Source organism: Dendrobates tinctorius, unplaced genomic scaffold (assembly GCF_039654945.1).
Source record: "Dendrobates tinctorius isolate UK_male_01 unplaced genomic scaffold, ASM3965494v1 ptg000089l, whole genome shotgun sequence".
NCBI lineage: Eukaryota > Metazoa > Chordata > Amphibia > Anura > Dendrobatidae > Dendrobates > Dendrobates tinctorius.
The window spans coordinates 17,418,668-18,457,509 of NW_027361757.1; the positions used below are offsets into that span (position 1 = coordinate 17,418,668).

At 44.2% G+C, this 1,038,842-nt stretch overlaps 3 protein-coding genes across 6 annotated transcripts; 2 read left to right on the forward strand and 1 right to left on the reverse strand.

The window, feature by feature from the left end:
• Nucleotides 1-61,113: 61,113 nt before the first annotated feature.
• Nucleotides 61,114-590,632, forward strand: LOC141098245 (sorbin and SH3 domain-containing protein 1-like). Its single transcript, XM_073585871.1, has 37 exons — nt 61,114-61,269; nt 81,959-82,047; nt 225,053-225,114; nt 274,821-274,891; nt 397,207-397,283; nt 441,038-441,093; nt 441,441-441,509; nt 450,234-450,329; nt 454,643-454,756; nt 464,174-464,200; nt 464,287-464,399; nt 468,476-469,243; nt 469,711-470,055; nt 470,689-470,827; nt 475,209-475,238; nt 486,101-486,276; nt 488,770-488,833; nt 504,701-504,754; nt 506,429-506,558; nt 508,915-509,029; nt 520,354-520,437; nt 524,528-524,593; nt 535,580-535,672; nt 542,822-542,859; nt 555,277-555,446; nt 556,344-557,792; nt 558,716-558,801; nt 567,687-567,854; nt 569,564-569,610; nt 571,786-571,900; nt 571,981-572,106; nt 572,998-573,192; nt 578,703-578,795; nt 582,035-582,094; nt 582,666-582,724; nt 586,754-586,866; nt 588,145-590,632. The coding sequence occupies exons 6-37, from the start codon at nt 441,084-441,086 to the stop codon at nt 588,210-588,212; spliced, it is 5,280 nt and encodes a 1,759-aa protein (XP_073441972.1). The 5' UTR covers nt 61,114-61,269; nt 81,959-82,047; nt 225,053-225,114; nt 274,821-274,891; nt 397,207-397,283; nt 441,038-441,083; the 3' UTR covers nt 588,213-590,632.
• A 100,116-nt stretch (nt 590,633-690,748) lies between these two features.
• PDLIM1 (PDZ and LIM domain 1) lies at nt 690,749-789,209 on the forward strand. Of its 4 annotated transcripts, none has more exons than XM_073585873.1 (8): nt 690,749-690,846; nt 728,988-729,139; nt 751,970-752,054; nt 769,557-769,747; nt 777,864-778,015; nt 783,118-783,177; nt 787,770-787,881; nt 788,814-789,209. In XM_073585873.1, exons 1-8 carry the CDS (start codon nt 690,781-690,783, stop codon nt 788,998-789,000), a joined length of 1,005 nt encoding a protein of 334 aa, XP_073441974.1. In that variant the 5' UTR covers nt 690,749-690,780; the 3' UTR covers nt 789,001-789,209. The 4 variants fall into 4 exon arrangements, with proteins under 4 accessions (XP_073441974.1, XP_073441973.1, XP_073441975.1 ...); XM_073585872.1 differs by lacking the exon at nt 690,749-690,846 and adding an exon at nt 690,922-691,285; XM_073585874.1 differs by lacking the exons at nt 690,749-690,846; nt 783,118-783,177 and adding an exon at nt 690,926-691,285.
• Nucleotides 789,210-798,178: 8,969 nt separating this feature from the next.
• On the reverse strand, nt 798,179-823,761 carry LOC141098284 (lymphoid-specific helicase-like). Its single transcript, XM_073585945.1, has 7 exons — nt 823,613-823,761; nt 805,203-805,286; nt 804,938-805,059; nt 804,224-804,338; nt 803,044-803,203; nt 799,828-799,924; nt 798,179-798,185 (listed from the first exon to the last, which is right to left on the reverse strand). The coding sequence occupies exons 1-7, from the start codon at nt 823,730-823,732 to the stop codon at nt 798,179-798,181; spliced, it is 705 nt and encodes a 234-aa protein (XP_073442046.1). The 5' UTR covers nt 823,733-823,761.
• Nucleotides 823,762-1,038,842: the final 215,081 nt, after the last annotated feature.

Consider the following 1,038,842-nt stretch of genomic DNA (forward strand, 5'->3'; position numbering starts at 1 on the left):
GCATACGTAGTTTGAATATAAATGTCAGATTGGCTTTGTAATCCCATTATTAAAAACAGTTAAATAATTGATTATGAGTCGAAGTGTAATCAGTCTCCACTTACCAAACCTGACTGACAGCTGCAGCTTGTTGTGAGTAGGCTGAGATCTCAGCAGCAGAGGAGTGACACTGAGAAGCTGTCAAGCTGGGCGGACATTGAGTAGTAGCTTTCCAAAAAATTAAATAGTCATGCCGATAGCCATGTTAAAAGCAAGTACACCAGCCTCATAAGGTCAATTGATCTTATTAGTAATGTATGCAGTTTGTATTGTGATATTTTATGACAGATCCATTTTAAAACACCAGGTGAGTCCGTGATATTTTATTTCTGAAGCAAGCAGAATTGTAACTGCAACTCTGAACTATATTACAAAGATAGGTAAAAGCAATTTACTTATAAAGTTACTCATCTTTCATAAATTATTTTATATGTAAATTGTAAAATGGCGGATATTCACTGTAATATTTGTTGTTACTGACTTTTCTTTGCAGAGGTTAAAGAAGAATGCAGATCCTGTTCCCTATGAAAATATTTTCAGTATGGAAACTGTCTTGATATTGGGGTATCAAAGCCCCTTTCTGCAGCCAAAATAAATTTTTATCTGGATTTTGATCTGGCATGTACCTTCAATTGCCTGAATAATGAGAGAGAGAGAGAGAGAGAAAGAGAGAATGTTTTAAGGCATTTTATTCCTTACTGCAAAGTCAGAAGTTTACATATATTTCATCAGTGTTTGGTACCATTTCTGCCCAAGCTTTAACTTCCTGGCAGATGTGTTGAGTTGTTGCTTCAGTATTGCCACATACTGTAATCTTCTTTTCTCATGATGCTATCTATTTTGTGCACCAGTCCCTCCTGCAGCAAAACAAACCCACAACATGATGCTGCCACCCCCATGTTTCACAGTTGGGATGGTGTTCTTAGGCTTTCAAGCTTCTCCCTTTTTCCTCCAAATGGTCGATGGTCATTACGCAAAAAAAAAAATTCAATTTTGGTTTCATCGGACCACAGGACAGGTCTCCAAAAATTAAGGTTTTTGTTCCTTTGTGCATTTGCAAACATTAGTCTGGCTTTTTTACGTTTCTTTTGGAGTAATGGCTTCTTTCTGACAGAGTGGACTTTCAGCCCATGTTGATACGGTACTCATTTCACTGTGGATATTGACACAATCTTACCAGGTCCCCCATCATCTTCACAAGGTCTTTTGCTTTTGTCCTTGGTTTGATATGCACATGTTGGACCAAACCACGTTCATCTCTGGGACAAAGAACCCGTCTGCTTCCTGAGTGGTATGATGGCTGGACATTCCTATCTTGTTTGTATTTGCGTATAATTGTTTGCACAGATGAACGAGGCACCTTCAGGTATCTTGAAATTGTATCAAAGGATGAGCCAGACTTGTGCAAGTCCACAATTCTCTTTCTGATATATTGACTGATTTCTTGAGACTTTTCCATGATGTTACACAAAGAAACAGTGTATTTCAGATGTGTCTTAAAATACATCCACAGGTGTGCCTCTAATTAACTCAGATGTTGTCAAAAAACCTATTACAAGCTTCCAAACACATAACATCATCATAAGGACAGTCCAGAATTGTTTAAAGGCATAGTAATCTTAGTTTCTGTAAACTTTTGACTTTGAAGTACCATAAGTAATAAAAATGCCTTAAAACATTCCCTCTCTCTCATTATTCTGGCATTTGGCAAAATATTAATAATTAGGTAATCCTAATTGACCTAAATCGGGAAAGGTTTATTCAGATTTCATCTCAGATAATGAGAAAAACATGCATATAGTGTCTTTTCATATAGTTCATGTAAACTTCTGGTTTTAACTGTATATGGATAGATAGATGACTCTGGTAAATGTGAGATAAACTTTTTGCCTTTTCATAAATTCATAAAAGCACTATTTTATTATGATTTGTCAAACTGTCACTTTGTATAAGTGAATGCTTGTATGGGATGCTTTTTTGCTCTGATTGAAGGAATTTCTGTTAATAAAACTTCTTTATTTTGTATGTATTTATTGAAATGCAATTACTTAATGATAAACAATGTGGGCTGTGGCCTTTTGTCGTATGACGTCCAGAAATAGAGCAAGCAATGTGGTCATGATGACTAATAGGTCTGTACGATTGTAGATATTTGTACCTTTCTAAAGAGTTTTGCTTGCTGCGGGCTCCTAGGTATACAGTCATATGTAGAAGTTTGGGCACCCCTATTAATGTTAACCTTTTTTCTTTATAACAAATTTGGTTTTTGCAACAGCTATTTCAGTTTCATATATCTAATAACTGATGGACTCAGTTATATTTCTGGATTCAAATGAGGTTTATTGTACTAACAGAAAATGTGCAATCTGCATTTAAACAAAATTTGACCGGTGCAAAATTATGGGCACCCTTATCATTTTCTTGATTTGAACACTCCTAACTACTTTTTACTGACTTCCTGAAGCACTAAATTGGTTTTGTAACCTCATTGAGCTTTGAACTTCATAGCCAGGTGTATCAAATCATGAGAAAAGGTATTTAAGGTGGCCACTTGCAAGTAGTTCTCCTATTTGATTCTCCTATGAAGAGTGGCATCATGGGCTCCTCAAAACAACTCTCAAATGATCTGAAAACAAAGATTATTCAAAATAGCTTTTCAGGGGAAGGATACAAAAAGTTGTCTCAGAGATTTAACCTGTCAGTTTCCACTGTGAGGAACATAGTAAGGAAATGGAAGAACACAGGTACAGTTCTTGTTAAGCCCAGAAGTGGCAGGCCAAGAAAAATATCAGAAAGGCAGAGAAGAATGGTGAGAACAGTCAAGGACAATCCACAGACCACCTCCAAAGACCTGCAGCATCATCTTGCTGCAGATGGTGTCACTGTGCATCGGTCAACAATACAGCACACTTTGCACAAGGAGAAGCTGTATGGGAGAGTGATGCGAAGAAGCCGTTTCTGCAAGCACGCCACAAACAGAGTCACCTGAGGTATGCAAAAGCACATTTGGACAAGCCAGTTACATTTTGGAAGAAGGTCCTGTGGACTGATGACACAAAGATTGAGTTGTTTGGTCATACAAAAAGGCGTTATGCATGGAGGCTAAAAAACACAGCATTCCAAGAAAAACACTTGCTACCCACAGTAAAATTTGGTGGAGGTTCCATCATGCTTTGGGGCTGTGTGGCCAATGCCGGCACCGGGAACCTTGTTAAAGTTGAGGGTCGCATGGATTCAACTCAGTATCAGCAGATTCTTGACAATAATGTGCAAGAGTCAGAGACGAAGTTGAAGTTACGCAGGGGATGGATATTTCAGCAAGACAATGATCCCAAACACCGCTCCAAATCTACTCAGGCATTCATGCAGGGGAACAATTACAATGTTCTGGAATGGCCATCCCAGTCCCCAGACCTGAATATCATTGAACATCTGTGGGATGATTTGAAGCGGGCTGTCCATGCTCGGCGACCATCAAACTTAACTGAACTGGAATTGTTTTGTAAACAGGAATGGTCACAAATACCTTCATCCAGGATCCAGGAACTCATTAATAGCTACAGGAAGCGACTAGAGGCTGTTATTTTTGCAAAAGGAGAATCTACGAAATATTAATGTCACTTTTATGTTGAGGTGCCCATACTTTTGCACTGGTCAAATTTTGTTTAAATGCAGGTTGCACATTTTCTGTTAGTACAATAAACCTCATTTGAATCCAGAAATATAACTGAGTCCATCAGTTATTAGATATATGAAACTGAAATAGCTGTTACAAAAAACAAAATTGTTATAAAGAAAAAAGGTTAACATTAATAGGGGTGCCCAAACTTTTACATATGACTGTATGATACATTTCCAATATTATACATAACAAGGGCAGTAGCTCCCCATTACAAACTGCCCTGTAATTCTCAAAATGTCCTAGTCTTTTGTCAGTCTTTTTGAAGTTCCAGTTCTAAACTGAGTGACTGCTTTATAATGCATAGCCAGCAATCTGAGGAGAAGGAGAAGTCTTTTCTTTGTACTTAACCTGTCTTTCAGATCAACTTCAGGCTTTGGCTCAGAAAACACCACAAAAAATGAATGTGTGATTCGAGCCTTATGTAACTGTGTTTCACATGCTTCTTCTGGCTATATGGAGTCTTCTGGTCTTAGCTCTTCTGAGAAGAAAGAATCTGCCGAATGGGATTCTGTATTAGTTCTATGGGATGGGATCATAGCTTCAGAATTAATGACTTTGCCTATTTTAAAGTATTGATGATTCTCCTACTTGGATTAGGGACTGATCCTGAGACATCACTTATAGAACGTATATAGTTGAAACCAGTTTATAACCCTAAATTTGCCCTTCTGTGACAAGGAATTAATGAAAAACAGACTTTTAAACTATTATTATGGTTTATTTATAAAATAAAACCCAAATGCATGTCTCTACTAGCAGCTGCTCAGCTCTCCTTACTGATGAACAAATGGCTTAGAGGCACTTTCCAGTGAACACAAGTCATCACCTATGCAAAGGATAGGTGATAACTTACTGGCCCGACCACTGGAACACACACCAATCAGGGAACTTGTATTCCAGATGGAGCACTTTTATTCCCAGAACAAAATAGTCAGGTCAGATGCCTGACCGCCGCTCCATTTATTCTCTTTGGATCTACCAGAAAAAGACAACTGCAGCGCTACATAGCACAATACTAAATGAATGAAACAGAGGTTGCTGATCTATTCTAAAGGATAAATCTGCCCCATTCTGCCAATCAGTGAAGATCTCAGTGGTCAAACCCAACCCACCACCAAGTCATCACCTATCCCTGGGATAGGCTATACTTGTTTTCACTGGACAATCCTTTTAAACATGCATTTAAGTTTCAATAAACCTTGCATAAATTAATAGTACAAGCAAATAGAAGAAGCCTTGTAATATAATTTATAAGAGAAAATATATATATTTTTTCAAAATCCACCTATGAGCCACCTCTTAAACCCCACCCCTTGTATTCTCAGCTCTTTTATTACAATGAAAAAGAACTATAATCCATCTGCCAGATTACTAAGGGATAAGATTACAGTTGCCTAATAAAATATATTTACATGGGAGGGTGAGGAGGAGCAGAGATATAGAACAGGAGGGAAACACACGGACCATACTGAATCCTGAGTGTTTATCTCACTCCAGGGCTGGATTCACGACTATATAGCGCAGCACAGCTGTATTTTGTCCTTCATGCTGTTGCTGCTGTCTGTACATTAAGGAGAGAAAGGAAAGTAGGAATCTTTCATATCTCTGTGAGCAGTGTATGGGAAATATCATAGCAACTAGTTTCCACCCACCAGCTCAGAGACAACTGAAAATTAGTTACAGGGCCTGCTGAGGCAATAATCGGTGAAAAAATATCATACAGAAGTCATCTATTGAACAGAAATAGTGTTATTTCTTATGTACACGCAACAGTTTTTTCTGAAAAGTCATTTGAAATGACAAGTATTCCTTAAAGGTAATCTGTCACCCTTTTTTTGCCCTATGAGCTGCCAGCATTGACATCAGGGGCTTATCTACAGCATTCTGTAATGCTGCAGATAAGCCCCCGATGTAACCTGAAAGATAAGAAAAACATGTTAGATTATACTCACCTGGGCGCCGGTCCAGTCCGATGGGTGTCGCGGTCAGGTCCGGCGCCTCCCATCTTCATTCGATGCCGTCCTCTTCTTCCCTTCCTGTAGTAGCTCCGGCGCAGGTGCACTGCTCTGCCCTGTTGAGAGATCTGATCAGTGCCGGCAGCTAATAGGGCAAAAAAAGGGTGACAGATTCCCTTTAAGACCTGTGTTACCTCCAAGACAGAACTCAAGAACTTTGAACATTTCTCAAACAATATGCCAGATCGAGATTTTTTTTTTTACAATACCAAGTGGATCATAGATTCTACTAAGAATTGAAAAGGGTTAAACTTGTTTAGATGAATAGCAGAATAGTTCAGTCATCTGAAAATTGGTAAACTTCCGTTGTTTAATTCAATTTTGCCTTGGCCTTGAGCCAATTAGAAAAAGGCTTCATCTAATCAGTATTCAGTATCAACAGAGGAATGAGAGGATTTATAAATCTGCAGCAGCACAGCATGGAAATAGTGAATGTATGTAATAGTGAATCCTTGGGGTTGTCACATCAAGACAATCCCTATCTCTATGCATTATTAAGGCACATAGACATCATACAGAGGGCACTTTACTTGAGCCCACTTTATATGAGCCAGAATGGCAGCCATGAAATGGTGCATGAGCAACTGGCCGCATCTTCCTCCAAATATAATCAATTGATTGGGAGCTGGACCAAGGACTATCAGCTGATTATGGCAATATGGATTTCAAAATTATCTGTAGTGTGTCATGCTCACCATGTCTGTTATGTCCGCCATGTCTGTTTTGCCTCATGACCCCTGGAGCGGTGTGCATGCGCATCTCATGTCTGCTATCCTGCATGTTCCCTAGAGCAGTGTGCACACTCACTTCATGTCTGTTGGGCTGCAAGATGCCTGCGTTTCTGCTCTGCCTTCTGTGATCATCTCTGCATGTCTGAAACCCCTGATCATGTGACCTTTCCTGGGTTCCAGCATTGTCTGGTTCTGCAATCATCTCTGCATGTCTGAAACTCCAGATCATGTGACCCTTCCTAGGTTCCAGAATTGTCTGGTTCTGCAATCATCTCTGCATGTCTGAAACTCCTGATCATGTGACCGCTCTCTGTGATCCTGGAGGATCTGAACTGGAAATTCTCCCCTGGTCCTGACCCGGAAGTGGAGGTGCTAATGCCCTATATCAGCCCGCCCCTCCCTATGCTCAGGGCCTGAGTATTGTGTTGCTTCCCTGCATGGCTGATTGGTCTGCTTGGTCGCTCCCTCTATTCTGTGCCCCTGCACTTTGCTCTGTCGTGCGTCTCTGCACAAGCTCCGTGCTTGTACTCCGTCTCTTGTCCCGTGCCTTGTCTAGTGTTTGTCCTACGTGCCATGTTTTATCTCTGCTCTGCTTTGCCTTGTGGTCCTTCATTGCTCTGATTCCATTCTGTGCTTCAGGCTAGCTTCAGTTCCTTGTTCTGTACCTTGCCTTGCTCTGCCTGGTTCCTCCCTATGGTCTCTGTCTTTGCTTGCTCTTCCGCGCTCTCTCCTATGGTGCTCTGTAGTGCTCCCTGGCACACGCACTATTCCTCCTCGCTTACCTTTTGTGCTCTTTTCCATGTCTAGTCCCAAGGCTCTGCCTTGGCCCGGCTCTGGGCTTCGGCCTACGCTCCGCTGCTAGACTCTGTCCTATTGTGCTCTCTTGCACGTTTCTAGGCTAGTCCCTAGGCTCTGCCTTGGCCCGGTTATGGGCTTTGGCCTATGCTCCGCTGCTAGCTCTGTTCTTGCTCTGACCTGATTCCGTGTTTCTGCTATGCTTCCGTTCCTGGTTCCGTACTCTGCCTAAGCGCTGTCTTGTTTCTCGTCTCGCCTTGCCTTGCTGCTTTGTGTGCTCTTTGCATGCGCCTGGCCTTCCTAGCCTCCTGCTTATGCCTCAGCCGTGCTCGTCGGTCAGTGACAGCTGTGTCGCCTGCCATGCCTCAGCCGAGTTCGCTGGAGTCTTGCCCGTCTGTCAGTGCCGCAGCCCGATCAGCTAGCCAGTGCCCCAGCCGTGCTCTCTGTGCTCCCTTGCACCTCACGCTGTTTCTGGACTGCGCTCTACGTGCTCTCTAAAGCACGCGCAGGCCCTCGCCTGCCCCTTGGCATACCTCCCCGTGCTTCTGTAAAAGTACGCGCAGGTCTTGCCATGTACCCTGTCGTGCCTTCTTGCACGCACAGTTCCTAACCCTGTCCTTGAACCCTGACCCTGGCGTGCCTCTCTGCACGCGCAGGTCTCTACCTCGCCTGACCCTGGCATGCCTCTCTGCACACACAGGACTCTGCCTCGCCTGACCCTGGCGTGCCTCTCTGCACGCGCAGGACTCTGCCTCGCCTGACCCTGGCGTGCCTCTCTGCACGTGCAGGACTTTGCCTCGCCTGACCCTGGCGTGCCTCTCTGCACGCGCAGGACCCTGCCTCGCCTGACCCTGGCGTGCCTCTCTGCACGAGCAGGCCTCCGTCCTTGAGTCTGACCCAGGCATGTTCCTTAACATGCATCGTGTTGCTAACTTGTCTTGTCTCCTTGCATGGAACCCTGGTTTGCCTGCCCGGAACCTGCAGATCGCTGCCAGAGATCGTAAGCCTGATGACTGCGGCCTGATGTCCGCAGCCTGATGCCCTGATCATGTCGATCGTTGCCAGATGTCCAGAGTCCGATGCCAGCGTGCCTTTGCCTACCATCTTGCATGTACCATGTCTTGGACCTTGGCGTGTCTCCTTGCACGCACTCCGCCTTGGACTCTGGCGTGTTTTCTAGCATGCACATTGTCTTGGACTCTAGCGTGTCCTAGCACGCATCCTTCCTAGGAACTCTGGTGTGTATCCTAACTCGTACCCTGCCCTGGACCCTGGTATGTTTTCTGAACGAGTTCTGTCTGGAACATTTGGCGTGCCCTTGCACGCACCTTGCCGTGTTTCACCGCTTGCGCCCTGCACCTGATTCCCTGTTTATGCACCTGAATAAAGTGTGTATCCACGTTTGCTGAAGAAACCGTGTGACTTCGCTTTGTGTTTCGTATCCTGTCCGTCCTGTTGCCAGACACTCAATAGTGTCTCCCTGAGTCGGCCGTCTGGTCCAGCTGCTGTGGTGGCTCACCCCCTTGGTCTTGCCCCTGACACTCCCTGTATAGGGGGTGGGTTCTCACTAGGTCAGCTCGCCCTGGGTGGGTGGGTGCCATGGCCCAGAGGGTCCACTCTAAAAAGGAAAACGACTCAGCGTAAGCTGACGCTCATCACATAGTGAAAGATGACCTTAATACTTAGTTTAAATATTGAAGACACCCACTTATCGACATGTTGGTATTCCCTGTCAAACAGGCAATCCCCACTTGTGTAGAGGCTGTCTAACAGCTGCAAATCATGCAGCCGCAGGGACTCGAACATAATATACAAGCACTCCTAGATGCTCGGATAACACCAGGGCGTGGTTGGACAAGACGTTATCTGAGAACGTTCGCTCACAGTACTTGAGATGTGTTTAATGCACTATATGACTTTGCGAGTCCTGCAAATGAATTCTCTCATCTTTAGTCCTATTTCAACACACTTGACATGGCAATTATTCAATCACTGGCAATGGAAGGCATTTTTGGTGTGTTGAGAAGGAGCTACTGTAGTAAGAAGAGGCCAGAGGGGACGGGGTAGGTGTCGGAATAGTCACTGCAGGGGAAGAGAATGGCTATTTCTTCTTAAGTTTTTTTTATAGAATTCTGACTCCTTTTATCTGCTTGAAAACACCATCACGGTACTTGTGCAGGACAGACAAATACAGTCATATGTAAAAGTTTGGGCACCCCTATTAATGTTAACCTTTTTTCTTTATAACAATTTTGTTTTTTGTAACAGCTATTTCAGTTTCATATATCTAATAACTGATGGACTCAGTTATATTTCTGGATTCAAATGAGGTTTATTGTACTAACAGAAAATGTGCAACCTGCATTTAAACAAAATTTGACCAGTGCAAAAGTATGGGCACCTCAACATAAAAGTGACATTAATATTTCGTAGATTCTCCTTTTGCAAAAATAACAGCCTCTAGTCGCTTCCTGTAGCTATTAATGAGTTCCTGGATCCTGGATGAAGGTATTTGTGACCATTCCTGTTTACAAAACAATTCCAGTTCAGTTAAGTTTGATGGTCGCCGAGCATGGACAGCCCGCTTCAAATCATCCCACAGATGTTCAATGATATTCAGGTCTGGGGACTGGGATGGCCATTCCAGAACATTGTAATTGTTCCCCTGCATGAATGCCTGAGTAGATTTGGAGCGGTGTTTGGGATCATTGTCTTGCTGAAATATCCATCCCCTGCGTAACTTCAACTTCGTCTCTGATTCTTGCACATTATTGTCAGGAATCTGCTGATACTGAGTTGAATCCATGCGACCCTCAACTTTAACAAGATTCCCGGTGCCGGCATTGGCCACACAGCCCCAAAGCATGATGGAACCTCCACCAAATTTTACTGTGGGTAGCAAGTGTTTTTCTTGGAATGCTGTGTTTTTTAGCCTCCATGCATAACGCCTTTTTGTATGACCAAACAACTCAATCTTTGTGTCATCAGTCCACAGGACCTTCTTCCAAAATGTAACTGGCTTGTCCAAATGTGCTTTTGCATACCTCAGGTGACTCTGTTTGTGGCGTGCTTGCAGAAACGGCTTCTTCGCATCACTCTCCCATACAGCTTCTCCTTGTGCAAAGTGTGCTGTATTGTTGACCGATGCACAGTGACACCATCTGCAGCAAGATGATGCTGCAGGTCTTTGGAGGTGGTCTGTGGATTGTCCTTGACTGTTCTCACCATTCTTCTCTGCCTTTCTGATATTTTTCTTGGCCTGCCACTTCTGGGCTTAACAAGAACTGTACCTGTGTTCTTCCATTTCCTTACTATGTTCCTCACAGTGGAAACTGACAGGTTAAATCTCTGAGACAACTTTTTGTATCCTTCCCCTGAAAAGCTATTTTGAATAATCTTTGTTTTCAGATCATTTGAGAGTTGTTTTGAGGAGCCCATGATGCCACTCTTCATAGGAGAATCAAATAGGAGAACTACTTGCAAGTGGCCACCTTAAATACCTTTTCTCATGATTTGATACACCTGGCTATGAAGTTCAAAGCTCAATGAGGTTACAAAACCAATTTAGTGCTTCAGGAAGTCAGTAAAAAGTAGTTAGGAGTGTTCAAATCAAGAAAATGATAAGGGTGCCCATACTTTTGCACCGGTCAAGTTTTGTTTAAATGCAGATTGCACATTTTCTGTTAGTACAATAAACCTCATTTGAATCCAGAAATATAACTGAGTCCATCAGTTATTAGATATATGAAACTGAAATAGCTGTTGCAAAAACCAAATTTGTTATAAAGAAAAAAGGTTAACATTAATAGGGGTGCCCAAACTTCTACATATGACTGTAAGATTATGGCATGGAGGCAAATAGAGTGCATAATATAGCTTTTGTGCCTAGAGAAAAATTATGTGTATAATTTGCCAGTACAATAAAAATAATTGCCACGTATGACTTCAAACATAATACCTGACAAGCCTGCAGAAACAAAGATAAAGTGTAAACTACAATCAAATTATTTTTGAAAGACGACCAGATGCAATCAAAGGACTGACATAGACTTGATGGACAGTCTCTTATAACTGAGATTAATGTTGCATTTTTTTACCATCCGGAAGCATCAAAATTCTTGCTATATGCTGATGCTTGTAGTTGGGTGACATTCAGCTGTTACACTGGACATCTAATCACTGGATTGTAATACAACAAATAGGGAAAGATGTGGACAATCCCAACATTCAATGTAAAGACTTATTCACCTTACAGAAGTCACAATCAGGTCATAGTAAATGAAGGGCACCAGACACCCTTCTCCCACATAAGAGTTTCTAGTAATGCTTTTGACTGTTGATACCTTCAAAATCCTTAACTGAGAAGCTGTTTGTACATGATAGTGCAGGGTCTCTCAACACCAGTGATTAGAAATCTATGCAATATATTTTACAATCATTTATTACAGTCACCCACAATGGTTACTGTGGAGACATGGGGGGTCAGTGGGTGCTCTAGTCCACTAGACAAAACCCCATGGACCAGGGCTCATCTCACTGAACGCCTGCTCTCCTTTAACCGTGAGCATAATACTACTCAGACAACACAGGGTAAGGGTAAAACAGTATAGCTATACTTTATTGAACCACAAAACAGGCAAATAACAAATAGAATGGTCTCAGCAAAATACCCAAGATGATGCAAAATTGGAGTCTCACCCTTCCTTTGACTCGCCAGTATAAGAGCAGTTGTGACTTCAGAGCTCGACTACCCCCACCTACGGCACACACACACAGAGGAGGTAACACCAAGCTTAGGAAGCTGGCTGTCAGGATTCGAACCCAGCAGCACTCGTGCACCAGGCAGCAGCTCTTCCATCTGAGCTGTTTAGCTCGCTGGACAGTTCCTTTCTAAATCAGATACTAGTGCCTGTGTTATTCATGATGATCTCCACCATGAGTTCCTGATTGGCTCAACCCTGTGATCTCCTGATTGAACTCCCTACTTAAACCTGGCACTGCACTTCCCTCCCTGCAAAATTATTGAACTCCCAGCCTTTAGTCTAGCTTCTTTTCACCTGCTGCTTAACCTCAAGATTCTGCTGCTGCTCTGTGCACTGACCTCTGGCTCTCTCGTGACTATAATTCCTGCTTATCCACCCAACTACATTGCTGCTCCATATACTGAACACTGGCTATCTCCTGACTGCTATTCCTGCTTATTTTCCAAACTACATTGCTGCTCTGTGTGCCGTCCTCTGGTGATTCCCTGACTACGCTACCTGCTGGTGCTACCCCTAATGGTTGAAATATCACTACTCCAACTCAGGTCAATCCATAACCCTGATAGTTCATTGAGGTACAAGGCCAGGTGACCTGAGGGTCACAACCTGGCTTCTCTGAACATCTACATGCAGCCAGGTGACCGGTGGGTCCAAATCCTGACTACCCCAAACATATCCATGGGTTTAGTGATGACCATTGGAGCAGATCTTTCAGCCGGGGCAGTGGACCCCTAAGTTGGCATCCTGTAGAATGTGAAATCTGTGTCACTCGTGATGCAGCCATGATCTGACAGCTATCCTGTACAGTGTTCCTGGCTATGGTCTCTGGTTCTTTGGTTCTTAAATCTCTGGATGTCTTGATACAGAGGCATATCCCTTTTATATAGTTCACAATTGTTGTCCTTCAAGCCATAATTCACAGGACAAGGGGAAGGGGAGAAGAGGATAACCCACATTGTTTAATTATTTATAGTTTATCCTTCAATGTTTGCAGTTCAACAAACTGCATGGCCTGTTATAATGTGTTATCAACATATCAGGAAACATCATTGTTAAGTGACCCTGCATCCCTGTTTTGCAAAGATAAAAGTACAATAAGCTGTAGGAGCTGATATAAGAAGTAAATAAGAACCATTCATAAAGTTACAAATATAAATTAAACCTACAAGAAGAGTCAACATAAAGATCAGTCTCAGCCTCTTGGCTTACTGAAAAAAGACATCTGGATAATTAAGATTAAAGGGAATCTGTCACCCCATTTTAGCCCTATCAGCTGCCGGCACCACCATCAGGGGCTTATCTACAACATTCTGTAATGCTGTAGATAAGCCCCTGATGTAACCAGAAAGATAAGAAAAAGCGTTAGATTAAACTCACCCCGGCGTTCGGTCCGGTCCGATGGGTGTCACAGTCCAGTCCGGCGCCTTCCATCTTCATACGATGATGTTCTCCTCCTTGCTTCTCCCTCGGCTCCAGTGAAGGCATACTTTATCTGCCCTGTTGAGGGCAGAGCAGAGTACTGCAGTGCACAGGCGCCGGACGTCTCGGACCTTTCCCAGCGCCTGCGCACTGCAGTACTTTACTCTGCCCTCAACAGGGCAGATATAGTACGCCTGCGCAGGAGCCAAGGGAGAAGCAAGGAGGAGGACATCATTGTATGAAGATGGGAGGAGCCAGATCAGACTGGGACACCCACCACACCAGACTCCGCCCCCAGTGAGTATAATCTAACGTGTTTTTCTTATCTTTCAGGTTTCATCGAGGGCTTATCTACAGCATTATAGAATGCTGTAGATAAGCTCCTGATGGCGGTGGCCGCATCTTATAGGGCTAAAATGGGGTGACAGAGTTCCTTTAAATGCTGTGTCGTCACAGTTACTATTTGAATGGGCAATGCTTGTGGTGGTAGGTGCAAGCAGCTTCATCTTTGCTGCTTTGCTAAGAAGTTGGAGATCTGTGTTTTTAAAGAGAACCTGTCAGCAGGATTTTGCTATGTAAACTACAGACAGTGCCATATTAGTGCTGGAATACTGATTAACCTTCCTCTAGTGTTAGCTTTCTGTTACTCTTTCTTATGTTAATGGGTCGGTTTTGACCCGTGTCTTAAATCACCCCTAGGATACCCTAAAAACAGTTATTTAAAGTTTTGGCCAAAAGTATTGACACCCCTGCAATTCTGTCAGATAATACTCAGTTTTTTCCTGAAAATGATTGCAAACACAAATTCTTTTGTATTATTATCTTCATTTAATTTGTCTTAAATGAAAAAACACAAAAGAGAATGAAGCAAAAAGCAAAACATTGATCATTTCACACAAAACTCCAAAAATGGGCCAGACAAAAGTATTGGCATCCTCAGTCTAATACTTGCTTGCACAACCTTTAGCCAAAATAACTGCGACCAACCACTTCCACTAACCATCAATGAGTTTCTTACAATGCTCTGCTGGAATTTTAGACCAATCTTCTTTGGCAAACTGCTCCAGGTCCCTGATATTTGAAGGGTGCCTTCTCCAAACCGTCATTTTTAGATCTCTCCACAGGTGTTCTATGGGATTCAGGTCTGGACTCATTGCTGGCCACCTTAGAAGTCTCCAGTGCTTTCTCTCAAACCATTTTCTAGTGCTTTTTGAAGTGTGTTTTGGGTCATTGTCCTGCTGGAAGACCCATGACCTCTGAGGGAGACCCAGCTTTCTCTCACTGGGCCCTACATTATGCTGCAAAATTTGTTGGTAGTCTTCAGACTTCATAATGCCTTGCACTCGGTCAAGCAGTCCAGTGCCAGAGGCAGCAAAGCAACCCCAAAACATCAGGGAACCTCCGCCATGTTTGACTGTAGGGACCGTGTTCTTTTCTTTGAATGCCTCTTTTTTTCTCCTGTAAACTCTATGTTGATACCTTTGCCCAAAAAGCTCTACTTTTGCCTCATCTGACCACAGAACATTCTTCCAAAACGTTTTAGGCTTTTTCAGGTAAGTTTTGGCAAACTCCAGCCTGGCTTTTTTATGTCTCGGGTAAGAAGTGGGGTCTTCCTGGGTCTCCTACCATACAGTCCCTTTTCATTCAGACGCCGACGGATAGTACGGGTTGACACTGCTGTACCCTTGGACTGCAGGGCAGCTTGAACTTGTTTGGATGTTAGTCGAGGTTCTTTATCCAACATCCGCACAATCTTGCGTTGAAATCTCTTGTCAACTTTTCTTTTCCGTACACATCTAGGGAGATTAGCCACAGTGCCATGGGCTTTAAACTTCTTGATGACACTGCGCACGGTAGACACAGGAACATTCAGGTCTTTGGAGATGGACTTGTAGCCTTGAGATTGCTCATGCTTCCTCACAATTTGGTTTCTCAAGTCCTAAGACAGTTCTTTGGTCTTCTTTCTTTTCTCCATGCTCAATGTGGTATACACAAGGACACAGGACAGAGGTTGAATCAACTTTAATCCATGTCAACTGGCTGCAAGTGTGATTTAGTTATTGCCAACACCTGTTAGGTGCCACAGGTAAGTTACAGGTGCTGTTAATTACACAAATTAGAGAAGCATCACATGATTTTTCGAACAGTGCCAATACTTTTGTCCACCCTCTTTTTTATGTTTGGTGTGGAATTATATCCAATTTGGCTTTAGGACAATTCTTTTTGTGTTTTTTCATTTAAGACAAATTAAATGAAGATAATAATACCAAAGAATTTGTGTTTGCAATCATTTTCAGGAAGAAACTGAGTATTATCTGACTTAATTGCGGGGGTGTCAATACTTTTGGCCACAACTGTATGATCCAATTTGTTTCTTACCTCTTAGTTACCTTGTTAGGGTTTCTCATCCATGGAAGGATTGATTTTAATATTTTTGTTGTGGCCCCCTGGGCCTTTCATTTGAGAGCATACCCTTCATTTTCAATATAAGAATATTGTCAAATGAACCTCAAGAGAATAATATAAACTTAAAAAAGTTTGTTATATTACCTGACTATTACTGAAGGGTTTTAGAACACATTTCTTAAATGTAAAAAAAATATACATATATATATTTTATATTATTAACTCTAGTAACATCTATAGTGTTACAGGTCAATTTTGACCCATATCTAACTACTTTATGAAAAAGGCAAATAACAGATTTTTTTTTATAGAACTTTAATACAAATAAAAGATGAAAATTATATTAACATTAATAGCAATAATAATAAAAAGTAGCTTTTCTAGGTCAAACAAACAAACCACAATCAATCAAGCAAATCAAATCAACAGAAATCAAGTACTAGTTTTTAGATGCATTAGTATTTAGATGCATGTGTGGCAAAAAGTGACACTTTTTGTGTGTTCTTTGCAGAGGTATTTTTTGCAGGCGAAGCACGATGTGTTTGTCTTTCTGTCCTTATTGCTATGGCAGACCTGACACCTCTTTCTTTTAGAATCAGGTGGTCTCACTGGGGTTGTGGCTGTTGTGGTTGATGTTGAGGCAGGCCTGGTTGAGGAAGATGCTGGTGATGATGCTCTTTGTGTTGCTGTGGGTGTGGACGAAGCACTTGTTGACCTCTGGAGTTGTCAGACCAAGGCTGCAGCGGCTGGGTCTCAGGGCACTCGTTCCCTTTGGTCAATGTGCGCCTTGACAAGGGATCTTCCTAGTTCCTCAAGAAACATCCTCCGCTTGTTTTTTTTCTTTGAATTCCATCCTTGGTGAATGTGGGTCCACAACACAAATGAATTACATGCTGACACATCAAGGATGTTGTAAAATACAACCATTGGCCATCTCCTAGTCATTCGCTGGCAAGTGTAGGTGGCAGTCAGCTTGTCCAGGTTGTCCACTCCTCCTTTGTTTTTGTTATAGTCCAGGATGATTATGGGCTTTTTGTCACTTCCTGATGACACAGCAGCATCTTTGTGAAGTGTGGACATCCGTACCACATTCCGTCGTTTTTTGGGGCAGTATGAAACAGCAGTGGTGGTGTCTGTAAAAACAAACTTTGAGGAAAGTGGAGCCCTGTCCTTCATCTGCAACAATTCAGCGGGCAGCTCAGGTTTGCCTTTTTTCACTGTGCCCACCATGGTGAATTTCCTCCTGAGAAGTTCTTGTCCAAGGTCATAGCTGGTAAAAAAATTGTCACAAGTAATGTTGTGACCCTGCAGTCCAGTAGTCATATTGAGGACTACACGTTTTCCTTGGTTTTTTTAAGGGATGCCGCTTGCAGACTTGCCTGTGTAAATCTGTAGATTCCATGCATAGCTAGTTTTTGCATCACAGGCTGCCCAGATTTTTATGCCATATTTGCCTGGCTTACTTGGCATGTATTGCCGGAAGGGGCATTTTCCGCAGAAAGGGAGAAAACATTCGTCTACTGTCACCTCTGGCCCTGGGTCGAACATCAGTGGAAGGAGCTGCACCCATTTCTCCCAAACATCCCTGATGGGAGCAAGTTTGTCAGATTTTGTTCTGGTGTCTCTGTTGTCAAATCTGAGGACTCTTGATATCATTTGAAACTTTTGAAGTGACATTGTTGCCCGGAAAATATTCCTGCCTGTCGATGCGTCCCAGAGACTATCAGTGGCCTCATTGCAAGATTTGTACACTCCAGCAAGGAGAAGAACACCAATGTAGGCATCCAGGACATCATCATGAAGGTCATTCCACATGTTGTCGTGGAATTTTTTACCTTCAAGGTTTGTCATAGCAATAATGACTTTTTTTATTGACAATGGCATAAACAGATAAAAACATGTCTTGATGTCACTTACTCTTGTCACAGCAAACCTTGTGATCCCAGGGGTCATTTTTATGACATTTGCAGCATCTGCCCTGCCATGTACATCTGGAGGTACTGAGCTCCAACTGATCTTGCCACTTTTGGACTTGAATCTTTCAGCGGGAGCAGCTTCAGCACCAGCGACCTCCTCATCAGACTGATCAGACCTGTCTGTGTCTTCCGGTTGATACTCCACATCATCTTCCTCCTCAGAAACCTGTTCATCTGTATCAGTTTGCTGCTGTGTGTCCTCTGATTCATTATCATCTAAGATATAATCCAGAATTTGGCTTACATCAAATCTTCTCCTCATTGTTGCATGTGTAAACTGGAGATGTATACTCTGCAAAGTACCAACTCTAAGCTGATTTGGCCATACATGCCTGGACATCTCCCTAACTCAAGTTGTTGGAGGTAGAGCTGGCTGTGAGCTGTTGGTTTATATTGTGTTTATGAGTTCAGTTTTGGGACTTATTATTGTTTTCTTACTCATTTATTAAACCTGGGTCGAAATTGACCCCAACAACACAAATGTTATAATTTTAATAAGAGCATTTTACAATTTAGTAAAATAGTTTTATTTTATTGTATTTTGTTTAAAAATAAGTTCCCGAAAAAGTCAAAAAGTCTTGATGCAATAAACAAATGTATGTAGAATTTGTATGCATTTAAAACCTAAAATGGGTCGGTCACGACCCTAACACTAGAGGAAGGTTACAATTATACCTGCGCTGATGAAATACGTATAGTGGTTCCTGCGTAGTGAGTGTTTAAAGTTTTGCTGTGATGATGTCCTTGTGCATTGTGGCGGGACTATAGGAAGCCAAACATGTGTAGGTTCTCTTTTATCTAAGGGGTGAAAAAAATTCCAAAATTTGCTAAAAAATAAAATGCGCAATTTTCCGAGACCCGTAGCATCCCTATTTTTCGTGATCTGAGGTCGGGTGAGGGCTTATTTTTTGCATGCCAGGCTGACGTTTTTAATGATACCACTTTTGTGCAAATACATTCTTTTGATCACCTATTATTGCATTTTAATGCAATGTCGCGGCGACCAAAAAACGTAAGTCTGGCATTTTAAATTTTTTTCTCGCTACGCCGTTTAGCAATCAGGTAATCCTTTCTTTTTATTGATAGACCGGGTGATTCTGAACGCGGCGATACCAAATATGTGTATGTGTGATTTTTTTATTTTATTATTATTGTTTTATTTTGATTGGGGCGAAAGGGGGGTGATTTGAACTTTTAGGTTTTTTTATTTTTAAACACTTTTTACTTTTGGCATGCTTCAATAGCCTCTATAGGTGGCTAGAAGCATGCCATACTTGATCGGCTCTGCTACATATAGGCAGATCGCCCATATGTAGCAGATTTGCTGCATTGCTATGAGCGTCGACCACCGGGTGACGCTCATAGCAATGTGCCTGCAACAACCATAGAGTTCTCTATGAGACCTCTGGTTGTCAAGGCAACGCATCTCCGACCCCTGATCACGTGACTTGGGTCGGCGATGAGCTCACTTCCAGCTGGAAGTGATAGTTAAATGCCCGCTGTTGGCGTTTGACAGCGGGATTTAACTAGTTAATAGGCGCGAGCGGATCAGGATTCCGCTCACGCCTATTGCGGGCACATGTCAGCTGTTTATAACAGCTGACATGTCGCGGCTTTGAGGTGGGCTCACCGCCGGAGCCCACCTCAAAGCAGGGGAGTCTGACCGCTGACGTACTATCCCGTCAGCGGTCGGAAATATTGCAGCACTAATATGGCCTTATCCTTAGCTTAGGGCCCTGTCCTTAGCCTACATAGCAAAATCCTGTTGACGGGTTCTCTTTAAGAAGAGGTTCTCTTTACTCATTTAAGCTAACTGTTCTCCTCCTGGAGTCTCTCACTAATAAGTCCTTAAAAGTAATCTGTCACCAGGTTGTTGCTGTCCTATCTGGGAGCAGCATGGTGTAGGGGGAGAGACCCTGATTCCCGCAATATATCAGTTGCTTGGCTACTTACTGCAGTTTTGATAAAATTGCTGTTTTCTCTGACAAAGATCTACCAGTTCTGTGAACGATGAGCTCTGTATAACCCCGCCCACCCCACTGTGACCGGCAGTTGTTTGTGTACACTGTGCATAGGCAGAAAGCTGCCAATCAGTGAGGGGGCATAGTGGCACAGAGCTCATTAACCCCTTCATGACCGGAGCTTTTTCGATTTTGTTTTTTGCTCCCCTCCTTCTCAGAGCCATAACTTTTTTATTTTTCCATTTTTCCGTCAATATGGCCATGTGAGGAATTATTTTTTGCGGGACGAGTTTTACTTTTGAACAACACCATTGGTTTTACCATGTCATGTACTCGAAAATGTGAAAAAAATTCCAAGTGCAGTGTAATTGCAAAAAAGTGCAATCTCACACTTGTTTTTTGATTGGCTTTTTTGCTAAGTTCACTAAATGCAAAATCTGACCTACCATTATGATTCTCCAGGTCATTATGAGTTCATTGACACCAAACATGTCTAGGTTATATTTTATCTAAGTGGTGAAAAAATATTCCAAGTTTGCTTAAAAAAAATAAATGCTCAATTTTCCGAGACCCGTAGCGTCTTTATTTTTCGTCATCCCGGTTCAGGTGAGCGCTTATTTTTTGTGGGCCGAGCTGACGTTTTCAATGATACCACTTTTGTGCAGATATCTTCTTTTGATCGCCCGTTATTGCATGTTATTGTAATGCAATGTGACGCCGACCAAAGAAAACCTAATTCTGGCGTTTTTAATTTTTTTCTCATTACGCCGTTTAGCGATTGGGTTAATGCTTTTTTTTATTGATAGATCGGGCGATTCTGAATGCGGCGATACCTAATATGTGTATGTGGGATTTTTCTTTTAATTGTTTTATTTTGATTGGGTCGAAAGGGGAGGTGAATTGAACTTTTATTTTTTTTTAAATTTTTAAACATTTTATTTAACTTTTGGAATGCTTCAATAGCCTCCCTAGGAGGCTAGAAGCATGCACAACTCAATTGACTCTGCTACATATGGGCGATGAGCAGATCGCCCATATGTAGCAGACTTACTGCATTGCTTTGAGCGCCGGCCACCAGGGACCACCAAAAGTCTTCCTAGACCTGACCGTCCAGCAAAACTGCGCAATCGTGGGAGAAGAGCCTTGGTGAGAGAGGTGAAGATAGAAGAACCCCAAGATCACTGTGGCTGAGCTCCACAGATGCAGTAGGGAGATGGGAGAAAGTTCCACAAAGTCAACTATCACTGCAGCCATCCACCAGTTGTGCCTTTATGGCAGAGTGGTCCGACTGATGTCTCTCCTAAGTGCAACACATATGAAAGCCTGCACAGAGTTTGCTAAAAAGAACATGAAGGACTCCCAAACTATGAGAAATAAGATTTTCTGGTCTGATGAGACGAAGATAGACCTTTTTGTGATAATTCTAAGCGGTACGTGTGGAGAAAACCAGGCACTGCTCATCACCTTTATCACCATTATCATCATCACCATTATTATTATCACCTGCCCAATACAATCCCAACAGTGAAACGTGATGGTGGCAGCATCATGCTATGGGGGTGTTTTCAGCTGCAGGCACAGGATGATTGGTTGCAATTGAAGGAAACATGAATGGGGCCAAGTACAGAGATATCCTGGATGAAAACCTCTTCAAGAGTGCTCTGGACCTCAGACTTGGCTGAAGGTTCACCTACCAACAAGACAATGACCCTAAGCACACAGCTAAAATAACAAAGGAGTGGCTTCAGAAAAACTCTGTGACCATTCTTGACTGGCCCAGCCAAAGCCCTGACCTAAACCCAATTGAGCATCTCTGGAGAGACCTGAAAATGGCTGGCCACCAATGTTCATCATTCAACCTGATGGAACTTGAGAAGATCTGCAAGGAAGAATGGCAGAGAATCCCCAAATCCAGGTGTGAAAAACTTGTTGCATCATTCCCAAGAAGACTCATGGCTGTGCTAGCTCAAAAGGGTGCTTCTACTCAATACTGAGCAAAGGGTCTGAATACTTATGACCATGTGTTATTTTAGTTTTTCTTTTTTAATAAATTTGCAAAAATTTCTACATTTCTGTTTTGTTTTTTTCAGTCAAGATGGGGTGCAGAGTGTACATTAATGAGAAAAAATGAACTTTTCTGAAATTACCAAACGGCTGCAATGAAACAAAGAGTGAAAAATTTAAAGGGGTCTGAATACTTTCTGTACTCAATGTATATATCTACACTTTGTTAGGAACGCCGGAACGCACTAAATAAAAATAATAATAAAGTGCGTTCGCCGCTCGGGGTCCACTGTGCAGTAGGTGCTACAACCGCTGCTGAGTAATGGCAGGCGAGCAATATGGCGATATAATGCGCACGAGTTCAACTTCACCCGAAGTGCGCAGAGCGGGCTCTGTTCACACACAGAGGCGCTGCAACAAAAATATACAAAAAGTCTGAGCCTGTTAGAGTCACAGGCCTCAGGTAAATGCACACATGGTATAAGGTCACAGGAGCAGGAACTAAGACAGAGGGGCTGCGTCCGTCTAGACCTACCGTGTGTGCGGTGTCGCTACTGCGAACACCAAGAAGGGCTGCAGCGCGGCGCAGGACACTGCCGCTGGACGACACAGCTAAAAAGCAGCCGCTATGTCGGACGCTAGCGCAGAGGTGCGGTGTGCACAGTGGCCTAAGGCTTGCCACAGACTGGCGTAGACTACTGAACTAATTCCCTAACCACATGCGTAATATCAGAGGGAAGGGGTTTAATAATAAGTCAGTCACCAGAATCATACATCCGTCACCATTCACATACTGTATAGTAGTATAGTCTATACTAGCGCATGGCGGAACGGCCATGCGTGCTTTTTATAGCAGCCGGGACCTTCCGGAAGCTTCCAGATCTCCAAGATGGACCAATGAGATCTAGAGCAGGACCTGAGCACATGACTCCCGATCTCCAATGGGAAACCGTCTCAGGAGCATGCTCAGTAGGAGGACAGAGGGACTTAGCCCCTGGAGAGATTTGCTGCAAGGCAATCTCCTCTGCAGTAGATAAAGAGCAAAAGACCGCAGAATGTAAGGGTCTGGATTCCTGCAGAGCAGACGCAGGAACCTGACTCCTAACATTACCCCCCCTCCTAGGGCCCCCTCCTCTCTGAGCCTTGCAATCCACCACCCTGTGCCCATCAGAGGCATAGGCCTCAGACTCATCCGGAGGCAAGTCTAATGTCCCGGTAGGTGACACGGAAAACCGGGACACGTGGAAGTTATCAGAGGCGGCAAGATCGCCTGGTTTAAGAAGGGACACGTGGGAGACAACGGGAGCAGCAAAACCGCCCGGAGCATAAGTTGAAGTGGGACGTCGCGGTGTGTAGGCGAACATCTCCACTCTCTGTTTAAGGAAGCTTACCCGAGCACACAAGGCGCATGACTGAATATATTTCTTAATGTCCTGAGCCCTGTGCGGCCACCAATACGACCCTGCCAGGAGTTTTGTGGTCTGCATGTAGCCACAGTGACCACCCGCCCTGGACGCGTGTGCCCACGCGAGTACCTTCAGCCGAAGGCGAGGGGGGACAAAGGTCTTGCCCGGCGGCACAGAGTTTGGCCATTGCGGGACCCCGTTACCCTTGTGAACAGAGTGCTGACAGTGGCAGCCACAAGTGGATCTTAGTGTCGGACGCGCCTCGAGACTGGCACGAGACACCTCCATGGGCTCTGGGAGTGAACACTCTGGCTCGGGTGATTCCAGAGGTTCAAAGAGGTTGGGAGCCGGAGTAACCTTCCGTCTGGATTGAGCACGCTCCAGCCCGCGCTCCAAAAAACGGAGATCAATACGGGTGGCAATGGCAATCAGCTCCTCCAGACTTGCAGGAACCTCTCTGATAGAAAGAGCATCCTTAACATGCTCACCTAAACCTCTCCAAAACACAGGGATCAGGGCTTTGTCAGACCACTCCAGCTCGGAAGCCAGTATCCGAAAACAAACAGCATACTGACTAACGGAGAGGGATCCCTGAGTCAAAGCCAGTAGCTGTAGAGAGGTGTCGTGCGTGACCCGTGGTCCCAGGAAGACCTGCTTAATAGCTGTTAAAAACTGAGCAGCAGTCTGAACCTCTGGGTCACCACGCTCCCATAGTGGCGTAGCCCACTCCAACGCCTTGCCCGACAGAAGGGAAACAATAAACCCCACCTTGGCCCGCTCCATAGGGAATCGCGCAGCCAGTAACTCCAGCTGGAAAGAGCACTGGCTGACGAAACCCCTACAGGTGACGCCATTGCCAGAAAATTTATCGGGCAATGGGAGGCGGGTAACTGTCGGCGCGTGGGAGGACGTGGACATACGAGAACCCGCCTCTGTGATCGCCTGTACAGCAGCCTCCAAAGACTTTGCCGCTGCAATAACACTCTCAAGAGTAGCCAACCAGCCCTCTAGCTGGCGAATGCATTGAAGGAGTTGCTGCTGATCTGCCATCATTAGCCAGACCCTGGCGCTAGTATAATATTAGGAACGGCGGAACGCACTAAATAAAAATAATAATAAAGTGCGTTCGCCGCTCGGGGTCCACCATGCAGTAGGTGTTACAACCACTGCTGAGTAATGGCAGACGAGCAATATGGCGATATAATGCGCACGGGTTCAACTTCACTCGAAGTGCGCAGAGCGGGCTCTGTTCACACACAGAGGCCCCGCAACAAAAACATACAAAAAGGCTGAGCCTGTTAGAGTCACAGGCCTCAGGTAAATGCACACATGGTATAAGGTCACAGAAGCAGGAACTAAGACAGAGGGGCTGCGTCCGTCTAGACCTCTAGTGTGTGCGGCGTCGCTACTGCGAACGCCAAGAAGGGCTGTAACTGCAGCCCGGCGCAGGACACTGCTGCTGGACGACACAGCTACAAAGCAGGCGCTATGTCGGACGCTAGGGCAGAGGTGCGGTGTGCACAGTGGCCTAAGGCTTGCCACAGACTGGCACAGACTACTGAACTAATTACCTAACCACTTGCGTAATATCAGAGGGAAGGGATTTCATAATAAGTCAGTCACCAGAATCATACATCCGTCACCATTCACACATAGCAGTATAGTCTATACTAGCGCATGGCAGAACGGCCATGCGTGCTTTTTATAGCAGCCGGGTCCTTCCGGAAGCTTCCAGATCTCCGAGATGGACCAATGAGATCTGGAGCAGGACCTGAGCACATGACTCCCGATCTCAATGGGAAACCGTCTCAGGAGCATGCTCAGAAGGAGGACAGAGGGACTTAGCCCCTGGAGAGATTTGCTGCAAGGCAATCTCCTCTGTGGTAGATAAAGAGCAAGAGACCGCAGAATGTAAAGGTACTGTCACACTTAGCGATGTACCAGCGATCCCGACCAGCGATATGACGCGGTCAGGATCGCTGGTACATCGCTAAGTGGTCGCTAGTGAGCTGCCACATAGGCAGATCTCACTAGCGACATCGCTGGGGACGGGGATCGCTACTTACCTGTCACACCAGGCGATCCTGCGTCCTCCCGCCCGGCTCCACGCGTCGCTCGTCGTCACAGCAGGAAGCGCCACAGGAAGCTGACGACGAGAAACAGTCCAGCATGTTCTTGCGCGATCAGCGATAACCAGCGGGGGAGCCGGTCGCTGGTAAGTATCAGACACAGAGATATCGCTAGCAATATCGCTATAACGTCACTAGTTATAGCGATATTGCTAGCGATATCTCTTAGTGTGACATGCCCTTTAGAGTCTGGATTCCTGCAGAGCAGTCGCAGGAACCTGACTCCTAACACACTCTATAGCTTATACATTTTGTATCCCTTGCACCAGACCTTAATCTTTGTTTGCAATGTGAATGGCTTTTATTTTACAAAGGGGCAGGGTATTCCACTATTATATTTGGGAGTCTCCTCCAGTTTACACATTCATTGGGTAGCCACACTATCAGTATTTAGTCAGTATTTCACGTCAGTATTTGTAAGCCAAAACCCGGAGTGGGTCAAACATGCAGAATTGGTGCACTTGTTTCTATTATACCTTGTCCTCTGATTGTTCCTCACCTGGTTTTGGTTTACAAATGCTTTGGCCGTAGCCTTATGAGCTGTGACAGGCATAAAGGTGGATTTACAGGCTTCCCCTACTCAAACCACCCATTGCTTGTCTGAATCACAGTCTTCTCCGGCACGAAGCAACATTGTTATTTAGTCACAGCTCTTGTGACAGATGAATTATTAGTATTATGTAACTTCAGATGTTGGGCTTAGTACTTGATATGCACCAAATATACAAAAAAATTGCAGCAATGTGAATAGTTCTAGTTTTTTAGTAATCCAGACTGACATCACTTGTAATGGGCTACTCCAGCATAGAAAATATTGCATGCGTTTTAACTTATGTTAGCAGCACCAAAATAGCTAAAAACACCTACGGTAATTAAAATTATAGCCCATCCGGGAAATATGAGAAAATGTAATGTGTTACTTGGGAACCTTGGCAGGAGCTCTGAATAATAACATGTTCTCTGGGTTGATATTTGCTGATAGAAATCAGTGTCAGGATATGAAATGACATGTGAGCAGCTATCACATTATTTCCTGGCACCATGTAAAGATGCTGAAATGAGGAAATTGTGTTGTTTTTTTTTTTTTTTTATTATTTGAACATGTTGTCAAGCTCTCTGGTCAAGCCATTTGATGTGTCCCGATGGGGTCCACTTATACAACAAAGGATGGGACATTTTCATATAGGGTCTGCAGGACTGCATCGGGCAAGCATTATTTTTATTAGATGGGGATTCAAGTCTGGTATAGGTTTAGATGCCCTCCTCATGGTGGTGGTCTGTTAAATGGGGGATTGTTGGGTTTTTAAAGTTGGGCCGAAGTCACACACAATGATAAAAAAATCGGTCCAATTTTTAAGGACCAACATCGGACAAATGTTTCTTGAACAGTGATCCGTCTGTCATCCAAATTTCCTGTGATGATCCGATTTTATTCGCTTGTAAGCATCCGTTTGACATCCGTCTGGCGATGTTTTCTCGGAGGCTTGCAAAATGGACAAATAACGTTTTTTAGGCCTGAAATTAATTTAAATCATCATCCAGCCCTATACTTATGGGCTCTACAACAGGTGGGAGCCTGCTACCTTTGCCATAGAGTCTGTGCTTGGATTTGGTTGTCTCTGCTTTGTGCTAAACATGACAGACAGGCTGACTTTTAACACCACTGAGCGTGTTCTTTTCTATTGGGTTTCCCGACGCTTTGGTGAGCTATACCCTGTGGTTGTCGATCCGAGGAGGCGTAGACAAATGTGGGTCCATCCGCTTTTGTTGCGCAGGATATCTAAAGGCCATTTCCACCGTCTCTATACATCTCTGCGTAGCCATCCGGTGAAGTTCTTTCAATATTGTCAGATGAGCCTTGCTACATTTGATATTTTGCTGGAGATTGTGCGCCCTGGGATCATGTTTCAGAACACGAGGATGTGCAAAGCAATTTCTGCAGAGGAGCGACTTCTCCTCACCTGGTATGTCTTAAAGCAAAATGTTGATGATGTGTGAAGCAGCATATTTCATTTCCAGACCTTGATTCTTATAGCTTTTTGTCCTTTAATATTATATATTTACAAGCACATTTCCCAAGACACATTATATGCTTGTGTATTACTGAACCAAGCCATGGCATGTAATTTAATGTTGACCATGCATACTTAAGAATTGATAAAGCTTTAATCAAAATTATAGTGTATCTGTTGTTTGTTGGGCTGTGTACTCATGGTTTTTTTCTTTGCTTTTTAGCTTCCTTTCAACTGACCTTTCATATGCTGGTCTGCATTTAGAATTTTTAATCAGGAAATCCACAATATCTGGCATTGTCCGGTCTACCTGCTCAGAAATCTGGTCCAGACTCCATCATGTGGTAATGCCGGAGCCCAAAATGCCTGACTGGTTGCGTATCTCCCGTGGATTTGAGGCCACGTGCCAGTTTCCACAATGTATTGGAGCCCTGGATGGGAAGCACATCCGTGTACGTAAGCCGCCGAACTAAGGGTCCCAATTCTATAATTATAAACAATATTTTTCTGTAGTATTGTTGGCCCTGGTCGACACTCACTACAGGTTTATAATTGTAGATATTGGGGCCTATGGAAGAACTGGAGACTCCAGAATCTTCAATTCTTCCATTATGGGTCGGCAGCTGCGTAATAATCAGCTGGACCTACCACCACCACGTCAGCTTCCAGACTCAAATCTGGAACCGGTGCCTTATGTTCTTGTAGCAGATGAGGCGTTTCAATTGAGCCGACATGTCATGAGGCCATATCCATGACGAAACCTTGACCACCGGCGTCGAATATTTAACTTGCGCCTATCACGTGCTCGGCGACTGGTGAAGTGCACCTTTGGTATTCTTTTGGCCAAATGGAGGGTCCTACAGTCCGCCATTCAGCTGAGTGAAGCTAATGTAAATGAAGTTATTAACCCCTTCGCACCCGATCCTGTTTTTGCCTTCATGACCGGGCCAATTTTTTCAATTCTGACCAGTGTCACTTTATGAGGTCATAACTCTAGAACGCTTCAGCGGATCCTACTGATTCTGACACTGTTTTCTCATGACATATTGTACTTCATGATCGTGGTAAAATTTTTTAGATATGATCTGCGCTTATTTGTTAAAAAAATCAAAATTTGGCGAAAATTTAGAAAATTTTGCAATTTTCAAACTTTTAATTTTTATGCCCTTAAATCAGAGAGTGATATCACACAAAATAGTTAAGAAATAACATTTCCCACATGTCTACTTTACATCTGCACAATTTTGGAAACATAATTTTTTTTTTTAGGAAGTTATAAGGGTTAAAAGTTGACCAGCGATTTCTCATTTTTACAACAAAATTTGCAACACCATTTTTTTAGGGACCACCTCACATTTGAAGTGAGTTTGGGGGGTCAATATGACAGAAAATACCCAAAAGTGACACCATTCTAAAAACTGCACCTCTCAATGTACTCAAAACCACATTCAAGAAGTTTATTAACCCTTCAGGTGCTTCATATGAATGAATGGAATATGGAAGAAAAAAATAAACATTTAACTTTTTTTCACAAACATTTTACTTCAAAACCATTTTTTTTTATTTTCACAAGTGTAAAAAGAGAAAATGAACCACAAAATTTTTTGTGCAATTTCTCCCGAATACGCCAATACCCCATATGTGGGGCTAAACCACTGTTTGAGCACACGGCAGAGCTCAGAACGGAAGGAGTGCCGTTTGACTTTTTCATTGCAGAATTGGCTGGAATTGAGATCGGATGCCATGTCGCATTTGGAGAGCCCCTGATGTACCTAAACAGTGGAAACCCCCCACAAGTGACCCCATTTTGGAAACTAGACCCCCCAAGGAACTTATCTAGATGTGTGGTGAGCACTTTGAACCCCAAAGTGTTTCAGTAAAGTTTATAATGTAGAGGCGTGAAAATAAAAAAATCTTTTTTTTTCCACAAAAATGATCTTTTAGCCCTCAATTTTTATTTTCACAAGGGTAACAGGAGAAATTGGGCCCTAAGAGTTGTTGTCCAATTTGTCCTGAGTACGCTGGTACCCCATATGTGGGAGAAAACTACTGTTTGGGCACACGGTGGGGCTCGGAAGGGAAGTAGTGACGTTCTGAAATGCAGACTTTGATGGAATGGTCTGCGGGCGTCATATTGCATTTACAGAGCCCCTGATGTACCTAAACAGTGGAAACCCCCAATTCTAATTCCAACCCTAACCCCAACACACCCCTAACCCTAATCTCAGCCCTAACCATAACCCTAACCACAAACCTAACACCAACACACCCATAACCTTAATCCCAGCCCTAGCCCTAACCCTAGCCCTAACCCTAACCCTAGCCCTAACCCTAACCCTAGCCCTAACCCTAACCCTAACCTGTGTACCTGCTTTTTTTCTTTACTTTTTTTTATTTTTGTGACAAGATCGCTGCCCTGCGATCTGACTCATAGTAACGCCACTTCTCCTCTGATCTCACACTGACAGATCATCAGAGGTGAAGCAGCGTTACTATGTGACAAGATCGCTGCCTGGCACATAATAACGCGACTTCTCCTCTGATCTCACAATGACAGATGATCAGAGGTGAAGCAGCGTTACTGTGTGACAAGATCGCTGCCTGGCACAGCTGTGCCAGGCAGCGATCAGCTGTGCAGGCAGCGATCTAGTCACACAGTAACGGTGCTTCACCTCTGATCATCTGTCAGTGTTAGATCAGAGGAGAAGCCGCGTTACAATGAGTGAGATCGCCGGGAAACAAGCAGCTTTCCCAGCGATCGCTCCCATTGGCTGCTGTGACGCTGACGTCATCAGGACCTGAACCAATCAGGTCTCGATGACGTCGGGGGTCCCAGCATGCATTGTGCACCGGGATCCCCGCGTTGTAAGGTATGTGGGGGTCCCGGGGGGCACAAAACCGCCGACAGTAGATAAACGTCGGCGCTGCACAAAGCCCAGCAAGTGCCAACGTTTATCTACTGTGGGCGGTCGGGAAGAGGTTAAAGCCTGTGTGGTCCTATATAACTTCACACAAATTCATGATTGACCCTCACATGATGATGCTGAAGTTGAGTCTGGCAATGTGTGTAGGCCTAGGCCACTTGTGAACCCACCCCATTGTCCAATATCGGGACTCATAGTGCGTGATGTGTTCACTACTTATTTTCTTACACCTCAGGGTGCTACTCCCTGGCAAGATGATGCCTTATCTATGTAGTGGTTTGGTTGTGTTGTGTTCTCATAAAGATTTTTGGCTTGACCTTTTGTGTATTTTTTGTGACTACTTTAGTGTTTAAGATGTATCTAACACATTACAGAACATGTCCGAACACGAACAAGCACACATTGTGAATTATAACAAGTTTATTACTTGTTTTTCTTTTTTTTTAATGCCAAAAGAAAATAACCATATTAGTAAAATATGGCATAATGTTAGCAGCACATTATTATGTCCAAATCTGACCCCAAAAATATTCATACTGTATAAAACGGAAAAAAAAAACAGTAACAAAGCCAAACCTACAAGTTAAGGTAGGTTGGGGGTGGTGAAGTTGGGTGTCCTGCTTGGACATTTGGCCTTGGTTGCTGGGCCAAATCACTGTCCCCCTGTGCGCTGCCAGTTGGCTCTGGCATCTGTTGCATCCTGGAAGGATCAATTTGTGGGTTTGAGTAGGGGTAATTAGGAAATTGTTGGGGGTAGTGCTGATGGTAGGGCTTCCAAAATTGCCCATTTCCCCCAATATGGCCATGTCTAGCATACCTATGTTGGGGCCACCCTCCAACATTTGGTAAGTTAAAGTGGCCGTATTGTGCATGTGCGCCCTGGCCCATATATTGGACCTGTGGAGCCACATTCTGTATGTGTGCCAGCTGAGGCGGAGGTGTTGGCACCCGTGGTGGAGGAGGAGGAAGAGATTCCAAGGATGTTTGGGTTGACACTTCACGTCCAACCAGCCTGTGTATTTGATTTTCCGCCAACAGCTGCCACTTTTCCAAAAATGGAAAGACAGTGCTGGAATTATTGGGTGGTGTGCTTGCATCAAGAATTATTTGCAGAGCCCCTCTGGTACGCAGCCTGTACCCACGGGGAATTGCCCTAAAGTACTGTGCCAGACTGCGCCCATAAGCCTCCTCCCCATCATCATGAGCAGCTGTAGACAAGTAGCCCAAGACACCTCGGTCCACCTGCCTCCTTGTTCCCGAAGCTGTCCCTTCTCTCCTGCGCCGGCCTCATTGTGGTAGGGCAGAAGGTTGTGACGAGGTATCCAGTGGCATGGTGGGGCTGCTACTGTTGCCCTGGTCCTCATGTTTTGCTAGCTGGCTAGCAGATTCTGGTGGTGGTGGTGGTGATGGTGGTGGTGATCTTGGTGGTGGGTGTGTGGCTCTTGAAAGTTCTGCAGATGGGCCAGACTCTCCAGCAACATCAGACACTCGATCTATCACCACCTCAGAGTCGGAACCCGTCTCCCTCTCTGTAAGGTTTGACTCGGTACTACAATGTAAACAAAAAAAATATACTTAATATTTTTGCTTTTACAAAAAAAAAAATTAAACCCTGCACTTATGGTCTCAGATCCATCACAGGAGCTCTACACCAATACTACAAAATGGAGTAACGGTTTCAGGCCTACTACAAAGGACCTTCTAACCAACATACTTAATGATGAATGGATGCGAACATCTATTATTAAAAAAAAAAAAATACTGTCTAGCATAGGGACCAAAAAACAAGGAGAAGAGCACTGCATTTGTTGTGAGAACAATTAGCCAAGGATGGCAATATTTGTCCGAAAATATTAATGGGGCCACCAGTCAGGGATGGGTAATTTATATTGGGAGAATATGCAGACATTAATGGCGTAGTATTTTCATAAAGATAATTGGCCAAGGAGGCCACATATTGGAACTTACATAGACCATATCACATTTGTCTTTTTAATTATAGGTCCACATTTTTACAGTGCAATGTAAATTTTTGGAGAAGATTGAACTTACTAATTTGCTCCTGCTCCTCCCGAGGTCTGCCCGCATAACCAGTGAACATCTGGGAACAGATTTTTCTCCATGCTGCCTCCTTGCGTGCCCGGTCAGCATAGTGGGGATCTCTCTGGTCCCATAGATCTGGCCTCTCCTGGACCAGAGCTATGAGCATTTCAACATTTACATGCGTGGACATGCTGGAGGAATCCGTGGAGGCGTTCTTCCTGTTTTTTTTATGGTGCCAGTGAAATTTGCATGCCAAAGCTTCCTGCCAATGCCTGATGCTATTTCCTGTTGACCTGGAGAAGTCTTGCGATTTTATCGCAAGTCACACTTGTGGTCCGTTTGTAATCCGATTTTTTTATCGCACCCATAGACTTGCATTGGCGAGTCCGATCCGAAAAATGCTGCGATTGTCTCGGTCCGAGGAAAAGATCCGAAAAAAAGTCGGATGATGGGAGCGACACCATAAAATAACATTGGGACGATTGCAATGCGATTTTTTTTTTTTCATCGCATTGCATTTGTCCGATTTTTTTGCCAGTTTGACTTCGGCCTCAACCGGTGCCCGTGTAATCAATTTAAAAAGTTCATACTGGCCCATGACGGGGTCATGGTTGTGTGGGGCAGGGCCAGGACGAGCGGTAGGCACCAGACTAGGAATCTATCTCTTGCCTCCCTAAAGGGGTTGCACTTTGGGGGCAAAAAAAAAGATAACATAAGATGCTGTGGCTGTAGGGGAGGGAGTGGCAGAGGAGCAGGTCACAAGAGGCAGGAACAGGCGCTGGAGTTAACACGTGTGGTCGCTATTAAAGCAGATGAATATTAACTGCTCTGTAGGTGGACGGGACTATGGGCATGTGGAGCAGTGAATATTTATTCTTTTTAATAGCGAGTACACGTGTTAGCCGCAGCCAGCAGCTCCTGCAGTAGCTGGGCAATCACGTGTGTCCGCTATTAAGGAAAATTAATATTTTCTGCTCCTCACTCCCATAGTCTGACCTTGGAGAGTGTGGCGTATGGTAGTAACAACATGTGCTTCTTACATGTAGAACAGGACACCACGCTGTGCGGGAACAGAGGGAAGAAAAGCAGAATCTTTTTTTAAAGTGTGCGGCATGATGAGGGCCATATATAGCAGGATGGGGGGCCATGTATACCAGGATATGGGCATATATTCCAGCCAGGATCGGGGATCATATATGCCAGGATAGGGGGCCATATATACCAGGATCGGAGGGCCATATATACCAGAATGGTGGGCCATATATACCATGATGGAGGGGTCATATACAAGGGGGAAGAAAAGTATTCAGCCACTAATTGTGCAAGTTCTCCCACTCTGGCTCTCACAGACCTGTATCTTCTTCTTTAAGAGGCTCCTCTGTCCTCCACTGATTACCTGTAGTAATGGCACCTGTTTGAACTTGTTATCAGTATAAAAGACACCTGTCCACAACCTCAAAACAGTCACACTCCAAACTCCACTATGGTTAAGAACAAAGAGCTGTCCAAGGACACCAGAAACAAAATTGTAGCCCTGCATCAGGCTGGGAAGACTGAGTCTGCAATAAGCAAACAGCTTGGTGTGATGAAATCAATTGTGGGAGCAATACTAAGAAACTGGAAGACATACACGTCCACTGATAATCTCCTTCGATCTGGGGCTCCACGCACGATCTCACCCCATGGGGGTAAAAGGATCACAAGAACAGTGAGGAAAAATCCCAGAACCACATGGGGGACCTAATGAATGACCTGCATAGAGCTGGGACCATCCTAACAAAGGCTACCATCAGTAACACACTACGCTACCAGTGACTCAGATCCTGCAGTGCCAGAAGTGTCCACCTGCTTAAGCCAGTACATGTCCGGGCCCGTCTGAAGTTCGCTAGAGAGCATTTGGATTATGCAGAAGAGTATTGGGAGAATGTCATATGGTCTGATGAAACCAAAGTAGAACTATTTGGTAGAAACATAACTTGTCGTGTTTGGAGGAGACAGAAAGCTGAGTTGCATCCAAAGAACACCATACCTACTGTGAAGCATGGGGGTGGCAACATCATGCTTTGGGGCTGTTTCTCTGCAAAGGGTCCAGGACAACCGATCCATGTACATGAAAGAATGAATGAGGCCATTTATTGTGAGATTTTGAGTGCAAACCTCCTTCCATCAGCAAGGGCATTGAAGATGAAACGTGGATGGGTCTTTCAGCATGATAATGATCCCAAGCACACCACCAGGGCAATGAAGGAGTGGCTTCGTAGGAAGCATACAGTGGGGAAAAAAAAGTATTTAGTCAGTCAGCAATAGTGCAAGTTCCACCACTTAAAAAGATGAGAGGCGTCTGTAATTTACATCATAGGTAGACCTCAACTATGGGAGACAAACTGAGAAAAAAAAATCCAGAAAATCACATTGTCTGTTTTTTTTTCATTTTATTTGCATATTATGGTGGAAAATAAGTATTTGGTCAGAAACAAAATTTCATCTCAATACTTTGTGATATATCCTTTGTTGGCAATGACAGAGGTCAAACGTTTTCTGTAAGTCTTCACAAGGTTGCCACACACTGTTGTTGGTATGTTGGCCCATTCCTCCATGCAGATCTCCTCTAGAGCAGTGATGTTTTTGGCTTTTCGCTTGGCAACACGGACTTTCAACTCCCTCCAAAGGTTTTCTATAGGGTTGAGATCTGGAGACTGGCTAGGCCACTCCAGGACCTTGAAATGCTTCTTACGAAGCCACTCCTTCGTTGCCCTGGCGGTGTGCTTTGGATCATTGTCATGTTGAAAGACCCAGCCACGTTTCATCTTCAATGTCCTTGCTGATGGAAGGAGGTTTGCACTCAAAATCTCACGATACATGGCCCCATTCATTCTTTCATGTACCCGGATCAGTCGTCCTGGCCCCTTTGCAGAGAAACAGCCCCAAAGCATGATGTTTCCACCACCATGCTTTACAGTAGGTATGGTGTTTGATGGATGCAACTCAGTATTCTTTTTCCTACAAACACGACAAGTTGTGTTTCTACCAAACAGTTCCAGTTTGCTTTCATCAGACCATAGGACATTCTCCCAAAACTCCTCTGGATCATCCAAATGCTCTCTAGCAAACTTCAGACGGGCCCGGACATGTACAGGCTTAAGCAGTGGGACACGTCTGGCACTGCAGGATCTGAGTCCATGGTGGCGTAGTGTGTTACTTATGGTAGGCCTTGTTACATTGGTCCCAGCTCTATGCAGTTCATTCACTAGGTCCCCCCACGTGGTTCTGGGATTTTTGCTCACCGTTCTTGTGATCATTCTGACCCCACGGGGTGGGATTTTGCGTGGAGCACCAGATCGAGGAAGATTATCAGTGGTCTTGTATGTCTTCCATTTTCTAATTATTGCTCCCACAGTTGATTTCTTCACTCCAAGCTGGTTGGCTATTGCAGATTCAGTCTTCCCAGCCTGGTGCAGGGCTACAATTTTGTTTCTGGTGTCCTTTGACAGCTCTTTGGTCTTCACTATAGTGGAGTTTGGAGTCAGACTGTTTGAGGGTGTGCACAGGTGTCTTTTTATACTGATAACAAGTTTAAACAGGTGCCATTACTACAGGTAATGAGTGGAGGAAAGAGGAGACTCTTAAAGCAGAAGTTACAGGTCTGTGAGAGCCAGAAATCTTGATTGCTTGTTTCTGACCAAATACTTATTTTCCACCATAATATGCAAATAAAATGAAAAAAAAACAGACAATGTGATTTTCTGGATTTTTTTTTCTCAGTTTGTCTCCCATAGTTGAGGTCTACCTATGATGTAAATTACAGACGCCTCTCATCTTTTTAAGTGGTGGAACTTGCACTATTGCTGACTGACTAAATACTTTTTTTCCCCACTGTATGAAGGTCCTTGAATGGCCTAGCCAGTCTCCAGATCTCAACCCCATAGAAAATCTTTGGAGGGATTTGAAAGTCAGTGTTGCACAGCGACAGGCCCAAAACATCACTGCTCTAGAGGAGATCTGCATGGAGAAATGGGCCAACATACCACCAACAGTGTGTGCCAACCTTGTGAAAACTGGCAGAAAATGTTTGACCTCTGTCATTGCCAACAAAGGATATATAACAAAATATTGAGATTAACTTTTGTTAATGACCAAATACATATTTTCCACCATAATTTGCAAAATACAAAAATATATCTTGCCAAATCAGACAAGGTGATTTTCTGGATTTGTTTTCTTATTTTGACTCTCATAGTTGTGGTCTACCTATGATGTCAATTACAGGCCTCTCTCATCTTAAGTGGGAGAACTTGCACAATTGGTGGCTGACTAAATACTTTTTTTCCTCACTGTATACCAGGATGGGGGGGATATAAACCAGGATGGAGGGACATATATACCAGGATGGGAGGCCATGTATAACAGGATAGGGGGCATATATACCAGCCAGGATATGGAGTCATATATACCATACTGGGGGCCATATAATGCATACCAGAATGTAGGGGCCATATTAACGAGGATGGAAGGGCCATATATACCAGAAGGGGGAGTCATATATCAGAATGGGGGGTCATATATACCAGGATGGGGGGGGCATATATACCAGAATGGATGGCTATATATACCAGGATGGGAGGACAATACATACCATGATGGGGGGCCATATATACCAGGATGGGGGGGAATATATACCAGGATGGGAGGCCATGTATAGCAGGATAGGGGCCATATACACCAGCCAGGTAAATGTCCCCAACAGGCAGGTAAGTGTCCCCAATAGGCAGGTACGTGTCCCCAATAGGCAGGTAAATGTCCCTAATAGGCAGCACAGGTCCCCAACAGGCAGGTAAATGTTTCAACATGCAGGTAAATGTCCCCAACAGGCAGGTAAATGTCCCCAATAGGCAGTATAGGTCCCCAATAGGCAGGTAAATGTCCCCAATAGGCAGCATAGGTCCCCAATAGGCAGGTAAATGTCCCCAATAGGCAACATAGTCCCCAATAGGCAGGTAAATGTCCCCAATAGGCAGCATAGGTCCCCAATAGGCAGGTAAATGTCCCCAATAGGCAGCAAAGCAACTAATAGGCAGGTAAATGTCCCCAATAGGCAGCATAGTCCCCAACAGGCAGGTAAATGTCCCCAATAGGCAGCATAGATCCCAAATAGGCAGGTAAATGTCCCCAATAGGCAGCATAGTCCCCAACAGGCAGGTAAATGTCCCCAATAGGCAGCATAGTCCCCAACAGGCAGGTAAATGTCCCCAATAGGCAGCATAGTCCCCAACAGGCAGGTAAATGTCCCCAATAGGCAGCATAGTCCCCAACAGGCTGGTAAATGTCACCAATAGGCAGCATAGTCCCCAATAGGCAGGTAAATGTCCCCAATAGGCAGGTAAATGTCCCCAATAGGCAGTATAGGTCCCAAATATGCAGGTAAATGTCCCCAATAGGAAGAACAGGTCCCCAATAGGCAGGTAAATGTCCCCAATAGGCAGTATAGGTCCCAAATATGCAGGTAAATGTCCCCAATAGGCAGTATAGGTCCCCAATAGGCAGCATAGAACCCCAATAGGCAGGTAAATGTCCCCAATAGGCAGCATAGGTCCCCAATAGGCAGGTAAATGTCCCTAATAGGCAGCATAGTCCCCAATAGGCAGGTAAATGTTGCCAATAGGCAGGTAAATGTCCCCAATAGGCAGTCTGGTCCCCAATAGGCAGATAAATGTCCCCAATAGGCAGCACAGGTCCCCAACAGGCATGTAAATGTCCCCAATAGGCAGCATAGGTCCCCAATAGGCAGGTAAATGTCCCCAATAGGCAGCATAGGTCCCCATTAGGCAGCATAGGTCCTCAATAGGCAGGTAAATGTCCCCAATAGGCAGCATATGTCCCCATTAGGCAGCATAGGTCCCCAATAGGCAGGTAAATATCCCCATTAGGCAGCATAGTCCCCAATAGGCAGCATAGGTCCCCAATAGGCAGGTAAATGTCCCCAATAGGCAGCATAGGTCCCCAATAGGCAGCATAGGTCCCCATTAGGCAGCATAGGTCCCCAATAGGCAGGTAAATGTCCCCAATAGGCAGCATAGTCCCCAATAGGCAGCATAGGTCCCCAATAGGCAGGTAAATGTCTCCAATAGGCAGGTAAATGTCCCCAATAGGCAGCATAGGTCCCCATTAGGCAGCATAGGTCCCCAATAGGCAGGTAAATGTCCCCAATAGGCTGCATAGTCCCCAATAGGCAGCATAGGTCCCCAATAGGCAGGTAAATGTCGCCAATAGGCAGGTAAATGTCCCCAATAGGCAGTATAGGTCCCCAATAGGTAGTCTGGTCCCCAATATGCAGGTAAATGTCCCCAATAGGCAGCACAGGTCCCCAACAGGCATGTAAATGTCCCCAACAGGCATATAAATGTCCCCAATAGGCAGTATAGGTCCCCAATAGGCAGGTAAATGTCCCCAATAGGCAGCATAGGTGCCCAATAGGCAGCATAGGTCCCCAATAGGCAGCATAATCCTTAATAGGCAGGTAAATGTCCCCAATAGGCAGGTAAATGTCCCCAATAGGCAGCATAGTCCCCAATAGGCAGCATAGTCCCCAATAGGCAGGTAAATGTCCCCAATAGGCAGTATAGGTCCCCAATAGGCAGCATAGGTCCCCAATAGGCAGCATAGGTCCCCATTAGGCAGGTGAATGTCCCCAATAGGCAGCATAGTCCCCAATAGGCAGCATAGGTCCCCAATAGGCAGGTAAATGTCCCCAATAGACAGTATAGGTCCCCAATAGACAGTATAGGTCCCCAATAGGCAGCACAGGTCCCCAACAGGCAGGTAAATGTCCCCAATAAGCAGTATAGGTCCACAATAGGCAGGTAAATGTCCCCAATAGGCAGGTAAATGTCGCCAATAGGCAGCATATGTCCCCATTAGGCAGCATAGGTCCCCAATAGGCAGGTAAATGTCCCCAATAGGCAGCATAGGTGCCCAATAGGCAGCATAATCCTTAATAGGCAGGTAAATGTCCCCAATAGGCAGGTAAATGTCCCCAATAGGCAGCATAGTCCCCAATAGGCAGTCTAGGTCCCCAATAGGCAGGTAAATGTCCCCAATAGGCAGCATAATCCTTAATAGGCAGGTAAATGTCCCCAATAGGCAGGTAAATGTCCCAAATAGGCAGCATAGGTCCCCAATAGGCAGTATAGGTCCCCAATATGCAGGTGCATGTCCTCAATAGGCAGCACAGGTCCCCAACAGGCAGGTAAATGTCCCCAACAGGCAGGTAAATGTCCCCAACAGGCAGCATAGTCCCCAATAGGCAGTCTAGGTCCCCAATAGGCAGGTAAATGTCCCCAATAGGCAAGTAAATGTCCCAAATAGGCAGCATAGGTCCCCAATAGGCAGGTAAATGTCCACAATAGGCAGTATAGGTCCCCAATATGCAGGTGCATGTCCCCAATAGGCAGCACAGGTCCCCAACAGGCAGGTAAATGTCCCCAACAGGCAGGTAAATGTCCCCAATAGGCAGGTAAATGTCCCCAATAGGCAGCATAGGTCCCCAATAGGCAGCATAGGTCCCCAATAGGCAGGTAAATGTCCCCAATTGGCAGCATAGGTGCCCAATAGGCAGCATAGGTGCTCAATTGGCAGCATAGTCCCCAATAGGCAGCATAATCCTTAATAGGCAGGTAAATGCCCCCAATAGGCATGATAGACTGGAGCCGGTGTAAAAAAAAATATATCCAAGTAGAAACGAGGTCGCACTCAACGAGCTGGTGAAGATATTGCTTGATTTATTGGCACATGTTACACATGTCGGGCCGGGGAGTGACATCAGGCGTGCAGAGGGTCAGCTCCCTCTGCACTCCTGATGTCACTCCCCTGGCCCGACATGTGTAACATGTGCCAATAAATCAAGCAATATCTTCACTAGCTCGTTTAGTGCGACCTCATTTCTACTTGGATATACAGAGCATTGTGAATTCTCAGGTCTAGCACCCGAAGCTGCCAGTTATCAGCGCTCCGAGTGCCGCACACCAGCTGGGGATATACGGTAATAGCAGTGCCGGCCGCGTTTTTTCTTTCATTTTATACAAAAATATATATACCAGTACTCACCTATGTCCCGTGCTGCTCTGAAGAAGCGCCCACTCGACTCTATCTTCTTCTGGCACAGGCGGCATGATGTCATCAGGCCACGCAGGTGACGTGATGACAATCACGTGGTCTGTGCTGCAAACGGAGGGCCACGCATCACCTTTCCTCGCCGCCTCGTTGTTCCGCCTGCAATTACAAGGCCCACCGGCACTGAACTGTATTGAAGTTCAATGTCGGCTGAGCCCAAGGGCTGGATAAATGTCCTCAGTGGGCCGCATATGGCCCACGGGCCGTAGTTTGAGGACCCCTGGTATAGACTATGGTTCATAAGTGCGGATGATGTAGCGGTTATAGCTGATAATGATACTATAGGAGACTTATTTTAGGTCATATAATGGACAAATATTTTTTATTCAGGAGCCTTTTAATATCTGTTATTTTTCAACGGCGCTGAGTGGGAATTTTCTGCAGAAGACTGGAGAAGGAATCTTGAAAGACGAGGTATGGATGTGAAAAGTCATCATGGCATCTGTCAAGATTTAGACGAAAAGAAAGAAAAGACTCAATCAGAGAAGAGATCACCCGTAAGGTAACTGGATGTAAATGTTAACTGTTGACACGGACTGCGTCTCATTAGTACTATGATTACTGTATGGTTCACAGTCTGATAAAGTCTGATAACAACAACTCCCAGCATCTCCTTACCATTGTTATGATCATACTGGGAGTTGTAAGTTCATGAGATACAAATATATATGGGACTGACTTATAAGGATTCAGCTCGTCAGTTACTAATCATGTGATGTCATAGACCTAATGGAAAAGGGAAGAATTAGCTGGGTAGAAAGGAAAAATGAGCAATTGTAAGTGCACAGCACTATACACTATCATGATTGCAGTATATTAAAGGGTATATCCAGGACTTTATGAAAAACAAAAAATGTGCTTCAGCACTAATAAGCATGTAATTGCCTATTAATAGAGCGGAGAAGGAAAGAATCTGTATCCCTTTATCTATAATGGGGCCTGCTTAGTTTCCATTAGGTCGTCTGCCAAATGATGGGCACTTTATTGGAAACCAAACAGCCCTCATTATAGTTGTCATATTAGTTTCCATGACTGTCCTTGGGTCTGACATATAAAATATAGGACGTCAGGGATGGATATTGCTATTTATCCCTGGTATTGTATGTAAATAATCCACAAACAATGACTGATTCCACATGTAACTTTGAAAAAGCACTCTCTGAGCCTCACTCCTAAAGTACATCAGGTTTTTTTTTAACTTTTGTTAGTATTTTTTGGTGAAAAAGGGGGGCTACTTTAGGGGACTTTTTACGTTAGTCTCTGACTCATTCCTTTACTTGGGTGCTGAGGGTTCATTGGAGTGAGGGTGGGGGGCGCCGTCAGATTCATCTTCCTAGGGCACCAAAATACCTTGTCTCGGCCCTGGTGTGAGGTGTACGTAGTGTGGGTGCTGCGCTCTGATGCGTTGCACTCAGCCACATCCGCTGCACATAGGGAAATACCCAGTCATTCTCTGGCACAGCGCTCCTTGCCAGGATCAATCTTTCCTTGGTTACAAGTGTGTACAGATCTCAGCTTACACTGGCATGAAAATGGCTGGAGAGTTGCTGAGATAGTGGAACCAATGGAAGACGTCACCATATCCAAAAGGAAGGACGTTTCACTGTGAGATGCAGGAAAAGATCAAGAATGAGCACATTATTGTCACCAAATATTAGGATTCTATGTGTGATCTGCACAACCGCAGCACATGTGAGATAAGCAGCCTTGGATTTCTGCCATGGAAGTACAGATTGGATTCTAATTCCGACATGTGAACACATTTCTAATAGCTTCTTTTTCCAGCACGGTAAAGCTAAGTTCTCATGGTGCGAAAATACAGCGGATTTTCCACATTATATTCAAATCTTCTGTGTTTTTAAAGTGGATTATAAGTTGGTAAAACGTAATAATACATGTAAATAGCATAGGGTACTTAGGAAACACTGATTACTAAGACCCCTATGTTATTTTTATGTACTATTATGTTTTGCTTACTTACACCGGGGTCTTTGCTAATTTTGTTTCTATTTTAGGTTCTGTGTGTTTAATGGCAAGTATACCAGCTTATACTCCAGCTAATTTTTCTAATGTTTTTACTAAATACAAACAAGGGGGTGGCCTCCCTTTCTTTGAACTGGGCATTACATTTTTATAGCTTCCCATTGCGGAGTGTGCACAGTTGGGCTTCGGTCTTGCTTGTCCCTTATTCACACTGATGTTTTTGACACATGGTAAGGTTTTAATATTAGATACAGTACAGGACTGCCCCGATTTGGGTAAACCTCAACGTGGTTTACTACGTATCCTATAATATTTATATGTACTAGTACATTTTACCTACTTACAGCAGAGCATCATTTGCATTTTAAAGTGCTAGCAAAACGCATGAAATTCTAAGAAATGTCATGCAAATGCAGCAAAATTTATCTGCAGCGTAAACTAACAAGAGCTGCGGGTTTGAGATTTGCAACATGTTAAAGGGTATACCCAGGACTTTACAAAAAACAGAAAAATGTACCCAAGCACTAACAGGCAGGTAATGGCAACTTACCTGCCTGTTGTGCACAGCGCCGTTCTTCCCCAATATAGAGCAGTCACATGCCGCTCCTGCCGGGGATTCGGCTTCCTCTGCTGATGTGATGGGACGTGATTTTCGGCGTCATTCTGACTAACAGTTGAGTCCTCCAGTTAGGCAGCGGGAATCCGGCTGTCAATGAGAATGACTCGCCCCGTTGACAGAGCAGAGCGGAAAAGAAGCTTCTGCTCTGTAGAAGTGAAGTCAGCAGAGTCTCCTGAATCCGCGGCAGGAGCGGTCAGTGACAAGGGAAGAACGGCACCGGGCACAACAGGCATGTAGGTAGCAACTACTTGCCTGTTAGTTCTTCGATACATTTTTATATATACCCTTTAATATATGCTGTGGTATAGGTATTAGCTTTAATGCAATGGGTGGAATGTGTGGCTTTCCCAAACCCTTTTCACAATAATCAAAGCAATATCACTATGGGACCTCCACTGCCAAAAGGTTTCTGTAAATACATTCCATAAGAATATAATCTAAAACTGCAATTTTTTAAAATCCCATTTATTTATATGCAATGTACTGGAAAAGATAGTATTAACCTCCCAGAGGTCTGGGCAAAGGCTACTACAGGGCTACAACATTATCTGCAGCGCTCCATGCAAAACAAGTTACTAGTGTTGACGCGATACAGTGGGTACGGAAAGTATTCAGACCCCTTTAAATTTTTCACTTTGTTTCATTTCAGCTCTTTGGTAAATTCAAAAAAGTTCATTTTTTTTCTGATTAATGTACACTGTACACCCCACCTTAACTGAAAAAAAAACAGAAATGTAGAAATTTATTAAAAAAGAAAAACTAAAATATCGCATGGTCATAAGTATTTAGACCCTTTCCTCAGTATTGAGTAGAAGCACCCTTTTGAGCTAGTACAGCCATGAGTCTTCTCGGGAATGATGCAACAAGTTTTTCACACCTGGATTTGGGGATCCTCTGCAATTCTTCCTTGTAGATCCTCTCCAGTTCCGTCAGGTTGGATGATGAACGTTGGTGGGCAGCCATTTTCAGGTCTCTCCAGAGATGCTCAATTGGTTTAGATCAGGGCTCTGGCTAGGCCAGTCAAGAATAGTCACAGAGTTGTTCTGAAGCCACTCCTTTGTTATTTTAACTGTGTGCTTAGGGTCATTGTCTTGCTGGAAGGTGAACCTTCGGCCAAGTCTGAGGTCCAGAGCACTCTGGAAGAGGTTTTCATCGAGGATATCTCTGTACTTGGCCGCATTCATGTTTCCTTCAATGGCAACCAGTCGTCCTGTCCCTGCAGCTGAAAAACACCCCCATAGCATGATGCTGCCACCATCATGTTTCACTGTTGGGATTGTATGGGGCAGGTTGCCTGGTTTTTTCCACACATACCGCTTAGAATTCTCACCAGAAAGTTCTATCTTCATCTCATCAGAGTCACCAGAGAATATTATGTGTCATAGTCTGGGAGTTCTTCATGTGTTTTTTAGCAAACTCTATGCGGGCCTTCACATGTCTTGCACCGAGGAATGGCTTCCGTCGGGCCACTCTGCCATAAAGGCCCGACTGGTGGAGGGCTGCAGCGATAGCTGACTTTGTGGAATTTTCTCCCACCTACTGCATCTGTGGAGCTCAGCCACAGCGATCTTGTGGTTCTTCTATCTTCACCTCTCTCACCAAGGCTCTTCTCCCACGATTGCTCAGTTTGGCTGGACGGCCAGGTCTAGGAAGACTTCTGGTGGTCCCAAACTTCTTCCATTTAAGGATTATGGAGGCCACTGTGCTCTTAGGAACCTTGAGTACTGCAGAAATTTTTTTGTAACCTTGGCCAGATCTGTGCCTTGTCACAATTCTGTCTCTGAGCTCCTTGGCCACTTCCTTTGACCTCATGATTCTCTTTTGGTCTGACATGCACTGTGACCTCTCCAGACGCCTGCGCACTGCAGGACTCTGCTCTGCCCTCAACAGGGCAGAGCAGTGCGCTTGCGCAGGAGTCATTTCAGGACGGGAGAAGAGGACGTCATCGCATGAAGGGAGGCGCTGGACGGGACGGTGACACCCATCGGATCGGACCGCCCACCTTGGTGAGTATAATATAACGTGTTTTTCTTCTGTTTCAGGTTACATCGGGGGCTTATCTACAGCATTACAGAATGCTGTAGATAAGCCCCCGATGTCTATGCCGGCAGCTAATAGGGCAAAAAAAGAGTGACAGATTCCCTTTAATTTCAGCATGCCTGGATAGAGCAAAAAAAAAACGTGCCCATGATCCCTACCTGTTAACACCCGATCATCACCTATTTAACCACTTCGCCACTGTGGATTCACATGACCAACAACTTGACAAGCTGTCATAACGACAATGAATATATTTGTATTTCTTATATAAATATAATCAGCATACATAAATAGCAATGTCAGAAACACAAAAGAGCAGGCAAACTCTTATACAACAGACGAAGGGCAGGAGGGAGGGAAATCTCCTCCACTGACTTCTGGGATGGAAAGGGAATCCCATTAGCAGGCCCTGCTTTATAAACCCCTATACCACCTGACCACGGGACAGCCCCTTTTATATAAACTATGCTGCTGCTGCTTTAACCCCAGCATGCCTGGACTGGACAAACAATACTAGACCAGTCTTCTCACTGTTGACCACACTGGCACACACATACAGAAGAGGGGTCCCTGTGCAGGCCAGAAGCTCATCATAGGGCACAAATCCATCTGCTTTGGAGGCAGTAGTAGCCCCTCCACTTCTTGGGCCCCTGTTGAACCAATGCTATTTAACCCCATATTTCCCTCTCCTCATCCCTGCGCTGGCAGCGTGGATCTTTTCAGGAGGCTTCCAGATCCCGTGTAATAAAGGGGGGAGGAGGCTGGTGTGATTGGTCGGAGGACACTGATGGCTTCAGTGAAGTCAGAGCTGGGCATGTCGTGTGCTGGCGGCAGGGACCCTGCTTTCTGGGCACAAGGTAAGTTTCGCTGCTGAGAACTTGCCCTTTGTGGTGCCTGATGATGTGCAGGCTCGGATCAGCCTTGTCACAATGCAGCAATAGCCAGCTCCAGATCCTACAGTGTTCTTATCAATGAGCATTGAAGCGATCACATCTGACAGATGTATTATCGCCCAATCTGTGCCTAATGACCACAGAGGAGACCACATTGTGAAGAAATGTGACCCAATAACCATTATGGCAATTGTTCCAATAACCAGAAGAATTGATGGAGATTTCTATTGATCCTCTCGGCCTCTTTAGTCCGGGGAAGCGATGATAACAATAGCATTTATGACATCGAAGTGCCTCCTTATACCGCTATAGTGTCAATATTTGCCTTATGCTGAGAAGTCTTTGCATGGCTGATGTCTGATCACTGCTGTATTGCTTGCAGGCATGCGGAGTTCTGCTTCCTGAGACTGCAGATAAACAGTTCCTAAGTCAGCAATGCATGGACTGCAATGGGCAGCAGAGGTCCAGCCCCGGGGGCTGTAGCTGATGTCCGGGGTCTCTTGTGTCCTGTGATATTCCGCTGCCCTCTTTGTATCCTGCACCTGATCAGCAAATAGAATTGTCTGATTAACTGCTTAGAAAAATGGATGTGACATTGATGGCGAGTAATGAGGCATTGGCCATGTGTGATGATGCTGAGGACTGTATTCAGACTCCATCACATCTGCGTTCTGTCCTCAAGGCCTATTAGGATATTGGGTATGCAGTTAATATGACGGTGCAGGTCAGCGCAATAATTGGTACAATTGTGCTGGACATGGTGCGTGCTTCCTGGAATTGCCACCATTTATTATGAGAAATGTGTTTTCCATTGCACCGCAGAGCCTACATCGCCGTCATTTGCTTGCCGTACCGCAATCGTTTCCAATGCTGGCTGCTCGAATGCTCAAAATAGAATTTAAATAAAACACGAGCTGCGTCTGTCTAATGATTACATGCTGTAACTTCAGCGCAGTGGGGACTCCGCACCGGGCCACCTGGCACTTTAAGCTCAGCCCTGTTTATATCATGTTGTTAGTTTTGAGGTGTTACATCGATCTAATACTATAAAATGAATAATATTTACATTAATACAAGTTATATGATCCATTAGATTACCAGGATCAGGCCTATACATGACTGCCTCTTTCAGATGTACAGTGGTTGGCCTGCACAGAAACAATGTTACCCTCATTACAGTGTGTCCTGTGCAGGTACATCTGTATCTCCATAGAGTGTCACAGCTCCTTATTTCCTATATATTCCTGTTAGTAGGAATGGCAGAGGACTCCTGAACAGATTCACACACTAAGTGACTTTCTAAAATGCCTTTGAGGTTCCTGGAAAATAACTTGTACTTCCCTCTTTAAGCCATTTATTAAAGCCAAGAGGGATTACATAGTACACACCGTACAGTACTTACTGTGATATGGAAGTCACAACATCTAACACTGATGGCATGTATGGCTACTTTCACACATCAGGTTTTCGGCGTCAGGCGCGATCCGGCGTCCTGCCGGAATGCCGGATCCGGCAAATGTTTTGTAAAACCTGATGTGCCGGATCCGGTTTTCTGCCGGATCCGTCTTGTTCTTGACAGACAAAATCGGATCCGTCTCATCCGGTTCATCCGTTTTTTCGACGGATTACGCCGGATCCGGTTTTTAAAATTGACCCTTGTGGCCCCTCAAGGCAGAGTACACTGGCAGGATGACAGAGTGTGAAAGATTTGTGCCCTAACCAAACTTGTGTACCTTCTGGACCAACAGTATATACCTTTGCCAAACAAAGTTGGCTATCTTGTCATGGTCTTACTATTTTTAGCTTTAGGCCACAGGTGTGTACCTGGTTGTGTTTTATGCAAAGTATTTCACCTTTTAACAAAAGTTGTGTACATTGTTAGGAAATCACCAACAATAAACACAACTTTTTAGGTGAAATACTTTGCTTCAAACACAACCAGGAACACAACTGTGGCAAAAAGCTAAAATTTACCCACAGTTATATACCTGGTTTTGAATACCTTTTTACCTTTGAAATACCCTGTATTTAACCTTTTTTTTAAACATAGTTCGCCGCAGAAAGAAAAGACAGACAACCATTGTGAAACGATAATTTAACTTTTATTTAAAATTTTTTTTTTTTTTTTTTTTAATTTTTTAAAGTGCAAAAAACTTTTTTAATAAAGGTTTTAAACCCAATGGGCATTTTTATTAAAAAACACACATTACAATTCTGTGTATTGTGGGGTGGAAATACTGCTGGAGGGGCTGCGGGACACTTCGACACTGGGTGTGTGGAGAGAGGACTGGGATCGTGGTGGGGAAGGAACAGTTAGAGGTGAAGGTGTGGAAAAAACTACAGAATGGGTGGACATGTGGGAAGCAGAAGAGGTGGTGGGTGGTGGAGTGGAGGGTTGGGCAGGGACTGTAGGAGCAGATGATGTTGATGGAAAGTTGTATGGGGAAGGAGTTTGGTACGGGGAAGGAGTTTGGTACGGGGAAGGAGTTTGGTACGGGGAAGGAGTTTGGTACGGGGAAGGAGTTTGGTACGGGGCAGGTTGCTGGAAGTGGGGAGATGACTGGTACTGGGGAGGTTGCTGGTACTGGGCAGGTTGCTGGTATGTAGTAGGAGGGGGAGGATGAAAAGTGGCTGGAGGGGGTGCAGATGTAATAGGAGGGGGAGGATGGAAAGTGGCTGGAGGGGGTGCAGGTGGAGGAACTACAGTGGTGGGAGGTGGAGGTTGGGAGGTAACCTGCTGTAGAGCACCGTGGCACGAATGCATTACATGCATCTGCTGGGCAGGAGAGAGCGTTTCCATGCGCTCCACAACAGACCTGAAAAAGGTGTGGTTTGGCGAAGATCTTGCTTCTGAATGCATGGTTTGCAGAAGTGTCTTCACCTCCAGAATGCTGGAGTTGATCTGCTGAAAGCCTGCGGAGATTTGCTCTGACAAGACTTTGAGACAGTTCTGGAAAGATGCATTCAGATGCAATAACTCTTGCGCATAACTCTTTTCCTGACCCCTCTGCCGCTGCCGCCCAGTACCCGCAGGTGTACTAGAGGCGGCAGGGGCAGAAGGGTGGGGTAAAGGGAAAGCGATCTCCTCACCAGCAGCTTCATGTAATGTAGGCGGCCACGATGCTCCTGTGCTGGTGGATGGGACAGATGGGTCGAATGTGTGGGAAGGCAGGGAAGGTGCAGATGTACCGGGGCGGTCGAAGTGTCCCTCGGTGCCGGTCTCCTCAGGGATCGCCTCAGAAGGGTCCAATCGTGCAGGCTCCCGAGTGCTGCTCACCGTGCTGTGGAATAAAGAGAAAAAAAAACAATTAAAATACTGACATGGTATGGCCCTGGCTGAAAAAAAAAAAAGTTACATCTTTTTCACATGTGGTGTGTAATATTTACCTTCTGGTGAGCATTGTTTCCCGGAGGAACGACAGGGCTTGTGCGTACTTGTACTTGCTCCTGCGTCCTCCAGATCCACTCGGGGCCCTCATCTCTTTATTGAACTCCTTCTTGAAACGATCCCTCACAGACCGCCACCGATTCACAATTCTGTTCCCTGAAACGAGAAAGGAGTGGTTAGTATACAACATCAGTGTTTCACAAACTCCAGTCCTCATGGTCCCCAGGGGTCATGTTTTCAGGATTTCAATAGTAAATAGAAATCCTGAACACATGATCCGTGGGGACCACGAGGACTGGAGTTCGGGAAACACTGGTTTACATCAAGCAACCGTTACTGTATATACTTACGCTCTTTAATCTGGGCCCGAACATCGAGGTCCTCCCAGCGGCCCACAAGGAGCGAACAGATTTCCTCCCAGAGTCGTCGGGTAACGATCAGGTCAGCGTGGCGGCGGTCAGCCATATTCCAGAGCGGCTCCCTTTCTCTGACGAGATCGATGAGGCGGTCCACATCAATCCCTCCATCCTCACCGTCAGAGTCGGGAGCACGCTGTGAAGGCTGTTAAAGAAAAAGACAAAAATAACATAATTAGCCTCCACAAAAGAAATGAAATAAAAAGTGCAAAAAAACAAAGCAAAAATATTTATACTTACACGCTGGTGACCGCCGCGTTGCTGTCGCCGACGACCCTGGGAGGCACTGCGAGGACCTCTTGGCCGAGCACCAGATTGGGAAGACTAGAGAAGAAAACAAAAAATGTTATGTCTTTGGATGTAGGCATTTGTTTGCTGTGTGTGGTCTGCAGAACATTGTTTTCTATGTGTTGTGTGTAGTGTGATGTTGTGTTTCTGCGTTTGATGCAAAAAACTTACGAATTGTGAGCCCACTCCAAGCGTCTGTCCACCCCTTCCTTCTTCTTCTGGGAGCTCCTCTTCATCTTGTGATTCCTGTTTTGAAATAAAAGGCAATGAATAGACATATATTACAGAGATGATGGATTTTGGAAATAAAAACTTACCGTCAAACGCTGACGATGCGAGGGAGGGCTCCCAGAAGAAGATGTGCTGTCCTGTTGATGGCCAGACTCCATGGCTGTGGGTATTGCTGCTGCCAGTGATGCCATTTCTGCTGCTGCTGCTGCTGCTGCTGCATCTCTTTGGCGGCTGTTGAATAAAGAGAAACAAAGGGCCAATGAATATCTTGATATTCCATGGCCCTAGTTTGGAGGAATGGGGGATTTGATAATTACCGTCTCTCATCTGCTTCTGGACTCCCCTCCCATTCAGCATGCTGCTCCATTTGGGGTGGTGCTGATGGTGCTGCTGCTGCATCTCTTTGGCGGCTGTTGAATAAAGAGAAACAAAGGGCCAATGAATATCTTGATATTCCATGGCCCTAGTTTGGAGGAATGGGGGATTTGATAATTACCGTCTCTCATCTGCTTCTGGACTCCCCTCCCGTTCAGCATGCTGCTCCATTTGGGGTGTTGCTGATGGTGCTGCTGCTGCAGATGTCTGCTGCCTTCTCCTGCGCCTGGTTGCTGTCTTGGGTGGCATGTTGGGTGTGGCTGAGGGTCCCATTGTCTTGCTTTTATATATCTCCTGTGGGCAGAGCTACTGAGCATGCTCAGACCAAAAAAAACGGATCCGGCCACCGGATCCGGCTTTCGCCGGATCCGGCGCATTGCGGCGCTCATAGGCTTTCATTGTGTGAAAAAGCCGGACGCGCCGGATCCGGCGTGTCCGGCTTTTTCGCCGGAGACAAAAAAACGTTACAGTAGACGTTTTTTCCAGACGCCGGATCGCGACACATTGCGACACATTGCCGGATCCGGCGAAAACCGGATGAAACGCATGGCCATCCGGCGCGATCCGGCGCAAATGCAAGTCAATGGGGGGGAAACCGGATCCGGCATTGCATTTCGCCGGATCCGGTTTCTGTCAAAAGCGCCAGATCGCGCCTGACGGCAAAAACCTGATGTGTGAAAGAGGCCATGCCAGCGTAATATGCCAGGGCAGCCATTAGGCATTTCTGGGCCCTATACAGTCAACTCATGTGGGACCAACCCTGCCCCTTCATGTCAAGTGCATACAGTACACATTTCTCACATTTTAAACATCACAAAGACTGTCCTCATGTTGATGCATACAGCACACATATTAGACGCATATTACACACATACTATTCACAGATTAGATCTATACAGCGCACACTGCTCACATTAGATCCATACAGCACACACTGCTCACATTAGATCCATACAGCACACACTGCTCACATTAGATCCATACAGCACACACTGCTCACATTAGATCCATACAGCGCACACTGCTCACATTAGATCCATACAGCACACACTGCTCACATTAGATCCATACAGCACACACTGCTCACATTAGATCCATACAGCACACACTGCTCACATTAGATCCATTCAGCACACACTGCTCACATTAGATCCATACAGCACACACTGCTCACATTAGATCCATACAGCACACACTGCTCACATTAGATCCATACAGCGCACACTGCTCACATTAGATCCATACAGCACACACTGCTCACATTAGATCCATACAGCACACACTGCTCACATTCGATCCATACAGCGCACACTGCTCACATTCGATCCATACAGCACACACTGCTCACATTAGATCCATACAGCGCACACTGCTCACATTAGATCCATACAGCACACACTGCTCACATTAGATCCATACAGCACACACGGCTCACATTAGATACACACAGCACACACTGCTCACATTAGATCCATACAGCGCACACTGCTCACATTAGATCCACACAGCACACACTGCTCACATTAGATACTGTGAGGTAGCGCTGTCATTCCAGCAGGGGATCACTCGCTTGGCAGCGAATAAAACACATCAGGCACCGGGTTTTCATAAAGCCATCACATAGTCCATGCGGTTTATTCCTCCATCATAAACCCACAGCAGCAATAAACAACAGCTTAGCGTCCATTACAGAGCTTTACTCTGGTTATCCTGTACTCACACAGGTTAAGCACATGTCCATGGCGCTGGCTCTTCAGCCTCAGCGTTATCTCTCCCGTCAGGGTTCCTCATGCGTCTTCACCATCGCACACGTTCGTTCCCTCCAGGGAACTCTCAGGCACACATCGCCATTGCTCACAGCCACCTCTCATGCTGTGAGCCAGGAGACAACTTTCCTTGCGGGACCTTCCGCTCTGGAACAACCAGGTCCCTGCATTCACCTCATGTGACCTACCCTGGCCACCATATATGGTCCGTAGCCACGCCCACCGGGTCACGTGGCTATGACCTCATCACAGGTCTTTCACACACTCACAGTCTTTTACTATAGTGTACTAAACACACCCCCTTGGTGGGTTTGTAGGTAACTAGGCTCGCCCGTCTCCCCAGTTACCTGGAGACTTCTCCCTGACACAATGACACAGCACCGCAGCAGTATCACTGCTGCTCAACACACGCATCAGTCTCCATCTCAAGGCCACCCACCTTGAGATACATAATGGTCCTTCCATATTCTACCACTCATCCTCTCTCTTGGGACATCCACACAGCACCCCCTAGCGGACACAGTGGTCATTACACCACAATACATACAGCACACACTGCTCACATTAGAACCATACAGCACACACTGCTCACATTAGATCCATACAGCGCACACTGCTCACATTAGATCCATACAGCACACACTGCTCACATTAGATCCATACAGCACACACTGCTCACATTAGATCCATACAGCACACACGGCTCACAATAGATCCACACAGCGCACACTGCTCACATTAGATACACACAGCACACACTGCTCACATTAGATCCATACAGCGCACACTGCTCACATTAGATCCATACAGCACACACTGCTCACATTAGATCCATACAGCACACACGGCTCACAATAGATCCACACAGCGCACACTGCTCACAATAGATACACACAGCACACACTGCTCACATTAGATCCATACAGCGCACACTGCTCACATTAGAACCATACAGCACACACTGCTCACATTAGATCCATACAGCGCACACTGCTCACATTAGATCCATACAGCACACACTGCTCACATTAGATCCATACAGCACACACTGCTCACATTAGATCCATACAGCACACACGGCTCACAATAGATACACACAGCACACACTGCTCACATTAGATCCATACAGCGCACACTGCTCACATTAGATCCACACAGCACACACTGCTCACATTAGATCCATACAGCGCACACTGCTCACATTAGATCCATACAGCACACACTGCTCACATTAGATCCATACAGCACACACGGCTCACAATAGATCCACACAGCGCACACTGCTCACAATAGATACACACAGCACACACTGCTCACATTAGATCCATACAGCGCACACTGCTCACATTAGAACCATACAGCACACACTGCTCACATTAGATCCATACAGCGCACACTGCTCACATTAGATCCATACAGCACACACTGCTCACATTAGATCCATACAGCACACACTGCTCACATTAGATCCATACAGCACACACGGCTCACAATAGATCCACACAGCGCACACTGCTCACATTAGATACATACAGCACACACTGCTCACATTAGATACACACAGCACACACTGCTCACATTAGATCCATACAGCGCACACTGCTCACATTAGATCCACACAGCACACACTGCTCACATTAGATACTGTGAGGTAGCGCTGTCACTCCAGCAGGGGATCACTCGCTTGGCAGCGAATAAAACACATCAGGCACCGGGTTTTCATAAAGCCATCACATAGTCCATGCGGTTTATTCCTCCATCATAAACCCACAGCAGCAATAAACAACAGCTTAGCGTCCATTACAGAGCTTTACTCTGGTTATCCTGTACTCACACAGGTTAAGCACATGTCCATGGCGCTGGCTCTTCAGCCTCAGCGTTATCTCTCCCGTCAGGGTTCCTCATGCGTCTTCACCATCGCACACGTTCGTTCCCTCCAGGGAACTCTCAGGCACACATCGCCATTGCTCACAGCCACCTCTCATGCTGTGAGCCAGGAGACAACTTTCCTTGCGGGACCTTCCGCTCTGGAACAACCAGGTCCCTGCATTCACCTCATGTGACCTACCCTGGCCACCATATATGGTCCGTAGCCACGCCCACCGGGTCACGTGGCTATGACCTCATCACAGGTCTTTCACACACTCACAGTCTTTTACTATAGTGTACTAAACACACCCCCTTGGTGGGTTTGTAGGTAACTAGGCTCGCCCGTCTCCCCAGTTACCTGGAGACTTCTCCCTGACACAATGACACAGCACCGCAGCAGTATCACTGCTGCTCAACACACGCATCAGTCTCCATCTCAAGGCCACCCACCTTGAGATACATAATGGTCCTTCCATATTCTACCACTCATCCTCTCTCTTGGGACATCCACACAGCACCCCCTAGCGGACACAGTGGTCATTACACCACAATACATACAGCACACACTGCTCACATTAGAACCATACAGCACACACTGCTCACATTAGATCCATACAGCGCACACGGCTCACATTAGATACATACAGCACACACGGCTCACATTAGATCCATACAGCACACACGGCTCACATTAGATCCATACAGCACACACGGCTCACATTTGAAGCATACACTGTACATACAGTACACATACCACTCACATATTATATGCACTACACATAAGACACATGCAGTACACATCCTGCTCACATATTGGACTCATACAGCACACACTGTTCATATAATAAATGCATACAATGCTCACACTACTCATGTATTAGACACATATATAACACACCGCTCACATATTAGATGTATACAGCACAAACAAAAATAGATGCATACCTCACACATCACTCGTATTTTAGACAAATTCAGTACACATACCGCTCACATATAAGACCTACACACAAACACCACTCAGATATTAGATGTATACAGTATGCACAATGTTTACACACGTGATACTACACTACGCACAGGACGCATTTATATAGACGCATAGTGCAGACACACCGGTCACATATTGGACATATTAATCACACTCCACTCACATATTAGATACAAACAGCACACACAGCGCCCATATATTAGACACATACAGTATACAAAATGCTCATGTTTTAGATGCATAAAGCAAACCTACTGCTTATATATTAGACACATACAGTACACATGACATTTACACATTAGACACATGAAGTTTTCACACCACTCATATTCTGCATGTGTACAGTTCCCACACTCACATTTCAGGCCCATGCAGCACATTGCTTGGGCTGTGTTCATGCTTCCATTTCGGAGTTCCTAAAATTGAAGAGACAAATGGAAATAATGCAAAACAAACAAAAATAAAAACAGATCAATTGCATAACTGATGTAGGCTGAAGCAGAAGGTCGCACTGATTATTATGGGGTCGGGCTGGAGCATACAGAAATCTTTCTTCTATTCTAAAAATCAAAGACTTCTTGAAGCCTATACGAACCAACAATGCTTCCATCCGAATTAGTTATGCAACCGTTCCATTTTAGGAACAGTCAAATGGAAGTACTAAATGGAGACTTTTGTTGACTTATCCTTACACATTAAACACATACAGCACACACGCCACTCACATATCAGACATGTAAAGATCATAAAAATCACTGAATTACATTGTAACAATTACCTGCATAGATCATCACTTCCGAGGTAGCAGGCACAGCGCTCTTAAGCCTAACCCACTTGCCAATTTAGCCCAACTCCCAACTGAATTGCTAAGCTTCGCCTTCAATCTAATGCCTGCCGAGCCCGTGACTGCAGTACCATCCAGATAGCGGCTTTGAGATATGCCATCAATTTTTGATCAATGGGAGTCCCACAGATCTGAAGCCTAGAAAGAGTGGTATACAACCCTTTCAACTCTTCTACTACACAGAACCATTTGTGGCACGGTGATTTATTGGCTCTTTAATGCCACCCTGTTCCCTTACTGAAAGACTGGGTGTGTTACAATATCAGGTGCAGGCCCCAATTCATTAAGTTTGTCACTTCATGTTGCAGTCTTAATAAGGGACGTGCGGCAATAAGATGTTCCAAATTCATTAAGCGGCGCACACCACTTATTGAATTCAGAGCATTTTATCAGTGGTGTGCGCCTCAGCAAAAACGTTACCCCAGTCAGGGACGGCTGTAAAATTTCTGGCTTAAGAAACTCTGCCACTATTGATGAATTTGACAAGCAGGAAAAGCCACGGCTTGTCCCACCGTATCTCCTCCCCGCACTGCTAATTTAGGCGGAGCTGCCCAAAACTGGTGTAAATACGCCAAAAATAAAAAAATATATTTGCACAACTCCATGTTGAGCAAATATGTTGTCACCTTTCAAAGGGTTTTATTCTCGTTTTCTAGCAAAAAGCACTTTCAAGACATGGGACTATAGTGTCTACTCGCGAAAGAAAAACCTATTGTATGTTCCTTAGGAGTCCTAGCAGTCTAGGACCCACTGATCAGACACTCAGGGCATTTCTTATTTTTTTTAGCATTGTTTAGTCAAATGAAATATCCCTACCATATGCAGGGCAATGTCTATTCTGAAGTGAAGGACAGTGTTCTTTATTGGCCCCTGGTCCACCCAACAAAAACTGCTTTCCAAGGTAGTCGGCCATGATTGCTTTCTGTTTAGGGAAACCGACAGTTGATTCATGCTGTCCTATCCTCGGGAAACATGTATGAGGCTTTGTGATTTTACCCATATATGTTTAATTCTGAAAAACTGCTACGTTTCAGAGAAAAAAATAGTTTAGTTGCTATCTGGCCAAAACCACATGGGAAGCTAGTCATACAGGCATGACCTCGGCAGCTTTTAACCACCCACTTTCATGGAGTGCTAATTCTCTCCCTCTATACACATGCAGGGAAAGACCTGGCACTCCAGGGCAGCAGGTGGGGAGAAGGCGCTTAGGACCTGCTTGTCTGATTAGTCTTTTTTTGTGGGTCAGTCCTCGAAGGCTTTTAAACTACATCCTTCTCCAAAACACCGAAACGTTTCAGTCAAACTTACCTGGCTGAAATCATGCAGCCAATGTATGATACATGATGCCTGTGGATCGGGAGTCTTGCATCAGCTGTCAGGCGCCCCTTAAATTTACCATTATCCCCCATAGCCATGCCCCCTCCATGGGAGAAACCTTCCAGAAGAACTGGTTTCAGGGAGGATTTCTGGAGTTAAAGGGTTACCCCATGAGATTTGCCAAATTCTCTGGAACCCATGAGGATCTCTGGAGTCATTGAGACTCCTGGACAGTGTGGGAGGGTTGGCAAATCTGTCTACATGTTTTTGGTAAAATAATACTACTTTTGTTCTCAGGTAATATTTTCAATGTTATTGTGTGTACAAACTAATGGAGAACTCTAGAAAAAATGCAACTTCATATGGTCATTACATGGGCTAAACCTTTAAAAAAAATGTTTTAGTGCATAATACTTTGTGCAAAGTGGACGGGTTCCAGTTCAGCATATATTAGGAGCCCCTCTTTAAGTTATAACCTTACCTACCTGAGATTTGACATTAACAGTCTGAGGAATCTTAATAAAAATGTTTTGTATTGTTAAAGCAATGGTTGACCTGCAAATACTTTTTTGTTTCCATGGTAACTTCTAATATATTCATCTTGTTCCAAATTTTCATGTAATATTTGCAGGATTGAGTGACATGTGAAATAAAGACTTCCGTGGCCTATCCTGGATGTACTGCACTCTTACCGACCAAACATGTTGGGATTTGTCTGTACATTTTGGATTTATCATTGGAACGATAGATGTAGAATCCACGTTGACTTAACTTGTCAGCAGTTTTTTAGTGTCGGAACAAATCACCACCATTATCAGCGCCTGCGCTGCATTCCACAAACTTGTATATTATCTCCTGACTCCCCTGGTATAGCCCAAAAATACCTTTTTAATTGCTCTCACACTGAATGTAAATCCAGATGGTCCGGTCCAATGGGCATCATTCCTGCAGTTTCTGTCGTTCCTGTCCACTGCTAGATGTCGTCCTCCAGCTTTGATTGATGTGGATGACCATCCTGCATCATCTACATAGCCCAACAAAATCTCTCATCTGGATAGGAGCATTGCCGGCTTGCGCAGGCACACTTTGCTCTGCCTACTTTGGACCGAAGATAAAGCATAATTGCGCATACCCGCAGTAGAGCAGAGCGAAGTGCGCCTGCGCAAGTCCGTGATGCTCCTGTCTTGTGAGAGATTTTGTTGGGCTATGTAGATGACGTAGAATGGTCATCCACATCAATCAAGGCCGGAGGACTGTGATTAGTAGCAGAGAGGAGGGACAGGCGCTACAGCAATGGCGCTCATGGCACCAGACCATCCGGATTTACCTACAGCACGTGAGCAATTTAAAAAGGTGTTTTGGGGTTACGGTATATAGAGGGAGTCAGGGGCTAATAAACAATACACTGATAAAGGTGGTGGTATTTGTTCAGACACTAAAAATCTGATGTCAGGCTCCCTTTTGAAGAGGGAAAAGTTAACTGAGAATATACAAATTGATGTCTTAAAAAAAAGAAGAAAAATATATTCTCATTTAGAATGCCTATTTGGCAGGGTTTACACATGGCAATATTGTTGTGGTTAAGAAAAGTACCGCCAATGTTAAATTGAGGATACTTGAAATTTTCAAAGAACTTTCCCTATGAAACTTTAATTGTAGGACACATAAAAGAGTCATTAGGCAATGATGCAGCTGCACATGTCCTATTTTCCCTACATTTCCCTGCATATTCTCTCCATTTTTCCTTAGGAAGCAATAGACAAGACATAAAAGTTTCTTAGGCTGGTTTCACACTTGCGTTTTTTTGCGCTGAGTTTTTGTGCACACATGCTTAACATGGGTGTGCATAGTCATGTGTTTGTACGCGTTTGTATGCGCATGCATTTGTTTTGTAGTGTGCGCCCGGGCGCACAAAATGCATGCTGTTGCATTTTTTGTGCGTCCGACCTGTCTCAAAAAAACGCATGCGCACGCAATGCCCACAAAATTCACCCAAAACCCATTAAAGTCTATGGGAGTGCTGACGTGCGCATGGTCATGCGCACCTCAGTGCAAAAAAACGCATGCGGTTTTTTGCAATAACCATGCGCAAAAAAACAGTAAAATAACAGAGACCAGTTAAATAAAGAATGAATAGATCTAGACATATATATATATATTTTATACATGTCATAGAGACACATTAATATATATATATTACAAATTCGTACAGTTCATCATAGCAGCAGCATGCTCCGATTGTCTCGGTCCGAGGATCGGATCCGATCAAAAATCGCATGATGGGAGCTGCCCCATAGAATAACATTGGGACGAATGCAATGTGATTTTTTATCGCATTGCATTCATCCGATTTAATCGCCAGTGTGACCCTGGCCTAATGCTGAAAGATGGTCCGTAGCACAGTTTTGGATCACACCTTTGATACTAATAATCAGTTAGTTCTCCTAGCAGCCACTTTACCATATCCTCGACATTGGGCAGGGTAATGGAAATCCCAGCTACGGAGCGTCGAGCTGCAATGGATTGTCGTGCGACTGTTTTTTTGGAAGTTGCTTAGCAACAAAATGATTAGACTTTTTTGAGACTACTGCTTTCGTGTAAAGTATAATTAACACCACCTCATACACCTGAGTACTGCAAATAAGTTTTATCATGTATATGAATTTGTCCCTAAATGTGCAGAGCCTTAAACGTTAGTCACACGAAATCTATGAGAGAAAACTTGACTGCAATAAAAAGGTTTATAATGAGAATATAATCCTGCGCAGAAGCCCTGTACTGCAGCCTATGGGGGCTTATGGCGCATATGGAGGGGCTTATAAATGCCATTGTACAAGTTCTGCACTCTTTGCCCCATGCCTGATACCTTAGATCATGCTGCGCTCTAGGCCTTTACTTTCATACTAAAGGCCCCATTACACACAACGATATTGTGAATCATTGCCTAATGATCTGGGCCATAAATCTATCATTGGTCTCCCACTGGGCAGCACACATCGCTACGTGTGACAGCGAAAGACCAACAATCAGCGAGCTCCCAGCGCCATACAGCAAACACTGGGAGCTGGTATCCAGGGTAAACAGCGGGTAACTAAGCGAGGCGCTTAGTTACCTGCTGTTTACCCTGGATACCAGCGTGCACTTGGGTATCCAGGGTAAACAGCGGGTAACTAAGTGCGGCGCGGCTCTTAGTTACCCGCTGTTTACCCTGGATACCAGCATGCTTGCTGGTCCTGATCGCTGGTGAGTCTGCCTATGTGACAGTTCACCAGCGATCAGCTAACTATGTCCCAGCGATCCCATCCATGTTGGATCGTTGGTGGGATCGCTGGGACATTGACGCGTGTAACGGGGCCCTTAGACTTATAGATTTTCTTTCTATCTTGATTCTAAACATATTTTTAAAAATATAGCATGTCAACAGATTCCATATCATACATGGAGCTTTTCTACCTTAGAAGGAGTGAAGGAGACGTTTACCTGCAGTAGATGTAGTTCGTGATCGGGAAATATTCAGACCCCTTTAAATTCAGGGACAAATTCATTTACATAACTTATTAGCAGTACTCAGGTGTATGAGGTGGTGTTAATTATACTTTACACAAAAGCAGTAGTCTCAAAAAAGTCTAGTCATTTTGTTGCTAAGCAATTTCCAAAAAAATAGTCGCGTCACAATCTATTGCAGCTCGACGCGCGGTAGCTGGGTTTTCCATTACCCTGCCCAATATTGAGGATATGGTAAAGTGGCTGCTAGGAGAACTGATTGTTAGTATCAAAGGTATGATCCAAAACTTTGCTGCATACTTTCCATAACCACTGTATAGTTGACTTAAGTTTTTAATTCAATGTGCTTTTCAAAAGGTCAAGTCCACTTACCGTATACACTTCTTATTTGATCTGAAAGGTAATATTTTTCATCATCTTCTTCAGTGCAAAATACAACTTATTAAAAAATCCAAAGTCTAATAACATCAGCCCTCAGCCACCCCAGAAATGGAGCATACGATTGCATACGCAAGTCATACGGATGCTAAGTGATGAAAAAAACGCACACTCACATAGCACTTGCCTGTCAGACAAATGCCAGGTGAGAAGAAAAACGCATGACTCTTGCCTGACACTCTCCAACTTTTCTGGCTGAGAGTCTCATCCACTTTATATATGCAGATGTGAGTGCACCCTAAGGGTAAGTGCACATGTTGCGGATTGCACTGCAGATTTTTCAGTGCGGATTTGGCAAAATCCGCAGGTAAATCCGCAGGTCAAAAGACCTGCATTTTATCTGCGGATTAGGAAAAAGAGAAAAAAGAAGTACATCCAAAACATGGGAACACTAAAAGATAATGCTACAAATATTGAAAAAATATATACAATTTTTATTAATGGCATGTACACAAAACAGTTAAAAAGACTTAAAAGCAGTTAAAAATACACAATAGAAATCATGTTGCAATCATTAGATACTGATATAGTGACTATATGCAAGGAGACAAACCAATGTCTAACATGTCCAAGAATAAAGTGCTGAGTGAAGGCCAAGGAGTGATAGCAGTGGCCTGCGGGGTGCAGGAGTCGAGGGAGCAAACCCCACGCGTATCGCCACAGACTATGTCGCTTTTTCAAGGGAGAACTCAGCACTTTATTCTTGGACATGTTAGACATTGGTTTGTCTCCTTGCATATAGTCACTATATCAGTATCTAATGATTGTGACATGATTTCTATTGTGTATTTTTAACTGTTTTTAAGTCTTTTTTGCTGTTTTGTGTACATGCCATTAATAAAAATTGTATATATTTTTTCAATATTTGTAACATTATCTTTTGGTGTTCCCATGTTTTGCATGTACTTCTTTTTTCTCTTTTTCCCATATATTGTTCATGAGTATATCCTTGGTGAACCCTTAGGCTGTGCCCTCCGCCTGTCTCAAATAGCTTCCCTGTTTTATCTGCGGATTAGCCTGCGGTTTGACACCTGGACAATGGAGCAGGTGCCAAACCGCTCCGGATTCCGCACAAAGAAGTGACATGCTGCGGATTTGAAACTGCAGCAAATCCGCGCGGAAAAATCCGCAACGTGGCCACTGCGGTTTTCATTGTCCATAGAAAATAAAGGTACTGTACAACGCAGTAGAAACTGTTGCGGATCCGCAGGGACAAATCTGCCTCGGATCCGCAGCAGAATCCGCAGCGTGTGCACACACCCTTAAAAAAATGCAGAAGATGGGGATGGTTAAAAATAATAAATGAATGTATACTTACCTGCTCTGTCCCCCATGGCTCCAGCACAGGCAGCGCCTAAAAACGAGGGGTTTTGCTTCCAGTCCTCTTAGGCTATGTGCACACGCTGCGGATTCTGCTGCGGATCCGCAGCGTTTCTGGCCCTGCGGGTACGCAGCAGTTTCTGCTGCGGTGTACAGTACCATTGCTTTCAATGGTAATACCAAAAACGCTGTGCACATGCTGCAGATTTTTCCGCGCGGATTTGCTACGGGTTACAATCCGCAGCATGTCATCCCTTTGTGCGGATTCCGCTGCGGTTTCACACCTTCACCATTGTGATGTGTGAAACCGCAGACTAATCCGCAGGTAAAGTCCAGGTATTTTGACCTGCGGATTTTTCAAAATCCGCGCAGAAAAATCCGCAGCAGAATCCGCACCGTGTGCACATAGCCTTAGAGATGGCTGGAGCCGCCTGTACTGCAGCCCAGGGGATAGAGCAGGTGAGTACACATTCTTTTATTAGTTTGAACCATCCTTTCCCTCTGTATTATTTTTTTTAATTGGACAACCTCTTTAAAGTGAATATCCACCCTTTAACACTATGTCAGCTTTAGGTCTAAAAATCTTTGCTGATTAATTTCTTGAATTGGAGATCCATTTTTCTGGTACAGAGCCTCAAATCACCTGTATCATTGAGCTAACTAAGCATGCAAATGAGCTGCCGAAATTCACACATTTTGCTCTAGGACTTTGTAATTGCTGATCATTGCTTCTATGTATATGAAGAGAAGTCATTTTGGCAGTCTTTACATATATTATGAGATGTATTGCATATAGTACAGTACTGACATGCATCTGCAAAAAGTGCATGGCCAATACTAACATAGTGAACACGGTCTATTCTTTCTAGCCTCGTCTTACCGCTGTCTCCATTGTATTGCATTCTCATATTACCGATTGATATGATACTTCGCCATTTAATGGAAAAATCCATTCCTCCTTGAATGTTTTTTGATTTGTTACAAAACAAATGGTCTGACTGCGTGAGCCCAACTACTTTAGTCTAGGAGAACACAAGCAGATCTTATTTTATCTCCAATTTGTTCTGCTGCTTAAGAGGAGATGTGCAGGTACAGACAGTAGACACAAGTGTATGTGTAATATGATGTGTGTGTAACATACATTGTGTGTTTGTACCATGCAATGAGTGTGTAATATGGTGTGTGAATGTAATATGCAGAGTGAGAGTGTGTGTGTGTGTAACATTGGTGTGTGTGCTTGCTATATGTAGTGTGTGTGTGTAACATGTAGTGTGTGTAACATGGTGTGTGAATGTAACATGTAGTGTGTGTGTTTGCAATATGTAGTGTGTATGTGTGCGTTTGTGTGTGTAACATGTAGTGTGTGTATGCTTGCAGTATGCAGTGTGTATATCGTGTGTAATGTGTAGTGTATGTTTGCAATATGCAGTGTGTATGTGTGCGTTTGTGTGTGTAACATGTAGTGTGTGTATGTTTGCAGTATGCAGTGTGTATATCGTGTGTAATGTGTAGTGTATGTTTGCAATATGCAGTGTGTATGTGTGCGTTTGTGTGTGTAACATGTAGTGTGTGTATGTTTGCAATATGCAGTGTGTATATCGTGTGTAATATGTAGTGTGTGTTTGCAGTATGCAGTGTGTATATCGTGTGTAATGTGTAGTGTATGTTTGCAATATGTAGTGTGTATGTGTGCGTTTGTGTGTGTAACATGTAGTGTGTGTATGTTTGCAATATGTAGTGTGTATGTGTGCGTTTGTGTGTGTAACATGTAGTGTGTGTATGTTTGCAGTATGCAGTGTGTATATCGTGTGTAATATGTAGTGTGTGTTTGCAGTATGCAGTGTGTATATCGTGTGTAATATGTAGTGTGTGTTTGCAGTATACAACGTGTGTGTAACATGTTGTGTGTATGTTTGCAATATGCAGTGTGTGTGTTTGTGTGTAATGAAGTGTGTGCATGTAGCATCCACATTTTTAACTACCGGCTTTGCAGAAGAGAGTTCAGAGGTGTAAACATGCTGATAATCACACAACAACTGGGTAGACTGATGCTCATTCATCGGGTGATTTGATTGTTTATGCCAGGACAAAAATCATTGTTATGGGCAGCACCCCACCTGATATAAACTCCTTGTGCTGCCTATAACATGATGTGCATTGAATATAGTTGATCGGATCTGGCTTACTAGTCTATACTGAGCTTGTGTAAATGCATCGTATGTTTCCGTGTGATGGTGCAATATGTCAGCATTTGGGGTCCCACTTTTATTTTTTGCCTAGGGCCATGCCTTGTCTAAAACCAGCCGTGCACGCATGTTACGATATTTAAGACTAAGTTCACATGGAGCACCCACAATAAAAATAATCCTTGGCTGGATGTTATCAATGTAGCTACAGGAAAGGTCATCCTTGTGAGAGCCGTGATCCTATCCTTGACATTGGAATCTTGCCTGGCAGATACATGCCTCGAAGGTGCGCTTATAGATTGATGCATCGATGTGATTATGTCACAGGACTACACGGACATGGCATTCCAACGGCCACTTTTACCATGGGTAGTATTGCTTACATACAGCAGTGGGTTATGTGTAGCAGTGACTGGGGTCATTTATTAGTAATTATTCTATAGTAGCTTCTGTTCTATTTATCAGCTTATTTCTGTAAAATGGAACTCCCTAAAAGTATAAGCAGATACTGTCATCTACGTCCATTCTGGATACTTGGACGTTAGTAAAGTTATCAGGAACATCTGCTTCTCCAAATGAAGTGATCAATACTGTTCAAACTTTGCCCAGTCGCTCCAGGCGTCATTAATAATGGAAGGGAGCTGGTAAATATTTTACACTTTACCTTCCTATCAGGTTACCTGGTAGACAGGAACTACTTAGGCTCCCTTTTGATGCTTATCTTGGCGTGTAGGATGGACAGTACCATACATTTCATGAGGATGATAAGGTAGAAACGTGTAAAATTGTACAAAAGTGTAAACTTTTATTCAGTATTTATAAGTTAAACCAGTTAAACAATTGTTTCATCAGAATTTTACAAAATTGCAATTTTTGTTGAAGATCTGTTACTAGGAAAATTGTGGCCAGTTTGTGCTTTTATTTTATTACTGTTGCTCCTGAGTATCCAGATTTTTTTTTTTTTATCCCCCATAAGGTTCCCCGTTGAGAATCATGTGAGTAATGCCTAATTGGTAAAGAACATAAAAATTGAAACTACATAAAATGGCTGGTATCTCTGAATCCGTATGGTGGATTTTAAAAAATAAAGCGGAATAGTCAACGGAAAATCAAAAATTAAATTGGTGACAGATCCTCTTTAAAAGAAGACTTCTTTGCCTTCCAAAATTTGTCCTTTCTGCTCAGTGAAAATACACTGCATCCAAAACACTAATATTCCCGATCATGGGCACATAGCCTTATAGGTCAAAATTACTGACTTACTCCTTTTAAAGGGGTGGTCTAACATTTTTAAATAACAAGAGTATAATCTAAAATAACAAACGGAGTAGTACCCCATCTATCGTCTGCTGCTATCTGCCAATCTTTCCTTACCAAGCTCCAGCAAGGACATGACTAGAAGAGCTTTGACACAGAAGTGACAAGGGAAAATTTTTAGGAGGTTGTATAACACCTGTAACCTCTAAAGAAAGCCTTTCTAGATCAAGCCTTCCAATTGATCCAAAAAAAGTTTCAAGATCTACTGTAGTTGATCTCGAGAGCACGGCGCTTACGAGCCGATGTTAGGTGATAATGCCTGGATCACAGTCAGTGTTCCCAGTCAACTCAGTGTTTTTGGAACTTATTTTTATGGACATTGCTCTGTGTAAATAAGAATTAAAGCTTTGCTCATATATCTTCAACTGAAAAAAAATGAACTACAAGTATAAGTTGGTATGCATGTAAAATAGAAGTATGTTCACACTGACCATTTCATGGTATAGGACATGGTTAATGTCCTGTTCTCGCAGGGTTAACTTTTGCTGGCCTCCCTTTGGATCTGGGAGGGGTATTTATACCCACTCCAGACTAGGATTCCCTGTCAGCTATACTGTTGCTCTGGCTGTGTGTCTGACCCCCCTGGTGTGCGTGTATACTGCATTGCTTGTCTGCTTCCCGTGTATGACCCGGTCTGTCCCCTCATTCTGTTCTCTGCCTCACGTTTTGGTACTATTGTCTTCTATCGTTCTGACCTCCTGGCTTGGCTATCGTTAATCCGTTACTGTTTGCCCCTATTGTACCGTCTATTGCCCGTTCTGGTTTACTGATCTATTGCTTCGTCCTGACTATCCGTTCTGTCTAGCCCTTTGGTACTGTCGCTCTATCTCTTGCTTTGACCCTGGCCTGATCTGGTTTACATCTCTGTCTATGCCCCTTGGTAACATTGTCCCGCAGTTACCCTTTTAGGAGTTTTCCTCAGCTCCTAGCTCTCTGGAGTTTAGACCACGCCCTCAGCAGTCACGTGCTTCAGGTCCTGTTAGTCTGGAGTACGCATCGTCACAACTGCTGCCCTTTTCCACAGGTTTCTTTGTGCACAGTTTTTGTACTCAGGACACTCGCACTGGCTCAGTGAGCAAGTGCAGTGCGGTGTTCCTGACAAAGGGAATCTGTCTCCCCATTTTAGCCCTATAAGCTGTGGCCACCGCTATCAGGGGCTTATCTATAGCATTCTGTAACATATACTCTGCTGTAAGTAAATAAGTAAAAGCAATAATGCATATAAATAATGTAGGGTACTCTGTAAACAGCATTTTTTTTATTTAAAAAAAAAAGAGCGTAATAGCCATCCCATCATTGTCAAGGTTTGCTTCTGTTTTGTTTTTTGTTTGCTCACATATCCGTTTGGGAGTTCTATTACTTTGTTTCAGAAACAGAGAAATTGAATTATTTCCTAAAATGGACTGGTTTGCTATCTGATGCTAACAGAAGTACAGGGACCCCATTGATTATTATGGTTTGTGTTTGGTGTCAGTTTTTAGAATGGAAGAAAAAGCTCTAAACAACTAACACCAGATGGAAGCCAGGCGGACTCCGTAATAATCAAAGTAACCCTTCTGCTTCCATTTCCATTAGTTAGCAAATTAGTTTGGTTTGGATGTGAATTCTCTTTGTACTTAAAACAGAACAGACAAATGGAACTCTGAAATGGACTTATGGAAATAGCTTAAAGGGGTTTTTCCACTAACAAAGTTAATTTTAATCAACATTTTGTCAGATCATGCAGGAACATAGTCTGATCATACCACATCTCCTTGGCAGGAGAGGAACAAAAGAGAGTGAGTGTATGTCACTCTCAAAAGATAGTGTTATGTCAGCAGTGCAGGGGTTAATTTGTTCAGCTTGGAGTCTCTGATGCTTTCTTCTTGGAGGATATCAGCCACTCCCCTCTACTATATATTCTTGCCTCTGGCAATCTGGATTGCCAGTTTTAAGTCTTGTACTGCCTGGTGAGGAGTGGAGGTGTTGGTTTTGGTAGAGGCGTTTTGGTGAATAGTTCTGTGACTGTTGCTTGATGTTTCGGCTGTGTGCATAGTCCCTATCCTCTCCTATTTTGCTTAATCGTAATCCTAATTTCTCTGGTGTTTCCCTTTGTTGTCTGTGAGTGCATATTTTGTATGATTGATATTTTCATTTATTATTGTACATCTTTCCTTGTTTATTTGGTTTGTCTATTTACATACACTATTCCTCTCCACTTCCCTGGGTGGGGGAAGGGGACAGATATAAGGCTGATTCAGGAGCTCAGCAAGGTACATTGCCCCGGCGTCTTCATTATCAGAAGTATCCTGGGAAGCAGAGATAGCTAGGGAGCCCCATAGAGTTAGGGAGAGGGAAGGAGCCCCTGGCCCTGGCTTATCAGACAACAGAATCGTAACAGTATGCAAACAGTACAGCATGAGGTGACAGGTGATACTTTCTGTGAAGTAAAACATTTCCTAAAAAAGACAATGAAATGTTTTGGCTCACAAAAAGAATCCACTGTGATCCCATGCTGTAATGTCTGTATACTCTCTTTTTCATCCTCCCCTGCCCAGGAGCTGTGGTATGATCAGACCATGTTCCTGCACGGTCAGACACAGCCATTACACAGTACACAGCAGGGGCACATTTATAAGATTATCTCAGCACAGGAACATTTTATTTAACACATCCAATTGTGGAAATTATTATTATTATTCCAAGATCTATTAATTAAAATGTACTTTGTTTGTAGGAAAACCCCTCTAAACCTTCTACGCGCTTTTAGCTCAAAGTTGGTGCTGCATCTTGGAGCTCGGTAATTTTACTTAATAAAAACTATGGAGCACTGAACAAAAACCATGCCATCATTTCAGTTGCCACTGTACATTCAAGTAGGAAGCCCTCTCCTGGCGTATGTCAAGCACACATCTCAGCATCAGACACTGATCATTTTGAAGAGGAATTTTCAGAATTTCAAAGATGAATGGCAGTGAGATTAACCCCACTTATCTCATGCTGGGTATTGCAGAAGTTTTTTTCTGCCTCCAGAAGCAGGGAAACCAAATAATAACAAATGTTACTGTGTTGACTTTGCTTCTAGAGGGTATTTATTATGAACTAAATAGTAAAAGCTGCTACCAAGCACTGACGATTTTACATGCATCATCACTCCAGCTGTCCAATTCCGCTACTTCACAGCTGAGCCCTGGCTGCTTTCAGATGTTTTTGTTTCTTTTTAAGCAAAAAATCAAATAAAACAAACACATACAATTCAATTGGCAGAATTTTGATGAAGTGACTTATTGGAAAGATAGCATCAAATAACAGAGATCTAATGAACTCTTCAGTATGACCAATCCTATTGATAACTTGTCCCAAATATATTCATGTTTTTGGATTCTTCACATTCACTGTTGTGCCTTTTATAAAATAGAGGGATCACAGGGCTTTTGGGAACTCATGTCTACCGTCAGTGCCAAATAGAGAATCCAGCAGAGTTTGGACTCTCCTTTACTGAAGTATGAAATAGGAACACTACTTTCCACAGAAAAACATGTTTTCTAGTGCCAATATTGGAAGGAAGCTTTTACCGAACACTTCTGTAAAGTGTTCCTGTAACCCAAGAAGTCCCAGTTCAGCATAGTATCAGTGAACCAGATTATTATACATTTTGCTAACACTTGTATTGCTTTATTTACTTTTTTCTATGACTACGGTATTTCAATACCAGTTTGTCATGTACACACTCGTATCAGCACATGATAAAGACTGCAACTGTAAAGGTCCTGTTACATTTAGCGATGCAGCAGCGATCCCGACAACGATACGACCCGGTCAGGTGCATCGCTAAATGGTCGCTAGTGAGCTGCCAAACAGGCAGATCTCACCAGCGATGCTCGGCGGTCGTTACATGCCTGTCACACGCAGCAATGATGACGACTTTCGCCCGCGTCCATGCGTCGCTCGTTGGCGCCAGCAGGAAGCCGACGATGAGAAGATGGACCAGGACGTTCTCGCGCGATCAGCGATATCCATCGGGAGGGGGGCGGTCGGAGGTAAGTGTCACATGTAGCGAGATCGCTAGCGATATCGCTATGGGTAAAAGGCCCTTAAGAGTTAACCTATCTCCTTTCACTCAACTTCTTTCATAAGCTGCAAAGTGACCATTAGGTCAAGTTCACACATTCAGTATTTGGCCGTTATTTCACATCAGCATTTGTAACCAGGAGTGGGGGATAAATGCAGAAGTGGTGACGTGTTTCTATTATACTTTTCCTCTGATTATTCCTCTCCTGATTTTTGCTTACACATACTGATATAATAAAACACTGACCAAATACTGAATATATGACCGTGGCCTAAATCACACGCCGACACAGTCCACACAACCCGGCAACACAACACGCTGCCATCACTCATCAAACACATGGGCTGATGAGTCCCCGAAATATGCGACTGTCTGCGTATCAAAAGGGTCACACCCTTCCGTAAAGCTATGGATTCTTTAGAGCATACAAGGACTAAATTTATTAAAGTTTTAAGCTTAAATATACAAAATACAATGCTTACAAGAAAAGGTATAAAAAGTGTGAAATAAAGCGGCAAACAAATATGCAAAACAGTTATAAACAAAAGGAGAAACAAAAGAAATACTTAAATGTTAGGCTATGTACCCACGTATGCAGAAAATTCCTGACTAAAAACCGGACTCCTTCCCAGGAAAAATGCATTTTTTGGCGTGTTTTTTTCTGCGTTTTTTTTCGGAGCATCCACATTCTCATAGAATATAGTTGGAAATGCGTTTTTTTCCCCCAAAATTAATGAACATGCTGCGTTTTTTACCGCGATGCGTTTTTTTTGCGGAAAAAAACGCATCATGTGCAAAAAAATTGCAGAATGCATTATAAGAATGGGATGCTTAATGTATGCGTTTTTTAAGCATTTTTGCATGGAAAAAAACGCTTAAAAATGTGAAAAAAACGCTTATGTGGGCACACAGCCTTACTGTCTAAAGTTATTCTTCTGTTTTCTTGAGGGACGGAGAAATGGCTTATGGATCAGCCAGCAGAAGCTGGACCCCACATTCAAACACCTTTCCATTGTGTAGCCCATCTTTTATATGTCTAATCCTGAGCTCAATTTTCCAGGCCAACCTAGATAATATTATTATTGTATTATTATAGTAATTTTAAAATTGAAGGTCTGTTACTGGATCGAGGACTTAGGGGTAAACACCTTGTATATTAAATACTTTGTTTCTTTCAACCACTCACTCCTTATTGGTAAACAGGACTGTCCATCCTGGCCACAAAGGACTATCTGCCCAAGCTTTAACCTCTGACTCACCAGGCCGAAGTGTAATGAATGACATCCTCTGTAGTCTCACTGAAACCCACCTTGGTTCTGAGTTCCTGTAAGAGTACATAGAGGTTATGCCCTGTGTGTAGTGTCTATGTTGTGAATGGCAGACTTAAATCAAAGTTATGTGACTGATGTTATGATTTCCTTTACACCATTCATATAGGAATACTTGTCTATAGGTTACATTGCTTTTACCAGGCCTAATATTATGTCATGTGCTATTTAGCAATTAGATTTTCACAGTTAGGCCGGAGTCACACTAAAGAGAAACACGGACGAGTGCTATGTGAGAAAAAATAGGGATACTATTGAAGAGAAAAAGCGCAATAGTGCATTATCCAGTGTAGGTATATCAATTTAAAAATAATACGCTCACCAGATGGAGCTTGTAATAAGCACGGAGGATTCACTGCTGCAGAAACCACAGATCCACGAGGGACCGACGTAATTGATGCAAGATAGGAAAAAAGTGGTCAGACAATCTGCGCTGCGAATCACTATGAACAATTATTATTACAGTATTCTTTATTCGACGCGTTTCGAAGTTTCACAGAACTCCTTCCTTAGGAAAAATCCACCTGGTTTTTTCCTGAGGAAAGAGTTCTGTGAAACTTCAAAACACGTTGAATAATGACCACTGTAATAATAATTGTTCATAGTGATTCGCAGCGCGGCTTGTCTGACCACTTTTTTCCTATCCTTCATGTGAGAAAAAAATCGCATAGCACTTGGACCAGTGTTAATCTATGGGGCAGCTCCACTGTATTATGCCCGAGACTCGCCAATGCAAGTCTATGGGTGCGAGAAAAAAACGGATTACACTCGGACCATGCGTGTGACTTGCGAGAAATACGCACTGGTGTCCTTTAGAAAAGCCGGCAATTTAGTGCGCTATACTTTAAAATCACACTGACATGTTAAAATAGGATAGATAGAATTCATGTATACACAGAGTATAGGTATGTAAACCACGGAGGAATGACTGAGAAACTGCCTGCGCAGCCTCCTCGCCTAACCGGAGATGAACTGATTAGGGTGGGAAAGTTTCTGAACACTTTCTCACGCTGTCAGATCAACGCGGGTCAGGCGAGGAGTCTGCGCAGCCTCAGTGACTACCGCTGACTTCACTGAGGCTGTGCTGACTCCCCGCCTGACCCGCGGTGAACTGGCAGCTTTTCCTTAATTCCTCCGTGGATTACAACCGGGCCGGTCGCATTAGCACAGGTCCCGGTTGTAAACTATTTAACCCCTTCATATGGATTGCAGCGTGGGATTTGACTGTACGGCGGACAGGTATGGTATATTGTTGCTATTTTTTCTTGGATTTTTTACAGGAGAACAAAGGCTTCGCTTGGATTGGAAGTTAAATGATGGAAGGTGGATGGATGGAGTAGCAAGGTGACATTAACCCCTTATTACCCCATATGCCACCCGCTACAGGGCAATGGGAAGAGACCAGGTAAGTGCCGGAAATGGCGCATCTTACAGATTCTCCTTTTCTGGGGTGACTGGGGGCAGGGGGGAGCCCAAAAACAATGGTCCCTCTCTAGGCTATTAATTTTTGGCCTCAGTCACTGGCTTGCCCTCTCTGGCGGACAAAATTGCGCGTGAGCCCACGCCAGTTTTTTTCTGTGAATTAATGCTTTAACACCTACAGCTCCAAAATTTTACACACATACACTACTAACATTATTAGTGAGGGACATATAAAAATATAACAGATATGCAATGGTTTACTGTATGTAAGCCATGTCTCATATCCTGTCGGGTTCTGTAATGATTCTACAGAAGCCGACAATTGAATTATCTGCTATTCTCCTATCTACCTCTATATATGTTTTTACGAATATTTAAGGCTATGGACCCATTATATGTCCATTTTGCAAGCCGGCGAGAAAATCTCACCGTACGGATGTCACACGGATGCTTAGATGCGAGAAAATCGCATCCTCGCATTGCACAGGAATGACATACGGATCACTGTTCAGAGAACATTTCTGCGATTCTTGTCCGTTTAAAACGGACCGTATTTTTATACGTTGTGTTAGACTCCAGCCTAAGGCCATGTTCACACCTTGAGTATTTGGTAAGTGAGTGGTGATGTGTTTCTATTACATGTTTACTCTGATTGTTCCATTCCTGATTTTGGCTTAAAAATACTGACTAAATACTGAACGTGTGAATGTGGCCTCAATGTGATTTTGAAATGTTTTCTATTTACCACAAACTATGGATTTCATTACTTAAGTCAGGGTTCCCCAACTCCAGTCCTCAAGGCCCACCAACAGATCATGTTTTCAGGATTTCCTTAGTATTGCTCAGGTGATAATTGCTTCACCTGTGCAATACAAAGGAAATCCTGAGAACATGCTCTGTTGGGGGCCTTGAGGACTGGAGTTGGGGAACCCTGACTTAAGGCTATGTGCACCCATTTAGTATTAGAAAACTCCGCTGCAAAATCAGAGTATTAGCAGGAAAAACACTACGTAAAATAGGTGTGTTTTTTATGTGTTTTTATTTTTACATGTGGCTTTTTTCACCATTCATTTGAATGGATGAAAACCACTGAAAATCTTGAGATGCTGTAGATTTGGGGAAAAAAAAACCACTTTGCAAGTTCAAATCTGCAAGGAAAAAATAAGCAGCACGAGCATTAGATTTCCAAAATTGTATTCACTTTTCTTGTGTAAAACAGTGCATTTTTTCCTGCGGCAAAACCGCATGTCAAAATTGCAGTAAAAATGCAACTTGTGAGCAAGCCATAAGTGGTGTTTTGCATAACGTTGCCATCACCACAGTCAAATTGACATATAATCATAGCAAAAAAATTGCATTGTTTTACATTTACCCTTAATTCAAGTCCTTGTTTGATTATTATTATTATTATTATTATTATTATTATTATTATTTATATAGCGCCATTAATTCCATGGTGCTGTACAGTCATGGCCAAAAGTTTTGAGAATGACACAAATATTATATTTTCACATGATCTGCTGGCCTCTGGTTTTTATGTGTGTTTGTCAGATGTTTTTATCACATACAGAAATATAATTGCAATCATATTATGAGTAACAAAAGGTTATACTGACAGTTAGAATGAGTTAATGCAGCAAGTCAATATTTGCAGTGTTGACCCTAATTCTTCAGGACCTCAGCAATTCTCCATGGCATGCTCTCAATCAACTTCTGGATCAAATCCTGACTGATAGCAGTCCATTCTTGCAAAATCAATGCTTTTATTTTGTCTGAATTTGAAGGTTTTTGTTTGTCCACCCGTCTCTTGATGATTGACCACAAGTTCTCAATGGGATTAAGATCTGGGGAGTTTCCAGGCCATGGTCCAAAAATCTCTGTTTTGTTCCCTGAGCCATTTAGTTATCACCTTTGCTTTATGGCAAGGTGCTCCATCATGTTGAAAAAGGCATTGTTGATCTCCAAACTGCTCTTGGACGGTTGAGAGAAGTTGCTCTCGGAGGACATTCTGGTACCATTCTTTATTCATGGCTGTGTTTTTAGGCAAGACTGAGAGAGAGCCCATTCCCTTGGCTGAGAAGCAACCCCACACATGAATGGTTTCAGGAGGCTTGACAGTTGGCATGAGACAAGACTGGTGGTAGCGCTCACCTGGTCTTCTCCGAATAAGCCGTTTTCCAGATGTCCCAAACAATTGAAAAGGGGATTCATCAGAGAAAATGACTTTACCCCAGTCCTCAGCAGTCCACTCCCTGTACCTCTTGCAGAATATCAGTCTGTCCATGATGTTTTTCCTGGAGAGAAGTGGCTTCTTTGCTGCCCTCCTTGAGACCAGGCTTTGCTCCAAGAGTCTCCACCTCACAGTGCGTGTAGATGCACTCACCCCTGCCTGCTGCCATTCCTGAGCAAGCTCTGCACTGCTGGTAGCCCGATCCCGCAGCTGAAACACTTTTAAGAGACGGTCCTGGCGCTTGCTGGTCTTTCTTGGGTGCCCTGGAGCCTTTTTCGCAACAAGGGAACCACACTCCTTGAAGTTCTTGATGATGCAATAGATTGTTGACTGAGGTGCAATCTTTCTAGCTGCGATACTCTTCCCTGTTAGGCCATTTTTGTGCAGTGCAATGATGACTGCACGTGTTTCTTTAGAGATAACCATGGTTAACAGAAGAGAAACAATGATGCCAAGCACCAGCCTCCTTTTAAAGTGTCCAGTGGTGTCATTTTTACTTAATCATGACAGATTGATCTCCAGCCCTGTCCTCATCAACACCCACACCTGTGTTAATGGAGCAATCACTGAAACGATGTTAGCTGGTCCTTTTAAGGCAGGGCTGCAATGATGTTGAAATGTGTTTTGGGGGATAAAGTTAATTTTCTAGGCAAATATTGACTTTGCAAGTAATTGCTGTTAAGCTGATCACTCTTTATAACATTCTGGAGTATATGCAAATTGCCATTAGAAAAAATGAAGCAGTAGACTTTGTAAAAATTAATATTTGTGTCATTCTCAAAACTTTTGGCCATGACTGTACATGAGAAGGGGGTTACATACAAAGTTATAGATATCGATAACAGTAAACAAGTTTCCACAACAAATTTACAATGACAGACTGGTGCAGAGGAGAGAGGACCCTGTCCTTGCGGACTTACATTCTACGGGATAGCGGGGAAAAGACAGAAGGTCGGGGGTGCAGCAGCTCTGGTGGTGATGAGGCGGCAGCTCAGGCGGTGGTGAAGCGGCAGAATGGTTATTGCAGTCTGTAAGCTTTCCTGAAAAGATGAGTTTTCAGGTTCCGTTTGAAGGATCCCAGGGTGGTGGATAATCGGATGTGTTGAGGCATGGCGTTCCAGAGGATAGGGGATATTCGGGAGAAATCTTGGAGGCGGTTGTGTGAGGAACAAATAAGTGTGGAGGAGAGTAGGAGGTCTTGGGAAGATCGAAGAGTACGTGAGGGAAGTTATTGGGAGATTAGTTCAGAGATATAGGGAGGGGAAAGGTTGTGGATGGCTTTGTAGGTCAGTGTTAGTAGTTTGAACTGGATTCGTTAGGGAATTGGGAGCCAATGGAGGGATTTGCAGAGGGGAGAGACAGGGGAGTAGCGAGGAGAGAGGTGGATTAATTGGGCAGCAGAATTGAGGGCATCCTGGAGTGGTGCAAGAGAGTTAGCAGGGAGGCCACAGAGGAGGGTGTTGCAGTAGTCAAGGCGGGAGATGATGAGGGCATGTACAAGAGTTTTAATAGATTGAGGACTGAGGAAGGGACAGATTCTGGAAATATTTTTGAGTTGGAGGCGACAGGAGGTGGCAAGAGATCGGACGTGCGGTTTGAAGGACAGGACAGAGTCGAGAGTTACTCCAAGGCAGCGGATTTCGGGTGCGGGAGAGAGCATGATGCCATTTACCATAACAGATCGGGTAGAGAAGATACGTGAGACTGATACGTCTGAATTTATTGCACATGAGATCTCTACATTGCATGTAGCTAGTGTATAAAGCCTTTGGAGCTGTGGATATTTTTGATCATCAGAAGAGTTTTTTTTATCTTGCATGTAATGAATTTCTGACATACAGAACTCAGATCTGACGTAGGAGGGACAGTTAAAAGGTGTAAGCCTGCAGAGAAAAAAGAATTGCAAAGGGTTTAGTTAAAGGAGTCGGCAAAGGATGTACAGTATATGTGTACATACAGTGTCGGACTGCGGTGCCAAGGGCCCATCAGTAACATTGACCTTGGGGGGCCCACTTTTCACCTGCATACAAATATTACACTACCCTCGTTCAGAAATTTACCTATATCTCTATGTAATAATAAACTAGATAGTTTGGTTAATGAATGATGAGATGCTGTTTTTTTTCTGTACAGAGTAAATCATGTGAATTATGCCAAGTGCTGCCCATATAGTGGGGTTTGGGGCCCGTGTCTGTGTAAGGAGAGGCAAGCCAGGCTTGTCTCATCCATAACGGGCTCAGAACCGTCGGGTCTGTCACCTCAGTTGCAGGGGGGAGTGCTTAGAGTAAAAGGATGTTCCCTGTGCTCGAGAAAAGGGGGCATGGCTAAGCAGACAGAAATGGCGTGCACAGAAATTCAAACTCTGGAGGCGGGAACGCTAATGCTGGCATGAGTGGTGTGGGGTAATTTCTCCTGCTGACCGATGGGGTCCCGCAGACAGGCCGCATGTACCGCTGTCCCCACTAACAACGCTGTCCCCGCCTACATCAAGGTCCTTGCCAAGACTGCGAACTCGGCTGACAACGCTGACACAACTGCCTTGGCCGACGGTACTGACTGGTGAAGGCAAGGTCTGTGTGAGGGATACAGGTGCTCAACGGTACAACTCAGCAGACCAAACAGACCACTGTGAACTGTTTCGGGACCGTCTCCGAGGCCCCGCTAGTACAAGAATTCTCTCCGCTAAGGGAAGAATCTGCTCCTCCTTCTGCCCTGCATCCGTTGGGGCCAGTGCCCATGCTAGAACTCCGGGTAATCACCGCCAACAACAGGATTGAAAAGAAGACACCATCAGGACCACAAGAGGACATTCTCAATGCCAGAAAAGCTTCCCCCATTTTCCACAAGACTGTAACAGATGCCGGTTGTGACCAATTCCAAGTGGCCCCAGTCAAAGTGAGGGGTACATCTGTGACTGGAGCGCAAAGTGATAAGTGCATAGTTTACATTTTCTTCCCCTATTAGTTAAAACCCCCTAGAAGTGTTCTTTGTATTAGGAAAGAACTCTCCCCCTCATTTACCATATTTTTCGCTTTATAAGACGCTCCGCATTATAAGACGCACCCCAAAGTTTGAGGAGAAAAATAGGAAAAAACTTTTTTTTTTAATAAAATTGTAGTGCTTCTTATAATCCATGCATCTTATTGCTTACCGGGGTTGGTGGCTGCGGTGAAGTGGGGTCCCAGGGTTGCTGCTGGAAGAGGCAGGAGTGGAACGTTGCTGCTGGGATGAGGGGGTGTTTTGATGTGTGGAGCGCCGCTGCGGGTGTCCGATGCTGCCGTTGTGCTATGTCCCCAGTGTTGCCGGGTGTTGCTGTCACCGCGCTCTCTACCGTGTGCTGCCGCCCGCTCTGTCCCCCAGTGCTTGCCGTCACCACGCTGTGTCCCCTGGTGCTGCCGGGTGCTGCCGCCGCGCTTTGTCCCGTGCTGCGTGGGGGGCTCTGTCGTTCCATCCATGCTTGCTTGTGCGGTGGATTCCTTCCAGGAAAATGGCCGCCGCACATGCGCAGATGGAGATCTCGGCACTGAAATCTCGGGAGATGAGATTTCAGCGCTGACAGAGCGTGGCGGCGGCAAGCAGCGGGGGACAGAGCTTGGCGGCAAGCACCGGACATCCACAGCGGCAGCACAGATAAGGTATATCCGCATTGTAAGATGCACCCCTATTTCCCCCCCAAATTTTGGGGGAAAAAAGTGCGTCTTACAAAGCGAAAAATACGGTAAATATCTCCCTGCGAGGAGTAGCCTCCTGTGAATTAAACCCTTTGTTAACCCTTGGTCTTCCTCTTGTCCGTTACTGCATCTGCACATGGGCCCACTGGGAGATTCCCTTATTCCTCTATGGGCCAGTCCGAGCCTGGATACAGATATTACCGTAATCTGAATTGCTTTGTGTATGCCAGATACCTAATGATCAGCAGCTGCATCTATTGCCCTTGGCCGTCTGAGCATGAAAATAGATCAGTTGTCTTTTTACTTGAAAGAGTGAATCATCTGATTTGAACAGTTAGTTTACCACATGGAAAATCACAATTTATTATGTGATAAGTAAAGGCTCTTTTATATGGGCCATTGATTGGCAGAATGAATGTTCATAGGATATCATTGCTAGCGAATACACAGCCAGCGATCAGCTGAAAACTAATGTCAGCAAATCGCATCTTTAATGCAAGAATGAAAACTATAAGTTGTCGTTAGCACGTTCCCCTGTGTGAGGCTAAGTGCACACGTAGCGGAACACCCGCGGAAGTTACGGCGAGAATTCCGGAATTCCATTCAACTGGAAAACCGCATTTTAAATTCCCGCGATTTTCCCGCAGAAAAACTAGCGATTTGCAAGCGTAATTAGCTTGCAGAATGCGAGCATTTGCCAAGCGATCTGTAGCAATGCTTGGAGAACTGATTGACATATTGGTCACACTCGTCAAACATAGTGTTTGACTACTGTGACCAACTTTTTAATATTGATGCTGCCTATGCAGCATCAGTAGTAAAAAGATCTAATTTTAAAAATAATAAAAAAAATAAAAAAATCGGGTTATATTCACCTACTGACGTCCCCAGGCCTCCACAATGCTCCGTCAGGTCCCGTTCCCAGTAATGCATTGCGTCAATGAACTTTGACGTTGCGGTCTCGCAAGACCACTACAGTATTGTGAGACGCGACGTCAGCAAAGGTCATTATCGCAATGTATTACTGGGAACGGGAGCTGCCGCGTGTATCGCTGAAGCCTGGGGACGCTGTGCCGGACATCGGAAGGTGAATATAACCCGATTTTTTTTTTTTTTATTTTAATTCTATTTTTTACAGGGATATGGTACCCAGAGCCCGGAGGACAGTCTCCTCTCCTCCAGACCGTGGGTACCATCTGCAAATGTTCTGCTTACTTTTCGTATGGTGGGCACAGCCACATGCGGAAAGTAAGCAGAACAATGCATTCCTATGTGGTCGGAATCGTCGCGATTCCGTAAAATAATGAGCATGCTGCGCATTTTTCTGCGATGCGATTCCGCCGCGGGAAAATCTGCAGCATTAGCATAGCATTGCGGAATCCCATAGGATTGCATGGGATGCTGTTTTTTTGTGTTTTCGTGGCAAAATCGGCGATGTGTGAACGCAGCCTAAACATTGATGTGCTGCTCAGTGACATAACTAGAGTGGATGGGCCCCGATACGAAATTTGGCCCCGGTCTCTACCTGCGTGTTGGTCAGATGTAGGGGCCCTTGCAGCGTTCTAAATCCTATAAAGACATAGATGTTCGCGCCCCCCTTTCATTATGTAGTAATGTCCCTTCATCCTGGGCTTCTTCCAGGCAAATGTGTCAGTCCATCTTGGACTCCTTCCAGTTATATAAGTCAGTTCATCTTGGGCTCCTTCCAGGTATATATGTCAGTTCTTCCTGGGTCCCTTCCAAGTATTTATGCCTCCTAACCTGGACCCCTTCCTGGTATTTATGTCCCCCTTCCTGGTATATACATTGGCAATTTTGGTCTTCTTGCTAGAATATATGCGCTCAATCAAGGTTCCCTTCCCGGTATATACTGTATGTCCCCCATCTTCGTATATATATCCCCCTTCCTGATATACTGTATACGTCTCCTATCCTAGGCACATCCTGGAATATGTGTCCCCCATCCTGGTATATATGCCCCCCATCTTGTGCCCCTTCCATGTACATATGTGCTCAGTCATGGGACCCTTCCTGGTATAAATGTTCGCAATATTGGGCCCCCTTGCTGGTAGATTGTTCTATACAAAAAAGACATTCTTCTCTCCTTCCCTGGATGTGCAGCATCCTCTCCACCATCCTTTTCTGGGCCCAAACGGGAGGGGGGGCCCGCTGACCCCAGCATCTACGTCACCTGGATGTGTGCCCAAGAATTCCACATTCAGCTGAAGTGTTTTGCGGCAGAGGACGTTAACGTGCCTGCTATGGTGACACACGATGTCACTGCCATGTGACGCCAATACCTGGCACGCCAAAGTCAGCTGCCGGATTCTGACTGACTTGCGGAGTGTATTGCAGCACAGGGAGATAGAGGATCCCTGCACTGCAATACACATCAGAAGAAGGCGCTGGGGTCGGCAGGCTCATCTCCTGCACTGGATTGGTCCCACCCTCTGCGACTGTGACTGCTTTGGCCTCTGGTGCTGCTGACAATAATGCAGATGATATGACCACTAAACGGTTAACACAGTGCCAATTCTTACTACAGGAAAATAAAGCTAAATTAGTGCCAAGTGACTAGGTAGGGCAAAAAAAAATCTGCACATGTAAAAGCTGGCCCTAGAAATTAGGTCGGTATAAGCTAAACCTGCTGATTTCAACAGGATCAGAAGATCTATCAGCTGTATATGGGAGCCAACTGACTGTCCCCATCAGCAGTCATTGGGGTGTAAGGAATGGGTAGTTAGGCAATGTTCCCACGATGAGTTTTTGGTGAGTTATTGACTCTGCAGAATTTCTGCACCATTTCTGCACCTATAATTTTAATTAGGTTACATGTGGTTTTTCATTGCATTTTTTTAAGTATGTTTTTTAATCTTGCTTTTTTTCTCATTTTTATGCTGTCTTTTGTTTCTTTTTGGTGTATCATTCCTTAAATAAAGCTGCTCTGATTTTGATACTTTCTGGAATTTGGCTCTGATAAAACTTTATTGATATACCTAGGTGAGAATTAGGACTAATACCCATTTACAAGAAACAAAACTGTCCGATTTCTGGACCGAAAAAACGGACGAGTGCTATGCGAGTGTCATGTGAGTACAATGTGACTTTTAAAAGCAACATCCGTATGACATCTGTATGACAAATGCGTATGCAATGCGATTTTAACATGAGCTTTTACATACAGCAGTTCTCTGTCATTTACACCTGGTTTTAAAATTAAATCTTCTTCAAAACTATGTATATAGATAATATATACTGTGTGTGTGTGTGTGTATATATATATATATATATATATATATATATATATGGACACCGATGCATAAGAATCGGACAGCACTCCTATAGTGTGAGTGCTGTGCGATTTTTTATTTTTTTTTCTCACACTCATTGACTTGCATTGGCGAGTCTCGTCCGAGATACGCAGCGATACGCAGCATGCTGCAATATTTTTCTCAATCTGATTTCAGCTGAGAAAAGAATCTCCAATGAGTTGTTACTCATTGAATAACATTGGTCCGAGTGCAATCCGATTTTTTTTTATCGGATTGCACTCGGTCGTACTTCTCACAAGTGAGTGTGAGCCCTTACATGCGTTCCCTCCATGGAAATGCAGTAAAACGCTAGTGTGTTTTGAACTTGTGGATTTTCCGCATCTAATGCAAGTCTATAAGCATAATCTGCACAGAAAACTCAGCATACCGACAAGAGAAATTGATATGCTGCGGATCTGAAACATGCACCACAGGTCAGTTTACGCTAAGTAAAAAAAAAAAAAGTGCAGCGGGCAGGAGATTTCTATAAATCCCATCCACTTTGCAGAAACTGTAAGATGCTGTGTTTTTGACAAAACAAAAATATGCAGCGTTAAAAACGCATCAAATGCTCATCGTGGAAACGTAGCCTTAGATTTCGACTGCCTGATGTGCTCTCAGGTGAAATAAGCCACCACCAGACTGCATGCTGCATTCACAACACCTGCACACTTGGCTGAAGCGAGAGTGCATGTGTATGGGAGGTTAGGTGCAGTCACACCTGAAGAAGCATTTGTGAAACGCGCTGTGGGTGTGTTTGGTGCTTAGCCATCATATCTTGATAATTTAGCATGTACTACATTCTACTTCTTCTAAAGGGAATTCTTTTTCCGGCACTCAATTGTATTCTGCTTGTCATATGTACTAAATTTTGATCTATTACGTGTTATTTGTTTGTCTCTCTGAACATTATGGGCTTATGTTGTGGCCAGTCATTTGTTCATGTGGGTTTCCCTGTTGGTTCACCCACCAATGCATGTATTTCTGTCCCTTGTGTTGGAGATATATATATATATACACATTTCTTTTTTATATAAAGTTTTAATAAAAACTATATTTTATTTATCTTTATTACCATTTTAGTCCCGCACTTTATATATTATTGCTTCTCTGTTTCATATACAATAGAAGTGTCACTTAGCATTGAGTGACATTGTGTTCTTCTTGTCTCATCCAGAGACCTATAAGTGCTGTGGATTTGTAGAATATGATTATGTAAATGCTGGTAATGGATGAAAGGATAGATGTGATGTCTGCATTCATTCTGGATAACACACCTAGTTAACAGCGACGTTTGTCTTGTAGTTATTGTTATCTTGTGTCTTTTTAATGAGATCCTGAAGGTAAAAAATAACAACAATCTGACAATTCGCAGCTTGATATCTGTTTTGTGCTATTTGTTCTGTTCCATGTTGCGAAGAAAATGAAAGATAGGGAAAAAACATCCTTTTCTTTTTTATCCGTACCTGGGTATTAGTGACGAGCGTGTATACTCGTTGCTCAGGTTTTCCCGAGCATGCTTGGGTGATCTCCGAGTATTTTGGAGTGCTCGGAGGATTTAGTATTTGTCGACACAGCTGCATGATTTGCGACTTGTAGACAGCCTGAATACATGTGGGGAATTCCTAACAAACAGGCATTCCACACATGTATTCAGCCTGTCTAGCAGCCATAAATCATACAGCTGAGACAACGAAAACTAAATCTGTGAGCACACCAAAATACTCGGAGATCACTCAAGCAACGAGTATACTCGCTCATCGCTACTGGGTATCTATTGTGACTAACTCCATCATATGCTATTACAGGAGGTTTGAGAAGAAGCAGCAGCTCTGAACACAGATTGTCATCCTACATACCAGATTCCAGACCCCGATAGGACCACAATCTAATTGTCCATATCTCAGACATACTCATTAGGGCTAATTTCATAGGAGACCAATTAGCCTACCCAGTGTCGGACTATTGTGCCAAGGGCCCACTAGTAACATTGACTTTGGGAGGGCCCAATTTTCACCTTCATATAAATATTACACCACCCTTGTTCACAAATTTACCTGTATATCTATATAATAATAAACTGGATAGTTGGGTTAATGAATAAGGAGATGCTGCTTTTTTTTCTGTACAGAGTGAATCAAGTGAATTATGCCAAGTACTGCCCGTACTGTGGAGTTGGGGGTCCAGATCTGCACAGGGGCCCACCAGGGGATTCCCCTGTTACCCTATGTGCCAGTCCGAGCCTGAACCTACCTGGATTTTAATCGAGTGCTAGAGTGAACCCTTACACACATGGGGAGAACATATAACCCCTGTGCATCTATTGTTTTTACATTTGCCATCTTTAAAGGAGTTTTCCTGGCTTGAACTATTGAAAATCTATCCATCTCCAGAGCTGAAAACAGACGATATGTAGCGGTTCTGAGTGTTTAACTCCCACCGATATGATATTGATGACCTACCCTAAGAATAAGTCATCAATAAAATAAGTCTGAAAAACCCCTTTAACCCTTTCTTAACTTGGACTCAGCTTAGCTGCTGCCCAACAGTATGAATAAGGTGTAGGGAAAGTTAATTGTCATATGTCTGGCAAATTTCCTGACTTCAGAAAATTCGGTATTCGACAAATCTCTATATAGAAAAGTGAATGTATGTATGTATGTATTTGTGTGTGTTTCACCAACCAATCACGAAGCATCAGAGTGGGACACCAACCGATCACGAAGCATCAGAGCAGTGGCGGATTATAATGAGGTCAATCTGGGTGGTAGCCCAGGGTCCAGTGATGTGGGGGGGCCCACCAGCCCAGGGTAAATTGCCCCATTATAATCGGCCACTGTCTGAGCAGCTGTGAGGCCCGTGACACACACTGGGGCACCTGCAGCAGGCTATACACACAGCTCTGCTGCATCTCACATGTGCACGCTGCTGCACCATGCAGAGCTCCGTAATTAACTACTGCAGAACGCCTATACCCAAAGCCTGGCTCCTCCCAGTCATGTGACTGATCACATGCTGCTGACATCACGGAAGGTCCTGTTCCCTTGTATTTCATGCTATGTTGTTCTGCCAAGCTGATGGCTGCAGTGATCTATCAATCATCAGGGGGTCAGTGTACGATGTATGATGTATCGGGGGTCCCCTTTCCTCACACCAGCAATATGGGTCCATGAGGAGATGGTGACCAGCTGCAGAAGCCGCCGTACTACACCACCAATCCACGTGTACCACTCATTCAGTCATCAGAACACCAAAGAGAGCTTATATCCCCATAAAACTAAATATAGTACCATGGTAAAAAATTCACTAATCTCAATTATGCAAAAAAGTGCAAATAACTTTATTGTATAAACAGGGCAAGAAAAGTGCATATAGTAATCACCATGTAAACATTACTGAGTTAAGAAAAAACAGTGGACAATGATGCAACATATATGTGGCTTACACAAACATCATTAATCACCCCCTCCCTGCCCATATACCCATATATTACGGGTAGTAGTCCAGTGGCTGACGGGATGATGTGGGATATTAGTGGTAGTAGTCCCGTGGCTCTGGCTGACGGGATGATGTGGGATATTAGGGGTAGTAGTCTGGTGGCTCTGGCTGACGGGAGGATGTGGGATATTAGTGGTAGTAGTCCCGTGGCTCTGGCTGACGGGATGATGTGGGATATTAGGGGTGGGCTGTGGAGGGAGAGCGTGGGGCTGTGGAGGGAGAGCGTGGGGCTGTGGAGGGAGAGCGTGGGGCTGTGGAGGGAGAGAGTGGGGCTGTGGAGGGAGAGAGCGGGGCTGTGGAGGGAGAGCGTGGGGCTGTGGAGGGAGAGCGTGGGGCTGTGGAGGGAGAGAGTGGGGCTGTGGAGGGAGAGAGCGGGGCTGTGGAGGTGGAGGTAGGGTAACCGACAAGGGGGGGGTGACCCGCTTCTTGCCGCAGATAGACACGAGACTCAGACAGACTTTGTGTTCATCATGTCCGCTTTTATTGGCCGTCTTCCTGACGACCACAGCAATACACCACAGCAGCTACGCACTTCTTCGAACACAGGCCCGGGTACCTTCACTCTCTTTTCCTGTAGTCGTGACGTCCCCTGTGGTTCTTTTTGCCGTGACTGCCTTAGGCCTATCTACCACAGCGCTTCACCAATCCGAGTACGTCGTTCGCTTGGTACCCCCAGGCCGTCTCCATCTGTGCCTTCCGTCGTTTGGGCCACCCCCCGTGACCGTCTCAACTGTCAGTCCCCTACGGAACCTCTTCTCCATCCTCTCTCCTCAGCAGAGCCTCCTATCTCTTGCGCTCCCCTCACTGACTGACCTTTCCAGAACATTCCCTCAGCCTTTTATCCGTCCCTTTCTGGTAACCCCGCCCACCATGACTTGACAGTTACTACAACCAATGGCAGTTATTCAGTCCCATTCCTACACTCTCCACTGCCCTCTAATGGTCAAACTACAATACTACACTCTTTCTCTTTATCTCCAGCTGTTTCCCATCTTTCACTCCAACAGTCCACCCACAATACACTACACCTCTGCCTCTCCACTGCAAACAGGTCCGCCCGTCAATCCACCTTCCCTACACTCTCCCTTCCTTTATCCATTGTCATCCCCGACAATCTTGCCTCCCTCTTTTCCATTCTGAAACTTCCCCACCTTCATTTCTCAGGCGGTTGCTGAGCCAGACTCGCGATATGCGGGGGGCTGAACCAAACCGGGAGCACTAGCACTCCGAGTAGCTTACGGCTCACTCGCAGCGCGTACGCCACCATGACAATTTTTAGGTTGGGTTAGATCCATCCGGACTACTCTACGGATGCATTCCTCCCACTTTTCTCCCTTTCTGTCACTTTCTTTCATTCGGACCGCCATGACCGAGGCCCTAACCTACCAGGTCATCGTCAGCGTCTTCCTGTCTTTTGTGGGGGTGTATGTCTGGTACTCATGGTCTGACCTAGAGACTGTTGTCTGCTCTACTCCCATCAGTCTCTTCTGTCCCGTCAATTTTAGTCATGGTTGGCGTTTTCCTCTTTACTCTCAGTACCCGGGACCTGTTGAACATCTTCATTTCATTTTTTTTCTTATATAACATTTCAACAATTATCTATAGTTTTTTTTTTACTATACCATGTGTAATACTCCTATAATTAACCTTTTTTTTTTAAGTAAAACATAACAACTTCTTTTTCAAGTAAGACATAAACATGGGTGCTCCCCCTTCCTTTATAGAGAGCACCTTCCCCATGCATCCCAGCCACAACTGGATCAGGCATATTCTACCCGTTTCGAGGACTTAGAACTAGAGTTGAGCGACTTTTGGTTTTTTAGGGTTGCGTTTCGTTTCGTGAAACCCGACTTTTCCAAAAGTCGGGTCGAGCAAGATCGTCCGATTATAGGGAAAAGTCGGGGTCGTCCCGAAACACGAAACCCAATGTAAGTCAATGGGGAATAAAAGTCGGCAGTGAGAGGAGGACAGGAAACACACCTACAGTGCCCATTTGAATGCCAAAAGCATCAATTCTTCTTACTTAAGCTTGTCAACCTTAATTAACTTCATAATACAAGTTACGCACTGAAAAATGGGGGTTATTTGGCTACAGTTGTGGGGGGGAGGGCTGGCTCCAGGTTTTCATGTGCCCTGGGCGAAAGAGCGCCCCTTTAACACATACCACAACTCATCATGCTCCGATACGGCAGATAAATAGCGGTATAGTACAATGAAAAATACTTCACTTTTTACATCTCATGACGAGGCCCATCTATTTCTCCATACAGAATCATTGGTCCCATATAATGTTTGAAACAGTATATGATGAGCTCCACATAATGCTACAGTATATGTTGGTCCCCATGGATGAAGCTCCACTGTCTTATGGGCCCAAATAATGCTCCAAACATAATGGGCCCCATTTCTAATGCTCTAGTGTATAATGGGCCCTGTAAATGCTGCTCCAGTGTCTGATGTCCACCTTTGGAATGTTCCAGTGTATGGTGGGCCCCATCTATCATTCTCCAGAGTATAGTGCTCCCCAAAAATTGCTGTCCCAACATTGAAAACAATCAAATAAGTCTCCTCGCTAGGGAATCCCTGTACTTGTCTGGACTCCTCGTCGTCCCCATCTTCCATCTCACTGCACAGTATTTCAACTTTGCAAGTGCTGTGATCCTGAGCAAGCAGGGGGGGCCCACTCGTTGGTGACGGCACTGGCACAGGGCCCCTGATAGTACGGTGGTGTGTCTGATGGCGGGTGGGCCGAACCTGCACTTTCATCTGCAGCTTCCTCTTTGTCACCGTGTAAGATGGAACTGTATATGGGAAGGGTAACCTGAGTTTCATCAGGGTCAGATTCAGGCCGTGTAGCGTGCGAGGGGAATGTAGTGGTCTGGGTCAATGTACCAGCAGATTCATCGAGCAGTGGCTGGGCATCAGTGCACTTGTGTCGCCCCCAGGAGTACGGTCGCCACAGTGGCATTACCTTCCTCCTAGGGAGTGTGATGTCATGCTTGGGAGCAACGAACGATCTCTCTAGCAGGTTAACTGATTGGGCGGCGTTATTCCCACGAGTCATGACCCTCCAAACAGCGTTCATGAAGGCAAAGTGTTTGCCCTTACATGTCCGTGGCTGCATGTGCGCTACACTGAAAAGGCCAGCGTTTGTCGCTTACAGGTGCAGATAACCCGCTGAACAACGTTAGTGATGGGGATCACTGATTACAATTATTACCCGCGAACAATGATTTCCCAGTAAGTGCAGGTCAACCGCAGTTCCGGAATTAGGCCTAACCGTCATTCCTGAAAAAAATGAAAAACTTACGTGTGCAAACCACAGGTGCTGTAGCTTGCTTAACAGCTCGCCAGCCGTTCTCACGCCCAGTATGGATTACGCGTGATTGCACAAAGGTGAGAAAGGGTACCGTATCCCCAGATAACATGTATGGATAGCGTACACATTCAAAATATATGTCTATACATCAGGAGGCAGGCTCAAACGGTGTCAGGCCCAGTATGGATTGCACGTGATTGCACAAAGGTTAGAAAGGGTACCGTATCCCCGGATAACATGTATGGATAGCGTACACATTCAAAATATATGTCTATACATCAGGAGGCAGGCTCAGACGGTGTTAGGCCCAGTATGGATTGCACGTGACTGCACAAAGGTTAGAAAGGGTACCGTATCCCCGGATAACATGTATGGATAGCGTACACATTCAAAATATATGTCTATACATCAGGAGGCAGGCTCAGACGGTGTTAGGCCCAGTATGGATTGCACGTGATTGCACAAAGGTTAGAAAGGGTACCGTATCCCCGGATAACATGTATGGATAGCGTACACATTCAAAATATATGTCTATACATCAGGAGGCAGGCTCAGACGGTGTTAGGCCCAGTATGGATTGCACATGATTGCACAAAGGTTAGAAAGGGTACCGTATCCCCAGATAACATGTATGGATAGCGTACACATTCAAAATATATGTCTATACATCAGGAGGCAGGCTCAGACGGTGTTAGGCCCAGTATGGATTGCACGTGATTGCACAAAGGTTAGAAAGGGTACCGTATCCCCGGATAACATGTATGGATAGCGTACACATTCAAAATATATGTCTATACATCAGGAGGCAGGTTCAAACGGTGTCAGGCACAGTACGGATTTAACGGCCCAGACTACACAGCGGAGGAGCAGGGAGAGGTAAAGATTGCAAATGCTGGGGCCCTGCCCAAGCAAGGGGGGCCCACTCGTGGGCGTCGGTACTGGCACTGGGCCCCTCATAGTACGGCGGTGTGTCTGACGGCGGGTGTGCACCACCACCGTCAGAGACACTTGATTGCACTATGAGGGACCCTGTGCCAGTGCCCGCGCCCAAGAGTCAGCCTACCCACCTGTCCAGGGCAACGGCACTCGCACGGTGTCGTGCGCTAGGTGGTGATCCCGGCCATGGGGGGGGGAAGGCAGCACGGTTAGGGAGTTTTAGAAAGTGGCATATGTTGATGTTGGACATTCAGCTGATGCAAAAGGTGAAATAGGTCAAGTCCCAGGAAGAGGTGGACCAAAGCAAGCCATTTTTCTGTCACCCTATGTGTCATCAGGGGAAGGTGGGACAAAATCCTTGGAAACCCATGCGTGGTTCATTTTAATGAAGGTTAGATCATCCACATTTTGGGTTGACAGACGGGTCCTTTTTTCTGTCAGGATTGATCCAGCTGCACTGAAGACTCTTTCCGATAGCACACTTGCAGCTGGGCAAGCGAGCTCCTGTAAGGCATATTGTGCCAATTCAGGCCAGGTGTCCAGTTTAGCGGCCCAATAGTGAAAGGGGAATGACCTGTGTGGGAGAACATCGATATGGGAGGAAAAGTAGTTTGTAACCATAGTTGACAACTGCTGTCTCCTGTCACTTTCCATCGATGCAGTATTACCAGTTGTGTGAGCGGTACTTGAAAAATCAGTCCACAACATTGTCATGAAACCCCTGTCTCCAACGCCACTTCTGCTGTGTGCACCACGAACACCTCTGGCAAGCTGCCCCCGGCCCGTACGGCTCATGTGAGAACCATCACCGCTGCTGTTTGCTGGGAATGCCTCAAGCAACCGATTTACCAGAGTTGCTTGTTTATTAGCCAATATTAGGTCAAGGTTCTCCTGTGGCATGATGTTTTGTAATTTGCCTTTATAGCGTGGATCCAGGATGCTGGCCAACCAGTAGTCGTCATCGTTCATCATTTTGGCAATGCGGGGGTCCCTTTTTAGGATCCGCAAGGCATAATCTGACATGTGGGCCAATGTTCCCGGTGTCAATGATGCACTGCGAGTGCTGGTTGGAGGAGCACTTTCTGGCAAATCCACATCCCTCCAGTCACGCACAAACCCTGTACCAGACCTTGCCACGCCAACATTTTCACTTGCCCCACGAGATGCATCCTCCTCCCCTAAGTAATCATCCCCATCATCCTCCTCCTCCTCCTCTTCTTCCTCCACCTCGTCCAGGAGAGGTCCCTGAGCAGACAATGGCTGAATTTCATCAAGGATTCCCTCCTCCTCTTCCTCCTCATCAACATTGGCTGCAGAAGCCTGCTCCTTAAGGTGCGTCAAAGTTTGCATGAGCAGACGCATAAGTGGGATGCTCATGCTTAGGATGGCGTCGTCTGCGCTTACCAGCCGTGTGCATTCCTTAAAACACTGAAGGACTTTACAGAGGTCTTTCAGCTTCGACCACTGCACACCTGTCAACTCCATGTCTGCTCTCAAAGTGCCTGGCCGTGTATCCTCCCACAAATGCATTATGGCCTGCCTCTGCTCGCACAGCCGCTCCACCATGTGCAGGGTGGAGTTCCACCTTGTTGCAATGTCGATAATGAGGCGGTGGTTGGGAAGGTGGAGCAATCGCTGCAGCTTCTGCATACGAACGGAGTGTACAGGCGAACGGCGGATGTGCGCGCACAGTCTTTGCACCTTCTGGAGCAGGGCTGTTAACTCCGGATAATTTTTGAGGAAGCACTGCACCACCAGGTTCAAGGTGTGAGCCAAGCAAGGTATGTGGCTGAGTTTTGAAAGGGCTATGGCTGCCACAAAATTACGGCCGTTATCACTAACTACCTTGCCTGCCTCAAGATGTACACTGCCCAGCCATGACTCAGTTTGTCGCTTCAAGTACTCGGCCAGCACCTCGGCGGTGTGTCTGTCGCCCAAACACATCATCTGCAACACAACCTGCTGACGCTTTCCACTAGCTGCTCGATAGGGGGACACCTCGTGTGCAACAGTGGCAGCTGCAGATGGAGTGCTCGTACGACTGCGCTCTGTGGACAAGCTTTCACTTCTGGAGGAGGAGGAGGAGGGTCGAACGCCTACAGCCAACTGTTTCCTATACCGTGTGGACCCTGTGGACCCTGCATCCACCACATTAACCCAGTGCGCAGTGATGGACACGTAACGGCCCTGGCCATGCCGACTGGACCATGCATCAGTTGTGAGGTGCACCTTTCCGCTCACTGACTGCTTGAGTGCATGGACAATGCGGTCTTTCACATGATGGTGGAGGGCTGGGATGGCTTTGCGAGAGAAGAAGTGGCGACTGGGTAGGTCATAGCGTGGTACTGCATAGGCCATGAGTTCGTGGAAAGCTGCGCTTTCCACCAACCGAAAGGGCATCATCTCAAACGAGATTAGTTTGGCAATGTGGGCGTTCAAACCCAGTGTACGCGGATGAGAGACTGAGTACTTTCTTGACCTACTCATAGTGTCTGGGAGGGTGAGCTGGACTTGAGAGCTGCATATGGTGGAAGTAGCGGTGGACAGGGCGGACTGAGAGAGGGTTGATGATGGTGATGGAGTTGGTGTTCTTTCTGATGGCCTAGAATCAGTCTTTCGTTGATATAACAGTGGGATTCCCTGACTGCTGTGGCCTTGCAACGACACCTCAACATTTGCTGCTGTGCTAACCGGTGGGCTTACAGTGGGGGAAACAATGTAGCGTTGCTGACTACCTTCGTTGTGGTCAGTTGCACATGTGGCACTTGAGGTTTGGTGTTGTGTCCACGCTTGCAAGTGCATGCTGGTTAAATGTCTAAGCATGCAACTGGTATTCAAATTTTTCAGATTATTCCCTCGGCTAAAGGTCTTTGCGCACTTCTTACAGATAACCTTGGCCTGATCATGAGGATTTTGTTCAAAAAAGTGCCACACTGCACTCTTCCTACTTTGGCAGACATTTTGCAGCCTAGCACGCTGTGATGTTTTGACCCTCTGGACAAGCTGTCCAGCAACTCTTTTGATTTTTGGAACCTGTCTTTGGAGTGCTCCGGGCCTGCCAGATAACAGCTGTTGCGATGTCGATGTCTGCTGTGGATGCTCCTCATCTGAGCTATTGTAAGCAGCACCCTCTTCCCCCAATGGATGCCAATCTGGGTCAACAACTGGGTCATCCATCACCTCCTCTTCAATGTCATGTGCACCTTCCTCTGTGTCACCGTGTATGGTGGTATAGTGTGCGGGAAGGGGCACCTGAGTCTCATCAGGGTCAGAATCTGGCTCTGTACACTGCGAGGACAATGTAGTGCTCTGAGTGAATGTACCAGCAGAATCATCCATCAGCGGCTGTGCATCAGTGCACTCCATGTCAGATTCATCTTGGCCTGGGTAATTCACCATTTGACTTGATAATCCAGGCATGGTATGTGAAAACAGCTCCATGGAGTAATCAGAAGTATGGCCTGCGTCATCCTTCAATCTTGGTTGGGGTGAAGGACACAAGGAAAGGTTTGGTTCATGAACATGAGCCTCCAATGACGACTCAGTGCTTTTACTTTTTACAACTGAAGAAGAGGAGGCGATAGAGCTGGAGGCTGAGTCAGCAATGTAAGACAAAACTTTTTCCTGATGCTCTGGCTTTAAAAGCGGTTTGCCAACTCCTAGAAAACTAAGCCTTCGAAGCCTTATGGAGCCAGACGATGACGCAGGCTCAACACCTCCTGCATTCGGTCCTATTTTGCTCTTGCCACTACCATCAGATCCACCACCAACACCATCATTACCAGCTGCCAACCCCCGCCCAATTCCACGGCCTCTTCCACCAGCCTTCCTCATTTTTGGTAGAAATGTAGATAAAATCCAACAAACTATATAGCAATGTAAAACAAGGTACAAGGTGGACAGGGGAGATTTTGAATTTCTGCTCACACTAGTGGACACTGGACACTTTTGGATTGTGTGAGGCCCACTGAATATCTGAGCGCTATGTCACAGGCTCGATGGCACAGCTGTGACCAAAGTGACTAGAGGATAAGGGAGATTTTGAATTTCTGCAGACACTGGACACTTTTGGATTGTGTGAGGCCCACTGAATATCTGAGCGCTATGTCACAGGCTCGATGGCACAGCTGTGACCAAAGTGACTAGAGGATAAGTGAGATTTTGAATTTCTGCAGACACTGGACACTTTTGGATTGTGTGAGGCCCACTGAATATCTGAGCGCTATGTCACAGGCTCGATGGCACAGCTGTGACCAAAGTGACTAGAGGATAAGTGAGATTTTGAAATTCTGCAGACACTGGACACTTTTGGATTGTGTGAGGCCCACTGAATATCTGAGCGCTATGTCACAGGCTCGATGGCACAGCTGTGACCAAAGTGACTAGAGGATAAGTGAGATTTTGAATTTCTGCAGACACTGGACACTTTTGGATTGTGTGAGGCCCACTGAATATCTGAGCGCTATGTCACAGGCTCGATGGCACAGCTGTGACCAAAGTGACTAGAGGATAAGTGAGATTTTGAATTTCTGCAGACACTGGACACTTTTGGATTGTGTGAGGCCCACTGAATATCTGAGCGCTATGTCACAGGCTCGATGGCACAGCTGTGACCAAAGTGACTAGAGGATAAGGGAGATTTTGAATTTCTGCAGATACTTGTGGACACTGGACACTTTTGGATTGTGTGAGGCCCACTGAATATCTGAGCGCTATGTCACAGGCTCGATGGCACAGCTGTGACCAAAGTGACTAGAGGATAAGTGAGATTTTGAATTTCTGCAGACACTGGACACTTTTGGATTGTGTGAGGCCCACTGAATATCTGAGCGCTATGTCACAGGCTCGATGGCACAGCTGTGACCAAAGTGACTAGAGGATAAGTGAGATTTTGAATTTCTGCAGACACTGGACACTTTTGGATTGTGTGAGGCCCACTGAATATCTGAGCGCTATGTCACAGGCTCGATGGCACAGCTGTGACCAAAGTGACTAGAGGATAAGTGAGATTTTGAATTTCTGCAGAAACTGGACACTTTTGGATTGTGTGAGGCCCACTGAATATCTGAGCGCTATGTCACAGGCTCGATGGCACAGCTGTGACCAAAGTGACTAGAGGATAAGGGAGATTTTGAATTTCTGCAGACACTTGTGGACACTGGACACTTTTGGATTGTGTGAGGCCCACTAAATATCTGAGCGCTATGTCACAGGCTCGATGGCACAGCTGTGACCAAAGTGATTAGAGGATAAGTGAGATTTTGAATTTCTGCAGACACTGGACACTTTTGGATTGTGTGAGGCCCACTGAATATCTGAGCGCTATGTCACAGGCTCGATGGCACAGCTGTGACCAAAGTGACTAGAGGATAAGGGAGATTTTGAATTTCTGCAGACACTGGACACTTTTGGATTGTGTGAGGCCCACTGAATATCTGAGCGCTATGTCACAGGCTCGATGGCACAGCTGTGACCAAAGTGACTAGAGGATAAGTGAGATTTTGAATTTCTGCAGACACTGGACACTTTTGGATTGTGTGAGGCCCACTGAATATCTGAGCGCTATGTCACAGGCTCGATGGCACAGCTGTGACCAAAGTGACTAGAGGATAAGTGAGATTTTGAATTTCTGCAGACACTGGACACTTTTGGATTGTGTGAGGCCCACTGAATATCTGAGCGCTATGTCACAGGCTCGATGGCACAGCTGTGACCAAAGTGACTAGAGGATAAGTGAGATTTTGAATTTCTGCAGACACTGGACACTTTTGGATTGTGTGAGGCCCACTGAATATCTGAGCGCTATGTCACAGGCTCGATGGCACAGCTGTGACCAAAGTGACTAGAGGATAAGTGAGATTTTGAATTTCTGCAGAAACTGGACACTTTTGGATTGTGTGAGGCCCACTGAATATCTGAGCGCTATGTCACAGGCTCGATGGCACAGCTGTGACCAAAGTGACTAGAGGATAAGGGAGATTTTGAATTTCTGCAGACACTTGTGGACACTGGACACTTTTGGATTGTGTGAGGCCCACTAAATATCTGAGCGCTATGTCACAGGCTCGATGGCACAGCTGTGACCAAAGTGATTAGAGGATAAGTGAGATTTTGAATTTCTGCAGACACTGGACACTTTTGGATTGTGTGAGGCCCACTGAATATCTGAGCGCTATGTCACAGGCTCGATGGCACAGCTGTGACCAAAGTGACTAGAGGATAAGGGAGATTTTGAATTTCTGCAGACACTGGACACTTTTGGATTGTGTGAGGCCCACTGAATATCTGAGCGCTATGTCACAGGCTCGATGGCACAGCTGTGACCAAAGTGACTAGAGGATAAGTGAGATTTTGAATTTCTGCAGACACTGGACACTTTTGGATTGTGTGAGGCCCACTGAATATCTGAGCGCTATGTCACAGGCTCGATGGCACAGCTGTGACCAAAGTGACTAGAGGATAAGTGAGATTTTGAATTTCTGCAGACACTGGACACTTTTGGATTGTGTGAGGCCCACTGAATATCTGAGCGCTATGTCACAGGCTCGATGGCACAGCTGTGACCAAAGTGACTAGAGGATAAGTGAGATTTTGAATTTCTGCAGACACTGGACACTTTTGGATTGTGTGAGGCCCACTGAATATCTGAGCGCTATGTCACAGGCTCGATGGCACAGCTGTCACCAAAGTGACTAGAGGATAAGGGAGATTTTGAATTTCTGCAGACACTTGTGGACACTGGACACTTTTGGATTGTGTGAGGCCCACTGAATATCACAGCGCTATGTCACAGGCAGAAATTGGCTAGTGTATCACAAACTACAAGGTGTATGTAGAATTGGGCAGAGTAGGAATCTCCCTAGAGTGCAGGTCTGTAAGAACGGAACATGTCCTCGACTTATTCTCACAGAGTGACACAGATAGCTTCACTGTGGCTGTGATAACAGCCGTTACACGGTGCTGTATGGTGTGAAAAAATGCACGCTCAGTACCTCAGCAGGACAAAAAAAAAAAATTGGGATTGCTTTTAAAAAAGCAGTTTGCAGAGCAGTGGGTAAACAGCAATGCAGCTGTCAGGAAGCCTTAGAAGGCAGCCCAACAACCAACACCACTGATACACCACAATATAGCCTCCCCTTGCACTGCACACACAGTGACTGGTGTGTTGTACAGGCACAATCACTAGCAGCAGAAGCAGTTTTTTTTTCTTCTTCCCTGCCTAACGCTCTCCCTACAGAATCAGCAGCAACCTCTCCCTATGCTAAGATCGGCAGAAGTAAGATGGCGGTCGGCGTGCACGCCCTTTTATACCCCCTGTGACGCCCACCAAAGCAAGCCAATCACTTGCATGCCCTTCTGAAAGATGATGGTGACCCGTGCCTATGTCATCACGTTGCCCACAGTGTCCGTGGATCCTGATTGGCTGAAAAAGAGCGCAAAACAAACTTTTAAAACGCGACTTTGGCGCGTAAGTCGCCGACCTCGTGGCCGACCTCATCCTAGGGTCGGGTCTCGTTTCATGAAACCCGACTTTGCCAAAAGTCGGCGACTTTTGAAATTTTTCGACGCGTTTCGCTCAACTCTACTTAGAACTGTCCCCAGGTTGTGCAACAGCGCACAACAGTCCCAACAGTCCTTTGAAAAAGATACTCCGGGCCACCTCCTGGCGGCCGATGTTTCGCCAACAACAAGGGACTCCACAGCCGTGGAAACTCTGGGATGCTTGCAGTGTCCCTGGGCCTCGAGTGTCCCCAATGCCCAAGACCCAGGAGTCCTTGTCTCTTTATGGGGGCTCATACCCCTCAGGGTAGGTAATGACTGCTGTTATGAGTTCATTTTCTCCTTCACCTCTGATGTCTGATGAACTCCGTCTGCTGGTGAAAGGAGGTAGTGAAATTGATCTGAATGGGAAGAACCTGTCATCTGAACAGGTGGAATGTGATTGGACATCCGGAATTTCTGAGTGGATATAAGGCAGCCGACGCACTGCAGGATTTGCTGGTGATCCTTTCTGCTCTGAGCTCTGGCATCCAGTTTAGTTCCTGTCTACTAAAAGCTAAGTTTTTGCTCTGCTATTTCTCCATGAGATTTTGTCTGTTTACTTAGTGTTTGTGTTCAGCCTGCCCTGGTTTGGACGGGCTGAACTCCATTTTTGTCTCTGAACAGTTGATCGCTTTGCTCTGTCTTCAGGATATACCTGAGTGCTGATATAGTGATTTTGAAGTCTAGTGACTTCAGGGCCTTTTCTATCAGACGTGTTGGACATTATTTTTGACAGGGTTTTTTGCATGATTGCAGCCAGCATCTTTTCTGTCTTTTCCTATCTAGTTAGTTGGGCCCCATCATTTGCTCAGCCTGTCTTTCTGTCTGTGTTTGTGTTTTCATCTGATTTTCACCGACAATACATGATGGGGGCTGTCTATTGCTTTGGGGTCTGCTCTGGGGCAGTTTAGATTTCCCCTTTCTTTCTTTAGGCTTATTTAGCTCTCCGGCTGTGACGAGGGGTCTAGGGCACCGTAGGAACCCTCCACGGCTACTGTTAGTTGTGGTGAATAGGATCAGGGGTCTGCAATCCGCTAGCTACCAACCTCTCCGGTTTTCTGGACTTAGCTTGTGTTTTTGTTTTTTACTCCTCCGGTGACTCATTCATAACAGACTGCTACCGCATAGTAGCCATGGGGGCAATACTCCTTGTAGTAAGAGACTAGGTCTCCCTCCCGCAGATCCCGGCCATGCTTGACAGATGTTACATTTAAATATATTTTGTAGCCGGTGGCAAGGTCCCGAATGAAGCCATAGCCCTTGGCGGTATTCATATACACCAGCCGCCCGTACGACCGAGGGGTAGACATGGCGGCCTCCGCCTTCTCATGAAGCAGCGCCCACACCTCCCACTCCTTGGCCTTGCTCTATAATCTCCGCAACCCAAGCGGAGGGTCCAGTATAGGCCGCAGAGTCCAGTGGGCGGGACGCGATCGAGAGTGGAGCAGAGGCGGCCGCAGACATTGGGGAGCAGGCCGCAACCGGAGTAGCAGACGGGACAGAGGTGGCCACAGGCATTGTCGGATAGACTGTGGAGTCGGCCGCAGCCGGGATCAGTGACGGCAGGCCCCGATGGGTAGGCCGTGGCCGGAAGATGGAGAGGCGGCACGGGCGGCTGCAGGTTGGTTCCGCGCCGGCGGGCGGGGCAGCTCGGGGTGGTTGTCAGGAGCCATAAAGTCATCCAGGGCTGTAGTCGCTGGAGAGCGGGAGGTCGGCCGGGGAGGTCGAGGGCTGGTGTCAGGGCCCGGGGGCCTGTCTTGTGCACTGGGTGTGGGGGCGGTATCTGCCTGCGATGCCGCCGGCTGGGCCGGGGGAACGCTCACCTTCTCCGGAGTCACGGCTCCCAGCAGGCTTTCCCGCAGCTCCTTCAATAGCCGTTGGTCTTCACCCTGCCATCCGACAGGGCCGGCCTCCTGGCCCGATGGCTCCACGGGGAGAACTCGTGCAGATTCTTCAAGCGGCTGTTCCAACAAGGTCCGAGGTACCGAGAATGGCTCCCAGGGGCAGGTCTCCCGACAGGATTCGATCTCCTGACGCCATTTCCATTCCAGGCGTCCGAGGCCACGGCAGCTGCAGCGTCGCATCTCGTCCGAGTTCCCGAAGCTCAATGGCACCAAGCAGCTGCACCCAGTCTCTCCACCTGGGCCACTCCCGTTCTTGGGTGGGTCATTGATCGGCCTCTCCACCCACCTTCCAGGGTCCAGCATGGGAGGGCAGCTGTCTCCTGATGTAGGCTGCTCCCCCCAGAGGCGGGTGCGACATAGTCCCAGGTTGTCCAACATGACTGCAAACTTCTGTGTATCTTTTTTGGTGCTGAAAGGCCACAGCCATTTTGACAAAACACTTTTCTGCTCCGGATCCACCAGCAATCCTAAGCACAGTCCCAATTTGTAATCCACAGGGAAAAATAAAATCTTCACCCCGTACAGCTTGGGGTCCTTGGGTACTTTGAGGCAGGCTTGCCGCTGAAGGTGTTGTGTTTGCGGCAATTATCCTGCCGACTACGCCAAATGTAGGTAGGAAAACCGACAAGGGGGGGTGACCCGCTTCTTGCCGCAGACAGACACGAGACGGAGACATACTTTGTGTTCAACAGGTCCGCTTTTATTGGCCGTCTTACTGACGACCACAGCAATACACCACAGCAGCTTCACACTTCTTCGAACACAGGCCCGGGTACATTCACTCTCTTTTCCTGTAGTCGTGACGTCCCCCGTGGTTCTTTTCGCCGTGGCTGCCCTAGGCCTATCTACCACAGCGCTTCACCAATCTGAGTACGTTGTCCGTTTGGTACCCCCAGGCCATCTCCGTCTGTCGCTTCCGTCGTTTGGGCCACCCCCCGTGACCGTCTCAACCGTCAGTCCCCTTCGGAGCCTCTTCTCCGTCCTCTCTCCTCAGCAGAGCCTCCTATCTCTTGCGCTCCCCTCACTGACTGACCTTTCCAGAACCTTCCCTCAGCCTTTTATCTGTCCCGTTATGGTATCCCCGCCCACCATGACTTGACAGTTACTTCAATCAATGGCAGTTATTCAGTCCCATTCCTACACTCTCCACTGCCCTCTAATGGTCAAACTACAATACTACACTCTTTCTCTTTATCTCCAGCTGTTTCCCATCTTTCACTCTAACAGTCCACCCACAATACACTACATCTCTGCCTCTCCACTGCAAACAGGTCTGCCCGTCAATCCACCTTCCCTACAGAGGGACAGTGGGACACGGATGTACAGCGCAGCTGCGGAGAGATAGAATGGGACGACGGGTGGAGAACGAGGCTGTGGAAGGAGAGAGCGTGATGGCAGGTGGACAGTGGGGCTGCGGAAGGAGAGAGCGTGATGGCGGGTGGACAGCTAGGCTGCGGAAGGAGAGAGCGTGGGCTGGTGGAGAGCGGGGCTGTTAAGGGAGAGAGCGGGACCCACAGTTAGGTACTATGCCCGGGCAACGCCTGGCTCTTCAGCTAGTCATGTATATGTGGCGCCCCTGAAGCTCAGTCGCCACAGAGGTACTGCACCTTCTCCTAAGGTGTAGTGCCCCACCAACTAGGTAAGTTGGGAACTCCTTTCCACACTCCAACACCTCCATCCCACACACAGGATAGTTCAGTAAGTCCGCCTAGCAGCTTCAGGCTGGGGGTAGCAGACCACCCTTCGTGGATCCCTGCTTCGTAACACGAGATGTGCTGGGAGGTGGGTGGAGTTAGTATAAAAGAGAGGGAAAGTTGAGGATAGTAGGTCAGTCTGACAGAAGGTCAGTCTGGGGGGAGTCCCAGAGAAGTTCAGTTCTGAAGTTCAGTTTTGAATTCAGTTTGAGTTCAGTTTAGAAAGAAAGTGCTGCAGCTGCCTCAGTGATCTGAGCCAGCTCGCACGGGAAAGAGAAGAGAAAGAGAAGGACGTAGACCTGCAACCTAAGCTTCCATAAGAGAGAGAAGGAACAGCGCGGAACGAAGGAGTCGGAGAACAGAGAGGAGTTGTGGGTTGAGAGAGTACCCTGCCTATAGGTTCTCAGCGCAAGGCCGGGGCCCGGTCCCCGAGGTTGTATGGACACTTATGGTTCTGCAGCAGACACCGGTGGAGTAGTTGGCTGTAAATGCACTACTCCCATCCAAGACTTGGGACACAACAGCATCCGATTTGCGAGCCAGGACTCTGAGAGGAGTCCCCGATAGAGGCTACAGCTGTCTGTCATACAAGTAAGGTTCTAGTAACATCTGACAGGAAGAATTCCAGAGAACTACGGTAATGGTACTCCCATCCAAGACTTGGGACACAACAGCAACCGATTTGCGAGCCAGGGCTCTGAGAGGAGTCCCCGATAGAGGCTACAGCTGTCTGTCATACAAGTAAGGTTCTAGGAACATCTGGGTACCAGCATCTATACCATTCTGCGCCTCTCCTCACCCATTGCACCTACACTGTCCTGGGACTACAGCTCCACCTGTGGGGAGCTATACCATCTTTGCTGCACCACACTATCAGTCCCAGCGGATCTGCATGCAGCGTGGGCTTACCATCTACCTTGCCAAACACCACGGGTGGCGTCACGAACCATTCAATTAAACCTTAACACCATTAACATCACCGCCATTGATATTGAGCGCCCGTATAAAATATACTTAACTATGGAGGAAGCTTTGATGAAGAGGAGCAGCAGGAAAAAATATCTATGACTGCAGCACATATAAAATGTATTTTGTTTTTAGTTCTTTTTATTTCTCTCAATTTCACATTTGACTTTCGGTTAAAGAGGGATTTATCTGTAAACAGTATTTATCAATTTATAAACCACGAGATAAATGCTTTTTAGTATCCATGACAAAACTATTTATTAGCGTCTTTTCTCCATGGCAGCACTAACCAACACAAGCACGTGTTTGGAACATCTTCTTTTATTCTCTGATGGAAGCAGATATTAACGATTTCATATTTGGCAGTGGGTGCGGGCGAATGATGCAAGAGAAACATATAGCCAGATGCGGCTGCCTCCAGCATGAACAGCAGGGGGTTAATGAGTCACATCTGCCATGATCATCTGATTGATGCATCGACTTTCATTAAAGAGGACCTGTCAAAAGTGGCCAGTTTTTGTTTTATAAGTATGACTTTCTTTTTTTTCTATAGTAGGGAGGAACAATGGCTCTTCTCAAAATTGTAAGTGCGCGGATAGGGTCCCGCTCCTTCCAAACATAAAAACTCTTTTTACTGATATTTATTGATTCACAGCATAGTGTATTAAAGAAAAGTTTCGCTCATCCGACCTTCATCAGTTAATACACTATAGAAAAAACACATATGCAAAAAAAAGCTAACAAAATAGAATATGACTGGTATACATACCGAGCTGAACAATACAAACCAGTTCTTGCTATAGTGCCATTCATTTCTCTACATACAGGGGTGTTGTAGGTATTAGTTACAGTTATCTATGCCGGATTTTGATTGTTACTCATATCCCTAACAGGCTAACATATTAAATACAAGCAGCCGGATTTTCCAATTCTTTAATTCTGAATGTTTATGAATTTATGTGAATTACCTAGGTAAGTATCTGCAAAATGGCTACATTTATGTATTTTTCAGCTCTATATGTGTCCTTATGTCATATTCTGTTTTGTTAGCTTTTTTTATGTTTTTTCTATAGTGTATTAACTGATGAAGGTCTGATGAGCGAAACGTTTTTCTATACACTACTCTGTGATTCAATAAATTTCTGTTAAAAGAGTGCTGGTTTCTTCAATTTTCTTTTTATTCTAGTTCACTATATGATATCAGACATAGGCTTTTTATTTAGTGCTAACATTTATGGTCTTTACCGTAAAGGGGGTGTAGCTTACAGGATTCCCATGGGGTTTGTATTGAGGTTGCTTTGGCTGCACACTAAATAAGGTCCATACCCCTGGAGCCGTATGGCGGATTATAAAAAAAAATAAAACAAATAGAATAGTCGAGAGTAGCAGGAATAAAATAAGGACAAAAACTGACCATGATTAACCCTGTGACAGGACCGCTCTATGCATAAGGATGTTCTTACTTTACAACGGATTTCCAATACTATTCTAATTTATTTATTTATTTAAGGATCAGGGTACATTACATATACCAATAAAGAAAACACATTTTTTATTATTTTAACCGTGTCTGAAGATCTAGATTCTGCTGTGTTGTCTGGTTCGAACATATGGTTAGTTTTGGTCTGAGGCCGCTACCGCTATACATTTCCCACATGACACAGCTTTGGGATCTCACCTAGTTCATCATTATCAATATTAGCGTTTTGCCCCCATAAAGCGACAAAGTTGTCGGCAGCCCATCGCTATTTACATGGGTGATGAGCAGGCAACAACAATTAATGTTTTTCCTAGCATAAGTGATCTGTTTTTTGGCGGCATGTTCATACGGTATGAGCCAATAGTTGGCAATACTTGTTTGCCAATTAATGGCCAATCTAAATAGTTCTCTAGTAGTGTTAAGGCTTGTAACCAAGAGCAGCACAGTCACCGATAAAGGGGTTGTCCACTACTAGGACAACCCCTTTTGATCAAAATGTTTAGCCTTCATAAAATAATAAAGCCTGTACTTGCCTCCCATGCTGATGGTGTTCCCATGGTGTCGGTACTCGCAGTCTCGGGGCTCTGGTGCAGCTGTTGTGATGCCGACGTCCAATCAGCGCAGGTGTCACTGCCCCTGCTTTTGGACTTATCGTACATGTAGAGGAAGTCCGAGCTGCAGCTTGCCTCACACTTCCTCTTCAGGCTCAATTCGACAGTAGGTGGGGACGGTGACGCCAGCACAGATTGGGCACAGACATCATTTGTCACAACAACTACACAGGAGCCCCGGGAATGGAGTGCTGACACCGCAGGAACAGCGCCAGCAAGGGAGGTGAGTATAAGCGTTTTTATTCTATGGGGGTCAAGTGAGGGGTATGAGAAGAAGTTGTCCAAGTAGAGGACAACTTCTTTAAGCTGACCAAATGTGAAGCATACGGGGCAGATTTATTATGACTGGCGTACATTTTAAAAATTGCAAATTATGGTATGCACAATATGGCGTCAGTATTTGAATACCCGAACAAGAAAAAATGTTAGACTTCTTGAAGGGAATCTGCTCCGAGGTTTTGGCAACCTTATCTAATAGGAACCTGATGTAGAGAGATGGAACCTTGTTTCTGGAATGTGTCACTATTTAATTAGGTAGAGATTATATCTTTGGAACTAGTATTCCTGCTGATTTGTAGTCCTTCATGTTCATGAGCTCTGTATAACCCCTCCCACCACTGATTGGCAGTTTCCTGCCTATGCACAGTGCACACAGAAAGCTGCCTATCAGTGATGTTATTGTGGAGTTATACATAGCTCAGCATTCAGAAAGAACTTGTAGACTTGCAGCAAAGAAAACAAGGATTGTCAAAACTGCAACAAAGAGTTCATTAATTAATACATAGCTTGAGTCAGGGTCTCAAATTCCCTTTGAAATTGCATGTATGAAAAAAAGTTGGTCATGAATGGAGGATAATGGCCCAGTCTTGAGCTGGTGAACTAAAAGAAAAAAAAATCCAAGTTCCACAGTTCTGTTCTTGTTCTGTATAGCACAGCATCTTGCCTCCATAAATTTTTGGATTACAGAGTCAAAGTTCTGATAGAGTTTCACTATTTTATACATAGAAAACGTCATCACATATTTCTGTATGAAAATTATTATAAACAAGACCAATCTTTATTATGGATACTGTGTATACACTAGATCTGTATGCTATACATTTTGCAAAATACCAGTCACGGAATTAAGGTTTGATAAATTTGTTTGTCTTCCTTATAAAAGCAATGGAAATAAACATTTTTACAATATTACTTGACTATTTGCATACCACGAGGAGCATCGCTCTAGAAATCTGTAGTGATTGTACAAGTTGTAGCTTTCAGCTGAACAGAGGTTGGTGAGTAGCTCGTTTGTAAATGATATACCATTGTATTTGGTCTGGATTTTAAAAATTAAAAAGCATACAACTACTATAGCAAGTGTAAATAAAAACCTTGATCATTTTGATTAAGACTATATTCCCTTGTGTAAAAATGTTGCTTTTTACTTGCAGGAGTTCGTATAAAAATATACAATAGCAGTGTGCTCTGATTATTGCATTTTTGCTACAATTACTTTTGCCATGTTTTCCTTCTTATTTGATAAGTGTTTGGTGCAGATTTGAAGTACTTTTTTTATTCAATTTTGAGCGTGAAGAAAAGCTGGGAGTCTACACTTACAATCACAACTGTGTCTTTTTTGCATTGTTTTTTTTTCAGTCTCTCCATTGAAACCCATAGAGGAAAAAAACATCAAAAAGCATACTTTAACAGCATCTTTAAATGCAGAGTAGGCATGAGTTTTCATGAAATCACATCCACATTGCTTGAAAGGTTAACTGCAAATTATCTACAAGCAAAATGCAACGGAAAAAAAACACGAATCTTAAGCTACATGGAAACATGGTCTAAAATTGATTGTATCCGCACTTTTATGTGTTCAATATCAAGTCATACTCCCATACTTTTTTTTAAAATCAGATATTTTTTATTCAACAAGTAAAGCAAGTACAGCTTATACCCAATAACATACAATTAGGCATTTAGACATAACCCCAAACCGCTTGACAATAGCTACCACCTGGCTCAATGACTCGAGGGGATCCTCCAAAAACAGAAGAACATCATCTGCATACAGTGCAGTCTTTTCCTACAGCGGGCCATATTTAAAGCCTTTAACTCCAACTGCTCTCCGAATATGTGCAGCAAGTGGCTCAATCGCGAGGGCGAACAGTAAGGGCTCGTGTGAGTGTTTCGCGTGAAAACCTGGCACTGCCGACGGCACTTAGACTGGAGCATATGGCTGCATAGAAATACATGTAGCCGCACGCTCCGGTGAGAGTGCCGGTGGCAGTGCCGGGTGTTCATGCGAGAGACTCGCACGAGAATCATGCGAGTCTCTCGCAAGTGAGTATGAGCGCTAATAGAGAGAGAGAACATCCCTGCCGAGTCCCTCTGGTAAGATCAAATTTATCCGATCTTTCTCCATTCATCCTTAGGGCAGAGACACACTGGCTTATTTCTCCTGTGATAATCGCATCGCACTGAGCGGACTGGCCGGCACCTCTCCTGACCTGAGCATGACAGCGTGATGGATTACTATGCAGCTGTCAAGCTCAGGTCAGGAGAGATGACAGCCAGTGTGAGTTTTACAATGCGATTCTCGGACGAAAAATACGGCAGTGTGTCTCTGCCCTTATTCTAGCCATCGGGGAGGAATAGAGCAGCCTTACCCAAGAAATGAAAATCGGCCCAAAACCCCATACTCCCAAACTTGTGTCAATAACGTTGTATGAAAAAATATAGAAAAATTGACAATTGGGGCTAATAAGGATGCATGAAATTAACAACTTTTAAGGGGCTTGCCTTATTAGGCCACATGCAGACATTGAGTATTTGATCAGTATTCTACATCAATATTTATAAGCCAAAACCAGGACTGGAACAATCAGAGGAAAAGTATAATAGAAACACGTTACTCATTCTTGGTTTTGGCTTACATCTACTGCTGTACAGTGGGTATGGAAAGCAGACTCTTAAATTTTTCACTCTTTGTTTCATTGCAGTCATTTGGTAATTTCAAAAAAGTTCATTTTTTTCTCATTAACCCCTTCACCCCCAAGGGTGGTTTGCACGTTCATGACCGGGCCAATTTTTACAATTCTGACCACTGTACCTTTATGAGGTCATAACTCTGGAACGCTTCCATGGATCCCGGTGATTCTGACATTGTTTTCTCGTGACATATTGTACTTCATGCTAGTGGTAAAATTTCATTCAAATAACTTGCGTTTATTTGTGAGAAAAACGGAAATTTGGTGAAAATTTTGAAAATTTTGCAATTTTCCAACTTTGAATTTTTATGCCCTTAAATCACAGAGATACAGCACACAAAAAACTTGATAAATAACATTTCCCACATGTTTACTTTACATCAGCACAATTTTGGAACCAAAATTTTTTTTTGTTAGGAAGTTATAAGGGTTAAAAGTTGACCAGCGATTTCTCATTTTTACAACACCATTTTATTTTTACGGACCACATCACATTTGAAGCCACTTTGAGGGGTCTATATGATAGAAAATACCCAAAAGTGACACCATTCTAAAAACTGCACCCCTTAAGGTGCTCAAAACCACATTCAAGAAGTTTATTAACCCTTTAGGTGCGTCACAGGAATTTTTTTGAATATTTAAAAAAAAAATGAACATCTAACTTTTTTTCACAAAAAAAATACTTTAGGTTCAATTTTTTTTTATTTTACCAAGGGTAACAGGAGAAATTGGACTGCAAAAGTTATTGTGCAATTGGTCCTGAGTACGCTGATACCTGATATGTGGGGGGAATGACTGTTTCGGCGCATGGCAGAGCTCAGAATGGATGGAGCGCCGTTTGACATTTTCAATGCAAAATTGGCTGGAATTCAGATCGGACGCCATGTCACGTTTGGAGAGTCCCTGATGTACCTAAACAGTGGAAACCCCCTACAAGTGACCCCATTTTGGAAACTAGACCCCCCAAGGAACTTATCTAGATATGTGGTGAGAACTTTGAACCCACAAGAGCTTTACAGAAGTTTATAACGTACAGCGGTACAATTAAAAAATCATATTTTTTCCACAAAAATGATCTTTTCACCCCAATTTTTATTTTCCCAAGGGTAACAGGACCCTAAAAGTTATTGTGCAATTTGTCCTGAGTACGCTGATACCCCACATGTGGGGGTAAACCACTATTTGGGCGCATGGCAGAGCTCGGAAGGGAAGCAGCGCCATTTGACGTTTTTGGCTGGAATTGAGATCGGACATCATGTCGCGATTGGAAAACCCCTGATGTACCAAGACAGTGGAAACCCCCCACAAATTATACCATTTTGGAAACTAGACCCCCTAAGGAACTTATCTAGATGTGTGGTGAGCACTTTGAACCCCCCAGTGCTTCACAGAAATTTATAACGCCCGGGCGTGAAAATAAAAAAATTCGTATTTTTTCCACAAACATGATCTTTTAGTCACCATTTTTTTATTTTCCCAAGGGTACCAGGAGAAATTGGACCCCAAAAGTTGTTGTCCAATTTGTCCTGAGTATGCTGATACCCCATATGTGGGAGAAAACTACTGTATGGGCACACGTCGGGGCTCGGAAGGGAAGTAGTGACGTTTTGGAATGCAGACTTTGATGGAATGGTCTGCGGGTGTCATGTGCGTTTGGAGAGCCCCTGATGTACCTAAACTATTGAAACTCACCACAAGTTACCCCATTTTGGACACTAGACCCCCCACGGAACTTATCTAGATGTGTGGTGAGCACTTTGAACCCCCAAGTGCTTCACAGAAGTTTATAACGCTCGGGCGTGAAAATAAAAAAATCATTTTTTTCCACAAAAATGATATTTTTGCCCCCAATTTTTTATTTTCCTCAGGGTAACAGGAAAATTGGACCCCAAAAATTGTTTTGCAATTTTTCCTGAGTAGGCTGATACCCTACATGTGGGGGTAAAACACTGTTTGGGCGCATGGCAGAGCTTGGAAGGGAAGGAGCACCATTTGACTTTTTCAACTCAGAATTGGCTGGAATTGAGATCAGACGCCATGTTGCATTTGGAGAGCACCTGATGTGCCCAAACAGTGGAAACCCCAATTCTAACTCCAACCCGGACCCCAACACACCCCTAACCCTAATCTCAGCCCTAACCCTAGCCCTAACCCTAGCCCTAGCGGAAAAATGGAAATAAATACATTTTTTTTATTTTATTATTTTCCCCTAACTAAGGGGGTGATAACGGGGGGTTTGATTTACTATTTATGGCGATTTTTATGTTTGGCAGCTGTCGCACGCTAAAAGACGCTTTTTATTGTAAAAATAGTTTTTGCATCACCACATATTGAGAGCTATAATTTTTCCGTATTTTTGACTCGCCGAGTCATGTGAGGTCTTATTTTTTGCGGAACGAGTTGACGTTTTTATTGGTACCATTTTCGGGCACGTGACATTTTTTGATCGCTTTTTATTCCGATTTTTGGGACGCAAAATGAACAAAAACCAGCGTTTCATTAATTTCTTTTGGGGGGGTGCGTTTACACCGTTCCGCGTGCGGTAAAATTGAAAGAGCGGTTTTATTCTTCGGGTCAGTACGGTTACAGCGATAACTCATTTAGGTCGTTTTTTTATGTTTTGTCGGTTTTTGCAATGAAAACTATTTTATATAAAAAATAATTATTTTTGCATCGCTTTATTCTGCGAGCTATAACTTTTTTATTTTTTCGCTGATGATGCTGTATGGCGGTTCGTTTTTTGCGGGACAAGATGACGTTTTCAGCAGTACCAAGGATATTTATATGCGTCTTTTTGATCGCGCGTTATTGCACTTTATGTTCGGCAGTATGATAATAAATCATTATTTTTTGCTTCGTTTTTTATTTTTATTTTTTAAGGGGTTCGCTAAAGGGGTTAACTAATGGGGCAGTTTTATAGGGCGGGTTGTTATGGACGCGGCGATACCTAATATGTGTACTTTTATTATTTTTTTTTTTTATTTCCATAAAATGGATTTATTGGGGGAATATTTTTTTTATCTAATTTAATTGGCGATTTTTTAAAATTATTTTAACACTTTTTTATTTTTTTTTTAACCTTATTACATAGTCCCAGGTGGGACATCGCTGATCTGTCACATCACAGATCACTGTGACAGATCAGCGATCTGTCACAGGCAGTGCAGAAGGCTTCCTCATGACTGCGCTTTGCAGGCACTGAGGAAGCCAGCTTCCTGAAGGCCCCCATCGCCATCTTGGATTCGGGGGCCTGCAGGAAAGGAGCCCCCCGCAGCAGCGCTGCACATTGCGCTGCCGTGGGGGGCTCAGGGAAGCACGAAGGGAGCCCCCTCCCTGCCGATGCTTCCCTTTAACCCCCGATACACCGCGATCATGTTTGATTGCGGTGTGCAAGGGGTTAACGTGTCGGGGGCGGTCCGTGACCGCCCCTGACACATTGTGCTGGGTGTCAGCTGTGATAATCAGCTGACACCCGGCCGCGATCAGCGGCGCTCACCACGTGGGCGCCGCTGATCGTGGTAGACGTACTATCCCGTCCATGGGCATAGGGGCCCGGGTCCCATGGACGGGATACTATGTCGGATGTCAGGAAGGGGTTAATGTACGCTCTGCACCCCATCTTGACTGAAAAAAAAAACAGAACTGTAGAAATTTTTGCTAATTTATTACAAAAGAAAACTGAAATATCACATGGTCATAAGTATTCAGACCCTTTCCTCAGTATTGAGTAGAAGCACCCTTTAGAGCTAGTACAGCCATGAGTCTTCTTGGGAATGATGCAACAAGCTTTTCACACCTGGATTTGGGGGATCCTCTGCCATTCTTCCTTGCAGATCCACTCCAGTTCCGTCAGGTTGGATGGTGAAAGTTGGTGGACAGCCATTTCAGGTCTCTCCAGAGATGCTCAATTGGTTTTAGGTCAGAGCTCTGGCTGGGCCAGTCAAGAATGGTCACAGAGTTGTTCTGAAGCCACTCCCTTGTTATTTTAGCTGTGTGCTAATTTCTACATTTCTGGTTTTTTTCAGTCAAGATGCAGTTTACATTAATAAGAAAAAATGAACTTTTTTGAATTTACCAAATGGCTGCAATGAAAGAGTAAAAAATTTAAAGGGGTCAGAATACTTTCCGTACCCACTGTAAAATAATGAACGTGTGAACGTAGTCTTAAAGACGGCCCTCATTGTAAATAGAATTTAGCATGGCAAAGTACCTTTGATCATCTTTTATATCCAATGTAAAGCAATGTCTTACTTGACACACTCCATCTGTCCTCTTGGTCATTTTTTTTCTACCAGCAGCCAGCACGTGACTGCTACAGCCAATCATTGCCATTTTCAGCGGTTTTACTTATTTTAGATGTTAGATAACCCAATTTAATTATACCCTAAAGTCAAAAAGAATCAGTCAGCAGAATTCCACACCTCAAACTAGTTGTTACCACGGCTGGTCAGGAGACAAATCTCCAGGAGTGGACCCTCTGGACCGTGGCACCGAGGGGCCCCGAGCGAGCTGCCAGGTGGAGCCGACCCCTATACAGGGATCGTTAGGAGCAGGCCCAGGGATTCGGGTACCACGATAGCCGGTACCAAGAGGGGCAGCTCAGGACGGACTGGATTAGGAGTGCGGGACTGAAGCGTAGACAACAGAGCGGGATCACTGGAGACTGGACCGGAGTAGGACTGCAGGACTGGAGCATAGACAACAGGACGGAGCAGGAACACGGGAGGCAGGACTGGAGTAGGACTGGAGTGTGGATAGCAGGATGGAGCAGGAACACCGGAGGCAGAGGACTGGAGTGTGGATAGCAGGATGGAGCTGTCATGGTTTGGACATGGTTAATGTCCTGTTCTCACAGGGTTAACTTTTGCCGGCCTCTCTTTGGATCTGGGAGGGGTATTTATACTCACTCCAAACTAGCATTCTCTGTCAGTTATACTGCTGTTCTGGTGTGTCTGACCCCTGGTGTGCGTGTACTCTGCATTGTTTGTTTGCTTCCCGTGTATGACCCGGCTTGTTCCTTCACTCTGTACTCCGTCTCTCGTTTTGGTACCATTGTCTTTTCTGGTTCTGACCTCCTGGCTTGGCTATCGTTACTCCGTTACAGTTTATCCCTATTGTACCGTCTAATGCCCGTTCTGGTTTTCTGATCTATTGCTACGTCCTGACTATCCATTCAGTCTAATCCTTTGGCACTGTATTGCTATCTCGTGCTTTGATCTCGGCTTGATTTGGTTTCTGTCTCTGTCTATGCCCCTTGTTAACACTGTCCTGTAGTTACCTTTCTAGGAGTTTCCCTGCAGCTCCTAGCTCCGTGGAGCTTAGGCCACGCCCCCAGCAGTCATGTGATTCAGGTCCTGGAGCATGCATTGTCACCACTGCTGCCCACTCTGCAGGTATCTTTGTGCACAGTCTTTATACTCAGGACACGCGCTCTGGCTCAGTGAGCAAGTGCAGTGCGGTGTTACTAACGAGCAGGAACACCGGAGGCAGGACTGGAGTAGGACTTAAGGACTGGAGTGTGGATAGCAGGATGGAGCAGGAACACCGGAGGCAGGACTAGAGTAGGACTGAAGGACTGGAGCGTGGATAGCAGGACGGAGCAGGAACACAGGAGGCAGGACTGGAGTATAGATAGCTGGACCCACGGAGCACCGGACTATGGAGCTACTGCAGGGACCACAGAAGGCAGGACTGTGAGGCTACTGCAGGAATCACTGAAGACAGGACTGCGAGACTGCAGAGGGCACACAAGGAAGCAGGGCCCAGTGTGCTAGCAAACACAACGATCAGGAGCCTCCCTCAGGGGGGAACGGACTGATATGGCCCTGTCGGGTCTGCCATTGGTTCGTAGGTGCTTCCGGGTCAGGGCATTGCCAGAGCACAAGTAACAGGAGGGAGGCGCGGCCTATGGCGCATTGCATGCAGAGACCCTGTCGGCCATGAGCCTGTCAGAAGGGACCGCCGTGGCTGTCGGGCGGCGGGGGGCTGCGGCGTGGGAGCGGAGGCCAGGTGAGTATGCGGAGGCAGCGTGACACTAGTTATATGTGCATTTAGCTCATTCAAAGACAAGTCCAGCAATACCTTTACATGGCCAGTCCATTCCTCCATTACTGAGAAGCCAGCATTTGAATTGATATGCCAACGCGGCTGAAGGACTATGGTAGATCTGTAGCCACTGTTATTCCAGCTCTATTTCCCTTCTGCTTGACTGACAGCTTCTGTGCTGTGTGGCTTCAAGCATAGGAGCCATCAGTCAAGCTGGAGGAGGCGGCACTTGGCGAGGAATAGAGCTGGAGTGACAGAGGCTTCAGATCTACAGTCTAATTAACATATCAGTTCAAACACTGATTACTCAGTAGTGGAGGAGCTGACTGGCCATGTTGCGCTATTGCTGGACTTCTACTAAAAAAAGCTACACATACATATAATAGTTTGGGGGTGAAATCTATTAGCACTGCATGGGAGCACTGTGAAATCGCATTTCGCTTTCTCCACCACATTCCCCATTATTGGGATACAGTTGCCATTTACAGCAGCTGCAGTAATGTGTTTTTTTTTTGGACTGCCTCTAAGAAACAGTGTCACCTCAAAACAAATATTTGAGAAATGTTCCCAATAGTGTCATTAACTGTGCCAAGCATGCTTCCGCTGACTGCGGGTTTTCTTGGTCGTACACTTCTTGTGACAGTGTGACTTTCTCTGCTGTGTTACACAGTTCAGCTTTGTTCCCTAGGAATGTAAAATAGGTTATAAAAGTTTGATGCAAAGAAGATAAATCTGTAGGTTATGTTACATTGAATACATTTCCTTTTATGCAGAGGCAGTCAGAGCCCAGTGATTCACACAGTAATTGTCCCCCCTTCCTAATTTCTTGTAGTTGTATAAAAAATGAGCCGCTCCATTGTACATTTGCTTCTGACTGTTTATATAAAAAGAATGTCATTCCAGTGCTCAACTTGGCTCCGAGCTGCGATAAACTTCTCTCAATCCATGTATGGTCCGATTTTGCCACAAGCATTTCAACATGCAACACTTGCTGCTTTTGTGTCTATTGATGATACCACCAGTTGCTTTTAATTTTTTTTTTAACTATTTATTTCAGATGCTTTCTTCGGAAGACAGGCACACTACTTCTGTCGTAAAAAATTAAGCATCAGATAAAATAAAAAAACACAAAAAGATATATACATTTTTAGTCAAAAATCTAAACCCCCCCCCCATATAAGTTAGATGGCCATTGGCCGACCGATGGTGCAGCCAATGGTTCAACCAGCAGCTGTTTCTCCCATACATAGGAGCTCACTAGGCTAAACGCTCCTCTGGTTCTCTTTGAGTGCAGTTACCAAACATGTCTGATGGCAGATTATCTTAGGTAGAACAAAAGCGGCCTAGGCTTGATTAAACCCCAGGTATATTATGGCCTAGGCCGCTTTATACTCCGGGGTGTAAATTGGCCTAGGCCATTTCATACCCCCTCATGCCAGATTATATCCTGCTTGATATCAGCATGGTTGAGTAATGTACACAAGAATTACATAGTTTTTGAACATGTTATTGGGGTTCAGGTTTGTCATGTAAGTTCTAAACACACAGACTTTTATTACTTGAACCAGAAAAACTTCAATCAGTAAAAATATTAGACTTCCACAAAGATATAAAGAGGTAAAGAATCTACCGCACTTCTCAGTAGTTATACATTACAAGCTTCTTTGTGTCTGAGCATGATAGAAAGAGATGGACACACGTTTCAACTAAACAGAGACAGGATGAGAGAAGCAGTGAAGTGATAAAATCAAGTTACAATTGCATGCTAAGGTGAAAGCACATCTTACTGGACAACAGTGTAATCTCAGATGTAATAACTGTTGTCCGTTACCAGTCAATCTTCATCTTGTGATTAACACAAACACCTTCCCACTACGGGTAAGTCAGTTTTAAGTTAATTAAAAATGGCATGTGAAATCTTTATATTGTAGCCTGAAGGGGTATAGTTTGGCCTAGGCTATTTTATACCCCGGGTATAGTTTGGCCTTGGACAGTTTATCCTCCGGGGTATACTCTGGCCTGGGCCAAACTATACCCATGTTTAATCTGGGTAGGGGTTAGGGAAGGTGTAACCTTATATCTTTATTATATCACATTAATTCAACTAAACAACTGCTGTGAAAATCTCGGGATGGCCTGAAATGTTCAGTTGGATCAGTGTGATGCAATAAAGATATAAGGTTACACCTTGCGAGGTAGTGACAGGTATTGTAGCGCCCGCATCTCTGCCTGCAGTCTCTCTCTCCCTGCAGATACATCAGGGTACTCACCGCCAAGACTGTTTCTTCTGTGTCTGCAGCTGCCCGGGGTGCACGCACTCCTAGCAGGTCTCCAGGCTCTGTGCTTAGAGTGTGCGCACCCTTCCTCTTTCTTAAAGGGGCCGCGTGCGTTCCTCTAAAGTGTCCCCAGCCAATTGCTGGCGGTCTCTTTCTATTTAAACTGCCTCATCCAGCATGGATGTGCCTATGCAATGTTGTGAGTTTGTTCCTAACACGCTTGTCAGTTCTCAGGTCCCTTTACTTGTATCCGAGTTTGCTGCACCCGCCAGTGCTCACCTCAACGGCAGGAGAGCCAGCTGCACCCATACCAGTGCTCACCTCAATGGCAGCAGAGCCAGCTGTACCCATGCCAGTGCTCACCTCAACGGCAGTAGAACCTGCTGCACCCACCAGTGTGCACCTCAACAGCAGCAGAGCCAGCTGCACACGCCAGTGCTCACTTCAACGGCAGCAGAGCCAGCTGCACACGCCAGTGCTCATCTCTCCGTTATACTGTCCTGTCTGCAGTTCCAGTCATCTCTGCATCTGTTGGACATTCTACCGGGCCATTCCAGCTATCCACTCCTAGGGGTCAGCCACCATCTACCCAACGTCAGTCCTGGAGTAGCACCTGGATCACCTCTCATGTCTCTTCACGGACTGCGGTGTCGTTTGCTGCTGCATGTCCATGGTCGGATTGGGTGACGCTCCTAGTCATTCCCCTCCAGGTCTTCCTTGGGCTTTGACACAGTAGTTCCACCACCCAGCCTGTTACAGGTATTATATGCGAGGGTCACTATGTATCTCCCAGGATGTGGACAGAGTCCTATTAGACCCGCTGGAGTGCCTTGGGTCCACAGCAGGTCGTCTGTTATGAATGAGTCACCGGAGAGGAGAAAACAAAAATGCAAGCTAAGTCCAGAAAACCGGAGAAGTTGGTAGCTATCGGATTGCAGCCCCCTGATCCTATTCACCACAACTAACAGTAGCCGTGGGGGGTTCCTACGGTGCCCTAGACCCCTCGTCACAGCCGGAGAACTACATAAGCCTAAAGAAAGAAAGGGGAAATCTAAACTGCCCCAGAGCAGACCCCAAAGCAATAGACAGCCCCCAACAAGTATTGTCGGTGAAAAACAGATGAAAACACAAACACAGACAGAAAGACAGGCTGAGCAAACAATGGGGCCCAACTAACTAGATAGGACAGGACAGAAAAGATGCTGGCTGCAATCCGCAAAAACCCTACAAAAATGTCCCAACCGTCTGATAGGAAAAAAGGCCCTGAAGTCGCTAGACTTCAAAATCACTATATCAGCACTCAGGTATATTCTGAAAACAGAGCAAAGAGATCAACTGATCAGAGACAAAAATGGAATTCAGCCAGTCCCAACCAGAACTGGCTGAATACAAACACTAAGGAAACCAGACAAAATCTCATGGAATAATAGCAGGGCAAAAACTTAGCTTTTAGTAGACAGGAACTAAAACTGGATGCCAGAGCTCAGAGCAGAAAGGATCACCAGCAAACCCTGCAGGGCGTCGGCTGCCTTATATCCACTCAGAAATTCCAGATGTCCAATTACACTCCGCCTGTTCAGATGACAGGTTCTTCCCATCCCAATCAATTTCACTACCTCTCTTCACCAGCAGAGGGAGTTCATCAGACATCAAAGGTGAAGGGGAAAATAAACTCACAACAGTCGTCTGTGAGTCACAAGGCAAAATAAAAGTAAGTGTAAACCTGGTCAAGCTATTTGGCCAAGGTAATGTTCAGGAAAACCCATTAAGGGCTTTTATTTTTGGAGTGAACTACAGGATGGTAGTGGGGCAGTTTCCTCCCTCCAAGCCGGGTCTTACAAATGGCCCATTGCCACAGAGTCCAGTTAAAAAACCCTGCAGTAAAGGGTTCGGGTGCGTCAGTGGATGTTTTGCAAGTGGCAAAGCAGGTAGCTCTGCAACAGCCGGCTTTTTGAGGCAACACAGAGCCAAGAGAAGCGAACGCCTGGCACTCCTCAGCGTGACCCGGTGGTGCAGTCACCCTCGGCAACTGGTCTCAGTTACGGACTGTTTTGACACCCCGGCTGCGATCTAGAGGATATTGTGTGTTCTTCATTTTCTGTGATTAAACTTGTTTGCTTTGAAGTTTCCTGGGTTACAGCCTCATTACTGCATGGTGTGGACACCGCTGCACCACAACTCCTGTGAGTGCTCAGACTTCACTCATTTTTCACCATTTAGGCTGAGTTCACACGTGGCGTTTTTTTCGCGTTTCCGCGGCGGTTTTAACCGCGCGATTTTGCCGCGAAAATGCGAAAAATAAGCATCCCATGCATTCCTATGGGATTCCGCAATGCTGTGCTAATGCTGCGGTTTTTACCACGGCGGAATCGCTTTGCGGTAAAAACCGCAGCATGCTCATTGATTTTGCGGAATCGCGGTGATCCCGCACCCATGGGAATGCATTGTTCCGCTTACTTCCCGCATGTGGCTGTGCACACCATGCGGAAAGTAAGCAGAACATTTGCGGATGGTACCCACGGTCCGGAGGAGAGGAGACTGTCCTCCGGGCTTTGGGTACCATATCCCTGTAAAAAATAGAATTTAAAATAAAAAATATTGTTATTCTCACCTTCCGGCGTCCCGCGCAGCCTTCCCGCTTCTCCACGCTCTCATTCCCAGTAATCCTTTGCGAAAATGCCCGCGATGACGTCCGTTCTCGCGGCGTCATCGCGAATTACCGCGAGACATCGCGATCCCGCGAGATCGGACGTCATCGCGGGCATTTTCGCAAAGGATTACTGGGAACGGCTGCGCGGGATGTCGGAAGGTAAGAATAACACCATTTTTTATTTTTTTTTTACATTTTATCTTTTACTACTGATGCTGCATAGGCGGCCTCAGTAGTAAAAAGTTCGTCACACTTGTCAAACACTATGTTTGACGAGTGTGACCAACCTGTCAATCAGTTCTCCAGGCGATGCTACAGATCGCTTGGAAAACGCTAGCATTTTGCAAGCTAAATACGCTTGCAAAATGCTATTTTTTCCTCGGGAAAATCGCGGGAATTTAAAATGCGATTTTCCCGTGGAATGGAATTCTGGAATTCTCGCCGTAATTTCCGCGAGAGTTCCGGTACGTGTGCACATAGCCTTACTCTACTTGTGCAAGCCCGCTATAGTAGAGTGACGATCATTTTGAAATCCTATACACAATAGACCATTTGCTCAAATGGTTGTTCTTGGCAGGTTCAACCCACATTGTTCTAATGCAGAGGTACACAACCTGCAATGCCATCCTGTGGGCCCTCCAACCTTATAGATAGACAAATGCTTGTGTAACAGTTTAACTATATGTTGGCAGCCACCCACAGAAGAGTAGTGGCAAACAAATGAGAAGTAGGGACTGGCAAGTACTAATGATGTCCTGTATAGACATAGAAAAGAGTATGAATTAGACAAGTGGTCTCCGTGTCTGTACTCGCTCCACCATAGTTTATGGGAGTTGCAAAAAAAAGGGGGGGTAATCAAGAAAACCACAATTTATTGGCCCGATTCATCTCTATGGCCTCATACTCACTGGCGATAAAATCGGACGATTGCAATCCGATTTTTAATCGGATTGCACTCTGACCCATGTTAGTGAATGGGTGACATCTCACTTGCGATTTTTTTCTCAATCAAAATCGGACTAAGAAAAAAATCGCAGCATGCTGCGATTTTCGCCAATAGAAGTCAATGGATGCGATTAAAAAAACGGACCATCCGTTTTCCATCCATTTTTAATGGATACATCACCATTCTGTGGTATAGAACACTGTAAATGGTCCTGTAAGTGACTGTAGAAAAAGAGTGGCTGGGAAAAAAAACGGATGGAAAAATAAAAAATCGCATAGAAATCGCATGACACTGGCATATCACTCCACCCTTTTTTCCAGTCCAGAAATCGGACCATTTTTTTTTAATAGCCAGTGAGTATGAGGCCTATGACAAATGCCAGGAGAGAGGCCTCCATAGACAAGAGGGCCTTCTGGTCAACAGGGAAGCTGCAAAACTCCAAGTTGTTCTCTCCACTAGGCATAGAGGTCCTACTGGATATTGTGTATCTCTTAATATATCAACCAGGTGCTTCCTTGCCACCACATTTAAATTGGCCCAATGCATCCAACATGAAAAATAAAGCCACTTTGCAAAGACCTATTTAAAAATGATCCATGATTTTCTTTCTACAGCTCCTATGTCTGTTCGCTATCTCTTTGGTAATAGACAGCAGTCTTTGTGGTCAGATCCTGCAATCATACTCTTCAACCTGTCCTCTTTTCATTTTTGCTTAGCTATTGTACGTGTGGAAATTTAGACAGCATGTAGCGTAGATGATTGAAGAGGACCTAATACACATTGGAATACAATTGTCCGAAACCAATGATTTTGGTAGGATCAGCTCACCAACCAATGTGTATGGGGGCCGACCAAATCTCATCTAAATAGATGATATCGTGGAGAAAAGAAAACTGTTGTAAAATAAATGCCAGATCCTTTTCTTTCAAAGGAAGATAAGTCAATGCCAGAAATGTCCAGCATTAGCTTCCCCTCCTCTCCCCATACAGAAGACATGCCCGCTCGGTCAGCTTAGGACTGTCGGATCAGACAACACAGTTATATGACTGAATGTACAATGAAATTAATAAAAAAAACTGGAGTCTGAACTAACTCAGTTCAGACTCCAATTTTTTTTTATTCATTTCATTGTGCATTCAGTGCATATATGGGTGTAACTGCCCTCTTTCTGAGCTGGGAAAGCCATCCAGTCTGGCCTATACTTTTACTAGTGGGTCAGTCCCTCGATCCTTGTTCACATTCACGCCACTTGGCAAGTGAAAAGGTTTTAAATACTAGAGTAGGACTGTCCCACAAGGGTTGCCGTGACGTGGCGGGATGGCTTGTACATTATTTTGATCAAAATTATGCTTACTAAATACCCTTATTATTATTATTATTATTACCTTTATGCATTATTTGCAGTTTATTTTTTACTTTTTATTTCAGGATATTTGTGTTTTTTGCTTTTTGTTTTCTCTGGTTAATGGTCATGTGTTAATATGCACTTACATTGTGCATACACATTAATTTACTTACACAGTTATTTCAGACTATACAGTTCCATTGTCTGGAGTCTATATTAAAAACTTGGAGACGGAAAGATGTAGAAAATGAGCTAGAAAAGAAACTTTGCAAAAAAAAAAAACTGAAATGTGTCAAAAGGTAGCTTTACAGTAGAGATTAATAAAAAAATAAGCCAGAAAACCACTTGGACATATTTTTACCTACTACTGGGCTGACATCCAGGTAGGGAAAAAAAAAATTGTTTTAAATTATTTTAACATTGTGTACTTCCTGGGAAACATTAGTTTTATTTATTTTTCTCTTTAATTTATAAATGTATATACGGTATACTTTCACATGAGTTGCTTGTGTGACTCACTTAGCAATTAGAGAACATCTGTATTTTATTAGCTTTAATCCAGAAAAAAACATTGAAGCTCTTAAAGAAGCACTCCAACTTTTTTTTTGCCAGTATAGTGCAGCCTAGGCTAATATTAAAGAGTAATGTAGAGACTCTTATGTTTGTCTTGTGTGTACCTGTTTTAGTTGGTTGATTCTTTCTTCTCCTTTGAGATGGATCTCCTAATGCAGACTACATTCCCCATGATTCTAGAGTTTCATCACAATGCTCTGGCATTTAATGGTTGAAGGTGCATCCTATTTGATGGTTGCAAAAGTCTTTAGTGTATCCTATGTGATGTATATACAGCAGTCTCAGTGTATCCTATGTGATGTATAGAGGGCTGGCTCCAGGTTTACGTGGGCCCCTTTAACACATACCACGATTCATGATGTACATATTGAAATATGAGTATAGTACACTGCCTAAGATTTCACTTACTACTTACATTACATGAGTGATATCTTTTGTAAATTCTACAATAGCTTAGAATCCGGCAAATCTTCGCAGCACCCAGCACACAGAGTAACTGCAGACTTATCATTTTAGACTGGACAGTATAGTCCTCCAAACAGTATTATGGGCACCACATTGTCCTTCATACAGTATTATGAGCCCCATAGATTGCTCCATACAGTAGAATTTGCACCACATAGTCCTCCATACGGTATGATGGGCCCTATATATTGCACCATACAGTGTAATGCGCCCCTATAATGCTCCATGCAGTATAATGGACTCCATATATTACTCCATACAGTATAATGGGCCCATATATGCTCCAAACAGTATAATGGGCCCCATATATTACTCCATACACTATAATGGCCCCACATAGTGCTCCATATAGTATAATGGCCCCACACAGTGCTCCATACAAAATAATGGCCCCATATATTGCTCAGTATAGAATAATGGCCCTACATAGTTCTCTATACAGCATAATGGGCCCTATATATTGCTCCATACAGTATAATGGGCCCAATATTTTGCTCCATACAATATAATGGCCCCATACATTACTCCATACAGTATAATGTACCTCATATATTGCTCAATATAATATAATGGCCGCATATAGTGCTCCATATATAATGTGCCCCATATATTACTACATACAGTATAATACCCTTATATATTTCTCCATACAGTATATAATGGCCCCATATATTGATTCATACATTATACAATGGACCCTTTTAATGCTCCATACAGTATATAACTGCCCCATATATTGCTCCATACGGTATAATGAGCCCCTATAATGCTCCATGCAGTATAATGGACCCCATATAATGCTCCACACAGTATAATGGGCCCCATATATTGCTCCATACACTATAATGGCCCCACATAGTGCTCCATACAGTATAATGGGCCTCATATACTGCTTCATACAGTATAATGCTCCACACAGTATAATGAATCCCATATATTACTCCATGCAGTATAATGGCCCCACACAGTGCTCCATATAATACAGTGGCCCCATATATTACTCAGTACAGAATAATGGCCCTACATAGTTTTCCATACAGTATAATGGACCCCATATATTGCTCCATACAGTAAAATATTGCTCCATACTGTATAATGGCCTCATATATTGCTCCATACAGTATATAATGGCCCCATATATTGATTCATACATTATACAATGGACCCTTTTAATGCTCCATACAGTATATAACTGCCCCATATATTGCTCCATACGGTATAATGAGCCTCTATAATGCTCCATGCAGTATAATGGACCCCATAAATTGCTCCATACAGTATAATGGGCCCATATAATGCTCCACACAGTATAATGGGCCCCATATATTGCTGCATACACTATAATGGCTCCACATAGTGCTACATACAGTATAATGGGCCTCATATACTGCTTCATACAGTATAATGGGCCCCATAAAATGCTCCACACAGTATAATGAATCCCATATATTACTCCATGCAGTATAATGGCCCCACACAGTGCTCCATATAAAACAGTGGCCCCATATATTACGCAATGCAGAATAATGGCCCCACATAGTTTTCCATACAGTATAATGGACCCCATATATTGCTCCATACAGTAAAATGGGCTTAAAATATTGCTCCATACTGTATAATGGCCCCATATATTGCTCCATACAGTATATAATGGCTGCATATATTGCTCCATACAGTATATAATGCCCCCATATATATCTCCATACAGTATATAATGGACGCATATATTGCCCCATACAGTGTATAATGCTCCATATAGTATATAATGGCTAATATACAGTATTACTCCATGCAGTATAATGGCCCCATATACTGCTCCATACAGTATAATGGGCCTCATATACTGCTCCATACAGTATAATGGCCCCATGTATTGCTCCATACAATATTATGGGCCCCATATAATGCTCCACACAGTATAATGGGCCCCATATATTACTCCATGCAGTATAATGGACCCCATATATTGTTCTGTACAGTATATAATGGCCCCATATATTGCTCCATACAGTATGAGTCCCATATAATGTTCCATATAGTATAATGAGCCCCATAAAATGCTCTGTACATAACGAAAAAAAAAAAATCAAATCCTCACCTCTCCCGTTCCCTGCAGCTCTGGTCTCCTCAGCATATTCTGACTCTTTGCAGTGCTCAGCACAGAGGGTGCGCTGCATTGACTTCATTGCACCCTCCGCCTTAAGAAGTCACAGAGTCACAAGATGCTGAAGACAGTGGATCTGTGAGGAGAAAGGAGAGGTGAATATTTGAGGGGGTGGAGGTAGGTGCCGACTCATGGGCCCCAAAGTGTACCGGTGTCACCGACAGCGAGTGGGACCATCATTCATCCAGGACCCCTGCATTTGCTCCGTTGCGTCGGGTGGTGACAGTCTCAATTTGACCTATGTGATGTATATGCAGCTGTCTTAGTGTATTCCATGTGATGTATACAGATGTCTTAATAACATGTGATGTACAGTATACATCAGTCTCAGTGTACCATATGTTATGTACATACAGCAGAGTCTCAGTGTATCCTGTGTAATGTACATACAGCACAGTCTCAGAGTACTTTATGTGATGTATATACAGTGGGGAAAATAAGTATTTGATACACTGCCGATCTTGCAAGTTTTCACACCTACAAAGAATGGAGAGCTCTGTAATTTTTATCATAGGTACACTTCAACTGTGAGAGACAGACTCCAAATCCATAAAATCACATTGTATGATTTTTACATAATTAATTTGCATTTTATTGCATGAAATAAGTATTTTTGATTCAATAGAGAAACAGAACTTAATATTTGGTACAGAAATCTTTGTTTGCAATCACAAAGGTCAGACATTTCCTGTAGTTCGTGACCAAGTTTGCACACACTGCAGCAGGGATTTTGGCCCACTCCTCCATAGAGATCTTCTGTAGATCTTTCAGGTTTCAGGGCTGCCGCTGGGCAACATTGAGTTTCAGCTCCCTCCAAAGATTTTCTATTGGGTTCAAGTCTGCAGCCTAGCTAAGCCACTCCAGGACCTTGAAATTCTTCTTACTAAGCCACTCATTAGTTTACCTTGTTGTGTGTTTGGGGTCATTGTCATGCTGGAAAACCCAGCCACGACTCATCTTCAATGCTCTTTCTAAGTGCTATCACTGGCTTCCAGCATTTAAAGGGAATCTGTCAGTAGGATCAACCCTCCTAAGCTGTCTACATGGACATGCAGGTCATAGTAAGCTGAATAAAATGATACCTACATATCTGTGATCTGATGTTGTATTCCAGAGAAAGCCACGTTTTCCAAATTATCTATCTATGGGCACTGATCTCCCTTAGAATCTGCCGCCGGAGCTTATTTCAAATAAAAAGAGGCATTAGCTGTTTGAGAAAGGTAGATCCGGAGAGCAGACTGTCAGTCATTACAGATCACACTGGTAACTCCCCAGTCCCTTACAGTAACTTCTGGAGACAGATTTTCAGGGAGATTTGTGACCATAGATCTTAACAGCTCACTTGCATATTAAAGAAGCCCTCCTCCAATTAATGTTTTTAATCTCTCTCTTATATTGCAGTCATCATATTATTTACCACTGTGCACTTACAATTGCTCATTTTGCTTTTGTACACAGACTGCAAGGAGTGCATAAAACATAACAATCCCTTCATGTAATGATTTGAGCTACAGTTAGGGGTTGTGAGTTCATTTTCCCCTTCACCATTGAGGTCTGATGAACTCCCTCTTCTGGTGAAGGAAGGTAGTGAGGCTGATTACCAAGCACCTGTGTTGTGAGTTCATTTTCCCCTTCGTTACTGAGGTCTGGTGAACTCCCTATTCTGGTAAAGGAAGGTAATGAGCCTGATTATCAGGCACCTGAGCCTAATGAGGATGACTGGCTGAGTGGAGTCACGGACTGGATATAAGGCTGCCGACGCCCTTCTGCCCTGCGGGTGATTTCTCTGTGGACTTCTAGGACACCAGTCTGATTCCTGCTCCTCTAAAGCTAAGTTTTCTGCTTTTCCTGTTAGCATTTGTGTTTTGTTTTTGTTTTCCTTGCTTTTCTGGATTCTGCCATTCCCTGCTGGGGTGAGCTGAATCTCCTTTTGCCGGTTGCTCTGTCTTCAGAATATTCCTGAGTACTGACATAGCTTTTTTGAAGCCTAGCGTCTTCAGGGCCTTTTTCACTGTCCGTCTGTTGGCTCTTATTTTCATAGAGTTTTTCACGGATTGCAGACAGCAGCCTTCCTGTCCTTTCCTATCTAGTTAGCTTGGGCCCCATCTTTTCTCAGTCTATCTTTCTGTCTGTGTTAGTGTTTTCATCTTGCTTCACCGTCATTATATGTTGGGGGCTGCCTATTGCTTTGGGGTCTGCTCTGGGGCAGTTTAGATTTCCCCTTTCTTTCTTTAGGCCTATTTAATTCTCCGGCTGTGATCGAGGGGTCTAGGGCATCGTAGGAACCCCCCACGGCTACTGTTAGTTGTTGTGGATAGGATCAGGGGTCTGCAATCCGATAGCTGCCAACCTCTCTGGTTTTCTGGACTTAGCTAGCATTTCTGTTTTTGCCTCCTACGGTGACTCAATCATAACACACCTGGGTATGATGATGATGACTGGGTGACGGGAATTGCTGACTGGATATAAGGCAGCCGACGCCCTTCTGCCTTGCTGGTGATCTCTCTGAGGGATTCTAGGAGACCAGTCTGATTCCTGCTCCTCAAAAGCTAAGTTTTCTGCACTGCTTTTTGCATTTGTGTTTTGTTTTGTTTTGCCTTGTTTTTCTGAATTTCTGCCATTCCCTGCTGGGGTGAGTTGAATTCCTTTTTGCTCTGTCTTCAGAAAATACCTGAGTGCTGATATAGTCTTTTTGAAGCCTAGCGTCTTCAGGGCCTTTTTCCCTATCAGCCTGTTGGCCCTTGTTTTGATAGGATTTTTGGCGGATTGCAGACAGCAGCTTTCCTATCCTGTCCTATTTAGTTAGCTTGGGCCCCATCATTTTCTCAGCCTATCTTTCTATCTGTGTGAGTGTTTTTTCATCTTGCTTCACCGTCATTATATGTTGGGGGCTGCCTATTGCTTTGGGGTCTGCTCTGGGGCAGTTTAGATTTCCCTTTCTGTCTTTAGGCTATGTAGTTCTCTGGCTGTGATCGAGGGGTCTAGGGCACCGTAGGAACCCCCCACGGCTACTGCTAGTTGTTTTTGATAGGTTCAGGGGTCTGCAATCCGATAGTTGCCAACTTCTCTGGTTTTCTGGACTTAGCTAGTATTTCTGTTTTTGCCTCCCACGGTGACTCATTCATAACAGAATCACCAGCCATACCGCAGATCCTAGGGTACTCAATAGCAGGAAAGAATTGTAAAAAAAAAGAAAAAAAAAAAAGTGTGCATATTCTTTCCTCTATCTCTGAGGCCGTAGGGGGAATTTTTTTTTCTCTCAATGGAGATAAAGCAATTGTCTGATCGTGTGGAGCAGCTCGCTGCGGAAGTGCAGGGAATTTCCGCCTACCTTGCTCATTCACATGCTGCTGAACCAAAGATCCCTGCTCCTGATGTGTTTTTTGGGGATCGGTCTAAATTTTTGAATTTCAAAAATAATTGTAAATTATTTTTTGCCTTGAAGCCTAACTCGTCAGGGAGCTCCGCGCAGCAGGTTAAAATTGTCATCTCTTTGCTGCGTGGCGATCCCCAGGATAGGGCGTTTTCTTTGAAACCAGATGATCCTATTCTGACTAATGTGAATGCATTTTTTCAAGCCTTGGGGTTGTTGTATGATGAACCTAATGCTATTGATCAGGCTGAAAAGACCCTGTTGGCATTGAGCCAGGGTCGAGATTCTGCAGAATTGTACTGTCAAAAATTCAGAAAGTGGGCGGTCCTTACTACCTGGAATGATAATGCCTTGGCAGCTCTCTTTCGGAAGGGTTTGTCAGAAGCCATAAAAGATACTATGGTGGTATTTCCTGTTCCCTCTGGTCTTGACGATTCTATGTCATTAGCCATTCAGGTTGATTGACGTTTACGTGAACGCAGGACTGCACGAGAGGTGTTGCCACCTGTTGAACAAGTGCCTGAACTTATGCAATGTGATAGAGTTTTGTTCAGGGAGCAACGTCAGGAGTTCAGAAGGCGTAATAAGCTGTGTTTTTTTTGTGGAGATGCCTCGCATATTATTTCTGTCTGTCCTCAACGAGAGAAACGTTTTGCACACACGTTTTCTGTGGTCTGTGGGTGGTGTTCAACCTAAGTTTCTTCTGGCAATTACTCTGATCTGCTCCCTGTCCACATTTTCCCCCAAGGCTTTTGTGGATTCGGGAGCAGCCCTGAACCTAATGGACTTTGATTTTGCTAAACGTTGTGGATTTCCGATGACACCTCTGCGGACGCCTATCCCTTTGAGAGGGATTGATGCCACTCCTTTGGTGAAAAATAAACCTCAGTTTTGGACCCAGGTGGTAATGTGGATCGCCCCAGACCATCAAGGAAATTGCAAATTTTTGGTGTTGCATAATTTGCATGATACCATTGTTCTGGGGTTTCCCCGGTTGCAAATTCATAATCCAGTTTTAGATTGGAAATCTGTGTCTGTGGTAAGTTGGGGTTGTCGGTGTGCCCTTAGTGAGGCTCCGTTTTTTTCCACCTCTCCTCAGTCGCATGATGTTCCTGACTATTTGGTAGACTTTTATGATGTATTTAGTGAGAATGAGTCTGCGTCTTTGCCTCCTCATAGGAGTTATGACTGTGCAATTGAACTGAGCCCGGGGTGTAAATTTCCCAAGGGTCGGCTCTTCAACTTATCTGTACCCGAGCACGAGGCTATGCGATCCTGTATTAAGGAGGCGTTGGAGAAGAGTCTTATTAGACCATCCTCTTCACCCTTTGGTGCTGTTTTTTTTTTCGTGGCCAAAAAGGATGGTTCATTAAGGCCTTGTATTGATTATCGTGCCCTCAACAAAATTACTATTAAATATCAGTATCCGTTACCCCTGATTTCGGATCTATTCTCCAGAGTTAAAGGTGCTTGCTGGTTTACCAAGCTTGACCTCGGGGGGCATATAATCTTATCCGCATTAAGCATGGGGATGAATGGAAGATGGCGTTTAATACTCCGGAGGGACATTTTGAGTACCTGGTGATGCCTTTTAGGCTCACTAATGCCCCTTCTGTCTTCCAGTGCTTCATGAACAACATTTTCCGAGACTTTGTGGATACATTTTTGATTATCTATCTGGATGATATTTTGATCTTCTCCAAGGATTGGGATTCTCATGTGGAACATGTTCGGACTGTGTTCCTGATCTTGAGGGAGAATTCCCTGTATGTCAAAGGATCGAAATGCCTTTTTGGGGTACAGAGGATTTCTTTTTTGGGATTTATTTTGTCTCCGTCAACTAATGAAATGGACCCGGCCAAGGTACAGGCCATTTATGATTGGGTTCAGCCCACTTCTTTGAAAGCCCTCCAGAAGTTTTTGGGTTTTGCTAATTTTTATCAGAAATTTATAGCAAAATTTTCTAGTATTGCCAAGCCATTGACTGATCTGACTAAGAAGGGTGCTGATGTGTTGAATTGGTCTCCAGAGGCTGTTTCTTCCTTTCAGGAGCTGAAGCGAAGATTCACTTCTTCCCTGGTTTTGCGGCAACCTGATGTCTCACTCCCGTTCCAGGTACAGGTGGACGCTTCTGAGATTGGTGCAGGAGCTGTTTTGTCCCAAAAGGATCCTGTAACATCTAAAATGAATCCCTGTGCTTTCTTTTCCCGAAAGTTCTCTCCATCTGAACGTAACTATGATGTGGGGAATCGGGAACTGTTAGCCATGAAATGGGCATTTGAGGAGTGGAGACATTGGTTGGAGGGAGCTAAACATCAAGTCGTGGTCCTCACTGACCACAAGAATTTGATTTACCTGGAGTCAGCCAAATGCTTGAACCCTAGACAGGCTAGGTGGGCTTTGTTTTTTTCACGTTTTGATTTTGTGGTCTCTTTTCTTCCTGGCACTAAGAATGTCAAGGCTTACGCTCTCTCTAGGAGCTTCCTTGCTGATTCTCCTGTGGTGACCAAGCCTGCTACCATCTTAGGCGAAGGGGTAGTTCTTTCTGCCATCTCGCCCGATTTGAGACGTGCTCTGGAAGAGTTCCAGGAGGACAAACCTGAGCGTTGTCCCAGTGGAAAGTTGTATGTTCCTGACCAGTGGAAGAAGAGGGTGATGTCTGAAGTTCATTGCTCTGCATTGGCTGGTCATCCAGGTATTTTTGGTACTAGAGATCTGGTGAGTCGGTCTTTTTGGTGGCCCGCCTTGTCTCGTGATGTCAGGAATTTTGTGCAGTCCTGTGGGACTTGCTCCCGGTCTAAACCTTGTTCTCGCTCTAGTGGGTTGTTGATGCCTTTGCCCGTGCCCAGGAGGCCATGGACCCATATTTCAATGGATTTCATCTCTGCTATGCCTGTCTCTCAGAGAATGACTTTTATTTGGGTGATTTGTGATAGGTTCTCTAAGATGGTTCATCTTGTACCACTCCCCAAGTTGCCATCTTCCTCTGAGTTGGTGCCCTTGTTTTTGCAACAGGTGGCTCGCTTGCACGGGATTCCTGAGAACATTGTATCTGACAGAGGAGTTCAGTTTGTGTCTAGATTTTGGAGGACGTTCTGTTCCAAGCTGGGAATTCAGTTGTCCTTCTCCTCTGCTTTTCAGCCTCAGACCAATGGGCAGACGGAGAGAACAAACCAGACCTTGGAGTCGTATTTGAGATGTTTTATTTCCGCTGATCAGGATGATTGGGTTTCATTTTTGCCCTTGGCCGAATTTGCTTTAAATAATAGAGCTAGTTCTGCCACTTTGATGTCACCTTTTTTTTGTAACTTTGGGTTTCATCCTCGATTTTCTTCAGGGCAGGTGGAGCCTTCTGCCTGCCCAGGTGTTGACACTGTAGTGGAGAGAATGCACCAGATCGGGGACCAGGTGGTGGATAAGTTATCTCTCTCCCAGGAAAAGGCCCAGCGGTTTTCCAACCGACATAGGACCATTGGTCCCCAGTTTAAGGTTGGTGATATGGTTTGGTTATCATCAAAAAATATCGCTATGAAGGTGACTTCTCCTAAGTTTAAGCCTAGATTTATTGGACCTCACAAGATTTTGGAGATTATTAATCCGGTCTCTTTTCGTTTGGCTCTTCCTGTCACATTTAAAATCCATAATGTGTTTCAGAAGTTCTTGTTGAAGAGGTTTATTGAACCAGTAGTTCCTGGGGTGGCACCTCTGGACCTTGTGTTGGTTGAAGGTAACATGGAATATGAGGTAGAGAAGATACTGGATTCCCGTCTGGCTAGACGGAGACTCCAGTATTTGGTTAAGTGGAAGGGTTATGATCAGGAGGATAATTCCTGGGTCTCTGCCTCTGATATTCATGCCAAAAGATTGGTGCGTGCCTTTCATCTGGCTCACCCTGATCGCCCTGGTGGCGTGGATGAGGGTTCGGTTACCCCTCCTCAAGGGGGAGGTACTGTTGTGAGTTCATTTTCCCCTTCACCATTGAGGTCTGATGAACTCCCTCTTCTGGTTAAGGAAGGTAGTGAGGCTGATTACCAAGCACCTGGGTATGATGATGATGACTGGGTGACGGGAATTGCTGACTGGATATAAGGCAGCCGACGCCCTTCTGCCTTGCTGGTGATCTCTCTGAGGGATTCTAGGAGACCAGTCTGATTCCTGCTCCTCAAAAGCTAAGTTTTCTGCACTGCTTTTTGCATTTGTGTTTTGTTTTGTTTTGCCTTGTTTTTCTGAATTTCTGCCATTCCCTGCTGGGGTGAGTTGAATTCCTTTTTGCTCTGTCTTCAGAAAATACCTGAGTGCTGATATAGTCTTTTTGAAGCCTAGCGTCTTCAGGGCCTTTTTCCCTATCAGCCTGTTGGCCCTTGTTTTGATAGGGTTTTTGGCAGATTGCAGACAGCAGCTTTCCTATCCTGTCCTATTTAGTTAGCTTGGGCCCCATCATTTTCTCAGCCTATCTTTCTATCTGTGTGAGTGTTTTTTCATCTTGCTTCACCGTCATTATATATTGGGGGCTGCCTATTGCTTTGGGGTCTGCTCTGGGGCAGTTTAGATTTCCCTTTCTGTCTTTAGGCTATGTAGTTCTCCGGCTGTGATCGAGGGGTCTAGGGCACCGTAGGAACCCCCCCACGGCTACTGCTAGTTGTTTTTGATAGGTTCAGGGGTCTGCAATCCGATAGCTGCCAACTTCTCTGGTTTTCTGGACTTAGCTAGTATTTCTGTTTTTGCCTCCCACGGTGACTCATTCATAACAGTTAGGTCCATATATATTTGGACAGAGACAACATTTTTCTAATTTTGTTTCTAGACATTACCACAATGAATTTTAAACAAAACAATTCAGATGCAGTTGAAGTTCAGACTTTCAGCTTTCATTTGAGGGTATCCACATTCAAATTGGATGAAGGGTTTAGGAGTTTCAGCTCCTTAACATGTGCCACCCTGTTTTTAAAGGGACCAAAAGTAACTGGACAATTGACTCCAAGGCTATTTCATGGACAGGTGTGGGCAATCCATTCGTTATGTCATTCTCAATTAAGCAGATAAAAGGCCTGGAGTTGATTTGAAGTGTGGTGCTTGCATTTGGAAGGTTTTGCTGTGAAGGAAACATGCGGTCAAAGGAGCTCTCCATGCAGGTCAAACAAGCCATCCTTAAGCTGCAAAAACAGAAAAAACCCTTCCGAGAAATTGCTACAACATTAGGAGTGGCAAAATCTACAGTTTGGTACATCCTGAGAAAGAAAGCACTGGTGAACTCATCAATACAAAAAGACCTGGGCGCCCACGGAAGACAAAAGTGGTGGATGATCGCAGAATAATCTCCATGTGAAGAGAAACCCCTTCACAACAGCCAACCAAGTGAACAACACTCTCCAGGAGGTAGGCATATCAATATCCAAATCTACCATAAAGAGAAGACTGCATGAAAGTAAATACAGAGGGTTCACTGCACGGTGCAAGCCACTCATAAGCATCAAGAATCAAAAGGCTAGACTGGACTCTGCTAAAAAACATCTAAAAAAGCCAGCACAGTTCTGGAAGAACATTCTTTGGACAGATGAAACCAAGATCAACCTCTACCAGAATGATAGAAAGAGAAAAGTAGGGCGAAGGCGTGGTACAGCTCATGATCCAAAGCATACCACATCATCTGTAAAACACGGCGGATGCAGTGTGATGGCGTGGGCATGCATGGCTGCCAGTGGCACTGCGTCACTAGTGTTTATTGATGATGTGACACAGGACAGAAGCAGCCGAATGAATTCTGAGGTATTCAGAGCCATACTGTGTTCTCAGATCCAGCCAAATGCAGCCAAACTGATTGGTCGTCGTTTCATATTACAGTTGGACAATGACCCAAAACATAAAGCCAAAGCAACCGGAGTTTATTAAAGCAAAGAAGTGGAATATTCTTGAATGGCCAAGTCAGTCACCCGATCTCAACCCAATTGAGCATGCATTTCACTTGTTAAAGACTAAACTTCACACAGGCCCACAAACAGCAACTGAAAACCACCGCAGTGAAGGCCTGGCAGAGCGTCAAAAAGGAGGAAACACAGCGTCTGGTGATGTCAATGAGTTCAAGACTACAGGCAGTCATTGCCAACAAAGGGTTTTCAACCAAGTACTAGAAATTAACATTTTATTTACAATTATTTAATCTGACAATTACTTTTGGTCCCTTTAAAAACAGGGTGGCACATGTTAAGGAGCTGAAACTCCTAAAACCTTCATCCAATTTTAATGTGGATACCCTCAAGTGAAAGCTGAAAGTCTGAACTTCAACTGCATCTGAATTGTTTTGTTTAAAATTCATTGTGGTAATGTCTAGAACCAAAATTAGAAAAATGTTGTCTCTGTCCAAATATATATGGACCTAACTGTACATTGACCAGGAACCCACAACTTATAACTTTGAATAAATGACACCAAAACAAAATATGGGTTAAGTGGGTTGGCCACAGCTTTTATTTAACAAAAAAGACATAATAAATACATTGCCAAAACAACTTTTACCGTCCATGCCCATTTTTTATTATTTATACCATTCCTTTAGACCAGCGAATTCCAAAGGCCAACTGCCACTGTGCAATGGGCCCTGCAAATAAACCTTATCGGATATGGACGAAAATCACCATGCTGTGACAACTAACAATACCATTCCTTAGAAAACAACAATCAAAGTATGTATGCGTATGTATGTGTGTGTATATTTATATATGTATATATATACTGTATATACACTCACTGGCCACTTTATTAGGTACACCTGTCCAACTGTGTGTTAAGACTTAATTTCTAATCAGCCAATCACATGGCGGCAACTCAGTGCATTTAGGCATGTAGACATGGTCAAGACAATCTCCTGCAGTTCAAACCGAGCATCAGTATGGGGAAGAAAGGTGATTTGAGTGCCTTTGAACGTGGCATGATTGTTGGTGCCAGAAGGGCTGGTCTGAGAATTTCAGAAACTGCTGATCTACTGGGATTTTCACGCACAACCATCTCTAGGGTTTACAGAGAATGGTCCGAAAAAGAAAAAAAATCCAGTGAGCGGCAGTTCTGTGGCCGGAAATGCCTTGTTGATGCCAGAGGTCAGAGGAGAATGGGCAGACTGGTTCGAGCTGATAGAAAGGCAACAGTGACTCAAATTGCCACCCGTTACAACCAAGGTAGGCAGAAGAGCATCTCTGAACGCACAGTGCGTCGAACTTTGAGGCAGATGGGCTACAGCAGCAGAAGACCACACTGGGTACCACTCCTCTCAGCTAAGAACAGGAAACTGAGGCTACAATTTGCACAAGCTCATCGAAATTGGACAGTAGAAGATTGGAAAAACGTTGCCTGGTCTGATGAGTCTCGATTTCTGCTGCGACATTCGGATGGTAGGGTCAGAATTTGGCGTAAACAACATGAAAGCATGGATCCATCCTGCCTTGTATCAACGGTTCAGGCTGGTGGTGGTGGTGTCATGGTGTTGGGAATTTTTTCTGGGCACTCTTTGGGCCCCTTGGTACCAATTGAGCATCGTTGCAACGCCACAGCCTACCTGAGTATTGTTGCTGACCATGTCCATCCCTTTATGACCACAATGTACCCAACATCTGATGGCTACTTTCAGCAGGATAATGCGCCATGTCATAAAGCTCGAATCATCTCAGATTGGTTTCTTGAACATGACAATGAGTTTACTGTACTCAAATGGCCTCCTCAGTCACCAGATCTCAATCCAATAGAGCATCTTTGGGATGTGGTGGAACGGGAGATTCGCATCAGGGATGTGCAGCCGACAAATCTGCGCCAACTGTGTGATGCCATCATGTCAATATGGTCCAAAATCTCTGAGGAATGCTTCCAGCACCTTGTTGAATCTCTGCCACGAAGAATTGAGGCAGTTCTGAAGGCAAAAGGGGGTCCAACCCGTTACTAGCATGGTGTACCTAATAAAGTGGCCAGTGAGTGTGTATATATATATATATATATATATATATATATATATATACAGGGTGGTCCAAAAGTAGGTGGACAGTATGTGTAATAGGGTTATGAAGGCGGAAATTTATCAAACATTGTGTAAAGTGAAACTGACTTAGTTGCCCTTAGCAACCAATCAGATTCCACTTTTCATTCTTCACAGACTCTTTGGAAAATGAAAGGTGGGACCTGATTGGTTGCTAAGGGCAACTGAGTCAGTTTCACAGATCCAGTTTTCATAGATAAAGCTCCCCCAAATCTGTTTTCTTTTGAGATAATTCAGATAACCCATAATGGCAAATAATTTAAATACAGATCAAAGAAAATGGATTTTAAAAAAGAGTATTGTAAATCTCAAAATGCTGAAACAGTTAGAGCAAATTGGGTTGAAACATTTGGTACTCAAGCCCCAAAGAGACAAACCATTTACATAATTCATGACAAATTCGATGCCACTGGCTCAATCCTTAATGCTCCAAAAACTGGTCGACCCAAAACAGCCTGTACAGAAAATAATAAACAACTTGTTGCTGAAACATTTGTTCAGAGTCCAGAAAAGTCCGCCAGAAGAGTCTCTTTAGAATTGGGAATTTCACAAGCTTCCATCATGCGAATCCTGAAATCTATTGGGTGGAAAGCTTATCGTCCAGACAGGCTGCTGCAATTTAGTGAGATTATGCTTAACAAAATTGAAGAAAATCCAGTAATTTTAGATATCATCATGTGGAGTGATGAAACTTCTTTCAAATTATCTGGCCATATTAACAGACATAATTGTATTTACTGTTATAATGAGAACATGAAATTAACATTAGAGCAACAACTAAATGAGCTTGGTGTCAATGTTTGGGGTGGTATTTCAAGTTTTGGTGTTTTTGGACCATTTTTTTTTTTTTATGGAACAGTCACAGGAGATAAGTATCTCGAAATTCTAATTAATCAAGTTGTTCCCCAGTTACAGCAACATCCTAATTCAAATGACCTTTATTTCCAACAAGATGGGGCCCCTCCACATTATTTAAGAGTAGCCCGCGAGTATCTTGATGAAACATTTCCTAATAAATGGATTGGCCAAAGAGGCCCACTTGATTGGCCAGCACGTTCACCAGACTTGATCCCAATGGATTTTTTCTTTTGGGGAGTACTCAAGGACAGAGTTTATAGTCGAAAACCAAAAAGTGTCAGTGATTTGAAAAATTACATAAGAGATGCATTTCAAGAAATTAATACCCAAAGAGACTTGTGCAAAAATGTATGTTGAAGTGTAAGAGGCAGACTTCAAAGCTGTGCAAATTGTGATGGAAAGCAGTTTGAGCACCTGCGTTGATAAAATTTAAGGGCTTTTGTATTATTGTTCAGAATAAAATTTAATTGTCAACGTTATGCTTGTGTTAGTAAATATAATTTTATATATAAATCAAAATAAATGTTATTTTTTTCTGTCCACCTACTTTTGGACCACCCTGTATATAATAATTTTATTTCTATAGTGCCAACATATTACGCAGCACTTTACATTATAGAGGGGACTTGGACAGACAATAGACATTACAGCATAACATTAAACACAGACCGGTATGGACTGGGGTTGAAATTCAGCCCTGGCATTTGAAATCACACAGGCCCATGTGGTCCCCGTCCCCAAGCATGAGATGGGATATATTACTAATTTTACCCTGGAAGGAGGAAAGCAAGATTTACTACAAGTCCAGTATTTGTAATGATTCACTTGGCCTGCTGGGGTAAGTGACGGAGTCTGCGACTTGGTGTTCCGTCACAACTCTTAACAGTATGGGTGTCTTGAGAACACCGATTCTGCTAACAACAGATGGACAGTCCGGCCCTGAACACAGATCAAAACAGGTACCAAGAGGAATGATGACCCTGCTCGCAATGTTATAATCTATAAGGAAAAAGGGGGGACACGAAAGGTAGATGGTAACAATATATATTATAAATATCTCTCACAGGCAACTGGCCCAATGGCCATTGGCGCCTGTGCCACTCTTATTAATCCCATTAACACTCCTCCCTATCAGCATAGGGCAGCCTATTTTCTAGCACATTTTATTAACCGCAATGGGCCCACCAACTCCTTCACAATCCCAGAGCCTCTCCTTATACAGTTCAGGGCCCTCTAGCTAAATCTTATCTTTTCTCTTCTCTATGCAGAAGCAGGAAGTATCTTTTCCCTGCATTTATCATTCCCCTCTTCATTGCCTGACCCAGCTGCTCCCCCGTCCCCTTACCAGGGACTTTTGCAGTGAGCAACTGATGACCCATACAGGGAAAAGAGACCTCCTGTTTCTACATTGAACTTAGAAAGATTCAGCTAGTCTGTTTTTAGTCACATGAAGTCATAGACCTAATGGAAAGAGAGTAGAATTAACTGGGTAAAAGGGGAAAATGAGCAATAGTAAGTACACAGTGCCATATAATATGATGACAGCAATATATTAAGGTGATAAAAATTTTGATGGGAGTACTTCTTTATGAAAAATGTGGATTTCTCTGGAATTAGACTTCCCATGACCTGCTGCATGCACATATAGACAGCTTATGATCTTTGATCATACTAATAGATTCCCTTTAACACCTTAAAATCCAATGACGTGCAGTGTCCGTCATTGGGTGCTTCCCCCTGTTTGATGCAGGTTCCGGCGCTGAGCCCGCACCTTTTCTGGCACATGACAGCTGATCTGGTCAGCTGACATGTGGCCCTAACAGCCGTGGAAGGTATCGTGATCCACCCGCGGCTGTTAACATATTAAATGCTGCTGTCAATCTCTGACAGCGTCATTTAACATGCACGTGCCGGAAGCGCATCACAAATCACGCCTGTTGGTGACCGTGTCACATGACTACGGGTCACCGATAGGTTGGCATGACAACTTGGGGTCTGCAAGAGTGTCTGTCATTGCCGAATAGCTATAAGTGCCGCCCAGAGGCCGGCACTCAAAGCAAGAGAGCATTTCTGCTATGCAAAGCAGCTTTGTGTAGCACAAGCAATCAGATGATCTCAGCTTCTAGTATCCCATGGAGACTATTCAAGCAAGTAAAAAGTGAAAAAAAAAAATTTTGAAAAATATTAAAAAAATGTAAAAGTTTAAATCACCTCCCATTCACCCCATTCAAAATAAAACAATAAAAAATACACATATTTGGTATAGCCGCGTTCATAATCGCCCGATCTATCAATATAAAAAAATAATTAATCCAATCTGTAAACGGCGTAATGAGAAAAAAAATCAAAACACCAAAATTCTTGCAAATTAAAATGCAATAACAGACGATCAAAAGATTATATCTATCCCAAAATGGTGTCAATAGAAACGTCAGCTCATTGCCCAAAAACTAAGCCCTCACCCAGCCACAGATCAAGAAAAATGGAAATGCTATGGCTCTCGGAAAATGGCAACTTTTTTTTTTATTTACAAACTTTGGAATTTTTTTTCACCTCTTAAATAAAAAAATAACCTAGACATGTTTGGTATCTACAAACTTGTAATGACCTGGATTATTCATAATGGCAGGTCAGTTTAGTGAACATCGTAAAAAAAATAACAATTATAGAATTGCACTTTTTTGCAGTTTCACCGCACTTTGAATTTTTTTCCTGTTTTCCAGTACACTATTTGGTAAAAAAAAATCATGTTGTTCAAAAGAACAACTCGTCCCGCAAGAAAACAATGACTCACATGGTTATTGACAGAAAAATAAAAATGATATGGATCTGGGGGGCAAAGAACGGAGACACAAAAGCAGAAATACCCCTGGTCCTTAAGGGGTAGGCCAGGTTCAGATTGCGTTAACCCAGCCCGTTCAATGCATAGCTGTGTTAACTGTATAGCATAACGGACCAAGTCCGAGGCTCCGTCACTGAATGACAGCACATCGCAAATACATGCCGCTTTACAGCATGCGTCGCGATGTGTCCGACAATGGGGGTCAATGGCAGCGTTAACGGACTGCGTTACACCGCGTTATGCCGCGGTATAACGCAATCCATCTAACGGACTGCCATATCGCAATGTGACCCCGGCCTAAGGAATAAATGAACGCTGTAACACTGATGTACACTGGGTCGCAGCAAAACCTAGACATGAATAAATTAACACTAGTACAGAAAGGTACTACAAGTTCCGACATAGCATAGAAGCGAATCAATGCACACGCTAACATTAAAGTATTATACATCACAAATTAATAAATACACATGTCAAATCAAAGAATGGGGCACACTCCTGAGGCTACTATGAAGGCAGGATAGAAGGAGGTAGATGAGACTCTGTGTAGGCTGGATGATGCAGTAGATGCTGCAGAGGAGTGCTAGTGATGCAAATCGGGGGTCACTGGCTGAACGTAAAGGCAGCACTGCTGGCAACTAGAGCATGTGTTCAGGAACATCAGAGGATTGAAGAATTGAGAACTATTTTTTTTACTGTTTTGTGCTTGTTTGCTTTTTATTTCAGACAACCCTTTGAAACATAAGAAAATAGCGAGCAAGAGATGTATGAATATTTTTAATATTTTTTTTTTTCAAACGTTTACATTTTTTTCAACTTTTACACAACCCCTTGAACATTCCTGGCATTTTTCTAGAATTTCAAGCCGATCTCTGGGACATCACTTGGTTGCCCCTACAACCACAGAAAGAGGAGTTAAATTGCTTTAGCTTTTTCATCTGTATATGGAGTCTGTGTCTTTTGTGTTCATTTTCTGGCTTTAAAAAGGGCATTCTGACTTCAAGCAACATTAAAGTATTGGCTTTTGCCTGTTCTTCCTTTCCTGCTTGGTTTCCAATACTTGTGGTTTGTAAATGATCACTAGAGTTTTTCAGCGAATTCTCTAATACCTTTAACAAATCTAGAAATGCTGAACGCATAGTGAGTGCCAAAGCTAAAAAGGTTTTCGGCACAGGAAATGTGTCTGTTGTTGCAGCTGTATCGATCTGCTTCCACTGTACCGTGTGAATAATATATATTTATTACAGCACACGGCGTATATACACACAGACGTAAAGTGGATCAAAAAGCAGAAAAATAGCACAATAATATAAATCTAAGCAAAGGTTGGCACATGAAATATGCGGATCATGTAAAGCAGATGGTGGCATGATGGTTTGATGATTGATTAAGGATTTTTTCACATCAGTAATGACATATTGTTGGGATATGCCATCACTTACTGATCAGATGTGGTAGAATTACAGCCATTACGAGGGTAGTGGTACTCTCCTCTTTGGGGACACAGCTCAGACGTGAAGGTGCTCTATTTGGGAAGGTGCGCCATTTGCCGAGCTCCTGAGGTATCAGTATAGAGGAAACTCCCCAGGAGTGACCTCAGTTTAGAGACTAAATCTCCACGGAATAATATTCGGGTGTAATGAACATTTTAACCCTACAGAAATTCCTTAAAGTGGTTGTCTGGTCAAAACACTCTGTGTGACTGCAGACTTATGAATACCTCCAGTGCGCATACTGTGCGCTGCGGGGATTCGCCGGTTTCAAACCTGGGAACGGAGGGTATGTATGAGTTATACATACACACAGCCCCCCCCCCCCCCGAAGAAGCCCGCTGTGCGAAATGCGTTGGGCGTTGGCAGGACACACTAAGTTCCCACATGGTTAAGGATTATGGCAACTAGTTTAGTACTATTGACGGCACTTTATGTGGTAGCTGGATGGACCAGGGTCTGGGGGTAGCTATTTAATAATGAAAGTATCTCATTTTCTTCCAGTGACTTTCCCTTGGACCTTGGGCCATGTATAATTTACTTATAGCACTATTGTTGGCACTTTAGTTGACATACATTTTCTTGCTACTTTGCCAGGGTCTGGGGGTACCCTTGTACTTACATACATATTGAATACTATATGCTTTGCCCCCTTTTGGTTCTTAGGCCTTTCAAAGCTTGCATAAACGTTAGTCCATCACCACTCTTTCAGTGCTATTTGTGTGATTTTTTTATATAGTTGGTGCTCCTGTCTCAGTTCGCCACTATATATATATATATATATATATATATATATATATATATATATACTCATTTGGATCTACAGTTTATCTTTATACATGATGTTGTTTGTAAATAATTTTTTTGCACTTTTTGTGTGATTAGTGATATCTTGTGTAACGATTGGAATTTTTGGGCATTTTACTCTATTGTTCGTTGTAGACCCCCATACACTTGTATGGAACGAGGCCACACCCTCTCGTTGGATACGCCCACTGGCCGTCCATGTCACTGTTCAGGGCGTGGACTCGGTTCTGTACAAGTGTATGGAGAGCGAGGCTGGCGCCCACTGGCCAGGAGTATGTACAGTTAGGAGCTGAAACTCCTAAACCCTTCATCCAATTTTAATGTGGATACCCTCAAATGAAAGCTGAATGTCTGAACTTCAACTGCATCTGAATTGTTTTGTTTAAAATTCATTGTGGTAATGTCTAGAACCAAAATTAGAAAAATGTTGTCTCTGTCCAAATATATATGGACCTAACTGTATAACTCATACATACCCGCCGTTCCCCGGTCTGAAAGCAACAAATCCCTACAGTGCATGTGCTGGGGGGATTCATAAATCTGCAGTCACACAGAGTGACTCCAGACTTATCGTTTTTTTACCGAACAATCCCTTTAAAAACAGGGTGGCACATGTTAAGGAGCTGAAACTCCTAAAACCTTCATCCAATTTTAATGTGGATACCCTCAAGTGAAAGCTGAAAGTCTGAACTTCAACTGCATCTGAATTGTTTTGTTTAAAATTCATTGTGGTAATGTCTAGAACCAAAATTAGAAAAATGTTGTCTCTGTCCAAATATATATGGACCTAACTGTATAACTCATACATACCCGCCGTTCCCCGGTCTGAAAGCAACAAATCCCTACAGTGCATGTGCTGGGGGGATTCATAAATCTGCAGTCACACAGAGTGACTCCAGACTTATCGTTTTTTTACCGAACAATCCCTTTAACTTTTGACCTGTGAAAACTAAAAAAAAATCCTTTTAATATATTATGAAGATTTAGCTCAATTTTTTTCATTACTGCAAGAGGTAATAAGAAAAAAAATTATCCCCCACTTTATTACTCTGTTTCTCCGGAGTATGGCAATACCCCATAAAAGGGGTTACACTACTGTATTGGTGCACAACATGGCTCAGATGGGAAGGAGCACCAACTGGAACGCAAATTTAATTGAAATGGCATTGGCAAAGCCTCTGAAGTATTAGTGCATAGGAAACCCCACCATGATTGATCCCATTTTGGAAACTTTACCTGTTAAGGCATTTATCAAACGGTGTCAATGCCATTTTAACCCCCAAAGTATCCTCAATAAATTAATGTGCTGCAGATCGCAAAAAGTACAAATGTAATTTTTTTTTCAACATCGTGTGGCATAAGTGACATGTTAAATTTATTCTGAAGGTCAGTATAATTAACAAAATACCATTTTTTATAGTTATGTTTTACTATGTTTGCAAAATAAAATACTTAATAAGTACGGCATTAATATTTAATAAAAAACAAAAATATTTCTGTGTCACCAGATTCTGGGAGACATAACCTTATTATTTATCAGTTGATGGAAGGAGTTGTCATTTTTATTGTTACTATTTTGGGGTATAGGTCACTTTTTGATTGACTCACAAAATGTGTAATAAAAAAAACCAATGTGACCTTAAAACAGTTGGTATACTTTTTGGCCTTGTGACTTTTTCTGATCACTTTGTCTAAAAAAAATTTAAGACCAAGTCACCAAAAAAATAAAAATGTTTGCATTTCTTTATACGATTAATGGTCAAGCTAAGCGAGAAGTTAATTTTATAGTTCAGGCCATTATAGATGTGACGATGCCAAATATGTGGGGAGTTTTTTTCAATAATAAAGGAGTTAGGCTGGGATCACACTTGCGAAAAACACAGCCGTGTCTCGCATGTTAATACCCGGCACTGCCGCCGGTACTCGGGGGCCTAGTGTGCTGTTGCATGTATTGCTATGCGGCGGTACGCTTCGATCCGAGTGCCGGCGGCAGTGCCGAATATTAACCTGCCAGACTCGGCCGTGTTTCTCGCATGTGTGATCCAAGCCTTAGAAGTAAAATAGACTATTTCTATGTTTTAACCTAATTTTATTTATTTATTCTTTCTAAACATGTTTTTTTTATTTTGGTGTGATACATAGCTAATATTACACAAGGAAAGGAGGATATCACTCATCTCCCTCTTGAGACATCTGTCTCAAGAGGGAGATAATGCCCATAAAAGGATAAAACAGCTTATTCTTGTAGGTAATGAATGCATATACGGTATATAAAGCATTCTGGAGCGTTATAGTATGGATCATCCTTTTATAGAGACCAACATAAGATTTTTTTCAGTTGTTATAGAAAGTTGCTATGCATTAATCATACAGTATATTTTACTTTTTTCTAGGTTGGGTGACAGACTGGATTAATGGGGTTATCTTCTTCCAAACAATATGTTTCACTGTGTTGTTAACAAACCTTTATTTTCAGGGCTGCATTGATACTCAGCTATCAACGCTAGACCCAGATCCTGGCAGTTCCGCTTACAGGAGATTGTTTTGCTTATGTGGCGTCCCTGAGGGTTCAGTCGCCACAGAGGTACTGCACCTCCTCCTGAGGTGTGGTATCCCACCATTCAGGTAAGGTGGAGACACCTGACCACACTCCAACACCTGCATCCCACACAACATAGTAGTGTAGCAAAGCACCTTTGGTGGCTCCCTGCTTGGAACACGAAGAGTGCTGGGAGGCGGGTGGAGCTTAGTCTGCACCAAAAGAGCGGGATTACATTAGGAAGTCAGGCAGTCAGTCTGACGAGGAGTCAGAGAGAGGTTCCCCTGAGTGGGATGGATGAAGGAAGTGCTGCAGCAGTCTTCAGTGACCTGAGACTGCTGGCACAAGAAAGAGATATTCAGAAAGCCTAATTCTCCATAAGAAAGATTGATTTGTGCGGAACGTAAGGAGAAGAAGAGAACTTAGGATTAGGGTTAGAGCAGAGCCCTTCCTCAAGTTCTAAGTGCATGGCCGGGGTCCGGTCCCCGAGGTTGTATGGATACTAATGGTCCTGCGACAGACGCCGGAGGAATAGAAGTTGTCACCACTTTATTCCCACACAAGACTTGGGGGCACAACAGCAACGTGAGTGAGCCGGGACTTGGTAGCAGAGAGTCCCCGAAGCAGGCTACAGCTGTCTTCCGTACAAGTAGAGTTCTAAGAACATCTGAAAGGAGGAACTCCAGTGTTACTCAGTACTGTGAGTACTTCACTACGAGCGCTAAGGAGGAAGACATTCAGAAAAGGCACATATGTTGGCGGAGTGGTGGAACGGAGTACTTCATCTTGCCTGGAGGTTGGCTGAGCCCCTGACCTGGAGGACATGGCTCTGAGGCAGGCATCTGTATGCACAACAGACTGTGAGTAAAGCTTTGGAACTACATGCCCTGGTGTCCTCCACTTATTCCTGCGCCAACACACTCAGCACTGCTACACCACTGTGCCTGACCCGCACCATCTACATCTCCTCCCTATCTCTTCATTTACACTGCCCTGGGACTACAGCCCTACCTGTGAAGGGCCACAACATCATTGCTGCACCACACCATCTGTCCCAGAGGATCTGTCTGCAGCGTCGGCTTAACATCTTCATTGCCGAACACCACAGGTGGCGTCACAAATCATTCAGTAATAAACTTTAATCATTCGCACACTCAACATTCCCCTTTTACAATGGATGCCCAGGGCCACGGACCGGGTCACAGCTACCGTGACATCTCCCATTGAAATCCACCGGGCTCGGCTCCGAGTACCCTGCCGACCTGGCAACCCTGGTGGGCGATCCACTTACATAACCAGTGATGTATGTGAAGAGTGCTGGCAGACTGGCTCACTTCAGTAGCCAAGCCAGGCCCCTTTTCTATCTGTACATCAGCCATGACACGGAAGAGCCTGGCTCCCCTATTGTAATGAGGCAGTCAGCCATCCCCCTTCACTTACAGAGCTGAAGTGCCAACACATAAAACTCTTGTGTCAAGAAGAAACCAAAAGTGGAGCTATCAGGACATGGGGGCCAGTGCTGATATATGTGTATTTAGACAGCCCCTTTAAACTAAAAGTTCTATCTGTTTAACTTTAAAAGAAACAGAATCGAAAATATGCTATCGCAATTGGGCAAGCATTTGTTTTAACTGCCCCACACTCTAAATCAAAAGTAGTTAATTGCAGATTGATCGGTATATATTTCATGAGAAAGTGACTACTAGTGTATTGGAAAGTGCAATAAACTCCAATGTCACTCGATACTAAATACAAATGTTATTTAATCCTCCATGGCATAATAAATTATGTATATTATTGTTATTACTCCCTTGAAAGTGGTTGCAGTTCTGTATAGGTAGCCATGAAACAGGAAAAGCAAATTGATACTACTAATCTAAGGCCTTTTTCACACACTTACTTTGTTTTGAGTTTTAAAAGGCATGTCAATCTTGGCAGTTTAACTGTGATTTTTACATCAATTATTATATCTAAATATGCTCCTTTTTCATAAAACATCACAAATGCCAAAAATGTCACACAAAAAAAAAACGCTTTGTATGTACTCTAAACTATTTTGATTTAGATTTTATCTGGCCCCAGTGTTTGTATGAAAAGTCAGAAAAAAATGTCAAAATGTTTCACTTGAAAACTACCTTCAGAACCCCCCAGTTGCTTAAAGAGGTTTTCACATCATCATAAATAGGTAAAATTGCAAAGTGCTTGTATAAACAAACAACTTTGCAAATTATCCCTTCTTAGAAATGTTTTTCTTTCTTAAGACTGGTGGGATTTGTGCTATGTCAACTATATTTTAACCGATACAACTTAAGGGGTCATGTGACCTTGGGGTAGAGGTCTCTGTATGGGACTTCAGACTTTTGAATCCTCAAAGTGCACATAGTGCGCACTGTCAAGGGGGGGCTTGTGATCGCAAGTTTACGTTTGCATACCTGCAATCACATTCTGACTAGAGGTGTGTAACCTTGCTCAATACACGTGAATTTAGCAAGGCCAGACACGGCTAGTCGGAATGTGGCCAGAAGTATGCAAATCGCATACTTGATGTCTTATGACCGCCCATTCCCGCTGCTGGCAACGAATAATCCTCACAGTGCACATAATAAGAGGATTCACAAGTTTACTGCAGACTTTTACGCAAACGCCGGACAACCCCTTTAACTTTACACTTGCTGTTCACTTTTGAAGCAAGTTCTCTATTCAGGTTGAGACATCAATATGAAACAAGCCAAAAAGCTTCTGGTGGCCAGTTTATCAGTCCATTACCCTGCCAGGTCCAGAGATTGGTGTAGTCACGCTTGTAAATGATGACACACATATCAACTTGTACAGTCAGACCATCAGTGACACAGGGGAAAGTAAATCATACTGACTGATAATTTATAGGTTATTTTACATAGAGATTAGAAAATGTGTCTACATCTCACGCTAGCTGATGTTTCCTTGGATTGTGTCCTAGTTTTAGAAGGACTTTTCTGACAGCAGATTTGCTCAAGCATAGGCGATCGTACCGCAATTATTCACAGAAATAAGTTATGTATGTCCACTTTAAATACTGCAAACTAGACTAACTTTTCCATTATATGATCAAGGACAATAGTTTTGTGTTGACCTGGCTGGCCTCACATATATTACTAACATGTTAGATATCAAAATAGTTTGCACTGTCCATTAGATATAAAGCAACTCTTCACCATAATAATCCAATACAAACATTTGCCACCGACATTTTACCCTTCCAAAATGTTCCCACCATGTTATTTGTCTTGCAAATAAATATCGTCCCAAAATATGATAAATGCCCTGTTGCCCCGCATACGTTAGAAAAAGTTGTCTTAAAGTATTGTCTCAACTGTAAAATTGGTTCCTAAGTGTCCTTCCAATAATTGTTATTGCTTTAACATACAAATAAACTGGAATGTATCCTATGGTAACCAGATAGTGAGGAAAAGGGAAGGAGAAATGGTGACTAGAGAGAGGGGGAGAGGAAATCTTTATTAGGGAGGTTAAGGGGGGGAATGAAAGGAAGGAGTAAAGAGAAATACTCATATAATTAGAAAGTCATATAGTAACACAGTAACATAGTATTTAGGCTATGTGCCCACGTATGCAGAAATTTCCTGAGCAAAACCTGATTCCTTCCCAAGAAATCTGCATTTTTATTTTATGCTTTTTTGCTGCATTTCTTTGCGCGTTTATTGCCCGTTTTTTTCCATAGCATCTACATTCTCATTGAATATAGTTGGAAATGCGTTTTTTTCTGCAAAATTAATGAACATGCTGCGTTTTTTACCACGATGTGTTTTTTTGCGGAAAAAACGCATCATGTGCAGAAAAATTGCAGACTGCATTGTAAGAATGGGATGCTTAATGTATGCGTTTTTTAAAGCATTTTTGCATGGAAAAAACGCTTAAAAAACGCGAAAAAAATACTTACGTGGGCACACAGCCTCAAGGTTGAAAGGAGACTTTAATTCCATCTAGTTCAACCCATAGCCTAACATGTTGATCCTGAGGAAGGCAAAAAAAAACCCACTAAGCTCCACATTGGGGAAAAAATTTCCCGACTCCACATACGGCAATCAGACTAGTTCCCTGGTTCAACGCAATATCAAGGAAACTAGTGTATATACCCTGTAATATTATACTTTTCAAGAAAGGCATCCAGACCCTTCTTAAATTTTAGTAGGGAATCACTCATTACAACATCATACGGCAGAGAGTTCCATAGTTTCACTGCTCTTACAGTAAAGAATCCGCGTCTGTGAGTATGCTTAAACCTTCTTTCCTCTAGACCAGTGGTCCCCAACCTTTTTTGCACCAGGGACCGGTTTCAAGCAAGACCATTCTTCCATGGCCCGGCAGGGTGGGGATGGAGGTGTGGCAGGGGCGGGGCTTTGGTCATAAGGGGGTGGGGCTATGGACGCAGTTGTAGTTTAGCAGTGCATACTTATAATTAAATAACATTTATAATGTGACTCAACTCACCATAGGTTTTGAATGAGTGCTCCATCACCCCCATCCTTGCCTGCTCCATCACCCCATCATTGCCTTCACCCCATCACTCCCTTCTCCCCATCATTGCCTTCACCCCATCACCCCATCACTGCCGTCTCTCCATCACTCCCATCATTGCCTTCACCCCATCACCCCATCACTGCCGTCTCCCCATCACTGCCGTCTCTCCATCACTCCCATCATTGCCTTCACCCCATCACTGCCGTCTCTCCATCACCCCATCACTGCCATCTCTCCATCACCCCATCATTGCCTTCTCCCCATCACTCCCATCAATGCCTTCTCCCATTACCCCCATCATGGCCTTCTCCCATTACCCCCATCATGGCCTTCTCTCCCCATCACTGTCTTCTCCTCATGTCCCCATCTCCTCCAGGGCCAGGCTAACCTACACACACAGACACAAACACAGACACACACACACACACACACACACACACATACATACACACACACACACACACACACACACACACACACACACAGACATACACACACACACACATATACACACACATACATACACATACATAACATACACACAGACATACACACACATACATACACACACACACACACAGACATACACACATTACACATACACACAGACAACGCCTCTCTCCTCTCACCTGTCCGCAGCACCGCCGGCGCTTCCTCGCTCTGACACAGCAGCGGCGCGCTCCTCTCTGTGTCAGTCAGAGACAGGAAGCGCAGGCGGCGGGCAGGAAGTTGGACGGGTCCTTGCAGCTCCGCTCCTGCTATTCCCTCTTGCAGGCAGCGGAGCTGCTTTGATCGCTCCCTGGCCGCCGCTACACTTGAGAGCAGTCTAAGAACTGCTGCGCGCCGCCCCAGCCCCCGCTACGCCACTGACCGCCCCTGGCTCCCCTTGTGTCCGCGGACCGGCAAGGGCACTGCAGCGGCCCGGTGCTGGGCCGCGGACCGGAGGTTGGGGACCCCTGCTCTAGACGTAGAGGATGCCCCCTTGTCCCCGTCACAGGTCTAAGAGTAAAAAGATCATTAGAAAGGTCTTTGTATTGTCCCCGCATATATTTATACATTGTAGTAAGATCACCCCTAAGCCTTCAATTTTCCAAACTAAATAACCCCAAGTGTAATAACCTGTCTTGGTATTGCAGACCCCCCAGTTCTCTAATAACCTTGGTCGCTCTTCTCTGCACCCGCTCCAGTTCAGCTATGTCTTTCTTATACACCAGAGATCAGAACTGTGCACAGTATTCTAAGTGTGGTCGCACTAGTGACTTATATAGAGATAAAATTATGTTCTCCTCATGAGCACCTATGCCTCTTTTAATGCATCCCATTATTTTATTTGCCTTTGCAGCAGCTGCCTGAAACTGGCCACTAAATGTGAGTTTGCCGTCCACCCATACACCCAGGTCTTTTTCAGTGACAGTTTTGCCCAGTGTTTTACAATTAAGCACATAATTATAATTAATCTTGTTTGTTCTACCCAAGTGCACGACCTTACATTTATCCCTATTAAAGCTCATTTGCCATTTATCAGCTCAAACTTCTAGTTTACATAAATTTTCCTGTAATATTAAATTGTCCTACTCTGTATTGATTACCCTGCAGAGTTTAGTATCATCTGCAAATATTGAAATTCTATTCTGTATGCTACCTACAAGGTCATTAATAAATATGTTAAAAAGAAGCAGGCCGAATACTGACCCCTGCGGTACCCCACTGCTAACCGTGATGCAGTCCTAGTGTGCTCCATTAATAACCACCCTTTGTTTCCTATCCCTGAGCCAGCTCTTAACCCACTTACACATATTTTCTCCTATCCCCATTGTTCTCATGTTATGTCTCAACCTTTTGTGTGGCACCGTATCAAAAGCTTTTGAAAAGTCCATATACACCACGTCCACTGCGTTCCCTTGGTCCATTCCGGAACTTACCTCTTCATAGAAACTCATCAGATTAGTCTGACAGGAACGGTCCCTTGTAATCCCATGTTGATATTAGGTCATGAGGTTATTCTTCTTCAGATACTCCAGTATAGTGTTTCTTAGAAAACCCTCCATGATTTTACCCACAGTAGAAGTTAAGCTTACTGGCCTATAATTTCCAAGTTCAGTTTTTGTCCCCTTTTTGAATATTGGCACCACATTTGCTATACGCCAGTCCTGTGGTCAGGGCTGCCACTAGGAATTTCAGGGCCCCATACTGGCAAAATTTTCAAGGCCCCCTTGAGATTCAGCCCTGGCTCCACCTCAGCCCTGCCTCCACCCCTCGAATGGTCCACAGTCCCTCCGCTCTCTCTTGGAAAAACTCCACTTCTCACCAATCACACATTAACAGTTCCCATCACCAGATCACACATATAGCCGGTAGCTTTTGTTTTGGCCAAAAGATTTTTTTAAGCCGCCACCATAACACGGTAGACACTTTTGGCCGAGCCCTACTCTACTATAACCTATTAAACATTTGTTAAAATATGCAATACAATTTAGGTATATTTTTATTTTTCAATTTTTAAAATGACCAATAATATGACATACAAGGAACAAATACTGCCACACCATGTGCAGACCACATATTACCACCACAAAGTGACCAAATAATAGCACATACAAAGGACAAATACCACAACACCATGTCCAAACCACATGTTACCACCACATAGTGACTGAATACTACAATACTGATCACTAATAAAAAAACATAATACTGTACTGTCCTCATAAGTGCCATTATACACAGGCGATCTGTACTTAGTATGCAGTGTCTGTGTACAGGTAATACAGTGATCAATGACATTATACACAGGAGCTCTGTATATAATGTATAGGTAATACAGTGATCACCGGTGACATTATACACAGGATCTCTTTTTATATTGTCAGTGTACAGGTAATACAGTGATCACTGGTGACATTATACACAGGACCTCTGTATATAGTATACAGTGTATAGTGTCAGTGTATAGGTAACACACTGACTCACCAGTGACGTCTCTAGGTGAAGTCCTTCATCTTTGCTTTTCATCTTTCATCCAGCACAGACTGCCATCACTTTTTCCAGCCAGGTCTCGTCTCTGCAGGAAATAACACAGTTATCTAGAGCTCCGCTTGCATGAATAACAAAAGGCAACATAGTATCACTCTACACAGTAACAGGACCGACCCCCATTTAAAACATTATACTCAAAAAATAAAATAAATATATCACTGCAGTAATAATATCCCTTAATTAGTCCCTATGGTAATAATATTCCCCATTCTGACCCCCGTGTGTCTCATTCCTGGCTTCAGCCATATGTTCTCCCATCCCGCCCTCATGAGTATCTATTCTGCCTCATATGATCTCCCCATCCTGCCCCATCTGTCTCCATCGTATCCATCCTGCCGCATGAATCTACATGATCTGTCTCCAACCCTGCCCCATCTGTCTCCAATCCTGCCCCATCTGTCTCCACCCCTGCCCCCAGTGTCTCTAATCATGCCCCCAGTGTCTCCAATCATGCCCCCATGTCTGCAATCATGCCCCCAGTGTCTCCAATAATGCCCCCAGTGTCTTTCATCCTGCCCCCATGTATTTCATCCTGCCCGTGTCTCCAATCATGCCCCCTGTGTCTCCAATCATGTCCCCTACGTCTCCATTCTGCCCTCTGTGTCTCCAATGCTGCCCCCAGTGTCTCCAATCCTGCCTCCAGTGTCTCCTTTCCTGCCCCAGTGTCTCCAATCCTGAACCCTGTGCCTCCAATGTGCCCCGAGTGCCTCCAATCCTGCCCCAGTGTCTCCAGTCCTACCCCCTGTACCTCCAATCCTGACCCCTGCGCCTCCAATCCTGCCCCCTGTGCCTCCAGTCATGCCCCCTGTATCTCCAATCCTGCTCCCGTGACTCAAATTCTGCCCGTCTCCATCCTGCTCCATGTCTCCAATCCTGCCCCGTCTCCATCCTGCCCCCAGTGTCTCCAATCCTCCCCCATCTCCATCCTGCCCCCAATCCTGCCCCATCTCTATCCTGCCCCCAATCCTGCCCCATCTCTATCCTGCCCCGTCTCCAGCCTGCCCCGTCTCCATCCTGCCCCCAATCCTGCCCTGTCTCCATCCTGCCCCCAATCCTGCCCTATCTCCATCCTGCCACCCCCGGCTTGCCGCTTTCAATGCTAACTAAAAAAAGAAAACAAAACCTTTCCTCTTACTTTGCCACGCTCCAGCGGCGAGCGATCTGTACCCCAACGAGAAAGCGCGCACTCACCAGCGACTGACAATGATGTCAGATGCCGGCGACGTGCGTGCTATTGGCTGGCAGCTTTAACCATTGCCGTGCGGGCCTGCACGGCAATAGAGTAAATGAACCTGCGTCCTGGATGACAGGGGACAGGGCAGTGGGGCCTGATGGGTACAGGTGATGGGGCCTGATGCGGGCCCCCTCTGCTGATCAGGCCCCATACGCCAGTCAGGGCAATAATGCCCAGATGGCGGCCCTGCCTGTGGTACAGACCCTGTTATTATGAAATCTTTAAAGATTAAAAATAATGGTCTATCAATGACTGTACTAATTCCTGCAGTACTCGGGGGTGTATCCCATCAGGGACTGCGATTTATCAACTTTTGTGATTTCTGGACGCCGCCGTACTTCCTGCTGGGTTAAGCAGGTGACATTTAATGGAGAATTTTTTTTTATCACTGATCATGTTATCCGTCATGGGATTTTCTTTTGTAAATACAGTTGAAAAAAGTCATTAAGCATATTGACTTTTTCCTCATCCTCATCCACCATTTCACCCAGACTATTTTTAGGGGGGCCAATACTATCTTTTTTTAGTTTCTTATTATTGATGTAGTTAAAGAATATTTTGGGATTATTTTTACTTTCTCTGACAATAAGTCTCTCTGTCTCAATCTTTGCTGCCTTGATTTGCTTTTTACAGGATTTATTTAATTTTCTGTATTTATTTAATGCCTCATCACTACCTACTTGCTTTAATTCTTTAAATGCTTTCTTTTTGTCACTTATTGCACCCCTTACAGCTCTATTTAGCCATAGTGGTTTCCTCTTATTTCTAGCATATTTATTCCCATATGGTATATATTGTGCACAGGTTCTATTTAGGATGATGATAAACGTCTTCCATTTTCCTTGTGCACTTTTATGTCTCAGGATATCATCCCAGTTTATTGCACTAAGATCATCTCTCATCCGTTGGAAATTTGCCTTCCTGAAGTTTAGTGTCCTTGTAACCCCTCTAATACACATCTTATTAAAGGATACATGAAAACTTGTGATCACTATTACCCAAGTGACCCCCAACCCTTATATTCGATATGCAGTCTGGCCTGTTGGATAATATTAGGTCTAGCAGTGCCCCCCTCTTGTTGGGTCCTGAACCAGTTGTGAAAGGTAATTGTCTCTCTTAGTTGTCAAAAACCTATTACCTTTGCTGGAACTGCAGGTTTCGGTTCCCCAATGTATTTCAGGGTAGTTGAAGTCCCCCATAATAATGACTTCTCCTTGAGTCGCTGCTTCATCTATTTGCTTGATGAGGATATTCTCCGTTGCTTCCGTTATTTTTGGAGACTTATAACAAACCCCTATCAGTAATTTATTATTTTTCCCCCCTCCCCTTATCTCTACCCACAGGGACTCCACATTTTCATTAGATTCATATATATTATCACGCAGGATGGGTTTTAAGGATGATTTTACATATAAACACACGCCTCCCCCTCGTTTATTTGTTAGGTCATTTCTGAACAGACTATAGCCCTGTAAATTAATCACCCAGTCATGGCTCTTGTCCAGCCATGTCTCAGATATCCCCACCATGTCATAATTATGCTCCAACAAAATTAATTCTAATTCCTCCATTTCATTGGTGAGGTTTCTGGCATTTAGTATACAGTGGGGCAAAAAAGTATTTAGTCAGTCAGCAATAGTGTAAGTTCCACCACTTAAAAAGATGAGAGGCGTCTGTAATTTACATCATAGGTAGACCTCAACTATGGGAGACAAACTGAGAAAAAAAAATCCAGAAAGTCACATTGTCTGTTTTTTTTTTATTTTATTTGCATATTATGGTGGAAAATAAGTATTTAGTCAGAAACAAGCAATCAAGATTTCTGGCTCTCACAGACCTGTAACTTCTTCTTTAAGAGTCTCCTCTTTCCTCCACTCATTACCTGTAGTAATGGCACCTGTTTAAACTTGTTATCAGTATAAAAAGACACCTGTGCACACCCTCAAACAGTCTGACTCCAAACTCCACTATGGTGAAGACCAAAGAGCTGTCAAAGGACACCAGAAACAAAATTGTAGCCCTGCACCAGGCTGGGAAGACTGAATCTGCAATAGCCAACCAGCTTGGAGTGAAGAAATCAACTGTGGGAGCAATAATTAGAAAATGGAAGACATACAAGACCACTGATAATCTCCCTCGATCTGGTGCTCCACGCAAAATCCCACCCCGTGGGGTCAGAATGATCACAAGAACGGTGAGCAAAAATCCCAGAACCACGCGGGGGGACCTAGTGAATGAACTGCAGAGAGCTGGGACCAATGTAACAAGGCCTACCATAAGTAACACACTACGCCACCATTGACTCAGATCCTGCAGTGCCAGACGTGTCCCAATGCTTAAGCCTGTACATGTCCGGGCCCGTCTGAAGTTTGCTAGAGAGCATTTGGATGATCCAGAGGAGTTTTGGGAGAATGTCCTATGGTCTGATGAAACCAAACTGGAACTGTTTGGTAGAAACACAACTTGTCGTGTTTGGAGGAAAAAGAATACTGAGTTGCATCCATCAAACACCATACCTACTGTAAAGCATGGTGGTGGAAACATCATGCTTTGGGGCTGTTTCTCTGCAAAGGGGCCAGGACGACCGATCCGGGTACATGAAAGAATGAATGGGGCCATGTATCGTGAGATTTTGAGTGAAAACCTCCTTCCATCAGCAAGGGCATTGAAGATGAAACGTGGCTGGGTCTTTCAACATGACAATGATCCAAAGCACACCGCCAGGGCAACGAAGGAGTGGCTTCGTAAGAAGCATTTCAAGGTCCTGGAGTGGCCTAGCCAGTCTCCAGATCTCAACCCTATAGAAAACCTTTGGAGGGAGTTGAAAGTCCGTGTTGCCAAGCGAAAAGCCAAAAACATCACTGCTCTAGAGGAGATCTGCATGGAGGAATGGGCCAACATACCAACAACAGTGTGTGGCAACCTTGTGAAGACTTACAAAAAATGTTTGACCTCTGTCATTGCCAGCAAAGGATATATCACAAAGTATTGAGATGAAATTTTGTTTCTGACCAAATACTTATTTTCCACCATAATATGCAAATAAAATGAAAAAAAAAAACAGACAATGTGATTTTCTGGATTTTTATTTCTCAGTTTGTCTCCCATAGTTGAGGTCTACCTATGATGTAAATTACAGACGCCTCTCATCTTTTTAAGTGGTGGAACTTGCACTATTGCTGACTGACTAAATACTTTTTTGCCCCACTGTACATGCACTTTATGTATCTCTCTGTACCTCTATTCTTTCTTAAAATCTTAACTGTTCTAACTCCACCCCCCCATGCCATCCCCAATTTCTTTATTTGTGCCCAGGTCACTATCTGCACTATCCTCCCCTCCTATAAAATGATTACCCTCCCCCCAATCCCTAGTTTAAACATTCCTCCAACCTTCTAGCCATTTTCTCCCCCAGCACAGCTGCACCCTCCCCATTGAGGTGCAGCCCGTACTTAGTGTAGAACCTGTAGCCAACTGAGATGTTGGCCCAGTTCTCCAGGAACCCAAACCTCTCCTTCCTACACCAATTCCTGAGCCACTTATTTATCTCCCTAATCTCCCGTTGTCTCTCTGGTGTGGCGCATTTTGTAAAGACATTTTGTAAAGATTTGGTACTCAAGATGATATTTCATTTTACAAATGAAAAGGTAAGAGCATGTTCATGATGCTTCCTTCTTCATCTACATACTATGATATACAGCCGAGAGCCTGCACAGGGCCCGATTCATTAACGTGGTTGTCCACTACATGGGCAATCCCTTCTTAATCACTATATTTCTCCCATGTAAAATAATGGCAGCTATACTCACCTCCGATGAAAGCCTGGGGCCCTGAGGCCAATCAGTGACCGCTCTACTTTCACTTCCTTCAGACGAAACTGATATCTGGAAGACGTAGGAGGGTGCTTCTGTTCTCTGTCTTCCTCTGGATGTGGAGGAATAAGCCGCTGATTGTTATTATTTTATATGGGGGAAATATAGTGACGAAGAAGAGGTTGTCTGAGTTTCGTACGTCATTTATAATGAAGGAGCCATTGAAGTGGTGTATCTTTTGAAGAGTTTGTCAGGAGTGGTTTGCCAAGACCCTTACCACCCATGCTATGCCCACTTTGCGGATATGGCTGAAATGGGTGTGAAAACACCAAGAGTTACAACATCAACTACAAGTTACGCAAAAGTTTTGTGATTTTTTAAAGTGTTTTCTTTTTCGGTTCTGGACAGATAAGCCTTGTCTTGTGCATGTGTCGGTGACAATGTACCTTAGCATCTTTATTTCCTTTTCAACAATGTGTTCGATTTGGTAAAGTTGTGGTAATTGACTATAGAAGCTGATGACCCAGAAGTTGCTTCAACGTAAGAACTGTGGATGATGTAGGGAGTGTAATCTTTTGTCAGTTAATGGAAGGGGAGCTGTATTAGTGCTGGTCGACCAGGACACTCGCATGGTCTAGATACACATTACAGACACTTGAGAACTACTTTGCATACTGCAGAGATTTTTCTAAAGTTTGCAGCGCTACTTGGCATTATTTTAAGTTCTTCCATTGGAATGGTGTTCATGAGACTGCAGTACAGAGAAAACAGTTTGGGCTGATTTTCCATATATTTGGGCCATCCTTCCGGATGAGTTCTTAGAGCCCTAACTAATGTCAATTGATGTTAAAACAGCATTAGTTGTCATCCATTTGTTTAATCAGTTTGTACGACATTCTAGTGAGCCGAATAAAAAAAAATGAAAACCTAGATGGGGCCTGATTCCTCATTGTATTTGCCGCCTGTTTTTTTGTTGATTTTTTTTGTTGTTTCATGCCAAATTCTTTTTTCCATTTGTACCTTTATTGATATACAGTTTATTTGTGTTCGCATAATTCTTTTTTCTTTTCTTCTTTTTTTACTTTGCCACAGTGGGCAAGGTTTAGGTTTTCCAGCAGTTTTCTCCTGATACGTCATTTATGACTTTTCAAGAACTTGCCAAATTTGTCGTAAATGTGCTCTAATCTATCTCTGGAGTAATTTTATGTACCAAAAATGTTTTTCGCAGTTTTTAATCTCATTTTCTCAAAAAGTGCAACTGCTTAGCTCTAAAAAATAGAAAAATGGTTAAAGACAGAAAAAAGACCATTTGTTACTTTGCAGAAAATTCATGAATCGCACACACCATTTTAATGACACAAAAACCGTCACTAACAGATAAAAATGCTTATAAATGACCAAAGACTCCCATCCATCTCTACCAAATACTGAACACGTGAATGTGACCGTAAGGTGGGAATAAACCTTTAAAGGTGTTGGGAAATAAGGCAATAGCTAAAAATATTATTGCAAAATATATTTTCTGTCATTTTCAGAGCCCTAACTCATAAATATTGAAATCGTAAAGTTCCAAAACTACAATTGCCATAACATGCATGCTATAGGACCTTTTCTCCTTTGCACCCAAGTTTTCTTCCAAGGCTCCTGTCCTCCAGCCAAGTTACTTACAAGTAGGCAGAGCACTCAGAAAACTCCTGGAAGCTTTTACTCTTTATGTAAGACATGAGTGCCTCGTTGTGTTGAGCGTCTGATGAAAAAGCTGAAAAGTTCTGTATTCCCACTTATACAGAGGTCTGCTTTATTTCTACAGAAATGCAGAATGTTTTCAGAAGCCTTGTGTCCCCATTAACTTTTTACAAGTGTTTTTTTTCCATTTCCGGTCTGGAATAGTCCCCATTAATTGTGTGGGCCACTGAAATATATAAGATGTGTGGGCCATAAGTATCCTTCACTAAAGCCATGACTCATGCATTAAAAAGTGTAGAGCACTTCAGCATCTAACCGAACAATGAATCATTTCTCTTCTATCAAGGCCTGAAAATCCAGAAAAGTTGACTGTAGAACATGAAAGTTAGGCAGAGCCATAATGATTTATGTATTAATTTCGTGTCAAAATCACATTTCTCAACATGTCGAACATCTGTCGCAGAGCTGAATTTCCTATTGGAAAACGCGTGGTGTCATCACTGCTCTGTGTTCTGCTGCTTTTGCCCTTTATATAAAGGTTCACATACTAGCAGGAATAATGGCGGTATGAGCAAATATGAGCGGAGACGGATGTTCCTGGTGATATGTATCCACACAATTTGCCAATGACAATTTTTATACAAAACGCATATCAAGATGATATATTGTTTACATTTTTTTTTTTTTTAAGTAATATTTTTATCACGGTCTAAATTGACGAAGAGCTGAATTCTTGCAATTTTCACACTGGCAATAGGTTTGATACTAGACTCATACTCCCTTTTCTTTCCAAAAGGCTTTTCAGCAATCTCATTATCATCACAGACAGGATTACAGTAAAAGGAAAACACCTTTATATGTAAAGTTAACACAGGATCCACCATTCACAATAGGTGATGTCAGAGCTCACTTCCTCCCTCTTCCTTCACAATGACCTTTGCCCAAATTAGAGCATGTTCAGATTAGAAACTCCCAAGGCTTCTATAAAAAAACAGGTTCTGAGTCAGTCTATTTCTGCTAATGTTCATGTGCCCCAAAGGAAATAGGAGTCTTAAATTAGACATAGTGGCCAAGGTGAGAATTGCATGATTTTTTTCAATACATATAGTGATATGAAAAGTAATAATAATTATAATAGTAACAATAATAACATATTATATATTATTGTTACTATTATGATTACTTTACATATCACAATCTGTATTGAAACAAAATCCTGCAATTCTCACCCTGGCCACTATGTCAAATTTAAAACTCCTACTTCCTTTGGGCACATGAACAGTAGTAGCAAATAGCAATTAATATATATATATATATTATATAAAAAATAAATTTTAAAATAAAAACATAATTTAAACATTAGGTAATTTTCTGATGATGCATTCCCTTTAAAAGGGTTTTCCAAGAAAGCTTTACTTATTTATAGGGTTGCAGATATATAACATAACAAACTCGGTTATAGTCACCAATGACAGTTCCAGCTCTGCCTAATGCCACTGCCCCTATTTTTGGTCGAGTGGTTGCAGTGGTGACATCACGACTGCAGTGCATGAACCGCTGCATGATCCATTACTAAGCTGAGCAGTGATGCCTGGGTCGTCATCATGTGTGTTGTAGCTGGGATGGCGTCGGACCTACAGCTGGTGATTATTGCCGAGTTTGTTATTTTACACGTCTGTAAGTCTATGGAATAAAAAAAATAATCTCTTTAACCACTAATGCAGTAAATGCCTTTATCACCAGTCAGTTAAAATGTGGGATATTTTTTGGAACCTAGCTCTTTGCTTTTTTTTTAAGCGTCTTTGATTTATGGTCTCAAATAGTAGTACATAGCATTGGTGCAACTGTACACTTGCTCAGGGGCCCCAAAGATAAGGGGGCCACTACCACCTACAAAGCAGGTGGAATTTTGAATCATAATATTGTTCTTGCACAGAGCAGGGTTGCCAACCATCCAGAAATTCCTGGACAGTCTGTAAAAATAGGGCACTTTTTTCTTTTTTTTTTCCCTGCCTGTAAAATTTTTTTTTTACGTGTCCGTGAAATTTTTTTTTAAGCTGAAGAAACTGTTATTATCATCATTTTACAGTTCACAGTGAATGCGACTAATGTCTTGATACAGGATTTATGGTCTGTAGACGTGGATCACTATTAATCTTAGTGATATATTATGGCCATCTAATGTGTCCGTAAAAAAAAGTTCGCTGTCAGTAATTTTTTAAGAAACCTTCCAGAATGTTGGAATATGTTTGGTGCAACAACTCCATTCCTGTCTATCAGTGTTTAGTTGCTAGATTTGTATGCTGTTTATAAAGTTAGAACAAAAAAAAACTCCCAGAGGCTCACACAGGGAGAGCATGTGACTGCATTTCCTGTTTTCCTGTGTCTGTGTATGAGAGAAGCAGCCTGCTGTAGATGATGCACAGATAGAGACACACAAATGATTTATTCCTGATCTATTAAGCTTATTATGTATTGTTCCTGATTGTTCCTGAATAAAGAAGCTCTTTGTCACACGCTTGGAGAGTATCCTGAGTAATCCGTTACCAACACAGAAGAACTAGAAAGTAAAGCTGGCCACCCTGGCTCGGAGGTCTTCTTCTGCCTGTGTCCACCTCTGGTCCCAAGTCAAATCTGACTTCACCATGATAGACAACAATGTGAGTCACATGGAAGCACTCATTTTTGTGGTCTTTCTTTAATAACTTAGTGATCACCCAATGTAAACTCCCTAGGAAATTACTGAATCGATAACAGGTAAGTTCAGGACTGGACCAAGGGAATGCATTGGACGTGGTGTACGTGGACTTTTCAAAAGCTTTTGATATGGTGGCACACAAAAGGTTGATACATAAAATGAGAACAATGGGGATAGGGGAAAATATGTGTGGGTGGGTTAAGAGCTGGCTCAGGGATAGGAAACAAAGGGTGGTTATTAATGGAGCACACTCGGACTGAGTCACGGTTAGCAGTGGGGTACCACAGGGGTCAGTATTGGACCCGCTTCTTTTTAACATATTTATTAATGACCTCGTAGGGGGCATAGAGAGTAGAATTTCAATATTTGCAGATGACACTAAACTCTGCAGGGTAATCAGTACAGAGGAGGACAATTTTATATTACAAGAGGATTTATGTAAACTAGAAGCTTGGGCTGATAAATGGCAAATGAGCTTTAATGGGGATAAATGTAAGGTTATGCACTTGGGTAGAACGAACAAGATGTATAATTATATGCTTAATTGTAAAACACTGGGCAAAACTGTCACTGAAAAAGACCTGGGTTTATGGGTGGATGACAAACTCACATTTAGTGGCCAGTGTCAGGCAGCTGCTGCAAAGGCAAATAAAATAATGGGATGCATTAAAAGAGGCATAGATGCTCATGAGGAGAACATAATTTTACCTCTATATAAGTCACTAGTGCGACCACACTTAGAATACTGTGTACAGTTCTGGTCTCCGGTGTATAAGAAAGACATAGCTGAACTGGAGCGGGTGCAGAGAAGAGCGACAAAGGTTATTAGGGAACTAGGGGGTCTGTAATACCAAGACAGGTTATTACACTTGGGGTTATTTAGTTTGGAGAATCGAAGGCTTAGGGGTGATCTTATTACAATGTATAAATATATGCGGGGACAATACCAAGACCTTTCTAATGATCTTTTTACTCTTAGACCTGTGACGGGGACAAGGGGGCATCCTCTACGTCTGGAGGAAAGAAGGTTTAAGCATACTCACAGACGCGGATTCTTTACTGTAAGAGCAGTGAGACTATGGAACTCTCTGCTATATGATGTTGTAATGAGTGATTCCCTAATAAAATTTAAGAAGGGACTGGATGCTTTTCTTGAAAAGTTAAATATTACAGGGTATATACACTAGTTTCCTTGATATTGCGTTGATCCAGGGAGCTAGTCTGATTGCCGTATGTGGAGTCGGGAAGGAATTTTTTTCCCCAATGTGAAGCTTACTGTTTGCCACATGGGTTTTTTTTGCCTTCCTCTGGATCAACATGTTGGGGCAAGTTAGGATAGGATATGGGTTGAACTAGATGAACTTAAAGTCTTTCTTCAACCTTAATAACTATGTTACTATGTTACATTTAGGTTCAGCCAGAAGATAAAACCTGGTGGAGATGAGTGGTTTAATTTCACAATTAGAAGCTACTATGCTTCATTAAAGAAAGCCTAATAATGATGTTTGCTACATTTCCCTAATTAGCCTGTCATCAGGCATTGTGTGCCCGTGGTTACTATTTTCGGCGTTGTGAATAATTCTAGTAACTGGAATGAGGGTAATTATAATTTGTGATCAATTTTAAGATATCCTCACAACATTTTCTACATTCCTTTGTGCTTGCCCAACTAATTAAAGCATCATTTCCATTTCTATGCTATTGAATAATTTGCAATTTTAATGATATTTCAGCTTTTGCTTTAACATTTAGCATACGTTTAGTTTCTTTTAGGCTGTGCTGACTCGGATTATTAATGGACTTTATTCTCTGCATTCTTCAAGTCATTTCATATATAAGTTAAATCATATTTCCAGTTCGTGGACCAAATTAGCGATTACTGTATATGAAGAATTAGTGATTAAGGAAAGGGTATACATACATTCTTAACCCCCTTATGACGCAGCCAATTTCTGTTTTTGCGTTTCTTCTTTTTTTCCTCCTCTTCTTCCCAAAGCCTAAGGCCTCTTTCACACATCAGGTTTTCTGCTTCAGGCGCGATCCGGCGCTTTTGACTAAAACCGGATCCGTCGAAATGCAATGCCGGATCCGGTTTCCCCCCCATTGACTTGCATTAGAGCCGGATCGAGCCGGATGGCCATGCGTTTCATCCGATTTTCGCCGGATCCGGCAATGTGACGCAATCCGGCGTCTGGAAAAAACGGTGACTGTAACGTTTTTTGTGTCCGTCGAAAAAGCCGGACACGCCGGATCCTGCCCACAGGACATATATAAAAGCAAGACAATGGGACCCTCAGCCACACCCAACATGCCACCCAAGCCAAGAACCAGGAGCAGGAGAAGGCAGCAGACATCTGCAGCAGCAGCACCATCAGCACCACCCCAAATGGAGCAGCATGCTGAACAACGGGAGGGGAGTCCAGCAGCAGATGAGAGACGGTAATTATCAAATCCCCCATTCCTCCAAACTAGGGCTATGGAATATCAAGATATTCATTGGCCCTTTGTTTCTCTTTATTCAACAGCCGCCCAATAGATGCAGCAGCAGCAGCAATGGCAGCAGCAGAAACACCACCCACAGCCATGGAGTCTGGCCATGAGGAAGACAGCACATCTTCTGGGAGCCCTCCCTCGCATCGTCAGCGTTTGACGGTAAGTTTTTATTTCCAAAATCCATCATCTCTGTAATATATGTGTATTCATTGCCTTTTATTTCAAAACAGGAATCACAAGATGAAGAGGAGCTCCCAGAAGAAGAAGGAAGGGGTGGACAGACACTTGGAGTGGGCTCACAATTGGTAAGTTTTTTGCATCAAACGCAGAAACACATCACACTACACACAACACATAGAAAACAATGTTCTGCAGACCACACACAGCAAACAAATGCCTACATCCAAAGACATAACATTTTTTGTTTTCTTCTCTAGTCTTCCCAATCTGGTGCTCGGCCAAGAGGTCCTCGCAGTGCCTCCCAGGGTCGTCGGCGACAGCAACGCGGCGGTCACCAGCGTGTAAGTATAAATATTTTTGCTTTGTTTTTTTTGCACTTTTTATTTCATTTCTTTTGTGGAGGCTAATTATGTTATTTTTGTCTTTTTCTTTAACAGCCTTCACAGCGTGCTCCCGACTCTGACGGTGAGGATGGAGGGATTGACGTGGACCGCCTCATCGATCTCGTCAGAGAAAGGGAGCCGCTCTGGAATATGGCTGACCGACGCCACGCTGACCTGATCGTTACCCGACGACTCTGGGAGGAAATCTGTTCGCTCCTTGTGGACCGCTGGGAGGACCTCGAAGCTCGGGCCCAGATTAAAGAGCGTAAGTATATACAGTACCGGTTGCTTGATTTAAACCAGTGTTTCCCGAACTCCAGTCCTCGTGGTCCCCACGGATCATGTGTTCAGGATTTCTATTTACTTTGGAAATCCTGAAAACATGACCCCTGGGGACCATGAGGACTGGAGTTTGGGAAACACTGATGTTGTATACTAACCACTTTGTCCTTTCTCGTTTCAGGGGAGAGAATTGTGAAGCGGTGGCGGTCTGTGAGGGATCGTTTCAAGAAGGAGTTCAATAAAGAGATGCGGGCCCCGAGTGGATCTGGAGGACGCAGGAGCAAGTACAAGTACGCACGAGCCCTGTCGTTCCTCCGGGAGACAATGCTCACCAGAAGGTAAATATTACACACCACATGTGACAAAAAAAGTTTAGATGTAACTTTTTTTTTTCAGCCAGGGCCATACCATGTCACTATTTTAATTGTTTTTTTTTCTCTTTATTCCACAGCACGGTGAGCAGCACTCGGGAGCCTGCACGATTGGACCCTTCTGAGGCGATCCCTGAGGAGACCGGCACCGAGGGACACTTCGACCGCCCCGGTACATCTGCACCTTCCCAGCCTTCCCACACATTCGACCCATCTGTCCCATCCACCAGCACAGGAGCATCGTGGCCGCCTACATTACATGAAGCTGCTGGTGAGGAGATCGCTTTCCCTTTACCCCACCCTTCTGCCCCTGCCACCTCTAGTACACCTGCGGGTACTGGGCGGCAGCGGCAGAGGGGTCAGGAAAAGACTTATGCGCCAGAGTTCTTGCATCTGAATGCATCTTTCCAGAACTGTCTAAAAGTCTTGTCAGAGCAAATCTCCGCAGGCTATCAGCAGATCAACTCCAGCATTCTGGAGGTGAAGACACTTCTGCAAACCATGCATTCAGAAGCAAGATCTTCGCCAAACCACACCTTTTTCCGGTCTGTTGTGGAGCGCATGGAAACGCTCTCTCCTGCCCAGCAGATGCATGTAATGCATTCATGCCACGCTGCTCTCCAGCAAGTTACCTCCCAACCTCCTCCTCCCACCACAGTAGTTCCTCCACCTGCACCCCCTCCAGCCACTTTCCATCCTCCCCCTCCTATTACATCTACACCCCCTCCAGCCACTTTCCATCCTCCCCCTCCTATTACATCTACACCCCCTCCAGCCACTTTCCATCCTCCCCCTCCTATTACATACCATCCACCTCCCCAGCACCATCCACCTCCCCAGCACCATCCACCTCCCCAGCACCAGCAACCTCCCCAGCACCAGCAACCTCCCCAGTACCAGCAACCTCCCCAGTACCAGCAACCTCCCCAGTACCAGCAACCTCCCCAGTACCTGCAAACTCCCCAGTACCAGCAACCTCCCCAGTACCAGACATCTCCCCACTTCCAGCAACCTGCCCCGTACCAGACATCTCCCCACTTCCAGCAACCTGCCCCGTACCAGACATCTCCCCACTTCCAGCAACCTGCCCCGTACCAGACATCTCCCCACTTCCAGCAACCTGCCCCGTACCAAACTCCTTCCCCATACAACTTGCCATCAACATCATCTGCTCCTACAGTCCCTGCCCAACTCTCCACTCCACCACCCACCACCTCTTCTGCTTCCCACATGTCCACCCATTCTGTAGTTTTTTCCACACCTTCACCTCTAACTGTTCCTTCCCCACCACGATCCCAGTCCTCTCTCCACATTCCTAGTGTCGAAGTGTCCCGCAGCCCCTCCAGCAGTATTTCCACCACACACTACACAGATTTATAATGTGTGTATTTAAATAAAAATGACCAGTTTTATGGTTTCAAAGCTTTATTAAACAAGTTTATTAAAATTTTAAAAAAGTTTACTAAAATTTTACACTGGTTGTCTGTCATTTCTTTCTGCGGCGAAAAAGGTTAAATACAGGGTATTTAAAAGGTGAAATGGTATTCAAAACTAGGTATATAACTGTGGGTAAATTTTAGCTTTTTGCCACAGTTGTGTTCCTGGTTGTGTTTGAAGCAAAGTATTTCACCTAAAAAGTTGTGTTTATTGTTGGTGATTTCATAACAATGTACACAACTTTTGTTAAAAGGTGAAATACTTTGCATAAAACACAACCAGGTACACACCTGTGGCCTAAAGCTAAAAATAGTAAGACCATGACAAGATAGCCAACTTTGGTTGGCAAAGGTATATACTGTTGGTACAGAAGGTACACAAGTTTGGTTGGGCACAAATCTTTCACACTCTGTCATCCTGCCAGTGTACTCTGCCTTGAGGTGACATAAAGTATAGTGCAAAATTGTCCCTCATTACTGAAACCGTCACAGAACTTCTAGTGGTAATGTCATGGTAATCTTGCAAGGTGGTTTCTTCAGAGGTGTCCTCAATGGAAATGGGTTCCTTGCAGATAACAAAATTGTGGAGTACCACGCACGCTTTGATCACCTCGTCCACAGTTTCTGTCTTGAGGTTGATCGCAGTCAATGGGACCCGCCATTTGGCTGTCAGAATACCAAAGGTACATTCAACCATTCTTCTTGCTCTTGTGAGGCGGTAATTAAAAATGCGTTTTGTTCTTGTCAATCCTCTGCTAGAGTACGGTTTCAAAAGGTGATCTGACAGCTGGAAGGCTTCATCCCCTACACAGACAAATGGCATAGGTGGACCAGATGTTTGCGGCAGCGGTCTAGGTGGTGGGAACTGGAAGGTGTTTCCATACAGTTTACGCCCCATGGCAGACAGTTTGAAAACTTGAGAGTCATTGGAGCGGCCATAGGCCCCAATATCAACAGCAATAAATTTGTATTCCGCGTCAGCGATGGCCATGAGGACAATTGAAAAATATTTCTTGTAATTGAAATATTCCGATCCCAATCCAGCTGGCTTTACAATGCGGATATGTTTCCCGTCCACAGCGCCCAAGCAGTTGGGAAACTGACATATCTGTTGAAACTTGTCAGCAATTTCAATCCACCTCTCTGTTGTGGGCTCTGGTAAAAACTCTTCAGCTAAGGAGTCCCACAGTGCACGGCATGTGTACTTCACTATTCCAGATATGGTGGAAATCCCGAGTCTGTACTGGAAATGCAGTGACGAAAGGGATTCTCCAGTTGCAAGAAATCTGTGGGGAATTAAAAAACAATAAATTAGTTTTAAATCACAGCATTACATACCAAAACTGAGCTATAACACTTGGAGATACAAACTACCACCAACAAGATTGCAGTGAAAGTGTGCTCTGATGCGATCACATCCAATAAATGTGGCTTACCTTAAAGTCACCATCAGACGCTCTGCGGGTGAAACAGAGAAGCGGCAATAGGTGTCCGCTTTTCTTATGAGGTGTGCAATGCGCTCCACCAAGTAATCAAAATTCTCCATTTTCATCCTAACATATCCAAAAAATTTATCCGGGTTTCGTCGAAGGTCCATGCAGAGTGTAGAATAGACCCCACGCGTCATTCTCTTGGCTGTGATGGGGTGGATCCACAAACGTCGTCTACGATGCCTGATGCGCTGCTGTCTCACTCTCTCCTTCTCCAGAACAATCACCCTCAAACGATTCGCCTCCGCTATAAAATCCGCCAAATTCTTCAAAATATTTCCAATGACAACATCCATCTTCGCCAGTAACTTGCTCTTCTCTCCAACCTGCACTTTCTCCTCTACAACCTGTCAAAGAAGGGCTGTAGGAACATGCTATATATAGTTTTCCAGTAGCCAATCCCGTTCGGAAGGCCACAAGGGTCAATTTTAAAAACCGGATCCGGCGTAATCCATCGAAAAACGGATAGAAAAACGGATGAACCGGATGAGACGGATCCGGTTTTGTCTGTCAAGAAAAAGACGGATCCGGCAGAAAACCGGATCCGTCACATCCGGTTTTAAGAAACATTTGCCGGATCCGGCGTTCCGGCACGACGCCGGATCGCGCCTGACGCCGAAAACCTGAAGTGTGAAAGTAGCCTTAACGCTATTTTTCTTTCCTTGTAGATATATGAGGGCTTGTTTTTTTGCAAGACAAGTTGTACTTTTGAATGGCACCATTCATTTTATTACTTAGTGTACTGGGAAACGGGAAAAAATTTCCAAGTGGGGAGAAATTGTGGAAAAAAAATACAATTCTGGCAATGTGTTTTGGGAATTGTTTTTACGTTGTACATTTTGTCGTAGAAATCACCTTGTAATATGATTATGCTCTTCAGTATGATTAAGTCCAGTTTTTTTTTTTTTACTATTTTACTGGTTAAAGAAGTCAGAAATTTTCAAAAAAAATTGGGAGGTTGTGTCGCCATATTTTGAGACTCGTAATGCTCTAATTTTTCGGTCAGTGGAGTGGTCTGATGGCTTATTTCTTGAGGAGTGAGGCCGGTTTCACATTTGCGCTTTATGGCGCTGTAATGGCCTGCGCACGGCCGCCGCTAAGCCCCACCCCCTGCCAGCTCCCTGCCCGCCCCATCCGGTCATCGCCGCCTACTAGCGCACATGGACGCTTGCGATCTGCGCACCCTATCTTTAGCATAGGGTGCGCAGATCGTGCGCTGGCCATGCGCTAGCAGGGTTTTGCCGTGCGCTGCGCACTTTTGAGGGTGCGCCGTGCGCGCCGAAATGCAACATGCTGCGTTCGGCGCACACGGACGCACCTTCAAAAGTGCGCAGCACACGATCTGCGCACCCTATGCTAAAGATAGGGTGCGCAGATCGCAAGCGTCCATGTGCGCTAGTAGGCGGCGATGACCGGATGGGGCGGGCAGGGAGCCGGCAGGGGGCGGGGCTTAGCGGCAGCCGTGCGCAGGCCGTCGCAGCGCCATAAAGCGCAAATGTGAAACCGGCCTGAGGTGACATTTTTACTGATATTATTTTGAGACAGATGTGATGTTTTAATCCCTTGATACAGAAGTTTTTGAGCTATTGCAGAGGCTAAAAAAATGTAATTTTGGTGTTCTTGAACTTTTGTTTGTTTACGGTGTTTACCGATCTGGTTAAACCTTGAAGCAGTTAAAAGAAGCGATGTGCTCATTCTTTGGGTGGCTTCCTTTAGAAAGCAGCCCGCTCTATACTTAACAGTATAGATTAATATTGGCAAAGCCACCGCAGGAAAACGACCACCCCCATCTTTCTGAAATGGCTTCACCTGGGAAAACTCGGCGGATGCACCAGTATCTCAAAGTTGACGTGTGCACATAGCTTTTAAGGGGAATTCGTCCCCAGGTTTTAGTTTCCTCATCTGAAAACAGCTTAATGTAGGGACAGAGTCCCCAATTCCAGTGATGTGTCACTTACTGGGCTGCTTGCGCTCATACCCATTTGTGAGAAAAACGGACGAGTGCAATCCAATAAAAAATCGGATTGCACTCTGACCAATGTTATTCAATAGGTGACATCTCATCTGCGATTTTTTTCTCAGCTGAAATCGAACTGAGAAAATAAATCTCAAAAAAAATATGCAGCGATTTGCTGCGTATCTCGGACAAGACTCGCCAATGCAAGTCAATGGATGTGAGAAAAAACGCACAGCACTCGCACCATGCATATGCCGCCTGTTTTTTACAAATATCTTACCATAGATCACTGTAAATGGTCCTGTAAATGATTGTAGAAAAATAGCTGCAGAGAAAATAAACGCATTGCATACGCATGTCATATGGATGCTATGTGAGAAAAATCGAATTGTACTCGCATGACACTCGTCCGTTTTTTTCGATTGTGATATCGGAGCGTTTTTTTTCTTGCATATGGGTACATACCCTTAATGAAATCACGGTTTTATTTGCTGTAGATCTACCAGTGCTTTAAATGCTGAATGTGTATACACTCTGCATAGGCAGAAACCTGGTGACAGATTCCCATCAAGCAATTTTATAACTACTCTGGAAGTATGCCTGGGGTCATTGCTGACCTATTAGCGAACAAGCTTTAACTTTTAAGCTGATGATGTGAGATGTTTCCTTCTTCATAAAGCTATTGATTTTAAGAATTGCACCAGTTCATAGAATCATAGAATCATAGAATTGTAGAGTTGGAAGGGACCTCCTGGGCCATCTGGTCCAACCCCCTGCTCAAAGCAGGATTCGCTAAATCATCCCAGTCAGATGTCTGTCCAGTCTCTGTTTGAAGACTTCTATTGAAGGAGAACTCACCACCTCTCGTGGCAGCCTGTTCCACTCATTGATCACCCTATCAAAAAGTTTTTTCTAATATCTAATCTGTGTCTCCTCCCATTCAGTTTCATCCCATTGCTTCTAGTCTTTCCTTGTGCAAATGAGAATAAAGTTATAGAATCATTTAACAGCATTGCACGAAAACAACATAATACTGCCACTCTGTGCTTCACTATTAGGCCATGTTCACCAACTGAGTATTTAGTGAGTTTCTTACCTCAGTATTTGTAAGCCAAAACCAGGAGTGGAACAATCAGAGGGAAAGTACAGGGTGGGTCATTTATATGGATACACCTAAATAAAATGGGAATGGTTGGTGATATCAACTTCCTGTTTGTGGCATATTAGTATATGGGAGGGGGAAAACTTTTCAAGATGGGTGGTGACCATGGCGGCCATTTTGAAGTTGGCCATTTTGGATCCAACTTTATTTTTTTCAATGGGAAGGTGGTCATGTGACACATCAAACTTATTGAGAATTTCACAAGAAAAACAATGGTGTGCTTGGTTTTAACGTAACTTTATTCTTTCATGAGTTATTTACAAGTTTATCTTTGTTTACAGCCATTGACATGTCGCAGAGGTTAACACGTGAGTAGCAGATAGAAATTGTGTTGATGTCTGGTGAACGCAGTACCCGGGTCATTGCAGCAGATTTCAATGCAAGACACCCTACGCAAGAAAACTGTCACCATTCCCATTTTATTTAGGTGTATCCATAAATATGGCCCACCCAAAAAGCTTTGCCTCATCACTGAACATAATGTTCTGTGTAACCTGAGGGGCCGGTTCCAATTTTTGTTTTGCCCATTCCACAAATTAAGCGCCGATCTGGGTCACCAACCATTCCCATTTTATTTACATGTATCCATGTAAATGGCCCACTCTGTAAAATAGAAATATGTCACCACTTCTGGATTTATCACCCACTAATGGTTTTGGCTGACAGATACTGAGGTAAAAGAAACTCATTAAATACTGAACGTGTGAACATGGTTTCAGGATGATGTTGTTTGGCGTGCAAGCCTCCCCGTTTCCTTCATACTTAATGATGATCCTTATGGCAAACAATTACATTTTAGTTTAAGAAGACCAGGGGACATTTTCTCCAATAAGTAAGAGCTTTATTCCTTTGTGATAGTTGCAAACTGTAACCTGGATTTTTTAGTTTTTACTTTTGGAGCAGTGGCTGTTCTTTGCTGAGCATCCTTTTATTCCATATCTACATATGGCACGTTTTATTATCGGTATATCAATCCTTTTGTACCTCCAGCATCTTCACATAGTCTTTTGCTGGTGTTTTTAGGTTGACTTAATGCTTTTTGCACCAAAATACGACCATCTCTGCAGAATGCGTCTCCTTCCTGAATGGTGTGATATTTAGTGTGTAAACTTGCAGATTATTTGACCAGCTGAATGTTGGACCTTTAGGCACTTGGAAAATAATCCCAAGTATGTACCACACTTGTGGAAGGCCATATTTTTTTGGTGTGTTGGCTGTTTTAGGCTAGGTTCACACTATCGTATGCCCAAGGCGCGGAGGGCTGCGGGCTTCCTCCGTGAAGCTCCCTTCAGCTCCGCCTCTGTCGGCATGCAGCCTGCGTACCCTATCTTTAGCATTAGGTACGCAGGCCATGCCGATGAATGCAGATGCCTCCGCATGCGTCTTTTTGACGGTGTGGCGACCTGCGCCAAACGCAGCATGTTGCATTTTGGTGCGCTCGCCGCACCATCAAAAAGACGCATGCGGAGGCATTTGCATTCATCGGCACGGCCTGCGTACCTATTGCTAAAGATAGGGTACGCAGGCTGCATACCGACAGAGGCGGAGCTGACCGGAGGAGGTGCGGCCGGGGGTGGAGCTTCACGAAGGAAGCCCGCAGACCTCAGCACCTCGGCCATACACTAGTGTGAAACTAGCCTTATTTAGATTTTCCCACGATGTCAAGCAAAGAGGCAACTAGGTTTTGAAGGTAGGCCTTAAAATACTGACACTTGTTCTCCTCTAATCACCAAGATCCACTTCTGGCAGCTCCCCTGTGCAATTGCCAACCAATGACATCCCAGATGTGCGTGATGGGGCATAAGTCTGGAGACCCTGAAAGCCGTGGTAGCACATTTGGGCCATGCAGGCTGTTCACAGTAACCCGAGCAACATGTGGCCTTGCGCTTATATTCGATACTGAAATCAGTATATTTAATCAAGATGTTTAGAAATGTTTTTCTCCATTGTTTCATCATTAGCATATCATTAATATGTCTACCATCTATTTAATTTCACAATGTTTCCTTCTTGCTGTTGCAATGAAGAGGAGTATATATATAGATATTAAATATGTATATTTTCAGGGAATTTTTATTAGGATGTTTTGTTAATTCCCAACCTCTATGTAATAAAAAAATGAAGGCACTGAAACATATATACAATAAAAAAATGAAGGCACTGAAACATATATACAGTAAAAGCTCTATAAATACAATGTTAACAACTGAGACTTTGATCACACCTTATATTGGTCACCTGGTAGCGTCCAGGGCTTTCTGGGCACCCGAGCTTTGTACTAATATAAATAGAGATGAGTGAACGTGCTCGGATAACGTGCTTTCCAAGTATTCTTGGGCCTTATCCGAGTATTTTGGGCTTGCTCGAATAATATCAATAATATTATATTCCCCTTGGCTGCATAATTTATGCCTCTTGCACAGTCGTAACCTATTAAAACTTTGTTAAAATATCCAATACTTTTTAGGTATATTTTTATTTATTTTTCTTTAAAGGAATATGTCACATACATTTTTTACAGTTACCAATAATACCACATACAAGGGATAAATACCGTCACACAATGGCTGGACCACATATTACTACCACATTGTGACCAAATAATACCATATACAAGGGGAAAATACTGCCACACCATGACCAGATTACATTTTACCACCACATAGTGACCTAATAATTACACATACAAGGGACAAATACCGACACACAATGATCAGATCATATTTTACCACCACATAGTGACTGAATACTACAATCGAAATCATTAATTAAAAAACTACAATACTAATATTACCATAAGTGCCATTATACATAGGAGCTCTGTACATAGTATACAGTGTGTAGTGTAAGTGAACAGGTAATACAGGCACTCACCAGTGACATTATACACAGGAGCTCTCGATATAGTGTACAGGTAATACATTGATCACCAGTGATGTTATACACAGGAGCTATGAACATAGTATACCGTGTCCTTGTATAGGCAATACAGGGACTCCCCAGCAGTGGCATAACTACAAAGTTATGGGCCCCGGTGTGAACATTCAAATGGGCCCCCTCCCATGCCAAAATTCATGCACATCTTCGCTCCTTACACCTCGTAAACGCGCAGTTCCGCTCCGCACACCTCGTACATGCACATCTCCACTCCGCACACCTCGCACACGCGCGTCTCCGCTCCGTACACCTCGTACACATGCAGCTCCGCTACGCACACCTCGTACACATACATCTCTGCTCTGTACACCTTGTACACGCACACCTCTGCTCTGTACACCTCGTACATGAGCGGCTCTACTCCGTACATCTTGTATATGCGCGGCTCCGCTCCGTACACCTCGTGCACACGGCTCCACTCCGTACACCTCGTACACACGCAGCTCCGCTCCGTACACCTCGTACACGCGCAGCTCTGCTCCGTACACGCGCAGCTCTGCTCTGTACACCTTGTACACGCGCAGCTCCGCTTCGTTCTGTACACCTCGTACACATGCAGCTCCACTCCGTACATCTCGTACACATGCGGCTCCGCTCCGTACACACATGGCTCCTCTCCATCCATCTCATACACATGCGGCTCCAGTCCGTACAGTGCGTACACACACGGCTTTGCTCCGTACAATTCGTACACACATGACTCCGCTTCGTACAAACACGGCTCCGCTCCGCACACCGTGTACACACAGCTGCGCTCCATACACTTCATACACACAGGGCTCTTCTCCATCCACCTCATACACATGCAGCTCCGCTCCATACACTTCGTACACACACGGCTCCTCTCCGTGCACACACACGGCTCCTCTCCATACACGCTGCTCCTCTCCGTACACCTCGTACACAAACGGCTCTGCTCCGTACACCTTGTACACACATGGCCCTGCTCTGTACATCTTGTACACACACGGCTCTGCTACATGCACCCTGTAAATCCCTCCTGACCCCACACATAAACTTCCCCTCATCCAGCACCATGACAACCAGCACAGCAGAGTCCTGCATACACTGAGGCTCCTGATCATGTGGCCCCTGACCTCATCACAGGTCCTGTGCACACAGAACAGTCAGCGTGCGTTCCTGAATGCACGCCTTCCACCTTCTAGTCTGCCTGGCAGCCAATCAAAGCACGGAGCTGCACAGCCAATGAGCAGCTGGAGCTCCCAGAGGCTTACTCCCCTGACACGCCCACTACACAGCTCACCTTGGAAGTGCAAACTTGCGAGTGGGCCCCTAAGCACATCGAGCTCTGTCACAGCTGTGACCGCTATGACCGTGGTAGTTACGCTCCTGCTCCCCAGTGACATTATACACAGGAGCTTTGTATATAGTGTCAACGTACAGATAATACAAGGATCCCCGGTGACATTATACACAGGACCTATGTATATAGCATACAGGTAATACAGTGATCACCAGTGACATTATACACAAGAGCTCTGTATATAGTATACAGTGTATAGTGCAAGTGTACAGGTAACATACTGATTCACCAGTGACGTCTCTAGTTGAAGATATTCATCTTCGCTTTTCTTCTTCATCTGGCACAGACCGCCATCACTTCTTCCAGCCAGGACTCGTCTCTGCAGAAAATAACACACAGATATCTAGAGTACATACCAACATTTTTCCCCAACTTCTGCACTGAGCCAGATGAAGAAAAAAGCAACATAGTGTCGCTCTGCACAGTAACAGGACCCCTCCACACACACTGAAAACAGTATCCTCCAAAATAAAATGCATCACAGCAGTAATACGGTAGTATTCCTTAATTAGCCTTACAGTAATAATGTCCCACATCCTGGCCTGTTGTGAGCTCATTTTCGGGTTTGCCTCTGGCTTCTGGTGAGGGTTATGGAGCTGGCTGTGCTGACAGAGGAGTAGTGAGTTCTCTATCTGGACTCCCTCTGTTGGTGAAGGGAGGTAATGAAGCTGATCTAAATGGCAGAGACCAACCACCTGAGGAAGAGGACTGTGATTGGACATTAGGAATTTCTGATTGGATTTAAGGCAGCCGACTCCCTAGTTTCTTGCTGGTGATTTCTCCTGACTGTGGCTTCTGGTTTCCAGTTTGGTTCCTGCCTTCTTAAAGCTAAGTTTTCTCTGCTATTGTTCATGAGTTTTCGTCTGGTTTACTTAGTTTTTGTGTTCAGCCAGCCCTGGCTGGGACTGGGCTGAATCCCCATTTTGTCTCTGATAAGTTGATCTCTTTTGCTCTGTCTTCAGAATATACCTGAGTGCTGATATAGGGAATTGAAGTCTAGCGACTTCAGGGCCTTTTTCTATCAGACGTGTTGGACATTTTTTTGGCAGGGTTTTTGCTTGATTGTAGACAGCAGCTTTTCTTTCCTGTCCTTTCTAGTTAGTGAGGGCCCCATCGTTTGCTCAGCCTATCTTTCTATCTGTGTTTGTGTTTTCATCTTTTTTCACCGACAATACATGTTGGGGGCTGTCTATTGCTTTGGGGTCTGCTCTGGGGCAGTTTAGATTTTCCCTTTCTTTCTTTAGGCTTATTTAGTTCTCCGGCCGTGACGAGGCGTCTAGGACCACCGTAGGCACGCTCCACGGCTACTGCTAGTTGTGTGTATAGGATCAGGGGTCTGCAATCCGCTAGTTACCAACCTCTCCGGTTTTCTGGGCTTAGCTTGCTTTTTGTTTTTTCCTCCTCGGTGACTCATTCATAACACTGGCCCCTGCCTGTAATAACATCCCCCATCCTGGTCCCATGTTTGTAGTTCCTGGCGCCATGTGTTTACATCCTGAGCCCACGTGTCTTCCCATCCTTGCCCAAGGTGTCTCCATCCTGCCCCAGGTATCTCCATTCGGCCCCATATGATCTCCCATCCTGCCCCATATGATCTCCCATCCTACTCCATGTGTCTCCATCCTGCCCCACATGATTTCTCATTCTGCCCCATATGATCTCCCATTCTGCTCCATATTATCTCCCATTTTGCCCCATATGAGCTCTCATCCTGCCCCATGTGTCTCCATCCTGCCTCATGTGAATGTGGTAGGGGCCGGGATTGGGGGGTGGACCGCTGCTTACCCTGTCCAGATGACACAGACACCAGGCGATGCAAGGACGAGACGGAGACAGATTTCAGTTGTAACAGTTCCGGATTTATTCGTCGTCCTCCTGATGACCACAGCCACGCACCGCAGCCACTTTACAGTTCTCTGTCTCCAGGCCCGGGTACCTGCACCTTTGCTCCAGTCAAAGTAGCGTCCCTCGCGGATCTTTTGCTGAGGCTGTCCTAGACCAAACTACCGCCAGCGCTTCACCTGCCCGAGGTCGTCGTCCAGTCGGTACCCACGGGGCCTTGCCTGTCCTGCGGTCCGTCGGGTCAGGGCCACCCCCCCGTCTTCTCTGTTGTCTGTCCCCTGGTCAAGCTCTTCTCTCTCCTCCGTGTTCTACCGAGCTCCTCCCGGGACTAACCTCTGGAACCCCAACCAGTCCTATCTATCCCCTCTCTCACTGGGAATTTCCCTCCTGGGTTCCTATCTCCCCACCCCCATGACTAAGCAGTTTCTATAGCTGTAAGCTGATGTAAAGTCCTGAACTACACTACTCCTCCCTGCCATCTTGTGGTCAAATCTCGGTACTGCACTCCCTTTTCTGTCTTTCCCTGCTGTTACCTTTCTGTCACTCCCAATCCCTGTCTACCGTGCACACATCGTCCCCTCCTACCACCAGTCACGTCTGTCCGTCAAGTCACCCTCCCCACATGTGCTCATCCTGTCCCATATGATCTCCCATCTTACCCCATGTGTCTCCATCCTGCCCCATATAATCTCTTATTTTGCCCCATATGATCTCCCATGCTGCCTCATGTGTCTGCATCCTGCCCCATGTGTCCTCATACTGCCCCATATGATCTCCCATTCTGCCCTATAAGATCTCCCATTCTTCCCCATGCGTCTCCATCCTGTCCCAGGTGTCTCCATCTTCTTCCTCATTCATTTGAGATGCGGATGTGCCGGCGCATGGCTATGACGTCATACGCAGGTGACGTCAGCTGCTGGTCTCTGGTTGGCTGGCTGCTGTTAATTATTGTAGATTTACAATAGATTTGCGTCAGTGGACGCACATTCCGTTACTGAAATGGACGAATCCTGCCTCTGGGGCCTGGTGAGCAGAAGCGGGGTCTCGTACCCCAGTAAGGGCAGTAATGCGCCCTGATGGCAGCCCGGCTGCTATTCTCAATCAACAGAGCGGTGACTGAAGCCATGCTGGCAGCACCCTTATGACTGGAAGCCAAACACTGCTGGTTGGTAATAAAGTCCATTTCCTGCCAGTAGTGGGGCTCTCAGTGTCAGCGCAGCACGGTGTCAGAACACTATTAACCTGCAGATTAATCGCATATCTGCAGATTAATAGCATTTTCCAAGGTGATGGGTTCCCTTTAAATCATGCTGAAAATCATATAAATCTGGAGAATCACTTCATATTTAGCCCACACACTGCGTATATATAATTGGACTTCGAGTGACCAAATTGGCCAAGAAGCCAGCTTTAATCCGAGTACCACACCTGAGTCTGGGATTGATTCTGCAGACTTTTCAGGCAGACTGTTTAAAGCTAAAGTTGGACACATTTCATAATGCAAACTGAGAACAGTTACCAACTGTTTAATGTTTCCCAGATGAGCAGGAAAACCGTTCTTCCACAATCAGTCTGCATCTTGAGCTGTAAGCTCAGACCATCTGGGATGTGTAGGCACTTGCATGCAAAAATCAGTGAATTCCTTTCAACTGTACCACTAGTATGCTTCAAGACAAGCCAAATGCAAGCTTAATTAGCCTGTTTGCGTGTGCCACATTCTCCAGGTTGTACAAGATAAGATCTGAAACAAAATTGTTTACCAGTGCAGAAACTTTTTGCAACTTAACGCTGGGTTCACATCACATTTTAGCCAGACATCAGTGGCTGTGTCGGTGCTTCTAACGGAAGCCATGAAAAACGGGATTCAGGGGTATCCGCTGATGGACCATTGACTCTAATGAAGCATATGTCGTTACTTTGTGTGCTATCTGAACTCATTTTCCCACTTTTTGAGGTGGGCACAAAAGCGCAGTCATCGACACTTTGATGCCTACTTCAAAAGAGGCCTTCACAAGGGAATGTGATACTCATGGGATTATGGCGTGGGGTGGCATAATGTACGTTAACAAGACCCCTGAATTTAGGTGCATTAAGGGTATGTTTCCATGGTCAGTAAACGCTGCGGGTTGGACGCTGCGTACAGCCACAGCGTCCAACCCGCAGCGGCCAGATGTTACAGCATAGTGGATGGGATTTCATGAAATCCCATCTCCACTATGCGTGCAGGGACGCCTCAAGCTTCCCTACTGAACCGGACATGTGGCGCATCTTTCCAGACCACAGCATGTCTTTATCTTGCGGAGATGCTTCTTTTTCGCAAGATAAAGTTATTAATACAATGTATAGGATGCAGTGATCCCCCATGGTTCTCTAATAGCTCTGCATTGCATTGATATGGTTGTGGAACCAGTGGTAGGGCCATTTAAGTGTCCGATCATCATGACTCGTGTTGCTTGTACTACTGTGAGCAACTGAAATGGCCTAAGCGGGCTGTCATGGCTTTCGCATCATAGTAGTTTAGTGCAGACGGAAATAAATTTTATAATTTAATGGGGTACTCCCATCTCCAAGATCCTATCCCAATATGTAATAGGTGTAATAATAATATTATTATCGAATACCTCCAATTAGAAATGTAGTATAGTTTTTCTGATTCGCTATCTCTCTCTTTCCTCATGTGCAGGCATTACGGGACCTTAGGTATGCATGGTTACGACCACTAGCATCTAGCTAGCTAACTGTCACTATATCAGTGGTCATCACCATGAATACTTAAGGTCCTGCAAATGAGAAAATACATAGCAAATCAGAGAAACAATACTACATTTCTAATTGGAGGTATTTGCTAATATTATTATTATTATTATTATTACTACACTTACTATATATTGAGATAGCATCTTGGAAATGGGAATATCCCTTTAATTAAAGTAGCTATTTTGATACATTTATTTTCACAAGTGTTGTATTGTCACAGCAAAGTTGCAGACTATTGCTACAAAACAAGGCAAAAACACAATCAAACTACTATTTTTTTCTTACAGGGGGACTTTTAGGGTATGTGCACATGCTGCAGATTGGGGTGCGGATTTGGCCACGCAGATTTTGTAAAATCCGCAGGTAAATCTGCAGGTCAAAAGACATGCGGATTAGCCTGTGGTTTTGCTCTGGGGTTTTTAATCTCCACAATGGAGGAGATGGCAAACCGCAGCGGAATCCGCAGAAAGAATTGACATGTCAATTCTTTCTGCGGTTTAGAAACCGTGCAGAAAAATCTGCACCGTCTGCACTGCGGTTTTTATTATCCATAGGATATTATGGTACTGTACACCGCAGCAAAAACTGCTGTGGATCTGCAGCGGCCAAATCCGCTGCAGAACCACTGCAGAATCTGCAGCGTGTGCAGTGTGCACATACCCTTATATTGAAGGCCTAGCCTCAGGATAGGTTGTCAATATCTGATCAGTGGAAAAAAAAACACCCAGCAGCCCTCATTGATAAGCTGCTTCTTGTGCCGATGCACTCAGATGTGCGTAGCGTATACTGCCGGGTACTGCACATCCGCCTCGTGTTCATTTGAATAGGGGGTGAATCTACAGTACCCAGTCGCGGCCTCTATTCCGTTGACATAGGCTAGTTTAACATTTGCGCCTTTTTGTGCAGCGTTTCTTGCGCACTTGAAACACATTAAAAAATGCGAGCGCATGTAAAAGCAGCGATTTTTTGACGCATTAGCGCGCTCATGACGACAAAAAAATGCAGCGTTTGTATGCGTTTACATGCATTTTTTGCATGCGTTTGCGTTCTTTAGGAGCATGCGTTCTCTAGGTGTCCCATTTCACAGGAGAAAAATCCTTGAAAAATTCTTGAAACAGACTCCACCAGTGGGACACCAGTGGGCATGTGTCATGGGAATTCTTTATATAGACCCTATTACAGCTGAATTCTTCAGATTTGGTTGCTTTTTCCTTTGCGAACATGGATCTGCGTTGGAAGACTTTTCACTTTAACTTGGATTTGGACATCGCGCTGGCTCAGTCTTTTGCATTTGCTTGCCATGAACAAAGGGAGAGAGAGAGACCGCGAAGAAGGCAGCGGGGGCGTTTGTGGATACATCCCATTATTGAACTCCGGGAGAGCCGTGGAGCGTACCACACCCTCTGCAGCGAGCTCCAGGGAATAGTCGGGATAGTTGCCAACACCTGCCGGGCTTTGTGGGATGTTCTCTGTCCAGAATTTATGCCCCTGCCCACCGCGGAAAAGTGGATGCAAAACGCTGAAAAATTCTGGACAGTCTGCAATTTCCCCAACTGTTTGGAGCGGTGGATGGGAAACACATCCAGATAATAAAAACCGCAAGAAGTGGATCGGAGTACTATAATTACAAAAAGTACTTTTCTACAGTACTCATGGCCATTGCGGATGCAGACTGTGTGTTTGTTGCAGTGGACATTGGGGCAGCATTTGGCCGTGGGAATGACTCCCAGGCTTTTAAGAACTCTGACATGGGATGGAGATTGTATGGCAACCATTTCAATTTTCCCATGCCATGGCCTCTTCCCCACACCGAAGGTCCGCCACAGCCATTTGTAATGGTTGGGGATGAGGCATTTCAAATGTGCCAAAACCTGATGGAACCCTACTCCAGCCGGGACTTGAACCACACCAAAAAAATATTTAATTACAGACTGACCAGGGCAAGAAGAACTGTTGAGTGTACTTTGTGTATTCTTGTATCCAGATGGCACATTCTCGGCACAGCCATTAATCTTAAAATGGAAACAGTGGATGAGGCGGTGAAGGCGTGTGTGCTTCTTCATAATTTTGTGATGGCTAAAGAGCACCCGAACTTCGAACTCGATGAACCACCTGCAAACCCATTGCTTGAATTTACTCAGCACCCTCTCAGGTCATCAGTTGAAGTTGGCCAAATGAGGGACCAATTTGCGGCCTACTTTATCTCTGATGTAGGTTGTGTGGAATGGCAAGCTCAAATGGTGTGAAATTGTTTTCTTGTGTGTATGTTAATAAAAAAATTATTTTGATACCCGTACCGAGTACACTCTGTTTATATACACTCCAATACAATAATCACCTGCCCAGGTGTACCAGTGAATTCATGATGCTGTTTTGTTCATCATGAATGTACTAGTACTCATGGCCATGTGACTACATACACACAAGTTGTATGTTCAATGTGCAGCGACGGTGGAGATAATATTTGTATCACATGGCCTGATGTTACAAATAGTGATTTTGGGATGCAATTTTACTTTATGCTTCACTTTATAAATATTAGTTGTAGGATTTCCACTGTGGCTACAGACTGGAGAGATGATAAAGTTTATACAACTTCAACAATCCCCAGGCCAGGTGTCATGGTGGCATTATCACACCTGTGTAGGTGAATACACATATGAGTTAAACTACAGCATCGCTACAGTCTGCGTACAATAGAAAATGCAGACTGAAGCGACGCTGCAGGTTAACTCATATGTGTATTCACCTGCCCAGGTGTGATAAATAGTTATGATACGAGGCCAGGGTATTGTACATATGACATGTATTTTCTCCATCATCTCTTCAGTTTATTCACCACACACTGAATAGAGGATGTGTTTAATTACAAGGTATATCTAGAATCCCCTGTCCTGGTGTCACAAAGAGTGAAATGATGATGGTAAAAACACAATATCCTAAATTCACTCTCTTTGATACCTGGCAAGGTAACAATAGATATGCCTTGCACTCAACACCATTCTCTATTCAGTCTGTGCAATATTAGAAGGCTGAATAGACTGGTGGTGAAAATACAAGTCATATAGTGGTGTTTTTGACTACACATATCTCCAGAAATGACACAAGAAACATGTGTCAGGTAATGGAGGTATGTGTGGGCAAAAACACAGTGTACGGCGCAGTGTGTGTACGGCGCAGTGTGTGTAGCCGGCGAAAGACACATTAATCAAACATTATTATGGTAAACCATAAATTACCATTTATTTAAAAAAACAAACATATTTTATTGGGACCGACATTTTGGGGAAGAAGGAGGCAATTTGGTGGTGTGGAGAGATGAGGAATGGCTTAAAGGGGGGGAAGGGGTTCTAGGGGAAGGGGCGATGAAAGTAGTGGGGGAAGGGAGCTCAGGGTTGGAACTGGAGGCAGGTTGAGACACAGTGTGAGGTGATGGGGAGGGAGGGTAAGAGTCCTTCTCTTTTTGTGTCTCCTGTGGCCTGGTGGGTCCTGCCTTGAGCGCCTGCTACTTGTGGACCTCCTTGGTGGGCCTGGACCTGGTTTCGGAAAAGATGGAATGCGGGTCACCCCTCTGCTGCTGATGCTCGGTGGTGGCAGTGACAGTGCTGGTCCAGGCAGGAGGAGCGGTGGTGGTGGTGCTCAAAGCAGGAGTATCGGTGGCGGTGGTGGTGGTGCTCATAGCAGGAGGAGCGGTGGTGGTGCTCCTATCAGGAGGAGCGGTGACGGTTCTCCTAGGAGGAGGAGCGGTGGCAGATCTCCTAGCAGGAGGAGTGGTGGCAGTGCTCCTAGCAGGAGGAGTGGTGGCGGTGCTCCTAGCAGGAGGAGCGGTGTCAGTGCTCCTAGAAGGAGGAGCAGTGGCAGTACTCCTAGCAGGAGGAGTGGTGGCGGTGCTCCTAGCAGCAAGAGTGGTGGCAGTGCTCCTAGCAGGAGGAGTGGTTGAGGTGCTCCTAGCAGGAGGAGTGTTGTCGGTGGTGCTCCAAGCAGGAGGAGTTGTTTCGGCAGAGGTGCTCCAATCAGGAGGAGTGTTTTCTGCGGCGGTGCTTCAAGCAGAAGGATTCTTTTCGGCGGTGGTGTGCCAAGCTGGAGGAGTTGTGGCGGTGGTGGTGCTCCAAGCCAGCGTGGTGGTGGCGGTGGAGGTCCAGACAGGAGCAGCGCTTGGCATGGTCATGGCGGTGGAGTGTCCAGCAGCACTCGGCCTTGGGGTGGTGTAGTGGAGTCTGGCTTGGCTTGGAATGCAGGTGGCCGTGCAGTGGTATGCAGCAGAAGTCGGTAGTGAGGTGAAGCGAGTCAGTTGTGGCACAGGTGGAAATGCCACCACTGACTGCTGCACTTACTGACTCTGCTGCATAGCCTGCAAGAAAGCATTGTTGCAGGCCTGCATCACAGTCAGCTGGAGATCTGGACTAAGGTGTTCCGCCATGGCCTGTTCAATTTTGCTGCAAAAATGGTGTGCTGGTCTGATGAGGTCGGATTCCAGACAGTCAAGGAGACTGTCGACAGACTGGAAGCGGTGGTCCATGTGGTTAAAACCGCTGTCCACTCGGTTAAAAACACTTTCCACTCTGTCTGCCAGCGCCTTGAGGCCATTCTGAAAGGCGAGGTCAAGTGAAGGAACTCAGGCGTGACATTCCTGTCTGAGGCCGTCTGCCACTGGCGGGAAGTGCCTGCAAAATCAGTGGCAGAGACCTGGGACAGGGGAAGACCTGACATACCAGCTTCCTGGTCTCCAGGTATCTATGTTGACGACCTGCAAGCTGCTTCCTGGCTGTCGGATGGCTGGAACGAGTCCAAGGTCGTTTGATGAAGGACCTCTCCAGGGACAGGTTGCAGGGTGCTGCTCCAGGTGCTGTGAAAAGAAAAGAAAATCATTAGTATCATGCATTTACAAGTGCCAACTGCTGTGGAATAGAAAAGCACAGATTAAAAAACAATACAATACACCAAAATATTTACGCTCTGGTGGCAAGGACCGGTCTTAGGAACTCCAACGCCCGGTGGTATCTATATTTTGTTCTGGTCCTTGCTGCAGCACCACTGCGACCCTGGCCCTCCTGACGTACATCCCTGTTGAATCGGTCCTTCATCGAGCGCCAACGGGTTCTGACTTTGTTCACTGTGGAAAAAAGAAATAAAAAAAATTACACAATGCACTGATGGGCAAATCCCAAGCATCACACACACCTGTGTTCACAGCCAAGAGTCATTGCGGCATGGCATCACACAGCAATACAATAGACAATGCACTGTTGGCCATGAAAACACAGATGTGTATGATGCTAGAAGATCTCTAGCATCACACGCACCTGTGTGTTCACAGCCAAGAGTCACGGCGGCATCACAGAGCATTGAAATACTTACAAAAATCCTTGCGGACCCTTAGAGAGGCGCTGTCCCAGCCATCCATCAGTGCTGCGGCCACCTCATTCCAGAGCCGCCGGGTCATCACCTTGTCCGAGTGCTGCGGATCACGGCTGTCCCACAACGAGACTCGATCCTGGACCAAGTTGATCAGGGTGTCGTTGTCCAGGGCGATTTTTTTCATCCCGTTGTGGATCCTAGAAAAAAAGAAAAACATTATAATCTAGGAAAGATTGGGAAATTAAAAAGATAGAAAAAGATACAGAAAAGAAGCAAGATAGAAGATGGAAAACAGGACAGGAAAAAAGGCAGAGGGAAGAAAAAAATAAAAAAAATAAAAAAAGGACATTCACAGTCAGTCTATACTTACAGGCCGTCTCCCCGCCCTCACTTGGCTTGGCTGCTGCTCCTGCTGTTCTTCCTCCGAAACCGTGCCCGATGTGGTCTGAAAAAAAAAATATACATATATTTTGCCACATGTGTATATGCAGCTGCGAGTACTTACCCAAACTGTAGGGCAGGAAGATACTCACTTCACGCTCTACTTGGGCCAGTTCACCCCAGGCCGGTGTGTACTCTTCTCCAGAAGACATGCTGCAATAAACAAAAAAAAAAACATTAGTACATAAATTTAAAAAAGGACAAGCAGACATTAGGTTGAATACTCACATTCTTGAAGTTCCTGCTTGTCTCAAAATGCCTGGATCCTCTTGTGTCGCTTGTATGCAGTGTGTAGAATAGTGTTCTGCCAGTGCAAACACCTTTTATCTACACTACCCCCCAAACAATGTTGCTTTGTGTTGGAGGTGGTTTAAACCAGTGTCTAGACATTGTTTACTCAAAAATCGCATGCGCTTAAAAGCGCTGGAGTGCGCATGTCCAAGTGCACGCCTGCGACTCCATAGACTGTAATGTGTTATTTTGGCGCATTCCGTGCGCACGCGATTGCATGCGCTTTTTTAACGAGGTTGGTCAGAACGAACAATGCAACATGTTGCGTCTAGCGCGTCTAGGCGCACACCTGGAAAAGGCGCATGCGCATGAAAACGCTGATGAACGCGTGCAAGCACTAGACCATGCGCCCCCCATGTTAAACATAGGGGCGCATGGCGCATGCGACCGATAGCGCACGCTAATGTGAAACCAGCCTAAGCTGTGCAGCCCCACAAGTCAGCACATCTGGCCGCCGTCGACATCGGGAATAGCTAATCGTCAGGGGGTGCCGGGTGTCACATTCTCACTGATCAGATATTGCTGACCTATCCTAAGGCTAGGCCATGAAAATTAAAGTCCCGGGCAACCCCTTTAAGAAAAAGTTTATTGTGACTGGTACGGACTGAAATAAAATGGGAGCATGACATTTTAATAAGTGCATATCAGCACACTTTAATAGCAAGAAATGTGTTCACCATGTGTCCAGAACTTGATTGACGTGAAAAAAGTTTGCTAACGTGACGTTTTGAGAACATACTGGTGACATATGTGATCTTCCCTGAAAACTTTTTTATGTAAGAGAGACTGTAAATCTCTATTTAAAGTGATAGTTCAACTTTGTCATGTTTAGTAACTACTGCTCCCCACAGTAAAGATCTTTTACTATTTATATACACCTTTTTTAATATATGCAATGCTGCATCAGATAACGCTTAAAGCCTCCATGCACATTCAACAAATGGTGTGCAGACCTGCCGATATTGTCAGATTCAGCCGAAGGTCTAATGTGCATGAGCGAGCCGGCCGACTGATTGGCAAGGAAGAAGTCACTTGAGAACGTTCGATTTTGGCCTGCCGATCTCATGGTTCTCCTGGAGATAAGCCACCTTCCCCCCGACATGTGAGCGGAACACATGAGAGCGAGCCAGTGTATGGGAGAGTAAGTCGAGATCGCTGTCATCTGTGCGATCGTCCGAAGCATTGTTTGGCTGACCCCATCTAATATGTATGGCCGGCTTTAGAAGAATATAAGGGAAAGGATAATTACAATGTTACAATAATAATAATCTTTGTTTATATAGCGCCAACATATTCCGCAGCGCTTTACAGTTTAAGAGTTTCAAAACACAAGTCATAAGTAACAACGTTAACAATACAATAATTAAAGTAAAATAAGATGACCCTGCTCGTGAGAATTTACAATCTACAATGAGGTAGGGGAGATACAAAGTACAGGTGTGTATTTACAATGATGTATTTACAATGATGGTCCAGCCATCTTGAGAAGGTGGGGGATGGAGATAGTGAAGGGGCTACACACGCACACTTACGAGTACACATAAAATGACTTTGATTAGTGAATGTGATAGGCTGCTCTGAACAGATGTCTTTTGAGGGAGCGTCTAAAACTGTGCAAATTGTGGATAGTCCTAATTTCTTGGGGTAGAGCATTCCAGAGGATTGGCGCAGCGTGGGAGAGGTCTTGGAGTCGGGAGAGGGAAGTGCGGATTAGTGCAGAGGTTAGTAGAAGGTCTTTTGCAGAGCACAGCGGTCGGCTAGGCCGATAGACAGAAATGAGGGAGGAGATGTAAAAGGGGTTATTCACTCAAATAACCAATTATTAAATAATATATACCCCTTTGTAAAATAAGAAAATACCCGATACTTTTGCAGGCGCCAGGTCACTCGAGGCTCTGGTGACATTATTATGCCATGTGAGCCCTGCAGGTAATCGACCGCCACTAATGAGTTGTAGTGATCACACATCTCCCAGACGTCCTACTGTAGGTTCATCTGAAGGAAGTGAGAGCTTGCATCTGAATAGCTTCTGCTAATTGGCTGCAGAGCTCACGTGGCATCCTGTAACATTTCACATGCGAGCCTTGGGTGCCCCATTACTGGCACGTGATGCGTGTATGGGGTATTTTTATTTAACAAGGGGGATTTAGTATTTGAGAAGGGGTTGCTCTACTAGTGGAAAAACCCTTTAAGATAAAGGGAATAATAACACTCAGGTGTCAATTAGGAAGAATAACAAAAGAACAGCACTGTGCAATTCTGTGAAAAGATGTCCCAAAACTGTTATTTCATGAAGAACTTACTGAAGCAAACTTATACTCTTTAATTTTAACCAAATTGATTGTGTTTTGCTTAATTGTTAATTTCTGAATGTTATACACAACGTGACATACAATTGTGTAAATGTATCTTATAGATTACACATTTCATAAAATGTCAGTGAATAACATCCAAGAATGAAATTACAAATGGAGTGGCTTTCCTTGTGTATACAGCAGGGTCATGCAGGCTAGGACTGGCCCACAGGAGAACAGGATAATCCTCTGGTGGGCCCTGTGTAAGAGTCCCTTATATGAGCAGTACTTGGCTCTATATACTTCGGTCAGAGCTGAAAACACAAGTACGCCTGCGCCTGCAGTAGATCAAAGCATTGTGGATAATGCAACTAAGATGGCGAGCAGCAGCCAGTGGGACGGATGGAGAGGCCCGAAACCATGGCCATCAGACAGGACTGACGGAATTACCATACAGATCAGGAGAACTTAAAGGTTTTTTTGGGTAATACAGGGTGAGTCAGGGGGTTATATAAACGTTTATGGAATGCAGCACAGGTGCTTTTTAAGGTGATGGTTTTAGCTGATATATGACAAAACTGGTGACAGGTTCCCTTTACGCAAAGAGCTATATTCAGCTCTGACAGATGGTGACGAGCCACATTCAGAGCCCTCCGAGTAGAAACATCCAGTGCCAAACCAGAGTAAAAGCATGTCCCCCAGAAATTACACCAAGATCTTGTGCCATCCTATCTTTTAGGCAGCATACTTACATCCAAGGGTTCCCACTGTTCTGTCCAGCCATATAATTGCTGTCTAGAAATTCATTTTTGTGTGTATTGATCCTTCATGTGTTTTATGCTGTGGGGTGGCAGCACCACCTGCCGGCCATTTGGTGCATGGATTCTAGTTTGGTTTGCAATGTATTGTGGGATTGTTCCTGTTGCATCGTGATCTTGTTTGTGACACTGTGAGGGGAACAGCAGCCTATGTTCCTCCATGTGTCTTGGGAGAATCTGCACTATTCGTGTTCTTCATGCTTCTTAAACAGCCTGCTCTAAGCGTAGTTGGTAAGCATTATCTAGGTGTTATAATCCTGTGTTTATAATGTTGTTGTATTAAATAGGTAATCATCAGCTATGTATTACCTCATGTTACCTATGTATTACCTCATGGTACCTATGTATTACCTCACGGTACCTATTGTGGTGTAGTTATCACTATGTCAGCTAGGGGGCGCTGTGTGGGTGTCCCAGGACGGGTGTACAGGCACATTCAGTGTGGTAACAGGAGCAGGGTCCTAAATGACCATTATGGGTCTCAAGGTGGGTGGCCTTGGGATGCAGGCTCCAGGGTGTATTGATCAGCAGAGGTACTGCTGATCTTTCTGTTACACTGTGTCAGGGAAGCCTGTGTGTGTCTATACAACCTTTAGTGATGTCATAGCCATGTGATCACCTGTGGGTGTGGTTACAGGGCTATGTAATTGAGGTGTTTGGCACATGTGAGAGAGTGTGAGTCTGTCAGAGTGTGGACAGACTTCCATGTGTCCAGGTGGGACACTACAGAGAGTGGCCTGTGTGCTAAGGAAGGAGAAGCCTTCCTGGGTCTGCGGCTGCAGATAGAGCGCTGCTCGGGACATTGCCCTGGCCTATGTATATTAGTTGTATATGGGAAGGACTACACCTCCCAGCATGTGCTGAGACTCTCGGTCCGAGTCTGAAGCCACGGACGTTTATGTTCTTTTGGCCTAAGCTAGAGGCTATATTGGTGATATGCAGATATATGGTTTATGAAGTGAATAAACCTCATGAACTTTGGGAAGAACCTGCCTCATGATTGTCTCCCGCTGCACCTGAGCGAGTCACATCCCTACAATTGGCGGAGAACGCGGTCAGCGATTCCCAGAAGCACGTGTGGCAGCGCTGGCGATTCTGAGCCAGGAGAGCAGACGGTCTGACAACCGTGAGTAATACTGACCGAGGTCAGAGAAAGTGACTGTATTAATATTTGTGGGATACCTCTGAGGAGAAGAGGCGTCCAGGAACCTGTGTGGCCGACACAGGTAACAGACAGGAGTCTGTGTTGCACTGACCTGGGTCAGTGAGAGACTGTGTTCCTGGAGGGTTCAGTGAGCAAGGTCCTGGAGGGTCAGTGTTGGGAGGTTCTGGGAGAGGAATCAGATCCCTGGAACACGTGATATGACCTTGGACCTGGTGAGGCGTGTGTTGGGCAGTCTCAGGCGGAGACGGATGTCCTGAAGAGCACCCGCTGAGCCCCTGGACCTGGTGAGGCTGGTGTGTTGGGAGACCCTGGGAGGAGGGTCGGCTCCCTGAATAGCACCCGGTGTGCCCTGTGTGTTGGACGGTCTCAGGTGGAGACGGTACGTCCTGAGTGGCACACGAACAGGACATGTGAGAGACTGTGCATGTGTTTTTTTTTTTCGTTTTTTTTCTTTTCCTCTGCAAAACCTGAAGGTGCTTGCTGTGGCTCAGTGGGGTCACGAAGGTCTCGCAGCACAGGGACCTGGTGTTTTCTTTAAGGGATCTGCCCTGGGAGCATTGGTAGCAGACGCTGTCTGTCTACGCCATCCTGCTGCAGCTTTATGGCATGTGACTAAGCGGATACAGTAGTTGTGGCTTTACACAACTATTGAGGGTGAGTACCCTGTATTATTGCTGCATAACCCATTATACCTGCACTGGTAAGGCCCTATGGGCGCACTTTTGTGGCTTTTTTATCTTTGAGGGTGACAAGCGGCTTCCAGTAACCCGGCGGGGTTACGAAGGTGACAAGCGGCTTCCGGTGGATCGGCGGGTCCACGAAGACGGCGCAGCAGGAGCTGCAGTGACACCAGCCGCTGTGTATGTGTGTGTGTGAACAGCAGCCGGAGGTGCCGGTGATCAGTGACAGCAGGAGCTGTGGTGGTGCCAGCAAAGACTTGTGTGGTATCGTTAAAAGACAAACTGTACTGTGTGAACTGTGGCCTAAGAGGTTCTGCAGGACGGACATGTAGAAATCCCAAAAGGGGGCGGTGACCCAAAAGGGGCGGTGACCCAAAAGGGGGCGGAGTCCCAAAAGGGGGGGTGACCCAAATTGGAGTGGTAACCCAAAAAGGGGTGGAGTCCCAAAAGGGGGCGGTGACCAAAATTGGAGTGGTAACCCAAAGTGGGGTGGTGGTCCAGAAAGGGGCCAAGTGTGAAGAAGTGACAACACTGGGTGACTCAGTAGATATGTCTGGAGTACCGCAGTGTATGTGCAGGTCTTTTTCAGAATGTGGAATATCCTTTCCGGGTAGTGATGACGGGCCACAGATGTGTACAGTGATGCTGCATCGGGAAGGAACCTTTGGTCAGCTGGACTCAGAGAGTCAGGTGACTCTGACAGGAACGCCTCTCGTTTTCTCTCTGACCGAGAAAAACGTCAGGGTTCACTGTAAACACGGGGTCACGGTGAACTACGCAGTAGATACAGTAGTGTTTGAGGGGACCAAAGGTGGTGAGTGCCAAGGTAGAGGAATACCACGGGACTTAGTCTATGCCTGGGAGAGGGGCCGGGACTTTCTTTTGTTTGATGACGTTTGGTCTGACGATGGAGATGCTTCGACTGTGGGGCAAGCGGACACTGAGACAGTGACGGCTCCTGACATGGACAGGTCAGAGGTAGAACTGACCAGAGAAAGAAGTACATCTGCCCAACTGACGGACCTGACGTCTCGTGATAAGACAGATGGTGGGCTGGGAGATGAGACTACTGGACTAGACACATTGGTGCTGGACGGTAACTGGAGGGTTCACTCGACTGGGGTGACTGACCCAGTGGTACCCTTTAACGATATAATTAAAGAGGTAGTGGTGAGACACGTGATGGACAAAAGAGAGCAGGATCGTGAGATACAGCTGATAAAGGAGACTGTAACAGAACATGTCAAACGGGAAAGAGTCCTAAGGCAAGCTGCTGAGCACAGAGTGGATGAGCTGGAGAAGGAAGTCTCTGAGCTCAGAGGTCACCTGTCAGCGTGTAAAACCATGAACAAGACCCTGTTGGAAGATATGGATGTGCTCAGAGAGGCCCAAGAGAAGCATCAACAGTAGATTCTCAGGAGAGAGGATCAGCATCGCTACCTGGCAGAGGAGCGAGATAAAGTTCTGCAAGAACTCAGTGGAGTAGTAAAAGGTCTTCTGCAGAAGAAGTGGATGGGCGAAAATGTACAGCGGCCGTGCCCGACTGATAGCAAGGCAGAACTGCCAAAGGCCATCTTGGAAAATGGTCCTGAGGACTGTAAATCTCAGGAAGATGGTGAGCCAAGAGCTGCACAAGACAGTCTCCCGGTCTTGGCAGATACCTTGAGGGAAGTGTCCGTGGGGAACCCAGAACCATCTGTCCAGGATGAGAGCAAGTCCATGACCTTCAAGTGCGTGATGGAGGTACCCGAAGACGTGCGAGAAGCGTGTGCCAGCGAAGGTATGCATGAGACTTTTAAAAAGGCAGTAAAAGCCTATAGTGTGAGCTGGGCACCAGAAACAGACCAGTTGGTGATACTGGGAGAAACGGAAGACACAGAGAGAAGGGTGGCTGTCCTGAAGGAGATGCACCTACAATGTCTCCGCACGAAACAGATGCTCGTGGAGCGTAATAGGAAAGCCGCTCGACGTCTGGAGCTTGCCAGGGAAGCTCAAAGTCGGCTGGGCTTTGTGGAAGACATAATTCCGGTACCCAGAAATCTTGTGGGGAAAGTCATTGGCAGACTTGGAAAGGTGATGCAGGAGATGGTGAATCGATCCAGTGTGAAGAGAGTGAGGATCCCACCTGCTGGTGAAATCCAAGTCGTTGTTGAAGATGACATGGTTCCTGTCATTGTGGTTGGTTCGGTGGAAAGCATTGGGAAGCTTCGCATGCTCCTGGAATATCGGGTAGCGTACCTGAAGGATATTGAGCAGCTAAGACAGGATCGGCTGCAGATGAATAAGCAGATACAGAACGTCAGGTGGCATCCACCTCCAACCCAAGTTGTAAAGACCCGAAGGGATCCTCCAAGGAATGAAAGGACAAGTAGTCGAAGGCAAGAACGTCGAGAGTCCGCAAGTGGCCGTTCTAATCTTAGTAACATAGGCACGAGACTCGGTGGTGGACATAGCGACAGAGGGTCAGACTCAGACCAGCCAGTTGGCCCAGCTGGACGTGGGACTCATGACCGTGCGAACTGGGAGAGCCAGCCAGTGAGAGAAAGGTCGCGTGATGGAGCACACTGCAGACAGGTGGAGACTAAAGAGTGTCTGGTCACACTGACGGATGTTGACGGGAAGGCCAAAGCCCAAGGCCAAGATACTGACCGCTGGGGCAGGGGAGGCCTAACGTAAATATGCAGTATGACTACCGAAACAGACGGAGATGGTCCTCCCGACTGGTAGGGCAAGGTGACATGGGTGCCAGGTCTCAAGATCCCTGGGTGATGTCATGTGTTCAACCCCACAAGTTTGAACAGAGGGGGGAGGTATGTGGTGTAGTTACCACTATGTCAGCTAGGGGGCGCTGTGTGGGTGTCCCAGGATGGGTGTACAGGCACATTCAGTGTGGTAACAGGAGCAGGGTCCTAAATGACCATTATGGGTCTCAAGGTGGGTGGCCTTGGGATGCAGGCTCCAGGGTGTATTGATCAGCAGAGGTACTGCTGATCTTTCTGTTACACTGTGTCAGGGAAGCCTGTGTGTGTCTATACAACCTTTAGTGATATCATAGCCATGTGATCACCTGTGGGTGTGGTTACAGGGCTATGTAATTGAGGTGTTTGGCACATGTGAGAGAGTGTGAGAGTGAGTCTGTCAGAGTGTGGACAGACTTCCATGTGTCCAGGTGGGACACTACAGAGAGTGGCCTGTGTGCTAAGGAAGGAGAAGCCTTCCTGGGTCTGCGGCTGCAGATAGAGCGCTGCTCGGGACATTGCCCTGGCCTATGTATATTAGTTGTATATGGGAAGGACTACACCTCCCAGCATGTGCTGAGACTCTCGGTCCGAGTCTGAAGCCACGGACGTTTATGTTCTTTTGGCCTAAGCTAAAGGCTATATTGGTGATATGCAGATATATGGTTTATGAAGTGAATAAACCTCATGAACTTTGGGAAGAACCTGCCTCATGATTGTCTCCCGCTGCACCTGAGCGAGTCACATCCCTACACTATGTATTACCTCACGGTACCTATGTATTACCTCACGGTACCTGTGTGTTGCCTCATGGTGCCTATGTGTTGCCTCATGGTGCCTATGCATTGCCTCATGTTGCAGACTCTGTATTTTTATGCTCTGTGCAGTTATATATTCTGAAATGCTCCTGTTATTGCATCCTATAGTTTCACCCTTTCCTGTCACAGCTGCAATCAATAAAAGAAGGTTACAATTTTACAGCCTCTTTTTCTTAAAGAAGACAGGGGGTTTAGCTACATGTCTCATTGCACACCCTGCTAACATGTATGAGGACAGTATACCCACCTTACCACTATTTGGTATTCTCATATCTAGCACTCCCACCACACAATCGCATCCAGCTTCAAGTACTCCTCTATATATGGCGGTATCATCCTATCTCCAGTTTACCAAATATGCACATCCATATCTGCTCTGCCATGCGGAGCTACTCACAAGTCACCATTTGGAGACCTGCTCTTCATAGTCATTTTCTAGACCTGCTGCTAGCGCATCAAGCAGGTAGACAGCTACAAGCCACACATCACGGACCCATGAGCCACAGGCTGGTGACCACCTGCTCTAAAGCAAGAAAAATAACGAGGTTCACAGTGGTTAATCTGGGTGGTTACTAAGCACCACCTCAGTCAGACTTTTGTGGACTGACTCTAATGAGCTGAAACTGAACTTTTGTATATAGTTAGCCACATTTTTTACCACTTCAGAAAATCTAAATTCCCCAAAAGTGTATGTACCCTGCCACTCAGATCAATGTCTGTGGGAATGATAGATAGCCAAGCACATAATTGCCTTTCCAAAAGACCTGTACAATTTTTTTTCTTCTATCTTTATTACTTATTTCTAGACTTAGTGTTCCCTTTAAACTCTGAATTACAATATGTAAAGTTGATGTTTCCTTTAAGATTTTAGTCAAATTTGTGATGTCGTGGATTGTACCAAAAAAGTACTTAATTAAAAAGTTTTAAGACCCCCCCACCACTGCCTTCCATGGTCCCTCATCCACAGCCGGCAGTAGGGCTTTTACTCCATATGCAGAAGTACTGATTAGAAGGGTTACATTGAAGCCTGACAAAAGAATGTGGAGTCGTAAACCTCTTACCATACAGATATGTGATACCTGCATGCATATGACAGGTTAGGGTGCTGAGAGATCATTTATATTACGGTGCTTTCCCAGATGGTCTGTCTGTGCCCTAGAGAAGAATACAAGGCCGGTCTCTCATTCCCAGAAATGGGATTACATTACCTCATACACCAAATGTTTCTGCACTGGTGCAATGAGGCTTTGTCATGTTTTCTCATACCTGTTCTATACTTTATAACTTTTTTCATTTGCACAAAAGATTAGAACAATGAACTCTCCATTGATACATTAAGGAATATTCAACATAAGGAATATTCTGATGCTTCAGTATTCCCTGCTGCCTTCTGCAGAGAACGTGGAGAACAGATTGCAATTCTTCCTGTTTTTTTACTTCGAACAAGTATATTATGTATTAAATATGTTTCCTGCGAAGAGTGTTCAATAACGTCAAGAAAGATATAGCCTGATGCGCTAATACCAGCTGATGCAAGCTGAACGAGGTTTCCAGGATCACAATACTGATTGTCCACCCTTAAGATGGGCTATCATTATTAGATAGGTGGCCCATACTAAGGGTATGTCTTTTAGAACCCAACTGATCAGCCGTTTAAAGGTGGTCTATTCAATGTTCTACTCCTGTGTGTCTGCAGGGTGTCTACCAAGTAGTGGTTGTGCTGGGTATCGCAGTGCAGCTTTGTCCCATTCATTGAGCAAGAACTATATGGCCCCTTTACAACCCAGTAGCACAATTCCACTTGCTTGGGAGGTAGAAGTGGCCCCTTACCTCCTGGGCCCCTGTGCAGGAGCACCAATGGTATGTCCACCCCTGATCGGAAAGGGGTACTAAGAATTGGGCCCCTACTGTTCTGATATTGATGGCCTTTTCTAATGGAAATCCATCAGTATTGTGATACTGGAAAACCCCTCTACCCTTTATGAGGCAGTGAGGGGGATAGGCAGGGAACTTTCCTGTGGTCCCTGCCTATCTGTCACACTGCACCAACCCCGCTGCACTACACCTTCTAATTCATTGTGTGACAGTTAATAGATTTTAGAAATGTGGCTTTAGCTTTTGAAAATCTATCCCTCTTAAACTCTTTTGCTTCTTCAAAGTTTACTTTGTATTTTATATGATAAATTATTTCATTCTGAAGTGTTCAGAGCCAAGTTGTGGACTACAGATGTATTTTAGCATCCATGAGTCATGGCCAGGTATGTGTCACCCTTTGGCCACAGAGCCACAGTAGGACACCTACTCCTATTCCTCTTCAGATATTGCTGCAAACCTGCTATATTTCCGCAGTAAAATACGTGTGTGTTACATATGGACTTTGCTTTAAATTGTGCTACAACATAATAAGCATATTAATGGATAGTTGAGTGGAAGGAAAAAGTATGGTAGAAAAAGGTGCACAAGCAACCGGGATAACCGCAGCCTTTGAAGGATTGTTAAGAAAAGGCCATTCAAAAATTTGTGGGAGATTCACAAGGTGTGTGTCACGGACGTGGTTTGTGGAACCACTGTGCCAAGGACCGCGGACAACCTGGAGGGGCGTGACTAAGCGATCACCTGACAGTTCACTAGTGCCTCTGATGGTGAGGTTGGACTTGGCTCCTGATGAACTCCAGGTACCACTCCAGGACAGACCAACAGTCGCGCAGCAGCTGGAGCCAGAAGGACAGACTGGATGGAGCAGCAGGAAGAGCTTGCATCAGAGTACAGCTGACCAAGTTCGTATCCGAGTGCAGAAGACAGACTTTGTGTCAGAGTGAAGCAAACAGGGTCTGCATCAGAGTGCAGCAAGCAGGACTTGCACCGGTATGCAACCTTACATAACATAGACTGTAAACAGGAAGGTTGCTTAGCAATATATACATAATGTCCCACAGCCATTGGCTGGTAGGAAATAACAAGTGCACGTGCTGACGATTTATGAGGGCAGGAGCACACGCGTGCGTGCCCTAAAGACATGGCTAGAGGTCTGGCTGGAAGCATGCAGAGCATGGGAAAGGGAAAAACTGTCTGCAGCATGGGTGAGTGAAGAGACACGCTGGAGACCCTGCCTGTCAGAGCATGGTGCTAATAGAGTGCACTGCTACTGAAGTCATTGCTTCAAGAGCTACAACACACAGATGTTTCCAAAACATGGGCTACATTTCTTGTGTGAAGCCACTCATGACCAATAGATAGCGCCAGAAGTGTCTTACCTGGGCCAAAGAGAAAAATAACTGGACTGTTGCTCAGTGGTCCAAGGTGTTGGTTTCAGATGAAAGTAAGTTTTGTATTTCATTTGGAAATCAAGGTCCCAGAGTCTGGAGGAAGAGTGGAGAGGCCACAATCCAAGCTGCTTGAAGTTTCCACAATCAGTGATGGTTGGGGAGCCATGTCATCTGCTGGTGTAGGTCCACTGTGTTTTATCAAGACCAAAGTCAGCGCAGCCGTCTACCAGGAAATTTTAGAGCATTTCATGCTTCCCTCTGTCAACAATCTTTTTTGGAGATGAAAATTTCATTCTCCAGCAGGACTTAGCACCTGTCCACACTGCCCAAAGTACCAATACCTGGTTTACTAACAACAGTATCACTGTGCTTGATTGGCCAGAAAACTCGCCTGACTTTAACCCCACAGAGAATCTATGGGGTATTGTCAAGAGGAAGATGAGAGACACCAGACCCAACAATGCAGACGAGCTGAAGGCTGTTATCAAAGCAACCTGGGCTTCCATAACACCTCAATAGTGCCACAGGCTGATCGCCTCCATGCCATGCCGCATTGATGCAGTAATTGATGCAGAAGGAGCCCCGACCAAGTATTGAGTGCATTTACTGAACATATATTTCAGTAGTTAAGCAAGTTTAAGATGAAGTGATCTCTGAAAGGCCTAAAGTTAAAGATGACACATTTTCTTTGTATTTTATTAAAATAAAACAAATTATATATATTTTCATCTTTTACATTTTAAAAAATACAGAAATGAAAATGGGCCAATGCAAAAGTTTGCCCACCATGCTTGGTTAGTACCTAGCAGCCTCCGTTTTGAAAGTATCACAGCTTGTAAACACTTTTTGTAGCCAGCCAAAAGTCTTTCAATTGTTGTTTGAGGGATTTTTATCCATTCTTCCTTGGAAAATTCTTCCAATTCTGTGAGATTCCTGGGTTGTTTTGCATGCTCTGCTATTTTGAGGTCTAGCCACAGATTTTCAATGATGCTCAGATCAGGGGACTGTGAGGGCCATTGTAAAACCTCCAGCTTGCGCATTTTGAAGTAGTCTATTTTGGATTTTGACGTGTGTTTAGGATTATCCATTTGTAGAAGCCATCCTCTTTTCAACTTCAGTTTTTTTACAGATAGTGTTATGTTTGCATCAAGAATTTGTTGAAAATTCATTGAATCTATTCTTCCTTCTACCCGTGCCATTGGCTGCAACACAACCCAAAATCATGATTGATCCACCACCACGCTTAATGGTTGGCGAGATGTTCTTTTCCTGAAATTCTGAGCCCTTTATTCGTCGCACATATCTTTGATCGTTATGGCCAAAGAGTTCTACTTTAACCTCATCTGTCCACAGAACTTGTTTCCAAAAATCATCAGGCTTTTCTAGATATTCTTTTGCATTCTTCTGACTCTGACTTTATAGTGCCCTTAGTTTAAGGTAAAACTAGAGAACTAGAGGGTCTAAACTCTCCACCCTGAACCTATGCAATTTGGTATGTTTGGAGTAGCAACATTTGGTGCCTAAATAGACTGAATTATAGCATAGAGCTGGAAATCAAAGAGCGAGAAATGTCAACACCACTCTTCCACCATCCTCATATTTTAGTAAATGTACACAACATATGATTAGATCAATATCTTCAGTGATGCTCAGCAGTACATAAATACTCCATATAGAAAAATTCTATTGCTGCTCTCCCCAGGTAAAAATATATACATCTTCTTTAATTAAAAGCACATAATATAAACGAGTACTACAAGACCATGTGCTGTATATTTGTACTCCTTGTTTGATTTATATATTTCTATAAGGTGAGTACTCCAATGGAATGTTTCTATATGGAGGACTATTAGGCAAGCAGTTTATAGATTGAGGCTGTTTAATTGTAAACCGAGAGCTAGCAGATGTTAGGAACAGCAGAAGACAAGAAGATGAGGTCAGGAAAAGTAGCTGGGTCATATCATATGGAAATGGAGCAGGAACTATAGTAGACGTAAACCCAATAAACCTCGTTGCTCAAACCCAGACTGCTGTAGGAAATACTATTAAAAAGTCTAATGAAGATGACCATTGGATGAAGTCAGGAGCATTTAGCATATATTAGTCCTTAAAGAGGCACATGGGCACTAAGCAGCTTAGCCTCAAAAAGAAACAAAGAGATGGCCAGGATCCAGGCATGACCTTGGTGTATTTGCAGAGTGTAACACAAAATATAGGATTTTTACTCAAAAAGATATTCCATATAGGGACAGGGATATTTAGCTAAGATACGCCATCTAAGATCTGATCTGTAGGGATGTGAACTGTCTTACCCTGTTCCTGCACCTGAAGGCAACAACTGCACTGTGTATATAATGTCATCCGGTTCTATATGTAATAGTGATGTGCTTTTGATGTAATGTACACTATATAAGTCATGTATAGCATTAATGTATAATGTGAGTAGTGTAGAGTATAGAATAAGGACAATAGGTTTATTCTATAGGATAATATAGGAAATGGTTAATGATAGAACGTGGCTTTCCTCCGGGTTCTCTGGTTTCCTCCCACACTCCAAAGACATACTGATAGGGAATCTAGATTATGAGCCCCATTGGGAACAGTGATGATGATGTCTGTAAAGCACTGTGGAATTAATGGCGCTATACAAGTGAATAAAATAAATAAACTAGCCAAGTTGATGGGGAATTATTGGTGAGGTGAGAGGACACATCCTGGTAGTGAGAGAATTAGGAGGAGTTACAGAAGTGCATAGTGTAGGTTTAGATCAGGTGCGGTGGATTGCTAGGGGCAAGATGTGTCGCTTGTGCGAGGCATTACTGGGATCTCAAGCGGTCACTCCAGTTATGTCTAGAACCCAAAGTCTGGCATAGGGGCTGTAGTATCCTCTGGCGTGTAGTGGAAGATGGACAGGGACCCCGTATAGGCAGAAAGTGATGGTTGGTCCCGGATGCACTGCTGAGGTTTACAGGTAATCCCTAAGGCTGACAGAGTCAGTCGGCTTGGGGATAGTTCAGGATGAACTAGTGACAGGACTGTAGTGGAGTTGTACTAAGGAGGAGGAAAACGTGAATTGTTGTGCCCTATCCCACATGTAACTACCTGATTAACTTGAACTGACCAGTACACATTTTGAGTTGTATGCTGTGGCTCTTGAAGACTGAAGCCTGGAGGTAAGTGAGTGTGATTCACCCCACACCATCCAGCCCTCTGGGACTGCGACATCGTTTGTCTGTAAAGTACCAGAGCGAAACCGGACAGACGCTCAGTCATGACTACCCCTCTGCAGTACTTTACAGACCTATGAACCCCGCAATCAGTTGCGAATAAAAGGTTGTTGATTCAGAGCTACCATGCTTTTCCCAGCACAGAAGTACCCCAGCCTCCTACTATGCAGGAAAACTGCAGCACATCTCAATTCAGATGTATGGGGCTGGCTGTAATTTCCTGCACAGCTAGATGGCTAGGAGCAACTCTATTCTGGGAAAACCCATAATTGAACTGTAGTGATAATTTTTCACCCTTCATTCCTAGGATCCATGTGGGTCCAGACGTCAGACACCACAGGTCAATAGGTGATGGCATATCTTACTGATTTTCTGTAAGTTATGACATTGTAATACTACTTTAATATTAAAAAAGTGGCTTAACTAAGTTTCCCCATGTATTATAGTAAAATAACTAGTGCCAGAATTTTTCATAAAATAAAAAAGATTTCTCTAGTTAAAATTCTGGTTAAAACAAACCCCTACACCAAACCACAATAATCCCAAACAACAGTATTAACTGTCTAATAAAACACAATTGTTAAACAATAAAACAAGCTATAAACTTTATGACATTTAGCGCACAAAGAGAAGGGAAATCCGATCAGCAAAGCCTCTTGTAGATGCTAGATTTCATCACGTCACACAAGGGAGGATGAAAGATGGCTCAGCGGGTGGAGAAAGCTTGTGACAGGGAAGTTGCTCTACTCAAGAGTCAGTGTCATTTAGGAGATTTTACATCAGCGTAGATGAATGCGAAAAATGACAAAGCTTCTATTTAGTGTTTTATGCTCTAGTATTATAATAGGGAATTCCAAAGAAACTCGACTCCGACCTATGGTCACAATCTCAAATCTCAGGTATGTTCAATTTTCTTGGGTTGAAGATCAAAGCATTTTTCGTAGTGCAGCAATTGTGTCAAAAGACACTTGGACATTGTCTCATGTACGTATGGATCTGTGCCTATAGGGATATTGTGTTTTAGTGTTATCTGATTGACCCCAACCCAGCACTACCACATCCTCCAATTGGCATCATTAGAGTTTCAGGATTTTTCCAGGTCAACTCTCAAATCGTAATGATGATTTTCACAATGTTATGGTGTATTAAGATTGCTGTTCTTTTGACTTCAGGTTAGTGGGGTTTTATGTTCTACAGAAATTGGATAAGAGGTGTTAACAAACTCAAGAGTAGCTAATGTGTGTTTTCCATTTCCGAGCTTATTGTCGCTTTCTTCATTTTCTGAATCTTCCATTTCATAGACTAAACATAAGAGATGATTGTGACTATTCCTGGAAAATCTAAATTGATTTATTGTAGTTTTTGTTGAAATTGATGTTCCCCATTTTATATGTCATCTATTACTGGTTATTTGTTTCAGTTACGGTTTTCCTATATGGGCGACTGTAGATATTGGATCATTCACTGGACCTAGAAATCAGTGGTAAAAGCAAGCAAAAGACAAACTACGGCCTTTGTCAGTCTACAGGATTTTCTGAATGTTCCTATAACAAAGTCATGTAAAGTTTTTGCAGAGGATGCAGTGTGAATAGTTAAAGGGTAATTTCACCTATGCCTCCATTATATAAATTGCTCAATTGCATCTGTAATAATGAATAATAGTGAACTAACCTAAAATATCCTGATCTCTAATGCAAACCTGTATGCTTCCATTGTATAAGACTACAGATAAATTGTGTAATCTGTTCCTGCAGTCATATTGCCATCTACCTGTCTGCTACTTTTTCTTCTAACCTACCAAAAATATAGTAGTAAGATGCATGTGACAGGTGGAAGAAACTCTATGATCAGACTGCGCAGTTTGTTGTCTTTTACTATGAGAAAAAAAAAAAAAGGGTCTACAGAGGCAATCTAAATACAAGCGCCACGATTCATCATTTAGGGGTTTTTTTTTAAAGTCTGTTTCCTTTTTTTTGTTTGCTGGTATTGGTTGCTTTTTCTGCACCAAATTCTTCAAAATGGCACATGCCATTCAAGAATGTGGCGTTAATTTAAAAATGGATCTTTTCTGTGTTGAATGGTGTTTGCAATTTCTTAGCACAAAAAGTCGGATGTTTCGCAAAATGTCACAAAAATTGCACCAAAATACTGGTGTACAGAAAAGTACACTGAGGAGGGTGTGGGTCGGGGATTGGAAGGATTGAAGTGACTTTGAGTCAGATTTTGTGACTTTTTTTTTTTTTTTTAAAAAGGCGCAATTTATAAATCTGGTGGAAATATCTGCAGTCGATAAACTCTGCCAAAAAGAGGAAAGCCTGAAACAGGCAAATGCATACTGTGTAGAATAGACATAAAAAGACCTTGATAGAATAATGAATTGTGTGCAAACATCAAAATGGCGCAAAACATAAAAAATAGACAAAAAAGGCGCAAAGACAATGATGGATAAGGGCCAAAATGATAGAAGAAATTTCCTTTGCGTAAGACATATTTCAAACTTGCCTCATTGTTCATTTTAGAGGCACTCACACTATAAATACAATGCTGCAATAATAGACCTTCTGGTTAAATTTATGAGTCATGAGATTTTTCCCATTAATCATGATAGCGGCATGCCATGAATACGACTACGTTCCTTAATTAGCATTATTGGCAAGCAACAATATATAGTATAGCCAAAGCCCAGTATTTTGCTAACTTATAGAGCTAGATTGACTCATGCCTAAACAAAGGTACTTGATCCTTTCCTTCTACGCTTTTGGTTTCTGCAGAATTTGTGGAATTCCCATAGTCTCTGTTGATGCTTCTTGCTGAATATTAACAGAATGTACTGAATATTGCTGATGGTTGTTTGCCCATCTCCTATTATTGCAAGCGGTTAGGTTGCATTGTATTTTTTTTCTTTGGCTCCTTGGCATGCAGAACAAATCTCAAAACATGAATCTGCAGGTCTGGAGGCTGATTGAAGTTAAGGAGTTTGAACTAAGATAGTAATCTATTACATATAACCTATAGGCTAGGTGTTGACTTACTGATCGTTGGATGTCCCACCCAAGAGCCTGAGGATGCACCCTCTGAATGTAGGAGAGGTCAACCATAGCCACCATTATGGACGATGCTGAAGATAGCTGAGAGCTGTACAATAAATTCAGATGCGGTACAACAAGAGCCCCACTCGCAAGATCGCTGTGGGTCCTAGCAGTGGGATTTCTAGAGATTAGCATGGATGGGTAACCGACAGCTTGCTCCCGTGATACAAAACCTGAAAAGGGGTTTTTAAAGGTTTTTTATAAAGGTCTCCTGTCTTTCTATGGAAGTGTGACACCCCAGAGTCCGGTTGTCACAGTGACATCGCTTCCCTCTAAGAGGTGAAGTCATGCTTGGAGGCAGAAATGGGACCCCATGCATAGATTAAATCACAAACTCCTGCTGCAGGTCAGAAAAGGGACATGCCTTATAAATTCTGGCCAGCAGAGGGGTTTGTGAGTCAGCTAGAAGTCAGCTGAGGGGGTTGTCATGGAAACGAGAGGAGCTGTTAGCTGTGAGGAGAAATGACAAGGCAGTTAAAAAAACGTGAGGTAAAAAGATCTTTCTGGAAGATCCTGTCAGTTGAAGACAGGGAGCTGATCTGAGAGGAGTTCAAGACAGGCAGCTGATCTGTGAAGAGGGAAAGGACACGAGCAGAGACAGAGAGACTCTGGGAAGCTAAAACTGCAGATAGCGGACGCCAGAGCGAAGCGCTAATAGGGAGAAAAGGGACGTCAGAGTCTTTGGTGGTCAGGAGCTGTATGTTCTGATCGCCGGATCTGAAAGTATAGGAATTGTAAATTGAGGGCACGGCAGCGGATAAGGAGCCCGGAGCCGACGGTGAAAAGGACGGTACCCGTGGAATAGGCTCATGCTGACAGCCGCACAGGTTAGTGAAACCATCACGCAATTGAGGGTCGCAGCATAGTTATAAACAGCGGAGACCCACACACAAAGTGCAGAAGGAAGGTCCTAAATCCCCACCTGGCAAGGTGGATCCCCTGAATGCCTCCAGGCAAGCCGGACTCATTCCATCACCTGTATGTGGTACTCTGGATTACAACCACTTTCAAGTAAAAGGTAAAGAAACTGCACCTCTCTGTGTCTTTCTCTCATTTCTCTGCACCCCAACGTTCACAGCCATTTTTACTATTAATTTAACATCTTTGCCCTGGGACTATTGCTCTACCTGTGGAGAGCTATTTTCACCTCAGCTGCGACACACCAACAGTCTCAGGGGAACAACATCGCAGCGCTGGTCACCTTTGACCAGAATACCACAGGTGGCGTCAAGTATTTAACCATCTATAAACTTTATTTTCATTTTTACCACATAAATATCACACAACTTTCCCCTATTTTATTACTGGACGCCTCTGGGCCACGGACCGGATCACGCCGCCGTGACGCCGTTCCCCATTGAAGTCGATGGGCCCGGTACCGAGTACCCCCAGGCCCCGCGGGGCGCTCCATAAGGATGTGAGGATTCTCAAGTATGCTATATGCACACTTCCAACCACATTCCAACTCAATACAAGTGAATTGAGTGAGTTCTATTCCCAGGAGGCGAGATCTCAATCTGCGCATTCGCCGTCTCTTGGGGCCATTTTCCTGAAACCCACCACCGGAAAATCAATGGGAAGTGTGAGAATTCCGTTCACTACCGACATTTTCTGAAAGCCGAGGGCCCGCAGCCTCGCACTGCCAGGCCACCCCTGCCTCGCCCCAGTTTTGCCGCCTCCTGCAGCAGTAACCCTGCCTCTTGTGACACCGCTCCACCGCAACCGCCCCCCGTAATCTACATCCGTATTATAAGAAGCACCCCCATATTCCTCCCACATTTGAGGGAGAGAGTGCAGCTTATAATCCAAAAAATATCATTTGTTAATTATGCAGAATACTGAATCTTTTTATTGCATTTTATGTGCTTCTGTGAAAAATACTTTAAGTTCAAAACAAGTCCAAAAACCAGTCCATAATGAATGCTTTAAGGAGGGTCCTTCATCCCACCAGGCACAAAGTGTATTCAAAGGCTTGGCCGACATCTGATATTTATACTATAAACAGAAATTATTTTTATAGAGCTCCAGTGTATCATGGAATACATTCCTGGCCACGGTTTAGTTTTGCTAATGTCGCTTTTAAACAAGCATAAACAGATTATGGCTCTAGAAAGGGAAACTTTGATCATGTTTGTGTATAAAACTTTTATGGATGAAAGCTAGGATACAGTAAACTACAATTGTATATCATTTTGCTGTAAATGTGAACTTGATAAATGAGGCATATGAGGTTCAAGGTGCTCCCCAAACACTTAAAATTCTTCCATGTCCCATGATTCGATTCAGGGAATCTACAGCAGAGGCGGCCATACTTATTCAAGGTAGAACTAGAGTTACAGGTCAGAGAGCAGCATACTTACTATTTATTACAGTGCTCTGCAAACCCCACAGGTTGAAAAATAAGTATGGCTTCTCCATATAGTCGTTTATAGGCACAGTGCCTGCATCTAGAATAAGAAAACATCTACTGTCAGCCTCTCAGGATTTTCTGTAATTTATAATAAAACAGCATTGCAGAAATCTGGTAGTAAAAAAAGCAAAAAATATTGTCAACCTCACTGTTTGCCATTTGGCAACATTTCTTGTAAGAGTTAGTCTTGTATGATTTCGGCAAATAATGCAAGGGTTAATCTTCTGATCAAGTCTAACCATGGCTCATGAATGGCTGAAGCCTCACTAGACTTCTGCTGCAGCCAGTTACCTTACAATCACACATAGGACAGGTTAAACAAAAAGAGAAGATTAAGGGGGGAAAGGTAGGAATTTTTTTTCTTTCTTTGTTTTCTTTCTGCATTTTCTGTATTTAGCTGTCCTTTAACCCATTAATAAGAGTGGTCTCAGGAGCCTTGAACAATTGTGACAGCAACCTCTAAGTGCCACTATCACATGCAACTCTAAGCCCTCAGCTTTGGTGGTTTGGCTCATGGAAAGATGGGGACGAAAAACACTAAAGTGAATAATGGTCACGGCAGGCAGGGGTTAAGGCAAGGGCTATACCATTACTTTTAATTTTGCCACAAAAAATCTATGATTTAATTGTGAAAGTGATTTCCATCTATAGATATAAAAATGAGTGTGTGTGTGTATCAAGCCACGCCCACCCCACATAGCCACACTCACTCCACACGCAAAACCCATATAATAAATTTCATATATATAGTATAAGTAATAAATACCTAATCTAATATATATATTAAAGTAAATATCTAATATATTTATTTCACAGGCACATGTTCTTGACCGCAACAGGTTACACTGCCTGCATTGCCCATAGCAACCAATCACTAAGCATCTTTCACTTCACCAGGGCTGTTTAAAAGATGAAAACTGAGCTGTGATTGGTTGCTATGAGTTGTGGTAACTGAGGCCTATTATTCTTTTAATTTCTATGGTGCTATCGTCCTTCTGTAAAGCTGGAAATAACACAATGTATTACCGTGACGACACAGACCACCCTCTGACACAGACTGCAGGGAAAACCCAGAATCAGGAACTTCTCTTTGTCTGGCATGAAGCATCCTCATTAACCTAATTCAAACACAGATTAAAAAAAGAAATACAAGATGGATTTCTCCAACCCAGGTACCATTTTAATCAGTGTAACCGTGCCAACCTGACAATGTTGGCTGTGACAGGATGATGTGGGATATTAGGGGTAGTAGTCCGGTGGCTCTGATGGGATGAAGTGGGATATTAGGGGTAATTGTCCAGTGCCTCTGGCTGATGGGATGATGTGGGATATTAGTGGTATGTTATGATTGGGTCACCGAGGAAGAAAGCAAGACCAAGCTAAGCCACGGAAAATCAGAGAGGTTGATATCTAAGCGGATTGCAGACCCCTGATCCTATCCACACAACTAGCAGTAGCCGTGGAGCGTACCTACGATGATTCTAGATGCCTCGACACAGCCGGAAAACTAAATAAGCCTAAAGCAAGAAAGGGGAAATCTAAAATGCCCCAGAGCAGACCCCAAAGGAATAGACAGCCCCCAAACATATATTGTCGGTGAGACAAGATGAAAACACAAACGCAGGTAGGAAAATAGGCTGAGCAAATGATGGGGCCCTCACTAACTAGACAGGAAAGAAAAGACACTGTCTGCAATCACGCAAAAATCCCTGCAAAAAATGTCCAACACGTCTGATAGAAAAATACTGAAGTCACTTGACTTCGCCCACTATATCAGCACTCTGTCATATTCTGAGAACAGAGCAAAAAGAGGCCAATCTAATATGGGACAAAAACAAACTGGCACAAGCAGAAACATAAGGATGGAAATTCAGCACAGCCCCAGCCGGGACTGGCTGACCACCCAAAACTGAATAGACAAAGCCAAATCAAATGTGAACAATAGCAAAAGAATACTTAGCTTGAGCATGCAGGGACTGAGCTGGAAACTAAGACCTCAGGAGGCAGGAAAAAATCACCAGCAGGGATAGAGGGAGTTGGCTGTCTTAAAGCCAGTCAAAAACTCCAGCTGTCCAATCATCCTCCTCATTATCAGGTGGCAGGCCTCTGTTAATTAGATCAGCTCCATTACCTCCTGTGACCACCAGAGGGAGCCCGGAAAGAGAACTCACGACCCCTCTGTCAATATAACCAGCTCCACTACCTTCACTAGTAACCAGAGGTAGGCCAGAAAGTGAATTCGCAACAGTAGTAGTCCGGTGGCTCTGACGGGATGATGTGGAATATTAGGGGTAGTAGTCCGGTGGCTCTGACGGGATGATGTGGGATGTTAGGGATAGTAGTCCTTTGGCTGCGATGGGATGATGTGGGATATTAGTGGTAGTAGTCCGGTGGCTCTGGCTGACGAAGTGATGTGGGATATTAGGGGTAATAGTCCTTTGGCTCTGGCTGATGGGATGATGTGGGATATTAGTGGTAGCAGTCTGGTGGCTCTGGCTGATGGGATGATGTGGGATATTAGGGGGATTAGTCCGGTGGCTCTGGCTGCCGGGATGATGTGGGATATTAGGGATAGTAGTCCAGTGGCTCTGACGGGATGATGTGGAATATTAGTGGCAATTGTCCGGTGGCTCTGGCTGTTAGGAGTCAGATTTCTGCCTCTCCTTTGCTGAAATCTAGATCCTCACATTCTGCAGTCTCATGCACTTTTCCTGCTGCAGAGGAGATTGCAGAGGAGATTGCCCTGCGGCAACTCTCTGCAGAGGCTAGGAGATTGCAGAGGAGATTGCCCTGCAGCAGCTTTCTCCAGAGGCTAAGTCCTTTGTTCCCTCATCTGAGCATGCTCATGGGACGAACTCCCATTGGAGTTCGGGAGTCAGGTGCTCAGATCCTGTGTCAAATCCCATTGGCTCTTCCTGGAGCCTTGGAGATTTCCAGAAGGTCCCGTTCGGTATAAAAAGCGCGCATGGGTATTCCGCCATGCGCTAATATTTTCTTACTTGCTGCTGTATGTTTGCTGATGGATTCTTGGACTGGTGACTGATTTATTAAGAAACCCCTTCCCTCTGATAATACAATTGTGTGAGTGTTTAGGTTCAGCCAGTAGCAGCGCTAGCGCCAGCGCGCCTATGCTCCATCTACCTCAGCAGCTAGCATCCTGCATCGCGCTTGCGATATAGCGGTGCCATCTCTGCGCTTGCAGTCCTGCCCGGCGATCGCAGTTGCGACGCCACGCACACGTCCAGTTACGGTAGGTCCTTTCGGATGTAGTGACGTTATTTTTATAACTACTCCAGTGACCGAATACCGCATGTGTGCCGCTGAGTAGCTGTGCTGTTAACAGGCTCAGCTGTTTCAGTTCCATTGCCTGCCATTGCAGCTCTGTCCATAACAGAGACTGCTAATTTGCACCTGGGTGATATCCAAACCTGTGCACATTACCGCCATAGTGCTCTGCATCTTCTAGCTGCGGTTTTTCCTTCCACCGCACGGTGGACCCCGAGTGGTGAAGGCACTTTATTTATATTTTTTATTTAGTGTCTTCCGCCACTCCTAACATAATACTAGCGCCAGGGTCTGGCTAGAGATGGCAGACCAGCAGCAACTTTTGCAGTGTGTGTGACAGCTCGAGGCTCGCTTGGCTACCCTTGAGAGAGCTCTCGTAGCTGCGCAGGCCACGGATGCTGCTGTTCAGGCACTCACAGATGTGGTAGGGCGTATGTCCATGTCCGCCCTTGCGCCGACAGTTACCCGCCTCCCGTAGGTTACCCTGACCCAAATGAATAGCAAATAGTAACTTGGCACTCAACTTGAATGATCCTTTTTGAAAGAAAATTTTATTTCAAAAAGGATCATTCAAGTTGAGTGCCAAGTTACTATTTGCTTTCGGATGTAGTGACGTTATTTTTATAACTACTCCGGTGACCGATTACCGCATGTGTGCCGCTGAATACCTGTGCTGTTAACAGGCTCAGCGGTTTCAGTTCCATTGTCTGCCAATGCAGCTCTGTGTCCATAACAGAGACTGCTAATTTGCACCTGGGTGATATCCAACCCTGTGCACATTACCGCCATAGTGCTCTGCATCTTCTAGCTGCGATTTTTCCATCCACCGCACGGTGGACCCCGAGTGGCGAAGGCACTTTATTCATATTTTTAATTTAGTGTCTTCCGCCACTCCTAACTGGCTGACGGGATGATTTGGGATATTAGGGATAGTAGTCCAGTGGCTCTGACGGGATGATGTGGGATATTAGAGGTAGTAGTCCGGTGACTCTGGCTGACAGGATGATGTGGGATATTAGAGGTAGTAGTCCGGTGGCTGTGACGGGATGATGTTAAATATTAGTGGTAGTAGTCTGGTGGCTCTGGCTGATGGGATGATGTGGAATATTAGGGGTAGTAGTCCAGTGGCTCTGGCTGACGGGATGATTTGGGATATTAGGGATAGTAGTCCAGTGGCTCTGACGGAATGATGTGGGATATTAGAGGTAGTAGTCCGGTGACTCTGGCTGACAGGATGATGTGGGATATTAGAGGTAGTAGTCCAGTGGCTGTGACAGGATGATGTTAAATATTAGTGGTAGTAGTCCGGTGGCTCTGGCTGATGGGATGATGTGGGATATTAGGGGTAGTAGTCCAGTGGCTCTGGCTGACGGGATGATGTGGGATATTAGGGGTAGTAGTCCGGTGGCTTTGATGGGATGATGTGGAATATTAGTAGTCCGGTGGCTCTGGCTGATGGGATGATGTGGGATATTAGGGGTAGCAGTCCAGCGGCTGTGACAGGATGATGTGGGATATTAGGGGTAGTAGTCCAGTGGCTGTGACGGGATGATGTGGGATATTAGTGGTAGTAGTCCGGTGGCTCTGGCTGACAGAATGATGTGGAATATTAGGGATAGTAGTCCAGTATCTCTGGCTGACGGGATGATTTGGGATATTAGGGGTAGTAGTCCGGTAGCTCTGGCTGACGGGATGATGTGGGATATTAGGGGTAGTAGTCCGGTAGCTCTGGCTGACGGGATGATGTGGCATATTAGGGGTAGTAGTCTGGTAGCTCTGGCAGGATGATGTGGGATATTAGTGGTAGTAGTCCGGTGGCTCTGGCTTACAGAATGATTTGGGATATTAGGGATAGTAGTCCAGTGGCTCTGGCTGACGGGATGATGTAGGATATTATAGTGAATGTGGCTATGCGGAGTGGGTGGGGTGCTACACTCAGCTTTATATATATAAATATATATACCGGGTGAGTCATAAAGGACGGACGTTTTTAAACTAATCATAAAATCGTTAAATATAAAGGACGGATGTATTTGAAGTGGCTATAACTCACCACCAGGTGGAGGTAGAGATGTGCGGGAGGCGGGGTTATGTTTGTGAGGTGAAAGCATTGTTTTTATTTTAGTTTCAGTTTAAGCTATGGTGCCGTGGACGATAGAACATCGCGTTTTTGCGTACGACAGTTTTGTCAAGAATAATGAGTGTATCACAGCCGTTCAGCGTGAGTTTCGGCGTCATTTCAATATTCACAGAAATCAAGCTGTTCCCGCTCGTAACACTATCCTACGTTGGGTTGAAGCACTCCGTACACGAGGTACACTAATGAACAAACGACCACCGGGGGCTCCACGAACGGCACGTACCCCTGAAAATGTGGAACGCGTCAGGCAAGCCATGCTGCGTAGTCCGAGTCGATCTGCTCGGAAACATTCTTTAGAACTTGCCCTCAGTAATCGTACAGTAAGGCGTATTTTGCATTTAGACCTGCATTTCCACCCCTATAAATTGGCCATTGTGCAACAGTTGGAGCGCGGGGATTACGCAGCGCGACTGAAGTTCGTACATGAGATGGAAGCAATTATTGAGCAAAACGACAACCTTATTTTATTCATGAGTGATGAAGCTCATTTCCATGTCAATGGCATGGTTAATCAGCAGAACTGCCGTTATTGGGCCTATGAAAATCCGAAAGAATTACATGAACGACCGCTGCACAGCCCTAAGGTAACGGTGTGGTGCGCTATGGGCAAATATGGCGTGATCGGTCCGTACTTTTTCGAAGGCGATAATGGCAATACTGTTACCGTGAACTCACAACGTTATATCGCCATGATAAATAACTTCTTTGTTCCTGAGTTACGACGGCAACATATCCCCATCTCTAGTGTGTGGTTTCAACAAGATGGGGCAACGGCCCACACAGCCGGAGCAACAATGAACGTTCTTCGCCCTCTCTTCCCTGGTCGCATCATTTCCAGGTTTGGCGATATTAATTGGCCTCCTAGGTCCCCAGACCTGTCCATGTGCGATTATTACTTATGGGGTCACCTCAAATCACGTGTATACAAGCTTAAGCCTCGATCATTACAAGAACTGAAGGAAGCTATTCGAGTGGAAGTTGCCCAAATCGACAGAGTTGTGTTGGAACGTGTTGATGCCAACTTCCAAGAACGCCTTTGGAAATGCATCACTGATAATGGCCACCACATGGCAGATGTTGTTTTCCACACTTGAATTTGTCAAATGCTATTAGTATACGTAACCAAATCTGTGAATACATTTATATTTAATAAATATTTAACGATTTTATGATTAGTTTAAAAACGTCCGTCCTTTATGACTCACCCGGTATATATATATATACACTCACTGGCCACTTTATTAGGTACACCATGCTAGTAAGGGGTTGGACCCCCTTTTGCCTTCAGAACTGCCTCAATTCTTCGTGGCAGAGATTCAACAAGGTGCTGGAAGCATTCCTCAGAGATTTTGGACCATATTGACATGATGGCATCACACAGTTGGCGCAGATTTGTCGGCTGCACATCCCTGATGCGAATCTCCCGTTCCACCACATCCCAAAGATGCTCTATTGGATTGAGATCTGGTGACTGAGGAGGCCATTTGAGGACAGTGAACTCATTGTCATGTTCAAGAAACCAATCTGAGATGATTCGAGCTTTATGACATGGCGCATTATCCTGCTGAAAGTAGCCATCAGATGTTGGGTACATTGTGGTCATAAAGGGATGGACATGGTCAGCAACAATACTCAGGTAGGCTGTGGCGTTGCAACGATGCTCAATTGGTACCAAGGGGCCCAAAGAGTGCCAAGAAAAAATTCCCCACACCATGACACCACCACCACCAGCCTGAACCGTTGATACAAGGCAGGATGGATCCATGCTTTCATGTTGTTTACGCCAAATTCTGACCCTACCATCCGAATGTCGCAGCAGAAATCGAGACTCATCAGACCAGGCAACGTTTTTCCAATCTTCTACTGTCCAATTTCGATGAGCTTGTGCAAATTGTAGCCTCAGTTTCCTGTTCTTAGCTGAGAGGAGTGGTACCCAGTGTGGTCTTCTGCTGCTGTAGCCCATCTGCCTCAAAGTTCGACGCACTGTGCGTTCAGAGATGCTCTTCTGCCTACCTTGGTTGTAACGGGTGGCAATTTGAGTCACTGTTGCCTTTCTATCAGCTCGAACCAGTCTGCCCATTCTCCTCTGACCTCTGGCATCAACAAGGCATTTCCGGCCACAGAACTGCCGCTCACTGGATTTTTTTTCTTTTTCGGACCATTCTCTGTAAACCCTAGAGATGGTTGTGCGTGAAAATCCCAGTAGATCAGCAGTTTCTGAAATACTCAGACCAGCCCTTCTGGCACCAACAATCATGCCACGTTCAAAGGCACTCAAATCACCTTTCTTCCCCATACTGATGCTCGGTTTGAACTGCAGGAGATTGTCTTGACCATGTCTACATGCCTAAATGCACTGAGTTGCCGCCATGTGATTGGCTGATTAGAAATTAAGTCTTAACACACAGTTGGACAGGTGTACCTAATAAAGTGGCCAGTGAGTGTATATATATATATATATTTATATATATATATATGATAGAATCATTATAATTTGTTATAACTAACCACAGATAGTTACTATGCCCGCGCAACATCGGGCTCTGTTTACAAATTTCATCAAAATTGCCCTGTCCAGTCACATGATTTCTAAGCACGTTTTATTTTAAATCACTACATCCTGGAATTTCGAGTCATTTTAAGACATTGTTTGCAGTCCCTTCACTAAAGGATCTTTTGAAACTGTTGGGATCCGAGTTAAGATATTTGATAGCTTTTCCAACTTTCTCTGCATGCAGCATCACTAGTATCATTTGTCAGTCCACGATGGATGGCATTGGGAATTGTGGCTGTCGGTGCGGAAAAGTAGTTTGGGGGAAGAATGACTTGTTGGTTGTTAGTGGGAAGGGGCCAATTTTAATTGTCTTTAGGAAAATTTGGTAGGTGGCACGGTGGCTTTGTAGCCTTGCAGCGCTGGGGTCCTGGGTTCAAATCCTACCAAGGATAACATCTGCAAAGAGTTTGTATGTTCTCCCCGTGTTGGCGTGGGTTTCCTCTGGTTACTCTGGTTTCCTCCCACATTCCAAAGACATACTGGTAGGGAACTTAGCTTGTGAGATCCATTGGGGACAGTGCCAATAATGTATGTAAAGCACTGTGGAATTAATGGCGCTATATAAATGAGTAAAATAAAGGTATTTTTTGGCAAATTAGGTAGGTATTTTGTATTGCATTGTGGTATTTGTTTAGTGCTGCTGGGTAGGTATGTTGTGCTGTTGGTATTTGTTATATAAGGACAAGTCAAAAAGGTCTAACGGTGTAAAGTTGGCTGTTCTGTATCTAACCGACAAAAATCTCAGCTTGGATGGCACAATTAGACCAAAATGTCTAATCAGCACTTAACAGGAAATTGTCATTAGAGTATATGTTAATTTCATGACTCTCATGTACTCCCAAGACACATCATCCAGATATAGCGATATATCAGTTGCTGTTTTTGTAGAGAATGCAACATATTAAAGCACTTTGTCTCCAGCTAGACAGATTAGTGTATGGAGTATGCCAAAAGGACTGCAAATGGTGCCAACAACCATGAGTAATACAGTTAGATAAACCCTCTATGTACAGTTTCAGCATTTTAGCAGTGTAATTCCTCAGCTATAAAAAATGCAGATATAATAAAATGTATACTTGATTATTTTTATGTACTGGAGCCCAGATGCCATAAAAAAGATATATGGTACTGCTGTATTTCAAAATGATGAATTTTACATAAGAACGTATTTCTAGAACTTATTATTTAGTTTTTCCTTTCAAATTTTCTGTTATCTCTTATTGCTAGTAAATGTGTTTTAAAAGCTTGTTATCTTTAATAGAAATCATCTCTCCATGCACTGACTCCTTGGCTGGACTCTGATAGACTTGTGCTATATACAGCTGATAAACAGAGAAGGCAGGACTGTATGCCAATAATGAGACAGAAGGTGTGCCTTGCATGAAATAGGGGCTCCTTCCCATGTTACAGTTTTTTTTACATACACAATTATACAGATTTCATCAGTTCTTCTCAAGTGAAAAACAAACTGATGGAGATTTCTCAACCTCAGAATCAAAGAATCATAGTATGTTAGAATTGAAAGGGATCTCTAGGGACATCGTGTCCAACTCCCTCAGACAGATGTCTTGCAAGCGGCTGTTTGTTTGAAGACTTCCATTGAAAGAGAACTCACCACCACTCGTGGCAACTTGTTCTCCTCATTGATCACCTTCACTGGTAAAAAGTTTTTCTAATATCTAATCTGTATCTTCTCCATTTCAGTTTCATTCCATTGCTTCTCATGTTTCCAAGTGCAAATGAGAATAAGGATGATCCCTCTATAGTGTGACATCCCTTTAAGTATTTGTAGATAGCTATTAAATTTCCTGTTAGTCTTTTTTTGCAAGCTAAACATTCCCAGATCCTTTAATCGTTCCTCATAGGACATAGTTTACAGGCCGATCACCATCTTGGTATCTAGTAGCTCTTCTCTATACTTGCTCCAGTTTTTCAATGTATTTTTTTAAAATGTGGTGCCAGAACTGGTCACCGTATTCTAGAAGAGGTCTGACCAATGAAGAGTAGAGGGGGATAATTACTTCAAGTGATCTACACTCTATTCTTCTCTTACTACATCCCAGAACTGTGTTTATCTTTTTTGCTGCTGCATTACACTGTTGACTCATGTGCAGTCTGTGATCTATTAATATATCTTTTTCACACATGCTGTTGCTTAGTTCTTTTCCTCCCATTCTTTAGATGTGATTTAAGTTTTTATTGCCCAGATGTAGAATCTTGCATTTCTCCCTGTTAAATACCATGCTATTAGTAGCTGCCCATTGTTCAAACTTATCTAGATCTTTCTGAATCCTTTCTCTGTCTTCGCTAGTGTTAGCTATCTCTCCTAGCTATACATCATCTGCACATTTGATTAGTTTACCTTCAGTTCCCTTATCTAGATCATTTATAAAAATGTTGAACACTGGGACCAGGACAGAGCCTTATAGTACCCTACTTAAAACACTCTTCCAATTGGATGTACAACAATTTATTATTACTCTTTGAATACGATCACTGAGCCAGTTATGAATCCACCTAACCGAAGCCTTGTTAATCCCATACTTGGTCATTTTTTCAATAAATATAGTATGAGATGCTTTATAAAATGCTTTGCTGAAATCGAGATATACAATATCTACCACATTTCCTTGATCCAGTCAGTGATTCCATCATAGAAGAGAATTGGATTAGTCTGGCATGACTTGTTTGCTACAAACCGAATCTGGCTCTGGTTAATTACTATATTCTTATCGAAGTACTTACATGCATGCTGTTTAATAATTATTTCAAAGATCTTTCCTGGTATAGAAGTAAGGCTCACTGGCCTGTAATTTCCTGTCTCCATCTTCTTTCCTTTTTTTGAAGATAGGGACAACATTTGCCTTTCTCCAATCTTCTGGGAATTCTCCTGTTCTCCAGGAATTTTCAAAAATTCTGGCTAGTGTTTCTGCAATTTCCTCTGCTATCTCTTTCAGTACCCTAGAATGTAATTCATCTGGACCTGGAGATTTAAATTCATTTAAATTAGCTAAGTTGTTCCCCCCAACCATCACTCTGTTTATAAATAGTGTGGATTACTTTATTCCTTAGATAGCACAGTGAAGATCAGTTGAAGTTACATTTGCCTTCTGAGATAACACAGATACAAAATAGGAATTTTAAAAGTTCGGTCTTCAACATCAGTTTTGGCCACTTCACTCTTTTCATGTAAAAATCCTATAGCAAGTCAGAATTCCTGTTGTCCTTCTGCAGTTTGACCACAAGTGGCTCCTATTGTTCACCTTGATAATTGTGCTGCATTTCCACTCCTTAACAGTGGAGGCTGCTGTTGTGTTCTGCAATTGCCCTTTATTAAGATTCTAAACCTGTGAAATCCATCTTGTTTCCTGTTTGGGCCTTCTTGATCCCTCACTCATTGCTGAGTATTGTGTCTAGGTGTTAGTCTAGTCTTCAGCTCCTTAACATTCTTATCCAGACTGTTTTAATTTATCTACGGATTGTTTCCTACAACTCCTTTGCTATCTCCAAGCACTTCTATTACCGCTTGTTTTTCCTTGCTCGTGCTCCTCTGACCACTGGATTCCAGCAGTGCTACACCAGTATCATAACAATCTTTGACTTTTCCTTTGCTTTTGAAATATACCCCAAATCCTTTTTTATTACTCCTGGTCTCCTTTGTTAGCTTCACTTCATTACTGGCTTTAGCTCTTCTACACTTGCCCTTCATTCCCTACAGACAAAATTATATTCTTCTTTAGATATTTCCCCCCTTTTTCCATTTCATATACATTTATTTTTTTTCCTTTTTAGCAAGTGATTAAGTTCTTTGTTCATCTACCCTGGTCTCTTTAAATGCTTCCAATTCTTCCTTCTTTTATGGATTGTTACTGACTGTGCCGTGAGAATTTCATTTTGGAAAAAGCTCCCCATCCTTCTTGTACATTTCTGTCCTTTAGAACATCCAGCCATTGGACCTTTCCTACCCTTTTTCTGAGTCCGTTAAAATCTGCCTTTCAGAAGTCCAACCTTAAAGTCTGAGTCCTCGCAGGTCTTCCTCCTCTCGAAATCCAAAATTTGAGGATAGCATGATCGCTGCCTCACAAATTCCCAGCCACCTTTACTTCCTCAACCATTTCCTCCCGGCTGGTACGAATTATGTTGTTGACGGCAGATCCTCTTGTTATCTCTTCTTCTGAAAGATAAAATTGTCAGTGAAAGAATATAAGAATTTTCTGGACCCATTACTATTGCTTGAGAGAGGTTCCCAACAAATATTTTGTATTGTTAAAATCTCCCATAATCACTATGTCGTACTTTTTTTTTAGAAAAAAGACATCTGATGTAAAAAGAGTTCATAAATATCTTCAGGTGCCCTATAGTAAACGCCTACAATAGTGTCCTTTCTGTTCTTCTCTTCTTGTATTCTAACCCAAAGTTTCTGCAAAGCCACCTTTCTCTGAAGCTTACATCTCTGTGGAGATATACGATTTCAATGCATCACCATATCCCCTATTGCTAATCCTGTTTCTAATAAATAAGTTGCAGCCGTCAATGTTTGTATTCCAATTGTGTATCATTCCACCAAGTTTCTGTGATGCCTAAGACATCTTTCTTCCTGTGTTAGCAGCTCCAAGTCTTGTTTTTTTCCCATGATCTGTGAATTAGTAAAGACACATTATAGTTTGTAGTCTGTTTCTTTTGCTCCTCTATTTTCATTCAGAATTTGTTGTATATGTTCTTTATTTCCACTTCTAAATAGCAGGGTTCTCAAAAGAGTTCATTAGCTGCATACTGTCAGGACTCGAATGTCAGGACCCTGTCGGCGTCGGCAAACTGCCACGCCGAGCAGGATGACTTACCCACACTATGGGAAAGCACTGGGTCCAACACTGTAGTGATGGTTCAAGCAGACAGGACCTGTGGCACAGAAAATAGTAAGGAGTCCCAGGACCTAGATCATGTGACTGCAGGGGGTGGGGCTTAGCGTCTTACTGCTGCAGATGATATAATGTACCTACTGCAGGGAATCTGTAGAAGAGGAGAGGAAAACGCAGGTCAGACAAGCGAGGGTTCGTACACAGAGAGGGCTGTGTTGTAGAGAGAGGGACGAGCAGAGAATAGTCAAGTCACAGGCAGAGGGTCATACACAGAGAGGTAACGCAGTACAAGAGGGACAGGCAGAACTCGTAACAAGGACAAAACTGGATCAAAACCAAACAAGCAAGCAAGATATCAGGCACAAGGCACACGTACGCATGAGGTCAACTATCTCAGCCAAGGGCAGGAGTATAACTGACACCGGACCTAGGTCAAGTGAGCATTAAATAGCCGCCCTCTGCCAGAGAGAGGCAGAAACAATTAACCCCTGTGTGACCAGGACGGGCCAAAGACAAAGCCCATCCTGGATCATGACACATACTTTTTCCTGGCCATATATTTGCCATCTCATATTGCTCTAGTTGAAGGCTCTCCTGATGAGTGTTGCAAGGCGTCCACCAAACATGTGTTTTCCTGTTTTTGGCAGATGCAACCCATCTCTGGCAAGAAGTCCATCATACAGGTAATTCACTCCATGGTCAAGAAACCCAAAATGTTGCTGACACCACCATCGACTTAGAAAGTTGTTCACCTGTATAATGTCCTTGTTCCATGTCAATCCACTGGGAGGATGGATGAGAAGACATGTGCTCCCAGTTTCTTCACTTTCCAGCTTAGACCTTCAAAGTCTCTGCATATATATTCTAGGTCCTTTTTTGCTGTGTCAGTTGTTTCTAAATTTATTAAAGGGAATCTGTCACCTCATTTTTGGCTTATAAGCTGCAGCCACAGCCATCAGGGGCTTATCTACAGCATTCTGTAATGCTGTAGATTAACCCCCGATGTAACCTGAAAGATAAGAAAAAAGAGTTAGATTATACTCACCCCAGTGTTCAGTTCGGTCCGGTCCAATGGGTGTCACCGTCCGGTCCGGCGCCTCCCATTTTCATACGATGCCGTCCTCCTCCTTGCTTCTCCCTCGGCTCCTGCGCAGGCGTACTTTATCTGCCCTGGTAAGGGCAGAGTAAAGTACTGCAGTGCGCAGGCGCGTGACCTCTCTGACCTCAACAAGGCAGATAAAGTATGCCTGCGCAGGAGCCAAGGGAGAAGCAAGGAGGAGGACATCATCGCATGAAGATGGGAGGCGCTGGACCAGACTGCGACACCCACAGCACATGCCCTTGCCCCCCGGTGAGTATAATCTAACGTGTTTTTCTTTAAAGTTTAATCGGGGGCTTATCTACAGCATTACAGAATGCTGTATATAAGCCCCTGATGGCGGTGGCTGCAGCTTATAGGGCTAAGATGGGGTGACAGAATCCCTTTAATAAACATTGGCAGTTGTCTGTAGCACTGAAGAGTCTTGATACACTGTCCGACACATCTTTGTTTTGGACTCCTGGAAGACAGCACAACAGTAAATTCGATCACAGTTAGGAGATAAACTCTAAACTCACTGTTTTGTTGGTACTATATCCCCTGAATAACTATTATTCTCATAACTCACTCATACACGGGTAAAAACAATAATAAAGCCTACAACACAGAGAAGCCACACCCACATCCTACTGGTCCCTGTACAGATTAGACAATCCCTAGTCACTCAGCTGAAAAAAGCCCACCTTGGACCTGGCTCCCTAAAAGGACATTGAGGGGTTTCTCTTACCTCCTTAGAAACCTGAGAGGAGACAAAGTGTGCAGAGGAATAGGAGGACCCATGGTGAGGAAACTTAAAGCACATATACGAAGGGGAAATAAGAAGAACTAAGGAGAATAATAAATGAAACAAGAATAATCTCCCACCAACCTGAGGTGAAAGAAAAGGTGCTGGGAAGACAAATACACATAACAGAAACACAGTGTTTGCCTACTAGAGAAAAATGTTAGCTGAAGAGCTGGAACTCCTTAGCACTAATCAATAGCTCAGTAGACAGGAGAACTGACCATGGAGCAAGATGCCAGATTGAATCCCCAAACCATGGAATAACACTAACATTCCAAACTGCTGCACTGTCACCCAGCAATGCCCTTACAAAGGCACAGTTGGACCCAATGAAAGAAACCGAGGGAAACAGCTTAGAAGTTGATGCAACACCAATTAGTAGTAGGTTTTCATAGTGCTGTAGTATGTGTTTGGCTATCATAGTGCCACAACATGGTAAATAAAGTGTTTTATATTGAAATTCATAGAATATCAAAATTGTGCATATTATACCCGATACCTGCTTTGAATAGAAAAGCCTCCTCTGTTAACTGAGTGTTCCCCATAACAATGTTTGAAAATCAGAACCTTAAAGGGAACACGACAGTAGACCCATGTTGCCTGAACCACAGACAGCATGAATTGAACATTGGCTTCTTTACTGCAGTCAACAATCATACACAGCTACAGTAATAGAGCCAGTATACCGCTCATGCTGCTCTGGCTCAAGCAGCATTAATCTGTCAGGTTTCCTTTCATTTCTTTTTTAAAACTAAACCACCTGGTTAAGTGACCAGTTCCCTGGATGTCTATAGCAAACATTGGGGCACTAGATAAAATGCTGTGCTGGGTAATGTTAAATACGAATCCTCTAACATCACTTATTATTAATAACGCGTCATTTATTCCATGGCGCTTTACATGTGAAAAGGGGTATGCATAATAAAAAACAATTACAATAATTTTGGACAAAACGAGTCACCGACTTGTACAAGAGAAGAGAGGACCCTGCCTGCAAGGGCTCACTGTCTACAAGGAATGGGTGAGGATACAATATGTCAGGGTAGAGCTGGTCATGCAGTGGTATGGTGGAACGATGGTTACTGCAGGTTGTCCACTTGTCAGAAGTAGGTCTTCAGATTCCATTTGAAGATTTCCACGATACCCAAGAATTTGATATGTTGGGGTAGAGTTCCAGAGTAGGGGGGATGCACGCAAGAAATCTTTTGTGGGAAGAGGAGATAAGAGGGGAGCAGAGAACGAGATCTTTGAGGATCGGAGGTTGCGTGCAGGTTAGTACCAGGTGACTAGGTCACAGATGTATGGAGGAGACAGGTTGTGGATGGCTTTGTATTCCATCTTTAGGGTTTTGACCTGGAGGTTGCAGTAATCGAGGCGGTAGATGATGAGGGCATGCACTAGTGTTTTTGCAGATTCTTGGTTAAGGAATGTGCCTATACGGGAAATATTCTTTCCGGGAAATATTTTTGAGTTGGCGTCTGCAGGACGTGGAAATGCTTAGATATGTGGTTTGTAGGAGAGAGCAGGGTCAAAGGTTACCCTGAGGCAGTGAGCTTGCGGGACTGGGGAGAGTGAGCAGCCATTGACTTTAATGGATAGGTCTGTTGGGGGGTTGAGTGAGATGGGGTGAGATGGAGTTAGATGGGGGAAAGATTAATTCTGTTTTATCCCTGTTAAATTTTAAAAATCTAGCAGAAAAGAAAGATGAAAGAGGGGGAAAGACACTTTGGGATTCTGATTAGTAAAGAGGTGATATATACTGAAAGTCATGAGATTCTATGAGCTGTCCGAGGCAGAAAGTGTAGATGGAAAAAAGCAGGGTTCATAGAACTAAACCTTGGGGGACACCGACAGATGGGGGGGCGAGATGAGGAGGTGGTGTGTGAGTGGAAGATGCTGAATGTGCAGTCTGTTACATATGAGGAGATCCAAAATAGGGCCATGTCTGTGATGTCAAGAGATGAGAGAATCTGTAGTAAGAGGGAATGGTCCACTGTGTCGAACGCAGATGACAGGTCTAGCAGGTTGAGGACAGAATAGAGTTGCTTGGATTTGGCGGTTAGTAGGTCATTGATGACTTTAGTAAAGGCAGTTTCAGTGAACTGAGTCGGTCAGAAGCGGGAGGAGAGGTGGGATGACAGTTCAAAATGGACGTGTTATTCGAGTAGCTTTGAGGCAAAGGGAAAGTGATATGGGGTGATAGCTAGGTGAAGATAGGTCAAAGGAGAGCTTTTTGAGGATTTATGTGATTGAGGCATGTTTAAGCATGAGGGAAAGGCACCAGTTGTTAGTGACAGGTTGAAAACAAGGGTTAGGGTTCGGATGATGACTGTAGTGAGGTTTGGGATGAGGTTGGACGGGATCGGGTCGAGTGCGAAGGTGTTGAAATGTTATCTTGAGAGTAGAGCTCAAGTTGATCCTCTGTAATGACAAATTATGACAAATTCACTTTATGAAGAAGCTATACACTTTGCAAAGTATTGAGATTTAAATGCTTTTGATATAATTGTCAGTTTTGATTCCATTCCTCAACATTTATAAGCACTATACTTAAAAGGATCATCCAGGAAAAAAATTTAACGGGATCCTGTCATCAGGTTTTCCCAATATAAAGTATGGCTGCCAGGTATGGATTGGGGCTGGAATTCAACCCTGGCATTTGAAATCACACAGGCCCATGTTGTCCCTGTCCCAAGAACCAGGTAGGATATATTGCTAATATTACCCTGGATAGAGTAAAGGAAGATTTACTACAAGACCAATATTTGTAATGATACCCATGGCCTGGTGGGGTAAGTGACAGAGTCAGCGACTTCGTGCTCCATCACAACTCTTAACAGTATGGGTGTCTTGAGAACACCAATTCTGTTAACAATGTAGCAGGCAAGGCAGCCCATGACCAGACAGGCCCTTCTGGCATTTGCCAGATGGCCAGTCCGGCCCTGATGGCCACCACCATTAGGGCCTCTTTTACAGCATGCTAATACGCTGTATGTAAGTCCCCAATCCCTTTCTGCAGACCCCAGAAAATACCTTTTATTATACTCACAGGCAACGTGGTCTGGTCCGATGCGCGCCTCTGGTCTTGATCCGACGCCACCTCTCTTCTTATGATCGCTGTCCTCCTTCCCTGTTTCATATGGATGACACATCCTATGTCATCTACACAGTGTCCGCTGGGCAAGCGCACTTCTCTCTTTCCTGCCAAGGGTATAGCAAACCACTGTAGTGCGCATGCGGTGGGAAAGGCCAAAGAGCCCAGATGACTCAGATTAAAGTCGAGACATGCATACCACAGAAGAGGCCTTAAAGGTGGTGGCCATACTTTGTACCTAAATTACTGCCTTTACAGAAAATGTTAGCATTACAATGATTTAAGAAACTTTTTTGTATTGTAAATCATTTTCTGCCTATAAATATTTTTATATAATGGTCAACCCCTTTAAGTGTAAGAGGTCCAGAATTTCCAGTCTTTTGCTGCGGAGAATAAACCTGAATGTCAATAGTTCTATTGCCATATTATAAACTAACAAGGTGATATGGAATAATTCTAAGGCTATGTGCACACGGTGCGTATTCTGTGCATGCATTTTCTGTGCAGAATTCACGAAATCCGGAGGTCAAATGACCTGCATTTTTCCTGCGGATTTCTTCCTGTTTTTTTGCGGTTTTTGTGAGGTTTTCCACTGCGGTTTTCCACCTGCGGATTCCTTTAGTGGAGCAGGTGGAAAACTGCAGGAAAACCGCACAAAAGAAGTCATATGCTGCTTTTTTTTCCGCACGAAAACCGCGCAGAAAAATCCGCAGGATGTGCACAGCGTTTTTTTTTTTTAAAATAGTGTTTATTGGTACTGTACATCACCTGCAGTTCTGCTGCAGATCCGCAGCGGCAAAACCGCTGCGGATCCGCGGCAGAATCCGCACCGTGTGCACAGGGCCTTAAGCGCCATTTTAGGAATGTAACTGGCAATGCAAATGACTTTCCTCATATTCTGTCTTTCTTACCTTTTAAAGGCAAGGCAGAATGCTGCAGCTGTTAATGTGTGTATGATTATCACTGGCTACTGAAATGTGGACTACATAAATAATATTTCCAGTTCTACGCTGAGTCACCATGCTACAACTGTAATGTGAGAGTGATACTTACTGGCCAAGAGAAAACACCACGCTAATGAAGTGAAGAGTAGGGTGGATCTCCTGTCTATTACAGCCTATATACAGCAGGAACCTGCATTGTTAAACACAGTCAGGTTGTTATAGAGCAGCAGGAGCTGATCACATTGACATTCATTTTTATGTGAAAAGTTTCTATAAAGCTTGCGTTTTATTCATTGTGTTTGTATGCATTTGAGTCCAGTGAGAGATCCTATTCAGTGAATGTCAATCTTCTCTGTATGACTGTGTATGCAGAGATATCTGTCAATCACTGGTAGGACCGCCCACTTGACTCATGCACACAAACACCAGGAATTTCAATGAATAAATTAGAAGTTATAGTTTTTTCCCGCCAGACTCCTAATTCTGCTCAGCTTCTTCTCTGTTCCATGTTGTCCACAGATCGAACTGCATATACAACGTTCAAAACTGATGCTGAAAAGAAAATGAGCAAATACCCAGCAGTAAATAAATAGCAGTAGTGCATGAAAATAACATAGGGTACTTAGTTATCATAAGTTTGATTAAACAAAAGTAAAACTCATCCCACCACATCAATGTGACCTATTTGGGACGGTCCTAACCTCTAGTATTAAAACCTTATCACATGTCTAATGATGTAAATGTGAATAAGGGCTGAGAAGGACTGAGTTCATTTATATTCACTTATATTCCAGTTCATTTCTTTAGGTTTTTTATATAACGTGATAGGTTGCCTTTAAATATTAGCTATTCAACCAGTGTTCCTATGGCACTACATGCTGCCCCTGTACCTAATATTGCTGGTCGTACATTTTATACAGTAAAATCTCTATTTTCAACAGTGTACAAAGCTAGATTTTTTTCTTTTTATTCTTGTTAAATAAGTGAGTGAGCATTTAGCAACCCTTACCTCTACTAATAAATGAAAAAAAGGTGTACAAACCTCCAGAATACGCCCTCTATTGCAGCACTGCCACGCCAACAGAAGAGATGATGCCACTGACTAAATGCAGGGTGACTGGTGGTCAAAACATCATCTCTTCCTGTTGGAGATGCAGTGTTAGTGTAGACCAGGGCCATATTTGCCACTAGGCACTTGAGGGCACGTGCCTAGGGCGGGGGGGCGGCACCTGAGCAAGGTTGTTTTTTTTTTCTATATAGTCCAGGGCCCGCCCACCCAAACCCACCCACCTACGTCTTCCGGCTGCTGTGGGGCTCTCAGATCCCTACGCTGTCACGTGTACTGCACAGGGAGCTAGAAGAGGAAACACATCTCACTGCAGGCCCCGCCCCCTCGCTGTGGCACCAAGTTCAGTTCCTGCCTGAGTGCAGGAGCAGCTGTGGGGGAGGATGGTGCAGATTATTGTGTCCAGATCAGTTGCAGGGCTCCCAACCGTCTCGGATCCAGTGGGACAGTCCCAATTTTGACACTCTGTCCCGCTGTCCCAGCCGGGATTTTAATTTTCCCGCACTGCGAATCAGCCGCCACGCCCATCTGTCATTTCAGAAGGGGCTGTGTACCGATCGCCATACAATTCCCTCTATGCACAGCACACTCCAGAACAGAAGCACTCCCTGGCTCACGTGACCGGTCACATGACCATGACATCATCACAGATCCTGAAGCTGAAGTTGCTCCTCTCCTGCATCTGCTCGGGTTGCTCATATATGGCTGTTCTGTACGCACAGGACCTGTGATGAGGTCACAGGAGGGGAGGAATCAAGGCTCACATGATCAGGGGCCTCAATCTCTGCAGGCCTCTGCTGTGCTGGTTGTCATGGTGCTGGATGAGAGGAAGTTTGTGTGGGGTCAGGAGCGGTTTACAGGGTGGATGTAGCAGAGCCGTGTGTAGACGAGGTGTACAGAGTGGAGCCATGTGTGTACAAGGTGTGCGGAACAGAGTCGTATGTGTACAAGGTGTATGGAGCGGAGCTGTGTGTGTACTTGGTGTACAGAGCGGAACCATGTACTTGGTGTACAGAGTGGAGCTGTGTGTGTACGGGGTGTACAAAATGGAGCCCTGTGTGTACGAAGTGTACTGAGCTGAGACGCGTGTGTACAGGGTGTACGAAAAGGAGCCCTGTGTGTACGAAGTGTATGGAGATGTGCCGTGTGTGTACAGAGCAAAGCCGTGTGTGTAGGAGCGGAGCCGCATAAGTACGAGGTGTACGGAGCTGAGCCGCATGAGTACGAGGTTTATGGAGCAAAGCTGCATGTGTACAAGGTTTACAGAGTGGAGCCATGTGTGCACGAGGTGTACGGAGCGTGGCAGCGTGTGTACAAGGTGTACGTAGCAGAGCCGCATGTGTACAAGGTTTACAGAGCCATGTGTGTACTGAGTGGAGCCATGTGTGTGCGAGGTGTACGGAGAGGAGCCGTGTGTGTACGAGGCATTCAGAGTGGAACAGTCTGTGTATGGTTTGTACGGAGCCGTGCGTGTACGAGGTCGGTGTATGGTGGGAAACATTCATACCTCCCAACCATTCCGGATCCAGCTGGACAGTCCCGATTTTGAGTCTGCCCCGCTATCCGGGAGCTTACTTTTCCTGCAGACACAGGAGTAAACGGCGGAGCCCCGAGGAGCACTTTAAAACTCGCACATGACATTCCAACAGAAGTGACGTGCTGGAAGCTGACTGGAAATGAGGTAATTTCGGGAGGAGATTGTGACGGAACCATGGAGGCACTTCAGGGAATGCTTCAGATCCATCACCGTTTCCTCCTCCGACAACGCGATCGCCTTGGAATCCGGGATGCCGGCCATGTGAGCGGATCATGATTTGTCCTGCATCGGGAGGCTCAAGTGGGCATTACAATGGGAGCCGGGCTACTATAGTATCTTTCTTTCTCTCTCTGTTCTTTTTTTCCCTCTCTAATCTCTTTCTCTCTCTGTTTCTTTCTCTCTCTGTTCTTTCTTTCGTTCCCATCTTTCTTTCTCTCTGTTCTTTCTCTCTCTGTTCTTTCTTTCTCTCTCTCTTTCTTTCCCCCTTTTTTTCTCTCTCTCTCTGTTCTTTCTTTCGCTCTGTTCTTTTTCTTTCCTCTCTTTCTCTCTGTACTTCCTTCCTCTCTCTCTCTCTGTATTTTCTTTCTCTCTCCGTTCTCTTTCTTTCTTTCCCCTCTTTCTTTCTCTGTTTCTTTCTATCTGTTCTTTCTTTCCCCCTCTAATCTTTCTTTCTTTCTCTCTTCTCTTTCTTTCTTTCCCCTCTTTCTTTCTCTGTTTCTTTCTCTCTCTGTTCTTTCTTTCCCCTTTCTTTCTTTTTCTCTCTGTTCTTTCTTTCCCCTCTTTCTTTCTCTCTCTTTTTCTTTCTTTCTTTCTTTCCCCTTTTGTTCTTTTTTTTGGCTGTCTGTTCTTTTTCTTCTCTTTCTTTCTCTCTCTGTTCTTTCTTTCTCTTTCTTTCTCTCTCTGTTTCTTTCTCTCTCTGTTCTTTCTTTCCCTCTTTCTTTCTCTCTCTGTTCTTTCTTTACCCTCTTTCTCTCTCTCTGTTCCTTCTTTCCCCTCTTTCTTTCTCTCTCTGTTCTTTCTTTCCCCTTTTTCTTTCTTTCTCTCTTTTCTTTCCCCTCTTTCTTTCTCTCTCTCTGTTCTTTCTTTCGCTCTCTGTTCTTTTTCTTTCCCCTCTTTCTTTCTCTGTTCTTCCTTTCTCTCTCTGTTCTTTCTTTGTCTCTCTTCTTTCTTCCTTTTTCTCTCTGTTCTTTCTTTTTTCCTCTTTCTCTCTCTGTTCTTTTTTTCTTTCCCCTCTTTCTTTCTCTGTATTCTTTCTTCCCCCTCTTTCTTTCTCTCTCTGTTCTTTCTTTCTCTCTCTGTTTTATTTCTTTCCCCTCTTTCTTTCTCTCTGTTCTTTTTTCCCCTCTTTCTTTCTCTCTGTTCTTTCTTTCGCTCTGTTCTTTCTTTCCTTCTGTTCTTTCTTTCCTCTTTCTTTCTCTCTGTTCTTTCTTTTTCTCTCTGTTCTTTTTTTGCTTTCTCCTTCCTTTCTTTCTCTCTCTCTGTTCTTTCTTTCCTTAGTACCAGTCAGTGTGCCCATAGTACCAGCCACTGTGCCCTCAGTACCAATCAGTGTGATCAAATGGGTGCAATTGGGAAGTGGATATGGCTGTGACCAGTTGTGAAATGGGTGTGATCAAGTTGTGAAATGGGTGTGATCAAGGCCGTGGCCTATGCTCTTTCATGTGTAATCTGTATTGTTATGATTGAGTCACCGTAGGAGGCAAAAATAGAGATGCTAGCTAAGTCCAGAAAACCAGAAAAGTTGGCAGCTATCGGATTGCAGATCCCTGAACCTATCAACACAACTAGCAGTAGCCTTGGGGGGCTCCTACGATGCCCTAGGCCCCTCGATCACAGCCGGAGGACTACATAGCCTAAAGACAGAAAGGGAAATCTAAACTGCCCCAGAGCAGACCCCAAAGCAAAAGGCAGCCCCCCACATATAATGACGGTGAAGCAAGAAGAAAGAACAAAACACAGACAGAAAGATAGACTGAGCAAAGATGGGGCCCACGCTAGCTTAGATAGGAAAGGACAGGAAGGCTGCTGTCTGCAATCCATGAAAAACCCTATGAAAATAAGAGCCAACAAACTGACAGTAAAAAAGGCCCTGAAGACGCTAGGCTTCAAAAAAGCTATGTCAGTACTCAGGAATATTCTGAAGACAGAGCAACAGGCAAAAGGAGATTCAGCTCACCCCAGCAGGGAATGGCAGAATCCAGAAAAGCAAGGAAAACAAAACACTAATGCAAAAAGGCAAAGCAGAAATCTTAGCTTTAGATGAGCAGGAATCAGACTGGTTTCCTAGAAGTCCACAGAGAAATCAACCGCAGGCCAGAAGGGCGTCGGCAGCCTTATATCCAGTCATTAACTCCACTCAGCCAGTCATCATCATCAGCCCCAGGTGTTTGACAATCAGGCTCACTTCCTTTCTTCACCAGAAGAGGGAGTTCCTCGGGCCTCAGTAGTGAAGGGGAAAATGAACTCACAACAGTACCTCCCCCTTGAGGAGGGGTCACCGGACCCTCAACCACGCCACCAGGGCGATCAGGGTGAGCCCGATGAAAGGCACGCACCAATCTTTTGGCATGAATATCAGAGGCAGAGACCCAGGAATTATCCTCCTGACCATAACCCTTCCACTTAACCAAATACTGGAGTCTCCGTCTAGCCAGACGGGAATCCAGTACTTTCTCTACCTCATATTCCATGTTACCTTCAACCAATACAGGGTCTGGAGGTGCAACCCCCGGAACAACAGGTTCAACAAACCTCTTCAACAAAGATTTATGGAACACATTATGGATTTTAAATGTGACAGGAAGAGCCAAACGAAAAGAGACCGGATTAATAATCTCCAAAATCTTGTAAGGTCCAATAAATCTAGGCTTAAACTTAGGAGAAGCCACCTTCATAGCAATATTTTTTGATGATAACCACACCATATCACCAACCTTAAATTGGGGACCAATAGTCCTATGTCGGTTGGAAAACCGCTGGGCCTTTTCCTGGGAGAGAGATAACTTATCCACCACTTGGTCCCAGATCTGGTGCATTCTCTCCACCACAGTGTCAACCCCTGGGCAGGCAGAGGGCTCCACCTGCCTTGAAGAAAATCGAGGATGAAACCCAAAGTTACAAAAAAAAGGAGACATCAAAGTGGCAGAACTAGCTCTATTATTTAAAGCAAATTCGGCCAAGGGCAAAAATGAAACCCAATCATCCTGATCAGCAGAAATAAAACATCTCAAATATGACTCCAAGGTCTGGTTTGTTCTCTCTGTCTGCCCATTGGTCTGAGGGTGAAAAGCAGAGGAGAAGGACAACTGAATTCCCAGCTTGGAACAGAAAGTTCTCCAAAATCTAGACACAAACTGGACTCCTCTGTCAGATACAATGTTCTCAGGAATCCCGTGCAAGCGAACCACCTGTTGTAAAAACAGGGGCACCAATTCAGAGGAAGACGGCAACTTAGGGAGTGGTACAAGATGAACCATCTTAGAGAACCTATCACAAATCACCCAAATAACAGTCATCCTTTGAGAGACAGGCATATCAGAGATGAAATCCATTGAAATATGGGTCCATGGCCTCTTGGGGACAGGCAAAGGCATCAACAACCCACTAGAGCGAGAACACGATTTAGACCGGGAGCACGTCCCACAGGACTGCACAAAATTCCTGACATCACGAGACAAGGAGGGCCACCAAAAAGACCGACTCACCAGATCTCTAGTACCAAAAATACCTGGATGACCAGCCAAAGCAGAGCAATGAACTTCAGACATCACTCTCTTCTTCCACTGGTCAGGAACATACAACTTTCCACTGGGACAACGCTCAGGTTTGTCCTCCTGGAACTCTTCCAGAGCACGTCTCAAATCGGGCGAGATGGCAGAAAGAACTACCCCTTCGCCTAAGATGGTAGCAGGCTTGGTCACCACAGGAGAATCAGCAAAGAAGCTCCTAGAGAGGGCGTCAGCCTTGACATTCTTAGTTCCAGGAAGAAAAGAAACCACAAAATCAAAACGTGTAAAAAACAAGGCCCACCTAGCCTGTCTAGGGTTCAAGCGCTTAGCCGACTCTAGGTAAATCAAATTCTTGTGGTCAGTGAGGACCACGACTTGATGCTTAGCTCCCTTCAACCAATGTCTCTACTCCTCAAATGCCCATTTCATGGCTAACAGTTCCCGATTCCCCACATCATAGTTACGTTCAGATGGAGAGAACTTTCGGGAAAAGAAAGCACAGGGATTCATTTTAGATGTTACAGGATCCTTTTGGGACAAAACAGCTCCTGCACCAATCTCAGAAGCATCCACCTCTACCTGGAACGGAAGTGAGACATCAGGTTGCCGCAAAACCGGGGAGGAGGTGAATCTTCGCTTCAGCTCCTGAAAGGAAGAAACAGCCTCCGGAGACCAATTTAACACATCAGCACCTAGTCAAATCAGTCAATGGCTTGGCAATACTAGAAAATTTTGCTATAAATTTCCGATAAAAATTAGCAAAACCCAAAAACTTCTGGAGGGCCTTCAAAGAAGTGGGCTGAACCCAATCGTAAATGGCCTGTACCTTGGCCGGGTCCATTTCAATAGTTGACGGGGACAAAATAAATCCCAAAAAAGAAATCCTCTGTACTCCAAAAAGGCATTTAGATCCTTTGACATACAGGGAATTCTCCCTCAAGATCCGGAACACAGTCCGAATATGTTCCACATGAAAATCCCAATCCTTGGAGAAGATCAAAATATCATCCAGATAGATAATCAAAAATTTATCGACAAAATCTCGGAAAATATCGTTCATGAAGCACTGGAAGACAGAAGGGGCATTAGTGAGCCCAAAAGGCATCACCAGGTACTCAAAATGTCCCTCCGGAGTATTAAACGCCGTCTTCCATTCATCCCCATGCTTAATGCGAATAAGATTATACGCCCCCCTGAGGTCAAGCTTGGTAAACCAGCAAGCACCTTTAACTCTGGAGAATAGATCCGAAATCAGGGGTAACGGATACTGATATTTAACAGTAATTTTGTTGAGAGCACGATAATCAATACAAGGTCTTAATGATCCATCCTTTTTGGCTACAAAAAAAACCCGGCACCTAAGGGTGACGAGGATGGTCTAATATGACCCTTCTCCAACGCCTCCTTAATATAGGATCGCATAGCCTCGTGCTCGGGTACAGATAAATTGAAGAGCCGACCCTTGGGAAATTTACACCCCGGGCTCAGTTCAATAGCACAGTCATAACTCCTATGAGGAGGCAGAGACGCAGACTCATTCTCACTAAATACATCATAAAAGTCCGCCAAATAATCCGGAACATCATGCGACTGAGGAGAGGTGGAAAACACTGGAGCCTCACTAAAGGCACACCGACAACCCCAACTCACCACAGACACAGATTTCCAATCCAAAACTGGATTATGAATTTGTAACCAGGGAAACCCCAGAACAATAGTATCATGCAGATTATGTAACACCAAAAACCTGCAATTTTCTTGATGGTCTGGGGCGACCCGCATTACCACCTGGGTCCAAAACTGAGGTTTATTTTTAGCCAAAGGAGTAGCATCAATCCCCCTCAAAGGGATAGGCGTCTGCAGAGGTGTCATCGGAAATCCACAACGTTTAGCAAAATCCAAGTCCATTAGGTTTAGAGCTGCTCCCGAATCCACAAAAGCCTTGGCGGAAAATGTGGACAGGGAGCAGATCAGAGTAATAGCCAGAAGAAACTTAGGTTGAACACCACCAACAGAAAACATGTGTGCAAAGCGTTTCTCGCATTTAGGACAGACAGAAATAATATGCGAGGCATCTCCACAGAAAAAACACAACTTATTACGCCTTCTGAACTCCTGACGCTGCTCTCTGGAAAAAACTATCACATTGCATAGGTTCAGACGTCTGTTCAACAGGTGGCAACACCTCTCGTGCAGCTCTGCGTTCGCGTAAACGCCGATCAACCTGAATGGCTAAAGACATAGAATCGTCAAGACCAGAGGGAACAGGAAATCCCACCATAGTATCTTTTATGGCTTCTGACAACCCCTTCCGAAAGAGAGCAGCCAAGGCATTATCATTCCAGGTAGTAAGTACTGCCCACTTTCGGAATTTTTGACAGTACAATTCTGCAGAATCACGACCCTGGTTCAATGCCAGCAGGGTCTTTTCAGCCTGATCAATGGCATTAGGTTCGTCATACAACAACCCCAAGGCCTGAAAAAATGCGTTCACATTAGTCAGAATAGGATCATCTGGTTTCAAAGAAAACGCCCAATCCTCGGGATCGCCACGCAGCAAAGAGATGACAATTTTAACCTGCTGCGCGGAGCTCCCTGACGAGTTAGGCTTCAAGGCAAAAAATAATTTACAATTATTTTTGAAATTCAAAAATTTTGACAGATCCCCAAAAAATACATCAGGTGTAGGAATCTTTGGTTCAGCAGCATGTGAATGAGCAAGGTAGGTGGAAATTCCCCGCACTTCCGCAGCGAGCTGCTCCACACGATCAGACAATTGCTTTATCTCCTGTAAGGTGCCAAGGGGAGAGGTACTAGAAAACAGGTATGTTTCTCCCCGTTTCATTTCATATGTCTCCCTGTACTGATGATGAAGCCAGTTTATTTCACTGTAATCCAGTCCTGGTTTCCTTAGTGATCAGCATGGAAAGGACTGGTAGTTCCCCCTCCACTAATTCAATCCAGGTTTTGGTTTCCTGACTGGTCCAGCTGATATAATCAGGAGGAGCTGGAATCTCTCAGTCTATCGTCTGCTGAGCTGGGAGCTGACACAGTAAGATAACATGGACTTGTTTGCTATTATATAGGTTTATTTTGTAGTTGGCCTGCTATTGTTAGTTAGTGGCCAGACGGCCTTACACGTTTTATTTCATGTTTGGCATGTGTAACATTGGATAACAAGTGTGCACAATAAATATGCCGTGTCCATATTGCTAGTCTGCTGAAGTGACTTCATAGCCACACTCTTGTGCCAAAGCAAAGATCCCCAGCTGAGCTATCTATTCCCCACAAATGGTGGAGAATGCGGGCACTTGTGGCTGCTGGACTGTGACTGCAGAGAAAACGCTATGTATGTCCTGGCTGAAAGCTTCTGTGCTTTTGAAGAGCCAAGAGTCCAGTAATATGGAGGAACTAGTGAAGCAGTTATTGCAAGCAAATGTGCAGCAACAGCAGACTAATGCTTGCTTCCAGAAGGCTCTGGAGCAGCAACACCAGATGCAGCAAGAGCAGTTGGAGGCAATAAAACAGGCCTTGGTTCGGCAACCCCGAGATGAGGGAGACCGTGCACAAAGCGCTGCTAGTGCGCAGAAAGCCGTACAGAAGACTTTGCTTAAAATGACCGCAGACGATGATGTGGAAGCATACCTCACCGTGTTTGAACGTATTGCAGAACGTGAGCACTTACCACTGGACAGATGGGCTGAGGTAGTGGCTCCATTTCTGAGCGGAGATCCACAAAAAGCCTATTACGATCTGAGTGGAGCGGATGCTATGGACTATATCAAACTCAAAGGCGAAATCTTGGCAAGGCTGGGAGTAAACACGTATGTACGTGCACAGAGGGTGCATTTATGGAATTTTGTGGAGCATCAGCCAGCCCGCTCACAAATGCATGATCTCATAGAATCATAGAATCATAGAATTCTATGATTCTATGAGATCATGCATTTGTGAGCATGATCTCATAGAATCATAGAATTCTATGATTCTATGATTTTATGAGATCATGCATTTGTGAGCGGGCTGGCTGATGCTCCACAAAATTCCATAAATGCACCCTCTGTGCACGTACATACGTGTTTACTCCCAGCCTTGCCAAGATTTCGCCTTTGAGTTTGATATAGTCCATAGCATCCGCTCCACTCAGATCGTAATAGGCTTTCTCATCCATCTCATCCATCTAGTAAAAAAATGGCTGCAACCGGAGGCTTTAACGTCCGCACAGATGGTGGAGCGTGTTGTTCTAGACAAGCACCTGCGGTCCTTACCCGCTAAGATCCAGAGGTGGGTTGGACAGGGTGACCCAACTAACGCTGACCAGTTGGTGAATATGGTCGAACGCTACAATGCTTCTGAAAGCCTACTCCAAGGGACGTTAGCACCCCACTGGCCCCCCAAGAAATCGCTGGAGAGTCCTGCGAAACCTACTCCATCTTCAAAAGAAGAGAACGTCACGATGAAGGGTAGCAGACCTACAAAGGACTATGGAGGTGGTACGGGCTCACATCAAGCCAGCAGACCTCGTCTGCGATCTCCATCGAGGAGACAAGGGCCTATACAATGTTGGCGATGTCGCGGGCTTGGCCATGTAGCAGCTAACTGCCCAATGACTACAGAGCCAATGGACTGTAATGCTATGAGGCATCTTTCATTATATGTGCAGTCAGTCTGTGTGGCGGAGACCCTCACGGGAAATGAACAACACATGTGCCATGTCGAGGTTGACGGTTATAGTGTGAATGCCGTCTTGGATTCCGGCAGTCAAGTAACTTTGGTACATGCCAGTTTGGTGGACTCTAGCGCCCTAACGAACTTAACCGTGGGCATTAGTTGCATCCATGGGGATACTAAGAACTACCCCACTGCCTGGGTTACTCTTGCCACGCCAGTAGGGACGAAAAGACATCAGGCGGCAGTCATAAAGTCTATGGGACACAGTGTAATCCTGGGGAGAGACTTTCCCTTATTTTGGGACTTGTGGAACTTCAAAAGTGGCATGAACCCTCTAGTTGAAGACGGTGCTCCGGAGCTAGCCCCTGAACCATTGCAGCAAGACGACGGAGAACTCATCTCAGAGGAAGTACTAGAATCTGTGGACTCTCCTCTGGCTGTGTATGCAGGCGAGGCAGACCAGCTAGAGGATGTTTTAGAAATGCCTGACCTTGAGGTGGCCCGTGGTAAGTTCGGGACCGCTCAGCACCAGGATCCTACTCTAGCAAGGGCGTGGGAAAACATAAAGGTCTCCGAGGGAAGACCATTGTACCCAGGGGCCCAAAACGAGTTCCCACACGTGGCGGTGCAGCAGGATATGTTGTATCACATAGACAAGGTGCGAGGGGTGGTGGTAGAACAACTAGTGGTACCTAAGTCCTTTCGCCAGGTAGTTTTGGAGTTGGCACATAAACATCCCTTGGGAGGACACCTGGCGGTAGAAAAGACAAAACACAGTATTCTGCAACGTTTCTTTTGGCCGGGTCTAGTGGGAGACGTGACCCAGTACTGTCGGTCATGTCCTACGTGTCAATTGACCGCACCTATGTCACATTTTAGAAGCCCCTTAGTGCCCTTACCAATAATAGAGGTGCCCTTCGAGAGGATAGCAATGGATATAGTCGGTCCATTAGTTAAATCTGCCAGGGGTCATCAGTACATTTTGGTAGTATTGGATTACGCCACGCGTTATCCCGAAGCAGTGCCCTTGCGGAATGCCAATGCGAAATCAATTTCAAAGGAGCTGGTTAATATGTTTTCCCGCACCGGCATTCCGAAAGAGATACTTACGGATCAAGGGACCCCCTTTATGTCTCGTATACTTAAGGATTTATGTAAACTGCTAAAAATCTCCCATTTGCGTACCTCAGTATATCACCCTCAGACTGATGGTTTGGTGGAGCGCTTTAACAAAACCCTAAAGGGAATGTTGAAAAGGGTGGTGGATAAGGACGGGAGAGATTGGGATGCCCTACTACCATACCTCCTGTTCGCTATACGTGAGGTACCCCAATCCTACACAGGCTTTTCACCTTTTGAGTTGGTTTATGGGCGGTGTCCTAGAGGCCTGTTAGATATTGCCAAGGAGACTTGGGAACAAGAGGTGACTCCTTATCGCAGTGTAATTGAACACATAACACTTATGCAGGACCGAATTGCAGCAGTTATGCCAATAGTTAAAGAGTGTTTAGAGCGCGCACAACATGCCCAAAGCACGGTATACAACCGAGCGGCAAAAACACGAGTCTTTCAACCCGGAGACAGGGTGTTGGTATTGGTGCCTACCATAGAGAATAAATTTCTTGCGAAATGGCAGGGACCATACGAAGTGCTGGAACGAGTAGGTGAAGTAAATTATAAGATACACCAACCAGACAAGAGAAAGCCCGAACAAATATACCACATAAACTTGCTTAAGGCCTGGCGGGACAGGGAGAGTCTGGTGGCAGGAGCTGCCCTTGAGGATGGGCCTCGAGGGGCACCACCTTCTAAGGTAAAGGACCCCCAGGTAGCTCCGCCAGAAGTGGGTATTGCAGACACGCTATCCGAAAGGCAAAAACGAGAGACCAGGGAGTTCATACAGAGGAACGCAGATATTTTCTCGGAACTTCCTGGCCGGACTCACCTAATTAAACATGACATTACTACTGATCCACAGGCGTGGGTACGGCTTAAACCATATCGAATTCCCGAGGCTCGGAGACAAGCCATTGCCCAGGAAGTGAAGAAGATGTTAGAGCTCGGGGTCATTGAGGAGTCCCGGAGTGATTGGGCTAGCCCTATCGTACTGATGTCCAAACCCGATGGGACTATCCGATTTTGTAACGATTTTCGGAAAGTAAACGAAGTATCGAAATTCGATGCCTACCCGATGCCAAGAGTCGATGAACTGATAGAGAGACTGGGTTCGGCTAGGTACATATCCACTATTGACTTAACAAAAGGTTATTGGCAGATTTCCCTCACGGAATCAGCCAAAGAGAAAACTGCCTTTGTTACGCCCCAGGGATTATTCCAGTACCGAGATATGCCATTTGGGTTGCATGGTGCCGCAGCCACCTTCCAACGTCTAATGGATATTGTCCTAAAACCCCATGGCCAGTATGCATCTGCGTACTTGGACGACATTGTTATCTTTAGCAATGACTGGGACACACATTTGTCAAAAGTACAAGCCGTCTTAGACTCCTTAAAAACAGCTGGGTTGACTGCCAATCCCAAGAAATGTACGTTGGGATTGGAAGAGGCTCGCTATCTGGGATATAGCATAGGGAGAGGCGTCGTGAAGCCTCAAGCCAATAAAGTGGATGCTATTCAAAATTGGCCACGACCGGTAACCAAAAAACAGGTTGGAGCTTTTTTAGGGATCGTTGGTTATTATAGGCGGTTCATCAAACATTTTGCGACCATCGCAGCTCCTCTCACAGATCTTACTAAGGGGTCGAAATCTGTCACAATAAAGTGGAACGCAGAAGCAGAGGAGGCCTTTCAGCGATTGAAAACAGTCCTCTGTGACCAACCAGTGTTGGTTGCACCAGACTTTAAACGGGAGTTTATTGTCCAAACAGACGCCTCTGGGGTGGGCCTCGGCGCGGTTTTGTCTCAAGAAGTAAATGGCGAGGAACACCCAGTGGCCTATCTAAGCAGAAAGCTTACGAGAGCAGAAAAGAACTACAGTGTAGTTGAGCGGGAAGCCCTGGCTGTGAAATGGGCCCTGTGCACCTTGCGCTATTATTTACTAGGTCGCCAGTTTAGGCTAGTGACGGACCATTCGCCCCTAACATGGATGTCCCGGGCAAAAGAAGGCAATGCACGGGTGACACGCTGGTTCTTAGCATTACAAGGGTTTAAATTTTCTGTTGAGCACAGGGCGGGCACAGCGCACAGAAATGCAGATGCGTTGTCTAGAACGCACTGCTTGGTGACTCGTTGTGTCCGACCCCACGGGCTCGAACAGAGGAGGGGGGGGTGTGAGGTGCCAAGGGGAGAGGTACTAGAAAACAGGTATGTTTCTCCCCGTTTCATTTCATATGTCTCCCTGTACTGATGATGAAGCCAGTTTATTTCACTGTAATCCAGTCCTGGTTTCCTTAGTGATCAGCATGGAGAGGACTGGTAGTTCCCCCTCCACTAATTCAATCCAGGTTTTGGTTTCCTGACTGGTCCAGCTGATATAATCAGGAGGAGCTGGAATCTCTCAGTCTATCGTCTGCTGAGCTGGGAGCTGACACAGTAAGATAACATGGACTTGTTTGCTGTTATATAGGTTTATTTTGTAGTTAGCCTGCTATTGTTAGTTAGTGGCCAGACGGCCTTAGACGTTTTATTTCATGTTTGGCACGTGTAACATTGGATAACAAGTGTGCACAATAAATATGCCGTGTCCATATTGCTAGTTCTGCTGAAGTGACTTCATAGCCACACTCTTGTGCCAAAGCAAAGATCCCCACACTCCATTGAGAGAAAAAAAAAATTCCCCCTACGGCCTCAGAGATATAGAGGAAAAAATATACACACTTTTTTTTTTTTTTATACAATTCTTTCCTGCTATTGAGTACCCTAGAATCTGCGGTATGGCGGGTGATTCGGTTATGATTGAGTCACCGTAGGAGGCAAAAATAGAAATGCTAGCTAAGTCCAGAAAACCAGAGAAGTTGGCAGCTATCGGATTGCAGACCCCTGAACCTATCAACACAACTAGCAGTAGCCGTGGGGGGCTTCTACGATGCCCTAGGCCCCTCGATCACAGCCGGAGGACTACATAGCCTAAAGACAGAAAGGAAAATCTAAACTGCCCCAGAGCAGAACCCAAAGCAAAAGGCAGCCCCCCACATATAATGACGGTAAAGCAAGAAGAAAGAACAAAACACAGACAGAAAGATAGACTGAGCAAAGATGGGGCTCACGCTAGCTTAGATAGGAAAGGACAGGAAGGCTGCTGTCTGCAATCCGTGAAAAACCCTATGAAAATAAGAGCCAACAAACTGACAGTAAAAAAGGCCCTGAAGACGCTAGGCTTCAAAAAAGCTATGTCAGTACTCAGGAATATTCTGAAGACAGAGCAACAGGCAAAAGGAGATTCAGCTCACCCCAGCAGGGAATGGCAGAATCCAGAAAAGCAAGGAAAACAAAACACTAATGCAAAAAGGCAAAGCAGAAATCTTAGCTTTAGATGAGCAGGAATCAGACTGGTTTCCTAGAAGTCCACAGAGAAATCACCCGCAGGCCAGAAGGGCGTCGGCAGCCTTATATCCAGTCATTAACTCCACTCAGCCAGTCATTATCATCAGCCCCAGGTGTTTGACAATCAGGCTCACTACCTTTCTTCACCAGAAGAGGGAGTTCCTCGGGCCTCAGTAGTGAAGGGGAAAATGAACTCACAACACTGTATGCAATGTGATGATGCGATTTTCTCGCATCTAGTATCCGAATGACATCCGTATGCAATACAATTTTAACATGAGCTTTTACATACATGCAGATCTCTCTATGTAAAAACTCATTTAAAATCGCATCGTAAGACACATAGTTTTAAAACCAAATATTCTTCAAAACATATATATATATATAATCAGTGACACACACATATAAATGTGTTTATATTGCACAGAAAGATAGAAGAAAATTGTAGAATAGATGGATTACATACAGTACATACAGAATAGGTAGATATATAGATGTGTGTGACAAATACAATTATTATATTGTGTTTGCAGCTTACTGTTAATGTATTGATTTAATAAAGCATTATTTTTTGGAAAAAATGGCTTGGTCTCCCGTGCCATTTTCCAAACCAGACAGGGAAATTGTCATGGTTTGCGCAGCTTGTGGGATTAGGTAGGTCAGAGGGTAATCTGGACGGCCTCAGCTGTCTGCATAGCCTTTTCTGGTTATTAATTATAGGGGGGACCCAATGTCGTTTTTTGGGGGATCCCCCTATTTTAATAGCCAGTAAAGGCTAAATATACAGCTGTGAGCTGATATTCATAGCCTGGGAAGATCCATTGGTATTAACCCCTTCCCAGGCCCTAAACATCGGGCCACAGTCGCTGGCTTTCCATGTCTGGTTTGCAAAATGGCGCAGGAGCCTACATCATTTATATATATATATAGCTGAAGAGCCGGCGTTGCCTGGGCATAGTAACCAACTGTGGTTAGTTATAACAAATTATAATGATTATATTGCACATAAAAACCGTGTATCTAATTCTATCCTGTGTGATACTGTCTGCTGAGCCGTGTATCTAATACTATTCTGTGTGATACTGTCTGCTGAGCTCCGTATCTAATCCTATCCTGTGTGATACTGTCTGCTGTGCCGTGTATCTATTCCTATCATGTGTGACACTGACTGCTGAGCTGTGTATCTAATCCTATCCTGTGTGATACTGACTGCGGAGCTGTGTATCTAATCCTCTCCTGTGTGATGACTGCTGAGCTGTGTATCTAATCCTATCCTGTGTGGTACTGACTACTGAGCCGTGTATCTAATCCTATCCTGTGTGATACTGGGCTCCCCCTGCAGTCTGTGTCAGAGGGTGGTCTGTGTTGGTAAGGTAATAAATTGTGTTATTTCCAGCTTTACAGAAAGATGATAACACCATAGAAATGATAAGAATAATAGGCCTCAGTTACCACAACTGTCTACAAAGAAATATGTTGCTGATAGCAACCAATCACAGCTCATTTTTCATCTTTTAAACAGCTCTGGGACAGCGTGGCGAGTTTTGAGTGGCGGCTTTTGTGTTTCGACTTTTATGTGGCATGAAATGTGTGCTGAGGGTGGTATATGGGTTGAAGCACGTGGTAGTGTGTGGCGCATTTTGTGTGTGTGTTCATATATCCGTGTGTGGTGAGTATCCCATGTCAGGGCCCCACCTTATCAAATGTACGGTATATACTCTTTGTCGCCATTGCTCTCATTCTTTAAGTCCCCCTTGTTCACATCGGGCAGCTGTCAATTTGCCACTAACACTTTTCCTTTAACTTTTTCCCCATTATGTAGATAGGGGCAAAATTGTTTGGTGAATTGGAATGTGCGGGGTTAAAATTTCACCTCATAACATAGCCTATGACACTCTCGGAGTCCAAATGTGTGACTGTGCAAAATTTTGTGGCTGTAGCTGCGACGGTGCGGATGCCAATCCCGGACTGACATACACACATACATACATACACACCCACATTGAGCTTTATATATTAGATATACATATATAGTATATGTATTCTATGTGTATATATCTATTCTATCTTTTTTATTCTAAACTGTCAGTGTGATTTTACTGTACACCTGACATGAATTGCTGGCTTTTCAAAGGACACCGATGCACAGTGTGAGTGCTGTGCAATTTTTTTTTCTCACACCCATTGACTTGCATTGTCGAGTCTCGACAGATATACGGGTGAAATAACTTGCACTTATAATACGTCCGAGAAAAAAAATGATGATGGGAGCTGCACCATAGATTAATACTGGTCTGAGTGTTATGTGATTTTTTTTCTCGCATAGCACTCGTCCATATTCCTTGCTAGTGTGACTCCAGCATTAGTCATACCAATGGGGGAGGCAGCACTAAAAGTGCCTAGTGCTGCATAAACTCTAAATATGGCCCTGGTGTAGACAGCATATTCTGGGGGTATGCTTTACTTCTTTTTTACTGTATAAACTTCCTTTCCTTCTTTTTTTTCTGTATAAACATCCTCTTTTCCTGACTAACGTAGACCAGAAAAATCCTTACAGTTGCTTAGGATTTGCAAACGTAAGATTGTCCCTAAAGTTGAAGCTTTGTTTTATTTTACCAGAGTTTTGTCATAAAGATAACTCTCTTTTTAAATTAAAGAAGGGCTGGTAATTATCTAATTACTGCAGGTCAACCATTGGAATCCCCCCACCCGGTAAATCGCTTAATAATGTAGATTGTGAAAGTGGCATACTTTTCTCATGAGTAAGAATCGTTCACAGATAGTGGTTTGAAATTCATTGGTTATCATTTATTTTTAATTGTGTGGAAAAATGTTTTTAATAAGACAAAGAATTATTTTTTTTAATAAGGATTGTGATGAACCCGCACTTCGCCACCATGCTTGACGTCACTGTTGTATCAGACGGAGTGCATAATATGGTCTGCCCACTTTACCAATGTGATGTTCCGCACCTCCTGGAGACACATAAAGTCAGCTTGGTACAGTTTTAAGCAGACCCCCCCCCTGTCCACAGGGGCCCAGGGAGGCACAGGGAGTGAGAGGATGTGGACCACGCAGTCACTGACGTGGCATCACACTCACTCACAACCCTGACAGGCTGAGAAGCCCCTTTCACTAGCACCAGTGAAACAGAGCGCTGCCAGCCCGGTAGGATTGCCATCAGTTCCTCGTTAGATATAAGCCCAGTCTGTAAAAGGGATTATATCAGGCCAGAAACAAGCCCTGGTAGCATGGAAATTTCACCCAAGAAACGGAAGTGTTGATTCGTGGATCAAGATAAACGAGCAGCCCAAGGTTAAAGTATATATTTAATCGTCTTAAGGGCACACTAGACAATATACTATGTACATGATAGTTACACATATACAATGGCTAGAAATGCAAATACAGATAGTGCTAGGACAAAAGAAATAATCAGAATACATACATCAATTACCAGTAGATCAAAGGCCTGGCTTTCAAAGGAGGAGCTGCCACATGGGAGACTTGTGGCTCACTCTGTTCCTTGACCTCTCCCAAAATATATTGTCGTGACCTACCCAGAGAAAAAGCAATAGGCCATGCTTTACATGAGCATTTAACTCCTTTATTTCACTCCCTTCTGCCCTCCTCTGAACTTTCTGCTGAACTTAAATCCTCTCCCCTTGCCTCTAGCAGCTTAAGACTCTACATCCTAAGACATGTCATAATTCCTTAATGGACAGTCCTAGGGAGGCGGTTTTGGCACCATGGGATCCGGCTGAGCCCCTGCTACGCATTAAGACCAAACAAAGTTTTGCTATCTAGTTAATTCTAGCTGTTCTACATAACTCCATAGCCCTGGGTACTAGAATGTGTTGAGACCCAGGCGGGTGTTCTCCATGTTTTGGAGATCCCGTAAATATATACAATGTGTGGCTAGGACGTATAGTATCTCTATAACTCCTTATGTAATTATGTTTCTGGAATGTTCTAGAAGGTGTTTGCAGCTTCAGCAGGACTCTATATGGCAAGCAGGCCTTTGTCCTGCTCTGAGCTGGTCAAGTTGTGAGATTTGTCAATCACAGCCTTTGAGGTGGGGCCCCCTTACTGAGCTTGGTGCCAGCTTTCGCCTTGAGGCTTTGAGAATGTGGGCTTCCTGCTGAGCCTGGTTTCCTGACAGTGCTGTACAAAAAAAATGGGTTTTATAATCCCAGGCCAAATAAGATACAAATGATTGGCATGAAATTATATTGTCAATATTCTTCAAAAAGATAAAGTATTACTGTAAAAGAACAATTTTTTTGGAGATAGAGTGCCGGACTCCCTAAAGCAAACATGTCATGCATGACTAGATTCACCAGAACTAGACGCACATTTGGTGCCATGTGTTTTCTGTGTAAGTACGAATCCTAATCAATATATATATATATATATATATTTACAAACAAAATGCAGAGCTCCAGGTTGTCAGGGTATCCTGAAAGCGCCTAAGCTGCAATTCATTTTACATTTTAATGATTAACATTAAACCCTGTGTTACATTTTATTCCAGATAGAAAGGAAATGTGTTTGACCTGAGAAAGCTGATCTGGTGGCAGCGCGCGGATGCCAGATTCAAAGTGTCAGTAACTGTTTTGCAATGGTTGGCAGGGCTTGCCTAGTGGACTGGAAAACTTGAGACTGCTCTGGATCACTGCTTGCTCCACCTGGAATTAGAAACTTGTCCAAGTTCCAGCTATTGTGCCTGTAGAAATACACTTGTCATTACATTTGAAAACAGCTATTGATTTTCAAGGCTGGTGATGAGCTTTACAGAAAGGAATACTACTAAAATATTCATATTAATCTAAATGTTTCTATTAAATATTCAGTTATTGATCACATAAAGCGTGAGAAAATTGCACCATCTTCCACATCTGGATCTTGTTCTTTTTATTGTTGTTCATCCTAATTCATGCTTTTTTAATGTAGGTATTGGGGTAGCATGATAAAGATGATACATTCCTATCATCATTGGGTATAATACCATTGAACTAGGCATATATAGGGTTCAGACCCTAGTAAAGGATATTTAGAGGTGGGAATATGCTACTCCAGAACCCATGTGAGATGGAGCAGAAAGACACGGTGAGAATGGATCCAACTTTAGCAGACTTAAGGAATGAGCATCCAAGTGGCAACCATGTAATACTTTCCTACAAGGGACATATTTGGCAAATCGTGACCTCTCTGTGCTAAGTCAGCCATTGTCTGGGGTTGCTGGTAAGTAATATGAAAAGAGTTACCGCAAATGTGATGAGAGAACCCCTATAAAATAGTTCCACAAATTGCATTTTCACAGGGTATTTTCATTTGGTAAATTGTGCTGCAGCCAGATGTTACAATAGGGCCTATATCAGGGGTCTCAAACTCGGCTGAGTATATGGGCCACACGTTGAAAAAAAATGGAATTTGAAAGGCCACATTCTTTGCAGGATGAGATGACATTTTTAGTGATACCATTTTTTTTCTATACATAGTAACATAGTTTTGAAGGCTGAGGGAAGACCTTATGTCCATCTAGTTCAGCCTATTTTTAGTGCAGCTGTTCTGCATTGTTGATCCTGAGGAAGGCAAAAAACCCACAGAGCAGAAGCCAATTTTCTCCATAGGGAAAAAAAAATTCCTTCCCCTAAGCTGGGTCAACCATCTACCTATAATATTATGTTATTCGTAACCTTCTATACTGTTACTCACAAGAAAAGCATCCATTCCTTTCTTAAACTAATTCAGTGAGTTGGCCATCACCACTTCCTCAGAAAGAGAATTCCAGAGCCTCACTGCTCTTACCGTGAAGAACCCTCTTCTATGCTGGTGCAGAAATTGTCTTTCCTCCAAACGAAGATAATGCCCCCTTGTTCTTGTCACAGTCCTTGGTACAAACAGTTCATTGGAAAGATCTCTGTATTGCCCTCTGATATACTTGTACATATATATTAGGTCTCCCCTAAGTCTTCTCTTTTCTAGAGTAAATAGACCTAATTTTGATAACCTTGCTGGGTATTGTAGTGAACCAACTCCATTTAACATTTTAGTAGCCCGCCTTTGAACCCTTTCAAGTTCAGTAATGTCTTTCTTGAGCACCGGCGTCCAAAATTGCACACAATACTCCAAGTGTGGTTTGACGAGTGATTTGTACAGAGGGAGAATTATGTTTTCATCTCATGTCCCCAGACCTCTTCTAATGCATCCCATGACCCTATTTGCTTTGGTGGCAGCTGCCTGACACTGGGCACTCCAATTTAACTTCTTATTGACTAAGATGCCTAAGTCTTTTTCCATGTCTGATTTCCCCAGCAGGTTCCCATTTAGTAAGTAATTATAGCATCTGTTTCTCCTTCCCATGTGCATAACCTTACACTTATCTGTGTTAAACCTCATTTGCCATTTTTCAGCCCAATTCTCCAATTTACTCAAATCTGTCTGTAGTTGCAAACTGTCCTACTTTGGGTTAACTACCTTACATAGTTTTGTATCATCTGCAAATACTGATATTTTACTGTGTAAGCCATCCACTAGATCAATAATAAATATATTAAATAGTAGGGGGCCCAATACAGAACCCTGTGGTTCCCCACTAGTAACCCTGGCCCAATCTGAGTATGCATCATTAATAACCACTCTTTGTTTTCTATCACTAAGCCAGCCACCTACCCATCTACACACATTTTCCCCTAGCCCAAGCTTTCTCATCTTACTTACCAATCTTTTATGTGGGACAGTGTCAAATGCTTTAGAGAAGTCGAGATAAATGACATCCAATGATTCTCCTTGGTCCATTTGAGAGCTTACATCCTCATAGAAGCTGATCAGGATAGTTTGACAGGAGCGATCCTTCATAAATCCATGTTGATATGGAGGTAAACATTTATTAACATTGAGATATTCCATAATGGTATCCCTTAGAAACCCTTCAAAAATTTTACCCACAACAGATGTTAAGCTTACCGGCCTATAGTTTCCACGTTCCCTTTTACACACCTTTTGATATTTTTAGGGCCTACCGTATATCAGGGGTCTCAAACTCAGCTGAGTATATGGGCCACACGTTGAAAAAAAGTGGAATTTGAAAGGCCTTTTGCAGGATGAGATGACATTTTTAGTGATGCCATTTTTTTTCTATTTTTTTATTTTATTTTTTTTTTAAACTTTTGGCATGTTTAATTTATTCTTTTAAATGACATTCATCATATGGGTTAAGGTACAGTTTTATAGCTTGGGTCATTTCGGATGTGGCGATAGCAAATGTGCACTTTTTTTGTTTTCTTTAGTTTATACATAAAACAGCATTTTAGTGCCAAAATATTAATTCACACTTTATTTAGATTTTTTTTTACTATTTTTTTTCTTTTATTTTGTCCCCCAATTGGCCCCATACAGAAATATTGGTTTACAATTAGTATCATATAGTAATTCTGACCAACGTCTTATACGCAATGTTCCCATCGTAGTCCTCAACTTGTAGTACTGTCCTCATCTTATAGTAATGTCCCCCATCCTGGTCCCCCACCTTTCAGGAATGACCCTATCCTGGTCCCCATGTCAGTGATCACATACACACATATATACTTCTCACACATAAGATCCTACTCATTTGACCTTGCTCTCTTAGAGAACAGCATCTTCTCCTCCACAGCTGGGGCAGTGACGTCATACGCTGCCCACACCAGGACAATGACGTCAGTTGCCAACCTCTGATTGGCCAGTGGCTGGTACTGGTGTTGCGGTACAGAGAACCGGTTTCTGTGTCACAATACATTTCAATTGAATGTTTGTTCAAGAACGCAGATTAATGCAAATTAATTATGTAAAAATCTTACAATGTGATTTTTTTGGATTTTCTTAGATTCTGTCTCACAGTTGAAGTGTACCTATGATAAAAATTACAGAGCTCTCCATTTTTTGTAGGTGGGAAAACATGCAAAATTGTTAGTGTATCAAATACACAGTATCCATATACAGTATCCCCACTGTATGTCCCTCATGATCCTGGTATATATGTCCCCATTCCTGGGCCCATCCTGGTATATACAGTAAGGTCCATATATATTTGGACAGAGACAACATTTTTCTAATTTTGGTTCTACTGTAGACATTACCACAATGAATTTTAAGCAAAACAATTCAGATACAGTTGAAGTTCAGACATTCAGCTTTCATTTGAGGGTATCCACATTAAAATTGGATGAAGGGTTTAGGAGTTTCAGCTCCTTAACATGTGCCACCTTGTTTTTAAAGGGACCAAAAGTAATTGGACAGATTAAATAATTGTAAATAAAATGTTCATTTCTAGTACTTGGTTGAAAACCCTTTGTTGGCAATGACTGCCTGAAGTCTTGAACTCATGGACATCACCAGACGCTGTGTTCCTCCTTTTTGATGCTCTGCCAGGCCTTCACTGCGGTGGTTTTCAGTTGCTGTTTGTGTGTGGGCCTGTCTGAAGTTTAGTCTTTAACAAGTGAAATGCATGCTCAATTGGGGTGAGATCAGGTGGCTGACTTGGCCATTCAAGAATATTCCACTTCTTTGCTTTAATAAACTCCTGGGTTGCTTTGGCTTTATGTTTTGGGTCATTGTCCATCTGTAGTATGAAACGACGACCAATCAGTTTGGCGGCATTTGGCTGGATCTGAGCACACAGTATGGCTCTGAATACCTCAGAATTCATTCGGCTGCTTCTGTCCTGGGTCACATCATCAATAAATACTAGTGACCCAGTGCTACTGGCAGCCATGCATGCCCAAGCCATCACACTGCCTCCGCCGTGTTTTACAGATGATGTGGTATGCTTTGGATCATGAGCTGTACCACGCCTTCGCCATACTTTTATCTTTCCATCATTCTCGTAGAGGTTGATCTTGGTTTCATCTGTCCAAAGAATGTTCTTCCAGAACTGTGCTGGCTTTTTTTAGATGTTTTTTAGCAAAGTCCAGTCTAGCCTTTTTATTCTTGATACTTATGAGTGGCTTGCACCGTGCAGTGAAACCTCTGTATTTACGTTCATGCAGTCTTCTCTTTATGGTAGATTTGGATATTGATACGCCTACCTCCTGGAGAGTGTTGTTCACTTGGTTGACTGTTGTGAAGGGGTTTCTCTTCACCATGGAGACTATTGTGCGATCATCCACCACTGTTGTCTTCTGTGGGTGCCCAGGTCTTTTTGCATTGATGAGTTCACCAGTGCTTTCTTTCTTTCTCAGGATGTACCAAACTGTAGATTTTGCCACTCCTAATGTTGTAGCAATTTCTCGGATGGGTTTTTTCTGCTTTTGCAGCTTAAGGATGGCTTGTTTCGCCTGCATGGAGAGCTCCTTTGACCGCATGTTTCCTTCACAACAAAACCTTCCAAATGCAAGCACCACACCTCAAATCAACTCCAGGCCTCTTATCTGCTTACTTGAGAATGAAATAACGAAGGGATTGCACACACCTGTCCATGAAATAGCCTTGGAGTCAATTGTCCAATTACTTTAGGTCCCTTTAAAAACAGGGTGGCACATGTTAAGGAGCTGAAACTCCTAAACCCTTCATCCAATTTTAATGTGGATACCCTCAAATGAAAGCTGAAAGTCTGAACTTCAATTGCATCTGAATTGTTTTGTTTAAAATTCATTGTGGTAATGACTAGAACCAAAATTAGAAAAATGTTGTCTCTGTCCAAATATATATGGACCTAACTGTATGTCAACCATCCAGGGCCCATACTGGTATTATGCTTCTCATCCTGGTATATATGTCCCCCATCCAAGTTTATATGTCCCTCATTTTGGGCCCATCTTGGTATATATGTCCCCTATCCTGGTATACATGTCCCCCATGAACCTGATATATATGTTCCCCATCCTAGGCATGACATCACAGACGTCAGCTGCTGGTCTCTGATTGACCAGTAGCTTGTATTATAGTGCACAAACCTGGCGGTTCCCTGTGCCACAATGCATTTCAGTTGAATATCGTGCTCACATCAGCAGCCCCCCCCAAGGCCCCTATAGCGGTGGTACCCTCTACGACCGCGATTGTTATGTGACTGATGGTATGCTAAGACCATGTTCCTGCACGGTCAGATGCAGCCATTACACAGTACATAGCAGAGACACATGTATAAGATTATTTCAGCACAGGAATGTGTTTTTAAACATATCTAACTGTGTAAGTTATTATTCTCTATTGAGTAAAATGTACTTTGTTTGTGGGAAAACCCCTTTAAAGCTTAATTAATGCCGGTGCTTAACTAGGGTTAGGAGAAAAATGTTATTTTAGGACGGAAATACTCCATGTATATCTACCTTACAGACTGTAGAGGTCTCCCTATTACCTTTCAATGACATCTACCAAAACCTTACACATCTGGACTGACTTTCCTTAATCCATTCTGTTGGTTTTACACTACATCTCAGTTTCAGTTTTTTTCTGTGATGTTTCATCATTCTAGCCTTTGTTGTATTTACATCGTATTGATAGATAGGTAGGTGTTTTTGCATATTTTTCGGGATTTCATAATGGCAATCAATATGGCAGCCAGACAGTGTCTGTGTAGTTTGTGTGATGCTAGTCACTACTCATGGACATGCTGTGAGGTGGGGAAGTCAAGAAGTCTGAGGTCAAAAGCCAGGAGGGTATGTCATGATCATAGGGGTAAGACAAAGTTGTAGTCAGATCACAGTCCGTGGTAAGTATTCCAAAAAGGTAGTGGATCAAGACAAAGGGGTTATTATTATTATTTATTTATATAGCACTATTGATTCCATGGTGCTGTACATGAGAAGGGGTTACATACAAATTACAGATATCACTTACAGTAAACAAACTAACAATGACAGACTGATACTGAGGGATAGGACCCTGCCCTTGCGGGCTTTCATTCTACAGGATGGTGGGGAAGGAGACAGTAGGTTGGTGGATTGCAGCAGTTCTGGTGTTGGTTGAGGTGATATCTCCGGTAGTAGTGAGAGAGAAGGAGGTAGCGGGGTCATTGCAGGTTGTAGGCTTTCTTGAAGAGGTGTGTTGTCAGGTTCCGTCTGAAGGATCCAAATGTGGTTGATAGTCGGACTTGTTGGGGCGAAGAATTCCAGAGGACGGGCAATTCGGGAGAAGTCTTGGAGGCGGTTGGATGAGGAGCGAATAAGTGTGGAGGAGAGAAGGAGGTCTTGGGAGGACCAAAGATTACGTGAGGGAAGGTATCGGGAGATTAGTACAGAGACAGATGGGGGAGACAGGTTATAGATGGCCTTGTAGGTCAGAATTAGTAATTTGAACTAGATACGCTGAGGGAATGGGAGCCAGAGAAGAGATTTGCAGAGGGGAGAAGTGGAGGAGTAGCGAGGAGAGAGATGAATTAATCGGGCAGCAGAGTTAAGGCTGGACTGGAGAGGTGCAAGGGTGTTAGCAGGGAGACCACAGAAAAGGATGTTGCAGTAGTCGAGGCGGGAGATGATGAGGGCATGCACAAGCATTTTAGTAGATTGAGGGTTGAGGAAAGGATGGATTCTGGAAATATTTTTGAGCTGTAGGCAACAGGAGGTAGAAAGAGCTTGGATGTGCGGTTTGAAGGACAGGTCAGAGTCAAAGGTTACTCCGAGGCAGCAGACTTCCGGTACTGGGGAAAGCGTGATGTTATTAATTGTTATAGCTAGGTCGGGTAAGGAAGATCTGTGAGATGGAGGAAAGATGAGTTCAGATTTGTCCACATTGAGCTTGAGGAGGCGAGAGGAGAAGAAGGATGATATTGTCATGATCTCAGTGCAGGTTTGACTCGCACATGTGGGGTTAATGTCTGGAACCAGTGCTGATGACTGGCATTTCTGAGGTTAAAGGTTGTGATCCCGGTGCAGGCTTACCTGCACACCTGGGGCTATGATTGTGGCCTCTCCCTGGTTCTGGGAGAGGCTCCTTATAGCCTCAGGATGCTCCCATCCCTGTCAGTTATACTCTTGCCCTTGGCATAGTGTGGTGACCCCTGAGTGTGTTTTTGCTGTGTTCTGGTTGCTTGATAATCTGTGTATGACTCGGTCTGTTCTCTGGATATTGCTTTGGATTCTGCTTGGTACCTTCTATGTCTGTTTGGTTTTGACTGCTGCTTGGCCCTGACTATCCGCTCTGTCTCATCCTTGGTACGTTACGGCTATCTCTGTGCATGAACCCCGTTTTGCCTGACTCTGAGTAATTTTGTATAGTGTCTTTCCATCTCACTAAGCAGGACGCTAAGCCTTGCCCCCTTGCAGTCACATGACCGTAGGTCCCGTGCCTGCTTGCTAAACTTCAGCATCCACAGGTCCTGTGCATCGGTACTTTCTGGCTGTACCTGACCCCGGTACCCCTACAGTGCGGGTGAGTCCCTGCTCAGCGGAGGCTGCACGCCGGCACTGACAGGATCCTGACACTCAGGACACATGCACTGGCTCAGTGAGCAAGCACAGTGCGGTGTTCTTCACAGATATGGTTGATAGACACTCTGGGATTCTGGACTGCAGAGAGGTGACGTCTGGGCCAGAGAGGTAGATTTGATTGTCATCAGCATAAAGGTAGTACTGGAATCCGTGGGACTTTATGAGTTGCCCCAGACCAAGTGTATAGATTGAGAAGAGTAGGGGTCCTAAAGCAGAGTCTTGGGGGACTCCAACAGAGAGAGGGAGGGATGAGGAGGTGGTGTGGGAGTGGGAGACGCTGAATGTGTGGTTGTAAAGGTATGAGGAGATCCATGATAGGGCGAGGTCTTTGATGTCGAAGGAGGAGAGGATCTGTAGTAGGAGGCAGTGGTCAACTGTGTCGAATGCAGAGGACAGGTCTAGAAGCAGGAGTATAGAGTATTGTCCATTTGATTTGACTGTAAGTAGGTCATTAGTAATTTTGGTAAGGGTTAGGCAAACAGTTGATCAAAGGCAAATCCAAGCTCGGACAACAAAGATCAAAATACTAGAACTCAATGCACAAAGCAAACACACACCAAACTTATCAGAGCTACAACTGGCAAATAGTGATGAGCGAGTGTGCTCGTTATTCGAGCTTTCCGAGCATGCTCGGGTGTCCTCCCGAGTATCTTGGGCATGCTCGTAGATTATGTTTGTGTCTCCGCAGCTGCATGATTTGCGGCTGTTAGACAACCAGAACACATGCAGGGATTCAGCTCATATCAGAGGGGTAACATAATCTACGAGCACGCCCAAGATACTCGGGAGGACACCCGAGCATGCTCGGAAAACTCAAGTAACGAGCACACTTGCTCATCACTACTGGCAAAGCTAAGAGGCAAACAGCCAGCTAAATAGCCTGGGAAACATTCTGAGCAGGAGACACCTGTAGAAAACCCAGCACGCCTCAGATTTGACGGCTGAGCTGCCATGCACGACACTGATAGGAGGAATCATGACAATTTGTGTTCATACTGATTTTGATTAAATAAACAATTTAGATCACACCATAGCAGTTTCTTAATTTGGGCATCAGGGTAAAAAAATATTATCCAATGTATTCTGTATTAATAAAAATACTTTATAATTATTTGCTATAATAATAATGTAGCTTTACATAGCACAGCCCCTTTCCAATCTCTAGCATTAGGAACCCAGGACAAAATTGGAATGATAAATATACTGCGGAGCCGCCCAGCTAGAATGGTTTATGAGAATCAACACATTTTACTACAGTAAATCTTTTTTGCCAATAAAGATTCGGAATGTCCTTTTGCACTCGGTCATTGTGTCACATTGTAGCTTAGTGAAACAGCGGATACTCCTATAGCCTCATCACATGGATTATTGTGTATTATATATTCATGTTTGGAGTCACAGAAAATCATGCCCTCATTCTGCGCACAGAGAATTCTCAGCATTGCTGAATTGTTGACTTTGCTAGGGGTCACAACGTGGCCGAGCAAATCCTGAATTCTAGGAAGTTTTGGTCCGGATAAGAATGATGAAACCTTTCCTTTCTAGATCTTTATTTTGTTCAGTAAACGGAGATGAACTCTATTTAGGGCTGAATAGAAAGAGCTCTTATTATTGTGCTTTCACTCTTCACCGCTGGTTATAGTATTTATTGTCCTGCTTGCTCCGCACTCTTTAGATTACCATGAAGATATTGGGGATTTATGAAACAATGAAGGGGGTTCCAGCATAAATTATGCTTTTTTTCAGTGTCACACAAGAGTAGTTTTCAAATACCTCTCTAAAATTAGATAAAAAAAAAGAAGAACTGAATAAGAACGACGATTATAATATGAAATTAAAGGGTTTTTCCTATGTAACACTGCAGATAACAACTAATAACTGAGTACAGATAATGTAGTAGATGTCACCTGCAGCTCTATGTAACACCACAGATAACACAGTGATAACTCTGAGTAAAAACAATGAAGTAGATGTCACCTGCAGTCCTATGTAACACCAAAGATAATACAGTGATAACTCTCTGAGTACAGGCAAAGCAGTCACCTGCAGTCATATGTAATACAGTGATAACTCGTTTAGTACAGGCAATGTACCGTACTGTATATGAATCCTGCAGCCTATGTAACAACACACTTAACACCGTGATTATACACAGCAACAGAACCAAACCAAAGTGCAAACATAAGCGCAACAAGTTGGAAAAAAGTTGCTTGGAAGTTGGTAGAACGAAAACAAAAATGTCAGTGTGTGAGAATTGTTCTGAAGTGATGCAGACAATAAAACCTTTCATATGCTTGTAATAAAATAATGGGAAAATGTTTATTATAATGATATTATATTCAATTAACTGAAAATAGTAAAACCATGTAAAAAAAATGTAAAACAATATGTTCATTTTATGCCAAGTACCCAGAGTATGTGCCACCTTTCCTGAGGAAACACATTACACATTCTTTTATTGCAATGAATGTGTTTTTGTCTCAGCAATGCATCCCAGCTGCAAACCTATTAATGTATCTATTTGTTCCTTTTGTGTACCTTACTGTGCAAGCCCAATCAAGATCTTTTCTTTAGAAACACTCTGCCCTGCCAGGATAAATACAGAATTTGTTTTGTGCGGTACTGTGGTACATTAGGCTCTCCAGCATCTACATTCTGCAGGTTTGGGTTGCGAAAATGGGACTACATCACCCAGACGACTTGAGTCCTAAGTAAGTGTCCTGCCATTTTAACCATAAAACAAGGAGAATACTTCTCTGATCACATTGCTTGGATATTTCATGAGCAGATGTTACAGTTATTCTGCTCTAAGCTACAAATACAGATTTGCACTTTGGTTGATAACATTACAAGTTTCAGTATGTTAGGTATGCACTTAAATGTCATGTGCTTATTACAAAAAATGCACACTGAGTACAAAGAGGTATATATGATCATTGAATATGTGAAATGTTAACTATAGGGCTGCTATATTGACTATGACTCATATATAAAAGTATACAGTATGTAAGAGCGCAGTCAGATGGCTGTTTCAATCGGAACATGATCGCAACGTAGTACACGGACTGGCTGGCGGCTCTCTTGATCTGTCGTGACAGGTTCATGTATTTCTATGCAGCTGTCACGCTCAGCTCAGGAGAGCCGCCAGCCAATCCGTGCACTGCGTTCAAATATAAGTCCAATCTATACAGCCGTCTGACTATACCCTTAAGGGCCTGTTACAATAAGCGATATCGCTAGCAATATCGCTATAACGTCACTGGTTTTTGTGACGTAGCAGTGATATTGCTAGCGATATCGCTATAACATCACTGTTTTTTGTGACATAGCAGCGATATCGCTATGTCTGATACTTACCTCCGACCACTCCCCCGCTGGTTATCGCTGATCGCGCGAGAACGTCCTGGACCGTTTCTCGTCGTCAGCTTCCTGCTGGGCTTCCTGTGGCGCCGATGAGCGACGCGTGGACGCGGGCTGGAGGACGTCAGGATCGCCTCGTCTGACAGGTAAGTAACGACCCCCGACCGCGCGATGTCGCTGGTGAGATCTGCCTGTGTGGCAGCTCACTAGCGACCACTTAGCGATGCACCAGCGATCCTGACCGCGTCATATCGCTGGTCGGGATCGCTGTTGCATCACTAAGTGTGACAGTACCTTTAGACTGAGTACTCCTCCATTCTGTCTAAGGGTGCATTCACACTTCTATGATTCACCGTCCGATTATCGACTTCGGTGTAAGGATTGGCAGCAATTTTCCTAACCTGAACTTGACAACCTCAAATATGCTTAGGAGGCTGTTGTGTTCAAGTCAGGAGACACGTGGTCAGTTTTAGGTGAACACAAGAGACAGATTAGTGGAAATCGGTTTAGGGTTGTTTTTAGTTAGTGTTGTATCATACATGCCCTTTAAAATTGTAAGCCTTGGACCATGAGCGTTACATTTGATAGTGTAGGTTCCTATTAGTAATGAGAAAGTGTGCTCGGATACAGCTTTAGCCGAGCATGCTCGGGTGTTATCCAACTATCGCGGGGGGCTCGAGTATTATGTTCAAGTCCCCGTGGCTGCATGATTCGCGGCTGTTAGACACATCAAAATGTAAATATTCAATGTTCATATATATTTTAGTTCACTTAGTGTGCAGCTGCATTTGTTTGTAATATATCCACAACTACAGTACTGTGCAATAGTTTTATGCAAGTGAGCCAAATATGCTGCAAAGTAACAATGATTTAAAAAACTGCTAATAGTTTATTGTTATCAGTTAACAATATGCAAAGTGAAAAATGTAAATCAAATCAATATTTAGTGTGATCGCTCTTTCCGTTCAAAACAGCATTAAACCATCGGTTCTTCTATTTACACTTCCACACAGTTTTGGAAGGCACTCGGCAGGGAGGTTGTTCCAAACAAGTTCGAGAACTAACCACAAATCTTCTATGGATGTAGGCTTCTGCAAATTCTTCTGTCTCATCATGTAATCCCTGACAGACATGATGATGTTGATATCATGGCTCATTGGGGGCCAGATCATCACTAACAAATCTCCATATTTTTCATGCTGAAGATTGTTCTTAATGGCATTGGCTGCATATTTGGGGTCATTGTCCTGCTGTTAAATTCATTTGGTGCCAATCAGATGCTTCCATGATAATATTGCATGATGGATAAGTATCTGCTTGTATTTCCCAGCATCAAGGACACCATTAATCCTGAACAAACTCCATTCTCTGAAATGTAATCCAAAACTTGCAAGAAACCTCCACCATGCTTCACTGTTGCCTGCACACATAATCCAATCCTTCAGGGAAGAAATTGCCTTTTGTTACAGTTAAATATTTCACATTGTGTTTCCTCAGTCCAGAGTACCTGCTGCTCTTTTTCAGCACTCTAGTTCATATGGTTTCATGCATAATTGAGTCACTTAGTCTTGTTTCCAAGATGAAGTTATGGGTTTTGGTGGCAATTTTACCATGAAGACCACTTCTTGACAAACTTTATTGAAGAGGAGGTGAGCATAGCTGGGATACACAGGTTGCTGCCAGTTATGAGCTGATTGCACTGCTGAACATCATCTTCTTTCAAAAGGAAGTAAGCATGAAGTGTCTTTCATTGGCTGCACAACCGACCAGTGCATCTATGGTCCTTAACCTTGCCAATTTTTGGTGTCCTCAATGCTGACAAATACAGGCAGATGCTTATCCATCATGAAATAAAATCAGGGTGGCATCTGATTGGCTCCAAATTTATTCTGCAGCAGGACAATGACCCCAAGGATACAGGCAATATTATTAAGTACAATCTTCAGTGTAAGAAGAAGAAGGAGTTCTGGAAGTGATGATATGGCCTCCACAGATAGGGCCCCCACTATTCTCAACATTATTGAGTGTGTAGAATTGAATTAGCAGGCAGAATTGCTGCAAGCTTACATTCACAGTAGATCTGTAGTTAGTTGTCCAAGATGTTTGTAATATGTCCATGCTGACTTTCCCCAAGCACTGTGTGCAAGTGTATCTAAAAGAATTGATGCTTTGCTGCAGTTTTGAATGGAAAACGAACACCAATTATTAATTTTCTTTAAATTTCTCTTTTGTTCATTCGCTTTAAATGTTTATAAATTAATACAAATAAACTACTAGCACTTCTATTTTTAAAACAATATTACTTTGTAGCAATTTTTCCACACCTGCCTAAAGCATTTGCGGAGCACTGTATATCTGCATATATAATATGTGTGTGGCTGCATATGTTTGCTTGGAAACACACTGCGACTTGCCCTTGTTCACATTTGACTCATTTTGTTAGGAGGTGCTGCTGATCCATTTAGTTTTTTGTTATGTACATATTAAGCATGCAGTTATATTTCATATACCTGGTAGGTATAGTTATATGTCGCAGCTATATTAGGTATGAGGTTATGTCGTGTACGTGGTATATTCCATATTACAGTGTCAAGGAGAACACTGGAGAGATCACGTAGATCCCACCGCTGCCTGCCACCAATTTGTCACAGGACACATCTCGGCTGCCATCAATCATCAGGATAATCCCGCAATTGACTGATGAGTTACCGTATACACTCGTGTATAAGCCGACCCGAATATAAGCCGACCCCCCCTAATTTTGCCACAAAAAAACTGGGAAAACATATTGACTCGCGTATAAGCCTAGGGTGGAAAATGCAGCAGCTACTGATAAATTTCAAAAATAAAAACAGATACCAATAAAAGTAAAATTAATTGAGACATCAGTAGGTTAAATGTTTTTGAATATCCATATTGAATCAGGAGCCCATTATAATGCTCCATACAGTTCATGATGGCCCCATAAGATGCTCCATACAAAATACACCCCATATAATGCTGCATAAAGGTTAATAATGGCCCCATAAGATGCTCCTTAGAATAATATGCCACATATGCTGCTCCATAAAGGTTATGTTCCATAGATTATGCCCCATATGCTGCACCATAAATTGCTCCATAGAATATGACCCATAAGATGCCCCATAGATTATGCCCCCATAAGATGCTCCATAGATTATGCCCCATAAAATGCTCCATAGATTATGCCCCCATAAGCTGCCCCATAGATTATGCCCCCATAAGATGCCCCATAAAATTCTCCATAGATTATGCCCCATTTGCCGCTGCTGCTGCAAATAAAAAAAAATTACATCCCTGTCATCGCTGGGGGCCAGGTGTCGGGTCCTGAGCAGGCACGGACACCGGCGTGCTATGGGGGCCAGGTGCTGGTGTTGCTGCTGGCTCAGGACCCGGTACCTGAGATATTCACCTGTCCCCGGTCCATCGCTGCTCACCGCTGACTGCCGCGTCCTCTGTCAGTGACTTCAGGTAACAGAGGGCGCTGCACGCACTAACTACATCATCATGCCCTCTGCTACCTGAACATCACTGACACAGGACGCGGCAGACAGCGGCGAGCAGCGATGGACCGGGGACAGGTGAATATTGGATATACTTAAACCCTTCCTGGCGCCATCTCTGCAGCCCCGCTGCTCCCACGGTCTCCCTTCCTTCCTTCAGCGGTCACATGGTACCGCTCATTAAAGTCATGAATATGCACATATTCATGGCTTTAATGAGCGGTACCACGTGTCTGCTGAAGGAAGGAAGAGAGACCGTGGGAGAAGCGGGGGGGCTGTAGAGACGTGCCAGGGGAGGTAAGTATGATCTGACACCCCCGCTCCCCTCCCCCGCCGACCCCCGGCGTATGACTCACGTATAAGCCGAGAGGGGGACTTTCAGCCCCAAAAAATGGGCTGAAAATCTCGGCTTATACGTGAGTATATACAGTAAATTAATAAATTTGAGTAAGTAGTGCAATTCATATGTTAAAGTGCACTTTAAAATTGCACTCTGTTCCTTATTAGGTCTACTTATGTTTAAATGTATCCCAAGTGGTCAAATTGCTACACTAGTTGAATTATTAAATTGTCATGTACATGTGGATAGATCTACCTATTTGTCACTACCTGCACAGCTCCAATAGCCTTAAATTGTATAACTAGCATAAAGCAAAAGGATTGCCGTCCATTATCTAGCCATCAGGGATTGTATCTTATTTTCTTATGACTAATGACTTGAGTAAAAAAGCGCTATTAAAATAGAGAAAGAGCCTCCCCAACATGTTTCACTCTTACAAGCTTCATCAGGGTAATGAAACAAATGCGTACACAAAAAGTCAAAAACTTAAACTTAAAAACTTAATAATAATCATAAAAAAAAATCGATGGGGTCGCCGTGCACTAATGCAACAGTATAATTGTTACTTCTGCACCTTCTACATTTACACCCATTTTGGTTTGTTTTAGGCATAGTTTACCATTAAATCATCTTATTGCCTTGAAATACCTACTGAATGGAGCACAGAGAGTAATTTAAGGTTTACTTTTTAAAATCCCATAACAACCTGCATTTTGTTCCAGGCAGATGTGACTTTACAAAGATCTACAAGACAGCAGATGATGATTATCATGTGTTTCCTACAATGTTAGTGAAAGATTATTACTAAAACACACACAAGGCTTATTCATTGCAGTGATGGAAATAACAGACTGTCTTAGATTCTCTTGTTTGCAGTGATTGAGTTTTGTTACCAAATTTGCCCTTGTGAATTTTATCGGAAGTATTTACTGTTCATACTGATGATACGGTTTCTTTCTCAACACTGTTTTTTACACTTAAATCTTTTCAATAAAAACATCTGTAACATGGTCCTTATGTGGACCGTGATGTAAAAACTGTGTCACGGGTTAACCTCGACAGAGAGGAGCCAGAAGACCACAGTGTCTGGTTCCTCCTACTCCTGCACTGATAAGAAGCACCTTCATAGTAAACGGTGCAGGTTTCTTTAGCAGTGCAGGGGTTAATTTCAGTTGAGAGCTCCTGGAAGCTTTCCTGCATTTAGGTTCTCACATGTGCACTGTTAGCCACTCTCCTCTCTTAGATAAACTGGGTCCTGGCTAGCACTCATTGTCAGAGTTAGCATTTGCGCGTGGCCTGAGGTTGTTGGTGGTTGTTATTGAAGAAGACGTTTGGTGGATTTATCTGTGACTGTTACTAGGCTTTGAGTATGTGATAAATCATTTTATTCTCCTGCTTTGGTTTAACCCCATCCTCCACTCCCCGGTGCATTCTTCTCTTACATGTGTGACTATATTTGTATGATTGTTATTTTTTGTTATCCCTGTTCATATTACCTTGTTAGTCTGCTTGGTGTATAACGGTACACTACTACTCTCCTCTTCACTGGGTGGGGGAAGGGTACAGACTGAGGGAAAATTCAAGAACTAAGGCAAGGTACGTGGCCTTGGCATCTTTACCAGAAGTAATCCAAGGAACAGGGCAAGCTAGGACGCCCCTAGCTTTAGGGACAGAGAAGTATCCGGACACCCGACAAGAGTCGTGACAATCTGGTTACAGGTCTATTAAGCTGAACTCAGCAGCCTCATGTATGCCTATGAGACTGTTGAGTCTGTACATCAAGGTCTGCTTCCGAACCGTATTTCACGGATGTCTGAATTCAGACTAAAATCTTGTTTTAGGCATTATAAATTACCTTAATAGCTAGATATGGAATACCTGCTTTCCTGGAATGCTGCCTTCTGAAGTCAGAATTTCACCAGAAATGTTGCAAACAGGTTCCTGTGTAACAATTATACGGAACCAAAAATTATTTTGTCTTAACAATGCAGATTTTCACTCCTCAACACAAATAAAGGAAATGTCATGGAATTCTGGACATCACAGGATTCACGGACTCATTGATGGTATGGAAATTATGAAAAAAAAATGGAAGCAACATTTTTAAAACAACTCAATTTATTCAATATCATAGTATCAAATTAGAGAACCACATGCAGAAATACAAGCACTTATGGTACATGCTTTGACTGCTATCAGGTTATTAATGGTTGTCTAACAAATGTTCTGCCACGGTAAATGCACGTTGAATGCACTTGCAAATCATCAAGATCTGCTGCTAACGGCTCCCTTTGCAATCGCCGACCAATGACAAACCAGATGTGCGCAAGGAGAGACAAGTCCAGAGATGCTGCAGGCCATGGACACATATTTTGACGATTCAGGCTTCTCAAAGTAGTACAAATAACGTGTGGTCTGGTGTTGTTATGTTGAAGAATGTCTCCTGGGACACTTCGAAGAATTGGCCTACCGCTGGTTTATCGACCAAGAAACTGTAAAGCCAAGCTGCTAGTGTACCTGGATAGAAGACTAGGGTTCAGCTACCATGTGTTATGCTACCCCATACCATATTCACAGGAGTAGGACTTTCCCTTGTGAAGGCCTCTTCATGGTGTTGCTCATATGGTCTCCAAACAAATATATAGTAACTAGAAGGAGGCCCGATGCTATCGCATCGGGAGGGCAGTAATGTCACGATGGGAGCAGGCTTTGCAGCGTTGAGAATCTCTCCCCCATATGGTCACCCATCTATCCACTCTTTCCCCATGTGCTGACTTCTCCCGTCTGTGATCTCTTCATTGATCTGTCTACCCCATGTGCTATCCCCCTTGTATGCTGTCTCTCTCCTTCCTGTGCTGTGTTCTCCCCTCATGTGCTGTCCTGTTTGAGCTGTCCTCCCCCCTGTGCTCTGTTTCTCTCACCCCTGTGCGCTTTCTCTCTCCCCCATCTGCTGTCTTCTCCTCTCATGTCATCTCTTCTTTGACCTGGCATATACAGTGTGTGTGTGTGGAAGGGGGGGGGCAATGTGTTCCGCTGGTGGTACCACCAGCAGTTTCCATATTGAGACACTCATCACTTGGGTGTCCCAATATGGTGATCAGTGAACTTCTGCCGCTTGGAATTCTGGGATCCAGACACATCTGGACAGAACAGGATGTGAAAACATTACCAGATAAGTATATATTAGATTAGTGATGAGTGAACATGCTCAGATAAGGTGTTATTTGAACATGCTCGGGTGGTAATCGAGTGACATGCAGGCGCAGGGACTTGAACATATTATTCAAGCACGCCAAAGACACTTGGTTAGCACCCGAGCACGTTCGCTCATCACTAATGGTAATCTTTGTGTGATAAAATCGTGATTCATCGCTAAAGAGGATAGTCCTGCATTGCCAACCTGCTACGCACCATGATAGCCTTTGAGAGCTGTGGCGTGAGAATAATTGAACCCATGAAGCTGGATGTTCGGCCTTAACCTAATGTACAGAAACCGTCAGAAGACGTTTGCAAGACACAATGTTGAAAGTGTCTACATGAGGCTTGGTATGTGACATCTGATTTCAATTGCAATGTAGGATGGATCACTGTGCACCATTCTTCTAATCTATTCCATCCGTCAGGGGTTCGCAACACTGAACAATGCAGATCTATCGGCCCTCGTGCATTGCAGTCTCCTGGAGTGAAAAACAAGGATCTCGCATTTCAAATATTTTGTCCAACCAGTGGTGATAACTAGCACATCGATAAACACGAGGTATTGCACAATCTTAAAACAAGATTTGAACTGATTTTTGAGGTTTCATGTGGCTCAAAAAAAAATGGTTTTCAGATTGGTATTATGCTGCTCCCACATTTCACGGATTGGGGCTAGGTGCTTGAAAATGTAACCATTTTCAGATTTTAGCGGCACCTGCTACTTCCTCGATTTAAGGAGAGAGAGATCTCATATTAAATCCACTCTTGCAGTAATTCACTGGATTCATCCCACTTGTTGCAGACACGAGAACGTCTGAAGTGCTGCTCACTCCCTCATGCTGATTATGTCATCAGTCTCACATGGCTTCTACAGTACACTCTGGCAAAGCATAAAACACAATTCCCAGGCAGCATTTGGATCAGAATTTTCCTAGTATGCAACTGATTAACATTTGCTACTTGAAGGGAAAAAATGCCCCTCAAAGCCAACATTGCATTATATACAGGCTCATCTAGAAATTTACTACAGCTGCATGATTATTTGTAGGTACAAGGCAATGAAAGCGGTGGTTATCTAGGATAAGCCTTTTAACATGTCAAAATATTTTTTCAAGAAGACATATTTTCCCCTGATAGCACTTCCAATGCACTTCTCTGTAAAAAATGTTTGCCTAGGAGCAGTGCAGGGAAAAGGTGGCCAACTTTCTCAAGGAGCTATTGCGACCTGAAAGTGCTGCTGATGGGGACACAACATTGACAAAAGTATTGGTACACAGGTCTTAATCATTGAATTCAGGTTTTCATTCAGTACGAGTGCAGGTGTTTAACATCTAGTCCCTGGCCATGCAGTCTATCTGTACAAACACTAGTGAATGACTGGGTCTTCGAAAAGAACTCACTGAATTCAAACGTGGTTCTGTAAGAGGACGTCACCGGTGTAACAAGTCAGTTTGTGAAACTTCTTCTCTTATTCCACAATTAAGTGTGCTTTAGGAACCACAGAAACTTAGCCACAAAGTGGAGACCATGTAAAAATACAGAGCATGGTCGTGACTGCTGGGGAGCATAGTACATAAAAATCGCCAAAGCCCTGCTGACTTAGTAACTGCAAAGCTACAAAGCTTCTATGACATTAACAAGATATCTAAAACTGTGGTCTGGAAGCTGCATGATATACAGTAGGTTTTCATGGCCAAGCAGCTGCATATACAAGCCTTACATCAAGTACAAAGCCAAGCGTCTGATGGAGTAATGTTAACCACTTCGCCACTGGATTATGGACCAGTGGAAACAAGTTCTATAGAATCACACTCCTTTATCTGGTAATCTGATAGATGAGACTACGTTTGGCAGATGCCAGGAGAGCGTTACCTGGCTAACTATATTGTGCCAACTTGTATGTTTAGTGGAAGATGGATGCTTTTTTTCCAGGAATTGGCCTAAATCCCTTAGCTCCAGTGAGGGTAAATTTTAAAGCTTCAGCATACCAAACATTTGGACAATTACATGATTCCACTTTTGTGAGGACTGTTAGGAGAAGGCCCTTTTCTGTGCCTGCATGTCAATACCCCACTGCGAAAGGCAATGTCCAATTATGCATGATTGGGTGAGTTTGCTGTTGAAGAACTTAAATGAAAGGCATTGAGCTCAGACCTCAATACCATTGATCGCCTTTGGGATAAAATAGAACATAGGTTGTGAGCCAGGCGACATAAATGACTGACCTTACTAATGCTCTTCTGAATGAATGGGCAAAAATTCCCACAGATATTATAAAATCTCGTAGAAAGGCTTCCAGAAGAGTGGAAACTGCTATAGCTCCAAATGAGGGACCAACTCCATATTTATGACTGTAGATTTTCAGTGGGGTGTCATAAAAGCTCCTGTAGGTGTAATATGTAGATGACTTTATTTTTTTTGTCCCTATGGCATATGAATAGCTGTGGTGCTGCTACATGTGGCTGCCAGTGACAACATGATCAGCTAATTGGCAGAGGTCCCTAAAGTCACGGACAACCCTTTAATTACTGTGGCTAAATTAGAGTATCACTTAAACAGTTTTCCCTGTTATTGAAAAGTCCCAGGGATATATGCTATGGTAACTTAATATTTTCTGTCAAGGTGTAAAAAAGGTGTCCTGAGACCGAAATAGCATTCTATTACCTAAACAGTAAAGGGAATGTTTTACAGTATCTTGGATATGTTGTACCGTTGTACTATTCCCATTGCAAAATAGGTTTAAGTGGCCAAATTTATAAACTTTCTGCTGTTTGCAACAAACCAATGAAACAAAAACAATTTGAAAATCTCATTACAACTAATATAACAGGTGTTTTTTCCATATTCAAAGAAAATACCGCTTTTAATTAGTAGTCAGTGTCAGAATTATTCATCCTCTACATGAGAAGTGTTTCAGCAGAGCTCCATTGTGTAGTGTCCGTCCGCGGATCTGGGCTGCAGTAGGGACAGCACCCCGAGAAACCCCAAGACCCTTAACCCCTATACAGGGATCTGGAATTGTAGCAAGGCCCAGGGGGTGGCTGTCTAGAAGCAGTGCGCCAGAGCAGTACGGACGCCATTAGGGAAGAAGGCAGGGAACCAAAAACGTAGTCAGAAACCGGGCGAGCAGCGGAGGTACAGAAACGGCAGGCAGTGGCAGAGTCGAGAATCCAGGCCAAGGTCACAAAACGGGAGGGCGGTAAAGGTACAAAAACGGCAGGCAGTAGCAGAGTCGAATATCCAGGCCAAGGTCACAAACCGGGAGAGTGGCAGAGGTACAAAATCGTCAGGCAGTAGAGGGGTCAGAAATCCAGGCTGAGGTCAGAGTCAAACAATAGCAAATCACACAGTAGCACATAGGGGAACCAAGAATATATTCGGCGGCTTGCAAGACCAGTCCCAAGGTATTTGAGAGATCTGGTCATCCCTCACAGGCTTCCGGACTGATGATGTCATCAGGACCGCCCCCAAGGACCAGGCTAGATGGCGATGCACCAACCCCTCCGTGACCGACAGAGGAGCGGAGCCTGCGTCCATCAGATGCCTGCGCAGGAGCCCCTTCTCTGTCGCCGCCATCACTTGGGGCGAACCACGGCGCCTCCCAGTGGCCGAGGCAGGAACAGCAGACCCCAAGTCTGACGGCGATGTGACAGTCCAGCGCCTCCTAGTGGCCGAGGCCGGGACATCAGGCCCCGAGTCTGACGGCAACGTGACAGTCTGGCGCCTCCTAGTGGCCGAGGCCGGGACAGCAGGCCTCGAGTCTGACGGCGACGTGACACATTGGCTGTTATGACTTGTTGGAAACGTGATTCATAGCCAGACACCAGTTGCTGGTAGCAATTCTGAAGAATATTCACCAATTACTCATGGGCAATGGGCTCCAGTTCACTAATATTTCGAGATTGTGTGTTGCAACCACCTTCTTCAAATCCCACCAAATACTTTCTATGGGTTCAAGTCAGGTGATTGTAACGTCCCTGAAGCATATAGTGATTCTCTATAAAATCTAGAATCCCTTCATACAACGAATATATAACCTACAGAGTTTAAACAGAAACGATGGGATACAAAATATACCAAAATATTATCAAAGCTTATTTACACAGAAATTCATAAACCTCATAAAAAATTGATAACCTAACGTAGGTAACCACAGAATTGTATAAAAATTGTAATGGATAAAAACAGAAGCACGAGAATAATTGTGCACCCAAATATACATGTTCAGTGTAATCAGTACATATGAAAGGCTACATAGAATAAGTATGAATGGCATACACATAAGTGTAAAGGGATATAAATCTCCCAATAAATGGGTAAATACCCTATCAAAATCAACTGTGTATGTCAAAATAATAAATTATACAAATATATCTGGTGGGAAAATGTTAGTGACTTTAATAGCCTCCAAAATCTATGTACCTGCACCATTTGACCATGAGTATCATTCCCAGGACATATATACGGAATATATCATGTTGACAAGTCAAAGATAGCAATTACCTGAGGTCATAGTGAAATGAGAAACATTTGTTGCACACCTCGACGCGCGATTCACCACCCATCCGCAGTTTCGTCAGGAGGTAATATGGCACATAGTGTGCAGCGTTATATAGAGTGGTTAATTAGAAATAATTGCCTGCCAAATGTAGCGGCGCGTCACTGCCATGTTGCTATGTCATCCAGGGGCCAGCACTTAGTATGCACTTCACTTGAGCACATGATTAGGTCACCTGGCCCAGCCGGTTACCCCAGCAATGCATGACACTAGGACAACACCACACCACAAAAGCAAGGGCGGATGGCAAAATGAAGATGCATAGAAGCTAATGGGTTTATGTCCAGATTAACATAGTAAAATAATAGTTATACATCAACTCAAATACTGTAACGTCCCCCTCCCTAATCTTCCAGGACTTCTGAAACCAAGCCTTGATGGTCTTTGAAATATGCTTGGGATCCTTACCGTCGTGCAGTGTCCAATGATGCCAAAGTATCAGCTCCCTCACAAAATGCATGATATTTTCTCCTTGGATATGCCGATACTTGCTTGAGTCGATCTTACCCTCCACAGGCTAGGATTGGCTACTGGGCTTCATTTTATAATTAAAGGGCTCGTCCAGGTTTGAGATGAAAGTCTGCAGTCACTATAGGTGGCTGCAGGCTTCTGCATTTTCACAGTGCATGTACTGCATACTTTTAGGATTCTCTCTTGCACAAGTATGTCGTTTGTATACTTCTGGCCACATTTCGACTAGATGTGTCCGGCTTCACTCACTTCATTTTCATTGAGTGAGGCCATACATGTCTAGTTGGCATGTGACCACATGTATGCAAATCACCGGCTTGAGAGAATCCTGACAGTGTGCAGTGCGCCCTGTAAGAATTCAGAAGTCTGCAGTCATATAAAATTACTGAAAACTCATCAAAAATATTCAGGATTGAGAGTCCTCAGTAGTTGATACCTTTTAATGGCTAACTGAAAAGATGGTAACACATTGCAAGCTTTCGAGACTACTCAGGTCTCTTCATCAGGCTAGACTAATACAAAATCTGAAGTCACTTATTTATGCACAATACAGCCTAGAAAAAATGCAATAGATAAGACAAGTGACGTGAATCAGAACTATCAATATGGGAGAGGGAGAAACATAAATATAAACATTGGACCAGTTCATAGATAAGGACTCTCAATCCTGAATATTTTTCTATCTACTGGCTAACACGGTACAAAGATATACATCTTTCCTGTATCAAAATGAAAACTCATCATAAACTTGGACAACTCCTTTAATGCTCTTAGCATAAATAAAAATCTAAGAACTGATCAGTATCACAAAAACATTTGTCTCTGGAGTCGGTCTCTTTATTTCCATCTTCATCTTGGCAAGACGCCATGATCAGTTTTCTCATCCACAGCTCATCTCTGCAAACTTTCATCTTCTCCGGTTTTCTACACATCCCCACATGATACCTTTAACCCCTTTACTACCAAGTGTGGTTTGCACGTTAACTCCCGGGCCAATTTTTACAATTCTGACCACTGTCCCTTTATGAGGTAATAACTCTGGAATGCTTATATGGATCCAGGTGATTCTGACATTGTTTTCTCGTGACATATTGTACTTCATGTTAGTTGTAAAATTTAATTCATATAACTTGCATTTATTTGTGAAAAAAATGGAAATTTGGCGAAAATTTTGAAAATTTCGCAATTTTTCAACTTTGAATTTTTATGCTCTTAAATCACAGAGATATGGCACTCAAAAAACTTGATAACTAACATTTCCCACATGTTTCCTTTACATCAGCACAATTTGGGAGCCAACATTTTTTTTTGTTAGGAAGTTATAAGGGTTAAAAGTTGACCAGCGATTTCTCATTTTTACAACGCCATTTTATTGTTACGGACCACATCATGTTTGAAGTCACTTTGAGGGGTCTATATGATAGAAAATACCCAAAATTGACACCATTCTAAAAACTGCACCCCTCAAGGTGCTCAAAACCACATTCAAGAAGTTTATTAACCCTTCAGGTGCTTCAGAGGAATTTTTTGAAAGTTTAAAAAAAAATGAACATTTAACTTTTTTCACAAAAAAATTTACTTCAGGTTCAATTTTTTTATTTTACCAAGGGTATCAGGAGAAATTGGACTGGAAAAGTTATTGTGCAATTTGTCCTGAGTGCCCCGATACCTGATATGTGGGGGGAACCACTGTTTGGGCGCATGGCAGAGCTCGGAAGGGAAGGTGCGCCATTTGACTTTTTCACTGCAAAATTGGCTGGAATTCAGATTGGACGCCATGCCACGTTTGGAGAGCCCCTGTGTGCCTAAACAGTGGAAACCCCCAACAAGTGACCCCATTTTGGAAACTAGATCCCCCAAGGAACATATCTAGATGTGTGGTGAGCACTTTGAACCCCCAAGGGCTTCAGAGAAGTTTATAACGTACAGCCGTACAATTAAAAAAATAATTTTTTCAACAAAAATGATCTTTTCACCCCCAATTTTTATTTTCCCAAGAGTAACAGGACCCCAAAAGTTATTGTGCAATTTGTCCTGAGTACGCTGATACCCCATATATGGGGGTAAACCACTATTTGGGCGCATGGCAGAGCTCGGAAGGGAAGCAGCGCCATTTAACTTTTTTGGCTGGAATTGAGATCGGACGCCATGTCGCGTTTGGAACGCCCCTGATGTGCCAAAACAGTGGAAACCCCCCAATTCTAACTCCAACCCTAGCCCTAACCCTAGCTCTGACTCTAGCCCTAACCCTAACCCTAGCCCTAATGGGAAAATGAAATAATTTTTTTAGTTTTATTATTTTTCCCTAACTAAGGGGGTGATAACGGGGGGTTTGATTTACTATATATGGCGGGATTTTATTTTTTGCAGCTGTCGCACGCTAAAAGACGCTTTTTATTGTAAGAATAATTTATTCATCACCACATTTTGAGAGCTATAATTTTTCCATATTTTGACCCACCGAGTCATGTGAGATCTTATTTTTTGCGGGACGAGTTGACGTTTTTATTGGTACTATTTTCGGGCACGTGACATTTTTTGATCGCTTTTTATTCCGATTTTTGGGACACAGAATGAACAAAAACCAGCGTTTCATGAATTTCTTTTGGGGGTGCGTTTACACCGTTCCGTGTGCGGTAAAATTGATAAAGCGGTTTTATTCTTCGGGTCAGTATGGTTACAGCGATACCTCATTCATGTCATTTTTTTATGTTTTGGCGGTTTTATGCAATGAAAACAATTTTATATAAAAAATAATTATTTTTGCATCGCTTTATTCTGCGAGCTATCACTTTTTTATTTTTTTGCTGATGACGCTGTGTGGTGGCTCATTTTTTGCGGGACAAGATGACATTTTCAGCGGTACCATGGATATTTATATGCGTCTTTTTGATCGCGCGTTATTGCACTTTTTGTTCGGCGGTATGATAATAAATCATTATTTTTTGCTTCGTTTTTTATTTTTATTTTTTAAGGGGTTCGCTAAAGGGGTTAACTAATGGGACAGTTTTATAGGGTGAGTCATTACGGACGCGGCGATACCAAATATGTGTACTTTTATTTTTTTTTATTTTTTTATTTTTAAAAAATGAATTTATTAGAGAATATTTTTTTTTCTAATTTATTTAGCGATTTTTTAAAATTATTTTTACACTTTTTTTTTCTTTTCACTTTATTATAATGTCCCATGGGGGACATCACTGTCCTGTGACAGATTGCTGATCTGTCACATCACAGATCAGCGATCTGTCACAGGCACTGCTGCATGCTTCCGCATGCCTGCGCTCTGCGGACAGTGAGGATGCCAGCTCCCTGCAGGGATTGGGAAGGCGACCCCCCGCAGTGGCACTGCACATCGCGCTGCTGTGGGGGTCGCAGGGAAGCACGGAGGGAGCCCCCTCCCTGCCGATGCTTCCTTTAACCACCGGTACACCGCGATCATGTTTGATCGCGGTGTGCCAGGGGTTAACGTGTCGGGGGTGGTCCGTGATAATCAGCTGACACCTGGCCTCGATCAGCTGCGCTCCCCCGGTGAGCACAGCTGATCGCATTAGACGTACTATTCCGTCCTTGGGACTTAGGTCTCAGGTCACATGGACGAAATATTACGTCCATTGTCGGAAAGGGGTTAAAGGTAGCAGTGTCACTATAATGCTCCTGAATAATAAAAATATCTGCCCTTTGCTGAGCCCCTGAAAAAATAATTACCCCTCACTATACAGTCATACGTTAAAGTTTGGGCACCCCTATTAATGTTAACCTTTTTTCTTTATAACAATTTTGGTTTTTGCAACAGCTATTTCAGTTTCATATATCTAATAACTGATGGACTCAGTTATATTTCTGGATTCAAATGAGGTTTATTGTACTAACAGAAAATGTGCAATCTGCATTTAAACAAAATTTGACCGGTGCAAAAGTATGGGCACCTCAACATAAAAGTGACATTAATATTTCGTAGATCCTCCTTTTGCAAAAATAACAGCCTCTAGTCGCTTCCTGTAGCTATTAATGAGTTCCTGGATGAAGGTATTTGTGACCATTCCTGTTTACAAAACAATTCCAGTTCAGTTAAGTTTGATGGTCGCTGAGCATGGACAGCCCGCTTCAAATCATCCCACAGATGTTCAATGATATTCAGGTCTGGGGACTGGGATGGCCATCCCAGAACATTGAAGAGAGCTGGGACCACAGTCTCAAACATTACCGTTAGTAAAACATTCAGTTAGAGCATTGAAAATGGATTCGTGGATGGGTCTCCCAGCATGACAATGACCCTAAACACACAGCCAGGGCAACTAAGGAGAGGCTACGTAAGAAGCATTTCTAGGTCCTGGAGTGGCCTAGCCAGTCTCCAGACTTGAACCCAATAGAAAATCTCCCTTAAACTCAATGTTGCCCAGCGACAGCCCCGAAACCTGAAAGATCTGGAGAAGATTAGTATGAAGAATGGGCTAAAATCTCTGCTGCAATGTGTGCAAACTTTGTCAAGAACTACAAGAAATGTCTGACCTTTGTGTAATGCTGCTGCTGGCGCTCCTGAATGGTGTGTCCCCCCCATGCAGGGATGCCTGCTTACTCACCACCCCTACCCTGCAGCGTGGTCACTGGTATTCTACTGCTTCCCTGTCCTTCCTGGTCTGTGTGTGTGCCGCAGCGGCACTCATAGTACGTGGATATAGCTGAGAGGCATTTAGCATAATGGCCATCTTGTACAAATGACTCTTTCTCCCCTAGTGATTCGCCAAGCAACATAGTGAATCATTAGAAAGATGTACTGCTAGTTAGTTATGAGGTCCCCAGGTCACGGTGTGGCCAGATCCAGAACGATATCCCCTGATTCCGGTTTGGCCAGCCCTATGTCAGTAATCCCCTGGTCCTGGTGTGGCCATTCCTGTATCCTCGTCCCCTGGTCCTGGAGTGGCCAGCAACTGAACCTCGTCGTCTGGTCCCAGAGCAGCCATTGCCTGAATCTTGTCACCTGGTCCCAGTGTGGTCAGTCCTGTATGCTTACCCCTTGGTTCCGGAGCAGCCAGTGCCTGAACCTCATCCCCTGATCCCAGAGTGGCCAGTGCCTGAACCTTGTCCTCTGGTCCTGGAACGGCCAGTGCCTGAACTTCATCCCCTGGTCCTGGAGCAGCCAGTGCCTGAACCTTGTCCTCTGATACTGGAGCTCCCAGTTGCTGAACCTCGTCTCCTGGTCCCGAAGCAGCCACCATGAACCTTGTCCACTAGTCCTGGAGTGGCCATCACCTGAACCTCGTCCCCTGGTCCCAGAGCAGCCATAGTCTGAACCTTGTCCCCTGGTCCCAGTGTGGTCAGTCCTGTATCCTCATCCCCTGATTCTGGAGCGGCCAGTTCCTGAATCTTGTCCAGTGGTCTTGGAGCTGCCAGTGTCTGAGCCTTGTCCCCTGGTCCTAGTGTGGTCAGTCCTGTATCCTCATCCCCTGGTTCCGGAGAGGCCAGTGTTTGAACCTCGTCCCCTGGTCCTAGTGCGGCCAGTGCCTGAATACTGTTCCCTAACCCCGGAGCAGCCAGTCTTGTTCTCGAAGTTCCCTGGTCCGTTTCCCAGTGCATAAACATGGTCCCGTGGTCCATTTCCATGTTCCAGTATCCAATACTGGCGTGTCTGAATTAAGGCCTAAATTAGTGTCAGCGTACCTGACTCTCTGGAGTCAGCAGCTGCAGTACTGACCAGGAGTGGTACCTGCACTACCCTGACTTCACCACTAGAGGCTCCAATGAACACCAGGGTAGCCACTTCATTCCTGCGAGCACCTTGGTTGGACATCACAGTTTGCTTGTCCCAGTCATGACCGCAACACTCTGTAATTGCAAGCAAAAGTTTGTTAACCAAATATTAAGCTCTGTTTCTCCATTGCATCAAATACTTATTTCATGCGATAAAATGCAAATTAATTATGTAATAATCATACAATGTGATTTTCTGGATTTTTTTTAAAGATTACGTCTCTAGTGTACATATGATAAAAATTACCGACTTCTCCATTCTTTGTAGGTGGGAAAACTTGCCAAATTGGCAGTGTATCAAATCCTTATTTTCCCCACTGTACGTGCAAGGCAATAATCTTTTCACTTACATTTTTGGACCACAATTTTGACAACACAAAAATACTAGTGAACTGGAATCTATTGCCCATGAAGAATGGGCTAAGATTGGCTAGAAAGCTGTCAGAAGCCGGTGTCTGGCAATTCATTATTTTTGCAGCAGGTTATAACAGCCAAAGATATTCTACTAAGTAATAAAGATGCTGGTCATGAAGGGGTTTAATAATCGTGAGACTGTAGTCATCTAAATAGTGACATCTTATGATGAATTTGGGGCAATCACTTGTTATATAAATTGTGTTTCAGCTATTTAAGTTGTTCTTTGGTATAATGCAAACTGATGAAAGGTTGTAAATTTTGCTAACAAACCTAATTTGCAACAGGAAGGTTGAATAAATTTGATAGCAACTGTACAATATATCTAAAGTGCATTAAAACATTCCCTTTTATGTACATTTGCTGTATAGGTAACATAACAGTGTCTCTAGCACAGGACCTTTATTTTTACATTGGGATAGAAAATATATTCGAGCATATTTTTCAAGCACGCCGAAGACACTCAGTTAGCACCTGAGCATGCTCAGATAATACTTTATGCGAGCACAGTCGCTCATCACTAGTCATTGTCAATGTTATTACTGTGTCACAATGGTATCTTTTAATGTACAGAAGATACAGTACATGATTATTTTGCATGTGGTTTTATTTCTATGCTGTATATGATCCGTCCTGTTAAATATCAGCATCTGTGCTCTATACTTTGTTCTCTGTCTAGTGTCGTCCTCAGTTAGTTTGCTTCATTACCACTGACTGCACAATACAATAGTGTAATCCATTTTCCATCTTATTTTGTAGTTTCTTTGGTAACCCACTGGCAACATCGAGACACCTGTTTCCTGACATACTTCTATGGCAGCACAAGTAAGGTGAGATGTTTCTAATTAATTATTTATGACAATAATGTAGCCGGCTGCTGCCTCCCTGGATGTTCATTTCTACATCAACCGCTCATAATAATATCACAAGCATTGCTAAACTAAAGGAATAGATAGGAAGCACCGCTATGCTGGCTCAACTAAACGAATAGATAGGAAGCACCGCCATCCTGGCTAAACTAAAGGAATAGATAGGAAGCACAGCTATGCTGGATCAACTAAAGGAATAGATAGGAAGCACAGCTATGCTGGCTAAACTAAAGGAATAGATAGTAAGCACCGCCATGCTGGCTAAACTAAAGGAATAGATAGTAAGCACCGCCATGCTGGCTAAACTAAAGGAATAGATAGTAAGCACCGCCATGCTGGCTAAACTAAAGGAATAGATAGGAAGCACCAAAATGCTGGCTAAACTAAAGGAATAGATAGGAAGCACCACCATGCTGGCTCAACTAAAGGAATAGATAGGAAGCACCACTATGCTGGCTCAACTAAAGGAATAGATAGGAAGCACCGCCATCCTGGCGAAACTAAAGGAATAGATAGGAAGCACCACCATGCTGGCTAAACTAAAGGAATAGATAGGAAGCACCAAAATGCTGGCTAAACTAAAGGAATAGATAGTAAGCACCGCCATCCTGGCTAAACTAAAGGAATAGATAGGAAGCACCACCTTGCTGGCTAAACTAAAGGAATAGATAGGAAGCACCACCATGCTGGCTAAACTAAAGGAATAGATAGGAAGCACCAAAATGCTTGCTAAACTAAGGGAATAGATAGGAAGCACTGCCATCCTGGCTAAACTAAAGGAATAGATAGGAAGCACCACCTTGCTGGCTAAACTAAAGGAATAGATAGGAAGCACCGCCATGCTGGCTAAACTAAAGGAATAGATAGGAAGCACCAAAATGCTGGCTAAACTAAAGGAATAGATAGGAAGCACAGCTATGCTGGCTAAACTAAAGGAATAGATAGGAAGCACCACCATGCTGGCTCAACTAAAGGAATAGATAGGAAGCACCGCCATGCTGGCTAAACTAAAGGAATAGATAGGAAGCACCGCCATGCTGGCTAAACTAAAGGAATAGATAGGAAGCACCGCCATGCTGGCTAAACTAAAGGAATAGATAGTAAGCACCGCCATCCTGGCTAAACTAAAGGAATAGATAGGAAGCACCACCTTGCTGGCTAAACTACAGGAATAGATAGGAAGCACCACCATGCTGGCTAAACTAAAGGAATAGATAGGAAGCACCAAAATGCTGGCTAAACTAAGGGAATAGATAGGAAGCACTGCCATCCTGGCTAAACTAAAGGAATAGATAGGAAGCACCACCTTGCTGGCTAAACTAAAGGAATAGATAGGAAGCACCGCCATGCTGGCTAAACTAAAGGAATAGATAGGAAGCACCAAAATGCTGGCTAAACTAAAGGAATAGATTTGAAGCACAGCTATGCTGGCTAAACTAAAGGAATAGATAGGAAGCACCACCATGCTGGCTCAACTAAAGGAATAGATAGGAAGCACCGCCATGCTGGCTAAACTAAAGGAATAGATAGGAAGCACCACCATGCTGGCTAAACTAAAGGAATAGATAGGAAGCACCGCCATGCTGGCTAAAATAAAGGAATAGATAGGAAGCACCGCTATGCTGGCTCAACTAAAGGAATAGATAGGAAGCACCGCCATGCTGGCTAAACTAAAGGAATAAATAGAAATGCTTATAGCTTTTAAAATTATTATGCATTACTCTACTAACAAAAGTAATCAATCTGCTGTTGGTGAAAACTAAACTTTTAGAAACTTTGCGATGATTTTTTTCCTGCTGGAACATTGAGCTAATAAGCCTTTTGGTAGTTGGTTCATACGATGCAGATAATTAGGCAATCTTAGATTTTTATAAAGTAAAACTTTAGTGTTTTGCTTTACATGTCATTTCACATTACAATTTTTTTTAAATAAAGACAGCTATTAAACACATTGGCTTTGAGTAGATTACATGATCTTTGAAACTGCTTTCATGCCCAAACAAGACAAAAGTATTCTACATAAGGGTACAATTATTCTACAGAAGTTACAGAACAATGAATAAATATTTCTCTGCCAATGTACAGTACAATATACATTTAAATCTCAGAAGCCTACTCATTTCCATGATGTTCTGCATATAACTTATTAGACTTCCTTCTGTACAAGGGTAGACATTAGCTGTCTCACCTATATGATGGTGATTGATGTAAGACTTGGGGGTACCTGTCTTCTTGGCAGGGAAGGCCATGTTTGGCTTAACTGGAAAATAATCGGTCTTTGGTCCAGCAAGCTGCAATTAGATGGGGACGAAGAGGGTACATAAATGGGTGCTCAGTATGACTGGTGCTACCTTTTCAGTTTATTGGGGCTCTAATTCCTGTTTACAGCTCCTTGATGAGCGTCTCTACCTCTGCTGCTTCCTCGACAGCACTGTTCTACTACTGTCCTGCTGCTCTCATATCTACTCTTTCGCTCAATTCTTCATATCTTACTTGTGTACTTCATCCCATGTGGACCTACAGTGGACAACATATACAGTAGATAGATTTTTATTATTATTATTTCTATAGAGCCTACATATTCCGCAGAACTTTACATTTTAGAGGGGACTTGTACAGACAATGCAGTCATTACAGAATTACACATACAGTAGCCCAGATACCACAAGGAGTGAGGGCCCTGCTCACAAAACAAATGTGGTGAACATGACAATTCTGACAATATATATATATATATATATATATATATATATATATATATAAGCAGTTTATACAAAATAGAATACAATTTTTATATTAAATACAACCTTATGAGAGGAAGGGGGGATAAGTGACCTAAATGAGAGCAATATGGAGGTAAGTAATGTAGGTATATATACTGCGGAAGTTGGGGTAGAGTAGAGAAGTATGAATACCTGGAATATCAATAAAATTGACCCAAGGCTGCTAAGTTTTCAGGAAGAGCTCCATTGAGTCTGTATGGATGGCACTTACTTTTTCAGAAGCCATTACACGGGTTACTCTTGATTTAAAGAGAATCTGTCAGCATACTTTTGCTATGTAATTTGAAGATGGCATGAGGTAGGGGCTGAGACACAGATTTCAGGGATGTGTCACTTATTAGGCTGTGTACTGCAGTTTCACTACAATGAGTGTTTCATCTGCAGGAGATATTCACGCCCACATTAATCCCGGTCCAATTCCGCCCCCACCACTGATCAGCAGCTCACTGTCAATATACAATGTACACAGTGCTGTGGTGAGTGCAGGGTTACCATCTAAAATTCTGACTGCTTAATAACGCTGCACATAGTAAACTAAGCGATACATCACTGGAATCAGGGTCTTTTTCCATACATTATGCTGCTCTCAGATGAGGTAGCAAAAACCTGCTGACAGATTCCCTATAACCACATAGATGATGAGGCGCAAAGATTTCCGCTCTGAGTTGACATGAATGTGTTCCGCCATGGAGATAAATTGTGATAGTTTATGAGCTCGATTAGACAAACATGAAATATTGGGCTGTAAAAGAACTGTTGTGGATTTTGTGAATGGGGTTGATAAAATCTGAGATATTATTGTAGATGAGGTAAAACGATGTATCTGCAGCCATATTTATATGTCTATGGCTATGTGATTATTGTTATGCTGTAATGTCTATTGTCTGTACAAGTCCCCTCTGAAATGTAAAGTGCTGCGGAATATGTCGGTGCTATAGAAATAAAATGTATTATTATTATATTTCATAAAGCTGATTTATCCCTGGTTTCAGCTTCTTCCTTTACCTAAATTTAGCTCAATTTACACATAGAAACTATCCACTGCGTGTGGATGAGATGTTCAATGCCCAGTAACATTGGAGGTGATGTTTTAGAGCTCATTCAGACATGTTTTTTCACATATTTCTTATATCTGACTTTCACCTATCCATGAAAGTCTACAGTTTTATTTACAAGTTTGTGGTTTTTTTTGTGGACCTTTGTCATTGACACATGTCTGTTTTTGATTGGAGGCACGAAATGAAATGACCAATACGAGTCTATAGGTCACAGCAAATCACGGACAGCACATGCATGGCATAAGTGTGCAACCCGAGTGTGGTCAGTGATTAACAATGTGAACTTTTTCAGTGATTTATGTGAAAATCACCGATGAAACTCATGGTAAAAACTGACACACTGACCAAGCACTGGTCAAACACTGATTCAAAACACGGAGGACCTTTATGCAATTTTTTTGCTTTTGTGAAAAATCATTGACATTTGAATAAGGTCTTACTTTGTGAACTTTCCAAATGCAAATGTGCATGAAAAATCAGCACTTACCCTTAAGGGTATGCTCACACTGGTGAGTAGCCAGTGTATAAGTCGGATAAGTGCTATCCGAAGTTTCATCGGATAGCCCTCGTTCCAATTTATTATACTATGGAGCAGTGTCGAGTCGGCATGAGAAAAAAAAACGCTGCATGCTGTGATTTGCAATGTATATCGGACAGCATGCACGCATACAAGTCTATTGGACTGCACTCGAATGTCATCTAATAGACTCATAGAATAGTGGCGATGGAGAAATTAAGTTCTGCAACTTCTCCGTACCTGTTTTCTGATTCTCGCATGTGAGAATCTGATCACAGTGAAATGGGTTATTTTCATATACCATTCTATTCTCTCACATGAGAGAATCATCGGATGCTACTCACCAGTGTGAGCGAGCCATAAAGGGAACCTGTCACCTCCAGAAACACTGTTTACCTGCAGATATAGTGGTAATATGCAGATAGAGTTTAAATTATGCTTGACTGCCTTTCTGGAGCAGCAGCTACAGGAAGAAAATAAAGTTATATTCTCCCTGCAGCTGCTTGTAAGTGAGTTGTTACAGTCACATTGAGCGTGGCTGCAATCACGCCCAACACTTGACAGCCGGCTCTGCACACACATGCTACTCAGGAGGTTTTCAATGAAGGTGCATGGGAGTGAAGAAAGCAGCTGCATGGAGAATACACCTTTCTTTTCTCACTGTAGCTGCTGCTCCAGTAACGCAGCCAGCAAGTAACAGTTTCCCTTTAAAGGGAATCTGTCACCCCTTTGTTGAGATATCATATAATGATATCATTCAATTGTGTGTCACATAAGGATTCTCTTAGTACTTTTGCTTCCCCCTGACAACGTACCTTTCATGCATAAATACCTTTTTTATATCGGTTCAGATGTATGTAAACTGCCACGGTCCGGTCCGCTGGGCGGGGCTTATTCACCTGCCCCCCCTCCCTGTCTTGATCTACGCATTTCTTCTTGTGTAGAGCAAGACAGGGAGGGGGGGAGCAGTTGAATAAGCCCCGCCCATCGGACCGGACAGCAACAGTTTACATACATCTGGACCGATATAAAAAAGGTATTTATGCATGAAAGGTGCGCGGTCAGGGGGAAGCAAAAGTACTAAGAGAATCCTTATGTGACACACAATTGAATGATATCATTATATGATATCTCAACAAAGGGGTGACAGATTCCCTTTAAGTGGTGATCTTTTGTATGTTTCCAAGGAAATTCAGCAGAGTCTTTTAAGCCATTGTTTATTGAAACCATTGAAAATTTTGCAAAACTGACAACAGACAAAAAAAAAATTAAATGACTAAACTTAGATTTTAGGATTTATTAGAAATTTTGACGGGTATCCTCTGCGGTGCTGGTATAAATCCGATCAATGAGTCAGATAAGACGTGTAGTAACAGTGGCAATTTTAATCTCTATGCGTTTCAAAGTAATCCAAGTTCTTTTGTAGGAATGTGAGCAGGTTGCGGGATGCAGTGACAGACAGGAGACAGAGCAAGGGTTAACGTAATTTACTTTAACAGATGTGTACTCCACGCAGGGAAATAAAGAGTTAAACATGGATAATGTAGGTAGTAAGTGATAAAGGGTATGCAATTTGGAAAAATGGAAGGGAAAATGACGGTAGCAGTTCTTAAGGTATTACTTATCCAATCTGACGACTTCCAGACTGTAGAGTTCACGAGACAAGCGTTGGCGCCAACAACGGTCAGCGCGTGGTTAATCTGATGTAGTCCTGAAGACAACGATGAGCTGTGTCCTCCCGGCAGCGGTGAGTCTCTGATGTCTCCTGTGGGAACCTCAGTCCAGCGGGTGCTGTGGAGGGTAAGGCACAGGCCATAGCAATGTAGGAGCCTAGCGTGGCCTGACAAATATGCACCGGGGGGTCAGGATTCAGTTCACGGTCACACACCTGGTACTTCGTAGGCAGCACGCGTGCGGTACTCATGAGCCCGGAGCATTTGGCACCTTGCTTTGCGGGGGCCAATGGGCACACGCTATATCTTTGTTCACAGTCTCTGCGGCCGGTAGCGGGGATGCTGGAGCGTGGGCCTGCGCTGCTACAGTGCTCAAGGGACGGAGCACTCACCTCCCCCCTGCGCGTGCTGTCAGTTCCCGCCAAATCAGCCTATTTCCACGCTCGCCTTTTAGCCTCAGACATGCCCCCAGCTGCCAAGTGCAAAGGTTCTTTAAGCTTTCCCCCGGACAACAGAGGAGACCGCCCTGAAAGTTCTGGACCCGGTGCAAGAAAGGTACCCCTAGTCCGGTCCTTCTGCTTACAGGAGAACCACAGAGAACTTCTGGGGAAGAAGAGGAAGAAGTTGGATTAATTCAAAACACGTAGAAACTAAAACCGCACTGTTACTACACATGTCTTATCTGACTCATTGATCAGATTTAGACCAGCAATGCAGGGTACCCGTCAAAATCTCTAATAATACCTATTATCATGTTGGATGATCCAACCTGGGGGATGGCAGCAGCTGGGATTTGGTTTTACGCCTTTTCAATGTTGTGTCTAATACAGGTAAATGAGGTGAGCGTAAAAGCCTTTGTAATAACAATTTTACCCGAATAACACCCTATTGCGCTCATCTTGTTCCCTCAGCCAATTCTCTAAACCTAGATTTGAACTAAGGCCGGGGTCAGACACGAGAGAAACTCACACGAGTCTCGCATGTCAATACCCGGCACTCAGACAGGAGCGTGCGGCTGCATGTATGTCTATGCTGCCGCACGCTCCGGTCCAGAGGGCCAGCGGCAGTGCCGGGTATTGACATGCGAGACTTGTGCGAGTTTCTCGCACGTCTGACCCCGGCCTAAGTCATATTGTTGAAATCAGCATTATACTTTATTAATCCCCAGACTAATAAAGCTTGTTAAAAAATATGAAATGACTGGTATTACCGAATAATCTGAGATCTAGCCACAGGCAAGCGCTGAAATCTAGAGAGTCGCAATCTGCCAGTAGCTCCTTCATTTCTCCTGACTAGTGCATCACTTTTGAGCGGATAATAGGATATAATGATTATGGGGTTAAGCACATAGAACTAACTGAATTACCTTTTTTCTTTTTCTGCATAATTTTCAGTTAGTTGTAGGCAGTTCTGGTATAAATGATCAGGAGGGCACAGAAAGGCCTCAGCTGGAATGCTCTTCCTGAATGTATGGAATCAATTTGCTGGTTTCCGTACCACGCACATCATGTCTGTAAATGGGACAGGAACCTTAATGTTCTCAGAAGAAACCCTCATGTGACGGGAAATATATTTGACTCTTTTTTACGGTGTACAAGCAGGAGATTATATTTCACTTCTGAAGGTCTGTCTTTCTCGCACATTCTTCTCACCTCTGCTTATCATGGATGGAGCTAAGCTCCCTGCTGTGTGAATGTATAACTCAGTGGCTTTGTGCTTACAAATTTACTAGGAAGGCGAATACATACCTAATGAAAAAGAAAGAAGTAATGTATGTAACATGTACTGTAGCAAAAGGTTCTCATCAGTAACCCTTAAGGGTTAAAAAGTGGCAACCACTATGGCACCAATTTATAACTTGGTTCCATCTTTCCTCCCATGCCAGATAGAATAGTAAAAGACAAAAGCTCTCCATTGTGAAGTACTGTATTGCCATATTAAAATATAAAGCTGTTTCCACATTGTCACTTTATCCACATGTCCATTAAAGAGAAATCTGTAATCAAGTTTTTGCTACCCCATCTGAAAGTTGTATAATGTAGGGGCAGCAACGTGTCACTTACTGGGCTGCTTTCTGTCATTTTGATACAATCACAGTTTTCTTTCCTGCAGATCTATCAGTTCTCTGAATGTTGAGCGCTATATAACCCCGCCCCCACTGCTGATTGGCAGCTTTCTGCCAATCAGTGGTGGGGGTGGGATTATACTGATCTCATGGATATCCTTGACTACCTGGCGGCAGGATTACTAGACTGCTAGTGATAATCTCCTGCTGATAAATTTGATTTTGTCAAAACTACAGCAAGAAGCCCAGTAAGTGATACATTGCTGAAATCAGAGTCTCTTTTTTTTCTACATTATGCTGCTGTCAAATTAGATGGTAAAACCTGGTGACAGATTTCCTTTAATAACAGTCTTTCTCCACTGTCTATGTATAGAAGACAATGGCCCTGATTCATCAAAGCTTTTACAAGGAGATTGTCAGCAGGTTTTTGCTATCTCATCTGAGAGCAGCCTTTTGGTGTTTTCATGCTATTTTCACCCAGCTCTGATAAAGTAGGTGGATCTGGGGCAGTATGTGGGGGCGTGATGGGGATGAGGTGAGTCCTGCTGATCAAATTCATGGTGAACGGTGGAGTACCTTACTCCATAAATCTCTCTCGTCCCGAACTCAAGTAAGATTGTGGCAAGGCGTACACCAATTTGTGCCTCGTCTGTTTGTGCGCCTCTAATGAATCAGGATTCTAGCAGTCCTCTGCTACACCAGATTCATGAGACATAGATGTAAAATGGAAGCAAATCAGAAGCCTTCTGATTTACATCCTTATTTCATGGATGCCCATGGACTTCCAGAATTTATTTTTGTGAAAAAGGGGGATAGTGATACCATGAGGTCACAATGAAAATCTTGTGTACTGTATGATATCATGGATTAAATATATGTGTTTTATCTTAACATATCAGTCCATTATAAAGGGCAGACTGCCTGTGACCATAGAGAAAAAAATGAGAAAATAGCTCTGATCTTGTGTATTAGGCTGGGGTCACACTTGGGAGAAACTGGCACAAGTTTCGCATCTCAATACCCGGCACTGCCGCCGGCATTCGGGACCAGAGCGCTCAGCTGTATAGAAATACATGCAGCCGCACACTCCGATCCCGAGTGCCGGCGGCAGTGCCGGGGATTGAGATGCGAGACTTGTGCCAGTTTCTCCCAAGTGTGACCCCGGCCTTATTCTGTACTCCGGTAATATTAGGAATCAGATGCCACCTGTGGGATGAGTAATGATATCAGAATTGTCCCCCAAAGATAAACTTTCTGACTCAGTTCTCTCATACATGTGGTCAAGTTATTTTCATGAACAAATATACCAGTAGTGCTATCCCTGGCAGTGCTTCTCTCTAGAAAACAAAAGAATCAAAAGAGTTGAAATCCAACCCATCTTGGTAGAAGTGAGCATCAATATGTCCAACATGGACCAATATCATGTGTCTATGGACACTTTACCCCTTCAACACCTTGGGATTTTCCATTTCTGTTTTTCGTTTTATGCTTAATTTCTACCCAGAGCCATAACTTTTTTATTTTTCAGTCAATATGGCCGTGTTAGGACTTGTTTTTTGCGGGACGAGTTTTACTTCTGACCGACACCATTAATTTTACCATATTGTGTACTGGAAAATAGGAAAACAATTCCAAGTGCTGTGAAATTGCAAACAAAGTGCAATTCCACAATACTGTTTTGCCTTTTTTTATATTCACTAAATGCAAAACCTGAACTCCAATTATGATTCTCCAGGTCATTGTGAATTTATAGATGCAAAACATGTATAGGTTCTTTTTTTCATTTATGTGGTGAAAAATCAAATCCAAAGTTTGTAAAAAAAAAATTAAAAATTAAACAAAATAATGCCATTCTTCAAGACCCGTAGCTTCTCCATTTTTTGGGATCTGTTTTGAGTGTCTGTTATTGCATTTTATTGCAAAGTGTGTGTCGTTTAACGGTCGGATTAATTATTTTTATTTTTTGATAGATCGGGCATTTCTGAACACAGCAATACCGAATATGTGGGGGGGGGGGTTATTTTGAATGTGGCAAAAGGGGGGTGATTTTATTTTTTATATTTTTTAAATTTTTTAAAAATATTTTTAATAACATTTTTGTACACTTTTTACTTGCTTTAGTAGTTTTCTTCGGAGACTTGAATCTGTGATCTTCTGATCACCTGTGCTACATGTAGCAGGGCTTCAGCCCTGCTCTGTGTAGCAAAAATCATCATCAGATCAGCAATGACAAGCAGACCTCAATTGTTATGCCAGCCTATCAGTGCACCACGATCATGTGACAGGGGCACTAATGGGCGGGGTTTGTTACTCACTTCCGCTGCAAACACAATAAAGGTGTCTTTCAGAGATTGACACTGGATTTAACATGTTAACAACCACGGGTGGATCGTGCTTCCATCCGTGGCTGTAAGGCCGGTTTCACATTTGCGCTTTATAGCGCAGCCACGGCCTGCGCACGGCCGCCGCTAAGCCCTGCCCCCTCCCGGCTCCCTGCCCGCCCCATCCGGTCATCGCCGCCTACTAGCGCACATGGACGCTTGCGATCTGTGCACCCTATCTTTAGCATAGGGTGCGCAGATCGTGCGCTAACAGGATTTTGCCGTGCGCTGCGCACTTTTGAAGGTGCGCCCGTGTGCGCCGAACGCAGCATGTTGCATTTCGGTGTGCACGGCGCACCTTCAAGAGTGCGCAGCGCACGGCAAAATCCTGCTAGCGCACGGCCAGCGCACGATCTGCGCACCCTATGCTAAAGATAGGGTGCGCAGATCGCAAGCGTCCATGTGCGCTAGTAGGCGGCGATGACCGGATGGGGCGGGCAGGGAGTCGGGGGGCGGGGCTTATCGGCGGCCGTGCGCAGGCCGTCGCTGCGCTATAAAGCGCAAATGTGAAACCGGCCTAAGTGGGACATGTCAGCTGTCATGTGTCGGAAGAGATGCTGGCTCAGCACCAGAGCCAGCATCACAGGGGGATACAGGACCTATAACTTACCTATACGTCATAGGTTGTGAAGGGGTTTAAAGAGCTGGGCCACCATGACAACTTATCTCCTATACACAGACTAGGTGATAAGTGTCTGATAGCTGAGTGGCGCACCCACCAGTAACAAGTATGGTGTACTGGAGTACTGTGTGTAAATGACGTGGTTGATCGGCATGCATGCCACTATTTCATTCATATCGCCTCATTTATCAAGACTATCAAAAATAAAAAAAGGTCTGTGATGCCCATAGCAACCAATCAGAATTTGGCTTTCACATTTGAACTAGCGTTGAGAAAATAAAAGCTGAGTTCTGATTGGGCAACAAATACAGTTATAATAAATAGTCCCCACTGTCAGAACCAACAGAATTAGCCCAGTCCAGTGCTCAGCTACCACCATTAGTCCCACTGACAAGGAATGCACTTTTGGTGCTTTGTATACATACATGACCACTGTTCAATTAAAATGTGCTGAAACTCCAAAGTTTTTAAATTACAATGTTATAGCTCAGTTTTTGCAAAATTTATGTGATATATTGTTTTTCCTAATGATAATTTATAATTTTAATTTAAAGGGGTTGTTCATTACTCTGACAACCTCGTCTCATTCAGCATGTTTGCACCAAGAAAATATACTCACTTCTGGTGCCGGCACTAGCTCTCTCGGGGCTCGCAGCTCTGACTTCCTCTTGATGCCTGATACATCTGAAGAAGGGGAGAGTGGAGGCAGCACTGATTGGCTGCAGAGCTCACGAGACATAACGATGTGGCAAAAGATTGTTGAGTTTGTCCAAGTTGTGGATAACCCCTTAAATCATTTACAGCAAGAGCCTGTAGCTTTAAGAAAAGCCGTCGCTTCATAAATTAAACCTTTTGCGTGTCTTGCTGTAATAAAAGTTGCTGCTGGTATGGAGTTCAGTCACTTGTCAGCTCTTCCTTTGTTTTCTACTCTTTCTGATCAAGTTTTTGCTAACAGCACAGTAGTTGTGTGCGATGGAACAATGATACTATTGATCATATTGGCAGTAAGCTCTGAGATAGCACTGTTACACTTCAGCTCTGTCGCTGACACTATATGCACCAAATGAAGAAAAACTTAAAGAATATACAGAAAATACATGCAACATTCCGTTTTGTATGAATACTGTTAGTATCCGGACTTTTAGCTTCCATTATTACATTATCAATTTATTTTTGCCTTTTTTTAATGTAGCATTTTATTCCACAATTATCTGCTATGCGGCACATTTGTTATAGGGATTGTTCAGAAGTTATTATTTCGTTTCTAACAGCAGGAAATACTATACAATTAAAGCAAAAAAAAAAAAAAGCAAAGCTCACCTGTTAATTCCCACCATACCTCAGTATTGCTGCACCGAAAGGTTGCAGTGTTCACGTCAATGTATCACTGGCCGCAGGGGTTTTGTCAATATAAACACCATGAGATTGCTAGGACCAGTGATTGACTGTCACATGGATGTATGGCACAGATACCACAGTAAAGTAGACAGAAGAGGTAAGTGTGGACCAAGAGAGCAACAGCGTTGCAGCTCAAGAAAAATAAAAGCGGTTGTCCACTACTGGGACAACACCTTCTCAATCACTGTGTTTCGCCCTTGGCAGTTGGCTTAGCGCAAAGTGGATCCAGTGAGTAGAAAGTCATAATCCTGTCTCTTGAGCTGTGCGCTTCTAAAAGGCCTTTCGAGCAATCAGCGGGGATCTCAAGTCCCACCCGATGATGCCCCTTCTCCATACTGAGCTAGCTTCAGACTCACACCAATATGTTGAGAATTAATAAACCTAAACCTGAACCTAAAACATATAAGATATCTTCCAAAAAGTTAAGTTACTCTCTAAATGTTTAATAAAGCTCCTGCCTAGAACTAAGCAGTACTATGGTTCCTGTATGGTGGGCAGTCTGATGATGGCTGGTAACAAAAACTTTAAGCATCTGCTTACCATTGTTAAGGACATCCTGGGAGTTGTAGGTTAATGCAATACAATGTATATGGGGCTGACCTGGCACTACAGTTGATTGCTGTACTAAGCTTGGCAATGTATTCATGTACTGATGGAGATTCTAGTGATTTTTTTTACTGCACTGACAGGGGTTCTTGTATTGTTTTACTGTACTGATGGTAGTTCTGGTGATTTATTACTGTAATGACGGTGGTTCTGGTGATGTAGTCATGTAGATGTTGTAATCTTTAATATATCAGACTTGATACTAAAATATTATAGGGTCAATGTACTGGACTGACTGAATGTCTGTCAGCTGATCAAGAAATTGACGAAAGTCTCCATAAATTATAGAAAGCTGTCTGATCGTTCGGCCAGCAGCTATCTCACCCGGCTCGATAAACAGGATCGCTTTCTCTGCCGAATGTTCTTGTGTTCTCTATGAGATGGGCTATTAGACTGGCAGCAGCTTATTGCTTAAACAAAAGAATCTACAGTCCAAAATCTGACACGCTGGATTCTTATCTCCCCTGATAATCATCAGTCAGAGCCACGCATACACAGTGGACTGTTAGTGGATACTGTTGGCATTGGTGGATTTGGACAAATTTAGTCTAATGTATATGGGAGTCTTAACTAAGGGTATGTGCACTGTCAGAGTATGTGCACACGACTTTAGACTTCTGCAAATCCCTGACGTTTTTCAGACGGATGACGTTTCAGAAAAGTCGTTATTTTGTCCCGAAACAACTTTTTTTTGCCTCTTTTTGGTCGTCTTTTCCGACATCTTTTAGCTCTCAGTTTTGTTTATTTATTTTCTTTTAAATAAAACAGTAATTTGCTTACAAATTGAAGTTGACCATATTATGGACTGGTCACTTCTTCTTTTAGCAGCTTTATGTCTTAGGAAACCTGAAGAGGTTAAAAAAAATTCAAAAGTCTGAACATGTGAGTCATGGTTACAATGCAGTGTATGAGTTCATTGTTTTTAGCATATCTTTAGGACTTTTTCAGGTGGGTTACAGAGCAGATCTGAAAAAGACCCTGTGTGCACATATTGACTGACTGATCAGTAGGGGGGCGTGACCACTTAACCCCTTCATGACCAAGCCTATTTTAACCTTAATGACCAGGCCATTTTTTGCAATTCTGACCAGTGTCCCTTTATGAGGTAATAACTCTGGAACGCTTCAACGCATCCTAGCGATTTTGAGAATGTTTTTTCATGACATATTGGGCTTCATGTTAGTGGTAAATTTAGGTCAATAATTTTTGCATTTATTTCTGAAAAAATCAGAAATTTGGCGAAAATTTAGAACATTTCGCAATTTTCAAATTTTGAATTTTTATTCTGTTAAACCAGAGAGTTATGTGACACAAAATAGTTACTAAATTTCCCACATGTCTACTTTACATCAGCACAATTTTGGAAACAATTTTTTTTTGTTAGGAAGTTATAAGGGTTAAAAGTTGACCAGTGATTTCTCATTTTTACAGCAAAATTTACAAAACCATTTTTTTTTAGGGACCACCTCACATTTGAAGCCACTTTGAGGGGTTTATATGGCAGAAAATACCCAAAAGTGACACCATTCTAAAACCTGCACCCCTCAAGCTACTCAAAACTACATTCAAGAAGATTATTAACCCTTCAGGAGCTTCACAGTAACTAAAGCAACGTGGAAAGAAAAAATGGACATTTTAATTTTTCCAACAAAAATTTTCTTTTAGCATCATTTTTTTTCATTTTCACATGGGCAACAGGATAAAATGGATCCTAAAATTTGTTGGGCAATTTCTCCTGAGTACACCGATACCTCATATGTGGTCATAAATCACTGTTTGGGTGCATGGCAGGGCTCAGAAGGGAAGGAGTGCCATTTGACTTTTTGAATGGAAAATATGCTGGAATATTTAGCGGTTACCATGTCGCGTTTGGAGAGCCCCTGTATGTCTAAACATTTGAGCTCCCCCTCAAGTGACCCCAATTTGGAAACTAGATCCCCCAAGGAACTTATCTAGATGCATAGTGATCACTTTGAACCTCCAGGTGCTTCACAAATTGATCCGTAAAAAAATGGACATTTTAATTTTTCCAACAAAAGTTTTCTTTTCGCATCATTTTTTTTCATTTTCACATGGGCAACAGGATAAAATGGATCCTAAAAATTTGTTGGGAAATTTCTTCTGAGTACACCGATACCTCATATGTGGTCATAAACCACTGTTTGGGCGGCAGGGTCCGGAAGGGAAGGAGCGCTATTTTTTGACTTTTTGAATGGAAAATTAACTCCAATCGTTATCGGACACCATGTCGCGTTTGGAAAGCCCCTGTGTGCCTAAACAGTGAAAACACCCCACAAGTGACATCATTTTGGAAACTAGACCCCTTATGGAACTTATCTAGATGTGTAGTGAGCACTTTGAACCCCCAAGTGCTTCACAAAAGTATATAACGCAGAGCAGTTAAAAAAATGATTTTTTAGCACTCTATTTTTTATTTTCACATGGCTAACAGGAGAAATTAGACCACAAAAGTTGTAGTCCAGTTTGTTCTGAGTACGCTGGTACCCCATATGTTGGGGGGGGGACCACTGTTTGGGTGCATGGCAGGGCTCAGAAGGGAAGGAGCGCCATTTGACTTTTTGAAATGAAAATTAGCTCTAATCGTTAGCGGACACAATGTCGTGTTTGGAGAGCCCCTGTGTGCCTAAACTTTGGAGCTCCCCCACAAAGGACCCCATTTTGGAAACTAGGCCTAGACCCTCTAAGGAACTTATCTAGATGCATAGTGAGCACTGAATCCCCAGGTTCTTCACAGAAGTTTATAACGCAGAGCTGTGAAAATAAAAAAAAAAAATTTTCCTCAAAAAATTATTTTTAGTGCGCAATTTTTTATTTTCACAAGGGTAACAGGAGAAATTGGACCCCAAAAGTTGTTGTCCAGTTTATCCTGAGTACGCTGGTACCCCATATGTGGGAGGGGAGCACTGTTTCGGCACACGTCGGTGCTCGGAAGGGAAGTAGTGACATTTTGAAATGCTGACTTTGATGGAATGGTCTGCGGGCGTCATGTTACATTTGCAGAGCCCCTGATGTACCTAAAGAGTAGAAACCCCCCACAAGTGACCCCATTTTGTAAACTAGACCCCCCAAGGAACTTATCTAGATGTGTGGTAAGCACCTTGAACCCCCAAGTGCTTCACAGAAGTTTATATCGCAGAGACGTGAAAATAAAAAATCATTTTTTTCCTAAAAAAATGATTTTTAGCCCGCAATTTTTTTTTCACAAGGGTAACAGGATAAATTGGACCCCAAAAGTTGTTGTCCAGTTTGTCCTGAGTACGCTGGTACCCCATATGTGGGAGGGGAGCACTGTTTCGGCACACGTCTGGGCTCGGAAGGGAAGTAGTGACATTTTGAAATGCTGACTTTGATGGAATGGTCTGCGGTCGTCGTTACATTTGCATTGCCCCTGATGTGCCTAAAGAGTAGAAACCCCCCACAAGTGACCCCATTTTGGAAACTAGACCTTCCAAGGAACTTATCTAGATGTGTGGTGAGCACTAGAGTTGAGCGACTTTGGTCGGATCGGGTTTCGTGAAACCTGACTGAAACTAAATTTGAGTTGAATGAAACTGGTCTGACTAAGGCAAAAAAAGTCGGAGTTTCGTCCGAAACCTGACCCCAAAACAAGTCAATGGGGATCCGACCAAACCCGATCCGACCAAAGTCGCTCAACTCTAGTGAGCACTTTAAACCCCCAAGTGCTTCACAGAAGTTTATAACGCAGAGATGTGAAAATAAAAAAATCATTTTTTTCCACAAAAATAATTTTTTAGCCCCCAATTTTTTATTTTCCCAAGTTGTTGTGCAATTTTTCCTGAGTACGCTGATACCCCATATGTTGGGGTAGACCACTGTTTGGGCACACGTCGGGGCTTGGAAGGGAGGGAGCATTGTTTGACTTTTTGAACGCAAAATAGGCTGGAATCAATGGTGGCACCATGTCATGTTTGGAGACCCCCTGATGTGCCTAAACAGTGGAAACCCCTCAATTCTAACTCCAACCCTAACCCCAACACACCCATAACCACAACCCTAACCCCAACACATCCATAACCCTAATCCCACCCCTAACCATAACCCTAACCACAAGCATAATCCTAATGTCAACCCTAACCCCAACACATCCCTAACCCTAATCTTAACACTAATTCCAACCCTAACCCTAACATCAACCCTAACCCTAATTCCATTCTAAGCCTAACCCTAATTCCAATCCTAACCCTAATTCCACCCTAACCCTAATTCCACCCTAACCCTAATTTCAACCCTAACCCTAATTCCAACCCTAACCCTAATGGAAAACTAAAAATAAAAATATTTTCTTTATTTTATAAGTTGTGCCTACCTATGGCGGTGATAAACTGGGGGTTTATTTACTTTTTATTTTATTTTGATCACTGTGAGAGTGATCAAAATGAATGAATGAATCTGCAGCCGGCGGCCATTTACCAAGATGGCGGCGCCCATGAAGCAGGACGGCGGGACACCGGGAGCCGGAGCAGGACATCGGAGGTACCGGGTGTCATGATCTCAGTGCGGGTTTGACTCGCACACGTGGGGTTAATGTTTGGAACCAGTGCTGATGACTGGCATTTCTGGGGTTAAAGGGTGTGATCCCAATGCAGGCTTACCTGCACACCTGGGGCTATGATTGTGGCCTCTCCCTGGTTCTGGGGGAGGCTTCTTATAGCCTCAGGACGCTCCCATCCCTGTCAGTTATACTCTTGCCCTTGGCATTTGTGTGGTGACCCCTGAGTGTGTTTGTGCTGTGTTCTGGTTACTTGATTCTCTGTGTATGACTCGGTCTGTTCTCTGGATATCGCTTTGGATTCTGCCTGGTACCTCCTATGTCTGTTTGGTTTTGATCTCTGCTTGGCCCTGATTATCCGCTCTGTCTCATCCCTGGTACTGTACTGTGATACTGTGTATGACCTTTGGCTTTGTCTGACCTCCCGCCGGTTTATTCCTCCTGTACCTCGTTTAGCACTGCTTCTGTACTCAGGACACGCGCACTGGCTCTATGAGCAAGTGTAGTGCGGTGTCTCTGACATTATAACTGACCCTTTCAGTTTTTTTTTTTTGTTTATTTTTCTGAAGAAAAAAAAAAAAAAAAGTCTGTGTTATCCTCATGGATCCCATACAAGCCTTGGCTGATCAGGTCAAGCACCTGACCCAAATGTTCCATAAGCTCAATGTGGAACAACGCACGATGGCCCATACCCAGCAACAGTTGGTGGTTACTGTGCAGGGGGCTGTCGATGCAGGGGCTTCTGGTTCTGGGGGTAGGGATGTGTCATTAGCGTCCCCCGAATCTCCGGTCAAATTACCAGACCTTTTCTCAGGGGATAAAAAGGAGTTCAGGTCTTTCAGAGAAGGATGCAAGCTTTTTTTTTTCTCTAAGGCCCCGCTCCTCCGGGGATGATTTCCAGAGGGTGGGGGTCATTATTTCCCTACTTCGGGGGGCTCCGCAAGCATGGGCTTTCTCTCTGTCTTCCTCTGCCCCTGAACGTATGTCAGTGAACGCATTCTTTGAGGCCCTCGGGCACATTTATGATGAACCTGACCGAGTGCGATTGGCAGAGGACATGGTGATGAGTGTCTGTCAGGGGAAACACACAGCTGAGTGGTTTTGTTCTGAGTTCCGCTGCTGGGCGGCAGAGGTCTCTTGGAGCAACGCCGCACTCCGAGGACTCTTTCGCAGAGGCTTGTCCGAGCGGCTGCAGGATGCCTTGGCGTTACATCCCCCACCTAACTCTCTCGAGGACGCCATGACCCAGGCCGTCCGGATGGACCGCAGGCTGCGGGCCAGAGGGGTGATGCAGGTGGATACTCCATTATTCCCCAGTGGAAAAGAGACTGCCCCTGAGCCCATGGATGTAGGCGCCCTCTCCCTGAAGGATACGGAGAGGAAACGCCGGAAGGACAAGCAGTTATGCTTTTACTGCAGTAAAACGGGACATTGGAAAAGGGAGTGCCCGAATTGCCCGTCTTCAAACCCGGTCGGCGGGAAACGACTAGGTCTGGGTAGTCAACGGGGAGGCTGCTCAGACCCTCAGGTACCATTTTCCTCGTTTTCTAAAGTAGTACTGCCTGTGGAACTGTTTGTGGATGGTAGTTCTTTTTCCTCTACAGCCTTTGTGGACTGCGGATCATCTATTAATCTTATTGACTCCCAATTGGTCACACACTGCAAGATAGGGACAGTTAGGCTCAAGGTTCCGATCAAGGTGATGGCCATTGACTCATCTCCCCTCACTAAGGAGGGAATTCGCTTTATGTCTGATGTGTTTTCGCTCAGAGTGGGAGCTACTCATGTGGAAAACAAAAGTTGTTTTGTGCTGGACAATCTACCTGCAGGGTTGGTGTTGGGCATGCCCTGGTTACAACACCATAACCCAGTTATTAACTGGAAAACGGGGGAGATTGTACAATGGGGGTTTAATGATTTTGAGTTATATGATAAATCCGCACTGCTGGTTGAACCTGTTAAATCTGTGTCTGTATCATCTGTCGAGCTGGAAGGTATTCCGGAATGCCTGAAGGACTTCGAAGATGTATTCTCCGAAAGCGAGGCCGAGACGTTACCGCCACATAGACCCTTTGACTGCACTATTGAGCTGGTCCCGGGGGCTAAATTACCCAAAGCCCGTCTGTTTAATTTGTCCGGTCCTGAGCGCTTGGCTATGAAGGAGTACATTACTGAAAGTCTGCGCAAAGGACACATACGTCCTTCAGTCTCACCTGTGGCGGCAGGTTTCTTTTTTGTAAAGAAAAAAGATGGCGGGTTACGTCCCTGTCTCGAATTCCGGGAGCTTAATCAAATTACTGTACGGAATACGTACCCCCTTCCGTTGATTCCCGATTTATGTAACCAACTATCAGGGGCAAAGTGGTTTTCTAAACTGGACCTTCGGGGGGCATATAATTTGATAAGGGCCCGAGAGGGGGATGAATGGAAAACCGCGTTCCTCACGACCGAGGGACTATTTGAAAATTTAGTCATGCCGTTTGGTCTTACCAACGCCCCTGCCATATTTCAGAATTTCATCAACGTGGTATTCTCGGATCTCATTGGTCGTTTTGTCGTTATCTACTTAGATGATATTTTGATATATTCCTCCGACAAGTATTCTCATTTGGAACATGTACGAACTGTGCAACAAAGGCTGAGAGAAAATCATTTGTATGCCAAATTGGAAAAATGTGTATTCTGTGTACAAGAGTTGTCCTTTTTGGGGTTAATTGTATCCGGTGAGGGTTTTCGCATGGACCCCAAGAAGGTGCAGGCCATTGCGGATTGGGTGCAACCCCGAGATCTTAAGGGTCTTCAGCGCTTCTTGGGGTTCGCCAATTATTACCGCAAATTTATCCGGGGGTTTTCGCAAGTGGTCAAACCTCTCACGGATCTAACATGCAAAGGTGCGGATGTGAGAAATTGGTCCTCGCTCGCAAAAGCGGCCTTTGCGACGCTGAAAAAATGTTTTATGTCTGCTCCTGTGTTAGTGCAGCCAGATCCGTCCAAACCATTTGTCGTGGAAGTGGATGCCTCTGAGGTGGGGGAGGGGGCGGTGTTGTCCCAAGGGCCTGCCACTCTAACCAACCTCAGGCCATGTGTTTTCTTTTCCAAGAAGTTCTCTGCTGCGGAAAGAAATTACGACGTAGGCAATAGAGAGCTTCTTGCGGTCAAATTGGCGTTTGAAGAATGGAGGCACTTTTTGGAGGGGGCCAGTCACCCGGTTACGGTGATCACGGATCACAAAAATTTGTCGTACATTGAGTCTGCTAAAAGACTAACGCCCAGACAAGCCCGTTGGTCACTTTTTTTTTCCCGTTTTCAGTTTACAATTACATTTCGTCCAGGGTCTAAGAATGTCAAGGCTGACGCCTTATCACGCAGTTTTCAGCCGGTGTCACCCCCTGAGCCACCGTCCTCCATTCTTCACCCTGGGGTTGTGATAGCAGAGGTCTCATCTGAATTGGAACGGGAGATTCAGGGGGCCCAGTCGCAGGCCTCGGCGGCCAAGCCGGAGGGGAAGTTGTTTGTCCCAGAGCAACTTCGCCTGAAACTCTTTTAGGAGTTCCATGAATCCAAGCTGAGTGCTCACCCTGGTATTTCAGCCACACGTCTGGCGGTGGCTAGGATCTTTTGGTGGCCTACCCTTGGTTCGGACATAAAAAAATTCATTGCTGGTTGTGGGGTCTGCGCTCGTTCTAAAAGCTCTCATAGCCGGCCGGCAGGGGAGCTGATACCCTTGGCAGTGCCCGAAAGGCCATGGACTCACTTATCCATGGATTTTGTTACCAATCTCCCTCCATCTAAGGGTAATACAGTGGTATGGGTAGTGGTGGACAGGTTTTCTAAGCAGGCTCATTTCGTACCCCTGTCCGCACTACCGTCAGCTGAGACGTTGTCCAGGTTGTTTGTGCAGCATGTGATCCGGTTGCATGGGGTACCCCTGAATGTGGTGTCTGATCGTGGTGTGCAGTTTGTGGCTAAGTTTTGGCGTGCTTTCTGCAAAAAATTAGGTATGTCTCTGTCCTTTTCGTCTGCATACCATCCTGAGAGCAATGGGCAGACGGAGCGCACTAACCAGTCCCTGGAACAGATCCTCAGGTGTCTAACCTCTGCTAGACAGAGTGACTGGTGCGATGCACTGCCGTTAGCTGAATTTGCCTTCAATAGTCGGGTGAGTCAATCCACTGGTAGGTCCCCTTTCTTGATTAACTATGGGTTCAGTCCTCATTTCGGTGAGTTTTCTCGTCTGGATTCGGGGTGCCCCGGGGCTGAGGACTCTGTTCAGCGGTTAAAAAATACATGGCCAGAAGTCCAGCGGCGTATATCCAGGTCTCAAGGCAGGTATAAGTATTTCGCGGACAGGAAACGAACACCTGGTCCCATGTTTCGGGTGGGAGAGAAAGTTTGGCCCTCCACGCGAAACATTAAGTTAAAGATTCCGTCAGCCAAGTTAGGACCCAAATTCATTGGCCCGTACAAGATTGTGGAAAAAATCAATCCAGTGGTGTATAGGCTGTGCCTTCCACCCTCTTTCAAGATCCCTAACGTCTTCCACAAATCTCTACTGAAACCTTTTGAAGCAGTCCGGGGAGACTCCGAGTCTGCTGCTTCTCCTGTTTTGGTCGAGGGGCAGGTGGAGTACGAGGTTGGTCATATCGTAGATTCCAGGTTGGTACGGCGGTCGGTACAGTACCTGGTTCATTGGAAGGGGTATGGACCGGAGGACAGGTCCTGGGTGCCGGCCCGGTTGATGCATGCTGATCGCCTGGTACGGGCTTTCCATGCTAAGTACCCGGGCAAGCCTGGGGGTCCAGAGGCCCCCCCGTTGAGAGGGGGTACTGTCATGATCTCAGTGCGGGTTTGACTCGCACACGTGGGGTTAATGTTTGGAACCAGTGCTGATGACTGGCATTTCTGGGGTTAAAGGTTGTGATCCCGATGCAGGCTTACCTGCACACCTGGGGCTATGATTGTGGCCTCTCCCTGGTTCTGGGGGAGGCTTCTTATAGCCTCAGGACGCTCCCATCCCTGTCAGTTATACTCTTGCCCTTGGCATTTGTGTGGTGACCCCTGAGTTTGTTTGTGCTGTGTTCTGGTTACTTGATTCTCTGTGTATGACTCGGTCTGTTCTCTGGATATCGCTTTGGATTCTGCCTGGTACCTCCTATGTCTGTTTGGTTTTGATCTCTGCTTGGCCCTGATTATCCGCTCTGTCTCATCCCTGGTACTGTACTGTGATCCTGTGTATGACCTTTGGCTTTGTCTGACCTCCCGTCTGTTTATTCCTCCTGTACATCGTTTAGCACTGCTTCTGTACTCAGGACACGCGCACTGGCTCTATGAGCAAGTGTAGTGCGGTGTCTCTGACACCGGGGGGGTGAGGGGGGTGTCGGAAGTTGGGGGGAGCGGAAAGAAGGGGGAGGGGAGCAGATGATGTCGGCGGATTGTTTTTTCATTGATGAAATATTAATATCGCTCTGATTGGCTGTTTCACTTAACAGCCAATCAGAGCGATTGCAGCCACGTGGGGGCGAAGCCATGCCCCCTGTGGTGAAGTACAAAACCCCCTGTATCTGCAGGTTGGGTGACTTTTCATTGACCCCGGTCACCCAACCCACAGGGGGGCTTTGAAGTCATGACACAGGGTATGCGTCATTGGTCGGAATACCACCGACTTTCATGACGCGTACGCTGTGTCACTGGTCGTGAAGGGGTTAAAGTGCCTAGGGCAGCATGAATGCCAAATACGGCCCTGCCTCTGTGTCCGGTGCCTGCATTTTCCTCAAATCTTGGTTCCTCCTGCTCCCTCCCAGCATCATTGTTTAGGTGTGCCTCATCTTCAGACTGGGTGGTCCTGCTGTTGATCTCAGATACTCATAGAAGTTGCCATTTTGAGGACAGTTCATGGGCGGGTTGCGTTGTAGTCAGAAAAGAAGGCATTATATGTTTAGTGGTGTTGCATATTCAGGGTGTTGTGAAAGCTAAGTGGGGACAAGTGACCAGAATACTAAATCTGGGAGTGTATAGTTCCTGAGGAGTAACTTGTCCTTCCAGAGCTGTGAAACAGGACCTCTACATAGCAGACAACATAGTAAGTACATTAGATAGGTGGCATATGTCCACCTGCCAGTCTCATGGTTCTCACTTTCAAACAATGGTGTTGAGTGGCTGCTGCAGTCAATCAGTGGTGATTGTTAGGCTGCAGCAGTCACCTGACTCCCCTGTCTGGAAGAAGCCAGGGGGTTTAGTTTGTTGTTTTTTTTTGTTTGTTTTTTTTTAAGCTCCACCATGGGCAATGTTTATTAGTATGAGACAACCCCGTTACAGCAGATCTATCAGCAGATTACACAATGTAAACTGCATATATTATTAGATTAATTGGACCTGTTGAGACTGGTGTGTTTACTTTAAAAAATTATACTGTCATTCAGATGTATATTTTCTAAGTTTGCCGACTCATAAAATCTCAGTATAACATCCGTATTAGGCCGGGGTCACACTTGCAAGAAACTCGCATGAGTCTCTTGCATCAATACCCAGACTCGGATCGGAGCGCTCAACTGCATAGAAATACATGCAGCCGCAGACTCCGGTCCCGAGTACTGGCAGCAATGCCAAGTATTGAGACGCAAGACTTGTGCGAGTTTCTCGCAAATGTGACACCGGCTTGCACAGCGATTCTGACCTGGCTTTATAGTAAATACATCAGGCTCATCAGGTCTAATAGATCTATTTAATGCTGCTTGCATTCTATATTGTGAAATATAGTAACAGGTCCGCTTCAAACTAGGTTGATAGGATCCTAGATTATCAGTATTGAATAAGCAACATAAGATATGTGTCACGCCACGCTCACCTGGGGGGGACCTCGCATACTTCTCAACTTTTGAAGAAGGGAAAGGGGGACAAAGGCTGCGGCGCGCGCAGCAGCAAATTTTAGGCCACGCCCCAACCACACCCATTTGATAACTAGTCACACCCATGTCCATGCCCCAAACACACCCATTTAGCACTGCTGATCACACTGACTGGTACTGAGGGTACAGTGGCTGGTACTGTGGGCATACTGACTGGTACTGAGGAAACGAAAGAACAGATAGAGAAAAAAGAAAACAGAGAGAGAGAGAGAAAGGGAGAGCGAGAGAGGGGAAAGAACTAAAGAACAGAGAGAAAGAAAGAAAGATGAAAGAACAGAGAGAAAGAAAAAAAGAGGAAAGAACAGAGGGGAAATAAAGAACAGAGAGAGAGAGATGGAAACGAAAGAAAGATGGTACAGAAAGAGCAGAGAAAGAAAGGGGAAAGAAAGAACATAGCAAAAGAAAGAACAGAGAGAGAAAGTTAGAGGGGAAAGAAAAAAAGAACAGAGTGAAAGAAAGAAGAGATAAAGAGAGGAAAGAAAGAAAGCGAGAACAGGGAGAAAGAAAGATTAGAAAGAGAAAGAAAGAGGGGAAAGAAAGAACAGAGAGAGAGAAAGGAAGAGAGGAAAGAAAGAAAGAAAGAACAGAGAGAGAGAAAGAAATAAACAGAGAGAGAAAGAAAGATTCTATAAAGATACTATAGCAGCCCGGCTCACATTGTAGTGCCCACCTCAGCCTCCCGATGCAGGACATATCATGATCCACTCACATGGCCGACATCCCCAAGTCCAAGGCAATCCCACTGTCCGCGCTGGAGCAGGAGGACACAGTGATGAATCTGAAGCATTCCCTGAAGTGCCTCCATGGTTCTGTCACAATCTCCTCCCGAAATTACCTAATTTCCGGTCAGCTTCTAGCACGTCACTTCTGGTGGAACGTCACGTGTGAATTTTAAAGTGCTCTTTGGGGCTTCGCCATGTACTCCTGTGTCCGCAGGAAAAGTAAGCTCCCGGCCGAGGCAGGCTATCAAAATCGGGACTGTCCCGCTGGATCCGGGACACCTCATACACACACGGTTCCGCTTTGTATGCCTCGTACACACACGGTTTCGCTGCGTACACTTAGCACACATGCGGCTCTGCTCCGTACACCTAGTACACATGCGGCCACACTCTGTAAACCTTGTACAGACATGGCTTCGCTCCGTAAACCTTGTACACATGCGGCTTTGCTCCATACACTTCGTACACACACGGCTCTGCTCCGTAAACACACGGCTCAGCTCCGTACATTTTGTACACACAGGACTCCGTTCCGTACACCTCGTACAAGTACGGCTCCGCTCCGTACACCTCCTACACACACGGCTCCGCTCCGTACACCTCAAATACACGCGGCTCTGCTTCGCACACCTCGTACACGTGCGGCTCTGCTCCGTACACCTCGTACACGCACAGCTCTGTTCCATACACCTCGTACACACGTGGCTCTGCTCCGTACACCTCGTAAACACGGCTCCACTGTGCACACCTCGTACACGTGCAACTCTGCTCTGTACACCTCGTACACACGTGGCTCTGCTCCGTACACCTCGTACACACGTGGCTCTGCTCCATACACCTCGTACACGTGTGGCTCTGCTCCGTACACCTCGTACACGTGCGGCTCTGCTCCGTACACCTCGTACACGTTCGGCTCTGCTCCGTACACCTCGTACACGTGCGGCTCTGCTCCGTACACCTCGTACACGTGCGGCTCTGCTCCGTACACCTCGTACACGTGCGGCTCCGCTCCGTACATCTCATACATGTGCGGCTCCGCGCTGTACACCTCGTACATGTGCGGCTCCGCTCCATACACTTCGCACACACGTGGCTCTGCTCCGCACACCTCGTACATGTGCGACTCCGCTCCGTACACCTCATACACGTTGTGATGGTCAACGTGTGACTCGACACACCGCCTCCAGCAGGGCGAATTTCTATGGCACACGTGACCCTGGATACACCGCCTCCAGCAGGGCGAATTTAAATAATATAACGTGCAGCCAGATACACCGCCTCCAGCAGGCGAATTTCAGAATTACACGTATAACTGGATACACCGCCTCCAGCAGGGCGAATTTAAATCATAAAGGGAAACACCAGGGAAACTGATACAATGGAGGGCCCTGCGATAGGGAACAGGGACGTGGAGACCTCCTGCACTCCCCTGAGCCAGTCTCTACACTCCTAACAGTCCCTATACAGGCTCTGCACCTGTCGCTGAGCTGGAACCTAAGTACCCTAGCTCGCCCTGCACCTAGCCCTTTCTAATGAAATGGACGGTGCAGAAACTAATCCCACCACTGCACTGAAACACACATAAGGAAAGTGACAAACAGGGAAACACCACTCAGCTTTGCTCTGTTGCTCTTGCTCCCAGCAACAGAGTCCACCACCAGAATGCAACTTTCCTCCTGAATAGCTGCCACCAAGCTCTGTCAGAGCTGAAAGGAAATCCCCTCTGTGACTCCTTCCACACCAGGACTCTGACTGTGCTGCAAGGAACTCTCTCTAGCTCCTTCCTCCACCAAGGATGGTTGGAAATGACCACTATCACCAACAGTGATTGCAACCACCTGACACTTTTATAGGTAAGAGCCAGCAATCACACCTGCTTCATCATCACGTGCACTATACTAAAGTAACCAGAGTGCAATGACCCTAATGGCCACCGGGGGCAAAACTAGAACTGAAATAACTACAGTGCAATAACCCTGATGGCCACTGGGGGCAAAACTACCTTAAAGCCAAAGGCTTGAATGAAAAAAAAGTTTACTAGTGCATTTATCTGTCATAATCCAACCTGGAGCATGACACACGTGCGGCTCTGCACGGTACACCTTGTACACAAACAGCTCTGCTACATCCACACTGAAAACCCCTCCCGACCCCACACATAAACTTCACCTCATCCAGCACCATCCATGACAACCAGCACAGCAGAGTCCTGCAGACACAAAGGGTCGGGATGTGCGCACAGGACCTGTGTCTGGGAGGGCGTGCGGCTCAGTGAAATGCAGGAAAAATAAACTACCACCCGGGACAGCGGGACATGCAATCAAAAACGGGGACTGTTCCCGACGTCACCTCTTCCGGAGCCGCAGCTGCTCCGGGGGTCCTGTCGGGTGCGCAGGCGCACCTCTCGTGCTTAGGTTCATGTTTGTGGGTCGCCCTCCCAGGGCCGTGGGGGGTTACTCGGTACCAGGCCGGTGTCAGCGGGATGTGTCACAGCAGCAGTGACCCGGTCCATGGCCCTGGGCGCCCAAGTATTAGGGGAGATTGAATGATGGAATGTAGTTAATGGAATAGTTCGTGACGCCACCTGTGGTGTTCGGCAAGTGAGATGTTGAGCCGACGCTGCGTGCAGATCCTCTGGGGCTGGTGGTGTGTTGCAGCCAAGATGGTGAAGCTCTCCACAAGTGGAGCTGTAGCCCCAGGGCAGTGTAGTTGTAGGGGTAGAGGAGAGGCACAAGCGGTGTAGAAGCTGGTACCCAGATGTAGCGGTACTGGGTGCGTTGGCGCAAGAATCAGTGGAGGACACCAGGCTTGTTGTTCCAAAGCTTTACTCACAGTCTGTAGTACACACGGGTGCCTGCCTCCGTGCTGTGTCCTCCGGGTCAGGGACTCAATCAACCTCCAGGCCAGATGGAATGCTCCCTTCCAACACTCCGCCAACCTGTGCCTTTCTGAGCGTCTCCTCTTATACCACCTTTGGTGTGAAGTACTCCTAGTACTGAGTTACACTGGAGTGCCTCCTGACAGATTTTCCCAAGAACTCTACTTGTACGGCAGACAGCTGTAGCCTGCTTCAGGGACTCCTTACTCCTGAGTCCCGGCTCACTATCAATGTCGCTGTTGTGCCCCCAAGTCTTAGATGGGAGTAGTGCATTTACAGCCCACTACTCCACCGGTGTCTGCTGTAGGACCATTAGTATCCATACAACCTCGGGGATCGGGCCCCGGCCTTGCACTTAGAACTTCTAGGCAGGGTTCTTCCTCTAACCCACGTCCTCTGTTCCACTCCTACGTTCCCTACTAGTCTTTCCTTCTTATGGAAGATCAGGTTTCAGTTCAATGTCTTTCTCCTTCTTTCCTTTCCCGTGCCAGCAGACCCAGGTCACTGAGATCTGCTGCAACACCTCCTTCCTCCATCCCTCTCCCAGGGATCTTCTTTCCTCACTCCTCTCCACTGACCGACTGACCTCAATTCCCAAACCTCCCCGCTCTTTTATGTCTTCTAACTCCACCCGCCTCCCAGCACGTTTCGTGTTCCAAGCAGGGAGCCACTAAAGGTGCTCTGCTACACTCCAAGCAGGGAGCCGCAATGTTGCTTTGCTGAACTACCGTGTTGTGTGGAGTGCAGGTGTTGGAGCGTGGTCAGGAGCCTCCAACTTACCTGGATGGTGGGGCACCACACCTCAGGAGGAGGTGCAGTACCTCTGTGGCGACTGAGCCTCAGGGGCGCCACATTTGCACTATGTTCTGTGTACGCACGCGCGCTCTTCTCAGCTCTGTCTCCAGGCCTTTCCTCTCTATGGTATTGGAGGACTTGACCCGGAAGTCCTAGTGATCATGTGCTATATCAGGCTACCTCTTCCTATGGGAGGTGCCTGATTATTGTTGTGCTTCCTGGCTTGGTCTGCCTTGTCCTTGCCTGGCTGTGCGCTTTATTCGGTTCCTCTGCCTTATGCTCAGTTGTGCCTCCTGGCACACGTTTTGATCCTGTGCTCATTAGGCATGTCAAATTGCTCTTTGTAGTGCGATTTTTTTTTTTTCTCCATTTGTCACATGCTCAACATTTTGTGCTATTTCTTTGTCTACTAATACCTGCTGTAACAATTATCTAGCCACTGGTTGCATTTGTTACTGCTCATATTGGGGAGCTTTTAGGGCTTTATTACAAGCCATTTTGGGTTGTTTGTGTGTACTGTCATTTTTCATGACTTAAATGTTTTTAGGCTGAGTTCACACGTGGCGTTTTTTCGCGTTTCCGCGGCGGTTTTAACCGCGCGATTTTGCCGCGAAAAATAAGCATCCCATGCATTCCTATGGGATTCCGCAATGCTGTGCTAATGCTGCGGTTTTTACCGCGGTGGTATCGCTTCGCGGTAAAAAACGCAGCATGCTCATTAATTTTGCGGAATCGCGGCGATCCCGCACCCATAGGAATGCATTGTTCTGCTTACTTTCCGCATGTGGCTGTGCCCACCATGCGAAAAGTAAGCAGAACAATTGTGGATGGTACCCACGGTCCGGAGGAGAGGAGACTGTCCTCTGGGCTTTGGGTACCATATCCCAGTAAAAAATAGAATTTAAAATAAAAAATATTGTTATTCTCACCTTCCGACGTTCCGCGCAGCCTTCCCGCCTCTCTCCATGCTCACGTTCCCAGTAATCCTTTGCGAAAATGCCCGCGATGACGTCTGTTCTCGCGGGATCGCAAAGTCTCGCGGTCATTTGCACGACGACATCGCGAATTACCGCAAGACGTCACGATCCCGCGAGAACGTATGTCATCGCGGGCATTTTCGCAAAGGATTACTGGGAACGGGAGCGTGGAGAGAGGCGGGAAGGCTGCGCGGGACGTCGGAAGGTAAGAATAACACCATTTTTTTTTTTTTTTTTATTATTTTTTACATTTTATCTTTTACTACTGATGCTGCAGCGGCCTCAGTAGTAAAAAGTTGGTCACACTGGTCAAACACTATGTTTGACCAGTGTAACCAACCTGTCAATCAGTTCTCCAAGCGATGCTACAGATCGCTTGGAAAACGCTAGCATTTTGCAAGCTAATTACGCTTGCAAAATGCTAGTTTTTCCGCGGGAAAATCGAGGGAATTTAAAATGCGATTTTCCCGCGGAATGGAATTTCGGAACTCTTGCAGTAATTTCCGCGAGAGTTCCGCTACGTGTGAACCCAGCCTTATGGTTGTGTCTGTGTATACCTAATAAAATATTTTGTGTATTGAGGCGATCCCTGCTTGTTTGCTCAGTAGCTTTTTCTCTCTATTATACTTGTGTTTTTTTTACTGATCGCAGGAGTATCCCTGTCTTTATCTTGTGGTGCCCTCCTGGATTTTTTCATCAGTTGTGCCTCCTGGAACACCCTCTGATCCTGTACTCTGTTGCACCTCCTGGCACACCTGCTGCCTAAGGCCTCTTTCACACATCAGTTTTTTGCCTTCAGGCGCGATCCGGCTTTTTTTGGAAAAAACGGATCCGGCAAAATGCAATGCCGGATCCGGTTTTTCCCCATTGACTTGCATTAGCGCCGGATCGTGCCAGATGGCATTGCGTTTCATCCGTTTTTTGCCGGATCCGGCAACTTGTCTCATTCCGGCGTCTTGAAAAAACGTCTACTGTAACGTTTTTTGTCTCCGGCGAAAAAGCCGGAAGCGCCGGATCCGGCGCTTCCAGCTTTTTGCTACAATGAAAGTCTATGGGCGCCGGAATGCGCCGGATACAGAAAAAGACGGATCCAGCCACCGGATCCGGTTTTTTTTAAGTCTGCGCATGCTCAGATCCAATTGGCCAGCCTCCAGGAACAGAGACGGATCCAGCAAAAAAACGGATCCGTTTCTACAGTTCTCCAAAATTTATGCCGGATCCGTTTTTTCTAAAAAAAGCCGGCTCATGCCTGACGGCAAAAAACTGATGTGTGAAAGTAGCCTAACTCAGTACTCTGACGTGCTCCTTTGCACGCGTCCTGCTTTGCTCACACCCGGACGTACTAGTCGCTGCACGCCATACGTGCTCTCGTGTACCCGTCTTGCACTATCCTGTATCTAGTGCACTCCCGCGTACACGCCTTGTGTTCCCCAGTACTCTCCGTGCCTCCGTACACTCACCCTGTACTGTCCTGTACCCTGCGTGTCCCTGTGTCCACGCTTTACATGTTCCTGCAGACACACTCACTCGTGTCTCCTGTGAGCCGGCCACTTGGTGCCAGTAGTCGTGGTACCTTACCCCTTTGGTTTGCCCCTGACACTCCCTGTATAGGTGGTCCTCACTTGGTCAGCTTGCCCTGTGAGGGTTGGTGCTATGACCCAGAGGGTCCACTCCAGGAGTCATCACAATATGTAGTCCTCAAGCCGGAGGTTTCTGCGAGATGGAAATCAGTTACATCACCAAGACTCAGCAGAAGCCTGTGATGGGTAAGGCCTCTTTCACACTTCAGTTTTTTGCATCAGTTATAATCCGCCAAAAAGGCGGACAAGCGGATCCGTTCTAAACTGATGTGAACGGATGGCACAGGATCCGTTTTCAGACGGATCCTGAAAATGAAGAAATTTAAAAATCGCTTGCCGGGAAGAGCGAGAGAGCGAGAGAGAGAGAGAGAGAGAGCGAGAGAGCGAGAGAGCGAGAGAGCGAGAGAGAGAGAGAGAATTTTTTTTTTTTTGTCCGGCACCCAGAAAGAAATTCGGGTTAAATCAGTGTTTGCAGGATCCGCCAGAGAAAAAAAACGTTACAAGCTCCGTTTTGAAATTTTTGAGGATGGTGACGGACAGCAACTTTTGGCGGATCCTCACAAAAAACGGATGCAACGGACAGCAATCCGTCACAATCCGCCATTAATGCAAGTCAATGGGAAAAAAACGGATCCTCAAAAAAAAATTGAGGATCCGTTTTTTTTTCAAAACCTGGCGGATTGTGACTGATTGTAAAAAACGGAAGTGTGAAAGAGGCCTAAGAAACCCAATCAGCATAATTGAAATTTGTATACAAGGGAGAAAAAAACACATAAGAAACGTAATTTATCAAATACTAATGATTTTCTGGGGCTTAGTGTATAAGATATGTATAGGAAGATCCTCAGGATTAATAGACTTTATATATTTAAGGAATTCTTAAGCAGTTCTTAAAATTTAACAAAACACTTGCAAGAGTTAAGGCCCCATCTCACATAGCGAGATTGTTAGCGAGATCGCTGAAACATCACAGATTTACATGTGACACATAGTGGCGACCGGCCCCCCACTGCGATCCCGCTGATCGTGCTCGAATGTCCTAGGCCATTTTTTGATCGCTGGTGTCCCGCTGGCCAGCCTGCATTTTTGTGTTTGACGCCGACGTTAGACCTCGTTGGTGACACAGAACACAGGGACGCAGGCGGGAATCATCAGAATAGCCTCTGTGTGACAAGGTACCAACGACCGCTGAGGTTGTTATGCGGATCGCTGGATCGTTGCTGCGTCGCTGAGTAGATCTGCCTGTTTGGCAGCTTACTAGCGACCATGTAGCGATGTACCAGCGATCCTTACCAGGTCGTATCGTTGTCGGGATCGCTGGTGCGTCACGTAGTGTAACAGTACCCTAAGTGAGTGTATTCACACAAAGCAAACACAATAGAAAGCGCTCAGCCAAATTCTCATCTGATTGACAGCTATGTCTCCCCTTTACCCTCTTCTCAGGAACACTCAGCTCAGTTGACCACTCCTATGATCTTGGAAGGGCAGGTTCACAGGAGCATATAAAAAAATCAGACGATTAAAAAAAACTCAAACGATATTTTTCTCCCTTGTTATCCAAATTCAATCCGTTTTTTCAGCAGCAGCTATTAATAATTTACAAGACCATTTACAGTCTCCTATCTTACAGAATTGCAATGTATCCGTAAAAATCGGATGTTTTACTGTGGCTCCATATCGCATCTGATTTTTTTTTGGCACCCTCATTGATTTACCAAAGAAACTCGTGCTTGCTGTGATTTTTTATTTTACACACCGATTCGGTCAGTAATAAAAAAATAAAATGCTCATCTGCCTGCCCCATTGAATAACATTGGTCGGAATGCTATCCATTTTTTTTCATGGACAGTGCTCTGACCGAAAATATGGTTGTGTGAACGAGGCATGAGGAGTGAGCGGCTGACAGTTTCCTTTGGCAGAGGTTTATCTCCCGAAGAACAAAAGAATTGGCCGTCGGAAATCCGACATGCCAGATCTTCCCTCCACCCACATCATTTGTCGGAGGAGCATCCACAAGGCTAATCCCATTGGGCAATCCCATTGGTATCTGTGGCTTCGGCTGATGATAATCGAATGTGCATGAAGGCCTTTAATAAATTTATTTGCATCGATTTATGTCTGTTCCAGGAATGAACCTGAAATGCCAGCCCAGTTTCTGACACAAATGATAAATCTGTCATTCCTCAAAAGATCTGTCCTTCCAGCTAAACTCATTTTGCTATCCATTTTTGAAAAGTTGCAAACATGAAGTGTGCCATAATTTGCCACGTTTCTACACCACTTTATAGTGAAGCTGACCATAAACCTTCATAGGTTTATTATGAAAGTGCCTAATGTTTCCCTGTGATTTTCAACTGTGTGGCAACAACCAAAGCCTAACCACTATATCTAAATTAAGCCTGACCACTGATAAAGTATCACTCCGGCGTTTGTCTTTAATTCCTTTGTGACGGGTCACGTATGTGAGAGTAATGGATGTAGTCTCATTCTCACCAGTAGCCACCTTCTTCACCCGTTTTCAGCACCACTTGACTGCAGTTGTGATCCGCCAAATCACATAGTGCTTGCTGTGTGAGTCAGAGGTCACATTATAAAATCTTCTCAATGCAAGTCTATGGGAATTTAGAACGAGGATCTGCAATCTTATTCTGCATCTTCTAGACTTGTACTGAGAAAAGTGACTTCCGGAACACTCAGTGATCCAGCGGCTTACAAAAGCCGTTACGTGGTGAAGACGCTGAACGGTGAGTATGTAACCGCAAACATTATACTTACCTAACAAAAGGATAGGGGAAATAAGACTGGAGTGGTGCTTTAAAAATTGGCAGTGGTGTAACTTCTATAAAGTGGGTGTAGACACACCTGAGCCCTTGAGCCTTGGGGTCCCATAGGTCTCTTTTTCCCTTATGAGAGGTCTAATAGTATTAAAGACCTGTGATAACTGTTCAAGATTTTGCATTGGGAAACACAATCTAATTAAAGGGGTGTCCGGTCCAAATTGATAAGTCTGCAGTCACTCTGTGTGACTGCAGACTTATGAATCTCCCCATCACCAGTTTCTGGGCCAGGACCGGAGGGTATGTATGAGTTATACATACTCCTGTCCTGCGGGCGTGGCCTCACTCTCCATACACTTGTATTGAACTAGGCAATGCCCCATCTAGTGATGAGACCGTTCAGTGGGAGTGGCCGACTATAGATGGTTGTGGTGGCGCCCACTAGACAGGCTCTGGCCGGGGATTATGTATAAGGCCGGGGTCACACTAACCGACGCAAAATACGGTCAGTATTTTACATGCGTAATACGGATGAATGGCCCCTAAACAGTGCTCCGTATGTCATCCGTAATCAAGGTGTGGTTGCGTATTTTGCGCATGTCTGCATCCGTATGTAATCCGTATGGCATCCGTATGGCGAGATTTTCTCGTCACCTTGCAAAATGGACATATAATGGAGCCCTATGACAGGTTTTATAACAGAAAGCAAAGAATAGATATAGACTCATAGAATGCATATACAGTGGGGCAAAAAAGTATTTAGTCAGTCAGCAATAGTGCAAGTTCCACCACTTAAAAAGATGAGAGGCGTCTGTAATTAACATCATAGGTAGACCTCAACTATGGGAGACAAACTGGGAAAAAAAAATCCAGAAAATCACATTGTCTGTTTTTTTTTCATTTTATTTGCATATTATGGTGGAAAATAAGTATTTGGTCAGAAACAAAATTTCATCTCAATACTTTGTGATATATCCTTTGTTGGCAATGACAGAGGTCAAACGTTTTCTGTAAATCTTCACAAGGTTGCCACACACTGTTGTTGGTATGTTGGCCCATTCCTCCATGCAGATCTCCTCTAGAGCAGTGATGTTTTTGGCTTTTCGCTTGGCAACACGGACTTTCAACTCCCTCCAAAGGTTTTCTATAGGGTTGAGATCTGGAGACTGGCTAGGCCACTCCAGGACCTTGAAATGCTTCTTACGAAGCCACTCCTTCGTTGCCCTGGCGGTGTGCTTTGGATCATTGTCATGTTGAAAGACCCAGCCACGTTTCATCTTCAATGCCCTTGCTGATGGAAGGAGGTTTGCACTCAAAATCTCACGATACATGGCCCCATTCATTCTTTCATGTACCCGGATCAGTCGTCCTGGCCCCTTTGCAGAGAAACAGCCCCAAAGCATGATGTTTCCACCACCATGCTTTACAGTAGGTATGGTGTTTGATGGATGCAACTCAGTATTCTTTTTCCTCCAAACACGACAAGTTGTGTTTCTACCAAACAGTTCCAGTTTGGTTTCATCAGACCATAGGACATTCTCCCAAAACTCCTCTGGATCATCCAAATGCTCTCTAGCAAACTTCAGACGGGCCCGGACATGTACAGGCTTAAGCAGTGGGACACGTCTGGCACTGCAGGATCTGAGTCCATGGTGGCGTAGTGTGTTACTTATGGTAGGCCTTGTTACATTGGTCCCAGCTCTCTGCAGTTCATTCACTAGGTCCCCCTGCGTGGTTCTGGGATTTTTGCTCACCGTTCTTGTGATCATTCTGACCCCACGGGGTGGGATTTTGCGTGGAGCACCAGATCGAGGGAGATTATCAGTGGTCTTGTATGTCTTCCATTTTCTAATTATTGCTCCCACAGTTGATTTCTTCACTCCAAGCTGGTTGGCTATTGCAGATTCAGTCTTCCCAGCCTGGTGCAGGGCTACAATTTTGTTTCTGGTGTCCTTTGACAGCTCTTTGGTCTTCACCATAGTGGAGTTTGGAGTCAGACTGTTTGAGGGTGTGCACAGGTGTCTTTTTATACTGATAACAAGCTTAAACAGGTGCCATTACTACAGGTAATGAGTGGAAGAAAGAGGAGACTCTTAAAGAAGAAGTTACAGGTCTGTGAGAGCCAGAAATCTTGATTGCTTGTTTCTGACCAAATACTTATTTTCCACCATAATATGCAAATAAAATGAAAAAAAAAACAGACAATGTGATTTTCTGGATTTTTTTTTCTCAGTTTGTCTCCCATAGTTGAGGTCTACCTATGATGTAAATTACAGACGCCTCTCATCTTTTTAAGTGGTGGAACTTGCACTATTGCTGACTGACTAAATACTTTTTTGCCCCACTGTATATATATATATGTATGTATTCTATGTGTCTATATCTATTCTTTCTTTCTTTATTAAACCTGTCAGTGTGAGTTTACTGTATAGCGCACTGAATTGCCGGCTTTGCTAAAAGACACCTGGTGCGTATTTCTCGCAAGTCACATGTGTGGTCCGTGTGTAATCCGTATTTTTTGCGCACCCATAGACTTGCATTGGCGTACTACGGGCGTAGTACGCGGACAATCGCAGCATGCTGCGATTGGCACAGAGCCTAGAATACGGATGAGAAATATACGGCTGGTGCGAGGGACCCCATAGAGAATCATTTGTCCGTGTCTAATGCGTGCTTTTAGCGCCTCTCACTCGCCAGTGTGACTCCGGCCTAAATCTTACATACCCTCCATTCCTCAGTCAGAAGCTGGTGAATCCTTGCAGCACACACTGCTTGCACTGGGGGAATTTACAAGTCTGCAGTCACAAAGAGTGACTGCAGACTTATCAATTTGGACTGGACAACTCCTTTAATCCACTGGCATTTGGTTTGAAAAACACCTCATAATGTATGCCTACTTTGGGGCATGTTTAATCATGTCATAACTCATAAATTGTTACAATTTTGCATTGTAATTTTTAACCACATAGAATTTACAGCAAAATATGTTAAAGGAAACCTGTCATGTCAAAACATTATATTAACCTATTGATATGGGGGTAATCTGCAATTTAATAACATTCAAAAGGCGTGCGGCAGCCGCGCTGGAAGCACAGGTATCGGGATCATATGAACTTGAACTTTAATATTCCCTGACTTTCAGTCACAGGTGCCCAGTTGGTATGGCTTCCGTCACCTCTCAGTACATAGAGAGTGGCAGCTGTAATGATGCCCCGGCACTGACTGACAGCCGTCTCAGCAGTGCATCAATACAGAGGCAGCTGTCAGTTAGTACTGGGACGTGGTAGTTGATGCTCACTATGTACTGAGTGGTGATAGAAGCTGCACCTCTATGACTGACAGCAGAAGGCTACATGTCATGTCAAAAAACCCTATTAATCTGTAGATATGACGTTAGTCTTCAGGTTAATAGCATTCAGAAGGTGTGCTTTATTAACTTTATTCCTCCCTGTAGCCTCCGGCTTTCAGTCACAGAGGCATGGCTGGCACGGCTTCAGTCGCCGCATAGTACATAATGAGCGATGGTCGTAACGACATATCGGCACTGACTGAGAACCGACTCGGCAGTGCACCAGTGCAGAGCCGGCTGTCAGTGCCTGGGCGCAGTTATAGCTGCAGCTCATTGTGTACTGAGCGGTGACTGAAGCCGCTCCGTCAGTGCCTCTACGAGTGAAAGCCCGAGGCTATAGGGAGGAATAAAGGTTATTTTCATCTGGGATCCAGGCTGTCACTGTGGCATCACCTGGCTTTAGAATGCTATTAACCTGCAGATTATCCTCATATCTTCGGGTTAATTGCGTTTTTTGACATGACAGGTTCCCCTTCTATTGAATTTGTTTCACCTGTAGAAACTTGAGGCCAAAAACTTTAACATTTGCGATAAAACAGTGTATGATGCGGTTTTGACTGCACGGTCAAAAACACCTTGTGGAAACATACCCGTGGGCTATTTATACAAGGTATGGCTTTCTTGACATGGATTCATGTATGACTGTATCACTTCTGTGTGTTTGTGTTTTCTTATATAGTAACTCATTTCTTAACTGCATTAACCCCATTGACTCGTTTCCCTGGACGTCCCATCAATGCCAGTATAGTAGTCAGAATAGCATTGTGTTCTCCTCGCAGGACACACAATCACAGACAGTATCCAGACGGTAATCCGTGATAGAAATATGTGTGAAGAAATTAGAGCCAGGAAGAAAATCAATGACAATTCATCAGATCAGAGGCTCCATCATTGATGGCTCACATTTATAGACCTTCACTGACAGCCATTGGAAAAACATTAGAAGAGCGGCACAAAGAGTCCTGGCAAACATCACAGAGTGGACATGTGAGGGACACAATCCAGAACCCAAATGTTGAGACCAGATAACAGACACCATAAATACTTGTATGGCAAACAAAGGGCTAATTCCCAGTGAAAACCATGAAGGACAACTGCAGGGCAGGCATTGTCCAATGACCCTGACTGAAGGTAATAAGGGGGATTTTTATCATGGTTTTATCATTCCAGTGCTCTTCCACATAGTAACCTACATTATGTGACGTCCCCGGCATTGTGCTAATGGGAATTCCCAAGAAAATCTGAAGTTTTTAATGTGAAATATCACAATTTGTATTTTTTTTATTCATAATTAATAACATTTGTTTTTAAAATAATATAAAATATTCTGTATTAGAATATATTTTTTAAAATGTTTTCCTCAGCCACTGGGTACGCACTGTGAATAAGGCAGCCCCATGCCATAGGAGAGCGCGGTTGTACACCCCATTGAGCACGCCGTGCACAGTTTACAGATGTAGCGGAAGCCAGGCACCATTTTATTGTAGCCCAGCGCTATTCACTGAGCTACAGTATCCCCCTGTCACCGCTAATTACAGCAGTGAACGGTGACAGTAGTTCTGGGCGCCAGCGAAGGCAACAGACGTGAGAGCATGACGGGCAGCCTGACATTGTACTGCTAATGCCAGGCTACCAACCTGTTCTCACTGCTGGCAATAGTCACATCCACAGCAATGCTCTCTCCACCACTGTATCGGAGCAGGGCTGCAGCAGTGGAGTTCTTCCAGGGTAAGAACAGGTCGGTAGCATGGCAATAGTAGTGCACTGTCAGGCTGCCAATATGTTCTCACTGCCACAGCGCTCTGAACAACGACCTCATGATGCACAGATGTTTGAATGAGGCTTTACTGCTGCATGTGCAAAGCGCATCAGACAAGATGACTTTGTCACTATGCTCTGCACATGTTCAACTTCAATGTACAGGTCAATGCGACCAGTGATAAAGTCATCTTGTCTGTGGCACAGACAGCAGTAAAGTCTCATTCAGACTTTTGTGCATCAAGGACATCTGAATGAGGTTGTACACAACTGAGCAGAGTCAGAGTGCAGCAGCAGTGAAGATTTGACTGCTGCACTCTGCATAGCAAAAAAAAAACCAAAAAAAGTTTATGTGTAAAAAATAAAGGTTGAACCACCACCGTCCTACCCCATTCAAATTAAGAAATTAAAGAAATAAAATAAACATATCTAGTATCGCCACATCTGTAGTCTACAAAATATAAAATTAATGCATCCCTTAAATAAATGCCATAACCAAAATTGTGGTTTTTGGTCGCCGCACCTCCCTAAATAAAATGCAATAAAACGCAATCACAATATCATATGCCCCCAACATGGTATAAATAAAAATAATAGCGCTCCACAGAAAAGATCATGCCTCAATACATCCCCGTCAACGGTAAAATAAAAACGTTATGGGACTTGGAATATGGTGACACAATACATTTTTTTTTTTCTAACCTCTGATTTTTTTTCTTAACATTACAGAAAAAAAAAATCAATGCAAGTTTAGCATCTCTGTAATATTAATGGCCCGGAGAATCAGGTTCCCAAGTCATTTCTTCTAAGCAATGAATGTCAAAAACAGACTCCCCCACCACAAAAAAAAAAACAATGTAGTAATTGCATTTATTCACTAATTAGTGCAGAGTCGGGCGCCATTTCAATTTTCCCCTCAGTTAGATAGAACAGCCCTGTCAATGCCACATTGTAGTTACCGAAAAAGAAAGCTTTGCACTCTAATCCCACACTTTATCCTTGCCCCTCCTTTTACAGACACCCAGAACGGGTGGAGAGGAGTGGCATGAGTAACGTGTAAGCGATCCTGCCCACATTTACAGCAGTCGTAAGGCGAGCCAGAATTACACTGGGTTTCAAGTCAGCAGCTGCTCCCCCTAGTGTTTAAAAGTTGAAAATAGCAAAACGTTTTTTAATAAATGTTCATATTATATCCCATTTAAAAATATATATTCTTTACATTTTTTTTAATTGTTTTACTTTTTTGAGGATGATGATGCTTGATGATTAGTTTGTAGTAAGCTGGCAAAACTGATAAAAAAAAAATTTGATCTGAAACCAGATATTTGAAAGGGGACAGTGTGGATCAAACCTTTCCATACAACTTTCGAGTTTCTGAATGTGCAGTTAAATTTCCTGACATTTCTATAACCTGATGTCATTTAGCACTGGGAGTATAACAATCAGATGGAAGAGCAGCCAGGGGAATTCCTTACTTCCCTGTTAGAAGAATACAGCTATTTTGGGATGGTGTCTGTCTATTTTGTGTCCTGTTCATGGCTGCTGTTGGATTGTGACTTGGTGGGTTACATTCGTTGGTCTACAAGTAGAAACAAAATGTTTTCAGGGATTCAATACTAGGGAGCGCCAGTGTGTTCCACTCTGTTTTTACTGTTTTCAGGGATTGTTTCAAATGTAAGCGACTAAACGCATTGCTTAGATTGATTGTCTCTAGAGTTGGGGACATTTTTTTTAATTGGGCAGGGGAGCAGTTGGATATATGCTGATGAGGCAGTTCGCTCATGTCAGGAGACCCAGCGGTCAGGTCCGGTATTGCAATACAAGCACGGCCTTACGGTATCTGCACACTGATCTTCTGTTGTGAATCTTACAGTAGCAAAATCTACCCAAAATCAGAGAAATGCAAAAAGTGAAGTCCACAACTGTTATCTATAATATAAATCGACATGCTGCCAATTTCCAACTCGAATTGTTGATCAAATTTACCTTCCTTGTTTTCTCACCATGATTTAAAAAAAAAAAAAACTCATTGAAAATTTTTCAACTGTAATATAAAGCAAATATGCTATACATTTTCTCCCACAGATCTATAGGTGGAAACTCATAAAGCCAGCATATTATAATAGCAGTGTTAGATATGAGATTTTAACAAAATTTCAATCATGTGGCGTGGGAATGTCTGCAAAGTGAATTGACCTGCAGTGCGGAATTTCAATTTCCTCAATTAAATCTGTAACAAAATCCACAGTGGATCGGTTTCATCAAAATACACATTTAAGCCTCATCCACATATTCGTTCTTTCACAGATTTTCGATACTGATAGAACATAAACCCATTCTCGTCGGTAGTCATGCTGACACCCATTTAAAGGGGTTGTCCAGAGTTGTGATGAAAGGTTTTCAGGATACTCCAGTACCGGCAGTGAGAATGGGCAGTTACACGACTTCAAGTAAGCGATTTGCATACATGCAGTCAAGTGCCTACTAGTCGTGTTTGGCCTCCCACAATTCACTTGTATTGAGCTAGGAGTAGCACGTTTAATCAGAATGTGGCTGGAACTATGCAAATCGTGTGACCGCCCGCTATCGCCACTGGGGAATCCTAACAGCATGCAGTGTGCACTCATGCAAAACTCTGCAGTCACATAGAATGACAGCAAATTTTTATCACAAGCATGGAGGACCTTTCTAAGTCAATGGGCCTGGGCAAAAAATGGACAGCGTGCAGATTTGCATACTAATATCTGTGAGTCAGCTGAGTGTTTTCCTTTTTTACATTAAATGGTTAGGAGAAGCTTGGATTTTTTTTTTTTTCAAATGTGAAAAATGGATGAATCACTAATGGTAAAAATCATTGTTGCCAACTGTCCTGAGACTCCTAGGATGATTATGTAAATTCTCCCAAAATGTAGGTACTCCTGGTAACGTCAGGGATAGTTTTGGGAGGGGATAAGGACTCCTAGGAGTGTTGTGATTGATGATGGGACTTTTGCACACCCATCTATGCAAAATGGACACAAAAAATGGTAATATAAATTAATCCATTTTTCTAGTAAACAAAAAAAACTAATCTGTAATTGAGACCTTAGGGTGTTTTACACATTTCGGGTTTTGTCCAAGCCTTAAAGATGCCACATGCACATGGGGGTAGCATGGTGGCTCAGTGGTTACCACTGCAGCCTTGCAGCGCTGGGATCCTGGGTTCAAATCCCACCAACGACAACATCTGCAAGGAGTCTGTATGTTCTCCCCATGTTTGCGTGGGTTTCCTCCAGGTTCTCCAGTTTCCTCCCACTCTCCAAAGACATACTGATAGGGAATCTAGATTGGGAGCCCCAATGGGAACAGTGCCAATAATGTCTGTAAAGCGCTGTGGAATTAATGGCGCTATATAAATGAGTTAAATAAATACCCTAATTCCATTGATGGACCCAATGTTTCCTAAACAAAAAATGATCTTGTTTCAAACATTTATCCCGGTGTCCTGACAAGTGTCTCTAGAATGAAAAACTGTTTCTATATTTATTAAATAATATAAATAAAATAGCACATTGTAGGACTTTGCACTCCCATGGCTTCTACCTTTAGGTCCAAAGTGCTAGAGCTCTGGAGGTTACGCTGAGCAGTCTACAGTCGAGAAAACTTTTTTTTTCTTTTTCTGCATCCATCAGGAATCCCAGTAAGTTTTTTTTTTTCCAGCCTGTATTCTAATGAAGGGGCTGTGTCTGGTGATCTGGGAGGGCTGGAATCTCAGTGTGGTGTGTCAGCCTGTTTGTCTGCATTTAAATGAACAAATGCCTGGCTGTGCCATAGTAAGGGACTACACCGAGCTGGTATCCTGCTAGGGATCTTATTACAACCTCTGGATTTGTAAATGCACTCCTGAAAAGGCTAAAGTAAGTGCCCTGGATGGCAGCTATGTCTCCCATTAGCTTGGACTGAGTTTGTTTCATGTTTGCCCTGGTTGGTCCCTGTATATCGCTGCTTGTACAAAGTGTTCATTTCTTTACAAAGTTCAGGATCTAGTTTCTCAGCCTGCCAATTGCTGCTTTACATATGTTGGAAAAACATGTGGTATCCATTGTGGATTTCTGACTTTTGGGATCATTCATTGCTGCACTAAAACTTGCATGTGGTTGTCGTACTGTGAACTGGGCTTGTTCTGGACGGTATACATTTACAGGTTGTTTTATACATGCCTGCATTTTAGAGTGCGCTATGTATTTTTATTGGAAATGTGCGGGTTTGCGGTCCGTCTGGTTAGAGTTGTTGTTTTCTTTTTTTACATGATGTAGTATGCTAAAAGGAAAACCAGTGCAAGGGTTAGTGTCCCCCCCCCCCCCCCCCCCCAAAAAAAAAAAGACCCTGGTGAAGCTAAAATTTAGATCTCTAAGTGGTGGGGAATATAAAATATATGTATATATTTGTGGCTGTGTGTTATGGGGTGAATAAAAAAATTTTTGCATGCATAATGTTGTTGTTGTTTTGTTTTTTGCTTGAGGGATTGAGCAATAAGAAATGTGTTGTGTGTTTTTTTTTTTTTTGTTTTTTTTTTTGTTTTGGTTTTTTTTTGCATATACAATGGCTGAGGTCAATGCTCTCACTGACTTTTACGGCTGAACCATGCGACATTTGCTAAACTCAGCAAATAGCCCAAATCCCAATAGATCCTTTTGGAAAGTTGCCTAAAAAAATCTATGGAGCTACCATTTGCCGTTTGTTTTCTCCTCTAGTGTAGGGAAAGCAAGTCAGCTTTACCACAAAAAAAATTATAGCCGATAAACACGAGCCCTCTGGCCATATGTACACCTCATTGAGGCGATGGAGGTTAATAATTAGCTGTCAAGTATTAATGTAGTGTTAGCAATGGGGGAAAAAAAAGAGCACATTCAAAACAATGTACCTTTTGTTTAAACAACGAGGTTTAACGCCCCAAAGGACAATTATGGAAATTGTATTTATTGGACCGCGGACAGATCTCTTCTGTAGTTTGGAATATACTTGGAATGAAATAGCAGAGCTGTGTTCTCTCAGAGCATTAGAGCGGGTCTAAACTACTGGAGCTGAGGGACTTGCCCTTCTTTTTTTTTTTTATTTGGAAAAATAGTCCAAGTTTAGAAACTTTTCCATAAAAAGTACTGCAGATCTCAGAACCTTATTAGGCAGAGAGCCGGGATGCCATGCTGTAACTCAAGAACATGTGTAGATGAATGACGCATGGAGGATTACATCTTCATTACATATGATCAGACATTACGTTATAGTGTGTCATGCTGTTTTAGAATGAAGATTAATGGAAAACTCTGTGTTTTGGGCTCTTTAAATTTCCCTAAAACTAATTTAGCTTTTCAGTGCTACATGGTAGTTCATTTCCTAGCAGCAGAGGATGTGGCCCATGATGAGTGTCAACACCAGTTCTGCTAAATGCACAACATCTCTCACCAACCGGTGATGTCCTTCTTATGACCCACCACCACTTCTATGACCCTCTGTGAGGGAGAAGACACAACATCACTTACTAGTTGTGGATGGGACACCAAGCAATTGCAGGTTAGAGGACTTGTTCATTTTTGTCTAACTTCAGGATGGAAAAATCTACCAGATTCTGAGCCACACAGTGCTAGAATGATCAATGCAACTTTGGACTAGCCATCTATAATTTTGCTATTCTATGACATTGTAGGCACTGTGGATCTGTAAGGTACTTAATAATAGCGATCCAAGTCTACATTACCAGAGAAGAAAAACAGATGAAACTTTATTTGTACGTAAGACAAGGAAAGCCAGCTAAGCATTCACAAATGTTATACCCATGTGTTCACAATGCGTCAGCTGAATAGAGTTTCTAAGTCTAGGTACAGAAATGGGGTGTGTGTGTGTGTGTGTGTATGTGTATATATATATATATATATATATATATATATATATATATATATACACACACAATAAAGTACTTTATTACAATTATTATAACATTCCCTCATCTTGTAATAAAATCATTTATCTGTACACATTGGGGACAGATTTCTTTTTGACAGATTTCACAGAAGATCTTCTTATAATCTAGAGGGAGAGTAATATGTATATTTATCATTAAGTCCCAACATTTCCATTCTTTTGTTGGATTCCAAAGTCTCCATTCCTTGATACATAGTTTTTGTTATGGCAGAGTCAATCAGTCTATGAACAAGTCCTCTAATGGAATACCACAGCATCCACAAACGATCAGCACACTGCCCGTAATGGTAAGAGATATCAATACAGAAGTGAATAATCCGGACCATTTCCCAAACCATCCTTCAGTCCAGGAAGTGAATATGTCGTCATATCCAGAGTTTCCAGCTAATTCATTAGACAGGGCAGTCAGTCCATCAAGAGCTTTGGAGATACTTACATCAGGATCTGTATTAGGGATAAAGGTGCAACAAAATCCTCCAAACATTTTATATACACCTCCCTTTTCTGCTAAGAACTTGTCTAATGCCATCCTATTCTACCAAGCCATAAGAGAAGTTGGTCCTAATTACTCAGCTATCCATTTAACTGCATCTCGGGTATAATTAACAATTCTTTGCTGGTTATATTATATAGTTTATCCAGTCAACATTCTTTTTTATAGTCGGCCATCAAATTATGGATTCCCACCCGGCTGCTACCTGGTTCCTAGCCTTGTACTCGTTGGGCACTCCTGTTATGATTGGGTAACCGAAGAGGATAACAGGCCCAGGCTAAGCCACAGAAAACCAGAGAGGTTGGTAACTAAGCGGATTGCAGACCCCTGATCCTATCCACACAACTAGCAGTAGCCGTGCAGCGTGCCTACGATGATCCTAGATGCCTCGGCACAGCCTGAGAGCTAACTAAGCCTAAAGCAAGAAAGGGGAGATCTAAACAACCCCAGAGCAGACCCCAAAGGAATAGATAGCCCCCAAACATATATTGTCGGTGAGACAAGAAGAAAACACAAACGCAGGCAGAAAAATAGACTGAGCAAATGATGGGGCCCACACTGACTAGACAGGACAGGAAAGGAAAGACACTGTCTGCAATCACGCAAAAAACCCTGCAAAAAAGTCCAACACGTCTGATGCAAAAAATACTGAAGTCGCACGACTTCGCCCACTATATCAGCACTCTGGTATATTCTGAAAGCAGAGCAAAAAGAGGCCAATCTAATAAGGGACCAAAACAAACTGGCACAAGCAGTAATATATGGACGGTGATTCAGCACAGCCCCAGCCGGAGCTGGCTGACCACACAAAACAGAGATAGACAAATCCAGATCAAATGTAAACAGAATAGCAAATGGACACTTAGCTGAACATGCAGGGACTGAGCTGGAAACTAAGACCTCAGGAGGCAGGAAGAAAATCACCAGCAGGGATAGAGGGAGTCGGCTGTCCTAAGTCCCAGTCTGAAACCCCAGATCTCCAATCGTCGTCCTCATCATCAGGTGGCAAGCCACTGTTAATCAGATCAGTTCCATTACCTCCAGTAACCACCAGAGGGAGCCCAGAAAGCGAACTTACAACCCCTCTGTCAATTTGACCAGCTCCACTACCTTCAGTAATAACAAGAGGGAGGCCAGAAAGTGAATTCACAACACACTCCCCTGGGAACTCCAATGTCATTCATGTAGAGACTAGAATTGAAGGATCCTTGCAGAGTTTCACGCTTCTGTCTCTTCCCACTACATACTTTTGGCCATATCCCTGTTGACAAGTGGAATGGCATGATTAGCTGGACCACCGCACAATCCCCTCTGGAACCATGTGGTAGTCTGGCTCTTATCCTTTTATCACCACATAACCACCATACATCCACTCTCAGGGTAGTCTGGTTTGACCATATGGCTGAGTACTTGGCCCTGTGGGAGACTATGATCTGTTCTCTACAAGAGTTGCCTTGGAGCTCTCCAAAGTCGTGCCCATGCTCTGGACGACTAAAACAAGTATAGTTACCAGGATTAGCAATCACCTGTGGTGGGATATCCGGTTTCTCAAGAGATGGAAATAAAAGTGATAACATTTTACATTTTCCTTCCCTTTCTGAGGAGACATAAGTTTTACCATATAACTTACGGTATTGTTCGCTTTGTAAGATGCACTTTTTTTTCCCCAAAATTTGAGGGGAAAATGGGGGTGCGTCTTACAAAGCGGATATACCTTTCTGTTCTGCTGCTGAGGGTGTCCAGTTCTTGCCGCCACCACCACGCTCTGTCCCGTGCTGCGTAGGGAGGCTCTGCCATTCCATGCATGCTTTCCTGTGGATTTCTTCCGTGAAAATGGCCGCTGTGCATGCACAGATGAAGATCTCGGCACAGAGCGCGGCGGTGATGGCAAGCACTGAGGGACAGAGCGCGGCGGCAGTATCAGACACCTGCAGCAGTGCGCTGAACATCAAAACACCCCCTCATCCCAGCAGCAATGTTCCACTCCTTGCCTCCTCCATCAGCAACCCTTGGACCCCGGTAAGCAATAAGACGCATGGATTATAAGATGCACCACCGTTTTATTAAAAAAAAAAATTTTTTTTTTTTTCCTATTTTTCTCCTCAAAATTTGGGGTGCGTCTTTTTAAGCTTTTTGCAGTATATTTAAGCCATTCTAACCATTCATTCTTCTCCTCACAGCCTTTCTCTAGAGCTAGTTTATCTTCTTAAGTTAGGTTGGAAAATCTAACTATGAGCCCTATGGACTCTATTATGGTTCTTTCTGGCATACCTTCCTTGGGTCTATGTTTGCTATTATTCTGAACTTCTATGTAGAAATGTCTTATTGGGTCTGTTCCTGATATATTAGCTTTTATAACCTTTGGTCCCTCATCTTAGGGTTTCTTAAAGTTATCAGTAGCTCATTACAATTTTACTTATTTGTGTAAGGGGAGGTCTGCCCTCTCCTACTGAAGAGTCTGGCTTTTAAATCTGTGTAGCCATAAGGCTTAGGGTATGTGCACACGCTGCGTTTCCGCAGCGTTTTTGGCCGCTGCGGACCCGCAGCAGTTTTAGCTGCGGTGTACAGTACCATTCAAATGAATGATAAAAAAAAAACCGCTGTGTAGACGTTGCGGAAAAATCCGCGCGGATTTGCTGCGGTTTTGAAACCGCAGAAAGAAGTGACATGTCAATTCTTTCTGCGGAATCCGCAGCGGGTTCCTATCTCCACCATTGTGGAGATGGTGAATCCGCAGGACCAAACCGCAGTCAAAACCGCAGATAATCCGCAGGTCTTTTGACCTGCGGTTTATCTGCGGTTTTTGCAAAATCCGTGCGGATTAATCCGCAGCGGATTCCTCAGCGTCTGCACACACCCTTATACCTATAGTCTCGGGCTGCATTTGTCCATGCTGCTTTTCTCCAGTCACACACATCCATCCCCTCTGCTATTAGAGCTTATAACACAACATTCTTAATCGGACTCTGCTAGTTTGATAGCTTGTTCCCTGTCTCTGCATCCTTAAGGCTGTGTGCACACGCTGCGGAAAAGGTGCGGATTCATCCGCGCGGATTTTGTACAATCCGCAGGTGAAACCGCAGGTCAAAAGACCTGCGGTTTTACCTGCGGATTGCTCTGCGGTTTTGCCCTGCGGTTTTTCATCTCCTCAATGGAGGAGATGGCAAACCGCAGGAGAATCCGCAGAAAGAATTGACATGTCAATTCTTTCTGCGGTTTGAAAACCGCAGATAATCCGCGCGGAAAATTCCGCACCGTCTGCACTGCGGTTTTTGATTCCCATAGGGAATCATTGTACTGTACACCGCAGCAGAAACTGCTGCGGGTCCGCAGCGGCCAAAACCGCTGCGGAACCGCAGCAAAATCCGCAGCGTGTGCACACAGCCTTATGCAACAGACAGAAATCCACTAACATGGCAGCCTCCTGCCCGATTTCAAAAGTAAGATTCAAGTTCTTAAATCTGAAACCATTCTACCACCCTGAACTTTCCTCTCCTGCTGGGTCTATTACTGTCCAATCTCCCATCACTATGGTCACAAAGAATATATATGTGACTAACCCTGATGTACACACCCTAGATCTGACCGTACTGCTAGGTAGGGGGATGAAAGGGATTCTTCACCAGTTTGAGACAAACTTTCCCTTGTGGGAAACCTCCCTTTGTAGCTGGACTTTGACAATCAAGTCAGATCCTACTCTGTCCCTACCTGTCTGAGAAGTATATAGTGTGAGAGATGGATCCAGGAATCTTGAGTGCAGTAGGAGTAGTCAACAGGACTTGGGATGGTGCTGGTGTCTCTTCTTTAAGGCTGTTCACGTTGCAGAAATGCTGCGGAAATGTCCAAGCATTTCCGCAACTCCCGCCACGGGTAAAACGCATGCGGAATTTGCATGCGTTCTCCCACAAAACACAAGCGTTTTGCAAGCGTTTTTAGCTTGCAGAATGCTTGCGATTTGAAGCATCGCTTGGAAAAGAGATTGACAGGTTGGTCACACTTGTCAAGCATAATGCTTGACAAGTGTGACCAACTTTTTACTATTGATGCTGCCTATGCAGCATCAGTAGTAAATGATAGGATGTTAAGATATTTTAAAAAATCTGGATATACTCATCTTCTGTCAGCCCCCGGAGCGCTCCCGCCTCTCAGCCACGCTGCCGGCATCTTCCGTACCCAGGGATGCCTTGCGACAATGACCTCTGATGACGTTGCATCTCGCGATACTGCTACGTCATCAGAGGTCATTCGTGCAATGCATCCCTGGGAACGGAAGATGCTGGCAGAGTGGCTGGGAGGCGGGAGCGCTCCGGGGTCATCAGAAGGTGAGTATATCCCGATTATTATTATTATTATTATTATTACTATTATTATTTATTTTTTTTACAGGAATATGGTTCCCAGGGCATGGAGGAGAGTCTCCTTTCCTCCAGAGCCTGGGTACCATCCGCACATGAAGCGCTCACTTTACGCATGGTGGGCATAGCCACATGCGTAAAGTGAGCGTTTCAATGCAATCCTATGGCGGCAGAATTGCCGCAATTCTGCAGTAAGAATGGACATGCTGTGGATTTTACCGCTATGCGATTCCGCAGCGGTAAAATCTGCAGCATGGGCACAGCAACTGCAGAATCCCCTAGGATTGCATGGGGATGCGTTTTTGAAGCGATTTTAAGCGTTTCTCTGGCCGCAGAAACACGTAAAAAAAACACAACGTGCGCACACAGACTAACACTTTCACAAGGACCCAGTCTGCAGGTTACATGATCTCAGATTTTGTTAGTGGTTTTTCTGGAACAAAACTAGGAGTAGAAACTTCTTTGTGAGTTAATATCTTAGCCATATATTCTGCTAATGTACAGTCAACGTCCTCATCTATCCATTTAAAGGGTTTTAGCTGAGGTAACAGAAAAGGTCTCCCATATATGATTTCAAAGGCTGTCAGTCCTACAGATGTCCGTGTGACATACATGTTTAGTACAACCAATGGGAGACAGTACAACCAGTTTTTCCTTATTTCCTGAAGGGTTTTTCTCAACTTATTTTTCAAGATCCCATTGTGTCTTTCAATCAGTCCGGCGGACTGAGGATGATGGGCACAGTGTTTTATTTATTTTTTTTTTTAATTCAGTTGACAATATTTTTGCTAATAATGATATTACTTAGTTTACAAAGTGTGGACCATTGTCACTATATATTTTCTGGAACCCCAAATCTGGGTATGATTTCCTTTAGAAGGGCCTTTGCTACCATTAATGCATCAGGGTGGGCAGCCGGAAAAACTTCATTTCACCTGCTGAAAGCATCTATAATAACAAGGCAGTACTTTTTCCCCTCTCACATGTTCAGTTCAATAAAATCCATACAAATGTGTTGAAATAAGTATTCAGGGTGAGGAAATTGTCCTCTCTTTGGTCTCAGGTTCCCTTAGGAATTATTTTTTGGACATGTAATGCAGATTATACAAAAAATTTTAATAGTTAGTAAAGCCATACATCCAAAATACCTAAGATATGATGTCTACCATCCCTCCTGTTGAGACATAGCTTATGCCATGGCTCAATACTGTGACATATCTTTTAATGGGCAGTTTATACATATAGGTCATCTTTAAAGATAACCCCTTTTGTTACCTGTTTACTTATTTTTTACTTTAACTTTAAATGCCAATAGCATGTCATCCACATATAAGAGCATCTGGCTACCTTCTGGTGACTCACATTCAGCTAGGTTAGCCAATACGAAATCAGTCACTTCCCCTCAATCCGGGATAACTGATAATGCCTCTGTTGATGCCCAGTGTTAAGACGGAGGACTTACTTAAGGAGTTTCAGACTACCCCGTTCAGTCCTCACCGGTGAGGGAAATATGTTGGATTTCCCGGCCAACGCACCAAATGTCAGTGGAGTTTTAGTTTTCCAATTAGAAATCATCCAGACCTGAATAAGTAAGATGATTTGTTCTTTATTGATCATGCCGGCATGGAGAGAGAATGACAGCCGCACCAGATGTGAGCAGTCACCTGTCTGCCCCAATACAGATTCTTAAGGCCCCGTCACACACAGCGATCTAGCTAGCGAGAGCGCTGATTTTTTGATGCAACAGTGATCTCGCCAGCGAGATCGCTGTGTGTGACGGGGATCAGCGACCGCCCCCCCCCACCCCCGCCGGGTATCGCTGATCGTGCTCGATCGGCCTAGGCCATTTTTTGATCGCTGGTCTCCCGCTGGCCAGCGCGCATCACTGCGTGTGGCAGCGAGAGATCAGCGACGCTGGTTTCTAATGTAAACATCGGGTATCCAGGAGCCGCAGTTCTTGGATACCCGCTCTTTACCTTGGAAACTGGCGTACACACTGGTTTCCAAGGTAAACAGCGGGTATCCAAGAGCCATGCAGTTTAAACAACTGTGTTCTTTAAACACACCCCCTGGGTGGGTTTGTAGGTAACTGGCCCACCCATCTCCCTAGTTACCTGGAGACTTCTCCCTGACACATTAAAGCAGCACCTCAGCAGTATCACTGCTGATCAACACATAAGTCTCCATCTCAAAGCCACCCACTTTGAGATACATAACGGCTATTCAGTATTCTGCCATTCACCCTTTGTCCTGGGACATCCACACAGCGCCCCCTAGCGGACACAGTGGTTACTACACCACAATGGTATATAGTAACAATTAGAACAAAACAGATGCCTGATAGCTTAGTAGACAAAACTGGCGGAAATATTTTAGAGTAAACCGCCATATTAATACAAATTCCACTCCACATACATAATGAACAATAGGAGAACAGAACGGAGTAGCGGATCCAATATAGTAAAAATATAACAATTTTATTTAATCACAATACAATATACACATAATAATTTAAAATTGTAGCAGCAAACAGGACAGAGACAAAGATGGAGGAATAAAAATGCCATACATGGCATCTCATATCTATATAATCAGCCATAATGTGAGTCCCATGATGTGACTGGCTGTATAGAAAATATTGGCAGATGAGACATAATTCCTCAAAAATAGGCCCAAGTGGGTAAATGATCCTAAAAACTGACAGGAGTCTTACCAATAGGGATGTGCACGGGTAAACTCCTCTGCCTTGGTTTACCCTCTGCCTTAGTGTGCTTGCACATCCCTATTGGTAAGACTCCTGTCAGTTTTTAGGATTATTTACCCACTTGGGCCTATTTTTGAGGAATTGTAACAATGCAACCGGTGGACCGATGTGGCACTCTTTTTGGAAGAAAGCTGCCATATATTTTCAGTTCAAGAAACGCATTTAGGATATGTGCACAATTTTCCACCTGGAATCCGCTTGAAGAAGCGCTGCATGACAGCTGCAAAAAGTAAGCATAATGCACAGCAACATGCAAACCACAATGCTGTGCAAATGCTCTCATGTCACCGTGAAGTTGGTAAAAGAAATGGCATGATCACTGTTTGCCACTATAATAGAGAGTACAGAGAAAAGACGATGCCGGCTGGCAGAACAACAGCAAGACCAGCGACAAAGCAGTCCGCAAAGCTAGTTCAGGAAAATGACCCTCAGCTCCTGCTCTGCTGCGAGTGTGACTCGAGTGTCAGTGCTCTGTGTTCCGATTCTCTCGCATCACAAAATCACAGCACAGGTGTGGAGGAGACGGAGAAAGTGCTTTCTCCATCTCATCCATTGCCTGTCTCGGCATATATTGCACTGCACTGGGATGACATCAGAGTGCAGTCCGATGTTTTGCATGCACCATAATTTGTATGAGTACGAGTCATCTGACAATCGCAGCATACAGTGATTTTTTTTTTTTTTTTTTTTTTTTTTTTCTCATTCTGACTGTGCATGAGAAAATAAACTGGGTGGCACTGCTCCATAGTATAACGCTGGAGCGATTGCTATCCGCTGAAACCTCGTATAGCATTCATCCGAGTGCTGTGGGGTACTCGGTACCGGGCCAGTATCAGTGGGATGTGTCACAGTGGCGGTGACCCGGACCATGGCCCTGGGCGCCCAAGTAATAGGAAGATGTAAATGGTGTAATGTAGTTAATGGAATAGTTTGTGACGCCACCTGTGGTGTTCGGCAAGGGAGGTGTTAAGCCGACGCTGCATGCAGATCATCCGGGACAGATGGTGTGGTGCAGCAATGATGGTATAGCCCTCCACAGGCAGGGCTGTTGTCCCAGGGCAGTGTAGATGTGGAGACACTTAGGTGATGTAGTGTCTGGCGCAGGGGATGTAACAGTGCTAGGCAGACGGACGCAGGAAGGAATGGAGGACACAAGGGCATGTAGTTCCAAAGCTTTACTCAGTCTGTCGTTCCCGCTTCTGTACCTTTACTTGATAAATGCAGTCCAGGGTCCTGATTACAGATGGTATTGGAGCAGGCTAGCCTGGAAGCAATTCAGGGATTCTCTCTGAGCAGATGGGCTGTGCAGTCTCCTTCCTAGCGCTTATTTGCGGGATCTCCAGTACCGAGTTACACTGAAGTTCCTCCTGTCAGATGTTCCCAAGAACCTCACTTGCACAGCAGACAGCTGTAGCCTATCTCGGGGACTCCTCTCTCCTGAGTCCCGGCTCACTATCCAAGCTGCTGTTGTGCCCTCAAGTCTTAGATGGGAGTATTGCATTTACAGCCTCGTACTCCTCTGGTGTCTGCTGTAGGACCATCAGTGTCCATACAGCCATGGAGACCAGGCTCCAGTTCATGCGCTCTCTCCAGAGATAAGCTCTTTCTCTCAGCTCTATCTCAGCGCTCCTTCCACACGTCTGCACACTTCACCCTCCGCAGACTAACTCCTCACTCCTTCCTCTTGGCCCTCAGAGAGCACCCCTCCCCTTAATCCTGGTTCAGAGTTCCCCTCTGCTGGCCTGGAGTGGAACTGTGTTGCATGCATAGATTGACTGTGAGAGAGACCCGTCATTGCCTCCAAGCCTGGCATTACCCTCCCCTGGAGGAAGGCAAAGCCACTGTGGCGACCATACTCCGGGGGGCGCCACATATGCGCTCGCTATACACCAGTCTGAGAGAGCCTATATGCTGAGGTAAAATGCTGATAAAAAATCGCATTGCATTCGTCCCAATGTTATTCTATGGTGCTGCTCCCATCATCCGTTTTTTTATCAGATCCATTCTTCGGATCGAGACAATCTCAGCATCCAACCATGCCCTCCGGGTGAGTATAATCTAACTCGTTTTTCTTATCTTTCAGGTTACATCCGGGGCTTATCTACAGCATTACAGAATGCTGTAGATAAACCCCTGATGGTGGTGCCAGCAGCTGATAGGGCTAAAATGGGGTGACAGATTCCCTTTAACAATATTTATATGGTATGAATAGCAGATCAGCATGTATCGCAGCAAGGTCATCTAGTGATTTCACTTCTTGTCTTGGGAATTTATTAAATATGTGTTTCCATGTTGGATTCTCCTTTCCATCACAAGATTGTCATATGTCTGGGATAATTCACAGAAAACAGTACTTCATTTACTCTTCACATTTTATGCATGACAGCCGTTTGCAATTGCAATAGTGTCCTTAGTATTAACAGCAAGCGGTCAACACATTTTCATCAAAAATATGGACAATATTTCATTTCCATGACTGGAGGTTGCCAAGGTCAAAATATCGATGACCTATCCAGTAGAATATCTGATGAGTGGTGGTTCAACTTTTGACACCCATGCCGATCCACAGAGCCCAGAAATCACTGCTGCCTCTTTTCTCTGTTTACATGCAGACCTTCTACAGAGTAGCAGCTATTCTGGGTTTTGCAGCGTTGTTTCGCTGAAGTATAACCAACACAGCCTCTATTAGGTAATCAGCATGCGGATACAGAGAGCAAGATGATGATTCAGTGCTTGTAAGGGGGTGAAGAGAAGAAGGAACTTAAATGGGGTTACCTCTCCTGCTCCGTGTCTGGAACCACCTGGCCAGGCAGCAGTGTTTCCTGGGGGAAGGTTATCGGACTTGGACCAAACTTTCCATGTGACAGCAGGGGGCGGTGACCTGTTAAAAAGGGGCTGCACGCAGAAAGCAGAGCAGAGTCAGGGCGGGAAAGTACAGCGCGCAGGAGAGAGAGCTGTCAGCTGTGCCACATTCCCTAAGCGTGAGGGCCCTCCGGCTGAGGACTGAGACAGACAGGCAGTACGCTGTGAGAGCCCTTTGTGTGAATGTGGATCCGCCAGCCTCCTTGCCTGGAGGAGACTCCCCTGACATGTCAGAGACACGCTAGTGTGTGCAGGCCCGGCGTATGCCTTGACAGGCCTGAGCCCATGAGAAAAGTAACTGGACTGACCGAGGAGCGCAGCATCGTTCCTGCGGTGACAAATTCGGAGTGTAAACTTGTGACTAAGAGTGGTGAGAGCAGACCCGCTATCACCGGCCAGCACCCTGTTTTCCCCGGAGGCCATTTCTCCATCGAGGACAGAGACTTGAGATTCTGCACGTGCCACTGTTGACGGTGCCAACGTTGGAGAATTAGACCCTTCAATCAAGCCTTCTACAGACTGATAAGTTTCTTCCTGCCTTCGTTTATTTCCTTAAATACCGTTTACTTATTGCAATTACTCCCCTTGTTGCTCCTCCTTGCGTGGAGTGAAAATCCTTGTAAATAAACCTTTTAACTCTTGGTCTGCCTCATATCCGTGGCGACATCCTCCGTACCTGCAGGTTATTACATGCTCACCAAGTGACATGGCACCATTTAGGCATCTGATGGGCAGAGAGCCTATACGTATGATATTCTGAACCTGGAAAGTCCCTATAAGGTCTTGTTCAGATGTAAGGGCTTATACTCACATGCGAGAAACTCGGGACGAGTCTCGCACGTCAATACCCGGCTCAGATCGAAGTGTTCAGCTGCATGTATTTCTTTTGGGGTATTTACTAGATTTGCTCTATTGACACAAGCAGGGTGAGTTAAATATGTAGTAAAAAATGCAATACTTCAGCTCTGCGGCTAAATTTTGAGTGAAAGATATAAAATTAAAAAAGGAAAAAAAAAATACTCCTTTCCGCTTCTAGAAAGACTTCAATGCAGATCTTGATTGCCTCCCAAGTAACCACTCTAGCAAATCAGAGGTTGTAGTGGCCACACGTCTAGAGAAATTGGAAAAAGATCAGTGCAATCAGGACTCTCAGAAATCAAATAACTTGTAGGTTGGAACGTAGTAGCAAGTGTTCAGTTCTCCTGCAGCACCAACATAGGACAAATTCTCGGAACTAATATGTTGTCCATGTAAAGAACAGATGTGCTAGGTGCTTCAGAGAAAAAGATGTTGGACTTACTATCCTAAGGGCCACCAAACAGTGACGTTCATAATTTATTAAAGAAGCAATTCAATCAAAGTTTTTATCTTCTTAAAGGGAACCTGTCACCTGTTTTGGCCAATGTAAGATGCGGCCACCGCCTTTCAGGGCTCATCTACAGCATTCTATAATGCTGTAGATAAGCCCCCGGTCCAACCTGAAAAAGAAGTTTTATTATACTCACCCGGGGGGGGGTCCGAGGGATGCCGCAGGTCTGGGTCTGGCGCCTCACATCTTCTAGCGCCGCCACCCTCCTGCTTGCTTCATCACTCCCCAATCATCATATCACACTGTGTACTTACAATTGCTCATTTTGACTTTCTACCCAGCTAATTCTTCTCTTTTCTCTGCTCTATGTAGAAACAGAAAGTTTCTTCACCGTGGATTTACCACCCCCCCCCCTTTTCAGCTCCTGTCCCATCTGCTCCCCCCTTCCAGGGACTTTTGCAGTGACTTGTGACTCGTGCAGGGAAAATTGATCTCCTGTTTCTACACTGAGCTTAGATGGATTCAGCTAGTCAGTTTTTAATAGCATGATGTCATTGACCTAGTGCAAAACAGAAGAATTAGACAAAACGAGCAATTGTAAGTACACAGTGCTATATAATATGATGATTGCACCAGAGTGTGGAGGCAGTGTCCATTTTGGTGGAGTCAGAGCTGGAGTCGGTATAAAATGGACTGACTATGACTTAGTAGTACACTGCAGGGTGTGCTGGAAATGTTTTAATAAGAATTTGGGAAAGTTATGAAATGTCCTCTAAATGTCCGTTCTGTTACTGATCTAAGGATCTCGGCTTTTAGTTGCGATGAATCTATGCTGAACTGACATGCTCATTGGTGAGGCAGTGCTGTCGGGTCGAAGTTGGAAGTCAGGGAAATTGAGGAGTCAGTCTGAGTTGGTGGTTCCGCTTACCGACTCAACAGCCCTGGATTGCAATATATTAACAGGACAAAAATATTGATGGAAGGAGTGCTTCTTTAAAGAGAGAGTCCTGCTTCACACACTTCCGCATCGAGAGGAGAGAGGGGCAGTTGGGACTTATCACGTCTACTGATACTTGCCAGGATGCGTATCCATTTAATTCTATGACTTGGACACGTGTGCGATAGATATATCACTCGCCTCTCAATGCAGAAGTGAGCAAAGCAAGATTAACCCTTTCATTTTAACATTAGTAGTGTCTTTTTTTTATTATTATAAAATACAACTTTACACTATAGGTTTTGTCCTCATTTAATAAGGTACAATAGCAATCAATGAAATAACAGGGTTGGCAGTTTTGAAATCAGTCTTAATATTTTATAAGGGTTGTGACGAACAGCCCACCGCCGTTCGTCCACTTACGGGCGACACTAACGGGAGTCCCGCTGCCACCAAAACGCGACGGACAGCGGACCCTGTGTCACCACTATGTCACAGTCCCACCACTGACACGGGTGTATCAGCGGACGGAGGGGCGTGACACAATGCCGGCACACGGCTATCACAGGCGCAGTGGGGCTTATCTTAGTTATCCCAACACTGGCACCATGTGACCAAAAATATCCAGCAAGCTAATCTCGCTCTACAATTTGCCGCAGGGGGAGTTTAATTTGGATGCCCCACCACTGCTATCAATCTTCCAAGTACTGCGGGGATTTATGTATATCCCACTTTCTCAGTTCCACTTTGGAACTCACAGCTCTCCGGCGCCCCCCTTACCCTCAGGTCAGTCAGGGAACTGCACCTAGGATAATTGGTCGCCGGACGGGCTGCCTGTTGTGAACCGGCAATTAGGCTTCTGCAGTAAGGGAATTATCAATGCTGTGGCTGCAGACCCTTATTCAGCAATATAAGACCCTTCTGTACTGCCAGCAAGCCGTAATAGCCGTGCACAACGCGCTGCCACCAGTCACGGTTACTTAATTCACAGTGTTAAATTAAGAGGGTCCGTGGCAAACCCTTTGAATTAGTAGCGATTATCTATCAAAGGCGTATAGTTCGATTCTTAGAGCATAGAGACAGATCTAAATAATTTCATTTATTTTCCGAAAGAGGACAGTGATTACAGATAAAAGTTGCTATAAAATTGAGACATAAAATATGTACAGTACAGGTATAAAATAAAAGTGGAGAAAACAAAGAGATTACACTCACAGTTCCATATTGTTCCTTAGGCAGACCATGCGGCTTTAAGGTGGGTGGAGGCGGAGCTGCACTTCTCCGCTCATCTGGATCTTTCTAGCACGACGACTTGAGCTGTTCTGAGCTGGTTCTGCCAGGGAATGCCTTATAGACTTTCCTATGTGACATCACAGAGAGGTGCATTCTGGGTTGATCCCACCTCTCTTATCCAAGTTATGTTTTGGCTACAAAACTTAGATTAGCTATAACTTTATGGGAGAAGCTGGTATGGACTCATCAGTGGTATCATGTTTCCCAGCGTAGTGAGCCCATCAAGAAAACATCAAACATCTATGCGATATGACCGTCCATTTGGGCGCAAATCATATCTCAGGTTCTGGACATCCGAGAGTTTTGCAACAGGCACCACAGCGAAGCTGGGTCTGCTCGGATCGCAGAAATATGATTTTTATATTTCTGCTGGGTATGGTTTTCGCGGGACAATCCCTTATTGTTTTATTCAAACTCCTGGTTTCAAACAAAGAGTTTAGTTCCCGCACTTTTTTTTTCTCTTTCAGCTGAGAGAAGCCAAATGGTGTGAGGAAGATGGTCTAGCTAATTAACATTCCTGCTCTTCCAGAGGAAGTGGCAGGGTTGATAAAACCTGGGGGGGGGAAGGAATTCCTACTACTGAGAGTTTACAATGTCCTAGGATGGAGGATTTGTTAGCACATTGCAACAGAAAACATATCTTCGGGCATTGTACATCACACCTCCCCCCTTAAGAGGGCGCTAAGGAGGCATTACCTCTCGGTAATCTGCCATGCGCACCTCAGCGGGTTCGCCCCGGCGGGACAACCCATCGGCATTGCCGTTTTCACTGCCCTTCCTGTGTTTTACAGTAAAATCGTACTGTTGAAGGGCAAGGCTCCAGCGGAGCAATCTTCCATTGGTTCCGGACACTGTGTGCAACCAGCTCAGAGGGTTGTGGTCGGTTACCACCGTGAAGGCGCGCCCATACAGGTAGGGCTGCAAACTCTGCAGTGCCCACACCATGGCCAGACACTCCTTCTCGATGGTCGAGTATGCCACTTCCCTCGGCAAAAGTTTCCGGCTCAGGTACAACACGGGGTGCTCTTGGTCCCCCGAGTCGACCGGGCTAAGCACAGCACCGAGGCCAAACTCGCTGGCGTCGGTCTGTACCAGAAACGGGCGACTGCTGTCGACTGCTCTCAACACTGGAGAGTTGCACAGGGCTGCTTTCAAAGCTTGGAAAGCCGCCTCACAGTCATCTGTCCAGTTGACTGTTTGGGGTAGCCTCTGCTTGGTGAGGTCAGTCAAGGGTTTGGCAAGGGCGCTATAGTCCTGTACGAACCGCCTATAGTACCCTGCAGTGCCCAAGAAGGACTTCACCTGTTTCTTGGTCCTGGGGGTGGGCCAGGACACGATTGCGTCCACTTTTTCTGGCTCCGGACTCATGGAACCCCCGCCTACCCGGTGCCCCAGGTAGTGGACCTTGTGCATGCCTATCTGGCACTTCCCCGGCTTGATGGTCAGGCCTGCCTGGTGAAGACGCTTGAGCACCTCCTGGAGGTGCTGAAGGTGTTCCTCCCAGGTGGAACTGAAGACGGCAATATCGTCTAAGTATGCCACGGCGTACTCCTCCAGTCCCCGAAGCAGGTGGTTGACCATCCGCTGGAAAGTGGCAGGGGCATTCTTCATGCCGAAGGGCATGACCGTGGACTCGTACAGTCCAAAGGGGGTGATAAAGGCGGATTTCTCCTGCGCCTCAGGGCTCAGGGGAATCTGCCAGTATCCCCGACTCAAATCCATGATGGATATGTAGTTGGCGTTTGTCAACCGCTCGAGCAGATCCTCGATGCGCGGCATCGGGTGGGCATCAGAGGTTGTGATGGCGTTGAGCCCCCTGTAGTCCACGCAGAACCGGGTGGTTCGATCCTTTTTAGGCACGAGGACTACAGGTGAAGCCCACGCACCCTTTGACCGTCGAATCACTCCCAGCCTTAACATCTCATCGACCTCTTGGCGCATGACTTGTTGCACCGTTTCAGAGATCCGATAAGGTGTTCGCCGTAATGGGGCATGATTCCCGGTGTCCACCTCATGAACCGCTAACTCCGTCCTCCCAGGACGGTTGGTGAACACGGGCCGGAAGAGTTCCAGGGTGGCCATCAACTGCAACCGCTGGGACACGGTGAGCGAACCACTTATCTCCATGTCCTCAATGGACCCATTGGCCTTGGCCTGGGCCAGCATGTCCAGGAGGGAATCTTCCTCCCCATCCTCTGGCAGATTGCAGACCGGTAGGACGCAAGCTTCACGTTCGTAGTGCGCCTTCAGCATGTTGACGTGAAAGGCCTTGCGCCTACCCCGAGCATGGTCAAGCGTGACCACGTAGGTGACCGGGTTGAGCTGTTGGTGGACGACGTATGGGCCTTCCCAGGCTGCCTGAAGCTTATCCGTTGGTACAGGGACCAGCGCCCACACCTTTTGACCCACCTGGTAGGTCCGCTCCCGGGCGTTCTGGTCGTACCAGTGCTTCTGGTCAGCCTGAGCCTGCGTCATGTTGTCATGCACCAACTGCGTCAAGGTCTGCATCTTGTCACGGAAGCGCATGACATAATCCACGATGGACACTTCTGTGGGGTTTGGCTCATCTTCCCAGGATTCTCTTATCAACCCAAGGGGTCCCCGGACTCGCCTGCCATACAGGAGCTCGAAGGGGGAGAACCCGGTCGAGGCCTGCGGAACTTCTCTGTAAGCGAACAGCAGGTGTGGGAGGTACCGCTCCCAGTCGCGCCCTTGGGTCTCAACCAGTATGCGGAGCATCTGTTTGAGGGTACCGTTGAAGCGTTCACACAAACCATTAGTCTGTGGGTGATACGGACTCGATACCAGGTGCGTCACCTGCATTTTCTCACAGAGAGCCTCCATTAGGCGAGACATGAATTGGGGCCCTTGATCGGTAAGCATCTCCCTGGGAAATCCTACTCTTGAAAAGATGGTCACCAGTGCGTCAGCCACCTTATCTGCCCTGGTTGAAGACAGAGCTACTGCCTCTGGGTACCGGGTAGCGTAGTCTACCACGGTGAGAATGTATCGCTTTCCGGAGCTGCTGGGGACGGACAGCGGTCCTACAATGTCCACCGCGATTCTCTGGAAAGGCTCCTCTATCACCGGCAAAGGAATAAGGGGAGCCTTAAGAGCAGGCCCCGCCTTACCCACTTTTTTACAGGTGGCACAGGAGCGGCAGTAGTGTGTTACATCTGTCCCCATCTTGGGCCAATAGAAGTGTTGAGACAGCCGTGCCTTTGTTTTGCTGATCCCCAAGTGTCCAGCGAGTGGAATCTCATGGGCAATCCGCAACAACTCAGTTCTGAACTGATAGGGGACGACCAGCTGTCTTTCCCTCAACCACTCCTTTTTAGGATCTCCGGGTACTGTCTCCCGGTACAACCTTCCTCGTTCCCAGAACACCCTCTCCTTATCAGACTTGGAGGTGGGCGTCTCGGCGAGACCTCTCAATTTCTCCAGGCTGGCATCTGAGTGCAGAGCAGCCTGGAACTCCATGCTGGAGGCTGCCAGAAGTGACGTCAGGGTCCCCTCTTTACTGGGACCCTCTGGAACCGGCTCTGGGTTCACCTCTGGTTCAGTCTCTCCTGTAGCAGCAGAGGGTCCAGAAGACAGTGCGTTACCTGCGATCTGGGCACTCTGACTGCGTGTGACAGCTGCTATGTATGCTGTCTCCCTGGGGATTTCTTCAGACCCACCAGCTGGTGCTGCCCTGGGCTCTACCTCCCCATCCACCCCCAACACTTCAGGAGCAGTGCTACTTATGGGCCAGTTACCTTCCTCGGTGGCACTGGTCAGCTGCATGGCATTACCTTCCTCATGGTCCCCATGCACCTCCCCATTCTCTTGAGCACCGTTGCTTGCTCCTGCCAGGGGTTCCTCAGCCGTCTCACTCCGCAGAGTGACGGGGCTGAGCACCTCGGTACCTGTGGACACATCTACCGTTTCAAAGAAAGGGTTAACGGGTTCAGTCGGCACAGATACATCAACATCATCATTCCTAGGAAAAGAATGGTTATCAGTTTGCTTTGGTACATTCACATCAGCATCAGCATCATACCTTGGGAAAGAATGGTTGTTAGTTGCATCATTACTCATCAAGGCATTAGCAGGTAACACATTCAGTTTCCCATCATCAACATCATCAGGGTTAACGTTACCCTTATTATCAGTTTGGGGAAGGGTGTCAGGGACATAGTATGCAACCATCCTCCCCAAGTCAGTCCCCAATAAAACATCAGTGGGCAAATTTTCAGACACTCCCACCTCCCTCAACCCGCTCCCGGCACCCCAATCAAGAAAAACTCGTGCCACTGGCAAGGGACAACGGGTGCCTCCAATCCCGGTGACAGTCAAGGTTTTCCCCTCAACAAACTCTTCAGGGGCCGCCAGTCCAGGACGGATGAGGGTTCGTTCAGCCCCGGTGTCCTTGAGGCCTGTAGCAAGACGGGCCCCCACCTGAACAGGTTGAACGTTGTCGTCAGCCCTCCCAACCACACCTCCCACCAAAAGAACAGAGGCGTTGGGCCCGGGGGCCTTGGCTGGGGGGTTCTTCGGCCTATTCGGACAGGTGTAAAAGAAGTGACCAGGCCGCCGGCAGTGGTGACACAGGCGACTGTCAGTAGCCGGCCTGCTGTTGGCAACAGGGACTGGGCCTCCGGAGGGACGGCTAGCTGGGGCATTGGGGTTGGTTGCTGGCTTACCCCCTTTCCAGCTGGTGGCGACTGGCCTCCGCGTCTCGGGCTTCCGGTTGGCCTCGTGGTTGTCGGCGATCTGCGCCGCTTTGTCCGCGTTCGTTGGTTCGCGGTCCAGGATGAACTGTCGGACCTCAGCTGGGCAGAGATGCAGGAACTGGTCTTTGATCATCAGGTCCCGTAGCTGCTCAAAGGTTTCAACGGACAGTCCATGGATCCACTGGTCAAAGTGGGTCCTGAGTCCTTGCACCACATCACTGTAGCTATCGTGTGGGCCACGTTGGAGGTGTCGGAACTTCTTTCGGTATACCTCAGGTGTCAGCCGGTATTTGGCGATCAGCGCCTGCTTTATGGCGTCATAGTCATCATCGGCTTCTGGCGGAAGAGAAGCAAATGCCTCCAGGGCTTTGCCTTTTAGCCCTGGGGTCAAGTACCTTGCCCATTGGTCTCTAGGCAGCTGGTACTGTCTGCAGGCTTTCTCAAAGGCTCGCAGAAATGTGTCCAAGTCCCCGTCCTTTTCCATCACGGGAAAATGCTCTGGCCGGGGTTTAGGAGTCTGGACGCTGCTGGGCTCACGGCTTCGGGCTGTGAGGGCATTCCCACCCCGCTGGAGTACCTCCAGTTCATGGGCCCTCTGCGCCTGGCGCTCGGCTCTCTCAGCCTCAGCTTGGCGCTCAGCTCTCTCCGCCTGGCGCTCGGCTCGCTGCTCTGCGCTCTCTCTCGAGCTTGCTGGATCAGCCTCACCCGCCCATCACTGTCTTCGGCGGGGAGTTCGTCCAAGGCCATTTGCAGATAGGGGTCCACCCCGTTCTGGTTGAATGTGGGGCCAGCGCTCAGGAGTGGAGCCTCTGCTGCAGCCCCATTGCAACTTGGGCCAACTTCTGCGCTCGCTGGATTCTGGTCGTTGTCCAGCTGCACTAGAGCCGCGATCATTTGAGCTCTGTTTTTGTTCGTGGCGTCAAGGCCTTGGTACGTGCATAACCCAGCAAGAACTTCCTTTGTCTGCCGGGTGTACCAAGGTTCTCCTTTTGCCGCCATGGTTGCCAAATAAAAGATAGAAAAAGAAAAACGAAGAAACGGGAGGGGGATACTTGCAAGTACACACTAATGTCTCAGGACTAGTAACCACTGAGTCTGTTCTCCAAAACCTATGATGCAGGATTCCCGCAGGAACCGTGCAGGTTTTTAGTGAGAGGAATGATTGCTCAAACCAAATCACTAATGCTCTAGGATTATCCCACCGCTCTGCCACCAATATGTGACGAACAGCCCACCGCCGTTCGTCCACTTACGGGCGACACTAACGGGAGTCCCGCTGCCACCAAAACGCGACGGACAGCGGACCCTGTGTCACCACTATGTCACAGTCCCACCACTGACACGGGTGTATCAGCGGACGGAGGGGCGTGACACAATGCCGGCACACGGCTATCACAGGCGCAGTGGGGCTTATCTTAGTTATCCCAACACTGGCACCATGTGACCAAAAATATCCAGCAAGCTAATCTCGCTCTACAATTTGCCGCAGGGGGAGTTTAATTTGGATGCCCCACCACTGCTATCAATCTTCCAAGTACTGCGGGGATTTATGTATATCCCACTTTCTCAGTTCCACTTTGGAACTCACAGCTCTCCGGCGCCCCCCTTACCCTCAGGTCAGTCAGGGAACTGCACCTAGGATAATTGGTCGCCGGACGGGCTGCCTGTTGTGAACCGGCAATTAGGCTTCTGCAGTAAGGGAATTATCAATGCTGTGGCTGCAGACCCTTATTCAGCAATATAAGACCCTTCTGTACTGCCAGCAAGCCGTAATAGCCGTGCACAACGCGCTGCCACCAGTCACGGTTACTTAATTCACAGTGTTAAATTAAGAGGGTCCGTGGCAAACCCTTTGAATTAGTAGCGATTATCTATCAAAGGCGTATAGTTCGATTCTTAGAGCATAGAGACAGATCTAAATAATTTCATTTATTTTCCGAAAGAGGACAGTGATTACAGATAAAAGTTGCTATAAAATTGAGACATAAAATATGTACAGTACAGGTATAAAATAAAAGTGGAGAAAACAAAGAGATTACACTCACAGTTCCATATTGTTCCTTAGGCAGACCATGCGGCTTTAAGGTGGGTGGAGGCGGAGCTGCACTTCTCCGCTCATCTGGATCTTTCTAGCACGACGACTTGAGCTGTTCTGAGCTGGTTCTGCCAGGGAATGCCTTATAGACTTTCCTATGTGACATCACAGAGAGGTGCATTCTGGGTTGATCCCACCTCTCTTATCCAAGTTATGTTTTGGCTACAAAACTTAGATTAGCTATAACTTTATGGGAGAAGCTGGTATGGACTCATCAGTGGTATCATGTTTCCCAGCGTAATGAGCCCATCAAGAAAACATCAAACATCTATGCGATATGACCGTCCATTTGGGCGCAAATCATATCTCAGGTTCTGGACATCCGAGAGTTTTGCAACAGGCACCACAGCGAAGCTGGGTCTGCTCGGATCGCAGAAATATGATTTTTATATTTCTGCTGGGTATGGTTTTCGCGGGACAATCCCTTATTGTTTTATTCAAACTCCTGGTTTCAAACAAAGAGTTTAGTTCCCGCACTTTTTTTTTCTCTTTCAGCTGAGAGAAGCCAAATGGTGTGAGGAAGATGGTCTAGCTAATTAACATTCCTGCTCTTCCAGAGGAAGTGGCAGGGTTGATAAAACCTGGGGGGGGGAAGGAATTCCTACTACTGAGAGTTTACAATGTCCTAGGATGGAGGATTTGTTAGCACATTGCAACAGAAAACATATCTTCGGGCATTGTACATCACAGGTAGTATAACCTTTCCAAACTCAAGAGCTGCGAGCCTTGGTTACATATGCTGTCATGGTAAGAGATGGAGGAGACGGACTACTTTCATCAAATTATCCTTATTGTTTTTTTTTGTAGGGATGGGAATACAATACACATGAAAAGGGATATACAAGTGCTTCTCACTAAATTAGAATATTGTCAAAAAGTTAATTTATTTCAGCTCTTCAATAGAAAAAGTGAAACTCCTATATTATATAGTCATTACAAACAGAGTGATCTATTTCAGGTGTTTATTTCTGTTAATGTTGATGATGATTATGGCTTACAGCCAATGAAAACCCAATAGTCATTATCTGAGTAAATTTGAATAATTTATAACACCAGTTTGAAAAATGATTTTAAAATCCGAAATGCTGGCCTACTGAAATATGTTCAGTAAATGCACTCGATACTTGGTCGGGGCTCGTTTTGCATCAATTACTGCATCAGTGCAGTGTGGCATGGAGGCGATCAGCCTGTGGCACTGCTGAGGTGTTATGGAAGCCCAGGTTGCTTTGATAGCAGCCTTCAGCTCATCTGCATTGTTGGGTCTGGTGTCTCTCATCTTCCTCTTAACAATACCCCGTAGATTCTATATGGCAGTGTTCCCCAACTCCGGTCCTCAAGAGCCACCAACGGTTCAGGTTTTCAGAATTTCCTTAGTATGGCCCAGGTGATAATTCCATCACCTGGGCAATACTAATGAAATCCTGAAAACATGTCCTGTTGGTGGCTCTTGATGACTGGAGTTGGGGAACACTGCTCTATGGGGTTAAGGTCAGGTGAGTTTGCTGGCCAATCAAGCACAGTGATACTGTTGTTTTCGGTACTTTTGGCAGTGTGGACAGATGCCTTGTCCTGCTGGAGAATAAAATTTCCATCTCCAAAAAGCTTGTCAGCAGAGTGAAGCATGAAGTGCTCTAAAATTTCCTTGTAGACGTCTGCGCTGACTTTGGTCTTGATAAAACCCAGTGTATCTACACTAGCAGATGACATGGCTCCCCAAACCATCACTGATTGTGGAAACTTCACACTAGACCTCAAGCGGCTTGGATTGTGGCCTCTCCACTCTTCCTCCAGACTCTGGGACCTTGATTTCCAAATAAAATGCAAAATTTACTTTCATCTGAAAGCAACACCTTGTACCACTGAGCAACAGTCCAGTTCTTTTTCTCCTTGGGCCAGATGAGACGCTTCTGGCGTTGTCTATTGGTCATGAGTGACTTGACATAAGGAATGCGACACTTGTAGCCCATGTCCTGGATACGTCTGTGTGTGGTGGCTCTTGAAGCAATGACTCCGCAGCAATCCACTCCTTGTCAGTCTTACCAGAAATTTTTGAATAGCCTTTCCTTAACATTCCTTTCAAGGCTGCGGTTATTCCGGTGGCTTGTGCACCTTTTCTGCCACACTTTTTCCTTCCACTCAACTTTCCATTAATATGCTTGGATACAGCACTCTGTGAAAAGCCAGCTTCTTTAGCAATGACCTTTTGTGGCTTGCCCTCCTTGTGGAGTGTGTCAATGACTGCCTTCTGGACATCTGTAAAGTCAGCAGTCTTCCCCCATGATTGTGGAGCCTACTGAAACAAACTAAGGGACCTTCTATAAACGCTTAGGAAGCCTTTGCAGGTGTTTTTTTTTAATCTAATTTACTGAGATAATGACTTTTGGGTTTTCATTGGCTGTAAGCCATAATCATCAACATTAACAGAAATAAACACTTGAAATAGATCACTCTGTTAGTAATGCATATATATAATGAGTTTCACTTTTTGTATTGAAGAACTGTAATAAAGTTTTTGATGATATTCTGATTTAGTGAGAAGCACTTGTATTTTACCAAAAGAGAACAAGAACAAACAGGTTATTGGTGTAGGGAAGGGTGGGTGACCAACTACTTCCCAGGGGAAAGTCAGTCTTGTGCCTAATGGTTGCCAAGTGGATCCAGTGTATGGATATACATGTAGGAGGTACACAGACGTTTGATATAAGACAACCTACTAGGTGTTTGCTTTTTACATGCAAAATGGAGGCATGTGGTGGACGCTGACATATTTAATCTATTACATCTCTGCAAACGCTGATGAATGCAAGCCACGAGACAGGAGATACATGCATCAGACTGTGGTGCATCTATAAAGTATCTTCACTGTTCTTCTTTTGTTGTTTCTTTTTTTTAGTGATTAGGGAGATCTTACCTATGTACATAAATAAGTGTAATATATAGAGGCATACTACTATGCAGAAGGAGGCCGGAATTTAGCACTTACTTGACCTGAGTTCCGATAACACGTGCACTAGTGCAAACCTAAATAAGCCACTCCTAAAGAATGTGTGTGCATATCAAACAGGCCAAGTGCCCATGAGGAAAGATTAGATTACATTTGTGGTTCTCACATACCATCATTACAGGGTATTGGACAAGCCAAAACTTCCAAATATGGGTTCAGACATTAATGTGGCCATTGAAAGAGCCATGTCACTCGCTCAATTCTTTCTACACTAGTTTAGGCAAAACCTAGAAAAAGAATGACGCAATAGTATATGGCTGCTGGCTGAGAGGAATAATTACAACAGACCATAAAGTAATGATGGAAGAGCTAAAGCGTTGCTTGTGTCTCCCATTAGTGGCTTCAGTGCTGTTCTCCTTATGGCTGGTCTGGTCTCTTTACGGATTTCATTTCTAACAAAACCACTACCACAGATGTAAACGTGAGTCACAAGGGGTTATCCCTCAAAGAATGTGATGTCCTATCAATCGGACTCACACTGGCCTTGATATTAATAAAGGGTCCCAAGCAGTGGTTTAGGCCTGTAACTCCGTATCAGTATTTCCCTGCACAGTGATGCTCCCAGTCACTATCCCATGTATCTCTGGGAGGAGGAAATCCTCTTTAAATTAATGTTTGTACTCTTTTTGCAATGTATGGGAACTTTGTTTTTATTTGGGAATAAAATGTATGGGAACATTGTTTTAAACAGTAGTTACTTGTGTCTTGTGCCCTACCAAAAACTGCTGCACAGAGCAGCTCCGCAATTGAGCATTTCTGGTCACCGCCACTGAGAGTGGCTAATCGGCGGAGGTGCCGAGTATTGGACCCGACCAATCACATATTGATGACCTATTCTAAGGATAGGTTATCAATGTTAAAGTAGTGGACTAGTGGACAGCATCTATAACTTAATAAGGTCCTCATGTACAAGGGCTGTTGACTGAATGATCAACTCCCCAATGTACAGTAGCTGAAAGCTTCTATGGTCTTATCCTAAGCCACTGCTAGTGGAGTCACCATGTGCCACCCACGTTTCTGCCCACTGTCTAGTGCATACGCTCAGGAAGTACTATATGTGTCCCACAGTGACCACAATTAGGATGGAGGCCTAAAACGCCGACCATAGGGACCGAACCACCATAGGAACTCCTTTTAATAGAAAAAAAAAGTATGTTGCATGGTGTAGGTTTATTCCTTGATCATGGATAGTATAAAGAGGTTAATTGTTACTAATTAAGTTGTGTGCGTATAATAGGGGCTGTGCCTTCATTAGGTTACAGTGTGCACCCTACCTAATGTTTGCCTGCAATAACTACAGTTATCAGATTTTCCATCAATGACTAACTTGTGTACAAATTAACTCTAATTTAAGTCAATTTTCATGTTTGATTTATTCTATAATGTAAAGTCATTAAGTCTATAATTAGGGTCAGTAGAGCTTTCTGTCTGTGTGACCGCAATGAAAGCTACTAGAAAGCTCATTTTTACTTCTGAAAATAATTACTACCCCACCAAATGAAATCTGCTGTGCGCAGATCATCATCTCGCCACTACAGATTCTCCTGGATCTGAATGACTTTGTGCCAACAGAAGCATAAAGGATCATGAGACAATCAACCGTTGCATTTTCTCAATGAACCACAATAGAGATGATATTTGACTAATCCATAATCTTGTTCAACTTGTTCTTAGCTGCAGATTTCTGTATAATTCATGATGCTTGTCCGGAAGTTGCATAAATTAGTTAAAGCACCTCCTTGTTCTAGGGTTTAAGCTATGAAAGTTCTTATCAGCGTTGACATATTTGCAGAATTTACTCCGTTGTCAGCCCGTTATGAGCTCTAGCACCTGGATCCAGTAAGTGGCTGACCATATAGATAATAAATGATCACCTATCCACTGAGTACGCATATGGTGAAGGGTATGATCACAATCATCAGAATGAAGATCCAATGTTCCTTATTTCTTCTTCTGGCCAGAAGACTCCAAGTCCATACCATAAATTTTGATAGAGATGTAGGCTGTATGTTTGACCTGTGCTCTAGTCATCTACTTCGGGCCAAGGTGTTGCAGTTTTTCTGGGGATCAGTAGGGGCTCTGGTGGTAGGACACGCTCAGATTTAACAATTATCACCTAGCCGGTTGAAAGGCTATATTATGTCATAAGCGTAATGCTTTGTTCAGGATTTCTGATGGCAATTTTCTGAATAACTTGAAATCGTCATTCAGAATTTTTTTTCTTTAAATTAGTCTTTTCACCTTTCTAAGGCCAAGTTCCCACAATGAATATTTGGTGCATTATTTATCCTGCAACATTTCGTCCACAGTTAGCTAATTAGGTAACTTGTGTTGATGTATAGCAATTTTTGTTACACTTTTTTAAAATGTATGTAAAAATGTGTGATTACCATATTTTTGGCATCTCGTATAAGTCTATTGGGAAAATCAGTAAATCTAGCACATACATTTGTGCTCAAAAGTTTACATACCCCGGCAGAATTTTTGCTTTCTTGGCGTTTTTCAGAGAATATGAATGATAACACCAAAACTTTTTCTCCACTCATGGTTAGTGGTTGGGTGAAGCCATTTATAGTCAAACTACTGTGTTTTCTCTTTTTAAATCATAATGACAATCCAAGACATCCAAATGACCCTGATCAAAAGTTCACATACCCCATTTCTTAATACCGTGCATTTCCCCCTCTATACACGGTATTAACTTTTGAGCACAACAGTATTTACCGCGAGTGAAATTGATATGCTGATGTCAGAATCGCATCGCAGGTCAGTTCCTGTAGACTAAAAATTTGGCACAATAGACATCAGCTTTACATAAATCTCACCCTGTTTGCAAGAACTATAACACCTTTTTTTTTTTTTTTTTTTTAAATTTTTGCTCCTGAAAATATACAGCAGAAAAAATGTCCCTAATGCTTCATTCAGTTGTCTTGATTTTTCCACGTTAGAAAAAAAACGGACCTACTATTTTTTTTTTTTTTTTTTCCTTCTTTTTAGGATTAGACTTTGATCAGATTGAGGTCCTAAAGTCATCAGATTTCCTCTTGCATGGACAAAAAGAAAAAAAAATAGTTCCTCCACTTTTTTCTGGTCGTTCGTGAAAATCGGACCACCTTTGGATGGCATCAGAGTTTGGCCAAATTTTTTTCATGGACCCATTGCATACTATCGCAGGTATGAATGCTATTTGTGAAAATCATATGTCTGAATGAGGCCTTATACTAATTGTGGGATCATCAGCTTAAGCTGCAGTGGTGCTATGATTTTATCTCAGACTGTCTCAAACTTCATAGAAATTCACTTTACCTTATCCCTCCTCTGCTTTAGGCAATTTCTGATCTAGAAATGAAGAGCTAAAAACTTATAACCACGTGAGTGTTGCAGCAGTAGGATTATGATGGTCCCCAATTGGCATCGGAGCCATGAGGACCCCAGTAACGGGGCCAATGTTGCTGCAGTTACAGTGTGTAGGTTGTGCGCTGTGAGTAGCATCTTGTTTTTCTGTATATGAACTATGACATTTATGTAATGGCTCTTGCTGTAATTTGCATTGTAGTATTTTCCTGGAAAACCTTTTCTCTACATAGACCCAATGATCTAGAGCAGGAAATGAATTGGTTTAGTCCCACTCCCGCCGTGCATGTACTGGGGACAGTGATGTCATGTCTTTTTTTGTTCTCTTTCCCACATGTTTCTAACATCCTGAAGATTTCTTTTAAGTTTTTGTGTTTAGAGGAAAAGGGTGATATTGTTATCATCTCACACTGAGTTTGTGTTAGTGCATGGTTCCTACTGAACACAATAGCATGAGGCCCCTCGGCCTCGCCAGCATGAGACCCTCAAGCAATTTTAGACACTGCTCAAGGAAAACAGATGGGTAATTAATTAGGGGAAATCCTTTCCCAGATAAAAGCCTGTATCTGTTTGTGGCAAGTTCACTGGGCAGTAATGAGGACACTTTGATGTGTACATTGGAAAAAAGAGTTTGACTGGTGCGTGATGGGCTGCTTGCTTGATCCAGGAATCTCAGGATCTTTGCACTGGTTGGTTTACAAAAAAATTGTCCGATGTCCCATTACACGATGTTGGGGTGTGTCATGGTGAAAGCCAGCAGTATTCTATAAGGTGCTGTATGTAGGGTATCTGGAGATTCATAGCTTTTGGAGAACCACATATAGGCCGCGATTCATCAATGTGTGCTGGAGTAAGATGCGCCAAATTCATTAAAATGTGTGTGCCTCTTAATGAATTTTAGGCATCATTTAGGTACCTTGCCCAATCATAAGAATGGTATGTCAGTTGGAGACTTGTGTACATTGGTCGCAATTTCTGCCCCGTTTGTGGCTTAATTTATAATGAATTTGTTGGGTGCACTCTCTTACACAATCTCCCTTGCCTAGGATTGGTGTGAAAATACGAAAAGCCGCAAAATTTTTGATCAACTACGAGTTGTGCAAAAAAGATGTTACGACATTTCAAGAAGTGAACTGGTATAAACTGCTTATGGAATGAGCCCCATAGACTTTAGGTGTAGGAAGGAATGTTGTGTTCTTGTGGAGGTCACCAGTGAACATAGAGTTTTATAGACCAGGCAATGCTCCATAGGTATGCAAATTAACTGTCTCTTTAAAGCCACATTCACACGTTCAGTATTTGGTGAGGGTTTTTACCTCAGTATTTCTAATTAAAAAGCAGGAGAGATTGATAAATACAGAACTGGTGACGCCTTTCTATTATATTTTTCCTCTGATTGTTCCACTCCTGGTTTTGGCTTACAAATACTTAGGTAAAATAATGACCAAATATTGAATGTGGACTAATTCCACCTGTTGGAGTCAGCTTCCTTTTTTAAAAGATAATATCTGATCGTTTAAAGGGGTTGTCTGGCAGTAGTCTACAAGTTTGCAGTCACTCTATGTGACTGTATACTTCTGAATCCTCACAGCACACACCCTGTGCCCTGTGAAGATTCTCCGCCATCTGGAGCTGCAGGTGCATCATTGCAAGTGTAAGGAGACCAGGGTGGTAGTTGTGGTGAGGTGCTGTTGCATTCCCACACCCTAGCACCCCACAAACTAAGCATAAAGTAGGACACTCACTTAAGCTTCTGCTTCAGCCATCCTGGATTCAGATTCCCAGTTCTCAAAAACTACTTCAAAGTCCATGTCCATGCTTAAGGGTGAGTGCACACAGTGCGGATTCACCTGCAGATTTTTCCGCTCGGATTTGCAGGTAAAACCGCAGGTAAAGTGACCTGCGGATTTGGCAGCGGTTTTCCCCTGTGGTTTGACACCTGGACAATGGAACAGGTGTCAAACCGCTGCGGAATCCGCAGAAAGAATTGTCATGCTGCGGATTTAAAACCGCAGGAAATCCGCACGGAAAAATCCACACCTTGGGCACTGCGGTTTTGAAATTCCATTGCACTGTACATTACTTGCGGATCCGCTGCAGGGCCAAATCCGCTGCGTGTGCAATACCCTTTTAGTTCAACTTTACTTAATAACAGGTTTCTTGATACAGATACAGCACAGTTCTCATGCAATGACTTTCCTGGAGCTTTCCCTGTTATTCCTGCAGTCTCTGCCTCGTCCTGGCATTCCTTGCCTCGCTGGACAATCTTTGTCCCATCCTTTCAATCTCTCCCTCGCTGGGCAATCCCTGTCCCTTCTGCGGCATCCGTGCCTTTAGGTCCACCAGCTTCCTCCCATTCCCCTTGTGCGGTTTCAATAGGAAAAGGTAAAAGGCTCGCCATCTCAGCTCCGCCTAATCCCGGCCATAGGCCCCGAATCCTCCTTGGAATGGATACCATTTAAGATGATGACCACTTGCATGCTGCTCAGCCTAGGGTCCTTTCTTGCCTCAGCATCTTCACCCCCATGATTATGTGACTGCTTTCACTGCTGCATCACTACTTCTTGCCCTGAGCATGGCTGCCCAGGCTCTGCTCACTAACCAGGAAGTCCCATCAATATATCCCACTGTCCTGTACTACACCCATCTGTAACTCCTCCTAGCCTGGAAAACCCTAATGCTAACTATGTTTCTAACAATCTAATTCCCTATCTATATGGTGCCCCACTGTTCTAGTCCCGCTATTGTCTTATTCTATCCCTATTCCTAGACACAACACATTACAAGTACATACGCATTGCAGCAACATTACATGAATACATTAACAGTCATAAACACTATGGAACTGCACATATTTAATGTGAATACTGTCCAAAGAGGGGGAGGCATATGACGGCCTCTGTCACCTCCTTACACAAGTATGCGATTTGCCTATATGCACTGATGTGTCAACTAGATGGGTGCAATCTCATTCAATGCAAGTGTATTGAGCAAAGCCGGATAAGTTTAGTTGAAATGAGGCTGGAAGTATGCAAATCGCATAATTGTGGTCACATGACCACCTGCTCCTGGCACTGGAGAATGTTCAAAGTGATCAGTACCCTAAGGTCGGACAACCTCTTTAATAAACTTTGCAAAATGAGTTTAGCAAACATAACTGAAACCATAAACTTTTCTAAAAATAAAATGGGATACCATTTTATGGGTCTGCAGATAGTTTTTGGGATTCTTGCCTCTCATTAGTGTGAAAATAGAGTTTAGCAGAAAGATGTGCAGGATCTTGGTCCAGAAGTCACATTTGTAGTCCATGGCTGACCAACCAAAATCCTGTGAACCACCTCCTATCTGCTGGCATCTCCAGCACCTCTTCTGATTAATGGGCCTGGCACTACATTGTGCTTGCATTGTGCTGCAACACAATTGATGTTGCGCCTGCTAATCAGAAGAGTCAAAAACGACTGCAAGAATAAGGACGTTTTGTAGGGCTCTAGTCTGGCAGATACAGGTTATGGACATGGTTCCTGAGAATCTTGTTGTTCAACTCTACAGATTTTTTGTTTGGACAAGAGAACTTTTATGTGGTTTTAGTGGGGGGTAACATTTCTCCTTGTGGAGACTACTAGGGGAAAAAAAGTGCAACCTAGCTCTCTTATGGAGAAAGTTGTTTCTTATGTGTCAGATGACGCCACCCTATAAATCAGTTTTTGACCTTTAATAAGCCAATCGGCATTCTGCGCTACACTTACTTGGTCAAAACCCCCAAAATGATGGTCTAAAGAGAGGTGTCTCTGATTTTTGGAAGATACTTTGGTCCAGCTTACACGTGGAGTTATGTTGCATGGCTAATGGGACAACAACTGGAACCCAGATAATTTTTGTAGTGTGGGTTGTGTTATAAAAAAGCAATATAGTGGCTTCTCTAAATGAAACAACATGAATGGCTTTCTAATGCTTTCTGCACACAGAACCTTGTCTGGTACACTGTTTTATAGAAAGCAAGATCGCCCACTGAAAAGGGAAGACACATCAAAGTCTAAAAGTGTTACATAGAACAAGGACAGCTTGATGATTAATTTTCTATTTGTCAAGTTAATAATTCTCCAGGGGATGTCCCTGCAGTCTTGTCCCACAGTTTTCCAAATTATTCTTAACCACATATGGGAATCTTCAATGAACAGTTAGAAGCGTCAGGCATTTCTGGAATAAATTTCCTATTATAGCTGACGTGAGGGTGGGTGAGTAAACTTTCTATATACGCCGTATTCATTAATACATTCGACTGTCTTAGTATGCAGAAAATTCCATTTAGTAATTGTTATACTGTCACATTGTGTGACGAGCAGACCTTTCTGGTGCAAGCTTTGCATAGTGGACAATGAGCCTCTCAGTAATTACTAGTGACAATTTGGTTGTTTCTTTTCATTAAAAGTGGTTCTGTCCTTCTCTGTGACCAATATTATTTATACCCACATTATTATCATCTTATAAAGTTTGCTGAACCATAAAGGTCCATCAAAAGGTTAACAAATTAAAAAAAAAAAATCACTTTACGGCCGGGGTCACACTTGCGAGTGCAATGTGAGAAACTCGTGCAAGTATCTCGCCTCAATACCCGGCTGCCAACGGTTCGGACCGGAGCGCTCAGCTGCATAGAAAGACAAGCAGCCACACACTCTGGTCCCGAGTGTCGGGTATTGAGGCGAGTTTCTCGCATTGCACTCGCAGGTGTGATCCCGGCCTACTAATGATTTTTCCATCCCCTTCAGTCTTCACCGTCCTCCATCTGGTCCTCAGTGCATCTTCTAATCACTGCCACCAAGTGTTGAATCCAGGAGCCTCTTCACGCTAGACCAGGAATTCCACCGCTGATGAGGCCTGGGATGTTTCTGCGCATGTGCGCACAAGGTCATGTTGCAAGTCGTGACAATGCGAGTTTCCGTGCAGAGATGCAACTAATTTTTCTTATTTTCTACAGCTTATCTATATTATTGCTGTGGGGTCTGAAGAGACATTTAATTCTTGAAGAACAATTTCTCTGCAAATTGAATTTCCTTGGAAAATCCGTGTGAACAAGCGAATCCATTCATCCCTAGTGAAACGATTTGCTGTTCACATGTCCCATTACTTCATTTAATGGGACTCTGTCAGCACAGAATGACAGTTCAAACCAAGTACAGGCACTTGGTGCTTCATGGAGGGGCCAATCATTTATACACACCTCCAGTCCCTTGAACCACTTCAAGCTTTGAAAGTTGACAAGTGGCTAAAAAAGTGACCTGACCATTCTTCTGGTGGCTTCCAATTGGAAGCCAATATATTCTATGCAGAATTTAAAAAAATAAAAAAAATCTGTTCCAAAAACCAAAAAAATGGTCTACAAAGACATATTAGGAAAACCCAAATGACGTTTTTCCTTTTAAAGGGGTATTCCCATCTCCAAGATTCTATCCCAATATGTAGTAGGTATTATTATTATTATTATTATTATAGCAAATACCTCCAATTAGAAATGCAGTATAGTTTTTCTGATTTGCTATATCTCTCTCCTCATGTGCAGTCATTGCAGAACTTTAGGCAGCTAGTGGACGTAATGATGGATACCTAACTGTAACTACCGTATATACTCGCGTATAAGCTGTATAGGCTATTGGAGCTGTGCAGGTAGTGACAAATAGGTAGATCTATCCACATGTATATGACAATTTAATAATTCAACTAGTGTAGCAATTTGACCACTTGGGATACATTTAAATATAAGTAGACCCAATAAGGAACAGAGTGCAATTTTAAAGTGCAACTTTAACATATGAATTGCACTAGTTACTCTTATTTATTAATTTACCGCATATACTCGCGTATAAGCCGAGATTTTCAGCCCATTCTTTTGGTCTGAAAGTCCCCCTCTCGGCTTATACACGAGTCATATACGCCAGGGGGTCGGCGGGGGTGTCAGATCATACTTGCATATCCATGACTTTAATGAGTGGTACCACGTGACCGCTGAAGGAAGGGAGACCGTGCGAGAAGCAGGGGGGCTGCAGAGACCGCGCCAGGAGGGGGGAAGTATATGCAGTATTCACCTGTCCCCTGTCCATCGCTGCTCGCCGCTGTCTGCCACGTCCTGGGCCAGTGATGTTCAGGCAGCAGAGGGTGTGGTGACGTGGTTAGTGCACGCCGTGCCCTCTGCTGCCTGACAAGTCACTGACAGAGGACGCGGCAGACAGCGGCGAGCAGCGATGGATCGGGGACAGGTGAATATCGGGTGTCGGGCCCTGGGCCAGCGGTGACACCGGCACCTGGCCCCCAGCGACGGAGAGGTAAGTATGCCATTTTTTTTTTTTTTTATTTGCAACAGCCACAGCATATGGGGCATAATCTAAGGGGCATTTTATGGGGGCATAATCTATGGAGCATCTTATGGGGGCATAACCTTTATGAAGCAGTATATGGGGCATATTATTCTATGGAGCATCTTACACACATGTCATTGAGACACATATATATTTACATTTCATAGAGTTCTACATAGCCTAATAGCCGCTAATTCAATTGCCGGCTTCTGTAAAAATCATTCCCCAACCCGACATGAAATGACACATGGTTTACATACAGTAAACCATTCATTTCATTTAGTTTTTATTTGTCTTTGACTAATAATTAGATTATGGTATGTGTGTAAAATTTTGGACATGTAGGTGTTAAATTAATGGGTAAATTCTTTGACTCAAATTGCGTGGGCTCCCATGGTAATTTCTCTGCCAGAGAGGGAAAGCCAGTGAGTGAGCGCAGATATTAATAGTCTGTTTTTGGCTCCCCCCTGGCTAGAAAAATCTGCCCCCACCTCTCCATTATTATCCCGGCTTAATGTCACCTTTCAATGGCAAGGTGACATTAACCCATGAGACACTGCTAAAGGCCATGGGAATAGAGAGGTTAAGTGCCAGAAAAGGCGCATCTTATAGATGCACCTTTTCTGGGGTGGATGGGGGCAGATTTTTTTTTAGCCTGGGGGGGGCAAAACCAATGGTCCCTCTCTAAGTCGTTTTGTTCTCACACCCATAGACTTGCATTGGCAAGTCTCAGCTGAGAATCGCTGACAATCGCAGCATGCTGCAATTTTCTCAGCCCGTTTATAACGGGCGAGAAAAAATTGGATGATGGAAGCTGCCCCATAGATTAACATTGGGACGAGTGCAATGCAAAAACAATTTTTTTTTTTTCTTTATCGCATAGCACTCGTCCGTTTTTCTCGCTAGTGTGATGCTGGCCTAAGGCACAGAACAGCGGTTGGGTGATGAGCGTGAAATATAGGCAAATCTTGTGTTGGGCTAATAGTACGGATAGTCTTCAAATGCCTATCCTAGAATGCACACATCACATTGCATCTGTAACTTCTGGGCATCTAGAAAAGCTGTTATAATTGTGCTTATTCACACTGTATAGGGTGGATTTCTGCAGAAATAATGTATATTTGAAATCTGGAGCTCTGGGGAATTTTTGTAGAGGTTATTCCCTGTAGCACGAAAGGGAATTTTTTTTATTAAAGAAAACCCACTATGTTGGCTGTGTAACATGCACAGATTTTTCATCTGGGAAAAAGTTTTTCTTCTTAAATACTTGGAATGGGGGGAGGGGAGAGAAGTCTATTCACTATTGGATCTTTTTCTTGTCTAGTTTTTTATCTTTTTCACTTGTTTTCAATTTTCGCCCATTTTAATTTGCTTGTTTTTTAAAGTCTCTTTTCACTTTTCTTGAGATTTCCAGATATTTTAGGGTGATAAATCAATTAAAAAGGCACAGATGTACTCCAGTTCCTCCACCCTCCCCCATGAAGTGCTTTTTATATATGCCAAATATTTTTGTTGCAAATTTTACATCTTTTGCTCTAAAATGTTGCAAAACAGGTCAACGAAAAAAAAGCAGTTTTTAATTTTGAGCAAAAATAAGGAAGCACGTGATCCATTTTTTTAATAATTTAGTGCAAAAATTATCAATGAATAAAACAAGATGGGAAAAGAAAAGTGACTTAACACCCCTCCTCCTCCTCAAAAAAATACATTAATGTATTATGTCCATGGCCTCTCAACTTGACCCCAGAGCCAAACTCTTGCATGGTCTTAGATGGCTCATCTTGGAGGTCTCAATGCATTTTTAGAAAGATTCATCATGTTGTCTCCTCTTACAGTTCACAGCATTTCTTTACTCTTGCAGGATCCGTTTTAATCAGTTACTTATGTATGGATGCAGTTACAGTGTAATTATATTCTGAAATGTGCAAGTTAATATTAATATTTTCCAATTGACTCCATCACACACAAAGCTCCTAGACATTTACCATACTACAAATCCATTATCTAGAGAACACAAACAAGTCACAGTTCTCTGATTATTTCCAATACTCATCAAATTAAAAAAGGTAAACAGGTGTTATGCCAAGATAATTTACTCCGGGGAAGAAATCTGAATATGCTTTTTGTATAATCCCGAAAGCTGGTTCAGTAGTTGCTAAACATTCATTGTACTGTGAACATTAGGTATATCTCAGGAATCTGTAAGGATGGAATGATCTGGGAGACGTGAAGCTATGCAGACTGTATATGAACTATGCACCCCGTATATATGAAATGCCTTCCACTATGATGCACGCATACATTTCCTATTTCAGTTGACATGTTTAGTTTACTTGATGCATGTATCCTTTACTCTTCCATTTGACATAGTAAGGATTATGGATTTGTGTTAAATTAACACGCACGCAACAGTCCTTCAGTGACCATATAAATTTATGGTGCTATATTACCTATACTTTAGACTCTCAAGATGCTTTTTTTAATTTGATCCAAGGCAACAGTTATCACTAAGGCTGGAGTCCCACTACTGTTCACAGCGTCGGACTGGAGCACCTTGGGCGCACCAGAGAAAATCATTCTTGGGGCCCACTATGTAGCTACAAAGAAATAAATAAAAGATCACCAATTGTGTGGTAAAACGCGCTAATATCAGTGTAATATAAGGTAGTACACATCTTAATGATATAGCAGGGGTTGGGGTAGCCCCCCTCATAGATTATAATGTAGCCCCCCCTCATAGGGTATAATGCAGCCACACATAGAATATAATGTAGCCCCCTCATAGGGTATAATGTAGCCCCCTCAGGACATAATGCAGCCCACCATAGAATATAATGCAGCCCCATCATACAGTATAATGCAGCCCACCCATAGAATATAATATAGCCCCCTCAGGGTATAATGTGGTCCCCCCCATAGAATATATTGAAGCCCCTCATAGGGTATGATGTAGCCCCCCCTCATATAGCATTCAGCGTAGACCCTCAGAGTATAATGCAGCTCCTCCTCCATAGAATATAATGTAGCCCCCTCCACAGTATTATGGCCATCAGTACTCACTCACTGATATATATATATATATATATATATATATATATATATATATATATATATATATATATATATATATATATATATATATATATATATATATATATATATACAAAAAAAAACAATACTCATCTCTCCTCATTCCCCCTCTGATCCCTGCTCTGATCCAGGCTCAGCAGCTTGACTGGGGTCTGTCAGGCACACATAGCATGGTGCACGATGAAGTGACGTCATCGCACACTGGTTGTGTCAGAGGCAGAGGGGAATGATGGGGGAGGAAATGTCTTCTGACACCCTTTCCTCCATTGTTGCTTTCAACTGTATCAGCAACTATGATGCCGATACAGTTGAATGTGGCGCGCACTGGGGGGCAGTAGTGGTGGAGCAGCGGGTGACAGGAGGCAGGAGCCGACTGCTGCAGCTAAAACCTGTGCCCACTGCTAACAAGAAATTAATATTCACTGCTCCCCAAGCCCATGGGCGTGTAGAAGAGTGAATATTCATTCTCTTTAGTAAAGAAAATGAATATTCACCCCTCTCCACGCCCATGGGTTTGGGGAGCAGTGAATATTAATTTCTGTTTAGCAGCGGGCACGGGCTTTAGCTGCAGCAGTCGGCTCCTGCCTCCTGTCACCCACTTCTCCACCATTGCTGCTCCGCTGGCGCCAGGCGGGCCCCCCTGACTCATTGGACCCATAGCAGCTGCGTAGTGTGCCGCTATTAGCATTGCATAGAACTTGGCTCAATGTTAATCTGAGGGGTATTCCAGATCAGTGTATTTTTTTTTTTTTTTCTCTGACGCATTCGGCGTGCGTGTAAAATCGCACCAGGCTGCGATTGTCCACGTATATCGGCCGAGACTCGCCTGTGAGTGCAAGTAAAACTCGGATGCCACACGGACCATCTGTATAATGTGCAACAAATACGCACACATTTTCCTGAATCTAGGAAATTGCATCAGCCAAGAACAGGAAGTTTGGCATGCAGATTGTCCTGCCAACCTATAAAAAAGCCAGGAACACTCCTCCACGCATCAATAATCAGTGGGTAAGGCTCCTCAAAACGTTGAGACAAGACCCAATGTAAAAGAACCCGCTCAGTTGTGTTTAAGGTTAGCCTGTCACATAAGTTTTCACAAGCCAGGAAAAACAAGACACCAGCAAGGCTTCTATTGCAAAGATTTGAGGACTAAAATGGCCTTCTTGATTAGGTTTTTCTTCATTTCAGACAACTGAGACAGTTAATTTAATGGGACGGGGTGTTTGACCCTGGCCGACACAGACATTGATGTAAAAGTAGTGGACAACCTCGTTTTTAAGAAGTGAAGTATCTACATCTGCCTTTAATATTTTGCTTCCAGGCAAAGTACCAAAATTATGAATTTTGTATACAAAGTATAACAGTATCTAAAGGTAATCGGGTGTTTCTGAACCCTGGAGAACCTCAAGGTCTTATTTGGTGGACAGACAGATTACGCTGTTATCCTTTATATTTCTGTGGTAATTTATAACTTTTTAATATTATCGAATCATTATTTTTTCACTAAAGGAAATGGATAAAGATTTGCAGCTGGTCTCTAATAGTGCAGTTATTTTAGGAAAACAGAATATTTTGAAAAATATTTTGAGGGATATATATAACATATGTATGTGTGTGTATATATATATATATATATATATATATATATATATATATATATATATATATATATATATATATATATACACTTCTTTTTCTGTGTGCATGTCTTTTGTTCCTGGTAAAATTAATATGTTCCAAGAGCTTTGCAGATTATCTAGAGGTAAATATGTTTTGGATGGCTTTTCCATTTCCTCCTGCACAAAGGTTAAGATTTCGAGATACTTGATTGCAATGTACTACAAAAATATTAAAGGCCTTTGAATGATCTAAGCGGACAACAATGCTACTCTGCTGACATGGGTTTGATAATTGGTGGGGAGATCTATAGAGCCAGAATTCCCCCCCCCCCCCCATTACAGTGCCATTAAATACTTCACTCCATAGCCTATTAACTTGTTGCTTACCGTATATCCAGATGCTCTTCCAAAAACTGCAGAAAGCAGACAATTCTTCCCAGTGCGCTGTATTATTAGCCATTGCTAGCAATGCATTTTTTCCAGCGCTTTCTTTGATATCATCTTAAATACAAGGTTATCAGCTGCTTTATGTGATTTCTCACTTTTTGCATAGAAACTAGAAAACTAATCCTTGTAGTGAAGGTCTACAGATGTGCCTATCATTATGGTATGTTCTTCTGCTTATAAAGTCGTTGACCTTTTTATATTAGTAGATATAAAGCCTCATTCACACATCCGTGTTGCATATGCATGTGCTATTTGTTTTTTTTTTTTTACATGGATAGGACCCATACCCATTATAATTTATGGGGCTAGTCACGGGTCCCTGTTTTTTCATTGACCTTGTGTCCTTGCAAAGCTCACGAGACATGTTTGATCCAATACAAGTCTATGGGTCTGTGAAAAACATGTAAGCATCTGTGTGCCATCCACATTTGAGATTGCAAAAGCTTGTCATTGTATTTATCCATCAGAGAAAAATTCTCATGGCCCAGTTGGTAAAAATGGCCATATGGACCAAACACTAGTGACACAATGATCCAGAACACTGATGACCTTGGTACCGTTTTTTCATAAAAGTGTGTAATCACGGACGTATGAATGAGGCCTAATGCAGATAGTCATTGCTCAGTAGTAAACGGAACTGGGTGACCTCCATAGTAGATCTAAGCAAAATGACCCATTTGGTTCACAAACTGATTCAAAAGCCTGCCAGACTTTAGAATACAATGCTTGCATTGATTTCCCATGTTCTCCTTTTGATGAGCTGAGACTTAAACTTAGTGGATGGATTTTCCGATATTAGACTAATTGCTGGTAAACTGGTCAAATCAATCCACTTATGTCCTTTCATGTGCCTTAATCAGAAAACAGAGCTCCTGACTTAATGCATTTATTATGTAGGTGAATTTCACTCTGATCCCCTGGCCACTAGTGTGCAGTAAATTCTGGCGTGTAATCATTGTCTTTGTGCATGGCTGACGTGATGTGGTCTGTTTCTGTCAGACAGCTGACTTGCATACACTGGGCTTATATGCTCCTCATTTACTGCCTTTTATTTGTTGTGTTTTATTTGGTCGTAGTGGTTACACTGCCTGACAGGAAAGTTCTTTTATTAAGACATATACTGTTCCTTAGAGGGCTGACGTGAGGAAGTATATGGTATCACGCTATTACAAATGTCAAGAAATGGCCACATGGATTCAGGGTTGGAGAAGAGTATGAAGAATATGCCACTATTACATGAATATTCATGATCTTAGGTGGCGTTAATTGAAATGCGTTGTACAGGGTTAAAATAATGTCTGTTTTCTCACACAACCAACCCTATTCCCTTTAAAGCGAACCTGTCACTAGATTCATGCCGCCCGTGGCAATAGGAGCCAGATATCTTTTTTTTTTTTTTTTTCCTCTGAAATGCTGTGACGTTTCAAACAAAACATAAGTTAAAAAAAGTCAGCGAGGGCCCAACAGGAGAGACCTGACTACACCGGCTTCTCGCTGCACCATTCCAGGTGGTTGGCAGGTTTCTTCCTTGTGTATAGGGGAGTAATACATACCTGCCTGCAATCACAAAGCCAGCCTCTGATTCTTACTGTCCATGCTTCAGGCAGCATAAATCTAGTGACACGTTGCCTTTAAAGTAGCTGAGCTGCAAAATGAGACTCAACCTATACAGTATATATTTCTAAAAATTAGCAAATTTCAAACTTTGAATGATTATCCCTTTAATCCAAACAGTCTTACTACATAAAATAGTAATTAAATAACATTTCCCTCATGTCTGCTTTACATCAACATCATTTTCACAATATCCTTTTATTTTGTTGGGCTGTTAAGGTTTAAAATTGTAGCAGCAATTTTTCATTTTTTTTTTCAAGGAAATTTACATACCGTATATACTCGAATATAAGCCGATCCGAGTATAAGCCGAGGACCTTAATTTTGCCTCAAAAACCTGGGAAAACTTATTGACTCGAAGTATAAGCCGAGTGAGAGTGGCAGCAGCTACTGGTAAATTTCAAAAATAAAAATGGATACCAATAAAAGTAAAATTAATTGAGACATCAGTAGGCTAAATGTTTTTGAATATCCATATTGAATCAGGAGCCCCATATAATGCTCCATACAGTTCATGATGGGCCCTATAAGATGCTCCATACAAAATACACCCCATATAATGCTCCATAAAGTTCATAATGGGCCCCATAAGATGCTACATACAAAATTATGCCCCATATAATGCTGCAGAAAGGTTAATGGTGGCCCCATAAGATGCTCCATATTAATATATGCCCCATATAATGATGCAAAAAGGTTAATGGTGGCCCCATAACATGCTCCATATTAATATATGCCCCATATAATGATGCAAAAAGGTTAATAGTGGCCCCATAACATGCTCCATATTAATATATGCCCCATATAATGCTGCACAAAGGTTAATGGTGGCCCCATAACATGCTCCATATTAATATATGCCCCATATAATGCTGCACAAAGGTTAATGGTAGCCCCATATAATGCTGCACAAAGGTTAATGGTGGCCCCATAACATGCTCCATATTAATATATGCCCCATATAATAATGCTGCTGCAATTTAAAAAAAAATGACATACCTCTCGTCTCTGCCCACTGCTCCTCAGCATCACCGGCTCTCTGCAGTGACTGTTCAGGCAGAGGGCGCGCACTAAACACATCATCACGCCCTCCGACCTGATTGTCAAAGCCAGAGGACCCGGCAGACAGCGCGGCGGTGGAACGGGGACAGGTGAATATGGCATGGCTCACCCTCCCCCAGTGCTACTCACCCTCCTGGTGACATGACCACATAGGAAGAAGACAGGAAGAGAGAAGCAGATGCCGGGACTGAGATGTAGCAGAGCCTGATATGCAGACGCCAGGAGGGTGAGTATGATGTCTTCTGCTCCCCCTCCCCTTCTGGCTTTCTGGCGTATGACTCGTGTATAAGCTGAGAGGGGCGTATTCAGCACAAAAAATGTGCTGAAAATCTTGGCTTATACACGAGCATATATGGTACTTAGTTTTTTAGCGACATACTCAGTTTTGAAATGACTTTAGCAGACCCATATGTCATAAAATCCCCAAAAGTGAGACCATTTTAAAATCGGCACCCCTCAACGTGTTCAAAACTGCTGTCAGGTAGTTTATTAACCTTTCTGGTGCTTTTTAGGAATAAATACAATATGGCATGACGGTAAAGAAAAATTTTAATTTTACCACCTAAATGTTTCTAACAATCCACAATCAGTGATGGTTTGGGGAGCCATGTCATCTGCTGGTGTAGGTCCACTGTGTTTTATCAAGACCAAAGTCAGCGCAGCCATCTACCAGGAAATTTTAGAGCACTTCATGCTTCCCTCTGACGACAAACTTATTGGACATGGACACCAAACAGATCAAGGAAGCACATTGCCATAAAATACATATTGCTTTATTGAAATACATATAAAAGACACAGACATTATAAAAAGAGATGGATATACCAATAGAAATCACAGATACATATGTGTTAATAAGATGTAAAAAAGTATATACCAGAGGTAATATATCAGGAAAGTCATAGTAAAATACACCCAGTGTGGAACATAAGGGGCACACAGGAGGCAAAAATCATGAGCAAAAAGAATGTAACCCACTGCAATAACAGTGATGCCTGAGAGAGATGCTCCAAGAGCATACAAGATTGTGAAGTAATATGTTTAGTACAACCAAGGTAATGAATCCAGAAATGAAAAGAAAGCTCTCTATAATCTATGTAGACATATCGCCAAATTCAGTGCATATCACTAGCAAGCTTTCAAGCAGAAGACATATGCTGAAAAAGTGCTAACAGTTAGTGTTAATATGCTACAATAATAATTACACTGGGCAATGGTATTCCAATGGCTTCCAAAATTACATTAACTATGGCCAAAGCAGTAAACATAGAGAAAAAGTATTAGTTAAAAGACTCATTATAATCTATGTAAGCATGTCGCCAGACTCAGTGCTTACCACTGTCTTACCACTGTCTTAATTATGGACAAAAAGTATATGATATAATGCACTAGCAACAGATGCTAAGTCATAATAATCCAATGGCATAAAGCATATCTCACACTGTTATTTCCCCTTAAGAAAAAGAAATGAACATATGACCTGTAATAACGCGATCCCCGACGCGCGTTTCACCTTAGCTTCGTCCTGGGAGGTAAGTGAGCCATAATCATCAACATTAACAGAAATAAACACGTGAAATGGATCACTCTGTAATGACTCTATATAATATGAGTTTCACTGTTTGTATTGAAGAACTGAAATAAACTAACTTTTTGGTGATATTCTAATTTTGTGAGATGCACCTGTAATATATGTACCTACCTGTTTCACTTGATCTTTTATGACATGGTTGCTCAGAGATCACTCTGCCTTGTTCTATGCCCTTTTATTAAATATTTACTTTCACTATTATTTCTTCATAAGAATTTTGATTTTATTTGATTTATACTGTTAAAATATTTTCGTTTTATTTTGGGTTGTGCACTTTTCTTCTTGTGGGTATAGAACTTCTTTACAGGCTGCTATAGCTAATAGACTCTGTGCTCGTTATTTTGCCGTGAATTGCCATGGCAAACATCAGTCCCACACAATCATTCTCAGGGTGCCGATGGGCTTAAAGAGGGAGCTTCCCCACACACTCTGTTAACCATTTAGATGCTGTAGTCACTATTGACAGCAGCATCTAACGGGTTAAACAGCCAGGGTTGGTGCCACGACCAATCAAGGCTGATACAGCAAGGTGTCAGCTATAGTGCTGCTTTTTCACCAGTCGGGGGATGCTATTGTCTGATATATGAGGTCAGTAAAAAGACGTATTGGTGGTCAGGAGGTATGACTGGAGGGACAGACTACACTGTGTTTGTTTGTGGTCTGTTACTATGGAGATGCATAAATCTGTGAAGGGAGCTGTATACACTATTTGTAGACTTTAATCTTCCTTCTCTAGAAGTGCTGTGAACAACACTTTACCTAAACCAACTTGTCCATTAAGTTTGCTATTAATTCGCTACTCTGTTGAACTTTTTACATTTTTACTTGCAGGTGTAGGAATTTAAAGAGGGGAGTGGGGAGCTTGAAGAATGTCCTGTTCTTTTGGACCACTCCAGAGTTTGTAATCACAATACATACCATCCACTTTTTTAGGCAGAAATCCTTTCTATATCATTCTAAACATAAATCAACATCTGCTTTACGTCCCACTTCAGCCTTCCTGCCAACAGTCTGTCCTAGGTAGTCCTGTAAGCTGTATATGTACATTTGTAGTACGTAGCTGGGAGGATTATCCTCTTAGATGAGCTGCAGACTTCCTATGCTGATAACTATATGGTCAGGCAGCTTTTTAGCTCCTAAAACGACATCTTAAAATTAGTTAAGTGCACCCCATGCTCCAAATCTAAACCCCTGGAGGGTCACCTTAGATATGTAATAACCTTGTTACAGAAATAGTTTCCTGTTTTTAAGACTTGTGTCTTGATGTTAAAATGTCATTCCATTCAAATGTCACAGCATTTGGGGCTTGGAACAAGTTTTATTTCAGGAAATTTCTTCTCTCCTAAATGCTATTCCACCAACTGTGAGGGGTCTTGTTGAAAAGTGGAAGGGCTTTATTCATCGTTTTGCTATTCATTAAAGTCACTTTCCTTTTTTTATCTTACGTCATTCACTGAAGTTTTCTTTGGCTAAATTCTGCACATTGTTCATGACTTTGACTCAAAATAAAAAAAAAAATCTCTTAAGTTTTGTCTTTAACCAATTTTAAGAATAAGACAAAAATACTAAAGTTGCTAACATTGAGCAAATTTCCCCAGAAAAGTGGAGAAACGGCAATGATGAATCAGGACTGAAGCTACAGGGCAGGGACACGGAATATTGAGGTGCATAGTGCAAATCTCCAAAACCACCTCGCATAAACATCTGCACAAAAGCGGAGCTTCATGACCAGGGTTTCCATAGCTGAGCATCTGCATGCAAGTTTTACATCAGCAAGCACAAAGCCAAGCATTAGAGTGGTGTAAAGCCACTCGCCACTGGTCTCTGCCGAAGGGGAATCATGTTCTGGGCTGTGACAATTCACTACTTTATCTGGCAGTCAGATGGACGAGTCGGGGATTGGGATGAATTACAAGGCAGATTGTGAGGCAAGACCTATTGGACAACATCATTGTCTGACCTCACAAATGGTCTAATGGATGAATGGAGAAAAATCCCAGAGGCATCCTCCAAGATCTTGTATGACGTCTTCTCAAAAGAGGGGAAGCTGCTATAGCTGTAAAGGGGAGACAAACTCCATATTAATGAATGAAAGTGTGAATTTGGGTGGGGTTTTTATACTATGTCCACATTGGGTCTTTTTCAGACGGATTCCCCATAAAATGAACATGTGCACAGCAATATCAAAACAACATTTGTGTCCACATGTTCCATCTTATGTCCCTTCCTTTAACCGCATCAGAATTCGAAAGCCTTGAAGCGGTTGAAAGAAGTAACATCTTTATTCTTCGTGCAGCTTCCAATAAAAAGCACCTAAGTTGCAATAAAATCCACCAGTTTGTGAAATATACAATTATCCATTTTCTCCCAACATTTTTTGAGAATGTATCAAGTAGTGGGGGCACCATTGGTTTGCAGCACTGGGGTCCTAGATTCATATCCCATCAAGGACTGCATCTGCAAGGAGTTGTATGTTCTCCCCGTGTTTCTGTGAGCCTCTTAGTTAAACTCCAATTTCCCCCTCTCCCACAAAAAAACCACATGTTTAATAAGGAATTTTGTTGGTTTGCTCTATTAGGGTCAGTGGAATATGTTGGTGCTGTATAAGCAAGCACACTTAAGGGTGTGTGCACACGTTGCGGGTTCTGGTGCGGATCCGCAGTGGATTTGGCCCTGTGGATCCGCAGCAGATTCTCCCGCGGTGTACAGTACCATTATATTCAATGGAAAATGAAAAATGCTGTGCACATGCTCCAGAAAAATCTGTGCTTGAATCCGCAGCATGTCAATTCTTTGTGCGGATTCCGCAGCGTTTTTACACTTGCACCATTGTAGGAATCCGCAGGTGTAAAAACGCAGGTGAAATCCACACAAAAACTGCAGAAAATCCACATTAAATCTGCATTAAATGCACAGGTAAAACGCAGGTCATTTTACCTGCGGATTTAGCAGAATCCACAACGTGTGCACATACCCTTAAGAATGCACATCTTGTAGTGTTACTGGATACTTGTTTTCTCACTTGCCCCTCTAAATGCTTAAGTGTTGATTTTAGTTCTTTCAAACCTTTTGACTTGTTTTATTTTTTTTCTATTTTACTCCCTTTTATATAGCGCCATTAATTACACAATGCTCTACAGACATGAGCATCGCCCGGTTGGGGCTCACAATCTAAATTCTCTATTAGTATGTCTTTGAAGTGTGGGAGGGAACCCACGCAAACAAGGGGAGAGCATACAAACTCCTTGCAGATGTTGTCTTTGGTGGGATTTGAACGCAGAACCCCAGTACTGTAAGACAATAATGCTAACCACTGAGCCACCATGATACCATATTAGCCTTCTACGTTATGAGTCTTTCTAGATGATCTAACTCCATACCAGAGTGTATATCAGAAACTGCAGCGTTACTTGACTTATGGATATGGGACGGACCCCCCCTCCATCTTAAAACCACCATAACTACAGTAAACCTAGGCACTAGAATAAATTCACAAAACACATAATGTTTCCTCCAGTTCATCCAGTGAGAGAAAGAGGGAGAGAGAGCCATTGTTACCTCTTGTATATGAACCCCATCCTCCTCACAGTAACACACCAGGCACAGACATACTGAGCTCCTTCCTCTTAAAGCAACATCACTCTTGCCTCAAATCTACACCGCTATACAAACAAAGCTGCAGGAGGTAAAGGTCCACCCCTCCCAAAGTCATGTCCTCCTCCGCTTAGTGCTTCGGTGGTATATTTCCTTTGAATGTCTGTTGATGTCCAAATAGATAAATAGCCAATAACTTAGGTTTTACCAATAGTATATTGAGTGTTGCTAGTGTGCATGTTTATAGGGGCAATCTGGCGAGATAGTGGCTTCAGCTACATGGCCACTATTAGCCCATGGCCTTTTTAAAAGTACGTAAGCAGATTTGAGAGTCTGATCAAAACTTCTTTCTGCTGCTCATTTTATAGCAGATGAAATTGCAATTGTTTGTGAAACAAGTTACGGTGTATGTATTGGCTTTTTGCTGATCACTTCTGCAAAGGTAGAATCCAGTATACTTTTTAGAGAAATGCTGGTAAACCAGTGTGCAGCTCAAAGTGAACGTCTGTATTTTGCATTCCGTATATTAAAGTTCCTAGCCAGAAATGAGCTCTTGGATTCTTAGGACTAGCTATAGAGTGGGAAACAAATGTCTGAGGATTCTTTCCTTTGTCTGTGATAACTATAAGGGTCTGTGTACACGCTGTGGATTCTGCTGCGGATTCCGCTGCTTTACCTGCGGTTTTACCTGCAGATCCGCACGGAAAAATCCGCAGGTGAATCCGCAGCGTGTGCACATACCCTAAGTGCTTATGGTGCATGCCCACGATTAGAAATTGCTGCGGCTGTATATTTATGCAGTGTCAAACCCGCAGCGGCCAGATGTGACAGCAAAGTTGATCAGACTTCAAGAAATCAAATGTCCACTATGCGTTCACAGACGCCCACGACTCACTCGCGGAGACGGACATGTGTTGCGTCTTTCCAGACATTAGTCTTCACAAGAGAAATTTCACCAATGGAATGTATTGGATGTGGTGAGTCCACACGGTTCAGTAAAAACATGCAGATTCACCTGCGTTCAATAGCCGGCAGCTCTTTGGATGCAGCGAATATGCCCTGCGTCCAAAGCGCTACTAGTTTCAGATCGTGGGCACCCAGCCTTGTATATGGAAGCATATTTAGGATGACTGGTTCACAATATATTGTGCTGAATATGCGCTTGAATTGAAATGTGGAGTATATATCACTGTATACTGTAAGGCTTATTATAACTTATGGTTTTGTTTGTCACTTTTATTTGTTTTGGAGTTTTTGTTTTGTTTGTCACTTTTATTTTATTTGTTTTGAAGTAAAACTCTGAATCTTTAAAAAAAAAAAAAAAACAGCGTAGACTTGACTCAATAGGGGAAAGTGAATGTTTAGCCAGAATTCTTGAGGCTTCCCATTTCTCCTCATGTGTTTGTGTTACAGACAGGCTCACATTGTTTTCCTTATAGAGACTGGTGTCAGCATCTTCCTTGAATTACGGCTGTTACATAATGTGGGAATTGTTATTGGCAATCTTAACATTGTTGATGTTACTTCACTGAAGAACTTGACTTTTCTGCTAAGGCTTATTTAAACCTGATCTATTTTATGTCCTAGAATTATTTTAATACGTTTACACATTATGTGATGATGCTTTCTGCAGCAGTGCATACTTGTTTTTTTTGTTACACTACTCCCACTGCTTCAGCAACCTTCCTTCTTGTCACTCCGAAGTGGCAACCAGATGCAAATCAGTTTTGACATTTTATTTGAACCGCAAGTGTCTCCAGAAAGAATCTGGCCATCTGTACGGAGTGTGTTCCTCTTCCAGTCTTTGTCTATAGTCTGCTCAAGGCTTCATTAGCCATCCTGCATTTTGACCCAACTCTCATGGATTTTGCCATGTGTCTTGCCCAACTGTTCTGACCTTCACACTGCCTTCCCATTCTTCCGTATCTCCTAGTTGAGCTTCTCATTCTGAGTAGTGACTCCATATAACTTCTTTCCAGTTTCTCCAATTAGTGGCTATTCTGTGGACCATGGCCTGGGGATCTCGCTTGTTAAGTTCAGATTTCCTTGTAAGGCACCCTGATAAAGAAGGTGAGACTTGTTTAGACATTTTGTCTCTCTTTAGTCAATGCCAGACCGATTGCAGCCCTGAAGTTGCACTTTCAAAGTAGACCTTCTTGACTTCATCCCTCTTAGTTTTGTTTTTGGCTCAAGAGTTTTGCTCTGCCAATATTTGCCAGTGCACTAGAGTTCTCAATGAACATAAAGAAAGAATTAAGAAGAATGTAGTGACAAGAGTCTGCGTACTTGTCTGGCTTGGATAGGGCACTTCCAATCTGATTTGATATGATAAATGTTCGCTTTAAAAGAAATTCTCAGACAATGAACGGCCACAAATGTATGTTTAATATGTGTTTGTCCTCTCCCCAGTGCTGTTATTGGATTATTACGCGAAAAGCATCTGATAGACTCCCTTTTAATACACTACTATGATCAGCCTTCTCTTTGGAACTCCGCTCATGGCTGCCTTCTGAACCTAATAAGATATCATCACATTGAGTTCTGTATTTCACTTTTACATTTTTGCACTTAAGTCTTCATCCTCGTGAAGCCCCCGGATTGCTCATTTTGCATTTTTTTTTTTTTTTTTTATGGTTGTAAACATTAGTACAGTTTAACTATAGGTATGCCTAAGCTGCTGTAATTCTCTACATCCTACTCTTTAAGAACCTCTTAGCGCTGATTACCTCACTTTGTACCTCCCCAAACTTATCTTATTAAAATTAGGACTCATTTATTTTCTTTTTTTTGCATCAGAAAACGTTAACCGATTTTCATCAGTGTCTTTTGTATGTCCATTCTTACCATGTATGTGTCATCTGTTCAACTTTTCCTAGTTAGTCCTTGAAAACAGACAGGGATGTAACTCAGGTGGCCTCTTTTGTGTTGTTGTGTTTTTTTGTTTTTTTTTTGGTAGAAATATTGAATGGATGGGTTGCACTTCTCCATTTTTGGGGGATCTTTTCCATACTGAACATCTTTGTGAAACTTGGACATGCAATTTATGATTGTACTAAGTCACTGACAGTCCTAAATAATCCTATCCATTAATGCCCACAATGATGAAATTTCTATCAAAGCTATACTGGCATGCTTATTATTCACTGTGAGCCAGCCGAGAATAGAGACTTAATAGATTTGTATAGATCACGGACTGAGGCCACCTTTTATTTCTCCTTGGCTCATTAGATCTGTGTGGGTAGGTGCCAAAATCTGTCATAGTAGCATTTTGAATGCGTCTCAGCCGTGCTGCGTCCAAAATGCTGCATTTTAGGTTACAAGCACAGTGGATGGGATTTATAGACATCCCATGCCCTTTCTGCTTTTAATTGACGCTGCGTATACTCGCCTGCGGTGCGGGTTTACAAGCTGCAGCATCTCAGTTATTTGCAGTTTTCACTATATAGTCTCACACATAGCCATTCATTAGATGCGGTAAATTCACATGGTTAAATGAACACATGCAGATTTACCTGCGTAATTAGAATGCAGTGTTTCGTATGCAGCGAAAATACGCTGTGTCCAAAACGCTGCTATACCCTGATCATGGGGACATAGCTGTCTCTTCTGCCTGTTTTAAGACTTCCAAATACTGTCCCTCAATACAATAACTAGACGCTGTTCAATTTCTGCACTCCGATCATTGATTTTAGTCTCTTACTTTGCTGCTGGGCTCGGATGTGACTTTTGTTTAACCTGCCTTGGAACTGAAAACGTGACTCTTATAGATTTGCAATAAATCCTAATGTGAAAATATTTCTTGCCGTAATTATATTTGGCGTCTTGTAAATGCATGGCTCTGTCTGTGAAGAAAGAAGGTCAAGACATGGATGATACGTTCGTACTGATGGTTGTGGAAAACTTGTGACTACCAACACATGAGCACGATGTAAACTATTTTGAGGTTTGTGTGTTTTTGGTTAAGGGGAGTGTCACATTTTTCCTTGGCTTTGCTGCTACATTTTTTTCTTTCATTCCCAGGAATCCTTGTTTGGCAGATAGTTCACAAAAACATATTGCTACATTAAAGCTTCTGACAGTACGGTAATGAGGCAGTTTATTATATTTTTGCCTCTTTTTAGTTGTGGGACTCTACGGATTACATATATATATACACACTGTATATATAATATATATCACACACACACACAATATATATAGTGTGTGTATAAATTCTTTGATATGGAGCACATCAACTTCAAATATCTCAAAAACATCTGAACCCAAACCATTAAAGAATCCTATGGGTATTGATTGATAAGAGGATTTTAAGGAAAAAAGTACTTTTTTTGCCCTTACATGTGATGTTTTTTTTCCTGTATAAATATAAGAATGGTGGAAAATAAATGCTTCAGAAGAAACTTTAATGGATGACTGTCCACCCAAGATCTGTCAAGTTAAAGATCTGTTCCCGATAGCTAGTCATTTGTGTTGGTGGGAATATGACTGCTAGGACTCCTCTCATTCTAAACCAGCACTCGCTGGCAGTCACAAAGAGAGTGAATGCAGCGCTGGCACACATGCGACAATCCATCACACCATCCTGACGGTGAATTTCAGCGCCAAGCTCTAGCTATAAAATGATCCTTTTAAGATCAGGATTATTTGGCCATTTTGACATGTCTCAACAGATCTTTTGAATAATATATGCAGTTTGGTTTGGTAAAGCACCAATCCAGCATTTTACTTATTGCACGGCTGGAGTGGTGCTTTAAATGTAAGTCTCCTACGTCCTGTCTCATACTCCCCTCCCGCCACCTTCATAGTTTTCTAGCGTCGCTCCTGTCTGTCTCCTACGAAAAGTAACCCGTTGACAGCTCCAGTGTTTCATGGGGCTGTGTGGAGGTCACTTTTCAATACAAGTCTGTGAGCCTTGTTCTGGCCCCGTTCTACGTTTCATAGAATTGCATTGAGAGCTTGTAAGGTAGATTTCTGACTTCCGGACTGTCAGAAGCTGCTGTCACAAGATGGAGTCGCGGGACTGGAGCGGTGCCGAAAAACGGTGAAGACAGCAGTGAGTGAGTATATGACCCGGGGGAAGGGGGCTTACATTTAAAGCACCTCTCCAGCTCTGAAAAAAACAAAAACTGAAATGGTGCTTTAAATATGATGACAAACTCACTTTAAGCATTTTCAACTAACGACCCTACTAAAAATCTATAAAAGTCAAGTGTCAATACTTTTAACCATTGGTCTATATAACTTGGTGACAGTGTGACAACTGTCAGGCCAATAGCGTGGTAGTGGCAAAAGTTAATTTGACCCCTTTTCTACAAGCGTTTCTCTCTTCAGGGAAAGGATATTATTTTTCCAGTTAGAGACTGGGGGTCTCACTGTTCTCTATAAGAATGGGAAGGGATATTGAAGCACCTTACCTTGTGCCCAAGAGGGTTACAATTGTGGCACATTTTATACAAATACAATAATGTTGGTTACTAAGGGTATGTTTCCACGGTCAGTATTGACAGCACTTTGGACGTAGCTCCGTCCAAAGCGCTGCCGGCTTTTGTACACGTGATTCCGCATGTGTTCATTGAACCGTGCGGATTCACCACATCCTATACATAGGACTGTGATATATAGCTTGCAGAGACTGAGCATCTCCGCAAGATAAAAACATGCTGCGGTCTATAACGACGCGCCACATGTCCGGTTACGCAGGGAATCCAGAGGCGTCCCTGCACGCATAGTGGAGATGGGATTTCATAAAATCTCCACTATGATGTAACATCTGGGCACTGCAGATTGAATGCTGCGACTGTATGCAGCATCCAACCCCCGCAGCGTTTACTGACTGTGGAAACATAACCTAACAGTCACTCTTCTGTAGCTATTTTATGATTATGTAAGAAAGAAAATCTGCTGTTGAATTTCTCTCTTTGGCCATTTCCAGTATAAGGCCAAATTCTTACGACAGTATAGAAAATCGTCAGCTTTATCCAGAAAGCAGACGACTTTCTTTCTAGTAATCCATTTGCAATTTGTCTTTCTACAGCAGCAGCAGCTATTAATAATATACGAGACCATTTACAGTTTCCTATGTTACAAAATTGCAATATATATGCAAAAATTGGGTGCTATACGTATGGAATCCGTTTTTATGTTTTTTTTGTTGTGTTTTTTGCACACCCATAGGCTTAAAGGAACTAGTGCATGCTGCAATTTTTTTTTATTTCTTTTTTAAACAGATTGTGTCCATGAAAAAATTGCCCTGCCCCATTGCATAACATTGTCCTGGGTGCAGTCTTAAATATCAAAAAAAAATTAAAAAAACGGTCTTGTGAACAAGCCCTAATGTTGTGCGTGCCACTTTCTACTCTTTAAATAGGTTTACTTAATTTTTTATTTCTAAATGACTTTTCAAAAATTTACTAAGACAGCTGCATCATCTATGTGTCATCATAGCTGTGTAGCGATGCCATGGCACATTCGTTGTACCACTGTAAGGAGGTTGCGGAGAACCTTACTTGCCTCCTCTCCCTTGGAAACTGTTCGGACAATCACGGGTGGCACCCTGGTGTTTATTACTGGTTTATGTGTCATGTTTTATATGTACTGTTTATGTGTAATGTGTTGTATATGACATATACCTGCATGTGTCAGTTAGTTCAGGGATAGCAGGGGTTAAAAAGGGGGCCGATCCAACAGGCTGACAGGGCAGGAATTTCCTGTTCCTGCAGCAGAGCCCGGGCAGGCTTGCCCGAGGCAGGACGCTCTTCACTGCCAGGAGCAGAAAGTATCCTAGTATGGGGGACCCAAGCTGCCAAGGACTATCGGGCAGTGGGGACAGGTCCTGGTGTTTTGTCCCCGCATGAGGCGAATGAAGGTGTGGCTGGTGAATAGGGGATGGGAGAGATTCCTACCTTCGTATCCTTAATGCAGGGCAGACAGGACCATGTTGCTGTTCAGCGTCCGGAGAGATGATACACACCAGGGATTGTGAAGTCCAGACTTGTTTATTTGGAAATCTGGACATGCAGCATATGATTGGTAATGCAGTACTTCTCCAGACATGCAGTGTTAACAACAAGATGTGAGCAGTGAAGTGTGGTCGAAAAACTGATGCCTTTCACAGCTCGGTACAAGCATGACTCTCCCAGAGAAAGTGAAACTAACAAAAGGCTGGAAAGAGGAAGAGAAGGCGTAACCTCTGAACCGGAAGTGAAAAGCATGTACAAGAATTAATTAGCTACAGGCTGCCATACAGAACAAAGACAGCAGGTGGCAGCAGAGCAAATGCAAGACAATTATACAAACCATATAAGCATAACTTAGACGGAACAGCACACTCCCCGTCTGAAATTCCGTAAGGGATTTCACTATATTTAATGTTTTTTTGTTTTGTTTTTAAATGAAGGTCAATAACCTAGAAAACAAACACAAATATGCATGCAATGCAATAATAACGTCAAAACGAGGTATATGACAGACAGTTCCTGAGACAATCCAAAGATACCCATCTTCGGATCGGAGGAGCCGCACTAGGCCAAACTGTCTCCGACCCAACGGTAATCCAATGGAAGAAGTACTAGGGCAGTGTTCTGTTCATGGTTCATCCTACCGGAATGTCCTCAATTGGTAGAGATTTATGGCAGACGTGCCAACCATGACAGTCTTTGTCTCCATGAGGGTTGTGATAAGATCTCACAATGTGGACTAACCTTGCTATAGACTTGACGAGTTTCATCCAATTGTAGAAGCGTTCGAAGCGCTGGCAACCGAGGTTGGTTTAGTGTTCGTGGCCAAAGCACTGACCTCGGCGCGGACTTCTGGATCGCCATCCGGATCCTGGATGCTGAAGACTTCCTGGACACATTCACTTCCCATCTGTTCCAACAGAAACGTAGGACCTGAAAACCAAGAAGAGTTAGCAAAAGAACTTATAGACATAGGTCTAGTGGCATGGTCAGCTGGATTAAGTTCAGATGGGATATAGTGCCATTGTTCAAGCTTGGAAGACATCCTTATTCTCTAGATGCGGTTACTGATGTACACATAGAAGCGCCTTGTTTGGTTGTGGATGTAACCTAAGACAACCTTACTGTCAGTGTAGTATTGTAAATCGTCTATGTTGGTGCCCAGCTCATGCTGTATAAAGTCTGCGAGTTCTACTGCAAGCACGGTCGCACAGAGTTCAAGCCTGGGAATAGTGTGGTCAGGTTTGGGAGCCAACTTAGCCTTGCTGAAAACGAACCCAACATGATCTTGATTGTCGGGTCCCGTCACCTTCAAGTAGGCGACCACTGCAATGGCTTCTGTGGATGCGTCTGAGAACACATGGAGTTCCGTCCTAGTGCTAGCAGCAAGTGAGATTCTGGCGTAGCATCTTGGTATATGGATTTCATCCAAAGCACACAAAGACAGCTTCCAGGTTTCCCATTTTGGTTCCTTATCAGGAGGGAGTGGGGCATCCCAGTCCTTGATTGTTTCGGAAAGCTGTCTCAGAAGGGATTTACCTTGTATGGTAATTGGTGCTACGAATCCCAGTGGGTCGTATAAGCTATTCACCACTCACAGGACACCACATTTAGTGAATGGTTTGTCTGCACAGTTGATTTGGAAATTGAAGGTGTCGACTGACAGGTTCCACTTCAAGCCTAGGCTTCTCTGCACAGGCGGACAGTCTGGTCCCAGGTCTATGTCCTGGTGCGTGGTCACTTGACTCAAAGGCTCTTATGACAGCCAGGCTGTTTGAAGCAATTTTGTGCAATCTAAGCTTAGCTTAGTACAGCATACCCTGGGTCCTCTTGAGTAGGTCGATCGCCGCTTCTTCTGTGGGTAGCGATTTTAGTCCATCATCTACTTAGAAGTCTTTCTCTACAAAGTCTCTGGTGTCTGTTCCATATTCGGACTCTCCTTCTTGAGTGGTTCTCCGCAGGCCATAGGTTGCCACTGCGGGGGAAGGGCTGTTCCCGAATACGTGCAACCTCATGCGATACTCCACCATCTCTTTGCTGGGGTCATTGTACTTGTACCACAGAACCTGAGGAAATTCCTGTGGTCCTCTCTGACTATGAAACAGTGGAACATCTGTTCAATGTCGGCGGTGATGGCAATGGACTCTTTCCGGAACCTCATCAACACGCCTACTAGGTTGTTTGTAAGATTAGGACTCGTGAGGAGGACATCGTTGAGAGATACGCCTTGATGTTTGGCGCTTCAATCAAAGACAACTCTAATTTGCTTACGTTTCTATGGGTGATATACTCCGAATGAGGGTATGTACCAGCACTCCTCGTTTTCCTTTAAGGGAGGCGCTGGCTCTGCATGGCTATTATGGAATATCTTGTTCATAATGGTGACAATGTGTTCTTTCATCTCCGGTTTGTTGCTAAGTGTGCGCTGGAGAGAGTTGAATCTGGACAAGGCTTGTTCACGATTGTTTGGGAGTCTTACCCTGGTAGCTCGGAAGGGTAAGGGAAAAACCCAGTGATTAGTCTCGTCCTTAAGGAACTCATTGTCCATTATCCTGACAAATTCCTTGTCTTCCATTGTCGGGGCTATTTTGTTGTCATCCTTGGTTGTATGAAAAACCAATCTTCCCAAGTCGTCTGTATAGGGAGAGGGAATGGCATCAGGCAGCTGTACGGGATCTTGAGGCTTCTCTTTTATCTCATAGTGATGAGGGCATGGTTTGCAGAAAGTAGTTAGTCCGTCTCGGCATACGTACAGTAGGTCTTAAAGGAATCGACTCTTGTTTGGTCCAAGCACACATTTCCTATGATTACCCACCCCAAGTCGAGTCTGTGTGTAGGGAGCATAGTCAGGACCATTGCACTGTTGATGGACCTTATGTATCCTTAACTGTCTCTGCTGAGCAGAAGTAGGGTTTCAGCATCTGTGTCCATAGGTGGGATAACACTGACTAGGTGCTTTAGGTGTGGTTGGTGGAACGCAGCTTCTGGAGTAGGAATCTCATCCCTTTGACTGGGTATTTGATCGCATTCGATTAGTGTTGGTAGGGGTATTTCTATGCATCCGTTGACAAGAGAAGCAATGAAACTTTGTGCCCTCCTGCCGCTAGTCTCTATGCGATCTGAGCAAGTATTTAGAGTATAGGGCGTTGCTGGTCCCTTGATTCCAAAGGTTTCAAAGAACTTAGGTCCAGCTAGGGATCGATTGCTCAATGATGGCATACATTTTTACTGCCTTCTCTGGCTGCCCTTCTGGATAAACTCTGATTAGGCATACCCTGGCACAGCATTTATCACTTTGGCTCTCCCCACATACTTCTAAGCATGGGCAGGGGCAGCCATGGTAGACTTGGCAATATTCTGTGGCTCCCCGCCATGGCTTGTAGCCGTACTAGAGGTAACTGCGACTGCTGGATCGCTGGTGGCTGAAGTTGGATGCAAAGCTGATGGGTGTTTGTCACTATGACACTCTTCACACTTAATGGCAGAATTGCAGTTCTTGGCCTTGTGTTCTAATGAGGTGCAGCACTTGAAACATACCCCAAGTTCGCTGAGGATTTTCTTGTGCTCCTGCATGGTTTTGGACCTGAAGCCTCTACATTTGTTCGAGTGTGGTTTTTTGTGAATGGGACACTCACGATTGAAAGACTTATCCCTCGATGGAAGAGTGTACTGTTTATCGGCGGGTAACGCAGGTGGTGGCAGGTTAGTCTTTCTGACACTTACACTGCTTCTCAAGTCCTTGCGTCTATGTGTGACTCTTTCATACCTTGATTACGGTGTTGCTGGAGCTGTAGTGTAAGACTCCAGGAAGTCTAGGCTAGAGTCGTTCCTCATTTGGGCCTGTTCGTCGACAAACTTGCAGAACTGATTGAACGGAGGAAAGGTGACATCATGTGATCTTTTGTACCTGGAAACACATACTGCACACTTCTCTTGCAGACTATGTGGCAGCTTTGAGACGATTGGGTTCACCCCATGGGCGGTGTCCAGGTAGCACAATCCAGACAGACTAGGGTCTCTTTTTGTGAGTTCCAGCTCCATAAGCAGATCGCTTAAGTCCAGAAGCTTGTGGGCTTCCTTAAAGTTGATCCTTGGAACGTTCTGCAGTCTCTTGAATAGACTCTTTTCTATGGCTTCAGCGCTGCCATAGGTTCTTTCTAGTCTCAGCCAGGCAGCAGCGAGACCTGCTTCAGCTTGCCCCACGTAGACGGTCAGAAGACTCTTTATACGCTTTGTGGAGCCAGGACCCAACAATTTTACCATCAGGTTGAGCTCCTGTTCTGCGGATAGGTTGAAGTCAGCAATGGTGGCCTTGAAGGTTGCTTTCCAGGCTCTGTAGTTCTCTGCACAATCGTCAAACTTTGAGAGGCTGGTGCTGATTAGATCTTTGCTCACCATAAACATGGCAAACTCTGACATGTCTGATCCTTCACTCCTTGTTACCGTGTTAGCTTGTGCTGCCCCTCGGGCGTATAAGCTGTGTGGCGTGGAAGGGTGAATTGTTCCCGGGTAGAATGATGTTGCTGCAGGGTTGAGCTGTGGTTTAACCTCTGGAGATTTCAATGACTGCGGCTTGAACTGTGGAGATGGACTGGAGTGTGTCTTGTGGTCGTTTTGTGGTGATTGCTGCCCCTGGGGGGCCACATTATGGTGTTGGCCTCGGGTCTCTGCAGATGCTGTGGGTAACACTGGTACCGTAAGCTGGACTGACTTGGACGTTTCCACATTGTTGGGTTGAACATCGCTGGAGAAGGTGTGTTCTGCAGATACCTGTTTCTGCACGTAATCACTGGTACGGACGGCTGGGTTCTCTTCTTCCAGTGGTGGTAGGCAAATCGGGTCGAGGTTTTGCTTCAATGCTTGCTCGAGTATTTTTACTTCAGCTAATGCGATTTTTTTTTTTTTTTTTTTTTTTTTTCCCCCCTCCATTTCTATTTGAAGAATCTTTGCCCAAGCCTCTGCTTCTGTTTGAACGCTCTTTGCATGGGCCTCTGCTTCTTCTTTCGCTTTCTTGGCTTCTGCCTCTGCTTTCTTGGCTTCTGCTTCTGCTTTCTTGCTTTCTTTTCTGTGTAGGAGCGCCTTAGTTTGGATCGCTCTGTGTTTAAACGGGCCTCTAGGATCAAGTCCTTGTGCAGGAAGATTTGTATGACTGAGAAGAGTGTCTGGATGAGCCTGACCTGTGGGATCTTGATTCTTGCAGATGAGCAATACGGAGCTCCGCTTTATCTTTGGCTTCTTGCACGGCGACGTCCCTTTCTCTTTCTGTGGAATCTACTTTGCTTTATTCTGATGAGGATTCATCAATATTAGAGTCTTTTAGGAAGGAGGCGTACCTTGCGGACAGTCTCTTGTATCTTCTGCGGCCATTTCTAGCCGTTTTATAGTGTCCTGTAGACTCGCTGCATCATTTTTGTTGCGTTGGATGCCTGACATGAGGGAGGTGACTCGTTCCCATAGGTCGTCCAGGTTGTCATTGAACTCATCCTTCGTGGAACGGTAGCTCTCGAGGACCTTTAACGTTGGCTTAATGGAGTGTACTGGTCGCGAGTCTTGGCCTGTTTCTGAAGCTGGCTCTGTTTCCCGCTCTTCATAATGGACAGTATTGGGTTGTATTTGCTCTGTTTCAGCAGCGGGAGACAATGCAGAGTCTTTTCCGGCCATTTTGATTTAAGGTGTGCTGTCTCTTTAAGAAACAACTTTTGAATTGGGGGCTGGAAATCGCAGTGCAGCTTAGTTAAGATGTCCTGACGAGATTCCCAAGCTGTTTTTGAACAATTGTGGGGTTTTGCAGTCCGACAATCTGCAGCAATGTGGTATAATATACAGAGAGTCTCTATGCACAATGCGGTCTGGGGTGACGCTGCAGTTTCTTAGCAGTGCAGGACTGCAGTATGTGAGCAGGCAGATGGTTGGGATATAAGGGTGATTTTGGCCAGGCTAAAAGGTAGATTTTCGACTGTTCTGTCCCTGCATGAGGCGAATGAAGGTGTGGCTGGTGAATAGGGGATGAGAGAGATTCCTACCTTCGTTTCCTTAATGCAGGGCAGTCAGGACCATGGTTGCTCAGCGTCCGGAGAGATGATACACACCAGGGATTGTGACGTCCAGACTTGTTTATTTGGAAATCTGGACATACAGCATATGATTGGTAATGCAGTACTTCTCCAGACATGCAGCGTGTTAACAACAAGATGTGAGTAACGAAGTGTGGTCGAAAAACTGATGCCTTTCACAGCTTGGTACAAGCCTGTCTCTCCCAGAGAAAGTGAAACTAACAAAAGGCTGGAAAGAGGAAGAGAAGGCGTAACCTCTGAACCGGAAGTGAAAGGCATGTATTAATTAGCTACAGGCTGCAAGACAGCAGGTGGCAGCAGAGCAAATGCAAGACAATTTATACAAACCATATAAGCATAACTTAGACACCTGGTGTTGAGGCCCGACCCCCAGAAGGACTTTTACGGTTCCTGGCCTGGATGGGAGCAGTGGAGACCGTGCCGTGTTACTAAGTTGTAGGGACAGAGTAGGAAGCATCGTATTGTTCTAGTAAAGTTTCTCTGTTGAAACAGAACTGAGGACTATGGTGTTTTCCTGCAAGCTTATCCCCAGCGGCTGGAGTACACGTATGATGGAGGTAACTGACCATACCACAGGACTGGGACTTCATTTGTCTGTTTGTGTGCAAGGTAGTGATGTGTCGTTTGCGAACAAACCAAAACAAAGAGCCGGCTCCCTGCTGTGAACGATGGGAGCCTGCGCCCCAGTGAGAGCCACTAAAATCCCTGAATGGCTCTCACTGGGCATAAAATCCCGGTGTTCAACAGACGTAACCCCGCCCACCTGAGAAACTGCACCCACTCAACAATTTAATTGGCTACTAGCAAGTGGGTGGAGTTTCTGCCATATGTGGGCGGGGCTTCGGACACCTTATGTCAACATACATATGTGTTCACACCAAAACGCTGCAATATATTAAGGTATATTATGCCAGAATGTTGGCGTAAACACCTTAATCAATCCGCCCCTTGGTTTTACTAGAGCTTCCTGTTCATTGTCCCGATGTAACAGGCTAGATTAACCCACCGCCAGAATATACCCGGGGATAAAGTGGCCTAGGCCAGATTATACCCCAGGTATATTCTGGCCTAGGCCAAACTATACCCCGGGGTATAAATTGGCCTAGGCCAGATTATACCCCTCCAGGTTAGAATATACCCCAGCTGCTGTAGCATACGGGGGGAAGAGACAGCGGTGTCTCTGCCCCCCCTGTGCGCTGTCTCTGCCCCCCTGTGCGCTGTTTGGGATCCCCTGTGCGATGTCTTGGGCCCTATTCTTGAGTATATCACTTAATCCTGTGCGATGTCTAGAGCCCCTATGCGAGGTGCGATGTCTGAGGCCCCTGTGTGATGTCTGGGGCTCTGTTCTTGAGTATATCACTTAATCCTGTGCGATGTCTAGAGCCCCTATGCGATGTGCAATGTCTGAGGCCCCTGTGTGATGTCTGGGACTTCTGTGCGCTGCCTGGGGCCCCCGTGTGCTGCCTGGGGCCCCCGTGTGCTGCCTGGGGCCTCCGTGTGCTGCCTGAGGCCCCGTGTGCTGTCGGGCCCTGTGCACTGCCTGGTGCCCCGTGTGCTGCCTGGGGCCCTGTTCGCTGTCTCTGCCCCTGCGTGGTGCCTGGGGCCATGTGCACTGCCTGGGGCCTCCGTGTTCTGCCTGGGACCTCGTTCGCTGTCTCTGCCCCCCATGTGCTGCTTGTGAAATAAATAAAAATAAAAGCGTGACATATCTGGGGTATATTCTGACCCGGAGGGGTATAATCTGGCCTAGGCCACTTTAACCCCGGATATATTCTGGGCAGGGGGTTAATCTGGCCTGTTACACCGGTCCTTGTTGTTTAAGTTTTCTCTGACAATGTATTGCAATGCTGGGTTTAACAGGCTTGCACAAGGGCTGAACTTTGTGAGATGAAAGCTCAACAGATGGTCAAAAGATCAGACGCCGAGGAAGTTGGATTATGTTTGACAGCAAGAGGATATGCATGAGAGCACAGAGACAATGGTGGAACCGCTCCCAGGGCTGCTCCTGTATGGCTGGAGGTGACATATCTAGTTTAACTTCTAACTTTAGGTTTTCTTTGCAGCATAATTAGACGATGCAGCTTAAAGGGGACGACCACTTTCTCTTGTTAGTGCAGCTTTCCTCACACACTGAGCAGCACTTCTGTCCATACAATGGCCGCTGGTAGAGGAGCATGTGACCAGACTTTGCCAATCAGCCTCCTCCAATTGAAAAAGACCCTCATATAGGAAAGATGCTTCTCTATTGGAGGAGGCTATGGACAGGTCTGGTCACATGCTCCTCCATTAACCAGCACAGAAGTGCTGATCACAGTGTGAGGAAAGCTGCGAATCTGCAGCCTGGTGGCATATATTGCTCCTTAATGCCATTCTGTGTGGCCATTGTCATGTCTTAGATCCTATATTTGAGGCCTGCATAACTCTCTAAAATTGACCTAATTTATGTTCAACCACTTTCTTGTTTGTGGAGAGGTGAATAGGATAGCAGGTGAACTCCATTCTGCAGTACTGAAAGTGTCGACCTCACGAATTGGGCATTTATGGTATATAATGTTGCTGTGCCGTAATATCTCAGGTGGGAATGCTGTTTTATGTTTAAGGCTATGTGTCCATGATCAAGAAATGGCAGCTTCTTGGATGCAGCGTACTCTTGCTGTGTCCAAAATGCTGCGCTCTAGCCACACAGTTAAATCCGCATGTGTTCGGTGGACAGTGTGGATTTACCGCATCTATGATTGGCTATGGTTGAGACAACGCAGCAGAGACTAGCGTCTACACTGCATATAATGGACATGCTGCGGCTCGTAAACGTGCTCCTCAAATGAGTTTTCACGCAGAGTTGAATAGAAGCACAGTGGGCATGAGAGTCATATAAATCCCATCCACTGTGCTTCTAATGTAGACTGCAGCATTTTGGATGCACTGGAAATGAGCTACGTCCAAAACGCTGCTCTTCCTGATCGTGGGCACATACCCTTAGGCCTCAGTCACACAATCAGCATTTGGTCAGTTTTCTATCTAAACCAGGAGAGGAACAATCAGAGGAAAAGTCTAATAGAAAGACGTCACCACTTCTGTATTTATCACCCACTCCTGGTTTTGGCTTACAAATACTGATGTAATCCTGAACAAATACTGAACGTGTGAACGTGGCCTTATTAAATTGGACCACTTCATAATAACTAAAATGGTTATGCATCAATGGCTATGATATCGCAAGATAAAGGGAAGTAAGGCTACGTGCACACGTTGCGGAATGGGGTACGGATTTGGCCGCGCGGATTTTGTAAAATCCGCAGGTCAAAAGACCTGTGGTTTTACCTGCGGCTTGCTCTGCGGTTTTGCCCTGCTGTTTTTCATCTCCACAATGGAGGAGATGGCAAACCGCAGCGGAATCCACAGAAAGAATTGACATGTCAATTCTTTCTGCGGTTTCAAAACCGCGCGGAAAAATCTGCACCGTCTGCACTGCGTTTTTTTATTCCCATAGGGAATAATGGTACTGTACACCGCAGCAAAAACTGCTGCGGACCCGCAGCGGCCAAATCCGCTGCGGAACCGCAGCAGAATCCGCAGCGTGTGCACCCTTAGTCTATTTGTACGTGTGTGTGTATATATGTATATATTATATACAGTAAATATCAGATTGAGACAGTTGACATTTTTATGTAGATATTATTAAATTTATTCTATTTAATTTCGCTGAGTGATTTGGTTACATACACTCTTTTGTGATAAAAGGCTTTTTCATCACCTGGTTCTGTGAGTGTTCCTTAGGGGTCCTGCTCCTGCTGTCACATTGTTCCCAGACTTCTCTTTTGCACAAGTCAGATCTGCAGCATGAAGCCCTTAGACATCTATGGGCACATGCTGGTTTCTTATAGGGTTTTTCCTCATAGATTCCATATGAATCCTGCAGACATGCTGCATTATAGATGGATTCTACTATAGAACCACTGATTGAGAAAAGCATAACGTGCATCAGGAGTCATCGAATGGTAGTACTTATAAGTGTTAAAAAAAAATGGCAACTTTTGGCATTTCTCTGCCAGTTTGGGCGGGTATTCTGACACCGCTCTGTAATATATTTTTTTTAAATCCTGAGACTGGCGCCACCCTCTGTGACCTGCCACCCTAGGGACCAGACCTCCAGTGCCTATTGGCAAATACGGGTCTGGATGTGGCAGTACTCGTCCACTTGGAAAAGGCGCCGGATTCATTATGTGGCGTGAATTCAGCGCATTCTATTCCAGTAAGCCTGGCGTAGTGTGAGTGTGCACTTACGCCAATGTGATAAATTGGCCCCATAGTGCTTACAGCTCCAAATGTGAACCAATAGTCACTCAGTTTTCGCGGTAAAGCTTAATGACCTGATTCTCGTTATGCAAATATTTTGCGACTTTTCGAAGCTGGAGGAAACATTTTTTTAAAGCGTGATCTATATGGACATGTCATGTGCATTTAGCGCTCCCCTTACTGGATTGTTCTTACTTGCCTTTAAATCAGCTTTTATACACAGACATCATCACAAATGGTTTTGGAGTTTTTTGTTGTGTTGCTTTTTCCTGGAATGTGCTGCTGTATAGTAACAAAAAAAAAAGGAAAAAAAAATCCAAATCTTGTGAATTTCTCAGACTCTTATGACATGTGACTCTGACTCATCTGCTGTCCCACTGAATATCTTTACCATGACTTCATGTATTTGCCAAAATAAATCCCTTCTCGAGCACAAAACACATTTTCAACAGCGATTTCCTATTTATGGTTTCTGCAGTGTAAAATGTTATGTCACCACATGCAGCATGAGAACTTACTGCTGGTTCTCACGTTGCAAGTGGTGACTGCAGTAAGGGTACTGCAGTTCATTGGCTGTGAACTGCGGTAACCTTACTGACATCACAGCAGCCGGATTCACATGCTACTTTGCGTTTTCCGGCAGGTGCAGTGAATGGTAACGTTACTGTAGCAGAGTCGGGGATCATCGTGGGACATGGCGGACCCATAAGAATGATTTTATTTTTGGCAATAAATGGGTAAAATAGGGTAATTGTCAGGTAGGGCTGTGGGGTCGGTGTCATGGAAATTGAGGAGTCGGAGGTCTGGCATACTGACTCCACAGCCCTGTTGTCAGGGAATGCTTTTTACAAATAAACAACATTTTTGTGTGTGTTTTTCTTTTGACTATGGGGTTTGTAATGGGGGGATCTTAGACACCTCTCCAAAACTAACTCCTGGACTTGATGCCAGTGGACATTACACAGCATACATCAACCTCAAAACCATTACCCTTATTGCCAATTCACATTGGAAATTGGGAATAGCCAAGGCTAAGTGCCTTAATTGGCACATCTAATAGATATGGCTTTTCTGGGGTGGCGGAGGGCTGGTCTTACTAGGCTGGGAAGAGGCCAATAACCATGGACCTCCCCACACTATTATCAGCCTGCATCTGTCTGTTTAACTTTTGCTGGTTTTTAAAAATAGGGGGGACCCCATGTCATTTTTATTGGGTCCCCTTTTTATAACCAGTAAAAACTAAGCAGACAGCTGTGAGATTATATTAATAGGCTGGGAAGCTCCATGTTTATTGGCTTCCTCCCAGACAATAAGACCAGCTCACAGCTGTCTACTTTTCCTTAGCTGGTTATTAAAAATAAGGGGGGCCCTACGCCATTGTTTTCATTTATTTATGAACTAATAACAAGTGCAGAAAACTACACACGCAAGCACTGATTAAATATATTACTGATGTCTATCTATTCTATTCTGACGGTTCTGGCTGTGAATTTACTGTACTTCGCTGATGCAATTTTTAATTACCCTTGAGATGTGTGCATAAAAACTGGATGGCACACATATGGTCCGTGTGCCTTGCGATTTTTTTTTTTTTTTTTTTTTTTTTTTTTCTCTCGCACCCTTTGATTTGCACTGGCCAGTCTTGTCCGATATAGGCAGCCACTTGAAGCATGCTGTAATTTTTTTCTCACCCAGATTCCATCGGAGTAAAAAAACTCAGAAGAACCCTGTCTCATTGAATAACATTTGGGCAAGTGCAATCTGATTTTTTTTTTTTTTTTTTTTTTTAACGCAGATGAGAACTAGCCCTTACCATAATGAATTTGTCTGCCCAAACTAAGAATGATTATTCTCAGACTGTGCCCTCCACCAAACTAGAGTTGGTACTATTCATTTGGGCAGGAAACCTTTCCATAGCAGTTTTTCAAACTATTTATTATGCTTTCTTATAGGGCACCAACATATTCCGCAGCACTTTAGACATTGTCATCACTGTCTCTTTTGGGGTTCCCTATCTAAATTCCCTTACAAGTACGGTATATTTTGAGTGTGGGAGTAAACTGGAGTACACCAAGAAATCCTACGTAAACACAGAGAGAAAATACAGATTCCTTGCACATGTTGTCTTTGGAAAGATTTCAACCCAGGACCCCAGTGCTATAAAGCCACAGTGCTGTCCCTAAACCCTTATTTATGCTCAAACATGTTTAATTTGCTTTGGAAAATCCTTGTCATAGCTCCATGAGTGGTGTACCGTACATCCCTCCAGCTCATGCGTAACCATATAAATCCAGTCATTGAATGTCTAAGTCATGGTGCTGCTGTTGTACCTATTCGGGAGTTGCTCAGCTGAGGTCAGATGATTTTTACAAGTTTCAATTCTGTCTTTACGACTGAGAAGATGCAGAAAGGTTCCATCTTGTGAAAGTTATTAAACCTAATTTAAAATCCAAACCACAGCCCAAGTTCCACTGTGGATTTATTCTGCAGTGCGTGAAACAAATTTGATAAAATTTTCCCAACTTTGCGGCTACAGTAATACGCTGCTCATTTTTCGCCCATAAATCCAGGTGGAAATATCAGTAGTGCCTCCTCCACCTATTAAGAGTGTCAGTGCAAGAACATTGAGAACTATTCTAATAATATTTCTATAGTTCCAACATATTTTTCTTCTTCTGTATGTTTAAAATTTTGGAAATTCCGCATCTGTCCTAAGGATGGTTGGAATGGTTATTGCATTACATTGTCAGGCCTATATGGCTATACATGGTAATCGTATGCTCTCTGTCTTTCTGTATGTAGATATGGAAGGCATTCCTCTGTTTGTTTCTCCACCCAAAATACATGGCATATCTTTTAATTGCCTTCAATTGCAGAATATGATTATCTATAATGTTAGATAACTGGCTGAATATGTCTAAATAATTCTTCTTTTACTCCTGGCGAACATGCTGGAATTGCAATACTATCAGTGGTTTTGTTTCTTTTATGTATAGTCAAACACAGAAAAACCATATTATCACTGCCAGAAGGCCAGCAGAGAATTTCCAGTTAATCTTTAACTATTAGTATGTATTTTAAACCTTCTGCAATGGTGTCAGTATAATTTGGAAGATAAAATCTATTGCAAGCTAATGGTAGAATATACCAGTCTACTCGTTCATAAACTTGTGTTTTTGGAGCTTTTTTCCCCTGTCCAGTGGGCCATAAATAGGTATTTGTGCTGTATAACCATAAAAATATTTTGTGGATCTACCTTGGTGGATCTGTTCTACCGCCTTAAAGGGAAACTGTCAGATGGATGGACCCTCCTAAACCATCTATATGAATATGTGGGTCGTAGAGAGTTGAATAAAATGATACCTTGCCATCTGTGATCCAATGTCTTTTTCCAGAGAAATCCATGTTTTCTTAGTACGTAAATGAGCTGTTAAGGCTAGTTTCACACTAGCGTTTTTTTGCGCTGCGTTTTTGCGCAGTGGAAACGCATACAAAAAAACGCATCATGCGTTTTGTATGCGTTTGCTTTTTTGCGCATGTGTTTTAACCATTTTTTTTAGCCATTTTTACTCTTAAAACGCATGTGTTTTTAAACGCAGGAGTGCGCATATCCATGTGCACATCTGCGTTCCCATAGACTGTAATGTGTTTTTTTGCGCATTCCGTGCACATGCGTTTTTTTGAGACAGGTCGGACGGACCAGAAATGCAACAGGTTGCGTCCGGCATGCTTGGGCGCACACTACAAAAAAACGCATGCACACGTAAAACACGTACGAACGCGTGCAAACGCTAGACCATGCGCACCCATGTTAAAGATAGGGGAAAAGGACGCATGCACATGTATGCGCAAAGACGCAGCGCAAAAAAACGCTAGTGTGAAACCAGCCTTAGATCTATGGGTCGGACACAGAGCTCCCTGAGAATCTGCCTCCAGAGCTTATTTTAAATGAAAGGAGGCGTTACCAATGTGAGACATGTAGATCAGGAGGCCAGACTGTAAATGCTCCGTCACACACAGTGATATCGCCAGCGAGATCGCTGATTTTGTGACGCCACAGCGATCTCTCCAGTGATATCGCTGTGTGTGACATGGATCAGCGACCGGCCCCCGCGCCGGGTATCGCTGATCGTGTAGGATCGTTCTGGGCCATTTTATAATCACTGGTCTCCCGCTGGCCAGCATTCATCGCTGCGTGTGGCAGCAAGAGACCAGCGATCAGCGACGCTGCACACTGGTATCTAAGGTAAACAGCGGGTAACTAAGAGCTGCGCGGCTCTTGGATGCCCGCTGTTTACCTTAGATACCAGCTTGCTCGCTGGTCCTGATCGCTGGAGGGTCTGTCTAACGATGTCCCAGCGATCCCATCCATGTCGGATCGTTGGTAGGATCGCTGGGACATCGTTAAGTGTAATGGGGCCTTAAGTCATTACATGTCTCACACTGATAACTCACCCTTTCATTTAAAATGAGCTCTGGAGGCAGATTCTCAGGGAGACCTGTGTTCAGCCCATAGGTCTTAACAGTTCATTTACATATTAAAGAAAAATGTTGCTTTTTCTGGAATAAGACATCAGACTGCAGATCTCAAACTATCACTTTATTCAATTTCTTATGTCCTATATATGCCCATATAGATGGCTTAGGAGGGTTGATCCTAATGCCAGATTCCCTTTAAACTAGTAATACATTACTGCCTGTTAAAAGCTGCGCACGGGATATCCTTCAGGAAAGTCTGCAGATAAATAAGGTTTCAAAGTTTGTTGCGGAAATGGTGCGACTAAGCTGCATATTTCTCACTTTGCATCGTGAAGAGTCAAATCCATGGCGACTTGCACTGCATAAATTGACTTGCTGCGGATTACAAATCTGCAGTGCTGGTCAATTTACTCTGCAGATATTCTCTGTAGTTTTATATTCTCAAAATCTCATACACCGTTTTGCTACTCTAATGCACAGCAGATTTGAAAATTCTGCTGTGTATATTCACAGTATGCACATACCCTTGTAGCTCAGAGCTGTATTCACAATTCTACTGGAATCAGTCATTGTAGGTCAATTGCCTTCCCCATTAGTGGAGTTTTTACAAACTTTATTCTGTAAACAATGAGCAGTGGTAAGACGATGTTTTAATGATGGATCCACCAATTTAGCAAACCTAATGTGTGATTGGTTTGAAGAACTTTCTGGAAGCGCTGGTTCCCAGGAGTTTAGGCAGCACCCGGAAGATTTTCCAATTCTTCAATTCTTTTCATGGGAGCATCCCAAACATTTTGAGAGAGTTAGGGTGTAAGAGATCTCTATAGATAAATATGCTCAATCTAGCTATTGTCTTGGGGCAAAAGAACAATTAGTATGTGACATTTATGTCAATCATTATCTCCCAGTAGAATAATGGATTGGTTATGTTTTAAATAGAATATAGATTGGCTACTCTTGATATATAATGGGTTGTTAACCAATGTTGATCTGATGTATATGATCAAGTCTAGTCTGCAGGTGGATTCTTTCTGCACTGGAGGCATGAATCTGAAGATAATACCTACATAGAGTTTGCTTATCCAGAAATGGCTACTCCATACCAATGCATGCTCGGACTGGGCAAGGGTGCATGTATTAGAACAGGCGATGAATTGTCCCTCTTGAGAACAGAAGTAACGGAAATCCCATTATCACCCACTCCCCCAGCATTTTCCATTAGGGGAGAGATGGGATCCCACCATAGACATTATGTGGTTGGCCAATTCTGTTTAAACCATCAATCTGAATGGCCACCTGATACCATGCTGGAGTGAATTGGCCCTCTATTATAGTCCCACTGTGGATGAGGACTTGCACTGTGAAATACGCGCGCTACATACCCCGCAGAGTCTGAGGATTAGTGTTTATCCGAATTGATTTCAGATATAAATTAATAGTCATCTGTTCATTATGGCCCTTGACCCAGCTTCTCTCCAGGTTTTGCATGGACCATCTGCGGGAACATAAATCCGTGTATTCTTGTCGTTTGTCTTCCATAGTGAACATTTATCAGGACCTTTGGTAGATAGCAGCCGTGCCTTCCTGTGTCCTTCCAGCGTTCTCAGTGTGCTACTACTCTCCATTTGCATTCTTCTGCCATATTAGGTCATCTTGTTAAACCTTTCAGTAAATTACTTGATGAAGTGAATCGGTTGAAAGCACAATGTTAATGTCAAAGGGTTTATAAACTCTGCTGATGGTCAAACAATTCACAGAACAAGTGCACTGAAGTGACAGCTCTGTTCAAAACAAGCCTTGTTTGCTTCCTTTTGTGTTAAATCTGATCCCAGCTGCCAGAGTTGCGCTGGCATTGTATAGTGAATGGCAAGTACATTTATTGTTGTACAAAAGGAAAAGACGACGACCTGGTACATTACAGTTTACGGGTTGAGTGCCTTTCTGTTGGTTGGGGTTTTATGAGTATGTGAATGGAGCAGAAACAGACTATTCCATAACAAACTACTTTTAAAACCAGTAATTTTCTCTGGCATGGATAGCTAAGCTATTTATTTTGCTCTTACAGTGTTCTCATCATTCAAAGCTTGGTTTGCCTAGATCATTAAGAAAAATGTTAACCCTACTTGTCTGGCTGTGTGCTGCTCATTTTAATGGACTAAGTAACTGTAGTCACACAATAGGTGGTGAGGACATGTATAATATTGTAGTATCACCAAACATAATCAACCTTTAGTGGCCATCTCTTTTTTTTTTTTACAAAGTTCCAAGATACAAACTTTGACATTCACTATTTCCTATGTCCCACCATAGCACGTTTTATTTTTTTAAATTACATTCAGATGCATTGTTGCTTATTAGCAAATTGGTGGCATTGCGGACAGTTATGGAAATTATGGTGTTCATACTTTTTAAGTTAGGCGTACTGCACCGCCAGTTTTGGTGGTACCAGCCAACAATCTGATGTGTACGAGAACCCCTCAATTCTCCCCACACTGATGATGTTGGAGGAAAAAAAAAAGATTGGGCAGTTCAATTTCAATACCCAATCCTTTTCCTCCAAGGAGGAGACAAACCAACGCTAGAAGAGGTTGTATTCCATGTGCAATCACATGATTGTCCATTCATGTGTATGTTTGGTCAGGAGAGATTGCTAACAACGATGTGATGTATGTTTCTAGTATTAGATTATGTAGTTGACAGATGATTTTAGCAAGAAGGAACATCATTGGGTGAAATTTAACAACAAACTACCATTTTAGGCAACGGGTGATATACAGAAATGTTTGAAAAAATAATTCTTTGAAAGATCTCTTATTTATAGATCAGTTTTTACTCCCACCATCTAATTTTGGCATAGATGGAAAACTTGAGCAACCATAAAGGCCCTCTTCCATACCACATAAAAGTCAGATGAATCTGTCCATGTCAAGGTGAATGAGTTGATCATCTAACTCTAATTTGGATGGGAGCCTCCCAACTGTCCCTCAACCAATTATGTTGAGGGACTTAAGGAAAGTCCAGTTGGAATTCAATTACTATTTTCTTTTGTTTGTCAGGTAGATAATTCTCTAGCACACATGAATGCTCGGTCTAAAGGGGGTTTTACACTAAGCGATATCGCTAGCAATATCGCTAAAACGTCACTGGTTTTGTGACGTTATAGCGATATTGCTAGCGATATCGCTATGTGTGATACTTACCAGCGACCGGCTCCCCCGCTGTCCATCGCTGATCGCGCGAGAATGTCCGGCTCCATTTCTCGTCGGGCACTTCCTGCTGGGGCTTCCTGCTGTGACGACGAGCGACGCTGGACGCGGGCGGGAGGACGCCAGGATCGCTGTGTGTGAAAGGTGAGTATCGTCCGCTGCGTCGCTGCCGCATCGCTGTGAGGTCTCTCTGTATGAAAGCTCACTAGCGATCATTTAGCAATGCACCAGCGATCCTGACCGGGTCGGATCGCTGGTCGGATCGCTGGTGCATCGCTAAATGTAAAAGGGCCTTTAGGCCAGGGTCACACTTGCAAGTGCAATGCGAGAAAGTCGCGCAAGTCTCTTGCCTCAATACCCGACACTACCGCCGGCACTTGGTACCGGATTATGCGGCTGTATGTATTTCTATGCAGCTGAATGCTCCGATCCGAGTGCCGGCGGCATTGCCCGGTATTGATGTGAGAGACTTGTGCGAGTTTCTTGCATTGCACTCGCAAGTGTGACCCCAGCCTAACTATAGGACCCAGAGTATGGGGGTGTTGGGAGAAAGACATGTCGAATGATATTTCGGCCAATGGCTATCTCAAGTGTATAGCCAGTTTAATGGTCAACATCAACTAGTATGTGAAAGGCTGTGTCAGCAAAACAATTGTTGAAGTGATGAATATTCGTTCAATAGTTGTTCAAATCAATTTGTCTATTATTTATAGACATTTTTTACAGTAATAATCCCCCAACCTGTGACTTTCCAGCTATTGTAGAACTTCGTATCTTTTAATGCCCTGAAATCTATTGTACATTTATCAATAAAATAACTGTAGTCAGTATTACTTTTTTTTTATATGAAAATATTAGTAGCTTATTGATGCAAGCAGGCATCTCAACCATTTACATATTTGGATTCCTGACTAGTAGCACAGCATAACACTTTTATGGAAAAATCATATTTCTTGATGGTTGGCTTTCTTGTGACATGTGAGATTAAATAAATTAGTTGGATTATAAAATGTAAAACTATATAGTTAAATACAGTGGATATAAAAAGTCTACACATCCCCTAGTAAAATTCCAGGTTTTTGTCCTGTTAAAAATGCATACCAGGAAAAATAATTTCAGAACGTTTTCCACCTTAATGTTATCCATAGTCTATAAGATGCAAATGAAAAATAAACGCAAATCTTTTTGAGCAGAAAAGGAAAAATTAAACTAAAATATTGTGTTTGCATAATTATAACACTCTTAAACTAATATATTGTGAAAGTACCTTTTGAATTTATGACAGCATGCAGACTTTTTTGGTAGGACTCCAGAAGCATGGTACATCTAGAATTGACAATCTTTGCCCACTCTTCCTTGCAGTAGCTCTCCATTGTGAGGGCATCTCCTGTGTACAGCCTTCTTCAAGACCAACTCACAGATTTTCTATTGGATTCAGGTCAGGGCTCTGGATGGGCCATTCCAAAATTGGCTTCTTGCAAAGCCGTTCTTGCATTGATTTGGAGGCACGATTAAGGTTAATGTCCTGCTAAAAAGAGAAATTCCTCTTCATCTTTTTAGCAGAGGCCTGAAACTTTAGTGCAAAATTGACTGACTGATTTGGAACTGTTCATAATTTCTTCCATCACTAAAACCCTACTTCCAGCTGCCATAAAACAGCCTCAAAGCATAAAGATGCCTCCACCATGCTTCACTGTGGTTATGGTGTTCTTTTGGTGATGCTGTTATGAATGGGTCACCGAGGAGGAAAAAACAAAACAAGCTAAGTCCCAGAAAAACCAGAGGTTGGTAACTATGCAGATTGCAGATCCCTGATCCTAACCACACAACTAGCAGCAGCCGTGGAACGTTCCTACGATGATCCTAGACACCTCATCACCGCCGGAGAACTAAATAAGCCTAAAGCAAGAAAGGGGAAAACTAACTGCCCCAGAGCAGACCCCAAAGGAAAGACAGCCCCCACACATGTATTGATGGTGAAACAAGATGAAAACACAAACACAGGCAGGAAAATAGGCTGAGCAAACGATGGGGCCCAAACTAACTAGAAAGGACAGGAAAGGAAAGACACTGTCTGCAATCTGTCAAAAACCCTACAAAAATAATGTCCAACACATCTGATAACAAAATAAACCCTGAAGTCACTAGACTTCTCCCACTATATCAGCACTGTGAAATATTCTGAGGCAGAGCAAAAAGAGGCCAATCTAATAGGGGGCAAAAAGCAAATTGGCAAATACAGATAAATAAGATTAGAAATTCAGCACAGCCTAAGCCGGGGCTGGCTGACCACACAAAAAACTGAATGGATCAACAAAATCAAGTGTGAACATTAGCAGAAAAACTTAGCTTGAAATGACTGGAACAGAGCTGGACACCAAGAGCTGAAAAGCCAGAAGGAATCACCAGCACCAGAATAGGGCGTCGGCTGACTTAAATCCAGTCTGAAATTCCTGAGGTCCAATCGTCCTCCTCATTATTAGGTGGCAGATCTCTACTGATTAAATCAGCCTCACTACCTCCTGTTACCACCAGAGGTATCCTGGAAGGAGAACTCACAACTGGTAGACCAGAAAATGAACTCACAACAGATGCGCAGTGTTGGGTTTGCACCAAACATACCTTTTGGAATTATAGCCAAAATGCTCAGCCTCAGTCTTATCAGACCATAACACTTTTTCCAACACGCTTTTGGCAAACTTGACGTAGGTTTTGGCAAAGCATAGCCAGGCTTGGATGATTTTCTTAGTAAGAAAAGGCTTCTGTCTTGTCACTCTTCCCCACAAGTCAGACATATAAAGAATCCAGGATTGTTGTCACATGCAGTACACAACCAGAACTTGCCAGTTATTCCTGCAGATCCTTTAATGTTGCTGAAGGCCTCTTGTTAATTTTCTGGACCAATTTTCTTGTCTTTTCATCAATTTTTGAGGGATGCCTAGTTCCATTCTAGGTACTGTCACTGTTGTGCTAAATTTCATCCAATTTTAATGACAATCTTTGCAGTGTTCCATGGAATAACTAATATCTATAATGTATTTATTTTTTGGACCGATATCTTTGAACAATGAGATCCTTTTTCTTATTTTTTTTTTTTTGTTAATTTTGTTTTTATTTTATTCCTGAAAATTATTTTAGTTTGTATCTCAATTGATATGTACAGATTATGGGAGACCTTAAATATGGAAAAGGTTCTGATATATTCTTCTTGGCATGATTTTTTTTTTACATGACAAAAGCATGACATTTTAATAGGGGCGTGTAGGCTGTTTATAACCATTGTAATTAAGGGTAGATGTCATTCATTTGTGGAATATCAGGCCACATCCTGATTCCCTACTGTTCTGCAGGGATCTAAGTGGAGAAGGTTTGAGTCTTGGGAGATTCTTCAATGTGTGGGGAATATCATGTTATCCAATAAAGTGTATACTTTTTATAGTTCATAGATAGAAAGCATATTGGGATCCACTAGAAACTCACTATTATAAGAGCTCCAGTATCTACGATATTCTGTTCTGTATTCAATACCATTCATGTAAATGTCTGAAGGTCTAGAGTTGTTTTGAAGATTACTACTAATCTAATATATTGCTGAGGGTTGGAGTGCAGAGGACAATCTTTCTATTTGTTGTAGTACAAAAACTTGGCACTCAAAAGAAAAAATGATTTGACAGTTCCTCCTGACAAGAATTTTAAGACTCTCGAATGTGTGACAGTAATTTACCGTAGAGCTATGCAATAAAATCGTCAGCTAAATCCAACTTGTGTATAAGGGAAAGCCTTATAATTACAATACATGCCTGGGCAAACAATCTAAGTACTAACCTCTATTTTATGATTAAAAGTGTCTATCTGCATTTTGTTATCTGATTTTCAGAATGGATTATAGTAAGATTCTAAGTGGTTTGTGTCCTGGGACCGCTATCATTTGCAGACCTGCAAAGCCTCCAACCTCTTTCACCAAAATAGAGCCGTATTGAGCTACTAGGGGGCGAAAAGCGAGTTATTAAACAGGACTCTGGTCCAGCAGCCAGATCAGTATTCCATGGTGGCTGGATAGGAGCCCTGCAAACTGCCTCCTTCCTGAAGGCGTTTGCGGCTGCTTTTTTGATCAGCCAGCCTTCCCATCTAATCAAAAGAGGTGCTGTGGATGAGAGACGTTTCTTGGGGCTCCCGTTCATCAGCCACAGAATATTGACCTGATTCCTGGACCAGGATCTTGTGAATTTATTCACTCATCACTACTACTGGGCATCCTTTTTCCGTACAGACCTTAAATGGGATGATTCGAGTGCCTGTGTGGAGCGGCAGACAGCCCATTCCCACTGCCTCTTAGGTAAACTATGGGCAGAATGGTGGCTCACTGTTGCTTTGCAACACTGGGGTCCTGTGTTCAAATCCCACAAAAGACAACCTCTGCAAGGAGTTTGTATGTTCTCTCCTTGTTTATGTAGGTTTCCTTCAGTTACTCGGTTTCCTCACACGATCCGAAGATATGCTGATAGGGAATTTAGATTGGGGCTCACAATCGGGACAATGGGCACTGTAAAATATGATGGCCAATATAAGCAATTAATAATAATAAAAAAGCTGGGTCCATTACTGGCTGGTTGGTGGTCTTATGAAGTCCAGAAAAGTCGAGAAGGTGCTTTAGCATTTGTGTGGCTTTCTCTTTTGGATAGTAGTTGCTTACTCCATAATTCCTGCAGACATTGATGGAAAGGACCACACTTATGTGTGGCCATCACTGTTATATGTAGCTGCCTGGAAAGGTCTGGGTCCCAGAGTCTGCTCAGCCAATCACTCATTGAAGCAAACCCTTTCCTCAGCCAGTGATTCACAAAGCGTCATTTCCTCCTTTTTCCAATGTACCATGTCAGGACCAAGAAGTAGACAACAGCAGGGACTGGGTAGGGGATGCATCGAAAGCTGCAGGAGATCGGTGAGAGTGAGTATGGCTTGAGTAATATTCCATAATGGCCATTATTTATATCCACTACTCTAGACAACCCTTTTACGCTACCTCTAATAACAGTGTGCAGACCAGGGTCTCAAACTCAGTTGGCTAAATTGTCCGCACCCGTACATAGGTATGAACAGCAGTTGACGGTCTGCATTCTATGCTGGATATGATTAAATATTCGGTTGTCTTGTTTTTTCTAGATGACTTTTTTATCACTTTTTTTGTTTATTTTTTATGTCGTTAGAGTGAAAAAGTTTTCAATTTTTTTTTTTATGGTGTTGTTCATCCTATATCCTTTCCTCCTTCGTTGGTAAGATTAAAAAGCGCGATCCATTACAAGAACAACTTTCCTTTCTGAATTCTCTTGTTTTTATAATCACATGGTGATTCTAATAATATATTTTTCTCCATTTTGTTCTAGGGTTCTTTGATGTAATGATTGTGTTTTGGGAAAGAAGACTAGAAAGGTGTATGTTGTGTTAAGACTGAAGAAGCACAGTAAGTACAAGGATTGCTAAGTCAAATAAGTTATTTGTAACCTATCCTGTGGATATACAAAAGCGAGAAGCCCTTAGTCATTTCTTTGCTTATTTCATACCCCTAAAACATCCAGATGTCCACCCCACGTGTTGTGAACTGTAACACTCTACGCGTTTCCGATTACTCCTACACCATGAAGCAGACTGTGTTACAGTTCACATGGCATGTGGGGTGGATATCTGGATGTTTTAATAGAATAAAAAAATATATATATTTTAATGTTTTCCTGTGCCTGGATACCGGTTTTCTAATGAGTGCTACTATTGCTGGATCCCTCTGAATCCTCTGTGCACGGATCCTTAAAGGGCTTTTCCCAGGAAAAAGTACATTTTAATTAATAGAACTTTTCCACAATTGGATGTGTTTAAAAAAAAAAAAAAAAAATGTTCCTGTGCTGAGATAATCCTATAAATGTGCCCCTGCTGTGTACTGTGTAATGACCGTGTCTGATCGTACAGGGACATGGTCTGGTCATACCACAGCTCCTGGGCAGGGAAGGAACCAAAATATTATAGAGACAGGACAGCATGAAGATCACAGCTGATTCCTTTTGTAAGATAAAGCATTTCACTGCCTGTTTTAAATCAATGTTTTACCTCAAATAAAATAATCAGCTGTGATCCCATGCTGTCCTGGAGCTCTATTGCTTCCCCCCCTGCCCAGGAGCTGTGGTATGATCAGTCCCTGTTCCTGTACGGTCAGACACAGTCATTACACAGTACACAGCAGGGGCACATTTATAAGATTATCTCAGCACAGGAACATTTTATTAAGGCTACTTTCACACATCAGGTTTTCGGCGTCAGGCGCGATCCGGCGTCGTGCCGGAACGCCGGATCCGGCAAATGTTTTGTAAAACCGGATGTGACGGATCCGGTTTTCTGCCGGATCCGTCTTGTTCTTGACAGACAAAACCGGATCCGTCTCATCCGGTTCATCCGTTTTTCTATCCGTTTTTCGACGGATTACGCCGGATCTGGTTTTTAAAAACACCCCTTGTGGCCTTCCGAACGGGATTGGCTACTGGAAAACTATATATAGCGTGTTCCTACAGCCCTTCTTTGACAGGTTGTAGAGGAGAAAGTGCAGGTTGGAGAGAAGAGCAAGTTACTGGCGAAGATGGATGTTGTCATTGGAAATATTTTGAAGAATTAGGCGGATTTTACAGCGGAGGCGAATCGTTTGAGGGTGATTGTTCTGGAGAAGGAGAGAGCGAGACAGCAGCGCATCAGGCATCGTAGACGACGTTTGTGGATCCACCCCATCACAGCCAAGAGAATGACGCGTGGGGTCTATTCTACACTCTGCATGGACCTTCGACGAAACCCGGATAAATTTTTTGGATATGTTCGGATGAAAATGGAGAATTTTGATTACTTGGTGGAGCGCATTGCACACCTCATAAGAAAAGCGGACACCTATTGCCGCTTCTCTGTTTCACCCGCAGAGCGTCTGATGGTGACTTTAAGGTAAGCCACATTTATTGGATCTGCTCGCTTCAGAGCACACTTTCACTGCAATCTTGTTGGTGGTAGTTTGTATCTCCAAGTGTTATAGCTGAGTTTTGGTATGTAATGCTGTGATTTTAAACTAATTGATTGTTTTTTAATTCCCCACAGATTTCTTGCAACTGGAGAATCCCTTTCGTCACTGCATTTCCAGTACAGACTCGGGATTTCCACCATATCTGGAATAGTGAAGTACACATGCCGTGCACTGTGGGACTCCTTAGCTGAAGAGTTTTTACCAGAGCCCACAACAGAGAGGTGGATTGAAATTTCAGAAAAGTTTCAACAGATATGTCAGTTTCCCAACTGCTTGGGCGCTGTGGACGGGAAACATATCCGCATTGTAAAGCCAGCCGGATTGGGATCGGAATATTTCAATTACAAGAAATATTTTTCAATTGTCCTCATGGCCATCGCTGACGCGGAATACAAATTTATTGCTGTTGATATTGGGGCCTATGGCCGCTCCAATGACTCTCAAGTTTTCAAACAGTCTGCCATGGGGCGTAAACTGTATGGAAACACCTTCCAGTTCCCACCCCCTAGACCGCTGCCGCAAACATCTGGTCCACCTATGCCATTTGTCTGTGTAGGGGATGAAGCCTTCCAGCTGTCAGAACACCTTTTGAAACCGTACTCTAGCAGAGGATTGACAAGAACAAAACGCATTTTTAATTACCGCCTCACAAGAGCAAGAAGAATGGTTGAATGTACCTTTGGTATTCTGACAGCCAAATGGCGGGTCCTATTGACTGCGATCAACCTCAAGACAGAAACTGTGGACGAGGTGATCAAAGCGTGCGTGGTACTCCACAATTTTGTTATCTGCAAGGAACCCATTTCCATTGAGGACACCTCTGAAGAAACCACCTTGCAAGATTACCATGACATTACCACTAGAAGTTCTGTGACGGTTTCAGTAATGAGGGACAATTTTGCACTATACTTTGTCACCTCAAGGCAGAGTACACTGGCAGGATGACAGAGTGTGAAAGATTTGTGCCCTTAACCAAACTTGTGTACCTTCTGTACCAACAGTATATACCTTTGCCAACCAAAGTTGGCTATCTTGTCATGGTCTCTATTTTTAGCTTTAGGCCACAGGTGTGTACCTGGTTGTGTTTTATGCAAAGTATTTCACCTTTTAACAAAAGTTGTGTACATTGTTAGGAAATCACCAACAATAAACACAACTTTTTAGGTGAAATACTTTGCTTCAAACACAACCAGGAACACAACTGTGGCAAAAAGCTAAAATTTACCCACAGTTATATACCTGGTTTTGAATACATTTTTACCTTTTAAATACCCTGTATTTAACCTTTTTTTTAAACATATTTCGCCGCAGAAAGAAATGACAGACAACCAGTGTAAACAATAATTTAACTTTTATTTAAAATATTTTTTTTTTGTAAACGGTTTTTAAAGTTAAAAAAACTTTTTTAATAAAGGTTTGAAACCAACTGGGCATTTTTATTACAAAACACATCATAAATCTGTGTAGTGTGGGGTGGAAATACTGCTGGAGGGGCTGCGGGACACTTCGACACTGGGAGTGTGGAGAGAGGACTGGGATCGTGGTGGGGAAGGAACAGTTAGAGGTGAAGGTGTGGAAAAAGCTACAGAATGGGTGGACATGTGGGAGGCAGAAGAGGTGGTGGGCGGTGGAGTGGAGGGTTGGGCAGGGACTGTAGGAGCAGATGATGTTGATGGCAAGTTGTATGGGGAAGGAGTTTGGTACGGGGAAGGAGTTTGGTACGGGGCAGGTTGCTGGAAGTGGGGAGATGTCTGGTACTGGGGAGGTTGCTGGTACTGGGGAGGTTGCTGGTACTGGGGAGGTGGATGGTATGTAATAGGAGGGGGAGGATGGAAAGTGGCTGGAGGGGGTGCAGATGTAATAGGAGGGGGAGGATGGAAAGTGGCTGGAGGGGGTGCAGGTGGAGGAACTACTGTGGTGGGAGGAGGAGGTTGGGAGGTAACGTGCTGGAGAGCACCGTGGCATGAATGCATTACATGCATCTGCTGGGTAGGAGATAGCGTTTCCATGCGCTCCACAACAGACCTGAAAAAGGTGTGGTTTGGCGAAGATCTTGCTTCTGAATGCATGGTTTGCAGAAGTGTCTTCACCTCCAGAATGCTGGAGTTGATCTGCTGAAAGCCTGCGGAGATTTGCTCTGACAAGACTTTTAGACAGTTCTGGAAAGATGCATTCAGATGCAAGAACTCTGGCGCATAAGTCTTTTCCTGACCCCTCTGCCGCTGCCGCCCAGTACCTGCAGGTGTACTAGAGGTGGCAGGGGCAGAAGGGTGGGGTAAAGGGAAATCGATCTCCTCACCAGCAGCTTCATGTAATGTAGGCGGCCACGATGCTCCTGTGCTGGTGGATGGGACAGATGGGTCGAATGTGTGGGAAGGCTGGGAAGGTGCAGATGTACCGGGGCGGTCGAAGTGTCCCTCGGTGCCGGTCTCCTCAGGGATCGCCTCAGAAGGGTCCAATCATGCAGGCTCCCGAGTGCTGCTCACCGTGCTGTGGAATAAAGAGAAAAAAAAAACAATTAAAATAGTGACATGGTATGGCCCTGGCTGAAAAAAAAAAGTTACATCTAACATTTTTTTTCCACATGTGGTGTGTAATATTTACCTTCTAGTGACCATTGTTTCCCGGAGGAATGACAGGGCTTGTGCGTACTTGTACTTGCTCCTGCGTCCTCCAGATCCACTCGGGGCCCGCATCTCTTTATTGAACTCCTTCTTGAAACGATCCCTCACAGACCGCCACCGCTTCACAATTCTGTCCCCTGAAACGAGAAAGGAGTGGTTAGTATACAACATCAGTGTTTCACAAACTCCAGTCCTCATGGTCCCCAGGGGTCATGTTTTCAGGATTTCCATAGTAAATAGAAATCCTGAACACATGATCCGTGGGGACCACGAGGACTGTTGTTCGGGAAACACTGGTTTACATCAAGCAACCGGTACTGTATATACTTACGCTCTTTAATCTGGGCCCGAGCATCGAGGTCCTCCCAGCGGTCCACAAGGAGCGAACAGATTTCCTCCCAGAGTCGCCGGGTAACAATCAGGTCAGCGTGGCGGCGGTCAGCCATATTCCAGAGCGGCTCCCTTTCTCTGACGAGATCGATGAGGTGGTCCACATCGATTCCTCCATCCTCACCGTCAGAGTCGGGAGCACGCTGTGAAGGCTGTTAAAGAAAAAGACAAAAATAACATAATTAGCCTCCACAAAAGAAATGAAATAAAAAGTGCAAAAAAACAAAGCAAAAATATTTATACTTACACGCTGGTGACCGCCGCGTTGCTGTCGCCGACGACCCTGGGAGGCACTGCGAGGACCTCTTGGCCGAGCACCAGATTGGGAAGACTAGAGAAGAAAACAAAAAATGTTATGTCTTTGGATGTAGGCATTTGTTTGCTGTGTGTGGTCTGCAGAACATTGTTTTCTATGTGTTGTGTGTAGTGTGATGTTGTGTTTCTGCGTTTGATGCCAAAAACACCAATTGTGAGCCCACTCCAGGTGTCTGTCCACCCCTTCCTTCTTCTTCTGGGAGCTCCTCTTCATCTTGTGATTCCTGTTTTGAAATAAAAGGCAATGAATAGACATATATTACAGAGATGATGGTTTTTGGAAATAAAAACTTACCGTCAAACGCTGACGATGCGAGGGAGGGCTCCCAGAAGATGTGCTGTCTTCCTGCTGGCCAGACTCCATGCCTGTGGGTGGTGGTACTGTTGCTGCCAGTGCTTCCAGTGCTGCTGCTGCTGCTGCATCTCTTGGGCGGCTGTTGAATAAAGAGAAACAAAGGGGCAATGAATATCTTGATATTCCATGGCCCTAGTTTGGAGGAATGGGGGATTTGATAATTACCGTCTCTCATCTGCTGCTGGACTCCCCTCCCTTTGTTCAGCATGCTGCTCCATTTGGGGTGGTGGTGGTGCTGATGGTGCTGCTGCAGATGTCTCCTGCCTTGTCCTGCGCCTGGTTGCTGTCTTGGGTGCCATGTTGGGTGTGGCTGAGGGTCCCACTGTCTTGCTTTTATATATGTGTCTTGTGGGCAGAGCTACCGAGCATGCTCAGACCAAAAATACCGGATCCGGCGCATTGCGGCGCTCATAGGCTTTCATTGTGTGAAAAAGCCGGACGCGCCGGATCCGGCGTGTTCGGCTTTTTCGCCGGAGACAAAAAACGTTACAGTAGCCGTTTTTTCCAGACGCCGGATTGAGACACAATGCCGGATCCGGCGAAAACCGGATGAAACGCATGGCCATCCGGCGCAAATGCAAGTCAATGGGGGGGAAACCGGATCCGGCATTGCATTTCGCCGGATCCGGTTTTTGTCAAAAGCGCCGGATCGCGCCTGACGGCGAAAACCTGATGTGTGAAAGAGGCCTTAAACACATCTAATTGTAGAATTTATTATTATTCAAAGATCTGGTGATTATAATGTTGATTAACTTTGTGCATGGGAAAACCCTTTTAAGCAGCGACAAGCAACATAAGAGTGAGCTAACTACTTGCATCTTCTATTCTGTAGATAGGTTATAACTCGGTAAGATGGGAACAGTCTATTCTGTAGCTAAACTGGATTGCCTTTTAGCTATTAGACCAAATCTCTGGATATCTACTTCTGTTGATCAGGACAGCACTAGTGATGAGCGAACGTGCTCGGATAAGGTGTTATCAGAGCATGCTCGTGTGCTAACGGAGGGTCTTCAGCGTGCTCGAAAAATATGTTCAAGCCCCGTGGCTGCAAGTCTTGTGACTGTTCGCAGCCACAACTAACTAACAGGGCAATCCTTGTCGAACAGCTCTGAGACATACAGGTGCAGACATTCGAACATATTTTTTTCGATCACGCTCAAGACACTAGGCTAGCACCCGAGCATGCTCTGATAACACCTTATCCGAGCATGTTCGCTCATCACTAGAGCCCACTCGTGACTGATGTTAATTGGCCATGTTTATAAATGTAAAGTGGTTACTCAATATTCCTGAAGACCTCTCCCTGTGTGGTCTGTGAGAGAAGTGATATGTGGTATTTTTATACAGTAGTCTAGATCTTCGTTTCATCAGATACTTCCACTAGAGGCTATAATAGTCATGTCAACAGAGACATTAAACTATTTAGGAGACGATTTGAAGTCTCCAAGATCATATGGCTGGCTCCTTCACTACCGCTTGTCTGCAAGTCACCTGCCAAACATGACAACTTGACGCTATGACATAAATAATGAGTTTTTCATTTCACCAGCTCAGGATAGCAAGTGAGGTCATTTAATAGTGGAACAAGTATGTAGACTGGAAGATCGCTTTCCACATATCATGCTTTAAATTAGTTCCATGCTCTGTTAGTAAATAACCAGATTAGATCTTACCCTTCATAGTCAAATCACAATAATGCAATCGATAACAAGCCTTAAACTTTAATAACTAAAGTTCAGCCAAAAATTTTATTCAGCTGTCCTGAATTGTTAGAAATGTATTCATTACACATTTGATTATCGGCAGTATTTCCATAAGTTGGCCCTAACCAATCCTAATGTTCTAGCATATCCTAGTGACGTGCCATTATATGACGGGAGTTCCCCCTTTTAATTATGATGAAACTTTTTGCCCTTTTTTGTATTTTTTTTTTTTTTTTTTTTTAAGACTCCTCAATGAATTCCTTTCTCCTGGAATGCTGCTCTTCGTATTGCGGGCCACCACTCTTGGGGTCTTGTTGGCATGTTGACATGTAACGTTGTTGACATGTAACGTTCCTGAAATACAGCGCGTTAACTTATCATCCCAAACATAAAAAACAGGGTTGACTGTCTAAGGCCATGTGCACACGATGCAGATTTGCAGCGTTTCCGCAGCGTATTTTACCGCGCAGAAACGTTGCATATCCGCATTGTGATGTACAGTACCTTTAAAATGAATGACAAAAAAAAACCGCTGTGCAGACGCTGCGGATTTTTCCGCGCGGTTTTCCTGCGGTACAAAATCCGCAGCATGTTGCTTCTTTTGTGCGGTTTTCTATCTCCCCTGTTACCAAATCCGCAGGGGGAAGACCGCAATGGAAAACCGCACAAAAACCGCATGAAAACCGCGTGAAAAATGGAAGAAATCCGCAGGAAAAATGCAGGTCATTTGACCTGCGGTTTTCTTCCATTCTGCATGGAAAAATCGGCAGGGCTCAAAACTCCGTCTGCACTCAGCCTAAAAGGAATAAACATGCCAAGCCTAGGAAGATAAACACAGATTACCCATGGGAAGGTAAACACCCGCACATGCAAACAAGCCATAAACACGCACACATGCTAACCACTGGAAGGAAAGAAACCCACGAAAGGTACAGCACAGAAATGTAGCCTCAGGAATAGGTAGCTTCACAATCAAGATACATAGGCAGTGATACAGTGAGGCTTGAGAGTTTGTGAACACTTCTGAAGTTTCCATATTGTGGGCTTTGGGTCCTTGTTTTGTTGTATCACCCATGTTCTCTTTAGATTCAGGTCATGGAAAGTTGTCCGGACATTTTTCTTTCGAATTTTATGGTATAACTAAGAATTAATTGTTTTATCAATTATGACAAGCCATCCTGGCGCAGATGCAGCAAAATAAGCACAAAACATGATACTACCACCATTGCCAATTTTGGTCTCATTGTTCCAAGAGACTTTTTTGCTTGTCCAGTTCATCTTTTGCAAACTGCAGATGGGCAGCAATGTTCTTTTTCAAGAGCAAAGGCTTCTCTCCTTGTAATCCTGCTGGGGCACCATTGTTGTCCAGTGTCCTCTTGATAGTGGACCCATAAACATTAATATCAGCTAGTGTGAGAGAGGCCTTTAGTTGCTTAAAGGGTTGCCTTGGGTTCCTTTATGGCATTGTGTTCTATTATACGATTTGCTCTTGGATTGATTTCTGTTGGTCGATCACTATTGAGGAGGGCAATAATGATCTTGAATTTGCTCTATTTGTATAAATTCTGTTTTACTGTGATTTGGTGGAGTCTCTTTAGAGATGATTTTATAACCTTTTCCAGCCCGAGGAGCATCAACATTTCTTCTGAGGTCACCAGAAATCTCCTCTCCTCATAATACAAATCCAGAAACTTTTTTGTAGAGAACAGACTTTGATGGATCCTTGTTATAAATAAAAGAACTTCTTCTACTAACACCTGATTGTCATCCCATTGACCGAAAACTCCAGACTCTATCACCTTTAAATTAGCTGGTAATCTTAAGGCCTCATTCACACACGAGTTTTTCTTGTACAAGTGTTTTTCGTGTTTTTCTTGGATAGCACTCGTTCACATGATTGTCAATTGAGCTTGTCATATGTTCATTATTTTTATTTTTATTTTTTTTTTTTCCCCCTTGGACTGAAGGGTGCAGCAGTGAAAGTCTATGCGTTTGTGAGAGAGTCATGCAGCACTCATATGACATCAGAGTGCTGCCCGATTTGCACGGACTGTCAGAAGAAACTGGTGGACAAACATTTTTCTCTTCACCTATGAGAGAAACTGCGTTAATTAACAAGCCCTCCTATGGCTAGTTTGGCAGAAAAATAAGAGTTATGACTCTTGGAAGAAGGGGAGGAAAAAAAATGAAAGCACAAAAAAAAAAAAAATAGCCTGCTTGCTACATGCACGGACACCTCAGTTTTGCTGTGGTACTAGGCTTTCATCATTTAATCTGTTCATTTTTACAACTTTGGTTTTCAGATGATACTATTTGAAGGACCTTTGACTTTACTTCAGCTATAGCTATTTTACTTTTCTTTTATTTGTACTAGAATTAATCATTGAATGTTCTCCGCTGTGGGCAATTGTAACTTGTTTATTTTATTAAACCCTGTTCCCAACTACTGACCTCTGCCAAACCAAATTCCAAGAATGTCCGCCTCCCTAGAAAATAAATTCCTACTTCAATGGTAACCTCAAGACCTATGTAGCAATTTTCCTTAAATCCCTCCAGCCACAGAATTGTTTGTAGACCTCCTATGGTCTCTGGCATATTTTGAAAGGAGATATACTCCATCTCGCACAATTCTATTTTATCCGATGGAGCCCTTTATGTCTCCAGCAGGACATAGGAACATTTTTATGTTCTTAATAGTAAACAGGAAAGCAAAAAAATCTTAATATATAGGTCCTTGAAAAGTTTTCTTAGGGGTTACTATTGAGCACAGGAGCACCCACAGTCAGTGACACAATGTTTCCTTAGCCCCTTGTATTAACCTTGGACAGGAGTGTTGGTGTAACGGAAGCCGTACGCGGCAGGGCACCTTTCATGGGTCGCACATCCATGCTAGCAGTCCTATGTACAGTTACCCCCAAGCCTCCTGTCAGCCAGTGTTGGCGCCTTCATATCTGATATCCTGCCTTCCAATAATAAAGTTGGCTCCAATGTATGTTTATTCCCACAAGATGCGCATTCAGCGTGTTAACCCAATTGTATAGGTGCCTTGAAGAACATGACATTAGGCTAGTTTATTGTGAAAATCTGATATAGCTAGAATATAAAAGTTATTAAAGAAGACGTTTTGTGCTAGCCAGGAGAATCAGAATGTGGCCGGGGCTAGACGTGTGACAGCGAGGAGATGAGCGAAATAAATCTGCGCAATGTGACTGTCTGCAACTCACTGTGCTAGAGCTCTGTAAATAAAAAGGCCAAGTTGTAGATAAGTTTCATGTTGTGTGGGACGTGTATTGAAATCTATGGCAAATGTGTCGTATGTGACTCGCGACCAGCAACAGAAAATCCATTTGGAAAAACTTGCAACTTTGTATCGCAAGCGCAGGTCGCAACATAGGAAATAATTTCATCCAGCTGTGCAATTTGTTTCGGCAATTTCAGTGTCACATGTTGCCTTCTCATCCTAACCTACCTGTAATCAATAAGGTACATAGCCAAACAGGTGCCACCCAATATAGTGTTGGGTTTTGCCCCAAAGGCCAGATGGATTCCCCCTCTCTCCTCTTCCATGACTATTAGGCCAGTTGCACACCATGTTTGCCTAAAATGCTGTCTGGTTAGAAAAGGGAGTTGTGTTCCTAATCATTGAGTAACAAAGGGATGGGTTAAACTAGAACCGGGCTTCTTCTGTGCAGGAACCCTAAAGCGGCTGCATGGGGAGCCTCTAAGGTATGTAATGGAGAAACTCACAAGAGACTGAGGGGGGAATTAATCAAGATTGCCATTTTGTACTCCAGTTGTCATCCAGTAAGATGTACCAAATTTATTAAATTCTTGCGCCTCTTAATGTATTTGGTGCACCTTTCGGCTGCCCATTCAGCTGACAAGTGCCCGGAAAGGTGCAGACTCAACACCGGAGTCCGCACCAAACAGGGGGATTCCGACATCGGCATACTATTACGCCTGATGTCGGAAAAGGGTTAAAGTAGAACTATTTTTTTTATTTCATAAATCAATCATACACATAAAATATATTACAAAGTTGCTTATTTTCATGAGAGAAAAGTTCTTTTTCCTTCTGGACTGACCGATTAATCTCAATTCAGGGGTAAAATCTGTAAAATCGTTTTCAGTACATACAGACTTTCCAATTATGGAGAAATGAGATGACAGTTGCTGCTCATAAAATTCTATGAAGGGAGGAGGAGCTAGAGGCAGACACAGACTTTCTGCTGCAACTTCTCCTGACATAGAATCATAGAATCGTAGAGTTGGAAGGGACTTCCTGGGCCATCTGGTCCAACCCCCTGCTCAAAGCAGGATTCGCTTTAATCATCCCAGACAGATGTCTGTCCAGCCTCTGTTTGAAGACTTCCATTGAAGGAGAACTCACCACTTCTCATGGCAGCCTGTTCCACTCATTGATCACTCTAACTGTCAAAAAGTTTTTTATAATATCTAATCTGTGTCTCCTCCCATTCAGTTTCATCCCATTGCTTCTAGTCTTTCCTTGTGCAAATGAGAATAAAGTTGATCCTTCTACAATGTGACAGCCCTTTAGATATTTGTAGACAGCTATTAAGTCTCCTCTCAGTCTTCTCTTTTGCAAACTAAACATCCCCAAATCCTGCAACCTTTCCTCATAAGACAGGGTTTGCAGACCGATCACCATTCTGGTTGCTCTTTTCTGAACTTGCTCCAGTTTGATGTTTTTTTTAAAATGTGGTGCCCAAAGCTGGACACAATATTCCAGATGAGGTCTGACCAAAGAGGAGTAGAGGGAAATAATGACTTCACGTGATCTAGACTGTATGCTTCTGTTAATACATCCTAGAATTGCATTTGCCTTTTTTTCTGCTGCATCACACTGTTGACTCATATTCAGTCTGTGATCTATTAGTATACCCAAGTCTTTTTCACATGTGCTGTCACTTAGCCCTATTCCTCCCATTCTGTATATGCTTTTTTCATTTTTATTGCCCAGATGTAGTACTTTGCATTTCTCCCTGTTAAAAACCATTCTGTTAGTTGCTGCCCACTTCTCCAGTTTATTTATATCTTTTTGAATCCTCTCTCTCTCTTCTCTAGTATTAGCTATCCCTCCTAGCTTTGTGTCATCAGCAAATTTAATCAGTTTACCCTCAATTCCTTCATCTAAATCATTGATAATGATGTTGAACAATACAGGGCCCAGGACAGAGCCCTGTGGTACCCCACTTGAGACATTCTTCCAACTGGATGTGCAGCCATTTACGACCACTCTTTGGGTCCGATCACTAAGCCAGTTATGAATCCACCTAACAGTTGCCTTGTCCATTCCATACTTAGTCATTTTTTCAATAAGGATTGTATGAGATACTTTGTCAAATGCTTTGCTGAAGTCAAGATATACTATATCTACAGCATTTCCTTGATCCACCCAATCAGTGATTCCATAAAAGAAGGAAATTAAGTTAGTCTGACATGACTTATTAGTTACAAACCCATGCTGACTCTGTTTAATCACTTCATTCTTATCCAGGTACTGACATACATGTTGTTTAATAATTTGTTCAAAGATCTTTCCTGGTATAGAAGTCAGACTCACCGGCCTATAGTTGCCTGGGTCCACCTTCTTCCCCTTTTTGAAGATAGGAACAACATTTGCTCTTCTCCAGTCTTCTGGCACTTCTCCTGTTCTCCAAGAATTTTCAAAGATTATGGAGAGGGGTTCAAAAATTTCTTCTGCTATCTCCTTCAGTACTGTGGGGTGTATTTCATCTGGACCTGGAGACTTGAATTCATTTAGGTTAGCTAAGTGTTTCCTCACTATCTTTCTGTTTATAGATATCCTGGGATTCTTCTATTCCCTTAATAGGACAGTGAAGAGCAGTTGATGTTACATTTCCTTTCTGAGAGAAAACAGATGCAAAATAGGAATTTAAAAGTTCAGCCTTCTCAACATCCTGTCTTACCATTTCATCATTTTCATCCTGTAAAAATCCTATAGCATCTTTGACTTTTCTTTTACTTTTGACATATCCCCAAAATCCTTTATTATTGCTTTTGACATCTCTTGCAAGCCTCAATTCATTTTCAGCTTTAGAAAATCTGATTTGTGACCTGCAGGTTCTGCAGACAGCATTATATTCTTCTTTAGATATGCCTCCTCTTTCCATTTTATAAACATTTTTTTCTTTTTAGCATGTGCTTAAGTTCTGTGTTCATCCATCCTGGTTTCCTTAAATGCTTCCTATTCTTCCCTCTTTTCGGAATTGTTAACAACTGTGCTTTGAGAATTTCATTTTTCAAGATTTCCCATCCTTCCTGGACATTTTTGTCTTTAAGGATATCCAGCCATTGGATCCCTCCAATTCTCTTTCTGAATCCCTTAAAATCTGCCTTTCTGAAATCTAACCTTGACATCTGAGTCTTCACAGGTCTTCTGCCTCTAGTTATCCAAAATTCTAAAATAGCATGGTCGCTACCTCCTAGGGTCCCAGCCACTTTTACCTCCTCAACCATTTCCTCCCTGTTTATAAGGATTAGATCTAAGGTAGCAGTTCCCCTTGTTTTCTCCCCTACCTTTTGGAAGATAAAGTTGTCAGCAAGAGAGGATAAGAATTTCCTTGACCTGTTAGTTTTACCTGAGAGAGATTCCCAACAAATGTCTGGATAGTTGAAATCTCCCATGACAACTATGTCATATTTTTTGGAGAAGTTTGCCATTTGATGCATAAAGAGATCATCCATATCCTCACCTTGCACAGGCGGCCTGTAGTAAATGCCTACAATGGTGTCCTTTCCATTGTTCTGTCCTTGTATTCTTACCCAAACAGTTTCCACAGAACTCCCGGTCTCTGAAGCTTCAATCTCTGTTCAGATATACGCATTTCTAACATACAATGCGACACCCCCTCCTCGTTTATCAAGTCTGTTTCTTGCAAATAAGTTGTATCCTTCTAGTCTTGTATTCCAATCATTTGTATTGTCCCACCAAGTTTCAGTGATTCCAATGACATCATATTTCTTTTCCTGTGTTAGTAGTTCCAATTCTCCTTGTTTGTTGCCCATGCTTTGTGCATTAGTATAGAAACATTTTAGTTTGTGATTGGTTTCTCTTTCTCCAATATTTTTATTACTTAGATTCTTTTGTCTTTGTTCTTCCTTTCCACTTCTAATAGCAGAGTTCTCAATAGCATTTGTCAGGTGTATGGCTTTTTCTGGTCTTTTGCTTCCCTTCCCATGTTGTTCTAGTTTAAAGCTCTCCTTACAAGTGTAGCAAGGCGACTTCCAAATACATGCTTTCCAGTCTTCGTAAGGTGCACCCCATCTCTAGCAAGTAGTCCATCGTATAAGTAATTCACTCCGTGATCCAGAAATCCAAATCGTTGCTGACGGCACCATCGACGTAGCCAGTTGTTCACCTGCAGAATCTTATTCCACCTCCTTGTTCCATGGCCATCCACTGGGAGGATGGAAGAGAAGACCACCTGCGCTCCCAGTTCTTTCACTTTCTTGCCTAAGTTTTCAAAGTCTCTGCAGATGGTTTCCAGGTCGTTTCTTGCAGTGTCATTTGTCCCCACATGTAGTAGCAGGAATGGGTAGTCATCACATTTCTCTTGAAGTTATATCCGGTCTGCAGATAGCGGCCTCAGTTCCTCTCAACAGGGAATCCCCCATGACCACCACTCTCCGTTTCTTCTTCACAACATTTTTCTTTCTCCATCCAGGAGGACTCTGAGGGCGTACAAGGTTGCTGTTTGTTGGCAAAGTCTTATCCTGATGTATTTCGTCATCGTTTTCCTGCGTGAGAGCCTGGTAGTGGTTCCAGTGCAGTATGGGTGCTGACTGCCTCCTGATCCTCCTGCTTCTCTGGGTCACATGTCTCCATTCCTCTGTTTCTTCAGGTGCACTTCGAATTTCTTCTTTTTCTGTAACATGAAGAGATAATTCTGCTCTGTCCAAGAACTCTTCACCTTCCTTAATGATCTTCAACGTAGCTAACCTCTCTTCGAGACTTTGCAACTTTTCCTCCAACAGGGACACAAGCTTGCATTTGTGGCATGTGAAGTTTGGCTTTTCCACTGGTAAGTCTGTGAACATGTAGCAAGAAATGCAGCTCACCAAATGGCACTTGGCCTCTTCCATATTGAGATTTCTTAAAAACGATGAAAGATGAGCCAAAAGTTTTCCGATTTCCTCTTTTCAGCTGCAACGGCCAAAACCCAGTGATCGTTGAGCTCGCGGAGACAATTGCACTCAATTCAGGATAACTTGCAGCAGAATGTCAGTGTCTGAAAAAGCGTTGCAAAACCAATGCAAAAAGTGAACATAAAGCACAGCAATTTAAAAGTGACATTGCTTCTGTGCACATGTTTATTTTTTTCTTTTCAGAAGGACCACTGAGCAAACTCTTGCATTTTTCATGGTTTTTCTCCATTTGCTATAATTTGAAATCTGAAAAATGTCAACAGACGCTGTGGTTTTGTGTTCACGTGCGGCTTAGACAGAGACTATCTTTATTAGAAAGTTGTGTTAATGTCTTAGCTTGGTATGAGCAGAATTTCCATTCCAGCCTCTCATCTCTGTTCACCTTTGGTATAATCAGTCGGTTATGCGCTCGCTCTGTTTTTCTTGCGTTTTCGCCTCATTAGGACATCAGAGAAATTGCAGCTGTGCAAACATGTAGTTTCCTGGCTGTAAATGTAAAGTATCTATCATTTCTAGAAATAGCTTATAATTACCTTTTTATGTAAGGACAGCATGCAATGGAAGGACTATTTGGGGCGCTCGGTATAGTTTTTAGTTATGATTTCTGCAGATCCTATTTAGATGAAGGGGAGTCACAGAAATTTTGTCAATAAATCTACTGCATGTGAATAGGTCCTAAGTAATTCACTGTTGAGCCATGACACCCAAATAGCCGGCATCGTGGACCTGATCTGTAACCCCTTGTGAGAGACTAATTCATGTGGCAGGATGGCCTTCCCCAGGATGATGACTGATACGCGGAGTACTCCTGTACACGGCGGAATCCCTTCACGGTAAAAAACGCAGCATGCTCATTAATTTAGCAGAATCGCAGCAATCCCGCACCCATAGGAATGCATTATTCTGCTTACTTTGGGCATGTGGCTGTGCACACCATGCGAAAAGTAAGCAGAACATTTGCGGATGGTACCCACGGTCCGGAGGAGAGGGGACTGTCCTCCGGGCTTTGGGTACCATATCCCTGTAAAAAATAGAATTTAAAATAAAAAATATTGTTATTATCACCTTCCGGCGTCAGGCGCAGCCTTCCCGCCTCTCTCCACGCTCCCGGTCCCAGTAAGCCTTTGCGAGCGATGATGTCCGTTCCCGCGGGATCGCGAAGTCTTGCGGTCATTCGCGCGACGTCATCGCGAATGACTGCGAGACGTCGCGTTCCCGCGAGAACGGACGTCATGGCGGTAATTCTCGCAAAGGATTACTGGGACCGGGAGCGTGGAGAGAGGCGGGAAGGCTGCGTGGGACGCCGGAAGGTAAGAATAACAATATATATATATATATTTTTTTATTATTATTTTTTACATCCTATCTTTTACTATTGATGCCGCATAGGCAGCCTCAATAGTAAATAGTTGGTCACACTCGTCCAACACTATGTTTGATGAGTGTGACCAACCTATCAATCAGTTCTAATTACGCTTGCAAAATGCTAGTTTTTCCATGGGTAAATCGCGGGAATTTAAAATGCGATTTTCCTGCGGAATGGAATTCGGAATTCTCGCGGTAATTTCCGCGAGAGTTTCGCTACGTGTGAACCCAGCCTTATAGCTCCTATGATAGGTATGTGTGGTTATCATTTTGGGTGATTATGGAGATTTTCTCTGTCCACTTAGACCCTCTCTAGCCCCTAATGGTCTGGCTGTTCTGGACCTTGATGTTCCCTATGCCTGATCTTGGGCTGGGGTACCTCTACGCATATTTGAGGTCTATTTAGTGTGCATTTCTATCTTTTTTGTACACCTCATAGTGATCAGCATCTTCTTGGGTTTATATTATCCCTTGTACTGTTTTTAATTATTGGGTTGGAATCATTTTTTCATTGTATTTGTATATTATTGGTGTTTCTGACTCATATGCTCTATATTACCTATGTGTGGGCTCACTAATTCTCCTATTGAGAATCCTGACTTAGGGATATAGGCATCATTCTCAGTGAGGGTGATAGTTGGTAGCAGGTGGGTTGCTCTATTATGAGCATTGTATTATTTGTGTATGTGTCACATTTGTTACCATTTTTAATGTTTTTAAGAATTTTTGCTGTTTGCTGTGTTTAATAAAATTTGTATTATATATGCTATGTCCTATTCAGGGTGATCCCCCGCTCATGGCCTATTTCTTTCTCTCCTTTTTGTCAAACATATGTACTATTTAGGTCTAGGTTGGATCCCCTTAATTATCCTTTCGGTGGTGCCCCCATTTCTTTGTTTCTCACTCCTATGATAGGTGCACACGGCATCTTTTACGTGAAGGCATTGTCCGTAACCCGTCTGTAAAAACCCTAGATACGTAACCTTTAAAAAGAGTGAACATATGCACTGCAGTGTAAAACCAACTTGCTATCACTATGCTCCGTCTTTGTGATTTGTGGTTTAGCAGTATCACATCTATAAAGATGCGAACTGAAGCAGTTATAAGAAATGACCGTTCTGTCCCACCAAGGACAACATCTGCAAGGAGTTTGTATGTTTCCCCCCCCCCCGTGTTTGCGTGGGTTTCCTCCGAGTACTCAGGTTTCCTCCCACACTTCACAGACATACTGATAGGGAATCTAGATTGTGAGCCCCAATGGGGACAGCCATGATGATGCGTGTAAAGCACTGTGGAATATGATGGCCCTATAAAAGAAAAGCTTAATAAATAAATATTCATTATTCAGGCGGATTCTGCTCAAAAGACACTCACTAGTTGATACAAACCAACCTAAAAAAATAAATGAGGCAGGCAGTGAAAAAAAGGTCCATTAAGGCTAGTTTCACACTAGCGTTACAGGGCACAGGGCCGCAGCTAAGCTCTGCCCCCGGCCGCGCCCCCTCCGGTCAGCTCTTCCTCTGATCGCATGACGCTGCATGCGATCAGCGTACCCTATATTTAGCGTTGGGTACGCTGGTCATGCGCTGGTAGACTTTTGCCGGCGCATCTGCCCTTTTGGCGCTGTGCCGAGCGCACAAAATTGCAACACAGTGCGTTTGGCGCACGTCAGCGCAGCGCCAAAAGGGCAGATGTGCCGGCAAAAGTGTACCAGCGCGCGACCAGCGTCATGCGATCAGAGGAGGAGCTGACCGGAGGGGGCGCATCCCGGGGGCGGAGCTTAGTGGCAGCCGAGCGCTGTGCCCGGTAACGCTAGTGTGAAACTAGCCTAAGACACCAAAAAAGACACTTGGGGAAAATCACAACTGATGTATTACTGAAACATCTTGTGGCAAAACTTGGCTGGTACCTCAGCATCTAAAAGACGACGTGCACATACCCCTCTATCTTTATTTGACCTGCTGAATTATGGCCACATCAAAGAAGAGCTGATCTTTGTTGTCATACATAGCTGTGCGAAGAACAGGTAAGGGTTATAAACTCTAGGAATGAGCTCACTAATGGACTCTCAGTTGACTCATTCTCCAGCAAGAAGTAAAATACAAACACTGTTGAATTTTTAATAAAATCATTTTGCTATTGTTTTCTATCTAAAAGCACATTTCATTTAAGTAAAGACCCCTGTGGTTTCCATACTCTACAAGCATTTAGAAAGGCTGAATATTTCTCAAAATAGAGCTGGTTGACTTCCCTTTCCTTGTAATGATCTAATGGTAGCCATATAAAAATAACTTCTCGGCAGTAATATAAGGAGCTGTTGACAAGGGTTTTGTTCCCATTTTTCGTAAAACGTATACCAGCAATTGTTGTGTATCCATAAATTCAAACTATTTCAATAACAACTTGTTCCCAAATCCCACTTGATCTGTTTTAATGGGACACTAATCTCATTACACGTGGTGCTAAAGTTATTTATACTTTCGGCATGGCATATGGCTCCATGACATCTAAATGGGCTCACTTTTATCACTTGGAGACAGGCTAGTCTCATAAGCTTATTTACACACCAAGGACACAATGTTCGAATGGGCGAAAGGGAAACCAATACAGCCCCCCGCAGCTTTTATTTCACAGGGATCAATTCCCAAATAGTGTTCATTATAAAATAATATCTGTAATCAAGTCAAGGAATCTTCATTCTGCACATAGTTTAACGCATGTCAGGTGGTGAGTTTTGTTTTTTTTTTCCCGAAACCAACACCTGATGCAAAACACAGGTGCACCATTATTACAGCCCGGTATGGATACATTTCCACCAGTAGAAGTAAACATGGTCCATAATATGTATGAATAATAACAATTATACTTTACTGAATGTAAGTCCATATAACAATACAATTAAAGGCAATCTGTCAGCAGGTTTTTGCTATCTAAATTGAGAACAGAATGATGTAGAGGAAAAAATGCTGATCACAGGGATGTGCCACTTATTAGGCTTTGTTTTGATGTTTCAATATGAAATCAGTGTTTTATCAGCAGGAGATTATCAGTAGAGGACTAGGTGTCGGGTGCCTCTTGGTCCAACCCCGACCCCAGCACTGATTAGTGGCTTGCTGTTTATATATATATATATATATATATATATATATATATATATATATATATATATATATATATATATATATATATATATATATATATATTGTACACATAAAGCTGCCAGTTAGTGATGTGAGCAGGGTCATGGGTGAGATTCAAATTTTTAACAGGTTCCCTGCTTGTTTTAAGAAACCACACACATTTTTAATGCCACATCCATTTTGTTAAAGGGAATCTGTCACCTCATTTTTGGCCTACGAGCTGCGGCCACCGCCATCAGGGACTTATCTACAGCATTCTGTAATGCTGTAGATAAGCCCCCGATGTAACCTGAAACATAAGAAAAAAGGGATTATACTCACCCTGCGGTCCGGTCCAGTCCGATGGGTGTCGCGGTCCAGTCCAATGCCTCCCATCTTCTAGCGATGATGTCGTCCTCCTTACTTCTGCCGCGGCTCCTGCGCAGGCGTACTATATATCTGCCCTGTTGAGGGCAGAGCTGAGAACTGCAGTGCGCAAGCGCCCAGAAAGGTCAGAGAGGTCCGACGCCTGCGCACTGCAGTACTTTACTCTGCCCTCAACACAGTGGCGTATCTAGGGAGGGGCAGCCGGGGCAGTTGCCCCGGGCGTAGCCAGCAGGGGGCGCAGTCGGCCGCCTAATGCAGCGGTCCGCAGTGTCCTCCCTGGCGGCTGCGTTCTGCCGCCCCCCCGCCTGAGAGTCGGCGGTTCTCTGTGTCAGCTGTCAAGCTGACAGCCGGCGCAAAGAAGGAGGCCGTGCCGGCTCCGAGGGAGCAATTGTACTGGCGTCTATACAGACGCCTGTACAATTGAAGCTCTGACCGCCGGGCCAGAGCGACGTTAGCAGCGTGATCAGGTCATGTGATCACGCTGCTGACGTCACTCCCCGGCGCCCAAAGCAAACGCTGGTGGTAAGTGTGCTCCACTGTGGAGCTGAAGAACCACCGAAGATGGGAGATGAGGGGGAGTTAATGAGTGGAGATGGGGGGGATTTGTAGAGGGGATGGCGGTTAATGTGTGGGGGTATTTAGAGTGGGGATGGGGGTTAATGAGTGGGGATGCCATGGGGTTAATGTGTGGGGGTATTTAGAGTGGGGATGGGGGTTAATGAGTGGGGATGCCATGGGGTTAATGTGTGGGGGGATTTGGAGTGGAGATGGGGGTTATTTAATGTGATGGGGGTTAATGAGTGGGGATTGGGTTAATGTGTGTGGGGGTTAATGAGTGGGGATTGGGTTAATGTGTGTGGGGGTTAATGAATGGGGATGGGGGTTAATGTGTGGGGGTATTTGGAGTGCAGATGGTTATTTAATGTGTGGGGGGATTTGGAGTGGTGATGGGGTTAATGAGTGGGGATTGGGTTAATGTGTGCGGGGGTTAATGAATGGGGATGGGGGTTAATGTATGGGGGCGTTAATGAGTGGGGTTGGGGTTAATGTGTGGGGGTATTTGGAGTGCTGATGGGGGTTAATGAGTGGGGATTGGGTTAATGTGTGGGGGGATTGGGGGTGGGGGGATTTAATGTGTGGGGAGATTTGAGGACACAAAATAAAGAGTATGTATGAGGAAACAGTATGGGGGATTGGTGCAGACAGTATGGGGAGCGAATGGGTTAATGTATGTGGATGGACACAGTATGGGGAGTCGGGGATATGTGTGAGCAGACAGTATAGAGAGTGAGGGGGTAAATATATGAGGAGACAGTATGGTGAACAGGTGGGATGCTAGAGGGGAATAGTGTGAGGCGACAGTATATTGCAGACATTTTTATTTAGGAGCATTATAATGACACTTCTATCTTTAAGGGCGTCGTGTGGAGATTTGCTGCAGAAGACCGGAGAAGATGGAAGTCTACAGAGACGGCTGTGGATGAGAAAACTCATCATGGGGTCTAGAAGAAAAGGAGACTGACTGCAGAGACGACATCATCTATAAGGTACTTGGATGTAAATGTTATTTGTGATACTGACTAATTCTCATGTTTTTATTTGTTAGGAACATTATAGGGGTTGTCCAGGTTTGTACGGAGTCTGCAGTCATTCTATGTGACTGCAGACTTCTGAATTCTCACCGTGCTCACTGAACGCTGTTAGGATTCTCTCATGCCGGTAATTTACATACATGCGGTCACATGCTGACTAGACATGTGTGGCCTCACTCAATGAAAGTGAACGGAGCGAGGCCGGGCACGTCTAGTCGGAATGTGGCCAGAAGTATATAAATCACATACTTGTGCTGACATGACTGTACATCGGCAAGGGAGAATCCTAAATGTGTGCAGTGCATTCGTTGTGAGAATTCAGAAGCCTGCAATGTCAGGATTCAGCTCTGCAGGTTCCAGTAGTCATCACATGGACACTTCACTCATGTGCGATTTTCATACTTGACAACGAGCTTCTCTTCCTGCTTCTCTCAGTTTTTTACTGAACATTGAGAGCATTAGGAGGAGCAGCTCGCAGGTACATGGCTAAGTGTGCAAGTCGCATATGTACTTGGGGGGGGGGGGGGGGGGGCGCCGAACCGAATTCTTGCCCCGGGTGCCAGAGAGCCTAGATACGCCTCTGCCTCAACAGGCAGAGAAATTACGCCTGTGCAGGAGCAGTGGCAGAAGTAAGGAGGACGACGTCATCAGTAGAAGATGGTAGGCGCCGGAACAGACCACGACACCCATCGGACCGGACCGGATCCCCAGGTGAGTATAATCTAACTCATTTTTCTTATCTTTCAGGTTACATCGGTGGCTTATCTACAGCGTTACAGAATGCTGTAGATAAGCCCCCGATGGCGGTATCTGCATCTCATATGCCAAAAAAGAGGTGACAGATTCCCTTTAACCACACCCATATCTCTCACACTTTCCTCATCCACAAAATACAAGTAGGCGCTAAAAGTAAAAGTGCATTCCGCTTCTTGCCTCATCTCTATCTCCATAGTTAGTTTCATTTTAGCCTGTCATGTGTACGTTGTTCCAGTCACTTCTTACTATAATGAATAGTATTAAAGGATTTTCTACATTTCTGCAAGTTTTTAAAATTAATACTAAAGGAACAATGCTGAGATGGCAAAGGATGACTTCCTGTCCATCTGTCACCTCAACTGTCTGCTGCACCTAATCTCTGGCCTCATCAGTCACAAGCCAAATGTGTGTGAAATACTGCCACACCAAGACCAAACTACATATTACCACCACATAGTGACCGATTACTACAGTACTGATCATTAATAAAAAACCACAATACTAATACTAGTACAGGTAATTACCAGTGACATCTGTAGTTGAAGTTATTCGTCTTCACTTTTCCTCTTCATCCGGTGCAGACTGCTATCATGTCTTTCAGCCAGGACTCAAATCTGCAGAAAGTAACAGTCATCTTTAATTGATCACTTCTAGAGCACATTCCCCACTTTTTTCTCCAACTTTTGCACTACGCCAGATGAAAAAACGAAGCCTCAGTGCCACCCTGCACAGGCTCCCCCAACAAAAAAAATGTATCATCAAAAGTACAGTAGATTACGGTATATTACAGCAGTAATTATTTCCCCTAACTGCCACCATAAATAAATAATCTATGTTCCTCATTCTTGCCCCATACAGTAATTACATCACCCATCTTGGCTCCTTCCTGTAATAATTTCCTCAGTCCTGACCACATTCTGTAATAATGTCCCTCATCCTGGCTCCTTTATTTAATGTACCCATCTTGGGCCCCTTCCTGTAATAATGTCCTCCATCTTGACCTCTTTATTTAATAATGTCCCCCATCCTGGATACCATGTCTCTCATACTGTGTCATGGTTTGAACAGGGTTCCTGCCCTGCACTCACAGGGTTAAGTGTTCGTGGCCTCTTTCTGGATCTGGGAGGGATATTTATACTCACTCTTTACCGGGTTCTCTGTCAGTTATACTGTTGCTCTGGTGTGTCTGATCCCTGGTGTGCGTGTATTCTGCGTTGTTTGTTTGCTTCCCGTGTATGACCCGGTCCGTTCCCTCACTCTGTACTCCGTCTCGCGTTTTGGTACTATTGTCTTTTCTGGTTCTGACCTCCTGGCTTGGCTATCGTTACTCCGTTACAGTTTGTCCCTATTGTACTGTCTATTGCCCGTTCTGGTTTTCTGATCTATTGCTACATCCTGACTATCCATTCTGTCTACTCCTTTGGTACTGTATTGCTATCTCGTGCTTTGACCCGGCTTGATCTGGTTTCTGTCTCTGTCTATGGTAACATTGTCCTGTAGTTACCTTTCTAGGAGTTTCCCTGCAGCTCCTAGCTCTGTGGAGCTTAGGCCACGCCCCCAGCAGTCACGTGCTTCAGGTCCTGATAGTCTGAAGCACGCATCATCACCGCTACTGCCCTGCTCCACAGGTATCTTTGAGCACTGTTTTTGTACTCAGGACACGCGCACTGGCTCGGTGAGCAAGTGCAGTGCGGTGTTCCTGACATTCTGGACCCCATGTGTCCTCCATCTTGGTCCCCACGTGTCCTCCTTCCTCTTCCCTATGTGTCCTCCATCCTGGTCATCCTATAGTCCTCATCCTGGTCCCTCATCCAAGTCCCCACATGTCCTTCATCCATCTCCCCATATTCAGGTCCCAATATGTCCCCCAAATTGCGCTCTAATCTAAGAATATAAAATAAATAAATATTATTCTTACCTGTCTGTGGTCTAGTAGCGTCCTCTTCCTGCTTCATTGGTGGCGCAGAGGGGTCGGCACTTTGCAGTGACATCGTATACAAACGACGTGCGTGCTGACGTCAGCTGCCAGCCTCTGATAGGCCAGCTGCTATTTTAGTTATTAGGGTGCAGGAGTATAACCTATTTCAATTGAATGTGCGTCTGAGGACACACATTCAGTTGAAACAGGCGGGCTCACAAAAGCGGATTGGAAAACTGCTTCCTGCCGATTCTGGCTGCAATTTAAACAGTTGGTTCCCTCGAATCAGTGGGAACCGGCTGAATCCCACCCCTGGGCAGGGTTATGCATAGAATGTAAGCTTGTGAGCAGGGCCCCCCTGGTATATTATGTGTTACTCTGTTATGTCTTTATCTGTACATGTTCCCTCTGAATTGTATAGGGCTGTGGAATATGTTTTTGCTATAGAAATAAAAATTATCATTGCTTTCGTTATTGTTTTATTGCAGTTGAGCTAAGCTTTCATAGATCTAAAGCAAAGAAAACTGTTGTTCTAACACAACTGCTGCACCCAGTAAACTAAGTGACATATTGCTAGAATCAGAATCTCTGTCCCTACATCGTGCTGCTTTTGCATTACATACTGTAGCAAAAGCCTGGGGGCAGATTCCCTTTAATATTTAGATAAATAGGTGACACTGGCTGCATTTAGACATCTGTGTGAGTTTTACTACATTCCAAGCGAAACAGACTGACTTTTTTATCCACTGACTCTTAAAAAAAAACAGATCCCAGTTTCATCCATTTTTAACTGATACATTGTTACAACTGATGTATGTATATCCCCGCTTTGACTGGCCCATAGGAGAACAGGAGAATCCTCCGGTAGGCCCCTGTGAAGGAATGCTAATGAATAGTGTGATTACATTTTATTAATAATTTACAGAAAAAGCTACAATCTAATCATTCATTAAACAAGCTAGCCAAGTTTATATTACATAGAAGCAAAAGTAAATTTGTGTACTAGGGTCAGGTTATTTTTGCATGTAGCTGAACATAGGGCCCCAAGAATCAATATTACTGGTGGGCTTTTGCCAACCCAGTCCAACACTGTGTACAATGACATACTATGGCTCAATGTACTATACGAGTTCAACTACCTTTTCCCGTAGATCCGTTGACAATTCGTTTGCTTTCCCCATGACTCACAATCCAGAAATGTCAATGGCTGGATGAAAGATGCAAGAGTCTGTCTGGATCCCAGAAACTCACTCTTTTATGCACACACGCTGATTACAAGCAAACCGGTCACAGGTGAGGATGTTACCTTTAGTAGCCATTCAAACCCATTTGAGTCAACTTCTGTGCATGATAACAAGCCAAAATCACAGGGTGATTGAACTTTTGATCAGGGTCATTTCGATGTTTTGGGTTGTCATTATGATTTAAAAAGAGAAAACACAGTAGTTTGACAATAAATGGATTCACCCAACCACTAACCATGAGTGGAGAAAAAGTTTTGATGTTATCATTCATATTCTCTGAAAAAAGGCCAAGAAAGCAAAAATTCTGCCGGGGTATGTAAACTTTTGAGCACAACTGTATATGCACTACAAAGCTGTGAATATGGACTATGTTCAGCAGCATCAGGAGTCCCTACAGTTCTATAATATGAAGCTGTGGAAACTCTGTGGGCCACCAGAAGGTGTCTGTCTGAAATTTTGCCTGCCTTGCTAATACAGTGTAAGTTGGACCATGTAACATATGAAATTAGTGGCATGTAAGGATATGATATGTGCTATATTACAGATATGTATAGAATAGTTGCCTTATAACAGCGCTGTGCCTAGGCCCTAATGGAAACCCTGTGATTTGTCAATCTGTGCATGGGCCACTTGCCAAAATGTTAACTTATTTTACTCACTTATATAGTGCCATTAACTCTACAACACTTTACACACATTGATTGATTTCCCTGTAGAATGTGAGTCCTTGTGGGCAGGGTCCTCTCTCCTTCTGTACTTGTATGTACCTTGTTTTGCTCATGTTTATTGTACTTGTCGATATTTGCCCCTTTTCACATGTAAAGTGCCATGGAATAAATGGTGCTATAAAAATGTAATAATAATTAAATAAATTTGCCCCCAATGGGGATCACAATTTTCTTTACCTATTTTAAATACATAAACTAGGATTGAACACATTTCCTAGGAAGCCATTTAAACTTAGTGTGCGTAAAACATACTGTAGAGTATTGTGAGTTCATTTTCCCCTTCACCATTGAGGTCTGATGAACTCCCTCTTCTGGTGAAGGAAGGTAGTGAGGCTGATTACCAAGCACCTGAGCAGAATTATGATGACTGGGTGACTGGAATTGCTGACTGGATATAAGGCAGCCGACGCCCTTCTGCCTTGTGGGTGATTTCTCTGAGGGATTCTAGGAGACCAGTCTGATTCCTGCTCCTCAAAAGCTAAGTTTTCTGCTCTGCTTTTTGCATTTGTGTTTTGGTTTTGTTTTGCCTTGTTTTTCTGGATTTCTGCCATTCCCTGCTGGGGTGAGCTGAATTCCTTTTTGCTCTGTCTTCAGAAAATATCTGAGTACTGATATAGTCTTTTTGAAGCCTAGCATCTTCAGGGCTTTTTTCCCTATCAGTCTGTTGGCTCTTGTTTCGATAGGGTTTTGGCGGATTGCAGACAGCAGCTTTTCTATCCTGTCCTATTTAGTTAGCTTGGGCCCCATCATTTGCTCAGCCTATCTTTCTATCTGTGTGAGTGTTTTTTCATCTTGCTTCACCGTCATTATATGTTGGGGGCTGCCTATTGCTTTGGGGTCTGCTCTGGGGCAGTTTAGATTTCCCTTTCTGTCTTTAGGCTATTTAGTTCTTCGGCTGTGATCGAGGGGTCTAGGGCACCGTAGGAACCCCCCACGGCTACTGCTAGTTGTTGTTGATAGGTTCAGGGGTCTGCAATCCGATAGCTGCCAACTTCTCTGGTTTTCTAGACTTAGCTAGTATTTCTGTTTTTGCCTCCTACGGTGACTCATTCATAACAGTAGAGTTCCTAAATGTCACAAAGGCAAAACCATTGTTCACATACCTTTACTGACAATTTCCCTATATGGAGCAAAAGGTGATTTGGATTGAGCAGTGGAATTCCAAATATTTACTGCAAAATTTTTATATTTTGATTCAATAGAACAGAATTTTCCATACTTTAGGAATCTCTCCAATGCTGGCTAGAACATACGAAGAACAAAAGCTTCCAACTTCTACACTGTAGGAACCATGTTGTTACTTTTGGAAGAAGGCAGGAGGTACCGCATGTTCTTGGAAGGAAGTTGTGTGTCACCAAGGTGGCTGGCATCTGTGATACAAATCTCGGGAGAAAGTGCACCAGTAGCAGTGGGTTACTCGGATGATTTTTATTTTAACTGGATTATAAATCTAGGAATTTTGAGTGACCTAAAGAGCCTGGGTGGGAAAGGTCGCTTCCATAATCCAGTCGAGGTCTTGCACGCCTAATAACAGGCAGCTGGGTTCACTCAACAGTGTGTGTTGTGCTGGGCAACAGCAATTTGGTGAGGCCGTTTGATTTGTTTTGCCATACCCAAATGAAAGGACTGTTTTAGTTATTCATTTGTGCTGAAGAAAGCGGTTTTCCTTTTGGAGCTATAAAGTTTCAGGAACAATAAACCTTACTTTGTTTTGACCTTAAACCCTGTGCTTGTTTGTGTCCAAGTGGCTACCAGAGAGTTGTAACCTCTATACCGTGAATTAAACATTATTTTACGCCATTTAATTTATTTTCTCCTATGACTGTGTCTAATTTGTAGTCAAGATAATTCACATACTGGTAGTTTGTTCCTAGGAGCTCATCTTGATTTATAGACTTGGTATTTCCCAAAAGACAGCAGTTTATCCAGTGAAAGCCACTGGTTTGCTCTTACACTGCTGGAAGGCTTACTAGTGTCAGTGTCTGGATTACTTGCCAACTATTTTGGAATCTGTCCATTGAAATTCGAGCATTGTCTGTTGATCTACTTTTTGCTAATGAAAATATTCCTTGGACACAATCGATAGGGCCTTTCTTCAGTTTGCGTTGTTCTAGCCGTATCTTTCTTACTGACAGGTTTCATATTCTAGATGCGGCGTAATCTCCTACTGTTGAACAAAGTATTCTACATATGTTGTTTTTGTCTGGTCGATGTCAAAGGCAAAACAATGTCAGGCCGATAAAAGCAGTGGTTGATTATGAAGGAGCCAGTGACCGGATGACATCACTAAGAAAGGCTAGTTTCACATTAGCGTTTTTTTGCGCAGCGCATCGTGCGCATAAAAAACGCAAAGAAAAACGCAAAACAAATGTGCGTTTTTTTTTCTTCATGCGCACGCTGATGCGTCAAAATAACGCAGTGTTACTTGCGTTTTACATGCGTTTTTGCATGCGGTTGCGTTTTTTATGCGCATGCGTTTTTAGGTGTGACATTTCACAATAGAAAAATCCTTGACCACCAATGGGTCACCAGTGGGCGTGTGTCATTGGAATGTTTTATAGACCCTGTACTGCTGAATTCATCAGATTTTGCTGCTGTTTCCGGTGTCAAGATGGACCTGCGTCTGGATAATTTCCGCTTCAAGCTGGATCTTGACATTGCGCTGTCTCAGGCGTATGTCTTTTGTTGCCAGCAAGAAAGGGAGAGGGAGAGACAGCAGAGACGGCAGCGTCGTCGGTTTTGGAGGCATCCAATCATCGAACTCCGGGCAAGCCGTGGAGCATATCACACGCTGTACAGCGAGCTACAGGAAAACCCGGAGAAATTTGCTGACTATACACGGATGTCCCAGGAAAGCTTCCTTGACTTGCTGGGTATGGTTGAAGGAAACATCCGGAGAAGGGACACTCAGCTCCGGCGTGCCATTCCTCCCGAAGAAAGGCTCCTTGTCACCTTACGGTATGTATGTTGTTATGTTTTCATAAATTTTTTTTGGCTTTTTGCTTTTTTTTTTTTTTTGGTCCAAAAAATTAGGTTTTTTTTGGCTATTGAATTTTAACATTATTTTTGGGAAATTGCTTTTTTGCATAATGGTTTTTCTTCTGGCATGTACTAATCCCAAGCCTTTATAAAATGTTTTTTTGCTATGTTGTATTAAAAAAACATGCAAAATAGTTAGGCCATGTACTTTTTTATTTTCAGTGTTTTTAGTAATACCCAAGACAGAAATACAATTATTTTTTCTTTTTATGTTTGGCAGGTTCCTGGCAACTGGAGAGAGTCTTTCATCCCTGCATTTCCAGTACCGGCTGGGAATCTCTACTTTATCCGGGATTGTTGCCGACACCTGCAGGGCTCTGTGGGATGTTCTGTGTCCGGAGTTTCTGCCATTGCCCACTGCCGAAAAGTGGCTTCAAATATCGGAGAAATTCTGGGCAGTCTGCAATTTCCCGAACTGCCTAGGAGCGGTGGACGGGAAGCACATCCGCATCACAAAACCCGCAAGAAGTGGCTCCGAGTACTACAACTACAAGAAGTACTTTTCCACAGTCCTAATGGCCATTGCGGATGCAGACTGCCGGTTTGTGGCGGTGGACATAGGGGCATTCGGACGGGGCAACGATTCACAGACTTTTAAGAACTCTGATATGGGCTGGAGGTTGTACGGCAACCATTTCAATTTTCCACTGGCACGGCCTCTTCCCCAAACCCAAACTCCACCACTGCCATTTGTAGTGGTTGGGGATGAGGCATTTCAGATGTGCCCAAACCTGCTGAAGCCGTACTCCAGCCGTGACTTGGACCACCGCAAGAAAATTTTCAACTACAGGCTTACGAGGGCTCGCAGGACTGTAGAGTGCACCTTTGGCATTCTAGTGGCCAGATGGCGAATTCTCAGCACCGCCATCAATCTCAAAATGGAAACAGTAGATGAGGTGGTGAAGGCATGCGTGGTTCTCCACAATTTTGTTATGGCAAAGGAGCGGCCGAACTTTGACATGGATGAGCCTGCTGCCAACCCTTTGCCAGATTTTACTCAGCACCCTCTTCGGTCCTCAGTCGAAGTTGCCCAAATGAGGGACCAATTTGCGGACTACTTTTTATCCGATGTTGGTCGTGTAGCATGGCAGGATCAAATGGTTTAATAGTTTTGTTGTTTGTTAAAAATAAAATACATGGTTTTTTATACCTGTACCCAGTGTACTGTGTCTTAATAAACTCCACTACTCATCTGCCCAGGTTAAATTGAAGAAAGGGAAACCACCATAAAAAAATTAATATATATAAATATATATATAAATATATATAAATATATATTTATTTATATATATTTATTTATATATATATATATATATATATATATATATATATATATATATATATATATATATATATATATATATTTATTTTTATATATATATATATATATATATAATAATTTATTTATTTTTTTTGGTGGTTTCCCTTTCTTTACTTTATACCGGATGGTCAGCCATTTTTTTTTTATTTATATATATATATATATATATATATATATATATATATATATATATATATATATATAAAAAAAAATGAAATATAGTATCCCTTTCAGAGTTGGATGGCTGACCATCCGGTATAAAGTAAAGAAAAACAAACCATAGTGTAGGGCGCAGTGTGTGCAGGCGGCGAAAGACACAATAACCAAACATTATTTTGAAAAAAAAATATAACATTTATTTAACTTATTTTTTAGTTGCTGGAAACTGGGGGGTGTGGAGGGATGAGGAACGGCTTTGGGTGGAGTAAGGGGTTCTAGGGGAAGGAGGAACCAAAGAAGTGGGGGAAGGGAGCCGAGGCAAGGAAAGTTGTGAAGTGGGAGGTGAGGGAGGGTAAGAGTCCTCCTCTTTGTTTTTTTATGACGGTGGCCCGTCGTCTTCCTGCTGTCCTCGCTTGAGCCTGAGGACTGGCTAGACCCCGGGGACCGCCTTGAGCCTCTGGACCGCCTTGAGCCTCTGGAACGCCTGGAGGCTGTGGACTGGCTGGAGCTGGGGGACCGCCTGGCGCTTGTGGACCGCCTGCCAGGATCTTGTACCTGCTGTGGCATGCTGGTGGTGGTGGATGTCCTGGCAGGGGCCGTAAATATTGAATGCGGGTCCCCCAGCTGATGCTGCTCCGAGGTGGTGGTGGTGGTGGTGGTGGCGGTCCATGCAGGCGTGGTGGCTGTGGCGGTCCATACCGGGGTGGTCCTCCCGCTGGTGGTGGTGGTGGCGGCGCTACAGGCAGGGGTGGTGACGACGGGCCATCCAGTGGTGGTGGCGGCAGCAGTGGTGGGCCAGGCAAGAGCAGCGCTTGGCATGGTGTTGGCGGGTAAGTGTCCAGCTGCACTCGGACTTGGAGCGGTATATTGGTGTCCGGCGAGGCTTGGAAGTGTGGTGGCTGTGCAGTGATATGCAGCAGAAGTAGGTAATGCTGTAAAACGAGTCAGTGGTGGCACCGGTGGAAATGCCACCGCTGACTGCTGCATAATCCTACTCTGCTGCATAGCCTGCATAAAAGCATTGTTGCAGGCCTGCATGACAGTCAACTGGAGGTCAGGGGTAAGGTGTTCCGCCGTGTCCCGAGCTATTTGGGTATAAAAATGATGCGCTGGTCTGGCGAGGTCGACTTCCAGGCGCTCAAGGCGACCCTCGATAGACTTGTAGCGTTGGTCCAAAAGGAGGAAACCACTCTCAAGTCTATCGGAGAGTGCCTTGAGGCTACTCTGAAAGACCGAGCTCAATTCAACGAACTCGGGCATGAGAGGCCTGTCCAAGGTCCTCTGCCGCTGCTGGCGGGAAGTGCCCGCAAAACCAGTGGCAGAGACCTGGGACAGGGGAACACCTGAGCGACCAGCTTCCTGGTCTCCAGATGACTGTGGTGCAGACCTGCAAGGTGCTTCCTCGCTGATGGATGGCTGGGAGGGGTCCGGGGCAGCTTGATGAAGGACCGCTTCGGGCCCAGGTTGCAGGGTGCTGCTCCAGGTGCTGTGAAAAGAAAAGAAAGAAATTACTACCATAAATTAACAATCGCCAACTCCTGTGGAATAGAAAAGCACAGAATAAAACACAATACAACTAGAAAATACTTACGTTCGGGAGGCAAGGACCGGTCTTAAAAATGCCAAGGCACGATGGTATCGGTACTTCGTGCCGGTCCTTGCCGCAGCACCACTGCGAACCTTATTCTCCTGACGGATATCCCTGTTGAAGCGGTCCTTCATCGAGCGCCAACGGGTTCTGACTTTGTTCACTGTGGTGGAAATAAAAAAAAAGAAAAAAAGTAAGACTATGCACTGGAGGCTGTGATCATCCAACTGTGTGTGATGATAGAAACTCCATGGAGTTAATAGCATCACACACAGTTGGGTGATCCCGGCCAAGATCACTGCTGCATCACACTGCATTTAAATACTTACGAAAATCCTTGCGGACCCGGGGAGAGGCGTTGTCCCAGCCATCCATCAGCGATGCGGCCACCTCGTTCCAGAGCCGCCGGATCACCACGTTGTCCGAGTGCAGTTGGTGACGGGTGTCCCACAACGGGACTCGCTCCTGGACTAGACGGATGAGCTCGTCGTTGTCCAGGGCGAGGTCCTCCTCCCGCTGTGGAGCCTAGAAAAGAAAGACAAACATTAATCTTTGAAAGATTTTAAAATGAAAAATCTAGAAAAATAGCTGAAGAGCCCGGTGCTGCCCGGGCATAGTAGAACTGTGGTTAGTTATAGAAAATTATAATTATCCTCCATCCCATAGTCCCGTGCCCATATACCATCATACATATCCTCCATCCAATAGTCCCGTGCCCATATACCATCATACATATCCGCCTTCCCATAGTCCCGTGCCCATATACCCAAACATACAAACAAACATACACACACACACACACATACACACTTTGAGCTTTAAGATATTGATACACAAGCCATGAAAAATGTTTTTGTTTTAAATGAAAATAAATGCAAAAAAGCAACAAACACGGAAAAAAACAACCATGAAAATTAAAAAAAAATCTTTAAAAAATGATTACCAAAAAAAAAGAAAATAAACCAGCCTAGAAATTAAGTTTAAAAAAAATCTGTAACCAAAAAAGCAACAAAAAAAACTAGGAAAATTAATAAAAAAAACTAATAAAAATTTACCAAAAACATAAAAAAAATACAATACAATACAGTTCCAAAAAAAAAAGAAAATAAACCAGCCTAGAAATTAAGTTTAAAAAAAATCTGTAACCAAAAAAGCAGCCAAAAAAACTAGGAAAATTACCAAAAAATACTAATAAAAATTTACCAAAAACATAAAAAAAAACAATACAATACAGTTCCAAAAAAAAAGGAAATAAACCAGCATAGAAATTAAGTAAAAAAAAAAAACAGTCCGTCTGTACTTACATCACGTCTTCCCGCCCGCACTTGGCCTTGCTGCTCCTGCCGTTCCTCCGGTGGTGGTGGCGTGATGGAGGATGAGGTCTGAAAATTAAACCAAAAAAATTAATCACATGTGTTTATTTTTTCAAATCCATACGGAAGCATAGTACTCACTTCTTCTGCCTCTTGCCCTGTCCCGGGGACATATTCCTCACCAGATGAAGACATGCTGCAATAAAAAAAAAAAGAGACATAAGTACATAGAAATGTATTGAAATTTCAGCCAGACATTAGGTTTTTCATACTTACATTGGTGCAGCTTGTGCTGTGTGTCCACTCGTGAGCAATCCTTAAAGTATTGTGGAATCCCAGTGCCCACACCATTTTATCACCTTGGTTTAATTTTTTTTTTTACTGTCTAGACCAAATTTCAGTCATGTTTATTTAAAAAACGCATGCGCATAAAAACGCAAGCGTGCGCAAGACCATGCGCAAGTATTGCGCTCCCATAGGCTCCAATGTGGTGTTTTTGCGCATTCCGTGCGCATTCCGTGCGCATGCGTTGTTTTAACGAGACAGGGCGGAACCAAAAATGCAACATGTTGCGTCTGACGCACCTGGCGCGAAAGACAAAAAAACGCATGCGCACGAAAGCGCAAATATGCGCAAGACCATGCGCACATCATGTTAAATATAGGTGCGCAGTGCGCATGCGCACTGGTGCGCCCGATGCGCTGCGCACAAAAGCGCTAATGTGAAACCAGCCAAACAAGTCTAATTTAAGCAAGAAAGAGGATGGTCGGGGAGGAGGCATTTAAATGTACAGTAGGCAGGAGCTTTTCGTAACCACTGGTCAATTGTGAGCCGCAAGCGATTTCTTGCACCGTTGGTTAATTATTGGAATTATGCAGGAAAAGCAAATAACAGCCAAAGAAAATAATAGAGGTAAGAAGAGAACATGTTGTATTTGTATAACTTTTTGGTCCAGCTACTGTCATTCCGCAAACAACTTGTGGATTAGTCTTGGTCTTGAGAGCTGTCACTGAAACTCATTATTGAAGAATGCTCATGCTTTATGGTTGCATGATTGATTTTTTTTTAACCCTACACTGCCCCTAGAAAGATTTATGCCAAAAAAAATCCATGGAAGTGAACCAGGATTGTCCAAGATATTTATACGTTTCACAATAGGGCCGCCGTGGCGCCATCCGCCACACTGCGCTGATCGCTGGTGTTAGAAGAATGCTGCGAATGGTCTCTTTAGTGAAGAATAAGAGATCTCACAATAATTTTTTTAGCTTTTATTTTATGTGCAATTCTTAGTATACTGGCTATCTGCTCTAGAAAAGCAAGTTTGAAATTCTGCATGTCATTTTTTTTCCTTTGTTCCCTACTAGCAATGAGCGAGTATACTCGTTACTTTAGATTTCCCTAGCACGCTCGGGTGTCCTCCGGGTATTTGGATGTGCCTGGAGATTTAGTTTCTGTCTGATTTGCGACTGCTAGCCAGCCTGAATACATGTGAGGCATGCCTGTTAGGGAATCCCCACATGTATTCAGGCTGTCTAGCAGTCACATGCAGCTACGGTGACAAAAACTAAATCTCCAAGCACATCCAAATACTCGGAGACGACCCAGGCATGCTTGGGAAATCTCGAGTAACGAGTATACTTGCTCATCACTATTCCTTACAGCTGTAAATTAACAATGGCAAAAAATTCAATTATTATATGTTTTGGAAAGTTTTTTTTTGGCTAGTTTATAATCTGTAGAACATTTTATGTAGGGATTATAGTGCAGGTGCTGCTGATATCAGACTAATGTGAGCAATATTGGACTGGGAAGCAAGGGCCCACCAGTAACTTAATTCTGGGGGCCTACGCTGCAGCTACATGCAAATAATACTGGGATGGAGGACACTACACAGGTTACAGTTGCTCTTTAATGTAATTTCTATGCTTCAATATAATAATAAAATGAGCAGTTTTTAAATAAAAGGGATACTATATGCTGCCTGTCTGACTCATGTAAAGAGGCCCTTCGGGGATTCACCTGTTCCCCCGTGGACCAGTCCGATCCTCTATATGAGGAATAAGAAGGTGAACAGAACTTTCAGCAGCCAACAGTGCTTAAGATGAGAATATCTGTTTGACAGTTATGATAAATTCAATGGTGGTCCCGTAATTTTATAGATTTAGTATTTTAATGTTAGTTTGGAAAACTTTTTTAAAAAGGATTTTACATTTATATCTTCTGGTTTCCTTCCATCATTTCATGAGTCCACCTGTACTTGCAAATCTGGAGGGATAATAGCAATAGACTTTATTATTGGTAAGAAAACTCTTTGCACTTTTTATCCCTCATATTTATTGACTTTTTTAATGTAGCCTTAATTATACATTGCTGCTATGAATATGTGCTGCGATTTATACCGACAGGGTCCATTAATGCACAGTATTGATCGCACTTAGGCGACTGCTGTATGTTCTAAAAATTGAGTTTTCTCCCTTAATCCCATGTGTTTAGTGCACTTACGGAAAAGCTTCTTTACATCCGTGGGAGAAGTTGAACTCCATGGGAATTTTTATCCTTATAATTCTGTTTCTTTCATTGGGAGAACAGTGTTTATTATAGTAATAATAATCATATAATAATTTTATTTCTATAGCGCCGGCATATTCCGCAGCACTTTACATTTCAGAGGGGACTTGTACAGACAATAGACATTACAGCATAACAATAATCACATAGATCATAACAGATACCAAGAGGAATGAGGGCCCTGCTCGCAAGCTTACAGTCTATGAGGAAAAAAAAGGGGAGACACGAAAGGTGGGTGGTAACAATTGCCTTATAGTAACTTATTTGTGCTGTGATCAGATGGACTCTGAGATTACATCTGATTGAGAGTTAACTAGATACTAGATTTAAAACCATTTTAAACTAAGGGTACCGTTACACTTAGCGACGCATCAGCGATCTCGACAACTATACGACCTGGTAGGGATCGCTGGTGCGTCACTAAATGGTCGCTAGTAAGCTGCCAAACAGAACGATGCTCCAACGATCCGTATAACGACCTCGGCGGTCATTGGTACCTTGTCACACAGCAGCTATTCTGACGACTTCCGCTTGCGTCCATGATTTCTGAGTCGCTAACGAGGTCGCTCGTTGGTGTCAAAAACACAGCGATGAGCGCTGGCCAGCGGGACACCAGCGATCAAAAAATGGCCCAGGACATTTTAGCACGATCAGCGACATCACAGCGGGGGGGGGACGGACGCTGCTAAGTGTCTGTTAGGCGTTGGGTTCCTGCAACTGCACAGCAGGGATCCAGAGCCTTGCATTCAGCAGTCTCCCATTCTCCATCGACCGCAGAGGAGCCTGCACAGCAGTCCCGTCGTTCCCGACGTTCTGCTCAAAGCAGCTCAGTGGGTCTGGCTATTGCTGCCACCTCTGGGCCAGCAATAGCAATGCAGGCTGCTCAGCAGCAAGCCACTCCAGAGGCTAAGTCCTTCCGTCGCTCCAATGAGCATGCTCACGAGACGATCTCCCATTGGAGATCGGGAGTCACGTGCACAGGTCCTGCTCCAGATCTTATTGGTCCATCTCAGGGATCTGGAAGCTTCCGGAAGGTCCCGGCTATAAAAGGTTCACATGGCCACTCGGCCATGCACTAGTATAGACTCTAGTTGCTACCTGTGTGAATGATGATGGATGCATGGACTTGCAAATGACTCATTAAGATTCCCCTCCCTCTGATATTACGTGTGTGGATAGGGAACTAGTGATAGTCAGCGCCAGTCAGTGGCAAGCTACAGGCCACAGTGCATATCATCCACGGTACTAGCGTCCGACAGTGTGCCTGCTACCGGGCATTGTTGTCCTGTGGCAGTGTCTGTTGCCGCGTTGCAGTCAGCAGTACTTATTGGCATCCGCGGTTGCAACGCCGCACGCACGGTAGGTCTAGAGGGACGCTGACCCTGTGTCTTGGGCCCGAGTCCTGTGACCATATACCGTGCGTGCATTCCGCTGAGACCTGTGAGTTCAACAGGCTCAGCATTTGTGTTTAACGCCTCGGCGTCTCTGTGAATTGACAGAGTCCGCCCAGCGCACACCGGGTGACGTTCAACCCACGTGTGCAATACTGCCATATCGCGCATCTGCCATTACATAGCAGCAGTGTAACACCTCTGCACGGTGGACCCTGGGCGGCGAGCGCACTTTCTATTATTATTTAGTGCGTTCCGCTGTCCCTAACAGTGTCACACGTATCGAGATCGCTGGCGAGGTCGCTGTTGCGTCACAAAATTGGTGACGCTACAGCGATCTCGCTATATGAGATGGGGCCTTAAGTTAACTTTTCTTTCAGAGTTGGCTTAATTTCAATTCTTGTCATCTATACTGTTTATCTTTTCACAAGGACAAACCCAGCACTAAATTATGACTTTCATCTGATAATTGCGTTCAGCCCTAAATAAAATAAAAACAATAATCTTTTGGTATAAGTCCATGAGTTGCTTCTTTTTCTAACATTTCTGTTTTAATACTCTTGTCAGTCATTTCTGTGTTACCTTGGAAACAAATGTATGAAGAACATAGCATCTAATAACTGCCATTATAGTGTTCCTAAAGATGGCTGCCTCACTATTTTGACAACTTTTTAGGTATGAAGTCAGTGAGCTGATCATTTTTAAGTCTGGTTTATGATTCTTCTGACTTTTAGCTATAAGCCCTTTACCCTCCTGATAAAGCGAAGACTAGCAGCGAAACAATAGAGATCTGAGCTGTTAGGTTTGAACAATTATGTTGGCTGTCCTTTGTCCACTTAATTGGTGTGTACTGCGTACAAACCTCCAACACAAGTCAAAACTGCACTCTCAATTAGTAATATTTTGATTTATATACATTAGGAATTTAGTCTACCAATTGTGTTTTATCAATTGTGTCAGTGTTGACTGTAAAACATTTTTTTCTTTTAAGTTTTAATATTGCTAGTTGATATGATGGAAAAGGATAACTTTCTTTGTTGACTTGGACAATTGCACATTCTATAAATCCCATCAACATTTTAAGGTCTGTATCCTGTTATTGCCGAGGGAAAAAGCTTGTTGCCCTACTTTTTCACAAAATCTGTCATTAAAATGCAAAGTTAAATCATCCTTGCCAGCCTTCATGGATCACTGAGTGTGGGATTATGAACATTGGTATGTTCCTCCGTTTTAGAGCTTGTTCCCTTTATACCCAGTTTCCTGCCCATTATGTGTTTACCTGTTGGGGCTCGATCTAATGAGGGAGCATTCTGACACCCCACACAAAAAACACTTTCTGAAACTTCATATCTTACTGAAGTCTGCGTGGTCCACCTGGAGCAGCTCTGATGTTTAGAGAAAGTACCGTAATGTTAAAGTTTCATGAATGGTATTCACTGACTGCCCTCCTGATTTAGTACCTATACTAATTCAACTACTACTTTCTTCTTTAAGCCTGGAATATCTAGAAAACAGTGATTTATTATTTTGGGGAAACTTGAAAGCACATTCCATTTAAATCTCAATATATATAAAATCCTGGATAACCAGTCTCCATAGTTGTAGCCATATTTATTTCAAGACTAATGGCCTATCCCTAAGATAGGTCATCAATATATGGTTGGTGGGAGACACACCCAAAACCCCCACCAATTGGATGTTAGCAGGTCCTGCAGCTCACAGAAGTAATCTTGTATAGACATACACTGTGTAGGGGCCATTAGAACAACATGGAAAGGGAAGCAAAAGACCAGAAAAAGCCATACACCTGACAAATGCTATTGAGAACTATGTTATTAGAAGTGGAAAGGAAAAACAAAGACAAAAGAATCTAATTAATAAAAATATTGGAGAAAGAGAAACCAATCACAAACTAAAATGTTTCTATACTAATGCACAAAGCATGGGCAACAAACAAGGAGAATTGGAACTACTAACACAGGAAAAGAAATATGATGTCTTTGGAATCACTGAAACTTGGTGGGACGATACACATGATTGGAATACAAGACTAGAAGGATACAACTTATTTGCAAGAAACAGACTTGATAAACGAGGAGGAGGTGTCGCATTGTATGTTAGAAACGCGTATATCTGCACAGAGATTGAAGCTTCAGAGACTGGGAGTTCTGTGGAAACTGTTTGGGTAATAATACAAGGACAGAACAATGGAAAGGACACCATTGTAGGCATTTACTACAGGCCGCCTGTGCAAGCTGAAGATATGGATGAACTCTTTATACATCAAATGGCCAAGTTCTCCAAAAAATATGACATAGTTGTCATGGGAAATTTCAACTATCCAGACATTTGTTGGGAATCTCTCTCAGGCAAAACTAATAGGTCAAGGAAATTCTTATCCTCTCTTGCTGACAACTTTATCTTCCAAAAGGTAGGGGAGAAAACAAGGGGAACTGCTACCTTGGATCTAATCCTTATAAACAGGGAGGAAATGGTTGAGGAGGTAAAAGTGGCTGGGACCCTAGGAGGTAGCGACCATGATATTTTAGAATTTTGGATAACTAGAGAAGGAAGACCTGTGAAGACTCAGACGTCAAGGTTAGATTTCAGAAAGGCAGATTTTAAGGGATTCAGAAAGAGAATTGGGGGGATCCAATGGCTGGATATCCTTAAAGACAAAAATGTCCAGGAGGGATGGGAAATCTTGAAAAATGAAATTCTCAAAGCACAATTGTTAACAATTCCGAAAAGAGGGAAGAATAGGAAGCATTTAAGGAAGCCAGGATGGATGAACACAGAACTTAAGCACATGCTAAAAAGGAAGAAAAAAATGTTTATAAAATGGAAAGAGGGAGGCATATCTAAAGAAGAATATAATGCTGTCTGCAGAACCTGCAGGGCACAAATCAGATTAGCTAAAGCTGACAATGAATTGAGGTTTGCAAGAGATGTCAAAAGCAATAATAAAGGATTTTGGGGATATGTCAAAAGTAAAAGAAAAGTCAAAGCTGCTATAGGATTTTCATAGGATGAAAATGATGAAATGGTAAGACAGGATGTTGAGAAGGCCGAACTTTTAAATGCATCTGTTTTCTCTCAGAAAGGAAATGTAACATCAACTGTTCTTCACTGTCCTATTAAGGGAATACAAGAATCCAGGATATCTATAAACAGAGAGATTGTGAGGAAACACTTAGCTAGCCTAAATGAATTCAAATCTCCAGGTCCAGATGAATTACACCCCAGAGTACTGAAGGAGATAGCAGATGAAATTTTTGAACCCCTCTCCATAATCTTTGAAAATTCTTGGAGAACAGGAGAAGTCCCAGAAGACTGGAGAAGAGCAAATGTTGTTCCTATCTTCAAAAAGGGGAAGAAGGTGGACCCAGGCAACTATAGGCCGGTGAGTCTGACTTCTATACCAGGAAAGATCTTTGAACAAATTATTAAACAACATGTATGTCAGTACCTGGATAAGAATGAAGTGATTAAACAGAGTCAGCATGGGTTTGTAACTAATAAGTCATGTCAGACTAACTTAATTTCCTTCTTTTATGGAATCACTGATTGGGTGGATCAAGGAAATGCTGTAGATATAGTATATCTTGACTTCAGCAAAGCATTTGACAAAGTATCTCATACAATCCTTATTGAAAAAATGACTAAGTATGGAATGGACAAGGCAACTGTTAGGTGGATTCATAACTGGCTTAATGATCGGACCCAAAGAGTGGTCTTAAATGGCTGCACATCCAGTTGGAAGAATGTCTCAAGTGGGATACCACAGGGCTCTGTCCTGGGCCCTGTATTGTTCAACATCTTTATCAACGATTTAGATGAAGGAATTGAGGGTGAACTGATTAAATTTGCTGATGACACAAAGCTAGAAGGGATAGCTAATACTAGAGAAGAGAGAGAGAGGATTCAAAAAGATTTAAATAAACTGGAGAAGTGGGCAGCAACTAACAGAATGGTTTTTAACAGGGAGAAATGCAAAGTACTACATCTGGGCAATAAAAATGAAAAAAGCATATACAGAATGGGAGGAATAGGCCTAAGCAACAGCACATGTGAAAAAGATTTGGGTATACTAATAGATCACAGTGTGATGCAGCAGCAAAAAAGGCAAATGCAATTCTAGGATGTATTAACAGAAGCATACAGTCTAGATCACGTGAAGTCATTATTTCCCTCTACTCCTCTTTGGTCAGACCTCATCTGGAATATTGTGTCCAGTTTTGGGCACCACATTTTAAAAAAGACACCAACAAACTGGAGCAAGTTAAGAAAAGAGCAACCAGAATGGTGACCGGTCTGCAAACCCTGTCTTATGAGGAAAGGTTGCAGGATTTGGGATTGTTTAGTTTGCAAAAGAGAAGACTGAGAGGAGACTTAATAGCTGTCAACAAATATCTAAAGGGCTGTCACATTGTAGAAGGATCAACTTTATTCTCATTTGCACAAGGAAAGACTAGAAGCAATGAGATGAAGCTGAATGGGAGGAGACACAGATTAGATATTAGAAAAAACTTTTTGACAGAGTGATCAATGAGTGGAACAAGCTGCCACGAGAAGTGGTGAGTTCTCCTTCAATGGAAGTCTTCAAACAGAGGCTGGACAGACATCTGACTGAGATGATTTAGCGAATCCTGCTTTGAGCAGGGGGTTGGACCAGATGGCCCAGGAGGTCCCTTCCAACTCTACGATTCTATGATTCATTAGGGGCTGCGTGGCCAATACACAGCTGTGGTGTTCTGGCTCAGTAAACTGCTTCGTTTCGCCACCTTGGGACCTGCTAACATCTGATCATAGGGGTGCCAGGTGTTGAAACTTCAGTGATCTTATACTGATGGGGAGGCGTATCCTAAAGATTGGTCATCAATATCCTTGACAACTCGATTTATTAAATTTCACTCCTAAAAATTATTAGATTGGGTCTACGTACTTTGCGTCTACGGACTCAGGACATTGTCTACATGTATATATGAATATCAGTCCTAAAAAAGATATGAAAGCGCTTACAAGAAGTGTGATCTTCATGGAGGAAACTCCTTCTCTAACACTTGTTTTTTTCTTTCTGAAATAAGTATACAAATAATGTAGTCCAACAGTATGCCAATCATTCTCATAAATGGAAAGGGCTTTTACTGTGTGGCCTCCCTGATGGATAGAAAAAAATATGCTGTACATTTCACAGAACTTGAATGAGTAACTTTTAGGAGTATAAACTGTGTTGTAGCCCTAAACATAAGTGAAGGAAGGTACTTTAAATTATTTTTTGAAAACCTGAATTTTATATAAATACTGACTGAGTAGTAGTTTAAGGTGATGAATTTTATAGTATGTTTCATCCTTATCACAGAGATAATGTCTGACTGCAGGTGGTCACAAGTATCAGGTGCTTCTTCTTTCATTGTCTATAGGTTTGTCTGAGACAGTTGTATGTTTGGGGCGACCGCTGTAAGCATTCCTGTCACTATACTGTGTCATGTAACTACCTAAACACAGTAACATGGAGTTTCTGGTGAAGTCCATGGTCAGTGTCCGTGCCCGAACAGTAGGAGTTCAGTACAGACCCCTAACTTTACTGTTCAGGTTTGCCCATCTCTAATAGAAACACCAATTCTGCATTTTTCACCCACTCCTGATTTTGCCTTTCAAATACTGATGTATAATACTGTCCAAATACTAAACGTGAAACCGTGGCCTAAGAGAAAGACTTAAAAGTAAAGAGGCTTCAGAATTGTTATTTCAGTAAGAATATAAATATATTGTAAAACAGACAGTCAAGTTGTGGTGACCGATCCTCTAAGAGTGCGATAACTATACATGTAGTGTAATGTGTATCCTTGTCTAGCATGTGAAGGAGCAGACTATCAGTTTCATGACTTCATCTTCCTTGGTATTGAATAGGCAGGATGGGATTTTATGAGATGGGAAGACGTGGACACCATACATGGTCATATGTGCTGAATAAGGCCCAGGAAGTTCTGCTGGCAGATTTTCTACATACCTTCTAACTTATGACAGAAAGTGATGTTGACTAAGGCTGAGCATAGCCCAGCATGATATAAACATTGTCATTTTCCTCTTTTCTTAAAGCAGAAAGAAGCAAACCCTGAGTGAGAAGACTTGGACACGTCGCAGCATGAATTTGGGTGAGCGTCTTAATGTGTGTTCTGATTATGGTTTGGCTCACTTGTATTTCAATTCACTTGCAATTGGTGCTGTGTAAAGAAGGTGGTTTTATTTTATTCAGCTAAAAGTACTTCAATAGTTCTGTTTGCTAAATGTGAATACTCTATTTAATTCCAAAGTTTGTATATGTGAAGGAGAAATGCTAAAGTGGTTTTGTCATAATACAATTTTGATGTGCATGTGGTCACGAGATGGCCAAGTATTGACTCACTGACAATCAAATTACTTATTCCCATAATAGCATATGAGTGTAAAATGTTTGTGTATGATGGCTAAAATTCTACTGACTGAATGCCGTGTAACGCAGATAATGAAGTTAGCATATTCCACGACGTGGTCAACGGGATAACATCCAATTTCAACATACAAGACAAAGGTGAGCTATTGTAATGAAGCACAAATGCTCATTTCTGCTTTATAAATGTTTTGTACAATATTCATTTTATTTTGATAAAAGTGAATTACGCTGATGTAACCTATCTTGCCTCTGTACTGCCTCTTCCTGTCTTAAAGGGAACCTGTCCCCATGAAAATGCAATGCAATCTGCTGGCACCATGTTGTAGAGCAGGGGGAGCTGAGTAGGTTGATATATAGATTTGTGAGAAAATATTGACAATAACTTGAGATTTACTCATTTAATCCTTCATCCTTTTTGGGGATTTTCAGTCCAGTGGGCCGTCCTATCAGTGACTGACAGCTTTCTTTGTAAGAGTGCGTATAGAGGTAGCTGTCAGTCACTGATAGGACCGCCCACTAGACTAGAGTCCCAAAAAGCAGAGGATTAAATGAGTAAATCTCAGGTTATTGTGAACATTCTCTCACAAAACTATATATCAATCTACTCCGCTCCCTCTGCTCTACAACATGGTGCCTGTGGATTGTACTGCATTTTCATAGTGACTGGTTCCCTTTAAAGTCAAACAGGATGTTAAAGGGTCTGATTCTTGGATATTAACACAATATGCACACCGCTTTATCTTTAAATATAGGCACATTGCAGTATAAGCAGGTAAATGCTTACGACATATGCCGTAGACCAGGTGTGTAGACGCAGTGTTCACTGTAGTTACCTAACCAGAGAGTGACTATATTCTTATCCCCGTTCCTGGACATTTCCATGACATCACTGTGTGTAATATTCCTACGCTGTGACATCATTGTGTGCAATCGCCTTTTCCTGTCACTTGAGTGTGACATCAGTGTGTTAGTTTCACTAAAATGCAAAAATATTAAGTGCAAGTAATGGCTATAAGTTCCCCAACTTGATCACCATATTAACTAATTAGCAAGATTAAAACCTCACTTTTAATTCAAATACCTAAAACAACTGATAAAAAAATGCATAAAGATAGGTACAAATATATACGGCCAACAGATTACTGCATTGTCTGGTAGGGAGTATACAAAATACTGGTGTCTCCCTACTTGTAGCGGAGGTTGGCACCCTATACCTGCGCGGATAGTGCCTACACTCACCGTCGACTCTCCCTGTATAGCCCTGCAAGGCCCTAAGAGGGAGAGATAGAAGAAATCCAAATTAACAGAAAGCAGACTAAAGTGCAATAGCGGGGTTTGGAGTATACGTCAGAAGTTCACAAATGCAAATAAAGACTTCACAGATATAACTATGAAGAGCTGGTATATTGTTATTCTACTAAATTCAGGATGTGTCCATACACTACCAGACTACAAATGGGTACATATGGGGATTGTCACAAATCGATGATCTATACATAGTTAGAACAATTTGCACATATTCCCCATAATATAAGGCGATAATGACACTCAATCCCAACAATCTGTAAAGAATCCAAGGTTTACATCCAGCCCTGTGGGGCTAAAATCATCCACATATGCATATCTTCATTAATTCTTAGTCTGTTAGGCTCAAAGGGAGTATGTACTACTAGGACAACCCCTTCTAATTCCTCATGTTTGGTTCAGTTAAAATAAAAACACATACTCTCCTCCCGTGTCAGCGCCGTTCTACCGGTGTTGGCACTCATGTTCCCGGGGCTCACGTTAGGTTGTTACATCATATGAGCCTTGCGGCCAATCAGCACTGGCGTCATTGTCCCCGCCTTTGGATGTATAGAAAATCAACAGGAAGTCTGGGCTGCGTCTCCTCTCTGACTTCCTCTTTTGATGCTTGATTTGTCAGAAGGCGGGGACACTGACGCCAGCGCTGATTGGCCGCAGGGCTTGTGTCATAACCACCTCACGTGAGCCCTGGGAAGCGAGGGCCGACACCGCTGGCACGGGAGGTGAGTATAAGTGTTTTTCATTTTAACGGAGCCAAACATGAGGAAAGTGAAGTGGTTGTCGTTGTCCTAGCAGTGGAGATCCCCTTTAACACCAATCCAAAAAAAGTGTCCAGAACTATTGCAAAAAGGTTACAGTCGGAGGAGAAGGCATTGTCATTTGAGGTTGACTTCATAAGGTGAAATTAGTTTTCTATGTTACCTATTGAAATGTTATATAAAATGCTTCATGATCAATGACCTAAGATGGTAGAAAATGGTTTGAGACTTTATGGAAAGAGAGATAAAGGACAGAGCTAATAATGTCCCTGAAGCGCTGTGGAATTAATGGTGCAATATAAGTGAGCAAAATCTATAGAATAAGTAAGAGGGAAGGAAGCCGTCTATACCTCCAGTGCTCCGGTTGTCCAAGCTTAGGGTATAATACAAGTGGCTGAAGAAATAAAGCAGATGGTGGTTTTGGTGCTTTTGATTCTTTCTTATTCTGCAAGATCCTTTTTGCAGTTACCATCCTGATAATTTTAGACAATAATTTTATGTCAGTAAATAATTTTAGTTTAATTTTGGGAAATGTCATTCTTCATCCTCCTAGTCCAATAATACGTCCTTGTGAAGCTTCAGGTGGACTCTGTATAAATAGCTGTCACTGTGTCTGCACTGTCCACTCATTATGGCTATTTAGCTAATTACCGTAGTTTGATTCACAGCTCAGTCACATCCATTATGTGACTCATTTCAAGTCATTTATTGGCTTATTTGCGAATTATAGAAAAACCCATGTTTTTTTTTCTGTTCCTAAATGTAAACCTCATGTAGCTACGCTATGTATTGCCAGGCCTTGGTGGCAGTAAGTCCCTGTACACACGGGAAAGCAGGCTCTGATGGGTGCCATGTGTACAGAGTAATTTTTTTTTCTAGTCATATTACCTCTATACATGTTTTGTATCATGAAGAAAATTATACTCGACTGTATGAAGAAAAAAACAGTTAAAGGGGTTGTCCACTACCTCGACTACCTTTTTATGACCATAAACTCGCCTTCTGCGCTGATGCTGCTCCAGCGACGTTGGCTCCGCGTCTCCTGTGTCTCGCATACATTGTTATGCCACGTGAGCCCTGCAACCAATCAGCAGCCGATTTGGGGGTTCGGCGCTCTAATTTCTTCCATTTCTCTGTGGTTCATGCCTTTGGAGGAACCTCACACAAGCAGAAGTAGTAGGAGCACAGCAGGCTAATAGTGGACGCTGATTAGCTGCAGCGCTCACGTGGCATGCGAGCCCCGAAGCTGACATGGCTGGAACAGCGCCAGTGCAGACGGTGAGTATATGGTGTTTTTATTTTACAAGGGGGACTACTTAATTTAAAAAAGGGTTGTCTAAGTATTGGAAAACCCCTTTAACTGCATAGCATACATTCTGTAGAATGCATGTTACTTGCTTTATTGCATAAAAATTGTGTTTGGGAATACCCTTTTTACCCCAAGCATTTGATAAAGAAAGTTCTAAATTTCTAAAGGCCTCCATACACATTAGACTAACGTTGACAGAACCACCTGATGCCATCGGTCTTGGTCAACCATCTCGTGTATATGAGGACTTACCGACATACAAATGATGTCATGGAAATAGGGATCCAGCATGCCTGATTTTGGTCTCTGTGAGATAAGCTGTTAACAGCGATGTCTATTGGCGGCTCACTCATAGGGCGCTGTCAGACGGCAGCATAAACAGTACCAAGATCGTAACTCATTGCATGGACTCGCCGGCGGCTCTCCCTACCCAAGTAAAAGAAGGGGAAGAGGATTAGAGAATAAAATATAACTTTTATTAATTATATTAAATATTTATAAAATAGAGTAAATCCACATACACCCAGATGAGGATGTATATGGAGTCACTGCTTAGTTATATTATTGTGTACCTAATAAAGTTGTGACTCATTTAATTCCTGATTGGATTGCTAGGTTGTAAAGTGTTTTTTATTTTTAATAAGTGGATCTCTGACCATTTGTCCCTTATTAATTAAAGGCCAGTTTTAAATAGTATCCGTAGTTCATATATTGGGTCATATCACATCAAGAAACATGAAATAGAATAAATATCTGTTTACGTCAGATCTGACTATATACAGTTGTGGCCAAAAGTATTGACACCCCTGCAATTCTGTCAGATAATACTCAGTTTCTTCCTGAAAAAGATTGCAAACACAAATTCTTTGGTATTATTATCTTCATTTAATTTGTCTTAAATGAAAAAACACAAAAAGAATTGTCCTAAAGCCAAATTGGATATAATTCCACACCAAACATAAAAAAGAGGGTGGACAAAAGTATTGGCACTGTTCGAAAAATCATGTGATGCTTCTCTAATTTGTGTAAATAACAGCACCTGTAACTTACCTGTGGCACCTAACAGGTGTTGGCAATAACTAAATCACACTTGCAGCCAGTTGACATGGATTAAAGTTGACTCAACCTCTGTCCTGTGTCCTTGTGTGTACCACATTGAACATGGAGAAAAGAAAGAAGACCAAAGAACTGTCTGAGGATTTGAGAAACCAAATTGTGAGGAAGCATGAGCAATCTCAAGGCTACAAGTCCATCTCCAAAGACCTGAATGCTCCTGTGTCTACCGTGCCCAGTGTCATCAAGAAGTTTAAAGCCCATGGCACTGTGGCTAACCTCCCTAGATGTGGACGGAAAAGAAAAATTGACAAGAGATTTCAACGCAAGATTGTGCGGATGTTGGATAAAGAACCTTGACTAACATCCAAACAAGTTCAAGCTGCCCTGCAGTCCGAGGGTACAACAGTGTCAACCCGTACTATCCGTCGGCGTCTGAATGAAAAGTGACTGTATGGTAGGAGACCCAGGAAGACCCCACTTCTTACCCTGAGACATAAAAAAGCCAGGCTGGAGTTTGCCAAAACTTACCTGAAAAAGCCTAAAATGTTTTGGAAGAATGTTCTCTGGTCAGATGAGACAAAAGTAGAGCTTTTGGGCAAAGGCATCAACATAGAGTTTACAGGAGAAAAAAAGAGGGATTCAAAGAAAAGAACACGGTCCCTACAGTCAAACATGGCGGAGGTTCCCTGATGTTTTGGGGTTGCTTTGTTGCCGTTGGCACTGGACTGCTTGACCGTGTGCATGGCATTATGAAGTCAGAAGACTACCAACAAATTTTGCAGCATAATGTAGGGCCCAGTGTGAGAAAGATGGGTCTCCCTCAGAGGTCATGGGCCTTCCAGCAGGACAATGACCCAAAACACACTTCAAAAAGCACTAGAAAATGGTTTGAGAGAAAGCACTGGAGACTTCTAAGGTGGCCAGCAATGAGTGCAGACCTGAATCCCATAGAACACCTGTGGAGAGATCTAAAAATGGCAGTTTGGAGAAGGCACCCTTCAAATATCAGGGACCTGGAGCAGTTTGCCAAAGAAGAATGGTCTAAAATTCCAGCAGAGCATTGTAAGAAACTCATTGATTGTTACCGGAAGCGGATGGTCGCAGTTATTTTGGCTAAAGGTTGTGCAACCAAGTATTAGGCTGAGGGTGCCAATACTTTTGTCTAGCCCATTTTTGGGGTTTTGTGTGAAATGATCAATGTTTTGCTTTTTGCTTCATTCTCTTTTGTGTTTTTTCATTTAAGACAAATTAAATGAAGATAATAATACCAAAGAATTTGTGATTGCAATCATTTTCAGGAAGAAACTGAGTATTATCTGACAGAATTGCAGGGGTGTCAATACTTTGGGCCACAACTGTAGTGATCACCACTTGATTCCCATTAAGAAGGTAAAATTTTCCAGTGACGCTGTTGCATGTCACCAGACGGGTTATTAGTATGATATCATAGAAATTACATATCTTGAATAGGCTGTATCAAGTCTGTATGCGACTGGTCTAAAGTACGTCCGGTTGTGAGGCAATGTAACTCCGCTGTAACATGGACACAATTGATATCCAGCTCCACGCACGCCGCCAGATGATCGGACACACAAACCTCACCTGTCTGTATGCAGCTAGCCGTATCAGGTGTATATGCAGCTAATATAAAGAACATTGCAGCTATGAGACACCGTATCTCTGCTGTAATACAAATAAAATGGATATCTAGCTCCAAACACGCCGTCAAATGATCTGACACACAAGCCAAACCTTATCTGTTTGCGGCTAGCGTGAGGGACCTCATGTAGATATATCACCTGTTATGCGTAGTATCCCCTTGTCGGAGACCGCGCAGACGCTTGAAAGTAATCAGCGCACAGATATATGTAGCTGTAAGATCAAGGGCAGCTTGTCAAGCCATGCTATTGGTAGAGCACATGTTTGTGTCTATGATTCCCTTATCTAGATCACTTTATTTTGTCTCGGACACGGATTACTGCCTAGTATCCAACCGGAACATGTGTCCCTGACGCGCGTTTCACCGGGATACTGGCTTTTTCTATGTGTATGCAGCTGTTACACGCAGCTTGGGAGAGCTGACGGCCAGTCCGTGCAGTGCAATCTAATCTTGGTCCTATTTATGCGCCCGTCTTGACTGCGCCTAAAGACGAACATGGGATACAAAAGCTACAAAAGAAAGAGGGGGTGGTTCTCCAGCAAAGACAAATTCAATTAAAAGTGGAAAAAACTTATTTATTAAAGTAGTAAAAAATGAAAAAACGCACTGGTCACCACAAAGACCGCACAGGAACAATGGGTAGAACGAGCTATTTTTCTGTGTACGACGGAGTCTGAAGAAGTAGCTGCCAGCCAAATGATTGGACAAACCATTCTTCGGATGAAAGCTCCCGAGACTGGCTGGGATGTGCCTGGATTTCCATGAAATGCATGAGCACGACCACTTTTGTTGAGGAAGGCTGACAAAGGCATATAAAACAAGCAACACTTTGAGATAAAAGATTTTTTTATAATGTTGTTTAAACAAATTCCTACATTGCTACTGAACAGGAAGACTTTATAGGGTTATCACAGAAATGGATAGCTTGTCCCTCTTCTTTTCTGGTATTGCAGTCTTTTATAAACCAGGCTCGCTAACTCTACATTCACTTTACATTTGTGATGTGTGTTTAGCATGTAACCTGTGAAAGGTCCCAACATACGGTACATGCCAAATATATATGTACAAGTTATAGGGAGTCCATAAAAGTGATGTAAATAAAGCCGAATTATCCCTTTTCACTCCACAAATTCTCATGAACATGGCAGCGCCACGTGCAGGAGGCAGGGACTCTGTGTACTGCTGCACTGGATCCCATAAGTTAGAAGATGGGAAGTTCTGCAGTACGGCTTGGATTCATACAATAAGGATATGTTCAGACCTTTTTTTACATACATCCACTTCAATATCCACCTGAAAAAGTGTTTTGAATACTCTGTGAATAGATTTAATGTGGATTTTAAGTGGATCCGTTTCAGAATCCAGTTCCAAAAAACAGTGTGAACATACCATTAGTGAAAAAGTCACATGGACAAGGTCTTCATGTTTCTAAAGTTTAAACTGAAGCAAAACTTTTTAAAGAAGTAAATAGGAGCATTTCACACATGAAAGTGAATGTCGTCAGGTTTTGGCTATGTAATCTGACCATAATGTAGGAGCAGAGACCCTGATTACAGTGCTGTGTCACTTACTGGGCTGTATTTTTGTTTCAATACAATCAGTGTTTTATCAGCAGGAAATTATCACTACAGGACAACTGGCCTTGTGTGTCATAGTCCAACCCCACCTCCAGCACTGATTCGTTCATTATCACCATGCAATGTACACAGAAAGCTGTGGTGTGGGCAGGTTATACACGGCTCAACAACTTAGATCTGCAGCAGAGAAAACTATGATTCTATCACAACTGTTCCACCCAGCAAACTGACACATCACTGGAATCAGGGTCTCTGTCCCTACATCATGCTGCTTTCAGTTCACACAGCAAACCCTGCTGATGGATTCCCTTTAGTATAGATTAACACAATTTTCTACAACTTTAACAAATCGCTAATGTTCTAAAGGGCTTATAAAGTTTAAACCTGCAATTATTTATCTCTTTTAGAGAATTTGCAGATAATATAGAATGTCTCCTGTTCATAACTCTTATCTATTAGCCAAGAGTAAAGGGCTAAATACATAAAGCATCTCTCGCTTATTGAAGATCTCAGACTTTCACGCTGTATTGATACCATCGTAGAGTTCACAAGTTGTCGATTCTCTGGGCCGCAGGAAGACCACACTCCCTATCTGGTGATCATTGGCAGGGTTGGACTGGCCCACCAGAGAACCGAAGAATCCTCCGGAGGGCCCTGGCTTCTTCTTTGGGATAGTTCATAGTGCAAGCCTTGCAGCTGCTATGGGGCTCTTGAGTGGGGGAGAAAGGTGGGCACTCAGAATCAAATCCTCTGGTGGGTCCAATGTTCTTCAGTCTGACACTGATCATTGGGATACCCACCATAGTCTAACCATTATCTATGCAGTGAGTAGGCGATCACTTGATTAGACGGGAACATTTCTGTAAGACTGAATTTACAAACCGGATAAAAGCTTGTACAAATCTGTAGATATCTAATATTCTGCCCACACAATGTCCGCAATGTTTTCGTCAATGTGTCAAAGGCCTCTCTGTAATCCCACGATAATTACCAATTGGGTCAAGAAGATTTATGGACTCCAGAGATCATGCAAACATTTAATTTTAGTATTTTTCTTGGCAACAAGGAAACGGAAGATATCCAGTAATTATAAAAATATGCTTCTAGGTCAGCAAAGAAAATGAAACCTTGTTAGCAAACATCCCATTGGAAAGTGTGTGATGTATATTGAGCGTTGTGTTACTTTTGTGTCCGCAGCCGATGACTCTCCCCTAATTACACGTTCATGCTCTGCTATTACTATCATTCCTGTGAAGGCAGTACAAAGCTTTCCTGATCTTGTACCAACTCCAGGTATATGCTTGGAACGGGAATGGAGTCGTGTTTGTTCTGCATTTCGCGCTCCGTTTGCTTTGCTGCTCGATAGCATTACAGTCATATACCTGCTTGGCGTTTTTGCTTGATAACTGCTTTTATTTTACTTTACATTTCACTAGTTGGGCATGTTTGGAATATTACCACTCACTTTATAGTAAACCGAGATGATGCGGCATGACTGTTATATCTGCTTGGCGTTTAGTTTTCATTATGTAGAAAATGACCATATGCTGAATGGATTGGTCTAATGTAATCTATGCACAGAGCCATCCATTAATGCTAATACTGAAGGGCAACTGAAGGGCAAAAGCATCAGTTATCAAGGATAAATTCAGAAAGTTTTACAATATAGCTGTATATACCTGACTGCATCCGCATTTATTATGTTACCTGGTTATGAAAGGCACAAGATGCCATTTTTTTTTACTACTTTTTTTTTTTTTTGCTTTTTTTTTTTGGTCCTTGTTGAACAAAAATATCACATTTTTAGGCGATTCATTAAGTTTCTGGATAGAAAAAGAAAGAAAAAATGTCAGACAGGGGGCACATAAAATATAATAAATCTTTATTGAAAAAACATCAAAAAACATAGAATAAAAAAGATCCACACAGAGAAAATATAAGAAAAAAGGTGGCTATGGAGGCAATTAATGGCTACAATAATGTAGGTCTAAAGATATACGTGCAATAATAGATCAAGGGACATGGCCAAAAAGATTACAAATAAAGTGCAAGTGCGACATGAGCAGGATTAATGCTTAAAGGGGTTGGATAAAAGGGTAAGTCTGCAGTCACTCTGTGTCACTGCAGACTTAAGAATCCTCCCAGCACGTACACTTGTATTGGGCGAGGCCGCGCCCCGTGTAATGACGCTGCCATCCAATGGGCATGGCTGACTAGAGTCCGTGGCCTCGCTCCATACAAGTGTATGAAAGCAAGGCTGCGCCCAATGTCTGGGAATATGTATAACGCATACATACACTTCGGTCCTGGGTCAGAAACCGGCGAATCCCCGCAGCGCAGAGTGTGTGCTCTGGGGAGATTCATAAGTCTGCAATAACGCAGAGTGCAGACTTATCGATTAGGACCGGACAATCCTGTTAAAGCCCTATGGACTGGAGTAAATAAATTGTATAAAGATAGTAACAGTCAGCCAGCTGAAACATATGCAAAAGTCCAATTTTATATCTATAAGAAAGGGCAAAATAGACAATTTAGATATATACACACATGGTCAAAATTGTTGGTACCCCTCGTTTAATGACAGAAAACCCACAATGGTCACAGAAATAACTTGAATCTGACAAAAGTAATAATAAATCAAAAATCTATGAAAATGAACCAATGAAAGTCAGGCATTGCTTTTCAACCATGCTTCCACAGAATTTAAAAAAAAATAAAACTCATCAAATAGGCCTGGACAGAAATGATCACTGCAATCAAATGATTCCTGTAACTATCAATGAGACCGCTCGACAGGTATTTTGGTATTTTTGCACCTCTCGACAGGTATCTTGGGTCTTTTTAGCTGTGTGTTTTGGGTTATTCTCCTGTTGCAAGACCCATGACATGCGATTGAGACCTAGCTTTCTGACACTGGGCAGCACATTTCTCTCTAGAATCCCTTGATAGTCTTGAGATTTCATTGTACCCTGCTCATATTCTAGACACCCTGTGCCAGATGCAGCAAAACAGCCCCAGAACATAACAGAGCCTCCTCCATGTTTCACAGTAGGGACAGTGTTCTTTTTTTGATATGCTTCATTTTTCCATCTGTGCACATACAGCTGATGTGCCTTGCCAGAAAATTCCATTTTTGTCTCATCTGTCCATAGACTGGGTAGTTAGCGTGCACTCTGGTCAAAATTTAGACGAGGTGCAGGTGCAACGGACCAACAAGTCCTAATCACAAGTTAGTTTAATTCACCGCACACTCAAACAAACTTAATGCAAATAGGTGTTCATTTTATTACATGTGGGAGCCAAACAAGAATATAGCACACAGTGGAAGCGATATAAATAAAAGACGTTTCGGCTCAGCCCGAGCCTTTATCATATTATCGCTTATTCCAATATTGGAGGTTTGTATAGGGTGCAGAAGGAGTGCTGAAAGAAGGAAGCGCTCCCGCGCCTGTCAGTGGTGACGCCACCACTGACAGGCGTGGGAGCGCTTCCTTCTTTCAGCACACATCAGCCATTTATCTTGGTTTTTCTTCTTGAGAGATTCTCCTCTCCTTCTGCACCCTATAAAGCCGAAACGTCTTTTATTTATATCGCTTCCACTGTCTGCTATATTCTTGTTTGGCTCCCACATGTAATAAAATGAACACCTATTTGCATAAAGTTTGTTTGAGTGTGCGGTGAATTAAACTAACTCATCTGTCCATAGGACATTCTCCCAGAAGCTTTGTGGCTTGTCAACATGTAGTTTGGCAAATTCCAGTCTGGCTTTTTTATGATTTGTTTTTTTCAACAATGGTGTCCTCCTTGGTCGTCTCCCATGAAGTCCACTTTGGCTCATACAGTGACGGATGGTGCGATCTGACACTTGAGCTTGAAGTTTACCTTTAATCTGTTTAGAAGCTTTTCTGGGCTCCTTTGTTACCATTCGTATTATCCATCTCTTTGATTTGTCATCAATTTTCCTCCTGCGGCCACGTCCAGGGAGGTTGGCTACAGTCCCATGGAGCTTAAATTTCTGAATAATATGTGCAATTGTAGTCACAGGAACATCAAGCTGCTTGGAGATGGTCTTATAACTTTTACCTATAACATATTTGTCTATAGTTTTCTTTCTAATCTCCTGAGACAACAGTTTCCTTTGCTTCCTCTGGTCCATGTTGAGTGTGATGCACACCATGTCACCAAACAGCACAGTGAGTATCTGTAGCCCTCTATACAGGTCACTCACTGAGTCCAAGATTGTAGACACCTGTGATGCTAATTAGTGGACACACCTTGATTTAACATGTCTCTTTTGTCACATTATTTTCAGGGATACCATCATTTCTGTCCAGGCCTATTTCATGAGTTTAATTTTTTTTTAAATTCTGTGAAAGCAAGGTTGGAAAGCAATGTCTGACTTTCATTTGTTCATTGTCATAGATTTTTGATTTATTATTAATTTTGTCAGATTCAAGTTAATTCTGTGACCATTGGGTTTTTCTGTCATTAAACGAGGGGTACCAACAATTTTGACCACGTATGTATGTGAAAAAATTATATCAATTTTTAGCTAACTGAAGGAAATAAGAGCACAACAGTTGAAATTAATAGAATTTGAAATGCAAGATGGTGACTACATAGGTGGTAGAAAACAGACATGGAAAATTACCCAAATGGATAAATGTAACTCATAGACATCATAGCTGCCAAAAATAAGCAGATAAGGGCATAAAGCCATATTGCATGAATAGAACATACCCAACTACAGGAGCACACCTGATGTACGTTTCGCCTGAGCTTCGTCCGGGGCGTGAGATTTCTGGATAGGTAGCACTGAGTTACAAGTTGTTTTTAGTGTAGTCTGTGGAAGAAAATCACTAAATGAAACAAAAGCAAATGCTAAAAGTGCGATGATACAAAAAAATTGCAACCAATGCAATTTATTTAAAATTTAAAAAAAAAACCTTTGCGCTGAAAAGTCAACACACCTTTAGGCTTTATTCAGATGCCAGTGATTTTTGACGTACGTAAAACAGTCCAGGTGTCATCAGTGTTTGGTCAGTTTTTACCGTCATCAGTAATTTTCATGTATGGAAAATAAATTAATACATTACAAAGCTTCTAAGCTTCTTGAATTCAGAGATTTCAGATTCTGTAAGTGACGCCTGTATTTTGCTGATAGACTGAAAACACAGCAACTGGGGGGATTGTTTATTCTTCACTGTTGTAGTATTAGTCAATGCGGAAACACTTGTATGAAAGTATATATTTTTAAGTTTGATGCTTTACTTGGTGACTTGCATGGAATACAATGCAGATTTACTTAGTCTCTGATTTGTTGGGGATCGGGTATGCATTTGAGCCTAGTATACATTATTAGGGTTTGCCAAGATAACAATTCTGATTTATTCTTTTATTTTTATTTCTTTAATAGTTTTCCATTTCACTTTGCTTTACTGTTGAAGTATTGTGCTTTCCTGAATGAAAGCCTAGATGGATTTGATAAAAGCATGGCGGTATCGAATATAAACCTAACTATCATATGTCAATCATTTATCGGCCTTGAGAAAAGTACACACTGTATATTTTATATTCTGATAATGGACACTTTGTGTTTCTTTTAGAAGTGGATCCTACTAAAGTATGCACTGGAAAAGGAGCCGTGACCCTCCGAGCATCCACACCACAAGGGGAGATCCAGAAAAGTAGATCCACATTGGACATTGAGCTCTCACCGAGTAAGTCAGCCATTGGATGTGTGATCTGTTCTCAATAGCTTGGGGCGCTACATAAAGTCTAACACTGTACTGAGCATGTGAAACCCCCCAGCGTAGCCTGACCTGGTGAATACTTTAGGGGGCATTTACTTAGTACTAGTGGTCATACAGCTGTCTCAATCAGAACGGCTCTGGAGTAAGATGCAGCAAATGTATTAAAATGAATGTGCCTCCTAATAAATTTGGTGCATCTTGGGTTGTCCATGCACCATGAACCAAAATCTGTGGAGGCTGTGCGCTGGCATAGATTTCTACTATAATTTAATATTTCTGGTGTACCTTATAGTAAATTTGTTAGGCAATGGTCCGGCCTGCTCCATCTTTCCAAGTTACACCCGCCTTTTAGAAAAGTGTTAGGAGTGATGTTAAAGGGGTTAAAAATTATCAAATCTTTGCATGCGTATTGCCCATATAAAATTCCACCTTTTGACTTTCACATCCTTTTTACATTGTTTAAAGGGAATCTGTCAGCAAGTTTTTGCTGTGTAATCTGAGGACAGCATGAGGTAGGAGTTAAAACACAGATTTCAAAGGTGTCATGTCTATGTGCTGTTGTTTACTTACAATGAAGGTTTTATCACCTGGTGATTTTCATTGTCCAAACTACAGAAGCACATGCATACTAATCTGACTCCACCCCCTTCCTGTGATAAGCAGCTCACTGTCTATATTCATATAAAGAGCCTGGTGTGGGTGAGGTTAGCTTTCTCAGCTCTGCTTCATGCTAAATCTAAAAACTCTGTGTCAGAACTGCTGTGCCCAGAAAAGTAAGTGATACATCGTTGGAGACAGGGTCTCTTTGCCTACATCATTCTGCTTTCAGATGAGGTAGCAAAAACCTGCTGACAGATTCCCTTTAAATAGTTTATAGATTACACTCAGATTAGGAATCACACAGGAGAAGTCTGCCAGTGCATGCAAAGGTGAAGAACCCCTAGATTCTATAAGACACCTCCACATTACGGGCTGGTTGGAATGATCTTTCCAATTTTGTCCATGTACTGTGTCTAGTATTACAGCTCAGTGACATTCCAGTGAACAATAAGTCCAAAAGAGTATTTTCCACCCCCCTCTCTTTTCCACAAATTTGTAGACCATTCTCAAACATTTATACTTGCATAGGCAACAAGGTGGCTCAGTGGTTAACATTGTTGCTTTGTAGCGCTGGGGTTCTGGGCTCAAATCCCACCAAGGATAACATCTGCAAGGAGTTTGTATGTTCTCCCCATGTTCGTGTGGCTTTCCTCCGGGTACTCCGGTTTCCTTCAACACTCTAAAGACATACTGATAAGGATTTCAGATTACTGAGATTATGATATCTGTACAGCGCTGTGGAAATTAGTAACATGAAAATAAAAATTTGCCATTGACAAAAATGCCTGAACCACGTTGCTGTATGGATCATTAACACCCATCTGTAATGACAGCTGTGCTAAGCCTTTGGCATCATCTTGTAATGTGTGGAATTGGCACTTGATATATATTGACTTAAAGGGATTACAATCCCGAGCGGTGGCTCACATGTAATCTTTATGTATGCTTGAAGCATGTCAGGATTCATAGCTATTATTGACTGAATCATGTGGTCAATATTACATGTAGATTTATTGTATTTAGTCCTAAAAAGTACATTATTACAAAATGATACTATTTTATTGATGTCTAAACATGCAAGTGACTGTCTAATTTATGGCAGCTGTATGATGTCCAATCAAGGCCAGATTGTTGTGAGCAATTGGAAACTGGAATTGCCATGTAAAGTCCTAATTATTGTAAGTCAAAGCTGTGCAATATGTCAAATCAGTCCGTTAAAGGGAACCTGTCAGCAGCATTGTGCGGAGTAAACTACAAACACTGTCATGTTAGGGCAAGTTAGGATAGGATATGGGTTGAACTAGATGGACTCAAAAAGTCTTCCTTCAATCTTAATAACTATGTTACTATGTTAGGTTTGAGCAGTTATACTGATTAAAATTATACCTAGGTTGATGAAATCTGTCTTGTGGTTGTTTAATCTCTATTTTCAGATAATAAGATTCTCAAGCTTTGAGGCGGGCCGTGGCGTCATCTTTAGTGTTCTGATAGATGCTACTGCGCAGGCTCTGCCGCCAGCGCCATTTTGGCAGAGAAAAAATATGAGGCTTCATCAAGATGGCGGCGCCTGCTCAGTAGCATTCAACGGAACCGGATAGATGCTACTGTGTCGGCGCCATTTTGTCAGAGAAAAAAAAATTAGGTTCCATCAAGATGGCGCCTCCGCAGTAGCAATGTTCTGATTGGTTACTCAGCACAATGCTGCTGATAGATTCAATGTAAGGTCTACATAATGGTCAAGGGTTTAATGAATAGTGAGGTAAACCCCATAGTGACCAGGCCAATTTTTTAAAATCTGACGTGTCACTTTATGTAGTAATAACTCTGGAATTCTTGAATATATCCCATTGATTTTGAGATTGTTTTTCGTGGCACATTATACGTTATGATAATGGTAAATATGCTGTCCCCATAAGATGCGCCATTGAATATGCCCACATAAGATGCTCCATTGAATATACCCCCATATGCTGCCCCCATATATTGCTGCTGCTGCAGGTATTTAAAGAAAAAAGAAAGAAGACATACTCACCTCTTGTCCCAGGGGGCCAGGTGCAGGTGTGCTGAGCAGGTGGACACCGGCGCGCTATGGGGGACAGGTGTCGCAGCTCGCTCAGGACCCGGCACTTGAGATATTCACCTGTCCCGGTTCCAACACTGCTCGCCGCTGTCTTCCCACCGGGTCCCTCTGTCTGTGACTGTTCAGGCAGAGGGCGCGCATTGACTACGTCATCGCGCCCTCTGCTGCCTGTACATCACTGACAGAGGGACCCGGCAGACAGACAGCGGCGAGCAGCGTTGGAACAGGGACAGGTGAATATAGCATATACTTACCTACCCCTGGCATGTTTCTGCATCCCCGTTCTCCCAAGGTTTCCCTTCCTTCAGCGGTCATGAGGTACCGCTCATTAAAGTCATAAATATGCGCATATTCATGACTTTAAAGAGCAGTACCATGTGACTGCTGTAGGAAGGAAAGGAGACTGTGGGACAAGCAAGAGGGCTGCAGAGATGCACCAGGGGGGATCAGTATGATGTGACACCCCCGCTCCCCTTTCCCCATCTACCCCCTGGCTATATGACTCGCGTATAAGCCGAGAGGGGGACTTTTAGCATCAAAAAATGGGCTGAAAATCTCGGCTTATACGCAAGTATATACAGTAATACTTTGTTGCGCCACCGTTTGCTGCGATTACAGCTGCAAGTCGCTTGGGGTATGTCTCTATTAGTTTTGTACATCGAGAGACTGAAATTCTTACCCATTCTTCCTTGGCAAACAGCTCTAGCTCAGTGAGGTTTGATGGAGATCGTTTGTGAACAGCAGTTTTCAGCTGTTTCCACAGATTCTCGATTGGATTCAGGTCTGGACTTTGACTTGGCCATTCTAACACCTGGATACATTTATTTGTGAACCATTCCATTGTAGATTTTGCTTTTTGTTTGAGATCATTGTCTTGTTGGAAGACAAATCTCTGTGCCAGTCTCAGGTCTTTTGCAGACTCCAACAGGTTTTCTTTAAGAATGGTCCTGTATTTGGCTCCATCCATCTTCCCATCAATTTTAACCATCTTCCCTGTCCCTGCTGAAGAAAAGCAGACCCAAACCATGATGCTTCCACCACCATGTTTGACAGTGGGGATGGTGTGTTCAGGGTGAAGAGCTGTGTTGCCTTTACGCCAAACATATCGTTTGGCATTCTTGCCAAAAAGTTCAATTTTGGTTTCATCTAACCAGAGCACCTTCCTCCACATGTTTGGTGTGTCTCCCAGGTGGCTTGTTGCAAACTTTAAACGACACTTTTTATGGATATCTTTGAGAAATGGCTTTCTTCTTGCCACTCTTCCATAAAGGCCAGATTTGTGCAGTGTACGACTGATTGTTGTCCTGTGGACAGACTGTCCCACCTCAGCTGTAGATCTCTGCAGTTCGTCCAGAGTGATGATGGGCCTCTTGGCTGCATCTCTGATCAGTCTTCTCCTTGTTTGAGATGAAAGTTTAGAGGGACGGCTGGGTCTTGGTATATTTTCAGTGGTATTATATTCCTTCTATTTCAATATGATCGCTTGCACAGTGCTCCTTGGGATGTTTAAAGTTTTGGAAATAATTTTGTATCCAAATTCAGCTTTAAACTTCTCCACAACAGTATCACGGACCTGCCTGTTGTGTTCCTTCGTCTTCATGATGCTCTCTGTGCTTCAAACAGAACCCTGAGACTATCACAGAGCAGGTGCATTTATACAGAGACTTGATTACACACAGGTGGATTATATTTATCATCATTAGTCATTTGGGACAACATTGGATCATTCAGAGATCCACAATGAACTTCTAGAGTGAGTTTGCTGCACTGAAAGTAAAGGGGCCAAATGATATTGCAAGCCCCACTTTTCAGTTTTTGAATTTCCACAAAAATGTAAAATAACCAATAAATTTCGTTCAACTTCACAATTGTGTCCCAATTGTTGTTGCACAAGGAAAGAATAGAAGCAATGGGATGAAACTGAATGGGAGGAGACACAGATTAGATATTAGAAAAAACTTTTTGCCAGTTAGAGTGATCAATGAGTGGAACAGGCTGCCACAAGAGGTGGTGAGTTCTCCTTCAATAGAAGTCTTCAAACAGAGGCTGGTCAGACATCTGTCTGGGATGATTTAGCGAATCCTGCTTTGAGCAGGGGGCTGGACCAGATGGCCCAGGAGGTCCCTTCCAACTCTACGATTCTATGATTCTTCACCAAAAATTTACATTTGGCATCTTTGAAGCATGATATGTGGGAAAAGGTTGAAAAGTTCCAGGGAGCCGATTACTTTCGCAAGGCACTGTACATGTGACTTGCGGGCCCAACATGCATGGTTCATGGCGATCTGTATGTTTCATACATTATTCTATCATGTAACTATGAAACGATCTCCAGATAGTGACTTTTATGAGTATCACGACACAGAAGAGAAGATCTGGCTGTGCATATGCAGGGGTAGAAGGAAAAAAATAAATGTCGTAAGCTAGAAATAGGATCATAATGTTAGTAAGAGTTGAGCTTGAAGCTAGACCAGAATACCAAATGAGGGTAAAGTTGGTACCTTGAATCTAATTATTTAGCAAATATGGATAAAAGGTCTCAGTGTAATTACTGTGGGAAAGTTTTGGCTGCCATTGTACCAGTCGTGGTGGGCTCTGAGTGTCACTACTGTAGGGGTGCGGTCCCGGCTATGGCTTGTGACCATCTCTCAGAGTTGAATGTGGCTCTCGGGGCAAGAAAGGTTAGAGACCACTGGTTTAGACCATCAAGGTCCTTCTAGGTGGTGAAGTGAGTGAGAACCTGGAACACATGCATTGGTTAATGAATGAAGATAGTTATTGCACTTTGTTGGTCCTATAGGTAAGAAAACCCAGTCGTTTGTCATACCTCAATCTTAAGTCTTGAAGAGCTTTTTAGCTTCAGTAGTAGATCCACTAGTAAAGCGAACCTGTCTTGCTAAACATGTCTGAGCTTCAGGCAACATGTTATAGAGCAGAATGAGATGACTAGAATGATATATAGTTTTACGGGAAAAGATTCAGTAGGAACTACCATCATACTCATTGTAATTCCTGCTCATTCTGGCCTGAGGAGTCGAGAGGGTGGGACTTGTCCTATCAGAAATCAGTTATTGGGAAAGAATGCCCACTGGTCTTATTCTATACTCAGAATGAGCAGAAATTTAAATGAAGAAATGAAAAATTTCTAATGAATCTTCCCTCATACGTATCAATCTGCTCTTTAAATCCTTATGGCAAATGCAAATTATTCAAACTCATTGCAAATTTATAAACTTTCCGCTGTTTGTAATAAACCAATAAAAGGAGCAATTTAAAGAGTTCAGCACAACTAATTTAAGAAGTGATTTCTCCAAATTAAGCACAAAATGCCACTTTCAATGTCTACTGTAGCCTCAGAATTATTTAACCCCTTCATGACGAGCATTTTTAGTACTTAATAGAGCACCTTTGGCTGTTATGATCTGCTGCATACGTGATACATATACCCAAAGAAAAGGGAAGTGCACAACCCAAAGTAAAATAGAAATATAATCACCTACTCAGAAAAATATGAATAAACCAAAAAAGTCTAGTTGGATAAAGACTTTAAAATATTTTTATTTAATTACACAATAAAAGGGAAACCAAACAAATGTACATAGTACAATACCATAATCTATCATAATAAGGGGATAATTACCTAGTAAACACATGGGCCATAAGTAAATACTGTGATCATAAAAAATCCATGAACAATATAAAGTGCATATAGTGGACAGGGAGCTGGATACACATTGAGCCACTTACCACGGGTATTTATGATCCTATTACATTTTCTATGCACTTTATTTGGGTATACAGATTTTAGGTCTGTCCACTATATGCACTTTATATTGTTCATGGATTTTTTATGATCACAGTATTTACTTATGGCCCATGTGTTTACTATGTAATTATCTCCTTATTATGATAGATTGTGGTATTGTACTATGTACATTTGTTTGGTTTCCCTTTTATTGTGTAATTAAATAAAAATATTTTAAAGTCTTTATCCAACTGGACTTTTTTGGTTTATTCATATTTTTCTGAGTAGGTGATTATTGTCTTCCATGAATATCCTCATATGTTATTTGTATGATAAGTGAGTGATCCTCACTAGGTTGTTGGTCTAAAATAGAAATATTTTATTAGTACATTAAATAAAAACAGAAAACTTAAAAAAGGATAATAGTACAAGTACGTATTTGGGGGGGAAAAAAGGGCATGGAACAAGGCAGAGTGACCTCCAAGCAACCAAAACCATAGAAGACCAGGTAAAACAGGTAAGTACACGTTGAATGAAAGAGGTAATGATAGCCACATACAGTGTATTTAATAGCAGTATAAACCCTTTGGGTATGATGATTTTAAAACTGCTGTGGCAATGAAGTAAGGACGTTAGTATGAGTACACTAGCAAAGTACTAGAATGGCAGATGAAGGTGTCAAGGGATCAAAATAGCGTGTTGCATATAAAGGGTCAGAAGGGAGTAATCCACATATAATGAAAGCGCAGTGTGCTAAAGTGCAAGTGCATAAAAAGTGGGGACATCCAAATACATAATGACTATTGCAACAATGGGATCCAAAGACACGACTGAGAAAATAAACAGTGAATGTGCTGCCAGTACCAGTATAGATAAGGTTGCTAAGGAGGGAAAACCCCTCCTGAGCAACCTTAACGGGGTTTTCCTTCCTGAGCAACCTTATCCACACAGGAACTGGCCCTTCACACACTGCCATTTTCCAGTGCCAGAGGAAATAAAGCATCCACAGAGCATCCCCAAGAGACCACCATGCTTCACAGTAGGCAAGGTTCTCTTTTCAGTGTGTGTTTTATTCTTCCTCCTCCAGACACAGTGCTGAATACATACAGCCGAATATTTCCAGTTTTATTAAATTGCTCCCCAAAACAGAATCCCAAAACATCTGTATAGCAGGGCATAACCAACCCGTACAACTACTAGGTGTTAAAGACTCTTGTCATAAAGGGGTTGAAACATTGTGAGGCTGCAGTAATAAGTAAAAGTGTCATTTTATGCTGAATTTGGAAAAACTTAATAAGCTGGGCTGTGTCATGATACCAGTGCTGAGTGAACGGCACTTCTGGGGTTAATGTTTTGATCTCAGTTCAGACTCTTACCTGCACACCTGGGACCTATTATGGTGGCCTCTCATTGGTTCTGGGAAAGCTTCTTATAGCCTCAGGAAGCTCCCATCCCCTGTCAGTTATACTTTCGCCCTTGGCATTGTGTGGTGACCCCTGAGTGTGTTTGTGCTGTGTTCTGGTTGCTTGATTCTCTGTGTACGACTCGGTCTGTTCTCTGGATATTGCTTTGGATTCTGCTTGGTACCTTCTATGTCTGTTTGGTTTTGACTTCTGCTTGGCCCTGACTATCCGTTCTGTCTCATCCCTAGTACTTTACTGATATCTCTGTATATGACCTACGTTTTGCCTGACTCTGAGTATTTCTGTATAGTGTCCTGCCATCTCTGAAAGCAGGACACTAAGCCCCGCCCCCTTGCTGTCACATGACCATAGATCCTGTGGCTGCTTGCTAAACTTCAGCGTCCACAGGTCCTACGTATCTGTACTTTCTGTCTGTACCTGACCCTGGGCCCCCCTACAGTGCGGGTGAGTCCCTGCTCAGCGGAGGCTGCACGCCGGCGCTGACAGGATCCGGACAGGCTGGCTCCAGGTTTTCGTGGGCCCCGGGTGAAAGTGTCTCTGTGGGCACCTTTAACACATACCACAATTCATGATGCACAGATATCGTAGAGAAATATAGGTATAGTACAATGCCAAATATTTCACTTATGCAGTGGAGGGGTAAGTATCGCAAGTGCCAGGACACTGATCAAGTGGGGGGGGGCACTTGTGGGCACCGGCTCTGGCACAGGCACCGGGCCCCCATAGCGCCTCAGTGTCCCAATGGCGAGTGGACCCCTCTGCCTACTCAGGGTCACGGCACTTGCCCAGGTGCATCGGGTGCTGACGCCGGCCCTGTTAATTATCAGGAGGTTGGAGAGGGAACATATCAACTCTAAAAGTCTATTTTGTTCATATCATTATATACAAAGTAAACTTTCATATTTTCTCTTTCAATCCTCCTGATAATGATTAGGTCAAATAGCCTATTATAAAGTGTGTAAAAAATAAGTAAAGAAATAATATATATGTATATTTAGTTTCCAATCGGGAAGATTGAGCGAATGTAGCAACACCATGCCAAAAAACGGTTGTTCTGCAAGTCAGTTAGTGCTGTCATGTCACAGTCATCTGTCAGAACATCTCCCCTGGAGCTACATATATTAATGCAAATCACAATCTGTAATTAGTGTCACGTCAAACACTTGAAACTCAATGCTTATTATTATTATGGGTTTTAAACACTGTAACGTGCAGTTCCATACGTCTTAAGTTCACAGAGACTGATTCACATCATGTTGGCAGCTTTCAGCCACTTGATTGTGTTTTTTTCCCTTTTCAAACTGACAGTCAATGGACAATTCTGCCTTTATTGCTATGAAAGAATTCTTTGTGTCCAGAAAGGTCAGAAACAGTGAGGACATGATATGTAATGCCAGTTACTATGGCACTTGCATTTGCAATTCCATTTGGGGCTGGTGGCTGCGGCTGTCTTGTAGCTTAGGACACGCAGAGTTTTTTCAATATACATTTTTAGGCTCTAACTTTTTCTTTTCTGCCTGTAAAAAAAAAAACAGGTGAATTTCCGACAGAAAGAGAGCCAGGTAAGAAGAATTGAATTCAATGTCTATTTTGGTTGCAAGCAATGAAAGCTGGAAACGTCACCCTTGAAAACTCTTCACTTGCGCAGATGACCGGCCGCCTTCAGTAGCTGAATCTAATGGGGATTCTCAGTCATCCTCACTGGCTGCCAAAGGATTTCGGAGTGTGCGCCCTAATCTCCCATCTGAGTACAAGCCCCAGGTACTACAAGCCTTTCCTTGCCTAGTCTCTGCTACTACACTAAGTTCCGTTGGTATCTTCAGTATGGATTGTCTTCTCACTCGTGGCTCCAGTTTTCAATGTGCTTCGTTCCAAAGAAAAGTATTCAATGTTATATAGATTAGATGAGCCATGAAACCCATTTATTAATTTGGTTAATATTCCTTATCCTCTCTACTATTGATATTCCTTATCTTCTCTCTGTTTGTAGTGCTTAGTTTTGCTAGTTCTTCATAACACTTTTTGCTTGTTCCTCTTTGGTGATAATTCTTTTGATGGCTTTCAGACTGCTCATATACAGAGTACTATGACTATGTAAAGTCATTTTACCTATCTATTATTTATTAAACTACTGTTTATATGTATATGTAAAACCCTAAGACTAGATTCAATTAAGAAATGCTGAAGATATTCATATCTTTCAGGCATTGCTTTGTGTGATCTGCTGAAGTGGCCACTTTAGGTTTGTGTTAGGTGGCCACATTTAACAATATGGAATACACTCCCCACACGCACTACAATTCTACGTAGCTAAACATGGATCACCATAGGATCCGAGCGTTATTTGTCTATTACCAAAGCTTCATGCACCTCTGATATACAGTGGGGAAAATAAGTATTTGATACACTGCCGATTTTGCAAGTTTTCACAGCTACAAAGAATGGAGAGGTCTGTAATTTTTTTCGTAGGTACACTTCAACTGTGATAGACAGACAGAATCTAAAAATAAAAACCAGAAACACACATTGTATGATGTTTAAATAATTAAAATGCATTTTATTGCATGAAATATGTATTTGATCACCTTCCAACCAGCAAGAATTCTGGCTCTTACAGTCCTGTTAGTTTTTCTTTAAGAAGCCCTCCTACTCTGGACTCATTATCTGTATTAAGTGCACCTGTTTGAACTCCTTGCCTGTATAAAAGACACCTGCCCACGCACTCAATCACAGTCCAACCTCTCCACCATGGCCCAGACCAAAGAGCTGTCTAAGGACAACGGGGACAAAACTGTAGACCTGCACAAGGCTGGGATGGGCTATAGGACAATAGGCAAGCCACTTGATGAGAAGTCAACAACTGTTGGCACAATTATTAGAAAATGGAAGAAACACAAGATGACTGTCAATCTTTCTCGGTCTGGGGCTCCATGCAACACCTCATGGGGAAAGTGTGATTCTGCGAAAAGTCAGGAATTGGCTCAAAACTATACGGAGGACCTGGTCAATGACCTGAAGAGAGCTGGTACCACAGTCTCAAACATTACTGTTAGTAACACACTATGCCGTAATGGATTAAAAAACCTGCAGGGCATGCATGGTCCCCCTGTTCATGCCAGCACATGTCCAGGCCCATTTGAAGTTCGCAAATGACAATCTGGATGATCCAGAGGACACATGGGAGAAAGTTATGTGGTCAGATGAGACCAAAATAGAAATTTTTGGTTTCAACTCCACTCACCGTGTTTAGAGGAAGAAGGTGGATGAGTTCAACCCCAAGAACATGGTCCCAGCCGTGAAGCATGGTGGGGGAAACATTATACTTTGGGGGTACTTTTCTGCAAAGGGAACAAGACGACTGCACCGTACAGAAGGGAGGATGGATAGGGTCATGTATCGCGAGATTTTGGCCAATAACCTCCTTCCCTCAGTAAAAGCATTGAAGATGGGTCATGGATGGATGTTCCAGTATGGCAGTGACCCAAAACACACAGCCAGGGCAACAAAGTAGTGGCTTGTAAGAAGCATTTCAAGGTTCTGCAGTGGCCTAGCCAATCTCCAGACCTGAACCCAATAGAAAATCTTTGAAAGTCAATGTTGCCCAGTGACAGCCCCAAAACCTGAAAGATCTGGAGAAGATCTATATGGAGGAGTGGGCCAAAATTCCTGCTGCAGTGTGTGCAAACTTTATCAAGAACTACAGTAAACATCTGACCTCTGTAATTGCAAATTAAGGTTTCTGTTCCAAATATTAAGTTCTGTTATTATATCAAATTCTTATTGCATGCAATAAAATGCAATTTAATTATGTAATAATCATACAATGTGATTTTCTGTTTTTAATTTTTAGATTCTGTCTCACAGTTGAATTGTACCTACAATAAAACTTGCAGACCTCTCCATTATTTGTAGGTGGGAAAACTTGCAAAATCGTCAGTGTATGAAATACTTATTTTCCCTACTGTATGGGCTAAGTGTGTTTTATAGTGGTCCTGTAATCATATGGAGGCAAATTGGGTCCTTTTGTCTTCTGTCTAACTGAAAGACAGACTAAATATGGAATAATGGTGCTGTAGTAATTTAATGTGGCCTATGAAAATAGCATAAATCATGTTGTGCCACCCATCACCCATAGATCATAAGGGCATCGGTTTAACGATTATTTAAAAGTCATTGAAAAGTTATAATCTATGGTTGTAAGAATAAAGAGTTCACAGCATACTAGGAATAGTAGAAAACTGGGGTGTTTATTAAAGGATTTGCCTGGTCTTAGGCTACAAGTCTGCAGTCACTCTGGGTGACAGCAGCCTTGTGAAGCCTCACATAGCACTCAGGATTCCGAAGTATGCAATTTGAATACATGCGGTCATGTGCCCACTAGACATACCCAGCCTGGCTCAATATGTGTACTGACTGAGGCTGGACACAGTCTAGTTGGAATGTGGTCGGAAAGTAATGCAAATCATATACTTGCGTTCCCTGCATCGGCACCGGAGAATTCTCAGGGCGTGCTCCGTGCAGACGATGTGAGGGTTAACAAATCTGCAGACTTGTAGCCTGAGACCAGGCAACCCCTTTATCCAAAATACAAACTATATATCTTAGGGTATGTGCACACACTGCAGATTCACCTGCGGGTTTTTTCCTGCGGAACCGCAGGTAAAATCGCAGGTAAAGTGACCTGCGGTTTTGCTGCGGTTTGGCCTGCGGTTTTGCCCTGCGGTTTGACACCTGGAAAATGGAATAGGTGGCAAACCGCAGCAGAATCCGCAGAAACAATTGACATGCTGCGGAAAAAAACCCGCAGCTTTTCCGCAGGTAAAAAACCGCAGCGTGAGCACTGCGGTTTTGAAAACCCATAGGCTAACATGGTAATGTACCATGTCTGCGGAACTGCTGCAGTTCTGCAGGGCCAAAACCGCAGCAAAACCGCAGCAACCCTAAATCATTGATGGTCTTTGTCTCGCTCTTTGAAGTTACTATTCTGTATATGTTAATTCTGTATATGTTAATTCAAGATATCCTGCTCAATAAGCAGACTGGGAACCCTAGCGCTTTACTGGCAGAAAAACCGCACCAAAGTATACAGTTGTACACGCCTAATGTATGTTTGGAGGCATGCTTCAAATATGTCCACCAAATGGGCTTATGTCAGATACATAAGATAGATGTCCCAAAGAAATTATATCATGACATTAGGTTCACAGAGGTTTTTCAGATGATGTCCCAGTGGAAAAGGTTTTTAACCCCTGACTTAGATGATACTTCATTGCTGAAATTGCGAAGGATCACATCTGTATGATTATCGAAAGGCAAGTCTTGTATAGCCCTGGGAAACCTTTCGTGTCCTTAAGAAAAAAAAACCTAAGATAATATTTATCAGGATGGCTTCAGAGGTTCATTTGACAAATAGTCACTTACATCTGTAGCTTTGTGTGCTCATCCGCATTGTTGATGGCTGCAGGAGTTGCCTCCATTTCCATGCACCTAAAACAGATCAGACTAGTACATGCTGTCATCTTTGGGTTTTTTTTTCTAAAGAATCATCAGTCTGTCTGAAAAATCACCGGAGTAACATATTTCAAAGATTTACTTTGTAGAATTCATACAAATTCTATCTTTTGTATAATGCCTGTATTATGTTGGCACATGGACCTTCTAACATGACCCCATCCTATGCTATCCGCAAGAACCTTCCTTTTGAGTCACATAAATTCAGTTTCCTAATTTATGCCTTAAAAACGTCATGTTTCCATACGTCTTTGTAATACTTATTATTTTCTGATCATTTTTTCCTTTTCTTTTATTTTCTTTTCAAACTACATATGACCATGTAGAAGTCTATCCCTCCTCCAATCCCTTCTCCTCCCAAAGAGGAGAGTTTTGCATGGCGTCCACACACTAACACTAAATTTTCTTACCTAAAACCTGTGCCTATTTTGGATGGGCTTTACCTAAGTGCCCCCAAGCCATATACACCGCATGTTACTGGTGCATCTTACTGTTCTACAACTGGTGTTTCTGCATTTAACCAAGAAGTCTCTCTTGACCACCCGGACAACCCTGCCTCTCACTCTGGAGTGGAGCATGTTGCTAGTACTTCCCTGCTGCCAAACACGTCACCGCCTCACCAGCCTAGTGAGTCAAGCGGTGCAGTCAGAAGTGTTGCTGGAATGAATTTGAGTCATGAGCCCAAAGCCGATAAAAAGGTCAGCAGTCTATATGTAGCTTGTTTATCTAACAGCACTGACCCAGCTGCATCTGAAAATCCCACCAGCGTTGCACATGATAAAACAGAGGGTGCTGAATTGGGAGCTGATGTAACTAAATCACCAGCCACGAACATTGTTTCTTCAATAATAGACACCGGAAAATCCCCACCTCCCGTCCCTCCCAGGCCATTCTTTGACCCTGTCCCAAGTAAAGATTCTTTTAGCGATGGTGAAATAGATACTTTCTGGAGTCAATGTCCTCTACATCGAGAAATGGGACGCACAGAGCCAGATACACAGCATCCTGCTGGCCGTGTCAACATGACTGCAAAGGAACCCTACTATACATCAAAGCCTAAACCATCCCCTGGGGCGCAGAGATTCCGTGGCATGGTACTTCTTTTACGTGTTTATGCACCTTGAGTTTGACATTATTTCTTGATCATCACTAACCATGTCCTGTTTTGTCTGCGTATGTCTATCTTAATAGTTTTTGTCACATTTCCAGTAAATTGATACTGTCTCTTGACACAATCTTTTAATTGTTTAGTCTGCATTTTAGCACTTTTTTTGCACTTCATTTTCACAGTATTCATTTCTTCCAGAAGGTTGAGACTTTTGTATTTAAGAAAGATGAAAACATTTGATGTGATTTTGTATTTGCTATATAAGAACTGTTTTTGCTCTTCTTTTTTTTTTTGTCTATTGTTGTTTAGTGCTGTGTGTCACAATGGTGCACTCTGTCTCCAAGCCATCCTCAGCATGGTTTTATTGGACATGTAAACGCATGTCTTCTCACAGCTGCACACTTTTAAGTATATCAGTTTCCGCCGTGCGTAACGACACCTTATTTCCCACAGGATGGCACTGCAGTCACAGCCCAGCCTGAGGTTATAGTAGTCCCACTCATCCAGGTTAAAGTTGAAAGAGAGCAAGAATCCACTTCGAGCACTCCACCACCACCTCTTGTACCCGCTGGCAAATTCTCAGCATCCCCAGAACCTGCCACCTCTAACTTGGTTTTTCCGACACTTGATGATTTTATACCCCCTCATCTGCAAAAGGGATCAAATCCTAGCTCTCCCAATATTTCTATATCAAACGATCTGCTGTCTTTCTCCCCGCCTCCTTCACCGGTTCCACCGGTAACGGAGGACTCGCACAAAGTCTCGGAACTTGATAACAGTGGAGCCATCTTACACACAGTAAGCTGCTGATACCTTCACTATGTACTCACAACATAAGATTTCTTTACTGGCTTACTAAGTACCAACTGGTCAATTCCTGCCTCTTGCCAAAAAGCATGACTAACCGTATCTCCCTTTGTTTTGTGATGCATGGACTCCTAACTGTGTTTTTGTCCGTTTTAACAGTGGCTTCAATGATGTCTGTTGTTTTTTGGAAATAGTAGTTGTCTTACTATGAATCATAATGAAAATCATATAATGGTACACGAGACTGAACCGTTATATGGAACTGAGTATAAACAAATTGTGCAATGAGTGTCATGCTGTCCTGAATGTCTTCCACTCTACACCTGTTTTGCATAGTTGAAGTGACTCTACAGGCGTCTAGTTGTCTCTATCCGCCGTGACGATGCAAAGCTTATTTTTCTACTTGTCCCAATGAAGCCAAGTGAAACGATCTAGTTTCATTAGATACTGCATGTGTTTGCATGTCTGGCTAGTTACTGTTAAAAAGGATCCTGTCACTCTTTCCACAAACTAGGTAGATAATCTAACCGAGTGTGCTATGTCCAAATGCAATTGGATGTCCGTAGAACTTCTTTGAGAGGTGATTTTATGACTCTAATTAAATGACTTATGCTTTGTTTGTAGGAGCCTGTTACAGAAGACATTCGTGTTTCCAGCTTGAGCAATGATAAACCTTCTTCTTTTGCACCTATAAGCAGACCTTCTGTGTACCCATCTACTACCACTGTAAATCCCACCATAGTGCTTTTGCAGCATAATAGAGGTAAGGCTACTGATGAGCATGAACGTAGCCATAAGATGGGATCTGTATATAATGATTTTATTCATCTTACAATATTCAAGTATTTTTTCTATAAGGGTTTTCTTTACCAATTTTGTAAAAATTTCTGTAAAAATACTAACTCTACTGCATCCCCTTCCGTATTCAGATGTAGCAGCTGCCAGCTAATTTGACGCCGTGGCATGCTATGGCAGTAGCATTGTGTGCCTACTCTATTGGCTTAGTGTGCTGCATATTCAGATGAGCTGAGCCGCACAAATAGTGTTGTGGTGGCTGTTACATATATAGGTAGTTGGTCCACGCTCAACTAAAGAGCTGCCTTAGCTCCTGTGTACACTTTCCACATGAGCACCTCAAGCTGCTCTTTAATACTAGAAACCCATCAGCCCTACCTAAATCTCAGCTCATTGAACCCCTGTGATTGTGACATAGATGGACAGTGAGTTTAAGTTCAGTAACCAATGAACCCACAGATTTGGACCCCAATATGTCTGATATTTTAAATGTCAGTCTTCATGGAGGCAGTGCTGACCTGAGATGCCCCAAGTCATCTGGTATTTTGTGTGGTCAGTCTTCATGGAGGCTGACGTGAGGTGCCCTAAATTCATTAAGAGGTGTGCGCCCCTTAAAGGGGTTTTCTCAAGTTGTTTCTTGAAACCACTCTAGGAGAGAAAAGCGCAAATAGGGTCTAATCCGATGATAGTTTCAAAATAAATATCAGTTTGCACTTACCTAGTCTTCCATATTATAAAAGCCCATAGGACTCATCAAAGCCAGCAGCTGCCGCAGATCGAGAGGTCAAACCATTTGACCAATTCACAATAGCAGATAGAAGGAAACGTGGATATTGACCGCGCTGCTGTAGAAATCACAATCCCAGTATATGGATAAAAAAAATTGGTATTTTATTACACTATTCACTATTGACTTATGCATCTCCTGAGGAAGAAGTTATGTGAACTTCGAAACGCATTGAGAGAATAGTGAATAAAATAAAAAATTTTTTATACATATACTGGGATTGTGATTTCTACAGCAGCACAGTCAATATCCACGTTCCCTTCTATCTGCAAGTTGTTTCTTGAGCAGTTCAGAGCAATGCTTTCTCCTTATTTTCCTGTTTTAACAACCGCAGAAGAGCCCCGAGCACGTAGGGAATGGGACTGGCGCGGAAGGTGAGTATCGGTATTTTTGCTTTATTGGCAGCAAGCATTGAGATCGAGAAGGGTTTGTCCTAGTAGTAGTGGACAACTGTTTTAATAGTTAACCCCTTAGATGGAATGTAACTACTGTGCGCTCTTCGCACTCTCTTCCAGGCCAATCTCCCTCAGCCAGGGTCTGGAGGCCAAGCTCCATGAAAATGAGCTGTACACTATGAAAAAAATAAAAGCTGTAGTTGCAGGAGAATACCACAAGTAGTAAAAACAAGTTCATTTCAAACTTCCTTATTTTCATGCTGTATAACGAAAGCAATTTAAGAACTTTGAGAATAATGAATTTTGTGTATCTCTCAGCTACTGTGTGCAGAGATACAAATATACTCCAGTTAGGCATAAATTATGATAACTTTGTCAAAAAGTTGTTAGAGATGGCTGAAGCTGTTGTAAAAATGCCAAAAGTTGCAAATTTGCACAAGTACAAGTTTCTCAAACTGCTTTCAACGTTTCAAACTGATTTACACCAGAATTCTGTAGCTAGCTGTGCTTTACACTTCAATTATGTTCCACCAACTTCATGTTTGTAAACTTTGTAGCATTCCCTCAATTTAGCAGTTCATTGTGAAGAAGATGTTGCAATAAAGGCTGACAATTATATGTAAATGTCAAATATATGGTAAATATTTCTGCCTACAAAGCAGTTTTTGCTGTGATTCTTAGGATTAGAAGTAAGCAGCAATTACGGTACTCTGCCATAGACATAAGATTGCTAGTTGACCTTCCACTGCCTATTTTCCACACATCTGCCTGCGGAATGTCACAGTATCTTTATACCGAGTTGTTTCATCAGCGTATTAACTATAACATACTTTCTATGTCTTGTAGAACCAAGTTGAGTCTTCCCTTTGCCAGCACAGAGTAAAGCGTACTTGATTTTACTTCTACTGCTGGGAATTTATCTTATCATTGATTAGATTGGGTTTATACTAGTTGTTGTCCTTATGTTTGCTGTACTGAAAGATCATTGAGTGATCAATAGACATAAATGTTGTATGGCTGAAGTGACTTTCAGTTTGTTTTTATGTCTTATTATTCTCTTTAGGCTTTAAAGAGAGCCCACCATTAGGATTTTATACCTCAAGCTAATTGCATGTATATACAGGCACTTTCATGCTGATTAAATCCTTGGCTTACTTGTAGAAATCAGTTTTGCAGTTTCTGAGAAATCCAGTGTTTTAATCGTATGCAAATGAGCTGCAAGTGCTTCATGATCAGACATTGCACTTGCAGCTCTTCTGCCCCCAGTATTCCCTGCTCACTGCTTGCCTCCTGTGTCTGACTGACAGGTCACTCTTTTTCAGTGATCTGCTTTCCATGACCTGTCAGATACAGGAAGCATAAAAGGGGTGGGGAATAGAGAGGGGAGGGCAGAAGAGCTGACGCTGACGGCCTTGCTGCTTATTTGCATACAATTTAAATGCTAGATTTCTCAAACTGCTAAATGGATTTCTACAACGAAAGTATGGAATTAACCAGCATGACAGAGCCTGTACATACAGTACATGCTATTCGTTTATGGTATAAAATCCATGTGACAAGTTTCCTGTAAAGGTGTTGTCCTGCAGAGAAAAAAAAACTTTTGGGTTTGTTAGAATAAAAATTTTTTTTTAATGTATTAATGTTCTTAAAAAGGTATCCCAATCTAGAGATATCAGCACCAGCACTGGTTTTCAGCAGCTCCGTTTCCAGCTAGGGTTTGGGTTATAAGAAAGGTCATCAGAGCATCACCAGAACTATGTTAAATTGGGGAGGGCTGCCTGGTTAATTTCAATAGCTAAGCCAGTCCTCTTCTCTGTCAATACTGATTCAGCTTGGCTATAGAAATTACACAACGAGCCCCCCTTTATACACCGTTCCAGGCACATGCCGACAAAGAAAGTTGTTTCAAGGGTCAAATAATACCAGAGGTGGGACTAACATTATGTTAAAATTGGGACTCCTTACTTAATTTAAATATATTATTATACTATATGTGCTTTCATTTTGAAAATATCCAAAATGTTTGCTTTCAAGCTAAACAACAATTTTAATTGAAGTTGACAGACATATTTGCATCCAGATTGTGATTCTGTACAGTCATGTGTTTATATATGGTTCAGCAATCGGTCCCTGTATAGGTGCTTTGTTAAAAGTCAGAAATTTAGCCATGTCTGTCAGTAGGGAAGAGAATAACCAATAAGGTTAACTGATTGTGCAAAATGTGGGATGACTCAAAAGCTATATTGTCATCCCAACCAGTTGAAGTAGTAGTCAGAAACTAACATTGAGTTTTATACCTAAATATCTGTCTATTTAATTAAATAATCCAATAGCTTTTCTCTAATATACTTTAATTAAAAAGTCCCTATCATTGCCTCTCTAACTACTTTTTTTCATACCTACATCTACTTTGATGACATTTCGTTTGAGAATCCCTAGTGCATGCTGGGATACTTGAAGGAGGCGTCATCAGGGGGGAAAGACTGTGGTTGCTGCTGCAGCCTCTGTCCCCAGCCTTAAATGAAGTTTCGTCAGTGACATCTGTTTCAGGGACTGGGCTAGTTGCTGCTCTACTGAGCATGCGTCGGCTGTCAATTCCAACATATGCTCGGTAGGCTCTCCCTTGTCACTGTGTGATATTACTTTCAATGCACAGTAACTGTGCGCTCCCTTGCCGGTACTTATAAGAAGTGTCATGGACCGACAAGAGAGCGCACTGTCAGTGCACATTGTGAGGAGAAATGCAGCAAGGACCAACCCTGCCCCTCAAAAGTGACATGTTTCCTCCCACGAAATAACCAAAGGATCCTCGTTTGTGAATTGTATCATTTATACATTTATATTAAGGTATTATTCTATGGTAACATGTAAATGATTCCTTCTATAGGATGGTAGTAAATTCTTGTCATCATTGTAATTTCAGATATCCGCTGTCACCAATTGCTTGCTTAGAAAAATTGCTGCATGTAAATGGACCTTTGTATCATACAGTATATAGTCCACCTGATTTCTAGACACGTTCTCATGATGTGTATGCTCACCCTTTTCCTCTGTTTGTCACTTTCCATTATGATCAGTCATTCACAGTCTATTGCGTATAGCTCGTATGTGGCATGCATGATAATCTACCTGTCTTACACTTATTTCTCTGCTTTTTTTTATCACAGAGCAGCAAAAACGGCTTAGTAGTCTGCCAGGTATGACACTGATGCCATTCACGCTTGTTATTTGCTTTTGCATCTGTTTGGTAAAATTATTAGATTTCTTTCATATCTGACCCTTTCTGGCTATGTGGCTTCCCCATTGAAGCAATAGTTGTCTTCTGTAAAAAACAAAGGACGGTAAAGTTGGAAAACTAGATTTACTTGCAACATAGATGCCCCCCCTACTTTTGATAACCAGCAAAGGTAAATCAGACAACTGTGAGCTGATTTTATCAGGCTGGGAAGGTCCATGGTTCTTGAGCCCTTTCAAGCCTAAAAATATCGGCTCACAGCTGTCTCAGAACTGGCGCATTACATGAGATGTGCCAATACTGGCTCATTGGCCTGCTTTTCCCGATTGCACTAGCGCGTTGGAAATCAAGGTAATGGTAGTTAAAGTTGATGACAGCTGTGATTTGACAAAAATCACAGATGACATCAACCCCTGGGGTTATCAATGGAGAGGTGTCTATAACACCCCCCCATTACTAACCCAGTAATCAAAAAGAAAATCACTCACAGAAAAAAACCCACTTTATTTGAATAAAGACTTCCCCACACTTTCCCTGGTTTACCAATTTATTAAAAAGATAACAAAAAATTCCATGCATATCCTCTGTAATGTTCCGAATCCGAAGTAGTCCAGAAAAGGATACCTTAAAAGCATAAAAAGACAGAAATAAAAATAAGAAACACTTCCTCGTTCACCAATTTATTACCTAAAATGTTCCTTCGAAAGTCTGCCGTAGTCCATGTCCCCGAATCTGGCTCTGATGACTGTGAATAGGTCACTTTACTGCTATTCACAGTCACCGTGATTTTTGCTATACAGTCATGGCCAAATGTATTGACACTCCTGCAATTCTGTCAGATAATACTCAGTTTCTTCCTGAAAATGATTGCAAACACAAATTCTTTGGTATTATTATCTTCATTTAATTTGTCTTAAATGAAAAAACACAAAAAGAATTGTCCTAAAGCCAAATTGGATATAATTCCACACCAAACATAACAAAGAGGGTGGATAAAAGTATTGGCACTGTTCGAAAAATCATGTGATGCTTCTCTAATTTGTGTAATTAACAGCACCTGTAACTTACCTGTGGCACCTAACAGGTGTTGGCAATAACTAAATCACACTTGCAGCCAGTTGACATGGATTAAAGTTGACTCAACCTCTGTCCTGTGTCCTTGTGCGTACCACATTGAGCATGGAGAAAAGAAAGAAGACCAAAGAACTGTCTGAGGACTTGAGAAACCAAATTGTGAGGAAGCATGAGCAATCTCAAGGCTACAAGTCCATCTCCAAAGACCAGAATGCTCCTGTGTCTACCGTGCGCAGTGTCATCAAGAAGTTTAAAGCCCATGGCACTGTGGCTAACCTCCCTAGATGTGGACGGAAAAGAAAAATTGATAAGAGATTTCAAACAAGTTCAAGCTGCCCTGCAGTCCGAGAGTACAACAGTGTCAACCCGTACTATCCGTCGGCATCTGAATGAAAAGGGACTGTATGGTAGGAGACCCAGGAAGACTTCACTTCTTACCCCGAGACATAAAAAAGCCAGGCTGGAGTTTGCCAAAACTTACCTGAAAAAGCCTAAAACATTTTGGAAGAATGTTCTCTGGTCAGATGAGACAAAAGTAGAGCTTTTAAGGGCATGTCACACTAAGAGATATCGCTAGCAATATCGCTATAACTAGTGACGTTATAGCGATATTGCTAGCGATATCTCTGTGTCTGATACTTACCTCCGACCGGCTCCCCCGCTGGTTATCGCTGATCGCGCGAGAACGTCCTGGACTGTTTCTCGTCGTCAGCTTCCTGCGGCGCTTCCTGCTGTGAGGACGAGCGACGTGTGGAGCCGGGCGGGAGGACGCAGGATCGCCTAGTGTGACAGGTAAGTAGCGATCCCCGTCCCCAGCGATGTCGCTAGTGAGATCTGCCTATGTGGCTGCTCACTAGCGACCACTTAGCGATGTACCGGCGATCCTGACCGCGTCATATCGCTGGTCGGGATCGCTGGTACATCGCTAAGTGTGACAGTACCTTTAGGGCAAAAGCATCAACATAGAGTTTACAGGAGAAAAAAGAGGCATTCAAAGAAAAGTACACGGTCCCTACAGTCAAACATGGCGGAGGTTCCCTGATGTTTTGGGGTTGCTTTGCTGCCTCTGGCACTGGACTGCTTGACCGTGTGCATGGCATTATGAAGTCAGAAGACTACCAACAAATTTTGCAGCATAATTTAGGGCCCAGTGTGAGAAAGCTGGGTCTACCTCAGAGGTCATGGGTCTTCCAGCAGGACAATAACCCAAAACACACTTCAAAAAGCACTAGAAAATGGTTTGAGAGAAAGCACTGGAGACTTCTAAGGTGGCCAGCAATGAGTCCAGACCTGAATCCCATAGAACACCTGTGGAGAGATCTAAAAATGGCAGTTTGGAGAAGGCACCCTTCAAATATCAGGGACCTGGAGTAGTTTGCCAAAGAAGAATGGTCTAAAATTCCAGCAGAGCATTGTAAGAAACTCATTGATGGTTACCGGAAGCGGTTGGTCGCAGTTATTTTGGCTAAAGGTTGTGCAACCAAGTATTAGGCTGAGGGTGCCAATACTTTTGTCCGGCCCATTTTTGGAGTTCTGTGTGAAATGATCAATGTTTTGCTTTTTGCTTCATTCTCTGTTGTGTTTTTTCATTTAAGACAAATTAATTGAAGATAATAATACCAAAGAATTTGTGTTTGCAATCATTTTCAGGAAGAAACTGAATATTATCTGACAGAATTGCAGGGGTGTCAATACTTTTGGCCATGACTGTACATAGCAGTGCTCAACCACTGATATGTGTAGCACAAGCCATCAGACAATCACAGCTTCAAGTCTCCTAAGGGGACTATTAAATACAGTAAATATAAAAAAGTTAAAACATTTAAAAAAAATTAAAAAAAAAAACACCTACCGTATTTTCCGGCGTATAAGACGACCTTTTAACCCCTGAAAATCTTCTTAAAAGTCGGGGGTCGTCTTATACGCCGGGTGTCGCCTTATATGCCGAGTGCATATGGCGGGGGAGTGGTCCTGCTGAAGAAGGGAGGGTGTAAGTGGTGTTATCATTCCCCTTTTACCTCATTGGGGGCAGCGGTGTGGCGGCTCCTCCTTCAGCAGTGTGGCGGCTAAGTGCTGGGGGTCAGTAGGGGAGCTGTGCTGGGGGGCGGCTGCGGTGGCTCTTTATCCAGCGTCGGAGCTCCTCCGGCATTTCCCCAAAGCCCGGAGGCCCAGGCAGCTCCATTGCTGCGATGCGGTGGCCTCCGTGAAAATGGCCGCCGGAGCCCACATATGCTCAGATTCCGATCTCGTCCCGACGCTGGACAAAGAGCGGCCGCCCCCCAACACAGAGCCCCCACGCTGCACAAAGAGAAGCCGCCCTGACCCCCAGCACAGTGCCGCCACACTGCTGAAGGAGGAGCCGCCGACCCCCAGCACAGAGACCCGCAGATAGCACCGCTGCCACCAATGAGGTAAAAGGGGATGATAACTCCATTACACCCTCCCTTCGTCATCGGGACCACTCCCCCCGCCATATGCAAATTGCTCCGCACCCGGCATATAAGATGACACACGGCATATAAGAAGACCCCGGACTTTTAAGAAGATTTTCTATTTTAACTAGAAAAGTTGGGGGGTCGTCTTATACGCCGGAAAATACGGTAGTTCAAATCGCCCATTTTTTGTCCAATTAAAAATAAAACACAAGTTTTTAAAAACCTACACATTTAGTGTTGATGCGTTCAGAATTGTATGATCTATCAAATTTTAGAATAAATAAAATTAATCCAATCAGTAGAGGCATAATGAGAAAAAATGAAAACTCCAGAACACTGTAATAAAATGCAATAACGGACGATCAAAACATCGTATCTACCCTAAAGTTGTATTTTTTTTCAACACTTAAATAAAAAAACAAACAAATTATACATCTTTGTATCTGTATAATCGTACTGACCTGGCGAGTCATATTGCCAGGTCAGTTTTACCATATAATGAAGATGGTAAATGAAAAACAAAACAAAAAAACATTGCACTTTTTTTTACAATTTTACAGCAGAAGGAAATCTTTTCTCCATTTTCCAGTACACTATGCAGAGTAATAAATGGTATCATTCAAAAGTACTTGTCCCTCAAAAAACAAGCTCTCATATAGCTATAAGGCTGGAAAAATAAAAAAGTTGTGCCTCTTGGAAGAATGGGAGAAAAAAATGAAAAACTGAAAATCACCCAGAGGTTATAGGGGGTTAAAGTGTAACCATCATTTTAGTTTCACTAGGACATTTGTACAATGAAAAAAGTGAGAGCAAAGCCCAAAAATAATTTCAGGATTTTTTTTTTTTTTTTGCATAATTTCACTGCACTTGGAATTATTTTCCATTTCCCAGTACATTGAATAATGTTGTTCAAAAATACAACTCGTCCTAAAGAAGAGAAAAAAAAAAAGTTACATATAAAAACATTTAAATAAATTTAATCTTTTAATTATTTTTTATCTGGTTGGAAGGAGTTAAATATCGGCTCAGGAGTGCAGTGAACTTAGTGATTGACAGCTATGTCTGTAGTCACAGCCAGACCACCCACCGACTTCAGAGCCTGGAATGGGCAGGGAATATATTATAAATTGTCCTGAACATTCTTGCATAAGGGTATGTGCACACGTTGCGGATTACCCTGTGGATTTCCCCTGCGTTTTGACACCTGCGGCTTCCTATAATGGTGCAGGTGTCAAAACGCTGCGGATCGCACAAATGAATTGACATGCTGCGGATTTAAATCCGCAGCTGATCCACGCAGAAAAATCCGCAGCATGTGCACAGCGTTTTTAATTTTTCATCGATTATAATGGTACTGTACACCGCAGGAGAATCTGCAGCGGATCCGCAGCAGAATCCGCAACGTGTGCACAGACCATAAAAGTATAATATACAGTAAATTTGCTCAATTCCATCCTCTGGTAGTTTGTACAGGATTTCCTTAGTGACTAGTTCCCTTAAAATTCTTATATTATATTTTTGGCCAGTTTTCAGAATCCAGTATAAATTTTTTGGGGAATAAAAGATATTTGAAGAGTTTTGAGATTTGGAGGAAAAATATTTGGAATTGATAATCCTCAGTGGTTGATACCTTTGGAGGTTTGAAGGAGGAATTGGAGAGATTCTGCTCCAAAATACCCTGAAAAACTGTGTGCACATAGCCTTAAAGCTCCCACATGATTTGCCACCATTCTCTGCCAAGCTAGGCCACATTCACACGGTCAGTATTTTAGATCAGTATTTGTAAGTCAAAACCAGAAGAGGAACAAACAGAGGAAAAGTATAATGGAAACATGTCACCACTTTGTATTTGTCACCCACTCCTGGTTATGGCTTACAAATGTTGATGTAAAATACTGAACATGTGAACGTGGCCCAAGGCAACAATGCCATTCAGAAAGTGACAACCCCTAATGGAGCTGTTAAAGGGAATCTGTCACCTGATTTTTCGAGTATCAGCTGCCTGCACCGCCATCAGGGGCTTATATACAGCATTCTGTAATTCTGTAGGTAAGCCCCTGATGTAACCTGAAAGATATAAAAAAAAAAAAAAGAGTTATATTATACTCACCCAGGGGTGTTCCGGGTCCGGTTTTGGTCCAATGGGTGTCGCGGTCCGGTCCGGCGCCTCCCATCTTCTAACGGTGATGTCCTCTTTGCTGCCTGTCGTGGCTCCTGCGCAGAGCAGAATACTGCAGTGCGCAGGCGCCGGACCTCTCCCGGCGCCTGCGTACTCTGCTCTGCCCTCAATAGGGCAGAGCAGTGCGCCTGCGCAGGAGCCATGACAGTCAGCAAAGAGGACATCACCGTTAGAAGATGGGAGGTGCCGGACTGGACCGCGACACCCTCCGGACCCAAACCGGACCGCCCCTGGGTGAGTATAATATAACTCATTTTTCTTCTCTTTCAGGTTACATCGGGGGCTTATCTACAGCATTACAGAATGCCATTACAGAATGCTGTAGATAAGCCCCTGATGGCGGTGCCGGCAGCTGATACTCGAAAAATCGGGTGACAGATTCCCTTTAAGGGCAGTATTTTGAATGTCCCCTGCATTAGCAGGATTGGATAGAATTAAAGACTGGCTAAATATAATATTAACCTTCTGACTGAAGAGGATGGCTTATGTATAGAGGGCCTTTTTTGAATTTGGGGTGTGACCCCCTAATAATAGAAGTTTTGCATTTAGCAAGTTATTTTGCCACTTCACAATGTAAGGACACTTATAAGCTGCCCTCTCCTGGTCGATGTTGAAAATAGCTGACCATAATGAAAAAGACGTGTTACATAATCTCTGCTCAGAGGTAAAAACACATAAATTAAAGGTAAGGTCACTTTCTGGTTAGAGAATCTCTACGTTAACAGAGATGACTCTTCAGCCTGGAATTTCCGATGTGTGCGGAGATGATTCCTACTAAATGTGTAGATGTCTGGAATAAATCTGAGATCTAATTACCGCTGTCACTAGAACAAGATTACCTTTCATCATAAAGAGGGCTGCAGCTCTCTACCAGCAGCTCCGCTGACATCCTGCCTGATTGTGGTATTCACCTGCCTCTTCCTTTCTTGATTAGTAAATGTAATAAAATGCTGCTTAGTGAAATGCTTCTCTGTATCCAGCTGATCAGACTAAGACTCTGGTGGGCATCATATACGGTATATATTGGCTGCTAAATATATATCTCTGCATGGTGCAAGATGAGGTCACAGATTTAAAGTTATTTATTAGAGCTGAATTACCGTCGTTCATGGAGCTGATATACATAAAAAAGTCTATTTAAAAATCCACCCATAATAATACACTACATTACATCGGGGCAGAGACTTTAGCATGTGGCAGGGCCCAGCTGATCATTCCGCTTTACTAGGCGGCAATACGCTGTAATGTAAAGTATTAAGCTTGCTAATAATAGTGTATGATTCGCTGGTCTGGCATGTCCATCATCTGTGCGGCACACCGGTGACGTCTCGCCAGCTTGGCTAATCATATGACAAGTCTGAGATAACGAATGGTAAGGAAATACTCGAATGTCCTTTTCACGGCCACAAAGTGCTGACATGGACCAGGGTGGTGTGAAGCGATCCTCCGCTCATCATTACCTAGCCCATGAAAAAGGTAAGAGAGTTTGATTGTATTTGAAGGGAGCCTCTCAACAATCTAACCCTTTAGCCCTCAAACCATTTTTATGACTGTGTAGCCCTTTAAAAGATAAGCCATGCGATCCCTTCATAACCCCAAAGTGCTACTCTAGCAGCAAGAAAAATTGTGTTTTGAAGTTGTTTGGAAGCACATTGATGAGTGATGATGCACTTACAGCTCCCCAGCCTCCACTGTATTTTCAGACTAGCAGCACCCTCCGCTGGCTGATTGGTAAGGTACTTGCTCTGGTATACTGGCCCTGTCCTATCAGTCAGCCAGGGGAGGGCGCTGCTAGATTGGGAATACAGTGTGAGGCTAAGGAGCTGTAAGTGCATCGTCATGACCCAATGCACTTCCAAATACGGCTTCAAAACATGATTGTGCTGCTGGAACAACATTTTGGGGTTATAAATTGATTAACTGGCTTATCTTTTAAAGTATTACTCAGTCACAGAAATATATTTGTAAGGTAATGGTTACTGACAGGTTCCCTTTAAGTGTATTTAAACAACTAAAGGTTATAGATCTTTATGACATTTTCACCAGACCTATGAGATATGCCGTACATCTCTATTGGGTGCGGGTCCCACACCTTTCCGTAGAACCTCTCTGTAGAATGAGGACTCCCCAACTAGAATGTTTATAGTGGTAATAACTCTTTAAAGGTTTTATCCAGGACTAAACAATTTTTTTTTTTTTTTTTTTTTTAGTATGGTTCTAAGAACGAACAGGCAGGTAGTTGCTACCTGTTCGGCCCACCGCAGATCTCTGCCGGCACAGAGAGGTCACTGACGGCTCGTGCTGACGATTCTGCAGCTTTCACTGACTTCACTTCAGCAGAACGGTGGCTTCTCTTCCACTCTGCTCTGTTGATGGGGTGGAACTGCTGATGAAAATATGATTGACCGCCGGCTCCCCGCTGCTTAACTGTGGGAATCCAGCTGTCAATCAGCATGATGTCCGCTGTCACGTCTGTCGATTGAGCAGCCCGTTGAAGAAGAACAGCTGCTTTGTTGACATGGAGCAACTGAATCCCCGGCAGGAGTGGTCTGTGATCGCTCTGAGTCGGCGCTGGATAGAACAGGCACATAGTTAGCAACTACCTTCCTGTTATTTTGTTTTTACTTTGAGCCAAAAAACGTAATCTAGTCCTGAATAAGCCCTTTAATGGTTGGAATATTCATACTACGATTTCTTACCCAGTCTCTGCTCTTTGTACAGTGTCAAATCTGCCAAAGCGCACCAACCACATTGCCAGTCCTGATTGTTCAGATGAAAGGTAGTGTTAATATATACACTCCTGAATATGGAGAATATACAGTCATGGCCAAAAGTTTTGAGAATGACACAAATATTATATTTTCACATGATCTGCTGGCCTCTGGTCTTTATGTGTGTTTGTCAGATGTTTTTATCACATACAGAAATATAATTGCAATCATATTATGAGTAGCAAAAGGTTATATTGACAGTTAGAATGAGTTAATGCAGCAAGTCAATATTTGCAGTGTTGACCCTTCTTCTTCAGGACCTCAGCAATTCTCCCTGGCATGCTCTCAATCAACTTCTGGATAAAATCCTGACTGATAGCAGTCCATTCTTGCAAAATCAATGCTTTTATTTTGTCTGAATTTGAAGGTTTTTGTTTGTCCACCCTTGTCCACCCGTCTCTTGATGATTGACCACAAGTTCTCAATGGGATTAAGATCTGGGGAGTTTCCAGGCCATGGTCCCAAAATCTCTGTTTTGTTCCCTGAGCCATTTAGTTATCACCTTTGCTTTATGGCAAGGTGCTCCATCATGTTGAAAATGGCATTGTTGATCGCCAAACTGCTCTTGGACGGTTGGGAGAAGTTGCTCTTGGAGGACATTCTGGTACCATTCTTTATTCATGGCTGTGTTTTTAGGCAAGACTGAGAGAGAGAGCCCATTCCCTTGGCTGAGAAGCAACCCCACACATGAATGGTTTCAGGATGCTTGACAGTTGGCATGAGACAAGACTGGTGGTAGAGCTCACCTGGTCTTCTCCGAATAAGCTGTTTTCCAGATGTCCCAAACAATCGAAAAGGGGATTCATCAGAGAAAATGACTTTACCCCAGTCCTCAGCAGTCCACTCCCTGTACCTCTTGCAGAATATCAGTCTGTCCATGATGTTTTTCCTGGAGAGAAGTGGCTTCTTTGCTGCCTTCCTTGAGACCAGGCCTTGTTCCAAGAGTCTCTGCCTCACAGTGCGTGCAGATGCACTCACACCTGCCTGCTGCCATTCCTGAGCAAGCTCTGCACTGTTGGTAGCCCGATCCTGCAGCTGAAACACTTTTAAGAGACGGTCCTGGCGCTTGCTGGTCTTTCTTGGGTGCCCTGGAGCCTTTTTGGCAACAAGGGAACCTCTCTCCTTGAAGTTCTTGATGATGTGATAGATTGTTGACTGAGGTGCAATCTTTCTAGCTGCGATACTCTTCCCTGTTAGGCCATTTTTGTGCAGTGCAATGATGACTGCACATGTTTCTTTAGAGATAGCCATGGTTAACAGAAGAGAAACAATGATGCCAAGCACCAGCCTCCTTTTAAAGTGTCCAGTGGTGTCATTCTTACTTAATCATGACAGATTGCTCTCCAGCCCTGTCCTTATCAACACCCACACCTGTGTTAATGGAGCAATCACTGAAGCGATGTTAGCTGGTCCTTTTAAGGCAGGGCTGCAATGATGTTGAAATGTGTTTTGGGGGATAAAGTTAATTTTCTACTCAAATATTGACTTTGCAAGTAATTGCTGTTAAGCTGATCACTCTTTATAACATTCTGGAGTATATGCAAATTGCCATAAGAAAAAATGAAGCAGTAGACTTTGTAAAAATTAATATTTGTGTGATTCTCAAAACTTTTGGCCATGACTGTACTCCTATTTGCTGCTGGGCAGTGTTAATATACTCTGTGGCCTTGTCATTTGCATGTACAGCCTGATATGCCATAATTGATTATCCTACCACATCACAGCATGCCTGTTTTAAGACCATTGACACGATCTTGCTTTATGTACTATCTAGGATTTTTATACTACATAGTCCCCACTCTGGTACTTAGAGCAAGGTTGGTGAAATCTTGGGTATTGATGAAGGTACATCTATAGAGTATGTAATATATATGTATGACACCCATTTTAGGGAAGATCAAAAAGATTTGCGGCACCCAATTCCAATCTCTGGACCAGTCCTCTATTGCAGCTGGACTTTGCTCATGTGAAGGGCTTCCTTGGCATGGTATCGTCTGGACACCGCTGTCACGTGCTAGGCTCGGAGACGTCATGGGAGGTTTAGTGACTAGGCCCCTCTTGTGACGTCATGATGTTTCGTGGCATAGGAAGCGAGCGAGGCTCCCAGGAGATGCCAGCCATAGACTTGAAGTCCGACTGCAACAGAGGATCAGACTGGAGGTCAGAACTAAGTATTGTGAATCTTTCTGCTCATCTCTAGTCCATTTTGTACCACATGAAACTGGTGACGTGCTAGATTCGTCACATGCTTTTAGTTAGATTTCTAGAACGTATGTTCCAGTAGGTTGTCTATTTCTAGTCCTGCTATTCTGTCCTTTTTAAGACCATACTAGACAGTGTCATGATATTTTTTTTATTATTCCAGATCCTGTGCTAGATGGATCTCCATATGAAAAAGCAGAGCCAGTGACCCTCCAAGAGTGGAAACGTCCAGATAATACCCCAGTGCCGAAAAAGTCAGTAGACAATACAAGAAGAGAGGTCCGCTCGCCTCATTACACAGTAGATATGTCAGCAGATGACATAGGCATACCACTCCGGGTAAGGCTTCTCCCATGCCAGTGTCTGTATGGTTTCTAACCGTAAGAGGTTGTCTGTGAAAGAAATTTTTTCCTTAGAGGGGTTTTTCTACTAAATGCATAAAAAATGTATGATCAGCACGTATTTGTCTGCTGGGTCCCCCGTTAATCATGGGAACGAGACCAAAATCACTTGGTGTGAATGGAGCTGTGATGCTCATGTGTAAGCATTGATCCATTTCCTTCCTTGTGACTGACTAACAGATAATCAAGCCCTATCATTCTCAGTCCTATGAAAGTTAATGCAGTGGTGGAAATTTAATTCATCATGAAGATATGAGCAGCATACATCCAGGAGAAAATAATTGTTTGCATCTGTTAGATGTATCCAACATGTTCTGCATTTATATATGTGGATCGCCCGCAGGGCTGTGGGGTTACTCGGTACCGGGCTGGTGTCTCAGAGGGATGTGTCATGGTGGCGGTGACCCGGTCCGTAGCCCTGGGCGTCCATTCAAAAGGGGTAAAATGTAGCCGAATAAAGTTTATAGGTAGATGATACGTGACGCCACCTGTGGTGCTCGGCAATGAAGGGGATAAGCCGACACTGCAGTGCATATCCTCTGGGACAGATGGTATAAGGCAGCAAAGATGTGATAGCTCCCCACAGGTAGAGCTGTAGTCCCAAGGCAGTAGTAATAGGTGTTGAGGAAGGGGTTGCAGGAAGAAGGCAATGACACAACAGGGTGCAGTTTCCTTTACCTTTACTTTGCTTGGTAAGTGCAGTCCAGGATCCAGATTACAGGTGGAACAAGAGTTAATCAGCCTGGAAGCAACTTAGGAATCTCTTTATGCAGATGGCTTGTGTAGTCTCCTCTCTAGCGCTTATCTGAGGCACTTGCAGTTCTGAGTTACACTGAAGTTCCTCTTGCTCTCTTTTAGAACTCCCCTCGTATGGCAGACAGCCGTAGCCTCCTCTTTCTCTGGCTCACACACGTTGCTGCTGTGACTCCGAGTCTTAGTTGGGAACAGAGCATTTACAGCCTCTTGTTCCTCCAGTTTTTTGCTGCAGGATCATCAGCATCCATACAACCTCGGATACCGGACTCCGGACGATGCGCTTCAGCTAGGAGTGAGCCCGACTTCGGCTCAATCCTCCCAGCTCACCTCTTCGCCCTCTCCACATGAACTCCACTAACTTCCCTTTCCCGACCACAGAGAGCAGCTCCTCAGCAGTTTTGGTTCAGAGCTCCCTCTGCTGGCCTGGAGTGGGAACTGTGCTGTGTGCTGGATTTACCTGACAGAGAGATCCTTCATTGCTTCCAAGCATGACATCACCCTCCCTAGGAGGAAGGTAATGCCACTGTGGCGCCCATACTCCTGGGGGCGCCACTTATGCGGTACTTAGAGTTTAGCTGATATCCTTAGAAATGATGGTGAAAAGTTTGACTGTTGTGTGCCAGTGTGTCTATGGTTCTGTCCTTTCCAATTTAGTACAAGTAGACGTGTGAGCTTGTCTGAATATAACTATCCATTGAATGTGAATAACTCTGCACCCACTGCTCTCCCAGTAGTAGTAAGGGAAATATTCAGCTGAGGAGCCTCCGTGTGTATTACAGCAGTGAGTGGACAGGAAAAAGGGCATTTTAGGTATGTCACTTATTTATGCTTTACTATAGCACTATCATATTCCGCAGCGCTTTACATTATCATCGCTGTACCCAATGGGGCTCACAATCTAAATTCCCTATCAGTCTTTGGAATGTGGGGGGAAACTGGAGAACCCGGAGGAAACCCACGCAAACACGGGGAGAACATACAATCTCCTTGCAGATGTTGTCCTTGGTGGGTCAACATCTTGTGTTATGTAGAAGGGGTGTTTTATGGAGCAAAATCGTTCATTTTCTAATTTTAGAAAAGATCATTCTTGTTTGCTGAAGATGGTTCAGCCTCAGGGCTTCCACCATTCGGCAAAAGAATTGGCTGCAGTGCTCACCGGGACTAGAGCTATCATCCCCACTTACCAAACCTTGAATAATGATCCATCTATGTTATATCCCAGGAACCGCACCCCAATGTGCTCATCGGGCTGAGATGCATCGTATGTATGCAAACCATGACCATGAGGCAGATCTTTTTTTTTTCCATGTTTTGCATGGTACTTTATGAAAGGGGTCTTCATGGTGTTCTCTGTCTTAATACTTATTTCATAGCTAAGAACTTTATAATTCTGAACTTTATATTTATCTTTAATATTAGTGAGGTGTTCTGACAATTGGGTGTTACTATTTGGGATATGTTCCTAAAAGACTGATGCGTAACACCCAGTTGTCAAATTATTAATGTATTTCTTTGAAGATTATCAGAGGTATGGCTGAGATCTAAGACGAGATGATCCAGAATTGTTATTTTATAGGGAATACTAGTCTTTATTAAAATTGACACCAGGAGTGGTGACAGGTTCTCCTCACCAACAGAATATTTTAATTTACCAAAATGTTTTTCTCTTTCATAGAACACAGAAAGATCAAAGGACTGGTACAAGACCATGTTCAAGCAGATCCACAGACTTAACAGAGGTAATGTCTTCAGTTTTCTCAGAAATTGCTCAAACGGAAATACTTTGGTAGAATTATGCTATGGAATGAGGTGGAAAAATTGCTTCCAGCACCTGTAACTTCATGGAGAATAATTACACGCTTCTGATAACTTCTTTGAACCCCAAACTGATCACATGTGTGTGTAGGCTATAAGAATCCAAGTGAATCCATATCTTTAGTAAGTAAAAATGCTACTCTGGTGCAGCATGGGTGTACCCAGTGTCAAAACGGGGGGGGGGGGGGGGGAATGACCATGAAAGCCATGGTCATTCAGGTTGTTAAAAAGTAAGGTGAGATGTATAATTAAATAAAAAAACAAAGTGCTGGGGAAACCCTATACCAATATACAAAGAGTGGGGAAAAGTGAATACAAACTGACTAAATCCAACACCCTTTTGGAATCTGTTGGATAGAATAGACTTTGGCTTGTTGGGATGGAATAGTATGTGCTCAATGTGCACACAAACGGCAATGACTATACTCAGAAAATATGCTTCCAGTGGCTTTAAAGAAAAACTCCTAAACCAGGAGTATATACTGTATATGCCCGTATGTTAGGGGTCAAATGTCTCTTGTCATCACACATTTATCATAAAACAATATTGCCAGCTGTGTAGAAATATCAATTAACATGCATGAGATCACATTTGTTATTCTCCAAAAAAGTTCCAAAAGAACACCTATTAATGAAGAAGCTCTTCATATATCACATGTGACTGCTTTGCTGCTCATGAGTCAGGGGAGCCCTGTAACCGGCAACCCTTCTATCTTCTGGCGTCAGACTTTCAACTGTATCTGTATATACGTACATCACCAGCCCAGCACCTGTATATACGTCACCAGCCCAGCCCCCAGTCCAGCACCTTTTTCCGTCACCAGCACCAGCCCAGCACCTGAATCAGTCACCAGCCCCCAGCCCAGCACCTGTATCAGTCACCAGCCCCAGTCTCCAGCCCAGAACCTGTATCCGTCACCACCCCCAGCCTCCAGCCCAGCACCTGTATCCGTCATCTGCCCCAGCCCCCAGCTCAGCACCTGTATCCGTCACCAGCCCCCAGCTCAGCACCTGTATCCGTCATCTGCCCCAGCCCCCAGCTCAGCACCTGTATCCATCACCAGCCCCCAGCTCAGCACCTGTATCCGTCATCTGCCCCAGCCCCCAGCTCAGCACCTGTTTTCCCTTCACCCATGACAGCACCACATGAGAGAGGGATCCGCCCCGCCAGGACAGGAACCTACTGAAACATAAGGGGCGGCACCTCTCCCCCGCTTCAGTTGGGTTCCTGTCCTGGAAAGGAATCCCTCTGACAGCGGCGGCGCCTGTCAGGATGAAAGACCCAGGGCCGTCCCGGCGTTTAAATTGCAGGGCTTACTTACCTGCGACGCCGGCCGTCGGCAGCTGGTAGCGCAGTCCCCGGGGTGTTGCCTGATCCAGGCCCCGGGTTCGTGCGGGCACGTCCTGATGTCCTCCCTTCGGAGGTTCCTCCACGTGCTGCCCTCCCCCTGCGCGCGCGCCCGTCCTTCGTCTGCTTGCAGGGGAAGCCGGGGGCGGAGATCGGCGTCCGACGTCAGCGGCGCAGAGGATTCTGGGAGCGCGACCGCTGACGTCATCGGGACGCGACGATCATGGCCCAGGGCGCGACGCCGGCCAGGAGAAGAGGCTGGCGGTCGCGGGGGGCAGGGGTAATGAGGGGCACTCACTTTAAAGAAGGAGCAGAAGCAGCTGCAGGGGTGACAATGGCGTCTCAGGAGGATCGCTCACCGTCCCCATTGTCTCTGCCCCCTTCACAAGCTTCGGGTCGCAAGAGCTGCTCGAGCGGCAAAAGCAGCAGCCGTCCAAGTCACCGATCGAGGGATTCCTCGAGGTCAAAAGATCGCAGAACGCACGCTCCTTCGCAGCCCCAGAGCCCGGTATCGGTCTTTCCTGGGTGGTGAGTGATCTCCGTGAAAGTAGACAATGTTGTAATAGGGCTTCCTATGTCTTTTCCTTTTTTAGGGAGGCAAAAAAGCTACATGCAAAAAGAAAAATAAAGTATGTGCCATATGCCACAGCCCTTTAGCAAAGGACTACCAAAAGGACTTATGTGTCAGCTGTATCTAGCGGACTATGGCTGAAGAGGCACCGAGCCTGGCAACAAACCTCAGATCAATAATTAAGTCGGAGGTACAGGGCTCACTTAAAAAATTATTAAAAAAGAAAAGTAAGAGTAGGAAAGCCTCCCCGAGTTCCTCGTCAGGCTCCTCCTCTTCGGAGTACCAAGTTGAGCGCGGGTCATCTTCATCCTCAGACAGTGATACGGGGGGCAGACCTTGCTTTCCCGTGGAAGATACGGACGCCCTCCTTAAAGCCATCAGGTCCACTATGGGCCTACAGGAGGAGAAAGTAGAGAGATCACTGGAGGATGTGATGTTTGGCGGCCTACAAGAAAGGAAAAAGCGTACCTTCCCGGTCAGTGACAAAATTCAGGCCCTAATCGAGAGAGAGTGGAAGAAACCGGAGAAGTCAGGTAGCCTTCCCTCCTCTTCAAAGCGAAGATACCCCTTTGAGGCTAAGGACACGGACATCTGGGACAAAGTCCCAAAGATTGACGCCGCAGTGTCTAGGTCTTCCAAGAAGTCGGCCCTGCCCCTGGAGGATTCAGGGGTTTTGAGAGATCCCTTGGATAAAAAAGCGGACTCATACCTAAGGCACACTTGGGAGGCAGCGGCAGGGGGTCTGAAACCAGCAATAGCCGGCACCTGCACAGCCCGGTCATTAATGGTCTGGTTGCAACAACTGGAAGAAAAATTGGTCTCCAAAATGCCAAGGGAGAAAATTTTAGGTGAAATGTACCTACTACACGGAGCTGCCGCCTTCTTGGCGGACACCTCCGCCGACTCGATGAGGTTAACAGCAAGAGCAGCGGGGATGTCGAACGCCGCAAGACGGGCGTTATGGCTCAAAGGCTGCCCTGGGGACATTCAATCTAAGGCAAAATTATGCTCATTACCATGTGATGGGCAGTTCTTGTTTGGAAAAGACCTGGATGACATCCTAGAAAAAGCCGGTGACAAAAAGAAGGGCTTCCCCAGGTTCATGGGTGATCAAAGGAGACCGCCCTTTCGGAGGGGAAGGTTCAATCGAGGCCGTCCCCCGGGAGAACGGAAAAGGTGGGACGACAAGAGGAAGAAAGAACCAGGGTTTATGTTTGGGGGAAATACCTCAACCGCCAAAAAATCCCCGCAATGACACCAGCCCTCCTGTGGGGGGAAGATTGAGGCTCTTTTCCCAAGAATGGGAGAAAATATCGGCCAACAATTGGATCCTAAAAATTATAAAGAATGGCCTAAAAATCCCCTTCTTCCAGTATCCAAGAGCTTCATTTGTGGTGACCCCCGTCAGGAAGGAACCAGGAGAGCAATCAGCCTTAGAAACAGAAATCTTAGGGCTATTGGAGAAACAAGTTCTGGTAGAGGTCCCGGAAGATCAAGAAAGAAGGGGGTTCTATTCTCCCCTCTTCCTAATAAAAAAACCCGACCTTTCCTTCAGAACGATAATAAATCTCAGGCGCCTCAATCAATGGATCAAGAACCAAACATTCAAAATGGAATCAGTGACTTCGGCCATGAAGCTGTTACACCACAACTGCTTCATGGCCGTAATCGATTTGAAGGATGCCTATTACCATATCCCGATACACCAAGAATACCAAAAATACCTGAGGGTAGCCCTATACATCCAGGGCGACCTCAGGCATTTTCAATTCACAGCTCTTCCGTTTGGCATCTCCATAGCGCCAAGGATTTTTACAAAAGTAATAGCGGAAATGACAGCTTTCCTTCGAATCCACAATGTGATTATGGTGCCTTACTTGGACGATTTTCTGGTCATTGGCAATTCAGAACATCACTGCGCACATCAGGTAGAGAAGATAACAGAGACCCTGCAAAGACTGGGTTGGATGGTAAACTTAAAAAAATCAAAACTTCAACCCCTAAGGAAACAAACGTTTCTAGGTTTCGTCTTGGACTCCGACCGTCAAGTTTGTCTCTTGCCAGAGAAAAAACTAGAGAAGGTGAGAGAAATGACCCTTACGGCAATACAGCATCCTCACATGACCCTAAGAAGGGCAATGTCCCTGTTGGGCACGCTAACAGCCTGTATCCCAGCGGTCAACTGGGCACAGTATCATACCCGACAACTGCAGGCGGAAATCTTGTCAGCCCAGAGACGATTGAAAGGGCGTTTAGAAGGGAAGCTGGAACTTTCCGAAAGGGTGAAAGACTCTCTCACTTGGTGGCTAGACGACACAAATTTAACGGGGGGAATTTTGTGGCACAGGCCCGTGTCCGATGTAATATTGACGGACGCAAGCTCCTCGGGATGGGGGGCACACCTGAGAGAACATATGGCCCAAGGGTCCTGGGGTCACATAGAGCAGAAAGCTTCCTCGAACTTAAGAGAGTTGAGAGCGATAAACAGGGCCCTAGAGGCATTCATTCCCAGGTTACAGGGTCAAAACGTCCGAATTATGTCAGACAACAGGGTGGCGGAGGCGTATGTCAACCACCAGGGAGGGACAAGGTCAAACTCCCTAATGGACGAAGCCAAAAGAATCTTCCTCAAAGCAGAACAACACCTAGCCTCCCTGACAGCCCTGCATATCAAAGGGACAGAAAATGTTCAAGCCGACTTTTTAAGCCGCAACAAGTTAAAACAGGGAGAGTGGGCCTTGAATCGTGTAATATTCCAGAAGATCGTACAGTTATGGGGACAGCCAGTAATCGACCTCTTTGCCACCAAAAGCAACCGGCAAGTGAGAAGGTTCTGCTCATTAAACCCAGGGGAAAACCCGTGGGCAGTGGACGCTCTACAAATCCCGTGGCTGTTCAAGCTGAGCTATGCCTTTCCCCCAGTAGCGTTAATCCCGGCAGTAGTAAAAAAGATAAGAGACGAGCAAGCCAGAGTAATCCTCATAGCCCCGTTCTGGCCGAAAAGACCGTGGTTTTCTCTACTACAAATGATGTCTCTCTCGGACCCGTGGGTACTGCCAGAGATTCCAGATTTGTTAGCTCAGGGGCCGATATTCCACAAACAAGTCAAGGGGCTCCATCTGACGGCGTGGAATTTGAGAGGTCACTTTTGAGAGATAAAGGGTTTTCCCCGGGGTTGGTAACTACTCTAATGAAAAGTAGGAAACCAATAACAACCAACATATATGGCAGAACGTGGAAAAAATTCCTACAATTCCTGGGAAAACCGTTAGGTCAAGAACCCCCAATCGAGTCCATCTTGGAGTTCTTGCAGGCAGGCCTACAGCTAGGCCTGGCGGTTAATACCCTCAAAGTGCAGGTTTCAGCGCTGGGTGCATTATACAATTGCAATATAGCGGCAAACAGATGGGTAGCCAGGTTTATAAAATCTTGCCACAGATCTAGGCCAGTTTCCTTACCAAAAATAGCTCCATGGGATCTAAATCTGGTGCTGGAAGCCCTCACGAAAGAGCCGTTTGAACCCATACAGCAGATTTCAACTAGAAATCTCACTCTAAAAACCATCATTTTGGTAGCTCTAACGTCGGCACGTAGAGTTAGTGACTTACAGGCCCTTTCAGTCAACCCACCATATACCCAGATATACCAGGATAGGGTGGTTATGAGAACAGACCCTGCTTACTTGCCGAAAGTAGTAACTAACTTTCACCGAAACCAAGAGATTGTCCTCCCTTCCTTTTGCGAGAATCCGAAAAACCCAGGGGAGGAAAAGTTTCATAGCCTAGATGTTAAAAGAACCCTAGTAGAGTATATGTCTATAACCAGCCAGTGGAGGAGGTCCCAGTCCCTATTTGTAGCCTTCCAGGGTGCTAAGAAAGGTTATGGAGTGTCAAAGGGGACTATTGCCCGATGGATTAGGCAGGCCATTAGTGTAGCCTATTCAGCTAGTGGCGTCCCGGTTCCTGACGGCATCAAGGCTCATTCCACCAGAGCCGTGGCGACCTCCTGGGCTGAGAAAGCAGAGGTATCAATAGAGCAAATTTGTAAGGCCGCTACCTGGGCCTCACCCTCAACTTTCTTTAGACACTATAGACTAAATCTGTCCTCCTCTGCTGACTTGACCTTTGGTAGAAGGGTGCTGCAAGCGGTGGTCCCTCCCTAAGGTGTTCGAAGTCTCCAGAATCTCTCATGTGGTGCTGTCATGGGTGAAGGGAAAACCACCATGGTTACTTACCGGTAGCCGGTTTTTCCGGAACCCATGACAGCACCCGTACATTCCCCCCCTTTTTCACCGTTTGGGTGTGCACAATAGTCGGGTGTATTTGTGTGATGTGGTGTTGGATAAAAATGTAACTAACCGGGGAGTCCTCTAAAATGCTCTGTAATCCAACTGAAGCGGGGGAGAGGTGCCGCCCCTTATGTTTCAGTAGGTTCCTGTCCTGGCGGGGCGGATCCCTCTCTCATGTGGTGCTGTCATGGGTTCCGGAAAAACCGGCTACCGGTAAGTAACCATGGTGGTATCCGTCACCAGCCCCCAGCTCAGCACCTGTATCCGTCATCTGCCCCAGCCCCCAGCTCAGCACCTGTATCCGTCACCAGCCCCCAGCTCAGCACCTGTATCCGTCACTAGCCCCAGCCCCCAGCTCAGCACCTGTATCCGTCACCAGCCCCCAGCTCAGCACCTGTATCCGTCACTAGCCCCAGCCCAGCACCTGTATCCGTCACTAGCCCCAGCCCAGCACCTGTATCCGTCACTAGCCCCAGCCCCCAGCTCAGCACCTGTATCCGTCACCAGCCCCCAGCTCAGCACCTGTATCTGTCACTAGCCCCAGCCCAGCACCTGTATCCGTCACTAGCCCCAGCCCAGCACCTGTATCCGTCACCAGCCTCCAGTCCAGCACCTGTATATACATCCGCCCCACTGTATTACAGGTGATGGCCTTATGTATTTTACTTTAAACATCTTTCTTGATCAATTATTGTTATTATACACTCAGTCTGGGTGACTCACTCACCCAGACCCAGAGAGACCAACGTCACTGATGTGATGATACCCGTCACCCAACCTAACGCCACATGATTGCAGCAGGTAGGCCGCAGGCGCCAGGCATGCGTGGGTAGGGAGGCTGCAGCGCTCACAACCAACTGCTGCAGGGGCGAGAGAGCAGAACGCAGAACACGCTCTCTCCGCCCACAAAGAACGTCCTGATGTATAACGTCAGGACATTCTTAACCTCTATGTGTGTCACAAGCACCTTTAAAGGGCCGGCAGAGGAAAAACAGGCCGGGTGGCTTCATCATGATACGTGCGTGGTGCACCCCTGCTTCTAGGGGAGAAGCAGCTACCCCCCCCCCGCCCCACGGTGGGTACGCCCACGTGGTGCAGAATAATTCATTTTTGAAGTGTTATGCAAATGTGGCTGGAAGTGCTTTGGACGGGATAGAGCACTTCCACGACTTCTCCACTTCATTATCAGCATAATTCTGCTATTCCCTAGATGATTGACAGGACTGGTTTAGCATATCAGTCACCTAGTGGAGGTAGAAGTTAGGTTGGTTTTATGCATTTATACGCGGTGCACAGACTGACTGCGGACCCAAACTGTGCAGCTTCATAGACATATATAACGCTGATGAGTTTATGTCAGGAGATGTGTAAAACTGGCCTTAGGGTAGGGTCACACAACTGTTTTCTTGTCATCCAAGAAAAATGGTCCATTAATCTGATCAGACTTTGATCAGAGTGACATCAGTTCTTCTCTGACATGGAGAGGGGGGGAAAAAGTTTCTCCACTGTCTCTATTCTATCAGTCTGTGAAAATCAGACCTCACTCGGACGTCTTCAGAGTGTGGTCCAAATTTTTTTTTCTCGCAAACCCATAGACTTGCATTTGACCATTTTGATCCGATGCTCAGATCAAAATCGAACGTTTCCTTTTTTTTCTGCAGACAATTTGGTACGAGGAGAGAATCTGGCATGTGCACAGTCCCATAGAATATCACAATATCATAGGTACAAGTGCTGTCCATGAAAACCATGGATAACTCATCCAAGAAAATCAGTCGTGTTCTCGAGCCTTTAGGCTGAGAATTGAGCTTGGTGCCAAATCTGTCAAAGTGCTCTGTACCGAGCAGAGCACTTCCAGACCAATTTGCATATAATTTTTAAACTATCAATTTAAATAAACCAAAACCATGGGTGACATAAGTCAGCATATTCCACAAGTGAAGGGCAGCTCCCTACGTCATCAAAACATATACCAAAAAATGGAGAGTCTAGCCCAGAAATACTAGACAACCATAAGGATTGTTAAAACCAACAGTACAAGACAATAAGGCTATGTACCCACGTATGCAGAAAAAACTGACTTTTTTTGCGCGTTTTTTTATGTGTTTTTTAAAGGAGCAGCCTCCTGTTCATAGAATATAATTAGAAATGCGGGTTTTTCCGCGAAATTAATGAGCATGCTGCGGAAAAAAACGCATCAATGTGCACAAAAAGTGCGGAATTCATTAAAAAGAATGGGATGCTTCTTGTAAGCGTTTTTTAAGCGTTTTTGCTGGTAAAAACGCTTAAACGCGAAAAAAACGCTTACGTGGGTACACAGCCGAACAGTAATTGTAGATGAGTGCAAGAAATGAAGGCGACAAACACACTTGGTGCATACTAAAAAATGCACATATATTCAGCACATAGAAAAGTCCTTTGAGGGGATATATATAGAACCAATTGGTTAGATTATGGGAGGAAAAAATAATAAACGCCATACTAAATTCCAAAAAGGAGCGATGATAGTAGTGGCAAGAGACTAAACGTTAGTATCCACCATAATGGTCCCTCTTATAAAGTGCCCAAGAAAGTGCAGGCTAAAGTGCCATAGGTGCTTACCCATTTGGGCCGGTATGCAAAACTAGGAGCATGCCCCAACGCGCGTTTCGCCTGTCAGGCTTCCTCGGGGGCAGTCGCTTCTTTTTGGAATTTAGTAAGGAGTTTATTATTTTTTCACCCATAATCTAACCAATTGGTTCTATATATATCCCCTCAAATTGGTATTTTTCTAATACTTATGGTTGTCTAGTATTTCTGGGCTAGATGCTCCATTATTGGTATATGTTTTAATTTCTAAACTAGATTCTTCTGCAAAAGAGCAGCGTTTTTGTTTTATAAAAATTTGGATTTGTGTTCCTATAACCTACACACATTAATTGGTTTATAGCGGGATGGGAGTTGGTGGACTGCCTGTACTGGGGACAGTTTGGGGTACTTGATATACGCCTCCAGTACTTCTGCTTATGGTGCTTTGATTTTAGGATTCTTATTACATTTTGATTCTCTGCTAATAGTATTGCGGCAGAACGTACTGTAGTTGGGAGAGATTTCCCCAAACTAATGCAAAGGGAATGTCTTCTAATAGGGTGAGACAAATAACTCTAGTTTCGCTTTGTGTGATTATTGGCAGCCTCAAAGATGAGCACAGTCCTTTATCTTTATACCCTTTGTCTTTTACGAACTGTCCGGCTGCTCTGTCTTGAGTGATTTTCATAGTAATTATTTCCGTCATTTGAAATCTAATTGTCTTTTAATGCCGCCTGATTGCTGATACACAGTCTACAGTTTGCAGGCACCAAGCCATTAAACTAGAGAATGTCCCCTTATTCTTAATAAATCACAGTTGTTTTTCCGCTGCAGGAAAGTCTGACATAACTAATTAATTTGAAGTCTTTATCTGTGCGCAATTAAGTATCGCTCAGTGATAAATGTGCACACAGATGTCACGGACTGCCACGGTCTGTGTAATTTAATGGTCCAAACCCGCGGGTGAAGCATTTCAGCTCGTCAGTGCCGTCACACTTAAAATATAGTATCCTAAACTTTGGATCATTGTCTACTTTTTTTTTGCTCCTTTGCCTCTAGAGTTGAGCGACTTTGGTCGGATCGGGTTTCATGAAACAAAATCCGAAACTGGTCCGACTAGGGCAAAAAAAGTCGGAGTTTCGTCCGAAACCCGACCCCAATGCAAGTCAATGGGGAATAAAAGTCGGCATTGAGTGGATGAATGTCATCCACTCAATGCCGACTTTTATTTCCCATTGACTTGCATTGGGGTCGGGTTTCGGACGAAACTCCGACTTTTTTTGTGCCCTAGTCGGACCAGTTTCATCTGAAACAAATTTTGTTTCATGAAACCCGATCCGACCAAAGTCGCTCAACTCTATCTGTCACCTTTTTATCATTTACATCTGCATGACTTTTCTTGTAAAAAGTAAAGTCGTTTATATGTTTATTTTCAGCACATAATGCAGCTATTCCAATTAATCCTATTAAATATGGTCTCCTACCGGAGTGTGCACAAGTGCTGGATGTCTTTTGTGTGGATGAAGGAAAACTTCTGAATGTGAAGTCTCCAGACTATGTCAATATATAAGGTGTAAGGCTTCATTCACAGGGGTGTAACTATAGTGGCGGAAATTAGCCTGATGGACACCAAAAGAGGATGGCAAAAATCAACATACTGCAAAACATAAAGAGTGAGATTGTGTAGGAGACTATAGTATTCATTAGGCAGGATCCCGTAAGTAAGGCAATCGCTACACCGCTAACATAACAGTCTACATTGCGATTGTACGACTTTATATCCTCTGTGGATATAGTCACAGGCGGGCATTCAGATGATCCATCCTGCTGCTTCTATATTACAGTAGAAATCAGAGGCGTACTTAGAAGTAATTGAGAACCATAGCAAAGTTCCTAGGCCCTCCCCTACCTTCCCCAAAAGGGACATGTACTCCAGCGTGAACACCTATATATTGCACTTCTGAAGACTTGTAGTGTTCTACCCCTTTCAATGTCCCCTCAACGTATGAATCCCCCGATAATGCACCCAACACACATTATGCAGCTACCACAAAGCCCACAACACTGTACGAGGCCACTACAGTGTCCCCAAAAACAATGATGTCTGCACAGTCCCTCGCACATTGAGGCCCCACAGTATGATGTCCACTCAGTGCCCCACACATTATGATGTGCCCACGATCATCCTCCACATATATCTGGCTCTCTACATTGTCTGCCTCTAGTCGCTGCCAGATATCATAAAGTCAATCCGTCAGAGATGTGGATTACAGAGCTACGTTGCTTTGGGGGTTCTTCTCTCATTTCTGCACTTCTCTCTCTTTTTTTTTTTTTTTTTCTTGAATTTACTGTATATTAGATTCTCCTCAAGAAAACCCTTATACCCCTACTTATGTATTTCCTGAACTTCCTGAAGCCAAGCCTCAAGTAGAAGGTATCAGAGGGTGGGCTTGAGAAGTGAATGTGTGTCCGCATATGTAGTCCTTAGGTCACACTGCTCCTTTGTGCGTGCTTACACAAGATGGGGGATAAAGCTTTCCGTTTGCTAACATATTAATGGTGTTTCTTAAGTGTAATCGTCCTAACCCGATTAAGAAGGCATCATATTCTTGGAACATCTTTTAGCAAGATGCCACGGGGCTCTGTAGCTACGACACCACATCTCATGCACAAAGTATACCGTATACTACGCATGGTCGGCATTCTGTAATCTGCCGGAGTTATCAGGGATTAGTGACGTGTTGGTGATATTACCACTGGTACATGTGGATATATGTGCTGCTTTTCTCTGCTGCAGAGATCAATCCTTATACTCCCACCTACCAGTTTCCTGTATCCACTCCTAGCCCTAGCTCTGAAGGTAATTGGAAAGACTAAAGCTCGCCATACACTAGAAATATCAGACTGGGCCTTTTGGTGACACGATAAAGTGAGACAGCGACTGATGGAAGATATTTTTGGCAGAGGTGATCTGCCATCATAATCGGGCTCAGGTTACAAAGCAAGCAGAGCTCCATCTGACGATTGTCGTTCATGCCTTGCTTCAAAGTATGGTAAACGACCACCTGCACAGAACAACCCTGATTAGCAGATTGCTCAGATAGCGGCCATCTGAAATCTCCAGTGTATGGCCAGCTAAAGTGCATCCTGTCTGTACTAATTTTCTTGCAGCTTTGTTAGGCTTGATTTGTGTATTGTGTTTGCTCATATTTGGATATTTTGCGGTGATGTTGTGTGCTGTTGTGTATAACAATGGAAGCTCAGCTCCCTTTAGCATTAAAAGATCAAATGCCATGAAGGCCAATGTATCCAAACCAACATCTAGCACTAAGTTCCAGTATTTACTTTAACACTGACTTATGATACGCTAACGGTACTGCTGTATTATAAGACTAGGTAGCGGAGCCGTTGAAAGAATCCCTGCACCCGTCCTGTAACCCTCTACTTCTCGGAAGCAACTTTCCACCCAGTCACTGAACTCAAGAACAGAAAATGGACTTCCAAAGCTATGGATATTTCCAGATGTTACTTTATTGCATCATCATTGAAAAGTTAAAAAAAAAACAAAAAAACTGGATGGTGACGTTTGAATACAAACAGACCTTTTTAAGCCAAAGTTAAAAGAAAAATACAATTCTATTAAGTGCTTGAGCAGTGCAAGAGCTCTGTCAGTGGCTCTCTGCCTGGTATAGCAGTGGGAGAGCTCTGTCAGTGGCTTTCTGCCTGGTATAGCAGTGGGAGAGCTCTGTCATTGGCTCTCTGCCTGGTATAGCAGTGGGAGAGCTCTATCAGTGGCTCTCTGCCTGGTATAGCAGTGGGAGAGCTCTGTCAGTGGCTCTCTGCCTGGTATAGCAGTGGGAGAGCTCTATCAGTGGCTCTCTGCCTGGTATAGCAGTGGGAGAGCTCTGTCAGTGGCTCCCTGCCTGGTATAGCAGTGGGAGAGCTCTGTCAGTGGCTTTCTGCCTGGTATAGCAGTGGGAGAGCTCTGTCAGTGGCTCTCTGCCTGGTATAGCAGTGGGAGAGCTCTATCAGTGGCTCTCTGCCTGGTATAGCAGTGGGAGAGCTCTGTCAGTGGCTCCCTGCCTGGTATAGCAGTGGGAGAGCTCTGTCAGTAGCTCTCTGACTGGTATAGCAGTGGGAGACCTCTGTCAGTGGCTCTCTGCCTGGTATAGCAGTGGGAGAGCTCGGTCAGTGGCTTTCTGCCTGGTATAGCAGTGGGAGAGTTCAGTCAGTGGCTCTCTGACTGGTATAGCAGTGGGAGAGCTCTGTCAGTGGCTCTCTGCCTGGTATAGCAGTGGGAGAACTCTGTCAGTGGCTTTCTGCCTGGTATAGCAGTGGGAGAGCTCTGTCAGTGGCTCTCTGCCTGGTATAGCAGTGGGAGACCTCTGGCAGTGGCTTTCTGCCTGGTATAGCAGTGGGAGAGTTCAGTCAGTGGCTTTCTGCCTGGTATAGCAGTGGGAGAGCTCTATCAGCGGCTCACTGCTTTGTATAGCAGTAGGAGATTTTTGTCAGTGGCTTACTGCCAACCTGCGCTGTATACTATTCACTGGTTAGTGTTCTGTAAGTGGTGTATCACTAAAGGCTGGTTTCACATTAGCGCTTTTTAAGCGCACGCACAGCCGGGGGTAGCTCCGCCCCCGAGCCGGCTCTCTGCCCGGCGTGCCCGCCCCTTGCTTGTAGCGCCGCCTCCTAGCGCACAGCGGCGCCTGCGATCGGCGCACCCTATCTTTAGCATAGGGTGCGCAGATCGTGCGCAGGCCGTGCGCTAGTTGCGCTTTGACCTGCGCACTTTTGACGGTGCGCCGTGCGCGCCAAAATCAAACTTTTCGGATTTTGGCGCGCACGGCGCACCGTCAAAAGTGCGCAGGTCAAAGCGCAACTAGCGCACGGCCTGCGCACGATCTGCGCACCCTATGCTAAAGATAGGGTGCGCCGATCGCAGGCGCCGCTGTGCGCTAGGAGGCGGCGCTACAAGCAAGGGGCGGGCACGCCGGGCAGAGAGCCGGCTCGGGGGCGGAGCTACCCCCGGCCGTGCGTGCGCTTAAAAAGCGCTAATGTGAAACCAGCCTTAGGATACGTTCCCACGATCAGGAAGTATCAGCACTTTGGACACAGCGTATTTTTGTTGCATCCAAAACACTGTGTTCTAATCACGCAGGTAAATCCGCATGTGTTCACTGAATCATGTGGATTTACCACATCCAAATACATTTCTATCATTGAAATTTCTGTTATGGTGACTGGTGTGCGGCTTGTAAACCTGCGCCGTGTGTTAGTTTCTGGGGGGTGATCCGCAGGTGAACATAGTCGCATAGTGAACATGGGATTTCTAGAAATCCCATCCACTATGCTGTAACATCTGGCCATTGTGGTTGTGACGCAGCATAAATACGCAGCGTCAAAACCACAGCAATTCCTCATCATGGGCATGTACCCTTATTGTTATTGCTGTTTTATTTTTTTGTTGCGTAGTTTGTTTTTGTGCTTTACATACCTTCCTGTATTCATGCTTTATATTAAAAGCTTAATGACGAAAGAGGATAAAAACATGGGTACAGAGTTATTTGCATGATGATAAATGGTTGAAATTGTAAAGTAATCATTAACAACCAACCTTGCAATTTACTTGTTATGAAATATCCTCCTCGTTTTCAAGAATGAAGCGATTTTGATTGTATTGGTTATTGCATTTTGTCTGGGTTAGCCTTGGTGCTCTCCTGGGTACGACTTGCTGGACAGCTTCAAAAGGTTGTCCACTACTCGGACAACCCCTTCTGAATCTGAGTGTTTACCCCTATTAAAATAAAAAAACGCCCATAGTTCTCCTCCCATGCCGGCACCGTTCCAGCGATATCTGCATTCACTCTCCCGGGATTCACGTTAGCCCTGCACCCAATCCACTCAGGCTTCACTGTCCCCATCTTCAGATATATCGAACATAAGCCGGATGTTGATGAGCAGCTACAGCCCTCACTTCTTGTTGATGTTTGATACAAGGCAGGAACAGTGAAGCCAGAGCTGATTGGTCACCGAGCTCGCTGACATCATCATACGTGAGTCCCAGGAGACCCCGCTGGAATGGCATCGGCACCAGAGGTGAGTATGGGTGTTTTTATTTTAACAAAGGCAAACACTCAGATTGAGAAGGGGTTGTCCAAGTAGTAGACCATCCCTTTTCAGTGCCCCTTTGCTCCTCTGATTCTACAGTTCTGTTCAGGCCATCGTCACAGCCATGCTGATCAATGGTGGACACTGGAGAGGTCCTCTGTTCAATAACACGATATGGGACCATTGATGTAAAATAGCTCATCATAATTCACAATTCAACCTGCTTTGGGGGTGGAGTTTGGGCCCCCTTACACCTTGGGCCCCTGTGTGACTGCACAGGTTGCACCAATGACATGTCCAGCCCATGCTGATAGTCTGAAATGTCAATGCTACCGTCAATCAGGTTGTTGAGGAGCGACACTCTGCACCCCCTGCTGATCAGCTCCTCTTGGTTGCAAAGTAGAACAACATATCTCCATCAACTGTATAGTTACAGTGGCCAGGTGCTGCACATCTTGCCTATTTTAGTGAATAACTGTGAGCCCCAATTGGGGACAGGGACTGACCTGAATGATGACCGTTTCTGTGCAGCACTACAGATTGTGTCTCCCCTCCGCTAATCTCTAAGGCATCTGCCCATGTTGATTTATGAATAATGGAGCTGTGCAATTATGACCCTGGAGGCCGCTTACATCGGCATGAGAACACATGATATTATATTGGTGCAGAAAAATATGTTCTACATTCCAGAGCTCAATAATCCGGTCACTGAAGAAGATCCGTGTTTTGTAACCACTATGTAGAATTACTATTCCAACATAGAAACATCCTTTTTATATATTTAATATGTAGCATTTGTGTGGATCTGCACAGGCTTCTTGCTGTGATCTTTTTTTTCTAATTTTAGAATGGGTAATATGACAAATTTTCAGATTATTTTTATGTACTTTCTTTTTTGTTTTTTTTAGATGATGAATCAGAATCGTATGCAAGTTATGGACGGCATTCATATATAGAAGATGGTAAGATTTAGACTTTTTACATTATGCTATGGTTGTCAGTAATAAATGGCTATACTACAGACTGCCACAAGGTGGCAACGTTGTATGCCGGATCAAATCATGGTAAATGGCTTTGTGTCTTGTAGCCAGTTGTGTTTTACTAATGGCCACGTGGTCTTATATCTAGACGTGAGACGATCTCCTGGAATTATTTTCAGCAGATTCCCTTGATTAGATCTAAATACAATACTGGTACGAGACAATAGTGCTGTGAAAAGATCTGAGGTCTATTCAGCCCCCAAAGCATAATAAACATAGGAGGAGAGAAGGGTCTATCGGCACTGAGGTCCATGTCGCCATGTGGAGGAAGGCGGCGCACACAATTGACATCCATGAAATGCCACACTTCCTACACTGGGCCTCAGCACCGAATGAAAAGTCAGGGGAATATAATGGATTTGTTTTTGTCTGTTTGTTTTTATTAGTTGTTTTAACTTCTTCTTAGCCCTGAAAAAAGTTCAGAAAAATAGTAGTCAGTGGCCATCATTTTCATGATATTTTTGCGAAAATCATGATTTTGATGAGTTACAGACTGATTCTCTCTTCTCAATGTATGCAGCCAGAAATCTGTAGAGAATTCACAGCTGTATGATTTATGTATTTAGTATAATGTGTTTATCTGCATACATGTATCTTTTTATCTTTTTTTTAAAGGGAATCTGTTAGTAGGATCAACCCTTCTAAGCCTTCTATGTGGGCAAGCAGGTCATAAAAAATTTAAGAAAATTATACTTTGGTATCTGCGATCCCACGTCTTATTCCAGAGAAATCCATGATTTTCTTAATATGTAAATAAGCTGTTAAGATCTATGGGCCGGACATAGAGCTCTGAGAATCTGCCTTCACGGCTATTATAAATGAAAGGAGGCTTTACTAGTGTGAGACATGTAGTGACTGACAGTCTGCTCTCCTGATCTACATGATTCACCTTGGTAACAACCCCTCTCTTTTAAAGAGAATCTGTCAGCAGGTTTTTGCTATTTAATCTGAGAGCAACATAATGTAGGAGCAGAGGGCCTGATTCCAGGGTTATGTCACGTATTAGGTTGTGTGCTTTAGTTTCAATGCAATCAGTGTTTTTTCTGCGGGAGATTATCACTTCAGGACTAGGCCTCACATGCAGGCCAGACCAGCTAATCTGTGTAACCCCACCTCCACTCGTGATTGGCAGCTTTCTACATTTGCAAAGTGTACAAAAGAAGCTGCCAGTCGGTGGTGTGGGCAGGGTTATGCAAGGCTCCGCATTTTGATCACTGCTACATCTACAACAGAGAAAAAAAGGGATTCTATCAAACCTACACCAAGCAGTCCAGTAAGTGACACGTCCCAGAAATCTGGCCTTCTACCCCTCCATCATGCTGCTCTCATATTCCATAGAAAAAACCCACTGACAGATTCCCTTTAACCCCTTCACAACATATGATGTACATGTATGTCATATCCCTACCTTTTGATGCCTTTAATCAGCCATCCTGTACCTTTTAAAAGCTGCGGGTTGAGGGATCTGTTAACCTATTAAATCCCACGCATCGAGAGGGAGCGCATCATTCCTCGTGCCCATCGGCGCACCCGTGACTTGACAAATTCTTAGTATTTTACGAACAATGACTTCTTATTATGACTTGTTATTTATAGGAAAATCTCAAGCTTCAGTGCCTCGTTCAAAGAGTGAGATGGACAACATTGAGATGGACAAAAATGTCCGCAGATCCATTACATTACCTGTACCAACGCGCTCCTCTTCACTTAAGCCGGGTCATGAAAGGTAAAACCTAAGATGAAGTTGTCCTCCTCTGTTTGCGGTATATGTCATATTTTATAAGATAGTTGTAGAAATTAAGAAGGTTTTCAGAATTTAAACTTGATGTCCCATCAATTATGTGAAAAGTGGGGATCTCCAAAAAGAATGGGGAGCAGAGTTTCATGGAGCCACACTAGAATGCAGTGCCCAATGCAGTGCCAGTCTTGTTCATATGGTTGTGTCAGATGCCACAGATTATCCCCTTGATCACATGTAGTTGACCAGAGGCCATGTTCAGGGACTATTATAAGGACCTGTGCACATGTTGCAGATTTTTCGCGGTTAAGTTGGTTTTTCTGCACAGAATTGTCACAAAACCTGAAGGGTTTCCTGATGTCAGCAAAGTGAATGAGAATCCTGAAGTGTCATACACAGGTTTCTTATTTCTGACTTGCAGATTTGGTGCAGATTGAAATCTGCAGTATGTCAATTCTATCAGCGTTTCTGCTGAAGATTTCGCTCATAATGTGTGGGGAAAATCTGCATCAAAAACGCGTGTTAAAAGAACGTGACAAAAATGCGGAAAAATGCGCCTATTTTACCAAGAGGTGCAGACATTTCTGCACCAAATATTTATTGTGTGCACATACCCAAGTGTTTTTAATAATATTTATTGCTCTAGCACCATGGCACTTTCCATGTGAAAAGGGGTATACATAATGCAAAAAAAAGTACAATAATCTTGCACAAAACAAGTCACCCACTGGTACAGTGGGAGAGAGGACCCTGCCCGCAAGGGCTCAGTCTAAATACCACAATATTAGACACTGATAGTGTGCAGTAAGTTGGTGTGTGTTTTGGTCCCTTGATTGAAAAGAGAAGTTACTAAGTTTCTTGCTATCTGTTCCTTTCACACCATCCACCCTTTTGGTGCTCTCACACTGCGTTCCGTCACCTGTTCAGTGGCTGCTGTCGAGGCTTACATCCGTACCCCCCACAAAACGGGATTCGGACTTATGTGCTGACGGAGCCATAGGCTATAATGATGCAGTCTACCACGTCTGGGTGTCTGCCCCCAGTAGGTGTATATGTCCGAAAATGATGCACAGAAGAGCGCAGATCCGGTCTGCCAGCACCATTAGAGTCTGTGTGGCCCTGTTGGTGAATATGTCCAAATCCTTTTTTGCCGGGAGATCGGACATAAGCCCTGACGGGACCAACGAACGGGTGCCTGAACGCAATATGAAAACACACTTGGCTATTAAATCATATTATTAACTCTCTAGCTATCATACATTTCCCATTGAGTTGTTCTTATTGTGTTTCCTGCCAGAGGACTTGAGATTTCATCTTCCCCCATAAGTGGACACGTCGCCAGGTCAGAAGGGGCCAGATCTTTTTTTCTCTTATTTGATTCTCACAGCTACACTCAGTAATTCCATGTTTAGTTGTTTTTAATTTAATGTTCATTTTTATGATCTTTACCAAGGGGGCGGTGCTCACAGCATTCTCTGGTGTCTTAAGGCTGCTCTGCATTATTATCCTGTGAGCCACGTCCCTTTGGTAAAGATGATAAATAAGAGCTCTGATTAAAAAGGCCCATATCTCTGGATTTTAAAAGTGAAAAAAGCAGAATACTCCTTGGAGCAATGGGATTAAAAACTAAAGCTAAAACTGGCCATTTTTCAGGTGGTGACAGGCCACCTTTGACAGAGAGAACCCATCCAGCAGTCCATATTGATGTGGTCATCATCCAGATGTATCTCTGATGGAGCAGTATTGTGTTGTGTCATCTGGCCATTGTAACTCGGGACACATCATTGCTCACATGGCGCTGTTCTTCAGGCACAATTTTCCATGTAGGATTAGTCAGTTTCTTGCTGCTAGGAATGATCTTGAAATTTCACACTAGCAACATCGTGAGTTGTGACCTCCTTCTCTGAAGTTTAGGCTGCCCCGGAGACCATATAAGATGCAGTCAGTCTGCACAGTGTGACATAGACGTACAGGCTTGTCTGAAGGGGTTAAGAGGGCCTCTCCCAGTCCTCATGGCCTGGCCCTTCACCAAGGAGAAGTATCCAGGGAACAGAATATGAAACATCTGCGTATCTGACTGCAGCATGTATTAGTGGTGGGTTGGAAATTGTTGAGCTTCTCCTCTCGGAAGCAGACGGTTAGAGTCTCTATCTATCCCATTATGTTCAGAGACTCAGTTGCAGAAAAACAAGATACATAAGAACAGGCAACCACAAGCAGATTTCCTGCCTGAAGATGAAAATCCCTGGACAGAGGATTAGCTGCCCTGGAGTATTTCCATCCAAAACACATGTTTCCCTGGTAACAGGGAGGTTTCACGGTTAATTGCTTTCCTTGTCCTCAGGAATGATTGGGATCCCCCGGACAAGAAGGTCGACACCAGAAAGTACAGAGCGGAGCCAAGAAGCATTCATGAGTACCAGCCTGGGAAATCTTCTGCCCTCGTCAACGAGAAGATGGTAATGTAATTCACGTGCTGGTCTGAGTCTTATTGTGTGTGTGCACAGGGTCATGGTGGGCGTTGTTTCAATACTAACTGCAACTTTAAGCCAAGACCAGTGAACCCAAACCTCACACGGCAATGCTATGGCTACAATGTGAGCATGGCCCTTCATACCAGGACCATAGAGCGAGTAGATCCATCATCCGGTCTCTAGGATGGGAAATAGGAGGAGGTCAGGGTTCCATAACGAGCGAACATCCCTGTGATTTCTGTGTAGACGCTGCCTGTCTCAGAAGTATCGCTTACGTCGCTAACTGTCTAGTAATATCGTTTGCTCTAACATAATGGAGATTATGTGATTGAAACTGTAAGTAGTTTATTATTAACTCTGAGGGCGGAAATGGGGATGAAGCTGTATAATGCAATGTACGTCATTTGTCCTGTGCACTAAATATTAACTCTTGTTTCCCAATAGCTACATAAATTATTCATACATTGTATCTGCCAGTGATTGCCACATATCACATATGATGCCCAGTGTTAGTCTAGCCTAATTTACTTGTTTCAGTCCAACAAATCTAATCATCTTTATTGCACAGTTTGGTCTGTAGGTTATTGATTTTCAACTTGTATGAACAAAACTATAAAGGTTTTGGTATGCATCTCCTTTGCAGTTTATTTCTTTAGGGTCATTTCTAGTATTGGGACAAAATTGCTTGTCATTGATAAATATCCAAGCAAGTATTCCCATTATATAATGTTACGGCTTGTCCATAGAATTTGATCACTATCATTGGTGGGAATCTAAGGGTCCCGTCACACATAGCGACGCACCAGCGATCCCGACAACGATGTTACCTTGTCAGGATCGCTGGTGTGTCGCTACATGATCGCTGGTCATTTGGACCGCTGGGCGGGTCGTCTCCCGGGTTCTCTCTGGCACAATTGCGCAGTTTTGATATGCTGATACATATGTTATTAACTATTTAAGAATCCTTTCACATGTCATTGATTCATTTATGTTCAGTGTCCATTGGACTTGCACATTGACCCCTCTGGATGTTTTTTTTTTTTTTTTTTTTTGGCGCTCTAGACATGTACAACTATGTACAATACACATTTAATTGAGTATGCCATATTTGACTATCTTTTACCATTAGACATATGTCTGTTATGTGCAATGCCCATGGGCTGACTGAACGTTGTGCCATATAGATTTCGAGCACTGGTATCATTTTATTTACCCTGTCCTTGTCTGTCCTGATTGTTGTATCATTGGGGCTTATCCCCCCTATTTTAGTCAACTTGTATACTTGTCAGCACTTGATGTGAGTACTAATAAAATTTATACTTTTGCATATATTTTGGATCCGTTACTCCATTTTCTCCTTTTTAAGATGATCGCTGGTGAGCTGTCAAACAGGCAGCTTCACCAGCAATCAGCACCATCGACACGCGGGTAACAAGCGACGCACGTCGCTTAGTTACCCACTGTATACCTTAGTTACCAGCGTGCTGGTGCAGGGAGCTGGTAACCAAGGTACACATCGGGTTTCTAAGCGGCACGCGGCACTTAGAAACCCGATGTGTACCTTGGTTACCAGCTCGCTGATCGCTGGTCTCCCGCCTGCCACATGCAGCGATGCGTGCAGGCCAGCGGGAGACCAGCAATCAAAAAAATGTCCTGGCCTTTCCAGGACGATCAGTGATACCCGGCAGGGGGGCCGGTCGCTGGTAAGTGTCACACACAGCGATCTCGCTGGTGAGATCGCTGTTGCGGCACAAAACTTGTGACTCAGCAGCAATCTCTCTAGTGAGATCGCTATGTGTGACAGGGGCTTAACTTTTGGGATGCCTAACTATCCAAAGAATAAAGGGACAGAAGTTTATTATTGGTTTGTCAATGCGTCATAGTGCAGGGAAAATAGCTGAAGGAGTTGCCATTTATGATTAATATAACCTATTTAATCTGGGGATGATGAAGACCCAGAGATGGACAGAAATCAGGAAATTTTGACATTTTCTATATGAACAAATCAGATTCCACTTCTCAATTTTCAGCGATTCTTGGAAAGTAAAAGCAGTGATCTGATTGATTGCCTTGTGCCCACCACTCCTCGTTTTCTTTACACCAATTTTCATACATCTTTCCCATTAATTTTACTGTTATCTTCGCATTATTATATTATAATGTTAAAAATGTAATGATTTTTCATTTTTATAGCGACAAAATATTCCGCAGCACTTAACAATTCTAGAGGCCTTTTACCAAGAAGATACCGGTAATACATTAGAGTAACTCCTAGTTCAACCCATACCAAGAGGAGTGAGGGCACTGCTCGCAATCTTACAATCCATGAGGAAATAAGGGTAACATAGAAGGTAAAAATAAAGTGCTTGTTGTGTAAGGTCCAGCCATCAGTATAAGTGGGGGTATGCAAAAAACTTTGCATGAACCAGTGACCAGCTAGTATGTGTACAGTACAGATACAAAGTGCTACTGACTGCATGTAAGAGAGAACATGGGATAGTTAGATTAGTGAAGTTATAGGCCAGTCTAAAGAAGTATGTTTTAGGGCACTCTTCAAACTATGGATACTGGTAATTAACTAGATTGCGTGAGGTAGTGCATCCCAGAAAACTAGTGCAGCAGAAAATAAATCCTGTAGATTCTGATTATAGAGGATGTTATTCTTGGGTCATTGAAGGAATGGAGGGCCCATGTAGGATGGTAGACAGAGATGAGGGAGGAGATGTAGGGTGGTGCTGAACTGTGGAAAGCCTTGTGTGTAAGACTGATAAGTTTTTGGATTCCTGTAGCAAAGATTGGCACATGGTCGCATGAGTGCAGTGGTTGGACATGTATGTGATCCTAGCTGCTGCATTCATGATATATTGGAGAGAGGAGAGTTTAGTAAGAGGAAGACTGATTAGTAGAGCGCTCCAGGAGTCCAGGTGACAATGAATAAGAGCAACACTAAGAGTTTTTCAAAGAGTATTTGTAATGGTTGGAATGCTATTCCATGAGTTTAGAAGTGGTTTAGGTTGCACCACAGAGCTTCTCAACCCTTCTGGTAACCTGTGTTTGGAGGCTTCTGTATGCTCCATTTTCCTGGCCAAATGTCAATCCTGTACCCAGTTAAGCTTTGAATCCTTTAAAGAAGTTGTGCACTACTTTTACATTCATGGCCTATCCTTAGGGTAGGTCGTCAAAGTCTGATCAACCAGGGTGTCACGGTTTGACTGGTGAGTGACCTGGGACCAGTTGGTACCTTTCCTGGCCCTAACACTAGGGGGCACCCTAGCGCGCCCTGTTTCCCAGGATACTTCAGATGGCGAAAATGCCGGGGCCTCCGCCCTTGTCTTATCTTCTACAACAGCCTTGCGTCTGTCCCCTTCCCCCACCTGGGGAAGAGAGGCGCCACTGTGTACCGCAGTACACCAACCCGACAGGAGGACAAAGACAAGGGTACAAAAAAAAACTCCACACACACAAAATATACACTCGCATATAACAGAGGTATTCTTCAGGGTGTGTAGGGAGGGGGAAGAAAGTAAGACTGGAAACAAGGAGGAATTTTCAAGAGTACAAACCAAGCAACAGTCACAAATAAACTCCTCCAGCTCTCCAAACACCAGCATCTCCCACTCCAGATCTATGTAGCAAGTGCTATCTCAGACAAGGACCTGGTAAACAGGCCTATCTTTTATAGGGGAGAGGAATGGCTAACCGAGCACAGCCGAATGCAGGAATTTCCCACATGGCCGATTAACCCCTGTTCTGCTGAAAGAAGCAAACACGTTTAATATACTGTAGAAGTGCTTCTTCTCAGTGGCGGAGCAGGAGCCAACAGACGCTGCGGTCTTCTGGCTCCGCTCTATTGCAGTAACACTGTGACACAGTGTCTCATCAACCAGGGTTCGGCACCCCCGCCGATCAGCTGATATTGTTGGTGGGAGCCAGCTGGAAGTACTTACTTTCAGAGCTGGCCATCTACTTGTAATGGCTGCCTCAGGGTACTGCACATCCACCTCCTATTGATCTGAATAAGATTCTTTTGTGCAGTACTAAGTCCCGGCCACTACAAGTAGTTGGACAGCTCCGCAAATAAGTACTGCCGGACAGCTGATCGGTGGGGGTGCCAGTCCCCAGCCGATCAGACGTAAGGATAGGCCATCAATGTAAAAGTAGTGGACAACCCCTTTAACTATTCTGTAGCCTCAATAATCACACTACACTTGCAGTTTTCTGTGTAATTTGCACATAACATGTTTTCTTCTTGTTCTTTTTTTCACTATCTGAGATGCTCTTACATTTTGGGAGGACACAATTGAAGTATGAGAGCATTTGAATTTGAGCTATTCTAGAAACCGTACAATCCCTTTACCGAAAATCGGTTCATCTCTCTATAGAATACAAGGCAATATGCAAGAAATTCGATCTGTTCGCTGCAAGCACAGACCTGTAACTCTAGGTGGAACCAGTGATGTAAATATTATTTTAATGAAAATAGGAATTCATAAATAACTAAATATGTGGAAATTGTATAATGGTAATCTGGTAAATGGATAACCTTTCATTTATGTAGTTATCATATAAAATATTTCCAACCATTAGGTGAGTTTTTTTTGTTTTGATATAAGTTCCAAATTTCCTGCATAGGAATAAAAATAAAACCTACAGTAATGGTTACATCCAATAGAGGAAGCTTGGGGGTATGTGTATGGTTATACGTAGAATACTGTGAACTCTCTTTAGCAGATATACAGGTGCATCTCAAAAAATTAGAATATAATCAAAAAGTTAATTTATTTCAGTTCTTCAATACAAAAAGTGAAACTCACATATTTTATAGACCACAAGCAGCTTGGATTGTCTGTCTTTCCAATCTTCCTCCAGACTCTGGGACCTTGATTTCAAAAGTCTAGTGTGAAGTTTCCACAATCAGTGATGGTTTGGGGAGCCATGTCATCTGCTGGTGTAGGTCCACTGTGTTTTATCAAGATCAATCTCTGCGCAGCCGTCTACCAGGAAATTTTAGAGCACTTCATGCTTCCCTCTTCCGACAAGCTTTTTGGAGATGGAAATTTCATTCTCCAGCAGGACTTGGCACCTGTCCACACTGCCAAAAGTACCAATACCTGGTTTAAAAAGAACAGTATCACTGTGCTTGATTGGCCAGGAAACCCGCCTGACCTTAACCCCAGAGAGAATCTATGGAGCACTGTCAAGAGGAAGATGAGAGACACCAGACCCAACAATGCAGACGAGCTGAAGGCTGCTATCAAAGCAACCTGGGCTTCCATAACACCTCAGCAGTGCCACAGGCTGATCACCTCCATGCCATGTCACATTGATGCAGTAAATGATGCAAAAGGAGCCCGACCAAGTATGGAGTGCATTTACTGAACATACATTTCAGTAGGCCAACATTTCAGATTTTAAAATCATTTTTTCAATCTGGCGTTATAAAGTATTCTAATTTACTGAGATAATGACTTTTGGGTTTTCATTGGCTGTAAGCCATAATCATCAACATCAGCATTAACAGAAATAAACACGTGAAATAGATCACTCTGTAATGACTCTGAGTTTCACTTTTTGTATTGAAGAACTGAAATTAACTTTTTGATGATATTCTAATTTGTTGAGATGCACCTGTAGCTTAGTAGCAGAAAGGAGAGAGCTCCATGCCGAATTCTGCAGCTAAAAACAACATTATTCTAAGAGGGAATATCTTTCTTTTAGCATAAACAGATGATATTATAATGTAGACATTGCTATAATGAGGCTGTAATACCGATTACATTGATACCTTTGGTGAAGAAATACACTTTGTTGTTGTTCTTTAATCACCATTTGAAGTTTTCTGCTAATTTGATTTTGGTGCACAGGGGCCGGACTGCACATGGGGTCTTCTCCCTGTCTGTGATTCCCCAGCCTGCCTCTGTTGTATAAAGAGGGGGTTACAGAGGATGCATGTCACTGAAAAACTGAAAAAGCATTGACTTATTATTCACAGACTTGAGGCAGTCGGAGGGGCCGAGGAGTCAGACAGGGAGGAGAAGACCCCGTGTACAGTCCGACCCCTGTGCACTGAAATCTAATTAGCAGAAAACTTCCAATGGTGATTAAAGAACAACAAAGCTGATTTCTTCACCAAAGTTATCACTGTACTCGGTATTACTCTGTATTACAGCCTTGTCTATACTGAACGTTACAAACTCCAACAGACAAGCAGCTCAACAGAACATAAAACTAATATTTATAGTAACAACTGTGGTGGTTAAAGCGAACCTGTCACCAGGTTTGGGCCAATATAAGATTTGGCCACTGCCTTTCGGGGCTTATCTACAGCATTCTATAATGGTGTAGATAAACCCCCGATCCAACCTGAAAGATAAAAAAATAAGTTTTATTATACTCACCTGCAGGGCTGTACCAGACCCGGACTGGCGACACCCATTGAACCGCCCCCCTGGTGAGTGTTATAAAACATATTTTTCTTATCTTTCAGGTTGGATCGGGGGCTTATCTACATCATTGTAGAATGCTGTAGCTAAGCCCTGAAAGGCGGTGGTCGTATCTTAGATCGGCCAAACCTGGAGACAGGTTCCCTTTAAACATCCTGAAGAATGTTACAATCGGGGAAGATGCAAGAATGCAAAATGATACATTTTGAAATAAACAATAATTTTACAATGTTGCCAACTATGCATATCCTGTTTGTGATATCTGATGGTGTACAGATGGAAGCAAAGCGAAGTGTGAGATCCACAAATAGAACGGATTGCCGTCTTTCTCTGGAGCTTTCTATTTGTGGCTGTAACTTGAATTCTTCTGTACATTCGGCTCTTGTACAGTTCATACGAGGTGTATGCAACTTCACTTATGCTACATGGTTATAATCCTTTTTTGATTTGGAGTTGAACAAATTTAGTGGAATTTGCTAATATTAGAATGCCCCACGTTTGGATATATTAGGGAATTGTGTGTATATATAGCTATGGGAGTGTCCCAATAACACAGTACATAGGTACAATTAACTCCACAGTCAGCCAAACTAAATATACAGAACACATGGCCAAGCTTATGGAGCTTGAAATTTCCTGCAGATCATAAGGTCATTGTTGAAACACTTCCCTGGCAGAGGAAGTACCGTAATTATAGTAATAACATTGTATTATGCAAAAGCTACTAAGCAAGGCTAATTGTACAATTCTAACTACTTACCTGGCATCAGTTTTCCACAATTACTGCCTTTTAGCTCTATTCTAGAAATGAGTGAATCGATTTGCCGGACCCTAGCCTAGTGGTCATGTCGGTATTCTGTGGCCTGTTGGGTAAGAGCACTGCAAGTCACCTCCTGCCTGCCGGCATGCCCAGCTCGACGTCATATGTGCTTCATACCGTAACAACATAATCAAAACGGGGTTAAAAATCAGAAAAGGCACAGAGGATTTAGTCAGGTAGGAGCCGATCTGCAGCTCTGACGTCCGGCAGCTATGAAATATCGACATGACCGCTGGACCAGTGTTTTTGCATATTGACTCTCTCATCGGTATATCTGCTCCGTTAGGGCTAAGTCCGTCAGTTTAACAACAGTACACTAACTATTCAGTTCTATTCTCCTGTGTCATTTCTAATCTTGGCTCCTGCTATCGCTTTTTTTTCCTTCTTTCTACTTATCCAATTTTTTTTTGATTGGTAACGTTGTATTAGCACCAGCCCTCAAGTGTCTGGTTCTTGGCTTGTTATGCTTGGTTCTGTAATGGGAGGACTTGACTGACCATCTACTATATAATAGTCTAATTCTGTCTGTCTGTTTGTATCAGAATTCCCATGTCGCTGATTGGTCGCAGCTGGCCGGCCGGGTGCAACCAATCAGCGACAGGCGCAGTCCGGCCGCGAATTGGCGCAGAATTCGAACAACGCACGCCACCCCTACCGTCGAAAGATCTGCGGCGCTAGCCGCTGATCTCCCGACGGTTGCCGCGGGTCATCTCCTGCCGCATGGAGGTCAGCAGCAACGCCACTGCGAGATGACCGGCGCTAGCCGGCCGCGACCAATCAGCAACAGGTGCAGTCCGCCCGCAAATTGCTGCGGGATTTGAACCACGCTTTTCTGATTGGTTGTGCCCTGCGATATTGGCGTGGAATTTAACTCTCACTCACAGCGCGACGTAGTTCACTCATCTTTACTGAAGAAGTTCTGTCTTAAATCTTCATAAATAACCTACATACATATTCTAGAGTACCCGATGCGTTAGAATCGGGCCACCATCTAGTATATTATAAGCATCAGGATTGGAATTTAATTTCTTATTTACCATGTAGAATATTGTTCAAAATTAAAATAAAATAAGAAACCTACTTATTGGCACTGCTGAATAGGATTACCACCTGGCCCGCCAGCTTCACATACGTCACTATTCTGAGATTTAATATTGGACCCAGTCTGGTCTCTGAGGATGGCTTCCACATATTCCTTCAGGCTGTACTTTAACATAAATAGTCGGAATTGAACTTGCCTATTCCCCCACTAACATCCGAGGTTTACGTTAAATAGTAATTGTCATACAGTGAATTGCTTTATGATGGAGTTATTTTTAAGGTGTCCATACACATTAGAGCAAAGTTGGATGAAACCACTGATTAGGGCCAGACTGGCTCACTATCCTGATGTGTGTTTGAAGATGGGGGATTCCAGGGTGTGCTGTCTGTAGTTAAAGAAGGATCAGGCATGTTGAATTTCTATGCTGATCCTTTTGTTCTTTAAGTGAATCTGTCACCAGGTTCTTGCTAACTTATGTGAGAGCAGCATACTAAAGGAATGGAGACCCTCATTTTAAAGATGTATCACTTAGTTAACTGGGTGCAGCTGTTGAGACACACTGAGAGTTTTTAGATGTAGCATGAAGCAGAGCTGAGAAAGCTAACCCCGCCCACACCAGGCTCTCTGTGTACATTGTCTATGGACAGTAAGCTGCTAATCAGAAGCGTGGGCATAGTCTGTCTAACAGTCATGTGAGCTGTAGTCTCCTGATGATTAAAACCTTTAATTGTAAATAAACAACAGCACACAGACTAATAAGTGACACATCTCTGAAATCCATGTTTCAGCCCCTATCTCCTACTGTCTTCATATAACGTAGCAAAAATGTGCTGACAAATTCCCTGTAAGGGAGTTACATCGCCAGAAGTGTCTGATAGTTACGAATTCATTTCTCCCCATTGAGAACTCATAAGAGCATGCTGAACTGAGCATGCATGTGTATAAGGAGGTTGATAGGACTAGCTGTCAGTCAAATGAGCTTTGAAAGGTTCATGGGCACCATGAATCGGGGCTAGTTTTAACAAATTGGGACACTGGGCAAAAGTTTAAAGTGGGGCCCCAAATGCTATCATATTGCACCATCACAGAGAAACTATTTGGTTGTATTTACATGTTCTGAGTTCAGGCCATTAAACAAGCATGATCAACAATATTAGTGTTGTTTGACGCTTGTTTCCTTGCCTCCTTACACCGGCTGAAGAATAATGATGGGCACAGAATGATCAATAGTAGATCAATCTGTCCCCATACAGTATCATGTTATCATGCTGCTGAGAGCAATGATTTATGTTCCGGCACAAAAAAATCCAATCACTTGATGAATATGCAGTATTTTGCTTGTTTAGTTTAATGCACCCAATGGTCCTCCATATAGTATAATGCCCACCCCATAGTCATCCATATAGTGTAATGCCCACCCCATAGTCATCCATATAGTGTAATGCCCACCCCATAGTCATCCATATAGTATAATACCCACCCCATAGTTCTCCATATAGTATAATGTGCCCCATAGTCCTCCACATAGTATAATGTGCTCCTTAGTCATCCATATAGCATAGTAAACTCCCCATAGACCTCTACATAGTATAATACTCCCCATAGCCCTCCATATAGTATAATATGCTTCTCGCAGTCCTCAATTTAGTATAATGCGTCCCATTGTCCTCCATATTGTATACTGCACCCAATAGTCTTACATATAGTATAATGCACCCCGTAGTCCTCCATATAGTATAATGCACTCACCATAGCCATCCATATGGTATAATACACCCCAATTGTCCTCAATATAGTATAATGTATCCCATAGTCCTCCATATTGTATAATGCCCCCCTTTAGTCCTCCATATAGTACAATGCACTCCCGAGAGTATAATGCACTCCATAGTCCTTCATATAGTATAATGCATTCTCCATAGGGCCTCTATACAGTATAATGCATTCCCCATTGTCCTCCGTACAGGAAATGCAGCACCCATATAGTACACATAGTATAGCTCAGCCCCCATGGAGTATAGCACAGCCTCATATAGTATAATGCACACCCTATATTCTTCCCATATTATGGTCACCACGTACTCACAGATTTAAAAATAAATAAATAAATACAATACTCACCTCTCCCCATTCCCTCATGGTTCAGGTCTATGAGGTGAGTTTTCTCAGCATCTCCACTGCTCGGCACAGCGTAGCACGCAAAGAAGAGACATTATCGCGCCCACTGCGTCAGAAACAGAGGAGGGAATGATGCGAGAGAGAGCATAACCTGACACTTTCTCCTCAATCATTGATTTCAATTGTTTTGTCCCGTATGCTGGTGCCGGGCCTCCCTGACTCACAGGCCCCATACTAGCCACATGGTGTGCCGCTATTAGTGGCATGCCACTGGCTCGGGGAGTGGAGGCCTTAGGCAAATGCCTAGTTTACCTTCTCCTAACACTATCACTGCGTTGAATTTAGCTCCAAAAAGTGACTTCTCTTTCCGCACTGCACTGGGCTATATTAAGTCTAATACTGCTACATTTATGTAAGTGAAGGCCTAGTTATACAAGGAACATATTTGCACCTATGGGAAAGGTAGATGTGTGGCATATTTAAGGGTTAAGAATAGAATGAAACAATCCATATAACTTTAACTCTCTGTTCAGTGTTGTCTGCTTTGCTCCTTTTGTGTGATTTTTCTGTTTTGTTCAAACTGTCACTATATTCATTGTATTTTGGTGTCTTACTGAAATGTCTCTTGTATTTTCTGTCTTTTTATTTCATCCGACTGCCTGTGTTGGGCGTTCTGGTTCTTGCATATCCATGTTCTGTTAAAGATGCAGGATGTAATATGCCGTTCTGTCCGCTGTAACAGATAATAAATCTTCTCTTCGTTTCCAGTCCTGGCAGTGGAAAGGCGTGCTGGGACATTCTGCATCTCTAACAGTCCCTTTTCCTTCTTCTTTTTCATAATCTTCTTCTCCTTCTTCCTTCCATTCCCCTGTCATGACCTCTGTAGACTCGGGATAAAAGTCCAGACGAGATAGATTTAAAGAATGAACCTTGGTATAAATTCTTTTCGGAATTGGAGTTTGGGAAACCGGTAAGTAGGATAGATCTCTTATCAGTAACAATGTGCTTTGTTATAGCTGCAAATAAAATAACAAGCCAAGCTGTGTGGTTTTTTTTTTGTTTTAGTTTTTTTTTCTTTTGCTGTGGGTGGAACAAATGTCCTTTTCTTGTTCATGGCACGGCGTATTTTGAAGCAAATCTTAGGTTTTCGATATAATTTTCTAAAAGATAATCGTTCATTAAAACCACCGTGAGTTCTACATGTTGTACTAACAGTGTTCTGCCACCCAGAAAGTGTACAAAAGATGTATAATTGGTGGAGTAAGGTTGAACGTGATGGACCGAATTCTTTTTTTCAACCTATGTAACCCTGTTTGTTGTCATTCCATTCTCCAGCCCCCACTGTTCCTGGTGTCCATTTATTGTGATTTCCTTTTTCCAGCTGCCTCTATAATTATGATTTCAAATTACATTATTGTCCAGCAGTTATCTGATTTATGGTCCCAACCAGTGATTGTATACCGATTCCACTGGAGCCTAGAGATCACATGTCGATATTTACAGAGAAGTCAGGAAACAATGTCTGGCTAGATTCCACTTACAGGTTTTACTAAGTCTCTATTACTGAAGGTAAATTTACAGCTACTGGTCTCCTATATAAGTGAGGGAGAGAAGGATCGGACAGTTTGACTTCAAAGCCTCATCCTTTTGTTCCCCTGGGAGATGTTGTGTGGCCCAAGGTGTCTGGTATCTACTTTCTTCTCTCCACACATGAAAAACACATGAACAGAGCCAAACTGAGCGATTATGTACGGTATATCGGGGAGTCGGGAAAGATTGCTATATGCTGTGTATGAGCAATGTTCATTCTTATGAGGAGAACTAAACATTGAGATCTATTTATCTAGACCACATGTGTGCAAATTTGATGACGGTGTCAACACCTCTCTGCTATACCAGGACTATTAGATATTCTACTTTACTTTTTTCTCCACCTCATGGCTGATTTTTCCATGGGAAAAAAGTCTTGACTGCACTTATTATAGATGAAATCTGCAGATGCTGGTTGGAGCAAGGAAATGCTGTGAAATTTTGACATCAGAAATACTCAGGTGTGATGTCTTGGTTTAGCTGAAGCTTGTTTACTTGACGCCTTCATTTACTTGTATGGGATATCTTTATTTTTGTGCTAAAGCTGTCATAAGTCTTGTTATATACACCAACCTCTATTAGAACAATTGTATACACCATACTCCACTAGAACACAGTCATATACACCTTGTCCTACTAGAATAATCATATACATTTTGCTCCCCTGGAACAATCGTATATATCCTGCTGCCCTGGGACAGTAATATATCATACTCCTATAGATCAGTAATATGCATCATGCTCTCCTAGATCAGTAATAGATCATACTCCTACAGTGTACATCGTGCTCCACCAAAAGAGTAGTATATGCCACGTTAGCTCAGAACAGTCATATACATCATACCCCTAGAGAAGATTCATATACAATATATTCCACTTGAACAGTCACCTTTACTACACTACACTAGAGCAGTCCTATACATGATGCAACAATACAACAGTTATATATCACGAAAGACCATGACAAGGCCCTACCTTTATCTCCTGAGACGTTGCACATCCACTTCTTGTCCTAACCTTTACTGTCCTCATTATGCATGGAGAGCATCACCAAAACGCTTCAGTTATTTTTTCACATTGGCAAAAATGTGACTGTTTTTCATCCATTTTTGCCTCCTGTGACCGTGTAACCAGTCAGTGAAAAACAGAAAGCAAATATTATCAGTTCACTGTCTGGTTTGTTTGGTGACACATTCCGCAAAACAGAGCAGAGGAGGATGTGTCCAATTTTCTTCCTGTGGACCACTAGAAATAAAAACTGCCATGCGACTAGTTGTGTAGAATATTATGTCTGTGTTCTTTTAGTGAAATAAGGTGACATCACACAGACAACTTATCCTAACGTGTGAATACAGCCTTCCTTTTATGAATTTGCCTATAAGAAATGGTCTAACGGTGCATGATCAGCTCCTAATGACGTTGTTAAATCATTTAGTAATTTCCTAGTTGGGCTGTACACAACTGTTGGCTGTGGGAAATGTAATTTAAACTGTTGAGACACATTTTCTTGGGAACACTTCAAAAACGTGCAAAAATGTTTGGGCATCTTTGTAGTTGTGCAAATGATACAACATTATGGAACAATAACAGGTAAATAATGTACATGGTAGCATAGTAACATAGGCAGGAGAGTCGGAAAGAACATAGAGTTAAACCAATATTGGAGCAAATGGCAAAAGAAAAACACACCATCTTGTGTGAAAAGACTAAATTACATTGTATGAGCTCAAATTATCCCCCACATCCCCCATAGTACTCCAAATGATTGTGCTTTGTGTAGTTATTTGAAGGCTTTACCAGTATTCATGAGTAGAATATATCAACCTTTAAGGGGTTGCCCAGTCATATAATATATAACATTGCAGACTTATCTTCAGGATAGGTCATCAGCATCAGATCAGTTAAGGTCCAAGACCCGGACAGATCAGCTCCTATTATACCTAGAGGTGGCCAGACATAAACATTGAATGGAGCTGAACAGCACAGCTCCTTTCTACGTGTAGTGGCTGCTGCCCAGTTTATCGACAGCGGTGACTTCGGACGTAGTCATCATACCTCCACTCATCTGATATGGATGACCTAGGCAGTGGATAGGACATCATTATTATATGGCTAAACATACTGTATCTCGGGGCACCAGGAACATGAGCTATGGAAGTTTGATTGTGATCAGTTGATTTTCTTTGACTGGAAAACAATTATTGTTTTTTCTTTAAATCAGTGGAGCTACATTTTTGTAGGCCATGAAGAAAGTATATAGTGTAAATTCGCTCTCCTCCAAAAGTACAAAAACTGAAACTTGCAGATAGCTAACTATAAATAGAAGAGACACAAAGTCTTACCTCATTAAAAAGTCTTTATTTTTCTCATTTATATAGCGCCATTAAGTCCACAGCGCTTTGCAGACCTCATCATAATCATCACAGTCCCCATTCGTGCTCACAATCTAAATTCCCTACCGTTATGTTTTTGGAGTGAAGGAAGAGACCGGATAACACCCACACAAACACAAGAACATACAAACTCCTCGCAAATGTTGTTCTTGATGGGATTGGACCCCAGTCCAAGACGGTGCAAAGCAACAGTGTTAACCACTGAGCCACTGCACTGCCTATAACTTTAAAACATGACTAAGGTAATTGTCAAGCAATTCCTACACTTCAGTTTTTCGGATCTCTGCAAGTTTTATAGGGTCATTTTAGATATATGGGTAAACTGCATTTATACCTGAGTTGCCAATTTTCGAGTCGGGTATTGCTCTGTTATAACAATGTGGATGGAACAGTAGTAATGATGCGGCCCAATAGTCATTGAATTATTAGGTTTACAGGTTATTAATTTTCTGTAAGGACTGGTCACAGACACAAGTGTTACTAAGACAGGCAGCTGATGCTCTGCATGATCTTTCTTGCTGAACGGTAACTTTGTACCGACTACACATTTCGTAAACTTTGTGGCTGAACTTGTCTCATTGTCCTACATTGCCATCATGGAATTTCAGCCATTTGTAAATGTGGTAGGTACCTGAGGCCTTCAAACACCTAATCTGTTAGTAATTTCCGTCCTTTCCTCTGGATGCTAAGCTCCTGCCCTATATTGACCCAAAGGAGTTAAATTCTTCGTGGTCACAAGGTGACCAAACTTGAGTTCTCCTTCTTGACTGCAGGTGAAAATCCACAGAGCGTGTGTTCACCTGTGCTCACACAGGGTCTTGCCCTAGCATGTTAGGGCTCTTCCTCAATGACTGAACTGCAAGCCTCTCCAACTAACCTAATCTCTTCTGACTTTCTGCATGGCTGCTTAGACCCCGTGGTATGGTATGGGACATGCTTTCGCTTGTTTCCTTCTCTGTATTCTCCTCTTCATGCAGATGCCTCAACCTGTGTGTTACTTTTTAAAGCCATACTTCTTTTGATATCTTGTCTTTCTTTTTTTTCCATTCCCTTATTTCCTCCTCTGCTTTCCATCAGCCTCCAAAAAAGATTTGGGATTATACTCCGGGAGATTGCTCTATCCTTAAAATAGAGGATAGGAAGGTAAAGACGCTTTCTTCATTTTGTCTGACAAAATCTGGTGCAAGTTTCTGACAGTTTGCTTTTGTTGAATGTGTGATTAGCTTTTTTTTTTTTTACAGCTTGCTCTGCTACTTTTATTGTGCTATTCTATTTGTATTGGCATGATGTCATCATGTGCTTTTCTACTCAAACTTGCATAACCATTTTTTAGTCTTAACTTTTCGCGAAGACTAATATTATGCTAGAGCAAAATGGACAGACAGTCGTAGATTCTCAACAAGACCCATATACATGAGCTTTTCTTTCTGTCCTATATTCCCTTGTGAAGTTTTTAGACTTTGTGCCCATGATGAGTTTTTGGTGAGCGTTTGATGCTGCATATTCTTGTGTCAAAAATGCATTGTGGATGGGATTTATAGAAATCTCATGCCCACTGGAGTTTATTACTTTATCGTAATCTGACCTGTGGTGCTTGTTTAAATTCCGCAACATGTCACTTTCTCTTACAGTTAGGTTGATTTTTTGTTCAGTTTTTCCCTGTAGAATTGTTTTAGATGTGGTAATTCTGCATGTAAAAAAATTATTTGCATTTTCAGTGGATTTCAAGTGTGGAAATTCATTAATAACGTATGTAATCAGCACATGACTGTATCAATAAAGTTTTGTGAAAGCCAATACCAGTAAGTGTCAAAAACTAAGCAGCTTAATTTTAAAAAAATGACATGCCAAAAAACACAGCGTAAAAACACTATAAAAACGCATGTAAAATACGCACTCCAACTCAATGAAAAAAGCACATGTAACTAAATTTACCTAAAAGGTGCAGAAATGCTGCAGGAAATATATAACATCAAATTCTCAGTGAAATCTCATTGTGGGAACGTAGCCCTGGTACGACTACTATATTGTGCTCAATTATGGTCACAGATAAGCAATATGAATCGCAAGTGAGACTTAACAGAAGTTCACATAAAACTGTTCTAAAGCAATCCATTTTTTTGGATGGTACCTTTTGTTTTAAAGGGAATCTGTCTCCTCAATTTGGTGGGCTATTTAAATGCCTTTTGTCCGGTCCGATGGGCGGTGTTTCGTCTCCTTTCCTCCACCCCATCCTTGGCAGCCGTCAGCAATATTTTCGGGAATTTGAGTAGTTGTCCTCCATAGTCGGCGCATGTGCAATGCAGTCTTGCCTCATGCACGTGCAGTATACTTTGCCCAGCTGCGGGCAAAGCCGAAAAGCATTACTGCGCATGCGCCGGTGAACTATGTCCCGGAAGTATTTCGCTTTGTTCCGGGACATAGTTCACCAGCGCATGCGCAGTAATGCTTTTCGGCTTTGCCCGCAGCTGGGCAAAGCATACTGCGCAAGTGCGAGGCAAGATTGCATTGCGCACGCACCGACTATGGAGGACAGCTACTCAAATTCCCAAAAATATTGCGGACGGCGGCCAAGGATGGGGTGGAGGAAAGGAGACGAAACACCGCCCATCTGACCGGACACAAGGCATTTAAATAGCCCGCCAAATTGAGGTGACAGATTCCCTTTAAAGGGAATCTGTCAGTAGGATCATCCCTCTTAAATGTGTTTTGCCACGAACAAAGTTCATTTTAATGACTAGATCTTGTTATAATAATTTCCATAATTGGATGTTTTTTGTTTTTTAATATATTGTGCTGAGACAATCTTATAAATGTGCCCCTGCTATGTAGTGGCTGTGTCTGACCGTGCAGGGACATGGTCTGATCATACCACATCTCCTGCGCAGGGGAGGAAGCAAAAGTGAGTATACAGACAGGACAGCAGGGGATCGTCAATAATTGTTTGATGTAAAACATTTTTTAAAAACAGGCAGGGAAATTCTATACCTCACAAAAGATCAAGCTGTCATTCCCTGCTGTAATGTCTGAATGCTCTTTTGCTTCCCCCCTGCCCAGGAGCTGAGGTATGTCCCTGTACAGTCAGACACAGCCATTACACAGTACACAACAGGGGTCATTTATCTCAGCACAGGAACATTTTTTGAACACATCCAGTTGTGGAACTTATTATTTCTCCAAGATGTAGTGATTCAAATCAACTTTAAAATGAACTTTGTTCATGGGACAACCCCCTTTAAGTAGTATATATGGGCATGTAGGGCATAGGAAGCTGATTAAAGTAATACCATTATATCTGCGATCCAGTGTCTTATTCCAGAGAAATTCATGATTTTCTTTTATGTAAATGAGCTGCTCAGGACTATGGGCCGGATCCTGATCTGCATGAGACTCTGCTTCCAGAGGCCTAAGCTGCAGTTACTAGTATGAGACATGTGACTAACATCTGTGCCAAACTGAATTTTGTCATTTTACAACATACACTTGCTGCAGCTCTCACAGCTCTGTTGTTTTACAACACTATTGCAGCCCTGTCTGCCTATGAGATGGAAGCTGAAGCCGAGAGGAACCTGCAGATGTGTCAGGTATGATCACACACAGCTCTGCAGTGAGATCAGGAGAGCAGAGAGCGGCCATCACACTGGTAACTCCACCTTCATGTAAAATAATCCATGGAGGAAGATTCTCATGCAGATCAGTGTCCGGCCAATAGGCCTGAACAGCTCATTTACATATGTGAAAATTGTGGATTTTTCTTAAGTAAGACATTAGATCACAGATATCTAGGTATTATTTTATTCAACTTCCTGTGACCTACATACCCATATAGACGGCTTAAGAGGGTTTGCTCTACTGACAGATTCTCTTTAAGTTTCCCGACAGGACACACACAAATCAGAGCAGCATCAGGTAGTTGGGTATCAACAAACCCAATACTTTTGTTCTCACTGAAAATAGGCCACCATCAGAGGCATCATATGGGGCCACAAAAAGTGAATACACGTACGGAAGTGCAGGGACTGACTCCATACAATTTCCATGTTTATGGTCAATTGCAAATTATAATAGTTTTTTATTCTTTTCTGTTTGTAATTTGTGCTTGCAATTATAGGAGATGTTGCACAATTCAGATTTATCCCCTATTCTCAGAGTGGGTGATAAATGTCTAATCACTGAAGCCCCCACCAATCATTACATTGGGGAGTTTTAAAGGGAACCTGTCACCCCCCCCCCCCCCCAGGGCCTATTAAAGTAAAAGAGCCACCTTCAGCAGCACTAAGGCTGCATTCTGTGAAGGTGGCTCTTATGTTTATTATCCCTAGGAACGCTGAAATAAAGACTTTTATAAATTGCCTGCCGTACCTCTGTTGCGCAATGGAAGTATGTTTTCTCCCCCTGTCTCAACCGCCTCGCATCCATCAATCTTGCCTCCCCTCCATCAATCTTGCCTTCCCTTTCCGACGTATTACGGTGGAAGAAAAAGGCGGAGGGAGATGGGGACAGGCGCAGAGATCCTCACTGCGCAGGTGCCAGATTCCCAGCCCCGCAGTGTGAATACATCATAACACACTGCGGGGCGGGATTTGGGGCCTCCGCTACACGCAGGCGCGATATCCTTACATCATCACCTGATGTAAGTTCCCGGGCAGCGTGCACGGCGCATGCCCGAGAAATGTTTGCAGAGTGCAGACGCTGGTCACGTAACAAGGAAGAGAGGAGGCAGCGCACAGAGGCAAGAGGGGCATGATGGACAGCTGCGAGGCGGTTGAGACAGGGGGAGAAAACATACCTCCATGACGCAATAGAGGTATGGCGGGTAATTTATAAAAGTCTTTATTTCAGCGTTCCTAGGGATAATAATAATAAGAGCCACCTTCACAGAATGCAGCCTTAGTGCTGCTGAAGGTGGCTCTTTTACTTTAATAGGCCCTGAGGGGGTGACCGGTTCCCTTTTAAGCCCCATTTCTCATCACTGCACGACAATACTGATAAATTTTGGAATTGAAAGGGGTAGTCGAGAGCACAGGTTGATGATCCATTAAATGTCTATGGGCCTAACAAGTAGCTAAGCGCTGTACTCTGCTGTCTTTTTCAGTGCAATAGACAACAAGAGCTGCAGGGCACATGATCACCAGCTACTTCATTCAAGTGTTCCTTAATGTAGTAACACATCCTTGAGAAATGGGGCTTTGGCCCTCATTCTAGTAAACTGTTGGAGTGATAGTGGTGGAGAACACAGGGAGCAGAAGTGTATTGCCTATCCTGGTAAATTCGTGATATATGTTGTAAGGTGACAGCTTGACAGGTCCTGGATGGGAGGTATGCATCACAGAGGTGCCCAGCCTCGGTGATGTAGGACCTTTAAAAGAAGGCCCCAGCACATATAGTACAGATACGTGTTGTGTAGTGGGCCCGGATTTTGGGTCCTGGTTCTAGGAAAGGCCAAAAAGCTGAGTGGGATTGGTTCTTCCCTTCTCTCCAGTTTCAGGACGTGGAACAAGCTATTTAAGCAGTTCAGCTGCCTCATTCAGTGTTTTGGAGTAGAGGTGGTAGTCTGACAGAAATTGATCATTTGTGTATGCTGAGCGAGCCATTTGGTTTTCTTTTTGTTGCTCATGTCCTTTTATGCTGGAAGGAAGAGTCTGTTCTCTGTTTTTCCATTTGTTTCTCTGAAGATATAAATTATGGACTTTAGTAAATCAACCTGTTTTTCACTAAGAACTTTGCTACCTGTGAATATCTCAACTGCTGCCAAAGAGTGGAATAAAATTCCTACAATGTCTTTTGTGGGGAAACCCATGACTCAGTGTGTTGTTTTTGTTTTTGGTGAAAAAGCTAAACAAAATGGTATGAAAAGAGGGAACACAAAAGTAATGCATCAGTGTGACTTTTAGCTGGATTTTAATTATTACCAATCTTCATAATGTCACATTAGATGGCAACATTTGAAATCCTGGTGGCCATCTTACCTTTATTTAGCGAAATCTGCGGATTGGGAAGAAAATGACAAAGTGTGAAGAGCATTGAAAATTTCAGCAATTTGCTGAGTGCAAACAGATTCCGACTGTTGTTACCGTAAATATAGAACGTAAGTAATACGTGGTTCGTTAGTTGTGTAGTTCATGTCGGGTGAATAATAGTTGATGCTGGACATTAAACATTGGAGTACACCACAGATGTTGCAGTACTGTAGAATTTCGTTATTCTTAATACAGTAGTTTAGTTTGGGCCTTAACAATGTGAAGGCAATAAAACTGGAATCATTCACAGCAGACCGCATTGACAAGTTGACCGTAAACCACCAAGCCTGTTCTGGCATGCCACTGCCGGTCTATAGTTTCTTGTGCCTACTATGGCATTGCCTTTCATTGACACCAACATTCCCTTGGTTATGACCCTGCAGTGTGATTCAAGCATGATATTTGCAGAATATGAGAACAGTCACAGGGCAAAGGAGGCAATAATGGTTTACAAGTAGATGTTCACCGAGATTATCCCTACTGTGTTTTTAAGGAATGTGCAGGCCACACTCAGGCTATGTTCACACCATTGGTGCAGATTTGTGGTGTGGGTTCTGCACCATAAATCTTCAAAGCTTTACTGTAATAAGCAGATAAATGGGGTTTTTGAAACCCCATTCACATTGCGGAAAAGTCTACATGAAAATAATAATATTTTCACATTTGCAGCATGTTGATTTTTGTTTGGACTTTTGCCACAGATTTTACCCTACGTAATGCTCCTTTAGGGTACCTGCGCACCAAGTTTTCCAAGAAGAACACTCTTCAGGACGGGTTAGTGTTTTTCATCCTGACGTGTCCTTTTATTATTTTTTTATACATCTTTTTGGTCATTTCCTGAGTGCTTTGCCATTTTTGACAATTCTTTGGTCATTATTTTTTCTCCATTCAACAATTAAATTCTATTGGTGTCTGAAATGAAAATGCTGGGAGAGTGCTCAAATAAAGATGTTCTGGCACCTTTTAAGCATTTCCATTGATCTGTATGGTAAAGCACAGAGGACATTTTTTTGAAGCCTGAGACTAAGATGCTCCAAAGCCTGAAGAAATACAGAGCAAGTTGGTTTTACAGAAAAATGCATAGTTCAGTCTTTCGAGCGTTACGGGAGTCCTTTTTCAGGAAAAATCTGCCTGAAAAATGCGTTGTGTGCACATGCCCTTATTGAGTAGGGTCAAATCTGCACCTGGATTTTTTTACAGATTTGTGACCAAACCACAGCAGAAATTTACCATTATGCATGTGCAAGACCCTCACCTGAGTCACGTGTCCATGTTTGATAGCATTTGTAAGACCAAATCAATGGTTAAAACCTACAATGAGTAAAAGTGTAGAGGAAAGAAATGCACCCCATCTCAGACTTAAGCTTTTTCCACACAGCAATCTATTTCCATCAGTATTTTGTATCAGTATTTGTAAGCTAAAACCAGGACTGAAAAATCCTGCGGAAACTATACAGCCTCATTCAGACACTCGTTTTCACATACATGTGCCTTTTGTTTTTGATGTACAGAACACGTATCTTACCTATTATAACCTGCAGAGTCACAGAACACAATTACCCATAAAAGTCTACCGGTACATGAAAAATCACTGACTCTTAGGCCGGGGTCACACTAACCGACGCAAAATACGGTCAGTATTTTACATGCGTAATACGGATGAATGACCCCTAAACAGTGCTCCGTATGTCATCCGTAAGCAAGGTGTGGTCGCGTATTTTGCGCATCTAAGCATCCGTATGTAATCCGTGTGGTGAGATTTTCTCGCAGGCTTGCAAAATGGACATATAATGGAGCCCTATGACAGGGTTTCTAAACAGAAACCAAAGAATAGATATAGACACATAGAATACATACATATATATATATATATATATATATATATGTGTGTATTCTATGTGTATATATCTATTCTTTCATTTCTTTATTAAACCTGTCAGTGTGAGTTTACTGTATAGCGCACCGAATTGCCGGCTTTGCTAAAAGACACCGGGTGCGTATTTCTCGCAAGTCACATGTGTGGTCCGTGTGTAATCCGTATTTTTTGCGCACCCATAGACTTGCATTGGCGTATTACGGCCGTAGTACGCTGACGATCGCAGCATGCTGCGATTGGCATGGAGCCTAGAATACGGATGAGAAATATACGGCTGGTGCGAGGGACCCCATAGAGAATCATTGGTCCGTGTCTAATGCGTGCTTTTAGCGCCTCTCACTCGGCCGTATTCCTCGCCAGTCTGACCCCGGCCTTACACATTGCCATCCACGGGCAATGTGTATGCTGTCCGTTTTAACATTGTAATGGTTAGGAGAAGTTATTCAATTTTTATTTCATGAGAAAACCCTGATGGTAAAAACTGACACACAGACCAAATACTGATGAAGCTCAGAGGCCTAATGGTAGGATTTCCAACTCCTCTGTATAAAGGCCTAAGGCTGGGGTCACACTTGCGAGTGTGATGTGAGAAACTCGCACGAATCTCTCGCATTAAAACCGGGCACTGCCGCCAGCACTCGGACCGGAGTGTGCAGCTGCATGTATTTCTGTGCATGTATTTCTATGCAGCTGCACACTCCGGTCCCGAGTGCCGGCGGCAGTGCCGGGTATATTGATGCGCGAGTTTCTCACATTATACTCACAAGTCTGACCCCGGCCTAACACTCCTGCTCTTAAATAAAAAGACTGATGCAGAACTCTGACGTGTGAATTTGGCCTTTAAATTGTAAAACATTTTGTGTGTGTTATCAGTAATTGTCCGCTGCTCAGATTACAAATAACTTTGCTTGCATATACGGCTGGTTACAGACACTTAGGACAAGTATCTGGATAATGTCCCCATACATCATCTTTCCACACACTCTGGGGGTCTCCACAGGAGGATACCTATCTGTCTGAAGTATACACTGTTCCAATAACACAGTCCAGAATCCTCCAGTATAGAAGTGTCTTACTGGTCTCTGGTGCATCTCGAGCAGGATAGTAGGGTCTTGATAATACCACCACGCTGGTAGAAGACCTTCCTGACTGTAGATATAGTCTGATCCGCACTTTCTTGGCACAGTCTACTTATGTTACCTCTTCCTGGACTAATCTTAGTCCTGCCCTTGATGCCACCAAGCTGTCCCTGCTTAAGTGTGAGGCTCTGCATGGGACAATACATTCTCTGGGCTCCTCCTCCTTTGTGAAAGACAACCAGGCATAGAGAAAGTGTTCAGTAAGTTCAGTATCATTCATGGTCCTTTGTCTATAAATAAAGCATCATCATGTTGGCTCTAAAAAGGCTGACTATTTCTACATTCCAGTTTGAGCTGCGTCATAACTGTACCATGTGGCCATCTTTTATTTAGGTGAACCATGAAAAACATGCTGGCCTTAAAGGGAATCTTTCAACAGGTTTATGTTATATAATCTGAGTATAGCATGAGGTAGGGTCTGCGACACAGATTTCTGGATGTGCCACTTATTAGGCTGTGTGCTGTTGTTCCTTTACAATAAATGTTTTATCACCAGGATATTATCACTACCAGACTAGCTCCCTTGTGCCGAGTGCTCCAACCACACCCCCTCCTCTGATCAGCCCCTCACTGTTACTAGACAATGTACACAGAAAGCTGTGGTGTGTGCAGGGTTATCTTTCTGTGTTCTGCTACATCTATAAACTCTGATGGTGTCACAAATACTGCACCCAGTAAACTAAGTGGTACATTGTTGAAATCATGATATTTTTTTCCTACATTATGCTGCTCTCAGATTAGGTAAAAACAACCTAGTGACAGATTCCCTTTAATTGGCCAGCTCCGCATGATCTAGAGCTTTGGTGGTCTTTACAGAAAGAATAGTATTGTCTTAATACTAATTTAAACGTCCTAATTTTCAAATCATGACATCTCATGTCTTGTCTTAATACACCTGAACAGCAATTATTATTATTATTATTATTATTATTATTATTATTATTTATTGTTATAGCGCCATTTATTCCATGGCGCTTTACATGTGAGGGGGGTATACATAAAAACAAGTACAATAATCTTAAACAATACAAGTCATAACTGGTACAGGAGGAGAGAGGACCCTGCCCGCGAGGGCTCACAATCTTCAAATACCTCCATGTTTATATCTTGCAAATATATACTGTGCATACACTATCATAGACCCAATTTCTGCCAACCCAATAATGTGCTGTATGTTACACCTAAAGCTTCAACTGATTGTGATTTGTTTTTCATTTTTAATTGCTACTATTAAAAAACATTGTATGGTAATTAGTGATGAGCGAATGTGTCGGATAAGAAGTTATCCGAGCATGCTCACTTGCTAACCGAATGTCTTTGGCGTGCTCAAATAATATGTTTGAGTCCCCTTGGCTGCATGACTTGTGGCTGCAAGACAGTCGCAACACATGCAGGGATTGCCTAACAAACTGGTAAACTGGTAATCCTGCATGTGTTGCGGCAGTCGAACATCCACGAGACATGCAGCCGCGGGAACTCTTACATATTTTTTGAGGACACCAAAGACACTCTGTAGGCATACATGCATGCCCGGATAACTCCTTATCCAACACGTTCGCTCATCACTAATGGTAATTTAACAAAAAATAATAATAATTCTCCTATACTTAATTTTAATATGGAAAAGAAAACAATTTGACACAGAGTGGTATACCGGATGTAACTTCACTAATGATTTCTCATGCGCATCAATATTGTAAAACCATTAGTATGGCTACATGGTAACTGCTGGCTGCTGCGTCTTAATTTTCAGCTTTCCAAATACGTGATCCATATGTGAGCCAGCATGTGTATAGATGTAACTAGTTGGCACATTCACAACCAATTTAAACAATGGGGTCCCAATTCATGAGACATTTTCTCCAGTTTTCTCTCATAAAACACCTTCAAATTACACAAAATTTTTTCGCAACATTGAGCAAAAATCTTTTTGTGAATTTTGGTGTTCTCACTCCAGTTTTGGTCTTCTCCACTAATGTGGGCAGAGCTGAGGTTGGGAAAGTGACAAATCCCACCTAGTAAATTAATGAAAAGTTATGGAGTAACTTGCACCAGAAATGTTACTCTGGTTCCCAATAGTACATGTGCCTCTTAATAAATTTCTGACAATTGTTAATTTTTGCAAAAAAAAATAAAAATGAATTGCTTTAATTTTGCATATGATATAAATGGAGACTGTACCATGGGAACTACATCAAATTCTGTATATTTTTGAGGATTAATAGGGTGGTAGAAAATTGGCTTGTTACATATGAATCTCTCATTTGTAGTCACTCTGAGGTAACGCTATACTTCTTTTCAGCCGTGATTAAATTAGGAAGAAGTGATATTGATTTATTTTGGCATCCCGATTGGCCTTTATAAGGGGCACTTATTGGGATCAATTGCACTCCTAACTTTACCTATAATAAGGCATTGTAAAGGGAATATCTCCTAGGTAAAGATTCCTTTTAAAATTGTTATGGCATGCTCCTGCTAAATGGTGCATTTAAACCTGTACAGATGCGTATTATAGGGCAGGAGGAACTGAGGAACTGAGCATATTAGTGTGTAACTTTTAGTAATAGGCTATGACATGAGTTATATTCAGTATAATTCTCTCAGTTGGAGCTCATTGAGTGGACATTTTCAGTGATTGATGGAAAGCTGTCAATCATTGGGTGCAACTGACATAAAAGAAAAAACAGGAATTTATACCAATAAGCTACAATTTATACTTACTCTTTTCACAGAAAACAAAATATCATCTGCTCAGTCCCTCTTTGCCTATAACATGCTGCTGACAGATTAAATAGCAGTTTCATGGTGACAGGTTACTTTTAAAGCAAGAAGTGACACATTTTGACATTGCTGTTAACTAAAGCAGAAAATGAAGCTTTTTTGTGATCTTTAATTATTCAGAACTGTGAAATGTAAAACATGAACGTCTTCAGTTTTTCTGCATTTATTGTAGTTATATAACATTTTACGGAACAAATGAGCAAACGTATGTATCCTGTTGTGTCTTCTCATCCTTGAAAGTGTGTCCTACAGTGACATGCAGAGACCAATTTCTATGTGTAATGTCTGTTATTTTCTATTCTTCTTTGACTAGACTGATCTAGAGAAAGACCTCTATCAGTACGAGTCTGAGTTAGATGCAGATTTAAAGAGAATGGATAAGTGTTATACAGCTTCCACAAACATGGTATGAAAGTTCTTTCTACTGTTAATTTACCTGTAGAGCAAACTTTTCTGCAAGATATGGAATGAAGAAAGGCTTATGTCATAACAGCACTAATCCCATCTGCAGCCTGGCCTATGGAATGTGTGACAATATGGCATTTCTGCAGCTTACTATGTACAGTATTCTCCTACCCCTGCTGTAAACATACAATTACATAGTAATATATCTGTGCATGTGTCAACCTGGAGAAATGCATCATGTGGCTGGCATGTGCTTGTGAACCTTGCTCTTCATATGTGTGTGGTGCATTCTCATGTAGAACCAGACAATCCATTTTAGTACAGTGTCATATCTACAATATTACTTAGAAAATGTGTGCTCACCAGGAGTGTACAGGATAAAAAAACATGGCTGGACCATGAACCTGTCAACTTCATTGACTGACAATCAAATACTGTCATGCCGAGTGCCTCTTCTTTACCAGGCCCCAGCTGCGTACATCATGAATTCTCGTGAGGCCTAATGTGACTATAATGCAACAGGGACCTAGTAATCAGAAGGGGTGCCCAGAATGACAGCATTTATGTGCCAGGCAAGGAAGTTTGTGAGACTGAGTACTAATGGGGACGCCAGACAAGGGTCCTAAGAATCTTTTTGTTCATCTTCAGTGATTGATTGATTTCTGAACCATACCTGTCTATGGGTTGTGCCTGGTATTGCAAGTCAGCTCCACTGAAGTAAATGGCACTGCAATACATTTCCTAACGCATGAACAGGTGTGTTAGGCGTCGGGTTCCTGCCTCTGCACAGCAGGAATCCCGAGCCTTGCCTTCTGCGGTCTCCCATTCTTCTCCAGCCGCAGAGGAGCCTGCTCAGCAAAGACGTCGTTCCCAGTGTCTTGCTCAGTCTACTTCTGTTGGCTTGGTTACTGCTGCCAAACAGGGTTCAGCTATGGTAACCTGCAATAGCCAGCAGCGAGCAGCTCTTGGGACTAAGTCCTTCTTTCGGCCCACTGAGCATGCCCATGGGAAGTCCTCTCATTGGAGGTCTGAGGTCACGTGCTCAGGTCCTATTGCTGCTCCCATTGGACCACTAGGAAGGTACCGGAAGGACGCTGCCATAAAAGGTTTGCATGGCCGCTCGGCCATGCGCTAGTATAGACTCTTAATACTCATGGTGTGTATGATGATGGATGCATGTATCTGGTGACTGACCCCTACCCTTGGTTGTGTCTGTTGATATAGGGATTCAGGGTTAGAGTAAACACCAAGGGGTGGCTGTGCTCACGCCACTGTGCTCACGCCACTGTGCTCCTGGTACTCTGCACACACTAGCGTCCGATGGTGTTGCCCACTGCAGGGCACTATCGTACCATGGCAAGTTACACAGTCACCGCCTGTGCGGCGCCGTGTGCAAGTTAAGCGCTTTCCTTCCTAGTCCGGGTAGTTAGTGGCGTCCGCCAGATCGGTGCTGTGCGCACGTAGTGCACTTTATCTATTTAGTTGTTTCCTCCTGGCACTGCAGTTCCGGTGCTGAGCACTAGTGTGTCTAGAGGGGCTCTGACCCAGTGTCTCAGGGGTAGAGTCCTGTGACTATACCCTAGTGTTTACACTGCCGTGCTCTGTGAGCTTAAACAAGCCACGGCATTTATGTTTGGCGGCCTGCTTGGCGGCCATGCGACTCTGTGAGGTAAGAGTCCTCCTTGGTACACACAGGGTGAAGTTAACCCCGTGAGTTCCTTTATTATACCGCCATATCACGTCCTCCGTTACGAAGCAGCAGTTTTTCACCTCTGCACGGTGGACCCCAGGTTGCGATCGCACTTCCTTATATTTTACATTTAGTGCGATCCGCAACCCTAACAAGGTGTGGTACTATCTTTTTAATGAAAAAAAACATGTTATTTCTAATTCAGGACAACCTAGTTTTAATATGTACATTGCTGATATTTAGAGGGTTCCTCAGCATACATTGTAGCAGATGTAGGCTGACACTGCATTACCCTGTATTATAGTGTTTGAAAACTCATCAACTCCTAGTCCTACCAAGATCTTTCCCAAGATGCTATAAAGGAACCTTCATACCATTCACCACATCAGGCCATACCAAACATGATGATTTCCGAAAATTGGAAAAGGGAAAATTGGCACATCCAGCCAACGTTATTCAAAATGGATTCCACGTTTTTAATGAAACTCTAATAAAGCTTGCCATTTTATATATCGTCAGCTGGATGTGCCGATTTTCCCTTTTTCCAATTATCTACGGCTGAACTTCACAAGCATAACCGGCACCCGCAACAAAGTCTTCAACCAGAATCATCAGACAGCACAGCATGCTGAGCTCATATCCCCCAATATCCTTCCAATGATGACTTCTAGTAATGAGATACCCTGCCTGGATGTGAGAAGCTACCAAAAACTTTGAGCCTGTTTCATCAAAGATTTTACGCAAGAATTCTAATGTAAAAGCTTTGTGAATGGGAATTTGTGAATTTCACTCAACAAATTCATGACACCACAAATTTTACTCATGCATGCAAGGCACACGCCACTCTTCAGATGCTTCTGATTCTTAAGAGGTGTGCGCTTCTCAATGAATCAGGAGCCTTCCCCTCATCATGATCGGCATGAAGATCACCGGCCTTGATGAGTTGGGTTCTAATTCTCTTTGGAGACCAGTTTTAATTTGTGAATTAAATAATTCTATTGGATGGTTGTGAATGAAACCTAAATTGCAGCATTGGAACCTTAGACTTGTGGATACAAGCAATAGTGATGGATCTGATGAGTAAGGCCTGTTTCACACATCAGTTTTTCACCATCAGTCAAAATCCGCCGTTTTGCAAAAAAAAATGGATCCGCCATTTTGGTTGGCGGATCCGTTTTTTTTCCCATTGAGTTGCATTACCGGCGGATCTTGACGGATGGCCATTCGTTGGATCCGTTTTTTTGCGGATCCGCCAAAATTTTGGTGTCCGCTAACATGCCTGGACGGACCATGCAACGTTTTTTCGGCCGTCTGGATCCGCATTTTACATTGCGCATGAACGGAGGATTTGCCTCGGCCGCAAATTTAACCATAAACCCTGTTCTGGCGGCAGAAAAAAACTCTCTCTCTCAGCGGTTCCTTTAAAATTCTTCCTTCAACGGATCCGTTAAAACAACGGTCCGGTGCCAAACGTTGTGGTCAGTACATGAACGGATCCGTTGTTCTCCATTTTAGCGGATTTTAACTGACACAAAAAACTGATGTGTGAAACAGGCCTAAGCACAGGGCTCCACAGAACTGCAGATCAGCATCAGAAAACTTTGCGGCTGCCAAGTCAGGATATTTGCTATAATAGCATGCATTATTTTAGCAAATCAAAATTCATAAATCTGTTCTGTAAATTGCCTCCAACAGGCACATATTTTCCTAAATCAGTTGGGCCTTGTAGCAGAATCTCATTAAAAGCCAGTCTTCTGATTCAGTGAAATCAATTAACGCTATGGAAATTCTTTCCCAGAGCACGTTTTGATTTCACAATTTTAATTAATTCTGTTCCCCGTTTCTTCTTCTAAATCTAGCCTGTGTAAGAGCATTTCTTTAGGTCTTGCATTCATATAATATGTTGGTTGACTTGATTCTAGCCCTCTTTACTTAAATTTAATTAAAGTGGTTTTCTTTAATATTGATGACCTATCTTTATAGGCAACAATCATATTAGTGTGGCCCGACTCTCACCCCCCTCATTGTATAATGAAGGGTCCACAGTGCTTCAGCAAGCACAATGGTCTCTTGAGTGTTTCCCTGGCGCAGCTCTTTATATTTGTTAGTTGCTATGCCTGGTAATACAGCTTGCTCCAATTTACTTGTATGGGGCTGGGTTGCAAAGAGCTATAGTACGAAGCACGGTTTGGCACTAATTGAACAGAGCCGTTTGCTGCAAAACCCTTCAATATACTGATTGGTGGCGGTCAGAGTCATGTCCATTTTGATATTGATGACCTAACCTATCACCAATATTAAAATCAGTCCTGAAAACCACTTTAACCTCGCCCAATCCAAATGGACCGTATACCTAGCAAACTGTTGCCCACCCAAGTGCTCGCCACATGGATGTGCATCCCTGTTGTTGGTTCTACTACATGCACTGCTGTTGTATATTGTGATGCTGTTCATATATGTTTTGTCTTGCCATGTTGCTGTTTGCTTGTCTGTGCTTTGCAATACCTTTGGCTGATTAGTAAAATTGCTTCCATAATTGTGTACTATGCAATAATGTGGCTATCACAGTAATGATATTGACAAATCCTTCCAATATGCACTTTGCCAGTTGTTGCTATCCCATATCGAATGTGCAGTATTATGGGTATATAGGAAGATCTTCCATCGGGCTAAGTTCTTTCAACAAATTAGCAGAAAAATCCAGTCTGTTACTAGATGGTCTGTATGAAAGAAAGAGCTACCTAAAATATAGACCTGTTTCTTTGGAAACACATAATTCTGCATCTCATTCCTGGACGCTGGTATCGTACCATACCTCTATTTTGAACACAACTAAAAACTAGTACATACATAAAGGTGACATTTTTCATGTTTTTGCTCACACTATGGGCCCTTTCCCACCCTGATAGAGGTAAATTATCTGCAAGTTTTAATCTTTGCCCACATTTCTGTGTGCTACCCTACCAGGCTTGGCACAACCATGCGGCACAGAAGCTCAAAGAATATTTTTGACTATGAAATTTAGATTTTATTTCTAGTATTGGCTACTTGGACCTACCGTAATCTATATAGTAAGGTATTCACTTTGATGCTTAGTAAATGGTTTAAAAAGTAAATCTCTTTAAATCCCAGAGTTGGGAAACTTAAGCGTCTAAGGAGGATGAGGAGCTTCATCCCAGATACTTTGCTTAACAATTTATTAAAGGGGTTGTCTGGTCAAAACACTCTGTGTGACTGCAGACTTATGAATCACCCAGCACACGCACTGTTCTCTGTGGGGATTCGTCGGTTTAAGACCTGGGACTGAAGGGTAAGTATGAGTTATACATACCCCGGCCAGTGGGCGCATCCTCACTCTTCATACACTTGTGTGAAGCGAGGCCGCGCTCTCTAGTTGGCCACGTCCACTGGCCGGCCACATCACCAGACGGGGCGCACTCTTGGCTCAAGTGCCCACTGGACAGGAGTACCGTATGTATAACACATACGTACCCTCCGGTCCCAGGCCTTAAACCGGCGAATCCCCGCAGCGCAAAGTGTGTGCATTGGGGACATTCATCACAGAGTGACTGCAGACTTATCGGTTTTGACCGGACAGCCCCTTAAACATTTTGTAAGGATTATTAGTTATTGATCTTTAGGTGCTTTTAAGAGTTCCTATGCAAATCATATATTAGAAAGGAATTTGTTTTCTCACTATACATGAAAGTTTTAAATGCTAATTGTAGAAATATAAAAACAACAGATTGCTTCTAAATATGGACAATACAACTGAAACGCAAATCTTCCATTTCCACATGAGGAATAAATATAGAACAATAAGATTAATTTTACTATAGGACTTGGAACCACACTTATGTGGAAATGCATTTGAGTGTACTTAATATGTGCAAAATCAATAGTATACAGTTGTTGATCCTTTTAAACTGTTTTTCCCTTTTTTTCTTAAAGGGAATTTTTCACCAGGTTTTTGCTACCTCATCTGAGTGCAGCATGATATAGAGTAAGAGACTCTGATTCCAGTGATTCATCACTTACTTTACTGGGTGCAGAAGTTGTGATACTATCAGTTTTTAGATGCAGAATGTAGCAGAGCTGAGCAAGCTAATCCCGCCCACATCACAGCTTTTGTGTACATTGTCTACTGACATAAAGCTGATAATTGGTGCTGGGGGCGTGGTTAGACCACATGGCAGGAGGGATCTAGTCTCCTAGTGATAATCTCCTGCTGTTAAAATATTCATTATATTGAAACAAGAGCGCACAAGTTAAAAAGTGGCACATCTCTAAAATCAGTATCTCAGCCCCTAACTCATGCTTGTAACCTGCTGACATATTCCCTTTAACAAGGGCTCCTGGATTTCCTTTTAATATATTTTAATAGGAAAATAAAATAAGGGCTCCTGTGATTTTGAAATGAATGGGTAGACTATTGGTGTCACAGGAGTTTCCCAGGCAAATAAAACTATACTATCACTAGTAACTTATATAATTTACTAATTTGGTTCCAATAGGCCAGGTGCCCCCATCGTCAGCTAGCCTCTTCATTCTGGGCATCACCTGCTTTGCTTCACACAGACCATCATCTCCAGAGCAATGTATGAAAGGGACTGATGACTGCTCATTTCTGTAAAGCAGCCGCTCTTCTGTCACCACAATAGAGACAAGGGGCTGATGTAGCTATGGAAATATGCAGTCAGTTAGCCCCCTTAACACAGCCAGGTGAAATTCTGCTGCCAGTACCCAGGAAAGTGCAGCATCCAGATAATGGGACACTTGGGTCAATAGAACTAGATTAGCAAGTTCTAGAACTTCATGTTTTATACTTGAAATTTTGTATTTTTTTATTTTTTTACCTGGAAAATGCCATTAACAATAATGAATGTTAAGTAAAATGTCAATCCAAAATGACGATAGAATTAGATTTTAATTCATAGAACATCTTCATTTTATCGAGGGTTTACACACATCGCCATGCAAATTTATTTTCCATCATTTTATTTATTCCAGTATTTGGATTACACATAAAATCCTGGAAGCAACAGACTTTTGGTTAGAAAATAAAAGGTCTGATTGACGTTGCTCCATAATTTCCATTGCTGAGGGGGTTTTTTTTTTGTTTTTTTTTTTACACTTGACGAGTTTTACTCTGATGTGGGATTGCACCTCTCAAGGAAAAACTGTGTGAAAACCATTCCAGGCTTGCTATTCTTATAGCAGCTGCTTATCTGCCTGTCCTGGCTCTGTAGGCAGTGACTCATTTACAGACACAAAAGCAACTAGTCATTGTGAAGCTTTCTGACTGCCCTGAATGCTGGCTGTCTGTAGACATGAGCGCACACTGCGGTGGCTAAAGTTTTCATACATTCATGGAGGTACAATGGCAAAATGCACAGAACACTAAAGGATATTGTCTGCGATTTCCCCATCTGAACGAACACTTTTCTTGGACTCTTGCAGAATGCAGCTGTGAGCCGCCCGGACGACCTTCCATCCTAGTAAGTCGCAGTCATTTCTCCCATGAATGTATGTTTCCTGTTCTTGCACTAGTCATTTACAGCCAAAATATGCCAAACTTTTACCCCAAATGAACGCCTTTTAGACTAACGTTTCCATCAGTTAAATAGGTCATGTGTGTTTGGTGCGTAGCCTCCATTTTTGTTAATGAAGTCCCCTTCGTCCTCTTAGTTAGTTTCTGTAGCAGGCAATGGATTTATTAGATAGAATTTCTAATTTGATGCTATTACGATTATTTATGGTAATGTCTCCATGATTTATGCCATCACCCATCCCAACAAGTTAGCAAGTACTAACAAGTTATGTAAAGATTCCCTCCTCTTTATATGTGTATATAGTGTAATGTGCGCGTTAAAGGACATCTATAAGTAGGAAGAACCCTCCTAAGCCGTCTATATGGGTACGCAGGCCATAGGAAGCTGAATAAAATGATACCTTGATATCTGCGATCCGATGTCTTATTCCAGAGAAAGACGCGTTTTTTTAATATGTAAATGAGCTGTTAAGATCTATGGGCCGGACACACATTTAGAAAAATGTGGATTTCTCTACAATAATATATCGGATCGCAGTATCATGGTATTACTTTATTCAGCTTCCTATGACCTACATGCCCACATAGACTGCAATGAAGGGTGTATCCTACTGATAGATCCCCTTTAATATAAACCCCTCCCCCTTTCCTCCTGTTTCCAGCACCACTCCACTCCTCTGCAACTGCTCTCAGACCCTCTGGGTCACGCTGCTCTCTGCATGACTCGGAAGCCTGTAGAGTGTCAGAAAGAGGTGCCATATACTCACACTGTAAAATAAACTTCTGGCTCACTCATAGTGTGACAGAGAGTCTGAAGAGAGATGATGTCACTCAGAGGAGGAGAGAAACGGCGCTGGATCCCGGTGAAGGCAGCAGTAGATGAGTATATTAACACAATCCCCCAACATACACAAATACAGAGATTTAGAAGGGAAAAAAACTTCATGGGTGGGGGTAAGGAAAGGTGGGCAACATTCCCTAATATCAAATTGTGCGACCCCTGTTTTTACCCATAGAGCAGATCACATCTGAGCCCCCTTAGGTTTACTGTAGTCCTTCTGGAACCAAAGTTGATAAATAAAGATATCACATGGAGTTGTGCTTATATAGTAATACGGAGCTATATCGGGATAGCAGGGGAAATTACTAAATTATTTTAACTCCAATAAATAATGAAGCCTCCTTATTCGGGTGACGAATTCCTCTCTTACATACAGTGGGGAAAATAAGTATATGATGCACCGACGATTTTGTAGGATTTCCCACCTACAAAGAATGGAGAGGGCTGTAATTTTTATCGAACGCACACTTCAACTGTGAGAGACAGAATCTTAAAAAAAAAAAATCCAGAAAATCACATTGATTTTCCCCACTGTATGTTTGTATCAAAGGCTTTGAGGAGATGCTTCTGTGACTAGTGGCCTGAAAAGTCTTCTTGCAGGATATGTTGGCGCGCCTCAGATGATCTCACTACACAGTATATAAAATCCCCAAAAGACCTTGGTGAGATTTTAGTCACCGCGATTGGGTGGGGGATGTACGGAATGATCTGTAAATTATTCTGTTAACAACTTAAGTTATGCAGAAAATATCTAGGATTTGCATATAGCACTTCAGGGTAGATTTCTGATCTTATTAACGCTTCCTTTTCAGGATTGTAGGGCTTACAGAAAATATTGTGCCGTATTTATGGAAGTGACATTCCTGTGGTGAACCTACACTCGTATACTATGAGATTGCATATGCAACAATTCCTTTATATAGTTCTAAGTATAGTTCTTTTTTGTCCATTTTGATACAACATCAATTTATACTACAACATTGTACACAAACTAAAGCCGTCCACACACACATACAAAGGCTGCTGGTTTTACAAGCTGACAGCAGTATCTCCCAACCTTCCCATACGCATACATGCTTTGCTTGATCAACCATAGATGTGTTTTCAGCGAGGAACCTGAAAATAAAGTATTGGGCACAATATGGTCAACTTTGGCCCATCATCCATGCAAGTGTTTCTTTTGGTTACATTTAATCTGCAGAGCAATGCTACAGTGCTGTGCAAACTAATTGGGACAAAGCATTTTTTAAGTAAAATCGTAAGTTGGATACCAGTAACTGATTCAAACCAGTTTCTACTGCTTTGGACAGGTGTGAGTGCCTCTTCAAAGCAGTTAAAACTGGTTTTAATCACTGACTGGTAACCAACTTAGGCTATGTGCACATGCTGTGGATTCTGCTGCGGATCAGCAGCGGTTTTGGCTCTGCGGGTCCGCAGTAGATTCTGCTGCATTGTACAGTACCTTAATTTCCTATGAAAAAAAAACGCTGTCCACGTGCTGCGGATTTTTCCGCACGGTTTTGCTGCGGTTTACAATCCGCAGCATGTCAATTCTTTGTGCGGTTTCCGCTGCGGTTTCACACCTTATCATTATGAGGTGTGAAACCGCCCGGCAAAACTGCAGGCTAATCCGCTAAACCTGCGGATTTTCCAACAAAATTCGCACAACCAAAAAACTACGTGTGCACTTACCCTAACGATTTTACTTAAAAAATGCTTTGTCCCAATTAATTTGCACAGCACTGTAAATCTTTTAACAATAGATGTAATATAAAACCTGATTTAAACCATAGATCATTTCTCGTTACACATCACTCCCTTTAAGGACAAAGAACATCAAGATGTTTTTTTGGAGTGTAATCCACATTGTGTCTATTATTCTGACATCTCTGGTATAGAAAAGACGTTTCTGTGAGTTAGCTGCATTCCATTTGTTTCATTAAATGTGTCCTGACATTTTATACCCCCCATGAAGACTGTTTGGAAATTTTCAAGGGTGACTGCATTACAGGAATGTAGCACAGAAATGTCCATAAACAGAGGAGGTGTGTGTGTGTATTCCTCACATTGCTGTGTGTTTGTTGCTAGCTATAATATAGTGTGTGTGTGTATTGCTTATGTTGTGTGTGTGTTGTATATGTGTGTATTCCTTCTGTTGCTGTGTCTTGACACATATATGTGTGTATTCCTTGTGTGTGTTGTTGTATATATATATATATATATATATGTGTGTGTGTGTGTGTGTTCCTTATGTTGCCATGTGTGTTGACTCGTGTGTGTATTCTTAATGTTGCCGTGTGTGTGTTGTGTGTGTATTGCTTATGTTGTTGTGTGTGTTGTAATGTGTGCAAACTGTAAAGCGCTGCGGAATATGTTAGCGCTATATAAAAATAAAGATTATTATTTTATTATTATATGTGTGTATTTCTTCTGTTGCTGTGTCTTGACACATATGTGTGTGTATTCCTTGTGTGTTGTCATATATATATATATATATATGTGTGTGTGTGTGTGTGTGTGTGTGTGTTCCTTATGTTGCCATGTGTGTTGACTCGTGTGTGTATTCTTAATGTTGCCGTGTGTGTGTGTGTGTGTGTATTGCTTATGTTGTATGTGTGTGTATTCCTTATGTTGCTGTGCTTGTGTGCTGCACAGAGTGGTGTCTGGTAACCCATGGGTGGGGTAATTTCAGGTGACATTTGTTGTGCTGCTGTGTAATGTGTATGCACATTTTAAGAGCTACAGTGTTCAGAATGTTACTAATTGGTGGTGATATATCTGCCAGCTCTGGAATGTGTGTGGGTTTGGCAGCACTAAATCATTTGGACAAAATGAAGAAAACTTGTAAACTATTACTACAGCTCAGTTCCCTCGTTTCTAGTGCAGCCACAACCATGCCAGTAGCAGCTCCCTCGTTTCTAGTGCAGCCACAACCATGCCAGTAGCAGCTCCCTCGTTTCTAGTGCAGCCACAACCATGCCAGTAGCAGCTCCTCCATTATCAGTACCAGGGGGAGCTCCCATATTAGGACCCATATTGGAGCTGGTGTATTATTTGTGCCAGGCGCAGTCCTCCCATTGTTATCAGTATCAGCCAGTCCACCCTGTGGCAGACTAATGTCCCTGCATTCTCCACCATTAATAGTGACAACCGCATCTTCCCTATGCATGATATCCATCACAACTCCAGCATTAAAGGGAACATTTCCTCAGATAATTACTTATTCATAAGCCAGGTTATTGTGTTCCATGTATTTAAAAGAAAATGAAAAGATATTTATTTATAATATTCACAATCTTTATTAAAAAAACTTTAGTTTCAGCGATCTTGAAATGTTAACACTAGCCACTTGGGCTATTTTAGACTCCTGCTTCCTGTCCTTTCAGGAAACGTTTACAGCAGTTTCCTTATCAGAGGCAGGATTACAATGACATGGGGCTCCTCTGTATACGACTGAGAACACAGGATCCACCAATCACAATGAGTGATATCACTCTCTCCCTTCTTGTCACAAATGCCTTTCCACACGCTCATTAGATGCAACAATACAAAATATAGGGTCAGTGTATTCATAGTGGCTAATGTACATGTGAATTTTTTAAAACAGAAAATTTAGAGTGTAATAAAGCTCCAATATGTAAATTGCCAGAGTTATAATTTTTATTTCTAATAAAGAATGTGAGTTGGGGGAAATAAAAGACAAGAAATGAATAAAAAAAGATTTAAACAATTTACCGGTAAGCAATTTTCTGTTGACAAATTCCCTATAACTGTGCAACATAGTGCAGCTCTATTAACATTGTCAGAGTTAGCACATTAATTGTGCCATTTAACAGAGGTATCCTAAGTGTTAATTGCATGAGCCAATATGTTTACATTGAAAAAAATAAATAAAAAAAACCTCCCCTCCCTCCAAAGTCTATTTTTTTTTCCAAACTTCCAAGTTACAGCCCTGCAAGCACAGCTGAGCATCAGGGAATAGATGCATATTAGCTGATGGTTCTCCGGACTGATTTATGCATCTGGGGCACTATTTCGTTATAGTAAAGGACATGTTCAATCATAATTAGATTTTTCGAAAATAATACCACTTTGGAATTAAACCTCATTAAAGTATCCAATTGCAATACAGTAACATGCATGACCTATTTAAAATGTGAAATACATTGAAGAAAACCCAGACTGATTTTCTGAATTAGGCCAATAATTGTCTTTGGAATTTTAGCTCCTCTGATAAATAACTGTAAATAATTGTAAAACTACATTGAAAAATTAAAGGGAACCTGTCAGCATTAGAAAGCTGACTGACAAATTCTCGGTTAAGTTATTCTGCAGCCAGCACTAGACAATGCAATAAAAAGGCTGTACAATGCAAATTATGAAAATGTTTTCATGAAATCCAAATGGCAGAAATGATTTTTAACCCTACATATATGCATTTAAATTAAAAAAAAAAAGACAAAGGTTGGAACAACCCCTTTATGGTATGACTTTTCCTTGACACACTTTAAAACATGACCGTGTATTCAATGCAGATATAGTTATACTTTTTCTTCCCTCCTGCAGCTGACATCAACTCCACAAATATTACCCCATTTGCCAATGCACCAGGAAAAGTGGGAAGAGCCAGGCAAAACACCAGAATTGACGCATCTAATACATGCACCTTTTCTGGGATGGCTGCAGACTGCTATTTTAGGCTGATGGGACCAATAATCATGGCCTCTTACCATTCTGAGATTACCAGCTATCTGCTTTTGTTTGTCTGCTTGTGAAATTAAACAATTAAAAAAAAAACGGACTGGGACCCCTCCAGTTTTGATAACTAGCTGATATAAAGCTGACTGCTGAAGGTTGCAGCCTGCAGCTGTTGGTTTTGCCTGCGCTGGTTATCAGCCTACGGCATTATATTTATTTATTTACTTTTTTATAGCACAAGTGCCTGCTGATAAATACTCCCATCAGCGGCGCCTGCTCTCGCTGTTATCAGTGACAGCAGGCATACGCTGATGAGTACTACTGGGAACCACATCACTCTCACTGGCTGTAACAATCTTACCACCAATCAGAGCCTGTGTTTGCTTAGCTGTCATGCAGATGACAGCGTGGCAAACAACGAATGTTCGGGCCCCCCATTCATCTGAATGGGGTCTGGGTTCGAGTTTGGGTACCGTTTTGGTCCCCGAACCAAACTTCTTTTAAATGTTCGGCCAGACCCGAACATCCACGGGTTCGCCCATCACTAGTCATTACATGTCTCATGCTGGAAATTACCATTTTCATTTATAATAATCTCTGGAGTCAGAATCCCAGGAAGATCAATGTCAGCCCATAGTCCTGAATAGTTCATTCACTTATAAAAGAAAAAATGTGGATTTCTCTGGAATAAGACATCAGATCACACCATACAATTTATACACCATGCATTTACACATTACATACATACATGTGGTAAATATTGTTGGTACCCCTCGTTTAATGACAGAAAAACCCACAATGGTCACAGATATAACTTGAATCTGACAAAAGTAATAATAAATAAAAAAAAATCTATGAAAATGAAAGTCAGACACTGCTTTCCAACCATGCATCCACAGAATTTTTAAAAAAAATAAAACTCCTGAAATAGGCCTGGACAGAAATGATGGCACCCTTAACTTAAATTTTTGTTGTATAACCTTTTGAGGCAATGACTGCAATCAAACTATTCCTGTAACTGTCAATGAGACTTCTGCACCTCTCGACAGGTATTTTGGCCCACTTCCCAAGAGCAAACTGCTCCAGTTGTCTCGTGTTTGAAGGTTGCCTTTTCCAGACGGCATGTTTCAGCTCTTTCCAAAGATGCTCAATAGGATTTGGGTCAGGGCTCACAGAAGGTCACTTCAGAATAGTCCAATGTTTTCCACTTAGCCATTCTTGGGTGTTTTTAACTGTGTGTTTTGGGTCATTATTAGTGATGAGCGAGTATACTCGTTACTTCGAGATTTCCCGAGCATGCTTAGGTGATCTCCGAGTATTTGGATGTGCTCGGAGATTTAGTTTCTGTCGCCGTAGCTGCATGATTTGCGGCTGCTAGCCAACCTGAATACATGTGGGGATTGCCTGTTTGTTAGGAATTCCCCACATGTATTCAACCTGTCTATCAGCCGCAAATCATGCAGCTACGGCAACAGAAACTAAATCACGCCTAAATACTCGGAGATCACCTGAGCATGCTCAGGAAATCTTGAGTAATGAGTATACTTGCTCATCACTAGTCATTATCCTGTTGTAAGACTCATGACCTGCAACTAAGACCAAGCTTTCTGACACTGGGCAGCACATTTCTCTCTAGAATCCCTTGATAGTCTTGAGATTTTATTGTACTCTGCACAGATTCTGTGCCAGATGCAGCAAAGCAGTCCCAGAACATAACAGAGCCTCCTCCGTGTTTCACAGTAGGGACAGTGTTCTTTTCTTGATATGCTTAATTTTTCCGTCTGTGAACATAGAGCTGATTTTTCCTTGCCAAAAAGTTCCATTTTTGTCTCATCTGTCCATAAGACATTCTCCCAGATGCTTTGTGGCTTGTCAACACGTAGTATGGCAAATTCCATTCTGGCTTTTATATGTTTTTTTTTTTCAACAATGGTGTCCTCTTTGGTCATTTCCCAAGAAGTCCACTTTGGCTCAAACAACGACGGATGGTGCGATATGACATTGAGGTTCCTTGAGCTTGAAATTCTCCTTTAATCTGTTTAGAAGTGTTTCTGGGCTCTTTTGTTACCATTCGCATTATCCGTCTCTTTGATTTGTCATAAATTTTCCTCCTGCGGCCACGTCCAGGGAGGTTGGCTACAGTCCCATGGAGCTTAAATTTCTGAATAATATGTGCAACTGTAGTCACCAGAACATCAAGCTGCTTGGAGATGGTCTTATAACTTTTACCTTTAAAGGGAATCTGTCACCCCTTTTTTGAGATATCATATAATGATATCATTCAATTGTGTGTCACATAAGGATTCTCTTAGTACTTTTGCTTCCCCCTGACCCCGCACCTTTCATGCATAAATACCTTTTTTATATCAGTTCAGATGTCTGTAAACTTCCGCTGTCCGGTCCCCTGGGCGGAGCTTATTCACCTGCTCCCCCCTCCCTGTCTTGCTCTATGCATTTCTTCTTGTGTAGAGCAAGACAGGGAGGGGGGGAGCAGATGAATAAGCCCCGCCCAGCGGACCGGACAGCGGCAGTTTAAATACATCTGAACTGATATAAAAAAGGTATTTATGCATGAAAGGTGCGGGGTCAGGGGGAAGCAAAAGTACTAAGAGAATCCTTATGTGACACACAATTGAATGATATCATTATATGATATCTCAAAAAAGTGGTGACAGATTCCCTTTAACATGTTTGTCTATGATTTTCTTTCTAACCTGCTGAGACAACTCTTTCCTTTGCTTCCTCTGGTTCATGTTGAGTGTGATACACACCATGTCACCAAACAGCACAGTGAGTATCTGTAGCCCTCTATACAGGTCACTCACTGAGTCCAAGATTGTAGACACCTGTGATGCTAATTAGTGGACACACCTTGATTTAACATGTCCCTTTTGTCACATTATTTTCAGGGGTACTATCATTTCTGTCCAGGCCTATTTTATGCGTTTTATTTATTTCTTTTTTTTAAATTCTGTGGTAGCATGGTTGGAAAGCAATGTCTGACTTTCATTAGCTCATTTTTATTTATTTTTGATTTATTATTACTTTTGTCGGATTCAAGTTATGTGACCATTGTGGGTTTTTCTGTCATTAAACGAAGGGTACCAACAATTTTGACCACGTGTGTACATGCATATTATGTATACATACAGATACTCACATATAGTCAAAATTTGCATTACACCCATGCATTACAGCCACCATATACACATACTTACAGTAGATATACAGTTGTATGAAAAAATGTTTGCCCCTTCCTGATTAACTATTCTTTTGCATGTTTGTCACACACAAACGTTTCAGATCACCAAACAAATGTAACTATTAGACAAAGATTACAAAAGTAAACACAAAATGCAGTTTTTAAATGAAGATCTTTATTATTAAGGAAAAAATAAATCCAAAGCTACAGGGCTGTGTGTGAAAAAGTGATTGCTCCCCCCCTTAACCCCTTTCCGACATCGGGCGTACATTTACCCTTATGTCGGACTCCCTCTCTTTGATGTGGGCTACGGGGCTGAGCCCACATCTTTCTCGGCACATGTCATCTGTTTTGAACAGCTGAAAAGCGTCCGGAACAGCTGTGGGTGGAATCCCAATCTACCCGTGGCTATTAACCCGTTAAATACCGCTGACATGCGCTTCTGGCAATCGCTCCGGAAATCCGCCCACCGGTGAACTCACATGATCTCGGGTCACCGGTGTGTTGGCATGACAACCAGAGGTCTCCTGGAGACCTCTATGGTTGTTACTGCCGGCTTGCTATGAGCGCCGCTCAGTGGTCAGCGCTAATAGCAAGCGAGTAATTCTACTGCAATAATGGGTGATCAAAAGATTGTATCTGCACCAAATGGTATAATTAAAAATGTCAGCTCAGCACACAAAAAATAAGCCCTCACCCGACCCGAGATCATGAAAAATTGAGACGCTGCAGGTATTGGAAAATGGTGCATTTTTTTTTTTTTTTAACAAAGTTTGGAATTTTTTTTCACCACTTTGATAAAGAAGAACCTAGCCATGTTTGGTGTCTATGAACTCGTAATGACCTGAAGAATCATAATGGCAGGTCAGTTTTAGCATTTAGTGAACCTATCAAAAAAGCCAAACAAAAAACAAGTGTGGGATTGCACTTTTATTTGCAATTTCACCGCACTTGGAATTTTTTCCTGTTTTCTAGTACACAACATGGTAAAACCAATGGTGTCGTTCAAAAGTACAACTTGTCCCGCAAAAAACAAGCCCTCACATGGCCATTTTGATAAAATAAAAAAGTTATGGCTCTGGGAAGAAGGGGAGCAAAAAACTAAAACGCAAATAAGGGGTTAAAACATAAATTAACTTTGGTTTATCACATCTTTGGGAAGCTGAGTTCAAATTCCCTAGCCACACACAGGCCTGATTACTGACACACCTGTTCTTATATCAAGAAATCACTTAAAAAAGACCTGCCTGACAAAATGAAGTATGTAATATTGTCTAATATTTACATTTGTTTGGTGATCTGAAACATTTAAGTGTGACAAACATGCAAAAGAATAGGAAATCGGGAAGGGGCAAACACTTTTCTACACAATTATGTATATACAATACATACAGATACCTAAACTTTACAAACTGTCATAGTCACCACATACCGTATATGGTTACATTACAGTGTGGGACTGGGGTGCCAAGGGCCCACCAGTAACCAACTCCAGAGCCCCACTTTTCAGCTACATGCAAATGTGACATTATCCTCAAACACAAATTTATATAACCGTGAACTGGGCAGATTGTTAAATGAATAATATGCTGCCTTTATATTTATATAGTGATTCAAGTATATTGTGCCAAGTACTGCTCATAGAAGAGGGGGAGTGTCCCACTATTGCACAGGGACCCAACGGAGGATTCTCCTGTTCTCCTGTAGGCCAGTCCAAGCCTGGTCATACATACAGTATATACACTTAGAATTGCACATAAGCTGTCACACCTCAGCAGTGGGGAGGGAGTTGTAGTAAGTAAAGAAAAGTGACTTTACCCTCCATCCTTTCTTGATTCCCCTAACAGTGCTGCTGCCTAGATAAAGGTACAACAGCTGGTGAGATGCTCCAGCTCGCTGTTGTAACTTTCCACTGAACATGCAAGGGACGGTGGGGAGAGACAGAGCATCCAAATACCTTCTTTCCCATGTTGTGGCTGCACACCCCTGTACAATACACCAATCCCTAATTTGTCCACTCATAACAACGCAGTAATGGCATACTGAGAACATTTAGACTGGAGCTTGCACATGAGGTCACAAGGAAAGTAGCACATGGCACATCCTGATGATAGAGAGATTTCCAGAGAGATGCGAACTGTAGATTGACATCTGTGGGCTGGGAAATTGGGTGAGTGCTGTTTACATTTCATAACTGCAATTGGCTATGATACTGCCCTCAGAAAAAATCAATGTACCTGATGCTATGCCTATAGTTGTGCTGGGGCAGAACTCTCATAACAGGGGGCAGAAGCTGTGATGGGATTAGGTGGGACTTCAGCAGCATTGGCAATGACTAATAAGTACATTCTGAGCCTGCACTTGTAGATGCACCACTGAGGAAGCTCCTCTGAATGTGAAGCAGCAGGCGCTTCTGTCCGCTAGAAACAATTAGTGGCAGCACTTACTTCTTGCAGACGGAAGGCCCACGTCATTAAAATGTGACTCGCCAGCCTCCACCTCTACGCATCGTAATGTCTTAATAGCAAGTCTGGTAGGAAACAGGAGGAAGTTGAAAAAGAAAAATGTGTAACTACTATCAGCAATGGTCGCCGCCCCATGCAAAGGACCAACCTAGGTACTGGATCTCCAGTTCCTGGTAGCATATATGGTTCTGCCCACTAAACTTCCGTGGTGTCACTTACCTGGTGGAAAATAGAAGGAATAAATGTGTTCAAAACCTAAAAAATTATCATCTTGTGCCATGTACGGACTGTGGCTGGAAATCAGCCCTGGCATTTGAAATCACACAGGCCCATGCTGTCCCCGTCCCCATGAACCAGATGGGATATATTACTAATATTACCCTGGATAAAGGAAAGGAAGATTTTCTACAAGACCAATATTTCTAATGATACCCGTGGCCTGCTGGGGTAAGTGACGGAGTCATCGACTTTGTGCTCCGTAACAACTCTTAACAGTATGGGTGTCTTGGGAACACCGATTCTGTTAACAACGTAGTAGACAAGGCAGACCTTGACCAGACAGGCTCTTTTTGGCATTTGCCAGAATTGCCAGATGGCCAGTCCAGCCCTGTCCTGTGCCAATCTACCAGTGCAGTTGTAAGACCTGGACAGAAAGGAACATAATATATCTGTTTTATTTAGTCTTATAAATGAAAGGAACCCATAACATCTTCTGATGTCCCTGGCCTACATGATCCTTATCAATGCCTTTCCACACCTGATCTGAATGCTTCTAATCTTGGCGGTATAAATTTTAATTTTAGAAGTATGTTACGGAATTGCTTTTGATACTTTTCTATGCGTATGATTGTAGGTTCATCAAAGGTAAAAATTGTACTTTAGATCTTCTAAAATGTTAAGAACATAAAAATATAGGCTTGAAATTTCTAATTTTTCAAGAACTGAACCACTTAACAGAATTGTGCTTTTGATTCAATAGACCTGCAGAGAACCTGCAACAATATTTTCACTGCTCGCAAACATTTGCATTCCTTCAAGATTATGAAACCGATTATACAAACACTAATGAACTGGAAAATAGGATTTGCCAAAGTCTCTTTACTGTTGAAATAGTCGATATACAAGTCTGTCTTACGGTCTTTGCTTGTTTTTGTGTAGTTCATATACACCTAGCTACAACTTCAGCCTGGCCAAAGAGACTTCTCCGGAGCCTCCACTCTCTGAGAATGAAAGGCAGATCTACAAAAATGTTTTAGAAGGAGGAGATATTCCATTCCAGGGACTGAGCGGATTGAACAGACGCCCCTCTAGCTCTGCCTCCATTAAAGGTATGTGAATCAGAAAGACTTGTGTGACCCTATCTGGTTTGCTTTTGGGTGTAGATTAATGCTGTTACTTATATATGAATGTGACTTACACTATAATGGGAGGTGATTTCATAGTCATTATGACTAGAGTTTCTCTGGAAGACGCTCATGGTAATAATACCTTTAATCACCTTTAAAAACAAATAGACACTGGTACACATGCAGTACACTAATAATATCTCCAAGGCAAGCTTAGTAATCATGCATATGTCAAATAGGTGCAACTTACAATCCACTCCCCTATTGAAAGGCAAAATTCGCAAGTGTCTTAGTAGTTATTAGCTGTCACTTATATTGAAAGGCAAAATTCGCAAGTGTCTTAGTAGTTATTAGCTGTCACTTATGAATAGTGACATAATATGCATGCAAGTCAGCCACAAATGGTCCAAATTGGCACCAAATTCTCCATAGCTCACAAGGAATGATAAATATTGCACCAAAAATGTCTGTGTATTGCCTTGCTCTACCCATATACACCATATTTTGCACAAAATGTTGTGTCCATCTTAAATTTGACGTATTTTACAAGTCTTCCTATCTATGCCATTTTTTTCTCAGCTCACCACTAAGCTTTTGAAATATAGACCAAAATGTCTAGAAGACTTAATGTAATATATGCCATGGATTTTGGCTCTTCATATTTACCCAGATTAGCAGTTTTTTTTTTTTTGTTTTTTTTTAGCCTAACAGGAGCTAGGATCCACCAAAGTTTGCCCAGTGCTGACATTATTCCTGCATGTAGCCAATTTTCTTGATGCTTTAATAATTGTATATCCATGTTTAAGTCACCTATAATTATTGCAAGTTTTAACACAGTTCCTTTATTCTGTTCTTCATGCTTGCATATGGACCCTGCAGGTGGGAATGCTCAGGTTTTATCTCATTCCTCATTAAATAAGGGAACATTTAATGGTAGTAATTCATTAGGCAGCTTGTATAAGCAGAAGTCCTCATTGTCGGCTGCAAAAGCTTGCATTGGTGAAATTCTACCTTCCAGATTCAAACCTATAGCTGCAGTCCAGGACTCCCAACGGCACAAGCAGAGTACGTCTCTGTCCCAGCACAAAGCACAGAGCTGTGAGAACTTGCGTGATCCTTTGACATCATTTCAAAACAAACAAACCGACAGAATAAAAGTCGAAGGAAATGTGGATAATAATCTGGGGAAATCCTACAAAGACTATAAGGTAAAGTCAGGCAGTGCCATGAGCCTGCAGGAGTACACCATGAACGCTGCAAAATGTTCATTTATATCCAATCTCCGGTCCGTTGGCACAGAGTTCAACATGATGTACAAAGATATGCACTATATTAACCGTTCTTCACTACAGAGTGCAATGTCTTGCTCCAACGTCAGAGACATTACTAACCACTTTGAAAAGGAAGGAATGCATGGAGCCTTTCTAAAATATGGAATTGAGGGATCTGAACATGTCCCCAAGCACACAGTATCTTCACGTGTAACTGCCTTTGAGCAACTAATACAAAGGTCCCGGTCAATGCCTTCCTTAGATATATCCAATGGACCAAGTGACTCCCCCATTCCTTCACAATCCAGAACAGGCATAACGGCTGCTTGCTCTACTGAGTCCCTTCTGGAGAGTCCAGTGACAAAAAATGAAGATGTAAATATGCAGTTGCCTCTACACAAAACCTCCACCCCTAGTAGTAATGTGGAAGAGATGAGTTCTGACCTCAGTGACATTGCTTTAGTTGATACTCTTTCCATGTGCACAGATGAAACTGACCATCTTTCTAACACTTCCAATGACAGTTCGAACAGTACCATTAAACCATCCCCAAAATACAAATTGAACACTTGCAAGAGTTCCTGCCCTGCTTCTTACACAAGGTTTACTACTATTCGGAGGCATGAACAAAAAATGGCCAAGAACGCAAAAGTCACAGCACAGTCTGACCGGCAAATCATTCAGAGAAACATATATTTAATAAGCCCACTTCCTTTCAAATTAAAAAAGCCACTACAGGACAGTCCGAAAAAGTCTTCAAATACCTCGGAAAAGAACTGTAATATCATTGAGCCATCAAAGGAAAGCCACACAGATCGCTTACTTAAGCCTTCAGAAGGAGCGGAAGATAAGCCTGGTCTTCCAACAAGGCAGTCTTCGTTTGACATCGTGGAGAGACTGAACTGCCTAAACGTTAACAATATTGATCACGATAATGCTAATCTAGAACATGATTGTGTTGACTCTCTAAATAATGGAGATATTGTCTCATTTCCTTTATGTTACGATTTGGATTCAAACAACAATCAGCCGAGTGATGGTGGAGCAGTCACTGGAGGTGGAGTTTTTCTGCATCTTGGCAATATGTGGCGCCTCATCTGTGTGACCGACCATCTCTACCTATCATCCACCTTCATTTCCTCTTGAATCCACATCTGTGCTTCCAGTCTGTGTTCCTTCTGAGCTGACATGTACATGGATTTGTTCCTAAGTGCAATGCATAAAGAAACATAACCACCTTTGTGTATTCAGCCTCGGATACATTTCAGATCACTACAAAGCCTGATATCTTATTTGGCTATAGACCTAGTAGTCACCTCTAGATTGAAGTATGACTTAAGCATCACCAAAACTTTTTATTGCTGTCTCAGTTAGGACTGCACTGAAGTGTAGGCACACCAATCTTCCTAGCAGTTTACAGATGTTTTGTATAGAGGTCCTTGTTAAAGTTTATATTTTACTGGTGGAACAAAATTTCACAAATACTCCAGCCTTTCATTAAAAGTAGCCATATTGAAATGCCATTTTTAGATAGGTCCTATCTAAAATTTTACTTTAAAGTAGTTTTGGACCCCTGGTAAAATACATTTTGACCATCTGGGCAGCCTTTATATTGATTTTGACCCCTCCCCCCTATTTTTCTACTAAATAAATGATTTGATAACGCCTAGATTATTAAAATTTGCCGAAACCAATTTTATCCATTTGACATCTCATTGCTAGATTCAGTTTTGTCCTGTTTGAGTCCGCTTCATGATTGTACTGTCCAATTATTGTCTAGTAGTATTTAACACTTCTCATACTGTTTTTGTTTTCTTAAATTCAATGTCAGCGGGATCACAAACAAGCATTCTAAAGAGTTTGGTTGCAGTGATATAGTAATGTAGAAATGGCTTTAGACTGTCCTGTGTGCTGTCTCTGTGTGCCACAATTTTACATTTTATTAAGCTAATTACAATTTTTTTTTTTTTCTCTAAGTAGATTCAGACTCTCCAAGACATTTTACACCTCTTGAATACATGGATCACCCTGAAGAATTGGTGCGCCACCGTTATGACAGCAAAGAGGTATTGTTAGTTTTGTTAAAAAAATAAAAGTTTTGACATTGTAGCTATATCAAATGCATGAGGCTGAAATGATACTTTTTATAGCATGACGTTACTTTATGTTTAGGTCAAACTAAAATGTTAAAGTTAATTTATATTATTACTGTGCAATTTGTAAGCCTGATAAAGTTTGTAGTATTAGAAACCTGTTGACCATGAACTTTAGCGCAAAGTCATCTAATTCGACCATTTTTGGCTGGACCGTCCCACTATTATATGTTTGTGGGGGCTTCCAACTCTTCAGTGACAGATTATGATTGCAAAAAGAAGAGTCAGACATATAGAATTTGCTATGCCTGATCATTTTGTTACAAGAGAAGAGGTACCACTTTCCCCTCTCCAATGAGAACGCATGCAAGCTTGGCTAACCTTAGCTTGTATGTTAATGGGGGGGGGGTATGAAAAAAGTTCATTCATCTGGAGGATATTGAAAATATAGTAGTACATTTAGATCTTCTGTATCTGTTTGGAAAGTTTTAACTTCTTGATCTATTCCTGCCCTGTACATATTAGAAGCATCTTATTGCACATTTTAATGATTAACCCAAACCAAGTGGTTCTTCATATGTCTTCCTGAAATGTCAACAGCGTGCTCCTTTCATCACGTCTACACTATTGACATAGAAACAGGTTGACATAGCATTGTTATCCAGGACACTTTGGCCCACATGTTATTCACACAAGGACAATATTTTTACAAGAACAGTATCTGCATGACTATTATTATTATACAGTACAAAATCAATATAAAGTTTTTGTTTCCTTATAGATGTTTTTTTTTTTAGTTTTTTTTTATCCTTCTGCCCCTCTGTGAATCCAGCATCACGATGCAAATTGGGCAGTCCCATTCTTATCTGCTAAAACATTTCCCAGCAGCACACTGCTTCTTTTCAGTGCTGCACACCCCTCCCTCTACTCTCCTGTGCTTCCTGATAGAGATTAATCTGAATATGAGCAATTTTTATTTTTATGGATTAGGTGACCATTTTTAGTTTCGACTGAAATGACTGTGAACTACTGTTTTGCCAATATTCATTACTATTTATAAACTCCACATTTCTTTGGTCTTCAGAGTATGAATACTCTCTCGCCTGCATGCATAGCAGAACGGAGGATAGAATAGCTGTGTGTCAGGGCTGTTAGGGTCATGAGTGTGTTTTATTAGACCGGTCATAGGTGCATCTGTTTTTAATGAATTAGGCAGGGTCATTAGGTGTAAATGCAGCTGATATCAGCAAAATGTTTAGTATAGCATCACGGTAATGTGCTAAAACCCAACTGTCAGGTATTTTATTAGTTTTATTGGACAGGATTATTAGGTATTGGGTGCACCTGAGTTCGCTTAACTAACAGCAATAGAAAGATGGATCCAGTGACAACAAGGGGATCATCAATAGGGATGGGGGGTGATAACAGCAAATCAGTGCAGATTTAAAAATGGGTTGTATTGGCGCACATGATTAATTTTGTAACAGAAGACAACACTATGATTTTGAGAATAACCATTTAATACCAATGTTCATTTTTTTAGTCTCTTACTCGGCAATGTAACATAGTAATTAAGATTGAAGGAAGACTTAAAGTCCATCTAGTTCAACCCATCTCCTATCCTAACTTGCCCTAACATGTTGATCCAGAGGAAGGTAAAAAAAAACCATGTGGCAAACAGTAAGCTTCACATTGGGGAAAAAAAATTCCTTCCCAACTCCACATACGGCAATCAGACTAGCTCCCTGGATCAGCGCAATATTAAGGAAACTAGTGTATATACCCTGTAATATTATACTTTTCAAGAAAGGCATCCAGTCCCTTCTTAAATTTTAGTAGGGAATCACTCATTACAACATCATATGGCAGAGAGTTTCATAGTCTCACTGCTCTTACAGTAAAGAATCTGCGTCTGTGATCATGCTTAAACCTTCTTTCCTCCAGATGTACAGGATGCCCCCTTGTCCCCGTCACAGGTCTAAGAGTAAAAAGATCATTAGAAAGGTCTTTGTATTGTCCCCGCATATGTAGCTGATGACTATGGAAAGGCCGTCACTTGACACTGCTGGAAAGCATGCAAGTATTGCAGCTACCGAACCTACTGGCTAAGGAGCTCTGACACAAACCATTTTATACTTCTATTTTCTCCATTATTCAAAATATTGCAAACACCAGGTCTCTATTTGAAGTGAATGCCCACCTCTAAAGTTCCTTTTATTAGAGGATCCAAGGAACCAACATGTAATAATTTAAAATGTTTTTATGCTTTCAGAAATCTTTTTATATCATAGAGACATGTCAGAAGTTTTAATCGTTGGTAGGCAAGGTGCTGACACCCCCACTGATCTCTATTCTTGAAGGAGAGCAGTGCCCTGCCCCTTCATTTTATAGACGGACTCCATAGAAAATCTGTAAGTTCATCTAGAGTCTTTGCTTAGGGCTCCAGCTCCTTTGTTTTACCGATTGGTAGTGATCCCCTTAGACGCCCACCATTCAAAAGTTCTGACATGGCAAAGTTTTCTGACAGTGCAGTTACACTTAAACTGTATGTCTATATGAGGGAGTAAAATCTGTATCAGAAAAATTTATCTCCGACTAGGATTAAGAAATCAACAAAAAAATCCCCATAATTCCTGTACGTATAGGTGAGATTTGTGTTTACTCTATGATGTGAAAAATCAAATAAAAACAAAACTTGTCTCTTGAAAAAACGCTATTAACATTCAGATATGAGGTTAATATACAGGTTAATAGTGTTTTGAAGCTGCCCAGTGCCGCCACTTAGACCCCCGCTACTGTGAGGGAATGAACTTTATTCCTCCTGGTAGTGTTTGGGTTCCAGTCACGATGCAGCACCAGAGAGGATTCAGTCACCACTCTGTGTTTAGAGAGTGGCAGCTGTAGATGTTTCCCCGGCACTGACTGACAGCAGCTCCGCATTAGAGTCAGCTGTCAGTCAGTGCTGGTGTGTGGTGTTGTGACTGAACCCGCTCCGGCACAAAACCCCTGACTGCATGCCAAACGCTGCTGGGGGGAATAAAGTTCATTTCCTCCCGGCAGCGGGGGTCTAAGTGCCGGCACCAGACAGGTTCAGAACGCTATTAACCTGCAGATTAACCCCATATCTGCAGTTTAATAGCGTTTTTTCACGTGACCGGTTCCCTTTAACTTTTGCTTCCGATCATTGTCCAATGTAAAGAAGTCCAACAATTCAGTGACCAATATCATTTTGCTTGTTTGTCATTGATTTCCTAATTTATGACGGCATTGACATAATGTCAGCAGCACATTCTCTCATGTATGCAGCCAATGTGCTGCTGACAATGTTCTGTAACCCTTGGATTGGGGAGATGAACCAAATGATTATTCAGATTAAAAAAAACAGTTTTATTGGTTTGTTGCTGGGCCTGTGTCGTCCTTGTTTTTTGCAATCCTGCATCAGGGACATTTGACATCCTGACCCCTAGCAAAGTGCATGACAACGAAAGTGACGTTCTTTCCACTCCATTAGGAGTTTGTCGATCGCCAGTCAATTGGAGAGAGAGCCTATAGCTGGACAGCTTCCCGAATTTATTTGGCCACTGCTTAGGAAGCATTGCACTTGCCAAAAATATTACTTATTATTTAAAATACTAAATTCTTGTAGTGTCAAATACAAAATAAATTATATGCAGTATTTGTTATAGTTTTTAGAATTCTGCTTCTCTCCATAATTTTACAGGTGTTGCCCGGCCTCAGGCTACAAGTCTGCAGTCACTCTGTGTGACTGCAGGCTTGTGAGTCCTCTCAGTGCGATTGACACGGCAGGCGTGTGACAAGTATGTGATTTGCATACATGCAGTCATGCGCCAACTAGACGTGTGCGGCATTGCTCGTTGTAGGTGTATTGAGTGAGGCCGGACACGTCTAGTTGGAATGTGGCTGGAAGTATGCCCACTCCTCACAGCAATGCAAGTATTCCCAAATCTGCAGTCACATAAGGCTGGATAACCGCTTTAAGGAGCTGGTGAAAAGGTGATTTATATTGTGAAAGTATTTTTCCACTAAGCTCATGTACTTGGCCATGTTATGGTGAATGTTTTGTGCAGAGTCTATCTCTATATGCTTCCGATTTTCACATATTGGTATACTGTATGTAGGATTTTTCTGTTGGAAAAAAAAATTCTTCTCTAGATGTATTAGTTTTAGTGGAGAATATTTCCTTGCGCGGAGCAACCAGCCAAGCCTGTGTGAAAACATGTGGAGGCGTGCACGAGGCTCAGATATGCCCATGGGCCTAGAAAATCTCATAACATGAGAGCATGTAATTTCCACATCTTCTTAGCCATTCGTTATTAGTTTAGAGACCTTAATCTTATAATTTCAGTATGTTCACTATACCTCACTAAGCTGTGTGCTGAAAGTAAGCCGAGAAAAGTTTATCCAGGTAGTCAAATAACTTAAGTAGGCGTTGGCCAAAGCGGACGGAGTTATTTTTGGAACTGACTCATACAGTTGTAAAAGGAATTGCATTTGTTAAAGGTATTATGTACCTAAATATATATTTATTTTTATAAAAGCCCAGTTACTAAAGCCGTAATAAAGAAGGATAACTGTGTCATCTGTAAAGCCTCCTTGTTCCGTAGATATTTCAGTTTAGGGTGAAACGCCAAATAGTTTGCTGCGATGATTGAGCTGCTCCACTTCATCAGATTTTCTTTTTTTAAATAAATGTAGGTGGAAAATCTTTTTTTTCTCCTTTTTTTTAAGGTTTTATATAAAATGCAATGATAGTCTTATATTCTGGGTTAATTTTCCTTATGGTTTTTATCAATCTATTCCTGTTAGTCCGGTTTATATACTTAAAGAACTCCGGATTCTCAAAAATATTTTTTAATATAAAAATTGATTCTCATTTTTACATATATTTCACAATATTAAAAATGCTTATTTTTACATATATCTCACTATAATAAAAATCGTTCAGGATTATATATGCATTTAGATATATTCCCTTTTTCAATGTTTTTTATCGCATACAAATTTCCCCCACCCCCCCCCCTTTTTTTTACTGTCTATTAATTGTGGTCCCCCACTAATATTCAGGTTCTTTTCTTCATTTCCACATCAATACAATGGGTTAAACATGTTTTTAATAATCCACACCTGCACGCTTCCAATATTTCGGATTGTATTGCGCCTTTTGAATTATATATTTTTTACATCTATTTTTAAATAAATTTTCATGTATATGTTATTAAACACAATGGGTTAATTTTATCCATATATTCTTCGTATTACTAATATTATTTTTCGTTTCTGATAATTTTTTCCTGGTTAACTGATTAATTTTTCTAAAATTTTGTATCTTCATTTTTTCTTGGGAATTAAATAACTAATGCGTTTTTTCGTTTTTCTATGCACAGAGACCTATTTCTTTTCACTCTTCTTCCTTTTTTACCCATGGGTTAACTTGATTCCTTGTTATTTCTTTTTCATAATCCTCCATGCTCTTAATGTCTCCCTATTTTTAACAAATTAAATATATATTTTATTTTTAATATTAATATTAAGTCTACATTATTATATTATCTTCCGCCCTTACTGGTGATCGATCCCGTGATTTTTTGTGGGATCTCTTTTGAGTGCATCCTCACTCATCGAGTTGCGCCACTGATTTCCTTTGGAACTCATAGGAAATTAACTTGAACACTCCAATTACTTAATCATTTATTCAACATCTCATACACTTTTTATTCATATAAAACTTTTTTAATAACACATCACTTCCATATACATATTAATATACACTTTATTCATTCATTTCGGAGATACATTTCTTTCTTCTTTTTGGTTCTTTTTTTTCTGCTTCTAATCCGAGCACTTTCCCTGGTGCAGAGGCGTGTTTGTCGCACTACGATTCCCGTTTTTCTTTCTCATATTCACATTTTTTCCTTTTTCCTCTCTCCCCATTCTTTTTCATCTGTAAAATATAATAAATATATAACTGATTTTATGTTTTATAGAACAGTTAACTTTGATATACTACTGTGATCTTTGACCTTTGCGGCGCACCTCGTGTCTTTCATGGCGCCAAATTTGAATTCAGGATGTATAAATGCTATGACAGCTCTTTGTATTCATGTGTCAACCCCTGAAGAAGAAGTGTTATGCTTCGAAACGCGTAGGGATTAAAGGGTTAACTTTTGTAACCTTGTGTGATCATGAAATTTGTCTGGGTGCGCACTCAAAGTCCATGAATTTATTCCTAAGTAACTTTGTTGCGGTTCCGCTGTGGGCCGTTGGACGTGCAGCAGGCTGACATATTATACAGGCTTTACTTTTTTTCTTAAAAGGTGAGTATAATTACTACTATTATTTATACATTTTACCCGGATAAGACCCTATTGCGCTCTTGTCTCAACCATCTAGTGTATACTATTACAGTCTTATATTCTTGAAAGACATTTAGTGTTTTAAAGTTTTGAAAGCAACCTAGGAATCATTTTTAGAAAATAAAACACTTGTGACTTCAAAAGCACTGAGCAATGAACATTGTAATAAATGTGCGGCATGGAATACCTTAGTCTGCACAGCTTCTTGTCTTAGGAGGAAAATTGCTGTATTGAGACTCTGTATGAGACTCTTATAAAGTAAATTGTGCTAATGTAATTGTAAATCTGATGATCTGAATTATATGTTTCTTTTTTTTTTAATTTAGATGTGTTTTCCTTTACATTCTAGTGTATTTTATAGTCCAAAAGTGTGGTAATTTGTAAGCTATAGAAGACTGTAGTGATTACTATATAAGACTATAGCTATTACTATTGTATTGTATTACATTCTTATATACAGGTGCTTCTCACAAAATTAGATTATCATCAAAAAGTTAATTTGTTTCACTTCAATACAAAAAGTGAAACTTGTATATTATATAGAATCAGTACAAACAGAGTGATCTATTTCACGTGTTTATTTCTGTTAATGTTGATGATTATGGCTTACAGCCAATGAAAACCCAAAAGTCAATATAGCCGTATATTAGAATACTTTATAACATCAGCATGAAAAAATGATATTAAAAGCCGAAATGCATTTTCAGTAAATGCACTCAATACTTGGTCGGGCTCCTTTTACTTACATCAATTACTGCATCGTTGCGGTGTGGCATGAAGGCGATCAGCCTGTGGCACTGCTGAGGTGTTATGGAAGCCCAGGTTGCTTCAGCTCATCTGCATTGTTGGGTTTGGTGTCTCATCTTCCTCTTGACAATACCCCATAGATTCTCTATGGGGTTAAGGTCAGGAGAGTTTGCTGCCAATCAAGCACAGTGATACTGTTGTTTTTAAACCAGGTATTGGTACCTTTGGCAGTGCGGACTGGTGCCAAGTCCTGCTGGAGAATGACATTTCCATCTCCAAAAAGCTTGTCGGCAGAGGGAAGCATGAAATGCTCTAAAATGTCCTGGTAGATGGCTGCGCTGACTTTGGTCTTGATAAAACACAGTGGACCTACACCAGCAGATAACATGGCTCCCCAAACCATCACTGATTGTGGATACTTCACAGTAGACCTCAAGCAGATTGGGTTGTGGCCTCTCCACTCTTCCTCCAGACTCTGGGACCTTGATTTCCAAATGAAATGGAAAATTTACTTTCATCTGAAAACAACACCCTGGACCACTGAGCAACAGTTCAGTTCTTTTTCTCCTTGGCCCAGGTAAGACGCTTTTGGTGTTGTCTATTGGTCATGAGAGGCTTGACACAAGAAATGCAACACTTGTAGCCCATGTCCTGGACTTGTGACTTGCCCTCCTTGTGGAGTGTGTCAATGACTGCCTTCTGGACATCTGTCAAGTCAGCAGTCTTCCCCATGATTGTGGAGCTACTGAAACAGACTAAGGGACCATTTTAAACGCTTAGGAAGTCTTTGCAGGTGTTTTTGTTAATTATTCAAATTTGTTGAGATAATGACTTTTGGGTTTTCATTGGCTATAAACCATAATCATCAACATTAACAGAAATAAACACATGAAATAGATCACTCTGTAATGACTCTATATTATATATGAGATTCATTTTTGTATTGAAGAAGTAAAATAAATTAACTTTTTGTTGATATTTTAATTTTGTGAGAAGCATCTGTACATATGTAATCACAGAGTGACAATTATTTTTTGCTAAAGGGATGCTGTCACTAAGGGGCCCAATATACAATAGATAGCTGTCAGCTAAACAATTGTTTGGCCAATTGTTTGGCTAGCAGTAATTTTCTCCTGATTCCTCCATATACAGGAACGCAAAGCAAGCACTTTTATGTTTATGAAAGGGCCACTGCCGTTCCTCTGGTGGCGGTTTACCTTGCAGAAAATAAAAGGATCAGTGGCCCAAAATCTGATATGACTGATCCTTATCTCAAACAATATAATTTGCTGAGGTAGAGTCGGGAGTCCCTGATACACATTAGGTTGTCGTCAGAACCAATTGATGTCAGCAATTGTTCGGCCAACGTTAGTCTAATGTGTATGCTTCTCCTCTCCTGAAGGTAGGAGGTGCACCACTAGTCATCCAGTTGTGAGGCCAAGACTTTAGAGCTTTGCAGACACAGTTTTGCATATTCTCTGGTTGATGAAGGAATGGGAGCTTTGCTGGGGCAAAGTAGAATGCCGTATGGTTGGTAAAGCAATGGACCCATATCATTTGTTACTGCATCTCCTGTCGCCAATTGCTAATTTTGGCAGGAAATGCAGCAATGAGTTAGTGACAGTGTCACTTTAAAGAGCCAATTTAACATTGTCTTCATTGTTTGAACTTCTGTTGCCCATATTTGTGCTGACAGTCAGGTTACTCACAAGCCCAATAATGGCATTTTTATCTTAGAAACTTTTAGAGGATCAGCGAAGACTTAAACGTGAGCAAGAAGAAGCTGATATTGCTGCTAGGAGGCACACTGGGATTGTCCCATCTCATCACCAGTTTATCACTAATGAACGATTTGGAGACCTCCTTAATGTAGACGATTCATCAAAGAGGAGATCTCGGTCTGAGGTCTGTTCTTGATAACTGCTGCTTGGCCCATAGCAATATGTTTCATTCACTTCCATTCAATATAGCCAATCATTAGTAGCCTAGCAATTACCATTCATCAGCTTTCCTTTATTTATTTGCTTTGCACCAGCTTCGGGTGGTAGAAGTGCAATAATAATTCTGACGTAGCAGCATGTTGGCTTGGGAGATGGTGCCCACTGCATGAATTCATTAGATCATTTTTTTTTTTTATTCTTCTGTTTTATTTCTCAAGATGCAAAATCATTCTTTTTCCTTTACCAATAATTTTTATTATTTCATATAACCTACTAACATGTCTCTAAAGTGTAAAAATCTGTTATATATTTATCTATCTATCTATCTATCTATATATATATATATATATATATTTTATGTACAGTGTATATATATTGTGTGTGTAATGTATTTTATTACTCGATTCCATGTGTTTTAATATTTTGTGTGGAAATTTTTCTTTTTTAAATTCGTGTTTTTTTTTTAATTTTTTTAACAAGTTTTTTAATAATTTCCCCACACACTGAGCAGGAAGCCATTGTGAGCCCTTGGAACTTTAACTTCTATCACAGCCCTGATATGTTATAATTTTAGTATATTCTCAAATACAGCTTTCAAAATGGCTTTCTGTACTGCGTAAAAAGTGTCAAATGTACTGTAGAGGATGAAAATTGTCTTCATCTCTTTTACTTATCCATTGGAAATTATTCCCAATGTAGACTTTCAGTGCATGCAACTGTACATGCAAGGGAGGCCATTGGTGCAACCTGTGCAGCTGCATCGGTTCCCAATAGGTAAGGACGTCCACTGCCATCTCCTAAAGCAGTGGGGTTGTGCATGATGATGAGATATTGGACTGTAAAGGGTCCTTATGTTGTTAGTGCACAGGGACCCTCTTCTGTATGTGTCCGCCCTTGTGTACATGTATACCATACTACTGGACACATTGCCTTTTTTAGCACTCATTGGGCCCAAAAGGAATCTATGGGTAAATTCACCCAACATATGCGGTATGAAAAGAAAAGATGATCTAAACACAAAATATGAAAACATATTGCCACTGATCTTTTTTTCTAATGAGAGGAAATTACCGCTGAGACATATGCTGCTCAAGTATCATGAATAGAATATATGCAGGAACGTAGGAGTTTAATTCCCACTGTATGGTCTTAGTTCTCATGCTGTCTACACTAAAATCTAGGACCAATAATGAACCCTTTTATGATCTCATATTAATTACTTATGACAGGACACACAATTATTTTAGTATTTTTGCTTTAATTCAACTATATCCGATCCTGCCATAAATTTCCAGGGCCCTATTGAGAATTGTCGTTTTATGAAATGTATTTAGGGACTGTAGCTACTCATTAATATGTAGATTCTACTGATGAAAGCTTTGTCCTGCTCAAGTTCTTCCATTAATTATCTCCTGAAAGGATTAACATAACAGCACCCCTATCTAAAATATCCAATTTAGGCCATCTTTTCATAAAAAAATGTTAATTACTCATCAATATGTTATGAGCTGTGTCTCAAGAAGAGCTAATTTTCTCAGAACATTATTATTTCTGTCTCTAAGAATTCCAAGTAAATCAACTCTAAATATCTGAATTGTCCTCATCTGCGGGTTTCCATCGTTTGGTACACTATGATAACATTTACTATATCCTTCCATTTTATCCTTTTGATAGATGACACAAGCAAGAGCAAAGTTTGACTTCAAAGCACAGTCTCTGAAGTAAGTATGAAAAGGAAAGGTCTGGTCTTCTCAACTCATGTGCAAAGACTAAGCTAAGCCGAGGCCACCACAGAAACTTTTTTAGGGGGTAACGTTAGAAAAATTATGAACATAAGGGCAGATTGTGTAACCTGACGTCTACTGATAACACACCTCATCTTAGTGACTTTATAAAATAATGAATAAAAAAATAGTTTTCAAAATGTATTTTTGGACACTGGCGAATGCACAAGGCTAGGAGGCCAAGAATGAAATGGGTCTAGGAATTCAATGGGGTTCTGTTACACTGAAATCTTTTTGTAAACCCTCAAGGATGACAAAAATAATAGAAAGTAGAGCATATATTACTTTTAACAATACTACTGTATCATATGGTATTGTTACAGTCTATTCAAGTCAATATAATATAACTTATTAGCATTTATCTACAAAAAATGTGTCGTAGATGAGAGATGTGCCCATAAAATAGAATTCTAAAAATCTATTGTTAGATATAGCAATTACTGTGTGCTACAATACTGCCTTCTAGGGCTTAGTATTATCACCATTCTTTGTGAGACGGTACCAATATTTTTAATGTCCATTTGATTTAACTTGCTTACATGTTAGTTATGTTTTTATGCATCTTTGTTATGTTTAGTTATTTTGCTATGAATGCATCTTTGTTTTTCTCATTTTATTTTTCTAATAAAAAGCAAAATGGTGGTAATTATTTTTCATTTCTTTTTATTATTTTAAAAATGTGTCAATTTTTTATTCTATTTGTAGATGATTATGAGGCCATCCATCTTGCTTTAGCTACTGTTAACAAAACTCAATTACTTTTCCAAAGCTACATGGACCATAGCAAACATTAGGGCATGCTCTGTGAGCTGTGCAGAGGTCATTGTGCGGGGAAGAGTGAGGAGAGGAACTGGGACCACCCAGTGGCGTAACTACAAAGTTATGAGCCCCAGTGTGAACTTCCAAATGGGGCCCCCATGCCAAAATACACGCACATCTCCGCACCGTACATGTGCGGCTCCATCCACCTTTTACACACGTGGCTCCGCTCCGTACACCTCGTACACACGCAGCTCTGCTCCGTACACCTCTTACACACGTGGCTGTGCTCTGTACACCTCGTCCACACGCGGCTCCGCTCCGTACACCTCGTACACACACACAGCTCCGCTCCATACACCTCGTACACACACGGCTCCGCTCCGTACACCTCGTACACATTGCTCCTCTCCGTCCAAAATTGTACACACAGGTCCGCTCCGTCCAAAATTGTACACACACAGCTCTGCTACATCCACCCTATAAACCACCACACACAAACTTACCATCATCCAGCATCATGACGACCAGCACAGCAGAGTCCCGCACACATCGAGGCCCCGATCATGTGACCCCTGACTCCTCACCTCCTGTGACCTCATCACAGGTCCTGTGTGTACAGCAGATAACAGCCTAGCGACGACATTATTGCAGGCTGTGGGGGGCTGCGGTGGGTCTCTGTGGGAGGGTGAGGATGGGGGGCATGGCGGCTCAGTGCAGTGCGGGGAAAAATAGACTCCCGGGCGGAAGCGGGTGGGGGGGGTCAAAAACGGGACTGTCCCGCGAGAATCGGGACGTTGGGAGATACCTGCCAAGCCCCTGACTCCCCCCGGACCCGGTCACAGTGGCGACTGCTGCGACCATGGTAGTTACACCCCTGGGACCACCTATTGTAAATGGTGTGATCCTGTGTTGTGTATATTTAGGTGTTGCCTTTAACTCTAATCCTGACTGTGATAATGAGGTGTCCACTGAAAATTGATTATTACAGATAAGGAAGTGTAATTTCTTAGAAGGGCGGGGTCACACATGCGAGAAACTCACACATAAAAATACATGCACCAGAACACTCCGGTCCCGAGTGCCGGATATTAAGATGAGAGACTCGTGCGAGTTTCTCGCATGTGTGACCCCGGCCTTAGACTCAGTGTCCAGAGTTAAATCTGCAAGATTTCATGACTATTTTTATATGTATGGTGACCTAGATCAGAACAACAATTTAAAAAAGAAATGTTTATCATAAAAACACATTCCCTTTCGATGTACACGAGGGTATTGTAAAAAAACAAAATGTAATTTAAGTGCCATTATATTATGCTCACAAACTGAAATCATTTTTATTTCCATTCATAGGGAGTTGCCGATCCAGAAGGGTGATATCGTTTATATTTACAAGCAGATAGATCAGAACTGGTTTGAAGGAGAGCACCACGGCCGGACAGGAATCTTCCCTATTTCCTATATTGAGGTATATCTATTTCATTAATCTTATAATTGAGAAGCCATTATTGTTTTTCTGTATCTCAAGCCAAAACTGTTTCATTTTAGATACTGCCACAAGCGGAGAAAGCACAGCCGCAGAAGCCACCTCAGGTGCAAGTTCTGGAATATGGAGACGCTGTGGCCAAGTTCAACTTTACTGGAGATACAGCAGTAGAAATGTCATTTAAAAAGGTACCAGAAGAAACTTGATCATAAACTTAGCAAGTTTGATATATAGGATGGCTGGATGGAGGTATGGAAGGGCGGAGCCATGGAGCATGTATAAGTACTAATACTAACGAATACATAGGACTGATTTATAATTTTCCATGTTTAGCATACTTTTCAGCTAGTGATTTCATTGCAGATATCACTAAACTTGTCCTTCCCATCCTTCATTCTTGAAAAGTTGTTCTTTGTCTCTGTACCTCTTTTTACAGTGACCAATCTGTTATGTCCCTATGCTATTGATCTGCTGTGCTTTTTCTTATCTGTTTGGATACTAATTATTTTGGGTCTGCAAACTTGTGAATCCTCACTTTGCGCTCACTGCTTGCTGTCAGGATTCTCTGGTGCTGGGATTTGCATACAAGAGGTCACATGCCAACAAGACACGTCTAGTCGTAATCTGACCGGAATTATGCAAATTGTATACTTGCAATCACATGTCTGCCTTTACCGGAGGATTTTCAAAGCAAGAAGTGCATGTGATATTTATTTACTTCACTCACTTATATAGTGCTTTTAATTCCATAGCGCTCTACAAACATCATCATCACTGTTCCATTTAAGGGCTCACAATCTAATTTCCCTGTCAGTATGTCTTTGGAGTGTGGGTGGAAACCGGGGAACCTGGAGGAAACCCACACGAACACGGGGAGAACATACAAACTCCTTATGAGGATTCTCAAGTCTGCAATCACATTGTGACAGTAGACTTGTAGCTTTTAAAAACAACAACTCCTGTAAGCGATCAGATAATGATTTTATGACTTCTGTGCATCAGGATGACATCTCTTATTTTATTAAGAGAAACAAATCCTTGTTCTTAAAAGGATATTATATTTAATCTTCATTTTCAAGGGAGAAAGGATAACATTGATCCGCAGAGTAGATGAAAATTGGTATGAAGGAAAGATATCTGGTACCAGCCGTCAAGGTATATTTCCAGTAACCTACGTAGATGTCCTCAAGAGGCCACGTGTAAAAAATTCACCTGATTATATGGATCTGCCATTTTCATATTCCCCAAATAGAAGCACAAGTGCTTCCCCCCAGGTATGTATTTCACCATCTTCATGATCTACAGTGTGAATATTACACTTTTTTGTGTATTTAACACAAGAATTAAGTTGTTGATTTTTGTTATATTTTCAACAAATAATTACAAGTAGACATGTATACAACAGATCTTGAAAAGGGGGTGTAGGCATGAAGCGTAGATCTAGGTTGGTTTTCTCAAGGTCTAAAATAGGTCCATGTACATGCCTTGTCTGGAAGAATAACAAATAATTCTATAAATGGATACAGTGCAGATGCTAACCCGGTAATATAGGGCTTATGTCATTTATTTCCCATGTTTATTAGATATTTCTCAGTCTTGTATTACTAGAGTAGGGCCTTGAACCCACTGCCACCTTGGCTATCATGTACAATGCAATAAAGAATCAAGTCTACTGTTCCACCTTGTGGATTTAAGTGGTATTGCAGCATTTTCTTAGTATATCTATTGGTGTATACAAATTGCCTCTTCAGAGAAAAAGAGGACTAGAACTCTATAGCGACACCTGTTGGTAGTAGCGATCCTACAAGTCACAATCAACCCTTTAACAAGTCTTGTAATATTACTTACCCCTTAGACTATTGGTGATTCTAGACTATTAAAACATCCATCAAACAAGCAAGTGAAATAGATACTGTAATTTGTGATTTTAATTTGTTATTTTTCCATCACATTCTTCCTCCTTTTATGTTTTCTTCTTTTTTTTCTGTTTTATTCCATTAAGTCTCCTAGCTATGCCAGACCACGAACTACCACTCCACCTCACATCTCTCGTAGAGCTTTCTCTCCAGAAGTGCAGGCTATCACATCTGAATGGATTTCCCTCACAATGGGTGTTTCCCGTAATAGCGGATATACCTCAACTCCCCCCCTACCACCTTTACCTGACGCCACGCTTTGTACTATAGACTACATAACTCCATCAGCAGCTGCCAGCCCGACATTGTCTCTAACACCATCTGTCAGTCTCCATTATTGTAATGTGTCTGGTAGATCCACCCCAAATTCTGGCCTGTCCTCAGTGCCAACCTACCCATCCAGACCACAGTCTTCTACTAGGATCAGCTACGTCGTTTCTCCACACAGTGATGAGAAGTTTGCCGGCTCAGCTTCCAGTTTTGGAGGCTCTCCAGTGCAGATGGCTGCACCTCATGATATTTTGATTTCGGAGCTCACCGATGTCTTACGTAGTCAGCACCCCTCCAAGAGTAATGTTTGTTCCATAGTAAATGGTGAGCATGACAATTGGAAGGCATCACATGATACGATTAGAGACACCCAGGGAATGCCATGTGCAACCAGATGTGCACCACTCAAGGCTTTAACAAATGCCCCTTCCTCTAACGAGAGCCAGTTATGTAAGCAATGTCTTAGCGTTGTCAGTGATGTCCAAGAGGATTGCGAAAGACCTCAGGGCAGTCCCATTAAGGTACATGGTGCATGTGTGTGCTCTCGGCTCATGTGCATCAGAGTGAGGTTTTAGGGCCTGCAAATTACTCTCTATGGATGACTTGCAATGTAGAACTCATTATATCTTCTATTAACCCTTGTTTGTCACTTCATCTTCTGTATGTTGCAAATTTATTACATTAAAAACCAATGCGTGTGTGTCTTGCCAACTAATGTTAGTGTTCGTACTGTGTTACAGCCCATTCACATTGATGACTTCAGAAAATTTTATACCAAAGAAGTTCAATGAGTTTACTTGTGAATTAATTGATTAAAGAAAATATCATAGATTAACCAATGAGAAAGCCTACCACACTGAGCAGGGGATTGGACCAGATGGCCCAGGAGGTCCTTTCCAACTCTACGATTCTATGATTCTATTCTGTATGTCTCCAGGCAGTCACTGTGCGATAGAGGCTTTGCTTACACCTGAAGAAGCTCCACATTGTATTCTGTAAAGCTTTTCTGTGGAGCCCAAATTATACCATAAGGTTCTGCTGTAAATGTGACCTAGAAACTACACAAAAAATCTAACCCAAAATGCGTCTTAAATTGTTTTGCTGCAGATTTTCTTCTACAGAGTTTAAAAAACACAGTATACGCTATAGTCTCATCGTACCTGCAAGTATATTCGCAGCCTATTAGACTGGGTTCACATAGCGTTAATGGTGTGCGTTTAACGCTTCCGTTACATAGTGGCATTAACGCTATGTAACGGATGCGTTAACGCACCCATACACTGCAATCGACGAGCGCATCGCTAACCCATGCCATAATCGGCATGCGTGAGCAATGTGCCGTCATTCTGTGACGGACCCTCGGACGCGGGCTGCAGCGTCCGTGGGTCCGTCACTGCTAGCGCAGATGAAGCATCTGCGATAGCGGGATGACATAACGCGATCGCGTTATGGAAGTAGTGTTAATGCAGATCGTCAACGCTATGCGTTGAACGGACTGCATTAATGCTATGTGAACCTGGCCTTAGATGGGTAAATCTGTTTACCACCGATAGGTAAAAGAATAATTAGTGAGAATTTTTTTTCCTAAGGTCACTTTATGAATGAGGCATAACACCGTAATAATAGAAGGTCACCTCTCGTCTTATCTCAATGGACACCATGAAGTGGCCAATATTCCTGAACACAAGGTATATTAGGTTTTATCCATGAAATGGTGGTCTCCATTGGGTATAGACATTGGGTGCATCTTATTATGCTTGTTGTGTATATTATTAACCTGTAATGATTATCCACACTGTAATCTATCTGACGAGCTTTCTCTCCTTTAAAGACCACAGACACAATGCCATTCTCTTCATCTGTCTATCCTTCTGCACTGTCTTCCTGTCCTGTCACAAATCAACCACCTCCCAGACTTAGAGGCAGGGTCAGTGTGTCACAGGTAATGAGCTGCTGGATTTGTGGAGCTTAAACATAAAAAGACACTTGCTCTCAAGCTGCATGCACTGCCGCTATCTGACTGTTCATCCTGATCGGGCATGTACAACCCTGCAAGAGCGCCATGATTCATCTGAGCATACAGTCGCTTGCAAACCGACATACTAATATCTCAATGACTTCTCTAAATTGTATTTTGAGTTATTTTTAACGTGTTCTGGAAAGGACTTTGCCTAATAATGTAGTTCTCCCAAAGGGTATTTCAGAAAATATATCCTTGCGATTCTGGAGAACATGCCAACAATCATATATGTATCTGTCTGACATCCTTCACCTGATAGCTGGTCGTAGGTGGAAACTATAAATGGCGCGGTGGTCAATATTCATTGAATGCATTCGTTTACTAATACAGATTGACGGGTTTTGTATTTTCCACCTGGAGCAGCATTCATTCCTTGCAGGCACTAATGTATTTAAATATCTTTTGTTAATTTTTTTTGTTTTCCTGGGGATGGATGGTACCGGAGGTGTTGGTCAATCTCTCACCTCTACCTCTGCATTTTACTGCCTGTTCACACCACTGTGTTTTCGGTCCCAGTGCTCTTGGGAAGTGAGATGAGCGGTTTTTGTTTTTTTTACTGACCAAATGTGCGTGTGAAAAATTCTCAGGATGCACTAGTTTCTTCCATAAATCGGAGAAGACTCGTCTAAGTCTAAGGGTGCGCAAAATAATCCGACACCATATGGAGCCACAGTACAGCATCTGATTTTTACAGATACATTACAATTCTGTAATATAGGAAACTGTAAATTGTCTTGTAAGCAATAACTGCTACTGTAAGAAAACAGACTGCACACGGACTGCTTATGGATGACAAGTGAGAAAAAATCCTTAATGTTTTCAGGATGAAAATCTGAATGATTTTTTATACGCTCATGTGAACCTACTCTCAGTGAATGTGAATAGTTATCGGGTATTCGGGGTGGTTTGGACTGCAGGTTACATTTATGATTTCTTAGGGTCTACTCATAAAGTGTTTGTTGTGTGAATGATAGTCTTATGGCCTCATCAGGTGAAGCTTTCCCTATCCCATTGTATGCCAAATGACCTGCTGGTCTCTGCTCCCTGGTTCCATCCTCAACAAACTGGAAATGGGTGTTCAGTAGTGATGAGTGAACGTGCTCGGATAGCGCCTCATGCGAGCATGCTCAGGTATTATTCGAATATCTGGGCGTGCTCGTAGATTATGTTCGAGGCCCTGTGGCTGCATGATTTGCGGTTGTTAGACAGCCTCAACACATGCGGGGATTTTGATTAAATTTAATGTGCTCATTGCATAAATAAGTGCTTCAGGTACTGAGAAAGAAACAAGTCATTATTAATTTCTGTGTACATATCTCACGGCAGTCAGTGTGTACTGAATGTATGAGTTGACAGCACTGTGAGATGAGATCTGGTAGTGTTTGTATTGACACATAACTCCTCTCTGCTATATTGCCTCACATTAGCTGCAGAGTTCAGTGAGGAGAGGAGGGCATGTTCTTTTTTCCACTGTATATTGCTGCCTGCTTATGATTGGTCAATCTCATGCAGTGGAAGAGGAACATGCCCCTAGAGACATATCTCTTGTATTACCCCGTTAAACTTTACATAATTTATAACCTAAACTTTGCAAGATAATATCTCCGCAACAGATAGGAAAAATTAAAAAATGAAAACTACATTTTACTCACCTTTGCAGCCACTATTCCAGAAGGTAGCCAGTTTAACAAGCTGAAACTGATGAAAGGTCCTCTTTAGAGCTAAACTGGAAGCTATTATCAGATTTTTGCATTACATGTATTTTTATTTCTGCAGACTACATTTTTGTTCTTGTCTAAAAAAAAATGGACATGTTCAGAGTTAAAGCAAAAACTGTATTCATTGCAACTCTGTTCATGTCATTGTTTTCTATGGCTCATCGGTGGTTCATCTAAATTAATTTTTTAAGGTGATACAGTCAGAGCCCCTGGATGTACTGCAGAACCACAGTGTGAACGGGGCCTAATGCATACATTTAGGTCTTCTAGTTGTACTTAATTTCCCTTTACACAGAGTAACACTACACTTATTTAAGTGACTATTACATCACTATTGATGACCAGTCATCATGCATTATTCCAAAAAAGCAGGGGTAGGTTCTGTTCACATCTGCATTAGCACTGTTACAGCAATGTAACCCACATCTTTGTGTTTTAAAATGTGACATTATTGCATTCTGAGTCCTACAAAGTTGTACACATTATTTTTGAAATAGTGATCTTTATTGTTATTTTGGGTGGACCGTACGCTTCTATTGTGACTATTGTCAATGTGTTTTATCCTGGGTACATGAGAAAATCCCATCAATCAAAGAAAATTTAGATTTGACTTATTTTACATATTTTCTATATTGTACCATACAGTCCTTGTTTAGCAATCTCCTATATGTGTTCTGTATTGTTAGTCCTCCTGCTGTACATAGCGATCTTGCATGCAGATATACAGTGGTTTCTGTGTGAGTGTGTATACACAGCATGGCTTCTGGCAATCGCTGTGCAATTACGTGATCTCTCTATTGTGTATTCACTTGTCATCCCATTCTCATTGCATACTTTGTCCTTTTACATCATCTCATTAGCCCTGCAGATCTGACGGTGAACAAACAGCACCTAAAAGTCCCGTAAAGTTTACAGACTCCCCGGTTAATACCTTGAACTCAAATTCTGTTGTGGTAAGGCCAAGAAAATTACATTTTTATCGCCATCTTTATACCAGTCGTGGAGACTATACTGTTACTTGTTAATACCATTTTTTTTCTCCCTTTCAAGTTATTGGTTATTACGGACATATTTTAGTTTTGGAGTAAAACTAGAACTCAATATATACTTTTATAGTTCATACATTTTATTTGTCAAATTCCCATATAGTCCGTATTGCTTTGTAAAGTGTAACATATTTATACTGTTTAAAGATGTTACTTTCCTGTCCCTGACTATATTATTCAACTTATAAATTCATCCTTATTTTATTTAAGACCATATGGTCTATCCAGATAGGTGTATAGATTTATACTTCAGCCAATGTTCTCCATCCGAATCTGCTCATTAGTGTGTCTGAAATAATAAGTCATAGGGAAACTGTCATGACTCATGTTAAAAAAAGGTTTTCGAAGATCATTCAACATTTTGACAAAGGCAGGCAAAAGGATAAAATAACACAGGAACATATACGCACCTTTTATGTTGTGGCGTACAACATTGAGGCTAATGATTTGCTGCAGTAGTCAGGTGTGTACGTCATTGTTACAGTCAAGTGAACAAAGACCAGATGACATCTGAAGCGCTGGAGTGACGGAGTGAGAATAGGTTCTTTTGTGTTTTTTATCGCATTGACTGCCTTAGGCCAAATATTTATGACACTGGAAATCCACATTGAACATGCATTACTATCTGTGGGCATTAGGTGATAGAACAGGAGGCTCTGGGCAGATTGACAAATAATTTTATGGGAAATATTCCATTCAACTTATTGTATTTATTGAAATGTCTGCTCTCTGTGGTCTTCTGAGTCCAGAGACTGGAGTTCCTCATGTTTGACAGGCTTGTCTGCCGAATCCGCTGATATCGACAGGTTTGGCTGACATTCCGAGGTGTATGGGGGCGCCAGTCAACTGATTGCTGGGAGAGGTGTCAATCGGGCATGTCTGATTTTAGACTGCTGATCTCTTTGTTTTCCTGGAGATAAGCCACCAGCAGAGACGTCTGTCAGCGGCTATCCAATAAAGAAGATGGGAGCGCTCAGCCAAATGTGCACTCCTGTCTATGGGAGAGAAAGTTGAGATGGCCGTCAGCCAAATTATTGGCCAAACCATTGTTGGGCGCAGACCACTATCTAATGTGTATGGGGGCCTTAAATATGCAGAGGTAACATTCAACCATCCTCTATTTCCATGACACTGACTCCACCAAAATGGGCTCCGACTCCACGACTCCGACTCCACAGCCCTGCCAGGGCTGTGGAGTTGGTAAGCCAAACCTCCGACTCCTCAATATCCATGACTCCGACTCCAACTCCACCAAAATGGGCTCCAACTTCACTGCCCTGATTATTACTCACGCGAGCAGCGTATTGTATCGCATCACATCGCATTCCTAGGACTGGCCACCGGCTCTCCTGTTCTGATTGTGACAGCAGCATAGAAATACATGCTGTCACGCTCAGATCCTTAGAGCCGACGGCCAGTCCAAGGATTGCGATTTTCGTATGATAGTCTGACTGCGCTCTAATACTGAATTTTTTCTCGTAAAAGTACATATCAGTCTGCTCAGCTCCTCCTCCTCTGTAACATACTACCTGTAGATTGGACAGCAAGTTCAATGTGACAAATTACCTTTTAATTTTATTCTCTGTTTGCCTTGAAACAGAGTCTACATAATTCCATTGCATCATCATAAAAGTCGAACATTTGTCCATATGTCTACCTCATAATTCAGTGGCTTCACTTATTGTCGTTATAGAAGTTATTCTGCAGTTTTTCCCTTTAAGGAACAGAATATGTACAGTCGGGATCCATGTTCTTCCACCATCATAGCAATTCAATAGAAAAGCAAAACTTGCCATGTAGAGTCTACAATTTATTATATGATCTGCTTCTTCAATACCAAGCACCAATCATCTGGACTAGCAGCTGGGAGTTAGAAAAAACTGTCACAGTGCCACTCTTATCTGTAGACTGTGCCTGCTATTTGCAGCATATCCCCATTGACTTAAAGGGGTTGTGACACGAATAAAAGTATATTTTATTCAATGGATTGTGGAATAAAAATAAACTCAACAATTAAATAATTTTTAAAAAATGGTGTGGCGTCCCCTCTTTTTATGACAACCAGCCAAGCTAAAGCAGACACCTGGTGGCTGGTATTCTCAGACTGGGAAGTGGCCCATAGGTGGTGGCCCTCTAATTAAATGTGCCAATTCTGGCGCTTTGCCTCTCCCCTACTAACCTGTGAGCTTAATGTCAGCTGACCTTACAAAGCTGCCATCAACCCCACAAATATAACCCAACTTGCCACTGAACCAGGGCAAGTGGGAAGAGCTGGGCAAAGCGCCAGAATTTTTCTGTTCAGGTTCACCCATCCCTTATCCTCATTAATACAAGACATTGCAGACATACACATGTTCTTAATTTTGATTATCTGCAATATTTTTACACTTCATCAAAATAAGCATTTTATTCTGAATTCATCATTGTAGTGGTATGTTTGTGATCTTATTTTTTATGAATGCTCATGTGATCATAAGCTTCTGTTTTGTAAAAGATTTTATGCAGTTGGATAACCCTTCACAAACTGATAAAACCAAACACCAGTTGGCATGGCCAAACATTTCAGTGAGCTGTCCCACCTACGGTACTTGACTTTTCATCCTTCTTGACCTTTATTGACAGTTCTACTAGGAAAATAAGTAGGAGGGAAGGTGCACTGAACTGCCCATTTGCACAAATGGTGCACCGAACACCTGTGCCTGGTTTGAACTGTCATTCTGATCTGTCAAAGACCCTTTAAATCTGCACAGCAATTGATATTACCTGTATGGATCTCTGCAACAGATGGTGCTTGTTCCATTAGTGCTGAAGTATCTACAGCTCTGGTCCTGCTGGTACATCAGTCATTCTTGCACATTTTTAATAAATGTGAAAAAAGGAAAAATGTTACCAAACTAAATACTAGTAGACTGATGGCTAAATATGTCAGTAACAAAAAAAGCATACCCTTTAGACAGTAGCCTATTTCAGTATGTGCCACGTTAGCATTGAAAATTTAATTTTTTTTCCTCCAGTAGGTACCGGATTGGAAATTGGCAAGCAGAAATGTCTTAGATTTAAAGTATTAAGTAGTGTGTTTTTATGTCTCCCTATAACAAAATAACCCATGCTAAATGTGTCCCTTATAATTTGCTTAATGACCACAGCAACCTCATCATACACTGACCACAGGACCAGACCTCACAGAGTCTGAAAAGAGCTATGTGGTAAGAGGACCTTGATGCGCCGGACACAGACCGGCCACTGGTGCATTTGATTTGACTCCTGTCTCTGTAACATGTGTGTTTCTGTTTCTCAATTCAAATAATCTACTTTCTCTGCCTACGCCTGCACTTTCAATCCTAACCGCCATAATGCATGACTGAGCCAAGCTCACCAACATTTCTTTGCTAGATTAAGAGCATTTTCTAACAGCAACATGCTAATTGCATCAGGCTTTCTCCTCTGTGTCTTTTGTATATCTGTACTAAAATCTCCCTTCTTCTGTATCTTGCCTGTTTCTCCATGCTTACCCTTGGAATACTCCTGCACTCCACTTCATGGACTTAACGGGATCTCCACTTCTGTTATATGCTGGACTTGTCTGATGCACTCTGGAATGTCTCCATCTTTTCCTGTCTCTTTCCTCCTGTTGACTGTCTGCAGGAAGCTGTCTGTAATGAGATAATAAGCATTGCAGAGAAATCAGTCCGTTACTGCAGTACTATCTCTCACCCCTTTGACTATCGACACAAAGTGTCTTCATATGACAATAAACAATGTTTAATCATTTCCCAGCAACCTCAGGCACAGCAAAGAGGGGAAAGCTTAGAGACGAGTCAGACGCCTCAAGATGCGTAAGTTTCCATCTCATTGTTCTTCTTATCTTCTGTGACCTGTACCCGTTATTACTGTAGGGTTACATACAGTCCTATGTAAAGCTTTAGATAACACTGGAAGCCAATGTATCAACGATTTGCACATCTGTAAAAATCCATCTCTGCAACATCTGTACGTCTTCAGGCTAAAATAATATCGATTTGCATCCTGGATTTGGGTTTTTTGACCACCATTTTGACCTGATTCTCACACAAAGGCAAATTAAAGCGATTGTCCACTGCGTTCCAGCAGTGTCGGCACTCACGTTCCTGGAGCTAAAGTGAGGTTGTTCTGTCACCTGAGAACCTGCTCCCAATCAGCTGTGGCGTCACTCAGAAGTATAAGTAATCAAGAGGAAGTGAGCGGGCAGCCGCAGTTCACTTCCTCCTGAATATGTATATGTCCGAAAGTGGGGAGAGTGACACCAACACTGATTGGCCCCAGGGCTCACGTGTCATATATCCTCACTCGAGCCCCGGGATAGCATGTGCCAACATTGCTTGAAGGGTTTTGGCATGAGAGTTGAGTATAATTGTTTTTATTTTAACGGGAGGCAAGCATTCAGAGTGAGAAAGGGTTGTCCGAGAGTGGATACCCCTTTACACAGAATCAACTAGTAATTGAATCTTTTACTATTGGCAATATCGTACATGGAAAATAAGTACACGCCCCCAGTGAAAACAATCTGATAATACCCACTAAGACTTAATGAAAATTAACCCATTAGGGACCAAACACTTGAATTACTAATATCTTTAATACGAGGAGGCAAAATAAAAAAAGTGTTTTATTCCACTCTGCAGACACGGTTACATCCGGTGTGCAGTTAAATCCGTTTAAATTTAATTTTTGATCTTCGTCAGCCAACTGCTGGCAACCAAGTAACTTCACCAGGGGCCTGCAAGCAATCATTATTATTTAGACCAGTTGACAAACATGAAACAAATATGTTTAGCTGGATTTCTAAAAGGTTTAGCACTTACTAGTTAAATTTACCATAATTACCCCAGATAAATGGGCACCTAGAATCTGGATATGAGAAGAGAAGGTTACCATATTTTGGTTAGGATTCAGGAACTGTATCATCAAGGTAGTCATCTATGGAGGACCAGAGTTATCCATTTAATTAAATGGATTCTTCCAAAGGCCTCTTTCAGACATTAGTTTTTCACAAAGTGCCATCCATTGTTTTTCATGATAGCACTCATGCCTATGACAGTCTATGGGGCTGTTCACATGTCAGTTATTTCATAGGGTCCTCTGATCAGGATTCTGGTCCCTTAAGAATGGTGAACACTTAAAAAGAGCAACTGGAGGTTTGTAGGACCTGTCCTGCCCTGAATTACACGGGCAATGCATTGATTGGAATGGGCTGTATATAATGTATAATTTCCATTTTGGTGGCTCTACAGGGAAACTGAATACTTATAGCCAGGTTTCCCCTCATAACACAGCTGATAACTGGCGGGAACAACAAGGGGGACACTTTAGGATCTACTTATGACTTTTTCATGTAGTCATCTTAAAAGTCATTGTCCAAAGCAGAAGACCCATTTCAGTGGGTTTCCCAATTTTTAACTGCATCGTTTGTATGCTAGAATTCTTCATTCGACCTTCTTATGACAGCTAATTGTGACAGAAGCAGCAGGATCTCAATGAGTGACTGCACCCAGGGAGAGCTAGAAGATATTAAAAAAATAAAACTAGATCACATCTTAAAGGGCAGCAGAAAGATGACCTTATAATAATCCCTAAATGCCCTTCTCTGCCATTGTACTTTGTGTTTGCTTCAAATTACTCGGGTGTTACATTGCATTTTAAGTCTGGCCACATACCTTGAAGGTTCCCATAAAATTATCTAGTAGTATTTCAGCTCAGGTTTTTTAATCTTGAGTATCGGAAATATAATATTTCCACAACAGCAAAAAAAGACATGATGTCATCCTTACATAGATTGACCTTTGACCATTTTGTGGATAGTAAATACCGCTGGGAACCAGTCGCTGGGGCATGCCTTTTCTTAACCTCCAGCACTACCTCATTCTTTCCATTACCTACATGAGCACAGAAGGAATGTGTCTCAACTGAGCCGCAAAGATTAATGGAGAGGCAGCCTGGAAATGTGAGATATTCACTCAGCTGCCCGGGGGAATGCAAGATTGGGAGCCTGTCAAATCATTATTCTTTACTGGACAGTATGACATGCAATGCCTCAGCTATTTGTGGCAGCCCAGCATTGTGTTCCATGTGGATTGGCTATCCAGGTCATAAAATGTTCAGCTTTGCTTATGTACTGACACTTGGGTGACATCAATCTTTACCAACTGGTCACCTCACATCCTCTCCAATGCTTCATATGCGTGCTAGATCAATTTTAAGATTTTTGGCTACTCTGACTTCAATGCAGCTAATCCCAGGACAGAATATAAATGTCAAAGTGCTTAAAACCACTGAACCAGCAAACCGTAAAATGGTCACTTTAAGCCTTTCATAGTCACATTAGAGGGTTGTTTACATCTTCATAAATGTGTATTGCAATTTACAGCTTATTAAAATTCTTTTTGCTCTCTTTACAACTTGTTGCCTAGGTGTCTGACCACCACGGCTAGACAGGAGAACATACACAGTGCTTACAAGCTCTTTTTATTGAGCTTATAAGCACTGTTTTGAAGCTGGCTATGATCGCACTTTTGCCTCCTAATCCAGGTGCTTACGAGCTAGACTGCAGCGGTGGTCGGTCTCCAAGGCAACGAGCTGTAAACAAAAGAAAAGTGTCAATATCTCAAGAACAGTTGCAAATTGTAATAAGTATAAGGCTATGTGCACACGTTGCCGAATTGCCGCGGAAATTCCGCAACTCCCTGCTGCGGGAAATACGCTACAATTCCGCATGTGTAATTCCCGCGTATTTCCCGTGATAAACTAACGTTTTGCAAGCATAATTAGATCTGTAGCATTGCTTGGAAAACTGATTGACAGGTTGGTCACACTCGTCAAACATAGTGTTTAACTAGTGTGACCAACTTTTTATTATTAAGGCTGCCTATGCAGCATCAGTAGTAAAAAGATATAAAGTTAAAAAAAATAAAAAAATAAAAAATGATGTTATTCTCACCTTCCAGCGTCCCCCGCAGCGTTCCCGCCTGTCAGCCACGCTCCCGGCAAGTCCCGTTCCCAGCGATGCCTTGCGACAATGACCTTTGATGACGTAGCGGTCTCGCGAGATGCTGCGTCATCTCGGGTCATTGTCGCAAGGCATCGCTGGGAACAGAAGATGCCGGGAGCATCGCGAGGATCGGGGACGCTGCGTGGGACGCCGGAAGGTGAGAATAACACCATTTTTTATTTGAATTATTTTTTTACAGGGATATGGTACCCAGAGCCTGACCCTTGGTACCATCCGCACATTTTCCGCTTACTTTGCACATGGTGGGTTTAGCCACATGCGGAAAGTAAGCGGAACAATGCATTGCTATGTGTGCGGAATTCCCGCGATTCCGCACAAAGAATGAGCCTGCTGCGTATTTTTCTGCGATGTGATTTTGACTCAGAAAAATACGCAGCATTAGCACAGCATGTGCGGAATGCCATTGAATTCAATGGATTGCTTATTTTATGCGTTTTTGCAGTGTTTTTGCCGCGTTTTCACAGCGAAAAAACGCGGCAAAAACACATAAAATCCGCAGAAATTCCAGACATGTGCACATAGCCATAAATTGCAAAAGTGTTTGTATTTACAAGCACTATCTGATAGAAGCCATCTATGAAGATGGGAAATAAACCTTTAGGTGGACATCCAAGTATAAATAGGACTAATGTACAGTGGTTATTTTAGACCCTGTCCATGGTCCATACATCTCATCCCGATAGAACCTTTGCACTCATATTTATAAACAATCATTATTACAATTCTAGTTTTCACTGCAATTAATAATGTGAATTTCTTCCTCTGTGCCTTGTTTGACTGTTCTCACATGGTACATGTTTGTCTTTGCGTCACATCCCAGGTTTACCTATCAGGCATTGTACGGTTACATACCACAAAATGAAGATGAGCTGGAGCTCCGAGAGGGAGACATTGTTGATGTCATGGAGAAGTGTGACGATGGTTGGTTTGTAGGTAAGCTTTACCACCTCAAATGACATTAAGAACATTCCCAATGTGACCTGCCTTTTATTAGGCTCATGTATAATGAAGGACTCCATAACAGAAACATCAGAGACACATAATAGTCAGGCACCATTGGTGCTCATCATGTGTTAGAGCCAATTTTAATTCCTCTTCTTTTATGACAGAATTCTGAACACAGCTGTGAATAAATCCTTGGCTAGTCAGTAACTTCAATCGTGCAAGGGTTTTTTTTCACCTAAAGTTGCCCCAATTGGACAGAACTTCAATTTCACATTGTGACCCATTATGACCACACTGTACCAGCCCACAAGATTTTCAGTATCAGGAAACTGCACACATAACAAATCATGCAACTTACGCCAGGTATTGTAAAGCAGGTGTGGATTAGTTCTCGTGTCTATAATCCTGCAAGAACCTATGTATACAGCCTTTTCTCCTCTTTTAGAAAACTTAATGCCATATGGTGTGATAGTTCTAAAGTAACCAAACTGAATACTTCTTACCCTCCGTGGGTCGAGCGCCGCTGCCCAAGTCTTTCTTATTTGATTGCATAGATGACGTCACATCAACACTGCAGCCAATCTCTGAGCTCAACTACACATACAAAGATGCTGAGCTAAGTGATTGGCTGGAGCCCTGTGAACGTGAGATCACCACTGCAGACAAACCACAGAGACAAAGATAGCAGCGGAGAGTCAGCGCTGGACCTGCGGACCATAAGTAGTATTCAGGGTTGTTTTTGTTTTGTTTTTTTTTAGAACTATCGAAGCATATCACACACAGTTTTCTAGAAGAGGGGTACCCTTAAAAGTTTGCACTAGCAGTGGAAATGATGACATAGGCTCACGTTACTGCACACAGAATATAGGCATGTTCCCTGCAGTTGGATTGGACATAGTTTTGCTGTCAACTTTTATAAGGGTTGTCAGTCGCTTGATCTTCTGAGTCCAATCATCATTGGAGGATTTTCTGGAAGACAAGTCTGACTTTGTGTAAATATGTTCTCAAAACTAGAACATCATGAGATCACGGGGCAGTTATGTTTCTTGACTTAGTAGAAGTTGTCCTAAAGGCCCAAAAATACATTTCTGGGTAGTAAGCCAGTGATCAGTATGTTTGGTGAGCGTCAGACTCCCATCCTATGTAAACCGACAGCCTATCCTAAATGTTTGAAAGAACTGAGTAGAACTTTTAATAATCTACATATGAGAATTGTAGTATCATGCCGACATTCTTGTATTCATTTGCACTTTCATCCTTCTACAGGTACATCAAGAAGAACAAAGCTGTTCGGCACGTTCCCTGGCAACTATGTCAAATCAGTGTTTTACTAAGAATCCGGAACACGGCTACATAATTGTGAAGCTTCTCGGTATTATGCTACATGAAGGCCTTCGCTGAATGTATTAGCTATGTGGTTCTACACAAAGAGGTTTACATGTGTCAGTACTGTGTGAAAGCACGACTCTCTAAGTTTCTAACAAAAGGCCGTGTTAATCAGTCATCGATTAGTATGTTGCCTTACTCATGCCCGTACTGAAAGTGTACCTGTCGCCTACGTGTAGCACAGACAGCCGTTTTCTAGAAGAAAATATTTATATTTTTAATATCCCGAATCCTGTAAATCAATGAATAGAAGCTGCGGTGTTTGCACAAAGTGACTTTTTTTCTATTTTCTTAAACAAGGCGCAATTGCAATTACTTCTATTAAAGTTTTATTTTATTCAATATCTACACGTATAACGAGTTATCCCGTATCGCTGTGCAGCGGACGTCACAAGCTGTGACCATCGGATGACCCGCGGTTTACGGCTGATCGGGCACTACTCACATATCCCCCTGCCGATATACAGCCTCGGTTCTCCAGGATTTGGACAGAACGCTCACACATCTCACCTCGGATTTGGTAGCTCCGCACAAAGCAGGTGTAGGAACCATTGTAAGAGAATGTTCAATATTTCCACTTCTGCACCAATTCACATGAATCGGAAGGATTTTCAATGGACACGTCAGTTCTGTTCAGGTTTTGCAATGGTCTTAATTAATGGTCATGTACTTGGCTAAAGTCTATGTATTGTTAAGTGAAACTGAAAAATCCTATTGCCTCAAGGATATGAAGTGGCCGGCATGTCTCTGTATGTTACTGGACAGAATGTGACTACATAATAAACAAAGAAAAAAATTGGGATCAAAAAACTCCAAAAAAGTCCGTACATATGCAAAAATTGAAATTTATTAAATATACAGGTACAAGGAAGGGATGGGTTCCACCAAACAGCACGTTAGTAAAAAATGGGACGCTCACAGGAGCAACAGAGTGTGAGTTTATACGTCCATCATTAGGATATATGGGTATGCAGATCAAAAAAGCTCCAGGACTGTTCCTGCCTATTCATTAGGTAATGTTATATTCATTTATGTGGGTAGTGCAGGTCTTTTTGATATAGAGATAGAGAGATATATATGTATATATATATATATATATATATATATATATATATATATATATATATATATATATATATATATATATATATCTCTATACTGATTGTATGGGTATTGTGCAATATGTTAGATGTTATGGATCATCTTTGTTGATATATTTTTTTGATATGTATCCCCATATATGCTAATGATGGACGTATATACTCACACTCTGTTGCTCCTGTGAGCGTCCCATTTTTTACTAACGTGCTGTTTTTTGATCGCAATTTTTTTCTTTGTTTATTATGGTTGTTTTGTGCGATTTTTTTTTTTTTTTTCCTATATTAAATTGTCCTGATGTAGTATCACACCCTATATGGATGTAGTAACTGTTGGTGTGATGAATTTCATGAGGAGTTTATACAATAAAGAATGTGACTACAGTAAGGATGGCTCATATATACCGTATACGTTCCTCATAGTGCATACTATACAGATCTAGGCAGTGACCCTAACGTGCTGAAGTGAAGGATGGCTTTTCTCAGCCATTAGTGTACATTAGTATGTCTGATCTTTTGTTACTTTACACATGGTCTTGCATTACCTGCTAAATGTCTTGTAAATATGTTCTACCTATGACCCCTTTGTGCAACTGCGCAATGGCATGTGGTTTGGGGGGCCCACGATACACCAGTTAGAAGATCCCTATGTCCTGCATTGCTCCTCACGCTTTGCTTTATAGATAATACAGTGGCCTTTTTTTGGCCAGAGTTTTCCTTTAAAGGGAATAGGTCACCAGGTTTTTCCTACCTCAACTGAGAGCATCATGATGTAGTGACAGAGACCCTGATTTCACTGGGCTAGTTTCTGCAGTTTTGAGAAAAATCACAGTTTTCTCTGCTGCAGATTTTTCAGTTCTCTGAATGCTGAGCTCTGTATAACCCCGCCCACGCCACTGATTGATAGCTGTCTGTGTATACTACATAGACAGAAAGCTGCCAATCACTGGTGGGAGCGGGGTTATATAAAGCTTATGAATATGGTGGACCACATGGCAGCAGATTTACTGGTCTTCTAGTGATAATCTCCTGTTGATAAAACCGTTATTTTATCAAAACTACAGCAAGCAGCCCAGTAAGTGACATATTGCTGGAATCAAGATCTCTGTCCCTACATTATGATGCTCTCAGTTTAAGTGGAAAAAAACGTGGTGAGCTATTCCCTTTAATATAGAAACATGGACACAAAGAGCCACAAGAAGGCTGCAGCATGTAAGATGCACTCTGTTATCCAGTCTAATTTTTAACAAGGAACTGTCTGGTCTGAAAAAGCAAGTGGGGAAGGGGCTATAGACTTTTTTTCTACTTATAGTCTCTATTTGTGTTGATAGGTGCTAATATCATACATGGGGACATGTGAGATTAGATCATGTACACTGTGGACCACCCAGTAATTATTCGGATGAGTCCATCTCTATTCCTACTTATTGTTGATTTTCAGCACGGTGGTTTTTAAAATGTCAAATACATTTGCCTCTAAATTTTTGTAAACCGGTTGTACTGTCTCGCTGTGGGCTGACGATACTGACAAACATCTACTTTCTCCAGGTCTAGAGGTTCATTTAACCCCCCCCAGTTAGATAGACGTGTGCAGGAGAGGACACTGTGCCCAAGGTTGGTCGTTGTGTTCTGTAGAATGAATACATTGATCACCAAACTCATATTTCCCACAAATCGGGAACACAACATTATACCTGAATTCTTCCTACAGGAGCTGTCATTTACGATGGACTGTGGTTAGTCAAAAATATTAGGACTGATAATCACCCAACCGGTGAGGCCAACTATGGCTGTCCGTCACTCATACCATAGATGACCGGTTTGTGGCACGCGTATACTGATGAAGATGCAGCATGTTAGTAACAACATTGAGGCATGATGAGTAGTTTATCATTGATAGCGCCGGCTGCTCCTAGCACGTGTAGATCACAGGTACACTTTCAGACCGAATGCCCTTTGTGCTGGGCCGAGCTGCAGAATGTGACCTTTATCATATCTTGTTATTTTCCCAGACTCCCATGTAGGGTGGCATTTCCCTGACCGCTTATTATTATCCAAGAAATGTTTTTTTTTATAGATAATGCAAAAAACTTGTTGAATCAAGCATGAGTATTAATAACATTACAAGTATTTCTCCTAAGATGAGAGATTCTTAGGAGGCAGGATGAACAGTCCTCAAAAAATATGTTCGCCTTCACTATCAGTTTACGTTTATAATTAAGCTACATACATTTCATACATTGTAACATCAATCTTTCAGCCTGTATTCTAACCCAGAGCTGCATTCATAATTCTGCAGGAAACTCTCTCCCCCTTATATCCGGGTTCAATAATATCCACAGAAAGGTTATTTTTCTCTTATTTCTGTTTTACACCAGGATTTATACAGAAATCCGATGTAGAAAGACTAAATCCTAATCATAGCTCATCTGAAGTGTTATGACCGAACTGAGAGTGCAGCTCTGGACTGTGAGGGTTGGTGCCCACTTTGCGATTTATGTCGTATTTTTATTGCCCACGTTCGTCGCAAAGCCTGCAGGATTTCCTAGTACCAGCAATATGAATGAGATTCCTGAAGTCTCATGCACTCGTTGCATATTGTCACCGTGCAGATTTGCAGATTACATCTGCAGCATGTCAATTCTTTCAGCGTTTTTGCTGCAGATTTCACCTATAATAATGAGTGGGGGAAAAAATTTGCAACAAATATTGAATGTATTTTTCTGCTGCAAAACTGAACTTGTGCACTTACCCCAACTCAGGCTGAAACTCAAGGCCAATGGAAGCTGAGCAGCACTCTGATCACGTGTCCATTTATCTTTCCCATTTGTCTGTTCCGCTTAGCACATAAATGGAATTGGCATTCTCTGCAGAAGGGTCCCATTGGTTTATATCAGGTCCGCCTGGTTTTTGATGTATATTTTTGCAATGAAAGAAATAGTTCTGCATGCAGGACTTTATTTTTTCCATTCTAAAAATACACAATACACAGTAATCAGACAGAGCCCATATAAGTCAACGGGGTCCCTCTGCTTCCAACGCACAGGATGCTGTTTCTAATTTCTATTCTGTATGCGGCATATAAACATAATCTAATTCAATATATTTATGAGGTTGCTTAACAGTTTTTGGGTTCTAGATAATCCCTTAAAGCCTATGTTTGGTCCTCACAAATGAGCGAACGTCCTCAATAAGGTGTTATCTGAGCATGCTCGGGTGCTAACCGAGTAACTACGACATGCTCAAAACATATGTCCGAGTCCCCGCGGCAGCATGTCTCGCGGCTGATCGACAGCCACAACACGTGTGAGGATTGCCTGTTTGTTAGGCAATCCCTGCATGTGTTACAGCTGTCGAACAGCCACGAGACATGCAGCCGCGGGGACTCGGACATATGTTTTGAGCATGTCGTAGTTACTCGGTTAGCACCCGAGCATGCTTAGAAAACACCTAATCCCAGCACATTCGCTCATCACTACTCCCAACTGATTTGTAGAGGAACCATGCATGAAAAAATGTATTCTTCTTGACAAGTGGAGTATTACAGAAAGTTTGTGCTCTCTCCATATTCTATCATGCAGGGTGCAATAGAGCGACATGACAATTTTAATACAGAAAGTCGCGAAAAGTCAAATTGCTCTGCCAAGCAATCTGTCCTGACCCAATCAAATATTGTATACAAATAGCAAAAGTGACTCTACGCTGTAAGTTTGCACCTTGCAGTGAAAACCAGATCTAGAATGTTCTTTTGTCATAATAAGGTATATTTAATAATGTAAGATGACTATTTTTTGCTGGCGCTTTTCTACTGATTTATTAACAAAGCTATGTTGGCATGACTAGCAATATGTTTTGATAAATATACATAAATATATATATATGTGTGTGTGTGTATGTATATATATATACACATGTATACTATGTGTTCCAAGTACTAAAGATTGTGTTTTTTTTGCCACGTTACGTACACATTGAAATGGTTTCTAAGAGTTTAGCGACTGTAAATATGTATATTTGACTTTGTAAAGAACATGTATGTTATCTTGTATAGAGACAAAATTTAATTTAAGTGAATGGACTGAAGAGGAAAAATTCAGCAGTTGGGACATATGGAGACGCTACTTTTTTAAAGTTTAATTTAAATGAAGGAGGTTTGTTATACTGTCACAGAATGGGCCTGATGTAGAACACTAGTGCAGGGGAAAAGTCGAGTTTTCGCCTATAATAACCCATCGGATGAACTGCTGTCATTTTCCAACCTGCCTTACGAAAATGAGAGCGCCGCTCCCGGCTTGTTCCTACAGGACTTGCCTCCACTTTCCTCCGCCTTAGTTTTATGCATCAGGTCCTGTGTGTTTAGCACAAAATATCTATAACACAATTAAGACAATTTAAGAGAAAGTATCCATTGTTTTATTAATAATATTTTAATCTTGCAGGTGCATTTAAGCCACAGTATTTAGAACTATGTTAAAAATTGGGAACCACACAGTAACCATGTGCTAGTCATTACTAATGGGACTCTGTAGTCGAGAACACATACATCATTTTTGAATGACCACTTTGCTCCTCACTCTAACATAGTTATGTTGTGTTGTTTTCTTATTGCAGTGCATTATATTTTAATAAATTAATTAATAAAAGAAAGCATTCAGTAAGTCTGCGTCTCTTGATATTCTTTACAATGTAATGGGTGACCAAACAACATTGGTGTCTGATTATCAAATATTACAGATCGGGCAAACAAGGGCTTATTCACACATCAGTAATTTTTCTCATATGCAAAAAAAATGGTCCGAGTATCATCAGAGCTTTGTCTTTCTGTCAGTTTTTACCACTGGAGTTTGATCAGCGTTTAATCAGCTTTTCTTGTATAAAAAACCTGATGAAGGATTTTCAAGCTTTATCACAGACCATGAAAATGGATGGCATATGAATGCAGTAGCATAGCTCCCGGGGGTGGGGCAGAGTGGGCTCCTGACTCACAGGGGGACCATTTGGAGTGATCACTGCCTTTAACAGTTAAGGGGGCCATCATGCCATGTGGGGGCTACTAAGAGATCCATCGTACATGGTGGGAACTACAAAGGGTTCTTCATACAGCATGGGGGCTACTGAGGGAGGCCATCATATAGCATGGGGGCTACTAAGGGGGCCATCATACAGCATGGTGGCTACTGTGGAGGCCATCGTGCAGTGAGGGCTACTATTAGGCCATTGTACAGCGTGGGTTCTACTAAAGAGGCCATTATACAGCATGGGGGTTACTAGGGGGGACATCATACAGTATGGGGACTATTGTGGGGGAATCACATAGTTTGGGAGGTATGTTACTGTGTATAGGGGAGCTGTGGGGGCATTATACTGTGTAGAGGGGAGCTGTGGGCCATCGTACTGTGTAGAGGGGAGCTGTGGGCCCATCGTACTGTGTAGAGGGGAGCTGTGGGCCCATCGCACTGTGTAGAGGGGAGCTGTGGGCCCATCGCACTGTGTAGAGGGGAGTGTTGTGAATCGCTTTCTGGTTACTGCTGAAGGTGGTGGAGCTGGTCAGGTTGATGGAGGGATTGCAAATTCTCTTTCTGGGCTCCCTCTGGTGGTTACTGGAGGTAATGGAGCTGATCTGATTAACAGAGGCTTGCCACCTGATAATGAGGATGACGACTGGAGATCTAGGGTTTCAGACTGGATTTGACAGCCGACTCCCTCTATCCCTGCTGGTGATTTTTTCCTGCCTCCTGAGGTCTTAAGCTAAGTGTTCTTTTGCTATTCTGTTCACATTTGATCTGGTTGTGTCTATTTCAGTTTTGTGTGGGTCAGTCAGCTCCGGCTGGGGCTGTGCTGAATCACCATCCATATGTTACTGCTTGTGCCAGTTTGTTTTGTTCCCTTATTAGATTGGCCTCTTTTTGCTCTGCTTTCAGAATATACCAGAGTGCTGATATAGTAGGCGAAGTCGTGCAACTTCAGTATTTTTGCATCAGATGTGTTGGACCTTTTTTGCAGGGTTTTTTGCGTGATTGCAGACAGTGTCTTTCCTTTCCTGTCTAGTCAGTGTGGGCCCCATCGTTTGCTCAGTCTATTTTCCTACCGGTGTTTGTGTTTTCATCTTGTCTCACCGACAATATATGTTTGGGGGCTATCCATACCTTTGGGGTCTTCTTTGGAGCAGTTTAGATTTCCCCTTTCATGCTTTAGGCTTAGTTAGCTCTTCAGCTGTGCCGAGGTGTCTAGGATCATCGTAGGCACGCTCCACGGCTACTGTTAGTTGTGTGGATAGGATCAGGGGTCTGCAATCCGCTTAGTTACCAACCTCTCTGGTTTTCTGTGGCTTAGCTTGGGATTGCTCTCCTCGGTGACCCAATCCTAACATGGGAGCTGTCGGCCCATCGTACTGTGTAGATGGGAGCTGTGGGCCCGTCGTACTGTGTAGAGGGGTGCTATGGGCCCATCGTACTGTGTAGAGGGGAGCTGTGGGCCCATTGTACTGTGTAGAGGGGAGCTGTGGGCCCGTTGTACTGTGTAGAGGGGAGCTGTGGGCCCATCGTACTGTGTAGAGAGACTGTGACAATGTCCGCTTACGCTGAGTCGTTTTTCTTTAGAGTGGACCCTCTGGGTCGTGGCACCCACCCACCTAGGGCGAGCTGACCTTATGAGGAACAACCCCCTATACAGGGACTGTCAGGGGCAAGACCAAGGGGGTGAGCCACCACGACTGCTGGCACCAGACGGCCGGCTCAAGTAGACACTAGATATGAGTGTCTGACGACAAGGACGAGCAGGAAGCAAGACAAGATGTAAGTTCAAGGTATCTTCATTAAGACAACTTCAGGATATCATGCAGTGCAAAAACGTGAGAACAAGCAAACACGGCAAGGTGCGTGCGTGGGCACGCCAAGGTCCATAGCATGGTACGTGCCAGGTGGCATGCCAGGGTACAGGCAAAGGCACAATGGCATCAGACTCCGGACAGCTGGCGATGATCAACATGATCAGGGCATCAGGCTGTGGACATCAGGCCGCAGTCATCAGGCTTACGATCTCTGGCAGCGATCGGCAGGTTCCGGGCATCTGGCAGGCAAACCAGGGTTCAGGCAAGGAGGCACGACAGATCTCCAGGCATGGTGCGTGTGAGGGAATGCGCCGAGGTCCAAGGCAGGATTCCAGGCAGGGTGCGGGCTAGGGGGTCACACCAGGGTCCAGGGCAAGGTGCAAGGCAGGGTGTGTGTGTAGGGGACACGCCAGGGTACAAAGCAAGGTGCAAGGCAAGGTGTGTGTGTGTAGGGGACACGCCAGGGTAGAAGTTCAACAAACAAGACAGGGTGCGTGTGTAGAGACACGACAAGGTACAAGGCAGAGTCCTGCGCGTGCAGAGGGGCTCGCCAGGGTCAGGGTTCAAGGCAGAGTTGTTATGAATGAGTCACCGGAGAAGGAAAAAACAAAAATGCAAGCTAAGTCCAGAAAACCGGAGAGGTTGGTAGCTAGCGGATTGCAGACCCCTGAACCTATTCACAACAACTAACAGTAGCCATGGAGCATTCCTACGGTGTTCCTAGATGCCTCGTCACAGCCGGAGAACTACATAAGCCTAAAGAAAGAAAGAGGGGAAATCTAAACTGCCCCAGAGCAGACCCCAAAGCAATAGACAGCCCCCAACATGTATTGTCGGCGAAAACAGATGAAAACACAAACAGAAAGACAGGCAGAGCAAGCGATGGGGCCCAACTAACTAGATAGGACAGGACAGAAAAGATGCTGGCTGCAATCCGCAAAAACCCTACCAAAAATGTTCCAACACGTCTGACAGGAAAAACGGCCCTAAAGTCACTAGACTTCAAAATCCCTATATCAGCACTCCGATATATTCTGAAGACAGAGCAAAAGAGATTAAACCGATCAGGGACAAAAATGGAAATTCAGCAAAGCCCCAGCCGGGGCAGCTGAACACAAAACTAAGCAAATCAGACAAAATCTCATGGAACAATAACAGAGCAAAGCTTAGCTTTAGAAGACAGGAACTGAACTGGAGACCAGAGCTTAGAGCAGAGAAATCACCAGCAACCCTACAGGGCGTCGGCTGCCTTATATCCACTCCAGAGATTCCTGATGTCCAATCGCAATCCACCTGTTCAGGTGACAGGTCTCTCCCATCCAAATCAGTTTCATCACCTCCTTTCACCAGCAGAGGGAGTTCATTGGACATCAAAGGTGAACGAGAAAATGAGCTCACAACACAGTCCTGCGGGTGCAGAGAGACACGGCAGGGTCAGGGGTAAAAGCAGAGTCCTGCGCATGCAGAGGACACGCCAGAGACAGAATACAGGCTAGGACCTGTGCGTGCGAGAGGGCACGACAGGGGACATGGCAAGACCTGCGCGTACTTTTACAGAAGCATGGGGAGGTATGCCACGGGGCAGGAGAGGGCCTGCACGTGCTAAGAGAAGCACGGAAAGCACAGTGCAGAGACAGTATGAGTGCAAGGAAGCACAGAGAGCACGGCTGGGGCACTGGCTAGCTGGACGGGCTGCAGCACAAACAGGCGGGCAAGACTCCAGCGAACCCGACAGGAGCATAGCAGTCAACACAGCTGTCACTGACCGACGAGCACGGCTGAGGCACAAGCAGGCGGGCACGGCTAGGGCGGGCACGCCTGAGGCACAAGCAGGAGGCTAGGAAGGCCAGGTGCATGCAAAGGGCACATGAAGAAACAAATCAAGGCTAGGCGAGAAACAAGGCAAGACTAGGTACGGAACACGGAGCGGAACGTAGACAGAAACAGAGCCAGGTCAGAGAGAGAACAGAGCTAGCAGCGGAGCGTAGGCCGAAGCCCAGAGCCGGGCCAAGGCTGAGCCTTGAGACTAGCCAGGAAACGAGAAATACAGTTGTGGCCAAAAGTATTGACACCCCTGCAATTCTGTCAGATAATACTCAGTTTCTTCCTGAAAATGATTGCAAACACAAATTCTTTGGTATTATTATCTTCATTTAATTTGTCTTAAATGAAAAAACACAAAAAGAATTGTCCTAAAGCCAAATTGGATATAATTCCACACCAAACATAAAAAAGAGGGTGGACAAAAGTATTGGCACTGTTCGAAAAATCATGTGATGCTTCTCTAATTTGTGTAATTAACAGCACCTGTAACTTACCTGTGGCACCTAACAGGTGTTGGCAATAACTAAATCACACTTGCAGCCAGTTGACATGGATTAAAGTTGACTCAACCTCTGTCCTGTGTCCTTGTGTGTACCACATTGAGCATGGAGAAAAGAAAGAAGACCAAAGAACTGTCTGAGGACTTGAGAAACCAAATTGTGAGGAAGCATGAGCAATCTCAAGGCTACAAGTCCATCTCCAAAGACCAGAATGTTCCTGTGTCTACCGTGCGCAGTGTCATCAAGAAGTTTAAAGCCCATGGCACTGTGGCTAACCTCCCTAGATGTGGACGGAAAAGAAAAATTGACAAGAGATTTCAACGCAAGATTGTGCGGATGTTGGATAAAGAACCTTGACTAACATCTAAACAAGTTCAAGCTGCCCTGCAGTCCGAGGGTACAACAGTGTCAACCCGTACTATCCGTCGGCGTCTGAATGAAAAGCGACTGTATGGTAGGAGACCCAGGAAGACCCCACTTCTTACCCCGAGACATAAAAAAGCCAGGCTGGAGTTTGCCAAAACTTACCTGAAAAAGCCTAAAATGTTTTGGAAGAATGTTCTCTGGTCAGATAAGACAAAAGTAGAGCTTTTTGGGCAAAGGCATCAGCATAGAGTTTACAGGAGAAAAAAAGAGGCATTCAAAGAAAAGAACACGGTCCCTACAGTCTAACATGGCGGAGGTTCCTTGATGTTTTGGGGTTGCTTTGCTGCCTCTGGCAGTGGACTGCTTGACCGTGTGCATGGCATTATGAAGTCTGAAGACTACCAACAAATTTTGCAGCATAATGTAGGGCCCAGTGTGAGAAAGCTGGGTCTCCCTCAGAGGTCATGGGTCTTCCAGCAGGACAATGACCCAAAACACACTTCAAAAAGCACTAGAAAATGGTTTGAGAGAAAGCACTGGAGACTTCTAAGGTGGCCAGCAATGAGTCCAGATCTGAATCCCATAGAACACCTGTGGAGAGATCTAAAAATAGCAGTTTGGAGAAGGAACCCTTCAAATATCAGGGACCTGGAGCAGTTTGCCAAAGAAAAATGGTCTAAAATTCCAGCAGAGCATTGTAAGAAACTCATTGATGGTTACTGGAAGCGGTTGGTCGCAGTCATTTTGGCTAAAGGTTGTGCAACCAAGTATTAGGCTGAGGGTGCAAATACTTTTGTCTGGCCCATTTTTGGAGTTTTGTGTGAAATGATCAATGTTTTGCTTCATTCTCTTTTGTGTTTTTTAATTTAAGACAAATTAAATGATGATAATAGTACCAAAGAATGTGTTTGCAATCATTTTCAGGAAGAAACTGAGTATTATCTGACAGAATTGCAGGGGTGTCAATACTTTTGGCCACAACTGTAGAACTAGCAGCGGAGCATAGGCCGAAGCCCAGAGTCGGGCCAAGGCAGAGCCTTGGGACTAGACATAGAAATGTGCAAGAGAGCACAAAAGGTAAGAGAGGAGGAATGGTGCGTGTGCCAGGAGGCACTACAGAGCACCATAGGAAGAGAGCGAGGCAGAACAAGCAAAGACCGAGAACATAGGAAGGGAACACAAGGCAGAGTATAGTGAAGGCAAGACATGGCAGAAACGGGCAAGGCAGAGAACAACGGAAGGACAACAAGTCCAAGCAGGACAAGGATGAAACATGGCACAACGGACAAACATAAGACAAGGCACGGGACAAGAGACGGAGTGCAAGCACAGAGCGTGTGCAGAGACGCACAACAGGGCAGAGTGCAGGGGCACAGAATAGAGGGAGCGACCCAGCAGACCAAGCAGCCATGCAGGAAAGCAACACAATACTCAGGCCCTACCATAGGGAGGGGCAGTCTGATATAGCACCATAGCACCAGTACTTCCGGGTCAAGACCAGGGAGGGACTTTGGGTTCAGATCCTCCAGAATCATAGAGAGCATCGCTAGAACAGCCTGGGTAGAACCATAGAGAATGTCACATGATCAGGGGTTCCAGGAATACAGCGGATTGCAGAACAAGAGCAGGGCTGGAACATAGGAAAGGTCACATGATCAGGGGTTTCCAGGAATGCAGCGAATTGCAGAGTCAGACAGAGACGGATGGTTACCCAGCAGCAGCGTGCAGCCATGAGATAAGGCGCGCGTGCACACTGCTCCAGGCAACTTGCGGCATAACAGACATGGCGGACATGACAGGGACGCTATGGGCCCATCATACTGTGTAGGGGGGAGCTGTGGGTCCATCGTACTGTGTAGAGGGGAGTTGTGGGCCCATCGTACTGTGTAGAGGGGAGTTATTGGCTGATCGTACTGTATAGAGGGGAGCTGTGGGCCCAGCGTACTGTGTAGAGGGAAGCTGTGGGCCCAGCGTACTGTGTAGAGGGAAGCTGTGGGCCCATCGTACTGTGTAGAGGGAAGCTGTGGGCCCATCGTACTGTGTAGAGGGGAGCTGTGGGCCCATCATACTGTGAAAAGGGGAGCTGTGGGCCCATCATACTGTGTAGAGGGGGAACTGTGGGCCCATCATACTGTGTAAAGGGACGCTATGGGCCCGTCGTACTGTGTAGAGGGGAGCTGTGGGCCCATCGTACTGTGTAGAGGGGAGCTGTGGGCCCATCGTACTGTATAGAGGGACGCTGTGGACCCATCGTACTGTATAGAGGGGCGCTGTGGGCCCATCGTACTGTGTAGAGGGGCGCTGTGGGCCCATTGTACTGTGTAGAGGGAAGCTGTGGGCCCATCGTACTGTGTAGAGGGAAGCTGTGGGCCCATCGTACTGTGTAGAGGGAAGCTGTGTGCCCATTGTACTGTGTAGAGGGGAGCGGTGTGCCCATTGTACTGTGTAGAGGGGAGCTGTACAGGAGAGGGAAGTTGGGGGATATTATTAAATGTTAAGTGGGCACTTAAGAAGCATTATTGTTATAAGGGCATTCACAGTATTGTGACGGTCAACATGGGACATTGTTACTTTTTAAGAGTAATGTGGGTACCGTTTCCTAGGGCACTTTCACAGGGCATTAATATTTTTTAGTGGCCAGTTTTACCAACCAGAGGGAACAAAAAAGGCATTTTACTTTATAAAAAGGCACAGTGGTGGGCATTATTATGTGGGGCAGTAAGAGGAGCACAGTTTGTGTCACAGCAGGTGTAGTTATAATGACAGACACTTCAGCAGCAGCAGTTCAGTACTGGTGTATCAGTAGAATGAGGAGTTTGTGCAGGCTGGGAATAGATGGGGACAGTGCAGGAAACGTGAGAAGTTAAATGTGTCTTTGTTGCCAACAGGAGATGAGTCGGGGCTGGAAGAAGATGTTAGTTTGGGCAAAATGGAAAAAACTGGAAAAGTGAACTACTCCCATCAGTACTGTAATCTCTTACGTGTTCTGCAGTACTGGTATTTACCAGTATGGGTCACCATATGGCGGTAATATCAGTGTTGGTCTTTGCCTCTACATGCATGGCATCTCAGTGTTGTCAGATTTTTTTTTTCCCCTTTTTTTTTTTTCTTTCATATAGCCATAGACTTGCACTAGCACGTTTGATTCAACACACAGATCAATATCGGACAAGTCTCTGCTTTATTTTGTGCAGACCACATGAAAAAAATTGGACATGTGAACTATCCCATAGACTATCGTAGGCCCGAGTGCTATGTGTGAAATACAAAGATAGAATTTGTACAACAAAAACTGACATCTGAATGAGTCCTACAGCTAATACCACAAAAAATGGGTATACATTAACAGTAGGAACAATATTTTAAGACTGCAATTAATCAGTCTGATTAAATTGAACTTTTCATCGATGATGTCTGCCTTCAGCCACTTCTTTAGTGTTATACATAATAAGTAATAACTTTATGAAAATGTTTCTCTCTGAAATGAGCATTACAGCAAAAAAAAAGGAAAACATTTATAATCTGGCTAGCTACCCTTAAAGCGCGAAGGTGTCGGCCTGATTTCCTCTAGAGCCATCCATTATAACACAACTCCAATGGTATCCAGCATATGTGAAGTGTGCAGATGAGGCTGTTCCATGTATGGCTTGCTTCATTGTCCATGTTCCAGATGTCCCAGGGCCTGTCATTTAATGGCAGGGCTACATGGTTCTTAAAGAGAAGTGATCATCAAGAACTGACTTTTATTTTTTAGTTCAGATTTTTGTGTTAAATTCATTTTTTCCCAAGACTTTTAGGCATTTTTTCCCATATTGTATTCTGTAACAAAACAGCACTGCAGCGATTTTTTTTTCACAACTCATTGTAAGTCTGAGAGTCAGAACGAGGCTCTCATATTGCATTGAGAGTTTGTGACCTTTACCTCTGACCTCCGATCATTCAGAAGTTGCGTCACAAGATGGCGCCACGGGACTAGAGCGGCGCCAGGAACCGATGAAGACAGCGCTGGTAAGTGTAATACTAGGGTCTGGAAACTTCCTTTAGTGGCACTGTTGCAGCATTGCACTAATAAAAAAACTGACCTTGTTTTCACCTTCATGACCAGGCCAAATTTAACAATTTTGATCAGTGTCAATTTATGAGGTAATAACTCTGGGACCTTTCAACGGATCCCGGTGATTCTGAGAATGTGCTCTCGTGACACATTGTATATCATGATGGTGGAAAAATTTGTTCTATATGACTTGTGCTTATTTGTGTAAATATCAGAAATTTGGCAAAAATTTTGTAATTTTCTAAGTTTTAATTTTTATTTCCTTAAACCAGACAGTGGTGCCACACAAAATAATTAATAAATGACATTTACCGCATGCCTACTTTACATCAGCATCATTTTTGAAACCCAATTTAATTTTATTACGAAGTTTGAAGTGTTAAAAGTTTTTTTTTTAGCAACTTTTAATTTTTTCAACAAAATTTACAAAAACATTTTTAGGGAGGGACCTGTTGTGAATTCGCTTTCTGGCCTCCCTCTGGTTATTACTGAAGGTAGTGGAGCTGGTCAGATTGACAGAGGGGTTGCAAGTTCTCTTTCTTGGCTCCCTCTGGTGGTTACTGGAGGTAACAGAGCTGATCTGATTGACAGAGGCTTGCCACCTGATAATGAGGATGACGATTGGAGAGTTGGGGTTTCAGATTGGGATTTAAGACAGCAGACTCCCTCTATCCCTGCTGGTGATTTTCTTTCTGTGCCTCCTGAGGTCTGATGTCTCCAGCTCTGTCCCTGCATGTTCAGCTAAGTGGTTCATTTGCTATTCTGTTTGCATTTGATCTGGTTCTGTCTATCTCTGCTTTGTGCGGGTCAGCCAGCTCCGGCTGGGGCTGTGCTGAATCACCGCCCATATGTTACTGCTTTTGCCAGTTTGTTTTGCCCCCTGTTAGTTTGGTCTCTTTTTGCTCTGCTTTCAGAATTTACCAGAGTGCTGATAGAGTGGGGGCGAAGTTGTGCGACTTCAGTGTTTTTGTGCATCAGACATGTTGGACTTTTTGCAGGGCTTTTTGCATGATTGCAGACAGTGTCTTTCCTTTCCTGTCCTGTCTAGTTAGTTTGGGCCCCATTATTTGCTCAGTCTATTTTCTTGCCTGCGTTTGTGTTTTCATCTTGTCTCACCGACAATAAAGTATATGTTTGGGGGCTATCTATACCTTTGGGGTCTGCTCTGGGGCAGTTTAGATTTCATCTTTCATGCTTTAGGCTTAGTTAGCTCTCCGGCAGTGCCGAGGCGTCTAGGATCATCGTAGGTACGCTCCACGGCTACTGCTAGTTGTGTGGATAGGATCAGGGGTCTGCAATTCGCTTAGTTACCAACTTCTCTGGTTTTCTGTGGCTAAGCCTGGGCCTGCTCTCCTCCTCGGTCACCCATTCATAACAGGGACCACATCACATTTGAAGTGACTTTGAGGGGTCTATATGAGAGACAATACCCAAAAGTGATACCATTCTAAAAACTGCACCCATCAAACTTCAAACTGCTGAAAACCACATCCAAGAAGTTTTTAACCCTTCAGGTGCTTCACACGAATTAATGATGAAGGAAAAAATTAACATTTTACTTTTTTTTCACAAAAATTTAAATTTAGCCCTATTTTTTTATTTTCACAAGGGAAAAAGGAGAAAATGGACTCTAAAATTTGTTGTGCAATTTCTCCAAAGTACACAGATATCCCATATGTGGGGGAAAACTACTGTTTGGGTGCATGACAGTGCTTGAAAGGGAAGGAGTGCCATTTGACTTCTTGAACACAAAAATGGCTGGAATCAAGAGCGCCATGACACGTTTGGAAAGCCCCTGATGTGCCTAAACAGTGGAAATCCCCCACAACTGACTCGATTTTGGAAACTACACCCGTCAAGGAATTTAACTAAAAGTGTGGTGATCACCTTGAACCCCCAGGTGCTTCACAGAAGATTATAACGCAGAGCCGCAAAAATAACAAATCCCATTTTTTCCACACAAATGTTTTTAGTCCAAAATTATTTTATATTCACAAGTGTAACAGGAGAAAATGGACCCCAAAATTTGTTCTGCCATTTCTCCTGAGCACGCCAATACTGCATATGTGGGGGGGGACTTCTGTTTGGGTACATTGCAGTATTCGGGAATGAAACAGTGACGGTTTGTAACGCTTATTTTTATGGAATAGTCTGCGGGTGTCATGTCACATTAAGATAGCCGCTGATCTGCCTAAACAGTGGTAACCATCCACAAATCACCATATTTGGAAACTAGGCCCCTCGAGTAATTAATCTAGAAGTGTGGTGAGCACCTTGAATCCACAGGTGCTTCACATAATTTTACAATGTTAACTGTGAAAATGAAAAAAAATATATTTTTCCCACAAAATATTTAACACCAAATTGTTTTCATTTTCATAATATAATGGGAGAGACAATTTTTTTTTTTGTTTAGTAAATGGCAGCTTCTGCGCAGTAGCATCTGTCGGATCGCCAATAGAAGCTACTGCGCAGGCGCTGAGAGCGCCATCTTGAAAAAACACCGAATAAGAGAAACTCGAATTTACAGGTCTAAGAAAAAGGTCAATAAATGTAAAATATATATTTAAAAATATAAATAAAAAATACAAAATGGAGTATAAAATAATCGAAGGATCGCTGTATCCGAAACGCGCGTCGGGGCTGTGCTGTTCTTGGACCGGCGGACCTTAAAGGTACAGACTCCCTTGCCAATCCCTGCCCATTGCACTTTGCACTTTTTTTCTATAGCGCTCTGGCTTTTTATTTGTTTAAAAAAATATATTGCCATCCTCTATTTTACTGCACACTGCACTTTAGTATATATTGAGAGCGCCCTACATATATGTTAGATATATATAACCGCCATTTTTGTATTTCACCTTGTTTTATCACTTCTGTGCAAAAAATTTAATACACAATTTGTGAGAATTCATTCAATAATTTTTATATATATATTTTTTTTCAAAATTTTTTTTTTTTATGTAATTTTTTTATTATACACATTATGCATATTGAACTTTGGCATTTTAGGATTGACGTAGTGGTTTCTATACATATTTGATTCTCATTACACATGTTTTGAATATAGACTATTTACTATATAATTTTATTTTACATGTGGAAATTATCCATATATCATGTAAATGTTTGGTCCGCCGTGTTATATATATTCACTATTATCCATTCTGATTAACTATACAAATCCAAGTACCGGCACGTTCTGTTTTTTAGTAGTATTGTATAATTATTGTATACCAATTATGTCTAATAAAGGTCGATTATTTTATACTCCATATTGTACTTTTTATTTATATTTTTAAATATATTTTTACATTTATTGACCTTTTTCTTAGACCTGTAAATTCGAGTTTCTCTTTTCCGGTGTTTCTTCAATATCTCGACTGGTCTACCATTCTTTCCAATAGTCACCATATATCACGTATTTGGTATTTATTAGTGTGTGTGTGTGTATATATATATATATATATATATATATATATAGTACGATACACGGTATTGACTTTTTTTAGGTTTTATTGGTGTTTTCAGCGCCATGTTGGTAGAGACCCTTTTTTTTCTCCTCTAGCAAAATATTCAGTATATTCAGTATGTAAAATAGGGGTCGGGTCAGTGAGGGATCAGTGACCTGTCATAAGTAGTGTTGAGCGATACCGTTCGATACCCCAAAATATCGTATCGGATGGTATCGCCCGATGCGAAAAAAATATCGGGTATCGCCGATTCCGATACCGAAAGTCCCATTCAAGTCAATGGGACTTCCGGTATCGGAATTAAAAAAAGCCCTTTATTTCCTTGTTGGCTAATTCTACATAATTGAAAACAAATAAGAATCATGTAGAATGTATTGTGGGAGGTGGAGGAGACATTGAAGGCATAGTGGTTTATTCAAATCACATGACATAGCATTAATTCCAATTTTTTTTTTCAAGACGTTCGGAGTTAAAAAGATATTGACTATGTTAACTTTTTTATATTTTGTCAGATATGTATGTTTCACAACTTCCATGCTCTTCACCTTCTTTTGTACTTCTCCCACACTTTCTCCTTCATGATCCGCAGCAGTAGCATTTTTTTTATAAACTTTTTCTTCACCTTATTCATCTTCTTCTTCACCTTCTTCCCATTATTTTTTTTTTCCATTCTTCATATTCTTCTTATTCAGCTATTATTAATTTTCATATGCTATTTCTTCATCTTCTTCCTATTCTTCTTTTTCTTCATTTTCTTATGGTGACAGGTATTCCTGTAGTACTTATCTATAAAAGTTATAAGATTACACCTTACGTTCTGCCTGTCACAAAAGATTTACAACAGGATTTCTCTGCATTCAGTTTGGCCTGCAGCAGCAGGCATTTTCCAGGGGCACCACGAGGAGGAACGGACTCACCCCCATTTACTGCTTAGTCTTCTTCTGCTTATAATTTTGATTTCTTCTATGCTGATTTTTAGTCTTATGCTTAATGTTCTTCTGCTTTCTGTTCTTCTGCTTTTGCTTCTTCTGCTTCTTGTTCTTCTGTCTTTTGTTCTGTATCTTGGTGGTTGTCTTCATGTTCTTTGTCCTCTTGGTCATATTATTTAGGGTCATATTTCTGGTCTTCTTTGGTGTGGTCTTCAGGGTCGTCGTCATCAGGGTCGTCGTCATGGAGATCAATAAGGATTACCAAAGACAATTTCAAAAAGCTTGATCTTGGAAATGTAGCAGAAGGTACAAGACGGCTGAGAAACTAGCGAGAACCAGCTGACAGTACTGGAACCCGTAGTGGCAGCAGAAGGAACAAGAGCCAATGGCACTACCGAGGACCAACTGACGGTGCTGGACCACGTTTACTAAGCAGAAGGTACCTGTGCTAAAAAGCACTACCAAGGACCAGCTGACGGTGCTAGACCTCGGATACCGAGATGGAGGCACCTAGGCCAAAGGCTGTGGCGAGAACCAGCAGACAGTGCTGGCACCCGGATGGGTAGCAGAAGGTACCCTGTTATGATTGAGTCACCGTAGGAGGCAAAAACAGAAATGCTAGCTAAGTCCAGAAAACCAGAGAAGTTGGCAGCTATCGGATTGCAGACCCCTGAACCTATCAACACAACTAGCAGTAGCCGTGGGGGGCTCCTACGATGCCCTAGGCCCCTCGATCACAGCCGGAGGACTACATAGCCTAAAGACAGAAAGGGAAATCTAAACTGCCCCAGAGCAGACCCCAAAGCAAAAGGCAGCCCCCCACATATAATGACGGTGAAGCAAGAAGAAAGAACAAAACACAGACAGAAAGATAGACTGAGCAAAGATGGGGCCCACGCTAGCTTAGATAGGAAAGGACAGGAAGGCTGCTGTCTGCAATCCGTGAAAAACCCTATGAAAATAAGAGCCAACAAACTGACAGTGAAAAAGGCCCTGAAGACGCTAGGCTTCAAAAAAGCTATGTCAGTACTCAGGAATATTCTGAAGACAGAGCAACAGGCAAAAGGAGATTCAGCTCACCCCAGCAGGGAATGGCAGAATCCAGAAAAGCAAGGAAAACAAAACACTAATGCAAAAAGGCAAAGCAGAAATCTTAGCTTTAGATGAGCAGGAATCAGACTGGTTTCCTAGAAGTCCACAGAGAAATCACCCGCAGGCCAGAAGGGCGTCGGCAGCCTTATATCCAGTCATTAACTCCACTCAGCCAGTCATCATCATCAGCCCCAGGTGTTTGACAATCAGGCTCACTACCTTTCTTCACCAGAAGAGGGAGTTCCTCGGGCCTCAGTAGTGAAGGGGAAAATGAACTCACAACAGTACCCATTCAAAGCAAAGTAGCCAGGCTGCAAGCCGGCCGCAGTTACCGAAACCCACAGTCCTACAGGGGGTCCATGTCCCATTGGCACTACGGATCCAGCCTTCAGTGCCAGTTCCTGCAGCCCACATAGGAGTCACCTAAACTGCAGGCACCGTAGAGTCGGCTAACCCGGCCGCAAGATGACAGGACAACGGATTGGTGGCATAGTGACCTTGACACTACCCGGAAACAGCAGGCGTGCTGAAAACAGGCTGGGCAACAGGGAGTACCCGTGCCAAAGACACTGCCGAGAACCAGCTGACGGTGCTGGAACCCAGATGGGTAGCAAAAGCTACAAGAGCCAATGGCACTACCGAGGAACAGCTGACGGTGCTGGACCACGGTTACTAGGTACCTGTGCTAGAAAGCACTACCAAGGAACAGCTGACGGTGCTGGACCTCGGATACCAAGATGGAGGCACCTAGGCCAAAGGCTGTGGCGAGAACCAGCAGACAGTGCTGGCACCCGGATGGGTAGCAGAAGGAACAAGAGCCAATGGCACTACCGAGGACCAACTGACGGTGCTGGACCACGTTTACTAAGCAGAAGGTACCTGTGCTAAAAAGCACTACCAAGGACCAGCTGACGGTTCTGGACCTCGGATACCGTGATGGAGGCACCTAGGCCAAAGGCTGTGGCGAGAAACAGCAGACAGTGCTGGCACCCGGATGGGTAGCAGAAGGTACCCATTCAAATCAAAGTAGCCAGGCCGCAAGCCGGCCGCAGTTACCGAAACCCACAGTCCTACAGGGGGTCCATGTCCCATTGGCACTACGGATCCAGCCTTCAGTGCCAGTTCCCGCAGCCCACATAGGAGTCACCTAAACTGCAGGCACCGTAGTCGGCTAACCCGGCCGCAAGACGACAGGACAACGGATTGGTGGCATAGTGACCTTGACACTACCCGGAAACAGCAGGCATGCTGAAAACAGGCTGGGCAACAGGGAGTACCCGTGCCAAAGACACTGCCGAGCACCAACTGGCGTTGTTGGAGCCCAGGGACAATCATGGTGCAGGCCGAGGCCTACTTGGTGGCATTTTTTGATTGTTTGTAGGCTACAACAGACTGTCAACGTGCTCCAATTAGGCATCTGTCTCCACGATTTCACGTGACCACCAACACCGCCAGTTTATGCGTACAGCAGCCGTCTGCCCAATCCACACGTGTTCCTGTGGTTCTGTAATGTCAGCAGAGCCCCTGATGTGTGTCTGCCACTGTCTCCTGCTCTGTCCACATTCCCGCCGCTTGCAGTGGGAAGGTGGACAGCGCAGGAGACAGTGGCGGACACATATTGGGGGATCTGCTGACGTTACAGAACCCCAGTAACACGTGTGGAATGCGCGGACGGCAACTGTGAGCAGGAACTGGCGGTGTTGGAGGTCAGGGGAAATACTAGAGATAGAGTGGAGACAGAGGCCAAATCAGAGAATGTTTAAATCTGAAGTAGTTACAATTTGGAGGCAGCAGCACTTTGCCCTCCACACAGCAGGGGATCAGCTGACGTTACTGACCCCCACTTTCACATGAACAAGTGTGTTTTTCTGTGTGGACAGCACTTCCGAGCACCAACTAGCGTTGTTGGAACCCAGGGACGGACAATCAGGGTGCAGGCCGAGGCCTACTAGGAGCCCGGTGTAAAGCTGAGGTATTTTGACTTTGGAGAGAGCAGGACACTTTGCCCTCCACACAGCAGGGGATCAGCCAACGTTACCGACCCCCACTTTCACATGAACAATTGTTTTTTCTGTGTGGACAGCACTTCCGAGCAACAACTGACGATGTTGGAGCCCAGGGATAGTCATTTTGTAGGCTGAGGCCTACTTGGAGGCAGTTTATGATAAGACGTTGTTTGAATTTGGAGGCAACAGCAGTTTGCCCTCCACACAGCAGGGGATCAGCTGATGTTACCGAACCCCACTTTCACATGAACGAATGTGTTTTTCTGTGTGGACAGCACTTCCGAGCACCAACTAGCGTTGTTGGAGCCCAGGGACAATCAGGGTGCAGGCCGAGGCCTGCTAGGAGCTAGGTGTAAAGCTGAGGTATTGTTAGGCGTCGGGTTCCTGACTCTGCACAACAGGAATCCAGAGCCAGACATCCGGCGGTCTCCCATTTTCCTCCGACCGCTCCGGGTGTTGCTCAGCAATCACGGCGAGCCAGGTCTGCTGCTCACTCTCGTTCTGACAGCCTGAATGTTGCTGCCACCTCTGGTGCAGCTATGGTGGTGCAACCTGCTTTGCAGGGAACCACTCTAGAGGCTAAGTCCTCATGCCGTGCTACTGGGCATGCCCGCAAGGTGACCTCTCACTGGAGAGCAGGGGTCACATGTTCAGGTCCTGTGTCGGATCTGATTGGTTCTTTCCAGGGCACCGGAAGTGCATGGCTATAAAAAGCCCGCATGGCGGCTCGGCCATGCGCTAGTGTAGCATATTATGCTGTGTGTGTATGGTGATGGATGCATGGACTGGTGACTGACTCATTTGAAACCCCTTCCCTCGGTTAATACGAATGGTGACAGATTGTTGGGTAGTCAGCTCCAGATTGTGGCAAGCTACACGCCACTGTGCCTCCTGCACTGCACACGAGTGTCCGACGGTGCTCGGTCATTCCGGCGCCGTCGTTCAGCGGCCATAGTTATTGCCGCGCTGCGGTAGCAGCCTCCTTGGAGTCTGCGGTTGCAACGCCACTCGCTGGGTATCCTGTGAAGTGAACAGGGCCAGCGTCCTCATACGTCTCTGTTGTTTAAGCGACTCTGTGTGGGAACAGAGCCGCTCTTAGCGCTCGGGTGACGTTAACCCGAGCGCAGTACTTCACCTTTTGGTGCATCCGCCATTACTCAGCAGCGGTCTTGTCACCTACCGCACGGTGGATCCCGGGCGGCGAACGCACCTCCTATTATTTATATCTGGTGCGTTCCGTCGATCCTAACATTACACTAGCGCCAGGGTGTGGCTAGTAATGGCGGATGAACAGCGACTGCTGCAGTACATCCGGCAGCGGCAGGGCAGGTTGGCGGCTCTCGAGCGTTCAGCCTCAGCTGCGGATGTTACTGCAGTCGCTGTTCAGGCAGCCACAGAGGCTGTCTCCCGTGTGACCACAGCCATCCCTGCCCCGACTTTGTCCCACCTCCCGCTGCCCGAAAAGTTCTCGGGTGATAGTGCTGCTTGTAGGGGTTTCGTAAGCCAGTGCTCTATACAGCTGGAGCTGCTGGCCGCCCGATTCCCCTCTGAGCGGGCTAAAGTGGGATTTATTATTTCCCTTCTGTCGGGTAGGGCTTTGGAGTGGGCCACACCGCTGTGGGAGCGTGGTGATCATGTGGTGCAGTGTGTCTCGCGGTTCTTAGACACTCTGAAACAGGTCTTCCTGGGACCACGAGTTACCCATGACACCGCGCTCCGGCTGCTGGCATTGTCACAGGGCTCTTCCATGGTCAGTCACTTCGCCATCCAGTTCCGGACGCTGGCCTCAGAATTAGAGTGGCCAGATAAGGTCCTCATTCCGGCATTCTGGAGAGGTTTGGCTGGCCATGTGAAGGACGCTCTGGCCACCAGGGAGATTCCCGCTACACTGGAGGAGCTTATCACTGTCTCCACCCGAATAGATCTTCGCTTCACCGAGCGAAGGTTGGAGCGGGACCAATGTAGGCAGAGGTTTAGGTTGGCACCTTGTTTTTCTAAAAAAAAGAAAAGAGAAGCCAGCGTTGCCAAGGTCAGAACGCATAACATAAAGTGCATTTGCACATAACATCTAACTGTATTCAAAATGAGATATTTAGCAAAAAAATTGATCAATTCAATTGAGCCACCCCGCCGCGCCAAGACAATCTCATGTGGGGGGTCCTACTCTACGTTTTTAATAAACACTGTGCCATTACGGCCTCCTAGATACATTAAAAGCAAAACCACTTTAAATGCAATCCGTACCTGAGCATTTCTGGATCGCTCCCATGATGCCAGAAAAGGCAAGTGCGGATGAAGGCCAACCAGGTCTGTATACAGACGTGTCAGGTTTTAGCCTCCACACACTGCCCGACCAGCAAGCATAGATGAAGGGCAATGCAGGTTCAGATACAGGTGCACAATTAAATAAAGCTTGGGGCAGGGTGGGGCTGCTGTGTATGTGTGCACAGCAGCCTAGATCCATCACAGTGAACACAGAAAAAATGGCGAACACAACCCAGCGCGCACGGCAACAGTGGTGGTCAGCCACATACCAATGTACAAAAAAAGAAAAGAGAAGCCAGCGTTGCCAAGGTCAGAACTCATAACAAAGTGCATTTGCACATAACATCTAACTGTATTCAAAATGAGATATTTAGCAAAAAAATTGATCAATTCAATTGAGCCACCCCGCAGCTCCAAGGCAATCTCATGTGGGGGGTCCTACTCTACGTTTTTAATAAACACTGTGCCATTACGGCCTCCTAGATACATTAAAAGCAAGACCACTTTAAATGCAATCCGTACCTGAGCATTTCTGGATCGCTCCCATGATGCCAGAAAAGGCAAGTGCGGATGAAGGCCAACCAGGTCTGTATACAGACGTGTCAGGTTTTAGCCTCCACACACTGCCCGACCAGCAAGCATAGATGAAGGGCAATGCAGGTTCAGATACAGGTGCAGAATTAAATAAAGCTTGGGGCAGGGTGGGGCTGCTGTGTATGTGTGCACAGCAGCCTAGATCCATCACAGTGAACACAGAAAAAATGGCGAACACAACCCAGCGCGCACGGCAACAGTGGTGGTCAGCCACATACCAATGTACAAAAAAAGAAAAGAGAAGCCAGCGTTGCCAAGGTCAGAACGCATAACATAAAGTGCATTTGCACATAACATCTAACTGTATTCAAAATGAGATATTTAGCAAAAAAATTGATCAATTCAATTGAGCCACCCCGCAGCGCCAAGGCAATCTCATGTGGGGGGTCCTACTCTACGTTTTTAATAAACACTGTGCCATTACGGCCTCCTAGATACATTAAAAGCAAGACCACTTTAAATGCAATCCGTACCTGAGCATTTCTGGATCGCTCCCATGATGCCAGAAAAGGCAAGTGCGGATGAAGGCCAACCAGGTCTGTATACAGACGTGTCAGGTTTTAGCCTCCACACACTGCCCGACCAGCAAGCATAGATGAAGGGCAATGCAGGTTCAGATACAGGTGCACAATTAAATAAAGCTTGGGGCAGGGTGGGGCTGCTGTGTATGTGTATGTGGATCTAGGCTGCTGTGCACACATACACAGCAGCCCCACCCTGCCCCAAGCTTTATTTAATTGTGCACCTGTATCTGAACCTGCATTGCCCTTCATCTATGCTTGCTGGTCAGGCAATGTGTGGAGGCTAAAACCTGACACGTCTGTATTCAGACCTGGTTGGCCTTCATCCGCACTTGCCTTTTCTGGCATCATGGGAGCGATCCAGAGATGCTCAGGTACGGATTGCATTTAAAGTGGTCTTGCTTTTAATGTATCTAGGAGGCCGTAATGGCACAGTGTTTATTAAAAACGTAGAGTAGGACCCCCCACATGAGATTGCCTTGGCACGGCGGGGTGGCTCAATTGAATTGATCAATTTTTTTGCTAAATATCTCATTTTGAATACAGTTAGATGTTATGTGCAAATGCACTTTATGTTATGCGTTCTGACCTTGGCAACGCTGGCTTCTCTTTTCTTTTTTTGTACATTGGTATGTGGCTGACCACCACTGTTGCCGTGCGCGCTGGGTTGTGTTCGCCATTTTTTCTGTGTTCACTGTGATGGATCTAGGCTGCTGTGCACACATACACAGCAGCCCCACCCTGCCCCAAGCTTTATTTAATTGTGCACCTGTATCTGAACCTGCATTGCCCTTCATCTATGCTTGCTGGTCAGGCAATGTGTGGAGGCTAAAACCTGACACGTCTGTATTCAGACCTGGTTGGCCTTCATCCGCACTTGCCTTTTCTGGCATCATGGGAGCGATCCAGAGATGCTCAGGTACGGATTGCATTTAAAGTGGTCTTGCTTCTAATGTATCTAGGAGGCCGTAATGGCACAGTGTTTATTAAAAACGTAGAGTAGGACTCCCCACATGAGATTGCCTTGGCGCGGCGGGGTGGCTCAATTGAATTGATCAATTTTTTTGCTAAATATCTCATTTTGAATACAGTTAGATGTTATGTGCAAATGCACTTTATGTTATGCGTTCTGACCTTGGCAACGCTGGCTTCTCTTTTCTGTTTTTGTACATTGGTATGTGGCTGACCACCACTGTTGCCGTGCGCGCTGGGTTGTGTTCGCCATTTTTTCTGTGTTCACTGTGATGGATCTAGGCTGCTGTGCACACATACACAGCAGCCCCACCCTGCCCCAAGCTTTATTTAATTGTGCACCTGTATCTGAACCTGCATTGCCCTTCATCTATGCTTGCTGGTCAGGCAATGTGTGGAGGCTAAAACCTGACACGTCTGTATTCAGACCTGGTTGGCCTTCATCCGCACTTGCCTTTTCTGGCATCATGGGAGCGATCCAGAGATGCTCAGGTACGGATTGCATTTAAAGTGGTCTTGCTTTTAATGTATCTAGGAGGCCGTAATGGCACAGTGTTTCTTAAAAACGTAGAGTAGGACCCCCCACATGAGATTGCCTTGGCGCGGCGGGGTGGCTCAATTGAATTGATCAATTTTTTTGCTAAATATCTCATTTTGAATACAGTTAGATGTTATGTGCAAATGCACTTTATGTTATGCGTTCTGACCTTGGCAACGCTGGCTTCTCTTTTCTTTTTTTGTTTTTCTAAACCTCTGGAATCTTCCGATCGGGCGTCCGAGCGTCAGGGGGCTTCCCGTGAGGGATCCAGGCTCCGGTCCGCTCGAGCTCCTGTGAGCTGTCATATTTGTCGGCAGTCCGGTCACCTTGCCAACCGGTGCCCACAGCAGCAGGGAGAACGCTCGCGCCTAGTGGCCGTAGGAGGCGGCGCACTAGAGTCAGCGACGTTTTCCTCCAAGCTGTCCTTTAAAGGGACTCTTGGGTTTGATTCTTCCACTCTGGCGGTGGAGGTTTGCGTGGATTCCGGGGCGGAGGGCAATTTTATGTCGTCAGCCTTCGTCCAACGGCACGCTATACCCCTGGTTATGATGTCTACACCAGTCACCGTCAGAGTGGTGAACGGCGCCACTCTACCCTCACAAATAACTCACCAGACCGTCCCCTTGGTACTCTCAGTGGCTCCGTCTCATCAGGAGATGATATCCCTCCTCGTCATGCCCGAGGGTATTGACCAGGTACTTCTAGGGGTTCCCTGGCTGCGGTATCACTCCCCCCATGTAGAGTGGTCCTCAGGGAGGATTATTGGGTGGAGTAAATCATGTGAGGGTAGATGTCTGAGGGAGTGCGTTCAGGTTGCCTCCACCGAGGTTCCCGCTGATCTCTCCTCGCTCCCCAAACACTATCGACAGTATGCAGACGTGTTCTCCAAAAAGGCGGCGGAGACCCTTCCACCGCATCGCCCCTATGACTGTCCTATTGACCTCTTGCCTGGTGCTGAGCCCCCCCGGGGTCGAGTCTATCCCCTATCTCTCCCGGAGACTGAGGCCATGTCTCAATACATCAGGGAGAATCTGGCAAGAGGATTCATTAGGAAGTCAGTGTCACCAGCGGGGGCGGGATTCTTCTTCATCCAGAAGAAGAGTGGGGAACTACGTCCTTGCATTGATTACAGGGGTCTTAACGCCATGACCGTTAAGAATAAGTATCCTCTGCCCCTGATATCAGAACTGTTTGATAGGCTACGAGGAGCGAGGGTATTTTCCAAACTTTATCTGCGGGGGGCTTACAACCTGATTCGCATCCGTGATGGGGATGAATGGAAGACGGCATTTAACACCAGAGACGGGCACTATGAATACCTGGTGATACCCTTCGGCCTCTGAAATGCCCCGGCCGTCTTCCAAGACTTTGTGAACGATATCTTCCGGGATATGCTTACCACCTCGGTTGTAGTCTATCTGGATGATATTCTCATCTACTCTCCAGATATTGACTCCCACCGGAGAGAGGTTTGCAAAGTTTTCGATCGCCTGCGGGCGAACTCCCTCTATGCCAAGTTGGAGAAGTGTGTGTTTGAGCAGGAGTTCTTGCCTTTCCTGGGTTATATCATCTCCGCCCAGGGATTGGCCATGGATCCTGCCAAGCTACAGGCAGTGATGGATTGGCAGGAACCTCATTCTCTCAAAGCGGTGCAGCGCTTTATGGGGTTCATAAATTATTATCGCCAATTCATTCCCCACTTCTCGACTTTGGTAGCACCCTTGGTAGCCCTCACCAAGAAGGGTGCAAATCCCAAGTTGTGGTCGGAACCAGTTTCCAAGGCCTTCTCCACCATTAAGTCCCATTTCGCTAGCGCTCCCATTCTACATCGCCCCGATGTAGACAAGCCCTTCATTCTGGAAGTGGATGCCTCTTCCGTCGGTGCTGGAGCGGTCCTGTTCCAGAAGGACACGCAAGGTCGGAAGCATCCATGCTTCTTTTTCTCCAAGACCTTCACACCGGCGGAGAGGAATTATGCCATCGGGGACAGGGAGTTGCTAGCGATGAAGTTGGCCTTCTCGGAGTGGAGACACCTCCTGGAGGGGGCTCGCCACCCTTTCCAGGTGTTCACCGACCACAAAAACTTGGTGTATTTACAAACAGCCCAGCGGCTAAACTCTCGCCAGGCCAGATGGTCTTTGTTCTTTTCCCGGTTCCATTTCACCCTCCACTTTCTCTCCGGGGAGAAGAACGTCCGGGCCGATGCTCTCTCCCGCTCCGTGGTGTCATCGGAGGAAGAGGAGGAGGAGCCTCGGCTGATCGTCCCATCCGAGAGCCTGAGGACTGTGGCTCCGGTTGCTCTTGAGTCAGTACCGCCGGGCAAGACATTTGTCCCTGCCCGTCTGCGACCGAAGGTCCTCTCTTGGGCTCACTCGTCCAGAGTGGGCGGACATTTTGGGACTAAACGGACCTCTGAGCTTTTGGCGAGGACGTACTGGTGGCCACATATGGCCCGTGACGTCAAGGACTATATTGAGACGTGCGTCTCTTGCGCCCGGAATAGGTCCTCTCGGCAGCGGCCCGCTGGGCTTCTTTTTCCTCTGCCGATAGCAGACAGGCCCTGGGAGATGGTCGGTATGGACTTTGTGGTTGGGCTACCCAAGTCCAACGGCAGCACGGTCATTTGGGTTGTCACCGACCATTTCTCTAAGATGGTGCACTTGGTACCTCTCTCCCGGTTACCTTCAGCGCGGGGCCTGGCAGTTTTGTTCATCAAGCACGTTTTCCGCCTGCACGGCATGCCGGACAAGATTGTCAGTGACCGAGGCCCTCAGTTTGCGTCCCGGTTTTAGAGAGAGCTCTGTTCTCTACTCAGCATTGAGCTGAATCTCTCCTCGGCCTATCATCCCGAGACGAATGGGTTGGTAGAGAGAGCCAACCAGACCTTGATAACATATCTTCGACATTTTGTCTCGGCCAGGCAGGACGACTGGGCATACTTGCTGCCGTGGGCAGAGTTCGCTTTGAACAATGCTGTGGCCGACTCCACCGGTCAAACCCCATTCCTCCTAAATTACGGCCAGCATCCGCGCGTCCCTGTGCCCATGCCCGTGTCTTCCACCGACTCCAGGGTGGCAGACTGGGCGGTGGAGGCACGTGACATTTGGGATCGCACCCAGGATGCTATCCGAGCTTCCAAGGAGAGAATGAGGATCTCCGCTGATGCACACCGGCGTCCTGCTCCTAGCTTCTCCCCTGGCGACATGGTATGGCTCTCCACCCGAAAAATTAAACTGCGGGTCGAGTCTCCCAAGCTCGCGCCGCGATACATTGGACCATTCAAGGTCCTTGAGCGACTTAGCTCGGTGATCTACCGCCTGGCTCTTCCTCCACATTTGGCCATCTCGGACGTGTTCCATGTGTCCCTCCTCAAACCAGTTCACATGGCCCGGTTTTCCGAGCCATCTGCCGGGTCATCAGACTTATCCTCTGACGAGTTTGAGGTTAACGCCATCGTGGGGCGCAGGTTTGTCCATGGCAAAAAATTTTATTTGGTGGACTGGAAGGGTCATGGTCCCGAGGCTCGGACCTGGGAGCCGGTGGAAAACATTCACGCACCGCTCCTGATCGCGGCTTTTGAGCGCAGTGAAGTGCAGAGGGGGCCAATGTTAGGCGTCCGGTTCCTGACTCTGCACAACAGGAATCCAGAGCCAGACATCCGGCGGTCTCCCATTTTCCTCCGACCGCTCCGGGTGTTGCTCAGCAATCACGGCGAGCCAGGTCTGCTGCTCACTCTCGTTCTGACATCCTGAATGTTGCTGCCACCTCTGGTGCAGCTATGGTGGTGCAACCTGCTTTGCAGGGAACCACTCTAGAGGCTAAGTCCTCATGCCGTGCTACTGGGCATGCCCGCAAGGTGACCTCTCACTGGAGAGCAGGGGTCACATGTTCAGGTCCTGTGTCGGATCTGATTGGTTCTTTCCAGGGCACTGGAAGGTCCCGGAAGCGCATGGCTATAAAAAGCCCGCATGGCGGCTCGGCCATGCGCTAGTGTAGCATATTATGCTGTGTGTGTATGGTGATGGATGCATGGACTGGTGACTGACTCATTTGAAACCCCTTCCTTCGGTTAATACGAATGGTGACAGATTGTTGGGTAGTCAGCTCCAGATTGTGGCAAGCTACACGCCACTGTGCCTCCTGCACTGCACACGAGTGTCCGACGGTGCTCGGTCATTCCGGCGCCGTCGTTCAGCGGCCATAGTTATTGCCGCGCTGCGGTAGCAGCCTCCTTGGCATCTGCGGTTGCAACGCCACTCGCTGGGTATCCTGTGAAGTGAACAGGGCCAGCGTCCTCATACGTCTCTGTTGTTTAAGCGACTCTGTGTGGGAACAGAGCCGCTCTTAGCGCTCGGGTGACGTTAACCCGAGCGCAGTACTTCACCTTTTGGTGCATCCGCCATTACTCAGCAGCGGTCTTGTCACCTACCGCACGGTGGACCCCGGGCGACGAAAGCACCTCCTATTATTTATATCTGGTGCGTTCCGTCGATCCTAACAGGTATTTTGACTTTGGAGGGAGCAGGACACTTTGCCCTCCACACAGCAGGGGATCAGCTGACGTTACTGACCCCCACTTTCACATGAACAAGTGTGTTTTTCTGAGTGGACAGCACTTCCGAGCAACAACTAACGTTGTTGGAGCCCAGGGACAATCAGGGTGCAGGCCGAGGCCTACTAGGAGCCAGGTGTAAAGCTGAGGTATTTTGACTTTGGAGGGAGCAGGACACTTTGCCCTCCACACAGCAGGGGATCAGCTGACGTTACTGACCCCCACTTTCACATGAACAAGTGTGTTTTTCTGTGTGGACAGCACTTGCGAGCACCAACTAGCGTTGTTGGAGCCCAGGGACAATCAGGGTGCAGGCCGAGGCCTACTTGGTGGCAGTTTTTGATTGTTTGTAGGCTACAACAGACTGTCAACGTGCTCCAATTAGGCATCTGTCTCCACTCTGTTTCCAGGATTTCACGTGACCACCAAGACCGCCAGTTTATGCGTACAGCAGCCGTCTGCCCAATCCCCACGTGTTCCTGGGTTACTGGGGTTCTGTAATGTCAGCAGAGCCCCTGATGTGTGTCTGCCACTGTCTCCTGCTCTGTCCACATTCCCACCGCTTGCAGTGGGAAGGTGGACAGCGCAGGAGACAGTGGTGGACACACATTGGGGGATCTGCTGACGTTACAGAACCCCAGTAACACAGGAACACGTGTGGAATGCGCGGACGGCAACTGTGAGCAGGAACTGGCGGTGCTGGAGGTCAGGGGAAATACTAGAGACAGAGTGGAGACAGAGGCCAAATCAGAGAATGTTTAAATCTGAAGTAGTTACAATTTGGAGGCAGCAGCACTTTGCCCTCCACACAGCAGGGGATCAGCTGACGTTACTGACCCCCACTTTCACATGAACAAGTGTGTTTTTCTGTGTGGACAGCACTTCGGAGCACCAACTAGCGTTGTTGGAAGCCAGGGAAAATCAGGTAGTAGGCCGAGGCCTACTTGGAGCCAGGTGTAAATCTGAGGTTGTTTGACTGTGGAGGGAGCAGGACACTTTGCCATACACACAGCAGGGGATCAGCTGACGTTACCGAACCCCACTTACACATGAGCGAGTGTTTTGTCTGTGCGGACAGCACTTCTGAGCACCAACTGGCGGTGTTGGAGCCCAGGGAACATCAGGTAGTAGGCCGAGGCCTACTTGGTGGCAGTTTGCGATTGTTTCTAGACTACTACTAACTGTCAACGTACTCCAATTATGCCTCTGTCTTCACTCTGTTTCGAGTATTTACTCTGGCTTCCAACCACGCCAGTTACTGCTCTGAAATGCCGTCTGCACAACCCACACTTGTTCCTGTGTTACTGGGGTTCTGTAACAGCAGCTTCTCCCTAGAGGTGAGTCAGGCAATGTCTCCTGCTCTGTCCACATTTCCACTACAAGTAGTGGGAATGTAGACAAAGCAGGAGACATTGCCGTGCTCACCTCTGGAGATGAGCAGATGTTACAGGACCCAGGTAACACAGGAACAAGTGTGGATAGTGCAGACGGCACTTGAGAGCAGAAACAAGCGGTGTTGTAGGCCGGAGGAAATACTCAAAACAGAGTGGAGACAGAGGGCAAATCAGAGAACATATTAAATCAGAGGTAGTCAGAAGTTGTAGGCAGCAGGAGAGTTTGCCGTACACACAGCAGGGGATCAGTTGACGTTACCGAACCCCACTTACACATGAGCGAGTGTTTTGTCTGTGTGGACAGCACTTCTGAGCAACAACGGGCGTTGCTGTAGCCCAGGAAATAAAGTTCAGGTCATAGAAACATGAACACAACAGGAGACCTGGATCCTGTTGCCAGCCAATTATTAATTCTGGAAGAGGACTGGCAAATTCAGGTGAGATCCAGGCCTTGTTCATTTCCAGAAAAGTAAGCCGGTCAACATTATCGGCGGATAGTCGTGTGCGACGGTCTGTTACCACACCACCTGCAGCACTAAAGACACGTTCCGATAATACACTGGCAGCAGGGCAAGCCAGCACCTCCAATGCATACTGGCTAAGCTCTGGCCATGTATCCAACTTAGAGACCCAATACTTGAACGGGGAAGAGCCTTCTGGGAGAACACTAACAGGGCACGACAAGTAGTCTGTCACCATCTGACGGAAACGTTGCCTCCTGCTGACTGGAGCCGTCTGTGATGGTGTAGCCGTTTGTGGCGGTCCCACAAAACTTTTCCACATTTGAGCCATACTGGCCTTGCCTTGTCCTGCGGCACTGCCTCTGCTACCTCTTTGTGCAGAGCGTCCTCCACTGCCTCTACCCACATGGCTGCTTTGAAAAGCACTACCAGCAACACTTGCGGGGGGAATGGAGAACATGATGGCCTGCACAAGTGTTTCTTGGTACGCCCGCATTTTTCGCTCCCGGTTCAACTGTGGTATGAGGCTTTGTAAATTGTCCCGGTAGCGAGGATCTAGGAGGGTGTACACCCAATAATCAGCCGTGTGGAGAATGTTAGTGATGCGGCGGTCATTTAACAAGCACTGCAGCATGAAATCAACCATGTGCTGCAGACTGCCAACTGGACCGGAAACGCTGTCCCCAGCTTGAGGCAGCATCTCTGCCTGCTCAGCATCACCCCACCCTCGCTGTACACACTGACTACTAGAGCCTTGTGTACCTCCCTCCTCTGGAGAGATGTGTTCCTCCTCCTCCATTGACTCCTCGTCATCCTCCTCACTAAGTGTCCCCTGCATGGGCCTTTGTGTGGAAGCACGTTGCGCAGACTTGCCAGAAACAGATGGCATTTCTGACTGCTCATCCTCGACCTCTTCAAAAACCTCCTCACTTAGTGCTTGTAAGGTTTTTTGAAGCAGACAGATGAGGGGGACAGTCATGCTGATTAGTGCATCATCTGCACTGGCCATCCGCGTGGAGTCATCGAAGGCACACAAAACTTGGCAGATGTCCCTCATAGTGGCCCACTCAGTGGTGGTGAAGTGTGTCCGGCGCACAGTGCGACTTGTTTGCGCCTGATGCAGCTGGTACTCCATTACTGCTGCCTGCTGCTCACACAACCGCTCCAACATATGTAACGTTGAATTCCACCTGGTGGGGAGGTCACATATGATGCGATGTTCTGGCAGGCGGAATCGGCGTTGCAGAGATGCAATGCGCGATCTTGCCATGCTGGAACGCCGCAAGTGAGCACACTCTAGGCGAACCTTGTGCAGCAGTGCATCAAGATCCGGATAGTCCCTCAGAAAGCTCTGCACGACCAAATTGAGCACGTGTGCCAGACATGGTATGTGAGTGAGGTTGCCTAGGCCCAGAGCTGCCACTAGATTTCGGCCATTGTCACTCACTACCAAACCTGGCTGGAGATTCGCTGGCACAAACCACACATCGCTCTCCTGCTTGATGGCATTCCAGAGCTCCTGTGCTGTGTGGCTCCGATTCCCCAAAGAAATTAATTTAAGGACGGCCTGTTGATGTTTGGCCACACCTGTGCTCATATCTGGCCTAACAGGCTCACGCAGTGCTGATTCCGAGGAACTAGAGTAGGAGGAGGACTCAATATGTACAGACTGCATTCCTGCAATCCTTGGAGTTGGCAGAATACGTACAGAGCCACTCTCCAGATCTGTACCCGGCTCCACAACATTGACCCAATGGGCAGTGAGGGAAAGGTATCGTCCCTGTCCATGGCTACTGGGCCACGCATCGGTGGTCAGGTGGACCTTGCTACTGACGGCATTTAGTAGCGCATTTTTAATTTTTCCCTCCACATGCTTTTGCAGGGCAGGGACGGCTTGCCTGCTGAAATAAAAGCGGCTGGGCACATTGTATTGTGGAACTGCCAATGACATAAAGTTCCGGAAGGTGTCAGTCTCCACCAGCCTGAATGACAGCATCTCAAGGGCCAGTAGTTTGGCAATGCTGACATTCAGAGCCAGTGCTCGGGGATGGTTTGTCGAGTATGGTCGCTTTTTCTCCCATGCCTGTGCTACCGATTGCTGGTGAGTGGCCTGGGAGTGTGCTGATGACTGCGAACGTGATTCAGTGGGTGGAATTTCACTGGGTCTCTGGACAACAGTGGCAGTGGTTCTTCCATGGCGTTCCAGTGAGGAAGCCGAACCAGCTGTGTGTGAGCTGGAGGAAGAGGCCCCAACACGAGCTGAAGAGGTGGTAGGTGCTGCTGAAGGTTGGCCTACATCTTCAGTGTGTCTGTGTAACTCCACCTCGTGCTTGGTACGCACATGTTTCCACATATTTGTGGTATTGAGGTTGCTCACATTTTTCCCTCGTTTCACTTTCTGATGACACAGCTTGCATTTGACAAAGCAAATGTCATCCGCAACTGTGTCAAAAAAAGACCACGCACTGCAAGTCCTGGGAGCGCCCGTTTTGTGTTTTGGAAGAGGATTGCTCCTCACGGGTGCCAAAGTGGAGGCTACAGGCAACCAAGTCTGCCCCCGCCCTCTCCCTCCTCTTTTGGCCGTTCGGGGAATCTCTTCCTCAGAGCTGCTCCCACCATCTTCCTGTGGCTGACGCCATGATGGGTCAAGGACCTCATCATCTCCACTCCCCTCTTCAAGCACCGGCTGGTCCTGGGTTGTCTCGCCAGCACCGTACGCACCAGAAATTGGCAACTGAGTCTCATCATCATCAGATGAGCACTGAGGTGTACTGACAATAGGCACTGGCCCACCTGCCTCTTCAGATTCAGAGGGACAAAGCAGTTGCGCATCACTGCATACTCCCTCTTCTTCACGCTCTAGAATGCTGCTTGGCTGGCCACCTCTTTCCAAGGCAACAGATTCTGAGAACAGAAGTAAAGATTGAGATGGCTCCTGTCCAGGGCTCTCAGACTGCCTGGGCAATTTGGCAGGTGGTGAAGAGACAGATGGTTGCTCTTCAGTGCTCTGGCCTTGGGAGGATGCGGAAGTCATTGAAGTGGATGCGTTAGCTGCCATCCATCCGACAACGGCTTCAATTTGTTCGTCACGCAGCAGTGGGGTACAGCGAGGTCCTACAAAGCTGCGCATGAAGGACTGTTGCCTGGTAAAAGTGGGGGATGCCGGGCAGGGACAGACTGGGACTAAAATTCAGCCCTGGCATTTGAAGTTACACAGGCCCACTAGTAACATGGTGACTATATAATATCTTTGTACACTTGTAGTTTACAAGAAGTGAGAGGAGATTAACACAACTATATAACATGTAGTCACAGCTGTGTCCAGTATTTCAGCTCAGTCCTATTTATTGCTTTTCGGTACAGTACTCCTCCCAAATCTCTGTCCCCTTTTGTATGCATGATTACAGAATTCCTGGCAGAACTGCTCTCTATTGGGCAACCAGACCCCCTGGTCATAGCCGCCCCTATCATACCTCCCAACTTTTGAAGAAGGGAAAGATGGACAAAGACTGCGTCGCGCGCAAATTTTGGCCACGCCCAGCCACACCCATTTCACAACTAGTCACACCCATGTCCACACCTAATCGCACCCATTTAGCACTGCTGATCACACTGACTGGCACTAAGGAAGAGAGAAAACAGAGAGAGAGAAAAAAGAAAACAGAGAGAGCGAGAAAGAAAGGGGAAAGAAAGATAGAACAGTGAGAGACACATATGGCTCCACTCCATACACACACGGCTCCACTCCGTCCACCTCGTACACGCGTGGCTCCTCTCCGTACACCTCGTACACACGTGGCTCCTCTCCGTACACCTCGTACACGCGCGGCTCCACTCCGTCCACCTCGTACACATGGCTCCTCTCCGTACACCTCATACACACACGGCTCCTCTCCGTACACCTCGTACACGCGCGGCTCCGCTCCGTACACCTCGTACACACGTGGCTCCGCTCCGTACACCTCGTACACACGGCTCCGCTCCGTACACCTCGTACACAGGGCTCCGCTCCGTACACCTCATACACGCGCGGCTCCACCTCGTACACACACACGGCTCCGCTCCGTACATCTCGTACACACGGCTCCTCTCCGTACACCTCGTACACACGGCTCCTCTCCGTACACCTCGTACACACACGGCTCCTCTCCGTACACCTCGTACACACACGGCTCCTCTCCGTACACCGCGTACACGCGCGGCTCCGCTCCGTCCACCTCGTACACATGGCTCCTCTCCGTACACCTCATACACACACGGCTCCGTACACCTCGTACACACGGCTCGGCTCCGTACACCTCGTACACCCGCGGCTCCGCTCCGTACACCTCGTACACCCGCGGCTCCGCTCCGTACACCTCGTACACACACGGCTCCGCTCCGTACACCTCGTACACACACGGCTCCGCTCCGTACACCTCGTACACACACGGCTCTGCTCCGTACACCTCGTACACACACGGCTCTGCTCCGTACACCTCGTACACACACGGCTCCGCTCCGTACACCTCGTACACACACGGCTCCGCTCCGTACACCTCGTACACACACGGCTCCGCTCTGTACACCTCGTACACATGGCTCCTCTCCGTACACCTCATACACACACGGCTCCGTACACCTCGTACACACGGCTCCGCTCCGTACACCTCGTACACACGGCTCGGCTCCGTACACCTCGTACACCCGCGGCTCCACTCCGTACACCCGCGGCTCCGCTGCGTACACCTCGTACACCCGCGGCTCCGCTCCGTACACCTCGTACACACACGGCTCCGCTCCGTACACCTCGTACACCCGCGGCTCCGCTCCGTACACCTCGTACACCCGCGGCTCCGCTCCGTACACCTCGTACACACACGGCTCCGCTCCGTACACCTCGTACACACACGGCTCCGCTCCGTACACCTCGTACACACACGGCTCCGCTCCGTACACCTCGTACACACACGGCTCCGCTCCGTACACCTCGTACACACACGGCTCCGCTCCGTACACCTCGTACACACGGCTCCGCTCCGTACACCTCGTACACACACGGCTCCGCTCTGTACACCTCGTACACACGGCTCCGCTCCGTACACCTCGTACACACACGGCTCCGCTCCGTACACCTCGTACACACACGGCTCCGCTCCGTACACCTCGTACACACACGGCTCCGCTCCGTACACCTCGTACACACACGGCTCCGCTCCGTACACCTCGTACACACGGCTCCGCTCCGTACACCTCGTACACACACGGCTCCGCTCTGTACACCTCGTACACACGGCTCCGCTCCGTACACCTCGTACACACACGGCTCCGCTCCGTACACCTCGTACACACACGGCTCCGCTCCGTACACCTCGTACACACACGGCTCCGCTCCGTACACCTCGTACACACACGGCTCCGCTCCGTACACCTCGTACACACACGGCTCCGCTCCGTACACCTCGTACACACACGGCTCCGCTCCGTACACCTCGTACACACGGCTCCGCTCCGTACACCTCGTACACACGGCTCCGCTCCGTACACCTCGTACACACACGGCTCCGCTCTGTACACCTCGTACACACGGCTCCGCTCCGTACACCTCGTACACACACGGCTCCGCTCTGTACACCTCGTACACACGGCTCCGCTCTGTACACCTCGTACACACACAGCTCTGCTACATCCACACTGTAAATCCTGACCCCACACATACTTACCTCAACCAGCACCATGACAACAGCAAAGCAGAGTCTTGCAGATGGTAGAGGCAAGGCTGAGCGCACAGGACCTGTGATGAGGTCACAGGAGGGGCGGAGTCAGGGGTGACATGATCGGGGGTCTGGACAAAGGCTCCTGATCATGTGACCCCCTGACTCCTCCCCTCCTGTGACCTCATCACAGGTCCTGCGAACAGAGCAAGCAGGCAAGCGAGTGCGACGCTGTGAGTGGCTGGGGGGAGGGGGTCTCATGCTAAGGCGAGGATGGGGTGCGAGGGGGCTTATCTCCCTGCAGTGCGGGAGGAACTTGAAACTATCACCGCCATGCCCGCAGAGGGCCGGCGGCAGGAGCCACAGTGGCCGCAGCAGCTGGCAAGCGGCCAGATAATCGGGCGCTGCCGCCCGCGGCCCACATGACAGCGGCCCAGCGGGAAAATGCCCGGTTGGTTATATTGCCAATCCGGGCCTGATGCCGGGTCACTGGTGGCCGCAGCAGACACCGAATCCCCACGTCCTCTCCCTGCTGAATCCCCCCGTCCTCTCCCTGCTGAAACTCCACGGCCACGACCACGTGCCTTACTCCCTGCCTTCTTCATCTTGGTAGACTGATAAAGATAGGCAGAAAAGTAAAAAAGGTGTGGCTTAGTGTTCTTATTCCTGAACACCTGCTAACCAGTATAAGAAACACTAATTTGGCTAAGAGTGTGTGTACTACACTTTAATATGATCTAATGTGGCATAGACAACTGTAAAGTGGAGTGTTTGGTGAACTTTATTTCCTTTTTTTTTTGGGGGGGGGAGAAAAAGATGTGACCAAAGTTTGAAAGCTATAGTATCACAAACTTTTTGGAGCGATTACAATGCAGGAAGCTAACCTACAATGCAATTGATGAGGCTCCAAAAAATAGGGTGATACTAGTCTGGCTGGCCCTGAAGGGCACAAGCCAGCAAAAAGGCTCCTCTATCTAATCCTATATAGTGTTTGCAACCAACCAATGACAATGGATGCGGTTGGAAGCACACTAATATAGGAGCAAAAATCTGGCTAAATTAGCTGCAAAAAAAGGACTATGTATGAGGCAGTGACGCACGCTGAGCGGACTACAGCTAGCGGTGGCTGTAGAACACACTGCAACGTGAGCTGCACTCACACACAGAGAGACCTATCAGACAGCCAAAAACAGTGCAGAGAAATGGGCTATAGCACTGAAAGGCTGCTGAAAGGCTCCGCTGTCCACTCCTTTAGTGTTTGCAACCAACGTATATGGATACGTATGGAAGCACACTATACAGGAGAAAAAAAAAGCAGCAATAAAAGAAAAATGTGTATGAGGCAGAGACACACGCTGGGCGGCCTACAAGCAGACGTGCCTGCAGGACACACTACACAGCGTGGGTCTGCACTCACACAGCCCTTGCAGACAGCTATTAAAACAGCGCTGCTGGGCTACAAAAATGCTACAGTGGTGGATTATGTAGCCTGGGTAGAGCAATAGATATTTTGGATGATCGCTATTTCTAACTGTCCCTCACAGTCTTCAACAGCAGCCTGTCCCTAACTGAATTCACAGCAGAGTGACCAGAAATGGCGGCTGCAGCGGTTTTTATAGTGCATCATGATATCATTTCAGCAGCCAATCACAGCCATGCCAGTAGTTAACATGCCTACATGCCTAACAGGATGTGCCCACACTTCTGAGGATCCCCATTGGCTGAATCAAATCGAGCGGGCTCCTAGCATTATGGGAACTTCCGATTCCGGTATTCGATATGAAAAAAGTATCGGAACTAAGTATCGGAATTCCGATACAGCTAATATCGGCCGATACCCGATACTTGCGGTATCGGAATGCTCAACACTAGTCATAAGCCATCAGTATGAATACATAAGCAAAGCACCACATGAAGACCCCACACAGGCCGCCTCGAAGCAAGAGAATCTCATTAACTGAAAACTACAAATAAAGATTACACAACAACCACAAGACGGATTTCCTAAACCAAAGTGTCATTGTAATCAGTATAACGGCGCTGACCTGACACTGTCTGTAGGATACTGAGCACAATCCTGCTGACTGGTTCCCTTTAAACAAGTAACACACAAGAACCTTATTTAACACCTTCACGCTGCAGTCCATTTTTGTATTTTTGTTTCAGTTTTTTACTACCCTTCTTCCCAGAGTGATTTACGAATTATTTATTAACGAAAATGTATACATATATTCTTAACCCCTTCATGACGCAGCCAATTTCTGTTTTTGCGCTTTCTTTTTTTCCTCCCCTTCTTCCCAGAGTCATAACGCTATTTTTCTGTCCACATAGACATATGAGGGCTTTTTTTTTTTTGCGGCATGAGTTGTTAAATGACACCATAGATTTTACCACACACTGTACTCGAAAAAAGTGCAGTGAAATTATGAAAAAAAACATAATTCTGACTTTGTTTTGGGAATTATTTTTTACGGTGTACATTTTGTAGTAAAAATGACCTTACAGTAGGATTCTTCTCATCAATGTGATTATGGCAATACCAAACGTGTTTTTTTTTTTTTTAAATTATTTTAGTGGTGAAAAAGAAAGTTGGAGTTGGGTCACCACTTTCCAAGACCTGTAACATTTTTAATTTTCGTTTGATGGAGCTGTATTATGCCTTATTTTTTAAGGGGCGAAACAACATTTTTATTAGTACCATGTTGGGATAGATGTGACTTTTTGATCGCTTGTTTCAGCATTTTTGTGGAATTCTAGCAACCAAAAAAATGTAATTTTGGCGTTCTTTATTTTTTTTCCATTTACGGGTTAATTGTTTTAATATTTTGATAGATTGGATTTTTTGTGAACGTGACAATACCAAATATGTGTTTGTTTTTTTATATCTTTATTTTCACGGGGGTGAAAGGGTGTAATTTGAACTTTTATTTGGTTTATTTTTTAAAACTTTTTTTTTTACTGATTTTGCTAACCACCGGGGATTGAATATGCGATCGTCCAATCACTTGTGCTATATGCAGCGACGCCTCAGCAGAAATAAAGCTATGTGCACACGCTGTGGATTCACCAGCGGATTTTTCTGTGCGGATCTGCAGGTAAAACCGCAGGTAAATTGCCCTGCGGTTTTACCTGCGGATTGGCCAGCGGTTTTCCCCTGTGGTTTGACACCTGGACAATGGAATAGGTGGCAAACCGCAGCGGAATCCGCAGAAAGAATTGACATGACAATTCTTTCTGTGGATTTAAAACCGCAGCTTTTCCGCTTTGAAAAAACCGCAGCATGTGCACTGCGGATTGTAAATCCCATAGACTTACATTGTACTGTACACTGTCTGCGGAACTGCTGCGCATCCGCAGAGGCCAAATCCGCTGCAGATCCGCAGCAGAATTTGCAGCGTGTGCACATACCCTAACAGTCTCCTTTGAAGGCCGGCCAGAGGCAGAGTTTGAAAGGAATTCCATAATGATAGTCACGGGGGTCATCAGCTGACCCCTGGCTGTCATGAAAACCCATTGATAACCCGTGATGGGTGTGCGTATAGACGGAAGTAAGTACACGCGTACTCGTTGGCGCAAGTTAAATGCCACTGTCAGATATTGACAGCGGCATTTAACAGGTTAACAATCGTGCGTTGGAGCTCCGATCCATCTGTGATTATTAGCGGCAGGTCCTGGCTGTAATTCACAGTCATTGTCTCCCGAATATGGGGTGGGCTTGCTGCGTGAACCTGCTCCATGCACCGACTTGCGCTGTATATCTATAATATAACTGGCTAAGCGTCACTCTGTCCGAAGCCTTTATAGACTGCGCAAGCACGACTCGCCTGCGCAGTCTGGCTCCAGACAGAATAAGGCAGCGCGGTGAGGAGTGTGTATGGCGTTGTAGATGGCGGTACACATACACAGTGCATACCGCTATGTCCGGCGCCATACTTACCTGACCGTGACGAGCGCCGCCGCGGCGCTTCTCTTCGGCCGGAGACCGGGGCAGGAGTGCGGCCGGAATCGCGCATGTGCATAGCGCGATCCGGCGCCATTTTACTGAAGACACATTTGCAGTGTGTCTTCAGCAATATGGGGCCAGACAGCGCTATGGGCACACGCATACTCCAGCGCCAGACTCCTCCCCCGGCCTCCAGCAGAACGTGACAGGCAGCGCTGGAGCACAGGGAAAGATGGGTGAGTATAAATGTTTTTTTTGTATATGTGTAGTTTAATAGGGGTGAGGGGGACCATGCATACCAGGAAAGGGGGGGGTGAGAGGACCACGCATACCAGTTTTGGGGTGAGGGGACCACGCGTACCACCAAATGGGGGTGAGGGGACCACGCGTACCACCAAATGGGGGTGAGGGGACCATGCGTACCAGGATAGGGAGGGTGAGGGGACCATGCATACCAGGATGAGGAATAGGGTGCCATGCTTACCAGGATTGGGGGGGTGAGGGTACCATACATACCAAGATAGGGATCAGGGGTACCATGCATACCAGGATAGGGATGAGTGGTGCCATGCACACCAGGATAGGAGGGGGCAGCACATATCAGGATGGGAGACCATATACCAATAAAAATGCTCGCCACCCGGGCGTAGAACGGGTTCATAGCTAGTATAATATAAGGCTCTTGTTGTGAAGTGGTTAAACAATAGCTTATTTTCTGATGATGGATTCCCTTTAAAGGTGTTGTCCACTACTTGGACAGCCCACTCCCAATACATATGTTTGCCCCCCATTAAAATAATAAAATCAGGACATGTGGGAAACAGAGTGCTCAATAGGGTGATACCCTGTGGAGGGAGGGTGGGTAAGTGATTGGTTAGCTTTCACCTGGTGGAGGTGTGACAGGCATGAAGAATAACAGTTGCTGCCCCTGTGGAGGGTGGATAAATCCTCCAGGAAATATTGGCTACAGATAGATAAAACACGTTAGGTGGGTGCGCTGCTGGAGCAAACGGTTTCTTCAACAATGATGATAATAAGGTTTTTAAGGGTTTTTTTATTCACATCTCGTTTCAACGCACTGGTGTCTTTATGAAGTGATAATGAAAAAAATTTTTTTTTTTTTACTATGCAGTAGCTGGTTAGCCCTTTTTAATAACCTTTCTTTTTTTTTTAAATCCTCAATGTAAAGCTCTTTTCTAGCAGGTGTACAGCAGAGGCCTGATGAGTCCAGCTCATATTACTGAGAAAAAAGATAGTAAGGATTACAACACCTGGTGTATGAAAGCTGAACAATGAAATATAAGAAAACTAGGGTTGGATTTGATTAAGGTCAGAACATAGATTACATTCCTCTTCTATATGCCAAAGGTTAGAATAGCTCTGTGTCTCACAAATAATATCCAAAGTAGCTTGGCCCGTGCAAAATTTTTGCACATTGGTCGTCGGGGGCGCAGGCAATTTCCAAAAAAGCAAGCTGGTCAAATGTAAATGTATTTCATGAGCTGATGAACACAGACAGGTATTTATATACATTGCTCAAAAAAATAAAGGGAACACTTAACCCCTTCACTACCAAGGGTGGTTTGCACCGGGCCAATTTTTACAATTCTGACCACTGTCCCTTTATGAGGTAATAACTCTGAAACGCTTCCATGGATCCCGGTGATTCTGACATTGTTTTCTCGTGACATATTGTACTTCATGTTAGTGGTAAAATTTCATTCAAATAACTTGCGTTTATTTGTGAAAAAATGGAAATTTGGCAAAAATTTTTAAAATTTCACAATTTTCCAACTTTGAATTTTTATGCCCTTAAATCACAGAGATACGGCACCCAAAAAACTTAATAAATAACATTTCCCACATATTTACTTTACATCAGCACAATTTTGGAACCAAAATTATTTTTTGTTAGGAAGTTATAAGGGTTAAAAGTTGACCAGCGATTTCTCATTTTTGCAACACCATTTTATTTTTACGGACCACATCACATTTGAAGCCACTTTGAGGGGTCTATATGATAGAAAATACCCAAAAGTGACACCATTCTAAAAACTGCACCCCTTAAGGTGCTCAAAACCACATTCAAGAAGTTTATTAACCCTTCAGGTGCGTCACAGGAATTTTTTTGAATATTTAAAAAAATTAACATTTAACTTTTTTTCACAAAAAAAATACTTCAGGTTCAATTTTTTTTATTTTAACAAGGGTAACAGGAGAAATTGGACTGCAAAAGTTATTGTGCAGTTTGTCCTGAGTACGCTGTTATCTGATATGTGGGGGGAACCACTGTTTCGGCGCATGGCAGAGCTTAGAAGGGAAGGAGCGCCGTTTGACTTTTTCAATGCAAAATTGGCTGGAATTCAGATCGGACGCCATGTCACGTTTGGAGAGCCCCTGATGTACCTAAACAGTGGAAACCCCCCACAAGTGACCCCATTTTGGAAACTAGACCCCCAAGGAACTTATCTAAATGTGAACTTTGAACCCACAAGGGCTTAACAGCAGTTTATAACGTACAGTGGTACAATTAAAAAAAATCATTTTTTCCACAAAAATGATCTTTTCACCCACAATTTTTATTTTCCCAAGGGTAACAGGACCCTAAAAGTTATTGTACAATTTGTCCTGAGTACGCTGATACCCCATATGTGGGTGTAAACGACTATTTGGGCGCATGGCAGAGCTCAGAAGGGAAGCAGCGCCATTTGACTTTTTTGGCTGGAATTGAGATCAGACACCATGTCGCGATTGGAAAACCCCTGATGTACCAAAACAGTGGAAACCCCACACAAATGACACCATTTTGGAAACTAGACCCCCCAAGGAACTTATCTAGATGTGTGGTGAGAACTTTGAACCCCCAAGGGCGTCACAGAAGTTTATAACGTACAGCTGTACAATTAAAAAATCATATTTTTTCCACAAAAATTATCTTTTCACCCTCAATTCTTATTCTTCCAAGGGTAACTGGACCCTAAAAGTTATTGTGCAATTTGTCCTGAGTACGCTGATACCCCACATGTGGGGGTAAACCACTATTTGGGCGCATGGCAGAGCTCGAAAGGGAAGCAGCGTCTGATGTTTTTGGCTGGAATTGATTGAGCACTTTGAACCCCCCAGTTCTTCACAGAAGTTTATAACGCCCGGGCGTGAAAATAAAAAAATCGTATTTTTTCCACAAACATGATCTTTTTGTCACCAATTTTTTATGTTCCCAAGGGTACCAGGAGAAATTGGACCCCAAAAGTTGTTGTCCAATTTGTCCTGAGTACGCTGATACCCCATATGTGGGAGAAAACTACCGTATGGGCACACGTCAGGGCTCGGAAGTATAATGTTCCCCACTACCGTCACCCCCCCACACAGTATAATGTTCCCCCAGTACCGCCATCCCCCCCATACACAGTATAATGTTCCCCCAGTACCCAGTATCAGCCCTTGGTTTATGCAGGACTCTGCTGTCTGTGCTGGTTCTCATCGTCCTGGATGAGGTGAAGTTTATGTGTGGGGTCAGGGAGGGTTTACAGTGTGGATGTAGCAGAGCCGTGTGTGCGAGGTGTAGAGAGCAGAGCCGTGTGTGTGTACGAGGTGTACGGAGCAGAGTCGTACGAGGTGTACGGAACAGAGTCGCACATGTGTGTATGGAGCGGCGCCGCGTGTGTGTGAGGTGTATGGAGCGGAACCGCATGTGTACAAGGTTTACGGAGTGGAGCCATTTGTGTACAAGGTTTACAGAGCCTGGCCACGTGCCTATAAGGTGTACGGAGCAGAGTCGCATGTGTACGAGGTTTACGGAGTGGAGCCATGTGTGTACTGAGTGGAGCCATGTGTGTGAGGTGTACAGAACGGAGCTGTGTGTACGTGACATAAAAAGCAGAACCGTGTGTGTATGACGTATGCGGAGCCATACGTGTACAAGGTGTATGGTGGGGAGCATTCATACCTCCCAGCGGGACAGTCCCGATTTTGAGAGAGATACTGCCCCGGCTGGGAGCTTACTTTTCCAGCGGACACAGGAGTACACGGCGGAGCCCCGAGGAGCACTTTAAAAATCGCACGTGACGTTCCACCGGAAGTGACGTGTTAGTAGCTGAGCGGAAATGAGGTAATTTCGGGAGGAGATTGTGACGGAACCATGGAGGCACTTCAGGGAATGCTTCAGATCCATCACTGTTATGAAAGAGTCACCGAAGGAGGAAAAAACAAAAATACAAGCTAAGTCCAGAAAACCGGAGAGGTTGGTAGCTATCGGATTGCAGACCCCTGATCCTATCCACAACAACTAACAGTAGCCGTGGGGGGTTCCTATGATGCCCTAGACCCCTCGATGACAGCCGGAGAACTAAATAGGCCTAAAGAAAGAAAGGGGAAATCTAAACTGCCCCAGAGCAGACCCTAAAGCAATAGGCAGCCCCCAACATATACGTTGAAGCAAGATGAAAACACTAGCACAGATAGAAAGATAGGTTGAGCAAACGATGGGGCCCAAGCTAACTAAAAAGGACAGGACAGAAAAGCTGCTGTCTGCAATCCGTAAAAAAAGTACCAAAAAATGTCCCAACCGTCTGATAGGAAAAAGAGGCCCTGAAATCGCTAGGACTTCAAAAAGACTATATCAGCACTCAGGTAAATTCTGAAGACAGAGCAAAGAGACAAACTGATCAGAGACAAAAATGGAACTCAGCACACCCCCGACCGGAGATGGCTGAACTCCAAAAAACAAGGTAAACAAAACAAAACTAATGCGTTCAATAGCAGAGCAAAAACTTATCTTTGGGAAGCAGGAATCAGACTGGTCTCCAAGAATCCAGCAGAGAAATCACCAGCGACTCAGAAGGGCGTCGGCTGCCTTATATCCAGTCAGAAGTTCCTGTTACCCAGTCATCATCTACCAGATCAGGTGTTTGGTAATCAGCCTCACTACCTTCCATCACCAGAAGAGGGAGTTCATCAGACATCGACGGTGAAGGGGAAAATGAACTCACAACACATCACCGTGACCTCCTCCAACAGCGCGGATAGCAGGATCGCCTTGAACTCGGGGATGCCAGCCATGTGAGTGTATCATGATATGTCCTGCATTGGGAGGCTCAGATGGGCACTACAGTGGCAGCCGGGCTGCTATAGTATCTTTATAGAGTCTTTCTCTCTGTTTCTTTATCTCTCTAATCTTTCTTTTTTTCTTTCTCTCTCTCTCTGTTATTTCTTTCTTTCTGTTCTTTCTTCTTTCTTTTCTTCTTTTCTCTGTTCTTTCTTTCTCTCTCTCTCTGTTCTTTCTTTCTTTCTCTGTTTTCTTTTTTCTCTCTGTTCTTTGTTTCTTTTCCTCAGTACCAGTCAGCGTGCCCACAGTACCAGTAGAATAAGGGGGGTAGGAAACTAGGTGGCACTGGTCACTTTGAGCCTCTCATACTTTTTATTGGTGTATAATCATATGCCCTGAGCACCCCTGAAAGAGGGCCATCCCCAGACAACAGGGTACAAACAAATCACTATTACTATCAGTCCAAGTGGACAATTATATACGTAAAGGTAATGATGTCCCTGTGCCAAGCAGTGCCGAGGATCAGAATACAATGAGGAGACCAGAGCAGCGGGGTTTGGGGAGAATAGAAGAATTATATGGGGCCCATTATACTCTCTGGAGCATTATATGGGGCCCATTACACTGTATGAAGTAATATATCGTGCCCATTATGCTGTATGAAGTAGTATATGGTGCCCATTATACTGTATGCAGTAATATATAGGGCCCATAATACTGTATGGAGCATTATGTGGGGATAAGGGATGACTTTCTGTTTGTTGTGGATCTGACCACTGGGACACCCATGATCCTAGGAAATGTAGCTTTGAAGAGCACCATGTAAATGGAGCTGTGGTCAATCATACGCACTGTGGTGCCATTCACATGTGGCTCTTCAAATAACTCCTTAAAGAAAGTGATATGGGGACGACAAAGTATAGCAAAAATTCACTGATCAGGGTGAGGAGTGCTATAGTTTGTGGACTGGTGGGATTTGTGTGGCAGGGCTGCATTTTTGTCCCAGTCTGGCCCTGTGGCAGGCCTACCATTGCCATTAATGGCTCTTGTTCTGGATACTTCTGTGTTCTTGTATGTGCGTGTGATGGCGCTGACAACCTTGTGTTTGGACACCTTTTTTTTCTATTTATCTAAATCAAAATGTCCACTATTGAACTCAGTTTTACAGGATATGAAAATTTACTTTGTGTGGGAGGGGGGGCGTCATTTTGCTGTTCGCCTCAGGCAGCAGAGAGGCTAGGTTCACCCCTGGCTGGGACTTCCATGATCCTGAAAATCGGAGCTCTGTAGAGCACCATGTAAATGCAGCTGTGGTCGATCATACGCACTGTGGCACCATTCACATGTGGCTCTTCAAATATCTCCTTTTAGGAGAGTGAGGGGCATGACAAAGTATAGCAAAATTCACTGATCGGGCTGAGGAGTGTTATAGTTTGTGGGCTGGTGGGGTTTGTGTGGCAGGGCTGCTTTTTTGTCCCAGTCCGGCCCTGTGTTGAACAATACAGGGCCCAGGACAGATCCCTGTGGTACCCCACTTGAGACATTCTTCCAACTGGATGTGCAACCATTTACGACCACTCTTTGGGTCCGATCACTAAGCCAGTTATGAATCCACCTAACAGTTGCCTTTTCCATTCCATACTTAGTCATTTTTTCAATAAGGATTGTGTGAGATACTTTGTCAAATGCTTTGCTGAAGTCAAGATATACTATATCTACAGCATTTCCCTGATCCACCCAATCAGTGATTCTGTTATAGAAGGAAATCAAGTTAGTCTGACATGACTTATTAGTTACAAACCCATGCTGACTCTGTTTAATCACTTCATTCTTATACAGGTACTGACATACATGTTGTTTGATAATTTGTTCAAAGATCTTTCCTGGTATAGAAGTCAGACTCACTGGCCTATAGTTGCCTGGGTCCACCTTCTTCCCCTTTTTGAAGATAGGAACAACATTTGCTCTTCTCCAGTCTTCTGGGACTTCTCCTGTTCTCCACGAATTTTCAAAGATTATGGAAAGGAGTGCTATCTCCTTCAGTACTCTGGGGTGTAATTCATCTGGACCTGGAGACTTGAATTCATTTAGGTTAGCTAAGTGTTTCCTCACTATATTTCTGTTTATAGATATCATGAATTCTTCTATTCCCTTAATTCGACAGTGAAGAATAGTTGATGTTACATTTCCTTTCTGAGAAAAAACAGATGAAAAATAGGAATTTAAAAGTTCTGCCTTCTCAACATCCTGTCTTACCATTTCATCATTTTCATCCTGTAAAAATCCTATAGCATCTTTGACTTTTCTTTTGCTTTTGACATATCCCCAAAATCCTTTATTATTGCCTCAATTCATTGTCAACTTTAATAATCTGATTCGTGCCCTGCAGGTTCTGCAGACAGCATTATATTCTTCTTTAGATATGCCTCCCTCTTTCCATTTTATAAACATTTCTTTCTTCCTTTTTAGCATGTGCTTAAGTTCTGTGTTCATCCATCCTGGTTTCCTTAAACGCTTCCTATTCTTCCCTCTTTTCAGAATTGTTAACAATTGTGCTTTGAGAATTTTATTTTTCAAGATTTCCCTTCCTTCCTGGACATTTTTCTCCTTAAGGATATTCAGCCATAGGATCCCTCCAATTCTCTTTCTGAATCCCTTAAAATCTGCCTTTCTGAAATCTAACCTTGACGTCTGAGTCTTCACAGGTCTTCCTCCTCTAGTTATCCCGAAACAATCACTGATCTCAGGGAGACCAGTCAAAGAAAACACTGCGGCAGCCGGCAAAGGCGCTCAATCCGTGAAATCCTAGGTGCATTGCTCCCTGGGAAATACGAATATGCAAATAAAGTCCGTGGAGCCTCATTTAAGTTATCCAAAATACTAAAATAGCATGGTCGCTACCTCCTAGGGTCCCAGCCACTTTTACCTCCTCAACCATTTCCTCCCTGTTTATAAGGATTAGATCCAAGGTAGCAGTTCCCCTTGTTTTCTCCACTACCTTTTGGAAGATAAAGTTGTCAGCAAGAGAGGATAAGCATTTCCTTGACCTGTTAGTTTTGCCTGAGAGAGATTCCCAACAAATGTCTGGATAGTTGAAATCTCACATTACAACTGTGTCATATTTTTTGGAGAACTTGGCCATTTGATGCATAAAGAGTTCATCCATATCTTCAGCTTGCACAGGCGGCCTGTAGTAAATGCCTACAATGGTGTCCTTTCCATTGTTCTGTCTTTGTATTCTTACCCAAAGAGTTTCCACAGAACTCCCAGTCTCTGAAGCTTCAATCTCTGTGCAGATATACGTGTTTCTAACATACAATGCGACACCTCCTCCTCATTTAGTCTGTTTCTTGCAAATAAGTTGTATCCTTCTAGCCTTGTATTCCAATCATATGTATCATCCCACCAAGTTTCAGTGATTCCAATGACATCATATTTCTTTTCCTGTGTTAGTAGTTCCAATTCTCCTTGTTTGTTGCCCATGCTTTGTGCATTCGTATAGAAACATTTTAGTTTGTGATTGGTTTCTCTTTCTCCAATATTTTTATTATTTAGATTCTTTTGTCCTTGTTCTTCCTTTCCACTTCTAATAGCAGAGTTCTCAATAGCATTTGTCAGGTGTATGGCTTTTTCTGGCCTTTTGCTTCCCTTCCCACATTGTTCTAGTTTAAAGCTCTCCTTAAAAATGTAGCAAGGCGACTTCCAAATACATATTTTCCAGTCTTCGTAAGGTGCACCCCATCTCTAGCAAGTAGTCCATCGTATAAATAATTCACTTCGTGATTCAGAAATCCAAATCCTTGCTGATGGCACCATCGACTTAGCCAGTTGTTCACCTGCAGAATCTTATTCCACCTCCTTGTTCCATGGCCATCCACTGGGAGGATGGAAGAGAAGACCACCTGCGCTCCCAGTTCTTTCGCTTTCTTACCTAAGAAACCACTGCAGATGGTTTCCAGGTCGCTTCTTGCTGTGTCATTTGTCCCCACAAGTATTAGCAGGAATGGGTAGTCATCTGTAGGTCTGAAGAGTCCTGATATCCTGTCAGACACAGCTTTAATTTTTGCACCTGGAAGACAGGACATGACTTATGGATATGGGACGGACCCCCACTCCATCTTAAAACCACCATAACTACAGTAAACCTAGGCACTAGAATAAATACACAACACATTATTTTGGTTGTCAAAATGGCCACAGCTTTATTTAAATCACAGGATTAAAACAATCACAGTAGGAGTCAGGTGAAGTGCTAGTACATTGGGATTCACAAGTACTGTGATATCCCCAGCTGTCTGACATACAGAACCAGGACAGACAGCCATAAAGGGGCGGCACGCACTGGCTTGCCATTCAAGCAGAGCCAGTAAACTTTCAGGGCACCAATGACCCTATTATCCTCACTCCTGTGCTTAACCACTGTGCCTGCCCCTGATTGACGTTACCATTACAACGTCCTTGAGGCTGGCCACCAAAGCCGAGCCTGTTCACCACCATGAGGTTTTACATCCTCTATTAGTTAAAATGAGTCCACCTTAACTTGCCTGCAACTTCCACCTGACTCCTAAACCGCCACCAGAGAGGCCATTTGACACCTTAAATGGACTCGACCCCCATCAACCATGCCTAACAAAGCCATCAACCATTTCTACATGCTATGGAAAGTCTGTGCACACAAGTAATAAAATTAAAATTCCAGAGCTCCGACAGATTAATTTTATCAATGCCATGCTACCAAGGTATGATCTATAATACGGTAACTACAGCAAAATAGCAGTTGCTAAACATCCTGCAATGAGGATCCCATAATGGGGAATGTGGAAAGTAAACCATAATTAAGGTCGTAGCCACAATCTGAATACCTGTATAATGACATCTGTCATGCCTCAAAAAACTATTATACCGCACGTATTGTAGCCAGCTCTAATAATTCACCAAATCACAGATTTTAGTTCTAGAAACCACCATTATTTACAGTAGCTGTGCAGTAAAATTTCTTAAACCCACTTACTATCACGACCCGAAAAGTGATGAACATATCAATAGAAAGATATAAATAGGGAGAAATAGGGAGTAATTAAAAACTATACACAATATAACAACATTATAACCGACCATAAAATAACGTTCAGAATATCTGGAAGTAGTAATTTAAATAAACCTAAAGCAGAAAAAGTTTACAAAGGCATTATTAATAAAACTGCCACGCCATTGTTAATTGTTTTTCATGCGCTTGATAACATTTACTGTTGACCTCTCCAACTGGGTCAAAGGCATTGGGAATAGGCATATTGCCCTTTGTGTTAATGCACTTGATTAATTTACCCTTAGCCGCTCCCATTGGCTCGAGGGCACCGGGAGTAGGCATACTGTCCTTTGTGTTAATGCACTTGATTATACCCTTTATCCGCTCCCACCAGCTCAAGGGCATCGGGAATAGGCATATTGCCCTTCATGTTAATGCACTTGATTACTTTACCCTTAGTCACTCCCACTGACTCAAGGGCACACAGATGAGGTACATTGCTCTTCAGTTTCATGCACTAGATAACTGCATTGTCCAGACGACAACCTTGTTCTCTTCTCCCCTCCAGCCGCTGTTCCTGGCTCAGAGGAGCCAATTTCTTCTGTAGGCATGCAAAATATGATTGCCATGACCCCAGGGACTTTACCCTAACAGGGTCCTATAAAATATAAATGCTTCTGGAGACCAGGGGGCCATACCATGATGGTCACCCCTCCATACCAGGGGGCCATACCCGAGATGGTTACCCCCTCCACACCAGGGGGCCATACACGAGATGGTTACCCCCTCCACACCAGGGGGCCATACCTGAGATGATTACCCCTCAAAACCAGGGTGCCATACCTGAAATGGTTACCCTTCCAAACCCAGGGGGGGTCAGTGGCCAGTTTATTAACAAATAGCATAAACATTTTCAATAAGTATTAAATACACAATCTTATACGACATGAGGGGAGGGTTCTTGGAGCCCCAAAAATTCTGGCTAAATATTTGGCAAAAACACAGGAACTTAAAAATCCACGTTACCCTCAGCCGTAAACCACCAGCTCGAGGGCACCAAACATCCCGTTCTGGGAAGTCCAACCACCAAAAGCTCCCGGGTAACACCCCGTCCAGAGTTACCCGTCCAGAGCCGTAACCAGAAACCAGATCCAGAATTTTAACTTCCAATTCCTTTTCGCTGATTCAGCGTCAACTCCAAGAACCCCACCCCAGAGGTCCATACTTATTATGGTTACCCCTACTGACCAATTTATAAATAACTTCCAAGGACCCTCTAAAAGGAAAACAAATAACTTTTTTTTTTTTTAAATTTTAAATTCATGTTCTTATTAAAATAAACATAAAATAAACATGAAAGCATAAATAACATTAACACGCTGGGGGGAGTCCTTGAAGCTCCCAAATCTGGTGATTACCAAACATAAAATGTACCAACAATTACTCCCAGCCGTTACCCCACTAGCTCGGGAGCACAATAGCCACAAGGGTTCCAATGCTCACTTGAATTTCCTGGGGATCCGACAAACTCTTGCCGAAACTCCCCTCCACCTTTCACCAGGTCCAGAACCATATTAACTTCCAAAAAGAGGAATCCATATCCCAATGGATCCCCCAGACCAATTTCTAACCAACTTCAAGGACCCCCCCAATCACCAGGCTCCAGGTAATCCACTCAGGCCTGTGCTATCCGCCATCTTAAGTAACATAAAATAAGCACTTGGAGGGTATACACCGATCCCTTTTTTTTTTTTTTAAATAATTATTATTCACACCTTTATTAAAACAAACATACAATAAAACATCAAAGCATAAATAATATTAACACGCTGGTAGGAGTCCTTGAAGCTCCCAAAAATCTGGGGATTACCAAACATAAAGTGAACATGAAATGTACCAACAATTACTCCCAGCCGTTACCCCACTAGCTCGGGAGCACCATAACCACAAGGGTTCCGATGTTCACTTGAATTTCCTGGGGATCCGACAAACCCTAGCTGAAACTCCCCTCCACCTTTCACCAGATCCAGAACCATATTAAATTCCAAAAGGAGGAAACCATATCCCAATGGATTCCCCAGACCATATTTAACCAACTTCAAGGACCCCTCCAAGCACACAAGATGTGGGATAAGTGAGGGTGAAAACCATGCAGGTTTACAACCAAGGTATACAACAGGTTAATAATGGAAAATATCCCATCGTAAGGTCCAGAAATAGACAGAGATAGGCAACGCTGTGTTATATGCTGTAACCATAAATGAGAAGCCGCCTGCTCCTCTACAGCAGTTACAGACAGACTCTAATCACCAGCTGCACATAAATGGTAAGAAATATGTAGGTCTAATATAAGCTGCCTGCAGCCATAGGTGTGTGAGCAGAAAACTGCAAGTTCTGTATCCCAGTCACCCTACTACATACAATAGACGAGAGACAGGGCTGAAAACTGGGCCCATGATGTGTCGTCCAGAGCAATGTGCAGCCTCATACTAGGAGTGCCTCCTCACCGCCCGCCATGTGCTGAGTTATTAGTGCCCACTGAAATGTGCCGAGTTACTCCACGATTATTTATTTTACACATGATAAAACATAATCCATTCAGGCCTGTGCTATCCACCATCTTAGGTAATATAAAATAAGCTCTTGGTGGGTATACTCTGATCATGCAACATATGAGGGGGAGGACTAAAGGCAGCAATAGCTACAGAAATCAAGCAGCTGGAAGTCATGTCCAGGTTATATGTGCAGCCAGGAAAATAACCTGGAGACACAGGATCTCTATACCCAGCATGATCTGTATCTAGCAGAGTGAGGAGTGATATCATGTATACAGACCTGTGGTACAGGTTAAGTATACAGCACAGGGACTGGAGCCTTTACACATATACCACATATAGTGAGTAACCTGTGTCGGGATCCCTCAGATTACTCTTTCATCTGAAGGACCGATGTTCTTAGGTGTGAAGCACCATATGTCTCTAATCAATTGCTCCGTCGAGAAGGATAACACAGACACGGCTGTATAATACCACTCGGGATGCCTCTCAAGACGCCTCTGGCTTATCAGTTAGGCTTCCGTCTTTTATAGTAAAGAATTTAGACATTTACAGACATGCGCAGTACAAATGATTTTACAACTTGTTTTCGACAAAGAAAGTCATTTAGGCGAAAAAGCAGAGGTATTTGACCTTGGTTCACAAGGGAGATGTCTGAGACATCTCGAAGAACAGATAAGGTTTTAAACAAGAGAATGCAACATAGACAGAACTCAATTTAACTCCTTCAGTTCCTATCATTCCCCCCTTTGACATCTTCATTTTCCACAATCTGGAACACTGGATCCTGCAACAACAGCGGATAGTGGCTCGTTCACCAGGTACTATCCCAGGCCGACGGGTTGCCCAAGGGAGACAGGTCTTCTACCTTCTCCATCCCCCAGATACTGAAGCCATGTCCATCATTGCAAGAGTACGCTCCTTCATGCCAGAAATGAGATGTCAATCTAGGACTCAAAGGAATAATAGTTAAATTCTTGTTGTTTACAGTCAAACTTCCTTATCTATTTCTACATCTTTTCTTGCATACAGAGATACACCAAAAAACAAGTTTCAATAGCACATATATTACGAAGATACAAACAACAATACGTAATAGACTTAGTATAATCCCAGTTATCCAGCCTCCAATACCCTTAAACCAATTAGCTGGATTAAGAAAGGAGAATGTATCTGACCACCAACTATCCTTAGTACGATCATTGTCTTTATTGTACTGATCTCTAAGTCTTTGAACATCCTCTATTTTTGATCTTAACTTTAAACTACTGTTGGGATCTATATAATGACAGCAAGCTGGTCCGATGACTTGACACATACCTCCTTGCGCTGCAGTTAAATAATCTAATACTATGGTATGCTGATTAGTGACTATAATAAGCTGATTTTGGACAGCAACGGTGGTGTTCAATATATCCAATATATCCCATATTTGGTCATCTAAGTAATCTGTAGCCCTGACTAATTTATCCCACATTTGAGTAATCATAGGATAAATAAAAATAGAGCTGACAATTTTATTGGCCACACTCATCTGCACTATATGTGGTCTCCCAGAGGGACGAGGTGTATTGTCAGCAGCTCTTTTGTACAACGTGTGTTTAGGTATGCTCTGAGTATTCAACTGGTCATTCGGAATAACAAAGGTAGCTGGAGTCAAACGACCCAGAGTACAAGCACCTTTTACCCCTACTGGCAACCATTTATATGCATTGTCTCCACATACCCAGTACATGTCACTAGGTAGGTCCCATAGGGCTGAATGTTGTAATACCAGTCTATGAACTAAATCTATGAACGCAGATACATTCTGAAGCATACACCAATTTGGAAGTTGTCCTAAAGGGCTACAATACCCTACATCGGGATTTCCACAGGTGGGAGTTCCTTTCTCATATCCAGATGACTCGTTGCAAGGTATATTACCTGAAATATTAAAACAAGTTTCATTATTGCCCTGGGGAAATAAATTGGAATACTCCCAGGACGTGTTATGCAACCTTCTTTCTAGCAGTATTGGTTTGAAGGCATCAGTAGAGTGGGAAGTTACATTAAAACTAACTTGTAGGCCATACATTGGAATTTGCCCCAGGTAGGTTAATCGAGTTCTATTCCTGGGTACCCAAGCCCCCCCTTTATATGCCAGATATTGAAGGTATGTATTACTTCCTGAAAGATTACCCTGCCACCAAGGGTATCCTACCCATCCCACAATAGGTATACCAACAGTTGTGTTCCATAACTTCACATTATTTGTGGCATTATTAGCAAGTGTATCAGAACAACTGGTCCAGGCAAATAATTCCTCGGGTGGCACAGGAATAACAAGGAACGGAATACTAGTGGCTGATACTGGTGAATGTGTGCAGATCCAGCAAATGATTTGACCAATCATTCAGTAATTTTTCATGATGTTGTATAAACTTATTATTCAAGGACATTGGAGAATTTAGACTGTCCCACGCAGCTACCATTATTTCAGATAATGCAACAAAACCAAACCAAAACATTATGCACTCTTATGCTTTGTTAACTCCTGTGGCTAGTTTGCAATGCGATGCGTGGATCCAGGTTGGTCGTCCTTCCAACTTAACAGCAGTAGGCGTTGTCAGGAGTACTTGGTAAGGTCCTTGATATCGGGGTTCAAGGGTCTTTCTGGAGTGTTTCTTGACATATACGTAATCACCAGGTTGTAGACAGTGATTCCTTCCACACTATCTGGATCTGGAGTGGAAGAGAAAACTAGAGAATGCATTTGAGTTAAATGCTTTTGCAACTGGATTACATAACTTGTCAAATTATCCACATTGAGTGTTAAGACCTGTGGGTAGTACAACCCTGTGTTCGGTGGTCTTCCAAACAGTATCTCGAAGGGTGACAGTTTAGCTTTCCCCGTGGGTGTGTACCTTACTGAGAATAATGCTAATGGGAGACACTCTGGCCATGGTCTATGGGTCTGCTCCATGGTTTTCTGTATTTTCAATTTCAGTGTCCCGTTCATTCTTTCTACCTTCCCTGAACTCTGTGGGTGGTAGGGTGTATGAAATGCCTGTTCTACACCTATCATTTGCATGACATTTTGCATTACCTCAGCAGTAAAGTGTGTACCTCTGTCTGATTCAATTGTTTCAGGGACACCGAATCGTGGTACTAGTTCCATCACCAGTTTCTTTGCAGTGGCTCGAGCTGTAGCCGTTTTCACCGGGTAGGCCTCTGGCCATCCAGAGAAGAGATCTACACATACTAGGATATTTGCATACACTCCTACCTTGGTAGCTGTATGTCGTCAATCTGCCGTCTCTGAAACGGGTAGAGAGGCCTAGGTGTCGCTTTCCTAGGGACTTTTACTGTTTTACCTGGGTTGTGCTGTGCACAGATGAGGCATGATTGTACAAGTTTCGCGGCTGCGCAACTGAAGCCAGGAGCGATCCAGAAGGCATCTACCATGGCACACATGTGACTTTTTGAGGTGTGATTGGGGCCATGTGCTGCTTGCGCCATGATTGGGAACAGGGACTTTGGTGGGCACATTTTATCCTTATTCTCCCATACTCCATTTGAGTTCAGCTCAGCTCCCAGTCTCCCCCGGTGTACCTTCTCTGTTTGGGCAGCCTTTTGCTGGAGGGATTTCAGGACATCTAGACCCAATGTGGCTGGAATACGCTGACTCCCCGCCACCGTCCACTGCTCTCTCTAGGCCGCCTTGTGCTATTTTAGCAGCCTCGTTCGCCCTTCTATTGCCCTCTACCTCCACGGAGTCACCTTTGTGTGTGCTTTTACCTTGACAATGCCAACCTGGACTGGTAACATCAATGCCTCCATCAATTGTTTCACCAGCTCTGCATTTTTAATGGGCTTCGAATCTGTGAAAATATTAGCGACTTTACCTGCAGCGGCTCTACACGCCTCAGTGAGTGCCTTCAACTCTGCCTCATGCGCCGACATGTGAGGAGAGAGTGGTTCCGCTCGGATTACCTCATGTGAGGATACTACTGCATATCCAGTGTAGAATCGTCCATCCTGGTGGTATCTGGGGCCATCTACAAAAAAGAAACTCAAAGTCTGCATTAGGAACAGGTTTTTCATGAATGTGTGCAAACCCAACTGTCTCCTGACTCATCAATTCTATGCAGACATGTTCATGCGTCATGTCAAAGTATCCTTCCTCACTTGCCAATACGGTCACCAATTCCCCCCTTTCTGAATCCACAGGCAGGAGGGTGGCTGGATTCAGAACGTTACATCTTTTGAGGAGTGACATACTCAGGAATTAGTAGAGCACACTCAAGTCGGAGCTGTCTGGCCATAGACAGATGTTTTGGTTGAACTTGTAGGAGTATGGCATGGATGTCATGTGGGGAATAGATTGTCAAAAGAAACGTCAGTGTCATCTCACATGCCTTCCCTATTACGTCTCCACTTTTTTCCTTGTGCTCCAGCATACATGACAGGTCGTTTTATTGTCCTTGTTTGCTCAATTTCTTTAGCTACCTTAAGGAGGTCTTTCGGATCTACATGTCTCCATTCAGGTCTGGCTGTCTGTACTGCGTCTCGTAAGTCTTTGTTCATACCGTCAATGAATGCATTCACCAGTATTCTAACATCAAGTGGGTTTATGCAAATGTACCCCATGTCTGCCCATTTCAGCTGTAACCGTCCAAGGTATATCTCTACTCTCTCTCCTCTTTGCTGTGTCACATTAGTCAGGAGTACAGACTGCTCTGATTGTTCCACTGCAGCCCATTGTCTTAGTGACTCACAGTACGTCTCCCCAGATCGTGCAGATTTATCATCCATGCCCCAAGCCTGATTCTTTGTCACATCTGTGTGTGTCTTAATTATATGATCTAGTGCGTCACCTGCCTTTAAACTCATCAACCTCTCTAGGTCTGCCCAGGTACACTTATATGTCTGCTGTACTTCCTTTATGTGTCTGTAAAACGGGAATGGTTGGTCTTCAGGGTCAGGCAGCTGCTTCAGAAAAGCTAGCTGGTCAGAGGGGCTCCAAGGATAATACACCTGTATCTTTCTTATTCTAGTCACACTTCTAGGTCCTGCTGGGGTTGGCCGTCTGATGTCTACTGTCAGCTTACTCCTCAAGGGCCAATGTCCCCACTACCCACTATCCACACTATTATGTCAGCTTCTTATGATCTTGTCTGGATAGGATTTAGTGCAATTCTCTTAGGTCAGTAGCACAGGTCACACAAGTAGCTATTCAGTCTGGGTTTGACTGAGTCTGACCACAGTGTTTACAAGTCCATCTGTTTTGTCTGGGTCTCTGGTTACACTTTGTCAATCAAACATTCATAATACACCTTCCACACTGCTGCACATTCTCAAGCATCATTTATTCACTTGCTATTTTCTTCCCTTGTCTGTGCCTTTTTGTACATCCAAACATTCACACTCTGGTATTTTTGCCTTTTTCAATATTTGTCCCACTTGTTTTACTGCTTCCTTCCTTCTCTGTCTTTTGTAATTTGACACAATTTGCTATACAAATCAATCACACAACTAGAAGCAGGTTCAAACACATTAATGACCAAGCAATCACTTACAATTCCCTTCTAAATTAGGCACCATATCTTACTTTTAACTTCCAATCTTCAATGAAGTACTGTTGCTTTAAAATGCACAAATCTTTCAGCGTGTACCTTACGGATAGAATTACAGAGAATTTTGAGCACAGCTCACACTCAGCAGAGATAAGAGCGAAGGGAGAAGAAAAACTACGCAGCGCCATCCTTCACCCCTCCCGTCAGAATGCAGCGTCCTTCACAGAATTCTGTAGTTCTTTAGACTTATCAAAATCAATTTCTACAAAGAAACTCAAAATCACGGGATTTCACTGTAAGGGCAGATAACTGTATAATGAGATTAACCATGTCTTGCCCTTTTTCTGGCCAAATGCATTCAGGAAACTTTACAATGTAATGCCACATATAACACGAACTATATCATTACTCAATTCATTCAGTCTCAGATGTAGATTTGAAATATCTATAACGCATCTGTCCGGGATTCCACCACAACTAGAAAGGTCACAAATCTCTTGACACAAAAATGATGTGTGATGATTCATTCATACGTGCTCATTCACTGATTTTTTTTTTTTTTTATACTCAATTACTCATCTCTCATCTTATTCAGAGGTTCTCATAGACATATATACAAGGATTCACACAGCCTGCCTATCTTGCACTTTGGATTTGATTAATACTTTTTCCAGGTTCTTTGCTGCACTACTTCCATATCTATCCTCAATTATATCACATAACCGATTTCCTTCGTCAGGTATCTTTCCCTGACTGTTCCCCATCTTATCTTTTATTCTTATCCTGTCTCTCTTGTTGTCTTCCTGTTAGTCCCCTGCCTTAGGTGGTGTATTGGGTAAGCTCAAGACTAGGCTCTACTATACCTCGTTACCTTCTTCCTAAGGTGCTAACAGGCTAAATGGAGTGTCTGTTCCTCGGTGTACTACGTGTTTCGTGTACTTATATGCTATGTAGCATCCGAACAGAAATACTCCCACAACACACAGGATTGTAAATAAAGTGTCCATCTACTGGGGTTCTTCAGTCATATCCTGTCACAGGCTCATTTCACGGTCCTGTGCTCATTCGGTCACACTCTTATCTGTCACAAGGTTTATTCGTAAAGGGTGTTGATTTAAGCTTAGGCGGTGACCTCCCCGAAAGGACGCTGTCACATGACCCAGTTAGGCAATATCACCACTCTTTGAACGAATACCTACTGTGCAGCTTATTTTTCTACTTTCCACAACCTTTCAAATCAAAGTAGCCATTCAACAACCTCCTCTATTCCTAGTGCGGAACCGTCTATTGTGAAAAACTTGTCCGTCCGGGCTGCGCAGTATGAACTGTTCACCCAGCCTTATATTCCGTAATGTCAGACCTCTCCCATTTTGATTTGCATCAGCTCTTTTTCTAAAAATAGCTGTGCACACACAGAACCTACAGTAACCTCTCATTCGAGCAGAAATTACATATGCGTGTCACACCCGATTTCCTCAGAGTTCTTATATGGACCTGATTTTACGGCCCCCTCCTCTACTAGATTCCCCTTTATACGGACCTTAGTTATAATGATAGATTATGAAGAGCAGAGAAGAGAAAAATTGATCTCTTACCTGGCCAGGTGTTTAGGTCTGCTGTTCACAATTTCATCAGTAACTGGAGTGGTCTGTAGATCGGGTAGTCTTGGAGAGGTGCCTATATCAGGTCCCTGTTTCGGGCGCCAGGAAACTGTCGGGATCCCTCAGATTACTCTTTCATCTGAAGGACCGATGTTCTTAGGTGTGAAGCACCATATGTCTCTAATCAATTGCTCCGTCGAGAAGGATAACACAGACACGGCTGTATAATACCACTCGGGATGCCTCTCAAGACGCCTCTGGCTTATCAGTTAGGCTTCCGTCTTTTATAGTAAAGAATTTAGACATTTACAGACATGCGCAGTACAAATGATTTTACAACTTGTTTTCGACAAAGAAAGTCATTTAGGCGAAAAAGCAGAGGTATTTGACCTTGGTTCACAAGGGAGATGTCTGAGACATCTCGAAGAACAGATAAGGTTTTAAACAAGAGAATGCAACATAGACAGAACTCAATTTAACTCCTTCAGTTCCTATCACCTGGTTACACTGGATCTGTACACCCAGCCTCACAGTATGTAACAGAGATGAGGTCACATACAGATCATCAGACTCCATAACTGGGAAGGGGGGATAATCAGCACACAGCAGGGTCAGTATACAGTGCACTGACATGAAATGCAGCCTTTCATCATCATACATATACCATCCCCCGACTGCTCCTCTCTCACCAGTCTCTAATACATGTGACTGCCCAGCTCCACCATAGTAATGGCAGACACTGTATGTGTCCCTGCTCTGTCCTATCATACATAAACCCAGAACTCATGAAGACTCTGTATAATACAGCAGTAATGTGGTATATCAGAAATGTCTGCAGGGAGGACACACAAAAGCTGCCTCTGCAATAAGTGAGGGAACATGGCAGCTAAATGAATTCCTGAGGTAATCTTGATCCCAGATATGATGTAGGAGCTGATACTACCCTAGTACACACTACACAATGTCTGAGGTGAATGCAGAGTAGTATATCAAACATGTCTGCAGGGAGGTCACACAGAAGCTCACAGTCTGTGAGGAAAATGTAGCATGCACATGAGGGTCATGGCAGCTACATGAATCGCTGAGGTAATATTAATCCCATACATAATGTAGGAGCTGATACTACACCAGTACATGATGTCTGAGGTGAATGTGCTCCTATCATCTGTAATGTGAGGTGATAACCCCAGTATTATATGCCCTGAAACTGCAGATATGCTTCCTCCTGTTCATCCTGTGCAAGAAAGAGGGAGAGAGACAGATTTCCTGCTCTATATAATCCCACCCTCCTCACAGTAACCCCCCAGGCACAGACATACTGTGCTTTTCTCCTCTTAAAGCAACATCCCTCGTGCTTAAAAATCTACACCACTATACCAAAGAAGCTGCAGGAGTAAAGGTCCACCCATCCCCAAGTCATGTCCTCCTCCGCCTATGGCTCCAGTGGTTTCTTTTCTCTTGAGGTTATATCCGGTCTGCAGATAGCGGCCTCTGTTCCTCGCAACAGGGAATCCCCCATGACCACCACTCTCCGTTTCTTCTTCACAACATTTTTCTTTCTCCATCCAGGAGGACTCTGAAGGCGTACAAGGTTGCTGTTTGTGGGCAAAGTCTTATCCTGCTGTATTTCTTCATCGTTCTCCTGTGTAAGAGCCTGGTACTGGTTCCTGAGAAATATGGGAGCTGACTGCCTCCCGATCCTCCTGCTTCTCTGGGTCACATGTTTCCATTCCTCTGTTTCTTCAGGTGCACTTCAAATTTCTTCTCTTTCTGTAACATGAAGAGATAATTCTGCTCTGTCTAAGAACTCTTCACCTTCCTTAATGATCTTCATCGTAGCTAACCTCTCTTCGAGATTTTGCAACTTTTCCTCCAACAGGGACACAAGCTTGCATTTGTGGCATGTGAAGTTTGGCTTTTCCACTGGTAAGTCTGTGAACATGTAGCAAGAAATGCAGCTCACCAAATGTTCCATATTGTTATTATTAAAGAGATTTCAAAGCAATGAAAAATGAGCCAAAATTTGCCGATTTCCTCTTTTCAGCTGCAAAGGCTAAAATCCAGTGATCGTTGAGCTCTCGGAGACTCTTCACTTATCCCAGAAGGCACTGGGAATATGCAAATTCTCTCCTCAGGACTCTTCCCCTGGATATCATCTATTGTCCTCATTTGACTTTATTTGTGCCTTACTATGTCCTGTTCTCTTTTGATGACTTTTTGTATGTAATAAAATTGTTAATTTTTTCATGTAGCTTTTGACTCTTTTTCATCCTTTTTCCAAAGTCGGTCCTACTATTGCAAATTTGGGTGCTAATTGTGTATTTCCACATTATGAGATCTATCAAATATGTTTTATTATAGATTTTGTTTGATGTAAAATCACTAGTTACTTTTATGGTTGTTAGCCACATTATATATAGTCATAGACTCCTTTTATATCTATATGAACAACATGAGCGCTTTCCCTATCAGTTTCCTTACAGAGCAGCTGTATCGGGAATCTGAGTCTATATATAAAAGCTGAAGTTCTAATAACAGCTTTCTCTATGCCCTCACATAAAATTTGTCAGTGCAGAGAAGGTCTTATTCTATGAAACTTATCATTCTCCTTAATAAAGTGGACTGGAAGGAATCAACAGCCTGGAAATAATTTTCACGTTGGCAATTTAATTATTATGGATGTAAAAAAAATAGTCCTTGAAGCATATTACAACTATGGACTCCTAACACAATATAGCATTGTGTTTTGTTAAAAAAAAATTTCTTCTTAACTTCATACAAGTGGCACATGCATCTGAAATCTTATCAAAATTCAATGCTAAATACACTAAGATCAGAGACTGGTCCTGGATGGATGTGCTCTTGAAACTACCCAGGCCTATCCCGGGGTTGCTCTCCAGAATATACAAAAATATTGTTTCCTCTTCTAGTCCATTGAAACCAGTTTCATGGGAGAAAGAATTAGGAATTACATTATCAGACTCACAAGTTCATAGGGTTCTGGCCAACTCAAAAGGGTTCTCCAGATGCACCTTATCAGGGCAGTTTCTAGGGAATTTTGCCAACAGGGCGAACATCGAAAAAGCGCCCCCCCCCGAACATTAACATGCTGAATACTTTAGATAAACTTAGATAAACGTGTCTTACCTTTGCATCAATCCAATCCTCGAAGGCATCACCCCCCCCGATATTACACACAAAGTCAGCAGGCTAAGCACCACAGTATCCTCAAAAAAAATAAAATAAATACATCACTGCAGTAATAATATCCCTTAATTAGCCCCTATGGTAATAATATCCCCCATCGTGACCCCTGTGTGTCTCATTCCTGACTTCAGCCATATTTTCTCTCATCCTGCCCTCATGAGTATCCATTCTGCCCCCATATGATCTCCCGATCCTGCCCCGTCTACATCGTATCCATCCTGTCCCATGATCCTGCACCATGTGTCTCCCATCCTGCCCCCTGTCTCACATTCTGCCCCCTACTGTGTCTCACTGTCACATTCTGCCCCTCCTGTGTCTCACTGTCACATTCTGCCCTCTCCTGTGTCCTACTTTCACATTCTGCCCCCTCCTGTGTCTAAGGCCGGGATCACACTTGCGATTTAAACGGCCGAGTCTCGCATGGTAATACACGGCGCTGCCGCCTGGACTCAGGAGCGGGGCGTGCAGCTCCATGTATTGCTATGCGGACGCACGCCCCGCTCCTGAGTCCCGGCGGCAGCGCTGTGTATTACCATGCGAGACTCGGCCGTTTAAATCGCAAGTGTGATCCCGGCCTTACTGTCACATTCTGCCCCCATGCCTCACATTCTGCCCCTCCTGCGTTTCACTGTCACATTCTGCCCCTTCCTGTGTCTTACTGTCATATTCTGCCCCCGTACCTCACATTCTGCCCCCTCCTGTGTCTCACTGTCGCATTCTGCCCCCCTCCTGTGTCTTACTGTCACATTCTGCCCCCATGCCTCACATTCTGCCCCTCCTGCGTTTCACTGTCACATTCTACCCCTTCCTGTGTCTTACTGTCACATTCTGCCCCCATGCCTCGCATTCTGCCCCCTCCTGCATTTCACTGTCACATTCTGCCCCATGCCTCACATTCTGCCCCTCCTGCGTTTCACTGTCACATTCTGCCCCTTCCAGTGTCTTACTGTCACATTTTGACCCCGTGCCTCACATTCTGCCCCTTTCTGTGTCTTACTGTCACATTCTGCCCCCATGCCTCACATTCTGCTCCCTCCTGCGTTTCACTGTCACATTCTGCCCCCCATGCCTCACATTCTGCCCCTCCTGCATTTCACTGTCACATTCTGCCCCCCTCCTTTGTCTTACTGTCACATTCTGCCCCCATGCCTCACATTCTGCCCCCTCCTGCGTTTCACTGTCACATTCTGCCCCCCTCCTTTGTCTTACTGTCACATTCTGCCCCCATGCCTCACATTCTGCTCCCTCCTGCGTTTCACTGTCACATTCTGCCCCCCATGCCTCACATTCTGCCCCTCCTGCATTTCACTGTCACATTCTGCCCCCCTCCTTTGTCTTACTGTCACATTCTGCCCCCATGCCTCACATTCTGCCCCCTCCTGCATCTCAATGTCACATTCTGTCCCTTCCTGTGTCTTACTGTCACATTCTGACCCCGTGCCTCACATTCTGCCCCTTCCTGTGTCTTACTGTCACATTCTGCCCCCATGCCTCACATTCTGCCCCCTCCTGCGTTTCACTGTCACATTCTGCCCCCGTGCCTCACATTCTGCCCCCTCCTGCGTTTCACTGCCACATTCTACCCACCATGCCTCACATTCTGCCCCTCCTGCATTTCATTGTCACATTCTGCCCCTTCCTGTGTCTTCCTGTCACATTCTGCCCCCGTGCCTCACATTCTGCCCCCTCCTGCGTCTCACTGTTGCATTCTGCCCCCTTCCTGTGTCTTACTGTCACATTCTGCCCCCTCTTGTGTCTCACTGTCACATTCTGCCCCCATGTCTCACATTCTGCCCCCTCCTGTGTCTCACTGTCACATTCTGCCCACATGTCTCACATTCTGCCCCTCCTGTGTCTCACTGTCACATTCTGCCCCCATGTCTCACATTCTGCCCCCTGCTGTGTGTGACGTTTCAGGAGCAGACAACGTCTAAGAGTGGACCCTCTGGGTCGCGGATCTGGAGCCCCTGGGCCGAGCACGCCAGGTGATGACCGACCCTTATACAGGGATCGTTAGTGGCAGGACCGCAGAGGTCAGAACCGCGACAGCCGGTACCAAGAGGGGCGGCTCACAGGAGGCACGGATGGGTGTGTGGGAACTGGGTACCAGGAGCAAAAGGAGTGTGCAAACTACAGATAGTGCGAGACAGGTAGCCGTGAGCTTGTATGGCGTATAGCGAGTAATATGTCCGGAGGTAAACAAAGTAGGACGCGTGCCAGGAGCACGACAGAGTACTGAATGGAGCAGCAGTCGTGCCAGGAGGTGTTACAGCGCACAGGGACAGAGAGTACCAGGAGGTACGACAGAGCAAGGGACAGAGACAGGATACTAGAGTGTGCCAAGAGGCACTACTGAGCATGAAGCAACGTAAAAGTTCAGAGCAAGTGCTAGGAGCACAATAGAATACCAGACAGAGCAGAGGACCTGAGAACAGCGCATGGCCTGACTGGGACTAAGCAGACCCAGCCTGGAACCACAACAATAATCAGGCACCTCCCATAGGGGAGGATGGCCTGATATAGCACATGACCAAGACAGGTTCCGGGTCAGATCCTAGCCAGAAAGCACATGACCACTACAGCTTCCGGGTCAGGTCCTCCATTACCATAGAGGAGACTGACCCGGAGACAGCACTGACAGGAGCGCGCAAACGTGACATGGAGGAGGAGCCCCTAGGACGAGAGCTGCGTGTGTGCACCCAACGGCGGCCCCGGAGGGACCGCCGTACCGGAGGGAGTGACGTCGGAATTGAAGCCCCGCCTCCTGGTGAGCGCGGCACGACAGTACCCCCTCCTTTATGCCCCCGCTCTCTAGAACTGGAAAATAGCACCTTGACACTAGGAGCGGGATCCAGACACTTCCTAACTGCATGAGGACTAATCAGATCCAGAGTCTCACAACGAGAAAATTTGGTCTCCTGCCATACCCTGGAGGACTCCATGGACGGAGAGTCGGAGGCAGATGCACCCAAGACAGAACGAACCGGCAGAGGCACACTGACATGCTTGGATGCCGAAACGGTGGTGCGATTACTGGAAGTTAATTCGGCCTTAAGAGGCGAGCTGTCGGAGGATGGTTGCTTGGGAACTTCCTTCTTGGCACAGAGCGGACAAGCAGCCACAAAGTATTTAACATCCTGAGCAATAGACGGCCACCAGTAGTAGTGGGATAAACGAGTGTCTTGTTGATACCAACATGGCCGGCAACCGGAGAAGAATGTCCCCAGGGTAACACACCTTTACGGTTACCTTAAGACACAAAGGTCTCCACCGGGCGCTGGGATGTCAACTTGACGAAAGCCACGGTAATTACCTTGGACCGGTTACTTGACAGATGTGGAGACTGATTCTTAGCCCCCTTCTCGACAATGTCACACGTCACAGACCGGTTGCTTGACAGATGTGGAGACTGACTCTCAGCCACCTTCTCGACAATGTCACACGTCACAGACCGGTTGCTTGACAGATGTGGAGACTGACTCTCAGCCCCCTTCTCGACAATGTCACACGTCACAGACCGGTTGCTTGACAGATGTGGAGACTGACTCTCAGCCCCCTCCTCGACAATGTCACACGTCACAGACCGGTTGCTTGACAGATGTGGAGACTGACTCTCAGCCCCCTTCTCGACAATGTCACACGTCACAGACCGGTTGCTTGACAGATGTGGACACTGACTCTCAGCGGCCCTCTCGACAATGTCACACGTCACAGACCGGTTAACGGATGGCGGACCTGTAACCGCCAAAGACGAGCAAGAAGGGTTCTTCGGAGGAACGGACAGCAGGCAACTCTTTTGACAGAACGGACCCCAACGGAGTATATCTCTGGATTGCCAGTCCAGGGTCGGCCCGTGAGTTCGTAACCAAGGAAGGCCAAGAAGAAGGGTATGAGCCGAAGTCGGCAATACGTGGAAGGAGATTCGCTCCCGATGACATGTGCCAATCTGCAACTCTACTTCCTCAGTGACCTGGTTAACGGTGACCTGCAAGGGCTTACCATCGACCGGAACTACTGACCTAGGAGTCTCCAGGGATCTGACAGGAATCCGAAACTTCTTAACTGCCTCGAGACTAATAAAGTTACCCACTGCACCAGAGTCCACAATAGCCTTCACAGTGCAACTCTCGGAACCAAACTTCAGGGACACAGGCACGGTAAGGGGTAAAGAGGAATCACATACACTAGAGGAGAGCTCACTTACCAGTCCCAGGCAGAGAAACTTCCCCGGCCTCTTGGGATATGAGCGTAGGAAGTGGGAGGCATCCCCACAATAGAAACAGAGCCCTTGTGCCTGCCTTTTCACACGACGACATTGAGCTATCTGGAGACGATCCACCTGCATAGGCTCAGGTACCGGATCTACTGCGGATAACTCGGGTAACGGATGGAAAGAACTGCGTGTGGAAGAGAAGAGGCGGGAGACCCCTCTCTCTCTGGCTGACTCGCGGGTGCGCTCCTGGCAGCGCAAATCAATGCGTGTTGCGAGAGAGATGAGGTCCTCTAAAATGGTAGGAGTATCTCGGCCCGCCAGTTCGTCTTTGATCCGGCTGGACAGACCATGCCAAACGGCCCCTACGAGGGCATCATTATTCCAACCAAGTTCGGAAGACAAGGTGCGAAAACATATTGCGTATTGTCCCACTGTTAGAGTACCTTGACGGAGATTAAAGAGTGACTCGGTGGTGGAAGCGAGGCGACCCGGCTCGTCGAACACCTTACGGAAGGTGTCCAAAAAGACGGAAAGCTGAGAGACGAGTGCGTCGTCCCGCTCCCGAAGGGGATTAACCCATGCAAGGGCCTTCCCCTCTAAGTGAGAAACTATAAATGCTATTTTAGCACGATCAGTGGGGTAATGCTGCGGCAAAAACTCAAAATGCAAACGACACTGATTCAAAAACCCGCGACACAAGACAGGGCCACCACCATACCGAGGTGGCTTACATAAGCGCGGTAGCAAGAGAGGAACCATGGCCTGGGCAGAAACGGATTGTATAGATAGGAGCCGATTATCTACCGACGACATATAGATGAGGATCTGGGCCTGGGAGTCGCGTTGCTGCGCGAGTTCCTGCTGGAGACTGGACAACTGGGCAGCATTCCCAGGCTCAGAGGACTGTAAGGCAGACAAACAAGACTCCATGGACTTAAGAAACAACATAATTCTAGTTTGGTTTTCCCGGAGAAACGCCAGCTCCTTTTGGACGGAAGCCGTAGTACCAGCGGGGTCCATGGTCTGATTATACTGTGACGTTTCAGGAGTAGACAACGTCTAAGAGTGGACCCTCTGGGTCGCGGATCTGGAGCCCCTGGGCCGAGCACGCCAGGTGATGACGACCCCTATACAGGGATTGTTAGGGGCAGGACCGCAGAGGTCAGAACCGCGACAGCCGGTACCAAGAGGGGCGGCTCACAGGAGGCACGCATGGGTGTATGGGAACTGGGTACCAGGAACACAAGGAGTGTACACGGAAGTGCGCAAACTACAAATAGTGCGAGACAGGTAGCCGTGAGCACGTATGGCGTATAGTGAGTAATACGTCCGGAGGTAAACAAAGCAGGACGCGTGCCAGGAGCACGACAGAGTACTGAATGGAGCAGCAGTCGTGCCAGGAGGTGTTACAGAGCACAGGGACAGAGAGTACCAGGAGGTACGACAGAGCAAGGGACAGAGACAGGATACTAGAGTGTGCCAAGAGGCACTACTGAGCATGAAGCAACGTAAAAGTTCAGAGCAAGTGCTAGGAGCACAATAAAATACCAGACAGAGCAGAGGACCTGAGAACAGCGCATGGCCTGACTGGGACTAAGCAGACCCAGCCAGGAAGCACAACAATAATCAGGCACCTCCCATAGGGGAGGATGGCCTGATATAGCACATGACCAAGACAGGTTCCGGGTCAGATCCTAGCCAGAAAGCACATGACCACTACAGCTTCCGGGTCAGGTCCTCCATTACCATAGAGGAAACTGACCCGGAGACAGCACTGACAGGAGCGCGCAAGCGCAAACGTGACATGGAGGAGGAGCCCCTAGGACGAGAACTGCGCATGTGCACCCGACGGAGGCCCCGGAGGGACCGCCGTACCGGAGGGAGTGACGTCGGAACCGAAGCCCCGCCTCCTGGTGAGCGCGGCATGACACTGTGTCTTACTGTCACATTCTGCCCCATGTCTCACTTTCTGCCCCCTCCTGTGTCTCACTGTCACATTCTGCCCCATCCTGTCTTGCTGGCACATTATGCCCCATGTCTGCATTCTGCCCCCATATCTTGCATTCTGCCCCATGTCTTGCATTCTGCCCCCATCATGTCTGCATTCTGCCCCCATGTCTTGCATTCTGTCCCCATCATATCTGCATTCTGCCCCATCATGTCTTGCAATCTGCCCCCATCATGTCTTGCATTCTGCCCCATCATGTCCAGCATTCTGCCCCCATCACGTCCAGCAATCTGCCCCATCATGTCTTGCATTCTGCCCCATCATGTCTTGCATTCTGCCCCATCATGTCTTGCATTCTGCCCCCATCATGTCTTGCATTTTGCCCCCATCAAGTCTTGCATTCTGCCCCCATCATGTCTTGCATTCTACCCCCATCATGTCTTGCATTCTGCCCCCATCATGTCTTGCAATCTGCCCCATCATGTCTTGCAATCTGCCCCCATCATGTCTTGCAATCTGCCCCATCATGTCCAGCATTCTGCCCCATAATGTCTTGCATTCTGCCCCCATCATGTCTTGCATTCTGCCCCCATCATGTCTTGCCTTCTGCCCCCATCATGTCTTGCATTCTGCCCCCATCATGTCTTGCATTCTGCCCCATCATGTCTTGCATTCTGCCCCCATCATGTCTTGCAATCTGCCCCCAACATGTCCCGCATTCTGCCCCCATCACGTTCAGCATTCTGCCTCCATCATGTCTAGCATTCTGCCCCCATCATGTCTTGCATTCTGCCCCATCATGTCTTGCATTCTGCCCCATGTCTTGAATTCTGCCCCATCATGTCTGCATTCTGCCCCCATCATGTCTTGCATTCTGCCCCCATCATGTCTTGCACTCTGCCCCCATCATGTCTTGCACTCTGCTCCCATCATGTCTTGCACTCTGCCCCATCATGTCTTGCATTCTGCCCCCCATCAGGTCTTACATTATGCCCCCATTTCTCCATATTTGCCCCTGTGTGTCTCCAGTCCTGCCCCCGACTCTCCATTTTGCCAGGGAAGCATATTGCCCCTTTCAATAATAAAATAAAATAAAAACTTTATTCGGTCGTCCATGACAGCACCACCTGAGAGAGGGGATCCGCCCTTCAGGAACAGGAAACCTACCGATACAAAAGGGCGGCACCTCTCCCATGCATCAGTTTGGTTTCCTGTTCCTAGAGGACGGGACTTCCTTCAGATCGTCCATCATGGAGTCGTCGAGGGATTCCCAGGCCGGCTGACCGACCCAGGTAGCGGGGGGGTCTCCTACCTCGGTCAAGCTCGGGGTCCCTGGAAGCGCCACAGTGGGGCCGGGTAGGTCGCCATGGCAGTGGTTGGAGCAGGTGGAGCAGAGGGTCCGGTGGACAGCCGCCTCCATAGTGCCGGCACCAGGAGGTATGTATGCCCCGGGCCCCTCCTGGTGCGCTCCCCCCGGCGTCTGGTCTCCCTTTCTGTCCGGGCCGGCGGTTGCGCCCGGTCGGCGGGCGCAGGTCGGCGCACGTGGGGGCTGCGGGCATGCCTGAGCCGGGGGCGCCATGCCGGCTCCTTTCCGCACGCTCCCGCAGGTCTCAGACTAGCGGCGGAAGTGACGCGGCGGAAGGGGCGGAGCCGGGGCGCCGAAACCGGTAGTCGGGTGCTGGCGGCTTTCCAGTGTGCGCCGCATGTGCGCGGCGGTCCGGGGTGGCGCGCAGTGCCCGGGGCGGGGGAGGGGTGGCCGGAGCATGCAGGGGGAGGTCGCGGGGGGGTCGCGGGTGGGAGGTGCCACTCCAGAACCCAGCTGACCCGGATAAGGAGGCCTTAAAAGGCAGGAGGTGACACTGCGGGGGTGCTTCTGAAGGCCCAGCAATGGATACGACAGAAGTCCCCATAGAGCAGCAGGACGAGGTGCAGGAGCGCCCACAGAAACAGGCCACAGTAAAGCCTCATGCGGGTAGCCAGCAGAAGAATCAGAAACGAACGAGCGAGCAGAGCCACAGAAGTTCCTCCAGACTAAAGGACCCTACTGCCTCACTCCGTGATCCGGTACCTGCCTCATCAGCATGGGTAAGAGATCTCCGTCAATGTACCCTGATGCAGTGTTCCCTTATGCTTTATTTTCGCAGGGGAGGAAAGCTACAGGAAAACAGAAGCACAGGGAATGTGCCCTCTGTAGTTGCCCCTTGCCAGACGGCCACCCTAAAAAGTTGTGTCAGCCATGCGTGAGACAAACGGTAGGGGTTGAAAGGGGACAGTGGACAGTGGCCCAGGGCTGGATTGACAGACCCTTACGCTCTCCCCCGTCCATACAGGTAGCGGAAGAAGCGCCGGACTTCACCACAAGCCTGAGGGAGATAATCAGGACAGAGATGAAGGCCCTATCTAAAAGGGATTCTTCTAGGGGAAGAGAATTTAGTTTCTCAGGTTCAGACTCCTCGGCCGCCCCTAGGAACGATGACTCCTCAGATTCCCCGGCCTCCACTTCGTCTTCTTCGGAAGAAGACTCGAGACGATTCTGCTTCCCCTTAGACCAAATGGATAAGCTAGTTAAAGCAATAAGGTCCACCATGGGGGAAGCAGACGCAAAGCCAGAACTTTCAGCACAGGACGTGATGTTCGGGGGTCTAGATCCCAGAAAGCGCAGGGCCTTTCCATTAAATGATAAGGTCCAGAGCCTGATAGATATGGAATGGAGGAGACCTGAAAAAAGCGGCTCCTTACCACCTGCCTTCAAGCGGAGGTACCGTTTGACGACCCAGTGGTAGACAGATGGGATAAGGCCCCTAAGCTGGACGCGGCAGTAGCCAAAGCCTCCAAAAAATCCTCCATACCTTTCGACGACATGGCCTCCTTAAAAGACCCGCTGGATAAAAAAGCGGATTCTTTTCTGAAGGGAACATGGGAGATGTCAGCAGGCGCTCTAAGACCAGTGATAGCTGCCACATGTACGGCCAGATCCATGATGGTCTGGCTAGATCAACTGGATTCCCAACTGAAGGACGGAGCCTCAAGAGCATCCATTCGGAAAACTCTACCAATCATCCAAAGTGCGGCGGCTTTTTTGGCTGATGCTTCAGCAGACTCTGCGAGGATGGCGGCTAGGACCGCGGGTTTATCTAACGCAGCTCGAAGAGCCCTCTGGTTAAAATGCTGGCCAGGAGATATCCAGGCCAGGTCACGACTCTGCTCCATTCCGTGTGAGGGGGAATATCTGTTTGGCCCCGTCTTGGATGAACTTTTAGAGAAAGTCGGGGATGATAAAAAGAAGTTCCCCAGTCTGCCGAATCCTTCTTATAGACGTCCCTTTACCAGGAAAGGATATTTCCGTAGAAGGCCGTCCAGAGATCAGGGCAGATGGGATGATAAAAGAAGGAGAGGTACAGGATTCATGTTCGGAGGAGGGGGGCGCCAGGAAGGTCCAGCACGGGACACTAAAAAGCCGCCCCAATGACTTGTTGCTCCGGTAAGGGAGAGACTAGCTGCCTTCTACCCAGCCTGGTCCATGATTTCTAGTAGTAACTGGATACTGGGGGTGATAGCGGCGGGTCTACGCCTAGAATTCGCCCGGGTTCCCCAAGATCGATTTAAGGTCACCTCACTTAGGTCTTCCACATCAGAACAAGCTGCCCTGGAGGCTGAGGTGCATGATCTTTGCCGCAAAAGGGTCCTAACTATGTTTCCAGAGGGAGAAAGGGGGAAAGGTTTCTACTCCCCTCTGTTCCTGGTCCGCAAGCCAGACAGCTCCTTTAGGACTATAATAAATCTTAAGTCCCTTAACGAATTCCTGGTCATAGACCCGTTTAAGATGGAGACAATTAATTCAACAATAAAATTACTGTTTCAAAATTGCTTTATGGTGGTGTTAGATTTAAAAGATGCCTACTACCATATGCCCATTCATGCAGCTCATCAGCGTTTCCTCAGAGTGGCGGTTCAGTTAGATGGGTCAGTTCAACATTTCCAATATGCGGAAGTTATGGTCCATCTACGTGAATCAGACATTCTAGTAGTCCCCTACTTAGATGACTTCCTGATTGTAGGGAAAACGGCGAAACATTGTTTGGAACAGCTACAAAGGGCAATGTCTGCCCTAGAGCGGTTAGGATGGCTGCTTAACATTAAAAAGTCTTGGTTACAGCCGGTGAGAGTCCAACAATTCTTGGGCCTGATCCTAGATTCTGAGAAACAGGAATGCCGTCTGCCTCCGGAGAAGCTTGTTCGCCTCCACTATCAGGTCCTGAACGCTTCCAATAACCCTACCATGTCCCTCAGGAAAGCCATGTTCTTTCTGGGTTCTCTTTTGTCCTGTATCCCAGCGGTCCAGTGGGCCCAGTTTCATTCAAGAACACTACAGGGCGAGGTCTTAAGGCATCAAAGAATCCTTGGGGGTTACTTAGAGGGCCAGCTAACCTTGTCCCGAAACACAAGGGAGTCCCTAGAGTGGTGGCTAGACATGGATAATTTATCCAGAGGGGTTCCCTGGGAGTATGACATATCCCGCATAGTCACCACAGATGCTAGCCCTTCTGGTTGGGGGGCTCATATGGGGGAGATTCTGGTTCAGGGCCTATGGGAGCGTCATCAGATAGAAATGTCATCTAACCTGAAAGAATTGTCAGCAGTAGAACAGGCAGCTAAGAAGCTACTTGTGTATCTACAGGGCCATCATGTGCGAGTGTTCTCCGACAATCAGGTCACCGTGGCTTATATCAACCACCAAGGCGGGACTCGTTCCAAACCCCTGATGAACGTGGCAGAACGGTTGTTCCGGCTAGCAGAGCAACATTTTCTATCTTTAACAGCTCTACACATAAAAGGGAAAGAAAATATCACGGCAGATTTCTTAAGCCGCAATCTGCTAAAGCAAGGAGAATGGTCCCTAAAAACCTCCATCTTCGACCTGATTGTACTAAAATAGGGACAACCAGAGGTAGATCTCTTCGCCACCATGGAAAACAGAAAATTAAGTCAACTCTGCTCCCTAAATCCCAGAGAGAACCCCCTGGCGGTAGATGCCTTTCTGATAAAGTGGGACTTCAGGTTAGCATACGCCTTCCCTCCCCTATCACTACTACCCCTGGTGATGAGAAAAATCAGGAGAGACAGAGCAAGGGTTATAGTTATCGCTCCATTCTGGCCCAGGAGGGCGTGGTTCTCATGCCTCAGGACCATGTCGGTGTCCGATCCTTGGGTCCTTCCGGACATCCCGGATCTCCTATCTCAGGGCCCAGTCTTTCATCCTCAGGTGGCTGGCCTACATCTGACAGCGTAGAGTTTGAACGGACACTGGTAAAAGAGAAAGGCTTCTCCCCAGACCTGATTAACACCCTACTTAAAAGTAGAAAAATCATTACTACCAAAATCTATGTCAGAATTTGGAAGAAATTCCTTCAGAACTCTGGGATACTCGCTGGGGGTGCTGTACCTATAAATCAAATCTTAGAGTTTCTTCAGAAAGGTCTGGATATGGGGCTGTCCACTAGTACCCTTAAAGTACAAGTATCAGCCTTGGGGGCCCTCTTTAGCTGCAACATCGCAGGTAATTACTGGATCAGTAGATTCATTAAGGCAGCAGGCAGATCCAGGCCAATAGTGAAGGATAGATTCATGCCGTGGGACTTAAACCTAGTCCTCACGGCTATGACAGAAGCGCCATTCGAACCCATTTCATCAGCTTCCATAAAAAAACCTGTCCCTCAAAGTAGCCTTCCTGGTAGCTCTAACCTCAGCTCGTAGAATAAGCGACATCCAGGCATTATCTAGGCGTCCTCCTTATATACAGTTCAAGGACGATAGGGTAATACTCAGACCTGATCCGGCATACTCTCCTAAGGTAGTTTCTAGCTTTCACAGGACACAGGAAATAGTCCTTCCATCCTTCCTCCCTAATCCAGCTAATGAGAAGGAAGAGAAACTACACACCCTGGACGTTAGGAAATGCCTCATAGAATATCTGGCAATTACCGATCCCTGGAAAAAAGATAATGCCCTGTTTGTCTCCCATCAAGGCCCTAGGAAAGGTTGTAGAGTATCAAAAAATACACTAGCCAGGTGGATTAGAGAGGCGATTTCAATAGCATACACCTCAAAAGGCAGGTCGCCACCCGGGAAGCTGAGGGCGCATTCCACCAGAGCCATGGCGACCTCGTGGGCCGAGAGATCAGAAGTCTCCATTGACCAGATATGTAAGGCGGCTACTTGGTCCTCTCCGAGCACCTTTTATAGTCATTATAGGCTAGACTTGGGTGCTTCCGCAGACCTCTCTTTTGGTATAAGGGTGCTGCAGGCTGTAGTCCCTCCCTAAATAGTTATTACTCTCTGTAATTCTCTCAGGTGGTGCTGTCATGGATGACCGAATAAAGTCTTAGTTACTCACCGGTTAACGGTATTTTTCGGAGTCCATGATAGCACCCGTATATTCCCTCCCTTTAGTTTAAATTTGGGTGTGCACTTCTTCCTCTTATATGTACACTGGTAATGAATAGTTGTGTAAAGTATTGTATATAAATTATGCTATTAACCATTGTGGTCCTCTTGTGCTCTGTAATCCAACTGATGCGTGGGAGAGGTGCCGCCCTTTTGTATCTGTAGGTTTCCTGTTCCTGAAGGGCGGATCCCCTCTCTCAGGTGGTGCTGTCATGGACTCCGAAAAATACCGTTAACCGGTGAGTAACTAAGACTTTTTTCTTACCTGACCTCGCTCCAGCGTTGAAGTTGGAGCTGCAGCTGTGTGAGCTGAAAAGACCTGTGGTGACGTCATCATCATGTGAATAGGGGGCGGGCTGATCAATGGTGAAGGACTATGGTAATGATGACGTCACCACAGGTCCTTCAGCTCTTCTGTAGCTTTGGATGTCGGCCGCTGTGGCGGCTCTGCTGATGTGTGCACTGCAGGCCCGGCCGTATCACACACTTGGGGCCCGCCTGGTGCCCCATGACATGCAGCACTTGGGGCCCGATGACTGTAAGCACAGGAGCGGGGCCCCTGATCTGCGGGGCCCCCTTCTGTACTGTTGTTCATCGGGCCCCATACAGCAGTAAGGGCTGTCATGCCCTGATGGCAGCCCTGGGCAGGCGCCCCCTGGCTTGGGTGGCGCCCCGGGCGATCGCACCCCCCGTCCCCCCCTAAAAACGGCCCTGCACCTTATTACAGGAAAACTCCTACAAAATCCTCACGAGATGGTATAGGACACCTGAATTCCTGCATCATCTGGGATTAATTGAGTCTAAATTGTGTTGGAGGTGCGGCTCGGGATTGGGTAACATGTCACATATCTTCTGGACCTGCCCCCTTCTAAAAGATTTTTGGTCAGGGGTCAACAATACACTCATGGACCTAAAGTTGATATCTAGAAACCTCTCTCCAAAGGAAGTACTACTTTCTTGCCCCACTCCAGATTGTAGGCTAGCAAAACATGGCCCCCTGGCCCTAATGCTGAGCGCAGATAAACACTTAATCTCATCACACTGGAAGAGTACAGCTCCACCCCCCTTCTTCGAATGGTTTGAAAAAATCAAATTAATTTACAGAATGGAGGAACGCTCTAGTTGGGAAACCCACTCACACCCCCTCTTCTTAAAAGCTTGGACCTCCTGGAAGCAAAAATTTACACCTACTTAGTCTTTCAGAGTCCCAGGTCCCTCCGGCCTCCTCTCCTCATAAGCGACATCTCTACAACAGGTCTTTACCCCTCTGTTTGTGGATATTATCTACCTTCACACTAACTTACTAACATTCTTTTATCTCTGCATCTCTCTACCCCAATGCATGGTATTTAACATTGCTAATTTCGTTGTATTTTTGTTATAAAGGTACTGTCACACTTAGCGATGCAACAGCGATCCCGACCAGCGATATGACGCGGTCAGGATCGCTGGTACATCGCTAAGTGGTCACTAGTGAGCTGCCAAACAGGCAGATCTCACCAGCGACATCGCTGTGGACGGGGGTCGCTACTTACCTGTCACACTAGTCGATCCTGATGTCCTCCCGCCCGGCTCCACGCTCGTCTCTCCACAGAAAGCGCCACAGGAAGCTGACCATGAGAAACAGTCCAGGACGTTCTCGCGCGATCAGCGGTAACTAGCGGGGGAGCCGGTCGTAGGTAAGTATCAGACACAGCAGGAACCAGACCCCCAACTTCTTCAGGACGACACCGGAGACATCACGTGCCACTTGCGTGGGCACCTCCATTAGAACCTACAGCTCTGCAGCCAGGAAGCCGGCGGACTGATAAGTTAACCCTTTCATGAACAGTTGCTTTACCTTTATACCTCACCTTGCACCGATACCGTGCTAATACTACCTCCCTTACCCCCTTGCTTAACCCATTATCTCCCTCATGTAAGGTGAGATAATACACTTGATCTTTGATCTAATATTTGCATACTCTAAAATGCGAGTTATTGTTGCGCAAAGTTGTTGAGTACTAACATCTGGATGAAAAGGGTCAAAACTAAAGGTCACAGCGTGTATGGAAGATTGCCAGATTTAGTCACCGCTATGTCCCCAACAGCTATCTGACCACGGGACTCAACAATGATTCAACTGTCAGCTTGAATAGTCACCCCTCCTGCTTCCACTACAGCTCTAGCCACACCTCCAATGTGCTCTAACCAAGAATTGGCAGCATTAACAATAGCATCAGTTTCCATTGTTGTTATGTCACCTTTCCCACCACTAACAAGGGTCCCTCAGGAAGTTCTTTTTCATAAAATAGGTTGCCAACATTACCTCCCATTTGTGCTTCCTGTGATGTTGGTATCCCCCTCCCAGATTGAGTCTCCCCTTGATACAGTTGCCACTGTCCCGTACAGGTGTGCGCTTGGCTGCAAGAGAGCCTGTGAAGTACTGGGTATGGAAGTGACAGTAGAAAAGGTCGGTGCTGGGGTTGATCCAGGTGGATGGATTGTTGGGTTCACCACAGGAGTGATAGGGGAAAAGTTCGGTGGCCCACTGGACCCCATTGTAACAGGGAACATGGGTAAAGCCTGTTCACTTCTCGAAGGAATATAGTATTGGCTGTTAGTGGTCATTACTGGGTAACAAGGATTTGGTGGTGTGGTGTGTTGCCTTAATCTAAGATGTTGATCACTGGAAGGTGTGTGTGTCTTCATGAATTGTGTTCTTGCTACGTGGTCCCTGTCTGATTTCCTTGTTCCGTAGTTTACAAAAATTACCTTGTATTAATCAAATTATTTATCAAATTACCAAGCCCTCCAGTGCCATTACTCTAGGTCACGTGGAAAACCTACAATTTATTAGCTACGTGCTGAGTCCATCACTCTAAGTCACGCGGCAAAACTCAATTTCAAAATACACCTCGTATTACATAAGTTATTAATCAAATTACTAGGCCCTCCAGGGCCGAGTCCATCACTCTAAGTCACGCGGCAAAACTCAATTTATTAGGCTACGCACTGAGTCCATCACTCTAAGCTACGCATCAAACCTCAATTTATTGGGCTACGTACTGAGTCCATCACTCTAAGTTACGCGCCCCTATAGGTCGAGTCCATCACCCTAGACCTACTTTCTATCCAGAACTGAAGATAGTATCACAGGCAACAACCATGTACTGTTGTATGATCTGGGGCAACGTTTCAAGATGGCCACCAGAAGACACACACTTGCCTTTGCCAAAATGGCTGCCATGAGCAGAAGCACATTTGCCTTACCCAAAATGGCTGCCATCAGAATAAACACATTTGCCTTTCCCAAAACGGCTGTCATCAGAAGAAACACATTTGCCATTCCCAAAATGGCTGCCATCAGAAGAAACACATTTGACATTCCCAAAACGGCTGTCATCAGAAGAAACAAATTTGCCATTCCCAAAATGTATGCCATCAGAAGAAACACATTTGCCATTTCCAATATGGCTGCCAGAAGAAACACATTTGCCATTACCAAAATGGCTACCATCAGAAGAAACACATGGCTCTTTGCCACATATATATGGCGGTGGCCGCTCACAGGATACATTTTTGTGATACACATAACTCAAAACTCTGTCCTTTTTATTCCTTTCCTCTTCTACCCAATTTTCTCTATACAGAATTTCAGACACTCTTTCGCATGCACTGGCAGTAGACAGCAATCCATTATCTTCTAGGATACCTTTCCTTTCTTTCAAGACAATCTTCCACTCCAGGGGCTGTAACCTCCCCATTCTGGCATTCCACACAACTTCATAAGCTTTTTACATTGTTTTGCATAACTTTTTCTTCACTAATAGTGACTAATGTACACGGGTCTAATTTTCCATCTTTATTTGGCTTAGTGCCAATATGGCAGAACTGCATTAATTTCTCCATGTTTCAATATCTCAAGATAACAATGACCAAACATACAATAAAATGGGGGAGATGACTCAATCCTGAGATTCTAAAGATAACGGAGTATGCAGCACACACTTATCTTATTTTTATTTTTTTTACACTGCTGAAAAACCCACTTGTTCTCTTATCTAGCAGTCATCTCCCCTCAACACAACAGGCAGCAGGCAACTAATACACGTGACAGTTCTTGCAATTAAATGGCCAGCAGCGGAGAGACCCTTCTGCCGTCTTACAGATACTGCGAAATCCGGTCACAGTCAGGCAATCTGCACAGGATACCCCGAAGGACACAGGCAAAGACTAGAGATTATAAAAATCAGCAGACTTACCGTGTTCTGATTCGGGGCATTCAGCGCGTCCTGCCATTCCATTCGCTGGTTTAGGGCTTCATCCTCTGCTGGCCCCACGTTGGGCAGCCAAAAATGTTAGGTTGAACAATAAGAAATGTTCACTAGTTGCCTGCTCCTGGCCCAATGGGTATTGATCAGTGCGCACTAAAAGAATCACACCAGAATCTCAGTCAGATGTAACCTCTCTTTGATCAATCTATGGCACAGCTCCGAGAGTGAGAGCTTTATTGATCCAAACATAGGTTCATATATCCCCTGTAAGGGGGCTCGGTTAACTCTAAAATGGGAGTGTTTGGATTTATTCCATTAGTTAGTGGGTTGGGCAGTGAGCGGATCCATGAGGTCATCTGGCTGGGTTGGTCCATGAGGTCATCAGAGTGGGCGTCGTCGTGGGGGGATTCATGGAGCACATGGTGTGTGGTGAAACAGGAAATTCCAGATCCATGAGCACATAGTGTGTGGTGAAAACAGGAAATGGCAGCCATCTTTAGTGTCACACTTTGATCTGAAAAAGCTCATGTAAGGTGAGATAATACACTTTTTGGGTAGTTCCTCTCAATCTCTTATGTCTTGATGTTAATTAAGTATTTGATCTTAAGGCTCTCCTCAACACCCATAAAAGAACGATACCGACAAATTCCACCGCAAATGTACCAAGAGGTGAAAGGAATGCTGACCCAGATGCTACAGAGTGGTGTCATCCGAGAGAGTCAGAGTTTATGGGCTGCTTCCATTGTGCTGGTGCAAAAGAAAGATGGTACTTTGCGCTTTTGTGTGGACTATCGCAAATTTAATGCCTGCACTGTGCTAGATTCCTATTCGTTACCAAGGATTGAAGAATCTTTGTCTGCCCTAGGAAGTGCAAAATATTTCTCATAGCTAGATCTAGCCAGCAGCTATTGGCAAGTGCTGATGTCCAAGCAGGACCGAGTAAAGACTACCTTTATACTCCCCATGGGTCTATACGAATTCAACCGGATGCCGTTCGGCCTGGCTAATGCTCCTGGTATTTTCCAACGATTGATGGAGAGGTGTTTAAGCAACTTGTACTTTGAAGCCACTCTCATCTATTTAGATGATATCATCATATGTGCTGCCTCATTCGAGGAACATCTCCAAAGACTGGAACAGGTGTTGAGCCGCCTTCAAAGACACGGTTTGAAAGTGAAGCCTAAGAGGTGTGACCTGTTTTGCACCCAAATTGAGTACTTGGGATTTGTCGTCTCTGCTGAAGGGGTGAGACCGTCCCATGAGAATATTGCTGCTGTATAGGATTGGCCTATCCCGAAGACCGTGAAGAATGTATGGGCTTTTATAGGGCTTACCGGGTATTATCGGCGATTCGTGAGGAACTTTGCTCGCATAGTGAACCCACTGTTAGAATTTTTGAAGGGGATGCTATCTAGTGCGAAGAACAGAAGTATTCTGTGGGGAGAACGCCAGGAGGAAGAGTTTTATGCTTTGAAGGTTTCTTTGACTGAAGCTCCAGTGTTAACCTATGCCGATTTCTCATAACCGTTTATTCTCCACACTGATGGAAGCCTGCATGGAATCGGAGCTGTACTGTCCCAGATTCAAGAAGGAAAAGAACGATTAATCACCTACGCGAGTCAGTCTCTCCATGACTCCGAAAGGAATTCAGACAATTACAGTTCATTCAAACTAGGGCTGTTGGCATTAGTGTGGGCCATGATGAAGAAGTTTGCAGAATACTTGTGTGGCTCAGAAGTTCTGGTACGCACTTACAATAACCTGTTAGCACATCTGGAAAATGCGAAACTAGGGGCCCTGAAGCAGCGCTGGGTGGCTTGGATGGCAAAGTTTCTATATAAAATCACCTACAAGAGAGGAGCTGAGAATACTCATGCTGACGCCTTATCCCGAGTGACATATGAGAAACCTGGGCCCAATTGAGATGAAGAACTGGAAGCTGAAGAGGTCCCTGAGTTCCGGGATTCTGCCAGGACGGTGGCAGCTACGCTGGAGCAGGTGCGGGTAGTGTCTCGAAAATGCATACTGGGACGGTCCCTTGATGAGTGGGTCAGGTTACAGAAGGAAGATGGGGAATTCGCTCAAATGAGACAATGGGTGATGTTAAAACAACTTACCAGTCAAAGAGAGAGAGACGCCCTGTCCCCAGGGACTCTGCAGATCCTTTGGCAGTGGGAAAGGCTCCAACTGAGAAATGGGTTACTGTATCGGAAGATCCAACTTCAGCGGGAGCTGGGTGTCACCTGGCAGGTGTTGATCCCTGAGGTGTTCCTATCCAAAGTGGCCACAGAAGTGCATGAAAGAGGAGCTCACTTTGGTCAGCAGAAGACCTTTCAGTGGCTGCAAAGATTAGTTTATCATCCTCGGCTGAAGGCCGTGGTGGAAGAGACCTGTCGGCTAAGTAGAAGCTGTGAATTAGCAAAACCTCCAGAGCAGAGAGCCCCCACACAGACCATCGTGACCTCTGTTCCTCTTGAAGTACTGATGATAGACTATCTGACAATTGGCCCAGCTCATCAAGGATATGAAGATTGTCTGGTGATGACCGACCACTTCACGAAGTTTGCCTTTGTGACCCCAACACGTGATCAAACTGCTGAATCCGCTTCACATGCCATTTGCAAGAATTTAATTTAGGTGTATGGCTGCCCGAAGCGAATCCACTCTGATCAAGGCGCCTGATTTCTTGGAAAAGTGTTGGAAGAATTGCACCGTCTGTACCAGATCGAGAAATCTCGGACAACGCCTTACCACCCTCAGGAAAATGGGGCCTGTGAACGGTTCAACCGCACTCTGTTTCAGATGTTAAGGACGCTGGAGGAAGACCTAAAGTCCCGGTGGCCTGAGTTCGTAGCTGAGTTAGTGTGGATGTACAGTACAACAACCGAATAATCGCACTACTGGTTACACTCCTTATACCCTGCTGTTCGGCCGTCCAGGAAGAGAGAGGTGGATCCAGAGGAGGATTACCCATGGATGGGGGTGTCCACCTGGGTCCGAGAACATCGTCACCGTCTGCAGACTCTACATTATCTGGTGCAGACCAGATTTCAGGAACTAGAGCATCCAGAAACAACTCCTCTGCAAGGGACAGCTCTCCAAGCTGGGGACCGGGTGTTGGTTCGAGATAAATGTCCTTGAGATAAAGTGGAGTACCAGTGGGAGAGAACCCGTATCGGGTGAAGTGGAGAATCAACTCCAAAGGGCGCGTCTACAAAATTCAACCAGAAGGGGAAGAAAACTCTTACACTCAAATAGTTCACCGGAATATGCTATGACCCTGTTTGTCAAGAGATCCTGGCCAAATAGAGGAAGTGCAAAATGCTCCTGAAATACCCCCACCAGTCGTTGCTGATTGTGAAGAAGAAGAAGGTCCTGAACAACCGCCTGTAAATCTAAGAGAGGGACAAGAGCTTGAAATCCCTGAAGAGGCTGTCCCATTGGAAACAGGCGAGTCCCTGACCTCACCTGTACAACCCGACTCGACTACCCAACTAGACTCAGTTACTCTTTCTGACTTACGGCGCTCCGATCGGACAACAGCCGGGATACCCCCCCAACCAATACAATCAATACCAACTTATTTGGCAAAAAATCGTTCAAGGAATAGGAGAATGTCAAAGCGTATTACAAGAGCTCTTGCCCGTGGAATGGCAATCAAAAGGAGAGGGGGAGTGTAAGAAGATGGACCAGAGCGGGGGTACCTCTCGGATCCGGAACTGTCGGGGCTGTCACCATTGTTGCCCGGGGGAAGCTTTCCAGCCCGGACCGACCTTTGCACTCAACAGTAGGGGGCGTGTCTTTGATAAAATGCGCTGTGCGCGGGAAAGGGAAGAAAGACTTGGCGGGAAGACAGAGCGCACAGCAGGGGAAGGTTGGTGCTCCGTCCTTCGAGCATCTTGTTAGCGCAGGCCCACGCTGTAGATTCCCTGCGTCCGAGGACACTGACTGTGGATAGCAATTTGCTATGTGCCGTTGTCTCCCGTGACCAAAAGTTGCAAACGCTCCGAGCCGGCGGTTGCTGCGTGCGTACCGCCTAAGACAGACCAGTTGACTCATTTTCAACTGTGCAATTCCTCACCCTCATACTACGGCAGAGCTGAGTCACGCTCCGGCGGTAATACAGACTGCTTCGCATCCTGTATGACGAACCATGGATCAAGGACCCCGCTTAGGACAGCGAGGACTCATTGCCATCACCGGGAACCGGACCCCAACTTCTTCAGGACGACATCGGAGACATCATGCACCACTTGCGTGGGTGCCACCTTGGGAACCTACAGCTCTGCAGCCAGGATGCCAGCGTACTGATAAGTTACCCCATTCATGAACAGTTGCTTTACCTTTATACCTCACCTTGCACCCATACCGTGCTAATACTACCTCCCTTACCCCCTAGCTTAACCCATTATCTCCCTGCGTGGAGTATACCTCTGTTAATAAATCTGTTAACCCTTGCTCTGCCTCCTGTCTGTCACTGCATGCTGCAACCTGCTCACAAGTATAAACTCACGTAGAGACAAAAAGGAAAAGAATGTGAGTATGGGACATATTGTACAGGTATAAGAGGTGATTACATAGTATGCGCACTGCGTGACAAAATGACCAAAGACAACTCATCACAGCCTCCATCATGTTTAGTTGGTTGCAACTTCCTTCCCGAGAGCATAAAACATTGATAGCAAAATAAAATAAAAGTACAGATGCAGGTCTCCCCCAGAAAACAATTCTACAGAATGAACTGCAAGAATGGACTAAGACAGCAGGAACACTGAAGGTGTGTTTTAGGGTTGAAGGTTTTCTCAAAGAAGATTGCTCCTATGCATATTAGATGGGGAAACTGAAAATCTGTCACAGGAGATCAGGTCTGGAAGAAGGGTGGTCTTTGGGAGAGATTTAATTGCACTATGCCTCCTCCCCCCCCCCTTCCCCCAGCAGACTTTTTTTTTGCTAAAAATTGCCTATATCTGACAGTAAAAAAAAAATCCTGATTTGCTTCATCAGACTCCACAATCTAAGAGGGAATAACATCATAATATGGTGCCATGTGTTCTTGTATAAATCACTGCCTTTAATCTAGGAAAAAAAATCTTGATATAGGACACACAGTGTTGACTCAGAGAAATCTATGGGCAATGAATTACAGAACCATCAGGGTATGCATGAGACATCGAAATGAGTCATTATATTTTCACATTTCAAAGGCAAACAGTGAAAGCATGCAAACCACTGTTCAAACTGTTCAGACATGCAAATCCATACACCTGGTCTAGTCAACGAAAAGCAACATGTCGTCAACAAGAGAGCCTTTAAAGGGAAAGTGTCATAAAAAAATATTTACAACTGAAAAAAATATAAAGCATTAATGTTTTTATTTTTTTAATAAAAACATTTGTTTTTAGTGAAGTAAAATATGAGGGCGGCACGGTGGCTCAGTGGTTAGCGCTGCAGCCTTGCAGCGCTGGGGTCCTGGGTTCGAATCCCACCAAGGACAACATCTGCAAGGAGTTTGTATGTTCTCCCCGTGTTTGCGTGGGTTTCCTCCGGGTACTCCGGTTTCCTCCCACATTCTAAAGACATACTGATAGGGAATTTAGATTGTGAGCCCCATCAGGGACAGTGATGATAATATGTGCAAATTGTAAAGCGCTGTGGAATATGTTAGCGCTATATAAAAATAAAGATTATTATTATATGATAAATAATTTTAAAAGGTTTGGGATTTCCTCTTTTAAACACTAGGGGGAGCAGCTGCTGAAATTTGCCTTGAAAACCTAGTGCACAACTAGCTCACATTACAGCTGCAGTAAATGTGGGCGGGGTCTGGTCACATGTTTGACGTCTCCTCTCCTCCCCTTCTGGGTGTTTGCAAAAGGATACAGGAGGATGAAGTTTAGGATCAAAGTGAGGAGCCATTTTATTGGTGACTGTCAGTGATTCTAACAAGTAGACCGTGTCACTGAGGACAGACGGCAACACCGGTTCTGTTAGTTTTGCTTGCTGCATCATAAGCTGGGGTTAGATACGTGAAGTGTATCACATGCGTGATTAGATACGCTTAGAGTAACACACTCTGGGATTAGATACAGGGCTAAGTGTAGTTTATCAAATGATGGGATTAGATGATATTGTGCTTAGTGGAGTGTATCTCACAGAATGGGATAAGATATGCAATATCTAATGTATATAAGATGTGACCCCATTCCGTCCACTTCTATGGAAGCAGTGACATAATGCGTGACCTCTCTCCATCCACTTCTATGGGAGGAGTGGCTTAACGTGTGACCCCGCTCCCATAGAAGCAGACGGAGTAGATTCACACAGTGTTTTGCAGTCTTTTAACTATGTTTTTTCACAGTGTTTTTTTTAGCTCAAAGGGAATCCGTCAGTAGGATCAACACTCAACCCTCCTAATTTGTCTACATGGGCATTCAGGTTATAGGAAGCTGAATAAAGTGATACCTTAGCCCCTTTACTCCCAAGGGTGGTTTGCACGTTAATGACCGGGGCAATTTTTACAATTCTGACCACTGTCCCTTTATGAGGTCATAACTCTGGAACGCTTCCATGGATCCTGGTGATTCTGACGTTGTTTTCTCGTGACATATTGTACTTCATGTTACTGGTAAAATTTCTTTGATATGACTTGCGTTTATATGTGAAAAAAATGGAAATGTGGCAAAAATTTTGAAAATTTTGCAATTTTCCAACTTTGAATTTTTATGCCCTTAAATCACAGAGATATGGCACACAAAATACTTAAGTAACATTTCTCACATGTTTACTTTACATCAGCACAATTTTGGAACCAAAATTTTATTTTTGTTAGGAAGTTATAAGGGTTAAAAGTTGACCAGCGATTTCTCATTTTTACAACACTATTTTTTTTTAGAGACCACATCACATTTGAAGTCACTTTGAGGGGTCTATATGACAGAAAATACCCAAAAGTGACACCATTCTAAAAACTGCACCCCTCAAGGTGCTCAAAACCACATTCAAGAAGTTTATAAACCCTTCAGGTGCTTCACAGGAATTTTTGGAATGTGTAAAAAAAAATTAACATTTTTCACAAAAAATTTACTTCAGATCCAATTTGTTTTATTTTACCAAGGGTAACAGGAGAAATTGGACCCCAAAAGTTTTTGTACAATTTGTCCTGAGTATGCTGATACCCCATATGTGGGGGTAAACCACTGTTTGGGCGCATGGCAGAGCTCGGAAGGGAAGGCGCGCCATTTCACTTTTAAATGCAAAATTGGCTGGAATTGAGATAGGACGCCATTTGGAGAGGCCCTGATGTGCCTAAACAGTGGAAACCCCCCTAAAGTGACCCCATTTTGGAAACTAAACCCCCTAAGGAACTTGTCTAGATGTGTGGTGAGCACTTTGAACCCCCAAGTGCTTCATAGAAGTTTATAACGGCTCCACTGTACCAGCAGTGGAGCCGATGTGACCGGAGCAGAGACTTGAGCAGCACACGGAAGAGGGGTGAGTATTGTGTGAGTGCGTGTGCAGGGGTTGCACTATACTGTGTGTGTGTGTGTGTGTGTGTGTCTGCACTATACTGTGTGTTGGGAGAGCTGAACTATACTGTGTGGGGGGGACCTGCACTATATTGTGTGTGGGAGAGCTGCACTATACTGTGTGTGTGGGGGGAGCTGCAAGTTATTTAAATGTTTGAATAAATATACTTAATGTTTACGTTAATAATTTTATGAGGCCTCCAAATGCTATTATAAAATTCCAAATGGTCCTTGGCAGAAAAAAGGTTCTTAATTGTAAAGTGCTGCGGAATATGTTGGCGCTATATAAATAAAAATTATTATTATTATTATTATTCCCCACCATCCCTGCTATACAGGAATCACCAGGGCATGTGAACGAGGCCTTAGTGCAAGTATCAAGTTGGGATTACACTGTGACGTTGGCTGTGCACAGATCAGGCAGCTGAAGATTGCTGTATGCCATGGCAAGTGAATATTATATCGCGACTGTGACAAGTGAGTCGCGAAAAGTCAGAACCAGTTGGACTTTTTGCAGCTTGTTCGTCACGGTACTTTGCGTGTTGAAATGCAACCTTATAGCTAGGGGGCGTGGCCTAGCTCACTAGCATGTGAGACTTAGGAATAGGGAGCTCCTGAGAAAAACCTCCCAACCCGACTCTCAACTCGACTATTTCATGCCATTCTGCCTGGATACCTTTTAGGAAGGACCCCTGACCCTATTAGGAACATTTTGAGACCAAAACCGACATTTTTGGACCTCCTGGAGCATAGAAATCTTCTGAGACCTTCCACGCCACTGGGCCACAAAGCCTTGGACTAAATTACCACTGTGCAGCCATCCGGACTTCCAGGGCTGCAACCTCCCTGCTTCCAGAGCCTCAATCAACACTCCACAACCCCTCTGGACCTGCTCCTAGCTCAGCCACACTAGCGACGCTAGTCAGGACCCTCAACCTGCAAGTGGGAATCAGCATTTTATTGTAAGGCCTACCCAGCCTTCCCCTCTGGTTGCGTGATCTGGGATGCAGCTGCGTTTCCCTTGAGACCCTGGTCCAGATGCTGCGGCCTGCAAAAAAGAAGCTCACCACGGGAGATCGTAGGGGCTGTGAGTATTACACGACAGATCACCCTTGACCTCCTCCCCTTAGCTTATATAGACTTTCTGTAGAGCCATAAATCAGCCTAGAATCGGCGCTCTTTATCAGCAGAGACGCGAGATCGCAGCTGCGTTCTCAGTTGATCAATCCTCTCAAACTGATAAACGGTGAAGCTGCAAAGTCTCTGAACGCACCATCACACCTGCGACCTCTCCTGAGCGTCTTCCATTGGAGTCGCAGCTGTGATCCCAGCAGAATGCATCCTGAGATAAATAATAACATCGCCCACTGCGACCCCACTGCGCACCCTCGTTTGGAGTCACAACAGAGATCTCGGCCAACTTTATAATCCTTCTGAAATCGCTGGTGAAGTTTTTGCGGTTCAGCATCTAAGTGGATCCTCCTACAGCATCATGAGCAGCGTTAAAACCAGGGGGAAAAATTTAACCTTGCCCTTAAATAAAGCTCAAAACCCTCTGAAATCTGACAAATCATTTAACAACCGACATCATTCAAGGGACCAAGTCAATGCTCGGAGCCCCATTAGATCTAGATCTCCTCCGAGAGACCTCTATGACCAAGCGGATCGAGGTAGAAAAGTTACATTTGTACCAGAAGTCCATTTACAAGAAAGCATGGACTCCTCCATAAACGCCAAACGGAGAATGCCGGGAACCTATGGTGAAAAATACTCATATACGGCAGGGATATCTGAGTCTGAGGAAGAATCTAGTGACTACTCCCCAAACACAACTCCGGCCAAAAGCAGGTCCAAGATGGAAACACTTGGGTCTAATTTGGATCTCGACATTCCTCCTCCGAAATCACAAACCTCTGATAACATGGAGGTCCTATTCAATAAGTTAAGTACCCTACTTGACAAAAAGCTTGACATTCAAAGTCAAAGACTTGACCTGCAGTTTCAAGAATTTCGCAAGACGGTGGAGAAAAAATTAGTAAACCAGGAGGAGAGGATACATAAGCTCGAGCAGAGATTGTCAGAATACTCAGTGGACCTGGAATACCTATCTTCGGAAATACATAAGTTCAGCACCAAGATAGCGGATCTCAAAGATAGAAGCCGCAGAAATAATCTAAAAATCCCGGAGAACATTTCCCAAGATAAACTTTTGGGCCATATTCAGGAAATCTTTAAGCAGGCCATCCCTGATCTAACACCATCTGACCTTATCATCGACAGAGCCCATAGGCTACCCCGTCCTCCTAAGCTCCCTATAGAGGCCCCTAGAGATACTGTACCATTCTCAGGATGCACTTTTATCAAACTAAAGAGAAGATTTTGAACTATCTGAAATCCAACAAAACTTTCCTGGATCCATACAAGGATCTTAAAGTGTTTCCTGACCTCTCCAAGGAGACTCTTGACCTACGCCGATCATTCAAAAGCAAAACATCTGCACTAAAGGAGAAAGGCATCCTTTAAAAATGGGGATTCCCTGTGAAGCTGCTGGTTTTCTACAGAGGGAGGACAATACCTCTGATCTCACCGGAAGAAGGAGCAGACTTCCTCAGGTCTATTAAAGAAGCTCTACCTAACCACGGCAAATGACTTGAACAGCCCAAGAAAGAGGCATATCCTCTGGAAGGAACTCATAGATTCTCGTGTAGATATTGCCTGCATCCAGGAATCAAAATTCTTACACGAGAATCACCCATACTTTAATCATCATAAATATCCGCATATCTTCAAGTCCTGTAATTCCAAAAAGAAAGCTGGAGTACTGACAGTGATTGGGAATTCTATCCCCTTCGAAGCCTTGGAGGAACACAAGGACGAGGGGGGTAGATTCCATATCTTCGTGTGCAAACTGAATGATCAGGTCTGTATACAATACATATGCTCCTAACCGAGATCAAGTGTCATTCCTCAACAAAGTCATGAAAAGGTGTCTATTGTGAAAAGAGGCGATTTATTCCTTTTAGGTGACTTCAATATCACTCCCAACAATATTATGGACTCTTGTCCAAGCTCAAGACCTAATTCCGATAACCTCAATGCATGGTTAGATAAAAATGAGTTACTGGATGCTTTCAGGTGTTTTAATTCTACATCAAGGAAATATTCACATTTCTCTGAGGTACATCAATCTGCATCCAGAATTGATTTGATCGTTACAAATGTATTTTCTCTCACTAGTTTTAAGGAAATCTCAATTGGAAACAATTGCTGACCGTGCTCCGGTTTTTGGCAAACTTTTATTGGGTCCTCCCTTGAAGAATGCCAAACTCTGGAAGTGTAGTGCAAACATTTTCCATAATCCAATCCATAAGACCGTCATCCAGGAAGCTTTAGACTACTTCTTTAGAGAGAATAGAGCTGAAGTGACAAACCCATTCACTAATTGGTGTGCTCACAAGGCAGTTGTGAGAGGCGTCATTATTAGTATTACGTCTAAATTAAAGAAAGAGAATAGGGAAAAAATTAACGCCACTCTCCTATCAATTCAAAAACTTGAAAGTATCATTGTGAACCTTGCCTCACCATCTCCCACCCTAAAAGTAAAACTTACTAAACTAAGACAAGAACTCAGGACTCAGCTGAACTCCCCCTATGAAGCAATAGTAAAATCTTCTAAGTATAACTATTACACGTCACTCAATAAACCCACGAGGTACATGTCCAACCGAATCAAAAACAAAAGAATTCATAATAAAATTAATAGAATTAACTCGATTAATGGTAGCTCTAAACTTTCGCATCCCCAGGAAATAGCAAACGAATTAGTGAACTTCTACGCCAAGCTGTATAACTTGAACCCTGACCCTAAACCACTTTCCCAAAACCTAGAAAAAATTGATAACTATCTATCAACAATAAATTTGCCTTCTTTATCTTCCGATGATTTAGTGTTCTTGTCAGCCCCGTTTACTTCTATTGAAATTGACGACACCATCAAGAAACTTAATCTCCACAAATCCTCAGGTCCCAATGGGCTAACCAACGCCTATTACAAAGCCTTCAACAATTCTCTCGCTCCTCACCTTACCGAGGTGTTCAATTATGCCACAGGAAAGGGAGCGTTTCCATCCGAAATGCTGATGGCTTCGATCTCTGTCATCCCCAAAATGAAAGGGGATCCTGAAGCCATAGAGAACTTCTGCCCTATTTTGTTAATTAACACAGACATCAAGCTGTATTCTAAGATCATAGCGAATAGGCTAAGTCTGATAATTCCTAAACTGATCAGCAATGATCAGATGGGCTTTACAAAAGGGAGACAACCAGCGGATGCAACAAGGCGAATCATCAATACCATAAAATGGGCTAACTCTTCGAAAACACCCATGGCTCTGTTGTCACTCAACGCCGAGAAGGCATTCGACAGACTTAGTTGGTGTTTTCTCAAACAGACACTCAAAACATTCGGGTTCGATGACAATCTGATAACCTTCATCATAGCCCTACATTCAGACCCAAGAGCCAGTGTAATTTGCAACAACCATGTCTCAGAGCCATTTGCCATAGCGAATGGCACTAGACAAGGCTGCCCCCTCTCCCCCATTCTATTTAATTTAGCTATGGAACCTCTGGCCGAACAAATCAGGAAAAACGCCAAAATAGTAGGATTAAACACCTTAAATCAACATCATAAGATCAGTCTTTTTGCTGATGATGTAATCCTAACTTTAACCAAACCCTAGATCTCCATCCCTGAAGCGCTCTCAGAAATTAACAAATTCTCATTATTGTCTAATTTTAAAATCAATGAACCCAAGTCTAATATTCTCCCATTAAACATCAGCAAGGACCAAACCAGATGTATTAAAGCTGCAACCTCCCTTAACTGGTGTGACAAGGAATTTGTATATTTGGGAATTACGGTGAACAGTAACCTCACTGGGTTAGTTAAATCCAACCTTAAAAAACTATCTGAATTAATAAATAAGGATTGCGTGATTTTCAGGGATAGATCTCTATCATGGTGGGGAAGGATCCTTACAGCAAAGCTCTTTACTTTGCCAAAAATATTATACATTTTAAGGTGTATACCACTCCCTATCCCTTCCATCCATCTTTCTAACTTACAGGCACAGATTAAGTCTTTCATTTGGGGCTATAAGAAGTCCAGAACGGCCACTCAAACCTTATTTAAGAAAAGATTGAATGCAGGTATAAGCATCCCTAACATCACAGCCCACTATTATTCTTTGTTACTTAAACAAAGTGCCCATTGGTTATTAGATTCAGATCCCCCGGCTTGGCTTGACTTAGAGTTTATACTTAATAATAATAAGCACCCTAGATCCATAATCTATAATGCTATAGCTAACATCCTCCCAAACTCTGTAGACCATCCGATCTTTCAAGCTGTTGTACTCGCCTGGTTTAAGCCAAAGAGAGGATTCCATAAAACAACCATCCTTAAAAAACTCCCCCTAACACTCATTTACTCTATGACTAACCATTCATTATCCCCCATCTGGGCTGATTTAAAAATATCAAACTTAGAAGACATTTTTAACAGGATGGAATTTTTATCCTTTCAAACACTAAAAACGAAATATAATATCTCCTCGTCCCTGTTTCTTGAATACTTTACTCTTAAGGATAATATAAAAATATTTCTCGACAAGAAACTAAACTTCACTGAGTCATCTATAAAAATACTAAATAATTGTGGTCATCGTATTTTCTGGAGTCATGGGTTTGTTTATGATAACTACAACCAAGATACGGCCTTGACAAAAAGCCCTTGCTGAGTTGGGAGAAAGACTTAAACTCATCCTTCACTGTAGAAGACTGGGAGGACTCTCTCTCTTTATCATATCACTCCGTACTTTCCATGTCATTGCAGGAGACCCATTTTAAGGTTGTATCTCGTTGGTACTATACCCCCAATAGACTTGACCATATTGGGACTACGAACTCGCCTCTATGCTGGAGGGACTGCGGCCAGAAGGGAGACATGCTACATGTTTTCTGGAGTTGTCCAATGGTTAATTCCTTGTGGTCACAGATCTTCTCCCGCATTATTAGCAAACTTACAGGCAAAACCACAACCCTCACACCTCACTCGTCCCTACTTTCCCTTAATCTAGAGGAATTGGACCCTGTCTTAAAAGATATAGTCATCCATGTTTGTCTTGTGGTAAAAAATTCCATTGCATTCCATTGGAAGAACCGTTTCCTTCCCAAAGTTGATGATATCTTACAGTTGATCACTCAACACAGATCTCACAAGTTGCATTTCGCATTGGCTAACGACCAATTCAGTAACTTCTACAAGAAATGGTCTAAATGGGACCAAACTTCCCTACTCCTATTACTTGAATGAATCCTTTAACACTTAATAATCTCGATAAAAACTGTTTTAGTTTTGCCTCTGACATAACTGATCTTGTATCTACTATTTGACATTATGCTCATTTGTGTGTTTTTATATTCTTTATTAATAGTATCATTCTATTGTATAATCTTGTATTCTACGTGTTTAGGCGATGGCAAGATACGTTTGTAAAATGACATCATTAATGCATGTTTTGCATTTTCTTTACATGTTGTCAACTTTTAATTTCCCTACTTCCCCTTATCTTTCCTTCTCATCCCCATCCCATCCCCCCTTTTTTTTCTTTCCCCTGCCTTCCCCTCTCCCCATTGTTTAAAAGAATAAAATCTTTGGAAAAGAAATGCCACCTTATTCACTTGCAGTGTGCTGTGATGCATCTTTGGCTGTACACTGCTACTTACTGAGGTAAAATACTGAGCAACTACTGACCATGGCCTTATAGGTGACATCCTGGTCTTACAGAGGCAAATTTGATAATGCTATCTTTAATATTTTCTATATTTTCAATTCAACATCAGAAATTATTGATTTCAAACCAGAGCTTCAGCGGATCATTCGGCCTCCATTTTTACTCTTAGGCCAGGGTCAGAATTGTGAGTGTCATGTGAAAAACTTGCATCTATACCCGGCACTCAGGACCGAAGTGTGCGGCTGCATGTATTTCTATGCAGCCGCACACTCCCGTCCGAGAGCCGGCGGCAGTGCCAGGTACTGATGCGAGAGACTCGTGCAAGTTTCTCGCATCACCCTCGCAAGTGTGACCTCGGCCTTAGGCTATGTGCACACGTTGCAGATTTGTCTCTGGAAATTTTTGCACAGATTCTGCATTCCTTGGCAGAAAACGCAGTGGAAATTCTGCACGTTTTTTGTGCGGATTTCATGCGGATTTGGATGTGGCTTTGTCTGCGGATTTGTTAGCTCATTAAAGATGTACTACTGTAAAAAAAAAAAAAAATTCCTTTTTCAAGTCCTACCTCCGTTGTTGATGTGTTACAAGCAAGACTGTCTCTATTTTTGATTGTCCGCCCACACACTCTTCCTCCTTCTGATTTATTTGCATTTTAAAAATCCGAAGCGATTTTTCAGCCAAATCTGCATGAAATCCGCAAACATTTTTACACCTGCGGATTTGTTGTGCCTCAATGGAAGTCAAAGGAGGAAAAACGCTGCAGATCCACGCAAAGAACTGACATGCTGCGGAAAATAAATCATTGTGAATCATGATGGAATATTCCGCAGCATGTGCCCAATTCTGGATTCCCATTGACAGGGCCTGTTTTAGGCAAAATGGGGCCCTAGGCCAAGTTTAAAATGGGGCCCCAAATGCTAACATATTGCACATCCCACAGAATCATTTCGATTGTATTTACATGCGCTGAGTTCAGGTCGCTAAAGAGTGTGATCGACTATATTGACGTTGTTCAAAACTTGCTTCCCGGCCTCTTTACACCATCTGAGAAAGAATGATGGGGACAGAACAATCACTAATGGGGATCACTAACAGATCACCATAGAGTATCATGTTATCAGCAGCACATCTACAGTTTACTCCCCATAGTCCTCCATATTGTATAATCCACTCCCTATAGTCCTCCATATTGTATAATACACTCCCTATAGTCCTCCATATAATATAATGTGCCCCATAGTCCTCTATATAGTATAATACACTCCTCAATCCTCCATATAGTATAATGCACTCCCCATAGTCCTCCATATAGTATAATACACTCCTCATAGCCCTCCATTAAAATACACTGCTCAGTCCTCCATATAGTATATTACACTCCTCATAGTGTTCCATATAGTATAATGCACCGCCATAGTCATCCATGTAGTACAATTCACTTCCCATAGTATAATGCACCCCATAGTTCATATAATGTATTCCTCATAGTCCTCGATACAGTATAATGCAGCCCACATATAGTATAATGCAGCCACCCCATAGAGAAGTGGTCCCCAACCTTTCTGACATTGAGAGCCACATTCAGCTTAGAGAGAGGATCGCGAGCCACATTCAGCACTGAGAGAGGGTCACGAGCCACATCCAGCCCCCACACCCCCTTCAAAGTAGTGTCAACCAAAGTCCCCATTACAGGTATAATGATAATCAAAGCTTTTCCACAGAAATCACTGCAAAGCAGTACACTGAGATCCAGGGGTTCCCACCATACCCCCATTCAGTATTCTCCCATCAAGGACTCCAAACACACTGTCGTATCCAGCTTTGAGCACCTCCTCTAACAGGTAGTACCATCCTCCAGCGTACCATACCTAAAACATCTCTAAACCCCTAAGACCAGTAAATGTGCATCCAGATCTACACTTCTGTGCAGGGCTACTCACAAAATTCACCATGTTGAGATGTGCTCTTCATACCTGTTTGCTAGACCTGGACCTAATGCACCAAGCTGGCAGACAGTCTCGAGCCACAATTCATGGGACCGCGAGCTACGTGTGGCTCCGGAGCTACAGGTTGGGGACCCCTGCCATAGAGCATAATGCAGCCATCCCACAGAATATAATGCAGCCCCGCCATACAATATAATGTAACCCCCATAGAATATAATGCAGCCCCCCTCTTATAGTATAACGCAGCCACTCCACAGAATATAATGTAACCCCCGCTGTTATGATTAGGTAACCGAGGAGGATAACGGGGAATAGATCAGGCAGCCAGATAACCAGAGAGGTTGGTAGCTAGCGGATTGCAGACCCCTAAATTGACAACACAACTAGAATTAGCCGTGGGACGTACCTACGATGCCCTAGACGCCTTGGCACAGCCAAAGAATTAACTAAGCCTAAAGAGAGAAATGGGAAAGCTAAACTGCCCCGAAGTAGAACACCAAAGGAATAGATAGCCCCTGAACATATATTGTCGGTGAGATAAGATGAAGCATAAAACACAGGCAAAGAATAGAGTAAATAAATGATGGGGCCCAAACTGTCTAGCTAGAACAAGACAGGAAAGGATACGGTCTGCAATCACGCAAAAAACCCTAAGAAAAATCCAACACGTCTGATATGCAAAAATACTGAGGCCACACGACCTCTCCCTCACTAGATCAGAACTCGAGTGTGAACTGGTTACTAAAAAGACTAACATACGCTGTGGCATATGGGAAAGGGTCCAGCGCAGGTCCCATCAGGGAACCAGGCTGAACTAACACCAGCCAAGCAAAAATCAGAGACAAGCAAAAACAGATCCAATGCAAAAAAAAGATTCAAGAAGACAAATTATCTGAAAGATGCAGGACGGAGCAGGAGACAAGCAGACTTCAAAATATGCTCAGGAAGCAAACCAAATCACCGGCAAGAGCTGAGGGAAGGTTGTTCACTTAAATCTTCCCAGTCTGTAACACCTGACCTCTAATCATCCAGCTCAGGTGATTGACTTCTGTCAGCTAGACCAGCTCCATTACCAGGAACAACCACCAGAGAGAGCCCAAACTCAGAAGCCAGGTCAAAAGTGTTCACAACACCCCCCATAGAATATAATGCAGCCCCTCCATAGAATATATGGCAACCCCCTAATAGAGTATAATGCAGGCCCTTATATAGTATAATGTAGCCCCTCCATAGAATACAATGTAGCCCTCCTCAGCCCCCATACAATATAATCTATCCCCCCATAGAATATAATGCAGCCCCCCATAGAATACAATGTAGCCTCCTCATATAGTATAATGTAGCCCCCTCATAGAGTATGATGCAATCACCCCCACAGAATATAATACAGCCCCCCATAGAATATAATGTAGCCCCAAAATAGAATAAAATACAGCCCACCTCCCCATAGAATATAATGTAACCCCCCCATATTATATAACACAGCCTCCCTCATAGAATATAATGTAAACTGTACCCCCTTGGTATATAACACAGCCGCATAGTATATAGCCCAGCACCACATGGTATATAGCACAATCCCACATGGTATATACCCCAGCACCACATGGTATATAGCCCAGCCCCACACAGTATATAGCAGAGCACCACATGGTATATAACACAGCACAACTGTTAGGCGTCGGATTCCTGCAGCTACACAACAGGAATCCAGAGCCTCACATGCTGCTCTGCAGCAAGCCATTCCTGAGGCTAAGTTCCTCTGCCGCTCCACTGAGCATGCTCACGAGACGATCTCCCATTGGAGGTCGGGAGTCACGTGCTCAGGTCCTGCTCCAGATCTGATTGGTCCATCTCAGAGATCTGGAAGGTCCCGCACGACTATAAAAGGTCCGCATGGCCGCTCGGCCATGCGCTAGTATAGGCTATTCTTGCTAGATGTGTGAATGGTGATGGATGTATGATTCTGGTGACTGACTCATTAAGATTCCCCTCCCTCTGATATTACGCATTTGGATAGGGAACTAGAGTAGCAGTCAGCGGCAAGCCTTAGGCCACTGTGCACACCGCACCTCTACACTAGCGTCCGATTGTGCTACGCCTCACGGCACTATCGACTAGCGGCAGTGTCCTATGCCACGCTGCAGTTGCAGCTCACTTTGGCGTCCGCAGTGGTGACGCCGCACGCACGGTAGGTCTAGACGGACGCAGTTCCTCTGTCTTGGGTCCTGCTCCTGTGACCTGATACCGTGTGTGCATTTACCTGAGACCTGTGATGCTAACAGGCTCAGCCTTTTGTGTTTACCTCTGCTGGCATCTCTATAATTAAACAGTGATTGCTCTGCGCACCTGGGTGACGTTTAACCCGCGTGCGCATTTCCGCCATATTGCTCGTCTGTCACTACTTAGCAGCAGTGTAAACACCTACTGCACGGTGGACCCCGAGCGGCGAACGCACTTTATTATTTAATTTAGTGCGTTTTGCCGTTCCTAACAACCACACAGTATATAGCACAGCCCCATATAGTAAATAGCACAGTACCACATGGTATATAGCCCAGCATGGTACCTAGTCCAGCACATGGTATGTAGCCCAGCAGGGTATATAGCCCAGCATAGTATATAGCCACCCCACAGTCCAGTACTCACACTGATATATTTAAAAAAAAAAAAACACTCCTCACCTCTCCTCGTGCCCGTGCTGCTCCTGTCTCCTACTCTGCTTGGTACACAGTGAGTGCGTGATGATGTCATCGCGCACCTGCTGTGTCAGAGGCAGAGTGGGGAATGATGGGAGAGGGAGCATCAGTAGACGCTCTCTCTTCCATCATTGCTGTGAACTGTACCGGCAGTCTCCAGTATAGTTCAATGCGGCAGCGGGGGGAAGTCAGCGCTGGGGGCAGGCAGGCCCCCCCTGCCTCACGGGCCCCATAGGGCTGCGTGATGTGCCACTAGTTGGGGGCAGCGGGGGCCCTAGGCAGCTGCCTGGTCTGCCTGCCCCTAACGTCGGCCCTGCCCATTGATTAACCTTGCATGTGCAATCATTTGCGGATTTGGTGCAATTCCGCGCAACAAATCCGCAATGAGTGTATTTGGTCAGTATTTTACCTCAGTATTTATAAGCAAAAACCAGGAGTGGGTGATAAATCCAGAAGTGGTGACGTGTTTCTATTCTACTTTTCCTCTGATTGTTCCACTCCTGGTTTTGTCTGACAAATACTGAGGTAAAATACTGACCAAATACTGACCGTGTGCCCGTGACCCAACCATAGCTGCTTCTAGAGTAAGCGGAATGTATTTCCCAGGTCCGGATGCGGTCCCCCTGCGGAGCTCTGGCTGCGGTGGTCTCTTACTGAAGGTGCAGCGCTGGCTCCTGACTAATCCCATATGGGAGGGGGCAGGAATGCAGAGTTGTGTAAACTTTCCCCCGGTTTTGGGATCCCTGCTCTTCCATACAAGGAAAACAGTGCAGTGTCAGAGAGGGGAGGGGATGGTAAGGGGCCATCCCAAAAAGAGAGTCCCATCCATCCAGTCTCTCTGTAGAGTGTGAGCCTTTGTATGGGTGTTCCTGGCTGTCAGACACCACACCCCTGTGTGCTAGAGGCTCAGTAATCAGGAAAAGCTCCTGCTGCACAGGAACAGCTACAGCTTGTGCCTGGAAGGAACTGAGCGAGGGAAACCTTCCCCATATATTCCCTATAATGGCATCCAAGCACATTACTATTGCAGGGCCAGCACCTTGGGGATTCAGGCTGGTGGGAGGAAAGGACTTTGATCAGCCTCTCACTATTTCTAGGGTAAGTGTCTGCCTTGCCCTGTGCTAACAGCTGTGTCTCTGTCTGGTGGTCCTGAGGTCTAATCCATGTCTCCATACTACTAGTTGTGATCCTATAGTGTAGATTAATATGGTGGCTGTGCAATATTGCGTCGTTATACAGAATATCACGCCCGCTGTAATCTACAGGAAACATCCACTGGAAGCTTCTGTTATGCTGGAAACACCTGGCTGCCTACACAATGACAGGGCGCGGACACACCGGTATAACTGGGGTATTAGCACCACACTTTCCTGGATAGATTATTGCAATTATTATTCCAAATCCCTGAAAAATATTCAGGATTGAGAGTCCTCAGTGGTTGATACCTTTTAATGGCTAACTGAAAGGATGGTAACACATTGCAAGCTTTCCAGACTACTCAGGTCTCTTCATCAGGCGTTGATCCAAATCCCCGATAAATCATTAGCGGCTGTGACTCAATTTCCAAAATGAGTTATGGTGACAACTCGTGGTGGCGAGCAAAACTGCACATAGTTGTCAGGATTGGGGCTTGTCATAAAGTGCTGGTTTATTCTAGTTCTGAGCTCCAGGCTGCTTTAGGGTAAGTTCACACTCAGATTTTTTTTCTGCAGTCCTATTCTACAGAATCAGGTTTTGATACAAAAACGCAGCAAAACCTGATACCTGCAGTTTTTGTAGCGTTTTTTTTGGCACCACCCATTCATGTCATGTGAAGAATGCTGAAAAAAACATGAAACAAGTGACATGCTCTATTGTGCCAAAAAAAACCCCAAAAACCATACAAAGCACAAAATACTGATGACAAAAAGTGCGTGCATCCGATTTCTGAAATATCATAGACATGGGTATTATTGTAAAACGGAGCTGAAAATTTGCATAAAGACGCATAGTGTGAGCTTACCATGAATGTATTGTGATTATTATCGCATTGTGGAAGAGTTGTGATACAATAACTCACCGGGGAGCCCTGACCTGATGCACTTGTTCCATTAGTGTATACACTGGCACACCACGCTTGGTTAAACTGTTTATTAAAAAAACAAAAACCTTATTTCTAACCCTGGACAGCCTCTTTCGTTGCATTTAGTCTGTTGTATTTTTGGGAAATATGGTTATTTTACTCATTTATATAGCCCCATTAATTCCACAGCGCTTTACAGACATTATGTGGATAAGATGTGACTATGACTATACCGGTGTATTGAGCTGAGAGGCAAAGATATTTCAATACAAGTAAAGTGTATCTTGCAGCGTTATGATAACAATCATTGCATCAGAACGTGTATGGGACAAGAGTCTTCAGTTGACTCTTGTGAAATATTGCAGCGATCACTCTGCTAAAACTCGGTCTATAACAAGCTGCTCTTGTGACTACACCTAGAGTCAAACTAGAAGCTTTGGCCATAATATGAGGTCTAAGGGGCATCTTCTTGTGGGGAATGACATACCGGCTTTGGCATGCCAGTATAAGGAGGCTTATTTGTCATGCAAATGCTCCTCTGGGAAATTTAATATGCAAATTGCCTCTCCAGAGAGGAAGACAACTTGAACTCTATAGAGCCAATTTCTTCTTCCAACAGGTGGCGCTATAGAGTTCATTTTCTTATGGCCCCTTTACACTTAGCGATGCACCAGCGATCCCGACCACCATACGACCCGGTCAGGATCGCTGGTGCATCGCTAAATGGTCGCTAGTGAGCTGCCAAACAGGCAGATCTCACCAGCGATGTAGCGACGCAGCAGCGGTCATTACCTTACCTTTCAGATGCGGCGATCCTGACGTCCTCCGCCCGCGTCCACCCGCCTCTCGTCGGCGCCAGCAAGAAGCGCCTGACCAGGGCCGGCCCGAGAGATTACGGCACCCTAGGCGAAACTATTTTGTTGCGCCCCTACTATTCTTGGCAGTAGATGAAAACTTGGGATATAAATTTAGGAGCAAAATAAACCACAACAACAATGATTAATTAACTCTCTCCTAACTCTCTAATCTTCTGAGAAGTTGTATAGGACAAATATATACAAAGTAATCAATAACACAAAACAAAAACGACCATAGGTAATTAAAATTTGTTTCCTTGCCTTTTTTTTTTTTTTTAAAAGGATGACACTAAGTCACCGAGATTAATTTGTTTAGCAACTTCAGATTCTATCGAAATTGTTGCCAACCCAACCAACCTCTCGCGTCATATTTGCCCTTAAATATGTACACTTTTCTTTCCATCCCTAAAACTTTTTGCCTTTTGAAAAGATTTTTTTTATAATTTTTTTTCTATTTTTTTCTCTGGCGCCCCCTTTGGGTCGGCGCCCTTGGCGGCCGCCTAGTTCGCCTATATGTTCGGGCCGGCCCTGCGCCTGACGAGAAATGGAGCTGCGCGATCAGCGACAGACAGCGGGGGAGCCGGTCGGAGGTAAGTATCACACATAGCGATATCGCTGCTGCGTCACAAAATCGGCGATGCTTTAGCGATATCGCTATGTGTAAAGGCCTCTTTACTCTCTAAAGAGGCAATTTGCATATGGCCATAATATGGACACATGGGTGAAATTGGTATTATATAGGATCTATATTTTCTCCTGGAAACACGACCTCAGAGTAGCTAAAGGAAACTGTATGGACTTGCATTGCTCCTACGCCCATAATCTGGCATCATCACCAGTTCAACATTTTACCATTTTATGCTGCGCAGCGGAATCTACCTGCTTCAGTGATTACTACTGTTTATTGGTAACCTGTCACATGAAATAAAATCACTTAACTTGCAGATAAAGGGTTAATCGCAGGATAATAGCATCCTGAACCTGCCCCGCTGCCAGGAGGAAATGAAATTTATTCCCCCCCGGCTGACTTGCTCTTTCAGTCATCGGGGTGGTGTCGGTGACATTTCAGTCACTGCTCTTTGTATAGAGAGTGACGGCAGCTCTCTCTCAACACTGACTTCCAGCCGGCCCTAATGATGAGCGAGCTGTCAGTCAGTGCAGGGGGCGCGGTCACAGCTGCTCCTCTCTATACACAGAGCTGTGACTGAACCCGCACCCGCGCCTCCCCTACAACTGAAGGCCGAATGCTGCTGGGAAGAACAAAGTTAATTTCCTCCTGACAATGGGCCTGTCAGTGCCGGCACCGGTCAGGATCCGGAAAGTATGGACTTGCAGGTTAACCCCATATATGCAAGTTAATAGGGCTTTTTCATGTGACTGGTTCCCTTTAACGGATCCCCATAGACTTTCATGGATGAGAATAGGACATTCTTGGTCACGTGGGTCACACACACATCCGTCTTTTACAAACAGTTATTAGTATGGATCAATAAACCTCTATAGGTTTGTGTGCTGTCTGCTTTAAAACAGATAGGAGACATACTGTATCTGTACAATACATGTGTGAACGTAGCCTTAGAAGTAGCTAGAAATTGAAACGTGTCTGTATTCTACATTTCATGAGTATTTGGTGCATTTTTGATGCTGAAGTTTTTCTGCACCCGTAAACTAAATTTAGATTACGGTGCTTGAGGTTTTTCACTGTGGTTTTTTTTTTTTTTGTGCTTATTTTGTTTTCAGCTGCATATTATTTTTTATTTTTTTTTTTTTTGGCATGTCCTGTTTTAACTAAGGCCACGTTCACACTGTCACTATTTGGTCAGTATTTTACCTCAGTATTTGTAAGGAATAATCAGAGGAAAAGTGTAATAAAAAAACATCACCACTTCTGCATTTATCACCCGCTCCTGGTTTTGGCTTATAAATACTGAGGTAAAATACTGACGGTGTGAACGTGGCCTTAAACTGCTTTGTTTTGGATACTTTCTGTTAGTTAGCTTTGTTAAAACTTTTACTTTTGCTTGGGTTACATGTGGGGTGTTTTTTTTTCCGGTTCCGACTGGAAATGCACTAAAACTTTGCATTGCTGTTTTGCATTTATAAACTGCATATTTATCACGAGAAAAGGACGTACTGTGGATTCCAACATTGCACTGTGGTTAGTTTACATAGTATAAAACCGCACCGTGGGCATGAGATTTATATAAACTTTAATGAAATTGTAATAAGCTGCATTTTTTGTAGAATACAAAATAAGCAGCGGAAAAAAACCGCACCAAATATTCATCATGGGAACTGAAGCTAATACTTTAGAAATGCCTGTACTCCTGAAAGATCCAAGCAGATGAGCAAGTAGTGGTGTCAGGGGAATTATGGTATAAGTAAGTGAATTCATTTCTGGTTCTCTTATAGATCTGTAGATCTTATAGAAAATCTATTATGAATTTGGCATAGGTTCTGAAGACAAATCTCTAATCAGTTTGATAAATGTCTTCACTGCAATCTTGAGTTTAGGACTATAGCTTGGCAGGGATCCAAGTGAGCTCATCGTTTTTGCAAGGGCAGAAGTGTAAGCCTGAATATTAGACAGGCCAGGACTTATCACGTGCAAGTAAAGTATATTGTCATCCAGAAAAACTGCAAAAATGTGGGTATTAAATGTCCGCTATCACCTCTGGTTATTAGAAACGGTTCTTATAGTGGTCACATTCCAATTTAAATGCATAGTATTTATTCTACCCAACTGTAGGTTCAGAGTAGTTCTAAGCTGAGCGCCTTCATAGGTTTTTATTTTGCTCATTTTATAGCACCATCCATTTCTGCAGCAATTTACCGTCATAAGCATCACTGTCCCCATTGGGGCTCCCAATCTAAATTCCCTATCGCTATGTATGTGGAGTTTGGGAGGAAACAAACCTGGAGGAAACCCACACAAACACGGGGAGAACATACAAACTCCTTGCAGATGTTGTCCTTGGTGAGACTTGAACCAAAGCTGCAGTGCTAACCACTGAGCCACCGTGCTTGCCCATAGTTGTTTATTGGACAGCAATAAGGGTATGATTTCAAGGGTAGAAACCGACAGTGCTTTGGACGCAGCAGCACATGTCCACTCAGTACAAAGTGCTGCCGGCTTTTCAACGTTGGTGATTCTGCATGTGTTGATTGAACTGTGCGGATTCACCGCATCCATTGTATGGGTGAAATTTATCATGCGGAGACGGAGCGTTTCCGCAAAATAGAACTACCGCGGTCTGGAAAGGCACGCCACATGTCCGGACCGTTTACGCAGGGCAACCGGAGCCATCCCTGCACGCAGAGTGGAGATGGGATTTCATGAAATCCCATCCAATATGCTGTAACATCTGGCCGCTGCTGCTGTACGCAGCATCCAACCCGCAGCATTAACTGACAACATACCCTTGTGGATGTGCTTGAGTATCGCCTTCTGTGGTGCTCTTATCTTTTAGATACCCTGTACAATATAATTCCAGTCTTTTAGACTTTGGAGCAACCTGTGAAGATAATGGGGGGGGGGGGTAATCATATTAACTGTGTTAAGCATAAAGTGAAGGAGTTGCACATGAAGACCTAGAATCTGATGGCGGACTCATATTCTTTTGTTAGGCGTCGGATTCCTGTCGCTGCACAGCAGGAATCCCGAGCCTTGCATTCAGTCTCCCATTCCTCTTCCACCACACAGGAGGCTGCTCAGCAGACTCGTCGATCCCGGCGCTCTGCTCAGACCAGCTCTGTGGGTTTGGTTGCTGCTGCCACCTCTGGCCAGCTATAGCAACGCATGCTGGTCAGCAGCGAGCTACTGCAGGGACTGCAAGTCCTCCTTTCGGTCCACTGAGCATGCCCGTGGGACGATCTCTAATTGGAGATCGGAAGTCACATGCTCTGGTCCGTCTCCAGCTCGCATTGGACCATCAGGAAGGTCCTAGAAGGACGCGGCTATAAAAGGTTCGCATGGCCGCTCGGCCGTGCGCTAGTGTAGACTGCATCATCAGACTATGAGGAGAGAGTGTTGTATGCATGTATGAATGTCTCTGGTGAATGACTCATTAAGAACCCCCTACCCTTGGTACGCATGTGTTGTGCAGCCTAGCTTGTTAAGCGCCCAGGTTTAGGTGTAGGTAGAGGCAGAGTCTGAGACTGGCATCAGTGTCCACCGCTGACTCTGCACGCCACGGTGCACGTGCTCGACACTCCACCATAGTCAGCGTTTATAGTGGCGTCCGCAGGTGCGACGCCGCGCGCTCGGAAGGTCTAGAGGGACTCTGACCCCGTGTCCTTGAGGCAGAGTTCTGTGGCCGCACACTGTGCGCTCCGTTGCCGAGCTCTGTGAGCTGAACAGGCTCCGCCATTTATGTTCTGCGGTAGTGCGGCTCTGTGAGGTAACAGAGTTCGCCCTGTTCACACTGGGTGACGTTAACCCACGTGTGACCTTTTGTATACCGCTTTATACTTCCGCCATTACTAAGCAGCAGTTTATCACCCCTGCACGGTGGACCCCGGGCTGCGAACGCACCTTACTATTTTATTATTTGGTGCGTTCCGCCAGCCCTAACACTCTTCTCTTGCACCATTTTAATATTTTTACACCTTTGCAGTCTGAACAATAATTGTATAAATGACTTATACAATCTCTTTTTTTTTTGTTTAGCCCCTTGAATGGCCACGTTCACTTGACACTGACCAATGGAAGTCAGTGGCCCCACTTTACACCCTTACGTAGGAAAGGGTGAGAATGCTTCATACGAACATCATATGAATCCATGTGTAAAGAGCAGCCTTTATTATGTACTAGATTATGGCTAATACTGGCCTCTGAATGCATTTTCGGAGAGCCCTGTTATTCGGGACACTGATATAACCGCCAGTGTGGTTTTTTACAGGTGGTAACACTCTTTAAATGCGTCATACAATTATTTGTGAAAATACCAGAATTTTCTTCTTGTTGAATGCACATCACTTTCTCTGCTGGTTTTGTGTGGTTTGTTTCTATTTCTATTGCACAATGTTCCTCAATACATCCATACTTCTCCCTGAGAAATCACATCTGCTTGTCAGATCCTCGCAGTAACACATGTATCATTACCAGAAGCCAGTCACTAAGGCTAGTTTCACACTAGCGTTTGGAGGTGCAGCGAACTCTCGCCGTGAAGCTCTGCCTTCTCCGGTCAGCTCCGCACATGGACGCATGACACTGCATGCTTCCAGCGTACCCTATCTTTAGCATTGGGTACGCTGGCCGTGCGCAGGTATGCTTTAGCCGCCGCATGCGTCCTTTTGACGGTGCGGCGACCTGTGCCAAATGCAGTGTAGGTGGAGCTGACCGGAGGAGGCACGGCAGGGGGCGGAGCTTCACGGCGAGCATCCGCTGCACCTCCAAACGCTAATGTGAAACTAGCCTTATATTGGCTTATTGCATCTCCTTTTCCTTTAGTGATGTCCCTATTTAATTGAACATGTCATGTACTGCCCCCCCCATTACTATATACAGTCCCATATACTCTTGACCGTGTGCTTTGAAAGACATGGGGGGAGAAGTACAATGCATTGTGTTTAAATACTTGCACTATTAGTCGCTCGCATCTCGCTGTGGCACGTGTAGCCGACGACGCGTCTCGGAATGCATTGAGCAGGGAAGGGCGACAAGCTAGGAAGCTACTACCGAAACAGATGGTTATTTACCTTCCACACTGACTTACAGACTTGGGCTACATAGTCTTAAAATGCCCCAGATATATCATCGTGTTTCGGTCTGTTTAGTAAATGTGGTGCATCTTTATTACTTTAAGTTTATACCGTCTACTAGTTGACCTACTTTGATCAGCTTAGTTATGCCAAAGATTCTCTTCTCCGTCCCCATTTTGTTGGCCACACCCCTTGTCAAGCAAGTCCAAAAAGTTGCTAAAACGCAAATTGTGCTGTTATTACTCACATTCCAGCACCACCCCTTCCTTGCTGATCCAATTTTTTTTTTTTGACAACTGCAATTGTGAAGTAATATAAGCACAGCACATGTGACCGCTGCAGCTAATCAGTTGTTGATTCAGCAGCTCATGCTGTCTACATCAGCATCACTGCTGGGCCGTTGATTTGCTGCAGCGGTCACAGGTGCTCTAGTTGTAACTGCAGCCTTTAGAGAAAAGGAGTAGAGTTGGAGAGCCCATCATTGTTAAAGAAAATCAACAACTGTCTGGAAAAACCCTTTAATAAAGAGTAAATAGTGCTTTTATCGTGTGTTTTTATATTGGTTATTTTGGTGCATCTTTAATTTGAAAACAGTTTTTGGAAACATTCAGCTGGACTTTGGGCTCATAAAAAGGCACAGCTGTCCTTTTGGAATCCTACAAATTACTGTTTTCTACAGGTGTTGTTAAAAATACTTATGTACACTGCTCAAAAAAATAAAGGGATCACTTAAACAACAGAATATAACTCCAAGTAAATCAAACCTCTGTGAAATCAAACTGTCCACTTAAGGGGGTTTTACACTAAGCAATATCGCTAGCAATATCGCTAAAACGTCACTGGTTTTGTGACGTTATAGCGATATTACTAGCGATATCGCTATGTGTGATACTTACCAGCGACCGGCTCCCCCGCTGTCCATCGCTGATCGCGCGAGAATGTCCGGCTCCATTTCTCGTCGGGCGCTTCCTGCTGAGACTTCCTGCTGTGACGTCCAGCGACGCGTGGAGGCGGGCGGGAGGACGTCAGGATCGCTGTGTGTGAATGGTAAGTATCGTGCGCTGCGTCGCTGCTGCATCGCTGTGAGATCTTTCTGTATGAAAGCTCACTAGCGATCATTTAGCGATGCACCAGCGATCCTCACCGGGTCGGATCGCTGGTTGGATCGCTGGTGCATCGCTAAATGTAAAAGGGCCTTTAGGAAGCAACACTAATTGACAATCAACTTCACATGCTTTTGTGCAAATGGAATAGACAACAGATGGAAATTATTGGCAATTATCAAGACACCCTCAATAAAGGAGTGGTTCTGCAGATGGGGACCACAGACCACATCTCAGTACCAATGCTTTCTGGCTGTTGTTTTGGCCCCTTTGAATGTTGGTTGTGTTTCTCACTCGTGGTAGCATGAGACGGACTCTACAACCCACACAAGTGGCTTAGGTGGTGCAGCTCATCCAGGATGGCACATCAATGCGAGCTATGGCAAGCAGGTTTGCTGTGTCTGTCAGCGTAGTGTCCAGAGGCTGGAGGCGCTACCCAGAGACAGGCCAGTATACCAGGAGACATGGAGGGGGCCATAGGAGGGCAAAAACCCAGCAGCAGGACCGCTACCTCCACCTTTGTGCAAAGGGGGGGGGGAGGACAAAATACAACTAATGGTCATAATAAAATTGTTTTATTTAAGTGGTCAGGCAAGGTACAAAAGAGCATGCTACCTGCCTTTTGTTATTGTGACCAGGTAACTTATGATTCATTTGAATATATACCTTTGATTGCTGCCTGGACCTACTATGTCTTTCCTATTGAGTGCAATACATTCTCATTAGATACATACTAGTATTGTAATGTGCAGCAGTGGTAACTTGAGTCTGTGTGTCCCTATTTGCTGTTTATGTTTTTATATTTTTATGGCACTTTAGCATGCTGTTTTGTACCTTGCCTGTCCACTTAAATAAAGCAATTTTATTATGACCATTAGATGTATTTTGGATTTTGTCCCCCCCCCCCCTTTTGCTATTATATAGTACAACTGGACAATTATAGTTCGCAGGTATACATGTTGGTGGCATACTGTTTGATACTATTATATAGATATATATTTTTTGATTAGAATCGACTGCCCCACATGTCATATATACCAGATTTCACTGCCCTTGCTATTTCCACCTTTGTGCATAGAGGAGCACTGCCAAAGCCATGCAAAATGACCTCCAGCAGGCTACAAATGTGCATGTGTCTTCCCAAATGGTTAGAAACTGACTCCATGAGGATGGTCTGAGTGCCCAGCGTCCACAGATGGGGGTAGTGCTCACAGTCCAACACTGTGCGGCCCTCCAAAGAAATGCCACCCCACACCATTACTGACCCACTGCCAAATCGGTCATGCTGAAGGATGTTGCAGGCAGCAGATCACTCTCCACGGCATCTCCAGACCTTGTCACGTCTGTCACATGTGCTCAGTGTGAACCTGCTTTCATCTGTGAAGAGCACAGGGCGCCAATGGCGAATTTGCCAATCATGGTGTTTTGTGGCAAATGCTGTGAGTACAACCCCCATCTGTGAATGTCGGGCACTCAGACCATCCTCATGGAGTTGGTTTCTAACCGTTTGGGAAGACACATGCACATTTGTGGCCTGCTGGAGGTCATTTTGCAGGGCTCTGGCAGTGCTCCCCTCCTGTTCCTCCTTGCACAAAGGCGGAGGTAGCAGTCCTGCTGCTGGGTTGTTGCCCTCCTACGGCCCCCTCCACATCTCCTGGTGTACTGGCCTGTCTCCTGGTAGCACCTCTGGACACTGCACTGACAGACACAGCAAAACTTCTTGCCACAGCTCGCATTGATGTGCCATCCTGGATGAGCTGCACTACCTGAGGCCACTTGTGTGAGTTGTAGAGTCCGTCTCATGCTACCAAGAGTGTGAAAGCACAACCAACATTCAAAAGTGACCAAAACATCAGCCAGAAAGCATTGGTACTGAGATGTGGTCCCCACCTGCCGAACCATTGCTTTGAGTGTGTCTTGGTAATAGCCAATAATTTCCATCTGTTGTTTATTCCATTTGCACAACAGCATGTGAAATTGATTGTCAATCAGTGTTGCTTCCTAAGTGGATAGTTTGATTTCACAGAAGTTTGATTTACTTGGAGTTATATTCTGTTGTTTAAGTTTTCCCTTAATTTTTTTTAAGCAGTGTATTTTTATTTTTTTAGCATTACTTTGAAGGTCTAGCCCTCATCTACACTAATCCTGAACTATCACAATAATTTTTTTTACCTTACGGTAAGTTTTCCAGGCATAGTGAACAAGGATAAGTTATTTTCCTGCTTGTGAACACTTTTATTAAATATTTAAATATTCAGTTTTGTACTGATCTTTATAATACATAACCTCTTTCTTTGTAGTTAAAAATAACTAGCAAAGTGTATGGGGGGAAAAAAGACTGGTGCCCAATAACTTCTATAAGGGTCCGTTTAAACTGCTCTTTTTAGAAAGTTAAACACGTGTTGTCCGGCGATACGTTTGCCGATCTGTGGTCATTTAATAGCCTGTGTGTACAGGCCGGCACATACTGAGTGATCTGTAGTAGATGGTGCGCAGCCCAGGCTGCCATTGTTCTCAGCCGTGCAGGTCCTCTTTGCATCAAACCATGATACATGATATTTTTTTTTTTTAAGCAAAGCAAAAGATTGTTTCAACCGATTATTCATAGGAACACTGGTACCCGGTGCAGTGTAATGGACCGGACATCATGCAGGTTTCTACCAGGCCATTATCAGTTCTGTGTTGCCCTGAGTCACTGTGTAAATAGTAAAGTTTCAGTGTTCAGAACATGGAGACAAACAGGAAAGGAAACAATAGCTGCTAAGTTATTGTCCTAACAATGTGAAACCAGTTTGCTAACCCACAGCCTTTCATGAATAAGGTCTTTATATTCCTTGCTTGTGTAAATTGCTGTCCTTTATTTATTTACATAGACATTGTATTGCTGTTAGATGGTAGAAGTGGCTAATTACAGGACATGAGTATTGCACCTTCTCCCCTGAGCCCTGACTATGGATTCATGTTCTTTCTTGTTTAAAGAGAACCTGTCAGCGCAATATTATAATGTAAAGACATGTCTGTAATGGTGCTAAATACAGCTTAAATTGATACTTTTTGAAGAAATCTGCTTTGTTCTTTTATCACCATTTTAATTTTTTTGCTAACTTAGATTTTGGTGCACAGGGGCCAGACTGTACATGGGGTCTTCGCCTCCCTGTCAGTGATTTCCCCGGCCACTTCATCTTCATACTATCCTTGCACGCTCAGGCAGAAGGCCTCCTTCACTACAGTGCTAATCAGTATAGTTAAAGCCAGATCACTTAATATGGAAATGATCAATTTCATCATGACACACTCTAATTCCTAACATTCCATGGCTTCATTTACACTTGAATGAGGCAAGTTTTGGATTCCGGTGAACCAATCTTTGTGCTCAGAAAGGAATAGTCTTCCATGGTATTGTGTCCAGCTAAAGGTGGATACCAAAAGGAGGTCAAAAATATTAATGTTTTTTTGGTTGGCACCTCCTCATGGAATAGTTATTACTGCAAGCAGTTAAATACATGCATCCTCTGCATTTTTGCGGATCCCCTCCTGTAGTATGTTGTACATGAGAACTAGGTTCCCTATCATTTTGTGACCTTAGCAGTAAATATAAGGAAGGACTTTGAAGATGGTTTTCCCAGATTGTAATAACTTCCAAGCTGTCAAAGCATTTCTTAGAAGTTTGGGTTTGTTCCTGTATACCGAAAATATTCTCTGATTAGCTAGAAGAATGTTCTCCTGGAAAAGTTATTTGTGTCTCTGATAAGATCAGCCTGGTCTGCAAAGCTCTTCATTCTTGCATAGAAATGTTTTGCTGTGTGTTTCCGTAGCTTAGTCGAATGTCTTTCCACAGAGTCCATGTAAATATCAGTGGGAGAGGATGCCAAACTTCTGTAAAGGCCCCGTTACACATAACGATGTCCCAGCGATCCCACCAACGATCCGACATGGATGGGATTGCTGGGACATCGTTGGGCTGATCTCTGGTGAGCTGTCACATAGACAGCCCCTCCAGCTATCAGGACCAGCTCTTAGATACCCGATGTTTATATTGGAAACCAGCGTAGCTGATCGCTGGTCTCTCGCTGCCACACGCAGCGATGCGCGCTGGCCAGCGGGAGACCAGCGATCAAAAAATGGCCCAGGAAGATCAAGCACGATCAGCGATACCCAGCAGGGGGGCTGGTCGCTGATCCCCGTCACACACCGCAATCTTGCTGGCGAGATCGCTGTGGCGTCACAAAATCAGCGATCTCGCTAGCGAGATCGCTGTGTGTGACGGGGCCTTTAAGTGTGGACATCTCTTTGCCATCAAGACGGCCTGCAGAAACAAATGATAGTTATCTGTGCAAATCCAGCATTGTCACCTGGTGTGAAAAGGACAGACCATGAAATGTCCTCATACATGCAGGGCACCAGCCAGTGGTGTAACTCAAAGCTTCTGTGCCCAATGAAAAGTCTGCAACTTGATCCTCAAACTCTAGGGTATATTTTAAGACTATTTAAGATTAGTCTTTATTAGTCTCCTCAAATGGGTCAAGAAGACAGCAATCCGTGGATAAGGACATCATGAATGGGAGGAGACACAGATTAGATATTAGAAAAAACTTTTTGACAGTTAGAGTGATCAATGAGTGGAACAGGCTGCCACGAGAAGTGGTGAGTTCTCCTTCAATGGAAGTCTTCAAACAGAGGCTGGACAGACATCTGACTGGGATGATTTAGCGAATCCTGCTTTGAGCAGGGGGTTGGACCAGATGGCCCAGGAGGTCCCTTCCAACTCTACGATTCTATGATTCTATGGTCGGAAAAACAGAAGGAACAAGGTCAGCGTTGGACTGGAGCATCTTGGGCCCACCAGAAAAAATCGTTCTTGGGGCCCACTATGTAGCTACATAGAAATAAATACAAGACCACCAATTGTGTGGTAAAACACGCTAATATCAGGGTATAATATAAGGTAGTACACATAATTATGTAGCAGGGGTAGCCCCTCTCATGGAATATAATGCAGCCCCCTCATGAATATAATGCAGCCCCAAAATACAAGACCACCAATTGTGTGGTAAAACACGCTAATATCAGGGTATAATATAAGGTAGTACACGTCATAATTATGTAGCAGGGGTTAGGGTAGCCCCCTCATGGAATATAATGCAGCCCCCCTCATGGAATATAATGCAGCCCCCCTCATGGAATATAATGCAGCCCCCCTCATGGGATATTATGCAGCCCCTCTCATGGGATATAATGCAGCCCCTCTCATGGGATATAATGCAGCCCCTCTCATGGGATATAATGCAGCCCCTCTCATGGGATATAATGCAGCCCCTCTCATGGAATATAATGCAGCCCCTCTCATGGAATATAATGCAGCCCCAAAATACAAGACCACCAATTGTGTGGTAAAACACGCTAATATCAGGGTATAATATAAGGTAGTACACGTCATAATTATGTAGCAGGGGTTAGGGTAGCCCCCTCATGGGATATAATGCAGCCCCTCTCATGGGATATAATGCAGCCCCTCTCATGGGATATAATGCAGCCCCTCTCATGGGATATAATGCAGCACCCCACAAAATATAATGCAACCCCCTCATAGAATATAATGTATCACCCTAATATAGTGTAATGCAGTCCCTCCACAGAATATATCGTAGCCCCTCAGAGTATAATGCAACCCCCTCATAAGGTATAATGCAGCCCCCCTCCACCCCCATAACTGTCCTCATCACCACCTCCATCATTGCCTTATCACCCGCCACCCCTATTATTGCCTCCTCCCCCACCACCAGTGTCCTATCCACAACACCTCCATCATTGCCTCCCTCCCACCACCATGATTGCCTCCCTCCCACCACCATCACTGACATTTCCACCACAGCCATCATTGCCTCCTCCCCCACCACCCCCATCACTGCTCTCTCCATCACTCACATCATTGCCAATCTCTAGTGCTTACACACACAGCACCACACACACAGCACTGGAACACTCTCACGCACGCAGACAGACACGCACAGCACCACTCACCTCTCTGCATGCTCCCCGCAGCCACAGCTTTCTCTCTGAAACAGCCTCACTGAATGATGTCATCCAGCTGCGCTGTGTCAGACAGGAAGCAGGATGGTATCTGATCCCTGAAGGTCTGCTACTGCAGCTCCGCTCTGCTGCCAGACTGCAGGGATTGCTCCCTGCCCACCGATTGCCCTCAGGATTAGCCGCCCTGCAAGGGCCCCGATGCAGCCGCACCGGCTTTATGTGCGGGCAGTGTTGGCATCAGCCTGTGGCTAACACTGCCCGCTAATAAAGTGAAATGGTATTCACTTTTTCTATGCACATGGGGGTGTGGGGAAGCGTGAACATTCATTTCTCTTTAGCAGCGGGGACAGGCTCCTGTCTCCAGCTGCTGCTCCGCTGGCACCGGGCCGACCCCCCCCCCCCCCGACTTGGGGGCCCCATAGCAGCTGGGTGTGCCACTTTTAGAGACACGCTGCTGGTTGGGGCCTCTGGAGCAGTGGGGGCCCTAGGCAGCTGCTGGCCAGCAGGTGTCAGTGCCTGTGCCCACCGGAGAATCCTCTGATTCTCCCGTGGGCCAGTCCGACCTTGAACAAGGTGAAGAGGAAGACCAGCAATCCCATGGCTTGATAAAATCCAAGATAACAGGTCCACAAGGAAACAAATGTATTCCCGTCGTCGGCCCCCAAGCCCCCTACATAAATATTGCTTGGCCCTTAACCTGGATGCATGATATACAAATAGTCTCTGGTAAAACTGCATGCTGCTGCAGTTCTTGGTTATTTTGTTGCCAGTATTTGGGTACTTCTGTCAGCATGGTTTTGTTATGTAATCTGCAGACAGCAGAAGGTGGAGGTTGAAACACAGAATTCAATGATCTCACTTGTCAGTTATTTACGAACTGTGAAGGATTTATCACAGCTTAACATTGTTGAACTACATTAGTCTGGTTGCACCTGCTCATGCCCTATTGTGCCCTATGTGATGAGCAGCTTACTGTCTATGGACTTTGTACACAGAGAGCCTGGTGGGTTAGCGTTCTCAGCCTTGCTTTATTCTAAGGTCGGGTGTACACGATCTGGAAGTGGCAGCGCTTTGGATGCAACGCATATTCGCTGCCTCTATTGCGCTGCCGTCTATTGAACACAGGTAAATCCGCATGTGATCACTGAAAAGTGTGGATATACTGTGTCCAATACATTGTATGGGTGAAACTTCAACTGCCAACTGCAGTATGGTAATATGGCGTAATGATGAAAGGTGCTATATCCACTAGTAAAAGTTGAATGCTAGAAAAAGGAAAGCACTACTGTATGATAGGCATGCTTAAAAAATTAATAGTGTAAGAAACTTTATTGGAATATAATTTAAAAAAAATTAAAACATAAAACATTAAAACGTGTGGGTCCAACCACTCAAGCCCTGTATTTCATGTGGACATAGAATATCAGCACATATACATACACAGTGCCTTGCGAAAGTATTCGGCCCCCTGGAACTTTTCAACCTTTTCCCACATATCATGCTTCAAACATAAAGATCCCAAATGATAATTTTTGGTGAAGAATCAACAACAAGTGGGACACAATTGTGAAGTTGAACAAAATTTATTGGTTAGTTAAAATTTTTGTGGAAATTCAAAAACTGAAAAGTGGGCATGCAATATTATTCGGCCCCTTTAACTTAATACTTTGTTGAACCACATTTTGCTGCGATTACAGCTGCAAGTCGCTTGGGGTATGTCTCTATCAGTTTTGTACATCGAGAAACTGAAATTCTTGCCCATTCTTCCTTGGCAAACAGCTCGAGCTCAGTGAGGTTTGATGGAGATCGTTTGTGAACAGCAGTTTTCAGCTCTTTCCACAGATTCTCGATTGGATTCAGGTCTGGACTTTGACTTGGCCATTCTAACACCTGGATACGTTTATTTGTGAACCATTCCATTGCAGATTTTGCTTTGTTTGGGATCACAGGGTTCAGTTACTCTATCGACGTGCGGGCCCGCATGGCAATGGATAAAGCCACCAGCCAATAGTGCTACATGTGGCAACATGATGTCACAGGAGTGCAGGGAGACTCGAAATTGTGCGGGAGGTAAATATAAGGTTTTTTCTTTATTATTTTTGTTTCAATTTTACATTTGGGACTACAACATTTAAAAATAAGTTTTCCAAGTAATGGACAACCCCTTTAAATATATTTCCGGTAAATTTTGTTGAACGTCTGTAATCCATTCACGTGTTAGGCCCAGTAATTCTCAGTGATTCTGGTTGGTCAGAGTGTTGCTTCTTAGTTCTGTCTCCTTGCAGACACGCATCCTCTAACACGGGAAATAATAAGACCATTTATTGAAATAATAAGAGTAAAATCAGAATGCAGAGTTATTAGTAAATTTTCATATTTGCTGTTTCATGGAGAATACGTGTATTAACTAAAACAAACTTGTGACTGTCCCCTTTAACGTGGTATTTCTATGATGTAGTATATTGTTAGTATAGAACTTCCATATTGTGAATAGTAGGAATGTAAAGGCCACATCTCACATAGCGAGATCGCTGAAGTGTCACCGATTTTTGTGACGCAACAGCGATCTCACTACATGTGACACGCCGCGGCGACCGGCCCCCCGCTGGATATCGCTGATCGTGCTCGAATGTCCTGGGCCATTTTTTCATCGTCGGCATCCCGCTGGTCAGTTAGTTGTTGGCGAAGCAGAACTCAGGGACGCAGGCAGGAATCTTCAGAAAAGCTGCTGTGTGACAAGGTACCAACGACCGCCGAGGTCTTTATACGGATCGCCGGATCGTTGCTGCGTCGTTGAAGAGATCTGTCTGTTTGGCAGGTTACGAGCGACCATGTAGCGACACACCAGCGATCCTTACCAGGTCGTATCGTTGTCAGGATTGCTGGTGCGTCGCTATGTGAAACGGGACCCTAACTTATATGATTGCTGCTAATCCAAAAATTCAAATGGAGCAAATTACCTTTTGACTTTTTCCATGCATAGTGCTGTTTCTGTTCACCTGCTGTCGGGAATTGCATCATTGCTCCATTGAAGTTTGTCATTAAACATATCCCATTGTGTGTAGATTATCTCCTTTCCTTCCCTTTGTTTTCTATTTTCTTTTATTCTCTACTGATTACAGCAGACCAAAATCTGCAAATAGTAATGTCATGGCCAAATGTTTTGAGACTGACGTGATTTTTGGTTATCACAATTTGTGGCTTCAGTGTTTTTAGATCCTTTTTAGATCTATTTAGTGTTTGCCCTTATTTTTCAAAATCTCTACAATTCTTGTCTGATCAGTGCTTGAGGTTTATCACAATCTGTGTTTTTTGTTTGTCCAATCACTGAGGATTGACCATAGGTTCTGAATGTAAAGCCCCCGTTACACACTGCGATATCGCTAGCAATATCGCTGTAAAGTCACCGATTTTGTGACATTGCAGCGATATTGCTAGCGATATCGCTGCATGTGATACTTACTTCCAACCGGCTCCCCCGCTGGTTATCGCTGATCGTGCGAGAAGCTGCTGGATCATTCCTCGTCGGTCACTTCCTGCTGTGACGACGAGCGACGCGTGGATGCGGGCGGGAGGACGCAGGATCGCCGCGTCTGACAGGTAAGTAGCGATCCCCGTCCCCAGCGATGTCGCTAGTGAGATCTGCCTGAGTGGCAGCTCACTAGCAACCACCTAGCGATGCACCAGCGATCCTGACCGCGTCATATCGCTGGTCGGGATCGCTGGTGAGTCGCTAGGTGTAACGGTACCCTAATGGAGATCTGGTTAGTGTCCTGGCCGTGGCCCAAAAATGTTAGTTCACCAAGCCATTTAGTTTTGCCTTGTGACATGGGCTCCAACATGCTGGATAAGGCATTGTTGGATCACCACATTGCCCCTGGAAGTTGCTCTTGGGTGATGTTTAGATCCTATACTTTATTCATGGCAGTGTTCTTAGGCAAAATTGGATGACATGCCACCCCACACATGAATGGTCTCAGGATGTTTTACTATTGACAGGATGCATGGCAGTATTCTCCTTTTATTCTCCATGCTTTCATTTTTGCAAAAGTCCCAAGCAGTCTGAAGGCAGCTTCATTAGAGAATATAACTTTACCACATAGATTGCGCTGCAGAAGACTATGTACTTCCTGCAAAATGTTAGCCTGTCCTCAATGTCTTGGAGAGAAGTGGCTTCTTTGTTGCCCTTCTTGACAACAGGATAGCCTACAAAAGCCTTTGCCTCACTGTATGTGCAGATGCACAGACCCCTGCCTGCTGTCATTCCAGAGCAAACTCTGCACTGTTGTTGAACCAATTCTGCAGCTGATTCCTCGTTAGATGATAGTCTTGGCATTTGCTCGATTTTCTTGGGCGCCCTGAAGCCTTCACAGAAACGTAACCTCTCTCGTTGAATGGGGTTTTCGTAATTAAGATATTTTCATGGCATGGAATAACTTTGCCATTCAGGTGGTCGCTTTTCATAACCATCAGAGTTAATGAAAATTTGTGTCACTCAAAACTTTTGGGTAAAACTGTTCTCCTTCATCAGTCAATGATTCTTAAAGCGTAACTGGAGTTTTTAGAATAAGCTGTCATGTGTGTTTTCTGAAGAAATGGCATTATTTTGGTCATTATTTGACATTTTTGCAGTTTCTCTTTTGCTGACTATACTTTAATTTCCAGCTGACTCTGAGCTAGTGAAGGAAGACTATCTGCTGTGATGTCTCCCATACACAGTGCACACATACACATTTGACACACAGATTTTCTCCTTCGCCTCATTGGGGGACACAGATACTGTGGGTGTATGCTTCTGCAACTAGGAGGCTGACACTAAGTGAAAAGAAGAGGTTAGCTCCTCCTCCGTCGTATACACCCTTGCCCTATTGCGGGCGGAACTCAGTTTTTTGCTTAGTGTCCATGGAGGCACACACGTCTGGTTTTGCTCCAGACTTTTTTTTTTTTTCCTTTTCCCGTGAAGATGAGACAGGGGCGTCGAACCCTATTGAAGAGGTCCGATCTCCTCAAACCATCAATGGGCGAGCACGTGCGAGTGTCCCTCCACGTATCCTCTCCAGCACCGTGGGACATATCTGGGCCGTTTTCCCCCCAGACCTTTTTTTATTTTATTTTTACCGTCTATGAAGATGAGACAGGGACAACGGATCCTAGTGAAAGGGTTCGATTTCCCCAAACCATCAACGGGCGAGCACGTGCGAGTGTCCCTCCACGTATCCTCTCCCGCGACATGGGACACAATGCCGGACTTAGCCCTGACCACCCCTAGGTATTGAAACCATGGGCTGTACAGAGGCACAAGACTAGTCCATGCGGCCCCCACTGCTCCACCAATGCTTAGACTGCGGTGCTGCAAGGCGGCGGACGGTCCCATCTCCTCACCCCCTGAAGGGGTTAGATGGAGCTAGGGTGCCTGCATCGTCCTATTTTTTATCAAGGCCCCCTCACATACCTGAGCTGGGAAGCTGAAGAGGATCGTCAGTGAGGAGAGGGCTCCTGCGGCGAAGATCCGGGGCTGGAGCCCTTAGCTGTCAGATGCCACCGGCCAGTGGCTGCAGAGCGGTGCGGAGAAGCCCGCACCAGTAAGTAGCGACATTTTTTTTGTGGCGCCATGGAGTTCCATCACTTCCGGCTGCCCGCCCACCAGGCCTGGGCGGCGAGGGATAAATTTAGTGCCCGGCTTCGGAGCGCGGCTAGGCCACAGACCCAGAAGTAGCGGTGGCGTGCGATTTTTTTTTTTTTATTTTTTTTTTTTTTTTTTATTTATGCGGAGGCGTCCAGGAACGGGGGGGGGGGGGGGGGACAGGACTGGGGTAAGTGCTGCCCGGGAGACCACAGGGAAAACGAGGTGCTACATCCTTCCCCCTATCCCCAGCACCGGACAGATACAGCATGTCCGAAGAAGCAGCATGCATCTCTTGTCGGGATGCGTTTCCGCGGGCGCAGAGCAAGCGATTATGCAAAGCCGGCGACTCCAAACGCACCCAGAAGTCCTCCCCTGCGACCAAACCCACAATGCTGGTGTGGGCAGACCGCAGAGGACAAGGCTCGGGATTACCGCTGCGCAGCGCCCGGAACCCGACGCCTAACAGGACCTCCGTGTCCGTCCTCCCCTGTGACCGCGACCAATGTGCCAAGCCCCCCAGAGTGGGCCCTATCACTGTCACAGTTCATGCAATTGAGTCCCTTCAGGCCTCAGATGGGGGCAGGGACAGTGGCTCGCCGGCCTTAGAGGGGACCTCCACCTCACGAGCCTCGCGCCTGCAGGGGCCGCTCTCACTCCAGGCAGACCCGAGAGAAACGAATCCACACTGTGTCGCCCAGTCCATCTGGTGCCTTTGGCATCCGTAAGTTCTGCTTCTCGCTCCCCGTCACCAGTAGTTGATAGTGAGCAGACCTCAGAATTCGACTCAGAAGAACCCCTTGACCTGGACACTCCAGCGTCACGTGAAACAGTGGACAGCCTCATAGAAGCCGTCAATCAGGCCTTGGGGATTGAGGATGATCCCACAGCGGCTACGGGGCATGAAGTGGCATGTAAGCAAGTGAAGCGCCCACACAGAATTTTTTCCTCTCACCCGGTGTTTGAGGACATAGTGCAGCAGCACAGAGAACGTCCAGACAGGCTTTTCTCGGGTCAAAAGGCACTCGAAACAAGGTATCCGTTTGCTCTGGACCTCCGTAAAAGTGGATGGAATCCACGATGGTGGATCCTCCGGTTTCGCGCCTAGCCACTAAGACCCTGCTATCCGCCCCTAGTCTTTCCTCAATTAAGGATCCCACGGATCATCTTATACAGAGCTTAGCTCGCTCAGTATATGAGGGGTCAGCGCTCGCTCCCTGATTCGCAGCAACTTGGGTAGCCAAGGCTATGATATCATGGTCAGAAACATTTAAACAAGGTCACGCAGGAGCAGGATCTACCTGCAGAGATTTCGGAGGTCACAGGTCAGATGGCGATGGCCGGAGACTATGTTCCTCCCTATCCATACATTGTATGTCCATATTTGAGAGATATATTTATATCAGTTTTAATAACATTCAATAAAATATTACATTTTATGGATTTTTGACTGCTTTGTTCTTGGGTGTCAAAGATCGTCGGCCAAATGACTCGAGGCCTTTACCAGACGACACCGGCAAGGTGGGCGGCCACCTACTCTGGTTTCACCATGTCTGGGTCAATGTCGCTCACGACGCATGGGGAAAGGAATTGGTGGCCTCGGGTTACAAAATAGAATTTGTCAGATATCCTCCAAGACGGTTTTTTCTTTCCCGGCTTCCCAGGGTGGATACCCAGGCAAGGGCTCTATTGGGAGCCATCAAATTGCTCCAGCACAACGGAGTCATTGTTCCAGTGCCGGAACACGAAAGAGCTCAGGGGTTCTATTCCAACCTTTTTGCGGTTCCTAAAAAGGACTGGTCTATCAGGCCTGTTTTGGACCTGAAGCTTCTGAACAAATTCATCAAGATCAGACATTTCCGGATGGAGTCTCTCCATTCAGTTATATCGGCCATGGAGCAGTGAGAATACTTGGCCTCAATAGACATCCAGGACGCATATCTGCATATTCCCATTTTTTCCTCATCAGAGGTTTCTACACTTCACCATCGGCGATCAACATTTTCAGTTCGTAGCGCTACCCTTCGGACTAGCCATGGCTCCCAGAGTGTTCACACAGGTTATGGCAGTTGTCATGGCCACACTGCATTCTCGAAGCATAGTCGTCTTGCCTTATCTGGACGACCTTGGTCAAGGGCCCGTCAATACGGGCATGCGAGGAAAAGGTCAACATCACGCTAGATACTCTTGCCCGCTTAGGATGGTTGGCAATGCAAAGGAGTCATCCCTTGTGCCAGCTCAGAGGATCTCCTTCCTAGGAATGATCTTCGACACTTGCCGAGGGTTGGTAATTCTCCCTCAGGAAAGGACGCTAGCTCTCCGGCAGGGTGTCCGGACACTTCGCCAACCAGTCCCTCATACCATCCGATCCAGGATGAGGATTCTAGGGAAAATGGTGGCAGCAATGGAAGCGATACCTGTCGCCCAGTTCCACCTTCACCCCCTGCAGCACGCCCTCTTGTCAGCCTGGGACAAGAATCCTTTCACGCTCGATTGGCGGGGCCGAATGTCCTCTAAAGTCAGACAGTCGCTCGGATGGTGATAACAAGTTCCTCTCTGGCCCAGGGGAAGCCGTTTCTCCCCCCCCCCCCCAGATCATTGGCTGGAAATGACAACCGACGCCAGTCTCCTCGGTGGGGGAGCGGTGTTTCTCCACCACACAACCCTGGAACGGTGGTCGCCACAGGAGGCACGTCTCCCGATCAACTTATTGGAGATACGAGCAATTCGGCTGGCTCTGCAGAAGTTTCATAACTTTTCTAGCAGGCCGCCCCGTCCGGATTCAATCGGACAACGCCACGGCGGTGGCTTACATAAATCATCAAGGGGGCACCCGCAGCAGAGCAACCATGCGCGAGGTGGGGCTCATTCTTCAGTGGGCCGAAGCAAACCACTCGGTGATTTCGGCAGTCCACATTCCGGGGAGTGGAAAATTGGGCGGCAGACTTTCTCAGCCGGCAGGGTCTTTCATCCGGAGAGTGGTCTCTACATCCCGACGTTTTTCAGCAGATTTGTCAACTGTGGGGAGCTCTGGATTTGGACCTGATGGCTTCCAGAGTGAATACCAAGGTGCCCACATATGTCGCTCAAGCTAGGGATCCGCAGGCATTCGCGGTGGACGCGTTGGTTCTGCCATGGAACCAGTTTCGCCTCCCATATCTATTTTCCTCACTGCCACTACTTCCGAGAGTCATCAAAAAGATCAAGACGGAAGGGGTGCCGGCGATTCTGCAGGCCCCAGACTGGCCCCGTCGAGTGTGGGACGCAGATCTAATGCAGCTGCTTGCCGACGTTCCTTGGCGCCTGCCAGAGCGTCCAGATCTACTGTCTCAAGGGCCGATTTGCCACCCGAACTCAGGGACCCTTTGTTTGACGGCATGGTCGTTGAATCTTGGATTCTAACCCAGGCAGGGTTCGGGAGCGAGGTGGTCGCCACAATGATTAGCGCCCGGAAGCCTGCTTCAGCACGAATTTACCACCACACCTGGAAGGTGTTCTTTGCTTGGTGTCGAAGCCGCAGTGTTTCTCCGCTGAGATTCTCGATCCCCAACATCTTGGCTTTTCTCCAGTCGGGCTTAGAGATCCCGGATAGCTCAGTCGGTAGAGCATTAGACTCGGGCTTTGTCCCAAGTTCCCTCAGGAGACAAATATCGGCCTTATCCGTCCTGTTCCAGCGCAGAATTGCTACCAATTTGCAGGTGAAGACTTTTCATACAGGGAGTCTCGCACTTGGTACCTCCCTATAAGGCGCCTATGGACGCCTGGGACCTTAACATGGTCCTAGGTGTTCTGCAGGAAGCTCCATTTGTACCGCTTCAGTATATCTCTTTGAGGTACCTTTTCCTGGAAAGTGGTGTTCCTAGTGGCCATGACTTCCATCAGGCGGGCTTCAGAGCTGGCGGCCCTATCCTGCCGAGCTCTGTTCCTCACTTTCCATAAGGTTAAGGTGGTCCTCAGACCAGCCCCTCCTTTTCTGCTGAAAGTCGGGTCCTCTTTTCACATTAATGAAGATGTTGTTTTGCCTTCATTTTGTCCAGCATCGGTGCACTGTGTGGAAAAGGCTCTTCACACGTTAGACCTGGTAAGAGCCCTCCGGAAGTACGTGTCACGGACGGCACCCTTTCGTCAGACGGACACGCTGTTCGTGCTCCCCGAAGGGCGCAGGAAGGGACTCGCTGCCTCAAAATCGACCATAGCCAGATGGATTCGTTTGACTACTCAGGAGTCCTACCGCATTATAGGCACGCCGATTTCAGCAGGGATCAGAGTGCACTCTACCCGGGCAGTGGGCGCCTCTTGGGCGCTTCGGCACCAGGCTTCAACGGAACACGTTTGCAAGGCAGCAACCTGGTCCAGCCTGCACACATTTGCCAAACATTATAATAGCCATGCTCAGGCATCGGCGGATGCGAGCCTGGGTAGAAGGATTCTCCAAGCAGCGGTGGCGCACCTTTTAAACAAGAGGTGCATGTAGCTTGGATCGGTGAGTCAATCTCCCACCCAGGGACTGCTTTAGGACGTCCCACAGTATCTGTGTCCCTCAATGAGGCGAAGGAGAAACATGGATTTTTGTGATAATGGGTTTCCCTCCCAGGGCCGTGGGGTACTCGGTACCGGGCAGGTGTCGGGGGGGAAATGTGTCACAGCAGCGGTGGCCCGGTCCGTGGCCCTGGGCGCCCAAGTAATGGGGGAATGTGATGTAGTTTAAGTGGAATGGAATAGTTCGTGACGCCACCTGTGGTGTTTGGCAAGTAAGATTTTAAGCCAACGCTGCTTGCAGATCCACTGGGACTGATGAGATGGTGCAGCAAAAATGGTGTAGCTCCCCACAGGTGAAGCTGTAGTCCCAGGGCAGTGTGGATGTAAGATTAGAGGAGAGGCACAAGCGGTGAGGGGATTGGTACCCAGGTGTAGCGGTGCTGAAGATGTTAGTACAAAAATGAATGGAGGACACCAGGGCCTGCAGTTTCAACGCTTTACTCACAGTTCGTGGTACACACTGGTGCCCGCTTCCATGCCATGTCCTCCGGGGCAGAGACTCAGCCAACCTCCCGGGCAAGTCAGGGCTCTCCTCGCCAACACTCCGCCAACATGTACCCTTCCCGAACGACTCCGCCAATGCGCCTTTTAGTGTGAAGCTCTCCAGTACCGTGGTACTCTGGAGTTCCTCCTGTCAGATGTTCCCAGCAACTCCACTCGCATGGCAGACAGCTGTAGCCTCTGTCGGGGACCCCTTTCTCCGTAGTCCTGGCTCTCTATTCAGTTGCTGTTGTGCCCTGAGTCTAAGTTGGGAGTAGAGCATTTACAGCCAACTACTCCACCGGTGTCTGCTGCAGAACCATAAGCGTCCATACAACCTCGGGGACCGGGCCCCGGCCTTGCGCTGAGAACCTATAGGCAGGGTTCCTCTTCCAACCCACAACTCCTCTCTGTTCTCTCTACTCCTTCGTTCCGTACTTGTCTCTTTCCTATGGAAGCTTAGGTTGCAGTTCTACGTCTTTCTCTCTCTTGTTCCTTTCCCATGCCAGCTGGCTCAGATCACTGAGGCAGCTGCAGCACTCCTTCTTCTCTCCCTCTTCTAGGGATCTCCTTCCTCTCGGACCCGTCCTCAGACTCCCCTCAGACTGACTTTAGGCTGACCTGTAATTCTAAACCTTCCCAACCTTTTATATGGATCTCAACTCCACCCACCTCCCAGCACATCCAGTGTTCCATGCAGGGAACCACCAGAGGTGCTCTGCTACTCTCAAAGCACTGAACCGCAATGTGGTTGTGCAGAACTACCCTGTTGTGTGGGATGCGAGTGTTGGAGTGTGGAAAGGAGCTCCCAACTTACCTAGGTGGTGGGTCACTACACCTGAGGAAAAGGTGCAGTACCTCTGTGGCAACTGAGCCTCAGGGGTGCCACAATAACTCACCGTAAAATCCTTTTCTCCGAGACGCTCATTGGGGGACACAGCACCCACCCTATTAGTCAGTTGGCTCTGTTTTTGTTTAGTTAATACGCATTTATTTATGTGATATAAGGGTGGTCCTTTTCTGGACATGTTGTACCTGTATTAAGGCTGATTTTGTTGTCCTCCTACTGATTTGGCACCAAACTGAGTTCCGCCCGCAATAGAAGCGACTGTGTATACGACGGAGGAGGAGCTAACCTCTTTTTTTCACTTAGTGTCAGCCTCCTAGCGGCAAAAGCATACACCCACAGTATCTGTGTCCCCCAATGAGCGTCTCGGAGAAAAGGATTTTATGGTGAGTTATCACAAAAATCCATGTTTTTTCGGTATGTCTGAGTTGCTCATAAATAGAGAAATATGTGTGCTTCTATTGTAAGATATATATATATATATATATATATATATATATATATATATATAACAAAATCCTGCATTGTTGACTTCATATAGAGTTTGCTGAATCAGTAGTGACCATTTCATTTTCCATAGTCCAATAAATAGTGCATGGCAGATCATCCATCCTCAGAGAGAAATCTATTTCTATATCCCGAGAATGGAACTGATTTAAAGTATTATTCATATCTTAGATATTTATGGCATATCCCATATCCATATCCACGGGATGTGGCAAATGTGTGATAGCTGAGGGTCCAATCTTTCAGACTTTTTTTGGCAAGTCTTCTTGAAATATACAGTACACTAAACTATAGATTGGAAGTGCGTGAGAGGCGGAGATGATGTGATTTGTTCAGTATTTCTTTTTTTTTTTTTTTAACCACAGAATCCTTTGTATTCTAATTCCAGCTTCCCTTATTAAAAAAAAAAGTGCTGTGTTTCTAAACTTGTTAAATTTAGTCCACAATTCATTATGGAATCTGTTTTTATGTCTTAAATCTAACCTGCTGTCTCTTATTGTCATTTATATTTGATATTAGAGTATTTGGTGCCTTGTACTTTTATGACCTTTATTTCATGTCCTAGTGAATTATGGCTTAGTACTATCCAGTGAGATAACAACAACCATGGCGCAATGCGTACCAGGCGTTATGTAACAGCAAATAAAGGCTCAATATTTATATTTATTGAGCCTTTATTTGCTGTTACATAATGCCTGGTGCGCATTACGCCATGGTTGTTGTTATCTCACTGGATAGTACTCGCTGCTTTGGCTCATTAGGTTCACAACAATTATGTGTCATGCTTTTCACTTACCTATAAGGCAACGTGGCACCTAGGGTTAGTTTTCCTTTTCTGCTTTTTCACTGGGATTTGTGCATTGTTATTAAAACATATATTATGACTATTTGTAAAATAAAAATTTGACTTTTATCTATAAGACACCTTTGGCTCTTTTCTTTCTCATGTGGTATTGGTTAACTTTGAGCTGGTGCATTTTTTCTTTCTTGGACTGGCAATGAGATCTAAGCTGTCCAGAATATGTTTTGGGAATTTGGTGTGCATGTGTTGTGAGTGTGACTCATACGCCTTGCCTGCTGACAGCAGGCTGCTGTGACTGTCTAGCCATAATCATACTCGCCTCCTCCTGCTGCAGCTCCGATGGTCCAGCGCCGACATATTCTTCCTGTATGAGCGTGTGGTCACACGTCACGTGGTACCGCTCATTAAGCTCATGAATATGGGCGCCACGCCTATGAGAGTGGAGTGACGTCCATATTCATGACCTACGTGTGACTGGGATTTCAACATGTGAGACTCGGCCGTGTTTCTCGCATGTGATCCCGGCCGAGGTGAGGGCCGCAAACTATTGTCCCGAGGGCCGCGAGTTTGAGACCCCTGGTATAGAGCATAAATGACCTGTATGGGGAAAAGCCTTGTTGAAGGGTAAGGGGATGTAAGTGTTTTGGCTTGTGTTTAATTCAAGTGAAATCAAGTTTAACAGAAGAGGTGATAACTTGTGGATCGGTTGAATTCCGATTGCTGGGACCAACACTGATCAACAGAACGAGAACTTTTATATCCTTTATAATTAAGCAGCCGTGCCCATGCGTGACCATTGCTCCATTCATTTCCTATGGGGTTTCACTCAGCTGTTTCTGGCAGCTCCATAGAGACTGAACGGAGCAGCGGTCACTTGTTCCGTTGTAGGCTATGATCATATGTCCCGTAATCATCACTTAGAACGGATCCAGCAGCAATCCGTTAACAAAAAAGTTGTGCGGACACAACTTTTTTGTCCAGCTAAAAAAACTGATTTTCAGCTAGATCTGTGTTTTCATATTTTTTTTGGAAAAGGATCTTTTTTTGGGTTACTGGATCAATTTCAATTGGAACAAAACTAGAGGCTGTTTAACTTATCAGTTTTCAGTGTTTCAATTTTTTTCAAGTTGAAAAATTAAAAAAAAAAAAAAAAAAAAAATCGTTTTTGTTTTCTCTTTAGCTTTACAAAAATGTTGTCTGCGCAACTTTTTTTGTTAATGTATTGCTGCTGGATCCGATCTGATTACTGGGCATGTGAACATAGCCATATAACTGGGATAAAAACTCCCCGCTCCGCAGTTCCCAGCTGTTGGACCACCACTCATCAGTAGGTGATAACTTGTTTTCACTGGACAATCCCTGTAAACACAAACCAAACACCCCACCCCCTCCAAACAAGGACTTTGAAAGACCATTAGGAACCACTTGAATTACAGATCTAGCGCTCTAAAGCGTAGGTTCATGAATAATGGTTAGAATGAATGATACGGATTCAGTGGTAATGAAATAACTGACTCAATAAATTAAGCAAAACTTATTTGGCAGCAATTCAAGTTTTCCAGCAGCAGGTGGGTCTTAATAAACTTATTCAGGCATGTATATAGAAAAACAAAACAAAACAGGGTTTCTAGTTCATGATTTTTTAGCATCGTTATTGTTGTCCCTGAATGAACCTGGCAAATAGACACCCTGCTGTGTGTACAAGGCAGACTATACTTGGTGCAGCTGCTTGGTTGGCGTGAACATTGTTTGTGCCGTTGTGCTCCATATTTAGACATACGGCACAGGTTAAGACAAAGCCATAGAAAGCAACAAGCATCCCGCAACGTCCACGTCTAATTGGAAGATCCAATCCATCACAGTTGTGAAAGCGGAGCGGGACCACTGTACACTGGCTAGGAGCGATTGGGGCACAAAATAATATAAAAGCTTTAATATTGAAAAAAAAAAATGCATGTTAGTATTTCACTTTCTGTTTGTTTTAAAGACATTTATAGTTATTTTATTTTTTATTGTTATTGAGTTTAATACAGATTTTTAGTATGTTCCAATCAGTTATTCATAACTTTCTTTCTATTCATGTACAATGTAATGGGGCAATAATGATCATGGCAAGAGCCATAATATGTTCGTTGGTGCTCATTTTGTTTTTATTGTAGGTTTTGTCTGTGTGTGTGTGTGTGTGTGTGTGTGTGTGTGTATATATGTATGTGTATGTATGTATATATCTGCATCTGCTAGTAAACCAAATTAGTGAGGTCCTTTGAATAAATATTAGGCATAGATGGTGGGTAGGGCATCTGACAAACGGCAGATGACATCTGACCATATCGTGGTCCTGATATACGAGATTGTAGGTATAAATGCACACAGATTTTTGCACTTAAACCCTGCATGTTACACACAGATTTATTACTGATTTCACCCTATCCATTGCAAAGTGTAAAATCTGCGGTGAAAGTGCAGTAAATTTCAAAGTCCAGGTTAATCAATGCACGTAAAATGTTTGAATCCTGTTTATGGGATATTAAACATCTCATTTACTTAGCTGGCATTGTATGATGGTGCAGGATTTCTGCACCAAATAAATTCACCCTTAAAGCGTAACTGTCGTTTTTATTCCCTAAATCACCACTACATGTGAAAATAAGAAATTTTGTTAGATGTTCTCAGATAAATTTGCTTCCGCCTCTTCCCAGACTGATTCCAAATTGTACTGCGTGAAGACAGATTTTTATGCTACTGAGAGAGAAGATGGCAGTTGTCACTTTGACAATTCTCTGTAGGAGAGAGAATCCAGAGGCCGGCAGACAATCTGCTGCCAGTTTTCCTGGAGTGACAGTTGCATTTCTCCATAAAATGTTATGAGCACTAACTGTCATCTCCTATCTCAGTGTTGGGGAAAGTCTGTATTCTCTGAAGACCCATTTTACCCATGAATTGAGAATAATGATCAGTCAAGGAGGGAAAAAGAAGCAGATTTCTCTAAGACGTAATACAAGGTTTCTCGTTTTCAAGTGTACTATTTATTTAAATTGTTTCCCATAAGTGGTTACTCTTTAAGGTTCATTATCTTAGGCAGATTTCTGCCAACAGCAACAAGTTGAATGTTGGTCGTTAAAACCTTTCACAGGCCACCACACACTGTATGAGGACAGAATCATCTTAAGGCTCTGTGCACACGGTGCGGATTCTGCTGCGGATCCGCAGCGGATTTGGCCCTGTGGATCCGCAGCGGATTTGGCCCTGTGGATCCGCAGCAGAGCTGCAGGTGATGTACAGTACCATTATTGGCTATGTAAAAAAAAAACCACTGTGCACATGCTGCCGATTTTTCCGCGCGGATTTCGTGCGGAATAAAAAAAGCAGCATGTCACTTCTTTTGTGTGTTTTTTCTGCAGTTTTCCACCTGCTCCATTCTACAAATCCGCAGGTGGAAAACCACACAAAAACTGCAGTAAATCTGTACAAAAAATGCACTAAATCCGCAGGAAAAATGCAGGTCATTTGACCTGCGGATTTAGTAAAATCCACGCGGGAGAATCCGCACCGTGTGCACATAGCCTTAATCTGCAGGTAAAATGACCTGCGTTTTACCTGCAGATTTAGTGCAGATTTAGGCTATGTGCACACGCTGCGGATTGGTCTGTGGATTCTTACCTGCGGATTGGGCTGCGGTTTTCCCTGCGGTTTGCCACCTGGACAATGGAATAGGTGGCAAACCGCAGCAGAATCCGCATAAACAATTGACATGTCATTTCTTTCTGCGGATTCAAAACCGCAGCTTTTCCGCAGTTAAAAATCCGCAGCATGTGCACAGCAGATTGTAATTCCCATAGGATAACCTGCTACTGTACACTGTCTGCAGAACTGCTGCAGTTCTGTTGCGGCAAAAACCGCAGCGTGTGCACATAGTCTTAGTGTGAATTTCCCCTGCAGTTTTCACCTGCAGATTTCTTTAATGGAGCAGATGAAAACTGCAGCAGAACTGCACAAAAGAAGTGACATGCTGCAGTTTTAAGGCTAAGTGCACACGCTGCAGATTTGTATCTGCGGAACCGCAGATAAAACCGCAGGTAAAATGACCTGCGGATTGGCCTGTGGTTTTCCCTGCGGTTTATCACCTCTACAATGGAGGAGATAGTAAACCGCAGCAGAATCCGCAGAAAAGAAGTGACATGTCATTTCTTTCTGCGTATTCAAAACCGCAGCTTTTCCACAGTTAAAAATCCGCAGCATGTGCACAGCAGATTGTAAATCCCATAGATTTACATGCTACTGTACACTGTCTGCAGAACTGCTGCAGATCCGCAGCGGCCAAAACCGCAGCAAAAACCGCAACGTGTGCACATAGCCTAAATCTGCGCAGAAAAATCTGCAGCATGTGCACAGTGTTATTTTTGTTTTACATAGCCTTAAATGGTACTGTGCATCACATGCAGTTCTGCTGCAGAACTGCACCAGAATCTGCATCGTGTGCACCAGGGCTGTGGAGTCGGTAAGCCAAACCTGCGACTCCGACTCCTCAATTTCCCTTTCACTGACTCCGACTCCACGACTCCGACTCCAACATATATTGCTTATATTTAGGTGAAAAATTTATTGTAGTACAATGTGAACATCAGACATTTAATCATTTTTGTGATACAATAATCAAGATATTTAGATAGAACATAATATCTATTTATTGGAATACAACTTTAGAACACAAAAAACTGTAATAAATTGTAAGTATGTAATATCGATTACATATATACAGTACAGACCAAAAGTTTGGACACACCTTCTCAATCAAAGAGTTTTCTTTATTTTCATGACTATGAAAATTGTAGATTCACTCTGAAGGTATCAAAACAATGAATTAACACATGTGGAATTATATAATTAACAAAAAAGTGTGAAACAACTGAAAATGTGTCTTATATTCTAGGTTCTTCAAAGTAGCCACCTTTTGCTTTGATTACTGATTTGCACACTCTTGGCATTCTCTTGATGAGCTTCAAGAGGTAGTCACCGGAAATGGTCTTCCAATAGTCTTGATGGAGTTCCCAGAGATGCTTAGTACTTGTTGGCCCTTTTGCCTTCACTCTGCGGTCCAGCTCACCCCAAACCATCTCGATTGGGTTCAGGTCTGGTGACTGTGGAGGCCAGGTCATCTGGCATAGCACCCCATCACTCTCTTTCTTGGTCAAATAGCCCTTACACAGCCTGGAGGTGTGTTTGGGGTCATTGTCCTGTTGAAAAATAAATGATGGTCCAACTAAATGCAAACCGGATGGAATAGCATGCTGCTGCAAGATGCTGTGGTAGCCATGCTGGTTCAGTATGCCTTCAATTTTGAATAAATCCCCAACAGTGTCACCAGCAAAGCACCCCCACACCATCACACCTCCTCCTCCATGCTTCACGGTGGAAACCAGGCATGTAGAGTCCATCCGTTCACCTTTTCTGCGTTGCACAAAGACACAGTGGTTGGAACCAAAGATCTCAAATTTGGACTCATCAGACCAAAGCACAGATTTCCACAGGTCTAATGTCCATTCCTTGTGTTCTTTAGCCCAAGCATGTCTCTTCTGCTTGTTGCCTGTCCTTAGCAGTGGTTTCCTTGCAGCTATTTTACCATGAAGGCCTGCTGCACAAAGTCTCCTCTTAACAATTGTTGTAGAGATGTGTCTGCTGCTAGAACTCTGTGTGGCATTGACACGGTCTCTAATCTGAGCTGCTGTTAACCTGCGATTTCTGAGGCTGGTGACTAGGATGAACTTATCCTCCGCAGCAGAGGTGACTGTTGGTCTTCCTTTCCTGGGGCGGTCCTCATGTGAGCCAGTTTCTTTGTAGCACTTGATGGTTTTTGCCACTGTACTTGGGGACACTTTCAAAGCTTTCCCAAATTTTCAGACTGACAGACCTTCATTTCTTAAAGTAATGATGGCCACTCATTTTTCTTTACTTTGCTGCTTTTTTATTGCCATAATACAAATTCTAACAGTCTATTCAGTAGGACTATCAGCTGTGTATCCACCAGACTTCTGCACTACACAACTGATGGTCCCAACCCCATTTATAAGGCAAGAAATCCCACTTATTAAACCTGACAGGGCACACCTGTGAAATGAAAACCATTTCTGGTGACTACCTCTTGAAGCTCATCAAGAGAATGTCAAGAGTGTGCAAAGCAGTAATCAAAGCAAAAGGTGGCTACTTTGAAGAACCTAGAATATAAGACATACAGTATTTTCAGTTGTTTCACACTTTTTTGTTAATTATATAATTCCACTTGTGTTAATTCATAGTTTTGATGCCTCCACAGTGAATCTACAATTTTCATAGTCATGAAAATAAAGAAAACTCTTTGAATGAGGTGTGCCCACACTTTTGGTCTGTACTGTGTGTGTGTGTGTGTGTGTGTGTGTGTGTGTGTGTGTGTATGTGTATATAATATATATATATCTATATCTCACTATGACTTATCTCTGCTAAGACAAAGCCTAGATCCTCAGGCTACAATCACACCATGGGCGAAGCCAGGATCAAACCTGGGGGGGGCAGAACCTCATACTGCACACCTCAGCTGCTGCAGAACCTCATACTGCACACCCCTACATTTGAAAATAAAGCCTGCACCTTAAGAAGATGTGGTGATGAATGCAGTCTATTTAGTCCAACTATCAATTGATGTTGATGTGTTACTGAAGACGAGCAATGCCGGTCCTGGGTGTCCTTTTGGGCAGCTATGAGGTGTACCTGACTGGTGCTAAAAAAAGGCTGTGTGCTACCCGGCTTTCATTCTTTTTGGTACAGATAAGATATGGATAGACAGATATAGATAAATGGATAGAGAAGATTTATAATCTGCTTTTGCTATTGAAAACATTATCTATGAGCTCAAAAACCTTTCAAGTGATGCGGTTTTTTAAAAACCTGGTCTGCTTTTGCAGCTGAAAACCACATCCTCAAAAAACGCAGCAAAAACGCTGTGAGTGAATGTAGCCTTAGATCAGGAATAGTACAGCTATTTATAGGACATTTCATAACTTTCCCAAATTCCTATGAAAAAATATTCAGCACATTCTGCATTGAACTACTGTACCCAATTTATTATATATTTTAGGAGTCGGTCCATTTTATACCGACTCCAACTCCACCAAAATGAGCTCCGACTCAGACTACACGACTCCAACTCCACAGCCCTGGTGTGCACATACTCTAACTGTGATTGTTTTGTCTCAATAGAAAATGCATACTATAAGAGTAGATGTGATGCCAGCAAAGATGATTTTTATGCTGACATGAATTATCCAGTCAATCAATGAATTAACTATTTGCTTGTTCATCTGCTGATTTGCAGCGTTTTTACCACTCCCATTGAAATATCCAGTCTGGCTTCCATCTTTGGTCAAGCTATTTTTTTTTTAAATCAGATTTACAAATCTAACTATGATGACTTCAACCTGGTATAATCTCCCTGATCTTTGGTATATTAGTCCCTTTTTCTGTCACTGTTTCTAATGTGATGACTATATAACTTTATGGTGCATGACTTGGTATCTTCTAGCTGATTTATGACTATTGGGGGTTCTGGGCAATGATTCTGTTATACCGCTATGTTTGTGAATCTTACCAGCCAGATAGGGAGCGCTCATCTCTGAAATTAATCACTTCCTTCAGTTTATATTGTCTCCAGCTGGAAAATATTTTTCACCCTTGCACTTGTTCTGTTGTACATCCTAGATAGTTGGGGCTGCCACCAGAAATTTTAGGGCTCCACATTGGCAAAATTATCAGGTCCCCTAGACACTCTCCTCCCACCCCTCAGGCTCCACCTCCACCCCTCGAACCTTCCATAGTCCCACTTCCCACTCTTGGGAAAAAAACATCAGTTTTGCACCACGTCCTCACCAATCATATATTAACCGTTCCCGCCAAAAAATTTTTTAAGCTACCACCACCACGACAATATAGACGTTTTTGGGCCAGGTCCTACTCTACTATAACGTATTAAACATTTCTTAAAATATACAAAACTCTTTTTAGGTATATTTTGTTTTTAAGAGAATGTGTCACATACATTTTTAAAAATGACCAATGATACCACATAACAAGGAACAAATACTAATAACAGAACCAGGTAGAATATCAATAATAGAAGCTAAAGCACTAAATAGTGCAAAACAAATCAAAAACTGAAAAAAGCATAAACTCCATACAGAATATGAAACAAGGAGAAAACGGAGTATATATACATAAAATGCAAATATTAATTAGTGTCATATCAAAACGATCATAATAATGAGGTACAACTACACATGGTAAAAGATACAAAAGGATGGACTAATGAAGAAAACCCAAGGCGTCCGACCAGCAAAACAGTAAGATGTTTAGGCAGAGAGCTGCTCCTATGTGATTTCAAAGCCACCCATAGCGGTCTTGAATCACCATATTAATATGTAGGCAGAGTGAGGCAGCGCTTACCAGTAAAGGGAGCGGGCACAGCACACCAGGTTTTAGGAGCCAAAAGAGACCCCCCCCAACACGCGTCTGTACATAGTATGCAGTATATAGTGCAAGTGTACAGGTATGGTGATCACCAGTGACATTATACACACGAGCTCTGTATATAGTGCATAGTTTAAAGGGAATCTGTCACCCTTTTTTTGGCCTTTCACCTGCCGGCATAGACATCGGGAGCTTATCTACAGCATTCTGTAATGCTGTAGATAAGCCTCCGATGTAACCTGAAAGAGAAGAAAAACACGTTATATTATACTCACGGAGGTGGGCGGTCCGGTCCAATGGGTGTCGCCGTCCCTTTCGGCGCCTCCCTTCTTCATGCGATGACGTCCTCTTCTCCCGTCCTGTAATGGCTCCGAAGCAGGCGCACTGCTCTGTCCTGTTGAGGGCTGAGCAGAGTCCTGCAGTGCGCAGGCGTCGGGAGAGATCTGGCGCCTGCGCACTGCAGAATTCTACTCTGCCCTCAACAGGGCAGAGCAATGCGCCTGTGCCGGAGCCATTTCAGGACGGGAGAAGAGGACGTCATCGCATGAAGAAGGGAGGCACCAGACCGGAACGCAACACCCATCGGACCGGATCACCCACCTCCGTGAGTATAATATAACGTGTTTTTCTTCTCTTTCAGGTTACATCGGAGGCTTATCTACAGCATTACAGAATTCTGTAGATAAGCTCCCGATGTCTATGCCGGCAGGTGAAAGGCCAAAAAAAGGGTGACAGATTCCCTTTAAGTTTATAGGTAACACACTGACTCATTGGGGATGTCTCTAGTTGAAGTAATTCATCTTTTATTCTGGTCTTCGTCCAGCGCAGACTGCCATCACTTCTTCCAGCCAAGACTTGTAGCTACATAAAATAACACAAAGTAATCTAGAGCACCACTTCCAGAGCACATTCCCCAACATCTACACTACGCAGCTGAATACAAACGTGCACTCACCATTAATATATAATTGGTTATTTTGCAACACAACATTCCAAATATAAATTCTAATACACCACTGTGCCCCCCACTAACTATAAATAGCCACTTTGCCCACCCAATAAATATATAAATTAACACGTGTACTATTTCTCCAATTCATTACCAGTCACACTCTTGCAATCCAATGCCTCCCACTCTGTACTTCCCTCTCCACCGATTCATATTTACATGACCTCTTCTTCCCCTATCCATTGTCATGTCCTCTCTTCCATCCTCACCCTCAATTCATCATCCTTTGCTCCCCCACCATCAATTCATCATTTGCTCCCCCCATTTACGCTCCCTACCTCAGTACATCATCGTTCACTCTCCTCCACCCTGAATTCTTCATCATTTGCTCCCTTCCCCAAGCCCATTTAATTCATAAAAAAAAAAATAAATAAAAAGCATACATCTCTGCCTTAATGAGTGGTTGTTCACACTTCTACATGAGAACTGCATTAGTAAACAAGTGAGTGAAACTACCCTAAAGGTCAAAGAATAGGTGAAAAATCCGGCTTCTGGTTGACAAAACCCAACAGCATATAACGGCGCTTCTCTCTTGTGCCCTCTAGGTTCACTGCTGCTTACCTGAGACACACACAGCTAGGGCCCAATTTATGTCAATATTTATTAACCATGTTTGAATTTTATAAACCATTTGTGCATATTTATTTACAGATACATGAGTTGTTTCGTTTCTAAAAAAAATAAAAATACACTTCTGCATCTGATTGGTACTTCTGTGACCGACTATCTCTTGTCTTTGCAGGTAAGTCCAGGGAGCAAAGCTGCACAGGCTGATCTATGCATCGGTGATGTCGTGGTATCCATCGATGGAGAAAACACAGATGGGATGACTCATTTACAAGCACAAAATAAAATCAAAGGCTGTGAAGATGAACTTTGCCTGACGATAAACAGGTATCGGTCAATATCTTTACCCATATAGGAAGGACATAATTGCTGCTTTCATGCCTTGTAGTCCAAGAGTTTCAGCATCCGCTCATGTAAGAACAGGACACCCTGTACATTCCTGCGTCTCCACCATGACACGTGGGAGCATGATTTGTCAGGAGAACATTGAGGCTTGATGCACAGAGCTGTAAAATCCCTGAACTTTACTTTAGAAAAAGGGGTGAAATAATTGTAATTGTCCTGTATTTTAGTAATGTAGTCCTGTTCTGTAAATCTGGAACAATGAAGAATTAACTTAATTTCCGTATGGCCTTCAAAGAGGTTGAACACAGAGATGACCGAATCAATTTGCAGGCTCCTGGTTCAGTGTTGACTTCAGTAGTCCATGGCTACCGGATAGGAGTCCCGGCCCCTTTTTTTCCTTCTATTAGGCCCAGTGTGATGTAACGTGTGCGTCACACTGCAGCAATGACCTCACCCCAGGCGTACAAATCGGAGAAGACTCTGGGGATGTTTCCAAGAGTTCCCCATGTACGTCCACGGAATACTGATGTGACACTTGGGCCTGATCTTGCCAGTCAATTCACTCCTCTCTAGTTAAAGTGGTTTATTTTATTAAGACCATACAAATGATGCTTTTCTCTATGGTAAAAACAAGATTGGGCAGGAGAAACACTACGTGTTCAATCCATGTACAGTGTCTCCACATGGCAAATGTCAAGGAAGCTTGTCAACCCCCATAAGTAGGAAATGATCAGTGACAAAATTTTTGGACAGATTAAAAATTATCCATCACCATTCCTGATGTGCCTGTATTAGCAAATACTTGCATTCCCCATGAAATAACCATTTTGGAGCACCCTTTCTTACAATATTGGGCCTGTGTACTGACACATTGCTCAAGGGGAAAAATAAAACCTAATTTATTCATAAATTTGTAAGAGGTACAACAGAGGAACTGTAAGGCCAGGTGCACACGATCCGGCAGTAGCAGCGCTTTGGATGCAGAGCATGTTCGGTGTGTCCAAAGCTCTACCGTCTGTTGAACGCAGGTGAATCCGCATGTGATCACTGAATCGTGCTGATTTACTGCATTCAATACATTCTATTGATGTAATTTCTGTTGGGGAGATCAGTGTCTCTGCAAGAGAAACTGACATGCTGCAGTCTGGAAAGAAGCGCTGCATGTCCATCTCTGCAGGTGAGCTTCGGGCATGTGTGGACGCATAGTGGATATGGGATTCCTTGAAATCTCATCCACTATGCTGTAACATCTGGATGCTGGAGGTTTGACGTTGCAAAAGTACGCAGCGTCAAATGTGCAGCAACTCCGAATCATGTGCACATACCCAAAAATGCTGAATTTTTCGAAAATCATTTACAGAACTGCTATTTCTTGGGAAATTACATGTATTTACTAAAATGGACATGTCAAGTGCGATCACATTTACAGGTGCTTCTCACTAAGGCTGCTTTTACGCTTACCGTGTTTTTGTGGGCCGATTTTGCCGCCCTAATAGATTTCTATGGGTCTGCAAAATCGGCCCGCAAAAATTCTATTTAGATAGTATTGGAAAAATGAAAAACGGCGATCCGCAAGCTTTTTTGCGTTTCGTTATTGCAGCAGACCGTATAAAATGCGGCGATACGGCCTGCAATAACGGACAGCAAAAAAAGCGGTAAGTGTAAAAGTAGCCTTAATTATAGTAGCTTGAAAAAGTTAATTTATTTCAGTTCTTCAATACAAAAAGTTAAACTCGTATATTAGTCATTACAAACAGAGTGATCTTTAGGCTGTGTTCACACACAGCGTTTTTTTCACGTTTTTCTCGCGGATTTACCAAAAAATCAGTTAAAAAAAACGCTTAAAAGAAGCTTCCCATTCATTTTAATGCATTTTGCACTTTTTGTGCATATTGATGCTTTTTTTTTCCACGAAAAAAACGCTTCATGGTAAAAAAATGCAGAATGCTCATTAATTTCACGGAAAATTCCACATTTCTAGCTATTTTCTATGTGTCTGGGGACGGGCGGTAAAAAATGTGCAAAAATCGCAGCAAAAACGCACGTTTTCTGGGAAGGAGTCCGGTTTTTATGCAGAAATTTTCTGCATACGTGTGCACATAGCCTAAAAGTGTTTATTTCTGTTAATGTTGATGATTATGGCTTACAGCCAATGAAAGCCCAAAAGTCATTCTCTCAGTAAATTAGAATAATTAACAAAAAACACCTGCAAAGACTTCCTAAGTGTTTTTAAAAAGGCCCCTTAGTCTGTTTCAGTAGCTCCACAATCATGGGGAAGACTGCTGACTTGATAGATGTCCAGAAGGCAGTCACTGACACACTCCACAAGGAGAGTGAGTCACAAAAGGTCATTGCTAAATAAGCTGGCTGTTCACAGAGCGCTGCATCCAAGTATATTAATGGAAAATTGAGTGGAAGGAAAAATTGTGGTAGGAAAAGGTGCACAAGCATCCAGGATAACCACAGCCTTGAAAAGATTAAGGAAAGGTCATTCAAGTATTTGGGGGAGATTCACAAGGAGTGGACTGCTGCTGGAGTCATTGCTTCAAGAGCCACCACACACAGGCGTATCCAGGACATGGGCTACAAGTGTCACATTCCTTGTGTCAAACCACTCATGACCAATAGACAACGCCAGAAGCGTCTTACCTTGGTCAAGGAGAAAAAGAACTGAACTGTTGCTCAGTGGTCCAAGGTGTTTTTAGATAAAAGTAAATTTTGCATTTCATTTGCAAATCAAAGTCCCAGAGTCTGGAGGAAGAGTGGAGAGGCCACAATCCAAGCTGCTTGAGGTCTAGTGTGAAGTTTCCACAATCAGCAATGGTTTGGGGAGCCATGTCATCTGCTGGTGTAGGTCCATTGTGTTTTATCAAGACCAATATCAGAGCAGCCGTCTACCAGGAAATTTTAGAGCACTTCATGCTTCCCTCTGCCAGCAAGCTTATTGGAGATGGAAATGTCATTCTCCAGCAGAACTTGGCACCTGTCCACACTGCCAAAAGTACTAATACCTGGTTTACAAACAACAGTATCACTGTGCTTGATTGGCCAGCAAACTCGCTTGACCTTAACCCCATAGATTCGGTATTGTCAAGAGGAAGATGAGAGACACCAGACCCAACAATGCAGATGAGCTGAAGGCTGCTATCAAAGCAACCTGGGCTTCCATAACACCTCAGCAGTGTCCCAGGCTGATCGCCTCCATGCCATGCCACATTGATGCAGTAATTGATGACAAAGGAGCCCCGACCAAGTGTTGAGTGCATTTACTGAATATACTTTTCAGTAGGCCAACATTTTGGATTTTAAAATCATTTTTTCAAGCTGATGTTATAAAGTATTCTAATTTACTGAGATAATGACTTTTGGGTTTTCATTGGCTGTAAGCCATAATCATTAACAGAAATAAACACCTGAAATAGATCACTCTGTCTGTAATGACTCTATATAATATGAGTTTCACTTTTTGTATTGAAGAGCTGAAATAAATTAACTTTTTGATGATATTCTAATTTTGTGAGAAGGACCTGTATCTTTCTAGCCGCATCATGAAAAGTGAGGATTTGCTAAATATTTCGATAAGTAGTACAGGAAAAGGATACGAGTAGAACCAGAATGTAAAGTGAAATAAATGAGCAAGTCATGAGCGTCATCATTATTTGCATAAATCATTAACTAAGGTCATCAATTGCTGCAGCAATTCATCCTTTCCTCAACTAATATGATGGGCGTTGTATTAGTAGCTCACCATGATCTGTTACTTATTACTCACTTACGCCCTAGAGACAAAGGCGGCAGAGTCCATGACCTGACGAAACAAAAATCAGCAAGTCAGCGCTATGAAGACAATTTTTCTAAAGATTTTCAGCCATGTAACCTATTACACTGCATGTAATAATCCAGACAGTGATTCAGGCAGACAAAGCACTACATGACGGCACAATCCCAGAAATAATGTAGATGTGCCTTGTATCTTAAAGGGATTCTCACGGATTTATTAAAAACAAGCTAGGGACAGCAAATGTGTTAAAATAACAAACTATACAACCATTACATGCAATCAGGTGAATAAGTAATCCAGGGACTGTTTGCTTTATGATTACATTGGTCTTCCTACCGTGCTCCAGTCTGCTTAACAGTTAATAATAATAATAATAATAATCTTTATTTTTATATAGAGCTAACATATTCCGCAGCGCTTTACAGTTAGCACACATTATCATCACTGTCCCCGATGGGGCTCACAATCTAAATTCCCTATTAGTATGTCTTTGGCGTGTGGTAGGAAACCCAGGCGAACACAGGGAGAACATACAAACTCCTTGCAGATGTTGTCCTTGGTGGGATTCGCACTCAGGACTCCAGCGCTGCAAGGCTGCAGTGCTAACCACTGAGCCACCGTGCTGCCATGTTTATTAGCTGAAAAGGAACTTGTCCTAGTGTACATATAGAATAGTGGAGTATACAACAGCTGCAGGCTTATGCTTGGAGGGATTATGATAAAGGGAACCTGTCAGCTAATTCATCTTGCTCAAACCACAGGCCCATAAGTCAAAGTCTGGCCGCACATTTGCAGCCAGGTTTATTACTTTCTCTTAAATACTCGAGCGTTTCAGAGAAGATGGCGTTAGAGAATCCGGAAGGGTACGGTAGTCACAGTAGTCCTGGATGACTTTTTTCCCATTGCTACTAGAGGTGATTAAACATATTTCTCCCATAGCAAGAGACCTATCGGTCACCAAGAGAGGTGCGGGGAGACGCCGGCTGAGGACAGCACTGGACTAGTCTAGTCTAACCACATTTTCACTGAAAAACTCCAGATCAATCACACAGCCGTGATTTGGGAAGCAGGAATCAGATGACAGGTTCCCTTTAAGAAGACCGTGCATGCGGATCCTCTCTGTGCTGTATTGTAAGACTTCTCTGGTTTGTGGTCGGTTCTCTTCCATGTTGTGAGGGTGTAGATAATGGTTGCTGTATGTCCCAAGTAAAACAGTTCATTCTCCCATTATCTGAGTGCTGATGTTTCTGCTCAGAGCTGAAATTCTGTAGCATTGTATTAGCCCAGACATAGAGCACAGCTTGGTGAACAGACTGATGCAAAGAATCTTCCAGAGGTTCTCGTAACCTGTATACAAGTGAGAAACTCTGTAAACGCCTATACGTATACAGTGACTGATGTGCCAAGGGCCCACCGTTCAGCTACATGCCAATGTTACATTAAACTCATTCACTGATGTGCCTATACTTCCAGCTTCAATCTAGGGTGTCTGAGGCCCCCAGGTGGAATTGACCCTAGGGGCCCACGCTACAGCTATATGCAAATACCTGCTATCCCTGGCGGCTCTTGCTCATCTACTGTGCACACACAATAACTGGGATGTACAATTACAGTAGCTTACATGATGGGTTTCTTTGGTTAAAACGCACCGATCCATGGACTCCACAGGATAAGTGATAACTTATTGATCGTTTGGGTCCGACCATTGGCAACTGCACCGATCGGAAGAATTGGGAAGTTTTACAGGTTGACAGGACACATTTATCCCCATTTTAAAATGGAGCGGCAGGCGGGATGTCTGACAGCAGCTACATTAATCGTCTTTGGGGATTTCAGAAAGCGCAGTTCTCGCAGCCACAGTGTAAATGACTGGATCAGTGGTTGCACATACTGCTCCAGACTAATGGGGATAAAAGCTCCACGTTCTGCTGATCAGTGAGGGTCCCAGCAGTCAGACCCCCTGTAATCAATTAGTTATCACTTATTCTGTGTTGAGGTAATTACTTGTTTCATCTGAGAAGCCCTGTAAGTGCATCTTGTTACAAGTACCGTATTTACTCACTAAGGCCGGGATCACACATGCGAGAAACTCGGACGAGTCTCGCATGTTAATACCCAGCACTGCCGCCAGCACTCGGATCAGAGCATGCGGCCACATAGCAATACATGCAGCCACACGCTCCACTCCTGAGTGCTGGTGGCAGTGCTGGGTATTAACATGCTAGACTCGGCCGAGTTTCTCGCATGTGTGATCCTGGCCTAATGGAAATAATCTTCTCCTAATTAATACCAGCAAGAACAATTGACTGTCATACACAACACGGTCCACTATTGCAAGATCAATAATACCAAATACAAGGGAGAAATGGCATCACACCATGACTGGACTACATATTGCCAGCATAAAGCGACCAATTAATTCCACATACAAGGGACAAATACCTCCACACCGTGACCAGACCACATATTACCATCACATAGTGATCAAATAACACCATATACTGTACAACGGAGAAATACCATCAAATTGGGACCAGACCACATAGTGACCAAATAATACCACATATAGGAATAAATACCGCCACACCATGACCGGACAATATATTACGACATGGTGGCCGAATATTACATTGCTGATCATTAATAAAAACCACTATACCAACACTGCTGTTACCATTGGTTACATTATACACAGGAGCTCTGTATATAGCATACAATGTATAGTGTAATACAGTGACTCACCAATGGGAATATACACAGTAGTTCTTTATATAGGGTTCAGGTAATACAGGGATCACCAGTAACATTATACACAGGAGCTCAGTATATAGTGTGCGTGTGCACGGAATACACTGATTTATCAGTGACGTCTGTATTTGAAGTCCTTCATCTATGCTTTCTTCTTCATCTGGCACAGATCGCCATTACTTCTTCCAGCCAGGTCTTGTTTCTGCAGAAAATAAGTTACCAAGAGCTGATCGCTGCTAAAGCTCATTTCCCCACTTATTCCCCTACTTATACACTATGCCAGATGACAAAAAAAGGCGATATAGTGCCGCCTTGCACAGTACCGGGACCTCCCTTTTGTTCTCCCCATGGAAAACCGTATTCTAAAAAGCACACTACATAATGACAATAATTTTCCCTAATTGACCTCTACATTAATTATGTCCGTCCACTTGCCACTATAAACTAATTATGTAGGCTCTAGTGATGAGCGAACTTGCTTCCCTAACAAACAGGTAATTCCCATATGTGTTCAGGCTGTCTAACACCTGCAAATCATGTAACCTCAGGGACTTGAACACAATATATGAGCACTCCCAGATGCTCAGATAACACCTGAGCATGCTTGGATAAAACGTTATCCGAGCACGTTCGCTCATCACTAGTAGGTTCCTTTTTTGGACTCCATATAGTAAATAAGTCCCTCAACCTGGCCCCTCTAATTAATAATGTCTACCATCTTGGGCACCTACGTCCTTGGTCCTCCATCCTTGCCCTACATCATGCCACATGCACATAAGAAGGAACAAAAAATCATCTTGCCTGCCTGTGCTCCAGGCGATGCGCAGCGTCCTCTCCCTTCAGGTCGTGCTAAAATGGCCGCCGACCTATCAGAGGCCGGCGGTTGAAGTCCGTGCGCCTATCGAGGTCACTTTCATGTGTTGTTCTTACACAACATCAAATGCAACAGGGTGAAAATCAAAAGCTTACTAAAAAAAAACCCCTATTAAAATATAACTTTTATTAAGTTCAGTAAAAGTAGGATAATAGATGACCCCGACATAGACATGCCTAAATACATGAAAAATATGTACCAAAGGGCTACACAAATGTTTCTAGGGGTAAAGGATATTGCACCGACTAGCCTACTAATATTGCCAGTAAAAAAAACATCTGGCTAAATACCACCTCTGCTTCAAAAATTATACAAACGCAGAGAGTAGCCCTTGAGACTCAAGACCTCAAAAAAATGAAGGAAAAAAAAAAAACCTTAGCATCAAAAATGTCCCTAATCCCTGAATCGGTGATATTCGTGTGCTCAACAAGAACATTATTCTCACCCGGCCGGTGTGCATAAATGAGTGATCTGACTCTAGATACACACCTATCTGAATGCCTACCTAGATGCAGAGGTTGGCACCCTAAGATGACGAGAATGGCGCCCCCGCTCGTCTGACAGTTGTCCCTCCTCTCCTATCTCACTTTCAGATGTTGCCTGCGTGGGCGCACTGACATTCAGTGGAAACCAGCAGGCCTCCTCCACATCCTGCTTGGGAGCCCGCCGGGGAATTGTCCGATGTCCCGGTGCTCTAGTCCGACCCTGTATACTTCTATATAATAATAAAGTGAAGTGATTTATTTAAATGAATGATGAGATGCTGCCTTTATCTCTACATGGTGAATCAAGTATATTGTGCCAATTACTGCTCGTATAGGAGGTATGTGGGCCCTCCGGGTATCTCGCCTGTTCCCCTGTGATCCACTCCAGTCTTGTACATACTGTACTGTATATGCAATTTCCAGATTAGTCGCAGGGCTCCTGTCTCGAATTTGGCAGCCTCATACAATTATGAAGCTGTTGAATTTGGGTCAGGAGACCTGAAGCCGGTACAGAAATTGTGGTCTATACATGGACCATGAAACTCTGATGTGTGTAGCCAGTCTAAGGCTGCATTTATAAATAAGGTTGACATTCCAATATGCTGTCCATTTTTTTTTTTTTTTTTTTCTCAGATATCACATGGTCCCATGGAATTTCACTGACTATACACAAAAATCCGTTTTAAAAAATGGATGTGTCTCCGCACCGTGATGGGTTCGGCCGATGGTCTAATTTGTTTGGGGGTGCTAGCTGACTGATGGACGGGAGAGATGTCAATTGATAGCTTTCTCATAAAGAACATAGGAATGCCCGGCTGAGCGAGCGCTTGTGTTTGTGGGAGAGATGGCTGTGTGCCAACCAGAAGCATGATTCGGCCAACAACCCTCTGATGTGTATGGTCAGCACTGGACTTCTTGGCTATATGAGATGTACTGTAAGCAGTCTGGTTTGCATGTTGCATTCCATTCTACATCTGTAAAAAATCTTTTCCTGTTGTTGCTATGGTTTTATGCACGTAATAACACAGTGTAATAGTTTCTAGTATTGTCTAGATGTCTGCCAAGTGGTGTTTGTTCAGGGATTGTCACCGTTTCGGTGAAGCAAAAGATTTTTATTTGAGTGTAATAAAGGTGTAACCTGCAAGAGGCAGAGAAAGCCACACCGTAATAGAATGGAAAGAAGCCAGGAGAGCGCTGCACAGACCGTGAGTTGGGTCCGATTACTGACTCAATAACTCATCGTAATCGAAGACACTAATCAAACGACTTGCTTAATCCTTGCTTTAATATCGGTTTAATCTGATGAAATAATTTACTTCTACAAATCGACTTTATACACCAATCAATATGAACATTATTACATTATACTGCTATCGGACAGAATAGTATGTCCGATGGCAGCATCCCCGCTTTGATGTGGGATTCGGCGCTGAGCCTGCATCAAAGCCGGGACATGTCAGCTGTATTGAACAGCTGACATGTGCCTGCAAAAGACGCGGGTGGAATCGCGATCCACCCGCACCTATTAACTAATTAAATGCCGCTGTCAAACCCTGACAGCGGCATTTAACAAGCGCTCCCGGCCATCGGGCCTAAAATGCGCTCACCGCTGACCTCAGTCATCGGTTCATCGGCATAACAACCAGACGCCTCCTGGAGACCTCTATGGTTGTTGATGCCGGATTGCTATGAGCGCCACCCGGTGGTCGGTGCTCATAGCAATGCTGTAATTCTGCTACATAGAGGCGATCTGAGCATCGCCTCTATGTAGCAGATCCGGATCAAGTTGTGGCAGCTTCTAGCCTCCCACGGAGGCTCTTGAAGCATGCCAAAACTTCAATAAAAAAAGGTTGAACCTGATAGCTAAACGGCGTAGCGAGAAAAAATTAGAAACGCCATAATTACGTTTTTTAGTCGCCGTGACATTGCATTAAAATGCAATAACGGTCTATCAAAAGAATGTATCTGCACAAAAGTGGTATTGTTAAAAATGGCAGCTCGGCGTGCAAAAAATAAGCCCTCACCCAACCCGAGATCATGAAAAATGGGGACGCTACGGGTCTCGGAAAATGGCGCAATTTTTTTTTTTTTCTTAGCAAACGGAATTTTTTTTCAACACTTAGATAAAAAAGAACCTAGACATGTTTGGTGTCTGTGAACTCGTAATGACCTGGTGAATCATAATGGCAGGTCAGTGTTAGCATTTAGTGAACCTAGCAAAAAAGCCAAACAAAAAACAAGTGTGGGATTGCACTTTTATTTGCAATTTCACCGCTCTTTGAATTTTTTCCTGTTTTCTGTTACACGACATGGTAAAACCAATAGTGTCGTTCAAAAGTACAACTTGTCCCACGAAAAATAAGCCCTCACGTAGCCATATTGACGGAAAAATAAAAAAGTTATGGCTCTGGGAAGAGGGGGAGCGAAAAACGAATACGCCAAACCGAAAAAAAGCTCCGTTATTAAGGGGTTAAATAAATTACTGTAGATCGTTTCAAACAATTTTGTTTGGAACTAGCAAAAGAAAAAAAAAGTCTAAGCCACTAGTTATCCGACTTCTGGTGCTTGCACCTTGTTGTATCGAAGGGGTTAATTTCCAATTATCAGACCCTCAGTGATCATTATAGTTGGGGAACACTGTTCTTTCTGACCTGGAAAATTAAGTTGGTAGAAGAAGCATTTTTTTCGGATCCTACTCTGCCTTTGCGGAATTGCTGAAAATGTATGAAAAATGGAAGACCTGCTTTGTACTTCAGAGTTTTATCCGATCCTTTGCGATGAGTTAGGGTATGTGCACACGCTGCGGATTTGGCCACGCAGATTTTGTAAAATCCGCAGGTAAATCTGCAGGTCAAAAGACCTGCGGTTTTACCTGCGGATTGCTCTGCGGTTTTGCCCTGCGGTTTTTCATCTCCACAATAGAGGAGATGGCAAACCTCTGAAAGGTTAATATAAAGTTCCACTGCCCATAGGGCAAAATACACACATAAGATGAACAACTGTGTTACTATTATTTAGGCCAAGAAGTGCCCAGAAGTATATTAATAGGTAAATTTATGTACACAGAGTGAAGTGGTCAGCGTGCTCCATACTGGCATTAGTGCCTAAATTCATAGTCCATAGGACCAATATAGCATGCTGCTACCACTACCCCTGCATACAATCCACCCCAGATAAAAGTGTAAATAAAACATACGACCTTCTGGTGTCCCGGTACCCGACGCACGTTTCGCGTTAGCTTCGACTTGGGGGATAAGTGAATGTGGCTGCATATCTGCTCTGACCTTATGTACATGTCCGTTATCATAAAATTACTTTTCACATGTGCAGATGCGATCCCGCAACTCCCGGCGTGTGACATCCTCTCCGGGACGCGCCCTCCAGTGTAGCATTACTGTCATCATACGGACCTGGAGAACCCTCTTACTATTTTTTTTTTCCTTTTTTTTTAACAAGTGATGAACACTGTTAAAAAAAAAGGGAAAAAAATTGTTGGAATTGCGGGGTTAGTTTTCACTGTTTCACCTCACTTGAATGAATAAATGAATGGTATAATTCAAAACTACAGGTGGTGCCACAAAGAAAGCAAGACCTCATATAGCGGAGTTGGAAACATTTTTAAATATATAAGCTTTTGGCACATAGAGCAGACAAAAACTAAAGTGCAAAAATGAAAAATGTCCATATCTGAAATGACAGGAGAGCTGAGGGGTCCTTTTAAAGGGGTTGTACGGGACATTAATATTGATGACTGAGCCTTAGGATAAGTCACCAATTGTCTCATAGGAACTCGCGTCGATCAGCAGTTCCCGGAGTTGGCGGCAGGATCTACTCAGTTGCGAAGCTGCACAGCACAGCTCCATCGACCGAATAGTGGCCACGGCTGGGTACTACACTCTTATTATTTTTAATAGGGATGGATATGCAGTGCCTAGCTACGGCCAGTATACAGTCGCCAGAACTGAGTTGTGAAGTTCCGGCCGCCGGCAACATCAGGAATAGCTGTTCCATGGGGGTTTCGGGTGTAGCACCCCCGACCAATTAGACAGGATAGGCCAACAAAGTTAAAGTCCCTGGAAACCCCTTTAAAAGTGGCCCTGTCAAATGGAAGGTCCATGCTAATGACTGTCAAATAATTACAAGGACATCATACCCACTGCACCATGTGGCATGACCTATGTTTATTTGTAGGAAACTATTAAGAAAGGCAACCAGGAGAATGTCTCTACTTTTTTTATTCATTTTATATTTCCTATTTAAAAAATGTAGAGTCCCCATTTAGGACTTTCCAAGCAGTAACTAATGTAATTTTTTCTCATGAAATTTCAGAACATCTGTTTATTTCTTGGCACAAGTCAGATATAATAAATAAGCCGTTATAGTGAGTAATATTTTTTTCCTTTTAGATTCCAAGACATCCTGTCATTTATCACACTGGCTTATGTTTTTGAATGTTAACATCGGTATCTTATCTTTCCCGTTCCCATTACTTGTCATTCTTGGAAGGAACGCTTGTGAAACACAAACTAACACGAACTCAGAAGACAAAAAATACATTAAAACACTAAATATAAGTTGTGCACCTGGAATGCTCAGAAACTCCTCCGTTTCTAAATGTGCTTAAATGAGAGGTCTGCTGCCATTTTCATGTGGGAACCGACAACCCTAACAAACTGTTGATTTTTTTAATGTTACATGGCGACCATTCAGATGACAGATTGTCTCTCGGTTCTAACTCCTGGGGGATCTCACCGAGGACATTCCGCTCTGTGATATTCATAGGGCCTAATAGAGCGTATGGATGCTGGTTATCTTCATGATCTATGGGATTATTGTTATGCTGTAATGTCTATCGTCTGTACAAATCCCCTCTGAAATGTAAAGTGCTGCGGAATATGTCGGCGCTATAGAAATAAAATGTATAATGTGATGGTAACAAAAATATGTTGTATACAAAAAAATACAAATAATAACAAGGTTCTTTTATAAGATAGTAATAAGGAACAAATTAAAAATTAATACACTGGGGAGAACTGGTCTGCATTCATCACGCAGATCACTTAAAGAGTTGGTGTAAACTAGGACATAAAAATGCAACAAAAAGCCTTTTGACTTTTAACCATTTGGAAAGTGACAAGAAAACTGGGCTTGGTCTCTCCAAGGCAATGTTTTATGTCTGCTGTATTAAGGCCTCTTTCACACATCAGGTTTTCGCCGTCAGGCGCGATCCGGCGCTTTTGACAAAAACCGGATCCGGAGAAATGCAATGCCGGATCCGGTTTCCCCCCCATTGACTTGCATTAGAGCCGGATCGAGCCGGATGGCCATGCGTTTCATCCGATTTTCGCCGGATCCGGCAATGTGACGCGATCCGGCGTCTGGAAAAAAACGGCTACTGTAACATTTTTTGTCTCCGGCGTGTCCGGCTTTTTCATACAATGAAAGCCTATGAGCGCCGCAATGCGCCTGATCCGGCGACAGCCGGATCCGGTGGCTGGATCCGGTTTTTTTGGTCTGAGCATGCTCAGTAGCTCTGCCCACAAGACATATATAAAAGCAAGACAGTGGGACCCTCAGCCACACCCAACATGACACCCAAGCCAAGAACCAGGAGCAGGAGAAGGCAGCAGACATCTGCAGCAGCACCATCAGCACCACCCCAAATGGAGCAGCATGCTGAACAACGGGAGGGGAGTCCAGCAGCAGATGAGAGACGGTAATTATCAAATCCCCCATTCCTCCAAACTAGGGCTATGGAATATCAAGATATTCATTGGCTCTTTGTTTCTCTTTATTCAACAGCCGCCCAATAGATGCAGCAGCAGCAGCAGCAATGGCAGCAGCAGGAACACCACCCACAGCCATGGAGTCTGGCCAGCAGGAAGACAGCACATCTTCTTCTGGGAGCCCTCCCTCGCATCGTCAGCGTTTGACGGTAAGTTTTTATTTCCAAAATCCATCATCTCTGTAATATATGTCTATTCATTGCCTTTTATTTCAAAACAGGAATCACAAGATGAAGAGGAGCTCCCAGAAGAAGAAGGAAGGGGTGGACAGACACCTGGAGTGGGCTCACAATTGGTAAGTTTTTTGCATCAAACGCAGAAACACAACATCACACTACACACAACACATAGAAAACAATGTTCTGCAGACCACACACAGCAAACAAATGCCTACATCCAAAGACATAACATTTTTTGTTTTCTTCTCTAGTCTTCCCAATCTGGTGCTCGGCCAAGAGGTCCTCGCAGTGCCTCCCAGGGTCGTCGGCGACAGCAACGCGGCGGTCACCAGCGTGTAAGTATAAATATTTTTGCTTTGTTTTTTTGCACTTTTTATTTCATTTCTTTTGTGGAGGCTAATTATGTTATTTTTGTCTTTTTCTTTAACAGCCTTCACAGCGTGCTCCCGACTCTGACGGTGAGGATGGAGGAATCGATGTGGACCACCTCATCGATCTCGTCAGAGAAAGGGAGCCGCTCTGGAATATGGCTGACCGCCGCCACGCTGACCTTATCGTTACCCGACGACTCTGGGAGGAAATCTGCTCCTTGTGGACCGCTGGGAGGACCTCGAAGCTCGGGCCCAGATTAAAGAGCGTAAGTATATACAGTACCGGTTGCTTGATTTAAACCAGTGTTTCCCGAACTCCAGTCCTCGTGGTCCCCACGGATCATGTGTTCAGGATTTCTATTTACTTTGGAAATCCTGAAAACATGACCCCTGGGGACCATGAGGACTGGAGTTTGGGAAACACTGATGTTGTATACTAACCACTTTGTCCTTTCTCGTTTCAGGGGAGAGAATTGTGAAGCGGTGGCGGTCTGTGAAGGATCGTTTCAAGAAGGAGTTCAATAAAGAGATGCGGGCCCCGAGTGGATCTGGAGGACGCAGGAGCAAGTACAAGTACGCACGAGCCCTGTCGTTCCTCCGGGATACAATGCTCACCAGAAGGTAAATATTACACACCACATGTGACAAAAAAATGTGTAGATGTAACTTTTTTTTTTCAGCCAGGGCCATACCATGTCACGATTTTAATTGTTTTTCTTTCTCTTTATTCCACAGCACGGTGAGCAGCACTCGGGAGCCTGCACGATTGGACCCTTCTGAGGCGATCCCTGAGGAGACTGGCACCGAGGGACACTTCGACCGCCCCGGTACATCTGCACCTTCCCAGCCTTCCCACACATTCGACCCATCTGTCCCATCCACCAGCACAGGATCATCGTGGCCGCCTACATTACATGAAGCTGCTGGTGAGGAGATCGCTTTCCCTTTACCCCACCCTTCTGCCTCTGCCACCTCTAGTACACCTGCGGGTACTGGGTGGCAGCGGCAGAGGGGTCAGGAAAAGAGTTATGCGCCAGAGTTCTTGCATCTGAATGCATCTTTCCAGAACTGTCTCAAAGTCTTGTCAGAGCAAATCTCCGCAGGCTTTCAGCAGATCAACTCCAGCATTCTGGAGGTGAAGACGCTTCTGCAAACCATGCATTCAGAAGCAAGATCTTCGCCAAACCACACCTTTTTCAGGTCTGTTGTGGAGCGCATGGCAACACTATCTCCTACCCAGCAGATGCATGTAATGCATTCGTGCCACGGTGCTCTACAGCAGGTTACCTCCCAACCTCCACCTCCCACCACTGTAGTTCCTCCACCTGCACCCCCTCCAGCCACTTTCCATCCTCCCCCTCCTATTACATCTGCACCCCCTCCAGCCACTTTCCATCCTCCCCCTCCTATTACATCTGCACCCCCTCCAGCCACTTTCCATCCTCCCCCTCCTATTACATACCAGCAACCTCCCCAGTACCAGCAACCTCCCCAGTACCAGACATCTCCCCACTTCCAGCAACCTGCCCCGTACCAAACTCCTTCCCCGTACCAAACTCCTTCCCCGTACCAAACTCCTTCCCCGTACCAAACTCCTTCCCCGTACCAAACTCCTTCCCCGTACCAAACTCCTTCCCCGTACCAAACTCCTTCCCCGTACCACTTTCCATCAACATCATCTGCTCCTACAGTCCCTGCCCAACCCTCCACTCCACCGCCCACCACCTCTTCTGCCTCCCACATGTCCACCCATTCTGTAGCTTTTTCCACACCATCACCTCTAACTGTTCCTTCCCCACCACGATCCCAGTCCTCTCTCCACACTCCCATTGTCGAAGTGTCCCGCAGCCCCTCCAGCAGTATTTCCACCGCACACTACACAGATTTATGATGTGTTTTGTAATAAAAATGCCCAGTTGGTTTCAAACCTTTATTAAAAAAGTTTTTTTAACTTTAAAAACAGTTTACAAAAAAAAAAATATTTTAAATAAAAGTTAAATTATTGTTTACACTGGTTGTCTGTAATTTCTTTCTGCGGCGAAATATGTTTAAAAAAAAGGTTAAATACAGGGTATTTAAAATGTAAAAAGGTATTCAAAACCAGGTATATAACTGTGGGTAAATTTTAGCTTTTTGCCACAGTTGTGTTCCTGGTTGTGTTTGAAGCAAAGTATTTCACCTAAAAAGTTGTGTTTATTGTTGGTGATTTCCTAACAATGTACACAACTTTTGTTAAAAGGTGAAATACTTTGCATAAAACACAACCAGGTACACACCTGTGGCCTAAAGCTAAAAATAGTAAGACCATGACAAGATAGCCAACTTTGGTTGGCAAAGGTGTATACTGTTGGTACAGAAGGTACACAATTTTGGTTAAGGGCACAAATCTTTCACACTCTGTCATCCTGCCAGTGTACTCTGCCTTGAGGTGACATAAAGTATAGTGCAAAATTGTCCCTCATTACTGAAACCGTCACAGAACTTCTAGTGGTAATGTCATGGTAATCTTGCAAGGTGGTTTCTTCAGAGGTGTCCTCAATGGAAATGGGTTCCTTGCAGGTAACAAAATTGTGGAGTACCACGCAAGCTTTGATCACCTCGTCCACAGTTTCTGTCTTGAGGTTGATCGCAGTCAATAGGACCCGCCATTTGGCTGTCAGAATACCAAAGGTACATTCAACCATTCTTCTTGCTCTTGTGAGGCGGTAATTAAAAATGCGTTTTGGTCTTGTCAATCCTCTGCTAGAGTACGGTTTCAAAAGGTGTTCTGACAGCTGGAAGGCTTCATCCCCTAAACAGACAAATGGCATAGGTGGACCAGATGTTTGCGGCAGCGGTCTAGGTGGTGGGAACTGGAAGGTGTTTCCATACAGTTTACGCCCCATGGCAGACAGTTTGAAAACTTGAGAGTCATTGGAGCGGCCATAGGCCCCAATATCAACAGCAATAAATTTGTATTCCGCGTCAGCGATGGCCATGAGGACAATTGAAAAATATTTCTTGTAATTGAAATATTCCGATCCCGCTGGCTTTACAATGCGGATATGTTTCCCGTCCACAGCGCCCAAGCAGTTGGGAAACTGACATATCTGTTGAAACTTGTCAGCAATTTCAATCCACCTCTCTGTTGTGGGCTCTGGTAAAAACTCTTCAGCTAAGGAGTCCCACAGTGCACGGCATGTGTACTTCACTATTCCAGATATGGTGGAAATCCCGAGTCTGTACTGGAAATGCAGTGACGAAAGGGATTCTCCAGTTGCAAGAAATCTGTGGGGAATTAAAAAACAATAAATTAGTTTTAAATCACAGCATTACATACCAAAACTCCGCTATAACACTTGGAGATACAAACTACCACCAACAAGATTGCAGTGAAAGTGTGCTCTGATGCGATCACATCCAATAAATGTGGCTTACCTTAAAGTCACCATCAGACGCTCTGCGGGTGAAACAGAGAAGCGGCAATAGGTGTCCGCTTTTCTTATGAGGTGTGCAATGTGCTCCACCAAGTAATCATAATTCTCCATTTTCATCCGAACATATCCAAAAAATTTATCCGGGTTTCGTCGAAGGTCCATGCAGAGTGTAGAATAGACCCCACGCGTCATTCTCTTGGCTGTGATGGGGTGGATCCACAAACGTCGTCTACGGTGCCTGATGTGCTGCTGTCTCACTCTCTCCTTCTCCAGAACAATCACCCTCAAACGATTCGCCTCCGCTATAAAATCCGCCAAATTCTTCAAAATATTTCCAATCACAACATCCATCTTCGCCAGTAACTTGCTCTTCTCTCCAACCTGCACTTTCTCCTCTACAATCTGTCAAAGAAGGGCTGTAGGAACATGCTATATATAGTTTTCCAGTAGCCAATCCCGTTCGGAAGGCCACAAGGGTCAATTTTAAAAACCGGATCCGGCGTAATCCGTCGAAAAACGGATAGAAAAACGGATGAACCGGATGAGACGGATCCGGTTTTGTCTGTCAAGAACAAGACGGATCCGGCAGAAAACCGGATCCGTCACATCAGGTTTTACAAAACATTTGCCGGATCTGGCGTTCCGGCACAACGCCGGATCGCGCCTGACGCCGAAAACCTGATGTGTGAAAGTAGCCTTAGAGAAATAAAGGAGCAAAATGTTGTTGCAATTCTGCCATAGCAAACGAAGATTTGACTTTATGCTTCTCAGCTTTAACCCCTTTACTCTCAAGGGTGGTTTGCACGTTAATGCCCAGGCCAATTTTTACAATTCTGACCACTGTCCCTTTATGAGGTCATAACTCTGGAACGCTTCCATGGATCCTGGTGATTCTGACAATGTTTTCTCGTGACATATTGTACTTCATGTTAGTGGTAAAATTTCATTGCTATAACTTGCTTTTATTTGTGAAAAAAAGTGGAAATTTGGCGAAAATTTCACAATTTTCCAACTTTGAATTTTTATGCCCTTAAATCACAGATATGGCACGCAAAAAACTTAATAAATAACATTTCCCACATGTTTACTTCACATCACCACAATTTTGGAACCAAATTTTTTTTTTTTGTTAGGAAGTTATAAGGGTTAAAAGTTGACCAGCGATTTCTCATTTTTGCAACACCATTTTATTTTTACGGACCACATCACATTTGAAGTCACTTTGAGGGGTCTATATCAGGGTTTCCCAACTCCAGTCCTCAAGGCACACCAACAGATCATGTTTTCAGGATTTCCTTAGTATTGCTCAGGTGATAATTGCTTCACCTGTGCAATACAAAGGAAATCCTGAAAACATGATCTGTTGGTGTGCCTTGAGGACTGGAGTTGGGAAACCCTGGTCTATATGATAGAAAATACCCAAAAGTGACACCATTCTAGAAACTGCACCCCTCAAGGTGCTCAAAACCACATTCAAGAAATTTATTAACCCTTCAGGTGCTTCACAGGAATTTTTTGAATGTTTAAACAAAATGAACATTTAACTTTTTTTCACAAAAAAAATTACTTCAGGTCCAATGTTTTATTTTTTTATTTTACCAAGGGTAACAGGAGAAATTGTACTGCAAAAGATATTGTGCAATTTGTCCTGAGTACGCTTTTACCTGATATGTGGGGGGGAACCACTGTTTTAACGCATGGCAGAGCTCGGAAGGGAATGAGTGCCGTTTGACTTTTTCAACACAAAATTGGCTGGAATTGAGATCAGGCGCCATGTCACGTTTGGAGAGCCACTGATGTGGAAACCCCCCACAAGTGACCCCATTTTGGAAACTAGACCCCCCAAGGAACTTATCTAGATATGTGGTGAGCACTTTGAACCCCCCAGGGGCTTCACAGAAGTTTATAACGTACAGCCGTAGAATTAAAAAAATCATATTTTTTCCACAAAAATGATCTTTTCACCCCCAATTTTTATTTTCCCAAGGAAACAGGACCCAAAAAGTTATTGTGCAATTTGTCCTGAGTACGCTGATACCCCATATGTGGGGGTAAACCACTATTTGGGCGCATGGCAGAGCTCGGAAGGGTAGCAGCGCCATTTGACTTTTTTGGCTGGAATTGAGATCAAACGCCATGTTGCGTTTGGAGAGCCCCTGATGTACCAAAACAGTGGAAACCCCCCAATTCTAACTCCAACCCTAACCCCAACACACCCCTAACCCTAATCTCAGCCCTAGACCTAACCCTAGCCCTAACCCTTACCCTAATGGGAAAGTGGAAATAAATACTTTTTTTTTAATTTTATTATTTTTCCCTAACTAAGGGGGTGATAACGGGGGGTTTAATTTACTATTTATAGCGGGTTTTTATGTTTGGCAGCTGTCACACGTTAAAAGACGCTTTTTATTGTAAAAATAGTTTTTGCCATCACCACATTTTGAGAGCTATAATTTTTCCATATTTTGACTCACCGAGTCATGTGAGGTCTTACTTTTTGCGAGACGAGTTGACGTTTTTATTGGTGCCATTTTCGGGCTCGTTACATGTTTTGATCGCTTTTTATTCCGATTTTTGGGACGCAGAATGAACAAAAACCAGCGTTTCATAAGATAATCCTTTAATCGTCCCACCATGGGGAAATTCATAAATTTCTTTTGGGGGGTGCGTTTACAACGTTCCGCGTGCGGTAAAATTGATAAGGCGGTTTTATTCTTCGGGTCAGTACGATTACAGCGATACCTCATTTGTCTTTTTTTACGTTTTGTCGCTTTTATGCAATAAAAACAATTTTATATAAAAAATAATTGTTTTTGGATCACTTTATTCTGCGAGCTTTAACTTTTTAATTTTTTCGCTGATGACGCTGTGTGGCAGCTCGTTTTTTGCGGGACAAGATGACGTTTTCAGTGGTAACATGTTTATTCATATCTGTCTTTTTGATCGCGCGTTATTGCACTTTTTGTTCGGCGGTATGATAATAAAGCATTGTTTTCTGCTTTTTTTTTTTTTTTTCTTTTTAAGGGTTCGCTAAGGCCTGTTTCACACTTCCATTTTTGACAATCAGTCAAAATCCGCCGTTTTTTAAAAAAAAAAAAAACGGATTCGCCATTTTTTTTGGCGGATGTTTTTTCCCCATTGAGTTGCATTACCGGCGGATCTTGACGGATGGCCATCCGTTGGATCTGTTTTTTTGCGGATCCGCCAAATTTTTTGCGTCCGCCGACATGCCCGGACGGACCATGCAACGTTTTTTTGGCTGCAGGATCCGCATTTTAGAGTGCGCATGCCCGGAGGAAGGAAGTCAGCCGGAAATTTAACCCTGAAATCATTTCTGGCGGGCGGAAAAAATTCTCTCTCTCTCTTTCTCTCTTTCTTTCTTTCTCTCTTTCTTTCTTTCTCTCTCTCTTTCTCTCTCTCTTTCTCTCTCTCTTTCTCTCTCTCTTTCTCTCTTTCTTTCTCTCTCTCTTTCTCTCTCTCTTTCTCTCTCTCTTTCTCTCTCTCTTTCTCTCTCTCTTTCTCTCTCTCTTTCTCTCTCTCTTTCTCTCTCTCTTTCTCTCTCTCTTTCTCTCTCTCTTTCTCTCTCTTCCCTGGGCTACGGTTCCTTTAAAAATCTTCATTCATCGGATCCGTCAAAAAAACGGTCCGGTGGCATCCGTTCACATCAGTTTAGCAACGGATCCGCTTTCCGCCATTTTGGCGCACCTTAACTGACACAAAAAACTGAAGTGTGAAACAGGCCTAAAGGGGTTAACTAGTGGGATAATTTTATAGGGTGGGTCGATACTAAATATGTGTACTTCTTTTTTTTTTTTTTTTTTTTTTAAGAAAAAACAGAATTTATTAGGGAATATTTTTTAAAAAATTTATTTTGTGATTTTTCTTTTATTTTTACATGTGTTTTTTTTTTTTTTTTACTTATATTGTCCCGAGGGGCACATCACTGTCTTTTGTCAGATCGCCGATCTGACACTTAGAACAGCGCTGTGTCAGATCGGCTCTCAGCAGGCAGTGAGGAAGACTCCTCCCTGCAGGACCCCGAAGGCCCCTGTGGCCATATCAGCTCACACTTGGCCGTGATCAGCAGTGCTCCCCCCGTGAGCGCCGCTGATCGCCTGTGACGTAATATTCCATCCTTGGAACTTAGGTCACATGGAGGGAATATTACGTCCAATGTAGGAAAAGGGTTAAGGGTATGTGTCCACGGTCCGGATATTCAGCGCTTTGGACGCAGCGGAAACCCGGCTCCACCCCAAAGCACTGCCCCCTTTTGTACGCGCAGTGATTCCGCATGTGTTCATTGAACACATGTGGAATCACCGCATGCTATCCATAGACTGGGTTATTTATCTTGTGGAGCCGGAGTGTCTCTGCAAGATAAATAGACATGCTGCGGTTTATAAAGATTCGCTGCATGTCCGGTTACGCCGGTCTTCCACCTGCGTCTTTGTACGCATATTGTAGATGGGATTTCATAGAGGTTAGTTTCTCGCTCCAACTTGGTTGTTAAGCCAAAGATAGCACCCAACTGGACAGCTTATAGTTAGTCTAGAGCAGGGGTGGGGAATGTTTTTTCTGCCAAGGGCCATTTTGATATTTATACCATCCTTCAGGGGCCGTACAAACTCTGCCCACAAATTACATCCTGACTCTGGCACTGGTGTCAGGACGTAATCTTTTATTGCATGCCCTTCAGTGTTCAGTAGTGAACACTGTGTATGTGCTAACAGAGCAAGAAGAAAGTAATGAGATTGTGGCAATCAAAATACAGCTCCCTGCCCAGAATGCGGTCCCTGAGAATCTGCTCGAGGGCCGGATAAAAGGTCCTCAAAGGCCGTAAATGGCCCTGGGGCCTGAGGTTCTCCACCCCTGGTCTAGAGTCTATTTTATTCATCAACATGTGGATATTTTAATTCTGCTGGAATAATTATTCTTGGATGTGCCGTTCCTGCCATTCTCACCATATGGACTCGATAATCTAGTTGACGAGTTAGTGTCTTCCACGGCTATCATGCACTTACAGAAAAATAGCTACTAATAGAAATAATAGATTTGCAGGATGTAGGAAATACCAGAAAATTAGGTTAAAAAAGGAACATGTATACCTTTTATAAAATACCTTTAAGATTACAAAGATGAGACTAAGGTGATTTTTCTTCTGTTTTCTTATAGGGTTGAGTCTAAAATATGGTCGCCCCTTGTAACTGAAGAAGGCAAAACTAACCCGTATAAGATGAACCTGGCAGCAAATCCTCAGGTATATCATATCATGAACACTTTGTTTTACTGTTAAGGCAGCTGTTAATAAAACTTATAGGTAATTTACGGGCAATAATCACGACTTCTGCATGCTGGGATAAATGGCCCCACATTCAATAGGGGCACAAGTTGGTGGCTTGTACTTGAGCAGTAAACTATACCTGCCGCCTTAGGTTAAAGTGACCCTCCAACCAGAAACTGAAAAGTGACCTCACAAATAGTCCCTCAACCGTTCCTCCTGCTTCTAAGGTCGCCACCACAGTGTCATGGAGAGTGCAACAGTAAGTCTAAGGCCATATTCAGTATTTGGGCAGTATTTTGCATGAGTATTTGTTCCACTCCTGATTTTGGCTTACAATCAGAGGAAAAATGTAATAGAAACAAGTCACCACTTCTGTATTTATCACCCACTCCTCCTGATTTTGGCTTACAGACACTGAGGTAAAATACTGACCAAATACTGAACGTGTGAACGTGGCCTTACAGTCTGTTGACACCATGCAGCATTAAGCAGCTGCTGACTAGCGGCATGTTTGCCTGTCAGAGGTAGTTGGAAGCACCACTCCAGCATTTATTTCTTTTTTTTCAGCACTGGAGTGGTGCCAATAAGTTCCCAGACCCTAGTGTTATACTCACCAGTCGCTGTTTTCCTCTGTCATTGTCCTTGGCGGTGCTGGTAATGTTGCAGTGTAAATTGACTCATAGGCCTGATTCACACTTCAGTTTTCTGGCATCAGTCAAAATCCGCCAGAGTGTGAAAAAACGGATCTGTTTCCGTTTTGTCACAAACTGATGCCACCGGATCCGCTTTAGTCGCTAAGTGCATGAATTTAAAGTAACATGACTCTGGAAAAGTAGAGAGAGAGCGATTTGCTGCCAGAACGGGATTTGGGGTTAAATATCATGAAAGGAAATTCTTCCGGGCATGCTCAGTATAAAAAGGCGGATCCGTTTGCGAATTCCATCAATTAACGGTTGACAACGGATCCGACGCCCATAGGCGTCCATTATAACGCATGCTGTTTTAACGCACACAAAAAACGTTTCATTGTCTGTCCACTCAAGACAGCGGACGCCAAAATTATGACGGATTCGTCAAAAAACGGATGACTATCCGTCAAAATCCGCGCAATGCAAGTCAATGGGAAAAAAACGGATCCGCCAAAAGAAATGGCGGATCTTTTTTTTTGCAAAACGGCGGATTTTGACTGACATCAAAAAACTGAAGTGTGGAACAGGCCTTAGGCACACCTTTCATGCCTCTACAATCCAACAGGAAAGGCAGTGGCAGCATGATTCAGCCTTACCACTGTACGTGCCATGCCACTGTACCTGTCTTACAAGCAGGGTGGCGCCCATCTAGGCAGCTGGGGCAAACAGAGGGCACCATAGGAGTAGTGTTGAGAAATGTATAATCACTTTTCATTTTCAGGATGGAATGTCAAATTAATAAGCAATGAAACTCCTTTCCTGCTTGTTTGCTGTAATATCTTCGCACCAGAAGTGTGTGACACACATTGCAAACAGTGTAATTGTTCTTCCTCAGGCGCACTTAGAATATTTCTGCTTGTTAAGAGTGATGGATTCACCCTTTGAGTTGCTGTATATAGAGATCCTTCTAGCCGTGCGTCATGCTGCTTTGCATCTATTCTAGATTTCCATACCTAATGAATGTGTTTATATAAAGCACAGCTGCGCCTTCACACAATGTAAACTATGCTCTCATCTACCAGGAGTAAAAAAAAAACATGTTTTTACTCTTATAGTACAGATCCTGTTGACTAAAACCAAAAGGCTGTATTTTTTTTTTTTTTTTTAACTTTTATAAAGCACCCCCCAGAACACAAACGACTAGCTGCTGACCCCCTATATACAATGACTAGCTGACTGTCCAAGGACTGTTCAGCAGCTGATGGTCCCCCATAGGCAATGGCTAGCTGCCAGCCCACCGTATTTGTGTGCAGTTGTTGACTGCCTCTCCTGACTCCTTCATACACAGGAGAAACCTGCTCAGCCGAGCGCTTCTGTGGTCTCTACCAGAGCCGCTGCCAGACTCCGAAATTGAACATGTTAGATCCTTCTCTCACATCATCTGCAGGGGTAGAGTCTATCACCCCTATACACTTTTGATTGACGGCTGAGCTGCCTGGCGGCCGCGACCGATCAGCGACAGGCGCAGCTGTTTGTAACGGTAAGCGTTACAATCAGCGGCGGGCGCAGCGCTCATTGGGGCGGCAGGCCTTGATCTGTAAAAAAAAAAAGAGAATTAAAATTAAAAAAAATGTTATTCTCACCTTCCGACGGCCTCCGATCTTCTTTCCACGCGCCCGGCCTCGCGGTCCCAGTAATGCATTGCGCGAAACACCACTGATGACGTCGCACTCTCGCGAGAGTGACGTCAATCTCCGGTCTAAGGCGCAAGGCATTACTGGGACCGCGAGGCCGGGCGCGTGGAAAGAAGATCAGAGGCTGTCGGAAGGTGAGAACATTTTTTTACACTTTAATTCTTTTTTTTTTTTTTTTTTACAGATCAAGGCCTGCCGCCCCATTGAGCGCTGCGCCTGCCGCTGATTGGTCGCAGCGGCAGGCGCAGCTTACCGTTACAATCAGCAGCAGGCTCAGCACTCAATGGGGCGGCAGGCCTTGATCTGTAAAAAAAAAAAAAGAGAATTAAAATTAAAAAAAAATGTTATTCTCACCTTCCGACAGCCTCCGATCTTCTTTCCACGCGCCCGGCCTCGCGGTCCCAGTAATGCCTTGCGCCTTAGACCGGAGAGGACGTCACTCTCGCGAGAGTGCGATGTCATCAGCGGTGTTTCACGCAATGCATTACTGGGACCGCGAGGCCGGACGCGTGGAAAGAAGATCGGAGGCCGTCGGAAGGTGAGTATATAACTATTTTTTTTTTTTTTTTTTTTAACCGAGACCACGCATACCAGGAAAGGGGGGGTGAGGGGGACCATGCATACCAGGAAAGGGGGGTGAGGGTGACCATACATACCAGCAATGGGGGGGGGGACCATGCATACCAACAATGGGGGGGGGTGAGGGGGACCATGCATACCAGCAATGGGGGGGGTGAGGGGGACCATGCATACCAGCAATGGGGGGGGAAGGGGACCATGCATGCCAGGAAAGGGGGGTGAGGGGGACCATGCATAACAACAATGGGGGGTGAGGGGGACCATGCATACCAGCAATGGGGGGGGTGATGGGGACCATGCATACCAGCAGTGGGGATGAGGGGACCATGCTTAACAGGAAAGAGGGGTGAGAGGACCATGCATACCAGGATTGGAGGGTGAGAGGACCATGCATTCCAGGATTGGGGGGTGAATGGACCATGCATATCAGGATTGGGGGTGAGAGGACCATGCATATCAGGATTGGGGGGGTGCATTATTATTAAAACTTCATAAATAAACTACATACATAGTCTAGAATACCCGATGCATTAGAATCGGGCCACCATCTAGTAATAATAATAATACATGCAAAGCTGCATTGATCTACCCTGTATGGGAGCATAGCGAAACCCTGTGGGTTTGGGTTATGGTCTTACAGGCACACCATTCACCCCTTTTCTCCTTCGCCTCATTGGGGGACACAGAGACTGTGGGTGTATGCTTCTGCCGCTAGGAGGCTGACACTAAGTGAAAAAAAGAGGTTAGCTCCTCCTCCGCAGTATACACCCTTGCCCCTATTGCGGGCGGAAATCAGTTTTTTTGCTTAGTGTCCATGGAGGCACACACGTCTGGTTTTGCTCCAGACTTTTTCTTTTTTTTTTTTTTTTCTTCCCATGAAGAGGAGACAGGGGCGACGGACCCTATTGAAAGGGTCCGATCTCCCCAAACCATCAACGGGCGAGCACGTGTTGAGTATTGTCTCCACGTATCCTCTCCCGCACCGTGGGACATATCTGGGCCGTTTTCCCCAGACCTTTTTTTATTTTATTTTTACCGTCTATGAAGATGAGACAGGGGCAACGGTTCCTATTAAAAGGGTCCGATTTCCCCAAAACATCAACGGGCGAGCACGTGCGAGTGTCCCTCCACGTATCCTCTCCCGCGACGTGGGACACAATGCCGGACTTAACCCTGACCACCCCGAGGTATTGAAACCATGGGCTATACAGAGGCACAAGACTAGTCCGTGCGGCCCCAACTGCTCCACCAATGCTTAGTCTGCGGTGCTGCAAGGTGACAGACGGTCCCTCTCCTCACCCCCTGAAGGGGTTAGATGGAGCTAGGGTGCCTGCACTGTCCTATTTTTTATCAAGGCCCCCTCACATACCTGCACTCAGGCTGAAGAGGATCATCGGTGAGGAGAGGGTCTAGGAGGGCTCCTGCAAAAATCCGAGGGCTGGAGCCCCAGCCGGCGGAAGCCACCGGCCATGCAAGGCAAGAGTGGCTGGATCCGTCAGGCAGCTCCGCGCCGGTTAGTAGCGCCATGTTTTTTCAGCGCCATGGAACCACGCTCCCCCCTTCCCCCGGTCGGGTAGGGGAAAAATTGAGGCCGGAGCTAGGCCGCGGCCGGAAGTCCTGCCCTTGGAGCCTCGCGTCACTTCCGGTGGCCCGCCCCGCACTGGGCGGCGGCAAAGAAATTTAGGCCCGGGCTTCGGATTGTGGCTAGGCCGCAGATCGAAAGCCCCTCCCCTGGAGCGGTTTTTACATGCTGGCTCACTCCCACAGCTGGTGGCTCGCGATTTGAAGAAGCGGCCAGGACGGGGGGGGCGCAGGACTGAGGTAAGTGCTGCCCGGGAGGCCACGCTACAGGGAAAACGAGCTGCTACCTCCTCCCCACATCCCCAGCAGCGGACAGGTACAGTATGTCCGAAAAGGCAAAGATGCACACGTTCTTTTACGCTGCATGCTTCTCTTGTCGGGCTGCATTTCCGCGGGCGCAGAGCAAGCGATTATGCGAAGCCTGCGAATCCGAACGCGCCCAGGATCCCCTCCCCTGCGATCAATGTGTCAAAATCCCCGTAGTGGGCATGATTACTGTCACAGTCTATGGCATCGCTTACGAGAGCAATAGAGTCCCTTCAAGCCCCAGATAGGGGCAGAGATGATGGCTCGCCGGCCTCAGAGGGAACCTCCACCTCACAAAAGCCTCCGGCCTGCAGGGGCTGCTCTCATTCCAGGCAGACCCGGAGGAAACGAATCCACACGGTGTCGCCCTGTCCATCCGGTGCCTTGGCATCCGTAAGCTCTGCTTCTCGCTTCCCGTTACCAGTGGTTGATGGCTAGCAGACCTCAGATTGCGACCCAGACGAGCACATTGACGTGGACACTCCAGGGTCACGTGAATCGGTGGACGGCCTCACAGAAGCAGTCAATTAGACCCTGGGGATTGTGGATGATCCCACAATTTAAGCGAGTGAAGCGCCCGCACAGAATTTGTTCCTCTCACCTGGAGTTTGAGGACAGATAAAATCAGCGATCTCGCTAGTGAAATCTAGGTGAGGTGGATTTCTCACAGAAAATTATTGCAGTTGCACGTTTATTTTGTTTGTGTGTATTGGAACAACACGAAAAGTAAAGGGAAAAAAAGCAAATTATACATAATTTCACACAAAACTGCCAGCAGGACAATGACCCCAAATATACTTCAAGAAGCACGCAGAAAAGGATGGAAACAAAGCGCCAAAGTGTTCTGAAGTGTCCAGCAATAAGTCCAGATCTAGATCCCATTGAACATTTGTGGAGAGATCTTAAAATTGCTGTTGGAAGAAGGCGCCTTCAAATATGAGACCTGGAGCAGTTGTCCAAGATTGGTCCAAAATTCCAATTAAGAGGTGTAAGAAGCTGATGATTGAAGGTTAGGAAGCGATCGATTTATTCCAAAAGGTGCAACAATTTTGTCCTGCCCATTTTGGGGGTTCTGTGTGAAATTATGTCCAATTTCCTTTTTTTTTTTTTTTTTTTTTTGCTCCAATACCCACAAAGGAAATAAACATATACAGTGCCTTGCGAAAGTATTTGCCCCCCTGGAACTTTTCAACCTTTTCCCACATATCATGCTTCAAACATAAAGATACCAAATGTAATTTTTTGGTGAAGAATAAACAACAAGTGGAACACAATTGTGAAGTTGAACGAAATGTATTGGTTATTTTACATTTTTGTGGAAATTCAAAAACTGAAAAGTGGGGCGTGCAATATTATTCGGCCCCTTTACTTTCAGTGCAGCAAACGCACTCCAGAAGTTCATTCTGGATCTCTGAATGATCCAATGTTGTCCTAAATGACTATTGATGATAAATATAATCCACCTGTGTGTAATCAAGTCTCCGTATAATAATAATAATAATTAATAATAATAATCTTTATATAGCGCCAACATATTCCGCAGCGCTTTACAGTTGAACAGTTTCAAACACAACAGTCATAAGTAACAACGTTAACAATACAATAATTAAAGCGAAATAAGACGACCCTGCTTGTGGAGCTTACAATCTACAATGAGGTGGGGGCGATACAAAGCACAGGTTTGTATTTACAATGACGGTCCAGCCATCTTCAGGGGGTGGGGGTTAGATGGAGATAGTGAATGGGCTACACACACACAAACATGACTTTGATTACTGAATGTGATAGGCCGCTCTGAACAAATGTGTTTTGAGCGAGCGCCTAAAACTATGCAAATTGTGGATGGTCCTAATATCTTGGGGTAGAGCATTCCAGAGGATTGGCGCAGCACGGGAGAAGTCTTGGAGTCGGGAGTGGGAGGTACGGATTAGGGCAGAGGTTAGTCGAAAGCAATTTGCAGAGCGCAGCGGTCGGTTAGGCCGATAGACAGAAATGAGGGAGGAGATGTAAGGGGGTGCCGCACTGTGTAGAGCTTTGTGGGTGAGAACAAGTACTTTGAATTGTACCCTGTAATGAATTGGCAGCCAGTGTAAGGACTGGCGAAGAGCGGACGCGTCTGAGTAACGATTAGCCAGATGGACAACCCTGGCTGCTGCATTAAGGATAGACTGGAGAGGGGAGAGTCGAGTGAGAGGGAGGCCAATTAATAGAGCATTACAGTAGTCCAGGCGGGAGTGGATCAGGGCGACAGTGAGTTTTTGTTGTTTCCATGGTGAGAAAAGGGCGGATTCTAGAGATGTTCTTTAGGTGTAAGCGGCATGAGCGGGCAAGAGATTGTATTTGGGAGGTGAAGGAGAGATCGGAGTCGAACATAACACCCAGACAGCGCGCCTGCTCAGTGATAGTCTCAGGGTTCTGTTTGATGCACAGAGAGTATCATGAAGACCAAGGAACACAACAGACAGGCCCGTGATACTGTTGTGGAAAAGTTTAAAGCCGGATTTGGATACAAAATGATTTCCAAAACCTTAAATATCCCAAGGAGCACTGTGCAAGTGATCATATTGAAATGGAAGGAGTATCATACCACTGCAAGTCTCCCAAGACCCGGCCGTCCCTCTAAATTTTCATCTCAAACAAGGAGAAGACTGATCAGAGATGCGGACAAGAGGCCCATGATCACACTGGATGAACTGCAGAGATCTACAGCTGAGGTGGGACAGTCTGTCCATAGGACAACAATCAGTCGTACACTGCACAAATCTGACCTTTATTAAAGAGTGTCAAGAAGAGAGCCATTTCTCAAAGATATCCATAAAAAGTGTCGTTTAAAGTTTGCAACAAGCCACCTGGGAGACACACCAAACACGTGGAAGAAGGTGCTCTGGTCTGATGAAACCAAAATCGAACTTTTTGGCAACAATGCCAAACGATATGTTTGGCGTAAAGGCAACACAGCTCATCACCCTGAACACACCATCCCCACTGTCAAACATGGTGGTGGCAGCATCATGGTTTGGGCCTGCTTTTCTTCAGCAGGGACAAGGAAGATGGATAAAATTGATGGGAAGAAGGATGGAGCCAAATACAGGACCATTCTTGAAGAAAACCTGTTGGAGTCTGCAAAAGACCTGAGACTGGGACGGAGATTTGTCTTCCAACAAGACAATGATCCCAAACATAAAGCAAAATCTACAATGGAATGGTTCACAAACGTATCCAGGTGTTAGAATGGCCAAGTCAAAGTCCACACCTGAATCAAATCGAGAATCTGTAGAAAGAGCTGAAAACTACTGTTCACAAACGATCTCCATCAAACCTCACTGAGCTCGAGCTGTTTGCCAAGGAAGAATGGGCAAGAATTTCAGTCTCTCGATGTACAAAACTGATAGAGACATACCCCAAGCGACTTGCAGCTGTAATCGCAGCAAAAGGTGGCGCAACAAAGTATTAAGTTAAAGGGGCTGAATAATATTGCACGCCCCACTTTTCAGTTTTTGAATTTCCACAAAATTTTAAAATAACCAATAAATTTCGTTCAACTTCACAATTGTGTCCCACTTATTGTTAATTCTTCACCAAAAATTTACATTTGGTATCTTTGTTTGAAGCATGATATGTGCGAAAAGTTTGAAAAGTTCCAGGGAGCTGAATACTTTCGCAAGACACTGTATATGACATTGCTTCCCAGTAATGTCCTGGCCCTGTCAGGACTAGAGATGAGCGAATATGTTTGGAAATTATTGCCGAATCTGAATTTGCCATATTGGTACCCTATTTGTACCAAATTTATGTTTGATAATCAGTTCCGAACATACCGTATTCGTTCATTTCTACTCCCATTGACTAAAATGACGTTCGGCTGTGTTCGGCGAATATTGCTGATTCAGTATTCGCTGCCAATCTTAATTTGTACAGAATATGGAAAAATTTGCTCTACTCAGGACCCCACACCAATGACTGGTAGCTGCTAATGTATGCCCCCTGATGAAGCTGCAGGTGAAACGCACGTAGGGGCCATTGGACCAGTACAGACTTACAGGCTGGTGCGGCGGTGGTGCTGTGGGGTTCCCTTTGGCTCTGTCAGTATTTTGTGACAGGTTCGGTGGTGGTGCGGCAGGGCTCCGCCGGCATTTTGCGACAGGTGCGGCGGTGATCCTCTGTGGTGCGGTGTGGCTCCGACGGCATTTTGTGAAAGCCCGTAGGCCTTCGCAGATCCATTGCTGCGATGCGGTGGCCTCCGGGAAAATGGACTAAGGGGACGGTGCATGCTCAGATTGAGATCTCGGTGCCGACATCTGAATCTGAACATGTGCCTCCCCCTGCGGCCATTTTCCTTGAGGCCACCGCATAGCAGCCATGGATCTGCGGGGGCCTCCGGAATTTCACAAAATGCCAGCGGATTCCCCCTGCACCACAGAGCACGACCGCGGCACCAGCCTGGGAAGGGAGGCTGCATCACCCTGCAGCGTCGGACCAGGACCGCCACCACCACAGTATTTTATTAGGTATTTTCCGTCTATAAGACGCACCCCCATTTTCCCTCAATTTTTTGGGAAAAAAGCGCATCTTATAGTCCGAAAAATACAGTATATATTAATAAAAGATGTTAAACTTTTATGAGACCTTCTTGCACTCTGTCTCTTGTGTTGGTTTTGTACTGTACAAGCCATCAGTCATTGCTGAGAGGGCAGGAAGAGGAGGCAGAGGACGAGTTCCAGGCTTGTGACTTTTCTGCGCATTTGATGTGTAATAACATGCTGCTTGTAGACTGAACTACAATTTCATTGCCATCAGTAAAATATAAGGTGGGAGCGTCATAAAAACCTTAACAGGTTCATCCTGAGCTATAGCTCAGCTTTCTTTTTCCTGGGGCAAAGCTTACATGCTAACCCATTCCTTTATCTTAATACCAAGTACCAAGGCAAAGTGGCCTGTTGGCGCAGTCGTTGTGTCTCACCACCTGGTCCACCCGCCCCTCAGCTATGCCCCTGGGGTAACATTAGTATGGTTTAGTATATTGAGCCCAGAGCAGGTATGATGACCTCAAATCTTTGTCAAACAAGGAAGTTTCAATTTTTTTGTGGTAATTTTTGTGGTAATTGATAGAGAAGTGCGGTGATTCTTCCAGTGCTGTGTAGGAAGCAGACGTAATGCGGTGAGCGCACAGGAGAAACTCCTCATCACTATTTTACTTTAATTTCATTCCAAATCTGAACATTTGTGAATTCATTGATCATAGAAATGGCGAGGCCAATCCAGGATAACATTATAGTAATGTCACACACGGCCTCAATTACGGTATATTCTGCACAACACATGGAGAAAATTATTTTCACTCAGATCTGGCAGAACTAAAGTTGTCATGTATCTTCACATTATGGACCCGATTAATCAAAAATGCCATATTGCACGCTAGACTTGGAAGAATGAGGCTTTCACAGACTTTCATGGAGAGCTTGTGTCAGTCAGGAAGTAGAAATTCTAAAAATCAATATCATCTCGAGTCTCTAACAAGCCTTGTCACAAGACTTAAAAAACCCAAAATCTCAATTTGCAGACACTGTATTGACGAAGGGCAGCACCCCGAAACACAGTGTCTGCAAATTAAGATTTTGGTTTTTATCCTAAGTCATGTGACAAATCTCGTTGGAGGGTCGATATTTACTTTTAGGATTGCTACTTCCAATAGGTGGCGCTAGTGTTGTACCCTAAACTACTATCCTCCTATGTAAAGGCACTATGATGGCGACTAAATCCATACCTCCATTTAAGCACTCCATGTTTCTGTGTCAGGGAAATCCCATGACTCATATTTATGCTAATGAGCCACAATTGCATTTACACCTCTCTGGCCTCTTTTCCTACCCGCCAAAGGTCTCTTGTCACTGACTAACAGGTCACTCTTCTCTTATTGATCTGCTCCCAGATGAAGATCTCGTGCAAGAGCTGCCATTCTGGGGGCAGTGCCTACGCTGTAAGGTCCTCAGGACATTGTGAAAGCTGGACTATTGATCTGCGCACATGTGGCGCCTCCGGGAATGATGGCGCTTGCACAAAACTTCCAGCGAGGAACAGATCACTGATAGTAACTTGTCAGTCATGTGGGAGGTGGGAAAAGAGGCTCGGGAGCTGTTAATGCAGAGTCAAGTATGCAGCACGTGCAGCTGATTAGCATAAAAATTGGACAAGGGATTTATCTGAAACAGAAACATGGAGTGCCAAAACACTGTGTGTGACTGCAGACTTATGAATGCCCCTAGCGCACACACTGGGATTTGCCTGTTTCAGACCCCGGAATAGAGGGTATGTACGAGTTGGCTACTTTCAGACTTGCGTTAGGAGGCGCAGTGCAGGGCCGCTGCTAAACTCCGCCCCCGGCCGCCCCTCCTCCCGTCAGCTCCTCCTATGGGCACATGACGCTGCATGCGACCAGCGTACCCTATATTTAGCGTTGGGTACGCTGGCCGTGCGCTGGTATGATTTTGCCGGCGCATGTGCCGTTTTGGCGCTGCGCCGAGCGCACAAAAAAGCAACACTGTACCTTTTAGCACACGTCGGCGCAGCACCAAAAGGGTGCACGAGCCGGCAAAATCATATCAGCGCACGGCCAGTGTACCCAGTGCTAAATATAGGGTACGCTGGTCACATGCATCGTCAGGCACCCATAGGAGGAGCTGACCGGAGGAGGCACGGCTGGGGGCGGAGCTTAGTGGCTGCCCTGCGCTGCGCCTCCTAACGCAAGTCTGAAAGTAGCCAGGTACACAAATGTATGGAGAGAGGCTGCGACCACTAGCCAGAGGTATGAATAACACATACATAACCACCATTCCACGGTGTGAAACTGGTGAATCCCGGCAGCGCAGTAATCGGCAGTTAGAGCGGATCAAGCAGCCAACCATTGGCAAAAAAAAAAGTTGTGCTGTCACAACTTTTTTTTGTCCTTCTAAAAAATAACTGGTTTCAACTGGATCCGTTTTTTTTTAATGAAGTCTATGGAAAACGGATCCGTTAAATATCCATCAGCTTTTCATCCATTTCATCCTAAGCCTCAATAAGGCTCTGTTCACACGTCCAGTAATCTGTCTGTTGCTTACTGGAGGTGGAAAAATAAATACCATAACATTTACTACGGCCATGTGAACTTTCAAGTAATCGTCTATTTGAAGCTGATCCAGTAAGCAAAAAAACAGATCCTTTTCAAATTGGAAAACAACGGATGCCTATTTAACAGATCTGTTTTCAATAGACTTCAATGTAAAAAAATGGATCCATCTGAAATCTAGTTTTTGTTTTTTTTCAGACGAAAAAGTTTGTACAACTTTTTTGTTAACGGATTGCTGCTGCAGCCATTCTGACTGATTACTGAATACGTGAACAGAGCCTTATTGAGGCTTAGGGTCCAGTTTCACATAGCGACGCACCAGCGATCCCGACAACGATACGACCTGGTAAGGATCGCTGGTGCGTCGCTAGTAAGCTGCCAAACATGCAGATCTACTCAACGACGCAGCAACGATCCAGCGATCCGTATAACGACCTCGGCGGTCGTTGGTACCTTGTCACACAGCAGCTATTCTGACGACTCACACCTACGTCCCTGAGTTCTGCGTCGCCAACGAGGTCGCTCGTCGGCGTCAAACACAGCGATGCATGGTGGCCAGCGGGACGCACGATCAAAAAATGGCCCAGGACATGCGAGCATGATCAGCGATATCCAGCGGGGGGGGTCAGTTGCTGCTATGTGTCACACGTAGCGAGATCGCTGTTGCGTCACAAAATCTGTGACGTTTCAGCGATCTCGCTACCGATCTCGTTATGTGAGACGGGGGCTTTAGTGTAGATGACATTAGTTTGTGGTGCACAAACTGGCTGACAATTCACTCTCCATAAACTTCATGTAAAATAGCACCCCCTGGTGCCAACATCTGGGTACTGATGTTGCCTTTACGGTGACCTCTGAGAAATGTGCATGGTACTCAGCCAGCTGCCAGCTTTTATCACTAGCCCATAGGACACACAATTATAGTTCATTTACTGAACAGTTGTTTAAAAGTTTATTGCTGTGTAATTTCCTGTGAAATCTCATGTATGGCAATGTCAGTGCACCCGGTGTCCGTGGTGTGCCGTGATTGTGGTTTCATCATTTTGTGCTGTATTTGTCCTTGTTGATCTGTTTCCTGAGCGACGTGATGTAATTACAAGGGTGCGTCAACCAGCGCTAGGTGTGATAAGAATGGAATAACAGGCACAAGATAGAACAGGACTATTGTTTCATGCACTGGAGCCATAATTGCCTCATGGGTGCGGAATGTCGGGGTATGGGTTGTGGGGAGGTGACTTCACCCCGTCATGGCCCGTCATGTAGGGGATCGCCTCACATGGAAAAGTCTCTTGTGTTCTAAGAACAGATTATAGCAACTAATGTTTAATATTTATAAAAATGAAGTTATAAATCTTTCCAATATTCTCTCTATATGTTCGTCAGTTGTGAAAATTTTTGTAACAAAAACTAATACCACAACACAAAGAAAAGTCACTTAACCCCTTTCTGGCATTTGACGTACAGTTAGGTCATATGTCGTGTCCCTGGTGTTTATACGGGCTCGCTAGCCGAGCCTACATCTTTCCCAGCAGATGATGGCGGCATAATTCGGCCATCATCTTCTGCTAACAACTGGTGAGGAGAAGCTGCGCCCAGAAATGTTAACATGTTCAATGCTGCTGTCAATCTCTGACTGTCATTTAACATGCAGCAGGGCGGCGTCATTCCACGCGCAAATCGGCGCGCTCGTGCCAGGAAATGGCAACATAAGGAAAAAAAATTCACTACTCACAGTAAATAAAAACTAAAACTATACATGTTTGGTATCTGCGTACTAGTACTGACCTGGGGAATCGTATTGTCAGGTCAGTTTTACCATATAGTGAATAAAAAAAATCTCAAACTATTATGGAATTGCACTTTTTTTTTTTTTTTTGCAATATCCACGTATTTGAAATTTTCTTCCCGCTTTACAGTGCAGGACATGATAAAATGACTGGTGTCATTGAAAATTATAATTTGTACCACAAAAGACAAGCCCTCATACAGCTATGGGGACGGGACAAAAAAAATCATAGCTATTGGAAGGAGGGGAGGTAAAAATGAAAAATAGCACTGTCATGAAGGGGTAGAAAAAAAAAACCAAACTATGCAAGTAATGAATCCCGCCCTGAATGTTGCTAGTAAGTGCAAGCAGAAATCTTGACAAACCAAAGAACTAAATAGAAACTAAAAAAGAAAGTATATTGGAAGTCTATGCAAATTATACAACTCTATAGTCTTGAGCATGAGGTCTTCAGTCAGTGTTCCCCCTTTACGGCCCAGTTACCACACTACTCCTCCTGTCATCCATGCATGATCTAAAAACGTTCTTTCATTAAATCATTTTGACCATTCTTTCTGCAAATTGTCTCTTCAGAGAGGAAGAGGACTAGAACTTTAGCGCCACCTATTGGAAGTAGAGATCCTAAAAGTCAATATCAACCTATCCCTCTGAAGAGACAATTTGCTTATTTAATTTCCCAAAGGAAATGGCTTTTAAGTCTCCTCACACTGACATACCAGGCTTGACATGTCACTCTCCACAAGGAGAAACGTTACTCCTTAGACTACTCTTTCCAAATTGTTGGCTAGCAAGGAAAACTAAACCTAGAATTTTTTGAAAATAAACATAAATCAAAATTAAACTTGCCCATACTGTGAATAGCTCATTTTTGTTCTATTTTAGAATATATTGATTTGAGTCTTAAGAAAATCAAGTGAATATTTTTCAATACTATTCTTAGAAATAAAAGTAAATTTGGCAATATTGTGCAGCGCCTCACAGGGTCTTAGGTTACTCGGTACAGGGCCGGTCAGTTCTTAATAGGGATGTCACGGCAGCAGTGACCCGGTCCGTGGCCCTGGGCATCCAGTAAAATTAATAAAAGATGATGATGGGGTAGTTTATAGGGGATTTAGTCGTGACGCCACCCGTGGTATTTGGCAAGGGTAGCCAACGCTGCGATGCAGAATCCTCTGGGATGGTGTTAGGGCAGCAAAGATGGTTAAGCTCTCCACGGGTAGAGAAGTGTCACAGAGCAGTTAGGATGTCATAAGTAAAGATGGTGGCTGTGGTGGTGAGTGTGGTGCAGGGCAGGTGAGACATGAATGATAGAGGACACAGCAGGGTACAGTTTCCAATGCTCTACTCACAGTTCGCTTGCGCACAGATGCCCGCTTAGTACCATGTCCTCCAGGTGAGGGGTCCAGCAAACTCCCAGATAGTTTGGGATACACCTTTCCAGGACTCCCTTCTGTGTGCTTCCCTCCTGGCTGTCTCACTGCGCTGGTTTCCGCTCTCCTGCCCGGCACCTTAACAAACAGTGTCCCCAAGCCAGCAGCTGCGGACCTTGTCGGACGAAGTCCTTTGAGTCCCCTTGCTCCTATATGGCTGCCCTTTTGGTGATTGAATGTGGTTGTGGCTGAGGTGCATACAGCTACCCCAGCCTCCGGCTTGCTAGCTGAGTCTTGTAGTCCTCCACTAGTCTTAGGGGCTGGCTCCCCCACTGCGACCTGGTCCCTCCACTTCTGGATACGGGCCCCACGGGAGGCCTCCGCACTCCCAGGAGCTTCCTTCAGGCTCTTCTCACAACTCTCTCTCTAGCTCTTCCTACTGTAGCCCTTCTCCTCACTAACTCTCCTCAGACTCTGTCAGCCCTCACTCCTCTGACTGACTTATGTTCTCTCGCATCAATCTCTGACTGACTGACTGAATCTTTCCAGAACAATCTTCTTACCTCAGCACTAACTCCTCCCACCAACTGTCACTCCCTTAATCTCCTCCCCTTTTTCCTACCTTCCCCACTGACTCCCCAACACCCTTTCCTAGCCAGCCTGGGATAAGGCCATCCTCCATAAGGGTACACCCAGATGTCCTGACTGAACTGGTGTGTGTTGGGTGCAGGTGTTATAGTCCTGGGTGGTGCTCCCTCGTTACCTGAGTGGGAAACCACACCTCTGGGTGAGGTGCAGTATCTCTGTGGCGACTGGACCCTCAGAGGTGCCACAATTGCACTTGATACTAAAGTGATAAATTATCCTGTGAAAGTTGCTTGTATAGAATATTTAATCCAGTGAATGTGATCGAGAAGTCTTTCGTACAATCGTAGGGCAATGAATTTTGCATTCTCATACAAGTCATTTACATATATCTTTGATTTATGGGGGTGGTCTTATCATAAACTTTTAAAGTGCGTGCAGAAATGAGCAACTATGTAATTTACTTTTTATTGAAAATTCAGTTCTCAAGAATGGAGGGTTTTTTAATTTTACGGCTCAAAGCCAAGTTTATCTGACATCACTGCAGTCTCCGAGTTCTCCCAGATTTGGAGCTCAGAGCTTAAAAGCTCATTCTATAGAGCCTGTAAGCGCTACTCTGGAGCTGGCTGGATGGGAGAGCCCACAGTTCAGGCCAGCATCATGCTAATGCCGCTGGCTTGAGCTGTCAAAGAGAAATTGTCACAATTTGTGCCCTATTTTTTTTAGGAGAAAAAGGTTGAAATCAGATTTTTGGGAGAATTGTGATGCCTCCAAACCCTATATTCTAGAATTCAGTAAATAGTTAAGAATGACACTCAAAACTTTAATTTAAAGAGCACCAGATGACCAGACTTTGCTCATATTTTATTCCTGCTGCTCCCCTGAGTATTCCAGTTTCTGTGATAGTAAAATTCACCATCTGGTTCCTGAGACGATGATGATGATGATGATGATGATGATGATGATGATGATGATGATGATGATGATGATGATGTTGTTGTAATTTTTATGGACTTTACAAGGGGGTGTGGCTGAGATTTTTTTTATTTTTTATATAGGGGTGGAGCAAGGGGGTGTGTTTTTAGGGTGCTTTGTATAATTACCGATGAGCCATGCCCCCTTAGTAAAGACCATAAAAATTAATTCTAAATATAAAGGCCCATATCTCTGCAACCATATGACGGATTTAAAACAAGCAAACCAACAGTATACTTAGGGCAGCAGCAGGAATAAAAGAGCAAAAACTGACCACTTTAACCTAGTGGCAAGTTCACTTTAAATTTTAGAATTTACAGTCCCCTGACTTAAGCCTGCGTATGGACGGTGTGGCACATACTGGTGTATGAGAGAGGACTCCTAAGTGTTCAATTTTAATGAAGAGAACTCCTAGGCAAGGACTGCTGTCTCATCAGGACTAAAGGGTCTCCTTGGCCCATATTAAAGACTTATACTATAAAGACCCATAATACTTGGGGTACCTGTTGGAGATTTTGCATTAGGCCCACTAGCTTCACGTTAAGCCCACTGCAAGTCCTAGGTCTCCATCAATAGCATGCATCACATTCCCTGCTTACAGTATATTAGTGTAAACTAAGATAAGAATGGTGGATTCTGAATAATCCTCTTTTCAGCTTTTTGAGTATCACTGCACTTTAGGGATGTTGGAGTTGACATATTCCCATTGTATGTGATGCTTCTGGAGCCTCCCATTCTGCCCGTGGCCGGCACTGGCTGATCCGTGGAGTTGTGTTGCTCGGCATTGCATGACTACTGGCTGTCTTGTCACTCCGCGCGTGCATGTTAGAGACACTTCTGATTTTGCTTTTGATCCCTTTGCATGCAGGAAATAAAACAAATAGGAATTGCACACAACCGGAGTGCTATGCCATTCACTGCCGCCTCCGCTTCCAGCACCCCCAAAGTGATCACTGCTCAGTACAACAACCCGGCCGGCCTCTATTCCTCTGACAATATCCAAACCTTCAATAACACTTTGGAGACCAAATCCTCTAGTGCCCAAGTGCCAAGTGAAGTGTAAGTATCTGTAGATAATGGTCTGTATGTTCTATAGTGCTATCAGGATTATATTGATTTCTTGTCATTTTACCATAGTCACTGATGCGATTTCCTTTTCAGGCGATTATATAGTTTACAAATGTTACTGAGAATTCTGTATAAATGTCTAATACTTCTGACTTTTTCTTTTCACAAGCCATCTACAGATGACTGACAGATGGGAAACTAATCTTATGTTTTTGTGTTTTTTTCCATTTACCAGAGACCTGTCCAATTTCAGCGTGCTTTCAGCATGACTTACCAGCCACTAAAATCACCAACAGGCTCCATCAGGTGCTTTCTCATTAACGGTCTGCTCCTAGTTTATACAAGACTTGTTAGGCTGAGTTCACACGTAGCGTTATTTTCGCGTTTTCGCGCATTTTGCAAGCGTAATTAACTTGCAGAATGCTAGCGTATTCCAAGCGATCTGGAGCATCGCTTGGAGAACTGATTGACAGGTTGGTCACACTCGTCAAACAGTGTTTGACGAGTGTGACCAACTTTTTACTACTGAGGCCGCCTATGCAGCATCAGTAGTAAAAGATAGGATGTAAAAAATAATAAAAAAATAAAAAATATTGTTATTCTTACCTTCCGGCGTCCCGCGCAGCCTTCCCGCCTCTCTCCACGCTCCCGGTCCCAGTAATCCTTTGCGAGAATGACCGCGATGGTGTCCGTTCTCGCGGGATCGCGATGTCTTGCGGTCATTCACGATGACGTCGCGCTCCCGTGAGAACGGACGCCATCGCGGTCATTTTCGCAAAGGATTACTGGGACCGGGAGCATGGAGAGAGGCGGGAAGCCGGAAGGTAAGAATAACAATATTTTTTATTTCTTTTATTATTTTTTACATCCTATCTTTTACTACTGATGCTGCATAGGCGGCCTCAGTAGTAAAAAAGTTGGTCACACTTGTCAAACACTATGTTTGACGAGTGTGACCAACCTGTCAGTCAGTTCTCCAAGCGATGCTCCAGATCGCTTGGAAAACGCTAGCATTCTGCAAGCTACTTACGCTTGCAAAATGCTAGTTTTTCCGCGGGAATTTAAAATGCGATTTTCCCACGGAATGGAATCCTCGCGGTAATTTCTGCGAGAGTTCCACTACGTGTGAACGTAGCCTTAGTGTGATGCAAGATTGAGCTAAATCAATAGACTAGAAAAGTTAGTGCCCCCATAATGCCACTAGGTCCTAAAGAATTGATTGATGAGGAAAATGGCTTCTCCGCCAGTTATTGCTGGTATTCCCATCTCCAAGATTCAATCCCAATATGTAGTAGGTGTAGTAATAATATTAGCAAATACCTCCAGTTAGAAATGTAGTATAGTTCGTCTGATTAGCTAGCTATGTGGCTTACCCCTATGCAGAGCATTGCAGTAGATTAGATATTCATGGTTACGACCACTAACTGCTGTCACTATATATGAGTGGGATAGGATCTTGGAGATGGAGAACAACTTTATAACGATATTTCCATGAGAGACCTACGGCCATTCTAGTTAAAGTACCATGCTAGTGACGGGCACAACGAACGTCATAAGCAGCGTAACTGCCCATACGATATTTGTATTAGTAATTTGTGAAGTATTTTAGTATTTATGCAAGCCCCATACTTCAGTGTCACAGAGGATGATTTTGTATATAGGCTCCTAATGTAGAATTCTCATTGCTGTGTTACAAAATATTAACTTTTACATTTCCTTCCTTTTCTTGCTCACCTGTCATAAACCACTGTCTATCTATTCTCTTTAACCTCATCGTGGCTTCTAGTCCCGTTTCTCCCTCTGCCATGTTTAAGGCTCCCTCGGCTTCTGTCTTTAACCCTCTTCAGTCACGTCTGGCCCCTGCCTCTTTACAAAGAAGGCACAGCACCTCCTCCATCCCAAATCAAGTGCGAGTGGTACCTGAAGAGCTAAAGCAAGCCGCACAGATCTGTCCCAACAGTCCTGTGGAAGTGGAAATTCCTGGACTCAAAGTCACCCACGTCCAGTTTAACTCCCCATTACAACTCTATTCTCAGGAAAACATTCTGGATACATTGCAGGGGCAGATCTCTTGCATTAACCCAACTTACTCCAGGTAACATTGCCCGTGTGCACAAGTACCTGGCACCCTGTATGTGTTGTGGGTTGGCACTGCTTGCTCCACATTTGGCACCTCCTCATAATACCATGTAATCTCCTTCTCTGAACTCCTCCATGTCATCTAGAATGCACCTTTTTGTCTGATTTTCACATGCCCGTATATTGTCGTTCTCCATGTGCTGCCTTGCAATGCCTAGAAATCTGTGCAATGTGTAATATTTGAGCATTTTTATACCAATAATGCAGTTTTGATGAAAAGTCTGGATTTTTTTTTAATGGAAACTCGGGATTCCTTCAATAGCTGAAGAGCATCAGTATCTTATATCACTATTTGTGGTTCTCCTTGGTTAAGTCGTTCACTGGTTTAGGTTGGGATTACATCACATTTAGACCACACATTCGTGACTGTATTGGGGCTTTTGTCTAAAGCCCTGAAAAATGGCATTCAGATATGACCCCCATTGGAACCGCTATGGACTCTGTGTAGCCTCCATTCTGGCAGGGTCCATCTTTTTAAGTACGGTCTACCCATTTTTCAAGGCATCAGACAGAAGCCCCAATGGAGCCACAGGCACGTGGCATAATCCTAATGTGCACATAGCCTTAGGAGGAGCCATTAACTCATTTGCAGGCGTAGGTTGAGTCTATAATGTAAAAATGCTGCTTATCAGCCTCAAAAGGGTTTGATTTTACGACTGAGACAAAGCTAAGCTGGCTTAGATTAGGTAAAGCTTGCCATGTCCAGCTTGTCCTTACTCTTCATTTATGAGTGGAGATCTGGAGTAAAGTGTGTGTGACAACTCTCATTCACATATGACCTAGTGTGTAAATCCCATTCTCATGTTGCATGTATGTTTTGCTTTTTTTAATTATTTTTCATTTTATTTATACAATTTTTTTTATATCTTGCAGTTTTTCACACTGGCCACTGAGGCTATTCTAGAGTCCTCTTTGTTCTTTTAGGACAGGGGTGGGGAACCTCAGGCCTGTGGGCCATTTATGGCCTTCGATGACCTTTTATCCGGCCCCCAGGCAGACTCCTGGGTTACCGTGTAGTAATTTGGACCTCAGCTGTATTTTGACCGCCACCGACCCTTTAATTTTTTCTTGTTCTGTGAGCACACGCACACAGTATTCACACATGGGCAATGAAAGAGTACGTCCTGACACCATTGCCAGCGTCACACCGTACTTTGTGGGTGGAATTAGAAGGCCGGTATGAATATCTAAATGGCCCTCGAAAGAAAATCTGCTCCCCACCCGATTTTAGGAAATCCACACGTATATTAACAGCAATAGACTGTCAGACCCTATCTTTTGTATATAAGCATCTAATGACTGTGTGCAAAGGACATTATGAAGGGAGGGAGAGCAGGATCAGCTGTGACCTCATCAATTATGAATGGTGGCTCCGGTGTTATCAGCTGTGTATAGAGCTGTTAGACCTCATGCACATGGTGAGTTTTTTTTACCACAGTATACAGTGGGGAAAAAAAGTATTTAGTCAGTCAGCAATAGTGCAAGTTCCACCACTTAAAAAGATGAGAGGCGTCTGTAATTTACATCATAGGTAGACCTCAACTATGGGAGACAAACTGAGAAAAAAAAATCCAGAAAATCACATTGTCTGTTTTTTTTTCATTTTATTTGCATATTATGGTGGAAAATAAGTATTTGGTCAGAAACAAAATTTCATCTCAATACTTTGTGATATATCCTTTGTTGGCAATAACAGAGGTCAAACGTTTTCTGTAAGTCTTCACAAGGTTGCCACACACTGTTGTTGGTATGTTGGCTCATTCCCCCATGCAGATCTCCTCTAGAGCACTGATGTTTTTGGCTTTTCGCTTGGCAACACGGACTTTCAACTCCCTCCAAAGGTTTTCTATAGGGTTGAGATCTGGAGACTGGCTAGGCCACTCCAGGACCTTGAAATGCTTCTTACGAAGCCACTCCTTCGTTGCCCTGGCGGTGTGCTTTGGATCATTGTCATGTTGAAAGACCCAGCCACGTTTCATCTTCAATGCCCTTGCTGATGGAAGGAGGTTTGCACTCAAAATCTCACGATACATGGCCCCATTCATTCTTTCATGTACCCGGATCATTCGTCCTGGCCCCTTTGCAGAGAAACAGCCCTAAAGCATGATGTTTCCACCACCATGCTTTACAGTAGGTATGGTGTTTGATGGATGCAACTCAGTATTCTTTTTCCTCCAAACACGACAAGTTGTGTTTCTACCAAACAGTTCCAGTTTGGTTTCATCAGACCATAGGACATTCTCCCAAAACTCCTCTGGATCATCCAAATGCTCTCTAGCAAACTTCAGACGGGCCCGGACATGTACAGGCTTAAGCAGTGGGACACGTCTGGCACTGCAGGATCTGAGTCCATGGTGGCGTAGTGTGTTACTTATGGTAGGCCTTGTTACATTGGTCCCAGCTCTCTGCAGTTCATTCACTAGGTCCCCCCGCGTGGTTCTGGGATTTTTGCTCACCGTTCTTGTGATCATTCTGACCCCACGGGGTGGGATTTTGCGTGGAGCACCAGATCGAGGGAGATTATCAGTGGTCTTGTATGTCTTCCATTTTCTAATTATTGCTCCCACAGTTGATTTCTTCACTCCAAGCTGGTTGGCTATTGCAGATTCAGTCTTCCCAGCCTGGTGCAGGGCTACAATTTTGTTTCTGGTGTCCTTTGACAGCTCTTTGGTCTTCACCATAGTGGAGTTTGGAGTCAGACTGTTTGAGGGTGTGCACAGGTGTCTTTTTATACTGATAACAAGTTTAAACAGGTGCCATTACTACAGGTAATGAGTGGAGGAAAGAGGAGACTCTTAAAGAAGAAGTTACAGGTCTGTGAGAGCCAGAAATCTTGATTGCTTGTTTCTGACCAAATACTTATTTTCCACCATAATATGCAAATAAAATGAAAAAAAAACCGACAATGTGATTTTCTGGATTTTTTTTTCTCAGTTTGTCACCCATAGTTGAGGTCTACCTATGATGTAAATTACAGACGCCTCTCATCTTTTTAAGTGGTGGAACTTACACTATTGCTGACTGACTAAATACTTTTTTTCCCCACTGTATATGTAAGCCAAAACCAGGGGTTGCCCAAAAATCCAGAAGTGGTGACGTGCTTCCATTATACTTGTCCTGTGAATGTTCCACTCCTGGATTTGGCTTACAAATACGGAGTTAAAACTCTCACCCAATATTCAGTGTGCATGTAGCGTTATCACTGTAATCCAGCCTGTGATAAGAGACTTCCTTTTGCAGTGCTTTTTGTCTAGAATGGTCCTAGTGCCCAGTGTGAAAATTGCAAGATTTCTATATATATATATATATATATATATATATATATATATATATATATATATATTTTTTTTTTTTTTACTACAGATTGCCATATGAAAACTAAATAAAAAATAAATGCAATTAAAATAAAAATCTGATTTAAACATTAGTCCATTTTCTGATGACCCCTTCCCCTTCATGCTCTGTTTAATTCAGATTTTTTTAATGGCTACATTCACACGTTGCTTTTCTGCTGCCTTTTTTCTGCAGCCAAAACTTTAATGTCTTGGCAGTTAAAAAAAACAAAAAACAAAAACAAAACTGCAGACTAAAAGCAGGTTTTGCGGTGCTTTTTTTACTGCGTTTTTCAGGATCTCAATGTTCAGCTTTGCTTCCACCATGCAAGCATGAACAATGCAAGGTGTTGGGACACCAAGGCAAGACGTGTGACATCATAAAACATTTTTGGAGAAAAAAAGACACAAATTGATCAAATTATTTGGTAGAAAAATATTTTTACATCTGAAAAACTAGTGACCATTCTGAACAAAAAAATTTTTTTAATACAAGTTCAAGAAAAAATACACAATCGCTAATGTAAAATCAAGAGGGGGGGAGGTGAATTGGTCGGGCATTGATGGTGCATTTTGTAGGTCGGGCACTGTTTACAATTGGTCAGGGCCATTGAGGTGGTCAGGCATTGTTTAGTCTCACACAATGGTTGGGCATGGAGATACTCAGGATTAGTTTACTTTAACACATATTACTAATTTAGCTAAACTATACAGGTAATTAATACTAACATCCATGGTCAGGTGAGGAGACCAAGACATTTTGGTTTAAGCATAGAAAAATCACAAAAATAAATGAGTTTCACATCCTACTATACCTTCTTTTTTTTCCCTCTACAGCATTCTATAAAGCTGTAGATAAGCCCCCGATCCGTCCTGAAAAAGAAGTTTTATTATACTCACCCGGGGGGAGCCGTCCGCGTCCGGTGCCTCCCATCTTCTTGCGATGCCGTCCTCCTGTTGCTTCATCGCTCCCGGCATCGCGCTCCTGCGCAGACGTACTTAATCTGTCCTGTTGAGGGCAGGGCAAAGTACTGCAGTGCGCAGGTGCCGGGAAAGGTCAGAGAGGCCCAGAGCCTGCGCACTGCAGTACCTTGCTCTGAACTCAACAAAGTACGCCTGCGCAGGAGCGCGAAGTCGGGGAACAATGAAGCGACAGGAAGGCGGCATCGCAAGAAGATGTGGGGCGCCGGACCTGCGATACCCATCGGACCAGACCACGCCCCCCGGGTGAGTATAATAAAACTTATTTTTCTTATCTTTCAGGTAGGACCCGGGGGCTTATCTAGAATAAGCCCTGAAAGGCAGTGGTCATATCTTACATCGGCCAAAACTGCTGACAGGTTCCCTTTAATATTTTCCTGCTGGTCCATGGTGACCACCATGATTGTGTTCAGTTCACTACAATGGGAGAAAAATGAATGTGGACCAAAAACTGCTAATGTGCCACAAAATAAATGGTTAACTGGTAAGTAACAACCATCTGAAAAAAAAAAAGATGATTTTCCTCTATTTTTGTGCTTCTATGTGTTTTAATTTCTTTGTTGTACTTGTAGTACTGGTATTGTCAGTGCATGGGTATGTCCAGTGGGTTGGCAGAGATTGGAAAACAGGGTCTGTTTTGTTTTTTTTGTTTTTTTTTCCCTTTTTGAAACAGCGCCACCCTAATCAAGAGGCTGTGCTTTGTATTGCAGCTCAGCTCTAGTGATGTGGATAAATTGTAACACCAGGTGCAAACCTTGGACAGGTTGCACTGCTTTAAAGGGGGTTGTCCGTCCATTCTTGTATTTGTGACACATCCTCAGTATATGCTATGAATGCCTGATACATGCGGGTGTGAAACCCACATCCATCTTGGGAATGGGGCCCCATCACATGCTGCCACGAATAGACAGGTATAGAAGTTCTGAAAACTGCAGTGCAAGCGTGCTTGTCAGTATTCAGAACCGCCGTAAAATAAAAGGAAAAAGCCACGTATACATGGCCACCTCTCTGTACCTAGCTGCGTCTGATCAGGCCTCGCTGTTGAGATAAATGTTGGGCTTGGTGACGGGATCCACATCTATCAGACATTTATGGCATAACCTAAGGGTATACCAAAAATGTGCACGATGGGAATACACAATTAAAGAAGACTTATCGCCAGGTCAGAAGTGGCCAGTTTTTCCTCTTATTTTATTCCAGCTGCTCCCCTAAGTATTATTTTTTTTGTTTTCATATCTGCCATTCGAATCCAGAGAGAGTTTTTTTTTTTTTTTTCCTTTTTTTAATTTAGTGCTAATTCTTATGTTTCTACCAAGGGGCCGTGGCTCACCGGACTCTGTGGGGGCATGTCTTTTAGTTGCTCTGCATTTTTACCCCCGAGCAACCGCCTTGTTACTAAACACCAGAAAAGGTATCAGTAAGTAACGGCTCGTATCTCTGGAACCTTATGGTGGATTTGTACAAAAAACAAACAAACTTGAGTGCAGCGGGAATAAATTAAGAACAGATGCTTTTTACCTGATGACAGGTCCCCTTTAAGGGTATAACAGGCCCTTTCTTACAAAACTTCTGCAACCCGTAAAAAAAAAAAAAAAATGCCATAAAAGCAAGGTGTGCTCAGACTTCTGCTTGTCTTTATTTTCTGTCGCATTCAGTGTTGAGAGCCCTCAGCCGACCAGTGTTCGACCAATTGACAAAGATTCTGAGGTTTACAAGATGCTGCAGGAGAATCAAGAATCCAATGAACCACCCCGGCAATCGGCCTCCTTCTTAGTATTGCAGGAAATTTTAGAGACTGATGAAAAAGGCAAGTAACACTTCTCAAAAGCCAAAAATGAAACCCCAAAAATTGCTCAACAGAAAGGCATTTCTATAAAGTCTATGGAATTTTTATTTTTTAAAGAAAATTATATTTGGTGTGTATGGGATGTATGTCTCCTATTTTACAGTGTAATAAGAGTGGAGAAAAAAAAAAAACACAACAAAAAATACTCTGGTACGTGGACTGTGTGCAGTATTGTCTGATTCGGCTGCAGTACCAGACACCGCCTATGAGAAGCAGTGGTCTTGGAGAGAGTAGACGGATTTTTGGAAGATGAAGGCAGGGAGGTTTATTTGCATTAACGAGCTCTCACAGCAAGAGATTTGGGAATGACCAGTAAACATGGACATAAAAATAAAAGCAGAAGATAATTTGATGGAACAATGTAAACTTTAGTCAAAGATCAATAACTTCAGGAATTATTGGAAGTTGGACATCCTGATGAGTCAGTCATTACTGTATACAGTCCAAGGTCAGGACTCCGTACAGCTTAGGAGTGTTCACTATTCGTAGTGGCCAGGTTAGATGTGTCCATGCAATAGTTTGTGTACACAGGTGTGGGGTTTTTTGTGCTTCTTTAATTCCTTCACTTCTGAAAACCATAACTTTTTAGGCCTCTGTCACACTTCAGTCAAAATCAGTCGTTTTAGGAACAAAACGGTCCAGCGAATTAGCTCGCTGGATCCATTTTTTTTCTCATAGACTTGTTTTAGCGACGGATTGCAACTGATGGGCTGAATTCGTCGGAATTTGTTTATCCGTCTGGCGCATGGAACTCCTGACCAGGAGTTGCATGTGATGCAAGGCTGCCAGCTTGCTCTAGCGCAGGCCACCTCCCAAGCCCCTCCACTTATCCCGGTAGCTCCTCCCACACCTGCCCCCCCCATCCACTGTCCCTCCTCCCAATCCTTCCCCGTCACCAGACTCCTTCGCCGTCACCGCTTCCTGGACAGTATAATTTCCCACCTACACCAACCCAACTCCCCGCCAAACCTGTTCCCCCTACTCAACCTAATGTTTTCTCCACCCTTTCCACTTCTGATCAACCCCAACCCGGTAGCCTTTCCCCCACTATCGACGTGGTTCACCCTGTCAGTCCCTCCGATACTATCTCCACCCAACAGTTTATAAATTTGTAAATAGTTTCGTTAATAAAAAAAATTGGTTTAAAAAATAATTTGCCAATTATATTTAAAATAAGTTACAACACTTTGTATAAGGTACAAAACACACTTTGTATAAGTAAGGCTACTTTCAGATTTGCGTTCGGAGGTGCAGGGCTGCTGCTAAGCTCCGCCCCCGGCCGTGCCCCCTCCGGTCAGCTCCTCCTCTGATCGCATGACGCTGCTTGTGATCAGCGTACTCTATAGTTAGCGTTGGGTACGCTGGTTTGTGCGCTGGTACACTTTTGCCGGCACTTGTGCCCTTTTGACGCTGTGCCGAGCGCACAAAAACATGCCGTGTTGCATTTTTGTGTGCTCGGCGGCGGCCCTGCGCCTCCTGAACGCAAATCTGAAAGTAGCCTTACAAAACATACAAAGTTAAAAAGAATTGTGGGTTTAAAAAAAACATACACAACTTTGGGTAAGGTGCAAAACTTGGGTTAATACAAAAAACATGGTATAATCACAAGTGTGACTTCAGCAATGGGTTTGGTACTCAGTCCTTGAGGTGACATAAAATACTCAGCAAATTTGTCCCTCATTCTGGAAACTGCCACAGCACTCTGAAAAGTTATATTTTGGTAATCACGCAAGGTGGTTTCGGACACATTTTCCTCCATGACAACCTGTTCCTTGGATATTACAAAATTGTGCAGGACCACACAAGCCTTCACCACCTCATCCACAGTCTGTTTTCAGTTTGATAGCGGCGAACAGAACTCGCCATTTTGCGGTTAGAATCCTGAAGGCACGCTCCACCACTCTTCATTGGCATCAATCCACTACTTCTACTTCCATATGGCTTGAGCAGGTGTGGCGAAAGTTGGAAGACTTCATCTCCAACACACAAATGGCATTGGTGGCCCAGAGGTTCCAAGGAGTGGTCTTGGAGGTGGAAAATGAAATGTGTCTCCGTATAAATGCCGCCCCATTGCAGACCTTTTAAAAACCTGCAAATCATTTGAGCGGCCATAGGCACCAATATCCACCGCTATGAACTTGCATTCGGCATCTGCAATGGCCATCAGGACAATTGAAAAGTATTTTTTATAATTTAAAATATTCTGAGCCAGATGCAGCTGGTTTAACAATCCTTATGTGCTTACCATCCACTGCACCCAAGCAATTTGGAAACTGACAAATCTGTAGAAAGTTTTCGGCAATCTCCAGCCACCTCTCCAGTGTTGGATGTGGGAGATACTCATCCTTTAAACAGTCCCACAATGCCCGGCAGGTATGTTTTACTATCCCTGATGTTGTTGAAATCCCAAGCCTAGATTCGCCAGTTGCAAAAGGAATCTGTTCAAAAAGGCAAAGACAATAATTAATACAAACTACCAGCAACAACATGAGTTACAAGTCTGCAGAATGAGAAACCATAACATTTAAATAAAAATTTAAAAAAAGGCTTACCCAAGAGTCACCATCAGACGCTCCGCCGGTGATATGGAGAACCGGCAATAGGTGTCCTTTCTCCTGATTAGTTCTCCCACCCGTTCCACCAAAATATCAAAGTTTTCAGCTCTCATGCGTACATAATTGAAGAACTTATCAGGGTTTTTCCTCAACTCCATATAGAGCGTTGAATAGACACCACGGGTCAGTCGCTGTGCAGTGATCGGATGGATCCAAGGACGCCGCCGTAGACGCAGGATGCGCTGTCTTGCTTGTCACGAACAATCACTGCCAACCGATTGGCCTCAAAAGCAAAATCCGCACGTATGCTCACAATCTTCACCATAGCTCCTATCTCTGCCACTTGCTCTACAACCTTTCAAAGATGTTGTGTTAAAACATTCAATATATATGTTTCCAGTAGTTTCCAGTAGCCAATCACGTTTTGGGAGCCTCCCATTTGGCTTGTGAAAAAACGGATCCGTCGAAAAAACGTAAGAAACGTATAGAAAAAATGGATGCAACAGAACTGTTTTTTCGACTGATCTGCAAGTCGGATCCGTCAAAAATGGGTGTCACATCCGTTTTTCACTATTTTCGACGGTTCCGTTGCAACGACGGATTTTGACTGACGCTAAAACGCTGATGTTTGAAAGAGGCCTTAATTGAGCTGTATGAAGACTTGATTTTGCAGGATGAGCTGTAAATTTGAATGATGCTGTCCACTGTTCATTTTTTTTTTTTACATGAAGTGAAATTGCAAAAAAATAAACACTTGCAAGATTGTTTTTTGGGGGGTTTTGATGTTGACCTTTATTGTGCCGTAAAATTACCTAGCAATGTGATCCTTAATGTCAGTATGATTACAGCAATACTGAACTTGTATAGTGTGCTTTTCTTTTCTTTTTTTTTTTTTTTTTTTTTGTATACCGTATTTATTTTAGTGGCTACAAATTTCAGAACTTTGGCAAGAGAAAAATTTGGTTTCTGTTGCTATTTTCTAAGATTTTTAACCTTTTTCATTTAATGTTCCAGTATGAGGCTTAGTTTTTTTTATGCGGGGAGCTGATGATTTTATTGATACTATTTTGAGTGATTTTTATTGCATTTTTTTATGGAGATGTGAAAAATTCTACTTTTCTGTTTTGTTTTTTCTGGTTTGTGGCGTTTACAGTATTAATTAACTTTACAATTTGATAGATTAGAGTTTTACAAATGCAGCAATACTAAATATGATGTTTTATTTTTACACTGGAAAAATTGGGGTGATTCAAGAGGAGTGTGTATATTTATTTATTTTATTTTTTGCATTAAAACTTAGGGACCTGCACCTCACTGGTAACACCCATTTGTCAATTTATTTATCAACTTCTAGAGGAATAAAATGGAAATGGCAGACCACCAAGAAAGATGCTCCAGAAATGTATATTACGGGAAATAAAAGTAGAGCTGGAGACCTGTTTTGTCACACAGCAATACCCATTTGCTAATCATTTTGCAGCTTTTTTTTTGTCCTATACTCCGGGACTTTGGTCGGCTACAATACATACACCTCTGTGATTTATCCTCTTGTTTAATTGTATTTATTTATTTTACTCATTTATATAGCGCCATTAATTCCACAGCGCTTTACAGACATTATTGGCTCACAATCTAAGTTCCCTATCTTTGGAGTGTGGGAGGAAACTGGAGAATCCGGTGAAAACCCATGCCAACACGGGGAGAACATACAAACTCCTTGCAGATGTTGTCCTTGGTGGGATTTGAACCCGGGAACCCAGCGCTGCAAGGCTGCAGTGCTAACCACTGAGCCACCGTGCCACCCCACTCACTAATGTTACTGTGCAAATGTGTGGGAATCCTGTTTTGATGAATTTCTAACATCAAGTGGATCCATTACCCCTATCCACCTTCACGGTGTCCATACATCTTCAATAACTGCGTTCTCATCTGCTCATGGTTCACTCGGTACCTTTTGCACTTACATTTTGTACAGTAACACATATCTATAGGTGAGGTTAGAAATTCTGTGTTTCTGGTTCTTTATAGGAACATAAAGACCAAATTTATTCAGGTAGTGGAAATGTTACATGATGCACAAACTTCACCGGATGAACCTCATCGATTCTAATAGGGTTAGTTGGGTGTTCATCATTTTACTGGAAAAATTAGCTTTCTCATGGTGGAAATGATTACAGAACTGCTCCCCTGATGGCCCTGTGACTAACATGGTTGCTTTGTATTTTTAGCTTGAATGTGACTGAGGACAACATCTGTATGGGGTTTGTACGCATTCCCATTTGGGTTGATTTCTTCTCTCCTGTTTCCTTCCATACTCAATAAAGAAGGGGTCAGTTGGTTTTCTATTAAATTGACCCCAGTCTCAAATGGTCAAAGTTATTATCGCCATTGGGGCAGGGTCTGATGAAAAAGAGGAATCTCTTTATATAGCGCAAACGTACTTTGTAGCCCTGTACAAACAGGGAATAATTATATTAATAAATGATTTACTGTTCTTTCTTGGTGCAGATTTTGAGGGCACAGAGCTTGCATACACAGGTCCAGGAGGTGAATATTTTATAGACCCAGGTAGAGGACGTTATGCCAAACCATCGCTTTTTCCCACCTGCCCGTGAAGGCTGTCACGTCTGTCACCACGTGCACTATTCCTCTGGCCTTTTGCATGTTGTCTACAGTATGAAGGGAAGGCAGTGCCGTGTACATGATATGGCAGTGACCAGATCGCATCTGCTCTGTTATCTGTTTCACACTATAGCAGCAGCTTTCAGTAGACTTCTTACCTGCTGTAAATCCATCATAGTTTTGAATGTTCTTAGATTTGCAGTAGGAGGAGTACACGGCACATCCATCCGGTAAAAACAAGCTTTGAATGTCCATTGAAACAAGAATCCAATGGGGGAGTTTTAAAACCTGACACATTTCTGGAGCATGGAAGCACCCTTAGGCCTGTTTCACACTTCCGTTTTTGACCATCAGTCAAAATCTGCCAGTTTTTTTAAAAAAACGGATCCGCCATTTTTTTTTGCGGATTCGTTTTTTTCCCCATTGACTTGCATTACTGGCAGATCTTGACTGATGGCCATCCGTTTGATCCGATTTTTTTTGCGGATCCGCCAAATTTTTTGCGTCCGCCGACATGCCTGGACGGACCTTGCAACGTTTTTTTTTGCTGCAGGATCCACATTTTACAGTGTGTATGTCCGGAGGAAGGAATTTAGCTGGAATTTTAACCCTGAAATCCTTTCTGGCGGACGGAAAAAAATTATCTCTCTCTTCCTCTCCCTCTCTCCCTCTCACTCTTTCTCTTTCTCTTTCTCTCTCTCTCTTTCTCTTTCTCTCTCTCTTTCTCTCTCTTTCTCTCTCCTTCTCTCTCCTTCTCTCTCCTCTTTCTTTCTTTCTTTCTTTCTTTCTTTCTCTCTCTCTCTCTCTCTCTCTCTCTCTCTCTCTCTCTCTCTCTTTCTCCCTCTCTCTTTCTCTCTCTCTCTCTCTCTTTCCCGGACTGCGGTTCCTGAACTGTGATTTGAGGTAAGTAGTCTATGAAACACACAACATATAAACGCACAGAGATTTGACATGCTGCAGATTACTTACTGCACCAAGTCTGGTCAAAAACTACTCACCGTCTGCATGACACTTTCGGTTTCTCATTCACTTTTGCTGGCATCAGGATTGCTTCAGGGTTTATCCTGAAAATCTGCAAGGAAAAAATGCGCTAAAACAGCAACGTGTGCACATGGCCTTAATCTATAATGGCGTTTCCATGCTCCAGAAACGCATTAGTGTTTTAAAATTCCCCCTTGGATCCTGGTTTTAATGGACACTCAAAGCTTTTACCGAATGGATGTGCCGTATACTCTTCTAGCACAACACAAGAACACACGGACCATAAGTCCTGAATGTAAAAATATATATACTTTATTATTTTATAAATAAAGGTACTTCAGGTATATTAAAAGTAGAAAGCATCAGTGTTTTATAATATATAAATAAGAGGGCAGTACTTTCCATTTCATAAGGGCATATTATTGCAGTAAATGGTGCTAACAAATATATATATCTCAACAGTGAAAAAAAAAAATTTTTAAAAACCAAAACAATATATATTCATAAGTAAGGTGCATACAAATTAGTAAAAATTGTATATCCATTCCCTATAGGTGTACATCATAATTATACAAATAAGAAAACGTATATAAAGTGCAAAAAATACATAGGTATTAAAGTGCAATATTAGTGCAAAAATAGTGAACACCATATGTGTCACTGCATAGATACACCACATGAATAATGGGAATAACACCCAATAGCACCAATAGGTGTCAGTATATGCATAGTTTATGTCATGGACCAGCAAAATTTTTGAAAACAGCATGAGACAGCAAAGAGTATGGTAAGTATAAGGTATAACTTACAAGCTACACTGCACCATGTCTGGACAGCTGCCCTCCCCAACACGTGTTTCGGCCCTTAGCCTTCGTCAGGGGGTGGCGCCTATAGGAGACAGGTAGGTATATATACCCAAACCCAACCAATCGCACATCGGATATAGCAAAACTGGCCAATCAAAGCGAAGGGTGTGTTTAACAATCACCATGATGAACTTCCCATCCTATTCTACCTCGTATGTCATTTAATCAAAACCATATCATTATAAGCTGTGAATCTCTTCAATATGTGTGAAAACAGGAAGCCAGGGCCTAATGGCGCGTGACAAACAAGAAGTAATCGTCACCGCTCAGATACAAAGCGTCCCTGGTAACATAATGACACGCATACTGCGCATGACAGTTAAAACATGGCCGCCGCTATTCGTAGATGTACAGCGCCCATAGGAACATAACGAATCACACTGCGCGTGACCAGAAGAAAATGGCCGCCGCTACTCATAGATACACAGAGTTCCTAGTAACAACAAGTCGTACTGCACATGACAGGAAAAAGATGGCCGCCGCTACTCATGATTACAAAGCGTCCATGGTAACTTAGAAACTTAAATTGCGCATGACAGGAAAAAATGACCGCCGCTAGTCATAATTGCATAGCGTATGTTACTACTTGTAGATGATACAAAAGCATCCATAATGATATCAATATTCATACTGCCCCTAAGCAGGGGAAAGCAAATGACCGCCGCTGTAAATATACGTATAGCATCCATTAGAAATCACACTGCGCATAACATAAAAATGGTATCCATTATTCTTAAATATCTAGCACAGCAATATATGGAACAAACCACTGTGCACAGGTAGAAAAAACATGGACGCCAACATCCAAGGAGTAACAATATCCATAATAACCAAATGTCATTAGGCATATGTTAATATCAATAATAGCTAAGGTAAGATGAAATAACATTGGCATAGACAAGAACATGGGCGCCACCCCCTGATGAAGGCTAAGGGCCGAAACACGTGTTGGGGAGGGCGGCTGTCCAGACCAGGTGCAGTGTAGCTTCTAAGTTATACCTTATACTTACCATACTCTTTGATGTCTAACGCTGTTTTCAGAAATTTTCCTGGTCCATGACATAAACTATGCATATACTGACACCTATTGGTGCTATTGGGTGTTATTCCCATTATTCATGTGGTATATCTATGCAGTGACACATATGGTGTTCACTATTTTTGCACTAATATTGCACCTATGTATTTTTTTTTTTAACTTTATATACGTTTTCTTATTTGTATAATTATGATGTACACCTATAGGGTATTGATATACAATTTTTACTAATTTGTATGCACCTTACTTATGAATATATATTATTATTTTGGTTTTTAATTTTTTTTTTTTTCATTTTTGAGATATATATATTTGTTAGCACCATTTACTGCAATAATATGCCCTTATGAAATGGAAAGTACTGCCCTCTTATGTATATTTTTATATTATAAAACACTGATGCTTTGCTACTTTTAAAATACCTCAAGTACCTTTATTTATAAAATAATAAAGTATATATATTTTTACATTCAGGACTTATGGTCCGTGTGTTCTTGTGTGTTGTGCTGTGTACAGTGATTTGACTGTCCTGACAATTATAATTATATAGTCTGTGGGGTTATCAGCTGTAGATACCACTGGGTCTGCATATATCACTGTGTGATTGCTGCTGCTGGTTTTCCCATTTTCCTTTATGTGTGGTGTTCTCGTATACTCTTCCGTATACTCCTGCTCTTCGTTGTTCCTCGGCTGTGTTCTGTCAGCCGGATCCTGGCACCCTGTGTGGAATCATTCAGTGCATTTACTCTACGGACATGTTGAGCTCCTACCCGCCCCCTTCTTTATTTAGATGTACAGCAATCATCCCTACAAACCAATGAACATTGTAGATCTAAACATAAAAATGGTAGCAAACATGCCAGATACCAGCGCAGCATAGAAACAATATCCGTAAAGGTACTGTATATTCACGAGTCGAGGATTTGACAAATTTCGGTGTGGATTCTGCACTAACGTTCATGTTAAAATCAACAATACTCCCCATGCCAGGCATATGAAAAGGATTTCTGCTATTCCCTTCACATGCAACAGAAATATCCCATACATTCCCATTTCAAAGCCATAGAATAAGCCCGAATTATCCTCATGGAATAGGATTAGTACTCGCACTGCACAACTAAGGGGAAAAAAAATCCAATATTTGGTGGATTTCCAATATGCAAGTCTGGCAAAGCATCTACGGCAAATCCCCATTGATAGAGCATTACAACTGCATTTGCAGATATACTGTATGTAATTACTCCACAACACATAAAATTTGGAAAAAGTAGATGATCCCTTACAGGACAGTCGGAGCTGGTACATCTGTCCCCTAAGAACTGTGCTGCAGTGCAGGGTCTGTGCACATAGCTACCTGCACAAATGTAAGTATTCAGAAAGTGTTTTAAATAATTGTAAATCTATTTCTATAGCGATAGTATTCACTTCATTATTAATTTTTTTTTTTTTTTTTTTAATAACTGGAAGAAAATTTGGTCACTGCCATCATGACGCATGTACTGTCTGCCTCCTGCAGCTCTTTGAATGCACAGCTCATGAATTCAAAGGCCATGCAGCTTCTAGGTTTTCCATATTGAAATGCAAAATATACAATATTCTTGTATGTCATTTCTTGTGTCTAATTTGTAGGTATTTCTCCATTTTTGGTGCAGGGGAGAAGCCTTCTGGTTTCCGTAGTGTAAGAGCTCCTACTACTAAAGTGGCTGCCTCCATCGGCAGTGGACAGAAACTGCCAACATGTGATCACTGTGGAAATGGGATTGTGTAAGTGGCATCTCTAGAATACTTTGTGCAACATGACATACTCTATATATAATCTCACCATAAATTATTGCCATTACGCCATGTAGGGGAGCGTGGTTGAAAACCCAACTTTACACACAAGCTTTAAAACACTGCTTGAGGGTGCAATGTTTCTAAGGTTAGAACTAGGTTTTCCTTCACCTGTCCTAGCCCTGTACCTCTAGATCTTGGCCAACTAGAATTCCATACACCCTCTCCTCTAACATCCATGGCCTAACAAACACCCGAGCCCTGTACTTTGACCTCTTTTAGTGGCTTCCACTTCTAAGTTTGTGTTATGAATAAAGTCTAAGAGACAACTTGAGATTTCTAAAAGGCGTTTACACCTAATGACAAACATTTGCCCATAGACTCAGGTGCTTGTAATGAAAAACTGACTGAGCTTCACTTTCCCTACCTGGGACCAGTGCGGTCTCTAAGGGCTCATACCCACTTGCGAGAGACTCGCACGATTCTCACGCATGAAAACCTGGCACTGCCGCCGGCACTCGTAGCCGCACGCTTCGGTCCATGGATTTCTATGCAGCCGCACGCTCCTGTCCCAGTGCCGGCGGCAGTGCCAGGTTTTCATGCAAGAGACTCACACAAGAATCGTGCGAGTCTCTCACAAGTGAGTATGAGCCCATATGCTGACGAGTATATCAGCTGAGCTCAGTAATTGGCTGCAGTGCAGTCAATCCCTGAGCTTAGCCAATATATAAAACATTGACCAGAGCAGTGGCGGAGATATATTGTTGAATTCGAGGAGAGTAAGTAAAGCTTAGTTTAGTTTTTATCTTGTAACTGAGCCTACGGGGAAAAGTTAGTGAAAGGGGACTACCCCTTGACTTTGCCTTCTAGGAATGATATTTTTCAGTAACAATCGGTTTGTTATTTTTGTTTTGTTTTTTCAGGGGAATCTTTGTGAAGATCCGAGACAAGCCGCGTCACCCTGAATGCTACGTGTGCACTGACTGTGGAGTCAATCTCAAACAGAAGGGGCACTTTTTTGTCGAGGATAAGATGTACTGTGAAAAGCATGCCCGGGAACGTATGACACCACCGGAAGGCTATGACGTAGTTACCGTTTACCCCAAGTAATCTGTCAGAGCAGAGAAGTGACATTTTGGAGCCTGTTAAATGCTAAGCGAGATTCCAATTCACCTGACATGAATGTTGGCAGTAAAGCTTCTTGAGAATATACTGGGGGACCTGTGGAAATTTTATACATGAGTCATTTCAAACCAACATCTATGATGTTTTTCATCCTTGCTTTTGTTGATATTCAATACAGAAAATCTTTATTACGAGACCTGTGTCTCTTGTGTTTTGTTGTGATCTGTGCCCATCTAAATAAACTCATCCACGTTATTTAACTCAGATTGGCCAAATAAGAAATTGGGTAAATTCCCCCATACACAATAGACTAATGTCGCCCAAAGCCACCGATATCATTGGGTTCGACCTACAGTCTAATTTATATGGGTACCCCAGACAATTGATTCTCGGGAGAGTGAAGGACCTGGCATTTCCGATTTCTGACTCCTGCCGGCAGCTATCTTGGTCATCTTTTCCATGCACAGAACAATTGACAAAACCATTGTACAGCTGACAGCCATCTAATATGTATGGGTTTATCTGTCCCCTGACAAGATGTTGGGAGAGGTAGAGTTCCCAAGGTAAATGCACTGGTGTCAAGTCTAATATATTGGAAGAGAAGCCATTGAGGCTCTGGAGGTAGATTGATGGACCACTTGGTCTTTAGACACAGGAGGACCTTTCCCAGAAATGCACTGATGTGGTCCTGTCTGAAGGTAGTGACTGGCATCTAACGTAATGCACATTACGATTTTGTATGACGTGGGGTTGCAAGGAGATTGAATGAATGAATGAATGAATGAATGGCATGGTGTGTCAACCCAAAGGATTCTCTCCATCTCTGATGTAATATACTGTACAAGATCTCACCTTACTCCAGTATCTCATCTGATCTCTCCCTCTTACCAAAATATCATGTCTGATTAGATATTTAAAAAAATATTAAGTGTGTGATGTAAGGAAGATAAGACGACAACGTAATCTTTCGAGGTTCTGGACCATTTATGTCGTCTAAACTATTTGTGTGCACTTCTTTAGTTATGTCCAATGCTCTGTTTTAACAAAAGGATAGTGGTAGATCTGAGTTTGTCCTTCAGAATTAGCAAACCGCTCTTCTGTATTTATTAATGTTTCTGCATAAAATGGGAGGCTATTATTATTCCTCCATACTTCATCTTTCTATATTTTCACAGAAGTACCATATAGGCAGGCAGGGGGGTTTTCAGCAGACAATCTGCTGCCATAGCATCCCATCAACATTCTGTAATTGCACCTGCTTCGCTTGCGTGCATTAAATGCAGCTTTTGGAGACTGCAGGATTTAAGAGGTCACCAGCGTCAAACAGAGCTCAGATCCACCCACTGCTGTTGGAGCAAATGCTGGCTGAATTATGGCCGGGTTCACATGAACGTATGCAAAATTACCTGTTTTGCGTCCAGTTTTTTTACATCCGTATGTCCAACCATATGGCATCCATTTTTAGATGCACAATTTAATAAATAATAAAGGACAAATACAATTTTTTAATCTTAAATGTAATGGAACAGTGAAAAATGCATGAGACACGAATGGTAAACCTATAAGTGATGTGATATTTTACGAACCCAGTGACATACAGCTCTGGCAAAAATTAAGAGACCACTGCAAAATTTTCAGTTTGTCTGATTTTTTTCTTTATAGGTATGTTTTTGAGTAAAATGTAAACTACTGACAACATATAATCGAATTTCCAAGCACTACATTTTGTATTTATTTTCAGAAGATGAGAAATGGTCAAAATTACAAAAAAAATGCAGTGCTTGCAGACCTCAAATAACAGGGGAGAAAACAAGGGGAACTGCTACCTTGGATCTAATCCTTATAAACAGAGAGGAAATGGTTGAGGAGGTAAAAGTGGCTGGGACCCTAGGAGGTAGCGACCATGCTATTTTAGAATTTTGGATAACTAGAGGAGGAAGACCTGTGAAGACTCGGACGTCAAGGTTAGATTTCAGAAAGGCAGATTTTAAGGGATTCAGAAAGAGAATTGGAGGGATCCAATGGCTGGATATCCTTAAAGACAAAAATGTCCAGGAAGGATGGGAAATCTTGAAAAATGACATTCTCTAAGTGCAATTGTTAACAATTCCAAAAAGAGGGAAGAATAGGAAGCATTTAAGGAAACCATGATGGATGAACACAGAATTTAAGCACATGCTAAAAAGGAAGAAAGAAATGTTTATAAAATGGAAAGAGGGAGGCATACAGTTAGAGCCATATATATTTGGACAGAGACAACATTTTTCTAATTTTGGTTCTAGACATTACCACAATGAGTTTTAAACAAAACAATTCAGATGCAGTTGAAATTCAGACTTTCTGCTTTCATTTGAGGGTATCCACATTAAAATTTGAAGGGTTTAGGAGTTTCAGCTCCTTAATATATACCACTCTGTTTTTAAAGGGACCAAAAGTAATTGGACAATTGACTCCAAGGCTATTTCATGGACAGGTGTGGGCAATCCCTTCGTTATGTCATTCTCAATTAAGCAGATAAAAGGCCTGGAGTTGATTTGAGGTGTGGTGCTTGCATTTGGAAGGTTTTGCAGTGAAGGAAACATGCAGTCAAAGGAGCTCTCCATGCAGGTGAAACAAGCCATCCTTAAGCTGCAAAAACAGAAAAAACCCATCCGAGAAATTGCTACAACATTAGGAGTGGCAAAATCTATAGCTTAGTATATCCTGAGAAAGAAAGAAAGCACTGGTGAACTCATCAATGCAAAAAGACCTGGGCGCCCACGGAAGACAACAGTGGTGGATGATCGCATCTCCATGGTGAAGAGAAACCCCTTCACAACAGCCAACCAAGTGAACAACACTCTCCAGGAGGTAGGCGTATCAATATCCAAATCTACCATAAAGAGAAAACTGCATGAAAGTAAATACAGAGGGTTCACTGCACGGTGCAAGCAACTCATAAGCATCAATAATAAAAAGGCTAGACTGGACTTTGCTAAAAAAAACATCTAAAAAAGCCAGCACAGTTCTGGAAGAACATTTCTTGGACAGATGAAACCAAGATCAACCTCTACCAGAATGATGGAAGGAGAAAAGTATGGTGAAGGCATGGTACAGCTCATGATCCAAAGCATACCACATCATCTGTAAAATATGGCGGAGGCAGTGTGATGGCTTGGGCATGCATGCCAGTGGCACTGGGTCACTAGTGTTTTTTGATGATTTGACACAGGACAGAAGCAGCCGAATGAATTCTGAGGTATTCAGAGCCATACTGTGTGCTCAGATCCAGCCAAGTGCAGCCAAACTGATTGGTCGTCGTTTCATACTACAGATGGACAATGACCCAAAACATAAAGCCAAGGCAACCCAGGAGTTAATTAAAGCAATGAAGTGGAACATTCTTGAATGGCCAAGTCAGTCACCTGATCTCAACCCAATTGAGCATGCATTTCACTTGTTAAAGACTAAACTTCAGACAGGCCCACAAACAGCAACTGAAAACCACCGCAGTGAAGGCCTGGCAGAGCATCAAAAAGGAGGAAACAGCGTCTGGTGATGTTCAAGACTTCAGGCAGTCATTGCCAACAAAGGGTTTTCAACCAAATACTAGAAACGAACATTTTATTTACAATTATTTAATCTGTCCAATTACTTTTGGTCCATTTAAAAACAGGGTGGCACATATTAAGGAGCTGAAACTCCTAAACCCTTCATCCAATTTTAATGTGGATACCCTCAAATGAAAGCAGAAAGTCTGAACTTCAACTGCATCTGAATTGTTTTGTTTAAAATTAATTGTGGTAATGTCTAGAACCAAAATTAGAAAATTGTTGTCTGTCCAAATATATATGGACCTAACTGTATCTAAAGAAGAATATAATGCTATCTGCAGAACTTGCAGCGCACAAATCAGATTACCTAAAGCTGACAATGAATTGAGGCTTACAAGAGACATCAAAAGCAATAATAAAGGATTTTGGGGATATGTCAAAAGTAAAAGAAAATTCAAAGATGCTATAGGATTTTTACAGGATGAAAATGATGAAATGGTAAGACAGGATGTTGAAAAGGCTGAGCTTTTAAATTCCTATTTTGCATCTGTTTTCTCTCAGAAAGGAAATGTAACATCAACTGTTATTCACTGTCCTATTAAGGGATTAGAAGAATCCAGGATATCTATAAACAGAAAGATAGTGAGGAAACACTTAGCTAACCCAAATGAATTCAAGTCTCCAGGTCCAGATGAATTACACCCCAGAGTACTGAAGGAGATAGCAGAAGAAATTTTTGAACCCCCTCTCCATAATCTTTGAAAATTCTTGGAGAACAGGAGTCCCAGGAGACTGGAGAAGAGCAAGTAGTGTTCCTGTCTTCAAAAAGGGGAAGAAGGTGGACCCAGGCAACTATAGGCCGGTGAGTCTGACTTCTATACCAGGAAAGATCTTTGAACAAATTATTAAACAACATGTATGTCAGTACCTGGATAAGAATGAAGTGATTAAACAGAGTCAGCATGGGTTTGTAACTAATAGGTCATTTCAGACCAGCTTAATTTCCTTCTATGACAGAATCACTGATTGGGTGGATCAGGGAAATGCTGTAGATATAGTATATCTTGACTTCAGCAAAGCATTTGACAAAGTATCTCACACAATCCTTATTGAAATAACGGCTGAGTATGGAATGGACAAGGCAACTGTTAGGTGGATTCATAACTGGCTTAGCGATCAGATCCAAAGAGTGGTCGTAAATGGCTGCACATCCAGTTGGAAGAATGTCTCAAGTGGAGTACCACAGGGCTCTGTCCTGGGCCCTGTATTGTTCAACATCTTTATCAACGATTTAGATGAAGGAATTGAGGGTAAACTGATTAAATTTGCTGATGACAAAAGCTAGGATGGATAGCTAATACTAGAGAAGAGAGAGAGGATTCAAAAAGATATAAATAAACTGGAGCAGTGGGCAGCAACTAACAGAATGGTTTTTAACAGGGAAAAATGCAAAGTACTACATCTGGGAAATAAAAATGAAAAAAGCATATACAGAATGGGAGGAATTAGGGCTAAGCAACAGAACATGTGAAAAAGACTTGGGTATACTAATAGATCACAGACTGAATATGAGTCAACAGTGTGATGCAGCAGCAAAAGTCAAATGCAATTCTAGGATGTATTAACAGAAGCATACAGTCTAGATCACGTGAAGTCATTATTTCCCTATACTCCTCTTTGGACCTCAGACCTCATCTGGAATACTGTGTCCAGTTTTGGGCGCCACATTTTAAAATAGACATCAACAAAATGGAGCAAGTTCAGAAAAGAGCGGCCAGAATGGTGACCGGTCTGCAAACCCTGTCTTATGAGGATAGGTTGCAGGATTTGGGAATGTTTAGCTTGCAGAAGAGAAGGCTGAGAGGAGACTTAATAGCTGTCTACAAATATCTCAAGGGCTGTCACATTGTAGAAGGATCATTTATTCTCATTTGCACAAGGAAAGACTAGAAGCAATGGGATGAAACTGAATGGGAGGAGACACAGATTAGATATTAGAAAAAACTTTTTGACAGCGTGATCAGTAAGTAGAACAGGCTGCCACGAGAGGTGGTAAGTTCTCCTTCAATAGAAGTCTCCAAACAGAGGCTGGACAGACATCTGTCTGGGATGATTTAGCGAATCCTGCTTTGAGCAGGGGGTTGGACCAGATGGCCAAGGAGGCCCCTTCCAACCCTACAATTCTATGAAATAATGCTAAGAAAACAAGTTCATAATCATTTAGAAACAACAATACTAATGTTTTAACTCAGGAAGAGTCCAGAAATCAATATTTTGTGGAATAACCATGATTTTTTAATCACAGCTTTCATGAGTCTTGGCATGCTTTCCACCAGTCTTTCACACTTCTTTTGGGTGATCTTATGCCACTCCTGGTAAAAAAAATTTAAGCAGTTCTTTGTTTGATGCCTTGTAACTATCCATCTTCCTCTTGATTACATTACAGAGGTTTTCAATGGGGTTCAGGTCTGGAGATTGGGCTGGCCATGACAGGTTTTTGATGTGGTGATCCTTCATCCACACATTGATTGACCTAGCTGTGTGGCATGGCGCATTGTCCTGCTGGAAACACCAGTACTCAGAGTTGGGTAACATTGCCTGAGCAGAACCTTGTATGCGGCTTGATTCATACGTCCTTCACAAAGATTAACCTGCCCAACTCCAGCCTTGCTGAAGCATCCCCAGATCATTACCGATCCTCCACCAAATTTCACAGTGTGTGCAAGACACTGTGGCTTGTACGCCTTTCCAGGTCTCTGTCTAACCATTAGATGATCAGGTGTTGGGCAAAGCTGAAAATTAGACTCATCAGAGAAGATTACCTTACTCCAGTCCTCTGTAGTCCAATCTTTATAGTCTTTGACAAACTTTATCCTGGCTCTCCTTTGCGTCTCATTGATGAAAGGCTTTTTTCTAGCTTTACATCACTTGAGCCCTGCCACTAGGAGCCTGTTGCCAACTGTTCTTGCCATACACATCACCCCAGCTGCCATTTGCCATTCCTTTTGTAGGTCACTTGATGTCATCCTGTGGTTGCTGAGTGACATTCAACTAAGGTGACGGTCATCCCGGTCAGTGGAGAGTTGTTTTTGCCCTCTGCCGATCTGTAGCTTTGTTGTCCCCAATGTTTGCTGCTTGACCTTGTTGTAATGGACTGTCGTCTTAGAAATTTTAAGGATGGAGACAACATGATGCTCCCTTTGCTAGTAAAGCCAGAATTGAGCCCTTCTTTTCCTTACTCAAGATTTTTCTTTTCAACTCCTTTTGCATGGTTTAAAGCTATTTTTTTCACTCCTATTAATTTTGGGATATTACTAGCACTTGTTTTGCCATCCAGCTTGTCCTATTGCAAGAGGATTGTGAACACCACAGCAGGGTTTTCTAAACTTTCCTTTGTTAAATAAGATTTGGTTCAGGTGATCACCTAATCAGAAGCACATTAAGTAGAATGAGGTGTACTCTGGTTGGAATTCAACTGACACTGGAATGGAATGGCTGTCAGACATGTAGAGAAGCTGATTTTTATAAAACTGTGCAGTGGTCTCTTAATTTTTTGCCAAGCTTGTATAGGGAGAAAGTCTGATCCAGAATATGGATCACAGTAGTGCATACTGATATTTTTTTTCTTAATGCAGACCATTGGCCTGTGTATAGAAACGCTCATGAACTACCACACTTACTTGTATTTGTCAGTGCGTTGTCTGTATGCCAGCAGTTTTTCATATGGACAGCAGACGAGCGTATAATACATTTATTTGAACAAGCTCGAACAGACAGTGCCTCTGCCTGAGCTTGCATCAAAGAGGAGGACCCGGAGTGCAATTTCAAAATTAGATCATTTTTTGAGGACCATTTACACAATACGGGGGAAAAATGGTGATATTCATCCTTGATGTCCTATAGTTTTAATATCAAACCCAAGGACGGTCATGGAAACAAATATAGTTTAACTACAATGGAAGCTGTTTGGTTTCAATTAAAGTGGCTAGCATTTGGCAGATACCCTAATGGAAAAAAACAGACATCCATTGTAGATAAAAGGATGCGTTTCAGAGGTTTTGCGTTCTTCATGGGGCAAATCCAGCTTGCACAAAACTGATGATGGTTCTGGTGGTGTATTCATGTACTGTTACCACAACCATCATTTAGTACATTTAATAACCAAAAAAATGCACAAACATATCCTGAATATAAAGGGCTTTTAAATCGTATAAATCAGCATCCCCATCATGAAAAATGTAAATGGGGGCTTTATAGACTTATAGAAACAGAAGCGGATTACAAGTATCCAATGACACCACTCAAAAAAAAGCAAATAATAAAAGATGTAAAAATTAAATAAATTTTATTAAACAAATTACACATTAAAATTTGAAAAGAAAACATGAATCAAAAATTACCATGATGCATGTATGAGGAATCAGGAAATAGAGGAAATAATGTAAGTCAAAATGAGTAGTGTAGCGGAACAGGATCAGGCTGCAGATCTTTTCATATAATGGTGCAGAAAATATAAAAGGCCTGAGGTATATAAGTTAATAAGCAAGTGCATATAATGATAGCATAATTGTTATCTGCTTTTGCTTACTAGTACATTAATATATCACTTAAAGCACCTTCAGTAAGTGAATAAATCATCAGAAACGCAAGTTTATACAAGAACCAAGCTTAATACAATGATCAATTGTAATGTCAAGTCAGCCCATAAACAATTGTATCGCATTAACCTATAATCGCAAAACTCCCAGTATGTTCTTAATAATGGTAAGATATACTGGGAGTTGTTACCAGCCATCATCAGACTGCAGACCATACAGGAACCACAGTACTGATGAAGTGGAGACAGTATCACAAATAAGCATACTTTTCTAAAAGGCAGTGCTCACACACACACACACACGATGGGAGGGAATACAAGGGTGGTGTCATGGATTCAGAAAAATCTTGTTACCGATAAGTAACACAGGACTTTATTTGATCACACATGACAGTACCACAAAAGAATTACTGAGATCGAAACAAATATAATCTAGGGAGGGCCTACAGCCTGAAGCATCCTTCTTCCAAAAGTGAGATCACCAGAAGTACCCATGTCTAGTCTATAGAATGTAGACAGAGAGGACTAAGTAGCAGCCTTACAGATCTCTATAGCGACATCTGTCTTCTCCGTCCAGGAGGCTGCCACGGCCCGAGTGGAATGAGCCTTTAAACCTTCCGGCACTTCCCTGCCATTTGACGAGTAGGCTAGAGAAATGACCTCCCTAATTCATCTCGCCATAATAGGTTTTGAGGCTCTACATCTCTTTCTAGAGCCCTGAAAGGATACGAAGAAAGACCTATCCTTCCTATACTTTTTGGTGGTTGAAAGGTACCTAACTACACATCTCTTAACGTCTAACGTATGCAACTTCTCCATCTGGTTCTTCGGCTTGTGACAAAAGGAGGGAAAGACAACTTCTTGTAGTCTATGAAAATGACTCGCCACTTTAGGAAGATAGGGTGATTTTTAAACCGGGATTTTTAAACTATCCTCTAGGACATTGTTCCCCAACTCCAGTCCTCCAGAGCCACCAACAGGTCATGTTTTCAGGATTTCATTAGCATTGCTCAGGTGATTGAATTTTGCCTGTTCAGGTACTGAAACACAGAGAAACACAGTATAACAAACGCATAAAAATACTCTGTTGTAAAAAAAAAAAATATCAGTAAACAGCAAGTGCTAGTAAAAAGATAACAAAACAGGGTATTTAGTTGATTCGTTTTTTGCAAAAAATGTATACTAAGCCGCTCTACCACATGTTAAGGTATACACCTCAGAGCAGTCCCTACCCGATGTATTTAAAACCTGATGTGGGCATAGAAGAAGCACTTTGCGAAACAGCGCTGTCGGGGTTGGAGGATTCTCACTGGGAGCTTCAGCACACATGCACTTTAAGGTATATCGCTATGACACAATTGCTGACACTCGAAATTCCAGTTGAGATATGTATGGAGTTTGTTTGTTATAGGAAGTGACTGATTGCAATTTTGTTTATATCAAAGAGTGTGCAACCAGAGATGAGGATGAGGGTGCCAATCATGTCTGGCATATTATATTGGGGCTGTGTGCGAAATTCTATTTAATTTACTTTTAATTCCCTTTGTTTTTTGTGTTGGTCCAATACACAAGGAAAAACAAGTATATAACAGAACAAGTGTAACTGCAATAATTTTCTGGGAGAAATACTTCATTTTCTGGCACAATTTCAAGGGTGTCACTTTCAGCCATGACTCTATACAGCAATCCAATCATATGGCACTGTACTTCTAATTGCTCATTTTGCCTTTCTACCCAGTTAATTCTCTTTTCTCTGCTTCATATAGAAACAGGAAATCTCATGTCACTGCATTCATCATTTCCCCTCAACTCCTGACCCTGCTGCTCAGCTTCTCCCCCTTCCAGGGACATTTCCGGTGACTTTTTGGGAAAACTGACCTATTTACAAAAAAGCTTAGGATTCTTCTAGTCAGTTTTTAATAATGTGACTATTTGGCCAAGTCCCGTAAGTAGTAATTCTCATTACCATTTTACCTTCAGAACTCAATTGAAGGGTTTGGTGGCATTTCTTTCTGTAATACCACTGAGATTGGCACATTACCCATGCCATATCCACAGGAGATTCCTTACACATTACATAAAATGCTGAAATAACATTTGCATACAGCTTTCTTCTGCAACTATTTAACTTGCACCGGGGTCAGTCTCAGAATGTTAAAAAACAAAAACAAAACCCAAAATTGCAATTTCAGAAATTGTTATTGTATAAGGGATAATTTTCTGATTGCTGGCAGCTCTGCTCTATTCAAGACTGCGCTCAACAGATCCGTTATCCCTTATCCTTCCTCTGGACAAGAGAAATCTGTTCTGAGTCCCCAATAGGTTTTAAGATGAATACATAGGTATTACAGATTATCCGCCTTAGTGAAAGGCCTTCTGCCTATTAGAACTGCTATGCAATATAACTGCACTAGTCTCAAAATACCACTTGACAGGCTTTGTATCTATATTGTGAGCAAGAAAGCTGTGAAGAAGGTAGCACTAACAAGTGTACAAATAAAAGTACAAAATCACTTCATAGAGTGGATTGGCAACTTTAAAATATTAAAAAAATATTTTAAAAGAGTGGAGTAGAGAGAATAAGGAAGTGGAGATTATATTCATTGCATCTATTAAACAAATATCTTGAGTCAGATGTTAGAAAGGAAATATTTAGAAAGAATGGAATTGTTTAATACCTACCTATCATGATCCCGGGACTGAAGTAATTCAAGCAATTCCTTAGGATCCAAACTGCTTCTAGACTGATTAATCCCAGTCTGACCTCCATTAAATTTATCTATAAAATAAAACAACCTTAGATTTTAGCAAAATTGTAGGAAGGAAATAAGCACGTTTGTACTTGGGAAACAAAATGATTTTTCCCATTTGCAAGTGTATAAGTGTAGAGTACCTCATTTCTCTATACAGTAAAGTCTACCCCTCACTTGTCACAGTGCAAACATAGCCGCTTTGTGCGATCAACTGATCAGCGAGTCGTAGTTTCCGACTTTCACTCCACCAGGCAGTTTGTTACTAAGTTTGCATGTTTCCCCTCTACTTCCCTTTTAATCAAATATTTTTTATTATAACAGATAACCATATTGTAATACAGTCTGACACAAACTCCAGACAGATACAAAATGTAATGTAAAAAGCAGATTAATACATTTCCCTTTTTTAACATAACTAGCCCCTTAACTCAATAACCCACCCCCCTACCCCCTCCCTTCCCACCAATCCCATCCCAATATCCTTTATACTTCAGATAATACATCACCTCTTAGTAAACTGAAACATAGCTTTTCAGATGCACAACTTTATAAATATGAATTTCTCTCCCAAACAATCAAACTGGACCCAGCCTAGCCTGCAATAACTCCGCAGACGCCACACCTGGATAGTCCATCCATCTGCCCCAAACATTTTCAAACTTTGCATGTTGCCCTCTCAATATATATATTCCTTTCCATGAGAACAATAAAAATTAACTTTATTGATGAATTCTTTTTTGACTGGTCTGAGGTCTAAGGGGTAAGGTTTCTCCTTGTGGAGAGTGACATACCAGCTCTGGCTTGTCAAGGTAAGGAGGCTTATTCACCGTGCAATGCTCCTCTGGGAAATTTAATATGCAAATTGCCTCTTCAAGGAGAAACCTTACCCCTTAGATCTCAGTCCAGAGCCTCTCATCTAGCCAAATCAGATCTCATACTTTGCACTGACGAGGGCCAATAGCCCGAAACACCATGTCTGCAAATTGAGATTCTGATTTGGCTGTTATCCTAAGTCATATTACAAGACTCAAAGGGTTGATTGTGACTTGTAGGGTCGCTACTACCAATAGGTGGCGCTGTAGAGTAATAGTCCTCTCTCTCTCTGAAGAGGCAATTTGCATCTTTGACTGGTGGTCTTTCATCCAACCAATGCATCACGATAATCTTCCTGGCAGCATACAACAATCTTCCAATAGCCAATTTCTCACATTCATCCGCAGCAATATCATCCACACATCCCAAGAGGCAAGTCAGCGGGCTACGCACAATATTTACCCCCATCACTTCTTGAATCAAGTTAAGCACCTTCATACAAAAGGGCTGCAGGCGAGAACACGACCACATCATGTGCATAAGATCCGCTCCTTCCTCAGAACACCTTGGACATTTTGAGTCTCTTCTCAGTCCCGCCTTCATCATCCATAACGGTGTCCTGTATACTCTATGCACCAAATATAACTGCGACACCCTCTTAGCCTCACTCAAAGAGACCTTAGGAATATATTGTAATATGGACTCCCAATGAGATTCCGAAAAGGAACCCAAGTCTGCCATCCATTTTTCCTTCAACATTAACGGGTGTCTCAGTAAAAAAGTGTCCAACAGGCCCCTATACATTAAAGTAATAAATCCTCTTGTACTTCTTTCAGGACCTATAAGATTCAGCAAATAATCTGACTGCAGGACCACCCGCAACACTTCATTCTGCTTATTTAGGGCATGTCTCAACTGCAGATACTGGAAAAACATGTTGTGGCTTAAAGGAAACGCTTTCCTAAGCATTTCAAATGTCTTAAGAATACCACTATCAAACAGCTGAGACGCGAACCAAATGCCGATACGCCTCCACTGACCAAACCCCCGCAATCTGATGAGCTCCGCCATCCTAGGGTCAAACCAAATCAACACATAGCTTGTATATTCCGTAACACCCCTCCACAGTTTAAGCTTCTGCCACACTTTCCCCATCATAACTATGGCTGGAAATCTCCTTGGATTTAATCTGAATCTACCCACTTCCAAGCTAGCTAACAATGGGAACTTTCCCACTATATATTCAGTGATTATCCCCGCTGATGTACTTTGGCTATATTCTCCCCAGCCCACCATATGCTGACATTGGGACGCTATATAATAAATCCAAGGGTTAGGGACCGCCAATCCCCCCTCATCCTTTGATCTCTGCAATTTTTTTAATTTGATGCGTGCCCGACTACCTTTCCAAATCAAATCCATAAATAAGGTATTGATCCCATAAAATTTACTCTGTGCCAACCACACTGGAGCATTGTACAATATGTAGAGTTGAGGCATGAATATCATTTTAATCAAATTGACTCCACCGACGACCGACAGCAGCAGCCTCTTCCAGGCTCCAATCTTCTGTTGAAACCTTCCCAGCAGAGGAGTTAAATTGAGCCACTCATAGTCTTTTATCTTACCCGAGTTCCCCTCTACTTCCTTAAAGTTTATTTGTTTGTCAAGTTGTAATTTTGAATAAATTGTGTTTCAAAATAAAGCTTTAGTTTTTTTGGGGTTTTTTTAAAGCACTTCTGACAGATTCATCGTATGGGTTCATTTTATATTTTGAAAATTTGAACTTTTCCGGATGGGAAAACGGCAATTTGTTTTTTAAATGGGAAAAATATATTTTTCAAAATGGATTCTAATACCATTAGAAGTCACGGTTGGTAGATCACTGAAGGCTAAGGTATTGCTGCATACAGTGTAAATTGTGATGTCCTATGAAGCTCAATCTGTGGCTGGGCTTCACAGGAGTATGAAGATGGCAACCTTACGCAGGTCCCAGCTGCCATGACAGCCCATCAATATGTCACGGAGGGCAAACAGAGGCTGGTACATTCACACTGTCAATGGCTCCATTTAAATGGTGCTGTCAGATTGACACTGGCATTTAACTGGTTGATGGCAGCAATCAGAGCACTGCTCAGGCTGCTGATGTTATGTGGTATCTACTACGAGTGGAAGGAGTTCAGCTCCTGAGCACTCTACCCACACACTGATGAACATGTATGTCATTTTGTGGCAGTTACTCAGAAAGTGATGATTTCTATAAAAAGCAGCTAATCACACCAAATCATGAAGGAAAAAAGTAATGCAATTAAGCAAATCACGCAATACATACTTTTGTGTATCACCAGTTTCTCTAGTTTTCTTTTCGCAGCAGCTTTTTCCACAATTTTTTGAACAATTGTATTAGCAGTCACCAAACGGTAGACAACAACTGGCCTGGTTTGACCGATCCTGTGACATCTGTCCTGAGCCTGCAAGTCTGCTTGTGGATTCTAGAAATATTGGAAAGTGCAGTTAATTCAAAGTGTGAAAATGTAATGTACTTGTATGCGAATATGTTGAAAGGAGGTGCCCAAATTGAGCCAGAATCTGTCGTACATGCTGTGAACCACATACAGTTAGGTCCATATATATTTGGACAGAGACAACATTTTTCTAATTTTGGTTTTAGACATTGCTACAATGAATTTTATGCAAAACAATTCAGATGCAGTTGAAGTTCAGACTTTCAGCTTTCATTTGAGGGTATCCACATTAAAATTGGATGAAAGGTTTAGGAGTTTCAGCTCCTTAACATGTGCCACTCTGTTTTTAAAGGGACCAAAAGTAATTGGACAGATTAAATAATTGTAAATAAAATGTTCATTTCTAGTACTTGGTTGAAAACCCTTTGTTGGCAATGACTGCCTGAAGTCTTGAACTCATGAACATCACCAGACGCTGTGTTTCCTCCTTTTTGATGCTCTGCCAGGCCTTCACTGCGGTGGTTTTCAGTTGCTGTTTGTTTGTGGGCCTTTCTGTCTGAAGTTTAGTCTTTAACAATTGAAAAGCATGCAAAATTGGGTTGAGATCAGGTGACTGACTTGGCCATTCAAGAATATTCCACTTCTTTACCTTAATAAACTCCTGGGTTGCTTTGGCTTTTTGTTTTGGGTCATTGTCCATCTGTAGTATGAAACAACGACCAATCAGTTTGGCTGCATTTGGCTGGATCGGAGCACACAGTATGGCTCCGAATACCTCAGAATTCATTCGGCTGCTTCTGTCCTGTGTCACATCATCAATAAACACTAGTGACCCAGTGCCACAACAGTGGATTTAATACCCTATGCAAATTCTTTTGGACAGATTTTGGTTTTATTACGTTGAAGACACATTTAGAAATCGCACTTTGTTTTCGCCTGCTAGGCAGGTCTATAATTTGGAAATAAAGTAGCATGCAACCACCAGTTTCCATTTGTCGTGGTACAGTAAATTGTGCACAAGGCATCTTTACAGAACCGAGTACTTACCCAATCACTGTCATAAATGATAACTGTATCTGCTGCTGTTAGATTGATTCCCAGGCCTCCCGCACGTGTGCTGACAAGGAAAATGAACACATCAGGGTCTGTGTTAAATTCTCTCATCTGCAAAACAGAAAGTTGTTCAAATGTCAAAGCCGAGAATATTTTGCCAGTGCTTAATGTAATGCAGAAAGCCGTTTTCCCAAATACACAAGGGCAAAGAACACAAGTCTCATCTAAGGTATAACTAAGAGTCATTTTAAGAAAAAGCCCAATTTAAATATCCGTTGTATTAATTTCTCTACATTTTGCAGACAGGCTTGCCATCAGAGAGAGAAGCGAGGAGTAGTAACGGTGACTTTCAGCAGTGATGCAGCCCACTGGTGCTCTGCTCTGAGTAGCAGTAGGGCAAGACTGGATGTGGCCAAGACAAACAGATGAGTGTTTGTAATACAAATAATTGTCAGCATCTTTTTGTTTCATAATAAATCAAATGATTATCTGCATTTTGATTTGAACACAGCAGCAACATCACACAGTCCTTGGTCTCCTGGCCAATTGTTACTCCAAATGTAAACAGGAGCATCATTCACTGACAGCAAGCACATCTTAAAATGTTCTAAAAAGCAAGTTTCAAGTACTGATACAATTTACTATACCTTCATCAAATCAATGGGAAAAAACAAAACACATCATAACAGATTCATTGTGTCAAATCTTATATTCTCATCTCTTTCTGTAAAGGACATGGATCTATCCAATCGGCAAAATTTGAATTTCCTGTAGTAGCAGTAATCCATTAATATATCCAACATTAAGGTCATCTGAGAAAATATCAAGACCTAAAAAGACAAGAGAATGAGAAAGGAGTTCAAGTATAGAAAAGTTCACCATCAAGGTCTTCAAAAGGAAGAGACCTGGAAGCACTTGTGTTCGTGAAAATAGCCAAAGGTAAAACTAAAGTGTGTGGGATTTTTTTTTTTACCTTGTGTCCTCTTTTCTTCATCTCTGGCAGCATACGATCTAGGACTAAAAACTTTCCTGAACTTTTTATCAGATCTTCATCTATCTGGGGTGCAGCAAGAAAAAAAAACACATTACTACAAGATTGTTGATAATCTATCATACTGCTAAAGATAAACATTGCTAATTTTTTGTAAGGAATTAACTTACAATTCCTTAAGATTTCTGTGCGCAACAGAGTTCAGTTAGCTTTAAACCAGGCAGGCAACATCAGTTCATCAAAAAGGTTATAAATGCTTTAAGTTTGTATTTAGAAAGGAAAAATACAGGGCACATCCACTGTGTAAAATCCGTATAAAAAAACACATTAACAGAGAAAAAGGAAGGTGCTCACCTATTGGGGTTGTGAGAAAGTCACAACACCCATAAACGCATGAGAAGCAGCAGCAAGTCTGCACAGGGTCCTAGGACAAATTTGCAAAAACGGCGTGGAAGTGCAATGAGGACTGCGCTTGCTTCTGGTGGAGTACAAAAGTTCTTTATTCAGCCAATAAATAAAGAACTTTTGTACTCCACCAGAAGCAAGCGCAGTCCTCATTGCACTTCCACGCCGTTTTTGCTTAAGTTTGTATTTGACATGTAAAATGCTGCACACAGGCCGCAGCAAAGCTAAAAACTAAATACTACTTATCCTCCACTCCAGCAATTTTCAGGTTGGGCCTCAGTGACGCCAGTGACTCACTGCAGATATCTAGCAGCCAATCACTTGTTTCAACCATCTGTTCCTTACATCCCCCCTAATGTAAGCAGAATACAGGTTGGGGGGGTGATGCGCCGCTGACATGGAGGGCAATTACTACATAGTCTTATCTCCACCACTGCCTAGCCACCATTTTATACCTATCTAACAATCCCTTTAAGGGGGGTGGGTGAGGGGAATGTTGAGTTTTTCCTTTCACGATGCTAGCGGGGATCTCACCAAGGTCACCGAAGTTCAGCCCGGCTGGGAACAGAACATCAGTGACATCACCACTGGTCTTTGAGGCTGCGCTCGCAGCAGCCCGCTCAGTGTTTCTCAGCCTGGACTGTCGCATCTTAGCACCGTCCATTATAAACCAAAAAAGAAAATGGAACCAAGAGCAATTAATAAAATATAAGATTTTATTGTTATACAAAATTAGATAAAATACAATTTTAAGAAAAATCCCGCAGCCCACACTACAGATAGGTTGGTATTTGCGTACAGACTTATTACTCATTTTTTGGCATATATCTACCTCTGGCTCTATCTCTCTGAATAATAACTTTCTCTCACATTGGCTGACAGCCTCTCTATCTGTGGTTAACCAGTAACTCCTATTTTAGGACTGGTGGATATACTTATTTCCCTCTGATATTAGCTGTGATTGATATAGGATTATATTCCTCTTTAAAGTATGTACCTGGCCTAGTCCTAATTTTGGACTACTCTCATGCACTATTGCACTTTATGTGAATATTGAGAAGATATTGTGCTCTTGTACTTAAGGGATATAGAGATAGACAGACATTTTTTGTTACCTCTACATGCCTCTGTTTAGATACTGCAATTTTTACCGTTACCTATACCTGTGTGTGGCAACTGTGTGTCGCTGATTCCCTTATATATCTTTAATTCTGTGACTAATTTTTCTTAAAATTGTATTTTATCTAATTTTGTATAACAATAAAATCTTATATTTTATTAATTGCTCTTGGTTCCATTTTCTTTTTTGGATTATATATTACTTTAAAGGATGAGCTGTAATATTGATAACCTCCCTTTGGTATTTTTGGCACCGTCCAGGTTGAAAACTGTTTATCCCCAGGACATGAATTACGGTGTGGGACAGAAGGATGGCCAGGTATGGTATATTCTTTTTTTATTTTAGCTTTATTACAGGAGATAGAGGGCTTCGGTGGAATTCAGAGAGGTTGTAAGATTATTAAGGAGTTCGTCATTCTTTCAGCTAAAGGACTTTTCTGGGTGTGTGTTTTCTTACAATGTGACTATAGGATTAGTAATGGATAGGTGTCTTATAGATGCCTTTCCATTACTAAGCTGTGGGCTTGATGTCACCTGACAATACAAAGGTGACATCATCACCCCCCGACTATCACCCCACTTGCCACCGCTACAGAGCAAGTGGGAAGAGCCGGGCAAAGCATCAGAATTGGCGCATCTAATGCATGTGCCTTTCCTGGGCAGCTGCAGGCTGATATTTTTTAGGCTGGGGGGCAATATCCATGGCCCCTTAGCAGCCTGAGAATACCAGCCCCCAGCTGTCTGCTTTAGCAAGGCTGGTTGTCCAAAATGGGCGGGACCCCAGTTTTTTAAATTTATTTAACCCCTTTCTGACATCAGACGTACTATCCCGTCCATGGGCCCCGGGCCCCTATGCCCATGGACGGGATAGTACGTCTAGCGCGATCAGCGGCACCCACGTGGTGAGCGCCGCTGATCGCGGCCGGGTGTCAGCTAATTATCACAGCTGACACCTGGCACAATGTGTCAGAGGCGGTCACGGACCGCCCCCGACACGTTAACCCCTTGCACACCGTGATCAAACATGATCGCGGTGTACCGGGGGTTAAAGGGAAGCATCGGCAGGGAGGGGGCTCCCTTCGTGCTTCCCTGAGCCCCCCACAGCAGCGCAATGTGCAGCGCTGCTGCAGGGGTCTCTTTCCCTACAGGCCCCCGAATCCAAGATGGCGACTGGGGCCTTCGGGGGCCTGCAGGGAGCTGGCTTCCTCAGTGCCTGCAAAGCGCAGGCATGAGGAAGTCTGCAGTACTGCCTGTGACAGATCGCTGATCTGTCACAGTGATCTGTGATGTGACAGATCAGCGATCTGTCACAGGACAGTGAAGTCCCACCTGGGACTATGTAATAAAGTTAAAAAATAAATTAAAAAAAGTGTTAAAATAATTTTAAAAAAATCGCCAAATAAATTAGAAAAAAAAAAAAAATATTCCCCCAATAAATCCATTTTTTGGAAATAAAAAAAAAAAAACAATAAAAGTACACATATTAGGTATTGCCGCGTCCGTAACGACCTGCCCTATAAAACTGTCCCATTAGTTATCCCCTTTAGCGAACCCCTTAAAAAATAAAAATAAAAAACGAAGCAAAAAATAATGATTTATTATCATACCGCCAAACAAAAAGTGTAATAACGCGCAATCAAAAAGACGCATATAAATATCCATGGTACCGCTGAAAACGTCATCTTGTCCCGCAAAAAACGAGCCGTCATACAGCATCATCAACGAAAAAATAAAGTTATAGCTCGCAGAATAAAGCGATGCAAAAATAATTATTTATATAAAATAGTTTTCATTGCATAAAACCACCAAAACATAAAAAAATGACCTAAATGAGGTATCGCTGTAACCGTACTGACCCGAAGAATAAAACCGCCTTATCAATTTTACTGCACGCGGAACGGTGTAAACGCACCCCCCCAAAAGAAATTCATGAAACGCTGGTTTTTGTTCATTCTGCGGCCCAAAAATCGGAATAAAAAGCGATCAAAAAATGTCACGTGCCCGAAAATGGTACTAATAAAAACGTCAACTCGTCCCGCAAAAAATAAGACCTCACATGACTCGTGAGTCAAAATATGGAAAAATTATAGCTCTCAATATGTGGTGATGCAAAAACTATTTTTACAATAAAAAGCGTCTTTTAGCGTGCGACAGCTGCCAAACATAAAAATCGCCATAAATAGTAAATCAAACCCCCCGTTATCACCCCCTTAGTTAGGGAAAAATAATAAACTTAAAAGAAAATGTATTTATTATTTTCCCATTAGAGTTAGGGTTAGGGCTGAGATTAGGGTTAGGGGTGTGTTGGCGTTAGGGTTGGAGTTAGAATTGGGGGGTTTCCACTGTTTGGGCACATCAGGGGCTCTCCAAATGCAACATGGCGTCTGATCTCAATTCCAGCCAATTCTGAGTTGAAAAAGTCAAATGGTGCTCCTTCCCTTCCAAGCTCTGCCATGCGCCCAAATAGTGTTTTACCCCCACATGTAGGGTATCAGCCTACTCAGGACAAATTGCAAAACAACTTATCAGCCTACTCAGGACAAATTGCAAAACAACTTTTGGTGTCCAATTTCTCCTGTTACCCTTAGGAAAATAAAAAATTGGGGGCAAAAATATCATTTTTGTGGAAAAAAATGATTTTGTTATTTTCACGTCCGAGCGTTATATACTTCTGTGAAGCACTTGGGGGTTCAACGTGCTCACCACACATCTAGATAAGTTCCGTGGGGGGTCTAGTGTCCAAAATGGGGTCACTTGTGGGGAGTTTCAATAGTTTAGGTACATCAGGGGCTCTCCAAATGCACATGACACCCGCAGACCATTCCATCAAAGTCTGCATTCCAAAACGTCACTACTTCCCTTCCGAGCCCCGACGTGTGCCCATACAATAGTTTTCTCCCACATATCAGTGTACTCAGGACAAATTGGACAACAACTTTTGGGGTCCAATTTCTCCTGTTACCCTTGGGAAAATGAAAAAATTAGGGACTAATTGATCATGTTTGTGGAAAAAATACGATTTTTTTATTTTCATTCCCGGGCATTATAAACTTCTGTGAAGCCCTTGGGGGTTCAAAGTGCTCACCACACTTCTAGATAAGTTCCTTAGGGGGTCTAGTTTCCAAAATGGGGTCATTTGTGGGGGGTTTCTACTGTTTAGGTACATTAGGGGCTCTCCAAAGGCAACATGACACCCGCAGAACATTCCCTCAAAGTCTGCATTCCAAAACGTCACTACTTCCCTTCCGAGCCCCGTGTGTCCATACAGTAGTTTTCTCCCACATATGGGGCATCAGCGTACTCAGGACAAATTGGACAACAACTTTTGGGGTTCAATTTCTCCTGTTACCCTTGGGAAAATAAAAAAATTGGGGACTAATTGATCATGTTTGTGGAAAAAATACGATTTTTTTATTTTCATGCCCGGGCATTATAAACTTCTGTGAAGCCCTTGGGGGTTCAAAGTGCTCACCACACATCTAGATAAGTTCCTTAGGGGGTCTAGTTTCCAAAATGGGGTCATTTGTGGGGGTTTCCACTGTTTAAGTACATTAGGGGCTCTCCAAAGGCAACATGACACCCGCAGAACATTCCCTCAAAGTCTGCATTCCGAAACGTCACTACTTCCCTTCCGAGCCCCGACGTGTGTCCATACAGTAGTTTTCTCCCACATATGGGGCGTCAGCGTACTCAGGACAAATTGGACAACAACTTTTGGGGTTCAATTTCTCCTGTTACCCTTGGGAAAATAAAAAAAATTGGGGACTAATTGATCATGTTTGTGGAAAAAATACGATTTTATTTTCATGCCCGGGCATTATAAACTTCTGTGAAGCCCTTGGGGGTTCAAAGTGCTCACCACACATCTAGATAAGTTCCTTAGGGGGTCTAGTTTCCAAAATGGGGTCATTTGTGGGGGTTTCCACTGCTTAGGTACATTAGGGGCTCTCCAAAGGCAACATGACACCCGCAGACCATTCCATCAAAGTCTGCATTCCAAAACATCACTACTTCCCTTCCGAGCCCCGACGTGTGCCCATACAGTAGTTTTCTCCCACATATGGGGTATCAGCATACTCAGGACACATTGGACAACAACTTTTGGGGTCCAATTTCTCCTGGTACCCTTGGGAAAATAAAAAAAATGGTGACTAAAAGATCATGTTTGTAGAAAAAATACGAATTTTTTATTTTCACGCCCGGGAGTTATAAACTTCTGTGAAGCACTTGGGGGTTCAACGTGCTCACCACACATCTAGATAAGTTCCGTGGGGGGTCTAGTGTCCAAAATGGGGTCACTTGTGGGGAGTTTCAATAGTTTAGGTACATCAGGGGCTCTCCAAATGCACATGACACCCGCAGACCATTCCATCAAAGTCTGCATTCCAAAACGTCACTACTTCCCTTCCGAGCCCCGACGTGTGCCCATACAATAGTTTTCTCCCACATATCAGTGTACTCAGAACAAATTGGACAACAACTTTTGGGGTCCAATTTCTCCTGTTACCCTTGGGAAAATGAAAAAATTAGGGACTAATTGATCATGTTTGTGGAAAAAATACGATTTTTTTATTTTCATTCCCAGGCATTATAAACTTCTGTGAAGCCCTTGGGGGTTCAAAGTGCTCACCACACATCTAGATAAGTTCCTTAGGGGGTCTAGTTTCCAAAATGGGGTCATTTGTGGGGGGTTTCTACTGTTTAGGTACATTAGGGGGTCTCCAAAGGCAACATGACACCCGCAGAACATTCCCTCAAAGTCTGCATTCCGAAACGTCACTACTTCCCTTCCGAGCCCCGACGTGTGTCCATACAGTAGTTTTCTCCCACATATGGGGCGTCAGCGTACTCAGGACAAATTGGACAACAACTTTTGGGGTTCAATTTCTCCTGTTACCCTTGGGAAAATAAAAAAAATTGGGGACTAATTGATCATGTTTGTGGAAAAAATACGATTTTATTTTCATGCCCGTGCATTATAAACTTCTGTGAAGCCCTTGGGGGTTCAAAGTGCTCACCACACATCTAGATAAGTTCCTTAGGGGGTCTAGTTTCCAAAATGGGGTCATTTGTGGGGGTTTCCACTGCTTAGGTACATTAGGGGCTCTCCAAAGGCAACATGACACCCGCAGACCATTCCATCAAAGTCTGCATTCCAAAACATCACTACTTCCCTTCCGAGCCCCGACGTGTGCCCATACAGTAGTTTTCTCCCACATATGGGGTATCAGCATACTCAGGACACATTGGACAACAACTTTTGGGGTCCAATTTCTCCTGGTACCCTTGGGAAAATAAAAAAAATGGTGACTAAAAGATCATGTTTGTAGAAAAAATACAAATTTTTTATTTTCACGCCCGGGCGTTATAAACTTCTGTGAAGCACTGGGGGGTTCAAAGTGCTCACCACACATCTAGATAAGTTCCTTGGGGGGTCTAGTTTACAAAATGGTGTCATTTGTGGGGGGTTTCCACTGTTTTGGTACATCAGGGGTTTTCCAATCGCGACATGGTGTCCAATCTCAATTCCAGCCAAAAACGTCAAATGGAGCTGCTTCCCTTCCGAGCTCTGCCATGTGCCCAAATAGTGGTTTACCCCCACATGTGGGGTATCAGCGTACTCAGGACAAATTGCACAATAACTTTTAGGGTCCTGTTACCCTTGGGAAAATAAAAATTGGGGTGAAAAGATCATTTTTGTGGAAAAAATATGATTTTTTAATTGTACCGCTGTACGTTATAAACTTCTGTGAAGCCCTTGTGGGTTCAAAGTTCTCAACACATATCTAGATAAGTTCCTTGGGGGGTCTAGTTTCCAAAATGGGGTCACTTGTAGGGGGTTTCCACTGTTTAGGTACATCAGGGGCTCTCCAAACGTGACATGGCGTCCGATCTGAATTCCAGCCAATTTTGCATTGAAAAAGTCAAACGGCGCTCCTTCCATTCTGAGCTCTGCCATGTGCCGAAACAGTCGTTCCCCCCACATATCAGGTATCAGCGTACTCAGGACAAATTGCACAATAACTTTTGCAGTCCAATTTCTCCTGTTACCCTTGGTAAAGTAAAAAAAATTGAACCTGAAGTATTTTTTTGTGAAAAAAAGTTAGATGTTCATTTTTTTTTAAATATTCAAAAAAATTCCTGTGACGCACCTAAAGGGTTAATAAACTTCTTGAATGTGGTTTTGAGCACCTTGAGGGCTGTAGTTTTTAGAATGGTGTCACTTTTGGGTATTTTCTATCATATTGTAGAAAAATATATATATATATATCTTCTTGCACGGTTGAGAATCAAAAGTAAAGGCAATGTTGAATTGAGGATAAAATAAATCTTGTTTTTAATTATTCATTTCAAAAAGTGATTACAAAAATGAAGAAAAGTAAGTTCATGACATGCAGTAATTATTTGAAGAGAAAACGAGCATTGTTCTTACATATAGTCTTGAGCAGCTGTCCGGGTGTTCGAGAGTCTCAAGGGATATGAGATCTCCTGAACAAGAGTTAGGCCGGCTTTATATACTGTTCTGACCTATAAATTACAACCACATATGGTGGCTTGCCACTATGTTCAGAAGTTCTTCCATATTAAGTGAACCCTAGTTATTTTAATAATATGCATACAGTTATTTATGCATTACCTTAGTCTGAGATATTTAAGCCTAAAGTCTGAGATCTTTAGAACCATTCATTATCTCTAAATAGTCACATTTTGACAGCTTTGACAAGTGACCTATACATTTGACAAGAGAGACAGCTGTGTGAGCCAAGGAATCCAGAATAGCTCAGTCACACTCTAACCAGAGCCTCTGCTAGCTGGACTAGACTCTGTATGTGAGAATTAATCTATATGAGAGAATTAATCCATATATTTTTTATTATAGAAATACTGATATTTTACAGTCCCCCCTGATTATGATTTGAGACATATCATAATCAATCCTAACTCATTCTCTCACCATTCGTATCACATTCATTCTTTATTCTGAAAACCTTGTATCAACATCTGCCCTGAATGTCATCTGAATTTTCAAACCTATTGTAAAAACAAAAATTAGATCAGAGAGTTATATTTTTTCGTTTTAACATCTCTCTTAAAATATCATCTTCCTTTTTCATTTCTATCTTTATATTCTTATAAATACTCCTAATTTTACACATAATAATTATTTGATATATTATACACAGCAAAACTATGATAAATAGAATAACAATCGGATTAGACAATACATTCCCTGCTGCCATTTTCGCTGAAGACTGTGACCAACTGGTTACAGATTTTCCTAAATTTCTCCACCAAGATGAGCCTGACATACTCGTCCATTCATGTTCAATATCATTTAGATTACCTTGTTCATGTCTAAATACAATTTCAGCTTCTTTTAATTGTTTTGTCAGCAGATTTAATAAACCCTTGTCTTTCTTTATTTCATTTGTCCACAAATCTCAAGGGAATTTATTGACTTGTGACAAATTGAACTGGATCGGAAGGATTTTCAGACGTCTTGAGCTTATTGACGTAATATTAATACTTCCTTCCTTCTTTGTGAGAGTTTTAACATTTCCCTCAATACAATATAAACCCATTGTCAGATTTTCGACATGTACACAAGATGAGAAGAATGCAGAAACTGCTTCTTTTCCTGACATGACTTGGAAACAAGTTTTGTTAGCGCTTACTGGTGTCACCAAGTCATGTATCGTGTGGACATTCTCAACTCTGGCATGACAAGAAGTATGATTATGGAAACATGAATGATAAATGACTTTATCCTGTCCAGGTAGACACATTACCTTGGAAACAAAATTTAAGCATGACGAAATGTCTAATTGTTCAGTGTTGATACCATCAAATGCAAAATCTGTGTACTGTAATTGATAATATAACAATTGTGTAGGACTGACAGGAATTCCCAGAACACCTATAGGAACCAGGGTTTCTTCTCTTCCTGACACTGGAATCAGTGATGTTCCTACACAAATGTTCTGTTCACATCCTAACCACTTATTTACCCACAAATCTGTATGGTTTAACGCAAAGTTATATTCTATGGGCAAATTTCTTATTAGCCCTAAAGGGGTAATTCCACTTTGTAAGGCTTGTGCAATCATTTTCAGATTGGTGGAATATTCAATCTGAATTTCTAGACATGTTTTGGCCACTTGAGATTCCTGTTCACTTTCCATTAAAGCTAAAGTAGCATCCTGAAGATGTGATACAGAAGATCCCAATACAGTAGCAGTGTTCAAAACCATCTTTTCAAGGACTTGATTCAAGCTTTTCTGAATCTTTACCCCTTTTCCTCCAATATACCCAATATTTTCCAGATCTGATTTAAGTGTATGAATGTCCATAGTGTTAATTAAACTTCCTACTGTTCCTAATCCCCCCCAAAATACCTTCAAACACTCCCCTCTTACTTCTAACCTGTGTTGAAGTTCTTTTCCCAAACCATTGTTCTATTCCCATCTCCATGTTAGTGAGATGTGGTTGACACTGGGGATATCTAGAAGAGATTTTCCAGTTAGACATGTTAAAGGTCCATACCATGGTCAGAAACACTCCATCTCGTAACAGAGGTTTAGTTTGGAACTGATTGATCTGAAAAGGAGTAGATGGTTGAAATCTTGTCTGTGTGCATACATTATCTACTGCTGACCATATATTTACCTTTACATCTCTACATTGTTTGTAGTTATATTTCGTTAAAATGCAACATTGGCAAAGTCCAGAATCCTTAGGAGATGGATTATCTACAGAAAAAATAAAATCCTTATTTAACCATCTCACGTTACCGGATTGACCTCTGTGTATAACATTTGTTGGACCATTTGAAAAACTTCCCAAAAATGATTTATCTTTGGTCCATATTAACAAAGATTCTGAAGGTAGCTCTAACCTCGTGCTGCATTTTAGTAATAAAGGAGACATATTTTCTTGACTATATACTGCTTGTGGTGTAACCCTTACTTCTGGAGCTATAGTATTTGAAACTGTAAAAACTACAGATACCTGTACTTGTACTGGTTCTCTGGTTATCTGAAAATTCCATGTTTTTACCCAATCCTCGTCTCCTTCTGTAATAGAAAGAAATGAAGGATCTAAAACTTTCCCAAAAAGTTGTGTCTTTAACAAAGCATCTGTTTTGGATGTTTCAACTTTCCCTTTTGCGATCATATCATTTGTAATGTCGCCTGACCACACAGCTTTCTCTTCACCTCTTATCTCTATATTCCAGAATAACACATCTGTAGGACTACATTCCCATGTGCCTGTCTTATTATTGTGTATATAATCTCCTTGTAACTGTGTGAACTTCGTCTTAGGTCCTGTGGCTGCGTGTAATATTATGTCAGTGTCATGTATGAAGTGTAGCTCAATACAGCATTTTGCACCAAAACCCATGCAAATGTTTCCAGTAATATCTAGTGAATCGTCCGGTATGTCCTCATCTATTAAGCTTTGTAGATTCGTTCCTCTTGGTTTCCTTGGATGTAAAGTTCCTTTGAAAAGTTCCTTCACTTCACTAGTATTTGTTCCATGGTGTGAAATATCTTCAGCGTAGATCACAGTTGAAACAGTACAAAACAGCAGAAATGTGATTCCCATCAGATTGTAGCTTTTCCTGGGAAATGTCTTTTTCTCCTGAAGGATTGGTGTTGAATCCCTTCCATCAAGGACGTGGAGTTTCATATTCCAGTTCTTATTGGAATCCATTTCTTCCTAAAAGAAATGCAGTATCATTATTTTGCAATATACAGTTTGCATTGATCAACATGTACCCACAATTTTTGTTGTCTGCGGGTATTTTTAACCACCTTAGATGCTCGTTGCACAAGTATCATCACTTGTCCCATGGTTTCGATAATTTCAAAGGGACCTTCCCAATTACTTTCCCAAGGTCCATTCTTCCTGAAAGTTTTAATCATCACTAGAGCCCCTTTCTTGAATTTGGATACATATGGTGGCTCCATTCTCTGCATTCTTGATGCAGCATGTGGAAGAATCGTTTTCAAATTTTCCTGCAACAATTGCAACCATTTGGACCTTGCAACAGCATCTTTTTGTGGTGTAGACAAAAATGGTTCATGAGGAAAAATCAATGGCATTTTTCTTCCTGTCATCAGTTCAAAAGGAGTAAACTGAGTTGTGGCAGAGGTTGTTCCTCTTACACTCAACAGTACAAAAGGTACTGCATCAACCCAAGTATTACCTTTGTCCAATAACATCTTGGCAATTCTGGATTTTATTGTTCTATTCATCCTTTCCACAATACCAGCAGACTGTGGATGGTAGGGTACATGAAACTGCTGTCGTACCCCTAGAATAGCACAAACGGCTTGCATGATTTTTCCTGTAAAGTGACTTCCTCGATCAGAGGTGATCATTCTTGGGATCCCCCAAGTACAAAAGACATGATTAACTAATGCTCTAGCTGTAGACAAAGCATCATCTTTCCTGACAGGTAAAATTTCAACCCACTTAGAAAAAACATCTACCACAACCAATGCATACCTGAGACCATTTTTACCTGATGGTAACGGTCCAATGTAGTCGATTTGCAACGTAGACCATGGACCATCTGCAGGTGCGATTCGGAGTAGTGGCGGTTTCTGTCCTTTTGGTCTTGGATTAATTTGGGCACAAATGAGACATGATTGAACAACACTTTGCACTGTCTCTTCCATCTTTTCCCAGTAAAATTTCTCTCTGAGAATGCCTAACAATTTTTGTTGGCCCAAATGACCCAAACTTTCATGATTGTATTTTGTGAACTCAACCTGTAGATGTCTTGGGACAACAGGACGCAACTCCCCATTTAAGTCATGACACAAAACCCCGTTTTCACAAACAAAGGGAGGTTTTGGATCAACCCGGGAAGCAACAAGAGATGAGTCTTTTTCTTGTTCTTCCGCAAAAGAAGGGATATGCGTGTCTGTTCTTTGAACTGCTGAAACCTCGAGAGGTTCAGGTTCAAACACCTCTTCTCCTGTCAGGGCTGCCTCTTTGGCTAGCATATCTGCGGTTGCATTTCCAACAGATAATTCATCATCAGATTTTTTATGGGCCGGAACCTTGACAATAGCAAAACCATTAGGGTTTTTTGATGCTATCCTGAAAATTGTCTTCAGTGTGTCACTGTGTACAAGAGTCTTATTAGATGAATCTACATAACCTCTTTTTTCCCAAACTGACAAGTAATCTGTCAGTGATCTTACAACATAAGAGCTATCACTGTAGATCACAATGGGACACTGATCATCTGCTTCATTCAGCTGTAGTACCATTTTTACTGCTTCTAGCTCTGCTCTTTGAGCTGAAAAATGACTCGGTAATTTGTGCTTCACAACCTGTCCTCTGTTGGGATAAAAAATGGCATATCCTGAATAATAGTGCCCATCTGAATAGAATCTGGAACCATCTACAAAAATTGGTTCGTCTGTTACCTCTGTTTTCCGTCTGAAAAGTGATGGACTTGGATCCTGAAAAGACTGTAAACAATCATGAGTTTGTCCTTCATATTGCATCAGCTGAGGAAGAACATATTTGGCCTTGTAATCTACCTCAATTTGTTTGGGAGACAATGACAATAACCAATGAGCAAATCTCTGATGTGACACACCTGGGATATTATTCTCAAAGAGAAGTTTTAGTGTAGAATGAGGAGTTTGCAAAATGATTTTGTTGAACCCGACAATATGTTCGGTTGCTTTGACTGCAAAGTACACACCTACCAAGTGTCTTGCACAGGTTTCAAAACCTTTTTCAACAGGTGAGAGAAGTTTTGAAAAATAGCCCAAAATTCTCCACTCTTCTCCCTGTAATTGCAGTAATACAGCAGAAACAGAAATCTCCGATGTGTGCACTTGCAAAGCAAATGGAGCCGAAGGATCTACTGTGGACAAAGCAGGTGCATTTTGTAAATTCATTTTCAATTGTTCAAATGAGGTTTGCTGTTCATCACCCCAAGGACCAAAGTAATCACTGTTTTCACCTTTCAAAAGATCATATAAAGATCTGGCCTTATCTGCAAAATTCTCAATGAAATCCCTTGAATAATTCATAAGACCTAAAAAATGTCTCAATGCCTTGTGTGATGTCGGAATTGGTAGGGAAGCAATTGCCTCAATTCTTTCCTGCAGTGGCTGCCTTTTTCCTGGACTCAACAGCACCCCTAAAAATCTGACCTCAGTCTGCATCAATTTGACCTTTTTGGTGTTCAATTTCAACCCTGCATCATGCAGTAACTCAAACAATTCTGTCAGAAGAGAAACATGTGTCTCTTTATCCTCTGTAGACAATAAAATATCATCCACATATTGCAGAATGCAATCAGGCCTCGAAAATCTGGATAATACCTTTGCCAATGCCTGATGAAAAACACTAGGTGACAAATGTGCTCCTTGAGGTAACCTGCAAAACAGATATTGCTCGTCCAAGAAAGTAAATGCAAACTTATACTGACAACTCTTTTCAAGAGGTATACTGAAAAAACCATTGCTAATGTCCAGTACAGAGAAGTATTTGGCCTTTGCATTTAACCTTGCCATCATGTCATGAGTATCTGCCACAATTGGTGCGACATTGGGTGTATGCTTATTGAACATCCGTAAATCCAATATCATTCGATAAGAACCATCAGATTTCAAAACACACCACAAAGGATTGTTACTTACAGAATTAGCCTTTCGGATAACACCTTGATCTAACAATTCCTGTATGATCTTTGACATAGAGTCAATTGATTCTGGAGGCAATTTATACTGACGCTGTGGCGGGGGATCACGCCCCTCCACATTCACGATAACGTCTTTCATTGTTCCAACCTGATTCCTGAACTGAGCCCAAAGAGAAGGAAAAAGCTGTACAATTTCTGTCAATACCTTGTCATCATTAGTGTCAGGCCACAAATGGTCAGATGACACCACATCATTCAAGCAAATACTTCCAACATGGCTATAATCATTAGGATCAATGACTACCGGTTTACAACCATTGGAATCTTTCCAGATCACTTGATTTCCTAGGTCAACTACCCATCCGAATTTCTGCATAAAATCTGTGCCAAGTATATTTTCAGAATCACGACAATACCAGATGTCAATTTCTGTTTTGAAAGAACTAGGTATTTCCAAAATCACATTGGGAACTAAGGTCGCTTTAGTTCCACCTTTTCCACTGAAACCGACAATTGTACAAACTGGTGAATCTGGGTTTAGCTTCAAATCAAGGTTTGTAACACTTAACTGAGCTCCTGTGTCAATAAGAAATACAACATTCTGGCCTGCTAAACTTACTTTGATAAATGGTCTTCCACAGTCATCCAATGTAACTCGAGTCACAAATTCCAATGGATGTGGTACAGGAATAGTCTGTGATTGTCAGAAAGATGAAGGAGATGGGAGAAGACCTGTGTCCTTTTTAAAAGACCTTGGAATTCTATCCCTTGACTCTGTTTCCTTCACTGTCATTTCTCTGATCTGTCTGATTAATGGTGCATATGGTGACTGTGTTTGTCTGTTGGCAGTATGAGCAGGTGCAGATGATTGTAATGCAGGTGCGGAAGGTGTGGTGTATGATTTTGGCATGAGTCCGTTTTCCCTTCCAAGCTTACCTGTTCCTTGTATACCCATCTCTGATTCTGCTCTCAAAAATTTCCTGCACTGCCACTTCAAGTGTCCAGGTATACCACAAAAATAACAATGGATATTGTTCCTTTGTGTAGTATTTTTACCTCTATGCTCAATGTGATCCCTGCTCTTGGAGAATACTGTGGCTCTAGGTTTCAGCTGACTGTCTTCCTTCTCATGAACTACCGCTATTTTAGCCTTGACCTGATTTTGTTTCATGGATCTCCTTATTCTGTCAATAAAAACTGTTGCTTCTTGCAATGATGGCTGAGTGTTAGCCAATTGCACTGAGGCAGGATCTAAGTACTTGAACTTCTTTACAAAAAATTTGATCATGGATGCTGGCTCTTCGTGAGGCCCGAGATCCATTACCATCCTATAGGCCTGTTCAAACTTTACCAAAAAAGAGAATGGGTCTTCAGAAATATTTGTTTGTAAACTCCCTAAAATATCAACTGTAGGCATGTCTTCTCCAGTTGTAAACAATACTAATTGTCTAAGTCTGTCTTCTTTTGTACTATGTGCCATTTCATTCTCATCATTTAATCTGGGTGTGATCTGTAATCTTTTTCCCATATGTGAAGGTAACCAAACTTTGAATATTTTATTCTTTTGCTCATCATTCAGATTGTATTTGTCTGTGTTTGATTCAAAAGTGTCCGCATTATAAAAGGCGTCCATCTGATCGTTGTAATTTGGAATGTCTTTTACAATTTTCATTAGCTGATCGTGTATTTTCAGATTAATGCGTGCTGCTCTGTCATGTAATTTTTTCCGTTGTAATTCTACTGCCTCTAATTCCTCTACTGAAGCATCTGGATTTTGCATATTTGGTACAAATGATGAGGCAACACTGTCCTCCTGTTTACCTGTTGATCTTGTGTTAACAGAAACCCTCTTTATATCTTGTCGTAATTTAGACAATAACTCTGTCCTGGTATCTATTTGATCTTCCAATTGTTCTATATGTTCTGACAAAATCAAACAATTTGGACAATCAAAGTAATCCCCGTCAGACTCTTGTGTGTCACCTGGTGTGTCAGTGTGATTAATGTCTTGTGTGACAATGCATGTTTTATAGGTGTTAGGTTCAGTTTTCTCAAAGACTAGGCTATTATACACATGAACTAGCTGCATAACATTCTGAAGTTTCCTTTGTAATTTTCTAACTGAGAAAAACCTTTTGTCAATTTTAACATTTTCTGCCTCACATTGATTATACAAACTAGACCATAATTGGGCATCCGTATGATTATGAACAAACTTGAAATCTATGTTACTTTTCTTAGCATAATCATGTATAAAATCCATTATATTTTTTTCTCACCTATTGAGAGTCTTTCCCGTCAATGGATGGTCCTCTGTGTCCTTATGCAATCCTCAGATCTCCGTCTGGATGAGACGCATGCAGCTCTTTACGATCCTCACGCGTCGTCTTCAGGTTCAGTGTGATCTTTGTGCCGTGAAATAGTGGAATTCCTGAGGAAGCTTGTACAACAGGTGGTTTTTTGGCAGAGTTCGTGCTCCCCCCTTGTACAATCGAGGAAGGAATGCCAGCCAAAATTAGCACAAAAGATCAGTCTGGCTAAGGCTCGCCAAAATGTAGAAAAATATATATATATATATCTTCTTGCACGGTTGAGAATCAAAAGTAAAGGCAATGTTGAATTGAGGATAAAATAAATCTTGTTTTTAATTATTCATTTCAAAAAGTGATTACAAAAATGAAGAAAAGTAAGTTCATGACATGCAGTAATTATTTGAAGAGAAAACGAGCATTGTTCTTACATATAGTCTTGAGCAGCTGTCCGGGTGTTCGAGAGTCTCAAGGGATATGAGATCTCCTGAACAAGAGTTAGGCCGGCTTTATATACTGTTCTGACCTATAAATTACAACCACATATGGTGGCTTGCCACTATGTTCAGAAGTTCTTCCATATTAAGTGAACCCTAGTTATTTTAATAATATGCATACAGTTATTTATGCATTACCTTAGTCTGAGATATTTAAGCCTAAAGTCTGAGATCTTTAGAACCATTCATTATCTCTAAATAGTCACATTTTGACAGCTTTGACAAGTGACCTATACATTTGACAAGAGAGACAGCTGTGTGAGCCAAGGAATCCAGAATAGCTCAGTCACACTCTAACCAGAGCCTCTGCTAGCTGGACTAGACTCTGTATGTGAGAATTAATCTATATGAGAGAATTAATCCATATATTTTTTATTATAGAAATACTGATATTTTACACATATAGACCCCTGAAAGTGGCTTCAAATGTGATGTGGTCCGTAAAAATAAAATGGTGTTGCAAAAATGAGAAATCGCTGGTCAATTTTTAACCCTTATAACTTCCTAACAAAAAAAAATTTTGGTTCCAAAATTGTGCTGATGCAAAGTAAACATGTGGGAAATGTTAGTTATCAAGTTTTTTGTGTGCCGTATCTCTGTGATTTAAGGGCACAAAAATTCAAAGTTGGAAAATTGCGAAATTTTGGCCAAATTTCCATTTTTTTCACAAATAAACGCAAGTTATTTGAATTAAATTTTACCACTATCATGAAGTACAATATGTCACGAGAAAACAATGTCAGAATCACCGGGATCCATGGAAGCGTTCCAGAGTTATGACCTCATAAAGGGACAGTGGTCAGAATTGTAAAAATTGGCCCGGTCATGAACATGCAAACCACCCTTGGGGGTGAAGGGGTTAAATAACTTTAAAAAAAAAAACAGCGTGGGGACCACTATTCGTGATAACTAGCCTTGCTGAAGCTGACAGCTGAGGGTTGCAGCCCTCAGCTGCGAGTTTTGCAGTTTTTTTAATTATTTACAGCGCAGGAGCTGCTAATACTCCCATCCGCCGCTCCTGTTCTCACTGTAATTAGCAGCAGCAGGTGGTGGATGATGGGATCAGTAGTCCCATCAGCTGACACCAGTGACCGGAGGTAAGCTTTATACCTCCGATCACAGCTGAGTGCTCACGCTGTCTTTTGACAGCGTGGGAACTGCAGCTCTCTGACCGTCGGGGATTTCACTGCCGATCAGAAGCGGTGTTTGCTGGATGTTCGTGCCCCCCATTCAAGTGAATGGGGTCCGGGTACTGTTCTGGTACCCGGACTTTTTGTAACCGTTTGTCCGAACCCGAACATCTAGGTGTCCACTCATCTCTAGTTACTGCCATTATTTAGGAATGAACCCTTCATGCAATGTTAATATTTGAAATTAAAAGCTTACCTTGAACTCCTGAGTGAATGGATCAAGAGGATATTCAATCAAATAAGGATGACTGTAGCACTTTCTCAGCACCATCATAGTATTTCTCATATTGAGGTGTACTTCTGCATCCACTGGCATGGCCTTATCTGTTACATATCTAGATAAAGAGGATTAGTGACCAATGGTGGCAAAACAGACCATCACTTAAGCATCAAGTTTCCGTAGTAGCATACCTTTATTCTTTTACTTCTTGCTCAAGTTGCTGCCGCGTGTGATTAATAAGCTGGTCAATATTATTTCCAGTGTCCCGTTCACGATATCAACTATTTTACTACTCTTCCTCTTCGCTTTTCCATTGGAATTGTAGGCAGAGGTTTCGGCTGGCACCCACCTTCGCCAAACCTCTGGAACCTCCGGTCCAGGCATTCGAGCCACATGAGGCCCTGGAGACATCTCGAGCAGGATCCAAGTCCCGGACCACTCGGGCACGCATGGTCTGTCATGTCTGCCGACAGTCAGGACATCTCGCCTCCAGATCTTCTCAGCAACTGGGAGAGCATCCCCGTTTGGTGACCTTGGGAGCTGGCTCACTAAACGCAGTGGTGTCTTCTCCTAAGTTGACCTTTAAGGGGACAGTTTCTATTGGCCCATCCACCCATGTGGTAGAGCTTTGCGTGGATTCCAGGGCGGAGGGCAACTTCCTGTCCTCTGCCTTCGCCTGACGGCATGCAATTCCACTAGTTATGCTCGCCAAGCCAGTGACCATACGGGTGATAAATGGGTCGACACTATCATCACAGATAACCCATCAGACCATCCCTTTTACATTATCCATGTCTCCTTCCCATCAGGAGATCATCTCCCTGCTAGTCATTCCCGAAGGAATTGACGAGGTCCTCTTAGGGATGCCGTGGCTACGGTAAAATTCCCCTCACATATAGTGGTCCTCAGGGAGAATTCTGGGATGGAGTAAATCTTGTGTTGGTAGATGTCAAAGGGAGTGTGTTCAGGTTGCTACTACTGAAGTACCCGCAGATCTCTCCTACCTCCCCAACCACTATTGGCCCTATGCGGACGTGTTCTCCAAGAAGGCGGTGGAGACCCTTCCGCCTCATCGCCCCTATGACTGTCCTATCGACCTTTCGCCCAGTGCTGAGCCTCCTCGGGGTCGAATTTATCCACTCTTTCTCCTGGAGATGGAGGCAATGTCTCAATATATCAGGGAGAATCTGGCAAGAGGCTTTATTAGGAAGTCAGTGACACCAGCAGGGGCGGGGTTTTCTTTGTGCAGAAGAAGAACGGGGAACTACGTCCATGCATAGATTACAGGGGTCTTAACGCCATCACCGTTAAGAACAAGTACCCTTTGCCCCTAATATCAGAGCGTTTTGATAGGTTGCGGGGAGCTAGGGTCTTTACCAAACTAGACCTGCGGGGTGCTTACAACCTGATTCGCATCCGTGAGGAGGATGAATGGAAGACATCATTTAACACCAGGGATGGGCACTATGAATATCTGGTGATGCCCTTCGGGCTCTGTAATGCCCCGGCTGTCTTCCAAAACTTTATGAATGACATCTTCTGGGATATGTTCACCATCTCGGTTGTAGTCTATCTGGATGATATCCTCACCTACTCTCCAGATACAGACTCCCACCGGAGAGATGTTTGCAAAGTCTTCAACCTCCTACGGGCAAACTCACTTTACGCCAAGCTGGAGAAGTGTGTGTTTGAACAGGAGTCCTTGCCATTCTTGGGCTATATCATCTTTGCCCAGGGATTGGCCAAGGATCCTGCCAAGCTACTGGTGGTTATGGATTGGCAGGAACCTCATTCCCTCAAGGCGGTGCAGCGCTTTATGGGATGTATTAACTATTACCGCCAATTCATTCCTCACTTCTCGACCTTGGTAGCTCCCTTGGTGGCCCTCACCAAGAAGGGAGCAAATCCTAAATTGTGGTCAGAGGGGTCTCCAAGGCCTTCCTCTCTATTAAGTTTCATTTTGCCAGCGCTCCCATTTTACATCGCCCCGATGTAGATAAACCGTTTATTTTAGAGGTGGATGCCTCTTCCGTCGGTGCTGGAGCAGTCCTGTTCCAGGACGCTCAAGGTCGGAAGCACCCTTGCTTCTTCTTTTCTAAGACCTTCTCACCGGCGGAGAGGAACTATTCCATTGGGGACAGGAAGTTGCTGGCCATGAAATTGGCCTTTTCTGAATGGAGACATCTCCTGGAGAGGGCCCGTTACCCCTTCCAAGTCTACACTGACCACAAAAATTTAGTGTATTTACAAACTGCCCAGCAGCTAAATTCACACCAAGCCTGATGGTCTCTCTTTTTCTCCCAGTTCCACTTCACCCTACACTTTCTTTTCGGTGAGAAGAATGTCCGGGCCGAAGCGCTTTCTCGCTCTGTGGTGTCAGCAGAGGAGGAGGCGGAGGAGCCTCAGTTAATTGTACCATCTGAGAGCCTGAGCACAGTGGCTCCGGTCGCCCTTGACTCTATACCCCCGGGCAAGACTTTTGTCCCTGCCCGTTTGCGTCCGGAGGTCCTCTCTTGGGCTCACGCGTCCAAGGTGGGTGGACACTTTAGTACTAAGCAGACAGTTGAGCTTTTAGCGAGGACGTACTGGTGGCCGCATATGGCCCGTGACATCTGGGACTATATTCAGGCGTGCGTCTCCTGCGCCAAGAATAAGTCTTCCCGGCAACGACCCGCTGGGTTACTTTACCCCTTACCCGTGGCGGACAGGCCCTGGGAGATGGCTGGCATGGACTTTGTGGTGGGTCTACCCAAGTCCAGTGGCAGCACAATAATTTGGGTTGTCACATGTTTTCCGGTTACACGGCATGCCAGACAAGATTGTCAGTGACTGGGGTCCCCAATTCGCGTCTCGGTTCAGGAGAGAGCTCCGTCGCTTGCTCAGTATTGAGCTGAATCTCTCCTCACCCTACCATCCCGAGATGAACGGGTTGGTAGAGAGGGCCAACCGGACCCTGGTCACATATCTCCGACATTTTGTCTCGGCCAGGCAGGATGACTGGGCATCCTTGTTGCCATGGGCAGAGTTCGCCTTGAACAACACTGTGGCCGATTCGACCGGCCAAACCCCATTCCTCCTTAACTAGGGCCAACATCCTCGTGTCCCGGTGCCCATGCCCATGTCTTCCACCGACTCTAGGGTGGCAGACAGGGCGGTGGAGGCACGCGATATTTGGGACAGCACCCAGGATGCTATTCGGGCCTCTAAGGAGAGAATGAGGGACTCCGCGGACGCACACCGGCGTCCTGCTCCAACCTTCTCCCCTGGCGACTTAGTGTGGCTCTCCGCCCGTAACATCAGGCTGCGAGTCGAGTCCACTAAGTTCGCTCCTCTCTTCATTGGTCCCTTTAAGGTCCTCGAGCAGATCAGTTCTGTGGTCTATCGGCTGGCCCTTCCTCCACACTTGGCTATTTTTGACACCTTCCACGTGTCCCTTCTTAAGCCGGTCCACATGTCTCGGTTCTCCGAGTCATCTGCTGGAACATCAGGCCTGACCTCAGATGAGTTTGAGGTTAATGCCATCGTGGGATGCAGGGTGGTACGTGGAAAAAAGTTTCATTTGGTGGACTGGAAGGGTCGTGGTCCAGAAGCTCGAACCTGGGAGCCAATGGAGAACATCCGCTCTCCGCTTCTCATTGCGGCATTTGAGCATAGCGAGGCTCAGAGGGGCCCAAGGAGGGGGGATAATGTTTGGCGTCGGGTTCCTGTCACTGTACAGCAGGAATCTCGAGCCTTGCATTCGGCAGTCTCCCATTCCTCTCCGGCCGCAGAGGAGGTTGCTCAGCAGACTTGTCGATCCAGGCGCTCTGCTAAGACCAGCTCTGTAGGTTTGGTTGCTGCTGCCACGTCTGGTCCATCTATAGCAACGCATGCTGGTCAGCAGCGAGCTACTCCAGCGACTAAGTCCTCCTTTCGGTCCACTGAGCATGCCTGTGGGACGATTTCTCATTGGAGATCGGAGGTCACATGCTCAGGTCCTACTCCAGCTCGGATTGGACCTTCAGGAAGGTCAGGAAGGTCCCGGAAGGACGCGGCTATAAAAGGTTCGCATGGCCGCTTGGCCATGCGCTAATATAGAGAAAGATTTAGACCATGTGGAGTGAGAGTTGTATGCATGTATGAATGTCTCTGGTGAATGACTCATTGGAAACCCCTACCCTTGGTATGCATGTGTTGTGCAGCCTAACCTGTTAGTGCCCAGGCTGAGGTGGCAGAGTCAGAGACTGTCATCAACGCCAAGTGGTGGCTTGGTCTGTATGCCACGGTTCACTTGGTTGACACTCCACGGTCGCCAGCATCACTTAGTGGCGTCTGCAGTTGCGATGCCGCATGCTTGGTAGGTCTAGAGGGACTCTGACCCTGTGTCCTTGGGGCTGAGTCCTGTGACCTGATACTGAGCGTTTACCTTGCCGAGCTCTGTGAGCTTTAACAGGCTCCGGCATTTATGTTCAGCGGTAATGCGGCTCTGTGAAGCAACCCACATGTGTTCCTCTATTATACCGCCATATAGCGTCCGCCATTACTGAGCAGCAGTTCACCACCCCTGCACGGTGGACCCCAGACTGCGAACGCACCTTATCACCATCTTTATTATTTGGTGCGTTCCGCCAGCCCTAACACAGTGTTGCCAGAAAGTGAAGAGAGAGTTCTGGATGAACAAGTGGACATGTACTGTGTAGTATCTGCAATTAATCACCTGATGTTAAGTAAAATTGAGTTTTTGAAAAAAGAGTCTGTCGTTAAATTTGTGGTGGGATACGGTTCCAGGATTGCAGGAGCAGAGGAATCTCCAATCCCAAACCTGAGTGTTGTACAATATGCTCAAACCACACGACAGACAGGACATTATCTTTTATTTGTGGTGTACCAGGGAGTGGAAGAACTGCAGCCCCTCACCACAACTACCACCCTGGCCCCCTTACATAAGTACAAATAAACTGGAAAAGGAAAATACAATGTAGGTGTGGTGGAAAAATTGTCCCTGTAGGGTATTTTTTAGATCTTTGTTCTTTGTCAAATGAGAAAGTAATAGTTTTATCTCAAGCTTAATAAAATGTAACTTAATATTTGGGGAACAGAAACAGATGTGCTCTTTTAGTGAAAAAGCAATGGTTGCATAACCAAAAATTGTTCATCTATTTAAGGAACAGGCTAACTTTTTTGAAATTGAAAAACAATGACTTCTCAACAAGCAAGTCTGTAACCCTAAAGAGGGTAAGCATGATTGCTGCGATACAACATAATGGAGAAGCACAGGAGATGTGTCACGAAGTGACCATCCTAGCGTGACACCACCCACCAATCGGTCGGTCACTAAACGGCAGAACAAAAAACACACCAGGAAACACCAGGGACACAATAACAACGGTGGGCCCTGTCGATAGGGAACGGGGAAGGGACACCTCCTGCACTCACCTAAGGATGTGCCCTAATCTCCCTATCATCCCTATACAGGTTTTTTTACCCCATCGCTGACCAGGATACCTAAACCCTCACTTGCCCTGCTCCTATCCCTAGGTAGGGAATTGGCAAGTGAGAGCACTGGTCCCACCGCTGCACTAAGACAACACAAGGTAAGGTAAGAAAGACACTAAAAGGGAATGGGGAACAAAAATACAACAGCTTTCTCTGCTGCAATGCACCGCACAGCAGAGTAAGACATCACATCACAACATTCAGCTAAAACATCACTGCACCAGAAAGCTCCTGTTTCCAGCTCGGTTGGTATCCAAAAGGACCTGTTTCACCAACAGTCAGCTGATGCATCAGGTGACCTTTTAAGGATGGTGTGAGTGGTCACCACCCACATCAGCAAAACTAGCAGCATGGCAATTACACCAGCAGGCTAGTGGGGGAAAAAACTGACATTAACCCTCGATGGCCTCAAATGAAAAACATTTTAATCTGCTACAGATCCAAAAATGGATCGTGACAAGATGTGTGTTAGCATCTAGTGGCAACAACAACAAATACACTGCACAGAATTGGATGGGACAAGCAAAGAGATGTCTGGCAGTGTAGAACCAGCAATGGTAGCTATTCCAACAGCAGTACAACACTATAAAACACAGTGGGTGACCAGAAGGTGTTTGACTTGCATGGCTGTGCAATGGCAGTGTTAGCCAGAAGACACACTGTCTAAAAATATGACAAGACAAGCAAGTAGATGTCTAGCAATGTAGGACCAGCAACAGCAGTCCGGCATCAGCAGAGTATAGCATTATAAAACACAGTCGGCAGCCAGGAGATGTGTGGTTGGCTTAGTTGTGCAATGAAATGGTGGTGGCAGAAGCTGTAGGGAAGAAAAATATGACCGAGTTGGTAAGGACTGGAGATGTCTAGCAGTGTAAGGCCAGCAATAGCAGCCCCAACTGCATGAGTGCAGTATAGCACTATGAAACAAAGTCGTCAGCCAGGAAATATGTGGCTGGCATGATTTTTCAGTTGCAGTGGCAGTAGCAGCATGATACAAGAATATGCAGCAGGCAATGATATGTCTGGCAGTGCAGGGCCAGCAAATGGCAGCCTCAGCAGCAGTTCACTATAGATGACATGGTGGACAGGGCTTGTATGCCAGGCTGGGTGCTGGCCTTCGGCACTGGTGACTCACAGAAAGACATAAATTCAAGAAAAATTACAGAAAAAAACTGCCCAACCAACTCCAGGATAGATTTCCAATGCACTACCAGGATGCAGCAGACCCCCATGATAAAGGCAGGGGCAGCACAGGTGCAAAATACAGATGAAGCAACCACTCATAAACCTACCTATTCATGGAGGGAGTGGTTGCCTAGTATTAAAAAAAATACACAAATGAGGTTTTCATAGGCCACCAGTCACACAGGTATGCACAGTATCTGACTTACAGCCTATTGATGACACCAGGGTCGGACTGGGGTGTCTGGGGCCCACCAAGGTAATGGACTCTAGGGGCCCACCCTACAGCTATATGAAAATATTTGTCAGTCGTTATCCCTTTATAGAGAAGCATCAGCTGTAAAACACAGGCGACTCCTGCACATCTACTGTGCGCCCCCATAACTGGGATGTATAATTATGGTAGTTTACATTAATGGGGTTCTTTGGTTGAAACAAGTTATCACCGATCCATGGGCTCCACAGGATAGGTGATCACTTAGGTCTGATCACCATTAGAAGCTGCACCGATTGGAAGAATGTCGAAGTTTTATCATTGATAGGACACTTATCCCCATTTTAAAATGGAGCGGCAGGTGGGATATCTGACCGCAGCTCCATTCATTCTCTTTGGGGCTTCTAGAAAAAAACAAGTGCAGCCACAGAGGGAATGAATGGATCAGTGGTCAAGTCAGACATGCCACTCCAGTCTAATGTGGATAAAAAGTTCCACATTTTGCTGAATGGGTCCCAGCAGTCAGACCCCCACCAATCAATACGTTATCACTTATCCTGTGGAGAGGTGATTACTTTTTTCCACAGGAAACCCCTGTAAGTGCATCTCTGCAGCTGTGTACAAAGTATTTAACCTCTAATGGAAATAAAGAATCTTCTCCTAATTAATATCAGAGAGAACAAATGACCGCTATACACAACACAATCCCCTATACCAAGACCAATACCACCACATACAGGGGAGAAATACCACCACACCATGACCAGACCACATAGTGACCGAATAATACTACACACCAGGAACAAATACTGCCACACCATGACCAGACCACATAGTGACCGAATAATACTATACACAAGGAACAAATATCAACACACCATGACCAGACCACATAGTGACCGAATAATACTACACACCAGGAACAAATACTGCCACACGATGACCAGACCACATAGTGACCGAATAATACTATACACAAGGGACAAATATCACCACACCATGACCAGACCACATAGTGACTGAATAATACTACTTACAAGGAAAAATACTGCCACACCATCACTAGACCACATATTACCACCACATAGTGACCGAGTAATATGACATATTACAAGCATATAGGGATCAAATAATACCACATATAAGGAGAAATACTGCCACACCGTGACCTGACCACAAATTACCACCACATACTGACCGAATACTACAATACTGATTATGAATACAAACCACACTATTATTACCACCAGTGACATTATACACAGGAGCTCTGTATATAGTGTAAATGCACAGGTAATACAGTGATCACCAGTGACATTATATACAGGATCTCCGTGTATAGTGTCAGTGTACAGATAATACTGGGATCACCAGTGATACACACAGGAGCTCTGTATATAGTGTCAGTATACAGGTAATACAGTGATCACCAGTGACATTATACACAGGAGCTCTGTACACAGTGTATAGTGTGCATGTACATGTAATACACTGACTCACTAGTGACGTCTATAGTTAAAGTCCTTCATCTTTGCTTTTCTTCTTTAACCAGCACAGACCGCCATCACTTCTGCCAGCCAGAACTCGTCTGCAAAAAATAACACAGTCATCAATAGCTGATCGCTTCCAGAGCACGTTCCCCACTTTTTCCCTGACTTCTACACTACGTCAGATGAAGTAGAAAAGCGACATAGTACCGCCCTGCACAGTAACAAGACCTCTCTTTTGTTCCCTACATGGAAAACCGTTTCTTAAAAAGTAAATTATATTACAGTAGTAATAATGTCCCTAATTGGACCCTAAAGAAATTATGTTCCCCACTTGTCACCATCAACTAATATATCATGTTCCTCATTTTGGCCCTCAAACAGTAATTAAGTCCCTCATCCTGGCCCCCTTTATTTAATAATCTCACCCAGCATGGCCCTCTTTATTTTATAATATGCCCCAGCCTGGCCCCCTTTATTTTATAATATGCCCCAGCCTGGCCCCCTTTCTTTTATAATATGCCCCAGCCTGGCCCCCTTTATTTTATAATATGTCCCAGCTTGGCCCCCTATGTCCCTTGTCCTGCCTGGCCCCCAGATATCCATCCTGCTTCCCCAGCTTTACATACTGGCCCACATATGTCCCATATCCTGCCTCACCATTTATCTCTCCTGGACCCCCATATATCATTCTTGTTCCCTTATCCTGACCCCCCCATATATATGAATCCTGCTCCCCCCATATATATGCTTCATGGTCTCTTGTACAGCCCCCCAATATAACCATCCTGGCCCCAAATATATGCAACCTGCCCCCATATATATACATCCTGCCCCCCATATATATGCATCCTGGTTGTACCATATATATATATGCATCCTGGCTCCCCATATATCCATCCTGGTCCCTTGTCCTGCCCCCCTCCCCCTTGGCCCCCCATATATATGCTTCCTGGCTCCGCATATATCCATCCTGGTCCCTTGGCCTGCCCCCCACCCATACATCCATCCTTGTCCCCTATATATATAAGTGGTGATGGCCAACTCACTGAATGAATTTAAGAAAGGAATGGATGCTTTTCTTGTGAGTAACAGTATTGAAAGTTATGAATAACATCATATTATAGGTAGATGGTTGACTCAGCTAAGGGGAAGGAATTTTTTTTCCCTATGGAGAAAATTGGCTTCTACTCTGTGGGTTTTTTGCCTTCCCCAGGATCAACAATGCCGAACAGCTGCACTAAAAATAGGCTGAACTAGATGGACATAATGTCTTCCTTCAGCCTTCAAAACTATGTTATGTTACTAATACTATGTTATGTTATATGCATTCTGGCCCCCTCATATATATCCATCCTGCTCCCCATCCATATATCCATCCTACCCCCCATATATCCATCTTGGCCCCCCATATAAATGCACCCTGGTCCCTTGTCCTGCCCCCCATAAATCCATCCTGCCCCCGTATGTGTATCCATCCTGGCCCCTTGTCCTGCCCCTGGACCCCATGTGTATCCATCCTGGCCACCCCTGTCTGTGTATCCATCCTGGCCCCCTTCCCCCCGTATGTGTATACATCCTGGCCACCCCTGTATATATATCCATCCTGGCCCCCTTCCCCATATATATATATCCATCCTGGGCCCTTGCCCCTACATATATATATCCATCCTGGGCCCCTTCCCCCTGTATATATATCCATTCTGAGCCCCTTCCCCCTGTATATATATCCATCCTGGGCCCCTTCCCCCTGTATATATATCGATCCTGGGCCCCTTCCCCCTGTATCTATATCCATCCTGGGCCCCTTCCCCCTGTATCTATATCCATCCTGGGCCCCTTCTCCCCATATATATATCCATCCTGGGCCCCTTCCCCCCGTATATATATCCATCCTGGGTCCCTTCCCCCCGTATATATATATCCATCCTGGGCCCCTTCCCCCTGTATATATATCCATCCTAGGCCCCTTCCCCCTGTATATATCCATCCTGGGCCCCTTCCCCCGTATATATCCATCCTGGCCCCTTCTCCCTGTATATATATCCCTTCCCTGTATATATATCCATCCTGGCCCCTTCCCCAGATATATCTCCATCCTGGGCACCTTCCCCCTGTATATATATATCCTTCCTGGGCCCCTTCCCCCTGTATATATATCCATCCTGGGCCCCTTCCCCCCATATATATATCCATTCTGGGCCCCTTCCCCCTGTATATATATCCATCCTGGGCCCCTTCCCCATATATATATCCATCCTGGGTCCCTTCCCCCTGTATATATATGAATCCTGGGCCCCTTCCCCCATATATATATCCATCCTGGCCCCTTCCCCCTGTATATATCCATCCTGGGTCCCTTCCCCCCGTATATATATCCATCCTGGACCCGTCCTTCCATATATATATATCCATCCTGGCCTGTTATGAATGGGTCACCGTGGAGAAAAAAGCAAACAAGCTAAGCCACAGAAAACAGAGTGGTTGGTAACTATGCAGATTGCAGATCCCTGATCCTACCACACAACTAGCAGCAGCCGTGGAGCGTGCCTACGATGAACCTAGACGCCTCGTCACGGCCGGAGGACTAAATAAGCCTAAAGCAAGAAAAGGGAAAACTAACTGTCCCAGAGCAGACCCCAAAGGAATAGACAGCCCCCACACATGTTTTGACGGTGAAACAAGATGAAAACACAAACACAGGTAGGAAAATAGGCTGAGCAAACAATGGGGCCCAAACTAACTAGAAAGGAGAGGAAAGGAAAGACACTGTCTGCAATCTGCCCAAAACCCTACAAAATAATGTCCAACACTTCTGATAACAAAATTAACCCTGAAGTCACTAGACTTCTCCCACTATATCAGCACTCTGAAATATTCTGAGACAGAGCAAAAGGAGGCCAATCTAATAAGGGACAAAAAGCAAATTGGCAAATACAGATAAATAAGAGTGGAAATTCAGCACAGCCCAAACCAGGGCTGGCTGACCACACAAAAAAATGAATAGAACAACAAAATCAAGTGTGAACGTTAGCAGAGAAACTTAGCTTGAGCTGACTGGAACAGAGCTGAGAACCAAGACCTGACAAGCAGAAGGAATTGTCATGATCCAGTGTTGGATCTGGCGGTATTAAATGCATTAAGTGAACTTTTTTTCCTTTGGTTCCAAAGTGTGTCGTGATAGCCCCCGGTGGCCATTAGAATTATCACACGTGGTGTCGTTCATTCTAAGTTGCTCGGTGGTGGGGAATGGTATCGCACCTTAGGTTTAGGTTAATGTTCACTTAATTATGGCTCAGGTGTGACACCCTATAAAGGTGTGCTCAGGGTATGCAATCATTGTTGGTGATAGTTGTTCATTTGCAACCAACCTTGGTGGTGGAAGGAGCTGAAGAGAGTGCTCAGCTCAATCTGAGTCCTGGTGTGGAAGGAGTCACAGAAGGGAGTTCTTGGCAGCTATTCAGGAGGAAGGCTGCAGTCGGTCGCTGGACTCTGTGCTGGAGCTTTAGCACAGAGAGAGCTAAGTTTTCTGTTTCCCCTGTTTGTGACTTTCCTTATGTGTGTTCTAGTGCAGTGGGGGGATTAGTCTCCGCACCGACCTATTCCCTAGTGAGAGTATAGGTTTAGGGCGAGCTAGGGTATTGAGGCACGCGTGCGGCGACAGGCGAGGAGCCTGTATAGGGAATGTTAGGAGTGTAGGGACTCTGGCTCAGGGGAGCTTAGGAGGTCTCCACACCCCCCATTCCCTATCGCAGGGCCCACCACTGTAATTGTTCCCTGTGTTTACCCTTATTCTTTAAATTCGCCAGCTGGAGGCGGGGTATCCAGTTTTACGTGTATTTCTTAAATTCGCCAGCTGGAGGCGGTGTATCCGGCTGCACGTCCCATTATTGTTTAAATTCGCCCTGCTGGAGGCGCTGTATCCAGGATCACGTGTGTCATAAATTCGCCCTGCTGGAGGCGCTGTGTCCAGTCACACGTGATCATTACAGGAATCACCAGCACCTGAGTAGGGCGTCGGCTGTCTTAAATCCAATCTGAGATTCCTGAGGTCCAATCGTCATCCTCATTATTAGGTGTCAGATCTCTACTGATTAAATCAGCCTCACTACCTCCTGTTACCACCAGAGGGAGCCTGACTAGTAGACCGGGAAATGAACTCACAACACTGGCCCCTTCCCTCCGTATTAATATCCATCCTGGCCCCTTCCCCCTGTAGATATATCCATCCTGGGCCCCTTCCCCCTGTATATATCCATCCTGGGCCTCTTCCCCCATATACACTCACTGGCCACTTTATTAGGTACACCTGTCCAACTGTGTGTTAAGACTTAATTTCTAATCTGCCAATCACATGGCGGCAACTCAGTGCATTTAGGCATGTAGACATGGTCAAGACAATCTCCTGCAGTTCAAACTGAGCATCAGTATGGGGAAGAAAGGTGATTTGAGTGCCTTTGAACGTGGCATGATTGTTGGTGCCAGAAGGGCTGGTCTGAGTATTTCAGAAACTGCTGATCTACTGGGATTTTCACGCACAACCATCTCTAGGGTTTACAGAGAATGGTCCGAAAAAGAAACAAAATCCAGTGAGCGGCAGTTCTGTGGCCGGAAATGCCTTGTTGATGCCAGAGGTCAGAGGAGAATGGGCAGACTGGTTCGAGCTGATAGAAAGGCAACAGTGACTCAAATTGCCACCCGTTACAACCAAGGTAGGCAGAAGAGCATCTCTGAACGCACAGTGCGTCGAACTTTGAGGCAGATGGGCTACAGCAGCAGAAGACCACACCGGGTACCACTCCTCGCAGCTAAGAACAGGAAACTGAGGCTACAATTTGCACAAGCTCATCGAAATTGGACAGTAGAAGATTGGAAAAACGTTGCCTGGTCTGATGAGTCTCGATTTCTGCTGCGACATTCGGATGGTAGGGTCAGAATTTGGCGTAAACAACATGAAAGCATGGATCCATCCTGCCTTGTATCAACGGTTCAGGCTGGTGGTGGTGGTGTCATGGTGTGGGGAATTTTTTCTTGGCACTCTTTGGGCCCCTTGGTACCAATTGAGCATCGTTGCAACGCCACAGCCTACCTGAGTATTGTTGCTGACCATGTCCATCCCTTTATGACCAAAATGTACCCAACATCTGATGGCTACTTTCAGCAGGATAATGCGCCATGTCATAAAGCTCGAATCATCTCAGATTGGTTTCTTGAACATGACAATGAGTTCACTGTACTCAAATGGCCTCCTCAGTCACCAGATCTCAATCCAATAGAGCATCTTTGGGATGTGGTGGAACGGGAGATTCGCATCAGGGATGTGCAGCCGACAAATCTGCGCCAACTGTGTGATGCCATCATGTCAATATGGTCCAAAATCTCTGAGGAATGCTTCCAGCACCTTGTTGAATCTCTGCCACGAAGAATTGAGGCAGTTCTGAAGGCAAAAGGGGGTCCAACCCGTTACTAGCATGGTGTACCTAATAAAGTGGCCAGTGAGTGTATATCCATCCTGGCCCCTTCCCCCATATATATAACCATTCTGGGCCCCTTCCCCCCGTATATATATCCATCCTGGCCCCTTCCCCCATATATATATCCATCCTGGCCCCTTCCCCTCCGTATGAGAGAGAGAAAGAAGAAAAAAAACCATTGCTCTTACCTTCCTGCGCTCCCGGCGGCTTCCTTCTCCTCCTCCTCTGCATGTCGACGTGCTCCTACTAAAATGGCCGCCTCCATAGCAGAGGCCGGTGAATGTGTGTGCCCGGCGCACGACACTGACGTCATACGCCGGGCGCACACTTGCCAGTATTGATCGGAACGTGCGCCACAGCGGTTCAGGTAATGAATGCTGCGTGCGCGCGTCCCTGCACATAGCGGCCTGCGCTTTTAAAGGGCCCGTGCCCCAACCGCAGACTTTTTTTTTTCTTCTCTCCTTCCCGGACCCCCAGCCAAGGGCCCACCTGGGGAATCCCCAGTACCCCGCCAGACTAGGCCGACCCTGGATGACGCCCATACTAATAGATCAGTCAGGCTGCCCACAGCTTACACCCTGCCACCTTTCCTGGTTCCCGGCTCTTGTTACACACAGGTGCTCTTAACAAAGACTGCTCTTGGACGAAACGTTGGGTCATATCTGTTTTGACTCCTTGCCAGATCAAAATAAATAACGCTGCAGCCAAACCTACAGTCTCATTTTGTTTTGTGCTGCTAAGGATTCTACTTCAATTAAGTCTGGACAACTAGTCCCTTCCTCGAGCACACTATATTGAAATGGACAGTGCTGCTTGTTTACCTCCTTCATCTAATCAGTGTAAGGAGGTGTCGGGAACCCTCACGTGCCTCCTCTCCTCTGGACACTGTTCACCCATTTACATGTGACACCTCATTGGTTATTAATGTGAAATGTAATGTGCACATACTGTAATGTCATTAAGTATTCAGACCCTTTGCTCAGACAATAAAAATGCAATTCCACAACGTATTTTTGGATTTTTTACCATGTTCACCAAATGCTAAAACTGACCTGCCATTATGATTCTCCAGGTCATTACAAGTTCATAGAAACCAAACATGCCTGTCTAGGTTCTTTTTTATTTAAGTGGTGCAAATAAATTCCAAAGTTTTGGTAAAAAAAAAAAAAAAAAAAAAAAATTTGAGCCATTTTCTGAGACCCATTGTGTCTCCATTTTTCGTCATCTCGGGTTGGATGAGGGCTTATTTTTTGCGTGCTGAGCTGAAATTTTTATTGATACCATTTTGGTGCAGATATGCTCTTTTGATCGCACGTTATTGCATTTTAATGCAATGCTGCGGCGGCCAAAGAAAGTAATTCTGGTGTTTTTACTTTTTTCTCACTATGCCGTTTAGCGATCAGGTTAATACTTTTTTTTATTGATAGATTGGGAGTTTTTGAATGCAGCGATACCAAAAATGTGTATGTTTGATTTTTTTTTTCTTTTATTTTGAATGGGGCAAAAGGGGGGAGATTTAGACTTTTATTTTTTGTTTATTTTTTAAATATTCTTCCATGGGAGACTAGAAGCTACCATAACCCGATCGGATCTGCTACACACAGGCGATGATCATATCGCCTCTATGTAGTAGAATTGCTGACTTGCTATGAGCGTTGACCACTGGGCGGTGCTCATAGCAATCCGGCACTGACAATCATAGAAGTCTCCAGGAGACCTCTGGTTGTCATGCTAAACCCACCTGTGACCCGCAATCGCGTGACGGGGTTCACCGGTGGGAGGATTTCTGGCCCAATGACCGGAAGTGCGTGTTAAATACCGCTGTCAGAGTTTGACAGCGGCATTTAACTAGTTAATTCCCACGGGTGGATCACTATTCCACACGTGGCTATTCCGGGCACATGTCTGCTGTTCAAAACAGCTGACATGTGCCGGGAAAGATGTGGGCTTCGGCGGTGAGCCCACATCAAAGGGAGGGAAGAGCACATCAAAGGGGTTAAGTCAGGTTTTCATGCTAAATGTATTTTTTTAACACTGGAAATGATTTTTTGTTATATTATTTTTCATATAACGATCTGTATTGAAAAAAATAGAAATCTTCCAATTTTCACCTTACCCACTGGGACTATTCTAGACTCATATTTCCTGTTCTTTCAAGAAATTCACTTGGATGTCTAATGAGGATTATCAGCTGTGTACAGAGGTGTTACCTGTCATTGTTATCCTGTCTGTGAGGAGTCTAAAATAGCCACAGTTGCCAGTTTTAAAATTGTAAACTTTCTATTTTTTTTTTAATGCAGATTGTGATCTGAAAAATACACATACACACATTGTGTTACAAATGGTAATTTTTTCTGTCATAAGAAACTTGTATTGCATCAAAGTGAAAATCGATGGATGTTCCCTCTATTTCTGACATAATTGATATTTTGTTCTCTCATACCTAGTGTTGAGCGATACCGTTCGATACCCAAAAATATCGTATCGGATGGTATCGCCTGATACGAAAAAAATATCGGGTATTGCCGATTCCGATACCGGAAGTCCCATTCAAGTCAATGGGACTTCCGGTATCGGAATTTAAAAAAGCCCTTTATTTCCTTGTTGGCTAATTCTACATAATTGAAAACAAATAAGAATCATGTAGAATGTATTGTGGGAGGTGGAGGAGACATTAAAGGCATAGTGGTTTATTCAAATCACATGGCATAGCATTAATTCCAATTTTTTTTTTCAAGACGTTCGGAGTTAAAAGGATATTGACTATGTTAACTTTTTATATTTTGTCAGATATGTATGTTTCACAACTTCCATGCTCTTCACCTTCACCAAAGTTATAAGATTACACCTTACGTTCTGCCTGTCACAAAAGATTTACAACAGGATTTGTCCGCGTTCAGTTTGGCCTGCAGCAGGCATTTTCCAGGGGCACCACGAGGAGGAACGGACTCACCCCCATTTACTGCTTAGTCTTCTTCTGCTTATAATTTTGATATCTTCTATGCTGATTTTTAGTCTTATGCTTAATGTTCTTCTGCTTTCTGTTCGTCTGCTTTTGCTTCTTCTGCTTCTTGTTCTTCTGTCTTTTGTTCTGTATCTTGGTGGTTGTCTTCATGTTCTTTGTCCTCTTGGTCATATTATTTAGGGTCATATTTCTGGTCTTCTTTGGTGTGGTCTTCAGGGTCGTCGTCATGGAGATCAATAAGGATTACCAAAGAAAATTTCAAAAAGCTTGATCTTGGAAATGTAGCAGAAGGTACAAGAAGGCTGATAAACTGGCGAGAACCAGCTGACAGTACTGGAACCCGTAGTGGCAGCAGAAGGAACAAGAGCCAATGGCACTACCGAGGACCAACTGACGGTGCTGGACCACGGTTACTAAGCAGAAGGTACCTGTGCTAAAAAGCACTACCAAGGACCAGCAGACGGTGCTGGACCTCGGATACCGAGATGGAGGCACCTAGGCCAAAGGCTCTGGCGAGAACCAGCAGACAGTGCTGGCACCCGGATGGGTAGCAGAAGGAACAAGAGCCAATGGCACTACCGAGGACCAACTGACGGTGCTGGACCACGGTTACTAAGCAGAAGGTACCTGTGCTAAAAAGCACTACCAAGGACCAGCTGACGGTGCTGGACCTCGGATACCGAGATGGAGGCACCTAGGCCAAAGGCTGTGGCGAGAACCAGCAGACAGTGCTGGCACCCGGATGGGTAGCAGAAGGAACAAGAGCCAATGGCACTACCGAGGACCAACTGACGGTGCTGGACCACGGTTACTAAGCAGAAGGTACCTGTGCTAAAAAGCACTACCAAGGACCAGCAGACGGTGCTGGACCTCGGATACCGAGATGGAGGCAATTAGGCCAAAGGCTCTGGCGAGAACCAGCAGACAGTGCTGGAACCCGGGTGGGTAGCAGAAGGTACCCATTCAAAGCAAAGTAGCCAGGCCGCAAGCCGGCCGCAGTTACCGAAACCCACAGTCCTACATGGGGTCCATGTCCCATTGGCACTACGGATCCAGCCTTCAGTGCCAGTTCCCGCAGCCCACATAAGAGTCACCTAAACTGCAGGCACCGTAGAGTCGGCTAACCCGACCGCAAGACGACAGGACAACGGATTGGTGGCATAGTGACCTTGACACTACCCGGAAACAGCTGGCGTGCTGGAACCAGGCTGGGCAACAGGGAGTACCCGTGCCAAAGACACTGCCGAGAACCAGCTGACGGTGCTGGAACCCAGATGGGTAGCAAAAGCTACAAGAGCCAATGGCACTACCGAGGAACATCTGACGGTGCAGGACCACGGTTACTAAGCAGAAGGTACCTGTGCTAAAAAGCACTACCAAGGACCAGCAGACGGTGCTGGACCTCGGATACCGAGATGGAGGCACCTAGGCCAAAGGCTCTGGCGAGAACCAGCAGACAGTGCTGGAACCCGGGTGGGTAGCAGAAGGTACCCATTCAAAGCAAAGTAGCCAGGCTGCAAGCCGGCCGCAGTTACCGAAACCCACAGTCCTACAGGGGGTCCATGTCCCATTGGCACTACGGATCCAGCCTTCAGTGCCAGTTCCCGCAGCCCACATAGGAGTCACCTAAACTGCAGGCACCGTAGAGTCGGCTAACCCGACCGCAAGACGACAGGACAACGTATTGGTGGCATAGTGACCTTGACACTACCCGGAAACAGCTGGCGTGCTGGAACCAGGCTGGGCCACAGGGAGTACCCGTGCCAAAGACACTGCCGAGAACCAGCTGACGGTGCTAGAACCCAGATGGGTAGCAAAAGCTACAAGAGCCAATGGCACTACCGAGGAACAGCTGACGGTGCTGGACCACGGTTACTAGGCAGGAGGTACCTGTGCTAGAAAGCACTACCAAGGACCAGCTGACGGTGCTGGACTTCGGATACCGAGATGGAGGCACCTAGGCCAAAGGCTCTGGCGAGAACCAGCAGACAGTGCTGGAACCCGGGTGGGTAGCAGAAGGTACCCCTTCAAAGAAAAGTAGCCAGGCCGCAAGCCGGCCGCAGTTACCGAAACCCACAGTCCTACAGGGGGTCCATGTCCCATTGGCACTACGGATCCAGCCTTCAGTGCCAGTTCCCGCAGCCCACATAGGAGTCACCTAAACTGCAGGCACCGTAGAGTCGGCTAACCCGGCCGCAAGACGACAGGACAACGGATTGGTGGCATAGTGACCTTGACACTACCCGGAAACAGCAGGCGTGCTGGAACCAGGCTGGGCAACAGGGAGTACCCGTGCCAAAGACACTGCCGAGCACCAACTGGTGTTGTTGGAGCCCAGGGACAATCATGGTGTAGGCCGAGGCCTACTTGGTGGCAGTTTTAGCTTGTTTGTAGGCTACAACAGACTGTCAACGTGCTCCAATTAGGCATCTGTCTCCACTCTGTTTCCAGGATTTCACCTGACCACCAACACCGCCAGTTTATGCGTACAGTAGCCGTCTGCTCAATCCACACGTGTTCCTGTGTTACTGGGGTTCTGTAATGTCAGCAGATCCCCTGATGAGTGTCTGCCACTGTCTCCTGCTCTGTCCACATTCCCACCGCTTGCAGTGGGAAGGTGGACAGCGCAGGAGACAGTGGCGGACACATATTGGGGGATCTGCTGACGTTACAGAACCCCAGTAACACAGGAACACGTGTGGAATGCGTGGACGGCAACTGTGAGCAGGAACTGGCGGTGTTGGAGGTCAGGGGAAATACTAGAGACAGAGTGGAGACAGAGGCCAAATCAGAGAATGTTTAAATCTGAAGTAGTTACAATTTGGAGGCAGCAGCAGTTTGCCCTCCACACAGCAGGGGATCAGCTGACGTTACCGAACCCCACTTTCACATGAACAAGTGTGTTTTTCTGTGTGGACAGCACTTCCGAGCACCAACTAGCGTTGTTGGAAGCCAGGGACAATCAGGGTGCTGGCCGAGGCCTACTAGGAGCCAGGTGTAAATCTGAGGTTGTTTGACTGTGGAGGGAGCAGGACACTTTGCCATACACACAGCAGGGGATCAGCTGACGTTACTGACCCCCACTTTCACATGAACAAGTGTGTTTTTCTGTGTGGACAGCACTTTCGAGCACCAACTAGCGTTGTTGGAAGCCAGGGACAATCAGGGTGCAGGCCGAGGCCTACTAGGAGCCAGGTGTAAATCTGAGGTTGTTTGACTGTGGAGGGAGCAGGACACTTTGCCATACACACAGCAGGGGATCAGCTGACGTTACTGACCCCCACTTTCACATGAACAAGTGTGTTTTTCTGTGTGGACAGCACTTCCGAGCAACAACTAGCGTTGTTGGAAGCCAGGGACAATCAGGGTGCAGGCCGAGGCCTACTAGGAGCCAGGTGTAAATCTGAGGTTGTTTGACTGTGGAGGGAGCAGGACACTTTGCCGTACACACAGCAGGGGATCAGCTGACGTTACTGACCCCCACTTTCACATGAACAAGTGTGTTTTTCTGTGTGGACAGCACTTCCGAGCAACAACTAGCGTTGTTGGAAGCCAGGGACAATCAGGGTGCAGGCCGAGGCCTACTTGGTGGCAGTTTGCGATTGTTTCTAGACTACTACTAACTGTCAACGTCTCCAATTAGGCCTCTGTCTTCACTCTGTTTCAAGTATTTCCTCTGGCTTCCAACCACTCCAGTTGCTGCTCTGAAATGCCGTCTGCACAACCCACACTTGTTCCTGTGTTACCGGGGTTCTGTAACAGCAGCTTCTCTGTACACACAGCAGGGGATCAGCTGACGTTATCGAACCCCACTTACACATGAGCGAGTGTTTTGTCTGTGCGGACAGCACTTCTGAGCACCAACTGGTGGTGTCGGAGTCCAGGGAAAATCAGGTAGTAGGCCGAGGCCTACTTGGTGGCAGTTTGCGATTGTTTCTAGACTACTACTAACTGTCAACGTACTCCAATTAGGCCTCTGTCTTCACTCTGTTTCGAGTATTTCCTCTGGCTTCCAACCACGCCAGTTGCTGCTCTGAAATGCCGTCTGCACAACCCACACTTGTTCCTGTGTTACTGGGGTTCTGTAACAGCAGCTTCTCCCTAGAGGTGAGTCAGGCAATGTCTCCTGCTCTGTCCACATTTCCACTACAAGTAGTGGGAATGTAGACAAAGCAGGAGACATTGCCGTGCTCACCTCTGGAGATGAGCAGATGTTACAGGACCCAGGTAACACAGGAACAAGTGTGGATTGTGCAGACGGCACTTGAGAGCAGAAACAGGCGGTGTTGTAGGCCGGAGGAAATACTCAAAACAGAGTGGAGACAGAGGGCAAATCAGAGAACATATTAAATCAGAGGTAGTCAGAAGTTGTAGGCAGCAGGAGAGTTTGCCGTACACACAGCAGGGGATCAGCTGACGTTACCGAACCCCACTTACACATGAGCGAGTGTTTTGTCTGTGCGGACAGCACTTCTGAGCACCAACTGGCGGTGTTGGAGCCCAGGGAAAATCAGGTAGTAGGCCGAGGCCTACTTGGAGCCAGGTGTAAATCTGAGGTTGTTAGACTGTGGAGGGAGCAAGACACTTTGCCGTACACACAGCAGGGGATCAGCTGACGTTACCGAACCCCACTTACACATGATCGAGTGTTTTGTCTGTGTGGACAGCACTTCTGAGCAACAACGGGCGTTGCTGTAGCCCAGGAAATAAAGTTCAGGTCATAGAAACATGAACACAACAGGAGACCTGGATCCTGTTGCTAGCCAATTATTTATTCTGGAAGAGGACTGGCAAATTCAGGTGAGATCCAGGCCTTGTTCATTTTCAGAAAAGTAAGCCGGTCAACATTATCGGCGGATAGTCGCGTGCGACGGTCTGTTACCACACCACCTGCAGCACTAAAGACACGTTCCGATAATACACTGGCAGCAGGGCAAGCCAGCACCTCCAATGCATACTGGCTAAGCTCTGGCCATGTATCCAGCTTAGAGACCCAATACTTGAACGGGGAAGAGCCGTCTGGGAGAACACTAACAGGGCAAGACAAGTAGTCTGTCACCATCTGACGGAAACGTTGCCTCCTGCTGACTGGAGCCGTCTGTGATGGTGTAGCCGTTTGTGGTGGTCCCACAAAACTTTTCCACATTTGAGCCATACTGGCCTTGCCTTGTACTGCGGCACTGCCTCTGCTACCTCTTTGTGCAGAGCTTCCTCCACTGCCTCTACCCACATGGCTGCTTTGAAAAGCACTACCAGCAACACTTGTGGGGGGAATGGAGAACATGATGGCCTGCACAAGTGTTTCTTGGTACTCCCGCATTTTTCGCTCCCGGTTCAACTGTGGTATGAGGCTTTGTAAGTTGTCCCGGTAGCGAGGATCTAGGAGGGTGTACACCCAATAATCAGCCGTGTGGAGAATGTTGGCGATGCGGCGGTCATTTAACAAGCACTGCAGCATGAAATCAACCATGTGCTGCAGACTGCCAACTGGACCGGAAACGCTGTCCCCAGCTTGAGGCAGCATCTCTGCCTGCTCAGCATCACCCCACCCTCGCTGTACACACTGACTACTAGAGCCTTGTGTACCTCCCTCCTCTGGAGAGATGTGCTCCTCCTCCTCCATTGACTCCTCGTCATCCTCCTCACTAAGTGTCCCCTGCCTGGGCCTTTGTGTGGAAGCACGTTGCGCAGACTTGCCAGAAGCAGATGGCATTTCTGACTGCTCATCCTCGACCTCTTCAAAAACCTCCTCACTTAGTGCTTGTAAGGTTTTTTGAAGCAGACAGATGAGGGGGACAGTCATGCTGATTAGTGCATCATCTGCACTGGCCATATGCGTGGAGTCATCGAAGGCACGCAAAACTTGGCAGATGTCCCTCATAGTGGCCCACTCAGTGGTGGTGAAGTGTGTCCGGCGCACAGTGCGACTTGTTTGCGCCTGATGCAGCTGGTACTCCATTACTGCTGCCTGCTGCTCACACAACCGCTCTAACATATGTAACGTTGAATTCCACCTGGTGGGGAGGTCACATATGATGCGATGTTCTGGCAGGCGGAATCGGCGTTGCAGAGATGCAATGCGCGATCTTGCCATGCTGGAACGCCGCAAGTGAGCACACTCTAGGCGAACCTTGTGCAGCAGTGCATTAAGATCCGGATAGACCCTCAGAAAGCTCTGCACGACCAAATTGAGCACGTGTGCCAGACATGGTATGTGAGTGAGGTTGCCTAAGCCCAGAGCTGCCACTAGATTTCGGCCATTGTCACTGACTACCAAACCTGGCTGGAGATTCGCTGGCACAAACCACACATCGCTCTCCTGCTTGATGGCATTCCAGAGCTCCTGTGCTGTGTGGCTCCGATTCCCCAAAGAAATTAATTTAAGGACGGCCTGTTGAAGTTTGGCCACACCTGTGCTCATATCTGGCCTAACAGGCTCACGCAGTGCTGATTCCGAGGAACTAGAGTAGGAGGAGTACTCAATATGTACAGACTGCATTCCTGCAATCCTTGGAGTTGGCAGAATACGTACAGAGCCACTCTCCAGATCTGTACCCGGCTCCACAACATTGACCCAATGGGCAGTGAGGGAAAGGTATCATCCCTGTCCATGGCTACTGGTCCACGCATCGGTGGTCAGGTGGACCTTGCTACTGACGGCATTTAGTAGCGCATTTTTAATTTTTCCCTCCACATGCTTTTGCAGGGCAGGGACGGCTTGCCTGCTGAAATAAAAGCGGCTGGGCACATTGTATTGTGGAACTGCCAATGACATAAAGTTCCGGAAGGTGTCAGTCTCCACCAGCCTGAATGACAGCATCTCAAGGGCCAGTAGTTTGGCAATGCCGGCATTCAGAGCCAGTGCTCGGGGATGGTTTGCCGAGTATGGCCGCTTTTTCTCCCATGCCTGTGCTACCGATTGCTGGTGAGTGGCCTGGGAGTGTGCTGATGACTGCGAACGTGGTTCAGTGGGTGGAATTTCACTGGGTCTCTGGACAACAGTGGCAGTGGTTCTTCCATGGCGTTCCAGTGAGGAAGCCGAACCAGCTGTGTGTGAGCTGGAGGAAGAGGCCCCAACACGAGCTGAAGAGGTGGTAGGTGCTGCTGAAGGTTGGCCTACATCTTCAGTGTGTCTGTGTAACTCCACCTCGTGCTTGGTACGCACATGTTTCCACATATTTGTGGTATTGAGGTTGCTCACGTTTTTCCCTCGTTTCACTTTCTGATGACACAGCTTGCATTTGACAAAGCAAATGTCATCTGCAACTGTGTCAAAAAAAGACCACGCACTGCAAGTCCTGGGAGCGCTTGTTTTGTGTTTTGGAAGAGGATTGCTCCTCACGGGTGCCAAAGTGGAGGCTACAGGCAACCAAGTCTGCCCCCGCCCTCTCCCTCCTCTTTTGGCCATTCGGGGAATCTCTTCCTCAGAGCTGCTCCCACCACCTTCCTGTGGCTGACGCCATGATGGGTCAAGGACCTCATCTCCACTCCCCTCTTCAAGCACCGGCTGGTCCTGGGTTGTCTCGCCAGCACCGTACGCACCAAAAATTGGCAACTGAGTCTCATCATCATCAGATGAGCACTGAGGTGTGCTGACAACAGGCACTGGCCCACCCACCTCTTCAGATTCAGAGGGACAAAGCAGTTGCGCATCACTGCATACTCCCTCTTCTTCACGCTCTAGAATGCTGCTTGGCTGGCCACCTCTTTCCAAGCCAACAGATTCTGAGAACAGAAGTAAAGATTGAGATGGCTCCTGTCCAGGGCTCTCAGACTGCCTGGGCAATTTGGCAGGTGGTGAAGAGACAGATGGTTGCTCTTCAGTGCTCTGGCCTTGGGAGGATGCGGAAGTCATTGAAGTGGATGCGTTAGCTGCCATCCATCCGACAACGGCTTCAATTTGTTCATCACGCAGCAGTGGGGTACGGCGAGGTCCTACAAAGCTGCGCATGAAGGACTGTTGCCTGTTAAAAGTGGGGGATGCCGGGTCACTGGTGGCCGCAGCAGACACCGAATCCCCACGTCCTCTCCCTGCTGAAACTCCACGGCCATGACCATGTGCCTTACTCCCTGCCTTCTTCATCTTGGTAGACTGATAGATAGGCAGAAAAGTAAAAAAGGGGTGGCTTAGTGTTCTTATTCCTGAACACCTGATAACCAGTATAAGAAACACTAATTTGGCTAAGAGTGTGTGTACTACACTTTAATATGATCTAATGTGGCCTAGACAACTGTAAAGTGGAGTGTTTGGTGAACTTTATTTCCTTTTTTTTGGGGGGGGGGGGAAGAAAAGGATGTGACCAAAGTTTGAAAGCTATAGTATCACAAACTTTTTGGAGCGATTACAATGCAGGAAGCTAACCTACAATGCAATTGATGAGGCTCCAAACAATAGGGTGATACTAGTCTGTCTGGCTGGCCCTGAAGGGCACAAGCCAGCAAAACGGCTCCTCTATCTAATCCTATATAGTGTTTGCAACCAACCAATGACAATGGATGTGGTTGGAAGCACACTAATATAGGAGCAAAAATCTGGCTAAACTAGCAGCAAAAAAAGGACTATGTATGAGGCAGTGACGCACGCTGAGCGGACTACAGCTAGCGGTGGCTGTAGAACACACTGCAACGTGAGCTGCACTCACACACAGAGAGACCTATCAGACAGCCAAAAACAGTGCAGAGAAATGGGCTATAGCACTGAAAGGCTGCTGAAAGGCTCCGCTGTCCACTCCTTTAGTGTTTGCAACCAACGTATATGGATACGTATGGAAGCACACTATACAGGAGAAAAAAAAGCAGCAATAAAAGAAAAATGTGTATGAGGCAGAGACACACGCTGGGCGGCCTACAAGCAGACGTGCCTGCAGGACACACTACACAGCGTGGGTCTGCACTCACACAGCCCTTGCAGACAGCTATTAAAACAGCGCTGCTGGGCTGCAAAAATGCTACAGTGGTGGATTATGTAGCCTGGGTAGAGCAATAGATATTTTGGATGATCGTTATTTCTAACTGTCCCTCACAGTCTTCAACAGCAGCCTGTCCCTAACTGAATTCACAGCAGAGTGACCAGAAATGGCGGCTGCAGCGGTTTTTATAGTGCATCATGATATCATTTCAGCAGCCAATCACAGCCATGCCAGTAGTTAACATGCCTACATGCCTAACAGGATGTGCCCACACTTCTGAGGATCCCCATTGGCTGAATCAAATCGAGCGGGCTCCTAGCATTATGGGAACTTCCGATTCCGGTATTCGATATGAAAAAAGTATCGGAACTAAGTATCGGAATTCCGAAAAAGCTAATATCGTCCGATACCCGATACTTGCGGTATCGGAATGCTCAACACTACTCATACCTCCTTTGAAATGTCCTTAGCTTTAAGGAATAATGCTCTACCTAAATATAATTCCAAATGGTCCTCTTGGAGCGTAATTTTTTCTCCAAGCAAGAAAAGCTTCTTTATTTGATGTCTTACTACTTTGCCAGAATACTTTTAATCTATACTTTATTGTATGTTGTTTCTGCACTTGGTATGTGAATTGTTGTGGTGCAACTATGTTAAAATGATCTTCATTTTCCTTCATTTTCCTTCTATCCTCTTTCTCCCTAACCCCTTTCTTCTTTTCCTTTATTTTGTTGCCTTCCTTTCCCTTCATTGCTTTCCTGACCAATTATCCTCTATACTGTAAAAATCCCCTAATAAAAAGAATTGATCCACAATACAGTTTCAGAGACATGGACCTGTTTATTCGGTGAGCTCTATATGTTATTTTAAGACTCCTTACCAAAGGGGTGTTAATCACAGGATTTTCTTGAGGCTTATATTTGCAGTGCTTTGCATAATCAGTCTGTCACAAAGGGATAACAGTCACCCTTATATTGATTCCTAGATCATTCTTATTATTTATTATGCTTTGCTTATATAGCGCTATCATATTCAACAGCGCTTTACATACATTATTGCTGTCCCCATTGTGGCTCACAATCTATATTAGTATGTCTTTGGTGTGTGGGAGGAAACCAGGGTACCCGGAGGAAACCTACCAAACCTGGGGAGAACATGCAAACTCCTGGCAGATGTTGTCTTTGGTGGGATTTGTATCCAGGACCCCAACGCAAAGCTGCAGTGCTAATCACTGAGCTACCGTGCTGTCATTTATATAATTTTAACAGTAGTAATTATGACCCTGTCATGTTTCTTTTCATTGATCGTACAATGTATTCATCAAACACTGTGCTTATTGTCATGATACCAGTGCAGGTATTGACCTGCACGTCAGGGGTTAATGTCTTGAGGCCAGTGCAGGCTTTGACCTGCACACCTGGGGTTAATTATTGTGGCCTCTCTTTGGTTCAGGGAGAGCTTCTTATTGCCCTGGGAAACTCCAATCCCTGTCAGTTATACTTTTGCCTTTGGCCGAGTGTGGTGACCCCTGTGTGCCTGTGCCTGTTCGTTGTCTTCTAGCTTGCTTATATGGTTCTGACCCAGTTCTGTACCCCGTTGTGAGCTTGCTTGTTGATTCTGTACGTATATTTGTTTCTCTGGTTTCTGACTTCTTGGCTACGTCCTGACTATCCGTTCTGCCTAATCCTGTGGTATTGTCGTGCTATCTCGTGCTTTGACCCTGGCCTGATCTGTTTACGTCCCTGTCTATGCCCCTTGGTAACTTTGTCCTGTAGTTACCTTTCTAGAAGTTTTCCTGCAGCTCCTAGCTCTCTTGAGTTTAGGTCACGCCCCCAGCAGTCACGTGCTTCAGGTCCTGCGGGTCTGAAGCACGCATCTTCTCTGCTGCTGCCCGCTCCACAGGTATCTTAGAGCACAGTTTGTCTTACTCAGGACACGCGCACTGGCTCAGTGAGCAAGCACAGTGCGGTGTTCCTGACACTTATATGTTGTACATGGGAGACTCTAATAAAGATGAGCATCATAATTTGTAGGACCCTGGTCCAGTAGGCAGGTAAGTATTCTGTGGTCGCTGGATGAGATCTCTGGACTGCCTCCTGCTTTCTGGCATTCATGGCTCCTCTTTTGATTAGTTGGCTTTGCGCTATGACATGTGTACATCACACCTCAATGATGATGTCATGCCAGGTTGGCTAATCAAAAACTAAGTGATGCAGGGTGTCTTTGCCTACATCATGCTGCTCTCCTATGAGGTAGTAAAAACCTTCTTACAGATTCCCGGTGGTGTTAATCACAGGATTTTCTTGAGGCTTGGGTTTCCAGTGCTTTGCATAATCAGCCTGTCGCAAAGGGATAACACCCCTATATTGATTCCTAGATCATTCTTATACATATACATGCACATACAAAGTGGTATGTCATTAGACAAGCAAGATACAGTGGCAACAGTTAAGCAAGTTGAAGATTAAATCACCTCTAAAGGCTTAAATTACACATTTCCTTTGTATTTTAGGCAAAAAACAATATATATTTTCATCTTTTACATTTTAAAAATTACAAAAAGGAAAATGGGCCGAGGCAAAAGTTTGGGCGCCCTGCATGGTTAGTCCCTTAGAAGGCACACACTGAACATAGCAGTAGTATATACTGTGTATCACTGTATAATAAGGAAAATAGACAGTAAAGTATATAACCATATACACTTGCTAGTGGACATATAAATGGCAGACCATTCGAATTAGAATAGGTGAGTAGGGAGGAAATGCCGAACAAAAGGTCCAAAAAATGGAGAAAGAATGGTTTGTATCTTGTAGAACCCCCTTGTCATGATCCAGTGTTGGATCTGGCGATATTAAAAGCACAAAGTGAACTTTTTTTACTTTGGTTAAGTTCAAAGGTGTTTTGACTGTCCCCGGTGGTGGTTAGTGGTATTGCACCTTAGGTTAGGTTGCACTTAATTATGGTTCAGGTGTGGGGCTCTATAAATGGGTCTCAGGGTGTTCACTCACTGCTGGTGATATTTCTTGCTGAGTTGTTGGAGAGCCTGGTGGAATGATGGAGCTGGATAGGAGTCCTGCGCAGTCAGCCAGAGAGAACGAGTGCCAGCTAATGGTGTCTGCAGGAAGGACTGGCATGGCCTGGTGGAGTCGCAGTTTATGGTGTCGGCGGGAAGTGCAGGCATGGCTTAGAGGAGTGGCAACTAGGAAGAGAGTTGCACTCAGCATGTTCGACTTGGTTGCTGAGAACTGGACTCGAGCATGCTTGGATTCTTGGCAGAGGCTGGACTCATCTTGGGACTCTGTGTACTGGACTGCTGCAAGTGGTGATGGACTCTGCTCCCAGGCTGCACGATGGTGACGGATCCAGTTATGGTGATGGATCCAGGTGGAGGGGAAGATGCACGCAGGTGGTGGGCTCTGTTGCTAGCAGCGCATGCAACAGAGCAAAGCTAAGTGGTGTTCCCCCTGTATTGTTTCTTTCCTCATGTGTGTTATTAGTGCAGTGGTGGGATTAGTCTCTGCACCAACCCATTCCCTAGTGAGGGTTTAGGGTCAGGGCGAGCAAGGGGTTAAGGTTCGCGTGCGGCGACAGGTGCAGAGCCTGTATAGGGAATGCTAGGAGTGCAGGGACACTGGCTCAGGGGAGCTTAGGAGGTCTCCATGTCCCCATTACCTATCGCAGGGCCCACCATTGTTAAAGTTTCCCAGGTTCCCCCCTTATTATTTAAATTCGCCGTACTGGAGGCGGTGTTTCCAGAAATGTATATGTTAATGTGTAATTCCTAAATTTGCCAGGTGGTGGCGGCGTATCCACCTGCACGTTCTATTTAAATTCCCCCCACTGGAGGCGGTGTATCCAGGGTCACGTGTGTTATGGGTTCGCCTTGCGGCATCATCTGCGACCAGACACACGTGACCATGACATTATCACCAGCCCTTACTTTTTTCTGGTGAGCTTTGGCCATGTGGAGACCTGTGGTAATTGCTGCCGGGCCTCACTGAGGTGCAGTGGGGAGCGGCAAGGTTTGTTTAAGCCGCTGCAGCAGCAGTTATCAGGGTCTGGGGCCTCTGCTCAGATAACCAGAGAAACAAAAATGGCGGCTGCGGTCTGGCAAAAGCCCCTAGAGTCGCTGCTGTGGAGCGGGACTTGCTCTTACAGGGGACGCACCCAGGCAGGTGGGAGGAATGGTGCCCCACGGAGCTGCCTGGTATTCCCCGAGGTGAAGGGGTACGTCCCTGTAGTGAGCAGATTGGTGAATAGTCCGCGGGGCTCATGCCAAATCTTCGATGCCGCCCCTCCTGGTCGTGTGGAGGCGACCAGCGAGTATATATATTTTCCTCCATATTCCTGCGGCTATGGTACTAAAACCCCCTAGAGTCGCTGCTGGGGAGCAAGACTGGTTCATGCAGGCGGGCGCACCCAGGCAGGTGGGAGGAATGGTGCCCCACGGAGCTGCCTGGGGTTCCCCGGGGTGAAGGGGTGCGCCCCTGTGGTGAGCTGACTGGTGTGATAGTCCGCGGGGTTTTACGCCAAATCTTCATACCATCGAAGAAGCCGCCCTCCTGGTCGTGTGGAGGCGACCAGCGAGAGTATATTTCCTCCATTTCCCGGTCCCCTTCTCCTCCTGGTGTGTGCAGCAGGTGTGCTGCGGGGGAGCAGGGACAAATCTCTACCCTCGCCATTAACCAACCCTAGGAGGCACAGTCCTCATGGTGAAAGGGTTGGAGGGTGGTGTCCCTTGGTGAATAGCGGGGGTGTGAGTGTGGTGACACAGGGGGATGCCTCTGTTGTCAAGTCCAGAGTGAGTTCACCAAAAAATGACAAATGTATGTGTGCAATAAACGTTCAGGTCCGGACCTGTGTGTGAACGAGCATGTATGGGTCCCACCAAAAAACATCTTGTGGAAATGTGTTGTGGAGTCTGATCAGCTCTGAGCAAACATACACATACATTAACTCGTTCCCCAGGTCGGCGCTCTTGAGATGTGTGGTGCCTCCAAAAGGAACTTTATTGCCAATATCAGCGGTGTTTGTCATAAACCTGAAGTGTCAGGTAGTGGTAGGGTGAACTCAGGGTCTGGGCGTCCCCGCTGTAGGTGTTTCCCTAATGAGGGGTGGTCTTGAGGGTCCGGAGGCCCCTCATTAAGGAGGGGGTACTGTCATGATCCAGTGTTGGATCTGGCGGTATTAAAAGCACAAAGTGAACTTTTTTTACTTTGGTTAAGTTCAAAGGTGTTTTGACTGTCCCCGGTGGTGGTTAGTGGTATTGCACCTTAGGTTAGGTTGCACTTAATTATGGTTCAGGTGTGGGGCTCTATAAATGGGTCTCAGGGTGTTCACTCACTGCTGGTGATATTTCTTGCTGAGTTGTTGGAGAGCCTGGTGGAATGATGGAGCTGGATAGGAGTCCTGCGCAGTCAGCCAGAGAGAACGAGTGCCAGCTAATGGTGTCTGCAGGAAGGACTGGCATGGCCTGGTGGAGTCGCAGTTTATGGTGTCGGCGGGAAGTGCGGGCATGGCTTAGAGGAGTGGCAACTAGGAAGAGAGTTGCACTCAGCATGTTTGACTTGGTTGCTGAGAACTGGACTCGAGCATGCTTGGATTCTTGGCAGAGGCTGGACTCATCTTGGGACTCTGTGTACTGGACTGCTGCAAGTGGTGATGGACTCTGCTCCCAGGCTGCACGATGGTGACGGATCCAGTTATGGTGATGGATCCAGGTGGAGGGGAAGATGCACGCAGGTGGTGGGCTCTGTTGCTAGCAGCGCACGCAACAGAGCAAAGCTAAGTGGTGTTCCCCCTGTATTGTTTCTTTCCTCATGTGTGTTATTAGTGCAGTGGTGGGATTAGTCTCCGCACCAACCCATTCCCTAGTGAGGGTTTAGGGTCAGGGCGAGCAAGGGGTTAAGGTTCGCGTGCGGCGACAGGTGCAGAGCCTGTATAGGGAATGCTAGGAGTGCAGGGACACTGGCTCAGGGGAGCTTAGGAGGTCTCCATGTCCCCATTACCTATCGCAGGGCCCACCATTGTTAAAGTTTCCCAGGTTCCCCCCTTATTATTTAAATTCGCCGTACTGGAGGCGGTGTTTCCAGAAATGTATATGTTAACGTGTAATTCCTAAATTCGCCAGGTGGTGGCGGCGTATCCACCTGCACGTTCTATTATTTAAATTCGCCCCACTGGAGGCGGTGTATCCAGGGTCACGTGTGTTATGGGTTCGCCTTGCGGCATCATCTGCGACCAGACACACGTGACCATGACACCCCTTTTGAATTTATCACAGCTTGTAAATGCTTTTTGTAGCAAGCCAAGAGTCTTTCAATTCTTGTTGGGGGAATTTTCATCCAATCCTCTATGGAAAATTCTTCCAGTTCTGTGAGAATCCTGGGTCGTCTTGCATGCACTGTTATTTTAATGATTTTTTCCTTGAAGGCCAAATTTGTGCAGGAGTCTCTGAACAATAGAACGATGTACCACAACTCCAGAGTCTGGTGAATCTTTGTGAAGGTCTTTTGCAATCAAGTCTGATTTGTCTTTAGGAGCATCTCTCACTGAAATTCTGGAGACCTTTTCTTGACCTCCACTGTTCCTGTCAACTGTCATTTCTTAATTTCAGTTCAAACTGAGGAAAGGGCACTTTTCTATCTTCTTAGAGCCTTTTCCTGCTTTGTGGGCCTCCACCATTTTCATTTTCAGAGTGCTTGGCAGCTGTTTAGAAGAAGCCATGGCTGCAGTTTTTTGGGCACAAGGTTAGAGGAGGCTGGGTTTTTACAAAGCTGGGAAATTTGCCTTTCCTAACAATGATAGTGAACAATCCATAACCCTAATAGGCAGAGGCGTAGCTAGGGTTTCAGTTTAGGGGGGTGAAAAATCTGAGTGAGTCCCTAACCAGGTAATCCTGACTACAGCTATGTGGTGTACCCTAATTGTGAACATAAGGGAACTGTCATGATCCAGCGTGGATCTGACAGTTTAAATGGATAAGTGAACTTTTTTTCCTTTGGCTAGGTGCCAAAGTGATGTGATTGCCCCCGGTGGCCATTACAATTATTACATGTGGTGTTGTTCATTCTAAGTTGCCCCGGTGGTGGTGAGTGGTAGTGTACTTTAGTTTCTTTGGTTTAGTGCACGTAATTATAATTCAGGTGTGAGGCTCTATAAAAGAGCGCCAGGTATGTTCAATCACCGTTGGTGATATTGTGTGTTCGTCATTTGGGAAGCAAGCCTGGGTGATGAAGGAGCTCAACATGAGTCCTGCGCAGCCCAGCCAGAGGGGAAGAGTGGCAGCTATGTGATCTGCAAGAAGGGCTGGCATGGCATGGTGAATTACAAATCAGGTGTGAGGCTCTATAAAAGAGTTCAGGTGTGTTTGTTCACTGTTGGTGATATTGTGTGTTAGTCATTCACAAGGAAGCCTGGGTGAGGAAGGAGCTGAACATGAGTCCTGCGCAGCCCAGCCAGAGGGGACAAGTGGCAGCTATGTGGTCTGCAAGAAGGGCTGGCATGGCGTGGTGGAGTCACAGTTTATGGTGTCGGCAGGAAGTGCTTGCATGGCTTGGTGGAGTGACGACTATGGAGAGAGTTGTACTCAGCATGCGGGACTTGGTTGCTGAGAGCTGGACTCAAGCATGCTTGACTTTTTGAGCAGGAGCTGAAGTCATCTTTGGGACTCTGTTACTGGAGCTGCAACTGGTGGTGGACTCTGCTCCAAGGCTGCACTATGGTGAAGGATCCAGTTATGGTGATGGATCCGGGTGGAGGAGAAGATGCACGCAGGTGGTGGGCTCTGTTGCTGGGAGCGTACGCAACAGGGCAAAGCTAAGTGGTGTTCCCCCTGTATTGCCATTTTTCCCTTGTGTGTGTTTAGTGCAGTGGTGGGATTAGTTTCCGCACCGACCAATTCCCTAGTGAGGGTTTAGGGTCAGGGCAAGCTAGGGTTTTTAGGTTCCTGTGCATTGCCCGGTGCGGAACCGGCATAGGGAACGTTAGGAGTGCAGGGACACTGGCTCAGGGGAGTTCAGGAGGTCTCCACTTCCCTATTCCCTATTGCAGGGCCCACCATTGTTAATGTTACCCAGGTTCCCCTTTATTATTTAAATTCGCCTTACTGGAGGCAGGGTTTCCAGACTACTTTATATATACGTGTATAATCTAAATTCGCCAGTTGGAGGCTGTGTATCTAGCTGCACGTCCTATTATTTAAATTCGCCCAACTGGAGGCGGTGTATCCAGGGTCACGTGTGTCATATGGGATTGCCTTGGGGTACTCGCTGCGTCCAGACACACGTGACCGTGACAGGAACATCGGCAGATGACAGCGCTGTGATAGAAAATCTATATACAAAAACGAACACTGATATATTACTATATGGAGACCATATAGTGGTAAATACCAGTCCTGCAGACCATATAAGAGATCACAGTACAGTTATAAATAGTGACTTACAGCTGACGTTCTTTCTGATGGAATCGTTCACTTTTCTTATCTTTTCCATCTGGCCCAGACCGACATGCCAACTTCTCCAGCCAGGACTCATCTGCAGAAATTACAACAAAGACACATTTGACTTCTCACATTTCCTGCACTGTCCATATCTATTCCCAACCTGCACAAACTCCTCATTCTGCTGACACCCTGATACTGAGCCGCTGCTGCATGTGTCCTACAGTACCTGCTGTGTGGTACAATAATGGTACCGCCCCACATAGTAATGCCACCACTGTGCCCCTAACATAGTAATAATGACTCCTTTGTGCTCTCTAGATAATAAAATTCACCCCTATAAAACATTAGTGCCCTGGGCTAATTCCCTCCACATTTTGTCCCTAGAAAGTAATAATACCACATATGCAATTTTGATTTTCACAGTACTTTGAGTGTCCCTATAACAATAATGTTTAAGTGCCCGCTTAACATTTCCTAAGTAGCCCCCATGTACAGCTCGACTATACACAGTATGGTGGGCACACAGCTTCCCTATACACAGTATAATGTCCCCACATCTCCCCTATACACATTATGATGATCCCACAGCTCACCTACACAAAGTATGATGTCCCCACGGCTCCCCTATACACAGTATGATGAGCCCACAGCTCCCCTATACACAGTATGATGAGCCCACAGCTCCCCTATACACAGTATGATGAGCCCACAGCTCCCCTATACACAGTATGATGAGCCCACAGCTCCTCTATACACAGTGTTATGCTGACAGAGCTCCACTATAGAAAGCATAATGCCCACCAGAGCTTCCCTATATATAGTAAAATGAGACAACAGCTCTCCTATGCACAGTATAATGCCTTCATAGCTCCCCTAAACACAGTATGATGGGCCCATAGCTCCCATATATATAGTATGATGTCCCCCACAATTCCGCTGTACACAGTATAAAGGGCTAACCGCTCCCTGAGGGCTCATATTCACTGGCACCTGGCACTACCACTGACTCTCGGACCAGAGCATGCAGCTACATGAATTTCTATGCAGCCGCACGCTCCAGTCCCAGTGCCGGCGGCCGTTCCAGGTTTCCATGCGAGAGACTCGCACAAGAATCGTGCGAGTCTCTTGCAAGTGAGTATGAGCCCTTATACACAGTATATTGTCCCCAGAGCTCCCCTATACACAGTATGGTAGGCACACAGCTCCCTTATACACAGCATGATGGGCCCTCAGCTTCCGTACATACAGTATAATGTCCATTAGAGTTCACCCATACATAGAATGATGTCCCCACTGGTCCCCCAAAAGACAGTATAATAGTTAATAGTGTTCTGACACCGTGCGTTACCTGCATTGAGATTAACACTGCCATCCCAGAGATCAACTATTATATGTGATGGAGTGCATGTAATCTTATAACAAAACCGTATAACAATCAGTCCCCCATTGTCGTTGCCTCACTCACCTCAGCCCTCACAATACCCTTGTCTTCTCACATTCACCCCCCAGTGCCCTGTTGACTCTCCCTCACCTCAGCCCCCACAATATCCTCATCCTCTCCCTCCCCCACAACACCCACATCCTTTCACATTCACCCCCCCCAGTACCCTGTCCCCCTCCTCCATCCATAGATTCTGTCAGTTGCTTGATCTGTTTACGATCAAAATTGCGTGCAGCAGCCACCAACAGCCTCCCAGACAATGTTCCGAGAGGTGTACTGTTTTCACTCCCTGTAGAGCTCACATTTTATGAGGGACCACAGGTTCTCTATGGGGTTCAGATCAGGTGAAAAAGGGGGCCATGTCATTATTTTTCTTCTTTTAGACCTTTACTGGCTATCCACGCTGTGGAGTATTTGGATGCATGTGATAGAGCATTGTCCTGCATGAAAATCATGTTTTTCTTGAACGATACCGACTTCTTCCTGTACCACTGCTTGAAGAAGATGTCTTCCAGAAACTCACAGTAGGTCTGGGAGTTGAGCTTCACTCCATCCTCAACCCGAAAAGGTCCCACAAGTTCATCTTTGATGATGCCAGCCCATACCAGTACCCCACAGCCACCTTGCTGGCGTCTGAGTCGGAGTGGAGCTCTCTGACCTTTACTGATCCAGCCTCGGGCCCATCCATCTGGTCCATCAAGAAGGATGATGTGATCAAAATACTTGTCATGGCTCCTGCTCACCTCCATGCGCGCTCTGCCCGGCGCGCTCCAGCTTCTCGGCGCGTCCCCACGCCCGGCCTCCGGCTCCCTTGGCGTCGGGTACGTGTACACAGCACACAGCCTCCTGGGTAGTGTGACGCGCTGGCCCCACCCCCAACATGACAGCGCCCACCACTACATATGCTCGGCGCCTGCTCAGGTAAGACGCCTGGTTATCATATGCGGTGACGCTGTCTGGTGCAGCGTCCACTGTGTTCTCAGGCCCCCTCCTGTCCTTTGTCCGTGCTGTGTTTTGTGCCTCTTGGTTCTCCCTTGTCCTCTGCCTGCTTCGCCTCGGTCAGCCCTCCTGTACTCTGCACTCCCTGTCTCCCTTGTGCCTTCCCTCCTCTGTCCTGCCTCCTGCTCTCCGGTCTCTGTCTTCTTCCCTGTTGTTGCCTTCCTACGCCTAGTTCATCACTGTGCGTCTTTTCCTTTACAGCCTCCAGTTCTGCTCTCCTCCGGCTCTCCGGTCCAGTACCCCACTTGGTCTCTGTGTTGCCTGGTGCCCTGCTTATCGAACACCTCTGTGCCTTCTTACCCTCTATTGCCCCAGTCGTCCCTTTGGTTCCGGCTGTTGCGGCTCCATCCCCTGGAGGTCTGTCCCTAACACTCCCTGTATAAGGGTTGGTCCTCACCTGGGCACTCGCCCCTGGGGACTCTGGAGCCGTGACCCAGAGGGTCCACTTTCGGGTAAATCTTTATTTTCCTCTTTAGCACCTGTGACACAGTAACAATACTCATTTGCCTAATAATTCTGCACACAGTGTACATCACCTCATACATTATGTATATGGGTGTAGACTTCTACTGGGTTTCTCCGACACTGTTCAAAATGGAAAAAAAGGAAACAGCCACGGGCCAAGTGTATGGCTTGCAAACAAAAATTTTCGAGGAGGAAGAGTCATAAATGAGAATCAAAATAAAAATAAAAATGAAAAATAACTAAAAAAGGTACCTATAAAAGAATAACAAAGTTTTATAAATAAAAAGAACAACTGCCAGAAAACTGTTGTAATCCTTTAGCCTCGTACTGTATATTCTTAAATTCAAAAATCTGGCAAACAGATCCAAATAGCAAATTAAAAAATGATTTGTGTAATTGCAAATCTTTCTTGCCATTCTGGTTTTCCATATTATTTTTTACCATTATGCTTCTTCTCTATTAATATTATGCCACCACATGATACAGATATGGTACTTTAAAATCACTTGAAATGATGGCAATATGGCCTCAACATCATTTGTTCTTCAATTACCATCTGTTATCTAACCTATTTTCCGATGTTAACCGTTTGATGCTAATGGCTGAAAGTTAATTAATGTTTAATTATTTTGTGTTACAAGAACAGACATGATAAAATAAATATTTAAAAATTGAATAAACTTTTGTTAACATCTTTATATGTTGCTGCTCCTTCTAAGTCCTCTAAATTGGTTGGGTTGGATGCAGGGCTGAGCAGCCCTAATCGGTAAAACCACTGGGCGAAAGCATTAAATGCACTAGGCAGCATAACTCAGCTCCTGCTTGTGCACCAGCTGAAGATTTTGCCTGAGGGTATAGAGGGCTTTTAACCCCTTCCAAAAGTTTCACATTGGGTACAGGTCTACTGTGTGGGCTTAGGAGGTAAGCCCGCATCATACAGGGCAAGAGCCAGCTGTGTTGTACAGCCAGAATCTGTGTCTAACAACAATAATCGGAACTATCTCTGATTGGTGCTGTTTAACCATTTAAGGAGTTATCCAGAACTATTTAATTTTTTTACTACATGTCTAAGAACTCACTCCAAATTTTTGACTGCGGTACCTGCCACCGACAACTTCTGTCAGCGATTCAGAGACTTCTGCTGATATCCTGTTGACAGAGCAGCACTTCTCTTCCATTCTGCTCTGTTGACGGCGCATGACTGCCAACGTCATGCTGGCTCCCAGTTGCCGCCTTCATGGACCTGTTTAAGACTTCTGATGCAGCTATCTTGGGACACCCTATGAAGTCAAGCAACTGGCTGGGTTTCATAAGAGATTATTATTTTTACTATTTACTAAAATGCTTATCACATAGCCACAGGTTCAAGTCCCCTTTGTATGCTAAAAAATAGAGAACTGAGCATGAATCAGATTCATGTTGTCTAAACTAGTGGCAGCATGACCTGGAGAATATCTGTATGATTGTAGCTTAGTAGGACGTAGGCCTCTTTCACACATCAGTTTTTTGCCATCAGTCGCAATCTGTCATTTTTCGAAAAAAAACGGATCCAGCGACTGATGCCGCTGGATCCGATTTTTTCCTCATAGACTTGTATTAGCAACAGATGGCCTCACGTTTCGTCTGTCGTTCGCTGGATCCGTCGGAAATTTTGTGTCCGTCGGGCAGAGACAACGGACAAAGTAACGTTTTTTTGTCCCCGTTGAAAAGTCGGACAGTGACTGATCCAGCACCGTCCGTTGTTGGCTATAATGCTATAATGGAAGCCTATGGGTGCATGATCCGTCGCTGTCCGTCAAATGACGGACTCCAGCGACGGATTCCGTTTTTTTAAACTGAGCATGCTCCAATTATTATTACCAGGTAGGGCAGTCGGATCCAACGAAAATCAGAACCGTCGCATCAGTTTTTCACAATCTGCGACGGATCCGTTTTTTTCCAAAACTGTCGGATTGCGACTGACACCAAAAAACTGATGTGGGAAAGAGGCGTTATTCTGAAACACTGTTGCATTTCAGAGAAAACTAAACTTGAAAAACTGGCCATGGTGCTATCGAGAGAGATCTGAATAGACAAATGCTTTCCCTAGCTGAATCCACTCCGCTCCAGGATTTCCCTCATGGGGTGACCATGGACCACATCAGTCTAGTAAGTTCTTTAGCTATAGAATTTGTTCAATTCTTTTAAACTAGGTTTTCTCTGAATTACTGTACTGTTTCAGAGTAACATATACCTGGCTGCAATTGCTTTGATTTATGCGGCCTCTGAAATACATGTAGCCACACGCTCCGGTCCCAGTGCCGGTGGCAGTGTCGGGTTTTCATGCGAGAGACTCGCACGAGAATCATGTGAGTCTCTTGCATATGAGTATGAGCCCTAGCATTGAGTCTCTATGCACATATTTCTTATATCTCTTATCTTTATTTATCCCTTTTTAATTTGTTTTTAATTGTAAATCTTATTTTAAATAATTTTTATTCCAATCACCTGTGAAGATCAGATCTTTGCTAGGAGAGCAAATTTCAATATAAATTGCCATTTCCTAAGACCCTGTTGTATTTTTCCATCAATGGTACTGTATGAGGATTTGTTTGTTGAGTGGTAAGTTGTAGTTTTTATTGGTATCACATTGTGGTACATACATTTCAATCACATTTTATATTTTTAAGGGGAATGGGTAGTGAATTAAAAATATTAGTTCTGCGGTTTCATTTTTTTATTTACTGTGTTTACCATATAGGTTCATTCTTTTTATATTTTGATTGATTGGATTTTTCCAGATACAAGGACACCATATTTTTTATTATTCATTTATTTTCTTATTTTAAGATTGGGGAAAAGAAAATGATTCAAACTTTTATGTAAATTTATTTCATATATCATAATGTTTACTTTTTTTAACCGCTTCATGACCACCAACGGTAGATAAATGTCGGCGCTAGCAGGGCTTTGTGCAGTGCCGACGGTTGTCTATGGTTGGCGGTTTTGTGCTGATCGGGACCCCCTCGTACCTTATAATGAGGGGATTCCGGCGCTGATTGGTTCATATCCTGATGACGTCAGCGTCACACCAGCCAATGAGACAAATCACTGGAAAAGTTTGTTGCAGCAACAGACTTTCACAGGTGATCTGCTTCATAATAACGCTTCTGATCTCCTGTCAGTGAGAGATAAGGGGAGAAACAGTGTGACAAGTGCTGCTGGCAATAGCTGTGCCAGTCAGCGATCTTGTTATAAAGTAATAAAAACAAATAAGGCAGGTTAGGGTTAGCGCTATAGTTAGTGTTAGTGATAGGCTATAGTTAGGGTTAGGGTAGGGTCAGACTGCTGTATTTCTCATGCGAGAATCGCATCACACTGCATGGACTGGCCTGGCAACTCTCCTGACCTGAGCAAGACAGCATGATGGATTACTACGCAGCTGATAAGCTCAGGTCAGGAGAGCCGACAGCTAGGATGAGGTTTACCATGCGATTCTTGCAAGAGATATAAGGCAGTCTGTCTCTACCCTTAGGTTAAAGTTAGGGTTAGTGTTAGGCTAAAGTTAGGGTTAGTGTTAGGCTAAAGCTAGGGTTAGGGTTGGGGCTAAAATTAGGGTTAGGATTGTGGCTAAAATTAGGGTTAGGGTTGGTATTAGGGTTAGGGGTGTGTTAGGGTTATTTTTGTGGTTAGGATTATGGTTGTGGTTGGGATTAGGGTTAGGGGTGTGTTGAGGTTAGGGTTGTGGCTATGGTTATGGTTGGGATTAGGGTTGGAGTTAGAATTGGGGAGGTTTCCACTGTTTAGGCACATCAGGAGCTCTCCAAACGTGACATGGCGTCTGATCTCAATTCCAGCCAATGAAGTGTTGAAAAAGTCAAATGGTGCTCCTTCCTTTCCGAGTTCTGCCGTGCGCTTTTGGGGTCCAATTTCTCCTGCTACCCTTGTGAAAATAAAAAATTGGGGGCTAAAAGATCATTTTTGTTGAAAAAAAATATTTTTATTTTCACGGCTCTACATTATAAACTTTAGTGAATCATTTGGGGTTTCAAAGTGCTCACTAAACATCTAGATAAGTTCCTTGGGTGGTCTAGTTTCCAAAATGGGGTCACTTGTGGGGGGTTTCCATTGTTTAGGCACATTAGGAGCTCTGCAAACGCAATATGACGCCCGCAAACCATTCCATCAGAGTCTGCAATCCAAAATGTCACTACTTCCCTTCCGAGCCCTGACGTGTGCCCATACAGTAGTTTTTTCCCACATATGGGATATCAGCATACTCAGGACAAATTGGACAACTTTTGGGGTCCAATTTCTCCTGTTACCCTTGGGAAAATAAAAAAATTGGGGACTAAAATATCATGTTTGAGGAAAAAATATGATTTTTTTATTTTCACGCCTGGGCGTTATAAACTTCTGTGAAGCCCTTGGGGGTTCAAAGTGCTCACCAAACATCTAGACAAGTTCCTTGAGGGGTCTAGTTTCCAAAATGGTGTCAGTTGTGGGGGTTTCCACTGTTTAAGCACATCAGGGGCTTTCCAAACGCGGCATGACTTCTGATCTCAATTCCAGACAAAAAAGTCAAATGGCGCTGCTTCCCTTCCGAGCTCTGCCATGCGCCCAAATAGTAGTTTATGCCCACATATAGTGTATCAGCGTACTCAGGACAAAATGCACAGTAACTTTTGGGGTCCTGTTACCCTTGGGAAAGTAAAAATTGGGGGTGAAAAGATCATTTTTGTGGAAAAAATATGATTTTTTAATTCTACGGCTGTACGTTATAAACTTTTGTGAAGCCCTTGGGGTTCAAAGTTCTCACCACATATCAATATAAGTTCCTTGGGAGGTCTATTTTCCAAAATGGGGTCACTTGTAGGCGGTTTCCACTGTTTAAGCACATCAGGGGCTCTCCAAACGTCATATGGCGTCCGATCTGCATTCCAGCCAATTTTGCATTGAAAAAGTCAAATGGCGCTCCTTCCCTTCTGAGCTCTGCCATGCGCCGAAACAGTGGTTCCCCCGACATATCAGGTATCAGCGTACTCAGGACAAATTGCAAAATAACTTTTGCAGTCTAATTTCTCCTCTTACCCTTGGAAAAATAAGAAAAATTAGACCTGAAGTAATTTTTTTGTGAAAAAAAGTTAAATGTTCATTTTTTTTTAAACACTCAAAAAATTCCTGTGAAGCACCTGAAGGGTTAATAAACTTCTTGAATGTGGTTTTGAGCACCTTGAGGGGTGCAGTTTTTTAGAATGATGTCACTTTTGGGTATTTTCTATCATATAGACCTCTCAAAGTGACTTCAAATGTGATGTAGTCCCTAAAAATAAAATGGTGTTGTAAAAATGAGAAATCGCTGATCAACTTTTAACCCTTATAACTTCCTAACAACAAAAAACATTTGGTTCCCAAATTGTGCTGATGTAAAGTAAACATGTGGGAAATGTTATTTATTAAGTTTTTTGTGTGCCATATCTCTGGGATTTAAGGGCATAAAAATTAAAAGTTGGAAAATTGCAAAATTTTCAAAATTTTCACCAAATTTCCATTTTTTTCACAAATAAACGCAAGTTACAGTATATCAATGAAATGTTACCACTAACATGAAGTACAATATGTCTCACGAGAAAACATTGTCAGAATCACCAGGATCAATGGAATCGTTCCAGAGTTATGACCTCTTAAAGGTACAGTGGTCAGAATTGTAAAAATTGGCCCGGTCATGAATGTGCAAACCACCCTTGGGGGTAAAGGGGTTAAAGCACTGTGGGAGGTGGTGAACTACAAGCTTTGACAAAGATCACTGAGGTGATCGAAATGTTTCACTTGGTCTCTCCTGTTACATACTTTGTCCTGGAGCATCCATATTTTAACCCCTTCCTGACATCAGACGTACTATTCCGTCCATGGGACCCGTGCCCCTATGCCCATGGACGGGATAGTACGTCTACCGCGATCAACGGCGCCCACGTGGTGAGCGCCGCTGATCGCGGCCGGGTGTCAGCTGATTATCACAGCTGACAACCGGCACAATGTGTCAGGGGCAGTCACGGACCGCCCCCGACACGTTAACCCCTTGCACACCGCGATCAAACATGATCGCGGTGTACCGGGGTTAAAGGGAAGCATCGGCAGGGAGGGGGCTCCCTCCGTGCTTCCCTGAGCCCCCCACGGCAGCGCAATGTGCAGCGCTGCTGCGGGGGGCTCCTTTCCTGCAGGCCCCCGAATCCAAGATGGCGACAGGGGCCTTCGGGGGCCTGCAGGAAGCTGGCAAAAGCTGCAAAGCGCAGGCATGAGGAAGCCTTCTGCCCTGCCTGTGACAGATTGCTGATCTGTCACAGTGATCTGTGATGTGACAGATCAGCGATCTGTCACAGGACAGTGATGTCCCACTTGGGACTATTTAATAAAGCTAAAAAAAAGTGTTAAAATAAATTTTAAAAAATCGCCAAATAAATTAGAAAAAAAAAAAATATTCCCCCAAATAAATCCATTTTTTGGAAATAAAAAAAACCAAAACAATAAAAGTACACATATTAGGTATCGCCGCGTCCGTAACGACCCGCCCTATAAAAATGTCCCATTAGTTAACTCCTTTAGCGAACCCCTTAAAAAATAAAAATAAAAAACAAAGCAAAAAATAATGATTTATTATCATACCGCCAAACAAAAAGTGTAATAACGTGCGATCACAAAGATGCATATAAATATCCATGGTACCGCTGAAAACGTCATCTTGTCCCGCAAAAAACGAGCCATGACACAGCATCATCAGCGAAAAAATAAAAAAGTTATAGCTCGCAGAATAAAGCGATGCAAAAATAATTATTTTTTATATAAAATAGTTTTCATTGCATAAAACCGACAAAACATAAAAAAACAACCTAAATTAGGTATCGCTGTAACCGTACTGACCCGATGAATAAAACCGCTTTATCAATTTTATCGCACGCGGAACGGTGTAAATGCACCCCCTCAAAAGAAATTCATGAAATGCTGGTTTTTGTTCATTCTGCGTCCCAAAAATTGGAATAAAAAGCGATCAAAAAATGTCGCGTGCCCGAAAATGGTACCAATAAAAATGTCAACTCGTCCCGCAAAATATAAGACCTCACATGACTCGGTGGGTCAAAATATGGAAAAGTAATAGCTCTCAATATGTGGTTATGCAAAAACTATTTTTACAATAAAAAGCGTCTTTTAGTGTGCGACAGCTGCCAAATATAAAAACCGCCATAAATAGTAAATCAAACCCCCCATTATCACCCCCTTAGTTAGGGAAAAATAATAAAATAAAAAAATGTATTTATTTCCATTTTTCCATTAGGGCTAGGGTTAGGGCTAGGGTTAGGGTTAGGGTTAGGGTTAGGGCTAGGGTTAGGGCTGAGATTAGGGTTAGTGGTGTGTTGGGGTTCGGGTTGGAGTTAGAATTGGGGGTTTCCACTGTTTGGGCACATCAGGGGATCTCCAAATGCAACATGGCGTCTGATCTCAATTCCAGCCTATTCTGAGTTGAAAAAGTCAAATGGTGCTCCTTCCCTTCCAAGCCCTGCCATGCGCCCAAACAGTGTTTTACCCCCACATGTAGGGTATCAGCCTACTCAGGTCAAATTGCAAAACAATTTTTGGGGTCTAATTTCTCCTGTTACCCTTAAGAAAATAAAAATTTGGGGGCAAAAATATCATTTTTGTGGAAAAAATGATTTTTTTATTTTCACGTCCGAGCGTTATAAACTTCTGTGAAGCACTTGGGAGTTCAAAGTGCTCACCACACATCTAGATAAGTTCTGTGGGGGGGTCTAGTGTCCAAAATGGGGTCACTTGTGGGGAGTTTCAATAGTTTAGGTACATCAGGGGCTCTCCAAACGCACATGACACCCGCAGACCATTCCATCAAAGTCTGCATTCCAAAACGTCACTGCTTCCCTTCCGAGCCCCGACGTGTGTCCATACAGTAGTTTTCTCCCACATATGGGGTGTCAGCGTACTCATGACAAATTGGACAACAACTTTTGGGGTCTAATTTCTCCTGTTACCCTTGGGAAAACGAAAAAATTGGGGACTAATTGATCATGTTTGTGGAAAAAATACGATTTTTTTATTTTCATGCCCGGGCATTATAAACTTCTGTGAAGATTTTGGGGGTTCAAAGTGATCACCTCAAATCTAGATAAGTTCCTTAGGGGGTCTAGTTTTCAAAATGGGGTCATTTGTGGGGGGTTTCCACTGTTTAGGTACATTAGGGGCTCTCCAAAGGCAACATGACACCCGCAGACCATTCCCTCAAAGTCTGCATTCCAAAACGTCACTACTTCCCTTCCGAGCCCTGACGTGTGTCCATACAGTAGTTTTCTCCAACATATGGGGTGTCAGCGTACTCAGGACAAATTGGACAACAACTTTTGGGGTTCAATTTCTCCTGTTACCCTTGGGAAAATAAAAAAAATTGGGGACTAATTGATCATGTTTGTGGAAAAAATACGATTTTTTTATTTTCATGCCCTGGCATTATAAACTTCTGTGAAGCACTGGGGGGTTCAAAGTGCTCACCACACATCTAGATAAGTTCCTTGGGGGGTCTAGTTTACAAAATGGTGTCATTTGTGGGGGGTTTCCACTGTTTAGGTACATCAGGGGTTTTCCAATCGCGACATGGTGTCCGATCTCAATTCCAGCCAAAAACGTCAAATGGCGCTGCTTCCCTTCCGAGCTCTGCCATGCGGGTATCAGCATACTCAGGACAAATTGCACAATAACTTTTAGGGTCCTGTTACCCTTGGAAAAATAAGAATTGAGGGTGAAAAGATCATTGTTGTGGAAAAAATATGATTTTTTAATTGCACGGCTTTATATTATAAACTTCTGTGAAGCCCTTGGGGGTTCAAAGTTCTCACCACACATCTAGATAAGTTCCTTAGGGGGTCTAGTTTCCAAAATGGTGTCATTTGTGGGGGGTTTCCACTGTTTTGGTACATCAGGGGTTCTCCAATCACGACATGGTATCCGATCTCAATTCCAGCCAAAAACGTCAAATGGCGCTGCTTCCCTTCCGAGCTCTGCCATGCGCCCAAATAGTGGTTTACCCCCACATGTGGGGTATTAGCGTGCTCAGGACAAATTGCAAAATAACTTTTAGGGTCCTGTTACCCTTGGGGAAAATAAAAATTGGGGTGAAAAGATCATTTTTGTGGAAAAAATATGATTGTTTAATTGTACCGCTGTACGTTATAAACTTCTGTAAAGCCCTTGTGGGTTCAAAGTTCTCACCACATATCTAGATAAGTTCCTTGGGGGGGTCTAGTTTCCAAAATGGGGTCACTTGTAGGGGGCTTCCACTGTTTAGGTACATCAGGGACTCTCCAAACGTGACATGGCGTCCGATCTGAATTCCAGCCAATTTTGCATTGAAAAAGTCAAACGGCGCTCCTTCCATTCTGAGCTCTGCCATGCGCCGAAACAGTCGTTCCCCCCAACATATCAGGTATCAGCGTACTCAGGACAAATTGCACAATAACTTTTGCAGTCCAATTTCTCCTGTTACCCTTGGTAAAATAAAAAAAATTGAACCTGAAGTATTTTTTTTGTGAAAAAAAGTTATATGTTCATTTTTTTTTAAATATTCAAAAAAATTCCTGTGACACACCTAAAGGTTTAATAAACTTCTTGAATGTGGTTTTGAGCACCTTAAGGGGTACAGTTTTTAGAATGGTGTCACTTTTGGGTATTTTCTATCATATAGACCCCTCAAAGTGGCTTCAAATGTGATGTGGTCCTAAAAATAAAATGGTGTTGTAAAAATGAGAAATCGCTGGTCAACTTTTAACCCTTATAACTTCCTAACAAAAAAACATTTTGGTTCCAAAATTGTGCTGATGTAAAGTAAACATGTGGGAAATGTTAGTTATCAAGTTTTTTGTGTGCAGTATCTCTGTGATTTAAGGGCATAAAAATTCAAAGTTGGAATATTGCGAAATTTTCAAAATTTTCGCCAAATTTCCGTTTTTCTCACAAATAAGCGCAAGTTATTTGAATGAAATTTTACCACTAACATGAAGTACAATATGTCATGAGAAAACATTGTCAGAATCACCGGGATCCATGGAAGCGTTCCAGAGTTATGACCTCATAAAGGTACAGTGGTCAGAATTGTAAAAATTGGCCCGGTCATGAACGTGCAAACCACCCTTGGGGGTGAAGGGGTTAAACATTTCCAATAAAGGACTTACAGTGCCTTGCAAAAGCATTCAGCCCCCTGGAACTTTTCAACCTTTTCCCACATATCACGCTTCAAACATAAAGATACCAAATGTAAATTTTTGGTGAAGAATCAACAAGTGGAACACAAATGTGAAGTTGAACAAAATTTATTGGTTATTTTAAATGTTTGTGGAAAGTCAAAAACTGAAAAGTGGGGCATGCAATATTATTCGGCCCCTTTACTTTCAGTGCAGCAAACTCACTCCAGAAGTTCATTGTGGATCTCTGAATGATCCAATGTTGTCCTAAATGACTAATGATGATAAATAGAATCCACCTGTGTGTAATCAAGTCTCCGTATAAATGCACCTGCTCTGTGATAGTCTCAGGGTTCTGTTTGAAGCACAGAGAGCATCATGAAGACCAAGGAACACAACAGGCAGGTCTGTGATACTGTTGTGGAGAAGTTTAAAGCTGGATTTGGATACAAAATGATTTCCAAAAAAAGACCTCTACAACGCGTATGAAAATCATATCCGATGTGTATACACACCGTCACAAACACCAATGACAAAATTAAAACTCTCAGATGCTACCTTATTGATTGGGAAACATTCTGGTTCGTGCTTTTGAATACTAGTGCCATAGTTCGTAAATCGCATGATAATACCGTGTACCATATTTTGCAGACTATAAGACGCACCGGACCATAAAACGCACCCCAAATATTGGAAAATAGGAAAAGAAAGTTTTTAAATAAAATGGTGGTGCCTTTTTTAGTCCATTTTAACGGTAGCTTACCGGGAGGGCGGCGGCAGAGGAACTGGAACGGTCCTGTAACAACATGGCTTACTAAAGGCACAACTATTTCTTTTCACTTGATTCCTGCAGTGCTTCCGTTTTTTGCATCAGATATATAATACATAGTTACATGACTTTTTCTTTTGGTGTTGCTGAAAGCTCGTGGAATTAGGGAAAAATCACAGGATCGATATAAATGTTAAGGATATGCAAATAATGAAAAATTTATTTTCAACACATCTTGATCTATTTAGTATCAAGCATGAGCATCACACACAGGAATACAAACTCACACTTTGGCTGCTATGATGAGGTTATTAGTGGTAGTCTCAGGAATTTTTTGTCTCACTGAATGCACTTGGTCACGGAAATTAGCAAAATCGACTGCTGGCAAACATGTACTCGATGGAAGACAAGTCCAGAGATACTGCAGGCCATGGTAGCACGTTTAGGGCATGTACTGTAGGCTATTCACAGGAACACGAGAAACATGACACCTGGCATTGTCGCCTTGAAAAATCACTCCTTTTGTGAAAATTCTGTTGCCCTTATGGTCTCCTGACTAATCTCGGCAAGTATTACATCTAAGAACAAAAGCGAGACTAGAAGATTAACCTTCATTCCAATGTCCATTGGTATGACTATTAGTCAAAAGCTTTTCTTGTGTTGTCCTGTTTTTCAGCATGACATCACCAGGTCCCATGTTGCGTGTGGCACTCTGAACAGCATGGATGGCCTAAATTTGTTATCATGGCCTGCAGCAACTGCAGAGTCCTCTCCCATCGAGGACATCTGAGTCGTCATTGATCGGCTTTTGGAAAGTTTGCTGCCAGCGGTACGTTGATGACTTGTGTGTGTAGGGAAGGTGACCTGACGGACGGACTTGTCTGTAGGGAGAAGGGACGGTTTGTGCACTGTAGACGGATGTTTGTAATGACAGAAAGAAAAGAGCTGGGAAATATGGAAAAGGAGTACAGTAGCTTAGTTTGACCACAAGATGGCAGGGGGGAGCGTGAGAACAGGACTTTACAGCAGCTTAGGGCTATGAAAACGCTCAGTCATGGGGGGGCAGGGAGATAGGAACCCAGGAGGGAAATTCCCAAGGAGAGAGATAAATAGGACAGGAGAGGGTTCCAGAGGGTTCCAGTCCCGGGAGGAGCTCAGTAGGAGAAGAGACAGTCAGGAGAACGGACAGCGGTGGAGAGCTTGACCAAGGGACTGAGAAGAAGAGACAGTCAGGGGGGGTGGCCCCGACACGAAGAACTGCAGAACAGACAAGGCCCCGGGGGTACCAAACTGACAACGACCTTGGACTGGTGAAGCGCTGGCGGTAGATAGGCCTAGGGCAGCCCCAGCGAAAGAGCTGCGAGGAACATCACTACGACAGAAGAAAGGTGCAGGTACCCGGGCCTGGATACGGAGAGCTGTGTAGGTGCTGCGGTGTATGGCTACGGTCATCAGGAGGACGGCCAATAAACTCGGACCTGTTGTACCCGAAAATCTGCCTCCGTCTCGTCTCTGTGTCATCTGTGCGCGGTAAGCAGTGGACCACCCCCCAATCTGGCCCTTATTACATGTGCATGAGCATTCAGTATGGAAGAACATTCCTCAGACAGCCATTAATAGCATGCCAAGGCATATAAGTAAATTTATTTCCGCATGTAGTGCTGATGTCACGTCGCCGTCAGACTCGGGGCCCGCTGTTCCGCCCTCAGCCACTAGGAGGCGACGGACTGTCACGCCGCCCTCGGGCTCGGGGCCTGCTGTTCCGCCCTCAGCCACTAGGAGGCGACGGACTGTCACGCCGCCCTTGGGCTCGGGGCCTGCTGTCCAGGCCTCGGCCACCAGGAGACGCCGGACTGACATGTCGTCGTCGATCTCGGGGCCTGCTGTTCCGCCCTCAACCACTAGGAGGCGCCATGGCTCGCGCCCGAGTGAGGGCGGCAACAATGAAAGGGCTTCTGCGCAGGCGTCTACTGGACGCAGACTCCGCTCCTCTGTCAGTCATGAAGGGGCTGGTGCATCATCATCAGGTCTGGTCCTGGGGGCGGTCCTGATGACATCACCAGCCCGGGAGCCTGTGAGGGACGACCTGATCCCTCAAATACCTTGGGACTGGGCTTGCAAGCCGCCGGATATATTCTTGGTTCCCCTACGTGTTACTTGTGATTGCCTATCGTTAACTCCGACCTCAGCCTGAACTCTGACTACTCTGTTGCCTGCCGTTTTGTACCTTGCATTTCTCCTGATTACTGACGCTGACCTTGGCCTGGATTCCTGACCCCTCTACTGCCTGACGATTTTGTACCTCCGCTACTCTCCCGGTTTTTGACCTCTGCCTGGACTCTCGACTCTGCCTCTGCCTGCCGTTTCTGTACCTCCGCTACTCTCCCGGTTTTTGACCTCTGCCTGGACTCTCGACTCTGCCTCTGCCTGCTGTTTCTGTACCTCCGCTGCTCGCCTGGTTTCCGACTCCATTTTTGGCTCCCTTCCTGCTGTTCTATTGCGACCGTTCTGCTCTGGCACTCTGCTCCTGTTCAGACAGCTCTTCCTGGGCTCTGCAGTAAATCCAGATCCCTGTATAGGGGTAAAGGGTGTCGGTGCTACTCGGGGCGCTGTCTGTCTGCAGCCCAGACCCGCAGACGGACGCGACAGCTGATACGTGATACTTAATAAATTGAGATGCTTTGAAAATTTGGTTTATTTTGTTTTTCAGATTTGCATATCATCAACATGTCTATCAATTCTTTGATTTCAACAATTCAGGGACATAAGTTGAGGGGGGGGGGTAGGTGGGGCATTTGACTTGGAAATAGTTAGAAGGGAGTCACCCTCAGGCAGCTTCTACCATGAGGCTAGATCCAGATGACATAACCTATAAAATATCTTGATGTAAAGGGGTATTTGTAATAATGACTGCATCTAATCAGTACTCTGGTTCCCATATGGTCCACAGTCTGATGATTGCTGGTAAAAATGACTCTCAGCATCTCCTTACCACAGTTACAGATGTACTGAAAGTTGTAGGTTAATGCAATATAATTGTATATGGGGATGACCTGAAATTGCAATTGATTCTAAGCTTTGTGATGTATTCATCTACTTATGGTTGTTGTGTTCCTGTATCCCTGCACTGATACTAATTCTGGGGCTGTATTCATGTTTTGATGGTGGTTCTGATATTATTTCATGCACTAATGGTGGTTCTGGTGCTGTATTAATGTACTGATGATGAATTTGGTGATGTATTCATGTACTGATAGTAGTTCTGGTGGTGCATTTCTGTACAGATGTTGTGGTTGTAGCTCGTATTCCTGTGTTACAATTGATTCTAATCTTGCATCAGGCACAATTACAGCTCTGGCTGAACGCAACCTATGTGTCCTGACATCCACAGTTGAATAACTATTACAATAACCCATAACTGTGGGGGCAATATATTATCAGGACTGTTGCATCATAACAGCCATTGAAGACAAAAACAACCTAATGAAATGAGTCCATGAAGGGAGCCACATGGGGCCTTTACCTGGATCCTAGCAGCGTGTTGTACATGTGGAGTGCGAGTCATGTCCTTCTGCCCCACAGTTATGGGTTATTGTAATAGTTATTCAACCGTGGATGTCAGGACACATAGGTTGCGTTCAGCCAGAGCTGTAATTGTGCCTGATGCCTCACATGTAACCTTTGTTGGCTATTAGTGGCCACTATTCAGTATTGTGATAATCAGATCACATTTGTGTGTAAGTCATTTATACCTTTTTGCCAATTCCATGACGGTAGCCATGTGTTCCTTTGCCATGCAGCAATATTTACAATGATGGGAGTTTATTGTTCTTCCTTTTTCTTGTACCTCTCTTGTAACATGAATTATTACATTTTAAGATTTGATTAAATAAAAGTGATTTTATTATTGAATGCTCTTTTTCTGTTCTTGGCTATATGGTAGCATTGAGATCTGGTTTTCGATTGTTGGTAAGAGGAGCATAGTAATTTTTTGACTTATTGGCACATTCTGGAGGGATTAATTGCTATATTAGTAAAGTACTGTCCCGGCTGATAAGTTACCAACTGCTACATCTGTATTTATGTAAAGTCTATTAAAGGAAACCTGACAGGCCCCTTGTGCCCCCAGAACCACCAGCAGTTATGTCTCCCTATCTAAATTGCATGCATAATAGCCCCTTTATGACATTGGATTTATAGATAGATATTTAGAAAAAGTATTTCTAAAGTCCCTTTATGATTTGTAAATGAACCCTTTGACTAGTAGATGGGGCGTTAGTTTCCCCAAACTAGTTGGCCTACTTAGCATGTCATTCCACCGTTGTGGGTGTGATAAAATGACTTGCCAGAGACTGCGTGATCACTAGCGCTATACAAACCTCTCACAAGCGCCATCATTGAGCCTCTGAAGCAGGGTGTACATGGCCTGGCTTTAGAGCAGAGCCCTGCGCATGATTAGGAATGCAGAAGTCTGTATGATGAATACACAGAAGTCCTGCTGCATATTGAAACAGAAGATGCTACCACACAATGCCCTTGGTAGGTGTGCAGCTTTCCAACATGACATAGGTTGCATTTATGAAGAGCAGAGTGAATGTTATTCAGTGGTCAAGTATGTCTCCTGATCTGAATCCAACCGAAGCACCTATGGAGAGTTGTGAAGAAGCCAGTTGAGCATCACTCTCCAACAAGCATCCAGGCCCTAATAGAGGTGTTTCTTGGAAAATGAAAATAGATAGTTGTTGCAATATGTCACCAGGTTGTTCATTCTTTGCCTAGAAGACTTGGTGCTGTTCTTAAAAATCAGAGAGTTCATATAGCACAAAGTACTAGATGCAGTAGTTTGTGATGTGGGGTGCGTTCATGTTTTCATCAACTAGTTTGAGTAAAACTGAATATTTAAAAATGTTCTATAACTCAGTTTTGTCAAAATGCCGTGTTCAGTGTGAAATGGATTAAAATCTTACTTCTCAAAGGGGGTGTACTTACTTATGCTGGGCACTGTAAATATATAAAAATATGTAGGCATTCATGCACTCTGTCCAGTTTGGTATAATCTAAATTCTGTCTAACAATATGTAAAATATAATAAATCAAGAATTACCAAAGTATATAGCGTGCATACTGCATACTCTAATATTATTGTCAATGTTTTCAATGTTTGATCTTCATGTGCATATTGTGGTAAAATGGATCCCATTATTTACATATATTTATAAATCCTCCAATACTTTATTATACAGGATTATACTGTCCTCTCATTGACTGCAGGGCCATTCTACAATGCTGTGACCTCACAAGATCGGCGCTATGGGCAACCGCTCTACCGGAACTCCTTTGAGGGCTACAGTAGACGAGGAGAGTGAGTATTCGTGTCTTATGCTCCTGCCCTGCCCTTATTATTTCCCATTTCCTAGCTATATAAGTTTCTGATTTCTTGTGATAAGCTTCCTCCACTTCCCAATACTCATATCCAATACTTATTTAATGAGAAAACCTTATATTTGTTCATTAGTTATGGCAATATTTACCATTGATGAAATCTGTAGTCAAGATTTAGCTATTTACATGGAAACCTCTCTATTTGTCCTACTCAGGATTGTGCAAATATTACTACTAGGAAAATGTGGAGCAAAACTTGGACACCAAATCATGTAAGTCCGAAATAAATAAAGTCATGTAATTCAGAAAAGTGATCATCCGTCTATATAAAAATGAATTTCTATTATGTGATGTCCCTTCTTTATGCATGGACCAATCAGGTCAGTACGATTACGGTGATACCTAACTCGCATTTTTTTCATTTATTTGTGATGTCTGGGACTTTGTACAAAAAAAAAAGTCCCTAAACACTAACTGTTAGGTAGTTGCTCCGTACCTGGCTGTTGTGCCCGGCGCCGTTCTTTGCTGGCATAGATCAGTCACAGACCCTGCCGGCGATTCAGCTGCTTCTGCTGACCTTCACAGATGGGCGGTTTATTTTCTGCCCTGCTCTGCTGACGATGCCATGTTGATTGACAGTTGACAGTTAGGCAGCGGGATCCAGCTGTCACCCATAAGGACGTCGGCAACCCCACTCTGTTAACCGAGCAGGGTGGAAAAGAAGCCGTCGCTCTCTCAACGTGACGGTAGCAGGAGAAGCCGAATCGCTGGCAGGAATGGTCTGTGACCACTCTGTGCTGGCGAAGAACAGCACCAGGTACAACAGGCAGATAGGTAGCAACAACTACCTGTCTGTTAGTGCTTAGGCATGTTTATTCTTTTTACAAAGCCCTGGATAGGCCCTTTAAAGGGAATCTGTCACCCATTTTTAGTGATATCATGTAAAGCCTTTGACTCCCCCCGACCCCGCACCTTTGAGGCATAAATACCTTTTTTTAGCTTGTTGTGGGTGCATGCAAATCGCCGCGGTCCAGTCCGATGGGCATGGCTTAGGAGTCTTCTCTCCCCCCACCTCCTCGGCTTGCTTCACGTAATCTTCGTCGCTAAATATAGGTGACAGATTCCCTTTAAGTGGTGCCAAAATTTCAGAAATTCATTAAAAAAAAAAAAGTTAGCTTGAGTGACCTGACCATTTTTGAATACCCGTAACATGTTTATTTTTTTGTCAATGGAGCTATGCGACAGCATATTTTTTGAGCGGTGATCTGTATTAAAAGTATTTTGGGTTAGTTATGATGCTTTGATTGCTTCTTAATGCATTTTTTGTCGAGTTGTAGCAACCAAAAACCTGTAATTTTGACCGCTTTAACTTATTGAGTCAATTAATTTTATGTTTTCATACAATGGACTTTTCTGTACACGCTGATACCAAATATGTTTTTTTTTCTTTTATGCAATGTTAACTGGAGAAAAAGGGGGTGATTCGAATTTATGTTTTTTTTTTTCATTAAAAAAATTCTTTACTTTTTACTTTACTTATTTATCAAGTATTGTCTGTTTGTAGAGAAGCTGGCAATTCATATCATAATACAAACACAAATTCGGGTTTACATAATCATAACCGAAGAAAAGAACCACAGAAAAAAATAGATTTAATCCCACACAGGGTATCTGTAACCTTTTTACTAAGTGAGCATAGTTACACCTCCACCTCATATATACAGTCATATGTTAAAGTTTGGGCACCCCAATTAATGTTAACCTTTTTTCTTTATGACAATTTTGGTTTTTGCAACAGCTATTTCAGTTTCATATATCTAATAACTGATGGACTCAGTTATATTTCTGGATTCAAATGAGGTTTATTGTACTAACAGAAAATGTGCAATCTGCATTTAAACAAAATTTGACCGGTGCAAAATTATGGGCACCCTTATCATTTTCTTGATTTGAACACTCCCAACTACTTTTTACTGACTTCCTGAAGCACTAAATTGGTTTTGTAACCTCATTGAGCTTTGAACTTCATAGCCAGGTGTATCAAATCATGAGAAAAGGTATTTAAGGTGGCCACTTGCAAGTTGTTCTCCTATTTGATTTTCCTATGAAGAGTGGCATCATGGGCTCCTCAAAACAACTCTCAAATGATCTGAAAACAAAGATTATTCAACATAGCTTTTCAGGGGAAGGATACAAAAAGTTGTCTCAGAGATTTAACCTGTCAGTTTCCACTGTGAGGAACATAGTAAGGAAATGGAAGAACACAGGTACAGTTCTTGTTAAGTCCAGAAGTGGCAGGCCAAGAAAAATATCAGAAAGGCAGAGAAGAAGAATGGTGAGAACAGTCAAGGACAATCCACAGACCACCTCCAAAGACCTGCAGCATCATCTTGCTGCAGATGGTGTCACTGTGCATCGGTCAACAATACAACGCACTTTGCACAAGGAGAAGCTGTATGGGAGAGTGATGCGAAAGAAGCCGTTTCTGCAAGCACACCACAAACAGAGTCGCCTGAGGTATGCAAAAGCACATTTGGACAAGCCAGTTACATTTTGGAAGAAGGTCCTGTGTACTGATGAAACAAAGATTGAGTTGTTTGGTCATGCAAAAAGGCGTTATGCATGGAGGCTAAAAAACACAGCATTCCAAAAAAAACACTTGCTACCCTCAGTAAAATTTGGTGGAGGTTCCATCATGCTTTGGGGCTGTGTGGCCAATGCCAGCACCGGGAATCTTGTTAAAGTTAAGGGTCACATGGATTCAACTCAGTATCAGCAGATTCTTGACAATAATGTGCAAGAATCAGTAACGAAGTTGAAGTTACGCAGGGGATGGATATTTCAGCAAGACAATGATCCAAAACACCGCTCCAAATCTACTCAGGCATTCATGCAGAGGAACAATTACAATGTTCTGGAATGGCCATCCCAGTCCCCAGACCTGAATATCCTTGAACATCTGTGGGATGATTTGAAGCGGGCTGTCCATGCTCGTCGACCATCAAGCTTAACTGAACTGGAATTGTTTTGCAAACAGGAATGGTCACAAATACCTTCATCCAGGATCCAGGAACTCATTAATAGCTACAGGAAGCGACTAGAGGCTGTTATTTTTGCATAAGGAGGATCTACGAAATATTAATGTCACTTTTATGTTGAGGTGCCCATACTTTTGCACCGGTCAAATTTTGTTTAAATGCAGATTGCACATTTTCTGTTAGTACAATAAACCTCATTTGAATCCAGAAATATAACTGAGTCCATCAGTTATTAGATATATGAAACTGAAATAGCTGTTGCAAAAACCAAAATTGTTATAAAGAAAAAAGGTTAACATTAATAGGGGTGCCCAAACTTTAACATATGACTGTATATATTATTGATGGTAAACACTTCCCACTTCTGGCCACTCTGCTTTTTTATAGTTGTTTCCTATGTATGATTTTATTAAAATATGTAATAAAAAATGTATTTTATATTTTTTTCTCTGGTTCTCTTCTTTGGCTATGATTATGTAAGCCCGAATTTGTGTTTGTATTTTTAGGAAAAGGAAGGAGAATTATTCGACACATCAGACTTGTGAAATAAAAATCAAAAAACTTTATTTGGCATGTCACGCCATACTAAAAGGATAAAAAAACCTTTTACGTTTTTAGTTTTTTTTATCCTTTCAATATGGCATGACATGCCGAATAAAGTTTTTTGCTTTTTGTTTCATAAGTCTGATGTGCCGGGTAATTCTCCTTCCTTTTCCTGTTGTGGCTGGGCTTCTCAGCGAGATCGGCACTCATTTGGATGGATTACAACAATGTTTAGCTCCCTGACCGACTCTCGTCTTCCCTGTTTGTATTTTTACTTTATTGGTTAGTCCCCTTAAAGGGAAGATGCTGCGATATTTATTTTTGTATTAAGATTTACTGATTATATGATCTACTATTTGTAATACTAAACTAACTATACAGTTTTTTTTATTATTTATTATTCACCAACTGGAGGCTCACATTTCCATTTGATGGTATGTAACGACACTTACATACTTCAAATACAGCAGCCCCTGTACATAGGAGTGTGTGGTTGCTCACGACCGCATTTCTTACACTGTGGCCGACTCCTGCAGTGACTTGGGTACGTCCCCGGGGCTGTCAAGGTAGCAACTGTGGGAGGAAATCGGCGTCATTCTTATGACACCCACAGCATATGCCATGGACTACATTTTCCACCTGAACATTACACCACTGCTCCCATAGACGTAGACAGAGCGGGGTCACACATTACACCACTGCTCACATTGACAGAGCAGGGTTACACATTACACCACTCCTCCCATAGACGTAGACAGAGCAGAGGTCACACATTACAGCACTGCTCCCATAGACGTAGACAGGGCGGGGGTCACACATTACACCACTGCTCACATAGACAGAGCAGGGGGTCACACAATACACCACTGCTCCCATAGACATAGACAGAGCAGAGGTCACACATTACACCACTGCTCCCATAGATGTAGACAGAGCGTGGTCACACATTACACCACTGCTCACATAGACAGAGCAGGGTTACACATTACACCACTCCTCCCATAGACGTAGACAGAGCAGAGGTCACACATTACACCACTGCTCACATAGACAGAGCGGGGTCACACATTACACTGTTATGAATGAGTCACCATAGGAGGCAAAAGCAGAAATACAAGCTAAGTCCAGAAAACCAGAGAAGTTGGCAACTATCAGATTGCAGACCCCTGAACCTATCAACACAACTAGCAGTAGCCGTGGGGGGTTCCTACGATGCCCTAGACCCCTCGATCACAGCCGGAGAAATACATAGCCTAAAGACAGAAAGGGGAAATCTAAACTGCATCAGAGCAGACCCCAAAGCAATAGGCAGCCCCCAACATATAATGACGGTGAAGCAAGATGAAAATACTAACACAGACAGAAAGATAGACTGAGCAAAGACGGGGCCCCAAAACTACCTAGATAGGAAAGGAAAGGAAGGCTGCTGTCTGCAATCTGCCAAAACCCTATCAAAGACATAAGCCAACCAGCTGATATGAAAAAGGCCCTGAAGCAGCTAGGCTTCAAAAACTGAATCAGCACTCAGGTATTTTCAGAAGACAGAGCTAAATGAATTCAGCACACCCCAGCAGGGAATGGCAGAAATCCAGAAAAACAAAGCAAAAACAAAGTCAAAGCACAAAAGCAAAAGGCCGAGCAGCAAACTTAGCTTTGGAGGAGCAGGAATTCAGACTGGTCTCCAAGGATCCCACAGAGAAATCACCCGCAGGGCAGAAGGGCGTCGGCAGCATTATATCCAGTCCGTAACTCCACTCAGCCAGTCACAATCATCAGCCTCAGGTGTTTGACAATCAGGCTAACTACCTTTCTTTACCAGAAGAGGGAGTTCCTCGGGCCTAAGTAATGAAGGGGAAAATGAACTCACAACAGTACCTCCCCCTTGAGGAGGGGTCACCGAACCCTCAACTATGCCACCAGGGTGATCAGGGTGAGCCCGATGAAAGGCACGCACCAATCGTTTGGCATGAATATCAGAGGCGGAGACCCAGGAATTATCCTCCTGACCATAACCCTTCCACTTAACCAAATACTGGAGTCTCCGTCTAGCCAGACGGGAATCCAGTACTTTCTCTACCTCATACTCCATGTTACCTTCAACCAATACAGGGTCTGGAGGTGCCACCCCCGGAACAACAGGTTCAACAAACCTCTTCAACAAAGATTTATGGAACACATTATGGATTTTAAATGTGACAGGAAGAGCCAAACGAAAAGAGACCGGATTAATAATCTCCACAACCTTGTAAGGTCCAATAAATCTAGGCTTAAACTTAGGAGAAGCCACCTTCATAGCAATATTTTTTGATGATAAGCACACCATATCACCAACCTTAAACTGGGGACCAATGGTCCTATGTCGGTTGGAAAACCGCTGGGCCTTCTCCTGGGAGAGAGATAACTTATCTACCACTTGGTCCCAGATCTGGTGCATTCTCTCCACCACAGTGTCAACACCTGGGCAGGCAGAGGGCTCCACCTGCCCTGAAGAAAATCGAGGATGAAACCCAAAGTTACAAAAAAAAGGTGACATCAAAGTGGCAGAACTAGCTCTATTATTCAAAGCAAATTCGGCCAAGGGCAAAAATGAAACCCAATCATCCTGATCAGCAGAAATAAAACATCTCAAATATGACTCCAAGGTCTGGTTTGTTCTCTCTGCCTGCCCATTGGTCTGAGGGTGAAAAGCAGAGGAGAAGGACAACTGAATTCCCAGCCTGGAACAGAAAGTTCTCCAAAATCTAGACACAAACTGCACTCCTCTGTCAGATACAATGTTCTCAGGAATTCCCTGCAAACGAACCACCTGTTGTAAAAACAGGGGCACCAACTCAGAGGAAGACGGCAACTTAGGGAGTGGTACAAGATGAACCATCTTAGAGAACCTATCACAAATCACCCAAATAACAGTCATCCTCTGAGAGACAGGCATATCAGAGATGAAATCCATTGAAATATGGGTCCATGGCCTCTTGGGGACAGGCAAAGGCATCAACAACCCACTAGAGCGAGAACACGATTTAGACCGGGAGCACGTCCCACAGGACTGCACAAAATTCCTGACATCACGAGACAAGGAGGGCCACCAAAAAAAATCGACTCACCAGATCTCTAGTACCAAAAATACCTGGATGACCAGCCAAAGCAGAGCAATGAACTTCAGACATCACTCTCTTCTTCCACTGGTCAGGAACATACAACTTTCCACTGGGACAACGCTCAGGTTTGTCCTCCTGGAACTCTTCCAGAGCACGTCTCAAATCGGGCGAGATGGCAGAAAGAACTACCCCTTCGCCTAAGATGGTAGCAGGCTTGGTCACCACAGGAGAATCAGCAGGGAAGCTTCTAGAGAGGGCGTCTGCCTTGACATTCTTTGTTCCAGGAAGAAAAGAAACCACAAAATCAAAACGTGTAAAAAACAAGGCCCACCTAGCCTGTCTAGGGTTCAAGCGCTTAGCCGACTCTAGGTAAATCAAATTCTTGTGGTCAGTGAGGACCACGACTTGATGCTTAGCTCCCTCCAACCAATGTCTCCACTCCTCAAATGCCCATTTCATGGCCAACAGTTCCCTATTCCCCACATCATAGTTAGGTTCAGATGGAGAGAACTTTCGGGAAAAGAAAGCACAGGGATTCATTTTAGATGTTCCAGGATCCTTTTGGGACAAAACAGCTCCTGCACCAATCTCAGAATCATCCACCTCTACCTGGAATGGAAGTGAGACATCAGGTTGCCGCAAAACCGGGGCGGAGGTGAATCTTCGCTTCAACTCCTGAAAGGAAGAAACAGCCTCCGGAGACCAATTTAACACATCAGCACCCTTTTTAGTCAAATCAGTCAATGGCTTGGCAATACTAGAAAATTTTGCTATAAATTTCCGATAAAAATTAGCAAAACCCAAAAACTTCTGGAGGGCCTTCAAAGAAGTGGGCTGAACCCAATCGTGAATGGCCTTTACCTTGGCCGGATCCATTTCAATAGTTGACGGGGACAAAATAAATCCCAAAAAAGAAATCCTCTGTACTCCAAAAAGGCATTTAGATCCCTTGACATACAGGGAATTCTCCCTCAAGATCCGGAACACAGTCCGAATATGTTCCACATGAGAATCCCAATCCTTGGAGAAGATCAAAATATCATCCAGATAGATAATCAAAAATGTATCGACAAAATCTCGGAAAATATCGTTCATGAAGCACTGGAAGACAGAAGGGGCATTAGTGAGCCCAAAAGGCATCACCAGGTACTCAAAATGTCCCTCCGGAGTATTAAACGCCGTCTTCCATTCATCCCCATGCTTAATGCGAATAAGATTATACGCCCCCCTGAGGTCAAGCTTGGTAAACCAGCAAGCACCTTTAACTCTGGAGAATAGATCAGAAATCAGGGGTAACGGATACTGATATTTAACAGTAATTTTGTTGAGGGCACGATAATCAATACAAGGTCTTAATGATCCATCCTTTTTGGCTACAAAAAAAAACCGGCACCCAAGGGTGACGAGGATGGTCTAATATGACCCTTCTCCAACGCCTCCTTAATATAGGATCGCATAGCCTCGTGCTCGGGTACAGATAAATTGAAGAGCCGACCCTTGGGAAATTTACACCCCGGGCTCAGTTCAATTGCACAGTCATAACTCCTATGAGGAGGCAGAGACGCAGACTCATTCTCACTAAATACATCATAAAAGTCCGCCAAATAATCAGGAACATCATGCGACTGAGGAGAGGTGGAAAACACTGGAGCCTCACTAAAGGCACACCGACAACCCCAACTCACCACAGACACAGATTTCCAATCCAAAACTGGATTATGAATCTGTAACCAGGGAAACCCCAGAACAACAGTATCATGCAGATTATGCAACACCAGAAATCTTGCAATTTTCTTGATGGTCTGGGACGACCAGCATTACCACCTGGGTCCAAAACTGGGGTTTATTTTTAGCCAAAGGAGTAGCATCAATTCCCCTCAAAGGGATAGGCGTCTGCAGAGGTGTCATCGGAAATCCACAACGTTTAGCAAAATCCAAGTCCATTAGGTTTAGGGCTGCTCCCGAATCCACAAACGCCTTGGCGGAAAATGTGGACAGGGAGCAGATCAGAGTAATAGCCAGAAGAAACTTAGGTTGAACACCCCCAACAGAAAACGTGTGTGCAAAGCGTTTCTCTCGTTTGGGACAGACAGAAATAATATGCGAGGCATCTCCACAGAAAAAACACAACTTATTACGCCTTCTGAACTCCTGACGCTGCTCTCTGGAAAAAACTCTATCACATTGCATAGGTTCAGACATTTGTTCAACAGGTGGCAACACCTCTCGTGCAGCTTTGCGTTCGCGCAAACGCCGATCAACCTGAATGGCTAATGACATAGAATCGTCAAGACCAGAGGGAACAGGAAATCCCACCATAGTATCTTTTACGGCTTCTGACAACCCCTTCCGAAAGAGAGCAGCCAAGGCATTATCATTCCAGGTAGTAAGTACTGCCCACTTTCGGAATTTTTGACAGCACAATTCTGCAGAATCACGACCCTGGCTCAATGCCAGCAGGGTCTTTTCAGCCTGATCAATGGCATTAGGTTTGTCATACAACAACCCCAAAGCTTGAAAGAATGCGTTCACATTAGTCAGAATAGGATCATCTGGTTTCAAAGAAAACGCCCAATCCTGGGGATCGCCACGCAGCAAAGAGATGACAATTTTAACCTGCTGCGCGGAGCTCCCTGACAAGTTAGGCTTCAAGGCAAAAAATAATTTACAATTATTTTTGAAATTCAAAAATTTAGACCGATCCCCAAAAAATACATCAGGTGTAGGAATCTTTGGTTCAGCAGCATGTGAATGAGCAAGGTAGGCGGAAATTCCCCGCACTTCCGCAGCGAGCTGCTCCACACGATCAGACAATTGCTTTATCTCCATTGAGAGAAAAAAAAAAATTCCCCCCTACGGCCTCAGAGATATAGAGGAAAAAATATACACTTTTTTTTTTTTTACAATTCTTTCCTACTATTGAGTACCCTAGAATCTGCGGTATGGCGGGTGATTCTGTTATGAATGAGTCACCGTAGGAGGCAAAAGCAGAAATACAAGCTAAGTCCAGAAAACCAGAGAAGTTGGCAACTATCAGATTGCAGACCCCTGAACCTATCAACACAACTAGCAGTAGCCGTGGGGGTTCCTACGATGCCCTAGACCCCTCGATCACAGCCGGAGAATTACATAGCCTAAAGACAGAAAGGGGAAATCTAAACTGCACCAGAGCAGACCCCAAAGCAATAGGCAGCCCCCAACATATAATGACGGTGAAGCAAGATGAAAATACTAACACAGACAGAAAGATAGACTGAGCAAAGACGGGGCCCCAAAACTACCTAGATAGGAAAGGAAGGCTGCTGTCTGCAATCTGCCAAAACCCTATCAAAGACATAAGCCAACCAGCTGATATGAAAAAGGCCCTGAAGCAGCTAGGCTTCAAAAACTGAATCAGCACTCAGGTATTTTCAGAAGACAGAGCTAAATGAATTCAGCACACCCCAGCAGGGAATGGCAGAAATCCAGAAAAACAAAGCAAAAACAAAGTCAAAGCACAAAAGCAAAAGGCCGAGCAGCAAACTTAGCTTTGGAGGAGCAGGAATTCAGACTGGTCTCCAAGGATCCCACAGAGAAATCACCCGCAGGGCAGAAGGGCGTCGGCAGCATTATATCCAGTCCGTAACTCCACTCAGCCAGTCACAATCATCAGCCTCAGGTGTTTGACAATCAGGCTCACTACCTTTCTTTACCAGAAGAGGGAGTTCCTCGGGCCTCAGTAATGAAGGGGAAAATGAACTCACAACATTACACCACTGCTCCCATAGACATAGACAGAGCAGGGTCACACATTACACCATTGCTCCCATAGACGTAGACAGAGCGGGGTCACACATTACACCATTGCTCCCATAGAGATAGACAGAGCGGGGTCACACATTACACCACTGCTCCCATAGACATAGACAGAGCAGGGTCACACATTACACCACTGCTCCCATAGACATAGACAGAGCAGGGTTACACATTACACCATTGCTCCCATAGACCTAGACAGAGCAGGGGTCACACAATACACCACTGCTCCCATAGACAGACAGAGCAGGGTCACACATTACACCACTGCTCCCATAGACATAGACAGAGCAGGGTCACACATTACATCACTGCTCCCATAGACATAGACAGAGCAGGGTTACACATTACACCATTGCTCCCATAGACCTAGACAGAGCGGGGTCACACAATACACCACTGCTCCCATAGACAGACAGAGCAGGGTTACACATTACACCACTACTCCCATAGACATAGACAGAGCAGGGTCACACATTACACCACTACTCCCATAGACGTAGACAGAGCGGGGTCACACATTACATCATTTCTCCCATAGATGTAGACAGAGCGGGGTCACACAGTACACCACTACTCCCATAGACGTAGACAGAGCGGGGTCACACAATACACCACTACTCCCATAGACGTACACAGAGCAGGGTCACAGATTACACCACTGCTCCCATAGACGTAGACAGAGCAAGGTTACACATTACACCCCTGCTCCCATAGACGTAGATAGAGCGGGGTCACACATTACACCATTGCTCCCATAGATGTAGACAGAGCAGGGGTCACACATTACACCATTGCTCCCATGGATGTAGACAGAGCAGGGTCACACATTACACCACTGCTCCCATAGATGTAGACAGAGCAGGGTCACACATTACACCACTGCTCCCATAGACGCAGACAGAGCAAGGTTACACATTACACCCCTGCTCCCATAGACGTAGACAGAGCGGGGTCACACATTACACCACTGCTCCCATAGACGTAGACAGAGCGGGGTCACACATTACACTACTGCTCCCATAGACATAGACAGAGCAGGGGTCACACAATACACCACTGCTCCCATAGACATAGACAGAGCGGCGTCACACATGACACCACTACTCCCATAGACGTAGACAGAGCAGGGGTCACACATTACACCACTGCTCACATAGACAGAGCGGGGTCACACATTACACCACTACTCCCATAGACGTAGACAGAGCGGGGTCACACATTATATACTGTACATTAGATATTACGTATCTAATCCCATTCTGTGTGATACACTTCTCTGAGTCTTATATCTAATCCCATCATTTGATACACTACACTGAGCCCGGTATCTAATCCCAGCATATGTTACTCTAAGCGCATCTAATCGCAGCACATAATACACTCTTTGTATCTTACCCCAGCTTATGATACAGTGAGGAGCACCAACTAACAGAGTCGATGACATTGTCTACTTGTCAGCAGGGCTGCCACTAGGAATTTCGGGGCCCCATACTGGCAAAATTTATGGGGCCCCCTTAAGACTCCGCCCAGGCTCCACCCCCAGTTCCGCCTCCACCCTAGCTCCTCCTTCACCATGCGAACCTTCCAAAATCCCTCCGCGCTTTCATCGAAAAACTTCACCATGCCCTCAATCAGACCAAATATATCGGGGATCCAACCGCTGTATGTCAAAAAGTAGATCCAAATAGAAAAAAAGAAAGCATAGTAGACATACACACATGCAGGGATCACCCTTATAAAGTTAATTTTTAGTACATATAGATGTGCAGAAAAACACCACAAATGATAAAAACATTTAAAATATATGCAGGTGTCACAAAACGTGACCTGTATATAAGGGAGCGGATAGACGGTCCTGGGCAATATATAAATGTACAACAATATTCAATAAAAGTTCCGTATTCTATGTAGCATGCCAGAGCTACAAGTACATAATAAACACATACAGTATATTCAGTGTATTAGTTGTGGCCAATGAAATCCTCCGAATTTCAAATAACTCTACAATCATAAAAGTCTTATGCTTAAACAAGAAATATTGATGATATTACAACAAGCCACCTTATAAATAACAAACAGCCATGTTAGCAATAGGATTGGCACCTAATAAAAACCAGATACAAGCGGATAGTATGTTAATCAAAAGCCCAAGACAATAGAAAAGGCCACTTTGTAATACCCTTTTCTTATGATAAGCCACCCTTGCTACTAGCAGAACAAAGACATGCTCACTGAACATGACGAGCCATAATGAATGCCCTGGTCCCAGGAACGGGATGCCACTCTTGTTACTCGACGCGTTTCGTCACTAACGTGACTTCATCAGGAGTGGAAGAAGTCACTTTTCATAAGAAAAGGGTATTTTCATTGACCCTAGTATTTCTAGTAACCCCTTTTTTTCTACTCTAACTTTAACCCTGTTTACAAAGCGGCCTTTTCTATTGTCTTGGGCTTTTGATTAACATACTAACCGCTTGTATTTGGTTTTTATTAGGCGCCAATCTAAAATCTAATTTTATTTTCACAAAAATGATCTTTTCACACCCAATGTTTGTTTTTCCCCAAGTGTAACATGAGAAATTGGACCCTAACAGTAGTTGTGCAATTTGTCCTGAGTAGGCTGATACCCCATATAGGACCACAGGCTGAGCTGCAGATGGAGACAGTCAACATGCTGGTACTGGTCAGCACAGTCTATGCTGACTAAAAGGATAGGACTACAGGCTGAGCTGCAGGTGGAGACAGTCAACATGCTGGTACTGTGCATGTGCAGCACAGTCTGTGCTGACGGAAAGGATAGGACTACGGGCTGAGCTGCAGGTGGAGACAGTCAACATGCTGGTACTGGTCAGCACAGTCTATGCTGACTAAAAGGATAGGACTACAGGCTGAGCTGCAGGTGGAGACAGTCAACATGCTGGTACTGTGCATGTGCAGCACAGTCTGTGCTGACGGAAAGGATAGGACTATGGGCTGAGCTGCAGGAGGAGACAGTCAACATGCTGGTACTGGTCAGCACAGTCTGTGATAACTAAAAGGATAGGACTACGGGCTGAGCTGCAGGTGGAGACAATGTGCCTACTAATCTTGGCACTGGAGATCTGTCCCCCTGGGCCCTGGCTCACCCCATCAGCCGGGCCTCCTGGGCCCCCCCATCAGCTGGGCCACTCAGACCCCCTCATCAGCCGGGCCCCTCAGACCCCCCGTGAACAGCCAGGCCCCCCCATCATCAGCTGGGCCCCTGGCTCCCCCAGACCCCCCCACGGACAGCTGTGCGGGCCCCTGGGTGACCCCCCACGGACAGCCGGGCGGGCCCCTGGGTGACCCACCACGGACAGCCGGGCGGGCCCCTGGGTGACCCCCCACGGACAGCTGGGTGGGCCCCTGGGTGACCCCCCACGGACAGCCGGGCGGGCCCCTGGGTGACCCCCCACGAACAGCTGGGCGGGCCCCTGGGTCCCCCACATCATCAGCTGGGCCCCTGGGTCCCCCAGGCCCCCCCATGGACAGCCAGGTGGGCCCCTGGGTGATCCCACACGAACAGCCGGGCGGGCCCCTGGGTGACCACCCATGGACAGCCGGGCCCCTGGGTCCCCCCATCATCAGTTGGGCCCCTGGGTCCCCCAGGCCCCCCAATGTCCCCATGATAAGACACAACCAGCCCCCCCGGGCCCCCAGACTCCCCCCCTGTGATCAGACAACCAGCCTACGGCGCCGGGGCCCCCAGACTTCCCCTCCCATGTTCAGACAGCAACCAGCCCCAGGCGCCGGGGCCCCCAGAGACTCACCCCCATGATCAGACTGAGACAACAGGCCCTCGGCCCAATGTCCCCATCCCCATGATCAGCAGGCTGCAGCCAGACATACAGACATAAAAAGAATTCACTTACCTCCACAGCACCGTCAGACTGCCACCCAGCCCAGGGGCCCAACGTCTTCTGCTCTGCTGCAGGCCTGCAGCCGCTCCCACACCGATGCCACGTGCACACCGCTCTTCAGCTTTCTCAGGAATGAGGAAGTGAAGAGGCAATGTGTGACGTCACATCACGTGAGCCGGGGGCGGTGCTGCAGTGACCATCCGACACAGGCAGAGCAGGCTGAGGGGGAGAATGGGGGCCCGAACCGCTGAAATAATTGTAGGGGGGGCCCGGCCAGGACCTGAGCGGCGAGCGCAAACCAGGCTGCAGCGCCCAGCTTGCTCAGGCGCCGCCGTGGCCGCCGGGCCTGGGCGGGCCCCCCTGATCACCGGGGCCCCATACAGGTGTAATGCCTGTCATGCCCTGATGGCGGCCCTGCTTGTCAGTACTATTTTACAATCATCAACAAAATGGCTCCTCTCTTTGGCCCTAAACTTCACCCTCTCTTATCCTTTTGCAAACACCCAGAAGGGGAGGGGAGAGGAGTGACATCACACACATGTGAGGAGATCCCGCCACATTTACTGCAGCCGTAATGCGAGTTAGCATTATACTAAGTTTTCATGCCAGATTTCAGCAGCTGCTCCCCCTAGTGTTTAAAAGTGGAAAATATCAAACCTTTTACAATTATTTTTCATATTTTACTTAAATAAAAATAAATTAAAATATATATTTAAAAAACATTAATACTTTACACTTTTTGATTTGTTGAATTTTTTTATTTTTTTATGGCACCTTCTCTTTAAGGAACTTGAACCTGCTTATCTGATCGCTTCTGCTGTATACAGAAATACAGTGGTGTATAGTAAAAATCACTGCCATTTATGACGCCCAGGGCAGTATTATCCACTAGTGGGGAGACGCCCTGGCCTGCTATTAAGTATAAAAAAAAAATAAATAATAATTCCTCCCCCCTCTACCGAATCGTAGTCTTCACCAAAGATGTGAATACAAAAGAATATGCAAGCGCCAGCACTTCCGCGATCATTTCATGCCCTTATCACGCTGCCGATGTCATGAGAGCACTGCAGAGGAAAGGGTGATGCAGGAGTGGCAGCAGGGTGATGATAAGCGCTCAGAGACCTGGAGATGTGGGCTCATTACAGATAGGGGGCTTAACATGGAGAGCGGACAGCATGGGGAAGGGGACTTAATTATGGAATTTGGACAGTATATAAATAGAGTTGTGGTACTCTGTATGTACATGAGGCAGAAAGGAGGGGTATTCTCAGTATGGGCAATATAGCTGGACTCTCAAGACGAGAAGTATAAGGGTGTCCTATGGAGATGGGGCAGTATAAGAGTCTATAGGAAGATAAGGCAGTATAAGAGGGTCCTTATGTAGATGGAGCAGTATAAGAGGGTCCCTATGATGATGGTGCAGTATTAGAGGGTACCTACGGAGAAGGGCAGTATAAGAGGGGTCCTTATGGAGATGGGACCGTATAACAGGGTCTCTATGGAGAAGGGGCAGTAAACAAGGGTCCCTATGAAGATGGCCAGTATAAAGGGGGTCTCTATGGAGATGAGGCTGTATAAGCGGATCCTTATGCAGATGGGACAGTATAAGTGGGTCAATATGGAGATGAGGCAGTATAAGGGGGTCAATATGGAGATGAGGCAGTATAAGTGGTTCCCTATGAAGGTGGGACAGTATAAGGCGCAGTATAAGTGGTTCCCTATGGAAATGGGGCAGTATAATGAGGTCCCTATAGAGATGGCTCAGCATAAGGGGTTCTTTATGGAGATGAAGTAACATAAGGAGGTCCTTATGGATATTAGGCAGCATAAGGTGTCCTTGTAGAAATGGGGCTGCATAAAGTGTCCCTATGGAGATTGGACCGCATAAGAGGGTTTCTATGGAGATGGGGCAGTATAAGGGGGTCCCTATTGAGATGAGGATGCATAAGGGGGTCCCTATGTAGATGGGGCTGCATAAGGGGTTCCTATGGAGATGGGGCAGTATTGAGATTTCTAGTTGGAGACAGGGCAGTACTGAGAGTGCTCTATAGAGATGGGACAGTACAGCGGCTCTGGATGGAGATGGTTCAGTGTAGCAGTGCTCTGTTTGTCACTCTCTGGATGGAGATGGGGCAGTCTAGCAGGCTCTAGATATAAATGAGGCAGTCTATTAAGGCACTCTGTGGTAATGGGGCAGTGTATGGGGTTTATGGATGGAGATGGGGCAGTCTAGGGGATCTCTAGATGGAGAGGGAGCAGTGTAGAGGGTTTCTGAATGGAGCCAGCATATGGTGGTTCTATATAGATATGGGGCAGTGTTAGGGGTCTCTGTGTGGAGATGAGGCAGTATGAGGGGGACTCAGCGTGGTGGCACTGCAGCAGTATGAAGAGGGTCTCTGTATGGACATGGGGCAGTCAGTATGAAGGGGCTGACATCTACCCAGTGCGGAGTCAACTTTGCTTCTGACCCTGCTCCAAAGTCCTAGTGTAGCATACAGTAGCCTGGAATACACATAACTTTTTCATACAATAATTTTTACCCTTTTTTTAACAGAAATAAGTATGGAAAAAAAGACTTAATGATTCATAATACTCAACTAATTTCTACATACAAATACATCTCAAAAAATTAGAATATCATCAAAAAGTGAAACTCTTATTATATAGAGTCATTACACACAGAGTGATCTATTCAAGTGTTTATTTCTGTTAATGTTGATGATTATGGCTTACAGCCAATGAAAACCCAAAAGTCATTATCTCAGGAAATTGGAATACTTTATAAATGTATGTTCAGTAAATGCACTCAATTCTTGGTCAGGGCTCCTTTTGTATCAATTACTGCATCAATGTGACGTGGCATGGAGGCGATCAGCCTGTGACACTGCTGAGGTGTTATGGAAGCCCAGGTTGCTTTGATATCAGCCTTCAGCTCATCTGCAAAAGGAGCCCCGACCAAGTATTGAGTGCATTTACTGAACGTACATTTCAGTAGGCCTACATTTCAGATTTTTAGATCATTTTTTCAAGCTGGTGTTATAAAGTATTCTAATTTACTGAGATAATGACTTTTGGGTTTTCATTGGCTGTAAGCAATAATCATCAACATTAACAGAAACAAACACTGGAAATAGATCACTCTGTAATGACTTTATATAATATAGGAGTTTCACTTCTTGTATTGAAGAAGTGAAGTAAATCAACTTTTTGATGATATTCTAATTTTTTTGAGATGCACCTGTATGTTTCACTTATTTTATAGTTGAAAAAATAGAAAATACAGATGCTGCCCAGAGTTGTCAGTAGATTATGCCCAGAATTGTCAGCTGATGCCTGTCTGGCATTCTGCTCATAGTCTCCACTAGTATTATTAAATCTACAGGGTGGGCCATTTATAAGGTTAGAACTGTGTGGGCCATTTATATGGATACACATAAATTAAATGGGTATGGTTGGTGATATCAACTGCTTGTTTGTGGCAGATTAGTATATGGGAGGGGGAAAGCTTTTCAAGATGGGTGGTGACCATGGTGGCCATTTTAAAGTCGGCCCACCCAGGTGTATCCATATAAATGGCCCACCCTGTATCTTGGGCGATAATGTAGCAGCCCATTCATTATCCAGTGTAATGGAAGCCTATGAGTATGTGATGTACAGGGTAATGTAAGAATCTGGAATATTTCATGGACTTTTTACACTTCTCTGTTTTACTGTTACAGTCTGCAGACAGCAACATCGCATGTAAGTAGTCACATTCTTACACGTATTTATACCTTGCCGTGTCCTCCAGCACCCTGCTCCGGTCTGTGCAGTGTGGGGACTGAGGCTTTGCACAGCAGGCGCTATCTATTGCTGCCTGCCTTTTGCGCCTGTTGACCTGAGTCTCAGACACACAGGGGCAGGTTACATGGTGGAACAGAAAGCCGATGGTAAAATTATGATGATGGTTGGGGTGATGGAGAACAGGAAGCCGATAGCAACATTGTGATGATGGTTGGGGTGATGGGGAACAGGAAGCCAATAGTAACATTGTGATAATGGTTGGAGTAAAGGGGAATAGGAAGCCGATAGTAACATTGAGATGATGGTTGGGGTGATGGGGAACAGGAAGCCACTAGTAACATTGTGATGATGGTTGGGGTGATGGGGAACAGGAAGCCACTAGTAACATTGTGATGATGGTTGGGGTGAAGGGGAACAGGAAGCCGATAGTAACATTGTGATGAGAATTGGGGTAATTGGGGAGCAGGAAGCCAATAGTAACATTGTGATGATGGTTGGGGTGATGGGGAACAGGAAGCCAGTAGTAACATTGTGATGATGGTTGGGGTGAAGGGGAACAGGAAGCCGATAGTAACATTGTGATGAGAATTGGGGTAATTGGGGAACAGGAAGCCAATAGTAACATTGTGATAAGAATTGGGGTAATTGGGGAACAGGAAGCCAATAGTAACATTGCGATGATGGTTGGGGTAAAGGGGAACAGGAAGCCGATAGTAACATTGTAATAATGGTGGGGTGATGGGGAACAGGAAGCCAATAGTAACATTGTGATGATGGTTGGGGTGATGGGGAACAGGAAGCCAATAGTAACTTTGTGATGATGGTTGGGGTAAAGGGGAACAGGAAGCCGATAGTAACATTGTGATGATGGTTGGGGTAAAGGGGAACAGGAAGCCGATAGTAACATTGTGATGAGAATTGGGGTAATTGGGGAACAGGAAGCCGATAGTAACATTGTGATGATGGTTGGGGTGATGGGGAACAGGAAGCCACTAGTAACATTGTGATGATGGTTGGGGTGAAGGGGAACAGGAAGCCGATAGTAACATTGTGATGAGAATTGGGGTAATTGGGGAGCAGGAAGCCAATAGTAACATTGTGATGATGGTTGGGGTGATGGGGAACAGGAAGCCAGTAGTAACATTGTGATGATGGTTGGGGTGAAGGGGAACAGGAAGCCGATAGTAACATTGTGATGAGAATTGGGGTAATTGGGGAACAGGAAGCCAATAGTAACATTGTGATAAGAATTGGGGTAATTGGGGAACAGGAAGCCAATAGTAACATTGCGATGATGGTTGGGGTAAAGGGGAACAGGAAGCCGATAGTAACATTGTGATAATGGTGGGGTGATGGGGAACAGGAAGCCAATAGTAACATTGTGATGATGGTTGGGGTGATGGGGAACAGGAAGCCAATAGTAACTTTGTGATGATGGTTGGGGTAAAGGGGAACAGGAAGCCGATAGTAACATTGTGATGATGGTTGGGGTAAAGGGGAACAGGAAGCCGATAGTAACATTGTGATGATGGTTGGGGTGAAGGGGAACAGGAAGCCGATAGTAACATTGTGATGAGAATTGGGGTAATTGGGGAACAGGAAGCCGATAGTAACATTGTGATGAGAATTGGGGTAATTGGGGAACAGGAAGCCAATAGTAACATTGTGATAAGAATTGGGGTAATTGGGGAACAGGAAGCCAATAGTAACATTGTGATGATGGTTGGGGTAAAGGGGAACAAGAAGCCGATAGTAACATTGTGATGATGGTTGGGGTGAAGGGGAACAGGAAGCCGATAGTAACATTGTGATAAGAATTGGGGTAATTGGTGAACAGGAAGCCAATAGTAACATTGTGATGATGGTTGGGGTAAAGGGGAACAAGAAGCCGATAGTAGCATTGTGATGAGAATTGGGGTAATTGGGGAACAGGAATTCAATAGTAACATTGTGATAATGGTTGGAGTAAAGGGGAACAGGAAGCCGATAGTAACATTGAGATGAGGGTTGGGGTGATGGGGAACAGGAAGCCACTAGTAACATTGTGATGATGGTTGGGGTGATGGAGAACAGGAAGCCAATAGTAACATTGTGATGAGAATTGGGGTAATTGGGGAACAGGAAGCCAATAGTAACATTGTGATAATGGTTGGAGTAAAGGGGAATAGGAAGCCGATAGTAACATTGAGATGATGTTTGGGGTGATGGGGAACAGGAAGCCAGTAGTAACATTGTGCTGATGGTTGGGGTGATGGGGAACAGGAAGCCACTAGTAACATTGTGATGATGGTTGGGAGGAAGGGGAACAGGAAGCCGATAGTAACATTGTGATGAGAATTGGGGTAATTGGGGAACAGGAAGCCAATAGTAACATTGTGATAAGAATTGGGGTAATTGGGGAGCAGGAAGCCAATAGTAACATTGTGATGATGGTTGGGGTGATGGGGAACAGGAAGCAGATAGTAACATTGTGATAAGAATTGGGGTAATTGGGGAACAGGAAGCCAATAGTAACATTGTGATGATGGTTGGGGTAAAGGGGAACAGGAAGCCGATAGTAACATTGTGATGATGGTTGGGGTGAAGGGGAACAGGAAGCCGATAGTAACATTGTGATGAGAATGGGGGTAATTGGGGAACAGGAAGCCAATAGTAACATTGTGATAAGAATTGGGGTAATTGGGGAACAGGAAGCCAATAGTAACATTGCGATGATGGTTGGGGTAAAGGGGAACAGGAAGCCGATAGTAACATTGTGATAATGGTGGGGTGATGGGGAACAGGAAGCCAATAGTAACATTGTGATGATGGTTGGGGTGATGGGGAACAGGAAGCCAATAGTAACATTGTGATGATGGTTGGGGTAAAGGGGAACAGGAAACCGATAGTAACATTGAGATGATGGTTGGGGTGATGGGGAACAGGAAGCCACTAGTAACATTGTGATGATGGTTGGGGTGATGGGGAACAAGAAGCCACTAGTAACATTGTGATGATGGTTGGGGTGAAGGGGAACAGGAAGCCGATAGTAACATTGTGATGAGAATTGGGGTAATTGGGGAGCAGGAAGCCAATAGTAACATTGTGATGATGGTTGGGGTGATGGGGAACAGGAAGCCAGTAGTAACATTGTGATGATGGTTGGGGTGAAGGGGAACAGGAAGCCGATAGTAACATTGTGATGAGAATGGGGGTAATTGGGGAACAGGAAGCCAATAGTAACATTGTGATAAGAATTGGGGTAATTGGGGAACAGGAAGCCAATAGTAACATTGCGATGATGGTTGGGGTAAAGGGGAACAGGAAGCCGATAGTAACATTGTGATAATGGTGGGGTGATGGGGAACAGGAAGCCAATAGTAACATTGTGATGATGGTTGGGGTGATGGGGAACAGGAAGCCAATAGTAACTTTGTGATGATGGTTGGGGTAAAGGGGAACAGGAAGCCGACAGTAACATTGTGATGATGGTTGGGGTAAAGGGGAACAGGAAGCCGATAGTAACATTGTGATGATGGTTGGGGTAAAGGGGAACAGGAAGCCGATAGTAACATTGTGATGATGGTTGGGGTGAAGGGGAACAGGAAGCCGATAGTAACATTGTGATGAGAATTGGGGTAATTGGGGAACAGGAAGCCAATAGTAACATTGTGATAAGAATTGGGGTAATTGGGGAACAGGAAGCCAATAGTAACATTGTGATGATGGTTAGGGTAAAGGGGAACAGGAAGCCGATAGTAACATTGAGATGATGGTTGGGGTGATGGGGAACAGGAAGCCACTAGTAACATTGTGATGATGGTTGGGGTGATGGGGAACAGGAAGCCACTAGTAACATTGTGATGATGGTTGGGGTGATGGGGAACAGGAAGCCACTAGTAACATTGTGATGATGGTTGGGGTGAAGGGGATCAGGAAGCCGATAGTAACATTGTGATGAGAATTGGGGTAATTGGGGAGCAGGAAGCCAATAGTAACATTGTGATGATGGTTGGGGTGATGGGGAACAGGAAGCCAGTAGTAACATTGTGATGATGGTTGGGGTGAAGGGGAACAGGAAGCCGATAGTAACATTGTGATGAGAATTGGGGTAATTGGGGAACAGGAAGGAAGCCAATAGTAACATTGTGATAAGAATTGGGGTAATTGGGGAACAGGAAGCCAATAGTAACATTGCGATGATGGTTGGGGTAAAGGGGAACAGGAAGCCGATAGTAACATTGTGATAATGGTGGGGTGATGGGGAACAGGAAGCCAATAGTAACATTGTGATGATGGTTGGGGTGATGGGGAACAGGAAGCCAATAGTAACTTTGTGATGATGGTTGGGGTAAAGGGGAACAGGAAGCCGATAGTAACATTGTGATGATGGTTGGGGTAAAGGGGAACAGGAAGCCGATAGTAACATTGTGATGATGGTTGGGGTGAAGGGGAACAGGAAGCCGATAGTAACATTGTGATGAGAATTGGGGTAATTGGGGAACAGGAAGCCAATAGTAACATTGTGATAAGAATTGGGGTAATTGGGGAACAGGAAGCCAATAGAAACATTGTGATGATGGTTGGGGTAAAGGGGAACAAGAAGCCGATAGTAACATTGTGATGATGGTTGGGGTGAAGGGGAACAGGAAGCCGATAGTAACATTGTGATGAGAATTGGGGTAATTGGCAAACAGGAAGGAAGCTGATAGTAACATTGTGATAAGAATTGGGGTAATTGGGGAACAGGAAGCCAATAGCAACATTGTGATGATGGTTGGGGTAATGGGGAACAGGAAGCCGATAGTAGTATTGTGATGAGAATTGGGGTAATTGGGGAACAGGAAACCAATAGTAACATTGTGATGAGAATTGGGGTAATTGGGGAACAGGAAGCCAATAGTAACATTGTGATGAGAATTGGGGTAATTGGGGAACAGGAAGCCAATAGTAACATTGTGATGAGGGTTGGGGTGATGGGGGGAACAAAGCCAACATTCCCCAAGACTCATGGCCATGTAGTCACCCACTATTGATGTAACACCTGCACTCCAATAATGACGGTGTAGCAGAAACCTGGATGCCAGATCAGATCCGATATTGTGTAAGGAAGTCTCCTTACAATCACGTTGTACAGGAAGGGCTCAGTCACATGTGTGTTTATGTACCAGGTGTGCTGTCAGTATTTTTCACTGCCCCTTATATTCTATGGGGCTAGTAACATGTCAGTTTTGGGGCAAGTTGTGGATTACATTCAACTGTTGACCGAATACTAGGAGAAACTTGGGAAATTGCATTCAGGTTTTTGCATACAAGAGAATTGGATGACATACTGATGGCAAAAATGGACAAGGACCAAAAAAGATGAAAATCAGAAGCAGCGCACTAATGAAAATTAGGTTACTTGGCTGTGTGCAGATGAGAAAATAATTGACATGTGAATACGACCTAAAAATAAGTCGTCCGCTGCAACTGGGGGTCTGTTATTAACCACTTCAGTAAATCTAATTGTAAACTGTTGTTTGTTTTTCAGCTGCAGGCGTACATCCCAGGTAAGAGTCTTTCTCCTCATTGTACAGTGTGTGGTGCGCATGCGCCATCTCAGCTCCATCCTACAGGGGAATCTCATAGGTGGAGGGTCCGTCGGATGGACCCCCAGCAATCAGCAGCTTATGCCCTATACTGTGGATAGGGGAGAACTAAAGCCCTATACTGTGGATAGGGGAGAACTAAGTAATAGTTTAACCCTTAGGCTGGAGTCACACTAACCTGCGCAAAATACGGTCAGTATTTTACATGCGTAATACGGATGACAGACCCCTAAACAGTGCTCCGTATGTCATCCGTAATCAAGGTGTGGTCGCGTATTTTGCGCATGTCAGCATCCGTATGTAATCCGTATGGCATCCGTATGGTGAGATTTTCTCGCATGCTTGCAAAATGGACATATAATGGAGCCCTATGACAGTTTTAATAAAGAAATGAAAGAATAGATATAGACACATAGAATGCATATAAATATATATGTATTCTATGTGTATATATCTATTCTTTCATTTCTTTATTAAAACTGTCAGTGTGAGTTTACTGTATAGTGCACTGAATTGCCGGCTTTGCTAAAAGACACCGAGTGCGTATTTCTCGCAAGTCACATGTGTGGTCCGTGTGTAATCCGTATTTTTTGCGCACCCATAGACTTGCATTGGCGTACTACGGGCGTAGTACGCTGACAATCGCAGCATGCTGCGAGTGGCACGGAGCGTAGGATACTGAGGAGAAATATACGGCTGGTGCGAGGGACCCCATAGAGAATCATTGGTCCGTGTCTAATGCGTGCTTTTTGCGCCTCTCACTCTCCCGTATTCCTCACCAGTGTGACTCCGGCCTTACCTAATATATATATTGATGTGTTTTCCTTGTACCACAGGCCTGGGATCCGTAGACTATTGAAATTAATTCAGAAAAAGAGAAGAGAGAATAAGGAGATCACAGCGTAAGTGAAAAAATGTAACAATCTAATATAAGTAAACCTTACGGATTATATATGTTCCGCTACAGTTTTGGCCGCGGCAGAACTGCAGCAGTTCTGCAGAGAGTGTACAGTAGCATGTTATCCTATGGGATTTCTGTGCACATGCTGTGGACTTTTAACTGCAGAAAAGCTGCGGTTTTGAATCCGCAGAAAGAAATGACATGTCAATTCTTTTCTGCGCATTCTGCTGCGGTTTACCATCTCCTCCATTGTAGAGATGATAAACCGAAGGGATAACCGCAGGCCAATCCGCAGGTAAAACCGTAGGTCATAAAAAATCCGCAGACCAATCCGCAGCGTGTGCACATAGCCTTAGAATGTAAGGACGCTGCAGAAGACAATACATTTAATGTGTGGAATAATCATCTATTGTAAATTTAATTAAGAGAAATAATATAGACAAGATAGACCATCTGATCTTTCTCTGCCAACAGTCTTCTAGCTCTCTAGATCAGGGTTCCCCAACTCCAGTCCTCAGGGCCCACCAACAGATCATGTTTTCAGGATTTCCTTTGTATTGCACAAGTGAAGCAATTATCACCTGAGCAATACTAAGGAAATCCTGAGAACATGATCTGTTGGTGGGCCTTGAGGACTGGAGTTGGGGAACTCTGCTCCAGATAGCCCCATACAGAAACGTCTTCTATTGGCAGCTGCTGGCAGACAGAATTTGAGGATTTCAAGGGAATCAATCACCAGGTTTTTTCTATCGCATCAAATAGCTACAATTCTAATGATGTGTTACTTACTGAGCTGCTTGTTGCAGTTTTGATAAAGTCACTGTTGTATCTGCTGCAGATTTAGCAGTTCTCTGAATGCTGAGCCCTTTATAACGCTGCCTACACCCCTGATTGGCAGCTTTCTGTGTACACTGTGCATGAGCAAAACACTGCCAATCTGGGGTGTGTGCAGAGTTAGGGCCCCGTTACATTTAGCGATGCACCAATGATCCCGACCATGATATGACCCGGTCAGGATCGCTGGTGCATTGCTAAATGGTTGCTAGTGAGCTGCCAAACAGGCAGATCTCAGCAGCGACGCAGCAGCGGTCATTACTTACCTGTCAGACGCAGCGATGATGACATCCTCCGCCCGCCTCCATGTGTCGCTTGTCGGTGCCAGCAGGAATCCACCGACGAGAAATGGACCAGGACGATCTCGCGCGATCAGTGATCGCCAGCAGGGAGCCGGTCGGAGGTGTCACATGTAGCAATATCGCTAGCAATATCGCTGCTGCGTCACAAAATCGGTGACGCTTTAGCGATATTGCTAGCGATATCGCTATGTGTAACAGGTCCTTTACTCAGAGCTCATGAATATGGAGGACTTCAGACAATCTCCTGCTGATAAAAAAGTTATTTTATTATAAAAAAACTACAGCAAATAGCCCAACAAGTCACACATCCCTGGAAGCAAGGTTTCCATTCCTACATTTTGCTGCTCCCAGATTAGGTGGCAAAAACCTGGTGACAATTTCTTTTTCAAGAGAATCTGTCACTACATTTTTGCAATGTAATTTGAATACAGCATGATGTAGGGACATAGACCTTGATTCCTGCATTCTGTCACTTACTGGACAGTTTGATACAGCTTTAATAAAATCACTATTTTCTCTGCTATAAATCTAATTGCTGAACTCTGTATTACCCCACCCACAGCAGTGATTGACAGCTTTCAGGGTAAAGATGCCAATCAGTGGTGGGGGCGTGATATACAGTGTTCATGAATATGGAGGACTACATGGCAGAAGGTTTACTTGTCCTCTAATGATAATCTTCTGCTCACAAAAGAGCAAGCAGCCCAGTAAGTGACACAGTCAAGGATTCAGGGTCTGTATATCATGCTGCTCTCAGATTTTGTGTAAAGACCTGGTGACAGATTCACTTTAACCCCTTTACCACCTTGGGTTTTTCCATTTTTGTTTTTTGCTCCCCTTCTTCCAAGAGCCATAACTTTTTTTATTTTTAATATGGCCATGTGATGACTTGTTTTTTGCGTTACCATATCGTGTACTGGAAAATTGGAAAAAAAAACTGTAGTGAAATTAAAAAAATAAAGTGCAATTCCACTACTCCACGTCACCGGCTTTTAGGCTATGTGCACACGTTGCGGTTTTTGCTGCGGTTCTGCTGCGGTTTTGGCCGCAGCAGAACTGCAGCAGTTGTGCAGACAGTGTACAGTAGCATGTTATCCTATGGGATTTACAATTTTCTGTGCACATGCTGCGGATTTTTTACTGCGGAAAAGCTGCGGTTTTGAATCCGCAGAAAGAAATGACATGTCAATTATTTTCTGTGGATTCTGCTGCGGTTTACCATCTTCTCCATTGTAGAGGTGATAAACCGCAGGGAAAACCGCAGGCCAATCCGCAGCGTGTGCACATAGCCTAAGAGGCACATCAGATCTGATCTGATCAGATCAGCTGTCAAGTGCTGGAAAAGGTGCGTGCTCGCACCACAGAGAGGGAGGTGACCTATGACGTACCTATACATCCTAGGTTGTTGTAAATGGGGATAAATCAGATTTGTGTATTGTAATATAATAAATAATGAATGAGTCATGATAGAAGGCCTCATGTATGAAAACTGTTTTCTGTTACAGATCTGATGAAAAAGAAACAGAGATATGGCTTTACCGGCGCCCAGCCATCACGTATGTATATTATATCAGAGAATAAAGTATTATATGTAAATGAGGATGCAAGTGCACCGAGGGTGGAACGATTTCGGCCTAGTGCATATAATCTCTGCACTATTTCCTGCCTAGTACCATACAAGTGCATCTCATAAATTTAAAATATCATCAAAAAGTTAATTTATTTCAATTCTTCAATCCAAAAAGTGAAACTCATATATTATATAGTCATTACAGACAGATCGATCTATTTCACGTGTTTATTTCTGTTAATTTTGATGATTATGGCTTACAGCCAATGAAAACCCAAAAGTCATTATCTCAGTAAGTTAGAATACTTTTTAACAGCAGCTTGAAAAAATGATCATAAAATCTGAAATGTTGGCCTACTGAAATACATATTCAGTAAATGCACTCACTACTTGGCAGGGGCTCCTTTTGCATCAATCTCCTCATCATGGAGGGGATCAGCCTGTGACACTGCTGAGGTGTTATGGAAGCCCAGGTTGCTTAGATAGCAGCCTTCAGCTCGTCTGAATTGTTGTGTCTGGTGTCTCTCATCTTTCTCTTGACAATACCCCATAGACTCTCTATGTGGTTAAGGTCAGGCGAGTTTGTTGGCCAATCAAGCACAGTGATACTGTTGTTTTTAAATCAATTATTGGTAATTTTGGTAGTGTGGACAGGTGCCAAGTCCTGCTGGAGAATGAAATTTCCATCTCCAAAAGCTTGTCGGCAGAGGCATGAAGTGCAAAATTTTGCATTTCCGTGTGGTCGCCGCACACATCAAATCACCACATGCGGATGCATCCGCATGCAACACATGTCCCTGCATACCCAATGTTAAAGATAGGTATGCAGGGAAACACTGGACGCATGCGGCAGTAGGCGGAGTGTAGGCGGAGCTTCACGGACTAAGGAAGGAGGAAGTAGGCCACCATCCACAGCCCTCCATAACACAAGTATGACACTAGCCTTGCTGAGTTGCTTGCAGCAGTTTTGATAAAATCAGTTTTATCTGCTGTAGATCTAGCAGTTCTCAGAATCCTGAGCCCTATTTACCCCGCCCACACCACTGATTGGCTGCTTTCTGTGTACATGGTGCATGGGCAAAAGACTGCCAGTCAAGAGTGTGTGCAGAGTTACCCAGAGCTTATGAGTATGGAGGACTACATGGCAGCAGGTTTACTAGTCCATTATTGATAATCTACTGCTGATAAAACAGCAAGCAGTAAGTGACCCATCCCTGGATTTTGGGTCTCTATATCACACTGCTCTCAGATTAGGTGTCGAAAACCTGGTGACAGATTCCCTTTAAATCAAATGTATGTATTGTAATATAGTGTATAATGACTAAGACATGATAAGTGGCCTCATGTATGAGAACTGGTTCTGTTACAGACCTGAGGAAAAAAGGATCAGGGAGAGAGAGATGGCTTCCCCAGTGCCAATCCATAAGTTATGTATATATCAGGGAATGTAGTATTACATGTAAATGACGATGCAAGTGCACCAAGGGTGGGATGATTTCGGCCTAGTGCATATATTCTCCGCACTATTCCCTGCCTAGTATATATATTCTCCTCACTATTCCCTGCCTAGTGCATATATTCTCTACACTTTTCCCTGCCTAGTATATATATTCTCCTCACTATTCCCTGCCTAGTGCATATATTCTCTACACTTTTCCCTGCCTAGTACATATATTCTCCGCACTATTCCCTGCCTAGTATATATAATCTCTGCACTATTCCCTGCCTAATATATATATTCTCTGCACTATTCCCTGTCTAATATATATATTCTCTGCACTATTCCCTGCCTAGTACATATATTCTCCGCACTATTCCCTGCCTAGTACATATATTCTCCACATTATTCCATGCCTAGTGCATATATTCTCTGCATTATTTCCTGCCTAGCGCATATATTCACTGCACTATTCCCTGCCTAGTGGATATATTCTCCGCACTATTCCCTGCCTAGTGCATATATTCTCCGCACTATTCCCTGCCTAGTATATATATTCTCCGCACTATTCCCTGCCTAGTATATATATTCTCTGCACTATTCCCTGCCTAATATATATATTCTCCGCACTATTCCCTGCCTAGTACATATAATCTCCGCACTATTCCCTGCCTAATATATATATTCTCCGCACTATTCCCTGCCTAATATATATATTCTCTGCACTATTCCCTTCCTAGTACATATATTCTCCACATTATTCCATGCCTAGTGCATATATTCTCTGCATTATTTCCTGCCTAGCGCATATATTCACTGCACTATTCCCTGCCTAATGCATATACTCCCTGCATTATTTCCTGCCTAGCGCATATATTCTCCGCACTATTCCATGCCTAGTGCATATATTCTCTGCACTATTTCCTGCCTAGTGCATATATTCTCTGCACTATTCCCTGCCTAGTACATATATTCTCCACATTAATCCATGCCTAGTGCATATATTCTCTGCACTAATCCCTGCCTAATACATATATTCTCCACATTATTCCATGCCTAGTGCATATATTCTCTGCATTATTTCCTGCCTAGCGCATATATTCACTGCACTATTCCCTGCCTAATGCATATACTCCCTGCATTATTTCCTGCCTAGCGCATATATTCTCCGCACTATTCCCTGCCTAGTGCATATATTCTCTGCATTATTTCCTGCCTAGTGCATATATTCCCTGCACTATTCCATGCCTAGTGTATATATTCTCTGCATTATTTCCTGCCTAGTGCATATATTCTCTGCACTATTCCCTGCCTAGTGCATATATTCTCCACACTATTCCCTGCCTAGTGCATATATTCTCCACACTATTCCCTGCCTAGTGCATATATTCTCTGCATTATTTCCTGCCTAGTGCATATATTCCCTGCACTATTCCCTGCCTAGTGCATATATTCTCCACACTATTCCCTGCCTAGTGCTGCATATATTCTCTGCACTAATCCCTGCCTAGTACATATATTCTCTGCACTATTCCCTGCCTAGTGCATATATTCTCCACACTATTCCCTGCCTAGTGCATATATTCTCTGCACTAATCCCTGCCTAGTATATATATTCTCCACATTATTCCATGCCTAGTGCATATATTCTCTGCACTATTCCCTGCCTAGTACATATATTCTCCACATTAATTCATGCCTAGTGCATATATTCTCTGCACTAATCCCTGCCTAGTACATATATTCTCCACATTATTCCATGCCTAGTGCATATATTCTCTGCACTATTCCCTGCCTAGTACATATATTCTCCACATTAATCCATGCCTAGTGCATATATTCTCTGCACTAATCCCTACCTAGTACATATATTCTCCACATTATTCCATGCCTAGTGCATATATTCTCTGCACTATTTCCTGTCTAGTGCATATATTCTCCGCACTATTCCCTGCCTAGTGCATATATTCTCCGCACTATTCCCTGCCTAGTACATATAATCTCCGCACTATTCCCTGCCTAGTGCATATAATCTCTGCACTATTCCCTGCCTAGTGCATATATTCTCCGCACTATTCCCTGCCTAGTACATATAATCTCCGCACTATTCCCTGCCTAGTGCATATATTCTCTGCACTATTCCATGCCTAGTGCATATATTCTCCGCACTATTCCCTGCCTAGTGCATATATTCTCCGCACTATTCCCTGCCTAGTGCATATATTCTCCACACTATTCCCTGCCTAGTGCATATATTCTCTGCATTATTTCCTGCCTAGTGCATATATTCCCTGCACTATTCCCTGCCTAGTGCATATATTCTCCACACTATTCCCTGCCTAGTGCTGCATATATTCTCTGCACTAATCCCTGCCTAGTACATATATTCTCCGCACTATTCCCTGCCTAGTGCATATATTCTCCACACTATTCCCTGCCTAGTGCATATATTCTCTGCACTAATCCCTGCCTAGTATATATATTCTCCACATTATTCCATGCCTAGTGCATATATTCTCTGCACTATTCCCTGCCTAGTACATATATTCTCCACATTAATCCATGCCTAGTGCATATATTCTCTGCACTAATCCCTGCCTAGTACATATATTCTCCACATTATTCCATGCCTAGTGCATATATTCTCTGCACTATTTCCTGTCTAGTGCATATATTCTCCGCACTATTCCCTGCCTAGTGCATATATTCTCCGCACTATTCCCTGCCTAGTGCATATATTCTCCACACTATTCCCTGCCTAGTGCTGCATATATTCTCTGCACTAATCCCTGCCTAGTACATATATTCTCCACATTATTCCATGCCTAGTGCATATACTGTATTCTCTGCACTATTCCCTGCCTAGTACATATATTCTCCACATTAATCCATGCCTAGTGCATATATTCTCTGCACTAATCCCTACCTAGTACATATATTCTCCACATTATTCCATGCCTAGTGCATATATTCTCTGCACTATTTCCTGTCTAGTGCATATATTCTCCGCACTATTCCCTGCCTAGTGCATATATTCTCCGCACTATTCCCTGCCTAGTACATATAATCTCCGCACTATTCCCTGCCTAGTGCATATAATCTCTGCACTATTCCCTGCCTAGTGCATATATTCTCCGCACTATTCCCTGCCTAGTACATATAATCTCCGCACTATTCCCTGCCTAGTGCATATATTCTCTGTACTATTCCATGCCTAGTGCATATATTCTCCGCACTATTCCCTGCCTAGTGCATATATTCTCCGCACTATTCCCTGCCTAGTGCATATATTCTCCACACTATTCCCTGCCTAGTGCATATATTCTCTGCATTATTTCCTGCCTAGTGCATATATTCCCTGCACTATTCCATGCCTAGTGTATATATTCTCTGCATTATTTCCTGCCTAGTGCATATATTCTCTGCACTATTCCCTGCCTAGTGCATATATTCTCCACACTATTCCCTGCCTAGTGCATATATTCTCCACACTATTCCCTGCCTAGTGCATATATCCTCCACACTATTTCCTGCCTAGTACATATATTCTCCACATTAATCCATGCCTAGTGCATATATTCTCTGCACTAATCCCTGCCTAGTACATATATTCTCCACATTATTCCATGCCTAGTTCATATATTCTCTGCACTATTTCCTGTCTAGTGCATATATTCTCCGCACTATTTCCTGCCTAGTGCATATATTCTCCACATTATTCCATGCCTAGTGCACATATTCTCTGCATTATTTTCTGCCTAGTGCATATATTCTCTGCACTATTCCCTGCCTAGTGCATATATTCTCTGCACTATTCCATGCCTAGTACATATATTCTCCGCACTATTTCCTGCCTAGTACATATATTCTCTGCACTATTCCATGCCTAGTGCATATATTCTCTGCATTATTTCCTGCCTAGCGCATATATTCACTGCACTATTCCCTGCCTAATGCATATATTCTCTGCATTATTTCCTGCCTAGCGCATATATTCTCCGCACTATTCCATGCCTAGTGCATATATTCTCTGCACTATTTCCTGCCTAGTGCATATATTCTCTGCACTAATCCCTGCCTAGTACATATATTCTCCACATTATTCCATGCCTAGTGCATATATTCTCTGCACTATTTCCTGTCTAGTGCATATATTCTCCGCACTATTCCCTGCCTAGTGCATATATTCTCCGCACTATTCCCTGCCTAGTGCATATATTCTCCACACTATTCCCTGCCTAGTGCTGCATATATTCTCTGCACTAATCCCTGCCTAGTACATAGAAAAATATTCAGGATTGAGAGTCCTCAGTAGTTCATACCTTTTAATGGCTAACTGAAAAGATGGTAATACATTGCAAGCTTTCGAGACTACCCAGGTCTCTTCATCAGGCTAGACTAATACAAAATCTGAAGTCACATATTTATGCACAATACAGCCTAGAAAAAATGCAATAGATAAGACAAGTGACGTGAAGCAGAACTATCAATATGGGAGAGGGAGAAACATAAATATAAACATTGGACCAGTTCATAGATAAGGAGTCTGGATGTTTTATGGTCCTCTGATTGGGGTCTAGTTCTGTGTTGCCCCGCAAGGTTTTAAAAGGAAATTCCTTAATTGATGTAAAAAGACATAAATCCATGCGACACATTCATTCCAGCACTGAGAGTGTCAAAGTTCGTCATAAATTTGTACTCCCAAACTCGTCTCTCTCTCTGAGATGTGAAGTTACCTTTCAATACCAGTAATTTCATATCCATGCTGCTGTGATCAGGGATACAGAAATGTTTTGCCACAGGTAGATCCATTCTTTTTTCTCTTATTGTGTGACGATGAGCATTCATCCTTGTTCTAAGCTTTTGCCCTGTCTCCCCCACATACAGACCCCCAGTTGGACATTTAGTACAAATAATTAAGTACACCACATTAGATGTAATGCAGGTGAAAATACCTGGGATCTTGTAGCCCTGATGTGAGTTGGGGATCTTTATCTTGTCCGTGGTCATTATAAATGGACAGGTTTTACATTTTTTCTGGTTGCAAGGAAAGGTTCCTGCAGCTGTGGGAGAGGACAGGGAGCTTCTGACAATGATGCTTCTTAAATTTGGGGGCTGCCTAAAACACAGTAGTGGGGGGTCTGGAAAAATGGATTTTAATCGGGCATCTTTTTGTAGTAAAGGTTGTAATTTCCGTGCAGCTCCCCTTAGCACCTCCAGATTTGGGTTGTAGGTGACTACTAGAGGCACTCTGTTATTTTCTTCTTTAGCTTTGTAATGTAGCAGGTGATTCCTTGACAATCTGGTGGCTCTTGTAATTTGGTTTTCAATTGTTCTTGGATGGTAACCCTGATTCAAAAAGGTCTTTTTGAGGCGACCAAGGTGTTTGTTTCTATCCATGGGGTTGGAACATATACGATTGTATCTGATGGCTTGGCTATAGATAATAGAGTTCTTTATGTGTTTTGGATGGAAACTGTCCCATTTAAGGTATGTTGGACTGTCGATTGGCTTCTGATACAGGGATGTCTCTATTTCATTGTTTTTTAGCTTAATGATGGTGTCCAATATTCCATGCCTAGTACATATATTCTCCGCACTATTCCCTGCCTAGTGCATATATTCTCCACACTATTCCCTGCCTAGTGCATATATTCTCTGCACTAATCCCTGCCTAGTACATATATTCTCCACATTATTCCATGCCTAGTGCATATATTCTCTGCACTATTCCCTGCCTAGTACATATATTCTCCACATTAATCCATGCCTAGTGCATATATTCTCTGCACTAATCCCTGCCTAGTACATATATTCTCCACATTATTCCATGCCTAGTGCATATATTCTCTGCACTATTTCCTGTCTAGTGCATATATTCTCCGCACTATTCCCTGCCTAGTGCATATATTCTCCACACTATTCCCTGCCTAGTGCTGCATATATTCTCTGCACTATTCCCTGCCTAGTACATATATTCTCCACATTAATCCATGCCTAGTGCATATATTCTCTGCACTAATCCCTACCTAGTACATATATTCTCCACATTATTCCATGCCTAGTGCATATATTCTCTGCACTATTCCCTGCCTAGTGCATATATTCTCCACACTATTCCCTGCCTAGTGCATATATTCTCCACACTATTCCCTGCCTAGTGCATACTGTATATCCTCCACACTATTCCCTGCCTAGTACATATATTCTCCACATTATTACATGCCTAGTGCATATATTCGCTGCATTATTTTCTGCCTAGTGCATATATTCTCTGCACTATTCCCTGCCTAGTGCATATATCCTCCACACTATTCCCTGCCTAGTACATATATTCTCCACATTATTACATGCCTAGTGCATATATTCTCTGCATTATTTTCTGCCTAGTGCATATATTCTCTGCACTATTCCATGCCTAGTGCATATATTCTCCGCACTATTCCATGCCTAGTACATATATTCTCCGCACTATTTCCTGCCTAGTGCATATATTCTCCGCACTATTCCCTGCCTAGTGCGTATATTCTCCGCACTATTCCCTGCCTAGTGCATATATTCTCCGCACTATTCCCTGCCTAGTACATATAATCTCTGCACTATTCCCTGCCTAGTGCATATATTCTCCGCACTATTCCCTGCCTAGTGCATATATTCTCCACACTATTTCCTGCCTAGTGCATATATTCTCCACACTATTTCCTGCCTAGTACATATATTCTCCGCACTGTTTCCTGCCTAGTGCATATATTCTCCGCACTATTCCCTGCCTAGTGCATATATTCTCCGCACTATTCCCTGCCTAGTACATATATTCTCCGCACTATTCCATGCCTAGTTCATATATTCTCCACACTATTTCCTGCCTAGTGCATATAATCTCCACACTATTCCCTGCCTAGTGCATATATTCTCTGCACTATTTCCTGCCTAGTGCATATATTCTCCGCACTATTCCCTGCCTAGTGCATATATTCTCCGCACTATTCCCTGCCTAGTGCATATATTCTCCGCACTATTTCCTGCCTAGTGCATATATTCTCCGCACTATTCCCTGCCTAGTACATATATTCTCCGCACTATTCCCTGCCTAGTGCATATATTCTCCACACTATTTCCTGCCTAGTGCATATATTCTCCGCACTATTCCCTGCCTAATATATATATTCTCCGCACTATTCCCTGCCTAGTGCATATATTCTCCACACTATTTCTTGCCTAGTGCATATATTCTCTGCACTATTTCCTGCCTAGTGCATATATTCTCCGCACTATTCCCTGCCTAGTGCATATATTCTCCGCACTATTCCCTGCCTAGTACATATATTCTCTGCACTATTTCCTGCCTAGTGCATATATTCTCCACACTATTCCCTGCCTAGTGCATACTGTATATCCTCCACACTATTCCCTGCCTAGTACATATATTCTCCACATTATTACATGCCTAGTGCATATATTCTCTGCATTATTTTCTGCCTAGTGCATATATTCTCTGCACTATTCCCTGCCTAGTGCATATATCCTCCACACTATTCCCTGCCTAGTACATATATTCTCCACATTATTACATGCCTAGTGCATATATTCTCTGCATTATTTTCTGCCTAGTGCATATATTCTCTGCACTATTCCATGCCTAGTGCATATATTCTCCGCACTATTCCATGCCTAGTACATATATTCTCCGCACTATTTCCTGCCTAGTGCATATATTCTCCGCACTATTCCCTGCCTAGTGCGTATATTCTCCGCACTATTCCCTGCCTAGTGCATATATTCTCCGCACTATTCCCTGCCTAGTACATATAATCTCTGCACTATTCCCTGCCTAGTGCATATATTCTCCGCACTATTCCCTGCCTAGTACATATATTCTCCGCACTATTCCCTGCCTAGTGCATATATTCTCCGCACTATTCCCTGCCTAGTGCGTATATTCTCCGCACTATTCCCTGCCTAGTGCATATATTCTCCGCACTATTCCCTGCCTAGTACATATAATCTCTGCACTATTCCCTGCCTAGTACATATAATCTCTGCACTATTCCCTGCCTAGTACATATATTCTCCGCACTATTCCCTGCCTAGTGCATATATTCTCCACACTATTTCCTGCCTAGTGCATATATTCTCCACACTATTTCCTGCCTAGTACATATATTCTCCGCACTGTTTCCTGCCTAGTGCATATATTCTCCGCACTATTCCCTGCCTAGTGCATATATTCTCCGCACTATTCCCTGCCTAGTACATATATTCTCCGCACTATTCCATGCCTAGTTCATATATTCTCCACACTATTTCCTGCCTAGTGCATATAATCTCCACACTATTCCCTGCCTAGTGCATATATTCTCTGCACTATTTCCTGCCTAGTGCATATATTCTCCGCACTATTCCCTGCCTAGTGCATATATTCTCCGCACTATTCCCTGCCTAGTGCATATATTCTCCGCACTATTTCCTGCCTAGTGCATATATTCTCCGCACTATTCCCTGCCTAGTACATATATTCTCCGCACTATTCCCTGCCTAGTGCATATATTCTCCACACTATTTCCTGCCTAGTGCATATATTCTCCGCACTATTCCCTGCCTAATATATATATTCTCCGCACTATTCCCTGCCTAGTGCATATATTCTCCACACTATTTCTTGCCTAGTGCATATATTCTCCGCACTATTTCCTGCCTAGTGCATATATTCTCCGCACTATTCCCTGCCTAGTGCATATATTCTCCGCACTATTCCCTGCCTAGTACATATATTCTCCGCACTATTCCCTGCCTAGTGCATATATTCTCCACACTATTCCCTGCCTAGTACATATATTCTCCGCACTATTCCCTGCCTAGTGCATATATTCTCCACACTATTTCCTGCCTAGTGCATATATTCTTCGCACTATTCCCTGCCTAATATATATATTCTCCGCACTATTCCCTGCCTAGTGCATATATTCTCCACACTATTTCTTGCCTAGTGCATATATTCTCCGCACTATTTCCTGCCTAGTGCATATATTCTCCGCACTATTCCCTGCCTAGTACATATATTCTCCGCACTATTCCCTGCCTAGTGCATATATTCTCCACACTATTTCCTGCCTAGTGCATATATTCTCCGCACTATTCCCTGCCTAATATATATATTCTCCGCACTATTCCCTGCCTAGTGCATATATTCTCCACACTATTTCTTGCCTAGTGCATATATTCTCCGCACTATTTCTTGCCTAGTGCATATATTCTCCGCACTATTCCCTGCCTAGTGCATATATTCTCCGCACTATTCCCTGCCTAGTACATATATTCTCTGCACTATTTCCTGCCTAGTGCATATATTCTCCGCACTATTCCCTGCCTAGTGCATATATTCTCCGCACTATTCCCTGCCTAGTGCATATATTCTCCGCACTATTCCCTGCCTAGTACATATATTCTCCGCACTATTCCCTGCCTAGTGCATATATTCTCCACACTATTTCCTGCCTAGTGCATATATTCTTCGCACTATTCCCTGCCTAATATATATATTCTCCGCACTATTCCCTGCCTAGTGCATATATTCTCCACACTATTTCTTGCCTAGTGCATATATTCTCCGCACTATTTCCTGCCTAGTGCATATATTCTCCGCACTATTCCCTGCCTAGTGCATATATTCTCCGCACTATTCCCTGCCTAGTACATATATTCTCCGCACTATTCCCTGCCTAGTACATATATTCTCCACACTATTTCCTGCCTAGTGCATATAATCTCCACACTGTTCCCTGCCTAGTGCATATATTCTCTGCACTATTTCCTGCCTAGTGCATATACTCTCCGCACTATTCCCTGCCTAGTGCATATATTCTCCGCACTATTCCCTGCCTAGTGCATATATTCTCCGCACTATTTCCTGCCTAGTGCATATATTCTCCGCACTATTCCCTGCCTAGTACATATATTCTCCGCACTATTCCCTGCCTAGTGCATATATTCTCCACACTATTTCCTGCCTAGTGCATATATTCTCCGCACTATTCCCTGCCTAATATATATATTCTCCGCACTATTCCCTGCCTAGTGCATATATTCTCCACACGATTTCTTGCCTAGTGCATATATTCTCCGCACTATTTCCTGCCTAGTGCATATATTCTCCGCACTATTCCCTGCCTAGTGCATATATTCTCCGCACTATTCCCTGCCTAGTGCATATATTCTCCGCACTATTCCCTGCCTAGTGCATATATTCTCCGCACTATTTCCTGCCTAGTGCATATATTCTCCGCACTATTCCCTGCCTAGTGCATATATTCTCCGCACTATTCCCTGCCTAGTGCATATATTCTCCGCACTATTTCCTGCCTAGTGCATATATTCTCCGCACTATTCCCTGCCTAGTGCATATATTCTCCGCACTATTCCCTGCCTAGTGCATATATTCTCCGCACTATTCCCTGCCTAGTACATATATTCTCTGCACTATTCCCTGCCTAGTGCATATATTCTCCGCACTATTCCCTGCCTAGTGCATATATTCTCCGCACTATTCCCTGCCTAGTGCATATATTCTCCGCACTATTTCCTGCCTAGTGCATATATTCTCCGCACTATTCCCTGCCTAGTACATATATTCTCCGCACTATTCCCTGCCTAGTGCATATATTCTCCACACTATTTCCTGCCTAGTGCATATATTCTCCGCACTATTCCCTGCCTAATATATATATTCTCCGCACTATTCCCTGCCTAGTGCATATATTCTCCACACTATTTCTTGCCTAGTGCATATATTCTCCGCACTATTTCCTGCCTAGTGCATATATTCTCCGCACTATTCCCTGCCTAGTGCATATATTCTCCGCACTATTCCCTGCCTAGTACATATATTCTCTGCACTATTTCCTGCCTAGCGCATATATTCTCCGCACTATTTCCTGCCTAGTGCATATATTCTCCGCACTATTCCCTGCCTAGTGCATATATTCTCCACACTATTTCCTGCCTAGTGCATATATTCTCCGCACTATTCCCTGCCTAATATATATATTCTCCGCACTATTCCCTGCCTAGTGCATATATTCTCCACACTATTTCTTGCCTAGTGCATATATTCTCCGCACTATTTCCTGCCTAGTGCATATATTCTCCGCACTATTCCCTGCCTAGTGCATATATTCTCCGCACTATTCCCTGCCTAGTACATATATTCTCCGCACTATTCCCTGCCTAGTACATATATTCTCCACACTATTTCCTGCCTAGTGCATATAATCTCCACACTATTCCCTGCCTAGTGCATATATTCTCTGCACTATTTCCTGCCTAGTGCATATATTCTCCGCACTATTCCCTGCCTAGTGCATATATTCTCCGCACTATTCCCTGCCTAGTACATATATTCTCCGCACTATTCCCTGCCTAGTGCATATATTCTCCACACTATTTCCTGCCTAGTGCATATATTCTCCGCACTATTCCCTGCCTAATATATATATTCTCCGCACTATTCCCTGCCTAGTGCATATATTCTCCACACTATTTCTTGCCTAGTGCATATATTCTCCGCACTATTTCCTGCCTAGTGCATATATTCTCCGCACTATTCCCTGCCTAGTGCATATATTCTCCGCACTATTCCCTGCCTAGTACATATATTCTCTGCACTATTTCCTGCCTAGTGCATATATTCTCCGCACTATTCCCTGCCTAGTGCATATATTCTCCGCACTATTCCCTGCCTAGTGCATATATTCTCCGCACTATTTCCTGCCTAGTGCATATATTCTCCGCACTATTTCCTGCCTAGTGCATATATTCTCCGCACTATTTCCTGCCTAGTGCATATATTCTCCGCACTATTCCCTGCCTAGTACATATATTCTCTGCACTATTTCCTGCCTAGTGCATATATTCTCCTCACTATTCCCTGCCTAGTGCATATATTCTCTGCACTATTTCCTGCCTAGCGCATATATTCTCCACACTATTCCATACCTAATGCTGCCGTCATGCACTTTTAGATCTAAGATAATTCTTTGCTAAAAGCATTTTCCCATTTCAGAAACTGACGGTGACTTATGATCTCTAAGATATGCCAATATTATCATGCCGTTGACAGTCTGAAAAACATCTGACTCTACAGCAGGGGTGGACAATTAATTTTCCCAAGGGGCCACATGAAAGACTGTGACTGTTGTGGACGGCCGATCCAATAGGCCAAAATTAATTCTGCTCAATATTAATATCGAGATTTTATAATTATTATATTATTGATAATTTTATTAATATTAATTGTATCAGAATTGTATATTGAGCAGAATTAAGTACGCTGACATCCCCCTATATATCGTTTGAACCCGAGCACAGCCCCTTCTATATATCATATGAGCCCCCCAACAGCCCCTTATATGCGAAATGAACCCCATACAGCCTCCACCATATGTGGAATGAGCCCCACACAGCCTCCCTATATACTGCATGAGCCCCACACAGCCTCCCCATGTGCAGCATGTTGCCCCATATGCAACACCATGTGCAGCATGTCACTCCCATATGCAGCACCATGTCACCTCCCATGTGCAGCACCATGTCACCCCCCCATGTGCACCATGTCACCCCCCATGTGCAGCACCATGTCACCCCCATGTGCAGCACCATTTCACCCCCATGTGCAGCACCATGTCATCCCCATGTGCAGCACCATGTGCGGCACCATGTCACCCCCATGTGCAGCACCATGTTTTCACCCCATGTGTGCAGCACCATGTTGTCACCCCTTGTGTGCAGCACCACATTGTCACCCCTTGTGTGCAGCACCATGTTGTCACCCCTTGTGTGCAGCACCACGTTGTCACCCCTTGTGTGCAGCACCATGTTGTCACCCCTTGTGTGCAGTACCATGTTGTCACCCCATGTGTGCAGCACCATATTGTCACCCCTTGTGTGCAGCACCATGTTGTCACCCCTTGTGTGCAGCACCACATTGTCACCCCTTGTGTGCAGCACCATGTTGTCACCCCTTGTGTGCAGCACCACGTTGTCACCCCTTGTGTGCAGCACCACATTGTCACCCCTTGTGTGCAGCACCACGTTGTCACCCCTTGTGTGCAGCACCACGTTGTCACCCCTTGTGTGCAGTACCACGTTGTCACCCCTTGTGTGCAGCACCACGTTGTCACCCCATGTGTGCAGCACCACGTTTTCACCCCATGTGTGCAGCACCATGTTTTCACCCCATGTGTGCAGCACCATATTGTCACCCCTTGTGTGCAGCACCATGATGTCACCCCATGTGTGCAGCACCATATTGCCACCCCTTGTATGCAGCACCATGATGTCACCTCTTGTGCGCAGCACCATGATGTCATCCCATGTGTGCAGCCCCATATTGTCACCCCTTGTGTGCAGCACCATGTCACACCATGTTGTCACCCCTTGTGTGCAGCACCATGTTGTCACCCCTATAGCCTCCCCATGCCTGCCCAAATAGCCCATACACATAAGAAAAAAAAACCCACTACATACTCACCTCGTCCCATTCCTTGGCACTGTGCTTCTCTCCCTCACTCCCTGTCTCCGATGCGCGGACTCTCCGGAGTAAACAGCTGACACCATGATGTCATTTCATCGCGTCAGCTGTTTCACATGCTGATTGGTGGAGGAAGTGGCCAGAGGTGCCTCCTCCCTAAAGGAGTCAGCAGCGTCGCACAGAGCCACAGTGCACAAGGAAACAGTGAGCGGCCAGGCAAGCATCGTGCGGCCGTGGACCTCTGATTTCCAACCCCATGGCTGTCTCGGTCCGTGGGGCAGACTGAGACAGCCAGAGGGCCGGATGTGGCCCATGGGCCGCACTTTGCCCAGGTCTGCTCTACTGTATACCACAAATCCCACCAAAAAACAAGTAAAGTGAATAATAACACAACACAGGATGAAATTAGATTTATTCCCCTGGCACGATTCAGCTTGCAGTCATAGGGTTTGGGCCGGCACTGCTCCAGTCACCGCTCAGTACATATTGAACAGCGGCTGTAACCACACCCCGCCACTGACTGACAGCCGGATCTGCACTGATGCACTCCTGAGCAAGCTGTCAGTGAGTGAAGGGTCACGGTTACAGTGCTGTGATTGGTGACTGAAAGGCGGCAGCTCCCATGAGAATTAAAATTCATTTTCACCCGGATGCTGCACTTTCAGTATTGCGACCAAGCACCTTCATAACCCTATTAACTTGCAGATTAACCCTAAATATGCAGGTAAATAATGTTATAGGACCTGACGATTCTTATTAACTTGTTATTTTTCTCTTTTTCACATAAAAGTGAGGGGTGAGTTCAGGACACAAGGGGAAGTAGAAATGTCTCATAAGTCTAAAATGAAGCATATTTCTCTGATAGGATGATAATTTTTATTACAAAGCTTCTTATATTTGCTCGTACTATTGAGTTTGTGACCATTTTAGCATAAATTGATGTATCTTCCTTGTGCAATAGTGAGGACACCCCAGAGAAAACAGAATTAAAGAACGAAATAGAAGATAGAAAGAAGAGAATCCTGGCTCTGTAAGTGCAGAGAATTACTGATCTAGTATAAGTGAACCTTATAGATTACAGAATGATATAGAAGTTTCCTTACCTCCGATGTGTGATTCTCTGTATTCAGGGACAGAAGATATACATCCTCTCTGCACATGATATACAGTATATCTATTACACACATAGCTGCCATTTACTGGGTGCCGCTCATGAATCAGATTTTATTTACAAGATGGCAATGGGTCACAAACATTAGATAAATTGTTATTTGACTTGTAAGAAAAAAAGAAAAATGTGTCAATATATTACTCTGGCTTCCATAGAAATATTTCAGATATACAGTATATTTTGAATGTCATCTGCCAGGAGCCACGGACATTTCAATCCAAAATTTCAGTCCAGCAAAAGCAGATATAATCCCATAAGAGTTAATATTTATTCCATCATTGAGAAAATATGGTATAAAAATACAGGAGATAATGGGTTATTCCAGTAGATGAAAAAAACCCTTTTGCATTTTGGTTTTATTGCAAATTTTGCACCATTTAGCTTTTACAGGCGCTTTGTTTCCCTGCACATTGATGTGATCTATTGTCATAAATTGGCTGAACGGAGCTAAAAAAAAGGACAACAAAAAAATGGTTGCAAACTCTCCCATTGGAGCATTAGAACATGCTGAGTGACAGATTTTCAGTTAGCTAATTACATCTGTGCTCAAAAGTTTACATACCCCGGCAGAATTTTTGCTTTCTTGGCCTTTTTTCAGAGAATATGAATGATAACACCAAAACTTTTTCTCCACTCATGGTAAGTGGTTGGGTGAAGCCATTTATTGTCAAACTACTGTATTTTCTCTTTTTAAATCACAATGACAATCCAAAACATCCAAATGACCCTCATCAAAAGTTTACATACCCTGGTGATTTTGACCTGATAACATTCATAGAAGTTGACACAAATAGGTTTGAATGGCTACTAAAGGTAACATCTTCACTGTGTGTAGGTACATGAAAGCTGAGTGAGTTCTGGGATCTAGACAGACTCTTACATCTTTCATCCAGCCACTGATGTTTCTGGAATGTGAGTCATGGGGAAAGCAAGAGAATTGACAATGGAGATATGGAAAAAGAAAGTTGAACTTTCTAAAACGGGAAAGGGATACAAAAAGATAGCCAAGGAATTGATAATGCCAGTCAGCAGCGTTCAAACTGTGATTACCAAATGGAAAATCAGGGGCTCTGTAAAATCAAAACCACGGTCTGGTAGACCAACAAAAATTTCATCCACAATTGCCAGGAAAATTGTATGGGATGCAAAGAAAAACCCACAAATAACATCAGTTGAAATACTGGACCCTCTGAAAACTAGCCATGTGGCTGTTTCAAGATGCCCAATAAGGAGGTACTTGGGAAAAAAAATGGGCTGCAGGCTTGAGTTGCCAGAAGAAAGCAATTACTGTTCACATGCTACAAAGTATCTCACCTACAATACACAAAACAGCACTGAGACAAGCCTCAAAACTTCTGGAACAAGGTAATTTGGAGTGATAAGACCAAAATTGAACTTTTTGTCCACAACCATAAACATTACATTCGGAGAGAGGTCTACAAGGCCTATGTTGAAAGAAACACCATTCCTACTGTAAAGCACAGAGGTGGATCACTGATGTTTTGGGGATGTGTGAGCTACAAAGGCACAGGAAACTTGGTCAAAGTTGAAGGAAAGCTGAATGCAGCAAATACTGGAGGCAAGTTTGCAATCATCAGCCTGGAAGCTGCGCATGGGACGTACTTGGACATTCTAACATGACAACGATCCAAAACACAAGGCCAAGTCTACCTGTTATTGGCTACAGCAGAACAAAGTGAAGTTCTGGAGTGGCCATCTCATTCTCCTTACCTCAATATCATTGAGCCAGTCTGGGGAGAGCTCAAGCGCGCAGTTCATGCTAGACACCCCAGGAATTTACAGGAATTGAAGGCTTTTTGCCAAGAAGAGTGGGCAGCTTTACCATCTGAGAAAATAAAGAACTTCATCCACAACTACCACAAAAGACTTCAAGCTGTCATTGATATTAGAGGGGGAAATACACGGTACTAAGAAATGGTGTATGTAAACTTTCAATCAGGGTCATTTGCATGTTTTGGGTTGCCATTATGATTTAAAAAGAGAAAACACAGTAGTTTGACAATAAATGGCTCCACCCAACCACTAACCATGAGTGGAGAAAAGGTTTTGGTGTTTTTATAAAGTATCAGGCTGGATTATGCACACTGTTCTATGGTGGAGTGAAATATCCCCCACTGCTCTTAGATGGATCATCCCAGAGAAGGGGGAGTGTCTCAGACTTTCCAATCACACTGTGCATTGAGAATCCCGGCAATCATACTTGACAGCAGGACTAGAAATCAGAGTAATAGTCTGAGCCAGATCAAAAAAAAGAGAGCACAGGTATGTTAGCATTATCCAGGTATTGTGATTATTTTATTGTGAGTTGGAAGGTTGATTTTACCCACTGATGATGGCATGTGGTCGCATCAGGAGCATGGAGCCCGCACCATATCAGGTAACTACTTGTTGTTACACAGCGGTCATCTGCCTATAACATCTGCAGCCCAATTAAGCTTCACCTGCGGCTGTTTACCTATTTACCTCCTTAGCAACACGGTAATTTTTTATTTTTTCTCCCCTATTTGCAAAAAACACATTTTTTTTATTTTTCATCAACATAGCCATATCTGGGCATGTGTTTAGCGGTATGAATTGCATTTTTTAATAACATTATTCAATTCATCATGTCATGTACTAGAAAGTGGGAAAAAAAGTTCCAAGTGTGCCAAAATAGCAAAAAAAAAAAAAGGTTTTTTAAAGGGTTGGGGGGGATAATTTAGTGTTCAATATATGGTAAAAATGACCTGGCAATTTCATCCTCCATATTCTGCATAGTTTCTTATTTATTTACGTGGTAAAGAAAATAAATAAAATCGCAATCTTTCAAGACATAAAAAAAAGTCATCTCATGTTAGACCAACAAGAAAAGAGTCGAAATGCAAGAATATTTTTTTTTTTCTGGTTGCTGCACTGCCCACAAGAAATATAATAAAAATAGATTGAAATATTGTAAAATGGTAGACATAAAAATAAAAGCTCAGGTCTGCAGTTACGAGTCTCAGAAAATGGTGTTACAAACCAAATTATTTTGTTTACAAAGCTTAAGTATTTTAAACCATTAAATTGTAAAAAAAATATTCTTAAGTTTGGTATCATCGTCCTCTAACTGACCTAAAGAATAATACTGCCGGGCCATTTTTACCAAATAATAAATTGTATTTTTTTCACTATTTTGACACTTTTGGAATTTTTTTACGATTTTCAGTAGATGATCTGGTAAAATAATTGGCGCCATTTAAAACAACAACTTGATCCGGAAATAAAAATCAAGTCCTCTAATGACTATGTAGGCCAAAAGAATAAAAGGATATTGGAGGGAAGGGGGTAAAAAATGAAGGCTCAAAAATTGAAAATTAAAGCATTAAATAAGTCTGAGATAGACGAATATTAAAAGTAAATACTTTGAACCATGAGGTCTAATAATGCTGCCAGCCTTCTAGGTTTCTTCTGTCCCTATACAGTGAGCACCCTTAGTGGTAGCTTCACGCAGACAAAATTGTATCATTTATGTGATGTGATGTAGGTGGAATGTGTTCACTAATGATCTTCAAATGCCTGATATTTATACATTTACATATGAGATGATGATAGATGTTCCATGTACAACAGGATGGACCTCCAAGAAAAGGATGAAAAGAAAATACAGGAGAATATGAATCAACTGAAAAATTTGTAAGTGCATTTTATCCCAGGTAGAGATGATATAAAACCTGTACACCCATACTATATATCTGATTATGGTAATAGTTGTCATCTAGTGTGTGAAAGTCAATTCTCCATTTATGAGGTTTATTATTATCTAACGGCCTTCTTCTCGATCTTGAGCGATGGTGACTTGATGTATGAATGCTCTGTAGGAAGATCAATCTTGTGCAAGCCTAGATAGGTCCACCAGGGTCTCCCACTAGGGAGGGCATTCTGAGGCACTGTACTGAGTGTGAATGAGCACCTTGGGGCATTATACTGTGGGGCATCATTGTGAGAGGGGCAATACCTTACGACAACATACTGTGTGGGGTGCACCTTTTTTGAGGCATCATAATGTGTGTGGTAATACACCATTGGGCCTACACACTGTATGGACGTACAGTGCCATGCGAAAGTATTCGGCCCCCTGGAACTTTTCAACCTTTTCCCACATATCATGCTTCAAACATAAAGATACCAAATGTAAATTTTTGGTGAAGAAACAACAACAAGTGGAACACAATTGTGAAGTTGAACGAAATTTATTGGTTATTTTAAATTTTTGTGGAAAATCAAAAACTGAAAAGTGGAGCGTGTAATAATATTCGGCCCCTTTACTTTCAGTGCAGCAAACACACTCCAGAAGTTCATTGTGGATCTCTGAATGATCCAATGTTGTCCTAAATGACTAATGATGATAAACATAATCCACCTGTGTGTAATCAAGTCTCCGTATAGACGCACCTGTTCTGTGATAGTCTCAGGGTTCTGTTTGATGCACAGAGAGCTGTTATGAGCTCATTTTCTGCTCCACCAGTTGAGAGTTCCTCTTCTGTTCTCCCTCTGGTGCTGACGGGAGGTGGTGAGGTTGGTTTGAGTGGTAGTGATCTGCCACCTGGTGAGGAAGATAGTGATTGGATCTCTGGAGTATCAGACTGGATATTAGACAGGCGACGCCCTATCCTGTTGCTGGTGATTCAGTCTGTTTCTCAGGTCTAGGACTCAGCTCTGTTCCAGTCTTCTAAAGATAAGTTTGTTTTTTGCTAATGTTCACACTTGCTCTTGTTGGTCTTTTCAGTTTTTTGTGTGGTCAGCCAGCCCGGCTGGGCTGTGCTGAATTTCCACTCTTATTTGCCAAATTGCCTTTTTTTTGTCCCTTATTAGATTAGCCTCTTTTTGCTCTGTCTCAGAATATTTCAGAGTGCTGATATAGTGGGAGAAGTCTAGTGACTTCAGGGTTAATTTTGCTATCAGTTGTCTTGGACATTTTGTAGGGTTTTTTGGCAGACTGCAGACAGTGTCTTTCCTTTCCTGTCCTTTCTAGTTAGTCTGGCCCCATCGTTTGCTCAGCCTATTTTCCTGCCTTTGTTTGTGTTTTCATCTTTTTTCACCGTCAATACATGTGGGGGGCTGTCTCTCCTTTGGGGTCTGCTCTGGGGCAGTTAGTTTTCCCCTTTTCCTGCTTTAGGCTTATTTAGTTTCTCTGGTTGTGACGAGGCGTCTAGGACCACCATAGGAACGCTCCACGACTGCTGCTAGTTGCGTGTTAGGATCAGGGGTCTGCGGTCTGCATAGTTACCAACCTCTTTGGCTTTCTGAGACTTAGCTTGTGTTGTTTTTTATTTCCTCCTCGGCTACCCGTTCATAACAGAGAGCATCATGAAGACCAAGGAACACAACAGGCAGGTCCGTGATACTGTTGTGGAGAAGTTTAAAGATGGATTTGGATACAAAATGATTTCCAAAACTTTAATCATCCCAAGGAGCCCTGTGCAAGTGATCAAATTGAAATGGAAGGAATATCATACCACTGCAAATCTACTAAGACCAAGCTATCCCTCTAAACTTTCATCTCAAACAAGGAGAAGACTGATCAGAGATGCAGCCAAGAGGCACATGATCACTCAGGATGAACTGCAGAGATCTACAGCTGAGGTGAGACAGGCACAAATCTGGCCTTTATGGAAAAGTGGCAAGAAGTAAGCCATTTCTCAAAGATATCCATAAAAAGTGTTGTTTAAAGTTCGCAACAAGCCACCTGGGAGACACACCAAACATGTGGAAGAAGGTGCTCTGGTCAGATTAAACGAAAATCAAACTTTTTGGCAACAATGCCAAACGATATGTTTGGTGTAAAGGCAACACAGCTCATCACCCTGAACACACCATCCCCACTGTCAAACATGGTGGTGGCAGCATCATGGTTGGGGCCTGCTTTTTTTCAGCAGGGACAGGAAAGATGGTTAAAATTGATGGGAAGATGGATGGAGCCAAATACAGGACCATTCTTGAAGAAAACCTGTTTGAGTCTGCAAAAGATCTGAGACTGGAACGGAGATTTGTCTTCCAACAAGACAATGATCTCAAACATAAAGCAAAATCTACAATGGAATGGTTCACAAATAAACATATCCAGGTGTTAGAATGGCCAAGTCAAAGTCCAGACCTGAATCCAATCGAGAATCTGTGGAAAGAGCTGAAAACTGCTGTTCACAAACAATCTCCATCAAACCTCACTGAGCACGAGCTGTTTGCCAAGGAAGAATGGGCAAGAATTTCAGTCTCTCAATATACAAAACTGATAGAGACATACCACAAGCGACTTGCAGCTGTATTCGCAGCAAAAGGTGGCGCAAGAAAGTATTAAGTTAAAGGGGCCGAATAATATTGCACGCCCCACTTTTCAGTTTTTGAATTTCCACAAAAATTTAAAATAACCAATAAATTTCATTCAACTTCACAATTGTGTCCCACTTGTTGTTGATTCTTCACCAAAAATTTACATTTGATATCTTTATGTTTGAAGCATGATATGTGGGAAAAGGTTGAAAAGTTCCAGGGGGCCGATTACTTTTGCAAGGCACTGTATAGTGTGTATAAGTGTAGACTATATTGTATGTATGTAGTATTTAGGGTGTGTATGTAAACGGTATATAGAGTGCATATGTATATATTCAGTTCATACACACAGTGTATATATATTTATATACATACAGTGTGTATATATGTGTATATATATATATATATATATATATATATATACAATATATAGTTATAATTAATTATTAGTATAAGGCTGCATACTCCGGTCTCGAGTGACGGCGGTATTGTCGGGTATTGAGACGCGAGACTCGTGCGAGTTTCTCGCAAGTGTGACCCCGGCCTTACAAAAAGTTTCAGTGTAACATTCAACTAACATATAAGATGATATCTGTTTCATGTTCTATAGGAAGAAAATCCTAGAGCAAACAGAAGAATACACAACAGAGGAGATCGTAGTTATGTAAGTAGATATTTAAATTTTACTGTAACTAAATATAGATGTGTTCCCATATATGAAATGGAACATAGTGGTGAGCATTATTTATTCTCATTCCTTCATGAACCAAAAAAAAATTGGCCAAAGAAGGGAAATGGCAGAAGGACAGTGATTAGCTGCAGCGTCACGTGGGTAGTCATTAATGTAATTGCTGCAGTACAGGATTTATCATGGGAGCAATGGATCTTTTATTATTTTATACCATTTTCTCCATTTGGTCCAATTATACAAATATTCCTGAAAATGTTCTGGTCTCCACAGTCTTATGTTGGCTTATGAGGTGGTCAGGTTTGGGACAGTCAGTGATCGGGGTCTGTACTTGGACCTCACTTCACGGACATCTGACCGAGGCATTGATGTGTTCTAATATATTGTATAACCCAACCCCTTGTCTGCATGGCCGCCACTAGGTAATGGTCAGTGTCAGCTAATCAGTGGGGTCTCCATCTGGATTCGGACGTCCGCTTCCCTGGTAGGGGGTAGATCCTAATGACTGTATTCTACTCCTGGAAAACCCTTTATCTGTGATGGAGGAAATGGACAGATTCTGCTAAGAAAGTATTTGGGTTGGACTTGACTTGTGACTTGTACATTTACATGAGATCATTTATGTTTCATGCACTGTAGCGAGGAGAATACTGGAATCAAAGTGAAGACCACCAAGAGCAGGTAACAGCAGAGATCACTGAGTAGTATACTCGTTACTGGAGATTTCCTGAGCATGCTCGGGTGAGCTCCGAGTATTTGGATGTGCTCGGAGATTTAGTTTCTATCGCACTAGCTGCATGATTTGCGGCCGCTAGACAGCCTGAACACATGTGGGGATTTCCTAACAAACAGGCAATCCTCATGTATTCAGGCTGTCTAGCGGCCGCAAATCATGCAGCTACGGTGACATGGAAAGTAGACACATGGCCATATTGGTGCTGTGATACTGATTAAAACAATACGTGTGATGAAGAAATCTGATTTGTAGATTTTGTATAAGGGTTTGGTGTTTTCTTATAATATCTTTGTGTAGTGGGGCAGGACTGTGGGTAGGGTATTCTTCAGCTCTGCCATGGCCCCTCCACTGCTCCTGTTCACTTAATCGTCCTCCTGGTTTAGATTTTGTGCCAGCGCTCTCCTAGCCAGGGGTGGCTCTTTTGCACATTAATGTCCTGGCAGTCTTCAGGAAAATGGCATATGTGGGCGCGCAGATTTAGATTTCCTCTCAATAGAAGACAAAAAAAATTCCAAGTCCGGAGAAATTGCAAACAAAATGCAATTGTGCCTTCGTTTTTTTTTTTACAGCAAAATTTATGAAGTAAAAAATGACCTCCCAAAAGGAGTCTCCTCATTAGTATGATTATGACAATGCCACACTTGTGCAGATATTTTAGTCATTTTAGTGGTGAAAACAAAAAATCAGACATTTATAACAGAAAAAACGTTTTTAAAGCTCATAATGTTCATTTTTTGGTCGATAGAGCTGTGTGAGGACTTACTTTTTGCGGAGTGAGATCTCTTTCATTGATACAGTTTTTTGACATATGATGTTTTGATTGCTTATTACATCATTTTTTTCACAGTGTAGCGCAGACCAAAAAAATCAGTAATTTCGTCATTTTTAAACTGAAAAGTTTATGCTGTTTACTAATTGGATGACTTAATTTTATCCTTTGATAGATTGAAGTGATGTATATTTTATTGTCTTTATTTTTCAATGGAGGATAAAGTCAGTGATTCAATCTTATACGATTTTTATTTTTTTTATAAAAACCTTTAACTTTTTCCTGTATTTGGTAGTCAACTTAGAGGACTTAGGCTATGTGCACACGATGCAGATTTTTCCGCACAGAAACGCTGCAGATCCGCACTGTGATTTACAGTACAATGTACATCAGTGGAAAAAAAAAAAGCTGTGCAGAAAAATCAGTGCGGAATTGCTGCAGATTTAAAAGAAGTGCATGTCACTTCTTTTGTGTGGATCTGCAGCGTTTCTGGACCCCTCCATGATAGAAATCCGCCGTGGCAAAAACTGCAGAAAATCCGCACAAAATCCGCATCAATTCCGCAGCAAATCCGCATAAAAACAGCGGCAAATCCGCGACTGTGGATTCTGCCAGGAGATGCGGATTTTGTGCAGAAAATTCTGCACCACTTTTCCTATGTGTGCACATAGCCTTTAACATGTGATAGACTGATCACTTAGCAGTTTTCTTCACTTGAATGGTGGAGCTCAGTACCAGCCCTTCCAGTCATTCTAATGATGACCTAGACAGACTAGAAACTGTGCAACGTACTACCCCACAAGTTTAGTAGACCTCCTCACATTTCATGAGTTTTCTGGACATTTGAAGACTAAGCGAGTAATATCATGGTATCTCTGGAAATGGAGGATGTCTTTTCTTAACACTCATGATACCTTATTTCTATCTATTTTTTAGGCTTCACTCATTCTTACGTTTCTTCAGAAAAAACTAAAACAGTGAGTATATAAGATCCTTTCTGTACATGTACACCGCCAGGTGTCACCGTCATTCTGTAATGTGCTGTCTCCAGCTTCAAGATTGAAATTCCTAGTACGCTGAACTTTTACTAGCTAGTATAATTTATAGTAGTCCATATTGACGTTGAAACAGCTTTCTATGTCTACCGTTCTTTGTCTGCATTTGGAAATGTAAAACATCATTCTTCCGAATCGCACAAAGCTCTAAATCTGAGTAATTATAGTATACACTCACTGGCCACTTTATTAGGTACACCTGTCCAACTGTGTGTTAAGACTTAATTTCTAATCAGCCAATCACATGGCGGCAACTCAGTGCATTTAGGCATGTAGACATGGTCAAGACAATCTCCTGCAGTTCAAACCGAGCATCAGTATGGGGAAGAAAGGTGATTTGAGTGCCTTTGAACGTGGCATGATTGTTGGTGCCAGAAGGGCTGGTCTGAGTATTTCAGAAACTGCTGATCTACTGGGATTTTCACGCACAACCATCTCTAGGGTTTACAGAGAATGGTCCGAAAAAGAAAAAAAATCCAGTGAGCGGCAGTTCTGTGGCCGGAAATGCCTTGTTGATGCCAGAGGTCAGAGGAGAATGGGCAGACTGGTTCGAGCTGATAGAAAGGCAACAGTGACTCAAATTGCCACCCGTTACAACCAAGGTAGGCAGAAGAGCATCTCTGAACGCACAGTGCGTCGAACTTTGAGGCAGATGGGCTACAGCAGCAGAAGACCACACTGGGTACCACTCCTCTCAGCTAAGAACAGGAAACTGAGGCTACAATTTGCACAAGCTCATCGAAATTGGACAGTAGAAGATTGGAAAAACGTTGCCTGGTCTGATGAGTCTCGATTTCTGCTGCGACATTCGGATGGTAGGGTCAGAATTTGGCGTAAACAACATGAAAGCATGGATCCATCCTGCCTTGTATCAACGGTTCAGGCTGGTGGTGGTGGTGTCATGGTGTGGGGAATTTTTTCTTGGCACTCTTTGGGCCCCTTGGTACCAATTGAGCATCGTTGCAACGCCACAGCCTACCTGAGTATTGTTGCTGACCATGTCCATCCCTTTATGACCACAATGTACCCAACATCTGATGGCTACTTTCAGCAGGATAATGCGCCATGTCATAAAGCTCGAATCATCTCAGATTGGTTTCTTGAACATGACAATGAGTTCACTGTACTCAAATGGCCTCCTCAGTCACCAGATCTCAATCCAATAGAGCATCTTTGGGATGTGGTGGAACGGGAGATTCGCATCAGGGATGTGCAGCCGACAAATCTGCGCCAACTGTGTGATGCCATCATGTCAATATGGTCCAAAATCTATGAGGAATGCTTCCAGCACCTTGTTGAATCTCTGCCACGAAGAATTGAGGCAGTTCTGAAGGCAAAAGGGGGTCCAACCCGTTACTAGCATGGTGTACCTAACAAAGTGGCCAGTGAGTGTATATAGACCTGCTTAGCAGGGCTGAATGGTCCACCTATCCTTCCAAACTTTAATTTCCCAGGAGCACACGGCTTCTCCGTGGTGCTTCAGGCCAGTTCACCGTGTATAATCAGCCAAACAGCCTATGGAGAAATATAGCGACAACGGGGGGCATGCTCGACTGACAGCACTGGAATCGTGGGATGGCAGCATGAGGGGAAATTTGCCAGAAAGGGGAAAATTAAAGAGGAGTTGCATTGCCATACACAAATATGGTCTTAAGCTTGTACATACATATTAAGATTTTGGGAGTGCCGTTTTATGTGAATGGTTATTAAAACAAATATTTTTACAGTTTATGTAGTCGAAAATGACATATATTTATACATATAATTTAAAAGGCATTCCCTTAATGTGTTTTCTGCTAAATTGTGTACCATGAAGCCATCGCACGCAGGAATGTTTTTACACATGCGTGTAGTTCTTACAAATCAAGTAGCAAATAATTTGATCATTATTTACCAGGATGGTTAGATGTTAAAAAACATAAAAAGTAGCTTATCTGTTACATCAGAAGATATTGATTACCTATGTTTATATCTCCACTTTATAGGCAAATTCTACCACCATCTGGCAATACCACCACCCGTTACCATCTGGCAATACCACCACCCGTTACCATCTGGCAATACCATCACTTGTTACCATCTGGCAATACCACCACCTGTTACCATCTGGCAATACCACCACCTGTTACCATCTGGCAATACCACCACCTGTTACCATCTGGCAATACCACCAACTGTTACCATCTGGCAATACCATCACTTGTTACCATCTGGCAATACCACCAACCGTTACCATCTGGCAATACCACCAACCGTCACCATCTGGCAATACCACCAACCGTCACCATCTGGCAATACCACCAACCGTTACCATCTGGCAATACCACCAACCGTTACCATCTGGCAATACCACCACTTGTTACCTTCTGGCAATACCACCACCCGTTACCATCTGGCAATACCACCACCCGTTACCATCTGGCAATACCACCACCTGTTACCATCTGGCAATACCACCACCTGCTCCCATCTGGCAATACCACCACCTGTTACCATCTGGCAATAACACCACCCATTACCATCTGGCAATTCCACCACCCGTTACCACCACCTGTTACCATCTGGCATGACCACCCGCCGATAACATCTGGCGTTACCACCACCCTTTACCATCTGGCGTTACCACCACCCGTTACCATCTGGCGTTATCACCCGCCGTTACCACCACCCGCCATTACCATCTGGCATTACCACTCGCTGTTACCATCTGGCATTACCCCCACCCTCCGTTACCATCTGGCACCACCACCACTCATTACCATCTGGTGTTACCACCCACCGTTACCATCTGGCGTTACCACCACCCGCCGTTACCATCTGGCGTTACCACCCGTTACCATCTGGCGTTACCACCACCCGTTACCATCTGGCATTCCCACCCGCCGTTATCATCTGGCGTTATCACCACCCACCGTTACCATCCGGCGTTACCACCACCCGCCGTTACCATCTGGCATTACCACTCGCCGTTACCATCTGATGTTACCACCCGTTACCATCTGGCAATACCACCACCTGTTACCATCTGGCGTTACCACCACCCGTTACCATCTGGCATTCCCACCCGCCGTTATCATCTGGCATTACCACCACCCACCGTTACCATCCGGCGTTACCACCACCCGCCGTTACCATCTGGCGTTACCCCCACCCGCCGTTACCATCTGATGTTACCACCCGTTACCATCTGGCAATACCACCACCTGTTACCATCTGGCAATACCACCAACCGTTACCATCTGGCAATACCACCAACCGTTACCATCTGGCAATACCACCAACCGTTACCATCTGGCAATACCACCACTTGTTACCTTCTGGCAATACCACCACCCGTTACCATCTGGCAATACCACCACCTGTTACCATCTGGCAATACCACCACCTGCTCCCATCTGGCAATACCACCACCTGCTCCCATCTGGCAATACCACCACCTGTTACCATCTGGCAATTCCACCACCCGTTACCATCTGGCAATTCCACCACCCGTTACCATCTGGCATTACCACCCGCCGATAACATCTGGCGTTACCACCACCCTTTACCATCTGGCGTTACCACCACCCGTTACCATCTGGTGTTATCACCCGCCGTTACCATCTGGCGTTACCACCACCTGCCATTACCATCTGGCATTACCACTCGCTGTTACCATCTGGCGTTACCCCCACCCTCCGTTACCATCTGGCACCACCACCACTCGTTACCATCTGGTGTTGCCACCCACCGTTACCATCTGGCGTTACCATCTGGCGCTACCACCCGTTACCATCTGGCGTTACCACCACCCGTTACCATCTGGCATTCCCACCCGCCGTTACCATCTGGCGTTACCACCACCCACCGTTACCATCCGGCGTTACCACCACCCGCCGTTACCATCTGGCATTACCACTCGCCGTTACCATCTGGTGTTACCCCCACCCGCCGTTACCATCTGATGTTACCACCCGTTACCATCTGGCGCCACCACCACTCGTTACCATCTGGTGTTACCACCCACCGTTACTATCTGGCGTTACCACCACCCGCCGTTACCATCTGGCATTACCACCACCCGCCGTTACCATCTGGCGTTACCACCTGTTACCATCTGGCGTTACCACCACCCGTTACCATCTGGCATTCCTACCCGCCGTTACCATCCGGCGTTACCACCACCCGCCGTTACCATCTGGCGTTACCACCACCCGCTGTTACCATCTGGCGTTATCACCACATGCCATTACCATCTGGCGTTACCACCCATTACCATCTGGCGTTACCACCACCCGTTACAAACACCGGTTACCATCTGGCGTTACCACCCGCCGTCACCATCTGGCATTACCACCACCCATTACAAACACCCGTTACTATCTGGCGTTACCACCACCCACCATTACCATATGGCATTACCACCACCCGCCACTATCATCTGGCGTTACCACCCGCCACTACCATCTGGCTTTACCACCTGTTACCATCTGGTGTTACTACAACCCGTTACCACCAGCGGTTACCATCTGGCGTTACCACCACCCGTTACCATCTGGTGTTACCACCACCCATTACCATCTGGCGTTACCACCACCCATTACCATCTGGCGCTACCACCAGTTACCATCTGGCGTTATCACCCGATACCATCTGGCGTTACCACCCGTTACCATCTGCCATTGCTACCCGTTACCATCTGGCATCACCACCACCCGTTACCACCACCCGCCGTTACCATCTGGCATTACCACCACCTGCCGTTATGATCTGGCATTACCACCCGTTACCATCTGGGGTCACCACCACCCGTTACCACCATCCATTTCCACCACCCATTACCATCTGACGTTACCACCCGCTATTAGCATTTGGCGTTACCATCTGGCATTACCACCCTCCGTTACCACCACCCGCCGTTACCATCTGGCATTATCACCACCTGCCGTTACCATCTGGTGGTACCATCATCCGCCGTTACCATCTGGCGTTACCACCACCCATCGATACCATCTGGCATTACCACCCATCACCATCTGGCGTTACCACCACCTGTTACCACCAACCATTACCATCTGGCGTTACCACCCGCCGTCACCATCTGGCATTACCACCCATTACCATCTGGCGTTACCACCACCCGTTACCAACACCCGTTACCATCCGGTGTTACCACCACCCGCCGTTACCACCACCCGCCGTTACCATCTGGCGTTACCACCACCCGCCGTTACCATCTGGCGTTACTACCACCCGCCGTTACCATCTGGCGTTACCACCCATTACCATCTGGCGTTACCACCACCCATTACCACCACTCGTTACCATATGGCATTACTACCACCCGTTACCATCTGGCGTTACCACCACCCGTTACCATCTGGCGTTACCACCACTCGATGCTATCTGGCCTTACCACCCGTTACCATCTGGTGTTACCACCCGTTACCATCTGACGTTATCTGGCATTACCACCCGGAACCATCTGGCGTTACCACCCGGAACCATCTGGCGTTAACACCCGGAACCATCTGGCATTACCACCCACCGTTACCATATGGAGTTGCCACCCGGAACCATGTGGTGTTACCACCCAAAACTATCTGGCGTTACCAGCCGGAAATACCACCCTTTACCACCCGGCAACATTGTAAAACACCCCAATAAATTTTGGTTTTTGACTCCTACCTTTTGTTCCTCCTGAATTTCACTTCATTGCTTGAACAGAGTTTCATTACATGGTACTCTCCACACTAGGCAACCCCATGTGCTTTTTTTTCCAAGCTCACAACCAGAACTAGCACTGCCTTGCCTAAGTGTCCAGCACTGGTTTCTGCCTGCACAGTACATAATCATTGGTTGTTAGTATTTTTCAAAGCACTGACCTCCAGCATTGGAACTGACTGAGTAGAAATCCTGTGCTTCCATCTGTGGCAGTGCAGCACTGATCACTACACCTCACACCACATTCACAATGGTAATAGCGGTCACATATCCTCTATATAACCCATGGCCATAATAATTGCAATCGCAGAGGGTTTGACTGGGCCCGTGCTGGGGGGAGAGGACGCCAGTACTTGCTGGATGTCTGTCTGAGGACGCACAATCACCTGAAGTAATGTTGTGGCGCAGAGACGCACTGGGTCCCTGCACTGCTTCACCCACCACCGGTCAATCAGAGGCCAGCAGCTGACATTGGTGTGCAAGGTATTGTTGTTCCATGGTAGAAACGTTATCCCACCCACCCTGTATAGCCTATATTCGGGCTACATGATGCTTGGTCACAACATAGATCAAGCTGACAAACTTCAGTCCTTGCCACTGCTACATGGTAGCATGAATGCAGGTGAGTAGGCTCACATTGCGACTTGTGCGGTGATGTAGCTAGTCCAATTTCTTTCAATCTGTCACAGTACCCAGGGGATGTATTGTGACCCTATTCACTTTATTTCTGCTGCTATGTAATGTAGCAACAACTTACAATGATTATATGCCGCACAACCTGTGCCATGGCCAAACTCTGTGTAACTCAGAAACAATATATAAAACAGTGTAATGTAAAGCCGAAAAATAAATTCACAGGACTCCATGGGAATCCAATTAGGGTCATGCAAAGTTACACATTCGGTCAAGAGATATTACACTGTCGCTGAAGAAGTTTGCGGGACCTTGGTTCGGCTACTAAAGATCCTGCTGATCGACTGTCTCCAGTCTGTAAATTATACACTTCACATGTATGAGGACACATGCATGCAGTTATTGCTTCACATATAAAAATTGTAACCATAAGAATAGAGAATGATGTAGATACATATTTATTTATAGTGATATATGGCAAAAAAATGGCAGCACTCCAAACGTGACATAGTAAAAAACTGATCTTTATTCACCCAGGTATGCACAATATTTCGGCTCTTCAAAATGTGAACCTTTCTCAAGCCATGAACATTCACAGTGTATAAACACGGTACATATAGGTTATACTCTATAATCAGTGATTAATCAATATACATCAGGAAAGCATAGTGCATATATATATATATATATATATATATATAGTCCAATAATATCAATCTCCCCAGGTGTCAATATGATATCACAATAATTCATTTTTATTCTGTGCCAGTTCACATGAATTATGCAAATAATATTAAAAATTCTTAATTGCATCATAACGATAATGTGCTAACGCTTGTCTTATAATTAAAGACTGTTCACGCTACTGGCAATGTTAGTAATGTTAGTAATATACATGTTAATATACATAGTATGGCGTCCAAGGGACGGCCTTGTCTGTGCTCTAGGCTCAGCTGTAATGGCAGTGATCCCAGCTATTTACTGCTCCAGGGGCTGACATATCGCCGTTGCAGTTGTATTGTGGCCCAGAGGTGGAGGGGCACACAGTCACCAGTGAATTTCAGCTGAAACATATTGTGGTGCAAGGGACACGCCGGCTCCCTGAGCTGCAATATGGCGACTAATCAGAGGCTGACAGCTGACGTTGGAGAACAGAACAGGGCACATTATCCCAGGAAGTGGCACATTATACAAGGAATGGTCCCAGTATGGGGGACATTATCTGAGGAAAGGGGGTCCCTTATTATGTGCCATCCTCTCTAGTTATGTATGGGGTGGTCCCCTATTATGTAGTGTCCTCTGTTATGTACAGTGTTGTCCCATTATTACAAAGTATTATGTTTTCTTATACAGTGGGAAAAAAAGTATTTAGTCAGCCACCAATTGTGCAAGTTCTCCCACTTAAAAAGATGAGAGAGGCCTGTAATTGACATCACAGGTAGACCACAACTATGAGAGTCAAAATGAGAAAACAAATCCAGAAAATCACCTTGTCTGATTTGGCACGATTTATTTTTCAAATTATGGTGAAAAATAAGTATTTAGTCATTAACAAAAGTTCATCTCAATATTTTGTTATATATCCTTTGTTGGCAATGACAGAATTCAAACGTGTTCTGTAAGTCTTCACAAGGTTGGCACACTGTTGGTGTTATGTTGGCCCATTCCTCCATGCACATCTCCTCTAGAGCAGTGATGTTTTGGGCCTGTCGCTGGGCAACACGGAATTTCAAATCTCTCCAAAGCTTTTCCATGGGGTTGAGATCTGGAGACTGGCTAGACTACTCCAGGACCTTCATCTGTTTCTTACGAAGCCACTCCTTTGTTGCCATGGCGGTGTGCTTGGGATCATTATCATGCTGAAAGACCCATCCATGTTTCATCTTCAATGGCCTTGCTGATGGAAGGAGGTTTGCACTCAAAATCTCACGATACATGGCCCCATTCATTCTTTCATGTACATGGATCAGTCCTCCTGGACCCTTTGCAGAGAAACAGCCCCAAAACATGATGTTGTCTCCCCCATGCTTCACAGTAGGTATGGTGTTCTTTGGATGCAACGCAGCATTCTGTCTCCTCCAAACACGATGAGTTTTGTTTCTACCAAACAGTTCTACTTTGGTTTCATCAGAGCATATGACATTCTCCCAATACTCTTCTGGATAATCCAAATGCTGTCTAGCAAACATCAGACGGTCCCAGACATGTACTGTCTTAAGCAGGGGGACATGTCTGGCACTGCAGGATCTGAGTCCCTGGCGGCATAGTGTGTTACTGGTGGTAGCCTTTCTTACAGTGATCTCAGCTCTAAGCAAGTCTTTCACTAGGTCCACCGAGTGGTTCTGGAATTTTTGCTCACCGTTCTGGTGATCATTTTGACCCCACGGGGTGAGATCTCACATGGAGCCCCAGATCAAGGGAGATTATCAGTGGTCTTGCATGTCTTCCATTTTCTTATTATTGCTCCCACAGTTGATTTCATCACACCAAGCTGCTTGCCTATTGCAGATTCAGTCTTCCCAGCCTGGTGCAGGGCTACAATTTTGTTTGTGGTGTCCTTCGACAGCTCTTTGGTCTTCATCATAGTGGAGTTTGGAGTGTGACTGTTTGAGGTTGTGGACAGGTGTCTTTTTTTTATAATATATATTTTTTATTCAAACATAGTAAGGCGACAGTACAGTTACTGAAAATATTGCAGAAACAAATATAATCATAAGGCAATCTGTCCGTCGCCGAGGATGTATGGTTTAACTAACAGAGTCAAACCTGATAATATAACACGAATAACAGCTAGAGCAGTAAAGTACAGTGGTACAGATTTGAATGGTAATACTAGATAGATGTATCATGTCATTAGTGGCAGGTAGACAGAGTTTTAAGTCGATTAAGGTTATAATTGCAGAGTGGATCTGGATGGGGGATATAGTGGCCTGAGGGGCAGGGGTCATCTAGCTGTAAACGAAACCCAGGGCAGACGAATGCAAATAAAAAGGCTAGTTGAAAGGCCGATAGAGGGCAGGATAACAGAATGGGTTCTATTGAGTGTATTTTTGTCTCCATGAGGACCAAGTATTCAAGAAAAACGGGTGTGAGTGAAACTCCCAACTGGAGAGCTCCTCTAATCTATATACAAGCTTAACTTTATCGATCCATTCAGTTAAGGCTGGAGGAGAAGGGTCCCTCCAATGAATTGAGATTAGGTTCTTAGCAGCGCTCAATAGCAGGGCCAAGGGCTCATGTTTCTTCAGTTTACAATTGGACGTGGGACAGGAGAGCAGTATCTCTTTGGGGGAAAGGGTTCTGGTAATTAGTTTAAGGTCTTTCAATGTTTTGTTGACCCCTGACCAGAATTCTACAAGTAGAGGACAGGTCCAGTATACAGTCATATGTTAAAGTTTGGGCACCCCTATTAATGTTAACCTTTTTTCTTTATAACAATTTTGGTTTTTGCAACAGCTATTTCAGTTTCATATATCTAATAACTGATTTACTCAGTTATATTCCTGGATTCAAATGAGGTTTATTGTACTAACAGAAAATGTGCAATCTGCATTTTAACAAAATTTGACCGGTGCAAAAGTATGGGCACCTCAACATAAAAGTGACATTAATATTTCGTAGATCCTCCTTTTGCAAAAATAAAAGCCTCTAGTCGCTTCCTGTAGCTATTAATGAGTTCCTTGATCCTGGATGAAGGTACTTGTGACCATTCCTGTTTACAAAACAATTCCAGTTAAGTTAAGTTTGATGGTCGCCGAGCATGGACAGCCCGCTTCAAATCATCCCACTGTTGTTCAATGATATTCACGTCTGGGGACTGGGATGGCCATTCCAGAACATTGTAATTGTTCCCCTGCATGAATGCCTGAGTAGATTTGGAGCGGTGTTTTGGATCATTGTCTTGCTGAAATATCCATCCTCTGCGTGACTTCAACTTCGTCACTGATTCTTGCACATTATTGTCAAGAATCTGCTGATACTGAGTTGAATCCATGCGACCCTCAACTTTAACAAGATTCCCGGTGCCGGCTTGGGCACACAGCCCCAAAGCATGATGGAACCTCCACCAAATTTTACTGTGGGTAGCAAGTGTTTTTCTTGGAATGCTGTGTTTTTTAGCCTCCATGCATAACGCCTTATTGCATGACCAAACAACTCAATCTTTGTGGCGTGCTTGCAGAAACGACTTCTTTCGCATCACTCTCCCATACAGCTTCTCCTTGTGCAAAGTGCGCTGTATTGTTGACCGATGCACAGTGACACCATCTGCAGCAAGATGATGCTGCAGGTCTTTGGAGGTGGTCTGTGGATTGTCCTTGACTGTTCTCACCATTCTTCTTCTCTGCCTTTCTGATATTTTTCTTGGCCTGCCACTTCTGGGCTTAACAAGAACTGTACCTGTGTTCTTCCATTTCCTTACTATGTTCCTCACAGTGGAAACTGACAGGTTAAATCTCTGAGACAACTTTTTGTATCCTTCCCCTGAAAAGCTATGTTGAATGATCTTTGTTTTCAGATCATTTGAGAGTTGTTTTGAGGAGCCCATGATGCCACTCTTCATAGGAGAATCAAATAGGAGAACTACTTGAAAGTGGCCACCTTAAATACCTTTTCTCATGATTTGATACACCTGGCTATGAAGTTCAAAGCTCAATGAGGTTACAAAACCAATTTAGTGCTTCAGGAAGTCAGTAAAAAGTAGTTAGGAGTGTTCAAATCAAGAAAATGATAAGGGTGCCCATACTTTTGCACCGGTCAAATTTTGTTTAAATGCAGATTGCACATTTTCTGTTAGTACAATAAACCTCATTTGAATCCAGAAATATAACTGAGTCCATCAGTTATTAGATATATGAAACTGAAATAGCTGTTGCAAAAACCAAAATTGTTATAAAGAAAAAAGGTTAACATTAATAGGGGTGCCCAAACTTTAACATATGACTGTATGTGCGACATATTGCCCATTCCCAAACCACACCTCCACCACAATTTTGAATTAGTTAGTCCAAGATCATGGAGAAACTCAGGCGTTCTATACCATCTCGTGAAGATTTTGTACGCATTTTCTGTAGCAATGTGCATCTAGAAAAGCCTATTGAATTGGCTAGAATTTTATGCACCTCTAGATCAGTTAGGGAGATGCCTAGTTCTTTTTCCCAGGAGAAGAGGCACACTGGTTTAGATGCGGTGGAGGGGGAAACGATATTTTTGTATATTCTGGATAGCAATTTTTTGAATAGACAATCGGAGTTTCAACAATAATTCACTCCAGGACCAGTTTCTAGTCCTAGTAAATTTAGCATTAAATTGATTTAGGATTTCCAAGGCATGGATTTCTTGTAAGAAGTTCTTAGGTTGGATGTGGGAATCAGTAGGCCAGATATCGGAAGGAGAAATGTTGCCTAAGTCTAATTGGGAGATTGCTCGATAAGGCAAACGGTGCCAAAGATTAAATGTGTCAGTATAGTTGGGATTGAGAAGATACGGGATGACGCTAATGGGAGTTGCTGCAGAAGGTCCCTCGCTTGCGAACTGAGATTTAAATAGGTCATTTTTGATTTTGAAGGTAGTCAGAGTGATTGGATCTAGATTCAGATGGGGAGGGGGTGCTAAATCGTTCCATATGTATTGGTGCATGTCAATATCGAAGAGGAGAAGCTCTAAATTATTATGGTGTGAGGACTGATGAGCTGAAGCAACCGTCTACTCATATGTATCGCTTTATGATAGGAGACAAAATCTGTGAGACTTAAGCCTCCTGATATTCTCGGGAGAGTAAGGAGTCTTTGAGAGTGTCTTGACTTTCTGAATTTCCAAACGTATTGTGAGATGGTTCTTCTAATGGAAGTAAAAAAGATTTTGGGGAGAGGAATTGGCAACATGGACATTGTCTACAGAATTTTAGGTGAGATATAGGTTTTAATTATATTTATCCTTCCCAACCATGAAAGGTACGGATGGTCATACGTCTTTAAAAGCTCCTCTACTGTCTTAATTAATTTAACATAGTTCTCTCTATAAAGATCTAGGGGATCTTTGGCAAGAAAAATCCCCAGGTACTTGATATGGTTTGTTGGCCATTTGAACGGAGCTGTCCCCCTCAGGAAAGAGACGTCTTAATCTGGAGCGGATATATTTAAGGTTTCTGACTTATCCCAATTGATTTTGAAGTCTGAAACTTCACTGAATCTTTGGGAAAAATCTACTACACTATGTGCCGCTACTTTAGGATTGGTTATCAGAATAAGTAAGTCATCAGCGAAGGCAGCACATTTTTGTTCCGTATGTTTAACTTTTAAACCCTTAATGTCAGGATTTTGACGTATTGCTTGCATTAGTGTCTCTATTACCAGAATGAAGAGGGTGGGTGATAGGGGACAGCCCTGTCGTGTGCCGTTTTGGATATTGAAGGATTGAGAAAACGTTCCATTAAGCTTTATCTTTGTGGATGGGGCTGAATACAGAGAGAATATAGCTTTAACAAAGCTACTGGGGAATTCAAATTTTCCAGTGTTTTTTCCATAAAGTGCCAATTAACACGGTCAAAGGCCTTTTCGGCGTCGGTTGATAAAAGGGTAAGGGGGGATTTTGTTTTAAGAGCATGATTTATAGCATGAAGAATCCTGGCTGTGTTGTCCTTCCCCTCCCTTCCCTTTACAAATCCCGCTTGGTCACAATGTACCAGTTTGGGTAAGAGATTGCTTACTCTGGTGACGAAGATTTTTGCCCAGAGCTTAACGTCCGTGTTTAACAAGGATGTGGGACAGTAGCTACCGCACAGCTCAGGATCCTTTCCCTCCTTAGGTATAATGGTCATAAAAGCTTCTAATGCTTGTTTGGGTAAGGAGGAGCCTTTTAAGAGATCATTGAATAGATTAGATAAGTGTGGAGCCAAGATTTCAGCGAATTTTTTGTAGTATATAATCGGAAAACCGTCCGGGCCTGGTGATTTACCTTTGGGTATTGATTTTAGGGTCTCTAAAATCTCTTGTGTTGTGATTGGTGCCAGTAGAATGTCTTTGTCTGTGGAATTCAGTCTGGGTAATTCGATAGTCGAATGAAAAGAAAGGATTTTCTTCTCTGCTGCCCCAGGGTCAAGTAAAGAGAGGGGCCTGGGCAAGTTATAGAGGTCTTCATAGAACCTCATGAATGTATGAGCAATAAAAGCTGAATTTGAGACCACTTGGGATTGATCATTTTTGTTTTTCCGATCAAAAGCCCAGTCTGTTTGTTTTTTTAAGAGCGAGGAGGTAAGTTTACTTCCTCTATTACCATGCATGTAGAATGCCTGTTTGCTCCTCAGATAAGTCTTGGCGAAGCGTACATTCAGTATGTCTTTCAATTTGTTTTGTAGGGTTTTTAGAGATTCTTGCGCTTGGGTGGCTAGAGATTTTTTGTGAATGGTTTCCAGAGTATTAGTTTGGTGGATAATAGACGAGATCTCTTTGTCTCTATTTCTCTTTATGTAGGAGCCCAGAGCTATAAGTTCCCCTCTGATCACTTATGGGTTTCCCAGATCATGGGGAGGGAGGAATCTGGTTGTGTATTTTCCTTAAAGAACAGATTTAATGCATTTTTTATTTTCTCCAGATTTTTATCGTTGTCTAGAAGGGTTTCATTTAATCTCCATGCTCCCATAGGCCTGGGGAGAGAAGTGATGGTGATTTCTAGATATATGGGCGCATGATCGGATAGTGTAAGAGTACCTGTCATGATCCGAAGTGGATCTGACAGTTTTAAATGCACAAAGTGAACTTTTTTCCCTTCGGCTTGTGCCAAAGTGGTGTGATTGCCCCCGGTGGCCATTAGAATTATTACACGTGGTGTCGTTCATTCTAAGTTGCCCCGGTGATGGTGAGTGGTAACGCACCTTAGTTTTAGGTTTAATGTGCACGCAATTATAAATCAGGTGTGAGGCTCTATAAATTAGTCTCAGGGTTGTTCAATCACTGTTGGTGATATTGTGAGTCATTTTCAAGTAAGCCTGGGTGAAGGAAGAAGCTGAACATGAGTCCTGCGCAGCCAGAGGGGTTGAGTCAGCTATGGAGTCTGCAAGGAGTGCTGGCATGGATTGGTGGAGTTCATCGTTGGTGTCTGCAATAAGGCCTGGCATGGCGTGGTGGAGTTGCAGTTTATGGTGTCAACAGGAAGTGCTTGCATGGCTTGGTGGAGTGGCGACTATGGTGAGAGTTGCACTCAGCATGCTGGACTTGGTTGCTGAAAGCTGGACTCAAGCATGCTTGACTTCTTGGCAGAAAAGTTGGACTCGAGCATGCTGGACTTTTTGGCAGAAGCTGGACTCATCCTTGGGACTCTGTTTACTGGGCAGCTGCAACTGGTGGTGGACTCTGCTCCAAGGCTGCACTAATGTGAAGGATCCTGTTATGGTGATGGATCCAGGTGGAGGAGAAGATGCACGCAGGTGGTGGGCTCTGTTGCTAGGAGCGTATGCAACAGAGCAAGCTAAGTGGTGTTTCCCCTGTTTTGTCATCTTTCCTCATGTGTGTTTTAGTGCAGTGGTGGTAGTTTCCGCACCGACCAATTCCCTAGTGAGGGTTTAGGTCAGGGCGAGCTAGGGTTTAAGGTACGTTAGGAGTGCAGGGACACTGGCTCAGGGGAGCTCAGGAGGTCTCCACTTCCCTATTCCCTATTGCAGGGCCCACCATTGTTAATGTTTCCCAGGTTTCCCTTATTGTTTAAATTCGCCTTACTGGAGGCGGGGTTTCAAGACTTGTATATACGTGTAATGTCTAAATTCGCCAGTTGGAGGCGGTGTATCCAGCTGCACGTGTTTATTATTTAAATTCGCCCCACTGGAGGCGGTGTATCCAGGGTCATGTGTGTCATATGGTTTCGCCTTGCGGTACTCGCTGCGTCCTGACACGCGTGACCGTGACAGTACCTATGTGAGTTTTTTGTATTAGAGGAAGAGCGTGATCTTGAACAAAAAAGTAATCTATGAATTGTGAGGGGGAGAAAAGAAGGTGTAATCTTTGGTCTCAGGATTATTTGTTCTCCATGGGTCGATTAAGTTCAGGGAGTTCAGGGAGACATGGATCTTCCTAATTGCCCTTTGGGAGACATTTTTAGAACCCGAGGACGAGTCCAAAGAGGAATTTAGGGTAACATTCAAATCTCCCCCCACCACCAAAAGACCTTCTTTAAATAATTCCAAGATGCCAAAGGTTTTAGATAGCCACAGGTCTTGCTGCTTATTGGGAGCATAGAGGTTGCAAATGGTCACCATAGTGTTGGCTAGATGGCCCTTAATCATAATGTAACGGCCCTCTGGGTCTGAGAGCGTGTCCTTCCACTGGAAGGGAAGATTCTTAACTTGAGCTATGCTGACTCCCTTGGAAGCAGAAGAGCTGCTGCTATTGAACCAGGTCGGGAATGGAGAACGAGAAGTATCAGGAGAGTGGCCTGTTTTAAAGTGGGTTTCTTGCAGGAAAGCAATTTTGGTTTTACTTTTTTTTCAGGAGAAGCATGATTTGGCTCCGTTTGGCCGGGGAGTTTATGCCCTTCACGTTAAAAGAGGTTATTATCAAGCTATCAGGCGTGTGTTGACTTGTCATGGAGGGAATGTGCGTATGTAGTCTGACCTGAATGACACAAATTGTACCAATGCAAAAAAATTCAAAGAACAGTTTCAACAATATAATAACACATATTAACAAATTAGATCTTATCTGCAGCGGGGGGGTCCCAGCCTCGAACCGAGAGCAGACAAGTCCATAGGGGAAAACGATGGAATGTCCAGTGGTGATCTCCTATAAAAGTAAGTTAAACACAAAATATCATTGGCTGCGCTGTAGCAGAAGAGCAAAAGGCAAACCAAGAAAGAACATCAACATCAGAACCGAAGCCTATGAGTCGCCGGGGAGAGGGGTGACACTCCTGCATCCAGGTTTTGGACTGTCTTTCATTCTTCATATCCCTCCTCCCCTAACATAGGTCGGCAGTTCCTAAAAGAGTAGAGCTTTGAAGAATCAGGTACAGGGGCGTCTCTGGGTTTGCTTCTTGAACTTAGGAGAGCCCGTCTTTTTCTGGACCGACCAATCTTCGGACCGTTGGAGTTGTGGGTAGTTATGAGTAGACACTAGAGGCATTCAGGATGGTACCTCCACAGGTGGAATTTTCAGAATGTTCCATGCTTTGTGCTGGTCTTCAGGCGAACGTATAGCGACTTGTCTTCCATCTTTGATGATTGCAACTCTGAACAGAAACAGCCATCTGTAGGGAAGTTTGTGTGATTTCAGAGTGTCAAGTAAAGGTTTCATCAGCCGTCTCTTGGCCCAGGTTGAAGGGGCTATGTCTTGAAATATTTGGAAAGAGGAATTATCTTATGTGAGAGGGGCCATTTCTCTCGCTTTGGTAAGGATGGCATTCGTGTCTACAAAGCTGAGGAGGCCACAGATGATATCCCTTGGAGGGACCAGAGGTTTGGGCTTAGGCTTTAACCCCTTACCTACAATGGACGTAATATTCCGTCCATGTGACCCTGGACCTAACTACCATGGACGGAATATTACTTCCCAGCGATCAGCGGCGCCCACGTGGTGAGCGCCGCTAATCGCGGCCGGGTGTCAGCTGATTATCACAGCTGACACCCGGCACAATGTGTCAGGGGCGGTCACGGACCGCCCCTGAAACGTTAACCCCTTGTACACCGCGATCAAACGCGATCGCGGTGTACCGGGGTTAAAGGGAAGCATCGGCAGGGAGGGGGCTCCCTCCTTGCTTCCCTGAACCCCCCACAGCAGCGCAATGTGCAGCGCTGCGGCGGGGGTCTCTTTCCCTTTTCGGATCCAAGATGGCGACGGGGGCCTTCGGGGGCCTGTAGGGAGCTGACTTCCTCACTGCCTGCAAAGCGCAGGCATGAGGAAGTCTGCAGAACTGCCTGTGACAGATTGCTGATCTGTCACAGGACAGTGATGTCCCACCTGGGACAAGGTAATAAAGTAAAAAAAAAAAAAAAAAAAAGTGTTAAAAATAATTTAAAAAAAATCGCCAAATAAATTAGTAAAAAAAAAATATATATATTCCCCAATAAATCCATTTTTTCAAAATAAAAAAAACAAAAAAAACAATAAAAGTACACATATTTGGTATCGCCGCGTCCGTAGCGACCCGCCCTATAAAACTGTCCCATTAGTTAACCCCTTTAGCTAACCCCTTAAAAAATAAAAAACGAAGCAAAAAATGATTTATTATCATACCACCGAACAAAAAGTGCAATAACGCGCGATCAAAAAGACACATAAAAATATCCATGGTACCGCTGAAAATGTCATCTTGTCCCACAAAAAACGAGCCTCCATACAGCATCATCTGCAAAAAAATAAAAAAGTTACAGCTCGCAGAATAAAGCGATACAAAAATAATTATTTTTTGTATAAAATGGTTTTCATTGCAAAAAAACGACAAAACATAAAAAAACGACCTAAATGAGGTATCGCTGTAACCATACTGACCCGAAGAATAAAACCGCTTTATCAGTTTTACCGCACGCGGAACGGTGTAAATGCACTCCCCCAAAAGAAATTCATGAAACGCTGGTTTTTGTTCATTCTGCGTCCCAAAAATCGGAATAAAAAGCGATCAAAAAATGTCACGTGCCCGAAAATGGTACCAATGAAAACGTCAACTCGTCCCGCAAAAAATAAGACCTCACATGACTCGGTGGGTCAAAATACGGAAAAATTATAGCTCTCAATATGTGGTGATGCAAAAACATATTTTTACAATAAAAAGCGTCTTTTAGCGTCTGACAGCCGCCAAACATAAAAACCGCCATAAATAGTAAATCAAACCCCCCGTTATCACCCCCTTAGTTAGGGAAAAATAATAAAACCAAAAGAAAATGTATTTATTTCCATTTTCCCTTTAGGGTTAGGGTTAGGGCTAGGGTTAGGGTTAGGACTAGGGTTAGGGCTAGGGTTAGGGCTAGGGTTAGGGCTAGGGTTAGGGCTAGGGCTCAGATTAGGGTTAGGGGTGTGTTGGGATTAGGGTTGGAGTTATAATTGGGGGGTTTCCACTGTTTGGGCACATCAGGTGCTCTCCAAAGGCAACATGGCGTCTGATCTCAATTTCAGCCAATTCTGCGTTGAAAAAGTCAAATGGTGCTCCTTCCCATCCAAGCTCTGCCATGCGCCCAAACAGTGTTTTACCCCCACATATGGGGTATCAGCCTACTCAGGACAAATTACAAAACAAATTTTGGGGTCCAATTTCTCCTGTTACCCTTAGGAAAATAAAAAATTGGGGGCAAAAATATAATTTTTGCGGAAAAAAATGATTTTTTTATTTTCACGCCCAGGCGTTATAAACTTCTGTGAAGCACTTGGGGGTTTAAAGTGCTCACCACACATCTAGATAAGTTCTGTGGGGGGTCTAGTTTCCAAAATGGGGTCACTTGTGGGGAGTTTCAATAGATTAGGCACATCAGGGGCTCTCCAAACGCACATGACACCCGCAGACCAATCCATCAAAGTCTGCAATCCAAAACGTCACTACTTCCCTTCCGAGCCCCGACGTGTGCCCATATAGTAGTTTTCTCCCACATATGAGGTATCAGCGTACTCAGGACAAATTGGACAACAACTTTTGGGATCCAATTTCTCCTGTTACCCTTGGGAAAATAAAAAAATTGGACACTAATTGATCATGTTTGTGGAAAAAATACGATTTTTTTATTTTCATGCCTGGGCATTATAAACTTCTGTGAAGCCCTTGGGGGTTCAAAGTGCTCACCTCACATATAGATAAGTTCCTTAGGGGGTCTAGTTTCCAAAATGGGGTCATTTGTGGGGGGTTTCCACTGTTTAGGTACATTAGGGGCTCTCCAAAGGCAACATGACACCCGCAGACCATTCCATCAAAGTCTGCATTCCAAAACGTCACTACTTCCCTTCCGAGCCCCGACGTGTGCCCATACAGTAGTTTTCTCCCACATATGGGGTGTCAGCGTACTCAGGACAAATTGGACAACAACTTTTGGGGTCCAATTTCTCCTGTTACCCTTGGGAAAATAAAAAAATGGGGACTAAAAGATGATGTTTGTGGAAAAAATAAGATTTTTTTATTTTCATGCCTTGGCGTTATAAACTTCTGTGAAGCACTTGGGAAAATAAAAAAATTGGAGACTAATTGATCATGTTTGTGGAAAAAATACAATTTTTTTATTTTCATGCCTGGGCGTTATAAACTTCTGTGAAGCACTGGGGGGTTCAAAGTGCTCACCACACATCTAGATAAGTTCCTTGGGGGGTCTAGTTTCCAAAATGGGGTCATTTGTGGGGGGTTTCCACTGTTTTGGTACATCAGGGGCTTTCCAAACGCGACATGGTGTCCGATCTCAATTCCAGCCAAAAACGTCAAATGGTGCTGCTTCCCTTCCGAGCTCTGCCATGCGCCCAAATAGTGGTTTACCCCCACATGTGGGGTATCAGTGCACTCAGGATAAATTGCACAATATCTTTTAGGGTCCTTTTACTCTTGGAAAAATAAGAATTGAGGTTGAAAAGATCATTTTTGTGGAAAAAATATGATTTTTTAATTGTACGGCTGTATGTTATAAACTTCTGTGAAGCCCTTGGGGGTTCAAAGTTCTCACAACACATCTAGATAAGTTCCTTGGGGGGTCTAGATTCCAAAATGGTGTCATTTGTGGGGGGTTTCCACTGTTTTGGTACATCAGGGGTTTTCCAATCGCGACATGGTGTCCGATCTCAATTCTAGCCAAAAACGTCAAATGGCGCTGCTTCCCTTCCGAGCTCTGCTATGCGCCCAAATAGTCATTTACACCCACATATGGGGTATCAGCGTACTCAGGACAAATTGCACAATAACTTTTAGGGTCCTGTTACCCTTGGAAAAATAAAAATTGGGGTGAAAAGATCATTTTTGTGGAAAAAATATGATTTTTTAATTGCACCGCTGTACGTTATAAACTTCTGTGAAGCCCTTGTGGGTTCAAAGTTCTCACCACATATCTAGATAAGTTCCTTGGGGGGTCTAGTTTCCAAAATGGGGTCACTTGTAGGGGGCTTCCACTGTTTAGGTACATCAGGGACTCTCCAAACGTGACATGGCGTCCGATCTGAATTCCAGCCAATTTTGCATTGAAAAAGTCAAACGGCGCTCCGTCCCTTCTGAGCTCTGCCATGCGCCAAAACAGTGGTTCCCCCCCACATATCAGGTATCAGCGTACTCAGGACAAATTGCACAATAACTTTTGCAGTCCAATTTCTCCTGTTACCCTTGGTAAAATAAAGAAAATTGAACCTGAAGTATTTTTTTTGTGAAAAAAAGTTAAATGTTCATTTTTTTTTTAAATATTCAAAAAATTCCTGTGACGCACCTAAAGGGTTAATAAACTTCTTGAATGTGGTTTTAAGCACCTTAAGGGGTGCAGTTTTTAGAATGGTGTCACTTTTGGGTATTTTCTATCATATAGACCCCTCAAAGTGGCTTCAAATGTGATGTGGTCCCTAAAAATAAAATGGTGTTGCAAAAATGAGAAATCGCTGGTCAATTTTTAACCCTTATAACTTCCTAACAAAAAAAAAATTTTGGTTCCAAAATTGTGCTGATGTAAAGCAAACATGTGGGAAATGTTATTTATTAAGTTTTTTGTGTGCCGTATCGCTGTGATTTAAGGGCATAAAAATTCAAAGTTGGAAAATTGCGAAATTTTCAAAATTTTCGCCAAATTTCCATTTTTTTCACAAATAAACGCAAGTTATTTGAATGCAATTTTACCACTAACATGAAGTACGATTTGTCATGTGAAAACAATGTCAGAATCACCGGGATCCATGGAAGCGTTTCAGAGTTATGACCTCATAAAAGGACAGTGGTCAGAATTGTAAAAATTGGCCCGGGAGTTAACGTGCAAACCACCCTTGGTAGTGAAGGGGTTAATGCTCTGTGTACTCTTTCAATGACAATTTTATCCGCTCTTTCCTGGCCCACCAAAGATGAGAAGATTTCCCTTGTGACTTTTTCAAGGGCTTCAGTAGCAAAGGTTCCAGGAATTCCTTTTATTCTTACATTTTTTCTACTGCTCCTATTTTCCTGGTCTTCAATCGCCAGCAGGGTAGTATTAAGTTGCTTTCGGTGGTAGGAAACTTGGTTTTGCAGGGTCTCTGAGTATTCAGTCAGTTCAGTTTGGGCAGACTCAAGTGATTCCACCCTATCTCCAATATGTTTCAGATCTGACTGGATTCCTGTTATCTCCTGGAGAAGTGTTTTTATTTCCTGGGCCAGTGATTTCTTCAAAAACGACCTGGAGATGGGGGCACTATCTAGTGTCTGAGTTTCTTCATCCGAACTGTCCTCAGTTAAATCTGAAGTGTCTGAATGCGGCTGGTCCATTGTTCGATTTGACGTTTTTTTCAGTGGGGGCTGCTGATTCAAAGTTTTTTTCTTTAGGTATTTATCAAGTTCCCCCTGTTTGCGCTCTTTGCTACTATTCGGAAGCACTTTGACACGCTCCTTGTCTGTTTTAACCATATCGAAGATTATCAGCGTGTCGGCGTGAAATCACCACTGGGTCATCAGAGAAATTACTGCATCATTAGCAAATTAAGCATGTTGGATGCTCTTTTAATAAAATTGTATATGCTTCATGAAAAGAATATGATGAATGTGTTGAGAGAAAGAAAAAACAGAAAAGCAAGTGCAGTAAGGTTGAATCGTCAGTAGATGGCGTAAGAACCACACGTCTGAAGTTATGCAAGGAAATAAACTGACTACTCCAGAGAATGTATAGGGAGGAAAACACCAAAAAGAGAAAAGAAAAATTTCTCTCAGTCTTGGATTAGTGAGTTATGTCTGCACTTTGAGAGAATTCCCCTTTATATTTAGAGCATGGGAGAGATGTTGGGGAGAGAAATAGCAGGCCACTCAGCTTATAATTCGCAATTCTTCACTGTTAATGTGTTTACCCTCTGTGAGGCTAGTGGGGAGAAGATGGCGTCTTGTTCTCCTGGTTCAGGGGGAAGGTTGGCGCCAAAACAGTCTTAATTAATATATGCTCCGTATTCAGAGATTTTTAGTAAATTTGTTGTGAGGGGATGTTCCAAGGGGGTTAGAGCAGCAAGAGGCTTCTAGTCACCCACCGACTATTTGTTAAGGAAGGTCCCGTGGGGTCATAGGTGTCTTAGGGATCCCCGTCTACCTTCCCGGTGTGTTCCTCCGTCTTAGATCTTCAAAAGGCAGGGGAGAGAGAGCTGTGCCCCGTATCTTCCGCTGGTGTACTTTCAGCGTCTCGCGCCTGGGGCTGAGGCGCCGGACTCAGCAGCACCCGGGACACTGACTTCCACTACCGATTGGCCGCCCGCCTGCGATTGACTCCCTCTCTCAGGTTCAGGTACCTGCCCGTCACAGGCCTCCGGCAGTCACCGCGTTCGTCCCCGGTGGGTAAGCGGGGGGATCAGGATGCGCTGTCTTCACCGCATCCTCTTGCGGTATGGCAGGCCCGTTGCGGCGGCTTTCTCCTTCTTCTCGCCCGCCGGACAAACTCTGCCTCCTCAGTCACCGCCGAAGCCTCCACCCGCCTCCGACTCCTCACCCGCCGCCCGCTATGATAGCTTCACTTCACCGGCGTGTTCTTGTGGAGGCTCTGACAGGCGCGCTCCAGATTGTGGCTTGTGTCGTGTCACCCCTCAGTTTAGGCCCCGCTTGTCTGTGGGGAGTATGGGGCCGGTAAAGAGGATCTCCCGGGGTCCGGAAACCTTGTCGGGTCTTCTCAGGCGGTCTGATGAGATACCCCAGTTGGGTGCTTTTTTTTTTTCTATTTTTTCCCTATAATCTGGTCTGGGGTCAGGAGCTCAGACTCCACACGTCCTCTCCCGCTTGTGCCCAGGCCATGCCCCCGTGGACAGGTGTTTTTTATACTGATAACAAGTTCAAACAGGAGCCATTACTACAGGTAAGGAGTGGAGGACAGAGGAGCCTCTTAAAGAAGAAGTTACAGGTCTGTGAGAGCCAGAAATCTTGCATGTTTTTCGGTGACCAAATACTTAATTTCCACCATAATTTGAAGAATAAATCTTGCCAAATCAGATAAGGTGATTTTCTGGATTTGTTTTCTCATTTTTACTCTCATAGTTGTGGTCTACCTATGATGTCAATTACAGGCCTCTCTCATCTTTTTAAGTGGGAGAACTTTCACAACTGGTGGCTGACTAAATACTTTTTTCCCCACTGTATGTAACTGCCATATTGGCATACATCCCGCACAAGCTGTACAAGCTTGTAGATAATTTGAAGATTAGTCTGGTTTCTCAATAGTAAAATATAGACAAAAGGAATTACAGATATATCTAATATATAAAAAGGTTGGCATGGTAGTAATAAATAGTATAGGAAGCAGCACATTGTTTGAACAGGGACCTATGTGAACCAAAGGCAATGGTCACATCTCACCTCTTACATGTATTACCACTCAGTGCCAGCTACCAAATTGACAGACACCCATCTATGGGTCTTTCAACACTTGAAAGATACTTTGTTGATTCTCTGAGGCTTTCACCCATTTGCAATTTCAGTTTTGTATAGCGCTGCTTTCTTTAGAGAATACTTATATGATCTCTACGTGTAGGAGTGCAGAAATACAAATATATATTATATACACAAACATGCTGTAGGGTTTCATACTCAGGTAGGTGTTAGGTAGCATTCACACAGGTAACGGATTCTTTTGAAACAGTGCCGGGTAACGAGGCAAGAGTCTCGTGCGAGTTTCTCGCATTACACATGCAAGTGTGATGCCGGCCTAAAAAACAAAATCACTACTACAAGGGAAAAGTTCCCTTTTAATATGATTAGCTTGGTCATGTAGCCAATCACAATTTTTACCTCTGAGGCTAAGTTCACACTGGGCGTTTTTGCTGTTTTTTTTAATGCGTTTTTTCATGCTAATTTTGCAGCTGCGTTTTACAGTACCAGCACAACCTATGAGCTTTCTGAAATCTCATGCACACAAATTATTATTTTTTTTGTCATCAGTATTTTGTGCTTTGCATATTTTTTTGGACATGGAGCATATAATTTCTTTCAGCATTTTTTTCAGTGTTTTTCACCTATTGACTTGAATGAGTAGTGAAAAAACCCTGAAAAAAGCACAGGTATCATGTTTTGCACTGTTTTTTTATGCCAAAACCTGATTCTATGTAATAGGACTGTTTTTTTCAACACTAAACTTTATCAGCATGCATAAGAGACAAATATAGCATGTCAGAACAGCTGCGAAAAAAAAAAAACGAAAGAAAAACCAAGGAAAATATGCATTTTTTCTGCAGCTTCTCTCCTGCCAAGACATCAGGATTTGCTGCAGAAAATTTGCTGTATTTTCTATAACCAGCCAGGAAAAACTAACAGCTGGGGAGTGCAACCCTCAGCTGTCAGCTTCAGCAAGGCTGAATATCAAGAAAAGAGAGGTTCCCACGCCATATTTTTCATTTATTTATAGAGCAGGCGGCGGGTGATGAATATTCCCATCAGCCAGTGCCTGCTCTCACTGCTATTAGTGACATCAGGTGTAGGCTGATGGGAACAGTAGTCCCATCAGCTGCTGCCTGCTGTCGCTGTTATCAGTTGAATATAACTCTTATCATTCTTCCCTACTTGTGCTGATCGACGGCAGAGCAGGGGAGAACAATGAGAGTGGTCTTCAGCACCCGTCATCTGGGAACAGCGCTAACTGTACCGCTGCTTCTAAGGTGCTGGTGCGTGTGGTACTGAAGCGACACGTGGTTTCAACATGAATGCCGCAAGTATTACACACATGGACACTGACATCTCCGGTACCGATTTTTCCGGGGCCAGAAAAAATGGACAGGTGAAACCAGGCTAAGGCCGGATTCACACGTCCTGATATTTCTGGTACCGGAAAAACAGGTACCTGAGATATCAGTGTCCGTGTGTGTACTACGTGTGTCACACGTGCAGCAACCGTGTGACACCCGTGTGCCGCATCAGTACCACACGGACGGCCGCCGGGGAAGAAGCGCTACTGTAAGTGCTGTTCCCCAGCGCCAGGTGCTGAAAGCAGCTTTCATCCATTCTCCCCTGCTCTGCCGCAATCAGCGTGAGCAGAGGAGAATGAATGAATAAAAAACTGACCTGCTGTGACTTCAGGACCGTGGGAGAATGACCTCATCAATTGCATTCTCCCACGGTCCTGAGGTCACAGGAGTTCAGGCCGGCAGTGAGCACAGACTCAGTGACATCATTCATTCCCCAGTAGTTTACAGGTGGAGTGGTTGCATTAGCACTGCTCCGGTTGTAAAGAGATTATTCCCCAGATATGGATTATGCCGTGGGATTGAGACATATGAAAGAAGAAAGCTACTGATCAAGACGCAGGGATCAACCACAGAAATATGCTTTATTGATTACAGGAAGACTGCACCATATAAAAACATTTAAAAGTCATAAAATGACACATGCAAAGCACACAAAGCTCATAATAGAGCTTACAAGACAAGCCCCATGGAGTGTGGATAATTACAGCGGCTCAAAAAAACCAATCATTTGAACACATGTGAAACACTGAGTAGCCTGTAAAAATATTATAAACAGTCCCCATCAGATTCTCATTGGTGTGTTGTCAAATGCCCCTAACAATAAATGGGCTAGGATGACCAAAGCTGAATATTATGATACAGGTCCTAAAAAGAACATCATTTCCTCTGGAAATATTCAGAGAGATGTAACCAAACAAACACAGAACAAGGGGGTAACAGGTATCCACAATAAAGTAATTATATCCATACGGAAGAGCCATATAGAGTCCAAGGCAAAGTGCAAGGAATCGTATAGACGGATTCAAGAGTGTGTGAGGGAGATATGGTCATGATAGAACCTAAATAGCTAGAAATACATACCAAGAAAATAATACAAACATTGAATCCCGTCCGCACTATCCCTGAAAGAAATCGCTCACATGGGGGAAGCTTGTGGAGTGCCCGACGCGTGTCGCCACCGCAAGGCGGCTTCGTCAGGGGCTGGAGAGTCAGTCTAAAACAGGTACTATAAGTATATGCAATAATTATCAAAAAATAAGTTGCAGCCGTGGCCGAATACCTGTTTAACCGCACTTAATACAAAGGCCTGGACATGATCCAGCCAGGAAATAGAGATCAGTGACGTACAATTCTTTCCGGGTCAACGGTGTCTGACGTATCAACTCCCTAATGCGCAAGCGCATAGTTAGTGGTTGCCACGGTAGCAGGGAAAAAAAATTCCCCAATGCGCAGGCGCAAGAATAAAAGGTTACCACGGTGATGCTGGTAAGCTCGATGATCAGCCATGCGCAAGCGCAGAATATGCAGTGACTATCATGACAAATTTATCCACAGTGCGCAAGCGCAGAGGAAATGATTATCATAAACACACAAAAAGAAACGTTATTGTTAAAAATCATAAGTATCCACTAATAAATCAATGCTTTATCACATATACGGCGAAAAATTCCTATCATAGCAAACAACACCAATAATAATCGAGCTTGTCACGCAGTACTAATTATCAGAGCGCCATAGAAACGTATAAGAAAAAAAAAATTTTTTTTGCATAGTGAGCATAGATATTTATAGGCTCCAAATATGGCCAAAGCAAGATAATATATGTTGAAATTCCAAAGTGCTATAGTGACGTACTTGACGCAGAATTCGCAGTTACCACCGTGACAGATTTATACATAATGCGCAGGTGCAAGGGAAATAATAACCATGGACACAAGCAAAGAGATACTGTTATTGAAAGTCGAAAAGTATCCACTAAAGGACCAAAACATTGTCACATATACAACAGGCAATTCCTGCCATAGCAGGAACTACCAGTGACAGAGCTTGAACTGCCGTGACCTCATCAATTGCATTCTCCCACGGTCCTGAGGTCACAGGAGTTCAGGCCGGCAGTGAGCACAGACTCAGTGATGTCACCGCTGGTCACTGAGCCTGTGCCTGCTGCTTCTCATTCATTCCCCAGTAGTTTACAGCTGGAGTGGTAGCATTTGCACCGCTCTGGTAGTAAACGGATTATTCCCCAGATATGGATTATGCCGTGGGACTGTTATTTTATTTTTTTGCAGGAGATCGAGGACGTCGTTTGGATTAACAGTATAATAAAGATGGCAAAACTGTGGGGTGTAAGATTTCATTAAAATACTTTATTCTTACTGTGTGGTGCTTATTTAACCTTTTACAAACTACAGGATTAGTAATGGGCTTGATGTCACCTTACAATAGAAAGGTGACATTAACCCCACAAACATTAACCTCACTTGCCACTGCTACAGGGCAAGTGGGAAGAGCCGGGCAAAGCTTCAGAATTGGCGCATCTAATAGATGTGCCTTTTTTAGGCAGCTGCGGGATGCTGTTTTTGTGCTGGGGGGGCCAATATCCATGGCCCCTTACCAGCCTGAGAATAGCAGCCCGCACCTGTGAGCTTTGCCGGGTTGGTTTAAAAACATAGAGGGAACCCACGTCGGGTTTTTCAATCATTCATTCTCCCCTGCTCGCTAGCTAAGCAGGGGAGTATGATGACAACTGCGTTCAGCACCTGGTGCCGGGGAACAGTGGCTTACAGTAGTGCTACTTCCCCAGCGCCGGCCGTGCACACGTAGGACAGTGTGCACTGTTCTCTGTGTGGGGCACGTTTTGCGGTCCGTGTGTCCGGGTGAAAAAGGACATGTCTGCGTGTTTTGCACACGGACACACGGTCCATGAAAACACTGACATGTGCATAGACCCATTCATTTGAATGGGTCTAGTATGTCAGTGTCTCCAGTACTCGTGAAAACTGTCACCACACGTACCGGAGACACTGACATGTGAAAGGGGCCTGAAACTGTCTAGAATAAGAGCCCTAATAGACTGCTATGAAATGGAGTATTAGTGGTCATTTGACAGTGAAAGAAGACCTGTTGACCACACAAAGCAGTGGAATCAGATTTATTTTTTTGCGCTGTTAATATACAGTCGATACAATGCTAAGAGACCAATAAAATCAATGAATTATTGTTTGACAAATGTATACCAGATGTATTATCCACAAAGCAAAAGTTGCTACTCTCCACACATCCACCAGTGAGAGACTATTGAGAAATTTCCTTATTTTAATAATATTTTGATATGAAATCTGGCATTTTTTTGTGGATGAATCTAGGGTGGGGTCTAGGGGTGTATTGAGATCCCCTCCAATAATTGGTATGCCCTCTAGGAAGGTGCGGAACTGGTTTGGTTTGGAGGTGATCCATTTAATCTGTTTTTTTGTTGGGAGTGTATAAATTGCCAATAGTGACTAAAGTTCCTGCCAAAAGACCTTATGTAAAAATGTATCTCCCCTCAGTATCAACCGATGAGTCAGTTAACAGAAAGGGAGTATTCTTAGCCATCACAATTGACACTCCTCTAGAGCCCTTCTGGGGCGAAGTGGAGTGATACCATTGGTTATAATGCGACTTATCAAAAGAGGGAAGTTTCTCAATTTGAAAATGTGTTTCTTGTAAAAGGAGAATACTAAAATTCTCCATTCTATACCAATTCAGAGTCTGTGATCTTGGGATGGGTGAGTTTAAGCCATGTGCGTTGAAGCTTGCTAATTTCAAAACACCTTGTATAGTCTCCAAAAAAAATTAAAAGGGTGTGCGGACTATCAGCCTGCGGTACGACCACGCTGGACCAGTAAGGGAGGGGCAGGGATGGCGAATAGTCAGAACGTAGCAATAGATCAGAAAACCAGAACGGGCAATAGACCGTACAATAGTACAGTACAAGTACAGTACAACTGCCCTAACTAAAGTCACTAACGACTTACTAACCGCCAAGAGCAAGCGACACTACTCTGTCCTCCTTCTCCTGGACCTGTCCTCTGCCTTCGACACCATAGACCATTCCCTCCTGCTACAGACTCTCTCATCTCTTGGCATCACAGACCTGGCCCTATCCTGGATCTCATCATACCTAACAGACCGAACATTTATTGTCTCCCTCTCACACACCACCTCCTCACCTCGCCCCCTGTCTGTCGGTGTTCCCCACTGCTCTGTCCTAGGACCCCTACTATTCTCCATCTATACCTTCGGCTTGGGACAGCTCATAGAATCTCACGGTTTGCAGTATCACCTCTATGCCGATGACACGCAGATCTACCTATCTGGACCCGACCTCGCCTCCTTACTGACTGAAATCCCACAATGTCTGTCTGCTATCTCAGCCTTCTTCTCTGCTCGCTTTCTCAAAATGAATATGGACAAAACAGAATTCATCATCTTTCCCCCATCTCACTCTACCCCTCCACCAGACCTATCCATCAATGTCAACGGCTGCTCTCTTTCTCCAGTCCCATACGCTCGGTGCCTTGGGGTGATCCTCGACTCTGTGCTCTCTTTCAAACCACATATCCAAGCCCTCGCCTCCTCCTGCCGCCTCAAACTCAAAAATATTTCCCGGATTCGCTCATTCCTCAACCATGAAACCACAAAAACACTAGTGCATGCTCTTATCATCTCCCGCCTCGACTACTGCAAACTCCTACTCTCTGGACTCCCCTCTAGCACTCTGGCTCCGCTCCAGTCCATCCTACACTCTGCTGCCTGACTAATCCACCTGTCACCCCGCTATTCCCCAGCCTCCCCCCTATGCCAGGCCCTTCACTGGCTTCCTATCGCCCAGAGGCTCCAATTCAAAACCCAAACCATGACATACAAAGCCATCCACAACCTTTCTCCTCCATACATCTGTGACATGGCCTCTAGGTACCTACCCGCACGCAACCTTCGATCATCTCAAGATCTCCTTCTCTACACCCCCCTTATCTCTTCTTCCCACAACCGCATACAAGATGTTAGGGACGGCGGAACGCACCAAATATAAATAATAGGAGGTGCGTTCGCCGCCCGGGGTCCACCGTGCGGTAGGTGACTAGACCGCTGCTGGACAATGGCAGATGCACCAGAAGGTGCCGTAGTGCGCACGGGTTAACGTCACCCGAACGCTAGGAGCGGCTCTGTTCAGACACAGAGTCGCTTGGCAGAAATATATGCAAAGGCGCTGGTCCTGTTAACGTACAGGAACCGGCGTGTGGCGTCGCAGCCGCGAACACCAATAGGTGCTGGTAATGCAGCGCAGCGGCAACTAAAGCCGCAAGCGTCGGCGCCGAGAACCGGGCTCCGACGGACGCTAGTGTAGGCGTGGATCGCACTGTGGCGTGTAGCTTGCCACAACCTGGAGCTGACTAACCCAACACACAGTCACCAATCGTATTATCCAAGGGAAGGGGTTTCATAATAAGTCAGTCACCAGTCCATGCATCCATCACCATACACACACAGCATAATATGCTACACTAGCACATGGCCGAGCCGCCATGCAGGCTTTTTATAGCTATGCGCTTCCGGGACCTTCCAGTACCCTGGAAAGGACCAATCAGATCCGACGCAGGACCTGAGCATGTGACCCCTGCTCTCCAGTGAGAGGTCACCTTGCGGGCATGCCCAGTAGCACGGCATGAGGACTTAGCCTCTGGAGCGGTTCCCTGCAGAACAGGATGCGCTACCATTGCTGCACCAGAGGTGGCAGCAACATCCAGGCTGTCAGAGCAAGTTTGAGTAGCACGCCTGGCTCGCCGTGATTGCTGAGGAGCGGTCGGAGGAGAATGGGAGACCGCTGGATGTCTGGCTCTGGATTCCCGCTGTGCAGTGTCAGGAATCCGACGCCTAACACAAGACTTCTCCCGTGCTTCCCCCATACTCTGGAACTCCCTGCTGCAACACATCAGACTCTCACCATCAACGGAAACCTTCGAGAAGAACCTGAAGACCCACCTGTTCCGACAAGCCTACAGCCTGCAATGATCCTCGGTCTACTGAGCCACAGCATGACCTGCTCTACCCTCTCCTACTGTTTCCTCACCCATCCCTGTAGACTGTGAGCCCTCGCGGGCAGGGTCCCCTCTCCTCATGTACTTGTGTGTCCCTTGTGTTGCATATGTTTACTATACTTGACTATATTTCCCCTTTTTACATGTAAAGCACCATGGAATAAATACTGCTATATGAATGCATAATAATAATAAGAAGAAGAATAATAACAATAGGGACAAACTGTAACGGAGTAACGATAGCCAAGCCAGGAGGTCAGAACCAGAAAAGACAATAGTACCAAAACAAGAGACGGAGTACAGAGTGAGGGAACGGACCAGGTCATACATGGGAAGCAAACAAGCAACGCAGAATACATGCACACCAGGGGTCAGACACACCAGAGCAACAGTATAGCTGACAGAGAACCCTGGTAAAGAGTGAGTATAAATACCCCTCCCAGATCCAGAAAGAGGCCACGAACACTTAACCCTATATATGCAGGGCAAGAACCCTGTTCAAACCATGACAGTACCCCCCTCTTAACGGGGGGCCACTGGACCCCCAGGCTTGTCTGGGTATCTGCCGTGGAAAGCCCGCACCAGACGATCGGCATGCACCGAACTGGCCGGAACCCATGACCTATCCTCCAGAGAGTACCCCTTCCAGTGTATCAGATACTGGAGTCTCCGGCGCACCCACCAGGAGTCAACAATGCGCCCTACTTCATACTCTAGCTGCCCCTCTACCAGCACTGGCGGAGCATTTTATGAGGGATCCTGTCTCACCGTCCCCACAGGCTTTAACCGGGACCTGTGGAAGACATCAGAAATTTTAAAGGTGGTGGGCAGCTGCAGTCGGTAGGTTACTGGGTTAACAACCTCCACAACTTTGTATGGGCCAATAAACTTGGGGCCCAGCTTTATAGATGGTATCTTAAGCTTGATATTGCGGTTAGATAGCCACACCTTCTCCCCTACTGCAAATGCTGGACCTGGCCCCCTCCTCCTGTCAGCAAACCGCTTATAGTTTTCCTGGGCCTTGGAAATATTCCTCTGAACCTCCCTCCAAAGAATTCTAAGACATTGTGTCGCACCCTCAGCTCCAGGACAACCTGAATCCATGCGGGAAAACTCTCCAAAATGTGGGTCAAACCCATAGTTGATCTGAAAGGGAGACTTCCCAGTAGATTGACTCACACGACCGTTGAATGCAAACTCTGCCATGGGCAATACCTCACACTAGTCCTCCTGCCTGGAAGAGGCCAAGCATCTCAGAATCGGCTCCAACGATTGGTTCGTGCGCTCCGTCTGTCCATTAGACTCTGGGTAGTAGGCAGAGGAGAAGGACAATGAAATCCCCAGCTTTTTGCAAAAAGCCCTCCAGAATGTGGCTACAAACTGTACCTCTCTGTCTGACACAACATTCATAGGTACTCCATGCAACCAAATTATATGCTGCATAAATAAGCGGGCCAGGGTTTCAGCAGATAGTAACGCAGGGAGAGGTACAAAGTGGGCTTGTTTTGAAAACCTATCCACCACCACCCATATCACCGAGTTGCCCCTGGAAGGAGGAAGATTTGTGATAAAATCCATGGACAAATGTGTCCATGGTCTATCCGGAATTGGCAAAGGCACCAACTCCCCGGCCGGCTGGACCTGAGAACTTTTAGAACGAACGCACACCCCACATGCAGTCACAAACTTTTTAATATCTGTTACCATAGAGGGCCACCAGAAACCCCTCGCAATTGCCCCCTGGGTAGCTGCAATCCCAGGGTGAGCACTCAACATAGAATTGTGAAATTCCTGCATAAGTCCGAGACGGAAACGTTCCGGTACAAACAATTTACCCGGGGGTTTCCCACCCAGAGCCCGAGCCTGGGCCTCCAAAATCTCTCTCTGTAACTCAGATAAGATTTTGGCCACCACTACTCCTGGCTGAAGAATGGAGGAGGGAGGTTCTGGAGGAGACACCGAATCAAAGCTTCGGGTTAAGGCATCAACCTTGATGTTTTTAGATCCCGGGCGGAATGTGATGGTAAACTGAAATCGAGAAAAAAAAAGCGCCCACCGAGCCTGTCTGGGGGTCAATCTCTTGGCAGACTCGATATAGGCCAAATTTTTGTGATCAGTGATGACTGTAATGGGATGAATAGCCCCCTCCAGGAAATGACTCCATTCTTCAAAAGCCAACTTTACCGCCAACAACTCTCTATTGCCGACATCGTAATTTCTCTCGGCAGAGGAAAATTTTTTAGAAAAGAAGGCGCAAGGCCTCAGATTAGTAAGGGTAGGAGGGCCCTGAGACAAAACTGCCCCCACCCCTACTTCCGAGGCATCAACCTCCACGATAAAAGGTCTTGACGGATCGGGTTGTACCAATACAGGGGCTGAAGAAAAGCACTTTTTTAATGTCATGAAATAATTTTTTGCAGCTACAGACCAATTTTTTACATCAGCTCCCTTGAGAGTGAATTCCGTTAGAGGCTTTGCCACCTGCGAAAAGCCCTTAATAAATTTCCTATAAAAGTTAGCAAAGCCTAAAAATCGCTGCAACCCTTTCAAGTCATGAGGCTGCACCCAATCTGTAACAGCCTGGACCTTCTTAGGATCCATGCAGAACCCCTCCCCTGACACAATTAACCCCAGAAAGGATACTTCTTGCATGAAAAATGAGCATTTTTCCAACTTGGCATATAAATGATTGTCCCTCAGTCTCAGGAGAACCATCTGCAAATGGTGCAAGTGAGATTTACTGTCCACCGAGTACACCAGAATGTCATACAAATAGATAACCACAAAACGACCAATTAAATCAGAGAAAATTACATTAATAAAATTCTGAAAAACAGCAGGAGCGTTGGTGAGACCAAAGGGCATAACCAAGTTTTCGAACAGCCCTTCAGTCGTCAGGAATGCTGTTTTCCATTCGTCCCCTTCCCGGACTCTTATAAGGTTGTATGCCCCACGTAAATCCAGTTTAGAGAACCACTTGGCCTCGGTAAGTTGGTTACATAGATCAGGAATTAGGGGGAGAGGGTATGTATTTTTCACAGTAATTTTGTTTAATTCCCGAAAGTCGAGGCACGGCCGCATACCACCATCTTTTTTCTTAACAAAAAAGAAGCCCGCCGCCACAGGTGAAACAGAAGGCCTAATATGCCCTTTGCAGAGACTCTCGGTAATGTACTCCTTCATGTCTAGACGTTCGGGCCCGGACCAATTGAACAGGCGAGCCTTGGGTAACTTGGCTCCAGGGACTAGATTAATGGCACAATCAAAGGGTCTATGTGGTGGTAGCGCCTCAGCCTCACTTTCAGAAAATACGTCTTCAAAATCTTTCAGGTACTCTGGAATACCTTCCAGATCGACAGACGACACTGACACAGATTTTACTGGGGTGACAAGAGTTGTCAAGTTACAACATAGACTGTTAGCCATACAACCCCACTGAATGATCTCCCCCGTGACCCAGTCAATAGTAGGATTGTGACATTGAAGCCAAGGTATACCCAGTACCATTCCAGCCGGCAGATTATTTAGAACAAAACACCTTAATTTTTCCACGTGAGTGGAACCCACTTTCAGCGAAAAGGTATCAGTCATGAAACAAATTCCCTCCTGGGTGATAGGAGAAGAATCAATTGCCACAATTTTAACAGGATCTTTTAACCTGACTGTCCCTATCTTATGAAAAGTCACAACTTTGGCATCGATCAGATTAATAGAAGAACCACAGTCAACAAAGGCGGTAGTCCCAACCGGACCGCCTGTAAGTTCTAGTTCCACCGGAAGCAGAATTTTAGTAAGTGAGGAAAAGGGTACCTGGGAGTCTGGGCAACCTCCTTGATTGTTACCCAGACTCAGTCGTTTTCCTGACGGCTTCACTGAAGAAGGGCAAGTAGGACAGTTCCTTCTCCAATGTCCAGCGGATCCACAGTAAAAGCACAATTGGTTGTTTCTACGGCGTCTCCTCTCTTTTTCCTCCAATGACGTGGCACCAACCTCCATGGGCTCAGGAATAGATGCAGAGTCTCTCAGATTGGAGAATAAAGGGGTCTCCTGCAGCATGACCCCTCTTGCCCGCAGCCTACGGTCCATGCGGACAGCCTGGATCATAGCGTCCTCCAAAGAATCTGGTGGAGGATGAAGGGCTAGGGCATCTTTCAAACGTTCGGACAGGCCTATACAGAACAAACCCCGGAGGGCAGCATCATCCCAGGAGACCTCCGCTGCCCAGCCTCTGAACTCAGAGCAGAACCATTCAGCAGAGTGCCTCCCCTGTGTCACACTCATCAACATATCCTATGCCAGACGCACTCTATCAGGCTCATCATAAATGTGCCCCAGAGCCTCAAAGAACAAATTCACAGACATACGTTCAGGAGCAGAGGAAGAGAGAGAGAGAGAGAAAGCCCATGCCTGTGGAGCCCCCCGAAGTAGGGAAATGACGACCCCCACCCTCTGGAACTCATCCCCAGAGGAGCGGGGCCTCAGAGAAAAAAAAAGCTTGCATCCTTCTCTGAACGACCTGAACTCCCTTTTATCCCCTGAGAAAGGGTCTGGCAATTTGACCGGAGATTCGGGGGATGCCAATGACACATCTCTATCCCCCGCACTAGGAGCCCCTGCAGTGACAGCTCCCTGCACAGTATCCACCAACTGTTGCTGGGTATGGGCCATCGTGTGGAACATTTGGGTCAGGTGCTTGACCTGATCAGCCACAGCTTGTATGGGATCCATGAGGTTAACACACTTTTTGATTTCTCTCTTCAGAGGAAAAAAAACTGAAATGGTCAGCTATAATGTCAGGAACACCGCACTGCACTTGCTCACTGAGCCAGTGCGCGTGTCCTGAGTACAAAAACAGTGCTCAAAGATATCTGTGGAGCAGGGCAGTAGCGGTGACGATGCATGCTTCAGACTATTAGGACCTGAAGCACGTGACTGCTGGGGGCATGGCCTAAGCTCCACAGAGCTAGGAGCTGCAGGGAAACTCCTAGAAAGGTAACTACAGGACAATGTTACCAAGGGGCATAGACAGAGACAGAAACCAGATCAAGCCGGGTCAAAGCATGAGATAGCAATACAGTACCAAAGGGTTAGACAGAGCAAATAGTCAGGACGTAGCAATAGATCAGAAAACCAGAATGGGCAATAGACAGTACAATAGGGACAAACTGTAACAATAGCCAAGCCAGGAGGTCAGAACCAGAAAAGACAACAGTACCAAAACGAAAGACGGAGTACAGAGTGAGGGAACGGACCGGGTCATACATGGGAAACAAACAAGCAATGCAGAATACACGCACACGAGGGGTCAGAAACACCAGAACAACAGTATAGCTGACAGAGAACCCTGGTAAAGAGTGAGTATAAATACCCCTCCCAGATCCAGCAAGAGTCCACGAATACTTAACCCTGTGAGGGCAGGGCAAGAACCCTGTTCAAACCATGACTGAAAGAATCACAGAAAAAACATGGGTATATAATGCAACCAAACCAAGCGACCTCTAGACATTACTGATGAGCAGTGCTTGGGGATGGCTCCGTGGCTCGGATGTGGCCCGGTCCCAGTCTATTAATTTAACCAAATAAACACCTATTTGGAAAAGAGATACCAAGAATAGAAAAAAAATGACAAAAGGACTCAGAATATCAAAAAGGATCATAGACCAAAACCAAAAATATTCAGAGTACTGACTATTTTTATTGAATAATACGATTTTCAATCAAGAAAATCTAAAATAAAATTAATGATACCAAGGACATTCTGTTACCATAAGAATTTTATTTATATCTCATAAATTCAGATAAAAATAGAAATAAAATAAGGTTAAAAAAAAATACACAATAAGTGTGCAGGGGGCAAGAAGAAATCCAAAATGACTTGCAGAAAAATCATATATAGTATGTAATAAATAACAATTGATCAGTAAATAATTCATATATATAATCAATACATATAATAATAATTCATCTCCATAATTAAAGTGCATGAATATTAACTGAGGTATTCAAAAAGTATATATATAATCAACTATAAATATAAAGTGCTCTGTGCACATATAATGTGATCCATATTGATTATACCTCATAAATAAAGTGCATAGATGTTTGTTTAGGTATGCAATTACACTAAAATATAAAAAGTGCATAGTGCTGAAAAGGTCTCATGACCCTCCCTATATAGAACCAAAAATATTGTGCAAAAAAAGTCATGTAAAACAATCTTGATTACCACCAACAACTACCAGCCACCAGCAACAATATATATTAGTGCAATTAAATGAAGAATGTGACCACGTATGATTACTGACCAAGGTTTGCTCCTGCCCCCTGCACATAGCACTCCAACGCACGTTTCGCTCTTGCTTCGTCAGGGAGTGGTAGTTGGTGGTAATCAAGATTGTTTTACACCACTTTTTTGCACACTATTTTTGGTACGGGTACGGGTACTTTTCCAGTGTAATCACAAGCTCCTTACACGCTTCCCGGATTTCTGCCGAGTTCCTGGCCTGGATGTGCTTTTCCTTAGATATTATTGCGATACCAAATGGGTACAACCAACGGTATTGACATTAATTATGGCGCAAAACTTCTGTGAAAGGGTTCAATAGACGCCTCTTGTTTAGTGTCGATGCTGCCAAGTCTTGGAAGATCAAGATTAGAGAGTCCTCAAATACAATATTTTCTGCTTCCCTTGACCATCTTATGATTAAATCTTTGATGCGATATTCCAAAAAACAGCATATGACGTTCCGTGGAGGATCTCCTGATTTAGGTTGTGGTTTTAATGACTTGTGGGCCCTCACTATCTCAATGCGTGAGGGGTCATCTTGGCATAGTATCTTAGAAAATATTTCAATCAGAGTCGCGGATAGTGCTTCAGCCGCAACTGATTCAGGGATACCTTTTATTCGTAGATTATTCCTTCTCTCCCTATTCTCATGGTCCTCAAGGATAGAGTATATTTGATTGATGTGATCTCCTTGACTCTGTGAGCAATCTAAAACATCATTGTTTTGCTGAATTATTTTGGAATTTGAGGCTTCGAGTGTATCCACCCTATGGCCTATTTGTGAAATTTCTTGCTTAATGTCAGATAGGTCTTTAACCGCTGGTTCTAGAGATTTAGCAAGTATCCTTTTTATGAAGGATCTGGAGACAGGTTGATCTCCTACATTTCTACTATCTTCCATTTCACTTTCTATTTCAGAGTCGAAGTCGCTCGGGGAGTGCAAATCTGTAGTCGCTGGGGGGGTTGGACTTGGAAGCAGTAGATTTTACTTGCTTTTTATTAAGGAATTTATTCATGCCCACTTGAGTTAGTGGAACATGTGATCTACAAGAAACTCCTGAAGCGGCTTTGCCAATCTTGACCATTGTGAGGCGTTCGAAATCAGCTTTGTCTGATATTTATCTTGGTGCCGTACACAACCCCCCTGGAAATATTTAGGGAAAAATTACATTTTTAGAGGGTGAACAATTAGATGTAGACTACTGCAATGTCCTATTAATTGGCCTCCCCGCTACTCGACTTTCCCCTCTCCAGTCCATACTTAATGCAGCAGCCAGGGTCATCTATCTGGCTAATCGGTACTCGGACGCGTCCGCTCTTCGCCAGTCCTTACATTGGCTGCCCATTCATTACAGGGTCCAATTCAAAGTACTTGTTCTCACCCACAAAGCCCTCCACAGTGCGGCACCCCCCTACATCTCCTCCCTCATTTCTGTCTATCGGCCTAGCCGACCGCTGCGCTCTGCAAACGACTTTCGACTAACCTCTGCCCTAATCCGCACCTCCCACTCCCGACTCCAAGACTTCTCCCGCGCTGCGCCAATCCTCTGGAATGCTCTACCCCAAGAAATTAGGACTATCCACAATTTGCACAGTTTCAGGCGCTCTCTCAAAACACATCTATTCAGAGCAGCCTATCACGTTCACTAATCAGTCATTCTATGTGCAAGTGTGAGTATGTAGCCCATTCACTATCTCTGCTCCCACCTTCTCAAGATGGCTGGACCATCATTGTAAATAAATCATTGTAAATACACACCTGTACTTTGTATCTCCCCCTCATGGTAGATTGTAAGCTCTCACGAGCAGGGTCGTCTTACTTTACTTTAATTACTGTATTGTTAACGTTGTTACTTATGACTTGTGTTTTGAAACTCAAACTGTAAAGCGCTGCGGAATATGTTGGCGCTATATAAATAAAGATTATTATTATTATTATTATTCTTTTTTACTTTGAAGTATTGTTGGGTGTATTTCTCTGGAACAACCACCACCTGGTGTCACTGTAGTCCCAGCAATGGATCAGTTCATGAAGAAAATACTGGGTCTTTATTTCTATTTCAGCCCGTTATGAGATTTGAACTGTGGGCTAGAACAAACTTGCCTATAGACAACAGGAGGGAGAGGCAGGGGACAGCAGCTGTCAGGTAACTGATAATCCAATAAAACGACCAGTGAGAGCTAGCACCTCGGGGAGAGTTAAATAATATTCTCTTTCCTCTCCAGTTCCCCTGACTTTTTAACTTCCGACAGACTCTGTCCTTGCGCTTTGGCAGGGTTTTATTTTTATTTTTCGCCTCTCCTTTGATCTCTCGCTGTCTCCTCTCCCCTCATCTCAGCACCGACCACAACATATCCCACTCTCCCTATCAGCACTGCGTCCACAGCCCCAACCCCCAGTGTTGTTATTCTCTGCCAATATAGCGCTGGCCCAAAGGAAGGAAGGAAAGGAGTTCAAGGCACCACCGGCACAATCCCGCTCCCCAGAAGCAGGTGGATGGCGGAGAGGAAATCTGGGAACACGAGAGAGGATCGCCGTATTCCCCAGCAGAAGGCGGGCGGTGCGCGCCGCCTGTCCAGGGGTGAACCTAGCCTCTCTGCTGCCTGAGACGAACAGCAAAATGGCGCCCCCCCACACACACACAAAGTCAATTCTCATATCTATCCTGTAAAACTGAGTACAGTAGTGGACATTTTGATTTAGATAAATAGAAAAAAAAAAGGTGTCCAAACACAAGGATGTCAGCGGCATCACACGCACATAGAAGAACAACACAGAAGTATCCAGAACAAGGGTCATTAATGGCAATGGTAGGCCTGGCACAGGGCCGAACTGGGACAAAAAAGCAGCCCTGCCACACAAATCCCACCAGCCCACAAACTATAACAGTCCTCACCCCGATCAGTGAATTTTTGCTATACTTTGTCGTCCCCTCATCACTCTCTTTAAGGAGTTATTTGAAGAGCCACATGTGAATGGCACCACAGTGCGTATGACTGACCACAGTTCCATTTACATGGTGCTCTTCAAAGCTATGCTTCCCAGGATCATGGGGGTCCCAGTGGTCAGATCCACAACAAACAGAAAGTCATGCCCTATCCCCACATAATGCTCCATACAGTATTATGTGCCCCATATATTACTTCGTACAGTATAATGGGCCCCATATAATGCTCCATACAGCATAATGGGCCCCATATATTACTTCGTACAGTATAATGGGCCCCATATAATGCCCCATACAGTATAATGGGCCCCATATATTACTTCGTACAGTATAATGGGCCCCATATAAAGCTCCATACAGTATAATGGGCCCCATATATTACTTCGTACAGTATAATGGGCCCCATATAATGCTCCATACAGTATAATGGGCCCCATATATTAATTCATACAGCATATTGGGCCCCATATATTACTTCATACAGTATAATGGGCACCATATATTACTTTATACAGCATAATGGGCACCATATATTACTGCCTACAGTATAATAGGCCCAATATATTACTGCATACAGTATAATGGGCACCATATATTACTTCATACAGTAAAATGGTCCCCATATATTTCTTCATACAGCATAATGGGCACCATATATTACTTCATACAGTATAAAGGGCCCCATATAATTCTTTTCCCCAAACCCCGCTGCTCTGGTCTCATCCGTGTATTCTGATCCTCCGCACTGCTTGGCACAGGGACATCATTAACTTTATATCTAATGATGATGACTGGCTGAGTGGAGTCACGGACTGGATATAAGGCAGCCGACGCCCTTCTGCCCTGCGGGTGATTTCTCTGTGGACTTCTAGGAAACCAGTCTGATTCCTGCTCCTCTAAAGCTAAGTTTTCTGCTTTGCCTTTTAGCATTTGTGTTTTGTTTTTGTTTGCCTTGCTTTTCTGAATTCTGCCATTCCCTGCTGGGGTGAGCTGAATCTCATTTTGCCGGTTGCTCTGTCTTCAGAATATTCCTGAGTACTGACATAGCTTTTTGAAGCCTAGCGTCTTCAGGGCCTTTTTCACTGTCAGTCTGTTGGCTCTTATTTTCATAGGGTTTTTCACAGATTGCAGACAGCAGCCTTCCTGTCCTTTCCTATATAGTTAGATTGGGCCCCGTCTTTGCTCAGTCTATCTTTCTGTCTGTGTTGTGTTCTTTCTTCTTGCTTCACCGTCATTATATGTGGGGGGCTGCCTTTTGCTTTGGGGTCTGCTCTGGGGCAGTTTAGATTTCCTTTTCTGTCTTTAGGCTATTTATCTCTCCGGCTGTGATCGAGGGGTCCAGGGCTCCGTAGGAACCCCCCACGGCTACTGCTAGTTGTGTTTATAGGTTCAGGGGTCTGCAATCTGATAGTTGCCAACTTCTCTGGTTTTCTGGACGTAGCTTCTATTTTTGTGTCTGCCTCCTACGGTAACTCTATCATAACAGTATATAATTGTCCACTTGGACTGATAGTAATAGTGATTTGTTTGTTCTCTGTTGTCTGGGGCTGGCCCACTTTATGGGGGTGCGCAGGGCATATGATTATACACCAGTAAAAAGTATGAGAGGCTCAAAGTGACCAGTGCCACCTAGTTTCCTACCCCTCTTATTCTACTGGTACTGTGGGCACACTGACTGGTACTGAGGAAAAGAGAGAACAGAGAGAAAAAAACAGAGAGAGAAAGAAAGAACAAAGAGAGAAAAAAAGAGAGGAAAGAAAGAAAGACGAGAGAGAGAGAAAGAAAGAGGGGAAAGAAAGAACAAAAGAAAGAAAAAAGAAGGAAAGAAACAGAGAGAGAAAGAACCAAGAGAGAGAAAAAAAAGAAAGGTTAGAGAGATAAAGAAACAGAGAGAGAAAGATTCTACAAAGATACTATAGCAGCCCGGCTCCCACTGTAGTGCCCACCTGAGCCTCCCGATGCAGGACATATCATGGTCCGCTTACATGGCCGGCAACCCCGAGTCCAAGGCGATCCTGCTGTCCGCGCTGTTGGAGGAGGACACGGTGATGGATCTGAAACATTCCCTGAAGTGCCTCCATGGTTCCGTCACAATCTCCTCCCGAAATTACCTAATTTTCGTTCAGCTTCTAGCATATCACTTCCGGTAGAACGTCACGTGCGAATTTTAAAGTACTCCGCGGGGGTCTGCCGTGTACTCCTGTGTTCGCAGGAAAAGTAAGCTCCCAGGCGGGGCAGTGGGACAGAATCTCTCTCAAAATCGGGACTGTCCCGCTGGGAGGTATGAATGCTCCCCACCATACACCTTGTACACGTATGGCTCTGCACACATCATAAATACACGGTTCCGCTTTTTATGCCTCGCACACACACAGCTCCGCTCTGTACACCTCGCACACACATGGCTCCACTCAGTACACACATGGCTCCACTCCGTAAACCTCGTACACATGCGGCTTTGCTCCGTACACCTTGTACACACGTGGCCATGCTCTGTAAACCTTGTACACAAATGGCTCCACTCCGTAAACCTTGTACACATGCGGCTTTGCTCCATACACCTTGTACACTCGCAGTTCTGCTCCATACACCTCGCACACATGCGGCTCCGTACACCTCACACATGTGCGACTCTGCTCCGTACACCTCGTACATGTGCGGCTCTGCTCCTTACACCTCACACACATCTCTGCTCTGTACACGTGCGGCTCCGCTCCGTGCACCTCGTACACGTGCCTTCCGCTCCATGCACCTCGTACACGTGCGGTTCCGCTCCGAGCACCTCCTACACATGCGGCTCCGCTCCGTGCACCTCCTACACGTGCGGCTCCACTCCGTGCACCTCGTACACACGCACGTCTCTGCTCCGTGCACCTCGTACACACGCACGGCTCCGCTCTGTGCACCTCGTACACATGCACGGCTCCGCTCCGTGCACCAAGTACACACGCACGGCTCCGCTTCGTACACCTCGTACACACGCACGGCTCCGCTCCGTACACCTCATACACACGCACGGCTCCGCTCCGTTCACCTCGTACACACGCACGGCCAAGCTGAGACCAAAAAGCAGCCCTGACACAAAAAGAATTCACCAGCCCACATACAATGAATGTCCTCACCCAAATCGTAGAACACTGGCAGGTTGTGCCAACTTTTGCTTTAGCTCACACACACACACACACACATGTATCACACAGCTCACACAAGTAGCTCACACACAGCTCACAGTATCACACACACACAGCTTACATGTATCACACACACACACAGCTCACACGTATCACACACAGCTCACACCGGTCACATGTATCGCACACACACACAGCTCACACGTATCACACACAGCTCACACACCACAGCTCACACGTATCACACACACACACACAGACCACACGTATCACACAAACATAGCTCACACGTATCACACACACACAGCTCACACATATCACACACAGCTCACACGTATCACACACACACAGCTCACACGTATCACACACACACAGCTCGCACGTATCACATACAAACAGCTCGCATGTATCACACACCCAGCTCACACGTATCACAGCTCACACGTATCACACACACCCAGCTCACACGTATCACACACACACAGCTCACACGTATCACACACACAGCTCACACGTATCACACACAGCTCACACGTATCACACACACCGCTCACACGTATCACACACACAGCTCACACATATCGCACACACACACAGCTCACACGTATCGCACACACACAGCTCACACGTATCGCACACACACACAGCTCACATGTATCGCACACACACAGCTCACACACAGCTCACACGTATCACACACAGCTCACACGTATCACACACAGCTCACACATATCGCACACACACAGCTCACACGTATCGCACACACACACACACAGCTCACACGTATCACACACAGCTCACACGTATCACGAACACACACACAGCTCACACTTATCACACACACCGCTCACACGTATCACACACACAGCTCACACATATCGCACACACACACACAGCTCACATGTATCGCACACACACAGCTCACACGTATCGCACACACACACACACAGCTCACATGTATCGCACACACACAGCTCACACGTATCGCACACACACACACACAGCTCACACGTATCACACACACCGCTCACACGTATTACACACACAGCTCACACATATCGCACACACACACACAGCTCACATGTATCGCACACACACAGCTCACACGTATCGCAGACACACACAGCTCACATGTATCGCACACACACAGCTTACACGTATCACACACAGCTCACACACACAGCTCACACATATCGCACACACACACAGCTCACACGTATCGCACACACACAGCTCACACGTATCACACACAGCTCACAAGTATCACACACAGCTCACACGTATCACACACACAGCTCACACGTATCACACAAACAGCTCACATCTCACACGTATCACACACACACACCTCACACGTATCACACACACACAGCTCACACGTATCGCACACACACACAGCTCACACCTATCACACATACAGCTCACACGTATCACACACAGCTCACACGTATTACACACCCAGCTCACACGTATCACACACCCAGCTCACACATATCACACACACACACAATTCACACGTATCACACACACACAGCTCACACGTATCACACACACACAGCTCACACGTATCACACACACACACAGCTCACACATATCACACACACAGCTCACACGTATCACACACACACAGCTCACACGTATCACACACACACAGCTCACACGTATCACACACACACAGCTCACACGTATCACAAAGCTCACACGTATCACACACACACACAGCTCACACGTATCACACACAGCTCACACGTAACACACGCACACACACAGCTCACACGTATCACACACAGCTCACACGTATCGCACACACATACAGCTCACACGTATCACACAACCAGCTTACACGTATCACACACCCAGCTCACACGTATCACACACAGCTCACATGTATGACACACACAGCCCACACGTATAACACACACAGCTCACACGTATCACACACACAGCTCACACGTATCACACACACAGCTCACACGTATCACACACACAGCTCACACGTATCGCACACACACAGCTCACACGTATCGCACACACACACAGCTCACACGTATCACACACCCAGCTCACACGTATCACACACCCAGCTCACATGTATCACACACACACAGCTCACACGTATCACGCACCCAGCTTACACATATCACACACCCAGCTCACACACCCAGCTTACACGTATCACACACAGCTCACATGTATCACACAGCTCACACATATCACACACACACAGCTCACACGTATCACACACACACACACACAGCTAACACGTATCACACACAGCTCACACGTATCGCACGCACACACACAGCTCACACGTATCGCACACACAGCTCACACGTATCGCACACACACACACACACAGCTCACACATATCACACACACCTCACACGTATCACACACACACAGCTCACACGTATCACACACCCAGCTTACACGTATCACACACCCAGCTCACACGTATCACACACAGCTCACACGTATGGCACACACAGCCCACATGTATCACACACACACACAGCTCACACGTATCACACACACAGCTCACATGTATCACACACAGCTCATACATATCACACACACAGCTCACACGTACACACTTTGAGGTAGGCTGGGTCTGTTTTGAGGTAGAAGTTTTGAGGTAGACGGTTTCAGGTGGACAAGTTTCTTGGGCCCAGTGCTTTTGCCCTTCAGCTTCCAGCTTCCCTTCTCCTTCTTCCGAATCTGGTCCTGCTACTTCTTGTACAGGTTTCGGGAAGTCATTTTGTCAGGTTTTCTCGTCTTCAGTCATCTTGTAGTAGCCGTCCGGCTCTACGACCTCTCCCATTTTCCATATTGTCTTCCTCTGGCTGCTTCTTTGGCTGCCACGTCTGCCATGTTGATGCCCCATGACTCTACTGTGTTCTGTTTTCCGTGTGCCTTGACCTTCAAACACTGCCACCACTTTTAGTAGTTGAAGAGCGTCCAGCAGGTCTATGATGGCTCCATAGTGCTTCAAGGTTGACCGGCTTGCTGTGATGAAGTCTCTTGCAGCCCAGATGGGTCCGAAGTCATGTGCTATGCCATGCAAGTACCTGGAAATTTTGTTCTTCGCAATCTGGCAGGCCTTTCATCAGCTCTATCTGTTCTGCTTCTTGGGCTCTTTGGCTGACAAACCTCTGGACTAGAGTTGAGCGAAACGGGTCGAAAAAATTCAAAAGTCGCCGACTTTTGGCAAAGTCGGGTTTCATGAAACGAAACCCGACCCTAGGATGAGGTCGGCCACGAGGTCGGCGACTTACGCACCAAAGTCGCGTTTCAAAAGTTTGTTTTGCGCTCTTTTTCAGCCAATCAGGATCCACGGACACTGTGGGCAACGTGATGACATAGGCACGGGTCACCACCATCTTTCAGAAGGGCATGCAAGTGATTGGCTTGCTTTGGGGGGAGTCACAGGGGGTATAAAAGGGCTTGCACGCCGACCGCCATGTTACTCATGCTGATCTCAGAATAGGGAGAGCTGCTGCTGATGATGATTTTGTAGGGAGAGCGTTAGGCAGGGAAGAAGACACCAAAAACTGCTTCTGCTGCTAGCGATTTTGCCTGTACAACACACCAGTCACTGTGCAGTGCAAGGGGAGGCTATATAGTGGTGTATCAGTGGTGTTGGTTGTTGGGCTGCCTTCTAAGGCTTCCTGACATTCCTGCATTGCTGTTTACCCACTGCTCCGCAAACTGCTTTTTTAAAAGCAATCACAATTTTTTTTTTTTGTCCTGCTGAGGTACTGAGCGTGCATTTTTTCACACCATACAGCGGTGTACGCTCCTCACACAGTACCGTGTAACGGCTGTTATCACAGCCACAGTGAAGCTATCGGTGAGTCACTCTGTGAGAATAAGTCGAGGACATGTTCCGTTCTTACAGACCTGCACTCTAGGGAGATTCCAATTCTGCCCAATTCTACATACACCTTGTAGTTTGTGATACACTAGCCAATTTCTGCCTGTGACATAGCGCTCAGATATTCAGTGGGCCTCACACAATCCATAAGTGTCCAGTGTCCACAAGTGTGTGCAGAAATTCAAAATCTCCCTTATCCTCTAGTCACTTTGGTCACAGCTCTGCCATCGAGCCTGTGACAGAGCGCTCAGATACTCAGTGGGCCTCACACAATCCATAAGTGTCCAGTGTCCACAAGTGTGTGCAGAAATTCAAAATCTCCCTTATCCTCTAGTCACTTTGGTCACAGCTCTGCCATCGAGCCTGTGACAGAGCGCTCAGATACTAGTCAGTGGGCCTCACACAATCCATAAGTGTCCAGTGTCCACAAGTGTGTGCAGAAATTCAAAATCTCCCTTATCCTCTAGTCACTTTGGTCACAGCTCTGCCATCAAGCCTGTGACAGAGCGCTCAGATATTCAGTGGGCCTCACACAATCCATAAGTGTCCAGTGTCCACAAGTGTGTGCAGAAATTCAAAATCTCCCTTATCCTCTAGTCACTTTGGTCACAGCTCTGCCATCGAGCCTGTGACAGAGCGCTCAGATACTCAGTGGGCCTCACACAATCCATAAGTGTCCAGTGTCCACAAGTGTGTGCAGAAATTCAAAATCTCCCTTATCCTCTAGTCACTTTGGTCACAGCTCTGCCATCGAGCCTGTGACAGAGCGCTCAGATACTAGTCAGTGGGCCTCACACAATCCATAAGTGTCCAGTGTCCACAAGTGTGTGCAGAAATTCAAAATCTCCCTTATCCTCTAGTCACTTTGGTCACAGCTCTGCCATCAAGCCTGTGACAGAGCGCTCAGATACTCAGTGGGCCTCACACAATCCATAAGTGTCCAGTGTCCACAAGTGTGTGCAGAAATTCAAAATCTCCCTTATCCTCTAGTCACTTTGGTCACAGCTCTGCCATCGAGCCTGTGACAGAGCGCTCAGATACTAGTCAGTGGGCCTCACACAATCCATAAGTGTCCAGTGTCCACAAGTGTGTGCAGAAATTCAAAATCTCCCTTATCCTCTAGTCACTTTGGTCACAGCTCTGCCATCGAGCCTGTGACAGAGCGCTCAGATACTCAGTGGGCCTCACACAATCCATAAGTGTCCAGTGTCCACAAGTGTGTGCAGAAATTCAAAATCTCCCTTATCCTCTAGTCACTTTGGTCACAGCTCTGCCATCGAGCCTGTGACAGAGCGCTCAGATACTAGTCAGTGGGCCTCACACAATCCATAAGTGTCCAGTGTCCACAAGTGTGTGCAGAAATTCAAAATCTCCCTTGTCCTCTAGTCACTTTGGTCACAGCTCTGCCATCAAGCCTGTGACAGAGCGCTCAGATATTCAGTGGGCCTCACACAATCCATAAGTGTCCAGTGTCCACAAGTGTGTGCAGAAATTCAAAATCTCCCTTATCCTCTAGTCACTTTGGTCACAGCTCTGCCATCGAGCCTGTGACAGAGCGCTCAGATACTCAGTGGGCCTCACACAATCCATAAGTGTCCAGTGTCCACAAGTGTGTGCAGAAATTCAAAATCTCCCTTATCCTCTAGTCACTTTGGTCACAGCTCTGCCATCGAGCCTGTGACAGAGCGCTCAGATACTAGTCAGTGGGCCTCACACAATCCATAAGTGTCCAGTGTCCACAAGTGTGTGCAGAAATTCAAAATCTCCCTTATCCTCTAGTCACTTTGGTCACAGCTCTGCCATCAAGCCTGTGACAGAGCGCTCAGATACTCAGTGGGCCTCACACAATCCATAAGTGTCCAGTGTCCACAAGTGTGTGCAGAAATTCAAAATCTCCCTTATCCTCTAGTCACTTTGGTCACAGCTCTGCCATCGAGCCTGTGACAGAGCGCTCAGATACTCAGTGGGCCTCACACAATCCATAAGTGTCCAGTGTCCACAAGTGTGTGCAGAAATTCAAAATCTCCCTTATCCTCTAGTCACTTTGGTCACAGCTCTGCCATCGAGCCTGTGACAGAGCGCTCAGATACTAGTCAGTGGGCCTCACACAATCCATAAGTGTCCAGTGTCCACAAGTGTGTGCAGAAATTCAAAATCTCCCTTATCCTCTAGTCACTTTGGTCACAGCTCTGCCATCAAGCCTGTGACAGAGCGCTCAGATACTCAGTGGGCCTCACACAATCCATAAGTGTCCAGTGTCCACAAGTGTGTGCAGAAATTCAAAATCTCCCTTATCCTCTAGTCACTTTGGTCACAGCTCTGCCATCGAGCCTGTGACAGAGCGCTCAGATACTAGTCAGTGGGCCTCACACAATCCATAAGTGTCCAGTGTCCACAAGTGTGTGCAGAAATTCAAAATCTCCCTTATCCTCTAGTCACTTTGGTCACAGCTCTGCCATCGAGCCTGTGACAGAGCGCTCAGATACTAGTCAGTGGGCCTCACACAATCCATAAGTGTCCACAAGTGTGTGCAGAAATTCAAAATCTCCCTTATCCTCTAGTCACTTTGGTCACAGCTCTGCCATCGAGCCTGTGACAGAGCGCTCAGATACTAGTCAGTGGGCCTCACACAATCCATAAGTGTCCAGTGTCCACAAGTGTGTGCAGAAATTCAAAATCTCCCTTATCCTCTAGTCACTTTGGTCACAGCTCTGCCATCGAGCCTGTGACAGAGCGCTCAGATACTAGTCAGTGGGCCTCACACGATCCATAAGTGTCCACAAGTGTGTGCAGAAATTCAAAATCTCCCTTATCCTCTAGTCACTTTGATCACAGCTCTGCCATCGAGCCTGTGACAGAGCGCTCAGATACTAGTCAGTGGGCCTCACACAATCCATAAGTGTCCAGTGTCCACAAGTGTGTGCAGAAATTCAAAATCTCCCTTATCCTCTAGTCACTTTGGTCACAGCTCTGCCATCGAGCCTGTGACAGAGCGCTCAGATACTAGTCAGTGGGCCTCACACAATCCATAAGTGTCCAGTGTCCACAAGTGTGTGCAGAAATTCAAAATCTCCCTTATCCTCTAGTCACTTTGGTCACAGCTCTGCCATCAAGCCTGTGACAGAGCGCTCAGATATTCAGTGGGCCTCACACAATCCATAAGTGTCCAGTGTCCACAAGTGTGTGCAGAAATTCAAAATCTCCCTTATCCTCTAGTCACTTTGGTCACAGCTCTGCCATCGAGCCTGTGACAGAGCGCTCAGATACTAGTCAGTGGGCCTCACACAATCCATAAGTGTCCAGTGTCCACAAGTGTGTGCAGAAATTCAAAATCTCCCTTATCCTCTAGTCACTTTGGTCACAGCTCTGCCATCGAGCCTGTGACAGAGCGCTCAGATACTAGTCAGTGGGCCTCACACAATCCATAAGTGTCCAGTGTCCACAAGTGTGTGCAGAAATTCAAAATCTCCCTTATCCTCTAGTCACTTTGGTCACAGCTCTGCCATCAAGCCTGTGACAGAGCGCTCAGATACTCAGTGGGCCTCACACAATCCATAAGTGTCCAGTGTCCACAAGTGTGTGCAGAAATTCAAAATCTCCCTTATCCTCTAGTCACTTTGGTCACAGCTCTGCCATCGAGCCTGTGACAGAGCGCTCAGATACTCAGTGGGCCTCACACAATCCATAAGTGTCCAGTGTCCACAAGTGTGTGCAGAAATTCAAAATCTCCCTTATCCTCTAGTCACTTTGGTCACAGCTCTGCCATCGAGCCTGTGACAGAGCGCTCAGATACTAGTCAGTGGGCCTCACACAATCCATAAGTGTCCAGTGTCCACAAGTGTGTGCAGAAATTCAAAATCTCCCTTATCCTCTAGTCACTTTGGTCACAGCTCTGCCATCAAGCCTGTGACAGAGCGCTCAGATACTCAGTGGGCCTCACACAATCCATAAGTGTCCAGTGTCCACAAGTGTGTGCAGAAATTCAAAATCTCCCTTATCCTCTAGTCACTTTGGTCACAGCTCTGCCATCGAGCCTGTGACAGAGCGCTCAGATACTAGTCAGTGGGCCTCACACAATCCATAAGTGTCCAGTGTCCACAAGTGTGTGCAGAAATTCAAAATCTCCCTTATCCTCTAGTCACTTTGGTCACAGCTCTGCCATCGAGCCTGTGACAGAGCGCTCAGATACTAGTCAGTGGGCCTCACACAATCCATAAGTGTCCACAAGTGTGTGCAGAAATTCAAAATCTCCCTTATCCTCTAGTCACTTTGGTCACAGCTCTGCCATCGAGCCTGTGACAGAGCGCTCAGATACTAGTCAGTGGGCCTCACACAATCCATAAGTGTCCAGTGTCCACAAGTGTGTGCAGAAATTCAAAATCTCCCTTATCCTCTAGTCACTTTGGTCACAGCTCTGCCATCGAGCCTGTGACAGAGCGCTCAGATACTAGTCAGTGGGCCTCACACGATCCATAAGTGTCCACAAGTGTGTGCAGAAATTCAAAATCTCCCTTATCCTCTAGTCACTTTGATCACAGCTCTGCCATCGAGCCTGTGACAGAGCGCTCAGATACTAGTCAGTGGGCCTCACACAATCCATAAGTGTCCAGTGTCCACAAGTGTGTGCAGAAATTCAAAATCTCCCTTATCCTCTAGTCACTTTGGTCACAGCTCTGCCATCGAGCCTGTGACAGAGCGCTCAGATACTAGTCAGTGGGCCTCACACAATCCATAAGTGTCCAGTGTCCACAAGTGTGTGCAGAAATTCAAAATCTCCCTTATCCTCTAGTCACTTTGGTCACAGCTCTGCCATCGAGCCTGTGACAGAGCGCTCAGATATTAGTCAGTGGGCCTCACACAATCCATAAGTGTCCACAAGTGTGTGCAGAAATTCAAAATCTCCCTTATCCTCTAGTCACTTTGGTCACAGCTCTGCCATCGAGCCTGTGACAGAGCGCTCAGATACTCAGTGGGCCTCACACAATCCAAAAGTGTCCAGTGTCCACAAGTGTCTGCAGAAATTCAAAATCTCCCCTGTCCTATAGACACCTTGTACCTTGTTTTACATTACTATATAGTTTGTTGGATTTTGTCTACATTTCTACCAAAAATGAGGAAGGCTGGTGGAAGAGGCCGTGGAATTGGGCGGGGGTTGGCAGCTGGTAATGATGGTGTTGGTGGTGGATCTGATGGTAGTGGCAAGAGCAAAATAGGACCGAATGCAGGAGGTGTTGAGCCTGCGTCATCGTCTGGCTACATAAGGCCTCGAACGCTTAGTTTTCTAGGAGTTGGCAAACCGCTTTTAAAGCCAGAGCATCAGGAAAAAGTTTTGTCTTACATTGCTGACTCAGCCTCCAGCTCTATCGCCTCCTCTTCTTCAGTTGTAAAAAGTAAAAGCACTGAGTCGTCATTGGAGGCTCATGTTCATGAACCACACCTTTCCTTGTGTCCTTCACCCCAACCAAGATTGAAGGATGACGCAGGCCATACTACTGATTACTCCATGGAGCTGTTTTCACATACCATGCCTGGATTATCAAGTGAAATGGTGAATTACCCAGGCCAAGATGAATCTGACATGGAGTGCACTGATGCACAGCCGCTGATGGATGATTCTGCTGGTACATTCACTCAGAGCACTACATTGTCCTCGCAGTGTACAGAGCCAGATTCTGACCCTGATGAGACTCAGGTGCCCCTTCCCGCACACTATACCACCATACACGGTGACACAGAGGAAGGTGCACATGACATAGAAGAGGAGGTGATGGATGACCCAGTTGTTGACCCAGATTGGCATCCATTGGGGGAAGAGGGTGCTGCTTCCAATAGCTCAGATGAGGAGCATCCACAGCAGACATCGACATCGCAACAGCTGTTATCTGGCAGGCCCGGAGCACTCCAAAGACAGGTTCCAAACATCAAAAGAGTTGCTGGACAGCTTGTCCAGAGGGTCAAAAGATCACAGCGTGCTAGGCCGCAAAATGTCTGCCAAAGTAGGAAGAGTGCAGTGTGGCACTTTTTTGAACAAAATCCTCATGATCAGGCCAAGGTTATCTGTAAGAAGTGCGCAAAGACCTTTAGCCGAGGGAAAAATCTGAAAAATTTGAATACCAGTTGCATGCTTAGACATTTAACCAGCATGCACTTGCAAGCGTGGACACAACACCAAACCTCAAGTGCCACATGTGCAACTGATCACAACGAAGGTAGTCAGCAACGCTACATTGTTTCCCCCACTGTAAGCCCACCGGTTAGCACAGCAGCAAATGTTGAGGTGTCGGTGCAATGCCACAGCAGTCAGGGAATCCCACTGTTATATCAACGAAAGACTGATTCTAGGCCATCAGAAAGAACAACAACTCCATCACCATCATCAACCCTCTCTCAGTCCGCCCTGTCCACCGCTACTTCCACCATATGCAGCTCTCAAGTCCAGCTCACCCTCCCAGACACTATGAGTAGGTCAAGAAAGTACTCAGTCTCTCATCCGCGTACACTGGGTTTGAACGCCCACATTGCCAAACTAATCTCGTTTGAGATGATGCCCTTTCGGTTGGTGGAAAGCGCAGCTTTCCGCGAACTCATGGCCTATGCAGTACCACGCTATGACCTACCCAGTCGCCACTTCTTCTCTCGCAAAGCCATCCCAGCCCTCCACCATCATGTGAAAGACCGCATTGTCCATGCACTCAAGCAGTCAGTGAGCGGAAAGGTGCACCTCACAACTGATGCATGGTCCAGTCGGCATGGCCAGGGCCGTTACGTGTCCATCACTGCGCACTGGGTTAATGTGGTGGATGCAGGGTCCACAGGGGACAGCGGTGGTGGGACAGTGCTGCCTAGCCCATGGTATAGGAAACAGTTGGCTGTAGGCGTTCCACCCTCCTCCTCCTCCTCCAGAAGCGAAAGCTCGTCCACAGAGCGCAGTCGTACGAGCACTCCATCTGCAGCTGCCACTGTTGCACACGATGTGTCCCCCTATCGAGCAGCTAGTGGAAAGCATCAGCAGGCTGTGTTGCAGATGATGTGTTTGGGCGACAGACACACCGCCGAGGTACTGGCCGAGTACTTGAAGCGACAAACTGAGTCATGGCTGGGCAGTGTACATTTTGGGGCAGGCAAGGTAGTTAGTGATAACGGCCGTAATTTTGTGGCAGCCATAGCCCTTTCAAAACTCAGCCACATACCTTGCTTGGCTCACACCTTGAACCTGGTGGTGCAGTGCTTCCTCAAAAATTATCCGGAGTTAACAGCCCTGCTCCAGAAGGTGCGAAGACTGTGCGCGCACATCCGCCGGTCGCCTGTACACTGCGTTCGTATGCAGAAGCTGCAGCGATTGCTCCACCTTCCCAACCACCGCCTCATTATCGACATTGCAACAAGGTGGAACTCCACCCTGCACATGGTGGAGCGGCTGTGCGAGCAGAGGCAGGCCATAATGCATTTGTGGGAGGATACACGGCCAGGCACTTTGAGAGCAGACATGGAGTTGACAGGTGTGCAGTGGTCGAAGCTGAAAGACCTCTGTAAAGTCCTTCAGTGTTTTGAGGAATGCACACGGCTGGTAAGCGCAGACGACGCCATCCTAAGCATGAGCATCCCACTTATGCGTCTGCTCATGCAAACTTTGACGCACCTTAAGGAGCAGGCGTCTGCAGCCAATGTTGATGAGGAGGAAGAGGAGGAGGGGATCCTTGATGACATTCAGCCATTGTCTGCTCAGGGACCTCTCCTGGACGAGGTGGAGGAAGAAGAAGAGGAGGAGGATGATGATGGGGATGATTACTTAAGGGAGGAGGATGCATCTCGTGGGGCAAGTGAAAATGTTGGCGTGGCAAGGTCTGGTACAGGGTTTGTGCGTGACTGGAGGGATGTGGATTTGCCAGAAAGTGCTCCTCCAACCAGCACTCGCAGTGCATCATTGACACCGGGAACATTGGCCCACATGTCAGATTATGCCTTGCGGATCCTAAAAAGGGACCCCCGCATTGCCAAAATGATGAACGATGATGACTACTGGTTGGCCAGCATCCTGGATCCACGCTATAAAGGCAAATTACAAAACATCATGCCACAGGAGAACCTTGACCTAATATTGGCTAATAAACAAGCAACTCTGGTAAATCGGTTGCTTGAGGCATTCCCAGCACACAGCAGCGGTGATGGTTCTCACACGAGCCGTACGGGCCGGGGGCAGCTTGGCAGAGGTGTTCGTGGTGCACACAGCAGAAGTGGCGTTGGAGACAGGGGTTTCATGACAATGTTGTGGACTGATTTTTCAAATACCGCTCACACAACTGGTAATACTGCATCGATGGAAAGTGACAGGAGACAGCAGTTGTCAACTATGGTTACAAACTACTTTTCCTCCCATATCGATGTTCTCCCACACAGGTCATTCCCCTTTGACTATTGGGCCGCTAAAATGGACACCTGGCCTGAATTGGCCCAATATGCCTTACAGGAGCTCGCTTGCCCAGCTGCAAGTGTGCTATCGGAAAGAGTCTTCAGTGCAGCTGGATCAATCCTGACAGAAAAAAGGACCCGTCTGTCAACCCAAAATGTGGATGATCTAACCTTCATTAAAATGAACCATGCATGGGTTTCCAAGGATTTTGTCCCACCTTCCCCTGATGACACATAGGGTGACAGAAAAATGGCTTGCTTTGGTCCACCTCTTCCTGGGACTTCACCTATTTCGCCTTTTGCATCAGCTGAATGTCCAACATCAACATATGCCACTTTCTAAAACTCCCTAACTGTGCTGCCTCCCCCCCCATGGCCGGGGTCACCACCTAGCGCACGACACTGTGCGAGTGCCGTTGCCCTGGACAGGTGGGTAGGCCGACTCTTGGGCGCGGGCACTGGCACAGGGTCCCTCATAGTGCAATCAAGTGTCTCTGACGGTGGTGGTGCACACCCGCCGTCAGACACACCGCTGTACTATGAGGGGCCCACTGCCAGTACCGACGCCCACGAGTGGGCCCCCCTTGCTTGGGCAGGGCGACAGCATTTGCAATCTTTACCTCTCCCTGCTCCTCCGCTGTGTAATCTGGGCCGTCAAATCCATACTGTGCCTGACACCGTCTGAGCCTGCCTCCTGATGTATAGACATATATTTTGAATGTGTACGCTATCCATACATGTTATCCGGGGATACGGTACCCTTTCTAACCTTTGTGCAATCACGTGCAATCCATACTGGGCCTAACACCGTCTGAGCCTGCCTCCTGATGTATAGACATATATTTTGAATGTGTACGCTATCCATACATGTTATCTGGGGATACGGTACCCTTTCTAACCTTTGTGCAATCACGTGCAATCCATACTGGGCCTAACACCATCTGAGCCTGCCTCCTGATGTATAGACATATATTTTGAATGTGTACGCTATCCATACATGTTATCCGGGGATACGGTACCCTTTCTAACCTTTGTGCAATCACGTGCAATCCATACTGGGCCTAACACCGTCTGAGCCTGCCTCCTGATGTATAGACATATATTTTGAATGTGTATGCTATCCATACATGTTATCCGGGGATACGGTACCCTTTCTAACCTTTGTGCAATCACGTGCAATCCATACTGGGCCTAACACCGTCTGAGCCTGCCTCCTGATGTATAGACATATCCATACATGTTATCTGGGGATACGGTACCCTTTCTAACCTTTGTGCAATCACATGCAATCCATACTGGGCCTAACACCGTCTGAGCCTGCCTCCTGATGTATAGACATATATTTTGAATGTGTATGCTATCCATACATGTTATCCGGGGATACGGTACCCTTTCTAACCTTTTGCAATCACGTGCAATCCATACTGGGCCTAACACCGTCTGAGCCTGCCTCCTGATGTATAGACATATATTTTGAATGTGTACGCTATCCATACATGTTATCCGGGGATACGGTACCCTTTCTAACCTTTGTGCAATCACGTGCAATCCATACTGGGCCTAACACCGTCTGAGCCTGCCTCCTGATGTATAGACATATATTTTGAATGTGTACGCTATCCATACATGTTATCCGGGGATACGGTACCCTTTCTAACCTTTGTGCAATCACGTGCAATCCATACTGGGCCTAACACCGTCTGAGCCTGCCTCCTGATGTATAGACATATATTTTGAATGTGTACGCTATCCATACATGTTATCTGGGGATACGGTACCCTTTCTCACCTTTGTGCAATCACGTGTAATCCATACTGGGCGTAAAAACCAAACATTGATATGCTCAAAAAGACCCAACTTTCTCGAAAATTGTCACACTACAGTAACAAGAATAAAAATCTCCACCAAAAATGCAAGATAAAACATAAAATAGGGAAAAGCAGAGTATAGAACAAAATGTATCAGTATGAAAAATATATATATCAGGGGCACACCCTGTAGGCAAAAGAGGAAGTTTACAAGACAAAAGGAAAAAGGAAAAAAACACTTTCTGCTTCAGATCTTCGTGGAAACCTGCAATGAATTCACATATAGACGTCCGGGAGAGAGATCGAAAGCCCTTGTTTGTGAAGCGTATGTGAAACAGCTGCTGGTAACCGATAACTGCCAACCACACTGGGTGCACTGCGCTGGTGACCCAGGAATGTTAACACGCTGTACCGGACGTCCTGCCTGGCTCGTCGGTATCAGTAATGTGATAACTCCCACAATGTTGCCACCACCTGATACCTGGGCCGGCTTCTCCTGTCCTTCCCTGTGACCAGGTGTGTTGGTGGCAACCTGTCAAGTGGTTTGGCTTGCAATATCTCCCCTAAGCTAACACCACCGCGTGGCCTGGCGTGGGCGCTGTTGTCCCTTCCTGTGCACTGGTGTTTGTTGTGATAGCTTGATGTGAGATTCGCCTTGTGATAACTCCGTAAGGCCCCACCACCTGTCCCTGGGCAAGGCTTCTCCTGTCCTCCCCCTGTGTCCAGGTGTATTTGTGAGGACCTATCTGAGTGGGTCAAACTCCCCTGTTATCAGTTTTCCAGCACCCACAAACACAAATCTGTCACAATTTTCCACAACTCTCTCACCCGGATCTTAGACACACAGGACCACAGCAGATACTTAGCTTATCCCAGGGTTTGGATAAGAGCGTGGACTTTTTTTTTACACTACCTGGGTTTGGTGACCACACTCACCGGCTAGAGTTGCTGACCCGGACTGGGCACAGGGAATATTCAGGTAAGATAACTAAATTTTCTTACTTTATGGAGTTGCGCAAATCTCCGTTCCCATGAGCCAAGACCTTGGCCGGCACCTCTGTCCTCTCCGGTCAACAGGATCCCCGTGCGTTTTCGTCCACGGTCTCGAGTTGGGCATCAATTGATGTAGAAATTTATATGGGTAGATATACCCTTGTGCGTGCTGTGTCTTGCCCAAATTAGACAGAGTCTTATTGAGCGCTCAAAGGAAAAGAGGAAGCTACACTTGGTTAGCAACAACTCATTCCAGCAGAACTCTGGAAGCTTTATTCACATTCATGGTCTTTTATCAGTTCGTACAGAAAGGAGTGGTTATTCATTAACATAAAGGCTTTACTTATCTAATTGGTCAGTTTAAATACATGAACATACATGGGTGTCCGACCTGAGGTGACTTAAGAATCAGATGATATACTGCCCCTTGTATTCCAATGTCAGCAAGTCTACAATATCGGCTGGACCATCTGGCCTAACTTCCTCTTCTGTGTGTCTGGAGACATGTCACAAGACAATGGTATCATGAGATCACATCCCCAGACTCTCTCATGGGGGGGGTAGCAGGTTATTTCCACCAACTAGTTATAGAGTTCAAACTGTAAATATGTATCTGTGTGCATATGGCTATATAAGAATACATGAGTATATGGATTATATAGCAGTATATAGCCTATAGCAGGCAAGTGAGATCTATATGAAATGCATATACATATATATTTCCATAACACTGTTCACTGATATAACTTGGGGATCCGACCACTCTTGTCAGAAAACTCCCCATCCACATTTCACCAGATAGCCACCAACTTAAATCCTATAAGAGGGAACCCAATACACTAAGTTCCCCCTGACCAATTTCCAAACAACTTCAAGGACTCCCCCCCACCACAACGAGGGCCTTTGAAAACCTCAATGGCCCGAGACCCCCCAGACCACAAAGCTATGGCCCTCTCAATGCCTTTCTGAAGGCCGAGTGCCCAAATGTCAGAACCTACCGCGTTTAGGTGGATCCCATCAGCCAACCAAAAATCCCCCATCCCTTTTTCCAAATCAAAATGCATAACAGGTACACCGCCATTCTTGGATACAAAAGCGGACACCACCCTGTTTACTTTAATCCTGGCTTTGTTCACCTTATCAAGCGACCTCATATTACGCCAGCGCCTCTGGGGTACAATTTCCGACCAGACAATCGTAACCCCCACATACAAGAACCATAAACGCAATAAATCTTGCTTGACGTCTTTCACCAACTCCCTGAACGGCCGAACACCCTAGTCATTTCCCCCCACATGCAGAACCAGGATGTCCGGAGCTCGGTCCAAACGGGCACTAACACGTATTTCGGGCAGGACCCTCCTCCATGCCATGCCCCTAAAGCCGAGCCACCGGATCACCGCATTGCTCCTGGGGAAGCCAAGTTTTCTACACTATTTCCTGACGTCAGCCCGCAAAGCTCCCCAGTGCAGAAAGGAATGGCCGAAAATCCACACCAGTAAGGCGGTAGTATCTGAAATGAAAAACAAATCTCCGACACACAAACAATAACCAAAAGAAAAAACACACCCAGACCACCCGCCCCACTAGGGCCGCACATAACTCCGGTAATGGTGTGACTTCCACCCCCCAATGTGCTGAATAGTCTTGGCCCTCAGCCCACATACCGCCGCCTCAGTTGCAGCTCCAATGCAAAAAGAGTGAGGGGCAAAACTAGATTCGTCCAAACCAAAAAAAGAATAACTTTCTTAAAAATCGACGCAAACTGCTAACTAGACAAAACTACCCCATCCACATGGCACAACAATGAACCCTCCCGACTGGTCTGTGAATCCCAGAAACTGCGTAAGTAAGTATCGGGCACATCATGGAGCCCATCACCGGGCCCAACACAACACTCCTCCCCCTCCCCTCCTGGTCCGTCTTGGACTTCCGCAGCCAGAACTCAACCCCCCGGGATGCAATCACAACATCCCTAGCCAAAAGCCCACCCTGTACACTCTTATTAGGTGAAACAAATTCCCCCACCCGTAAAGCTCCAAAAAAGGCGAAGGAAAAAGCCAGCCGAAATAGGCGAACTTCAAAAGCGGAGGAACACAACGATTCTAGGCCCCCCAATCGTTCCAACAAACTATAAGATACATGACGCCTCATTTCCCCCTGCCCCGTGACACGGCGAAACCCCTTCACTGCCTGTTTAACCAAAAACATTTTTGTCAAATCCTTAAGGCCCCGAAGCCAAAAGCCAAAGCGGCCATAGCACGTGTCACCTTCGTGGACAACCACCCTTCAGCAGCCCCTCGGCCCAACCAAGAACGTAAAATCCCCACTTGGTTATCCCAAGTTACCAGGTCCGGGCTTGCTAGCAACAAACCCTCCTATAACTTCCAAATTGCCCGATAAGACTCCCACGTTTTAGGGGCCAACGAGGATCTAATTAATGACTCAGCGGCCAGTAGACCACGCTCCATAGATCCCCGGGCATTGCAAGGCCTCAACTTCTGCTTCTGGAGCCAACGATTGAAAACGGTCCCACTGCAAACAAGAAAGAGAATCAGCAATGTCATTGTGCACACCGGGAACATGCGTCGCTGTAACATGTGCATTCAAGGACAAGCAAGCCAAAACTAGCTGTTGCAGAACCTGGACAACCGGGGGGGACCACGCAGAAAGACCATTAATTGCTCAAACCACCCCCATGTTGTCACAATTAAAACGCACCTGTTTGTCCCGAAAGTTCTCCTTCCACAAATGCACAGCTACCAAGATAGGAAAAATTTCAACAAAGCAATATTCCGAACCAGACCAGCTGAAAACCAAGGCTCCGGCCAAGGCACTGCACACCACTGACTCCTGAAATATGCTCTGAATCCAACACCACTTGCCACATCTGTGTACAATTCCAAAGCATCATTGTCAACAACCTCCGCCATCACTAGCAAGCGACCGTTATACCCTTCCAAAAAAGAATCCCAAACCGCCAAATCCGCCTTGAGCTCAGCCAAGAGCCTGAAGAAATGACGGGGGGCTTGAACTCCAGCAGTAGCGCTAGCCAGCCTACGTGAAAAAACCCTCCCCCATCGGCATAACCCGGCATGCGAAATTCAGATTCCCTAACAGCGAATGAAGGTCGCGCAGGGACAATTTTTTCAAAAAGCGCGACTGCGCCACCTCATTTCAAAGAAACAGGACTTTGTCCCTAGGCAACCTGAATTCCCATTTGACGGTGTCAATATTGATACCCAAAAAACACAAGCAAGTACTTGGACCCTCCGTTTTTCCCGGCGCCAACGGCACACCAAAACGATCAGCCACCCACTCAATCGTTCGTAAGATCCTGTGACAACATAAGAAATCAGCCGGACCAACACATAGGAAATCATCCAAATAATGAATGATAGACTCAAAACCTGAAACGTCACCAACCACCTATTCTAAAAACTAACTGAAAGCCTGAAAATAAGTGCAGGACAAGGAACACCCCATGGGCAAGCAACTGTCTACAAAAAATCCGCAATCCCAAAAACAACCCAAAAGTTTAATGCTGTCGGGGTGAATCGGCAATAACCGAAATGCAGATTCAATATCTGTTTTAGCCAAGAGAGCTCCATGACCACACCTCCTAACCCATCTTGCCGCTTCGTCAAAGGAAGAATAAACCACAGAGCAAAGCACAGGGTCAATCCCGTCATGATACTGTTGTTTTTAAACCAGGTGTTGGTACTTTTGGCAGTGTGGACGGTGCCAAGTCCTGCTGAAGAATGAAATTTCCATCTCCAAAAAGCTTGTCGGAAGAGGGAAGCATGAAATGCTCTAAAATTTCCTGGTAGACAGCTGCGCTTACTTTGGTCTTGATAAAACACAGTGTATTTACAGCAGCAGATGACATGGCTCCCCAAATCATCACTGATTGTGGAAACTTACTGAACATATGTAAGGATTCCGGACTTTCCTTTGTGCCTGTTTGCCTTTATTCAAGATGGAGTCTTGTATCTCTCCCTGTCATGGAACTTCCTGTCTGTTTTGTGATTTAAGTCTTTGGTCGTGTGTTCCTCTTTGCCTTAGTATTTTGCTGCTTTTGGCTCCTGAGCCCCTACCTGTCTTCTGGTGGACTTCCTGCTGCTGCTCGTTACTCAGTGCTCTGCCCCTCCACATTATGCTGCCTACAGTCCTCTGTGCATCTCCCTGATGCTGTCTACTCAAAATGAGGAAATGGTTGTACTCAATTGCATTAAAGCATGTGTGGCACCCCCAGGAGTACCTTACCTCCTTCTAAGGGAGAGTGAGGTCATGCCTGGAAGCAGGGAAAGGATCTCTTTATCGGGTAATTCCAGCACATAACACAGTTCCTACTCCAGGCCAGTAGGGGGGAGCTCTAAACCCGACTTCTGGGGAGCTGATCTCTCTGATCAGGGGGAGGAAGGAAGTAGTTAGTTGAGAAGTGGGCAGCAACTAACAGAATGGTTTTTAACAGGGAGAAATGCAAAGTACTACATCTGGGCAATAAAAATGAAAAAGCATATATAGAATGGGAGGAATAGGGCTAAGTGACAGCACATGTGAAAAAGACTTGGGTATACTAATAGATCACAGACTGAATATGAGTCAACAGTGTGATGCAGCAGCAAAAAAGGCAAATGCAATTCTAGGATGTATTAACAGAAGCATACAGTCTAGATAACGTGAAGTCATTATTTCCCTCTACTCCTCTTTGGTCAGACCTCATCTGGAATATTGTGTCCAGTTTTGGGCACCACATTTTAAAAAAGACATCAACAAACTGGAGCAAGTTCAGAAAAGAGCGACCAGAATGGTGACCGGTCTGCAAACCCTGTCTTATGAGGAAAGGTTGCAGGATTTGGGAATGTTTAGTTTGCAAAAGAGAAGACTGAGAGGAGACTTAATAGCTGTCTACAAATATCTAAAGGGCTGTCACATTGTAGAAGGATCAACTTTATTCTCATTTGCACAAGGAAAGACTAGAAGCAATGGGATGAAACTGAATGGGAGGAGACACAGATTAGATATTAGAAAAAACTTTTTGACAGTTAGAGTGATCAATGAGTGGAACAGGCTGCCACGAGAAGTGGTGAGTTCTCCTTCAATGGAAGTCTTCAAACAGAGGCTGGACAGACATCTGACTGGGATGATTTAGCGAACCCTGCTTTGAGCAGGGGGTTGGACCAGATGGCCCAGGAGGTCCCTTCCAACTCTACGATTCTATGATTCTATGATTCTATGAAGTGTGGACAGGGAAGAGAGAGGATGAGCTGGAGATTGGAGCTATAGCCGAGCTCATCTCCAAGCTTAAGCGCCATAAACTGGGCGCCGGAATCCGAGGCTGTGTGTATGTTAAAGGTCCCACAGCAGCGACCGGAGGATAAGAGGCTGCAGATCCTCTGTTCCAAACTGAGACTCGACGACACAGCAGCAACGTGTGAGCCAGAGAAAGGAGGCTACAGCTGCCTGTCATGCGAGTGGAGTTGTAAGTAATAGACAGAAGGAGGACTTGAGTGGAGTTCACAACTGCAAGTACTTCAGAATAGCTCTAGAAAGGAGACCTCACAACTAGAGTTGAGCGACTTTGGTCGGATCGGGTTTCATGAAACAAAATTTGAGTCGGATGAAACTGGTCCGACTAGGGCAAAAAAAAGTCGGAGTTTTGTCCAAAACCCGACCCCAGTGCAAGTCAATGGGGGAATAAAAGTCGGCGTTGAGTTTATGAATGTCATCTGCTCAATGTCGACTTTTATTTCCCATTGACTTGCATTGGGATCGTGTTTTGGACGAAACTCCGACTTTTTTTTGTCCTAGTCGGATAAGTTTCATCCGACTCAAATTTTATTTCATGAAACCCGATCCGACCAAAGTCGCTCAACTCTATTCACAACCCATCTGTTTAGAGAGATTCCAAAATTGCTTCCAGGCTTACCAACTCCTGTACCAATTGCAACTTGAACCCTGGACTGTACCTACCAAGCTCCATAAAAGGTAAAGGAACCTGCACTCTGTTGTGTCCTTTGAATTCTTCCTGCATCACCTTCTCAGCACTGCTACATCCCTTGCTCCACACTACATCACCATCTATTCCTCAACATCTATTCCCAACCAGTGTTCAAGAGTCGTGTTGCTCGAAACGCGTATGGTCTTGTTACACACCACCCCCTGTCATTGCTGTGCCATCTGAGATGTCTGTTTTGTCATTTTTAATTTTTTAAGGATCATCCAAGAAAAGTTTTCTAATTTTTAAATAAGTCCTAGAGTGAGCTGGATCCACTTCTGTTTTTCCTAGAGTGAGGTCATGCCTGGAAGCAGGGAAAGGATCTCTTTATCAGGTAATTCCAGCACACAACACAGTTGCTACTCCAGGCCAGTAGGTGGGAGCTCTAAACCCAACTTCTGGGGAGCTGCTCTCTCTGATCAGGAGGAGGAAGGAAGTAGTTAGTTGAAGGTTGGACAGGGAAGAGAGAGGATGAGCTGGAGAGCTTAAGCGCCATAAACCGCTCGCCGGAATCCAAGGCTGTGTGGATGCTAATGGTCCCACAGCAGCAACCGGAGGATAAGAGGCTGCAGACCCCCTGTTCCAAACTGAGACTCGATGACATAGCTGCAACGTGTGAGCCAGAGAAAGGAGGCTACAGCTGCCTCTCATGCGAGTGGAGTTCTAAGTAACAGACAGAAGGAGGAACTTGAGTGGCGTTCACAACTGCAAGTACTTCAGAATAGCACTAGAAAGGAGACCTCACAACCCATCTGTATAGAGAGATTCCAAAATTGCTTCCAGGCTGACCAACTCCTGTACCAATTGCAACTTGAACCCTGGACTGTACCTACCAAGCTCCATAAAAGATAAAGGAAACTGCACTCTGTTGTGTCCTTTGAATTCTTTATGCATCATCTTACTCAGCATTGCTACATCCCTTGCTCCACACTACATCACCATCTATTCCTCAACATCTTTCACCTGCCCTGGGACTCAGCTCTGCCTGTGGGGAGCTTTACCAACTCTGCTCCATCACCATCAGTCCCAGTGGATCTGCGCTGCAGTTCTGGCCACTATTAATCAGATACCACGGGTAGCATCACAAACTCATTACAAAAACTCTTTATTTTTTACAGTTCCGGCGCACACCATTCATCCAGCTTGGTAAGCCAGTGGAAATTCAGAGCCTGGCTAAGATTAACTAGGGGGGGAAGAGAATGTCTAATGCGGAAGAAGATTTAGCGGTGGATGCCGCCGTAGCCCCCATAGCACCGCAAGATGCAGGGACAGGTACAGCTGCAGCCTCTATAGCACAGAAGAATCCAGAGGCCGGCGCAAATCCCAGACCACAGCATGATTAGGCGAACGCCGCTGCAGTCCCCATAATGCCGATATCAATGCCATATATATGGAGCGCACTCACTCACCAGGGCTGTGGGGTACTCGGTACCGGGCCGGTTGATCTTCTCAACGGGGATTGTCACGGCAGCAGTGACCCGGTCCGTGGCCCTGGGGCTCCATTACAAAAGGGTTATATTTCAGTGCGCTGATGGTGGTGAAGGTTTATAAGTGATTCGTGACGCCACCTGTGGTTTTCAGCAATAGAGATGTAAGCCGACGCTGCAGACAGATCCTCTGGGACAGATGGTGTGGTGCAGCAGTGATGTTATAGCCTTCCACAGGCAGGGCTGTAGTCCCAGGGCAGTGTAGATGAAGTGACACTTAGATGGTGTAGTGTCAGGCGCAAGGGATGTAGCAGTGTTGGGCAGGTTGGCGCAGGAATAAGTGGAGGACACCAGGGCATGTAGTTCCAAAGCTTTACTCAGTCTGTTGCACAAACAGGTGCCCACTTCCGTGCAATGTCCTCCAGGTTAGGGACTCAGTCAACCTCCAGGCCAGATGGAATACTCCTTTCCAACACTCCGCCAACATATGTGCCTTTTCTGAACATCTCTTATAGCGCCTTTGAGTGAAGTACTCCTAGTACTGAGTTACACTGGAGTTCCTCCTGTCAGATGTTCCTATGAACTCTACCTGTACGGCAGACAGCTGTAGCCTGCTTCGGGGACTCCTTGCTACTAAGTCCCGGCTGACTAATATGTTGCTGTTGTGCCCCCAAGTCTTGTGTGGGAATAAAGTGGTCACTACTTCTATTCCTCCGGTGTCTGCTGCAGGACCATTAGTATCCGTACAACCTCGGGGACCGGACTCCGGCCTTGCGCTTAGAACTAGAAAAGGGTTCTCCTCTAACCCTGGTCCTTGTTCTCTTATTCTCTTCACGTTCCGTGCTAATCCTTCTTCCCAAAGGAGAATCAAGCTTCCTTTCTCTGTCTCTTTCCTATGCCAGCAGACCCAGATACCCAGATCACTGTGGCCTGCTGCAGCACTTCCTTCTCCCATCCCTCTCCCGGGGATCTTCTCTTTCTCACTCCCTGTCCTTCTACATCCTCACTCACTGACTGAATGAAAGACTGACTGACTCAACTCTTCCCACTCTTTTGTGTGAACTAAACTCCACCCACCTCCCAGCACGTTTCGTGTTCCAAGCAGGGAGCCACCAAGGGGTGCTTTGCTATACTCCAAGCAGGGAGCCGCCGAAGGTGCTTTGCTACACTACTTTGTGGTGTAGGGTGCAGGTGTTGGAGTGTGGTCAGGTGTTTCCACCTTACCTGGATGGTGGGGCACCACACCTCAGGAGGAGGTGCAGTACCTCGGTGGCGACTGAGCCTCAGGGGCACCACATATATCGGGAGCGGCCTGGCTGCCGCAATACTCAGGGAAGTAGAGAATGTGCAGTTTATTTGAAGTGTATCCTCTGTCTGAAAGCCAAAAAGTAAACATCCTTATTGGACAGCTAAGTGGTGCAGCTCAAAGAGAAGTAAAGTCCTGGCAGGACACTGATAAAAAGACTGTTAAAAAATTTTGGCTAAGCTGAGGAGCACCTTTGACACCCGCACTGCAGCAGAAATAAAGATGAGGTTCTTTGGGTGCAAGGGCTCAGGACAATGTACGGGACTATGCTCTTAACCTTCAGGGGCGCTGCGAGCCATAAAGCTTATTGACCCAGACAGTGTGAGGGATGGAGACAAATTTTTAAAGGAGCAGTTTATTGAGGGACTCCTATCCAGCACCCACAGAGCACAGCTGCACATCATAGCCCTACAGAACCCTGATCTAGACTTTGCAGACTTTAAAGACAGGGCTATCCGGGTGCTACATGAACCAAATGTCAGATGCCCAGTACCCCTTAGGCGCCCAGCAATTACATACCACCAAGAAGCAGCATTCTTCCCTCAGATCCTTATTGAGACTGACGCACAAACTCTAGATAATGATCCATCTGCAGAACTACGCCTTCTGGTCCAAGAGCTGACCGAAAATATGGCTGCACTTGCCAAAACCATGCAGTCCATGCAAGTGTCTTCAAAGGAGAAGATCCAGCAGGCCTCCAGTCCAGAGGACGTCCCATGGCTATGGAAGAATAGGATCCCACCGATCAGAGGGAGAGACAATGATCGCTATGACCAGAATGGACGTCCCATCTGCCGCCGCTGGAGCAAAGCAGGCCACATCGCAAGATTCTGTTATTTAAACGAGCAACTCCTGAGGCAGACGGCCAACCCCCAGTAGTAGGACAACCAGGCCCAAAGAACTGGTGATTGACGGCATCCCCATGAACACTTTACTGGACACCGGCTCTCAGGTGACAACTATGCCATATATTCTTTACAAGCGGTATTGGGTTGAGTCTGAACTTACTCGTGGCCCAAGTGATAAGCTGACAGTAGTTGCCAGCAATAGTCAACTTTTGCTACAAGTGGAGTGTAAGGAGATGACCATTAAGGTGGGCCGAGTAAAGTTAAAAAACCAAGGTCTGGTAGTTGTAGATATTGATAATGTGATGGAAAATTGTCTTGCCGAGGTTATTGTTATGTTGTAACAGGTAGTTGAGACTGTTGGTTCCAGTGAGCAATGGGCCCTGCAAAAAGAGATCAAGGCCCTGATGCAAAGACAGCAGGTAGCGCTATCTGGCAGAGAAGTTGACAGCGTCAGAGTGAGTGATTCATTCCCCATTGCAATACCCCCAAGGAGTGAAATGTTAATTTGGTGTCAGGCAGCCATAGGCCTCAGAGGATGGGACTACCAAGCTATGGTAGAACCAGTGTATTCTGATAGCAGGCCCACTGTCCTAACAGCCAGAGGGGTAGTTGATGTCCGCAAGGGGAGGGTACCTGTATGCATCTTAAATTGTGGGGAGGAGGAGGTCACAATACCTCAGTATGCCACAGTTGCTAAGCTGTTCACTGTCAATAACAATGCAATACAGACAGCAGAACCCTTGGTCTCATCTGACCAGGCAGAGGACAATGACTCTGCAAAATAGCTGGAGGATTGGTGTAAGCAGCTGCACATAGGCACTGACTCCACCCTTCCACACCAAAAGAATGGGGTTTACTAGGTAGTCCAAGAGTTTGAACGGGTATTCAGTAAACACCCTTTAGACTTTGGGCAGGTAAAATGGGTGCAACATCATATCCCCACTGGAAATCATCCACCCATTAAAGAAAGGTACCGGCCTGTACCCCCAGCACACTAACAATGTGCCAAAAGTATGTTACGGGAGATGAACGAGGCTGGGGTGATCAGAGACAGTTGTAGCCCCTGGGAAGCTCCGCTAGTCCTTATAAGAAAGAAAGATGGTACAATGAGGATGTGTGTTGATTACAGGAAAATTAACAGCATTACCCACAAGGACGCATTACCTAGGATAGAGGAATCTCTAGCTGCCTTGAGGACCGCTATTTCTCTACTTTAGATCTCACTAGTGGGTATTGGCAGGTTCCCGTGGCAGAGGCAGACAAAGAGAAGACTGCTTTCGCAACACCAATGGGTCTCTCAGAGTTGAACTACATGCCATTCAAGCTTTACAACGCACCAGGAACGTTCCAGAGGTTGATGGAGTGCTGTCTTGGACACAAGAACTTCGAGACAGTTCTGTTGTACCTTGATGACGTCATTGTCTTCTCCAAGAATTATCAAGACCATTTGGAGCACCTGGCTGAGGTGTTTGAAGCCCTGTCCAACTTTGGCCTGAAAGTAAAGCCGTCCAAGTGCCACCTCCTGAAGCCTAAGGTGCAGTACCTGGGCCACGTAGTGACCGTGGAAGGTGTGGCACAGGACCCCGACAAAGTCACTGTCATTCGAGACTGGCAGAGGCCCAGCAACATCTGTGAGATATGTGAATTCCTAGGGCTGGTAGGCTACTACCGAAGGTTCATCAAGAGCTTCACTGAGATAGCCGCACCCAAGCAAAACCTCCTCGTGGGCCAGCCCAAGAAGGCCAGAAAGAAGAGTCCTACATTTGACTGTAATGAGGAACTGGAAAAGTCCTTCACTCGCTTGAAGTTGGCTCTCACGGGAGATGAAGTTCTGGCCTACCCAGACTATGACCAACCATTTGTCCTTTATACTGATGCCAGCAACATGGGACTGGGAGCAGTACTATCCCAGATACAAAATGGCAAAGAAAGAGTGATCTCCCATGCCAGCAGGAAGCTCCGTCTCACTGAAAGGAACCCTGACAACTACAGTTCCTTTAAACTGGAGTTCCTTGCCATAGTCTGGGCTGTGACTGAACGATTCAAACACTACTTAGCTGTGGCCAAGTTTACCATCTTCACGGAAAACTACCTGCTGACTCACTTGGAAACTGCAAAGCTAGGTGCGCTGGAGCAGCGATGGATGGCCCCGCTGACCATCTACGAGTTTACCATCAAGTACCGAGCGGGGCACAGGAATGCTGATGCACTGTCCAGAATGCCCAATCTGCCAGATGGGGGAGAAGATCCTGAAGCACTCGAAGAAATCGAGTTACCTGCCTTTCACCAGCCAATTGCGGCCCAACGCGCTCATCATTCCCACTGCCTCTCCATTTGTAAGAAAATGCTAATTCGATTTCATTGACTTATCTTTAGGAGGCATCACACCTCCCACCTAATGAACAAATGTCCTACTGTAGTATCCCTTAAATGTTGTGCTTTTTTCTTATTAATCCATTTGTTATCTTGCCTGAAGAAGGAGCCTCTGTGCTCTGAAAGCTTGCAAACATATTATCTTCTGGTTATCCAATAAAGGTATCACTCTGAGAATACTTTTGTCATCATTGGGTGGAAAAGTATTCACATCAATTTTTCTGGCTAACACGGTACCACAATATAATTTATTACAACAAATGTAACTCTTTGTAGCTCATGTAGCCCCCATCGTTTCCCAGGGTTATTCTTTATTTACCATGTACCCAGAACACATTGTGGTTGACTGTTGAGAACATATATGATAAGAAGCATAGTTTCCTTGAAGAGGAGATTGGCAGACTGCTGTGTCATGAGAATAAATTCTAGCAATGAAAGTCAAAAGGCAATTAAAGAATTAAAGGCAGTTAAAGGCAAACCATTAACCCTTCTATATCAATTTCCTCCTTTTGTAAATGGTATAACCTTTGCCACGGGGTCAGCTGATGTCCACAAAGGAGCTACTGTCTCACGGGTCTAGTACCCATAACGGGGCTTCCTACCTGCTTCGCCCATCGACCCTCAGTGTGGACACTCACTTTCCCCGTCAGCAATGGCTATCTGGGGTCTATGATACACTACGGAAGGTTCAGCCTTAGATTCCTTTTTCACACATACATTATTCAGTAGCTTAAGTAATACATTGTGGTGTAGTGTCCACTGTATCCACTAGGGGGCACTGTGTGGGTGTCCCAGGATGGACGTATAGGCATATCCAGTGTGGTAATAGCAGTAGGATCCTAAATAAGCGTTATGTATTCCAAGGTGGGTGGCCTTGGGATGAAGGCTTGATTACATGTTGATCAGCAGGGCTACTGCTGATGTTCTATTCCAATGTGTTAGGGAAGCCTTTAGGTGGTTGGTGAGACGGGTGGGACCAGCCACCTACAAATCCACCCAGGGGCGTGTGTCTAAACGCCCATAGTAAAGCCTATGTGTGTAAGGTTGTAGGACCTGCGATGAGGTCATAGCCATGTGATCCGGTGGGCGTGGCTACGGACCATATAAGGTGACCAGGGTAGGTCACATGAGGGAATGCTTGGACCCGATTGGTCCGTATGGAAGGTCTCGTCTGGCTGACGTGCTGGAAGATGTGGCTGCCTTCCTGATAGCACGTGTGGACGCTGTGAGTAATGGCGACGTGTGTCTGACAGTTCCCTGGAGGGAATGGATGTCTGCAGTGTGGTGAAGCAGCTAAGAGGTAACCCGGACACAGGAGTGTAACTGAGAGACTGTATAGCCTATTGGCTGAATGAAGCACAGCCCTGTGTGACCAGGAGGGCTAAGGGGAGCAGAGCTCTACTGTGAAGATACCCTGATGTCTGCTGTAAGACTGTTGCATATTGCTTTGATTTATGATGATGAATAAACCGCATGGACTATGTTGATGTTTTATGAAAAACCCGTGCCGGACCTGGTTATTTGGCTGCCAAGCGAGTATCCCCAACCTGAATAACAAGCGCTACCTTACAACATATATTAGCGCTTTTACGGCTACATTAAACAATAAGTGTAAAATAATGCATATCCTGTAAAATACTCAGGACTAGTTACCAGATAAAAATATAGTGGTTTATTTGGTTTCTTCCATCAAAGAAAGGTTATTACAGAAAAACAGGTGAATAAAAATAGGTGAAAGAGAAATTGTCCATTGTTCATAGCAAAGCAGCATGTATTCTTCTTCTCTCCGAGATCCTGAATAGCAAATGGCTGCTGTGTCTCAGTTCGGCTTCTCACATTCCCGTCAAGTAATATACCAGCTGTTATGTCGTGTCATGGCCCAACACAGGCGACATCTTCGTGTCCGTCTCTCATGATGGTGAGGGAAGAAGACAGCACCCTCTACAGTTAGCCATGAATTATATACGTCTCTTGAAACACGTGATCTCTACATATATGGAGCTGTCTTTCTACCATGAGCCAAGCTTAAAAATAGCCTATGTCGTGTAAGCTAAAGCATTCTACAGAACTGGGTCTTATAAGAAATTAACGGATTATTAATATTTAACAATTCCCCCTTTTGAGGGAGACAGACATTAATTGGAACCCTCAAATATAACAAGATCTTCTTTCTTCTTTTCTTCTTCTTTGACAAAATAATTTAATATCAATAATAATAATAATAATAATATCAGATTACCGTTATAAGTACTCAATGACATAATTGATGTGAATTCATGTTATGGTAAGTCGTGAACAATATTCATATAAAATATGTATAATTATACTTCCCTAAGTCTAAATTGAAGCATCTCAGGTCCAGTCATCATCATCTGGTGTCATCTGGTCTTCATTTTGATGTCTTCTGTCTTCTTCTTGGTTCTTTTAAAAATACAGTTTTCTTATAGCATATAGATGTGTTGTGTATCAAATCAAAGTCCATAATTTCAAATGTTAATACGAAAACAAAGTCTATGCAGCTTTAATATCTGTGCAGTGTTATCTTTAAAAACCTGGGCTTACATTGGCTCGCCTTGGATATTCTGGAATCCTCCATCGGTACTGGTCTTTGAACAGGTGTGACGTCTTTGGTCAGCAAAGCAAGGGTTAAAATGACTCTTCCTTGCTAAACATAGCACCATAACCAGTCCTTGTCCTAATGCACAGGACATATGTCAGGGTTGTAGCTTCCTGATAATTACCTTCATTGTTCACCAGCTTTCATCGAAGCTTTTCAGGTGATTGAAAACCTCTGGAACTTGATAAGAACGTGATAACACCGTTCATCTCAGCATCATAGGATCATCGTCCTCTGGTTGTCAGGTTAGACACTTTAATTGTGACTGTCGGTGGTGGATACTGCACTTGTAATTAACACAGTCTATTACTCAGTAATCATAGCTTTGTTACCTTCTGGGACTTCTGGATCGCGGCATTCTTCTTCTTGCAACTGATAAAAATCAATGAAGTTTAGAAATGTGAAAAGTCTTTATTAACATAATTTCAGTATCTTGCTTGAAGTCTTCATTCCCTATTCTATACCAAATCTGGTAATTTCCCTATCCCATAATATCACAGCGTACCATAGCAATCAGTAATATCTTTTCATGTGATAGAACATTTTTATGTCATAGGTGTAATTACCTTTTTCAACCCATAGGTGTCACTGTGTTTTATGTAACCAGTGTTTTCATCTTTATTAATAAGGAATATATTTATTATACTAATAATATGTAGGAATGTATAGCCATGAACCAAAATAAGAATATATGAGTGAGCGAATGAATGAATAAAAGAATTGTTGCATATAACTCAGAAGTGAAACATTTTCCTTAGTAATAGAACCATATAATTGCTATATTTAATGAAGCAATATTCTCAGTAGATATTACTTTACTAAATATTGGTGAAAGAATTAAAAATAATGAAAAATAAGAATAAAAATAAAAATAAGAATAAGGCCTTTATGTTGATGCAGAGTAGTTATGTCTTCAAATTATGCAACTTTGCATGTAATTCCTCTTAGTGTAAAGAAATGACTCTTTATAATACTTGTTATTATACCCAATACTTATACCATTGTACCTTATTAATATTTTTTCCTATTAAAATGTGTGAAGAAGAAGTATTAATCAAATGTGATTATGTAGTCAGGATAAAAAACATATTTCTCCCTTAATACCAAAAAATATTGTTTCATGAAATAATTCATTTATCAAAACCAAAATTAAAAATAATTAATGTATAAATTATGTGAATTTATACCTGCTTATACCATTATTTGTCTGAAGATGTGTAACCATCAAAATTAATTTGAATATCATAAAATTATCCTTTGGAAAAATTAATTTAAATGTAACACACTTGGACAGAGAAGGAAGGTCCACTATTCCCAGATGCAGCTGGTGAATACCAGGCTCTGTGCTGGTGCCTGTTTAAAAGAGCTAAAGCTGATAAGGAAAGAATAGATTTTCTTCCTAAACTATTTTCTATTTTGTTGTGCGATTGCACTTATCCACAATTAACTAAATCAAGAAATAATAATTACTATAGAAATATAGAAATATATGTTTGTATAGATAATATTTCATTATGTATCTTAATATTCTAATTTCCTAAAGATAAAAGCTTTGGGGTTTTTTTTTTTTTTTTTTTTTTTCTCATGCATTCAGGATCCTGAGGTCTCACAAACGTATCACATTACTCGCTCAGCAGCTGCTCATACACTCAGTCACTGTCACTCAGAGTCACATATTAAGTTTCACATATGAAAGTGTGATGAATACACGTATTTTAACCCAAATTATCCTAATTATCAATGCATTGTAAACTATTTCAATTTAGTCTCTTAATATTTCTTTGAATATTCCCCAAATACACATGACATAAATATATATGTATAGCTATACTTGACATTTAGGCCTGGAAAAAATTCCATTGCTTTGCAAAAGTTGAGACCCCCTTTAAAATTCTTTTCCTAAGGAACAGGGACATAGTATACTGGTATGGTATACTTATTATTAGAACAAGGTTGAAATTTTCACCTGTTGAGGTTGTCATTCAAACCATGCAGTAAAAAAACACACACCCAGAACATTTTAAAAAGCAATTAGTTATTTCCTTTTAAGGGTTAGATATATAAAATCATGCAATTATTGCAACATCCTGTGTAAATAAAGGCATAAATCCTTGGAAGAGAATTTTTCTCGATTAAGTCCTGCTTTGAAATGAAAATTCTAAGGAAACATAAAAAATAAGATTAATATCATATTCATATTCTAAATATTATTACTGATGTAGATTTTAATTTTCATTAAAAAATACAGTTCTACTATTTCTACTTCTACAAACACTCTATATATACTGTATGACTATGTATATATCCACAAACCATAAAACTACAGGATTATACTCTATAAAATAATTACATATAACTCACTAATTGTATAACACTGTTACACAATATATATATATAATTACTTTTTCTAGCCAATTCCTACACCCATACTTATTTCTCTGCAAAAAATATCCTGAAAGGTTCTTGCCATTTTAAAGCTGATAGATTCTTGGAGCAGAGTATTCAGTTTACAGGCCATGATGTCACTCACCACCTGTTTCTGTCTGTTAAATTCGGCCATCTTTGTTACAGAAAGAAAATCAGAACTCATCATTTTTCTTAATTCAATTTGTGTCTTTTCGGTGTTCTTTTGCATCATTCCATATGGTTTATAACAAACATGTGATTTTCTTTTTCTTTCTTCGTAGATTTGATTTTGGGGAAAACTCATTTTAGAAGGTTTTGCTAATACAGGCTTCTGATAAGATTTTACTCTGCCTGTCTTTCCAAAATTAGCACAATTTATTTTCCTTTCACGATTCTCGTGTTTCCTGGCAAAATCAAGAAATTGCGCACATTCAAACAAAGAATCTTTTTGTGACGCAATAACACGAGATGCAGGATTTAGAAACCAAAATTTGCTTACAAAACTCCTTATGAGGGACGGTGTTTTGACATTCTCACTCAGCATTTTGTACAAACGTTCATATATGGACATGAACGTAAAAATACATTCCTTCCGACCAATCCTTAATTTTTGAAGAATATCAATATCTGGATGATTTTCATTTGATGAACAAAAAATGAGAATTTTTAATCTGTCCTTATCAGTTAAATTCTCATGTGTTTCACCAGATAACTTTAAAGACAATCTCCTTGCAAAATTTACAGGGATCCACATTTTGAACAACTGATTCTTCTCCTCGTTAGATAAATCAAAGTTATCAGAACAACTTTCAAAGATCTCAGAGTTTCTATAAACATCTATTTTGTTGTCATAAGCAGGAATTATTTGGCATATTTTTATCAAATTCTTCCTCACGCTACTTCGGGTTTGGGCCTGTGAGTCTTCTATTTTTAGTGGTACGTCTTTCCCTTGTACGTCCTCTACGTCAGTTCTGAAGTCTCCTCCTACTTCTCCATCTTGTTCCACGTCTGCAAGGTCACCTTCAATGACTGCTACTTGTAACTGTTTCTCCACATTACAGTGAATCTCGGGAATATCACTATCCTCTACACAATCATTTTTAGATTTCTCTGACACAGATCTATGAAATATATCTACCATCTGTAGAATATTTTTTAATCTCTCTCTTTCTCTATTGAAAAACTTAGAATCTAACCTCTGATTCTCGAGTTCACACTCGGCATATAAACTTAACCATAAAACTTCTGAATTAGAATTGTCTACAGACTTAAATTTCAATTTACTCTGCTTAGCAAGACAATTAATGACATCCATTTTATCTTACCTTGAAATGTCTCAGCTCCTTTGATGGACAACGCTGGGTTCCTGTCTTCACACGTCTGGCTTAGGTCTGGTACTTTTGGCACTTGTAGTACTTCTCAATCTATCTGGTACTTCTTACTTCTAGGTTCCATGTGATTCTTGTAAGTAGTGGAATTCCCGATAACTTGCACATATGATTTGACGTTAGCAAAGTCCAATCCCCCGTGTGTGCAAGTTGAAGGAAATCCGCAAAAAAGTACAAAAATTCAGATCTGGCTGGCTCTCCAATGTAAAATAATGCATATCCTGTAAAATACTCAGGACTAGTTACCAGATAAAAATATAGTGGTTTATTTGGTTTCTTCCATCAAAGAAAGGTTATTACAGAAAAACAGGTGAATAAAAATAGGTGAAAGAGAAATTGTCCATTGTTCATAGCAAAGCAGCATGTATTCTTCTTCTCTCCGAGATCCTGAATAGCAAATGGCTGCTGTGTCTCAGTTCGGCTTCTCACATTCCCGTCAAGTAATATACCAGCTGTTATGTCGTGTCATGGCCCAACACAGGCGACATCTTCGTGTCCGTCTCTCATGATGGTGAGGGAAGAAGACAGCACCCTCTACAGTTAGCCATGAATTATATACGTCTCTTGAAACACGTGATCTCTACATATATGGAGCTGTCTTTCTACCATGAGCCAAGCTTAAAAATAGCCTATGTCGTGTAAGCTAAAGCATTCTACAGAACTGGGTCTTATAAGAAATTAACGGATTATTAATATTTAACAATAAGCAAAACAACAAAATTTGCATACAAGTCTGTTTAATGCCAAATATTCATCTTGCTAGGTCATTAAACCAATTTGCTGGATTTAAAAAAAGAGAATGTGTTACCCCACCAGGAGTCTAGTCTCTCTTTGCACTGTGTTGTTTTAACCATGGGTCTATAAGTTCACCTATTTTGTCTATACTGGCCCTGATCTGGAGATTGCCAGCAGGGTCAATATAATTACAACAGGTGGGACCAATTATCTGACACATTCCTCCTTCTTTTGCTGTCAGGTAATCTAGTAATATAGTATGTTGGTTAGTAACTATGATTAATTGTCTCTGTATTGTATTAGTTTCATTAGTAACTTCAAGAATCTGGAAAATCTGATCGTCCAGGTAGTCGGTAGCTTCCACTAATTTATCCCACATTTTTGTTATGAAGGGGTATATTAGCATACTACTGAATATTTTGTTTGTTATCCCCATTTCTACTAGATGCGGTCTACCATTTGGACAGGGCTTATTGTCTGCAGCCCTTCTATACAAAGTATGAATTGGAACTGCTGCTGTGTCTGTTTTACTATGAGGAACTATGAAAGTGGCTGGTGTTAGTTTGGCAAGAGTGCAAACCCCTCTTATGTCTGGGCTCACCCACCTGTAGGCACGATGTCCGCAAACCAATCATACTCCTTCAGGGAGAACACAAAAGTTACCAGGGGTCTGTATACATTGGTATAAACTCAAAAGTCCTGACATAGGTTTATGGGCACACCAAGTATTATTCATTTGTATATTATTCATTTGTTTTCTGTTTATACCAAATGTACATTTACCCCTTTCTTTCCTTATTATTTTACCCGTAGATGCTTTACAGCCTTCAACACCATCTTGGTACACTGTCTCATTAACCTGTGTTTGATCATGAGTGTATATACGGAAGCAATTATTGTCCTCACCACAGGTATTTGCTCCTCCAGTGTGTTGAAGACTGAACCACAGTCCATCATTGGGAATGGGATCTGAGTGAGGGATTTCAGTCCTCCTCCTGACGACCATATTTCCGATGTCTGAATCATACTCCCGCCACCACATTTGTACCTTAGGCCGCGTTATATTAAACTGAAACCAGGGATTAGCGGCCCATCCGATTATAGCCAATGAGGCAGATATATCACGGTGCACATCTTTTCCCCAAAACCTAGATTGAGTCCAAGTCTCATTCTGAAGCCTTCCATGGCTCCAGAGGTAAGGCTAAGTATGGCATAGTCCTCGCAGATACTGGGCTGTGTGTACAGATCCAACAGTCTTTCAGTTTCTGTCCTTCCATGTCCTTTATAAGAAGAGCATGATGTCGAATAAGTTTGTTGTCCCAGTCAACATTTAAGAGTTTATCCTGTGTCTCTGCAGAGTGCAGTAATCCTGTCACTGCCAGCAAGGTGATTAGGAGAACAGTCATTCTGCTGGTGAAAGGACATTCTTGCAGTGACTGGCATGGATCCAGGTGGGCTTTCCCTCAAGTTTTACTGATGTGGATGTGGTCAGCTGGACTTGGAAGGGGCCGTCAAATCGTGGGTCCAGGCTCCTTCTCACGTGTCTGCGTATAACCACCCAATCGCCTGGATTCAGCTGATGCACATCTGCACTTTCATTAGGATCTGGAATGGATGAGAACACATGTTTATGTACCATATTAAGTCTTTCCTGTAAGGCCTGGACATAGGCTGTCATAGAACCTTGTTGCATTTGTAGCACCTGTGGGAAGTACAGATGAGTCTTTGGTGCACTACCAAACAGCACTTCAAAAGGTGACAAGCCTGTCTTTCTATTTGGAGTGTGTCTGACTGAAAAGAGTGCAAGAGGCAAGCACTCTACCCAGCTCTTTCCTGTGTCTGCCATGGCCTTTTAAATGTTCAGTTTTAGGCCTGTTTCACACCTACGTTGTTGGCGGACAGCTGATATCCGCTAAAAACGAAAAGTAGCGGATCCGCCTCCGTTATTTGATATACAGATGTCAGCGGCCGCTAATTTTGTCGGATCCGGAGAATATTAAATGCGCTGGAAATTTAAAGTGATCACGGTCCGGAAGGAGAGAGAGAGATTTTCGCCGCTCCCCGGAACGGCATTTCATAGTTAAAATGCTTCCCGGCGTGAAGCTTCCAGGCATGCGCACTGCAAAATAGCAGACCGTCAAAGAAAAAAACGTTGCAGTGTCCGTCTCATCCGCCCAGGAGATGCTGAAATCTTGGCTGATCCGTCAAAAAACGGGTGGGACGGACGAACGTCAGTCAAGATCCGCCACTAATGTGAGTCTATGGGGGGAAAAACGGATCCGCCCCTTTTTTGGCGGATCCGTTTTTTAAAAAAATTGGCAGATTTTGACTGACGTCAAAAAACGGAAGTGTGAAACAGGCCTAAGTGTCCCGTTTAGTCTTCCCACTTTCCCACTATTTTATGTCTCCAGCATCCATACTACCCGGTTGCACACAGTATGTTACCTGCCTCACTAGAGACAACAAAATATTGGACTTGTTCTTTGCCAATGTGAGAGGGGCATATGCCTCGTCAGCCCTACCGTCCCTTGGAAGATCGGATCACAACCTAGTGCACCTCCAACCCGTGTACAAGCCACTTGTACAGAGAGAACCTGCTGTCACTCGCACAGTGAGGATATGGACTGAGGAGAGTGATGATGCTCTGAGAGACTGCTTTGAAACAACCACTTGGGATGTGCTGCAAGATTCCTATGGTGATGACATGGATGGTCTCACACACTGTATAACGGACTACATTAATTTCTGTGTAGACAACACGGTACCCACAAAAGTAGTGAGGTGCTTCTCTAACAATAAACCATGGATCAGCCCCGGAATAAAGGCTCTTGTCAAAGAGAAGAAGTTGGCCTTCAGATCAGGTGACAAGGGCAGGCTGAGAGAGGTGCAGAAAGATCTGAAGAATCTAATCAGGCAAGGAAAGGCTAATTATAAGAGAAAGATTGAACTGAAATTGTCACATAAAAGGATTCATGAAGTCTGGGAGGGTCTAAAGTCTATATCTGGGCATAGACAGACTGTCTCCAGGATGGTTGTAGATAAAGAGGGGCTTAATGAACTTAATCTATTCTTTAACAGATTTAATCACACACTGGCTGCTCCTGTCCCTGCATACCATTCACACCTCTCTGCTACAATAACCTCACCCCCTGCTGCAACTTGTCAACTGAGCCAGGGTCTGTTCTTCACAAGTACCCAGGTTGCAAAAGAACTGGATAAGATCAAAGTTTTGAAGGCTGCAGGTCCTGACGGCATCAGTGCAAGGCTAATCAAAACCTGTGGGCACCAGCTGAGTGAGATCATTACATATCTGTTCAATATGAGCCTGAGAATAGGTATAGTACCACAACTGTGGAAATTATCGTGTGTGGTACCAGTTCCGAAGAAACCTTATCCGAAAGACCTTAATGACTATAGACCTGTAGCATTGACATCACACCTGATGAAGGTACTAGAGAGATTGGTTCTCACACGTCTCCGTCCTCTAGTGAGCTCTGATATGGACCCTCTCCAGTTTGCCTACAGGCCGGGCATTGGTGTAGATGATGCCATTATCCACCTTCTAGATAGGACTCTCTCTCACCTGGAGAAACCTGGGAACACTGTGAGAATAATGTTCTTCGATTTCTCTAGTGCTTTTAATACCATACAGCCAGGTCTACTGAGAGACAAGCTGGGCCTTGTTGGCGTGGACCTCCAACTCTCCACCTGGATCCTTAACTACCTCACGAACCGACCTCAGTTTGTAAAGGTTCGGGACAGTGTGTCAGACATGGTGATCTGCAATACAGGGGCACCTCAAGGTACAGTTCTTGCCCCTTTTCTCTTCACACTGTACACTGCGGATTTTAAGTGCAACTCATCTAGCTGCTACTTGCAGAAGTATTCTGATGACTCTGCAATAGTAGGCCTCATCGCAGGAGGAGATGAAAGAAAGTACAGAGATACTAACCAAGCTTTTGTGGAGTGGTGTCAGAGGATTAATTCCGGGAAGACCAAGGAATTGGTGGTGGACTTTCGCAAGGGAAAAAATCCACCAGTAGTGGTGAAGATTCAGGGAAATGACATTGAGATAGTCGACACCTATAAGTACCTTGGTGTGATCCTCAATAATAAGCTTGACTGGGCCCATCACTTGGATGCAGTGTACAGGAAGGGCCACAGTAGGCTTTATCTGCTCAGAAGGCTGAGAGCCTTTGGAGTTGGGGGGGCACTCCTTGCATCCTTCTTCAACTCTGTTGTGGCATCAGTCATCTTCTTTGGTGTGGCGTGCTGGGGTAGTGGCATATCAACCAGGGACAGGAATAGGCTGGGCAAACTGATTAGAAGGGCCAGCTCTGTCCTGGGATGCCCCCTTGATCGAGTTCAGGAAGTAGGCGACAGGAGGATACTGGCCAAGGTGAGCTACATGGTGCAGAATGATTCCCATCCCATGCATGAGACCGTGACAAAGATGTGCAGTACTGTCAGTGACCGGCTACTTCATCCTAAATGTGAGAGGGAGCGCTATTGAAAGTCCTTCCTTCCTGCTGCAGTTAGGCTGTATAACCAGCACTGTCCAAAACGGAGAACGACCCAAACGGTGAACTGATAGATCCAAAGTTGTGATAGTCCGGTTATATCCTTTTTTTTTCGTATATGTACCTACCTACTGTCAATGTAATGCTTTTATGCATCTGTATCTGTACTTGTTCCTGCCTTGCTGCTGTAATGCTCTGAATTTCCCCATGGTGGGGCGATTAAAGGATTAAAGGATATAGTGTATGATATGCTTGCTGTACACCCAGGGCCTGCATGACTTCCCTCATTATTTCTCCTGTGAAGTGTGTACCCCTAAAGTCTTCTATGGTTTCTGGGACACCATACCTGCAGATAAGTTCTTTCATCTGTTTGTCTGCAGTCATTTTAGTACTTGCACATTTTACCGGATAGGCTTCCGGCCAACCAGAGAAGAGATCTACACATACTAGGATATTTGCATACACTCCTACCTTGGGTAGCTGTATGTAGTCAATCTGCAGTCTCTGAAACAGGTAGAGAGGCCTAGGTGTCGCTTTCTTAGGGACTTTTACTGTTTTACATGGGTTGTACTGTGCACAGATGAGGCATGATTGTACGAGTTTCGCAGCTGCGTAACTGAAACCAGGAGTGATCCAGAAGGCATCTACCATGGCACACGTGACTTTTTGAGGCGTGAGTGTGACCATGTGTTGCTTGCGCCATAATTGGCAACAGGGATTTTGGTAAACACAAATTATCCTTATTCTTCCATACGCCATTTGAGTTCAGCTCAGCTCCCATTCTTCCCCAGTATTCCTTCTCTGTTTGGGCAGCCTGTTGCTGAAGGGATTTCAGGACATCTTGGCTCAGTGTGGCTGGAATATGCTGACTCCCCACCACTGTCTACTGCTCCCTAGGCCGCCTTGCTGCTACTTTAGCAGCCTCGTCCGCCCTTCTGTTGCCCTCTACCTCCACGGAGTCACCTTTTGCGTGTGCTTTTACCTTGACGATGCCAACCTGGACTGTTAACATCAATGCTTCCATTAATTGTTTCACCAGCTCTGCATTGTTAATGGGCTTACCAGCTGATGAAGAAACGCTCTGCTTCTCCAGATAGGGCCATAATCATGGGCTATTCCCCATGCATAATTCGAATCTGTGTAAATATTTGCTACTTTACCTGCAGCAGCTCTACATGCCTCAGTGAGTGCCTTCAACTCTGCCTCCTGTGCTGACATGTGAGGAGGGAGTGGTTCAGCTCGGATTACCTCATGTGAGGATACTACTGCATATCCAGTGTGGAATCGTCCATCCTGGTAGTATCTGGAGCCATCTACAAAAAAACCTCATAATCTGCATTAGGAACAGGTTTTTTTTTTTTTTCATGAACGTGTGCAAACCCAACTGTCTCCTGACTCATCAGTTCTATGCAGTCATGTTCATGCGTCATGTCAAAGTATTCTTCCTCACTTGCTAATACGGTCACCAATTCCCCCTTTTCTGAATTCACAGGCAGGAGGGTGGCTGGATTCAGAATGCTACATCTTTTGAGGGTGACATACTCAGGAATTAGTAGAGCGCATTCAAGTTGGAGCTGTCTGACCATTGACAGATGTTTTGGTTGAACTTGTACAAGTATGGCATGGATGTCATGTGGGGAATAAATTGCCAAAGGAAAAGTCAGCGTGATCTCACATGCCTTTCCTAGTAGTAGTGCAGCTGCTCCTACAGCACGGACACATGTAGGTGACCCTCTGATCACTGGGTCTAATTGTGCTGAGTAGTAAGCTATTGGTCTTTGTTTCCCTCTATGCTGTTGTATCAGTACTGCGGTAGCATGTCCTCCCTGTTCTGTGCAAAACAAGAAAAATGGCTGGTCATAGTTTGAATTGCCTAAGGCTGGGGCTGACACAATGAGCAATTTGAGAGAATGGAAGGAATCAATTGCTTCTTGAGTGAGATCATAGGGGTCTGATGACAAGCAGTCTTAAAGTGGTTGCATCATTTGTGAAGCAGACCTTATCCAAGGCCTACAGTAGGTCACCAAGCCTAGGAAAGTGCGTAGATGCTGATGTGACCTGGGTAGAGGGAGATTTTGAATTGCCTGTTTTCTGTCTTCAGTCAGGTGTCTTGTACCTTCGGCAATACAGTGTCCCAAAATGTCACCTTTTATTTGCAATACTGTAATTTGTCACATGAGACCTTGCAACCCTTTTCTGCCAAAAAACATAGCAAGGAAACTGTAGCTTCCTTGCAGGACATCTGGTCCGGGCAGCAGAGCAAAAGGTCATCCACGAACTGTAATAGTACTATCTGTGGGTGAGGTGGTTGCCATTACTCAAGGATCCCTGCCATCGCTGCTGAATAGATGGCAGGGGATTTATTTCCCCCTTGTGGGAGGACCGTCCAACAATATTGTTTACCTTCATGAGTAAAAGAAAAAGATACTGACAGTCAGGGTGCAGGGGTACAGAGAAAAAAATGCATTCGCCAAATCAATAACTGTGAAACATTTTGACATCACTGGGATCTGTGACAGATGTGTGTGGATCAGGGACAATTGAGGTCACACTCTCTGTAACATCATTAATAGCCCTTAAGTCATGAACCTTTTTGTAAGTGTCATGGAAACCCTTGGGTCCTTTTTTTTCCTAATGGGATACAAAAAGGGTGTTGCAGGGAGAATATCTTTGCACCAGAACCCCTGCCTTAACATACTCTTTATTATCCCTGCTCAGGGCCATTGATTTGGCTAAGCTCAGGGGGTATTGCTTTAAGCAAGGAAGAGTGGTTCCTTCTTTCAATTTAATCATGACAGTAAAATTCATAGGGGTATTGTCACTAACAATAAGTTTTGTAAGCACCTCTTGGCTATCTCGTAATTTTAGTCTTATTTATCAAGTCATTGGGGCTTCAGTCACTTGTCCCTCTACCCCCCCCCCCACACATATTCCACAATCTCATTAGTAATCATGTCTGGCATTACCAAGTCTTTGTGTACCAAAGTCCCGGCTGCCCCAGTGTCAATCAAAAATTCTGCCTCTTTCCCTCCCGCCATTGTTATGGTGGTCATCAAGGCAGGACCAGGTCCGGAGGGGACAAGAACAGGGCACACATTTGTCACTGGGTTGCCAGTTTCCTAGTCTGGATGTGGAGGAGGTGGAAGATTTGTCTGCTTAATCTCCTTTTATAGGTTTTTTGCAATGGTTTGTGTAATGCCCATTCTCTCCACAATTCCAGCACTTCACTGTTTCTAGGTCCCTTGTCCCCTACTACATCTCCACTGTTTTCCTTGTGATCCAGCATACACGACAGGTTGTCTTATCGTCCTTGTTTGTTCAACTCCTTTAGCTACCTTAAGGAGGTCTTTCAGATCTACATGTCTCAATTCAGGTCTGGCTGTCTGCAGTGCGTCTCGTAAGTCTTTGTTCATACCGTCAATGAATGCATTCACCAGTATTTTAACATCAAGTGGGTTTATGCGACTGTACCCTATGTCTGTGTGGCGCCCCTGAGGCTTCAGTCACCACAGAGGTACTGCACCTTCTCCTAAGGTGTGGTGCCCCACCATCCAGGTAAGGTGAGAACTCCTGACCACGCTCCACACCTGCATTCCACACACAGGATAGTTCAGTGGGGCCACCTAACAGCATCAGGCTGGGGGTTAGCAGAGCACCCCTCGTGGAACCCTGCTTCGTAACACAAGATGTGCTGGGAGGCGGGTGGAGTGAGATGATATAAAAGAGTGGGAAGAGTGAGAGTGGTTGGTTAGTCAGTTGGTGAGAGGAGAGAGAAGATGGGTGTCTGAGGGACGTGCTGCAGCAGGTCCCAGTGATCTGGGCTGCTGGCACGAGAAAGGACCAGAGAAAGAGACTGATAGGATTGATAACCTAACCTTCCATAAGAGAGATAGAACAGATCGGAACGAAGGAGAATAGAAGGACGGAGGGAAGCTGGTTGAAGAAAGATAGAGAACCCTTTCAGTCCAGAGAGCGCAAAGGCCGGGGCCCGGTCCCCGAGGTTGATTGGATCTTTATGTCCGGCAACAGACACCGGAGGAGTAGTGAGCCGCTAACGCCTTGCTCCCATCATAGACTTGGGACACAACAGCAACTGAATAGAGAGCCGGGACGCAGTGAGGAGTCCCCGAAGCAGGCTACAGCTGTCTGTCACACAAGTAAAGACTAGGAACACCTAGAGAGAGGCATTCCAGGGTAACTAAGTACTGGAGTGCTTCGCACCTAAAGGCGCATTGGAGGAGTCGTTCAGTAAGGTACATGTTGGCGGAGTGTGGAAGGGAGAATCCTATCCTGCCTGGAGGTTGGCTGGAGCCCTGACCTGGAGAACACGGTACGGAGGCAGGCAGTTGAGTGAACTGCAAACAGTGAGTAAAGCTTTGGAACCGCATACTCTGGTGTCCTCCAATTATTCCCGCACCATTACACCTGGGTACCAGCATCTATACCATTCTGCGCCTCTCCTCATCCATTGCACCTCCACTGCCCTGGGACTACAGCTCCACCTGTGGGGAGCTACACCATCTTTGCTGCACCACACCATCAGTCCCAGCGGATCTGCATGCAGCGTTGGCTCAACATCTTACTTGCCAAACACCACGGGTGGCGTCACAAACTATTCTAATAAACTTTAACACCATTAACATCACCGCCATTGATATTGGGCGCCCAGGGCCACGGACCGGGTCACTGCTGCTGTGACACATTCCCGCCTTGACACCGGCCCGGTACCGAGTACCTCGCTGCCCTGGGTGTGCGAGGGCGACCCATCTGCCCATTTCAGCTGTAACCATCCAAAGTACATCTCTACACTCTGTCCTTTTTGCTATGTCACATTAGTCAGGATTGCAGACTGCTCTGATTGTTTCACTGTAGCCCATTGTTTTAGTGATTCACAGTACGTCTCCCCAGACCATGCAGATTTATCATCCATGCCCCAAGCTTGATTCTTTGCCACATCTGTATGTGTCTTAATTATGTGTCCTAGTTAGTGTTGAGCGATACCATCCGATATCGAGAAATATCGGATCGGATTGGATCGGACCGATACGAAAAAAAGTATCGGGTATCGCCGATTCCGATACCGGAAACCAATGCAAGTCAATGGGACAGAAATATCGGAATTAAAAAAAACCTTTCTATCCTTGTAGGCTAATTCTACATGAGGAAAAACAACTAAGAATAATGTAGAATGTATTGGGGAAGGTGGAGGAGACATTAAAGGCATAGAGGTTTAGCCCAATCAAATGGAATAGCAGGAATAAAAAAAAATTTTGTAAGACGTTCGGAGTTGCAAAGATATTGACTATGTTAACCTTTTTTATATTTTGTCAGATATGTTTCACAACTTCCTTGCTCTTCACCTTCTTTTGTACTTCTCCCACACTTTCTCCTTCATGATCCTCAACAGCAGCAGCATCTTTTTCATCAACTTCTTCTTCACCTTATTCATCTTGTTCTTCACCTTCTTCCTATAATTTTTTTTTACATTCTTCATATTCTTCTTATTCACCTATTATTCTTTTTCATATGCTACTTCTTCATTTTCTTCCTATTCTTCTTCTTCTTCATATTGTTATTTGTGACAGGCATTCCTGTAGTTGTAATCTATAAAAGTTTGAAGATTACACCTTCCGTTCTGCCTGTCACAAAAGATTTACAACAGGATTTGTCCGTGTTCAGTTTGGCCTGATGCAGCAGGCATTTTCCAGGGGCACCACGAGGAGGAATGGACTCACCCCCATACACTGCTTAGTCTTCTTCTGCTTATAATTTAGATAATATCTTTTGCTCTGATTTTTAGTCTTATGCTTAATGTTCTTCTGCTTTTGGTCCTTCTGCGCTTTGTTCTTCTGCTTCTTGGTCTTCTGTCTCTTGTTGTTCTGCATCTTGGTGGTTGTCTTCATGTTCTTTGTCCTCTTGGTCATCTTCTTCAGGGTTATCTTTTTGGTCTTCTTCGGTGTGGTCTTCAGGGTCGTCGTCGTCAGGGAGATCCAGAGTGAGAACCAAAAACCATTTCCACAAGCTTGAACTTGGAAAAGTAGCAGAAGGTACAGGAAGGCTGAGGAACTGCCGAGAACCAGCTGACGGTACTGGAACCCGGATGGGTAGCAGAAGGAACAAGAGCAAATGGAACTAGCGAGGACCAGCTGACGGTGCTGGAACTCGGAGGGGCAGCAGAAGGAACAAGAGCCAATGGCACAACCGTGGACCAGCTGATGGTGCTGGAACACGGTTACTAAGCAGGAGGTACCTGTGCTACAAAGCACTACCAAGGACCAGCAGACGTTGCTGGAACTCGGATACCGAGAAGGAGGCACCTAGGCCAAAGGCACTGCCGAGAACCTACTGACAGTGCTGGAACCCGGAGGGGTAGCAAAAGCTGCAAGAGCAAATGGAACTAGCGAGGACCAGCTGACAGTGCTGGAACCCGGAGGGGCAGCAGAAGGAGCAAGAGCCAATGGCACAACCGTGGATCAGCTGACGGTGCTGGAACATGGTTACTAAGCAGGAGGTACCTGTGCTACAAAGCACTACCAAGGACCAGCAGACGTTGCTGGAACTCGGATACTGAGAAGGAGGCACCTAGGCCAAAGGCACTGCCGAGAACCAGCTGACGGTGCTGGAACCCGGAGGGGTAGCAGAAGCTGCAAGAGCAAATGGAACTAGCGAGGACCAGCTGACGGTGCTGGAACCCAGAGTGGCAGCTGAAGGAACAAGAGCCAATGGCACTACCGAGGACCAGCTGATGGTGCTGGAACCCGGAGTCTAAGCAGGAGGTACCTGTTCTAAAAAGCACTACCAAGGACCAGCAGACGTTGCTGGAACTCGGATACCGAGAAGGAGGCACCTAGGCCAAAGGCACTGCCGAAAACCAGCTGACGGTGCTGGAACCCGGAGGGGCAGCAGAAGGAACAAGAGCCAATGGCACAACCGTGGACCAGCTGACGGTGCTGGAACCTGGTTACTAAGCAGGAGGTACCTGTGCTACAAAGCACTACCAAGGACCAGCAGACGTTGCTGGAACTCGGATACCGAGAAGGAGGCACCTAGGCCAAAGGCACTGCCAAGAACCAGCTGACGATGCTGGAACCCAGATGGGTAGCAAAAGCTACCCATGAAAAACAAAGTTGCAAGGCCGCGAGCTGGCCGCGGTTACCAAAACACACAGTCCTACAGGGGATGCTTGTCCTATTGGCACAACTGAACCAGCCTTTATTACCAGAACCCGCAGCCCACATAGGAAGCACCTAAACTGCAGGCACCATAGACTCGGCTAACCTGACCGCAACACGACAGGAAAATGTTTTGGTGGCAAAGTGACGTTGACACTTCCCGGAAACAGCAGGCGTGCTGGAACCAGGCTGGACAGGAGGGAGTACCCATGCCAAAGACACTGCCGAGAACCAGCTGACGGTGCTGGAACCCGGAGGGGTAGCAGAAGCTGCAAGAGCAAATGGAACTAGCGAGGACCAGCTGACGGTGCTGGAACACAGAGTGGCAGCTGAAGGAACAAGAGCCAATGGCACTACCGAGGACCAGCTGACGGTGCTGGAACCCGGAGTCTAAGCAGGAGGTACCTGTTCTAAAAAGCACTACCAAGGACCAGCAGACGTTGCTGGAACTCGGATACCGAGAAGGAGGCACCTAGGCCAAAGGCACTGCCGAAAACCAGCTGACGGTGCTGGAACCCGGAGGGGCAGCAGAAGGAACAAGAGCCAATGGCACAACCGTGGACCAGCTGACGGTGCTGGAACCTGGTTACTAAGCAGGAGGTACCTGTGCTACAAAGCACTACCAAGGACCAGCAGACGTTGCTGGAACTCGGATACCGAGAAGGAGGCACCTAGGCCAAAGGCACTGCCGAGAACCAGCTGACGATGCTGGAACCCAGATGGGTAGCAAAAGCTACCCATGAAAAACAAAGTTGCAAGGCCGTGAGCCGGCCGCGGTTACCAAAACACACAGTCCTACAGGGGATGCTTGTCCTATTGGCACAACTGAACCAGCCTTTATTACCAGAACCCGCAGCCCACATAGGAAGCACCTAAACTGCAGGCACCATAGACTCGGCTAACCTGACCGCAACACGACAGGAAAATGTTTTGGTGGCAAAGTGACGTTGACACTTCCCGGAAACAGCAGGCGTGCTGGAACCAGGCTGGACAGGAGGGAGTACCCATGCCAAAGACACTGCCGAGAACCAGCTGACGGTGCTGGAACCCGGATGGGTAGCAGAAGCTACAAGAATCAATGGAACTACCGAGAACCAGCTGACGGTGCTGGAACCCGGAGGGGCAGCAGAAGGAACAAGAGCCAATGGCACAACCGAGGACAAGCTGACGGTGCTGGAACCTGGTTAATAAGCAGGAGGTACCTGTGCTACAAAGCACTACCAAGGACCAGCAGACGTTGCTGGAACTCGGATACCGAGAAGGAGGCATCTAGGCCAAAGGCACTGCTGAGAACCTACTGACGGTGCTGGAACCTGGATGGGTAGCAGAAGTTAACCATGAAAAGCAAAGTTGCAAGGCCGCGAGCCGGCCGCAGTTACCGAAACACACAGTCCTACAGGGGGTGCTTGTCCTATTGGCACAACTGAACCAGCCTTTATTACCAGAACCCGCAGCCCACATAGGAAGCACCTAAACTACAGGCACCATAGACTCGGCTAACCCGACCGCAACACGACAGGACATCATTTTGGTGGCAAAGTGACGTTGACACTTCCCGGAAACAGCAGGCGTGCTGGAACCAGGCTGGGCAGGAGGGAGTACCCGTGCCAAAGACACTGCCGAGAACCAGCTGACGGTGCTGGAACCTGGATGGGTAGCAGAAACTACAAGAGACAATGGAACTACCGAGAACCAGCTGACAGTGCTGGAACCCAGAGTGGCAGCAGAAGGAACAAGAGCCAATGGCACTACCGAGGACCAGTTGACGGTGCTGGAACCCGGAGTCTAAGCAGGAGGTACCTGTGCTACAAAGCACTACCAAGGACCAGCAGACATTGCTGGAACTGGGATACCGAGAAGGAGGCACCTAGGCCAAAGGCACTGCCGAGAACCAGCTGACGATGCTGGAACCCAGATGGGTAGCATGCCATGAAAAACAAAGTTGCAAGGCCGCGAGCCGGCCGCGGTTACCGAAACACACACTCCTACAGGGGGTGCTTGTCGTATTGGCACAACTGAACCAGCCTTTTTTACCAGAACCCGCAGCCCACATAGGAAGCACCTAAACTGCAGGCACCATAGACTCGGCTAACCTGACCGCAACACGACAGGAAAATGTTTTGGTGGCAAAGTGACGTTGACACTTCCCGGAAACAGCAGGCGTGCTGGAACCAGGCTGGGCAGGAGGGAGTACCCATGCCAAAGACACTGCCGAGAACCAGCTGACGGTGCTGGAACCCGGATGGGTAGCAGAAGCTACAAGAATCAATGGAACTACCGAGAACCAGCTGACGGTGCTGGAACCCGGAGGGGCAGCAGAAGGAACAAGAGCCAATGGCACAACTGAGGACCAGCTGACGGTGCTGGAACCTGGTTACTAAGCAGGAGGTACCTGTGCTACAAAGCATTACCAAGGACCAGCAGACGTTGCTGGAACTGGGATACCGAGAAGGAGGCACCTAGGCCAAAGGCACTGCTGAGAACCTACTGACGGTGCTGGAACCTGGATGGGTAGCAGAAGTTAACCATGAAAAGCAAAGTTGCAAGGCCGAGAGCCGGCCGCAGTTACCGAAACACACAGTCCTACAGGGGGTGCTTGTCCTATTGGCACAGCTGAACCAGCCTTTATTACCAGAACCCGCAGCCCACATAGGAAGCACCTAAACTGCAGGCACCATAGACTCGGCTAACCCGACCGCAACACGACAGGACATCATTTTGGTGGCAAAGTGACGTTGACACTTCCCGGAAACAGCAGGCGTGCTGGAACCAGGCTGGGCAGGAGGGAGTACCCGTGCCAAAGACACTGCCGAGAACCAGCTGACGGTGCTGGAACCTGGATGGGTAGCAGAAACTACAAGAGACAATGGAACTACCGAGAAACAGCTGACAGTGCTGGAACCCAGAGTGGCAGCAAAAGGAACAAGAGCCAATGGCACTACCGAGGACCAGCTGACGGTGCTGGAACCCGGAGTCTAAGCAGGAGGTACCTGTGCTAGAAAGCACTACCAAGGACCAGCAGACGTTGCTGAAACTCGGATACCGAGAAAGAGGCACCAAGCCCAAAGGCACTGCCAAGAACCAGCTGACGGTGCTGGAACCCGGATGGGTAGCAGAAGCTACCCATGAAAAACAAAGTTGCAAGGCGCGAGCTGGCCGCAGTTACCGAAACACACAGTCCTACAAGGGGTGCTTGTCCTATTGGCACTACGGAACCAGCCTTTATTACCAGAACCTGCAGCCCACATAGGAAGCACCTAAACTGCAGGCACCATAGACTCGACTAACCCGACCGCAACACGACAGGACAACGTAATGGTGGCAAAGTGACGTTGACACTACCTGGAAACGGAAACAGCAGGCATGCTGGAACCAGTCTGGGAAGGAGGGAGTACCTGTGCCAAAGACACTTCTGAGCAACAACTGGCTGTGTTGAAGCCCAGGATCAATCATGGTGTAGGCTGAGGCCTAATTTCATCAAGTTTTACAGTATATCGGTAGTAGTCTACTACTGATTTTAACCGTGATCCTATTAGGCCTCTGGCTCCACTGTCTCTACTATTTCCCCTGGCCTCCAACAGCGGCAGTTGCTGCTCAGAAGTGGCATCTGCACAGAGAAAAACACAAGCTCCTGTGTTCGTGGGGTTTAGTAACGTCAGCTGTTCCCCTGCTGTGTGGACGACAATGTCTCCTGCTGCCTCCACATTCAAAACACATCAGGTCTCAGCCTGCTCCATGCTTGATCCTGAGCTCCAACAACACCAGTTGGTGTTCAGAAGTGCCATCCTCACAGAGAAAAACACTAGCTCCTGTGTTAGTGGTTTTCAGTAATGTCAGCTGATCCCCTGATGTGTGTCCGGTAATGTCTCCTGCTCTGTCCACATTCCCACTACAAGTGTTGATTGTGCAGACGGCACTTCTGAGCAGCAACTGGCGGTGTTGGAGGCCAGGGGAAATACTAGAGACAGAGTGGAGCCAGATGCCAAATCGGAGAATGTTTTAAATCAGTAGAAGTGTGATTTTGGAGGCAGCAGGACACTTTGCCGTACACACAGCAGGGGAACAGCTGACGATACTGAACCCCACTTACACAGGAACGAGTGTTTTTATCTGTGCCTACAACACATCTGAGCAACAACTGGCAGTGTTGGAGCCCAGGAACAATCAGGGTGTATGCTGAAGCCTATTTGGAGCAAGTTTAAAATCTGAGGGACTGTGATTTTGGAGGCAGCAGGAGATATTGCAGTACACACAGCATGGGATCAGCTGACGTTACTGAACCCCACTTACACAGGAACGAGTGTTTTGTTCTGTGCATACAGCACTTATGAGCACCAACTGGCGGTGTGGGAGCCCAGGAACAATCAGGGTGTAGGCTGAGGCCTACTTGGAGCAATTTTTATGTATGATGTACTTTGAATTTGCAGGGAGCAGGAGATATTGCCGTACACACAGCAGGGGATCAGCTGACGTTACTGAACCCCACTTACACAGGAACGAGTGTTTTGTTCTGTGCATACAGCACTTCTGAGCACCAACTGGCGGTGTTGGAGCCCATGATCAATCAGGGTGCAGGCTGAGGCCTACTTGGAGCAATTTTTATGTATGATGTACTTTGAATTTGCAGGGAGCAGGAGATATTGCCATACACACAGCTGGGGAACAGCTGACGTTACTGAACCCCACTTACACAGGAACGAGTGTTTTTTTCTGTGCCTACAGCAATTCTGAGCAACAACTGGCAGTGTTGGAGCCCAGGAACAGTCAGGGTGTAGGCTGAGGCCTACTTGGAGCAAGTTTAAAATCTGAGGGAGTGTGATTTTAGAGGCAGATGGAGATATTGCCGCACACACAGCAGGGGATCAGCTGACGTTACTGAACCCCACTTACACAGGAACGAGTGTTTTGTTCTGTGCATACAGCACTTCTGAGCACCAACTGGCGGTGTTGGAGCCCAGGATCAATCAGGGTGTAGGCTGAGGCCTACTTGGAGCAATTTTTATGTATGATGTACTTTGAATTTGCAGGGAGCAGGAGATATTGCCGTACACACAGCAGGGGATCAGCTGACATTACTGAACCCCACTTACACAGGAACGAGTGTTTTGTTCTGTGAATACAGCACTTCTGAGCACCAACTGGCGGTGTTGGAGCCCAGGATCAATCAGGGTGTAGGCTGAGGCCTACTTGGAGCAATTTTTATGTATGATGTACTTTGAATTTGCAGGGAGCAGGAGATATTGCCGTACACACAGCAGGGGAACAGCTGACGCTCCTGAACCCCACTTACACAGGAACGAGTGTTTTTTTCTGTGCCTACAGCACTTCTGAGCAACAACTGGCAGTGTTGGAGCCCAGGAACAATCAGGGTGTAGGCTGAGGCCTACTTGGAGCAAGTTTAAAATCTGAGGGAGTGTGATTTTGGAGGCAGTAGGAGATATTGCCGTACACATAGCAGGGGATCAGCTGACGTTACTGAACCCCACTTACACAGGAACGAGTGTTTTGTTCTGTGCCTACAGCACTTCTGAGCACCAACTGACAGTGTTGGAGTCCAGGATCAAGCATGGAGCAGGCTGAGGCCTAATTGCATCATGTCTAATATCGGTTGTAGACTACTACTGATTGTCAACGTGCTCCATTTAGGCCTCTGTCTCCACTCTGTTTCTAGTATTTACGCTGGCCTCCAACACCGCCAGTTGATGCACAGAGTTGCCATCTGCACACTTGTTCCTGTGTTACTGGGATTCGGTAATGTCAGCTGATCCCCTGATGTGTGTCCGGCAATGTCTCCTGTTCTGTCCACATTCACACTACTAGTTATGGGAATGTGGACAGAGCAGGAGACATTGCCGGACACACATCGGGGATCAGCTGACGTTACCGAATCCCAGTAACACAGGAACAAGTGTGCAGACGGCAACTCTGTGCATCAACTGGCGGTGTTGGAGGCCAGCGTAAATACTAGAGACAGAGTGGAGCCAGAAGCCAAATCAGAGAATGTTTTAAATCAGTATTAGTGTGTTTTGGAGGCAGCAGGAGACTTTGCCGTACACACAGCAAGGGAACAGCTGATGTTACTGAACCCCACTTACACAGGAACGAGTGTTTTGTTCTGTGCATACAGCACTTCTGAGCAACAACTGGCAGTGTTGGAGCCCAGGAACAATCAGGGTGTAGGCTGAGGCCTACTAGGAGAAAGTTTAAACTCAGAGTTAGTTTGAATTTTGAGGCAGCAGGAGACTTTGTCGTACACACAGCAGGGGATCAGCTGACGTTACTGAACCCCACTTACACATTAATGAGTGTTTTGTTCAGTGCATACAGCACTTCTGAGCAACAACTGGCCGTGTTGGAGCCCAGGGATTACAGTTCAGGTGGTAGAAACATGAACACAACAGGAGACCTGGATACTTTTGCCAGCCAATTATTTATTCTGGAAGAGGACTGGCAAATTCCGGGGAGATCCAGGCCTTGTTCATTTTCAGAAAAGTAAGCCGGTCAACGTTATCGGAGGATAGTCGCGTGCGACGGTTTGTTAGTACACCACCTGCGGCACTAAAAACGCGTTCCGATAATACACTGGCAGCAGGGCAAGCCAGCACCTCCAATGCATACTGGCTTAGCTCTGGCCATGTATCCATCTTAGAGACCCAAAACTTGAAGGGGGAAGAGCCGTCTGGGAGTACACTGACAGGGCAAGACTTGTAGTCTGTCACCATCTGACGGAAACGTTGCCTCCTGCTGACTGGAGCCATCTATGATGGTGTAGCCATTTTTGGCGGGCACACAAAACTTTGCCACATTTGGGCCATACTGGTCTTCCTTGTGCTGCGGCGCTGCCTCTGCTCCCTCTTTGTGCAGAGCTTCCTCCACTGCCTCGACGCACAGAGCTGCTTTGAAAAGCACTAGCAGCACTGCTCGGGTGGAATGGAGAACATGATGGACTGCACCAGTGTGTCTTGGTACTCCGCATTTTACGCTCCCGGTTCAATGGTGTTATGAGGCTTTGTAAGTTGTCCCGGTAGCGAGGATCTAGGAGGGTGTACACCCAATAATCAGCCGTGTGGAGAATGTGGGCGATGCGGCGGTCGTTTCTCAGGCACTGCAGCATGAACTCAACCATGTGCTGCAGACTCCCAACTGGCCAAGAAACGCTGTCCCCTGCTTGAGGCGTCATCTCTGCCTGCTCTGCATCACCCCACCCTCACTGTACATACTGACTACTAGAGCCTTGTGTACCTCCCTCCTCTGGAGAGATGTCTTCCTCCTCCATTGACTCCTCCTCATCCTCCTCACAAAGTGTCCCATGCCAAGGCCTTTGTGAGGAACTACGTTGCGCAGACTGTCCAGAAGCAGATGGCATTTGTGACTCCTCATCCTCCACCTCTTCCAAAACCTCGTCCCTTAGTGCTTGCAGTGTTTTTTGAAGCAGGCATATAAGGGGGACAGTCATGCTGACTAGTGCATCATCTGCACTCGCCATCTGCGTGGAATCATCGAAGTTACGCAAAACTTGGCAGATGTCCTTCATAGTGGCCCACTCAGTGGTGCTGAAGTGTGACCAGCGCACAGTGTGACTTGTTTGCGCCTGATGCAGCTGGTACTCCATTACTGCTGCCTGCTGCTCACACAACCGCTCCAACATATGTAACGTTGAATTCCACCTGGTGGGGAGGTCACATATGATGCGATGTTCCGGAAGAGCTGCAATGCGCGATCTTGCCATGCTGGAATGCCGCAAGTGAGCGCACTCTATGCGGACCTTGTGCAGCAGTGCATCAAGATCCGGATAGTCCCTCAGAAAGCTGTGCACGACCAAGTTGAGCACATGTGCCAGACAAGGTATGTGAGTGAGGTTGCCTAGGCCCAGAGCTGCCACCAGGTTTCGGCCATTGTCACACACTACCAAGCCTGGCTGGAGATTCGCTGGCACAAACCACATCTCGCTCTCCTGCTTGATGGCATTCCAGAGCTCCTGCGCTGTGTGGCCTCGATTCCCCAAAGAAATTAATTTCAGTACGGCCTGTTGACGTTTGGCCATGGCTGTGCTCATATCGGTCGTAACAGGCTCCTGCTGCGCTGATTCTGAGGAACTTGAGTATGAGGATGAGTCAATGTGTACAGACTGGATTCCTGCAATCCTTGGAGTTGGCAGAACACGTACAGCGCCACTCTCCAGATCTGTACCCGGCTCCACAACATTAACCCAATGGGCAGTGAGAGAAAGGTATCGTCCCTGTCCATGGTTACTGGTCCACGCATCAGTGGTCAGGTGGACCTTGCTACTGATGGCGTTTAGTAGCGCATGTTTTATTTTTCCTTCCACATGCTTTTGCAGGGCAGGGACGGCTTGCCTGCTGAAATAAAAGTGGCTGGGCACGGTGTATTGTGGGACTGCCAATGCCATGAAGTTCCGGAAGGTGTCAGTCTCCACCAGCCTGAATGACAGCATTTCAAGGGCCAGTAGTTTTGCAATGCCAGCATTCAGAGCCTGTGCTCGGGGATGGTTTGCCGAGTATGGCCGCCTTTTCTCCCATGCCTGTGCTTCCGATGGCTGTAGAGTGGACTGGGAATGTGGTGCTGTGGGTGGAATGTCACTGGGTCTCTGGACAACAGTGCTAGAGGTTCTTCCATGGCGATCCTGTGAGGAAGCCGAACCAGCTGTGTGTGAGCTGGAGGAAGAGGCACCAACACGAGCTGAAGAGGTGGTAGGTGGTGCTGTAGGTTGGCCTACGTCTTCAGTGTGTCTTTGTAACTCCAACACATGCTTGGCCCGCACATTTCCACATATTTGTGGTATTGAGGTTGCTGACACTTTTCCCTCTTTTTACTTTCTGATGACACAGCTTACATTTGACTAAGCAAATGTCATCTGCAACTGTGTCAAAAAAGGACCACGCATTGCAAGTCGTGGGAGCACCCGTTTTGTGTTTTGGAAGAGGAGTGCTCCTAACAGGTGCCGAAGTGGAGGCTACAGGCAACCAAGTCTGCCCCCTCCCTCTCCCTCCACTTTTGGCCATTTGGGGAATCTCTTCCTCAGAGCTGCTCCCACCACCTTCCTGTTCTTCACACCATGATTGGTCAAGGACCTCATCATCAACACTCCCCTCTGCAAACACCTGCTTCTCCGCGGTAGTCTCGCCAGCACCGTATGCACCAGAAAGTGGCACCTGAGTCTCATCATCTGATGCGTACTGAAGTGTACTGCCCATAGGCACTGGCCCACCCGCCTCTTCAGATTCAGAGGGACAAAGCAGTTGCGTATCACTGCATACTCCCTCTTCTTCACATTCTAGAATGCTGCTTGGCTGGCCCCCTCTTTCCAAGCCAACAGATTCAGAGAACAGAAGTAGAGACTGAGATTGCTCCTGTACAGGGCTCTCTGACTGCATGGGCAATTTAGCAGGTGGTGAAGAGACAGATGGTTGCTCTTCAGTGCTCTGGCCCTGAGAGGATGTGGAAGTCATTGAAGTCAATGCGTTAGCTGCCATCCATCCGACAACGGCTTCAGTTTGTTCATCCCGCAGCAGTGGGGTACGCCGAGGTCCTACAAAGCTGCGCATAAAGGACTGTTGCCTGGTTGGTAAAACTGGGGGATGCTGGGTCACTGGTGCCCGCAGCAGGCACAGAATCCCCACGTCGTCTCCCTGCTGAATCCCCACGTCCTCTCCCTGCTGCAACTCCACGCCCACGACCACGTGCCTTACTCCCTGCCTTCTTCATCTTGGTAGACTGATACAGATAGGCAGAAAAGCAAAAAAGGGGGGCTTAGTGTGCTTATTCATGAACAGCTGCTAACAGGTATAAGAAACACTAATTTTATAAAGTGTGTGGACTACACTTTAATATAAGCTACTGTGGACTACACAACTGTAAAGTGGAGTGTTTGGTGAACTTTTTTTTCCTTTTTTTATTCAAAAAAACAAAAAGGATGTGGCAGATGTGAAAGGGATAGTATCACAAACTTTTTGGAGCTATTACAATGCAGGAAGCAAACCTACAATGCAATAGATGAGGCTCCAAAAAATAGGGTAATACTAATCTGGCTGGGCCTGCAGGGCACAAGCCAGCAAAAAGGCTCCTCTATCTACTCCTATATAGTGTTTGCAACCAACCAATGTAGATGGATACGGATGGAAGCACACTAATATAGGAGAAAAAAATCAGGAAAAATGAGCTGCTAAAAATCAAAAAAAGGACTACGTATGAGGCAGTGACGCACGCTGAGCGGACTACAACCAGACGTGGTGCAGAACACACTACAGCGTGAGCTGCACTCACACACAGAGACCTCTCAGACAGCCAAGAACAGTGCAGATAACTGGGCACTAGCACTGAAAGGCTGCAGAGAGGCTCCGCTGTCTACTACTAGTGTTTGCAACCAACGTATATGGATACGGATGGAAGCACCCTATATAGAATTTATGAAAAATAAGCAGCAAAAAAAATTGGTTGATTATGTAGCCTGGGTAAAGCACAAGATTATTTTGAGAATCGCTATCTCTAACTGTCCCTCACAGTCTTCAACAGCAGCCTGTCCCTAACTGAATTCACAGCAGAGTGAACCAGAAATGGCGCCTGCGGCGGCTTTTATAGTGCATCATGACATAATTTCAGCAGCCAATCACAGCCATGTCATTAGTTAACATGCCTACATGCCTAACAGGATGTGCCCACACTTCTGAAGATTCCCATTGGCTGAATCAAAACAAACTGGCTGATAGCATTATGGGAACTTCCGATTCCGGTATCCGATATGCTAAAAGTATCGGAACTCAGTATCGGAATTCCGATACCGCGAATATCGGCCGATACCCAATATTTGCGGTATCGGAATGCTCAACACTAGTCCTAGTACGTCACCTGAATTTAAACTCACCAACCTCTCTAGGTCTGCCCAGGTACACTTATATGTCCACTGTATTTCCTTTATTTGTCTATAAAACACTAAAAGTTGGTACTCAGGGTCAGGCAGCTGCTTCAGCATAGCTAGCTGGTCAGTGGGGCTCCAGGGATAACACTCCTGCATCTTTCTTACTCTAGTCACCCTTCTAGGTCCTGATGTGGTTGGTCGTCTGGTGTCTACTGTCAGCTTACTCCTCAAAGGTCAATGACCCCACTACCCACTAACCACACTATTATGTCAGCTTCTTATGTCACTACATATGATCTTGTCTGGACAGGATTTGGCGTGACTTGCTTAGGTCTGTAGCACAGGTCACACAAGTAGCTATTCAGTTTGTCTGAATCTGACCACAGTGTTTACAAGTCCATCTGTTTTGTCTGGGTCTCTGGTTAAACTTTCTTAATCAAAACATTCATAATACACCTTACTTCCGTACTGCTGCACATTCTCAAACATCATTTATTCACTTGCTATCTTCTTCCCTTGTCTGTGCCTATTTTTGTACATCCAAACATTCACACTCTGGCATTTTTGCCTTTTTCAATATTGGTCCCACATTCTTCACTGCTTCCTTTCCTCTCTGTCTTTTACAATATACATAGCTGTCTTGGATCCCATTGGGAGCACAGAACAAGTTGCCCATGGCTTCAACTTATTCTCCCAACAGCTCACCTTTATTCTGAAATGCCCTTCTAGTGTGCCTGGACCTTGTCTTACAGGCAACATGTAGCAAGTCAGAGCGAGCCTGCCAAGGTGTAGCCGGAAGGCTCCTTGCCCTTGCCTCTCACCCACAACTAAAATACCTGCTGACTAAAGTAAGAAGGCCCAGATGTGATAGGTCTCTAATCTACTATATCAGCCGTGCAGTTGGCTACCTCCTTTGCTGATCCACAATTAGCTACATATCAATCACACAACTAGAAGCAGTTACAAACACATTAATGACCAAACAATCACTTACAAGTTTCCTTCTAAATTAGGCACCATATTTTACTTTCAACTTCCAACTTCAACTTACAAAATTTCATTCCACTTCAATTAAGTACTGTTGCTTTAAAATGCACAAATCTCCTAGCGAGCATTACACCAAGGACAGAAATAAAGAGAATCCATGTATCAGGCACAGAGAGGAGAACTCACAAGCAATTGCGCAGCAGTTTCATTCCCCCCTCCCATCAGAATTTTAGAAAGTTAGTGTCCTGCACACAGTAACAGAATGCAGCAGCTCTTAGACCTAATCAAAATCTACAAAACCCTCAAATCATGGGATAACTGTATAATGTGCGTAACCAAGCCTTGCCCTTTTCTGGCCAAATGCATCCAGGAAATTTTCCAATGTCATTCCACATATAACACAAGCTATATCATTACTCAATTCATTCAATCTCAGATGTAGATTTGAAATATCTATAATGCATCTGTCCGGGATCTCCTACAAGAACTGGAAAGGTAACAATTAGAGTTGAGCGACTTTTGTTTTTTTATGGTCGAGTTTCGTTTCGTGAAACCCGACTTTTCCAAAAGTCGGGTCGAGCAAGATCGGCCGATTATAGGGAAAAGTCGGGGTCGTCCCGAAACACGAAACCCAATGTAAGTCAATGGGGAATAAAAGTCGGCAGTGAGAGGAGGACAGGAAACACACCTACAGTGCTCATTTGAATGCCAAAAGCATCAATTCTTCTTACTTAAGCTGGTCAACCTTAATTAACTTCATAATACAAGTTACGCACTGAAAAATGGGGGTTATTTGGCTAAAGTTGTGGGGGGGTAGGGCTGGCTCCAGGTTTTCATGTGCCCTGGGCGAAAGAGCGCCCCTTTAACACATACCACAACTCATCATGCTCCGATACGGCTGAGAAATAGCGGTATAGTACAATGAAAAATACTTCACTTTTTACATCTCATGACGAGGCCCATCTATTTCTCCATACAGAATCATTGGTCCCATATAATGTTTGAAACAGTATATGATGAGCTCCACATAATGCTACAGTATATGTTGGTCCCCATGGATGAAGCTCCACTGTCTTATGGGCCCAAATAATGCTCCAAACATAATGGGCCCCATTTCTAATGCTCTAGTGTATAATGGGCCCTGTAAATGCTGCTACAGTGCCTGATGTCCACCTTTGGAATGTTCCAGTGTATGGTGGGCCCCATCTATCATTCTCCAGAGTATAGTGCTCCCCAAAAATTGCTGTCCCAACATTGAAAACAATCAAATAAGTCTCCTCGCTAGGGAATCCCTGTACTAGTCTGGACTCCTCGTCGTCCCCATCTTCCATCTCACTGCACAGTATTTCAACCTTGCAAGTGCTGTGATCCTGAGCAAGCAGGGGGGGCCCACTCGTTGGCGACGGCACTGGCACAGGGCCCCTGATAGTACGGTGGTGTGTCTGATGGCGGGTGGGCCGAACCTGCACTTTCATCTGCAGCTTCCTCTTTGTCACCGTGTAAGATGGAACTGTATATGGGAAGGGTAACCTGAGTTTCATCAGGGTCAGATTCAGGCCGTGTAGCGTGCGAGGGGAATGTAGTGGTCTGGGTCAATGTACCAGCAGATTCATCGAGCAGTGGCTGGGCATCAGTGCACTTGTGTCGCCCCCAGGAGTACGGTTGCCACAGTGGCATTACTTTCCTCCTAGGGAGTGTGATGTCATGCTTGGGAGCAACGAAGGATCTCTCTAGCAGGTTAACTGATTGGGCGGCGTTATTCCCACGAGTCATGACCCTCCAAACAGCGTTCATGAAGGCAAAGTGTTTGTTTTACGTGGGCAGTATGGTTGCAAAGCTGAACCTTAAAGGAATGTCCAGAAGGGCACCACCAGGAGTGGAGCCTACGGCGTAATTTGACTCAACACGGGCAACCTCAACCATGCCAGCTACAGAACAGATGCACACATTGCAAGCTTAATTCCGTTAACGAACGAGACTCCGTCATGCCCCGCGGTCCGAGTCCGGCTTACTAGAGGGACACGTGAGGCTCTGGCACATGAGATTGGCCAATAACTGGTGTGTCATGCCCTTACATGTCCGTGGCTGCATGTGCGCTACACTGAAAAGGCCAGCGTTTGTCGCTTACAGGTGCAGATAACCCGCTGAACAACGTTAGTGATGGGGATCACTGATTACAATTATTACACGCGAACGATGATTTCCCAGTAAGTGCAGGTCAACCGCAGTTCTGGAATTAGGCCTAACCGACATTCCTGAAAAAATGAAAAACTTACGTGTGCAAACCACAGGTGCTGTAGCTTGCTTAACAGCTCGCCAGCTGTTCTCACGCCCAGTATGGATTACACGTGATTGCACAAAGGTGAGAAAGGGTACCGTATCCCCGGATAACATGTATGGATAGCGTACACATTCAAAAGATATGTCTATACATCAGGAGGCAGGCTCAGACAGTGTTAGGCCCAGTATGGCTTGCAAGTGATTGCACAAAGGTGAGAAAGGGTATCGTATCCCCGGATAACATGTATGGATAGCGTACACATTCAAAAGATATGTCTATACATCAGGAGGCAGGCTCAGACGTTGTTAGGCCCAGTATGGCTTGCACGTGATTGCACAAAGGTGAGAAAGGGTACCGTATCCCCGGATAACATGTATGGATAGCATACACATTCAAAAGATATGTCTATACATCAGGAGGCAGGCTCAGACGGTGTTAGGCCCAGTATGGCTTGCACGTGATTGCACAAAGGTGAGAAAGGGTACCGTATCCCCGGATAACATGTATGGATAGCGTACACATTCAAAAGATATGTCTATACATCAGGAGGCAGGCTCAGATGGTGTTAGGCCTAGTATGGCTTGCACGTGATTGCACAAAGGTGAGAAAGGGTACCGTATCCCCGGATAACATGTATGGATAGCGTACACATTCAAAAGATATGTCTATACATCAGGAGGCAGGCTCAGATGGTGTTAGGCCCAGTATGGCTTGCACGTGATTGCACAAAGGTGAGAAAGGGTACCGTATCCCCGGATAACATGTATGGATAGCGTACACATTCAAAAGATATGTCTATACATCAGGAGGCAGGCTCAGATGGTGTTAGGCCCAGTATGGCTTGCAAGTGATTGCACAAAGGTGAGAAAGGGTACCGTATCCCCAGATAGCATGTATGGATAGCGTACACATTCAAAAGATATGTCTATACATCAGGAGGCAGGCTCAGACGGTGTTAGGCCCAGTATGGCTTGCATGTGATTGCACAAAGGTGAGAAAAGGTACCGTATCCCCGGATAACATGTATGGATAGCGTACACATTCAAAAGATATGTCTATACATCAGGAGGGAGGCTCAGACGGTGTTAGGCCCAGTATGGCTTGCATGTGATTGCATAAAGGTGAGAAAGGGTACCATATCCCCGGATAACATGTATGGATAGCGTACACATTCAAAACATATGTCTATACATCAGGAGGCAGGCTCAGACGGTGTCAGGCACAGTATGGATTTGATGGCCCAGACTACACAGCGGAGGAGCAGGGAGAGGTAAAGATTGCAAATGCTGGGGCCCTGCCCAAGCAAGGGGGGACCACTCGTGGGCGTCGGTACTGGCACTGGGCCCCTCATAGTACGGCGGTGTGTCTGACGGCGGGTGTGCACCACCACCGTCAGAGACACTTGATTGCACTATGATGGACCCTGTGCCATTGCCCGCGCCCAAGAGTCGGCCTACCCACCTGTCCAGGGCAACGGCACTCGCACGGTGTCGTGCGCTAGGTGGTGACCCCGGCCATGGGGGGGGAGGCTGCAAGCCATTTTTCTGTCACCCTATGTGTCATCAGGGGAAGGTGGGACAAAATCCTTGGAAACCCATGCATGGTTCATTTTAATGAAGGTTAGATCATACACATTTTGGGTTGACAGACGGGTCCTTTTTTCTGTCAGGATTGATCCAGCTGCACTGAAGACTCTTTCCGATAGCACACTTGCAGCTGGGCAAGCGAGCTCCTGTAAGGCATATTGTGCCAATTCAGGCCAGGTGTCCAGTTTAGCGGCCCAATAGTCAAAGGGGAATGACCTGTGTGGGAGAACATCGATATGGGAGGAAAAGTAGTTTGTAACCATAGTTGACAACTGCTGTCTCCTGTCACTTTCCATCGATGCTGTATTACCAGTTGTGTGAGCGCTACTTGAAAAACCAGTCCACAACATTGTCATGAAACCCCTGTCTCCAACGCCACTTCTGCTGTGTGCACCATGAACACCTCTGCCAAGCTGCCCCCGGCCCGTACGGCTCGTGTGAGAACCATCACTGCTGCTGTGTGCTGGGAATGCCTCAAGCAACCGATTTACCAGAGTTGCTTGTTTATTAGCCAATATTAGGTCAAGGTTCTCCTGTGGCATGAAGTTTTGTAATTTGCCTTTATAGCGTGGATCCAGGATGCTGGCCAACCAGTAGTCATCGTTCATCATTTTGGCAATGCGGGGGTCCCTTTTTAGGATCCGCAAGGCATAATCTGACATGTGGGCCAATGTTCCCGGTGTCAATGATGCACTGCGAGTGCGGGTTGGAGGAGCACTTTCTGGCAAATCCACATCCCTCCAGTCACGCACAAACCCTGTACCAGACCTTGCCACGCCAACATTTTCACTTGCCCCACGAGATGCATCCTCCTCCCCTAAGTAATCATCCCCATCATCATCCTCCTCCAACTCGTCCAGGAGAGGTCCCTGAGCAGACAATGGCTGAATGTCATCAAGGATTCCCTCCACCTCTTCCTCCTCTTCAACATTGGCTGCAGACGCCTGCTCCTTAAGGTGCATCAAAGTTTGCATGAGCAGACGCATAAGTGGGATGCTCATGCTTAGGATGGCGTCGTCTGCGCTTACCAGCCTTGTGCATTCCTCAAAACACTGAAGGACTTTACAGAGGTCTTTCAGCTTCGACCACTGCACACCTGTCAACTCCATGTCTGCTCTCAAAGTGCCTGGCCGTGTATCCTCCCACAAATGCATTATGGCCTGCCTCTGCTCGCACAGCCGCTCCACCATGTGCAGGGTGGAGTTCCACCTTGTTGCAATGTCGATAATGAGGCGGTGGTTGGGAAGGTGGAGCAATCGCTGCAGCTTCTGCATACGAACAGAGTGTACAGGCGACCGGCGGATGTGCGCGCACAGTCTTCGCACCTTCTGGAGCAGGGCTGTTAACTCCGGATAATTTTTGAGGAAGCACTGCACCACCAGGTTCAAGGTGTGAGCCAAGCAAGGTATGTGGCTGAGTTTTGAAAGGGCTATGGCTGCCACAAAATTACGGCCGTTATCACTAACTACTTTGCCTGCCTCAAGATGTACACTGCCCAGCCATGACTCAGTTTGTCGCTTCAAGTACTCGGCCAGCACCTCGGCGGTGTGTCTGTCGCCCAAACACATCATCTGCAACACAGCCTGCTGACGCTTTCCACTAGCTGCTCGATAGGGGGAAACCTCGTGTGCAACAGTGGCAGCTGCAGATGGAGTGCTCGTACGACTGCGCTCTGTGGACGAGCTTTCGCTTCTGGAGGAGGAGGAGGAGGGTGGAACGCCTACAGCCAACTGTTTCCTATACCGTGGGCTAGGCAGTACTGTCCCACCACCGCTGTCTCCTGTGGACCCTGCATCCACCACATTAAACCAGTGCGCAGTGATGGACACGTAACGGCCCTGGCCATGCCGACTGGACCATGCATCAGTTGTGAGGTGCACCTTTCCACTCACTGACTGCTTGAGTGCATGGACAATGCGGTCTTTCACATGATGGTGGAGGGCTGGGATGGCTTTGCGAGAGAAGAAGTGGCGACTGGGTAGGTCATAGCGTGGTACTGCATAGGCCATGAGTTCGCGGAAAGCTGCGCTTTCCACCAACCGATAGGGCATCATCTCAAAAGAGATTAGTTTGGCAATGTGGGCGTTCAAACCCAGTGTACGCGGATGAGAGACTGAGTACTTTCTTGACCTACTCATAGTGTCTGGGAGGGTGAGCTGGACTTGAGAGCTGCATATGGTGGAAGTAGCGGTGGACAGGGCAGACTGAGAGAGGGTTGGTGATGGTGATGGAGTTGGTGTTCTTTCTGATGGCCTAGATTCAGTATTTCGTTGATATAACAGTGGGATTCCCTTACTGCTGTGGCCTTGCAACGACACCTCAACATTTGCTGCTGTGCTAACCGGTGGGCTTACAGTGGGGGAAACAATGTAGCGTTGCTGACTACCTTCTTTGTGATCAGTTGCACATGTGGCACTTGAGGTTTGGTGTTGTGTCCACTCTTGCAAGTGCATGCTGGTTAAATGTCTAAGCATGCAACTGGTATTCAAATTTTTCTGATTTTTCCCTCGGCTAAAGGTCTTTGCGCACTTCTTACAGATAACCTTGGCCTGATCATGAGGATTTTGTTCAAAAAAGTGCCACACTGCACTCTTCCTACTTTGGCAGACATTTTGCGGCCTAGCACGCTGTGATGTTTTGACCCTCTGGACAAGCTGTCCAGCAACTCTTGATTTTTGGAACCTGTCTTTGGAGTGCTCCAGGCCTGCCAGATAACAGCTGTTGCGATGTCGATGTCTGCTGTGGATGCTCCTCATCTGAGCTATTGGAAGCAGCACCCTCTTCCCCCAATGGATGCCAATCTGGGTCAACAACTGGGACATCCATCACCTCCTCTTCAATGTCATGTGCACCTTCCTCTGTGTCACTGTGTATGGTGGTATAGTGTGCGGGAAGGGGCACCTGAGTCTCATCAGGGTCAGAATCTGGCTCTGTACACTGCGAGGACAATGTAGTGCTCTGAGTGAATGTACCAGCAGAATCATCTATCAGCGGCTGTGCATCAGTACACTCCATGTCAGATTCATCTTGGCCTGGGTAATTGACCATTTCACTTGATAATCCAGGCATGGTATGTGAAAACAGCTCCATGGAGTAATCAGTAGTATGGCCTGCGTCATCCTTCAATCTTGGTTAGGGTGAAGGACACAAGGAAAGGTGTGGTTCATGAACATGAGCCTCCAATGACGACTCAGTGCTTTTACTTTTTACAACTTCAGAAGAGGAGGCGATAGAGCTGGAGGCTGAGTCAGCAATGTAAGAAAAAACTTTTTCCTGATGCTCTGGCGTTAAAAGCGGTTTGCCAACTCCTAGAAAACTAAGCCTTCGAAGCCTTATGGAGCCAGATGATGACGCAGGCTCAACACCTCCTGCATTCGGTCCTATTTTGCTTTTGCCACTACCATCAGATCCACCACCAACACCATCATTACCAGCTGCCAACCCCTGCCCAATTCCACGGCCTCTTCCACCAGCCTTCTTCATTTTTGGTAGAAATGTAGACAAAATCCCACAAACTATATAGTAATGTAAAACAAGGTACAACGTGTCTATAGGACAAGGGAGATTTAGAT

Excerpts from the sequence above, each read along its gene's own strand:
- LOC141098245 (XM_073585871.1), top strand. Across the intron at positions 450,330-454,642 it reads TGATCTTGTACCAACTCCAG|AAGTGGATCCTACTAAAGTA; the intron begins GTATATGCTTGG and ends TGTTTCTTTTAG. Across the intron at positions 567,855-569,563 it reads AGAGGAGATCTCGGTCTGAG|ATGACACAAGCAAGAGCAAA; the intron begins GTCTGTTCTTGA and ends TCCTTTTGATAG.
- LOC141098284 (XM_073585945.1), bottom strand. The coding sequence starts at position 823,732 with ATGCCAGTGGATGCAGAAGTACACCTCAATATGAGAAATACTATGATG. Across the intron at positions 805,287-823,612 it reads CATTCACTCAGGAGTTCAAG|ATAGATGAAGATCTGATAAA; the intron begins GTAAGCTTTTAA and ends GCTGCACCCCAG. Across the intron at positions 804,339-804,937 it reads ACAGAAAGAGATGAGAATAT|GAGAGAATTTAACACAGACC; the intron begins AAGATTTGACAC and ends TGTTTTGCAGAT.
- PDLIM1 (XM_073585872.1), top strand. The coding sequence starts at position 691,190 with ATGGCATCCAAGCACATTACTATTGCAGGGCCAGCACCTTGGGGATTC. Across the intron at positions 691,286-728,987 it reads AGCCTCTCACTATTTCTAGG|GTAAGTCCAGGGAGCAAAGC; the intron begins GTAAGTGTCTGC and ends TTGTCTTTGCAG. Across the intron at positions 787,882-788,813 it reads CACTGTGGAAATGGGATTGT|GGGAATCTTTGTGAAGATCC; the intron begins GTAAGTGGCATC and ends TTGTTTTTTCAG.